Below are 1,137,581 nucleotides of genomic sequence, written 5' to 3' on the forward strand. Positions count from 1 at the left end.
CTGACATCATACGAATATTATAATATGACTATGAACACCACCCTGTCACCTTACAGAGTAAAGCACAGCTGGGCATAATCCGACTTCAGAAACCTGCCACTTGTTCACGGTTGAAACACCTGATGTTCTTTTACGACTATAATCAATTCATGAGAATCTAGAACCTCACGTTGAATTGGGAGGAATTTCTGCAGCTGCATATCTTAAAGCCCTAGGCCAGAACGCCTCGTATGTTTCTGCGGTTTTCCGACGAATGTATTCATTCCACAACCGAGCTGCCTCATCCATTTGCGAATGAAGCTGAATGCCGTCGGTCGATAAAACATGCTGAAAAATGAAAGCCTTGCATTCAGGAAGGAACGGCTACTTTAAGTGCTTGCCTAGATGTCTTGTAAACAACTTTAAGGGTGAGTGTTACAGTGGAGGACGCATAACTTTGTTCCATTCCATTGAGCCTCTTAATGACCCCTTTATTGGGCCTGTTTCTTATTTGTACATGCTTTCCTTGTCCTTTGTCTCTTGTGTAAACTCATTCCCCCGATCTGCTGCCCTTACATCCGTATCAAACGCATACCTTACCTCGCCTGCTCTGGAAGGGCTGCCCTACCTGATGTTACTGAATTCGGGCCTGGTTAGATTCCAGATGTTTCCAGACATGGCATGAAATGTACCATGTGATTTACTACTATCTTATTAGAAAGGGTGGCATGATGGAGCAGCAGGTAGATCAGCTGCTTCGCGCTGAGTTTGGGTTTGACTCTGGATCAGCCTGAGTGGAGTTTGTACGTTCTCCTTGTGTTTGCGTGTTTCCTCTTTGTTCTGGATTCCTGCAAGGGTCCAAAGACATGAGTTTCAGACAAACTGTGTGACTGTGAGTGATTGACCTGTGGTGAACTGGTGTCCTGACCAGGCCATTGTTTTTACCTCGTATAGAATGCTTTTGGGATCAGCTCCAGCCTTGGCCGTGCACTGGACAAGATGTTTTTGACAATGGATGGATGGGTGAATCTTGGTATAAAACAGGTAAAATACCTGCTCACTGGGACTTAAATACTGAAGCAAGCTGTTTGTGTGTATACATACATGCATACATACATACATACATACATACATATACATATACATATATATATGTAATTTTAGAATGTCTGAGCTTTTTTTTTTTTTTGTTTTGTTATATCTGTAGATCTTGGATATGTGGTTTTAAGAGAAACGTTTCACTAAACCTTCCGTACACTACAGCTGGAGTTTCTGACTTTTAGCTAAATGGCTCCAGATGTTACCCCTGGGTGCTGAGAATTTTGTTGCTGGTTTTTGTAAGAATTAGTGTTGCTAATCTCATGTCTAAATTGAAGTAACTGGCAACAAAGGGTTTCCTTACATCATAGACATGTTCAGAATAACAATAACTATTGCTTTTCTTTAATTTAATGTTCCCATTATAAATTGGATTAGATATAGTGTGCTTACCAGTAGGCTTGCAGATCTCGAGTGAGGTAGTCCCCCAGGACATGATCAATATACTGCAACCAAAATGCATTTTAAGACATTGGCAGTGATGTCTTATTTACTAGCATAGAAGGCTGCAATTCTTAGAAAATTTTGCTCTTTTTTTTTTTTTAGTAAATGTTTTAACTGTGTGGCATTAGGTCAATGGCTGGTGTGCCGGGGTAGCAGGAAGCACATTGGTTAACATCGCTTTTGACCAGAAGGTTTGAAGTTGAAGGCCCATCAGGGGTGCTTTGGTTGTACCCTTTGCTCCCGTGAAACATCCAGCCCTTTAAATGGATCAAACCATGTTGCTCTGTTAAAAAAAAAAAAAAAAAAAAAACCTTCTGGATAAATTTTGATATTCTAAGATGGCTTTGAAACCACCTGTACAATTGCAATATTGCTGCATGATTTTGACAAAGTCAATTGTCTTAGACGATTCAGCATTGAATGGCTGTCGGAGAAATGCCTTTGGTCACCTGTCAGCAGAGAAGAAGGGAACGTCGCTGTTCCAGGAGTTGGGGAACGCGGCGAGTAGCCGTGCACCATCAGCAAATGGCAAATTAATGTGTTCCCTTGTTGGTCGGCAGCACCCCAGGCTGGAAATAGAGAGTGCAGCTGCTTGGCAAGTCCTGAGCAGTGCGTTGCCCCAGTACCATTGTTCCATTGACATCACACACACACACACACACCGGTAGAGCACACCCATGTAGGAACATCCCGCTGCCCCGCACCATTCGTCTCTCTGAGAACATGCTCTTTGTTAGCACTTTATTGGATGATACACTAGCTTTATTTTTAACCCAAATTATGATGCTAACACAGTAAGGACCTTTTTTATCCCTCATGCATTTGTATGTGAAAGAAGACATGTTTTTATACGTGGGTGTTAAACGGTACGCAGTGTGGTACCGTGTTTATCCAAGTAGGGTGTCATGGATGGACTGTCTATTTGCCTTTCAATAATACTAGGCTATTGACTGGACTAGGAAAGTAACTTGGAGTGCAGTTCTAAGTATTACCAGCACTGGAACTGGTATTTCACAATTAACTGGGGCAAGAAGGAAAAACTAATCAGAATCACAATAATCTGCAGGTCTATAACGTTGCAAAGAACAGACAACTTTTTTGTAAGATTTTTGCATAAAGAAAACATCCTCATGTATTCAATGTGTTTCCGCTTCTCTAATGCATTTACCCATCTGTGATTGTATGGCAGGTTCTGTGTCTTCTGCTTTGTAGAAAACAAATCAGACAGGATTTTGTTTCATTAAATTTCCCATCCATCCAACTAGGCTATTGTGTGACAACTCATTTGGCTCATTAGGGAGTCCTGGATGTTGGGAACTATTTGGCGAGCTATTGGAGACGAAGAGGAGCAGTCCCCCCTCTCGCGTGTCTCTTGGAGTCTCTGTAGGCCCAAGACCAATCCGTCCAAGTGGAACATCCAGCTCATGGCGTCTGCTCTGCTTTCTCATGGCTTAGAGGAACTTCCTAACATTAGAGGGAAGGCTGTGTGTGTTTGTATTTACTTCCGCTGAAATCGACTTGCTAATGAGCTGCGCAAACATCTGTCTAGTTCCGCCATATTATTGTAATGCAAACCGATCTGTTCCAGCTCTGGACAGCTGGAAGCCATTTTTTTTTTTTTTTTTATACACTTGGTGGCTTCTGTGCTGTAAACTTTTTGGCTACTGTTGGATTGTTTGTGTGGTGCGTGAATTGACTCGACACTTGTGGGGTCTTGCGTGCCTTCATCGTTCTGAGTACTGGGAAGGAAAGAGGCAAAAATGTGTGAAGTAAGAACCCATAACCGGTGCGGCACGGTGGCACAGTGAGGAGCGCTGCTGTCTCACAGTTCCTGGGTGGTGCGAGAGGATGTGGGTTTTATCCCTGCTCAGTCTGTGTGGAGTTTGCATGTTCTCCCTGTGTCTGTGTGGGTTTCCTTGGGGTGCTCTGGTTTCCTCCCGCAGTCCAAAGACATGCTGTTCAGGGTCCCCCATGGTGTGTGAGTGACAGAGAGTGTGTGTTCCATTGCTCTATGGATGAGCGACCTCTTGTAGGTAGTGTATCTAGCAGTGTAAGTCACCACGGTGAATAAGGTGTGTGGGCTCATAACACTAACAGTATCCATTGGATGTCACTTTGGAGAAAAGTGTCTGCTTAATAAATGTAAATAATCATTGGAAGTACATAGAATCTCTCAACACTCTGGGCCACTTAAGGATTCTCGGAATGGCCCAATGTTTCTAATGGAGGGGGGGGTTGTCATCAATGGACCACTCATGCTGCCTTGTTCAACATCAAGCTAAATAGACTTTGATAGCAGAACAACTACTCGCATCTAAAAAGTTTTAAACCATTAGATTTCAGAAGTTTAGCTGTGTTTATGCAATAAATTACACCGAGTTGTTCTGAAGTCTCTTGTGAGGTTTGTGGAAAACTCGATTAAGGTTAAGTGCTGAGTTGGTATGCAGTAAAATGAGAGAAGGTTCATTTTAAGCATTGCAGAGATTTACCTCTGGCAATTTTACTGGTTTTTAAAAAAGATGCAAAGGATTCTCAAAGGACTGCAGTTGTTTCTATTGGTATTATTTACTTTTTAATCTCTCCGAGATCATTTGCCATATGGGTTTATTCAATTTTCTTGCTAAATGTTCTAAAAATTAGTTTAAATTCAAATGTGACTTTGCAATGATCGCCATCTTGCATGTTTCCTTTTATGTGATCAGACTTATAGTGTGAATTTTGTTCACCTGCTCATTCCTGTTTTAATATGCAGTCCTTCCATATAATGTGGTGGGATTAAACCTTTCCTTTTCATTTGATTTGCACTGTCAAATAAAGTAAACATTTTTCAGGAAAGTTGCTTTATGAATGCCACTATAAAGTAATCACACCACAATTGCACAGATCCGACTGTAATCATTTTTAGATGAGTTTTGACTTTGAGAACTGGCATTTGTGCAGCTGAATGAGCACAGAAATAAATCATGTGACTTTATTTTATGAAAACCTGCTCAACTATTTGAATTTAATCAAAGACAGCTGCCATGTCTGCGCTTACGTTCAGACAAGGGCTGATGGATTTAAAATTACCTTTTTTGTTTAATTGCTCTCGGTCTGCCAGAGCGCCCCTCATTATCTGCAAGGTCACAACACCGTAGATGTCAACAAAGGTCTGTTTTTTGATACACCTCGATGTGATCAAGTCTTCTGAAAGTTAAACGAGGTGACAGGTGAATGATAATTTGATGCCGCCCACGAGGGAGGTGCGGGTACGAGATGTCTAGTTAGGATGCAGTGGCCTCCAGATTTGCTCCTGGTTGTTTGGGTAGAATCGAATAATGTCTGTAATGGATAAAAATGGAAGCTCATCCCTTCTTGGTGTTAGTGGCAATATTTATTAAGCGTGTCAAAGCAAAGTCTCTGATCAGTATGAGGACAGCAGGGTGATTTTACTCCTCTGTGAGATCGAGTATCATTTGATACATTCGCATATCATTGCCACTACTGTTAGATAGCCCCTGTCGTCTTGAATGCACTCGAATTCCATTTTCTCATGTTATTTTTACCCATGGGTCACCATTATTTGTGTCACATGAACCGTTGTGGTTAAGGGTTTGTGTAGAAAAGGTTGCCTGTGTAGGTCCCAGGAGGGCAGGTGTGGTATCCTTCAGCAAGGTACTTAAGCTGAAACGTACAAGTGAAAACCTGCAGGTGAACACAAGCTGTCTAAGCCACGTTTTGATGAAAGTACCAGCAAAGCAATTCCAAATTTTTTCATAATGAATAAAATAACTCTCCTCTTATAACATTTCTTCATATAGTCGGGCACAGAGCTTCACGTATGAGTTATTTCTATGTGTGTGGGGGGTCAAGTGATGTTAAAATGAGGCTGCTGTGTCCCTACCCCACATACCCCTGTTGTTCAATATACAATAATATGTTAATTCCTGCTCTATTCAGTGTGTTCCAGCGACAGAGATCAGTGCTGGCTGCATACTGTATCCTCCCTGTTATTTTGGACACTTGATGAGGCACAAATCATCCACTTCATCCTTTTTGTGTTTTGCCTCCTGCATTCTGACTGTGGACGGCTGTAAGGAGGATTAAGGGTTCCCAGTAAGGATGCGAAGCCAGATGCAGATGCCTGACTGAATCTCTCACTGATTAAATAAAACGTCTGAAGATGTTCAGATTAACAGGCAGCTGCAATCTTGGCAAAGCTGGAGCAGTGTACTCCAGTGATGGTTGTACACCCCTTTCTCTGGAGATTAGACATCACTCTTTGTGACCTCCAGTGGAAACACAGCTCAGTCTTTCACCCATGAATGAACGTGGTTTAACCCAATTCATCGAGGTGGGGACATTGTTGACTTGCGTTGACCTGTGAGCAAAGGCGGCTGAACTCAATTCCCTTGTGAGAAGCAATCATTGGTGCACTCAGATCACCTGAGAACTTCAAGAAGCGGTGGACATCAGAGGGCGGCACGGCCTAGGTGAACTGACACCACGATGTTTCTACAAAAACTGTTGAAAGGGCTTGTTTAGAATCTACAGAATCACAAAAACCTTCGGTTAACCTTAGCAAAGCTTAACCAGTGTGGGGAAAGTCATTCTTTATGTGAAAGGTACCCCGGAAAGAAGTAGGAATTCAAAGAGAAAGTGCAGAACTATACTCTTTGGGTATTGTGCTTATTGACTCTGGATGGCATTCTTAAACTTTTTTTTAAACAAAGTGTCTAATGACCTTATCAATGAGGACAACAATGCTGTATCACTCATGTAAATTCTCTCGAATCAAGCCTTTTCATATAAACATTGGGGGGAAAATGTTTTTCCCCCCCTTTTGCATATCAAAAAGGTTAATTATCTCCAGTCAACATATCTGTCTCTTAACTATGCAATTAATCTTTCCTGCTCGCTGGGGGACACAACGACTCTCCAAGTCGTTATGCAAAACAGCAACCCCAGCTCTTTAAAGCTTTCAGGGCGTGTGAGGAAAATGCTTTATAGATCTATCTTCCTGCACCGCATTCATCTGACAGAGATTGAACTACACTCATCACAAATCCCATGGAGTAAATGAATGGCAAATGATGCTTGTCTACAGGATGTCATCTCTGCAGACAGGGCACAAACAGATAAGGAGTGTTTTCAACCCCCTCTGTCTGACATTGAGTGGGTTTCCGTTTTCTTTAACAGTGCCGCTCCAAATGTCCTTACTGCGAGGTCAACGATTGATACAAACCCTGCTTTCCGATTCCTGGGGTATCTAGAGCTGTCAGCAGTTTGCAGTGTGGATGCAATTGTGCGTGCGTGTGTGTGTGTGTGTCTGACCCATCTGTGAGCACAGCTGGATCCATCGGTTCTGCCCTTGGGATGTGTTGAGGAAACTCGCACCGTGCCACCGTTGTGGCCTCTGGCACCGCTGCAGCAATCATCTGAAGTCTTTATTTTATTTATTTATTTACTTATTTTTTTTGATGGGTGCAGCCTATGGGTTACTGTTTTTTCTGGAATTTTTGTCTAGCTTCTGGTCAGAGATTTAAAGTGCTAATCTGACACAAAATTCCACCCTGACATCTCAGAATACATGCGGCCCCTCAATATTGTTCTTTAATTCCTGCAGTATTAAAATGTGCTTAATTCTGTGAATAAAATACTTTTCCTTGCGATGAACTTACTTTAATTCCTGACGTTATAAACCCTAAAGCCACATCTCGGAGTCTCTTTAGCAGGTACATAAAAAGAACAATTCTTTCCTCTGTAATAATGGCTCGAAATAAAAAGGTCAGACAAGTTTACATAAATACATTCATTATCATGCAAATGGTGTAAATTCAAAACAATTACAAAATCTGACATTAGTGTTTCCCTTTCCTCAGCCTACCCTTTGCAGAAGATTATTTTGGAGCCCAAATCAATTTGTTAATGCTGCGGCACCCTGGAGAAACTTGGGATAGATCTTGAAATCAATGCTGCGATGCCTCTCTGTGTTCAAAGAAGAGTCCCAGTTGCATTATTCATATGAGCTACCTGGACAAAGTCAAAGTACTCCTCGTTGTCAGTTCTCAGACTGAGTGAATGGGAGCCACCACTTTTAATTCTGATGATTTAATTAACCTTGAATTTTCATTAGATTGTATATTTTGAATATCCACTGTTAAAAAAAAAAAAAAAAATGGAATAAAATTGTTTAAAGGGAAATTTTGGAATAGTGGGGTAAGTGCTGCCAAGTTTGATTCATGGTGACCACTCGGGCAGTTTTCATGGTAACATGGTAGCGTAGAAGTGATTTACCATTGCCTTGTAGTACACCTACCTTTGGTTTGGGAACATGGGAGAAAATGCAACCCCTTTGATCCCCGAGTTAGATCGGAACCTGTCACATGCACCCAGCCCGCACCTGCCCCTCATCAAGGCGGCAGGGGTTAAAAGGACCGGGAGTCCACACCTGATTGCGGAACCTCTCGTGAGCAACCGTGACTTCAGTCTCTCCAGTGATTCCCGTCCGTTATACGTCCTGCTCTCCTGGCTTCTGACCTTGTTTCCTTTCGTCAGCTACGTTCCTTGTCTGTCCTCGAAACCCTGAGCGCACGTCACCCGACCCACGCCTGCCCCCGACTACTGCTTTTGTCTCGTACTTTGGACTTGTTGCTCATTAAACAGAACCCGAGACTGGGTCCCACTCACCTTCGCTCCGGCTTCCCTCGTTCCGGCATGACAGAACCTACACTCGAACCTGCAGCACTGGGACATTCCAGCATCATATATCATGCCACTGCTTCTGCTTTTGGAACACAATATGTCGATAAGCTTCTTGAATGGCTTTCAGACTATGCGCACAATATCCAAAATGTTTTCGCAAGGGCTGCTATTGTGGCTGTCCTTACAGAGATTTGCAATGCTATGATCAGCGTGAGGACAAGCTTGCAGCATGCTGGTTGCACATTAAGCACCTTGGCAGTACATCAAGCCTGGGTGTTATCCCCACTCTGACATAACCCAACGATACATTATTCCTCTGCAGGCTCAAACTCATGACCATGTTACAAAAGCATCTCATGTCCCAATTTGCTGCTCTCAATGGGTAAGATTTTCAGTGTGATTGGTGTGGCGGGTAATGTGCTCTGTCAGAGGTGGTCAGGTCATGTGACGTCATGGCTTAACCGACAGGGACATGTGTCGCTGTTAAGTCTGAACTGCAGTGAGTGCTCCCTTAAGTTACTTAAGAGAAAAATTGTGTCCCTTGTCTCTCTTGCTTTCTGCTCTCTCTCTCTTTTGCAGTTAGCTGTTGCATGGAGGTTGAAACATATCATGGTTATATGAAATCACCACCATGCAGGGAATATGTCTATTAGTTTTCCCCAGTAATGTTGAGTTACTTTTGTTTTTTAAACCATTCTGGAAGCCATATCCTCGTTTTTTTATTGCTGTGAACTTCTGTCAACTTGCCCAACAAAAAAGCAGTACCCATTAGTTTTCACATTGCATAACTGTTGGTTCATTTGCCATTCAGCAGGTTTACAGCTGGAATTTAATGTGGAGATCTGCAACCAAAGCCTTCCAATTAAACCAGTGTACATGCCGTTGTGGGACATTAAATTGACAATCCTGTATTTTTATGACTATGAAGAAATCTTGCCTGGAGAAACGACCTTCCTTGTGCTTTTTTTCGCTCTCATCTGGTGTTTAATCGGAGTTCCTCCAACTTGGAACAAATAAAAAATACACTGTCAGTGGGCTCATAATTTTTTAGGTAAAACACTGATAATGAACATTAAAAATGATTAATCATGAAACCCACAAGAAATGCCTAGAAAAAGGCAAACATTGCAGTGAGATGTAAAGCCATCGTTAAAATGTACATATGCTTTAATAGAAATCGCACATCTGCAGAGAAAAACATGGCGCTTAAGATACCCTTCCATCCATCTCCTATTAAATATAGTAGATGAGGGACATTGAGAAGGGGAGCAGTGAAGTCAAGTCCCATCTACCGGGCAAATCACCCCAAGGTACCCAGTGGGTATTTCACAGTATGGTCAAGCCACCTACGTGGGAAGAATTCCTGTCTCCTCAACTGCAGATGTGAAGAAAGTCTGATATTCCACTACAGAGAGTTGCCTTGGGCAAGGAGAAATCCTGTGTTCATTATAGAGGGGAAAAAAACTGCTAAAGCTGCATGAATGAGATGTATTTATACATGGGCCTTCAGAAAATACGCTACAGTTTATGTTTTGACTAACTGTGGAGCCTTGAATTTAAGATGCAAGCTGAACTGACTCATTATTAATCCATTTTTTTATAAATGGACATGAAATTATGTGGTGCTCAATGGTGTCAAGAGGATTGCGGATGTCTTTTGATCCAAGAGCAGGTGTGTCAATTAGTCTCAGACAGTGAGGAGGGAGAGTCATCCCTACTGTTGTGGCCTTCTGTTGGATGCTTTTGGGGGTGAATCATAAACGAGTGGGTAATGTATGATGGAAAGGGCAGGTCTTCCACTTTGCATGTCATGTAAATGGTTCAAATGTCACACACTCTCGACTCAAGTTTTATCTCCTCTAGAGACGGCTGCTCTAGCAAATTCCCTGTTGTGCACCGGACATTTTCTACGGCAGATGACCTCTCGCTTGCGACCTTTGAACCACGGCTGGGACACTGGGGCAATGTGTGCTCTCATAGGAATTCTACCGATTTAATGTCACGCCAAGACTGCAACCCCTTCTTTCCTCCACCCTCAAACAATCTGCTCTCTGTGAGAGCAGATGAAAGTTTGTTTTGTGTGACAATTTACCTCCAGGGATATTAATCATGTTGACTGTTGCATTGCTCTCCTCCTTTAACCCATCTTTGTTCTTTGCAGAAAGCACTTATCAGCTGTTATACTAAAAGAAGAAATTCTGAACAATACAGAAGCAAACGAGTGTCACTTTGCGTATCCAGTGAGCTTTCAAAAGCAAACAATGTGCTCCTTCATTTCCTTTAATAACAAGAATACTGTGTTCCACCCCCCCCCACCCCCCCCCCCCCCAACAATGGCTGTAGTAACCTTGAGCTGCACAAAGCAATGCAATTCCCATGCAGGTCCTTGCAGTGAATTTAATGAATTGCCCAACAGCGCAATGATTCGGGCCATAGCCTGTATGTCCAGCTGTTGGTCTTCTATATTGGATGTTTTCCTTCACTGGCAGGTGATTTGAGATATGAATCTATTGATTAATAGTGACTCTTCACTCCTTTTGTCTAACCACAGTAATTTTGTTCCACACACTGCTGCAATGCTTGCAGTTATTTGAAGGGACATGGTGGACAATCCCAGCTTCCCCCCCACAATGTCAGGCCTGCTGAATTGGCACAAACCAAATACCATGTAAAGGAACCATTGTACGTGAAGATTTCAAATACTGCATATATTTTTTTGAGCTAACTTTCTTTGAGCTATGTTATGTCTAATGGTACTTGTTGCACATCATCTCTATTTTTCCTCTATCTTATGCTAAGCACTCTATGGTAAAATGCTGGGAAAGGAGCTCCAAAAAATAAATGGAATTGGAATGATTTGAAAATAACCTTGTAAGATAAGCAGTAAAAAGCAAAAAAGAAACAAGAATGTGCTCACAATGAGAACTTTGCAGGTTGAGGAAAGGTTGTTTGTGTGGAAGGATTATTTATAAAATCCATTAAGAGGCTTGTTGATACATATGGTGGAGGTGCCATTCTCAGCTCAGCACAATGAGGCCCATCTGCGCTGGTTGGCACTGTGCTGAATTGAACCGTGTTCCCGGTGGCTCATTGGGTCACCTTAGGCTTCTGAAACATTTGTAGAGCAATTGATATAACCGACAGTTTGCACTGAATGACACAGAGACCCAACAGTGGTTAAGACTGCAGTGTCTGAGTGCCTACATTAGAAAAGATGTAGCGCTAAATGCAAAGCCCTGTTTTTTTATGTGATGTTTTAAACATTTATTTATAAACAGAAGAAATTAGTAATTTTTTAAAAATGTGTGTTTAGTGTATACAGCTCAACAGACCACATTCAGTGTCTGATTTCCTCCAGAGGTAAAAGTTGGAAAGTAGTGGTAATGTACTGGTAATAGCTGATGCCTTACAATTTGAAGGTACCATGTTTGAATCCCACATTTGCTGCTGCTCCCTTGGTCAAGTTACTCATCTAGAACTGATGCAGTAATAATACTGTGCTGTATAAATGTGTACATAGTTATAACTTGCCTTGAGTAAAGGTGTCAGCTAAATGACAGGTAATGAATCTATACCTTGTTCATGTTATTTGGAGCTTGTATGCAGAAAGGCAAAGAATGTAGACAATCATTGCTTTCAGTAGCAAGATAATAAACGTTTTCATTTACTGGAAACATGTTAATGATGTGCTGACTTTGACATGTGCCTTGGAATAAAGAGCAAGGCTGCCGTCTTGCACAATACTGGAGCAACAATTCCAGCTCCGGAAAACCGCTGCCTTGAAGCAGCTTCACTTGTTTCTCTTGAAATCCATCTTTATAGAGCCTACAAAACTGTAAGTTGAGTTAGTTGCTTGGAAACTAAGCCATAATAATAAAAATGTTAGCACGGGACTAACAAAGAAAGGAGAAAAATGCTTTTCAGCTCGAATGGCACTCTCGCCTATAGTTTTGTCTGATATTGACTTTGTTGGTGTTGCCTCGCTGGGGCAGTGAGCACTGTGGTATTTGCATATCCACAGAAAACAGCAGGCACAAGTATAAAAAATGGTCACGGCTTTCTGAACATGGCAAGATTATCCTGTGAAAGCATTGCATTTGGAACACGAGGTATGTCGATAATACATTACACTGACATTTTTCATTTTTCATATGAGCCCTGTCATCCTGAAATGGTATTTTGGATGCAATGAGCTGTGCTAATTTGCAAACAGATTGAACCGCTTCACTAGTGTATTTAGTCGCTGAAATGGTGTGTGTTAATATTGTTGAACCCTAAACATTCAATTAAGACCAGTTACCCATAACATACTGTCATAATGTTTGGCTCTATTTACAGCATGAATGTTTGAATATCTCCTTCATTTTTATTTACAGCATGAATGTTTGAATATCTCCATTTTAAACAGTATTTTTCCAATTTGAGTCAGTGAATTACGAATTTGTACACACATGTGAATGAGGAATTATTTCATGGACAAGATGCTCCTTGAACCCATGGGACATGCATGCATACATGTCCAGAATCAATACTCACTGACCATTGCGGAATCGGGTTTTGTGTCCCTAAGGCCTACTAACTCAGAGAAATACATCCTTTGCCTCTGAGTTTGTAAATATTTTCACGTTTGCTCTCCTCATTCTTCCCAACAAGCTCCATGGAGGAGCCCCACGTCAGAAGCGGTGATTCATACGAGTGATGATGTTACACCAGCGTGTATCTGACGTGTTTGCAATTTGCACAGCGGTGCTTGGGCTCCTGCAGGATGGGCAGGAAAAATTGATCTGAGCCTGTTCTTCATTCTTTCTGCGAAGGCTGTGCGAGACTTTTCTGTCTTTGAGCTTTTTCAATCTGCTTGATGAAATTTCCATAACCACAAGGAATTTGTTCACAAGGAATCACTTACGTTCACAACGTATGTATCTCTCTGGGTAAAGAATCTGCACGAGCGGGTTGCTCGTGTTCTTCAGATTGCAGTAGTCTGCGGGGCATGTTAGGAAAGGCAATGTGCTGCTGTATAAACAGTCAAGATTTTGCCATACTGGGGAAACTGCTTTGTGTTGCATAGTAATCTTTTTAATGAGCTACTAATGGTATATATTTCCTTGACTCTTGCAACCGTGGACTTGAACAGATCATAATTTTTTCTTTGTTTTTTTTTTTTTTTTGCGAACAAACTATATGGTGCCTTCTTGTTGCCATGACCACACATGGTAGTGAACTGATAAGCCGTGCATAACGCCAGCAGGATGGACATGCTATAGGTTACATGTGTGCTTTATACACACAGGCTGACACATTTTTGCTGACTACGGGGCGTAGTCTAATGAATGTGTTCTGGCCACCATCCTGTGTCTTATGATCATAGTGACTAGAATAAAAATGCAGTAATGAAACTAAATTTTAATTTTAATTATCCTAAATTTGCTACTTTCTTGTTTCCAGCAAAACGTGAAAATCGACACGTTCCGTTTTCGTAGTGAAGTGCAGACATGTAAATTTAAGACGTTTCTCATTGTTTTTCCCCCTCCCCCCAAGTAATCTGCAAAGTATAATTGAAAGTGCGGGGCGGGGGAAGTTTTCTGCGACATCTTTCCTGGGCCCGTCACTCGCGGTGTCCGCAACCGCAGCAAGCTCTACATCGGAACGAAAGTTTTGTCTTTCTTCATGAAACATTAACAGTGGTGTCAACACCTACTGTGGAGCCTGCAATCTTTTTCATGATATCAACATTGCGGAGGCTGGAGAAATAATGGTCCGGAACTGTAATGCTATTTCATTGTCTCCATAATGCCTGCAAGAAATTGAACTGTAAGTGACTGATAGCCTGGCTATTTTTATGCAAGGCCTAACAATCTGCTACAATGTCCTGCTCAGTGAAATTGCTGATTTAGAAAGACATAATTCCCCGCCCCCCCCACCATGAAAGAAGAGCCTAGTGCTCCGAATATGTTAACAATGAATGATTGGTTTGCTGTACCTGTTGAGCAGCGAGGGGGGGTAACGTCTCCGTTGTTTCGCTGTCGTTCATCACAATTACGGCCGAGCAGAATTGGTGCTCCGATCGTTATCCCAGAGCCCTCCCCCGCTCATGTACACTCTGAACTGAACGGCCTTTTACCACCCCCTCCCCCCACCTCCCCCCCACAAAATATCCCTAAAACCGAGTAGCCGCTCTTAACCTTGAAGAACTCCATCAGTTTCTCCAGCCATCAACTGAATGTATGTGGATTGGTGGTGATGTTAAAAAAAAAAAAAAAAAAAAAAAAAAAGTTTCGCTGCAATAACAAATTATTCTGGCTTCTCTCCAGGGCCAATTTGTGGAGGAGGAAGGATATTCTTATTAAAACTTATATAACCTTCTTGTCAATTTGGCTCGGGCAAATGAAAAACACATCAGTCAAACTCGTCCAGGTCAGAGACCTTCGTACAAATGCATACAACAGCAGCACTGAGGACTAATACTAATACGCAAGAACACGTTTAAGTAATTGTAGCATGTTGGCATTACCCAGTGCACAGACTAGATTACTTCTGTGAGCGAGGAACTAAACCTGAGTAGCACAGGTAAAACATCTGGATGCGCATATGGGTGAAATATGAAGGAATTTAAGCTTTCTAAGCTACCGTGTATGAAGGCTCTGCCAAGTGACTGAATAATGATAGGGACCCTTTGAAGCTTAACCTTATTTTAATACTGAGAAACTGTCTGAATGTAAAGTGCTTAAGTATCTAAAAGTTTTTAATTCAGGGTGGAGCAATTTCCTATCCGTCACACCCCTGTTGTAAATTCAACGACGGATATCTGTTCAGAATTTTTTGTAAATGTTATAATTCAGATTTGAACTGTGACTTAAAATCGCGCAAATAAACTCTAGTTCTCTTATCCTTGTTTCAGATCAGGCACCAATAGGTGTGTTCTAACTTTGGGGCACAAATTTTTCAGGATCACATTTCTCTATAGCTAAAGGTGTTGGTGTGCTGCAGAAATTAGAATATGCTGGAAGCTTGCCTCGGAGGTCTTTTTTGTTCTGCTGAAAATCATGTTTGGAGCCCTGCAAGGTCTCGCAAACCACCCAGCTCCAGCTGGAATCGAAAAAATAGACTGACAGGCTCCATTTCGCCAAATGAATTGCAGATTGAATGAGGGGATCCAGGGGAAGTCGATGCTCAGAGTATTATGAAACCATCTCTAGGTGGGAAATCTGCATTATTGAATTTTTTTTTTTTTTTGTTTTGCGGCCCACTGATTCCACCATAGACTCTTTCTTTATGATAGGTTTTATTATTGAATTATTGAAGCTCATCGCTATGAATTCTTCCGTAATTCACTTCACATTGCATTAAAGCAATTATATATGTCATGATGAATTATGGATGAGATGAGTTTCCTGAAATACAAGAAGTGTAGAAATATCAGATGTTCTTTAGAGATTTTCCGATCCAGAACTCTTGATGTTCCTAAGCCATCCCAATGGTCACTCTGCCTCTTTCACTGTTGACTTCAGAAGAATTTCCTCAGTAGGTAATTTAGGAATTCAGATAAAGTCACATATGTAGAAATTATTCCTCTGTATACATCCTGCTTTGTGTGGTGGCGCAGGCGGTTTGACTGGGTCCTGCTCTCCGGTGGGTCTGGGGTTTGAGTCCTGCTGGGGGTGCCTTGTGATGTACTGGCGTCCCATCCTGGGTGTGTCCCCTCCCCCTCCAGCCTTATGCCCTGTGTTGCTGGGTTAGGCTCGGTTCCCCGCGACCCCGTATGGGACAAGTGGTCTCAGATGATGTGTGTGTGACGTCCTGCTTTTCAGAGATTTTATTAAGGTGCTAATCATTGTGTATCCAAGAACATGGCTAGAGAATACATCTGGAATTCTTAAAGGCTACATTGTGGTCACATCACTTTTTTATTTCATTCTAAGACATTTGAGATGAGGTGACGTCTTTGCACACCGATACATTTGGCTCTCCATACAGCTTCATCATTCCATTTCTAAAATCATTCAGTGTGTTTTTGAAGCCTGTAATGCATTTAAAAGCAGGTGTGCCTGAGATGCACCTGTCAAATAGCCAGGAGATTTTACAGCTTACAAACTTTTTCACCACTGCCAAAGAAAAAACCAAGCAAAATATACACATGCACTGACAGTTATGCATGTAACATTGACCCACTGTAAAATGAAAGGATGCATTTGCGCTCTTAAAGTTCCAAGTCTGCCAGACCTTAATCTTTGTGTAGGCTGAATAGATGAGTACCTGGGTGACTATAATTTCAATAGGCATGTTGTGACTGGGGCCTGAACGTTGCCCTGACCTCCTCATGTGCAAGCCCTCGGTAGTTTCTGGTAGGTTCGCACATTTCCAGTGCCCTCGAGTCTTAATTGGAACATGTTGGCACAAATATTGATGTTTACCAAGGGTAAAAATGTCAAACGAGTTGAAGGGAGTAGACCACGGCGATGTTATCTGTCACCTCGCAAGGCCCTTTGGGCATTGGGACTTGATGCTCGGCGTCAGGTATGGTCATTGATTTATCAGTAGCACTGGAGCAAAACCTGCCAAGCTGGAGGCCCCAGAGACCAATATCCTTTCACCTGGACCTGAAGCTCACCACCTCATTGGTGCCTTCCATCATCAGATGGGAGAAACCCATTTGTTTGCATTATTACTCCTACATTGTCCAAGCGGTCATGTGGAAGAACTACGCCCTGTCTGTTACATTTCCAATAACTCAGTGAGTGAATGCTGGAAAGACCAAATTGGCTGATTCTAGTGAGAAAATTGTATGGGGCTGCATTGCTGAACCACCATCAGACTGACAAACAGTAATGGACAATATCCCTTCCCTCATAATGACTGTTAATCATTTCTCTCTTGTTAATGAGTGTCTCATTTGCTGAATAAGGATTGCCTCTTATAGAAAAAAATATTTAAAATGATTTTAATATTTCCTGTAGAACTCTGTTATAAAACTGAAGCGGCAGAAATAACTTATTCTCATCACAACTGCTGCATTTAAGCATAAGTGAACTTGCAAGATGCCGTATGTAATCTACATCTTTGAATCAGATTTTTCTGCTGGTTTGTTGAAGGCGCAGGAGGACGTGACCTGACGGTTTAAATTGTAATAACCAGTCATACTGGTCACCATTTCTATGTATCCTGCAATGCAACTGAATTTAAAAGTCATTTTGTTGATCTTCTATTGTGGAGGAAATTCAGGAGCAAAAGACAAGATAGAAAAGATCAGAGGGCCCTGAAAGGGGAGATAGAGGTCAGACCTCACACAGTCATCTAAACAAACTGCTTAAAGGGATCAGGCATAAGTCTGAGGGAAATGTTAAAGTGTTGTTTGTTGCCATGGAGATTAGTAAGAGTGCAGTGGGCAAGGCTAGGAAGAAGCAAGAGCTCTGGCAAAGATATTGAAAACCCAGTTACGTCCTTGGGTTGATCAGACATCTGGAGCTAGAGACCTGCTCACAAAGGGGCTACTGGACAATCCCATGAGGACTTGCCTAGTGCTGAGCCCCAAGTCCACTGCACTCGCCCTGTCTCGACCTGCTGCTGAAGGCACAGTCCACAAAGGGCAATGAGGCTCTGTGGCTTGTGCAACACCTCTTTGATGAGCAAAAGCACGGGTTCGGTACATACTTTATGCATTAACAGTGAGAGCATTATTCTTCTTTTGATGTTCGAAGTACTGCGACAGGTGTGTACAGACTGTCTCTGTAGCTCATGGAAGGGGAAGGTGGGGAAATAATGATCTGAAGGTAGAGTGGCGCCCATATAAACTGCTACCGACATGTAACTTGGAATTTTAAATTAAGTGCTTAATTAAGGCATTTGAGTTGGTATTATTGGACTAACTTCACTGCAGTTGGTTTCCGGAGTGAGAAAGAACAAATGCAGACTGTTGTTTTCTTGAGGGCTGAAGGACAAATAGTTGCATTATATTAATTCAGCAGATGCTTTTTCTCCAAAGCAACTTCCAATGAACTCTATGTAGTGTTATCAGCCCACACCTTATTCACCAAGGTGACTTACACTGCTAGACACACTGGGTCACTCATCCATACATCAGTGGAACACACTCTCTCCCACTCACACACTATGGGTGAACCTGAACAGAATGTCTTTGGACTGTGGGAGGAAACCAGAGCACCCAGAGGAAACCCATTCAGACATGAAGAGAACAGGGAAACTCCACACAGACTGAGCAGGGATTGAACCCACCTCCTCTTGCACCACCCAGGCACTGTGCAATAGCAGCACTACTTGCTGTGCCACTGTGTCACCTGCCATTTGAGTGGCTTTTTACACATGTCTTTACAGGAGTAATGACAGTTGGAGGGGGAATCTAAAAAACACACACAGGGAGCCAGAGCCTGGCCCGGCAAATCAGGGCATAAGGCTGGAGAGGGAGGGGACACACCCAGGACAGGATGCCAGTCCATCACAAGGCACCCCAAGCGGGACTCAAACTCCAGACCCACCAGAGAGCAGGAACCAGTTCAACCCACTGCACCACCATGCCACCATGCCACAGCGCCCCCCACCTAAAAACCACAACGAGACAGAAATGAAATGAAATACTTGGACTCCTTTTATTCTTAAATAAAATGATTCTTTGGAAATTCATACATTTAGAGTGTACTTGTGTTTAAAGGTATGAGCAGCTTTTGGTGGTTTTAAGGAATATTGATGTCTTGAAGTCCACAGTGTTACTTTCAGAACTACATGGAAAAGCCATTCAAATGTTATTACACATTCATACAAGGAAACATACAGCATTTAAGTATTTAATTTTTACCTGAGATGACTTTTTGAAACCATTCCACTGAAACTAAGTAACAACAACAAGATGTATATTTTCATTACAGCAAAATCATGCAGTTTTCTCAGACATTTAAGAAAACCAAAATTAGCATCCCCGTAGAGGAAATATAACTAATCTGTTAATTAGGGTTATTCCATAAGCACATAGTTGGGATGATAGAGGAAAAATGTTTATAAATGAAAAGGATGGTAGTAATTTCAGCACATTTCGAACGATGTGGCGAAACTGCATCCTTGAGGCCTGTCATCGCTGTACCTGCTCCCCTCTGCTCTCTTGTGTAAAATGGGTCACTCAGCTGACACAGATTACATCAAATGCCTCTGCAAATTGATGCATCTCCCGTGGCTTTCTTTTTCGGCGCACAACTTAGCGACGCTCTCAAGGTTCCAACCGAGGTCCCCTGAGATCTTGCCCAGTTGGCAAACCTGGCCACAACTCACAGAGCCCCAGTGAGGCAAATCCCCAAACCCCTTTTGGATTTTCTATTGCACGGTGGAGAAACAAACTGAAAGCACATCACTGTACACAAAAACCTGGAAGGTACAAAACCCCTAAGACTGGTTATATTACCGAAGTGGTATGACTATCAAAACTAACGAAAACCGACAGTTTCCTCTGGTATCAGATTTACGAACGAATACATCAGGTTATGGGATGCATGCCTTGCTTTGCGCTTAAGATTTTACTAGCGATGACCTAATGTTTGAGCTTTCACCTTTATAAACTGATGAACTGTTCAGAAGGTTTCACACATCAAATTTGGTTTAAGTGAATGTATTTACATTGTTAATTAACATTTCCCTTTCCATTTGTCCTCTGGCAAAACAATACTATAGGGAAAGCTCAGAAAGTCTTGTTGGTTTAACTTTAAAGAAATACAGAATTTAAGGAAGCAGTGCATGTTGTATTTCATTGTAAAATGTAAGATTTCTTAATCTTCACTAAGGTGGTCTACTGATACACTGGACTGTGCTGGTGCCTCATGCTCCTGGGGATTTCATTTGGATGCGGGTTTGAATCTGGTTCAGTCTCTGTGTAATTTGCATGTTCTCCACGTCTTTGTGTGGCTTTCATCCGTGTGCTCTGGTTTCCTCCTATAGTCCAAAGACATGTTCTTAGTGAATTGGTGACTGTTAAAGGCCATTAGTGTGTGCATGTGTGATTGAATTACTGTGGGACTGACCTGTAACTGACTGTTTCCCATCCAGGATGTACCTTGTCCTTCACCCTGTGCTTCTGTGATAAGCTTTGGACCCCTGTGACCCTTTACTAGACAAGTAATTATTGAAAATTGATCTCCTGATATGTCTTATTAAAAAGGCTTAGAAAAGGCCATTTTATTTCACATTCTGTTTCTGAGCAAGTCCCAGACCCCAAGAACTGAAAACAATACACATTATTTATCTGCAACACACACACATTTTCAGAACCGCTTGTCCCATACGGGGTCGCGGGGAACCGGAGCCTACCCAGCAACACAGGGCGTAAGGCCGGAGGGGACACACCCAGGACGGGACGCCAGTCCGTCGCAAGGCACCCCAAGCGGGACTCGAACCCCAGACCCACTGGAGAGCAGAACCCAGTCCAACCCACTGCACCACCGCACCCTTACCTGCAACAAAAATGTCTTATTTCACACATGAAAATTCATTTCATTGGTGCGGTATGAAATGTCAGGACTGATTTTTCAGGTCCAGAAATGGTGTATAAGAGAAGACCAATAAGAAACCTATTTCAGATTTAATGATAGCGCCATCAGGGTGATTGTGGGTTCGAGGGATAGACACCGGGGCAATCAGCATTCAAGAAAGGTCTTCAATTTGGTGGATATAGCATTCAGGCCGTAAAACGTCTAGTGGTCAATGTGATGGTTATGGCCAATCCAGAGTCGGAGACATTGTAACCTTGAAGTGAGGTAATTCACTTAAATGACTGTATTAACTCCTGGAACATGTACCGCAAACTCACACCCTTAAGCATGCTTCTGTCTGCTTTAGGGTAGTTTGACCTCTGCTCACATTTGTTCCTTCATTTAAATGAAATTTTCTCTGGTAGCTGTATGTTGGAAGAGCAACCTAGGGCATTATTTTTTGTTTTTTTTTTTTTTTTTACAGATTATGTAAATTGCTGCCTTGGCTAAGTGAAAACATAGAGACATTGCCCAATTACAAATGACAACCCAGGAACTGATGGCAATCTCTCTTCTCATGTGTTATTAGGCTTGTGTGGTTCTGTCCAGGAGCGATTCCTCTGCGGGTGGTGTTGGGTGCGTAGGAGAACAGGCCTTTGATTCAAATTGGCCCCGGGCTGCACAATAGCAGATTTCCTTGCACCCGGTTACTTGTTTTAACAGAAACCAGGGAAACTGTTTCTTTTCCCCTCCATCACTTCCTGTTCATAAATTGTTTTCAAATGGGGAACAATGGGATTCACCTGCTTTTCATGTTTGTTCTCAACGTGGCGACAGCCCCCACTACCCCAGTGACAGCCGATTTGCATAAACAGTCACTGGATGGGATTGAGTACCTTCTTTTGTCAAATCCCAGATTGCAAGCCTCAGCAATTTGTTCAGTCCCCAGAAATTGTACCAAAACCTTGGATTTAATTAAGGTCCATGGTTCGATTCGTCTCCTCAAACTCCCTACCAGTCAGCTTTTAATTGTGTATGCTGTAATCCTGGTTTTGATTGAACAAAATCAATTTGTTTTCTTCAACAGTATGTTTTTTGCTTTGTATTCCATTACAGAATACTGCTGATAAATTGATTCTTTGGAGGTACGGAGCGGCACGTACAATGGTTCCTCTGGTTTAACAAGCTTTCTTTAAAACCGCTGTTGTTTGGTTTATGCTCATTGACCCAATCATCAAATGCTCTGCCTTCTCTGCCTTTGAGAAAAGCATAAACAAACTGCTTCATTTTTCTATTTTATTCCGCTGTTGCAAGGCCCGGGTCTCTGATGGAACCTGACATTTCTATCCGATGCATATTTACTATTAATTTACACACATGCTGCTGTTACTTTTTTAGGCTCAACTTGAGAATGAAGCATGCATATTCAATGTGTGTATCCCATATGTCAGAAGAAGCTATCCATTTCTATAATTCATGAAGGTTATTGCATTGCACATGTTGAAAACAATCCTTTTGGTCCATTGAACATTTACATTTCTAGGCCTGAATTTTCACAGTAGCTACTTGCCTATCCTACTTTTTACTGTGCGTACTGTTCATTACAAGTCTAACATGCAGCTCTCGGGCTAATAATAAAAAACCTACATGTAAAGCATTTTATCACGGTTTAGCATTCATGTCTTTTTCTGGTGTTTTAATGTGTATGGAGAAGAAAATGCTTAAGGCATTTCTGTTGTTCAGGGCATCTGATAGAGTAGAAATAAGAACAATGAGCAAAAACTATCAAACTGAAATGTGCTGCAAATTAGATGTTCCTTGTGAACGCACACTTAACCAGTGTGCAGGATTCACATTGGATTAACTGTTTGTAACCTCCTACCAGTCATAAAAATGCAGATATTTAATAAATTTGATGATAAATAATTGGCACTGCTAAGATGATTAAATTATAAAAGGGCCTCAACACTGCATCCCTACCAGCATGTACAAAGAGGCTTGAGACTAGTGGAACTGATAATTACAAAAACAGGTTTTAGGGCTGCACAGTGGATAGTGCTGGTGCTTCTTAGCTCTTGGGGCTGTGAGTCTGAATAGAGTTCAGTCCGGGTGGAGCTGGAATGTTCTCTGTTTCCTTGGGTTTCCTCATACATCCCAAAGATCTACATTTCTGGAGAACTGGTGGCTTTGCACTGCCTGTAGCGTGCGACTGTGATTGAAAAATTGTGTTTGATTTGACTGTGGTGCTCTTCCTCACAAAGTATGCGTCTGGGATAGTCTCCAGTCCACTGTAGCTCTGTGTTGGAGAAGCAGTTATTGATAATGGATTTATGGAAGAATTGAAAAATGGACATTACTGCTATAACTGCACATGGACACACAAAAATTGAACAATAACTGATGCAAAAATAAGCGAAGGGAGTAAGCCAGAAGGAAAGAAACCCAGTAGAAGTGGTACGGAAGAACAACTGCCCCAACACATCTTAACAAGTTGACTGTTGACAGGTAAGGAAAAGAGTTAGTACTGTGTGAACAGCTTCATGAGATGGGCATGGGTTGGGTCAGCTTGTGATCAGATGAGTAGGTTGTGTTCAGCAGGTCAATCGGTTCTAGGGGTTGTTACAACTTCAAAAGTTGTCTAGGGGTGTAATAGTTTTTGTACCAAGTTATGAGTTATGAATTGACAAGACGACAAATAGTGTGCTCAAACAGCAGTGTGCTTAATACTTGTGCGAAAAGGCAAATAATGAAAGGGCACAAAATAGAGCCAGCAAACAAACCTTGCAGAAGTGAACAGAAGGCAAGGAGTATTTTTTAAAAAAAAAAGGGAAAAAAAAAAGCTTAACTATCCTAACCCTTGTAGAAAAGCCACTTTCTAACTCCAACCAGGAAACAAAAAGGAGCCAAAACACAAAACGGTCTTCTGCCACCTTCGCAACTACACTTCTTACATACAGTACTACCAAAAGAGCGAAAACAACCAACCAATCCTACAGGTGCACAAGCAGTATAGAAGTGATACAAGGAGAGAAACACACACACACACACACATTTTCAGAACCACTTGTCCCACACAGGGTCATGGGGAACCAGAGCCTACCCAGTAACACAGGGCATAAGGCCAGAGGGGGAGGGGATACACCCAGGACAGGACACCAGTCCATCGCAAGGCACCCCAAGCAGGACTTGAACCCCAGACCCCTCAGAGAGCAGGACTGTGGTCCAACCCACTGCACCACCACACCCCCAAGGAGAGAAACAAAAATATCCAAATAGTAATAAGAAGTTAAACAGGAAGAACATGAGTGTTCTTGAAGTCACACTAGAACAGGTATGTTAATCCACAAGCTAACTCTCCAATGGCCTTCAGGAAGTGCCTTTTCAACATCTGGGAAGTCCTACCTTTCCTGTCCAATGAATCTCGTCCATCGCTTCTTGATTGACATTGATGGACAGGTGCGGCTCCAAAATCCAAGTCAGGGGGAGGGGAAAACCAAAAAAAGAGAACAAAATGGACACCCATTACTGATGTAACAAGGTAAATTGGCTGAAGACTGATGATGAAGGTGTGCAAGTGTCACTGAGGAGCAACAGTGTCCAGGAAAATGAGAGGAGCTCAGACCAAAGAGCCACCAGTACTCAGACAAGATAATGACTGGAATCTGTTTAAAAAAATGAATAATATCACATGGTAGCATGGATTAGCACCACCAACAACTCCGAGTGAAGTGGAAAACGCATAATAACAAAAGCACACACATACATAACCAGAGCAATTAACATGCCTGTACACATATACATACACCCTTCAATAAGAGGCCACAAAAAAACAGAAAAAAGAAGAAGAAAAGGAAAGGACTAGGACCCTGAGGGTGGAATTCAATAGCCTGGAGAAACATGCTCATGGCTTTGATGGGTTGAGGCAGGCTTTTTTGGGTGCTGCATTGGAGCCAGTGCTCCTGAGGCCTGGGGTCTGTGGCCCTTCCTGACCTCCCAGCTCAGCTCTTCCACTAATTGGCCACGCAGGACCCCAAGGAGCAGTGGCTGTGGGTTTGTGCTGCTCCATTATTCATAAAGAAAACAGGCGCTCGGCTGCTGGTGGCACCCGCTTTCAGGCTTAGTTGGATGATGGGCACTGATTAAGCCCAGTGAACGCCTTTGTTAGTCGTCCTCCCCGAGATCACTCGCTGCATGTGCAAAAAAAAAAGAAAAGAAAAAATTAGGGGAATGCATTGCTTTTAAAAAGTCAAGATCTACACTGGACTGAAAGTTAGTCAGAAGCTTTGCAGTGCTGAAAATAACATAGGGGTGTTGGGGGGGCTCTCTATCTTCACCAGAGGTGCTTCAGCCTATATCAAGACATGCAGCACCAGCATCTCTGTTGCAACATCTCAGCAATACGCTAGTGGCCGGGACAGCTGTTTTTGGAATGTGTCCACACACTTTCAGTCAGACACAAATGGTGGAAGGTGGAAATAACGAGAGGGTAGTGTAAGTACAGCATTAACACGCTGTCAGAATTTGTGTGCACTTTGTTTTATGAGGTGGAGGGGAAAAACTGCCTTAGTTTTTGTATTTTATTTCTTCATTTCGTTTTCATCCAGAGTGACGTACATCTCAGAAAACAATACAAAAGTGCATTACACCAACATAAGGAACAGGAAGATTTGAATGCAGACACGTGATTCTGGAGGACAGTCAATTTGTCTCAGTGTAAACCAGTATACATTATAAGAGTTGCTGCATTCAGGGCTTTCTTCAGTTATTAAAATATAGCTTTTAGTTATTTTATTAGTTTTGTGCACAGCTCTGGGTTACAGCAACACAGAGGCAAACAACACAGCTACATCCATAAAACAAGGGTAGAGGGTCAAACAGCAACAATATTTTGCAGGTATGGTCATGCAACAGTCTAATAAGTTCCGGAAGGGTGTCCACACATTGCACAATTCCTTTGAATTGTCATGCAGATCAAATGCTAAGTTTTCAAGAGGAAAAAAAAATTGCACATTTTGGTCATCCACATATTTACAGAGGGAGCTTCAAGTGTAAACCACAACATTCAAATACATTTGTTTGCCAAGCATGTGAGAAAAATCAACATATGTTCCATAACTTTATGCAAAAACGATCTGCTCATATAGACTTCAGCTCATATAGACTATCATTCATAATCACTAAAAAGAAAGCCCAAGTCCGGTTCCCAGGTCTCCTTCAGTGCATCCTAAGGACCAGTACCAACACCTGTTAAATGGTTTGTAATGCTGCGATCATACCCCTGGAGTTGTTCCACTTTTTGTACTTGGACACATAATTTCACAGGACCAGACACTTGCATTTATTCAGAAAAAAATATTGTTTTTTCATTTTCATTGCTTGTTATTCATCTTTCCCATGCTTAGACTTGAACTTGGGCTCGCCTGTGCAACTGGGCACATTGGCAGCAAGGACTTTCCAATGATCTCTATTGGCGGCTATAGTTTATGCATCTGCTAGTTGAAGGCCTTCCCAGGCCAAATCTTCCTTGAAGGTGCTTCTCCAAGTCTTTTTGGGTCAGCCTCTTTTCCTCACTCCTTCTGATGGTGTCCAGGTTATTGCCATCAAAGGGGACCGATGGTCTGGCATTCGCAACGCGTGTCCTGACAGCTGTAGTCAACGTTTTGCCATCATCTCGGATAGCGGCCATGTGCCAGTCCATGTTAGGATTTCTTTGAAGACATCTCTGGTGGAACACATCTAGCTTGTGGGCTATTCTCACAGTGTTCTTCCACATTTTGCTGGTGTATATGGCTGTTGGTAATACGATGGACAAGTTTCAAGAATTTTCAGAGCAGCGGTGATGTTTGATGCAGCCCAGATGCTGCACGTACGTTGGACAATGCCCGCAGCTCTCCCGAGCTGTTGGAGGACATCATGTTCAACATTGCCGTCTGCTGTAATCATGCTACCTAGGTAGGTGAAGCGCACAACTGTTTCAATCGCCTCATCAGCAACTTTCAGCGGTAGGTGGGTAGCTTTATTGTCACCAACTTTCAACAGCTTCGTCTTATCTGCGCTGATTCTCAGACCAACCTTGTATGCTGTTTCTTCCAGTTTAGTGGTCAGTTTCTGCAGATCTTGGTTCTCAGCCAAAAGGGCAATGTCATTTGCAAAACTGAGGTCCGTCAGCTGATTTTGGATCTTTCCGTAGAATTCCAAGGTGTTCTGTGTCCACCGCTTGCCTCATCATGTAGTCCAGTGCTATTAGGAACAATAGAGGTGACAAGATGCAGCCCTGTCTGACTCCAGCAATTACGTCAAAGAAGTCAGGGGTCCCATTGATTGTCCTCAAGCAGCATTTGGAGTTTTGGCATAGGTACTTAAAGGTGTTGACAAATGACTGCGGTATGCCATAGGCCCTACAGATCTTCCACATTGCCAGGTGATACACGCTGTCAAACGCCTTTTTGAAGTCAACAAAACTGTTTGCCAGGGGGCGTTGAAACTTGATACATTGCTCAATGATGTTACGAAGGGTGAAGATTTGCTTGGAGCATGAGCACTCACTATGGAAGCCAGCTTGTTCTTCACGCAGCTTCTGGTCAACCACATCGCGTAGTTTTGTGAATATTATGATCCTAAACACTTTGCCAGGGACAGATAGCGGTGTGATACCATGCCAGTTGCAGCATTCTTTGATGTTTCCTTTCTTCGGCAACTTGACGATGACTCCTTGCCTCCAGTTTTCAGGATCTATTGATGATCTGGTTCAATACATTCACCATACTCTGACCTCCCTGTTTCAAAAGCTCTGCAGGGATTTCATCACAACCGGCTGCCTTGTTGTTCTTCAGCTTTTTCAGAGCTGCTGTCACGTCCTCATTTGTGATGGCGTCCAATTTGACTGGCAAGTCATTAGATGGGGCAGTACTGTCAAAGTCAAAGGTGACCGCAGGAGTTGGTTGGTTAAGGGTTTTGCAGAAAAGCTCCACCCACCGAGCATTTTGTTCTTCCTCTGTCAAAAGGGTCTTCCCATTCTTGTCTTTAATGGGTGCGTTTATATTGCATCTTGCCCATATTAACTCACAGAAAATGTGGTGAAGTGCCTTCATGTCCTCTCGGCTGCCAGCAAGGGGACATGAAGGCACTTGCCTTTCCATGCTGAAATGTCTCAGATTAGGACTATAATCAAGAAGTGAAAGCTTTATTGGACACATTCATTGGTATGTCTGTCTTGATCCAGTCCCCCTATTCAGAAATTAGCAAACTACAGCTGAGGCATCATGATGCAAACCTTGACTGAAGGAGGCCAACATACCAAATGATGCATCATTCATGAGCGTAGGGTCAGCAATGGTCACCAGTATAAAGTCAACATTAATTTACTCTTTAGCAGATGTACAATTTTGATTTCTCCCACAAATTCACATGTCAAGGTTAAGAGCAGAATCCCTATCTGAGAAAACCAAATGTGGAGAAATTTAAAGAAGATGTACTTACCATTTAAGTTTGAATTATGCTTCTGTCAGTGTACACATAATACATTTTTCAGGAGCCTTGGTAGTGAAACATTTTTAAAAGTATTAAATGTATAACTTGTAGTAATTTTTGTTAAATAAACTCTAGAATTTTTGAAGAGCTCCGAAAATGACCTGACAGCTTAACAATTATATCATGAAATTGTATGAAAAGTGATGACTTAGTGGTGCCTTTTGAATCCAGCAAGCAATATCAGCTCACCTGTAACTAAAATTCAAAGTATAACAGGCATAGTGTGTATGATCAAATCATTTAAAAATACTTTTTTCTAATTTCAGCCAACACATACAACATTGGAACAAAAAATGACAATGACAAAGAACTGTAGAAAAAAACAGAAATATCTTATTTATGCATCTGAAGCATCCTATTATCTTTATTCTTTTTTGTTTGCAAGAGACCATTCAAAACCTATTAATAAATGGTTTACTGTAGCATTTTGTGTAGGTAATTCACCTACCATAGCTGAGAATATTAATAAGAATATGTTAGCAAAAATATTGCCAGTGTACATATTCTTAATTACCCTAAATGAATAGAATGGCAACTAAAACCAGAAAATGCTGAGACATTTCATACCATAATTGTAATAATAAGAGGAACCACAACAATGGCATGAAATGGATTGTGTCACCCCTACAAAGAAAGCAATGACATCGGAGATGACTGACTTCATTTACTATATGTACCCATGTACAGTTACGCAGAATTGGTGCACTTTGTCTTCAATCTATCAAACCCCTTATTTGATAACAGGAAAAATGAGCCTATATAACAACGATATTTCGGCTAACTCATACGTCCTTGGTTGCGTCAGCATCTGCATGTGTGCATGTCACTGTATCTATGTGTTTCTTTCTCTGTGGATGGGAGACCATTGACCCTTATTATGACCTCATTATGGATCTATTATAAGTGATTTATTAGGCAGCCTTTTTCTTTGCTTCAGTTTAAACAAGTTCCAGCCACGAGTGTAGATTACCAGCTAAATGGCCTGAACACCATGTTAGCATATTAAAGTGTGTAACAAACTGACTCCGCTGTCTTAGATCCGTACAACATTTATGTAGAAAGGATGTTTCTGTAGAAGTTTGCAAGATTTTCATCTTCTTTACCCTCTGGATCTGTTGCTGTAGCACGTATGATGGTTTGGAATGCTGGGTAATATTGGAAAAAAGGCTTCATGGGGACATCTGAGGACAACATCCTCCAAGAATGTGCAATAATTTTAAATCTCAGTGCTCTTCAAATGCCTGAAGGAGTGAGCAAGGTCAACAAAGTCCTCTTCACATTTTGCTGATGCAGGCTTCAGATGCTGGCAGGGGTGCGCATTGGTGCGGGTTAAATTTGCCATCCATTTTCAATGGAAACTGGAGAAATATTCTGCATGCAGGCAAGAACACTGAATACATGCATATGATTTATCATATAAATAAAAATGATTGTCACTAAGCCATTTACTGGCCTCTTTAAAAAGAAGAATAAAAAGTCGTCTTTATAAAGAATTGCAGCTAGACGACTTAAATTGATATATGCAGTAACTGATCAAGTAGATGCCATAAAATGAAATCATTGTTGCCAGTGATGCTGTAAACATGCAACATTTGGTACATGATCAATGGTGTGAACTAGCCAGAAGAACATGAGGTGTTATTGAAATTCCGTGTCTTACAAAAACACACTGATCCGAAATATTAAAGTTTTGAGGAAGTCTAACGGAATTCTGCAAAGTGGTTGAACATCAAGCCTGATCCCCTGAGTTTGGAATAAAAATCTAAAGATATTTGTTCTCTTGCAGAATAAACATGCATCTTCCTCATCTTTGAACTCATCACAATTTTATAAATAAAGACCACGTATTGTTTCATGTTCATTTCAACATGGAAAAAAAAAAAATCCCTTCTGGGTGTGGAAACTGCTGTAGGTTTCCAATTTTATGAAGGGCGTGAGACAATAGAGGGTTCTGAAATGAGTATTTTTTTGTGGTGGCTCCGAGTCCCAGAAGACATTGAACAGATATTTTGCTCATTTGTCATCAGTATAACTCTTTGTATATCTGAGTTTTGTGGGGTTGGGGGGGGGGGGGAGGGTGGTGGCCTGTGGGAGCAAAACACTCATTTTGCAAAGCGCCACAGGTCATTCGTAATTTTGATCTATCTTTGCGTTGTTTTTTGAATTACATGGGTGCTGCCACACCAAATGGAAGCAATTTTGTCATCTCGTCAAATGCCCCGCACACCCACTGATGCGACCCCAGGAGCTGTGGGGACTGTGAGGAGCCAATAGAAAGGAAGGGTTCTGTAGGGTCACGGACCACATGCTTTAGGCTATGAAAACACCAACTTATCTATTCATTTACCTGTGTGTGGCCTCAGCAATGTTCAGGAAAAGTGATGAGATGCTCTTCAGCACCGGGGCTGAATTCAATGTGAAGAAGGAGCACTTACACAGCACCTCCTCTGGATCAGTTAAGTTGTTTTCGGCTGGGAGTGGGTGTTGTGTTCTTATGAAGCATTTTTAAGATCCTTTAGTTACTTACATTTATTGGCATTTACATTTATCCATTTAGCAGATGGTTTTCTCCAAAGCAGCGTACACGTTGGAAAAAAATAAAATAAGTGTATCACTTCGACAGAAGGAGACATGTGGATGCAGGCGTGATTCTAGAATGCAGTGGATTTGTCACATTCTACCATATGAACCAATATACATCACACAAGTTGCTGCATAAAAGTTAATACATTATTCAACAAATTAAGGTTTTTTTTTTTTTTTAATAATAAATAGGAAAAGGTCTACATAGACTGGTTCAGGAGCAGCATGTGATTAAGGATTTTAAATGCTGATACTTTTAAAGCATCATTGCAACCCACAGCACAGTGAGATCCACACTTCGGGTGCTTTTCGAGTTGTAAATGTTTGAAAGTGGCCTCTTTGTTCCTAGTCCTTGACATTATTGTTACGTGTTTGTGTTATTACCTTTTGGATGCAGAGGAGATTCGGAGTGCTGCTTACAGCAACGGAGAGCCCCCTTCCTCCTAAACAAACCAGGTTCTTTCATTCTCCCATTAATTTTGCCATGTGATTGTCTAAAAGATTAATCAGTCTTGTGTTTGAACCTCCTTTTGTCTGGTGTTAGTGTAACTCTGAAAAATAAGTAGACGGTGACCTTGCACAGAACAAGCAATCTTTTTGAAACCTGTGATTTATTTGCAATTCTTTCGCTCTTTGTTATTAGTTTTGCCTTCAGCATGTCATCTTTGTAATGCATTTGCTTTATTTATAATGGAGATGGGGCTCAGCTCTTCTATAATGAGGAGCGCTCTAACCTTGGGTCACCTTTAAAAACACTACCTGTAATGATTGGGGAAACACTGTTGCGCTGCCACATTCTGCAGCCTTTTTCCTTATTAATTCTATCCCGGTGCTATTTCTTCTGGGGGGAGTTAGAAAGTAGAATAACATCACATTGGAAGAACATAAGCGCAGTATGATAATGTGGAAATACTACTTTTTAAATGTTCTGTGGATGGAAGGTGCTTGCCACAATGTGTTAATTGGAATGGAATCCTTTAAAATGTGGTTTGTGTAACCTTTAATATGAATTAACAGATCTCGTATACATAGTAAAACCTGTTTTGAGCCTTTTGCTGTGTCCTTCTACAAAGTGGCACTGAGGCACCAGTGTATGGGCTTCAGGCTTATGTTGCTCCTTCTTCCCATGTTAACTAAAATGAAATCATAGGCAAATGAAACTGACCTGGTATCTCAGGTACTTTCTAAAGGAAATAAAAGGAGACAAAACTGAGCAAGTACCAAAGAAACAGAGAAATAAATTATGAGAGTGACATAAACCTCAAAAGTTCAGGGAACAGGAACTGTTCTCAAAACCACCAAATCCAAAATTATTTCTGACTTTCAGAACCACGATCAACAAATCATTTCCCTTCCACTTTTTCATGCACTCTTTAATTGGGTGTAAACTGGCTGTAATGGTATGTGAGCAAAGGTACGAGTACAAATTTAGAATTTAAATGGGTGTCTACCTGGTCAAAGACGGTTGACAGTTCCTCTCACTTAAAGCGAACAAAAGCAGGGATGTTATGCTCTCTGGTTTACAGACCTAAATTATAATCTGAGTTTTGGGGGGAGAGGCGCAAAGGCTTGCCTTGCAGAACTTGTTTCACGACCAGAAAAAGGATTATTTCAAAACACGCATTATAACTTGAGATCTGCAGCCACGAAGCCTTCTCTGAGTGAGAGTTTGCCAGTGCAGAAAGGAAGGCCACGTATGTGTGCCGAGAGCTTCATTATGGGAGATTGATTACCTCCATCATTATCACACACCTTGGCCAAGGTACGGAAATGACTTGGAACTTCAAAACTGATAACCCTGCAGAGGACAAAGCCAAGGCTGCAGCGAAAATCAATATGTCTCTATAAGTATAATTTAAAAAAAAAAAAAAATGCTGTTAGCAGCAAGATATATTGAAATTAAGTGTTGGGGAAAAGTCTTACCAAACCAAATGAGACTACTGACATGTGGCTCAAAATAATTTTGTCTTGAGGGAAACTCACTGAAATGCGGAATTACATTGTTCCGTTTCATTTCAGCGGTGGCTGAACAAACCTCACAATGATCCTTTCCACACAGATGCCAATAATGGAATTCAGGCCTTCTGACATTTTTGTATTGCTTTTTTTTTTTTTTTTTTTTTTTTTTTTGAACAGGAACCAAAAGATTGCAGCCATGTGGTCTAGGGGGTTTAGAGAGCGTGACACACAGCGCACAGCTCTCTCTACACGAATGATCCACTTCCCTTGCTGTGTTGGCTCCATTTTGCCTGTCAATCACCTTAAGCCCCTCCTTATTTCCCTCACACAAGGGGGTGTGGCATATCGAGGAGATGATGTCATTTGACTGTGAAATGGCAAATGCGACTGTGATGGTTTCTGTCACAGGATGTACAGCTCGGATTGTGCGGAACGTCTTAAATTCTGCAGTACTTGTCAGTTGATTAATGCATCTTGGTGGTGTCCCTAGGCCAGGTTCCTTTTTTAGATACTTTTGTTCTAATTTATGGTCAGATCCTGGCTCGAGATAACAGCGCTGTATTAACTATGTAATTGGATCCGCGAACCAGAGATCACACATTACTTTGTAAAATATAACTGTACACAGGCCATAAATCACTTTCAAGAATTTGTCATAATGTACTTTTCATTATTAAGAGGTCATGGTATATTCTCTTATTTTGCATTTGTCTCAAAATCATGAAACTCATTTTTCTCCCAAGAAGGACCGAAGTATGAGATTGTGATGTTATTTACTCGGTGAATAAGGCAAACTTTTTGAAGACTATGGGACAGAATTATTCAGTGTAGTCAAAGAAAAATCAGTTAAGACATGAGCTTGGGTTTTACAGAGGGGTGAAAAATCTCTGCACCAATTTGATTCACAATTGATTCTAATTGCTTTGCTCTGAAGCTCCCACATTGCAGAATCATTACCACCAAATTTTAAAACGTTGATTGACTGATTTCTCTCGGCACAAGGTGTAGATGTTCAGGCTGACATGAAAAACGTGTACATTTCAATTACTTGTGTTTTGTATTAATGATACTGTAGCTTAGAGTACGATCTCCTCCACACCACCTGTTTACACTGAGTTTCCTTAAATTATATGTGTATATGAAAATATTGGATCGATACAACTGCGTAATTGTAATGATGGGTTTTTGAACTTGTCGGAATGGTAACGTGGTTATGGACCCATCCATCTGAAGGATGCAGTGGGACCACCTTTTATACTATTTCCAGCCTGTGGTGCGAGTAGGGCCAGTCAGCTCAGGTGAGTCCAGACAGGTGGTGTACAAGTTTCTACCCATTACCTTTCTCGTCAATGTCCGCTGCCCCTTCATAATGCATGACACTGTAGGGGCCCATGCGGGCCTGGGGGTCACAGGTGGAATTTCATCAGTATCGACTGTGGTGGTCCTGCAAACATCCTACAGCCATTCCACATCCTGTTAGACCTATTAAAAATGGAATGAGCTTCTGTGCTGTGTAACTGCAGGGAAGAAGAGGACAGGACAAAGGAGTCCGAGACCGAGGCACTGATGCACCTTAGGGCTTCTTGTGCCTTTTTTTTTTTTTTTTTTAAAAAAAAATGCAAGCACCCCCTCCCCCAACCAAAGAAAATTCACATCCATACTCTTCCAGTGAAGCTTTTGCAGCTTGTAAGCAGTGACTGGGATGACAATCAAGTCTTCCTGACTTTATATCCTCCATTCAAAATCTGTGAAGTTTGGATGGAGAGCAATCCTCCCCATGCATCATATTAGCAGCACGTTCTCTGTGCGCATGTCAGCTGTGTGATTTGGGAGAGCAACATGTATTCCTGATATGGGGAAAAAAACATACATTTTTCACTTCAATGTATAATTAATAAAGTTGTCTTCCAAAAAATGTTAGGCAGCGCTGAATGCATGAAAGGTTTTTTTTTTTTTTTTAATGTGAGTCTGAAACACTGTAGCCCAGATATATAGAGCATACTAATCACCCTCATTAAAAGTCCTCCTATTGTGCTCTCCTTGCTGGCAACAGGGGACAAACATCAACCAGTGAGCAAGCAGCATCTTTCAGACTTCTGCAAGATGATCACAACTTACGTACCTACCTCTGTTTGTCTGTTGCCCCCGGTCACAACTAAACCCCCCATTGCTTCGTCACCCCCCTGTAGTTTTCAATCAAGACGTGTAATAGCTTTTTCTGCCTTGTTTAAAAAGATCCTCAGGAATGATCAATCATAGTCATCAAACTGTGCCTTCTCCAATTTATAGTTCCACACCCATCTCTCTCCTATACAACAGCACGTCTCCCATGTTCTCCATGCACAAGAGGTCAGAGAACAGCAGCATTGGTGCTGAATGCAAGCATTCATTTCTCATCCTCTGCTACAGCCAAACCCATAGGAACAATGAAATCTTATCTGTAAAAATTCTTAGTGTTTTTGGGTGGCTATAGACCCCCACAACCCGCGTCTTGATTCAACTTTGTGCTGAGCTCTTGACATTTAATGAGATTCCAGCATTGTATCTGTGTCCTCCGTACAATGCAATGAATTTCCTCAGCAGACCACACTCGCGCACCCCAGAGACCGAGAGCCAGGCTAGATTGTTGTGCCGTAGTTCCCTCATGGTTACAGATGAAGTCTGATTTAAGATCCTTCCTCCTCCCCACCACACACTGACACATTGATGTACACCATAAAATTGAATTTTAATAAGATGTCATTTGCAAAGGTTTTTTTTTTTTTTTTTTTTTTTTAACCATCACAGGATGAAAAACTATTTTCATTAAGGCATTAAAAGCAGGACGAAAAAGAAAGTTAATGGGTGTTAAGTGGTCACTATGAAACTTGTTTAGATTTAAATAAATACTTCTAATTCAGCACAGGATGACATTGCATTTGAAAGTGGTATTTAGGTGTAGCTGATTGAACAAGGCTTTCAAGGTGATCTGTCTCCAAGCAAATGCTAATATATTAACATAACCACAGCAATATTTAGTTATATAGGGTGTGTGTGTGTGTGTCTGTGTGTGTCTCTCTCTCTCTCTCTCTCTCTCTCTCTCTCTCTCTCTCTCTCTCTCTCTCTCTCTCATATATATAAGATATTCTGAAATTTAAGTGCTTTGCAAAAAAGTGCTGAAATCTTCTCCTTGTTTGATTATTCAGAAGGCAGTATTTGGTTTTAATGGAGCTGCAGAGGAATTGTCATGACTAGCAGTGTGTGGCACACGAGTGGACGCGTTGGCGGGACATGTAGTGCTGGGTGACCACAGTGGCGTGTGTCACAGCATGACAGTGAGGGACCACTACTGCCTGGGAGGTGATACTCCGCAGATGCTCTCACAGGAATGCTAATAGTAGTATCATTCCTTATTTAGATGGCATTGTGGTCCAAGGGGAATTAGCGATAGGTTCGTAAAATGAAAATGTGCTCACATGATGGGCTCCATAACAGTACGTAAAGACACTGGAAGCGGAAGAAAGAAACACACACATTTTGTTCAGGCAAAGAAATGGAAATGTGCAGGATTATGAAAGCAAAAAATCACTTGCAAAAGGTCCCCCCAGACAAGGTGGTTTTGGGCACTTTTCTTTAACAAGCCTGCTGAACTGCTCACTCTAGTCCAGAGTGCAAACACTGATGAATTTAACTGGGACAAAAAAGAAAACCCAACTATGCAGCTCCATCCGTGAAAAGTATTTGGCAGCACTAGAGATGCACAATTAATCCATAATACATAATGTTGCTGTATAAAAACATATTTTCTAATTATTTCTGTGCTATGTTGACTTCAGTATCTCACCTGATTGCTGTCTTGTGATTTGGTCGGCACTTTTTTTGGCTGTATTCACCTATTTCTCTAAGTTGCCTTGGATGAAGGTGTCAGCGAAGTAAATAATAATTTAAGAGGCCCTTCTAAAGCTGACACTAAAATTAGGCTGTTATACTGTGCATTTTGTCTTTAATCGGAATCCAAGATGCAGACAAAATTTTTCAGAATTCTGATAATCGAGTTTCATGTGATTTTACTTGGGTCCCAGAGATATTTGTAGGTGTGGGTTCTGGGACCACGTTAAAGCTCGAGCAGCCTCGCTGGGGAGTAACCTGTGAGAAGCAGTGTGACTCGTTCAAGTCTGGGGTTAATCAACACCTCAAAGGCGGAAAATAACACGGTAAAGTGCTATTTTTAGGGCACGTATTGCAATGTTGTGTCAGCATTAGTTCCTCCAGATTCCCGGTGATGTGGGAATACGCCTCAAACTGGAGCACAGCGCATGACTACTTTTCCTCTTTAGTGTCATGTACATTTTGAGAGACGCTGCTGTTTTCCTTCATAGCTGCTCTTGTATCCGACGGATCTCTGAAGATGCAGGCTTCTGATGCACAACTGTGCTGTTTAATTACATGCGCACTTGTGATGAGTATAATTACTGTACTACATAATGACACCGTTTGATATCAGCAATATTTTATGGTCAAGAATTTTATTGAAACTCATTAAACACATGTATTATTCATTAATATTCATTAATTCCATTTGAAGATCTGTATTTCAAATATAATTTCGGAGCACAAAAACAAAAAACACCCTTCCCACTGTGCTGGAATCTTTCAGAATGAATAGACGTGCTGAAGCGCACCGGAGTCACACTGGTGTGTCGGGATGTTCTCCATAAGAGCAAATGAGTTGTGTTTCAGGAGGTTTGCGAGAAACTACATGGCTGATTTGTTAGACAACCAGTAAGAGCAGCACTCACATATAGCTGGGGTGTTAAAAGAACGCAGCATCCGGTGCCTTACCCGTGATTCAGAGGAACCTTTAGAGCACAATGAAGAATGTGAAAACTGATGTAAAATATTGAAAATAATGAAATGAAATGGCTTTATCTCAAAGCTGAAATATGTGCTCAGCGCTCTATGGTATTTTGGTGAAAATGTCAACAGAAAAAGATAAAGATGTTGTAGGTTACACTGTCAGGTCGAAAATACAAGCCATTGGGAGAAGCAGATAATGTACTGGTTAAAGTTGTTACATTGCAATTCGAAATTCTGGGACTGGAATTCTCACTCCTGCTGTAGCACCTTTGATGAAGGGACTTACCCTATTAGAGTAAAAATGGGGCAGCTGGTAGTGTAGTGCTTAGAGAAGATCACCTGTTTGAAGCTTACCTCCTACTGTAGTACCCTTGAGCAAGGTACTTACCTTAAATTGCTCCAGTAAAATTATCCTGCTGTGTAAATGGGTAAACACTGTAGTTGCAAGAAAGTTAACATTGTAAAATTCTTCGGAGAAAAACGTAAGGTATAAATGTAAGCGAGTAACTTAATTATTTTACCATGTAATTCTCCGTGGACAAAGGTGATAAATGAACAAACAAGGTGTTTTACCTGCTAAGACTGGCTTTAAATGGGTAATTTAAAAGCTCTGAGGAATTTAGTAAAATAGAAATGGCAGGAGTTATCCGTGTTATCTCGTTAACTTTGTACAGTATGTTGTTGCCAATATGTGGCTATAATGTCTTGCAGTTCTGTAATGTATTTTGTAGGGAAAAATGTTGCCACCGAAAAAGTAAGCTTCCAACCCTGCTGGTGTCACTCTCCCACCCTTTCATACATGCCTGATGGCCTGGGGCCCTGAAAGCTGAAAGACTCGCACTTATCCAGCTAAGCAAGGAGGGCTTTGAACACGTCCCCGACCCCCTCCAGTGGGACCCACCTGGTTGTGACAGGAGGTGACCCCCGGGCACTGGCGGCACGAACCATCGTGCCTGGCAGGTGCGTGACATGTGCCAAGCCTGTGCACGTCTAAGTGGAGAGGACTGGCTGAGGGAAACAGAGCAGCAGATAGAGGGACATTAGTATTCATCTTCCTGCGGGCTTTAGATGGGAGGGAGAAAATAAATCGATAACTGATGCCTTCCCACTGGAACGCACAAAGAAGAAAGATTATTGGATGCTAACATGCTTATTATCATCCATATTTGCGGAATATCGACTGCCTGGGGTAACTGTGCCCATTCCTCATTTCTGCTTCCCAGCGTCCTTGCTGTCTGTGATATATTTGGTCGCCCATTTTGAAAACGCTGACTCACCCCATCCGCTGGGTGCCCATGAAGCACTCGTACTGCAGCGCGGTAAAGTGAAATGTCAGACAACCAGGTCCTGGCATCCAGGCACGCGGTCCATCACTGCCAAGAACGTAGGGTCCTGTAAATCAGTGACCTGCTAATGTGTCTTCACAACATGGTCCTTTTCCTTCCCTTGGATGTTGTGAAAATAACTCGCATTCCAGGTCTTTGACCATTTCTGTTTATCGGGATGTTTAAAAAATCAGGCCGCAGTGAAACGTAGACGCTTTGTTCTCCAAGATGCTATCAATGCCCATGTTGTTGTTGGCAACTCTTTAACTAAAACTAAAAGTGCTCCCGATTCTTTCTGGAGTGATGATCGAAGCAGTGACTCGAGGGATATATAAAGGCATATATTCCCGCAGTAAAATGACTCTGGACCCCTTCCAATGTGTTCAAGGTCACATGCTGCGCTTCATATAGGTTGTGCCCTGTAGCCTGACATATGGCACAGCGCTTAGGCGCTAATAAAGGACGCATCAAAGCATGAAGTGGCAGTACGGGCAAAAGGAGCGACGCCACGGTATCTCCTGCTTCGCTGGTTACGAGGATCTGGGGTTGTGGATAGTCTCGCACTGTGCTGCACATGAGGGCAGGGGGACTCGAAAGGGCAAGGCTTGCGAGTCCCAGCTGCGAAAATGATGCCTGCTCTTGAGAGAAGGATCGAGGCCTGGAGTCAGCTGTTTAGGTATCGACGTGGCCCCTTGGGTTCCCAGGGTGCCTTGCTGACAGCTGTTGTTACTCCACTCATCACGGAGCGCGATCCTTTCAGCTGTACACAAAGGGGGAGCTCTGGATGAGCATAACACCCCAGTTGCTCTGAGCAAATAGTATTTTGCAGCATTGTCATTTCTGGAAATAACTAGAAGCTTCTCTGAGCCTCAGCGTTTCTCATACCCGAAAATCGATCAGCGTTCGAGGAAGAGCCAGAAACCCTTCCGATGTTTTGCCCAAATGAGCCAACGTGCACCAGCGAGTATCAACAAGGGGCTTCTCTTTCAGATCAGCATATTTGCATGGATGAACATTTTCCTGGTTTGAGTTGGGAGAGGAGAAAGAGGACTTCGCAAATGCCATGTAACGAGTGGGAGAGCGTTGTTCCCGTGTCTGACAAAACGTGTACAAGAGGAATTGCTGAAATAAAAGAATTACTGTCGTTGCCGTGCTCTCAGCAGCTGAATAGGAAGTAATAGGCTGACGATTGGTAATTCCTCAAATTCAATCACTTGTCCGTTTTAGTGTACAATACAATCTGGGCAGTCTATTATTTCTGTCACAGACCTTGGCTTTCGCTGCTCACAGATGAAAAGGCATGTTTTTTTAACGACTTTTTTATCACCTACCAAAAGAAAAATGCTGAGAGACTCGCTGGGCAGAAGAAAAAGAAATGAATTCCTAGACAGTCAAGGGAACAGATTTGAGATTCATCAGCACATGTATGGGAAGAGAACCGCAACCGTGACTCGTTCTTCAGGTTTCTGGTCATCGTGGCCTGACAGCTACAAATTGAAATAATCCACCCATGTAGCCCTGGAATTAATTTGTACCTTGGAATTGTATGGATTTCTCTTTTGTTTTGATGGCCATGATCATCTCTCGCTGCTGCATCCTGAGGACTCAGTATAGCCAAAGTCACCAATGATTGCAGCAAATAATGAGGTGACCACCTCTGACCTTTCAACTCTGACCTTCATAAGGATCCGCCCTCTATTTGGCCTCTGAGCAGGGACCTGTTTGGTTTAAACTGCCGCACTGGTGGAGTCGTCGTGGTTCACAGCTACATCACCGGTACTCATTTTGTTTTTCTGGTTGGAGATCTTCATGGCACAATCTGCATTAAATTTTTTTCTTTGAAGAATGCCTCTGTCAGACTCTTATTAGGTTTCCTTTGAAAAAGCAGATTCTTTGAAATTGCTTCCACTGCGTCGAAATATCTGCTAATGTGCTGCAGAGAATCGCCTACCCTCCTCCAGAGACCCGTTGGTGTAAATCTCTGTACTTTTTCATTCCCGTTAATCATGTTGTTGAAGGTGAGGTTTCTGTTGGCCTAAAGGGTCGTGACTGTGTGTGTGTGTGAGAGAGAGAGAGAGAGAGAGAGAGAGACACACAATGACAAGCCATGCACACCTTTCCTCACCCCTGACCTTCAGATCTGAAGCCCTACCAATTTAGGAGGACTTTGACCAAGCTGATGGGGCTGGTTGCGTGCTGTTATCGATCCTTATGTATTAAAAACAAAAGATCTTTGTGTTTTCGTGAGGCACTGTAGTTCCTTGGGGCCTGATTTCTCTGACCTGGGAGCACATGGTTGAGGATTTCTTGCTGTTTTAGTGTACATTTAGTGTGGCAGGTTGTATAAGAACAGAACACTCTACACAGAACACTATCTTATTTTTTTCCCAGCTACTTTTATCCAAAGTGACCAGCAGTCTTACACATTTGAAGTTCAAGTGTCTCACTCAAGGGCACAACAGGGTACCTCTTGGGGTAGGGATTTGCTCTGACAACAACCGACTTACTTGTGTAAAATCTCTTTAGGATTTCAATCTATAATTCAAAGGCCTTTCTAAACAACAGTATTTTTATTCAGTGTTATTCTTTTCTTGCATAACAGACCACCAGGTCAGTTCAACTTATTCTAAAGCCCTCTATTAAACCCATTACTGTTCTCCACTGAAAATAATAAAATGGCAACATTAGAAACAGGCTCATTATGTCCGTAAATTCTGTTTAAATTCTAAATAACCCCCACAGGCTATGTATGCAGTCTATTAAACAAGGTTGTGCACTTCAATTATAGGAACAAGTGACTAATCGCAAGTAGACAGCAATATTTTCTTTAAAAAAAAAAAAAAAACGCCCTGATGTCATGGAACGGAGATTTTTAATTTGACACAGTGTCACCTGGCTTTCACTTGCGAGCGTAATAAGACGGATTATTTGTAATCAGACAGTGTGTGCCTCCGCTGTGACAGACCTTGTGATTAACTATAATTAGACAGCTTTTACCTTTTACTTTGAAGTAGACTGTGCTGTAAGTCATAATCAGACATGCTGTACCTAGAGAGCGAGTCGTTCGTATTATTTATTTCCTTTTGAGGGTGCTCTTATCCAGAGTCATTTGCATAGCTTACACACCGAGACTACTGTTTGCTCTGTTTTGTCATCTTTTTCATGAGAATAGAAGACCCGAGGTTGTGTACCCTACTTATATTACACAGGTTTCACTTGCAAACATTACATGTTATTTGAAACAACATAATCTAGGAAAGACAGCATTTTTATAACTACTTACACATGGCTGTTCATTTTAAATCTGTTACAAATCCATTTGTAAATTTTACAAGAAAATACAAAAATAAATGTCACCTATGGCAATGCTAAGAGAAAAACATTACTTTGGGAGCAGAGCTCTGGATGACTGATGGTGCTCTTGTTACCTGTATTATCAATCTCTTTTGTTTGTCTGCCGACTCTCCTGACTGTGTCACTGGGTGGGTGACTTGATTCTTATATTTTTTCTCTGGTTTACCTTTCGTTGTGCATCCTCCTTGGTTTACAATCACAAACACACAGCTTGAGATGCCACAACAGGAGACTATCCTCTGCAGTGAGTAGTAAAAGGTCCTGGTGTGTGTGTGTGTGTGTGTGTGTGTGTGTGTGTGTGTCCAATGTAACTCCATGTTGTAGATGCACTGTGATACCCAGTCAAACCAGTCCAGGTTTGCTCTCTACCCTGTAGCACCGCACAAGCATGTTTCTTCAGAGGGCTCTTAGCAGCCCTAAAAAGAATAATGTTCCTATATGTCTCTTTTGCAATGATGACAAATACCCTTCCTGTGTTTTGAGACCAAACAAGCTGCCTTGGTTAACAGCATTCCAAGTGAAAGGCAAATCACATAAATCTTATTCTTTTGGCTGACCAAAAGCTTATACATCCAGATTTACCCCTATGGGCTGATGTACTGTATGTCCAAGTGCATAACTTCCCTACCTGCTCATTATGCTGGCAGGACTAGCTGTAAACTGGAAAAAAAGATTTTTTACAAATGTAACTGTAAAGTTATCACCTCAGTCCATTAAATATGTGCAGGCTCAGTGACAGTGCACTTTTTTAAAGAAATTCAGTTAGAGAAAATTATTATGACACACACACGGGCATATGTATACAGGGTGATCTATCGGTCAGTATAATATCCCAGCCCAGGAATGCAAATGTACCTCGCTAGGTTGTGAGACAATAAAACTGCATCAGGCTGTTATTGCCGGGTTGCCCCCTTTTCCATAATTAAACAATATTTTCAATGCACACCTCCTTGACAGCTTTGGGAAATGGCTACAGTATTTGAGTGCAGTTTGTGATGCAATTCATTTATGGATAATGCATTGCAGGGGATCAGCACAGAGGAGATTGGCAGTCTCTTTGCGAATCGCCGAATAGCGTATGAAATTAACGTGAATGTTGCTTCAATTGAGCCTTTATTGCTTCGCTTCGGTTTCAGGCCGGCAGCTAGCCCCAGAGTGAGGGCCCAGCACCGGTGGAATTTACCCTTCATTCTCATTCGGGTCAGGCAGCGATACATTTGTTTAAACAAATTCCACTCCGCTGGCCTGTCCCGATCTGTCCCCGGTAACCTTTTCTTTCCATTATGCCGAGCCGCCTCTTCGCTTGAACGGAGAGCACAGAGATGAGAGAGGCACAAACCAAACGTTTTCGTTCGGAAACTGCGATATCAAGATGTAGTGTCACTGTTGATTTACGGACTGAGTAGAAATGGCCTGCATGGTTGTGTTCTCCCTCATGCAAAATGATACGTCCATTATGATGTAATCGTAGGATATAAAGCCACCGGCTGGGCTGTCATTGTTGCCACTTGAATTTTCTTTCTAGACTGTAAGACATGAGGAAAGCAGAATGACAGATCTATATTAATTCACATCCAGTTCATACCCAAACATTGATCTGAAAATCACTTTTAAGGGGACGTTACGGTTAGATTTTGCGGCAGATGTTACATTCTTAAAGTTTAACAGGTTACTGGGGCATGCAAGAGCACTGCCGTGTCCCCCAGCGGGATTATGGGTTGCACCTAATTAAACATTTACATTACATTACATGTATTCATTTAGCTCACGCTTTTCACCAAAGAGACTTACAACGTTAGGCTACCTACAGTTACAGTATTTACCCATTTGTACAGCTGGGTAATTTTAACTGGAGCAATTATAAAAAGTAAAAAAAAAAAAACCTTGCTGAAGGATACTTCAGCCAGAGGTGAGATTCAAACTTGCGACCTAAGGCAGCAGCTCTAACCAGTATTCTACCAACTGAGCCCAGTGCAAAGCAATGAGGGTAATGTGTGGCCATAGTATTTAAATGGTCTGTGGGAGGATAGGAGGTAGTTGCACTGCAGAATTCAGGCTGATGTGGAGGCAGATACGGCTCAAATGTGTAAATTGCACTGTTTTTATGTTTTATGTAAAAACACTGCATAACTCCTCATTGTATTGCCTCACACCTGGTCAGTACCTGAACACGGTGTACTTGCCACACCGCAGTTATGTTATCTGAATCAGCTCTTTTTAATGCATCAGTCTTCAGTTCACTGGTTCTTTAAGATAGATAGATACATCAGTAGATAGAGAGCACAGTAAGAAGTTGCGTACCCTGACCAGAGCACTGCTTTCATTGCATTAACAAGAGAAAATTAAAATAGTCTCTGCTAGTCATGGCTTTGATTACAGTGTAACGGTTCAAAAATACCGCAACTTCAGTTCTCTCCAGAGCTTGAAATGTAATTAAAAATAAGACACTGTCCTTAAGAAAAAAACTAATTAACAAGTGCTATGAATATCATATCGCTATTTTTGCCCAAGTTAATAAAGAAGTTGGAAGCCTTTGAATACACTCGCTTCCTGAACAATGGACCTGCTGGAATTGTGTATTCATGCTTTTCACTCTATATCTTCCCATTTGCTCTTCATCACTGGTAGACACAAAGCACCGCTACAGGATTCTACGAGTTTGCTTTGTGTGCGCGAGCATGTGCATATGCATTGTCTGCACACCATATGTCATCTTGCATGTCAATGTCCCTTATATGGGGAGTTACTCAATTTCATTGCATATGTTTGTAGAAGTCGTTCACCTTGTTTTGGATTCAGAGCAAACAAGAACCCTGGAAAATATAGCATAGTGCCTGAAAGTCAATTCTCCTCTCTTTTCCATTATCCAGGAATCTGGACATGAAATGCTAATGGATGAAAATAATTACTATACAAATTCCAAAGCACGAGAAGGTGCTTCTGACTAATAGTTATTTCCAGCAATGCGTCTATGTAGCACAGCTATAATAAATATTTTTCCCCAGCTAGCAGTTGACAACAAAGTAAGCTTATACTTTGATATGTTTATTTCACCCCCTCACCCTAACACATTTATTCCAGTAAAATAGGCACAGCGTTGATCACCGGTGACTGTAAATATGGTGAATATCACACTGTGTTTCCTCTAAGGTCAGCCAATTAAATTCCCCCTGTTTGGTCTTCAGCTGGTTCTCTAGCTGATCCCTTTCTACATGTTAGCCTGCAGGTGTTGGTCTTCCCTCGTTCCCCAAATTAAACCAACAGGAAGCTCTGAAGTTAGCATTATCCCCCCACCCCCATCCCCTCCCGCATATCCTGTCATCTTCCACCTATGTTCTTGTTACTGTGCTCGCAGTCGCACCGTGGCAGAAATTTTTACCTTTTTGTGTGCTCTCACCCAGGTGCAGCCGGCTGATACTTTCAGCACTTCCTGTTTTGAAAAATAAATGCCCTCAGCACCCCAGAATCACCCTGCATGTTCCCAAACCCCATTTTCTGCAAGCCTCTGGTGCACCTAATGGAGCAATTAGTCTGCTCAGACTGTTGTTGATGTTGGTGTGAGCCCCACTAGGTGTCGAATGGGCTGACAGCTTAGCCGTTGATCGCTAACCTTTGAAAAGCCCTTTCGCCACAATTTAGCGAGAAACTCCCATTAAAAGGGTATTTCAGTGTAAACTCTCAACAATTTGCTAAGTACTTGCTTACTTCCACCAAAAGGATGGATCTTTCACAATGAAAAGCGGCAATAAAAGGCGTTCTGCGGATGGTATTCCAGAAAGGATTTGTCGTAACAATTTCCTGTTGCTGCCTTGCTAAGTGGCTCTGATCTCATTGTCGGATGACTGCTGGAGTGCTGCTTTCATCTGTTCTCTTCATTGCGTGTTGCCTCGGCCACCTGTTCGGCACCATAACCTTGCCTGAACTTGCAGTCCTCCCACCCCCACATGAGTCTTTCAAAGACACCCAAGCTTCCCTCACAAGACTCGGTAAACAGCTATCCTGCAGGGTGCCATTCACTGCTAAACCGTCATCATCGGCGCAGGCCGGCTCAGTTCCCCAGAATCGTACACGCTAATTTACTGGTGCTGTGACGATTTTAGACATTTTGCATTTGCATTACAGTGCACCAGTCAAAAAGTGAAGAGTGTCTTTTTGCTTACTGCCTTGACTGATTGGGCAAAAAGGACATAATTTGGGAACTAATTAGAGGCTTTTTCTGAAAATGTTATTCTCGGGCCTAATGCTACTTTTTATACCCAAAGCCCATTCCTTTAACTGTAGCATCCCATGATGCCCCACAAGGTTTATAGAAGCTTGCCACAGACACCTATTTCTCCAGTCTTTTATTTGAGGATTTTCTCATTAGCAACTTACAATTATTTACTCATTTACAGAGATGGGTAATTTTACTGGCACAATTTAGAAGAAAGACCTTGCTCAAGTGTACTGTAGCTGCAGGTCTAATTTGAATCTGCAACCTTTTGGTCCATGGCAACAGTGCTTACCACTGCGCTACCAGCTGTCCCAGTTTTATAAACCCGTATACTGTCATCCTGAGCTGTATTGTCAGTCAGTTGTCAAATCCGACTCGTTTCCATGTCAAATAATTAGCCTAAGGACTTCTGCTTTACAAACATTTTAGTAACATTTCTAAAATGTCCAGATTTTCATTGGTCTCATAACTTCTTTCCGTTTCTCATAAACCTCAAAGAGCATTCCTAACTGCTGTTTTCCACCTTGAATGCCTTCTTTGAAGTTTCTGATGAATGCTTGTTATAACTGAGTCTCCGCTTACACCATCCAGCTGCTTAGTATGAACTGTTGAGGAGAATGCTGTTTGAATTTACATTTATGCATGTTTATAATATGCCTGTGAGGATTTTTTTTTTTATTTTTTTTTTATATGAGCTCGGTTATAGTTTCTCCCTAGAGACCATTTCAAGACTACATTCTGTTTTAGCTATTATGTGCTATCCATATACGTTAACCACAAATATTCAAGATAATTTCTTGAATTTGCACTTCAGAGGGAGAATAAATTAACACAAATGGTGAAATAACATAAACTCTATACGTATGGATTTAGAATTGATTGTATTGCTTAACTAGATTGCCAGAGGAACAGTGGATACTTTTTTCAATTTTATCAGCTCTCAAAAATATCTCTTTTCTGTATTTTCCATAATAAAGGCTTATATTTTAAATTTGAAAACGTGCAAGCCAAATGGCAGAAAAAACCTTGGCAATTTAACCACAATCATGTGGTTAAGCATGGCTTTCCCAAGATTGCATCCTGCTCCTTCTGGACCCACAAAGTGGATTGTTTTTGTAGTAGGTGTTAATTCAAATTGTCCTGGTGGTAATTCTGTATAATTGAGAAACACTTATGGATATTAAATCAAGTGAAAGATTTAACCTTTATCATTTTGGATCTGTGACAGCAATCTTTTCTACTGATTGCTGTTTACATTGGCCGAAAGTGAATATGGAACAGAGGAGCTAACACTCAATCACAGCTATGCTATCATTAAAGATGCTAATTGCTCTATTGCTCTCCCACATCTCAGCCGATCAAATCACTACTCTGTGCCCATTCTTCTATTTAGCAAACGGATGATGGAGAGAGAAGCCAGTGATAAGAACAATTCGGAGCTGAAGTTGGTTGTTTTGAGTCTGTGGTCCAGACCACGTTCAAAAGCTGTCTTCAAATTGCTTCAAACCGTTGTTGTGGACTTCCTCAAGAAATGTATGGGCAATGTTTCGGGAAGGGGGGGGCACTGTCTGAAATACTCTATGGACATTCACATGTGTTGAAGGCTTGGATCTGGGTATTTAAATTTGATTCAGTTTTTGAAGTTTATACAATCTTCAAAAAGCCTTCAGAAATGCTAAGAGACTATGCTAGAATAAATTAAAGTCCCAGCCTAACACTCATGTATGCCAAATATGGCAGGACATACAAACATTTACACAGCAGCCAGTCCAGACGGGGTTCTTAAAGCAATGCAGACCAATTGGCTCATGACTCCATGGATAGTTTAATATCTCACTGCTTCATCCTGTTTACTTATGACTCTGTGAAGAGAGACACGTGCCAATTTTGTCTTTAAACTTGCTGGCGATAGTATCACTGTAGGCCTCAACACTTGTAATGATGAGATGGCCTACAAGGAATAGGGTCAAGGACTCGAAAAGCTGATGCCCAGGACAACAACCTCCTCAGCGCCTGCAAAACTATGACGCTCATTCTTGATTATCGGAAGCGGCAGTGTGGGGGGGGGGCGGTCATGCTGTTATGTATGTGAAGGCTCCTGCTGTGCAGATAATGAACAGCTTCAAGTTCCTGGCCATTTTCATCACTAATCACTTGACCTGGTCTTATAATACAGACACAGTAAGTTATTATCAACACCTTAACTTTCATAGTTTGTGTGTCTTCTCTGGCACTTAATCAAGAAGTACAGGTATACAACACAAAGCATTCTCTCCAGATTTATCACATCCTGGGATGGTGATTGCTCAAATCATGATTGCCAAGCACTTTGAGTGATTAAATGACTCAGGCCTGCACTGGAACAGGGCTTCCATCAATTCCGTGCTTTTTTAATGAGCTGTGCCTTATGACTATAGCTAATACAATCGAAGACCGTAACCACCTGGTTACATACATTTCACTCTACCTTTCAGTAAAAGGCCAGGATCTTCAGTTTCCTTACCTGGATCATTAGATTCCTGAGCTCCAAGTCTTCCATATCCCTCCGATCATTGGTCTGTTGGTGGAACGCAGATAATACACTGCCAACCACCGGATTCTACTCTCCTCTTTTGGACAGCTTGGCACTGAAAAGAACTGCACTGAAATAGATAGTCCTATCTATCAGGTAGATCCTGCCTGGTCTGGAGGAGCTCCCAATCATCCCCGCTCTCAATTGGCATCACACAGAGTTTGGTACTGGGCCCCCTACTCTTTTCAATCTATACCTCTTTCTTTGTTTCTCCCACGGATTCTCCTCTTGGAACTCCTGGTTCAGGCCATGGTGACATTCTGCTTGTACTATTGCAACTTTCTCCTGTCTGACCTTTCGGCTTCTGCCATCAGACCTCTTCAGGTGATTCAGAATGCTGTTGCACGAGTTGTTTGACCTGCTAAAGCATTTCCTTGTATCCCCTTCCTCGTCTCACTGCATTGGCTTCCTTTAGCTGCCCAGATCGAATTTAAGATTATGGTTATGGCTGTCAATGGATCTGCTCCCAATATCTACAAGACCTGATCACTCGCTACACCCCAACCAGACTGCTATATTCCTCCACCTCTGCCCACCTGGTGGGTCCTGTGCACAGGAGGTCCAAAATCAAAAGCACAAAGGTTGCTGAATCTCTCTCAACATTCAAGAAGGGTCTCAAAACTCTGCTTTTTCAGGTTCACTTCTCCACCGAGCTCTTAAGTTCAGAAATAATAAACATGAAAGTGCTTATGTTCAATAATGTTTAATAAAATTTGTTTCGTAATGAAAAAGCCTTTATGCAGCTACTTGTAATGTACACTGGTTTATACTGTGCTATGTACTGTTTTGACTGTATTACAGAATCCCCTGTCTGCATCTAGATCCTTCTGTTGATCTAATGCACTCTGTATTTTTCTCTGAGATGTACGTTGAAAATCACTTTGGAGAAAAACATCTGATAAATGAATTAACTTGAACATAATATTTTGTGGCGCAGTGGGTTGGACCGGGTCCTGCTCTCCAGTGGGTCTGGGGTTCGAGTCCCGCTTGGGGTGCCTTGCGACGGACTGGCGTCCCGTCCTGGGTGTGTCCCCTCCCCTTCTGGCCATACGCTCCGGTTCCCCGTGACCCCGTATGGGACGAGTGGTTCCGAAAATGTGTGTGTGTGTGTGTGTGTGTGTGTGTGTGTGTGTGTGTGTGTGTGTGTGTGTGTGTGTGTGTGTGTGGGTAATATTTTGTTTATTTCATTTGTATTTATTATCCATCGTTCCGTGTATTACAGTTTTTTTATCCATGCTTTATTTAGATCTAGAGAGGGATCATGCAAATAACCTTTTCATTAAACTTTTTGGTGATATAAGTTGGAAGTTTAAGTGAAGTGAAACTTAATGTTTCTGCACAACAATTTTACAGCTCAGTGCTACTGCATGCGAGTAACTGAAGAACCATGGACAGAAGATATTAGGGAGCAGGACAGTGGATTAGCTGCAGTTACAGTGTGAAATATGTGATTATGAAGTACCCAGAAGGCCAGAAGCTTTCTGGACAGGTATTGATGTGTTTTCATTATGCTGTCAAAAGGAGCACAGTCAGAAGATGGGGGGCTTTTAATCGTATAAAAATGCAGTTCAGGTAATTCCATGGATGCCTTTACTTTGTAAGTCCTCACCAGCCTAAGGCCAATGAACTAGATACTGAGCACAGTCTTCCAGTGTGCAAAACCCAGCTTCCTTAATATACTAAATGCATAGATGGCTCTGTTTATTACTCCGTTTATAACAGTTTATCAAGCACAGCTTCTTGCTGAGCACAGCTTTGCATTCTGCATTCACGGTCTGTGCTCAGTACGCCAGCATCTGGGACTCTGCCCAAGAGTGACCATCGCAGCTGACAAATTCATTTTAGGTCTGCCGACTCATTTAGAGTTATCACACATTCCTGGGCTGGAAAACAAGATGGAATTGGCTATGCTGCACCCTGAGAAGTCATGTGAAAGTAAATGTTGGTTTGGTTGGGTTAGGAGAGGGGTGAAGGGAGGGCTTCTCTCCTTGCACGTTAAGAAAAGGTTTATCTTCTCCCTCAGAATACAAATTCAGAAGGATGACTGCAGCTCAGCTGTGGAAGTCAATTTCCACAGACATTCAGATAGCCTGAAAGGACGTCAACACACTTAACGGAGTATGTTTATTAGAAAGTAATACAACATAGTTTGTCAATGTGACCATTATTTAAATTATTCTCTTTTTAAAACTGACCTTTTGCAAAAGCAAGTACAGGTACTTCTCAGTTTACAATAGATGCAATTGAATACAGCTGGTAGCATAGTGGTTAGAGCTGCTGCTGCTGGACCCAAAAGTCACAGGTTTAAATCTCATCTCTGCCTGTAGTACCCTTAAGCAAGGTCCTTACCCTAATTTGCTCCAGTTAAATTAGCCAGCTGTATAAATGGGTAAATAATTGTAAGTAGATTAACATTATAACTTGCTTTTGAAGAAAGCATCAGTTAAATGAATAAATGCAAATGTGTTCACATGTGGTTGAAAGGTCTAACAACTGTTGTACAGTAACACTGGCTGGCTGTGCTGCCACAAGGCACCATGTTGCTTATTGACTCAATTGGTGTGTCTATTAGTGACAAAGTTTTATTTCCAAAATAATCCTGTCTGGAGGTTCCAGCCCCAGCCTTGTGTCAAGTCATTCTTAGATAGGCTCTGGATCACTGTGACCCTGAGCTAGACAAGTGCTTAATGACAGCGAGAGAGTTAGTGTTTAATTTACAGAACATGATATTTGCAGGGGATGCGGTGGCGCAGTGGGTTGGACCGCAGTCCTGCTCTTTGGTGGGTCTGGGGTTCTAGTCCCGCTTGGGGTGCCTTGCGACGGACTGGCGTCCCGTCCTGGGTGTGTCCCCTTCCCCCTCCGGCCTTACGCCCTGTGTTGCCGGGTAGGCTCCGGTTTCCCGTGACCCCGTAAGGGACAAGCGGTTCTGAAAATGTGTGTGTGTGTGATATTTGCATTTCCATTCAACTTGCTTTGTTTTTTTAAAAAAAAAAAATTCTTGGTTTGGCCAGGTCCTGCTCTCTGGAGTGTCTGGGATGCGAACCTGCTTGGGGTGCCTTGCAACAGACTGGTGTCCCATCCTGGGTGCATCCCTGCACCCAGCGTTCCCGGGTTAGGCTCCAGTTCGCCAGGACCCTGCTTGGGAAAAGTGGTTTCAGACTGTGTGCGTGTTTGTGTACTGTATTGTGTTCATATTATTGTCTAATAATATTTTCACATGAACAAGGTGTTAAATTTGTGGAAAAACCCATTTTTTATACAATTCGTGCACGTTAGCTGTTCCTACATATATAACACTGTATAATCAGCACCCTTTGTAAGTCTACCTAGACCATTACACAGGAGTGAAAAAGCAGAGCCTCACCCTAGACTTGAACTCAGGAATTTCTTGCTTACAGTTATGTGCTTTTAAACACTATGAACTGCTGAAGTGATATATGCAAATGGAGATCTTAATTAATGTGCTTGTTTGCCTCTTTTATGACCTGAAGCATGCCTGTCTGGAGTCTTACTTATTGCTCTGTATTTCTCTTCACTTGGTGACAAATTAACATTAAATGAATGCATTCAATAAGCTCCCAATCAGCATGGCCATCAATTTTATCACAGATCAAAGATTATAATTTTATTTTATTGACTTAAAAGTAGAGCCCCAAGAAATGTTCCAGCATCCTCCAGTGAAGCAAAGCAAGAAGCAATTTTATGGTTTATTCAATGGCTTACACCTTCAAGATATTTAACCGTGGATTTTCACTTGAGACCCTTCCTGGGTGCTGTAGGTGTACTTATGAAATCCATATTGTTGAGCAACACCTCTTTCTCTACTTGCTAGGAGCAGACTGTGGAAGCTAACACCACCCCTCCCCACTCACAACAGAGAATGATTGCAACTCCCCCCCCCCCCCCCCATTCATCTGTGTATCCTTGCTGATTTCCTTTCTCATAGATAGCATAAGGATGCTGTGGACACAGGAAGTGTTCCATTCATTTGGGTCCAGGTTTGGTTTAGATGGGTACTAATCTGGCTCTGATGCTACGTGTGGAAATTAAGGGGTGGTGAAATGTAGCTTCTGAACCCTGTGGGGAAAAATGGAAGGTTGTCTCTGGCTGTGGGCTACACATCACATCTGTTTACTCTGAGGAAAAGCCTGAAAATCTAAGCTCTCACCCAGGAAATGAAGCTGAGATTCTAGCCCTCTCAGGGCATGTGATGCAGTGCAGCACTCTCTCTGCGCCATCAGAGAGAGAGATGGGAGAGGGTTGGATATGCATGTCTGATGTTGTCAACCTGGCTAGAGAGTCTCTATGGAAAAATAAATTATAACTCTGACATTTGAGAGATAAATTTGTAAAAAATGGAAAAACACATGTATGAAATTAGGCTAGTGGTTCCCAAAATTTACCCTGGGAACCCCAAGCCATTCAACGTATTTGTTTTATTCCTCCAATGGCACTCCTGATACAGCTACTCTAGTAGTCACCTTACCCCTTATTTGCAGAGTGGTTGTGATTGTGGTGCAGGAAAGATATCAAATAGCTGAGTTGTTTGGGGAGATGTCTGTCATGGTGGGGCCCAGAAACAACAACAGACACAAGTGCAGGCTCATAGTTTTATTTCCAGGGTCAGGGACAAGAATAGTCGTGGGATGATCCGAGGTCAGGCCGTCAGCAAATGAGGTACAGAGGAATAGACAATACTCAGAATCCAAGAACAAGCGAAAGGTCAAAACCAGAAAAAGCCAAACAGGAAATAAGGATGGGAAAGCGCTGCGGTTACTCATTGAGGTTCCGCATCGAGGTGCTTCCGGGGCGCACTTTTATGCGGAGTCCCCTGGGTTGGCAGCAGGTGTCGCTCGTTGGCTGCTGAGTAGTACCCGCCTCATACAGGCGGCTCCAGCCACTTATCCTGAGTGGGAGGATGCCCCTGAGGACGGGGTGCAGGGCGGTCCGGGTGGTCCCTGTAGAAAGAAGCAATCAAATTAGGATCTTGGATATCATGCTCAGCGACCCATGACCGTTCCTCTGGGCTGTACCCCTCCCAGTCCACCAAGTACTCCATCATCAGCCCCTGGAATCCAAAAGGGCTTGCACAGCAAAAGTTGGTTTCCACCTGACGTGACATGAGACCGTGGGCAGGAGGGCACGGGTAAAGGTTCCAGAAGTCCAGCTGGCTTCAGGGTAGGGGTTTTTGATTGGGTGCACGTGCAGTAGGCCTTCACGTATTTGCGTACGTCATCCGCCATAGAGGGCCACCAGAATCACCTTTGAGGGAAAGAGAGAAAGACCTATGGGCCCCCAGATGCCCTGCCACTGGGGAGTTGTGGGCCCATTGCAACAAGGAGGTGCTCATGCTTGTAGGTACATATTTCTTACCTATGGGTTTGCTTGGTGGTTTTACCTTGGCTGCCTGAGCGTCTTGTAGCTCCCAGAAAAACTGCCACTGGATCGGAGCCACCAGCCGATGTTGGGGTAGAATTTGTTCAGGAGTGTCAGTCGGTGGATCAGGATCATGAAGTCGAGACGGGGTGTTGGCCATGGTGTTCTTGGAACCGGGGTGATAGGAAACTGAAGCGAAATAGAGCCCACCTGGCTTGCCGGGGGTCGAGTCTGCGTGCTTGATGGAGGTATTCAACGTTGCGGTGGTCAGTCAGCACCAGGAAGGGATGGATGGTGCACTCCAGCCAGTGCTGCCACCCCTCCAACATGAGCTTAATGGCTAGAAGCTTGCTGTTGCCGATGTCATAATTTCACTCGGCCAGGGCCAGCTTCAAGGAAAAATAGGTGCAGGGGTACATTTTAGGAGGGTTCCCTTACTGCTGGGACAGAACCTCCCCTAACCCTACCAAGGAAGCATCCACCTTGACAAAAAAATGGCAGAGAGAGGTCGGGGTGTTTGAGTACCGGGGCAGAGGTGAACCAGGCCTGCAGCTCCCAGAATGCCTGGTCGGCCTCCTCTGTCCAGTGCAATCTGGTGTTCTTGCTCGAGATCAGCGCGGTGAGGGGGGTGGCGATGGTGCTGTATCTACGAATGAATCTGCAATAAAAATTGGCGAACCCCAGAAAGTGTTGGAAGACTTTAAGCGTGGTAGGTCGAGGCCAATCCAGCACCGCTCGAACCTTGCTTGGGTCCATGGCTACCCCTTTCGGACTGAGGATGTACCCTAGAAAGGACACCTGGAATTGGTGGAAAAAAACAGTTCTCCCCCTTGACATACAAGCGGTTCCATAACATCCTACGGAGCACGGTCCTCACCTGCAAGATGTGCTGTTTCTTGGTTCAGGAAAAGATGAGTATATCATTTAGGTACACCAACACACATTCATTGATCAGGTCCCCCAGCACATGATTCACCAAAGCCTGAAAACCTGAGGGTGCATTGGACAGGCCAAAAGGCATTATGAGGTATTTATAATGTCCCTGTGTTGCGCTGAAGGCTGTTTTCCACTCGTCCCCATCCCTAATACGCACAAGGTCGTAAGTACTTCTGAGGTGTAATTTAGTGAATGTTTAGTGAATATGGTCACGCCGTGAACTTGTTCTAATGCGACGAGGCGGGGTTCCGGGCCAGGGTTTTTGGGGGGGTTCTGGATACCCTGAGGGTGTCATGAAGAAGAACTTCAGGTTTTGTGGAATTTTCAGTGGCTTGGATGATCCCGCTTTACTGGAGGGCTGCAAGTAGCCCATGGAGCGTTTCCTCAATCCTTTTCTGGCAGGTGTCGCACGTCGGCAACCCTGAACTTATGAAATTATTCCATTCCTGAAAATGGGGCAGATATCAAAATTTTGGATACCAGAAGCCTACTACTATTTGAAATGGGTATGAACAATACTGCTTTCTCATCCCACCCAAAAGCCCCAAGCCAGATGTTTGAACACTGCTAAACACCTATACATCTATAAATGCATGTTTCAGAAAATATACATTTACACACTGATTGCTCTGTTTCACAATGTCCATTTCCAGAATAACAAGCAGTTCTAATGAGGAAAAATTTTTGGCATGTGTTTATTAATGCGCTCATATTTGCAAAATGTAAGTTGCATGAATTATATCACTGACTGCTGTGCGAAATATATGCAGACTATTGATTTACTGACCATTGTTACAATCTGACCCATCTCCATGTTTATGGGCAGAGATGGTTTTGCTTTTGCCAATTCCTAATTTGTATTTTTGTAAACCCAGGCAAGATTTAAGCTTATTCCTGGAATCTGTGGAGGCCTGAGAGATAATCAGAAGAAAAAACATATAGACTTCCTGTTTTCCATTTCCACCAATCCTTGCCTTAGACCTTAATCTGAATTACATACTTGTAAGGAAATGTTTACATTTGTGTAAAAGAAATCATTTGTAACAACTAGTTTGCAAATGGTTAGGTATGAAAATTGGCTTGGTTGACTGCATCCTTTAGCATTTTCAGTTCTAAAGCTTTGTTTTGTCTATGCAAAAGGATCCTATTTTCCACTGAATTTCACATTCGTTTTCAAATTGTCCACAATCACATCCAGTACTTAATCTAAAAATTTGAGAAGTGAATACTGTACAACTGTAGCTTGGTGTGAAAGAAAGTGCAGAATGGTTGAACTTGCCTGAAGAAAAGAAAAAAATGTTTAATTAGTTTTAAACAGAGGTTTGGGAAAGAATTATTAGACCATCCCCCACCCTTAGCACCAAATTCTCCATCATGAAGTAAACTCCGACAGACCTCCACAGTCCTCGATGTGCACCTTACCGTACTCAAACACCACCTACACCATTATATTTTATATTATTTATATTTTGTCAGTGACAATAGAGTTGGGGGGGTGTGGTGACACAGCAGGTTTGGCCGGGGTCCGCTTCGTGGTGGGTCTGGGGTTCAAGTCCTGCTTGGGGTGCCCTGCAATGGACTGGTGTCCCGTCCTGGGTGTGTCCCCTCCCCCTCCAGCCCTGCACCCTCCACCACCAGGCTAGGCTCCGGCTCACCGCGAGCCCGCTTGAGACAATCGGTTTCAGCGAGTGTGTGTGTGTGTGTGCGTGTGTGTGAGAGTACAGTTGGGAGGTCAGTAACCTCACCTGAGCCCTCTAAGCCAAACTGGAAGTACATCCATAGAGATGCTACAGTGGTCTAATACTTCTAAGTACCAAATTTAATCTTGTGGTGTATTCATTTGATCCTAACACTGCCAAAGTTTTGAACAACCCCCATCTAAATTTAACATATAACGCAGCTGCTTAGGGGACACAGTTACTGCATCTTGACTTGTACTTCCGGCCCTAGTATAGTTCTTCTTTTCATGTTTTCATATTATACATAATCATGTCCGACAAACCATAATTTATTTAACCCATTTTGGATTCCATTATGACAGAATGATCTTTCTCTTTTTATCTACCCCCATAGAACTTCAACTTCATTATTTGTTAAATACAATCTAACACTTCTATACATTGCTGTTTGTTTAATTTTTACTAAATGGTGATACTGGCCTAATTGACAGTACTTCAGGAACTGCATCTCTGCACCTATATCTCTGCCTCTGCTGGTGAAAAGCCCTTTTGTTTTATCTGAGTTATATGTCGCTTGGAGAAAATGCCTGCTAAATGAATTAATGTAAATGTGAGTTTTAGCCAGTTAACAGCAAACATGGCTGCAATGGCGGTGTCTATGTAAAAAAGCCAAGCGCTGCATGTCCCTCCCACCCATCCGAAGGTGATTTGATCATTATTAGAATAGCACTAGCTTTGTGTTGTGGAAGCTTTGGGTTTATGAAGTAGCAGATGTCCAGTTAATTATCCTGTCTCTCCAGGCAATATATGGGCAATAGTCCTTTGTGCACAATAGGACCAAAGCCACAAACACAACAAGGCAAGGTTCCAAGTGTTAACTGTTTGTTGTTTTTATGGTCTTTATATTTTTTCACCTTTCCCTTGTCCTTTATGTTGTACTATCTTTATTTTTATATATATATATATATATATATATATATTTTAACAGACAAATGAAAATATTATTTGTTACTAAACATTGTGAATTTGCTCTAAAAAGTCTTATACTTAAACATTTTATGCTATTAATACATTAAATTCTTGTATGTGGAAACATATATATCATATAAAACATTAAAACAGGACAGCCGACTCTGTTAAACAATTCAGCTTCAGACAAATAAAATTCTGAATGAGAAATATGGCCACAGGTGCGATTTTCACTGATTTATCCACTGGCAGCTACATGCCATGCTTGGGCTGGACAAAGTCTAAAACAGGAATCGTAAAGCAAGGAACTCTGCCAAGCTGGGCCTTTTTATAGAGAGAGGGAGAGTGGGGGGTGGGGATTAAATCAATGCTAAATCAAAAGGTAGTGTACACGAGGAACGGCAAAGGGACCCTGTCCGTTCTGTTTGTGAGCTTTATACAACAGTGTCGGTCCATTTGCTGCTTAGGCACGTGCTTCCCTGCCCTCTTTCTGAGCCTGCAACCCACATGAGCAGCCTCTGCACTGCTTGGTTATTCATGTTAGTTTCCTTTAGTTTTGGTGCTTTTTTAACCTGTTATCGTGCTTTTTTTCCCCCTTTTCTTTCCCATGCTCTTTCAGCATTCCCAGATGAACTTCCTTCTTCTGTTCTCCTGTAATTGCTCTTGCTTTTGAATAAAATGGCCAAAGGGCATCTACAGTGTACTTTGGGAATGAAACATGCGCATATGACACTGAATTTTTTTTTTTTTTTTTTTGCCCTCCGTGTTTCCTCAAGGAGTTTCTCAGTGTGCTGCTTTTTACGGCTCAAACACACATAATGGAGCTACGGAGGAGGAATCGATAAACTGAAGCAGACATTAAATTTGAGAGAGCAAGTGGCCAGAGATCAGCTGTCTGTTCCACCTATCTGTAGCGTTAAAATTTTTCTGTCAAAATCCGGCACTTGTTTTTAGGCACTTTTTTTATGGACTTAATCTCCAGCTTGAGTACGACCGTTAAAGTGGTCGATCTCCGTGCTTATTTTCTTTTTCTTGTAGCTATTTTTAGTGGGTTGCTTTCTTCTAATTTCTTTACGGGGCTGTTTCAGTTCCGAAAAAGGAAGGAATAAAATGGGGTTGCTTTGGTACTGAAACCTGCAGGATGTCACGTTCGGAGTACAAATAACAGCTTACGTCACTGGACCCCGAGGCTGAGAAAATGCAGTAAAAAGAATGTATTGTGTGTATAACATGGCTAACTTTCCAGTGTTCTTCCACAAATGACTGTTTTTGGCATCTTAAAGAATGCTTTAGAAAATTCTCACCAAAAATACTGAATACTAGGAAATAAATGACTGAGGAGATTTGAAAATGACAAGACCTTACTCTAATAGTGCATATGGGTTTCATCCTAAAGTCTCTTAGTTCCAAATGGAATGAGCTGTGTTTTATAGCTACACTGTTGTATGGAGAAAAACCTCATATGAATAGATTCTAAAGAAATTCTATAAATAATGAAATAATCTGCCACCAGAAATCATTGAAATTACAGTTTCACTTTGGATTCAAAGCTCTTGAGCAATGGTACAGCTTCAGAGACACTGGAGGGATATTTTTGTGATTGACAAAAAACATTTTGAGTGCCTGTTTCCCAAAAGCAGTTTGAAGAGCCCTGTGTATAGCATGTCATGCAGAAGTGCCTGTGACTTTTACAGAAAGTCTGTTTTGTTAACTGCCCTCATTAATATTGTACAGAGCAGCTAATTTGACAGTCTTTTAACAGCTTTCTGAAGGTGATCAATATCAGATTAACAGATAGAGATTTTTGCATCCTCCACATGCTTCCCCGTAGGGGACATCAATTGCCTGCAAAAAAACCCTAGCCTGGGGTTATATGTGAAACATTTCTTCTTCTCCCTCACCAATAGAAATATCAGTCTATCTGAAACAAAAGACATTAGAACATGCAAGACATAATGTTAATTATTGGGAGCCAGGAAATATGAGAGAAGTATGACAAAAAGTATGACTCCCCTAAAGGCCATGAACAGTCAAGCTCCTAGTATGTACCAATTATGGAATCTGTACCATGATTCCTGCTCTGTGATCTTGGGCAATGGTCTGCAGCCTGTTAATTCAGAGATCATGCCAATTTCTTGGGGCTGCAGTGCTTCTCCTTATAAGCAAACCCAATTAAGCAGAATCCTGGTGGTGAGGCAAACCATAAGGATAGCGATTGGTCTGAGAGCACATTGCAATTTTGCCAGCATATGCGGAAGGTCATTGTTTTATGATACCAGCATGGGCAGATGGAGAGAAAAATAGCTCAGTCATTTTCTATTGTCGCTGATGTGCAACTGTAATGTAGTTTCATGAGTATTTTATTCATTGACCGCCCTCAAAAAATCAGAACAGAAGAACCACCTGTTGTTTCTAGTGTGCAAATAAAATCCTGATAGCAATACAGTCAAGGGGATGTCCTTGCCCACACATTATGATTTCGTGAACATTTACAAAGATGTAATATTTTTTGATGCAATGCCCACTCGCGTTTAGTTTGCCAAAATGTTTGATGTTCTGAAAATATAACAAGCAAATTTTAGAAGCAGACCAACTTACTTTATCACTGTTACGACCTTGGTCCAAAGGCCTGTAATATTTTATTTCTGGGCATGTGTGTCTCTCTCTTCATAGGTGAAGCTGTGAAGAGTAATTGACATCGAACTGTTATTGGCCAACAGAAATGGAAGACGACTGAAAAGTCACATGGCCACTGGACCAGAGGGAAGGCTGACCACCCCAGAAAGATTTTGGTCTTGCAGTTGTTATTGAGGTGCTATAATTCAATTCAATTCAATTTATTTTTATAGAGCACTCTTCTCATACAGTGACACAGAGCGCTTGAACACAAGCAGTCAAACTGTCTATTTTGGAATGAGTAGTAAAGGCCTCAACTGTGTATTTTGTGTAAATAAATAGTTCATTACAAACCAGCAACTGCTGAAAGGGGGTGAGTGCCATTTTCTTTTGTACCAGTTTTCTCCTGTTTTTTCTTTAGTTAGGAGTCGAGTTAGACTGATGTATTCTTGATTGTTTTATTTGGATAGGGCAGAAAGTGGCAAAAAGGGTAGGGTTCACTTTTCTTTGATGTGTTGATATGCCTCACCCCTGGAGAGATGGCTTATGAGTTGCTAATGGCCAATAAAGCAGAGCTTTTTGTGTTCTGAACGAATTCATGAAATTGGTCAAATGGTAGTCTGTCTCCATAACTTTGTGCTGAAGTCCAACCCCAGGCTGAACTGTAACAATCACACCAAGTTACACCAAGCCATGTGTAATAGTAACAAGATTTTGCATCATTACACAAATGCTGGTGATCTTCCCCTCAGTTTGTCTGATTTGATCACGTGTATTCTGTCTTTGGTGTCATTATAAGGTCAAAACAAATGAATGTTATAATGGTATCCCTTATTTGTTGTTAGCAAAAAGTCACCTTCTCCAGTGCGTCCAGTACAGATAGCAAAAGGAGTCGATGAAGGGCTCATAAAAATAACTACACAATGCTGTTAGAAAGCTTGTGAGACCATATTGAAATAACACTTCCACATTGCTTGGGTCAAAAGAGCAATTAATGGTCTGTGGACTAAGATTAAATGTAAATTACCTAGTCCTCAGTTAAAACACACCAAGGCAATACAGTATAGAAAGATAATGGTTAGTGCCATGCCATTACTCTCAGAAGTCATAAAGGTCCAGAAATATCATGGCTTCCTCTTTGTAATCAAATCCTCGCAAGAAATCAACAGAGAATGGAAACTCATCAATCGCCCATGAAACGGGATTATCAGGTAAATAAGGTTGTCTGCATTCATTTGCTGATGGCAGAGCACATGACTTTCCATTCAGGTCATCTGGTCAGGGTGCCCACACACATCAGCTATCCACTCACATCTGGAGTTCAGGAGTAAGTCACTGAAAGTGTCTGAGAAGTTTACCTGGAGCAACCAAGAATGTCTTACCTAAGGTTTTTTGATTGAGAGCTGCTTTGGAATGCACTCATTTTTGTGCAGGGGGATGCAGTGGCGCAGCGGGTTTTGCCGGGCCAGCTGTGTGGTGGGTCTGGGGTTCGAGTCCTGCTTGGGGTGCCTTGCGGTGGCCTGGCGTCCTGTCTGGGGTGTGTTCCCTCCACCGCCAGCCTTGCGCCCTTTATTGCTAGGTTAAGCTCCGGTTTGCCGCAACCCCGCTTGGGACATCCAATTGCAGACTGTGTGTGTGTATGATTTCTGTGCTGTATGACAGTCTGTATACAAGGTCTGGTGTTACATGTTTACTAAGGCCTGCATTCTGTTCTCATAGTCTTTAAGAAAAGCAGAGCGATATCCTGTCTTCCCTTCGAGCAGGCATAGATTACAGCATTGAGCGAAGATTCAGCAGCTTGATTTCCTCCTCCACGGTAATCCATTTTTACGGCCAGCCTGTGGACAGGGAGAAGTAATGAAGAACCTGTTGTAAAACAACAGCACTGACCTTGTGCTCCAGTAATAGAAATAATTAGCGGTTTATCTCATGCACATTCCCCTCCTTTTTTTTTCCCTCCTCTTGGTCGCTGTGGAGAAGAGTTTGATAAGTTAGCCAAAGCTCTGTGGGCTCTTTGTTTCTTTTAGCCGTGTCAGATTGAGCCGGCGGCCTATTTTCTCATGAAACGAGAGAGGAAAAGCTGAACGGAGCTTGCGTCCCAAACAGAAAACACCTTTAAAGTGATCCCTCTCTGGCTTCCACTCCTGCCTCTCGCTGGGTTTCCCGTAATGTTGGAGATGCGTAAAAGTAGGGCGAATCCCTCCCTCCGGCAAACACTTTTAAAAGTTGGTCCAAAAAGAAGACTACTTTCCACACCGTCTTGACTGGTTTAGAATGAGGCTGGCACACCAACCCGTTCTGGCTCTGTATAACAAATGACCTCTTTCTTTCTTTTCATTTATTTATTTATTTATTTATTTTTCAACCTGCTCAGTTTTGCAAGTCATGTCTGGAGGAAGCATAGGGCTCCTTATTTTCCCACATCAAGCCTGTGTTTCAGAAGAACCATTTAGTTAGTTTCAATCTTGATTCTGATGACATTCCCATGTTACGGTCTAGTGATACTTTTTAAATTAAGGGATCAGTTAATGATAGTGAATTAATTTTAGTATAGAAGCATAAGTTCATGACAAATATTTATCCTCTGTAAATCATGCATGTCATTTCAACAGCGACAGAAACACAATGCTGTTTAAATGTGGATTGCAGCATCACGCCATTATCATGAACGGACTGCAAGGTGTTACACATCTTATTTGTCTTTAGCGGACATTATCAGCCAAATACAGGCATAAAAGTAATGCCAACTCATGAAAAGGTGGAAATGGGGATTTTTTTTTCTTATTTTTTTCTTGTTTTCCCTGGAACTGTAACATTAGCTCCTCTATCCATTTTTTTTTGACACTCTCCATCCACAAGAAGCCAAAGCAGGAAGGTAAATACTGGCTATGGAGAACCTGACAGCTATGCAGAGAATGGAGAATGTAATCAATATTTTCATTTTTGCCTTTGGGTTTCTTTTCAGATACTTTCAGGGAAATGGTGTAACATTAAATTTGAGGGTAATGAAGTTTGTGTCCAAGGGGTTTAATAACTGTGAAGAGTGGGTTTACTGAGGAAATTAGATTTGAGAAAGGAACTGTCTCTTGTCTGGGGTTAACATTTGAGTCTGTGAGGATCAAGCACCAGAACCTTGCCTTCTCATTGCCTCTTCTCCTCTTCAGTGCATTCAGGTACAAGTTTACATCCTAAATTTCCTGCGCAGTTTATGAAAGAATGTTTTCCTCTTCACCAAACCAGTCCAAAAGCAAGGTATTTGCAAGAGGGCCAGTAATATTTTGTGCACTCTAACAAATTTTTAGTGGCATTTTGATGTGGCTTCCCAGTTCACGGAGGGAACTAAATGAAAGCCTTGGCTGAAAAGATTGTTCCTGAAAAGCCTTGGTATTTGCGGTGGTCTGCAGGAGTCGGAAACAGCGTTCAGGTTAGGCGGCAAATGTGTCAGTTTGCCATGGAAGAAATTAAGCTCCTGAAGGGCAGATCCTCGGAGTCCAGATCAACCCCCCCATGACCTCACATGGCTGCAGTTGGTTGTGTGACATGGCTGCTGAGCAGTTTGCCGAATCAAATTAAAAGTCCGCTACAGGGGAGGACTAACAACCTCTCTGGGTCTTCAGAGAGGGACACAGCCAACGGGCAGGCAGGTGGAAGGCCACCCTGGTGCCTTGGGAACAAGACGGGACAGAATCGATGCCAGTAATTAACACTGGTCTGGACAAAGGGATGCACTGGTTCTGTGGTCCATGCTTCATTCCTGCGTAAAGATTAACTTCTTTAAATTGGACAATAAAACCATAAAAATGACAGCTGAATAACAATGAACACAAGTCTCTTCATCAGATGTTAACATTTCATTTATTTTCGAATGAGTTTGAGCCAAACATTGAAACTTAGTGGGTATATGAACAGGCCTTGAACAGAAGATTTTTTTTATTATTTCATGGTAAAAAAATAATTATCTTTGTAAGAACATTTACTTTTTGACATCTTTAGTTTTTCTTCCAGGACACAACATGTTTGCTTGGCATAAGTAGATCTGCGACATTTTGATAATGTTCCAGTTTGTGTTTTTTTTATTAAATTCTCAACCTCTGAGTGTACAGTTTTAAACTTGGCAGCAATTGCAGATAAATTAGTCGAAAATAATTGTGGGTAACTGCAGAGCTTTTGAAGTGCAGATAATTGCATAGCATAATTTAAAATAAAGTAGTCTGGGCATTGTACATACCAAAATACTTAAATTTCAGAGTGAAACTATTTAAGAAGTGTTTCAAGCATCAAATCCAGTATGTCAGTGAAGACTGCTCCAGTTCCCAGTGATACTGATGAACACAGGTCTGGAGTTCAGTACTAGCCTTTGGCAGCACAAATGTCAAGGCTCTCTGCATACAAAAAGATAAAGAAAAAGTGGTTAAAGTCGTGTTTCTGTTTCTGATGTTTTTAAGAGCGCGAGTCATCCTGACATTGTGTGCTTGTTCAGTTTAATCAACTTTGATCTTGTTTCCTGCAAGGCAAGCCATTATTTCCACACTCCTCAAATGGAGACGCATTTGAATAAAATGCATGTTTGCATTTTAAGTCTTTCTTTTCTTTTCTTTTTTTCTTTTTTTTTTTTTACTGAATACTGAACAAAACCCTTTATGACCTCTTTATCATTTTCTTACAGAAATATATGTTATTTTTTGTCTCTGATAATCCTGAATGTTTTTTTTTTTTTTTTTATTTTGTATACAAATTTTAATACTAGGCAGGGTTGGAAAGAGAACTGCTGAGTAAATAAAAAAGCATCATTATTGCATTTCTTTAGATGTGTTTCTTTACATTTGCTCAAAGTAAACAAAAGTGCTTTGTGCCAGTAGGTGGGGAGAGAAAGATGTAGACTTGCGAGTCTCAAAGTACAGTCAATTTATCCAATACCATCGTTTTTACCCATGTACCCATGTGCTTTTTTTTTTGGCAGATTTATGGAGCTGATAGGAGATCAGAGGGGGGTCTGAGACCCATCTTGAATGTTGAAAGGGATTTAGCAGTTCTGAGTGAGAGAGGGATGAATCCATCACATTGGAGCCAGAACTAAAAACCTTTATGCTTTTGATTTTGGACCTCTTGTGCTGATGATCACCAAGCAGCCAGAGGCTGAGGAGCATAACGGTCTGACAGGAGTGTAGTGAGCATTCAGGTCTTGTAGCAGATCTCTTTCTGGTCTTGTGGGGTTGAACCAGAGTATTGAATTTGATCCCGAAGCATCAGAAAGCCAATGGAGAGTGGTGAGGATTGGATATACATGGGAACACTTTGGCAGGTCAAATACAGCTCATGCAGTAGCATTCTGGATCAGCTGGAGAAGCTTGATTGTGCAGGCCAGAAGACCAGAGAGGAAAGTTGCAGTGGTCACCGTAGCCTGGACCAGAAGTTGCTGTGTGTGTTGTGAGGTCGGGGTGGATTCTAGGCATTTCATGCAGGACATATCCATAAGACCAGGCAGTGGCTTCAATGTGTTGAGGGAAACATAGACTTGTGTTGAACCTTAAGATAGCTTCACACAAATCCACTCTCTGTGTCTTGTTTTACTGCAGAATTTCTCTTGAAAGGGCATAACAGCAGAATTTTACCTAGCGGGAGTATAGTACACCTGTCATGCTCCACTCCAGCTCCCTGAGATCGATGAATGTCGTTGTCACCTTTCCATTGCTCTCACAAACTGCAGCATGTGAAACCAGCTGACCTTGAAAAAAGCCCTGGAACTTTCATGCCTGCATGCCACATTGCCTTGAAGTCTGTGACCCCCCCCCAACCAAGCCACCTTGAGAGCACCTGCCGCAGGAGGACAGGCTCATCTAGCTAGTGAGTGGTTGGACACAGCTTGCTGAGCACTGGGGCTCAGCCACGTGCTTTTGGATCCCCTCCAGCTCTTCCCATTACCACCCAGGCCACTGCTGTTGAAGGACTAATAGATTCTATTCCTTTGCAGATAATCTTAGCAACAAAATATGAGTTCTGACCAAAAATATGGTGAATGCCTACACAATGCCCCAAGCAATGAATGAAGGACAAATCAAATGGGCAGGATGTATGTCTACCACCTTTATAAGGTAGTCAGACAAGTTGAAGCTTGATGTGTTTGCCGGTATAGTCATGATCAGTTTGTGTCCGATAAAAACATTACTTTACCCTCACACCTGCCATATTTTCCTGACTTGGCACCCTGTGACTTCTGGCTGTTTGACATTTTAATGCGAAATTAAAATTAATTTAAATTAATGCGACAATGAATGTAATGCATTCAGAGTCAGTTCTGGATATCCAAGCAGCTACAACAAAGTGTCAGAATGAATTAGCAGGGAATGATTTCCAGAGCTGTTTCCAAAATGTCAGGGTCATTGGAAAAATGTGTGTGGCTTGCCCATTGTGAATGCAACTTATGCTCTCATTATATATATTCGCATACACGTTTCTTTTCCGTATTTTTTGGTCACACATACACACATATACAAGCGGTCCCCAATTTACGGTGGTTCGACTTACGATTTTTTCGACTTTACAATGGTGAGCTGGCATCAGACATTCAGTGAAAACCGAACTTCGAATTTTGAATTTTGATTTTTTTTTTTCCCCGGGCAAGTGATATGCGAAGCGATACTTTCTCGCAATGCTGGGCAGCGGCGGCAATCCGCATCTCCGTCTGTCACACAGAGGTGGGTATTAAATGCATTTTCGACTTACGATATTTTCGACTTATGATGGGTTTTGCGGAACGTAACCAAATCGTAAATCGGGGACCACCCGTACATTCGTTTTCCATATTTTTTGGTCACACCTTGTTCATAAGTGTGCGAGGTCCTCCTGTTTCCATGTGCTAAATGGGATGGTGTAAGACTTGCTGCTTTTTGACACAGTCTTACTGGAACGCTGACTGCTGATGGCTGCGGGGAGGCTGGAAACCCAGCGCGCCCCTTGTTGTGAGTCACCCCAGACCAACAGCCTGTCTCCGTGCAAGTCTCACAGTGTTCACACCTCTCCTGGAGAGCAGCTCTCTGAGCAGTCATGTTACATTTTCTGCCGGCCCTTTCGGCACCCCCGACTTTTTAGCCTCATCGAACAGAGTCTCAATATTAATCTGCCGAAGAGAAGGGACAGAAAGGGTGAACTGTTGTGCAGGGTCTGCGGTCAGTGTCCGTGCTCGGCGTCCACAGCTGGTGTCGGTTTCAGCCCCGACAGTCTGACTCTCCGCCCGACACTGCGAGAGAGAAGAGTCTGACACAATTAAGATTCATTTCGCTATTTCGAAACAAAACCTCGGGGGATAAAAGAGACACGGTCCCTCTTCGCCTTTCATTAATTTCATTTCATAAACACTTTTAAAGAGAAAGGGGGGAAATTAATTACAAAAGTAATTAACGACAAGCAGAATTTACCTCAGGGGTGGGTCTGATTAGCTAGTTGAGCTCGTTCCGCATTGCGCTCACGGGCCACATGGACCGGAACTGGGGACCCGCGTGCCGGTGGTGGCGGGATAGGACAGGCCGACGACAGGATCAGATGTGCCTCGCGCCCACAGCGCACCCTCCACCCTTTCGCACCGTGCCATAGATGAGTGGGACCGATTGCACTTCTTTTGCATTTTCATTTTCATCAATTATTTTCACGATCCGGCACCGATTACACGGCAGAGTGGCTCCGTCTTTCCTTTTTGCTCACGCTCCTGCAACCATTAATTCAGAACAAGCTCCAAAGTCCTCCGTTTCCTCCCGCATGTTCCGATTTCATGGTTTTTGAGTTGGGTTATTACTGCAGCGTGGGGACGCTTTGCCGAGTGCCACGTGCCTCTTTGTCACCACGTTGTCTCTGGCAATTCTCCACGCTGATCCTGGTGATGTCGGGTCAGCATGTACAACATTGTATTACACCAAAGGCTAGTCATGTATTATTATAGAACACCACGGATCTACCTGAAACGGAAAATGACAGTACGTATGTGAGACATCTAAGACGCGTGAGGTCAATGTCACTGCATTCATTCTTCAGACACAAAATGCTACATGCTGCATATGTGCAATACATGTCATTCCTAATATGTGACAAACCCCACAGCATTATGTTGGATTGATGATTTTCATTAGAGCACTTGGTACTTAAAAAAAAAAATAATAATAATAATAATAACTACAAAAGAATCCAGTGTAAATGTCATCATTTGTTTGAATTCCAGCCAAAGGCAGGGTGGGGGAAGGATGGGGGGGGGGGCATGACAGGAGATAAATGGTAGCATTCATGTGATTTTTGAATTTAAGATGACTCTCAACTAAGATGATTCATAACACCTAGAAATCATTTCTGCCTGGGGTCAAACACTGGCAGCCACCTATGAAAAACATAAATAACAGCTGTAAAAATACACTCTATTAAATACATGTGTATATTTTTAAAGCATTTAACAACTATAAGGACTGCTTCTGGAAACCTGCTGACCGTCAAAGGAATCCCTTTTGGAATTGATCCAAAATTGTGGTTAAAGATGAAATGTGATTTAGATTGGATAACGGTTTTTGCCTTGAGTGCGGTTCTAGTGTTACTCTGTTTGAATGTCAGTGGTTCATGCTGAGTGACTTGTTTATAGCCACAAGGAATGTACAATAGAACAAAGTCAGCTCCTCGCATTTCAGGGGTGTTCTATAAAAACACCATTGTCCGTACGTCGGTTTCTGAAGTTCAAGGTTGGATCACGTTCCAAAGGTTACTTCAGGATGACCTTACCTTATCTGTAGCATCAGTAGTGGTCCTGAACCAGGGTTTCATCAACAGTGTGAATGACAGATACCAGCTAATTACTGTGATGTATTACCAGTAAGTTTATCGCTCATTCAGCATTCTCCCATTGCCCAGGTGTGACACCACAGTCTGTCATTGTCCCAGTACTACTCTACCAAATGGACTCTGACAGAAAATCTGTCCTAATGCTGCTATAGTGTTTCAGAGGTAACTTAGATCTGTCTCACTCCGTTAACAATATACTGCTCCTAATGACTGCAGTCGTACTAGTTCTTTTATTTAATTTAGCAAATATGACTATGGTCAGTAAGAACACATTTATTTCATAACAGCACAGCAATAAAGGTTTATCAGATAATGTGATAAAATTTAAAAAAAAAAAAAAAACATGACACACACTCCCATACTTATAATAAAAACTTATAATAAGAAATAATGTAAGAGTTGAGCTGATAGTATCTTAAATATAACCCAGTTGTTAGTATTAAATTTACTTTGACTGTATGTGCCACAGGTACGATGCTGTCTAATTACCTTTGGGTGGTAACTGCTTTCTGTGTTCTGAAAACAAAACATCCGTAGTTTCTAATAGTTTCTGTGGCCTTGCCTCCTTCCCATTAAAACTCATTAAAATACAATGATTTGTGGTAATACCCCGGAGTTGCCTGATGGCAGAAATACATTTTGTCGTTTCCGCACTCAGTCATCCCCTCTCCTGAGTGGGAATTCCATTAAATTGGTATTTGTTCCTAATCAGTATGTGTTTAATCATTAAGCTGAGAAAAAACCCTCTCAAGTTCCCATAGGAAAAATCTAGGCTATCCTGTGTGTCGATGTTATAAATCAACTTTGCTTTAGATGTTTTTCAACTGAAACTTTACTTTCCCACCCTACCTTAGTGAACAACGGCAGAAACACTAAAGGGACACCATTTGCAAATACAGAAGCTAAGGTTTTGAATGAATGTTGACAGTAAAAATTATGATTAGCTAAGAACAGAAACAAAAACACAGTATAAATCATAGATTTTTGCAAGTTAACTTTTTGCATTCACAACCTTAGGGGTGCAGGTATAACAAACTGCCCATGTTGTCATCTTCATGTGAGTCCCTACTGCCTGAAGCCACATACATACCACGGCACTGACTGATCTCATGGCGGTGAGAGCGTGCCGAGACTATTTCTCTAGAAAAGAGGAAGTGAGAGAGTGCAAATATGGTTGTTCCATCATTCCAAAATGGTTGTTCCCGTCAAAATACATACAGCAGACAGGGGCTCAATATAGCATTGTGTGTCTGGCCAAGACAGTAGAATATACATCATTATGGACCTCTGGTTGAAGGTGGAATAAACTGACAGACTGGTTTATTTGGTATGAAGTGATAAAGTCCAGACTATGACCTTCAAAATCTGTAGAACCAGTAGGAGGCACTGAAATGTCACGCCTTCTTAGGAGGCAGGGAGCCAAATTCTGATGGAGAATTTTAATTGTGAGGAAATGAAGGCTTGTGAACTGGCAAATTTTTAAAAAACTTAGAGCCACCTTTTGTTCTGGGGCATTTACTAAAATCAACAATTCATAATCTTCCCCTTGTTTTCATAATTAAAAAAAAATGCTGTACACAATTTCATACATTACAAAAGGCTTTCAAATGGGCAAGGTGACTGTGAATCAAAATCATTGAATTTCAGGAGAAGAAAAGCCAGCTGCCTTTTCATTTTTCTGTTTCATCTGAAGGTCACAATGCGGTGGCAATGTAAATTCTGCCTTCTCGCTGCATGCCTCAGAGGTTTCCACGAAAGTCAAACGTGAGGGCAGCAATGACTAAATTTCTCCTTGAACTGCCATCACTCTAAAGTTTGCCAACTACTGATTCTGACCTTACAACGATGTCTTAATAAATTATGCAGTTTCAGCCACCAAAGATATTAACTTAAGGCTTAGAGGCTCTGCATTGACAGGAGACCAGACATCTCAAAAGGACTTTCATGAGTGTAGTTGGGCTTCAGATTCATGCTTTGATCACTGACTGTGCCATTGAGGCTTGGAACTTGATTTGAGCCTGGTTTCATGTTGACTTGGGGACTGATTTCAATGTGTCTTGAAGGCACCTCTGGCTGCCACTAAGAAAAATGTCCTTGTAGATGTTTGCAGAAGGCACTGAACAACATTACTGCTGTATTAGGCCCTATGGTGTTGTTTACCTAGAAAAGAATGTCTCAGCAAAACAGTATTAGAGGCTCAGGAGCAAATGGGTAAAAGTGAACATAGAAGTAATTCATTCTAGAATAGCACTGATCCTCTCAGGGGGCTCAAGGAGACCTGAGTAAAGCAACGTTTTACCATAAGATTGATATCTTTCTGCAGAACTGACAGTCTGTTTCAGATACCTGCAGTGGCGCACATTGCCTGAGATGTGACTACTGAAAAGTTGCTTTCTATAAAAATAAAACAACATGTATATGTATAATGAAGCAACAGAAATTTATTTGGATCAAACACTGCTGTGAATGAGCTCAAGGATCTTCACCAAATACCTAAAGAACAGAAGTAGGTCAAACACAAAACATACAGTTGCTGTAAATGTAAGACACTGTGAGCATTAAACAGTGGGAAGGCAGGACAGTGATAAGTTTTCTTCTTTTGTGCTCCGGATTGTCTTGATCAGTTGATCAGAAGATTCAGTTCTTTCACATTCCAAAACGCCGCTGCTGCTTCCTGTCTGATTTGCAGTCACTTGCCGAGATCCCGTCCGCTTCTTTCAGATCCCGTGTGCCACTGTGGAGCTTTCCTGTAAAAGGCCTCCTTTTCTCCCACATCAATGTCAATGTCTTCATCAATATGGAACGGCACTCCCTTGCGTCTCGAAGCATCGACTGGCTGGTATCATTTGCAGGAATCAATGTGAATAGATCAGTCACATTTTGAAAACAGCTGCGGCTACAATCGAGTTAATATACAATATTGACTAACGCTCTCTTTGTTCTTCATTATACTTCTCCCAAGGCTCTATTTATTGAAAACATATGCCATTTTGTGATATCATTATATCGGGTTTTCATAAATTACCTTGTTATTGTGTAAAATATTCTTCCATAGCTGACACAACCATACTTCAGAAACACAGTGCACCCCCCATACACTGTGCTATGAGTTGTCATAGAGCTATACATTTGGCTTTCTTACCAGCAAACTGAATCCAAAACTTTGTTACGACTTTGCTTGCTTAACCAGTACGCAGCCTGCAAGCAGGAGCTAATATGTTAGTAGTGAAGCTGTGTCAATGATTCAATAATATGCAGCACGCAAGTAGAGCTTGCTTCCATTTCAAATTAATAGGAGACCTTTTTCAATGCAGAGAAGTTCCCCAGCAAGATAAGGCAGAAACCTGCTGAAAAATGTTGCATCATTTTAACAGGGCCAGATGGGAAACAGTTGAGCGGTGTGACAGGGGTGCACAAAGACTTCCTCCTCATTAGCTTTAACAGACGGAGATCATGCTCTTGAAAGACGCACCACTCTAAAAAGAAATTTCTCTTTGGGTCAAGGTCTGACAATGGTTAAATGGTGTTGATTCAGCGTACAGAACAACCGAACACTCAAATAACTCTATAATTAGCCTTGAATTCTTAAGCTTGGAAATGTCAAATGTTCTTTGACAACTGCTGCATCTCGCTGGTGGCGCATATCACCATTACTTGCAACTTGCAATCCTGGTTTTACTTGTAATGTAATAATCTCTCCACACCCATACATTGCTATCTGTCTATTAAATCTAACTGTGCAGATCCATTGTGGGTAAAAAAAAGTGGATGTCTGCAGGCCATTCTGCTGCGATCATTAGCAGCTGGAGGGGGGATATGAGCTCATCAGAGGCCTTTTTAGGATTCAGTTCTCTTGGATATGCATTCGCTGGACAGAAATTTGGTGTAAGTGTGCTATTGCTGGCGTGCTGTAACACAAGGATGATGTCTACACTATTTTATTCTGTGTCATTTGTGACAAGAAGCGTTGTAGACTGCTGGGAGAAGGACATCTCCATTGGGCTGAGCTCATATTTTCTGTAAAAAATGGCTGAGTTGCTTTGTCTAAACCCTGGTTGGATTTGTCATCTTGCCACGAATAGTTTTATGTGCCACCCGTACGAATCCCTCCACTGGTAAGTGCTGACATCTTAATGTGCAGAAATGGCCACCTTGAAATGGCTCTGTTCTCAGCCCAGTTCCTGCAAGGCTGATTCCACAGAATTACTTTTCCTTCTCCCTTTTAGAGGAGCTCTCATCCCTCCTCTGAAGGAGAATTTCCCATTACATTGCAGCCCATGGACTCTCTCTAGGAGGGTTTTGAACATCCTCTTCAAAGCGGCTGTGCCTCCCAGGGTTTGCTTTGCAGGTAACTGAGGAACAACATTTAAAGTTTGTCCAAATAGCAAGAAATGTGATCATAATGAACCTGTTTTAGGCACCTGATTGTTGTGATCATTGGTACAGGTCAGCTGCACATGACGGTCAGAGTCATGAGCATATGCAGAGGTGATGGAGTTGCACAGTGAACTACTCCTCTTTGTTTTCTCCTGCCCTACTGAACAATTCCTTTGATGGGGATTGAAGTGAGAACTGTACTGGGGCTTTGAGAAGTCAAAAAGCATTCTGAACAGCTTTTCAAATGAGCACAGGGGCTGTCAAGCAAACTTTAATGGCTCTCCGTCTGTAAAGTAACAGTATACAGCAAGGATCCATGTGAAATGTTGACACGGCTACATTTTATACCCATATATATTTTTTTTATATTGTTTGTGAATTGAATACAGGTTGTTTACAATACCAGTTTGTTTAAAGGGCTATTGGCAGTACTTCATGTACTTCGGGGTAAGGCCTCAATATTAAGACTTGATTAACATGACTGGCAAACCTTGCTCACCTGGTAATCTTCATTTAGATGTATTTGTTATTAAAGTAAAAGCACTTACTTTCAATGAAAAAATACTCAAGTAAGAGTATAGATATTTGTTCAAAAATGTACCCAAGTAAATGTACTTTAATTCAAAAGACACTTTGATTGTTATGAACTACTAACAAAGTTCAAGGCTAAAATATAGCCTTTACTCTTCTTTTAAATAACAAATTCTCTGTGAAATTAAAATGAGATATTGTTCATTCTACAAATCAAATAGAAAACAAAGACCACAGTCTGCTAGATACTATTACCAATGATTACTTGGCTGACACCTTTGTTGAAGATGACTTACAACGTTAGAGTTGTACATTAAAGCCACTTAGAATGATTTACCCATTTATGTGGCAGGGTAATTTTTACACCATCAGTTCAGGATAAGTACCTTGATCAAAGGTGCTACAGCAGGAAGCAGGTATTTTAATTCACACGCTTTGACACTAAGGTGACAGCTGTAACTAATCCATCACCTGTTGCACCAAGTACAGAAATGTCATTCATTTACCATCAACTTCTTGCCTTTATCTAAAGTAATTTAAATTGAAATACGTACTCAAAATCCATATAAAGGTAAAACTACAGTATGGGGTTCATCGCATTCTCCGAACTTGATGTATTCAGTGCATCTAGCTAAGCGGTGGTTAATTTAGGAGATCAAAATTATACAGCAGCAAACACTGGCTTCAATATAGGTTATAAAGGTATTTTATTGTTGTGAGCTACAGTAAATGTTGTGTAACAGCTTTTAAATTATATTCAGGTGCTAAAGTGTGTCATTTATCATGCCTGTAACCCTATGGGAAGTGCTCTGAGTCTATTTTCAGGATAAAGTGCTATATATCATCAAAGTGATTCATACTGACTGAGTGCTGTGGTGCAGCAGGTTTGGTGGGGTCCTGCTCTCAGGCGGGTCTGGGGTTCGAGTCCCGCTTGGGGTGTCTTGTGATGGACCGGCGTCCCAGCCTGAGTGTGTCCCCTCACCCTATACCCTGTGTTGCTGGGTTAGGCTTCGGTTTGCCGCAACCCTGCTCAGGACAAGCAGCTTCAGCTAATGTGTGATTTGAATTGGCGTGATCTTCTGGTTAAACACACCGAACTTGTTGCCTAATCCGTGAATACTTAGCAAGCTTGCTGCACAACAGAAGGACAACAATCTGTTTCAATATTTTATGGAGTGTCAGTTGAGTCCATGTACAGCGAGGCTGAAAAAGATAACAATACGTAGTGAAGTGTAGATGGATGTGTAGTCAACATACTGTACATTTTCTCATCATGACAGCTGGTAGTATAGTGGTTAGAGCTGCTGCCTTTGGACCCAAAGGGTGCAGGTTTAAATCTTACCTCCAGCTGTAGTACCCTTCAGCAAGGTACTTACCCTAAATTACCCAGCTCTTTAAATGGGTAAATAATTGTAAGTTGCTTTTGAGAAGAACAACAGCTAAATAAATGTAAGGTACTGTAAATGCAGCATAGCTCTACAGCTGGTGTACATTTTACAGACAAGGTGGTTGTGTCTTACGGGGGGTAAAACACATAACCCGACAAAATGAGCCCACAGAATTCAAGTGCTTGATTCAAAATTAAAATAAAGCATGCCGAATAATTTCACAGAAATAATACTATAACATCTGTTACATTATAAGGATCATTCGCCAAATAATTAAACTGTGTGCAGCCTTTCTCATTCACCAAAATTATTTAAAAATCACCTGCTTATCATTACTCTCACATTTATACGTGCAGTTAGCATACCATACTGTCCCACCCAGTATGTCTATTTACTGTATATACACACATACAGTCATCCATCCTCAATGTTTTATTAAATTTTATCTTAAATAAAAAAGATACGTATAAATGTTCCTGAAAATTCAAGTGAAACAAAAGATAAAAAATTAAAAACTCCAGCACTGGGAAAACACCTGCAAACAAGCTTGTTTTACCATCAAGGCCATATGCTAAGCTTGTTCTGATTGGCTGATATATAACACGATCTGTACTCACGCAGACATAAAAATGTGTATAAGTACATTTGTATGTATGCTTTTGAGTATGTATACATATTTTTGTCTTAATGACCCATTTCAGTGGTTTTTTCATTCTAATTTTTGGAAAAAACATTTTTTTTTGATCCCTGTCCATTGTTTGCAAGGTCTTTTGTTCCGAATGCTGTTGTTCAGTTGATTGACTGTATTAATAAATATTAACATACCCAAATTCTAATTACTAATTCATTATATGTCACTGTGGAGAAAAGTGTGTGGTAATAAATATAAATGTGTCTTTGCCAATTTCCAAGAACTCTCTTCTAAAATATTTCAGCCCCAGTACGACTTTATTCTATTTGTACAATATTTTCTTCAAAACAATGTATAATGTTTACTACTTGGTATTTAGCAGACGCCTTTATACAAAGTGACTTACGAGGTTACATAATCCTACACTAAATCATTTACACGTCTATTCAAAAGAGCAATGTAACATCAAGCACACACATGAACGAACTAAGGGCAAAGTCACCAGTTTACTTTTTACTTAAAACACAAGTCTTTGCACTGGAGGAGGAAACATGTAAGCTCCACTCAGACTGAGCTGGTTCAAACCTACATCCTATATCACTGGCAGCCTTTTTAACTCCTCCAGAAGCATTTTTCTCAGTTATTCTACCACTTCTGAAGTTGAATGAAAGTTGATGTCAGCAAAGTCGGGATGAAATTCAGCTCTAAGCTTTCTTTGGTCAAGAGTAAACAATGGCCAATGAAATCCACAGAGAGCAGGAGACAGTAAGGAGGTTTTACCGTTGGGTTCACGGTTAAAGAAAGGATCGGTTTTAAGGAGCTAAGCTAAAACATTAAATGCAGCCAATTCAAAAATAATGAAAAAGGGTCACAGAAATGTAACAAATACGTTTTTTTATTTATAAATGTACTCAAGTAAGAAAGTAAGAAGTATCAACGCCAAAACTGACTTTTGAAAAGGATGTTTTTCCAGAAACTTAAGTGCGAGTAGCAAAATAAACAGATGCATTACTACCCACCTCCATATAAACTTCTATATTATATTTTACTCATAATGACTCATCTGAACATATGAAACCATTCACATAACTATTGGTACTTTCATTTTTAAAGGACGTATAGAATAATGTTCCAAATATGTAAGTATTTCAAAATTAAGCTAAAATTAATGCAAAACATAACTGCAATACACTCCTTAAATACATTTTTAGATTTTAGTGCTTTAGCCATGAGCATTTTGCATATTAATCAAAGGCGCAGCAGATCTAGATGTGACTTTGAAGAGTTCTTTCCAAGTTTAGTTCTTGTCAGAGGTTTCGGAGATGCGGCTGGCTTCATGTGAGGTCATGGAGAGTTTGCCCAAAGCCTGCTGATTCCAGTCTGGGTTGGGATGCCTCCGGCTTGATTAATGAATGATAGATGAGTGAACAGATGCCGTGGAGATTGAGAACAAGTTAGGAAAGTGATTCCAGTCCATGCAGGTCTGTCACACCAGCACAGGGCATTAACAAGAAAGTGATGCTTTATGTTGTGCCACCAAAGAAGCAAGAGACTTTCTAAGACAGAGGCTGACTGAGACGGTTCTACTCGTAATCCTTACTATTTTTGACTGTTTCCCCACTCTTTGAAATCTAAATAACAATCATGCTAAGACTCAAATGAATTTCATTCTCCCTCCCGCTGCCCCTTTTCTGTACTGCTTTGCAGATTAAAAAATGTCAGCGTGTTGCTCTACAGTTAAATACTGGAGCCCAGCTGGATGCCAGGAAAATTCACCTCCTCATAATAAAGCCTGAAAACACTTAGATGAGATATGCATTACATTCTTCAGCCGAAGCCTTTGAAAAGAATTGGCGAATGCATTTTTATTTAAGTTGCTTTGCACCTATCATTCTTTGGGGTGTCTGCATTGAGTCCAAAGTAACTGCTTTACTTTATAGATCCGCTTGACTTTGGGATCTATCTTGTGCTGGAGAACTTGATCGGAGGACACATCTTTCATTTCTCTGGAATGAGTCCTGGATGGATAGGAACATAGCGTAGGAACATCAAAGTGTTCATTGGCAGCTGGCAAATGTATATCATGTCTGCACAACTCAGTTTATTGGTTCTTTGTTTATGTGTTTCTTCATATATTTGTACTTTTTTCTCTATTTTGAGGATTTTTCTGCCTTATAAGTAATCTAGCATGAAGCAAGCTCTCCAAACCAATGTCTTTCATTAAAAAGCAATTGAAAACTCATGCATTTTTTGAGAGGGCTTAGAGCCTTCCACAACATTTGCTAGTGCAATAATCTATGCTTTGCGGTCACTGATTCTTTTACTTAATAGATGGCTATTAAAATTATACTGTAATAAGGTAACCCCCCAGTTGGAAACAGAATAACGCTCTGACTTTAGCAATTAAAGATAGGAGTCCCCTGTAATGAGTTTGGTTAGCCTCCGATAATCAGAAAGTCAGAGCCTTGATAGCAGATAATTACAAAAAAGAGGAATTTATTTTCTAAAGAAAGCAATAAGAGTACTGGCAAACCAAGGGATTAATATACTATAGTGTCTAAAATAGTTTACTCTGGGCAAAAAGAAATCAATACATGCAGTTTAAAATGAGAAAAGGGCACAAAAAAACTTGGTTAAGAAAGAAATCTAAGAATATTATGGACAAATTCATAAAAGAAATGGAATATGTAATAAAGGATATTATAGAAAAGTATATGACACATGGGATATTTGCATTTTTTAAGCTAATTTTCAGCAAAAAGATCAGTACGAAATATTTTGGCACATATATGATTTGTATTCGCTACAGCGGTGTCCATAACTCTGTCAGTTTTAATTTTTCATTCTGGCTAGTTATACCATATGTATGAACTATCTCCTGTTGCAAGGGTCTAACCAGCTGCTAAAAATCTGGAAACGTTACATTTGTAACAAATGCCTTTAATTAAATTTCTAATGTTTCCTGTTCAAGACATGGATTAAAAAATTCTTTCAAAATCTTTTTTCCAGAGTACATTTCTACATTAGGTTCACAATGCCGGATAATGAAATAATACAAAGAAATTGTCGTAAATGCAGTGATTTATTGTACCTTCCCACTGTGAGCCAAATAACTTTATTATATAGAGAAACAGAAATATAAGAACAACTCTAGCCTGGTGTTTGATATTCATAATAACACATAATAAACCGTTTGCATGACAGTCTCCTGCATCTCACAGTTTTGGCAGAGGAAGCTTGAGCATTTATTAAAGTTAGAGGCTGTGTATGGATTTCCACTTTCAAAAGGCCATCTTCTTCTAATTCCACTCACGATTGCTCCCTTCTCCTCTGGAAAAATGTGAGGAATGAATAAATGAAATACAATTACAGCAATTCGGCAATGCTTGGGTGATAAAGAACTTGGTTCACAACAACAGATTCTAACAACAGTAAAAGGAGTAAAAATGGGATGAGTAATGTTTAAAAAAAAAGAGAAAAAAAAAACAGAGGAAAGATTCCTGGTCCATTGTTAAAGTTTTTTTTTTGTTTTGTTTTTTTAAATCGCAAGCAAAATCAGCTCTGTTCACGTAATAATGCAGTGTTTCCTGCTAAATAATTACTATTTTTTATCTTCACATGTTACAGTGAAAGTGGGATAAACTTGTGATTGCAAACTGTATATGTTTTAAATGGTGTGGAATTATACAGGATTTTAAAGTGTGTTAATAATTCAAATTTTTCGGATGCGAAAGTTGAATCAAATGAAATTTAGTATCCCATGGCAACCCATATCCCTGCTTATTTTGCAGTCAAACCAAGCATTTGCAGAAAACTTGTTCCATTTGTTGTTTTTCAGTCTAGTACTGTATAATTTCAGAGACAGAAACTATTCCAGCAGTAAATAAAAAAAATGTTTGTTTAAACAAGTATAAAAAAAGCAAAGTACAATGCAATAATGACAGGAAAATGGATTTTGAGAATGGAGGAATGAAGCAAAATCACAGGCCTTGGGGAACTTTACTATTAGTACTGTAGGTGTGTTATAAATATGGACCAGACAAGTGGTGTCAAGGTCAGTGTAAAAAACTAAAGGGTTTTTCAGGTGCTGACAATAATAAGGCAAATGTGTTTTAATATATTAAAGGCAGAGAGAGGGATAGAAGAACAGGAGAGAAAATGAAAAATGCTGGAGTGGCTCCATTGTCCTCCGACTCTCTCAGTTGGTGTTCCGCAGGGCTCATTGGCGGGCACCCTACTCTTCTCCAGCTACACCTCTTTCCTCAACTCTGTCATTGTCTCCCAGGGATTTTCCTACCACTGTTATACTAATGACACCCAACTCTTCTTCTTCTCATCCATGCAGCTGCAGATATTATCACAATTATTGCTGCCACACTCTCTCGGAAATCTTTGCTTAGATGACTGATCTCCATCTACAACTCAAACTCCAAAACCACGATCCGTCACCTCCCAGCCCATCCACCTGTCAGGAACTCTCTATCAAACTGGATGACTCACTCATTTTAACTGCCTCATTGCTTGAAAGCCTGGGAGTAACGATCAGCTCACGTCTCTGCTTCATTCATTGATGCCTTAACTGGATTCTATTGATAGATCCTGCATAACATCTGCAGGATCTACCTTTATATCACAACAAACTCTACAGAGCTTCTGATCCAGGCCATGTTGATATCCCATCTGATCTACTGCAACTCTCTACTGTCTGTCTCTTCGGCTTTCTGTTGATCCAGAAATGCTGATGCATGAGTTATGTCTGACCTATGTATCCCCCCTCCTCATCTCTCTCCATTGACTTGATATAGCTGCCTGCATCAAATACAAGACTCTGGTTGCAGCCTGCAACACCATCAATGGATCTGCTCCCTGATATCTACAGGACCTCATCAATCGCTATACAGCAGTCAGACTGCTATGCTCTTCACCCTCTGTCTGCTTAGCAATCTCAAAAGCCTGAAGTTTCTCAGTTCTGGTTCCTTTGTGGTGGAATGAGCTCCCTCTCTCATTGAGAACTGCTGAATCTCGCTCAGCTTTCAAAAAGGGTCTAAAAACACTTCTCTTTCAGACTCGTCTCCTGATCGCTGAACATATATTTTCATAATTTTTCAGAAATACTTTTGCTTTTCCTACTAAGCCTATATGCAGTTACTCATGTAACGTTATTGTTAATTGCTTTTAAAAATGTGTAATCTCTGCCAGTTCTATATGCAGCTACCCGTGTAGTGTATCATCATATAAAAGGTAACAACAGGCAAATTGACTGTACTTTGAGAATTGTATGTATGCATGAAATTTCTCTCTGTTGGTGAAATGCACTTTTATTTTTGTTGAATTGTATGTTGCTTAATAGAACAGCATCTGCTAAATGAATAAATGTAAATGAAAGGGATCTCATAGGGTCATAATGACTGCTTGTCAATAATTCAGATGTGAAATTATATGCGTAATCACGTCCACAATAACCACAGCTGCTTTGCTTGAGAGATGTATGGGTTTTGCCATGTCATGATGCTTCTTTTTACCATACTTTATATCTTATATACAGTATAGTCTACATACCATTATATACTATACCACTTATGATTACATGGAGATAAATTTCAGGGCAGTTGTCTGTATTTGACAGGTTTATGCATATTTCCTAACATGCTGTCACAGAGAGAGGAAAATAACATCTCATTACAACAGTGACATTTAATTTATGTGAAAATGTCTTCCCTATCACATGAAAATGGGAAAAAAAAAATCAATTACCCACAGTGATAAAAAAAAACGAGCTACTGATATATTTTTTTTTGGGGGGCGCAGAGCAAAATGAGACGAAAAATTGTTTTAACGGCATCAAGAGATCCAGGAGATTGTGGCCATGAATACGCAGCTATCGAGGCTTGGCACCTGCGAGGCCCGTCTCCAGGGCTGCCGGTGAATTACAAAGTTACAGTCGTCTTCCGGGGCTTGGATGGAATCCCAGAGAGAACACCTCTGTCATCACTTCTTGGGCACTGCAGCACTTCTGTGTGAATTTCATTGCGTTACATGCCGCAGCATGATGGCTTAAAGAACTTTTGGGTGAGCTTTTGCTGGTGGGTAGGTGTGGGATTTTTGGAGCAGTAGAAGCCAAAGTTTGACATGAATTTTGGCCCTGCTATTGTACCCTTCAGTAGGTTTGTTAACCTAAAATTGCTGAATTTTGAATATTGCACTGTATAAATAGGTTTTACAGGATGCTGATAGAGAAGTCCCTCAAATCCAGAGCATCATTTTGCTGCCAGTTGTCCAGGCTCTTGAAAGCAGTCTGGGACGGTTGAACTATCATGTACTCGCACCAACACCAGCATATTTCATCGCTGTCTTTGAGATTCAGAAGCTGCCCCATCCTTTGAGATACCATAGGAAAACAGACACGTGATGTGCCTCCTGGCACCCCGAGGCCTTCATAAATAACACTAAATAGATAAAATTTAAAGTCGCTTTCAGTAATAGTATTGCTTTAGCGAAGACATGAACAATACATTAACAAAACAATAATTTGATAATCAATGACATAAATATTTATGCATTCATGTCACTTATATGAACATTTTCAATGTGGTGGAGTTATCGGTTTCTTTGCCTCTCATCTGAGTGACGGAAACCCCTGTACTTTCCCAGACCCCACAGCCCAAAACATAGAGCACATCTCACATACGTGGTCCACATTTTAATAAGGACTGTCTGTGCCTGAAGGTCTTATCAGAACAGTTTCAAAGGAGCACATGTGGTCAGGGTTTCAATTCTAATGTTATGTTCCTTCGCCATTTGACTGCAAACCAGTGGCAATATGTTCTGTGAGTGAACACTGCTGGGGTTTTATTTTTTATGCCACTAAAGGCAATAAAAACAGCCCTGGCTGTTTAATATTCGGAAGTACAAATCACTCCAAATTACAATATTCCAACATATGGTTTGTTGTCTGTTGCAGTAACTTCAGAAACACAACAGCTTGGGGCAGCAAATGTGCTAATCGGCCTTAAATTCACCTAGACTGGCCAGATAATGGATTTACTGAATAATAATTAAGGCGGGTTGGTTTCGTGCTGTTGGCTCCAGGAATTAAGATGTAGAATGTTTGACAATAGCTGTTTATTCAGGAAGAGCACATCATCATACGAAATATAAACACCTGATAGACAGTTTAAAGATCTGCATTCCTTTTGCAGCATCCAGTGGTGGGCAATTTGCTCAAGGGCGGTGCAGCAGCATGCCATCGGAGATCTAAACCCCTGACCTTCTGGTCACCAGTTCAATGCCCTCATCACTGTGTCCCAATTCACTATGCATCTGCTGTTAATGCTTTTATGGCTGATTTTGCCGTGTCCATCTGTCCATCTTCCTGATCTGGAATTGCATCGGGAGTTCAAATGACCACTTTTGACTCCTTGGAAACCAGACAGGTGGCTTTTCATGCGCAAAGTGATTCCAGGCAACAACCTTCAAAAAGCTGAGCCACATCAGAGTGAAAATTATTCCAGCTCTTCAGTTCGCACTTAGGTCGCCTTGGCCCCAGGCACGTATGTGTGTGTTATTTATTTTTTTAATTGTATTAATTTCAAAACGCTTTTATTTTATTTATGAGTCCGCCCTCAAGGCTGCACTCAAAGCCTCCAGCAATTTTTGCTTTCAGGATTGCAAAGCACAGTGATGGCAAAGTACAAGGTATTAAGCCTTGGATGCTGATTGGGTGAGATTTCCATATTATCAGACCAACTCTAAACAAGTTGCCTATTTGGAATTCTCTCATGTCTTAAGTACTGCATCCTTTGAGTGGGTCTGAGGCTCCTTCTCTACTACTCTTACTCAGTAAGGTTTACAAGCATTATAACACCTACAAAAAGCAAAGCAGCGTTAAATGAACATCTGGTGCATACAAGGTACAATGCATTAACATCTACCCTCAGTTGTTTTTTGTTTTACCCTCTGGTTTTTCTTTTTTCTTGCAGCGTGCGCTTTGAAAAAGGCATTTCAATGTACGTCAAATATATTAAAAGATTAATGACGGTGCTCATTTTTAGCTTAATATTTTAATTTTTAAAAATGAGTCATATTAATTTGTATCCCACGGATATTCCAAATGAGATTTAAATATTTAACATCGGAAACAGTCTCTAAAACCATTTAGTCACATAGCCTATACGCTCAGTTCTGCTTAATTTAATAGTTGGATGTGCGCTGAGAAACGGGGTTGAGACGATACAATAACAAGGCCTACTTTTCTGCCCAAAGAGCGGAGAGATGTTTTGCTCCTTCAGGTTCAGGCTCCACATTTTAGGGAATAATCTTTAGTCACCAGAAGAGGACAGGTTCCTTCGCCACCGATGGACTGAATGCCTCGGATAGAGTGTGTCGTTGGTTCAGTTGCGATGTGCCCAGATCCTTGTTGTGATGAGCCCAGATTAAAGTTTCTATTTTTATTTAAACATATTTTCTATGACATGTACTTCGCTTTGGAGAAAAGTGTCTGCTAAATGAATAAATGTAAATGTAAAAGAAGGTTGTTCAACAGTGAAGCTCCCAGATCCAGTGTGGCAAATCTTGTTTGAGATGAAAAGCAAAGCATTCAGTATCAGTTTTTTCTCACTATCAGCAGTTCTCCATTTGATATCAGATATTCCGCCCGTGATTTCGACCATTTGTCTCCCTCGTTCTTGAATACGCAAGTCACACAGAGTGATGTCAACACACATAATACCCAGGTTGATGCAGAAGCAATTATGGTAAAGGGTTTGATACCAAAGTTATTAGCATTTAATCTTAAATGGTGATGCATGCTAAGCAGGTTGATACCAAACAAATTCACAGTTAATCCTATATGCCCTGATGCATGCTAATACACCAGCGGTGTTTAGGTGTTTGTAGTGTTACCCTAGCCACACGTTTGCACATATAAGACACACAAACACATTTCTTTATTCTCTTCTTTTTTCAGAGCACTCTTGGAATATTAAAAGGAATATTAGTGTGTTACAGCTTAATACCTGCTTTCGCTTAGAAAGTGAAAAATGTGATTAACTACAGATTTCCAATTAGACCTACAGTTCAGTTTTGAATATTAAAGAAAATCCTCAAATTTAAAGCCTGCTATCTTACTGTTTTCCCATATTTGGTTAATGTTTTCATGAATCCTTTTCTAAATAGCTCATAATGTGTTTGTGACACCTGTAGGTGTTATTATTATTATTATTATTATTATTATTATTATGTGGTTTTGGTTGTTTATTTTCTCAGTGGTCTAAAGAAAGGCGTGTATTCTCTTGTACATTATAATCCTGTTTTTCCAGTGAGCAGGAGGAGGTTATCAGTGGCTTCTGATTCAGCAGAATTGATCATAGATTAAATAAAAAAAAAAAAAAAAAAAACACATTGGAAACAGAGTAAATAAGGGATACATTTATAAAGCTGATCCCCAGGGTTTGATAACATAACAGTGAGCTCAAGTTAAAGACATTGCTTTATTTAGAATGCCCAATGACCCTGATTCAGATCCTCACATTCAGTCTTCAGGTGTTGATGTCAGGAATTTCAGCCAAGAGGGACTCGTCACACGATGCTTTGCCAGCCGAGATGTGGCACACGCTTTGCCAGTGTAGTTGTGTCCCATGATGTTTTGCCAGCAGAGCCCTGTCTCATTGTGCTTTGCCAAAGGAGACCTGTCCTGAGATTCTTTGCCAGCGGAGACATTTCCCATGATGTTTTGCCAACAGCGATACATACCATGATGATTATAGCATTTTTGTACCTCTGAGACCCTGAGAGCTGTAGCTCTGAAAATGAATCACTACCGTGTAGCTTGGTGGCTGACTAGCTGCTGCAAAATGACACAGTGCTGAAATGCCAAAGAAATCAAATAGAATGCTTTCTTACACTTCAAGTTTATGTCAAAAATAGTTAATCTGAACAGCGGAATACCACCGGGACCATCGGTACCAGTGGTATCCAGTGCATCACCATGCAGCTCATTGCTTGCTACTCCATAGCTGATTATAGGCCACTTCAACTTCATTAACATGTGTGTGTGTGTCTGTGCACAAGTATGTGTGTCTGTACTTTAGTCTTAAATCGGTATCAGTTTCCACATTGAGATCAGGACTGTTGACAAAAATCGGTGGGGTGTAAGTGTGGATTTTCACATGATAAATAGAATTACACACAGGTAGCATTTGTAACCAGTCCATAGAGGAAGCAAATCTATCAGTCTATGCATGGCAGAGTTGATCATGCCATTATGATGAAAAAGTACATGAGAGACTGGAGAAGAGTGACACTTACCTGTGGGTTATTGAATGCCTTCAGTCATTTGCAGTGTTGCTCAGCTCCACAGATGATCAGCAAACATAGATTCCTTGTTTTTCTCAGAATTGTATGACTGTATGACTGGGAGGCAAATGTGTATTTACAGTTTGGGGGTAGCTGGTAGTGTGTTGGTTGGAGCCTTTGCCTTTGGATAGCAAGGTCAGAGTTTCAGATCCCACCCCTGGCTGTAGTACTCTTGAGCAAAGTACTTAACCTGAATTGCTTCAGTGAAATTACCCACCATTTATGCTCTTACCCTTGGGACTAATGAAACATGTTGCTTTGCTTGAAACACTGAGAGGTTTGCTGCAGTCCCTAACTGTCTAAAAGCTGATGTTGCTCACATTTATGACATGACAAAACTGACCAGCTCTTAATGAAAAACCTGATATGGCATGGAGCAGGTTGCCGACCATCTAGCACCATGGACAGGTCCTGGCAGTGCTCGATGGTCCGGCACCAGGAACTGCCCCAAGTGGATATACACACACACATTTTCTGAACCGCTTGACCCATACGGGGTCGCGGGGAATCGGAGCCTACCCGGCAACACAGGGCGTAAGGCGGGAGAGGGAGGGGATATACTGGAATGCAATTCCCTTGCTAATAAACAGACTCATGAGGACTTCTATGGAGAGAGGCCTCAAGTTAGATGGTAGAATGTGTGCATCCTTGTTTTGACTTCAGAGGTGCCGTCAGAGGTTCCTCGGAGACAGAGAGGACAAGATTCTTGGATCCGTCCCCAAAGGCGATCGCAATTCCCACAGTTTTATTTTTTTTCGTCATCTAAGGACCGACACAGCTATCCACCTCGCGGCTGAGCGTGAATAAAAGGAACTTCACTACTCACCGTTGCCGGTTTCATTTCACAGTCACATTGGGCTTCAATGGCTTCAAACACTGGGTCTCATTTCCCAAACAGCCAGTATCTCTTCTGAGAAACTGTGGCAGTACATCGCATATATTTGCACGAGCAAGCAAGTCGTGTGTGTTTGGTAAGGGATGGTGTGGATGGTTCGGTTGGTATGCAAAATACATATGCACGCTGCACTGGATACCTTCCTGCAACAGCTCAAGGGGCCAGAGTGAAAATAAATGAGTGTACCTACCTGGTGAATTAGTTAATCTGCTGGTTTACGCTTCCCTTTTCTGCGAGTATTGTTTCTTATTTTCAGGGTTTGTGTACGAGCCGAGAAGAGGGGGGCAAAATGGAACCAAGCTGCAATTCAGAACTGAGCTGAGCCAAATAGAAAAAGCGACTGCCTTCCTTTTCAGAGATATAAGTTTGAGGATGGTGATTAGATGCCCCACTTGTGTGTTGTACACACAAAACCCAAGGCCTACGGCTCAGAAGCCTTTCGCTTTCTGAGTACGCAGATTTGTTTGGCTCGGAAGACCTAGAGTATATGTTCATTTACAATGAAACACTTCAGGAAGCTTTGTTACTCTGCTCAAGCCTATTTAAAATATGTAGGTGACTTTACACGGACGAGTCCCATTAGAAATGTTTTACCCTAATTCTGTTTGTGGTCCTTAACTTTAATGCTCACATGCGTTTCTTGCATTGAAGGGAAATTTCCGAAAAGACAGCACCACCGATTGCCTCTACAATAGTCAATGTTTAACAGAGGACTGTAGGACCTTCCAGGGCTTTTCTCCCACTCATGCTGCTGAGTGTTGTCCATATTGGTATTCAAACAATGTTGTGTTTACTGAAGAGTGAGTTTACACATACAGCTGTTTACTGAAGGCACCTTTTTTGTGTGAGCTGTGCTGCGTTTGCCTGGAATTTTAATAGACACTGGGGTTTAATTTCGAGTTGGCAACACTTAGCTTTTGGAAAAGAACGTACCATCTGTTAACTCCAAAATCTTCATCTAAATCTTAATGTAAATCTTACTGAAAGGCGCCAAATCTGAAAACTTTTGTGTATTCCAGACAGCAGTTAATGTAAGATTCTTGTTTTGCAAACACACTTTTCAGCTTGACCATAGACTCCTGTATAGTTGAAACCACACAATGACAAGGCATCATGAGTGTCTGTGTGTTTGTCTGTTTAGGCAAAAAAAATATTCCACATTAAAAATTGCTCCTTGGGACATGGTAAGTCTGTACTATACTTGTATTACTGTATAAATAAAAAAGGAGGTATTGATTGCATTCAGTTTACTCCACCTTTCACAAACCTTGGCAGAGGCTGGGATGGGAAAGACCTTTGATTCTTGCCTTGTTAAATACAGCTACTCAGTATCAAAAGTAATTCGAATAAAAGATATTGCAGGTGCAATCCCCAAAAGTGCAGAATGTGGCATCCTATTCAGTCGCTGCTCATTCTGTTCCCATGCTCAGCTGTGGAGGTCATTGACCTCACTCTCTGCCAGCGTGTCCATGCTTGCTGGGCAATAAGAGTCCTAACTGCATTTCTCTGCACGGTTTGGATGCTTCTCCCCCACCCCCAGAATCTATATCCGGGCGATAATTGTGCGGTAGATGTTTCTCGCACAGAAGATGACTGGATATCCAATGGGAAGCTAAAAAAGGAAGCAGAGCAGAGTGGAAAGGCCAGAAGACAGAATTAGGACTTGGGGTGGCACCTAGTTTCAACGAGACCAGGGTCATGTTGGGGCGGTGGGGGTGGGAGTAGTTGTCATCTATCACACGGACAGAAACTGTTACAAAGAGCAGTAAGTATCGGGTGTAAAATCAGGGTGTTTGTTTCATGCATGTCTCTGAATTAGGGTGTTTATTGTGCCAGATCTCAAACCCGTTGAATCAACAGTAATACTTCGTAAAGACATGTCAAAGGCTATATTTGTAGTCGTGCTTTCATATTTGAAATTGTTGTCACAGATTTGTTCACATTCCAAAACCAATCTGACATTTCCAAACCTTTAATAATGCACACTGTATCCCATTAAAGGATGAATCATACAATACTGCCTGCTGCTTAACCTTAAAGCTCTTTAAGAATTGTGTTTTTGGTATGAGAAGTCTGCTACCCTCTCGTTGCTCTGAGCTCAAATAGTGCGATGATCAGTGCACCGGCAGCACACCTTGGTATGATGAATGTCGGCACTTCTGCATTAGCAGCACCATCACAGGAGGAGACTGGCATGTGTACATGTACAGACCTGAAAGACGGTCGCAAGGACCGTCTCATCACCTCTGAGCGCCCAAGCTGCACACCAGGAGGGTGGACAGCTGGCTGGGAAGAGGGTCCTAGATTAATCACACACCCAAAAAAAAAACCAAAAAGGCCAAATGCCTTCTCCTTCAGCCATGGTGCAATTCCTTTTACTGGAGTCAAGGTTTTGACTTTGATGTTTTCACTATATTTACTTCACTATTTTCACTGTATACTGCTTTTGTTGATGTAAAGCTATATTTTGTCGGACCATTTAATTTGCTTTTAAATTTGTGCATGTTTAGAATCATTTTCTCCCATCTGTGACCAGATGCCTGTCTCTGATATCCTACAATAATTGACACATTTGTTCAGGCGACAGATATGAAACAGAACGCATGTAACCATTCTAGCTTCTGTAATATTGCTCCTTTTAAAGAATAATTGTGTTTTGTGCATCGTTCTGTGGTCTATGTCTCTCGCTTTCAGCTGCAGTTCACTTTATTTCTTTACTGGAGAAACCGAGAAACAGGATATGTCTCTGAGTTTAGAAGAAAAGGTTATTTGGTTGTTTTTAAAGCCCCATTTGCCTAAAAAGCAAAGAATCCAATTTTTTTCTGTTACATAAATGCTTACATAGCATTAAATAAAGCTTGCATTTTTAGTAGGAACAACAGAAATATTACTTTTACAGTGGTGCCGTTTAATCATCTTCAAAGACACAAGTCTTGAGAAAAAGCTCAGTATTAAGAAGTTGCCTTTCCAAACCCAACCTGGATGCTTTCAAATTTATGACCGCAAGCTATTCTAATAGTTACAAGCTTTTGTAAGAAAGAAAGTGATTAACGTGGAACAAAAGGTGTTCAGCATGGTACACGTTACTTCATTAACCAGCACTCCCACCTCTGTGGTAGTTTTTTTCTGCAGCTCAGTCAAAGAAAGAGGTTAAAGGGATTCTTCTATTGAGTGCTGGAGGTCCATACTTGATGTTCTTTTTGCTGCTGTGTTTGGAAGAACTTTGAGAATAAATGGTGCGTAAAAACTTAAATGCATCTGCTCACACAGCCTGACGAAGTGAGAGCAGAGCCCTTGAAAGGACGAAGCGTGTGGGTTTTGGTGATTCCTCTCCAGCAAGATCTGCCACATGCTGCTTCAACCAGCTCTTAAAGTCTTCTGTGCATAACGTGCACAGATACAATTTTTTCTCAGCGATGCCATCATGTACAAATCAGAACGCCATCCTACGTAACCCTGGCTGACATCCCACTGTACCTCTTTTCCACCAGACTGATGAAGGTTAACATCTCTTGTTAACACCTCTCATGGAAACCATGTCTCCGCATTAAGGAAATTCTGCATCAACTACAGAACCTTCTACTCGTATTGTACTGGTTCATTAACTTCATGTATGTGGCTTCTGTGACATCTAGAGTGTGTTGCAGAGCATCTCTGAAGTTCAGTCATGTGCTGCAGTGAGTGTTCATTTACATTTACATTTATTCATTCAGCAGACACTTTTCTCCAAAGCGACGTACATCTCATAGAAAGTGCAATTAATTAGGAGAAAGACATAGCTGCAGATGTGTGATTCTTAAGTAAAGTTAGTTTGTTTCCTTCACCATATGCACCGATGTTCATCACGTACGTAGCTGCAAACATTTATTACGTATTTTGACCAACCCCTGACATTTTGGCCAGCGTGCACAGGATTGTTGCAGGTTATCTGGTAAGCCTGCAGGGGACGTGACCTTACCTCCACCGCGCTGCTGAGTTTGGACTCGATGTCTTTTCAGTTTTTCCCCGTCGAGCTGGAAATCCCTCGCTTTCCGCCACAAAGAGTTAACATGGAGACCAGCACAAGTAAAGATTTCACAAGTGTAATGGTCAAACAAAGTGTACAAGCACACACGGAAAGGTCACTATTTTATTACCAAAACAAATGCCATTTTCGGAGAGCTCCGTGGAGGGGACGGGGAGCGAGAGAAATGGTAAGCGCAAAACTGGTATGAAATCCTCACTGTCAATGTAATCGCGAATTTCTCGAATGATTTTGATGTATAGGCCAGGCAAGTAATTTGTCTCTATGACAGGAGAAAATTCTGCACGGAAAAGGTCAGGGGGAGAGAAGAAATTGAAAAGGGATTAGTCCCACGTCATCGTGCCCAGTCATACACGGGAAGCATAAGTATAGAGCTCTAAAGCCTAAGGTGTCAGAATATTTCTATTTCCCACTTTGAGGTGTAGAAGACCGGAGAAGACACCAGAATACGGGTCCTGCAGCTATTTATGTCAGGATGCAGAATCTGTTGCCCGTTTCATGCCGTAATGTGTGGATCTTCACATTTTAGGTGATGTAGCATTACTCTGAATGTCAATATTCTTGTCTCAGGGCAGCGGATCGACTGCGGAAGACGTGTTGCGTATCAATAAGAAGGCGAAGCTCTACCTTGCTGAACTCTCGATCTCTTCCCTGCATCATTTTTCCATTGTCCTGATTAATTGGTTTCTGCTGTGGAGGAGGGGCTTTTTCCTTCAGCTCTGATTAATCTCACCCACAGTTTTTCTTCATCCCACATACCGTCTCCACAATTAACCTGGTGAATTAATCGAGGATTCAATAAATGGCGAGGATTGAATATCGAGGGGTGGGTCTGGGGTTCGAGTCCTGCTTGTGGTGCCTTGCGACAGACTGGCGTCCCGTCCTGGGTGTGTCCCCTCCGCCTCCAGCCTTGCGCCCTGTGTTGCCGGGTTAGGCTCCGGCTCGCCATGACCCTACTCAGGACAAGCGGTTTCAGGCATTGTGTGTGTGTGTGTGAATATCGAGAGTGTTTTTTCGCCGTGGACCAGTAACGGTGTACGTCGTACATGGGTGCTGTTTATAACAGATCTAAAAGTGAGACATCGCTTTACACCTCTGAGTTATTAATAAACCAAACGCTTGAGCCGAAGTGAGTTTCTACAGCACACGAATCTTTCTTGCAAACAGCACACTGTTCTTTTTAAGAAAATGCCTTGCAAATGTTTCTGCTTAAAAAATGTGTCTGAATGAATTAATGTGTGGAAAATCATGTGATTATCCCCAGTGGTTTTGCCATGTTCTTGTTGTTTTGATGAATATGATTTTACAACTAAATGCCAGATGCTACTACTCTGGGCCCTGGCACACCATATGGAAATAACGTTGCTCTTACTGAATGGGATGTAACACCACAAGTAAAAAAAAGAAAAATTGTGAAGATGTGGGTGATGTGCTGGAAGCTTGGGCCATGCAATTCAGTCTCACACACACACACTAGCTGAAACTGCTTGTCCTAAGTGGGGGTCGGGGTGAGCAAGAGCCTAACCCGGCAACACAGGGTGCAAGGCTGGAGGGGGAGGGGACACACCCAGGACGGGACGCCAGTCCATCACAGGGCACCCCAAGCGGGACTTGAACCCCAGACCCAGCAGAGAACAGGACCTGTCCGAACCCACTGCGCCACCGCACCCCCCCCCCGCAATTCAGTCTCCACTTCCCAATATACCCTTTTTTCAGGAAGCTTGTGTAATGCCCATTATGTAACACTGGCGTATCCTAGCCAAATTGGTCCTACTGTGTCCCAGACTGCTGCATGACATTTTTTGTTGGTATCAACTGGATTTTTCCTAGTCTTTTGCCACCAGTGGCGCTTTGGAGTTCGTGGAGGCATGTGCAGTGGTGTGCCCCTATTCCCACACAGACTCACTGTATGGCCTGATGCAAGGATGAATAAATCAACCAAATCCTGAGCCCAGCACTTTTTTTTTTTTCAGAGAAAAGATAAAGGAGGGTTCTGTGTTGTACGTGAGGCCCTACTTTGCTTGATTGTGGTTCTGGACGGACTTTTTCAATGGAACGTAAGTGCCGGGAGCAGGTCACGCTTTCAGAAGTTCTGTCCCTGTGGCAATTTGCAAGCAGAGCTGCCATCAAAGAGCATCACCGCCGAAAAAAAAAAGGCACGGCTATTTCTGTTTATCCGAGGAGCGCTGATTCTTCTATCATATGCTGAACTACATTTTGTTCAGACAAATAACAATACCCAATATTCTACTCTTCATTTTTTTAGTATTCGTCTGTCCTCCACTGATGTTATCCCAGTGATCATACAGAAGGCAGTCCAAATTAAAGGAACTGAACGGAACTGTAGTCAGTGGGATAATATTCTAGAGAAATAGAGCAATAAAATAGCGGGAGAGAGGCAGTATTACAGTACATTTCTGCTGGAGAGTATGGATGAAAATGACAATAGAATTGTATTTCAGAGATGTCCTCTAGCCATTATCAGGTATTAATTTTGTTTTTGAGAATTGGACAATTCCAATGAGTAATTTAAACCTTGTCGGCAAAAAAAAAGGTTGAGTAGGCTAACTGCAATTATCTGAGTTAATAATAACGACTTCAGTGTTAAAAGTTCATCTTTCTCTGAAACGATGACAGCTGCAGTCCCAGAAGAGCAGAATGCAGTGACCTCTTCGTCAAACCATAGAAGAAACGGCTCGGCCCGAATCCTGTCAAACATCTCATGAGTTATTTTGCTCCCTGTCCATGATTGAATTGCACTTTTGCTGCTACGGAGTCAACAATGAGTTCTTGGCGGCCTCACCTTCACGCACTTGCGGTATCCTGTCAGAGAAACATGAATAATTCATGCGATCTGCGGACACCGCGATATGGCAATGATCGGACAGCGAAAACAACGGAAAAGATATAGTGCCCACGTGTGATTTCCAAATATAATTTATTATTCATAATAAAGGTTGGCAGGCTAATTTATCGTAAAGCATAACGCCGGAATGGGAGATATAAATTAAAAATGCTTGTACGCTCACAGCCAAAGTGTGAAATGGAGGTTTCTACCCCAGCGTTTCTGCACTTTCCACCTGAATAATAAATCCAGCATCAGGTATTCAAAGAGCCTCCTTGTCTCTCAAAAGCCATGATGATTATTGCCATCTGTTATCCTGCCGTGATGAAAAACTAAAAGGCTGTTGATTCCCAATCAGGTGAACAAATGTATGGCGGGAATCTGCAGATCGTCGGAGGGCAGACCGGAGCCGCGCTGAGGAGGAGTTAAGAGTCCTAAATTAGGCTCTTATTTCTGTAAACGCAGGAGCCGTTGCACGCCATATGCGCCAAAGTGAGGATTCAAGTCGCACCGCCGTGCTCGTGGCTGTTTCCCCCGCCGCATAAAAATAGCATGTGTTGTTAAAGCCGGCGGCGGCGCTGTAATTAACGTTTTTCCTATAATTAGAGTTCTGTCCGCCTCCACCTCTTGGCTTCCAGATGTTGTGAAGGCAGCATTAGATTTCTTTCATGTGAAAGCATTCGCTCCTTCTACTCTGCCTTTAAATAGGGTGTGCTCTTGCCGTCGATTCTTTATCACTCGTCCCAAGCACGTGCCGTTTCTATTTCCATTCATCGGTCAATAAATTAATCGCGTTTCATTTCGTACGGAGTGTTTTATGAGTAGAGGGACATTACGACACAGCGGGTCAAGCTTGCGCTTCACGGCTCTTGCGTTGCTCGACACGCATTGGTTCGAGTCCTGCTCGGGGTGTGCAGAGTTTGTACCCGCACCCCGCCGACATGCACAGAAAAAGACGCTGCCGAACCGCTTTGGTTCCTTCCTCGCCTAGAAAACCGAGCAAGTCGTCGCCAAGATTTGGATTCAACTGGCTGGCACCTCCACGCACACACCTTTTATAAATAAAATTCCTCGCTGTGCGTTTTTGACAGAAAGCAAAGAAACAGACACCTGAAATGATCCCGCTTCAAAAAGGCGATGGGCTGAGTCGAACCTTCTTGTATAACTGCACCCCGGTATGTAGATTAAGAAAAGCATGAAGAGAACCGAACCGCTCAGCATTTGGGGGATTGTTTACAGAAATAGGGCTCGGGAGTCTGAATCAGACCGGACTCCTCCCTCAGCATATTTCCTTCAACCCGACGGTCTGGATTGTGGAGGTGACCTCTGAGCTGGAGGCCAGATGGCCCAAAGTGGGAGGCGGCAGAGTGTGAGAGGAATAGTTATGTTCTTTTGTTTACAATTAGCCTGGGTGACAGGGCAGCGAAGCATATACAGCGAGGATATACAGAACCGTGAATAAGGCTGCAGATGGTCAAAATCCAATTTTGACAAAACGCAGCCAGAATGGGACTGTCACATATAATGGCACAACAACTCAATTGCCTGTTTTGCTGAAAGGGGAAAAACATGTTCTGTGGCCAGCACCCATCCTCCTCAACCAAAGAAAAAGGCTGAATAGGTCATTATTAGTCTGAACTTAAAGATAGACAGGGTGTTAATGTACCAAACACAAGATAAATGATTCTGTAGGAATGGTGCCCGGACTGAGAAGCCTTAAATGGTATGTGTACCTTTAGGAATTCTTGTACAATAACACACAGTAAGCCACCGTCCTGCGAAGGAATTACAGTAATTGCACAGGACAATATGGGGAACAATGACCGAGACATGTTGCTACAAGTGGGTGGCATGGTGGGACAGTGAGTAGCGTTGCTGTCTCACAGCGTCTGGGTGGTGCGAGAGGACATGGGTTCAATCCCTGCTCAGTCTGTGTGGAGTTCGCATGGGTTTCCTCTGGGTGCTCTGGTTTCCTCCCACAGTCCAAAAACCTGCTGTTCAGGTTCCCCATAGTGTGTGAGTGACAGAGTGTGTTCCACTGATGTATGGATGAGTGACCCAGTGTAAGTAGTGTATCTAGCAGTGTAAGTGCACTTGGTGAATAAGGTGTGTGGGCTGATGACACTACATAGAGTTCATTGGAAGTTACACACACACACACACACACACACACACACACACACACACACACACACAGGCTGTCTGAAACCGCAAGGCCGAAGTGGGAGGGGACAAATCCAGGACGGGACACCAGTCCGTCGCAAAGCACCCTAAGCAAGACTCGAACCCCAGAGCTGCCAGAGAGCAGGACCCAGCCAAACCCGCCATGCCCACGTGCCCTTCTCCATTCGTTGGAAGTCGCTTTGGAGAAAAGTGTCTCCCAAATAAATAAATGTAAAAGTAAGAAGTGGTATTACATATTCAGTCTTAAATTTGGTGAGAAGTGAGCACAGGGCTGACATGTTCACATGTGTTCATTCCAGTGAGACCTGGCTCTTCCGTTCTGTACCGGAGACATGTCAGCAAAGAACAGGATTTTTCAGGAGAGCTGAGCGTTTCCAAAACCCAAATGTGAAGTCATGTCTTCTGTCATAACAGCATAATCATAAACAGGCGGGAATTGGGGGGCGCATCGGTAGCACATGTACGAATATTAAAAGGGTTTTATTTTTTCTTTCAGGCACATGCACTCAGTCCATGGTCTTGTGTCATTAGATTATCCTCTGGTTGAGGCTTTACATTTCAATATTGGTGTCCAGGTGTTGTGCGGCTGGGCTCACCTGGATGGCAGCAAGCCCTCAGAGAAGACCCTAGGGGCCACGCTGTGAGCATCTGTTATCCTTTCCTTGCCCTTGCAAATATACCATGCCGGGACAGTAAATTTAATTCAGTGCCATTCATTTTCATAATGTTCATTTTATTTTTTCTAATATCCTGCCCTACGTGGTTCTCTCAGAAATCTAGAAAATTCCAACAAAAAATTAAACTAATGACAACACCAGAGATAGAAACAAATGCTATTTACATTCAAAGGAGATAATTCAAAATTCTTCCAGCTAGCACAGGAAGAAAGCCTTGGGGGTCCAAGGCCGACTGGCTGCCCAACCCCCTGGAAAAATCAAGTGCATCTGCATTGGGAATAAAAGCACAAACACGTAAGCGAGGAGAAGTCGTGGTGTATTGCCTTTGATGATGCACTGAGCCCTTTTCAAATGAGCTCTCAAATATTTAATTGTAAATAAAGCTCAACATTTTTGCACTTTATGGAGGTTTAATCATCTGTTATGTGGTTGACAGATGGAAAAAAATGTTGGAGATATTTGTAACAAAACCTGTACAGCTCATGGGGAATAAGCCAACAGTGAGATATACGGGCTTGTGAGGTTCTTAGTCTCGATTTAGACAAACACGGGCTGCCATGTCAACATTGTAAGTGTCAGGGTATAGCTGTTGAGAAGCTGTGGACTGAACTGACTTAAAGGAAGTTGTTGATGCATATGGAAGTAAACAGATGGAAGCACATCCTATTACTTCTACTGTCTGGCAGGAGCTCTGCTATCTCTCATTGGACCCATTGCTTGTGTCACTTATCTAACATCTTGGCTGAACTTTGTGCAAATAAGGCAGGAAAATAAACACAACTGCTGCATCTCTTTAAAGGTCTTCTGCCTTGAAATAAAGCTTCAGGTTCCTGTAGGATGTATTATAGAAGGTGTATTGTCCATTTTATTTACATTGTCTAAAATGGCTCATGAAACACATAAGGCAACTTTATTATAGGTAGTGTGTTATTAAAAGTACCCTTGGCAGTAGAGTAAAGTGAAAGTACTGTATTTTAAAATGATGTTATACAGCAACACAGTTTATATAAAATGAGTGGGAAACACATTATGTTCCAGGTCAGAGTTTCAGCCTCCCAGGCCCTGCACATGAGTGCTGGAGAATAATATTTACATGGATTTATAGGTGCTCTGCCCTTTACAGTGAAATCCAGTCATGCAGAATGCTGCAAAGAAGAGAAAATTATAAAACATTGATCCTGGCTGCCCAGATGGGTTGGGAAGAAGGCCTTTGCTGAACATGTTATGTGACGAGCTGATTGAAAACCCGGCCAGAGTGTCATGTCATTCAGGGTCAGGGTTCGACTGCAGTTAGTTTCTCTACAGAACCTGTTTAGAGCTCAACCTTGTTGAGCTACGGAGAACCAACAGCGATGACAAAAGAAAAAGGGTGAGTAAAACAAGGAGGAACAGAGGCAGGTGTCACTTGAAAAGAATGGATGCGTTTAATGTAAAATAGGTTGATATTCTCAACAGAGTGGCCAGTAGTGGGTGGGCAGATGGGGTCCTCTATTGTGACAAGGAAATGAAAAGTCTACCTTTTTTAGGGTTCCTTTAGCTCTACCAGTTATTAAGTTGCTACTGTTTTCCAGGATTTAGGAGGCTTTTCTTTGAACATCACACCAAGTTCACTCCTATTTAGTGCTCTTTCTGGCGTAAGGAGAGCTGGAACAACTGGTGCACTTGGCTTTCCGGGTCCCGAGTCGAACGGTCCAGATGCGTAACTTCGAGCCACCGCGGCTCAAACGGTTACGTTCAGTCACGGAAAGACAGACATGCGCACTGAGTACAGATGCAGGATCTGGGGAAGAGAATGAAATTATGATAGGATTTTAGAAGTGAGGAGTTACACTTTATTCCTTCTCGTTGATGGTTATACTGACACTGCTTTGGAAGGGTGAGTGCGGTTAAACCGCTGAGGAGATTCTTACGAAAACCTTTCGCCCCTGACAGTTAATATTGTCGAAGGATTAATGTTTTGTTTCGCAGACAGCTTGACTTGAATGAACATAAGTAATTTCTCTGCCGAGACGTGATGAGTTGAAACGAGAGGGCTGTCTTGTCAAAGGCGACGCATCCGAGGCCGGAGATGTTTATTTGGAGAAACTCATATTGCGCACGAAGACGCAGACCACCTGTTGATGAAAGGGGATTCTCCTCACCTCTCCTCCCGCAGCGCTGTTGTTCCCAAGAGAGCGCTAGACCCCTTTCACGGGCGCCAGGCCTCATGCTGAAAATCTAAATGTGTGCGTGAAGCCAGCGGGATGCACTGAGAGCCCTGACACTGAGAATCAATACAGGATTTACCACCATAGAAAACCTGCTATTCACTGTGACAAGGCCTGGAATGACAAATACCATCTTTTCTTAACGGGAGATTTTGGTTCCTCTCCAAACTTTTGCTCAAATCCTTTCCCTCCCCCAAACCAAAATTTGAATCTGACGACAGTGAGGGATTATATGTTTGTTTTACTCGCTTTCCAAACAACTCTGTTTCTCTCTCTCTCTCTCTCTCTCTCTCTGTCTGTCTGTCTCCGTCTCTCTTGCTTTGCCCCTAGAGGGAAGGGACATTTCATCTCGTATCGAGGATAATAGATGACACTTCTGTAAAACTGCTCAGAGAGTTAGAGAGAGCGTGGAAATGACGAGGGCGGCTGGGAGGGGTGACGGCTCTGGAGGGCGCTCGCTCTAACCAAATCTGCCTCCTTTCGTAGGCTTTGCCTGCCTGGCATTACTACTGTGGGAGGATCCCGGGCCGTTCATCTCTCAGTCGCACCGAGCCCCAAAACACAACTATACCTGCATGCTGTTTTATTCATAAGATCCTATGCCCCAACATCCCGTGGTGAGAAAGAAGCCCAAGGCGAGCCCTGTGAAGCCAGATGAAACGTTTCATGAGGGCTCGACCTGTCTCCCGCTGCTTGCATCCATTCAGCCCAGCAGATGTTCTAGCACTTCTTTTTTTTTTTTTTTTCCACGGGAAAATTGTGCTCCCCACACAGCGAACCAGCACAACTCCCAGCAATTTTCCATCCCTTCCCATGCCTAAGGCCACATTAGTCAATAGAGTGTCATTTTTTGACAGGTGGCACATCATTCTGAAACGGAGCTTCTGGCGAAAAACCTGCACCAGTCATCGAGATCTAGCAGTAAGACAAGGCAAAAAAAAAAAAAAAAACACTGCCGTTCATAGTTTGCTTTGCTATTATACTTCTCTCTTTGAAATGTAATAAAATACAAATGATTGCTTCCAAGAAATATTTGATATGTATATCAGTCACTGAAAGTCTGCAGCATAACAACTTGTCAGGTACGGAACTAAACAAAGTTGTACACAATTATTGGGGGGGGGGGGGGGGTAGTCCCACTCAAAAAATTGCAGGACATGTCCTGTGCTTGAAATTTGGCTGTTTGTTCAAAGATCATACATAGAAGTGGAGATTCCGTCTACAACATCAGTTGTTGCTTATCAAAGCTGATGGTTATTAACATGCACACTTTTCACATGTACTGTAACAGTAAAGTTAAATGTTTTGCCATTTGAGGAAGCTAGTAGTGTTTAATTAAAGCCTTGTTTGTCAGCTCCAGAGAAAAAAGCACAAACATGATTACTAATAATAAGAAGCTCATTAGAAAGGCTCTGCTTTAGTAGTGTCACGATTTAATTAATGTTTGTTGTTTCTTAATTACATTCAACCATTTCTTCTGAATCTGTACAATTTGAAATAAGTACAACAATTTGTTTTTGTGAAATTAACACATTTAAGGTATCTAACGTCCAGAGCTTTCATAATTCTCTTGAGCATGAATTTTCTCCCATCACATCCCATACAAAATACTGAAGCTGAAAGTTCGTAATATGCATGACCATAGGAGTGCCCCTATCCTTCCACGGGTACCAAGTATATTCTAATGACATGTTTAGTCCTTCAGTGTGATGGAAAAATCAATGGATTTTTCAGTAAATAAACACAAATGAACAATGAAAGATCTTGTGGTTGGCAAATCTGTCTGGATGTATATCTGCAAGAGCTATTTCTGTTAAGTTTGACCTCCTGCTTACTGTCTTTAGTTCTCCTTTCCAAAAGCTGGAGTGGTTCAGTTATGTTATTTTGCATTTTGTCTTTTCCCATCCTTTGTACGCAGAGCCCAAACTCAGATACCGCATCATCTGGTCTCTGTCTATAAAGTGGGACAGAGAGTGCAGCTGCATGTCCCAGCCAAGAAAACCAATGGGAATTTCTGCATGTTCCCGAAAACATATGGATGCACCGAGTGGAATTCTTTAAATTTCAGGGGAATTGTCACCGTCGAGAAGCACGTCCTTTTTTTTTCTGTGCAGGATAATTTCCAGATCGTGGTCGGCTATTGAAGTGACCGCCGCCGCAACCCAGAGCTTGAGTGATGCTTCAAACTGCGGGCTTATAGCAGTGAGCTGGTGGAATTTCCATGCTGACCACACACAGCTATTCCAGCTGTGATACGGAAGATCGGCAGTTGTGCGCATTTAGCTCTTCTTCAACAAAGAGGCTAATGAATTATTTGAATAAATCTTCTCCTGCTTTGTTCCGTCAGTAGTTGTGCTTTTTGAGCAGCGCTGTATGCGATCTCCAGCACAGTGTAATTAATCCTTCACAAACACCATTAAACTCTGGAAGTGCCATGTGTTTCAGCAGATAAAGCTTTCATCTTTTTTTATTATGTCAAATATTTCTTAAAACCTGCAGTCTGAATTGTTAATGATACAGCTCACCGTCTTGTCTCTCGTTGCCTTTGAACAAAAAGACTGTGAAAAATTTACTCTTTTTCTGCGGCAGATGTTCCCATTTTAAGAAGAAGGCACATCGGGTAACATCCAATCTATTGTGTTTCTGCTCTTTCCTTTAATTTCTTTGTCGCGAGGACTCGTTACAGAGCTTGAATGATGATGCTGTTAGCCAACAGTCATTTACATTTACTTATTTAGCAGATGCTTTTGTCCAAAGCGATTTCCAATGAACTCTATGTAGCGTTATCAGCCCACACACCTTATTCACCGCAATGACTTACACTGCTAGATACACTACATACAATGGGTGACTCATCCATACATCGGTGGAACACACTCTCTCTCACTCACACACTATGGGTGAACCTGAAAAGCATGTCTTTGTATTGTGAGAGGAAACCAGAGCACCCGGAGGAAACCCACACAGACACAGGGGGAACAAGCACGGAGGCGCTCAGTTCTGGCTCCATTGTGGTGGAACGACCTCCCCCTCTCGCTCTGAATTGCTGAATCTTTGTCACATTTAAAAAGGGTCTTAAAACTCATCTCTTCCTGACTCACTTCGCCCATAATCTCTTAAATTCATGTAAGGTATAAATGTTCATGATCATGCTCAGATCAGTCCTTTACAGAGCCATTCTCGCAATCTAACGTAAATGTTTATATGTATCTCAAAAAAAACTGCTGGGAAGGTGATTAGGAATCAGCGATTTTCTGGTAAAGTTTTATGCAGCTACAGTACTTGTGCGATGAATGTCGGTTCATATGGTGAAGGAAACAAAGTAACTGTACTTAAGAGTCACACATTTTCAGCTATGCCTCTTTCTCCTAATGTAATGCACAAATTGTACTTTCAATGAGATGTTAGTCGTTTTGGAGAAAAGCGTCTGCTAAAAGAATAAATGTGAGCTCCACACAGACTGAGCAGGGATCGAACCCATGCTCCCTTCCACCACCCAGGCGTTGTGAAACAGCAGCACTACTTGCTGTGTCACTGTGCTTTAATGATGTTTGTGATGCATTTAATATTCAAAGCACATGGGTGTCCACTCCTAGGCAAAGATGCCATGGGTGACAGTGAACACAGAAGCCCACGGTAGCTGTAACATGGGCAATGCTTCCAAAATCCACTGATGTCCCATTGTTCATAATTGGTCTGATGGCAGCAGTCCTGGGAAGCAGTGTGGGGTACACAGGAACACAGATCACAGCTACTTCTAGCATTATCAGCCACACCTCATTAAGAGATGAAGATCAGGTGTGGCCACAGCATTTAAAGAGACAGAGGAAGGAAATGTGTGACTTCCATTGTGGACATAGGATGGGACTGAGTGGCGTGGCGTGGCGTGGCGTGGCGTGGCGTGGCGTGGCGTGGCGTGGCGTGGCGTGGCGTGGCGTGGCGTGGCGTGGCGTGGCGTGGCGTGGCAAGGCAAGGCAAGGCAAGGCAAGGCAAGGCAAGGCAACCATGTTTTCATGTGTATCTTGTTGCACAGTTAGCTTTATTATTTTTGGAAAAGCTCCCCAAGTTCACCTTGTATGTTCAGCTGGTCACTCCCCAAAGCTGGTACACCTTGGTATGTTGCACAGTATTACACAACATTCAGATGGTAATGCTTTGGTTTGCACTCCTCTTGGTCTGAAACTCAAAATAAGGTCTTTAAGTCACCAAAGAACTCAAGGTACTGCTACCACTTGTGCCATTAGTCAAAAGCTTGGCTTCACTTGCTAGGAACCAGTTGTTCCACAAAGCAGACAAGTTTGATCAGGAGATGAGCCACCACGTCTCCCCAGCTCTTCTGTAGCGGTTCCCAGAGATGCAGGAATTGGGCTTGTTCGCGTTCCCTGTTCTGTCCAGTTGGTCTTATTTAGGTAATGCTTGCGTAATCCAGGTGTGCTCGAACTTTTGACTTATGCTGTAGGTGGTAGCTCTGAGAAAACCAGAAACGAAGCAGCAGGATGGTGAAAACGCCGCGTGGCTGAAACTTTATCAGGATGGGGTCGGTCACTGGGAGACATTTCATCCATCCTCCCTTCTCATTATTCAGCTACAGTCTCCTTGCTGCCGTGACTCCATCGCTGGGACGTGTTGTCAGTGTTTTAGAGGCGAGAGAAGGATCCCGCTCAGAGGTGCTGACAGATAAGGATGGACAGCGCACAGCCCATGACAACTATGAAAGAAGTGCTCTGAAGTTCTGAGGGATTAGGGTAGGCGTGAAAGTGTACGGTGGGGGTGTCTTGTGTGTATTTTCGGAGGAATCGGACAAGGTGTACAGGCCAGCGCCCCCCTGTGGCCAGGGATGCCCGCTGCAAAGTTATGACAACCCGTTGTGCACGCATCACTCGATCACGGGGTAGCAGAACAGCGCGCATATGTGTGCGAGAGAGAGATAGCCGACTCTCATCTCCCTGCCGTTTATCACAGTTTTGCAGCGACAGCCTGCGAGTCCGTGAGTAACAGCTGGAGGAGGGAAAGAATCCATCCCGCAGAAAAGGTTAGTGCCCGTCAGTCAGTCGGCCATTCGGCCACTGATGTGTGTCCTTGGCTGAGCAGGTGTGCGACAGCGAGCACGAAACCCGCCTGCACTTCCGTTCACAGTTCAAACAAGCAAACTCCGCCCTTCGCACCACCCTATTTTTGCATGACGCACCCTGTGCTGTGGTGTGAACGTTGAGCTCGGCACACGCCCGACTCTACTGATCGACTTGGTTTCACCGATACATCTCGGGCTTCGCTTATTTTTCGCACCCGCACTACTTGCATGTTTCCACTGCACACGATTTCCTCCAACGAAACATATGGAACTGGTCATTACGCGCCTATTGTGTCCGATGAGAAAGAGCGCACGCGCACACACGTTGTCTGAAACTGCTTGCCCAATACGGGGTCGCGGGGAGCCGGATTCTAACCCGGCAACACAGGGCGAAAGGCTGGAGGGAGAGGGGACACACCCAGGACGGGACTCCAGTCCATCGCAAGGCACCCCAAGCGGGACTCGAACCCCAGACCCACCGGAGAGCAGGACCTGGTCCCAGCCACTGCGCCGCTGAGAAAGAGTGCTTCTCATTAAATGACCATTTCATGGTAAAACTAAGGACACAAGGGGTTCATGTAAGCAGCACTGTATAGTGCCGTCCTCATGCGTTTGCCTTACAGCAAGCAATATGACATATATATTAAAATGTAGATGTATTGCATAAGGGCTGGAAACTATTAAAGAAGTCACAGGTGAGCCATTAGTATTTTGTCATTTTAAAAATGAAGTGTGGGGTCTAAACCCTGTTTCAAAGTGACAGGTGGTGAGGAGAAAACAAAAGAAGCAGGGCAAGTTACCACGATTATACAAAGTCAGTATTGCACACACAGAATTACCCTCATCTTACACAATTACGCTACTGCACCTGTAAGCTGTAGGGATGCTTTTATACACTCTTAGGGGAAAGACTCTTGCTTTTTTATTTATGATTTTTCCAATACAATTTTCTAGCCATAACATTTAGCCCTGAAAAAATAAGTGTCTTGGTCAAGGCTGCAACGCCATCTTATATCTTTACCACTATGTTACCTGCTGCCCCCATTTTATTGCCGTTATTACCTCTAAACGACGGGTATAAAATATAACAGCAGGAAGGGCTGCTTGTGCGGTGCATGGTGCTGTCTGCGAAGTGTGAGTGTTTACTTGCTGTTTTTTTTTTGTTTCTGTCATAATGGAGAGAAGAAGAGAAGGTGGTAACCCAAAGGTGAGTGGTGGGGGGGTTGTATTTTGTCCTTGTGCAGGGGGTCCTTGTGTGTTTGAACTAAGTGGGCAATCCAGCCACGGGAGGGATATTATGGTTTTGAAGAAATTATTGCTTCTGTTTTAACAGCAGCTTTTGAATTGTTAAAAGGTTAGATGAATTTGCACAAGTTGTCGTCTTACTGCAGCTATTATTATTATTATTATTATTATTATTATTGCAGGGTGGAGCAGTGGATAGTGGTGGAGCCTCGCAGCTCCTTAGCTGTGAATTTGAACGTGGGTTTGAACGGGCCTCATCGTGTGTGGAGTTTGCACGTTCTTCTCAAGTTTGCACGGGCTTACTCGGGGAGCTCTGGTTTCCTCCCACAGTCCAAATACATGTGCTTCAGGTGAATTGGTCACTGGCCAGAGAGTGTGTGTGTGTGTGTGAGACAGAGGATTGTCCTGCACTGGCTCAACACCGCTGCAACCCTGCATTGGACAAGAGGTTATTGATAATGCATACATAGATGTGTTGATATTATTATTGTCATTATAGTATCTGATAAAGCAGTTAAAGAATGAGTCAGTTTGCTGGCTATGACTACAGGAGTCAGCTGCTGGTGTTCAAGAATAGTTCCTCATACACATCTCTTCCACAAATACCCAGCCGTAATAACTAGAAAACTAAAATTGGAGCCTGTTTACATTACCTTCTGGGTTAGTCCACATGAAATCAGTTGCCTCTAAGCCACACTTTCCGACTCTCCCAAAGTTGTTGCTTTTTTACCTCTGGCGGGCTAAAAGCCACACGACTTCACGAGGCAGACCGTCAATAACCCAAGCTGAAAATCTGCAGATCCCCACATTCAAATTCCGGTCAAGTCTCTGTGCAACATTTCCAGGAGATGCAGATCAAAGTGGAACTTATGACCTGTGTTAAAAAACATGTTAAAAATTTTGGGAGAACAACGGGCAAATAGCAAACCACATTTTCCTGATGTTGTTCTTATAAATGGTAACAACCTTTCAAAATCCCTGTTTATTGCATTTAAAGCACCATCATAATCACCTTCATTTGTTAAGCAGTGACCAAAATAGGGGAATGTTCCTGGACTGTTATGGGCTCATGAATGGAGCAACTTGGTCTCCCTTTATCTCCTAAAAGGTTGGCAATGTCAGAGCTCATAGCTTTTTGGGTTAGTGTTTAAAAAAAAAAATGTAATTCAACATCTGTGAGGTTCAGTGTACATAATTTATATGGTATGTCCCTTTTATGAATGTCCATTGTAAAGAAAAAATGTATATAATCAATAAAACAAGAGGCTATTCTACTGGGAAGACCTTCGGAAAGAGCTCATCTACCTTCTGATCATAACTGCAACGCTGAGTTTGGTCAGGTCTCAGTGTAAGCATTACTCATTTCCAGCAACACCAGTCCAGATTCTTTCGAAGTTATAATTTCAGGCTGTTAAAATGCACAGATGGCAGAAACTTACAACTGTTGAGAAGACATCTGTTGAGAACCCACCGCATTACATTTGTTAAGAAGATGGATTTGAACCCTGATCTCGTTCTTTCTGCATTGAGGAAAAATGTAGGAAAGACCAGGACCTCTAAAAAACTTAGAGTCCTCATTTTCCTGAGGGAAAGGGAGGATTGAGAGGCCTGATTCAGCTGGATGAGGGACAAAGAAGAAGCGAGGTGGACAGATAGCCAAAGAGCAGTTGGCAGGGGATGGAAAGAGCATGCAAGGGAATGAGCAACTTGGATCTACTACATGCCATGGTCCTACGCTTAGCTTGTGCAGCTTCAGTTTCCATCAGGGGTGTTAACAGTTTTTAAGCTGTATTTTATCTTTTTAGCAAACAATCCAGGTAAGCATTTGTCATGCTGCAGGCTAAACAGCTGCCAAACACAGACAAGGCCAAGAGCAGTCACAGAAGAATAATGGCAAGGCCAGCGATGGGCCAGGATGAACACACACAAGTGGAAGGGGATGTAGAGGAAGATGTGTGTGGGGCACATATTTTTCTTTTTGTACATTATTTTGTACCAAGGACACGGTGTTAACAAAAGGGAGTGAATGAGTGTTTTGTGCCTTGATGAAAAGTTTGTAGGGGAGGAAAAAGTACAGCTGGGGTTGACTGAGAAGACAACAGTAAAAATACGGTTCACGGCAGAGAATCAGCTTGGTAACCGTGTGGCAGAAAACAAGCCCAGTTTCTGTTTGGGGAAGGCGGTAATGATGGTACTGACTCAGTGTGTCTTAGTCAGAGTAACTGAGCACATCATCGCTTCAGGCGTGGACCAAATCTTCAAGTTGTTGGATACACCAAATCCATTTGCTGCTTCACCCACTTGATCCAGGAGACTGTAATTTGGGAAGGTGCAGCAAATGTGTTTTGACAGAACTGTTGGGTTGACAAGAGTCACGGTGGGAGCGGAAACTCACCCGGAGGCCTGTGGCATTATCCATGATCCAAAAAGAGGAGGCAACACCAACTCTCCGCTCAATACTGACCCTCCCTCCATGCATGAACATCATCTGCATACATGCACTTTCCCTCTTTGGGATCCAGAGAGTGCACAGGGGTATGGTGGTCTAGACTGTAGACATAAGGTCCTATAACATGTGCTCTCTTCCCCAGGTAGGATCAGGGCCCCCCAGGCCCTCCACCCACAGCCTCCCTAAGTGCCAAATGTCATAATGAAAGCCCAAACCAGTGCGGAACTCTTTATTAAAACCTTGCAGGGAGTCAGTAACATATTAGAGGCCACATGGGCAGGGTGAGCACAGGCTTCATGGCGAAGCTTTCCAAAGGTAATTCGGCCCATATGTCAGAAACCTGTGACTCTTACTGAGGTGTCATGCAGCAGGACATTGTGGGAGTCCTCATGATATCACATATCTGAGGGTTAAGAAGGAGCCAAGCTGCTGGACCTTTTATATGTCATAAGACTTTGCTCCATTTGCATGAATGTGTTATAATGGCTCAGCTATTGATCGGTCTGCAGTATTTGTCTGCTCTGCTTGTACCGTATGCTGACAGCACCACGTTCAACGGGAGTCTACGATGAGCAACGTGCAGCAGGAACCAGCTTGCCGATGGACCGTAAACAAAGATCTGAATTGATTTGAAATGCTGCGAGGTTGCATTCAGGTTCTATTCACCTGCTTCTGTCAGGACCAGTTATTCATGTGCAAATTGCATGTAATTATTGCTGGCACGCTGTATACATTCACCTTACCATACATAATTTAATTAGCCGAGCACATAGAGCCCAGAATCGGTGCAGCCCTCAGCAAAAAAGCGTAACCATTCATGAAAGAGGTAAAGCAGAGCAGTATATATCTGGGTTCTATTTTCCGGTGCTCTTAAAACACCCATATCTTTGTCTCGCTGTCATTATCTTCCCTTTATTTTTTAAATTATCGTATGTTTCCATTTGTGTTAAAACAAAGCCATCAGCCACTCTGCTGGAATAACGCACAAATGTTTTCCGATTTTTTTTCCATTGTCTGAATTAAAACGGGAATTTCTAGCAAACACGTCGGAAAGAAAACAAGACGGAAAAGGCATGACCTTGGCGCGTCTTCCCGAACAGCGTACGATCTGTTCCGCACACCTTCGTTCTGCGTATCGTTGCGGCTCGCCTGCGAGTTTGAAAAGTCTTTTCAAAGTGTGTTAACTGAGGACTTGCGCTTCTTTCTGTAAATGTGTCTTGGTGGTGAAGCCTGGGTGCTGATTGTTCGTGTGAGCGCGCGCGTGTGTGTATGTGTGTGCGCGCTTGTGCCGGTGACTGCTGAGTGAACAGATGGCCCAAGTGACCGGAGACGTCAGCGGTTGGACGAAGCGCTCAGATCCTCGTCTCAGCACCGACCCCTAAACCCATTCCACGTTTCCCGTCCAGGGCTCCGTGACCAGGTCCTTGCCAGCGTGCTCCACGCTGCCAAGCCGCGGTGGCTGATGTCACTGTGGCGTGATCTCCCTCACGATCAAGGCACTGCCGTGTTGCAGGGGCAGGAGGAAGTTCGGTCTCAAGGGCCCCTGGGCTCCTATGTTCTCAGCAACAGTACCCCTCTGCAGGGGCTCATCCGTTTGTTTCCGTTGCATCTGCACTCGGCTTTAGGACGAAGTTCAAGTGCAGAGATTGATCTGGCAAAGACATCACAGTTTCAGGTTCAGCCTTCACCACATGGTTGTGTAATCCATTTCTCATCCTTAGTGATGATGTCACCAGACCCGTATCGCGGCAACGCCTTGCGTGTGTCACGCTTGTTTCCCTATGTAGGCTAATTATGCGTGGGTCCTCTGTTTCGGTGCTTCTGGCCCTTTTGGTTTTTTTTCCCTCCTTTTTTCGGAGCTTTGATTTCCACTCGGAGATGAGAGAATCGGACCTTTATCTGGCTCTCCGTCTCAGACAGGCCGCGTCAGCTGCAGCCTCTCAAGATCCACATCCTGCTGCTTCCAGGCCCCCTTCCCAGAAAATCACACACATACACAAATATAAAACACACGAGCACAAAGGAGCAATGAAAAAAAAAAAAAGAAAAACCGTGACAATGTCGCAGAGCAAAGTTAGTATAAATCAGAATTTCTTTAATGACGTGACAGAATTTTCATTAGGAGGGCAGCGCGTGTGTGTGTGTGTGTGTGTGTGCGTGCTGACAGATATATGGTGCACATAACTCGAAGGACCACAATCTTCCCGCCGTTGCAAGCACACGTTTGCATGTTTATTCGTCCTTTTCTCTTTCCTTTGAACTGCGATTCGGATTAATCCTCCTCGCAAACTCCCGTATTCATGAGGTTGTTAAACAGTGCGGCAGAGTTGAACAAAACATACCTGCCTGTGAAGCGGTTCGGAAAGAGCGCGGCACGCCGGCGTGCGTCACTGTGGCCGCTCACAAAGGCAGCCCTGCCAGCCGCGCCGAACAAAGCCCATTCGGAGTGACACTACAGAGGCTGCTCGAAAAACCGAGGGCGCGGAGGAATACCACCCAGATACTCTAAATCTGTCCAAAACCGAGTCCAAGCGTCTGAATACAAGCCACCCCGCCTCCCCCCAGCTCCCCACATCCCGCCACCTGCAACCCGAGGGGGGGCGAGGGGGAGGGGAAGGGGGCTGCGGAGCGCCTTCGTGACACGGAATTCGGCACACCCGCCGTGAGCGCGCTGAGGAAGATGTCAAACACTGATTGACATGGGAGCGGAGGGAGGGACGGCGGCTGCTGGGCACTCTGCCCAGAAGGCTCAGGGAGGGCTGCTCTACGATACCGGGAGCGCAAACACGGATATCTCTCTCGTACTCGCAAACTTCCACACATACACGCAGCCACGCAGCACTTGCCCTCTCCCTTGGATGAGAACACTCTTGCATATGCACGCACGCACACACACACACACACACACACACACACACACTGTCACTCTCCCCCCACACACAATACATTCTCTGACTCAGAAAAGCGCGCACATGCATTCACAATTACTGTCTCCCACACCGTCATTCTTTCCCTTCCTCCCTCCCACACACACACACAAACGCACCACACGCTCTCGAATTCAGGCACGCGTAAATAGACGCGCGCGCACTTTTCTTTCCGTCCTTTTCGGTCACGATGCGCTCGCTCGGAGGAGTGCGGAGAAATGGCGCGTTTATGGCGTGAGAGGGACTCTGCGTCTCTCGCTCGGGCCAACCGCTCCATCTTGTCAGTCGATTGGTTAATTGCGATGCGTGTTACACGGTCGTTGCGGCGAGGGTGGGGGGCGCCGTTATCGGTAGAGGTGCCCTCTTCTGCGACGGGTGCGAGCGCAGCTATTTTTGGGCGCCGGTGGGATGCAGCTGTCCTGGAAGGATGGGCGGTCACTCGGAGCCGCTGCGACATTGCGAGAGCGCGCGAGCGCTCAGACCTCGGGCTCGGGAGCAGATGGCCGGCCCGGGGCCCGGCTCCTCATCGCCACGGAGAGGAACGGGCCCTGGAACCGTCTGGCTTCCCCTTTTCATCAACATTTGCACGCAGAAGGAAAACTGTTTGATGCAGCTGACAGGTGCTCCCCTGGATGCTGAATTAAATTGGCTGTGAAAATTGTGTACGTTTTTCCAGATCAGCCGATATATGCTGTTGCCGTGACCATACATTTTCTCATTTTCCTGTCGACATAAAGACGACCAGAATTGTACCTCCAGCTGCATCTGTTCCCATGATGAATATAAACAAGGATTGCGAATCATATTTTCCAGCGGAACTTGAAAAGGTGAATAGCTCGGCGCTCCACATTTTATTTTAGAGAAACTAGGACGGCGGAAAATAATGATTTTTGAAAAGTCAAATTATACATCACACAGGTACAGAGTGTCCAAGTGGAGCGCAATGATGATCCGATTACAAGTTATTGCAATGGGGCCAAAATCTAAATTCACCCTGTACTGATAGAAAGAAGGTCTGAAACTCAAAAAAAGATTCACGAGACAGATGTTTCGAAACACTTGGCCAATGGAATTACCACCTTCTTAACACGGTCGGACAGTTGATTGAAAAAAGTGAGCTGATTAATTTTGGCCATTACATGATTAATAAGTAGACTAATTACTTTGGTTTCATGTGGACGGTTCAGTGTGGTATTCTTGAATATTCATTGAAGACATGGGTCCATCATTATCACTGTAATCATCGTTCTACCACGATATGACTGGGGAAAAAAAAATGTTTCATCCAATTTAATCACCCATCCAGGAAATGAAGAACTCACGTTACCATATCAGAGAACACATAGTGCCGACAAAGGAAAGCTTTCCTTGGCATTTCTTGCTTTTTTAATCCGCCAAACAAGTAGCCTATATCTTACAGCTCACGCTGAGCTTTATGCAATAATTTCAGAAGACAAGAAATCTGTCTGCGATGTTATCTGGACCTCAGCAAGGACCGATTGCGGGAGTTTATCTCTTACTTACTGCTGAAGAGCATATTGAAATACACTGCTGGAATCACTTCAGCTGATGATTGTACATTAAATTAAAAAAAAAAAAAAAAAAAAAACAGTTTTTAAATTGAACTCGAAACCAGCTAATGATGACCTTAACAGGAGATAATATAGTTAACTGTTTTAAAGCTTCATCATCATTTCCACTTGTAAAATATAAGAGCCCAAGTGGACGAGTCTCTCTGGAATAACCAACGTGCAGGTGTGGAAAAATACATATGGGAGACTGAAGATTTAATTGACCAATAGATTACACAGTATATTGCGTAGTGTTGCTATCTGGGCAGTATTTCCACTTTCAAACACAGTGAATCCTGTCGTTAAATATATGAAATAAAGCGAAAACAGCTGCAGCAGATTGTATTGTGGTTAAGAGCATGGACCTCCGCCCTGCGTCCAGTTCTAGGTTCCGCTGAGCACGTCAACCTGAATTGCTCCAATAAAAATATCCAGCTGTGTAAATGTGTAAAAAATTGCAAGTGGCTTTGAATAAACACATGAGCCGAACGATACAATAATAGCAATAACAGCCATTCACGCAGATTTAATTCAAGCCCGTTCCGAATAAAACTTTTCAAAAACTTCATGTGTTAATCTGTTGCTGTGAGGGCTCAGGTGTCCACATGAACATTTTTCTCATTTCTGTTTCCATCCCAATCCTTCACACAAGACCAACGGCAGATTAATCACTCGGTTAACAGCTTGAGAAGGACAAAAGGAGGATGAGACAATTACCGAGGCGCAAACAAGGGTTTTGAAAGTTAGACCACTTTGTCTGGAACGTCGTCGGTGGATACGTTTGCGTTCGACTCGATCAAATGGCCTGCATGTGCAATGTTAAACGTTAATACGATTAGCCCTGTATAGGGTGTTAACAGAGTGTGAATACTGTATTCAGCGGGGGTCCATATTTTACAAAGAAGACAGTTTTATTTACCTTTCTTGCTTCTTATTTACATGGCCATACATATTCCAATGGAGCATCCACAAATGCAACAAAGTGGCACCTTACGGGTCCAACTGTATCTAGACCCCCTACTTTGCAAGTAATCTAGTACACTGGGGAGGGTAACCTGGAGGTTGCTGACAAGGCTATTTGATATTCTGAGACTCACCGATCAGCTCCCAAATTTGGTAAAGCATGCACAGCTCTGCTTTGTAGCCATATCTGATGTGTCTCTTCACAGATGGCACACCAAAAATGAATAATTCTCCCTCTTATTGTGTTCCCTTGACAACCTGAAACTTGTTGCACTGGTGACAGGACACACCCATTCTCAGATACCATAGCTGAGAGCTAATGAATATTTTACATAGCTTTCTATCAGAGAGCCATCCAGGTAACGCTGAACCTGCCCCACATGGTTACAGAGGTTGTATGTGTGGTACTCGGCTTGTGACGCGAACCCGCACTCTCCGTCAACTGTTCTCACTCAGTTTTCTGCAAAGCTTCACTTTGCTCTATGGATCTGCGTTAATTGCAGGCAAACATCTGTGATCGCCGAAGGCTGTGGAATAGTAAAGCGGCGAAGCAATCGAAAAAACTTTAGATTTTTTTCCAAACTGTGTTCTTCAGCTTGAATCAGCTTGAATCTTTTAAACCAATTCACCTTTCAAAAAAGTATATTGACTTCTCTGAGGTATTATGCCATGCTTGATGCATTTTAAACAGCAGTCAATCTAAAGTTAATGAATACTCATTACCTTTTCATTCGAATCAAAGTTTTGGTTTATCTTTATTTATGGATTTTCACATTGCTATTAAATTTAAAAAAAAAATAAACCTTCTTGAAAAAATCCATATTCAAAGGTTTGTTACAACAGTTGGTGTACATTAACATCTTTAGAATATTAAGCTCTTTCTACAAAGTATGATTGCAAACTTTTAAAAATGTTTAATTGTGTTTAGCTTTCATTGTGAAGGTAAAAATTCAGAAAAACCTTTTGTGTAATTTGCAGTGGCTGGAATCTATTTTATAGATTAGTGACATTTATTCATTTGGTTGACACTTTTCTCCAAAGTGGCTGACAATTTTTTACCCATTTATATAGCTAGGTAATTTTTACTGGAGCAATTCCGAGTAAGTACCTTGCTCAAGGGTTCTCCAGTTGGAGGTAAGACTCAGACCTGTGACCTTTGGGTGCAAAGGCAACAGCTCTAATCATGACACTACCTACTGCCAGTGATTACTGGTTCGAAAAATTCCAGTGTACATATACCTGTGTGCACACATACAAAGGAACTGAGTGACTGAAAAGTTTTTAAATGACCTGGGCAACAGGTAATACGCTGTTTAGAGCCACCACCTTCCGGTCAAATGGTTTTAGTTTGTATGCCCACTGTGTCACGCGGAACACAGGGAGCCGAGACGGCTGAACCCAAGCGCAGCGTCGTTCGTTAGACGTTGAAGGAAGAGGCAAGGTCTCAAAACCGGGGACAGGTGAAGGGTCGGTCGATCGGCGAACAGGACAGGAATGAGGATCCATGGACGTGGTTGGAGAATGAAGCAAGGAGTCAAAAGAACCAGAAATCGTGGACAGAGCAAGAGTGTAGTAACGCGAGGAAGGGCGGTTGTCCCAAACGAGATTCCGCAACGGTACGGGAGCTGAAGAGGGTCTTTATAGGGTGAGTGATTACTCATGAGCTAGTGCAGAGTCAGGTGTTGTTGCTTGTGTTGTGGGCGTGGACGTGACACACTGCTGCTGTGCTACCCTTGAAAAGGCTACTAACTATTAATTGCTCCATTAAAAATTACCCAGCTCTACAATTCATTAAATCATGGTAATTAGCTTAGTGTACAAACCTAACAATGTCAGTCACTTTAGAGGAAAGCATCAAATAAATAATAATAATAATAATAATAACACATTTTTAGCCATGAAAACTGTGTTGTTTATATTGCTACATGTATGCTACCTTTAACCCTTTATACAATGCCCTACCTCCGCATCTGTGTTACTCTCATGTCATATGTTACCATGAGGGGCTTCTTACAATGTTTGACTGGATTGGAATGATGTCAAAATGAGTAAGAAACTTTGGAATTTGGATTGAGGAGTGTTGTAAGTGGTTTTCGCTATCTTTTTATATGTCACTACTTGGGAACAGTTGGCTGCAGTCCATGCAATGTGTTACACCGTGCTCTGAATCTGAATCAATCTCAGATTCTTGATTCCAAGAGCTGAGGAATGAGATAGAGCAGGTGGAGGTCGCTCTCCATGGTCCTGATACCACTAAAACAGGAACCTTTCTTAGAATCTGTGCGCTGAGCCTCAGAACTCGACTGATTTAAGTCATTCTTGATGAGGCTCTCACCCCATTCTCTCCCTAAGAGAGACTGTTTTACTTGTCGGGACTTGATAAAGAGCCGACGCACGCTATCATGCCAGGCAGTCCACTGGATCGCTTTCAGTCAAATCCCGGCCCATGAACGCTTGCCAAAGCAGCACACCAGCAGTATGTAGAGCACAGCAACAATGCCGGTCCCAGGGGCGGGCCGAGCCAAGCCGATCATTAAAGGGCGCCACTGAGAAACGTATGCAGCCCTGCAGAAGCACAGGGCAGCTGTCCTGCATGCCGGCTCAATCCCTCCATGTTGCACTTTGGACAGTGGCGTCTGTCGACTGGGAATATGATAAAACACCATCCGGTGAACTGTAATTATGGCAGTTATGGAAGACTGGCGCCAAACACTGGCGACAATAGAGGAGAACCTTAGGACACACGATAGATCATTTTTATTTATTTATGGTCATTCGGGGAGTTCCCACTCTAAGGCATTAATACGCACCGAAATAGTGCGTCTTATGGGGAAGAAATGCAAATCGGGGATATTTTTCCCAAAAGAAATAATGAAAAAGTAGGCAATGCGGACCCGGCCTATAGCCTAACTGAATTTCCCCGGTCTTGCATTAACGTGACAGCCATAGTTAAATAAAATAAAACATTAACGCTATTTGAGACCACTTAGGTGAGGAAAAACGTAGGGGCATCGGCACCTTAGTGTAGCACAATAAGAAGTAATAAACAGTCTGTAATCAAGCGCAATAAAAAGTAACGGTCCATTTTCTGTCAAATTGCATCTTTCTCTGGATCTTGTGACGTATGGGTGATGTGAAAGTGTCTTACAGCAACACATGGTCACAAATAAAGCGCATATCTGCAAACCATCATATGGTGGGGCCCATCTGTAATTTGGTTTATAATTATGTATTACAAGTGTTGCTCGGGGCTGTCATTTGCATTTACACTTTGTTGTGGACGTACACTATTTAATAAAAACCACTTTATTGCAGTACCACTCATGGAAAAGTAACAGAGACCAGAGTTACGGAAGTATAATTAATTTGGCGCAGATATGCAAACATATTCATACTCGCATCGCAGTGAAAAGGATGGAGTTGGCATACACAGGTACCTAGAATCCCATCTCATTAAAAAAATCTTCCAATCATGTCTAATGAAAGCAGCTGTCAAACGAATCAAGTTTTGGCAGGTGGTGGTCGTGAAATAATGTGTTAGTGGTCGCAGTCCCGTTGCCATGATTCCAATCTGCACACACACACACACACACACACACACATCATCCGAAACCGCTTGTCCCATACAGGGTCCCGGGGAGCCCTAGCCGGAGCCTAACCCGGCAACACAGGGCGAAGGGCCGGAGGAGGAAGGGACACACCTAGGACGGGACGCCAGTCCGTCGCAAAGCACCCCAAGCAGGACTTGAACCTCCGACCCACCGGAGAGCGGGACCCGGTCCAACCCACTGCGCCACTGCGCCACCACGATCCCCTCCAATCTGCCTACGCTTGGAGTCCAAAATCACCAACTGCCTCTTTTTATAATAACAATAATTATTGTCCATTTAAACTTCGCCGCTTTGCAAAAGACAAGTTATCTGTGTAAAGGAACCCGGGCATTCGTCACTTGTTGTTTCGCCTTCCTTGCACTAGTTTTATGGACAGAAATGTCACGTAACGTGTCTGGGAAACACTAGAAGAAGGTACACGAGGTACAACTAATACCGCCCTGACACTCATATATATATGATGCACTGAAGTAACAGGCAACAGCCGAAGTGGTATCGTCTTAAAATCCATAAAACGCGCACGTCGCGTCCGAGCCAAGGCTCTTCGGATCAGTTCTGGGACGGTCCGCGGGGGGTGGGCTAGGGGGTGGGTCGTGGGACAGGCGCGCTACCGGAGAGAACGATCGCGAGCGCGGCCACGAGACGGACGCGTTTCTCAATTTCAGCGTGAACCTCAAGAAGCCCACGGGGATTCGGCGGGGTTTCGGCGTCTCGGGTAGGTTTGAGCTTCATTACGGATTGTCTCCATCTAGCGGTCTTTTATTACGCGTGTGCGCGCGAACAATCAATGCGCGTGATCAATAGACCGCGTGTGTGGGGGGAACTGAATTGTGCCTGCGAGCTTTTAGGGTTCTTTCTTATCCGCAATATTATATATTATTTTTGTTGCACCCTGGAGCGCTGTAAACCTAAGAGGGATGCGCGTATACGCGAAATAAACTGCGCGGGTCTCCTTAAAACTCGTGTCTTGGGGAATATCTTAATTATAGGGAGTGCTTGAAGCCAGGTGCGTTCCAGTGCCACTGTCTGGAGATCATGAAGATGCACTGTTTGTTGTGTGTCGATGACAGTTGGCCGATGGTGACCCAGCACGTGACATGCTCTCTGTTGCTTCCAGGAGGGAGATCAACCTGGACCGCAACACAGCTGCGGCTCTAGACCGGGGTGGCCGAGGGCAACAGAGAGCCTCTCAACTTCTCTCCAACTGCTCGGTGCTATTTTTGCCATGGACTTCGCCTCTTCAATGGGTTGATTATACTTTTATTATTTCCAGGTATCGGCACCGGTGACATTTCCGTGGGAACAGGCGGTGCCCGGTAGCGATAGGCTGCCGTGGTTTTTTTTTTTTCTTTTTTTTTCCTTTTCTTTTTTTTTTTTTTTTTTTTTTTTCCGCGCGCTTTAGCGCACAGCCCTGCGCGAGCGCGCTCCTCATCAGGGGTGGTCTCAAGCTTCGTGACAGCAACTCAGATGTGATTTCTCTTTAGGAGTAAAAAAAAAAAATAAAAATAAAAAACAAAAATCACGCAGGCAAAGAAGAGAAGCGTCTTTTGTTTCTATGGAAGTGCGAGAAAAATGAAGAGGAGCAGCCTCTGATGTCCGCGCGCGCGGGAGGGTTCGTGCTCAAGTTATCCGTGATCACTGTCGCTTTTTGAACTTGTTGCTGTTGCTCCTCGATTCCCACATTCCTAGAGTAATTTTTTTTTTTTTTTTGGTAGTATTCTAAAGGAAGAAAAAAAAAAAAACAGCTTAAGATCTAGAGGAGGGGAGCAAGGAATTCTGCGGGATTGCAATACGGAAGGAAAAGGAACCTTATGAGTCTCTATTAAATGTAGAGTTTCACGTGGAGGTGAGTTACACTTGGGTTCCGTCGCAGAAAAAGTGCTCAATTTAATTTAGCTGTGAATTATAAAGAAAAGATTTAGTATTTGTATAGTTTGGTAGGGCTTGTGCTTGGTAGTGTGTTGCTGCTTTGATCTAGGATGGGGGACAGACAACAGAAATTATGGATTTATTTGCACTGTTTTCCAGGTGTCGCTTTGACTCAAATCTATAGGATATGCATTCTGATGTATTTTTTTAATATTTATCTGATGCTTTTTAGAAGGCAACCTACTGTGTTAAATACTCAGCTGTACAATGATTTATCCATTTACACAGCAGGGTATTCTTACTGTTTCAGTTCAGGGATGTACCTTGATCAAGGGTATTACAACAGGAGTGGGATTCAAACTGGGAACCTTCAGACTGCAAGACAACAGCACTAAACACTACAACATTCACTGTCATGTTGTCCCAAATATTGATATACTCATTTATTTTTCAGTTGTTGAAATTTTTATTTTAATACAGTCTGTATCGTTTTTCTTATTGCCTTATAGATGTCTTTCCATGGTCACGCCGTAGCCCTGTAACCACGGACACGGGACTCCTGATTGCCCCCAGCTGGACCTAGTTGCACACAGCCGGTGATCATGGCAGCAGGAGTGGCGGCATGGCTTCCTTTTGCACGTGCTGCAGCCATCGGGTGGATGCCCGTGGCAAGCACACCCATGCCAGCACCCCCCAGGGAGAAGAGGAGGACCCAAGATGGTCTCATCATTCTCAATGTGAGTGGGACCAAGTTCCAAACTTGGCGAAATACTCTGGAACGCTATCCAGACACACTTCTGGGGAGCACAGAGAGGGACTTCTTCTTCCATGAAGAAACCAATGAGTACTTTTTTGACCGAGACCCTGACATCTTCAGGCACATCCTGAACTTCTACCGCACTGGCAAGCTGCACTACCCACGCCACGAGTGCATCTCAGCATATGATGAGGAGCTTGCCTTTTTTGGAATCATACCAGAGATCATTGGAGACTGCTGCTATGAAGAGTACAAAGACCGGAGGAGAGAAAATGCAGAGCGGATCCAGGATGACGAAGACAACGATAACAACAATGACTTGGTGACTCCGGACATGACAATGCGGGAGTCTATGTGGCGGGCTTTTGAGAACCCTCACACCAGCACCATGGCGTTGGTGTTTTATTACGTCACAGGATTTTTCATTGCCGTGTCTGTCATGGCCAACGTAGTAGAGACAGTGCCCTGTGGGAGTTCTCTCAACAGGGCCAAGGACATCTCCTGTGGTGAGCGTTATGCCCTGGCCTTTTTCTGCCTGGATACCGCCTGTGTCATGATCTTCACCATTGAGTACCTGTTGCGCTTGATTGCGGCGCCCAGCAGATACAAGTTTGTCAAAAGCGTGATGAGCATCATCGATGTGGTCGCCATTATGCCCTACTACATTGGGTTGGTCATGACCGACAACGAGGACGTGAGCGGGGCCTTCGTCACCCTACGGGTGTTCCGCGTGTTTCGGATTTTTAAATTCTCCCGCCATTCGGCCGGTCTCAGAATCCTTGGCTACACGCTGAAGAGCTGCGCTTCCGAGTTGGGATTCTTGCTCTTCTCCTTGACCATGGCTATCATCATTTTCGCCACCGTGATGTTCTATGCGGAGAAAGGGTCGACAGCCAGCAAGTTCACCAGCATCCCGGCAGCTTTCTGGTACACCATTGTCACCATGACGACACTGGGGTATGTGCTCGCGGCAGCGATGCAGTGCATAGATCTACTGCATGTTCCTCTTCCTTTCTCTCCAGGTGGTCACGTACTTTGGTCTGGAACTAATCTCTGACAGAAGAACATGTGCACAAGCGTCGTCATATTTTAGTGTCAAACGTGTTGCTGGTATTTGTTTTCGGTGCTGCCAATTTCACACACTCGTGCATTATGTGCCAGTTTATTGTGCCATATTAGGGAAAGAAACATTGGTAGTTTACGTAAAACTTTTGTTCAGTACATCATCCTTTAAGAAACTTTTTGATAATGCTGAACTTAGTGGTGGCTGTTGGTGTTATGACTTAAGTCTTATGTTTGTAGTCGCGACTGATGATGGGAGTTCGTTGCTTTATCAGGGGTTTGTGAAATTATAGCGCAATACAACCACTTGTAGCCCAAGCTGCGGCAACGGTGCTACTTCAGTCGTAACGACTGCCGTTGCAAATTAATTTTGCGTGAAAGTTACGCCTCTGTAATGACGGTTCGCCTACCTCGTGGTGTCGAGTAGCGCGTGGGCGCTCTCCGCGGTGCTGAAAGCGCGTGCCGCGCTGTGCGGCTTGGCGTGACCAGTGACACGGCGCGAGCCGCTGCCTTGTTGGGGATGAGCGGAAGTCACGCGCTGCGGGGGTGGGGTTTAAAATCCCACACTTCAATTTCGGATGAAGCTCCGTAAATTACCTACCGCGCATTGTCATCAGTCGTCAAAGAGTTTATCCCGACACAGACACAGTATTTCGATTAGTATTTCAGTAAGAATAAATTAAGGCATTTCCTTACGCAATGCAAAGAACGCCAGAGACGCACGTCCGCGCGTGCCGCCTTTCGGGGTGTGATCACGTGACCATCGGTAGTGGCGCGAAAACGCGCTGCAGACTGCCGCGCGCCGCGCTCTCGCCGCCATTTGCCTAATGAAGCGTAACTTCCAAACGACGTGCAGTGGTCGTATTTGTTTGCCCCGCGAGGTTGTTGACCTTCTATTTAAACTTTAAAGTCACGCACAAGTTTCGGAGAGCGTAGCGCACTTTTTTTTTTTCTTTCCCTCCCTCTTATTTAATGGCGCAGGTCCCTCGCTCTCCTACGCGCATAAATGTGCGTTTTTGTTCTCTTATTTCGTTTCTGACCAGTGAGTTCCGTTGCGTGGTGCGTTTCTTCCAACTAAGTGCGCTGGTGAGTATCCTGCAAGGTCTACACATTGCGAATCCCACCACCCGATCAGGATAACACTTAAGATCATTGTTTGGTTGAGGAGGTACAAAGTACCGGTCAAAACGTTAAACTTTAAGTACGCCTGGGCTGCCAGAGAAGTGAGAACAAAGCAACCCACAAGTGTACTGCATCTTTGGGATTTGCCTCAGAAGAGCAGGAAAGACATGTTAGATCAATTTCTGCTCAAACTTTTGTACAAAATGCAAAAAAGAGAGAAGTTTCTAGCAAGTGAACTCGCTGATACTGTGAGCGTTTATGTCCAAGCGTTCTACTTTCTTTGCGAGCCACCGCGAACCATATCCCAAAATCTGAGAGGGTCTTTTTGGTCGTGAAATAGGCACCACGGTGCCAAATATGTCAAATTATAGACCGAAGCTCTGAATGGGAGAGACAAGCTGTACATCGCTGCACATTTCCATGGATCGATTTGTTCTTAATACTTATCAACTGAGTTGCAGAGTGAGTTGGATGAAGACAGATTAAAGAATAGTACTGTCTGCCAGGCCGACTGTGGCCTTTATGGCAGAAACATATCGCCTGCTATGACATGAATCTCCCTGACAGGGTGCCACCTCCATCCATATAGCTGTGTCAGTTATGCTATATATAAGCTTGTTAAGAAAACCCGGTTCCTGACAGAATTGCCCGGTGTGTATAGAATAGCTATGAACCCATGACAATGACTGGTTAACCGCCTTGTCCAAGAGAGAACTCTTAGAGATTGAACATGGCACATTTTTAAATGTACATATAATTTATTAATGTCTCATTCCACCAGTGCCAGACTTATGACAATCGATTCATCTTCCTCTGAGGTCTTTGGGGGGAGGGCAGTATGGCCCACTGCCACATGAAAACACAGGTGAGAAGAGTTATTTGAAATGCTGGAAACAGGCAGTTTTTTTTTTTTTCTTAAAAAAAAAAGCCTCCCTTTCATTGAGCACTTCAACATTCAGTGCCTATAAACTGAAGTAAAAGATTCAAACACTGAGCAAAAACCTATGCAGTCTGAACTTTCCCTGTTTTGCTTGGGCAGGAAATGACATAGTGGTTAAAAACAGAGCATGGTAATCTGAATGTTGCTGCTTCAAATCCCAGAAGGTGTTCTGTTGTAGAAGTATTGTGGAGTAAAGTAATTAATCTGAACTACTAAGGTGAAACATCCATCTCAATAGATAGTTTATTAATATTGTTAGTTCAACAGATAGAAACTTTCTCAGTTTGGATAAAAATGCAATATATTATAGTACAGTAATATATAAATAATGATAATGTTAATAACAGTGATAAACCGTCTTTCTAAAAGTTTATTAGATTCCAAAGTCCCTCTGGTTTAAAGTGAAGCTTTGAATAGGGACTGTTTTGTAAGGGAGGACGTTGGTAAAATTGCTCAAAGGATTAATTTAACAGGTGTAGAAATATGTATGTTTAACTTCTTATTGCAATATTTTTTGCATTGATAGGTTTTCAGTGCGTTGGATTTTTGCGATCTGCACTTTTTTCAGTGGGCTTGGAAAGATTATTAGTTGATAAAAATTATATGCTAATGAATTTGTACATCTCCTTTTCTTTTGTATCCAGATTGCAGTTGTACAGGAATTTTCTTTTTCCTTCCAAAGCAAGAGCTTTGACTTTGCTGCTAAATGAGCTGGTCACAAGTCATTGAGTTTGTTGCCTTGGGTTTTACTGCATTTGTAAATTGAAGACCCACTTCTTAATGTACATAAAAAGAAAATTTAACTAATTGAATTGGATACTGAACAGAGTCATAAAAGCTGACTACACACCTTAATTTGTAATAATGAACCTATGGACATTTCAAAGTAAATTAGATCAGGAACACCAGAAGTTGTTGTTAATGTTTATTTATCTATTTAAATCCCAGACCCACAGGAACACACCAGAAGTGTTGCAAAACATTAAGATTTCCCAGGTATAACAAAATGTTCTGTGAAAAAAAAAAAAAAATCACATTATCCATGTCTTTCATTTCAGTTTTATGCATAAATGTTTAAGCAGGTTTAAATCAAGGATGTAAAGGCTTAAATGATTAAACCATTAAAAAGCAAAAATAAATCCTGCAGATTATGTTTTATTTTGGGTTGCATGGTGTTGCAGCTGGTAGCCTGTAGCACCTGGGCTGTTTGGGCATAAGTTCAAATTTGGTTCCGTCTCTGTGGAGTTTCAATGTTCTGACCGTGTCTGCGGTGGGTTTCCTCCCACAGTCCAAAGACACACAGTGCAGGTGAACTGGCAATGCTAAATTGCCCTTAGTGTGTGAATGGTGAGTGTATGTGTCGCTACCCTGCAATAGACTGGCATCCTGTCCAGGGTGTATACCCTTAGCCTTGCTCTGAGTGATTATGGGATAGGCTCCGGACCACCGCAATTCTGACCAGGACAAGTGGTTAGTGCACGTGAGAGCTAAACTTTTTTCTCTATATGAAGCAGGTGTGCATATTTTTCAAGAATAATTTCTAATATTTGTGCACAAAAATGTGTTAAGTGTCACTTGAATCCTTTGGAATGGTAGGAAGTTGGTGGCTTTCAGCTGCCCACTCTCGCTACCTCAGTGAGACGCTATCTGTGTGTGTATAATGCTAGTGTCATCTAAGTGGGTATTCTCAATTACCAGCAGAGATGCTCGTCGTTTGCCAATCCGTCTGTTGTCAATTACGAGCATGTTCACAGCAAAATCAAGCTATCAGAACTCTTCTTAATTTTTGTTTATTTTTCATGTTGTAATTACCAGGGCGTAAAATTTTCCTACACTGCTCTTTGAAAGAATGGTGTTGGAGATCTAAGGAAACAAGATAGTACAAAAACATGTATACCTAAAGGTTATCTGTGTATCTCCTCCCTTCACTCCAGCAGAGAAGTTGTTCTTGACCTCAAACATGACTGACAACACTGCTGTTACATCAGGGACAGCCAAGTTCTGGGCCACAGCATTTTTTGTTCTCATTACACAAATTGTTTAATATAATGCATTAGTCTACACTTTTTTCATTGCCAGACGTGTTGATGTGGTAATTGTATGTGAGTGTACATTTATTAACTTAGCAATTGCTTTTCTCTAAAGCAAGGTACAATTGTTATTGACTGATATGAATTTGATACCTTTGTCCAAAGCGACATCTGATACTACTTATATTGTCTACAGTCATTCCCCTATTCATGAAGCTGAGAAACATAACGCACACACTGTAACAGTCAGACACAAAGGGTAATATAGAATTCTCAGTTCAGCTGAAGTACATTTTTCAGTTGTGGGAGAAAATCACTGCACGTGGAGAAAACAAACACAGTAAGAACCTGAACACTGCACAGACTGAACTGGATTTCAACCTAGATCCAAATTTAAAGCCACGGAGCTGTGAGGCACCAGTGCTACCTGCTGCGCCACCACGCTGCCATTATTCAATGCACTTATTTCTAAAAATGTATTAGGCCATGACTGTTTACATTTACAGTGCAGACTAAATGGGTTACTTTGTCCCTGTATTTCTGTTTGTTATGTAGGCTATACTTAGGCACATTTTAAATTAATTGTGAAAACTTAACTAGAAAACTCTCATTCTTTAGAATAAAGCTATACCGCATCCTTCAGTGACTTGTCAAGGTGTTTTTGAAAAGTAATTCTTCATAGTATTTCTTCATGTAATGACAGCTATGCTACATTGTAATTTACTTGCATATTTAAAATTTTTAAAGCCTTCTAGAATCTATAATCTGATACTTGTTTGTGTTACTAGCAAGACATCAGTTTTTTACTGCAAAATATAAAAACTTGCTCTGACCATTAATCAGCAGTCTGTTCCTTTGGATATTTACTAGTTGACTGTATGAATTGTATGTTACTATTGAAAATATGTTGTTTATCATACTGTTTGTACAATGACTCCAGGGTAAGTTGATGTATTGATTTCATAACCAAACTTTGCAGTTTCCCAAACTGAAATGTCCATTTGAGCCCAAATTGAACCCTACAACTAAAATATGGAATTTTCACCTTTGAAAGTTATTACTGTAGGCAAAAGCTCAAAATGGTTAAATTGTTTGTTTAAACATTTCTCATATATGAAATAAATTAAGTTGCACCGTGTGCCCTTATGTAGCACCAAGAATGTAAAGAGAAAGGCATGGAATTATTACTGTTGAAAACCTATTTGTTGTAGCCAGGAACAATTAGGTTATGAGAGGTATTTTTATAAATATATCCCGTCCTTGGTTATATCAGAAATATTCAACCATAAATATAATTTTCAGGTTTTAGCTATGTAGAGGGTGAACACACAAATCATGTAGGACATTTATCAGCAATGAATGAATGAGCTTTATTGCCAAGTATGTTTACACATACAAGGAATTCCTCTTGGTGACAGAAACTTCCACAGCACAGACAGAATGACAGTGACAAGACGCAGATAATAAAAGTAGAGTGGGCTAATAAAAGATAAAAAAAAATTTCTATATATATATATATATATATATATATATATATATAGAGAGAGAGAGAGAGAGAGAGAGAGAGAGAGAGTCTGGGGTTCAATTCAACGGACTGGCGTCCCGTCCTGGGTGTGTCCCCTCCAGCCTTACGCCCTGTGTTGCCGAGTTGGGCTCCGGTTCCCCACGACCCCGTATGGGACAAGCGGTTCAGAAAGTGTGTGTGTGCGTATATATAGAGTATAAAGTACAAAATAGACACTAGACATTATATGTTTGTACATGTATGGTATATACAATGCAAAGGAAAGTAAATAAGAGATATGATGTGAAAAAAAATATAAATAGCATTGTTTATTGCACCAGTTTACTCCCTAGGGGGCATTTAGCTGTTCGAGGTAGATGGCCTGAGGAAAGAAACTTTTCCTCTGCCTGGCTGTCCTGGTGCTCAGTGCCCTGTAGCGCCGGCCAGACGGCAAAAGTTCAAAGAGGAAGTAGCCTGGGTGCGAAGGGTCTAGGATGATTTTGCCAGCCCTTTTTCTCACTCTGGACAAGTACAAGTCTTGGAGAGTGGGGGGGGTGGGGGCCAATGATTCCTCCAGCCATCCGGACTATCAGACAACTGAAACACAACTAAACCAACAGAGACTGCGGATTTTGTAATATGTAAAACAGTATAGTAGTATAAACTAAATGTTGAAGAGAGGAGAAGTGGGGAAGCTACAGTTGTGTCTCTCCTAAAAAAATGTAGATACCTTTTCTTTATGTTCCGATGGCTAGTTTCTTGGTTGAACTTGGCTGGGAGAGCGTCTAACAAAAGCTAAGGATTCAGCCTGTAGTTGCTTGGCATCTGGTTTAGAAAAACTGTTGCTTTTGGAATATCAAAGGGACATTTTGTTTTGTTCATGAGATTTTAGAAAATGCAAATGATGGTGGTCTTTTTCAAAGTACAGGAGGTCCTTGACTTATGATAAGGTTGGGTTCCGATGATCCCATCGTAAGTCAGCTTTGTCGTTAGTCAAAAATCCCCTTATACTGTATTATATGAATCATGAGGGTATGTAAACAGTTGTCATCAAATGAATGTTATGTTGTAAAATAGGGTTTTATGTTTTTTCATTAATTTCACACAGTTGTGATAAATTAACACTAACATAGATATCACGACCCCAGGAATGAAAGACCCGATGTCCCCCCAAGACAACAGCACACCTGGCCCAATTGATCTGATGACACGTTCCCAGCCCTATAAAAGGCCTCAGGCTACGTAGGTGGTTTGTGGATTCTTAATCAGCACTTTACTACTCTCTTGTAATTTCTCTAGCGATATGCATTCACTGACCTGTTTCCCAAGGTCTGTTCCACTGTGTCCTGTTCCAGTCCTGTGCTCCTGTGCTTCGTGGGTCTGTCCAGATCTCGTACTCCACCTCAGTCCACATCTCATCTCACTGTTTTAGTCTCATCCACGTAAAGTAATTTCACTTCTTCTCAGAACAATCTGTGTGTGTCGTAGTTCTGTGTTCGTGTCACCCATGCATTAATTTCTTAATTCGCACTGTGAACTTGAATGTACACTTTGCTATTGAGGTTATTCTACTTTACGTCTGTCTCCGGATGTTACAGCAAAATATGTCAGTGTCCTTTTCTCGTCCGGACATTACAGTGGAAAAATATGCATATAGTACAATATTAAATTTCTATGCTGCACTATGATTTTCATTTATAAATCTGTTGTCTTTGGTTTTTTTCTTTTCGGTACCACCAGAACACTCACTTTTTTACTTGTCATTTTAAATAAGTTACATGAAGGCAATCACAAGCAAAAAGTTTTATGTGCAAAGCACAGTTGTTGCTTGACACTCAAACACTGACTGAGACCCACAGAATAAGAAATACAGGCGCATTGCAGTAGAGCACCCATCCGATGTTATAATGCAGCAGAATAAGCAAGAACCACTAGATGTTGTTAGATGTTACGATCAAACATCTACACTCAAAAATAATATAAAAGAGTTAGCTAGGCGACCATTGTAAGTTCAGGTTGTTGTTAGCCACATGTTGTATATCAACGACTACCTATAAGAAGATCACTCTCAACTCCAAATGGAACCCTCTCCATCTCCTGGTGATATTACTGAAGTCAGATCTAGGTGATTGTCTCTTGAACTATTTGTGACGTAGGGAAAAATGGAGTAAAGTCAGTGTTCTGCGGGCAGGATTTTGTGATCCTCTCATCACTTCTGAAATCCAGCATAAATGTTGTGCATGCCCATTCAGACATAGATTTTAATTAGTTCATTATTAAAAGTAGTAACAATTTTTAAGGCTTGTCTTTTAAATCTGATTACTGGTTAAAGACAACAATTGCTGGAAAAATATTTGCATTTGCTGACATATTAGCTGTATGACTGGCCCTGATAAAGTCCACATTGATGCCTCTGACTAGTCTTTTCTGTGATCCGATTGGTGATCCCAGACCCCTTGGGGTCTGGATTTGATAGAGATGAGAGAAAATGCTGGGATTCATGTCACAGATTAACCCTTGTCCTGCCTTAGGCTCTGCTAATTGACTCCATTCTAGATTCTGCAAAAGTGTTTGGGCCAATTTAATCAGCCTTGCTTTAATTGGCTTAGGTGCTGTCAGATTGCATTTAACAGGGAAGCAGCTGTCAGTATTTAAAACTAGGTGTATTAATTGCTTGGCTGTATGGATGGATTTTAAGATTGCAATTAACTGGAGGTATGTGATGATGGACATTCTTGATCCCTAAAGAAGTGGAGCTGTGGGTGCAGGTCTGTCTCTTGTCGCAAGGGCCCTGTTAGCTGAGATCTGACAGTAAGGATTGTCTGGCACTAATGGACTAACAGGGAACTACTAGAGTACTTTTTTGTTGGCTCAGCTGGTCTTGTTGAAGGCCAGCTGAAGGATGTTGATTGGGTTCTGGTCTTTTTTTCCCCACGACCAGAGTCCACTACAGTAATATCAAAGTTCTAGTACTCAGCACTCAGTTTTAGATGACATTTTATCATAGGCTTGTAAACCTTTTCTGAAGTGTCTTTGAGGAGAGACCTGTCTAGGACACTTATAAAAGTACTGACAAAGATTCTGCAAGACTCCCTAGTATGCAATTCCTGATGACTTCCTACTGTCATGTTATTCACGGTTTATTTGCCAGAACTTGGATATAAATTGGGTGAGTCTCTGAGCACATACAATATATGCCATTACCATGTCAATAGACATATGCAATTTTCATGGGTTTTTGTCACATCTATTGTCAGAGTTCTGAATGTCCTGAGAGTATTCATTCACATGGCCACTGAAGTCATTATGATCTTTACTTCACAATGTCCTGATTGGCCTTAATTGCATTGTTAGGCACATCCTCCTCACCACATTTAGAAGTCTTGAATGGTGTTTTGATCATGTACTTTTCAGTGCCATTTTTTTGGAACAAAGAAGTAGTGAAGAGCTGTCTGGTTGGGTTTTTTGAAAAAAACAGTTTCATGTGTGAATAAAGAAAGCTAGGAGTCTCACAGGATTGAATTAGTCTTTGAACATACAAAATTACAGTTCTGTTGTAGTGCAATTAATTTGCCTTTGTTGTCCCACATTATTCTTCTGGATGAACTTCATGCATGCACGTACACATACTTGAGCAGTTTTTGATGTATTCACCACATTAACTTAGTATGTAGTAGCAAAATTTCATGTATGTTATTTTAAAGGTATTCAAACATTTCAATGGACTTCAGCATTCCAGAAGACCCGTGATAGTCAGGAACTAACTGAAGAAATTCAAAGTCCACCCTGCCTCGCGGTAAATTATGTGGACCTCTTTCATGTGTGTTTGTGTTTTAATTACTGCACTATTCACTCTATATTTATTTATGCACAGGCTACAAAGAATAGAATTTTAATGCACTTCTGAGATGTTTTAAAGTAGACAGCATCTTTGTAACAGGACAGTGTGTCTCTTCTCCTATAGGCTGCTGTAACATGTTGACTTGTTGAGCACAGATATAAAATTAGTTGCTCTGCTGGTGTTGTGGCGCTCTCAACAAAGGCTACACTGAAAAGAATTTTAATGCACCACTGAGATGCTTTAATGCGGAGATAGTGTTTGTAACAGGCCACTGAGCCCACATTTCTACAGTGGGTGTAAAGGCATTGACATGTCAAGCAAAATTTGACTTGTATTATAGAACTCCCAGCATAATTAAAGGAGTAAATGTCACATATTTACAATAATAAGCCCATCCAATACAGAGGAGGCAAACTTGAATACATGCTAAAAGATGGTACCCAGTGTGATAATTCTGCAACTATAGCACTGGCTGTTAAATATGCCCACCGTGGAATGCGTTGACAAGTCCTCTTAAACAGTAATTGTATCACATCAGCATAATGATGTCATTAAAGCCCAATCGCATATCACTGTACGAACATGGGCCTTTTGTTGCTTATTCATCACCTCCTGCGGCCCCCTGAAATGGATGAGGAACATTTTACATGAATTAATGGATAAACAAAATACACCTGGATAGTATCCAAAATTACTTGGATATTAAAATGTGTTGAATGTAGCTCATATGGTATGTAATATTTGCTAACATCTATCAATCTTATTTTGTCAACAAGTGTCCTCTAGAAATTTTCTGCAGTTTCTCTAGCAGATCTGATAAATTGAGGATTCCACAATTAAATTTAAAAGCAAAGTCTTGACATCATTTAGCATCAGTTTTTGTTTGACTGCAGTCCATGACTGTAGACTATATTTCAAGATAAAATAAGGCTCTATTTATGATTGCACTGTTGAAATACCACAAAAATGAATGTCACTTCATAATGCCTAAGTGGCAGTTACAGAGAGTGGGGGGGGGGAAAGTCAAGATGCACATTTCAGAGCATGCAGGGGAAACGCTCTGATCAAAGAATCAAAATTGTGGGTTGGAGGACAGTGGGCCCGCTCTAGCAGAGCAGGACCTGTATGCAATGCAGGCCAGACAGGGCCCTTCAGATCATCTAATGAGATTCTGTATTAGGGAAGGCTCATTTTCCCTGGGTTTTGCTTGATTTGATTTTCCCGTAATTGGGACAATTTTCAGTTTCCCTCCCCTCTGCATGTGGGCCACGGTCTTATTAAGTGGATTTCTTTACAGATTATTTTATTTTGAATCAAAAGGGATGGATTAAATTACTGTTGGACACTGCATGGGTAGTGTCTGTTCCGTTACATGAGTACCATACTGCATTGTGGTTTTAAATAGATTTTTTGTTTTGTTTTAACACCACCTTAGAAAATTGTAGGAATGAAAGGAACGATTGAGTTTCATGATATTAATAAAGACACTTTGTATGCTCTGTTTCCCAGCGACTATAAATAAACCTCTTCCATAAATATTTGCTGAACTTTTGCAGAGTGGGTCGTGATGGCAAGCCTTCATCAGACAGTTCCTCTTTGTACGTAATGATATGAATCGGATTCAGGGAAGTAGATATGTAGTTTTCAGGCAGGGATGAAGCAGCATTAGTGTGAAACACAGAGCATGGTACACGGTACAGGTAACAAGGAGCAGGATGAGATACTCAGTCCTTACCTTATTAAATGCCAGTATTTGTAGCAGTGGTTTTAATCTCGTGTGTCTCATGATGTCTTATTCTGTTTTATCTAATTATGCAGTTGTACATATTACCTCAGAAATTCAGGCTATGTATTTTCCCCAGGGGCAATGTAAAGGGTCCGTATGGGACTGTATGAGGCAAAATTTAACAAGCAGGTCTTTTTTTGCTGAAATAAATCTGGTGTTTTTTTTTTTTTTTTAAAAAAAAAAAAAAAAATTAAACTGAAAGAATATTCTTTTGTTCTTCTCAGTGTTCTCCTAGTAAGATACCAGTCACAGTCTATATATACCTTTGTACACCTTTTCCGAGAGTGTCTTTTTTACCTTGATGAGGCCACAGGTGCTTCCTTCTTGGCCAAAGTCCCAGGTTCAGAACTGCTGCAGGAATGAAAGGACTTATAATATGTGGTTTGGTGTCAGGACTCTGAGATGAAAGCGAAAATTACTCTTTAATCCCTGCATGCATCCCCGCATGGCAGAAAAACACATTTAAATATCTAAAAAAAAATGTTTTATTTCTTATGAAATTCTATATTTACATTTCTGCCTGTATATATTTTCACACATACATGTACTTTCTGGTAAATTTCCAAGTATTTACATATATTTAAAAATTGAATTTCAAAGTGTGTTTTTACTTTCTTTGTGGAAAGTGAGTTAGACCATCATTGTGCTGGAAAAGCAGAAGGCTGGCCAGTGTGTTTATTCACTTACTGGCTATGTTGGAGTTCCTGTCGAAAAACTAGTGCTTTAATGGTGATGCTATGGAAACACAGCACAGTGATGAGTGTGCTGTCTTGGCTTTTCCAGTTCATAATGCAAACAGCTTCCTGTCTTCACAGTTCACAGCATCACACAGTGACATCACTGCAGATGAGTCATGTCTCTGCATACCATATACTGTATGTCACTGTGTCAGTAGTTACAGAGAGCAACCTCCAGGATGATCGTATTATACTTGTGTATATTTTTACACTGCCTTTTAATGTTTCTGTCTCTTATGAAAGTCATCACCAAATCTGCTGGCATTGTGTTGTGGAGGACTGTTGACAGAGTTTTGACATCCACCTCTAACAACCTTCAAAATCAGCATCTACAGTCCAGCTATCACTCAAAGCACCCTTTAATCATTCTCAGAAAAGAAAGGATGTGAGACTGTTATTCTGAAATACAGCCATGTTCCCCAGGAATTTTGAAAGCATTCTGAATTTTTTCACAGCACTGAGACAGGGCTCAGATGTGGTGGTGTCCAAAGTTTCATTTTTTGATTGGCTATTCGTCCACTCAACAGAATCCAGATTCCATCTCACTCCACAAAGCTTTCAAGGTGAATTTAGAATTGCACTTTTTCCCTGAGTCTTTTTTTTTTTTTGCTTTCAGTCTCTTCTTCATTCTTGGTTAAATGGAGTGTGATGTACAGGTTTGAGCATAACACCAAGCCAGGAGAAAGGTTGCGGAGTTGCAGTCTGGTGGTCCGTGAACAGCATGCTTTTGGTCACAAAACCTTAAGCTTTTAGCCTGTGTGCAGCAGAGGGTCATTTAAGCAGTTTTTTTTTTTTTCTCTCCCCTCTAGGCTCACAACCATTTACATCCCAGGTTGCCCAGGTTGTGGAAGGCCAGGGGTTCCTTATTTGTGCCATAATATCATAGTAAATTAGTTAACTGGGCCAGAAAATATCTAGTATTTTTAAAACTGCTGCTGCAGTTGGTAATATTAGGGTTTCTTTTTTCTTTTTTTAATTATATATTAATTAATCTTGTTGAAGTGTGTTAAGGCTTGCAGACTGCATTCATTCACTTTCTGTTGTGTTTTACATTCATTTAGCAGATGCTTTTTTTTCCCAAAGTGACTTCCAGTGAGCACTTTGTAGTGTTATCAGCCCACACACCTTATTCAACCAACGTAACTTACACCGCTAGATACAGTACTTACAATGAGTCACACATACCAGCAAATTATATATTATAGTTATATATATTTATATATAAAAATTCCTGGTATATTCATATACCAGTGAAACACACTTTCTCAGGTCACGCACATATACACCACACCCTCACCAATCCACCTGAACAGCATGTCTTTGGACTGTGGGAGGAAACTGGAGCACCCGATGGAAACCCACACAGACACGGGTAAAACATTCAAACTCCGCACAGACTGATCAGGGATCAAACCCTCATCCTTTCGCACCACTGAGCTCTGTGAGACAACACTGCTCGTTTTAGGATGTATTGATTAAATGTCTTATATAGGTCGGAAAGTATGTTTTTGTGCTCTGGGCTTTAAAACAATTTTTAAGAGAAATTTCTAATTTTTTTTCTGCACAATCTGTAAATCAGCAAATCTGCCTTTGAGGGAAATTTACTTTTACATCTCTATCTCTGCAGATTTAAAAACCCTCATACATAAAGACTTCTAAATGTTAGTTTCCTTCCCTTTCACATTTTTCTCAGTGATAAAAGTTTACATTCTGACCTTATTCTCAAACATGCATCTAATTAGACTCTAACTGAAACGTGACAAAAATAGGATCCTGGAACCCTGATCTGTAAGATTTTTGTTTTCCAACTTTTTTGATTTAAAGCTGATTTTAAACATTTTCTGGGCTGCATGAATCATCTGTATTTTTAATATGTCAGCACAGTCACACTTGTGAGGGTAAACTTCAGATAGGGAGTTGACCTCATATCCGCTCTTGGCCCGTTTAAAAAAAAAAAAATACAATTTAATAATACTACAGAGGGTCTTAATAATCTTAACAAGGGACAAATTGATTTTGACCAAGTCTCTGTGGGATGTAACCCAGTGATGCAACAGCAAAGCAATGTCCCCTTCAGACTCACAATCTACTTACTATTGACTCACTGCCCTTTTCCACTGTTCATAATCAGATCGTGTGTTGAATGACATTTGAAAGCCGCAGGGTCTGCAAAATGTCTGGCATGTAAGAATACAGGGTTGGTTTGCTTTTAACTCCAGACAAAAACAAATCTCCAAATAAACAATTTTCCCCAGCTTCAGTGACATGCTACCTACCACTCCTGATGCTGAATTGTCCAGCTTAGCAGAAATGCACTTGAAGACCTTGTTATTCTGGACCCAGGTGATTCCTGCTATGCCCTGCTCTCATTTGAAAGTGCAGCTCTCTACATCCGCAACAGCAATAGGTCTTTATTAAAAGGGTTGCTCTTGAAGATAAGATAAATATATTTTTTCCCTTTCTTTGCACTTGTTAATGCCAGTAACAGATGACAAGGCTGTGCCGGTGTGGTCCATGCCTCTGGCTTACACTAGATAGGAAAGTGGGCTCATGTTTTATACATAGCAGGAGACTCTCTGCTGTCTGACATCCTCAAACTCTCCACCTGCCTGGCCTCGATGGCGTCTACCGCAGGGGGAGAAATCGTTCCTGTAACCTCATTACAGTACTGACATCACCTTCAAAAGAGTACACACTACACACCCCATAACAGGGCTTTTCCACTTCCCTTTCAATGAATCTTTCATGTAATTGCAAAGTTTTCCATGTGGGATTTGTGATATGTTTTGCATTTTTCAGTAATGATGGACTAAAGACAATAGTGGAACTTTGTCTTGTTCGTGATTTTTACATTATGTGGAAAAAGAAAATACAGGCACAGTGGAGAATTTTCTCTTACACAGATCTGATTCTTCCTATATATATATATATATATATATATATATATATATATGTGTGTGTGTGTGTATATGTGTATACACACCACTGCATGTGTTCATTCATGTTACTAGTGGTCCATGGTGTACCATTTTAGGAGAATTCTGCCCACTCTTCAATACAAAGGTCTGGGGAAATGGAGCTGTTCCCCATGGTGTTGGCCTACCATTAGCCCAGTGTCTGATGGCTCATTTTCTAACTGCTCTGCTGCTGCTGAGCTCACCTGGATGACTCATGGCAAAGAGTGCCTATTTCCATCAGCAGCCCTCCTATAAGATGCAAAGGGAGTGCCTTCTGCACATTCCTGATTGTGGGGAGAGATTCTGTTCCAAGGACGGAAGAGTTGGGGCCCTGGAACAAATTTCGGGCAGTATCTTGAGTGTAGGTGTGTTGGTGTGCGTGCATTTTCATGTGCATGCGTGTGAAAGAGAAATAGGTACAAAAGCCATTACACAAACATGAAGTTGCATCATGTTTACGAGCCTAGCAATGGTTCTGTAATTGCTTGCCTGTTTTTTTTTTCATTTCAAATTTGGTGTTTGAAATTTTAGCAACTAACGGCAAGCCAGTGGTTACATGTTGCAAGAACGAAAACAAAACGCTGATATTTTAAAACAAATTAAGGCACTGTGGCATGTGCCATTTATCCATATTTAAAGGTAGCAACTCTGGAAAGAACAGCAGTAATGCATTTCACTTAGATGCCGGAGTGATGCATTCCACGGCCCATGAAGGATGGCTTATGTGTTGTGTGTACTGGCTGCCTTTGAGCTGTTCATGGGGGTGTTTATGATGATGATAGCATCTTTACAAGCAGCCTGTTTGCATTGTTTCTTCCAGATTGGTGTGGCTGGAAGGGCCGGCATCCGCTCCGTGTCTGAGCGTTATCTCTGTCCACCATGAGGGGCTGTGGACCGACGCACTGCGCGATAACGATACCCGCTGTTAGACTTTGGCTCATTGCCGGATGCAGGGACACGATAACACTGCAACAACGTATCTGGAGCATTGCGGGAATGTTGTGTGTCTGCTGTCTTGCGTGCTTATTATTTTGAAAGACAGTCCCAAGTGCACCTACTGCAGATAAGACTGTTGGAGTTGATACACAGGCTTTATATCTGCTATCTGATAGCGATGTGCTTTGAGCTAACACTTAACAATCGCACTATATTTCTCTAACACTCTAGCGACAGTATTTTATCAATGTGCCAAACGCAATGCTGAGATAATGTAATAACCATTGTAGAATTTTCAGTGATGCTTACACATGTGAATCAGAAGAATTAACACACTTAGCTTTTGTACAGTGACTCATAATATGTGAAACTTGTAGCGTATGAGTTATTTTGCCACCCTTCATTGCATTACTTATTCTCTGAGCACGTGAATCTCATACATTCAGTAAAGTGTACAAGGAGCATTTTTTATGAAAGCATCCAAAGACATACAGTCTGCTCATAATCCACGTTTATCACATGTCAAGTGTATATATTTTAATAAAGGTGCATGACTGGAGGTGACACCTGTTCGCACCGCAATTGGCTGATTCTGTGTTTGTTCAGGTGCACAACTAGGCAGCTCTGCATCTGTTGGGACTGTGATGGGCTGGCCAGGTGACACAATAAGTGATTGCAGACCACTGTCTGGTCCAAACAGCCTCATGCTCAGACATCCACATTATCATTGTGTAGACTCAGCGTGCACTAGCGCAAAACTTTTAGCTGTTCCCCACCCCACCCCCTCATGCACTCGTCTGATTTGAGAAATGAAGTAATAGGTAGTCTGCTGAGGATCATTGATCCTGAACTTGCCCAGAATGCCAATGAAGTGGCTTTACACCAAAAATAAATATGCTTCCTGACTTTGCCTCTCATTATAGAATCTGAAGCTCTCCAAAAAAAAAAATCACCCAGAAAGCTCATTGGTCATTCATAGCAATAACTTCCTAGACTGCAAAACATTTTCAGATTCGATGCATGGCCCAACCACTAAAAGTTCAAGAAGAGCCTTTGTTTCCAAAGAGTAAACCATACATACAGAATGACTAGTTTGCAAGCAGTTGTTTATCTGATCTTTTTTGCTTTATAATACTAATGTGGAGCTTTGTTGTTGCTGCCATAGAAACACTATAACAATAGCAGTATAACAATATTCTGTGTGCCATTTTTTGTTTGAGATTAGTTCTTAATTAATTAGGTTTGTTTGAGCTAATAATTAAATAGTGGGCTGGGTTTTACCTCTCTTGACAATTATCTGCAGCAAATTCTTTGTTAAAATAAAATGTCACATGTGAGGTCTGTTTAATAGAAAATTAATTGGATTAGGGCTGATTGAAATTAGTTTTGTTTGCCCCTTAAAGAAATGCCTAATATAAGATGAATTTGTTCTTCAGTTTATTTAATTAAATTTTAGAGCAGCAATGACATCTCCGTTTGATTACATTTGGTAAAAGGATCTAACTGGAAAAATCCGAATTTTTTATTAGTAGAAAATTGACAGAAATACATAATAGTGTTATTACACTTCTGACAAAATTTCTTTGACAATATAGCTGTTTATAAAGGATGGCTTTTTACAGAGAGGTGATGGATTAATAAAAATCCCTCTATGTCAGTGACCCTAGTACAGTCTTGTTGGATTTTTGGCCACTAACCCCCAAAGTATCTCCGCCTACCTATAAATACGAGCTACAGTTGGCTTTGAGTCTGACCATGGGGGCACAGCGAGGAGTCCATCCATGCCAGTATAACATCCATGGTGATATCACAACATGGAGACAATCCATGGCAGTATCAGAGCAACACGACCGTCCTTGACATTCTCACAAGACTGAGTCCATTCGCCATGATATCATAGCATCAGCTCCATCCATTGTGGTTTCAGAATGATGAGGGCTCTGCTCTCTGTGCTGCATAAGCTCTCTGACACCTGTGGCACGGACTTACTGCTTGATGTAATTGGTATGTACAGGAGGGATGCCTTCAATAATAGCATCTCTCCAGGGTGGTTTTCATCTGTCCTCCACAGACTAAGAAGTGTGATTGACAGAATTTTCTATTTGGGTATGAGTGGCACTTCTGGGACTTTTCCCCCTTTACTACATACAGTATATAGTAAAAGAAGGAAAACATGTACATTTTGTCCTCCGTCGCTGTATCTCTCTTTTCTCTCGCTAGATGTGTAATATGTCTAACATAGTACAGTCGTACCCTGAGATATGCCCATTCGGGTTACAGTTGTTTATGGAATAACACAATAGATGTGTTACTGTGAAAGCTTGCGTTATGAAAAATGACACAATGAAAATAACAGGTTATGAGGAAAATAGGTTTGGGCCCGACCGCTTAAAACTTAAATAAACTCGTAACCAAAGCACTGCCAATTTTATAACAATCCTAAAAAAATGTTAGCACTTGTTCTTAAAGTGTGCTATGGTAAATATAGGACTTTACCTTGAAAAAGTAATTCAAAAGGTAACTTTGAATTATTTAAGCCAGTTGCGAGAACAATATCTTGTTCTTTCATTTTGTTCAAATGCTTTATAACAAGCTTTTCTTCTTGTTTTAAAGCTTTCATTTTATGCTCACCTTCTGAAATTTTCTGACCAGCACACTTCTTAGGTACATTCTTGTCACCATGCTTAATAATCTTTTCATGATAACAGCAAAGATGGAATCTCGCAATCGGCACTTCCAAAACAACAAAGCATATGAGAGAAATGAGCGTCGTGTTCCTCTTCGGGCCGCTGTGTTATTTCAACTCCGGATCATTTATTCAGTGACGCAAAACATGAACACGTTGGGGATGGAATCTCGTAGAAGTCAATGTGAGTTCTGCGTTATACCGACATCATTCCCCTATTTACCAATCGTGTCTGAGACAATTTGCGTTACAAAAACCCATGTGCTAGCAGAAATGACTGTAACTGAATTCGACTTTATTAGCAGCTTTGTTTAATATCCCTACTTCGACGTACAAGCATTTCTTTGCATTTAAGAGTAAGTCATTTACTCTGGCACACCCTCAGGAGTCCAAGTAGAAACTGAACTGTAAATAGTTGGATGGCTTTAATTTGCATATTCAAGAGGATCTGTGTGTTGTGATTACTGGGCAATGCTTGTGTAAATTAAGTGATTATGGACGCTTGCTCGTGGGGGTGCACTGTTTATGGCATGTACTTTTATATCAGGAGGTTTTTATGTTTAGCTAGTCTGGGTTTTGCTGACTGCCTGGACTGCTGCAACTCCCTCTTTTCTGGTTTTCTGGTCTCTGCCATTTATACTCTGCAGCTGATCCAGAATGAGTTGTGTTCGACCTGCCAAAGCATTCCCATGCATCTCCAGTCCTCATCTCTCCATTGGCTTTCTGATGCTGTCCATATCAAATACAACACTGTTACAGCTCACAAGACCATAAAAGGATGTGCTCCGTGATACTCATAGGCCCTGATAACTTACTATACTTCAGCAGGGCAGCTGTGCTCCTCCAGTTCTGGCTGCACAGTCGTTTCATACAACGGGTTCAAAATCAGAAGCCCAAAGATTCTTGGTTCTGGTTTCAGTGTAGTGGGATGAGCTCCTGCTCTCACTCAGAGCTGCTGAATCCCTCTTAACATCTCCTTCATAAACTTTCACTACTTATTCACAAAAAAAAAAAAACACCCTCTATTCATTCTATAGGGGGCGCGGTGGCGCAGTGGGTTGGACCACAGTCCTGCTCTCTGGTGGGTCTAGAGTTCGAGTCCCGCTTGGGGTGCCTTGCGATGGACTGGCGTCCCGTCCTGGGTGTGTCCCCTCCCCCTCCAGCCTTACGCCCTGTGTTACCGGGTAGGCTCCGGTTCCCCGCAACCCCGTATGGGACAAGCGGTTCTGAAAATGTGTGTGTGTGTGTGTGTGTGTGTGTGTGTGTATTCATTCTATATGCAGCTACTCATGTAGTATATGCTGGGAAAGATGGCAGAATTGGACCAAGTGACTACTTTGAGAATCATGTGTCTGTATCCCTCTGTTGGTGAAATGAACATTTTTCACTGAGTTATATGTTGCTTTAGAGTATAGCATCTACTCGATGAGTAAATGTTACTGTAAATGCTGACCTTTAAACGTACTACAGACGGTCCCCAAGTTACAATGGTCTGACTTACGATTTTTCAACTTTACAGTGGTACAATAGCAATACACATTCAGTAGAAACAGTACTTTGAATTTTGAATTTAGATTTTTTCACAGGCAAGCGGTACGATACTCCCTCATGATCCTGGGCAGCTGGGCAGCCGGACACGCCCATCTCTGTCTCTCCTGCTACTGGTGAGAAGAAGAAAAGGAAGGCAGTTACTCTTGAAGAGGAGCTCAACATTATTGCCCACCATGAAGGTGGCAAGCCCGTAATGGCCATCACACGTATGCTAGGCTATGGTGTTCGCTAGGTTAGGTGTAGTAAATGCATTTTCGACTTACGATGGGTTTATCAGAACATAACCCCATCATAAGTCGGGGACCTTCTTGGAGTGAGCACCAACCCAGTATTGGGCAGACAGTTTGGGGATTTTTCAATGCTAGATGATGGGTCCTCTATTTGTGATCCCCGATTGTTGTTGATGTTCTGAGCAGCCAAACCGAGTTTTAACATGGAATGTAGCTAGGGGAACATAACATGGTGCAAACTATGCAAGCACACCTCCCTCATCTGATATGTATGCCATGTTGCACCCATGCAATTTTAGAGTGGTTATCGATCAAAATGTTGTAGCTCATGCACATTGTCAAAAAGTGAGGGATGTTAAGATCTGTAAATTTCTTTCCTTCAGATCTTTTTAAATCATTCGTGCTCTCCACCCCCTTTTAGAGAAGGGGGTTTGCCTTTTATCTAGCGCTTGATAAGCCTTGACACTCCCCCCCAATTCCCACCCAGCCCATTACTCTTATCAGTAAATTCCACAAGAAATCTTTGCTTCATCTGCAACATATGCATGTCCTCACAATATCACATGGATGCAGAAGGAAGCTATGCCACTGGTACCCAAGAACCCAGTGATCATAAATGGTAGCAGGAATGTATTCACAAACCAGGATTAAACAGCGGCTCTGTGATCCCAGCCCACGTGTAGAGAGAACCCGTGAGCGATTTGTGAGCAGCGCAAGCAGGGTGGATGGAGAGTGATTTACTTTCATCATAGGACAAAGTAATGTTTAGAAAGGCAGTCAATGGTCTTGGCCTGCATTTACATTTTATTTGATTTCAAGAATATTACATCCATAGTGCTGACAAACCTCAGAACATGGCACACTGTTTGTGCGAAGGGTTTGAATGATGAAATATAAATGACAGTGCATTTGAAAGTAAAATTGACCCCCTTGCTACTGATGGGCTGGACTAATGTAGTACGAGAACACAAAATATGGCATTTATATTTGCTCCTACTCAGCGCTTTTGCATGACAAGTTTAAAACTGCAAGATTAATGGATTTCAAAGGAATGAGATTAAAGATTTACGACTATATTTCTGTGAAGGAGAGAGTTGGGGGTTGCTTCTTATGTTTGGTATGTGTTTGGTAGGTAGTAGTTTAATGGTTTGGTTTTCTTGGAAAGTATGTGTTCAGTTTGCTTTGCTCTGTTGAACCTCCCAAAAAAACTGACCTTGCTGCAGTTTGAATAGTAACGACTGAACGTTTTAAGGCCTGTTTAGTGTAATCTCCCTCTTTATTGCTTCAGTCATCAGAAAGGGAACTCAGTAGTAATCTTTTGCTCTGGACTGCTGCTAATAGCAAATGAGAATGGGAATTTTATGCTTAGTTTAAAAGGAGGTCATTTTTATCAAACTGTAGAAAAGTTAAACAAGACACTAATGTGTCATATAAAATTGCTCTATAAAATGTATTTTGTTGCTTCCTAATTCCACAAAATATTTTAGTAGAATCTTATCACTTTCAAAGTGAGCCAGCAAGTGGGTAACTTGTGTGGGTTCATCAGGTTGTAGGTCTTGTATTGCAGCTTCACCCTAAATGGGATGATTTTCTGTTTGCAGTGTTGATGGGAAAATGGATCTCTCCCTGTTCAGTTGTGCACTCAATGGTTGGTTTGAGGTGTTTCACGAGCAGCCATATCTGTGATGTCATTGGTCCTTCAGGCTTCTGACTTGGTCCATGGAACTGTGGGTAAAGTCCTTAGTAATGTAACCTTTGTGAACTGTTCCTAGCAGAAGATGTGGTAAATTGTACACTATATACACATAGCAAATAGTCTTGTCATGTTAACCTAAATACTTGGTTCTGTGGGAATTCACCATTCTGGACATATGGTACCATCACATTTTGAGAAGGGCAGTGTTCAGCACTGGTGATCAAAAGCACATCTCAAGTAAAATGCTTGTAACTGATTTTTTTTGATGTTCTCAATTCCAGTTTGGAGTCGTTGGTAGTTTGCCCTACTGGTTTTAAGTGTGAAGAGAAAAAACCTGCTCATCCGGGGGGGGGGTCTTTGAGCCATTTCAGTACATATGCTATTTCATCTTAGTTATTTCTTTCTGAGTGGTCTCAGAGACCCTTGAAGTTTCTGAACACGGACATGTGTTTGATTTGGACTCTCTTAACTAATGCTTATCTTAATCTGGAAAAAATCCATAAGTTTTGCAATCCAGCATGTTCTTTTATGTGAAGGCTTGACATGCAAGGGAACGATGTGGTTAGCTGATGGACCCCAGCTGCTTGCCTCTGTGAGGTGCCTCCATCAAGCAAGGGAGACTGTAATTAGAGTGTAGGCCTAATTCTCCCCTGTCTGTGGGTGGGATTGTGCCTGAAGATGCAAATTCTGCCCCAGGGTGAGGTGGATAATGACTGCTGCAAAGCATTTAGAGTGTTCTGTCGATCTCCTTCTCTGATATCTCACTTTCAGCACTAGCTAATATAATTAATAGCCATTAAAGTTCTGCCCCAGAGTCATTACTTGACGGCCAATCAATCTGGGACGTTGAATATATTGCAAGAGCAGAATGTTATCTCCTTGTAGTTTGTCCCTCATACCCAGAAGGACATGAGCATGAGAAGAGTTCTGGATTAAATGGGCCTGTATCTAGTCATAGATGAGGTGGGAGGCCTGTAAGGGGGTGCTATCTGGTAAGTGCAACCAGTACTTAGTGCAGCCAAGTCCTGCTAAGGTTGCAAAGTAGTGCTGAAGAAAGAGCTGGGTGGAATTCTTGCAAATAAAATGATGGTGAAGGTTGTGCAGTGTTTACTATAGTCCAAGATATCATCTTTGGACCAACTCCCAATGCTGAAATATACAGATGGTGGTTTCAGTAAGACTTTCAGTGATACCTCATCTCCCAGCTGTCTAACACCATGACTGAGTCTCCTTCTGTTTCTTTTGTTGCGTGTCCCTTCCATTCACTTCTTCGCAGCCACACTTGAGTCGTAAGAGCTTGACTTCGAAAGGCTCCCATGTCTTTAGTGTTTTGTTTTATTTTATTTAACAACAGAATAGAACTGGGTCATAGCAACATAAAAGCACAATCATTATACTGCTACATACAGCAGAAGGGCAAAAGGTTACAGTATTTATCAGGAGTGGTCACTTAACGCTACCAATAAGATAAAACTTTATTCATCCCGAAGGAAATTCTTGTGCCAGAGATTGCTCAAACAGATTAACCACAACAATTAAATATAAAAGTTAAGAAAAAAGTTCCACAAAGGTGACTGTCTGGAAAATTTAATCTATATTATAATGCAGTTAAAATTTTTAAGTTTCAGGTTAGGAACTTGACAACTACATATTTCTGGAGGGAGCTTCTAGTATGGACCAATAAGATGTGTTAACAAGATACCTCTTCTTACTGAATATGTGAGAATAATGAATATTATATATTATACATGTATACAGCATATGTTCCATGTGTTCACAAAACTTTGTTGTAATGTAACGAGTGTATAAAAGGGGATGAATTACTTTTTGTACATTTTTGTAAATGATCTTTTGAATAATTGAATGAATACTGCTCCAGTAAACTTGCATCCTGTCACATCCTCATAATACATTTATGTTTACATTACATAATATATGCATCAAGGTACCAGGACTAGCCTTATATTTAAAGCCCAGCTGAGATGTCCCAGAAATCCTTCTGTTGAGATTGTACCTACTGTAATGTTACAAGAAATGCCAAGACATCCATAATGTGTAATTTAAATGTCTTTACCTGTGTCTTTACATTTAATTGCCACAACAAATACAGCTGTACTTTAAAGCAGTTCAGTTTCTGTAATACTTATACATCTGTTTGTTGAACACAGCAACTTCATCTCAACTCCCAGGATGACATGTAGCCCACAGTCAGTCATCTCTAAATGTGCTATTCTGCTTGACTGGTTTAGTTCATCAAATTAAAAGTGAGAACTAAGGGTGAATAATTAATTGTCTTTTTAATTATTTTCAAAAGGAGCTGTGGCAAGGACTTTGTGTTATAAATCATGACAAACAATAAAGTAACATGAAATAAGTCAAAACATTAATGTTGCACATGACTGAAGAATGTAGTGAAGCAAATAGTTTCCATTCACTTGAAGCTCAGCGCTTGCAAATTGCCTGAAAATAAATTAGATGAGGGCAGGCAGACTTTGCCAGCAGGATCTGGACCAAGTATGGTGTGACTTGCCAGTGTGTTCTCCACTCCACTGAAATTATAGTGAAATTACGTTAATTGAATGGATAGATACAAAGATGCTTAACTCGGGGGGAGCTGTTTAAGTGGCTCCACAATTGTGCAATTTCAATATAAAATAATGGTACTTTTTTGTGATGTGGCAAAACTAGTGGACTCATTCACATGCTTTTTGGAGGACTTTTTCGACAGAGACTTTTTTTTTTTTTTTTGTGTGTGCTTTGCATTTATTCATTTAGCAGACCCTTTTCTCCAAAGTGACATACAATTCCGGGTATGCACAAGTTCATTTCAGAACTGACAAAGAGCCTCTGTTATAGCTAGTAGTTAAGTGGAGTGAGTTATTATTATTATGGTAGTACTAATAATAAGTAAGGAAAAAGAATGATAACCACACACTTCAGTAACAGTACATTTGTATAAAGTACTTTGGTCAAAGCAGTTGTTGCAAATTGTTAAACATGATTTTAATCATAGGTGCCAGTTCAGTCATTAGCACAGCTATTTTACACTGCAAAGAGTTCTCAACAGGAGGTGGGACAATTAACTGGAAGATGCAGAACAAGGCTTGAGTAAGGCCTGAAGTAAGCTGTGTGTTCCTGAACTCTTTATGAGTAATATTTGTCTTCTGGAATTGTATTAATATTTCTCTTTATTTGAGAATGTGCTGTGAAAAGAGCAAATTAGGATCTATTCAGAGAGTGTTTGCCAGCCATGTGTCCATGATAAACCTGGTCATTAAGGAAAGCAAAACTTCATTTGCCATGCTCTTTTAACCACCCTTTGCAAATGACACCATAGCGATAGTAAGTGGCTTGTTTTTTTTCCGTAGTGTGTTAAAAAAAACATATCATACCCAGGGGAAAAACTGGAGGATTATCAAACTAGAATGAAGTAAAGTGATCATTTTATATATCATGGTCTGTTGCTTTGCAATACTGCGCAGATACATTTTGTGCTCCAACAAGGCTGTATACTGTATATACCTCATGTACCTCATATGTACAGCTGAATATTCTTATGCAGTTTGGTTTTCTCTGTCTTGGAACTTCAGCTGGGATAAGAGTTTGCAAACGTTTTTGCATTTCTGAAGCAGAAGTGCCAAATCCTTCTGAGACTTTGTGCCTCTCAACAGTTAAGCAAGGGGTGCTTGCACAGATCTAATGGGTAGAGCTTAGGGCAAATGGATTGAGCAGCCAACTGCAGAGACCCCAGGCTGTATGGAGGGGAGGTCTGTAGCCTGCTGCCAGGACAGCTCTGCACTAAGGAAGCTCTCTCCCGAGATTGGAAGAGTTCAAACTACTTTCTGAGAAGCTCTTTGGTTTGTGGTTGTGATGTTTTTCTGCTGGAAATCACACACCCAGACGATACAGATGTCTGTACTGTGGAAATTTATCTCTGCATTACCTTGAACACGACAGTTTGCACCATATCTCTCGAATAAACAAACTACCAGAAGTGCGTGGTTTACAAAAAAGGGAGAAGATATGTTTTCAAGTGTCTTTCACCTTACACTGGAGATTTTCACATTTATGAAGTCTTACTTTGATGTTTTTACTGTGCTACAGTTGCAACTCCTGTCAACAAAATGTTAAGTGTAAAAACTCTAATGTAATGTTTGCCATTTTTGGAAATCGTCTCAAAACAGTTTTTCCGCAAAATACATATTATATGTAATGGGGAAAGCTGTGCATAGCCATTACTGCTTTTGCTATAGATACCTTACAGCAGGGAAATTGATGTTTCCAAAGTTAATGTTTCAAAAATCTACCTTATGGCCGGTACATACAGTTTACGTGACTTCACTGAAGACTAAAGTTGCGTTTACGTCCTAGTTTTCTGAGGTACGGATTAATAATACAAGGAGTGCTTTGAGGACTGTGAGTTTAAACTCAAAGGAAACAAACAACAAAAAAAAATAAAAACAAATAGGGCTCTTAGTTTTGAATTTCTGTAAAGTCATTTGGAAAGTTATTTTCAGCCTTGTACCCTGACTGATAAAACGTTCTTCCTCAGTCACCTGCGAGCAGGTGAAACAAAAACACAAGTCTTAAAAAAAACCCAAGAAAACGGGCCCAATAAGTCATTTTGGGAAATGATACAACTGTCATTACCCTGGTCTTTGTCAGACTTAATGAACTTAGTCTCCCATAGAGTTTAGCTCTCTGGTGTTACTGTGGCAACAAAGTTTATCCACTGATCTTCTGCGGGTGCTGTTGAAGATAATGGTGATGCTGTGGAGAATTGCGGGGGAGACTTACAAAGCCCTTTTATTGTTGGTTTATTCCTCCTCTTTGTGTCAGTCTGAAAGGGAGCCTTTACAATTTCTCTAATTTGTGGATTACGTGTAACACAAAAAACTTACACTGACAGTATTTTTATTATGTGGGGGTGTTAAATTAAAATCCTTTTATCATGGGATTTAAGTCAGTGAATGTTCCCCTCTGCTTTGCACAAATTTAGAAAATAGTCAGACATTAAATTACTGCGCTATTATATACTGAAGTATTAGCATTTGTTGTAAGTGCACTGTTGAAAAAAGAGGTCCGATGATGCTTTCGCTCTGAGACTGGATTTTGCCTACATGTTAGTCTTAACATTGCCTCAAAACTTTCCAAACACCAGATCAGGGTGGTGTAATGCTAGTTGTCTTCTGGGGAGACGGTGTCAACACTCGTGAAGGTCTTCGCATGTTGAGCGCTTGTGCCTCTCGGGTCGCTGCCCTGACAATTTGACAGTTTGGTAACTCAACTCCAGGTATTAAACACCTGTATGTATCCACAGGTTCACAGTTACCACAAGGATTAGGTTGTAAGGGCGTGACTCAAGTGTTTTGTTTTGTTTTGTTTTGCATGACATGCAATGTCGCCTGTAAAAGGTGGTTGCCTGAGCTTGTTTACCTTGAACAGAGAACTAAACACAAAGGGTAACGTGATGTCTGTACTGTCATAATGGCGCTCTTGTAATTACTTGACAATGAAAGCTGGGTGCTCTGTTGATGTTGCATCGTACTGCAGAGCAGCTGTCCCTGTATTTTTAGCACCCATTGTCACTATGGCCTTCTGCTCCCCTCGATAGGTAATGTGTGAAAAGTGCACAGAGCCACACCGTAGCTGTCAGCTCAGGCCTGGTTTCATAAAGGAACCTGATTGTTACCTGGCTGGAAAGTGGGGAAGTTGGGAAGTTCAGTAGATCTGCTGGGTGCGGAAGGAAAATCCTTTAGTTTGGCTGAGCCCAGTTTTCCAGGGTGTGATCTGCCACCCGACATTTGTTATGCAGTATCTCTCTTAAACACCATCATCCGCAGCCCCTTTTATGGGACGTGAGTAGGTCTGTGCGTGTGAGGATACGCATGAGTGCATGTGTATGAAACAGCAGAACTGGCACTGTGCTTCTGCTGTCCACACACACGCTGGCTGTGGGTGCTGATAGATCTTGGGACTCACATCAAGTCTTAATGAGGCTGAGAGAACAACACAAACAAACACAAGCACTGTAGAGGGCAATCAAATGCACAAGGCAGAACTTATTAAGTTATATTAACACATAAATAAGGGCCGCCGACCCTTCTGCACATTTGCATAAAAGAAATTTATATGAGGAACAATGAAGTTTTTTTTCTCTTTTTTTTCTGCAAAGCATCTCACTTTGTCTTTGCACTTGGCTCAGAAAAATGTAAATCTGTTTTTCTGAAAAGGAAATGGATTTTCAGGCAGAATGGCCCATTTTTCCATAGATGTGTCTGTGTAACATAAACCGTCGCCTGCCGTCTGTGTGTAATTCTGATCCATAAGATGAATCATTAGGCTGAGTATCGCTGGTGCAGACTTCTGCTGCACTGTACGGGGTGGCAAAGACGGATGCTCTTGTTTTTTTCAGCTGGTTAGTTTTGCAAGGCAAGAACAGAAAGAAACTTTGCCTGCCATTTCCTGGGTCCTGTGCCATACAAATGGTGGTGTAAGTAGCTTTGCACCCATAGAGATACATGTCATGCTGCAAACACAGGACTTCAGCCAGTGTCTTCCGTGGTGCCGCACTTCTGCATCAGGACACGTAGGATCTTGAAGACCTGCAACGGTGATCAGGACCAAGTTTCTCCGTGTTTGTCGGCGGCAGGAAGTGATGCGCTGTGACGAAAGGATAGAATATTAGAAAGGGGAGCCACTCCCTGTGCAGCAGTTAAGCCACGTCCTTTATCGCAGAGACAGAAATATCTCTGCCACTGTGGCGTCCGGCCGCTCGCTCCTCTGAGAGCACCGACAACTCTGTGCCTCGTGTCGGGGACCGGCCGTAACCATGGTAACATCTCCTTAGCGCCCGGGCATGTGTTTTTTTTTTTTTTTCTCTGAATGCCCCAGAGGCATGAAGATAAAAAGCTCATTTGGAAAAAAAAAAGTTTGTTGAACGCGCAGCAATGTGGCACTGAGAGACAAATAAAGACCTAATTCCTGTGCCAGAAGCCCCAACAAACAACACCCACCAGTAACACCAGTGAGAGGTAATATCTCACTAGAGAGTATCTATTTTTTCAGCACTCTGTAGAATTCTAAAGAGGCCAAACACACAGTCATTGGGGGAACAGACAGGTTTCATGAGTACGCTTTTGGCCTGTCTTCATCATAACTCTCTGTTCTCCCGAATGATAACAGAGAAGGTTTTAAGTGCTCATGTATGTGAACAAAGTGTGAATAACAACAATAACCACCGTCGGTAAAACTGCAAGAATTTGTCATTTGCCATAGTCGTCATAATTACATATTTAGATATTTGTTTTCAAATTGCTATGATCCCAGTTAGCTTAAAGCAATCTTCAGAGGATTTTGACCGGTGTGCTTGCAAACACACACATGGTCCTTCAGGGTACAGTGCTGTTCCATGTCAGTGAACGAATGCCATCCACATCCACCGGCACGTGCCCAAGTGTGGAGGATAGCTGGCAGCTGCTGGGCTGCTGGGCCGCAGAGCCAAAGATATAGACTTTTACAAACCGTGCCGCCACCGCTCTCCACAGGAATAGGGACGGAGAAGCTTCACGGCGAGCTCGACAGAGAATCAGTCACAGCTATAGAGGAACATGCCTGCAAGACAACCACAATAAAAACCACAGACAAAAATGAGGTAATGTGAAGCCACCATGCTGCGCACACCAGTTGCAGGCAAAAAAAAAAGTTGGCCTTTAATTGCATGGGTCCACACCAAGGGGGGGGGCTGAGCTGCTGACAACAGACAGCTACAAAAATGGAGCACCAAGTCACCCAAGAAAAAGCCCAGCTGCAAGTTCAGCTCTGTTAGTTTGTGTTTCAAGACCATTGTTTTTCTCCTTGCCCAAGTATAACTTGCAGATCTGACTGCTGCGTTTTTATTGGTTTAAAGTCATTGAGTGTCATCCAGCACAAGCTGGACGGATGTACTTCTGCAGGCCTCACCATGGCAACGTGACGTCTGCCTTTCTTTCACCTGCACTCGTATGTGAAGTGCACACAATAGAACCACATGTATTTTACTGGCCTCAGGCCCCTCGGCGTGGAGACATTGCTGTTAACTGGGTATTTCTGTCTTTACTTGACAGTCTGCCTTTAGGGAAAGTAGTCAGTGGGCAGTGTCAAAGAATCTGTACCCTGCCACTTGCTCTTTCTTGCCCCGTTTTACTCTAATGTAAAACATCACAAACAGCTTATAGATGACAAGGGAAGTAGGCTGTAATCAGTATCACTCATGTACTAGGGTTATGATGAAAGGAACAGACAGGCTTATTACACATGCAATAGGGGCTATAGGGACAGAGTGAATGTCCAAAGAAGGGCTGTTTTGATCATTACCGCTTAGTTCCTTCCAGGTAGACCCATCAGCAGCATTTTGACAGCTCCACAGGATTCTGTGACGGGGTGCCTGTGAGCCGACCCAGTCGCTGACATGCCACGGGGCCTTCTCACACCTTCTGTCAGAACTGACCAGACCTGGAGTAACAGAATCAGTATGACAGCTAGGTCTCACGGAAACAGCACGTCAACCACTTGGGCAGTCTCGCATGCATTTGCATTTACGTTTACATTTGTGAATGTGGGCCCCAAAGAGAGAGACATGTACACGTGCCAGTGGGTACACATAGGGCCGCACACATTCCTGAGCCCTTATGCACTGATACATGACTGAGAACATGCCAGCTAGTCTATTGAGAAGAGAAACCGTCTGCATGTGGCAAGTGCAGCTTGGCTGCAAGAGGAGCCGAAGCAGTTTGCAGGACAAGATCTAAATGAAACACACATTAGCTCAAGCGTGCACACACACGCGCACACACACACGCACACACACACAGCCTCCAATGCCACACACAGCACCTCAGAAACCCAGACCGGTGATTTATGATCCCTGCCCTTCTGTTCCCGCTATGAAATTGAAAAGTGCAGGACCATCAACCAGATGGGGAGGATACATCCTCCAGGGATTATTCACTCCACAAAACAACACTGTGATTACCACAACACAAAGCACACAACATCCTCACGGAAGCCACATCGCCACAGGCCAGAGCACACAGCATCCATACAAAACGTAACCACAACAAGTGGCTCACAACAGCGAGAGCAATGCTATGCTACAGCCCAGAGGGTTGCTATTTTCACCTTGTGCAATAGCTGGATAAGTTCAAGGTTATCAGCCAAGGAAAGACAAGCACAGCAACTGTAACGGATATAATACTGAACAGCGACTGCCTTTTGATGTCAGTATAGTGTTCTGTGTAGTCTTCTTCAAGCCAAATAAAAAAAAAAAAAAACCATAAACTCACCAAAATATATTGTAGATTAAAAAAACTGTGCATTAATCACCGGTGAATTCTTTTGAAATGTGACATTTAATTGCTACATTCCATATAACTAATTCCAAATGTATTTCAAGACAAGCGTGTAATATTTATAAGAAATCAAGTAGCAGAGTGGTTTAAAAGTGGTTTTCTTAGGGTTGAATAAATGCCATGTGACTTGGCTGAGTAAGTCACTGGGCTCTCATTGGACATGTTATCCAGGTGGGAGAGGTGACGGTGTGGTAGGAGAAATGCCGTGGGCAACTCATGAAAGAAGCGGGGTTCAATTGCTTTTTCTGCATGTATTAACACTAAAGGGAAAGCATCTAAATGAAGTTCATGAGTCTCTAAAAAGCACAAACAAACCAAGCCTTTCAACGTGATTTCCAAATACTGTTGTGATCCTGATTATAGATTCAGACTTGCACAGTTATTTTACATTGGTCACATTTTATTGCGTCTTTTCCTTCTGCTCATTTACCCAGTTTCTGGATGGCCTACACGGCCTATCTGCTTCAGTGCTTCTGCCAGCAGAAAGGAAGTGCTGAGTGCAATTTAAATGAAAGAGAATATGAGTCAAGTGTGAAGATTAGGGTTCAGTCGCTCCAGCGGGGTTACATAAGCCCTTTAATAACTCATTTGGGAACAGCTGCGGTGCACAACTGGCTTAGCTTCCAGGGGATTCCTATTTCATCATCCGTTTAAAGGCCAGCACTGCCCTGAGCTGCGAATAAAATTAATATTTTTAAAGGTTAAGTTGTTCGGACACGCCGCAAGCATTCTGGATACACCTTGGTGATGTTTGCTAAATGGAGTGTTTCAAGCTGGGCTGAAACTTTCCCGACTTTCTGACATATAAGAATGACAAGGAAGACAAAGCTATACAGTATATTTCATTCTAAAAATGTCGCGGGCAAAGTTTTTAGGTTGTACTCCTCCACCCACGGAGAAGCAGAGTCTGCCCTTGTATTTTTGTCAGCAGTTATGGGGAGGTTCAGTGGCCATTATGAAACCATTAGAGACTAAGCCACACTAATTCTTCCCCAGCTTGGCATTGGCAGGTTTGAGATGTCCATCAGCTCCTAGGGGTGGGACAGAACGTTCGCACCCTGGCGTCTCTCCTGAACCCAACTGTGAACATGTTCCCGTGGTGTGCCCATATGCCCACCAGCTGAACGTGCATTAAAAGATCATTTTCCCAAGTGCAGTGGCCACAGGGGGCCTTCCTGCTCCCCACTCAGAAATTCAATGCAAATGAACTTACTTTTCAATTTTTGTCAAAATTCTATTTAAATTGCATTACTATTATGTCTTGAGATGCTTTCTAATTTACATAAAAGAGTAGTAACAGAGAAAGGTTGTGCAAAATTACGATAATATGTTTGCACCTTATCCTACCAATAGCTGAAATTAACTCACAAAATTAAAAGTAAAGAAAGTAATGACCTGATCATATGCAGGAGGGGGTTTAGAGGCGGGTTATTTAGACCTGTTTGGTTAATCTGATCCTTGCAGATGTAAATGCGGGTAGTTACGGATCTGGCTTGGTGAGGAGGTCTTCACAGCCAGCATAGCATGGCAACACAGGATTACACGCGTGTTACCCTGCAGGCCCTGTGCCTGACTTGGACACCTCCAATGTTTACATCACATTCATTAGCATCTGTTTGGACTGGGGACACTTCAGGACAGGAGTGCAACAGTAAGAGGTTTCACCTCAAGGCATTGTGTCCACAGGTCCACTTATCTTGCTATCGATTGTCCCACGCTCTCTGTTTATCACACGACCTGTTCTCCCGAGCTCTCGGCATTCAGCTAAAGCTCTGGGCACAAAAGTACTCTGGAGTATGGATTGAATCCAGCATCCAGGTGGTGTAAATTGTCCAGGAAAAAAAAAATGACACCAAGGTGATTGCAACGCAGGGACTAGTGACCCATGTAATGCGTCATTCGTCAAAGCCGCGGACCAAGAGTTGTGGACGGAGCCGTGCCAAGGTTCCCCAGGGTGGGAGCAGCAGGCGAGGGCCATCCGATACCGCATTCATTTTCCTGGAAGGTCAATTAACTCAACATGAAAATCTATATGAAAGCGTCTTTCATCACCTCTTTGAAGTCCACAAAATGAATGGTTCTACATGCCATTAGTGAGTTTTGTGTTATCGATCTTCCTTTATTATCCGTGTTTTCCTTGAAGCTGCTATGGGCTGTAAAGGCGTTTCGGTAACTGTTGGAAGATTATTAATTGCAAGAGGCAGAAGCCTTGGCTACGCTCTCATCTGCCAGACTGAGGGTCATGGCTGCGGATAGCATATTCTGCACAAACAAAGCCTACGACTGGCCAGTTCAGCCAAGTGAAGACTCAGAAAAGATAGAAGGGAGTCCGTTTTGGAGCTGCTATGAAAATTAGTTACTGCTGGAACTCTGAAAAGGTTGCTGTATCAACAGCGGACAATTTCGCCATTTCTTTCCCACTCAGTGCTTTTGATTCTTTCTGCTTTTCATTTTATAGTGTTTGAGTTGACAGGTTGCTAATACGGATAGAAAGGGCAATAATTAAAACCGTAAGTCAACCCGTCAGCACCCCACGCCCGGTCACTGCCTGGACCAGACATGTTATGTCATATCTCATTAACATCATTACTGGTTAAATCCTTAAAATTTTTTTCTCTTTGGTAAGACAGAAAGTGGCCTTTTAAGTATTCTCTATGTACGTGCAATACGTTTTCCAAGAAGAATGTTTCACAGGTTTTAGAGCAAGAATAGCAAACAGTGTGTTGTTTCACATTAGAGGTGCCATTTAGAGGTGTATTCTCAATTTGTTGCTGTGTGTTATATCCTGAGATGAAAAACATTTCAGTGAAATAATCTCCTGGGGTGGTGTGCTTTTGAGCATCAGGTAACGCTGATGAATGAAAACTCTGTTCTCCATCTGTTGCGCTGGCGGAAAAAAAGCGCCTTTATTTCCATTAGTTTCCTCAAAGTTCTCATTTTTAATTCCATCTCCTCCGCAGCCCCTTAAGTGTTATAGATGTGCTTACAGAGCAGGCAGAATTGAGCCTCGTGGCCAGCACATTGCACATCTGCTTGACAAGGAAACTTGCAATGCTTGAAGTTTTATACGTGAATGTAATATAAGCAAAATGTGAGAAATGTATCTCTCCCAAGGGTACAATAGCAGTACACCATCCTGGGAATCTCAGACTGACAGGCCTGTTTCACTGTCTGTTTTTCAGTACTTTTCCATGCTTGCTTGCCTTCTTCAAAGGGTCATGGAGTTTTCAGTTTTCACCCTATTGGCATGTTTAGTTTTTCCTCATATTCTTCATGCCCTTCATAAGGCGTATTGTGTAGATCAGCTGTTTGCTAAGACACATTAAAAGAAATGAGAGCGTTAACATCAACAGTGGACAGTGCACAGCACATTTCCGTTCTCCAGGAGAGCTGGTAGCATAGTGGTTAGAGCTGCTGCCTTTGGACCCAAAGGTCATAGGTTTAATCCCCACCTCTGGCTGTAGTACCCTTAACCAAGGTACTGATGCTACACTGCTCTAGTAAAATTACTCAGCTGTATAAATGGGTAAATAATTGTAAGTCACTTTGGAGCAAAGTGTCAGCTAAATGAATAAATGTAAATGTATGTACAGAGGCTTGCATGTGGCATGTAATTGCGAGAACAGAAGCAAACCTCTAACTGTTTGACAGCATAGTAAAGTATGATGAACCTTGGTGCAGCAAGCGGTAGGTAACAAACTAGGTTTACTTGAGTCACATGTCTGCAGCTGTCTCTCTTAATGTAATGCATAAATTGTACTTTTGCTGAGAAGTGCATCGCTTTGGACAAAAGCGTCTGCTAAATGAATAAATGTAAATGTAAGTACATTTTTATAATTACATTAGTGGACATTACATTGATAAAAGGCTTGGCATCATAATGAAATGTCACACAGCGAGAGCCATGCTGAAGAAGGTAATCTGTTCCCATCACACAAGCAAGCGGATATATGTACCTTGTGCCTGTCTCGCGTTGCTTTCATCTCACTGTGGCTTAACCACATTCTTGCTGGTGTTCTTATCTTTTACATAACAGTCTGATCCACTGTGAGCTGATTTCATCCTGTACCAGACTCTGCAGAGTAGTTTGGGGGAGAAAAACAGTGACCGTGAGGGAGGTAGAGAAAGGGGGGAAAAAATGTGGTGCGCTTAATTTTTTTAATGCTTTGTCTTTCCTGTCGAACCGTTACAGTCTGGATTTGAATCGGCTTGTCTCCCTCTTCCCACCCATTGCATCCGTTTTTCTGCATTCTCAGCACAACGGTAATCTCGCAGGAAACGCAGAGATCCCCACGTTCCTTTCATCTGCCGGAGACGGAGAAGGCGTCGCCCAGCCATAAGCCAGCCCGAGTGATGCGATCTTTCAGTTTGCGTCGCGCTCTTTGTCACGTCTCGCTTGGCCGTTAGCGAAGAGCCGCGGCGCATGCTCCCTTGCTCCATATCCCGGCCACTGTTCCAAGACAGCACGTTGGCTGCCGCCACTCTGTGGTGTTATGGATTGGCCCGGTCCCCGGTCCCTTAAATCAGAGCCTGCCATGCCGAGAGACGAAATGACGCCACAGTACATTTACCAGCAGATTTATTCCTGCCTGAGGCTGAAGGGAAAGGAGAGTGAGGCGTGAGCAGAGGGTCATCATTTTGTTCTCCAATTCAAACCAAGGCTTCGTAGGTGTGGGTTCCAGCGGGGTTCCCAGCAGGCTCTGCTGTTCTCCTGTGTGTTGGCTACAGGAGAAGATGCTTGGACTGATCAAAGTTAATGCCAGCAACACGCTCAGTTAATCACCACTTTCTGTCCAAGTTCAAAACCTCCGCTGAGGCTTTAGCGTTCAACTTGCGCACGTCTTTCGATCCTGCAGGCCTCGCTCTCGTCTCTTTCCTCCTTCCGTTCCCTCTGTTGCTTGACCCATTTTCACCGTCTCTGGTCTCTTTGAAGGTGACCTCTGCCCGGCGTTATTTCATGTTTTTTTTGTAAACATGTTTTAAAAAGTGTGTGTCTTTGTTCGCTTGCCACTGAAGTTTGACCATTCCCGTGGTCCTGTGGGTAACATCACACACAGGTACTGGATGGAGGCTTTGTGAACGGTATGATGCGGGCACTTTGTAATGTAACTGAGAGGCACTGCTTATAGTAGAGCTTTTCAATACTCGGGGATCAAGGGTGAGCTTCTCCGTTAGCATGTTCCTGAAGGTTGCCGCTTATTTTTTTTTATTCTAAGAGAATCGGTCATTAACTTCTAAACCCTTTCAAAGCTGCTGCTTTGTCTGTGAAACCGTTTATCCTGGATGGAAAATCACTGAAAATTTATAACAAGAATAAGATCTATTAACAGGGGAGGTAACCAGCCTTTATTACTTCTTTAAAAAATACAATGTGTATACAAAAAATCCTTAGTATCCTTTTTATTTTCAGAAATTCTTTACAGTATTATGGTGAAAGTTCAGTGGAAAAACCTTATTAATTATTGATGTATTTTATTATATATTTCCGTAAGTATGCTCCATGAGGAAACATTGCTTATTAAAATTTGGCGATATTGTACGTACCATTATGTTCACTACTAATTAAAAATGAATGTTTTGTTACTAGAATATTAGGAAAATGAGTGAGTGTTTGCATAAGGTTACCAGCTGATGGTAACATCTCACTCACAACCTTTTCCTTGGCTTAATCAGTCGTTTTGTGTTGACTAACTGACCAAGAACAATGACAGGAGGAAAATGCTTTTGACACCACAACATGCCTCTCCTGGACTGAAAAAGAGAGAACCTCTTTCTTCACGGTGGTTCTGCAGTGTACTGGCACATGCTAATGAACCAAAGCGGCTGCGAGCTGCATGAGGCGGAGAAGCTACAACTAGATGGTCCAAGAAGGGCCGTGTTCTCCCAGCATCTCGCATTGCAGATCCTGCCAGCCCAGAATCTCCGCAGGCTCCTATAAAGCTGACACTACAGTCCCGGGAGCTCTCCTAAATTTGTCCAATTAACTGGAACTGAGATCCTTGCGGGCGCGGTGCGTTTTCATTTGTAGCGCTGGCACTAGTGAAAACAACTCTCAACCAATCATAGTGCAGCGGTTTGTCATTTTAAAAAAAAAAAAACAGCATTCGTTTCCATATGCAAAATGCATCTCCTCGTCGTGGGTACACTCGCTCGCCAAATACCACGAGTAATGAGCGTTGGTGGGTTCGTATCCGGCCCTTCTGCCGGTGACGTCTGCTAGACAGTCGGGGACCTTCCCGGTGCCACCTCGCTAAACTTCCTTCCACCCCAAAGGGACCTGGCTTTCGAGTCCCCACCATGTCACGCTAGCCACTTGTGGGGAGGAGGCCCAGGGATGACAAATTTGATTCTATTACCTTGGGTGGGATATACGATGGGGGTTCTCAGGCCATTGTTATTCCACTGATGCATACAGACATCCAGGTGCCCATAGGGCTGCTGGTGGAAACGGGGAATTGCAGCCTTCTGCAAATGTTACATTGCCTCATAAAGCCTGTAGCTCAGAAAGTGAAAAGTGAAGCAGTTGGCTCTCAGCGTGCACATTGCAGGAGGTGCGTGCCTGGGTTTACCCCTCCCCAGCTGGCGTGGGTGTCATGCTTCCAGGGGTACACATGAGAACTGGGTAATTGGCTGCAACTAATTTGGGAGAAAAGGGGGTAATGTGAGGAAAAAAAAAGACAGTCAAGCTTAAAATGTGCAGATCTCGTACTGCGCTCCGTCTCTCCAAGGCAAAAAGTTCTGCAATAATCCCTCGCCGGCTGATCTTAATTCCTGAACCGGAACGTTAGGGAAATATTAATATAACGTTCTCAGACTAGGCGCTGCTGGTGGGAAAAGTCTTATACAATTGACTGAGAAGAAAAGGCTGTTGTGTTTCTAATGTGTTTTACTGCTTTTTGCCCTTATGTACCTGTGAATTTTCTTCACAGCTGATTTCATAAATCTCATACTTTATATTGTAAAGGCTAGAAAATGGCTTACTGATAAAGTCTCGGTGCATTTCTTCAAACTTCAGGCTTTTGCACTCTCTAAGAATCACCTGAGGAAGAAAGTACTGATGCTTTTCGGGGAAGGAAATGAGACACAATCCTTTCTTGTCACTCACCTCCTCGAGGTTCACTTCAGCATCGCCTGAGAGGATTAGCCATATTAAAGGATTAAAAGTTGTTTTGTCAACTGTGAGCGTTGCAGATTGCATCGGAGGTGTCTGCCACAGAAACATCCAATATGCAGTAAGTAGTTCCTGTGGGGTATTTCTGGGGTGTAGCTTCATACTCATCTCTGGACAAAATCGATTTTTGCTTCCATCCAGACTTCCATCCACATTTCTTGACAACATGTCATCTTGTCAGCATCACCGGTGAGCTATCACAATGCACATACCCAACCCTGCTGTTTCAGCCTCTGCCGTTTTGTCCTTAACCCGGTCTTTTGTCCTCAACTGGATCTGCTAATTGGAGGTTTAAGACTTACAACTGGATGGGCCTGAGGTGGTAGAAATATTTTAAATGTTTTGCATTTTCTGCGGAGGGAGGATCTATAGCTTTTCAATTTCTTCTGTGGGGTTTGTGAGAGATGCCGCTTCGCTAGATTAACAAACGGGCCGAGGTTTCGTTAACCGCTGGCTCCATCTTTGACCAGTATCTCTGTGTTCGTCAACAAGAAGGAGAAGCTCGGAGGTGGATGTTCTGCATCATCCAAAGCCACTGTTCTGCTTGAGTGATGTCGTCATCAATTCCATGCATTTGGTTTCTTTTCATTATGGAATTTCCAGTGCCATTTGTTTTGTAATTCATCTTAAGAGTAGTGGTATTTTCCTTGTATCATGAGCTTCATGCACAGGTGCATCTGTATATTTCAAAGACAGGAAAAGAAAATTGCAGACACCAGAAATAAAGGGCAATTGCACTTTAAAAGCTATCGCTGCTGTTCCGCCTCACTGTGACAGCCATTGTTCAGTTTGATGAGTCTTCTCAGATGCAGACTCGCAGGTGTTTGGCATAGTGGCTAGAACGTTTGAACTGGAGTGGAGAATATCAGATTATTGACCAGGGCTGATATGTCGCCGATTTGCTCGTGTGAAATAACATTCCAACAGATCTTCTCCATACCAGCATTGTTAATCACCCTGCAAACAGGCCATTTTTCCATCTCTGAATAAGTCGAGTGTTGGGAAACACATCCCACCCTGAATCTGGTGGTAACGAATTTTTAGCGCTTTCCTTTCGGGAAGAGAGATGGAGGTGTTTGTTTGGACTTGGTCGGGGTCCCTGAAGCCGGACGAAAGAGTGGCGGCGGCGGTCCGCGAGAGAAGAGAGAAAAGAGGAGAGGGGGTGGTTGTCAGCTCCCAGGAAAAGCCAGAGGCGATGACAGGTCCATGCGAGTCTAATTAAATGGGAGATTCCTCAGGATCTGTCAGCGAGAGCGCTGCACAAGAGGCTGGAATCCGGCCAGTTACATATCCCTCGTCTGTTCAGGAGGTCTGGCCATACTTTACTGTGCAGCAGACGGCAAATGCTCAATCGAGAAAAACAAAAAAAAAAAAAACGGTCTCGGTAGTTATTTCATGGCCATAACTGAGTGTGTCATAGCAGCTGAGAAACAGACTAATGTACAGATTCCCTCGATTGTTCATTTCCTCCATGATACTCCACTCGCTTCTCTTATACCTTGTTTCTTCGCCGCTCCTGTTCTCTTCCTGCCTCTTACTCTGCTTATCTCCCTCTTCCCTTGTAGCCTTATTTTATAAATTGTCAGCTGGACAACTTGCTGTCATATTCATACAATGTTTGGCCTAACATTTCTTCCAAGCATGTGGCTGAAAGGAAAACTGCAGTCAGGGTCCGTTTTATTTATTTATTGGAAAGACTCCTGAAATTTCTGCTGTCTTGATTTCTGTCCAGGGTCTCACGTATGAAGAAATATTGTTTAATAAAAAGGGTTTAATATGTTAGCGATAGTAATTTCTGACTCTCTTTAGTACAGCCATGCTTTCAGATCCAGCCAGCTAATTTGTCTGGTTATTTTTATTTAATTATTTATTATTTTTTGTCTCTCTCAATGATTACATTTTTCTTCCACCAGAAGGCAGCCTTTGAGTCCATTGTGACAATTACAGGAGGAAAACAATCACTTCTCAGTGTGCCATCTCAAATTAGACCATAAATGTAATCATCGCAGGGGCCAGAAAAAATTAATGTTGCGATAGCTGATGAAGGCCACAGGCAAAAAATGTTTGTGATGTGAACTCATTCAAGCCAATGGACTGTGCCATTTAAAGATTAAAACAAAACCATTTTTTTAAAAATCGATCATTATTCTATACACCAAGTCTTGGATTGATGAATAGCAAGCTCAGTGCGCAAGGAGACCCCTGCCGTTAATAAAATAAAATCCCTTAAGTGAATAAGAATTGATAAATAGGATGGTAACCGAGGAGATGCACTTTTCATACCTGCCGTTCAGCTGATTTGGAACAAAGTTGTTAACCACACCTGCTACAGAGCATATTTGCTTTTAATTATTTAGCTGACACCTTTCAGCAAAGCAACTTACAGTGGTTAACTATACTATTCTAAGTTATTTACTTTGATTTACCCATGAACACAGCTGAGTGAGTCCGATGGCAATGTGACAGCTCCAACTACCGTGCCACCTGCAGGCTGACAGTATGCAGTTGTGCAAAAGCTGTAATATGTGGACACACACACACACACACACATTTTCAGAACCGCTTGTCCCATATGGGGTCACGGGGAACCGGAGCCTACCCGGCAACACAGGGCGTAAGGCCGGAGGGGGAAGGGGACACACCCAGGACGGGACGCCAGTCCGCCGCAAGGCACCCCAAGCGGGACTTGAACCCCAGACCCACCGGAGAGCAGGACCGCAGTCCAACCCACTGCGCCACCGCACCCCCCTAATATGTGGACATCAATGTGTAAATAAAAAAAAGAAAAGCACCATTTTATAAGCCAGTAAATAATCTGTGCTGAGACCTATTGATGTCTCGTGGTTATAGGACTGAATCAAAATTGCAGCATAGCCTTGGCATTGTTTACCATAGTTTGTGTATTTTTGAGCTTTTTTTTTTTTTTTCGTTTACAGCCATTTATAGATACCTGTACAGAACTGGAAGAATTATGACCATCAACTGTAATAGATGTCTCATGGCAGTGTGAAGATAATTACAATTAATTGAGTGAGTTGTTTCATCCTGAATTAATTTTGCTACCAGAGATAAATATTTAAAGGCTTTCATACTGTTTGGTTTGTAGTGCCTGTTCCGGAATGTTTGTTTGCTCTGCTGTCCCTCCTTTGTAGTGCCACTTGTGCCTTTTTCAGAATCTCATTGAAGAAGGGAAATAGTGTGTGGTCTCACAGTGTGATTCAGACCCAGGCTGCCCGTGCCAAGGCCGCCAAGGCCACCAACACCTGCCCCGACCCCCCCAGCCCCTTCCCTGGTTCTCTGTGCCCCTTCATTAGTCTCATTCACCGCTCGCTGAAACGGGTCACAGTTCATTAGAGTGCGTGGGACCGACAACAATGCGCACATAACTAAAGGACACATTCTTCATCTCTCCTCCTCCTTTGGTCTAATGTGATTTGCAAGGCAGGCCTGTTTGAACTCAGCAGTCGCTCAAATCCACATTAAATCAGTATCTCTACAGCTTACGATTTGTAAATGGGGCCGGAGTGCGGAACACAGATTGATGTCGTTACCTCGCTGGAAAGGGAAGCATTTATTGCCCCATGGGGCAATAGGGCAGCAAGACAGGGTGCTCTGAAAAGTGCTCCTTTGCTCTTGTTGGATGGAGCTGCAAAGGAGTCCCTATGGAAACAGCCTTATGAGGTCGATCGTTGGTAGGTGCTCTCCTGCCCGCCGGTCACCTGTTGAAGGGAGCGGGATGTCCGCCCTCTCGTGAGATATGTGTGTGCAGGCATGAAATTTTCAGCTCATGACACTGGCAGAGTTAATGCAGTTTTCTTGGTTCTCATCGGTTAATTTGGGACTGGAGCTTACCTGCTGCTGGGCGGAAATGGAATTCGGAGAATCTGAGAGGAAATGGCTGAACGTGCAGCGCAAGGGGGTTCGGTACATATATACTGGTCCATAGATCATATACAGGAGCAGAGTGCGTGCACGCGTCAATGTGTGTGCCGTGCGTCTTTCGCTGTTATTTGTAGAAAACAACTAAATGGCTTATCGAGTTGAGTTCATTCACTTAGATTTCAGAAATTGCTACATACATTTCCACAGCTCTTAAACAGAAAGTGAATTAAAGATTAAAATGTGTCATCATTAAACCGTATACAGCTGTGTATAAAAACTAATTAAAGGAAAAATCAACATATCACTTGAGGTGCTTATAAATGCTTGTGTAAGGGATGAATTATATAATGACAATATAAAAGACAGTTAATGGCTGCCGTGAATACTAGAACAAAGTACAAAAAAAGAAAAATATTAATTTTAACTAAATACACATGAAAACAGGCAAAGAGCATGTCTTTGTGAGGGTTTTTTCCTTCACTTCGGTTTCTCTGCTTCTAACAGCTGTGTTTTCCTCTATTGTTACACTGCTGCTGTGCGTTGTGCTCGCAACACACTCTTTCCATCTCCTTACCAGCAGCATCGTTGGCATCATTACGATTAATTAAGACAAGTAATCAGTTAATTAGTTGTCACAAAATGCCCAGTGGGAGCACCGGGATGTTCCGAGTGAGCAACTGGTGTCCATGTGGTGGATAGGGCAGTTTTATTTATTTATTTTTTTTTTTAAACATAGCGTTAAGTACGCTCTAGCAACATTGTGCCGTCCCGCTGCTTGTACGTGGAGTGACACACGAGTCGTTAAGGCTTAGCAGCAGGATTTCCACGACCTTTTCGAGAACGATGAACTGTGGTGTGCAGGGGAGAAAGCGGTGAGGAACACACACGTATAAGCAGAAGATTGACGTCTTAATGGGGTACGTTTTAAAGTTTCTTCGGGTAAGTGCTACACCTGTCCAACATAGTAAAATGGAAACATGTTGGATTTTCATGGTGCTCCTTCTGGTGAAACTTGACATCTTCATGTCTGACATGTGGTACCTGCTCAGGTGAGCAGCTCCATGGCTGAAAATTCGGCGCTGGGGTCCCACACCACCAGCAATCTGCCCAAGCGCCCCAGCGCCGAGCTCATAACGTCCTCGTGTTGATTGGGTGCCGCCGGCTCCTTCGCAACATTATCGCGCAGAATTCAATTTAGAAGCATTCTTTAATTTCCCCAAATCAGAACTCCGCAGCGTGGCGGATTTATAGACTCCGCTGTTCTTGGCTCGTTTTAACGCGCCGGCATATTAAAAGCCGCTCCCAGTCCACGTGATAATTAGAGAGTAGTATTTGCTTTCTTATGCAAAGTAATTAGTAAGTAGCCTTTCGTATTGTACAGTTTCTAATTAAGAGTAAGATCACGTTGCTGTGAGAGTGCAGTGCAAACATCTCCAGCGTGGCTTTTGTTCAGCGAAACCGTGCGTGTTGCATCCCTCAGCGCCGAGTGATGATGCCGACCCCTTTGAGGAGTCGCGGCGGACTCTGCATTTGATGATATGGCTTCGGGCTTCCTCCAGGACAATCTTGGCCTGCGCTCCTTCACTGGCGCGTAGGGGTTTGTGACCGACCTCCTGGTGCTATTCCCTTTCTCGGCTACACTCCCTTTGTTTTGGAAAAACACCATCCGATAAATAGAAAAGACAAGTCATGTAATAGCAGGGATTACTGCGGTCCGATACGGGTTCTGCTGTTTTGTAATACGCAGAAATGGTGAGTTTCAATCCTGCAGTTAGTCACCACTTGCTCACTGCAGTTACAGTATGTTTCTCATCCATTCCCTCCAGAGAAAGCGAAAATAGATTTATATGGGGCATTTTGGGGTGTTTTTGAAAGGAACCCAGCAATGGGGGGGGGGGGGAGTTTGATGCCCCCTTCTTCTCTCAGTAAGTTCACCATCTGTTTACCTCTTTGGAGCTTATCTTTTACGTAACTGCAGTAGAATACCCAACCGGTTCGCACATCACGAAAACCCCTGTCAATGGCACCGAGGGGCTGAAGAAACAAACACACGGAAAAGCATAACGGCAGACACGGCGAACAAGTTAGGGAGCCGCATTACAATTAATTTGAAATCATTTTTGGCCTCAAGCCCGTGGCAGATGCATAATTTCATATTCTGCTGGCTGTGTAATCCTCTGTGTGAGTGGGGTGCGGCTGGGATGCCAGTTTATCAGTGTGGTTGTTTCTTTTAAAGGTCAGGCCATATTCTGTCACTCAAGACTTTATTTCAACAGACGGTTCGGTGTCCGTTTCTTTACATGTTCCTCTGTTCCATCTCTGGCGTTTCAGAGACGCGCTGTGTTTTTTAACTTCCTCTCCAAGAATACGGATTTGATCTTTGCATTCTCCGGGTCAATTTTTGTTTCGCATCATTCACACGTACGGTGGGCGCGCTGACAAAAAGTGCGTTTTGGAGAGCAGTCAGTTTAGATCTTTGGCACATCTCACTGTTCAGTGCAGGATACATATCGAATTGCGTTTGCCATAAAGTTCAGCCTTCCAGATGTATCGCTGGACAATTTTCAAGATTTACGGTTGTAAGCATTGCTACTTTTGCAAGTAACGGTGAAATATTACGCACAGAATTGAGTTGATAAAGGCAGCGAATGAATCTCCTGAAGTGTTGAGACATCTAATAGATACACAGTTTGTTCATCCTAGCAGTTGATGTGGGGCGAGCAGCCAAAACTTAATGGCAATATCTAAGCAAGAATCACAGAATTTCTTTCAGGTCCTTTTGGACTTTTGTTCCTGATTTGGAATGTTGTTTCTTGTACCACAGCGTTCCTACAGAACAAGGTACAACCTTTAATTCGTAACGTGACCTGACACGCGAAGAAATAGACAGAAATCTCTCACGCACGCATCCGCTCTCGCTTAAAAGCACCCGCCTGGTCTTCTCCGAGTTGTGCGATCTCAAAATGCTTGAGAAATAAACACTGGCTGCCGACCGTTTTGATGCTAATTCCGTTCAAACGCAGCTCGGATACGCTTTTAATGTGTTCCTAGATAATGTTTTAAAGTGAGCAAGTTGTTGTAAAGCGATCACATTGATAGAGCAACATTACACGGCCTCATGCATGCATTCGGTCTGCTCGCAATTCCGGCAGTGGCTGTGCCCAGAACTTCAGATGAGGAAATGCTGCAGTGTGGTCCATAAAATAATATCTGATCCACCATCTTCTGGATCAGTGCATTAGCAAGCACTGCAGATCTAAATATCACTGCAGATCCATGTAATTAGAGGGCTTTGGGATCCGTGCTGCAACTACACTAAGGGAAGGGGATCTATTCTTTAGGAACCAGAGATCACAACTCAGGCTTGCACATAAGCGAAGAAGTTACCCCCTGTACCTGGGGGCAATGCAAAGTCCCTGTCAAAGGACTGAAGTCTCATTACTTTGATTTATACATAGATATGGCTGAGGTGGCAGTGCAGAATTTTCCCGGCGAGAGAGGGCTGGTGGTGTGCGTGCTTCTGCTAGATGGTGTTGGAAAAAGGGGCACAGTTTGGATACAAAGCCATCAGAATGCCAGCGGGTCACCTGTCACAGCACCGATCACATCACTAATTTTCATTGGATGCTGTGATATCCTCCAGGTATTGAATTTGTTTATTAAAGAGGTGGGGTTTTGTGTGTGTTCGTGTGCACTTTTCTTTTTGACATATGTCAATGTGTGCAGATACTCACTTTGTTCCATATAGCTTTTGTGCGGTTGATGGTAATTACAGCTTTCTCACCAAAATGATGTTCCTTTTCATACCAGGAGCCTGGTCTGCCATGTAGCAGCTCTGCTTCCTGTCATATGGCATCCCTGGCTGGGCCTCACAGCGCTGCAGGGTGACTTGTGGTGTGGAGACCACCCATCTCCTCTGGAATTGGTGGGGGGGTTGTCAGTTAAACCAACTGGCAGCACTCTTGCCGGCTGATTGATATGTCTGCCAGAGGACCATCCCACACTGCGGTGATTTATCACAGAGCGCCTGTGGCCATTTCCTTGTTTTCCCCATGGTATCAATGAAAGTCACTCCTTGCATCCATCTCTGCCTAATGAATCAGAAAAAGCATTGCAGTCAATTTTTTCTCCTCAACATCTACACACAAGGGTATAAATCAGAGTTAATGGGTTATAATAATCCAAATGAATGACTTGATCACATTGTTGCAGTTCGGTTGCCTTTGTTATAACATTGTAGTAGTGTTCATGCGTAACGACATGGTTGATTGGTGTATTGTCCATTATGACACCCAGTTTTGTGCTCTTTGAGCACCATGACAGGAACCGATAACCTCAAACCGAGCTGAGTCCCAAAACTCAACAGGCTGCTCTGCGGTTTAAAGTTAAACTTGTCTCCATTTCCTCAGAATGTTTACCTTCTAGTGTTTTACGAGACAAAATTTAACGTTTTCTAACATAGTAAGTGCTCTGTGAAGAGGATTATGTGTATTTTTGTGCAAATCTGAAAAAAAGAGTAGGAGAAAGAAATCCTTGCAGTGGCGCCCATTGACAACCACTTTGCTGGTCTTTCATCTGGCGTGTATGTACAGCCCCGTATACCAAAGCCCCTCCATGCTGACGTGAGCGGCCTCCATGCTGATTTAATTATACATCACACACACCACATGCTTCCTGGAAAGGGTCCAAGAGCGATATTGGCTCCCTGAGTAATTTACATGCAGCTCTCCGTGCCCTAGACATAGTGGAACAGGAAGACTCAATTGTTCGCAAAATAAGACAAGGGAGTTAAGCTTCCTGTTCTTCCTGTAGTGTGGAAACTTGTCAAATAGCACAAAAAGCTCAAGACCTTCAAGCTCGGTGATCTTTTTTTTACGGCAAGTAGTGGAGAAAAAAGGCAGTGAAAGTGCTTGTTAAACACAAGTTGTGAATTTACTTGTTAAAACCCAGAGCAACGTGAATTCCGTTGGATTCGCCCGTGTGTTGAGTAGCAAAGCTTTGTTGTCCGAACATTTCAAAGGTTTTGAATAGGTTTTCGAGACTTTATTTGGCGTTGTTGTGAAATATTTTACAAACGAATCGGTATTTCTACATAAATGATGCAGGTTACACAAAACTGTCTCACATCTTGCGTTTTAGTTGTTTTTACGTTACTTGCCAGGCTCTGGTTGCACCAATTTGCCATTGTCCGATAATGACTTTATTCCCTCATTGCAGAAAGACGTTGTGCTACAGGGGGAAAATTCACTCTGCCCACAAACAGCATCGCTGACATCACAGTCCGTACTTTTTGGAGGTGTGATGCTACAGAGGCATGAGAGACCCTGCGTTGCATACTCGCTGGGCTCACCGTTTGGATTTGGTGTGATGGCTAAAGAATGTCCATATTCCCTTACATTTGATAACCCTGAAATCTGCCCTCAATCACAACCATCCGTTCCTTAACTCTGTTGTGCAAACATCGCTGTTGTCTTTTCTTTTGTAACTGCAACCTGTGCAAGAACGTTTTCCTTCTCTTTTTATGTACTTTACAAGAAAACATAAGGGGAGCGATAGGACACTTTTCAGTAGGTCATTGTCACTTTGTGACACCAGTGTCATTTCTCTCGTTTGTCTGAACCAAGGACTCGGAACACATCCAGATTTATCTGCGATGGCACCTATAATTGAAAATTCTCATGTGCAGTCCATTCTGCTGAAGACCGCTGTACAAGAAAACATGAAGGACTGAACCATTAATTTTTTTTTTTTTTTCCCTTTACCCCAAACCACGTGTCCATCAGTAAACTGTACCGTTTCGAAGCAGAGTGAAAGCAAGTCTTGCGTTAGCTGCATTTTTTGGCGAGGAACTCCATCTAAACACCATGCACACTCGTGCACTGTGTTGGGGGAGGTGAGGGCATGTGTTTTGGCCAGTTGTCAGCTGTTTCAGGGGCTCTGGGCACTAGGGGCCCGTTGGATGCTCTCCCACCGCTGCGGTCTGCCTTCCTCTCCTTTCTCTCCTCATTTTCTTTTTCCTGCTTCAGAGTCTGGCTGGGCTGCAGGCGCCAGCTCTTCCCTCATCTTTATTCAGAGGAGCTGAGGCTTTGATCTCTCCCTCATATTTGCTGGGAACAGCTGGACCCTTTATCACCGCACTCGTCATCCCCTTGTCGTCTTCACCGTCATCATCATTGCCGCTGTTTGTTTAAGCAGCATTATTCATTTCAAATGGCAACCCTGACAAATGTGTCAAATTATCTGCAAAGGACGTGGACCAAGAACACTAATAGAAACATTGGCATGGACAGGAGAGATGGCAGAGCCATAGAGAGCCCGGGCGGTGCTTTTTGAAGGATGCGTTTCTGTCCGTCTGTTTTTCAGTTATTAAAGGGATATTCTCTCAGACTCCCTGTTGTAAGTTTGGTGTTTTCTAAGATGAGTCCAAGGAACAGCAGAAGACAGGCTTACCGTTAGTTGTAGTGAGCTCTCTCCTGGGTAACAGCTATATTAGTGCAGTGGGCTGCAGTGTGCCGCTGTGGCGGTCTTGAGGTTAGCAAACCCTATCGTGTCTTGTCCCAACACCACAAGGTCTAGGCTCCGATATCGGTTTCCTAAGTTACGCTAAAAACTAGTGAAGACCATTCCCAGGCATTCTCACTCTTTCCATAGAGCACCTGTGTGGAGAATAATTTAATAACCCTTCGACGAATACATTTGTATCTGAGGGCATATGTGCATCATTTAAATGTGTTAGACCTTACATGTTCAGGTTGCTGGAATACTGTATATTGCTCTTGGGCAGTAAGTTACGTTTACCCTGTTACCTGTACAGAGTAAGTGAATTTCAGGAGAAACTGCACAGTACTGTTCAGAGTAATTTCTGGCATTAAAATGTATATTTAATTTATTCATTTAGCAGATTATTTTCTCCAAAGCGACTTCCAGTGACTAGTATGCAGTATTTAGCTGAAAACGTTTTCATTCTCTGCTGATGGATGTCAGTTTCAGTATGTATGAACTCCTCATTCACTTTAGAAATGTGATAATGATGCTCTTCTGTTGTGTAGATATCTTACTTACTAATTGTATAACAGAGTCTATGCTTTCTAACAGCAACTTCAAAATCAGCTTTAGCTTTATAATTTTACTTAAATGGCTTTGCTTACGTAACCTAAAGTTAAACATTACTTGTAAAATTGCAATAAACTAGCTATATAACTTAAACTACCTTATAACTATGTAACTTCAATCAAATACTTCCTACTGTTTTATTTAATGTCCTAAATAAACCATACTGTAATTAAATAACTATTAAATCAGCTTGACTGAGTGGAGCATTTGATTAAATCTGACTAACTTTCTAAGGTTTTACCTTTTTTGAGCATCTTGCCTTTTTCATTTTTTAGTTATTTGGACAGTGTTGCTTTGCCTCTAGATTTTATTATGATAGGATGGTAGTTAATATATTTTAGTTTTAGATAATGACATGCAACCGAAAGGTTATTGGTTCAAGTTCTGCCACTGCCTTATTGTCTTTAAGTGTTGTTTCCCTTTAACTGCTCCAGGAAAGCCTGCTGTATAAAACGTTGACCTTTATCACCTTTAGTTCTCTTTGAATAAAGGTGTAAGCTAAATGGTAAATGAACGATATAGCTGTTTGTTTGAGTACAGCACGTAGCAGAGAAGATAGAGCTGCTGTCTTGCAATCAAAAGACACAAGTTTAAATTGATTCTCTTGCACTAGTACCCTTGATAAAGATACTTACTTTGAATTGCTCAAGTAAAAAATATAAAGCTCTCTGAATGCCTAAATAATTGTAAGTTGCTTAATATTCCTGCTTGGCATTTTAAGTTGCTTTGGACCAAGGCATCAGTCAGCAATGGTTAATAATAATAAAAATATAGCTCTCAGAAGCATTTTGAATCATTTGATTTGGCACAAACTGTAGGTTGTGTTCTCATCCTCGGATGTCACACACGAGGGGTGAAAACTAGAAGAACAGAAAAGCAGAGGATTTCTACGTGATGTAAACTACAGACTGGTTGGTGGTACATAGTATAATGCAGTCTCAGGATTGGCAGAGATTTATATTTTTATTAGTTAACTTTGTAAATCACTCTCATATTTCGTCTCCTGCTACCCTAAGCTTCTGCAGAAGTTGCTTTGCAGTGGTGGGGATGGGGAGCCTATGACATGCTTGCATTGTTCTTGATAGATTGATTTGGGTTAGACTATAAATCCCTGGTACATCTCATCATCCAGTCACAGAGAGGAGGCACCAGAAGGGCAGGTAAAGGATCCATGCAAGCAAATGGAAGGTACATGCACATTCTCCAAACCCGCAGTCTCTTTTCCCTGGCTATCAGCGTATTTTGGTGGCACTCCAGTAACACAGAAGGACGGTGAGTACTCGGTAGCCTTTTCGGCCTGGTGCCTCCGCTGTCCGTCATCTTCATGCATCATAGCGTTTGTGCTCCGCCGGGCCAAGCTGGCTAAATGGGTCAGAGTCTGGAGAACACCAGGGTCACGCGGAGGTTCCTTGCCAATTGCGAAGGGCATGCTCAGTCGATAGACCTGCATCTCTGAGAAACAAACAAATCGGAGGGAAAAAGGATCACCAGTCTTGAGTGTAATGAAGCCTGTTTTTGTATTGCCAATCAGTGAGGCTCAGAAGGTGTGTGGCATGTAGAGGCCCTCGTTCTCTCTTATAAAGAATCTCTTCATGCACTGACAGGGTAGTATATCCGATCAGTGATGAACCACGAGTCTTATATCCAATCACAACCAATCAGAAGGGATTTGTGTACCGTGGTATCAGACCTGGACTTACCTAAATTTTTTGCAAATGCAGACAAAGGTACCTTAGTCAACCCCAGAAAAATTAGCTGAGTAAAAAGACACAAGCCCTTACCAGATACATGACTATCCATGCAGACTGCCACAACAAAAAAGAGACAACTCAGGTGCTGATACATGTAAATAGATCCCAAGGGCCCAGCAGCTCCTGCTACCTCTAACAGCGGGGCAGCTGAACCTGGGCCATTCTCCTTCTGTTTTCTATGAAAGAGATGATATGTGCCCCTCCCCGCCCTCCGAGCACAGCAGTTCATCATAGGGTGTAAGGCCACATGAAGGTTTAAGTCAGAAGTTAAACAGTTGGCCTTTATCTAATATTTACACAGTTAAATTGTACTTTACTCCCACGTTTAGTCTCATTCTCAGTATAGTTCTGTGCATAAAGATATAATACAGTAAGTGAGGTAAACTGAGTGTTACATATGGAAAGCTAGATCAGCTATCCATTCACAGTCTCAGGTATAACGTGCTGATTATGACAAAATAGCCAGTGATGGAGGACACCAGCTATTGTACGTGTCACGTGTGTACATTGAAAAAGGTATATCGTTTTGATGAGGCCTCCTGCATTACAGCACATAGCTAGTATTTATGTTCTTTATGTTAGACATTTTGTCACACTCTGCCAGCATATGACCAATCTCCTCTGCCTTCATTTTTGATTGAAAACATGTACATTTACTTATCTAAAATGTGTGCTGGCAGGCAGCATGGTCGCACAGCGGGTGACATTTGGGCATAGGTTCTGCGGGTGGCATTCGGGCCCTTTCCGGTTCTGCCTGTGCCATTTGGGCATAGGTTCAAATTCCCTCAGTCTTTTTGGAATTTGGATGTTCTCCCAAGTCTATGCGAGTTTCCTCTGAGTGCTCCAAGTGCCTCCCACAGTCAAAAGACATGGAGTTTAGGTGAACTGGGCACTTTAAATTGACTGTGGGTAGCTACCCTGTGATGACCAGTGCCCCGTCCAGGGTATACCCCTCATGCCCTCTGTATCCAGGATAGGCTCTGGACCACCACCGCCTTGACAAGGCTAAGCAGTTAACGAAAGTGAATGAGTAAGTAATGTGTCCTAACCTTGTGCTTCATACTTCTCTTAGATGATTTTTTTTTCCCCCAAATAAATAAATGATGAATTTACACATTCACCTCTGATTAACTTAAGCCATTTATAAGTGTTGTGCTGAGGGAGATGTGCTCAGGTGTCAGTGCTCGGCATCACTAGTTCAGATCTTAGAGTTTAACAATTACAGCCAGTCGTGGATTTCCAAAGATGAGTCTCACTAGCGTACCTAGCGGCTCTGATGGAGTCAGAAAAGATTATCATGATCGTTTGAAGAAAGATTAACAATTTACATCTCAGGCAAAAGCATATGACCATGTACCAAATTATGCTCCTAGCACTGGTTGTGACATGACCGGTCAGCCTTACACAGATTTTTCATTTCAATTTCATCTCATTATCCTTGTTGTGTGAGATCATTTTTTTTCCTCCATGCTTCTTTAAGAAAAAGGAAGTTAAGGTTAAGGATTCGTATTGCAATGTCTGGAGATTTGAGGGGTTTAGCTGTGAATTGCAATGAGAGATTGCTAGAATACTCCTTTGTATTACTGCCTCTCAGTGTTGAAAACTGAATCAAGACACATTTATACTGCAGAATTTGACCACAATGACTCTATTTTAGTGTCTATTGTTCAGCTGGACTCCTGCATTCCAGAATCAGTGATGCTGTGGGTTCATTCATAGTCGATTCACCTTTACCTTACCCTGGAAGCAATGACTGTTAGTGTACAAGTAGGGTTTGAATGGTGGGGATTGGACTCCTGTCTTTTAATATAGGCACTAGATGGAGACAGATATTCCTTCAAGCAGTTTACTAACACGGTCGCACGTTTTCCATAACAAAACCAGCTACTGTATATTTCCTACTTCAGTATCACGTTGGCAATCTCAACAAACCTCAAGGATTGATTAAGGTAGAAATCTGATTGAAAATATTAAAGCAAAAAAAGGATAAAAATAAAAGCAAAAAGCTTTGGGAAAGTTTGTCATTCATACAAAATGTCTTTTGTTTTGGTCTTTAATTTGTGGTGGCATTTTTTTCATCTGGGAGCTCATTTTTTCCTTAGAAAGTAATGGTAATATCATACTCTCAAAATTCACGTCACACCTAATTCTTTGATCCAAATGGCAGGAAAATGCACAAAAGAATTATATAAAGACTCGGTTGAAAATGGCATACAGTAAGTATTAAGTAGAAATCAGTGTTCATTCTTTTGCAGCCCTGCTCATCTGCATTGATTTTTTTTTTTTTTTGTAATGTGTGTCCCTCATCCTCTATTCACTTACATGGGAATGCTTTTAATGGGCACATCAGGAGCATCATCTGATTTGAAGAGCTGTTCCTCTCCTGCTTGGATGACTCTGCTGCACATTTCTTTCTTGGTTGAAATTAACAGTTGGCTGGATTGAACTTGATCTCTCAAGTTGTTTTGGCTGAATGAAGAAAATGAGAGATTCGACCTGTAACTGACTCATCATTATTTCTCTGGGTCTTGTGATGAAAATTTTGTCACTCTCTGGAATCCTAGAAAATTCAAATATTGTCAAGTATTAAATCCCTTCACTGCCATTGGACTAATGTTAAATAAATTTGTTACAACTTTTTTGAACTCATACAGCTGTAACTAATAAAAGGAAGAATGAAATGGAGAGTATGGAGCAGGGGAGATGGAATTGTAGATGACCGCTGTATTTTTATGGTCATACTGCTCTGTCAATTTAGTTTTAATATTAATAGAGTGTAAATGATCTCTTGTTTGTAATATGTGATCTGTCACACCCTGAGGGGATGGATTTCTGCCAAAGATGTAATCTAACACACATACGGGGGAAACACGCCAATGGGCCGTTGTTGCCTCAAATGTGTGAAATCAGCGATCAGGGTTAATCTCGTCCTCCTCGTCCCAGCTATGCTTTGATTGTATAATCCATCATTGCACCGATAAGCTCCACGGGCCTCCGCCTCCCGCGAGGGAACCGATCTGAAAGCTCTCCGTTAGCAAAGACAGTCACCCACAGCCCGCCAGCTATACCCTTTCCAAATCCTATTTGCCTGCATTTTAATTTTATTGAGGGTCGGAGGTCGCCGAACGTGACTTATCCTTGCCACGTCGTTTCACCTTTTAATGCGCCCGGGCGTCTAGTAGGCTTTAACACCATTGTGTCCTATTAGCTGCGCAGCCAAAGCAGACGTGAAAGCTTGCATCCTTTGTCTTTGCGATCACGGCTTATTGTTCAGGGCTGCGATCGGCAAGCCCCAGTTATTAACCTCGTATGCATATAAATGAGGGATTAGCATAATCATCTCAGTGTCTGCTATTTTCATTTTATCACTGCTTTCATATTTTAATAAAAATAACCCTTGCATCTGTGTCTGAAGCCATCCAGTTCCCTCCCTCCAGTCAGTCATGTCCCTCTGTCTGACATTTTGGATCTCGCTCGTGGTGTTCGTAGTCAGAGCCAACTTCTGGACCTCAAGAATAACGCAAGACCTTCAGAGCTGAAGTTGACTTATGGTCCTCAGCCATAACTCAGCATCTTTGGAACTAGTGAACACTGATCTGTGCTAACTAATAGTCCTTAGAAGTAACGTGGTTTTCAGAGCTTCCGTGTGATGTTCAGTATTCACTTTCAGTCTTCAGAATTAACTTGTTGTTATGTGATGTTGTGTAGGTTACAGCTGGTAGTGTAGTGATTAGAGCTGCTGCCTTTGAATCTAAAGATTGCAGGTTTGATCCCCACCTCCATCTATAGTGCCCTTCAGCACTAATTTCCTGGTTGTATAAATTGGTGAATAATTGTAAGCTTGTAATAATTGTAACCTTAACGTTGTAAGCCACTTTGGCGAAAAGTGTGAGCTAAATGTAAGTGCAGCTCTATCTTTGTTAAGATGACTTGGCAGCAGTCTGGGACTTCTTTGTTTCTGGTCTTTGGATCGTGATAGGAACTTGACTTCAAAATAAAAAAAAATCCTGTCAAGCAATAACTAAAAAGAGGAAAAAACAGTCAGAGTATATGTTGTTTTTTGTACTTTGGCTGTGAGAAATTATTGAATAAAGACATTAACCATTTACCAAATCGATTAAAGCAATAACACATTTGAAGGGATGGCATTGATGTGATTGTCAGTGATTTTGAAAGCTAATTAAATCAAAATGTCCTTGTTTCATTACTCCGTTATTCAATGGACATCATGTGGCAAGACATCATCATGCCTATAAAGCAAATGCACCATTATGTCCTTCACAAAGGACCTGGGGGGTCATGATCAAGCATTCATTTCACAACGTCTTTCTCCTGAGTATCCACCTGACCCCAGGGTCACTCCTATCACCTGGACCCATCCCAGGCAGAGGAAACAATAAAAGTTTCGTAATTAGATTGGCTTATTACCTGCTGTTTTGGTGTGTGAGGAAAAAAATAGCGATACTCGCACTTTGAAATGGGTTATATCGCAGTACCCAGCAGCTCAAAACAGACACAACAGTTTCAAACGTCCTTGGACAGATCAATATCTTGAAGGTCTCAGTTTCGTGCATCTGACTGTGGAAGATGGCAAAACACAAGGAGTCAATGCATTATCTATTCGTTCCACATCTGTCCGTTTCGTTTCAACATATCCAGCTTCCTGTCTCATGTTGCTCCTGCAGAATTTTAGCAAGTCTCTTGTTAAATAAAATCCTTTCTCCATTCATCACTGGAAGTCTAAGTTGTAGAAGACCTTCTGAATTAAGCATTATATCTCTCTTTATCAGTATGCCTTTCGATAGAGAGCAGCCCTCATATCCATATGGATTATATTTTTTTATTTAATTTTTGCAGAATCTTTTGAATGGCAAGAAAGGGTTATATTTGCTTCTAATTAGCAATCAAGCGCACCCCAGCAGTACAGTCCTTCATTCCTGATTGTCCGTGCCACGATCCTGTCTGGTTGCACAGTGTCTCTGTGGAAGAAGACTGTGGAGGAAATTGACAGATTCTGGCTTCAGCAGGTCATACCACTGCAGCGGTATAATGAACTCTGGAACCCAGCTGATGAGTTGTTGAGTTTCATTCCTTAACCACTTCAAAAACTTCAAAGATTTCTGACATCCATCACATTGCTTGGGACCATTATGATCACTTAGTGAAGGTAGCAGGAGGTGCAGACCAGTTTCTACTGAAGGCCAACACCAGATTTCAACATGTTCCTTGATGCTTGCACCAAATGATCTGTTCAAGGCTTTTTGAAAATAATTGTTTTCTAAAAAAAAGATAAATCCAGTAAGGCACCTCAAAGATCCACTTTTATTTACTGAGATTAAATGGAAATTTACTGAGTGGGGCACAATTAGAGCAAACAATTCAGAATTTTAATCATGTTAGCTAAAACAGAAGTAACTACATTGTGGTTAACATGATTCTGAATTCAGGTGTTTATGAATTTCATCCATTTGTTTTTTTTTTGATACTGCAAAGAAGAACATTCTTTATACTTTTAGGTGCATCTCTGTGTGTTAGGTCCTAATCATTGTCTGTAAGTTTTTTTTATGTTCAGGGAGAATTTTGAAGTGATGGGAGGGAAAATGTAGTTGATATACCTTTTGGTTTATGTAATGCACTTTTTGCATTGTTCTCTGAGATGTGCATCGCTTTGGAGAAAAGTGTCTGCTAAATGAATAAGTGTACAGTACATGTAAATGTAAGTGGACCTCTTCTAAACAGTCTCAAAAATGTTGTTCATACCAACAAAAAAAAATCTTTCTGAACAGAGAATATCTTCACATGAGTACTTACAGTACAGTTCACCAAATTGCTGACGGTTTCCCCGACTTAGACTAAATTTGTTAGTTGTGCTTGATTGACTCACTTTGATTTGTTAAATAGTGTCTTCCCTGAAGTCCTCAGAGCATTAACTGCTTCCTCAGCCTTCCTTGCATGAAAAGACATATTGCCGTTGAGCTTTGAGAATCAGCTGGGCTGTGTATTCCTGATTAAGGGAAATGATCAGAACTTTGAAGCATCTAGTGACGCTTACCTAGAGTACAGCTATGGAAACATACCTGAAACTAGAAACAAGCAGTGGTTCCCAGAAAAATATATCCGTATCCAAAATACCTTTTTCCAAAGACATGTATCTGCACCCAGAGACATTGACCTGCACACTGAGACAGTTACCTGTAGCTGGAGTCAGACAGCAGCATGGTGGTGCAGGTTGTCATGCTGGTCGCTCAGATCCTGGACTGTGCTTTTGGATTGGGGTTGAGTCTAGCTGTCTGTACAAATTGTTCATGTTCTCCCTGTGAGTTTCCACCCATCATCCAAAGGCATACAAGGAAGAAGGTGGTAGTAAGGCACTTCTGTATCTTCTCCTGCCTTATCAATCATGTGAGTGGTCAAAAAGGGTTGATTTTGGCTCAATGGCGCTTTCTCTTCAAGTCAGATAACTACACACAGACACTTACGTGTATTCATTTCTAAACTATAGGTTCAACAAAGTTACCTCATAGAAGTCCATCACCTCAGTCAGATCATTAGCAACAAGACAGATTGAATACGGTTGTAAATGATCAGATGAGAATAAGTCTTAGTTGTGGTCTTATTAGAATTTTTTTTTTTTTTTTGTTCCCTTTGGTCATCTACACAACCACCCTTCCTTCTAGAGTTGTAACTTTCCTTGCCATAATTAGCCATTAACTGCTTTTCTTTACCATGACTTCAGCAGAGAAGATATCTTCAAATTAGCATAAAATGGACTATTTCTCCAGACAGCTCATGCTGTCAGTATGTTGCTTATTCTACCTGCACATCCTGAGTTTGTGTCATCTGTGTTCTTTGCGTTTAATTTGTTGCTAAAGCCCCCAAAGGAAGTTCAGTGGCTCATATTTGGTCACAGTTAGAATTGTGTACATGTCCTGTACAATGCCTGGTGAAGAGTGTTGGGCCAAGTGAACACACACACACACACACACACACCGAGGGGGAATGTATCACTTGAAGGAATTCTTAGAAACTCCTTAGCCGTTCATTAGGTTTTGATGAGATAAAATAGCTGAAGGGAGAAATGAGAGTTGGAGACGATGGGAGGAGAGAGGGAGAGAGTCTGAAAGGGAAAGAAACTGCAGCTTTTTTTTCCTGTTTTGCAGCTATCATTTCCAAAGTGTTAACAGTGGAGCTGAGAATCAAAGGAGATTTAAAAAAAAAGGAGAAAATGCGTCAATCAGGGGCACTGAAGCTGCATGGCAGAGCGGGAGGGGAGGTGCAAATCTTTTTCATCTTCCGCTCAGAAAGGAGGAGGCGCGGTGCAAGAAATGTAAGCGAAAAGCGAGATGGAAGAAGAGAAAACTCTATATATTCATATATATTTATTTATGTTTGTCCTTACTGTAAGAGGATCTCTTGAACGATGCAACCACAAACCCTGCTAACTAACCCTTTCAGGTCCTGGTTCTGCAGTTCAAGGTTAATCTCTGATTTTGTATAGCGGTGGAAATATGCTTCTCATAAACAAGACAGAGAGAAAAACAGCTTTGGCTGGAGAGATTACTATTACATATTTTCACATTTCATCTGCATGACAGTGGGCTAGGAGCTGACATAGTTTATACAGACCTCTTTGGGCTTTAGCTAGAGGCCTAGATTTCAAGGTAAACATCCAATCAAATGGCTGATGCTACAGCTTTGCTGCAGTAAAGCACCGCTGACGCCTTTCACTTACTGTTTTTTTTGTTGCTATAAAGCAGTGCTTAAGGAAAGTGAAGTTCCTCTTCCTGGGGCACCTAAGCATATTGGCACTCACTGGCCTTTTGTGCTCAGCAGCAAACATTTAAATTGCTTATTTTGGCAAATGAGCCTGTTATTTTATAGGATAATGTATAATAATACACACACACACACACACACACACACACACACACACACACATTTTCTGAACCGCTTGTCCCAGATGGGGTCGCGGGGAACCGGAGCCTAACCTGGCAACTCAGGGCGTAAGGCCAGAGGGGGAGGGGACACACCCAGGACGGGACGCCAGTCCATCGCAAGGCAGCCCAAGCGGGACTCGAACCCCAGACCCACCAGAGAGCAGGGCCCGGTCAAACCCACTCCGCCACCACGCCCCCTTCTATAGTAATACACACACACACACGCACATTTTCAGAACCGCTTGTCCCTTACAGGGTCACGGTGAACCGGAGCCTACCCGGCAACACAGGGCGTAAGGCCAGAGGGGGAAGGGGACACACCCAGGACGGGACGCCAGTCCGCCACAAGGCACCCCAAGCGGGACTTGAACCCCAGACCCACCGGAGAGCAGGACTGCAGTCCAACCCACTGCGCCACCGCACCCCTTCTCTATAGTAATAGTCATCTTTAATTTTTACATTTTCATGAATTCAGGGTTGTGGCAGTCCAGAGCCCATCCAGGGAAGCATTGGACACAAGGCCAGACACTGACATCCACACAGTCCAGAGCCAGTCACTAATTCACCTAATCGCTTGTCTTTGGCCCGTTGGAGGAAGCTGGAGGTCCCAGCGGAAAGCCATATTAACATGAGAGGAACGTGCAACTTTGACACAGAGGGAACCCGAGCCACTTCTGTCCCCTAAACCACCATGCTGTCCTGGAGCTGTTTTTACTAACAGTAATTAGCAGCTAATTGGTTTTACCATACATTACATACATAAGCCATACACGATGATTTACATTCATTAATTTAGCAGAAATTCTTTCCAAAGTCATCTATTGTGAACTGTAATGAGTATTTAATTACTAGTTACAGAGAAAAGTCACATGACTACGGGGAGGATGTGCAGAATTGCTCCTGATTCCGAATTCTCCGGATTCAGCCCTACGTCGGCATGTGCGGCCCAGGTGCTCTGAGGCACCGCTGCTCCCGCTGCACCACTTCAGCACCAGACTTACAGTCCATGTTTAATGGAATACCTACTAGTTTTGTGATCAATTTAACCTGTTAATCCAACTCGCCATTCATAAAAGTTTTCTTTTTTTTGGAACGCAATGCTGCAATGAATACAGTGCAGAACGGAGGGACAGCGAGTCGTGTTTCTGTCTCACAGCGCCTGGGTGGTGCAAGAGGATGTGGGTTCGATCCCCACTCGGTCTCTGCGGAGTTCGCGCGTACTCCTTGTGTCTGCGTGGGTTTCCTCTGGGTGCTCTGGTTTCCTCCCACATTCCAAAGACATGCTGTTCAGGTTCCCAATCGTGTGAGTGACAAAGAGAGTGTGTTCCACTGATGTATGGGTGGGTGACCCAGTGTAAGCAGTGTATCTAGCAGTGTAAGTCACCGCGGTGAATAAGGTGTGTGGGCTGATAACACTACATAGAGTTCGCTGGAAGTCGCTTTGGATTAAAGCATCTGCTAAATAAATTAATGTAAATAGTGTTCTTTGTATGCGTAAAAAAAATGGGTTTAAATTGTGATTGTGAAGCTGAAATAGTATACAGCTAAACACTCATTCTCAGAGGCCTCTTCCACACAGTTATTAGGGACTGGCATGCAAAAAGCACTGTTACCAGAAGATGAGAAAGTAACCTTTAATTAGATGTGGTGTTTTCTTTTTTTTGCCTGAGAAGATGAGGCTACAAATTATTTTTTGCCCATGAATGTGTTAGCAGGTTTCATAGCGTTTAACATCGTTTTATCTTAAGTGGTATATACATCAAAGCCATTATCCCATTGAATATTAAAACCTGTTTTTACGACTGCTGTTTCAGCAGTGAATTTTTAAACGGGGAGTCAAAGGGGTTGAGGCGCTGTTATTTTTATATTTCCCAAGCATTCCTCCATCATTGCACCACCCACTGAGCACTGCAGAAGCAACGGTGGTACTGAAGCAAGAAAATGTGACATATATAAATTAATATTAAAATACCATGCTCAGCACAGCAGGGGGCTTAGTGGTTAAGGACAGGGACCGAACATAAGACAGAACTGTTTGTGAATTACTTTGTATATTAAAAATCACTGTCTGTCTAGGTTAAACTGTACAGTAATTTGTGTTTTGCTCTACAGATTGAACTGTATAAAATCTGTTGTTCCTGCATGGCGGATGTAACAGGTGCTTCAACCATATGGAATTTGTCACAAGTGATTCAGCTCCACAACCATCAGGTTTAGAGTTCAGTTCTCTAAGCGTTAAGCTCTATGTGCTGCCAGTGCCACAGAAATTCACCAGTAGGGTCCTGTAGCTGGGAGCACTGGTGGACACGTGGGACCATGATCACGAAGCCTTCTCCACTGGCTCCTCCAAGAGAAAGACGATGTTCTTGCGTTCAGATCATATGTTTTAGGTGGTGACTGCAGGGTCTCTGTCTGTTGCCCTCGTGGCTCATGGGGAAATGCTGAGAAGACAGAGGGCTTAGTTAAAGATGAGTCTCTGCGAGGGGGGATGGTGCTCAGGCAGTCTTTCAGCACTGTCATTTTGGATTTAGCGTTCATCTCATTCTCATGCCAAAATCTCTCCTGCCGTACAGTGCTGTGGTAATATATCCAAATCTTTAAAACCTTTCGCCAAGCTGACTTTCAGATTCCTACATGAACATTTATATTCATGCCCTGGGCTCTCCAACAAGTTCATAAGTGTGGAACCCAGTGTCATTACTTGGGCAGATAGGGCATTACTGTGTACCAGGTCACTAGAGAGCAGTCATTTTTACATTTCTCTTCCATCCCGGTTTCAACTTCGAAGCATCTTTTCGTATTCAATAGATAAGTTAACATGTAATTAATGTTCTCCTGGCCCTGCCTGTTTTTCTGCTAGTTGCTGCCTGTCGGGGCTGGAGTTGGGAGAAGAGGAGGGCAGGGCTCTTCCTCACCACATCTCTACCTTGTCTCCCGCTGTAGCTGATGCTCGTTGCACTAGGGGATTAGATTCCAAGCCGTGCTGCTGTCAGATCCCAATCCCGTTAAACTGCAGCCCCTGATCCACAAAGATCCCTGGCCTCTTACCACAACCTGGGGGATTAGAGCCAAGGATAACTGAAAAAAATCAAAGCGGAGGAATAACCTTAACAAGCCTGTTTCTACTTCACAGGGAGGGATAGACAAGTGGGCGTGTTTTCTCATAGGCGGATAACGGAGAGATGAGTAGGAGAGAAGTGGTTTGCGGCTGAGGGTGGACTGGAAGTACGAAAAAAGAGAGACCCAAAGAGGTGGAGGAAACATCTTAGAGAGCATCCTGATGGGTAAATCTCTTGGGTTCTCAGAAAATAATAAGTCAAGAGGGAGTCGCAGGATGCCTGGAGATGATTCCTTTGAATCGCAGACCAGTGTGTCACTCGTTCAGTGGTAAAGGAGAGGATTTGTCTCTCTCTCCCCCCCCCCCAAAAGTATTACTACTCTCGTTATTGCTCAATACCTCTCTTCCATATATCTCACATAATCCAGGCCACATGTGTAGTATAACTAAGGTGAAACAAGGTATTTTTAAGGGCTTTTATAAACTTTTCCCGAGATGCATCCTCCCATTGTCTCCAGCAGTTTCCCTTGAGGTCAAGGGTCACCCGAGGTCTGAGTACTTGTTGCCCAGGCTAGTTGATGCAGATGAGAAATGTACCTGCAGACATGGGGGGGGCCTCCATATTGCAATGGGATTTTGACAAGGTTATTGTACAGGTGCCACAGAGAAAACACCGCTCTGTTGCATCTCACACTCTGCTTGTCGGGTGGTGTGTGTTTTGCTGCAGTCACACACTTCCCCGAAAGAATTCAATGTCATCGGTGCCAAGATCAATCAATGACAAGCTTGTTTCAGTGTCGCAGACGCTCTCTGAACACAGCCGCCCATCCTACATTTTCCCCAGAGGGCATCTCACTCTTGTCTTTGCATGAATGACTGACAGGTGTCCCATCCACACAGACCACCACCCGGCACCCTCCCACGCCCCTGCCCCCCCGAGTGAAATAACACTAGAGCCTAAGGCTATACACCAGCAATCCATCAACATGAAAGGGCTTTTCTTCAGCTCTTCTTCCCCTGGCTGTCCCACAAGGCGATGCTATCAGGGTTCATGGGGGGGACTGAATTATTCCTCCCACTTCGTCTAGCAGGGTAAGACTCAGAACCGTACCTCGTTTCGTACCAAAATGTAACAATCGGCCGCATCTGCCTGCAAGGATTCTTACCTAGACCCCACCTGCATCGCAAAGTAAGGCTAAAATGCTCTTCCTCCACTCTTGTTCCCCCAAGGATACAACTCTAATTTGACCTCTATGCGTTTCCACACTGTTGTTGAAGTGTCTCCACCTTTTACCCCGAGTTCTTTTTGTCATGTATTTTTTTCAGCATGGGAAATATTTCGGAAAACTCTTCTCCAACTCGGTCAATGAGCCGCAGCTAAAGCTAAAAATCGATTGAGCGAAAGTTGAAATCAATAACAAATTTAGTCTGGTATAACTTCTCGACATGACTTACACCACCTGTTTCATTTTTGTGTAAGCTGTAACAAAGAGCTAAACTTCTCGTTCATTACTGCAGGTTCATTTTAGGTCCAGGTTTAGCGTGTGCCTTGAATACTCTGCGTCTGGTGCTGCCAAATGGTGTTATACACCAATAAGAAGATCTTTGAGTCTGCGTTGGGGATTTCATGCTCCCTGTCAGTCTGCACCAGTGTCTGGGGGTTGAATGATGAGGCTGTAACTCATGGCTGCCCATTCTTTTCTGGCTGTTACCTCAGTTCCATTTCTCTGTGAAAAGGAAACGGAGTCGCTAACACCAAGTCTGTTTCTGTCACATGGAATGCGGGGTATAAATACCAACAAATTTAGACTGGCAGATTCACAGAGTGGCACAAGATGTCAGTGCGGTCAGCAGATGATGCGGCGACCACCGAAGCCGTTGGGCACAACCAGCAGACATTCTACCTCCTCTCAAGCCTCTTATTCGCACTCCCACACAAGCACCCACTGTGAGTGTCTGCTTCAGTTAGGATCTGATACGCTGTCAGTGACCAAGAGCAGGGTGGCACTGTCACGGGTGAAGGATACCATATAGAGGGAGAACCTGGATGTGTCACGAATGGAGCTGTGCAGTTGAACGCAAGACAGCCACAAGAGCCGGGGATGCAAGGGGGGCTCCGCTTCGCATCTTTTACAGGAGTATCCGGGTGGATCGGTCACCCAGGGGAAGCGTTGTTGGCAGTTGTTAGTCCTGTAGCGCTATTGAGGGCAATGCTTCTGCAGTGCACTGCTGAACTCAGTCAGGCTCCATTGTCTCTGCTTGACATTGCGATGGTATGATTTCTAAGTCAATGGAAGAATGCAAATGCTGCAAATACCCACACTGATAAGTAGTATTTATGCAGTGTAAACAGTGGAAGTGCCAACATATTTAGCCTCCATAAGAGTAAAGATGTGGTACTCCCTGCGATTTAAAGAAATACCTGCTTCTTTCGCTTTTCTTTCAGTCTGTATGACTGTTTTACGTTTGGATACCTATAGACAGTGATTACTTCATAATCTGGTACTTGTGTTCTTGACAAAGTCTGAACAGTGGTGTTTGAATTTTTTTTCAATCGTTTTCTGTAACAAGATGACCTTCCCCAATGTCAGTGCTGGACATAAAGAAGAAAGCACTTAAACATACTTTGACTGCAAAGATAAGGGAACCTTTAACTCTTGTTTTTGTACATGTGGTCAAAATGCACATTATTAATGCAAATACTATAACAGACAGTAATACTGGGAATTATTCAAGCAGTTATCTCAGTGAGGGTGAATGTACAGCAGAGCATCATGGGAATTCCGGGCTTCAAACGAGGGATGCTTTAATGCGATTATGACCTATTAAGGATATTAATTCACCGAGGGGATAGTGATGTCACTCAGTTGAGCCAATCATAACTTATGCAGGATTATGCTGTAATGCTGTCCTTAGACCTGGCAAGTCAAATGACAAGCACTATTAAAAGGTATTTTTTATCTTGTAAAAATCAGAAGTTTTGTGACATGTTAGTGCAAAACTAGTTACCTTGGTTCAGTGTTATCTGACATACAGCATCTCTGCGATCAGCTTGTGTTTTCTATGAAATGTTAACTTGCTCTTGTACCTCAGAGGAACATATATCTGAACAAGATGAATATTCACGTGGTATCTGGTTATTGCTACTCAGACCTCAAGGACACAGACATGAATAAAGTGTAGGTCCAACAGAAGATATTGAGGACATATTACTTTCAGAGATTTTAGGCAGCGAAGCCTAAGAAAGCAAGGAAATGGACTGCAACGGCCTTCCCTAACTTCTCTCCCGTTCATGTTTCTCAGCCCTAGAAAACAAAATAATGGGTCTCTCCTGATATTGTTAGGAGCCCGTGGAGGAGCTGTTAGTTGAGCGCAGCACGTGTAGATGAATTGGAGAAGGTAGAGGCAGCTCAAACGACGTCCCGTTGTTACCTATTGTTTATGGCTCAGCGTGCACCATTTGTCATTTTGCCAGAGACAGCGTTGAGGAGCCGGGTTCCTTGGGCAGGGTTCGCTTTCCCGTGTTGACCGCTCATGCCTACTGGCTCGTGGGACCGCTTAACCTGCGTCCTTTCCTGGCAAAGACAGAAGGGGGTTTTTTTGGCATCCGCTCTGAGTCACGCTGTCCCATTCCTCATGGAGATAATAGACCTTCCGGAAGTACGCTGGGAACATTCCGCAGAAATGGCAAATCAATACCCCCGTAACCTTTCCCCAAAATTTAGAATGCACATTTTTTTATTTTGCCACTTTTCTTCGCCGAGGGCTTAAAATAGAGCCTTTATCAATTTTACAACTTTTGGCGGCAGGAGCGTGGATGGCTGGAGGCGGGAAGTGGGGGCAAGAGACTCCGCTCAGAGAGCTTGAACTGAGAGAAGGGGATGGTGAGAAATAGCTACTTTTCCCTGACATTTCAATTTAATACGGACGGTTCACCTGTGCAGTGAGACGTACCACTTACCGCTGGGGTATCCCAATGCCACTGTTCAGCTGTAACATTTCGGGACAAAATGCCTATTCCGCTCAGAACAGCAGCTATGGAAGCTGCCTTTTTCAAACATTATTGGCCATGAATATCCGCCACAGGGGTCTGCGGTTACCCATTGTGTAAAAAGATCAGTAGAAGACCCCCACTCAAGCCGGAGCGACAGGTCTGTCCACCGTTTTCTACCCGACCGAAATAAACAGGAATACATGTTCAGATGTATCCGTGCTCTCGGTTGAGCTGGATTTAAAAGGTGTGTTTGGTAACATGAGTTCATGGTGAATTCCCTCCTGGAAGCAATGAGGTAACATTCACATTATGTACTTGTAAGTACATATAAACATCTGCAAATATAACTGCGTATGAATGTCCAAAGAAAGGCTCAAAAAGGCAGAGGTTATATTTATCAGTCACATGTAGTCTTCTCTTGGGAAAAAAAACCAAAACACGATGAACCCCCAGCTACCTCCTCACAGTGTCTACATCAATCAGTTGAAACAATCTTTAAAGCTCAATAACGAAATTTAAATCACAGCCTAAACAGTCTATTCCATACTTTTAGAAGCAAATTATAAGCATGTTAATATTAATTCGGTTAAGTCAGAAAACACGGCTGCTCTTGCACAAACTTGACAAAGATTGGCAGTCGCCATGCACGATTGCGTGGCCCTGTCACTGGAGGCAAGGCACTCGGTTAGCGCTATATTTTGGAGACGACTGAAGACGCCGAATCCGTTTTCTGGGTATTGTCACCAGTCTGATGTCTGGAGATGGTGTATCGCCTATGAGCTCCCGGCACGATGCCCTAGAGCAAGAGGCAGAGCAAAAGATGAATAAAATGTTTTGATTTTTTTTTTTTTGTGAGTTTTTGACTGGGTTTCGGGAAGTGGAAATGTCTGAATGCAACAGTAGGCCTGACTGACTAAGCGACGGCAGAGCAAATTATCTACGTAAGTAAATACTGTGCCTGGACGAACGTTTCTGCAAAATAAATTCCTCCTTTCCCTCCCAGCTGTCTTTCTTCTCCACCCTCTGCCTCGTCCTCCATTCATCGATTCCTTTATTCTTAATTCTTATTATTCTTCAGAACACACCAGGGACCGAGCTGTTGACTCAGTGACGGGTGTAGTTAAAGCCGCTCACCGATCGTGCAGTTTTACCGCTCGGTCTTTAACTGACTGACTGTCCCTGCCCATTCTGCCTGAGGATCCAAAAGCATTAAAACACAGGCAGGGACTTCCTTTATGCACTCTTCTCTCAGCAGTCACTGAATTTTATGGCTCGGAGTAATAAAACAGAACCTTGGCATGGGTGCGTTTTAATTGAATTGGGTGCAACGGCAGGTATTCCCCTCGCTTTCCAACGGTCAGAGTCTGTCGGCGGGGCGCGTGGACGGCGAGGAGGTACACAGCCGCTGCCACCAATGACAGATCGTCTCGCTGGGACCTTCTGCAGACCGCGGCGGTCAGCCGGGCCAAAGAGGCAGCAGTGCTGGGAGCCAAGGAAGAGGTTCTCACACCTCTTTGTGTCAGTATTGGAACTGACATTACTTTGGCCCCCTCTTTCCGCAGAATGGGCCTCGTACTGCCTGGCTGTCTATGGCATCTTCTTTCAGCCTGTTTGGATCCCCAAGTTCTTCAGCTCTGTAGTGTTTGCCAGCTCTGCCTAACCAAGTCGTTTATCTGCAGCGCTGCGTCGGAAGTGTCCGGTTGACGTCGTGCCCACTCCGGCGTCCATCTCCCTCCCGACAGCAGAATTGTAAGAGCCTTGAAGCAGCATATGGAGAGACTATATGGTGTGACTCCCACCCCCCACCCCTCCCTTGGCCTTTTCTGCCAGCTCAAGGCGTGACTGATATCAGCAGCACAGATCAATTCACTTTAGCGCCTTTGCGTGCAACTGTGGATTAAGAATGAGATTTTACTACACAATCGTAAACCCGGGATCATCGGAGACACCGGTAAAACATAAAGACGAGGGGAATTTTAGCTCACCGTCCGTTTCCTTGACAACTGCCCTTTCTCTCGCCCCGGCCTCCTCGCTGTACTGTGATCTCACGCGTGACCCTTCCTTTTTTGCCTGTGCTCGGTAGGGCTGGATCTGCTTATTCGTTTCAAACGCAAGTTTGCGTCAGCTTCTTGTTTAGTTATTGTTCAAAGTGGGCCGTATTTTGTCAGTGGACGCAACGGGGAAAAATCGACCAGTGTAGACCGTGGAGCTGTAATGCATGCATCATTTTTTATATATATACAGAGAAAATGTCCAGAAGATCTTGTCAAGGTAAATCTATGTTTGGGCGGGCCAACGACTCCTCCCTGAAGGCGATCGATGGACTCCGCTGAGCAGCCGTGATGCTCGAGTCCTGAGCACGTAGAGTCTGTTCAGGATAGAGCAACGAGAGAACGACAGCTCTAAAGTGTCTTTAATTCATTGAATCGGTGTACAGGTATGTTACAACTACAGATTTTACTTGCTCTGTAAGGCCTCTTTCAGATGTGGCCGCAGATGCTTGTTGCCGCATGCCGGGAGCATTTCCTCGCGAATGCCGGGCCGAAAGCCGAGCGGCCCGTCGGGAATGCTGAGCATTGCGGCGATGTCAAGCTCACCAGCCGCGCCCAACACGATGCCAAATCACGCAGCCGCCGCCTACCCGCTGGCTGGCCGGGGCCATCCTGTGCCCAAGGATTAGGTCGAGGATAAAGCACATAATCAGGCCCCGTCAGGACACCTGCCGTCCCCATCCCTGTGGGTGTCGCAGTGACAGCGTTTAACCCCAGCCAGCCCTCTCCCTGCTCACCTGATCATCCCGACTGCCCTCCTGCATTTTTCACCATCAGGTGACGTATTATTCTCGACTCTGCGTGTGTGTGTAAGTGAGTGGCTGTATGCATTCTTTGTGTGTGTGTTTGTGTTTGCTGCGTGTATGCTGTGTGTCCGTGTGTTCACTTGTGCGTGTGCCCGTGTTTAGTCGTATGTCCACGAGGGTTCGTGTGAGCGTTTGACAATCACTGCCCTCTACAGGAACTATGGGTTTATACACATAGCCATATCTTCTTGCTTTTTTTCACTTGGCTGTACGTTAAGGTTCAATACATTTTGAGTGGACATTGATGGTCATAAATCCTCTCAAATTCCATTTTTGTTGCTCTTCCTACCTGTGGGTGCAGCTTTTTTTTTTTCTTTCCAGATCTATACTAAACGGATTTTTTGTTGGGATTTGATGACAAAATATAATTCAAAGGTTGATTGATATCAGGGCATCCTTGGGGACAGCAGAGGAAGAAATTTGTGTTAAAATGTCAGGCTTCTCTAGATGTGGAAATTTTCTGTACAGTCCCTGAGTGTGTCCAGCACTTCAGAAATAAAGTGCTGGGGGCTTTTAGCAAAGACCTTTATACTTAACAGTGTCCTTATCAAATAAATTATCCATAGAATCACACAATGACTCTGCTGTGTATTCTGAGCAAAAACTTCTGTAGAAAGTTTATTTATTTTTCTTTATTTTTATTTTTATAGAGCTCTCTTCTCACGCAGTGACACAGAGCACTTTAACACAGGTATAAAGCAAGAAAAACAGATACAAACAAAGAAGACAGTTGACTAATGGCTACCATAGCGAAGAACTTATTATAGAGTTATAAGTATACCTACTGGCCACCGGGGAAAGGAACAAAACTCCCAACTGAAGGTTGAGGGAGAAAAAAAAACCTCTGGGGGTCCACGGACCAGCGGTTGCCCACCCCTCCTGGGCATTCTAGAACATAACAATTTGTAAGCCAGTGTTTAACAAGTAATTATAATGTTGGTAAATGGCATCTCGGATCCCCAGCTCGGCATGGAACGTCTCGATCGTCACGGCAGATGGGCATCGTCCTCTGTCGGCACGGGATTCGTCCGTCGCCACTGGCCGGCCTCCTCAGGTCTTATGTAGCGAGGTAGAAAGTTCTATAGAAAGCTCAAATAAATATTTTATTAATATCACAGCATGCCATTTTCAGCGGATAGCATTGTTTGTGGGGGTTTGCATTATTATACACAACAAAGCTTATTAACTAATTGCGCTGCTGGTATCGTCTCACACATGGAGTCGGAGGTGGGTGGCGTGGTATTTTTCCTAGCGGTAAAAACAAGTTATCGAGGAAGGGTTTGAAGGAGCAAAGTTCCAGCTGTGTGCGTTAAAATGACTAATGCAGTAAATGTGGTAAATGATCAGGCTGCTTGCTCCCATTCACATTAATTACCAGGCTGTCCCATATTCACCTCTTGTCACATCAGTGTCCTCATGTGGAAGTCTGCGACGGCCTTCCCAGCACGTACTGCGGCGGGGTGCTTCGGCCCCTGTTATTAATGGTGGAAGCCCTTTACGTTTTCAGCGGCGATGAGAGCTGATGTGTGTGGTGAGGCAATAACCCATTCCTCTAATACAGAGTAATTAACGCTTGCTGGATCTTGATAAATTGAAGCAGTTTGGAAGACAGAAATCCACTAGGAGGTCAAATCAGTACTGGGAGTCCAGTCAAGGGTGCCCTCTCCCTGTCAGAACAAATTCCATGTTTCTGTCACCATTGTCAGTAGTTAGGTATGTGGCTTGGGACGGGATGGGGCTCCGAGATGAAGAAGTGCTCCGAGCTTCAGCCGGAACGAGAAACGGCGGAAAGCGTTCCGTAAAGACGCCGAGATGTTGAGTGGAGCTCGGGTGACGCGTTGTTTGTCGCAATTTCCACATACGAGTCCAAGTGCGCGTTGGCTCACGTGCGCGTGTCCACCTTGCCGTGGATGTGTCGGGCCGGAGACTTGGCGCCGTAGAAAAATGAACGGGTCAGACAATGTCGGTCTTCACAAAGCGCCGAACAAACCGGACTCTGCCTTGTTAACACAGCTACAGCCTCCCCGCTCATTCCAGTTGGTAAAGTAGACAATTTGCTTATTTCCAAGTCCTTTTTTGCACATTCTGCTGCCCACAAGCATTTACTTATTTATTTTCATGCCACTTGTGACTTCCAGCGCCGTGATTCGATGACGCGCGACCTCTAGCGTCTGTCAACATTGCTGAGACAAAGAAGGCGTCAACACCAAGGAAACCGTGGGTGCTGGTCCGGTCACTTGGACCAGTTAAGAGTGGTGACACTGTCAGCTTCCTGCATCGCCTTCCCAGTCCAGCTTCCCCCCTTAACACATGTTGCTGGAGGAGTCTCTGAGTTTCACTCATTGCCTTTCTGCTGACAACTGAGATGGTGGCTATTCCCAATGTGTTTTGATAACCTGCAACACACAGGGGATGCTCTAAGAATGGTGAGTGCATGTTTTTTTTTTATTTTTCTTTTCCTTTTTCTGGATGACAAGGGCCCATTGCTGCCGGAGCACTGAGTTATGGGTTTGAAGCTGTCTGCCTGTCAGTTTCAGAGAAAATTCCATTATCTAGGCTGACTTGTGCTGCTCTCACCGCAGATAATGGCCACTTTTCCCATTTATACCACTGGATATTTACTGAAGCTCAAGGTTACAACAGCAGTTTCTTTTGCCGGGTCCAATTGGCTATTAATCGTTACTCTCTGCTCTTGCTTTTTTACCAAGTTTTTTTTTTTTTTTTTCCCCCCTGCCTCTTTCTTGCCTCTTTCACGCTCCAGAGACTTATCAGTGATTAGAGTCCCACGTTATTTTACTTAATGCCAAGGACTCAGGATGTCTGATTGAAGGCCTATCGTGCCTGCAGCCTGCCAGGGAGCTCTGATGAGTGTGTACAGTATCCATCTATGTGGCTTTGGAGACAGAGCTCAAAGCCTGCTAATGTAAACCTGGTAAGACACCAGCTGTGCTATTTGTGTCAGTGACGTCTGGTATATTTTCCCCATGGGCCTTAAACAGGCCTCTGTGTGTATGTGTGTGAGAGAGAGATTGTTGGGAAGTGCCCTATTCAATGAACTGACTGTCAGATGGTCTGTTTGTGTGTGTGTTTTTTAATGCGTTATTGATCACTGTGTGCATTCACTCTCTGGCATTTTCATACAGTGTTGGAACCGGTGAAAATGAATCCGTTCCTTTTTTTTTTTAAATGTACCAGACTACGCTGGCAAACAATAAGGTACACCTCAAGAAACTTTCCTCTGTCCCCAGCCATCTAACATTGCTCCCTGAAGCTTTCAGATGACCTGTTCGCTGGTCCATCGCAACATCCATTGGTCACGTTCGAACACACCTCAACAAATGTCATCTGAAAAGATTTAGGTGTATTCATAAGAGCTAATAAGTGTGATGATGAAACCCAATAAGATGCAGCGTTATTTGGACACGAGCAGACCTTACTGTACCCTCTGTAGAAATGTCCGAAGCCTGTTCCGTCAAAAGCCTTAAGATCAACTCAGAACAATTTTGGTTGGTTGGATTCCAGAGATCACAGCGGAAGAACATGATGATTTGCATAATGACCTTTCTTTATAAAGTCTTCTTTATATAACAAACCATCCCATGCCCATTTTTATGCAGTCTTTGTTTTTCCAGTGGAAGCTATTTTGGATTTGTTACGAAAGATTAAACTTGAGAAAAAGGCCTTTAGTGGAAAAATAATCTCACTGGATTTGAGCAAAAAAAAATAATAATAATAATCCTGGTTTCACACACGTGAACCATACACAGCAGGGGCCCGGCAATGGGAAGCATACAAAAAATAGTCTAAAAACGGCGTAACTTCCCGTCGTTCTGAATTTCATTGTGAGGTCATTCCCAGGTTTTAAGATTTCGTTTGAACGACAAAATGGCAAAAAAGGAAACACATGGTCTGGTCTCGATGTAGTCAGGTGTGACTTTAGTGAGTCATTCTGGCAGTGAAGTTAACCCACACATTTTGGTTGTAACCCTGTAGACGTGGTGAAGCCATCGTGTACCTCCAACCTTTCTACACTCTTGTCGCTTTTAGCCGTGTGATGGCTATAAGAACTCAGTGTGGAAAATTCAATGGGAACCTTGAAGGGGTGTGAATTTGAAACTCATCCTTCCTCACACCCAACCTGATTTAACTCACCTTTTGCTGTGACTTTTTTTTTTTTTTGCAAGTTCTTAGCTGTCATCCCCATTTCATGATGGTCAAAACCATATTCTTAACCTTGGAAAAGTTTCTGCCGTAGTCCAAAACGAAGAATTTATTGGTCCAAGTCTTGAAATGCTGTCAAGACAGCATTATACGATATAGCTTCAAAATGTGTTTGCGCTTCGGACTGAAGTTGAGTTTGATTGAGGTCACTGGGGTTTGAGTGTGTGATGTGGAGAAACTAAACTCTGTTTTTTTTCCCCTGAAGTCTGCATTGTGAGTCCTTTCATCTCACAGGAAGATCATCTTCACACTGGCAAACACCAGGAACTTTTAAATCAATTCACACAACTCCTGAATCGCCATTTCTCTAAGACGAAATGTTCTGAGTGCGAGAAATTGCTGTTGCAGAAATTCAACAATGTCCCGACTCATTAAACTGTAAGGTGCTTTTACTTTATTCTATTCTCTTCTATTATATGGATATATATTTTCTCACCAAGGTTTTATGTGGACAAAAGTTTTCAGAGTATCTGCAATATTTTACAGCCCAGTTATTGTCCTTTTTGAAATAAAAAAAATACCACCGAGAACGTTTTTAATCATGTCGGTTCAATGAGTGATGAATATTATGAATGCATTTACGATATTTGAAATTGTACTGACAGCTTTATCCACTTCTGCACAGCCATTGTGTTAGAGAGATGCATGAAGATGTAATGATTCCAGGTTTGAAGTACGGTACGTCTAGCTGTTATGTCCCGGGCATGCCCTTTTAATACGAAAACTAAATAAGAGTGACGAGATTGTCGTGGAAGTATCTTTCCTCTAGCCCAAAGAGTATGATGAGTCTCTATTTGGAAGTGATACTCCATTCTTGTCTCACATTGCCTGAAGCAAAGTTCCCCCAGACTTTCATTTATTCAGAACATTCTCTTCTGAACCCTCACTGTGTTCCTCAAAGGCGCGGTAAAATCGTCACCTACATCAAAATAATAGGGAGTAGAACGTTTTTTCTTGTCCCTTGGGGACACTGTTGTTAGGAAAGATGTGAGTGTTTTCCCCTTGAGCGGATATCCATCTGAATTTCAACAACAGCTGGTGACATCGCTGTGGGACTATGTAAGCGAATCCTGAGAGTCACGCACTCTGGCTGTGCGGCTTTTTAGTCTTATATGCGTTTGCACACGTATCTAAGCACAGTCATATATATATATAACGTATACGTTGACTTTACTGTGTTCTGATACACTTTGAGTGAGGAAATAATTTCGATGGATGGAGACGTAGGCAAAGAATATGGAAGAGGGATTTTTGGTTCTGTTTTATTAAACCCTGCTTTCTTGATGGTAATTTGGCAATTTTGATATGAGCTGCAACACGAAAGCAATATAACCTTCTGTAGAGATATTGATTTCTATGTGGTTATGTGTATCTGTGTACATACAGTGAACATCTTCTGGGTGTTTGCCAGTTTACCTTTTGATTTGCATTTCATGCCTTTCAGACAAACCCTTATAACTCAACATGAAGAGGCATTGGCCTCTTCCTGCGGTGTGTCCCCACCCCGCTCCCAAACCATCTCAGCATCTTAAAACCATGGCATGGAGGTTTAGCAAGAGATCTCAGTGTATTAAATGCAATGTCATTTTGTTCATCCAGCCGGAGGGCACATGGTGGATTGTATAGTTTCATGGGTGAATTCCCCTAAATGTGGTCAGGTTGCCTCCAGGCCTGAGTCTTCTCACTGGGTCCCAGAGTAACAGAACTGGTTAGACAAGCAGAGTCTGAATTGCACAGAGTGCACTGTTGCTTTTGCCATGCCCTTAAGCAAGATCTCCTAGCCAGAGAAACACTGGGAAGAAAAAAAACCTGTGCAGAAACATTGTCAGCCCAACAGACATGATACCAAGAGTCACAACTTGACCGCTTAAGGCACAATGGAGATTCCATGTACCATAAGCGTGGAGTCATATTCCATGAGGGTTTAGTTCTTGACCGACCAACTTATTTTCCTAATTGATCATATTTACCCTCCTCCCCCAGAGCTGTGGACTGATACAGTACCCTTTCTTCTACAGCAGCTATAAACAGCCGGGGTATACCAGGTGGGTTTGGTGTGAGAGAGATGGATTGGAGGCTTGCATGATGCTGGATTCCCCTGTGATGTCGAGTCACAGTTTCCATTTGGCTCCAGCCTCATCTGGGTTTAATTTAAACACAGTTCAGCTCTCAGCAGCCATTGCCTGTCGATTGACTCAGCAGCATCCATCTTCTCTGTGGCTGACAGCTCAACGTCTCACGTGGCTAAAGAAAGGGGCTGTGAATCTAATAGGAACTGACCTTTAGGAATTAAATTACCTGAAAAGGTGTTAACATGGAAACATCCGTATTTAATTATGCAGTGGAAATAGTGTTTACAAAATACAGTTTATTCTGAATGATGGCACATTTTTGCATGAAAAGGCAACTCTCACTGGAGAATTTTTATTTAAGGGAATGAGAGGAAGACAAAGGAGAAAGGAGATGGTATTAGAGAAAGCGGGCCAAAGGGATCAGGAGATGATGTTAGGAAAAAGTAGGGAAAAGGAGAACAGAGAAATTGGTGGAGATAGTAGAGTGAAGGTGAACCAAGAAAGAGTATCAAATGAAAGAAGGAAAAGTAGAATGCAAAGGCGAAACAAGGAGGTAGTCAGACCCACATTCTTACAGGGGTCATCAGAGGTCACATGAGCTGTAACACATGCATATTTGATTACTCCAAACCTCATTCTCAAATTGAGGGGGTGCGGTGGCGCAGTGGGTTGGACCGCAGTCCCGTTCTCCAGTGGGTCTGGGGTTCGAGTCCTGCTTGGGGTGCCTTGCGGCGGACTGGCGTCCCGTCCTGGGTGTGTCCCCTCCCCCTCCGGCCTTACGCCCTCTGTTACCAGGTTGGCTCCGGTTCCCCGTGACCCCGTAAGGGACAAGCGGTTCTGAAAATGTGTGTGTGCATGTGTCATTCCAAATTGTTTGAGCAGCTCTTTGACATTCTCTTCTAAATTAATTTGTTTTACTGTATTTTTTGAATGCTCGTGCTAATCCTACATGAGTGAAATGTCGGTGAGTACCAAGGCCGTGACCTCTGCATTCTCCACGGAAGCAGCGCCCGCAATGCCAAAATGTGAATTTGCAGAAAAGACAAACGCAAAGGGAAGAGAAACAGAGGAGCAAACGCTGCTTCGGGTCACAGGTCCCTTAAAGCTTTGCTACAGTAAGAGCGTCTTAGGCAGTGTGTATGTTTTTCGCTCAAAGCGGTAAGGACGTACTTTGCACACAAGATCAATCATCACCAGCAATAGTCGATGGGAAAATGTAAATGTGTCCAAGTAATAATTGAGACGGATGGAAGGTATCGCATTGTTGCGTGGGAAGTACCGGAACCCGTATGGGTGACGGCGGAATGACCGAGTTTTTTCCATTGTGAGACAAAGTAATGGTAATAGTGACTGACAGGGAAGAATTATCGTATGATGTGTGACATGTGACTCAAAACGGTTAAACTTTTCTCTTGGAACAGTGTGCATTTTGAAATTGCTTTACCAGTTCAAACAGATGTATGTTACGAGCGAGTTAAATTTAAGCCTCAGATAAAGCAGAAGCTGCGCAGGAGGATCCGTTTAAAATAGAAGGTATCATCGGGTCTGTGTCTTAAAGCTGTTTTAAATTAAACGGTATGAACTTTTCAGCCTTTATAGTTTAATTCATTCAAAGCAACTGCCATTGCATAAACGGAGATTGTTTGCAATGTCAGGGATTCATTTTAAAGGAAGCCTTTGTTCTACGGCGAGAAACGACATTACGTACTAACATGCGTTTGTACTTATTCCCATGTATTTAGACAAATTTTATTTTTAATAAATAAGTTTTAACAATTTCTTTTTAGTAATTGTGTAATTTTTATAAATCTTATTAAATTTTAACTTTATTTATTTATTAATAAGGGGGGCGCGGTGGTGCGGTGGATTGGACCGGGTCCTGCTCTCCGGTGGGTCTGGGGTTCGAATCCCGCTTGGGGTGCCTTGCGACGGACTGGCGTCCCGTCCTGGGTGTGTCCCCCTCCCCCTCCGGCCTTACGCCCTGTGTTGCCGAGTTGGGCTCCGGTTCCCCATGACCCCGTATGGGACTACTGGTTCAGAAAAAAAAATATATATATATATATTTATTAATATATTTTAGAAAAATTGTCCCTGAAAAGGGTGTGACAGTTGCCAGATGGTGCCCTAACTGGATGACCATGCAGATAGAGCGGGCCAGATCCTCCTAGCAGGGTATCCGTGTGGCCTCACCCCCCGCCGATCCCCAACCCCGTCCCTTCCCAAACCCATCGAGAGCTTGCAGTGCCGCAGTCCCGGCGCAGGCAAACAGGCAATCACACGCTCCCTGCCAGCTTTAATGGAATATATTCCAGTCTTTTCCTGAGAAGGGTGTTTCCTGATTGATTTTCTGGCCCGTGGTCTCAAGGTTTACAGATGAAACGAACACCCGGCGTAAACACGATTGTCCCCAGCGAAACCTTCCTGTGTTGCGTACTTTGGTTTATCACTGAAGTTCACCGCCAGGCAACTTTGTGTTCTTCCTGCAAGGCGGATTTTTCAAGCCTCTGTCTCCCATCTCTGAAAAAGTCCTTTGCTGGCTGGACCAGGAGAGGGAACTGTGTGCTTTGAGTGAACAAACAGGATTTTCTCTCTTCTAAAGTGACTCTGACAGTAGGAGCCCTTCTACTTATTGCGCTTTCAGGAGTTCGCTCTGATATGCTATTCTCTTTGCGCATTTCTGGGGTCTTTGTGAAATTAGCTCGTTATCGTTCTCGCGGCCGCCTTCTTTCGGACTGAAACTTCCTTGGAGTTACAATTTTTTAATGAAACCGAGAAAAAATATCGAATTAATAAAATAATACAAGCGGTAGAGCCGTCAAGCGTTCGGTAACAGAAATGTCGTGTTTTGCTCTCTGCCTGTCGCTGAATCCTCTGGTAATATCCAGAGGGTTTTATTTATAAGTTTAAACAGACAAAAGGCATACTTGAACCTTGCGTGTCCCTGCAAAATGTACTAAATGAACTCGGTGTCCAAGGAGACTTTGCAGACAAATTTAACCAAAGCTGCTACTTGCTGTGGAATCGGAAAAGACGTTGACCAAGAAGGTGAGTAAATTTTCCTTTTAATGTCCCTATCTCATTTTAATTAGTGTAAGACACAGTTCTCCTGTGGATGGGAGACCAAGGTCTGAAATGGATAGTGTAATTTAACACAGGATTAGATAATTAAGAAATGCACTGTCTTGATTAAAATGTAATATCTCGGCACAGATTAGGAGGCAGGGTGCGGAAACGGACCGCGTGAGGAGATGCGCACGTCTGGTTGGAGATGACGAGGAAGAGCGTTTGCGTGGCAAGGAACTGAACGCCGAGGTCCTCTTTTAGAGAAGACAAGGAGGTTTTACTGGGAGCTCCATTATGATCCCTGGCATTTTGAAAAACCATTTGGTTGTTGTTGTTGTTCTTGTTGTTGTTGTTTTTCCCGGAAAAGCTCTGGTTTTCGAAATGCTGGCACTGCTTGCCAGGTTATCATCCAGATGATGGATAAGTGGTCAGCGTGAGTCTGGCAGATCCTTTCCCCTGTCCAGGCCAGCTCACAAAAAGGGAACTAGTGAAAGGGAGTGTAATTTTTCCTTGATAAGATTTTACCCGGCAAATAAATGACTGACAGAAGGGGACTGGAAATGGTACGTGTTGCTGTCTGTCCTGTGAAACGTGGCCACAACATGAGTCCTTTGTTCACGATCGCAGAAAACCCATTCGCTTCGCTTCTAGTCCTCGTAAGTCTTTCCATCCTCAACACCGTCCGGATGTTAGGCCCAGAACTACCTGAAAAAGTTTTCGTGACTTTGCGGGCAGCACACTGGCCCACCACGCACCCCTAGCTTTGGATGGGCTGTGTTTGGAGAGGACCTTGTATTGCAAAAACCCACACGGGCGAATCATAAAGCGGGGGCGATAAAGTCACCGAAGCGTTAACTGGAAGGATGTCACCTTCAGGCATGGCAGGACAACAGTCACGTCTTGTTTTTAATGTTCCACAACTCAGCTCCTTGTTTTTTTTTTTTTGTCCACTGGTGTTCCAAGGTCAAAATTAATTGAAAAGTTTTCCAGCGGAAGACGTTCCATGACTCATTGTGGAAGGGGTGGCTTTAGAAAATTAATGTAAGCACACTTACTTGAAGTTATCTTGTGCATACTGTAATCTTTTAATGGGACCCCTGTATCTTATTAAAGAGGAGCACACAAATTCAGTTTGGAGCATTTCAATCAAGTATTTTCCTAATTTATTATTCAAGATAAGGCCTGAATATTAAACGGGTGTGAGTGCCACTCCACTAATGACAATGGAAGCATGTTGAACAACAAGTTAAAATCAAATGAATGAACAACTAAATCTGAGAAATACAGCACCGGTAATCGATTACGCCTGAGGATGAAAAACGTCTGAAGGAATCGGCAGGGATGTCAACCATCCGAATATTTACGCTAATCTGAATGTGTGATGGGAATTAAATGGTGTCAAATCCAAATAGAATCTGAAAAATACTGAACCAATTTCTGCATTTAGAAAAACTGCAGCAACTCATTAGGACAATGAGTGATGGATGGATGGTTGGTTGGTTGGATGGATGGATGGTTGGATGGTTGGATGGATGGTTGGATGGTTGGATGGATGGATGGTTGGTTGGTTGGATGGTTGGTTGGTTTAAAAACACAACCCTAAGCACATCCTGTCTTTAAAACAAAATCACTTCCTCCGTCTGGCACAGATCCAAAGCACGTCTTTACAGATATACTTAATATGTTCGTGCTTACCGTTATTCGTGTCTTATGACGCGACGGTATGTGAGTAGCTCTAAAAACAAATACTTTAAAAGTTCAGCACTGTCAGAATTTACATGTGAACAGTGGCGTCTGAGTGGCTTTCTCTAGAAGGGGCCTCTTACTTAGAACAAGGCAGTGGAGGAGGCACTCAGCCTGTGTGCACCTGTCAAGTGCGAGGTGGACTGAGCACAACCGAGGCCACTGGGAAAATGAACCGTGTGGAACAGATGGAGAATTTTAAAGTAATCCAAGGTGAATTAGCCAGAAGGTTGCTGTCCCATCCCCTAAGTGGGGAAAGGAAAGCTGCTCCGGTAGACGACAGATGGAGTTATTGCGGTGTCGTCTCTCCGTGGCACCGCCGCCAATCGTAAGAGCGGTCGAGGTAATAGCGGCTTCCTATTTCTCGCCGCGGCGTATGCGGTCATGAGACGGGCCGACGGCACCATTCTGTCGCTCGGCGGCGCGCGGTCACCAGGACGCGGGCGGTTCCTCGCTTGCTGTCTCTCACCAGAGCGCAGGAGGCACCCGCGCGTCTCTCTCGCCAGCGCACGGCCAGCCGCGAGAGGCCGGTGACGCACGCCTGTCTCTCACCGGGGTGTAGCCGACTACGAAATTAGCAAACGGCGCCTCTCGGCAGAGCAGAACTGGCTGTGAGACAGGTTAATGACAAATTAGTCAGCCACGAAGAAGTAAATAGCACCTGTCTGTCTTTGGCCACGGAACAGGCAAATTGGACCTCTCCGTCTCTCAAAATAGCATAACTGGCTCCGAGACAGGTTTACGACACGGGTCCGTCTTTCATCGGGCTATTTTTGGCCACAAAAGAGGAGCGTCGCACGTGTCCGCCCTTGCGGGCGAAACAAGCGAACGGCTCCGTTTTGTCTCGCCAGAGCGTACGCGTGTGGCTGTGAGACAGATTGCGGGCACCTCTCCGTCTCTCTGTTGTGTACAGTAGTTGCTCACGAAACAGATTTCTATCTCTCTCCAGGGTACGTCGGGCCTCGGCGAGCCCAAGGCACCTATGCATCTTTCGCTTCGGTGTAGCCAGCATGGCCAGAGGCACCTGTACATCTCTCAAAAGAATGCAGTCAGCCATGAGACAGACAAATGTGTTTTTTTTTTTTTTTTTTTTTTTCCATGCCTGCTTAGTGGGTGGGGAGCACAACAAAGAGTCCTGATCCTGCAGCGCTGACCCTTTCTGCCTCAGCAACAGTTCAGAAGTCACCGGAAGGCCAAGACAACAAAAAGGAAGGAGGGCCAGGACTTCCACTGCGCCCTTCCTAACGCGCCATCGTGTTTAATGTATTCTCTTTATTTCGGTCCAGATCAGGAGAACGGTCCTCGGGTCACGGAGACTCCCGTTGCTCCCCGCCGGCAGCTGGAGGAGGACTCGCCTGCATGCAAACACAGAAAAAAGACACATTGTCACTGGGTGACTCACTCCGTCCCACAGCAGGCAGAGGCACCCTGCCAGATGTCAGAGCAGAAAAGGAAACGGGAAGTGTGGGGGGGAGCACCCCTCGTGCCTGTGCGAGGATCGGGGGTTGCAAAGCCGCGTCCCCGGTGACTGTTAATTGGACGGAACGCGAGGCTTTGTAGCACCCTCATCGGGAATTGCTCTCTGCGATTATTTTCACGTTCACCGCAGTAATGGGTTACAAGGTGGCGCAGCAGGTGGTGCTGCTGCCTCACAGCGCCTGGGTGGCGCGAGAGGACGTGGGTTTGATCCCCGCTCAGCCTGCGTGGAGTTGGCATGTTCTCCCCATGTCTGCGTGGGTTTCCTCCGAGTGCTCTGGTTTCCTCGCACAGTCCAAAGACATGCCGCTCAGGTTCCCCATAGTGTGTGAGTGACAGACAGACTGTTTTCCACTGACGTATGGATGAGTGACCCTGTGTAAGTAGCGTATCTAGCAGCGTAAGTCACCGCGGTGAATAAGGTGTGTCGGCTGGTAACACTACGTTGAGTTAATTGGAAGTCGCTTTGGCGAAAAGTGTCTGGTAAATGAAGAAACGTAATAAGGTGCCCCACATCTAACGTCAGCTTCATTTTCCAGAAAGACACATCAGGGAAAGGCTGTAAAGTGCTGAAAATGTTCAATCCGTGTTGCGGAAACATCCCATCCAGTTGTCTGTTGGACCGCCAGGACCTGCACGCATGTGTGTGCGGAGCCTTATTAACTTCATGTTACTTGAGGACTGAATGCGGTCTGTGCTGTTGCGAATCAGGAGTGAATTCTTCAAGGTCCCGTCTCAGAATGTCATAAAAACTTCTCCCAACACCGCTTGTTCAGTCGTGACTCATAACAATCTAGATCTCCTCCGTTTTTGTCATCGGCTGTCATGGGCAAGAAGCCGGAAATGACAAGAAGGAACACTTAAATACCCAGGCGCAGAGATGCAGACAAGTACCGGTGCTGAACAAACACAAACCCCCCCCGGAGAAAAGGCTTTCGCTGGGTGTCTCCTGTCGCGTCTCCTTGTCACTCGGCGCTGGGTCACTTGGTAAAGAGAGTCTGACTTGACGAAAGTGCGGCGACTCCCTTCAGAACAGCTCAGAGCAGAATCGCGAGCGATGGAGTTGTGGGGTGGGGGGGGGGGACCCGAGAAACCGCAAAAGTGCTCCGTGAATCGATGCGGGTCAGCTGGATGTCGAGTCCAGGGGTGGACCTGAGAGGATCTTCACGCGGAGGAATCCAGCAGTCACGAGGAGAAAGCGATCGCTGTCCTGAGGTTTAAACTCTTTTTTGTTCGACTGCTACAAAATAAAGCAAAAGCTGTTTTTCGTTTGAATATCCGGTACTGGCCTCAGCAGGAATAGATCTCTTTTTTTATCTTTAGAGCAAATATATTTGCTTTATTTTGGCATGGCCTCAATGTTGCCTGCGACGGAATTTTCTGGAAAAAAACCGTTTATATAAAGGCCTCGGCAGGGGACGGCAGGAGAAAGGATCCGAGGATTCCCTGCGTAACAAAGCGTCCTCGTTGACTCGCTCCGCCATCGTTATCCACCTACCCTACGGTGCGGACGCTCTCCGGCTGTTTCCGTCGCTCACGCCGAGATGCCGAGCCGCGTTTGCGGCGGCGCCGTCCCGCCAATTAGCCGCCCCGCACCCCGACGAAGCGCTCCGTGGCTGATGAAGCACGGCAGGGGCCTGCTTCGAAGCACCCTGACTAATTTCAAGCGATGTGGCAGGGCTGATGTCGGCCCATTGTCTTAGCCCTTTTACCCTTTCGGTGGTGAAAATGCGGTACGTGAAGGGCTGAGCGGTCCTGTACTGTATCCGTAGCTCCGTTCGCTCGACGGAAAATGTTTAAAGCCGCACTTAGTGTGGCCTTAGGGGACAGCTGGCGGTGTCGTGGTTACAGCTGTTGCCCTTGGACCCTAAGGTCGCAGGTTTGAATCTCACCGCCAGCTGTAGTACCTTTGAGCGGCTTAGTTACCTTGATTTGCTCCAGTAGAGTTACCCAGCTGTAGAAATGGCTAAATAGCGGTCGGTACATTATTGTAATTTGCCTCGGAGGAAAGTTTCCCATAAAGGAATGAACGTTGGTACCTTAGAAGTATAGCCTTTGTAATTTAACTGTTGTCAAAGTTAGAGAGAGCCAGTATCCTTGGGGCGGGGCACTGAGTATGATACCCTCGTCCTAACAATCTGAATACAAATAAATACATTTGGGTTATATTCCCTTCTGCGGATCCCGCATGAAGTATGTCGCCACATCCCTTCCGCGTCGCACATTGACCTTTTTTAATAAGAACGTGTCGGCGGTGAGTCGGAGCGACGAGAAATTGCAAATGCAACCAAAAATCATTCCAGTTATGCCGATGAAACGTTTGTTTTTTGTGGCGGAAGAAAGCGAGAGACGGAGGTCACCCTCATATTTACGGAGCTGGGTACGGGTGCAGAGCACGAAAATAAATACATTCCCTCGCCAAGTACGAGAGGCTCATCCGAAGGTGGCGGTCGAGCGGCAGCAGAGGGGGACGGTTCGAAACGTTATAATAACTGTACGACGCAGTACGCGAGACAAGGCGCGGTAGTGAGAACTGTAAAAATGACATGCGTTGGAGGTCTGCGTTTTGTGGGGTGTTTTCGGGTTGGGAGGTTATGTTGGGAGTGGAAGCGGAGGCAGCGACCTAGGAGAGACGCACAGGACCTGCTTTTCCTACCTGCTCCTCTCTGGAGTGGAAAGAGGAGATGCAGCAGCACTTTTATTAAAGTGTCCTTCCACAAACCTGGCACGCACGCACACAGAGGCATCAGTACGAGAAACGACCTGATGCAGGGAAGCCAACAGGCATCTGTTGCATTGATCTAATTACCCGCGGGGCTCCGTCGGGGAGGATCGCAAGCAAAGCGGCGCGCGGCAGGTTCGCTCCTTCTCCGGGAGCCGTGCGGGACGGAGTCGGGCTGTCGTTAGCGCGCGACCCACCCGCCCGCATTAGGGAGCTTTATCCGCAAACGGACTCGCTCTCGGCCGCGAGGTGATCGCTATTCAAACATCAAGCGGTGTTAATTGGACCGAAAGGGATTTGTGCAACAGGTCTGCGGAGGATCCTCCGGCGGGCCACGGCCGTACGAACCCGGCACGCGGCGGGAGGGGGGGTGCGTGCGCCACAGCTATTTTAAGTCCTTATTAATGCATAACATGACAGCCAGGCATAAATTTGCATTATCCATCTCCTCCACCCCCTCCCTCCCTCCCTCCCTCCCTCGCTGTCTCCGTCTCCCTCTCCGAAGCCGGAGCCATTACCATATGTCCCTAATTGGTTCCGTGGCCACAGTTAGCGTATTCTAATTCCGGGCCGCGATTTGTAAAGACCGAACGGAAGCCACGTTAGTAAACAGAGCAGGTTTTGGAGGCTCAGGACCACGAGCTGACGGGCGCCGACGCCCCTCTTCTTAATTACCGTGACGGTTCCAATGTGAACTCGAAACAGACGTTCTAATGGAAGAGCGAGACTGACAGCGCCGCTCTCCTGGAGGTGCGGCTGTTTCCCCGCCGGCGAGCGCGTTCCTATTTACACCTTACTGCTGTCGTGGCTCCGAAACAGCTACCCTGCCCCCCCCCCCCCACACACCACCACCCCCACCACCACCACCACCCATCAGCTCAGCGGTGGCAGAGACACACTGCTGTGTTTCTTTTTTTAGAGAAGAAACAAACTGTCAGAGGCCATTTGTAGCGAGCCTAACAAGCTGGCCTGTTAGTCGCCGTCAGTCTTCGCAGGGAGTCCCGCCGTAGTCCGTCGCTCCGCCGCCGCCGCGCTGGAAAACCCGGCAAAAGGGCTGAAGGGGCTTGACCTTTGGAGCCGGGTTGAGTTGCCGAGACAGGACGGACGGACGGACGGACGGGTCGGAAGGAAGGAAGAGGACGCAGTGCCGTAAGAGAGTCCCGCCGCGTCTGCCGGATTTGCTCTAAATCAGCCTGTTCGGTAGCCTCGACTGAACCGTCGCAGGTCGCTCAGGCCCCGGGGACGGTGCCTTCAGGACGTACCTTTGTGCTAATAAGTGTGTGTTCGCAGGATTGTTTTATTGACGTGTGCCCCCGTAGAAAAATTTGTGTATTGTATAACCAGATAGTGAGATGTTCGCAGGGCAATGCAATATTCTCATTTAATATGCATGTAAATACGAATAAGGATACCATACAGCGCAGGGGTGCGGTGGCACAGCGGGTTTGGCCGGGTCCTGATCTCTGGTGGGTCCGGGGTTCGAGTCCCGCTTGGGGTGCCTTGCGATGGACGGGCGTCCCGTACTGGGTGTGTCCCCTCCAGCCTTGCACTTGTGTTGCGGGGTTAGGCTCCGGCTCGCCACGACCCCACTTGAGATGAGCAACTTCAGCAAATGTGTGTGTGTGTGTGTGTGTGTGTGTGTGTGTGTGTGTGTGTGATACCATGAAGTTAGAGTGCTTATTGAAATGTGTTAATGACAGCCTTTGTCTTATCAGTACGAAAAGGGTTTGTAGAGTGTTTTGCACAGAATTCAGACACATCAACCTTTGTCAGGTCACAACGAGAAGTGTAGCGAGGTTAGTGAATTAAGAGCTCAGCTGGAACATCACGTCTCCCAAGGACCAGAGATCAAACCCTTGCAGGTGCCCTTTTCTGGGATTTTGTACCTGTTACGCATCGCCGCAGTTCGGAGCCCAGCGCAGCAGCAGCTTCGTCACCACACCTCCGCAGCGTGTCGGAGACGGAGGGTCCCCTACTCTGGGGCTTCGGTGTACGTTTACGTTTATTTATTCAGCGGATGCTTTTCCGTACATGTCTTCGGACCGTGGGAGGAAACCCCGGCGTAGCTGTGCAGCTATAGGCGTTTCGTTACCCGGAGGCAGCGGGCGGGGAAGGGTGGCGCGGGTTTGGTCTCCTTGTACTCAGCTGTGTGCCAGGCCTTGGGCGGGGAGTTAATGAGGAGCAGGAGGAACGGAGACAGCAATGCAGGTGTGTAGCTTTTGGGGGTGGGGAGCTGGAAACGGGCTGCGCAAAGCCTGAACCAGAAGTAAGCCTCTTTGTGAAGAGGCCCGATTGATCGGAGGGCCGCGCGAGGGTTCGACTTGGATCCGCACGCGGCCGACGCGGCCGACGTCGCTTCGCCTCGCCGCGAAGACCTAAACGGACCCGGACCCCGCCTCCGGCCGTAATGCCTTTGAACGAGGTACTCGCCCTGAATTGATCCGGGAAAATGACCCGGCCGACCAAACGGGTGAATAACCGCGGGTGCCTTAACGCCGAAGGTAACTTGGGAGGAAAGTGTCAGTCGGTGAAGAAGCCCATGCCCAACAGATGGCAGACCTGTCGCAGCGACCTTCAGCTCTGCCGGGCACACGAAGTGCCCGCTATCCATCACCCCATTATCGTGAACCAAATATTCCTTGTTTTCTTTTGCACGAAGAGCACGTGCGCACCTGCGTCCCTCCGGCGCTTGACGGCAGCCCTCTTTAGTCCGATGCACATTCGCAGAGTCCTCCCCCCCTCGCCTCGTCCGCCCTCCCCGGCTACCCGCTTATGGTGTCCAAATGGGGGTCGGCGACCCCCCTCCGGATGGCCAGGCGCGATCCCTTTATCGAAGGAACGCGCTCGGGCCCGTCAGCGCCTGCATCCGTCTCCTTTCCCCGTAGACACGGAAAAAGATAATAGCGCTGCCTTCGGGTTGATGCGGTGCCATTATTTATGATTCGCGTGCAGAGTTCGGTACCCCTGCCCGTCGCACGGCTCCCGGTATCACAGCCGCTTTCGCTCGGCGATTACTGGCTGCGCGGAGACGGGTCTCGGCTCTCCTGACCCGAGAATATCCGACGCCGCGGAGGTTCGTAGCCGTTGCTATCTTTTATTAACGGTGGAGTTAATACTTAGACGTGCGCATCTGCACATGGCTCGTGAGCGGAGGAGAGCGCATTTGGCCTTAAATGTTTTATGCGATGCGGTGTATTCAGCCGTGAACTTGAGTTTTGGAGCTCTTGGTTTTTTTTTTTTTTTTTTTTCCCCCCCACTGGCTTTTAGATTTATAGTTATTATTTGTTGGAAAGGAAGGGCGTTCTATCATTTGCCGAGTTATCCCGATTTCCATTCTTCACGTGTGCTGCCGGGCGTCTTTGTGCAGCTGAAGTTCTGGAATGCAGAAAAGCATTAAAGTTACTGCTCTGGATTAGGATTTGTGTGTCACTGTATATATAATGTATAGTTTTAGTTCTGGAGGATAGTCTACGGTCAGTTTTCTGTGTGAGAGCGCCCCCTACTGCTCCGTGCACCTTGGCTGGTTCCGAAAAGCCTTCGTTGCCTTTCTTCCCTCCTTGTACGGTGATGTTGGGCGGATTTGCGAATGCCGGAGTTTCGGGGAAATCCAGGACGTAAAGAGTCCAAGCAGATGCAACAGGTGTTGGAGCAAGAGGCCGTCTTTGGCCGTCGGAGGTGAAATCTCCTGCCTCGCATCAAGGTCACCGCGTCGATTTGCCGTAAAGGCAGGTTCCACGTTACCGGATGTCGGTCTGCGCGCAATTAGAGCGCTGGTGGAGCCGGAAGAAAGATGGCACATAGCTTGGAGCACCTGAACAAATTCCGCCGTTAAAGTTCACCTTCCTGTGTTCCGTGGGGGGGTCACGGTGCCACGATGAGTAGAGCTCCTGTCTCACAGCGCCTGGGTGGTGCGAGAGAATGTGGGTTTGATCCCCGTTCAGTTTCTGTGCAGTTTGCATGTTCTCCCCATGTCTGCATGGGTTTCCTCCGGGTGCTCTGGTTTCCTCCCACACTCCAAAGACATGCTGTTCAGGTTCATGGTGTGCGAGTGACAGAGAGTGTGTTCCGCTGATGTAAGGATGAGTGACCCAGTGTAAGTAGTGTATCTAGCAGTGTAAGTCACCACGGTGAATAAGGTGTGTCGGCTAGTAACGCTACATAGTATCCATTGAAAGTCACTTTGGAGAAAAGCATCTGCTAAACAAATAAATGTAAATAGCATTCAGAACCATCGGTTCAGTGAAACGTGCCCTAGTTTTACTCTGATCGCACGCGCTGGTGTCCCAGCAGAGTAGCCGTCCGCAGTTCCATAACAAAGTGATGCGGCTGTCCCAGAGACTTTGTTTTAACTGCTGAGTTTGGAGTTAAAAAGCTGGAAGGGAAGCGGTGTCTCTCTCCAGAGCTGGTAAATAAAGAGCACCGCCTGATGAGAGCGCATGTTTCTCTGGTGAAACTGCCAAGCGGGCTGCGTCGTGATGGATCTGCGTCCGCTCTGGGTCCGCGGCGTGCAGGAGGAACGGGCCGGGGAACGGCGCTCCGCTCCTCGGACTCCCTCTCGATAAGATGGATGGAATACGGAAGCTGCGGCGCCCTTCCTCTGACAGAAAGCAGGTCCGAGAACGGGCGGGCCGAAGGCCGAACGTGCTCGCGCGCCTTTTCCGGGACGAACGCTCGGCCCTGCCGCGGTCAACGCTTCGTTGTCGTATCCCGAGCCTTCGACGAGACGACGCGCGCGTGATGCTTGGCAAGGTTATCCGCATCGAACGGAGCGAGTCGGGACGCCGGGGTGCCCGTGCGGTTCGGTCGATCCGAGGGGAGCGGCCTTCGGATCCGTGCGTTTCTCTAGGCGGCGTAGGGTGGAGCTCCGAGCACCGGGCCCTGGATGAGTTCCCGGGGGTCGCCGGGGTCGGCGCTTTCGCTGTAGGTTACTACGCGAGGCGGTATTTTGGTTAAATCGAGGCGGAACCGTGGTGTCGGCGGGGACGGTACTCTGGGTTTCGGTCCAGGTGATGGCGACGGGAGAAGCCGGAACCAGGGTTATCGCCCGTACTGTAACGCGGATGGGGGGGAGTTAAACGCCGAGACCGACGGAACCTGATACTCCACGCATGTGTGTGCACGTGTGCTTGACAGCAAAGCTTCCTCCCGCTCCGGGCGCTCGCCAGAATACGGTCGCACGGAGCACGAGAGAGGCTTCCTAATCCCCTTTAAATGCTTATTTTATTAGAAATCCGCAAGGCGCTCGAGCGGCGCCGCAGAAGTGGACTGTCAATAGGCTTCCGATGGGCTAAATCCTGTCGGGCTGCGGCGTACGGGTGTTTACCGAGGAAGTAATGAAGGCGGCGCTCATTCCGCTGTGCTCGGCCCGCGCAGCTCGATGGACTGGACACGTTCGCCATGGAAACCAAACCTTTATGACTGCCACCTCCCATGTCTCTCTTTTACCCCTCGTTCTTCCTAGGAGTGATGGGGGGGGGGGGGGCTGCTGTTGTCATGGCAGGAAAACAGCGGCGGGGGCGGTGCCGCTTGCTAATCGGCCGGCTCCAGGAGAGCCCCCCCGAGCCCTTTGGCAACCCATAGAAGCCATGTTGGCAGCCTGGAAAGAAGAACACCGAACCTCTCGCCCCCCCACAGCCCTTTTCGTTAAACACGTGCTAATTCACGGGCTGCTATGGATAAACACCGGAGGGAATCGGTGCCAAGGAACCCAAAAGGGGCCAAATTTGGGCGAACGGGAGGCACACGAGTCGCGCAGCAGGTGCTCTAGGACCCGAAGGCATTCGACAGACCTCCTTGGATTTGGAGAAGAGGCTCAACCACGCAGCCCACCGAAGTCGGCAAATCCGACGGGGTCCTTTCCAAGCCGAGGCCCATATATCTCTGCGGGGGGTTTTTTTTTTTTTTTTTCCCCCCCCCCAATTTCTCCAAAGAGATTTCTAGGTGTTAGAGAAAGCATAATTTCTCGATCCTCTCTGGGCTAATCAATAACCGTAGTGATTTAATCCATTTTTAATCTTTCGGTCATGCCACAGGACATGATCGTTAATTCGCTAACCATCGGGGCCCCGTGGCGGTGTGGCGTCGCATGAATTGATGGCGTTGGTGAATTGAGACGGCGCTTCAGAAACAGGGCCCCATTTACAAAATGACTCTTATTCCAGCAGCCCGCTCTCTGTGACACACTGCTATATTTAACTCTTCCCTATTTAATTCCTGCGCATTAACCAGCCTGACTGTTACAAATGTCTGACCTAAAATTGGACATGTTCCACCGCTGGGGGGCGAGGGGGGGGGCCCATCCGGCAGGGGGTCGGCGGTGGGACGGCGCAGGTGTGACGCTCGGCGAGTGAACGAGGACACCCTTGCCACACAGACAAAGGCTGGAAAAACTCTCGTCCCCCGTGACGTCACCTCCGTCGCTCTCCTTGTCACTTTCCTGCCGCTTCGAGACGACGGTGCCATTAAACACCCGTAGACGTAGCGCCCCCTTCAGGCAGCGGAGACCGGAGCCGTTTCTCTGGCATTTAGCGGTTGCACCCATCCACCGCACAGATAAAACACACACACACACTTTCTGAACCGCTTGTCCCATACGGGGTCGCGGGGAACCGGAGCCAACCCGGTAACACGGGGCGTAAGGCCGGAGGGGGAGGGGACACACCCAGGACGGGACGCCAGTCCGTCGCAAGGCACCCCAAGCTGGACTCGAACCCCAGACCCAAGCAATAAAAAAACACCCCTCTGGTTATATCAGTTTCTTATGACAAGCGCAGCCTTTGGATAACCTGCCTCACTTATTCTTAATAGCGAAGCTCACAAAAAGTTTGAGTTAATTCCCTTCAGGCTAATAATTCGGTATCAGTATCTGGTTGTCATACATGTCTGATGATTCCTGTCATCTAGTGCAGGTGCGTGGTGAAGCTGATTCTCTGAAGGCACCTTCCCAAGAGTGACGCCACCTTATCGTTCGTGTCGGCGATGCGTTGGAGCGTAACGTCGTCGGGGGTCTTGTGATCAGGGCTTCGACCTCAACGGGGCAACCCGGGACACCAGAGGAAGCACGGTGGTCAAGCATACAGTTTAGTCACCTGTTGGTTCAAGTCCCAGCAGTGGCTCTGCCCTACTACCCTTTAATAAGGCAATTAAACTAAATTGCTGCAGTGAAATATACAGCTTTATAAATCAGAACTATGATTTGGGTGGCATGGTGGTGCAGTGGCCAGCGCTGCCGCCTAACGGCTCCTGTGCCGTCGGGCGGAGTTGGAATCCAGCTCAGTCTGTGTCGTGTCTGCGTGTGTCTCCTCCAGGTGCTCCCGTTTCCTCTCACAGTCCAAAGACACGCAGTTCAGGTGAACTGGTAACTCAAAACTTCCTGTAATAGTGAGTAAATGTGCGTGCGGCTACCCTGCGATGGACTGGCATCCCATCCAGGGTTTACTTCTCGTTGCCCAGCGTCCGGTGGTTCCGGGATAGGCTCTGGATGGCCGTGACTTTGACGAAGGGTTGACGTCAGTGAGTAACTGTGATTTTCTTTACGTAAGCGTCACATTAATATCATTATTATTGGTGTTGTTGTTGTTTATATCATCATCGGTAGCCACTTTCAGGGTCCTAGTGGCCCACAGCCCGCCGCGCCATCAATTGTCATTGTTGTTTGATGCTGTTACTGCCACGAAGTGTCGCACCCGCAATCTTTGAGACGGACGAGTCCGCTCCAACCTTGACCGCCTTCTGAAATGACGTTTCGGACCAGGTGCGAAGTCCTCGCTCCGGACCCACCGGAAGTGAGAGCGTAACCGTGTATTTCCTGACTGCGCAGCCACTGTGACCTCCGTCTTATAATCGTTCTCCTTTGTGTCGCCCAGCTAATAATGTTTTCCCCAGATTAAAATCTATCCATCCAGCCTCTTGACTTTCTCCATCTCAGCACTGGAGATATGAGATAATGAGAGATAAGGGGAAAAACCTAGAGCAGAATGTCACTCGGCCGCATTGCGCTCCTTATCAGCCGTGTGATATTTTTCAATTTCTTCATTAATAGAAATATCCGTTATCTGCGCGTTATTGAAGAGCGGCGCAAATTTCCCGTGCCGCCGGTCCAAAGCAGCGAGAGCTTCTTAAGGATAAACCAAAGTAGTGCAAACTTTGCCGAGCGATAAATAAAACCGGGCGTCTTCCGCGAGTTGCGGGCTTCCGGCGCGGGATCCGGGGTATTAACATCTCCTCGCTCGGAGCCCCGAGATAGTGTCCCCCGGGGGGATCATCAAGCTTGTGGTTTGTCTTGGGCTCGTTCATAAATTACGCGCTAAGTGGACGGACCTGTCACGGCGGCGCCGTTTTGCTCCGTGTGACGACAGCCTTTCCGAGGCGGTCCTCGATCGTGGGGAGACGGGACTCTTCCCGAGGGCACGCGGCGAGCGGCCGAGGGGGTCCGGAGAAGCTCGGGGTTGCGTCCAGCGGTTTGCGCCACTGTGCCGCACGATCTTTCTGCGGCTTCATTTGTGTTGCAGTAGCAAATAAGAACATTTGTTATATGATTTTTCACTCTGCGGTATTTAGGATTGTTGTTTTTGGTGCAGGAACCCATGACGTACGGCGAGCTACTGGTTCACGTCGGATCCCGGAATGAACCGCGCACACCATCGTGCTGCTTATCCCTATCTCTCTCTCATGTGGGAAACTCATTATTGCCCCAGGGTGAATGACAAACCCGTGTGAACTGGACCGGGGCCCATTTTGCTCCATTCCGCTGGGCCCCGGGGCCACGTGCGTGCAACAGCAATGCTCTAAAGTCACTTGGTGAGATCAGAATCATCAATTTTAAAGAAAATTCCGTGCCCGAAGACCTGCAGATCATGCAGATCAATGCAAAAATGACAGCGGACTAACTGATAGAATAAAGCTGGTGCTGGCGTTAGAAATTAATGGATTTTACATGAGTCCGGGCTTTGATGTCCTTACCTTGAAGCCCGCAAACATCTGACGTCTGCGAAAGGACACGTTCCGGCGATGCCAGGCGCTCGCGTCCCACCGCCTTCGTCCGCTTGAGCGTGTACCAAGAGCGTCAGCGTGACAGCAGCTGTCGTTGAGTTTCACAGGAGTGGCTTTCAAGCCAGATCCAATGCGGCGGAGCTTTAAACTGGCAGGGTCGTCGGCAGCAAAGTCACCTTCCGCCGGCCGGGCTCCACCTGGGTAACGAGCCTTCTGCTCCAACTCCCGGCCCCGCGAATTCCCCACCCCGAACCTTTCATCTTCCGGACTACACAGGCAGGACATGACACCTCGGTCCTGCCTCCCGCCCACCGGCAACCCGTCGGCCTTTTGATCCGTACAAAGAGCGGGGTGCGACAGGCCTGGACTCTAACCGCAACAGCCTGGCGCAGCACTGCGGTCCCAGCATACCTGTGGTGTTGCGCTCTGTCTTACAGCTTATAGGAGACCTCCACCTTCCTTAAGGCAAAGTGTACTTGCTAACCCATAATCAGCGATGGCACTCCTCGCATTGATGTTTCCAGCGTTTGAATATATAAAGAAATAATATCTTCTGCAGGACTATATAGTTCTGACTGATGTTAAGGGGCAGCTGAGTAACGTAATGCGTTAAGTGACTTAGCCGTTCTGCGCTTTTACCTCCACTCGTTCCATTCAACACAAAAATGTCTTTAATAGATTTCTTTAACGACATCACGATATGCTTTTTGCATATATTGTTGTTGTCAGCAGCTCGAAATTTGGCCGGAGCCAAGCAAAAATTATGGGTCTAACCGCGAGTGTTGGGCCGCTTCATTTATGAAATTTTAAATACGCCATGCAGAGGTATGTTAATGCGCTTCTATTTCGAGACGTACACCTGTCACAGTCATTTAGCAACTTTAATATGCCTGCAGATCCTTATTAATCTCCCCCTGAGGCAACAGTTTGCTCAGGTCCTCCACGTATTGGCCGTAATCACCAGGCTGCCGTAATGGATGTAATCAATCTCTGGCTCGCCTCATCACAGAAGATGCGGGACAAAGGGAGCAATTTTAATGCGACTCCACTCAACACCGGTATTTGAAGCAGGAAAAACTCAATTTTGTTATTATTACCGCAGTTGTAATAATTGCTGCAGCGCTCATTTTCCCCTTTGCACAAATTGCGAGCTGGAGTTCAGCCTGGGAACAAAACGAAAAGGCAGCTATTTGTGCTTATACCTTATCCTCATTAGGCTAATTACTTGTTTTTAAGCAACTGAGGGCAAAGTACCATAAAAGAGTGGAGTTTAAAAAAAATTTTAAAAAAAAAAAATCCGGAGGGGAAACTACCACAATGTGTTGCGGCACATCGCTTGAGCTGGAGGAAGCGATTCTTCGGTGCCTAAAGGTGTTTCAGGCGGAAAGTCGACAGCGGGAGAGTTGACTGTTAGAAGGTGTAAGATGGTCTGGACCTGCGTTGGGTTTGCTTTCTTTTCGTTGTGATGGATTCTGTTTTTGGAAGCAAGGATGAGACGGAAGGAAACTCTGCCGAGAACTTCTTTTTTATGGTACCTCAGAACACGAAAAATGTCCACATGAAGGATGACTTGAACAAATTCGGATTAAAAACCTGCCCCTGGTCCGGCTCCGTAAATCGTGAACGCGCGCACGCGGAAGTTCTCCGTTCGTTCAAAGGCCGCGACGGGAGTCCCGATGGGATCCCGAGCCCTTCTTGCGATGGTCCAACCGCGCAGTCGGCGGACGGCCGGCGGAGTCGGGCCGAGAGCTACGCTTTGCCCACCCCCCGTCGGTTCACATGATAATGCCCTTGCATTTCACCGAGAAGGCAAACTGCTATGATTCCCACTGTAAATTACGGGCTCTAGTTGGCCATAAAGTGGAGCCCATTTTGGCCCTCCAGGGCTGTAATTGCTCACTAATGGGTGACAGGCCCCTAATGCAGGAGCTAACTCACCAGGCTCTCGAATTCATATTGCAATTTGTTTCATACCAGGAACTGTAAATTCCCTGTCAAGGCCTAGCTTCCAGGTATAAATCAGTGAAGGAGGGGCGGAGGCAGAATGTATTTCTTTAATTAGTCACCTCGATGCGTAGCGAGCGTCCCAACGGAAATGTAGGGGAGGTACCGACTTTATTCCGCAGCCAGTAATGTACCTGGATTTATTTCTGCAACTTACTTGTTAGAGGCAGCGCCGGTCAACACTGGCGGACGTGAGAGGAGACTGATCGTTCTGTATAGATCACTGTAGCCTGCAGTAGGACCGCTTGATTGTATTAATTGACGAAATTTTGCGTTGGAACATTGCCCGGGATGATTCTCCTCGTGCCGTCTCCCTCGTTACGGGAGAGGCGTAGGAGCCGCCCGTCGACGGCAAGTATTCGGGGACGGCCGAAGACCGACAAGCAGAAATGCTAATCTCCCTAACGAGGCACTTTAATACCTCGTAACGTGCATGAATTCATTGTGCGTGCCAAGTGACGAATTGTCACGATGCTAAGTTGAGCGTTCTTGACCTCGGTTGAATTACTTTCATCGCGTCTCGAGCGAGAAAGAGCGAATTTTTCTTCTTTGTAAATTTAAGGCCTCTCCGTCGACATCCACCAAGTATATTTATTCCGCTGTGACGAAAACGCTAATATCGCTTTGTTTTGCCTCTCTTCATCTGAACATACTGTTAGCAAAGTCCGGTGTCAAGTTCTTTTCAGCTGTGAGCCGTGCGTTTGCGAAGGGCTTCCCGCTGCTGGATTAACACAAGGCAAGAGAGCCCGCTGCGGAGAAGTTACATAAAATCAGAGATGAAATCCTGTTAAGATCAAATTTACATTTACATTTATTCGTTTAACAAACGCTTCCCTTCTGAGTGCTGTACACCCTAGTATTTAACAAAAAAAAGCGCATTTCACAACAAAGAGCTCTAGATCGGGAATAAATACGAAGCTTCGCGGCACACTGAAGGTTGGCTGCTGGCTAGTTTCAGACTCTAGTAGTATGAGTGTTAAAAGGTTGCCATGCTTTGTCTTTGGCCCAAAGTTAGCGTCGAAGCAGACATACGAGTGTAGCCTTCATTTTTCAAAGGGATGTCTGAAAAGGGACAGGAAAGGAACTTTTCATCAAAAGCGAATCAAACGAGAGGAGCTTCATTCTAGATATGACTCGGGAAATTAAGCTCTAATTGAAAAAGACGTGGACAAGACGTACCTTGATTTTTCCGCAGTAGATCGTTCATTTTTAACTGCCAGCTTTGGGAGGGGATCCTTTTCGCTAGTGTCTTTTGCTCTGTCGTACAGGTATTGCTTTTCAAGCGATGGGGCGGAGGAGTTAGCGAGTTCCCATCGTACCGTTGTCTTAAATGCTTCATTGATTGGTTCACACTCTTTGAGGTCGATAACAGAATGGTCACTATTTGTTTTCCTGTCTTCCTGTTGCAGGAACGGTGTCTGTACCCTTTGGGTCTTTTTAACTCTTAATAACAAGGGACTACGTTATATTATTGTAGCTTTCCTTTCTCATCAACCGATACGCAAAAAAGCTCTGAGATGTTTATGTGAGGCTGCAGTGACAGATTCCATGGCTGGGTTAGGTCCGGTAAACGAGGTGCGACCCAAGGCGTGCCGCTTTTTGGGCCCCTGCCGTGTGCATTTCCCTTGTCTTTCAGAACCAAACCGTCCCTCCCTTTTCCAGCTCTGCTCTCTGCCTCCTTTCTCAACTTCTGCTAGACGTTGCGGTCTAGGCTCTCCGCGGCACGGTTTGCTTCGCCAGTGTTGTGGGCTTCAAGGTCTTTGCCATGGCCACCTCGCGAGGACCTGCACGTTGTGAATGAGCCAAGTCTGCTCTGCTGGACTCCCCTCTCAAACAGGACGCCCTCACCTTTTGGCAATTGTCTTATCCCCTGGTCCACTGAGCTGTGGCAGGACGAGGAGGGCTCCCACACACCCCCTTTTATAAGTATTCATGAATATCAATGTTTCCCTGAGAAGCTAAATTGTAAAGGTGTAAGAAAGACATTTTTATGTGCCCCGCATGCTTAAATTGAACTGTAAAAAGAAAATAATGATTGTTGAAGTTGCATTAATAATTGCCTTTCAGTGTTATAAGATAGCGGTATTTTTTAATTAATGCTACAGCCCTAATGACAAATAGTTCAAATAAAGAGCCTCTGCAGCAATACTAAGGAACTGCGCGACACTGGTATGACAGGCATCACAAAGACTAGGGAGTAAAAATAACATAATTAAGTGTACACTAGGAGTGTGTGCGTCGGGGCTTTATGAGTTTAGAAAGCATGCCAGAAATAATCACACTAATTTAATGTAGCTGTCGCATCGAGAAACCGTTGGAAGACGTTTACTGCACCGGGTCTGTGCCAGGCTTTTCTTAGAATCGCAGAATTGATCCGTCAGCCGACTGATTGACAGGATGCTTCACGCTCGTTCTCCTAGGGAGGCTTAATGAGAGAACGGCGTCGGTACGCAGCTTGCGTCCTCCCCGTGAGAATTAGCACCGCTGCGTGCTGCACTCGTGGATTTCGACCACGGTTCTAACGGATCGGCCGGAATGTTGCTGTAACCGCGCAGCGTGTAACGGACCGCGCTCGGGAGGGGAGGTAATACACCCCGGACAGGACGCCAGTCCATTGCAAGGCACTCCAAGCGGGACTCGAACCCCAGACCCACTGGAGAGCAAGTCCCGGCCAAACCCGCTGCGCTACCGCGCCCCCTTAAATGAATACATTTAAATGTAAACATCTCATGCTGCTCAGCTGTCCCGAGGCAAGTGAAATCCATCAGGTCTTCATAAATGCAACGAATTGCATCTAAAGTCAAAGTTGGGGTGTTAAGTGGTTCTCCTCGTAAAGTCCGAATCTCGTAACCCGAACGGGATATCTCCATGTGTCGCTATATTTCTTTAACGTGTGCCATATGAGCAGCGGTGTTAAATGGTCATAAAGTGAAAAATGGTGCCATCATTACTAGGATGGAGTGTAAGTTCGCGGTAATTCTATGCGCCTGTAGCTGGTCAGCGAAGTGGATTCCGCGGAGCTTGTTTTCGCCGGCGGAGATATGTACTGAGGAACGGCGGTGACCCGTTTTGTAGCTCAAGGGTTAGGGTTGTTCCCTCCGCTTCTTTCTCCTTCGCAAGAATCAAGGGGTGCCGCTCTGCCCCGCGCACGTTCATTTCGAGGAGAATCACAAAGTGCGTGGAGACAGTCTTTGATCCGTCTGCAGATGACATTTCTTGGAACCCTCTCCCCCACATCCCTTGGTTCCTTCGTACTGCCAGCCCAAACATCTAACGCCCGTAGGTGGTGTGGCTTTGATAGAACATAACTAGCACTGAGAAGCTTGCTAGTTCGAAGCTGGGGGGGACCTTTCTGTCATACTCTTGAGGGAGATGCTTAACCCTCATTGACTATGTCATCATCCAGCTGTTGGTCTTTCAAGAGCTCCTCCACATCCAGTCGTACCCACAACCATTGCGGTGAAGCCTAACCAAGAGTTGTTCTCCCTCTCTTCACTGTTTCCCTGTCACTCTTTTCTATCTTTAGATGTCATTATAGTTTTAATCCACCTCCTCCTCCTCCTTCCTTGGTGCACAAGCTTCAGCAAGTCTTTTTTTTTCCTGGATTTTTGTGCCATCGCACACTAAACTGATGCTTTTCTCCAAACTGATTGCAGTGATTTATCAGTTCGTGCGGCTGGGTCATTTTTACTGGAGCGATTCAGGGTAAGGACCTTGCTCAGTGGTACTACAGTAGGAGGTGGGATTCAAACTCAGATTCTTTGAATGTAAGGCAGCTACTCTCACCACTACGCCACCTGCTGTCTGCACAGGTTGCCTTTTTAGAACTGGTATGTAACAGGCAGTGATACGACCGGGAGGTGTCCTGCAATGGTGCACCCCGAGTTACCCACAGGGCCCTGAGTTTACCCCAGCACGCGGTCCTCCGATGGTGGGAGCAACCCCAGCCGAGCCACACGAGCAGCAGTCGCGTGGGTGCGCCCGTTTGTCAGCGCAAGTGCATTCATCAAAAGTCAACAACTGGTAGCGAACGGCCACCCAGACGCCGGCGTCCCGTTCACCTTCCCTCAGCTGCTATTAAATAATCCACTCGCCTCATCCGCGTCCCAGTTATCTGAGCAAATAGCTTTTGTTCGCCAAAGCACTTGTCCCTCGCTCCGCTAAAGCGAAAACCCATTCTGAGGCCGCCTGCAGAAATAATGGAAAATTGCATAGGTTCTTGGGTTAATTAGGAGGCTGTCATCGTTAATAGCACATGACAGAGAGCAGTGTAAAATTACAAACAGGAAAGCAAATTAGAGTGTCGCTGAAAGGCATCTCTGCCTCCCAACATTTAAAAGAGGGTGGGGGCGTGAGCAATTTTCGCTGAAGGTCAAATCGTTTTCTTGGGCTGGAAGACTTATGGCGGGGGGGGGTGAAGCATAGCATGATTGGGCAGGGGGATCTCGCTCTGGGCACGCCAACCAAAGGGTGCCTTGCACCCACAGCCCCTGTCGGTGAACTCCCGGTGGCCACAGGTACCATGGTACCATCGGGTCGACCGCAGTGCCGACGAGGAGAAGCAGGCAGCCGTGATACCGAGACTCGATTTCGGAGTCGCTCGTTCACGGCATGACCTATATATCAGCCTCCAGTGGCTCTGCAACATCATTAATTAGAGGACCTTAATTGGAAAACCTAATTCTATCATATCTTTAATTACTTTCAGGTCTTTACAGTCGGGCTCGGCTATGTGCCTGTGAAGTTAAATTACCGTAAATTAACGTGAATTCCTGATATATGCTGTCTTCGTGAAACTCTGTGCTGAACCTAGACCGCTGTTGCTCGAGAGCGTACATGACAGCGCGGCGTGGTCTTACGTGAGCGAAGTCCCTCGTTTTTTCTGCCGGTAAGTTTGCGTCATCCGTCTCATCAAACGCCCACCCGTGCGGTCGAGGGTCAGAGTGAGGACAGGTCACGTAGGGCCTCTCGGGGCTCAGCCGCCTCTCCCGCGACGGACCGAGCTCTTGAGAGCTGTCGGCGTCCCGGCATCTCCTGGCGCGCCTTTGTCAAACTGTTGCAGATCCATTTAGCCGACACCATCGATACAGCTGGGTGATTGTACTGGAGCAATTTTAGGGTAAGTACCTTGCTCAAGGGTACTACAGCTGGAGGTTGGATTTAAACTCGCGACCTTTGGGTCCAAGGCCGGCAGCTCTAACAGCTGCCCTTCCCCATCTTGCTCTTCCGCTTCTCTGCCGGACTTTACTGTGGTTGCTTTCGGAGTTTTGAGGACCTCAGGAGAAGGGAGGTAGGTTGGGAAGTGACGACAGCTGGTTCTGGAATAATGCCGCTCGCCTCTTAGCGTCGCTGATGACATCACGCCAAAGCCCTCGTGTCGGAACGCCAAAGTGAGACCTTGATACGTCCGTGAAAACGGCTCCCATGGTGGGAGGTGGTTGAGGAGGAAGTGGCGGGATTTAGACCCGTGTACCTGGAATTGAGGGAGGCCTCGATCCGCGAGCCTCGCCACCTCCGCCTACCAGAGCTGTAAAAAAAAATGTGCCCTGCCGGGGCTTGGCGCAGCGCGGATCGGGGCCTCCCTCAATTCCAGGAAGAGCTGCATTGTGGGAGTCTGCGTAGGACCTCCGTGTTTCCGTCTCCTCTTTTCTGCTCCGGAAAGTTCCGCCATCTAAAACAGTTTCGTGTCCCTTTCGCGGAGTGTTTACATCACAGGGGATGACGGGAAACTTTCAGAGCATAAAAGAATAAACTTCGGCAGTATATACCTAATTATGGATGAGTGTTTTTTAAAAAGGGAATAAGGGCATAGATAATGAAAGAGGCCAGGAAGCAATTTGCTTGTACAATAGATGTGAGAATGTGTGTGTTGTACCAATTTCAGTGTACTGTTTGAGCTTTCGTCTGAGTGCTTTCATTTCCATGTAAAATAAATGTGCGCCCGCATATATATATTATTGTATGCTCAGGATGATACATGAAACGAGTGACAAGGACAATCACTGTGGCTCCCTGGCGCCCCCCAGTGATTAATCACAATGCTGCATTTTCCATCTTCGGAAGAAACATTTACATTTATTAATTTAGCAGACGTTTTTCTCCAAAGCGACTTCCAATGAACTCTATGTAGTGTTATCAGGCCGCACCTTATTCACCAAGGTGACTTACACTGCTAGACACACTGGGTCACTCATCCATGCATCAGTGCAACACACACTCTCTCTCTTACACACTATGAGGGAACCTGAACAGCATGTCTTTGGAGTGTGGGAGGAAACCAGAGCACCCAGAAGAAACCCACACAGACATGGGGAGAACATGCGAACTCCACACAGACTGAGTGGGGATCAAACCCACGTCTTCTCACACCACCCACATGCTGCGAGACAGCAGCGCTACTCACTGTACCACCGTACCACCCCAAGACCTACACACTCTTGTCCTCATGCTGCGTCTGCATTGTTTTACTTTGGGAGAAATCTCACCTGAATAAACCAAACCTTGGCTGTAATAAAGCAGCTGTCAAGATGAGATAATGCCATTCTGGGATTTCTTTCCACATTTTCTTGCTATCATCGCCTACCCAATTCTCTAACGCCCCCACCCACCTCTGTTCTGCAGATATGGCGACATGGTCCCCAAGACTATCGTGGGGAAGATTTTCGGCTCCATCTGCTCCCTGAGCGGGGTGCTGGTCATCGCCCTGCCTGTCCCGGTCATTGTGTCCAACTTCAGCCGCATCTACCACCAGAGCCAACGCGCTGAGAAACGCCGGGCCCAGAAGGTACCCCCCCATTTCTCCCGGTGGCAGAACCAGCAGGATGATGCTGAAGTCAAAGCGTTCGCGCAACGGGCCCGTAACAAAGCTTGAGATAACTGTGCGCATAGCTCGGCTGTCATGTGGTTCTCCACACAGCTTTGGGAGGCAAGGCGGCAGGAACGCCGCTAGACCCCGAAAAACAGCAGAGGTGGACACGAGCAAACCTGCTGCGTGCAGCATAAAGCAGCGGACTGTCACCGTGATTTAACGCACAGACGGTCCCTGAGGTCCGTCGCTTAGCGTGCGAAAGGCAGGGCCGACACAGAATATTTGCGTGTGTACGTGCACATTTTTGTCTGTATACTGTGTGCGTTTGACTGCGTGTATGTCAGTGTTTTACTGCGGTATGTAAAGTGTCCACACAGCACTTCTCTCCAGGGACGTGTTGCAACGCGATACACAGAGCTACTGTCCACCCCCTCCATTCTTAAAGTCCAGGGGAATTATTGCTGAGATATGTCTAAGTGGAAGTATGTGTCGGAATGTGCCGGAATGGACCAGATGACCAGCTTCTGGTTTCCGATTTGGGGGAGAGGGCACGGGTCGCCGGCAGGGATGGCAGCTTTCCTCTTCCATCCCCCCCCCTTCCCGAAGAATTTGTTTGTGAAGCGACACAATATCACGTGATAAGTGAGGGCGAGATCCCAGCTCTTAATTTAGAACACGTAGTCCCGCTACACGCAGGAGGTCCCCGGAGACATCAGCGGCTTCCTCCGCTCCCGAGCTTCCGAGGCAGAAAGTAGAAAACCGGTATGCAGAGTGTTCCCAAAAACAATAATCTGTTTTTCCAGTTGTCCGGCAGCAGTCTCCAAAGAAACGGCGGTACTTTGAGGCAAGGTGAGGCTACAGGGACGGAGAGGGGGATGCGAAGGGAAATGCAGAACCCCTGGCGGGACCGGGACATTTCACCGCGGTACCATTAAGGAAGATTAGTTTTTATTGATTACTCATGGGGGGGTGCGGTGGCGCAGTGGGTTGGACCACAGTCCTGCTCTCCAGTGGGTCTGGGGTTCGAGTCCCGCTTGGGGTGCCTTGCGACGGACTGGCGTCCCGTCCTGGGTGTGTCCCCTCCCCCTCCGGCCTTACGCCCTGTGTTGCCGGGTAGGCTCCGGTTCCCCGCGACCCCGTATGGGACAAGCGGTTCTGAAAATGTGTGTGATTACTCATGACTGATTGTGTGTGTCTGTGCTACTGTGTAACTAAATGATCGGCGGAGCTCTTTGTAGAACTTGGATCTTTAACTTTAAAATGTGTCAAAACGACAATTTTGCCCATCAACTCCTGCCACCGACGGAAAGAGGCTCGCCTCCGCTGCGGCGCACGCGGTTTGACGTAAATGTACGTTAACAAGCCGCGGCGTGCCCGCCATTGTAACCCATTAACTAGTGCTGTGCCCGTTCCTTTGAGCCGAGGGTCCGGCTCCCTAGACGCTCGCTACCGCTCCGGCGGCCCGCGCGGGATGCGGACCGGTAGCGCGTTTCCACTCAGCTCGGGGTCACCCGCGCTCACGCCCCGCCCACGCCCCGCCATCGCTGTCGGGGAGCGGCGCCGAGAGCGGCGTAGCGAGCTAAACGGACGTGTGTTTGTTCAAACAGAAAACCAGGCTTGCTAGAATTCGCGCGGCGAAGAGAGGCGGCGCTAGCGCCTATTTGCAGTACAAACGCAATGGGCTCCCGAGCGACGCACCGGACGAGGTAACCGGGCCGAGGCGGCCCGACGGGGCCCGCCCCGTGCCGACGCTTCCCTGATGTCTTTCTCTAACTGCTTCACTCCGCCGCCGGCACAGCATTGACTTCACTCTCACACCACCCACAGTGAATGACTGCACTGGCCTCTAGGGGGCGGAGGCGTGCGCATTGTCAAGAGCGACTCATGTTTCTTTCTCCCCCTGTCAAAGCGCCGCATGCAGCTTGGGTTGGGGGGAGAGGTGGGGCTAGGCAGGAGGCGGGGCACCAAAAGGCCACGCCTGTCTCCCGTCCAGCGGAAAGTTTCCCCCGCAACTGTCCATCTCCGCTTTTTGTTTTCGGTGTTTCCTTTCTTCTTCTTCACGCATTTTGACATGCATTTTCGAACAACCCAAACCATCAGATGATACTGCTGCGGTATGGCCTGTGTTCTTCCCGCTCTTTTCCTCATGGCATCATACGAAAGCATCGTGGGTTTCATCACATGGAGGAATGAGATTGTCTGAGCTGCATGACGGTGTACGGGAAGGGCGGGAGGGGAGCGAGTCGACCGAGGGCAGGAAATTACTGCTCGAGCGATATCGGCTGGACGCATGTCGAGCAGAAACTCCACCTGTGGGCTGCATCGTGGCGCTGCGGTTCTGTGCATGACGTCCGATTCGTAAACATCCAGCTGATGTCGTTCGCGCGGTCATTTACTGAATTGCATCCTTTGGGTTGATGGATCTCGAAAAGAAGGATTTTCATGGCTGAAGGAAGGCTGTGTGATAAGGCTTCCCTTCCTCCTTTTACCCACGCGCGCTTGCTCGTTGCGTGAATCCCAACAGCACCAATTGATCCTTCAGAGTTACGATTCAGAACCTCCTTCCTAGCTCTTAAGGGGCTCCTATTGGAGGGACGGCCTTGTCCACCTCACGAGAGCTGCGTTTGAGCCATGAGCAATCCGTCAGAACGGTGGCTGCGCTTTCGTTTTCTCCACGCGAGAAGATGAGACTCCGGTAGCGGCAGGAGGGAGCCGGGGAACGGCCACGGGAGCACAGCCGTCTCACAACGTTGCTCTAAGCTCGCACTAAACGTCACCACGCGCTTCGGTGCCCTCCGACTTGTTGTGAGAACGTCCCGTCATACCCTGGTCGCGCACCCTGCTCGCTCCTCCAACTCCGTCGGTGCCGTTCTCCCCACCGCCCCCATTAATACCCCCGCCGTGTCGTTCTGTGTCCGAAGGCGTCCAAGGAAGCGGGCCAGGCCCTGGTGTCCAAGGTTAACCCAACCTTCGAGTCCCAGCACCACCACCTGCTGCACTGCCTGGAGAGGACCACGGTAAGTGGCACTTAGTTTGTCAGCGATGCCTGCATATTTGATGTTCTCCAGGGCCCTGTGCGTCGGTGCCGACGTCTCCTCGGGGAGGGTGCTTGGGGAGCTCGCGACCGTGAGCGAAAATGTCCACTTGCGCGAACTGGTCGTTTAAAGACGCAACCCCTGTGTGGGAAAACTCGTCCGAGCGCACAAGGGTACTCTCGCTTGTGTTTATTGGCACAGCCACCGGTTCCCGTGTTCCTCTGACTTTGGACCTCGACATCCCCCCCCCCCCCCCCCCCCCCAGCATTTACAGGCCCTCAGACACTCTGTTATGTAGGCGCTGGGACGAGCAGCCGCACATTGGCAGCGTTCTGAAGGGCTTCCCGGAGTGAATTTAAACGAAGGGACCCCCACGAACCCTCCCACGCCGTGCCGTATTCATGAGTTGGCTACATGGGGGAACGGGGCCGGTAAATTTCCACCTCACGGAATGCAATCAGACTCGCCCTCCAATTTCCGCCAAGGAGCGAGCGCCCGTCGCCTCCGTGCCGTTATCATCCCGGCTGAGGTCTGCCGGCGGTCCGTCAATCAGCGTCTGTTTGATCGGCCCCTCGTCGCGCCCCGGTGCCGCAGCGAGATGATCGCGATGTCTCCCTCCGCCTTCCCGCGATGCCCTGCTGAGGACTGCACACGGATTCTCATTTAGCTGAGGCTACAAACCCAAGACCGCCGGTGGTGCGTGCAAGACGGTCTCCTTGGCGCGTCGTCCCGACGAGGTGACCGTCTGAATGCGCTGTTTCCCAGGGAATTGTGGGAAGAGGGAGGAGCAGCACCAGAGAAAGGACTGCAACTGCTGATAGAAGGTGATCCCCGAGACCACGGCACTGTTCGTTACCTTTCGTAGATATAGAATACGATGGAAATACCTGTCAGTTATCCGCTTTTTGTTGAAAAATGATGGGAAAGTGACTGACAAAATAACCACGGGTTATTGTTTGGAAAAATGGAATAATGAAAAGAAATAATAAGAGCTAAGCCCACAACTTCCAAAAATACATTTTGTTGCTAAATACGAAGAATGCCATGTAAATCGGCGAACAAGAACGCTGGAAAAAAGCAAAACTACCCATTCACCATCAGAAACCACTTGTTCTCTCGGGGAGCCGGAGCCTAACCCAACAACAGAGGGCATAAGGCCGGAGGGGACACACCCAGGACGGGACGCCAGTCCCTCGCAAGGCACCCCAAGCGGGACTCGAACCCCAGACCCACCGGAGAGCAGGACCCGGTCCAACCCATCGTGCCACCGCTCCCCACCGAAACTACTCATTGAACACCTTTATTCGAAAGATTTCAACACTCCTCTGCCACTTTACTTAGCGAGTCGATTTGACTCCATCGCAGGTTTGCCGAAAAGCTTCAGACAAAACAAATGACAAAGCAAAATATGTTCTCCGCTTGGGTGCTCTAGGACTTTGGAACAATGATGGGAGAGCACGCTTCAGGCTTACATTTACATTTATTCATTTAGCAGACGCTTCTCTCCAAAGCAACGTACATCTCGGAGAAAATACAATCTGTGTATTACATTAGGAGAAAGAGGCATAGATGCACATGTGTGATTCTTAAGTACAGTTAGTTTGTGTCCTTCGCCATATGCACCAGCGTTCGTCCCGCAAGTAGCTGCATAGCTGCACGCTTACCAAAAAGATGTTTTATTTTTGGCGGGAAAGCCTTCATCGGCGTACCCGTATGTTACCAAACAAACGCCGTACGTACACTTCGAGTCACCAAAATGGGAAATGAAGTCAGACTCGATGGACCTACAAATATCAGCGGTACGAGGACTGACAAAAATACGTATTTAAATGCTTAAATAGTTGTATTTACAAAACCCATCAAGTAGCGCTGCAATGGGTTCGGTTATAAGAAAACCATTTAACCGCTCTGTGTTCGGAAAGGAACTTACGTAGACGCGTGCTCTCCGCAAAACAAGCTTCTGCACGGCTCAGACTCGCTCGAGCCGAGATTAAAATTCGGGCTTTGATTTCAAGTCAGAATCTGTTGAATAATGACATTTTTCCCGGGGCAATTCTTGCACGTCAAGTCAAGTTTTTGGCCTTCGTGTATTCTGAGATTAATCTGCAGCGTAGACAGGCTATGATGATACTGTTGACTAAAATGAAGACTAAAATTAATGTTGGCAGCGTAACCGAAATGCGAGTGAAGACCGAAACTATAATGAAATCCAAACACGGTAACAAAAATCTGCGCCGCCGGATGGAGGATTGAGGGATCGAGGTGTCGGCGTCTTGGAGAAGAGAAGCGCCTCTCCTCCGTTCCCGGGCAGCGAGTGGCTCGAGCACATCTCCGCTCCCGCGTGCATCTGAGCGCCGACATCTCCCCGGAGGGGGGGGAGCGGACAGGAGTGCATTAACCGCTCGGACGCTTTCCAGTGGCCCGTGAAGTTGCTCGGGAAACGGACTGCCTCCACCAGCTTTTACCGTTTAAATGCTCAAAGAGCTTGATGGCACGTGGACAGGCGAAAGGAGAACCCGTGGAGTAGCCAGGGGAATGAGAAACGGAGGCAATGAATCACATTTTGAGACACTTTATATTCCCTCCTCAGTAAAAGGTTATGATGTCAGGGGAAGTCCCACTAAAACAAGGTTGTATTTTTTTTATATCTACTGTATATATATAATTTATATTTTTATATCTATATAGACATAATATGTACATAATATATAATATAGATATTATATTTATATAGATATAAAAATAGAAATATATAGAAAAACTACAACCTTGTTTTAGTGGGACTTCCCCTGACACTTTTTATATTTATTTCATATATACGTGTGTGTTCCTGTATTTCACCCTTGTTACAGTGTGCGTTATACTGATCCCCGGTGCGAGCAGGTAAAACACAGCTTTGCGCGTAAAACGCTCTTCCCTGCGTAAAATCCTCGGAGCCATTGTGCGGCGCGGGCAGCGGAGCGAAAATTAGAAGAAGGACGTGACTGTTGACGTCTCGGGTTGCAGTCGAACTTTAGTTAAAGTTTTTCTTACTTTTCTCGCTCTGAGATATTCCTAAAAGCGGTGTGTAACACGGGAGAATTCCTCTCCGGCAGGGCGGAAAATGAGGCGTCGCCGGGCCCGGACGTCCTTCCGCAGCACGTCCTCTCCCGCGCTGACGTCTCTGTGTGTCCCGACCCCCACCCCGCCGTTTCGTCTCCTCGCAGAACCACGAGTTCGTGGATGAACAGACGTACGAGACCAGCTGCATGGAGATGACGCTGGCCAACCAGACGCGGTCGCGCTCCTCCTCCGTCTCCTCCTCCCCGCACGGCCTTTCCTCCTGCTGCTCCCGCCGCAACAAGCGCAAGAGCTTCCACGTTCCCAACTCCACCACGGGCGGGGGACGCCACGGCAGCGTGCAGGAGCTCAGCACCATCCAGATCCAGGAGAGACCGCTATCTAACAGGTATGACTGAGGCCACCACCCCCCCAAGCGCACAGCCCCACGTTCTTACCCCATGTGCACGGTATTGTGCCGCAAGGCAACGTTCTCCGCGACGACGGCACGTTCGGCTTAGCCGCGTGTCGGGGCGAGTTCTCCCGTGCGGACAGATGCAGGCCGGTTTGGTGGCCTTGAGTCCCCCCCGTGCCGCAACCCTACAGGACCGAGCCGAGTCCATCGCCGGCAGATGCGTAAAGCGGTGGAAACTCTCGTCCGGAATCCCGTCTCCGCATTAGGTGTCCCTCGCGCTCGGACTGCTGTCCGTCCGAAAGCCGCTGCAGAGGTTCAGCGGGAAGTAAAGGGCGTTCGAGGGAAGGAAGGAGAATCCGCTTTTGCTTCGCGCGCGGCTCCCCGTGTGCGACCGTGCTAAACGACCTGAAAAAAACGGGAACGGTCCGCGGCGCCGTGAAAAGGAGGGAACGCGTCCCGTCGCAGAAGTGCCCCGCTGCACCGTTTCTCGTCGCGCTGCTCATTCCAGCACGTCGCCGGGCACGAGCGCGGAGAGGAAACGCAACGGAGGTCTTTCCCGACGTCTCTCTAACCGCTCCAGGGGCAGACGATCGCAGACGTCCAATTTCTTGACCCCGGCGAAAGCTACCGAGCCGATTCCCTCGGTCGCCTCTCTCGCTGTTCGGCCCTCGGTTGTCGCAACGGCAAACCGAGAGCGACGCAGCTTTCCTGGAAGGCCTGCGGTGCAAAAGCAGGAGCGGTGCGCGACTCTTGTGACTAACTCTTCTCTCTCGTCTCTGTCCGTCCCCGTCTCTTCCTCGTGGGCAGTCGGTCCAGCTTGAACGCCAAACTGGAGGAGACGGCGCAGCTGAACTGCGACCAGCCGTTCATCACGGCGGCCATCATCAGCATGCCCACCCCGCCCGTGACGACGCCCGAGGGCGACGAGTCCGCCGGCTCGCCCGACTACTCGCAAAGCAACATCGTTCGGGTGTCGGCGCTATAGACTGCTCTTCCTCGCCGCGGTCAGAAGGCCTGGAAAGCGACGGACGGGACGGAGGGAGCCCACCCCTACCTTCACCACACGCAACCCCACCCGTGAGCGCCACCTGCTGGACGGTGAGGGGGGGATTCCGGTTTACGGGAAAGTCTCGCTTTGGCGTGTCCTCCGGCATTAGGAAGCATCATGTGTAACGTTCCAGGCCAACCCCAACTCGTGCACAACACCGTACCACTGACAGCATGGCTCTCTCTTCGAGGGGGCAGTGCCATCTGGTGAGCACCGCTAGGCTTTCAGCGTTAATTCTTACACCCTTAGAGAAAAATTATTTTTGCAGCATTACGTGTCTTTAAATACGTCGTTTGACTTGGTCGGGGCCAGAGGGAAGGGTGGGGCAGCCGTTTTTTGTAACAGACAGCAGATTAATACGTGGAAGATATTGCGTAAGACATTTAGCGTACTTTTCGACAACGTGATGGGAGTTAACACACACAAAAAAAAAAAGCGTTTTGATACTACTAGGCGTTCGGTGTTTGTGTACGTGACACAAAGCTCCTCCGTGTGCATGTCCTGACAGCAGTGTGCGTTAGTCGGTCCGATGTTCCCAGCTTCCCCCAGCATGAGCAATAAGGATTCCGAAGTTGGCTTCATTATCTCTTAGCAGCAGACTCAACCTCACGGAAGTAGTCCCTGAACCACGGACCTTGGGTTCCGTTGGCCTTGTCGCTCTCCGCTAGGACGCGCGGCAGCCGAAATGGATCCCGCTTTACCGATGGGCCGACGCGGACGTCTCCGGCGCCGCTTCGTCACATTTCATGTCCGGGCTGTATCCGTTCTGTTATTTTTCTTTTAATTTTTGTCCTCTTTTCCCTCCGTAAGAGTCACCCCCGCGACGCCTGGTTCGAGTGCGTCCGTTTTCTTTTCGATTCTTTAAAACGCCGTAGCGCCGCCGCTTCGCTCCGAGATGAAACATCTCAAATGTTTCAACGCGACGAATTTGCGACGCTTTCTCGGTCCGTACCGTGTTTAATAAGCGCGCGTTCTGCGCGGCACTTTAAAAGCAGGACTCCAAAGGCTGTAGCGCCGGTGGAGGTGTTTCCGGTGGCCGGCAAATCACCGCATTAGCGATGTAACCGTAGACGAATCTTACTGTAAACTAATGAACATACGAACCTGTAAGGAGCTGGCCTTTGCCTCCTCCGGCGTCGGGATAGCTAAGAAATATCATGCAGCTGCGACGTGCCGGAAAACTACAGTAACGCGGAAAACCTTCAATGGATCCGAGCTTTCATTCCTTATTTCCTCAAGGAATTTCGAAAGATGTTTTAACGGAGCAGGCTTTGATGAAGGAAGGAGAGCTGTGGTTGGGGCTACAACAGCTTAAATTGCTGAAAGGCAAAGCTCGGTAACGACGAAGGTGCTTTTACTTCGTTAACCGAGAGGCCGCCGCACTTGCGACATCTCGGTTGAAACGACGTTAACGTTCTGAGCCGCTCGGGTCCGCGATCGGCCCGCTTTCGAAAGGCGCTTTCCCTCTTCGCTCATTTCCGGCGCGGAATTAAACGAGCGACGTCAACGCCGGGTTATTTCAGACGCGTCGATTGGAGAGAAGCCTGTAAAACCGTATTTATCGTTTGTCGGTGTCACGCATTCGTCGAAGCGATTCCTTCATTTCCTGCGGAAGTTACAGCGCTGACTGGCCAGCGATGGACTGCAGATGACGCACCCCATTGTGCTCCCTTGACTCTGCTGGATAACGTCAAGAAACATTCCCGCAGCTCCCTGGCTCACCTGAATTATGCAACAAAGGGTTTTTTTGTAAAGATTTCCTTTATATTAAGAGAAGACATATTTAAATAAGCTGATGGTTGTGTTTCGGTGATGAAATCCAATTTTTTTGTTTTTTTTTGTTTTTTTTTTAAAAGAATGTTGACTGTGTTTAGTGCCCACGTGCCGTAAGTTGTTCCGTGTAATAAATATCGATCTCGGTTAGTTGTTTCTACACATTTCAGTTGACGTTTGTAGTATCTCATTTTAGTTGGCGTTCCGACTCACAGCTTTTTACAGCTCGACGGTTTTAAAGGAGAGTCATTGGGTAAACTGGTGAATTGCATGCGGTCATCGAGGTACCGGGGTTTTTTTATCGTGACGGAGAGGAGGAGCCCGGTCTCTGTTTTCCGTCTATTAGCGGACAGTTTCAGAGACTTTGACAAGGTGTAGTTTGTGTTCATGAGCCTGTGTGAGTTAACTAAATTATGATAACAATGATTAGTTTCAATTTGTTACAGCTTGTGCTATGGACAAAATATGTAAGATATTGAAAAACTACAAGAAAAAAAAAATCAAATGCGTTGTTTGGTCCGGTGCAGTGTGTATGAATTAAATAAATCACTGTTCTATTAAAATACTTGGAAAAAAAATACGGCGCTGGTCTTGTCTTATTTTAGGCCCACTGATCCTTATTTGGGCCCAATGTGCCGATCAGGTAAACGCTGCGTTCAATACGTCCTTCCTCACGCAGGTGGCGAGGTGGTTCGGCCCTGGCGTCGAAACCCGAAGGTTGCTAGTTCGAACCACGTGAGGAAACCCGTCGCCGTGACTTACGGGGGGAGTCCCCGGAGTCTCCGGCTGTGCGGGCTGGCAAAGCTCTAAGTCACTTTGTATGAAAGCCTGGGCCAAGCGATAAAGTTCTAATATTATCTCTTATGTGTTGACGCTCACATTCTCCAAGAAGTAGAAGAAGAAGGTTGTTGCACCAAACAAAATGTCAGCATCTCCCAGTATTTCTCACTTCCTGCTCTCTGGTAGGTCTGGGGTTCAAGTCCTGCTTGGGGTGCCTCGTAATGGACGTGCGTCCCGTCCGGGGTGCGTCCCCCTCCCCTTCCGGCCTTCCGCCCTGTGTTGCCGGGTTGGGCTCCGGCTCCGGCTCCCCCTTATGGGACAAGCGGTTTCAGACGGTGTGGTGTGTGCGTGATGTCCACGGTCTTTATGGTAAATGTGTGGAACTGCCCGCCGCCCATTGCGTGTTTTGTAATCAGGATCCCAAACAGATGTACTCAACGCTGCACCTCGACCACACCCCCACATCCCGACACCCCCCGTCCCTCCGCCGTACTTCCTGAGCTGTTTTGGCCAGAAAGAGATAGGGCTTATAGGATCACATTTCCCCCATCTAAGCAGTACACGGGCAGAACCGTGACTCGGTGGACATGGAGCGTGTATCCTGTGTCCCTCGGCGCTGTGCGTCTATCCAGATTAGCGCACTTTTCATTTGAGCGCAGTAACCGGGAGGCACGCGGGGCTGTACGACCGCACGGATTTCCAGCAAGACCCGCGTGACGCAAGGGGTCCCGGGGTCGAACCGAAGCCGGACCTACAGCGGCTCACGGCGCCTATTTCTGGCGCAGCTATTTTTCACTCTGGGGTTAGCGGTTAATGGTTTTATTTCTGTTACTGGCTCATTTTACCGTTTTTCTGCTGTATGTGTGAGAGAGAGCTGCGCTCAGTTAAACACTAACCCTGCCACAGCTGATGCGTGCGATCGCCCTAAACAGGGAAATGCGTATTTCCGAGGGCCAGCGTGAGTTTTCGATCCGGATAACGGAGGAGAAAAAGAGCGAAACGACATCCATAACGCAAAATAAAATTGAATTTTAAAAAATTATGTAACAAAACTTAATATTTATAGAAGAACATAACAAAAGAAATATTATGTATGCGGTAATTTTGTAGGTGTGGGCATCACTGTAATGCAGGAAGTGTAAGGGGCACACTGGTGGTGGTGTGTGTGTGTGTGTGTGTGTGTGTGTGTGTGTGTGTGTGTGTGTGTGTGTGTGTGTGTGTGTGTGTCACTGCGGCTGTCGGACAAGCAGCAGAAGAATGCGAGAGGATCCGGAGACGGCAGCAGGAACAAAACACGTCTTTTGTAAGCTCCTCTGACAGCGCGACTCCTCGCCTTTCCAGCTTCCATAAATCATCCCCCTCACACTGTCACCGAGTGAGGGCTGGGGGTGGGGGGTGTGGGGGGGGCACAGCGCCGCACAATTCCTCCATTCAAAAGCTTTGTTTACGCACACGCAGAAAGGGGCTGCGTCTCGTCGTCGGAGAACAAACTGAGCGGCGGACGCAACCGGACGGGACTCCAGGAAGCGCCCGGTCCAGCTGAGGGGAGAGGCTGGGAAACCGGGTCGTCGGGCGAAATAAACGAGGTGAAAAAGGTCAAAATCTGCTCGTGAGACTTCTTCCAGTTTTCTCCGCAGAGACAGCATCCATCGGTCTGGCTGCTGCTAGCGGTTCTGCTCTTCGATGAGGCTCTTCGTCCAAAACCTTCTGCCAACAGCAAGCGGGTGAGGCGTCGAACCGACGTCTCTCCGGACCCCCCGTGGCTCAGCGTGACCGTAGGGGTGTCGGCGACACTCGCGAACGAAGGCCTAACTGCGCTCGCGCAGCCTGTACGGAACAGCGTTCCGCGATGTTCTAACCCCTCCCTCAAACTCTACCCCCACCTCCTCGTGTTCGTTGTGCTCCCGCCTTTTTCCGGAACACGTCCCCGAAAGGACTAGGCTACGAAATTGGTTCTTGGGCCTCCGGGGCATCCCGGAGGCGGCACAAGGACTCCACGGACGTTCGGCCTGAATTCCAGCATCTGCACTCGAGCCCCCGCCAGCAGTCGACTCTACCGGATCAGGATGAACCAATCGGCTCTGAGCGACAGCTGGGCAGGGGTCCACGCGATGCGTAAAACGTCCGGCATCGACACGCTTCGTCAACAGGGCGGTCGTGGCGTCGTAGCTCCGGTACGTTCGTTCGGTCATTATTCGTAACTCTTTGACCCCGGCAGGGTCCCGGTGGTCCGGAGCCTATCCTGGCCGGCCCGTCACACATCACCATTTCACATAACTGTCAAATACACTGTATTCATATAAACTCACAAGAACAAGATATACAGTATAAACATTGCTCTCTTCTCGTGCTTCAAGTGTCCAACAAATAAAAAATGGTCACACAGTATCCTTCCTGAACTTAGATAAGTAACATCACTGTGTTAGGGTGTTTTTGCATGGAGAAAAGACATATTTAGACATCAGTCACGTGAAACTGCGCCTTTAAGTGTTTCCCGGTGATTTTAGATTAAGACCTTTTTTCACTGCTTTTGCAGCAGAATGTTTTTTCCCCCCCATCAAGTCCTACTGCGGAAAGCATTCGGCTTTGACAGCAGCGTGGTAAATTTCCCTAAAGTCTCACGAGTCATGAAAAGTGCTTCTGTTTTCGAAGAGTTCGCCTAAGACTGGAGTTTTTGCGGAGAAGACGCAGACAGGTGTGTCTCCGTTTCCCTCGGCGCTAGGAACGGCGCGATCTGTCGGGAGATGCCGGCGCGTCCTTCGGCGTCTTTGTCAGCGCGGTGCAGGCGGAACGCCCCGGGGGGGCTACGAGAACTGCTCCATCTCCAGCTGGGTGTGTCCGTTGGGCAGCGCCGGACCCCGGGCCTCCGCCGGCCGGGGCGGGCCGGGTTTCGGCTGCTCCTCCGGCTGCGAGGGCGGGGCGGGGGCGGGGGCGTGCTCGCCGCCCTGGGCCGTGCCCTGTTCGGGGGGGTCCGGCGCTCTTCTGTCGTAGTAGAGCGCCCACAGTAGGGTCAGGGTTAGGGTCATGGCCAGGATCTGGGACACCCCAATAGACACACCCAGGAAGCGCAGGGCCTGCAGCTGCTTCGTTCCACGGATGAAGCTGTACACTTTGGGACCGCAGCCCTGCAGCAAAAAAGGGTATGGGCAGGCAGACACACACACACACACACACACACACACACACACACACACGCACACGCACACTGTGAATAAAGCGCTAGTAAAGACACAACCATCACACTGAGAATTGGAAGGAGGAGTCCGTTAGTTTCTCTGTCCTCCAGCTGCAGGATTCGAACCCTGACATCTGGTACAGCTTTCCCACTCCCCGCCACTTCGAGGAAGCGGCCCGACCTCTCGATCTGCGCGCCTGCGCGTGTTCACGTGCGTTCGTGTGCGCGAGTACGACCGTCCAGGGCTCCGCCGCAGGTACCGCTCCAGAGCGGCTCCGTGTGCTCAGAGTCGGAGAAAAAGCACTTGGTTGTTTCTCAGCAGCAGAGGCCTCTCTGTAAAGTGCAGCATGCCGGTGCTAACCCCACACACACACACACACACAGACAGAGAGAGAGAGGCACGCACGCTCCCAGCCTCGCCTCACCTCATCCGCCTCCTCTTGGGGAGTAGCAGCAGGTCACTTTGCTTATTTTTTAAAGCAAAGCAGAAATGAAAATAGAAACACACTTTGATATGGCAGACAGAGCACACCTGGCTCAATATCTGTGTTTGGAACAGCGACTTTTTAATTTCACGCGTAATTCTCCGTTTTCGTACAGCGCAAAGCACTCCGGGACCGACGATGCAGGGCTGTTATCTGCGAGAATGGGAGCGCGCACTCCGGCGGTATGGCTTTTTCCAAGAAAGGGAGGCCACAGCCTAAGTGGGAACTGTATGGGGGGGGGCGGTCGGGGGGGGTGCTGCCCCTTGGCCCCCGTGAAGGTGCGGAATGAGGGTCTGTCGGCGAACCCTGGACTCGCTCCATGCGTGTTCGGGTGCGTTTGCCAGGGCCCTGCGAATGGGGCATCCCGCCAGTCTCACCCGGGTGACGGTGGCATCGGGGACGTCTGAGCCCGACCTGCGAGACCAGCCTGTGGTCGGGTGGGTGGGTGTGTGTGTGGGGGGGGGGGGGGGGTAAAGGAGGAGTAAACTGGCGATCGGAGGACTACGGGGAACAGCGCCTGTTTCCCAGGAACCTCACCCCCACCCCCACCCCCACCCCCCGCAGCTGCTCCGGCAGAGCTGCCAAAAACACACCGCAAGCCCATTATTGCCTGTAATTGCTTTGTATGGATTTCTTCCCGCAAAAAAAGGAAGGTTATTTCATGCAGAAAACCATTTAAATTGAGATACGAGGCAAATTGTTGGAAATTCATTAAGTTCAACGTAAACACGACCAAAGTGTGTTTTATTCTCGCTGTACAGGGTGAGCTCGGACGACCGGCGGCGATGACTAATGGCACGGGGCGGCGATCGGCACCGCGTCTCAGCGCTTCATTACCTCTCCGGGATCTCTCTTTAATCACATCCACATTCATGAGCTTAAGGGTCAGATGTGCGTCCCGCACCTCCCGCGGCGCCGTTACCACGGCCGAATTTACTCATCGCCGTTTACCGCGGCAAGTCCAGAGGTCACGTTTATTAATGTATTTCTTACTCGCGCAGTTGACGCTTCTCCCTGCGGTGGGATTCGAACCCGGGTCCTTCAAGCGGAGGACGAGGGCTCTGACCAACGCGTCCCCCGCCGTCCCCACAAGACACGTTGACCAAAGGTTAAAGGTCGGGTCTCGCTTGCCGGAGGTCGTTCCCGGTTCTTACCTCCTGGTGGAGGGCACTGAGGTCCCAGTGGTGTGCCTGGCGGGCGCAACCCGGGTACTGCCTGGCGCAGCACGAGTCCGGCGGCCACTCCATCTCGGTCATCTCCAGCCAGTCGGTGAAGTAAATCACCCCGCAGCACTTAAACTTGAACGCACAGCACACGGCGTGACTCGCTGCGCCACCTACGCACTCCGCATACACTCGCGCGCACAGCTCGTACACGCACCCTACTCACCTCGGTCTGGAAGAAGTTCCAGGCGTGCGTCAGCCACTGGTAACGCGGCAGTCCGTAGTTGGGCATCCGGGACTTCAAACTGATCATGTCTGACCTCTGGATGGGGGGCTGAGACCCAGAGGTACACGAGTCAGCGCTCTGCCACTCTGATGTTTCAGCCTTTATCATTTCGTTGAGGAGCCTCGGTTCACGTTCGCTCGTCTCGCACGCTCCTGCAGCCGGGGGCTCGAACCTATAACCTACTGATGAGTCCCAGTTCCTTTCCCACTACGCAGCGATGCTTGCTATGAATTGCGCTCTCTGCTCCTGCCACTGTGCTCATCAGGCTCTGCTACCACCATGTGGTGTTTGGCTTCCACGAGGTTCGAGGGCAGGTGTGTGGCCCTCTCCGCAGGTACGGGAGGTGGGAGGCTGGTCGCCAACCCGTGTCCCCTTCTCCTCTTAGCACAGAGACAAGGTCCGGTCCAGGGGGACGTGGAGGGGCTGAGCGCCCTGATGAGCTTTTCACCTGGACCATGGAGGCAGGCCAGATACCTTCACCCAGCGAGGAGGTGAACACAGACCAGACACCTTCTCCAGACTTGGGTTCATTCCATCGCCCCCCCCACTGTCACCTTCCGCCTGGTGATAAATGTCTCGGGACTCCTGGGATGGAAGGCTTGGGGGACAGCTGGAATTCTAAACAAGTGCCAGGGGAAGGGCTCTCAAACAGCCCTCGGGGTGTGTGCGTGTGCCAACGTGGGCATGCGTTGGGGGGTAACTCACCTCCTCGTAAGTCCACACGCCGCTCGCCAGCTCCACACAGAAGATCACCAGCAGGCTCCCAAAGTACTGGTAAGACAGAAGGTACGAGTGTTAAGGAACGACCCCGTTGTAGCGTCTCCAAGTCCCCCCTCCGTGTTCTTGTGACGGTCATGTCCCCCCCCCCCCCGTGTGACAAGCGATGAGGGGACGCCAGGCGGCCACTAATGGGGGCCCTCGGAGGTCACGAACCCTGTTTTTTTTGGAAACTCTAAATATTTGTGTGAGGCTGATGGTCCAGCTGCCCGTTTGTTAGTGCTTCGGTCCATTTGGACGGTTCAGATCCAAACAAATCTGGCGGCTGCTGCTTCGCCGCCGTCTCGCAGCCCCTGCGATTCCTATTACACCCGCCCTGCCTTCACAGGGTGGACCGTCCACCAGTACGCGTCTCAGATCCTCGTGTGGAGTCTGCGCGCACATCACGCAAAGCCACTATGATTGCAGCAGTAGGTGTTACACGTGACAATCGATTTACAGCTGACACTTCTGTCCAAACACCAGCGACACACTCCTGTCCTCAACACTCTTATTACATTTATTAATTTTTTTTCTAAAGAAAAAAAATGTATTTACCCATGCACACACACACACACACAGTCCCATACAGAGTCGCGGGGAGCCGGAGCCTAACCCAGGGCGAAAGGCTGGAGGGGGAGGGTACACACCCAGGACGGGACGCCAGTCCATCACAAGGCACCTGAAGCGGGACTCGAACCCCAGACCCACCGGAGAGCAGGACCCGGGCCAACCCACTGCGCCCCCATCCCATTTATACAGCTGGGTAATTTTACGGGAGCAATTTAGGGTAAGGACCTTGCTCAAGGGTACTACAGCTGGCGGTGGGATTCCAACCTGTGACCTTTGGGTCCAAAGACAGCAGCTCTAACCACTACGTTAGCTGTAAGTAATAACTTACTGTTAATGTGTCCACTAACTGAGTCGATCACCTCCCCCAGCAGGGAACGGGGCTTGAACCAGCAACCTGCCCGTTATGAATGTACGGTATCAACGCTGCGCTGCTTGCTGAACCCGGGGAGGAGGAAAGAGGGAGAAAGGAGAGGGACGGCAATGAGTGGGGGTGGATTCTGAGACTCTGGGGGGGGGGGTGTTGAAACAGGATCCTGGAACGCGTGTAACAAATTAAGCAGTCGATCCACGAGGACACGGAGAGGCAGCCGCCACTCGGATGTCGCTCGGCCTCCGAGTTGGTAGAACATGCCAGCGCACCACCTGTCACGCTGCTCCGCCCCCAAAATCTTCACCGCGACTGCGCGGCGAACGTCTCGGACACACAAACGGACCAAACGCCGGGACGCGTCTCACCTGCCGGCCGCTCCCTCGACAAGCTGAGCCCATCCAAACCCCAAGGCTGGAGCTTGAGACGTCCAACCGCAACCGGAGCCTGCGTTCTCAAACGTGCAACCGAGATAAAGCCCCCCCAACCCGCCGCCCATTGTCCCCGCAGACATCACCCCCATGACTCAGGCGGGTGCGAGCAGACTCCAGGGCGGGGCGGGTTTGAGGTTCGAGAGGGTTGCCTCCTTTGTCTGAAGCCAGAGACAGGAACCCCACCCAGCCGCCGTGCCCCGCAGCTGGGGAACAATATCCGAGCCTCCTGTTCCTGCACCAAACCAGACTGGGCGATGGAAAAGAGGAAAATAAATAAATAAATAAAACAAAGATCACACTCTTAAAATAGGCGACTTTTGGGGGGGAAAAGTCGAAATTTTATGCGTACGTGACGCGTTCCCCAAGCGCGGCGTGTCGAAGCAAGGAGCCCGATGCGCGTGACGCCTCGCACAGGTGCGTTTGCGCCGCCGACAGCCTCCCAGGAGCACGGCCCCTCCCTTCTGTTTCCCCTCGACGGAACACAAAGCCTAGAGAGCAGAGCCCACGTCAACAATAGCGCCCCGACCCCCCCACCCCCCCGAATCCCCGTCAAAGGATCCGCGTTGCAATGGAGGCAGGAACGCCACAATGAGGGGCCACGCCTTTGTCACCCTAGCCTGAGTACGGCTCCCCTCGGCCTTTGTGCCGCCGCTCTCGCTTTTCGTGCTCCTCGGCGGCTCCTTCGCTTCGCCTGAAAAAGACGTCTCGGATGGCAGCGTAACCGAGACGCGAAAGCGCCGGCACCGCCGGGCAAATGGGTTCGGGCAGGTGTGTGCGTGTGTGTTTTGTCCCGTCTCCACGACATCGGAGAACACGTTCGCACATCTCTTTCGCGGAGCTTCTCGTGGACGTTTCCAGCTTCCCGCGCTCGAAACCCCACCCTTCCATTACTGAGAAGCACTTGTCCAACGCGGGGACGCGGTGGTCCGGAGCCTATCCTGGATGCACGCCCTGAATGGAGGTGCAGCTTGTTAAAAATACTATGGTCGCACCTTGATGTCCCCTGCGCTCTCGCTGCCGCTACATTGGGACAAAAGCAGCGGTTCGAGGGCGAAATCGAATCCCTGGGAAAGGGTTTCTTAGACCCATCGAAAGGCGGAGAGGAAGGGCGCTGAGACACGTTTGCGTTTCGAACCCTGGGGAGGTGGCAGTTTGACTCACTGCGGGAGAGAGAACTACATCTGGCAAGTAGCTCGGCATTTCCGACACTCGCGGAAGTGACCCGGCTGCACGTCTCAATGCTGGTAGGTGGTGGCGGAGGGGTGGGGGGTGCGGCGGTCCCCTTCGCCCCCCCCGGCCCGTCACTCACGCAGATATGCCGACCGGAGGCCTCTAATTCGCTGCACCGCAGGGGCCGGGTCTCGTGGCCCCGGGTGCAATCGCTCAGGCTCCGCGACAAGCGCCCCTTGAACTCTTCTACATCTGGGGCCGTCGGGAGGAGGCCGGAGCGTTAACCGTTCCGCAGCAGGGCGCAGAGTACCGTCGGAGGTGAGGAAGTTCAACTGAACCGAGGTGGAAATAAAGGAAGGAGCGTTTGAGAAGTCCTTCCTCTCTCGGCGCCGTCCCGGATGAGGTCACCATGGTCCTCCGGAGTCCCGCAAGAGCGCCGAGATCCTCGGCTCCGCCCTCTCAACAGAGTCGCCGACGAGTCGCCGGAAGAAGGGCGGCAGCGAGGCGAGTGCAGCGAGGGGCTGTGTTCCACACGCACCGTCCGCCCGTTGCCCCTAGAACTCTCGCCAGTCGCACCGGCCTCCGCGACGCAGAGAAACAATAACGACGGACCCTTACTGAGCTCACGGCTCCGTCCGCTTGTACACCAAGCGGCAACGGTTCATGGGAACTTTTACCGTGTCGTTTCAGGGTAAGGATCTTCATCAAAGGAACTACAGCAGGAGTGGGACTAGAACCAGCAACATTCTGATTCAAAGGAAACAGTCCCAAACTCCACAGTACTCTACACTGCTCTACACTATGTAGTATAGTGTAATGTGGAGTATTGTAGTGCAGTATAGTGTTCTGCAGGGTAGGGTACTGCAGTGCAAAGTAGTGTACTGTAGTGTAGGGTAGAGCAGTGTACTGTTGTATAGAGTGCTGTAGAGTACTGTACACTGCTCTACCCTATACTACACTACAGTATACCATACTGCACAGTACACTTCCCTGCACTAGACTTGTCCACACTATATTACACTACAGTACCCTACCCTACTCTACTCTACATTACACTATACTACAGTACACTGCACTAGAGTACTCTCCCCTGCACTGTACTACAGTACAGTACACTACAGTACTCTACCCTACACTACTCTACATTACACTATACTACAGTACACTGCACTAGAGTACTCTCCCCTGCACTGTACTACAGTACAGTACACTACAGTACTCTACCCTACACTACTCTACATTACACTATACTACAGTACACTGCTCTACCCTATACTACACTACAGAATACTACACCACTGCACAGTACACTACCCTACTTTACACAAGTCTAAACTACAGTACACTACTCTGCACTGCAGTACTCTTCATTCTTCTTTAGTACACTACACACACTTTTACAGCAGCACTAGGGAAAAGATTAGAAAAGACTGACAGTCACAGCTGACGTGTGAGAAACAGTCGTCTTTGTTTCGTCTCAGTCTCAGCAGCAAAACGCCGCAACAACCTCCCGGGATGCCGCTGAAAAGGCGCTTGGAAACAGCACCGAATGTGAGGCGGTGAGAGGAGACGCTTTTTGTCAGCGAGACGGAGAGTCGATGTGCAGACACACCCGACCCCCCCCCCCCCCCCCCGCCGTGTCCAGGGCAGAGCAGACAACAGCAGAACACGAGTGTGAGGCACACAGAGCCCCCTGAGACTTCCCTGCCATCAACGCACGCACACACACACACACACACACGCGCACAGATGTACGTACCCAGGACAGCAGGAGCAGGTTGTCTTTCAGTGTCCCACAGTACCCCACCATGGCCACAATGATGAGGAAACAGCAAACGGCGATGATGACAGGGTGGACCACAGGAGAGTACGTGACAATTGCCGCTTCCTCCAGCCTGAGAGAAGGAGGGGGGGGGGGTGGTGGTGGTGGTGGTGGGGGGGGGGTGCGGGCACAAGTGTTTGTTTATTTATGAACTCGTCCCGCTCTCCGTGTCCCCCTGCACCAGACAGCAGCGCTCCAGCTACCCGTACATTGTGTGATTACACCCTGCAGGAATGCGAGTGTATGTCTTCGCCTCGCCCTTTCAACTCAGGATTTACACCTCCGGGGGGGGAGGCTTCAGAGCCGCATGGCAGAGCGATGAGGAAGGGCTGGGAAGTACGAGCGGCCACGAATAGGGAGTTGCCATCGAGCTGCATCTTTCTCCGGAGCCCCTTCATACATGCTGTGCCAGGAGCTCCTCAATTCCGTACCCTTGAACCCCCACCCCCCACCACATGCTAACTCACTGCTCCACTCTCCCATGTAGGAGGTGGTTCCATTTACAGCAGGTCCACTCACAGAAGCCACCAAACGTGTCCGACGGTCACCCGAAGAAACACCCCAGGAGGCCAAAGGGCACATCCTCATCTGCTTCTTTTCTTTACGGGCATCACGTACGGAGGAAGCTCATCGCTTGCCACGCTGCGGTTTACAGCTCGCACCTGCGCCGTGAGCCTTACCTGGTGTCTGCAGTCAAGGTGAGCACATTGTTCAGGTAGTCCCGGAGCCACGCTGCCACAGCCAGCACGCATATGGCCACAAGCTGAGGGAAACAAAACAGGGGCACCTTTCAGGTCTTAAACATATGACATACTGTGAGCAAATTATTTCATTTCATTCCATGCGATCTGACTGAGTATTCTGAGTAATGAACATTCTAGTGGTTCTCATGTCACACGTTTTAAAAAGCGGGCTGTGGACAGGGGGTCGTGTCCTCCATTGGGCTGTTGTGATGCCGTCTGACGGTTCTCGGCTTGAATCCCACTACTTATTTAGCCTGAAATTATACAGTAAGAAGACTCTGCTGCATGAATGGGTAAATAAGTGTAAATTAGCTTATTTCTCAGCGTAATTTTCCGCGGTCAAAGGCATGAGGCAAGTGGAAACGGAGCTCCAGGGTGTGTGACACTCATCAGCTGGATAAGCGTTTTAGAGAAAATCACATCGTCCCCCACGTGGCAGCTCCATGGCGGAAAACACCAAGACGGCAGATAAGCTTCTCGCTTTAATAAATTCCAGCATCAGTTTACACATCACGGGGCCTCTTGGTGAGACAAACTAAAGTGGTTAAGGAGCTGGACTGCTGGCCGAAAGTTACCTGTTCAAGATGCCGGAGTGGAAGAGTCTCTTGTTGCACCCTTGAGAAAGTACAGCTAAATAAATACCCAAGGAGTGTAAGTGGGCAAGGAAGTGTGACGTGTGTAACCGTGTTTGCCAAGCAGCAGAAGAGTGGTGCTGATGATGATGGTAATGATGATTGTGCTGGTAGTGATGGTGGTGGTCGCGGGAGTGATGCAGCGGGGTGGCTGCCGTGTCGCTGCGGTATAGAGTGTAACCCGAGCGCGTTCCCGCGCAGCCACCTGCCGCCGCCGCTCCAGCTCGCCTACCCAGAAGAGCACGTTGAGCGCGCAGAGCAGGCAGCGGAGGCACCTCACGGCGTCCTGTCGGGCCATCCTGAGCGCCGCGGCCGCGGGTCGCGACCCCACATCCTACTGTCACCTGTCACAGCAGCACACAAACACACGCAGGACAGCGAGACGCTCGTCAGCTCCACTCTTTCCCACGGCTGCGCGCAGGTGCGCGGCAGCGACACCCCGGCCGACGCACATCTCTGCATATCATCATCGTAACTCGTCTCGAGCTGCACTTTCCGTCCGGGGTTCCGAGCTCCTCTCCCCCCTGTGTTTCACAGCGACGCCGCGCTCTACAGGTGCTCGCGAGCCGCGGCTCGTGTTTCGGACTCATCCGCGCACCGAACCGCGGTCATGAGATGCGCGCGGACACAAAACAAAGTGGCGCAACTCGGAGCACATGGCCGCACGGTCAACTTGTTGTTCACAGCGACGACAAGTAACTTACGCGCGGGTCGCAGAGAAAACTTTGCCGTTCGTTCGAGCGCAATTACTGCGAGACGCCGAGGCTCCGACGCGGAGCGAGCGCCCGACGGACCATCGGATCGGCCCTCTGTCGGTACCTGCGGTCCCTCGTGGGAGTGGAGCTGCCAGCGCCGCGAGCGTCTCCGCTGTCACCGGGACTCGCTGAGTGCGACGGGTGCGAGGAGTGTCCGTCCGTGTGCCGCGCGCGGGTGGGCGGGCGAGCGAGCGAGCGAGCGAGCGCTGCGCTCCCTGGCACTGTCCGCCGTCTGCGCGTCCGCTGGGTCCTAGAGAGGCTCGCGGCGGCGCGCACGGAGGAGAAGGAGGAGGAGGAGGAGGAGGAGGAGGAATGTGGACAATGTGGGCTGCGGTCCGCCTCCCACAGACAGACAGCATGGCTCGGCCAAGGCCTCATGTCTCAGTGAACATCGCTGTCTGGGCACAAAACGCGTCTCCATGCTCTGCCCCCGCTCACCCTTTGTGGGGGGGGGGGGATGCAAAAAGAACCGACTGCGCAAGTACTCCTTCGAGCCCATGATGATCATGTTGTTCGCATCGAGTTTGTGCGAATTAAGCGATCGGTGTTATTAACATTTATGTACGTAACGCATTTCTCCAAGGCCGCTCAGTGTTGGGTAATCAAGTTTACAATGATTTACCCATTTGGAGAGCTGTGCATACTGCTCTATGTATCCCACTACTGCGGCAGCGGGGATTCGAACCGGCAACCTTCAGTTGAGTTGGCAAAGCGACGCCCTTACACTACAGGATACTGGATGCATTTATTTTTAAGTCGTTATAGTAAAAACATGTTAGAGCTGTTTGAGGGCTGTCATTTAGATACAACATGGCCTTTCGCACATATATTACAACTCAGCATAAAGTGAAGAAAGGAAACAAATCGCTTGAAATTCGTTTCATGAACAATTCATACTTTTGACTGGGACCGATGTAGTTTCCTTGTCAACCAGAAGGTGGCGTATAAAAGATGGTACTGTACGAATGAATATTATGGGCTATAAATTATTTTCAGATTTTTTTTGTTTAGTTCCACTATGTAGATATACAGTATATACCATATTTATGTGGTGATAATAAAAAGCAAAAAAATGGTCCTTTGTTCGAATGGTAATGCTGGGGACATAAGTTAAAAAACTGATTCGGCTCGGCTCGGTTCGGCTCAGCTACGAAGTCTGACATCAGAAGACTGCAGCGGATAGTTCGGACTGCTGGAAGAATCATCGGCACATACCTCCCAGCTCTCCAAGAACTGCACTCGTCCAGAGTCAGTAAAAGGGCGAGCAAAATCATTCTAGACCCCTCACATCCAGGCCACTTCCTCTTCGAACCCTTGCCATCTGGCCGGCGCTACAGAGCACTGTGCACCAGGACAGCCAGGCATAAGAAAAGTTTCTTTCCTCAGGCCATCTACCTCATGAACACCTAAATCTCTCCCCTAGAGAGTAAACCGTGCAATACATAATGCTATTTATATTTATAACTATTTATCACATTTCTCTTACACTCCCTTGCATTTGTATCTAGCGACTATTTTTGTACTATTTTTGTATATTGGGTACTTTATATTTTTAAATATTTTTTATCCCTTGCTCACATACTCTATCTTCTCACCTGTCTTGTCACTGTCATTCTGTTTGTGCTGTGGTAGTTCCTGTCACAAAGACAAATTCCTTGTATGTGCGAACATACTTGGCAATAAAGCTCGATCTGATTCTGATCTGATCTGATTCTGATCTGATTCTCCGATTAAACATATGCAACATATGTTATGTTTTGGAATGAAATCACTTTCCACACTGAGTTTTCATACATAATGATAAAATGCAATGTCCCATTCCCTCGGTGAAACTTAATGGCTATATAGAGCTTTTATTCTCATTCGCCATTTCATGGATATAGTTGGTTTAACAGATTCTGGGGAATTTTACAACCTTCGCTGTGCAATAAAATAATTAATTAAAATAAAGTTTCGGGTCATTTACACCCAGAAGGTGAAGAACATGGCGAGGTTGAGGTTATCATAGCTCATATTGATACGGCTGCTTAACTGAATAAATTTGTCTAAATTAAATTTTAAAAAAAGAGATGTATGGGTGTTTTAATATCACTAGGAGCATATATGCAGCCAAGAATGTCAGAGGGTATATTTTTTCCTAATCGAAAAAAGTGGAAAATGGAAGTTTGGCCTAGGAGTTTTCCTTCCTAATGACTATAACATTACATTTAAAGCCAATTTCAGTCAATTACAGAACCAATTTTTGATATGCAGGTCATTCTTCCATAAAAAGAATGGCCCAATAATAGTAAAATAGTAAAACGTTATGTGCACATATTAGAAAACGCTTCAAATGGTTTTATTTCAAGTGTTTCAAGATAAATTCACATTTCTGGATTGCTCGCAGTGCGATGAGGACGATTTCACTTTTTATTTTTTATGTCGACAATAATGGCCTTAAGTGACCTAAACATTCAGCCAACCAAATATCTTTTAGTTACTGATTTAGGTTACAAATTTAGGTTATGTTGTAAGAAATGTCCATTAAACCGTTTCCATACTTTGAGAATTGGTTAAGAGTGTAATGTGGAAATAAACAAGCTGAATCTAAGTGCGTTACAGATCTGTTCTGTATGCCAAGATTTTGCGTTTCTAGAATGAATCATACTGTTTATATGAAGACCGTTAATTTGTGTACATTTACGCAGCGCATCATCACTACTGACGAAACACCCGACAGTTGGACTACAAATCCCTGCGTACTTTTCATTATACACGAAAACAATGACGCAAATTCAAAACTGGCCAATCAAACGCCGACTCCCGAACCTACGTCAAGACAGAGTGACCTCAGTAAGAAAAATAGCTTTTTCCTTGAGCCTCAGCGGCAGACGGCGCCATATTGAAAGACCCGACATTCTTTTAATAAACGTCTAAAAATTTCCAAAAGACAAAATGCTGTACTTAGAAGACTACTTAGAGAGTAAGTATACCACTGCTACTTGGTAACCGTCTCAGTGTTGTTCATTTAGGCGTATAATCAGAGAGAAGCGAGTCTCTGGGTTCTTTCGGTTTAGCTAGCTAGCTAATGCTCTCGGTTGTTTTCTTCCCTCCGCCAGTGATCGAGCAGCTACCCATGGATCTGCGCGACAGGTTTACGGAAATGCGCGAGATGGACCTGCAAGTTCAGAGTACGCGCTCGCGCAACGTGACCGGCCGGGCCGGCGGAGGCTCGCGGCGGCGCGCGCTCACTCACTCACAGCCGCGGATCGCCGGCGTTCTTTACCGCCTGAAAATATGTGTTTAAACACAGCGCTTTTCAACTGTTTACATAAACACCCGTAAACGCGTTTACATTACACTCTCGCTGACTTTTTTTATTTTTAAATCGACTTCACATTCAGACGTGTTGTGGTCGTTCTTCACGAGTTCCAGCAGCGAAACACTTTTTACCACCGGATGCAAAAATTGTTTTTTTTTTTTTTTTTTTTTTCCCTCAGTACACACTAGCTGATAATATAGACTTACAAAAGTAGAATTGAAGTCATTTACATTTATTTACTTAGCAGACGCTTTTCTCCAAAGCGGCTTCCAGTTCCACCCCACACACACCTTATTTACCAGGGTAACTTACACTGCTAGACACACTACTTACACTGGGTCACTCATCTATACATCAGTGGAACACACTCTCTCTCTGTCTCTCTCTGTCACTCACACAGTGATAAGTATTGATACTCGAAAGTTCTCTGTTTAGAACAGATGCTGGAGTTTGAATTAAACCATATATTGACACAAAGAAAACATTTGCAAGAATGTTTATTGATTATTATCGAGAAAACATTGTTATATTGTCATGATGGGATGGTGGTTCACGGTGTTGCGATGCTCCATCCTCAGATGCCATGGACCAGCTGGAGCAGCGAGTCAACGAGTTCTTCATCAACGCCAAGAAGAACAAACCCGAGTGGCGGGAGGAGCAGATGGAGGTCATTAAAAAGGTGAAGGAGACGGCAGCGCCCCCCCCCCCCAAAAAAAAGTCTCACTTCTTCAAGAAGGAAGAAAAAAGAAAGAAAGAAAGAAAGAAAGAAGCAAGCAGTGCTCCGTCATATCTGTGTTCAGAATACAAAAAGATCCATGGAATAATCAGTCACAGACCATCAGTTCAAGGACTGTTGAGAGCGTGAGAAATTCCCAGCCTGTTGTTGTTCTCTATTAGCTGATCGCTTTGTTCAAGGTGCCTTACAGTGTTGGATAATTAAATTTACTGACCTTTATTTATGAAAGAATAAAGGAATGAATGGGGGTAGTCTAGTGGTTAGAGCTGTTGCCTTTGGACCCAAAGGTGACAGGTTCGATCCCCACCTCTGGCTGTAGTACCCCTGGGCGAGGTACTTACCCTAAAATTGCTCCTGTAACATTTCCCAGCTGTGTAAATGGCTAAATAATTGTAGGTAAAATAACATGCAAAGTCACTTTGGAGAAAAGTGTCGAATGAATGAATTAAATATTACAAGTTCTGTTTGGCTGCAGCAGCATATTTACACACAAACATACATTGATGACAGGAATAAATAAGTATATGTTTCTGGAAATGTATAATTTGTGTAGATAAAAAAGTATGTGTATTTATAAAAGAGGGTAGAGTGAAGTGTTGTGCAGGTTGTTTCAAGATTGCAGAGAGCAGCTCAGTGCCTCTCAATCACTAAGATGTCAACTCACTATACAGGAAGGTATTGTGAATGTATACATTTAGGGTAACTACCTTATTCAAGGGAAGTATGGCAGGAGAGGGACTGGAACCAAGGACTTTCAAATTACAAGATTAAAGTCCTAAATGCTACAAATCCACTGCCCCATATTATAAAATGTAACTACTTTCTGTTAATGTTGCATGGAATTCACCATTGACCAGGTAAACAGTAATTAAATTTCCGTAACTGCCACCTTCTCTAGCACAAGTGAGGAAATGGAACTAAACGTTTAAATTTCCAAAGCTGAATTTAAATTAGTTGTTGGTACTGATTGTGTGTACATGCCTTGATTGTATTTGGTCAATGAAATTGGTGGTATTATTGATTTTTAAAGTTTTCCTTTTTCTCCCCCTCAGGATTATTATAAGGCACTGGAAGATGCAGATGAGAAAGTCCAGTTAGCCAATCAGATTTATGACTTGGTAAGTAACTATATTTTACACAAAAATACAGGTGTATATTTGACGTGTACACTAAGCCCTTTTATAACGCGAGTCCTGAATAATGAAAAACCACTACAACAGCTTGCACAAATAGATACTCTTTTTATACAAAAGGCATCTTATTCAATAAAACTTTATTTTTGCTCATTTTATTTCCTTAACAGGTATTTTACATTACATTTATTCATTTAGCTGATGCTTTTCTCCAGAGCAACTTATAATGTTAAGGTTACTGTATCACAAGCTTACAATTATTTTCCCATATATACAGCTGGATAATTTTACTGGAGCAATTTAGGGTAAATACCTTGCTCGAGGGTTGTACAGCCAGAGGTGGGTATCAGACCCTGCGATCTTTGGATCCAAAGGCAGTAGCTCTAACCGCTGCGGTACTGGCTGTCCCGGTATTTATGTATTTTACTCTGCACAATGGTATTGCCACTTGAATTAGATCTTTTGGAGCAGATACACACACACAATCACAGCTGAAAAACAGATTCAGTAACAACTTTTAGAAATCAACTACAGGTGTGCTCAGTTTACGATGGGGTGCTGTTCCGATGACCGCATTGTAAGTTGACTTTGTCATAAGTTGAAAGTCCCTTTATGAGGACCCCAATGGTATGTGAACAGTTAACATGCATGAATACCATTAAATATAATATAATTTTTTACTTATATAATTTTTCACGTGTTTGTGTCCTAGTCTCACCTTCTGTTGATGTAGATGCAGAAGTTGTAATGCACTCATTTTATTCCTCTCAGATGTACGTCACTTTGGAGAGAAGCACCTACTAAATGAATACATTTTGATGTAAATATAGTGGACTCTGATATGTTTTTTCCACTAATTTCACACATTGTTTGTGTTACAATAATTCTAGTTTGGAGTAATAAAACGAATACAGGACAGCAATACAATGCCTCCAGCAGCACGATACCTGCTTTTTTGAGTGGAAGATGTGCAGTAATCTTGTGTACTATATCTCATAAACATCTGTGAGCCCAATTATCAAAGTGTCTCCTAAAAAGTTTTTTCGTTCTACGGGACCGCATTTTACGACAGTTCAGTGTAGTTGTCCAAGTGATGTTTAACTGCTATGTAAGCATAGTTGTAAGCTGGTGATTAGGTTTAGGTTCCTCTGAAGTAAAGTTCAAAGTGTATGGAGGATAGAGTCATACCCTAAGATATAAGTATTTGGTTTATAAAAACTCAGGGTTACAAATGATTCCATGTAATACCTCTAATTAAATTTACAAAACATTTCTTGGCATTTACAAGGACAAAATTTGGATTTGGACCACTGAGCAGTATGAGACTAGAGTAACCATTCGGTCTTTTCCATAGTTACAGTTTGGTGTGTGCTGTGTTAAAGTTCTCAATCTACATTATTTATTAATCTGTTGTAATATTTGGAAATAGTGATCCCTAATCGTAAACCTGGTGTCTGTTCTAAATATCCAAACTGTGTCAATTTACTGAGTCTGAATTAATTTGCATTTTTTTATTTACCTTTTTTTGTTTTTATTGTTCAGTTTCTTCTATTAAAGGTTGAATTAATATATGAACATTATACGAGCGATTGTGAGTATTTCCTAAGTGTAGAGTACGTAATAGCTGTTAAAGGGCTGAAGGAGTGCAGGTACACACCTGTTGAGTATTACAGAGTAATTAATGAAAGGAAACTGAATTGTGATATAACTAATGTTAAATACTGAAGCACTGTAACTGTGCTCATTTTAATAGTATTTGGTGATACTGTGACATAAACGTGTGTCAGTTTTGTAACTTGGGCACACGCAAGTTTTACCACAGAACATAAAGGTCATTTCCTCTTTTATTTATGGGAATTTGTTGTATGAAGGGTTTTCCAGGAATAAAGTACCTTCATAAGGACCGGGGATGCTCCTCATGAATTGATCCAGGAGAAATGTTGTGTATTTGTTTGAAATGCTGGGCGGCACAGTGGCACAGCGCCTTGGTGGTGCGAGAGTACATGGATTTGATCCCCGCTCAGTCTGTGTGGAGTTTTCATGTTCTCCCCGCATTTGCGTGGGTTTCCTCTGGGTGCTCTGGTTTCCTCCCACAGTCCAAAAACCTTCTGTTCAGGTTCCCCTGTAGTGTGTGAGTGACACAGAGAGAGTGTATTTCACTGCTGTATGGATGAGTGACCCATTGTAAATAGTGTATCTAGCAGTGTAAGTCACCTTGGTGAATAAGGTGTGGCCTGATAACACTACATAGAGTTCATTGGAAGTCACTTTGGAGAAAAGCTTCTGCTAAATAAATAAATGTAACTGTTTCACTGAAGTTCCACCAGATGGCAGTATTGTGTCAGTTGAGTCCTGTAACTGCCAGTAGCACAGAATGAAAAGTTGTTCAACTGTTTTGAGAGTTGTAATGAATATGTTAAGTTTGGCCTGTGCCTGCTTTCTGGTGGGTCTGGGGTTCAAGTCCCACTTGGAGTGCCCTGCGACGGACTGGTGTCCTGTCCTGGGTGTGTCCCCTCCCCCGCTCCAGGCCTGCGACCCTGTGTTGCCGGGTTAGGCTCCTGTTCTCCACGACGCCGCTTGGGACAAGTGGCTTCAGTTAGTGTGTGTGTGTGTGTGTGTGTGTGTGTGTGTGTGTGTGTGTGTGTGTGAGAGTGTGAGTGAATATGTTAATGCTGCTTCACCATTGCATTGGCATTTGTGACATTACTGCATCCCTTCTTTCTTCGGCTCAAAGGTTGTCTGGGCATGATGCATTTGGTATTTTGTGTAGCAATGGGTGTTTTTTCTTTTTTTTTCTGTGGATAACGGTGCTGCCCTTGGTGCAGGTGGACCGCCACCTCAGGAAACTAGACCAGGAGCTGGCCAAGTTCAAGATGGAGTTAGAAGCTGATAATGCTGGGATCACGGAGGTCCTCGAGAGACGTGAGTGGCTCACCATTTCCCTTTAGTATCAGCTCATCATTAGGTTGTACAATTATGTTCTGATTGCAGGTTAATTGAGCATTATTTTGTTCAGCATTTTTTTTTTAATTTCTTTTCCCATTTAGTTAAACTCATATATTCATTGCACTTTTAAAATAATTAATTCTGTGTTGCTCTTGCTTGAAGTGAGAGAAAATTCAACAAGCCAGGGAAGTTATCAGGCCTTAGCTATCAAAAACGTAAGAGACTCAGATAGTCTCAGTAGACCATTTCTCAGTCTGGTGTGACTGACAACAAGCATTTGCCATCATAACATTAATATACATTTTTTGCGCACTGTCAGGTTCTCTGGAGATGGACAGCCCCTCTCAGCTTGTGAATAACCACCATGCTCACTCTCACCCTGCAGCAGAAAGTAAGGGAGGGTTTCATGGTGCACCTCTTCGTTTCTGTAAACCTCCTTGCAGCCATGCAGCCCACGCTGTAATTCCCTCTTGTTGTGATTGCTTCTCCAGAGAGGAAATACAGCACATCAGGGCACCACACCACAGAGCACGTTCCAGAGAAGAAGTTCAAATCAGAGGCACTGCTATCTACCCTCACATCAGACGCATCAAAGGAGAATACTCCTGGTGAGGACTACAAAGCACCCACTGGACCACTTTCAAAGTTAAAAGTAGTATGTACAAAATGCACACACTAGACATGCCACAGATTGAAAACCTGCCATTTAGTTGAACAGTTCAGCTGAAATATGAGAGTCCTGTCCATACTACATGAACATTTTTGGACTTAGAATGGATCGTGAATGTGCTGTGATCTGTTCTGATCAGTTTGAAATTATCCCTGTGACCCTTGTTTTTTTCTGCCTCTTCCTCTCAAAACAGGGTGCAGGAATAGCAACATGTCTTCCACCTCCAACAATGCCTACAACGTGAACTCCTCCCAGCCCCTCACGTCCTATAACCTGAGTTCCCTACCAGCTGGTGCAGGTGCTGGTGCGGGGGCCATCACCATGGCAGCAGCACAGGCTGTGCAGGCCACTGTCCAGGTAAGGATGCCTTCTTTGTATTGTACTTCTGTCCTTTGTCTCTTTAGTCAGGTGAGAACACACCTGAGCTCTTTTAGACCCTTGTACTGATGTATGCATGTTGTAGTCACTGTCATAGTTTGTCTAGCATTTCTGACAGCAGCCTCATGGTGTTGTTGGCCTGGCCGTTCATCTTGAGTTGAGTGTTTGACCTCCTATCGCAGATGAAGGAGGGCAGACGGACGTCTAGCCTGAAGGCCAGCTACGAGGCCATCAAAAACAGCGATTTCCAACTAAGTCGCGACTTCTCCCTGTCTCGGGAGTCGGGAGGATACTCTTCCTCTGCTTTGGCTTCCACTCTCACACAGACCCTCACACCCTCATCCTCGTCAGACTCCCGCGGTGGACGCAAGACAAAGTAAGGGTCTGGCTATATGTTGTAGCCCCGCCTGTCTACAGTCCTTGTAGTGCATTTCCATGCAGCTGATGTCATATTCCTATATCTCCTCTGTAATAAAATTAAAAGTGGCTCAAAACCTGTGCTCAATGTATCTAGTGTAGTACATAGTTTGTGGCTCTAGCCAAGAATCAGCAAGATAGTAGAAAGTGCCGTGTTTATGGAAAGATGATTTACACACTTGCACTCAATCTGTGGAAGGAAAATTCAGCATGTCGTCTTCTCTCTTTACAGAAACAACACAAAGTCTTCAAACCACCAGTCCTCTTCTTCGTCCTCGTCTTCCTCCCTCTCGTCCTGCTCGTCTTCCTCTGCCCTGGCCCAGGAGCTATCCCAGCAGACCTCGGTCTTGCCTGAGGCTGAGGCCAGTGGCCAGGTAGACTGGACCTATGACCCCAACGAACCTCGATACTGCATCTGTAACCAGGTATGCTCTGCCGTTTGTGTATAGCCCTTCTGTTTAGCTTGAATTTGTGTTTGTGTGTTAAGACTTGTACCATCTCTTTGACTGTTAGGTGTCCTATGGTGAGATGGTTGGGTGTGATAATCAAGACGTAAGTACTTTCTCTTTTGGATAAAATACATCCAGGCACAAGGGTATTAAGGGTAATAGCCCTTTCATCAGTGCTGTCTATATGGAGGATGCTTTGCGGTAAACCTATATTGCCTGCTTTTTTTAAACCTAATTGCCATTTTGTGGCTGAGCAAGGGCAGGGCTGTTAGACCCTCTACTACCTTTATATCATCTTTAGAAACACTTTTCATGCTGTGAGGTATCCTTTTGTGTAAAACTACCTAAATCAGAAGTTCTTTTTGTGCAGAAATATAAGCTGTATATTAAACATTTTATTGGTGTTTTTTCTGGGCTTAAACCAAACCTCGTTGTGTTTGTCTCACAGTGTCCCATCGAATGGTTCCACTATGGCTGCGTGGGCCTGACTGAGGCCCCCAAGGGGAAGTGGTACTGCCCTCAATGCACGGCTGCAATGAAGAGGCGGGGCAGTCGGCACAAATAGGTCCCGTTGCCACGGCAACAGCCTCAGCTGGACTGTTGACAACTCTCAACCCCGCCCTTCCCCAAAACTTGTTATAAACAGCCCACAAACTATGGAAGCATCTGTATTTGCTGTCAGTGCACAGTTAAACAGTTCCTTTTTGTGTGTGTTATGTAAAGACAATGTAAGAGTCATATCTTCCATCGAGGGTGGAGGCTGTTTGGAGAACAGAATACCAGACACTCGGAGCATCTACCTGAAGACATTCCACAACTTGTTCCGTGTGGTGGATGAAAACAAACTGATTTCTCGGCAGCACAAAGAGCTCGAAGCTTTTACTGTATGTGGATTCATTGCACATTCTGAATAATTAGCCTCGAGGGATTGTGGGGCAGCCAGAAGTTTCATCGTATCATAAGTTTGTGGAAAATTCTGAATGGATGCAATTTAACGGAATAACAGATGGCAATGCAGATGTTACCAACAATATGTTTGACTGATGCCTTCTTTGATGGAGTAATGAGGCTATTTTTTGAAGCTGTCTGCATTTACCTTATAAATTGTATGAACAAAGTCATGCTCTAGTCTGTATGTGTATCTGTAATACTGGTTTGTCCTTCTGCACTGAATATGATATACAACTTTCCCAGACGTGTAGAAAAGAAATTCAATAAAATGATCAAATTCTTTTGATAATTACCTGGTTGTTGAATGCAGTGTATAATTGTTTCCTTGTCTGTAAAAGGTATACTATGTGCCATTTTTGTTTTTCATACAGACAAGGACAGTAGACAAATGCATAAATGAGAATTTAAAAGATCCTGTTTCAATACTGTTAATGACTGCTTTTATTTCTTCGGCAGTCCAGCAAACCAAGGCTAACTCCAGCTAAGCCTCGGGAGCATTGTTTTCCAAATGTCAGCAATGGTCTTGGCAGAACCCTTGCAGTATTCTGCTGTGGAGCTTTCAGATTTCTCTCTGGCATCTGTAGTATAATAATTTCTAAGTGCATTACTTGTTTTGAGAAACTTTGTATGAGCCCAGTTCAATGGGCAACATGTAAGGGCACAGATATAAGCCCAAACTGAATTTATGAATTTCATGAAAGCACTAGCTGCACTGCAGTGGTGCAACGAGTAGGGCTGCAGTCTCATAGTGAGAACTGGCCCTGCTTTTTTGGGATCTTTGAGTAGGTAATTTGCCCTTGCAACGTATTCAATATTACTATGTTTTAAAAATTGACTTCATATAAGTACAACTCAAAGTCAAAGAGTATATGTATACCAGTAAATAATATACAATTTATATTATTGTATAAGGACAATAGTTTTTTCAAATAACCAAAACAGTTACAAAAACAGTAATTTAGCAGCTGAATTTGAACAAAGTGAAAAAATAATATTGCTATGCTTACAAGAACAACAACAGTAAAAATACAAATAAAATAAAAACACTAACCTGAATTCTGGCCAAGTGGGAATATGAAGTGAAGAATATGAATAAAAAATAACAGCAATATTATATCAAATTTATCAACACAAAAAAAAACATTTCCCATCTAAAACTGTCACTTCATTCTCTGACTACAAGTAAAAACATTTTAAATAACATTGCAATTAAAATGCAGGAAAAAAACAAAACCATAGCTGGCCTGTTGTTTTCTTCCCTCTGCTTTTATTCTTTTTTTGTGTCAGACAGGAGTGTTTATTTCTGTCACATGATTGACATACTCCAGTTTGCACTCATTCAATTTGCAAGACAACAGCTCACTCACAAGGCACTCATTTATTGGGGAGAGGGGCAGCGCCATTCTCAGCATCTGGGCTGTGCAGGTGTTGGGTCAAATCCGGCTCAGTTTCTATGTAGTTTGCACGTCTGCGTGAGTTTCCTCCGGGTGCTCTGGTTTCCTCCCACAGTCCAAAGACATACAGTTCAGAATTGGTGACGCTAAATTGCCCATAATGTTTGAACGAGTGCGAACGTGTGTGTGGCTGCCCTCTTCAGGGTGTACGCCCCAGCCTTGCACCCCTAGATTCAAGGATAGGCTCCGGACCGTGGAGACCCTGACCAGGAGAAGCGGTGAGCGAAAGGACTAGACAAAGTGTAATGTTTCTACCAGAGGGCGCTGTAACTCTTGAAATGGCAGAGCTCTGACCTGATGTCCTTACATTTACCTTTATTCTGTTAGGGATGCTTTTCTCCAAAACCACTTATGTTAAGCTGCTTATTATTTACCCATCATCACTTTCCACCCCTCCTGGTGCATAGGCTCCCAACAAGGGCTCTCCAGGCACCTCTGTCCTACCCATTTATACAGCTGGGTAATTTTAAGGTAACTACCTTGGTCAAGGATATTACAGGTGGGGACTGAACCTATGACTTCTGGGTCTAAAGGCAACAGCTCTAACAAATATGCTACCAGCTGTCCCTGACACCTTTGTCCAATGCGACTTATAATTTTAGAGTATTCTTACAGTATCAATTCCAGTTAATTACCGCTATCAAGAGTACTACAACGGGAGATGGGATTCAAACCAATAACCTTCATATTACATGGGAATAACCCTACTGTACCATGTACTGCCTACTAAAAGCTCCCCATTCAGTATGGGTGGAATATTAGTGCACGCATTTACATATTTTTGCCATCCTAACACTTTCCATCACAGAAAATGTGTGCCTTAGGTTATCCAAGTGCGAGCGCTGGAAAACATCCCGAAAAAGGCACAACACATTAATCAGCGCTCCTTTCCAAGACAATCTCATCACATGTTCACTGTGGAATATCCACTCAAACTTCATATAAGCATCTCGTTTTAAGTATCCTATAGTAAAAGAGAACTGTAATACCCTTGAGCAAGGTACTTACCCTAAAATTGCTCCAGTAAATTACCCAGCTGTATAAATGGGTAAATGAGTATAAGCATGAAATAATTGTGACCTTAACTTTAACATTCAGGTAAGTTGCTTTGGAGACAAGTGTCAGCTAAATGAATAAATGTAAATGTAACGTAACTGCTCTGGCCTCAGGTAAATAGTAAGGGACTGTACTGTAGTGTTTAACTCTGTTCCGCCTAACTTGAAGGTTGTCAGTTCGAATCCCGCACCCTTAATCAAGGTACAGTACTTACCCTGAACTGATTCAGTAAAAATACCGTGTTGCGTAGCTGGGCAAACTATTGGAAAGCTGGTTATCTGACATTGCAAGTCGAGCTGAACAAAGGTGTGAGATTTGCCACGCACGATGTTCCTATTTGTATATAAATTAATATTATCCGTTTGTGTGGATGTTATCTCACAGCTGCGTGCCATTGATAAGAAAATGCACGTGGCTAGTTTCCACCAGGAAAAAGTACTTTTTCGCTCGGAAGTCCTGCAGAAATAGTTAAGGTCCCGCTCCAGATGAACCGTTACGTTACTCTTTACACTGTCCTGTACTGCACTGTACTCGTCTCGTGAGTCCTGTACCGGGGCCAAGTGGTCCCTCACATATAGGAAGTGACTGTTTACTTCTTTTGGGCTTAACAGACACCAGGTGGGTCGAGTTTCTGCGCGGCACACGCGCCCTTCCCACCGCACTCGAACCCTGGGCCTCTCGGAAAAAACTTGGAGGAAGACGCTCCGTCTCACGTGCCAGTGTTGATTGACTGCGTGGGGATCCCGCCGTGGACGGAATTGCCCGCGGGGAGGAGGAGGTCAGAGGCAGGTCCACTTCCACGTCCAGCGCTCTTCTTTCTCGAGGTGGGAAGCGGAGCAAAGGCACCGTATTCGCCGCGCGCTCCACACACACACACACACACACACACACACACACACACACACACAGAGAGAGAGAGAGAGACAGAGGTGTTTTCCCCCGACAGCAGAGAGCGCGCGCGCGGCTCGCGGCGCACATTCGCTGAGTGAAACTTCTCACAACAAACCGTGGACTCTCTCTCTCGCTTATTTTTGGTTCATTTTCTCCGTGAAATGAAGTGACAGCACGAGCGTCGGACACTTTTCAGCGACTCCGCGACGCACTTTTCTCCTAACCCTTGAGAAAGAACCGGGACAGTTGCCTGGGGGATAAGATGGAAACGAAGCATCGCGTGCCCGCCCCGCGCGCTCTCCTGGAGCTCTCTGGGCGGGATGCGTACGAACCCAGCGGGTCTGTTTAACGATTTCCCCCCCCTCGCCCTTCCTCTTTTTTTTAACGTTTTGAATGTTATGCGCGCGGTCCGACGTCTCCGGGATCATGGTCGTCCTCCTCCGACGCCTGTGGACGCGGTGTCCGCGGTGTTTCCCACGCCCCGTGCTGCTCTCGGGGGTGGTCATTTGCGTGTTCTACCAGACCCTGATGGTGCTCCGCGGTCGGTTCAAACCGGTTCCGCCGCTCCAGGGGAACCGCTCGGAACCGAGTGCGGAGAGCCGCTTCCAGGAGCTGCTCCTCAAACACCCGGAGCGCCTCGTTCCTCTTCTCGAGACTTGGCTGCACAACCGCACACACGTGAGTGATGAACAGAAATGTATAAATAATATATTTCCACATCCCCCACCTGACTTAAGACCTTTGAGTTCCAAATTTAATAAGGATGGACGGTCCATCAACTTGAGCTGCGTGCAGCTGATTATTTGGACCAAGCCAGGCAGCAGTTCTAACCACTCCGACCACTCTCTGCACCCCTCAGTAAGTAACACCTCGTGGAGCTCCTCACGCTACTGCTACTCTACAGTACTACTTTTTCCAGTACTACCCCTCTTTCTTTCACATGAAGCGTTTGATTCGTTTTGACGAATGCGCCACTTTACTTTGGTACGGTGACGTGTGTGTGTTTTGTGAAAGTTGAGCTCCGGCTCACGCAGGTGGCGCGGGGCGCGGCGCGGTGCCCAACGCGCTCATTAGTTAGTGACGAGCGCGCGACGCGTTTCGTTCCCTTCTGTTTAATAATAGCGGACGTGGTTCGACCGAGAATCTTCGACGTCCGATTGTCCTCCGCGGAGCTGAGCGACACACACTGCTTTGCCGGACGTCGTTTCTCCGTGGGTGTGGGTATTTTTGGACGTCGCGTGAGCGCGGAGGTCCCGCGCGCGCCGCCCTGTCACAGCGCGCAGCGTCCACGTGGGAGCGGGAGCAGCCGCAGCCTTTCTGTCGCGTCGCCCTCTTTTTCTTTCTTGTTTGTTGGTGACACAAGCCTGTTGTTTGTGGGGTTCCGGGTAGCGCTTCTCTCTCTCCTCTCTGCCTGGGATGTGGATTGAAATCCAGCTCGGTTCTCTCTGTGGATCGTGGGTTTCCTCCCCCACACAGTTAAAAGACGTTAAGTGAATCTAAATTGTCCCTAGGGCCTAGTGTGGGTGACCTAGTAATGGACTGGCTTCCACCTCATCTAGAGTGTACCTTGTCTAGCAAAGCACCCTGTGCCTCTGGGATTGTGTGTGTGTGTGTGTGTGTGTGTGTGTGTGTGTGTGAGAGAGAGAGAGAGAGACACACACACAGACAGACAACTATTTCCCTGTGATGGACTCGCATCCCATCCAGGGTTTACCTTCATGACTTATGCTTCTGGTATAGGTCCCCGAATGGTGGTAATGCGAACTGTGCATCGCTCATTTCTTTACAGTCTAGCACTAAAATTACCAATCTGTACCCAAAACCATAAACATTTAAAACACAATACCGGTGTGATTTTTAAACATACTGCATGATTCTTACAGGGAAATGTTTTTAGGATTCTGTAGAAACATCGCAGGAGCACAGTAAATTCAGCACAATTGCAGCTTAGACATTTGGAAATACAGTTGTTTCTCGCTTTGGAAGAGTTCAGTTGGAGAAATAAGATGTACTTGCATTTATTCATTTAGCTGACACTTTTCCCCAAAGCAACTTACAATGTTAGTTGACCTACAATGCATAGCACACTGGGTATTTTTTATTAATTTTTTTTTTTTTTTTTTAAATTGGAGCAATTTAAGGTAAGTTCCTTGTTAACAGGTACTGCAGCTGAGAATCAAACCTGCAATTGCTGGGTCCAAAGGCAGCAGCTCTAACCACTATGCTACCAGCTGTCCACATATATGCGAATGTCATGATACTCAGCATTTTTGTGTTGACAGAAAAGGAGACTTCACAATTATGAGTCATCAAGAAATGGTTATTGAGAACATCTGGATTCGAGGTAGAGCCAGTCACCACCACGTATTGTTCATTACTGTCCTCAGATGCGAGGAGCATAGCGTAAGAGACGGCACAACACATGCAGAGCAAGATTAGTTCATGCTTCATGTCGCTTCACGTGAGGGTGCGGAGTTGTCCGTGCGCACCACGCTGTCGTGGGCTGTGTAATTTACTGCAGGGCCTGCGGTGCCCTAATAATAAGCCCAGTTGAAACACGAGGAGCAACCTTTTCACCAGTATGATCTTCAGACCATTGAAAAGGAGGTATTGGGAGGTCCTGCCCTCTGCATTCCTTCTCTCAGCAGGGATGTGTGTATATGCGTTGGGTGGCCCCAGGTTCTGCAACCAAATTACATACTTTTTACCCAGGATTGAGGGTAACGACTGTCCATCCGTTTCCCCTGAATCTGCGTTCTGAGATAGTGATGTGTGGGAGGGGTCCTCATACATACAGTTCAATATCCGTGGGAAGCCTTCAGTGTAGAGTTCGCAGCAGAACTTCCCCCCCCCCCCCGCACGAAACCCGTATTCGGCAATTAGAAATATTGATGAAAGTTGTTTTCAGGTCTTTCTTTAATGTACTGTGATGATTAACCACTGGTAACAATGTTGCTGTGCTACAGTGCTGACAAGTAAGAAAATTATAGTAATAATTAAAAAAAGTCATTCTTAAAAACAGGAGTTCAAGCAACAGCCATACAGCACCAATATAGTCCAAAGGGTTTAAGTAAAGCTTAATGAATATAAACGCTAAATACACTTTTCCAGGCAGGACACTTATCGTGTATACAGTCTTTCCCTGCCTTAAGAAGGTGGTACGTTCTAGCAAAGCCCTTCATAAGGTGGACTTTCATAACTTGTTATAATTACCATTATTTTCAGTGGCAAAACTTGTCATGCATTACTGAGTGAGACCCATTTATGCTTTAATATCACCCATTGACACTCATTTATGCTGAAATATCCCAAATCCCTTTAAACTGGGCAGAATTACTTCAACAGGTACTAGTCGTTATCATAATACAACATAACAAGGCAGTTTCCCTTCATTAATCACCCTGTAATACTTCATGGGTTTATTATTGTTATTGTACATCTGACTATCTGGGCTCGTTCGCCTCTTTCCGAGTTCCCACATACCGTACGCTCAAACGCTCACAGAACAAACATACATATTGTGTTCAGTGTTCATGTATTTATTCAGCCTTCTATGCACTGATGGAAAAGATAAAAGAAATGTATGAAACAATGCAAGGACAAAATGACACGGTGTCTAACGGCGGTTAGATTCAACGCGAGTTCGATCCCCGCTCGGTTTGTGGGGGGTTTGCACGTTCTTCCCGCGTTTGTGGGGGTTTGCTCCCAAAGAGGTTTCAGGTGAACCCGTGACTCCAAGTTGTTGATTTTGTGTATATGTGTGTGTGTGTGTGAGAGAGAGAGAGGGCGCACGTGTGTGATGCATCTTTCCACTTTCTTCACATTTGAGTTTTTCCCCCCTCTTGGAGTAGCCATGATGCACTGAAGAGTTAGAATGACAGTACTAGCGGAGAGGTGCTGACCAAACACGTACCCTCGCTGTCGAGATGACCACCTGATGCTACGGTTCCTGCCTCTCTCAACCGTGAGCGTACAGGAGAATCTGAATGATGAAATTGGCCGTTTGTCGGCATAGTTACTTGTCCCCCAGTGTTTTTCGCGATTGCGAGATTTCGTACGCCGATAAAAAGGGGTGATAAATTTGTGTCCTTCATAAACTCAAATTTCCATCAGTAGAACGTTCGTATCTCGGGCGTTGCCTCTACATTGTTGGGCTGCTCCCTTAATCCCGTGTTGTGACCTAGCGAGAGGAGATGCGTGCTTCAGAATGGGAGTGCGCCTTAGCGATCGTTCGGCGGGCCCTACGAAACCCGTCTACCAGCGCAGAGCTATCGCTTGCACTCTTCGAGGAAGTTTCATCAGTGATCTCATTCGGGGTGTTGGCTGGGAGGGACACTTTGTTGGAGAAAAAGCAGGACGAAATGTTTATTGTGGTTGGCAAAGATGCCTCGGCATTTAGCTGTTAGTTTAAACGTAAGAATGACCATAACATCCGGTAATGCTTTTTGAAGACGAGGAGGTCCCTTTTATCAGTACAGCGACCGTACGCACTGGCTTTTACAACAGGGGTGTAAAGTGTTATGATCTGGCGAGTTCTTGCATCCTAAGGGTTTCGGTAGCCCCCAATGGCCTGGAAGATCGTAAGAGCGTGGGGTGTGTGTTCTTGCAGCACAGCAGTTCTGCTGTTTCTATTCGATGGTTTGACCGATGGGGAATGTCACGGTGCTGTTCTAAATGATCATCTTCCTCCGATGATGCAGCAAACGGAAGGGTGCTCCAGGATAATGGCGACTCTCGTCCAAGATTACCCACTCATGTTTGGTTCAAGGAACTTTGAAGTTACCTTTTTCTTAGATGGCAGAAAAATCACAGCAGTATTTTTCAGTCTTCTCTGTTGCTCCCTCTGTTCATCCTGTTCATGTCCCATCCTTCCAGAAGCCCAGCTGTTTCCAGTAGTCAGGGGTTTGATGATGATGTTGAGGAGATGTTTCAGAACTGCTGAATTAAACCATTTGTGTAGATACCAGTGCAGTAGTGGTTTGCAGTCTTCATGATTTGGATTTTGGTGTAAAACAATGTCATATAAAGCCGTCGGTAGTGTTCGGATCTTATTCTGACTGCGTCCCATTGCTGTTGTGCATACGCTCAGTTTAAACATCCTACGATGGGCTTTCTGCAGTCATTCTCATAGCTTTACTGTGTTCCTTTGTGTGGGATATTCTGATACTTGTGCATTGGCAGCAGAGCAGAACTGAACTGCTGGTTTTCCGCTGTGCCGGGACCATGCTAAAGAGCATTTCCACAGGACTGGTGTCTCCGAGTTTGGTATTTTTGCCTTTCTAGGCGGCTGGACAGATCCCACTTTGCACAGTTACAAGTGTAAGTAATGGGAGGTGAACAGGATGACTTAGACTGCGGGTAGTTGGCGTGCTCCTCGTGGCTGAGACTGGACTGAGGTTTTATCCCAGAACTCTGCTCCCTCTGGACCCTTTCCAGTATCTTGACAGTCCCATTCAGACTGGCTGACCTTCCTGGAACAGCCTGTGAAAGTTAGAGGAAATCCTTTAGAACTCGGTTACACTTAAGTTGTATTTTCTGAAATGTGCGTTTAAAATTGGGTGATTTTTTTCGGAGCCCTGTCAGTTGGGTATATATGGTCCACTGCTGTTTTCGCCTTGCTAAAAGGTCTTTAATAAGCATTCCAGGAGTGCCAGAATTCATTGGATCCACATGGTGGGGAACCTCTTATGTAAAGGGCACGTTTTTGGATGGCTTTTCCACATCGCCATACTCGGCGAAAAACAACGTCCAGCTGAACTAATGCGGTGTCCACTGATGAGCACTTGTTTGACATGTTCCAAAACAGTTTTACCTGTGAAAAACTAAATGAAAAAGTGCATCAGGAAAGAGACAATGTTAAAATGGGGAACATTTATCAGTTTAAAAGCTTTCTGGGGGTTTCACCATTCATGCCGTATCTACTTAAACATATTTTTCCCCTGCGCTCAATCGCCATAAAAGTCATTCTTCAGTTTGCTCATGTGAGTCTAATTACAAGGTTAACTATTACTATGCAAATGTGTTATGAATAATATACTTTTTTTTTTTGCATCACTCTTTTATACTAGTGTGACTGGAGCTGGGATTTTACGCTGCCGATGAGTGTGGTTTTAGGGCTTCTTGCTTACCCTTGCAGTGGTATATTTATCCTAGGCCTGAATTTTTTGTCTGTTGGAGCCTGTGGTTACAAAAGGCCACATCCTGTCAGACGGTTTAAAAAAAAACTTTGTGCCAAGTCCTTTGCCAGTTACCGAGGGAGGGATCGGCTCGGAGTGGACAAATAGCTGGAGCCTGGGGCCCTTCCAGCCCCTTTAGAGCAACAACAAAAAACACACCACCATGATTCTCTCCAAGATGCTTAGAAACAGTCAACTGCCCCTTGTATGCAGTTCTTGTTCAGTTCTCTAAAATTGCACCTTTTAAAAACCTTTTTGCTGATTTACTTTACATTAGTCTATCAGTTTTTGCATTTAACATTTTCAGTACAAGATTTAAATAAATGTTTTTTCGCCTTCCTTTTTTGTGCCGTATCAACTGTGTGTGTGGAAGTGTCAGCCAGTCGTTTCTGACTCTCACGGCCAAGAGTGTGGTTTTCTAGGCAAAAGAGGAATGGGAGTGGTTTGCCAATGTCATCTCCCATGTATGTTGGGTGCAAATGCGGGGAGAAATATGGAAACTCCACCTATCCTGAGCTGGACTCCAAACCATGCCTGTCAAGAGGCTCAGGAGCTGCGAAGCACCAGCTTTATCCACTGTAGCACCACGACCCTTTTTATTGACAAATTGTAATATTATTATGCAGCAACTTGCAAAAGTATTCACACCCTTGACAAAATCAGATATGTTATTGCATAATAAAATGATGCATTAATATTTTTCTCTGCAATATTTTAAATACCTTCCCAAGCCACCAAACCTAACTGATATTGATAAGGCATTTAAAATTCATAATTTTGTGAAACTTGTCTGTAAGCTGAATCACACTTGATCGGTACAGATATTTTCTTCTTTCCAGCTCATTTGTGATTTTGTGTGTGTGTGTACAGGAGCTGTAGAATTTTTTTTTTTTTTTTTTTTTTTTTTTTTTTTTTTTTTTTTTTTTTGGTTTTGTTTAAGCCTGACAACACGGTGTGGAGCACGTGAATATTAAGAATAACTTCATGGACTACTGTGCAGCTCTCCTCCTCCTCCTGTCTGCATGCTTTATATTGTCCCACACCAGACTGTCTAAAGTGTGAGTAAGTTTGTGTGGCAGCATTCTCATACATGTAGAGTATTTCACAGTGCGGAGTTCAGCCGACCAACTCGTTGCTTTGCTGTTCCTTCAGACTAAGGACAGTCTAACCGCGGATTGATGGTGATTTCCGGTGGACTCAAAGCTGTCCTGTTGAAAGCGTTCTCCCCAGGGGATGCTGGGTGCAGAAGGGGATGGAGGGTAGAAGACCAGCATCTCGGTGACTCGGGGACATCTGTCCACTCTGAGAGTCGAAGGCCTGACCTTATGGGCACAGGATGCATCGGTGGGCCTTGAATTGTAAAGATAGTAGTATTATTTATAACAAGGTCAGTGTGGTATTTGGTAGCATGCATGCCGGCCTACCGCGGTCAGAAGACCCTTGCAGCTGCTCCCAGAGGTGTTCTGTTGTCACAGCTGATCATCTGGTTATTTAAAAAGACTTCTTCACAGTAATGATATGTTTGGCTAAAGTTGTGAGATGTTTTATGATATGAGGATTGCCACTTTTAAGAAAATGTCACATTTGTTTGCTAATGTGATAAATGTACCTCCCCCAACAAACAACATTCGGGAAAGGGGGGACCTGTCTCTGTTTTGTTTGAATACTGAAGCTTTGCACACACTTCTGCCTGTTGGTACAGAAGTCGCTTTGTACCCATGTGATTGTGGTCATGATAATGCTAACCATTGTCCAAGTGCGCATTTGAGTTTGTCCGCCGTCTGCCCCTGGCAGCTCCCAGGCTCCTTTTCCTCATGCGTAACGGCTTCACGGAGGCAGGAAGTCTTAAATTCTTTACCCCGTGGCCCTTGCGACAAGGTCTTGCACGTGTCACATGTGACGCTTTGGATCAGAGACCGGTGCAGCACACAGCCCCCAGGTGTCGCTCAGAAGCTGAACTCGTGCACCCAAATTATGGTGTTAAATGCATCGTTGCATGTTCGTAACGGTGATTTTTTTTTTTTTTTTTTTAAATTATTTATTTTAAATTAAAAGCACATTGCATTACGCCAGTCAGAAGTAATTCTGTTGTTTAAAAATGCATTTTGCCTGTGTGGCGTGTAACTAAAAACAAATTCAGTTTTAGCTCTGCCTTTGACGCTGCGGTAACTTTTGCTCTTTTCATCATTAGATGTGGCTTCTTGAAAGAGGATTACGAGAGGTTATAGCAGAGAACGCTTTGCCCGCTCTTTGAGTCAGCAAGTGGGGCACTAAAATAACAGTTTATCTCGCAAGAATTTAGCCCATTTCTAGAGAAAATTAGCCCTGGAAAATAATTGCATGTTTGGGGTTGTGAGCAGAGCCTGAAGGGGCTGGAATGGACTGGTATTGTAAGCTTCCTTTCTGAGATTCCCAGATGGAAGCGCTTACTGGCAGCGCCTGCACCACAAATTGTGTGCATGAGCCTGCGGGGGGAGGGCAAGAATGTTCTTTTATTACTTAGATACGATTATATTTGATATATTTTACTGCTTTTTGCTAGTCAATGCAACGTGTCGCGAAAAAAAGTATTAATTTCACCAGGGAAAATTCTGGGTTCGAGAAGCTGTATACAGAAAGTGTGCAGAGCTGTAACGGTAAGTGCACGTACCATGGGATGGCTTTTCAGAGATGTGAGAAAGGCCCACCTAAAGTACCTCTGATTAGTGCAGGATTATGATGCGGTTTACTTTCTCTCTCTCCCGCCTCCTCCGTTGAAGAGCCCTGTTGAAATATCGAGCCGCTGAGAGAATCCCGATACATCTGAAACACAGTTCACTGTGGCAGATTTACGGACGTATGCTCGTGTACACGGACGTGGGGTTTAGGAAATGTGTTTTGATTGGTTGGATTTTTTTGAAGGAAAAAGGCAGATGTTGGCAGTTATCTCTACTGAGGGAGGGTAAAAAGGAGAGTGACACATTCTCTTTAAAGGCGAGTCGTAGATTGACATCGTCCACTGAATCCTTGCGACTGCTTCGTAGCAGGGCGAGGCAGCGGAGCGATCGTAACAAATGGAATATGTTAGCGATGGTGCCCGATGGTTTCCGGTGTGGAGGTCTCTTCATTCATCAGTGTGCTAATTCCAGGCTGCATTTTTACAAATGGCCAAAATGCAATTAATTGCCTGCATCATACTTAATTTTTTATTTAGTTGATGCCTTTTCTCAAGGCAGCATGAAATGTGAAATATAGCAGTGCTGTTTCTTTGGGCAGACGTGGAATTGTTTGATTTGTTTCATTGCAAGGCATCTTAAGGTCTTTCCGTTGAACGGTCTTACGAGTATTGGAGCAACGAGGGTCCATCATTAAGCACTGAATAATGTCCCCCTATGCAGGTCTGGTGCAATTCAGCAGATACCTTCTTGAGTCCAGGTCAGTTGTTGTCTGCCCTGCGTTGTCTTTTTACATTTATTTATTTAGGAGATACTTTCTCCAAAGTGACCTCCAATGAACTCTAGGTAATGGTGTTATCAGCCCACACATCATCTTCACCGCGGTGACTTACACTGCTAGATACACTACTTACACCGGGTCACTCATCCATACATCAGTAGAACACACTCTCTCTGTCACTCACACACTATGGGGGGACCTGAACAGCATGTCTTTGGACTGTGGGAGGAAACCCACACAGACATTGGGAGAACAGGCAAACCACACAGACTAAGCAGGGATCCAACCCACATCCTGTCACACCACCCAGATGCTGTGAGACAGCAGCGCTACTTGCTGTGCCCCCGTGTCGCCCTGCTTGGCTCTGAAAGTTCCATTGATGTTCTATTGGTGCTGGTAATCATTAGTAATCATGCCTCATTCAAATTACATTTGCCAAATAATAAAAAGGGTTTAAACTTGCCAAGCTGGTCAGATAGGAACACTAAGGATCATAAACACTTATAACTTCTACAGTAAGACTTGGGTGTTGTAAACTACCGATTCTCCAAACTACACCCAAAATGTCTGTGGCTGGTGGCCTGGCTTTTGTGTCCTAATTTGGTCCAGACTGGAGTCCTGAGGGTGGTATGTCTCGGGAGGAAGAAGTAGGGGTGCAAGACATTACTCAAGTCACTGAATTTCATGCAGAGCTTAAGGAGCCTAAGTTGTACATGCAGCACATACTGTTCCACCCAAAACCTCAGCTGCAGCTTTAGCTTTGGAGCTTAGACTTTAGAATATGCAGACCTTAAAGATGTCATGTGGGAACCATTGCCGAATCTGCTCTGATCTTTTGTTCCCCTCCAGGTGGACAAAGCCCAGCACAACCGACCCGGCTGGGCCGGCAGAGCGGTGGTGCTGATAGGCCAGCACTTGGCCTCCCACACAGAGGTCCAGCTGTACCAACGGGTTCTGCAGCAGCACGGCTATTCGGTCAGCTTGGATCGCTACGCCGAGACCAGCGCCGTGCTCCGCCAGGACACTGGGCCACCAGGTAGCAAGGCATTGTAGGAACTGGCTTTATGACAGGTTCTTTCAGGACTGAGCGTGCACAACTTCTGGAGTCCGTGATCAGGATTACCTTGAACTTGCAGTCAGTGAGTAGCTCAGCAGGTTCCCTTTGTCCTCCATTTCAGTTTACAACGATTGTGGCCACTGCAGTGGTTGAGACATCGAATTTGCTCTTTCACTAACTTCAGCTTTCACAACTTCACCCTTGATATACTTTTGGTTTTATTACTGACGATAAGTTATCTGAAAATCAGACAGTAGTAGCACTTCAGTAGTTTAGATCATCTTACAGGTTATACACGATGTTTAGTGAATCTTTGGTTGGCTTTCAATCATTTCTGCATCCATTTGCTGCATTGTAAAATACTGTAGGGGTGATGAGCTTTGTTTTTTCATAAGAGCACTCCATATATCATAGTTCCTGTAGTCATGCCTATATGTTATTTTGGATGGAGTTCCAAAGTATAAACACTCTGGTGTTGCTCCGCTGAAGCAGTTATGAGTTTTGGGATTTATTCCTCTGTTCCTGCTTGATTTCCCATTGATGACTTTACTGCAGGTGTGAAGCAGGTGGCTGCTGTCTCATTGTACAATGACCGAAGCAAGCCGAGTTCTGCGTGTTTCCGCACCTCTTAGTCATGAGAAGGAAAAGCCAGTTTGCTGTTCAAGGAGTGTCAGGGGTCACTAGGCATGGAGATCCTTCACCTTGCCCAGCAGCTCCACAACAAGGTCCTGCGGTCTACCAAGGTCTTCAAAAGGGGCCTTCAAAGAGTCTTCTCAGCAAAGAATTAGCTTAGCAAAGTTTTCACTTACTAAATCTGTGATGCATGAATGCTTATACTTTCAGATTAGCGTCCAAGTAAAATGTTGGCATTTCCCGGACTCTGTCCAGTTGCCTTCCCCATTCCCTTACTCCCCCATCCCGAGGACAAGGGTCATTGTGGCTTCAAAGGCCTTCTCGACACTCTCCTTCTCCTCGCCTAGAAAAACATGGTGGGTCTGACTTTCCATGCGATCGTGAGAGCTACGATCCGATTTGTGTGAGCTTACTGGCGTAAAGAACTTGCCGTGAAAATAAATGTGCTGTGAGATGTCAAAGGTTTTAAGACTAAGTAGGTCTTCCTCAATCTTTCTGTTAGTTGTATAAAATTGTCTCATTTAATAATGAGATGCTATTATGTCTCAAAGCAGGGACAGCTGGTAGTGTAGTGGTTAGAGCTACTGCCTTTAGATCTGCCTCTAGTACCATTGAGCAAGATCCTTACCCTAAATTGCTTCAGTAAAAAATTACCCACCTGTGTAAATGGCTAAATCTTTGTGAGAAACTTAATGTTTTAAGTTGCTTTGGGGAAAAGCATCAGCTAAATGCAATAATCATAAGTTACTGTATCTCATATGATGCTCTAAGGAAGATGTGATATTTCTGTGTAAAGACATTCTCCCTTTTGTTTCACATAAATCAACCCTTATATCAGGGAGCAGCAGGGCTGTCGCTGTTAACTTCGTCTAGCATTGAGAAAAGTCAGCTTAAAATGTTGAGACGTTTGCCAGGGTGCTGCCATCATGCATACCATCACTGTATGCTAGCAGCCAGCATCCTGTTATTATAATATAACGTTTCATCAAGGGACTCCTTTAAGGCGATAAAAATAGCCCCTCATTACCAGGGGTCAGTTCCTATGCCATATCAGGGCTGACGAGTCAATTGGAAAGGCAGACTGACGCCGCTTGTTTGGGCCTTGAAGGATGAGCGCTGCTCTCTACCAGTTCATCTCCAGCATTGAACTTGTGCCAGAGTTGCTGAGTGACACGGCAGAAATCCTTTTTAAACAGCAATAAACCGACACGTCGTACATAAAACATAACGTGTCTTCCAGGGGGAAATGTTTATTACACAGTGATCGAGCATGTGATGGATTGGCCTACCCTCTAAGGAGAGGATCGGTTCAGCTCTCTGTCGAACCCGGGTTTGAAGGAACCTTCCCCTCATTCGTTCCGCAACCGTACGATGGGACGGATTCCTCCCCCGAAAACTCTGCGCCGCTTCCTCGGGTGGCTCCGACTGACGAAATCAAAAACAGATGTGTTCCCTTCTCCTGGCTTACTGGAAGGTGCAGAGGAAAAGATTATATAAAAGTTTTTCATCTCCATTATTGAAGGGTTACAAAAGCAGTTTTAAATTGTTTGAGAAAGGACCACCTAAGAAGATACTCCAACACACTGATTATGGTTTGTACACATACACGGTGTAGAAGCTGAAGCTGTTACTGCTACCCCGATTCCAATACTCTGTCAGAGACGAAAAGGAGGTTATTTTTTTCTCTCCCACATGATTTGTTGAGGCCCTGTCGAACTCCAAGTGTAGTGAAAGCGTAATTATTCTTTTTATGTATGACATGTGAGTAAAAACGTGTACATATAAAATCTCCAAACATATTGGGTGGCTGTCAATAACATTTTCTCTATATATATATTACACTTCTTTGATCTCTACTGTGAAATTCATTAAATATAGTAGAAATGTAAGGGTATACAGTATGTCATATAGCTGCACAGTACGTAAATATGTGAGTAATCTGATATTTTTATGTTTCCATTTCTCCATTCTCTGCCTCTTGCTGTTTCAGGTAGCAGACCGTGGGCAATCCTAATCTGTCTTCAAGGCTCTGAGAAGGACTGTCACAAAAGAGCCACCTCGTACCGCCTTTGGGCTCATCAGCAGGTGAGACGTCTGCGAGCCGCCGTTAGTTCCCGAGATCGCTCGGAGACACGAGGAACCCTGTCTTCAGCCTCCGGTCTCCTTCGAGCGAGCATCTATAAACATCAACGGAATTAGTCATTTTTCCGATTTACGTATTACTGTATTCAGCTGGGGGAAGCATGTACTGTACCAGAGCTATACGTTGACTTGGTATCGCAGAGGCTGCAGCTTCCAGTCCCACTCTGCACTACTCTGCTTACTCTTGTCGTTCTAGCGGATTGCTCTGGTAGCAAATACCCAGCTGTATAAATGGACCACGTACTGTACGGTACAGGAAGGCTGGAGAGGTAGGGCTTCCAGAATGAGTGTTTATTGCAGGGGAAAAAGAAATATGTAAATACAAAACGGCAACAGATTTTTGGCCTCAAGCATTTATAACAGTGGACACTGGGTCATGTGGAACATGAAAAGCAGTGGAAAGGGGAGGTTTCTTTCGATGGGCCCTTATCGGGTGCGCTCCGCTCGGAGCCCTCGCATCTCCAGGCCACGGAGGAGAGGAGAACTCGGGAGCGGGCGGCCCACTCGTCTGCTCTCCCTGACGCCGCATGGAAATTAGATCTCCTGAATTCTTCAGAAAAATATTTTTAGAAGAAGCTGGCCCACAGATGTCCTCAGTTTGATTAGAGGGAAAACATTCCTGCACAAATCGGAGGGAAAAACAGAGAATCCCAGTGTGTCGCCTCGCTGCGGCTAAGGCTGCCCCCGGGCGCGTAACACTTTGTCACGCTGACGCACATCATCCGAGCCACATTCCCTGGCAACCGGCAAAGTGAAGAAATGTATAATAGTAGGTAGTTGTTTGGAATAAACCATGAAGTCGTCTCATGTTGGATTCAATAACAAATGTCCTGGTTGACAAAAAAAAGTATCTGGGAGGTAAGCGAGTTCCTGATCTTTATGCTTCGAGCGCTTTGGCCTCTGTTGCATCACAAGGAGTGCTTTGCAGGTGATGGTTCGACCGTGTATTTTCCCTCTTCGGGTGGGCGAAGACCAAAACCCAGAGCCGCGATGTCTGTCGTTTGGCTGTTTGACTGATTTACTTGGACTCCAGTGTCTAACCCAGCAGAGCTGTTTCCCCCCCCCCCCCAGGTGAACACGATACCAGGAGTCACGTGGGCGTTCTCAGACGCAGGTGGTGTGTGCCGTTTTTGGACAGATTCCCGAGTGTCAGGTACAGCATGGCTCCAAATCCCTCCTGTCGCCTGAAGTCTTCCGTTCACAATTTGAGTGCTTGAGATTATTATTGCTACAGTATATTCCATGCCTTACAGCTATAATCTTTACGATATTTACATTATAATGATTTCACTCATTTTAGTGTCTTTCTTCTTTCTACAAGTTTAGTGACACCTCTGATGTTCAGCGTTGACGGTGTGGGCAGCCACAGATAGATGGGCTCAGAGGCATTGCTCTTAACGCAGTTCACAGGTTTGAGGGTTAGGATCAGGGTTTATTTTCTCTTGGCCTGGGGTCCCATTATAGTAAACTGGATGTCTCTGGTTTATGGGATGAGCTTGTTTTTATGAGACAAAGATGAGGGACATCATGTCTAGTTTCACACCAACATTTTTCAGTGAAATATCAGTGTCATTAAACTGTTTTTCCTGAAGAACCCACATGTGGAGAACACATGGGGACCGTGGCTCTTTGCTAAACCATTGTTTTTTTTAGGTTTGAAATGGCTCCTCCTGATGGGGAAGCACCGCCTTTCATTGGATTGCCTTCGTTTTTTTTTTTTTTTTTTTTTTTTTTTTTTTAAAACTGACTTTTTGGACCCAGTTCAAAGAGATCCTGCTAAAGTTGTCTGTCCTCCCTAAATGGTGCCTAAATCAGTCTAGTTCAGGATTACAGTTATGCCTTTGTCCGAGACCCTCACTTGGTCTGTGAATATGGCTGTGTTACAGAGCAAGAACAGTTATTGTATGATTCCCCCCCCCCCCCCCCCAAGTTTTCTTAGTTTAGGGATTTGTGGATACGTTACAGCTGCCCTGAGGCTCGTGCCACTCATGACATTCGTGTCTTTCCATCTATTCACATATTTTAAAAGTGTATTTAAAAAGCTCATTGTCTCCAGAAACCTTCACGTATGTTCATGCCTCCAATGGGACAAGAACCGTACAGGTGTCCTTCCAGTGGGTTTCCGCTCCACCGAGGCGCTACTTTAATGAGTTGAGGTCAATCCAAGACAGGTCTGCTTAACCTGTAAACATTAGCAAATACAGGCACAGCTGTGAGGTCAGGAATGTCACCAGCTCCTGCGTTTCACCGCCGAGTGTTGTTCTGTCCGTCTATTTTACCTTATGTGGACTGTAACGTTAGTTACTTTTCACACTGTTAAGTGCTCATTGTCTCTGTGTTCTACACTCTGTCAGGGCTGGGACTTCATATAATTCCCTCTGCCTGCAGATCCCTTAATTCTCCATCAAGAGATGACCATAGTCACATTGACGATGACTGGTTAGTATGCTCTGAAAGAATAATTTTTTTTTAATTTTTTTTTTTTAACACTCCTTTGTAACATACTATACAAGCACTTGTGATTACTGGTATAACAGATGAACCACATGTCCATGTGTACAAATCATTGGTTTTGGTGATGTGTAGACGTAGACGAGTTGCTCCTTATGTGATCCCACTGGGTTCTAACTGAGTGCACGTCCTCCCTGCAGGTCCGCGTCGGAGCCCTTCCCGAGTCCTCCATCGAGCCGTAGTTTGATCGCCACAGTGACGGCATACGTCCTTGTCACTTCCCTGTCGCCCCTCACAGCCTTCCTCCACTCCACCGCCTCGGTCAGGCCGGCTTTTGCCGTGAACGGCCATGCTACCAAGGTAACTGCCATCGTTAGAACCACTTTAACGGGGCAAAATGGAATTTGTTGGCAGTCGACTTACTGCAAGCACTTGGGGCACATGGACCAGTTTTCAGTTTAAACCCATGAGGGTTTAACTGAAAATCCCATGTAAGTTCTATGAAAGACATTTTTACATTTATTCATTTGGCTGATGCTTTTCTCTTACAATGTTAATTTACTTAGTTACCCATTTATACAGCTGGGTACTTCCACTTGGGCAGTTTTCAGTACATACCTTGCTCAAGCAGAAGGTGAGAGTCAGACCTGCAGGTTTTGGGTCCAAAAGCAGCAGTTGTAACAACTACACTAGCAGCTGCCTGTAATGCTTTTTATCATTGTCTTCTACCTGTGCTAAAAGGAATAAATAAACAATCCTGGAATGACCCGGAGCACAGGCACACAGTATCACTGCAGTAAAATGTCCGGTGGTGGGCTTTAGTGTTAAGTAACTAGTGAAGCATTAAAGGGATTTATTTAAATTGTATTTTTGAACCCTCAAAAGTGCAGAATTATTGGCATAAGTGAAACTGTCATGGAAGTGCGAAGATGTAATAAAGATGAGTCAGCAGCTTTCATCCAAGGCCACCGAGTCAAACATCCATGGCAGATAAGTGGCCATAAAAGCTGAAACCAGACAAAAGGAGAAACTTTCAGAGGTGGACAGTGAGTTGGTAATCTGTTGAGTCATGTCAGTCATGGATGGAATTGCAGAGCCTCTTCTCACTGTGTGCTGTATATGCCATCTAGCGTAGATTCTTGAAACCCTCTGTGTTCAACTCTTTTGGACTGAAACTGCCCTGATCTTGACCCTGAGCAAAAATGCTAAATGAGGCTTTTGGAAAAATCAGTGCTGTCATACAACCCTCACTGTTGTTTATGTTGCCATCTGGTGGCAGATTTCTGTCACTGCAACATAGGAAAGAAGCCAATGAGAGAAAGGGACTGCAAGTATGTAAATTAAATGGGCATACAGTTCCTGACAAATGTAATTATTAATTTATGTACAAAATATTTATTAACTTATTCTTTAATCAAAAACTCCTTAGTCACATCAAAAATTAAGTGGGTGGACAGCGGATTTTAGCAATGCTAATGTAGAAAGTGTTAAGGTACAAGTCAATTCAACAGAAAATAAAGGTGAACATTTTTGGGTTTACAACTTGATGGTGCACAGTGCTAATTTTCTGCATTAATGTTAAATGGTGCAATGGTGTCATCTGGTGGTGTGCTTTGGATTACAAGGAAAATCAATGATTTAAAATATTGCTGGAAAGATGGGTATGTGATGGAAAGATGTGATCTAAGTCCTAGCTGTCTCTTTCAGCTTCAGGCTTTTTTCTTAAAGCATCTGGGGTCTGATAGATACATTCAGCCCCTGAACAACATGAAGGAGGCAATTGGAGCAGTGCTACTTGCCGCATCTATGACCAGCCAGGATTCTGGTCCCCCAATCAGGTTAGTCCCATAATACAGGGACCTTAAAGGCCCCCAGGGGTCCCAACCAGGAAAACACCAAAACTTACCTCATTGGTTCAGGATGGTCACTCTTTTAAGATCCATTGGAAGATTTGCATTACATTTACATTTGTTCATCTAGCAGGCATTGTTCTCTTAGAAGGTGTGTAACTTACAGAAAAGTGCATTTCACAACAGGTGAGGGGGTTTTAGATGCAGACGCCTCATTGTCGAGGCACAGTTGGTTAGTCTGAAAGTGCTGTTTTTGCTGGTGAACGTCTTGTAAGTGGTTATCCATTGTACTGAATCTGATTGGAAATACGGTGAAGATCACGACATGATATGATGGATTTCTTTTTTTAATAGAAGAGGTATTTATAGTATGTTTATGGGCACCATGTGCAGAACTGTAACTAGTTATATTTGAAATGATGGCAACATGTGCTGTTAATTACATTTGTTCATTTTGCTTTGCTGATGCCTTTTCTCAAAAGCAACTAATATTTAGTTACTCGCAGTGATTTATCCATTTGTCCAGCTGGGCAATTTTTGCTGTGTCACTTCAGGGTTAGATGTTCAAGAGAGAAGCCTGGAATGAGAGTTGGCAGCTCTAAGTACTGTTCTACCTGCTACACGATTATTGTTGTTACACTTGTCACCAGATCCTCTGCTGAAGCATTGATTCCCCCCCCCATACATATGTCTGATTTAAAGATCATTCTGAGCATCTACATTTGTGGCTCAGTGAACCACACAAAGTGATTTTCAAAATCAAGCTTATAGTCCTGTGGTTGATGCATTTCCGTTTTGTTTTGTTAGATGTCACTGCGTGCTCCGGTACCTTTACACGTGTTTATTCCATGTAGGTGTCAGCTCTGTTTTCAACTGATGACGTTCACCCTGCATTTCAGCGGCTCTCTTGTACCTAAAATCATCAAGGTAAGCATGGGGCAAGTATTCCTTGAAGTTTGCCAGAAGAACTTATGAGCATATCTTTATCTTATGAAACATCAAATGAAGGAAATCATGTTTTTAAAACTGATCTGAGGCTGATTTCTGTGCTGCTTTTTGCATGATTTTTATAGCACTTTAGCGAGATGTTGCTTGTCAATCACCGTGATTGAAAGTGTGAACGCTGAACCATCAGATAGGATAACTTAAACACCCTGGAACAACTCCATTTATGAAATTGGTTACCTGTTCTTGAGCATAGTGTCTCTTGATCTGTGCTGTCATATGAATATACCATATATGCAGGTGATCCCACTCTACAGGGTATTGTTTTGAAGATAGTTTTGTACTGTATTTCATTTGTGGTTCTGTCTCACTGTGAAATGCTAGAGGTGCACTTGGAATCAGATCTTACAGAAGGAAGTTTTTTTTTTTTTTTTTTGCTGTTTTGATTATACATTTACCTGACAGTTTTCTCCAAAGCAGCTTACAGTGTTAAGGTTACAATTATTGTAGTTACAAGGATTTACCCCTTTATACAGCTGGGTAATGTTACTGCAGCAGTTTAGGGTAAGTACCTTGCTCGAGGGCACTACAGCTGAAGGTAAAGATTGAATATGCAACTTTTAGATCCAAAGGCAGCGGCTCTAACCGCTACGCCACCAGCTGCCCTCGCTGTTATGGGATACTTGAATACAGAGAGCTCAGCAATGCACTTGTTGGCAAACATAAACAAAGAAAAAAAAATTCCATTAATATATACAGAACTGACTTTCCAAATATTAAGATATAGCACGTATAGCATCACATGAACGCACCAGAGTTCAAGGTCCCTGCTGCAAAAACTGAACAAGCTGAATCGAGGAGCATGATTTTAAATAATGTTACATAAATCAAAAGAGTAATGTTAAATGTGAATATTGTTCATCTTTTTTCTTTTTTTGATTTCCTTTTTTGCTTTTGTCTCATGTGAGTTAGTGGGGTTTTTTTTTTTTTTTTTTTAAATTTATAGTACGATACTTTCACTTTTCACTTTCATTCATTTATACAGAAGGGTATTTTACCTGGGGCAATTGTACTGTTGCTTGATCATGAGTACACAGTGGGATGCTTTGAAGAAATGTGTTAGCCGAATCATTCAATATTATTAACGAAAGTATTGAAACGCATTCAGACCTAATTGGGATTTTGTGTTTTTGCACCGTTATGTTGGTCTGCAGTACTGACATATATGTACGTTGTTTCCCTATAAGTTGTACATTCCAGCCCATATTAGAAGTGTATAGTGGAGACACCTGGACCAAAAGCCACTGTCATGGATCCTCTTTGCGTGAAGCTGAAATTTCAATAGAGGGCAGTGTGTGATCCTGTTTTGTCTCTCCAGCTCAAGTAATGGCTTCTCTGTGTTTTTTTGGCTCCATCTCACAGGTGCAGGGGGATTTACACTTTGAGGACTTGGAGGACCCACATTTCAAGGGCCAGATATTAAAGGAGTTCATTCTGGAGGACACGCTCAACTTGCTGCTGCAAACACACACCAGACGAGACAGGGTGCTGACATCTTTTCCTGGCACCAGTGCTGGGGCAATAAAGGAGGTGGAGTTCCGTGTTCCTCGATTCGCTATTTTATTAGCGAGAGCTCACTGCTCTTTTGCTGCTGAAAGCTGTGTGTTCAGTGGGGATGATGTCATGTATCGTTTTTTTTTTTTTTTCTCTTACCAGTACGGTGGCTGCAAAAGCACGTGGGACCTCTGCCTTTCTGCCGGTGTGGGTTCTTTGCTTCTTCACTTTATGAGACAACTTAAAAGGCCTGGGCCTTTTGAAGTGGTATATGCTCTTTTGATATTTTATCCATGGTCATGGCATTGTTGACTCCTGCCTGTGTTGGTGCTGATGCTTTTGTCCTTTTACATCAATGTAGTAAACACACATTGGACATATTTTAGATCTGTATATGTACCTGTGCACATTTCTAAAAGCACTGTAAAGATGGGTATTGCACCATTCCCCATGATAGGTACTCTACCCACATTTGAATTCCATTCTACTCTTAAGTAAATCTCTGTTTTGGGTCTCTGCATTAGTAGTGGTGTTACTCAAGGCTAATAGGCTCTTTAACTCTTGTCTTGGCAGCTCTATCCACATCCCTCTCTTGAGCTCTCTGGTGTCCAGCTCCAGCTCAGCCAAAAGTTTCACAGAGCCAAGGGTCCATGGGATGGAGCCCTCTCCTTCCTGGTCCAGCAGAGCTCAAACCGATTCACGAGGTGAAGGCTACGCTGCTTGTAACCCCCACACCTACACAGTCATCAGTGAACTCTTTTGCCTGAAGCCAGAATGGAGGCTGAGCTCCTCCTTGTTCCCCAAGTCCAATGGGTCCAGTCTGTTTCCATCAGCCTCAGCTCGGTCACCTCCAGAGGGAAATGGCACTGCTCGCCTTTGTTGTGGGGTCCAAACATGGCAGCGAGAGTCAGTGCTATGGGTCTCCGCAGGTGTGATGGCGCTGTGAGAAAGAGCCCACTATTGCGGCGCCGTCCCTCAATTGCTGCCTTTTCTTGCCATCGGGAAAGAGACATAACTAGGCCTGTTGTTGTATTTCAATCTAAGAAAACAAAAAACAGAAAAGAAAACATCTGCTGCAAATAAACTGGAACACCAGGCTAGCAAACACTGAAACTTCCAGAAGCCTGCATTTCGACATTAAGCCACATCCGTCGCCAAGTCACTGGCAGCATGCATAATATGAATGCAATTATGAAAGTGGTCTTTGATCGGAACAAAAGTGTCTGTATGATTTGATTTTTGTTTATATTATGTTATTACTTATAAATGCAACCTTTGTGGATATATTAGGCTGCCTCTGTGATTGAGATGTTCCAGAAGGTCTGTTAAATTATTTTTTTCCCCTGTAGGGCTGATGACAATGACAAACTAAGAGGAAGGAACACAACCAGAATTGCCCAGAATTTCCAGTCACAGACAGGTGAGACAAGGTCTTTGTTGATCTAATTATTAAACCGATAATACGACAGCCTAAGGAGCTGATAATTCCACACTGTTGTAAGAAAAGTTTTACGCTTTTGTCAATTACGTAGGGCAGGTATACAGCAGTTCAGGTTAAGCACTTCTTAATGGTTGTGCAATATAAGAATCCTTTCCAGTGTTGGCTTATATGCTGCAGGTTTTCTCATTTGCTTGAACAATTATCAAAATCTTGCATGTTTTTTAAACTCTCGGGCAAACTCCATAAGAGTATTCTACAAAACCCAACAAGCCGTCTCATTGCTTGGACACAAAATGCTGAAGTCATTAACGCTTTTTCCATTCTTTCAAGTATGTCTCTCAGCGGTACAACACGAGGAATATTTCAGTTGTTGTCAACTGAACAGAATAGTGGGCTCTTGGTTGTAAGTAACCTATCCCACATGCTTCCAGCTTCGCCTCATGGGTATAAATTGTGTGCAATAAAATACCTGAACACTAAATCAGTGGGTCTTGATCTATTTATGGAGAGGGTCGTCAGTGTGCTCAAGTCTTTCAGGAACATTAATTTGTCAGAGGAAGGGCTGTTTGTGTGTGGAGGTGGAGGAAGGAGGGGGTTCATCAAGGGTGACTACATATTTCAGATGAAATTACTACTGCAGAAGCCATGGGGAGTGGACACTCCATTAGATGTTTGTTCCTATGTTGCACTGGAAAACACATAATTTAATATTGATGAGAACATGTGGCCTGAAAGACATCAAAGTATGATGATCTATGGAAAATATGCTGGATGAAATAACTTTGTATGTAATTGTATAGTATGTGTTACACACATATATTACATTAGTTTTTTACAGTATATTACAGTAGTTTGATCCGTATCTTTTCAGTTTATGGTAATCAAATGTTTTCTTGTACTTTACTGTCAATGTTTTTAATTTAATGTTTTGTGCAAGCAATACAGTAAAATATATATATAACACATTTACAGCAGTTATTTTGTGCGTCATCTGCTGTTACTCTTGCAGAAAACCTTATCCTGCTCTAAAATCGTTGATTATGGAGTTTGGGCATTTTAAATCTGGAATGTCATTCCGCAAAAGACGTCAAGAACACATTTCATCCAGCAAAGAACAAAGACATATTTCATCCCACTTCCTGTTGTTTAATCATTACATTTCAGTAATTGTATTTTACGGTTTTGGATTGAATTAAATATTTGTTTTAGAGGAGAGTGTGACATGTTTTTAGTATGTCGGGGCATTTTATAGGTAAAAGCGTGTTGTTCGGCTGATGTGATTTGCAGGTTGTGTTTCTGTGCCAGGACCCCATGTAGTGCTTTATTATTTTAAAAATGTGAAATTGTGAATTGTTACAGCCCTCGGCACCTCTACCTGAGCCAGTATCCGTTATTTTAAAAGCACCGATATGACGTGTGTGGGAGCAAAGATGTGACATTTTGAAAGTTTGCGTGTGAGAAGCGTTTTTCCACCCATGCGGTTTTGTGTAGACAACGTTTGAAGATTCTCAAAGGGTTTTCTGTTCTCTTCAGATGACCTGTATCGACCGGACTGCGACCACGGTGAGTGCTGAACCCTCTCACCCATTTCTCTTATGTACCGAACAAGCACCTGCTCTTAAACAGTTTAGAGTCAGGGAATTTTGGGCAGCCTAAGACGAAGTGGTTGATGCCACGATGCACTCGGAGGAGCCGGGTTTGAATCCCACCTCCTGCTGCAGTACCCTGGATTGCGTTGGTAAAAATTACCAAGAAAAAAAAAACAGGTTAATTATTGGAAGCAGCATAAAATTGTAAGTCGCTGCAGACCTTCACATTTACGTGTATTTATTTAGCTGATACTTTTCTCCACAGCGACTTGACATTTGTGTATTTATTTAGGTCTGCCTGCAGTTTTGAAGTGGTTGACATGTTTTCATTCGAACCATCAGCTTGTTAAAAAATTTCTAGTGCTGTGTGTTGTGGGCAAATTCTGTGTCGGCAGCAAATGGAGCCACAGCTATAGTAATTTGGTGTCCTTTTGAGACCCCTTGGAGTTGTCTGGGAGGGTGCGTGTCGTGAATTTGAATGCTCTCTGGCCACTTACTAATCAGAAATGTGTCTGAGGAGAGTCACTGTTGTGCTCAGCGTGAGCGGTCAGGAGACCTACCACAGCCTCCCAACGCAATCTTTTACCCCAGCCCTGTGTTCCACCCAATGCCAAGTCCCTGCTTTCATATCGCTGAGACCAGTGGCAGGAAAAGCTCCGGAGGGCCTTTTCCCCAAGGTCAATACCAAACCCTTGTTGGCGCCGTTGGCTTTACGAGGACGTGCTCGAGCACCGGCCAGACAAGGATTGTAATGATGCCAGAAAACCGCTTGAGCCTTTTATTGCCTGACAGCCACAGTAACGGTCATGCGGGTTTGTCGATGCATTTCACTTTCGGATCTTGCAACGCTGTCATACAAGTCCTGAACTGTGTGCCGTGTGATACTGCACAATTCTTCAACAAGAAAGGCCTCTAGATCTTTGGGGGATGAAGGAGGTAGAAGCATATAACTCCTGCAAAAGGGATAGAGCGCGCACTCTGCGCTCCGCAGCTTCTCGCAAAGGGTTAGATGTTTTGATGTGGTGACTGGGGAGGCCATGGAAGGTTTGACTTCATCCTCATGTTGATGAGAGTACAGTATTATCATCCGGTAATATGCGAACATCATGAGGGAATAGGGTTTGCAGCACAGGCTGCACCTGGTACTGTAAAACGGCCCCGCGTTTCATGGTGTTTGATCGCTGTACGTGGTCATTTAGACCTCATGACTCCAGATGGATGCCCGTACCGTTATGAATCCCCCAGAACGTCTTACAGTTGGCAGTAGATATTGCGGGTGAAAAGAGGGCGAAATAGGGGGAAAGACGACTCGTCTTTTTCGTTTTTCCATTGCTCAGAAGTCCGGGTTTTTCGCTCCTTTCACCAGGTCATGCGTCTCCGTACGAGTGGTTTTCGAATAAATTCGAGCTTTGTCATGCAATTTTCATAAGTCCGAGCTTTGTGAAGCTCACAGCGTCCGCGTTTTGTTGACGCTGGATCACGGAGTCAATTTCAGATCAGAGCTAATTCTATTCTGAGGTAACCTTTGAGACGGCACTTCGGTGGCATTTAGCAACTACCCTACGAAGTGTCCGACGCCAGACACTTCAACTTGCGACTGCTCTTTGTCAGGGCAGTATGTCTGTCTGCAGTATGTGTAGTGGTTTTTTTTTTTTTTTTTTTTCCTTCTTCCCCCTTTTAGATTTGTTCTCTTGACAAATAATTCAGCAGTTTTTTTTTTTTTTTGCTTGATCGATGTGTACGTATTTAATTTTTAATAGCGTTTCCCATTATCAAACTTTATAACCTTGTTGCTATAGCATCATTGTATGGCGCTGCAGCTCCTCGCTCACAAAAAATGAACCCGTAAAGCTAGCTTTCTTTATATTCCTCTCTTTTTCCACTCAGGTGTTAAAAAGTGCAAGGAGCCAAGTCTTAGGCAGCTGTACACCTCCCCTCAGCTGACGCTGACACCTCCGTTTAGCCCGCATGTGAAGGAGTACCAGGCAGAGGTCCCGTTCGACGTGGTGACAGTGAGGATCAGGGCGGAGCCGGCGAGCTGCCGTTGCCAGGTGCGCTTGGACGAGCGCAGGGGTCCGAGGTATGCGGGGGACCCATCCCAGAGGTGTGCTTTCCAGTCACGTTTCCCTCTCCCGCCATCGGCACCTTCCACATTCGCTCGTGTTCTCCGAGCATTTTGGAGATTTGTACATTAGTACAGCATCTGAGGTAAACGCGGTGACAATCGCTGCTTTACTTGGGTAAGTATGCCTGTTACGAATTAGTCTATACGGTTACATGTCAGGAATCAAAGTCGTGGTCACAGTCACATTTTGTTTTCTAATGTTGAAATAAATTCCTGTCATATTTATTCCTCGCCACACCTGTCCCAGGTTGATCACCATCCTATTTATTATACGCTGCAAGTTTACATTCGTGCAAGCCGAGTGGCCCTACGGTCTGTACTTTCTTCACCTTTACAGAGACGGAACACTTTTAAGGCATTAATGACGGTTGTTGGATGCCTGTGTTCGTGGCTGACGGGGAGTGTGCTCCACAGAGTGGCCAACTACCCCATCGGCCTCGGCAACAGCCGAGTGAACATTCTAGTGGTGGACGAGTCGGAGGCGGAGCCTGTCATCGTGACGATCTACACCCTGCGCATTTTCCGGGACAGCCGGCCCAGTCTGCCAGTCTTCGACGAGTATGTGACGTGCGGCTTCCTGCAGGTATGTGGTTCAAGGACAGTTTTCACATTCGCTGTTCTTGATGCACACATCTGCAAGTGTTTTGGTTCTGTGCTTAAATCATTTTTTTCCTATGCGAAATCTAATTTGTTGGCATATCAAAAACAAGACCAGCATTAACATTTTTGTTACGCATATGTCACTTATTTTTAAAACGGCGCCAGTTCCTGGATCTGTTACTGCTTAAAATGGGGGTCTTTCCTGGAGTTTTGCTTTTTTTACTGGCCTCGTTGCAGGTTTTAGGTTGTCATTGAATGGCTGTTTGAGTCAGCGTTTGGGGTGCAGCCGCTGGATGCCCAGACTCGGCCCAAGGGGAGCGGAGAGATTTTCTCATAAATAAATTTGCTGGATCCGTGTGTGACTTTCTCAGGGAAATGTAACACCCATAGGACATAACGCTTCTTGGTTTGCTTCAAGATGCTTCAGTGGTGGCATCCATTACTGAGGAAATGACTGACAGACACTGAAGCTGTGTCCCAAGTTGTAGGAGAATAGCAATCCTCCTTTTAAAGGTCCTCAACAAGGGTATGTGGAAGAGCCAGCCGCTCACCATGTGTCAGTGTGTCTGCGTAGGGACGGTCAGACTGGAGTTGCTGTGTGACAGTGAAGGACCGCGCTTTCAAAGTACTATAAATCACTATAAATGTAGCCGTGGAGGTCACGCCACCCCATCCGGCTTCTGTGCAGGGGTCACTGGTCATACTTTTAAGGTTGTGCTCTTTCTGCTAATTTTTTTTAAAATGTGGTTGAGAACTTCAGGATGTCAAATTGCAGTAGTGTGTGTTCATCAATTAAAATAAATAATGATGTGTTTATTGTGAGAAAATTGCGTATAATTTGCAACCATTTGCAAATGGCCCTGGAGCTGTCACTGTTGTCCAGAGTGCATCTGAAATGGTTTTTCTCCCAGAAACACATCTAGATCGGATGGCCCCGCAACCACCTTTATGTGTATCTGGCTCAACACAGCATGTTTTCTCATTTGGCTTCCTCTTCCTTCCTTTTCTTCTCGTCTTTTGGTATTAGTGGTAAACCACCCATTGCCTTCTCTACCCACAATGCCACAGGCCCCCTGGGCACACAATAGCAGCCACATGGAGGCTCATGATATGTCCCGCTGAGTGACCCGTGACCCCTACGTCTGTGCAGCCAGCTGGAACTGTGTAATGTTAAGGACAGATGCACCCTGCGCACAGCGGCTGTCCAGACCACGTCCAAGACTATATATAGGTCTGAATCAGGCCTATTGAGGCCTAATTGGTAACTCTGTAGCTGGAATGTGAGCTATGCGGCCTCGGTGTTCTGTGTGCTGGTGCGATTCCCTGCGGTGGCACTGCGGAAGGTGTCTGTGCATCTGTGAATTGCTCTTTGTATTCAAGGGGACGTCTGCGTCACTACGGACAGGCTTCGGGGCCAGCCCAGGAGGAGCTCGGTAATTTACATCAGCCCCGGAGCTGGTGTCCCCCAACACGCGCGCAGAATCCCCGCACTTCAAAGGGGTAACACCTGTCGCTGCAGTAAAGGGATGAATGTGAACAGCGCCTGGGATCAACAGGCTGCGGATGTCTCCGTGCGTACAAACGCACGCGCTACCCGGCAAAACCACCGACCTCCGGTGCTGGGGTGTAATATCTTTAGCGGCAGCCTAGGCTGCTCACACGGCGCGAGCTAAGCTGTAGCCTAGCAAGATCCCCACCCGCATTCCTCTTCTCTTTCATCCGAAGTCTCTGTTTGCGTATTCAGGTTTCAGTGTAAACTGATACCACAGATCAAAACGCTGCGGTGCATGGTGTCTGCATGGAAGCTGGTGCCTGGGTTAGACCTGAAGGTATATGGCCTCCAGAGGCACTTTGTTCATACATTCCCTTGACTGTAAAAGCTTGTTGTTGCTCTGGAAAAAAAACAAAGGTGAGCTTTTTAAAAAAAAAAAAAAAACCACTTGCTTAGGACTCAGTCTTTCTGATTTTACTGTGTTTACCTAGACTTGGCAGCTAATGAAAAGCTCAGTAATGTGGATCTTCAGCCCTCTTCTGCAGATCTCCTCCAAGCTGAGAGAGATGTCATAGCGCTGGCAGAGCTTCGTCAGAACATTGATGGAAGACGCGTGTGTCATGCCTTGTGGTTTCCTCCGATGATGGGTGGAACGAGGCACGTGTTTGTATATGTTCTTTGGAACGCCCACAGATTGAGTCTTTTCACTACGCGTGACCTGAATAAAAGTCTTCTCCGGGAACATGACATAATTCGTGAAGTCTTCTCTAGGAGACACGACTTAGGTTCACCGTTTCATGAATTTCAGCTGTTTCTACGGCCTCACGGTGCCCGAGCGGTGCGATTCCACGTGGGTTTGATCCATGCTCGCTCTGCTCTGTGTGGAGTTTGTTTGATCTCCCCGTGTTGGTGTGGATTTCCTCCCACAGTCCAAAGAGGTGCGTTTTGAGCAAACTGGTAACTGTAAATTACTCAAACTGAGCATTTTCTGTGTGTATATGTATGGTATGTGAGACATGGTGGCACAGCAGGTAAAGCAGGGCCTCACAGCTCCTGCACTGCTCGGTGGACGTGGGGTCCAAATCCAGCTCAGTGTGTGTGTGTGTGTGTGTGTGTGTGTGTGTGTGTGTGTGTGTGAAGTTTTCTTGTTTCTCCTTGCGTTTGCACCCCTAGACATGCAGAAGGAAGCAGAGGCAAACCACTTCCATTCCTCCCTGACGCTGGAAATCATGGTTGCTATGAGTTGGACTAACTTGACGGCACTTCCATCCGTGTGTGTGTGTGTGTGTGTGTGTGTGTTTTTTCATTGCTGTGATGCACAGCTGAATGATTGATTGTAGGGCATTTATTGTAGTGTAGCTAATACTGTAAGTCACCTTGTCTGCTAAAGTTTAGTTAATACTCATTCATTTTGGGAAAAGCATCTTCTGAATGAATAAAAGTTAATGTCTCATGGTACTCAGCTATCAGCAAGTCATAAAAAAGAAATGCCTCATAAGGCAAAATGTATTAATGGTATTCAAATGAAACTCTTCAAGTCAGTGTCTCATAACAGTTAGGCATGTGTGGGGGTATGACTGCATTTTGTTCTGTTTTTGTTTAAATATAATCAAATAATTGTGAGGCTACCCTGGAAGCACGCTCAAACACACACACACATTCCAAGCAGGGAGCACCCCGCCTATCCTTGCACCCTATGTTTCCTCGATAGGCTGCAGACCACTGTCATCCTGTATTGGATAAGCAGTAATTGACAGTGACTGTAAGTGAATGTTGGCATAGGCATCTAAAGATGTTCTAAAATTTCGTTTGATTTAAACACAACTGGGAAATTGATGCTGAGTTTTCAGCTGTCTTGTTCCTTTTGATGTGATTTGCCTCATTCCGTCAAAATCCAAGTCAAGACGGAGCAGTTATGAGCTGAGCTGCAACAAGTATAAAACCTGTTTGTCTTGATAAGATCTCATTTGGTCGTTCCGGTATGTATTTTCGGTTCCTACATTCCCCTGCAAATATGTTTTCGTCACAGCTCATTTTCACATGGGCTGATCGGAGTGATATGCAACTTCATTGTATCGGTTATAATTAAGAAATTAATGTTCAATACTGCTGCCTTTTTTGCACAGCTAGAGGCTACAGTCACAAGCCTGCTGGCAATAGTGGTTAATTTTCCACTGTGAGATCCAGTACCCACAGTTCCTTTCTGTCCCCACTGAACGGTTCTGATGTACTAAAGGGTTCCATCAGGCCCAGTGTGTGTTGCTGTGATTGCTCGTATTTATGAGAGAGCAGACAGGGAACCTGAATTAGGATGAAAAGTAAACGAAGAACAGCCTTAGTAGCATTGCTTATTCGTATGTGACTGCCGTTGTCAGATCCCAGGAACAGAACTGTAAAATACTGATAGTTGGACATTTTGCTCATAAATCAGTTGTCTGTCCAGTTGGTTGTAGTAATAATATGCACTCCACACCCGCAGGGTCTTACTAGTACTGCACCAGTGTCTGCCTTGATAGTAATACCAGAGCGATAGCTCTCTAGGCAGTGGTACCAGAGTAATGGGACAAATGTGCATTTAAATTGTGTGTAGGGTGTGGAGTTGGGCTGATGTGGATCCCAGACAGGGTTCTGGAGTGGTTTTGGATGTAATCGCCTCATTCTCATGCCTGGTTCCTGCAAGGGACTCTGCATTCCCCATAGACAATGTGAGGCCAGACATGGGATCGACGAAGCGCCGTACGCTGGAGATAATTGTGTGAATTGTCTTGTTGCCCAGCATGGAGCCGGATATGAGCTACAAGGACCTGGGGCAAAGCCCTGAGGTTCCTCAGACAGGCCCAGAAGGATGGTTCTCTAGAGGTCAGCCCCAGCCTTCTTTTTTTTTTCTTCCCCACTGAAGGGAACCCAGAGGAGAGAAGAATGGGCTTCTGCTTCATCCGTATAAGTGTATCACGTAGACAAGGCTATAAATTATTTTGTGTGTGTTCTACACATGCTTTGTCTTGAATGAATTATGGTCCTGACTTAGTCCAGTGATGAAGCACTTTGAAGACCTGATGTGTGAACTTGTGTAACTCAGTGAGAAAACGGCATGGAGTTTCTCCTGTATGAAGTGACTGGTGATGGCCACCTCAAAGCCCAGTTCCTCTGCGACTTTGAAGCTGGTCTTTAATTTCCGTGGAGGGAGATATGGAAAGAGGAACACATGAATGGATGGATTGAAGCATTGGTAAGGAATGCTCGATTCTAGCGTTGTTTCGTTTCATTCCACTGTTGTCTTGCCTCTCCTTCTTGCTCACTTAGACGTTAAGTTCTTCTGTTTTTCCTCGCCTCCCCCACTTGAACATGACCGTTTCATTCTCACTTTGTGTTAGCGCTTTCAGTGCTGGCGCCTCGTTCTGCCTGAGGAATTAGAAGGTCCATGCTTTGAATGGCAGGCATGTTGTCTGCTGTGAGGCGACACTAGGTCTGTTTCCTTTCTTCTGTGTGGAAATGTACCTTGTTTTTACAGTTGCAGCAGAACTCCTTAGTGGTGCACACCTTTTGAGAATGGAAACTTAGAACTCAGTTCAACAAGTTTTTGGCTTCCTGTGGTGTCAGGAAGAGGCCTGATGTGATGTTATTGTTGGCACTTTCTGCCCTCTAACTGTTCTGAGGTCCCAGACATAGCGTGTGCTCAATAATATCTAGCCTTTTGCTCTGTTTTATCTAAGGACAGGTCGGCGTGCCTGTCATCATTGTGTGTGGTCATGTTCAGAGGGTTTCTCTTGGCTGTAGCTGGATGGGGGGGAGCACACACACTCTTCCTGCTGGTGATTGCAGCGGATCAGATGGGAAAACCTATGAAAGGTTTGACTCTCCCTCTTATGAACTGGGTCTTCTACTGCTTATTCAGCCGTTTCATCAGCTTCCCCTGTCAGGTCCTATCTTTTTTGTTTTCTCGTTGTCGCCACTTCCAAAGCATTAAGGCCCAAGTTTAACTTCTGCTTTTAGTCCCCCCGAGGAAAACCCTCCGTGCGCTTTCAAATGCGATTTGTGAGTTCCTGCTACATAATAACATCAGTGTTTATTGGTTACAGATACATACCACTTATGCTTACTTTATCTGTGACATAGAAATTTTTTGTTTGCTCATTCTGAACATCTTTTAAAGTGTGTCATGGTAGGAACTGTTATTCCAAATCAGCATCTACTCTGTGTTGCAGTGATGTATTCATACATGTGTAGTTTTTTCCATATCTGGGCTAACCGTTATGTGAACTCATGGAGAGAAGTTAATGATTTTACCCTATGGAGGAATTTAGCTATATAAGCCCCAGAATAGGGGAAATGGCTAGGGATATTTCTTTGTAAAGGTTAAAACAGCAGGACTGTGTAATACCATACTTAAAAAAAATAAAAAATAAAAAAATAAAAAAACACTGGAACAGAAGTGCAGAATTCCAAATGACCTTTTCTCATATTTGCAGTCACTTCTGCATGCATGTCTCACTACTTAGACAGGCAAGTTAATTCATTTCATAGGAATCTATATTGTTAGTAAAACACCCTTTTTGAGGACCGGTAAGAAGTTTCCTCAGATGTAATATTGTTCTTCAGATGCCCGGTTGTAGTTTTGCTTAAGAAGAACTTGGCACATGTTTTCAGCCAACTCCCTGAAATGTCCCCCACAATTCATGGCTATGTAAATATCTCTCCCTAATTTTATCTGATAATGGATGTTTTGAAGCAAAATGCAAACCACAGAGATGATTCTCTATAACAAGAAAAAGAGAACAGACATACACAAGCAGCTGTTTCCAATTTCAGAAATCCATGGTGCGAGTTTCAGTGCAGCGAGTTACAGGTCGTCGCTCCCACTTTCGGTGAGGAAGTGCCCTTGCCTCTCTACCAGCGTCTCCGTGTGAAGCGCTGCAACAAAACGTTGCATAGGTGCCGATGCTGCCGACGCGCCGTCTGCACGGATGCTCGAGTGCTCAGTCCGATCCGACGAGGGCTGCGGGAGGCCGGAAACTTCCAGATGGCTTGATGAAAGGCGTTATGGGTGGCTGCATCATTGCAGCGGTGGAACTTGGAACGTGCTCTCCCGTGTGGTGTGGCTCGTGTTTGTCAGGTGGCAGCTCGTTATCAGACAAATTTGAGAAGTTCCCCGGTTCCATGTCCCTGCTGTTATGCACTTATTTAATACTTACGATCGCACTGACAAGAAAGCCTAATTCAAGCCGTTGTTTTTGAAGTCTCACAGCTGTGAATTCTTGCGAGTCTTTTGCGACTGAAGACCGTCGAGCCGTTGACCCACAAATGTGACTTGCCCTCAGCTGTTTTGGCAGAGAAGTGCATCTGTTAATTCTAACAAAGGCTGCTTTTCTGACCATTGCAGTTTGGAACAGTTCTCATTAAAATGGTATTATTGCCGGTGTAATCCTGCTTGGGATGAATTTTATGTTGTGCTTAGATTTATATCAAAATTTAGTAGAGGCAGTCCCCGGATTACGAACGTCCGACTTACGTACAACCCGTAGTTACAAACCACCCCCCCGTAAAGCTTATTATATTAAAAATGTGAGTTGCATACAATGGTTTGTAAGAACAAACTGGGTCTACTTTGTGACGCGCATCAAAACATTGCGCATCTACAGCGGTTCATCGGCTCGCGGGCGCGTGAGCCCGAGGTAGGACAAAGCCTTCGTTCTTTTCAGTCAGGCCATATTGTTGTTAAGTGTCTCGTGTGTTACTGTATTTGGCCTTTTTTTGTTATTACCCTCGAAACCATGGCACCAAAGCGTTAAATGTGATGCAAGTGATGGCGATGCATCAAAGAAATTAAAACGATCATTATTGAAATTGTATTGTCATTATCATTATTGTTACAAATTCCTGTATTATGTTAAAGATGTTTTAGTGTATCTGGAAGTGTTTCTTTAATGTTTTTTTTTTTTTTTTTTATGCATAGAAAGATACACTATATACTAAGACGAACATTTAACTAACTGACGTTGGATGTGAACCATTCCTAACTGTTCTGACTTGTGTGCAAATTTGACTTGGACAGATTTAGGAACGGAACTCGTGTGTAATCCGGGGACTGCCTGTACATTGAATGTATTACAGACCAGAGGCCATTGGAAGCTGTTGTTTTTAATATTTAAACTAATATGAATTAGTAAGGCTTTAATGCTGCCTGGAAAATTTGGACCAGGAAAAAAAAAAAAAATGAGCGGATTACCAGTTTCACTTTTGGCTGATCTAAATTTAGAGGTTCTTCCATCAAGAGAGGAAGGGTTGAAGTGTAAGGCTGAAGAAAAAACATTTTTATGCTTCAAACATTTTTTCAGTGTTCTGTCTCCTGCATTTTGTCTGCTGTCCCATGATTTTTCTTGCTTTACTCCCCTCTGCCATCTCGTCGGGGCTTTGATCAGATTTATAGAGCCACTGAGGCAAGGACATTGTCGAGGCTACCGTCTGGCAAGTCATGCCGCACTGAGACAGTACCCTGATGCCGCTCCTTCATCACACTGATCAGTCCGTAGAAAACGCAAGGAAGATGCAATGCCCCTCACTTTAACATTAAAGCACACACATCAGCCAAGAGTACAGTGCTGCAGGCCTGTCCTGTCCATCAAGGTCCAGGCTATAATTTAGATGATTATTAGGCGGCCTAGAGGCAACTCGTGACTTGGAGTCAGGCCGTTTGAAGTCTGTCTGCTCAGATGAGGATTAGCTCCAAAGTCATGTAACCAGAGAGTGCAGAAAGTGAGAGAGGTGAGCAAGATGAGCATTGTGGGGACAACACCTCTGTGGTACTTGTTTCCAGCATGACTGTCTATAGGGCATCAAATAGGATAAACCCTGTTTGTTGAAGAGAGGGGAATGCAGTGAAGAAGAAAGTATTTACAAGAGTGCATTCAAAAATTCTTCTGTCACACATGAAACATTATTTGATTTTGGAAATCTTGCTATATTTATACAGAGCTCAGCAAGTGGGTTATGTGTGTCTGTCCAGTGAATACACGTTGGAATAAAGACAGTCTGAAATGGTTAATTGGTTCCACTGGACCGTGAGGGTGGGAGTTTATAACTCTCAGTAGTATTAAATAAAGCCTGTTTAAGATGAACTACTAATATAGTTTTAATATAATATATCCCTGAGCTACCACCACTTGTGGTCATTTAAGTAAAAATGACCCGCTGAATGTGAACAGGCATAGTGGCTTGGTGGGTAGCACTGCTACCCCTGCCTCGCAGCACCTTCTCAGCTCAGTATGTGTGGTGTCTGCATGTTCTCCCTGTTTCTGCAGGCATTTGCTCCCAAGGACATGGAGTTCAGATTAACTGGACCCTCTGAAATCATGTCTAACTCTGTGTAAATATCAGCGCATGTCGAAACCCTCTGATAAACTGGCACCGCATCCGGGGGAAAATACCCCTCTTGCCCTACTTCCAGTGATTGCAGGATAAGCTCTGGACCACCGAGACCCTTGCCAGGGCATGCGGTTATTGAAAGTGAGTTAAAGGGAATAATTAAGTATCGAGAGAACGTGGAGAAGTGAAGCTGAAAAGGTTTGTAAGTCAGTCATTCGTAGCACAGAAAAAGAATCTGGCGTTCTGAAGACGGTGAAATCTGTTTTCGTTTTTGTGCTTTTTTTTTTTTTTTTTTTTTTTTTTTTTTTTTTTTTTTTTTTTTAAATCAAGCTCCATGTCAGCCAACAGTGTGTGTCCTGGTCCAGTGACCCATATTTTGGGCAAAGTGAAGGCATGATGACAGGATGCACAAGCTGTGAAACACGTTTCACTGGAGAACTGTTTCCCTCCAAAGTGTAACAGCAGTCTCTGTGGTATTAATATTCTCAGCAAGAACAAAGAAACATATTTTTACACTCCGGGGTGACAAGTGACGTGTAACACAACACAGATGAACAGGAGCAGTTCAAAGGGGGGATTTGTATACCCTTGGAGTAAAGAGAGGGTGCATTTTATTGATTTTCCTTTCCTTTGGTATAAACCTCACGTTCTCACTGTGCGAGTGAAATATTTGTGTGGTTCTGTAGAGGTCTCCACCAGTGAGCATAATCCAAGCACACGCCACTGAAACGTTCTTCATTAAAAGCATGACTGCGATAAAACGAGGGCTAGATTATTGCATTAGTGCATTTATTTTGTTTCGTTAGCTTGAAAAAAAGTTTCCACAACAAACGTGCTCCGAACATCCTGCTCCACTAAAGGTACAGGCTGAGTGCCCTATAAATGGTGTTTATAGGAGAGCTGTGCAATAGAGCACCAGTAAGCCCCCTCAGAGGGGGACCACCCTCACATTTGTGGGGGGAAAAAAATGCATGTTTCATTGGTGTAATGTGGGGTAGGGGGGTAGGAGTGTCGGTCTTTTATCCCCCGGCCCTCCAGACAAGCAGCTTTATAGACACCAGACTCAGATTTGTTAGAATCACAAGCACTCAGCAGAACACAAAAACGAATCCGCTGAACTGGAGCTAGAACCAGTCTCCACTGTCACAATCTTTTATGTGAGAGTCGTAAATTTACGTGCCTGAACTCTAATCTCAGTGACGTGTAAACCTTACTTTGGGTAATTATTTCCAGATTTGATAGGCGCAGTGTGGGGAAAATGTATTTTTTTTTATATAAATCTGATGCTTTTCTCCAAAAGAACTTATAATGCTAGGTTTTTACACTAAACTACTAAGTGTTGTGGGCCAGTTTAGACAGCTGAGTAATTTTCACTGGAGCAGTTCAGGGTCAGTACCTTTTGTCAAGGATACTACAGCAGAACCAGGATTCAAACCTCGGGCCCTGAAGTGCAAAGTTAAAGCTCTAATGGCTCTTGATGACAAGCCCGTTAGTTTATCAGCATAATGTCTGATTTTATAGCGTAATATTAGACGGTGGATCTGAGCATATTGTCTAATGTCAGCTTTCACCAGTTTTCTACAGGTCAGAGCTTTTAGCAGTGGCTGGGCAGTATAAGGTTCCTTATTCTAGCTCTCTAAGCATGCCACATGATGCAGGATTTGAGTAGGAACACAGAAGAGCAGCGAGAAGCAAGTGTTCCACAGGCTCTAATTATTCTAACATGAAAGACAGACAGATGTAGTAACCCTTGCTTGTAAAAAAAAAAAAAAAAAAAAAAAAAAATACACCAGTTATTTTGCAGCCAACGCATGTTACCCTTGCAGCGCCTGCCATTGACGTTGCCCTCACTGATGAGGTCTTGCAAAGAAATCTGTTTCTTCCAGTCAGAAGTTAAATTATACTTGCGCTGGAGTACCTGGAGCCCTCCGTAGTCTGTCTGGTGTTTTATTTACAATTCCTCAGTTAAGAGATCTCTCTCCAAGAGATATTTACGTGTTGTTGTTCCAGCGACGTCCCTGTTTTCTCCATTGGGATTTGTTAAACTCCCACTAATGCTTGCAGTATAAAGCAGAGGGTCTTAAGCCCTTGACCTGTTTATTCCCCTCAACTCCTGGTGTGCCTGTAATGGCCAAAAAAAAACTGAAATGTAAGGTATTTAGATTGCCCAAATACAATAGTAAGGTGCACAGAGTGAATTAATTGAAATTAAGATAACATTTCAAATTTAATTCACACAAACCTATCTATAATGTTTGTCAAAATTCTGTAGCTTCTTTCTGCAGCTGTTACACCCAGATCTTGATTTCATAAGAGCTCCATGAAAATTCAGAGATTAGTGCCTGGTGGGGACACAAACAAGCAGTTACAGTGGTCCCCCAGGATTTGAGAGTCACTGGTCTCGAGTGATTATTCCCGTGCTTTCCCAACCGGCTCCTCCCTTACTGCATTAATAAGGACCATGGTTTCGGTGATTTTTTTTTTTTTTTTTTTTTCTCTCCAGGATGCAAATTCTGTTAGAGGGAACAATACAGTAGGCTGCTGCGGATGAGGCATGACCAGACGCTTTTCTCTGACCCTATTCTGATCTTTTACTAAAGTGGCCAGAGCCTCCTGGTCTTTCCGATGACTTATTGGAAGCACATCTTTGTTCTGAAACCCAGTTTACCGTTGAGCGCAAGTTCTGTACCCTTCAGGCTGTTGCTGACTGAGAAAGTGTTGCTCTTCTTCCCATTACGTGGTGGGGGTGTACCAGCTCTGAATATGGAGGGCGTGGTTTCATAGCAGCTCTCTGTTGTGCAGTTTGACATTAGATAAACTGACCTCTTTTAGAATTCACATCTGTGTCTCTTTGTATGTTATGAAAAGCTCCTTTTGCCATGAGTTCCATGTTGTTCTGGAGGAAAGCCACCACTAAATGACAAAATGTCACTGTGTGCAGGTCTGTCTGTGCAAAAAAAATGTTTCAACACTCATTTTCTCCATGTAGGGTCAACTGCTTGCTTGCTTGTTGCATAGTATGCAAAGCTTGGGTTAGGGGTTAGGGTTACACACAGGGGTCCAATTGTTCCGGTTGACTTTGGGTTACTTTTTGAGGATAAATTTCTTTTCTGGAGAGCTGGCAGCAGTGGCAAACCCACAGAGATCTACATATCAAATGTGACCTCTGGAAGAAGATTCGGAATGGCGGACCAGGCCTGAACCCACAGAGATGTTAGATGAGGCTGTGTTTTCAATTGGCCTTTCAAACCCTTTGACATACAACAGCTGTGGTCGCCACACCTACACGTCAGTAATGGTGCAGGGCTGTTTTTCTAACTAGGCAAACGTAGGTAATGCAAGATTTAGATAGTGTTTCAGTCTAGTGGAAGTTCTCTTGTGGCTCATTTAGAGCAGTAGAAGGTTTAAACCAAAAGGACTGGGCCCTGTTTCTGGAAACTATAATGAGAGCTGTGCATCAGAAACTTGGCCTGTCTGATCTTGCGGTTAAAGTGTGAGGAAAGTTGCTCAGTCTGTGCTGCTCAGCAGATTGTAATGCAATCTGTCAGTGTGGTTTTGTAGATGTTTGTACGCTCCAGGGCTGTTGTCTAGTAAAGGTGTATACAAGCGATGCATACAAATTATATTATCCACGGAAAGTTAAAAATCGACCCCCTTCCACCATCCATTCCAGTGTCTTGGCAATAAATTTATAAGATAAAAAGGTGTGCACCATGGGACCTGACGCAGACCTACAAGCTGTTATTAGGTATAAAAATGACTTTTCTCTTTTAAGAAGAAAAAAAAAAAAGTAATTTTGAGGATGTTACCCTTTGCAGATATTTAAGAATAAATCACATTTGATTAACAAAATTTGAAAATTTCATTTGAAACTTCTGCTTCATGCTGGATGTCTTTAGCCAAAGCAACATAGATTATACTCTATATTTTCCTGGAGCAATTCTGGATCCAGTCCCTACTCAGGAGTAACTTCTGGGATATGAAATGCTGAAGTTTTGGTCGTGAGCTCCTTTTGTCTGTTTCCATGAGGTTTTTAATGTTGGTTGTAATGTTTAAACACCATTGCACAGATGCAAAGGCTCCTTCCAGAGACTGCAGGACATGTATCTGCTTTATGCTGTAAGTCCAGATTCCGTTGGTGTCGCTCCTTGCGATGTTCTGGCTTTAGATTCCCAGTAAGTGCCCTTAGTTCGGTGCATTCCTTGCTGTTAACTAACTGTCCATTCCCCTTAGCGACTGAGGGCTGCTTTCTCCCTGATTTGCTTGCAAGTTGACCTTCACCACACTTTTAGCACAATTATTTCTTTACCACTGCTGTGGATTCCAGATCACAAGCTACCTGAGAATTACACAGGGCATTTAATGGCAACAGTTTTTTCGTAGCTGACAAGGCATTATGCTCTTATGCTGAATGTGGAGGTAGGCTGTGTGTGTGTGTGTGTGTGTGTGTGTGTGTGTGTGTGTGTGTGTGTGTGTGTGTGTGTGTGTGTGTGTGTGTGTGTGTGTGTGTGTGTGTGTGTGTGTGTGTGTGTGTGTGTGTGCGCGCGCGCGCGCGCATTCAGAGATGTGGAAGGTGCATCAGTGTGTCTGTGTATCACTAAGCCTTAGGGTTCATTTGAAATGCACTGTTTCATGACTTCAAAAGAGGCGAAAGATGTACTTTTGTTTTTCGGTTTTGCTTGACAATGAATTGCAGCCGTGGGGGTGCGGTGGCGCAGTGGGTTGAACCACAGTCCTGCTCTCCGGTGGGTCTGGGGTTCGAGTCCCGCTTGGGGTGCCTTGCGACGGACTGGCGTCCCGTCCTGGGTGTGTTCCCTCCCCCCTCCGGCCTTACGCCCTGTGTTGCCGGGTAGGCTCCGGTTCCCCGCGACCCCGTATGGGACAAGCGGTTCTGAAAATGTGTGTGTGAATTGCAGCCATCCATGTTAGTGTTGTTTTCTCCCCACGGTTGGTTTTTACTGGGATTCGTTTCAGCGCCTGACTGTAGACAGCTCTGTGATATATATTATCTGTGCGTGACGGTCTTTGGTATTTTTTATTTTTTAACTTTTCCAACTGAAGGGTGAATAAAAGGGAAATAAAAAAATTTTCCGAGCTCAAATCCGTCCTCGGTGGTCTCCAGGCTTATCACAGTACATTTATGTAATTAATGTGTTAAAGCTGGGTTTTTGGGGATCTTGGTGGGATTAAATATGTTTGTGGACGACAGCCCTTTTTGTTTCTCCAGATTTGTATGGAATTAACCAAAGCCTGCTTTTGCTTAGAGTCATTGCATTTGCTTTAAATTTGCTTTTGGTTAAAGGAACACAGTATGCAATTGCAAGTACTGTCAACGTTTATTTGTTGATTGGCCATACTTGCATGATATCAGAGGAAAGAGCGACTGAGCGAGAGCAGGCAGAGATGCGAGGAGAAGTTGTGGTGTGGTCAGTAAAGAAGAAGAGGAAGTAGGATGTCCTGGTGAGAGCCAGTCTCATGGGCACTGAGACAGCAATGCCAGGAAGAGCTAATACGGTTTACTGGTAATGGGACTCAGCATCACCTGTAATCAGCTGGTATCCCACAAAACCATAACACTCCCTACTAGAAGATTTCTCTTTGAAGTAGTCAAGTTTTACTTTAGTTTTTCGTAGCACAATGACATTAAGACGCTTTGAAAAGGAGACTGTCAACTCCTACTTGTTTAAGAAATCACTGTGTAAATCCACAAGCTCTTAGCCAATTTGCTTACCTCTCAGTGGTCAAGGAATGCTGAGAAGTGCTTCTTATTTGTACCAGTAATGACAGCTGGTAGCATACCACTTAAGAACTAGGGCCACAGGGTTATTGGTTCAGGTCACAAAGGGGTCCTTCTGTAGTAAAAATTCTTGTAGTTCATTTGATATATATTTATTGATTTTCAACTATTTTAATTTATCCATTTATTTTCATTTATTTAATATTGTTTACAATTAAATAATTTCCAAAGCCAATAGTAAAATTAATATCAATGTAGCAGCCCCAAAATATCTTCTTTTGTAAACCATCTAATGTTACTGTTTACAGGGAAATGTGTAAATATTACCAGGTAGCATGATAATATTTGTATTTGGCTAATTCCTAGCAGTTATTTGTGGACATTTATAATAAAAAAAAAAAAAAATGGATAGACAAGTTTTCTATTTGATCAAATATATTTCTTGAAGTTAGAAATAAATAATTCAAGCCTTTGTTATAAACACGTGGTTGCTCTAATGAGATGGGTTGCAGTGCATTTGATGGGTATCTTATTGCAACAGAAAGGTTACGTGGAAGAAAAAACAAGAACTATAATGTGACGGTCAGCAACTAACAATTTCACGTAAACTTGCCAGACTGCAGACGTTTTTGCCAAAACAATTTTTTGCATGTGAGCAGCTAAATAATGCAGGATGTTTCTGGATAATGGCAAAATTTATAAGAACAAAGAATTAGAAGATTTATTAGTTCTGTAAATATTTTACAGGTTTTTTTTTTTGTTTCTTTTGGGGGAAATGAGGAGAAATGGTTAACAGCTGCTTGAGTTTCATCTTTTGAAAAAGTCAGATAGGGTTTTTTTTTTTTTTTAAAAAAAATACATAATGCACATCAGAATGAATGTGGAAATTTTAGTTTGCAGATCAGTTTCTTTCGTAAAGACAGCCTGTGCTCCTGAGCTACTTGGTGCGACGCTCACTGCATGCGAAGGACGCTGCTTAGGTTCAGCCCACATATGTGCCTGAGGATATGTCAATCAAAATGAAGACGACATACAGAAATTTTTATTCAATTGTCATGTCAAAATGCCCTTTATTAAACTACATCCTCTATGAAATCCTGTGTGAAAACCTTGCTCTCAGAGCCTGGGAGGAGATGAATGTTACTTTTTCATGCAACCTGTTAATCTTTTCCACTAATTCCCCCCCCCCCCCCCCATTCAACCAATTTGTCTCATTGCATTTACAGGACCCTTTTTCTGTGGTGTCACTGCTGTAACTGGTCAGTTTACACACAATACATTCCACTTTTATTTTCGTGTGCATTTTGGCAAATGTTTTTAAACCTGTTACTTCAGTCTCATTACACCACATCAAAATCACAACCTCCTCCAAAGAGAAATTCAGATTTATGACTTGGAGGAACTTTTTGGAGAGGCTCTATTGCGTGGAGGGCAGAACTTTCTGTTTCAGCTCCAGAAGGACCAGCAATACCTTAAAAATGACCGCAGTGACCAAAGCCATCATATAATGTAGGTGTTAGCTGGATTATTCAGATCTTTTATCAGAGGAGTTTAGAGCTGGTCTTTGATCATGGGAGATTAGGGCTGTGTTGCTCTTGGACGGAGGGTGTTGAAACTGAGTCAAACGGCTCTTTGCAGGTTGTGGGGTTGACAGCAGGTCAGGCACAGGGTTCAGGAATTGCATCTTCATTACAGTGTAAAAAAAAAAAAAAAAAAGACTAGGTCTCTCACACACACACACACACACACACACACCCCCCCCCCCCCCCCCCCCCCCCATTTTCCATTGATCGCATCCTCACCACTCTGCTCAGGTGTGCATTATCGAACAACAGAGTTGTTCAGTTGTAAATGAAATTTGTATATTTTTTTTTCTTTTGGAAAGCTACATAGTTGCAGTTATTTTGAAGAAAATTTTTAAATAACATTTTAAAAGTTAGAGGAGGTGAAATGTAGGAATTCATTGTGAATAAATCTGACGGCTACTGTAGGTTATTTTTTGAGAAAGAAATTAAGAAAAGTTGCTACATTTTTAAGGTGCGAACTCCCTTTATTCTTCTTGCACTTCTGAGACGCAATAAAAATCCAGCAGAAGAAAGGGCCGCAGCGCTTCCGTAGATGAGCTCTGGCAGCTGCGTTGGACCGGCATTTTCAAAATCCAAAGCTGTCCAATATTTATACTCGCACGCTGTGTGCAGGTACGAACAAGAAAATCCCTGTTAAGTTGTCTTGTGTCACTTTGTCGTGAGTGGGTCTCAGCGGAGTGTGGAATGTGCCAGAACCACGCGAAGCCCCTGCGCAAAGTGTCGAGAGAATAGGCGGGGCCGGGGGGACTTTTCAAACGAAGGTGTGAAGTTTCAGTAGCGCCGCCAAAAGCCCTCTTCGCTGGAGAGCCCAGACCTCCAGACTCCCCATTGGACCACTTGTTTCCCTGCCATCATCAGTCTTGTCGGGTACGTCTGACCCAGACATCAAACGCTGTCCCTACGTAAACCCCCACCAGAGGCACTACAGAAGACATGCAGACACACCGACAAAGAGAACCCATGCATTGTCCCTAGGTTCCATATTTGCATAAACAAGATGGTTGTTATAGTAAGGGGAAAAAATGTCCAACAAAACCATCTGGGGGGAAAAGTCAAAGGTACATTAATCAGCCTTTTGAAATTTGATACCAAGTAGGAAATGTAAATCAGTCCAAATTAAGTGTATGAGATGGATCCATTACAAACCCTTCACCGCAGGGGCATGTCGGCAATAGGGAGAACTCTCTTCCCTCAGGATTGAGGCTCGGGTTCCATTAGAACAGGAACTGAAGGAAGATTGTTAATTACAGAGCAATCATCATCTGCTGCGGTTTTCCTTTTTTGCTAGGTATCAGTAGAGGTGCATGTAGTGCTCTTTCACTTTTTTGGGCCAAGAAATTATGAGCAACTTGGGCAAATTTTCATACCATGGTAGCATGCGTGTGCACCAAGTACGAGATCTACATTTGTCATCATCGTCGTCCTGTTTGCCACACTCTGCTGGTGGAACTCTAGTGCTCAGTCGTTTGAAGGACGCAGCTCTCCGATAATGCAACCCAACTCTGTTCTGTTCCTTTTGTCAAATAAAAGAGGAGGAAGCTGTGGATCCATCCAACTGCTCTCTCTGTCTCTGCAGGATTGTGGCCTTGTGGTTCAGCCTCGTTTGCCCTGTGGCTTGGAGCCTATATCGCAAGCTGCTTCTTCAGGAGATCTGCAGGCTTCCATGAGGCCTTGCATGTCCGGAGATGCCCCAGGTGTGTCACACCTCCTGAATGCACATAAACATGTCTGCTCTAATTGTCCCTGTTGAACCTTGATGGAGTTTGCCTGGTGGAGAAGTCTTGTGAGTGGACTGAGAATTTCACTAAATATTCCTAAAATCGCAGTCCAGAGAAGAGAGCCCAGTGGTCTCACACACAACTGTGTGATGGCGAGAACCATGGAACTCCTATGGAGACAGGAAGATGAGGTCCTGGCATGTTCTCTAAGGATCACTCGCAACATAATAAGCCCTTTGAATCGGCTCACAAGCAATTTAAGAGGATCTTATCAAAATAAAAGGAACATTTGATGTATCTTTTTGCTTTACTTCTGCCATACTAGAGTATGAAATCAGGTAGAGATGAATAGCAAGCGATGTAGAGAGTAAGAATCTTTCGGGGGGCGTTCAAAAAACAAAATGTCATGTTCCTCTGGCCGTAAACGAAATGTCAGATACCCAGCTGGGGATCAACAGGGGATTTACTTTACGTTGACCAAAAGTCCACAGTAAGCCCCTCAGATCCCTAGCTGAGGGCTGCACTCCCACTGAGGTGAGCAGGTCGTCACCTCGTACAGCTTGACCCGTTGTTAATCGTGACTCCGGCTCACATCAGCAGTGGAGTCATCACAGGACTGAAAACAAGTCAAGTTGATTAAACCTCTACCATCGTGCACTTTTCATCGTATTCATGTATTCCATCGTATTTTTACAAATATAAGAAAATGGAACGGATTTTTCACAGGTCGTTGGGTGGTTCCGTGCCTGAGCTGCTCTGACAACAGAACCTGTGATTGGAGGCTGGTGTCCTGGCAACCGCACCACTGCTACTACCCCCGGTTGGAAGGACCACATCTGCAGAAGTGCATGAAGGAGCGTAAGGTGAACCCGTGTTTCTGGATCAGAGAACTGGTTTTGTTACAGCTAACATTTAAATGTGTGTAGTCGCTTACGTAGGTGGTGTACTAAAGATAAGTGTCTCACACTTTGTGAAGTTTTATAGAATTGAATATTTACTACTGAAAAGGAGAGGGGGTGCTGTGGCGTAGCAGCTTTGACCGGGTCCTGCTCTTTGGTGGGTCTGGGGCTCGAGTCTCACTTGGAGTGCCTTGTGATGGACTGGCGTCCCGTCCTTTGGTGTGTCCCCTCCCACTCCAGCCTTGCGCCCTGTGCCGCCGGGTTCGGCTCCGGCTCGCCACGACTCCGCCTGGGATGAGCGGTTTCAGACTGTGTGTGTGTGTGTGTGTGTGTGTGTGTGTGTGTGTGTGTGTGTGTGTACTGAAATGGAGTTTATGTGCCTCAGTCAGCAGAACAGTAGATGGGTCAAATAGGTGACAGTAGAGTTCCTGACTGACTACCGTGGCTGATGCACATGCTAAAAATATATTTCGGAGAACCCGCAGAGTGCTGAGGGACTTGCGGATCTCCGGTCTGAAGAAAACGCTTAACTGCTCTACTTGGAAGAGAAAACGGTTGTCGTGGACTTTTTGCTCTGATGTTTTTTGTGAATGGCAGGATAAATTGCACGTGAATACGGACATCACGGGGACAGGTTTTGAACAGATGCTTCTTTGCTGAGGCTATTCTGTGTTTTGTCAGAGTAAACGGGATTACAGCCATGGCCAATCCTGCCCCTTCTTTTCCAGCTATAAGTGGTGTCTAACCGAATTGCTATTCCGTTCCACTGAAGAATCAACTCATTTTGCGAACCTGTTGCCACCGAGGCTCACGGCTGCGTAGACGGCTACCATCAGACTAACAGCCGACCTGATGGAAGTCGGGGTCACCGCGTTAATATTCGGGCACAGTCGTGTAGCGTTGTCCAATCGGCGTCCAGTCTAAAACGAGTCCCAGCTGGAGCCTAAAGGTGTGCAGTGGGACTCCAGCGTTTTGACCTCTTTGAGTCACGAAGGGTGGAATGCACGGCTTCCATCTGACGTCCTGGCAGCGGGGATGTTGCCGACAAGGTGGGCTAATGATTTCCACATGCACGGCGTCCTTGTACGCAATCGGGTGAGCTTTTGATTTAGAGCAGTATTCAAACTAGAATTTGCAACACAATGGACGGCATCCAAAACCTTGAAGTTTTCGCTGCGAATACCTGCGCAAGATTCATGCCTTCCGCCCTGTGGTTTTCATGATGCTGTGCGGCGGCTACTCTAACGTGCTGGGATACAGCAGTGTGACCAGCTGCTCTTGAGCACACAAGGGTCTCTCTCGCCTTGCCCCTCACCGAGGGATGGTTGAGGGAGGATTACCAAAGGTGTCATGGGGAAAAAGGCTGCTCGTTGTCAGTAAGGCTTTGTCAGCTTTGCTCAGATGGCTTCAGTCTTTCATCCCCTTATCGCCTGGCTGGAACGGGACTGGAAAGATTTATGCAATGTATGGAACAAGTCAGCCTCGATCTCTCGTTAAATTAGTCTCAGCAGCAACATAAAGAAAAAATACTGAATGTTTTTAAGATGGGACAGAACATAAGTATGATGTCTGAGACAGCATCACGCTGTTCCTCAGACTGCTCTCCCGCACCATAACCCTTCTCTTTGTGAGTGATGAGCGGTAACATAAGTGCGGAACTCTACATGTTCCGTCTTCGAACAGCGCTGGGACTGATCCAATGGCCTTGGCTTTTGCTCCCGAGGGACATGCGGGGCTCATTCGTTTTGTGAAAACATGCAGGAATAACGTGGGTTTCCAATGAAATGCCTGGAATGACTGTTTGAATCCAGACTTTAAAGTAAAAGATTAATTTCCTGCCTGGTTTTCACTGCCCATAAATCCGTCCCAATTTTGAGCGTCCGGCAGACAGTCACTGTGGGGAGGGACCGTGGTTTGGGTGCCAGCCCGCCCTCTTTCTCCGACTTTCTCTGACAGCAACAAACCACAGCTTCCTTGTTCTTGTCGAGTTAATTGCCCGTGAAATAGAATGGCATCCCGAGTGTCGAGCTAGTGTCACTGTCAGCTCCCGGGACATAACACGTGACCGCGTTGCTCGTCTAATTCTGTTAGCCGTCTCCTGCTGCAGCTCCGCACGCCGAGGAGGGCGAAGGTCAGCCGCTTTGCAGCCAAGCAGCTGAGGCCGTAGTGTCCTCTGTGGTATCGAGTCACGTTTAACACGTTCCACATGAGTGTCCTCGGAGCTGCCAGCACCTGAAGTCACAGGCATCCTCGTGACCCGCTCTGGCTCCATTTCATATCTCCACCCTACATCTGCTCAAGGCATGTTGCTAATGAGAGCAACAATCCAGCAGAAGAACTCTCCAGAACAGAAGAAGCATCCATGTGGCATATGGCTCCCAGGAATGTTGCAACAGCATGTGTGTTTTTGGGCCCCTAACTACACTACGAAAGTACACACAGTGAATTTGTCAGTGCTCATTCAGCACGGAGAAAGTTTGTACCGTCCCTGTCGTTCGGCTGACCTCTTCTCAGAGGCCATTTGACTGTCTGAGTGGATTCGGCGCTGCCGATGTCACCTTGTTGTGCTCACATTGCAGTAATGAACAGCCAGAGGAGACTGCAAACCCACGGTGGTCATATAAGCACATAAGCTATATTGTCTTGTTCTGAACTTACTTCTGGGGTCCCGGTCCAGGTGATGTTCATCGGTGACTCCACCAACCGTGGGATGATGTATTATTTCATGGAGAGGGTAAACGGCACGCTGGAGGAGTGGGACAAGGCTCACGACACCCTCATCTACCGCGATGTCAACAATGGCAGTACCCTTGTCAGTTACTCCTACTACCCACAGTTTTGGCTGGAAAAGGAACGACGGCCCACGTTTGAGGTGGCTCTGCAGCAGCTTATACGAAGGTGTGGACCAGCAGCCATTCGTATGATTCCTCGCCCTCCTCACTATTGCTGGAGGATGGGAGGGACAGGGTGCACCTCGGTGCCTTTCGTCTCACCAGCTCCTTCATGTGTCTCACAGGACTCGCCCTCTGGAGAACTCGCCCCAAACGGTGCTTGTTGCTGGAGGGGTCCAGTGGCTCAATGTCAATCACCTGAAAATCCTGCAACAGGTTCTCAAAAGGTAAAGTTGACCTCTGTCAGGGCAGTGCATAATGATGAAATTAAATGAAACGACATGCTGACACAGTGCGGACAGTTTCTTAAAAGTTCATCATTTGTTGTTTGTGTTATATTTCTATATGTTTTAGTTTCCTAGCATAATGATTTTCTAAGTGCATTTTAATTGGCCAAAGAAGTTTTCATTTGAAAGGGGTTCATTTCAAAGAATCTTCTGCATGTGTTGGTGCGTGGGCTTTGCACATCTTTCATTTGCTCCTCTGGTCCTTCTGCAGAGAAAATCTCTTCAACATCTTGGTGGTGGTGAAGTCTCTTGGCATGGGCTTCCACCTTCCGGTGGATGGGGTCCACTCCCTCTCCCTGGTGAGCCAGCCCGAGAAACATCATTTTTAAGGAGCCGTCTTGGTGGGCTGGCCTCATTAGTGCCATCTCACGATTCACAGAAGAAAGTTTTTCTAAAGTCATTTTAAAACGAATCTTAAGATATTAATCTTAAGAATGTTTTCGTCAGACATTCCAAATGGTACAAAATTGTCCCAAAATCTGCTTTCAGTAGACAGTTGCCAGGATACTCCTATTTTAACTTCAGTCTTAAAAATGCTGTTTTTTTTTTAATTTTAAAAAATAAGTCTTGTCATACAACACTCATCTTATCAGTGCCTATTCAGATGTACCAAAACAATGTAGGATGTTGAAAGCATGGTATTCAACATTTTTAGGTACAGTTATTTTAAATCTCTGTATATCTGCAGAGGGGAGTGCAGGACCTCTACAGCATGAATGAGAAAATTCTTACAACCGCGAAGCTGTACGGATATCAAGTCATTGACACCCTCAGCATCACCATGGGCCGATATAAAGAATTCCTCCAGGGAAGGTGTGCGTGCCATTTCCATGAGGTAACACGGTGCAAAATGAAACCCGGTTAAACCAGACCGTTCCAAATAGATCTTTGCTGCCAAGTCATTCGCAGCACAGTGACTTAACAACACAGTTCAATGTTTGCACTGCGGGAATTCCAGTACCAATTCCTAATCATCTCTTTTCAAGACTAAATTTGCAGCATTTATTTTGTTTTCACACTCCAAAATAAGACAATTAATGGTATTATATTGTGCTGGGAAAATAATGCTCGATTCAGTTTGATGTATTGAGTAATGTGAAAGGTACAGTTTTAACAGCCTCTTTCTGAATTGACAGTGAACAGGCTGTTATATTGCCCTCATTGAGACAACAAGCCTGTCGTTCAGCTCATGCGGCATTAACAACCGGATGATGTACCGTCTCGCTCTCAGCAAGACATTCAGAACAGCTGTCACCGCTTTTTATTTATGGTATTTTTTCCTGTCGCCGTGGATCAGTTAATGAGTAATTCCAAACGGGGCTGATCTTTGTTTGTGAAGAGCACGTTGGTAGCAGATGGGCATGAAGTCTTTCTGAAGTGGTCGCAGCTCCACACAGAACATTTTTAATGACGGCACAGATGCTGCTGGTGAGCCAGAGGAATCTACATGACTTAACCGTGCCTAATTCCTTCAACGTAACCCAAATCCGAAGGGAATCGGTTCTTTCCCGCCAACACTAGGCGGAGACCGCATAGCTGAGATTTAGTGAGCTTCAATTAATGCCCAAACAATGGATTCTTCTGCAGGAAAACACAACACTGCTCACTAACAACCTCCGTGACCATTTTGCATAAGCTCATAACCACCCCCATGGTGAAAATCTGAACAGCACATCGCTGCTGTAGATTTAACCTAGCTTGAAGAATTTGAGATCGGAAAATGTCCAGCTATGTGTATTGTGCATGAAAAGTTCACCTCAAAATAGATTTTCTCAGCATTCTACGTGTTCTTAAGTTATTATTAACCTGTTATCTACTAGTCATTTTTGGATTTTTGAAGAGCAGGCTGCTCTGCACATGTGGCTCAGTCCCAGTGCATTGTGGGTAAACTTGCGTTTTTTTTTGTTTTTTTTTTTTCTCTTCTCTTTCTCTCTCCTCTCCCCTTCTTTAGGTTGGAAAGCTCACGTTTTCCACAACCCCTCAGCATAGAAAGATGAAGTTGTACCGACATGCTAGTGAGACTTGGTCTCGACCCAGTGAGCCACTCGCTCTCCGGGAGCTGTGGTCCAGGTCGGACTCGCCCTACCACGTCAGAGGTCCGGTGAACCAGGTTTATTCCGAAATCCTGCTCAGTAGGATGTGCGCTGGCAGCTAGAGGAATGCGGCTTTGCTGATGCGAAGCCCAAAGCCTTGTGTGTTTGTGCCTCTGTTAGAGTGAAAGAGACAGAGGATGATCGCTCTCAGTGATGAAGATGGCCCCTGGAATGCCACGCCGTCTGCTTTCCTGCCCTCTGATTGGTTGAAGGCTGGCCCGGGTCATGTGACCTGCAGCCAGGCTCTGTCAGAGGACCGCAAGTTGCTGAGAGAAGGAACTTGCAAAGTGCACTTGAAGTTCTGCCAAAACTGACCGAAGCAGCGAAACGCAAAGAAAGCTGCACGGCTGCAGTCCGGTGGAGGACGTACGCTGGAGACGGTCCATCCTGTCAGCCAGAACCCGCTGGCTTCTTCTCAGTGAAAATGCCACCAAAGTGTTACCTTTATGGATTTACAATACCAGTATTACGGACACACTGTGAGACTTTTATATAACGGGAAAATATCACAAAGCCATGATTTTTGTGAAACACAGCTTTCAATGCACAGAATATACCTCATTTGTAACTATATTCTAGAAAACACCAAAGAGTTCATGTATGTCTTACACACACAAATATATAGAAAATGTGTGTGTGTGTGTGTGTGTGTGTGTGTGTGTGTGTGTGTGTGAGAGAAGCTTTATTGAAAAGTGAAGTCAAGATATAGACCAGCTGGAAAAGTCTGATGTAAATATTTCTATTTAGTGAATTTTATTGAAAGATTGAATTTTGAATTTGATTCTGGTTAATGGAAAATAAATGGAGACGTGCACCGACTGCAGAGAAAAGTTGGGAAAGGGATTTGTAATTGCTAAATGTGCGTTTTCTTTTTTTGCCAATAAGATATTTACCTACACGTCAAACACCACTTATGACAGATTTTTAAATATTCCCGAAATTAAGGAACACTGTATACGAAAACTGAGGGGTAATTTTTTTAAAATATTTTGTTTTGCCTTCCACTGTATTCAACGTTTCAGCGAAAAATATGGATTAGCAAACAACTCCATTGTGAAGGAGAAGCCAACCGATTCAAAATACAAATAAAAATATATTTTCTCAAAGTGCTTGTGTTGTATGCAGGGATAATGCGGATTTCCCTTGATACATTTTTGCGTACGTATGTGTAATACTGTATATATTTTTAAATGCTCAGGACGAGGAGGAGTGTGGAAATACATAACTTTCCTTTGATGGGCTAGTGGTGTGGGAGGAGAGGGGACAGCCGCCGCTCCGCTGTTGTCATGGTAATCGTCAACTGGTTGTGTTTCAGTAGCGACTCGAGCCGTTTTTACCTCCTTGATCCCAGTCGCCCAGTCCCAGGGCAGCGCGCTGTAGTGTCACAGCGTGCGCCATAAAAGAAACCGCGTTATTACTGTGTGCGCGGCGCTCGGGACTGTCACTGTGTTGCGTGCGGGCCGCGAGGAAGAAGGCCGCGCGCGGCGGTCGCACCTGAGATGCGCCGCCGCACTGCTGCAAGTGGCAGTTGGTAAGAAGTTGTGGAGACGCGCGGCTGTGAGCCCGGTGCTGGGAGGGGACATGGGGTGGGGGTGGGGGACACTGCACAGCTGAGAGAAGTGCGGCTGCGGGAGGAGGGGAAAGAGGAGCAAAAGGGGCGCGCTCGCGCCCAGCCCGCGCCCAGAGCCTTAAACGTTGGAATAAAGGAATCCTGTAGGAAAACAGTTATTCAAGACCAGCTCGGGCTCTTTCGTTTTTATGTGCGTTTCGTTGTACTCGGAGAAAAAAAATGAAAACAACCGAGCTGCAAATTTTTTTTTTTTTTTTTTTTAAATAAAAAAAAGACTTTGGTAAAAAGTCTGTCTAAATGTATTTGTTTATAAACGAAACAAATTCGTTTCCTTAAATCTGCCTGTGGGATTTTACGCACACCAAATTTATGTAGGGTTTCTGGGGTTTTCTTTTCCATACAATCGACGATATTATTTATATTTATATCATACGAAGTCTCTATTCACATTTTATTCGGCAGGCAATAACGGTGACGTTAAATTGCGCGCTGGACAACTAATAGATACATTGTTTGTCTGAATTCGCTGAGTTCTTAACCCTCCCCTTTAGCCTAATGTGTTAGTTTCCTGTATAATAAATGGTTTTCACGGATAATTAAAATGTTGCTTAAACCGAACTGAAAACTGTATAATGGACTAAAAATGTATGTGACCGCTCGCAGTTTGAACGAGCGATATTTTGAGTAAAAATAACGGAAGGCTAAAGGCGCCTGTCGCACAGTATCACAAAAGACAAACAATTTTTTTAAATTCTCGTCGTGTCTCTGAGCCCTTCTCATTCTACCGGCAACGAAAAGCGCAAATTAGTGATTTCATTTTTATGAACTGACCTCTTCACGCTTATGAAGACGTAATGTTTCTGGTGCCAGGTTTTACCACGGTAAGGGTAAGATGCCTAAATTGTGTAAATAAGGTATTAATTTCTATTTTCTCATTTCCTGTGAATTAAATGTTTAACTGTCACTAAATGTATGCAAAGTAATATTTTTCTATGAATCTAAAATAAAATAATTAAAACATTAAAATATTAAACTAGTTAAAATTAAAATTGTTGTACTTTGTATTAAATTATTACTTTCCCAGACACTGCGCACTGTGAATTGTTAATCCAAAACTGACTGTTTATAGCATTAATTAGTGTTTTTAATTATTACACAAGAAAAGCGATACTTTCAAAGGTTGTTTCTGTAATGAACAGATACTAAAGAAGCAGATGCCGGTGCGTTCAACAATTTTCCATTTAATTTCTCCGAATTACATTACTGCGACTCCTAGTAAACAAAACGTAAAACAAAAATAGCAGCACGAGAGTAAGTCAAAAAGTATCAGCAGTAACATTTTAATATACCAATAATAATCACAATAAAAATAAGAAGCTGGATGTTGTTTATTTATATATGATGTGATAACGCATATATGACGTTAGTGTAATGACACGAAATGTTTTACCCTGCTTGTTTACCCTTCACGTATTTCAGCATGGGTCTCAGGTTTAAACTTATCTCACTGTAGCTCATCATTATACAAATAACATTTTCCTTATTTGTGGTTTTAACCCGTGACTGCGTATTAGCGCTTTGCAGCAAAATGTAAATGTCACATATTTATACCATGTTTTCCTTCCGCATCTTAATTGCATTTGTCTAATGTGCAATTACAGTAGACGTTCTTCTAAATCCAATTAGCACTTCGGCGGCAGGAGACGAGCCGCCCCGCCTTCTGTCATATTAACTTAGACCGAGAGCGAGCGGGCGCATGAATATTCATGAGCGCTCTGGCCAATGGGGAAGTCGCTGGCCGCGCTGGAGGAGCGTTCGATCCAAACCTGGAGAGACGAAGATAAAAGTGGACGTTTCCTAACGGCGCTGCGCCAATGGACGTTAATCTCATTAATCCTGTACGATCGACCGTCGCGTCTCACCTACTCTTCGTCACGTTAATGGAAATCAAAGGGAAATTCTTCAAGATAACTCACTGCGAGTTGCGGACTCAGGCTTGCGCGACACATTTTACTGGGTAATAAATATAATGTAACTGTGGACTGTTAGAAACCAAAAGTGGTAATAACTCGATGGACGTTCCACATTATTATGCTGTCGCGCTGCGATCATAAATGAGGCGGTCATGGAGGACAGAGCTGCTTATGGGATACATCGGATCTACAGCGTGCTGCTCCTCTTCTCCTTTTCCTTGTGCCCCCTGCTTTGCCGAGGAAGCTGGATGTAAGTAACCAACTTTCTTACTGCGCTTTATTATTATTATTATTATTAAATCTTTCCACGTCCGGGGCATGAAGTTTAAAAAAAAAGTTATTTTAATTAAATCAATGCCCTGACTGAGTTAAATTATGTTAGGGTTGAGATCAGTGCCCATATAATATATATATATATATATATATATATATATATATATATATGTATATATATATATATATATATATATGTGTATATATGTGTGTGTTTTCTCAGCACCGATTTGACATTATGATTTGGTTGTACGGTGTAGCTTACCGAGCACGCGCGCGCGCACACACACGCAGATCACGTTCTTTCCGGCCCTGTCTTTAGGTGGCTGGGCGTGACGGCCCTGGGGGTCCCCGAGAAGATGGGCTGCGCGAACCTGCCCCTGAGCAGCAGGCAGAAGGACATGATGTGTCGGCGCAAACCGCATCTGCTGCCCAGCGTGAAGGACGGCGCGCGCCTCGGCATCGCCGAGTGCCACGCGCAGTTCAGGCACGAGCGCTGGAACTGCTCCACCACGAAGCAGCCGTCAGTGTTCGGGTACGAACTGACCAGCGGTACGTAGCGTGTCCCATGATCTGGGAAATCTGTCCAAGCTGTCAAAGTCACAGTTGTGCTGCGCGCTTTTCTTCATCGTCGTCATTCCTTATTATTGTTGTTATTATTGTTATTATGAACAAGAACAACAACTGGCTATGCAGCTGATTTCTTTGTCCAAAACGATTTACAGTATCAGACAATCAGTACCCACTTATTATACAGCAGCATATAGGATATTCTTACAATGTCGATTCAGGGTAAGTGTTTTGATCAGTGGTCCAGGGGGGGCAGGAGGAGTGGGATTCGAACCCGCGGCCTAAGTTACAGCTGTAAGGCGGCATCACTGCTGCACCAAAAGAACAGTGAAGAACCCCAGTTTATAGGAAGCCACTGCCGCGTTTAAAGCAGCGCGCTGGTCGGCCGCGCGGGTCTATTAGGAACGCGGTCGCCGCGCTCAGCGGTACAGCGGCTGCCTCGCGCGGCGGAGCGAGACGCGGCTTTATGAAGTGACGTCAGACTTCGCGAAGGAAGAATCGCGAGTGTCCGTTTTCGCGGGACTTCCAGCTGCTGTTGTGCGCGGTTTCGAACGGCACCGGGCGGGAACGAAGTTTGTTCGATGCGGCGAAAGTAAGAGGAGCAGCACATCTGCTCCTGTTTAGGGGTTGATAGCCGCTGCAGTGTGTGTGTGTGTGTGTGTGTGTGTGTGTGTGAGTGAGAGAGAGAGAGAGAGAGAGAGAGAGAGAAAGAGAGAGAAAGAGCCCCGGTCCGAGTCCGGGAGGCCCGCTGACGTCCAAGGCGACGTACAAATCAAATGCCATGGTTTATTCACCACGGTGTTTTTTACTGTGTCACTTCAGGGTAAAACATTAGAGCAGAAGTGGGATTCGAACGAGAAACTTCCAGACTGGACCTGTCAGTCTGTATATACAGTAGCCAATACGTGAGCTCCAAACTCACCTTTTCACACATTTCCGCTTTTTCTTTCCTCGCCTGCGATGCAAACTCACTTTTCGCGAAGTGCGCGAGGAACCGACTAGTGCGGCGCGCGCGCGGCCTCCGCGTAACTAAAGGCGCGTTTTCCCGCCAGGACCTTCCGTGGGTTTCGTCGCTCCCGATCCTCTCATTCGACCAGTGTCCTGTTATGCTATTCGGATTAAAATCTGAAGAAAAAAAAATATTAAACCCGAGCTGTTCTTTGCTGTGTACAAAACAAAACGGCACAGTTAAAAACAACTTGAGAACTTGTGAACTTTCATTTTACATTGAATTGAACTTCAAACGTATTCTGGTTTTAATCTTGTTTCACACGTATAATTTATGTGAATGAAATGCAGATGATGTACTAAGATTTTGCTGAGAAAATTTGCCTTCTCAGTGGGGATTTAAAGTTCTGAATCATTAATTCGTGTCAAATGAAATGTGCCTGCAGATTTTACACTGGCTTTCAGAATTTCATGGGTTAACTCAAGCCAGTCTCTGATGACCCATGTCTTGGAATTTATTAAATTTTTGCCAGATTGGTCATGTACGTCACCCTGGTGGAGACCCACAGTCCGGTGAATAAACTGTGTGTGTGTAGTGTTTGAATGGCCATTCACAGTGTGTGAAACCTGCATCATGACGGGAGGATCGCTTTTTCCTCTAGAGCTAATGAGAATCATTTAGGCGAAATCTCGTTTCATAACCTTCAAACAAACGTGTTCTCTGATTTTGCTCTCCAGGCCTTTCGGAAATGCTCAGCTCGGTGATGAAGGCAGCTTTGCAATGCTGCCGAAACGGTAAAATGTGCGTTGACGTGCGATCAGTCAGAAGTGACCGTTTCGTCTGAGCCCTGTTCTATGCGGGCTGGTTCCAGGGACTAAGGAGACGGCCTTCATCTACGCGGTGATGTCGGCGGGCCTGGTGCACGCGGTGACGCGCTCCTGCAGCGCGGGCAACATGACCGAGTGCTCCTGCGACACCAGCCTGCAGGGCACCGGCTCGCCCAGCCAGGGCTGGCACTGGGGCGGCTGCTCGGACGACGTTCAGTTCGGAACCTCGTTCAGCCGCAAGTTCCTCGACTACGCCTCCGTCAACGGGTCAACGGCCAAGGGTGGCGATGCCCTGATCGCCATGAACCAACACAACAGCGAGGCCGGGCGACAGGTGAGGGGGACGTTCCGCTGCAGGGCTGACAACTGGAACGGTGCAGGAGGATGGCAGAGCACCACGAAAAAGTAGCTGTGAGGAGAGAGAGCTGGATAATAGATGTCAATGTATATTATTCATGATGATCATACAGAGGGAGTCTTCACTTAGACCTAGACTCGCTGAAATATGCATCCGCACTTACTTTTAAAACACACAAATTGCTAATGTGTGCTTTAATCTTGTTCTGCGCCTAAATCCGTAAAGCCCCAGTGGCGCGTTTTTTCACAACGCACTTTTAAAGCGTTTCAGTTATTTGAAAAATCATTACAGTCAATATTGGTGTCAGTGCCAGAAACGGAGAGGAGTCGGTAACCGGTCCGGTTCCACTTTCGCTGTGGCCTCGCGGTTTCCGTTTTCCCGCCTCATTCCTCGGCCGAAAATGAAAAATTGAAAAAGACATCTCGGCGGGATCATGAGAATGTGTTCAACGGCAAAGCTCTCCTCCCCTTGAGCCCGTCTGATGTCCAACATCCAGCTGACTAATGAGCTCTGACATGCAGTGCTGCGTTAAAGTATGTGAACCCCTTGCGTCCCTTAGTTTTACCACAAGATGGGTATTTAATGACAGGCAGACTTTCTCATGTGACATAATAGGTGTGTAATGACCAGTTCCATATGTTGTTTTAGAGGAAATCGTGCGTGTGGTCGAGGGTTGGACCGGGTCGTGCTCTCCAGTGGGTCTGGGGTTCGAGTCCCGCTTGGGGTGCCTTGCGATGGACTGGCGTCCCGTCCTGGGTGTGTCCCCTCCGCCTCCAGCCTTGCGCCGTGTTGCCGGGTTAGGCTCCGGTTCCCCGCGACCCCGTGTGGGACAAGAGGTTCAGATGGTGTGTGTGTGGTCGAAACACGGAAGTAGCGGAGGTGCAAAAATAAGTGAAGCCCAAGTTGCATTAGTTAAACTAAGTAGGTGAAGTAGAATCAGGTGTGTAAATCATCGTCGGTTGTTAATTTTATAAGTGTATTTTAAGGTTTTATGTAAGAATGATGATCATCCCTATTGGGTTCATATGCTTTCAAGCGGCACCGTATGTTCAGTGACTCTGGGGTCGGGGTCACTTGGTTTTGTGTGTGTGTGTGTGTGTGTGTGTGTGTGTGTGTGTGTGTGGTCAAACCACCCGACCGGGAAGGCTGCTCCGTCTGGAGCCGCGCAGGTCACGGTGTGACCGATAGCCTTTGGCTCTGCGTATCGGGGCAGCTCAAAACCCCTTGCCGTCCTCTTCCTGGCGCTTCGTTGGGTGACCCTGGTAAATCTGGAGGTCGGCTTCCCTGGAACGGCGGGGCGGACCGAGATCAGTAAGTACACAGTGCGTCTGCAGCGTCGAGGGGAAGAGGTCACGGCTCGGCCGAAGCTTTTGATCCGTCCTCGCTGCAACGAATGTCACGCCGGCGTAAGAGCGGGAACAGTTTGCCGCGTAGAGGAGACCCGCTACCCGGAGCTCCCTTCATTCAGCGCTGCCCGTCCAGTGTTGCGTAACTACACGCTTTCACCATCACTCGTGGCATCGAAAACAGGGGGCTTCCTTGACATTGTCCAGAGTGCTGTTTAAGTGCCTCGGGCTAATAGTTACGCAGATCATTCTTCTTCTGCTTAATGTTTTTGGAGGGAAAAGGAAAAACCTGGATCATGTTTCCCTTTTGTGTTTCCAAGTTGCGGAGTTCTGGAAATGTATCGTTCTGGAGTTGGAAAACAAAGTACTGTTCAAAGATATACCGTAGTACAGTTCTCCGCTTCATTTCCATAAGCAGGAAAGCCATGGCACGAGAGCAACATTTGTTTGACGTTAAAGTGTTATGCGGTCGTGGGATTATTGTCTTTGCTTTTTCCTGCAACGTGTTTTCTCGAACCCCCTCCCCGGCCCACCTGACCCTAACCCGCAAGGCCGTGGCGAAGACCGTGCTGACGGACTGCCGCTGCCACGGCGTCTCGGGATCCTGTGCCGTGAAGACGTGCTGGCGGACGCTGGCCCCCTTCGACCGCGTGGGCAGGTTCCTGAAGGAGCGCTACGAGAACGGCGTGCACGTGCTGCACCGCTCCAGGCGGAAGGTGCGGCGCAAGGACAAGGACCGGCGGCGGCTCCCCGTCGGCAAGGAGGAGCTCATCTTTCTCAACAAGTCGCCCAACTATTGCCTGGAGGACCGGCGGGCGGGCGTGGTCGGAACCCGGGGCCGGCGCTGCAGTCGCACCTCTGCGGGGCCCGACGGCTGCAACCTGCTGTGCTGCGGGCGCGGCTACAACACGCACGTGGTGCGCAGCGTGGAGCGCTGCGAGTGCAAGTTCGTCTGGTGCTGCTACGTGCGCTGCCGCCGCTGCGAGAGCATGAGCGACATGCACACGTGCAAGTAGGGTCCGCGCCCGCCTCCCGCCGACCTGCACCGAGGCGCAGAAGTGTTTGTGCTCGTCCTCAGGAAGTAAGGAGGGGAGAAGCGGAAGGAAAAGAGCCACAAAGGCGGCCGTTTTCACTGAGCTCAGCGCGTCGCTCCGCCGCTCTCTGGGTGATGTGGGAAACCCGGCCATCTGCCTCATGGTTGTAGGGTCCAGACCACCCCTTTCACAGGGGAAGGACCTTAACGTTTAAAAAATAGTAAAAAAAAGAAAGTCTCAAAGCCAAAGCCCAAGCGGCTTTTTAGCAGTTGACAAGCTTACAGGTACAAAACGGGAGCAGTTTCAGTCCGTTTCCGGTTTTGGACTTGGAAAGCTTTCCGGAAAGATCCATTCGAGGTCACAAAGGGATCAGAGGCAAAATCAGAAACGGTCCAGTGAGTCTTTTAGGTTACACGTCACCGTGTACGGTTTACAGCGCTTTACAACCTGTAGCTGCCAGAATAAAATTACGTTTTGGAAAAATCAGCCCGTAATTTGTCAGGAATTTCCAGTATTTTTCGTTTCCTCGTTTGAGGTTATTAATTCCGCGCAGAAGCGCTTAACCTTTTGACAGACTTGGTTTCTCACTGGAAAAAGAGAGCAGTGCGGATACGCTTCTCCTCCGCGCGTCCTTCGGGAGAAAACGTCCGAATAAGTGACTCAACGTTTTATTTTTGCGCTTTGGAGGAAAAGCTGTAAAGGAGCTTCTGAAACGCTTTTAAACTGTGCAGTTAAGAGGTATAAAGAGCAAAGAGTCAGTCTTTATATATAAAATTAAACTGGTATTTTTTTAAACTCTAAGAAATTTTTTTTTTTTTTTTTATATTTTGTAAATATTAAATTATGAAAAGACCTTTCACAGGGTCTTATATGTCAGTATGTAAGATCACCTCCGAGGTCACGTAACGTGTGTCATCTGTAGACTTTTCCTGCTGTATAAAATCTATATCTCTGTGTAGTTGCCTGGTGATATTCTCTTTAACGTGTCTGCTCTGCTTTTTGTGCGTCCATCAGCGATGTCGTGCGAGACGTTCGTGCTCGCGTGTCCCCTCCGCGTGAGCGCCGTCCGGCCTCTTTGATGGCGCCGCTTTGTTTCAAGGGATCCCGCTTACCGCATGTGAAACGTGGTCTTCGCTCACCCTCGCGTCCCTCTTCGAGTCTGTCTCTCGGCTGCGGACGGGGGCGGAGCTTTGCGAAACGCGACGCACGCGTGCCAAATACCGAGGGCCTTTTCTTTAAAATGGGCTTTGAACTAACTAAGCTGACCTTTCGTTCGCACGGAGCACCGGGGGGGGAAACCTTAACGTCCGTAAAAGCAATTTATTTGGTTTAGGAATCAAGGCATCCCTAAGGCTCGGTGTCTTGAACGTGAACGGAAACGTTTACGTCATCTTGCGTACGTTCAATCGGAGGTCCAAACGGCGATTTCTTAGCTCGTCTCCGAGACGAAACGATCCTCAAAATGCGCTGCCTTTAATGCATTTATCGCTCGGCGATTTCTTTCTTTTCAGGAACCGTTGGGGACGCGTTCATAAGATGTATGCGGTGCGCTGCTTCTCTCAGCTTTTCATGCTTCTATAAAAAAAATTCTGCTGTCGAAAGGTCTCTGTAAGTAGCACTGTTGTGCACACACACACAACACATGGCTTTCTGCTCTTCTGAAATGTAATTCTTAATAAAATATTATTTCAAGCTTTTCAAACCCCACTGTGTACTGGATGTCCTGTACTGTTTACAGTAATTAATTCCATGTACAGATGTGAAATGATATTCGGGGATATAAATGGGGATGTTCGGTTGTAAGTTGAGCGAGAGGGGAAAAAACGCACTCTTGGCGGTATAATGTTTACAGCAGACCTTCTTCCTTACCCCCCAGAGCAAAGCAATGACAATGGCAGTCATTCGTTTGTAACAAACCAGCAGCAGAATCATCCCAATTATATGATGTATTCAGTTCAACATGGTAATATTATCCTATAAAGGAGCAGAGCAACACAGCCCACTTCTGAAGAACTTCTCCTCGAGACGGATCGTTATCCACACGACCCGAGCAAAGACCGGTTAGTGGCCTGTAGGACCTCGTCTCGTAGAGGAACGGAACAAAGTCTGGCCTGGAGAAGAGCCTGCAAAGACCACATGAGAATGACAGATTACATGTTACAAAGATGACCGTGTTCATACCGGGGAAAAAAAAATTACATATAGGCATGAAAACTGATTTTTTTTCCCCTTTATTTCTTAATTTTGTCTCTTAATTTTTGTTCCAGTCATTGAGGCCTAAGTGTGAAGCTAAGCTTGGATTTAAGATGCATGGCACATATTTTGAAAATGTAGTTAAAGCAATAACATTAGTTTCCCTCAGAGGTCCAAGCAACTCGCTCTGACCAGAGTTAGAATTAGAAAAGTCAGACTTTGGAATTCAAGTGGCTTTTATTGCTCTGAAAATACAGTTATTCTTTTATTCCCAGCTCTAACTGACTAAGAGTATAAGTGCAGCTCTTTTCTAGGAAATTCTCTTTAGCCTTTTTTCTCAACAGAACACATTCCTGTAGATATCTTGTTGATATTCCCAAAAAGCTCCTGCAGTGCACACTGTCCTGTGTTACATGGTCTAAATCAACCTTGAAAACCTCATATGGCCGAAGCACCATCAGTGCCCACCAACCTCACAATTTTTCAGGAATTGGGAAGCTGTTATGTGATGATATTTGATTTGATCATTCAACGTAATGATGAACTTTGAGAGCGTGACGGGGGGGCGCGGTGGTACGGAGGATTTGGCCGGGTCCTGCTCTCCGGTGGGTCTGGGGTTCGAGTCCCACTTGGAGCGCCTTGCGACGGACTTGCGTCCCATCCCTGGTGTGTCCCCTCCTCCTCCAGCCTTGCGCCCTGCGTTGCCGGGTTAGACTCCGGTTTGCCACAACCCCGCCGTACTTTTGTTTACTGCATTCTGAATCCCTGGCAGGAGTATTTACAACACAGTGTAAATAAGGAGGCCCAAGAAAGACACAGCACAAAGCTATACTGGGGTGGTGATGACACTTCTCATCGCATGAAATTCACTAATACGCAAAACATACATAATAAGTAATAAAAGCATAGTTATAAGAAGTGTAAGACACATGTTATTCACCTCAAAGTGAAGAAAGCTGAACATCAGCTCAGGGCTGAAGGTATCACATGGAGGTGGTGGAGGACAGCGCAGATAAACTGCACTTCAGTAATGGGTCTAAAACCGATAAACGCGGAATGCATCGAAGTACCATCATCTTCAGCTTGTTCATTCATCTCCACTTTCCTTCTTTTCCCACCGACCTTCTCCACTCTTCTGAAAGACAAGACAGCGCCTACTGACTGCTTGTAATAACTGCCTGCTGGTGAATCATTTGATCCGGAGTGCGGTCTGAATCGGTACTCTTAAATTCCTGTGTCTAAATATTTCTTTTGAAAGGTTAGTATTTGCACAAAGTTTATTTCTCTCAAGTTCATAAGCAGGGGACCATCTGTCCTCCATCCTTTACCAGATCAGCAGGAACTGTAAGGAGTGCAGAATATTCTCTTTATGGCTTTTGCTCCCACCTTGTGGACAAATCTGGCTCCCGAAACAATCGTAGAGCGCAATTGCATCTTACATTTATTCATTTACATTTATTCATTCGTTTAGCTTTTCTCCAAAGCGACGTACAGCTCATAGAAAATACTATGTGTGCTTAAAGTGCATTTACGTGTGTGTTTTTATATCTGTCTTTATTTATGATGCGTAAAATAATCCCTGCTATATAAAATTTTAAAAAAATATAATAACGGGAAAACAGGGCCAGCAGGGACGGGGACAAAGAGAAATATAGTGGTGGAGAAAAACGTCACAGTACAATTTAAACAGTGCAATAATGGTAACATAAATGATATTTCTCCTTTTCATTTATTTTGATTGCATTTTTGAATTGTGTTCAATTATATAAACTAATAATAATAATAATAATCCTCATCCTACCATTTTGGCTGCAAATTATATTTGCCTTAATAGATGGCTGCAATCAGTTCAGACTGTATGAACTGTAGAGAGGAATTAGGAAGTATATATACAGTAAATTGGAAGGGAAGTATATAAACTCGCAATATATATAGCAGTTGGTTCGTCATTGAAAAGGTCTGAGCGTGGGAAAGTGGAATTGCCCGGGCTGTTCTCAGCAGGCATGGGCTGTGCAGATCTCAGCTAGAGCTATCTTCTAGAAGTGGATGGAACGCTTTGAGGAATTCCTGAACCCAGCAGGTGCTCCATCCTTCCAGGAAGCAATGCTGCAAACCTCTGATGAATCTGGGTTCATCTCTGGAGCTGAGTTCACCCTGACAGCGAGACCACAATGGCACTGCAGCAGGGGTGAGTGACATTTATCTAGAAATGCTGCAGGCGCTACATGTTATTAGGCTGTCTTGGCTCACCAACCTTTTGAATATTTTTGGGAAGTGTGGGACAATTCTTCTGGACTGGCAGACAAGGTTATTCATTTCCAGAATCAAAAGGGAGCAGAGAAGAGTATGTTGTGTCTATTAGTCCAGCTACTGTTATTCCAGAGGAGTCACGATTCTCTTTTCCAGTTCTCAAGAAGAAGATCTGACTAATCGAGAAAGAGATCCAAAGAGAAACAATGCAAGTTTTGTCCTGACCTAGGAGCAAATTTTATCAAGTCTTCATCTTTGCAAGGGCATTTTGGGTGCTTGATCTTTATGGACTGGAAAAGGCCTTCACTGTGGTAGGAGGTGCTGTGGAAGTATGGGATGCCGGGACTACTTCTCAGTGCCTTTGAATATACAGTATATATATATATATATATTCAAAATTAAGCTTGAAGTAATTCACAGTTGTTTTTGGACTCTGTCAAGAGTGTGTTTTATCTCCTCTTCAGTTTTTTTTGTTTTCATGGACAGGATATCAAGGTGAGGTTGGGGTCTGGAGAACATTGGGGTTGCATTGCTGCTGTTTGCAGATGATAGGATCATGTTAACCTCTTCAGACCAAAATCTCCTGCATGCCCTCGAGCGGTTTATGATAAAGGTCAGTTATGTACTGCATTTGAAATGCTCATTTTAATGAGTTCTCACTGTAGAATGAAGGTGTTGTGCATTATTTTGAATGATTTTTCAGGAGAATAGAAATGGCGAGTGGTCAAGCCATACATCCTGTGGTGTCCGTGTGCTTTATTCAGCCACACAAATTATATTCCTGTATGCTGCGCATGCCAAATGGAGTAGAAATAACCTGAAAATTTGAGTGATGTTCTCTCCTTACTGTACTGCATGTTGTTTTCTGCAGTTATTTAGAATGGCCCCATAGTGGGCAATGTTTTGCAAAAGGAAGTATGATGTACTCTGCTTTGCCCCTGCTTGCCCCTCCTTCCCCCTGCAACCATCATCAGGATATCCAGTTTTGATGGATGGATGGATGGATGGATGGATGGAAAGCTTTAAACCTTCAAATGTTAGATGGAGCTATTTTAATAAAATCAACAAAATATGAGGCAATAAAATCAGTATGTCTTACCAAACTGAGAAGCCAGCTGAGGACAGCTGTTATTAGTAAAGTGACCAAGAAGCCAGTTACAAACTGACACAGAAATCAAAAACAGAACATCACCCAAATAACACCAACCTTCTGTTCACCATAGTGGGGGGCGGAGCATCATGACACGGGGAGGTTTTTCATTAGAGGGTCTTATTACCACCAAGGGCAAGATAGACAGAAAAAATTCAGGCAATTCCTGCAAGAGCACCATGATGCATTTAAAAACAGATTTTTGTTTCAACGGGAAATTAGCTCAAAAAAAACAGCAAAAATGTCAAACTAATGACTTAAGTATTAGGTCTGTATTGTGGAATGATCCAGCCCAAGCCCAGACTTCAAGTTTTCAAGTAGGTTGACTTAAGAATCACATCTCTGCAACTATGTCTCTTTCTCCTAACGTAATGCACACATTGTATTTTCTATGAGATGTACGTTGCTTTGAAGAAAAACGTATGCTAAATGAATAAATGTAAATGTAAGTCCATTGAAAATGTGTGGCATCAAGTCCGAGTTACTGTCCTCCAGTGCTGTAATCTGGCAGAGCTGGACCAAATTTGCAAATTGGTGAAAAGGGCGAAGTTGCCAAAATGTCAATGTTTAGTGTTCGTACAGACGTGTCCGCAAAGAGTCAGAGCTGTATCTTCTGCCGATGTCCTACAAAGTATGGTCTTGTAGTTGGGGCGTGATTAGTGTTGCCAGTAAGACCGCTGGAATTTTCCATCATCAATATGCTGAATTTATTGTTAGACAATGGCGGTTCTAATCTTTTCATGGACTCGAAAGGTGTGACACAACAAAGTATGAAAAAGTTCTGTGAAAGAGGTTCTGATGAGAATTTGCTAAATGGAACATCTACCTTGCATTTGTTTTAAGAATGGGAACGATGCGTCGAAACAAACCCGCGCAGTGCAGATCGCATTTTTGAGCCAGATGCTCGCTCGGCCACAGACTGCATAATTCTCACCGACTTTTAGGAAGGTCTGCACGTAAAAATCACGACGCAGCAGAAAATAATAACTCGGAGGAAGTGAGAAACCGTAGAACGCATCTTCGGGCCTTTAGCCAGGCCAGTGTTCATTTACATTCTAAGGAAATCCTGCCATTCTTTGTGCTTTTCTGTGTTATGGACTAGAGTTCTGCTCATTTTTTGTTCTGCTGACGTCGTCTATGGTAGGGAGTCTGTGTGATTCAGCCTGTCCAAACGGTTTTCCTTTGGCTCTTTGGCACAGGAAAGTGCGGGCGGGGTGGTGAGGAGGGGTGGCTGTGGGACAGTGTTAAAAAGGCAGAGGCACAAAGTGAGTGGACACAGTTGCAGTCACCTAGGACCATGACCGAGAGACCACGCCGGCGCTCCGACGGGCTTCTGCTGGCCTTGGTCCCGTGTCTGGCCCTGCTGCTGTGGCTAGACTGCTGCCCTGCCGCCGCTGCCGTCCAGAAGGTGAGCCGTGTTCCGCCGCGACTGACGTTTGACTGACAACCTGCCGCTGCTGCCAAGACGTTGGTCCCGTGTTGTATTTGTGAAAAAAAGTGATGTTTGACAGCCGCGCCGTGCAGCCGTCACATGTTTTAGGCTACGCGCTTTCAGTTAAAGTGGTCAGTGCCGGCCTTGGAGGGATCCGTAATGCCAAGCTGTAATTGCTCTGTCCCAGCAGGAGAAATTATACATTTTTTTTCTATCTGCATCCTGTTTACTGATCTGAAATCCAAAGGCAGAAATGAAAGGTTCAGCTGGAGGACATAATAGCGTCTCGTTATCGCTCCTGCTGAGATTGAAAATCTTTCCGACCCAGCGTGGGAACCGAACCCACGAGCGTCTGGTCACAAGTTTAGCTCCTTAACTACAGTGGTACCTGGTGAAAAACAAGAGGGTGCTGACAGTCGTATCACTCTGTTGCACGGCAGAATCGTTGTGACACGCCGGCTGCGATCACCACCAAGCAGTGCAACTCGTGCCTAAAGCTCCGCAACTGCCCGGTGGGCTTCAAGCTGAACGGTTCGTCGGCAGGGAGACAGGACTGCAGGTGATCACGACCCGGTGCATTGCCGAGGACATGAATCCAGATGCCGGGAGCGTTCGCGGGCTCTCTTGCTCAAAGCTCTTTAAACAATAAAGTATTTGCACACCTTCACCATCAATACTGGGGAAACACTGAGACCTGCTCTGTCTTTCGCAAGGCAAAGCGGCTGATGCTAGCATCAGTTTTTGCTGGTATTGCTGAGCTTCATTTCTTTCCCAGAGTTTGATGATTTCTGTTCCTACTAGGTGCAGCGCTAAGGGTTCCTGTTTATTGGTTTCCAGGTATATTTTTAATCCCCTTTCCAAAATCTCGGTGTCACTCGTGGGCTGCTCTTACGAGTGCTACAAGGAGGTTCTGGAGCCTCAGTGCTGCCCAGGGCACTGGGGTTATGACTGCCTCGGTGAGTCTGACGTCACTAACGCACCTCGGAATGATCTCATGGCAGTTAATGACAAATGCGGTTCTTTGAATCTGTGGACCCCATTTAATTTTCAAGCAGAAATTTATTACTTACCTGCAGTTCCTGCAATCAGTTTATATAATTTTAGAGAGATTAATTCTAAATTAGTTTTTACGTTCTTAGGAAGAGCTTCTTGGAAGGAAACCCGAAAGTAGGACAAATCTGAAATAAAAGTGTGTGGGTTTAACTTTGCTAGTGGTAAAACGCTGATGAAACCCGGCGAGCTGTGATGGTAATGAAGAGGCAGCGGTCTCGCTGGCTGGGAAAGGCCACAGTTTTTAAGAAATGCCCTGATATTTTTCTTTCGTCACACATATGACTACAGTTCTTCAATAAAGGCTATAGCCAGCAGGTAGCATAGTGATTAAGGACTTTTACATGCTTGAAGGACTTAGAAAAATGTCAGGGGGTTTAAATGGGTAAAAAGTACTAATTTCAAGGAGAAAAGTAAAAGTAATTTCAAGGAGAAGTATCAGCTATATGGGGGGGGGGGCGGTGGCGCAGCAGGTTTGGCCAAGTCCTGCTCTCTGGTGGGTCTGGGGTTCGAGTCCCGCTTGGGCTGCATTGTGGCGGACTGGCATCCCGTCCTGGTTGTCCCCCCTCCCCCTCCAGCCCTGTGTTGCTGGGTTAGGCTCCTGTTCGCCCCGACCCCACTCAGGACAAGCGGTTTCAGACAGCACGTGTATATCGGCTAGACGGTGCGATGGTGCCTAACGCTGGTAAAAAATGCTTCATCTATATTTTTTTCGTCAACTGCTTATCCTGTGGAGGGTCATGATGGTCACTCCAGACAGGGCACAAGTCCACTGCGGTGCAATCAAACACACACAAGTATTCATACACCACAGGCAGTTTTGAGTATCTAGTTTGCCTGAAGCAACACGTCTTTGGACTCCGGGAGGAAACCCACACCAACCTCTCACAGGCTTGCACAGATTCGAACCTGTTTCCGTTCGCACGGTCCAGGTATTGCTAAGCACCAGCACGACCCACTGAGCTTCCATGTCATCGGTTGTATTGATCCAAGTTCGTATACATCTACATATTTTGAGAAGCAAAATATAAACGATTATGAGTAGCGGGACACGTAACGTTTGGCGGTTTGGCCCCGGAGCACGGTACGCTTTGGAGAGGTGGCAGCTAGGGTCCGCCGAGCAGAGACTCGCACGCTTCCTTCCTGCGCACTCGAACGTACCCTCTGTGGGCTTCTGCCTTTGCAGAATGTGCTGACATCCAAGTAGGGCTACTGGGAGGAGGCCCTCGGGTAGAGCGTTTCCTTAGCTCGCCATCCGGCATGCAAAACGGAACCCAAAATGCAGGTTTAGCGTTTGTTTGCTTTAGCCAACAGTGTAGATTCAATCAACTCTCTTATCTGCAGGATTCATATAACGTCACATGAACACGCTAAAATCCGCTCGCTGTTTTTCCTCAAACCCTTCACGGCCGAGCCGAGCTCCGGCACAGAAATGCCCGCGGTGCATGTTTTCCTCTTGGTGTTTGATGGTCTCCATGGTAAATTCAGTGCGATTATAAGCTATCAGCTAGTTCTAAGATTCCTGTTAGTATTCGACAAATGCTGCATCTTCACATTGAGGGCCAGAATGTGCTGACAGCAACGGCGATCCTCAGTTGTCAGTTTCTGGAAGGAAGTGCTCTGGTGACCTCCCGTCACTCCAGAAGGATGTGACAGCCAGGAAGGCCGAGTGAGAAAGCGCAGAACGTAAGGGTCGTACTGATAAGCGCCGGAGCGCTGAAAAACAAACCCCAGGAAGGCAGGTTGGCTGAGGGTCATACCCAGTGACTACTTCTTTTGTGGTTCATGACGCTGTTGGCTTGTTGAGTTCCTGCAGCAGGATGGAGATGCCCTTCACTCTCCTTTCAGTAGGCTGCTCCTCCTAAGCGTTAGTGCTCTGCAACCCAAAAGTTTAGACTGACTTCTCCAAATGAATAATCTCTTCTTCTTGTTCTTCTTCTTCTTATTATTATTATTATTATTAGAGCCAATTATTCTATAATCACCATAATAGTTATACAACTTACTTCACATATTTACAGCTCATACAAATGATGGTTTTATGTCTATTAGCTCCACACCAATTGAGTTCTTGGGCATAAAAATGGCAAGTCAAGAAAAGATGTGGCCACTTGTTCAGACTGCTGTGCTCCCCAGGAGAGTCTGATATTCCCAAAAAGACCTTCCTGTGATGTGATCACCTGGGGTTTCTCTAAGGCTTTATTCCACAGAGGTTACCTGTGTGAATGCAAAATGATTACTCCCATACTTTGCCTAACGGGGATCATTTCTTCTGCAAAATCACCCTATTAGGTGAATTATTAGGGTGTTGTATTAGCATAATTTTAATAGGAAAAAAAACGGTTCCCGGAAGAACCACATGCCAACTAAAATTTAAAATTAAACCAAAATAATTGGCATTTTTTATGCCTGACAAGGAAAGCACCAACATAGAGTATTTCATAATACTGGTAACAAATTTATTAAATCACTTATTATCCAAACTATTAAAACTGGTACCATAAATTGTACAGGAGAGTGCATAATTTTTCCAACCTGTGTCACTTTTTAGACTCCAACTCTAAAACACAAGATATTCACTCTATTTCCGATAGCTGCATGAGAAATGTAGTAGGTGTAACGTATTCATTTAATTTTTCTGTGTGAAGTATGTTGCTTTGGTGAAATCCATCTACTAAATTAATAAATGTAAACATAAATAGGGTCAGGTGATTCAGGTTATAAAAGCTGTTCATATGACTTAAATAATGGAACGGTCAATTGAATAACTGAAATTCCTAATTTATATCATTTATTTTTAAAAGTTACTATTGAATCTGATATTTTTGTTGTGAGTCAGATTTATAACAAACATCATGGTTGGTTGAGACTCATGTCATAGAAAATAGAAATACATGTAGGAGTTGGATTTATTTTGTAAGATGGATAGCTTCTGCATTCACTGTAGAGTGGATAAAATATCACAGAGTAAATAAAATACCTGTATGTGAAACTACCATATTATTGGGGGTGGGGGGGGAATCCCACTGTACTGAATAAGAAGCCTGTTGTGTGTACATATTTTAAAAGCCGTTATAGCGGTTGTTTTTTGCATGGGACCCCATTATGCACGGGAAGGGTGTGTATGCAATTTCTTATTCGTCAGTTAAGTAATTACATCTATAGATGAGTGATTTTTTTTTTTGCCTGAGAGAGTGAAAACTTGTGCACAGATTTTTCAGTGAACGTTGGTGAATAACACTGTCTTTCTTCACACTTCAGAATGTCCCACTTTCAACAAGCAGCCATGTGGTAACAACGGAATGTGTTCAGATGGCATAACAGGCAACGGGACCTGCAGCTGTAATGTAAGGCACCATGCAGGCATGATTTTTTTCCCCAGTATCACTGGTCACCTTGACATCATATGTCATGTACAGTGTTTCACGGTAGCCTGGTGTACGACCACACCTTGTGTCCACTGTCCAGCCATCCAGTCATATACTGTATACTGTTGATTGGGGTTGGGTCCTCTTCTTCTTAGACACACTTTTGTCTTTAACGTCACCCCTCCCCTAGTCAGGATTTGTGGGCACAGCTTGTGAGGACTGCGAGGAGAACCGGTATGGGCCCACCTGCAGTTCAGGTGAGTGACACCAAGCCCCGTTTTTCCTTCTTAATTCACATCCACTTTTTTTGCTCAAGTTACCCTTTGCACAGATTCTTCCTCTCCCCTTAACCGTCTGTCTTCTTGTCTCCTCGTTGGGCTAGTCTGCAGCTGTGTCCATGGTATTTGCAACCGCGGGATCAACGGCGATGGCAGATGCACCTGTTTCTCAGGATACAAGGCTCCGGATTGTACCCAAGGTAAGGACACAATTCCATTTTAAGGTCCATGGTGCTGCTCTTTGACTCTGGTGAAAAGATGTATAGACTTGCATCTATAGATTTTCCTATTGTCTGGGCGACCTTTAATTATCATGCAATAACACAAACATTTAATTTTCTCTAATCCATAATCCAGAAAGTGGGTAATTGACTTCTGTGTGGCATTTCTCTTCCTGCGCTGACTGCAGAGCTCCCCAAATGTGCAGCCTTGGGTTGCTCCAGTAATGGTCGCTGTATCGAGGATGCCCACACGGGTGTGCTGGCCTGCCGGTGTCTGCCGGGTTACGAGGGGGACGGGACCCGGTGCACACGTGAGTTTGGGCCATGCTGTCCACCGAGGACATGGTGTTTTTTGATGGAGCGTATGTACAGTTGCTTGGGAGAGAGCTTTTTATACCCTGCATTTGGAATCTGGCCTCAAGATAGAACAGCCATTAAAGGAAATGACCTTGTGGATTTCATTAAGTGAATGAAATATAACACAGACTCCTAGGTGCTGGATACTGTTAACGTGTCCACCACTGCGCTGGTATCTGCTCTTTTCCAGCGATCAACCCCTGCATGCAGAAGGTGTGTCACCAAAATGCTGTCTGCTCCATCCTGGGCCCAAATCAATACTCATGCACCTGTGCTGAGGGTTACCAGGGTGACGGAAAGGTGTGCATGCCCGTGGATCCATGCCAAACTAACCTAGGGGGATGCCCGGTGGACTCCACTCGTTGTGTGTACGATGGTCCTGGGAAGGTATGTCTCACCCTTAGCCAAAGGTGCAGCTCAGGCACTGTGACAAAACCACATATCCACTATGCCACTATGCCCCCCCAGCATGAGCACACATACTGTACCTTAAATACAGAAAGATACTCAACCCAATATTTGGAGAAACCCAGTTTTTGGACCTTTCATGCTGTACTCGTGCTTAATATGACTGTTAGAATATTAAAATATTGTCCAAATAGACCAACACATACTTATTAATCATGTCCCAGAGCATGAAACACAGAGGGTGCATTTGCCAGGCCAAATAGCATAACCAGATAGTCATAATGCCCTAAGCAGTGGTTCAACCTTGTAGAATTATGAAAACCTTATCAGTTCAAGTTTTTGTGTATTTGTGATGATTCACATGAACCAGTGGTATGTTCTGTCATGATATCAGTTACTTAGCCTTAAAAAAGCAACAAGTGTCCAGCATCACTTTGTGCAAAGAGCGAAAAAAAGAAAGAGCGAAATCAAAATATACGTGATATGAGCCTGCATATTTTTTATATTTATATCACTTTTTTTTTACTAAAATATCTGTAATCAAATGCAGATAACTTTTAATTACTTGTCTATAGCAACCTAGATGAATGTCTAGTTAAGACTATTTATGAAATAATGTACATTTTGTTAAAAATCTCAATTCTCTGTAAACAATAAAAACATTTTAAGAGAAATGATACTGTCCAGACACAGGTTTCTCATTACTGTTGCAGCTGATCAAGTACCAGCTGAAGTTACAGTTAACAAAGTTTGATTTATTCCATGATGCTTCATCAAGAGGTTAAGATTAAAGATGCAGACAAGTTGAGCTCATGTTCTATTGTTCATACTTTAGAAATGCCACTCTCCTTCTCCGTAACCCCTGTAACACCATGGGTGTTCATTAGTGCCACTGATTCTTGTTGAAAATCCAGGACATTAAACGTATTAATCATTTTGAAAGGCGTGAAATTTGTGCTAATTCTTCATGCCTCCCACTACTGTGAGTAAAAATGCAAAGGATTTTCATTGCTGAAATGGACAGTTGTTTCATCTGGTTTGCTTTACAGTTCATGAAATTGTCTTGTTTGCATGTTAAACTGCTAAAGCCACTGAAGATGTGTAACAGTAGGTCCAGCTGACCCTGTGACCCCAGTTCTGGGATTAAAGCCCAGTCGGACTGTGAGTTCCAAGTAAGCAGCCGTGCACTACTCCCTTTCTTCCCCAGTCGCACTGCGAGTGCCAGGATGGCTTTGAAAACCTGGTTCCAGGGATCGGCTGCAGCCTGACGGATATTTGCCAGCCTTCCTCCTGTGACAAAAATGCCAACTGCACCACCATAAAGCCTGGAGTGGTGGAGTGAGTGTTTCCCTGCCCCCACTGTGCCTGTGTTTGTGTGTGTGTGTGTGGGTGGGTGTGTGTGGGTGGGTGTGTGTGTGTGAGAGAGAGAGTGACTGTGGATAAACGGAGTTTCTGGATGTTCACACTCAGTCGCATATGGCGGAGCTCTACGAATTTTTTGTGATTCTGCATACTATACAGTGCTGCTTGACAGTATGTGAACCTTTATGGGATGATTATTATCGTAAAAAATATTAAAAGACACTCGTAATACAAATAAATGATTATAACTTACACACCTGATTCTATTTACCTATTTGGTTTAACTAATGCAACTTGGCCCTCATTTAATTTTACACCTGCACTGCTTCCGTGTTTCTTCTGCACACGATTTCCTGTAAAGCATCATATGGAACTGGTCATTAAACGCGTATTACGTCACGTGAGAAAGTCTGATTCTCATTAAATTACCCTTTTGTGGCAAACCTAAGGGACGCAAAGGGTTCACATACTTTCAAGCAGCACCGCATATTCTCACAAACAGCGTATTAATGGATGGTAATTTACTTCACAGATGCATATGTCACGAGGGTTACCGTGGCGATGGGAAGACCTGCTATGGCAACATCATGCAGCAGCTTCAGGAACTGAACACAAATCCAAAGGGGCAGTGGTGCAACCAGCTGACAAACGCCATTACACTGTTCAGTATGTACCTCCACACAGCCCCAAAAGTTTTAACCTCTTCATGACACATGGTCCAAAACAAACTCACTCGGGAGAAATATATCTGTACATTTGCAAGGCTCTTGATTCTCATCAAGGGCTCCAGTAGGAACTGTTTAATATATAAAAATATACACAGGCACCAAATATTTTGCTTTTCAGTGACTGGTGTCAAGTGATATCAGTATTATTCTTATTGCTAATTTTAGTCTTTTTGCCAGTTTTAATGTCTCTGCTAATTTTCATTTAACTGCCTCGCTTTCAGTATGATGAAGAGAAAGATGAAGACTTCTGAGACACTTGTACCCTGAACCAACTGTCTTTCCCCTTTTTAGAGTCATCCTTGTCCTGGCCTCTGTCTTCACTGGGTCCTTTCACCATCTTTGTCCCCATAAACAAAGGATTCAAAGGCACATCGGTGAGCTGCTTCCATGACTCCCTATGCTTTGGTACAGCTTCAGCAGGTTAAGCCCACATTAAACTTGAATAACAAAGATGATTCAGGTCCTCCAGTGTTGGTCTGTGGTGTTCCTGTCTGTCCAAAGTCCATGTGCCTGTTCCATGAGTTGCGGTCATCTTATGATGATATTTTTTCCAAAGTCTGTATTTGTTTTGTGGTTTACTCACATGTTGTGCTGGAGTTTTTCCATCCCTCCATGCTTTGTGCTCAGTATAAGGAAATTCTTTCATTGCTCTTGCAAATAATACACAGTGTATAAGCCGCAGATTATTTTGCCATTTTTGTACAGCTTCCTGCCTGTTGATCTCTGCATGATGACGTTCTGATGCTTTTGGTGTGTTAATGTGTGTGTGGTGACTCCTCCAGGTGAAGACCCTGGTGGCGGACCAGGTAGGAGCACGCTACCTGAGCAAGCTGCACATGGTGGCTGGGGAGCTGACTCTGGAAACCCTGAAACGGGGTGACGTCTTCTACACCTTGACCGGAAAGTCTGCCGAAAGCATAGTCTCAGATGGGGTAGGAGAGACGGGCCAGGTGTCCTGGGCTCCAGAGGGGCTGTTTGTATGCTCTGTCTGACCTTTGATTACATTTTACTCTTGAATCAGTCCATTACTGCGGTACTAGTACCTTTTAAAACAGGAAGTACTGCAATGGTCTGTGTCAACGCAGATAACATTATAGTTCCCAGAGCGGACAAGTGGGAGAGATGATGAAAGAGCGACACTGGTATATATTACATTGAAGAGCCCAAGTTTTGGAATTAATGATTTCTTTTGTGACATTTATGTTGTCAATGATTTTCCCCCTGTATTCTGCCAGGACTGCTTATTAGCATATTTTGGACAACGCTGCATTTCTCCTTTTCTCTATTCCTGTCAAAATGTTCCTCTTTGTGTAGAACTCCCTGTGCTCTGTGCAGTATTTCCTACCTCCCGAGCTAGCAGGTTGGGCTTCCTTCCTTCCTCTACCCTTTATTTTCTGAAATCCCTCTGTTTCTTACTCTCGATTTCATTCCAAACGAGGAAGTGCAGTTGGACCATTTTGGTACCATCAGCATGTTACTGTATGTCTTTAAACCTGTCCTGTCAAAAACATCCTTGCTGGTTTCCTGGCATTGGCCTTCCTATCTCTGATAATCACTGTATTCAGGTTTATTTATAGTGCAGATGAAAACGCTGTCTTTAAAACTAGGGTAGCTGATAGTGTAACGGTTAGAGCCTCTCCTTTTGGCTCCAAAGGTTGCTGGTTCAACTCTTTCCTACGGTTGTAGTACATTTGAGTAAGGGACTTACCCTAGACTGCTCAAGTAAAATTACCCCGCTCTGTAGATAGGAAAATAGTTGTTGATGGCCTAACATTGTAAGTTGCTGTGGAGAAAAGTGTCAGACAGGTAAATAAATGAAAAGATTAGTTGTAATGTGTGATCAGATTTCTGTAGAGTGGTTTTTTTTTACTGGTCAAATTATCGCTCTTACTGAAGTAATCCTTGCATTAAATTTTATTCTTTTCTCAAGGACCAGTTGGTCAAAATACGAATACATGGAAGTAGGAAGAAAGGCGACGTACTGGATTCAGACATTTTAGCTTCCAATGGAGTTATACACATTATCAGCAAGCTGATGGACAGTGTAGCACCCACAGTCAAGAGCGAAAAAGAGGTAGGTGTTTCATGAATTCATCAGTTGGACTGCACCTAAAGTTAATTGTTGTAGACATACTAGACATTCATAGACTTTAATATTTATTCTTACAAACACCTTCATAGCCATGGAACAAAGTATTCTTATCTCTTTTTTCTTTGTTATGTCTTATTCCAGGAGAATCTGATGAAAATTCTGACAGATAATGGGAAATTTTCCAAATTTAGGGATCTATTGGAGGTAACAAACATTCTCATTAAACCTGATAGTTTCCTTTGTTTTAGAATGCTGTCTTCCTGTACCTCGATGGTAAAAGTGCAAAATGCTTTTAGCAACTTTCATGCATTTTCGCTCGTTTCAAATATATAGATATATTGCGTCAAAGTGAGAGTCCATATGAAATCTTCACAAAAATTACAACACTGATCTGTGAGTGTGTACGTGTGTGTGTGCTGATTTGAGGGGAAAGAATCTACTCCCCTGGAGACTGTGTACCTCAGAGATGAGTGTACAGCAGACACAAAAGAGGAAAAGGGGGAAGCACATGTTCGGAAAGAGATCAGAAAGTTCTGAGGAGATGGAGTCTAAAACAGCCAGGAAGCATCAGTCATCTGCACCTTAATGTCTCCGCATGACATCCACTCCAGTCAAAAGTGTTTTACAAAAGGCGTCTTTTCTCAAATGAAATCCCATCTATTTAATGCAGCGCTGCTGCAATCCAGTTTGTTCAGAGAACATTGTGAGAGTCCTCAATATGACGTGTTTTCTAAACTCAGCCTGGACTTTTCTGCAGAGATCCAACATGGCACACTTATTGGATGATCCAAGCCCTTATACCTTATTTGTCCCCACTGATGCGGCCATGAATGTCATGAAGGAAGGGTACCTGGATTACCTCTGCAGTGACCAGGTATTTGGTCTTTATTAGAAGGTTTACTCCACTTACAATATATACTGTATTTGTATTGCATTGTATAACATGCATTAAATACAAAGATTCCTGTTGTTTCAAAACAAAATATGAAGGGCATATGGATAATATATTTTTTTTTTTTACATATATATGACTTCTCACTGAATAAATGAAAACTGGGCCTTAATAATACAATTTGCACAGTTCAAACCTTTAAAATTAATTTGGCCTTTTATATGTGAAAAATTACAGCAATAGAAGATTCCTCTCACTTTGTGTCTGTGTTGAATTTTAGGGTAAAGCCAAGCTTCTGGAACTACTGCGGAATCACATCATCCCGTCTGTGAAGGTGAGACCTCCTTGACCTCTAGGGCCTTGTTAAGGAGGATTCCTAATCTGGGCTCCCCAGCTTCAGCACAGAGGGCCACAGGGTTCATCAGATAGGGTTACTATCCTCCAGCCGGACAGGCAACAGCTCAGTTCCATCCCTGGCTGCTGCAGTTGTTTAGGTCTTAAAATACATTTGAATTAGTGCTTGCTTGAAACAAACCCTTGGTGTCAAGTGAGGTGTTGAGTTCTGGCAAGGTCCTGAGGTCTTGGGGCTGATGGCTGGAGCTGTGTGCCCTTAAGCCTGGGCATGGATAAACTTCCTTGTTCGAAAGAAAATCTGTCCTTCTGTCCTCCCAAGTCTGCATGCCACACGAAATCTTACACAGTCAGGAGTTACAGCAACAGGAATTCAAAAAGACTTGGCTGATTTTTAATTTTTTTTAGAAATTCCGCTGTCAACTAACATTTTTCCATATTCTTGTGTTAAAGCTCGAGGTGGTGAATATGGTTTCCACCGAGAGCTTCATGTCAATGGCTAATCAGCCTCTGGCATTCAATGTCACAAGTAACGTAAGTCTGTAAACTAATGTTATCTTCATTTATAAGTGACTTATAAGTTAAACCGAAACTGTGACCTAGATCTTTCCGTTGCACTTTCTCAGGGGCAAATCCTGGTGAATGAACAAGCGATCCTTGAAGCAGATGTTGAAGCAAAGAACGGGCGTCTGTACTCAGTAGATGGAGTTTTGATTCCCTCATCTATTGAGCCAGTGTTGCCACACAGGTGTGATGTCACGAAGTACAGCATTATCAAGGTGAAAATGAGCAGAAGGCAACCTTTGTTCCATCATCTGTCTTTCTTGCCACTTGTGAGGAATTGTGAGAAACACTCTGCAAATTTTTGTTTTAATTTTCATCTTTTGCTCGGCCCAGGGCTTGTGCGTCAGCTGTACCCAGGTGACAAAGTCAATCTGTCCCTCAGGGGAGCCTCTGGTAAGTTGAAATGTGCCTGGTCAATAAACTGCTGCAGTGAGCACTCCATCTGCTACAGCCTATCCATTTCGGTGCCTTGTGATACTTCTGGCTTTCTATACTGGCTAAGGTCCTATTTTCTAGCACCCAATGGAGAATCGGTGGAAGCAGGTTCAAATTCAGACAAATGGGGAATGAATGTGTGTTTTGGAGGCCTGAAATTCCCTACACATTGAGCACAGGAGCTGAATGTATAGTTGGGGCAGAGACCTCCACCAGACGTATCCACGAAAGCATGTCTGTTTTTTGAAACATGTCCTTATGGTTTCGCAGAACACATTTCAAGGAGTTTGCATCTTCAGAAGATCATTTAGGGGTATAATCATTCCAGTCAGCGGCTGCTCTCTGTCCTGTAACCATACTGAGACCGTAAGTACCCCATCACAGTAGGCCACCTGGGGATTCCTGAGACGTCGGAGTAAGAACCTGCCTCAAGTCTGTGACACAGAATAACCCGCTTCGTGCTCTTCTGCAGATACCGCTCTGCTGTGAGGGGTTCTTTGGGCCAGACTGCAGTGCCTGCCCAGGAGGATTTACCAAGCCATGTTCTGGACACGGCAAGGTAGGTCAAGTGGCCTTCAAGGCAGCTACTGTAAAAAAACGTCCTGTGAAAAATCTCTCACATTGCTGGACTGCACTTAACAGATAAAGGTATTTGTTTAAAGTGGAATTTTCCACTGGAGAGTATATATGATACAGTGACCTGTTCATTCAGCAGAAATTGCAGGGTCCCTGACATAAAAAAATTATTGGCATTTTTAAGCTCAAGTTCTGCGGTTTGATTTAATCGGAGTTCTGCTGGTGCCTTTCCTGTGTGTGTTTCAGTGTATGGATGGTCTCGAGGGCAATGGGACCTGTGTGTGTGATGAGAACTTCAGAGGCTCCCGCTGCCAGTACTGCTCCAGACCAGACAAACATGGGCCCAACTGCGATAAAAGTATGAACACTTGATTGGTGGAGGAGCTTTCTCAGATAAGCTGGGTTTCTTAGTTACCACATAAGATTTTTTTAATCTAAGGGCAAATTCTGAGAAATGGAAATTACTAAAAGAAGAATGCTCAAGATTGCCAGTGGTCATGCTGTTTCATCACGTCCTGCATCTTCTCCGTTTCCCCAGCCTGCCCTTGTATCCATGGCCAGTGTGACAACCGTCCCGAGAGTGATGGTGCCTGCAAGGTGGACAGCTGCCAAATGGGCTTCACCGGGAGGTTCTGTGAACGCAACACAAAGGCCTGTGGCCCCAACGCGCAGTTCTGCCATGCTTATGCCGAGTGCGACTTCAACGAAAAGGCAAAAGGAACAATTAGGTAAGGGTCCAGACCTGAGACCACATGGCGTGGGGATTACAATTAATGGCGAGGACAATAAATAGCCCTTTTTTTAATCAAGATGACGCTTAGTACAGTTGAAAATTACAAATGTATGACATGGAAATTAACTGATGTACTAATTCAAGAAGTTATGACAAAACATTTTCAATCAACATATTTGCCCAGGATATCCCATTCCCGAAACAAGTAGTACTCCTTATCATCTAGATCCACTTTAGTTCCTCCATACTCAGGAAGCAGGACCTTCTCACCAACCTTGACATTGACAGGCTGAAGCTCTCCATTCTTGTTTCTGGCTCCTGGCCCAACTGCCATCACGGTGGCCTGCAATACTTTGCCCTGGGACTTCTCTGGCAGCATGTTGTTGTTTTGGCTGATCCAAGCAGGAGCATCTATTTGCGAAAAACATACCGCGGAAGCGGACACATAGTTCCACTCGATCTGCACTGGAACTTTTTCCAGCTGACCCTGTTGAATGTTCTGATCGACTGTGAAGGAGCTTTGACTCGGATGGCACGATGTAGGAAAGGTCACGATGAGCAAGGAGAGGTCGTGATGTGCTTTCAGAGAAGGGGACCACACACCTCTATTAGTGGTTCTCCTTTTACTCACCCGCTATCTTTGCAGCAAGGTGGACGAGCTCCAGTCCGCAGTTGTTATAAAAAGAGATGCTGGGTGCACCGGTTCCGGACCATGCTGCAAATACAGCCACGTGACTCACAACAGGGCAAAAATAAACCTGCAAGCAGCTTTGGCCACGTGTGCCAAAAACGCAACGTGAAGAGCAGTGAGCTGGAGGCTGTGGCCTATATGATGAAGCGCGTTCCGCACGCACACGAGGGTCCACCGTGAATCCGGCATGGAGCAGCACTCCTGTCGGAACGTGTGATATTGCAGTACTCGGCACCAAGCAGGGATCCAATGCTGTCACAGCACCGGTACCGACATCCATTAAAAGTACACGGTGTAACTTCACCACCCTGTCACTTCAATGCCTTTCTGTTTAATGCATCTGAATGAATGTCCACTTTGCCAAAGTCCTTGTATGTGCAAATGTACTTGGCCAATAAACTGTTACCTTTTTAAATCTTATTATGTTTGAAAGTCACCGTAAACATGCCTACAATAGCACTTCTGTACTTTTTTCTTTTTGATTGCTGTCTTTTTTTGTTGACAGGTGCGTGTGTAAACCTGGTTACCAGGGCGACGGAATCACGTGTGCAGAGATGGATTCATGCGCCCCACCTCACCGCGGCGGCTGCGGTGTCAATGTAGGTGACATGCAAGCACGCAAAATTCAAAACCAAATCAGGATCCCTTTGCTGACGTTTAGCATTCGTGTTTGTATTCTGACTGACCTATAAAACAAATAATCCACAACAAGTCAATATCACATACCCATCCAGGCATATCTTTATGCAAACGTATTGCACACTATATTACTGGAAATGTTCTTCTCCACCTCATTCGGTGAGTCGAAAACCTTGCTTCAAGAAGTTACTCCTTGTCTCCATTTGCACTTATTTCTCAGGCAAAATCATGCTTTGAGTTTTTATTGGGATATCCAAGTTCAAGTACAAGCACTTGTTGCTAAATGCAGTTTTCTTTGACCCTACCAGGCAAAGTGTGTTAAAACAGGCCCGCAGACTCATGTGTGTCAGTGTCTGACTGGCTGGAGGGCAGATGGGGATGAATGCCAGGCCATCAACAACTGTTTGGAGCCAAACAGAGGGGGTTGCCATGACAACGCCACCTGCATTTATGTGGGCCCTGGACAGGTGAGAGAGAAGCGTACCCACCCCTCATGTCTCTTAAGTCGATTCAAAGTGATGCATGTCTGGAACATCCAGCACGTTTTCCGTTTTTTCATTATAGAGCGACTGCGAGTGCAAAAATGGTTTCCGTGGAAACGGACACCAGTGTGAACCCATCAATCAGTGTGTGAGCCAAAATGGTGGTTGCCATTATTTGGTGGGTAACAGGCTTAATTTCCAACCTGTACATGCTGTCCTACTGATTCATTCGTGACTTTTCGTATTCCGACACTTTTTAAATGCCTGTGTCTGCAGGCTACGTGTCAGTACCTGGGTCCAGGTCACTGGAAGTGTGTGTGTGAGGATGGCTATGAAGGGGATGGACAGATCTGTTATGGGACTGTGGCACAGGTGAGAACCTCACGGTGATCAGTTCAGTTATTTGCTGATGTGATTCTCCTGTATGTACTTCCATCCTTGTAGATCTGAAACTCACTGTGTTGTCGCTCTGCAGGAGTTGCTGGGTATTCCAGAAGCTGCTGAGTTCAGCAAATGGGTGAATGTAAGTCTGAAACGTGCTTTATTTGAGAGTCAGCATCTCTGTTTACTGGCCTGCGGTGGTTTTCGCGCATTTATATTTATACAGAGCTCGTCGTCTATTTTTCCAACTTTTTTCCTATTCTGTCATGAGTATAATATACAGTGTAAATTACACGTGTGTGTTGGCAAATTTAACTTCCAAAAATTGTGAAGTCTGTTTGTTTATTGTATTTTTTTTGGCATACATATTCTCAGGATGCCGGCCTCAACCAGATGCTCTCAGAGACCCAGAACTTCACGTTGTTCCTTCCTTCCTCAAGCGCAGTGGAGAACATGGCTAAAGAGGATAAGGACTTCTGGACTGAACAGAGTAACCTAGCCAGCATTGTGAAGTACGACTCCCCCTAGATACCGAAAAATTCCATTTTCTCCCCAGTTTTTCAGTAAACGTTTGCTTCTTTCACTCTGCTTCTCAGACCTTTCATACTGCACTGTAGTGGAAATCCACAACCGTGGAATCTTGGTTCTCATTACCTTGACAAAATCAAACGTCCCTGAAGAATATACTCTTGATGTTGTTTTCCAAGAAGGCAGATTAACACTTGTTGTGCTCACACCTCTAGGTATCACATGGTGCACGGTGTGCATCAGCTGGTGGATCTTCGGAACAGGACGTTCCCACCGCAGCTGGCCTCTTTTCTGAAGAACTGGCTTCCCATTTCCAGAGCCAATGAGGTGAGAGTGGTCCGACAGGTTGGAGCATAGTGTCAAATAGCTGATTTGCGTGCGTCGCCGCATTCATTAATAAATTGTTGCTTGCTTAGAATTCCGATGCGTTATGTAGGCTAATGTCAGATATAATGTGAAGAAATAGAACTCTGTACTTCAGTAACGAAAGGCACCAACTGTAAGTCAATATGTCGGACCGAACGTGAAATGTTAAGCGTTAAATATTGTTTACGATGTTTTGGAATGAACATAGACGAGCCTTAATGTTCAATCAAATCTTTTTATTTCTGCTAGACTATGATTGGAGACAGCACAATTATTTCAGCAGATATTGCAGCGACAAATGGATTGATCCATGTCATCGATTCGGTAAAGTGTGCAAAACGTACATTTATTCACTCATTGATAGCCGCTTGTCCTGGTGTAAGGTTGCAGTGGCCCACAGCCTATCCCAGAAGCATAGGGTGCCAGGCAGGGTACACCCTTGACAGGATGCCAGCTCGGTGCAGAACACCTATATGTTCACACACTGCAACAAATTTAGAGTCACCAGTCAACCTGAAATAAATGCATTTTAAACGTGGGAGGGAACTGGAGAGCTTGGTTAGAAACGCACATTAACATGAGAAGAACGTGCAAACTTCACACGGACGGAACCAGATTCAAACCTACGTCCAAATGCACAACCCAGCTGTGTGAGACATGAGTGTTGCCCGCTGCACCATCGTGCCACTCTTCATTATGTGATTTGACTAAAGAATTGGACTGTACACTGGGGTCACTTCCCACACTCACGACACTGTTTAACAGTGAAAACAAAGTGCTGTGGTCATGGATATGTTGAGGCAGATCCTTGGTCTTTTATTTAAAATGTCATCCTTGGTAAAAGCTAATGGTGACGCAATGGACAAGTTTATGTTTTAATCCTGGAAGCCTCAGAAAAAGGCCAAATGAAGTGATCATGTGCAGATGTCTTTGATTTAACGTGTGACCCCATGTCCACCCATGTGCTCCTCCAACACTTGCAGGTCTTGGTTCCAAACCGGAAGCTGAGCGAAGGCCTTACTGAACAGCTGAGCCAGAGGCCTGAGTTTTCTATGTTCAGGCAATACCTCATTGTACGTAACACCTATACCTGTGTCCATAGTTTTTACACAGTCGAACCTGATCGTGTATTGTATATAATATAAAATTTTGATCCTATTTTCTTCCCCTTCATGAACTTTCCTTAAACCTACCTAAACTGCCTTGTAATTACGTCGCAACGTTGACATGATTTTTTTTATTATTCCTAATATTAGGTTTTCATGCCAGACATTTTTTTCTTTATCAGCTATTAATTTAATTCTTTTGCAGCAATATAACCTGACACAGGAAATCGAGGAGTCGTCTGCATACACAGTGTTTGCGCCCACTGACAGCGCTATCGGGGAATACCTAAAGAAGACCGGCAACTCTTCCTTGGTACGCTCTCTTTTATTGTATGAGTGGTTTTGATGGAGTCTATAGGCAACATAAAAACATCAGTGGTTTTTATTTAGTGTTTTGGTTCAGTTTTTTTTTTTTTTTTTTTTTAAAAACTTCATTTATTTTACCAGTCCATAATAATCAGACAGGAGCAGAACAGCACAGAATCTTTCTCATGTTTATTAGTCCATGCTGACTTGACAGCTTCGTACAGTGCCACATACATAAGACTTTTTGTTCTTGTGCTGTCGTTGTTTTCAGACTGCGAATATCACCCGCTATCACATCGTCCTGTCAGACAAGCTCATGCAGAAAGACCTGCGGGATGGCACATACTTGACGACCATGCTGGGCTTCAACTTTCAAGTGGGCATCTTCCTGAGAGACAACAGAGTGGGTCCCTGAAGCACGTCTCCTCTTCCGTTCACGCAGTAACAGCTTTACGGAGGGTGGAAAAGTCCACTGTAACCGCATTATAATATACTTTGTAGGCTGCCATTTTTCAAAACAGTGGAGAAGGTATAAAAGAGGCAAAGGGAAGGTTAACAAACTGTAGAGCATCCTACGGCCTCTATATCTAAGAGTTTTGTGCTGCTTCTCTATCATCCTCTACCTCTAGTTCAAGCATTCAGTTTTGAGTATATATGTATTGCTTATCTGTGCTTCAAGGCAAATAACATAAAACTTCTACTGTTTTTAAGTTTGTTGTATTTATGATTTATTATTATTACACTTCTATAGGGTGTTAATGAATTTCATGTGATGTGTGGAGCAAATGAAGGCAGTGAGGAGCCACCAGGGAGCACTAGAACCCCTATCTGGTTCTCTATGGGGCTTTCTTATTTACGCCGTGTCGTAAATATTCCTGCCGGAAGACTCAGGGCTGAGTCCAGCAGGTTTTCCAGTTGTCCCCATCAGCAGAAAGGGAGTTTCATGGGTACTTGTCACTGAAGGCCAAAAACTGAATGTATTGGTCCAAAGTACTTCTGGAACAAAAACTTCCTGGACTCTGGCCTTTGAGGCTATACTAGAATAACCCTCTTATACACTCAGTATCACTGTGTCTGTTTGATATTAACAATCAACATACAGCAAGAGGAGTCACACGTTTAATGTTAATCCAATGAAAATATAATATGATGTAATGATATTAATATGCTAACTGTAAACCAGCAGTTCAGGGCTCCCCATCCTTACTTTGTCTGGAACAGACCGAAAGATATGCTTTTCTCTAACTGGCCTTGCGAACCGAATGAATAGTTTAACTTAATAGCTCCGTATGTGCTTTTTTTCCACCACACTTCTGGATTATTAATTCAGTTTGGATTGTCCTTGCGGAAAAGCAAAGCGCTGTAAACCTCCGTTACCCATCAACTTGCGCCTCGGGTGTCAAATAAGTGTAATAATCAAAATATCTGTGTTCCCTTTCAAAGCAGGTGTTTGTCAATGATGCCCTGGTGAACCTTACAGATGTGGAGACTGACAAAGGAGTGATCCATGGTCTCTCCTCGGTTCTGGAAATTGTAAAAAACCGCTGTGACAGCGAGCGCTCCTTATATACGCTGGTACTGTCCTTCCTCTAGGTTTTGTTATTTAAAGAAATTTCATTTTGGCTTACGTGTTATACGACAAACTGTAAGTTTTGAACTAGCAACATTAGGCCATGTAGGATTTAATAAGATGAACTCGATCGACTCATTTCATCACCATTCTCCGTTTCCGATCCGATTTCTGCCCGAGTGATCAATACAAGTTTTGTGCCCTTTCTCTAGGAACCCTGTCAGGACTGTTTTTCAAAGATACCTTGCCCACCTGGAATGACACCAGTAGTAAGTTGCATGTATGTCTGTCACCTGTCCCTCAGATTCCTGTTTCTATTTTGATGGAAGCACATGACCCACAGGTGCTGTAACTTCTGCGTGGCCTTTTATTGATTTTCTTTGACTGTGAACTCATGCTGTCATTTTCAGCCTGTTGTTGTTCCGTACCAGGTTAGTCGATTGGGGACCTGTTTGTTCAAACGCACATTTGAGAGCAAGCAGCTCTTGACCTTGGGCTGCAGAGCGATGTGCAAAAAGAAAATTATTGTGAGTAATTCCTGTTTGATTAAAAACATCCTAAGGTCTTATATTGTCGTAAACCGAGGGGGATTTTGATGGCGTCAAAGCCCAGCCGAAACAGTTGTGCTGTAAAGGTGAATCTGCAAGGAATTCTAAGTGAGATGCGCTTTGATAATGCACACGTGTCTGTCTTGCAGAAAAGGCAGTGCTGCGCAGGGTACTTCGGGGACCAGTGTGAGCCGTGTCCCGGGCCGGTCGGGCTGCCCTGCTTCGGGAACGGAGCGTGCCACGACGGGACCAACGGCACAGGGGTGTGTCGGTGCAGCAAAGGCTTTGACGGGACGGCCTGTGAATCCTGTCAGACTGGCAAATATGGAATGAGCTGTGACCAAGGTGTAGTACCTCACGCAGCACCCTCAACTCAGGGCTGGAACTTGTAGCGGAAATGGCTTTTCTTCCCACTGTAGACCTCGTCGGTTACATCTTGTTTTGCTTTTACCTGCATTAAGCGTTCGTTTGCCGTCTAGTGTATTTTCACAGTCGAAGACATTTTATAGTCCGTGGCCCCTTCTGGTTTACGAAGTCCCAATATCGACAGTGGTATTGGAGAGAACGATAAGCTGTCACCTCCACAGGTGGCCTCGCATCCTCTGAAGTTTGAAAGCATCGCTTTGTACAGGTAGAGCAACAACCTGTAAGTTTTCAGGTTTGTTGCAGCAACACTTTAATTTGTTTTTAATGGGCTTGGGTCATGCATACATAGCATCAGGCAGTTAGTCACGTGTACCTTACCAAAGGAGAAAGTAAATTTGGTTTGTTCTTTCTTTGTTTGTGTTGATGGGATAAAGAGAAGTAGGACTCTTATTGCTGGGGGTTGACATGGAAGTTGCGAACCTGTGAAGTTGGAGCTGAAATCGAGGTTGGCTTACGTGGTCTTTCCCTCCTGCAGAATGTCAGTGTGTGCAGGGCAGGTGCAGCGAAGGGCCACAGGGCACCGGGGCATGTGAGTGCGACATGGGCTGGCGTGGTGTGAACTGCGACACGGGTATGAATCTTTCTGACCTCAATCCTCCAGCCTTAGAGGTTGGGTCTTCAAAAACGTGCAACGGCAGCAACCATTTAAACTGGAACCGCTTTCCTCATATCTCCGCAGTTATTACGCAGGACACCTGCAAAGGAAAATGTCACACAAGTGCCAAGTGAGAAGCCGTCACTCCGGATACTGACAAGGCTTGGCAAAACACCATTGCGCTTGTAATTTTTAAAAAATGTTTAAAAACTTTATTTAAAATCTATTCCCGCTCATTCTCTCCGTGCGCTTCAGCTGTCTGATGCTACCTGACGGCTCCTCGACCTGCAAATGCGCTGCCGGGTTTGAGGGCAATGGCACGTACTGCTCAGGTGAGAAAAGTGATAGAGAGATATTTTTAAAGGACTCACCAGATGTTTCCAACAGAAATCCATGCGGAGTAGAAAACGGCTGCATCGCTTATTAATGTGACACTGTTACCAGTCTTACCACATGAAGACTCATCTTGACCAGGAATCAAGATCAAGAAGAAGCAGTTGATCAGGGGTGAACTTTCATACATTAGAAAGCGATCCTATTTACGCCTCTCTCTCGCCGTCTCGCTTTCCCCAGTGGTGGATGCATGCAAAGACAACAACGGCGGGTGCTCTGCCAATGCCATTTGTAAACAGACCCTGCCGGGTAGGAGGCGGTGTGTGTGTCACACAGGATACACTGGAGATGGGCTGGTGTGTGTAGGTAGGTGCGCAGCTCTTGTGGACAAGTTCCGCCAAGGTTTGCGTATAACTTTTTCTCTGAAGGTCCTCAAAAAGTGAGGATAATTTGCAGATACTGTGCAGCATGTTGCTTGTGGACTGTTTATCTTTACACTTTACTTGCATGTCTAGATACGCAGTAAGTGAAGCACAGCTTTTTGTATCCAATGCCGTTGTTTTCATAGTACATGTGATTCAGTAGCTACCTACCAAAGACATGTCGGAACAGGAAAATAGGTATAGGTGGTAAATGACTGACTTACAGCGTTATTAAACATAGCTTTTTTGTGCTTTTTCTCTGGAGAAATTAACCCATGCCTGGCGGGCAATGCAGACTGCCACGTGAATGCCATGTGTTTGCATACTGGACCAAATAAGGTGGGCAGAGGTCGGCTCCTCAGCGAGTCTCTCGATCGTTTAGAAAGTCGGTCAATTGGTCTGTTAGTCACGTAGTCAGTCTGTCCGTCAAGCGGTCAGGATTCCACTGTGTCCTTCTCGAGCAGCATGTCACACAAAGGCGAGCGGAATGAAAATCAGCCACTGAGTGTAAGTTAGGATGGAGAGGCTCAGAGAGTAATAGCAATGTGTAGAGTAATGGTCATCTACAGGAGTGGAAACACAACAGAATAACTGTGCAGAAAGAGAAAGCAGAATCAGTGATTCTGAACATTATGGGTCTCTGCCTTCTAATGTTTCCTCCTTCGCAGGCGGCTTGTATGTGCCACAATGGATACTCAGGAGACGGGAAAACCTGTGCGCCCATAGATCTCTGTCAGAAGGTAACAACCGTTTGTGACTCGAGTGAAAATCATCCTGAATATTCTCATGAGACCCACCGATAATCAAAGATTAAATTGGTTATGAAATGCATTTTATGGTTGTATATGTACGATGAAACTTTTGTTAATTATGTTTCCAGTGTTTTCTAAGCAAGCCTGACAGATTACAGGTATATTTTAGGTGCAGTACTGCAATGATGGATGGATGGATAGATAGATAGATAGATAGATAGATCCCACAAGGGAAATTATTATGCTGCAGCAGCAGAATACAAGTCTGAAAATACTTGCAATATAAAAAATTTAAAAACAAGTGGAAAAATACAAGATAAAAATATGTACAATTATATATACAGTTGGAGGAATAATAAATAAGTATATTAAATAAATAAATCAAAGCAGTATATAGTGCAAGTTGTGCAGAATGGTAATATAATCATTATGAGTAGTAACAAAATGAACTAACAATAGTGCTGAATAGTTCATCTGTCACACAGAGGTGAGCTGTTGAACGGTGTTATTGCGAACGGTAGGAACGATTTCCTGAACCGTTCTTTACGACAGCGGAGCTGAATGAGTGCGATGCTAGAACGGTTCGCTCATCTTTGGCAGAGAAACGGCGGCTGCCACGCTCTGGCCCAGTGCGAGATGACCGGGCCGGACGAGAGGAACTGCAGCTGCAAGGAAGGTTACACCGGAGATGGGCTGACCTGCAAAGGCACCGTTTTCTCCGTAAGGACCGCAGTTGGATGCCTTTGCTGCTTTCCTCAGCCTTGTTTCAGTGTCACGGCGGCGGCTTCTGCGCTGTTCACTTGTCTGTTTCTCTGAAGAAATTTTAAAAATCTTTTGCGTTTTTCTGCTTGTCTGTTCAGTCTATTCCACTGAGTCCTGTCTGATACATTCTTTCCTTCAGGAGATATTCCATAACAGGAAACTAAGAGAATTCTTTTTCCAAATGACGGTATGAGCATTTTAAACCTAATAGATTTTTAATTAATCGGAGTGCTTTTATTAATCGTATCTAAGCGTGATTTGTTGGATTTAACTGAACCAAAAAAACCAAAACCTGTTTTCTCTGGCAGTTTACTGTCATTCTTAGTAGCTGTGATAAAGACCTTTGGTGGAAATTGTGTTTTTGCTATTTCTGTTATGTGGCACTCAGTGTCTCTCTCTCTGCAATGTGCCTATTTCAGGTGGTGAGGATGAATGATCTAAGAGGAAATGGTCCATTCACAGTCTTTGCTCCCAACACAGAGACCTTCAGAAAAGAAAGTGTGAGATTTCCCTCATTTTGACAGTCGCGGAGCTCGTACATTTTTATTGTCCGTTCATCTAAAGTGCAAGTAAAATAACCGCGGTCTGAAGGCATGCAGGTGCAAGTTCATTAGATGTGCAGCTGGTCCATGTGTGCAAGACTGAGGTACGTGCTTGTTTTATGAGTTTTTGTCTTCGCACTCCAGCTGAGAGAGTGGAGAGTTCAGGGAGTTATGCCTCACATCCTCCGTAACCACATCGTCGCGTGTCGCACGCTACACCACGAGGAGTTAAAGACTCCCAGGAATGTCACCACACTGCATGGGGAGACGCTAAGCATCACCTATTCCCAGGTAATTCCAGGAGCCTTTACCATCACCCACCTCCACAGCAGTCCTTACAGACCTTCAAATACCTGTGAGTTTGTGCTTATATCTTCCTTTCAGGGTGATATATATATCAACAATAAAGCCAAGGTCGTTTTCGCTGATGATGTGAGTCTGAATGGTATCATCTACGAGATTGATGCTGTCCTATTGCCAGAGAGTGTACAGAGAGCTCCGAAGGGCGGCGGCGAAGATCAGGCAGTATGTTTGCAGCTTCTTTATCCCCTTTATTCTCATTTCTGTACATTAACACCTATTTTAAACAATGAAATACAGTACAGGCTTTCTTTGCGTAATGAGCACAATGCCTTCTTGAACCTCTACTAGTAAAGTGAATTCTTGTACAGCAAATCTTTAGTTACTGTTAATTGAAATGGGAAAAATAAATACACTGGGCTGCCAAATTACAAACACAGAGAGACCGGAAGTCTGATCATTACTCAAATTTTTTTTAGAAGTCCAGCAACTGAGTCATAATCAGGAAAAACTTAATAATACAGTCTTCATTGATTTATTCATGGTTTAGGTTCTCCATAAAACATCATATAAAGGCATAATGAATTTAAAAATTGCTTTAAGACTATTTATTCTTTTTTCTTTAACTGCTCATCCAGAGCAGGGTTTCATTGTTCTAGGACTAATTCTGGAAACATATGGCATGAAGCATTTGTCAGTGTAATGCATTTCTGAACCACAAAAGGTTCCCCATTTTTCACCAAATGTGCAAAATTTCTACTTTTTTAAATACAGAGAAAATCTAATTCAGAACTAAATTCAGATTATCAGAACTTCTCTGAATGCCTTTAAATCCAGGCTTAAGACCCACATGTTCAAAATCTCAAATGTGGAACACATTTGCGTGCTCCCTTTTTCTTTCTCCCTGTCCCCCTTTACCTTTCTTTTTTTTCATTTTACTTGTTTATTTATTCTGGTGTTCTTAGGCGGAATGGTGGCACAGCAGATAGAGCTGGTGCCTCAAAACTCCTGGCTCAGTTCTCTCCGTGTTCACATGTGTTTCCTTTGGGTGCTTCAGTTGCCTCTCATAATCTATAGACGTATTTCAGATGAAATGTTCCCTGTAAATTACCTTTAGTGTGCATGTATGGCTGCCCTGTGATGGACTGGTATCGGGGGTTTACCCTGCCTAGCCTGGCACCCAGTGCTTCTGGAATAGGCTCCAGGATTTCTGTTCTCCTAAGGCATTTCTTGTAAGTGGAGTTGATTACTTGTTATGCAAACAGTGTACAAACTGCATATGCATCTAAGTACAAATCCTCATAATGTGTGTGTTCGTTATGCAAGGGAAGCCTGTACGCAGTGAGTTGGTTCATTCATACTGCAGTCTTCTGTGTAAAAGCATTATGTGCATCTATACATCAACATCAGTCATTTGTATTTGTCTCAATAAAATGATATCCGTTTTGTGTTCCAACAGCAAAACCTCACAGATTTGGCCAAGGACTTTGGATATAAAACTTTCAGTAAATTGCTGGAGGTCAGCATCACTTTTTGAATTTCCTCTCTTGTATCCTGTGTGGCATTCCTGGACAGTTACTGCTTTGTCTGCCTATCCCGAAACGGGTATTGTGTTGTTCTAGGACACCGGGGTGTTGAATTTGTTGTACGACCACCTCCATCAGCCTGTCACGCTATTCTGGCCTACGGACCGGGCCATGGACAGCCTTCCCCAGGCACAGAAAGATTTCCTCTACAACAACCAGAACCGTGCCCAGTTAGTTGAGTACCTCAAATATCATGTGGTTCGCGATGCTGAGGTGAGGACCTCCCACCTGCTATTACACACTACTAGGCCTTCTTAATCAAACATTGTTAACCTTCAATACGCTCTTCCACCCTTCCAAGGTGCAAACCAGTGATCTGGTATACTCCACTTTGACTACCCTCCAAGGCTCTGAACTCCGGGTCACCTGTGGGGAAGAAGACAGAATAGTGAGTGTTGAATGTGTTAAACGTTATATGTGTTTCTGAACTGTTGGGATGTTGGGCTTAGAACAATTCTAAAACTGTTGTTATAAAAATGGTAATTTTTTTGTTATAAAGATAGAACAAGTGACTCCTTCTTCTGCACCTGGATGTTTACCAACCCTTGAAGGTCTGCTGTCCTGTGTCCGACAGGGTGACCTCTTTCTGAATGACAGGAAGTGCAGGATTGTGCGGAGACATATGGCCTTCAATGGAGGGATTGCTTATGGGATTGACTGCCTGCTGACTCCTCCGAGCCTCGGAGGACGCTGTGACACCACAAACGTCCTTGAGATCAAGGCAGGCATTGCATCAGAGTCAACAAGTGCCACATGCACTATTCTGGTCACCTAGGAAAACATGGTGGTGATTAATAGGACCTGATTCTGTCATCATCTCACAGGCTGCATGTGGGCAGTGTTCCAGATCTCAGCAATGTCCCCCAGGAAGTAAACTAAAGGTATGAATATCTCCTATCTATGCAGGTATCTTCTACTCTACAGTCAGCTTCAGGGAAAACATGGGCAGTAGTTAGGCAGGTGAACAGAAGGCACCCCAAGCACTATAACTTGTCGTTGTCACCGTACAGGTAATGTGATTTGTGAAAGACACAGAATAACTTTGTATAAGTTCTGTTTCTGAATTTTAAAAAAATTGCATGCACATATCTGTCAGGTAACAGGTATCGCTGTAGTCACTCAAAAATACATACCCTTCTTTCCTATATCAGGTTAGAAATTATTGCAACAGCATTTTTGCCCATTTTCTAGTCATATTACTTCCATGAAAGTGCACTCATTCTCAACACAAGTCCCATTCCTGCTTATCAGTTCAGAGCAGTCGTTCAACGCAGTAACAAAGAAAACATGGAATAAACATTGTGTATTTAAGGAAATTACAGAATGCGATGAATGAATTATCTCCGGAAACTTAATTCTGCGTACTGCAGCACAAAATGGGAGAACAGTGTCCTTTCGTATTGACAGTCTCAAGAAATTACAACCATTGGTCAATTTGAATCAAATAACACAACTAAAACAACAGAATTATCATAATTTATGATAAGTTTTTAGAAATATATTTAGCTAATGCTTTTCTCCAAAGTGACTTAGTGTCACAATTATTTACCCTTTTATACAACAGAGTAATTTTTACTGTATCCATTTAAGGTAGGTACCTTGTTCAAGGATGAACCTAGGTCCTTTGAGACCTTATAGAAATAAATTATAAATCTGTTACGTTTTATTTCTTGCTGTTCGAAACTGGTGACTGGTGAGGGATAAGAGTGAGGGACTCAATGCGGGTTCTCTCTGACCGGGATGCACACTCTGGTCTCCTAGTTGGGGTCGTGCACCTTACTACTGCCAGGGGAGATGTAAATAAATGCTTGGGAGCACATTGTTCCTCCTCCCTCCTTCTTTGTGCTACCTCCCAAACACACACCTCTAGGCATGAGTGCCAGCGTTACAGGAACAGCACCGATTGCATGCGTAGCTTGTTATGCAGGCTATGATGGGATGGGACGGTTAGTAGCGTAGCTGTTAGAGCCCTTTCCTTTGCACCCCAAGGTCACAGTTTTAAATCCTACCTCCAGCTGTAGTATTGTTGAGCATGGTATTTACCCTAAATTGCTCCAGTAAATTACCCAGCTGTAGAAATGGGTAAAGAATTGTCAGATGTTTTGGAGAAAAGCATCAACTAAATGAATCAATGTGTACCTTTACAAATGCATAAATAAAACATCGATGTTGCAATCAAATGAAGATCATCTAGCAATAGTGTAAGTAACACTGCACAGCACTGTTGGGTTAGTGCCGACATGATTTTTGCAGCACAAAGGACACTGACAGTGACCTTGGGAAATTTATTTCTTTATGTCATGAACATCCATGAGCCAAATTATCAAAATGTCTCTGTCTGGTGCCTCACCCTGTGCTTGTGCGGTAGACTTTGGACCACTGTTTCCTTGCATTAGGCAAGTGGTTATCGTCAATAAATAAAGGAATGAAAGTATGACATTAAAAAACACAGAAATTCTAATTTTGGTTACGAATACAAAATATGTTGCTGTTGCTATTGTCATGCATAAAATGTTCTTTTTTTACTTTTATTTTAGTTTTCTAATTCATTTTAAGTGACACATTTTCCGTCCAGGAACCAATTATTTTTTCCGGAAGAAATAATGGTAATTCAATCCCCCGCCTGAGAAAATTTGCCTTATGGGGTGATTTCTCAGAGCGATTTAACCCCGTTAAGCGAGAGGGGTGGGTGTACCATAAAACAGTCATAAAGAAATATACAGCCTGAATCCTTTTTAAAAAAAATCTAGCTGTTTATGTAAAATTATGCTTCCTCTTTTTTTCTTACCACAATGTGGATGCAGGAGATCAGTAAATGCGGCCTGCCAAATCGTATTACGAACCAAATGATGCAGTGTCAATCCATATGCAGCGTGCCCTTCCGGACTCCCAAATGCTGTCCTGGGTACTACGGTCGAGACTGCTTGGGTAAGTGTCAACATCGTCTCGAAAATACCGTTGTCCTCGCTGATCTGCGTTGCCGAAGGAATTTCCAGTGATTTTACCGCTTCGCGTTGCCTTCTTCCCGGGCCTGCAGCCTGCCCTGGGGGGCCAGAATCTCCTTGCGGAAGCCGCGGGAAGTGTGACGAGGGGCACCTGGGGAATGGCACCTGCACGTGTGACCCCGGCTTCCGGGGTGCGGCCTGTGAGCTCTGCCTCGAAGGCCACTATGGATCCTCCTGCCAGAGTGCGTACGGGCCCTCCCGGATACTCTGCTCAACCATTCTGCCCCCTTTGCCTTATTCCCCCAACCCTGTGCCACCCCTTACTCATATTTAAGGTTTTCTCGCAATACTTGATCTTCACCCGTTTCAAGAATTTATAAAGTATATAAAAATCAAGGTAGAGCAAATTTGCATACGTGCAAAAGGTTTTTCATAGCACGTAAAGGGGCACGATGTGTCAGACGGAAGAAGGCTGGCAACACCGCGTGCCAAAGTCCGAGGATTATCTGGGTCGCTCTAAATAGAGTGCTGACTGCCTGGAGCACACAGTGCCTCACTTTAGTGTAATGTAATAATTAATCCATTTAAGTGATCAGTTCACGTTCCGGCATACATACGAGTATGTTATTCGTGCGATGAAGAGCGTGAAATATGTGGCCTGATTAAGATTAAGGTGAAGATCCCAGTCGAAATACGATGCAGCGTTCGCTTGTTTTTCTTCATGTCCCTGCAACGTTTTTTCCTTTTGGTCTTTGGGACTGCAGCTTGCAACTGCACCGAACATGGGTCGTGTGATCGGGGCAGGATGGGAACCGGTTCCTGCTTCTGCGACCAGGGCTGGACCGGGCCTCGCTGCGAGTCCCAGCTAGGTAAACTGAAGCGGGGCAGCTTCCTCTGCTCTGCGGGCCTCGAAGTGCACCTCCTTCCGGCTGCTTACGGTTCATCTAGCGTTCGGCAGAAACGGCGTCATCCTCGGTGCGACCGGATGCCAATCTGACCAGTGCCCTCCTCCTCTCAGCCGCAGAGCCCGCCTGTACCCCGGCGTGCTCGCCCAATGCCGTGTGCAAGGCGAACAACACCTGCGAGTGCAAGCCGTTTTACGACGGAGACGGAATCGCTTGTACAGGTGGGCTGGAAATTCTACCGACGTTAAATTTAAATGGCAGCAGAAAGCACTGTCTGCCTCGCCAACCGGTGCCTCACTCTGTCGCCCAGTTGCTGACCTCTGCAAGCTGAACAACGGCGGGTGTTCCAAGGTTGCCAAGTGCACCCAGAAGGGGGTGAAGGTGACTTGCGCCTGTCTCAAAGGGTACCAGGGAGATGGTCACGCATGCGCACCCATCAACCTGTGCTCTGCTGCCGATGGAGGGGGCTGCCACGAGCACGCAACCTGCACCATGCTTGGCCCGGTGAGAACCAACCCCCTGCCCGTTACCTTTACCCCGCTTTTACTCCTGTTATGCTTGCAGCCCTAACAACCAGCCAGGATGTTTCGCGTAGGCGCACCTTTAGACTGTCGTCCTTCAGATGTTGTTTCTCAAAACTTTTTGCTTTGCTCCAGACTTTTTTGGATCCATTACTTTTCGACGATGATGCACATTTATTTATTTAGCAGACACTTTCCTCCAAAGCGAGTTCCAGTGAACTCTGTGTAGTGTTATCAGCCCACACACCTCATTCACCGTGGTGACTTACACTGCTAGATACACTACTTACACTGGGTCACTCATTCATACATCAGTGAAACACACACTATGGGTGAACCTGAACATCGTGTCTTTGGACTGCGTGAGGAAACCAGAGCACCGGAGGAAACCCACACGGACACGGGGAAAACATGCAAATTCCACACAGACTGAGCGGGGATCGAACCCACGTCCTCTCGCACCACCCAGGCGCTGTGAGACAGCAGCGCTTCTCACCGTGACGCCCGTAGGCACAGGTGCTTCAGTGAAACAGAAAAGGAGAGGCACTGACATCTGACATTTTGTGTGTGTGTGTTTTATGTTAAAGGGAAAAAAGAAGTGTGAATGTAAGAGTGGATACATCGGTGACGGTGTCACCTGTGAGGTGAAAGAATTGCCCATCAATCGCTGTGCCCAGGACAACGGACAGTGCAATGTGGATGCACTGTGCACCGACCTGCACTATGAAGGTGAGATGCTGTCCACCTGCTCCATCCCTCGCATCACCTGTAGGGAAAGTTGGTGAATCCCATCCCCCCCCCCGGCTCTGGGGTAACCTGAGGTCTGAGAATACAGTACAGTAAATCCTTGACTTAAAATCATTCAGTTTACCATATCTGAGAGATGTAGAGAAAAATGAGCAGAAGTCCAATAAGAAAAAACTTAGTTGTATGTCTAGATTCCTTTTGTTAATTTGTGTGGCTTTTGAACCTCTGTGATGTGCTTCTTTCCCATTATTTTGTATTTATATCACCAATCCTGCCTGAAGAGTACTGATAATACTGCAGAAATGACCCATGTTTTCGAAACAAATTTACCGTCTGAATTTACTATTGCTGTAAAGACACATCTTACACATTGCTTGCAAAAAAAATTGACTTCACTTTGATTTACAAGCAGATTTTGAGTGGCTCTCGTGTTTCTAAGTTGAGGATGGCACCAGGGGGTGACAGTTCCCATCTTTGAGAAGCGCAATCCTAAGGGCTTTGGGATACGTTTAAACCTGAAACCGCCAGCGACTGAATAATTACTCGAGTAAAGCTGTTATAGAAGCGATCGGTTTACCCTGCGGTTCCCATGGGCTGGAGCTGCAGATCCCACAGAGCGGTGGTTGCCGGGTAACGACGGCGAGCAGGTGTCGAGACGTGAGCTTGTCATCTCATCTCTTCAGACAAGAAGATGGGCGTATTCCACCTGCGCTCCCCCAAGGGACAGTACAAGCTCACCTACGCCGAGGCGCAGGATGCTTGTAGGAAGGATGGCGCTGTCATCGCCTCCTATACTCAGCTGTCCTACGCGCAGCAGGTGAGGTCCGTTTTGCGCGTTCGCATATCGTTTAACGGAGAAAGATCTTTGCTTCATCCAGCTGCTACTTTTCACACACGCTTGTACGCTGGAATGCCACCGTTGCGTATCCTTTGAGTCGAGAGAAGGAGAGACGGTGCGTCAGAACCGCATCGGTAATATTAGATGCGTCGTCATCCGTGGAGGCTCGGTACGTGGAGCGCCCCGGAAAGTACGACGGACAAATAAGTCATATATCAAAATGGGTTTCGCTACTTTTGCCACGGCTGTGTGAGCGCATGTCTGTATGTGTGCGTCTCGCAGGCCGGCTTCAGCCTTTGCTCGGCCGGTTGGCTGGAAAACGCCCGAGTGGGCTACCCCACGACTTTCTCCAGCCTCACGTGCGGCTTCGGCCATGTCGGCATCGTGGACTACGGCACACGAGCCAATCTGAGCGAGACCTGGGATGTCTTCTGCTACCGGGTGAAGGGTACGAAAATCCAGCCATGTTTTCTGTAAAAATACAGTATAAAATGCCAGTAAAAAAAAGACCTGGGATCTGGGTACGTAATCATACCGACATTCATCTCCCGACCTGATTTGAGATATATTTCACATATCGGCTGGGTATTGTAGTTTCTCTTGGCTCGGGCACATCTGTACCAGGTGTCGGGGGAAGTGCGCCAGAACAGCTGCTGGTGGTTTGTCACCGGGGAGCTTTTTTTTTCTTCCATCGCAGACGTGAGCTGCGCCTGTAAAGCCGGATACGTCGGCGACGGTTACACCTGCAGCGGAAACCTCATGCAGGTCCTTGCGTCCAGGCCGATCTTCTCCAATTTCCTGTCCGTGAGTGTCCCAGCCCTGAGCAATATTTTCCACCTTCCTGCGCTGAGTGTGAATATGCCTCTCTGTGCTAGTGTTCTCCAGTTTGTGGATACAGTAATACCTCGCCCTACGTCGGTAATCGGTTCCAAAGGCCGCGACTTGAGTCGAAAAACGACGGAAAACGAAATAACCCCTAAAAAACCGATTTAGACCCCCTCTAAACCCCTAATAAGCACCCCCCTTAAGTGTATACACTTAAATTAATGCTAAAGTAAAGAAAAAACAACAAAAAAAAATAAAAAATCCAAAAAAATGGCAGGTAAAGAAAACAGTATATTTTTTATTTTTAAGCTTTTAATTGATTTTATAGATTACAATATATTATTTTATATTTTTTTAATGTTTATTTTTATTTGATTTTACACTTTTTTATTGTTTTGAGTGATTTTTAAGTTTTTAGCGGTTTTTAATATTTCCGGCTGACCGACATAAAGTCGCGTCAGCCGACTGAAGACGAATTGTATTCTTCCATATGTATTTAACAAGAAACCGACGTAAAGTCGAAATCGACGCAACACAAAATGACGTTGGGCGCGGTATTACTCTATCTGTTTTCAAGGCTTTATATATTAATTTGTGTTCAAGCTCTAATATGAAGCAGTATGGTCAACGCATTGTACAGTTTACCATGTTTTTTCAGAAGACATCTCGACATGTGTCGGTAGTAACATTGTCCTGTGTGCAATATCCCATTAAGTGTATTCTCCTCCCGTGCTTTTCTTTCAGCAAATCATAAACTATTCCAGCAGCTCTGAGCTGGGGAAGGAGTTTGTCAAGCGGCTCAGCAATTTGTCCATCCAGTCCACCCTGTTTGTGCCGGACAACAACGGACTATATGAGAACCAGGTGAGAGGTTACGCACGGGGGTTTTCACCCGCTGTGTTGCTCCCTCTTTTCACCGCCCTGCTCTGCGTACTTTTTCTGTTATTGCCTTTTTCTCCAATACGATGGGCAGACTTGTAGGAGATCAGCAAATTATGGGAATGAATCGCAATGGATAAAACCCAACTGAGTACATTAATGGACAGCTAATACAGTGGAAAGTCACACAGTGGTTATGCATTAGTGAGAGTTATTTTGCAGTGCCTAAGCCAAGTGCCAACCTGATGCTGTAGATATAGTTCATTAACCCCAGGCATTCCAGTGCTACTCACTGCATCTCCTTTTTTCAACCTTGCTCTTTTCTTTCGACGAGGACGTGCACAACAACTTGTGTATCCTATATTCTCTTTGACCAGACACTGTCGACGCGGGACATAGAGTATCACCTCTCAGATGGTGGTGCAGTCTGCTTCCAGGACATGACCAACGGTACTCGGATTAGAACCAGGCTGGGTCACAGCCTAAGGGTCCTGGGCATTGCAAACTTCACCAACCCCAGTGTACTGGTGAGAAAGAAGAGCACTCAGGACAGAAGGGGACCAATAAATATAGTATAGCTTTCATTTATTTTAATGGCTGGAAGTACATGCTGGGTAAATACTGTAACTTCCGAGTCCAATTAATGGACAGGTTTTTTTTCTTTCATTTTTATAAAGACAAATTACTAACAGAAACATCTGAAAAGGTCACCTGAATTGATCCTCCTTGAATATAAATTTTGTTTAAGCACAAGAGTAATAGGACAAAGTAATTGTCTGCTGACCCTGCTTCTTCACCACCTTTCAGACACCCATGCGCTACATCAATGACCGCTTCATTGTTGAATGGGACATCTTGGCATCAAATGGGATCATCCATGTCCTTCAGGGGCCTCTGCATGCCCCACCTCCAGAACCAGAGGTGCGAGCAAGCCCTTTGCTTGTTTCTTCTTCTTTACCAAATTGATGAACAGGAGATGGTGTGGGGTTTGAGGCTACCTTGCCATGACAAAGACACACGTCCTGCTCTATCTCATCTCACAGTTCCATAAAGGACACCAAGTTGGCGTAGGCCTAGGGGTCCTGCTGGTGGCACTGCTTGTAGCCGTGGCAGGGTTTGCTGGATACCGCTTCTACACTCAAAATTCCAAACCCTTTCATTTTCATTACTTCAAGGTGAGCGCTTGGCCTTGCTCTCTGTTGAGTTACTGCGGTGCCTTTGACTTGGCTGGTGTTGTGAAGAGTTCCTTAGTTTCTAAGAAAGTGCGTATTTTGTTTTTGTCATTCTGAGGTGTTATGGCTGTAAAATAACATGACTGCTGCATTATTGCAACTTTGGGAATATGCTGTTATCTGGGGAGGCATAGCTTTAAAGTGTTCCAACACTATACCCTTTCATTTCTGTGTAGGATAATGAAGACAATGATGCAGCGGTGGTGGTGTCAGACCCAAACATCTCCAACCCTGTGTATGAGTCGGGCTCCTCCCAAGGGCTTCCTGTAAGTATTTTCCCTTTCCTCATAAGGGCTCCCTGAAGTCACCTGCTCTTATTTGTCCTGCAGGCACATTTACCCAGTACTCTGGTCCTGCTTTAGTTACTGTGCAGCCCCCTTTCATGGCCCATCTCTAGGTATGTCCAAAACATCCTCTGGAGTCCTTATAGATACATCCTTCTCTTTCGTTGAGCCTTCTGTATTCCCTGTAGGTACCACTGTATTCCACTAGTACTCCATTCAGCTTCAGACATCAAGCTATTTTGAGCACCACATAACCAGTTTTGGTGTCCCCTCTCTTTGGATCTCAAGGCTGACTTTTACGTGAAAATCTAAGGGTACAGTTGTACTCTGCTGTGTTCCAGGATGAAGATAAACATCATGTAGTGGATGGCGGCGCTTATGACCTGCTCCAGGACAGCTGAAATTAACAGTGCTGGTGAAAATGGTCGGAAGTGTTGAAGATCCTTCATGTCTGATTCCTGCTGTACCTGTCTAAATGGAAAAATGGTGGAACCATGCCAACCTTCTGCAGGCAAGATGAAGGGAACAAACTGTGGATAACTCTGATTAGATGAATTTGGTTAATTTGAAACATAAGATCCTCATAATTTGAAGCACATGAACCTTATGTTTGCACTTAGCTCTCTTGTGCTTTCTTTGACGATCATTGTTGCTCATAGTTTTTGAAGTTGCTCTATGTTGAAATTTTCACTGTAGTTAAATGAGAAATGAGACCTACAAGAGATTTTTTTTTAGTTGAATTAGAGGAGTAAATTGTAAATTTAATCCAAAGGTATATTGTGCAGCTGTAAATACAGTACAAGTAGGATAAAAAAATTTAATTTCTGCTGCAAAAACCACAGCAAAATAAATTTAAATGATCTTTAGTGTACAATATTACAAACCATGTCAGTTTACTCTATTATTAGAATTATCTGGTACATATGAGCATATAAAATTTTGAATTGTGCTTCTTTGCTTGAGATATTTTTACCAGTTGTTGACAATTTATTTGCCAGACATGTAGATATGCGTTTGCCCAGAAAAACTTCCAATGCCTAAATTAAATCCCAGACTGCCTGTAAGCCATCTTGTTCTATCCCAAGAGTAGCGTTGGACATCTACACATCCCTGGGGTTTTTGAAAAGTCCTCATTGAACAATACACACTAACACTGGCTGGCAGCCAGTATTTAAATGTTGTCATGGTGATGCAATACAACAGCTTTGTCAGATCAGGTAGCAATGCTGGCTTGGATCCAGTTCCTCTGGGCTAGGTTTCCAACTGGAGTGGGGATCAGATGAATTGCAAGGAGCCTAACGCTATGATCCGTTATCGCTTCACCCTCACATCACTCACCAAGGTCAACAAGCAGTACATTCCCAGCACCCGTATTTGACTCTCTACGGTGGAAGTGAAAATATTCACCGACTCTACTGATTTGTACATGTTCTGTAGTTATAACTACTGAAATATAATTTTTAAAAGGCTAATACACCAGTCTTCACAAGGAGCCAGCCATTTTTTAATAAATAATTGCAGAATACATTCTGAAATCAATGAAAAAGCAGAGGCAACACCATACAAGTGTAAACAAAAACACTGACTTTCCAAAAATCACAGTCAAACTGGAGCACTCTGACTGAAAACTGCATGAACAACATCCTTAAATTCCATTATCTCAGTATTTCCCTTCCAAGCCTTGTGCAAAGCCAGTGCCTCTGATTTTTCCTATAGCTTTGTCACTTTGTGGAAACCAAGATATGTTTAAATGGTTGTAAAACAATCACAGGAAGTTTTAATCCTGCCATCCTTTGCTCATGTTTTCACTTACTTCAGTGCTCACACATTTCAATAAAATAAGTGGATAAATGAATCGAAGCATTATGGTTTCATGCACTTAAAAAAAAATAGCATTGTACAAAACTTTAAACACCCATATATATCCTAAATTACACCAGAAGTTCAAGAAAGTTGAAAAAGACAACTAACTTTTTCTATAGAAAAATAGTCCTTTTCTATGAACCTCCTGCTAATCCAACTGCTGCGAAAATGGAGACTAACATAATTCTGTGGGATTATTAGTGATTTACCCTCCCTTATAAAACTGTGCAGTCAACACACCATGTTTTGAATGAATTAATTATTTATACTGGAAAAACTGATACTGAAAGAACATAAATTAAGAGGGCAGTGCGGAAGTATTGAAGTTACTAAAAATATATACATCTATTTATGACTAATGTAAGGCATCCCACTGAAACATTTCATTCAGGTTTTTATCTGTTCTACTGCTCCTCTCTAGCATGACATAGTCCAGCAAATCCCTTTGTCCTGTGCCCTTAGATTTACGTTCTGAAGACAATCCTTAATCATATTTTATACTTTTAGATATATGAATTATGACAGTGGTGTGAATCGGACTGTGTAATTGGCTAAATAGATTCAGCAATACAGTAGTCACGTATGAAAAGACTGCTTGACATTAAGCCTGGTGTGTCCCAAAGGCTTACCTTTAAATTTACACAAAATTATTCTAGCTTTTCCTGAATGTACACAGTACACGTATCTAAAGATACTGAGCATAACGGATCGCTGAAATTTTATACAAAGAATATTGTTAAAAGCACACCATTACTACATCTTTACCTTGCAACTACTGTTTTACGACACAAGCGTTAAATCTGTGCGAAGTTCATGTGTGGGGGTAGAAAGTATATGTGAAATGCTCTCAAAGTGAAAGCACAGAAATGGTGTTTGGACTCACAAAGGCACAGGTCAAGAAGATGGGCCTTAGTCACGATACTCAGCCTAAGGATGTCTACAATGACTTAGGTGTATGCGAGACTGCCAGTCCCACGGACGTGGCCGTGCACAGGAGTGGCCTGACTGCCGGGCATCCCTCTGTGGACGCAGGGTGCCCGTTCACCTCTACTCGGGCGAGACCTGCGTCCGCCGGGCCTGCGCAGGGATACCAACAGCGCTTAAGCCGCCTTGCTCCGGCCAGAAGGGAGACTCATGCTGCAGCGGGTTGCGCCTGGGGAAGAAGGTGTGGCGGAGGTCGTAGTCAAGCAAGCAGCTGAGCGAGGCCATATAGATGTCAGCAAAGCGTGAGAGGCGACGGGAGAAATAGGTGGGGTTGTGGTAGGTCCGGAACAGGCTCCCAAACTGAGAGTTGAAAAAGCCCTTTGTCTGTGATCTGCCATTGAAAAAACAAAGACACACAGTTCACATCTGTCGAGCAAAGGACACGAACAGCACATCAAAAACAATGTTTATCACTTGGCCCTTTCATGAGCCTTTTAAAAATGTATGTCTGTCAAAGTAAGTTGATGTCTTTACAGAGGTGTTCTTTTAAAACCATCCCATAAATCTGCTGCAGGACATTTAACCTAGATGTTTGGCGCCCCTCCCCCGGTCCTCTTCTGTCTCCCAGCACACCCCTCCCAGACTACCTAATTTCCTCTCTCTCTTTAATCCATTCCTGCACCACGGCTTGTGAATCTGGGTCCCGGTACACCTGCAGAGCGCAGCGGAAAAACACCAAAAACATTTATTAGTGAGACAAGAGGAGAGGCACGCTGGTTCTCTCTCGCCGATCTCTTAAAAAGTAGCATCTGTCCCCGGCAGCGCCCCCTACTGGTCTGACCTGCATACGCTCCACGAGGCCCGTCAGGCCCTGCAGCCATGTCATGGTGTGGATGTACTCCTCCGTGTTCATGATCTTGATCTCCTTCCTCAGCTCAGGGATGATCGCGCCAGTCCTCCATCCATGCTTTAGAGTAAGATCCTGGGGAGAGAGGAAGTCTCAGTCTACCGCTCTAAACTCAAACACTTCGCATCGATCAATTTTTTTCCCCCTCCCTTTTCTCTTAAAAATTAACATAATTCATAAGTCTTCGACTCAAAGGAGGACACCCCGTCAAGCAAAAGCAGCGAACAGAGACACGCCTCCGCGGGCGTGCGCACCGTGAGCCACCCGCACCTTTCGACTGTTTCTGCAGTCGTGCAGCGGTTAAAACTGCTGCCTTTGGTTCCCAAAGGTTGCAGGTTCAAATCTCACCTTCAGCTGTAGCAGCCTTGAGCAAGATACTAACCCTAAACTGCTCTAGTAAAAAAATACCCAGCTGCATAAACGGTTAAATAAAGTCACTTAACCTTGTAAGTTGCTTTGGGGGGAAAAAAAGCATCAACTAACATAATAAATGTAAATTGTTCAACATAAGCATTCGTCAATATACACATCATGTGTGGAGGGGAGAACTACTCACTCTTTGGGGCCTGGCTGACTCACTCCACATGTCACTAATCACTGATGACAATGAGGGAACCAGCCAGCTAGACACCCAAGGGAACACAGGCCTCCTTACCACAGATGGCTAGTGGGATTTCCAGGGTAGGGTACATCCCAATTATGTGAGTGTGTTTTGAAACTAACAAAACTATCCACCCAGAGAGGAAACTGACGATAGAAGGGGGGCAGCGCTCCAGAAACCCGCCGTTCCCGGAACAACACCTATACATTGCTGGAATTGATTTTTTTTTCAATTCAAGATTTTTGGAGTTTCAATAAGTACAGTATATTTTCACTAAGTGTACTTTATCAATATATACACATAGGCATATATGCCTATACATAAATATACGTACATAAAATGTTTTATTATATGAAAATGTAAATCGATATGCGCGTGTATATATGTTGCTGGAAAAAACGAGCCCAATAAAAAAGTAAATTATTAAATTAAAATAAAATTTTACAACTTTAATGGATAACAAGCGCTCCCAGACGTGCGCGAACGAGAACCTGCTTTGCAAACTTTGGGAGAGGGAGGCACTCGGCTTGAATCGTTGTCCTAGGCTTGCTCCGATTGGCTGATATAAAATGCGAGTTGTGATGGGTTTATACCATCACTGAGGACCTGAAGTGGGCACAAGATCCATCATCCATCGTCGAGGAGGGTCCAAGCGTCCCCACTTATGGTCACTAACTTCCAGAGTCCATCCTGACCAGCTATGTTACATCCTGGTACGACACCTGCTCGGGCCAGGAGCGGACAGCGCTACAGAGGGTGGTGAGAGCACTTGTTTTGTTTTCGTTTTTTTTCTCCAAAAATTAAAAAGTATGTTTTTAGCCGCTGCCAGTTGATCCCGAAATCCATTGTTCTGGTGTTTGCTATTCCGCAGTCGGACTGTACTTAGTTTCTTCCAAATGAACGCAGTACACCTAGCAACAATAGATGAATATTGATGAGCTGTTGCTTACTGCAAGGTCGCTGTAGATGTGATCTCCGAAGTAGAGCACTTTGGAGCCTCTCCAGCCAGTAAGTCGCAGGAACTCGTACAGGTTACCCTGAAAAAGGAACAGACGTTAGCTGCGCACGTGTTCGGGTGCGTGACTGCGACAGCAACATCTACCTGTGTGGGCAGCTGAGAAAAAAACCGAGATTTTTTTTTTCCTCTCTGGTTTTCTTTGGTGAAGAAATCTTGAGGTAAAAACCAGTAATATGATCTGATGGCAGTCTAGGCTAGCAGACTATGGCCAGCCAATCCAGTATTGCCCTTTCCCTTCTGGCGTATCATTTCTGTTTATCGCTGACAAAAAAAATCCTCCTAACAGAGAATCCCATCCCGGAAAAATTTCTGCGACATGTACGGATAAGTCAGCGCTACTCCACACACCACAACTATTTCGTACTTTTTACTATCTTTGAGTGGAAGACCCGTGAAAATATCACGTGACTTTCATTTTCAACTTCACGTTTAGTTTGAAATACTTTCCGTTACAGTGGACAACGTTTTTTTTTGTTTTGGAACAAGTGGCATTGCCATGGAAACAGTACTGTCTCACGCATCATGACTGCAAGCTATTTAGATGTTAAGTAGTTGCCAGTGCTGGTCTTAGATAAGACTTATCCAGGATTCATAGCTCAAGAATCCATGTACCTAGAGCACAGTACTGAGCTGATGTTCTCGGAGGCATCAAATCCATGCAGGTGATTTGAACCAATAACTGGAGTGATCACTGGTGATGAAGGTTAAAAGCTGTGCCACCCAGCACACCCATAACTATGCACTCACCCCAGCTGTGAGAAAACCACAGGACTGACAAGTGTCTGAAGAGATCTATCTACCTGCTTGTAGATCTTTCCCTTCTCCAGCTTGTGAATCCTGTCCCAGAGCAAGACTCCATTATCGGTGACACGTCTGAAAGGCCTGCGAGACACACACGCACACGAACAAATAGATCCTGCAATTTAGGGCTCAGGAAAAGCAGAGCAGGGGGAACTCCTGTTCAGCAAACAGTTCATTTACATTTATTCACTTAGTAGACGCTTTTGTCCAAAGTGACCTCCAATGAACTCTATCTAGTGTTATCAGCCCACACACCTTCTTCACCGCGGTGACTTACACTGCTAGATACACTACTTACACTGGGTCACTCATCCATACATCAGTGGAACACACTCTCTCTGTCACTCACACACTATGGGGGAAACTGAACAGCATGTCTTTGGAGTGTGGGAGGAAACCAGAGCACCAGGGGAAACCCACACAGACAGAACATGCAAACTCCACACAGACTGAGCGGGTATCGAACCCACGTCCTCTCGCACCACCCAGGCGCTGTGAGACAGCAGTGCTACTCGCTGTCAACGTTAACTCTACACCTTGTCTCCTCATTCAAGAGTAGGACAGATTCTAAGTACTGCTTCTGCCTGATCTTAAGAAATTGGCATTTATTACGGTTTCTATGATGAGATGCTTACTGCATGGAACTGTATATGAAAAATGTATAAAAATTCGGTGGGGAGGGATTCCTTCCAGCACGCGCGCACTTACTTCCTCCTGTCGTTGAAGAAGCCAGGCTTGTCGGCCTGCACTATGACAACATCAAACAGGTCCCTCCAGTCCTTCCCGACGATGTAATTCATCCCCCGGTCTCTATGGAACAAGTCAGAGTAAAGCACTGGTCGCAGTTCATCGCAGGGAAACTGAGCGTAACTAACAACAACGCAGCGGCGACGAATATCCATGTCTGCTTACTTTTTGAAGACGGAGCGCTGACCTTTGGGTTCCGCACGTGAGGTATGGAAAATTCCCTTACAAGGTTTAAGAGTCAAGGGTTTACTCTTAACTGACAATGCCATTAAACGTATGAACTGCATTTTTAACATTGCTTGGATTTTTTTTTTTTTTTGCAATGTGCCTGTGAGCCGGGTTATTTGACAAAGCAAGATCCGCGCTTGCAACAGTCTACAGCGGGCGCGTGTGTCCGCAAGTGTGCGCGTGCACGTGCTGGACGAGCACATCCATAGGACAACACTCACACGAAATCGAAGGGGCTGTTGGTGATAAGAAACATCTTCTTGCCATTCTCCGACAGCTTCCTCAGGACCGCGTGCGTCTGCTCACCGTAGCAGATGTACTTCTCTGTGAAGGAGCGGCCAGCACACGCAGTACGGATTATATTTATGGATGGAGATGGAGGCTCAGGAGGGGAAACAATCATTTTGATCATTTTTTTCATTATACGTCAGTCAGTTTCCTGCTGCTTGTCCTGGACTGGCTTATGGTGGTGGTAGCAGGCAGGTGCAAACCTCACTTTACCCAGCCACGGTATCAAGCTCCTCTAATGGGATCCCAAAGCATTCCCAGGCCAGCTGAGAGGTATAGTATCAGCGATGTGTCCTGGGACTGCCCTGGGCGCTCACCCAGTTGGATGTGCCCAGTACAGCTGCGAGGGGAGCCGACCGGAGGACGTTCGTACTACATGTACGCACCACCCCAGCTGACTCCAGTCCACTGTGCCTAGACCCATTCTGCCGAAGCCTGGACTTGGCTGACGCTGCACCCCCAACCTTCACCTTGCAGGTAATAAGAATGTAAGATATTTAATGATGGGAGTCCAAATAATTTACGGCTCACCGTGGGTCCTCCAGCAGTTTGCTGTGTTTCTGTTTACTGTTGCACTCCAGTGTGTACTTCGCCAAAGTCACACGCTAATCTACACCAAATCACACCCAAAATCACAGTCTGGCTCCGACAGTCCACGAGCTTCTCCGTGATACTGACCAATGTCAGCCTCCACAGCGCGGTACAGGATCCCCTTCACATGTACGTCTCCTATCGCCTCCTGTCAAGTGAGGAAAAGCAGAGATGTCAGGTCTGGAGAGGGGAAAAAAGAAAAACACACATAAATCAAAACTATTCAAGCTGCCGCAACTTGGCTTTAAAAAATAAAAAAAAAAAAGAGTCCTGTTTAAATTCCAGAGCGTGAAGAACAAGATTTGGGTGTTTGACTACAATATGTATGCTTTCCACATTCTGTTCATGTTACTTTTTAATTCACATAGCGTTAGCACCGGCCTAAAATCTTAGCAACCATTTCCCCAGAAAGGAAGAAAAGAGAGACCACATTATAGTCAAAATGGCATTTTTTTAAAAGGTACCCAGTTGACAGAAGTTCACGTTATTGATGGAGTGCTTCAAAGACTGTTAAAAGAAGGCTGTTTACCATTCATGCCATTCATCCGAGAATAATTATTTGAAATGAGAGGGAAACAAAGTTTTTTCTCCCTTCTTATCCGGCAAATATGGAAAAAAAACAGATGAAGGTTAGTGCTCCCCGGAGTGGGTCTGACAGGCTGAAGGAACTGTTTGCCAAGCCGGGTGAACGTGGACCCAGGCTTGTGGAGAACGTGGCTGGGAGGGGGTTGGCAATGCCTCGTGCGGCCTGGAACTGGAGAAACACACTACTACACTGAAACTTGACCCAGGAGAAATCAAATACTTTTCCTAAGGGGACGAGAGAAAGAGACTCGCACCCCCACCCGACCCTCACGTTGACGGTCATTCCGAACGGACACACAGAAGTGGGGGATGGCCACGGTGACAGCAAAGCTCCTCCTCAGTGAGAGTGGATGTGACTTAAATCGTAGGAAACTCGGTGACGAGGCTGACGCCTCACCTTGACGTCCTTGTAGAGGTGGACCGGCTCGTAGTCGATGTTGTGCTTCATGAAGTAGTCGTTGACACAGGAGAGCAAGGTCATCTCAGGTAAGGAGAAAATGTCCATGAACTGTTTCATTGTGTGGCCGTGGGAACTCTAAATTGGTGGGGGTTGGAAGGGGAAATCACAGCAGGTCAGCGCCGAGCGGAAGTTCTCACAGGAACGGAGAAAAAGAGCGACTGAACCATGGCTCAACTCCAACACGCTCAAGCTCAGTATCGCAGTAAGTTGTCGTTTCATAGTCTGTTTTCGCCGTGCACCTCTCTTTCTCCTTCCCATGGCAAAGAGAGCAATCAAAAGGACAAAGTGATGCAAGGAAAACATTTGCATTTCAGCATCGATCTATTTTAATAATAACGAAATTAAGAAAATCGAGATTCGCGTCTCATTAGCACACTGCCTTCTGGGAAAATGGAGCTTTTTCACCGAACCGTATACACGTCAACTCAAAGAACGGGTGTCGGACGCGTCCTGACCTTGCCGTAGAAGTCGCTCATGATTTCTAGGGGTACGTGGGATCCTTCGTACATGGCGATGACCTCCTTATCCGGTACCGGGTTCAGGCCCCTGGGGACAGGAGGACATGTTTGTCATGACAAAACAAAGCTGTTTATGTGACTAAATGGTACTCAATATACAGCAGTGAAAGAGCAGCAAACAGCTGATTGCAGCAAACCACCAAAGTATTTGTATTCATGTTTCAGCTGCTCAGAAAGAAAACAGGACATGGTGAGCTTTCACACGGCACCCGAGCCTGCGTTTGCATGCATTTTGTTCCTAGTAACTGCCAAAAACGTTTGCCCACATACCTGTACACGGTCCCTAACTGAATGTAGTGGAACGCATCGATCTTCATCAGCAAAGCCTGCGGCAGGCGACAGACAAACACGATCAACATTTTTGATCATACAGTTAGACACGTTAACTATGATAACCGTTAAAAGACCACATTCTTTTCTCACTCCCACCGTGGGCTTACAGTCCAGTACTGTGATTACAATGAAACCTCCGCCTTACCTGCAGTAGTATAATAAAATCTCCATTTTTAGACAACCAAGCTCCCTCACCTTCTGAACATCATAGTGTAGACCCCGTATCACAAAATTAGGAATATAGTCATATTCCTTCAGTCCCTCAGGATACTGCAGCAAAAAAGAAAATCTCTTATTAGAACCCAGCACCGATCCAGAAGAGAACAGGATACATTCGTCTATTAACATTAATCTGCATCTATTAGTGGGGCTTCAGGGGGTTTCTGAAGATAATTATTAAAATTAATTTCATAAAAGGAATTAAAACAAGCACAACGGTATTAAAAGTGCTGGTATAGGACAGACATGACTACAGAGACTCGAAATGTAGCCATTACGTAATATTTAACAGAATAAATATAAACAGTACATAAGTTTTAAGAAAACTAACTGGCACTTCTTTATCATTTTCATCAGAAATTTGTTCTGGAAAAACACAAACAAACAAGAATTTACGTGCCCCATCTGTTTGCATCTTAACAGATTTTATCATAGCAGATTTGGATAGCCTCTGAAATTCACAGTACTGTATGGAGTTTCTCTTTCCCTAACTAGGAAGAAATGTGGTTGTGAAGGGGACATACTTGTAAGATGAAGGTTGTTAAAGTTTCACTTCAAACTCTGTTGTAGTATTCGTCAGCAAAGTGTAAGTGGATAATTTTAAATTGGGACAGCTAGTAGTACAGTGGTTAGAGCTGCTGCCTTTAGACCCAAAAGTCACAGGTTCGATTCCCGCCTGCAGCAATAGTACCTTTGAGCAAGGTACTTACCCTAAGTTGCTCCAGTAATATTACCCAGCTGTATAAATGGGTAAATAATTTTAAGTCACTCTGGAGGAAAGCATCAGCCAAATAAATGTAAACTCAATTAAAGCTCTTGCTAGGCAAAGGAACACTGAAGATATAGTCAAGAATTTGTGTCTTCATTATCAATACCGAGTACATGTTCAAAATCCAACAATGTGTCAGGATTCATCATTTTCCACATTTACTTCTTTGTTTAACGGCAAATATCTATCACCGCAGACAAATCACCGCTTGACGAATAATAAAAATTAGCATCAGCCGTTTAAGAGAACAGCTCACCCTGTGCTCTTCGATGAGTATGTTGCGAGCGATGTTGAATATCAGAGTGTGTAGGTGGCTGGAGTAGAAAGCCAACGTGTAGTCGTAGTCGAAGCCGTAGATCTCGATGTCCTGCAGGCTCATCTCATTGTTGGCAAAGATGGTGTTGGGATTGACGGCGTTGTTCAGTATCATAGGTATTGAATCTAAGGGCAGACATGAATTAAAAATACCGAATAAGTTGTGTGAAAAAAACAGAGAAAATCTTCCTGTATTACAGTTATGTCCCAGATTCCTCAAAAGGATGCCGGTGCCCTTGTATTCGCTGGCAAAAAAAAACTCACCAAAGTGAACGCTCAGTTCTGATTAAAAAGGTTGTTTTAGCTTCAGTCTCCCATCATTGAGGAGCACGTGACATGTTCTAGAGACACTTTAATCCTTATTGCCTGTCTGGGATTACTGACATTTTGCAGATACAGTAGTACATTTTAACAGTGTTTTGGATACTTGACATGACCCTGGGCGAGTCTGTCCCAGCCGGTGTCCCTGCTCCTCACTGTCCATCATCGCACAGAGACAACTGTCATCCAAGGAAGGAGGGACTACATGAATGAATCACGCACCCTTGTGATCTGATCATCATAAGCCCTCTTTTCCCGGGGGGTTCCGTCCTGCTCATATCAGGGTCCATACGTACGAAGATGCTGGACGAAGGCAAGGCCGCCGTGTCGTGTCCCTGCTGCTGTGTGCAGCCAGGCTGCCGGGGACAGCAGCGCCCTCCCGTCACGTCAGTCCCCGCCGAGCTGTCATGTGTCAACGCGCTCGCCGACCGCGCTCCCTCCCTCAGCGAATTAAATCTTTCGCAGGGAGTAACGTGAGCAGAAATCTCTTGTTTTTAGCCTACCGCCCGTCACGGTGTGTGTTTATCATGATGATGTTTACTCTGCGCACACACGGCGCCGTGTTTTACACAACACGGACATTACCGTACCTTCCGTCTTCTTCTTGGTGTCGTGGTAGATGGACCACAGCCAGCCGGTCCCGCCCCGCCCCCGCTCGGAGCGCGAAGTGCTCAGCGCCGCCGCGGCGCTTCGGGGACCGTGGCGCGCCGGTCCAGTGGCCACCGGCACTTCGAGCCTCCCGGCGGGACAGCGAGTCGCCCTCCTCGGGCGCTGCGCTAATCCGGAGTACGCGCGCAAAGCGCTACGGCACAGCGCCAGTCCGTGGAGGAAAGTGCGCTTGTTTGTAAACAGGTTCGAGAGGCACGAGCCGAGGGGCGCCATGGCTCGTTTCCACTCCGGGCTGTGCGCGCTGCCAGACTACGGCATGTGCAGCACCCGACCGCCGCATGCGGACCGTCGTATCCTCCTCCTCGTGCCCGCGCGAGCACAGTAACGGCAGCGCCGAGCCCGATCCCCACCACATAGCGCACGCGTCATTTCCTGCACCGCGCTTGACGGGGAGGATGTCCTGACCAATCAGCGCTCGCTTCGCACTGCGGCGCCGACCTGTAGTCCGCGTGCTGAGCGCGCGCACCGTCGTTTGCTGTTTTACGCTACTTAAAGTGAAGATATTTTATCCATTTTTATCGTTTTCTTTAAAAAAAAGAGGTGTTAGTTGCGTTACTACACCACACGACATATCTCTTTAATTTAGAACACTGTATTTCTTGTTATTATAATTATTTTCATCACTTTTTTTTGTGGCGGAACTTCCAGTCGTTACAATTTTTTGCTGCCTCCACCCTTGGACTCAAAAAAACTACCCTGCCAAGAAATTATCATGACAGTTGATGGCAGACTTACGACCTTTGTAGTAACGAACCCTTTGCCTGTACAACATCTTTTGAAGTATTTATATTCGAGATTCAGGAGTTTATTGTCATGTGTACAGTAAACAGTTCGCTACACCATACGAATGAAATTCTTACTCTGTGAATCCTCTCAGCAGCCGATGTCGATGACATAAATTGTAAGGACATAAGGAAAGAAAAAACACAAGGCATAAATCGCAAATTACAAACAGTACTATTAGTGCAAAAAGCACACACACACACACACATTTTCTGAAATGTATATATATAATTTTATGTAAATTATATATTGTATATATTAATTCCAGTCGCGCGCCAAAGCATTAACTAGTAATGCATCAACACGCAGTCCTCACGAACAGTAGGCGCTGTGTCTTGTCTTTCAGAAGAGTGGAGAAGGTCGGTGGGAAAAGAAGGAAAGTGGAGATGAATGAACAAGATGAAGATGATGGTAACTTCGATGCATTCCGCGTTTATCGGTTTTAGACCCATTACTGAAGTGCAGTTTATCCGCGCTGTCCTCCACCTCCATGTGATACCTCCAGCCCCGGCTGATGTTCAGCTGTCGTCCGCGCTTCAAAGTAAATAACAAGCAAATGTCAAAAGTACTCCTACCAGGGGACTCTGAACACGCGGGCACGTGCACCGGCTCACCCGAGGGCGGGGCCGCTGAGGTCATCGAGGTCATCGAGGTCCCCGTCCGACAAACCCCGCTATTGGTATTGCCTCCCACCCCGCGAAACTCTCCTGATTGCTAATACTTGCGTTACATTTTATTCACTGAATGTATTCAGTCTGCAAACACTTTTCTCAGAAATGATGAATGTGAGTTTATTCACTCTGAGTAAACAAAAGTGCATTTCACCAACAAACAAAAGTACGGATACAAACCCAAGGCCCAACTGTTACTGTATCTGCTTTGCTGATGCTTTATAGGAGGGCATTCATAATGTTCAATAATAAACTTTACAGTGATTTTGCATTTGACAGCAGAGCATTCTTATTGTAGAAATCCAGTATAAAGTTTATCAGCTGAGTTGCCACACAAAATTTATTGTATTGCATACAGTGACAATAAAGTATCTTATCTTAAATACCTTGATTAAGGGTAGTGCTGCAGGAGGGGGATTTTAGCAGTGCTTTGGCATGCAAAGTTTACAGGCTTTATTACTAGAACAGATTATTGATATATGTTCTTAGTATTAAGGTGTTACATCATGTACCTGCAGCTCAATGTGTTCAGAAACTGGTGTGTTTTTTTCCATCGGAAAGACAGTATGCTTTGTTATTTCATTATGCAGAAACAAGCTAAACATTGACATTTCACATTTACATTTATTCATTTAGCAGACGCTTTTGTCCAAAGCGACGTACATCTCAAAAAAGTACAATTTATGCATTACATTGAGAGAAGGAGACACAGCTGCAGACATGAAAGTCTCAAGCCTTTGATCAAAACCTTTTGATTTTTTTCTTGGTATATTAATGGAATTGTATTTTGGATATAATCACAGCTACATGGTGTATATTCATTCATTTGACCAACACTTTTCTCCAAAGGAGCTTACACTGATTTACCTGTTTATATAGCTGGGTAATTTTTACTGTATCAATTAAGGGTAATTAGTTTGGTCAAGGATATGACAGTAAGAGGTGGGACTCAAACCTACACCTCCAGGTCCAAAGGCAGCAGCATTAACTATTATGCTACCTGTTACTCCCAGTAGAGGAATAATTATGAAAACAATTAGCTCTTTTTACATTAGATCTTATCCATATTTATTTATTTGTATAGTCTACATAATGAGCCCAATGTTGAAGAAAATAAGACACAGGATATCTAAGATTATGAATTTCTTTGTGAGGCTATACTAGAGATTACATTTGTCTAAAATGTAAATTGAATTTCCTGTCATACAACACCAGAGGGGAAAATACTTCCTGCCTATACAGGGATTGATGGCTAACTGTATCTAAATTAAGACTGCCTGATTCACATGGGTGGGATGTTGTTGGTGCTGTCAATCATGAGAAGGTTAGTTCTTCCTCAACATAAGAATCTAAGATAGCTTCTGATGTAAATTATTCTGAATTAAATTAATAAGCTAATTATGCCTTACCAATACATTTTTAATTCGGTACCTTAAAATGATTTCTTGCTTGGTATGGGGAAAATTTAAAGACCATAACAAAAATATTTTGACTTCTCGGATCTTTTGGAGATCCTAAGCAAGCAAGGTGGCCACTCAGCTCTAAATTTTGCTAGTATACTTGAATTAAGGGAAACCATGAGCAACACCTAACTCACAGCACACCAGGGCTTTATGATATCTGATAAAGGACTGTGTTTGTAAAAAAAAAAAAATTAAATAAGTACCCACCTCATCTAGCAATGCATTCCAAGCAATTTAACACTTACCAGAAAAGAATGCATTTTATTCAGATAAGATATTTTGCACCTCATATCCAAGGAAAAACCTACATCACAATGCCTGGACTGTAGCATCATCATAAATGATTAAAAGACTGCAACAGCGCCCCCTCATGTTCAAGTGTCGCTTCGCCGCTCTGAAATTTTGCACGTAGGGTTTCCTGAATCCATTCTAGTTAATATACATCCATACGTACATGTGAATTATCCTGAAATATGTAATACATGACTCTTTTAAATTTTAGACTGTTTCAATACGAAATAAACTGCCGAATGTCACGCGTCCGTGTTGTAAAAACGAACATTCAGTGTTTATGTAGCTCTATCCACATCATGTGACATGGTGTAAAACTCTACCGAAAAGCCTCCGTGAATAACACAGGCGATGAAAAATCTAATGTTATCACAAATGCGAACATTTGCACAACTCTTTTTTTTATCCCAAAGAATTTACAAGAGATTTAGCCTCTTAACCCAGGCGGATTTCCGAATGGAAACGTCGGGGAGGTGTTTCTAGTGGGCATGGCAACAGCGTAACCTCGTGTTTAGCTCATGTGTAACCTTGACATTTCAGAAACCCGCTATAAAATATTGGAATGTAATCAGATTGAGCTAAAACAAGTCAATGTACTTAATGTAGTAATAACCATTTAAAATACCTTTTAATATGAATAGGAAAATATTCTAATGCGTTGTGCCGAATACGCTAATACGGGGTCGACATCTTCTTCCAACCAATTGAAACTGGCCACGATGTCGACGTATGAAGTTGGACATGGAATGATTTGATTGGAGCATTGCTTCCGCGACTCGTCTTCTAATTGGTTTCTTGTTGTGCGTGGTATGTGAGGATTGGCCGTTTGGCGCTTTCCACCTCCTTCGTTTCAGAGTTTGACAATATAGAGTCTGTACGCTAAAGGAACGCGGTTAATAGTCTCCCGTTGATTCTGGAAGCACTTATACTGGGTTCCTCCTCAGTCTTTCTTTTATATTACTAAACCTTGTGTGTGTTCCGCGAATATGAAGCGGTTTTGGATTATTGGCCTCGTGTGTATGCTTCTAGCATTTAGTAAGTAATATCCATTTGCGTGTGTTCCAGCACCTTCCTTGCTTGACCAGTCAAAGCTTGCGCTTGTTTTGTATTTTGTGTGGATATTTGGAGGTCATTATTTCAATTGCAACTTCCAGTATTTGGTTTCTAGTGACGGCAGTGCGTGGCACTAGTTTACTGGAGCGACTGCAGCGGGCTGTTCCAGTCAGTATCTCTCTGCTCCGCTTTTCTAGAAGTCTCTCCCGGCATTTCCTCGTATCATGCCGCGAGGGCCCCACGCGATGTGCTGCCTTGCTTCTTAATATATCAAACTGCTCTAACTTAGTATTTGGTAGATAATTTTTCTCAGGTATTTGGCTTTCTAACTTACTGTTTTAATACAGTGCAGCTCAGCTGGTTAGGGGTTTTAAATGGTGCCCTCGTGGTTACGTACGGGGGTAAAGTATTTCAGCTATCATTTTTAACTTGTCTATATATTATATATTGACAGTGACCTATGTTTCTCCATTGTTCCATGGCGTTACGGAATAGTTATGTCGTTCTGACATGTAGGTAGATGTACTTCCATTTGTTTTAGTCAGTGTATCTTGCACTTACCTGTCACAATGCTCGTCACATTTTTCGAGGGTGAAAATGTCACCACTAGATTTCTAGGGATCATCATATGTTCAAGTGTAGGATTTGCAGTTATGTCTGGACCCATTTGGTGCCAGAGAAATGGCTTGTAAACTTGCCTGTGGTTCAAGATGCCTTTTATTCCTGTTACTGTAATGTGCAGTATGTTTGAGGGGGGGACTGAGCTGGGGGGCCCCATCATGATCATCTCATACACATGACATGGCCTCAAATGCGAAACGAAGCAGTGCGCAATATTCAGCTCTTGCTCGTGCGCACTGATTCGTGTGATGGGTCTGCTTTCTCCCCACAGCATCTGTCACGGCGGAGGACAACGATGCTGAGGTCGAAGGGATGGTTGAGGAGGACCTGGGTAAAAGCAGGGATGGTTCCAGGACTGATGATGAGGTGGTCCAGAGGTCAGTGTTAATGTCACCTATGGTATGTTCAGCCAGCGTGTCCTTAAGCAGAAAGACAAATATGTGGGTGACAAGAATGCACTCTGCTTCTCAGTCAGCACTTACCTTAATTTTTGGTGCAGGTGTACACTGCTTCCCCTTAATTAGTTGTTTTAGTGGGGTGGCTGATGCAATAAACATCTTGATGTTGACAAGATGTAGATTAAACGCCTCACGAAGCTCCATCAACAAGGTGTGTGAATGTTTAGTGGCATAAAATGGATCTTAAGTTTACCTGAAGCTGTCCATGAAGCACCAGTGCCTGAATTTGTATGATTTGAAGTGTGTGTGTGGGGGGGGGATGCAAATGGGGACTCTGCATATAGAGATTAATGTGGATTATCTAGGCATCTAGTGCAATCTTTGTTGGGCATCAGTGAACCGCCACCAACATTTAAGTTTTATTGAAGAATGAAACAAGCATCTGTTACTGTGAGGCCTCACTTGCCTTCCTGGGTGAAGGCATGGTTAAATTTATAGTGTTGCCTTAGACTTTTTTGGCACTCTACCTTGGTACTTAAAGTAATTCTTTATAGGGAGGAAGAAGCTATCCAGCTGGATGGATTGAATGCAGCTCAAATAAAGGAAATGCGGGACAAGTCTGAGAAACATGCCTTCCAGGCTGAAGTGAACAGGATGATGAAGTTGATCATTAATTCCCTCTACAAGAACAAGGAGGTGTGTCTTTACATATTGTAAAAGATATGTTTGGTTGTCTTGGGTTCAGCCATATGTACTATTTTTGAACTTTAAGCTCTTCAGAATTTATATTGTAATGCTTAAAATGCGATTGTAAACATTCAATATTTCATTTATTAGATCTTCCTCCGAGAGCTTATCTCCAATGCTTCTGATGCCCTGGACAAAATTCGGCTGCTGTCTCTCACTGATGAGACTGCGCTTGCTGCCAACGAAGAACTGACAATCAAAATCAAGGTTGGGAAAGATTTATGAAATTAGAGCTGACATGTTGTAATTCTGTTCTGGTGTTTGCTCATCTCTGAACTTGAGACAATCCAGTAACTCTAACATTACTTTGCAAACTCATTTGAAACAGTGACTTCATAGCATAGTTAAATGAGCCATTTCCAAAAACAGGTTTTTCCTGTGCATTTCTAGGATGTAGACTTGCCTGAGCAAGACTTCATGTGCCTCTGATTTTTTGCTTAGTTTTAGTTTCAGCTGGAAGTTTTTGAGCAGTACAGACTTGTGCTTGTTTTGACATTACTTTCTGCTTCTGTTTTGGTTATTTATATTAATCACCAGTCTGATAAGGAGAAGAACATGCTCCATGTCATGGATACAGGCATTGGCATGACCAAAGAAGAGCTAGTGAAGAATCTGGGGACCATTGCCAAGTCTGGAACCAGTGAGTTTCTGAACAAGATGACAGAGATGCAGATGGAGGGCCAGTCCACTTCAGAACTCATTGGCCAGTTTGGTGTGGGTTTTTACTCTGCCTTCCTGGTGGCTGACAAAGTCATTGTCACATCCAAACACAACAATGGCACCCAGCATATTTGGGAATCTGACTCCAATGAGTTCTCGGTTATTGAAGACCCTCGTGGGGATACCTTGGGGCGAGGCACAACCATCACGTAAGTTCTTCCACTGGAAGGCTGCTTTATCCTACTTTTAATGGATTAAGTTGCAGAAGGTCTTTAAATGTATAACCTAATATTCTATCTTTTACAGGTTGGTCTTGAAGGAGGAGGCATCAGACTACCTTGAACTTGACACAATCAAAAACCTGGTGAAGAAGTACTCTCAGTTCATTAATTTCCCAATTTATGTATGGAGCAGCAAGGTGAGGGGTTGGGGAGTGTGACACCTGTCCGCCCATGCCAGATTATTTCGTATGACTACCTGAGCGTGCACTTAAGTATAGCTGTATAACAGACTTCTCACTTGATTCCTAACTAGACTGAAACAGTGGAGGAACCTATTGAGGAAGATGAAGCTGATGCAGAGAAAAAAGATGCCACTGAAGATGAGGCTGAAGTGGAGGAAGAGGAAGAAGGCAAGGATAAACCCAAAACCAAAAAGGTAGAGTAATACTTCTGTAAGTGTGTAACAGGAAGGTACTTGTCAGCATATGTTTAAAATAGGTGGTTTTTAAAAAGGAGAACCTTGTGCAGAATTATAGTATTTCTCCCCTTTGAATTCACTTGTTTAGGTGGAGAAGACTGTGTGGGACTGGGAGTTGATGAATGACATCAAGCCAATCTGGCAGAGACCTGCTAAGGAAGTGGAGGAAGATGAATACAAAGCATTCTACAAGACCTTCTCACGTGTATGTTGTTGACCTGGCTCATTTTTAACCTGTACCTTTTCACCCTCTAATCTGTCTGGAGCCACTTCCAAAAATGAAAAGAATAGCTCTTCGCTTACTGTTCCACTCTAACAGGACTCGGAAGACCCAATGTCTCACATTCACTTCACGGCCGAAGGAGAAGTCACCTTTAAGTCCATTCTCTTTGTTCCGGCTGCAGCACCCCGTGGTCTTTTTGATGAGTACGGTTCAAAGAAGAATGACTTCATCAAGGTAACTACACACGTCTCCTGGAATTATTCTGGCTGATTGGTTACTATTAAGTATCTGTTTTGACCAAGCTTTATTTTTCCTTTGCAGCTATTTGTCCGTAGAGTTTTCATCACAGATGACTTCCATGATATGATGCCAAAATACCTGAACTTCATCAAGGGAGTGGTGAGTCCCCCTTTCCCTTGAGTCAGCGTGTTATGCTGGTGGCTAAAAGCTTGTTTCCTACAACTGATGGTCTTGGCTAATCTTGCACTTCTACAACAAGGCCTAAGTATGTGAGGAACTGATGGAAATAATTTGAGTAAATGCTGCTTATTTGTGTCCAGGTTGACTCTGATGACCTTCCTTTGAATGTGTCCAGAGAGACCTTGCAGCAACACAAGCTGCTGAAAGTAAGAACTCTTTAAATTGCACCTTTATACTTGCTCTAATTAAGAATATATAAGTAAAGCCTTCTAACAAATTGGATGCCTGTCTTGTCAGGTCATCCGCAAGAAACTGGTGCGCAAAACTCTGGACATGATCAAGAAGATAGCAGAGGAGCAGTACAATGAAAAGTTCTGGAAGGAGTTTGGTACAAACATCAAGCTGGGTGTCATTGAGGACCACTCCAACAGGACTCGCCTTGCCAAGCTTCTTCGATTCCAGACCTCTCACAGTGACACTGACCTCTCTAGCCTTGAGCAGTATGTGGAGAGGATGAAGGAGAAGCAAGACAAGATCTATTTCATGGCTGGGACCAACAGGAAAGAGGTGGGTGTGCATGTTAATTGCTGTAACTTTAAATGGATTTTTGAATTATTGTACTTAAAGTAATGCGGGTCCTTTGAGCTAGACCTGCAATAACTACTTGACAAGGGAGTTTTATGGTGGTTGTCAGCTTTGAAATGCCATGGCCTAATCTTGTTCTATATCCATCTTAGGCTGAGTCTTCTCCTTTTGTGGAGAAGCTGCTGAAGAAGGGCTATGAGGTGATCTACTTGACAGAGCCTGTAGATGAATACTGTATTCAGGCCCTCCCTGAGTTTGATGGCAAACGCTTCCAGAATGTGGCTAAAGAGGGACTGAAGTTTGATGAAAGTGAAAAGGCTAAGGAGAAAAGGGAGGCCCTGGAAAAGGAGTATGAACCCCTTACCACCTGGTTGAAGGACAAGGCCCTGAAAGACAAGGTAATGCACCCACAGTGATATCAAGTTGGTGGTTTGTATAATTAATGGGCTTTGAGTCCTTGTTGGGCATTTTTAAGTATTCTCTCTTTCACAGATAGAAAAGGCTATCCTTTCCCAGAGGCTAACAAAGTCTCCTTGTGCCCTTGTGGCTAGCCAGTATGGCTGGTCTGGAAATATGGAAAGGATTATGAAGGCACAAGCCTACCAGACTGGAAAAGACATCTCTACAAAGTAAGTCCTTGTATTTGACTTTTTCCAAGCAGTGTGAGGCTCAGTTTCTAGACTGCTTTTTACCTTCTGAATGGTAAAAACCCTGTAACACCTCTTCCAGCTACTATGCAAGCCAGAAGAAAACCTTGGAAGTCAACCCTAAACATCCCCTTATCAGAGAGATATTGAAGCGTGTCAATGTAAGAATTTGCAAATGAATTGATCCTTTTGACTTACAAAATTGCACATTATCTTTCTTTGAATGCTGCATACAGGGAATGGTTTTTAATGAGTTTGTTTCTGCAGAACGATGCTGAGGATCAGACAGCTGCAGACTTGGCTGTGGTGCTGTTTGAGACTGCTACTCTGCGGTCAGGGTACCAGCTCACTGACACCAAGGCCTATGGTGACAGGATAGAGCGTATGCTGCGGCTCAGTATGAATGTGGACCTCGACGAACAGGCATGTCCTTGAACTTGTACAAGTCTCCAGGAACATTGTACAACTCCTAAAGCAGACCTTTTTAGTCATTCTGCTTTGATTTAATTTGTCTTCAGATGGGTGTCAGTGCTGCAATGATGCTGTGACGATAATGGTAAAATTGACTGGATGCTCAAGCATATTGTGTCCTTTGTAGGTGGAGGAGGAGCCAGATGAAGAGCCTGAAGAAGCTGCTGAGGAAGAAGAGGCTGAGGATGAAGAGGAAGTTAAAGCTGAAGAAGAAGAAACGGTTAGTGGCTTGGGCCAAGCACATTGTGGCTTTAATGTTCAGGAAAGCTTATATATCCTTACAACATTGATCTAATAGATTGAAGAGGTATACCTTAATGTGCAAAAGAGCAGTTTTGGGGAAGAACTCAACTGACTTGTTTTGTTTTGACAGGCTTCAACAGAGAAGGATGAGTTGTAAAGCACTGTACAAGGAAGGGCAAGGGCTTGAGTGGAAACAGAAGTCTTCAGAACAATCAGGAGACTTGCATTCTACAAGGGGAGGAGGGTTGGGGTGGGAGCACTTGGTTTTGGGGGGTTTATAAGAGGGGTTTTTTTTACATTCCTTGTGATTGTAAATTTGTTAATATTTAACTGACATGTCTAATGATGTCATCCTGTCATGTGAACCATTAAATGTTTCCAGAAAGGGATGTGTAGTTCATTCCCTTAACTTCACAAGTCACTGCACTGGCTAAGGGGGGAAGCCCCTTGAACCAGTCTAATGAAAAGCTTCCTGCACTTAGATACATGTTCAATGCAAATTATTTTTGGCTTGATAAGTGTCCTGGATTGTTCTGTGTAACTAGCACAAGTACCTTTCCTAGACAACTTTATCCTACAAAAATGCTTTTAATATTAATGCTCACTGAAAGTTACAAGAGTACAGTGAACACAATATGGACTATGTGAAAAGCTCAGATGGACATCAGTGTCTCCCTGGTGGAGCCTCCTTGTGGGTTTTCAGCCCCAGCAGCTCGGTCTGCAGTTCTCCAGGTTGTGGTGGAACTTCAGGGATTGTCTGAACAAACATTTTAAAAGGGTAGAAGGCAAACGTACTCCAATACATGATCATATTGCAAAGACAAGCGCATCGTGTGTATGCTCTCAAAGCGGGCATAAAAGATGCAGGAAGGCACGCAGGCCAGGGCTCTGATCGGCGATCTCCTACCAGATCGGGTCTGTAGTAGCGATGGACCACTTCAGCTCCCGCAAACATGGCCAGCAAACTAGCTCCGAGCATCCTCAGGTAGCGCGGCCACGACACACCAGCAGGCATCTTCTCCCGGAACCAGCTGCTCCACTGCTGCCCGGCGTCGCTCTACAGCTACGTACTGACCTGGGAGTGAGAGCAACTGGTGAGCGCTGGCACGGCGTGGAAAAGCCTGTTCTTTGCAGAGCACGTTGCCCCAAGACGTAGTGAAGACAAAACTCTGTTGTGCGGCTTAAGATCGAACATAAAATTACCGGGCAACGGCCGAATAATGTAAAGTTAAACAAGTGAGACATGGCATCATGGTGAGGTAATTAACGTCGAACATCATTTACTGACGTGACGTCCGGTCCGTTTTCACAGATAAACTTACGAGCCACACAAAGAAGCGCATAACGCCTCGACATCCACATACTTACACTTTTTCGAGAAACGTGGTTCAAAGAATAAAGTAAGCTATCGGTCGCTGACTGACATCTGTCATCGCTGACTTTCAAACTCATTTAAACCGTTTAATGACCTGTGAGGCACTCGGTGTGTCTCTGAAAATCCGCTCCCCCTGACAGCGCGACCCAAAACTTTAGTTCCGCCCTCAGGAAAATATTAAGGCTTATTTTTCAGAGCTCACAAAACTTTTCACATTTGCTTTCAGATATTGACTAGCTACTATAATATATTCATGTATGTATATATGTATATCAATGCCAAAAGTCAAAATCTGTAATGTATTAAATATTAGGAACCGTCCTCTGACATATGACCCGTGCGAGGGGAGAGAGAAAAGGTACACAAACAAGAGGGGGGGGGTCATATAGATCTGACATGGCATCGGCCTCTTAAATATATTAGACATAAGTCTTCAACCTTCATATGTGACTTTTTTGGTGAAAAATAATGATGACTGTAATGACTTGGTCACCTATGAGCCTGCGAGGTACTGGGTACGAAACGAGGTACGTTAATGCGGTTCACCCACGGTTGAAAAGTGGTATTTCCCGGTGTCTCGGATTACAGTCTCACCGCCTCCGTCCGGCGATTGTCACTGACGCTTCGTGTCTCTGTACTTATTGAGGGTTTTGTTTGTTTAACGTCGCAGCTGCGCTCGCCGTTAATGGTTCCGGCCGTTTTTTTTTTTTTTTTTTTCCTGTCTTCGACTGCGCCGAGTGTGTTTCATAAGTGTGTTTTCTCCATCTGCTCTGTTCGCGTCCTGCTGCTATTCGCTGCGAGCGGCGGTGCGCATTGTGATTGTCAGTGTGTCGGGTGGCTCCGACTGCCGTTGATCCACGGAGAAAAATCTGGCATTTCGTGCAAGATCATGTGGCTTTTAAACAAATTCTAGCTAGTTTTGTGTTTTTTGAACGTCGTAGCGGTCGGATACTCACAGTCACTCAGTGTCGTTAATAATAATAATCATACCACCAGAGAACAAAAGGACGATATATATAATTACACGGTACCACAATCCAGACCAGAGCTGCTGTGTCCTAATCTGTTTTCGGTGAATCCCATGTAAAGATGGAAGAAAATTTTTACTCAGCTCTGACGGTCCCTACGGACTATCTTCAACACTGGTGAGTCCTCTGGGTGCCATAGACATGATAGTGCTTAGCCTGACCTTAAGTTATGGTGATGATGGGTTCGAATCCCTCCTCCTGCTGTGGTTCCCTTGATCAGTCTATTTACATTGAATAGATGCAGCAAGAATTATTTCCTGTTTCAATGGGTAAATCATTGTAAAGCTTATTATCAGACATTTCCTTTTGGTATTAATAAACTCAGTGCCCTTTATTGCCAGTATATGCTGGAATTGGTTGTGCTTTGGTGCCAAACATGAAATACAACACAATAACAAAACATGAAATTATACATATAAAAGTTGCTTCATAATTCATTCTTTTTATGTTATCCAGGGTAAAAGTGTCAGATTATTATTATTATTATTATTATTATTATTATTATTATTATTAATAATAATAATAGTACTAGTAATTTTAGTTTATCAAATCTGAAGCATTTCTGTTTCCTCCCTATTTTCATTTTGGAAGTTGTGATAGTAAGTATTTTACGGTTTTTATTATTTATCTCCTAAGTAAGCATGCCTCTAGAAGTAAATTAATAGAAAATTAACTCAAGAAGGCACCTTCTATCTTTTGTTTCTACTTTATCTTAACCATTGTCCTTCCAGAATGAATGGTTATAACTCCAAGCCTGTGGCTGTCAGCTCTTTTTCTCTCTTTAAACTTCAGTGTGGGGCTACAGCTTTTCTTGTCTCCTTTTGAGTTCAGGTACCAGTCCAACCAGCATGTGCAGGCACTCCAGGCCACTCAGTACCAGCAGATGCCCAGCATGGCTCATTTTATGGAGGGCTCCTTGGAGGACAGGGTGATGACGGAATTGGCTGTCCACCAGGACTCCCCCGCCCATCGAGAACCCTCTTTCGGCTCTGAGCTCCCGGTCTACCAGGAGTCCGCTTTCAGCTGCGAGCCCGCTGCCCACAATCAACCTTCTTTCAGCTGCGAGCCTCCTCTGCACCAAGAGTCCCCAGTCTACCAGGAGCCTACAGTTGCCGTCTCAGTGCAAAGTACGTTCCAACATGGCACCCCGCAAGGTGACCGCTCACACAACACCTGACCAAGTGGAAGGTAAATGGTTCCTTACTCAGTCCTGTGAGTGCAGTGAACCTCAGCTCCAGTCATCAGGAGCTGAAAAAGAGATGGTTTTGTAATCGGTGTGTAATATGCAGTCACTCCTAAGTGTGTACAAACACCGGTATTTTCCCTGTGTCTAGCCTGAGGTGAAATAGAATCGCAGACTTTTAAAAAAAAAAAAAAAAAAAAAAAAAAAAAAAAAAAATGTGTGATCTTGGAGTCTGGACTCTGCATGTTTTTTTTTTTTTTTTTTTTGGTGTGGGAGAAGGAAGCTGAGACCTGGAAGTTCCCAGGTTTTTGTTGGTGAAAAAGAATAAGCATTGTCGACCTGGCTCTTCTCCCACCATCCAGCTCCCACGAAAGGAAAGAGAGGAAGGCCTCCCAATAAGCCCAAAGACAGCAACCAAGAAGAGGTTGAGGAGGGTTTAAAAAAGGTCAAGAGAAAAGTGGACCGCTTCAATGGCATGTCAGTGGATGAAGTCATGGCCAAAACCCTTCCTGATGTTCTTGCCTATAACCTGGACATTTTGATTGTGAGTTAGCATTACACTTGTAAATAAACGTGTTCTGACATCTGAGCTTTTCCCATTATGTTTTCTAGTTAAAGAAATTAAAAAAAAAAAAAAAAAAAAAATTAAATGCTTTCATTCAAGTTTTAATTTTTGTACTACTCCTTAGTAGGTTGATAATTAAACTGTTGTATTTCAGATTGGAATTAACCCCGGACTGATGTCAGCCTATATAGGACATCATTACCCAAATCCAGGAAACCATTTTTGTAAGTAGCCTTTCTTTCGTATTAATTGCAATATGTATAAAAACCACTTTTGTGTCATCTCTGTACTAATGGTGACAAAAAGTGATTTGATTAACTTGTTTTGCTCACTTTTACACCTTGAATGGCCAGCCACACACAGCCATTCACTCATTCATGTAGTATGAGCAAATTGGCATCATCAGTCCACCTGATCTGCATGTCATCGGACTGTGGGAGGAAACCAGAGTATCGAGAGTAAACCCACACAGGCACAGGGAGATCGGGCATAGGTTGGAATCCGAGGTAGTCTGTGTGGACTTTGCCAGAACAGCCCAGGCGCTCTGAAGCAGCACTGCTACCCATCATGCCACCTTGCCACTTAATTTATGTTAACCTGTGAAAGCTCATTATTCATTTCAGGGAAGTGCCTCTTCATGGCAGGATTAACAGATGAACAGCTCAATTACATGCATGACCAGATTCTGCCTGAGAAATACGGTATAGGATTCACAAACATGGTGGAAAGGACCACACCAGGAAGTAAAGATCTGTCAAGGTAAGAAGGGTTTGCAGCAGCTCCAAAACTATATATATATATATATATATATATATATATATATATATATATATATATATATATATATATAATATTTTTTTTAAATAATTGCTCAATTACTTAATTACTAGGTATATGGTCTGAAGTGAAATGGCAAAAAGCTTCCAACTGTATACAAATTTGTTTTCATACAGCAAGGAATTTCGAGAAGGAGGAAGGCTTTTGGTAGAAAAGCTGAAGAAATACAGACCATTAATAGCTGTATTCAATGGAAAATGTAAGACCTGACATTTTAAAGATATCTTAATGCTTATTTTTTCACTTTTTCCCTGATGTTGGTTAACTTCTCTGATGGATTCAGCATACAAGCTGTGAAGTGTAATTTTAATGTAAACGATATATTCATTTGTCTTTTTTCAGGTATTTATGAGATATTCAGCAAAGAGGTCTTTGGAATTAAGACAAAGACCCTTGAGTTTGGATTACAGCCTCACAAGGTGCCAGGGACAGACACTGTAAGAAACTGGTTTGCCACAATTATGGAACTTTAGTTAGGCTTTTTGGTTCTGGGAAAGTACTCTTAATGTGTACAAATGCACTTTAATATGACTATCTGTAATTTTAGTTTGGACTTGCAGCATGGTCTGAACCTGTTGAAGTGACCAAAGGAAAAATAGTTGTCATTCTGTGCTGCAGACAAATACAAATAAGCAAGCAATGATATTCACGTGATTGGTCACTTATTCATTTTAGCATGTCTACAATAAACACACAGACCCTGCCAGCTACAAGGATACCTGCAGAAAGCGGAGCAGAGTGCTGAGTGAAGGTGTCTTCTCACCTGTGTTCCCCTTTACAGGTGTGCTACCTGATGCCCTCCTCGAGTGCTCGCTGTGCCCAGTTCCCACGTGCCCAGGATAAAGTGCACTTCTACATCAAGCTGAAGGAGCTACGGAACCAGCTAAGAGGCGTGGTTCGGAACCCAGATGTTCTGGAGACAAAGTACACATTTGACCTCAACTTAGCCAAAGGTATGAGCGCAGCAAGAAGTTTTTCAAAAAATGAGCTGTCAGACAGCAGAGACCTCCCTTTAGTGTTCAGGATGTTTGAGATATTTTTGTCGTCTTTTCCCCTTTGTAGAGGATGCAAAGAGAATGGCAATCAAGGAGGAACAGTATGACCCGGGTTACGAGGATTTCTCTGGAGCGTATGGAGAATTAGGACCTGGAGCTGGGCAAAGCAAAAGCCGTGGTAATGTCAGTCTTGCTGTGGCTCATTATGAAGGAGTAGCTGCTTACCATAAAAAAGAAAATGCACAGTCTGTTCTTTCCCTTATTTGAATGGTTAAACTATACTTGCATTGCATTTAACAACTTTTTTTTTTTTTTTTTCTCTTCTCCCCCCAACAGCTTGTAATGGAATTGCACCCTCAGCAGTTATGGGCCAAAATATGGAGGGTCAGTGGAATATGCAGCCAAATCAGATACGAGCTCAACAACATCAGTAGTGTAATGTTCCACAAGCTGCCCCTTTCACTGCCCTGTACCAGTGTAACTGTCTGTCTGCCCACAGCCCCACCTGGACAGCCACTGACGATGGATTCCCGTTTTTGCAATCCTTCCTGAACTTGAACGCACAAACAAGTAGAGCAGGGGCAATGTTTCAAACTCAGCTGCAGTTTGAGGGAACAAAAAAAAAAAAAAATCAAGTAGGACACTATTTAAAGATGCTGGAAGATATTTATTTCCATTTTTAATGAGTAGTTAATGTAATTCATATCTCAAAATAATTTACAGGAATGTTTTGTATTATGCTGCAATTCAATGGCATGGTTTTACTTTTGGAGATGTAACAGTTCTGGACATTTATTTTTTTACTTATTTTCACAGCTACATTAAATCAGGGATTCACAAAGAAACTTGATGATCTGAAGGAAAACTCCCTCTAATTCCTTTTTCGAATAGCGTCACTTTTGTTACATGTTGTAAGTTTATGCTGTGTTTGGTAGGGCGTTGAATGCTTCAGTGAGGAAAACAACCTGCATGTTCTTCTGGTGATGCTGCACGTGCTACTGGCGCACAGTGAGAGCAAACATGTCTGTTAGCGACCAAGAGTAACTTTGTCATCACTGTGAAATGCCAAGGACAGCAAAGTGCGTGTTAAATATTGTTACTCTTTGTTTTCACGATGTATAAAAAAAACTGGGGAAAATGGTATTTCCTTTTCTGTTTTCAATGAAGATAGGAAATTTTTTTTTTTTTTTTGTTTCTGTTTTGTTCCATCGTCCATCACACCATGTTTTTATGAGCTCCAAAATTTGAAATTGCCTCATGTTGGCACAGTATTTGCATATTTTATATGGGTGAAATGGTACGACAAAATCACATTTATTAAATGTACTTACGAATTGAAGTGTATGTACCGGTACTGTACAGCTGTTAAATTGGTATTGAGGTGCATGTGCTTGTTACTCTGTGATGTTTTAACTTTACAGTAATTACCGTGGTAGAAATTGCACAGACCTGTGCAGTCGGCCTTAACACTTTTGCAATCTGTTTGTGTCCTTTAATGCAATGTTTTTTTTGTTTTGTTTTGTTTTTACTGAAAATACAGTTGTTATAAAGGCTGTATGTTGGTTAACTTGTAAGTGTGGTTAAATTATTTCAAATAAACATTTAGTCCCAAATTTGTCTCTTACACCCACCTGTTTGTGTGTGTGTGTGTAGTTTATGAGGTGACATCAGTGTCTGAGGACTGAAATGGCTTCTCGTTTTTACTTCACACTCGGCGTACGGCGACTACCTCAGCGTTAACTTAAATAGGAAAGGACAGAATTCACATACACCGAAAGCTACCATTTGTAAACTCCAGCTTTTCCACTCTATTCAGAGCTTTAATCTTTAAAGGACCGTCTTCTGAAAGTTCTTCTCTTTCCGTGCCGCTTGAGGGCCGCAGTCTACGTGTCCCGTGAGCCAATGGCAGGAAGCGCTCACGTTCAAACGTCTGAAGAGGCAAAACCATCATTCAGGAAGGGGAGAGCACTTCTCTTATCAGTATTTTGTCCCGATTTGGGAAATCTTAGTCTACCTATTGGAGTATTTAACGTTAAGCTTGAAAATTTAAGGAAAAAAGTGACAAATATTAATAACGATTTTGCACTGAAGGGTATTTCAACAGAAATGTGCAGTGAAGCAACCCCCGCGTCCGTTTCGCCTTTGGTACAGTCTGATGTCAGAGTTCGCTCACTGATCGGGGTTTAAACCTACCCTTTGTTTTCTATGTCTTTCACCCTCTGTTGCTGTAGAAAATCTATTTCCTTCTTTTAATGCACCAGACTGATTTCCGCTAGTGTTTGTAACAGGTGAGTTCTGTCTGTTACGACCGTTCACGTTGTGTTTAAGGAAAAGAAATGTTGAAAAGGTCGATGTGTTTGGTAGCTGCCCGCTCCTGCCGGGTTTCAGTCAGTCAGTGTGGTGAAAGGCTCGAACTGGGCCTCATCATGGTAATACGTTAACTTAATTCGCTTAAAACTCTTAAACACCCATTATTTTAATGCATTACTCAGACAAAATCCTTCGCTTTGCTTGTTCAGCTGTTCGCTGACGACAGTCTAGTATGTTTTTCCGCTCTGGCGTTACTTAACCTGTTACCATATATATAATTGCTGTGTTAATTTAGTTTTTTCTTACTCTCTTGTTTATTTAATTCTTGTCGTGTTTTTCCGTTGTCAGTAATAGAATAGAATGGAATGAAATAAGGTCGAGAGGACCTCAGCCAGTGTGAGACACCTGAGTGAATTGGCATGTGATGGTGATGGTTGTGGCTTTTTTGTGTCAAATCCAAACGCATATTATTGATCTATTTAAGTACATCCACCATAAGATGGAAGAAAACCAGTTTGCGTCTTTGAGGAAAGCTGCGGATTGTCCTCCACGCTGGTGAGTGTCCCTGAGCGACGGGCCCCCCGTTCCCTCATCGGTGGCTTCATCCTTCGCCTGGAGAAACGCCGCTTTCCCCACCACACCTGCGCTCAGCCTCGGGATTTCTCGCCATCTTCCGCATCTTCTGGACAACTAAGCTCTAGAGTAACATCAGCTTCTTCTTTGCTGTTTCACGTCCTCTTTTTCCCTCCGGAACGAGTCGTTGCTCCATCCTGAGATGACTCGGGATGCTGCCTCTGAATTTTGCATTCGAAATAAATGTATGGTGTTTAAATTGTATTTTTTTGTACAGGTTCCCTTCTATCCAGCACATGCAGGCTCTCCAGGCTCATTACCAGCAGATGGCTAGCATCGCTCCGATTGTGTCTGGGCCGATGGAGCAGAGGATGGCGGGAGAGCAGCCAGCGCACCAGGAGCCCCGTGTCCAAGAGGACGTAGCCGCCCCAGCCCCGGCGAAAGGTAAACTCGTACCTTCGTCATAATGACAAGCAACTGGCCGCACCTGTTAGGTGGCTGCTGAACTGAACGGTTCAGTAGATGTGCTGTGCCAGGTGAGCTGCTGTGACCAAGCTCAAGGGGTGCAAGGTTCTTTGTCAAGGAAGTCTCATCAATCATTTGTAAACAAATGCATTCTAGGATTAGTCTAGTTCATTGTGTAGTTTTTCACTAAAGGAGTGCGGTGGGGTTTTTTTTCCCCCACCCCCTCCCAGCTCCGGCTAAGGGGAAGCGAGGAAGGCCTGCAAACAAGGAACCCAAGTCTGAGGGGGAGCCTGAACCCAAGGTCAAAGCAGGACCCAAGCCCAAGGCAGCTCCTAAAGCTAAAACAGAACCTAAAGGCAAACCAGGCCCCAAGCCGAAGAAGGCCAAGGAGGACGCGAGCAGTGGAAAGCAGGAGAAGATTGACGAGGCTTTCAAGAAGGTCAAGAGGAAAGTGGACCGCTTTAACGGCATGACTGAAGCTGAAGTCATGACCAAAACCCTGCCTGACATCCTCACATACAACCTGGATTTTGTGATTGTAAGTTAAGCACTTCAGTATACAATTACTCAGTAAGCTGTGTCAGAAAGTCAAGGTCGGAATTGATTTTTAACTCTTTGGAGCAATGGACCTGAAATCGTCAGTTTTTGTACTCTCACAAAAATGTGAGTAGATATTTCTGTGACATAATCTATTTCAGATAGGAATCAACCCAGGTCTGATGGCAGCCTACATTGGCCGATGGTTTCCTGGTCCAGGAAACCATTTTTGTAAGTGGCTGTGTGTTTTTGAACACCATAACCCGTTCACGCGGGAACTTGTGAAAATGAGTATTTTTCCTGTTGGAAATTTTCTTCCTTATAGAAAATAACATGACTGCTCAGGTGCACCGGGGTATTTTGCATATACTGAGTTTTAAGTTTAGGCACTGTACCCTTACCAGTTCATTTTCAGCTATCATAATGTTAGGCTACATATCTAGTTGCTGCTGTGAAGTGCTTTTCCACATGTGTTATGAGATTTTAAAGAGCTCTTGAACTGGACTGAAAGAATGACTGTTTTTCCATTTCAGGGAAATGTCTGTTCATGTCTGGTATTAGTGAAGTACAGCTCAACCACATGGATGATCAGATGCTACCTGAAAAGTATGGAATAGGGTTTACAAACATGGTGCAGAGGGCCACACCAGGAAGCAAAGATCTGACAAGGTATGGACTGGGTGGACTTCTTAATGCACCACAGGTGGTTTGTGGGACAGCTGGTAGCATAGTGGTTAGAGCGGCTCCCTTTGGAGCCAAAAGTTGCAGGTTTGATCCCCACCTCTGGCTGTAGTACCTTTGAGTAAGGTACTTACTTTAAATTGCTCTAGTAAAATTACCCAGCTGTATAAATGGGTAAATAATTGTACGTACCATCACGTTGTAAGTCGCTTTGGAGAAAAGCATCAGCTAAATGAATAAATGTAAATGTGTTGGTGTGACTGTATTTGACTAGGAGACTGCTGTTGTACTAAATTTAATCATTTCATAATTCACAGTAAAGAGTTGCGTGAAGGGGGCAAAATTCTTGTGGAAAAACTGAAGAAATACAAACCACTCATAGCTGTCTTCAATGGGAAGTGTAAGTGTGCTCTCTTGAAAAATGGCCATTTTCAAAATGGCTCATCTCAGAACAGTTAATTTATTAGATAATTACAAAGTAATTAGTACTGGGTAGTGTTCTGCTTTCATCACCACTTTCCAGTATATTAGTATAACTCCTAAACTTCTCCTTTCCTCTTCAGGTATCTATGAAATGTTCTGTAGGGAAATCTTTGGGTCCAAACCAAAGAATCTTGAATTTGGCTTGCAGCCTCTGAAGGCTCCAGACACCGAAACGGTAACACACCTCATCTGTTGCAAAGATAGCACTCTGCTGAGACATGTAATTCTGTAGACTTTCTAAAGATTTACTTATGTAAAAGTGGGTGAAGGTCCAAGCCATTCTCAGAGGCAAGTGCCGGTATTGAAATGGTTCCATACAGCAGTGCCTGATCTGTCCTGAACATTTCTTTTTTCAAGGCTTGGGTTTCTGCAGGCCGTTCCTTTCAGTTGTTTGTTTGTTTGTTTGTTTATTACTGTACGAACAATGTTTTGTATTGTGTTGTTAAAAAAGAATGTGACCAGGATCGAGGTTCCATTTGGTGGTGGACACCGGGATTCTTATATCCTCCTCTCCCTCTTGCAGCTACTCTATCTGATGCCTTCATCAAGCGCTCGCTGTGCGCAGTTCCCACGTGCCCAGGACAAGGTGCACTACTACATCAAACTGAAGGAGTTGAGGGACCAAATCAAGGGTGTGGTTCGCAGCCAGGACATAGAAGAAGTTCGGTACACCTTTGATTTGGGCATGGCTAAAGGTAAGTTTTGTCCATATCCAAACTATTCTCCATACGCCTAACTATCCAGTAATACAGTTATTTCTCAAGCATTGATACACACAATGTGTTTTAAGCTGAAAAGCACTTGGAGATCATTCCATGTGGAAATTTTTACTTATTTTTTTCTATTATCTTTTCAGAGGAGGCCAAAAAGATGGCAATCAAGGAGGAGCAGTACGACCCAGGGTACGAGGCAGCATACGGTGGGGCGTACGGAGAGCCGGGGCCTGATCCAGAACAGAGCAATGGCCACTGCAGCTTTGCCTCCGCTGCAGGGAGCGGTGAGTCCATGTTGACAGTGCCACTTTGTTTCCAGTCCCCCAATTCCCCTGCTTTCTACGTGCTCTATTCTGCAGAGCTATGGAAATGCAGAATATTGTATTTATTGTGAAAAGTGGAGTCCTTCACCTGGCTGGGTAAGGAATTACTTGGAGCTTAAGCCATACAACATTAAAATCATACATGAAATTAATACGAATGAAAGCGCAGAACCTACATGGTCAGTTTAGCTTGGTGAGTTGAGATGTTCATTGACCAGCTGTGTACTGTGTATTTGGTGTTTAAATTAATTGTAACACTTATTCACCTACAGATATATCCAGCAAGGATGCTGGGACCGCAACAACAGTGGGTCAGGTCCTAGATGGCCAGTGGATGATGCAGTCATTTGCAGATCAGATCCCTGACATCGGTGGCAACAGTAATAGTGGGTGCGGCGGTACATAACCTCAAACAAGAGCAGAGGTTTTTTTTTTTTTTTTAATTTTTTTTAAAGGTATCTGGGGTGCAGGTAGAGGATAAGTACTGTTGTGAAAGCAGTAATTTCCAAGGTGCTGCACATCTCCTCAGTTTAAAATGTTCAGCTAGTTCACACTACTGGACAGACTGGTTCTTTCTAGTGCTTAAATCTGAGGAGGTTATTTCCTGTTTCAACCCCCCCAGTGAAGTTAGTGCTTCAGTCCTATTGGTCACTTCAGATGGTAATTTGTGAGTTTTTTTAAATAACTAGTAACATTTATATATTGTTAGTTTTATTTTTCAGTGTCAGCTTTTAGAGAAATGGAACATTTTACAAAAAAGTGGGATTTCATTTTACAGTGAAAAATTAAGTATGACCTGACTCCTCACTTAAAATGACTTTACCTTTCAGGTTTGTCTTTAAATCAAGATGAATCAGGGATTTATGGTTATACTTGATTGTCATTTTTTTAAAAGTAAGGATATCCACTCTGTGATGGACAGAGGCCTCTTTTTAAAACTTTGTTTTCCTTGTACTGCATGAGTGATGCAGTAACTTACTGGTTGCATGCGTTAACACTTTTTAGTGTTAAGTAACTTTTAGTCTAGTATTTTCACCCTGGCCTACTACAGGCATTGTACCAGTGGGGCAATGCAGATATGAACTAGAACCTGTGGCTATTATGCTGCAATGCACTTGGTAAAACTTTCCTCTTGGTCAAGGTTTTTTTTTTTTTTTTTTTTTTGGTAATTATTGTAGTTCACTGGATGAGAAAAACAACTAAGGAAATAATAGGTTCACAAGTAGGTTCTTTAAATACGTATGATCACAGTTAACTAAATCCAACATGTCACACGTCAAGGGAGAACTGTGATGGGCATGTTAGTTGGTCAACACATGAATGGATCCCTGTCCATTCACCTTGTCTGCTGCAAAATAGAATGGTGCTGCATTACTAATAGTCTGAAGCTATTCTCTCATAGCATCACTGACCAAATACTGTGCCTGTTTCGGGAGAGTGTCTTGCAAGATGCTCTGTAATGAGCAACTCATTCTGAGGGTCTGTGAAATGGGTTAAGTCTTGATGGTGAGGGGGGGGTTCAACAAATCAGCACAACAGTGCTATGTTTACAGTTTACATTCTGTGCTCTCAGCTGTCATTGTACAATATACTTCATGGGTGGCCACAGTTGAAAACTGCCTTTGTTTTACTTTGGTTTTTATTCTGCATTAGACTATTATGTGGTGTTAGTTGAATATGTCTATAATATTACCTTTTGTGATTGATTTATTTTGTACTTAAAATGTGTTGAAAAGAATTGAGTCCACATTCGTGAACTGCACACACTATTCATTTCCTGCAGCAGAAGCAACCTGGTAACGATAGCTCTTCAGATGAGTTTCCTGTGTGAAACTGAAAATGCAATGTGGAGGACCACTTTCAGTGGGACAGTGGACCCTCAAAAGCTCTGTTTTGTGCTGTAGTGTCAGTTGGAAGTTGGAATGCGTAGCCTTTATGGGTGTATCCTACTGAGCCTCACACCATCAATTTCCTGCCAGTTCAATAAATTATTTTGGGCACTTTTCACTCTTCATAGTTGTCTGTTTTTACAAGGCACTCGTTAAATCCTATTTGATTTTTATATTTTAATCATGCTTTCGTTCCTGACTGACTTCACAAAAGTTTGTACTGTACGTGGGGCAAGGCTAACTTAGTCTTTGTCCAGCAGCTGAGGTCAAAGTGCTCCTAGCTCCCCCTGTGTGCTTGTGGTAATGGAAACTGTTGAAAAAGGTGCCATAGCGCACAATGGCAGCTTTAGCATTTAAATACAATACGAGCATAGTGATGCAATGTTCCGAAAAATGTCCACCTTGACCATAAATAATAAAGGACTTTGGAAATACCTTTAAGCCAACCATTTCATTCTTTTTGTGTAGCGTTTAATACAACATTTCTTCAAAACCCATGTCCAAGTCTGATTCTATGTACTTTCTAACACGATACTCGTAAACATTTCAAGTAGTTTTGTAGCGTGGAGCTTTTTGTCGGAAGTGGTGCGCAAAAGTCTTGATATCCTGATTAGTGATTGTTTTAAGAGAGGTAAGCTGTGAAAGTCTTGGTGATTATATTCACCTGAAAACTTTGCATGCACCCAACAGCACTAAAGTTAAAAGGAAAGTTCACGTTTGTAACTATCCAGTCTCTCAGATTCTTTCCTCCAAACGGCGCTGTCGGTATGTGAGTATTTCCTCTCAGGTGTTGGGCCGAACCAGTGAGAACTTCCCTGTGGGGTCTGGGATGTACCACTTCTCCCAGAGCTCCTTGTGAACACAAGGGTAATCCCAGGGCTTGAAATGGCCGTTCCAGTGCAGCAGTTGTGCTTCCCGCAAGAAAGTGTCCGAGTAGCGGGTGTCAGGGCTCCAGCCTAGTAGGAATTTAGTACGGAGACCAGTATGAGAAACCATAGGCTTAACTACCACATTGGGGGCCAACTACACGGTGTTCCTGGCAGCCACACTCATATTCACCTTGTTCTTATTCTCCTGACATACTGCTTGTTTCTGGGAATTTTCTGAAAAATACAAATGCTGTCCAATACATTTACATTCTTTAATTTTTTTCTGAAGTGACAAGTATGTTGATAAACTACATGAAGCTGTCATTTGAAGGTTGGTGTTTCAAGTCTCAGGAAGGACTGAGAAAGTTACTAGGCCTGGATTGCTCCAGTAACATATCAAACAATATAAATGGCTAAAACTGTCACATTGGGAGTCACTTTGGATCAAAACGTCAACGTGGCAACAAAATCATGTATTTTTAAGCTTTCGGGTTTTAAGGTAAATCTGAGCTGTTGCTTATTTCAAACTACAGTGCTGATCTCACCCAGATGTCTCACATGCCACAGTGGGTTGATAGGTGTGTACTTCCTGTAGAATGCAATCAGCATAGGTGGTGTGGCCACTCCCCCCGCCATAGCACTACTGAAAAGATTGTCCCTGTAAAGAGAAGATGCTTTGATGCCGTACTGCTACAGGCAGGGTAAGTGAGTACACTTTACACAAAGTGCATTGCTAGATGGGGAAAAACCTATTATCCTTCTACCCAACCTGGCACAGTGGATGATTGTCTGGATTATGTTTTTAAATCTACATAAGGCTCACCTAAAATTCTGCTGCATCAATTTTTCGAGCTGCAAGGTGATTTTCTGGCGTTTCCACTCTTCAATGTCAGCCACAAAGACCCCTGGGTTGAAGGAACAGTCGCTGGGGTTGATCCCCAGCTCCCTCACCTCCCGCTTCCTGTAGTCCAGGAAGCCCATGTATGTTGTCTGAAAATGAATGCCAACTTTGCTCTATTCAAAGGCCATCTTATCAAGTTCAACTGTGCTTCAAATGCCTGCCCTGATCCAGAGAATATTTTGTCATGCTCACCTGCATGCCCACACTTCGCACCATCTCATGGGTGGAGGGAAGGTCGCAGTCGCTGGCAAACGCAGCTGCATGACCTGGCTGCAACTTCATGTTGTAGAGCTCCTGGATGTCACCTGGCTCAGAGTGGAGGGAGTTGCCTACAACAGCTATCTAAATAATCCCTTTTTCACAATCTTCTGCTTTAATTAAGCGTTTTAGGTGCAGAAGAAGTGAAATTCATTACAGTCCCAGACACAGAGCCATATCACATTAGTGTGCTTTCAAAGAGACTGAAAGAAATTAATATATTCAGTGTTATCTTTGAGTATGGGCAACAAGGGTCTGTGTTCCTTCTTCTGAAACCAGAAGATCTACCTGTCTTCGTGTGATGTGACAGTCTAACAATGGATACTGATGTTCCCTTAAGCTCCTTCCACACTCAGTGGAGTAATGCTCAAGAATACTAGCTTGGATAGGAAGTCATAAGAAAGAGACCTCTAAAGAAAGAGCTAACCTACCTACCTTGCACAATGACGTCATCATCCAAATACACAACTCTCCTGTGTTTGATGATGAGCAGTGGTAGGTAAAAGCGCACAAAGTTGAGCTGCGACACAGAAAGAGCAAATGCTGAGGCACAATTCAGAATTACTGGGTCTGCAGAGGGCCTTCGGAACACCTTGAAAAACTATGTTTTTATATAGACACTATCAAAACCATCCATATAACCTTCAGTGAAAGGTCCAAGATAAGACTGATGCAAGAATTCCATAAGCACCGCATCCAGAATTTATAAGCAACGGATGAGTATTAATCCAGAACACGAACTTTTTGGGTAGTATGAATCCATGATACATACAGGATGGAGCAATTCGGGCCGTGAGGAATCTGGTCTCACTCTTCCTTTCAGAATCATGGGGTTGAACTCTATGATCTTGTAGTTGATACCCTTCAGTTTGGAATTTCCTATGTATTCTCTGTAAAAATTTAAAGAAATTCAGAAAAAAAAAACATGTTTGAGGCTCTAGGTTACTGAGAAACCTTTCACTTTCAGGAGCCAAAAGGTTCCTTGCCCTACCTCACATGCTGTACAGCATCCCGCAGGGTGATAATGTAGAAGAACAAGCTGGCATCTGTGTTGCTATGGATGCTGTTGATGGTCGCCATTGTGCCACCCATGCGTTCCTGTGCTGCGCAGATCACCACAGGTATTACAGCCTCTGAAGCCTCTGTTCCCTCCGGCGCAGGTTTGTGGCTCTCCCTCTGGCTCGCCCTGACATCTAAGGCAACCATGACAAAGATGTGGGTCAGATTAACACAGACAAGAGAAAAAAAACAACCTTAAAGGGCAGAGCCGCTCCGGCAATGACAGACAAGATGCAGTTGAACCTGGCCGTACCTGTGCGGCCTGGAGAGGCTTTAGCTTTGTGCACCTTGTTGTACAGGATGACACACACCATCAGGATCAGCAGCATTAGGAGTAACTGGTTCACTGTGAAGAGACATCAGTGTGACCAATTTCTCTGAAATGCAGGAAGAAGTGAAGCTGCAAAGTTCTGCTTGAATCATCATTGACTCCTCCATGGCTTCCCATGTATTTCCAAATGCCACTATAAGATCCTATTCTGCCTGGGACCGGGACTCAGATTATTCACTAATTAATTCTGCAGACACGTGCCAGTTTACTGTCTTATCCTTCTGCAGAAATTAAATTAAACGGACCTTGTTTTTCTTTCCTTTTTCGGCTAGTTGCACAACCTAAGTTGCGCGGAGATAAGCTGGAGTATTTTTTCTTTCCATTGCTCATTTACAAGGAAAGTTCTGTGATTACCTCATGGCCTTTCGGTGTGGAACGCGCAGGGCCGGCTAATTTCTGCCTGGAAACTTGCTCATACACACGATCGCACAATCACCATCCATTATTGACGCAAAAGTGCGGACTGCGGCTTGCAAACTGTCTCCTGGGAGGGACTGTAGTCTCGCAAAACAACGTCTGCTTTGAGCTCAGCTACATGGCCAGTGCCATTAAAAACCATTAAAACAGCTCTTGTCATTTTTCAGCTCTAGCTACTGTCTTCATATTACACTGTTATAATGCTTCCTCGGGGCATTGCAAACTTATAACTATCTCATTTACCTACAGTTTCTCACACCTGGTGAAGTGGAACGCACTGATTGTTATGTTCGGCTACTCTTCTTAAGTATTGCACAAGGGACCTTATGCAATAATCGCTAGGAGACCTCAGACGAGAGGTTCTTAGCCTCTTTTAGGCCACGGACACCTTGAATCTTGAGAAAGTTAAGGAGCCCTCCTAGAAAAAAATCCATAAGTAAATTTAGAGAAAATTCTGCATTGGATTTATTTCATTTATTACCCCACCCCCCCAAAAAAAAATGTGTCACAGATAATAATCGTATAACACACACACACACACACACACACACACACACACACACACACACACACATTTTCAGAACCGCTTGTCCCTTACAGGGTCACGGAGCCTACCCGGCAACACAGGGCGTAAGGCCGGAGGGGACACACCCAGGACAGGACGCCAGTCCGTCACAAGGCACCCCAAGCAGGACTCGAACCCCAGACCCACCAGAGAGCAGGACTGCGATCCAACCCACTGCGCCACCGCACCCCCTAATCGTATAACAACATTTTCATTTTATTTTTACTTTTAGTGTTATTTTGATGTGTCCCCTCCCGCTCTAGCCTTACGCCCTGTGTTGTCAGGTTAGGCTCCGGCTCCCCGCGACCCCGTATAGGACAAGCGATTCAGACAATGTGCGTGTGTGTGTGTGTGTGTGTGTGTGTGTGTGTGTGTGTGTGTGTGTGTGTGTGTGTGTGTGTGTGTGTTATTTTGAAAGCAAGCCACTGCTTCATAGACCCTCTGAAACCCATCCAGGAACCCCCAAGGTGTCCATCATCCCCAGCTTAAAAACTTTCACATAGACTTCATTCTCGAGAACTAAAGATTTTGGTAATTTATGCATTTTAATATCTATCTTCCTGTTGTCTTGTCTTCCTGTCTTCATGTTGTATGCTCCTTGTTAATTATTATTTGAATCGGTTGAATGCACAATGCCAAAGAAAATTCTCCATTAAAAAAAAAGCTGTCAACTTGAAACTGAATTTCAATAAGTATACATGTCTACCATTCAATGAATAGGTGTTATACAAAGCAAAAAAAGAATATATACAGCCCACTTACATCTCCTCAACAGAGCCATGACTCAATGTAATTTCTGCAAAAAAACAAATCAAGAACAATACAATATGTAAACTCAAAATATAAAATATCACAGCTGGCAATACTTCACATTTCAGTAAGGTGTGAGGACACAAGAAGCCACAGAAATGAACCCCGCACGGAGGAAGTCATAAACATGAAACAGATGTGCTATTCTTTGAGTTTTTACTTACACTGGTCTGCAGGAGGCTGTGTCTTCTGGGAATGAGTCAGCACACTCGCTTTGTTGGGGAGCAACTGGTCTACACCTCATAAGCGTTGATAAACCTGAAGAATGAACCGCCATGTACCAGTTTACCACCTTTTCCACTGGTATTCAGTGTATTTCTCTAAGAATCGAACTCAGTGCTGAAGCACGAGAGGTGATGGGTCTAAGATGTGTGCGTGAAATGCAGTCCTTGACAACAAATCTGTAAAGGGTACCTTATCTGACATGTGATCATCTACACTGGGGTTGAATTTTTGTAAAAATTTGATTCTCTTTCTTAGAGGAGCTACATCAGCAAAGTCCCTACATTTCTATGTACTTGAATCAAAAGTGACTCTCGGGAGAAGAATCTGGACCTCTTTTTATCAGATAGATGAAAGGATCATTTCTCTGCCAGCATGTGGATTCATTTTTAAAGGATTCTGTGAATTTCCTTCCAGGTGGCATTTGTTTGCAAGCAATAGTCTGCCCCTGTCTGTCTCTCTTTGAAAAAAATGGCGGATCTATCTGCATTTCATAAATATTGAGACAAACCAACAATCACATCATGAACACATTCTGCTAAGGACACAAATACTGGGAAAACATGATGTAACTGTGTACATTTCCAGCACTACTGATGTAATAACACATTCAGTGAGCCATTTGGCCCTGCTTGACATTTGGACTGATATACAAGGCTCGTTTGAAATGATATGTTTCTACATTTGTTTTTTTCCAATCTATAGACTAAATTTAACATCTACTTTTATAGGGTCTAAGATTTTATATTAGGACAACGTCTGAACGCAAGATATCCAAGTCAATCTGTTTCACTTTTTACCCTCCAAAAACTGCATTCTGGCCCCCAAAGAATATTGCTCCGCCTCCATAAAATAAATAATTCACTCCTGGAATTTTTGTGGCCCATCTCCAGGTGTGGACCTCTACAATTGTCATGAGCATTTACCCCACTAGCAACGGCCCTGTTTCTCATGGGTCTGGGGTATTTTTGTAACCACGTTTTCTAGAAAAGTATCACTGTTTCCTTTGGTCCAGTAAAAAGTCTGGCCATTATAAACTATGTAGTAATCCTTCTATATCTGCCAGTGCTTGTAATACATAAATGATACAAATGTTCCATATGTGAATTTTATGTAGCGTACAGAATATGTCAGTGTCATTCTGAGCTTCTGTCATTATTCATTAACTGTTTCGATCGTATGAAAGGGGAAAGATAGAAAAGCTCATAGGAGATGAATGTCTAGATGACAAACTGCTTGACTGTGAGAAGGTGCATCTGACAGCCTGAGAACCTTCCATCCCCAGAAGCACCTCCAACCACCTCAGAGTCTCTAGCGAGAGGAGCTCCAGCCAGGACTGTGTCCAACCACATGTACTGACGTCATCCCCAGTGTTTTCGCAAGTTCAAGTTGTGGGGGCTGGTGCAGTAAATTAATGGTAAGAAACTATAAAATTATTAATTTAATGTGTAAAAGCACAGTATTTACAAACTACTCCTAATAATATAATGAAGACTCTAATGATACATGATGATACGTTTATCTAATTTTGACCGGACTGTTCCTGCTGAAGAAAGAGTATTTCAGTTTAAACTCACACACATACACACACACACACACACTGGCTGAAGCCGTTTGTGCCGAGCGGGCTGGCGGTGAGCCGGAGCCTAACCCAGCAACACAGGGCGTAAGGCTGGAGGGGGAGGGGACACACCCAGGACGAGACGCCAGTCCATCACAAGGCACCCCAAGCAGGACTCGAAGCCCAGACCCACCAGAGAGCAGGGCCCGGCCAAACCCACTGCACCACTGCACCCTTACTGTATGAATGATTAAGTAATTATAAGTTATTTACAAAACTAAGTTTGAAAGTCACACACACATTTTCAGAACCGCTTGTCCCATACGGGGTCACGGAGCCTACCCAGTAACACAGGGCGTAAGGCCGGAGGGGGAGGGGACATACCCAGGACGGGACACCAGTCCATCGCAAGGCACCCCAAGCGGGATTCAAACCCCAGACCCACCCGAGAGCAGGACTGTGGTCCAACCCACTGCGCCACCGCACGCTTACTGTATGAATGATTAAGTAATTATAAGTTATTTACAAAACTAAGTTTGAAAGTCACCTAAGGAAAAAACTACAGCTAAATAAAGAGTAAAAGTAAAGATGCTGCTTTGCTGATTGTTCGTCTGTTTGGTTGAACATGCTGTTTGGGATCCGTTCTAAAACCAGCTCTGTGAGTGTCTAAGTATTCTAGTTTTCCAACCTGTAGCAAAACATTTTTTTCATCCACTTTAGTTAGCCAAGTATTTTAAGATGTTTAAATGTATATGCTTCTTCCTAATGTGGTAATTGTAGTCATTCTCTTTCCAGTGAACTGACATTCACCATACAAGCGTCAAACCTTTGTCATTCTGACTATGTGAATGACTGAAAAAAGTTTGTTTGTCCATCGTTTACCCACACGTAGTAGGATATGAACATTTTCAGATGCCAGCACCTTTGCTCCAGCATGTTACTTTGTTACTGTTCATGTCAACTTCTTTGCAGCACTGTTCAGCAGAAGAGGCCAAAAGCCACCTGTCTACAACCCACTGTGACCACCATCACCACATCAATTAACTAAATGTCAACCACCAAGGTCTAAGTGGTATTCATCATTATATCATTATCAGATGTGGTATATTCCAGTGCTACATTCCTGATCTCATTCTTGACATCAAAATATGAAGAAATTTAGTTGAAGGAACTTGAAGGGACTTGAACAAGATTTCAGGACCTTGCTGAATGTTGTGTCAGTTTTTCCATGACAGAACGTGGCTATGATCCAGTGACTTTGTGATTGTGGTAGAAGCTGAGACAGTGACATACAAAAGACAAAGGACTGAAGAAAGAAAAGCACAACACAGCCATGTGCGGCCATGAAGAATTTATAGCTACTTAACTTAAGCCATTTAAATACAGACCTTTTTAAAACTACACTTGATCACTGAAAGATTTTGTTTTTGACGACTGAGTGAATTGGCATTCATGTGTGGATGGTAAAAAAAAAAAAAAAAGAAAAACTTGTACAGAATGTCAAACCCCGAAACCCTTTGTGAATTCAAGAAAAAGTTAAGCATTGCGTAATACACACGGCAATAAAATTCTGGCAAATTCACCGACAAAACGTTACTCTGCGGAAATGTAATCGACTCGGTTTCCTTCAGTTTTTTTGTTCAGATATTTATTTTTTTCCCAAAAAAAAAAGATTCCATTATTCGTGCGATCAGTGAAGTTTTTGTTTATTCGTTTCTTGACCATTTTTTATTACGCAGGACTGTTACTCTGAAATCTTGTCTTTTCACATGATCCCCCTGGCTTGTATCGTTTTGATTTTAATTCAGTTCCTTCCTTGGGCGGCAATCGGAGCTCGTCCTTCACTGGAAACCCCCTCATCGGCGTTTTTAGAACAAGATCAGCACTTTATACGCACAAATGAAGCGGAAAAGTCCAAGTGTAACATACCAGTGTCGCTGCGCAAAAGCTGCTGGCAGCAGTTCGCCGCGTTTCAGTCCGACTCGCTGGAAAAGCGCAGAGGAGCGTCCGGCAGCGCTGGCGCACAGCTCTCCATGTCCGTGTGTGTGTGTGTGTGTGTGTGTGTCTGTGTGTGTGTGTCTGTCTGTGTATGTGTGTGTGTGTGTGTGTGTGTGTGACCGCTCCAGTGGCTCAGACGAGCTGAGGCACCGCTGCAGGAAGTTCTCTCCAGATGTGCACGACGCAACAAACAATCAGGGCTGCCCGCTCCGATCTGACCGCTGGTCTTGGGAGATATTCGGGTTTATTGTTCCCATCACCATCGGGATCTTCCTTTGGTCAGGCAGTCCCTTCAAAAACGTCGTGTTCACAGAATCCTATTTACTTCTGGTCGTTTATATGGTGTCTGTCGGGTTCAAGGGTACAAAAGTCGGCGGGACAATAAGTCTTGCTTATTAATATAATATATTATAAGTCGATTATTGTTTTGAAATGTATGATTTTGAAGGTACCGCGCACGTTTGAATTGAGACAATTCAGTCTTGGGATGTGCTGTACTTGGGCTGATAAATGGGTGTGGCGGAAACCACGGCGCTTTTGTGACCATTTCGTAGGTTTTTTCCTGTCATAAAAGTAATTTTCAAAATTTTCTGTGTAGCACTGACTGATTGACAATTTTTTTCCACAGAGCTCTTTTCGGAGCGATGCAGGCCTGCTGCTGCGATGATTGTCGCAATATTTTCATATACATGGAAATACTGGATTATTTCCTTACAGTCCCAGATAGGAAGTGAAAATCGCACCGGAAACCTAAACTAGATGCCTTTAATACTGAACTCGTTGAAGAAAAGCACTATGACATCCCAGAAGACTCGAATGTACCGAGCTCTTGGTGTAACTCGCAGCTGCCAATCCGTAAGCGAGAAGAATGAATGAAGCGAGGGGCGGTCCGCGCGCTGACGAATGCGCAGATGCATTATGGGAACGGGGCGGGCCCAGCGCCCGATGTCTGCCTCCCGTCCTCCTGCCCTCCCGCCCCAACCGCTGCCAAGTTACTTCGCCCGAACCGAGGGGGTAGCCGCCGGGATCATGGGCACGGAAGGGCCGCTCTGGAGGAAGGTGCAGTCTTTCAGCGGGCCCGTTCCCCGCTCCCGGCACGGACACCGCGCCGTGGCCATCCGGGAACTCATCATCGTGTTCGGCGGAGGGAACGAGGGCATCGCCGAGGAGCTGCACGTCTACAACACTGGTGAGCCGCGGTGGCGTGAGGTCGGCGGCGGGCGAGCGACTGGACTACGGGACGTGGTGGGGGCACAGAGAGCCGGCGGCGGACGGAGCAGCCAGCGCCGGCAGCCCCTCTCTCTCTCTCTAAAAAGTTGCAAGCAGAGAGAGGGGCGCACTTGGAGCGCGGTCGCTAATTTGACGGCGTGTTTGCCCCCCTGTTTACCAGTGAAAAGTTGCGCGAACGAACAAACGGTACGTTAGCCCAGGCAGGCAGGCAGGCAGGCACGTCGGAGGAGCGCCGGCGGTGCCGTGGGGTGGAGGACAGGACAGGAGCTCCGCTCTCTCCGCATATTGTCTGCAGGGCACAGACAGGTAGCCGGTCCGCTAACTGCTTCCCTCCCTGCTGCTGCATGGTTAGTACTGGTAGCCCTTAAGTTACACGTAAATTTTAGGCAAACTTTTCCCAACATTACAAGTTTAAGGCGACACGGGGAGGGAGGTGCCAAAGTGGGGATGTGCTGCGTCCCCGGTGCGTTGTTGTTCCCCAATATATATACGTGCCGGCGTCGGACAGCGAGCAGCGTGTGTGAGCGTTTCGACCTGCTGCGAACACGGTGTTTACATTGTTGTAGTCGCACGTGTTGCGTGTCCCGCACTGCTAGCGAAGCGGGAAAAGTGTTTTGCGTTCGTTTGTTTCACGAAAAGGTGTTGGAACCGGAGCCCCGTGGCGCAGATCAGATGCGGAGGCTGTCAGTCAGTTTAACTTTAACTGCGGCGGCGCGGCGTTGCGCGCAGCGCTTCGCGATCGGATCGCGGTTTCGCTCCGTCCGGCTTTTTCAGCGGAGCGGCTCGAGCTGAGACTTCAAGCAAGGGGCGCTCACTGTGTTAGCAGTGTACGGAAAGACCCCTTCCAAGATTTGAACCAGCCACCTTAAGGTTATAAGTGCTCCAGTTTGCTTGCAGCCCGCTCTTCTAAGTTCTATCCGGTTTGGATCGTAGTATAGCGAAGTGGCGAATAGCGGGCTTTTTGGTCCCATAACAAATTACTGGAGACCCTCTTTATTGGGACCGAGTTTCAGTGGTCGCGCGTTCAAGCTCATCACTCTCCACCAAATGACACCGATATTTGGAAAAAAAAGTATCATAGGAACCTTTGCCTTTTTTTGCTGTATTAGAAACCGTTCTGTAATGCAGATGATATAAATATTGTACGTTATTTTATTTACACTATTTTCAAATAAAAAAGGATATCTACTATATAAAGTATATATAAAATAGATTTCAAGTTAACGTGTGTTCTGTTGAGGAGTATGTTCCATGGTGGGTGTAGCAACATGTCTTTGGTGTAAAAATTAAGGAGAATCTGCAAAATAATGTGCATGAAAGCATCATGTACCAGACATCATTTCTATTGAATTATAGTATTCATATTGGCAGCTGGGACAGTTGGTAGCGTGGTGGTTAGAGCTGTTGCCCCAAAGGTTGCTGGTTTGATCCCCACCTCTGGCTGTAGTACCCTTGTGCAAGGTACTTACCCTAAAATTGCTCCAATAAAATTACCCAGCTGTATAAATGGGGTAAATAATTGTAACCTTAACACTGTAAGTCGCTTTGGAGAAAAGCATCAGCTAAATGAATAAATATAATGTAAATGAGTTGTATTGGATTTATAAATATTATCGTAGTAAGACTTTTTCAGAAAGTAATCTCAGATGTTTAACAAGTGCTTCCATATTACCCTCATACTCGTTTAGAGTATAGGCCACATTATCTGTGTTAGTGCTGACAGAGGTGAATTAAACGCTGGCCCTTGTTTCAGATAACACTTGGGAATGAAGTGGGTTATCCATGGTTCGGGTTGATTCTGAATTTGCGGAATAAACTGAAAAACCTGTTTCTGTTCAGAGATCAAGCAAAAGGTGGTTAATTCAAAATATGTCAATAGTAAAAAATCTACCTTTTTTTCTGTAAAACAAAATTTTAATTTTATTTTGCAGTTTTGCCTTAAAAAAAGCTGTGTACAGGTAATTACTATGATGTGTTTTGTCCACATTAGAGAAAACTAATGTACACTTGCAAGGTGTGAGTGATCGCTGGTCCTTCCTGTGAATCTCAAGTGTCCAGGCAGTGGTTCCTGCCAGCGGTCCGGGGAGACATTCCGCCCGGGTGTGCTGCTCATGGCTTTGTGTGCGAGGGGACCCGTGTCTTGGTCTTCGGGGGGATGTTGGAGTACGGAAAGTACAGCAACAGCCTCTATGAGCTACAGGTGAGCCACCACCTGCACATCGGCCACTTCTCTTTTTACATGTAGCTGTGTGTTAAATTGTTTCACGCAGAGATTTCTTACCTAGGGATCCACATGTGTGCATTTGGATTTAAGATAAAGTTTGGGTAAAACACGAGCACAAGGTCTTTTTTCTACTTATTTAGATATGTATATAGAATATGGGTTGGGTGGCATGCTGTTAATGCTGTTCATCTTAGATTGGTAATGCTACCACGTCATTTTTTGTATTTGATTTGATCTAAGAGCCAAGGGATTAATTTGCAAAAGTTAATTATGAAGTCCAGTCTTATTCATAGAGACCTAAAGGTGCGTGTGATAGGAACTTTACATATCGCTGACCCTCAACCTTCTGACGTGACAGGCCAGTCGGTGGCTGTGGAAGAAGCTGAAACCCAGGCCGCCGAGGAATGGTGCGCTTCCTTGCCCCCGCATTGGTCACAGCTTTACCCTCCTTGGCAACAAGTGTTACCTATTTGGAGGGCTGGCAAATGACAGCAACGATTCCAACAGCAACATTCCCAGGTTTGCTGAGCTACTGGCCCACTCGGTGTGTCCTGCTGTGATTGACTGAACCAGAATATTCACCGAAGCCCCTTTCTGTCCCAGTGCTGCATCCCAGAATAAGATGAAACACCCTTCCATGTTTGCCTCCAGGTACCTGAATGACTTCTACGAGCTGGAACTGCAGGCCACGTCGGGGGTGAAGGGCTGGAACGTCCCAGAAACTAAGAATGGAGGTCCCTCAGCTCGCGAGTCGCATGCCGCAGTGGCCTACTGCACCAAGAACAGCCACTCACCCAGACTCTACATCTTTGGGGGGATGAATGGGAAACGGTTGGATGACCTTTGGCAACTGGACATCGGTAATTTGGCAGGGAAGTTGCAGTGACGTCAAACTTGTCACCTGGACAGCACACCCCCTACCGCATGGGTAGCCTAGACCTCAAGAATTCAGTGTTGCCCGTGTAAATGTAATGTAAATGTAGACGGCAGGAGGAAAATACTGAATCGTTGGACCCGCCAATGCAGCTTTACTGAGCACATTTTTGAGCCTTACTTCCCCATGTCTTTCCTAGAAACCATGGCCTGGTCAACACCTGAAACAAAAGGGCCCCCTCCTCTTCCCAGAAGTCTTCACTCTGCGAATGTCATTGGAAACAAGTAATTGAAATGCTAAGAATGGTTGTGCTGTTTACAGTACAGAACCCTTCATGCTTATTTTGGTCTTGTCCCTGGCCGAAGGTTGTCATCTCTCTCCCCACAACGCAGGATGTATGTATTTGGGGGATGGGTTCCCGTGGTGAGGACCGAGGACAAGCCAAACGCCTTAGGAGCTGAGTGGATCTGCACTAACTCCTTGTCTGTGCTTAACCTTGGTCAGTGTTACCACCACCCAGTGTCAAGTATCGTCTTGTCCGTTACGTACCTAAATTTGGAAATGAATGAGAGAATACCCAACAGCCCTTAATTATGCCATTCCTTTGTCTGGTAGAGTCCTTTTTGTGTGGAATGCCTTGTTTCTGTAGGTTATTGTCAGATTTAGAACTGACCGTCTCCGACTTCTCAGTCCTGTGGGTACTCTGATTTATCCGTTCAGTAGTAATTGATGTTAGTCACGTTGTGGTTAAAGTGACCGGTGGACATATTGAAACCATCCTAGCTTGCTGAATATGTGTGGATCACAAATTGTGGTAATGCTTGTGTGTCTCACTGGCTGCTGGTCTCTTGGCTTCCCACCCGTAGACACCATGACGTGGCAGAGCCTGGGCCCGGATCAGCAGCAGGACGACGGCAAAGCCAGCGGACCCCGTGCTCGGGCTGGTCACTGTGCTGCTACCACAGGCTCGCGGCTCTACATTTGGAGTGGCCGCGATGGCTACAGGAAGAGCTGGAACTGCCAGGTGTGCTGTAAGGACCTGTGGTACCTGGAGACAGGTGAGAGTCACTGATCGCCAAGAAATGTGTGGTGAATAAGACAGACAGAAATACACATTTATAGTAAGGACCTGTGTAACCAAAGGAAACTTGATGGTGTTTGATCTCCATTTCCTTTTAAGTCATTAGAGTGGAAGGCAGGAAGTTAGGAAGTTGACCCAGGGGTTAGATTGTTGATTGAGCTGGGTGAGCTTTATATCCTTGATCACTGTAGCATTTAAATCTGAACTACTGTTTCTCCTTCTTTAGAGAGGCCCTCCAAGCCAGCAGCCGTTATGCTTGTTAAAGCCACCATCAGCACGCTCCATGTGGCGTGGCGCCCCCTACCTGCTGCGGAGAGCTACCTGCTGCAGCTTCAGCCAACCGCAGCGTCTCAAATGCCGTCCGCAAACTCCTCATGCTCCACGCCTTCCAATCAGAAGCCCACGCAAGGACACGGGGCAGAGGAGGAGCCTATGCAATGCTCCATAGGTTTGCTCAAGTTGGTTGTCTTCGTGAAAACTAAAGTAGTGTGTGAGCAGCAAATGAATTTTATCATGAAATACCTGCTGGACCCCAGGACTATGTTTGATTATCCCTGGTGTAGTGTTGTCTTTATGAAATGGAGTAATTGACATTAAATCTCAAGGTGTGTCATCCTGTTTTAAATATATCAGCACATTTTTGGACACGTGTGTTCATTCAGGGTCAATCTCAATTGCGTTGCTCTGATTTATGTATGTTCCAGAACTGTGGAATTTCAACTTGTCTCATCTGTTTGTCTTTTTCAAGTGTCCCAGTCTTCCCAAGACCAAATCAGTACTTCCTTAAGTGTCACCTCACCTCATGCAAGTGGTTGCACTCCCTCTGGACAGGTCAGAGTGCACACAGTCCTTGTTAAACTATACCTGGTTCAGCCTCAACACCCTACCCCTGTCTGGATGTTTGTCTTGCGGGCCTGTCTGTCTCTTGCAAGATCAGCAGTCATGGGGTGGGGGTGCTGATGTCTGCAAAGGTGCAAATGTTATCCATGATACCCCTTTAGGGTCCCTCCCGCTCTGACCTGGTGAGGCAGGAGGAGACACCAATGGAGGTGCTGGACAGCAATGGGAACCGCTCTCTGGCAGAAGTGCTGGGTGCAAGTGGGAGCACCTTTACCTCCAGGACAGGTATGATGGGTCATGTCTGCGGTGTTTCACCATGGAGTGAGTAATGATCACAGGGTGTTGAAGAGCTGAGCGTAACTCCTTCCAAGTTGGCTTTTAATGATCGGTAGAAAATGCCGTTCATCTCTAAAGCTGGTTCCTTATTATCCAAAATGTATGAATTATATCTAAAGTCTTAGATATAATAAGGGGTAAAATAATTGTTTTCCCATAGTGTCAATGAGACAGGAAGCTGGTCGAGGCTGTTTGTTCTCCAACAAGGCTGTGGCCAAAGCTGCCTCATGGACTTTGAGGAGGGAGTGCGACCTGGACAGTGTAGGGTATCCCTGGACCCTTTCCTCAAATCATTTGGACTGGGTAATGCAGGGTTAACCGGTAGTGGACACAGCATGGTCATGGGAGAGGTTTTACACTTGAGGCTTAGTTTTCTTTCTGCTGGTGTGTTTTTCTTCAGAAATGGGACATGCCAACCAAACCGCTTCACTAACTACCTCAGCTTCGGCACCCATCAGCCCAGCAAACACGGTAAGAGCGATTTACGTTTCTCGTCCGCAAGTAATTTGGATCGCATCTGTATCCTTGCGGTAGAACTATGCTCGGCCCTCGATGAGTGATTTGACTTCTCCTCATGGGAGTTTAACTTCCGGTGGATCCAAGGGGCTTCCTGGGGTGCAGAAAGAAGGCTCCCGTTTTCAGAAGGACTCATCGTTGCGTTGCCTTCTTCTCCAGGTGCCGGCGCCGGGGAGGCGGTCATGGGATTTGGATACGTGGTATGATGTCGGACTGTTAAAAACCCTTTTCTCAGAAGTCACCCACTACTACCTTCCGCCAGAGAAAAACGAGTCCACATCAAAGAAGCCTCCCGAGCCACAGGACTTCGAGGGTCGGGAGAAACAGAAGCTCGTTCCTGGGGCTGCGTACAGGTTCCGAGTGGCGGGTGTCAACCCTTGTGGCCAAGGAGACTTCAGTCCTGTTGTCGAGTTTAAAACTTGCCAGCCTGGCTTCCCTGGAGCACCATCTGCGGTCAAGATCACGAAGGTACCCGCTGCCTGTCACTGTACATCTAGAGCACTACAGGTGTCTGCAGGAACATCTCCGTTTCCATCAATCCTTTGTTTCCGCTTCACATTCTTAAATTCTGTAATTACGAAGAAGGATGTCTGATGGAAAATTTAGCAGCAGGTTTGTTTTCCATTAATGAGACATGTTGTTAATGTACTCTGCTGTGCTGTGTTTGCAGACTATTTCTGACCAGATATGCGTACGCTTGCTCTCTTCCTGGCCTTCCTGCACCCTTTCTTCCAGACATCTGACTCTGTTCACATCACCTGGGAGCCTCCCACCTCCCCATCTGGAAAGATCCTGGAGTACTCCATGTACCTGGCCGTCCGGAAGGCCCGCTCGGGCAGTGCTGCCGACCCTCCGGGTCAGATGGCCTTTATCCGCATTTACCGCGGGACCAAGACTGCATGCACAGTCAGCTCTGCCCAGCTGAGCAACGCGCACATCGACTGCTCCGGCCGGCCTGCTGTGGTCTTCCGCATCGCTGCCAAGAACGAGCAGGGCTACGGTCCTGCCACGCAGATCCGGTGGCTGCAGTGTATGGGCTGAGTGTCTCTACTAACTACTCTCTGCTCTATTGTAGCTTCCAGTCTGTGTGTCTGTGCTCCTCTTAAGGTCTGTGTATGTGTGCGTGAGTGTGTGTGTTTGTAGAGTCATTTCTGCTAACACGTGAGTTTTCATAACGCAAATTGGCTCAGACACGATTGGTAAATAGGGGAAATAGGGGAATGATGTCGGTATAACCATCTCCATTTACTGGTTGATCTATGTCCCTACCCTCGCCTATGGTCATGAACTTTGGGTAATGACCGAAAGAATAAGATCGTGGATACAAGTGGCCGAAATGAGTTTTCCCTGTAGGGTGTTGGGACTCACTCTCCGTGACAGGGTGAGGAGTTCGGACATCCGGTAGGAACTCAGTAGAGCCTCTACTCCTCCACATTGAGAGGAGTCAGTTGAGGTGGTTCGGGCATCTGATAAGGATGCCCCCTGGGCACCTCCCTTTGGGGGTATACCGGGCACGGCCAACTGGGACGAGGCCCCGAGGTCGGCCCGGGACCCGCTGGAGGGATTATATCTCACAGTTGGCCTGGGAACGGCTGGGGATCCCCCAGGTTGAGCTGGAGGAAGTTGTGGGGGGCAGGGGCGGCTGGGCCTCTCTGCTCTCCCTACTGCCACCACGACCCTATTAGGATAAGCGGGATAGAAGATGGATGGATGGATGGATGTCGGTATAACGCAGAACTCACATTGACTTCTACGCGATTCCATCCCCAAGGTGTTCATGTTTTGTGTCACTGAGTAAATGATCCGAAGTTGAAATAACACAGCGGCCCAAGGAGGAACACGACGCGCATTTCTCTCGTATGCTTTGTTGTTCTGGAAGTGCCGAGTGTGAGGTTCCATCTTTGCTGTTATCATAAAATCTTTTTATTATAAAAAAAGATATTAAGCATGGTGACAAGAATGTACCTAAGAAGTGTGCTGGCTATAAAATTTCAGGAGGTGAGCATAAAATAAAAGCTTTAAAACAAGAAGAAAAGCTTGTTATAAAGCGTTCGAACAAAATGAAGGAACAAGATATTGTTTTCGCAACTGGCTTAAATAAGTCAAAGTTCAAGCGATTTTCACCTTTTTTCAAGGTAAAGTCCTATATTTACCGTAGCACTTGTTTTTAAAGTGTGCTAACATTTTTTTAGGATTGTCACAAAATTGGCACTGCTTTGGTTACGAGTTTAAGTTTTAATCGGTCAGGCCGAAAACTATTTTTTTCATAAGCTGTCATTTTCACTGTGTCATTTTCCGTAACGCAAGCTTTCATAGTAACACATCTATTGTGCTATTGCATAAAGCACTACTGTTAACGGTAATCACACTTGTAAGTTCCCATTTTCTATTCATACTTTGTTCACTATAGTACTGACTGCAGTATTCTTTTTATTTTTATTTGAAGAAAATAGTTTTTTTTAATTTTTTTTATTTTAATGTTTACTGATCGTGGATAACGTATGCTTTCAGATACAGGCAAACTGAAGCAAACACAGTCTCACGGAGTTCCTACAGACAAACACAGAACAGATTGGAAACAGCAGTCAGGTAAAATTTAAAACATGTTCTAATTGGCGGTGTTGTGTCTTCCCAGAATTAAGTCGTTTGGGTCCAACTCGAATTTTACAATAAAATGCTTATTTCTCTCTTTCAGGTCCAACTCTAGACAAAATTGAAGCCAAGACATGAACTGGGCTCATTGGTAAATGGCTTAAAATATAGTTTTATATTTATTTTTTTTAACTATTGTCAGTGTTTGCGTGTGGGCGTATACACGTGGACTGGACACGCAAATACTTGTATATTTTTTATCAGGAGTAGTGTTGTTGTTGTTGTTTTTATTTGGTGAACCACATTTGAATGGAGCTTTTTCCGTTGGACCCAGTTAAGTAACCACTGCTGTTTTGTGACTGACCACTGTTGCTATTTGCCTGGTGGCTTTTGGGGACTCCTCTACCATTGTGTCATACACCCTGAAGGTCTATCCAAGCAGTACTTTTCATTTTTCTTACGTGGAAATGTCACACTACTAGCCTTGGATCACTGCTGAAATCAGTCCTTGACTGCCTGACAAATTACTTCTTTATGTATGTTTTTGTGCCTTAATATTTAATCTGACCACCACGTGCATGGTCTGTGTTACATACATTGAGGTGTGATTCGTTAGCGTCTCCGGCCTGTGATCCATCCCGGGACCTTGTGTTGCGAGGCTCTCTGATGGATGTGGTACCTGCTACACCACACTGTGCCACATGCTCTTCCAGCCTCCTCCTGACACTAGTTTGGTTTATGAATTGACCGTTCAACCACTGACTTTGAGGGTTAGTTGTGTATTGCTATGTCAGCTTCAGATTACTGTCTTCAAGAAAAGAACATGTCTCCCTGTTCAGTTTTTTTAAAACTGGGTTGGTTATAGGTAGTGATGCCACAGTTTTACATTTATTCACTTAGGAGATGCTTTTCTGCAAAGGGACCTACAATGTTAAGGTTACAATTATTTATTCCTTTATACAGCTGGCTAATTTTACTGGAGGATTTTAGGGTAAGTACCTTGCTCAAGGGTACTACAGGCAGAGGTGGGGATTGAACAGGCACCTTTTAGATCCAAAGGCAGTAGCTCTAACCACTACGCTATGGGCTGTCCCGTTCTTGGGTTATCAGTTTGAATCCTGCAATGTTCACGTGATCGTCCTTGTTTTTGTGTGTTTCCGGAGGATTGCTGGATTAATGCAAGTTTGAGCCATCAAGCACATTTTATATATAATATATTTTACTAAACTGCGTCATATCCATTTAGGAAGTGCAATATCCATTAGAATACATTGACAGTAAAATAGTGTTCAGTTTTGCTGCAGGGTGGAGGCTGTTGAAATCTGAGCAACTGAAAAGGGAAAGAATGTGTAGAGTAACTGTAAAATGACAATACCATGATTTTAATTTTAAAAAAGTATATGTGATGCAATTAATATGTGCCAGTTTAATTTGATGTGCCACAGTGAAGAGGCCTTTTCCATTAATAAAACCAGTGGGTTGGTACCATACTCCACTGAATGATTGTTGCTGCATTGCAAAGCATGACGTTGCTCCATGGGCAGGTGGAAATAATATCTTCCAAACCCCAAAACAGGGAGCTCTCTTTGCAGGCAGGTCTCTCTATTACAAGGCTTTTGGTGCAAAACCCATTCAGGAAGTTTACTTTTTTTTTTTTTTTTTAAGTGATGCTTAATGTACTTGTTAAAATTTGTGCAGCTCAGTGTATGGGGGGGGGGCATTGGTGTCACCAGTGCAGTGACTGACCTGTCCCCCCTCCTTTGCCTCTGTTTAGTCTGCCCTTATGGGAGATGAGTAGGAGAGCTATTCTTTTTTTTCCTGTTTAGTTGCTATGGATAGCATTTCACTCTGACAGCCAGCTATATTTTGTTGGTAATTATGTAGCTGTTTCACAGAACATTCTGACCTACTGTATTCTGATGTCATTGATGATACAATGGTGCTGAACATAGCTTTATAAAATATTGTGCATTACTGAACTACTACCACCCCCCCCCCACACACTGTGTAACATTTACCATGAATTGTATAATACAAAATGGTATTTACACCAAGAGCAGATTCTGCATACATTGCAGTGTTTGAAAAGCATGTACCTAAATTTTAATAAAAGTACAGCTGTAAGCACAGTATTAATGAAACATTTTGTCCTTTAGACCCAGATACCTTAAATGCTACATTTTAAAAAGGTTGCCAAATGTAAGTGGATGTGATTACCCGTGGAGTGTTCCTACATGGGACAAGAGGGGCTGACTTGAACTTTTTTTTTTTTTTTTTTTTTAAATAAAGTTTTATTACTGAAAGGTATGTCTGCTATAAATAGACCAGAGGGGTAGGACATTGCATTTTTATTAAAAGGATTAACACAAGTCACTTCACTCATTACAAAAAACAATTTAATATCAAATTAAGAGCAGTGATCCCCTCACTGGTCACAGGGAAAGGGTATTTTTCCTTTAAAGAAAGGTATCCTACAGAAGGGATACTGTCTCCTTTAAGAGTCCCACTGCCATCTGACAAACTTCAATTAAACTCTCAAAAGGTACTGTACAAATGCAGTTTGGGGAGAGAGGGGAAATATTTATTAAAAATATGCATAGCTACTGCCTGGACTTTAGTTGTCATTTGATGATACATTGGAGAAGTTCTTCAGATGAGACCATGAGGTAGTACTTGCCCCTCATAAGGCTCTGTGATTGACAGCCACAATGGAACCTCACCTTCATCTCCTTCCCCACTCACTTCCCCAGCATAAAGTCATATGCTCCAATGCAGCTACTAGTCCTCATCACGAGAACTGGATCTGCTGGACCCCAGGGATCTGCTGATGGGGAAGAAAAATGGCCACCATTACCAAAACCACATCTGAGTGAGACATGTGTTACAGTAGTACTACGTGTATACCAAAAGACAAAGTTTCTTTGATGGAACAAAATCACAGCTTCAGACTCTCCTAATTCAGTCCTGTTCTACAGCTGTCACATACTACTACTTGGCAGGGACTGGCCTTTCTATCCATCTCAAGTCTGAATAGTCAGTGCCCAAATTGCAGGTGCACCGATTACAAAAACTGCTTGGTCTCACCAAAAGGCAAAGGAGGCCTTGAACCCCCAATGGCTATTTCCAACTGTTAAATGGAGGGGAATGCATAATGGTACGGGTAGCCATCTCATGCTAGGTCCGATGGTTGCTCTGCATGGTCATAATAGTCCAAAGAGAGCATTTTACAAGACCAGGTGCAAGTACTTTTCCCTCAAGATGTTCACATTATTTCAGGATAATGCTCCCATACACACTGCTAACAGCTAAAATACCTTCCAAGGACTCCCAATAACCAGATCTAAACACCACTCAACCTTTATGGAAAGCTCTGGAGCAGAGTGCAAAACATATTTCCACCTCCCTCACCCCTCAAAAAACCAGAGGGTTTTCTTGTATAACAGTGCTGCAATTCAGGATTGTATGACAGCATTCTAAGAACTGAAGCTCTTAAGGCAAAGGGTGGCCCTACTCCTTATGAGGTCCATCATATTAATATACTATTTTGTGTACTTGTTATTTTGTCAAATCCCTGTATGTATATCTAATCACAGTTACATATAGGGGTCATGTATGCCAACTTGAGTACACGGCATAGCTGGTCTCACCTGCTGGTATGAGGTGGTGTAAACCATGACATTCTGCTGTTGTCCATCTGTCGTTATGAGTCCTGTGGGCAGTTGATTTGCTACAACAGAAAAGTCCTGTTAAAGCAGTGGACGGGGAGGGGGAGATTCCCCACACCTAGCTGGGAAAAGAACGCCGCACAAGCAGACGCCAACTCACTGAAGCTGTCATCCGTGAGTTCTTCGCCGATTCCCTCAGACACAGCTGCTATCCCCTTCTCCCCCTTCATGGCCTAACGAATAGAGTAAAACAGCAGTTATAAATATAGGGTAAATAGCTGTAGGTATCTTAACGTTGTAAGTCGCTTTGGAGAAAAGCATCAGCTAAATGAGTAAATGTACCAATAATGTTGAAAGAAGCCAACTAGTGTCACTTTGTGATACGAGCAATGAGAACATTACAGAAGGCAAAAGCCACACTCCAATTAGTCTGACAATACAAAAACACAATCTGTACAGTCTGCTGCTTAACCATTAGTTTATAAAAGGAAAAAAAAAAAAAGCTAAATCCAGAAGTCTGCTCTGAATGCACATGAATGACATCAAGCATTCCCAAGTTTGGAGTTAAAGGGAAGGTATGTATAAAAGTGAAGAGATACCTCTCTGAACTTCTGCAGGTGAAGCTTGAGTGGCTCCACATACATGTCAAAGCCCAGCGTGGACATAGCAAACAGGATGTCTTCCCCATTGATGGTCTTCCTCTTCTCCTGGTGGCACCGCTCACTAGCCTCAGAGGTGATAAAGCTGATGAACTCGCTCACACACTCTTGGACGCACTCCTTGGCGTCTTTCGCGATCTATGGACAGAGGAGGAGTGAGCTTGGATACCAGGCAGAGTAAATAATTCTGGGTCCCTGCTAAACTCGACCTCACTATAACAGCCAGATGTATCAAATGGGCTGCTGCTTTGAGTAAAAGTATCTGCAGAGCAACATAAAACACTGCATAAGGGTTTTGTTATTAGAATTACAAAGAATAACTGCTATGGTTATGCAACATTGTGCACCTCAAATTTGTAAAATAGTCTCGTCCCGCAACAGCACAGCGCATTTGTTCAGATAGCAGGAGAAGAGACAATGGAGAGACAGGACACCCACTGCCAAGTGAGTACCAGGTAATATCAAAAGTAGCAGCTTGCTTGGACTGCATACTGAGGGGTGTCTGGTCTGGATCTGCTACCTTTCCAGTTGGTGGGATGGCGTTCTTCATGATTCGGGCAACGTTGGCAATGGGAAGGTAAATGTCCTGCTCGCGCAGGTTGTCTTTGCTGCCGTTGCTGTCCTCGTGGTCATTTAATCCCTCTTCACCATCATCTACAGTGGAACAATTGCAGGATTAACAGAACATGACTTGGTGATGGAGGCAAACCCTTTATACAGCACAAACTAAGAGCAAACGTCTCAGTCTGATACGCACTGATTTTCCATTTGGTATTTAGCAGCTCAGTGGCAGCGTGGTGTTTAGTACTGTTCGCTTACCACATGTGGGCTGTTGGTTCAAATCCCACTCCAGCTGTAGTGCTCCTGACCAAGGTTATTACCCTGAATTACCCTGCTGAGTAAATGCGTAAATCATTTTAAAGCTGATAATATAACGCTGCAAGTGGCCTTGGATGAAGACACGAGTTCCACTACAGTTACTGTGCCAAGAGTGTGAGGCACACGAGAGCCACCAGTGGAGTCTCCTTTTGTTGTCCCACACCTTGGGGTCCTCAAATGATCACACCCAAGTCTCCCTTTAGTAGGAGATTCACGATTTGGGCAGCAGTGTTTACTTACACTGCTACTAGAGTGTTTGGGCTGCTCCCTTGAAACCTGTTCAAATCCCCCCAACCTGCTGTAGCCTTGATCACAGTCCATACAGTAAAAATACCCTTCTGTAAGGATTATTGTAAAGTTAATTAAATAGTTTCCTTGGACAAAGGTGACAAAATGACTAATAAGGATGAATAACAGCTGCAAGATCAATCTTGTTTTCAAATTACTGACATTTTAGGACATTAAAAGCAGAATATAACAGGCAGCTAACTGCATTGACAGACATCTATATTTAATCATTTATCTGATGCTTTTCTTTTCAAAGCAACTTAATGTTAATCTACTTACAACAATTTATCCATTTATACAGTTGGGTACTTTTACAGGAGCAATTTAGGGTAAGTACCTGGCTCAAGAGTACCACACCTGGGACCTTTGAATCCAAAGGCAGTAGCTCTAACCACTACACTACCAGCTGTCCCAGTACTGGGTGGTCCGTTAAAGAGGAAGCAGAACAGGGTCCCTTCCCAGCCAAGGAGCCCAGTCGCTGTTGTCAACTGCTCTGTCTGAGCTGAACATCATGTGTAAATCACACCTAGAGCTGCTATGCTTGGACCCAAAGGTCACAGGTTCGAGTCTCACCTCTCTGGCTGTACTCAGTACTGTAGTGGTCTGGAGCAAGGTACTTACTCTAAAATTACAACAGGAAAAAGTTACCCAGCTGTATAAATGGGTAAATAACTATAGGTAGATTAACATGATTGTAAGTCGCTTAGGAAAAGCGTCAGACATGTTCAAGTGTCACTCATCGCGTGACTCGATAGAAGATGTAACATTTTTACAAGTGTTCTCGCGGGCAACACGCTGGATGTCCCGGATGTTGAGCAATAACGGTACCTTCGTGGGGCTGCAGCACAAAGTGTCCCGGTGGGATGTAGTCGGCGGGCAGGGCGAGCTGCGCGGGGTCCGTGGTCGAGCTGTCCGCGTCCATCTGAAACACACGGTACACGGTGCCCTCACACACCTCTCACAGGCCGGGTGTTCCCATTTCACGAGTGTGTATTTTCGGGCCAAAAATGGGTGCTTCGCTGCATTCCTTTTCCCCTCACCCGCCATTATTATTATCATCGCGAGAGCGGAGACGTACCTCGCGCTCTCAGCTCTGAGGCGTTCATTAAAAAGTCCATCGTGTCCAAGTCCCCTTAAAATATGTACGAAACCAAGGGTGTGTGTGTGTGTGTGTATATACACACGTGTGTAAATGTATATGTAATAGTAAAGGGCTGGCAGAACCCCTGTCCCGAAAAACGCTAGGTTCCTTTGTTCACAGGGTAAAACCGAATAAAAAAAGCGGGTCCTTGACCTGTGTACCACCTTTTATATATATATATGCTCACCGCATTATTATTACCTGAGTTTAAATTTGTGATTAGCTAAACACTCTTAATTGTCAGTTAAGCCCTCGCAAGGCGCAGAGACTGGAACTTGGCGCGCGGAGCTAAAATAACAGCTGTAAAAGGTAGAGCGCGCCGAAGCGCCGGCGTGCACGTCGAGTGAGCGGGAGCGCGCACAATCCCGAGGTGCCCGAATAAAATCTCCTTTTGCTGCACGACGATACCTTAAAATAACACAGATACTAGCTGTTTGCGAAAGTGAAACCGCAGCTGTACTACGACGCGACGAAGGAATGTGTCCAGGCTGTGCGCGGAGCCCAGGCCTCCTGCTACTACTACTGCTGATATTGGCGCTCAAAACCCAGGCAGGACCCATGGCCGCGTCGGACACGAAAAAGTTTCACGCTCGTCAACCCTGCTCGGCGCTTCCTGCTCCCCACAAATACAAGCGAGCCGCACTCGGACACGGCCATTCGAGCTACCGCGAAAGCGGGTAACAATCATTGGCCGGAGCGGCGCACGGAGTCGCGGTGCAGCCCTGGTTGGTTACCTCCTCGAGCCGGCCGTGTGGTTGGACAGAAAATGGCTGCGAATGAGCCAGTCCGAGCGCGCAGCTCGGCGCCCGCCGTCACTGCTACTACTGGCCACAAGGGGGCGCGTCTCCGTGTCCATATCGCCTGGCAAGCGCAGGCGCGCTGTCAGAAACGGTGCAGCAGCCGACGGCTCATGCGTTAAAACAGCCGCGGGTTTTCTTTCGAGAAGCAAGGTTTGGACCTGTAACTGGCTGGGATGTGTCAGGAGTCTCACAATTAATCTGTGTTTGTTTGTTTGCGCCCTCCCCCCTCGCCTCGTGAGCCTCACCGCGCTGTACTTTATATATTGTAATGTGTTTTGGAGAGGGTGTCATACCCCTCTTAACCACAAGATGTCGCCTTTGAAAGAAGCAAAGTGCCTTTCAGTCTCCAAATGAGGTCCGCGGAGCGAAGTGCCCGTTCCCAAATAACTAGTGACCCAGGGCTGACCTTGATTCGGCGTGCCCGTTGTCTGAAATAAATATAAATGGATGGAATAAACATCAAGACAGCATTATCAGCTCACATATGCGCACGTGGACTGAACGTGCAAGCGGTGAGACTCTACGCAAGGGCTCAAAAGGCGGCTGTCACTTCGGGACGCAAAGTAATTAAAAAACACTGCAGGTTTGACGCTACTCGATAGGCGCACCTGTTCCTTTCTGGAGGTCCGCCTGTTATTTATTCTCCTGCCTTTGATCTCCGAGGTGAGATGAATTCTGGCGCAGGATGAGTAAGAGATAGGTGTGTGATGCGATGGGCAACACGGTGCGCAGGGGGATCGCTCTTCTCCTGGACCAGACCCGCGTCCGAAGTGTCCAGAACTCCGCCACAGGTGGGTCGCAGTCTCTGGTGTTTATGCGTTTTTGTTCAGCACTTAACGAGTTAAATTTTTCTCTTGGGAGACATTACATTTCACCAGTGGTCTAATAATATTAAGACTGATTGATTGATCACTTATTTTCCTCAAGATAATGCTCTTACAGTGTCCCACAGCCTAATATATACTTCTATATTGCTGCATTGCATATGATAGCTGTGTAAATCTGTTTAAAACACGCTTTTTTTTTTTTTTTTCTCGATGGGTCCAGGGCAGAAGCGCAAATATAACATCTTTCAAACAGTAGTTTTATTAATGTGACTTCTTGTCTTCGGGGGACATTCTTGTTTTCAACGGTCAAGTATCAGAAGCATATAATCCTCACTTGTCGCATAACTCGAGACACAAACCTGTTCTGGTTTTGTTTGTGATTTGTGAAATACTGATTTGTATCGTCTCCAGATGAACAAAAGACAAATCACAATAGAGCGAGCAGTTTCCAGTCGCAGCCACCAGGGCGCGCTGTTGCACAGAAAATGGGCTCTGCGTGGCGGACTCAGACCGTTAAAGAGTCGATAAAATTGATTTTAAAATGCAGAACGTTTACTCTTGTTAACACTTAATTGTATACCCTGAATTTATGCAGGAATCCTCAAAGGTGTTGGAATCCTGCGAGCAGATTGAACTGTGAGCCACTTTATAACCGCATGTTCTCTCCGGCTTGGCGCATTGGCCTGGCTGTGGTCCATGTGAGACCCGGTATCAAAACCATAACCATAGCTGCATGGCTTTAAAAGACTTTTCGGGGGGCAGTCTGCCAAATTGCTGGGTTTCTCAACAAAAACCTCTGTACCTATGAATGAACGGAAAGACTATGGGCACCATGTGTTTTGTGTTGATTGAGCTGCAGAAGACTCAAATGACCAGGAGCTCTCAAATCCACAAACCCCTGGACGAAGAGGTGGGACTCAGCCAGGGGTGAAGAATGGCGAGGAACTTGTGAAACAATTTCTTTGCCAGAGCAATGTGGTGATCTTCACAATGACATCCTGCACAAGGTCCACACAGGTAACAATGACTCTATCAAAACCACATTTTTACCAGCTGTCCCATTATGCATGTAAATGTAAACTTTTTCAGAATGACAGCTAATTTATATTTACATATTTAATTTTTCTGAAATATCCAGCCAGGTTGTATCTCACTTTAAATCTTGCTGGAGGCATCAATCCCACATACTATTATAGAATATTCCTGCTACTTTTACCAATCCAGAAGAAAATTGTGTGTAAGTTAGTGCATGAATGGTTTTATATGAAAACATTCTGCAGCTTCATACCCTAGTAAACCAAACAACACATTTTCTTGGGGGGCATCCGTATATGTGCATATTTCTACTGATGAGTCCTGTTTGGTCTATGTGAATCAAGCTGTAGCCAACTCTCCGACTTCAACCATGTCTCCTCCTTGGGGGTTTTCTTTCTTTGAACCGTTGGGAGGTACCCAGGCCAATGGTCCTAACTGAGATGACACTTTTCTTTCACGTAGGTGACCGACATTCTTGCCACCATGGGTGTCCCTCACGTCTGCGTAGAGCTTGATAAAAGAGGTAATCTCCAATTGTATGAAACAAGAACCCCATGAAAACAGGAGTTCAGGACTAGGTTATAGAGGGGCAGTGCAGTACAGAGGTGTAAAAACAATGTAAACCAATACAGTAGTGCAAGCTGTCTTTTTCAGTATCTGTTTCTGTGTTTACTTACAATATTTAGTGGTTTGGTGTCCTGTCAAGGGTATAACTTCACTTCTGGCGTAGGCTCCAGACTACAGTGACCCTGACCAGGACAAATGATTGCTGAAAATTGGAGGGAGAAAAGATTAAGAAAAAATAGCCATTTTGGTAATAATTACAGGGGCCTTTTCAACATGGGTTTTATGAACATGCCAGTAACCAGTATACTTATGAACCCTAACCACAAAAAGGTACAAAGACAAATGTATTCAATAAGCTCAGAGGTTTTGACTCAGCCTTAATTACCTTGGCACTTTTTTTTTTTTTTTTTTTAAAACTGTCACTCTTTATGCTTATGGGGCATATCAGCATTGTGTAGATATGTTTTTACTCCACTTCCTGTTGTCAGGTATGTAAGAGGTAGGTACACTCTTCAGTTCAGCGGTGTGTGGATTGTTGTGGGGGTGTTTTGCATGTCTTGCTGTGATCCAGAAGGACTAAATTCCTGATGCAGCTGTTTGAACTTTGTGTGTGTATATTGTGTGTGTGATCCTAGGAGACAAACAGGAAATCCAGCATGGCCTGTGGGTGCTCACCCAGCAGAGAGAGCTGCCCTTTGTCTTTGTGGATGGGAAGTATTTTGGAGGTGCTGAAAAGTTTGTGCAGGTACCTGTATGAAGACTACCTTTTATTAATTTCTCACACATTTGCGTACTATCAGTGACTAACATAAGTATACCATCTATTTTCAAGGTGGGAGATGGGACATGTTAGAATACAGAGATTGAGAACTTCAGACTTTTTAAAGACTTTGAAATCCCATAAATAGTGATGTTTTTAGTCTTCATGGGAACACATTTCTCTTTAGTGAAATATGTCTTTGTGTGGAATTGTTTCCAGTTTTTAACTGCAAACTTTTGCACAGCGCTAACCATGTAGGCACACAGAACTGTGGTCCCTGTCTACACCTGCATGATGAAGTGAAATAAGGCCATTTCTGACCATTTTTGCTGAGCAGCTGCCAAGCTGAGCGGTGGCTGCACTGCTTGTGGCCCCAGGTGATGACTAGATTAAATCCTTGGCACACCGCTTCCTGTGCGTTCCTCTTGGGCACTCGTGAAAACTCAAGGGTAGGGGCTCCTGTCAAACCCTGTGACAGGGGTGGAAATAGGGGGATTAATCCTGTACCTTTTTCTAAAGGCTGATTCATGTGGCTCAAACGAGAAATGGCAGTAGATTATTAATTTTGCTGATACATTAATTTAAGCGGAATTGGCACGTATTCTTCATGATAGTGTCAGCCTAAACAGCAGCCAAGGGCAGTGCAATCCATTGTCATCATGCTGCCAGATTTATAGATGTTCAGGATGTATAGCTGGCAGTTTGACTGAATTCTAGCCTATAATGTACAGCAACCTTCATCTGGAGAGCCTACAGTTGGGTTGAGTCCACTTAAGATGACCTTGCACTGGAAAACAGATTTGCTGCTGAAGGGCATCCCCTGACTTGTCATGCCCCCCCACCGCACAGGCACAAAGAGATGGGACATTGAACGAGATCCTCAGAAGGGGACTGAGGTACGACTATGACCTGGTGGTGATCGGCGGGGGGTTGGGAGGGCTGGCGGCAGCCAAGGTGTGTCCCGCACTTTGCTTCCAAGCACATGGTTACACACTGTCTTTCTCTGTGTTCCCAGAATTGTTTAAATGTGACTGTAGCCTCCTTCTCCCCAGTTATTCATCCATGATCTAACAACAAATACTATTGTCCTTTCTCATGTTGAAAGATTAGTGCATAGGAGCATAGTGTAGGATAGTACTGTGGTAAGTTGCTGGTAAGTCTGGAAACAAAGTCTGATGCAAGAGAATGTAAGGAGGTTGCTTTTGTCCTGAACTGAGGTCACCTCTCTGTCTCTGTCAATTTCTCAAAATGGTGGCTCACAGGAAGCTGCTAGCTTTGGCAAGAATGTCCTTGTCCTCAATTTTGGAGGTACTAAATGTGGTAGGTGCCTTTTGCCTGTTTGGTGTCATAATCACTGCCATTTTAATTTGTTTGTAACAAAGGGTAGATGCACTGTGTAGATGCACTGTGTAAATTGTGTTGCCCTGGAGGTGTTTGATTAATGGCTGTTTGGTTGTGGGACAATCCCCTCCATCCTCACCAGGTCTTGGGGGCACTTGTATCAACGTGGGCTGCATTGCAAAGAAGCTAATGCACCAGGCTGCTCTTCTGGGGCAGGCGATCCAGGATTCCAGCAACTTTGGCTGGGAGTTCAACAAACAGGGTGAGTGGTACACACCAGTGTGTACCTTCTGTTCCACCAATTAATGTCACTCCTTGGACACATGATGCCCCCCCAGTGGCCTGATGATACAGAACAGGTCTCCTTTCTTTTTGGTCAAATATTTAAACTTTTTGTCTATAGTCGATGAAGTGAGTATTTCATAGGATGAATCTCTTCAAAGTACCAGCCTCGCTAATTAGAAGATCAGGTGTTCCCAGGTAGAAAGTAAAAAGTGGATCAATGTAATGTGGAAAAAAAAAAATTAATGTGGGCTGTAAATGTGTAAATTAGCTGGAGTAACACGTTTACTCTTTGATGGAGTGGTGTCCTGTCCACGGAGTACGGTTGACAAAATGTATGTTTACTTTCTCTTTGCAACAGTATATCTGAACAAGAATATAAATATGTGACAAATAGATCAAAGCACAGAGAATGGTGAAGGCAGGAAATTTACAGAGATGGGGGGGGGGGGATACCCTTACTGTCCTTTCTCTTGGCCTACTTACTGCACCTGGCTGCACTTTGAAGAGGAATGTATAGAGGTTCAGTTCAAGCAAGTCCCAAGTGCTATTCACATCTATTTAAAACTTAATTCAAAATGCATATAACAAAAAATCCACACTCTGAGGTTTGAGTTTATATGCATGTTTTTATTTCTGCATCAGCTTCCTTTACGGTTGCGTTTTTGTTGTCCCCTGAAGTGTCCCACAACTGGACGTGCATGATGGAAGCAGTGCAACTACACATTAAAGCAATGAACTGCAGCCATCACAAGCAGCACCTGCAGGACAGCAGGGTCACCTACCTGAATGCCCTTGGAGAGCTGGTGGCACCGCATACTGTTAAGGTGGATGGTCAGGGTTGGTTTGGGGGTGGGGCATTGGCTGAAGTATAGGCTGCTTAGAAAAGCCGGAGGAATAGAAAATTTTAAATTAATCCAAAAAAACTTGTTTTTCATTGTTACTATAATGACACCTCTTGTTATGGTCCAAATGAATCCAGGCTTTATTCTGTTGAGGGTTGGCACTAGAGGAGAATCTCTCGGTTCTTTCCTGTATTTCTCCTCTAGACAACAGATACAAAAGGGGCAGCGATGTGTCACTCTGCAGCCGTATTCATCATTTCTACTGGAGAAAGCCCCCGATACCTGGGGATCCCTGGAGACAGGGAGTTCTGCATCACCAGGTGAACTGATATGCCACTGCCAAGGCTACTGTTTCACAGGAAGTGACTCTATGTGCTGCACGTGTTAGCCATGTTGTGTATTTGTAAACAAGTTCACTAAATGCATTTCTTTGAATTATTGAATTTAATGTCTGCTAGATATTCTCCCTATCTCTTTCCAAAATTTAAGAAAGCCTTGAAGTACAAACCAATTCAGTATGAGGAAAGTCAGAAATCTATTGTGATTAAACTAAAATGCATTGTGCAGAGAGTCACGTGAATCTCTAAAGAGTGGAGAAAAATATACAACTCCGGAGTCTTATGTTTTATGCTCCCCTAGCGATGACCTGTTCTCGCTGCCACACTGTCCCGGGCACACGCTTGTGGTGGGAGCATCTTACATGGGCCTGGAGTGTGCAGGCTTTCTGGCTGGCCTGGGCCTACCAGTCACGGTCATGGTGCGCTCGATCCTGCTACGTGGCTTTGATCAGAAGATTGCTGAGAGGATAGAGGAACACATGGTCAACCAGAGGATCAGCTTCTTGCGGCCTTTCGTCCTCACTAAGGTCAGCCGGTGCAAGTGCTGAGCACAGCAAATGGAGGGTGATGGCCGGCTTCAGCGTCGCCCGTCAGTAACGGTCATCGCAGGAACGGGTCCTACAGGGTTAACATTTTACTTTGTAACCTTTTGAGCTGAAAGGACACGGGAGTTGATTTAAATATTGGTGGGGGAAGACCATATTTCATATCGCCCCATGCCTTCCGGCTTGCAATTTTCTGACTTACAATTTTTACATATTTCACTGAACAGGAGCTTTTGAGATATGATGGTCAACTGGAAATGCTGAACTGTGTGTGGAATAGTGTCAGTCTACCTTCCTCTCTCTCTTTCACTTTCTTCTGCCTCTTAGGTTGAAAAGATTCAAGAAGGCAGTCCTGGGAAACTGAGGGTGACCGCATTGTCAAGTGATGGAAAGGAGACATTCGAAGGGGAGTTCAACACTGTCAGTGAAAGGAGCACATTTGCATATGTGCATAGGACAGAAATAAATGTACAGTTTAATGCTGGGAACAGTTAAAGAAATTAGCTCAAACATGCCATTCATTGTGACTACAATTACATAGTGTAATGTGGGGGGTGTCCAATTGGTGGGGTTTTTTTTTTGGGGGGGGGCAAGGGCCAAAATCATGAATGTAAATTGGTTTCATGGTTACACGTGTGTAAATCACACACCTACTGAATCAAATGTCTAAATTTAAAATTTGTACAATGCAGCAGTATTAATTGCATCACCTGCTTTATCAAGGCAATATCTTATTTGTCTAATGTAGAGTGACAGGATACTTGTTAGAATTTTACAAGAATTATGTCTTACACCAAACAAGTGCTGGCAACACAATGGACATTGTACTCCAGTAATTATATAAACTACACTATCTTCATAAACTTCATTTTGAATGTTCTCAACGCTTGTGGCTAACTGGTCAATACGGCAGGCTGTTTGGAAACAGGCACTTCAAGCAAGTATTTGTATCTCCTAACCACTGCACATGTCTTATCAGCAGCTAGAAAGAGAGTTTGGTGGAGGATATTCCCAATAAAGGAGGTTCTACTGTTCCGCAAAGATATGTCAATGTAAAATAACGAGAGTCTTATTTAACAATCTTATTTTGACTTGAGGACGATCAGATCATGTTTTAGAAGCCATTTATGCAGAAACGGATCATTCTAAAAGATTAACAAACTGTTTTTCACAACTTCAGCAAGTATTAATTTACAAATGTTCCTGTGGATACTCCTGGCATGACCCATCATGTTGTCAACCCTGTTCAATATTGCACTTTTCTAGGTATTGCTAGCCATAGGGAGGGAAGCTTGCACCAGGAACATTGGCCTGGACCACGTAGGGGTCAAGTACAACCCAAGGTGAATTATGCTATGTTTAGGTTAGGATTCACGGAAGTGTGCATTTGAAACTGAAAAGCAAGATTTGTTTAGAGGTGTGAGACCATGTGACATCATCCTTAATTGAAAGAATCAGTTAGCAGGCAATACATAAGTTTGAACTGTTGCTTTGCATTCGAAAGGTCCAGGTTCAGATCCCACCTCCTACTGTGGTGTCTTTGATTGAGATACTTAATCTGAATTTCTCCCCTAAAGAGGCAAATTATTGTAAATAGCTTAGTTTACAAACCATACATTGCAGGTCAGCTTTTTAGAAAAGCATCAGCTTAATGGATAAATAATTAAAGGATAATTAGACCATGCAGTCAAAACTGTTCTACTCCAAGTTTTACTACATAGAGTGCTACACCATTTCATGTTGTCTCTAATAGGCAGTACCACTAAAAGGTAGTGCCACTAGAACAGCAATGGTGGAAAACTGGGACTTGGTGTCAGTGTATCTAGTACTCTTTGGAGAATAACGGTGAAGACTGCACTGTTGTGGGTTCAAAGCCCTAGAGAAAAATTACTTTTACTATTCTCTCAGGTTTGCTTTAAAAATGCATTTAACAAATGTTTGAAGTAAACAAGTTGCTATAATACATGATTAAAATGTTCTTGAAGACAGAAGGCTTTGAAAGGTACACACACATTGATTTTATGACTCCCCTGCAGTCAAACATACTGTGCATCTTAAGCATAAAGATGGTCATACATCCTTTGGACCATGACCAGCTTGTCTCTCACTGTAGGACAGGAAAGGTCCTGGTGGATGAGGAGGACCGGACCAATGTGGGACACATCTTTGCCATCGGTGATGTTCAGAAGGGCAGGTTGGACCTCACACCAGTGGCTGTCCAAGCGGGCCGGTTGCTGGCCCGTAGGCTCTATGGGAGACAGAGGACCAAGGTAGCATCTAGAAAAAGAATACATTCGTACAGGCTCACATGTGCATTCCTTAGAGGTGATCCTCCCTGTAATTAATGACATAGACACATGTACAGATACCTAAAAACTGTTGATAAAGTTAGCAGCATTACCCACACTTCCATGTCCATTTGACAGTGTGACTACATCAACGTTCCCACCATGCTCTTCACCTCCATGGAGTATGGAGCTTGTGGTGTGTCAGAGGAGAGAGCCAGTCAAATGTATGGAGAGGAAAACATTGAGGTATGATCAGTACTTTACGACTGCTGCGTACTAAACAACCTCTGGTTTGTGTCCAAAAAATTAAACTCTGTTTGCCATAAACAATTACAGCAGCTCTGTTGCTGCTAATATTTTGATTTAATTTTTTTCTCCAGTAAATATTTAGGAAATTCATTCATCCGGTAACCTTTGTGTAATTATTTATAGGAATTTCAATAATGATGGCACAAGTGTTACAGCTTTAGTGTTGAGGTGTAGCAATGGATTCCGAACATGCACTTTATTAGCCTTAACTGTACCCAGGGGTTGACACCCATCTCTTTTAGTGCTTTTCATTTCACAGAATAATGACGCTATTTGTGGCGGAAAGGCGTCATTAAGGAGATTCTTATTCTCTTTATTTCTTCCTCCGATCATGGTTTGAATTTCTCCATCTGAGTTCACGCTCCTCTGTGGAATTAATTGCTACAGCATTACTGAATTCCCAACACCATAAAAAGAAAACAAAGAAGAAAGGAAAAGAAAACCACCATGTCTGTTCTGCACTTGTTCATTCAGGCCTTCGGGCTTTTCTGGAACATTCTCTGCAGGTGTACCACAGCAACTTTTGGCCACTGGAGTGGACAGTGCCTGGCAGAGACAAATATGCCTGCTATGCCAAGGTCATCTGTCACATACCTGACAGTGTAAGCAAGCCGTCTGCCGGGCTCTTGAAAAATGGCTATTGTTCCTAACAGTCAGCAATCTGACCAAACTCCGATAACATTTCGATTTGAATAAGGCTGGATGATAATGATGCCGCTTGTCATTAAAACTAGAGCTGTTAATACTGGATGGGAAAGAAAGAAAAAAGAAACCTGATCATACGTTGCAAAAAAACTATGTAGTTTCTATTCTGAATAGAATAGAATAGCTTGTCACGGTTTGTCCATAACAAACACCATGTTCATGCATAAGGGTGTCCATCAGTGCACTTGGCACCAGGACACCCTAGGTCGGAGGTCGATGATCGACTTTGTAGTCGTTTCTTCTGATCTTCGGCCATATGTCTTGGACGCTTGGGTGAAGAGAGGGGCTGAGCTGTCAACTGATAACCACTTGGTGGTGAGTTGGATTCGAGGGCAGGGGAAAAAGCTGGACAGACCTGGCAGGCCCAAACGCATAGTGAGGGTCTGTTGGGAACGTTTGGCGGAGGCCCCTGTCAGAGAGATCTTTAACTCCCACCTCCGACAGAGCTTCAACCAGGTCCCGAGGGAGACTAGGGACATCGAGTCCGAATGGACTATGTTCCACACCTCCATTGTCGGGGCGGCGGTTCGGAGCTGCGGCCATAAAGTCCCCGGTGCCTGTCGCGGCGGCAATCCCCGAACACGGTGGTGGACACCGGAGGTAAGGGATGCCGTCAAGCTGAAGAAGGAGTTCTATCGGGCCTGGCTGGCTCATGGGACTCCTGAAGCAGCTGACTGGTACCGACGGGCCAAACAGAGCGCGGCTCTGGCAGTCGCCGCGGCAAAAGCTCGGGCTTGGGAGGAGTTCGGTGAGGCCATGGAGGAAGACTTTCGGTCGGCCTCAAAGAGATTCTGGCAAACCATCCGGCGACTCAGAGGGGGGGAAGCAGTGTTCCGCCAACACTGTTTACAGTGGAAGTGGTGCGCTGCTCACCTCAACTGAGGATGTCCTCGGGCGGTGGAAGGAGTACTTTGAGGATCTCCTCAATCCCTCCGACACGCCTTCCGTAGAGGAAGCTGAGGCCGGGGACTTGGAGGGGGACTCGTCTATTACCCTGGCTGAAGTTGCTGAGGTAGTCAAAAAAACTCCTCGGTGGCAAGGCTCCGGGGGTGGATGAGATCCACCCCGAGTTTCTCAGGTCTCTGGATGTTGTGGGGCTGTCTTGGTTGACACGCCTCTGCAGCATCGCGTGGAGTTCGGGGACGGTGCCTCTGGACTGGCAGACCGAAGTGGTGGTCCCTCTTTTTAAGAAGGGGGACAGGAGATTGTGTTCCAACTATAGGGGGATCACACTCCTTAGCCTCCCTGGGAAAGTCTATGCCGGGGTACTGGAGAGGAGAATCCGACCGATAGTCGAACCTCAGATACAGGAGGAGCAATGCGGTTTTCGCCCTGGCCGTGGAACACTGGACCAGCTCTATACCCTCACTAGGGTGTTGGAGGGTTCATGGGAGTTTGCCCAACCAGTCCATATGTGTTTTGTGGACCTGGAGAAGGCATTCGACCGTGTCCCTCGTGGCATCCTGTGGGGGGTACTTCGGGATTATGGGGTTCAGGGCTCGTTGCTACGTGCTGTTCGTTCCCTGTATGACCGGAGCAGGAGCTTGGTTCGCATTGCCGGCAGTAAGTCAGACCTGTTCCCGGTGCATGTTGGACTCCGCCAGGGCTGCCCTTTGTCACCGATTCTGTTCATTATCTTTATGGACAGAATTTCTAGGCACAGCCAGGGAACGGAGGGTGCCTGTTTTGGTGGCTGCAGGATCTCGTCTCTGCTTTTTGCGGACGATGTGGTCCTGTTGGCTTCATCGAATCAAGACTTACAGCGTGCACTGGAGAGGTTTGCAGCCGAGTGCGACGCGGCGGGGATGAAAATCAGCACCTCCAAATCCGAGACCATGGTCCTCAGTCGGAAAAAGGTGGATTGCCCCCTCCGGGTTAGGGGGGAGCTCCTCCCTCAAGTGGAGGAGTTTAAGTATCTCGGGGTCTTGTTCACGAGTGAGGGAAAAATGGAGCGGCAGGTTGACAGACGGATCGGTGCGGCGTCCGCAGTAATGCGGTCATTGTACCGGTCTGTTGTGGTGAAGAAGGAGCTGAGTCGTAAGGCGAAGCTCTCAATTTACCGGTCGATCTACGTTCCTACCCTCACCTATGGTCATGAACTCTGGATCATGACCAAAAGAATGAGATGGCGGATACAAGCGGCAGAAATGAGTTTCCTCCGCAGAGTGGCTGGGCGCACCCTTAGGGATAGGGTGAGGAGCTCAGTCACCCGGGAGGAGCTCGGAGTAGAGCCGCTGCTCCTCCGCATCGAGAGGAGCCAGTTGAGGTGGCTCGGGCATTTGTTCCGGATGCCTCCTGGACGCCTCCCTGGGGAGGTGTTCCGGGCATGTCCCACTGGGAGGAGGCCTCGGGGCAGACCCATGACACGTTGGAGAGACTACATCTCCCAGCTGGCCTGGGAACGCCTTGGGGTTCCCCCAGAGGAGCTGGAGGAGGTTTGCGGGGAGAGGGAAGTCTGGGGGGCTCTGCTTAGACTACTGCCCCCGCGACCCGGTCCCGGATAAGCGGAGGAAGATGGATGGATGGGTGGTTCTATTCTAGGTACTGACCTGGTCAACATGAAAATCTTGAGAGCAAGAGAATAAAATAGTGTTGGAAACAGGCTGTAGTGACATGTAAGTCTGCGAATTGTTTCCCCACCCAGGAACGTGTGGTTGGGGTCCATGTCCTGGGGCCCAATGCTGGAGAGATTGTTCAGGGGTTTGCCGTGGCCCTTAGGTGTGGCCTAACCAAGGAGCAGCTGGACTCCACCATCGGTATTCACCCTGTGTGTGCAGAGGTCCGTAATGCAAGTTGGAGGTTCGCCTCTGCTCTTATTTACCCTGTACTGTGCAAGACAGAGCAGCGCTGCATATTCAGTTCGCTTCACCCTATATGGAAATATTTCCTCGATGGCCTGTGAAAGGCATACCTTTCCTGCCACCTTTCAGTATGACACAACATCAGCATCTGCCCCAAGCTGCTTTTCCTCAGATGTTTGAGCTGTTTCTCAGGTTGTCGAGATCAACTGTAATACCTAAATACCTCCCTAGCTTAGGCTCTAAGCCTTTGTTGCCCATGGTTCTATGTGAGCTGGAGAGCACCCCCATTTTTTCCCTTCCCCCCATGGTTGTCTAGGGAATCGCACCTGCTCTTCTCACCCCATTACTCACACCTGCGGTGCCTGCATCCCCTGATTACCATACTAATGTATTGCCACCATCTGCAGACCAGTTATTTGCGTGTCCTCACCAGGGTGGTTTGTACTCTGCCGACAGTCATGCTGATGCACACAAATGGTAATGGGGTTGAGGAAACCGTCGGTCTCTGGTCCCAGGGAGTGTTGATGCTTGGGCTGAGAGGGGCTGGGGACACATTTGCATATGCGTTCCTGAGTACAAATGGCACGTTGCGGTTATTGTTAACAAACAAAATGCTAGATGTTAGAGATTAGTTTGTTTTGTTTGTAAACTGATCTTCTTTCCTGTGTTTTTTATACCACAAGGTGTTAACTGACCTAACAGTAACCCAGCGAGCCAGTGGTGCCACGGTAGTAAAAGGAACCTGCTGAGGTTAGGCTCCCTGCTGTCAACCCAAGGATACAACCTCTCCTGTTCCGTCACCTGTAAGTGTAAAACGGGATGGTTGACCCTGGAAAAGTGTGGCACAGCAGGGGGCATTGCCCTTTGTGGAATCACAGGCAGCAGAATGGCTCACGACCAATCAATGATGTCTCAGCCTGAAGCCCGACAGACGGGTGGGCAGGGACTGAAACACTGCTGCTGTACCACTGAGACACTGATCACTTTCTCTTCTCATGTTTGTTTTTGTTTCCTGGAACAGAAGATGTCACTTGTCAGATCGTATCTGTTAATTAGATTTTGCTCATTTTTGCACATCTTTGTGACCATATAGAATGTTTTTGCTTCTTTCGACTGAACCCTGTGTAGATGTTTTCAGTCACAGATATAATTTCACATACACTTAATTTACTGTAATTCAGTGTCTATATCTAGCATGTTTTTCATAGACAGAATACTGGACAGCCAATGCCAGTTGCATAACCAGAGGTGAAATGACACTTAGTGATGAAAGTGGACAGCTGAATATTTGTTACACTTTGTATACATTTCTGTGGAGCTAAGGAAAAAACAGGTACTATACTTCTGTACGCGGTAAATTCTCTGCTTTGCCCAAAATTAAGGAAAGATGAAAGCAGCTTTTGTGCGCTCAAGGAGCTTAGATGTTTCCCAAATGATAAACAAATCTCCCTTCCTGGCAAGGCAGCAGCTCCTCCTGAAATCCCAGGTGTGTGTTTCCCTCATGTTTTGAGCTAACCAGGAACACTTAAAATACCCATTCCAGTACATGCCCATTTAAACCAGAGCCTCCCCCTACACTCCCTTACTAATTATGCTCCAGATGGTCTCATTTTCTTATACAAACGGACCTGTCGCCTGCAATGCGCCACCGTCTTCATTAACTTGGGTTTGGGCCACTGAAGTTCGGTGATTAATGCCGGTTTGCAGGAGCCCCCGGGACCTGCAGTCACATGGCTGAGCTTTATTGTGCGAGATAAGCTTGTCATTCCATCCCCATCCCCCGCCTCCTGTGTATGCTCTGGTTGCCCCTAAGAGGCTGATGACACTCAGTTAGGGTGATGTATGCCATTTTGCAGAGGGTTAAACCTCAATACATATTTTATGTTCTTGCCTAACCGGAGCTGTGCTTTCCCGGTTATAAATCTTCATGGAAGAGCAAGAGGGTACTATGAGGAGCAGCAGTCCTGTCTTTTTTTTGCATCGTTTGGCATATATTTCAATATATATGCACTTTCAATATGTTGATTTGCATCCGTCTGCCAAGGCTGATTAATTGGGCTTCTTTGTCTTGTGACCACATATTGATACGTTTTTGCACACAGATGTTTGTTTCCTCTGATAAACTGTTCCATAGTAGTCCATTTAGTAAAAAACTGACACCCCGAAAACATTACACACTTATTTAAGGTCAGCCTGCCACAGCTAAGGAGCAAAACTATAATAATGTAGACACTATACAAAGTCTGCAGTACTGAGCAAGTTCTACATGCCCGATAGGACCATGATTTATCTCAAAAACTTGTTCTCTGAAGATGAGATGAGGATAGTGAAAAGTAATTACTGTGTGTGTGTGTGTGTGTGTGTGTGTGTGAGAGAGAGACAGAGGGAGGAGAGGACAGCCTGCGGTCATTCCAAAGAGGACCAAAAGCCCAAAGAAGCAGCATGGTGGTAATGAGTCCAGAACCTGCCTCAGTGTTAGGTTAACAGCATCAGGCCCTGTCAGCTGCACTGTTGTGTCCCAGCGAAGGGGCCTCTGTTTAAACTGCTCTGTCAGCCTGCCAGCAACAGACCTTCCTCCTCTTCATTAGCGATCCTCCTGCATTCCTGCTGAGATGGTGATTAAAATCAAATCAAAGCAAAGATTGGGCCTTCTAAGTGGAATCTGGGTCTCGTTTTCAGACGTGAGCTGGGCAGAGCGCGGAGTGAGGAAAAACACACAACAGGCGTACTAAGCTGGCAGTAAAGCAAGTGCGGCAACATCTCTTAGCCTTTTCTCATGTCCTCCTGCACCTGTCCCAGAGGTGCTCAACTATGAAATCTGAAGTGTCTCTTACATTACAAAACAAATAAGAAATGAAGGTTTATCCTCTGCATAAATGCGCTATACATTGAGATGACCTTTATCAGGATTTCTGTAAGGCCTAGATCTTGCAGGGTGGTATTTAGTGAGTCGATTGGCTCTGCAGAGAGCCATATATTTATATAATTCCCCTACATTAAGTACTATCTCTATGATTACTTTGTCATCTCACAGAATTATGGAAAAGTGTTTTGTTGGGACTGCGATGTTCCAACATTTAAATAGCCTTCTACCTGAACTTTTTGTAATGTTGACAGTGTACCTTTATCTGGCTGTAGGCTAGGTGTCAAATAAGCAGGCCCTCCCCAAACAGCTCATCAGTATTTATCAGTATTTTTTAGGTGAATTCCAGTTGCCGAAAAAGGTGTTTGCTTATTTTATTCCTTTTTAGAATGCCTGTCCCTCTTGAGATACTCCGCTTCCCAGATACTGTTTCTGGATGCAATGTTAGATGCACTCCATGTACTCCAGAAATAATCATGTATCACCTGATATCTAAGTACACGTGCCCAGACACTGACCAATCTGTATCAAACTTGAATCAGTTTTGCAATTGAACTGAATGTATATTTACAATGTTTCAACATTTTTTTTCTGTAAAGACAGTTTACACTAGCTTAAGGATCAGTACTCATTAAATTTCCTCGGGTTGGTAGTGCCAAAATGCACTGTGTGACAGCTGTGCTCTCTTTGTTTCTCTCGCCACACCAGTGTTTATTCCCTAATAGTCTCTCCTCTTCCTTTACTCTGTTGCCCACAGAGCTCTGCTGCAGCTCAGTTCTATCCCCTCCCCAAAAAATGAGAAACCTGGAGCGGAGCAGCAAACAAAGCTACACTAATTGAAATTCACAGTGATTAATGGTTTTGTAACACTGAGGATGAGGAGAACCCACATGTCTCACATTAGCACTTCAATAGATCCCTGTGTGTCGCAGGGCTTTATTATCACTGCTACCCCTCCTCTGTCCGCTCCATGTCACCATCAACCTGGACGCAGGTGGCCCTTGCCAGAAGAGGCCCGTCTTTGATGACACATATCCAGCTTCCTTCACAGCACATGGAATGCTACACATAAAAATACTCTTAAAACCTCATTACTGCTTTTCTTTAAGAACAGAGCTTCAGGCCACAGACATCTGCAAAGAAATATTGTTAAACATTAAGTGTGACCTGTGAGATCAGTCTTTCCAAAATTAATTAGCCACCATTAAATTTTCTATGATCACAATCAGGGGAAATAAAAAGGATTCTGTGAGATATAGCAATCAAAGTCCCTCCTGTTTTTAATTTCTTTGCGCATAATGGTGTTTTTGTGCTACTTTGTGCAACTCACAATGTAATGAGTTTGGTTGCTCAATTATATTGAAAAATGTTTAAACCAGTGCTTTATTGTCCTAGTGAAAGTCAAGGACATGCTGGTTTATGATTGTAATAAACAAGAGCTTAGCCTAAGTAACCATTTTAAGTTCTCAAGGAAGAAAAAAAAAAAAAAAAAAAAAAAAAAAAATTGGCTCACCAAACAGAGGCTCCTAAACAAATTTTGTTCTGTACATTTTATAATGCTAAACCAGAAACACCATGAACCTCCCACAGTTTCATATTCATACACTTTGATTCGTTTTTGTTTCAAGGTTTATCAGTCAGGTTTTAGAGAGGAAAAGTCATTGCTGTGTTCTTCATCTTTTACAAAGTGACATCTGTTGTGAAATGTCTGCAAAAATATGTATCAAGACAAAATGATGAAATTATATGTAAAATACTTTAATGTGGCTCTGTATATCCCATATTTATTACTATGTTGATTGTATATGTATATTTACATATAAGCATGTGTCTTTATACATGCATTTTTATTTATACACTGTATATGATAAACAGCCAGTATAATACGGTACTGAATTGTGCGCCTTTAAGCCACTTACCTTTGACCAGCAGATGTCGCCATTCCACCCAAAACGTGTGTAGGTTCTGATTTTGACCAGCTGGTTGCTGCCCAGTTTCCCACCTCAGCGCTCAGCTCGAACCCTGTACGTTTTCTGAAGGCATCATTTTATTCCCTTTCTTATGGGAATATGCACTATTTTCGGACAAATAACTCCTACCTGTCCTTTTGATTTATACACTTTCAGGTAAAGGGGGCCAATGTGTAGGACATGTCTCAAATGTTAATAAGGTCTCAATTTTGTTTATGTTATTAATGGTTACAACTGATGCTTTTCTGCATTGTCAGCTGATGGTATATGAGCCCAAACTTGCACAAAATGCCACATCCTGGCCCATCCTGGAGGAAAAGACTCCCTGGAGCGTGAGCGGACAGAACTGCGGTTCCATCCAGGTTATTTTGCACCTTGGACCCAAAGGCACGGCACACTCCCCACACAAAGCCTCTCCTGCCAGAAATGTTTGCTATGGCCTCCACCAATTCCATTTTCAGGCAAGCTTTCCGAAACAAATCAGAAGCAAAGTGGTAGAAAAGTGCATAAACCTGGTGGCCTTTTGCTGTCCTTATAGAAAGCAGCCTTCAGTCCATCTGTTTGTTAGCACAAATCTATGTGTAAAAATAAACATCCTCAATATAAAACTCAGTAACGCAGCAGCCACACTAGTGAACTGTAGAAACGGCGCAAAAACAAGATTGTATTAAAACATCCACCTGGCAGACACTTTCAGCACTGATTTCACAACCTTCTTCACATTTAGGAATTAAATGTTGTCCAAGGTGTTCCTTCTCTAATGTGGCATAAAGGAGGGGTCAGCAGTCACCGGAGTGGTTAAGGCATCAGCCTTGTGTTCAAAGGTTCCAAGTTAAAACGTCAGCGCCGACCATAGTACAACTTGAGTAGCAAGGTACCCTGAATTGCCCCACTAAAGATTACTTAGCTGTAAATGGGTAAATTAGAGCCAGCATCCTAACACAGAAGTTAAGAGTTAAGGAAGTTGCTTTGGAGAAAAGCATCAGGTTAAAAAAATTAAGAATAAATTAACTGAGAAGTCCTGGCTGGTAACGATCACCATTTTTTGCCACTATAACGAATTGCAGCCCCACACCAGATTTTGTACAGTTTGTGTGCTGTTCTTTTGGCATAATTACAGGGAGAAAAAATATGATAGCGAAGTCAAAAAGGCTGTGGGTTCGGATCCCACTGGGTAGTACTCTAAAAAACAGTCACCTGAACTAGGCAGCAGAATGGGAAAAGCAGATTAACAACTCCAAGTCGCCTCTCTGGGTTAGAGAAATTATTGTTATTAATGAATAACAACACTGGTAACACAGGGCGTAGGGAGGGGACACACCCAAGAGGGGACGCCAGTCCGCCGCAAGCGGGACTCAACCCCAGACCCACCGCACCCCCCTATAATAATAATAATAATAATAATAATGATGATGATAGAAGTGTGAACCGCATCCACGGTTTTAGGGTGAAGTTCTTGGACTTTTCTGACGGTATTCTAGGCGCGCTCATTCTACGCGTTCCGACAGGGTGAGACGCCACGCGACGCTGCTCGCGCTCTCTCACCACTCTCCACCCCCGCCGCCGAACGCGTGAGCGTGAATAGTACGGTCCGGGGAGAGGGAGGGAGAGCGAGAGAGAGAGAGAGAGAAGGACCGTGCTGAGCTCATTGAGCGCCGAGCCGCTGGCATCACCACCATCAGCAGTAGCAGCAACAGCACCACGGTCTCCGCCACGCGCCGGTGCCCCGAACCATGAAACAGACCCTCCTGGAACTGATGAGGATGAGCAGAATCTGTCGGATGATACTCGCCACTTGTTTGGGATCCTTTATTTTGGTCATCTTTTATTTCCAAAGTATGTTCCAGCCAGGTAGGACTCTTGGCTCTGCTCTGAGCCGAGCCTCACTCGTCTCATTACTGGGGGGGGGGGACAGGAACGAGGGGGCGCTCGCCTGCTGGTCCTCGGACCCGTGTCATTGACGGCGTGTGTGAAGCCAGGGGCGCCGCGTAAAAGAGCGGCGAGTTCTTCTCAACCTCTGAGTGCAGAAGTCCATTCGGACTCACCGGCGAACGGCGACACACCGCTTTGCTTCGTCTCGTACCGGCTTGGGGTTCGCTGCTCGGGGCGGAGGAGGAGACACAGCTGACTGGGCTTTCCCCAGTTTGCCCGCGGCGTTACCGGGTTTTTCCTCGTGCTCGAAGCGAAGCCACAAAGGCGGTGTGTGTGTCTCTCACGCGGCACGGTCATTGTTTCCACTCACCAGCTCCGTCCTCAAGTTGCTTCGCGCTTCTGTCTCTGCCGCTTGTTAGAACACGATTTTCGCACATCTGCGCGCGCGCGTCACCGGCTGTTTGGCGCAGCGCTGAGACGGTCGCGGGTCGGTTCATCAAATCAGTCAGTCAGCCAATCAATTCGGAGAAGCGGAGCGCGTGCCGGTGCACTACTTGCGCCGGCGTCGAGACCAAACGAGCACGAGCATGAAGCTGGATTCTTCTCGTCAGGGCAACCCGTTTGGGCCGTTCTCGGACCGAGCCTACGTTTCGCTGCCTCAAGCACCAAACGTCAAAACTATAAAAATGTGTTTTTAAAAAACAAAATTCTTTGTAATTTGTCTTTAAGTTAGAGCTTAACATCGGTAAATTGAGCTGCCTCCTCGGTGTTCTTCTGGAAAAAAAATCCACACTCTCTCTCTGCTACTCCGGCTTTCCTTTCGTTGTTATTTTTAACTACGGGCAGTGTAATTTCAAATTTTGCAGTAAAAAATGCTGACTTGTTACTACGATTTCCTACAGGTATTCACTCGTGTGACTGAGTTTCAAACATTATATCATCACGGCTTTTTTTTTTTTGTATATTAAAATTGTCCATAAGACAAAATAGCCGAACCAACTGACAAAGACTTTCGAGGGAAAGATACATACACATTTACTAAATGATTTAGTGAAGACTAAATATTTTCACACCGAGAAAACTTCCTGAATCGGTTTTCCAGAAGGATTGGGGGGAGGGACGAAAGCAAAGGTTAAACCGTATTTCTCTCAGTAGTCTCTACGTCAGGTAGATGTTTAGACTTGTACGTGTGTTTCGTGTTGGTGTAAATGTGTTTTTGTGCGTCCCTCGTGTGTGTGTGTGTGTGTGTGTGTGTCTGTACAACCCAAGCACCAAAGACACTGATGAATGTTCTGTTATTTGATTTGGTGTACGTATAGTGTGTGAGTGACAAAGAGTGTATATGGATGAGTGACCCAGTGTAAGTAGTGTATCTAGCAGTGTAAGTCACCACGGTGAATAAGGTGTTTGGGCTGATAGCACTACATAGTATCCATTGCAAGTCGCTTTGGAGAAAAGCGTCTAAATAAACAATGTACGTCAGAGTCTCGGCCAAGTCACGGTTCATGTGTTAATTTACAGCAGAACAATGATGTTGTGAACCTCTTATGAAGACCGTTTCAGCTATCCCCAAACCTTACGCGAAACCAACGTGATAAAGAGCAGCGTGTGAAGTACGCCGAGGGCCGTCGCACCAGTATGCGTGCGGTGATGAGAAGAAGCTCTTTCAAGATATCTGGGTAGGGTGTTGGGCAGAGGGACCATAGGGTGACCCAAGGAAAATGAAGGTTGTGGGGTCTAGCATAATTGTACCATCAGCCCATGCTGCAGATTCCTGCTGGAGGGTGACTGTCGGGTGCGGTCGTTGTGGAGATGTTATGAAAAGGGTTTAGATGTAGAGATGTCCAGGTGTTCGCCAAGCTTGGCATTCAGACTGCAAACGTTTTATCGCCGATCGAGGTGACATCATCAGTGCTCAATGTGTGAAAAGGGTTTGTTTCCAGCGTTTGGGTCAAGTTGCTGGTATTGAGCTGGTCTTTGCCTCTGTGCTTCAGGAGAAGAGCCTGTGCTAGAAATTGAATGTGATTTAATGAGTGCTACGTGAAGGTAGGTGCCCTATAATGGTGGTGGGTTGTAGCTGTGTTTAAAATCTTTTTTTTTTTTTATATATATATATATATATATATATATATATATAGCACCCTTTCCAACAAATGGTCCCTCAGAGTTCAATATGGTTAGTTGCACTAAATGCAAGAAACTCTAACATAAAGGGTGCTGAGACATTTGGGCCCGTTGTAACTCTTCGGTAGGAGGAGAGTGTAGTTGGATTCCCCAGGGGTGTGAAGCAGTTCTGGTGTGGTAGGTATGTCAATTCAGGCAGAAAGAGAGCCCGTTTTGCTAGAGATGTTTGCCCCAAAGCTGTGGAGATCCAGGGAGCTGCTGGAGGACGGGTTTGGTCTAGTGCACGCTGTTGATTCACTCATCTCCTATTCTCATCATTCAGTCTGATGTAACTTTTACACCCCCTCCCCTTCAAAATACTGGAGAATTGTTGCACTAAGCAACTCTTGTTTATTTACAAGAGCGAAGTTAGCACTTTTTTTTTTAATCGATTAGCACCTAAGATACTGTGAAGTTTCAAGCGTGGGTTTGTAATCTTTTGTGCAGCATCCTGTGTGCTGCCATTTTCCATACAATCCAATGTAGCTCAGTGTCATCCTGCACACATGCACAACTCAAGCTGCTGATGTACTGAAGTTGTGTACAAGCACAAGCAAAAATGGGGACATAGTGAAAGTTCAAAGGCATATGCAAACCACATAAGAGCTCTGTCTTGTGCTCTCTCTCCAATATATATATATAAAATATGCATGCAAGGGGGGTGTGGTGGCGCAGCAGGTTTGGCCAGGGCCTGTTCTCTGGTGGGTCTGGGGTTCAAGTCCTGCTTGGGGTACCTTACAATGGACCGGTGTCCCGTCCTGGCTGTTTCCCCCCCTCCAGCCTTGCGCCCTGTGTTGCCGGGTTAGGCTCCGGTTTGCCGCGACCCCGCTTGGGACAAGCGGTTTCAACCAGTGTGTGTATATGCACGAAAGCAAGTACGAAAACCAAAAGGCCCTCCCTACCCTGAACGCACATAAGTGCGTGTGCTCCATTACCGCACTCGTAGATTCAGCAAGATATCACAGCACCATTTCTATTGTCTGACAGCTCTTTGCACGTCTGGAAGCTAATGCTGAGATGCCTCCTGCCAACATAGTCCCTTCACTGTTAGAGCTCAGCCAGGTTCTTCATATGAGGTGGGACAGTTTGGACCAAGCCATTCACAACACAGCTCCCAGGGAGCTTTGGGGCGACTCCACTCACAATGAGACTGCACCTTGTCGTGGTGTGATGGCTTGTGCGCCTCCGTGACCTAATGAGCTATACAGGTTGGTCCTTTTGGGCCTGCAGATCAATCATACCTGGAAGGTCAAAGGGTAGAGGCTAGACAAAGTCCAGTCTCCTGTCTATGCTCAGGCAACCTGACAGTATCGAGCCCACACACTCATTCACCCATGATTAACTCCACTATGTTCGTGACCCATTGTTAACATGATGCTGGAAACGATTCATCACGGTGCTTTATTTTTCTTTTGGTATCTACGCATTTGTACCCGAGACCCATGTGTCCTCGTGGGGTGGGGGAGTTGCAAAGGTCTTGCTTCAAATGCCTTCCAGCACTGGCAGCAGAGGGCTCTTCCAGACTTGTGACTCATTTATTAGTAATGGCTGTCAAAGGCCTGTCTGGTGTTCTGAATGACTTTTAATGTATTCCCAGACTGTGGTAAAAATTAGTAGTAAAACAGAACAACAATCAATAGAGTAATCTACAAAGGCTGCTCATGTGTAGTGACCCGGAAAAGAATGTGCAAGATGTGTCTGGGTGATCATCTAATCCTGGGTACTGTGACCCCCCCCCCCCCCCCAGGGTACACTGTTTGGTGGTTTTTTTTTGTTTTTTTTTAAAAAAAAAAAAAAAAAAAGGGATGTCACCCTGTAAAATACCCATGATGCAACTCACATGCAGTACTGTGGCTTAGAAATACTCAAGGATCTTCCCTTCTTGGTGTGTGACCAGTTCGGTGTACCACAGCAAAACTAAATGGTATTGCCTTTGAAAAGTGTGAATTCCTCACGGTCACTTGTCAAAGCACGGCGATGGGAGGCGTTATTCCGTCTCAGTGGAGAACAAGCTGGTTTTTTGTTTTGCTTTGCTTTGCTGTTCTTTGGTCTTCCTAATCAATAAGCTAATGAAATTTGTCTCTGTACATTCAGTGCTTCTAGCTTTTCACATCCCATTTGCTATATTGTAAATTGTATTGTTATATTTGAGGCATTCACCCTTTGGTGTTTACAGGAAATGGTATACAGGACATCCTGATTACCTTGTTTTCAACATTGCTGGTTTCCTCAGCTGCCCGAAACACAAGTCCAGAATAATTCCCAGGTGAAATGGAAAGGAAACTGGGAGTACGCCACTGAGAATTGTCTTGTGACCTCCAGACACGAGGCCACCATTTGCTGTAGATGAACTGACTTTCCCTTCTTTTGCCTGTGTGGCCCAAGACATGGGTCTAGAGCGAGAGGTGGTTCGGCAGCAGGACGAGACACTCCCTGGATCATTCTGTCCTGGAGCAGAGCGTCCCTCATGCTTTGCAATGGGATTTAGTTTTGGGTCTTTCCAGCTGTCATGTTCCAGTTTCCCAGCCACTGTGCAGATGTTTCAAGGCTGAGGTGACAGTTTATCACATAGTCAGCAAGGTGTGATGTCAAAACACTAGTCGCAGTGCTCCTGGGAAGGGGGAAAAAAAAAAAGTGGAGCTCCACAACTTCCAACACTAGTCTTTGATCTGATTGACTGCCCAAAACCCCATCCATCCTCTGTGCTGCTTCTCAGTGTCCAGAGGAACAGGGAGGTGGTGAATGTTTCTCAGAACTGCTAACTAATGTGGGCTTGGACTCAACGGAATTCTAGGGTTCAGCCCAGGATCCACTGCAGTGAACTGAAGTCTGAATGGGGCACAAAGGAGAATAGGCCTGAAGTGGGCAATGCGGATGCAGAGCCAGCTGTAACTCCACCCCGTTCACTAACCGCTTTCTGCTCAACAAACCCCTGATGTTTTTGATTTGCTCATATCAGCTTACCTCAGCGGAAGGTTTAGTGGCCCACTAAGTGGGAAGCATGCCTCACACCACCAGTCCCCCCCCCCTCCTGCTGTGGCCTCATGTAGTCAGGCCTGATTAGTTTATGACCTTCATGTTTCACTGGCTGCCTAGGATTTTGTAGCGTGGAGATGCTTGCTTGGCCGATACCTCCTTGTAGCTCTGGAGAACCAGCAAGATTGTTGAAAGTTGACGGCTTCTCGGTAGCATCATAGTTTAGTGGGATGCTGCTCCAGGTTGTGTCCTGAGTTCTTGTAATATCACTGTGGCATTTAGCAATGCAGTATTACAGGAATGGTCTTTTGGTGCCAAGTGTATGGTGGGGTTCACCTTGGAAATATCAAAAATCGCATAGCTGAAGTCTGGAAAAGCCTTGTGGGGAGAGACGGAGATTTCCTGTCGGTGTCAGCAGAGATCTGTAAAGCTTATAGCCTTGGAAAGAAAACATAACCTGGTGAAAAGTCCCTCTCCCCCCTTGTCCATCAAGACTCTGTCAAAGCTCAGCCTTGACGTAGCTTGTTGGGACTGCGCTCCATGGACGAGAGGGCATTTATTAAACTCAGCTGTAAAACCCTTTACTCGCTCGTTCCGGGGCTTCCTGGGGGGACTTGAGAACAAAGTGGTCTCTCAGAGCAGATAGGAATGGTGGGGGTGGGGTTTAGGGTCAAAGAGTGGGTGGTGTTGAGCTTGCCATGGAATCGTTTTAAAGCCATCACACAGCTCATAGTGTCTTTACTCGGGCTGGCATGGTTGATGACGATGTGAGGAGATGCACTCTGAAGAAGTTGTGTCCCTGTCCCTGGAGATGGTGATAACGGTTATGCCATCTGTCGTTCTGGGATGGCTGAAAGCTGCCTTCTGCAACACATACACAAGTCAGGAGAAGCGTAACTTGTCACTGTCACATGTGGACACAAGATCAAGAAGATTTATCTTACTAGATAATCGAAGAGCTGTATGATGACCACATGATGAAAGGTCAGCAGATGTCTTGGGTTTTTTTTATCACTCTTGTACTTTTACTGTCCTTCTAATGATAGTCAGAAGGTTTAAGAAAGAGAACACTAGAAAATTGTATACAATTTTTTTAAATTATGTTGCCACAGACACTATCTACTTAGAAACCACTCGACCAGGGTCCTTTCAGTATTGCTTCCGCAATGCAATGCCCTGGGATGTTCAAGGCGATGCTGTGAAGTGGTAACATGTTGGCTAAGATCCTGAAAGCGTGTGGAGGATGTGGGTCCAGCAGTAGCTCCTGGTTTCACTTTTATTTTGTGTTTTTCCCTTAACTTTTATTTGGCCAGTGTACGTTTCCAAATATACACTGTATATGTGTATGGACTGTAATTGTATTTCTCTAAGTGATTTTTAAATATTTCTGTGATCCCTTTATCAGAGGCTTCTCAACATTAATTGCTATATTTACAGTCTTTATGAAATGAGACAAGGTACATAAGGAATGCCAACTGGCATCTCTGGCAGCGTTCTACAAAAGACCTCCACATATTAGCTGCTACTTGGTTTTTTTTTTTTTTTCTTCTTTCCTCTTTTCAGTCAATATTCCATTGTGTAGGCCAGTTAGACTCGAGCAGAGCTATCAGGATTTCTTGATGATCTTCCATTAGCCATTGATGAGGATGAATGATCAGCACATTTATTTTGGCAATGAAGCAACTGCTACTTAGTGTGACGTCGCCTGCAGCCACATAAGTGCCATCAACCAGGAGGTTTGAGTCCAGAGTGTGTAGCAGTGTGCCCATCAGTATAAATTGGTCTGTTCAGACTGCTGTCATGTTGGCGGTGCCGTTATTGTTGGCAACATAGGCACGTGACTGAATTTGAATGTTGTCGAACTTTGAACGTTTTTAGCAGATCTGAAATCTGTCAAATATATCGATGCATTTTTGGGGGGGATGTAGTTAAAGCAACGCAACTCGTAAGCTTTCTTTTATACGTACAGTATGTGTTGCTGTCCAAGTCTAGGCGCACTAGAGACAGACTGAATGGTGATTGCACTGTACTACAGTATAGTACTGCATGTGCTCCACTATACACCTTTATATGTGAATTGCCACTCAATGATTTGTGCATATATTTGCATATCCATTACATAGTGAAATGCACTAGACCTACTTTGTAAGACTTTGCATACCATGTATGCCATTGTGGTCTGGCATAGCGTAAGATGGCTTGTGTAAGTTCACATAAATGTAGCTTGTTTTGAGCTGTTAAGTGGAAATCCTCATGCTTAAATAAATTAACGTTTGGTTCATGGTCAAATTCAATACTAGTAAGACAATGTTTAGCCGAAAAGGAAAATTACTCCTGTGTGTAAAGTTGAAACTAAAACAAATTTCCTTTCATCTTTAAATTGACATGTGCATGCAGATTAGTAAAAACGATACTTTCCGTTTTAATCTTCGGTGAAAACCGCATCCGCATTCGACGGATGCGGGTTTTGATCAGCTCCGTCACATCCCTACCGGCGAGTCTTGCGTCGTGGCACGTCAGCCGTCGTTCCCTGGAGACAAAAAGATGGCCTCGGTCCCTACGAAACACTGCAGGCCATCATCTCAGAACATCTGCCTCATCGGCGCTCCTTCCGAATACGTACAGTAACTCTTTCCCCAGCCCGCGTGATCTGATGTCTTCATTTGAAGCCTGTCTGAGGTGAAAGGAGAAAGTAAAATGATTCATAATTGGAGTGAAAAGGCGGCTATTTATTTATTTATTTAAGCCAGTCTGTTTTTCTTGTTCTCAACACAAAGGAACTTTGGCTCAGAATTGTTGCGAGGCCTTGTCCCTTCACATATTGCTGGACGGAGCGAAGCACTGAGACGTGAAAATGCTTCTTAATGACGCAAAAGGCTTCGCCATTACTCGAAATTAAGAGGATTTCGGCAAGATGTTAAAAACTCGTCAAACGTGCGGAATGGCGCTGGGAAGGCTGCGGTCGGTGCGCGTCTGTCTGAACAACGTTATCCTGTCCCCGCTCAGCCGGCAGCGTGTGTCGGCACAAATAGAGGTGCTTAGCGAACCCGTTCCCTGTCAAAACCCATAACTGTTACTACCCGCGCCGGCAGACAGTCGGTTCCCAGATTTCGCTCCTCATAAATTGTGATTGAGCGATTGATGAAACTGTTTCCATACAAGCAGCCCCCCTCATCTGAAGGTGGAGACATGGCTTGACAGCCTGGGGCACAAGGATTTATTTTAGTGACAGGGAACAGGAGGGGAAAAAGACACGTGTTGTTCTTTGGTCTTCGTACAAAGTCTCGTCGTTTCGCCGTTTCTGACATCTGTCTTAGGTGACAGATGCAGATGTTGATTTATCTAGATGAGAAATGGCACAGAAAGCAGAAAAACGGAATGTCTTTTCTAAGGAGAGTGAGAGATGAGGGCAATATGAGTGTGTTCTCGAGGCACTGGGGTGTATATGACACGTGAAGCTGGTTGACTGACGGGGCTAATGTTGCACACGAGAACCAAATGGGGAGCCAGATGCTGTGCCAGCCCACATAACTAATTGTGTTGCCATCAGTCAAGTCCACGATGTAGATGAGCGGGAGTGGGTAGTAGAACCGCTCTTCAGCGTCTCTGTATATTCGGTGCTGGTAGTGCAGTGGTGAGAGCTGCTGCCTTTGGACCTAAAGGTTGCAGGTTCGACTCTCGCCTCCAGCTATAGTACCCTTGAGCAAGGTACTTATCCCAAATTGCTCCAGTACTGAATGTACTGAATAAATGTAAATGTGTGCCCTGCAAGGACTGCCAGTAGACACTGGGTTGGATTGCGACCTGGTTCGTGTCCATGGTCTGTGTTGGCGGGACCTTGCGAGGTTTCTGCACTCTGTCAACTTCGAATAGCAGGTGGGGGCAAAAGAAAGGGAGAGTCGCAGGGCGGAGAAAACAGGGGTTTGCGGTGAGGCTGGAAAAGAAAAGCGCACGCATGCAGGGTAGGAAGACGGACGCGTACACGCACGTGCGGCCGCGCCCAGAAGACACGCCCCGAAGAGGCGCGCTCTCAAGCGCGGCACTTGTGGTGGGTTGGCAATCCATCATCGCTGTCAGCGGCTTCACGCCGCAGCAGTTCCAAAGGTCAAGGGCCGGAGAGTTGAAGCGACGGCGAGCGCAACTCTCGTGGAGCGGCGAGGAGCGTACGCGCGAGATCCTTCGAGTCGGACTGCGCCTGTATGAGGGCGCCGTGGACGTTACGACTAGTCCTGATTAGATGAGACCGAAAGCTCTGAGCTCAGAGCAGCACGAGACTTCCTGCTGTGTTCTTTTGATTGTGCCTGTCGATGTTCACCTCCACAGGAAGTGGCATCTCTCAGTAGGGGACAGAGGAAGTGCGTGTGCGCGTTTGCAAGCCACCGCTGTGTCTCCGAGGCTCAATCAATACAACAGGAATAACGATTCCCTTGTTGAGGAGGAACGAGGAGTCTGACCTTTTCTTTATTTTATGTCTGTTTTATTTTGTTTGCAGAACCCCGTGACTTATAGATGGGAATTCCATGTTGTCGCCACTTCTGCTTGTAATTCCTTAATTATGCATTGTTGGTAGTTTTTCCCCCACAGAGGACTTCAGCGTGATCTCGTGACAGGTGGGCTCAATTGTCCCCACCATTGGTGCTCTTCCCCCTCGCCTTCTAGCTGCATAATGAGTCGTCTGAGCCGCTCATCATGAAATGGAGGTAAAATCCTTCATGATTTTTTCTTTTTTTTTTTTTTGGTTTGGCATGAAGGTCACATCTGAAACTGACGTCATGGTCAATTTGAGTTGATGTTGGCTGGCGGGACTCTTGAAGAACCGGTTCAGGTGAACCCATATAGACACACAGCTGTGAGGTTGGGTGTTGGAGTCCATGGCAATGGAACTCTGCTCTTTTCTGTGTGGAGCACCCCCCCCCCCACTCCGCTCTTTAGCTGCTGAGACTACCAATATTCTTTTCAAATGGAAAGTGCTGGGATGTCCTGTGTTTCTGTTAAATGTTTACTCCTGAAGTAGGAATCGGGGGGGGGGGGGGGAGATGTCAGTTGCTTATGCTGCTCACTTTCATTTCTCTATGGGAAATGGTAGCTCATTGTCACATTGCTGCGTCCTCCTTCCTCTTCGCTGCCACATGAATCAAATGAATTCTTCCCTATCGTAGTATATTCTTCTATCATGTCTATATATAGCTTTTTTTAATAAATTATTTTCATGAAAATACAGGTAGCAGCCTTATCCAGGGCTGTTGGTGACTGGGCAGTACCTGACGTCCTTGACGGAGCCATGTGTCCTGGGCAGTTCTCCTCCCTCCCCGTTCCGGTTGTAGGGTCTGGGCGGTACGAGAGCAACGCGCACGGCTGCGTTTTCGCTAGGCCTTGCACCAAGGCCCTATTTCAAGGGAAGTAGAGGAAGGCTTTCCAGTTTATGATTATGGTGATGGGATGTTATCGCCTATGTCGCCTCACCCTGTGCTTAAGCACTCTACAGTATTTTATATTTTCATTCATGAGGGCATGAAGTTCATCACCGTTACTCCAGCTCTGATTAATGTCAAAACATTTGCGCTTTGGTTTGCGGACTCGCGTAACAAAGGGGGACGGTTGAGAGCTTTCGCTTTTTTCCCCCCTCTGAAATTATCACATACCAGTGACTATTTTAAGAGGAGTTTGGGGAGTTGGATTTTCAGACTATAATTTAATGGTTTTCTGACATCTGTGATTGACAAGTGGTCCACATGAGCAAAGCTTCTAGGTATGTGTGTGTGTGTGTGTGTGTGTGTGTGTGTGTGTGGAGGAGGGGTTGTGCGGGTCTATTTGGGAGGCGTAGTACGACTGCACTCGCTGTGATTGCATGTGCATTGAGAGTAAATATAGTCAGCAAGACGGACACAACAGCAAGCTTTGCCAGAGCCAGTGGATTAAAATCTCCTGCTGACCAATGAAATAATAAGCAGTTATGTCCGCTTTTTTTTCCCCCTCTTAGGGTGTGGACTTTAAAAATGGACACATCAGTGCCCGTGTCGCTTCTGTGGTGCTTTTATTAGGGTGTTTTGTCTGAAAATGTAAGGAGTGACACAAAGCTTTCTTGCCGGTGGAATACGCATCTGCAGGATGTAGTTATGACTCAGCTGGTCTTGCGTTTCTGTCTCTGTGTCCCACAGGTTGACTTCAGGCCAAATCATAGAAGCGGTGACACTGACAAGTTCTGACGGCATTCAGCGGCACCCCTGACATTGAATTCGAGCTGGAATACCTGGGGGACTGGTTACTGTGTGTGTCTACTGGGCAGTTTATTCTTAAAGGTGCTTTAGGGTTTAATAGAAGGACCGCTGGAGAACATTTAATCAATAACAGTGATTTGGCAACATGACAGCCTTCAGGAAGTTACGCTTTGTCACACACAACACAGCGCTGCTTGCTTTTAAGTTTAGATATACTTGCACCATCAGGAAAAAAAAAATTGTCTGCTTGGTGGCTTGTGTGTTGCTTAGTGTCATCTTGAATGCACTCCTCAGATACAGTGATGCCCTGGTGGATTTGGTTTTGCATCTTTTGGCAGCGCGTTAATCATCGGCTCGATTCTGTGGGCGCGAGGAACCGTCGTCGTGCCTCCACCCGTGCGAGTCCCTGAGAAGCGCCATGCTTCTCCCTTGGATTGGAGCAGCAAGTTTGGCGTGTGCCGTGCCAGCTGTAGACGGCACTCCCGGCTCAGCCCCCCCAGGGGTGACGTGACGGGAATCCAATTTCCTATGTACAGATGTAGCCTGGATCTGAGTCTTGCTTTCCAGCCCCAGCTATGCACTCTATAGCTATGCACTCTATAGAGCATTCAGTGTAGTAGTAAAGGGTGAGCCAGATTTGAGTTGCGCCAGGGGATGCAAGCATGAACATATACCCTTCCTACTTGTTTAACTTGTTAGAGCTATACATTCCTAAACCTTACCGTTTCGAAAGTCATGGGAGAATTTCCTTGGCAGCTGGACTCGCTCAAAACATCTCCTAAACAGCTAGGCTTGACGTCAGGATTTGGAAGTGTCCTCAACACCCTTTTTTTGTCTGTTCTGGGTGTTTCCCTGATGTTGAAACGGTTGAGAACTGACAGACACACAAAAGACTAATTGCTTCATATTCTGCAAGCAGAGCAGCTGTTTGATTATGTGTATGATAGAAATATAATTCAAATTATTTAGTCCTTCATTTTGCAGTTGTTGAGAATTTTGTCAGCTTTTGTCGCTTTGGAATTGTTGTATATGTTTTTGACCGGTATAGTATTCGTGGGTCTGTTCATTAAACACGTGTTGTTGAAACCCACTCGGAGGGACAGGAACTTTGTGTGACCTTGTGTTGTAACAGTTGAGGAAACGCCACCCCAGCCTCATCTGGCGCACGGTTGCCTTCCTTCACCTCCTATGTAGAAGAATGGCTGTTGCTGTCTTGGGGTCACTTGTTTTCTTCCAATGGCCTTGCTGTTGAAGGACAGTTTTCCTACTAATTGCTGTATTCCCACACACACAAAAGCTTGGAACTCCTGATGCTCAACGTGACTCCTCTGTTTAGTGGGAGGATGTCTGGTGAATAGGATGACTGAGGTATGTAACTTATTTATGCTCAGTGTACTTGACCTCAGCTGTTTTAAGGTAAGACTCTCTAACCTGTTTCAGCACTTTGCAGGACAAAAGCAAATTCAGTTAATATGCAGAGTGTTAATTACAGGGGTGTGAACTACAGTGTTGTGTGTGTGTGTGTGTGTGTGTGTGTGTGTGTGTGTTTAGGAAGTCCAGCCACTACCACCCCAAATTTGGTCACTGCTTGAACTCGATACTCCCCAGTGTGTCATAGTGCACCTGTCTGCGTACATTTTTTCATCTGTGGTTTGTACTTTTCACCAAGTTTGCACCTCTATACATGTGAGCCCAGTGTGCTGTGTGTACAGTCACTTTGACGCTACTGGTGGGATCATGGTTATTGACCTTGGCAGTGAAGGTATTGATTAGATTATGGATCCCAACCTCTCCAGCCAGCGATGAATGGAATTAGACAGCTGAGATGAACCAGTGACATCCATCAGTTGTTCCTCCGCTTGGAGGTGAGCAGCTATACCTGCCTCTGCTGGATGAGTTCTATGGGACAAATAAAGTGTTGAAAGAAGATGCTTCAGAAGAAATACTGGTCCTAAAAACTGTTAATCTTTTTTGTTAATTTCAGAATTGTACACTTCAGGAATAGAAAAACAGATTCCATGCATGTTCATCCACTCAGCTTCCTCAACTGCTGGTCCTTATGGTCCCTGGATTCTGGAGCCTGCCTTGGAATAACTGTGCACTCTAACCAGGGTGCCGGTCCATAACAGGGTATCCCCTCACACACAGCGGCACGCTCTGGACAATCTAGTCACCGATTGACCTGAACCGCGTCTTTTTTGCTGGGGGAGAAAATGAACATTCAAACCTACACCTGAACAGCCCTGGGGCTGTGAGGTGACAGCACTACCTGCTGCTCACCATGCTGCTTCCACGTAAATTGATTGAAATATGGAGAGTGACTTTAAGACCTCTTAGAATGGCTGTGTACGTGGGTTCGAGCATCCCGCTGAGCTGGAGAGTGTGACACTTGCAATAACATATTGATCCAGCATGCAAACAGGCAGAATGACAGCCTGTGCGGGGGGGTGCAGAAACTGACCTCTAGATACGTCACTATTACATTTGGTGTGGTACAGAATCACTTCGTCTCAAGGTAGGTGGCCAACAGGAAATGAAGCATCCTTGTGTCCCAGACATGGTATAGGCTGAACCTTCTGTCTCAGAGGCCTGTTTTTTTTTTTTTTTTTTTTCCCTCTCTCCACGCTTTTGTCCAAAGCAACGTACATCTCAGCAAAAGTACAAGTTATGCATTACATTAAGAGAAGGAGACATAGCTGCAGACATGAAAGTCTCAAGCAAACCTAGTTTGTTACCTACCACTTGCTGCGCGGAGGTTCATCGATCAAGTAGGTGTATAAAACACAGGATAGACAAATCCCGATACCCTCCCACCATTTTTTATTTTTAAATACACACACATTTTCTGAACCACTTATCCCATATGGGGTCGCGGGGCGTAAGGCCGGAGGGGAGGGGAGACACCCAGGATGGGATGCCAGTCCGCCACAAGGCACCCCAAGCGGGACTTGAACTCCAGACCCACCAGAGAGGAGGATCCAGTCCAACCCACTGCGCCACCGTGCCCCCATCCTATTTTTAAATATTATACACAAATAAGTACAATGCTAGAGTAGTGGCTGAATAAAGGTTGTATCTGGGGATGCTTATGGCGTTACGATGTGTGAACAGTTACACTGTGAATGAGCTGGAGAGATCTTGGGCGAAGTGGATCTGGAAAAGGTGAGTTTTCAGACCCTTCTTGAATATAGACAGTGTTTCCACAGTTTTGAGCGACGGGAAGGTCATTCCACCAGAACCGAGAACCTCCGAGCTTTACCTTTCGTGCGCAGGACCACCAAGCCAGCAAAAGTAGACGAGTGAAGGGGCCTGGCTGGGGTGTAGCGGTTGATCAAGTCTTGTAAATAGCTGGCAGCAGTTCTATTGATGCGTTTGTACACAGTAACCAGGGTTTTGAATTTGATTTGGGACCTGTTGACCAGCCCTGTGGGCTCTGTGTGCGTTGGGTGATTATGCTCATTGTAGCCACTATCTGCAAAGTCTCCTTTCATATTCTGCAATCATTATGTATTTGAAAATTTTTCTAGATGCATCTTTTGCTTAAGTAATATAGGAGATTTTCTCCAATGCAAGCTTCACAGATTGTAGTTGTGAAGCTTTGGAAACCAACTCCAGCACTTCGCAACCTTGCTATAAGAGTGTTCTCCGGAGCAGGTGTTCTTAGCCCTTTGACAGCTGTGGAGCAATTTAAGAATCTCATAAAAACTAAGAACCCTCTCAGAAGAATGTCCATAAAATAAATAAATTCAGTCCAATATTTTCTCCTTATTTCACTGACATCAGATTAAGTACTCGCAGAATGTCAGTGTCATAGATGTAAATGTAATGTCGATAGTAACTATTTTCACGCTTTAGTCATTTAGCTGATACCTTTCTCCCAAACGACTCCCTGTATTAAGCTACCCATTTACCCATTAATACAGCTGGATCATTTTACTTTAAAAATTTAGCGTGAGTACCCTGCTCAAAGGTACTACAGAAGTAGGCGAGAGTCAAACCAACAACCTTTGGATCTAAAGGCAGCAGCTGTAACATTTACTTTCTCTTTTCTCCAAAGTGACTTACAAGGTTAATCTACCGACTATTTACCCATTTATACAGCTGGGTTATTTAACTGGAACAATTGAGGGTAAGTACCTTGCTCAAGGGTACTACAGCTGGAGGTGAGGTCAAACCTGGACCTTCGGGTCCAATGGCAGCTGTTCTAACCATTATGCTATCAGCTCTCGCTACCGGAGCTTTTAATTTAGTGTTTATTTCGAAGCAAGACTGGGCTTCGACCCCCACCATATCCACGGAGCCCAGGTTTAGAACCCCTGCTTTTTTGCTACCGTGTAAAGCCTTCAGAAACGGCCACTTAAGGCACTGCCCTTCCTCTGGCATAGCTGCCGAGGCACAGGGGACGGGAGCCACGTGCGCATGGCCGCGAACGGCAGTAGGGAGTGCCTGCTTGATGTCTCTGTTCTGCCCTGCCAGGTTGGACAAGGAGTTCTGGCACAGCATGGCTTCTTGTGCCTCTCAGTGCTGGGTGAGGGTGGTGGTGGGGGGGCAATAAAAAATGTCTGAGCAGATTTCCACTCCAGCACACTAAGCCCTCCTGCTGTGCCGTTGTTCTCACGGCACACATTCGGAGGAGCTCCGCTGTCTCGGTCTGAAAGGAGGAAATAAGACGATTCCTCATGACTGTGTCAGGATTTTAAATCCCAGAAACCACACTGGAGGATGAACCACTGGCAAGGTCATCATACAAAGAAGTGGTGCAATTTAAAAAGGAAAAAATGCTGATGCTAATAAGCAACAAGTCCTTCCATATGGTACGTGAAACTGACCTCAATATCTCCAGATTGGCCGATGGGCCCGTCTCATCCTATGGTCTTTCTCCTGGCTCGATGGAGCTGAACTTGTCCAATTTTGGCCTTCAGGAGTTTTTGCGGGGCGGCACGTGTTTCCGACTCGTGAGATCCGGCACCGATGCGTTGTGTGGAAACCGTGCTCTGCTCTTTGAGAATCGGTGTGCTGCAGTCCAGTATCGACATACTACGCTTGGGTAATCGTGCTGTTGAAAGCACGAGCAGGTGATGCAGGAGAACAGCAGGAAACGATGGACAATCATCAGTACTGATGTGCTGAAGTTCTCGGAGGCGCGGATCCCGTTAGACCGTCTACACCGCGCAGCGTTGTCGCCCACAGGTGTGCTGGATGAGTCGAGTGTCTGCGAGCGTCTGAGACGGTACATTGGGGCTATTTTTAGCCTGCGTGTGCGCTAGCGACGTGTCTGCGCAAGACCCTGCGGGATAGAGGCTATAAATCCTGTCTGTAGAGCCCAGCTCCGCACGGTTATGGGAAGAGAAAGTAAACGGCCGTAAAGAAAGAACGTGTTTATGATGGCTGCGCGCTGTCGAATGTCTGGCATCACGAGCGCGATTTACAGGACGCCCAGGAGCTGGCCATTCTTTGCTTAAGTACTCTGTACGCCCCAGAGGTACGGACAGACCGTGGTGTGCCTGTATATATATCTCAAACTGGGCCCATCAGAGCTGAGTATGCTTTTGGTGTCGGGACGGTTTTTTTGTTTACGTGGTTCTGTTTTATTTGGAGTTTCACGCCACGCGCCTTCGCCCGTTTAGTGTTTCAGAGCGAGCGTTTCGCCCGATTAGGGTCTCTAAGGGTTCTCCAACAAAGGCAGTGACACTGGAGGAGTTCTTCCTCTCAAACCTAGAGATGTGGGTGATGGATGGGCCAGCATGTGGCGTAGCGGTTAGGGCTGTTGCCTCTCGACTCGGATCTCGCAGGTTCGAATGGCGCCTCCTGCTCTTGCTCCCTTGAGCAGGGTACCTGTCAAATTGCTCCAGTAAAAACTGCCCTACTATATAAATGGGTAAATTGTTGTAAATTGCTTTAGAGAAAAGCATCAGCTAAATGAATGTAAATTGATTAATGGGTATGCTGTCTATCCCCTCCTGTTTTTGCCTCCGTAGGGAGGTCCTCTCAAGGCTGTTAACTAACCCCAAAAAAAAGTACCGGTTCTGCCATAATTGTCCCACAAGAGGTGTAGGGATCTGAAATGACAAACTCGTCCCCCACCCCACAAGTGTAGCGGTCCCTGGTTTTCATAATGCGCTTTGTTTACCGGAATGAATGTGAGATTGAATCCGACGGCGTGAACCCGGAAAGACCCATTCCTGCCTATTGTGTGCCCTAAGCTCCCGGTTCACTCCATCGCATTCACCGAGCCGCGGTCCAGCCAGCGGAGGGTTAACTTCATCCAGCGTGAGGTAATAAAAGCGGCGCTTGGTTAGGTTATGCCTCTCCTGGGGAATGGCGATATAATTTTCCTTTACAAGCCCCCGGGAGGCAGACGTGCTCCGAACAGTGTGTGTGTGTGTGAGTGTGAAGGCACGCTTTGATAAATACATTGGTCTAAATTTTGGACACGGGCCGTGGCGCACGTCTCGAGGTGCCGGAGGAGTCTTTACTGCGATGTGTACAAACAAATCACGTCACGTACCGTTATTAGTAGAGGCACGCAGGTCCCTGTCGTAATGTGTAGTGCATGACATTGGTGCAAACGTCTGCCCCTCAAATCCTCCCCAAGAGTTGTCCTCAAACCCATAGCAGCATGGGCTTTTGCTGTATAGAATAGCTCCATTTAAACCCTCTAATTTCACACAAGCGCTTAAAAAAAAAAAAAAAAAACCACTGCTTCCAGGCTGTGTGTATTATTATCCGTACACTCGCGCTGGTGTGTTTTGCGGTGGGGAACTGCTGGAATACGCTGTAAAATGCAGCGACTTGATAAACGGTTTGCTTTGGGAAGTGATATCAAGCTGTTCGAGTTATTTAGTTGCTAGTTTAGTATCATCGTCTAGGATCATTAAGCCGTTTCTAGCCGTGAACAGAACTAAAGGGAGTAATTGAACAGGAGCGTACAGTGTCGCGATGATGCTGCATCATCGTTCAGGGCCATTTGGTGAGGAATCAAAGCTGCTGGCTTTTGCTCTTATACCCTTCACGCTTAATCATTTAGCTGAAGCTTTTCTCCCAAGCAACTTAGTGTTAAGCTACTTATGACTATTTACCCATTTATACAGTTGGGTAATTTTACTGGAGCAATTTCACGGTAAGTACCTTGCTGCTACAGCTACAGGTGGGATTCAAATCTGCAACCTTGTTAAAACAATTCGCTTAGCGGACGCTTTTCTCCAAAGCGACGTACATCTGAGAATACAATTTGTGAATTGCATTAGGAGAAAGACGTAGGTGCAGACGTGCGATTCCTAAGCAAACGGTTTCTTTCCACTTTATGAACCGATGTTCATGGCACGAGTAGGTACGTAAAACTCAGGATAGGTGACTCCTGATCACCTTCCTATAATTTTTTTTTAAAGGTACACAAACATTTACGTACAATACAGGAGTAGTTGTAGAAGTAAAGGCATGATCATAAATTTAGTCCAAGTTTTTGGTCCAAATACAGTCGCTTTAACCACTAGACTAGCAGGTACCCTTAGAGAGAAGCTTTCTTCATTACTCTGCCTATCTGTTGAATTGTATAATAAAAAAATGTGCCCTTCAAAATGTCTTTGTTTCTCAACAGCTAAATATTTTGTAGGAACACTTGTTGCCTTTAACTCTGTTTCTGTATTTGAGGAGCGTATTTGCACCCCGTTCATTAGTCTACTATGTCAGCGGTTTCTCAGAGACCCATTGATCACCTCCTGGCCTCCATGGGTTGCCAGAACTTCATTGATTCCCTGGAATCTGATTGGCACGGGTCTTCGGTCAGTCTCTAATTTAAGATGCAGGTGGTGGGGAGGTCATTTCTGCTGTATGAACTGCTGGATGTTCCCGGGGATGTATGCGCAGGGCCTTTGTGGTTTCAAGAAGCTTCCTAGTTGCCATGTACACGTCCCTGTTTATAAAAAAAAAAAAAAAAAAAAGGTGCAGCATGGGCTGGGGAAGTGGGTTAAGGACCAGAGTTGTGGAATTGGCTACAAACTGCCTTGCATAGCTGCAAAGGTCCTCAACTGATGTGGAACCCTTTTTCATGTGTTTTGATTTATATAAAAAAGAAGCACAGACAAGAGGTTCTTAGGATGTGGAATGAGCTGCTGGGTTGTTTTACATTTACTCATTCAGCTGACGCTTTTCTCCAAAGCAACTTAGTGTTAAGGTTACAATTATTTACCCATTTATACAGCTGGGTAATTTTACTGGAACAATTTAGGGTAAGTACCTTGCTCAAGGGTACTACAGCCCGAGGTGGGGATCGAACCTGTGACCTTTGAATTCAAAGGCAACAGCTCTAACCACTACGCTACCAACTCTATTTTTCCTCTCCATCATAAGAGATGCCATAAAACAGATAACATGGATGATGTTCAAAGCAACTAGGTGATAACTGGGGGAGACAAATATTGTTGTCCTATCATTTGTGTGTTTGAACCGATTTGGTGACTTCCATTAACTTAGGATTCAGGTTACCCAATAATTAGAACACTGCACCATATACACCTTCCCTTTGTAATATGAGCTCAACAGCTTTGCAGCCTGATAGGCCTGAGACCTTGTTGTCCAAGAAGGCAGCGAAGAGACAGGCAAATGGCCCAGCATGCATTGTTGTGTTTCGAATCCAGCTGTATGAATGAGCACGATGTATGTTCTGTCATGGTCCTTCCATAATAGCTAAACAATAAAGATATTGGTTTAGTGCTGACCTGTTTCATTCTTTATTGCCTCTGATGCTTTGCTGGAGTTTCATATGATGTATTTGTATGTTGTTCTTCACCCTCTCTCTGACTTTTCTTCTTTCTACCATTTTCTATTCTTCCGTCATTCCGAGTTCAGTTATGAGTGTTGTTTTTTGGGCACAAAATTATATATCTTATATTGCCCAAGCAAAATTGTGAAAAACAGAATAACTGTGATGGGCAGTCGCGTTGTATTTCTTTACATAAGCAAGTGTTGGAAATGAAGTGGAGGCAGCAGGTAGCGTAGTGGTTAGAGCTGCTGCCCTTGGACCTTGGTACTTACCTTAAATTGCTCCGGTAGAATTACCTAGCTGTATAAATGGGTAAATAATTGTAAACAGATTAACACTAAGTCACTTTGGAGAAAAGCATCAGCTAAATGAATAAATGTAAGGTGAACAGCTGAAGTAATAGCTGAGTAATCACTCTTGCGTCCCCTGTTTTTCAGCTGTTCGACATGCTGTGTTACAAGCAGTTTTCCTCTGCGGACATGTAATCTTTGCTCACTTTGGATCTTCCTCTTTCTCATCCCCTGGGTAGGGTGTGGTGCGCCCACTTGGGGTTTGTGGTGAAGCAGCAGCCCAGCGAGGAAGCCTTGGGTGCTGGGGAACCAGCCGGTGCAGCCCTGCCCTCCTGGCACCAAATATAAAGTTACCCTTCCTTCGAACGCAAGAATTTCTGGGGAAAACCACGTTCCATTTATGGTACAATAGCAGCTTCCATCCTAGGAGTCACGTTGGTAATTTTTAATGCAGGGCCAGTACAGTAACCAATGTCCATCAAGCCCTCCAGAATCGTACAAGGTGGATGAGAAAGGTCCTAGTTTGCAGCGTGCGGAAGAGATGGAGTGACGTTTGCAGAAGAAGGAACCGCGTCAATAAAAAGAGCAGGGTGCGGAGCGTCTCTGCTGCTCGGGACACCTGTCCTGACATTGAGATATTCTGCCATGCAAAAAGAGCCAGGTTCAATAAATTGGTTTCGGGGACGTGTTGACGGCCATAGTTTGTGACAAGTGCGAATACGTTCGCTTTGGCTCCGTGGTGTGCTTGCGCTCAGCGGGGCAGGTCGACGGATCGCCGGGCAGATTTTCTGCTGACGCAAGCTGGACCGACTCCCATTAGCGGCCCCCTAATCGCTCTCCGGGCGCAGAGGGGAAAAACTGCCGCTCCTGCAGAAGTGTGGCGGATCTGCATACCGGCAGCACCGGGGAAATCATAACATAATGAAAACGGAAATTTATGCCGTTTTCTGGAAGCACTGTCAATGTGGGGGGCGCTGAGGGGGTTTTTTTTCTTGGGGGTGTGGGGCATCTGACTTTCAAACACAACGCTGCCTATGACTGTGGTCTGGAAACGCTGTTTGTGTAATTTTTACGCGAGACGGACATTTGGTCGTTACATTAGACTAATTGTAGCCTGCCAGCATCTCAGGACCACATCTGCCTACATGTACGTTTGACTTTAATGACAGAAGCTAAGCACTGATGCGGGAACATCTGTACCTCTCTGTGTGTTTGTATTGACTCAAGTTGACCTCCCCCGTCAGGACTAGTCCAAAGCCTTGTACATGTGACACACCTGTCCAGGTTTGTCGACTGGTGCTTGTAGCTGGGGGATTCCAGGACTGCGCAGTTCACTTTCAGAGCGTTTATCTGAAGGGATGTTCGGCAAATGCGGAAATCAAATTTTCCAGTAATGGCCATTGAGTACAAATGTTAAGAACAGAATTGTCAGCTAATAACGGTGCTCAGCAGATGAAGTCCAGTAACCAGCCCTGATGGTGCACACGCACCGCCCTATGTAGTTGGCATTTTAAAACAGGGCTGTTGAATGAAATTGTTGGACCATAATGAGGGGAAAAATCCATATCCCTAAATTGAGCTGGTAGTATAGATCTGAAGTCAGTGGGCAGTAGAATATAAAAACCGTGTTTCTCAAAAGCGAAACAGTTGACAAATGCCTGCAGATGAATATAGCTACAACACAGCTATAATTCATGTGGAGATTACAGTTTTCAGTGTTTCTTGCTGAGCTTCTCTTCAGGAGGTCAGAAATATGACCCATGAATCCTTCCATCATAATTATCAAGCTCGGGTTTGTGCCAGTAAACAAGTACGGTACTTTGGGAATTCAGAAGAAATGACACTGAAGTCTGATTGTGGTGAACTTTTTCTCAAAAAAGGTTTCTTCAGTATTCTAAAAATATTTGGGGAAAAAGAAAATATTTTTGTCAGTGAGGCTGGTAAAGAATAGTAGTTAGCTGTGTGGCTTTGGAAGTGTCAGCATTCTAGAATTCTCTGTTGCGATTCAGGTTCTGCCCAGTCAGTGAAACACTGCACTATAGGGAAACCCATTATCAGATCGCATTGAAAAGAAAATAATTGAGTTGGGGTTTTTTTTTTTTTTTTTTTTTTTTTTTTTTTGGGAAGATCTAGACCCAAGGTCCTGTCTTTGTTTTCTGGGCTGCTGCTATATTGAGGTATAACAACGTGACTCGGCCCAAGGTCAGTCTTCACTTTTGTGATCCGACCTAATCTCTTACTGGTCAGAGGGCTGTCCTTGTGTCCAGGTTCCCATTCTGACCTGCAGACTCCACCTGTCTCGAGAGACTCTTACGGGTACCCAGGGACCCAGCCTGGTCGCATGAGGCAAGCCCCAGTTAGTCCCAGGTCTACCTCTGGGCTGGAGCTTTTTACCCTACCGATGTCTGGCACCTTTCCTTCTCCGTTGGCTCATTAACGCCAAAGCAAGACCACCGAGTGAAGGCTAGAGACGGAGACCAGCTGTCTCTTTGAACAAGGCCTTGGTTCCACAATACAAAGGTTTTCCTTTTGAAACGCATTCAGTCAATTATTTTCCTGGCTTGTTGCAGCTCGGCTCAGAGCTGCATCTGGCTTCGCTCCTAGATGTCTTTAGCTTGACGGTCTGTGATGCGATACCGGTGGAGGGGGCCGGTGTCCTCATCCATCTGCTGCGGACAGAAGCGAGGATGCAGTGCTGCGCGGTCCGTTGTGTGATCCCTTTCTGGAAGAACGCCAGTTTTCTGTTGTCTTTGTAGTGGTCGGACTAGAAATGATCCTCAGGGGTCCTGTGAAATGGATAAACAAATATCTGTGGATACCAGGTATGTTGGGACACATTTGGTCCTAAAGAGCAAAGTTGATTTCGTGACGCTTCCTGAATCAATTAATCTTTCAGCCTTGACCACGTATGATGTGGCCGTGGACTATAAACCTTAAATCTAAAGCAGATAGCTGCTTATGTGTTATGGGAAAAAATTGTGTAAATGTGCCACATTCAAGGAGATGTTGCATGGCTACATGCCCGGTAAGATGGGCCTGAGGAGATGCAGTGAACTTATTTGCGATGAGACAAAGGTTGAGAACGCAAAAGATGGAAGACCCTGATACGGCTTTCTTGTTGCCAGTAACTCTGGATGAATTACTTTTGCTGGTATTCCTTAACTATAACAAGTATAAATCAGTGACGATCCCACACAGCTATGCGTACAGTACCAAAAGGTTACACTGGGATGGACACTTACCTTTTTAGGTCTCCCTGTCTAAAGTGTAATTTTTCTCAGGTCATCTGTGCTTTGGTTGTTTGAGTTCCTGCTCGAAGGTACAAGTGTGGTGCCGCATATGGAATTTCTTTCCCCAGTTGTTTTTCTTCGCCATGGAGCAGAAGGTGGACTGTCTTGCAGATTCTGAAGACAACGAAGGCATGGAGGGGGGCCGTTTCAGCCATTTTTGCTCAACCAGTCCATTAGGATTAGTTAAAATCCTCATTAGGTGAGTCGGTGGCCTTTCATTAAGTGAGCACAGTTTCCTGTTCATTCATCTCCCCGAGGCAGCACCAAGCAGTGCTGTCTGCTCCCTCCGTGAGGCAGGGGTTTTGTTCTCTAAATCTGCTGCAGTGAATTCCCGAATGGCCGTTGTTATCGTTCTTGCGTGTGCCTCTCGCCACTGGGAAATCCATTTCACTGCAGGCATTACAATCGTATCATCTAGAAGACCGAAACGCATCGTTACTGGTGAGGACCTCTGCTTCCCTCTGCATAAAGCATCTAGATCTTGCTGATTATTCCTGTACAAAATCTCTGCCTTTCCCTCACCAACTGGACCCCTCTGCTGGTGCACACTATAGATTTTGTTCCATGTGCCATTTGTTCTCTGGAGTTGGTCCACAACACCGAAGTTCCATAGCTTGTCTATGATCAACTTGAATACTCCTACATCAAACCTCGCTTAGTGTTCCCCCACTGGCAACCAGTCGAAGGCAAGTTTAAATTGAAATCCTACACGCTCAGGAATTCGGGATGGGAACGGTTCCTCCGATCTGCAAACTCTCATCAATCCCTTAGTCTTCCCATCAAGGTGTGTGCATCCTTCATCTTTAGATAATTGAACTGTTCTCTCCGAAGCATCATAAATCGCATTTCTGGCACTTCTTAGCCTTGGTCCCTCAACAGGGTGAACAGTCTGCCTGCTCGCAATCAAAATTTCTAAATCCCTTTCGGCCTTTGAAGAAAACGCCGGACACCTCTGCCGCCCTCATTTGACCCCATATACGCTAAAGTTTTTAACCTAGAATAAATGTTCAATACTTGTGCATTCTCTTCTGCATTCGAAAAGTCTTACTCAATTTAACATGCAGGTCTGATTGTCTTATATTGAATCAGAGTGGTGGTTGGTGAGAAGGCAAGGAGAGGATGTGATACATGCAATGATTTCAGGATGCGATATGACTTAATGGACAGTGTCCTGTGTGAGATGTTTTCAGTTATGAATTCTGCTCTAATGTGACCTGGTTATGGCTCTGTAAGGGGAGTTCCTGAGCGATGCAGGCAGGCCTCGCCACGACCATGCCCTTCAGTGCCGAGCTGGTGACCCTTTCACCTGCGGCTTGTACACCTTTGCCTCTTTCAGGGCACTTCTGCTCTTTCAAAGATGGCAAATGACAGCATATCCCCCATCTCCTTTACATACACCTCTTGCATGCTGCTCCCCTGTCTGGTAGGGCAGACTCATAGCTTTCTAAACAATTTCTTTATTTTTTTTTTTTTTTTTTACTCTGGGCTGATGACAGCGTATGGCTTTTGAAGGTGTCTGCCATCACTAAACCGGTTAACTGTTATTTTCTCCCTGAATAGGTTTATGTCTCTTCACCCCGAAGCAAGCAGTTTGCCCTCCGTGCAGAAAGCGATTTATTTTTTCCCACCCTGATTTTGCTAAGCAGTATTTAATCCAGTTAATGTTTTAATTCAGTACAGGCTGTAATAAAATGATGGACTGGCTGACCCATTTTAGGCTGTCATTAACAGATTGAAAACTGAATGGCTTTATTTAGAAAGTGTAGTTGCTAAGGTTGCGTGCCTGCAATTGCGGCCACGTGCTTTTGTTACGTTTATGTGCGTGTGTGTATATGTGTCATGTACAGTATGTTTGTGTTCAAGTGATGTGACTGCGGGCGGTGGCGCAGTGGCGCAGTGGGTTGGACCACAGTCCTGCTCTCCGGTGGGTCTGGGGTTCGAGTCCCGCTTGGGGTGCCTTGTGGCGGACTGGCGTCCCGTCCTGGGTGTGTCCCCTCCCCCCCTGGCCTTACGCCCTGAGTTGCCGGGTTAGGCTCTGGTTCCCCGTGACCCCGTATGGGACAAGCGGTTATGAAAATGTGTGTGTGTGTGTGTGTGTGTGTGTGTGTGTGTGTGTGTGTGTGTGTGTGTGCGTGAATGATTCTCGCTTTTAGTGACTAGTCCCCACTTGCGGTGTCCACCTTCAGTGTCCTACACACGATGTTGGGTACAGGGCTATGGAGGGTCTGGTCTCTCTGTTGGCAACATGCTATGCAGTTTGCTCTTTGAATGCATCGTAGTTGTTCTTGCAACATCTGCAACGTGCACCCTAAGTGTGCTTTTTACCGTTTACTCCTTCTTTACTCTACGCTGCTTTCATTTTGCCCCGAGTACGTTGTGGAGGCATCACAGGAATGGTGCGTGTTGGGTGGGTACGCGTGCTACGCCCTGCAAACGTGTCCCTCGTGCTGCATTTTGATGCCATATGGGGTGCTCGTTCCCAACCGGCGAAGCACGGTGCGACAGTAACACGTTCAGCTCCCAGGATTCGCTGGGCTGACGGCAGTCTTCACAAAGATCGCTCTGTCTCCACACTGCATTGTCCTTCAGCACAAAAGCCTTTTCTCCTGCTATTATACACTTAACACATCTGAATAAAGAGAGCGACAGACGGCCTGGGAATGCTAGCGGTTCCAAAGCGGTTCTGTGGGGGTGCTGTGTCCGTGTTTTGTTCCCGCCGGATTTACTAGAGGCAGATCTACAGCATCCCCACCAGCTACACGCAACGGCCTGTCTTCATTATGCTCCGTGCCTGGAGGATAATTGACATAAACAACCAGAATCCTTCTCTAATGGAGGTGCTGATTTGTTTGGCTTTATCTCTGGATTTTGCTTTTGTGGACATAGCAGGACAGCAGCGGGGTCAGGAATGGCAGGGTAGGGTATAGGAGAGCACTACGAATCTTAGCGCGTCCGGTTTGAGGGAGGAGTCGTCCTACCGTTGGAAGAGCAGCCGTTTTAGTGAGGTCGTACCTTGCTGACGTAGGAGGAAGGTGCAGCAACCCTAAAATCCCATCATCGGTGCTTCAGTCCCTTCTGGGTTGAGTGCTGTGAGGGACATACCCTGAAACGGTTTCGTCTTTAGCGCTCGACCTGAGTGGGCACCGGTGCAGCAGCTAGGCCCACGCAGAAGAGCTCCTCTGTTGTACCGTTTCCTAGCAACCGGTTGAAAGGCCTCTCGTTTACAAACATCTGACGGGGGGGCGATCAGAGGCAGAGCCGGATGGAAATAGAGATATGTGTAGGATCCTCTGCGGTCAGGCCACATCCTGGACCTGGCTGGTGCAAAAACCAGCTCTTACGCTGGGAGCGTGAGGCTGAGCGGGGTGTGTTTTAAGAGGCGAGCGCTGGTAGCTCACTGGGATTTGCGGGTCAGTGGCCCCGCAAATTGGCTTTTTCCGATTAGCTCCTAATCAGCCTCATTAATCAACACAGGGTTCCTCTCAACTGGTTGTGACCCAGTACCATAGTTAATTGTGTTAGTGTGTCGATTTCTGCAGAATGGCAAACGAAAAGGTTTGGCAGCTAGTAGCGTAGAGGTTAGAGCTGCAGCCTTTTGCCTCAAAGGTCGCGGGTTCGAATCTCACTTCTGGGTGTAGTACCCTTGGCTCTATTACCTACTGTATGTGAAGCCTGTACATGAGTCTCCATTCAACTCATTAACACTCTAAGTGTGTCCCGCAGCCAGAACGGCAGAATGTCAGGGGTTCTCATAACAAGCATGTGTTGCGTTTTCCTCCTGCTGCGCTTCTGTCTGTCTTAAGGGAGCCTTTAAATAACAGCCGTGGGGTTTACCGTGAAATAATTGCAAATGAGGTCAAATGGTGCGGCACTCGTGTGCACGAGTTGCGTCCGCAGCTTTGCTCAGTCGGCTCCGTTACGCGCAGTTATGTGCAAAGAGCAGCAAGTGACATGTTCTGCGACGTGCAGAAAGACTTTGCTGGGAACCGCATGTGAAACGATGATCAAGGGACTCGAGCTGTTCCCAGACGGGTACAGATTTACAGCCTTCCGTGTGGGGTGGGGGGAGGAAGGAAGGAAGGCAGGCAGGCAGGCAGCACTCCGCTGGTGTATTTTTGCTGCAAGTCACTTAAGATTAGTCGTTTTACTGAAACTGTAAACACGGTAACCCTGTGGAAAAGTACACTCGCAGCTTCTTGTCTCGCTATAGATCTGACACTGAGCGGAAATGTATCAATGTTGTCACATCGCGCACGTTGTTATATATTTACACGCTTGCCACACATTTGCGTGCCGGCGGTGTGCGTTTCCGTACTCCCCCGGGATCGGTCGGCAGTGGCGCTCCTTCGGCGAGACGGTGGTGGTGCGATGGGTTGGGGGTGGCCCGAAGGAGCTCCGCTGGATCGCTGGGGGTTAGAGAGTCGGGAGGAAGGCGCAGGGAGGCAGGCAAGTGGCGGAAATTAGCGTACAGATGTTTTTGTTTCTGCTGTCGCCGTTGGTACCGGTAGCAGCAGCTGCAGATGTGTTGCCGGGTGTCCGCTCCGCTCTGCCAGCACGTGGAGAAGTTGAGCTGCCACAGCATGGTTTGCCCCCCCCCCCCCCCCAACACCGCCTCCAGCGACCTAGCTTCCTGTGCGGTCCCGCCTCCAGCCTCCAGACCCCATGCCTGCGTGGCTGTGTTTCCGCTCAGCAGCCCTTTGAAGAAAGGGAACCGCTGCTGAAGTGGACAAAACTCACCCAAAACCAGACTGGCAGTTGCCCCCCCCCCTTTTAAACGTGGCCAGACTTCAAAATGAGCAAATCGGAGCCTGAGCGGACGGATCTCGTCCAGCCTGTTTTCAGCCCCCCCATTCAAGAAGGTTCTCCATTTCCTGTTGGCATAAACATTTCAGCACACTTGCCCCCCCCCCCCCACTTCATTGCCCTTATGGGTTTCAGTGGTCGTGTTCCCAGGCTGCTGCGGTGCCTATGCAGCGGGACGGTCGCGTTTCTGTCCCCTTTTTCCTGCCCGATGCTGTTTACAGTGCGCCGGGGCCCCGCGGTGTCTGCGCTCCTAGGATCTTTCACGCATTCGTTTATTTAGGCTCTGTTGCCTCGGCTCTGTAGCAGGCATTGTATTAACGCACTTTTCCAGCCTGTCCAAGCGCCATGGCTCTGTCCCACCCCTCTGTTCCACCTCACTACCCCCGAGGTCTTATATTGGCACGATAAAAGAAAGACGTATAATATAAATTCAGGAGAGCGGGGGGGGGGGAAGCACTAACAGGATGAATGTGATATACGAATATAAATTACGTGTTATAAGCACACAAACTAAATAAAAGGAAAGTAATAATGGTAATTATAATTAATACAACGCAATATTGAGGTTTTTACTCGTTTTATAGCCCTCAGGTTGTTCCACGCGGCACATAAAACCTCTTCTCGGAAATATTTTTTTTTTCCTCTTGATTCATCTACCCACGACCCACTTCATCTGTCCCTCCGTCCATTTGTCTCGTCTCTGTCCTTAGCTGTATTGTGCTCCTTTCCGTCCGTGTTGCTTTTTAGGAAATTTTCAGCCCTCGAGGGCTGGTGCTGGAACCATCGCGTAAGCTTCACCGTGGTAAGGGTGAGCGGTCAACGCTGCAGGCAGAGCTATGGTTACTGTTGCCGTGGTGCCCTGTAATCCAGTTCGTGGGGTGCGCGTGGGGCAGCGGGGATCAGGATGCTTGTGAGTTCAAGTATGAGGAGGAGTGCCGACATTGCGTCCCTGACCGACGTGGGCTCTGTACAAGACCGGCTAGAGTCACCTTCGCTTTCTGATGTTTGCCAAATCCTTTGGAGCGTGCAGGTCACTTTTGTGAATATTCTACTGGTCTGTTGCAATAAGTGTAGTCTTCTATGCAGCTCTATGCTAGGACCGGTCCCGTTTTGTACAGGTGACCCGAGCAGACGGGAAGTCTATCCGGACTAGTAGGGTTAGGGATATCCAGGCAACTATCCGGAACGATAGTTCGGTCCAAGGAGTCGGGCTGGACTCTCAGGGAGAGGGACTATTGGAAATTATATTTACATTACGTTAACATTACTTCGTTTAGCAGATTCTTTTCTCCAAAGCGACTTCCAGTGAACACTGTGGTGTTATCAGCCCACACTGTATTCACCCAAGCTGACTTACACTGCTATATAGTACACTACTTACAATGAGTTACTCATCCATACATCAGCGGAACGCACTCTGCGTCACTCGCACGCTACGGGTCGCTTGGTCACCAGTCTAACCGAACAGCATGTTTTTGGACTGGGAGGAAACCGGGGCACCTGGAGGAGACCCACACGGAGAACACGCAAACTCCATACAGACCGAGAGGGGGTCGAACCCACGTCTTCTCGCTCCACCCGAGCGCTGCGAGACGGCAGCGCTACTCGCGGTGTCCACTGTGCCGCCCGACTTAATCTCCTAACCATCATAGACGCCATTCTTCATTCACACCCTCTACATACCGCACTGGCAAAACGGAGGAGGAACAGAGGAGCACCTTCAGCAACAGACCGGTTCATCTGTGCTGTTTAAAGGTGCGCTGCCCGAGGTCGTGACTTACCAGTGGCCTTTAAGCTCCACAGCGAGTACTAACGCTGTCGGGTCCTGGTGGCACTGACCTCTTACTGCCCAAATGCCACTGAACTGTGTGCGGTACTTATTTTATTTCTCCACGGTAAACTTTTGTACACCTTTATACTTGTCTAAGCGTGATGCTTATTTCCTCCTGTTTTATTCCAGTGTCTTTGTCACTGCTTCATATGCATGCTGCTGTAGTGGTGGACATTTTCCTTTGGGACTAATGAAGTGCTTGCCTACTGTATGTATGTACCATATTTCTAGAGGTACAAAAGTGGGTAAAATTGCAGGTTTTTTTTGGAAACATTCTCTGAGCAAAAAAAAGTTAATACAGAAGTTTTTTTTTTTTTTTTTATCAGAAAACATTGTCGCTCCCACGTCACCACAATCTGCCCAGTTAACTTGACCTTATTTTAAATTGTCAGCTATTTTTGTTTTAATCTTTTCCTGGAAGACGAATACTTCAAGTCCAACCATATAATGTGATCATTCAGTTTAATCAGGTTATACACAGATATTCAGGGGAAAAACAAAACTGGTTCCAGCAGATTCTTGAAAGTATGATCTAGTTGGGTGTGCGATTCACTTAATTGTCCTTTTAGAAGCTCTGAACAGCGGTGGCGGCAACGAAGCGGGTTGCTTTTATACGACGTTTTGGGGGTGTAGGTGGGATTTTGAGACCTCAACCCCTGGCAGAGCTTTGGCGCAGCCCTAAAAACATAATGCCGATGAGGGTGAGATGCGGATTTGAATGTTTTTCTGTGCGAAGGTAGCATATCCTCCTGCTGTCTCACAATGGCATGTGGCAGATGCTTACAGATGTTGTGGGAGGAGCTGCTACTGTGAGATCCAGCTGAACTTAATGTAGATTGGCCACAATTTCATTCTGAAAGACTGCCAGAGCATAAAATAGTACCAGTATGCATTTGCACCTGCTGCATTTTTCGGCTGTCGTTACCAAAAAAGTGCGCGTTCAGATCTTAACCTGATGATTCTTTATTTAACAGTTGAGCAATATTATCCATTTATTCATGTACTGTTTTGAACGGAAGCCAAGCTTCACAGCGACGGCGGTTTTCAGCCCTTGTAACGCGAGAGACTGTTGGAGAGCTGATGTGACAGCGTTGCTTTTATTTTTCTGCTGAAAGGTTTCGTCCTGCGAGGTGTTATTTTTGCAATAAAATGGGGAAAAATAAAGGAAATCGCTGGCCGCAGGCAATGTAGTGAAAGATCCCCCCCCCCCCCAAAGGTCGTATTTAAATCCTGACAGAGCTACTGTCTGTGTGCCTTTAAGCAAGTTGTTGTTGAAAAGATTCAGTGAATATCGACGTGGACAGTGTGGTAAACCCTTTGAATGTTAATATCTGCTAAAGGAAAACGGCTGTATATTTGTGTGCTAAAGTTATTCCGAATATCAGTTTTGGTTCTGTAACGTTTTTTTCCCCCCTTTGCTCCCTATTTTGTTTTGATTACTTTAGCTTTTACAGATTTTTAGCATTCCGGTATATTTTAATTGGCTGCCGATTACCATGGAAACATTGCATTCTGTGATTGGAACAGTTTCCATCCAAGAAACAAACTGCGATTGAGTGTCAACCCATAGCTTCCTCAACTCCAATAGCTTCACTGTAATACTGCTTTACTGTGAATTGTGAAATGTGAAATGTTGGTTTGGACTGCCTGGTTTGACAGGTATTACTTGGTCTCCTTGTTCAAGCTGAGATGGTAGAAAGCCTTTCTATGTCTTACACCTTTCGCCAGAATAGTTCTTCGGTCTTTCCAATAGACCGAGATGGTGATCATATCCTCATTCTTCTTGTGTTTCAGCCCGGTGTGATTATTACTGAAGCCTGGTTACGTGTCTGTGTGAGAATGCAGGCCAACATTCTTTCAGTCAGACTGAAAGGTTGTCTGCTGAAGTCTGCTGTCGTCAGTTTTCTGGTCACCGCATCTTCATTTCTCGTGGGATCGTCTTGGGAAAAAGATGAAGCAGTCGCTGGCAAGTGAAAACAAGTCGTGCTCTGTTGTCACAAATAACTTCATAGGTACTAAGAATATGAGGAGGAAGTGTTAAATGACATGGGCGGGGGTCAGTTTTTATTGACAACTGGCTATTGTGGCCCAAGATTGACGGAAGGTCATTGAGCAGGTTTGCAACGATGCAGGTTGGGACTGAATCCCATGTGATTTGGTCTATCTTTCTGTGGGAGAGAGTAACTTTTTTTCAAGCTCTTCAGGTTATCATGCAGACTATTTGGGTGGAGTCTTGTGCCTCATCACTCAGTACGACACAAAACTAGCCCTGCTTAATGGCCGTTGAAGTCGAGGCCAACGCCATAGTTTACGGAGTTAGTTTCGCTTTTGTTTACATGGTGATTCAGGATTTCTCATCCAGTTAGGTATCTGAGGGCTAATATTTCAGCAGGGCTTTTTCTTTCACTAAGAGGATGACTTAAGCGCTTCCACCCTGTCTCAGATGCCACACTCACCTGAGTGGAATGTGGAGCTTGTTAAGAATTAGATCAAGGCCCTTGATGTTGCCTTGTGAAGACAACAGGAAAGGGAAACCGGGTCTTGACTAGTAGAAATTGCCTTTTTTGAATCTATTCTTTTTGTTGCCAGGTAAAAATTCAATAGTTAGTCAGTTTAATTGAGGTTTAAAAAAAAAAAAAAAGTCTTTGTAGCAGAAAGGCATTAACCACTTAGTTGATTTTCTCTGTGCCGTGAGGGTTTGTGACTAGAGGGGACAAGTGAAGATCCCAATAAAAACAGCCTGGCCTGAACCCCAGTGGAACAGAGGATGGCTGTCCCTTGTTTGAACCCCAGCTCCAGGATTTTTTTTTTTTTTCTTTCTTCTCCCATCCCCCCTCACCAGTGCATTCCGAACACCAGTGGGTCATGACTTCAGCTCCCCAATGCAAACTATACTGCTCTTGAAAATGACATGGCTTACACAATGTTGACTAACCCCATTAAGAGGGACCACTTGAAACATAAACAAGGGTGCAGTTTAGACAGAGGCTGACCCTGCATCAATTTCAGATTTTTTTTTTTTTTCTTTTTTCATTTATAGTTGTGCCAGCTTTTGATTGGCTTCCTTTTCCTGTATATATGTTTCAAGGGTCATTGTTTACCAGGGCAATAGGTTTGTAACGCCCATCACTTGAGTCAAACCAGTAAAGTTCTTTATCCACTAAAATCACCCAAGTTTTTATGCATCGGAGGAGGGAGAACAGAATCTGTCGCTGCCGACCGAGTACAGAAGGCGCTTTCGAACAGATCTCTTCTGGCAGGAATACTCGTTAGCAATGTGCCGGATGGCAGGGGAAGATGAATCGCGAGACATGCCGGCGGTCCGTTGCTACCAGTCCGCCTCGAGAGGAATGATGGACTCCCCTCGCAATGCGATACGGACTAATTATTGCGGAGAGATTGTTAAACATGTTTCCTAATTACTTTTCGCTCCATTTTAAAATGAAGCTCACGCAGCGATTAAGATCCACCCAACTGTGTACATAATCTCGTTTTTCACACAGCAGCTTGGCAGTGGGAGGTGTGTGAGCTCATCCCTCCACCTGTCCAGATCTGCACCTGCAGACCATATACAAATGGTGGATGATCTGGGGTTGCATAGACGGTCCTTCAAAGATCGCTCATCGGCTCGGCTCATCGATTACTACAGCTACCTGAGGCAGACCTGTTTCAATGGGATGCCCGGAGTCGTCATGCTTAAATTAGCTTGTAAACAATCAGTTGCCTTCACGTGGCCCTCAACACATGTCCATTTTGTCACCATTAGTTTGGTTTAACTTGAGGCCTTTGTCATTAAAGCCCCGTTTACTGTTATATTCAATTTATTTATAGTCATATTTATTTCCATTTTAGTTTCTTAGCCATGAACATGTGGCTTCCTGTTTCTTCATGCAATCAAGTTTATATTACCAAGTCCCAGTTTAATGGTCCTTTTAAATAGTGGGAATATTGCAGCATTGCAAGAATAATTTAAAAGCTACTGTGAAATTCAAAATGCCTAACAATAACGATTTGAATAGATTGTTGCAAAATATTCGGTGGCATATAAGAGTTAGTCTGCATTTCATTGTAGTACTTTAAACTTACGTTTATATTAAGGGAAAAGATCCAAGGGCAAATACTTTAAAAATTGTGAGTTGCCAAGTACAGAGACCCTGTAGATCCTGTGCACAGGGCACAGTGGTAGCTGTGGGTTTCGGAATGAAAATTAATGAGGCGCTTATGATGTGCAGCTGGCAGAATGAAGAGTGGGGGGGGCCCCTTGATTCTCGAGGTTATCCATTACCCCGCACGCTTGTGTCCTTGTGTGAAGATGCATCATCAGTTATCTCCACCACCTTTTCCAGTCTGTTACTGAAGGTCAGGGATGTATCTGTAGGCTCTGGCTCCTCATTAGTGTAACCAGTACTGTGTCGCTATTGATTCTCGGACTGTCAGGAGGTGGTTAAGGCCCACGGTGCGAATTTGTTGGTATGTAGACTTGGACACTAAATTCCAAGAGGTGGATTCCCATACTTGTTTCAAGTTCTGGTGCATATGGACCTGAAAACTGCTGCACGGTCTGATGTAGGTGCCCCTTAGTCACTCGCTGATTGCCTTTTAGTAAGTGATCGACCAGACTCCGGATGAATAGAAACTGACTGTGAGAGCTGATGGTAATGTGCCGCTGATTGAGAATTACCCTTGTAACTCACCTGTAGTCTCAGGGTTTTACCATCATCTGCAGCCTTCACAATAGGCGCAAGTCCATGGCTCGGCTCTGAGAAACTGGCAAAATTACGATAAAGGTAGCAGGGTCCGTGCTGCAACGGGTACAACTGGCACGAAAAGGAAAAATTGCTGCTCACGATGATGTCATGCTCATTCAATGGCCAGTTTACTTTACAGAGCTGTGTCTTGCAAGCCTTTGCCTTCCTGGAGACATGAACGATAGTTTTTATACTCTGATCAGATCCGGCTAAAATTTGGCTGCTCTGTTTTTATTGTGAAACTCACGTTTGTACGACGACAAAAAAAAAAAAAAAATGCAATGTTAAGCTACTTGGTTATTCACCTACATACTGTATACAGCTGGATAATTTTACTGGAGTAATTTTGAGTAAGTGCCTTGCTCAGGGGTATTACAAGAACCGCGAGATACTAACCTGTCTGTGATGGGGCGATGGAGACACCCCCCCCCCACCCCCCCATGGCACCTAATGATGTAATGAAGCTGTACAGCAAAAACGTGGAAAAATGTGGATAATAGACTTGAGATGAGACTTGATCAACCACTACACGCCAACCAGACCGCTTCTCTTGTCTACTTCTGCTCACTTGGTGGTCCTGTGCACGGTAAAGCGCGGAGGTTCTCAGTCCTGGCTGTGTTGTGGTGGAACGACCTCCCCCTCTCACTCAGAACTGCTGAATCGCTGTCTATATTCAAGAAGGGTCTGAAAAACTCATCTTTTCTGGACTCGCTTTGCCCGCGATCTCTCAAGCTCGTGTACGGCGTAAATGTTCACGCACCATAAATTTATGATCATGCCTAGATGAGCCTTCACACAGCCGCTACTCCTGTATTGTATGTAAATGTTTGTGTACCTTACCTATCCTGAGTTTTGCGCGCGCACTTGTGCGATGAACATCGGTGCATAAAGTGGAAAGAAACAAACTAGGTTTATTTAATCACATGTCTGCAGCTGTGGCTCTTTCTCCTGAGGGAATGCACAAATTGTATTTTCTCTGAGATGTACGTCGCTTTGGAGAAAAGCGTCTGCTAGATGGAAAAAAAATGTAATAATAGGGTTGTCTGATTAATGGAATTTGATAAAACGGGAGATCCGCTCCTTACGGCATGCGCTGGGGAGTCCAGGTTCGGCATCAGAATTTTCCCAATGAGGGGAAATTGTTCTCTCCCGTCATCCAGTGCGGATGGACTGAAGGTTGTCGCCTTCCCGCACCCTCCTTTGTGGATAGGGCTGAGTGTCACTACTCTAAACCCAAAAGTATACACCAGTGGAACACTGTTTTAGACTGAATTTGTGATTTGTAGAGGGGGAAAAAAAAATCACTTTAAGCCAAGGGTTATTCAAAGCAAGTCCGTGTTACTGTTTTTACTTTGAGTAGACAGTTTTACAGCACATTTCGCATGTGCTTTCCCTCCACTTTTTTTTTTTTTTTTTTTGTTTTATAATCTGCTGGAACAAAAAGTCTTTGGATGTCTGTGTTATGGTTTTGAAATGTTCTCATATGACTGGGTGGTTTCCTAACTGTTGGTTTCCTACCCTCTGCTCTCTCCGCAGTAATGCGCAGGAACCCGTTCACCGCCGACGTGTGCTGTCGCAAAGGTTCTCGCAATGCGTTGCAGGAGCTCTACAACCCAACACAGGTAACGAACCTGAACGCTTTCCATCTTCTGCATCCCTAGGCTCTGCTCAAGAATATTTGGCGTTTCTCAGATCCATTTTGGTAAAAGTCAAAGGTGAGAAGAAAAGAGGACATTGGGCAGAAATGACATATTAGTTTTCCACCCACCCCAATCATCAATGTTGTCCTGTTGCTTTCTGGATCTGCTACACTTTCTTTCCCTTCTCAGTGTGAAGATCCCTGTGTAGTGTCAGGGATTTGTGATTTGCCACTTTTTTTTTTTTTTTTTTTTTTCCTCCTTATGGTCTGGTTAGGTGCATGTGTTTTTAAGTGTGCGAAGACAAAATGGAGAAAATACAAGCACTATGGGATGTATGAAAGTACCAGCCTGAAAGGGGTAACACTGCTGAGAGGGCTTTAAGAACCCTGACTAGCCTGCTGCAGATAGAGTACTGTACTTTCACAAGGAAAAACAGACTGCATCCCTTACCTGCGTTCCATATTCTTTGTCACACATTCAGTTTCTTTCATAAGGCAGCAAAATGTATTTATATGTCCCTTATCTGTGTAGAACTAATTTATACGTAGTCGCAGGATCAGTGTGTCAGACTTTGGAACAGACATCCTTGGAGGCCTGCGAGATGATGGTTTCGAGCCCCTCGGTCCTTTGTCGGAGGACATTTGCTGTCAGACTTCCTAGGAGCGAGACGTGAGACATCATCTGAGTACGTGACAGGATGGCGTTGGTGGAAGTGAATGACGGGGATTGGGAAGGCACGGTATAATGAGAGGTGTGTGTATGAATGAATGGATTGGTTAGAAGGGCCGTGCCAGGAGGCTTGCAGAGCTGTTGTTTAATTCCTCTTGCCTGGGTCAGATCAGGAGTCCCCCGCTGATGACCGAGGGCAGAGGGAACTGGAGCACGCAGCTGGGATTATTTCACTGCGTGAAATAGGACAGTATGGATCGCAGCGGCCGGGGCTCAGACTCTGGACCTGCTGCTCTTGTACTTAGTTCAGCTCTTCCGCTTAGTCTTGCCATGCATTTGTGCTACGGAGCAAGTAAATGTTGACAATGAAAGTCAACGCCTTGTGACTGTACGCTGGTGGAAGGTCCGACTTCCGTTCAGTCACCTCTCACCCTACTGTTCTGTCCTTAACCCTAACCCCAATGGTTTAATGCCCGTTTTGCCATGGCACTTGCAAGTGACGGTTCTTCAGTGAAGATGTGTGATTGAATCGTCTAAAGCTGAGAAAAAAGCAGTCCAGTGAGTGACAGTCAATGCGGGAGACCAAGTACTGCTGTTAATCTTTGCAGGGGTGGGGGAAGGAAAAAAAAAAGCTACAACTGCTGCTTTAAAGGCGAGGTAAATGGGGGGGGAAATCTTGCTGCTTCATGTTGTTGAAGTTTAGTGCACTGCAGGAAATGTACAGTAAGCGAAGGAAGGGGTCGGCAGTGCTGAAGGAATTTTTGGATGCTGAATGACCAGTATGTGCCCCAAAGCCTCTTGGATGCAGATTATGGGTTTTTAATAGTTTTTTTTAATCAGATATGAAATTTGCAGCTTCAAGAACAAGAGTGGACTGAAGATTGGCTGAAAAGGCAAGGGTGAACCTGTTTTACCTGGCAGTAAGAATCTGAAGCCCCTGTCTGTCCAGACTTGCCGGAGTCACGGCTGTTAGTCTTAATTTATTTACTGAGACACCCACAAGTGTACCTTGGCTGAACTGTTCCTATTGATTACCCAGTATGCTGTGGATATCGCCTATGAAATTTTATGACTTGCGCCAGACGCGGTTGAACGAATAAAGAAAACCCTATTTAAATAAGGATTTAATATTATGGAAAATTTGAACGAAGGGTAAAAATTCATATGAATCGGGTGGTATTAAGATTTAGTGAGATGCGCACACCTAGGCATGAAAAATGGTGAAAGAATACAGAAAAGGAGGAGGAATGGAGAATGGGAGCTGACATTTCTTCTCTGCCTCAGTGATTACAGAGCATATCTTATAAAAGCACCTCATTCATCTTCCAGGGGTATTAAAAGGAGCCTCTCCACGCCTGGAGTCCCACGCTTCATCATCGTTTCTTTAATTTCGCAGCTGTAGAACGTTCACCGCCTCTTGGTGCAGACCTCCCACGCTGCTGCCCATCCGTCTGTTCGTTCTATATGTTTGCAGCGAGAAACGTTCGTGGACAGCAATAGACTTGGAGCCGAAACGAGTCGATTCGGTTGGGAGGCAGCACTTCGGATCTGTTCCAAATTCCCTGCTCCTTTAGTTCGGCGGTGCTGGGCATTTGGCTTTTGTCTGCTGACTTTCAGTGGGCTCATGTCAAAAAGACTGGGTGCAGCCCCGTAGGGATCGGAACCCCGGCTGCCTGGACCCTGGATAGCTGTACATCCTGCTGTTTTTTCTTATTTCGGGGATTACCCCTCGTGAGGTCCTGTTTGGTCTTCTGGCTGAGGATACGGCGCTCGGAGACCTCGGATTACTTGTCTCGTCGCCTTTATTTTTACAGCGACAAACGCAGACCTGGTTGCGTTGAGGCTGACCTGTGATTTATGGACTTGTGGTGGCCCGACAGCTGTGTCCCCCTTGGCTGCCCTGATACCCTGGTGATGGATGTCACCAGGATGTTTATGTAACCTGTGAATTGCCATCGGCTGGAAACAACTCAGCCTCGGGCAACTGGAAGGAATTTTTTTTTTTTTTTTTTTTTTTTTTTTTTTTTTTATCTTCCGTACTCAACCCAGTTGATTTTAATATTTTAACAAGAAGATCGGCAAGGTTGTGTTTATCCTGGTAGAAAAGAAGCAGTCTCTAATGAATTTCAGGTGTGGGTGTTGTATGGAGATTATACAAATCTGATAGCTTTGAAGAGGCCTTCTGCGTCTGAGAGTACAAAATGAATTTGTTCTGCGGGAGAAGGAATAATGTAGCGCTGTGTACATGGGAAATGAGTGTGCCATTCAGAAAGCCAGGCTTGGCCATCAGTAGTCTCCAACTATGTGCAAAATAAATTGTCACAGGGGTTTGTTGTCCCCGACCCCCCCCTTCCTTAACCTGAGGACCAGACGATAGAAAATATGTTTCCAGAATAATCAGCATTTATAAGGGAAGACAGTATTGCGCTATGTATATGTACATTATGAAAAATACTACCCAGTGCATAACACATGCTTAGTGATAATAAAATATTTTCTGAAATATTGACGTTTATAAAGCTTTGTGCATGTTGGGCCTTTCTGCCAACCAGTGACAGAGGTTTGCCTGTGTTGTAGAGTTAATAATAATAATAATTAAAAAAAAAAAAAAAGAAATTGGAGTAGTAGTTTTAACAATATATTGCGCTTAATCTGTCTGTTCTTCCAGGTTGAGATTGCAACACACAAGGGTTTATGGGAAAGCAGTAGGGTGGGCTTCTGGGATATGTGATAAAGTGACCTCTGCGGTGTAAATGCTCTCCAGGAAAGCCTAAGCAGAAGCACGTGCATCAACGAGAACGACGCTGCGGGCTGCGAGCACCAAATGCTTTGTCCGCAAACAGGGGAGCCTTGATGTAAATTGCTTTTTACTGTAATTATACCTGTCATAACAATTTATATTCTGTGGGTGATGTGAGCGCAGCAATGAATTATGTGGGAAAAGGAACGGAATACTAAGGAAAAAGAATCCCACGCGTTCTGTAGAAGCACAACACGGTAGGTAGCGTACTGGTTACAGCTGTTGCTTTCCAATCAAAGGACCAGGGTTTGAATCCCACTCCCTCTGCAGTACCCTGAAACACTTGTCCAACAGCTGTGGTCCTTGTCCCCAGATGGCTCCAGGAAAGTTACCCAGATGTTTAAATGGGTGAATTGCTCCAAGTAGCTCAGTATTTAAACCTGATTCTAAGTTGCCTTGGGAGAAGACATCAGCTAGACAAAATACAATGGAAAGAAGGCCTTACCCCCCCCCCCCCTTGGTGGTACTGGGGAACATCTCACCCTGGTACCCTTTTAGAGTCGTTAAGGAAACGGCTCCCCGGTCCGGATAAACATCCGGGAAATGGAGGTAAACACTGATTTACAAGCAAAGGACAAAGCTAAATACAGACGTTTACCACTCACCCGGAAGCCTAAAAACCGTGACCGAACGTGTCCGGTGGAGCCGAGATACCCCTGTTAATCGACCGAGATGTGTTTAACGTGCAGGCTCGCGGCGGACATTTACGGTGTCACGTCTGATTACTTTCTCTGTGCGGCCCAGCGCGGGACGGCGTAGCCGCACTCCCCGAGGCAGAGCGCATTCCCCGGGTGCATATTGATGGGCTCTTCACCGTTCCCATAACTCCTAATTGAGGGTGTCTTTTGCCGGCAGTGAACGATTTAATGAGGGTGTCGTCCTGAAAATTGCATACGGGAGCACTTAGACTGCACCCGCTCCCTTCGACCACCTGCGTTATGGTCCATCCAGAAGGTAATAACCGCAGGGTCCTCACGTTGGCTGCAGATAAGGGGGGGCTACGATGCTGTTGTCTTAAAAGGGGAGGCTGGGAGATTCTGAGAGATGAACTGTCCCGGAATGGGCTAACAGCTCTTGGAGCATCGTGGGAGGATGTTGTAGGAGAGGAGCCTACTGCCCACTTTTCTACATCCCTCCGTCTCTTAGCCTGGCCTAAGGTGACGCTCATTTGAGCCTTCGCAAAAAGACAGCAGGAGGTGTTTTTTTTGAATGTCTGAGGGTGATGCAAGCTGTTGCAAAGGTTAGAGAACGACATTGCTCGGTGCACCTTTCAAAAGCTCCCTCCCAGAGGAATGCGGTGATAAATATACAGAACCAAAGCCTTTGTTGTCTGAGAAATTCAGATTCATTAGTGCTACACTTAGTCACTTTCAGGCTGAGCCATACCGAAAGATTTACCACGAAAGTCATGCAGGAAACTCCGTGCTGTTTTTTTTTTCCTTGTAGACTTTTTCTGAAACTTTCTAGATTGGGGGTGGGAAAAAAACTTACATTAATGGCTCTTTGGAAGGCAAAAGTCAAACTGCCTTGTAAATTCCGTGTACAAATTTTGAAAAGAAAACGGTTTTCTTCTCAAGCTGGGTGCATTTTATTGTGCTAGATTGGATGTAAAATTCCCAGATTCTCACAGTATGACTCCCGGCGGGGTGCGGCGCTACTGTTGATCCGAGCGGCACGAGCGCGGACTGGTGAACCGAAGAGTGCTTTATCGCAGTTTGTTTGTGCAGGATTGAACCGGGACGCCAGCTTCCAAGGGAACGCAAAAAGCACAAAGTGTCGTTCCGCTACCGTTTTGGCGAACAAAAGAATCAATCATTGGGAAGTTGGAGAAACGGGATCGACGAGATGGTTACGGCTGGATGCCAGGAAAGAAAAAAGCATTTATATATGTTCCTAAGACCATTTCCTGCAGTTGGAATAGAGGATTTTGGTTTGCCGACAGAGGTGCAGGGACCTGGGAGGGGTGGAACTAATCGCACTTAATGGAAGGCTCATTAACTTTGCTCATGCCATCCGCTGCTTAATTATTAAAGTGCGGTCTGTTTACGCACTGCTTATCTAATGGGGGAATGAGGGGAAAGGGTAGTAATTGAGTTTTTTTTTTATACACGTATGAAATGGGTTGGGAGGGGAAAAAAAAAGGGAACGGTGTCAAACTGAACCTTTTCTCTCTGGATTTTTCCATCTCCTCGGTCATTAACAGTGCATAGTTATGGAGGCCTATATCTCCAAAAGCTCGTTTTGGCCGTTTGTGTCCATTCTGGTTGCTTTGCCTCGGACTCCGGGATATGTAGTCCTAAGTCTTATCTTGATACCGTTGCTTCTGATTTTGGTGCGCACACAGGTTGGCACTTGGTGCTGTTGGACTGTGTGATCATATGCTGCAGTTCGTGCAACGTATCATGCATTATCAAAACCATTGATTGCAAGGCTCTGGTGATGGAGATGCAAAATTCACCAAGTTAATTGTGGAACTGTTTTATGGTAGAAAGACTTAAGTGCAGAAACAATACAGAGGCACACTGCAGTTATATGTGGTACAGACATCTCATCGTGAGATCTGACGTTTTTTGGAGATTTCAGCTCAAGCACCTTTTTCTGACAAACGCTCATCTTGAGAAAGCAGCCTATCATCTGTTACTTCAAAAAACTTAGAGAATCTGATATGTTTCAGTGCCCATGTCAAAACCATGAACGGTTGGGTTAACAGCTCCCCGGTGTCTTGCATTGGTGGGGCAGGAATTCAGCCATGGTTGAATGTGAAGGGGTATCTTCTCCAGTCATGTCTGGCGGGTAGAGTGCATCAGAGCATCGCATCATTCCCTGTGGAATGCTGACAGTGCCCTCCCACTGCTTTGGATTCTGGTTGCTGGGAAGATGTCTCATTTGTGTGGACTGCTGGGAGTGACGGCAGTTTTGGAGCAGCAGATCGGTGAGTTAGAGTTGGGGAAGGACCAAGCAGGATTGATGACCATCTACCATGTCTTTATACTGTATAAGGCATATAGTATACATGTACGAGGCAGTCCTGCTGGCCTGATGCCTCGACCACTTTTCCCAAGTCTCCGCCTTCCCTTTTGTTCCTAATTTCTCCCTTTCATCCAGTCACCTGATCTCTCTACACACCTGGGCGCCCTCTTATCAAACCTACTTGCTTTATCTTTGTCTCACACTCACCAGGACAGCAAGGAATTTGGAAGAGGAATTGAGGAAGAGTGAAATGTCAACAAAAACTTCTGCCGGAGAACTTTCTGGCATATCTGATCTTCCTGTTCCCTTCTCGGATCTAACCCCACTGACCCCAGCTTCTGCTTGACCCAGCATGCATCGCATTGTGAGGCTGAAACACGTGTGACTACGGGAGCAGCACATAGACGTAGTTATATATTACTGGCTGTAACTCATCCAGCCTGGTAAACAGTGGCCTTGGGCTATGCTCTGCCTGCCATAAAAGAGCATATAATAGTGGGGAACCATAGCTGTATATATAATTCACCAGTCCCACAAGAGCCATAGTTAACTTTCTCAAGGGCTCCTCCGTTTTGCTTGTATACTCGTGTACAACTTCTGACTAAAGTGTTCCTGTCTTCCAGTTAAAAATAGCCCACTGACTTTTTTTTTTTTTTTTTTTTTTTTGCGCCCCCCCCCCCCCGTTTAACTTCCTGCAATCCAGCTAGCTGGAGATGGTTTTGGGTGGGGCGCTTCTCCTCTCATTAACTCGAATTTTGAAATAAAGGTGCATAATCTGCTAAAGCGAGTAAAATATCCCGAGGCCGGAAGTGCCGAGCGGAAGAGTCTAGTAGGTCCGGATAAAATGGGGTCATTGCGAATGACTTGAGGATCTTCTGTAACTTCTTTAGGTAATGCCTTACAGAGGAAGTGCAAGCCAGTAAACATCATATGTGATGTTTCAGGTTAGGTGCGTGCAGATGTACATTTAAAAAAAAAAAAAAAAATACAGCTGGGCAAATATTTGGCTGTTTTGTATCAGCAACAATGTGTTCAGAAGGAATCTAATGGTGCAGAAGCAGGCTGTTTATAGTCATTTTACATCGTGTGTGTTTTGCTATAACCTTTCGTGTGTTTGTATGCAAGGTTTGAGAATATACAACTGTGTGTGTGTGTGTGTGTGTGTGTGTGTGTGTGAGAGAGAGAGAGAACGAGAGAGAGAGAGCGCAAGCAGCATGGCAGCAACACCCATCCCCCACTGCAAGGGAAAGCATCTTTGATGGGCTGGAGAAAGCAGCAGACCAAGGCCTGTCATTTTCTCTTCACAGGCAGCTTGGAGTATCATCACAGTGACCACCCTCCCACCCCCTGGGTAACCTGCATCTGCCTGTGTGTACAGCACTGCACAACTTGTGCTGCCTGTCCCTGCACGAGCTGGAGGAATGTTGGGCTACACGGGGAGCGTGGGCACACGCATACACACGGGCACACATTTGCACGAACGTTGAAAAGATAAGACCGCACCCTCTTCGCACCCAGGTGCATGATGGGCAGTAGTGCAGAACTAAACTCTTACGGTGGAATATATTTTGATGCCGTCTCTTTCGGTCATACCCTCGCACCCGTCCAGCGGGTGATCGTGCAGGTGGCACCAGAAGATGGAAAAACACAGTAGTTCTCTCCAGGAAAACAACACATCTGCCGTGCTGCCCTGCCCTGCATTTTCTTTCGCTTCACTTGGGGAAATTCTTTGCCTTTAGGGAGCCTGGTTGTCGAAGACTCTCGCTGCAGTGCATGTCAGTGGCAGATGTGCTCGAAGAAGGCTCTTGCACACCTGGGAAGTTTGTGTGTGTGTGTCTGTGTTTCTGAGAATGGGACGTAAAAGGCAGCGTCAGCAGTCTGGCACCCTTGAAGATGGATGGCAGGGGGACTGGAAACGTGGCACTGCTTGTTCCTAACACGCACTTTTGTGGACTTCGGTTCCAGGAGCCGGGGTATCGGCAGTGGAAAAATCCCCCGGTGAGCCTCCGACGGGAACACTGTGCCCCTTCAAGGGTGGCATTTCACCCGGGACAGGGCCAGTACCTTTCTAAGCGGTGGCAAGGAGCGCCCGTGTGTGTACGAGGGAGGGTGGGTGGAGGTGCCAGGAGAACGTGGATCCCTGGGGAAGAAACGTGAAGTAAAAGTAACACTTGAGCGTAGTGGTTCTCTGACGAGAGGGATCGAGAACAGAGGAAATGTCCGTAAAGGACGATGGGGAGAAAATAGGTTGAATTATAGTCTCTGAAACATCTGACTGAAATATCTTCTGACCAGCTTGACCGAGGTCGGATCTACTGACCCGCCCATAGCTCTTGAACGTAACGCTGACCCGTTCTCTGCTCGCTTTGTATGCGCTGGAGCATTTGAGCACACGTCCCTGTGACAAAATTTTAGCACGGACGTCCCCTGTGTCTTTTTACTCTTGGAATCCATCTCTTGTTCTTCAGATGTATCATCAGCATGCTGCCATCTTCTTTATGATCACTGTCCACATGTCATGATATATTTTACTTTAGCACATTAAGGAATAGTCCTCTTGATGGGATGGCCGCAAACCTCATCGCTTCACCTGATACTGGTCGTTGAGGAATGTGGTATTTTGAGCTCAATCCTCTACACTTCATCACCTCGGTTTCCTCATCAATTATATTCAGGTGGAACATTACTAGGCCTCCTTGCTACTCCTTAAAAGCACTTTCTAATTGTGCCGAAATGGAACGCCACACGCCTTTCTTGTCCGGGTTTGGCTTTGCATACCTTTGAGTTTGGCTCACGGAAAACTCTCTCCACAGTCTGTGGCGGAGCTGATTTATACAACATTAAGATTGTTTGGGAACAGACTGCAATTAAGAAGCAAACAATCAGCTTTCCATCAACTGCTGTCTTTTTTTTTTTTTCCTCTTCTCTTCTCTTCTCTCCTGTGTGGCTGGATGGTGGGGGATGGCTAGGAGGCAGCCAGGAGACTCCATCTATCTCTGTGCAGCTCCTCGGGCAGCAGGTTATGACACTTTCACAAAATAATTACGGAATACACACTTGCCCTGCTGGTATCTCGACGGTCTTACTGGATCTCTTCCGGATACATACATGCATCTGACATTTTTCTCTAGAGTGACTTAGTGTTGCGCTACATACAATTGTTTACCCATTTATACAGCTGGTAATTTCACTGGCGCAATTTCAGGGCAAGTACCTTGCTCAAGGATACTACGAATGGAGGTCAGATTTGACCCTGTATCTTTTGGGTCGAAAGGCAGCAGCTCTAACCACTAGGCTACCAACTGCCCTTTTGAGAGGACCATTGGAAATGTGACCTCAGCAGGAACAGGTCCAACATCAACAATACGGCATGATTATTGCATTGTGTACACATGCCGGGGGGAGGAGAAACTCTTATCTTATATTTAGTTTCCGTTCAGTTCCTCACGGCTCTGTTGGCCATTTGTGCTTCATTATAGAAGGCCAGTTTCTCGGCCTAACAGAAGAGATCCAGTTCTCTGGAGAGAAAGTCGGGGAAGCCGTCTAGGCCCCCGAAGGATGCAGAAGCAGGATGGGGCTTTGCTGTCCGTTGATGATCCGAGTAGATTCGGGGTAATCGGGTCCTGCAGAGGTTCACGGCATACAGTGGTAGCTTTATACCTTATGGCTCAATAGCTGCCTGTGTCCGGCAGGGTCAAAGAGACAGGGCGCTGCAGTCATCCTGCCCCGCAGCAGTCGGAATGTACGCAGGGATCGGGAAGGAAAAGGCTGGCAACCAGAGACGAGGTGGCTACCCGAGTTCAACCCAAGAGACTAAATAACTTCCTTTATGAAGACCTGCTGGGCCTTTCCTTGACAGTCTGGAGGTAGTGAAGCGAGGGGTGGAGAGGGCAGGTTATGAGTTAGTGGGGGAGGGAAGGGGCAGAATGGGGATGCCTGTACGGGTGGAGGGGATTGGGAGGGCACAGAGGGATATTAAGAGTCTGCCAGACGCTGTGAGGGAAGCATGGATTGCAGGAGGAGGTGAGGTTTGGAGGGCACAGAGCCCTATTAAGAACTTGCCAGCCCTTGGCAAGGAGCCGAGGTACCCATGCCTTCATGGACAGGACTTACACTGGGCCTGAGGGTTCCACAGAGGCCCTAAGACCTGGCCTCGGCGCACATGGGGTGCGGACAAACACCTATGTTTGTCCGTCCATCCATCCATTCAGTTGTTGCTCTTGTTTCTTCTCTTCCCGTCTCCATCCCTCATGTCTTCCCCGTTTTGGTTGCTCCTCTTGTGAGCTGTTGAAAACGCTCCAGTTTCAGCGCTGTCTCAATTTTGACTGGTTTAGAGGGTCATCTGTCTGTTTAAATACTAGTTCCCCTTCCCTCAAGATTGTTCCTGTTGAACACCCCTTGAGGCTTGAAGACTGGTTGCCTTTGACCAGACCTGTTAGCCATTAGAAGGACCACAGCAAGGGAGCAGCTGCCTGTTTCCAAGGTTACAGTCGATCCATATATTGAAACGGGATGGATTCCACACTTGAAAGCTATACGCTGTATTTGCTTTTGGTCACCTGATCTACCTGCCCCTAGAATGAGTACCATTCTTTGATTCCCTCACGGCTTAGATGAACAACCATGCAATATACTCAGATGGTTGCAGCCATTCATGCAGCTGTTCTGAAAGGCACCTTTGGTTTGAGTAAATGCTCTTCTTGTGATGAGTAAATCTGCCCATGCTGCATTTGTGTTGTGCTCGTGTCTCTCCTGGGGCTCATGCCGAGGTTTTGGGAGTTCATTCAGGTCCTCATCTGCAGGCCAGGTGTCATTGATCCTCTAATATTGCTAAAGGGTGTCATTTCAGTGGGCAGACGAACTGTCGCAGGGCAACTAAGCGTGTGCCATTAACCACGGTCAGAGCCAAGGGACGCGAGCCCCCAGTGCCCGCATCAAGTTACCGCGCTGGTGACCGAAGGAGTGCTACGTGACGTTGTTCGTGCGGAAAAACACGAAGGGGCAAGCTCCCACTTGATGTACCGGAATAGAGATCTCGGGAATATATACTGCCATCAAAATTCAGACGCTTCGTCAATGATGTTAGTTTATGTTATTAAAGAAACTGGGCATCGCTTGGTCACATGGATTTATATGTGCGGCAATAGGCTGACGTCTTAGTACTGAGGCGAAGAGGATACCGTGTGGTTCCTTTGTTATTGGTGTTGTTTAGAAGGAGAGTACAATTGAAACAATCCTAATGTCATCATTAGGGTCCACATGGGTAATAATTCACTGTGTTGTACAAAGTATTTTCCATACTAAATGCAGCACTGCTCGTATTAATTAGGCGGAAAATAATGCAGTGTTAGAATTCCGATGTCGAAGATGAGCTCACCGCTTAATTTCTGCGGGAAGCTGAGAAATTAAGTAAAATGTTTTAAACGAAAGTGATAACGTTGCAGTGAAAGTCCAGCATTTTGCAAAGCTCAGAAGCAGATACATCTGTGTGGTGACAGTTTTCTTCTCGTGTAATATCTGTTTGGGCGTGGGATCGGAAAGCCAAATTTTGACAGTCGCCATGGTGACGGTAACCTGCCATCTCCCACGGGCATCGCTGGGGTGCCTGGACGGCTGGCGGATCTGAACCAAACGCGTCAAATCGTCCGCGCTGCTCTCGGCCCCGAGCTTTGGCTTGGCCCGGCGGCCCTATCCGGGCCCAGCTGGTGCGTGGTTGCAGACAGATGAGCACCGTTTTCGCACCCCGTGTGAGACCCATTTCGTGAGCCTTATTATGTGCGGCTCCTAGGAGCGAAGTCAGAATTACGCTCCTGCAATTCTCAGTAGGGACTCTTCGCTGTAAAGTATTTAGACTGAAATCTTGGGGCCGTTTCCACCTCTGCTGTATTTACAGTAGTTGGATTTCAGCATGGAGCGATTTCATGTTCCGTTCAGTAGTGTGACGCTTTTGAGTCTGGCACTTGTTCCGTGCAAATCGCGTTTATGTAATTAGACGTGAAGCCGATGTTACGAGTGGCCTGTAGGCAGCGGCGAAGCATTTCTTTGACTACGCCCAGAGTAGACTGAGCGATGCTCCGATCGCATGCGACTCGCTCATCCGAACGGAGCCCCTTTTTTCTACAGCCAGGGGAGACTCGCGTGCGGGGCGGAACGGTGGAGCGTCGCCCCGTGCGATCTCAGACAAGAGGCTGGTGGTGTCTGAGGAGCCTGCCGTAGTCAGACGTGAAATCCGTCTTGAAAGCGTCCTGAAAATAGCTGTATTATTGGGAATTTGCGGGAGCACGTCTTAATATTTCTGTAACACCATCAAACCAAACAGATTTGGACCGACAGTGAGTTCGCCTGCAGGGATGGTGCTTCCAATGCAAGTAGTTGTTAGGTGAACTTGTGATGTTGTTTTCTGCTATTATCTCATATGAAAAATGTAAGAATTTGGCACTGAAGTATGAAAAGACTTTTTTTTTCGGGGGGAAGTGAAACACCGGCTGCCATCGAGTACGTGTCCTGGGTGTGAATGCGGCTGGAACGTCGAAGTGGTTCCTCTTCAAAGCGTCTTTGCTGCCGGCATGCTGTGAACACGTACACGGATTCCTTTGTGCGCGTGGGGTACTGCGGTGCCGCGCCACGGGGCTGCCGTGCTCAAGGTGGTGATACCACCGCGTTTCCACGGTGAGGGAACAGGCACCGGAGCTACCCGCCCGTGAGCAGAACACCCATAATGCCACGTTTCTGATGGGGGGGGGGGGGAGGATAATAAGGGGTTTCTGCGTTGCTGCGGCTCCTCGGAATCGAGCGTCCTCGTCCATCCTCGTTACCATGGTGTCCCGAAGATTGATGTGATCGTAGGGTTCTGCGAAGCAGATGCTGGAGTCGGAAAGCATTCGCAGTATCTCGGCTCGCCTTCGGTCGGGGGGGGGGGGGGGGGTGAGACTGCTGAATGCGGCAGCTGGGCGAGCGACGGCACCGTGGACGGGCTGGCCAGCGTGACGGCATCCGATGCGTGCCGTAGAATGTAACAAAGGTGGTTCGCTGGGGATTTCGCACGATCGCCGAGGCCCCGCTAACCCACTTGGAAGTGCGTTGTGTTCCATTATTCTTTTACTTGGAAGAAGCCCTTTATCTGGGAACGATTCCGACCGATTACGTTTTGCTGTCGTTGTTCGATGCCGCTGGGAAGTTAGCGTTTCCTGCGCAGGCCGCAGCTCGGTTGGGAATTAGTGGGATCGGTGGGGCTCAGCCCGCATTTGGGAGAAGCATCTTACCCGACAGACTTCCGCGAAGCCTCAAAATGCACTTTTTGAGCATGTCTGCCAGCTGTGGGGCCTGCTGCAGCTTGTGGTTGAACAGCCGCCTCCCCACATAGTCTGAGAGACCGTTGGGGGGTGGTAAACGGGGCCCCCGCTTGTCCGCGCCTCTTGTACATCACCAGATGAAGGCAATTACTGCTCCGCGGCCCCTGCCGTCTGTCATCGATATTTGTTTACCGTGTGGGGGAAAATACACTTGTAGACTTTGCAACTTTAAAAATGTCTAATTACTGTTAATGGACAACATCTGCTCATAATTACAAGCGCGACTGCTGTGTGGAAACGTGGCAGTTTGGTTCTTTATGCAAAATAAAATTTGAACTCCGTGAAATATTCTATGAAAACTCTAATAAATGCCGGTTATGCGGCGCAGAGCAAATGTCTTCGGGTTCAGAAGGTTGTTTTCGTAGCGTGCCGAGTGTGTTAACAAAATCAATGAAAATTACAGTGTTTCAGCAGCTACAGGCAGGATCTGGTGCAGTGCTGCTTCTGCCGTTCTTTTCCTCTACTTCTTTTAGCGAAGGCCGAAGAACCAGTGGGTACGGGGGGGGGGGGGGGGGGGGCATACTCAGCATTTAATCGAGCTGGTGGCATAGTGGTTTGTCATCTCATAATAGAACTGTGGTTCAAATCCCTCTCCAGCCGCAGTCCCCTTGACCAAGGCAATCGTGTTGAATTGATAGTGAGCACACCACCATATAAATGGGTAAATGAATGTAAAGTTCCTTATTGAATGCTGGAGGTTGCATTGGACGAGGGTTGGGGAAAAAGAGTGGGAACAGCTGGTAGCGTAGTGATTTAGAGTCAAAGGTCTCAGGTTTGATTCCCACTTCCAGCTGTGGTACTTACCCTGAAATTGTTCCAGGGGGGAAAAAAAAAAAAATGTACCCAGCTTTATAAATGGGTAAATAATTGTAAGTACCTTAACGTTATAAGTCACTCTTGAGAAAAGCATCAGATAAATGAATAAATGTGAATGAAGGGTAATAAGTGTGTAACTACTCTATGGCTGTTTTTTGTGGCTCCGTGTCTGTTGACCTCTTGGCGCTTCTGCTCTCCCAGTGAGATGTTTGAACTGTCGAGTGTTTCCAGCAGGGCTACCTTCAATGCAGTGCCGTGAGCCGACCTGGAGTGGCTCCGTTGTCGAGAACTAGCGAGGGAGCGTGAGCGTCGGCCGACCCCTTTCCCTCCCTTCCCGCGAACTGGCCGAGGCTGCAGTATTGCTCGACAGCGATGAATTTGCCAGCAGCGCTCCGTAGCGTACGTTTGCCTGCACCGCGCCTGTCACCGGGGCGACTAGATAAACCCCTTCCCACCCCCAACCCAGGAAGGCGAGCGGTATTTACGTGCGGCCTTGAACTCGTATGCCAAATACACCCAGGCAAATTCTTCCGAAATCCAGGTTTGGCCTCATGGGCTCAATGAGGTCTAATTATTCACAGTTCGTTCACACTGGGAGCAGCGAGAGCCTCAGCCTTCTCCTGCTGGTGGACAAACCCTCCTTTGTCTGAGGGCGTGTTTAAGAATAGATGTGGAATGCATCGGTAAAGAATGGGCACATTTGTACAGATGACAGCGGAGCTGAACCCTACAGCCCTTCTGCATCTCTGGAGGTCCGTCTGCAGTCCACCCCGCCCCCCGGACCTCGTGCTGGGCACCCGAAGGCCTCTTTTCGAGGCTGGAAAGTTCTGACCCAGCAAGAGGTTTGTACGGGGGTTGCGGAAGGGCAGCTCGGGGAAAGGGGGTACAGGGGTGCGCTGTTTAAGAGGAGCTCTGTTGAAGGATTGTCTGATGATTGATTAAGGAATGGAAAAAACTCCATTCTTGATGGGCTTCTGAACAATTGCGTGCTTGTGTAGCGCACCCTTGCGACGTGCCGGAGACGGGAGGGTCAACGCGCGTTGGGCAGGGAGCGCGGCGTACCTAGCGCTATTCGTCCTGCGACTCGCTCGGGCTCTTCCGAAGGCTCGGAGCGCTACCGCAGAGCCCCGATATCACCGTTCACCAAACGTTTCTTGCATGACGCTACCTTGTAATTGAAAAATGTCGTGTTTATGTAAAGTGTCTCATTCTGCATTTTGGTTACAGTTATGTGGAGGGATTATTCTGCTTATGGTGCAGAATAAATGAAAGCGGCGGGGAGATGTAATCACGTTGGAAACAGGGTAACTAGAAGGATACATCACATCAGTTTGGAACCGTTTGTCCGGTTTGGCGCTTGTTTGCTTAGCATACACGTATATTCAGGGGAGTGGGCAGTGCCAGTTCGCCCCCCACCCCCCATGCTTCCGATACTTGCGTATTTCATATTTACATTTACTCATTTAGCTGACACTTTTCTCCAAAGCAACTTAAAATGTTAAGGTTACAATTATTTACCCATTTATGCAGCTGGATAATTTTACTGGAGCAATTGAGGGTAAGTACCTTGCTCAAGGGAGGTGAGGCTCCAACCTGCGACATTTGGGTCCAAAGGCAGTTGTTCTAACCACTATGTTACATTTACATTTTTTCATTTAGCAAACGCTTCTGTCCAAAGTGACGTACATCTTAGCAAAAGTACAATTTATGCATTACGTTAAGGGAAAGAGACAAGATTTACACACACACACAAACACACACACCTCTATCCATATGAGCTATTAGACACATGGATTGAATGGTATGAATTGGTCTGCTTCATCATTCCCAGGAAAATTATTTAGCTTTATAGGAATGTGGCCTTTTAAATTGTTGAGATAGATTGAAGCTGTGTGCTGCACCTGTTGGTTCCTGCTGCCCTTATTTACTGTAAATTGCAGTAGGGGTTTGGGTGGGAGAAGCAGTATCCTGGAAAACAAAGGGGGAAAGTAAGTGTAAATGTGTGCTAAAATGTGGGGAGCATTAAATTGCCTTTCTAAATGAACCTTTTCACACAGGAATTGCATGGGCAGGAGAGTTCTATTTAGGGTTTTTTTTTTTTTTTTTTTTAAAGAAAGCCCAGGGCTGTGTTTCGACAGCCGAGGGTTAGAGGTCTCCGGTTCATTATGGTCTGTCTGCTGTCAGCGAGGGGATTAAACGGCTTCGCCAAACGCGTGAGAAACAGAACTGTAAGGTTCGCCAGAATAATCGCCGTTGACGTTAGCCAAGGAGTGGATTTTTTTTTTTCCCCTCTTCTTCTCCCTCACTCCCCCTGCAGATTAATGAAGGTTTTTGAAAAGATTCGCTGGCGGTTCGTACGGAATTGAAATGGCTCAGTTTGATTTGTACTTTCAGAGCACGGTCGTTCAACGAGTCGGTCTTTTACGGTGACAACCAGCAAGGAACTGATTGGAAAATAATTTCCTGCCACAGTCGGACAACCGGTTACTTTCCTCAAACATTAAAGTAGGTGCAAGTGAGGACGTACCGCCAGCACGACGTTTCCGTCGGCACCATTACGTCACGTCACCAGTACGTCATTTTCCGGAAATGCGACGCGAGCGGATCTGTCGCCACCGTTTCTACGGTGCGACATCAGGATATCTTCATCACCTGATGAGCTGCTGTACTACAGGGCTTTGCTCTCATAAACCACATGTAATGGAAGATTTTAGAAGTGTTTAGTCCGGTCTTCAGCGCCCATCCTCTGCCATGTCCCAGCACTGTGATCTTCTTCCAAAATAGTAAATATTCAAATTTTACCCAATTTTGTCTCGAGCCATATGGGAAAATGAACCACATCTGAGCATTTCTACACGCAGCGGGATGAAAATGATGTGGGCCGGAAATCTTATGCTTCATTTAAACGATGGCATGGAGCCCTACCTTGAAGTGCATTATATCAAATTAAGTGATTTTTTTTTTTTTTCCCTCCCTCATGTATCTTTCCCAGAAAAAGTAGAGAGTTCTGATTTCATGTCACGTCCGACCTGCCCAGATGTGCACATGCAGGTTTATTACCGAACCGATATTGACCGTCTAAACGAGCCCTTGTCCAAACCCGAGAATCATTGCAGACATAATTATATTCAAGATGACAGCGGTGCACATTTGGAGTGTTTGTACAAGATATTTTGGTCTCAGGCACCCATAAAAAGGAGAAAGCCTTTGGACGGAGTAGTATCCCAGGCAGATGGAACATTACATAGCCTCGGGCTGCTCTAAGATGTAGTGTTCAGGTCAGAATTTCTCTCACCCTAAAGCCGCAATGGAGCCAACCTGAACCCTTGACAGTGGACGGATGTTCTCCGTAACACGTGTGCACAGTTCATGGTTCGAGTTTTGGTCTGTGTGTTTGCGGCTGGAAAATGGAGCGTTTAATTTCGTACAGTGATGCGAAGTGGAGCTTTAAGGTGGTGGGATATTGGCGGGGGGGGGTAGCTGCATTGCCCCCTGAACAACATGTTATGTCAGGGCTGTGGTGACCAGTGTGCATGATGCATGTGCTCCCATAATGCTCATTGGTGGCCCCTGCCAGTCTGTAGTGGTTTCAGACTATAACTGCACGTGTGTGTGTGTGTGTGTGTGTGTGTGTGTGTGTGTGTGTGTGTGTGTGTGTGTGTGTGTGGTGTGCTTGTTTGGGTCTCAAATGAGATGATGGTTCCACACAGAGCGAGTGGCACAGGGCCCCTCGTCAAGGCCGAAGTGATTATTCTGGCAATTGCAGGGTTGTCATCCTTAGGGTTTTTGGGTGAGCAACGTTCGCCATCTCTGCAGAAGTGAAAATCCCATTACCTCAGGCTGGCTGGGATAGCAGATGTTTGGGTGGATGCCACACACACACACACATATATATATATATATATATATATATGCACACACACACAAATTTGCAAGAGGCTGTGATTGCCTGCTGAAAAACTATACATTTTTTCAATTGAGTAATAATGAAAATTTCATAGTGCAAAGCTGCCTCTTTTGGACCCAAAGGCTGCAGGTTTGAATCCCATTGGGTGCTGTAGTACCCTTGGTCGAGAAACCCTAAATTGCTCCAGTAAAGTTGCCCTGCTGTTATAAGAAGGTAAATTATTGTAAGTAGCTTAACATAAACATTAAATATGTTACCCAGCTGTACAAATGAATAAATAATTGTTGAGTTAGGGTTAACATCGTAAGTCACTTTGGAGAAAGGCAGCTAAATGAATAAATGTAATGATCCTAGAGTTTTCTTTTAAATGGAGGTATGCTTTTAATTGCGTTTCAAAAGACAAAGTTCTACCTAATTGACTCCTTAAAAAAAAAAAAAAAAACTGGCACTACATTTCCATTTACTTAGCAGACACTTTTCTCCAAAGTGACTTCCAATGAACTCTATGTAGCGTTATCACTCGGTAGGATACAATTCTATTTTCAATTTAACTTTCTTCATCACTTTTAATTTTGACATATTTTGCATTGTGCATTACTGGAATTTTGAGAAATGGTACAATCTCTACCGTTATGTCACGAATCTGAATGAAAGGCTTAAAGAGTGTGTGTGTGTGTGTGTGTGTGTGTGTGTGTGTGTGTGTGAGAGAGACAGAGAGATCAGTACAGGTGTGCTATTAATGAAGCTTTTGGCAAGGAGTCTCAGCGGTGGATTTGTGGAAGCTCATGTGTTTACAGAGTGAGCTGCAGGCGTGTTCTGCAGTCCAGCCTTTTCTAGGGACGCTCTGTTTTCAGGCTGGAACATTAAACAGGGTGTCGAGGAGGAAAAAGGGGCAGGGATGTTCCTGGAGAATAGCACACTGACAGTGTTTACCGTCTGCAGCGCGGTCGCACGGAGAAGACGACCGCAGAGGCGAAATGCCCCTGGAGCTCCCGCACACCCGGACAGCGTGCCGCGCATAAACCATCATCCCTAACGGAGGTTGCCCTGAGGAATTCGCTCCCTCTCCATTGTTACCCATCTGGGCACATCCCAGCGCTAAGCACCGAACTACGGTCTGCATGGGGTTCTTTCAGACCTAGACATTGCACTTGTACATTTTATTTTGACATCAGCGGTCCAGGTACAGCTGCGCTCGGTACACAGCCCGCCCTGAGAGTTGGAACGTGCCTTCAGAAACATGCTCGGAGCACGATACCTTCGGTGAAAACCCACGGTGAGCACTGTGAACCCTACACATCAGAGCCAAGAGTCACTTGTTTCAATACCTCAAGGGAAATGGCTCGAGTCCCACGTACGAGCATCTTTCCGTGCCTTTCGAACAAGCTGCTTGAGCAGAATTGTCACGTGAAGAAATCTACCTGGCGGGTGAATCAATATTCAGAGTGGAACTCACCCATGAGGTCGGAGTGTAGCGATGGAAGGGCTGAGGGTAACGGCGGGGTTTATATTCAGAAATCGGTACAGATGAAAAGATGAACGCTCTGCTGATGGCCGTGTTCTCCAGCCTGCCTCGGATGCATAATGTAAAACGCTAAATCGGTCCTCGGGTTCCTGGTGAGGGGAACTCTCTTTCCAGCCTCTTGGAGTGACTTGGGCTGGATGGATTTGTTTGCAGTAGGTGGAAAAATGAATTATTTCTTGAAGATGCTAGGATAAGTGTAAAGTAGAGTTGTGAAGAGTGCTGTGTGTGAATTATGCAAGGGATTGACCTGAAATCCCACTGGAGGTGTCATAGCCTCGTACCCCAGGGCCCGTCTATAAGAGAAGCGAGTCCGGAAGGGCTCCGTTCCCGGTGGTGCTCCACGCGAATGACACCTCTGCGCAAAGGAACGACACGGACTGTTAACATCAGTCCTCCCAGCGGACATGTGGCACGCGTCGCCCTGTCTGCTGCTTCGTTCATGAGGCACACGGGCGACACGCTATCAATAACGGGAGAGGCGGTGTAAATTCCTCTCATTGCTGAAACTCTCCATTATTACTATTTTAGATGCTCTATTTCAGATATCGGGTAATTTGGCCCAGCCCAGACACGTATACAGTAGTTTTGTGGTTTGCCGTCTCCATGGCAACGCAGAGAGGACAGCACGCCCATCAAAACACTGGGAATCAAGCTGCCTAATTAACAATCAGACAGAATTTTGGTTTCTCAGCTCTATTTTGCTCCCACTTTAGGAGAGTTAAAAGGATGGTAGACTGGGAAGTGTTCGGGAGCCAGAAAGACGGCCTTTTAATCATCTTAAATTTTACTTGCTGCTTTTGTTGCTTGTTAATTTTTTTTTTGGCTCCCTGTTTTTCAGCTTTTTTTGCTAACATTTTGTTTGTGTTACCAACATTAAACTCCTGTGGTTTTCAGCACTCTAGGTTTCCTCTTAAACAGCCCTGTTTTTTTTCTGCAACCTGTGTATAGTGATCTTTCATCTTTGTACAGCCTTTCCATGAATGCCAGATGTTTCCATAAAATAACATGGGAATTTAGTTAAGCTGCTGGCTACAGTGAACAAGATTAATCAATTACAGTAAATATCACAATTTGTCCTGAGTGATTTTGTATAGTTTGACAGTTATTCTGCTATAGTATACTTATATATGAATATATACTGTATACTGTATCTACATATACTATATTGCTATACTATATCATACTCTACAGTGTTATTTGATGCACCAGTATAGGTGTACATAGATGTTTTCATAAAACTTCACATAAAAAAACATTACCCCCCCCCCAAAATGGTATAGATTCACAATGAAATGAAGTTAAAGAATGCGGTGATTCGGTGAGTTCTTTTGGCAAACTGTGTGTGTGAGAGAGGCAGAGGTTTAGGAAGTCCTGCTTGTCTTGCTGCCGATTGCTATCGTAGACGGTCTGTTTTTCCAGGGCTGCTGGGAAAACCGGTGTGATTGTGTGGAGGGTGAGCTTTGCAGCGCAAAGAAAAGATTAATCTGGGATCAGACGAAGCATCCAGCTGTTGTGTCTCCCAGAGCAATGGATTGGTGCAATCATGGCACTTGTAACTGGATTCTAAATCTCATCCTCTCTCACCTACCAACAAAAACAACAGCAACAGAGTCAGGAAAAAGTTGATTCCTCGGGACTGGTGTTCTCTGTGTGTCATTTTCCTCCTCTAAATGCAACGCTGGACTTACACCGCTGCTGCTCCCGTCTTCTGGAAACCTACATGTGTAGGGCGAGGAGAAGACGACTTTCCAAACTGCTCCAGACATCAAAAGCCTCCTTAATTACAGCGTTCTAACGGTTACCCGGCAGAGCATAATGATAGCGCGTGATGAATCGGCGCTCTACGATCATTGACAAGGAGTGACAATTATCCATAACAAAGAATTTACACGCGTCTCTCGGGATGTGAATAAGCAGAGACGAAAAGATTAGCTTTTTTTTTTTTGTGTAAACTCGAGTGGAAACAAAGCGCCGTGGTCGGAGTGAACGTGGAAGGCACTTTTCGGTCGTGATGCAGTTATTGTGAAACGCCGGAATGGTGTAGGAAAGAGTCCCGCCTCCTCCAGCGCTCCGCCGCTGCCGGCTCTACTGCTTCAAAAGAAGGAGCTCCTCTCCCAACGGTCTTGGAAAAACCATCTTGGGATGGTTTCATGGAATTCAGAGATATATGAAAAAATCTCATGGGGTGGTGTTTGTGTGTTTTCCTCAAGCTCTGGTCTTCTACTACAGGTCTTGGAGTTTGAGGGTTCTATGCAGCATCTTAGCCGTTCCTAGGACTGCACTCTTCTCGAGAGAGGCTTCAGATGTTGTTCCCGGAATCTGCTGGAGCCACTCTCCCAGTTTGGGGGTCACAGCCCCCCGAGTGCTCCTATTAAGTCAGCTTCTTCATCTCACACACATAGGTAATTTTTTTTTTTTTTTTTTTTTAAAACTGTACTACTGAAACTAAAAACAAATGGACTTTTTCTTTCTTAAACACTAGTGTGCCAACATCTCTACTCTCCAAACACAATTTCAGCATTTGCTCACTGGCACTCGAACACACTGGTGTTACGGCACTGTTCCATCAATGCGAGCCTCCTCCTTGGCTTCTGTGCAGTTTGAAAATCTTATTTTGGCTCAATTTGCATCAGTAGCAAGGCGCACGTCGTCTTTCAATTTTCCACCCCCCCAAACTTTTGACGTGTTTTTAAGGACAGTGTGCCTGTTGTTAGGAGGCTTGATTGGCAGTAATCCCAGGGGCTCTGTCCTTTCAATAAAGTTTACAAGGGTGAAACTCTAAATATAGGGTGAAGTGACTGATGCTGTCACTCAGGAGGCAGAAAACGACGCTCGGCACTTGGTGGCGTGACCCCCCCGTTGGCACGAGAAGGACTTGGGTAACGCGTAACTTCGATAGCTCCGTAGTTATTCGGAGGAATTCTATTTCCGTCCAATGGAAAGTATGGCAAACGGGGTATTGTGGCGGAGTCACGGCCACGTGACGCACAGAAGCTTGTCAGTTCAATTGAGTTCGCTAAAAGGAGTCGGGCTTTTCCCAGGGGGGCTATGTGGAGAACAGAGTCTTAGTATTTATTAGAAAAGGGTAGAATCACAAGTACTGATCTTGGGTTCATATAAAGGTCTTCAGAGTTCCAAATGTTACGGAGGAGGAAAAAAGGCCGCCTTCTGAAGGAAGCGTGTTTGCACACGTGCGATTCATGAGTCTTTATGGCAAACGGATTCATCCTCACAGACTATCGAGGGGGATAACTGGTATTTATAAATTCTCTGCACTATAATTACGAGGAGAGGATGATGTTTATACCTATAATTGATACAGGTCTTCCTGTCCAAGGCAACTTACCACATGGATTTCTTTTTAAACCGTCAACATAAGGCAATCTGGAAGCCCGAGAGCAGTTTATACAAATATTTGATAGTGCTGATTTCTTTCTGTTCTGCTCCTCTTCTGTTGTTCGTATAATTTTGTTGTCTTCTCTGGATGTCTCATATTGTACCTTTTGCTGGCTTTTCGTTTTATCCGTCTTGGGGGACGTGTAGGCAGGGATGCTCAGAGTGGGATTATTGTGGCGCGCTTCACGTCTCGCACCCCTAAATAAAGTGGTGGTTGAAAGGTTCTCCAAGGGAGGCTCGGGGGGGGGCAGGCAGGCAGGCAGGCTGGCTTTTTTTTCCTCCTTTCCCCTTCCTGTTTACAGTTTAGTCTTTTTCTCTTTTCCATCTCACTGGGTCACGTGTTCTTGTTTTGGTGACACATTGTCACAAGAGTTATATTTTTGTTTTACCATTTATTCTTATATTATAAATCTTCCCCTTTTAAACGCTCTAAGGCACTTAAATGAAATGGTACATGAGTTGTGCTGTTTTATATATTTCTTGATACTGTTATGTTTGCTGTAACCCAGTGTTGCTGCCGTTGAAAATAAGTACTAACCCCTCTTCGGTTTCATGTCGGGCTCTTGCAGAAGCTGTTTTAGACAGAGTGCCTTGCTTGGGGATACAACAGCTGTATGTCACCAGAATAGTTCAGTCAAATTCCAGAAAGCAGCACTCCAATATTTATTCCACGCTGCTACGTACTGGAATGTGACCAGAAGCCACAATGTGTGGTAGTATCCAGGCCTGAAGTTCGCGGTACAAGGTGTGCCCTCGCGGTCCAGGTTGTCTGACTCTCGCCTCTCCCCTTGTGCTCCCCTCCAGTCGGAGTACTCCGCCACAGCGGTCCTGCACCAGACGAGACGAGACCAGGTGGCCGAGGCGTGCCGGGCCCACAGCGCCACCAGTCGCAAGCGGCGCGTGCTGACCCCCGGTGACCTCAAGCACCTGGTGGTGGATGAACACCACGAGATGATCTATTGCTACGTGCCCAAAGTGGCCTGCACCAATTGGAAGCGGGTGATGATGGTGCTGACGGGGCAGGGAAAGTACACTGATCCCATGGAGATCCCATCCAACGAGGCGCACGTGCCCTCGAACCTGAAGACGCTGAACCAGTACAGCATTCCGGAAATCAATTACCGGCTCAAGAGCTACCTCAAGTTCCTGTTTGTGCGCGAGCCCTTTGAGAGGCTTGTGTCGGCCTACCGGAACAAGTTCACGCTCAAGTACAACACCTCCTTCCACAAGCGCTTTGGCACCAAGATCGTGCGTCGCTACCGTAAGAACGCCACTCAGGAATCCCTGCAGAGCGGCACCGACGTAAAGTTCCAGGAATTTGCCGACTACCTGGTGGACCCGGCCACTCAGCGGGAGGGCCCGCTCAACGAGCACTGGCAGACGGTCTTTTCTTTGTGTCACCCCTGCCATATCCACTATGACCTGGTGGGCAAGTACGAAACCCTGGAAGAGGACGCCAACTATGTCCTCCGGCTGGCCGGGGTGAGCAACTACCTGCGGTTCCCCACGTACGCCAAGTCCACCCGCACCACCGACCAGATGGCGGCCGAGTTCTTCCACAACGTCAGCTCCCAGCAGCAGGCACAGCTCTACCAGCTGTACAAGATGGACTTCCTCATGTTCAACTACTCTATACCCAGCTACCTGAAGATGGAATAAAGGACTGGGATCTATTTAAATACAAACTAATAATAATAATAAGACTTTTCAAGTGTCATTTAGGCAGGGGTTCCACTAAAACACGACTCAGATCCGTGGGAGGGTACAAGGTGCCAAGTGGACGTGGGCGTTTTCCACCCAACAGAGTTTCTTCTAGGACTGGACTGTGATCCACAGAAGCCTGTGAGGTGCAGACTGGTCATAATGTAATACTTAACAAATGTGGCTTCCGGGCACTGGGAGAGTTTGGGAGGGAAGGGGCTTGTACCATTATTTTGCTTTGTGTTATTAAAAAAAAGTGATTTACTCTTAACTAAAGAGTTCTCCGCTGCTGCTGCCGCTACCCGAACTTTCTCCTCGGCTCATTCGTGCCACTGACGAACACAGCCGCCCAGCGGTAGTTTCAGTGTTCTCAAAAGTTTGTCGCATCAGTCTGTAGTTGTGTGAGGTGTGCTGTAAGACTGAGGTCATCAAACTGGTTTTCTCACTCAAAGCGGTAACGGCATGCATCTCGCACGAGATCCTCCGAACGAATTCCTTACGGCAGACACGCAGCACCCTTGTCGCTGCATCCGGAGCACTTTCGTCCCAGAACTACGGGAGAGCCCAAAACGCTCCGCGTTCTCCCCAGACAACAGCCTGTAACTGGTAAATTTTGGGATTGACAGGAAGCACAAAGCTGGGATGAGCCCAAAAGCCCTTTCCCCAGAGCGGGGCTGGACCCTCTGCCTGCCCGTACGTGAAGATCAGAGCCACAGATGTATGCAGAAGACCGTGGGCCCTGTAAGGGGTGGGTGTTTTTGGAGGCTCCTCCCACTGGTTTGATTGCATCATGGGGGCGTGGCCTCCATAGTGACTGAGGATTTGTGAAACTTGCTGAGGCTTTAGACCTAGGATCCCTGCTTTTCATGACCAAATGTTATTTCTTTTTGCATTTTGTAAATTAAGATGGTTTTTTTTCTTTTGTTGATTTGTTTTGATTTTGCAAAAAAAACAAAAAAAAACTTGCTGCGAGCAGCACAGAAGTTATTTAAATTTCTTTGTGAAAAGATTTGAGATTTACTTTTTTTCTCCAGGGAGACGGAATCAGTTGATTATGAAGAGGAATACTGTTTTAAAATGTTAACGACATCACCGTTTGTATGTAGTCTGCTGTTTGTTTTGTGTTTCTTGAGCTCATATACAATATGTGGCTTTGTTTTCTGTGTTCTGGAGCATTCTGGGTGGGCAGGCGAGGGAAGACGTTTTTATTCCCGTTTGGTGCCACAGGGTTTCTTTCGATTTGGTAGAGTCCCCTTTTGCGCCAAGATGTCACTATCAAACATACGCCAAGTTCAGTGTGGGTTTTAAGAATAAGCAAGTTTTTCCTCACTTTTGGGTCCCAAAAATCTTAAGTGAATGTTAAATGTAGTCATTTGATGGATTCTGTGTGGTGTAGAATTAAAGCAAGTGCAGTGGTGAAATGTGAGGCTCAGAGGGCAAACTGTTGGGGTAAAGTTTTTGGATAAATAACAGGCCCTTCCATAGAGATCATTGCAAAGGGGGGGGGGGGGGTAAACTGGGTTGTTTTTAAAAAGCCTTCTGCTTATGTTCCTGTATTTTTCATTCATTCTGGACACTTCAGAGAGAAATTGAACTTCGATTTGGAGATTTTTTTTTTTTTTTTTTTTTGGTCAGTGTCAAAAAGCAGCAGTTTATACTGTCATTTATTTCTTCAGCTTCAAAACGTGTTCAGAGGTTGTGCGTGTGCGCTGCAGCCCATGTAGCCACGCTGCTGTGTAGAGGTGTGAAAGGTGTCCTTGTGATGGAGAATAATATTCTCAAGGTGGTGCAGTTCGGTTAGCGGTCTCCTGGAGAAAGCAGAATTTTTTTACCCTGCTCATTTTTCTATCATTAGGCCTATCGAAGCACCCTCCCCGGGGGCAGGCCAGTGCTGCCAGGAAGGCGTTTCAGCGGCTGGCAGAGGCCCCCCGTTCCCCAGCTGTGCCCATATTGAGCTGGCGTAGCCCAGCAAAATCATCTCGCGCACTTTCACTGCATGGGGGTTTTTTTTTTTTTCCTCCTCTCCGGGTACCGTTTATCCCCCCCAGTGTGAGAGCTTTGGCCTATGACACTATGATCCCAGCCCCAGAAAAAGAGCGGCTCCTAAAACAAACAGCGCTATAAAATCCCACAAGAGGGAGAACTAGGAGCGGTTCGTTCCACCCACGGTCCGGGTTTAAAATGGATCATTTAAAAGCCCTCTTTGTTCTCGCTTCCTGTGGATTCCCTTTTATACATCATTTTTCCTTTCAATTAAATTAATTTCCAGCACAAGTTTCACAAGCGACTGCACATGGGAGGATATTTTAAGTGTTGAGCAAGCGGCAGCCTTTATTCGTACAGAATTACATAATGTGCACTGTAAACATCTGATATTTTGAACTCATTTCGGAGTTTGGAACATTTGCACAAAGGAGCTTTTAGGATTAAGTTTCAGAAATGGGGCCGCATGAGACGTTTGTTTTTGTTGACTATGGGCCGTTTCATCACTTTTTATGTTCGTTTCAAAAGTGATGCAAAGAAGGAAGATTCTTCGTAGAACATTCAAGAAATATTTCTTTGAGATGATTACTTACTCTTGAGAGTGCTGTCTTGAAGCCTGTTGGCAGGACATTGAGCAAATTCTGTGGCACCAGGAGTGACTGAGCACCGCTCTCAGGCGGACCCTGGGTCGTGGCGGCGTACCCCTCGTCACCCATGGCGACGCGTCCTCTTTGCCGTCCCGCCACTTGTCGTCGTCGTCTCCCCTTTTCGGAGAAATGACTGCTTCGACAAAATCGATAGCTCATCGCAAACACGATTAAGGCCTTTGCTATGGATGCGGTTGGTGGCTCCAGAGAGCAGAAAACAAAGTGGTTGAGATTATAATAACGGCACTTGTGAGCAACACGCTCGTTCTTTTGCCCTCGTGTCTAGAGGAAGAGGTGGCCGTGAACACTTTACGTTCCGGAGCGAACGGACTTTCCGACTCGGCGCCGTGCATCATTTCGCAGGCCGAGCCCCTCAGATCCTCTCCCGTGCTCAGTGCCTTTCGGTGCCCCCCCCCCCCACCCCAACATACATCATTATCAAAGGTATATTGACTCATAGAGTGGCACATGCGTTTGCTCAACGGTCTGTCAGTCGCTGGGTGCTTCTGCGTCCGAGTGCCTTCTCATCGCAAACTCATCTTAAGCACTTTACGATTGCTCACTTGAACACATTCCACAAATGCGATCGTTCCCCCTTCGCCCTGGATCCACCCCGTTGGCAATCTAGGCAAAGGGGTAGGGCCAAAAGGGAAGGGGCCGGAAGATGGTCTCAGGCTATAATTGTGAAAGGGTGGTTGGATTCCTCCCATGGAGGTCTGTCTTCATGTTGCGGAACCTCACAGGTTCACTAAGCGTAATATTTCCAAGGTACCTCTTGCTAGAGCAGATGCATCAACACGGATATCTTTTTTTTTTTTTTCTTTGTGGGAACTGAAATTTTGTGGTTCTTTTGAAAGCACCTCTGAACAGAATGACAATTGACTGGCTCAGCATATCCCATTTCACACATTCGCCTCTTAAGGCCACCTTCTGCTTGTGTGCTTTTGCATGTTACCTGGTTGCTCAGAAGTGTCGTAGTCCTTCCAAGACCAGGTTCTCAGAACCTCCCAGACTTGACTGCTTTGGTTTTGTGCGTTAGGTTGGTTTTCCTTTGTTTGGAACTATGTTTTCAGCTCATTATGGGTTCACCTCTCATGCGGTATGTAATCCGGTGTCATCGTAATCATTTTTCCTCAATTTTGTTGTGCACAATGGCTGTGTGTGAGAGCACAGGGGTATTACTGTGGCTCCGGTAGCGAAAGGTTACCGTATAACCTGTTCGCCAAGAGAAAAGATGTGCGTTTTTCTAGAGCTGACCGGATCGTTGCGAATGAAAGGGAGACGTGTTGTAGCATCCAAACATTTTTCATGTCTTCACATCTTTCAAATGACCGTCAAGATTTTTAAAACGGTTTATAATGCTCCTAGCTGCAGTCCACTTTTGAACTGTGTATATGTGAAGTGAAAAATGACTTGAACCGTTTTCGCTGTTACTCCAAGTGAATATGTTGGGTAAGAAGGTTTCCTGGATGTTTTTCTGTGATTTCATATCCTCTTGTGTGTGACGTGTGGGTGCCACAATTATGCCCTTGTGCTGTGCTCAAAATAATAATTAGTAATTTAAAAACGGTCGCATTATGTGCTCCAACCTTGAGAACACAGAACGGCAGCGTACCCACCCTGCTGTACGGAGGACTCGGATACTGTTATTCTAATTTATTTATTTATACCTGGAGGTCTTCTCCGAGAAGGCTGCTCCTACATGTTGGGTTTCCACGGTGACGTTTTAACTCTTTCCTACAGAACAGACTTGCTTAGAGGGGTGGGGGCGGAGGGGAGGGGGTGTCATTGGGTCGGCACGCTGACCTGCTGTTCTGGAAACACCAACCGCTTGAGGTGTGACTTCTGTTGGTCCTTCTTTTCTCTGGTGTTTCCCAATAAAATTGCTGGAAAAAAAACCTTCCCATATTTGTCTCATTTTCGTGTTGTTGCTCTGGTTTCCTTTTTTCTGTAGACATGCAAGTGAACGGACTGCCAGTGGCCCTTTGTGAGTGAGCGAGTGAGTGAACGAATATCCAGTGATGGACTGGCATCACACCCAGTGTACACCCTGCTTGGTACCCTGCTTGATACCCTGCTCTCCTTGAGCGTCTCTCTTGCGTCTCTCTCACATCCGGCCTTCTTGCATAGTGAAAACGGACGGATTGAGTTAACAAGCCTTTATCAAACCCCTGTGGAAGATGCAGAGCTACGTTTTTACTGAACCGGAACAAACGGCACCTGTCTCTAGAGGTCAGAACAAACTTTCCTGGAACCGCATTGATACGGCAATTTTTAGAAAGGGGAAAACAATTGCGGCGACGCGGCTGCCTTTGTCTGGTAGCGGTAAACAGTCGTCTTTTGATGGGAAGGCTGAACGAGATTGCAAGTGACAGGAGGAGTCACACGGAGGACTTTTCATCCACATAATGACATCAGCTCCTTGAGGCATTTATCTGACACTGATGCTTCTGTTTGGAGGAAGTATTTCTTACCAATTTAACTTCTCACCGTTCTTTCTGAGAGAGGAGGTGGTTGATTTGCTGTACGTGTTTGCGTTGTGCAGAAAAACTGGGCTGGAAACTGCGAGGAAAACGGGTATATCTTGCAAACGTTTTGCCGCTCAATTCAAGTGCCCCTTACAGCCTTTTTTTTTTTTTTTTTTTTTTTTTTTTTAAAAGTTAGTTTCACGTTTAGTCTATGAGCCCTTCCAATGATGAGGGAACTGTTTCAGGAGAAAGACTTAAAAGAAATAAATGGATGAGGTTTAGTAAATTCATGTGTTGTTAGAGAACCATATTGCACATCAGACTTGTAATTCGGCTAATGTGTCTATGTAAAAGCTTATTGAATTTTCGACAACTTAAGATGAATATTATGCTTTAGCTGAGCAGTGTGGGCTTGTAGAAGCTCTGCTCCTTGTGCAGGGTGGTGTGGCTCTCCTGCAGGCTCCTCTTCAGAACATGCACACGCACGCACACACGCAAAGGCTCTGCTCGATCCCACTCTCATTAGAGTGATCCAGGCTCTGGGTTCAGAGTTGGCCCAAGCAGCAGGCTTGAAGGCTTTCCCTGGAGGGCCTCTAAGCCCTGCAGTGTGTGTGTGAGTGATTGATCGATCTGCATTGTGTAAAGGTAGTACAGTCTTCCAAACACATGGGCCCTCTAACAAGAAGGAGCTGTTGGGGATGGTCCTTCAAGCGAGGTATCTAATCACACTTTTTTTTTTTTTTTAATTGTGGCCAAACCATGCTGCTATTGCATGTAATTAGTGAGAAAGATCTCTCGCAGAAGTGTGTATGTGTGTGATGTTGCTAACTGCCAGGAAGGATGCGATGCACCAGAGTGTGAGCGTAAAGCAGCAGATAAATTTTCCATTACTTGCTTCACAAACACAGCTGTTGAGCCTGGTGCAGTTCATCAAAAGAGGCAAGCCAAAAAAAAGTTGTTTCAAAAGGCATTTTACCCACAGATATTTTCACATATTTAACATAAGCTCCCCGCCCCCATCAAAATTACACCTCCCCGCTCAAGCAGCTGTGAGACGGAAGACGTTCACTTCAGATAGGAAGTAAAGGTTGGTTGGAACCTGTCACTTTGGGTGCTGCTTGTGGAGCACGTGGGATCACACACAGGTCTTTTGGATACTCATGCAACTTTTATAACGCCACGGTGGCCAAGAGGCCTCTCTGGAGATCTAACTAGCATCCGGAAGAATGTGTCAGTCTCCAGAGTGGCACCTCCAAAATGTCACCATCCCTAATCTCATATACAGCTGTGCTCTGTCTACCTGGCAAAGCATGAAGTGCCACTAACGCTAAGCAAGCAGTGCAGTTGGAGGACCTTGACTGGGCTTGGTTGTTACTGGCAGTTGACAGCAAGGAGAAAGCAAGCAGGAATTAGCCATGACAGCTCCTTGACCCCAGGAGTAGGTCGCTGAGACATCGAACACACGGGCAGGGAATTCAGTATAGCCGTTTCAATGCCTTGGGGGCGGGAGTTCTAGAACATTCTTAGCATTTCCAGAAAGTATCCAGTTCTTGGTGGGGACAAGGTGAAAATGTATATGTAGCGTTTGAGTACCTCTGTTGAAATGTGATAACCGAATGTGTTGTTTGTGAAGCTGCTATTAAGGTTTTTAAGGTGACCGTTTTGAGGAATCTAAGATTTTTTTTTTTGTATGTACAGGCACTTATTTAACATAAACTGGTGGAAAAACACACGCTGGCTGAAGCCACTTGTCCCGAGCGGGGTTGTGGCGAGCCGGAGCCTAACCTGCCAACACAGGGCGCAAGGCTGGAGGGGGAGGGGACACACCCAGGACAGGACGCCAGTCCATCACAAGGCACCCCAAGCGGGACTTGAACCCCATACCCACCAGAGAGCAGGACCCAGTCAAACCCACTGCACCACCACACCCCTCCCCCCCCGTTGGAAAAACAGAATTTGAGAAAAACAGTGAGCTGAAAAAGCGACCACACAAATGTGTAAGCAATTTTCAACATGGGGTCTCAAGTCTGAATTTATAGGTGTCCACAGTAGTTCTGATATCCTTCGCCCGGTTTAGATTACTTCTTTCTGTGTGTTTAAAAGATAAGGCAGGAATTTTGCATGCTGGATGACCTTTCGTGGATGAGGAACGCATTTTTCCTCTTTTAAATTATTTAAGGTAATTAAGGTTCATTTGAAAAGAATTCACCTTTCAATGTCCAGGCACAAATTAGGATCATTTTGTGAGAGAGCCCTGTACTTTTTTTTTTTTTTTTTTCTTTTTTTAACACAAGACAAGTACTTCATGGCGAGCTATTCCAGGTTGTCATATTTTTATGGAAATACGGTGGAAAAACAGCAGATGAGTGCAGTGTAGCACCATGTCTGCCTGTTATTCCATATAACACTCCAGGTGTGATTGAAAGTTGAAAGAGAAGAAAAAGGGGACCGCAGGTAGTGTGGTGGTTAGAGCTGCTGCCTTGTGCTTAAAGGACTCAGGTTGGAATCCCACCTCCTGCTGTAGTGCCCTTGAGTAAGGTACTTACCCTAAATTGCTGTAGTAAAGAATTACCCAGCTGCATAAATGGGTAAAACAGTAAGTCAGTCATTATTCATGGCTATTTCAAGGTTAGAGCCACCTCAGTTCTGAATTTCCCCCCAAGCCACAGTCCCTTCAGACGTAGACCAAAGGAGGCCTGAATTGTCTTAAGCAAAGCTCTGTGGAATCTTCTAGATAAAGTTCCATTCAGTCGTTCCAGCTTTTAATTGAGCGACTCCTCTTACATTGACTCTATTATTGTGTAAGGTCCTATTATACATAAAATTATGAGCTTCTACTTTAAGGTTCACATTTGACTGAGCCAAAAGGAAGTAGATGTTCACTGAGGCTTCTGTCATTTCAACTCATGTTCATTAGATGTTCTGCTTGTCATATGGACCTCTGCGTGCTGAAGTGCAGTTCTGAAACCATAACCAAGCCTGATTTGACTGCCAATGTGGAGGTGTGTATCACATGACCTGAGTACCTCACATACCTAAATCTAAGACCTGTCGTTCACGTAGAAAAGCATCAGTTTGCTCGTTTCGGTTGCCGTCAAATTCTGTTCCATATCAGAAGTATTAACCTTGTTTTAAATTACACCTCACTGCTAACCCAGGTCAGAGCATTAATTCTGACTTTCTTACAGTACTCAATTCTAAATTGGAGAAAGAAAGTCTGACCTTAGGAGGGTGTGGTGGCGTAGTGGGTTTGATCGGGTTCTGCTCTCCAGTGGGTCTGGGGTTCAAGTCCCGCTTGGGGTGCCTTGTGACGGACTGGCGTCCTGTCCTGGGTGTGTCCCATCCCCCTCCGGCCTTACACCCTGTGTTGCCAGATTAAGCTCCTGCGACCCCATATGGGACAAGTGGCTTCATATGATGCATTTGTGTATGTGTATGAAGTCTGATCTTCATGGGAAGAAGTTAGAAAAGTGAAAGAAGACCTGACCTAAAGCCCAACTGGAACAAGGTAGCCCTTTCACTCTGAAGTTCAGTCACTTCGTCATGAGGTTCTCATATACAGGTTGTACTGTCTAGTTTACCTTGAACTTTGGTTTAGCTAACCCTCGGACACATGACAAGTAGAAAACATGCCTTCGATAGCTTAGAGTCCTGCTTTCCTTTTACCTCTTCATACAGCTTCACGTCTAAGTGATTTTGGATATGGTATAAAAAGAAATCTGACGAGTAGCATTGTTGAGGTATTCTTAACTTTTTCTCACGCTCAGATGTGTCTTCCGTCTGGTTTGTTGACCAGACTCCACTGATCTCGCTCTTAATGGAGAAATATCAAAAATTGATGGAGCTTCTCCTGGAATGAAATGAAAGCGGGCTGAGTCATCCCTCTTCCTGGGCACATCTATTGATTCCGCTCACACACCCTCATACACACTCACACTCCTCACCAGGCTCAGAAGCACACGGAATGAGACCGGAGGGATAAATGACAGATTCTTTCTTTCCATTAAGATCTTCTACATGAGAAAAGACGCCCGAGTGCTGGACTTCAATTTTTCGGCTGTTATGTTAGGAATATGGCACGTTCTTGCTACATTCCCCCTCTGTCTTTGCCCCGTCTCACATTCCCACAATTCTTCTCTTAGCACACTCTTGCCGGGAGTTATTGGAGTTGAAAGAACCTACCATCCCAGTTAATTTCACCAGTCTGTGTTGCTGAGATGTGAGTTTGGAGCACGCTCTAAGTCGGTGCCTGTGTACCTCTTCAGTTTGTCTATATATTCAAAATAAATCCTTACAGTCACTGGAGAAAATTTGTTTTTCATGAGCATGATTTACCTGCTATGACTTGAATTTCCTATTCATCTTATCTAAGAAACAAGAGACTGTTAAGTAGCACCTCAGTCGCACGACAGCAAATTAATTTTGGGGGGGAAACGATCAGTGTTCCGCAGACGAACAGTCCTTATCAAAAGTTGAGTTTCCAGCGATACAACGGCAGCGTCGCGATGTGCTTATTACATGCGCTTTTTATACTCTTGATGCTTTTTTCTTCTTTCAAAGAAGAACACGTTCATTTATCTGTGCCGCACGAGGCGAGTGTTCGTTTACAATATGATTAGTAAGTGGGGAATAAATTAGAAGATGAAGCGGAGAGTGACGCTCTACACGCCGCTGGGTCCAGCAGAGCTTGATATTCAGCGATTTTCTGCCACCATCAGTTAACCGGTGGACGCAGTCACCTGGGAGAGATCATTACCGCCCCACTGCACACAGTTTCTTCCCCCTGCTCTAATCCATATCTGCGTGGTTCAGGGTGGCATGCAGTGGCTCACCCAGCATTCTGGGATTTGTGAAGCCAACTCCTGCTTCCTGGCGGCTGTCGAGAGAATATGGGAGAGAATATCCAGAAGACGGATGGAAAATCAGTGTAGCAATAATTATATTTTCAGGGCAAAAACTAATCTCCCCTATGAGATTTATTATGCCAGCTGCTATACAAGAACATTAATACTCACACTGATTAAACTGTTGGAATTTGTTTAAATGGTTTTACCATGTTTATTGTACTTTCTCTTTGTATAACTAGCTGAATTTAATACCATTCACAAGAGAATGGCAAAGGGGCGGCGATAACGACTTTGCACACTTGCACTGACAGACCCAGGTGGACGAGTCCGATGGTCCAGCAGGGTGGACAGGAAAGGGGATGGGGAGAGCATGGCGGACAGCTGCTGCAGGACAGAACGGTGGACAATGAGGAGTCTGTCAGGTGAGACCGAGAACACGAACGACCATGTACAAATGGCTGTGGAAACAGGGTGATCGCAGCGTAGCGTCGTATAAATAAACACAGCCTTCTGTATGACTCCCCATCCAGGACCTCTACTGCATCCTCCCTCAACCTGTTTCTCATCACTGGCCGATGGGTTTCTCTGCCCCAGGTGTAGCGGTAGGAAGGGTACAAGGAGACGGACATCGGAGACAACGACAGAGAGAGAGGAATGAAAAGCAGTGAGCGAAACAAGATTTGGCAAAAGGCTAAACCTAGCAGAACAAGAGAAAGAAGAGGAAAAGCCCAAATGGGCAAAGGGCTGATGACTGGCAATAACAGTGAATGACACTCGTAGGTGCAGGAGTCAAATTGCCATGGTCACGGAGGAGAAGCACCTACAGGAATTCAAATATAACGCTGAGCCAGGAAACACACACAACCGTTGATGAACCATTGGGACGCAGCGTGCAGAACAAGGAGGCCTTGTTGTAAATCCAAAGCAAAAATCTAATTCTGTCCGCTTGGGTGAAGGAGTCCCAAACAGATCTGTTTTAGATGAGGATAAGTTCCCAGTTAGGCCATTGGAATGACTCAGTTTAATCAACCCAAAGGGAGAATAGCTGACACATTGTATTCAGAGTGTTTTAGCAAATTATGCTTATTTATTCAACTTCGTATGTGTGTAACACAGTCGTTATTTGCAAACGTATAGTTGTCGTCAGTGAAAGAGCTTAGTTTATTTTATTTAAAACTACAACCACGTCTCTGTAAAAAATTATACTCCTCTGACCAGGAGATCCCTAGAGGCACTAACATCATAACAATGTCCTTTTGAATATAAAAAGGCCAAAAGTCAAAAAACAAACCCTTCTTGGTTTGGATTGACTTTGGCTAAACAAACCTGGTCAAAGCAGCGGCCATACACTTACCGTTTTACCATGGTACCATGTAACTGAAAGGGTGACCACACAAGGCAGGGGCCTGTGCTATGGTCCGGTGTGAGGGTTGTGGGGCTCAACTGTTAAAATATTCTCTGGAATAAGTGCCTTTTGAAAGCACAGTGATCGGTTTTAAAAAGGAGCGGAAAGGCTGCACTGCAGAAGAGTGAAAAGGCAGCTCCTCTTCGCACGAGGTCTTCCTCGTTGTTTCGTTTCGATCGTAGGCTTTAATTCCGAAAGCGAAGATATCTTTTGAGATCCTTTTTCCCGTGACCTTTTGAGGCCTCTTCTCTTCGGCATGTTAAATTATTCAGGTGGCATCTTTCCCTCCAGGGCTGCTGGCATTGGAAGGCATGCCCTGCTAGTCACTGAGCGGTGCCTCAAACACAGAGCAAAAGGGAGCAGAGCACGAGGTCACAGCTCAAACCAAGCTGAAGGTAACTATCCCTCAGTCTCCAACATCGCTGTCACCATCTCCCAATACCCACAGGATGCGGAAGCCCACTGCCAAGAGTGCAGTTCCCAGCAGGTCCCCCAGGGCAGTCAGGTAAGGGATGGAGAAGCTGTCCGGGTCCTTCCCTTTGCTCCATATAAAGTGGACCATCCAATCTGCAATGCAGAGTAGTAGGAAGACCTGGTGGGGAGCAGGTCAAGAAGAACATTTAAATATGCAAACGTCATAACATATAACCGGCTCTGTTGACAATAAAGCAAATGCACCAGGTCTCGTGTGGAGTTCTCTGCCACCAAATATCCCATCTTTTGAACCCACAGCTCTCTGGAATCACTTACTCTTGTGGGTGTCATTATCACATCACATCCACTTCATGCAAATAAACACTAATCAGAGTTACGTAACGGGACTGCGCTCTTTAATTTGCTATAAGAATTCACTCTTGCATTCCTGAGATTATTTGCTTAACATGTTCTAACCCAGAGGGATCTTTGGAACTTAACGTGTACATACATGATATTTATCATCAGTGGACCTGTTATGGCTTTTTATAAGCTCGCTACCAAAATCTGCCTCTCAAGGACGCAACTGCCGTGGAGTTTGCCAAGATCAAACCGGCATCCTTCTGATATCAAATTATGTTCAATATCCTCTGCTTTACGTTGCGTTCCTCAATCCGCCTCGGCAGGATGGTTCTGGGAAAGTTCCCATTGTCCCCTGAGGACCACCCGGCTCTGTGCTGGTGTGTTTGTGTGAGAATTAGAGTGCGAGGAATGAGAATACCGTGCTTTTACTTCCTCTTCTTTAACAATGGTTCTCTGGAACTACTACACTGTGTGACTAGAGGCATCTATCCTGCACAAGTCAATCAGGCCTGTTCTCGCTTCTATTCTACTGTCCCCATGGCGGAGCCGCACGGCGCCCTGCAAAGCTGACCCTTTTTACTTATTACTACAGTCAGTGAGGCATGTTCCAAAAGTTTTGTTTCGGTGCACAACAACATGGTACATGGACAGATGTGAGAGACAAAAGTTGATAGGGGATGGAATGTACTGGTTGACCAAACAACATTCGACTGTTTGCCAATTAATATACCCACGCACATATATATTATCAACAACCGCCTGTGCAACGTAGTATTGTAGTGAGCATTCTCAACACTTTGCCTAATTTAAACCTTCCTTTCTTTGTACACCACATAAAGTATGGAGCACTTTTTTGTGCAAACTGAGTTATAAAAACTGCTTCAATACAGTATGACTTTTTCATTTAAGACCTAGTTTTGAAGATTCATTTTCTTGGTGTGCAATCTTCTATTTGTTCATTATTTATAATTAGTGAACGTCGTGCAGGGCAGGGACTACTTTCTAAACTTTTGCAGAGGACTCAGAAAAGATTATGGCCAGTTGCATGGATTGCGACGTCAGTACTGATGTTACCTTGGTGTCCTCAACAATAGAAGGACTTCTCTCTGTCTCTGGTTGGCTGTTCAGCAGGCCAGGTGGGGTTTTTTTTTTGTATCAGACTGACCTACAGCCCCTACCCCTTCTCTTATCAGGTGAGAGTGGGGGTGGAGACGACCCCAAGAAAATTCCTGAATGTGACTGAAGACCCAAAAGCCCTCAGCTGTTTCCTCATGCTTTGCAGACGTTCACAAAGTGATGGTAGGAGAGCAGCTCATCTTCGGGGGGTTGGAGGGGTGAAAAGGGCTCAAAGTGCTATGTGACAAACAAGTGTGAACCTTGACTTTATGGAATTTCTACTGGCGTGCCTGACCTTTCTGGCTGCTTTGCTGCCAAATTCACACACTGGCATCAAACATGTATGGAAGCTCACAAAGACACATACACACACATCTGGCTGTTACTGACCTGGGAACAATTATCACAGTCCACAACAACTCCAGTGGGCTGGAGAACAGGAAGAAGGGAGATCCTTGGGAATTCTGAGAAGTCCTGGTAAGACATGGCCATGTTGGGTGACGCTCAGGGCCTCTAGAAGCTGACTCACCTCACATCTCTGACTCACATTCTTGAAACTTTCCATTCTCCTTATCAGAACTCTGCAAACTCAGTTACACCACGTGCACCAGAATTCCTCCTTCCTTCAACATCCACAGTTAAGCATTTCAAAGAGCGGTCCATTCCTAGCCTTATATGGGGAAAACCCATAATTAGAAGGTACAAGTCAGCGTGGGGATCATTGGACGTTGTAAATGGCGAGGTTGCCGAACGAATATACGGGTGATTGTTAATTTGCTGGGGTGGGGGGGCGCAAGATGAACAGCGGGGTGCCGCTTGATGTGTCACACTTCCTGGGGACTGACTCTGGACCGCAGTTGTGGAGTGACACATCACCCAATGAGGAGCCCTGGGGCTGAAACCCAGACACGGTGACCTCACATCCTCAGAGACTCAGACAAGTATCGTCACACAAGAAATCCTCCTTTACCCAGCAGTAATGAAGAACCATGACTAACCTGAACTCATATCAAGTCAGGTCACCAGGACGCCGGAAAATAAAACATAACCTTGACGTTATTGCATCGGCTGTACTTGCAAGAAGGAGAAGGCTTCAGTCTGGCTGTTTCCAGTAGCGCTGTGCTTGTATGGGCTTTTCTGTGTTCTAGATGTAATTAAGAGGGTTTCCAGACAGAAGGGTGAGCTTCAAACATGCCCTGGATGAGACATGTTGATTAACTCAGCCAGTGTTTCTTTTCCAGTTCTTTACCCATAAATTCAAATGTTAGATGGTTGTTTCCGTTATTCTGACTGCAAAGGGATGCCGAAGAATAGGACTCCTCCAGTGCCATTTCCCGCGCACTAAACCGCAACACGAGAGAATTGCTGTAAGTACCTCACCAGTTGCCCCGTCCTAAAATCCAATTATCATTTATGAGACAAGATTAATTGTGAGCTCTGATCTTCAGATGCATGAACAACACTAAAACTGTGTAAGAAAAGGTCACAGGACATCACAGTGTCAGATATTTACAGCTCTGCTGCTAGACGGTGCGTGTGGGGTCGCGCGGGTGTGTCAGCGGTACAAACGGTCACCGTGCATCGCTCTTCACCAGAACCCCACCACGATGGCCCGAAACCTGATCTGGGGGAAGGGAGAATCATTGAGAAGAGTGAGGTGACCTTGAATGCCTTCCACGGCCGGGAGGTTGAATGAGTCCTTTTATGGGAGAATTAAAGCGAAGCAGGGCCATTAATCAAGATGACATCTCTAGGTGCATTTCAATGAGGGACATGCCAGACCTTCCTTTCAGCAGGTGAGGCCAGCTCGCCGGGTGACTTAGAGGGTCTGTGTTAATGTCCGATGACTAGGAAAGAATAACTTCCGCATTTTTTTTCGGCTAAATCAGAACTAAAAATTTCCAAAGCTTTCCAACTGCCCCCAAATTACTATAAATAGGAATAAAACTAGAACTTTAAAAAAGCTCAGTAAACAGACTTTGCTGTTGGGACCAGTGGTTTCAGCATATGCTGTATATTGATGGGGAGGGCTGTCATTTGCATAAAACGCACATCTCGGATGTTCTGTGTATCAGTGCATTAGTGGCAAGAGTGAGAGTGATCTGGGCATGTCCAGTGCCCAGACACACACTAAGAGCTTTCTGCTTTACCTTCCCTACGAAACACGTAGATATACAGGCATGATCAATGGACCAGTGTGCTCTTTCACACAGGCTGTTTATGAGCTGATGTCTCCGAGTCCTACGGGTGTTTTCTTTGGAGGTCACTAGAGGGGAGATGCAGACTACCTTCTTTGCTGAACCCCGGGCCGTACACACACACATCGGTCTGTTATGCAACGGACACTTTTGACTGCTTGCTTGGGGAAACCCAGTTCCAGCTCACCAGGCCTTTAGTCAGACTGGGGGGAACAAGGTCAATGGGTTCTTTTCTCTAAATTGCCTTGTGACTCCTCTGTCGTTCTAAATCCACACAGCCCGTGCTCCTAGGCGCTCGGAAAATCACAAACATCTCATTTCCACAATGACCGACTTGAACGTTCACCTTCATCTCTTTCCCAACAGACGGACGGGGCTTCCGGAAACTGCACGGGTGAGCTCCCCGTTTTCTCACTTTCTCACCTTCACACTGTCATCACCGAACAATAGGGCTCCATTTCACTTGTAATGCTCTCCTATCAGGTACCATAAGCCTTGCTTTATCTCTGGACTCTTGAAGGATCTCTCGAATTGAAGGGTCGAGTTTCAAAAGTCACGCTGATTCAAAGTGAGATGGCACTGTTATCACAAAGTAGTCAGATTGTAGGAGCAACAAGGACACAGTGAGACTAAACCCAAGTGAGACAGCCGTACCTGACGGCTCTGGTCATCTTCACCGTCAAATTGGGCCCAACCAAGCTCTCTCTGATTAAGTACATGTGAAAGAAAGTGTTTCCTGCCAGTGATGGAGCGGTGAAACTGCATATTGGCCACAGCAGAGGGACTCTGCTGCTGCACTGCAGATCAAGTGGCCCTATCTCACAGGGGTATCATGCAATGCGGCCAGTAATGGGCTTTCTGCTCCACTGCGTTTCCTTTCAGTCGTTCCCGCAGTGCCTAATTGATTCGCATAGCTTCGCAACTTCCCTATTTACACTGTTACAGGATTCTTTCATTTTTCAATTTCATCTTTGACTCACATTGAATTTAAGAGGCAATCAAATTTCTTCTTTTTCGCTTAGCTTTTTTTCATCACACTTGTGGATGAATTATATTCTCAAGGAGAGACTTTGAATTGACATGCATTATAGATGCAGGTTGAGCACTCGGATGAAACAAGGACCTAAAATATGGTTTCAGGGTGCAGGAAGGCTTACATTTCATGCTGTACACAATAATTTGTAATGACAGTGATTTTATTATTAGCGTGACAATTTGCTCTTCTGGGGAAGATATTTTAATATCAAAAACCCACAAAGACTGAAAAGGAGACCTGTCAGTTTGTAGTTCATCGGGTCAGGTCAAGCAAACTCCTCCTTGAACCTTCAAACTCCTGCACTCCAACAGTTGTGAAACAAAGGGTCCTTCTACACTGGCCAAACAATAAAAATTCCAACATTAAACACTGACAGTTTGTTAGTGATTGTTTGGATGGTGTCACATGTCTCTTAGGGAGTTGAAAACGAATAACTTTCGGGGGAACTTAAATTAACACACACTCTATACATGCCCCAAAAAGACAGCACCATGTTGTCATATCTGTCCTAAGGAACAAACACTGACCTCCTAAGCACTGACTTCTCAAATTGGTGCCACAATTCAGAAAGCAAGATGCCACACCTGGTAACTAGCCAAAGAGGGCCCGGTTTGACCTCACGGTCGGTCTCTCCTCGAAACCACCCAAACCCCAGAACGCTGGTGGTTTAGTGAAGCATGTGCTACAGTCAGTAATGATGGAGCCAACACCATGCCAAGATAACAAATGGGCTGTTACCATGGTGACTGCAAATGGGTGGGATTTCAGTGAAATATTCTGTAGATGGTAACAACATCCAGTTGAGAAGGTGAAGTGCTCAAAGTGCTATGAGAACGCCAGGGCACCCATACAAGATGCATGGAAATCAGTCCTGTAGAGCTCTGGTTCTGATTGCACTCGGTTTGGACCCTGTCTTACAAAAGCTGGTAATTTTTGATTACCAGCTGCACACAGAAGAACACTTCCTGGTTTTGGGTCTCACCTGCAGTAGGGCGACAGTGAGATAGACGCCCATAAAGATGGGCGAGAGGGTAGTATGGCCACTCTTCATCAGGTGGATGACAAAGAGGAAGACCACATGACCAGGAACTACCAACAGGAGCAGCACCTGGGCTGAGCGTTGATTGACTCCTGGGGAAGGGACGAGAGCAAAAGGGCATTGGATATGTTGCATACACCACCTCCAGGTCAGGTCTGACATCCCTGTTGATAAATCGGAGGATGTCCAATTCTGTGTGATCTGTAGAACGGAAGAAGGATTTCAACATGCCCATGTACCCCAAACCACACTGAGAGGCCTTCTGAGAGCATTTACTAACAGAGGCCACTTTACAATAGATTGCAATTTTTCACAATCCAGAAGAGTCGTGAATCATTTTGGACTTTCTCATTCCTGCTACAAGGTAAAAAATAGGTATGTTTTGCTTAAGAACATTAAAGTATAATCTTCAGGGCTTGTACTATCTTTCTTCCCTGTTAGACACTAAAAAATGTGCCGTTGATCATTTTTAGAGAGCCAGTCCAGGCTTAGTGGAACAGATGAATACTAGAAACACCAATCTCCGTTGTAGACCATCAGGACTGATTAAAGTGTCCGATCCTTGCCAGACCTATGCAAATAAACCCCGTTGTCAAGAGCTTCTCCAAATGGGCAAAGCCAAATGTAGCACTAAAAATTCCAAAATCTCTGCACTTGTGTGATTTTTCTTCTCCTTTTTTTTTTTTTTAAAGAAGACTCGGTTCCTCCCATTTGTTTCCAGGGTCAATGCTTTGTCGGTCCATAACTTCTCTAGTAAAAGTACTGCAGACTACTTGCCCTCGCTTCGCCAAATGGCGCAGAAACTTCTCCGCTCCTATCTGGTGGCTGCAGGCTGGACTAAAGGCTCCCCATAGCATAGCTGCGGTTGGACACACAGAAGGCTCTAGGCGTCATTTCAGGCCCCAGTGTGGGATACAACAGCGTGGAGTGTCTTCTAAACAGGAGCAGAAACCGACACATTTCTTTCTTTTCCTGTTTTACCATTCCAGACACTTGGCCAGAAAAAGCAAAATGTTCTGTGAAGGCACTCAAACGAGCAGTGGCAGGAAGGGTTTAATTCAAGTGTCACGAACGTCATTTAGTTTTGCCACAGGAAACCAGAGAGATGGAGGTGGAGAAGTGACGCCGGTAACAATAATGGCCATGGTATACAGCTGCACGCTAGCGGTCATCCCTACCTGTTCCACAGAATGTTCGCCAGGGTTGGTAGCAGCCTCTGGCCTCTTCAGGCACCTCTCCAGGTGTGCTGTGGAAATGCAGGTATGTGGAGATGCGGCTAGACTGGATGGCGACCAGATTGCCACCGATACCTGGGAGGAGTGCCAAGGAGAATCGACCATCAACCCAGGCAAGATATGCGGTGATGGAAACATATGATCTGACAGCTTCTTATCTGTCAGGTTCTGAGGGGGGCGGTTACAACTGTGTACCAGTGTTTCTCAAGAATTTGTAAATTGCTCCCTTGGGTCACATTCCTGTTGAAATTTATGGCAGATCTTTATCATATTGTTATGTTTCGGCAGCGTTGAAGCGCCACTCGTTCCGGAGCAGGTGGGGTTAAAACGCTAGCGCTTTTTAATGGTCCGAAGACAGCCAAATTGAGGGACGGATTTTGAAAACGGCTGCAATAAACGGGCACGGCGGGGAGCTCTTCGGGAGACGACGAGCACACAGAACGGTGCGTGAGGAGGACGGGTTTGCTTTGCGAGCCACGTCTGTTTTTCCCCCGTTTTTAGATCTTAATTTGCTTCATGCGGACGGTTTGCCGAGGACAAGGCATTCCAGTTTCCAGAGGAGACGTGGGAGTTTATTTGTACGACAGGCCTTAGCCACTTCCCCCGAGAAGCACACAAACACAGGTTCCAATCTCCACTCTTCCTGTGCAGAATAAATAGGGAATCGCTGTCTGGTGACAAGAGTCTGAAGACACATCCATAAAAACACTAACTACGCTGTTCTCGCAACACATCATCTATTCTTCCACTCAGTTCAACGACACTCAGGTCCAGAGCACGGGGTTCGGTGGAGATTCCTCGGCATTAATTCCACAGAAGGTGCTCCGACGCGGGGCCGAGCTCTAGAGACCCGCAGTTCCGTCGGGGCACGTTACCAGAAATGAAAACGAAAGAGCCGGTCTGATCTCGACAGTCATCGCCGCGTGTCTGCGGGTGGGCGATACCCACATCCTGCGGCCGGATACTGCAATATAATTTACCCTTCCTCTCCCACCTCTGGGTGTAACTAGTACACCTGGTTCTGCCTGACACAGAGACCTGCTGGGGGTCATAGCGTCGACACGCCTCTCACCGGTCCCCGTACACCAATGCCGTTGGACACACCTGGTTTACTTTGCTGGAGGTAAATGCACAGAGCTGGCCAGAACCATGGCAGATACAAAGTTCAGAGTGGACATTCAATGTCCAGCTTTCCGTAGACTAACAAGTTTTTAAAAATTCATATTAAATTATAGAAAATCTTTCAATATCTTGTGTCTATGAATTTCTCCCGCAGAGCAGAGTCCAACTGATTCAATGCACAATGTGCATTTTGGTCAGCAGGCACTGCGGTGGTTTCGAGAGAACCGTGAAGCAGAACCCTTCGTGATCCAGATCTGGTGTCGTGGGTCCTCGAAATGACGGAGTCGGGTAGTGCGATGCAGAGCGTAGGAGTGGGGCCCTCTCGAATTGTCCCCCACAATTAGAATTAAACAAAAATGAATCCTTTCTTCAAACATTTAACTGGTTAGGACATCCCGCAGACGGGTGCCGTTAAGTGCGTTAAAGCGAATAACTCTTCTCCTTTAGGAATATTCACTGCGGCACCGTTAAGTGTCGGATAACTGTCGTTCGTTCGCACGATCGGGGATTAAAACCCAGGGCCATCTGGTAATAACTGCAGCATATCGGAAATCGTTGCAGGCTCCACCCTGGACGGACCAACAGATGTTTTGCGTCCGACGGTCAAACGCCCGCCTCCATTCGCATTAATCGTCATTAATTAGGCCATTGTGATTAAGAGCTCATCTCCCCCGTGAGGCCTGCCAGCGTCCCTAAATGTGGAGTGATGTGTGTTTGGGTCAGTTCACCCAACCCCCACGAATGCTCACCATTCATGATAGGTGCATATACCACAATCCCAGCCAGGTTGGGATCCGAAATCGTGTGGTCCAAGATGAGCCCCCCAATACTGTGTGAGCAAAAAAAAAAAAACTGATTATTTTATGTATTTGCTTAATTGTTCACATTCAGATGTTAGTGATTTTGTGAAATTACTTTATAATCATCCAGTTTTCATATACAAACATTTGCAGGACACAAATTCAGCTTCAGGATTACTTTAAACCACAGAAAATACACTAATAGGTCAAATGAGGCTCTATAGAGAAATGAAAAATCCCTCTTCTCATAACATATAAAAAATGAACTGATCATCATCCTAGGCAACAAAATTGTAATCACTAGTGGCATATCGTTCAAATGTACTTAAATATGTTTCCATCAAATTTTTCACAAGACACAACCCTCTCTGCAAACGGGTCCCACCCAAATAAATAAATAAAACCAAGGAAAGCAGCACCAAACCAACCCTAAAAACACACCTAATGCAAATTCCACAGAAAAAAAAGTTCTCTTTTAAGTCAGCTTTATTCATCCTGTTAGGCACAGAAGAGCTGTATACATCACCCTGCATTCCAGCACCTCCTCCCATGATGGCTTGAAATGCTGAAACACTGACAGATTTATGCCAGGATTTAACATTATAATAGCGGAGAAAATCAAATTGCTCCAAAGACATTTTTCAGAAGAATTTGCCTCCGTTAGCTCTTCCCACTCCTGTGAAATGATGAAGTGTATATATTTAAGGATCAACAGCCAAAGGGGGTAGCTGCTTGTGTCACGGTGAGGTAGGAAGCTTATACTCTCAGGTTCCCTGCTTGAAATCTCTGCAGGAGCCCAGCTGTTGTACCCTTGAGAAAACTGTAGGGACCAGCTGGTAGCGTAATGGTTAGAGCTGCTGCCTTTGGACCCACAGGTTGTGGGTTTGACTCTCGCCTCTGGCTGTAGTACCCTTGAGAAAGGTACTTACCCTGAAAAACTGCTCCGGTGAAATTGTCCAGCTCTATAAATGGGTAAATAACTGAGTAGCTTCACATTGTAAGTCGCTCTGGAGAAAAGCATCAGCTAAATATATAAACGTAAACTGCTTATTCTGAATGGCTGCTGCTGCTTAAATTACAAAAACTGTAAGTCGCTTTGCACAAAGCAGCTGCCAAGGAATAAACAAGGACAAAGCGCTGGCTGGCTGGCTTTTAGTATTAGCTCACATTATTCCATATTAAGGATTTTTTTTTTTCTTCCTTCGATGCCAGTGCTGTGTCAGATAATTCTATTCCACTTAAAAGAGCGACAGCATCGCCCTTCCACTCCGACACCCACCCCACCTCCCTCTCGAAGGGTCGAGTCTGGCTGTACACAGGCTGCGATCCTGCCCACGCTGCCATTTACATCTGCCGGCATCGCCGGACACCCCGTCTCTCCGAGCTGCGCATTGTTTAGGCCGAAGAAAAATGTTTCAAATAAATACTGTAAATACTTTCTTCTGGATTCCAGAGTGAAACAATGTCCCCCCGTTGTGGCCATCTGTGCAGGCCTCTAAAATAAGAGGTCCCTGGGTATGCGGCAAGCTCGGGAGACACGCTTTTGGAATAGCTCTGGATAATAAGTGTGTGAGATATTAAAAGTGTGTATATGTCACACTCAAGCACGTTGGGCGATATGGGTGTGACATCGAGAGGCTTCCCTTCTTCAAGGGGGGGGGGGGAGTGAAAAGGCAGCCAGCGTGACCCAGATTCTGCGGTCAGGACAATGGGCCAGTTACCCTGTTACGTCATTAATCTGCTCAGCCCGAGTCCTCACCGAGGGCAACGCCGGCGAGCGCCGAAATCGGACACGCTCCTGAAACCTGGCAGAGCAGCCACTCAAACCGCTTTCCTCACGTCATGAGGGCCCCAAACCAGCTACTGAGCTGAAGCCCTCAGAGAAAAAAAAAAAAAAAAAAAAAGCAGCGTTCTATCCTCGTAATGTAAACCGACATCCTAGTGGATGCAGCGCCCAGCTTCCGCTCTGCCTCTTTCGTAGGATAGGAGCAGCGGTGGTGGTTCGGTGGGGGGCGGAGCGTGGTACGGAGAGCCTCACCTCCACGCATGTGGGGTTCAAAGCCCCAGATGTGGACAGAGAGTGTGTTGCAGGTTGTACAACCACGGGGTCAGGAACCAAGTTGCTGGAGGTTTGGGAGGAGGATTGCTTTGTTGCTCTGCAGAGGAGGGGAGGCAGAGCGAGGGAGGCCGGGCAGAAGAGGGAGATGAGTGACATGAGTACAGAGTGGGCCAGAGGAAGCGACGGATGGCACTGACCTGCTGATGACCATGGCTGTGATCACGGGCTCCCAGCCTGAATAGAGCAGCGCTCGACTGGCCGGGTGTCTGGAGGCGATGGCCACGCACAGAGGAGTCACGGACAGCAGGGAGACGCACACCAGGCCGGAGACGTACGGGCGCGAGTCTGCGGGAAACGGACCTCGCGGTCAGACCAGAGCAAAGCTGTGAACGGTCAAAAAAGGGCGCCTCCACGGAAGACAGACTTCGCCGCGTGCAGCACATATTTTACCGTACCCATCGCGGGGGAGAAACGGGGATGCTCTTTTCCGAAACACCTTCAATGAGAAAACGTTTCAGTCACCCCCCCGCCGAGGTAAAGAATGGCAGCTGGGTGGGAACAGATTGGATGCTAAAGACTTTAGTGTGTCTGTTCAAAAGATGAATAACGTTCTACGTTTCTGCTATTAGTCTATCTGTCTCGATCATTAGTCATCTGGCAAATCACCCTCTCGCGCACACACACACGGGCACACGCAGAGAGGCAATGCTGCAGAAACTCAACCGCCTGGAAAAGACTGATCAGTCACAGGTTTCTATGACGTTTCAAAGTTAGACGTGGACAAACTTATCATTGCACCCCCTTCCTATAACGTGGTGCAGCACAGGAACTTGAGCGGTACAAAGGTCATCATTAGCATACCATATAGGGGGCAGTAACCCAGAAGTTTATGAATATAATGTCCCAAGAAGGGCCTTGCTGTAGTAATCGAGGCTCCCGACTTGAAGTACCCCGGTAAAATATATATCTGCACAAATGGGTGCAACTGTGAGTATCCCAGGATAAAAGCTGAGGCCCCGGGCGTCTGCATCGAGATGACTTCACACCACAGTGACTGTGCTTAGAAACTTCTATTCTTTTCCCAGCACGCTAAATTTAGGGCTAAGACGTGCCAACCTCTCCTCTGGCAAACTCCACCCCGCGCAAGCCGCGGTATTTCGGGCCACTTCGGGCTTCTCCGCGCTAGACGTACGTTCCCCGAGGAACGGATGGGAAGCACCAGAGAGAGATCCAGAAACATGCCGTCAAACCCGTTCTCGTAACCGTCCGGCAGTTCTGCGGATTAACTGCTCCCTGATCCGAGCCATCAAAAAATTAAAAAGCCTCAGCTTTTAGTCCCGGTTGGCATGACCGGGCTCTCCGACGGGCTGTGATGGCAAAAGCAGATTGCAGTCACTGGCAGGCCGACAGGCATTAAGCGCAGTCTGTTAACCTCAATTCAACTCTGCCCTTTCCAAATAAAATTGCATTAAAAACAACCCTCCCGGTTATCTTGAGGTGTGATCTGGGAGCATGATTCAATTTGCTGGTGAATAAACAAGCTGTGTTTCTCTGCCAGCTCTCTGTGTGTGTGTGTGTGTGTGTGTGTGTGTGTGTGTGTGTGTGTGTGTGTGTGTGTGTGTGTGTGTGTGTGTGTGTGTGTGTGTGTGTGTGTGTGCGCGCGCGCTCCCCAAACACGGCTGCTCTGCCACAAGTGGAACCTTGTCCCAGGCGGTCAGGAAAGTGCTGGTGTGGGCAGATTTATGGTGCTGGTTCCATTTAAAAAAATAAATAAATAAATAAAAGTTTTCTAACGTGGAGCTAATTTTCTCCCTATTTTGCTCATCTCTCCAAGTCAGTGCCCATTCGTACGTGCAGCAGCGTCGAGGACAATCGTTGGCACTTTCCATGGGAAAGGCTTACAGTGCTGTGCAGTTTCCCACTCTGAGAACAAGGTTTTCTCTATATGGGTAAATAGAATATATGAAACTGACATAAAGAAAGATTACTTTTGGGAAAATGTAAGCTTTGCGAATTAATTCCCAGAATATTACCAAATAGGATAAAATAAAGAACACTATTGCAAGATACATCTTTAATTGGCTGAGGACGAAGGGAGTATTTCACTTTAGGTTTTGATGCAAATTTACTACTGTTAAGGTTAGTTATCTAATCTCCCTTTGATGCAGTAAAAATGAGACACATTCCTCCTGGTAATGTACCTGTACAGCACCCACTGGAACACAGTAACAAAGTGGTGAAACAGTGACCACCTAGTGGGCAGCTTGAGCTTTCACTTCTCAAGATTGCCCACAAAAGTCAAGCGAAAAGTAAATTCCGTCACTGAATTTCTGAAAGCGATACAATAAATTCGTTGCACCTCATGGTAAGTGATGAAACAGGCCAATAAGAAAAAGCAAAACACAGGAAAATTAAAACAAGTTCTCCAAGGTTACTCAGAAGACGGCGCTTTAGCGCCACCTTGTGGTTCGGGGGCAAACTACATGATCCATGTTCATTGTTCTTGGCCAATTTAAATGGCCATTTTCATTTGTAATACATTTACTGTATTTGTTAGTGAGCTATTGCTGCTCGCCTTATTGTCCTCAGCTAAACAGCAATGAACCGTCTGAAATGGTCTCAGTCAAATGTGAGTTTCAATAGTTTGCGATCAGGTCGTATCAAAGGGGGGTGGAAATGTCCCAAGGACCACGGTTTGTACCAGGTGAGGGGTCATGTTGCCACCTTTGGCCTCTAGATTCCAGTACAACGAATGTTCACCTCTTCCCACTTCGCTGTCAAAACATGTGTTTCACATTTCTGCATCGTGTGGGTTCTGTGATTTCTGGTTTGTCTGATCTTTCGACCTGGTTGCTGCGTTCCTGTTCGCTGCTCTACAGTCCACTGCTTGTCTGATGGTTCTGCTTCTGACTGATGTTGCAGCTCGAACCCTTGTCTGTATGACCCATGCACTACAAGTTGTTTCCTGCTCCTGATCGCCTGAGTACAGACTGGGTGTAGGTAGTGAACGCTGCACGTAAGGTGGGAAGGCCACACGTCACAGAGGCTGGCAGAGGAGCTAGCAGACATTAACACCCTGGTCTGACTCTCACCCAAGCAGCTGTATAGACCCTTGCTAATCCATGCCAGGATGCCCAGAGTGATGAGATCCCCAAAACTGGCAGCGATCGGTGTTGCCACATTGTCTGGATTGATCCCCTTCCTCTTAGAGCCAACAATCACTCCCACCATGATGATGCCTGTGAAGGGATAGGGCAGAAACATAACCAAATTAGACCAAGATTTCAGCAATTTGAGGGAAATGAAAAAAGGGGGGAAATATGGAAAATATGTGATTAATTGCCGCAACCGAACCGACGCGAAGTCGCTCGGGAGTTCCAATACAGCAGAGCTGGCACGGGCACGCTGGCACGGGCACACTGCCCCCAACGGGCACAAACCCAGCGCGGCTCACACCCAGCGCTTGGAGGTGGTGCCGAAACCATAATATCTGCATGAATAATGGCTGTGGGATGACAGCAGCCTGAGGTTCACATGGTCTTTATTATTGAGATGGAGAAGGTGACTCAGGCACTGAGAGACCGCTGGCGAGTGGGCTGGAACTTACATAAGTACGCTGATGCTCAACGTCATATAATGAGCCGAGCAACTTGGCACAGGCTGTGTTGTATGAGAAGGGGGGCTAGGAGTTAGTAACGGTCTGGGAAAGAGGGAAGGCCATGTGGGCAACAGTGAGGGCCTGTCATGCAGCACCAATTAAATGACAGCAAGGTGTGGGCCCTTCCTTGCAGCACCTGTGGGATTAGGAACTTTCGAGTGACAGTCGGGGGGGGGGGTGGGCAGGTCTTACCATGCGCCGCCAATTAAGAAAAAGCCCCGATGACAGGGAACTGACTCCCACCTTGCAACAGCGATGCTGTGAATGCGGTGGCCACGCTGCTGGAGCAGAGCAGCACCGCGTGGCTCAGCTGGAAACCTCCGTTGGGGATCCATCCGAGAATCACAGCCGCCACCGCGGCCAGGAAGCCCACCACGGCCGCTTGCACCTGCGAACCGAGCCGAGACTTACCTTAAGCATCTCATCGAAACCTCCTTAAATTCTCTACCAGATACCCATAAGGAGTCATTGCCTCAGCCAGAGCCCCTTGAGTGTAACCACTGCGTTTACTGGAGATCAGGGGACTGAGTCCCTGGCCCACACTGAAGCTCTGAACTGGAACCGGCCCAGTGACACGTTGCCTCTTTTCTATGTATCATACCAGCGTACCGGGCAGAGGTGAGCACGGAGATAAAAGCTAACGCAAACAAGCAGGACTGAGCAGCCCACAATTTGCACACCACTGATAAAGAAACACATCTTATCCACCGAAAAGCTCACCGAATTGCATACAGCAACACACTAAGCGCTGCCATATTTCAGAGTCACCTTCTAGCTTCCAGAACCTCCTGCTTATGCAAAAGGATTATAGAAAATAAGCAACAGTAGGGGGGCAATGAATCCAGATGGACTGTCTGCCTTATGTGCGTTTTTCCCCAGGTTTCCTGCCCGTCGCATTAGGGACCAGCAGGGCGACCATTAATCTGTTCCCAACCCTGCGAACATCCATATTTCATCACTGATTCCAGATTCCATCCATCGGTGGAAACACACCGAACGTGCTAATGATGGGTCCCAATAAAGCTCTATGGAGTTCTGTGCACATGGAGATACTGACAAAGTCAAACCAACTTATGTTTTTATTCTTGGAACCATGCTATGTCTGTTAAAGCCTGTCATCTCTCTTCTGGAGAAAAAAAAAAAAAAAAAAAAAAGCATAAAACAGCACTCATTTTGGGATTAGCGGTAGTAACATGGCAGCCTGCAGCTGTAATTCAGTGGATGTGCAAGTGTTCATTACATCCAGCACTGGGAGAGGTAATGATGACACATGGTAAAGGTTTAAAGGGTAAATGAAAGGTTGCTGGCCCGTGTAACCAATATATTGCTGGTTCAAGTCCCTGAAAAGGCACAGTAACGACACCACTGAATTAAGTACTAAACCAAAATGCTTTCCAGTAACTAGGCAGCAGTAAAATCGTGTAATTTACTCCAGATAAGGGTGTTTATCTGGTGTATAAATAACTTTGAGCGATATAATTATCTTCTTCAAGATAACAGCTGCAGTGATGCCTCTTCCAGTCATCCATGCTGATTCCTCTGATTATACAACAATAATAATTCCATGTACAGCTGACATAATACATGACATGGAAACAAAACCATTAGTTAACACGAATCCCCAGCCACACATAAGCGCAAAGTACAGTGCTGTGATTTTCCCCTTTCCGGTTTCCGCCAATTTTATCATATCTTTGCCATTTCTGAAAATACATGGATGGAGCCGCTGAGAGAAAGCGACAGCAGCGTTGTTTTTCTGTCATTTCCTTGCAGGGAAAGAAAATTAAATGTGCAGTCATAGCAGTGTGCTTGGAGACGAGAACCGAAATTAGAAGACGGCGGTATTTCTCACCTGTTTCAGCGCCAGGTTCCCAATGATCAGGTTCCACTTCTCGCTGGTGGAGTCCATTTTTCCAACATTCACCTGGGACAACATGATAAAAATGAGTTTGCCTCCTGTACTCAAAGTAAAAACATGCACCGTAGGAAATATTACTTTTACCCAGTGTAAGAATGTGCTTGAGACAGTTTAGCTTATTAACTAGGCATGGCAGCAATGTGCAGAACACATATTTCCTCCATAACTTTACAGTTTAAGACGTTGCTCCCAGATGCCACGATATTCCGACTCGGAAAATAAGGAGCTTTTTCTGCACCTGAAACAGTACTAACTTCATCAATTAAGGGGAAATTCTGAAGGAAAGAAACGGCGTAAATAATTGGTGCGACGCAGCTTAATGGAGTGGCATGCATTGAAGTTATGATCGTTCTAAACCCCTTAAAGTACACATATTAGAAGGGACTTCAGAAGAGACCATGTCAAATGTTGACTTCTTCACGTCTCCCCGGGACATTTCAGAGGGAAGGAAAATAATTACCAGCAGAAAACAAGACACTTGGGAAAAGCTCAACTCGTCCTTTCTTTCCGAGGCTCTTCGCCTCTCTTGACCCCTCCAAACGAAGCCTAGGGACCCCGCAGCCTCTAATCGCATTAATATTTACTCATGTTTCTTGTTACGTTATCATGCACCATATAGCCTGAGGTAACCTGTGAGACACACTGCGGATGCGGAAAACGGTGAGAGATGTAGAAGTCGTAGCGCTGGAAAGAGACGACTCTAAAACATTTTGCTCGGTGGAGCATGAGGGACAAAGCTCCCAATTCATCGCATGTCACAAGACCTAAGAACATGGTGAAGGTCATACGGCATCTTTGTCGCTACTCTTGGTTATGGATTGTACAAACTAATATTTGATGATGCTGACGATATTTCAAATGAAAATTTACATTTATTTATTTAGCAGATGCTTTTCTCCAAAGCAACGTTCAATGAGCTCTACGTAGTGTTATCAGCCCACGCACCTTATTCACCACGGTGACTTACACTGCTAGATACACTACTTACAATGTGCCACTCATCCATATATCAGTGGAACACACTCTCTCTGTCACTCACACACTATGGGGGAACCTGAGCAGCATGTCTTTGGACTGTGGGAGGAAACCAGAGCACCCAAGCACTGTGAGACAGCAGTGCTACTTGCTGTGCCTCCATTTCCATCCAGTTGTATTAATTTTACTCCTGCAATTTGAAATGGATGGGGAGTGGTGGTGTTGTGCCTTGAGGCCTCTGTGGAATGTTGTTCCCACAGCAGGGAACATTTAGCAGCGCTTCACTAATTTGTTGAAAATAAACCACAAAGTAAATGGGAGAGCTGCTCGAGAAATCGAGTGAGATATTCCTGTTAAAAAGATACCAGAAAACTGTAGGGTAAACAAGTGTAAAAACAGCACATTCCCCTGCAGAAGGGGGATTCTGCGAGTCTGATCTGTTTTGTCGCTGCAGTTAAGGTAGGAAAATGAAGGCTTGGGGTGCCTTGTGATGGACTAGTGTCCCATCCTGGGTGTGTCCCCTCCCCCTCCAGCCTTGTGCCCTGTGTTGCCGGGTTAGGCTCCGGCTCGCCGCGAGCCTGCTTGGGACAAGAAGTTTCAGTCAACGTGTGTGTGTACTCTACCAACCTCCAGATAGTTAGGTAATATGATGACTTAGTATTGGTCTTCCTAACTAGACTGCTTGTATGCGTTCTTCACCTATCCTACTTTAGATCTATTTACCGCAGTAGAAAGTCTGGATGCCAGAGTCATTTCCAGGTTCCCCTTGAGCCCTAGAAGAGCTGGAACCAGGATGAAAATCTCAGTGATCTTCTTAAAGACCTCCCAATGCTGAGGAAGCAAGGAAGACAGAAGGCTGTTTATAGCAAGGACTTCAACAGGAACTACACACTGCACTTCAAAGCCACAAGGGGTCTGTTCTTGCTGTCGGACATGCCGGTTGCAGTCACAGGGTCAACACTGGTGGCTGTGTTTGAACGTGTACACAAGGTACCTGCACCACATCCAGCGCTATGCCAGCAGACACTGTGCCAAACCCAGCCAGCAAGAACGGTAACACGATCTGCAGAGTCATGGCCAACAGTGGTTCTCTGGGCATCCCATGAGGGGCATTGGGCGATCCTTCCTCCTCCTCCTCTCCCTCTCTGAAGAGTCGGTCCTCGGGTAGAATGGGTTCAGTTTCCATGCACCAGCAGTCTCTGCTCTCTGACAAGCTGATGGGGGCTTGGGTGATCTTGTAGAACTCTGTGCGAGGCAGATCAGTGCCCATCTTGGACATCTCCTCCAGATGGGAGCAGCCCACGGACACCATGGTCTACAGGACTTCAGTGATCCCTTGAACTGGAGGGAGATGAGAGGGTTGCTACTCCCCCACGTCTCCGGCACAGACTAGAGTCAAGAGAGTTCCACGGCGCCCCCAAGGGAACACTCACAGTGCGCACTGACACCCAACAAACTCATCTCCTCGCGGTACACACAGCAGTTACACGACTGCCCCGACAGCTCTCCAGTCAAAACCCTGCTGGTGCGTCTGTCTCATCTTTTGGTAGACAGGGATCTGAAAAAGAAAAGGGTCGAGTTGGAACAAAGGAAAGATTTTGCGAGCTGTTCAACGACTCTTACAAACAGCCATACCACAGTAAATGCAAAAAGTACAAATACACCTCAGGCAATTCCTTTTCCTGACAGACAAAGCTTATCCTTTGTTTTCCAGCGCTGTACTTTGTATTCTGAGAAGGTTGAGAGAAGACAGGAAATTTGGAGGAAGCCTGTAGCTAGACAACAGCCCAAGATCCCTCTGTACACTGCAGACTGTCAGAGCCCCTTTAAAGCTTTGAAGGTTTCATGGAAAAAGTTGCCCTTTGCTTAAGCATCAAAAAAAATTGCATTTATCATCTTCTATCATTAGTTGGGTGGCTGTGGACACTTAACAGCTAACAGTCCAGTCACACACTCCAAAAATGTAGACCTACAAGTCCCCCAAGCATGTCTGTTCTCCTGTACTATTATTATTATTAGCCTGTATTTAAGACACATTTGTCCAACTTTGGCAACTTACAATGTTAGATAATCAGCTTTCCAATAATTTACCCATTTATACCACTCTTACCGTTCTTACTGAACTGCACACCTTCAGACTGCAAGACAGCAGGTTTCAGTCTTGAACACTGCAGAGCCTATCGGTCCCTGTTGTGTTACTGTAGGTCCTGGAGACGGACTGGGTCTGAAGGGCTTCATATATGTCTTACTTATTAGTAATTTACTACTTTTTAATACTTATTTATTATAATCAGGATTGAGCACCACGTCTTTGTCTTAAAAAGCAGGCAATGACGTATCTTTATAATCATAACTTTACTGCCCTGGCTAACAGGTTCTGAGAGAAAGATTTATTTAGTTAATTAAATGCAGAATTTTCCTGGATGAGTCTGTATCCTGCCGATCTCCACAGCTTTTGCATTTTTCCACTGTTCCAAGTAATAACATTTTGTATTACTGTAGTTCAAAACAATAACAATCATATGAGCTTCACAAACATATGGGCAAACTTGTCATAGCAGATCTGTCCAACATAAATTCCTATGTAATTTTCCTAACTGGAATTTATACCATGTTACACAGCAGAGACCACTTTTTTTGTGTCAGAAGGGATCACCAGACCACCCAAAGGTAACCAGTTCCACACACTGTTCTACTTCACAGGAATAAATTTCTCCATTCATTATTTCCAGTAATTAAAATCTTTATTCAGTAGAGACCATATAATACATGTCTTTTCAATAACAGTCCTGACAAAAACAGTACAAAGCAACCTGGTGAACCCTGGAAGCTTCCTCCAGGTCACTCTAAGCCCCCCTACTCCACACAATGGTTAGGTCACCCCTTGAACCCCCCCAGAATTCCCCCGTGGCAGAGTGAGCATAAGCAGTATAACAGCCAATCAGAAAGGAAAACAGGACTACGTACAGTAATAGACACTAGGACCAACTATTTACATTAATTAATCCACACCAGCCCCCTCATCGCCGTTACAGCAGTGTTTTAAAATTTTATTGACCACAACGAAACAGTAAGAGTTGTATAATATACTAAAGTAAAAAAATGGAAATAGAAACCTGCAGTTACTCGTGTAATCATCACACTGCTTTACGGACAGTCAGTGGTATGTGACAAATTGACCTTTCACTAGACTCACGTGTCCGGATCCAAATCTTTCTTTTTTCTTTGTGTAATGCGCTGCTGACTGTATTGTTCTCGGAGGTCTAAGTGGCTTGAAGCGTCTGCTAAATGAATAAATATGAAATGTAAATGTAATAGTTTCAAGTAGGCTCAGTAACGAGATGAAGATCTTGACACTATGTCACTTAAAAACTTTCCTACCTGTGTGAGGCAGTCTGGCTGGGAATGGATCGTGCCAAAGGTTTTCCCCTACGTGAATATCAAAGTCTCTTTATGACACTTATTACCGCTGCGCTCGCGATGCGTGCGACTGAGGTCCGAGTTTCCTCGGGACGCGCCGGCACTGGTGCGCATGCGCACCATCTGCAAGCGCACCTGAAGCTCGCGCGCACCTCACGCACGCACACACACACACGCACACAGAGCACAGGTTTGCCTGTCTAGTGCGAACTGTGCTGTACCGAGCGGTCTGTTTTCCGTTGTTTCAATAATCTTTACGCTACCGAGACATTATGCAAAATGGACCAGTACAGTCAAATTTAAGATAAATGAGCCTGATTGCTGTGACACTCACTAATAGTACTAGCTCTTCAATTTTATCGAAGTACTAGTGGTGCTTTCACACTAAAAAAAATGGATCGTCGTGTTTAATAATTGCTATTTAATTATAATTAGTACTGTATATTGCATACATATTCAGAGTATATTCTTATAACGTATATATGTTAATAATGTATTTCTGAATACTGAAAAATGCAAGACAATTTTTATCCTAATATAATTCAAATATGAAAATCACACATTACTCAAGAATATTACAATGTTGTCGGACACTTAAGAAGTATTATTTAAAGTCTAGTTGCACAAATGTTAAACTGTCAGTTTATGTCATGAAAATTGCTAGTTGTGTAACGAACTTACGAAGTGTCCTAATACCCGACGAAAACGTAAGAGCTGTATAAATGACCTTTAGTTTAGTTAAAGAGTATGCTTTTCTTCAGGGTTCTTAATTATAAACCGAAAACACACGAACAAAACAATGAAAACCTTTGCTGCTACTGCATGCGATTGGATAATCGATGATTTATGCAGCAGATGAGGATCTTATGACTTTGAGTGTAAATCAATATTTCAAGCTCGTCGTTTTTGCCGACCGCATTCGTTAGTCCTTTAGGGGCCAGAAGACGGTCAGTTCCCGTGTGGTCCTCCGGGCGCTAGGGGGAGCCCGTCAGTAAGCGCTCGACATGCCTTCCGTGGTGCTTCTCTTCTTTATCGCCCGGTGAGGGCGCGCGCGCTCCACGTGCGGTGGGAAACATGGAGCTCGCAGAAGCGCCTCTGGAGCAGAAGCACGAGGCAGAGGCGGCAACTTCGCGGGACTTACTTTTGTGTGGCAACGGAGGAGGTCACTGTCCGTTTAAAATCTGCCACGTTTTAAGGATACGAATTGAAATGAGCTCGGTCCGTAGGGGTGTCTTGATTTTGTGCTTAATTTTAATCGCCTTCTTGTGTTGTTGTTTAGGACTTCGTGACACATTGCTGATAAAGTCGAAGCCCTCGAAGAAGAGTGGCAGCTTGCAGACCACACATGTCCCCAGAAGTAATGGTGGGTTTCGCTTCTTTTCCTTTCGTTTTGAATGATTCTCACACTTGAGAGTCTTGCTTGAATTGTGCACTTCGTTCCAATATGATCATACAGAGCGAAACGCGCGTCTGCGAATCACAGTTCAGTTCACACCACTGGCACTGCACATCTCGGTATTCATGATGATTTGCATGTTTAATTTAGCTGATTCTTTTTTCCAAGGGTCTTAAGTTAATGTTAAACTACGTACAACTACTTACTCCGTTGAGTAATTTACTGGAGCAATTTGGATAAGTACCCACTCTCAAGGGTAGGGTAGGTGGGATTTGAACCTGCAACCTTTTGATCCAAGGCAGCAGCTGTAACACCGACAACAACAAAATGAGATTTAAACGACAGGCAACTTTACTAACAAAAAAAACAGCAAGACCCTTGATCACACCCCAGCTTAAGTCCCCTTGATCAAGGTACTTTATATTGATATAGTAAGAATCCCCTCCAGTATGAATGGGTGAAATACTGTACATCACTTTGGATAAAAGGTTCAACTAAGAAAGGACTTCACACTTATTGAGCATTTTTGTCAAGGACACAAATACATTGTTTCTTAAGGATCTGTTACCCGTTGTGTTCTTGGCCCAGTGTTGGACAGGCTGCAGCGCTTCCTTCCTCAGATCGCCCAAGCCAACGAGAAGCTCAGACTAGAGATGGAGTCCTCTCCGGCCGGTCGGTTTGACATCGAGAACGTGGAGGAGTTGGAGAAAGTAATCGAAATGGTCAGTTTTTCATTCTTTTGAGTGCTAGGATGGGTGGCAGTGGGGGGGTGAGGTAGGATTGTTTGCCGAGTCGCTGTAAATTGAGAGGTCAGTGCATCAAAACATAGTGGGAGATCAACTTCTGTTGAGCTTTTTTTATTTTATTTTAAGAGTCGATGTGCTGCTCTCGTTTACCTGTGAGACGGAGCACGTGGATAGCAGCATCTCATTTACCCCTTTAATTTTGCTTGGCTGAAGGGAGAGTGAGGCACATTGTGAATAATGGGCTCCTGGTGCCACTTTACATTTATTCATTTAGCGGATGCTTTTCTTCAAAGTGATGTATATCTCATAGAAAATACAATGTGTGCATTACATTAGCAGGAAGAGATATACAGTATACAGCAGAAGTGAGTACACTCCTGTGCAGTATCACTTAAATGTCAAATGATTCAAAATTCTTGAATTAAAATGATTGCCACACACATGCACTGATGGGAGCCTGCAGATGCTAAATAACCAGTGTTTTATGTGATAGTTTTTACCATGGAGAAAGAGAGCAAGTGAGAGTGTATAGTGCTTTGAGTTTTCTCTGGCATACATGCTTTAATGAAACAGATCTAAATGGGGCAGCATTAAGCGGAGAATTGCTGTATAAGGCCACTGAGTATCATTGCAAATTCTATTTGGTCTTCACAATACTTCTTCAGTTATGCCACTGCACCAAAACCTGTCACTGCTGTAAGGAAAGGTTTTGTTTTTATTGTAGTGTTGGGGTTAAGGAGATTAACTTGTAATCAGAAGGCTGCTAGTTCAAATCCCACTCTCCGCTAATGTTATTCTTTTAAGAAAGGTACTTGAATTACCCAACTAAATTAATCGTTCTCCAAATTGCACTGAATGAAAGTGTCAGCTGTGCAAGAAATTAGTAATAAAAATCCCTGTTTTCCAGGATGTTGCCTTGGTAGAGCTTGGGGACTCTGACAGTGAAACAGAGGAGGAAACATCAGATGACAGTTCCTCAACGGACTCAGAAGAGGATAGTGAGGTCACTGAGAATAACCTCAAGCTGCCCGGAGAGAGAAAGAAAGGGAAAGCTAACATAACGGTTGTACAAGGGGATGCAGTGTAGTGATCTCACTTGTCCTTTGCAAAGCTGATCCTGGATTCCACTTCAGCGTGAATGCAGGGAGTTGTGCTCTGAATGGAAGACACACCCATGTGTACAAATGAGATGGTGCTTGAGGCCTTGGAACAAAGGCTAGATTCTGTATAAGGCTGATTGTCAGGAAGCGCTTTCCACATTGTGTTCCAGTTTCAGCCCCAGATTGATTGTGTTAGAGCACATGAATACAAATGGGGATCCCTTATCACACTCCCAGTTCTTAGACAACTGAGAGACATGTGGCATAACCATTTAAGGGACCAAACTGGTTACTAAAGGTTGTAGGTTCGTGTCTGGAAGAACTCTTTGTTTTTTCAGTACAGTGAGGATCTGCCAGTTCACTTCATAGCCTTGTTCAAAAAAAAAGAAAGTCCACTGTTAATATACTGTATAAAACTGTAAACCATGCAGGTTTCTTTGGATAAAACTTCTCCCAAGCAACTATCTGAGTTTTATTTTAGGTAAGTTGAGTTAATACTGTAGAGTCGTACTTAAAAGATCTCCAGTACTGGAGTCAATGAATATTAATGTCTGTAAAACAAATATGTATGCTTTTTTGTTAATGCAAAGATTTAAAATAAATAAGGCATATTAAGATATGTGTAATCAATGAAAATATTGTGTTCAGAGAATGGTCAGCAGAAACAAGTTTTCATCTAAGATCATTTTATTGTAAAAAGTATTCATGTCCACCATTAAATCAATAATTAGCTTTACCAATGGTGTACACAGGTTGTCTCTTCCTCGTGACTTGTGGAAGTAATCAGAATGAATATGGTCCATTCGTAATGTCTCTGGAGTTTATATGTGTCTTTTAGCCTGCTGTGGCAGAACTTACAGAAAGATTGAACTGCATAATTAGTGATTACCCTCTAGTTATACCTAGTTCCTTCAAAACTGAGACATGCTAAAGAAGTATCTGTCCGCAAGACAAATATTGCAGTAATGTGCAAACGTGGTAACGCTTAAGACTTGTTCCACACAATAGCCCTTGAAATTCATGGAACTGATGACTGAGGCAGTGTGGAGATGCAACACATCAATGAAGTTGATGAAATAGCTGCCACCCATCTTGCAATTCTGCATATACCAGTATGACCTTTTCACTTTAAAGCAACGGACTTTTCCGGTGCATCGAAAACCATGAAACATTTGATAAAGTACCGACATTGTAATACCCAAATTGTATTTGTATTATATGACATCTACCTTTGTTAGTATTGAAATTGAAGGAGTACTGGGTTCTGTGTGACAGTGGACAGGAGACCAGACCACAGTTTGTACCTGGGATATGTTATTTACTGGTAAGATCTTCCCCAGCACTTTGTTGGCCTGGAGGCTTTATCATTGAGACTTGTACTGAGGGGACAAGTAATTTTAACAGCGAGTGACAGTTTGTTGGCTATAAAAGATTTTTTTTTTCTTTTTTTTTTTAAATGAAAAATGAATGAAGCTGGTGGAATTTCACAGTGCACATATTGCTACTGCTTCTACATGAAAACACCCCCCCCCCCCCACTTTGGTCAGCAACAAAAATGTGTACTAATGGCTGGTAAACCCAGAAAAGAAAGTTTTGCTGTAACAGAGCAAAACTATCCTTCCGATAGATCCAGAATGCTTGAGCTGTTACATCCTACACTTAATAGTGTCCTGGCAGTGGTGCATGGGCTGCAAGGTGGCAACAGGGAGATTATCTCCACTACTGTTGTTGCCAATACCTGTCCTTCAGGGCACTGCATGATCCATTAGGAGGAAAGACCGCTCTCAGCATGCTGCTCAAGTGTTCGAGAAGCACACAGCCCAAGAATTAACAGGAAGGCTACGCTGATATGAAAATGGGAGGAAACCAAAGGTTTGAATCTGTAGGCACCTGTTTGTGGTTGCAGCAGTGACCGGTGAGGAAATGTCAGTCTCTTAACTAAGGGATTCATGTTGTTTCAAGCTTGGCAGGATAGATTCTCCATAACTAGGTGTCAGGTAGAGAGTGATGACTTTAACATAGATGACTCGTTCTTCCTGCATTACAAGGTCCAGCAGGGAGCCTCCCTCAGTATTCCACTGTCACTGCTTTAGTCCGAAGGTATTCATGAAGGGCTTCCTCACCTGGGAAGGGAAAACAAGCAATTCGCCTGTAAATAACACAGCTCATACCTAATTATACTTGCCAGTTTCTTATGTTCTGTCGATGAGTCCGTCTTGGTAATACTAATACTTGGTTACACATCTTGACTAGGCTGTTAACTGTGAGAAGTAGACTGCAGAATTTTTGAAAGGTGGGGGTTCCTCACCCAGATCCTTGCCAAAGCCTGACTGTTTGAAGCCCCCGAAGGGTGATGCCACGTCTGTCTTGTTGTAGGTGTTAATGAACACTGTGCCGGCTTCCAGCCTCTCGCTCACGTACATGGCCTTATTGATGTCACGTGTGAAGACCCCGGATGCCAAGCCAAATTCTGTGTCGTTGGCTCTCTTGAGCACACCATCGATGTCGCTGAGAGGTGGAGCATGGAGAAGATAGCTGTAGCTATGCATCTCTTATGACTGAAACATCCGTCCCACACTGACAAACTCTCTGGGGGGAACCTACCCGTCCTTAAACTTGGAAACCACCATAACTGGCCCAAAGGACTCTTCCTTGGCAATGAACATGTGGTCCTCCACATTGGTAAACACCGTAGGTGCCATGAAGAAGCCTAAAAGAAGATAATTTTTATTTGAGCTTGTCTTTGTCCAAGGCTACCTGCAACATGAGGATTGTTAAAGGTGCACTTACGGAAGAACAGTAGAAATCACATAACTGTGGCTAAGTACTTGGTACAGTGGGTAGTGCTGCTGCCTCACAGCACCTGGGCTATTTGGTTGCACGTTTGAATGTGGGTCAGTCTGTGTGGAGTCTACATGTGATCCTTGTGTTAGCGTGGGTTTGCTGCGGGTGCTGTGGTTTCCTCTCACAGTCCAGACACATGCAGTCAGGTGAATTAGTGACCATATGCTGCCCATGGTGTTTGTGTGTGTGTGTTTGAGTGGGCGAGCATGGCTGCCCTGCAATAGCTCTGGACTGCCATGACCCTGACCAGGTTAGCAAATGTGAGTCAATGAGTGTTGCCAAGTAGTTAATAGAAGATCAGCCTATTATTGAGATGTGATCCTTCCCTCAAACAGCTACTCAATTTGGAGGCAGCCTCCAGGTGGGACAGAGCAGAATATGTACCTGGCCTGTCCACTTGGTACCCTCCGTAGACAAGGGTGGCCCCTTCTTTCTTGCCCACCTCACAGTATTCCAGCAGCTTCTCCAGGTGAGCTTTGTGGTTCTGGGGCCCGTGGTCTGTGGACCGATCCAATGGGTCACCGATCTTCATCTTTTTAATTTCCTCAACCTGACAGTGAGGAAAAGTAACATGAACAAGAAGCAGCTGCTTATTAATGTTCTAGGTAACAACTTCTTCAACTGAAGCTGGGGTTACGACTGAATGAACAGTGCAGAAGTTTTCAGCTCTTTCAACAACACTGGTAGTGGCGCTAACAGCGTGAGTACATGTGCAAAAAATGTCACTCATAGAAACATACAGTAAATGTGACAATTTCCACTAACCACTCTTGTAATGTACTCATCGTGTATAGACTCCTCCACAAACAGTCGTCCAGCCGCAATGCAGTTTTCTCCCTTGTTAAAGAACACAGAACTCATACCCTGGGAGGAGAAGATGCGCACAACTGTTATTCATCTGAAAATGAGTACAAATATTTGATACTAATAAACTAGAGGGTTCTACAGTTTAAAGTGATAATGAGTCTAGCTAGTGTTACTGTCTTTTGCTATACAGATTTATCCCAGTAGTAAACCATGAATAATGTAAGAAAAAATGCCATCCTTCAAGAATCTGCTCCGTTTCTCACCATGCGCACAGCCTTGTCCATGTCACAGTCATTGAAGATGATAAGAGGAGACTTGCCACCCAGCTCGAGAGAGACCTTTTTCAGATTGCTGACTGCACAACTGCAGAAGAAATATTAAGGAAATTTTAAACAGCCCAAGTCTTCAACTGGGAAAGTTGACTCAACGTATAGGTGGCTCCCTCTACCTCTTCATGATCTGCTTTCCGATGGGGGTGGAGCCAGTAAATCCAAGTTTGCGGATGTCAGGATGGTCAGCCATGCGCTGTCCTACTAGTCCACCTTTAAGATGGGAGGGGTCAGGGCATTGTCAGGTCTATCTCAGTCACATGGAAGACCTGTTCTATCCCACACTCCTTAGTTTCTGATTCCCTTCCCAAGCCCTTTTCCTACCTGAACCTGGCACAATGTTGATAACTCCCTTTGGAATGCCAGCCTTGACAGTCAGCTCAGCAAACTTCAGCGCAGTCAGTGGGGTCACCTGCAGGGCATTGCAAAACCTTTTGCGTAACCTCAAACCAGCTCAGTGAGGAGTCCTCCTGACCAGGCTCAGCTGATATCTTCAGCCAGCACATGTGTCAAAGTAGGGTGAACTGCAACAGGAAATCTACTTTATAAGAGAGTCATATATTAAGGAGATTTGGACTGATACCTAATGCCTGGACATGAACTTCAGGATCAAGCAAAGACAGAGGGCAGTTTTAAATGTTCAGAGAAGCTTCTCCAAAGATGTGAATTGGATGAGGTGCAATGTTGTCTATCCTGCATATTGTTTTTTATGAATACAAATGATTTGTTAGAGTCATACTAACAGTTTCACAGATAATATCTTACCAGAAAATGAGTTCTTTGCTGCACAAGCACTGGCACATAACAATTAACACACAGCAGTTCTTACTTGGGCAGGTTTCAGAACCAGTGTGTTTCCAGCTGCCAAACAGGCTGCACTCTTCCATGCCAGCATCATAAGAGGATAGTTCCAGGGGATCACAATGGCACATACACTGCGACAAGGCAAACACCATGGAGATTTGAGGAGAGGAATAAAGTGAGGCTTTAAGCAGTATGACAAGTATTACTACTTACACAACTGTTTGCAGGTTAAGATGAAGTGGTTCATACTGTATGACATTCACTTAATTACCCCAATGGCTCTTTCTTGGTGAACGTAAGGTTGTGGTTTGGCCTGGCCTGGTTAATGGGTATTGTTGTTCCCTAAAAAAGTGTAAGCGATGAAAAACTTTTAGATTTTTCAATAGTCAAGGCTGCAGCTATTGTTGCCATGCTTATTAACTTTCATTTAGCTGATACCACCAATGAGTTAGAATATTAGGTTTGCACAACAACAACTGTACAAGTTTAAAATGACAGAAATTTTTACTGGAGGAATTCAGTCTAAATCTCTGTCAGTGGTACTACAAAGGGAGGTTGATTTAAAATGAGGAACGTCCACCTGTAAGGAAATGGCTTTCCCCCCATGTTTACGTACCTGGATCTTGTCGCACCAGCCAGCAAAGTAACGAAAGGTCTGGATGGACATGCCAACATGGGTCTTCAGGGCCAGTGTGTAGACAGCACCTGAGTCAATGGCCTCGATGGTGGCCAACTCCTCCTGGTGATCCTCCATCAGATCGGCCAGTCTGTGGAGTCGGGCCAATATAAGTAAGGAAAGATTCCGCTTGGACTCTGCAATATCTCCATTAAACGGTCTCATAACATATCAAAGCTGAAAGTAGAGCTAGCAAAATAAGCTCACTTGTATAGCAGTCTGCCTCTGTCACGTGGGTTCATTTTGCCCCAAGGCCCAGAATCAAAGGCTTCCTTAGCTGCCGCCACTGCCTTGTCCACATCTGCCACCGATGCATACGACACTTTGCAGATCACCTAAGCATCAGGCAAGACAAACATTCAAGTAATTTGCCTAAATGACAACAGAACACAAGAATCTTTGCCTGCAGATGTTTTAAAAGCTAAGTGGGTCTGGACTCACTGAGCCATCAGTTGGGTTGATTGTATCGTACATCTTCCCATTCTCAGCATCTTCAAACTTCCCGTTGATGAAGCATTGGTAAGGCATCGTTACTGTCATGTTGTTGACATCTTTTGTTGCCTGAAAACAACATTGAAACGTTCAGATAAATTCAGTACAGATTATACTTTTCTAATTAAATCAATGTCTAATACACCATAGTAAATAGGTAAGAACACCTACAATCTTCTGGTCACAAGACTGGATCCATTACTCCAACAGTACGTAGTGATTCCTAAATCCAGTTCCAACAAAAGACTTAATTGTGTATGCAAGGTTCAGCCTAAAGGACATTCTTCCTATCTACACCACTTCAACAATATGCATGCTCACATAGTCAACAATGAGCTCCTCTTGTGTATCCTCCCCTCGCAACTTCCTCACAAACATCTGGATAAAGTCTTGGAAGACAGTGGCCATGTAGACATCCTCGTTCTGCAGCTGGACCCCCCCACACTTTTGCTTGATCTCCTCCACCAACCTGGAACAACAGGAGATGCATGGGGGGAACCAAGAGACACTCTTTCAGTCTGCTCAACACCATGCTCTTCTGCCAGAATGAACTATTATACAATACTAATCTATTGTCATATCTAAGTTAAAGAAGCTACACACTGAAATATGTTTATTGATTTATGGAATGAAACAGACCTGACAACATCCATAGATGCTGCTCCTGATTTGAAGAAATCTGTAGTGTCTTCAATTTTGGGAATGTTGCTCAAAATGCCTTTCCAGATGCCCTTTACAGGAGTATGAAATTAATTTGAGGAAAATGATCTCGGCCACACACTGGAAAAATATTCATTCTTCTTCTTTAGCATGTATATTCTCAATCAGCACTCAAAGTGGAAGAGACATGCATTGATATTCAGTAACAGGTCTTTGCCATAGAAAATCAGATGCTTACCATGCATCCAAAGTAACATAGTCATTTTACATGGGCTTGATTTGACTTTTCTATTGAAGTAATTCAGGTATAAAATTACTACCTTTCTCAACTGTATAACACCTATACCTCTGAGAAGTAAAAGCTATGTTCCCACATACAGCATATCTGTGAAGAATATACTCCCTAAATAAGGGGTATCACATACTCTGATATCTTCAGCCATTTTTTTCTCCTCCTCTGTGAGCTCAAGGTTGGAACTCTCCCCAGTAGAGAAATACTTTGCCGCTGGGATCATCTTACCATCCTCAAACTGTAGGTTCTTCACCAAGATCTGTGGGAGAGAGCATATAACAGAGGTGGTTTACACCAGCAGTCCAGGAGAAATTGAAAACTGAAAGAGAGGGTTTTTGGTGACACCAGGATCAAATCTTACTGCTTTGGCATCTAACCCATAGAGGACCAAGCCTTTGTTGGTAATGAGCCCAGGTTGGGAGGCCTCTTCGATCTCTAGGGCTTGGCCAGTTGGCACAGTCCCACTCAGGAGTGATGACCCATACAAAGTCACAACCTGCAGAAGCATATACACATATGTGTAAACTCATAGTTGGGTATGATGAGAAGATAATGAAGATAAGAAAGTTGGTATAGAGTGGGCCAAAGGCTGCACCTGTCCGTTGATGGTAATCCAGGCACCAGGGACTTTGTCATGGCCCCGGATCCAGTTGTGGATAGCCTCCGCAGGCTGTGCTAGATTAACCTGGGGAACAGACAAGAGGAAATCCATATGATACAGTCCACTCGCAGTTCTTGGAACTATGCAGCTTGTAAATTTCTAGGAAGTTCTGAACGATTACACAGCTGTAGTCTTAATATAACTCCTCTTCTTAATTTCAGAGCACTCTTACCCTTAAGACAATCTATGTTCCCTATGTCTATCCACAGGGTCATGCTCATCTTTTACTGAGAATTTTCGCAAAACAAACAAAAAATATACTATACATGCAAAAATTATGCAAGTTTTTTAAAGCACAAATGTCTATGCTGATGTTTGCATCTTGAATTGGATGAATATTCACTGTTTATCTGTATCAAAAAATATCAACCCAGTTTTAAAAATGAGAGCTAATCTTTTACTAAAGTGTAGTGGTGCTTTGAAAAAGAATAATCCCATTGCTATTCTGAGTGTGTACACTCAGGATATACTACATGCCCCTTTTGTAACAAGTCATTTCCGACTGAACGTCTCACCATGCCTCAACGAATCTACATCAAACGCAGTATCGATGAAGAAATTTCCCTCATCATGAAGCGCAAATCAGCAGTTTACCTTGGCATTGGACTTCTTCTGTATGCCTTCATAACTCGCCCCTTCCTCTGGCTGAGGAATGCGAGGGGCTTTGCCATCTGCAATGAGCTGGACTGCCTCTACCTGTTGACCAAAGAGAGGAAAGAAATGCTAGACACTGCCTGTCCACCTGTCCCAGGAAAAACTGTGATGTGAACAACTACATCTGAATCATAAACTCCTTAACTGGAGATGTTTCGAGAAACCTGGATTCAATACATTCCCCAGCATACCATGGCTTTGATGCCCTCAGGGAACAGGAAGCGGTTGTACAGCGTGTCCACAGTGTCATTGGGTTCCACAGGACACTCCCTCTGTAGCAGAATAGGCCCTGTGTCTAGCCCATCATCAGCCCAGAAGATGGAGAACCCAGCCTTTTTGTCCCCATTGATCAGGGTCCTAACAGGGTCGAAAAATGGCACACATCAGAAAGACTGCTACCTTCAATTCAGGCCTGTTCTGCATCTCAGTTACTTAACCCTACAATTCCTTTGTTCACGTTCCAGAAATCCACCTCAAACGGAAATCCCCTAACCCTAACTGCAAACTAAATAATCATCAACAAAGCTAATAAGAGGTGAAGTCCATTTCTCAAGTTTGCAGTGGTCATTTAATCTTTACCTCCACTTCATCTCCCATGAACACTAAAACCAAATTTTCTACAGCTGAATTCTCTCTGGGGGGTCCGGTGGCATGGTGAGCTTGGCTTGTGCCTGCTCTCTGGTGGGTCTGGGGTTTGAGTCCTGCTCGGGGTGCCTTGAGACAAGCTGGCGTCCCATCCTGGGTGTGTCCCCTCCCCGTCCAGCTTTGTGCCCCCTGTTGCCGGGTTAGGCTTCGGTTGGCCGCGACCCCACTCGGGACAAGCAATTTCGGACAGTGTGCGTGTGTCTGTGTGTGAATTCACCCTGAGCCAACTAACATGCCCACACTCACCAGTTGATGGCAGATGCCCCCCGGTGCAGGGGCAGGATGGAGGGGTGGTAGATGATGGAGCCATGAATGGGGTAGTCGATGACATTCATGGGAATAAACTGGCTGCAGAATGGCAAGACGTTGAGCTCAGCCCCCACCGACTTGTAGGTCTCCACCACCTCCAGAATGGGCTTCCCTTTCACCCTCCAACGTGGAAACTTAAACACTGGTGTTCCATCCTTCTCTGCTGCCACAGCTGCCACCAAGAAGTTGAGAAGACAGTACAATGAGCCAGCGGTAGTACTGTCGATGGACGACGATAATAAAACTCTCCATGGGAATTTGGCTGTACTCATCTAACAGCACAAGTTAACAGTCAAACCAGAGAGTATCATACTCATAAATGCTCACTTTGGTGATACATCTCTAAGTGTGTTTTCATGAGAGGCCTGTCCCAACAAGCCATAGCTAGCCTCTTCATTCAATCAGTTCTAAGAGTTTGGCCCCTATGCACAACTGGTGTTATGTCTCACACTACGCTCAGTGTAAATTAAATCTCCAAATTTGTCCTGCCTACTTAGCACAAAGTGGGCCTTCTATTGTCCACTCCATGCGGCAAGAAACACGGAGCAGGCCTGGGGCAGAGATGCTATATGTGTTTTCACTTAAATTCTGATACAGCTGGATTAGTCTGCCTTCTTTCCAAGAGCTGGTAAACTCTGAATTCACATAAGCCAACATATCAGAGCGAAAAGACAGCATTTCTTTTTTGCTCCAGAAGAGTCTTTTTTCCTAGTGCATTGAACACAAATGTTTTGCTCCACCAAATTTCACAGTGTATTTAACAGCAACCTATAAAAATCGGTAAAAGCAACGTTTCTCCAATTTATTTTGTCTATTACATTAATTCAAAACCAAGACACAACCAAGTACAAGTTTATATTACAGACGGTCACAAAAAGGTAGTTTATGCTTGGTGCGCACCAGATAAAAAGGACCAGGAATGCGCTCCTGTGTATGTAAGATAAAAAGCCAGTTTATAATCAGCAAATTAAGTAAAATATGTTTGGTTTAAATTACATTGTCCCAACTTAACCAGAAAGTAGCTGAAAAGTGCCTGTTAAGAGGGGATACATCCTCAGCTAAACCCATTTACACTGAATTCCAATGCATGAGTACCACCGCTTCAGTATCAACACTGTGAGGTCACTGCTGGGGCCGCCTGGGCAAATGTTTTTCTTTGCGATTCCTACGGCCAGCACAGATCCTCCTTTCTCATGTCACTCACTTCAAAACGCATTGCTCACTAGCGATCCATAAAGACCACAGAGAAATAAGAGCTGCAGTTGTTCTCAATAACTATGCCTAAGTGAAAATAACCATGATTTTACATAACCCCAACATGCTGCATTTTAGATGTGAGGAAGTGGCATTACTGGATCACGGTGCTGATGACAGCATCCCTGAGCAGGGTGCAGTACTTTGCTTTTGCTAAGAATGTAATTGGCCACGGACGACGTGTCTCATTTTCCACGCAGGAAACCATTGCTGTAGGCTCCAGAATGAGGGGGTGTGGTGGCACAGCGGGTTTGACCGTGCCCTGCTCTCCGGTTGGTCTGGGGTTTGAGTCCCGCTTGGGGTGCCTTGCAACAGAGTGCTGTCCCCTCCCCCTCCCCCTCCCCCTCCCCCTCCAGCCTTGTGCCCTGTGTTGCTGTGTTAGGCTTCGGTTTCCCACGATCCCACTTGGGACAAGCGGTCTCAGACTGTGTGTGTGTGTGTAGATCCAGAATAAAACGTTCTTGCAGCAAAAAACATAAGGTTATAAGATGCTCTTATTTCATATCGTACCTGTAATATGAATTCTAATATGTTTGATTAGAAATTTTAAGCTGCATTACTCAGAACAGTGCACCGTACTAAATAATCCAAAAGTGGACAAAACTTCACCTTATCACCTTCGCATTTCCACCTGCCTCCTCGGAGCAGTTGGAGTAGTGAAATAAGATAAACTTTCTCTCAGCTGTTCGCCTCCCAGCGTCAGCAGCCAACTGTTCGACGAGCAGATTTGGTTAGGAAAGGACGGAGGGGTGTCCCCCGCGCCCGTTACTTACCCAGTGGGTCCGCCTTGCCATCTTTATCTGGAACGGTGAACACACCCACCACTTTGTGACCTTGCTTCTGCAGATTGGCATACACCTCCTGCCCAAAGAGGCTCTGGCCAATCAGGGCGAGTCTCAGCTTATTTTGGTAGTATCTCTGCATCGGGTGGGGATATGAAACATACATGGCATGTGAGACAGCGACAGACACGACTTCACACTATCAGTCAAAAGCTTCCAGAGCTGCAATATTCCACTGACTTTCAAACATTATAGACTGAACATCTAATTGATGCATTTCTCGCCGCCAAGCTCTATCTTGCAGAGCCGAAGCTGTTGTTGCTGCATGTGTGAACACCCCAGTGTCCCTGTTTTGACATTTTATTTATATACACCTCTTTAGCAACAGGGACAAAACTGCAGAAAGCTAAGGACCAGAACACACCAGTACCGTTCAACAGAATAATATTCAGAATATAACTGCAGAACAGGGTGTTACAGCAGTAGGTACAGTACACATTTACACCACCATACATCCATTCAGTCTTTAGTTCACCCTGATGAGAAAATCGCACCCAGAGAGCAAAGAAAGTCCCAGAAGCCGGTTCAGACAGCGTCACCCTCACTATTATTAACAGTTTATTATAAGAGGCTGCTGCATCATCACCGATTTCATTACATTTTTCACTCACGCGCCGCAAAACATCAGTTCTCGCGCTGGAACCCGGCCAGTGCGATTACATTTATGCATCTGAATTCAAATAACAAGGCTGTAGACGTGAACAAGATGACACGCGGACGGAGGGGTTTTCAGCTGTTCCGCGGACCGCCGTGTGTTGCGGACACGCAACGGACCGCAGTGCTCCGTTCGGGCGAGCGCGCGCGCGTCCCCCTCGTGGACGGTCCTGCAGGAACCCCGCCGTCAAGCGGCAGCGCTGCAACGTGGCGGTGGGCGACGTGCGTGGAGCTCAGCTCAGCGGTGCCTGCTGTGTGTGCGCGCGCGCGCGTGTGTGTCTGTGTGTGGGACGGATGAATTGCAGCGAACACGAACCGAAACGAGATTTCATCAAAACGTCATTAAGGTCGATCGGCTGCATTAACATTTGGAAGACGTCTGAATGAACGCGTGCGGCGACGGGGCGGACGGCGCGCCACTGACTGACAGCGCGAGGGACAGAAACAGTAGGCGCTGGGGTTCCACTCACGGCGCTCGTGGAGATCCTCCGGACGACGAAGCGGCTCGCCGTCCACATCCTGACGGCTGCTTCTCACAACGTCACTGCGCTGATCTGCTGAACGGGACCGAGCTCCTCGCCTCTTCCGCACCTGTCTGACAGCCGGAGCGCCTAAGGACTCACGGCCGCTTATACTGGGAACTCGGGAGCGAGCAGGCTCGTGCGCGCGCCGACCATTTCCTTTCCATGACTGTATGGCTGCGCGCTCGATGTTTTTTTTTTTTTCTTTTTTGCTCACGCTAACCTTCTGCACATTTCCAGGTGTCCAAAATTACTGTCGATTGTATTCCCTAAATTAATATCAATTTATGCTAGTCTGGCGATCATGTTTAAATAGACAAGGATAATAGCTTTGACCACAGCTACTGTCACTTGTCCCCCCAAGCCACGCCCCTAATTATTCATATTGTCGGAACTGTGCAGGTGATTGGCTGACAGTGAACGCGCCGAGGAAACCGGGCATGTTTACGTAACGGGCACGACGCCACGGGCCGAGGAATGCGCGCTACCCGTGCGAGCTTCTGATGCAAACTAGTCAGGACTTACAGCATGAACCGCGCTGTTGACACTGTGCTTACTGAATGAATTAGTATCGGTGCATTTATTACATCTTCGTTACAATAAAACCAACGCGTGGAATTACTGAAAACTCACGGCAAAATATAAAAGTGTCACGAATGATGCAAACTATTAAATCTCATTAAGATCTGGATTTGACCGACTCGACTGTCCTAATATTCCAAGACTCGCTCCATTTTACTGATATGTACTAACACGGGAATTTACCTCAAGCCTTCAAGCCTGTCATCTTAAGCACATATATTATAATTATATGTCAAGAACGAAGCGGCTATATAGTTGGTGACAACACATTTTTTTCCTCCTTGTTATGTATGAGAGCTGGGATATCATTTCATTTAGCTCATTCCAGACAAACTGTGAAAAAGTGGTATTTACAATCATGATTAAGAACAGCCGCGTAATGTAAATTTGTGGTGTAATTTTAAGAATAATTTTGAATGCACAACGCAAGAAGAATGTACATTTTTCGTTAACAAACCAGTTGGTCTGGCATTAAAGTGCATTATTAGACGATCATTCATACCGAAACGCAATTGGCAATATGCTACAATTATGATAATCCCGTCGCACACCGTCGAAAATTATGCTTTTAAGTTGCCATGAGACATCTTGCATCTGGTTGGAATTCTCACAAATTAACACAACCTATCAGAAAGATACACGTTTCACGTATATAATCATTCGTGTAGCTAGCTGTTTTTCCGAGCAGTTCTAAAGAGAGTTCTCCATGTTCACAAATAGAAATAACGATGATGGATGACCCCCAGAGGACGTTATATTTCGTTGACATTATATGTACACACACACACACACATGACTTTCTGAACCGCTTGTCCCATATGCGGTCGCGGGGAGCCGGAGCCTAACCCAGCAACACAGGGCGTAAGGCCGGAGGGGGAGGGGACACACCCAGGACAGGACGCCAGTCTGCCGCAAGGCACCCCAAGCGGGACTCGAACCCCAGACCCACCAGAGAGCAGGACCCGGTCCAACCCACTGCGCCACCGCACCCCTGACGTTATGTGTTAGCCTTATTTTATTTATTATTTTGACAAATCATAGTGACCATTAAATTCATTTGTGAGAAGTAGACGCCTTTTGCAAGACTATTAGAGCTAAAATCTGAAACCACCTGTACTGCTTATTAGACTCACAGGCTGTTATTGACTTAGTTAAGTTGCACCACACAGACTAGTACTACTATAGTATAGCATAGTAGCATTCACGTTATGAACGAGTCTCATTACCTCAGTTATTATGCTTCATCTGAAATTATGAGCTTCAGTGTAGTTGTCTGTGTCAAAATAACATTTCTGAATCGCAGAACACGTTAAAGGCACTGTATAAGCAATGAAAAAGTAATTACAGTACTAAAAGTATTGCTAAAACTACACTTCCCACAAGCGTCGAGGATGTTGCAGCGCCTTCCGCTTCCTTTGCGTTCCTCTGTGTTAAAACTACAAACCCCAGAAGAACAGAGGAGAGTCACGTGATTCAACACAGCCAACCCGCCCCTTACTCCTTGAGGGTTGCGTTCACGTTGGCTGAAACTACACTTCCCAGAAACGCCTGGGGGAGTCACTGGGTAAATCACGGGATCCACACCCCCTTCCCGTACGCTTGCTCAGGCCGTTCTGTGGATGAGCTGAGTCCGCTGTCACTACACAGACTGCTATGATGGCCGTGGAGACCATCACCCCAGACTGGGAATTCGACCGCTTTGACGACGGATCTACAAGTGAGTTCTTGTTACACGTTGCGGCTTCATGTGCACTGTTTGCGTTTGGCTTCGCCTTCGGGCTTCGGCTGGAGCGGAGAGACGGGGGGACGGCGCTGGTCACTGGTGCGGAAAATATAAAATTAACTTCTTTCTGTTTCTCTGCTCGATCATACCGCTCGTGTTTGATTTCCACACTTCGTTGTATCTTCTTGGTGAGGTTCTTACGATACGAGAAGTCCGTGGCGCGTTACAAAGTAACGCAGCGCTTTTCTCCAGCGGCCGCGCGCGTGGCTGGTGAATTCATTAAATTACTGCACGATCCGATGGAGCCAGAACGTGCCGACAGCGTAATTACCTTATGTTTTACTTTATTCCTGGCCAGACGATGGTGGTCGAAAATGTAGCAGGGACCGTTTTGGACTGGTGTGAGTTATGGGTTCGAATCCTATCCACGCTGCTGCGCTACGCTTGACTGAAGTTCTTACCCTGTACAGTAAGAAAAGCTTGCTGTGTGATTAGGTGAATCATTGTAAAGTTGATCTAACGTTGTCAAGTGTCTTGAACAAAGATGTCAGCTAGAGTATAATAATAATAATAATAATAATAATAATATAGTGTGCTGGATCTGACCAAAAGGCAGATCAGACTGTTCAGTGCCCACACACATTTGACTTGTGATCTCACTCCAGATGCATCACTCACACCGTTATCTCCGGTATAGCTGTTAAGGCTAAGATCCAAAATGCAGATGCGTTTGTCTTGGAATCCTGCATTGGATCACAGCCCTCCTGTGAACCTGATTTCCATGTTGGCAGAGATACACACTGAAGTGCAGCTCAAGAACTATGTGAACTTCCTGGAGGACTACACCTCGCAGCTCAAGGGTATCGAGGACGCGCTGGATGAGTCCATCGGGGATGTCTGGGACTTCACTTTGGATCCCATAGCACTGAAGGTACTCCTCACACCTCGCTGGTTCTGGTGCGGAGCGGTTTTCCTTTCTGCTCCGTTGTGTGCAGAGTCTGAGTTCAAAGTACCCGTTACTCTCACCCCCGCGGCTCCAGTCCTCCGAAGTTGTGTGCTTTGCGAGGCCGAGCGCAGAAAAACGCACAACAGTGCCACGCTTGTTTTCAGGTGCCTTGTGATTTCTTATTTTTCCCCTAATCTTTCCTCCACCTCCGTGACAGTCCACTCCATTGGACCATTGTTTGGGAAGCTTGTTTATGAAAGGCTCTCCTCCTCCTGTTACATTACTTATTTATTTATTTAGCGGACGCTTTTGTCCAAAGTGACTTCCAGGGAACTCTCTGTAGTGTTACTAGCCCACACACCTTATTCACCGTGATGACTTACACTGCTAGATACACTACTTACACTGGGTCACTCATCCATACATCAGTGGAACACACTCCCTCTCTCACTCACACACTATGGGGGAACCTGAACAGCATGTCTTTGGACTGTGGGAGGAAACCAGAGCACCTGGAGGAAACCCACGCAGACACGGGGAGAACATGCAAACTCCACACCGACTGAGCAGGGATGGAACCCATGTCCTCTCACACCACCCAGGTGCTGTGAGACAGCAGCGCTACTCGCTGTGCCACCGTGCTGCCCGTGAAATGCTATCTTGTCTGCTATGGGGTCCAAATGTTAATTCGGTACAGTTCATGGTCCTGTTGATTGATGGCAGATTGCTGTGGCTTCATGGCGAGGATTAAAACAACATACTGTACCGTACGGAAATCTTTCATGCACATTGGAATGTCTTTGACTATGCTTTATTCCTCCAGCTTCTCCCTTACGAGCAGTCATCTTTACTGGAGCTGATAAAAACAGAGAACAAGGTAGGTGAACCAGCGCTATTCTGTTGCCTCCCTGAAGGATGTTATGAGTCGTACTTGTTGTCTCACTGCGGCTCATTCTCAGGTTCTCAACAAAGTCATCACTGTGTATGCAGCCCTGTGCAGTGAGGTTAAGAAGCTCAAATATGAGGTGAGAACCACATTTTGTAACAGTGGAGTCTTCGGGGTCCAGAAAGGTTAATCTTTTTTATTTTTTGGAAGCATTAATGACCTGTTTAAATCTTTGTAACTTTGATATGTTTGTCCCGCTGCTTAGGTGTAACTTGAAGATTTTATAGGAACTTCAGTGCAGTAAAGTACATTTTGTGTTTCTTTTATAGGCAGAAACAAAGTTCTACAATGGCTTGCTGTACTATGGTGAAGGAGGTAAGCACATCCAGTTGTCAACAGGGTTCTGATACCTCCTGCCTTGTGCAAAAACCCAAACTCGGACACAGTTGATAAGCACAGAATGGACGGATGCCTGCTATTGGACAGTGAATTTTTACTCTCTTGCACAGTAGATTTAGGTTTTTGTGTTGGGTGATGTGTGTCCAATGCAGCCACTGACAGGAGGTTTTAGAAACCTTTTTGCTGTCTCCTTCCAGTGTCAGACACTAGTATGGTGGAGGGCGAATCTCAGATTCAGATGGGCCGCTTCATTTCCTTCCTGCAGGTGAGTTCCCGTGAAGCAAGAGATGTGGCATGATTGAACCTTTTAGCGACTGTACTGAGACCTTTTTTTAATTATAAACATTTTCAAGTGTCACGAACCTTATGAGCTTCCTGCAGTAAAGAGAACAAAGTACACTTATTTTTGTCTGTTTTGATACGTGATGGTGCACAGAGACGCTAGGTTTAGTATCTTATGACGGTACAAAAAATCAGTGTAGCTTCATTTCATTGATATGTACATTCACAACTCTTCTTCCCCTCCCTTGTGCTGGTGGATGGCAGGAGCTCTCCTGCTTCGTGTCCCGCTGCTTTGAGGTTGTGGTCAATTTGGTCCATCAGCTGGCCTCGCTCTACAGCAGCAGCAAGTAAGAGCACCATGACTGCTGTGCTATTGCTGTGTGGATGGTATCCATAAAACAGTCACATATCATCATTAGTTCACATCATCCAGGAACTTAAAATGATTTGTTTGTGTCTTTGTTTGGTCTTAGGAATGCAACAAAAATAATTGAGTCCTCTGGAGTACATTTTCAGGTAATTTTTTTGGTTGTCTAGATGATTTGAAATTGAAATGGGGCGTCTTTTTGATTCCACCTGCTTCAGTGTAGCTCTTCCCGTTCAGTTCTTTGAGCAAGTTCCATGTTCATCTGGATTTGGGCTGCACCTTATAACATTTTTCCGTGTTACCCCACCACCTTGGTTTTTCCAACATCTCCGGGTTCTTCCTTGGTTACGCCACAGACAGTATATGAGCACCTAGGGGAGCTGCTGGTGGTCCTCATGACACTGGATGAGATAATGGAGAACCACGGCACCCTGAAGGAGCACTGGAAAATGTACAAGAGGTGAGAGATGACAGCAATAAGCTGATAAATGACCTCTTCAGAAACATGTGACTTAGCTCTAGGAAAACGTAACGCTAAGTTGAGTTCTTAAATGGGAATGGAGCTGCAGCTGTGTTGCATAGTAGGTAGGACAGGGTCAATGCCATCAAGTCGAAGTGAACTTTCAATGAGTTTTCATGGTTTTCGTGGTACGAGAGGGTACAGAAGTGCTTTATTGTCGCATTATTAGACATATATAGCCTGGATGTTATTTTAACCGTCATTAGGTCTGTGGGTTCTATTTTATAGGTACAAATATGATTAATCACATACATTTGCTAAGCTGATGGCCACTGTAAAAAAAAAAAAAAAAATCTATTTTAACAGTTTTTTTCCCCTCTCCGAGCAACCTTGTATTCATATAACCTGTTAAAGTGGAATCATATATTTTATCTGCATGTAAAGGTGCCTGATGCTGTGCTGCTTAGCAGCTGTTAGAGGAGCAACGTCTGGCTTCACCGTAGTCTGAGAATATAGACAACCCTACGGAGGAAGTTAATTTTACAGCTGTACATGTGAATTAATAAAACCAGTTGTTGGTAGGTCGCAGTAAGAGTGTAGAGCTAATTAAAGAGGCTATTCTGTGTGGGGTAAGTTAATACCCATGCATGTTGAAAGTAATAATAAGGCAGACCTCTTCATAGCTGGAGAAGGGGAAGCATAAACTAAACGTCATTTTTATTTTAACTTCTTGTTTCAGCTCCGTCAGCTGCCCTCCAACCAGTGATTAATTAAAGAGTCAAAATTAATCAGATTACTTTATTGTGTTATTACAGGTATTTCCATTGTGGTGCAACAGCAGACGACGACGCGTATGAAGTTATTTCTTTAGATTGAAATACTTTTTAAACATATGCTGTTGTATACCTATTTGGCATTTTGCTTAAATTTGTTTTTATGTACATGACTGTTGCAAACATGTTTCTGTTGACATTTCAGTGCAGAGTTACTGGGGCCCCTTGCCACACTTGAACCTAGAGATGTTTTGCGTGACTGCAGTGCCATTGGTCATACTTGAGTTTCTCTGGTCTTTAAGAATCATTATGCGCTTTGCTCCATTTCCAGGTTGCTGAAGTCTGTCCACCACAACCCATCTAAGTTTGAAATCCCAGAAGAGAAGCTAAAGCCTTTTGAGAAGCTGCTGCTGAAGCTGGAGGGGCAGCTGCTGGATGGAATGATCTTCCAGGTGGGTGGTGGCATTGGATACTATAGCTGGGGTTCGAGATCATTAGATTTCACCTCATTGGTTGCAGGTTTGTGTGTGTTTGACCTTGCTGCAGTGTTTCAGTCTTCCGGAATATGTTCTCCTGGTCTGGTTGATGGCAGACGCAATTCTTCGTTCTTGCTTTGTCAGGCTTGTGTGGAGCAAAGGTTTGACAACCCAGGAGAGGGTGTGACTGTTTCCAAAAATAGCACTTTTGCTGAGGAATTTGCCCACAATATACGCACAATCTTCACAAATGTGGAATCTAAACTTGGTAAGCCTTTGTTTTCCTTGACAACCTTGTGCGGGTACTAATGTGAATTTTTCTCTTACATACATACACGCATATATACAGTCATGGCTGCAGTGATTAGCTGAATATGCTTGTTATGTTGGTTTCTATGTAGAAGCGCCTGCAGAATGAGTACACAGTAGAAAGGAAACTCTGGGACAAGATGTTAAGCTTATAAAGGGCCTGAAATGAGAGGGGAAAAAAAGCCAAAAAGAATTTTTGTTCTGTGTTGGAGTTGTAGTATTTATAAATAACTACAGTGCTGTGAAAAAGTATTTACCCCCATTCTGATTTCTTCTGGTTTTGTGTATATCTCATACTAGATAGATTTTGTTTTAATTTCTGAAACAAACATAAAACAAAGGCAACCTGAGTAAACACAAACTTAATTTTTAAATGATAATGTTATTTATTGAAGCAAAAAGTTATCCAATACTAACTGGGCCTGTGTGAAAATGAATTCCCCAAATCTATGAAACTGCATTCATAAGGGGGTTCAGCTGGACTAGATGCAACCAGGCCTGATTACTGCCAGCCCTGTCCAAACAAATCAACACTTAAATAGAACTTTTTCAACCGCATGAAGTTGGTTAAAAGGTCTTAGCCAGTAATGCATGATGCCAAAGTTGAAATAAATTGCAGAAATGATGAGGAAGATGGTGATTGAAATACATCAGTCTGGGAAGGGTGACAAAGCTGTTTCAAAGTTCTCTGGGACTCCAAAGAACCACAGCGAGAGCCGTTATCTCCAAATGGAAAAAACTCGGCACAGTAGTGAACCATCCCAGAAGTGGCTGTCCTTCCAAAATTCCACCGAGAGTACAGTGACGACTCATCCAGGAAGTCACAAAAGAGCCAAGGACAACATGAAGGAACTACAGGCCTCTCTTGCATCAAAAAAGGTTAATATTCATGACTCCATATCAGAAAGACACTGGCAAAAATGGCATCCATGGAACGATGGCAAGGTGAAAACTACTGCTAACCCAGAAGAACATTAAGGCTCGTCTGAATTTTGCCAAAACACACCTTGATGATCCTCAAACCTTTTGGGAGAATGTTCTGTGGACTACTGAGTTGAAAGTGGAACTGCTTGGAAGACAGGGGTTCCGTTACATCTGGAGTAAACCAAACACCAAATTCCACAAAAAGAACATCATACCTACGATCAAGCGTGGTGGTGGCAGTGTGATGGTGTGGGGATGCTTTGCTGCTTCAGGGCCTGGGCAGCTTGCAATAATTGAGGGAAATATGAATTCTGTTCTCTACCAGAAAATCTTAAAGGAGAATGTCTGGTCTTCAGTCCGTAAATTGAAACTCAAACGCAACTGGATTATGCAGCAAGACAATGAGCCAAAGCATAGGAGTAAATTCACTTCTGAATGGCTTAAAAAAAGCAAAATTAAAGTTCTGGAGCAGCCAAGTCCTGACTTGAACCCAATTGAGATGCTGTGGCAGGACCTTAAACAGGCAGTTCATGCTCGAAAACCTTCTAATGTGGCTGAACTAAAGCAGTTCTGCAAAAAAAGTGGGCCAAAATTCCACCACAGCGTTGTGAAAGACTGATCTCCAGTTATCGGTAGCGTTTGGTTGCAGTTATTGCTGCTAAAAGTGGTACAACCAGGTTTTAACTTTAAGGGGGCAATCAGTTGTTCACATGGGTGATAGGTGTTGGGTAACTTTTTTTTTTTTTTTTTTTTGCTTCAATAAAAGAAATAATTCAAAACTCTTCTGTGTTTATTCAGGTTGCCTTTGTTTTGTGTTGTACTTCATCTGAAGATCTAAAACTATTTAGTATGAAATATACACAAAAATAGAAGAAATCAGGATGGGGGCAAATACTTTTTCACAGCTCTGTATGGATGGGGGCAGCTGATGGGGTAGTGGTTAGAGCTGCTGCCTTTGGATCCAAAGGTTGGTGGTTCAAATCTCACCTACTCCTGTAGTACCATTGAGCAAGGTACTTACTCTTAGTTACTCCAGTAAAATTAGCAACCTGTATGAATGGGGAAGTGATGTTTAAATATCTTAACACTGAAAGTCGCTTTGGAGAAAACATCTGCTAAATGAATAAATGTAGTGTATGGTGAAATTAGTTGTCATTTTACTCCGTGATGCTTCTGCTTACCATTTTCAGGTGAGCCGTCTGAAATCGACCAGAGGGATAAGTACGCTGGTGTCTGCGGCCTCTTTGTGTTGCACTTCCACATCTTTCGTACGGTTGACAAAAAGCTCTACAAGGCTTTGCTGGATGTGTGCAAAAAGGTGAGATCCGTGGAGCTGCTGACGGTTAACTTTAGCGGCCAGTGCTGTGGGGTGTCTGTGTATGTGTACATGTGTCCTCTTGCCATTCTAGTGTCTGATGCTTCTGTCCCTCCACACACACACACAGGTCCCAGCAGTGACGCTGATCGCCAACATCGTCTGGTTCCCAGACACCTTCCTAGTGAACAAGGTCCCTGCGGCAGCTAAAGTGATGGACCGGAAGAGCATGCAGAGCCTGCGCTCGATGCGCGAAGCCTCCCTGCAGCAGAGGGCGCAGGCTCTCCCAAAGTGGGTTCCGCTTGTGTGTTACTCCCTCGCTCTTTTCCACAATGTTCACCCCCCCCCCCCCCCCCCCCCCCCCCTTCTCTGTCGCTGACTCACTCATTCCCTTCAATCATGACTTGACTCCACGTTTCCATTTCTCCATCCCTCCTGCCGTCCATTCTCTCATATTTATACTGTAGTCATAGTTTACCACGCAGTCACCCCTTTCTTTTATCCCTGCGTCGCCGTACCTCTTTTCCCTCCGTCTTCTCTTTGAGTGCGGTGTGGTGGTGTACCAGGTGGTACTGGTGTCTCACAGCGGCTGGGTTGGGCAGTGGGTTGTGGGTTCGGTCCCAGCTCAGTATGTCTTTGCAAGTTCACCTTATGTTTCTGTGTGTTTCCTGCTGCACTCCTAAGACCTGTGTTTCATGTGAATTGGTGATTCTAAATAACCCTTTGTGTGAGTGTGTAAGAGAGACACTAAACTCCCTACAATTAGAGTAATGTATCTGGCATTGTAAGGTACTTTTGGTAAGGAATCAGGTAAAGACTACCTAGTCATCACTGTATGTTGCTTTGGAGGAAAGGATCTGCTGAAGGAGTAAATGTGAATTTCTCTCTCCCCCTTCGTTGGGTTTCCTTCATTCATTATCTTCCTGCGAGCTGTTGGCTTGCTGCAGGCTTTCTGTCCATTAGATCATGTAACGGCTACTCTCCGCGTTTCCCCTCTCGGCTCGGCTCAGCTTGGCCGATGTGCCACATGGCGCTTGGCTTGTGGTCCTGTAGTGGGGGGGGCTCAACAGAGCGGCCTTTGTGGAACGTCTCTCTGGTGCTCGTCCAGGCGACTCCTTTATCTACCAGAACCACGGCAATGGGTGCTGTTGCAACAGAGAAGCGATTAATCCTTTGTGTCGCTCCTCGAAACGCCGCCGTTAGCTGTTGTACAAATGTACAGTTTAACTTTTTTTTAAGAGGGCTTGGCTATGTACAGTTAATAAAATTCTGTTCAGCTCAATGCAGTTACAACAGTATAATTATGAGGACACGGTACAAATAAAGTAATTGAATTATTCTTTATTTAGTTTAAACCTTTTTACATGGTTGTTTAGAATGTCCAAATTAATACATACACACACATATACATATATATATATATATAGTAGTGCTTATAAGTGCTCACATCAAATTTAGAAAATGCATGTGTTTAGATAACACAAAACTAATTTTTTCAAAGTTTAGTTTTGTTGATTTTTGCGTTAATTATAATTAAAGTTTACTGATTACAAAAATACCACTTGTTCTTCTAGTGTGTCAATTTTAGTTTAGTACTTTAGAGCCATTGGAAGATTCTAGAAGGAACCAGACCATTCTAGAAAGGATCAGATCCTGAAAGGTACTGGAATAGTTGGTGCCTGGAATCTGGCGCCACAATTTTGCAAGTTCAAGAATGTGGAATATTGTTCTAAAAACTGAAATATGGTACGAGTACAAGATAACACCAAAGTCTACTTAATCTGACAAACCTGAATGACAAATGCAAAAAAAAAAAAAGTTAGAAAATGTTACATTGTGTAATGCATGTGGTTACCATACTGTCTGCACGATAACAAAATCAAAGTACATAGTAATTTGTGTTCATCAGTAGGTAACACAGTGGTCATAACTACTGCCTTTGGATCTGAGGGTTGCAGGTTCAAGTCCCGCCTATTGCTGTAGTGCCCTGTGTCAAGATACTAGCACCCCTTAATTTACAGGCTCTTTATCTGAAACTTTGGTATAGTGGCTCTTGACCATTAACCCAATTTTTGATTTATGGAGCCAAAAAAAAAATTAGTATAACAAAATTTATCCAAAGCCTATGATGTAATTTTTGTGTTATTTACACTTCCTAGGATATAGAATGCATAATTTTAACAGGGAGATTCGAAGGCTGGGGCAACTGCAGTTGAGACTCCATGTAAATGGATGTTCTCATGATGTTTTCCTGGGGTTTTTTTTTTTTTTTGCACAGGGATGTTCAGTCGTACTATGTGTTTGTCACCTCCTGGATGATGAAAATGGAGTCTATAATGTCCAAGGAGCAGAAGAGTGACAAGTTTTCTGAAGACCTAAGCAGTCGATGTAACATCTTTGTACAGGTATTTAGGAGTACACACCAAATAATTACATATGCATGTGTGTGTATGTGTATATATACACACACACACACACACACACACATATATATATGTATGTATGTATGTATGTATGTTGTAATTCTATAAGGATGGTGTTGCTGTCAAACTCTTTTGGTAGCATAACTGATGTCACACTGATATCCCATTTCAAAATGTGGCCAAGTGACATGGCCACAGAATATATAAAATCTTCTTTTTGTACAGTGATATGCATTTAAGGAAGTTTCAAAACAGTTCTTGACAATGTTCCATATAGCGCAGCCATGTACTTGTACTGTGTTGACAAAAATGCTTGGTCTCAGTGTTGGAGGCTCTTGCATGTTCATTCCTAGGGAATTCTCTATGCATATGGAATCAGCACTATCATCAAGACCACCATGAACCTGTACATGTCCATGCAGAAGCCCATGACCAAAGCCTCTGTCAAGTCCCTGTGCAGGCTGGTGGAACTTCTGAAGGTGGGCTGAGCTGACACACTTGGCACAAAGTAGTCTTTTCCAACCCAAGGTCCCCCAGGTCACAATGGTTGGTCAACAGCTTTTATTCCGGTCTAGAACCAAAAATGTGTTACGCGTTGTAACTGTATCCCTCTCCTCCAGTCAATCGAGCACACGTTCCACCGGCGCTCTGCAGTCGTGGCGGACTCCGTAGCTCATATCACGCATCAGCTGCAGTCACAGGCACTCGCAGCCATTGCAACAGCTAAGGTGAGGATGAGCAGTGCGAAGAACATCCCTACATACTGTCATTCCTTTGCTGCCTGGCCAGTGCTGATCGCTGCCCCTCCCCCGCACAGAAAAGGGTGATCTCTGACAAGAAGTACAGTGAGCAGCGGCTAGATGTGCTGTCAGCCCTGGTACTTGCCGAGAACGCCCTGAATGGACCCAGCACCAAGGAGCGTCGGCTCATGGTGTCCCTGGCACTCAGCGTGGGCACGCAGATGGTGAGTTGGTCTATTATTTGATGTCGGTTTCTGAAGTTACTCAGCCACATAGCTGGAAGTTGAGCTTAGCTTCAGTGAAGGGTTGTTGGGTTAACAGTTAAGGAAGTTCAAACAGAGGGGACAGTCAGATCCTGAAGGTAGAGTGTAACAGTAAAAAATAGTCACTTTGCTGCTCTAATGATCCCATGCTGCAAAGGATGGCATCAGTGAAGGTTCACTCCCGCAGGTTGTGTTTGAACATTTTTCCTATGTGTGGTTTGTTGAACAGAAAACATTCAAAGATGAGGAGCTGCTTCCTTTGCAGTTGGTGCTGAAGAAGCTGGATCTTATTAGTGAGCTCAGAGAGAGGTGAGTCTTTGCTCTAGTTGGATTTGTCCATAATAAATAGAAGGGATAGAGTAGCATTGTGCTTCAAGATCTGGACTGAAGGGGTCCTGCTGGTGTACCTTCAAGAAGGTGTTAATGCCAGATATTAGTATGCTGTTGATGTCCAGTGTAATACATTTAAGCAAGATTTTAATGAAAACTTTCCTTTCACCTGATGTTGATTATGTGACGAAAATGCAGGGTCAGTCAATGCACGTCTTTGTCTTGTCTTCAGGGTCAAGGTTCAGTGCGACTGCGGTTTTCTCTATTGGCACCGTGCAGTCTTTCCCATCTATCTGGACGACGTGTACGACCATGCAGTAGATGCAGCACGGATACACGTGAGTATTTACCATTTTCATTTTGCCTTAGCTCTGCTTGTGGGGGAGTGATGATCTTTCTTGTCTGTGATTATTGAGCATCCTTTGTTGCTCAGTTTTTCTCTAGGACTCTTACCAACCTGCCTTCATGTCATTTTCAGTACATGTTCAGTGCTTTGAGGGACTGTGTTCCCACCATGCTGCATGCCAAGCATCTAGAGACCTGTGACCAGCTGCTGGAGAGCTACGACAAAGAGATCATGGAGGTCTTCAATGAGGTAAGAGAAGGATCAAGGTCATGGAAGCACTGGAAATGGTGGGAAAGGAGACTAGTAAACAGCCTGAAAGATCCTGAGAACCTGAGCAAGGAGGGAGGCCTGTTTTTTTTTTTTTTTTTTTTTTTTTTTTTTTTTGTTGAATGTAATGATTCATCATAGCTAATTTTTGAAATATTTTATATTTGATATATTTTGTTTAGGTTAATGGCAAAGACATTCAGTGTTTTTCTTCCCTTGTCATCTTCCAGCACTTGCTGGACAAGCTGTGTAAAGAAATCGAGAAGGACCTACGTCTGTCTGTCCACACCCACCTCAAATTGGATGATAGGAATCCATTCAAAGTGGGCATGAAGGACCTGGCCCACTTCTTCTCCCTCAAGCCAATACGCTTCTTCAACCGCTTCATTGACATTAAAGGTATGGCTTTTTGTCCAAGTTGTCTGTGTATACCTTCTTGAGTTCAAAGAAGACCGGTACTGTGTGTGTATGAGGGAATGGGAAAAGAGGGGGGAGGGTTGTGCGGAGCTTGACCAGCTAAAACCTCAGTATTCAGTGCTGAAGATTTGCGTTGGTGTCTTTCTGTCATTGCCATCTACAGTACTCCATGAAGGTCTGTGTGTGTGTGCTTTCTTACAGCTTATGTGACACACTACCTGGACAAGACGTTCTATAACCTGACCACTGTAGCCCTGCATGACTGGGCAACTTACAGTGAGATGAGGAGTCTGGCCATGCAGCGCTATGGTCTCATGATGACTGAGGCCCACCTACCGAGCCAGACCCTGGAGCAGGTAAGATGCAGAGAGTGTGAGCACGTGTGTTACCCTGTAAGTCAAAGAAGCATTCTTGTTTACAAAGAAACCTTCCCTTCATTTGTTAATTTCTTTACTTTCCTTCTTCAGGGTCTCGATGTACTGGAGATTATGAGGAACATCCATGTCTTTGTCTCACGTTACCTATACAACCTCAATAATCAAGTAAGTCCCTGTGCTCATGATACCTTAACATGTAGTAATGTGTGTGTCTTCCAAACCCTGAGGTTTTTTTGTACTTTTTGATTATGTGTATGTCCTATTCTTTAGATTTTCATTGAGAGGACAAGTAACAACAAACATCTGAACACCATCAACATCCGCCACATTGCCAACTCCATCCGTACCCACGGCACAGGGATCATGAACACCACGGTAAGATCATAGCAAAGGACACAAACTGGTGTGCGGTGGTGGGTGAGGGTAGGAAACGGGGAGGAAAATGTCAGACTAATATTGCTTGGAATATGAATCTTCCGTAAAGATGGTACTCGGCAGTGTGGGATTCTGTTTGTTTTGGCCGTAAGATTCTTTAACATCTAATGGAGGTGCGCCTCTCTACCCACCAACAGGTGAACTTCACCTACCAGTTTCTGAGGAAGAAGTTCTACATCTTCAGCCAGTTCATGTATGACGAGCACATCAAATCCAGGCTGATCAAAGACATCCGATTCTTCAGGGAGACCAAGGATCAGACCGATCAGAAGGTAGAAACCTTTCAATGGTCCTTGGTGTTGGCAGTCTTTCCAGCCCCTTTCCCCTATGTATTATACCTTCTAGAACATTTACTAGCTTCATTGAATGAATGCATGTGAGGTAGGCTGCTCTGCTTTAGTTCCTTTTTTGTTTCAATCAGAAATATAGTAGCAGTGAGTTTTCTGTTGTAGTTGGTATTCTTCTTGTGTATGTGTGATCATGTCTTCACATCTCCTATGATGCCCCCATGGCCATCTGCAGTACCCCTTTGAGAGGGCGGAGAAGTTCAACCGAGGGATCAGGAAGCTGGGGATCACCCCCGATGGACAGAGCTATCTGGATCAGTTCAGACAACTCATCAGTCAGATAGGTAGAGAACTCAGAGCTGCTCCTGAGGACATGTTGAGTTTTCACAAGGGTTGTTGAGATGGTTTTGAATAGTTTGAGGCCGTAATACAGTGGTGGTTCCTCCTCGCAGGCAATGCTATGGGCTACGTGCGCATGATCCGTTCAGGTGGTTTACACTGCTGCAGCAGCGCTATCAGGTGGGCCAATGCCCTCTATTCATCTACAGACCAAATTCTTCCTTTACACTACATCTTCATGACATCACATTTTAAAGGAGAACCTCCTAAGAGTGGTCATCTACAGTGATGTATGTGGAACATTTAAAACATCTCTCTGTGGTCTCCCCAAGGTTTGTCCCTGACTTGGAGGACATTGTGAACTTCGAGGAGCTCGTGAAGGAGGAAGGCTTGTCTGAGGAGACACAGAAGGCAGCTAGGTAGATTCTCCTCAAGGTCTGAAAGGTCCCGACTTCTTTATTGCTGGATAACTGCCAGCCAGTGAATAGGCTGCAAGGAGGAACGGTTCCAACAGAGGGCTATCAGTTCAGATCCCATGTGTGGTGCTCTTGTAGTATCTGAAATGTTCTCAAGTTATTCAGTTGTATGTGTGAAGTGCAGAGGTTTTTAACCTTTTCTTTGCTACAGACCCCTTTGAGAATTTGATAAAAGCTAAGGTCCCCTTCTAGAAAAAGTCTTATCAATAAATTTGAAGAGAATATTTCAGTGAATTTATTTGAAATTATTATTGAAATGCAATTACCCTCACACAGAATTGTGCCAGTAATATTTTAATAATTTAATATTTTAAATTTTTATTTTGTTGCGCAATATTTCTTTCAAAGCAAGGCCACGCTTCACAAACCACCTCAAGTCTATTGGGTTAAGACCCGTGATGTAGAGTAATACATGTTTACGTATTTAAGTTTGTATTGAGAAAGGATTCTGCTTATAGAAATTTTAAGTCAATAATTAAGACATTAATTTTGAAGTCAACCGGTTTTAGCATTTGATGCTGTATATGAAACTGAACAGTTTATATTTTAAATGTCTTTCTGTCTACCAAGGGTTTTGGACTCTGTCCTCAGCGACTTGACTAGTAACTCTGCTGAGGGGACAGAGTACTTCAAGATGCTGGTGGGTGTGTTTGCCCCCGAGTTCCGCAGCGTGAAAAACATGCACCTAAGGAACTTCTACATGATTGTGCCACCTCTGGTGAGACAGTCCTGCCTGCCCAACGCCCACCCCCCCATGCCTAGGCTCAGTTTACACACGGTTTAAGGATTTATAGATTTAACTTAGCTGTCCTTTCCACTGCAGACTGTTAACTTTGTGGAGCATTCCATTGGATGCAAAGAGAAGCTGAACAAGAAGAACAAAGGAGGAGCTGCTTTCACTGATGATGGCTTTGCCATGGGTAAGTAGGATGAGGTGTCATTCAACAGTACTGGCATTGTTTACCATTTATGAGTATGATATTAAGGGACTAGCAGAAATAGCATTAATTTCATGTAAGTTGACCAGTGATGATTGTCGTCTTACACGACATTGTCAGAACTGAGGTACTTGCTAAGATAAAAAAGCCTGAAGAATTAATTTTATGCATGTAATTGCTGTCTTCTTTTGTCAAAATACTCTTTCTTTGGTTTAAAGCTGCATTTTTCTGAATGCTGTCATTTAGGATTTTGAGCCGATGTCCGGTGGGGAGGAATTAACCCGTATTACATGAAATGTGGCCCATGATTGGATGTAGCAGACTATCTGAAGACCATCTGCCTGTGTTCCCATAGGGGTGGCCTACATCCTGAAGCTGCTGGATCAGTATCAGGAGTTTGACTCGCTACACTGGTTCCAGGCAGTGAGGGAGAAGTACATGAAGGAGATGAACGCAGTGGTCAAAGAGCAGAATGTGCAGGCCACCAGCCAGGACGAGAAGCTGATGCAGACCATGAACCTGACCCAGAAGAGGCTGGACGTCTACCTGCAGGTATGTACGCATGCAGGCGCCCACACAGTCACACACTGCTATGCAGGAAGTTCTTAAAATGAGTTATATTTTAAGGTTGTTGGTTATTGAATGATTGGATTGATGTTGACTTTTTTTGTATTACCATATTCTGTTACTAAATGGAGAAGAGAAGCTGATCTTGTTGGCAAACATTCAAATTTATATGTGAATGCAAAACAAGTTTATTTAACGTAGGTTTTTTTCCCCCCCCCCCCCCCCCCCCCTCCAGGAGTTTGAGCTGCTTTACTTCTCCCTGAGCAGCGCCCGCATCTTCTTCAGAGCTGACAAAACAGCAGCGGAGGAGAACCAGGAGAAGAAAGACAAGGGTAAGTTTGGAGGAAAAACTATAGGGGTCACACACATGTATTGTAGATGGTGTGTCTTTAAGTCAAAGGTATTTCACCCAAACAACTTGTATACTGTGCTGAACCCAAATGCAAACTTGGCTTTGCGAATGCAAAGGAGCATGGGGAAATTTTGACTTTGATGCTTTGCAAATCATTGTAAATGGCATAAGAGGCAAATATTAAGAACAAATAATCATCTGGCTATTGTGAGTTATTGTCTAGAAGAGTTTCTTTTGTATATCTGTGACTTTTAGTCTGTTTTCAGTTTGGTGGCCTTCAGCTGTAACCTCATTTCTCCTGATTTCAATCTGCTTTCAGAAGAAGCTTCTAGACCAGCAACCTCAAATGGAACCCCAGGTGGTTCTGCCTCCTCCTCTGATACCACCACGAAGTAAGAGCCCAAGGCCACAATCCACAATGGGCTTTTTCAAATGGACAATGTGGACAAAACGCCACAAGATTCAGCGTTATGGAGCTGTCGACAGTTGAAATGTAAGCCTAACCCTGAGACACCGAGAAGTAATGACTTGAGGTGTGAGATGTGGGCATTGATCCTTCTCGTTCTGTAAAGGGGTAAGGGGCAGGACTCTTGGCACCCCTTGGAGAATAGTTGGATGTTGGGTAAGAACTTATGAAGGTACCTCTGAGGCCTGGAACTCAGGAAATGCTGCCTTTTTTTTGGGGTGGGGAGGGGTTTCAGGCCCGACAGTAGGGTTTCCCACTCCACGATACTTGGTGACATGCTGGCTTCAGCCAAGTCACGCACTGAGCGGACTGCACATGCCCCTGCTTTTTTGGACAGCTCTGTTCTCTGACCTCTAATTTTTAATAAAAATTCTGTCCAATTATAGTTTTGCCCCATTATTGTTCTGTCAGCCACATTAATTGTTATGCATGAGTGGAAGGATCTGGAACCGTTTTTAACATTATGATGTAGTCATGTAAAGCACTTTTTAAGGATAGAATGAACTTTTATGTTGCATTTAAGTTTGGTAAGTTTCTACTGAAAACCACTGGAAGACCAGCTCAAAGGCAGATGTTTGAATGCCTGCCCCTTGTCCTCATTGTGGGGCTCACGTGCATTAGTTAATAGTTTAAGGTTTAAAAAAAAAAAAGTGTATAGCTCACTCTGTGTGTGCTCTTCCATTTTCCCCTTTGCAGGTGACTTGAAGGTTGAATGGCCTGATTGCGTAGAGATCGAGCCTTCGTTGTTGAGAGGTTGTTCATAAATAACTGAACCTGGTTGACAGTCAGTGTCAGGTTACATACATAGACATACTGTATCTTTGCTTTACAGTAGTTCTTTGAGGAGAATCCACTCTTGCATAAGTATGAGAGGTATTTGATGTTACCCATTCCCCAGTCTTATATTTCCCTTCTGTCAAGTGCCCATTTGACTTAATGCAAGTTGTTCATAATTCAGAAAAACCAGCAAATGTAATCAAAAATGAATGTCAGCATAGTTCAGCTAAGGCCTTTTCTTTTTTTCCCCATTTTGTTGCTTTTGTTTTTACCTAGTAAATATGTCACATTGTGTTATGGATTACATTTGTCACATAATGTGCAGTTTCGCTTAAACATCCACTGAGGGGTTTTGTCAACCAAATGAATTCAGTTATTTGACAAGTGATGTGATTTAGGGGGGGGAAAAAATTGTTGGCAATTCAACACATGGTAAACTTTTTAAAATTCATTTTATCACTTTTTTTCTGAAAACGATCCTTTAACACTTTTCACTTTCATTTAATGTGTGAAGCATTAAATAGTTTTAATACAAAGAAACCCTTCAACCTGTATTATATCAAATGCATATTACCACACAGACGTTTCCCTGTGCCCCGAAACTGAAACGTACAGCTTGGCCTTTCCTCATTTTGGAAAGGAGCTGTTCGGTTTCCCGCCATGTTGCGTTCCTACTTTCGGAGGTCAGTAAAGCAAGGTCATCCTCATCCACCATGTTGTTTTGCCCCTTTCAACTCCCTGTAAATTACTATTTGTATTCTGAGCTAAAGATTATCATGGATGTTAGACAAATTAAATGTCATGATTTAATGTGTAAATTCTTTGTTTATACTATTTGTGAATTTCAATATTTTTCCTAATCTCTTGGCCCAACTCTAAATTTAAAGAAATCTAAATTACATGTTTTCAATCTATTATACACATTTCTGCTAAGCAGAATGAATAAATTGCACAGTTGTTGAAAAGAAAACCAAGTAATTAGAGGGAAAAATGTTTTATTATGCACAATAGTTTTCAAACATTTAAATAGGACTTTAAGCAGACAAAGTGGACTATTCTGCATTTCCACAACTTTTGGTATTAAATTTTTCCTTAAGAGTGGTGGGTACAAGCGCAAAGTGGTGACTGCTCAGTTCTGTTTACAAAGACATGGATGGCACTGCTGCTGGTTTTCTGCAGTTCAGGTGTGATAGGACCAGTCTAGGAGTGATACACTCAAGACAGGTAAAGCGTCACATCTTCCCTTCCTTGAAATGCTATGGTCCAGGAACTGGGACATCACAAGAACCGGATTCCTGCTCCAAACTGGACACCATCGCATATCCTGGAAAAATTAGTCATTACTCACTTCATAAATAGTAAATGGTCATTCAAGAATTCCAGCAGACAACTGGTACAGTGATAACGGTTTGATCCTTGAACATTGTTTTCCTTTATAAAAATGCAGACTACCTTAATTCCGCTTACTATATCTGTGCTTGACCTTTGCCAATACAGCTCCATTTCTACAGTTTACACCACCTGATGAGCACCACCACTTAGATGTTAAATTAGATGTTTTAGAGCAAGGTACCTGTCTCCAATTTGGACTCCCATGGGAATGCAGTAGTTGAGCTCCAGCCTGGCAATATTCCCAAGACGCAGCACAATGCCAGCACCATAGGACCAGCGGATATACTCTGCTAACTTCTGCAAGTGAGCCCTTGGCCCTTCACCTGGTGAGACACAAAGCATGACGTTAGAGATAAAATCATAAATTTCACCCATGCTTACGGATTTTATTTCCGAGGCACTCACCGTAATTGAGGTTGCACAGGTTTCCGGCATTAAGGAAAAAGTGTGTTCTGAAGAGGTCTCCAAATCCGCCACGGCCCGGACGGAAAGGGAGAGGAGTGTAGAGGTGCAACCCACCAGCCCAGTATGCCTCCCCTCCCAAGTAGTCACCTGTAACAGCAAACTGCTCCAGGTAAATATCACTTTCCCCATTTATAACATTTACCTTATTTATATAGCTTCTAAATGTCATTCCAGCATGCAGTGTATCAATCGGTGTCATTGTTTTTCATCCCTGTGCACTGTTCTAGGTCTTATACAACATGAATACTTCAAACTGATGTATTAGCAGTACATGAATTACCACCTTCGCTCTGCGGGCCAATGCTGTACATGCTGAATCCCCTGATGCTGGTAGGACCACCTAGATAGAACCTGTGAGAGAAGGAGAGCAAGAAATATCACCAATACTCCCTTGGCAGAGCACCTTTGCTGCTTACAAGCACAGAATTCAGTACTGGTTTGTACATGGAACTGGTACATAAATGGGCAGGGCCTGGTGAACAGGACCTACCTGTCAGCAATGGAGGCAGGCTTATCTCCAACAGGCAGGATCATACCACCCCACAGTGAGGCAGAGAGGACCTAACCAGGAGAGACGGACAATCTAAGGCAGTACTCATGACAAATTATCTGTATATCGTTTACCCTGGACTATGGCCAATAGATCCTGTAGTGGTTAAGGCACTGAAACCAAAAACAATTTGTGATGATGCTGTATACCTGCACAAAATAAACCAGGACTGCATTAGGTATATTGTGGTAATATAATCGATATTATATGAATAAACAGATATTAAAACTTGTTTGCACTAATCTGCCTCTGGGGAAAGCACCCTTTTTATAGAGATCAGGCTGCAAATCCTGCATCTTTATGTGTGTAAGGGAGCCTCTAACTCACCGAGTCCCAGAAAAGCCGCCTGTTAAGCTGGATTTCAAAGTCCTCCTTCAGGAAGCTGGCGTCGCCACCCGTGTAACCGGCCAGCTCCTGAGAGACAACACAATCCACCAGACCTTGCCTACATGGGGCTTTTTCCCCAGCTTGTGCAATTTCTTGTGGTGAAACGGGAAGGTCTAACACACCTGGTTGATTCTGAACAAGGCACCTCTTCTGGGGAGGATAGCAGAGTTCCTAGTATCAATAACCATGGCATGCTGTAAAGATTAAACAAAACAGAAGTTTGGCTTCATAATTATATAACATTAAGGTGGCTTCCATGGTTTCTGTCCAAGCTGATACCAATTCTGTACTGCTCAGAGGAACTGGACTTGAGCAACAGAAGGACCCCCACATAGGCACTCTGTAATATATTATAATGCCCAGCTGCTGGAACTTAGACCACCAAAGGTTTATTTTGCTCCTGAATCCTTGGCCAAGGAGTTTGTTTTTCTTTTCTTAGGTTTCCAGATGGCTTATTTCACTATATTAGCAAACTGCTTTCTGTGTTTCTCTTTTTGCTTTGTCTTTCAGCTCTGTCATTTTGTTGAGTAGAGCACTTTATAAAGTGAACTGAATTAACAGTCTTATAACTGAAATGTTCTTTTGCTATATTATACTTAGTTTAAAATAAGACCAAAAAAAGAGGGCCTGCAGCAAGACAGAATGGCCTAAGACTGGCCCATCATACCGAAAGTGAGGACTTCAGTGAATGGCCGCTCTCTTCGCGGACAGCAAAGGAGGCAGTGCGTGCCAAGCAGCCCAGCTCTCGCCACACCCCCTCCCACTTGAGTGTGTGGTTGGTCTTCCAGATGGGGAACTATGGAAAAGGACAAGATGGGAGTGAGTTCCCTGTTAAACCATTGATACCTGGGATAGTGTGAGATGATGCCCTTTTACTCTTGGCATTACAGTAGTACTGCATTGATAACTCAGTAGTGACATGGTGCATTACATTAAACTCTGTGGCGATTCCACGGTCTGTCTCTCTCAGGGAGCTCCATGGAAACTGCCCAGTGACTTTGTACAGGTTCACACAGATACTGCAACAGAGAGGGAGAAAATCAAATGGACAAATAATCATTATTGCATTAACTGCCACTGTACTACCTTTAAATTCAAACTTTATAAGCTGACCAGATATTAAAACAAGTATCAAGGATGATGAGTTATTAAAAAGTTTAGAAATATCCCAGTGGCATGTAGATGCTGACGTACTTGCGGTCAAAATGTCCCAGCTGAGGCTTGAAGAATGACAGCCCATAAGATGTCTCTTTGGTACCATAGGAGAACTGAAAGGTCAGCTTTTCCGCACGGCCAAAAATGTTAGGCAGCTTAACCCCCAGGACCTATCAGATAAATGACACACCTTGACACTGTGAAAAAGGGACTAGCTGTAGGGACACTTCAAACACTGTTCATGCTGAGATGAACCTCTCTTTGCTATGGATCCTTACCATGCTCCCTTCGTTGTTGCCGACCATTGTGTTGTAGCTTCCAGTCAGTCTCCTCAGCTCAGTCACTTCAAAAGTCACATCTAGACCATTTGGTAGAGCATCTTCTCCTTTACAGAAAGACAAGCAGGTAAACCTCCACTACATGCTGCCACCCTACAATTTGCATTCACACTCACTTTCCATAACTGTTTGTCTTGGTCAGGGTCACAACAGTCAGAGCCTATCCCAGGATCAACTGGTGCATAGTCAAAGCATGCACCCTGGATGGGACACCAGTCTAGTGCAGAGTAGCCACATACACAAACTCGCCAATGCACACGTTAGGTGCAATTTACAACTCCTGCCATTTAGAAGGCTGCAATTTTGGATGATTTTACTTTAACAGTTTTGCGTTCAGCAGACTTCTTGAAAGTCATATGCAATTCAGGGTAAACGTGAACAGAGTAGACAAAGACCTTTAGAAAATATTTTTTCTTAGCTACTTAACCCTAAAGACAACTGAAAGGACTGATGCTTATGACAAAAAGATTGAGGACTTTATTTCTTAAATGAAATGATAGCATTAGGAACAATAACTTAAAACGGTACCCTCTGCGGTGTCAATGACTACTTCGACTTTGCGGAAGATTCCCAAACGCAGCAGTTTCTCCCTGGCTTCATGGGATTTCTTCATGACCTACACCACACATAGTATGTTTACATAACTGTACGATCACATTATGCCCCTACACCATCACCAAATTCTCTTTGTGTGGGACAAGTCAAATGAATGGAAAAAATACCACCTGAGCAATCAACTTATACTTACATCAATTAAGTTTTTGGCCATGAAGACATCAGCAATTTCATATCCCAGCAGATCCTCTTTAGTTCTTCCCAAGCCATCTATGTGCACACGCTGGACTATGACCTACGTACACAAACATGTCAGACTCACGTCAACCTTGTGTCATCACCCTCCAAGCTGTGGCAGGTAGCACAGCGTTAGGAACATCACCTTGCTGGTTTCAGTTCCCCTCCTGCTGTACTCAGGTTGATCAAGGTACTTACCCAAAGTGAGTCAGTAAAAATTATCCTGCTGTACACAAGAGTAAATCACTGTAAAGTTATTTATCCAGCAATGTTTGTGACCTTGACCAAACATCTACATTTATTCATTCAGCTGATGCTTTTCTCCAAAGCATCTTACAGTGTTAATCTATTTATACAGCTGGGTAATTTTACTGGAGTTATTTAGGGTAAGTACCTTGCTCGAGGGTACTACAGCCAGCAGTGAGATTCAAACCCGTGACCTTTGGGTCCAAGGCAGCAACTCTAACAGTCACTACCAGCTGTCCTAATTATACAGAATATTAATCATGGCAGGTGCTCTGTGTCTGTGCACCTGCCATCATTCATTTATGAGCCAGGCATGTGAGGAATGACTAAAAGCCATGCAATACATTCGAAAAGGAGCTCACATCTTTGTTCTCGAGGACCTCTTGCTTGGTCTCGGGTTCGGCCTCCACGAGCTCCGCGTCATCGGGGTGCAGCCCCAGGTCCGGCCCGTGCATGGGCAGGGGGTCCAGGCTCTGCGCGAGGAGGGAAGCAAGAGCAGCACACTATTACTTGTGACTGACACCTTCGCTCAGCAGGGTCTCTCCAGCCTGTCAGTCAGTGTGCCCCACCCCACCCCCTTTTCAAATGTATTATTTTTTTTTTAAATTAAATTAACACCCTTTTCTCCGCAATCACCCTCGTTTGTTTGAAGGCGAAACGGACGCTGCTGCGGCCGAGTCCTGCCACCTATTCGACTCACACAGCGACAGGGTCAGGCTTCTTCACCTTACGCACCACAAACTGCGCGAAACTCTTCGGAAGATAAACGTCTTCGTGTCCATATCATATTTCTGCACAACCGTGTTGCTGCTACAGTCCGCGAAGTGTGTGACTATGAAGTAAGACAGTACCTGAGGCTGAGGCCTAGCTAGTAGCTAGCTAGTGAACCTGAGCTAACACAGAGGTCATACAATACTGTCCCCTTAAGAGTTCAGCAAGTGGTTTTACCCTGGCGTGCACCGTCCCCATGCTGGCTTCTCACTCCCACTGAGTATCACCCCTTCCGAAAGCTGTAACACACTCTGTCGCTGGGAAAAACAAAAGTTGAATTTATTGCTATTCCGTGATCCAAGTCGCTTTCAAGGAAGACGCCATGACAGATTCTAGCCACGCCTTCCTGTACGCGGATTGGCCAGAGCTCTGAGTACGTCACATAGAGCCCGCCCACAGCTTCGTCCGCCAGGAAGTCGAACATTAGAAAGACGAGGGGAAAAAAACTGTAACGATACCTGTAACGAGCCTGTTTTAGTGCGGTCACATTTTTCGCAGATTGCGTGGTCTTAAGGTCATTTCGACGTATGATCGACCGATCTCCACTGTACTCATCTGAGGAGTTTTGAAAACATTTATATTTATTAATGATGTAGAACACGCTTTTCTCCAAAGCGTCGTACCTACAAATGGGTAACATTGTAAGTTGCTTGGAGAAGCGTCAGATAAAAAGGTAAATGTCAGATGGTGTTTAAGTGCTTTGCAAAGTGAAAGACAAAGGCAGAGATCTTATTAAGTTTATTTCTTTATGTCAAAAACATCCTTTTAGGGCGTACACTTTTTCACTGCTCCCTGGAAGCCTATACTCTGGATGACGGGTGTTTTATAATGAATGAATGAAAATATAACATTCACAGCCAAGATTGAAACAGTTTTGTTTATATATGTTGTTGGTACTATTGTTGTCGTGCCTAAAATTTTATTTTTGCATTTTAACTATTTTTGATGACGTTTTTTGTACATTTACATTCATATTTATTCATTTAGCAGACGCTTTTCTCCAAAGCGACATACATCTCAGAAAACACAATTTGTGGATTATATTAAAGAAAGAGAGACATAGTTACAGACGTGTGATTCCCAAGTAAACATAGTTTGTTTCTTTCCACTGTATTATGCACCGATGTTCATTGCACGAGTAGGTGCATCAAACTCAGAATAGACGATTCTTGATTACCTTCCTACAATTTTTTTTTTTAAAGGTGCACAAACATTTACGTACAATACAGGAGTAGCAGCTGTGTAAAGGATTATCTAGGCATTTTGTCCAGAAACAAATTATTTTATTCCATAACAAACAATGGACACAAATGTAGCTGAAATGTAACTGATTCCTTATACTCATCACAACTCACATGGAGCGGAGCATCAATGTGATGTTCGTATGTATATTAGGATCAGGTATTAGTGTTTTTTTTTTTGTCTACGGATGTTAAATTACAGTATGAAAAAAGTTTTAGAATTCCTAATTTTATTCATATCAACGTTCTTTAAAAGTCGATCAAACAGAGTCTATAGCCACCGCAGCAAAACGATGAAAAGGACTACATGTTTTCCAGTCATGTAACTATATTACATCGGACGCATTAAAGGCCCTTTCCATTATTTACAATTGGGAAAACATCCTCGCTATACGTCTTTTTCGGTATATCCCTTTCTGCCACTAGGGGTCGCCAACAGCCCTGCTTCCAATAAGCGCTTCAAATACGGTGAGTTGAGCGGAAGGGCCCGATGCGCACTGAACGGCTCGTTAAGTCTCGATTCAGAGTCCGCTTCAAAAACCCACTCCTTCCTTTTATTCGCTTCTCGGTTCCCAATTATCCGATTGCGCCTGGAGATTCAGTGAAAATTGTTGTTCCCTTCCGGGAGTGCAGTAAGGGAACGATGTCTACTGAGATTGAAAATGATTTTGCGTCCCTGACTTAATAAAGGTAAATTTGCTTCTTTCAAGTACCATTCATTTACTTTCAAAATCTTCTTGAACAAAGCATTTTGAAAAGTAGGACTCCAAAATGACAAAATAACTGTGGCCGTAATGTTGCGGGTTAAGTTATGCTCTCAGCAGAGGGTAAAATTTATGCAATATTAATTCCCTTTATTAATTATGTGTTATATTTCTAACTAAACGCTCTGGAACATTATACCACACACGTTACAAACAATGTTGCCATATTTGTTAAATAAATCGCGAATGGGCCCCTAATCTGCACACGTTTTGCTCTGGTGAAGGACAAGACAAACAATAGCAGAAGAGTACGTAACCAGTTTTGCTGACAATAATAAATAAAGCTTTTTTTTTTTACGAAGGAGCGCCGGTGAGTTGTATTATTAGTAGATATTTAAGGTCGCTAAGTGCGCTTTTCATACAAGTTGTACGTTGGATTTCATGCCATGATGAGGGCCCTGTAATTATATAGAGCACCGCGGCGCTCAGGTACACAGGACACATACCCAGGAGCGTCTTTTCAGAGGCCGCTCTCGTACTTGGTCGATGGTTCAAACAGGTGTGGTCAAAGTGAACACGACGTGATTCACGAACGCCCTGAGCCGCGCGTCAACTGAGAGTGCGATGCGAAGGAGTCTCCTGGTTAACGGTCGAGTTCCCGTGGTTCCGCCCAGTGATCAGGAGGACCGTCTTCTCTCTCGCTCTCTCTCTCTCTCTCGCTCTCTCTCTCCCCTCCGCCCGCACCTCCTATCTCCTCCTCGCAGCGCGCGGACCAATCAGCGCGCGCGGCGTGAAGCGGCTCGCGACTCTCGCCGTTCCCCTCCGGCCGCCAGTACCGAAAACGGTTCTCTTATCAAAGAAACAGCTGCACAGAACTGCGTCCAAACACCGCTTTCAGACATGGGCACTGCTGGCTTTTCCTGGGACTTCTGTTTGCTTTTCGTCCTCATAAATACTTGCGGTGTGACGGGAAACGCCGGACTTGCAGGTACGGTCCGCTCCCCTGGCTGGCCCTGCCCGGCGGGGTCTCACTCACTGCCATCATCCACCTTAAGGCTTAACAATAAAACATTTCTCATACATACACACTTACATATATATATATACTGTATATTTATAGCCACCCAGCCGCATTTAAATGACGCGTCTAAAAAGGCAGTTGACTTCTTTTGCTTCATTAACCCAAAGTATCTGCATTTGATTTGGGAGAAGTTTGCTTATTTATTATTAATAGTATCAATTGAAATTCAGTTCAGGTTATTTGAGAGGGGGGAAAAAACTTTGCGAAGCACTCTGCACTTTGTTGGAGCAGCGAAGGGGGGGGGGGGGGGAATCAGGACTGAAGTGATCTCGTCACCTCACGTTGGTAACAGCGCAGGAATTAATGCGCACTTGGGATATACCAGCGTTTCACTGTTTTTTTTTTTTATAATGAAAATAAATTAGTTCGATTTTTCTTTCTTGCAAAAATATATATTCTATCCAGTACCGCACGCACATTCAGGTTGTAAACGAAGAAAATATGATCAGGGATCTCCATGTATGTCATCTTGAAAAATTGTATGTCGAATTTTCTTTTTCTTCCAGTCTCTTATTTCAGTGTTTGTAACTCAAGTTTGTAACGAATAAGTAACTTGCTAATAAAGGTGTGCTCGTGAATCTCGGCTCCTCGCGTGAGCGGCTCTAGCTGTCAGTGAAGAGTTTATCATTATTATTATCATTATTATTATTATTTAGTCTCAAGCGATTTACGCAGTTAAATGATGAACTTTACAATGATTTGCTCACTGTATTCTTATCAATAAGTACCTTGATCAAAGGGCACTACCGCAGGAGTGGGATTCCCTTTTATGTGGAATTATTGAGCCCCATCGGTTACATGTTCAGAAAATCCCTCGGATTTTGGACCCAGACGGTAGAATGAGAGGTCTTTGGGGTGGGGGGGTCCATTGTTGCCCGGGACTGGAGGGATCACTGATACCGAGAGTCACAAAGTAACAAACCCCGGATCCGGTGCGGAACCGCAGTGGCCAAGAGTGCGAGGATCGCATCTCATCTGAGCTCTAAAATCAGGGCCGTAACAAGTTGTCAGCTTTTGGAGACGATGGAAATTGTCAGCGATTGTGCTCATCTGAGTTACACACAAAGGTTTGAAGGTGCACATGTTCTTTGCCTCAAAACTGTGTAGATACGCCCCCCTTATATATTATTAAGCCAATATGTTCAGGAATTACTACTTAAAATCACTATGTCGTGTGAGGTTAGGAAATAAATAAACGCCACTTGCCCCTTATAGATATTACAATATTCGACTTTTTTGCAGCATTACAGCTGTCATTCATAAAACGGATAATTGTGGTTCTTCAGTAATCTACATTTTTGTACCCACCCGGAACCCCGGGCACAAACTGGGTGAAGAAGCATATAAAGGAGCAACATTTGAGATGAATTTGAACTTTTCCTCTCGCGCATCCAAGAAAACAAACCAGTCCCTCCGAGGAAGCAGGAATATTTATTAGAGCATTTAATCCGTGCTGTTTAATTGTTCCTTTCTGAACCGGGCTGCGGGCCAGTTGTTGTAAAGCCGACAATGAAAGAAGGGACGCTTTTGTACGGATCCGGGTCCCCAGAGCGGAGACTGCGCTCGGAGGCTCCAGCGGGGACGCTTCAGCACCGCCTTCATGAAAGCAAGCGGACAGAGACCGTCCCGCCTGTCTCGCGAGCCACAGCTGCGGCTGAACCCGGGTCCGGTCGTCGGTGTCGCTGAACCGCCGAACCGCCGAACCGCTCCCACGTGTCGGGGCGGCCGGATCAGTCGGGACCCGGAGCCGATGATCCTTCTCCCTATAGGATGGATCCCCTGTACACAGACCCCCCCCCCCAACCCGCACCGCACCCTCAGCGCTCTGCTCTGGTCCTCAAGACGGGGAAGAAGTGAGATCCACGTGTGCTTTTAATCCTTCTCTCTCCTGCGACACACACCTGATTTGACTTGAAGTGAACGATACCGGAACATTTCGTCTCAATCGCTTTTCACATAAAACTTGACTTCCATTAGAAATCCCAGTTCAGCCTTGCTTCCAGCTTTTTTGGTGACTTTTCTAAAACTAGGTCTAATATGTATTCTACTGAAGCGGCTTTCGTTCTGCCTCCATCCAGCTTTGACTCCATGGAAGTTAAGCTATAACTCAGTTCCCAGTCGTTTTGGAACAAGTACATAAAGCGAGTGATTAATTATAAGGGAAAAGAATAACAAGGGTGATGTATGATTGCTTCTCAGAAGATTGTTTTCCAAACATTTTGAAAAATGCCTTTCATTACAGTATGAATTAATTTCATGGTTTAAAGTAGTTTTGACGCTGCTTAACTTTCTGTTAAATAATTTTATCATCCACATCTGGTGTATACCTGACTAAAACCTCACTCCGTACAGGAGAAAAGCATCTCTCCTGTGTTTTGTCATGTCATCATTGTGAAGAATTTCGTTGTGATGTCTTTAGAGGGACTGTCTTTTCCCCTTTACACAGAATACACTCCGTGGAAACAACTTTATTCTAGTTTTATTCTTTCCTGCATCTGTTTGAGCCTTCTGATTGTTTTTTTTTAAATATCCTGCTGTTTTTCTTCCAGATGCAGATGAGTGCTCCGAGGCCACAGATGACTGTCACATTGATGCCCTCTGCCAGAATACGCCCAAGTCCTACAAGTGCATTTGCAAGCCAGGTTACAAGGGTGATGGCAAGCAGTGTGAAGGTGAGAGCCTAAGTCAACACTGAGACACACACCGAAACCCTGCATGGACCCAAACATCTCATCACATTCTGAAGGGGCTGTCAGGCTCTTGAGAAAGGAATGATGATCTTCGGTGTGGGAATAGGTGGTCATCCAGCTGTTCCTCAGGGAATAGCAGTACCCCTCCCCCCACCTCTCTGCCCCCTGCAGGTTATCCTAATTAACCAAAGGAAGAAGGTTTAGAAAGGTGTGAGGTTAAGGGAGGGGGGACACACCTGGACATGGGTTCACACCTCCTCTGATTTCTGCTTGAAAATTCCCACCATTCATGGTTCATATACTTCTCAGAATAACTCAGCCCCTCTCACTTCAGCTGTCGAGACATGTGCTGATGAGGTTTTCATTTATGTAAAAAGTCAGATCTACATCAGTGTAGCACGAATGACCCGTCCTCAGACTTTTACCTATTACTACGTACTGTGCGTACTACTGTAACGCAGCATAAATAAAGAAAATGTGGACGTGTTCCTTCCCGGAAGATTTTGCAGCACTTCCGCTAACGTGTCCTTGTCTAGCTTCAGTTTGCTTTATCCCTTCTGACTCGTGTTTTTTCTTTCTTGAGCGTCGTGTTGGTCCAGTGCCTGTGTCGACGTTGATGAGCTAATCGTGCGACAGTCTATCATTCCCCCTGTGTGTTTGATTTTTTGCCAGGCTGTTTTTAGCCTCCCCCCAGTGCGAGAACAACAGCTGATTGAAAATAGATTATCAAGGATTTTGTTTGGTATTGATCTCAAGGCAGTCTACTTTGAAGCAGGTGTTCAGCTAAATCCCATGGATTTATTATGATTCTGTTGAAGTGATCTGGCACACAGTCCTCTTGCGACCTGCCAGTCTGAAACTCTTCAGCTTAACCTCAGTGCTTTTTTTTTCTGCCCAGTGTGGCATCTGGCCAGCCTGCTGCTTCCTGACCTTTTTTGGCCATCTCGATCTGAAGAAAGACAGGTGAGATGGGTCAGTTCCTGCTACATTGTCCCTGCGAAGTGCTTTGGCTGCGGGAGAAGGGTGGCAGGATGATGAAGCTGCATTAATAGTTTTGTGCAGCATTTATGCTATCATAGTTCACAGATGGAATTCCTTCGTTTGCTTCGTCTACTACACTGTCTCCCTCCACCTGAAAAGCAAATCAGAGAAGACTTGCGTGAGGCTTTCTTGCCCTTACCTGTGTCCTGATCCCAAGTTATCGCATAATGAGCGATTCAGAAACATAAGTCATGACTCTCTCTCTAGGTTTGTGTGTCTGTTTGTGTATGCTCTTCTGCGTGTTTATGGGCGCATCCATCATTCCGGCGAAACAATAACAGCCGCGTGGAGCAACAGCCCTGCATGTCCACCACTTCACGCACCGCATCACATAGCTTATTACACGGCCCTGCCTTGTGATCTGCGTAATTGTTCTGCGTTTGATGCCAACTAAAGAAACATCCAAGCAGCACTCCTACTCGCATCTTTCCCCGTGTTTACAACATGGTGTTTTCCTTGAACGTTTAGAGAATTCGCCACAAAGGTGAAAAACAGAGAATTTCTCCAGTTTCCCTTATTATTTTTAAATATACTTTAAGGTTTTAAGTTTCTTAACACTGTCAGTATTATTTTTTTTTTTCCTTTTACAAATTTATGAAGAATAGTGGATAAGGGCCCTGAAGCAGTTTGCATGGAAACTAAATCAGATTTTTTTTTTTATTTGCATGACTAAAGATAAATTGTACTTTAAGATTTACAATGCCACAGACATATACTACATTTACCTGTGCACTTTATAACTTAAAGCAAGTACAAGTGTAGTTGTTATCAAATATGTTTCTTTTGAGAAGGCTTTTTGATGTGACAGATAGCAGGTAGAGGTGGCTTTGCAAGCTGAAGGTTGTTGGATCAAGCCCCAGGGCTAATGCATTTAACTTGGGCCGCACTTGTAAAATTTTCAGCTGTTTAAACACGTGGGTTTTTAAGTCTCTTTTGGATAAATGCAGCGGCCGAGTGAAGGAAAACCTAAAATAAGGGGCTAATTGCAATTTTTCCTCCCGTGTACTTTGATCCGCTGTTCCCGTACATCTCTCTCCGCTCTCGTAGAGAACTGAAGGACAGTCTTGCACCCCTGAGCTCTGTCCAGGAACAATTAGAAGGCTGCCTATTCGCAGCATCCCGTGCTGCAGTAAACAAAGCCCTTGCTTTCAGAGCTGTGCCGTCGACCCGCACGTTCTGGAGGTATTGCGATAATGACTGCCAGCCTTCCTGTGTCTCCCTGGCTGCAGTAACTATTACCTGACCTGCTTCTGAGGAAGAGACGGAGGGAGGGAGAGGGAGAGTGAGAGGTGGCAGACAATTATTAGGCCATTGTCTGCCTGGTGTTTCTGTCGCCGTCACAGCCCAGGAGCTCTCCTAACTGGCTGAGGCACCTGGTTACCCCCCACCCCCCTCTGCAACCACTATTATTGACACCCCTGACTACCACCCCCCCAGTCCTGCGGCACCTCTGGGAACAGGACAGTGTCTTCTGCTGAAGGTTCTGAGCTTTATATAGCAAATCTGAAAAATCTCTCTCTCCAGACAGACCAAGAATAAGGGAAAAAAAAGAGAAAGGGAGGCGGCTTTTGGTCCTGGCACCAGTTAGCGTGGATTTCCTTGTGCGTAGACAAAGCGGCGTGGTGCTGGCCTTAGAGGTGGCAATGTATAGTTCCCTTTTTTTTTCCCCCCGAAGAGCAGACAGGCGGTTGTTCTCGTCTTCCGCAAAGGAAGGGAACTCTAGACGAACGAGCACTTCTCGGTCTTTGGGGTTCGGTTTGTCGGGGGAAACGAGACTTTTTCAATGCGTACCCCGCGATGGTTCTGTTCCAGTCCTCCGGCGCTTTCTCGTGTAATTGTGCCTGACGCTTTACAGGTTTAGCAATAATGTTTGGATTATTTCTGGTTTAGTTTTGTTGTCTATCCTGAGTAAACACACATGGTTGTTATTTTCTTAGAGAGGGAGGGAGTGAGGAGCAAGAAACTGCAGGGATCATGAGAGTGGAAAAAAGTAAAAAAAATATGGCATACAGAGTGAAAATATTGCTCTGTCAAAAAATAGACTGAAGTGTGGGATTATGAGAAGCGGTGTTGCTCTAAGGCAACCTGGGAAGCGGAGGAGAACTAAACGGAACGAAACAAGGGCCCAGTTATAATAATTGTAATAACACAGAAAGTGACTTGTTATTACAAGTCAGAGCTGTAACCAATGAAAGAAGCGCAAGTGCAGAGTGGCAGCAGCCTTGTCCAAGCCTGGCTCTCTCCGAGGGTGCGAACGAGCAGGTCTCCTGCGCAATTAAACACGCCACCGCGTTCTCGCTGTGCTGTGCACGTAGGGAGCAGGGTGATTATCGAGCTGCTCTCATTGCAGGAGGAGACGCTTTGTTCAGATTGTCACGGGATGGTTAACCTGGAATACGTGCGTCTTTTACGTTTCCTGCCTTTTAAGGACAGGTGCTGCTGTTTAGTTGTGCGAGTCTGGTGGGTATCATTGGAAATGTGGGTTCGTCAGGGGCCGATGTGAAAGCTTCTTTTCGGGTCCTCCTCCCAACATAGTACGAGTGCGGATATATCGGTACGTGGAACGTGTGAGCGGTTCCCGTGGATGTGGAGTTGTATTTTTTTGCGGCCTGCCGGAAGCGGCCGTCGAGGTTTTGACGGCAGACGCGCACGGCCTCGTGCTGCTGCATGAGCTCGCTTCGCCGCCTAACTCGCCGCTTGCCAGCTGGTCCTGTCGCTTAGAATCACCCTTGAAAGAAAAAGCGAGCGAGGATTCGTTTTCTCACGCTGTTTAAGGAAATTCGTATTAGCGCGGTCTCATCACTTCTCGGATGGTCGCGGTTTTAATTGGGTCGCATACTTCGCGGGCGCGTTCCGCACGCGTCCCTTGTTAGGCGGACTTCCGAGGATCCGGTTGGTTTGAAGTGTGACATCCCTCCCCCCACGGGTAAAACCTGCAGGCGTATCCACCAGGAATGCCTCGAGAGTAGGTGCCTAATTCAGCTGATTGGATGTCGAGTGCAAACGTTTCCCCTCGAGTTAGAAAGGCTTGCGAGTGTGGCGGAAGCTGTTGGGGGAGCTACTGTCAGATGTCAGCAACAACCCTAAGGCAGGAAGTGGCTCCACTGGAGGCTAACTATCGCCCCCCCAACCCAACACTACACCAGTGCCCCCTGTGCATCCGTCTTCTCCTATGTGCCTTGTGACACGGCCGCCGTCTATGTGTGTCAATTGTTCCTCATGAGGTGCCAATGAGGGGACGGGTGGGCTTGTTTTCACAGTTTTTCTGGTCATTGAAAGGGGGCATGACAATCTGTGCATATTGATCACTACATCAGAAACATTCTTTATACTCATTAATTTATCAAAGCCACAGTAATAAGACGCCATAAACCTTTTCGAGGTTTGTTTAAGGTTTAATGCAATGAAATGAAGTGAAACACATATTAGCTGAAGCCGCTTGTCCCAAGCGGGAGTCTAACCCGTCGACACAGGGGGTCGGAGACACACGGAGGACGGAATGCCGGTCTGTCACAAGGCATCTCAACCGGGACTTGAACCCCAGACCTGTCAGAAAGCAGGACTCAACCAAGCCCGCTGCGCCACCCCGTAATGAAATGAAACAGATTTCCTGAATAATTATAGCGTTTGGTATCTGACAGTTACATAGTTCAAGTCAAAGTTATTCTTTAATTCTTTTATATATATATTTAATACACACACACACACACACTTTCAGAACCGCTTGTCCCATACGGGGTCGCGGGGAACCGGAGCCTACCCGGCAACACAGGGCGTAAGGCCGGAGGGGGAGGGGACACACCCAGGGCGGGACACCTATCCACCACAAGGCACCCCAAGTGGGACTTGAACCCCCCAGACCCACCCCTCAATATTCAATCCTCGCCATTTATTGAATCCTCGATTAATTCACTGGAGAGTGGGCCCTGGCCAAATCCACTGCGCCACCTCAACCCCCCAATTATATTATATTTTTTCATATAATAATATATATATACACACACACACACACATTTTCAGAACCGCTTGTCCCATACGGGGTCACGGGGAACCGGAGCCTACCCGGTAACACAGGGCGTAAGGCCGGAGGGGGAGGGGACACACCCAGGACGGGACGCCAGTCCGTCGCAAGGCACCCCAAGCGGGACTCGAACCCCAGACCCACCGGAGAGTAGGACTGCGGTCCAACCCACTGCGCCACCGCACCCCTAATATATATATAATTTTTTTAAAAAAAAATCTGTTATTCATGCAAGTGTTGAACAGATGTAAGACTCGATACCCCTTTCTGGGTTATCGGAGATCATGAAAGTGTACAAAGCATCAGTCAGCTATGTAAATGTTTTGGTCATTCAAATTACATGTCCCTTTAATGGGTTCCATTTGATTGTTGGCAGTTATGTTTGGGACGAACTGTTGATGTCTCAACGGGTTTGTGTATACAGAGCTTTCTGAGTCTGAATATGGAATTCTTCAGTGCGAGGAGGTAAGTAACACAAATAAGGCCGTCAGAATGCAACAGTGTGTTTATTTGTGTGCAGTTATCTTAAAAGACGTCTTTTGCGATATTGCAACCAAAATGCATCAGGGAAGGAACATCTGTTGTTTTATGATTTTTATTGCCTGCAGTTATTTTTAATTTCAAGGCTCTGAGTACATATTGTAACAATAAAAACGGAGTGTTCAGTCTATCATACTAATTTACTAATAACGAGTGGTAGAAGCTTTAATATGAGTCAGAGTACATGAACTTTTCACGCATTACACTGTAAAGTGTATTTCACCGGGATTCTATAGTTCTTGTATGAATACTGTACCGTGCATTTTAATGGTCAAGGTGGTCAATGGTCAATGGTCAATTCCCCTCACTGTTGTCAATGGACTCTTTATTTCTACCTGCTTAGTAAAGGCATCTTCCTCAGTTCTGCATTATATCCATTTGAAGAATGGACGCATAAAAAGCTGCTATTAAGAGCTATGAAGTCGTCCTGCTTGGCACCGGACCCGGCTGGAAAAGGCTTTACGGTGTGCCAACATTCCAAACAGAGGGGGCTTCTGGGAATTCTTTCAGGGAGAAGCGGGAAGTACATTAGGCAGATACCTGCAGCCACTAATCCGGGGGCTGGGGGGGCGGGGCCCGTCTGGCGGCCGGATGTCGCCTCGCTCACTCTGGGACTGTTTGTTTTAGCATCTCCACATGGCAACAGCTTGTGACCAGCCTCTGTGAAAGGACGTGTGGAGGATTTCCACCGCTGCCCATAGTCCCTGGTAGATAAACACTGTCTGACGCTCGCCGGACGGCCTTACCGTCCCGTCCGACTCCGCACGTTTGCGGGATATTTGCTGCGTGGCTGTGGATGAGATGGGTGGGGGAGCGGTCTGCCTGGTATTGACTTAACGTGCGTTTGGTCGAGCGCGGACAACACGTTAGCAGAGCTCTAACGCGATTCAGTTAGTGCCGGCCGAGCGAACGCATTCCGCTAGTGTCCGCACCCAACTAAAGACCCGTTGACAAGCACGAAAGCAAGCTGGGGGGAGTATGGGGAGTATGGGGAGTTGGGGGTGGCCCTCTGACACCCTGGTGAAGGTATTCGTGGACTGCGGTGAAGGCCCAGCTTCTGATCTGGGAGCACAAATAGTCTGACGGCAAACAAACGAGCGCCGAGGCGGGCGAGGTGTTCCAGGTAGCACGGCGGTGAGAAATGCGGGCCGGGATGGTTCGAGGGATCGAGGAAGCCGAGCTGTAACGTGCGCTCTCCGCTCCGCGTGCCTCCGTGGCCACCTCGTGTCTGATCGCACACGACAAAGCAGGTCTCTTTACAGAGACATCCATATGCTTCACTGAGGTTCCTGTAAGGTTTCGAATGCCGTACGTCATCGTTCGGCCTCCCACCCCCCCCCCGAGACCCAGCCGTACATCACCACCCTCCCCCATGGATATCTGCGGATCCCTCATCCCCCTGTCCTGTCACCTTGCCTTTCAGATATGGACGAATGTGACAACGACTACACGGGGGGCTGCGTGCACGAGTGCATCAACATTCCGGGCAACTACAGGTGCACGTGCTACGATGGTTTCATGCTCGCCCACGACGGACACAACTGCCTAGGTACGTGCACCAGTCCACCTCAGCCTCCCACTTATTATCATCCACGTCTTTCTCCTGCCTGTGGTTTAGGATTTTTTTTTTCTCCCAGTTTCTGTTGTGTCCAAATTAAATGTCATGTATCCCGGGTAAAAAAGCAAGGATGGAGGGCTTGTTTGTAGTTCTTCCCGCAGTTCTTTTACAGATGGCTCCACGCATAGAGCGATTTATTTACTTAGTGTCAGGTGAAAGAATGCCTTCAGCTCCTCTATCGGTGGAGAGCCGCTCTCCCTGGATGTGCTTCAACATATCTCATTTTTTCATTTTCCCCCTTCGTTCATTGACTCGAGCAAAATCGGAATGCGCGGCTTTACGTACTCTGCAGAACGTACACACATAAACATGGTGCGATTTTCAAATACGACAAATTTGTGGCTCCTATGTATTGCTTATGCCCGCATACCTAAAATATACATGCAACAGATGTTACAGTATGATTTTCTTTTTCTTTCTTTCTTTCTTTCTTTCTTTCTTTCACATTTGGAAGTACATACTCTTTTGCTCTTTTAAGATATTTAAGATCCTTTATTAACATTTTGAACGTTTGGCTGCAATACTGAACCACCATGATTTTGTTTGTTCATGGCTTAGTATTGATTCAGCCAGGACCTGCCATCCAACCCTAAGTGCTGGTCCCAAGAGTAATGAGGTTCTGATTAAGTCTGTATTTTACAGTGTTCCCCATGACCAACAGATGAAGGACTAGGTTCAGAAATTGCTGGAGTCAGTAATGTGAGTCAGTCTATGAGAGAACAACTTTGAGGAACCGTTACTAGGAGTCAGCGATAGATTCGCAGATACACTGGTCACTGCAGGGTTGAACTCGTTTCTCCAGACGTCTTGGCTAAATTACCCCAAGAGGACCCGAAGCCTCTAATAAACCCAACCTCAGTGTATACAGGCCCGAGATTCACATAAATATAATATTTCACATAAGCAAACATTCTTCTTGAGTTTACAAGTAGAGATGCTGATGAGGTCGTCTTTCTCCTGCACCGTCCTTCCCAACCGAGGCGCACCGTAAAAGACAAGCAAACACAAGCAGCGGCTCCCTTCGAGACATTCGTGATCTGCTGCGAAAAGGGTAGGAGAACAACAAATAATCCCACTCGTTTAGGGGGATAGCAGCGAGGAGTTGATAGGAATTTAAAAGCTTTTTTCTTTTTTGTCTGGATTATCAGTTTCATCCTTTTCAAATGTCACTGAAATGTCACGGTGGCGTCAATTTATTGCCTCCTCTGAGTGCAGTTGGCACATCTCAAATGTTTATGTTGCCGGTTCAAAATGAGGAAAAATGTCACGGAGAAAATTAATGATAAGCTAGCTAACATTTATCACAAAAGTTCATAGATGAGATTCCATACCCTGGTTCAGAACAGAAATTTTTCAGGGGAAGTTAAAAAAAAAAAAAAAAAATCAAGCTTTGGAATATATTTATTTCTTTATTTAGTTACTGGGGGGTGCGGTGGCGTAGCGGGTTTGGCCGGGCCCTGCTCTCTGGTGGGTCTGGGGTTTGGGTCTTCCTTGGGGTACCTTGCAATGGACTGGAGTCCCATCCTGGGTGTGTCCCCTCCCCCTCCAGCCTTATGCCCTGTGTTGTTGGGTTAGGCTCCGGTTTGCTGCGACCCTGCTTGGGACAAGCAGTTTCAGATGGTGTGTGTGTGTGTGTGTGTATGTGTGTTCATTTAGTTGGTCCTTTCACGTGTTATCTGTTTACGTGTGTAATGAAGACACTATAGATATGTTTTGTTGAAGAGGGCTTGCAGTTACAGTTTTTAAGGAAGGTGAAGCGAAAAAGAACAATTCATTACACAGCTTAGCAGCAAACTTCCTCACAAACAGTGGTTATAGAGCCTACTTTGACATGTGATTACTTGGGATTGCTTGATGATTCTTTTTGCTGGACTATTTAAATCTCATAATGCTCTGGAGCGACTATAATGACTATAAAACTGGGAATCACAGATGAGGTCGAAATTCTTTTTCCGAATACAGCAATTATAAGATAATACTACATGATTCAAATTTCACATAAAAACATTTGATTTCCTGTGAAAGTTTGAAGCAAAAATATTTTCAAACTGATCTGGCCACACCATCAGTTTTAATATCTTGGAGAATTCAGCCATGTCATTTAAAGCCTTTAATACGTGTTTTTTAGGCTCCGTCAAGTGGCCACACTTTTTCATGATGTTGCCGTAATCTGTGTGTTTTACTGGCGCTTGCTTTAGACCAGAGCTGATTGAGATACAGGAAAGCCTTAACAGGAATGGGAAGAGGAACAGCAGAGTGAACTGGAAGCTGTCTGCCCATTACAGAATGTCTTGATGGGGAAAACCTCATAATAGGAAGAGGAGCAGGACTTGCCCTTCTTGCCACATGATGGGCGCCTTCATAGGGGGTAGCCTCAACAGGAGTGGGAGTGGGAACACGAATGCGGAGCGCTCCATGCACCGCTTGACAATGTGATAGGAACAATCCTGGAAAGGAACGGACATGTCTATCGCAGGACAGTTTCCGTAATTTTTTATTTTTTAAATTCAGCGTGCTTGTTTAGTTTGAGAGCAGTGCTAATTTGTTTCACTAATGTGTGAAAGTCAGCATTTGAGGGATGAGTGTTACGCAACATGTTGGCAGCACGGTGGCACAGCGAGTAGCACTGCTGTCTCACAGTGCCTGGGTGGTGCGAGAGGATGTGGGTTTGATCCCCGCTCAGTCTGTGTGGAGTTCGCATGTTCTCCCTGTGTCTGTGTGGGCTTTCTCTGGGTGCTCTGGTTTCCTCCCACAGTCCAAAGACATGCTGTTCAGGGTCCCCCATAGTGAGTGATTGAGAGAGTGTGTTTCACTGATGTATGGATGAGTGACACATTGTAAGTAGTGTATCTAGCAGTGTAAGTCACCACGGTGAATAAGGTGTGTGGGCTGATAACACTACATAGTATCCACTGAAAGGTGCTTTAGAGAAAAGTGCGCGCGCGCACACACACACACACACACACACACTTACTGTCTGAACCGCTTGTCTCATACAGGGTTGTGGGGAGCCAGAGCCTAACCTTGCAACACAGGGTGTAAGGCTGGAGGGGGAGGGTACACACCCAGGATGGGATGCTAGTCCACCACTAGGCACCCCAAGCAGGGACTTGAACCCCAGACCCACTAGAGAGCAGGACCTGGTTCAACCCACTGGGCCACTGTGCCACCGCATGCCTGCCTAGAGAAAAGCATCTGCTAAATAAATAAATGTGAATAGAAGGCCTGTATGTCTTTGGCCCTGAAAAAAAAACAGAAACACTTTGAGCTTTCCTGAGAATTGAGGTGATCCCTTCTGACATCACCAAAAAGACCAGTCACAAGTCTTCTCATCTGTTTTTGTCTTCTTTGTTCTACCTGGAAGTTTAGGAGGTATCTACTGTTTTGAACACATATATGCTGTTATGCAGTACATTGTCAGTCAGCTCTGCAAACCTGTTCCGTGTCCTCGGCAAACATAAGATTCCCACGGTGTTGCCATGCCGTTGCGCAGCGGTACCTTTTGCACGACAGCGTGACTGTAGAGTTGTGATTATGAGTTGTGATTACGGTGGGCTTTCCAGCGTACGCACATGAATACGGGGCTCTTAAACGCTATACCTTTCTGCATAATCGTGTCTGCTTGTCATCATCACCTCTGAGAAGCAGTGATGCATATATATTACTTAGTTTGCTTTTAAGGAACAAAACATATTGTTTAAAAATGCTTTTCAGAATGCCACAGCAGCAGTGTTATTAAAAAGTGTAACAATATGATCTGCCCCCTTGCTGCCCTCGGCATCTCACTTGCAAGGTGGGAAAACGCACACTTTTCGGGTGCCATCTGTGTGCGCTAGTTGCATGCGGCCTTCTGCTCCTTTCTGTAGTGAGCAGAAACATCAGTAGCAGGATCACACACACACACACACACACACACACAGTTTGAAACCACTCATCCCAAGCGGGGTCGCAATGAGCTGGAGCCTAACCCAGCAACACAGGGCACAAGGGACACACCCAGGACGGGACGCCAGTCCATTGCAAGGCACCCCAAGCAGGACTCGAACCCCAGACCCACCAGAGAGCAGGACCTGCCCAAACCCACTATGCCACCACCCCCCTCGCTAGTAGGATTAGTGTTATTTTAATAAGATTTTCAAGAGGCTTCTTATTATGTAAGTGATTTATGCCCCAAGGAAAGGGAAATCACCGTGACGGACGTTAAAGCAATATTAAGGCTTTCCAGAACGTGTCATATTTGGCAGGATTGCCGCAGGGGACATAAACTGAAATCCCTTACTATTCACTGGTTTGAAAAGACATTGCTCAATGCCTGTATTGTTCAAAGTGATTATTTTATTAAAATTAATTTAAATAAGCCTCGCTGAATGCAATTCTCAATGCCGGTGAATCTCGGCAGTTCTCTCCAGAGTGTGATTTGTTTGTGTAGGTTTGAACTAATATTTATATTTCTTCTGCGCTTTCCCACATTGAGGGTTTAAGGAGGCTGGATTTCGCCTTGGGTGGGGCGGCACTGGGATGGGGGTGTGCTGCAGGTACGACAACTAGCTGCGGAAAGCACCCTCCATCTTCAGACCAGCTGGTGTCTGCTCTGCACCACTGACACTTAAACACTGGCCTCCGCTTCCCAACTGTAAATAGCCCATTTTCTGGCCTAGATCAGCATGAGCTGATGTTAAGTTATCATCAAATGGGACATACAGAGCACTTGCTTTGTAGTACGTTTATTTAGCTAAAGTGTTCCCTTCTAATTACTTCTCACTGCTTTGATGAATGAGAGCCGCTGCGGTGAGGGACGTATTCAGAATAATTCATCCGGAAGGCACCAGAGGGGCTCCATTGTTCCTCTGCTTTCTCAGCGACCACCGGTTGATTCATACAAACCCATCGGATCGTGCGGATAGCCTCCAGAAGGGCAGCCGTCTCTTGTTTGGACAAATGGTATCGTCACCCGATTGAATCCAATTTTCCATTTTACAACAGGCAGTCGACGCGCCCGATATAATGGAGTGTAATTGAATAATATCACGTAACAGCGCGGAAGTAGACACTAGGTAATGTGGAACAGAGCTGTGGGGTTTATGTAACTCTACACTATTTTAATGAACTTTCCCTACCTTTACGCCTAACCTTTCCACCAACACCAGGTCTAACCGTAATGCTTGTATGCAAAATGGCAGTTAGTAGTTAAAGCATTACATTTGTAGACCCAAGGAAGTGACTGACTATTGAAAGGCCCCATTCCTGCTCTTTATATTTATTTAGCAGACACTTTCCTCCAAAGCAACTTCCAATGAACTCTATGTAGTGTTATCAGCCCACACACCTCATTCACCAAGGTGACTTACACTGCTAGATACACTGCTTACAATGGGTCACTCATCCATACAGTGGAACACACTCCCTCTCTCACTCACACACTATGGGGGAACCTGAACAGCATGTCTTTGGACTGTGGGAGGAAACCAGAGCACCCAGAGGAAACCTACTCAGACACAAGGAGTATGTGCAAACTCCACACAGACTGAGTGGGGATCAAGCCCACACCTTCTCGCACCACCCAGGTGCTGTGAGACAGCAGTGCTACATGCTGTGCCGCCTATACCTTTAGGAAATATATGCCAGAAACTCTCCATGCTGCATTTTGGAATCCACACGTGAGTCTGGAGGGGCGGACCAGCTATCTTGTGTTGTTTCCCACTCTGTCTCTGCTGCGGCCTCTAATAGACATTCGGAATGTACCCACAGAACTGGGTCTTTTACAAAGCAGGGGACGCAAAAAACAAAAGGAGAATAAAAGACGTCTGTCTCGACTCGTGTAGGAAGTCATTTCGAAGACCGCCAGATGCTTTGTGTCAACAAGTTAGGGCACTAATTGATTTAAGATTGCCTAATCGGGCTCTGATTAAAGAGCAATCTAGCACAGTTCCTCTTTGCCTTTTTGATTCAGCTTTTTATTTATTTTCTCGTTCCCGAAGGCAGCTGGGCACAATCTGTTGATAATTTGAACTTTTTTATGAATGCCTGTAGTTCTGGTTTGTTTTCTTTGAAAGCTCACGCTCTGTTTTTCCCCTATGTTGCGGGGTCCTGCACACGCTTGACATAAAAGTGAGCCCTTGCCGAACACCAAAAGTGGCCTCTGGATGGAAGCAGTGTTTGTAGCTGCTGCTGAAGGTCTACTTGCTCCACCTCTGGGCTGCGACTACACAAGCCCACACTCTGCAGACCCAACAATGCTGTCAGCATTAAGTCAATATTTCCAACGCATGATTTGACATTACGCCTTTTTCTTCTGTGTCTTTAATCACGTTTCATTCAGATTAGGCTCAGATATCTCTCCAGTTTTAAGTAACATGAGTACTTTTACATTAGCATTTATTCATTTCGCAGGTGTTTCTCACTAAAGCGAAATTCATCGCAGAATTTAGCTCAATTCAATTTATTTTTACAGAGCGCTCTTCTCATGCAATTGCAGAGCGCTATAAAACAGGCATAAGGCAAGAAGAAAACAGCACATCAAAACAAAGAAACAAAGAAGACAGTTGACTACAAATTTATGATAATATAATGCTTTTATTGAGCTATAATATACCTACTGACCATCGAGGAAAGCAAGAAAAACTCCCAAAGCACAACTGAGGGAGAAAAAACCTCTGGAGGTCTAAGGGCCAGTGGCTGCCCACCCCTCCTGGGCATTCTAGCTGAAATAAGACTTCTAAGCCAGTTTAATTAGTAAGTAAGTAGGTAATAATGGGATTGTTGCTGTATGGTAGCTTGATTTCCCAGTTCGGAAGACAACACCAAAGTGCGTTACACCAACAGGCGGAAAGATCTCGATGCACAAGAGATTGGTCTTCGTTCGGAATGGACGTGCTGTCAACCGTCATTGCTCTTGGGAGCTATCATCTTATTGCTTATTGCTCCTCTCTTGCACCCAAGAGCAGAACGGAAGATCGGAAAGAGCGGAAACGTGGAAATAAAGCCGTCCAGTCTGGACGGCTTTATTTCCACGTTTCCGCTCTTTCCGTTTTTGTGCGTCAAGCCGATGAAGCACCAGGTGCTGATGTGAAAACCGCTGCCCTCCCCACCCACAACAAGCTGTGATTCCACGGAGCACCCGTTGATCCGTTTCTTTACTGCGAAAGTGTTGCGAAGACTGGGGGAGTATGATGGGGAGGCCAGTGGCCCATGTGGTGGAGTACAACCACCGTCTTCCTCTCTTCTACGTACTCTTCTCTCCTTTTCCATTTCCCGCATTTGTCCCCATGCTGGTCACACCTCATGCTACATTTACTCTCTCACACTCTCTCTCTGCCCGATCCCGCGCATCTTGAATGCGTCCAAATAAAAGTTTACACAAGCGCAATCAAACAAAACAAAGGCGTTCTAGTTTAAACTTGTCGGATCCTAAGTGTACGCTCTTGTTTAACATTTGGCAAAGGTTGAGGAATGGGGGGATGATGGTTGCAGTGTTTTCTTTTTTCCGCTGCAGAATATTGCGCGATGAGAAGCGGCTATGAGACGGTCGCTTTGCGTTAACGCGTACGAAGACGTGACGAGGGGCCGAAAAGACGATCTTAATACGTTCCTACAATTCGAATATTGAATGAGCAGTTTTAGTCCCTGGCAGTGATTGGATTTTTGAATTCAGATTTTTGCATTTTGCAGCATTGAGGGTTGGTGTGCCAAGCGTAGCAGTAAGCAGAGCAGTCTCTTCGCCATGGTTTTGTATCCTGTGACTGGCATGATGGAGTACAAGTGGGGGGCGCAGGCTGCTTGTTTGAGTCTTCAGCAGCTGTCTCTGCCTCGCGGCCTTGCAGTGGCAGGCAGAATGAAGTCAGGAGAGCGTAGGTAATGCTCGGTCTGCGCTGTCGTTCACATACCGCATGCGTATATATGTTTAATTTTGTGAAGCGCTCCTGCTTAATGAGCAGAGAGATAATAAGTGGAGGCAGGACTGGCATGACTAAAAGATGCCATTGTTGTTCCAGAGCAGCAGATTCCTAGGGGTGACCTCCATCAAAGACAGGCCACCGCATCTCTCGACAAACAGAGTCACATCAGCGGAGCAGGGGCGTTGTGGACCCTCTAGCATTTGCATTTGCTCATTTAGCTGACACTTTTTCTCCAAAGCAACTTACAGTTATTACAAGTTTACAATTTTTTACCCATTTATACAGCTGGGTAATTTTACTGAAGCAGGTTAGGGTAAGTACCTTGCTCTAGGTTACTACATCCAGAGGTGGGGATCGAACCTGTGACCTTTGGATCCAAAAGTAGCTGTAACCACTAACCACTGCACTACCAGCTGTCCCTGGTACCTGGTAGCACAACCATGGCATCAGGAACATCTGCAAAAAAAAGCACATGCACATGTATGTATGCAGCCCCTAGGTCCTGCCTGTTGCACATTTACAGAGCTCTTGTGACCATGGGAACCTTGAAGCACAGCAGAGCCTCGTCACCCTGCCAGGTCACCCTATTTGGAAAAAGAGAAAATGTCCCGAAAATATATGCGTATTGACCAGCATTCTGTTTCATTTAGACATGTTACATGGATATTTTATCATAATTAGCTGCAAGAGAAGCATGCCATTCGCCTTTTTTCTTGTTGTCATGGTTTGTAAGGCTATGGCTGTAACAGTGAAATGGTGCCGTAACCAGCATGGCAGGGCTCGCTGTAGACAAGAGTGAACTTTGCTGATCTTGGTATGCTGTTCCAAATATGATTGCCTTTCTGTTTGTATTTGTCAAAGCCTTTTACAACAGTGGAATAATATCATTTTAAATTATTTGCTACCTTAACAGCTCAACATTCACACGTGCTGCAGCACGTGTGAATGTTTGAGCTGCTAAGGTATCAAATATATTAGAATTCATTCAGGAAAGCTGGGCTGACAGCTTACTAAGGGACAGATTTAGTTAAAATGGACCACAGATGTTTTTTTTTTTTGTCCTTTTTTATTTTGTCCATATTGTGAAGTTTGAGAGTAGCGCTGCGTTGGTAATGTTATGACTTGAAATGTAGACAGCGCCCCTAGTGGTCACAGCTTGTCTAAGACAGTGTGAGGATGCCTCCGAGAGGAATTTGCCCCCATTTTCCCAACTTTCCCTTAATTATTTGTAGAGGAGAATGATTTTATAAAGAAAACTGCATTGGGATGGAAATGTATAAGCAACGTTCTTATTCTGAGGTGAGGAATATGTGGTGTTTTCAGACTTCTCAGGAGCTTCTGGCTGCATTGCGGCTGATTCCATAGTGCTGATTCTACGGCCATCTCTTGGAGATGTGCCCTACTTTTCTGCCTGACACTAGGGCATCCTGAAGGTTTCTCACCTTTTCATAGGGGAAAAACTGGCTGTGCATGCCTGTTGCCCCTTTAATCTTGCCTGCCATTGCATTGGCTGCAGTCTTCACTGCTTCAGTGGCATGTGCTATATTCCCTCTCAGGGTGGCGCGGTGTCTTTCTGCTGCGTGATTGACAGCGAGAGTTCTTTATCTTTATGGAGATGCAGATTGTCCTTTGGGCCTGTCAGAAGTCTCAAAAGGCCATCCTTTTCCATCTCCATATCCTTCTCCTTCTCCCGGTCTGCCCTTAAAAGATACCGACACCCTTCACAGATGCGCTTTGAACACAATTCCCTGTCAAAGCTGACAAAATGCCGGCAGGTAAAGCCTGTGGCCAAATCAAAGGTGCTGGAAAAAGGCTGCAGGGAAAAATGCTCAGAGGCAGAGCGGATGGGGTGTCTTTGGGGGGTTGGGTTGGAAGTTAATAAGCCCATTCATCGAGTGGCGCTCAATGAAGTCGGGCCTCGCTCGAGATCACTGGGGTGCCTAGAGATACTGTGTTTTACAGTGGAGTCACAGTGACAGCAGCTGTAAAGAGTTTTACAGCCATGTATAAAGAGGGCCCTAAATGCTCCTAAAAGCTTGTTAAGCTGCCTGTGCCCTGGCTCAAGAATATCTCACAGCTCCGGCTGCCGAGCACGGAGTTGGAAGTAGCTGTTAATTACAGTGTGGAGCAAAGGTGGTGGGTCCTCTCCAGCTGTCTGATTCGACAGACAAGACAGTCCCAGCGCATCCCGTGTGCAGTGCAGATTTTTGAGCAGAAGTACTGGAAAACTGAACACACACAAACATTAAACCTTGCTTTTGTATTTTACAGCAGGTATTTAGATTGCCTTATGATGCCAGATCTCCATGTCTAAACTTTTCCGAAAGAAGTGTGGAAAAAAAATGTCCAAGGTTCCGAGACCACCAGTAACATGCAGAATGAATGGAGGTGGGTCTTCTGGTCAGAGCCCTTTAAGTGCTTTAGAAGAACAGGCATGAAAATTTGCACGTACTTAAAAAGTATTGTAAAAGATACTCTGTTAATGATAATCCAAATTTATGACCATATGTTGTAAGGAAATCTGTAATACCAGCTAAACAAACAAAAATGATGCGAAAATTACACAAATAAGTGATCGTTTCCCTATATGGTGGCTCAACGGGTAGCACTGGTGTCTTGTAACTCCACGGTTGAGGGTTTGAAGCCCCTCAGCTCTATGCGTATGCATGTTCTCCCATAGTCCATGTGTGTTTCATCCTCCCACGGTCCAGAGAGAGGCCTTTAAGAAACTTTGGAGAACTGGTTTGCAACTGACCAACCACATGAGTGGCGCCGTTATTTGAATTCGACTTGACATCGCTTACCCCTACCCTACTGCATCTGGATAACAAAGGTGGGACGTGCCCCCCACAACAAATATTTGTTATAACTCCACCGAGTGCTATTGACGATGTTTTTGGTCGCCTCTGTATCTAGCGAGCTGCTATACTTGTGGAACACATTAAGGACACTTGGCAGCTGCATTCACACAGAAGTCCTCCTGGGCGCTCTCACCCATGCCTGGTCTTGGGCATCTGCGGAAAGCCGATTTCTCATTGAGAGTTGCATTCCAGAACTTTCCCTCAACTCCTCCTTTCCATTTTGATGCTTGGGGTGCTTTGATGAGATCCTGAAACACACTGCCGCACCTCGGCGCTCACAGACTAAACATAACAAGCATTTGCTTCCTCTCCGGGTTCCTCCGCTGATCGCACACGTTGGCCAACTGGGAGGGAGGCCCTGCCTTTGACACTTGCACTCCCAGCTTCCATTGGTCCTTCCTGGCTTCTGTCTCTGTCCTGAGTTGAGTGTTCAGCACATCTGCCTGGGGAAAAGGGAACATCTGTACTCCTACTGTGCTTTTCCTGCCTTCTATATTGTATCATGTGTTCTACAAATGTAGAATATATTCTTTCGGCTTCTTATATTTCTGCTGGTGGGAGAAGACAGCAATCGCTGCTTTAAAAAAAAAATGTACTAAGTTGTTCCAGTGAGCTGAAAACATTGCCTTCTGAGACACATGAAATCCAGACCTTTTAACCTCACAAGTTTATAATGAATTTATGTCAATATCAGCTCGTGGTTTCTACGGAAAGGCAGCATTCTCTTTATTTCATTAACTCAAAGTTCACGTAGGGCTCTGTGCATCTCGAGACTGTGTTACCAGCGAAGTTTGTCTGGTTTTGTTCAGCGTGTTTTAAAGCACACTGTTTTTGCCAAATTAGAGTAGCGAACAAAGTGTCCGTTACGTAAGAGGCTCGGATAGTATTTATTGTGCTCAGTGGAACCTTTTAAAGATTCGTAAACATGTTCTGATACATTTTTCGTTCTTACTTAGTCTCGCAGGCTAAAGGTGTATTGTTTTGACTCTGGACTGAGTAGCGAAGTCGCGCGCAAACAGCGTTTGTGTGTGCGGCTTTTTAAAATGCGTTGTCCTTATTTCCGCAAAGAATAACGTGTGCCGCGAATGGACTGAAACCAACATGAGTCAAACTAAGAAAACATCAAATATTTGTTCCGTTGTTTTTTGTTCCCCATCGTTTTTGTTAAACGGGTACGTTTAACCTTTTTCTCTAGTGCCTTCGCTTCAGCCCCTAAAGGGAAGCAGACACAAAGCTTTGGAAATAAATAAAAGAAAATTCCAGTGGATGTGTGAGTGCAAATACCTGAAAAATACCTGAGTGTGCTTGACCCTTATGCCCGCTCTGTGTGGCGAAGCCAAGCGTCCTGCCGTTAAGGAAGCCTTTGTGCCCCGCTGACCGCTCTCTCCCATCCCCTGTCCTTGTTTGGGCCGCAGATGTGGACGAGTGCCTGGATAACAACGGCGGCTGCCAGCAGATCTGCGTCAACACCATGGGCAGCTACGAGTGCCAGTGCAAGGAGGGCTTCTTCCTGAGTGACAACCAGCACACCTGCATCCACCGCTCTGACGGTGAGACCCCGTCCGTGCTCCGAAGCTAAAGGAAATCTCTTTGTGATCTCTGCATCTCTGTACACCGTTCTAGTGTCTGTGTGTGTGTGTGTGTTCTGCTCGGGCTCTGGGTCAGCCTGTCTGTGTGTCCTGCTGGATTTACATATCAGGGTTCATTCTGTTGACTGTATGTGCACATTTAGAAATGTATAAGTGCTGTAAAAGAACTGCGAGACACGGAACTAAAGTGAGTCAGAATACATCTGAAAATATTTTACACCAGAAGCTTGTTAACAGCCACTAGATTCTGCATTCTATTTGAAATCAATCTGTGCTCAGTCACTTTTCAATCGGGGAATGAGGAAACCTGGACGCAATGGTGCGTGGTTATAGATGTGGGGGATTGACATGCTCTGCTTTGTGCGATGACATCATCATTTGGTACCCGTGGTGAGAGAGTGGGCGACATGCCTGACATTTTGATAAATACGCACAACGTCCTCATGACCCGACCTCCTCACCCATCAGATGGAGCAATGTTCTCATCCCTGTCACATCCTTCACCTCTCTCCAACTCCGCTGTCCCGTCTCATTCTGGCTGTCAGACAGAATTTATGGCCTCACTTGAGAAGCAGAGACACACACTTCTCATACTGCTTTGCACGACAGAAGCGTGTTCAAGCCATGGAGAAGCAATGCAGAAATGTGATTTTTTTTTTTTTTTGGAAGTTGTGAATAAGACCTCCAATTGGGAGAACGGAAAAAGTTACCAATCTGTGTGACTCATATTGGAGATGGAGGGAGGGCGAGAGACACCCTGTTTGTTTGTGGATGCTGCGTATCTGCAAGGGGTAAAGGGATTCCACAGTTGAAACAGAGAGCGGAGAAGGAAGATAGAAGAAGTTAAGGGGAGCGAGGAAGCATTTATGAAACATTCTCATGGGATCATTGCAAATTCCCTTTTTACAGAAAGCAACTCGGCTGAAGGTGATTTTTTTTTTTTTTTTTTTTCAAACCTCTGACCTGCTCCTTCGAGCTATATTTTAGACTTCAAAAGTGTTCTTTAGCAAATACTTGTAATTTCTTGGCCTGTCAGACGTCTTCAGAGTAAACAAGCCCTAAAAAGCTGCAGCGGGCGGGCAGTGGCCGGCCCCGGCATGCCAGGTTGACTCCTGAATGAACTGCTTGTCCGACGGCGTGGCTATGAATAACTGACACGCCACGGAGTTCTGCGAGAGCCCTGGTCTTAGGTCTCCTTCTCTGTGGTGTCAGAAGAGCTAGGGATTATTCGGAGGGATCCGAAAGCAACGGCGATGTTAGTCACACCGTTCCCGTCTACTAAATTTAACCAGATGATATTACGTTGTGCTCTGTTGTGTCGTTCTTTGGTGCTCACATGGCCGCTGGAACTGGAGTCCTGCGTTTGTGTGAGTGGAGCTTCCAGCAGGTCCTCTACATCGCCCAGCACTGCACAGGGCAGGCATACAAAATATAATGATAATTCATAACTGCGAAGCGGAGAGGGCAAACATTCTGCCGGCACTTTAATTTGCATTCACACTCGATGATGGTCAAAAATATCCTTATTGCGCATTCATAAAACAGTCTCATTACCCTGAATGAACCTTTCATGGGAATCAGTCGTCGCCTTTTCCCATGAGACACTTAGCGCTCTGTCCGTATTTATGTCCTGGGGTACGGCCCGCGGAAAGGTTCACGGTGGGTTTATTGGCTCCAGAGCTCTTATTGCTACAGTCCGTTTCATGTCTGAGGAGAGAGGTGTCAAATGCGGGGTCCCCGACGAAGCCCTTTCACCTACCAGCGGTCAGGTAAAGACCTGCCACCCACTGAAGTGTGGATGGAAAAGTGCTCAGTCCCACATGATGCAGCCCCATTTTTCTCATCCATCAAAGCCCAGATGCCTTCCAGATGTGAGCGTATGTATGTGAGCTTTGCATTCACGCGTTCTTCAAATGCTCCTAACGGCGAAAGCCTTCGGAAGGTGGTGCGAATTTAGGATTTCCCCGTGCGGACATTGTACGGTTCTGCGGTTCAGAAGCAAGAGGGTCGCTCCTTTTTACCCGAGTGGAGTACAACTGCGAGCGCTTTCCGGAACGTCCTGTGGCCTCCCGCTAAGTCTTAAACTTTCTGTTCTGTAACAGGCAACATTTCACACATTTCCCGCACTACTGTGGGGAAGCAGAGCCGTCAGAAATTCCCTATAAGATATTCCCTGTAAGCGCTAAGCCACAGAGATGTCCTCCAAGTCGCGTGCAGGTGTTCAGCTGAACTCTGCAGAGCAGTGGTTACTTGGATGTGAGGAACACTGCTTTAAATCGCCTTGTGGGGAACGTATTTTCCTTAGGTTCTCAGTCAGCAGCTGTATAATGGGATGCAGAATGTGTGAGATGTCAGACTGTAAACATAGTACATTTCTCTGGAAAGCGGTTGAGAAATTTTGGTCCTTTTCCCACTATACAGGGAGGATAAAGATGCTGTCAACTGAAATGTGACCATTGCAGGTTTTTTCCAAAAGGGAATCTGCTTAATTTCACATTTGGGCATGGTTTGGATACCAACCTAAAGATGGTGACATTCAAGTACTTTTATAGGTACATTGAATTAACTCCAGTCTCCAGAACACAGTGTAGAAACAAAATATAGTTATTCCATTACTTGTTTAGTAAGATATAAAAATTTTTTCCCATTAAGATGGTTGAATTTTATAAGTTTCTGTAAATTGTGTTTGCTTGCTCGCACCTATTTTACAGTATTAACTTGAGCATTTGGACTGCGTTAACAGAAATGTGATTTTTGCATTTTCATTTAAACACTCAATTACCCCAAAGTTTTTTTTTTTTTCGAAATAACTGTTACATCTAATTTTAGAAGAGAGTTCTGGAAAGTTTGCAAAGTTAATTATTTATTAATATGTTAGTGACCATGCAATTAAATTACAAACTGAACATGTCTTGTGAACAAGAGAGGTAATGGTCAGCAATAGCAGCAGACACAAGTATTTTCTTGTGCTTAATTTTCTTTAGTTTTGGTGACTTTCTCCTGTTTAATTCTTCTGCTATGATAATGTTATAACCAATGTTTGAGTGCTAATTTTGTGAACATATGTGGCATTTTTTATAATTTAATTTCTTAGTATTGCAAACTCTCTCTCTCACACACACACACACACAGTCTGAAACCACTTATTCTGAGTGGGGTCACGACAAACCTGAGCCTAACCTGGCAACACAGGGCGCAAGGCTGGAGGGGGAGGGGACACACCCAGGGCAGGACACCAATCCACCACAAGGCACCCCAAGCAGGACTCGAACCCCAGACCCACCAGAGAGCAGGACCCGACCAAACCCACTGCACCACCGCGCCTCCCTGTTGTGAACATATTTTCCTAATGTTATGGTAAAACTGGAAAGTTTTTTCCACCTTAGTCCTCTTTCTCCTATCATAATATGCCACTACACCCCTTTGCTACCAGCATTCTGGTTATTCATGGGTTACACAGTCTAAAAGATATACTGGCTATGAATTCATCGAGTCCCTAAAATGTATGCTGACTATGCATCCACCATGAACTGAAAACGTATAGACTTACATTTGTTATCTGGTCCCCTGATAACTGACCACATACTGAAAATCCAAATAATGAAATCACTTATTCCGTTACTTTTTACTGGGAAAATTTCCAATTTGTTCCAGCCTCATCTCAGATTCACTCTAAAATGACCCAAAATTTTTCCTAATATCATAAGGAAAAAGTAGTGTAAAACATTAAAATTTTACATAATTTTACTTTTTTGTCGTGTCCGTAGCAAAAAAATCATTTTTAAAATTCTATTGTCTCTGCAAAGATTTTGTTTGTAGAGCTTTTTTCAGCTGTATGCATGACAGCTTTTTTGAATACTTGCTGCAATCTAATTTTAGTATTTTACATTATCCATTACCTTCTTCCCTATAGAATATCATTGCTTTGGGCTTCTGAGCTAACTGGCCTTTTCCCTTGTCTGTTAATTGGATAGTGTTACTTTGTGTTTGAGTTCTCTTATCATGGGTTAGTGAATAGTGCAGAAGGGTAATGTGTTGCAATACAAATGGTTGCTGCTTCAATCATGTGTCTGCATCCAAAGGTCTCCTTCTGTTAGTGTGATGTACTTCTTTGCATTGTTTTCAGAGATGTGTGTTGCTTTGGAGAAAAAGATCTGCTAAAGGAATAAATGTCAATTTAAATGCCTAAAATCCTGTTCTTGTCACTGGTGGGTTGTGTGTGAGCAATGCATTTACGGTAAACTGCTCCAGTACACACCCACAGTGGCTGAAGCTGCTCGTCCCGAGCGGGGTCGCGGGAAACCGGAGCCTAACCCGGCAACACAGGGCGTAAGGCTGGAGGGGGAGGGGACACACCCAGGATGGGACACCGGTCTGTCACAAGGCACTCCAAGTGAGACTTGAACCCCAGACCCACCAGAGAGCAGGACCCAGCTAAGCCCACTGCACCACCGCACCCCCTCCAGTACACACCCTACGGTATAAAGGGGTTAGCACCTGTAAATCACTTGGGATAAACACATTAACTAAAGGGCAAATGAACACTGTAATTATTCATTTTCAGCAGCAAGTGGCATCATGGTTAGAGCTGTCAGTCTGCAAAGAGCACAAGCTGGAGTCCTTGTTCCTGCTCTTCCACTAGGTTTTCAAAATAAAGAGCCTCTACAACCATATCATTCATACTGCCAGAATGAGAAATATGAGATTCAGCTCTTTCAGTACCTTGAGGCTGATAAGAACTTGAGTTTTTCCTAAGGGAAACCCGAAGAGAATGCAGAACAAACAGATTTCTTTGGGAGGATCCCACCTGTGAACTGAGGAAATGTCCTAATGAAAGGACCTCGCATGGCATCCTTCCTGTGAGACATGGGAACGTTGCCATGGCGAAAGAGCAAAGCCTTGAAATATGTGCGAGGCAAATTCAAAGATCCACCTATGGAAAAGCAGAAAAGACCTTCTTGATCTTTTTTGCCCAGTTTGGACAAACTCAGGCAAAAACCTTGTGTGTGTGCATGCTCTCACGCCTGCTACCTGGAAGAAAGCGCTGCCTGTTTGGGGTGATGGTAGTGGGGGGTGGTATTGACATGATGCCAGTCGGACGCCTATGGTTTTCTCAATAAAGGGCAAAAAAAGGATGATTTCAGCTGATTTATTGCCAGGATGGGGACACACATAATACGTTCTTCTCTGCTGTTGAAAGCTAAATATATGGCACAGTATTATTATTACTGTTCATGTGCTTTTTCTATCTCCACTGCCTGATAAATGGCTGGGTGCACTGCAGTGTTTTGTCCATTTGCAACTTCTCAAGATGTTTTTGCTTCTACTACTAGGCTGCTGGCTGGACTGCGTTGCCAAAAGTGGGTTTTTTTTCCCCCAACGGTTTTTATATTTTTAATTTCTGAGACAATTAAATTTCAGTGGATGATCATACAGTTTATTTGTCGGTCTTCTCAATTCTTATTTTTATTGTGTCAAGATGTGTTGTTTAACATTTCAAGATGAGGGTATAGCTGCACCAGCCTCAGTTCAGTTTTCGCCCGACAGCCAGATTTTTGGTCATTTTAAATCAGTTCAACAAAAGTAATGCATAAGAAGCTTTTAGAAATAACGGCTGTTGATATGCACTGCATGTGGGACAGATCTACTGCAACTGCCTTTTCAGTTCAAACCTCTCTCCCTGGTCAAACGATAGGACCTCAGGAGAACAACCATCTGCAATGGAGGAGTAGAGAAACAAAAGTAACCCTAAGCGCCGTGTCCAGTAGTGAAGCTCTTGTGGTCCTGAGGAGTAGCGGTGATGTAACTTCTCTGCTCCTTGTTTCTCACTTGTCTCACTTCGTCTAAAGTGCGAGGAGATGAAGGTGGACATTGATCGTGGCAGTTCTACAAACAGTGAGTTTAGCTGTTCCTCCTCTTCCCTCCCTCTCTCTCTTTGTCAGTAGCGTAGAAGAATCCACAAACCGGTTCCTTCAGGAGATCAGTCTTCTGTCAACATGTTCCCATTAATATGTGTTGCAAGACATGATAAAGTTTTTTTCTTTTTTTTGTTTTTGTGTTGGGGGCAAGGGAAGGGCTAGTGGAGGGTGAGAGGGGGAGTGTGTTGGGGAGTGGGCAGGGATGAGGGGAAAAATAAACACAAAGACAAACATCGTTCCGTGGAGAAATGGAAGCTGAACGTGTTTATTTGGAGTTCCTTGGAGGGGGAAATGGACAGGAGAAAGCTGCTCCTGCCGCTCACTTGCCATTTCCGATTTTTACGAAGGAGGAATTTTGAGTTTAAACAAACAAGCCATGGAAACTGTGCTGAAGAACACTGCAGAATGAAAGCATCACAGACCAATGGGCTTCTCTGCCACAAAACCGTCCGCCTAGGTTATTGGCAGGTGTCACGTATGGCCTCAGAGTGCAATGGGCTTCAAATATTACACTAAAGTTTGAAAGGAGTAGGAAATATTCCCTAGTTAAAGACCTTAATCGAAGTTACTAAGCATACGCCAAGTGGATTCCTCTGAGAACAATCGCAGGTGTCCTTCGACATCTTCCGTTTATGTTCAGGCTGCTTCTTAAACATCACTTACTGTAGCGGTCAGGATGGTACATCTCTGTAGCCATAGAAATGGTTTAGTAAGTAAGTCGGATATTGTGCTTACGTATGTATTGCCATATATACAAGAGGCAGACAGCCCAATTAGTCATGGTTTATATTTACATTTATTTATTTAGCAGACACTTTTCTCCAAAGTGACTTCCAATGAACTCTATGTAGTGTCATCAGCCCACACACCTTATTCACCAAGGGCACTTGCACTGCTAGATACACTACTTACACTGGGTCACTCATCCATACATCAGTGGAACACACTCTCTCTCTCTCTCTGTCACTCACACACTATGGGGGAACCTGAGCAGCATGACTTTGGACTGTGGGAGGAAACCAGAGCACCCAGAGGAAACCCTAATGACCTAGGTCCTAATGACTTTTTAAAATAGTGTGGTTCTAGAGCATCTTGCTCTTTCTGGTCTGTTCATCCAGTCAAAAGTCTGCTGTAGACAGGAAAACCCTTTGGCCAGTACAGGAATGGTCTCATACTAATTTCTGCACGTGCACTTCCAGAAAAGCAGTCTTTAGCTGCTCACCCTTCAACAGCTGTGCGTTTTCATCATTTAGCCGTGTTGTGCTGTTGAATTTCGAATCTTATGGTGTGTGGGCAGTCCGAAATCTACATTGCCGCAGTTTATAGCGGTCGCTTTATTAATGGTTTGTGCTGTTTGCAAAGATCGGCGTCATGTTGAGGATTCATAGGGCTCTGCTCATGAGTTCATCTTCAGTGAGCCTCTCATTCTCTTCCTCTGAGAGTCCCTACCACCTACTGGCTTCGCCCTCTCTCTGTCGCTCCCTGTTGCCCGCCCTTTCCCGTCCTTCCCCCGTCCCGTGTCTGCGGTCAGCTTGGCACCCGGCCACGCTCTCTCCTGGTGCAGCGTGTTCAAACGGGGGGCCAGCCGGAACGAAGGGGCGGAGAGTTTAGCAGACAGTGTTTGTGCTTTAGATTTAAACTCCGCTGCAAACATCCTGGTTCTCGGGTGGAATCCTCACATGGGGGAGCGGTCAGAGGTCACAGATTAAAAGGTGTTGGAGGATGGGCAGAGATGAAATCCTCCTCATACCCCCCACCCCTTTCCCCACTTTTCTCACTGAGAGTTGGAAACGAGTCGGCGCTCAGCGCTTAGACATGGACTAATCTTAGCCCTTCCTCAATGGTTGTGTATGCGAGAGGGACTTTTTTCTGTGTGGCTTTGAGCTGCTCATAAATCAAAATGACAAAGCGATACACACTAACATTTTTTGTGAGCTGTGAGCTGATGGTTTTACATGAGAAAATGGTTCCAAAAACAGTTTGTTTTGGGCAAGGTTATAAAGAGGGCTCTAAAGTTAACAGCCTTTGTTTTCTGTGTCTTCAGGTGAGCTCCTCTTAGGGTAAATCACGGTCCGTTTTGGCCAGCGTTATTTAATGACACCGTCATTCCAAACCTCTGCCTGACCTCTACAAAAACACGGATGACCAGCCTAGGTAAATCCCACAGTGGAAAGAGCAAAACTCAAAACAAAAACACTAGAATGTGGTGGACGGGCTAAAAGTAGGAAGGGAACACACTTCCAATTTCTTTTCAGCTGTGGTACATTTTTTTTTTTTTTTTTTTTTTTTAAAGGCGTTTTAAACTGTTTTTTTTTTAACATGCGAATCTTCCTCAGTTTTAAAATACTCTGTTTAAATATTATTTTTGTGCCTAAAAGCCTTGAAAGAGAACACTAATTATTTGGCTGGATGTAGCTTGACTTTTCAGGGTAAATATGGCTTGTTGTTTACCATGGAGACAGTCCCCTTCACAAGGGCCTTGCCTCAAGTACCCTGTTTTCGTTCTGAGAGCTCCTGCAATATTTTTAGGGAAGATTCTAACTGTTGCTGAGTGTAAGGTTTTAAATGTGTCAATTGACCGTATGTTCGTTGTGAAGAAACCCTGTTCTGATTGGTGAAAAAACTCACTATCATAAAGGAATGGGGACAACACAATATTTGACACGGTTTTCTCTTTGATTGACAGTTTTGGGTTGCCGGCTCCCTGCCAGCTGACTCCCATGTAATGATGACCGACTGCCTCTGTCCATTGACGTTACTTTAATTCACTTAGCAGGTGCTCTTGTTCCCAGTGATGTAAAACTCAGAGTAAACAAAAGTGCATTCCACAACAGGTGAGGAGCTTTAGACCAGACACACCATTGCTGAAGCCTGGTTAATTTGCTCAGTACCACATTCTTTTGCTGGTGCTTGTTGTACAAGTTAGGAGATCAGGAGAGAAGCAGGTCTTAGAGGGATTCAGCAGGTTTGAGGGAGAGAGGGAGCTCATTCCACCATATTGGAGCCAAAGCGAAGCACTTAAGGACTTTAATTTTGGACCTCATGTGAGTGGGACCGACAAGTGGCCAGCAGTTGAGGAACGTAATGTTCTTGCTGAGGTACAGGCAGTGATCAGGTCTTGTAGGTATCAGGGTGAAGACCCTTTGACCACCTGATGTGATGAGAAGAGGATTTTAGACCAGAATACTTGGGGAGGAGAGCTGTTTGTGGAGTGGAGTTGAGGATAAGTCTTAAATGCAGGTGTTAAGCTAATATATATTTTTTGTAATTTTATTTTGTGTGCCTTTCTTAAAGGGACAGCATTGCAATTTTCTCATTTGTATGATTAATAAAAGACCATTCCTCTGGAAACCTTACTGTCCAGCACCTTTGTCTAACTTATGGATCCACGTGGGTCACACCTGCATGTATGAACACATGGTGGTTCTATTATAGTACTCCTTATATTTATGAATCATGAAATGATGCTTCATTGAAAGTAATCTTCATTGTTTCGGTGTCTACACTGATTTTTTCTTTTTTTCAAAATTTGTTTTCTGTCTTTTCCTGCTGCTGGAGGTACTCCAGCACTCTGCATCCGGCAGAAATGCAGAGGAAACAATATTAAATATGTTTTTTCACTCCCAATGTTTCCTAAATATGACATCATCACAATAGCTGTACTCTGCTAAAACTTGACAATGGATTTCAAGGCATATATAAACATCTGTCCTCTAAACATTGCTTGAGCCTTCTAGTTATACCTGAGCTTCTGGCTTTCAGGGTGCTCATTTTCCTTGAATCTCCCCCGCTGCTGGTGTTTGGAAGAGTGAGGGTTAACAAACACCTCTCTCTGTCCGGAGAAGAGGCTGAATAGGGCAAAGCCAAGTTTATCACCAGCGAGTTTTTGTTTGGTACACTCCGTTCATTCATCTGAGCTGACCCTTAAAGTTTGAACAAATTTTCACAAACTTCAATATAATAGACTTTGCACCGCAGCTGGACAGAACACAGATGTGTAATGTTAACAGTAGCTGTTGAACTCTCTAAAGGGATATCGTGTCAAGTTTAATTTAAATATTAACAGGAAAAACAAGTTTCATAAAATTTTGAATATATACTCTTTGAATCGTGTCATTTTATTTCATTTGAAGCTATAAATATGAGCGTGTCAAATTATTTATAGTTCGCAAAATTGTGGTACAAATATATACTTTTTGTGTATAGTCCCTTTAAGCCAAGTTTTGGGTTGAGAAGAAAAGGTTCAAGAGAGGGTGTATGTATGCGTGTGTTTGATGAGGAGATTTGGGGGGGGGGTGGTTGTTAGGATAGGGGATCTCAATTGAAGGACATCAATGCAGTCTGTTGAAGAAAAGCCCTCATTGAAATTCATGGCTTAGTACCTATAGCATTGTGGGTTTAACCAGGCAGGCAGAGAGAGAGACAGAGAGAGTCTGACAGATTTCAATTAAAATGGCATTTGTGAGGGGAATAGATGGGATTGAAAAGAGTAGGGTGTGTGTGGGTGTGTGTGTGTGTGTGTGTGTGTTGGGTGTGTGTCTGTCTGCTCAAGCTTCCTGCATTGGGTAGGTATTGTGACTAATTGCTTTACATGGGCATGGTGTACACTGCAGGTTGCCGGTGAAATTGTAAGTTTCTTTGCAGGAAACTAGCTCACCCTACATATAAAGGTAATAATCTGCCCTCAGAATGGTCTTGATGACCATGACAAGAACGCATCACCTTTTAACATGATCTCATTTCCGTTGGAGAAGTAAAATCACACACACTACTCAGTGCCATTGTAAACTCAGCGATCTATTAAAGGTTGGTATCCATACCTGCTCTGGGAGTCTGGAGAACGAGACCAGGGCCATTCTTGTTGTGCTGCAGAAGCCCTACCTCTTAACAAATCTCCTTAGATGGAGAAAAGGCTGTGCTATTCTTCATGTCATTAGGACAGCACCATATCTGCCCCAGCTTTGCCTTAAGTGGCTTAAGTTTAGTTTAAAAAGTATTGACTCTTATACAGCTAAAAACATTTTTCTGGCTATGTCCTCAGTGAATGCATTCAGAAGATTAATGTGGCATCCTCTTAAGTCCTCTCAACAGCATCTTATTGGCCCAGAGCAAAACCTTCGTGTTTTTATCCTGACTCGTAGTGTCAGGATACCAACTTAAGGCAAAACTTGCATAGTGTGCCAGCATTAGCAAAATGTGATGTTCAGCAGGTAGCACAGTAGTTAAAGCTGTTGCATTCTGTTCAAAGAACCCTAGCTGAAATACAACTTCTGCTGTAATACTGTTGAAAAATGTACTTGGGCTGAATTGATCCAGTTAGAAGTTGCCCAGCTTTACACATAATTAAACGCATAATTAAGTATCTTAGTATATGACCCTAATTTTTTATGTCACTTTGGAGAGAAGTGTCAGCTTAATAATGATAACAACAATAATAATAAGTTTCAAAATTGGCAATGAAATTGTGGTTAACTGGATTTTTAAACTAAGTTGAATGCAGTATTATATTGTTTTATGCTTCTTTGCTCTACTGTATACCTATGTCTCACGTAGCAGTTTTTTTGTGTTGTGACACCTCCCCTTTATGAAAATTTGTATTCTAGAATCTACTGTTTCAGTTGTGATATTATATTTACCTTAATCGAGGGTTGTGATTGGTTGAGACTCTCAGCATGATATAAAGTAGGAAGTGGGACATATATACAGTACATAGCTTTCTTATGAAACAAGTATTGTGTCTGTGTCCTTTGCAGAGTGAAACACATGAGAACATGTCGTAAGATGCTCCTGGAAGCATCATCACTGATATAACCTGGGGTCACTGGGTGTTTTGGGTCTTCCAGTATGAAACACCTTTGCCCAGACACTACTCCACCAGTTCCTCAAACTTCATCTTCTTCCACTCCTTGGCCTCCTCCTTACAGTCTTCCCACGTGCCTCTAAGTGCCAACAAAAATAAATGGACTAGAACCTTTAAACAACAGGACAATGTCCAATCTTACACATGTCTCTGTGATGGTGATTGGAAAACTAAGTTGTTTTTCAAAATTAATCATCAACTAATATCCTTGTGCCATCATTAAGAGCCCTGAAATGGTGTTAGGCACTGATTTAACTCTTTCATCTTACATTTACATTTATTCATTTAGCAGACGCTTTTGTCCAAAGCGACATACATCTCAGCAAAAATACAATTTGTGCATTACATTAGGAGAAAGAGACATGGCTCCAGACATGTGACTCTTAAGTAAACCTTGTTTGTTACCTTCCACTTGATGCACCGATGTTCATCGCTCAAGTAGGTGCATAAAACGCAGGATTGACGAATCCTGATAACCTCCTACCAAAATGTTCACCTTCCCTGATAAACACTATGGCCTGCTATCTGGTTATTTTACGAACAATAGTGCCAATCATTCTTGTGCAGCTACTGAATTTCTGCCCCCCCCAGCTTTCCTTCTCTTTGGACGTAATGAACATTGTGGAAGGTCAACTTTTTGCCATTTGAACAGCTTTGATGGATTTGGCAACATATCATAGACTCATGATCAAGAACTTAAAACAGTGAAGCTCTGCTCTCTTAAGCTCTTTTCAAGGGACCTGATGTTACAGTGTCCGTTCCCACCTAGTTCACGCTCCCAACTATTGTGTCTCTGCCATGCTGTGTGCGCAACCTCTTAAAAAGCTTCTGCTTCTTCTTATCCTGGACCTTCTCATACCAGTATAATGGAATAGTAGTCAAATCAGATCTTCCAGATGCCATTATTCCCACTGAAGCTAACAAATTCCACTTTCTACATGTCCTCACCTTGATGCCAGCTTCCACCACCCTTTGGTAACTTGATTATCTGTATTGCAGCACTTTTCTTACCCATCTCACTGCAAATTCCTCCTCTTGGAGGGTCCCTCTGAAGGGTAACTTCACCTTGCTGTAGTGCCAGTACAAGGCAGTGCTGCTCAAGCTTCAAGGTAGAGCTACTGTAGACAGCAGCTTACCCTTCTCACAAGAATCTCAAATCTTGATATTGAGACATCATTATGTAGAGGGCTAGAGAATTTGTGACAGGAAGCCGTGCTGGAATACCCATTCTTTAAACTGACCTGGAAGTCTTGAATTGTCCACTGCTGCTAGCCGATCGTCCAATTCCCGTTAAGCGGCATGAATAGCTATTGTATCCTTCAAGCTGCTATCCAACAGCTTACCTAAAATTTTCATTGGCTTTTCCATGGTGGATGGAATCTGTGGTTTTTCTATGGTAAAGTGAAACTTATCATTAGGCTTTATTTTCCTCAGCAGCAGAGACCTGGATTTTGGTGTCTTAAAACTCATGCTAGCCCACTTACATTCTGGAAATTCTGCTGTTGCCACCATCAAGTCAACTTTTTTTATCCCACAAAAACAATCTATAAAATGATATGAAATAAAAATATAAAAAGATGGTACGTTTTAAAAGGAAAAAATGTCCTGGAAACACCGGGAAAAATGTCCAGGAACAATTATTTCTAACCTGTCATGAAAACTCAGAAGTTTTTTGTAATACAATATTACACTGGACAGTAACTTGAGATGTGACGTAACAACTTCTGATAATGTGCCGAGTTTATGTATTGGTTTCAGTGTTTTTGAATAACTGGAAATCTTTTATAAGACTCAGAACAGTGGTTGAATCTAGTAATTCCATGCCTTTTTTTCTCATGAAGCAAGGAATTTAGGTGTGTTTCAAATTCAGTGTTTCATTCATCACGCTTGCAGATGGACTTGAAATCATGTTACACATTCGATACAGTGTGTACCTATATTGAGCAAAATGATTTATTTTAATGGTAAAGCATTCAACTCTACCAGATTTCATGAGACTTTGCCTGTTTATTTCAATTTAGTTAAGATGCAGTACCTGCATGTTGTAATTTGAAAGGTGTGTGATAGTCCATCAGTATTTGTTTGGCTGGTAGTAACAGAGCCTTATAATAACCATAATCTCCTGTGGCATCTCAACGAGTTTCGAGGTGAGCTATGGGGTTGTAACCAACCACTGTCTTGTTGCGCCAGTTGTATGCTACGCCTTCGGGTTTGGGTGGCACCATCCCGTTGTTCTTACCCCATTGTTCCTGGTGTGTTTAAGGACTGAAATTGGAGTTGCAGAAAGGATAGATACTATGGAGAAGTGATCAGAAGCATGATTCTCATTTATGGTATTGGAGTGGGCTTAAGTACTGGCAGGACTGAATCGTGGGAGAAAAAGAGTTTCTTAACTTGAATCTAGTTCTTTGGCTCTGGTTGCAGTCTGAAAGGGTTAGAACTCAGTGGGGACCAAACAGTGGGGAGAAAGCCAGTTTCACCTTGTGTTCCTGTCCCTCTTTTCCCTTCATGAAGACTCAGGAATAGGGCCTGGTGTGCATCCCACTTCCAGGCACTGAACTTTGGGCTGTAAGACGAGGCGTATGAAGGGGGTGTTGAACGCCCCGTCTGAAGTGCTTCCTCTTTGCCTTTTGTGCGCAACAGGATTATCTCTCCTTATCGTAACAGGATTACAGGCTACGGAGCATCTCGACAAAGGGTGCCCCGCTGTGACGGCCGAGTGCCAGCGTGCCACTCGCCCCTGGTGCCCCCTTCGTCACGCCCTGCTCCCGCCCCATTCAGCAAGCTGTCCCCAGGGGGGACTCAGAACCAGAAACATTGCCTTTGCCCAGGCTTCAGATTTCCCCCTAAGTCTAATTGTTAGTGTCGTGACGAAGGTGATAGCAAGTCGAAGAAAAATTTCTTGAATCCTTTAGGCCTTTATCTTTCTTAAATGTGTGTGTGTACTTTATTTTTAGTGGCAGTGTTGTTCACATGAGCTCAAATGTAATGGATGATAGAACTTGGTTTAGTCCTGGAGTTTTCAGCTCCAGAAGTTGGAAAAAGTGCAAAGTCCTGACTTGCTCTCACTGTCCTCTCAGCTGTACCGCCTCCCCTTGCAATTCAAGGAGGACAGCTAGCATGATTGAAGGTCTGCGCAGTGAAATTACCATCGCTTCATTCCCACACTGAAACAGGTGAAAGGGACAGAAAACATTTACTCCTTTATGCTAAACCTTAACTTGATTTTCCATTACTTTGAAAGGTAGGCAAAAACAGCTGTACTGGTGTGCTTGGACTAGGATCATTTCTTATTTAGACTCAATGGTATTTAAATGAAAAAGCATTCAGTAGCTTTGAACTTGTTCACCTCTTTAGTCAAAATAAAGGCAGAAGCAGTGGAACTGTTCAGACTATTATTCTAAAGGTGCCGTTCTTACCATCGGAATAACTTTTCTATACAATTTCCCGTCGCGGGAGTTCCGCAGAAATTGGCCGCGTGTAGAAATTAATCTGGCATGCCAAAATGCAAGATTAATGGCATTTGAAATCATGCTGACATTAAAGCCCACGTGTATTGATGTTTCTATGCTTCTTTTTAGAAATCAATACGGCTTCTGTTACTGCAGCCATTTTAACACTGGTAATGTGTTCGGGCCCACCATATGCATCCCATGCTGATGTTTGGTATTTCAGTGAAGATTTTGCTGAGTTGCATGTCATTTCACACTTTTACCCCCTTACAGGTTTATTTTAAAAATGTAGAATATCAGTCTCATATTTACTTTTCAAATGCTTTCGTTAATTTCTTCCTTTTTTCCATTTTGATTTCAAGCCCCCCTGAGTGGGCATACTGGCTGGAGGTTTAGGACTCTTGAGAGGGTGCAGGGCCAGTTTTATAATAAGAGAAACCTAGATGACCGCCAAGGGGTGCCAAAATCTGGGGTGACAAATTTTGCAACTAAAATTGAAAAAAAAATTTTTTTTTTGGAAAAAACATTTAAGAATAAAGTAATAAAGGAACAGTTTTATTAGGAAAAAAAATCTGCTGCCTTCCGTATTATGTGAAAAATCATTGTATAAGTTTTTTCCATATATGTGTAAGTGAAAGTGCCTTTGAGTGGCGTGGTTTTCTAGGTAAGGGAGGAACGGAAGTGGTTTGCCAAACACGGGAAGAAACATACAAGCTCCACACACCCTGAGCTGGACTCAGACCCATGCCCACCAAGCATCTCAGGAGCTGTGAGGCACTGGGTTTACCTGCTGTAAATGCATGTTTACCTTTGTTAATTTAGAGCTATAACTTTTAAGGGGTACCAAAATCCCTCATGCCAACCTTGAGAAGCCAGCTGCAGGGGACAGGCTTCCCCTGGATGACTTCCCATCTGATTCCGTCCAAAGGTGGCACCTTGTTCCTCTGGATCTGGAAAGGAATGGACTGGCTGGTTAGATTGCTGTTTTACCATCAAAGACGTTGTGAAGAGCTGAAGACCAGCATCTGTCCTTCAAGCTCTCTTGTAATTATTCGCCATCGTTTGAGGTTGGGGGTGTAAGGGATGGAGGCTGGTGGTGGTAGGTCTTTGTCATTAATAGGCCTTTCTGAACTCTTGGGACTGGCCTTCCATGGCTCACCCCCCCACCACCACCCGGGATTAACGTCTGTTAATGAGGTGCAACAAGGACGTCCGAGCCGCAGTCGATGCAGAAACATCCATTGTCCCCCCAACTCACAGTCCTTGCCAAAGAAGGCCCTTCCCTGTGCTTCTAAAGTGGATCAAGGGGACGAGGATGTGGAAAGCAATGTCATTGACGGTGTTGCCATGGGGATGGTCACTGGGGAAAGAATGCATTCTGTGGGCATTGTTGCAGCCGAGGAGAAAGAGCTCAGACTCAGTGCCCTTTGGAGGTGTACCCGCGGCCTCTCTTTCTCCTTCCCTCCTCCTTTTTCTTCCCTTTTCTTTTTCTCACAGAATATTTAGATGTTTAAGAAGAAATGCTCCTCCGCATGAAGAGGCAACAGACGCAGCGTGAATGCAATTTAAAGAAAGATACTAGTTCATTATTATCTTCTTACAGTAGTACTGTCTTATTCATATGGCCATAGCATTCTTAAATAATTATCATTAACATTTATTTACTGCAGCGCTCCACACATTTTGTTCTGGCTTCTAATGCATTTGGTTGAAAACTCCGTTCGGAGCCCGGATCATCAAGTTCTGCGCAGAAACTGACCGAAACATCTTCACACGTCCTCATGGGGGAGAACGCTCTCGGCCGTTTGCACCAGTAGTACGCAACCTAGTCCTTGAGCAGCAGACCGTGTCCCTGAGGACCACAGGCAAACTGAGAGTCATTGTAAAAAAAAAAAAAAAAAATTTAAATTTATTCTGGGTTTCCCCACCCGTGATTTCGGCTGGACAGTCTGTAAAAGTACGCTGCATAATTCTCAGGCTGAGGGTCACGAACCCGGTTCCCGGTTCCAAAACAGCCCTGTTTCTACATTCTTGAAAAGATCTCTCACCCTTCTGGATTCATTGTAAAAATTCATAACCGTGTTGATTTATAACTTTGGAGAGCGCTCTAGCATGTAAACATATCTGAGGTGCAAAATGCAGACAATAAAAGATTAAAGGTCAGTCGTAAATTTTGCTCTGAAAGGAATCCAGCAACTCGACGAGTGGGTGCCAGTGGGTTTGCTTCCACCGAGAGCTGTGACTCTGTCCAGGTCTCTCCTTCTCTCAGGGGTAGCGCTATCCAGGCTCCTCCACAAACCCAGAGGTGGCTCTGTCCGCACCGGTCGTCCAGCTCCATGTCGGTCTCTCTTCTACTGGCCTTTCTCCTTGGTGGAGATCTCTTTCCTCATCAGCATGTAACACAATTCCACAGAACCCTTCGCTGATTGCTAATAGCACTTTAGAGTTCATTAAACTTTCCAGGCTTCCCAAACACCAGTGGTATCGTTGGCTCCTCCTCAAGACTGGGAAAGGAGAACTTTGTGCTCCCGATTGAATTACGTACCCGTGGTCCTGGCCCGTCCTCATTTTTTTCTTTTTAATGAAGATTTAAGTGCAGAAATATTAAAGTTATTTGCACATGTTCCTCCCCAATAAATCATGCGGCTGGCCTCAGACCCACATCAAACAGGCCGCGGTGGGGAGGGGGGAGCCGCGTCGCGTCGGACGAGAACGCGCCACATATCAGCTCCACTCGTCCAGAAGGCAGCGGAGGTGGGGGCTGGGGGGTGGGGGGGTTCAGCTCAGTGCGAGCGCAGTAAATTAACACATATGCTGATTGAGGCTGGCAGGGGCCTGGCCAGCGTGCAGCGGCACTGTGCCCCGATACATTCTTCTGTGAAGCCGCGCTGACCTCCGCTGAACTGTGGCAGGATGCCGGAGCGCATGAAACCGGCTTTGCGCAATTAGCGAAAGAAAACACGGGACGATCTCCTCCATTAAACAATCCCCTTCCCTGCCACTCAGCGTTAAGGTTTACTGAAATGGCGAGTTGTGCCGTGCATGGAGCCTCTGGGATACCGGCCTCCAGTGGGTCACTCGGATTTTCTGTGTATTCCTTAACCCTTCCGTGTTTTGGCTCACTTTCCGAAAGGGGGTGAGACGTTGTTCCTGCCACCTTTTCATGATATGCTAGGAGGTGCCGAAAGCAACGGAACTGGATCCGCGCTTTTGACGGTGCAGGTACCTTTACCCCGTCAGGGTCTGCTGCATTCAGTAAATTGCAGATATGACTTTATGATATACATGTCACTGCATTCAAAGGGGTATCATAATTCCTGTAAGGTGTTTTAAACCCAACCTGATGCATTTGGAGAAGTCGTATTTAGTCAACACTGTTCTTAAGGTCCTCATAATGCCCTGTTGAGCCGTCTGCAGCTCCGCAAGGTGAATAGCAGCTGCTCTGAATGTCCTGTGCTGTGTGAATTTCACACATAGCTGGACAGCATTGCTTTGCCCTCAGTGGACCAACCCAAACCCTATGTCCTGTTCTTCATGTGGGGGGGGCAGGGGGGGTCCGTGGCAGGAATGTAAAACTAATTTACGCGCTCATAAAAATCCCACATTACTCCCAAGGACAAAGTCTAAAGTGGGTTTGTAATAAGGGATGCAAGCAGCTCACCTTCTTCTTTTGCTATAAATTAGGATAGGTTTTTAAGTCTCTGCCATCCCATCATCGTTTTCCGTGTTGGCCTGCCTGGCACATTGCCAGGTCTTCTGTCCCCTTTTATACTGAGAGTACTGTTGACATAAAGCCCACATCCTCATGAAGGGAATATTATGGTGATCCCAGCGAAGATGATATCTTAAACGTTAACCTTTTGATGTGACTTGAAATTTTTGTAGGGATAAATTATCGGTTCAGAGGGTGAAGCATTCATGACTTTTTGAAATTCAGCTGGCAACATTGCGATGTTGGTGTGTTGCAACAGTGTTAAACAGCATGTCTTCCATTTGCTCCGTATTTTTGTCCTTGTTTCTCATGTTGATGTCTTTGTTTCTGCTCTTCTTTCTCTCCACCTCCTCTTCGCCGCTCCCCCCTTGGTTGCTGCGCAGATGGGATGAACTGCATGAACAAGGACCATGGCTGCGCCCACATCTGCAGGGAGACGCCCAAGGGAGGCCCGGCATGTGAATGCCGTCCTGGGTTCGAGCTAGCGAAGAACCAGAGGGACTGCATATGTACGTGGCTGCTAGTGAGGGTCTTAACAAAGGGGTCTTAAATGGCTATACAAGTTCTGTCATACATGCCTGGATGTCAAGGAAAGGCAAATTAGAGCAGGAAACATCAATAACAAGTAAGAGAAAAACAGGTCCTCCTATGCATCATTTTATGGAGCACCTTCAGTATCTGTTGATAAATACTATATCCATCCAAGACCCAGCAGTTTTTGGTACCAGTTTGGTACCAACTCCTTACTTGTTCTATTAGTCAAGTTCCTCAGTATGCAATTCCTCTATAGCTGCTGCTTTGAAGGATAGAATTCCAAGCCAGACTACCCGCTGTCAGGACTTGAAAATTATCCATGTTATTATCTTATGCTGAGGTGTAGCGGATGGTGGAGGGGCACGGTGGTGCAGCAGGTTTGGCTGGGTCCCACTCTCTGGTGGGCTTGGGGTTCGAGTCCTGCTTGGGGTGCCTTGCGATGGCCTGGCCTCCCATCCTGGGTGTGTCCCCTCCCTCTCCAGCCTTGCACCCTGCGTTGCCGCGTTAGGCTCCGGTTCGCCGCGACCCCGCTCGGGACAAGCGGTTTCAGACAGTGTGTGTGTGCGTGAGGTGTAGTGGGGATAATCAGTCTATTCTACGCATAGGGTTGTCTTGTATATCACAATTAGTGATGTGAGGTGAACCGAGTCAAGACAGCATGTTCAGACTGAAGCAGACTATGATCAGACCACATTTTGGACAACTTTGCTTAGCGATAGACAGTATGTGATTAAGTCTATCTACATGATGAAGTGATCCTAGAAGAAATTAGACTGATTTTTAACATTTTTGGTTTTATTACCCATAGAGTTTCAATATGAGGAATTACTAGGAAAATGTTTCTTGTTAGTTACGCTTTGTTCAGCATTGTTTTACATGTTACAAAATGAGCTCACCTCACTTATTGTGAAATAGTTCCTCCCACTGAAGTAGAGGGTTTGATACATGCATGTAATGGTATTTTTTATGGCTCAGGAAAACGAATGAGAAATGGAAACAGTTGTAAAGCAACACTGCTATGATAAAAGCGAGTTGTTTTATCGTTTAAATACTGCGGGTTGGCGAGCAATTCGATTCTCCCCTCCAGATGAAATGTCCCTTGCTACAAACCGGAGCCAGCCCCTTTCGTGCCAGGTTTGGGGACTCCAGGGTGACAATGAGACCCCCCCATGGTTCCAAGGGGCTAATAACTAGCTGTGAACTCTGTTCGGGACAATGTTGATGCGGTGACAGTGTAATGTGTCACCATACAGTAGTGTTCATTGCAGACTTACTTAATCTGTATCATTTATTTAATTTCTTCCAAAGTTTGTTGGCCGTGACAGTGTCCTTAGGGGAAAAATGCTATAAAAATGTTAATTATCTTTTCCCATAAAGAAGGAGCATGACTGTTTGCACCTTTGGGGAAGAAGTTGTTAGCAGATATAATATATAAAAAGCACTGGATATTTGTGTGTCCAGATGTGTTCTCTGGTCAGGATTCAGTTACATGGGTTTGCGGTGTAAATTACTGCTGTTTCTTTTTTGTTTATTTCCAAATCTGTGTGTGGTTAGTGACATGTAACTATGGAAACGGAGGCTGCCAGCACAACTGTGAAGACACAGATACGGGGCCCGTGTGCGATTGCCACCAAAAGTATGTTCTCCACTCAGACAGCAAAACCTGCATTGGTGAGTAGACCTGGACCGCAGGTGTCATGGCATCAGCACACACCTTGAACGTTGCCAAAATAATACACACTTCCAAGAGCCACAACTTTTGCCACTGTAGGACATTACTCATCTGTTCGAGGGCTGGGACCTCACTCACCTATACAACTCAACACAAGCTCTATAAAGTGGCCCACCCTCACAGGGGCCATATTATCAGAAAGAGACACTGTAACCTTGGCTCAGCTTTCGATCCAAGTGATTTTTGCTCCATTTTTACTAATAGTCTTTCAGGAATCAGATGCAGTGAAAGCAAATGAAAAAAAGCAGTGTTGCATTGAAGTGAAAAGCCACTGACTTATTATAGGGGAAGAACAAATTGTCTTAATTGAAGAAATATTGTTAAAAACATGTCCGAGCAAAGTCAGAGTGTTATACTGTAGATCCTTACATCCAGTTGGGCACATTCTGCTACGGTACTTACACCAGTCCCAGCCTGTGTTAGTTTTAACAGTTACAAGTGATGTCGAGTGAGAGAGACTTTATAGTGTCTTCCCACAACAGTTCCCACAACGCTTTAAAAAAATATAGCACAGTAAGTGGACAACATATACAGACTGAAGTCAGTTATTACACAAAGTATGCAGGAGGTTCAGGGGGTGATAGGAAACAAAAAACTATCTGGATCAGGAGCAGACGTCGTGCGGGGGACGTGGTTTAAGAGTCAGAGCCCCGGTTGTCCTCCCTGCTTATGGGGATCACGGCCTGGCTACGCGGCTGGAAGATGCTGTGGACGGAGCGCGAGGGGAAAGCTTCACCTATGGTGTAGATCGGAGATGGAAAGGTTACAGTGCTGACCCGTGTCTTACAGAGAGAACCACAAGGTCCATGTCAGAACATTGGTCTTTGTGCTACTATACCCATGTGTTCCACAGCCCAGTATCCCTTGGGGCTCCACGTTCTACATGGCTCCACATTCCCTTGGGTGTAGCCCTTTTAGTTTTTGATCAGCTAATGGATTCTTGTCATTTCACAGCAACTTTGATTCCTGTACATTGGCGCAGTTGTAGATTATTCATGTGGAATACACACTCGCATACATTTATTTGCACAAACACAAGAAGTGAGTAAATGGAACAGACCTCAGAAAGCAGTCACAGTCTTGGATGAAGAACAGTAACAAAGAATACTGGGCAAAGAGCAGGCCTGCAGTGGAAAATTAATAATAGAGATGTCTCAGACTCCAAAAAACACATTAATCACTTTCCTTATGCCGGACGAATGGGCCAAATCGGAGCAGCACCTATCGAAAAGTGGCACATGACCAACGCTGGCTTCACCGTATGGGAGTTGTACTCCAACCATTTCAGTGGGGCCGAATCTAGGCACCGGGGAAAGAACTTTTATGTTTTTATTCTTAATTTGATTAATATAGTATGAATTACCAGTTCCAGGTAAGTGTTGTTCTTTACGGTCATTTTCACTTCAGTTCGGTTCAGTTTATTTTTTATCGAGCGCTCGTTTTCCTCAAGCCTCACCCTGCTGTGCTCTTTGGCTCTGGTCCCCGGCAGAGGTTTCGCCACCTCTCACTTTGTTGTTTTCAGATGCACCAGAATGCCTTTCATAGAAGATAAAAAGTGATTTAGCGTCTTCCGTCGTCGTTTTAGCTCCTCGATGCCCGAGTCGCAAAATCACATCAAACTACAATGGTCTTCATTATCGTATTTGTTTTTTAACATCTGTTTCAAAATGTAATAATCTGTCGTTGTTATTAAGTGTTTGCAAAATTATTCTTTTGCAGTTTCTACATGTCAAATGTGTCAATTGGCGAGCCAGGTCGTGTTATACAAACTCTCGTTATATGGATGTTCACTTATCCAGGGTAAAATAATTTGCACCGCTCAATCCATTATAGCGACTCCACCCCAGTTATCTGGACATTTTAGTCTGTATGTCCACCACTCTGGGGTAAAACGTCTCTGACTTTTCAAACCAAGTGAGGTGCCCGCTCAGGTCAGTAACCAGTCCCAGCAGATAAACACACAAACAGCTGCACCCGAACCATTTTCTTCTGTGACATTCGGTTTTACTGATGTCTACTACCTACCTACCGTGTTCCTTCAAAAGCTGACAAACAGCTGGTCAAAATTAGTCTTGCACCACTTTTTCTTTGTAAATGTGAAAATGGTGGAACGTGCACTCTGCTGGCAGATCGCTTATCGCACACTCACTACAGTGACGTGAAGCCACATCAATAATTTAAGAATACCAAAAAGCTTAGAATAATGGCTGTAATATTTTGGGTGAACTTGCATCGGTTTAAAATGTTTCCTATAAGAAATAACGGGAATAGCTCCTAATCCGCATCTGGACCCCTACTTGACAGACAAATTTTCAGGAACAAATTGCCTTATGATCCCGTGGGAAGCGTGTGCAGTTACATGTATGAGCTCGCCGTACAGGTTTACTTCAGACACTTTCAGTGATTTCCAAAGAGTTGACTGGGTATGGAAGGTAAAATGTGATTTCTGCATATACAGGTTCAGAAAGTATCCGCGATCATAACATTTTGCACAAAAAGGAACACGACAGATTACAGGCGAAAAACTGGTGTAAGTTAAACTAGGTAAAAAGATATGATGCACGTTCTTCAATATTTTTTAGATATTCTATTTGCCCTTTGTAGTTTTCTGTTTAATTTCTAGTTTGTTTTTGATTTAAAAACAATTTGACTTAATTGAATGATTAAATAAATTGCATAAAAAATGCCACAATGAATACACAGCATAGTAATTATTACAATATAGAAATGAAGTCTCATTATGTGTTTCAATTTTTGCTCTATTTTGCATTGTGTTTCGTTTAGAGCCATCATTTGTGCCTTTGTCCATAATTTGTAAAATATTTAGATATATTACTGTTAATTTCCATTAATATTCCCATTAATAAACAATCCTGGGAAATGGAAAAAGATCACATATGAATAATGTAGTGTCATCATTTTACAGCTACTCTTAATATGATCTGATGGATGGACTTTTTTCCATTTTCAACTTTTTGGCGTCACGATGTGGTTAGTTTCCTAATAAGATGCTTGTGAATTTGTAAATGAGTATGTAAATTTGACATTACATTTTTCCAGGTGTTTCATGCTTCAGTTGTTCACCTGAGCACTCTGGAGAAAATAAAGCACTTCTTTCCCTGAAATGATGAGTAATGCTCTGTGGTAAAAGTGATCAGAGTGGTGTGTGTATAGGGGTGGGAGGGTTCAATGTTGTGCCCGACAACGCGGTACCTCATCCCATGGGGAAATTACTTCCCAAGAGACGTGTTAATGTGTTGTTTTTTTTTTTTTTTTTGCTTTAACAGTATTTTCCTTTGCAGCATTGCAGAGCGGCAAGTGGATTTAGTGGGAGGCAGGGAAAGAAAACAAAAGATGGGGGGAAAGCCTCTTCTTCCACCACTTCGTCAGACAAGAAAGCCTTTAACTTCCTGTGTTTGTGCCTGGCTATGGCCGGCTGTGCCCGGCTGTGACCGGCTGTGACCGGCTGTGACCGGAGTGTCATAACTGCTCTGTGGGTTTCTCCATCTCTGTAGTGCTGTCTGTAGGCTCCCTCTTCCTTCTCCTTCTGCTTTCTGGTGATAGTTACTGATTGCCTGTCTTGTCTGAGCATTTATGTCAAAATAAACAGAGGGAAAGGAAAAAAAAACAACTTTAAAAAAAAAGTAAAACCAAACAAATGAATCAAAAAAGGAACAAAATTTGAGCAAACTTCTCAATTGCAGCCTGATCGAACCTAGAACTCCCAACAAACCAGAAAGAAAGACAAAGGATTAATAACTGGGGGGGGGGGGGGGGGGGGAATATTCCCTCCCCTTAGACAGGAATGGAGAGCAACCAAATTGGCCCCTCAGCCACTAACTACGATGAAAAAAAAACCCGGTAAACCTCCCTAATACACTTTCAGCAAAACGAATGATGTCACGAAAGCGAATGAAAACTGGCCCGCCCATCTAGCCTGCCAGCACTTCCTCATGCTCCGCCCGCCACCCCCCACCTCCCTAAACCCTTGAGCCCACCCCCACCGCTACCCCGCCTGCAGAAGGATGAGTTCTACACATCCACCCATATGTTGAGTGCAAGCCTCCATAATAACATTTGGGCTGCATGCAGTACCTCTAACCTGTCCTTCATGTCATCGTGTGTCCTTTGCCTGTCCCTCCTGCTGTCCTCCTTACACTAACTCACCGCCCTTATTTGGCTGCATGGGACAGTCTGTCTGCATTTCTCCTTAAACCTTTCTTTCAGCAATTATCGCACACCCTCCCTGCCTCCACCCCACCACACCCTTTTTACCCCATCCCCCTAAAATGCAATACAGTAATAGTGACGTGCCTTTTTCTCCGACTTTAATTTAGCGCATCTATTACTGTTATTGTTACACCAGTAGCAGTAGCTCAGCCGTATTGTATTCCCTGTTGAAATGATTATTTCTCATCTAATTTGTTTTTATTTTTGCTGGCTAAACCCCCTTTGCTGCCGAGTCCTTGTCACGAGGGCTTTTTTTCAAAGCCGCTGATTCTTGTCGTTTCTTCCGGAGAGTTCTTCGCCGCCACCCCCCGCCCTTTCCGAGCTCTCGAGCCCCTCAGCCCTCACGCACGCACTTCTAACTCAACTAATTGCCCGAGAAGGGCGGACGAAAGGCAGGGGTTTCGAGCTCTCGCCTGGAGGAGCCTTGAGTGGTCAGTGTAAAGCGAAGGCCCGGGCCTCGACCGCTTCCTCCACGGAACGTTGAACGACCGAGACTTTCTCAGCCAAACCTATAGACGTGGCTGCAACAAGCCATAAGGGTGAGGGTCCTCTCAGGCCCTTTGCATGGGGTAAAAATTACGTGTTGTACATCGAAACAGCAGAACACTCTCATCCATCCCTGCCCTGCCCCTTCTGCCAGAATTCCCTCGTGGGATCGGTCCACCATTTGCTCATCACCATTCTAACACTGCTGCTAAGTTGCATATCTGCATGTCATGCTTTGGAACCCTGTTTCCAGCATCAATTTTTGAAGCCAGTTGTGATGTGTTTCATAGACAAACAGGCAACCAGCGCTGTCCCCAGACTACCGCTTCCTGTTTGCATGCACTCTACAAGCCCCATACCTTCCACTTCCCCCCACTTTCCCACTCTTAACTTTTCTTTGTCTCCCCTCTTGTTGGACCATGTTGTCATTTTTATGTCCTCGTGGCTCTAGACGTGTTTTCCCCGAGTCCTTTGTTACGTCGACTCTGGTGTGTCTGTTAATCACTTGATTTGCTGGTTAGCTCTGTCCTGTCACCTTCATTCCTCTTTCTTGTACTTTCCTCCTGTCTTGGTCCCACCACAGCCCCCTCAGCCTCAGCTCCCACACTCATGCAGTTTGTCTTGGACATGTTTCATATCATTCGCCTCTTCCTCTCCGACGGAGTCCTCGTTGAAAATACAGCCGTTTGAACGCGGACGGCAGAAACTGCCCGAAAGATCAAAGAAAGCAAGTCCCCACCCCCGACCGCAATCGATAATTTCACTTTTTATTTTTGCTCGTAATATTTTTTTCCATAGCCTACGAAAGACAGTCTGATTTTTGTTCTGGGGTTTTTACCAGTGGGATTAACACTCTAACAGGGATTTCGGCGCTTTTCCCCCGGCTTCCTGCTTCTCAGCTTTGGTATGCACAAACGCCAGGGAAGTCTGTCCCGGGCGGGCGGGCGGCGGACATCGGGCTTCTCATTAACCAACTGCTCCCTGTTTGTCCCCTGTCACTTGTGTTTTAGAGAAAGATGAGGCTGCAATTGAGAGCTCTGAGTTCAATGCCACGTCAGTAGCTGATGTGGACAAGCGGGTGAAACGGCGTCTACTTATGGGTAACTCTTTTCTTCCTCTTCCTGTGTGTTGCTATGGCGCTTGTGCTTGTTTCCCTCTCCTACTCTGCTTTCTCTCTCTCCTTTTCCGCTTGTTTCTTTAAGTATCTTCTTTGTTCGTCCTCAGGTCACACATTGCTTAGGATGGTCATATTCAGTTGCTGATGAGGGCCGGAGTGTTTGCGCCTGGTCATCATGGCGCAAACTCTCTTTCCCTCAGTCTGCTAGTCATACAGGCAGAAACAGGCTCAGTCAACGCAGAGATGGTGCGTTGAAAGTGTCCGTACCCCTACGTGTAAGGATCCTGTGTGCCGTGGCGATGCGCTTGCGTCGAGTTTGGGAAAATGACCGCGTTTGTCTCGTGCGTTGCGGTCTGAAGTGTCTACCCGTCCCATAGCGGTCACCTCTTACGTTTCATTCAAACTGATGCTTTTCAGCCGTTGCAAAGTACTTTGAGAGCTTTCGTACAACCCTAGACCCTTATTTCCTGCACTTTAGGTTCACGTCAGAAAATGTTAAGTATTTTGCCTTTTCAGCGCTAGCACGGTGAATCGCAGGCGAATTAAGTGTCATATTTGAAATTAAGCAACAGTTCTAGTCTAATCTAAGAAAGATGCTCTTCATGCGAGATACTCCGGGCAAAGACAGGCTGGATCCTCAGCGCCTCTCTCTTCACATTCTGTTACTCTTTGATAAGATCACAATGGTGCTTGAGGGGAGGTTCACATCTTGTCAGTTATATTTTGGCCGCACTGTGTGGACCGCGAAGACAAAGTGACTTGTCGTTTCGTACTGTGTCCCTACGGTAGATCCCGCTGTCCTTAATGATGAATCCTCTTATTCCCGAAAACTGTCTGCCCCCATAACCATGTGTCTCTTTGCCATTCAAACGGGTCTTTGTAGCCTTACAGCTCAGAGGAGGAGAGGGTCTTTCTCAAAGAGGTCATTTTAGGTCTTTTCCAGCCGGAAACATTAATTCCTGTGTCGTTATTACAGCTTCACTTGTGTTTATTTATCAGATCCAAGACTGGAATCATTTCCTTATATGAGAGCATAGGATTGATGTTGCACAGTTCTGGAAGTTTCCGGACTGGGGGTTTCGAAAACCCTCAGTCATCCTGTGGCGTTATCGTAATTCATCCCATGCAGTAAATTAAAAAAAGAATTCTGCAGTAGCAAACGTCTGTCTCCACTTCGAAGGCTGTCAGATAAGTAGAAAACAAGAAGACAGCCAGTCCCTTCTAAGACGCAACGGGGGAAGAAGGCGAGTCGAGGCACGGCTCGTTCAGAGTAGCTGAGGTGAAGTGTGATAAAATAATGCACGGACGTTCTTTTAGTAACAAACCCGATGAGATCTAGATCATTCCGCCACTCCACCTTCTAATCCCAGACTGATGGCGGAGCAAACAGTCAAGGAGTTCAACCATGATGAATGAAGGTCTGCCTAGCATATTGTGTGCCCACTCAAAGAGCTTCTTCTGCCAGGCAGAATGTGCTACTTTAATTCGTTTGCAAACGTCTTGTCACGCAACGTTGCCCTCAAAGTGAGAAGCCGAAGGATCAGACCAAATGTGCGAGCCGACATCCAGAGTAATGAACTGATTAGTCCAACCCCTTGCGCGACAGTGACCTTATATGCTGCAGAATTCATTACAAACGCTATTTTAACATTTTTGAGAAGATTGTTTTCATATTTGAGAAATTAGCCCCCTTTCCTTTGAGTTTAGCTATTTTTTAGGCTCGTGTTTCAGTCCAGTGTTTTTTTAGTGGAGTGTTGATTTCGCTTGTATTTTGAAGGCAGTCGTGAGCCGTGTTCCGATGGACCGGATGCCATGAAAGACACCGATAACGGACCGTATGAAGGAATGCACGAGTGGGTCCCATCAGGGTGGATTGTGGCACACATCCTTGCACGCTAAGGCATCAGCATGCTTTACTGAATCTCAGAAACACCGCAGCGTGGGGTCGCCCGCTCTCTTAGGGCCTTCTTTCATGGTCCCGTGTTGCACCTCATAGCACCTGAGGCCTTAGCGAACGAGGTGGAGGATCCCTCACACTGCAGGGTTCGAATTCTTCAAAGCAGAAACTAATTTATTTATGATTAAAGTTTTAATTTCATGTGACCAGGGCTTTTCTTTCTGAAGAAAATAACTCTGCTACTAAAAGTTACTAATGATTATACCACTACCCAACACCTAACTCCACTAAACCACATTTCTTGTTGATCTCAATGCCTTTGAGCAGCATTCCTTTTGGTTTCTCAAGATCTTTAAATATGTTTTTTTTATTTTTATTTTTATTTTGATCTTTCAAAAAAGGCCAGGTGATGATGTCATTCCATGACCTGTCCAGCGCACTGTATTGTTGCAGGGGACCCAAGTCTAGACTACAGTATTTTTCTGTCCATTTGTGCTTTGTGTGTCTGCTGCCTTTTACCTTTCAGCACCGGTTCTTATTTCAACAGGTCTTCATAGCAGCCACTGGATGATGAATCGGCCTAAGGGTGGGACTAGTGTTCTGAGGGGTTACTAGGGGGAGGGCCTAAGAATTATGGGAGCTACAGTTCAATGTCAGTGCTCATTCTTCTTCCAGACTCTTTTGTCTTTGATGCAGTGGAAATGTTGACATGATTGCGTGCGGCTGATGGACGTGTGGTCATAAGATCGCAGCATCATGCTGACAAAGTGCTGGTCAGGGCCTAAAATTTGACAAATTACTCCTGGCCTCCTTGCTCAACCAAAAAAACACCCACTCATAACAGACCATTATCTCCCAGCCAGTTAAATTACATCATTGTCCCTGATCTGTAGCACACAATGACAATTGCATACTTTACACGTGACAAGTCGTGTTCAGATTACCAGTCAGACAGTGCACTGTTTTACATTGCTTTAAAAAATTATTTTAACGGAAAAGTTTTTTAATTGGAAAAGTGATGGGTTCAAGACAGCTTGCTGGAAGCATATCCGGTCTTTCTCTGCTTATTATGCCACCCCCTCCCATCCAGGGCGAAGAAGGTTTTGTGATTTTTCAGCAGTTTCCCAAGTAAGGGCAAGTAGTGCTTTCATAACCAACATTGTGTGTTAATGCATAACCACCATCAGAGTACTTGAGTTATCCCTAGTGTGTGGAATGGGATCCGAGTTGGCCAGCAGCACCATGTTACATTTTACACAGAGTGTTTCTGTCTGAATGTGTCTCCTGATATTTGTTCTGGAAGCACTACTTTGGGGGAGTTTTTTTTAACGGTATTTTGCACTAAAGAATTACAGTGGACCTGGGGTGTATAGCGCCAGCTCCCTGCTGTCTGTAAAAGGATAAACACTAGCCCCGATGGCACTATTAAATAAGAATTTTCAGTATTGTATGACCTTTCTCTGCAGCAATAGAGATCAGCACTGAGTAGTGGACTTTCACTTGGAACTGGCATAGTATAATGGCACAGTGTAATTATAATATAACTGCCTGCCTTAAAGATGTCAAATTAAAATGCTTGGTTTATTTATGCCATGTTTTTGGAAACTAAATGACTGGCATCACTTTTTGCTCCTGTCATAAATGCATTGATGAGGATCTCCGATTGGTTTTCTGGGTTTCTACGATAGAGCCATTTCGGGTATAAACAGGGTATATAAAATACATTTGTTTTCACTCCATGTTTTTCACACTCAAAGGATGGTAACACAAGGGAACATCTGGGGACTATAGTTTTTTTTACAATTTGGCATTTTAAGGAATTTAGTTAAATAAACTTGCATTCATTGGATACATGTGAAGATGGTGTGAAAGGTGTTGATATATTGACCTCACTTTAACATGGGAAAAAGTAAAAATATACAGTATCCTTTTGGTCTGGATACCTTGAGACAGACCAGTCCTCACTGACAGTCCATTTAGAAATGGCACTTGAAATAAGGAGAGGTTTGTTGCTCAAAGAGAAAGTATTTCTTTTCTGTGGAAGCAGACTTAAGGCACTCTTAAAGTTGAAGGTGCCATAGTATGTGAGCGTCCCCCACAGTCTACCTCTATTCAGTCTATTGTGCATCCTCACAGTGCTTGTTTGCTTTGGAATAACAAGTTTGGATTGATGTTGGGTTCTAAACATTGAATGGTTTGCTGCGAAAGCTAGACATTCTACTAGTTTTTGCCATTTTCGTTATGTGTGTGTCTTGCAGCTGGCAGAAATCTCATCACTGCCTGTAAAAGTGTATCTAAAATCAAGTGTGGGACTTCGTGGACCCCTACATGTCCAAATTATGTTAAACCAAGAGGCAGAAGGTGACGAGGAGGCTGTCGATACATGTGAATTGTACACTCTAGGAGCTGGTCTAAAGAAGTCCCGATGTGTCTGAGGTGCAGTTGACAGATATAGGATTTTTAATTTACATTCCACTTGGATCTTTGAGTGTCGTGTGTTCACATGTGTTCTGTCATCATGTATTGGCAGGACGGGGATAGCTGGAATTAATTACGAAGTGGTTGTGTCTACAAAGCAATCCAACAGTAGTATGCTTTACAACTAAATCACAGCAGTACATGGCTTACAAGACGTGTACTCTATAACACAAGATATATGGATGGAGTAATTCTGGGAGGAACATGTGTTAGCTGAGAATGTTGGAAGCTAGACGTGTGCCGGCTCATAATGCGCATCACGAGCACGACACAGAGAAGCTCTCTCCGCAGTATGTGCAAGACTATAGATTGAATCGGAGGGCGCGGTGTTGGGGGTGTGGACAACAGAAATGTGCTGCTTGTGTGCGAGAGGAGATATGGTTAGTGGAAATATGAAGAGAGATGAAACGTGTCCTGCACATCAATTAGAGGACATGGCATTCCAGTGTAGGGTCTGCCTTAGGGCCAGAACCAGCTGGTAGGAGCTAATGCTGAGGGACTCCCTTCATAGTATGCTAATGACAGGGTCTTTTACGTTCATTATAAATCATTGTGAGCAAAAAAGGCTTAGAAAAATGAGCAGTCCAGCCATCCTGGGGCTTCAGTGGGAATGCCCTACAGCAGGAATATCTTTGGCTGTCGTGAAGATGGAGTGTCATCCTTTCTGCCCCAGTCCTTCTCACATACTTGTGTAACACATGGCAGCGTTGATATTTCTGTCAAGTGGTTTTCTGTTTCGACCCATAATTTTCTAAGTGGACCTGCACATTTGTCACAGCGAAGCCCATGATATACTTCGAGGGTCAACTTGTTTACTGGAGGAAACGTGGGATTGTATATGACATGTGAGGCACCCTTGAAGGTCATAGTCAAACAAGTCGCCTGTGGAAATCAATGAATCGTTAAACATCAGAGGAACATCTAGGCATCGGTAAAACGGGTTAGATTTCCAATTCTGTTGATAGCAGAAATGTGCTTGCAATGGGGGAAAAACTGGAGGGGGCTATTCCGTACATTATTCATCTGAATCCTCTATTTGTGAGCCCTGGATATGAAATAGAGGTCAGACTCTTTCAACTCGCTTGTGTCATTACAGCAAAATGCATTAATAGAGTGTGCACAGTCAAAACAACCTTCCTGATGTGTAGCTGGTAATTTATTAAGGGTTCAAGGAGGACCGAAGACAAATGGAGTGAATGCTTTACGTCCTTTGGCATAATATTAACCCCAGAGTAAAACTGCAAAAGAATGAACTGTTCAGGAAAAACACAGATGCTCTTTCAAAGTCAACAAAGCGAGAAGAAGAGGGATGATGAAGAGGCGAACAGGAGCTGATGGAATGGAGATGCCCGGAGGTGCTCCTGGGACAAAGTTTGAGCCCCAGGTGTTCTGGATCACGTCCCTGGATCTTGCAGCTATCAGCATTTTTATATAGGTCCAGATGGTCACGTTTGCTCTGGCAGTTCCTCCCATTACTTTTGCACTCTGTCTGTCTGTGTGTCAGAATGTGGCGCGTTACATCACTATTTTACGAAAGGATTCAGCTGCCGGGTCCTTATTTCACTGCAGCAACTTTCCATTGAGTGTTTTTGCTTGCATATTGGATTTCCACATCAGCACCAGGGGCACCGAGCGCTGAAGACCCCCAGTCTAGTTTGTTTTGTTTCTGATGAAATGAGCTTTGATTTTTTTTTCCCACTTTGTCTTCAAGGGCAAATTTGTAAATAGTATTAAAAGAGACTTGGGTCACCTGACTAATGTACTAAACTGCTCCCCTTTGTCAGCAAAATGCTGCTCACAAGGCTCTGTCGTGCGTGACGAACACAGAAGGGTGATTCTCTGATTGGGCACGCAACCCCCCAATAGAGAATCTGTCTCCTTGTTGTCTTTGTCAATGACCAGCCGCTCCTGGGTCTCGTAGGAAGCAGGAAATCTCATTTCAGCTGTTAAGACTTTGTGAGCAAGAAACAGCAAGCCTTGGAATTTTGAAAAGAGCTATAAATTACATTTTTATGTAAATATGTATAATATAGCCTTTTCATAATTCTTTTCTCTGTGTGGATTTTTATCTCCTTTTTTGGGTTTTTTTTTTTTTTTTTTTTTTTTAAAAAAAAAATCCTCACATGTACCAGGTGTCTGTTGCCAACTCTCATTTGTGGTAACATTGAACATTTTGCTGCCCCCATTCCCTCCTTGTTTTCTTTTGCTCTGTTTCACCCAGAAACCTGTGCAGTGAACAACGGCGGGTGTGACATCACTTGCAAGGACACAGCCACCGGGGTCCGCTGCAGCTGTCCTGTGGGCTTCACCCTGCAGCCTGACGGGAAAACCTGCAAAGGTTAGACTGTGTGCCTGCACGCGTGTGAGAGAAAACCTCCTGTGTTTGCTTATTTTTCCTTGTGCGTATGTTTGTATTACGTCTAAATTATTTCACATTGGACCGTAGTGAAATTCCACTTTTGGTTGCGTTGAATTCCGATACCGATTTGTGTTCCTCAAGGCATCTGACGATATCAACGCGACTGGTCGTGGTCGATGCCCAAACAAGCCCGTTCTCTCTCGCACCCTGCTGTGCCCGTGCCAGATCGTCGGCGGTGTCCGTTTTGCCACTATTTTGTGCTCCGTTTGCCCGGTTTCATCAGTAGCATCAGTTCCTCTCCCCTCAGATTGCCTGCGACCGAGTGGAATAGCTCGAGCTCTCCCCAAATAAACACCCCACCCGAACGGCGTGACCTCAGGGTCACCCGGTGGAAAATAAAATCATTGAAATGCTCTGGCATGCACGCTCATGTGGCCTTGTTATTGTGTCACGGGCCAGGAAAAGGGACACACTGTGGAGTTAACAGCTCCAAGGTGAATGGATATTCTGTAGCCTTACAGCTAAATAGGGGAAAAATCAGCTGTGCGTGTTGAACAGCCACTTTAATACTTTTGAATTAATATGTTATCCAGGAATGCTTTTACTACCCTGCTCTTTGCCCTGTGCCTCTTGCCTGTATCCCTATAATTTGGTGTTAATGTCCCCCCGGTGAATGTGCTGCCTGGCAGTCGGGTTATTTCTGCTTCGAGACTGCAGTGGCCAAGGCCTCGCTCTTTAGGCGCTCTTATGTTATAAAACATAGCCACAGGAAGTTTTTAGGTGGGGAGGGCATTTTTCGCAGCCTCCTTCCATCTCCTTCCACAGGTGACCTGGCAATGGGGTGGTGAGTGAAGCTGCTCCCTAAATGCTAGGGCTGTGGGGGACACACATGTCTGACTGGTGAACGGCTCGGTCTCCGTGGCAACGGGGCGTCGTCACACAACCGCTCGCCTCTCCCCTGGTCAGAACGCTGGGAGTTTTCAGGCTCAAGGAGAATGTGGCACGTATATGTGTAAATACTCCGGAACAAGCTGTCTCAGGTCCGCAGCGAGACTCATCGGCAAACTTTGGGCTGTTTGAACAGCGGGGTTCTACGGTCCTCGGGCCGCTCGCTCTCTCGCTCGCTCACGCAGAGCACCACCTCGCTGCCGCTTTTGCATTTGCAGCCGCCTCCAAACTCATTCGCCCGTTTCACGCCCGATTAGTAGAGACAGACCGAAGGAAGCTTCCGTGAGAGCTGATGAGAACCTTTCATCCACCTCCATCGGCTTGGGGTGCGAGTCCTAGCAATGCCCCTTTTTTTATGTATCCTGCGACAGGTTCCTTTCCCCCGATTTTGTCAAGGCGTGAAAACGCAAACCCGTCCTACAGCGAACGTCACACGTCAGAATGCTGCCTAGTTGCGGTGCTCTCTGCTTTCCTGGAGTTTCGTTCTTACTGCCGGCTCCTGCGGTTTGAAGCCCTTTTATTGTTCCTGGAAGCGCAAAGATCTTGCTGCGCTGCGTTGACTTCCACCTTGAATTTCTCTTCCTCAAGCGTCCAAACTGAAGTCTGCAAGGTCTTTTTCAGACACTGTGCTGTGCTATCGAGAGAACGTTTTCCCTTTCCATAATTTGATCAGGGTGTTTTCCTTCAGCGTTTTTCTTCGCGACATTTTGTTTATTGAGGGTCCGAAGCCCGAGAGACCGCTTCCCGATACGAGAGCGTTCCACAACTTCAAGCAGCTGCTCTGTTACAGCTTGAAAATCTGATTTTACAAAAGAAACCTTTAAATGCAGCATAAAATCAGATTTAAGTAGTTGGGCGAATGTTTTTTGCCTGTTTGCGCGGCCGTCCGAAGCGCTGAAGCACATATATTCGTATTAGATGTTGCCGCAAGAAGGTGAAGGAATCCTCTGAGCTTCTGCGCCTGTGCGCTTCGAAAGTCGTCGACGATCACGGACAGCGCATTCAGACATTCTGACTCCGCTTTGCGAATTCGGCGTTTGCTTCCGCGTCAGAAAAATGTCAAAAGAGGTTCTCGCAGGGGGTGCGTTCGGGGAGAAGACGGATGGATGTGTAGCCCGAGTCAGGGCGTCCAGCTCGGTCCTGCCCAGGTAACTTCACCCACGTTTCGCCCGTGGGCTCAATAAATCGCGTGCGGCCGTCAACTAGCCATTCATCAAGAGGCAGCTGAAAAGATAAAAACAACTGCCTCGCCTCCGTACCCTCGCACCCAGAAAACAGCTCAGTTTGTGACTCTCTCCCATGTTTCTGTGTGTTTAAACACAAACAAGTAAGCAAACGTGTCCCAGTCTGGCCACATTCGGCTGTCACTCTGTGCCCCTGGCTAGTTTTGCTAGATCCGAACGCCCCGCGCCTCTTAAAAAGTGTTTCCTTCTCTTCTTTTGCCGGGTGTGACTAATTCCTATGTGTCAGGGAGACTGCTCCGAACTGAAATCTGTCTTATGCCGTGTTTCAATTATAACAAAACGCATCTGACTACGTAAATAGCGTAGAGTCAGTAACGTTTCCTAGGGGGCCTTCGGCACACATTTCACTTATTATTTGCTTTTTGTTCACCGCTCTGTCCTCTCCCCTCACGCAGTATAAAATGGTGGATGTCCTTAGAATGTGCAGAGTCCAAGCTTCTGGTTTCCCTCAAATATGCTGTAAAAGGTCGCAGATTTACACCCGTATCGGGTTTGAACGCAGTGCTGGTTCCGCTCGCTATTTTTTAACGCGCATTTTATTAGAGTGAGCGGCTTCCGTTTCCAAGATGTGGGCCGCGGTGCTGACGGAAGGTGCAAAGTATCCTCGAGACGCTTGTGCGTTGTTAACCGACTGACCTGTGGCTGTGAGTTTGTCAGTAGGTTTGTAGGGCCTCCATCTCGCTCCAGTTTAGCCTACGTCGTGTCTCCGTCCGTTACCTGATGCCTGCTGCAGCCCAGGAACGTTGCCAAGGGATCGGCGGTGCAAAACTCCCCACTTCGTCTCTTTGCACTTAGGAACCTTCTAGCCCGCTGTGGTTCTCATGGCTGGGGCTGGTTGCCGTGGCAACAGTGTACACAAGTCTCTTGTACAACGACATGGGGAGGTGGTGCTGGTTGTTTTTTCTGTAGGGAGGGACCGTCTGTCGGCGTATCGTCTGAGGAGAGGAGGTGTGAGGTCGAAGGTCAGCTGAAAGGGCTCTTTGGGGGCTGCGTGGCAGGGGTGGGGGGCGGGAGCGTTCAATAAACTCTTCTGGAAACGGCTCTGACCGAAAGGACCTTGGTTCAGCCTCGCCGATGCCTTTTAGGGATGAACGCTCGGAGAGACACGCACATAAGAGAGAGGAATGTCCTGTAAGGATGCAAAGGACTGTTGACCATTGTTTCTACAAGTGCCGCCTGTGGTGAACGCAAACCGGCAAAGTCAAGGGAATTCAAGTGGCACACAGAGCAGGGAGCCTGGATTTTGCATTTACTACACGGTATCGTTGTACGCTAGCGTCACGTACGGCCAAGAAAGATGCGTGAAAGAAGGAGGCGGCTGCGATAACGTGTGTTTTTTGACGGGGAGGGTACAACAACACTGTCCATAAAGTCAAACAGAATAACAGCCTTTATCAAGCTGTTTGCCCCATGTTGGACAATCTTCGATTCTGGTTTCCTTCCTGTAAAAGGCACGTTGATAACCCCCCCGACCCCCCCACCATATAATCTCACCAGTGCAAACTGTTTAGGAACGATTAAATCCATTTCATCGCGATAAATGTTTTCTGATGTGCGTTGGCAGACACTCCACACCCAGTGACAGACACTTTAATGGAGGGGTAGTTTTTACGGCAGGTTTTGAGCAGGGCTGGCTACAGGGTCGAAAGGGAAAGGCAGAGAAGGAGGGAGAAACGGAGAGGAAGAAAGACGGTTCCGAAACACTTCCAGATGTGTGATTAGATGGAACATCTGTGACGACGGCGGTCGGAGATGAGTTATGTCTCGGCGCGTTTCCTCAGTGCAGGCGACCGGCCTCTCAGGTAGAAAATCAGCACTGGCACCTGAGGCAGGTCGGAACCAGCCCACATTCCTCACGCTACAGGGCTCAGCGGTAGCAAAGCAGCCCCGAGGGGCTAAGGGGGGTGTGAGGGGGGCACCTGATAAAGTAGATGTCGTCTAATGCCTTGTTATTATTGTTATTATGTTGCTTAACTGACAGTTTCATCCAGAGTGAGTGATCGTTTTACCCGTTACCTCTGGATTTAACTTGAGCAGCTCAAATTAGGTACCTCAGTCAAGGGGACTATAGGGTTTGGAACTGGCAACCGTCAAGGTGGAACATTTACATTCATTCGTTCAGCAGATGTTTTTTCTCCAAAGCGTCGCACGTCTCGGAGAAAACCCGGCAACACAGGGCGTAAGGCTGGAGAGGGAGGGGACACACCCAGGATGGGACACCAGTCCATCACAAGGCACCCCAAGCGGGACTTGAACCCCAGACCTACCAGAGAGCAGGACCCAGTCCAGCCCGCCGCACCACCGCACCACCGCACCACCGCATCCCCCCTATGGGGTTATCATTTTTGATAAGTTCTATTTCCTTCTTTAATTTCGTGCTGACTTCCAATACTTACTGGTGAAAAACAGTTTTGCAACACCCTCTGTTTTTAGAAATATCCCTAAAATTCATCGACTTAGTAATTAGGTATGCTTTTTGGGCATCTCCAACTGCCGACGGACTCTTCAAGATAGAAGTCCTGCTGACGTGTCTGGTATTTCAACTGTTTTTGGTGCTGTCAGTCAGTCATTACTGGAAAAGGTGTTATCACGGTAAGCTGCTCTTGGTTACCATGTGAAGAACTTTGGTAACAGTTTTATAAACGTCGATGTCCTTTCCTTTATTTGGTTCACTCTCAGTCCTGTTTAAGCTGGTTGAGCTCAATGGGTAGTGTAGCGGTTAGGCCTGTCGCCCTACCGTCTCAAGCATCCTGTCCAAATCCTACTCCGACTGCAGTGCCCTTGATCAGGGTACTTACCCCAAGGTGGTACGGCAGGAATACCTTCTTTTCCAAATAAGTGAATCATAGTAAGAACCTTTGCATGCATACTTAGCATTGCATTCATGCGACACTTTTTTCCAAAGCAACTTACAGTTATTAACCCATTTATACAGCTGGGTAATTTTACCACAGCAATCTTAGGTTAAGTATCTTGCTCAAGGGTACTACAGCAGGTGACGAGACTCACACCTGCAACCTTTGGGGCCAAGGGCAGCAGCTCTAACCGCTACACCACCAGCTAGATGAAGGTGTCTGCTCATGAAATAGTACACATAGAAGAACAAACGGAATAGAAAAAACTGTTACGGGGGCGCGATGGCCCAGTGGGTTCAGCCAGTGCCCGCTATGTGGCAGGGCTGGAGTTTGAGCCCTGCTCGGGGTGCCTTGCGGTGGACTGGCGTCCCATCCAGGGCGTGTCCCTCGCGCCCCGTGTTGCGAGGTAAGGCTCCGGCTCATCGGGACGAGAGGTTGCTGTCAACGGACGGATGCTTCGGTTACAACGATACCGAGAATAACTGAAGAATTTCTTACCAGACGCATACGGTTGCGTTGATGCTGTTGTGGGTACTGTTAGTGTAGCGTTCGCTTTTATTGTTTATGTTCCTTCGGTAATCTCCACACAATAGCGTTCAGTTCCGATCACCTCGTCTGCCTCGCTGAAGGATTCATTCCTCTCGCCGTTTGTTTTATTGTTGGGCCGAAGTGGCGTCTCTTCAGCCTGGATAATCAGATACAGCCTCAGTTATTACATGGCCTAAGTACATAAAACTAATAAAACAATCTGTCGGATTCCTGTAAAAATGCACAAAGGATCCTACGCTGCCATTTCTGCCGGATTAGCAGCTTCAGGCACACGATAAGAATGAACTACACAAACTTTACTTTTATGAAATACGTATCCTTTCCTCCGTCTCAAATTATTTTTAGAGTTTCAGGTGTCTGCAGATATATTACTTTTTATTACTCGATTTTCTATAAATATTATTTGAAACCTTTTGTTGCTGTACCACCGAAAGGAGCGAAGCCTGGTTTTGTGTCTGGCCTGACTCAACATTCTTTGTGCTGAAATGTATCTCAGAAGCTACGGTCAAGATGATGGCGCGCTCTGGATTTTTTTATTTCATTACCGGCTTGTAGAGGACGACCGGTGTGACAGGCGAGGTTCTCCGCCGAGTTCACCGGGTGCTTGCCGAGGAATGTGCTTTGTGCGGATCGTTACTTTGCGTCCCAGGCTGACCCAAATGGGCCGAACCGGTGCCTGTCATCATCCGAGGCCTGTCCTACGCATCTTAAGTCGTTCGAGCCTGCGCTGTGGCCGGGCTTCTGAGAAATCGATCAGGAACCTGATTAATTCATTGATGAGGGCCACGTTTCTCTCTAGCGCCTATGGCTTCTCCCTGAATGACAAGAGCTTTCCTTTTGCTCCGAGCCTTGAAATGTTTGCACTTACCTTTTCTTTTATATAGACGCTTTATTTGGAGCGTTCCGTGATTTAATGCCTTTGGATGCGCGAGCCCGGTGTTAGCGTTCCCATTTGGCATCCTGCCTTCCGGGTATTTCGAGCTGGGCTTGATTGGGAGTTTGTAACGCAGAGATAATGGCCACTGTCATTTTTGTTAGTGAGACACCAGTGGCGCCATCGATCGGTCTGAGCACCGAGTAGGGAGCGGAACGTGGCGGCGATCGATCCGACACTGGAATGCTGATGCCTGTGTGTGGCTGTGACGGCCTTTTCCACGAGCAGTGACAGATGAGATGGATTTTAACGGTGAAAGCTGGAGCCCCGCAGGAGCAGGAGACAAGCAGCGGGGAGGAGATGACTTGCACCGGTCTTGCACGTTCCCCATTTCGTGCACATGCTCAACGCTACGCACCCACGCACACACACGCACGCGCCTGCCACTTCTGAGCGATATTTACAATCTCGTGTTCCTTATCGTCTGCCTGGGGTTTTTATGGGATTTTTTTTCGTAAATACCCGTACTTGCATTCGCACCTTTCAGACTAAGTAAAAAAAAAAAGTATTGAGTTACGTTATTAAAGTATTTCTTCAACGCTTTCTGTTTCGAAAGCAGCACTTTATATTTGTTTTAGTCCATATTTTCTCTTCCTTTCTTGGACTTCAGGTATGCGATAGATACGCACGTAAAGTGTCGCACGGCTCCATTTCTCTTGAAGTCACTGGGAAAAGTTCCGAGCGCCACGCCAAACAGGTCACCTTTTTATGGTTCCCCCAGCGGTTTGTGCTCAGCACGCTGGTTCCAGCTGAACGCCCACCATGTCAGGAACAGGGTCTGCGGTACCGTCTTAAATGCCACATCAGAGACTTGTGGACGGGCGCAAAGCAGTCCGATAAGAAGAGCCGGCACCCCCCGGGGTGCGCTGTCTCGGTGATGCGTTCGCACTGGGTAAGGGAGGGTAAGGCGACGGGTGGGAGGGGTGCGCGCCGCTTCTCTCCTCACTGGCCGTTTTGTTCGCTGCCGCTAAGTCCGCCGACTTCGGTCGTCTCCGTCTTGTGTTACTACGAAGAGTCCTCCTTTGCAAATGCCGCTTGCTCACTAGGGAGTAAGTTGCAGCACATGTGCATCGCACTTTTAATTAGCACGGTCTTGTTAAAAACACTTCTGTCTCATTGCCGGACTGGCGGTTGAGCGTAACCGCCAGGCTTCTGGCGACCCAGATGTGTTCGTGACGCAGTAAATAAATGCTGAATGATCTTAGCGGACGCTTCTGTTCACGGTGACTGTATTTACACGTACGGATGGCTCCGTCTGTCCTCCGTCGTGCTTCGTCCACCAACGCTTCCCTTCCTGAGACGTTCCTCGGCCTGCTGGCTTTCCCGCAATCGCCCGAGGAGCCGATTTTAGTTGGCAGCCAACGCCTCTTTATAGATCATTATTCCAGTCAGGATTAATAGAGCCCTTAACCGAAACATGTTAGTACTTCTGGAGTACTTCGGTGGATCGCACGTGTGCATCTCCGTCTCTCTGAAAATGAGTGAACGTGAAGGTAAATGTGGTCCCTTGGGCCTAGATGGGCTGCGTTCTGGCAACAGGTCCTTGCGGTGCGTCTCCGTGGGACATCACTGAGGTGTTCGCTTGGATGAGGCGGGAACTTGGTATTTGGGAATGCACCGAGGTAAACACGGACGGGGAAGAATACTGACTTTCGGCCGTCTGCAACTGCTTTTCCTCTCTCTCTCCCTTGAGTTTATCATTTCAAGATGTTAAAATGCTTAAGTTATTTATTTAAGCTTAAATGGTCCATTAAGGCCAATATAATACCACATTATTATCCACGTTTTTCCAAGGATGTAATTACAGAGGCACCAGGACAGAGGTGTGTGAGAATGGCGCTCTTCTCGTGCTGTTTACCTGAGCGATAGTTGCGAGATGCTCTTCTTCATGCCGGATAGGCTGAAGAGGGCCGAAAATGGTTAGAAAGCAAGCGTTTCCGAAACGTGGCAAGAAAAGCCGTTGACGCGTGTGGCAGCCAAGCTGGGGCGCGCGAATGGGTGTGTGTTTGTGTATGTCTGTGTGTGTTGCCTGCGTATGTGGAACGTGCTCACCCCGGAGGGGCACAGATGCATGAAGCAAAAGGAGAGGGAAGCTGCCTTGGTCTCCTTTCCTAGCAGGAAGGGGTAGGATGCTCGGAAGTGCCTGCGATTGATACCGCGTCCCCGGGGACTGTTGTGTCATGTAAACGGAGACCGGACAAGTTACGGTGGGGACGGAAGGCACGAGGGAGGCCCGATGGCTGCATTAATCAACCAAGGAGAAGAGGCTTAGCTTCAGGCGATGGATGCGCAGGATCGGATGCTGCTCTTGTGCCCTTGGGGAAGACGCAACACCAGTTGTGGAGCGTTCCTGAAAGAACAGCCCACGTCTGAGTAGTGGGACACGGGAAGGCCTTTTCAACACGCAATGGATTGCGTCGTCTTCTTGACCCCCGTGGCCTGGATAGGCAGCTTAGATGACGGCGCAGCGCACCTAGTGATGCTGCACATGCAGACATGTACGCGACGTGTCCGGGCAGAAGCGTGGCATACGCGAACGGTGACGGATACGCACGTGCACGAGCGGCCCTCGCCTCCCGCGTTGATTCAGCACATTCTCATTCAGTTTAGTCCCACACATCCGGTGAAAATAAAGACTAAGAAAGAATGGCTGAAATGTGAGAATGTCTTTCTAATTCATTTGGCAGTTTTCCTCTTTCTTATTTATTCTCTCTTGCGCACGAGCTCACTATAATAGGATCCTATATATGTACCGTGGACTGTAGAAATCTGGTGCAAGTTCAGAAGGAATGGCTTTTTGACCCCGTGTTAGAGCCGTGTGACAGGCAGACGCTCTTCCTGTGGCTGTGATGGACCAGTGATGAGGTTAAAGGTGATCAGGTCAGAAAAGCAGTGCTGAGGTCAGGCAGCCCTGAAAATCCTTTTTTTTGCTTTGCGTTTTATCTAGTTTTTAGAAGGCAGTCATTAGCATCGCTGGTTTTATGAAGAGTTTTTTTCCCCCCTCTTGTCTTCTATCAATGATAGTGGTTCGGGACATCGGTGGTTCTCTCGAGGTTCCGAAGAAGGCTTCAGCATGTGTAATGCCATACTCCCTGCAAGTTTTTCATTTTTTCCTCATGAATTCAGTGTCTGTGTATTCCTTTTATGGTTTATTTTTCTCTTGGTGAAAGACTTGTATGGTAATTTTCATGATCGTGATAAAGAAGACTACAAAAGGGAATGCGCTATCTTTGTCTCTCCTGGGCCCGGGCGAGAGTGTTTTTTCCCTCTCTCTCTCTTTGTGTTGTTAGCCGTTAGATGGGTAGATTTTTTCGTAGACCCATCACCCTCTCTTTCCTCGGCCTGCTGTCGGATGCCTCCTCTGGCTCCTCTCCGTTGCTGCTCTGTGCCTCACTTGCTCTTGGCTCAATGGCTTTAGCTCTAATCTCCAGCAGTTTTCATCACGTAGAACACCAATCAAAAGGGGCTTACCCTATGTAATCGTTCATGCTCCTGCACCCACATTTTTTCCACTGTCCTGCCACCTTGACTTAACCTAATGTAGAATATTACGGTTCCAGCATATACACTGGGCCCTAAGTCACTGCTGTACAACCTTGGCGTTTGGGTTGGTGGTCCTAGTCATAAAATCATACATAAATTACTGAGTGCTTTCTTAATAATCTTGATTTTTAAAAAATATTTCTACTGCAGTAGGTGCTTGTCTCACCATAGCTCTTGTACCAAAATGTAGAATTAGATGTGATGAGGGTTATTGGATAATGTCACGAAACCAGGTTAAGAGAAATGGCTCCAGTAGCAGTAGTTAAACACATAGTTACACAATGCAGGAGGAAGGAGGGTGATTAGGTGTAATAAACTTACATACTCTTGCCTCTTAATAAATTGCTATTGCGAGCTTGGTTTCTCCAAGCATGTGTTTAATGCTTTTGAAAGGGTGATCCCTTGGGCCATTGTGCACTGCGTTGTTCCAGCATCACACCCCATTAGCTCCAGGTAAACCTGTGTCTTTAGAGATTAGACAGTGCCAGCTGGTTGGACTGCAAGAGCTGGACTGCTTCTTTTGGCTGACCCCAGCATATTGGACCAGGATGGTACTATTACTGCTCTCAATTCCTCACAGTCTTCATCCTAGGACTTTTGTGCCTCAACTCTCTCCCCCCCACACACACGCAATGCTCTTGATCACTATTGGGACAGCTGGTAGCATAGTGGTTAGAGCTGCTGTCTTCGGACCCGCTGAGTAGCGCAGCGAGTAGCGCTGCTCTCTCATAGCGCCTGGGTGGTGCGAGAGGACGGAGGTTCGATCCCTGCTCATTCTGTGTGGAGTTTGAATGTTCTTCCTGTGTCTGTGTGGGTTTCCTCTGGGTGCTCTGGTTTCCTCCCACACTCCAAAGACATGCTGTTCAGACGAATCGGTGTACATACTGTTCAGGTCTGTGTGTGAGTGACACAAAGAGTGTGTTTCAGTAGTGTATGGATAAGTAACTTATTGTAAGTAGTGTCTATACAGCAACGTACATCACCTCGAGTGAACAAGGTGCGAGGGTTGGTAACACTACGTAGTGTTCATTGGAAGTCGCTTTGGAGAAAAGTGTCTACTAAATAAAGTAATGTAAATGAAACGTAGGTTGCAGGTTTGATTCCCTCCTCTAGCTGTAGTACCCTTGAGCAAGATGCTTACACTAAATTGCTCCAGTAAAACTCCCCAGCTGGGTAAATGGCTGGCAGCACTACCCTACAGTATAAGTCTTTTTGGACAAAAGCATCATGTAATGATGCTCTCCTGAAAGAAAATTATTAATAGGTGTTGTGAATGGAGACTCCAGCAAAAGATGGATAGTCTGTCGCTCCAGGTGCAGAGGTGTAAGTGCAGGAGACTAAATATCCTGTAACATGGTCTGTTTCTGTATAACTGCTGGTGCGTTTAATCAGTGTAAGTTACCTTGCGTCTCCACAGTGTGTGCGTGACTGATTTTGCTATCCAGCCCTCAGCACCATCCTGGAGTAGCAGCGTATGCACACTATTTTTACTGGCGCATCTGAGTTTGGTTTTTCTGCGCCTCTTTCCAAATTGCGTTCCCCCCGTTGCTGATCCTGCTCCACTCGGACTGCAGCGTTCGTGGAACGTTTTTGATCGTAACCGTCCTTATTGAGCGAAGGGTAATCCCACGTGCAGTTGGCAGGAGCTGTGCTACACCAACCCGTGCACCCTGTTCAGAGGTACCGTGTATTCTCTTAGTGCTACGCGGCGCAATATAATGACTGCGCAAATAGTGCTGATGAATTTAACATCTGCCTTTCTGCATGTAGGCAATTTATGCGTGTTTTTTGCGTCTTGCATGTGCATGTGGATACAAGCATTATGTATAAACATGTGAGACTCATATGTCTGTTTGTGCACACATTTATGTTTGTGTGTTTATCTGTTTTTTACCACACACACACACACACACACACACACACACACTCCGTTCCTCTCTGAGGTCCCGGTTGCCCCCGCCATACCGTGTTCCACAGACTCTAACCTGCCGTTCTGTAAACAGTCTCAAATCCTTGATTTGAGAGTTGAGGTGGGAGGTTCTCATTGTTTACATAGCAGTGTGGTTTCTGTTGTCTTCACCACCCTCGGGTATGTAACATTCCCATCCACTTCTCCCGAGAGCGCTCTTTTTTAATAAAGGCGATGCCTTTCAAGTGGATTGTCGAGCAGCGCCCTAACGCCGCAGGAGCAATTAAGTTCTCTCCGTCAGCGCACCACGTGACTCGGTCTTTCCATTGCCGATGCCATCCCATGCCAACGTGTGGGAGGTCTGCGAGGACGTTTCGGTTTAAGGGCATTCTCCATTATGCTCCCTGATGGGCCGAGGACATGCGCTCAGCTGCCCTCCGTTTGGGGTTCGAGCTGTTCACCAACTGGGAAAAACGGGGGCAGAGGGAGGTCTGAACACTGGTGTTTCGGTGACCTGGCAGAAGCAATCCAACCCTCCTTTACGTACAAAGTTTTGCCTGAATGCCAATTTCCCCCGTTTCCATCCACTCTGGGCATTTAACCCTGTTGTCTGCTTCAGTTGTTTCCAGAAAACTGCGTTTATTAACGTGCGCTTTTGTCAGGGAGACCTGAGCAATTGCGCAGCATAATGGCAAAGTTAATTCTGTTTTTTCACGGCATCGGACAGAATGTGTGTTACTCTTCTGTATGAGTTGTGCGGTGCGGTAACTTGCTGTCCTCTCTCCATCTCCCCCTGTCCTGTCCCTCGATCCACCTTCCACCCCGCAGATATCGATGAGTGCCAGGAGAACAACGGTGGCTGTGATCACTTCTGCAGGAATACGGTGGGCAGCTTCGAATGCAGTTGCCAGAAGGGCTACAAGCTGCTGACGGACGAGCGGAGCTGCCAGGGTGAGCAACCGATGGACGCCGGGCCTGAGCCTCGCTGTAGCTCGACACCCTCTTTTCACATATATGAACATTGCTCCACATGTTTCCACACTGTATCCCTACATATCTGCAGCAGATTTACTTCTGTTTTCACCCTGACTGCACTCTGACTTCACCTTCTTGAATGATGTCCGTGACATTAGCCGAAAGGCGCGGGGCCTCTGTGACAACCGTCAGCGTGCTATGGGTCCGTTTTGTCCATCCGTCGGTTGAGTCTCTAACTCTCAGAACGTTTAACCCACGCTACTTATTGGCAATGAATGCCGACTCCAGATTTCAAGTCAGAACATGAGCCGCTCTGAGGCGAGTGAGCACAGAGCACAAATGATTTTATTTCACGTCGTGGAGCCGCCCCGGAGTGCTTTTATCGGCTCTGCAGAATGCCGAACAGCTCATCGTTTTATCTTTCGTGGAACACACAAGTTTACGTGTGTGTGTGTCCCGGCAAACGTCGGGTTGCATAAACTCGGTGTGCAGCACCAGTGGTTAGGTGTTGTAGATGTCACGACCGGTGAAGGCAGTGATCGGGGCTGGGCTTCCCCAGGTCCTACCGCGTTCGAGAAAGCGACTTGTGTTTGCTTTTCAGGATTGAACGACGGTAGAGACGCCGCCATAGTGCAGGTCCCTTTGCAAGCCCGACTGACCGTGCAGAAGAAGAAGCCACGAAACCCGTACTGTGAAGCGTCTTCCCTGTTGTCGCTGGTCATGCTCCGTTGCAGCCACAGAGCATACTGTATTTTACCGCTGCCATCAAAGTGTTGTCCTCACCTCTCAGCGCCTCTTTTTCTTCGTGACTTAATTCTCTGGAGCGGTTTAGGTGTCCTGGGTCTCACTTTAATATGTTCAACAGTTTTAGATGGTGTCAGTTGACTTTTAGAGAGATTTCGCGGTCTGGGTTTCGCTTTGATGATCTATCAGTTGCGGTAGGCTTGATAGCCTGGATGTCATGTAAAGATATAAACAGTTTAAGGGGTCCGGGCTCCGTTTGTATGTGATTTTGAAGTGGATTAGATGGCGTCGAAGTGTATTTAGTAGCCTAATTTATCAAAGAAGTGAATCCTGTCTACTCTCATGACATAGCGTGTAGGGGAGCTTTGGGAAAACAGTATCCATTGCATGGATTTCTCTCAGACTTCCCAAACTGCACATGTGCTCCCCATGTTTCCTTACGTCCTGTTTACTAATGTTGTTCTGCCTGACAGCAGAAGTGCTTTTCTAAATGTTTTCGTGCTGGTGAGCTTTTCCAGCCTACCATATCTAAGGGGCTCAGCCAGAATTCGCACGTGGGGAAGCTTATTAATGTAGCCAGGGGCCAGCTTACGACACTACTTTGGGGTAATATTGCATCCTGCCCCATCGCTTGTGCCAGTGTAACGGATAATGGGCCCGATCCCTTTAACAGAATAGACTGCTGCTTTGTGTGTAATTGGTAGTAAATACTGTACTTTGCCTCTGAAGGGCAAAGAGCAGTGGGATTGGGGGTGTGGTGGTGTGGGAAACACATCGTGCCTTGTGGTGCACTGAGGTTGTGTTTACGCTCCTCTGGTGAGGTCCTGCTCGTTTAATCTTTAATTAGTTTTGATTTGCAATTTGGTCCGAGCTATTGTAGCGTATTGGATTTTCATGTATGGGGCAACATGTCGCTTTATTATGCCTATGATATGAAATATGAAATGCTACCTAAATATTCTTTGGTCTCACTGGTTTCAGAAGAAGTAACAGCGGTATTATATTGGCGTACATTGTCACACGAAACAAAACAATAAGAAACAGTGGAGTAATTATTCTACAGATTCTTATATCCCTCAAAATCTTCCTTCGTTAATGCAGTACCATATGCAATGAAGCAAGCCAGGCAGCATCACTTAGTCCAACTACTCCTTACTTGGCAGTTACACTAGGAACACTGTAAGCCTTTGGTACTAGTGCATTGCCCTTGTGCTCCTGGCTCCATGTGAGCAGGGCTGTGCTGCCCATTGCTGTTCATATACTTTGCCTCTGCACTGGATATTGATCACATGGTTCAAAGGTTCACCGTAGCATCAGAAATGAATCTGGTGCTTCAGCCTCCTCTGTCGAGCGCAGATAAAGCAACTCAACTACTGGGATGATCGTCTGTGAGGCAATGGGCTCTACTGGTGATGACTCTTCTCACCTCAACCAAATTCCCCCAAACTGCATTGCTGTGATACAGTTTGCCTTATTTCCGTGTTCCGTCTTCATGCAGGCACCCAACACCTTGCTGCGGACGCACAGTAAACACTCTGCAAATCCGCAGCGCATTATCAGTTTAGACTTATTACCCAGCTATTACCCAACAAATCACTTTCTTATGTTTTGTCCAGCAGAGCTGTAATGCTGTAAAAATATGTGCTGGGCTGGCCTGGAATCGATTAAGATTTGTTTACCTGGAATGGGCAGTTATAAATATATCATTGATTGACTCTGTTTGGATTCTTTTTAGAAGTTTTAACACAAGACAGAAACCATTTGCATGTCTAAATGTGAATTTGGGCAGTAGGGGTTAACATGTAGTACTTGGTAAGAACCCAGCTGGCCCTATTGCCAAGTGTAAAGCACTCTGAGCCTAATTATCCCATTAAGTGAAATGTTCTTGGAATTGAAGCACAGCACACTTTGATTCATTGTCTGGTAACAGTTTCTCTGCTGGGTTGTGGAACATATGGGTGGACAATGAGGGCCAGTGTAGCAGCGACAGTTAGAGGCAATGGAGTCCAAATGCAGAGGTGATCATTCACGATGAGTGTGTTTACAGTTAGTTGATGTTCTGGTTTTTTAAAATTATTGTAAAAAAAAAAAAGAAAAAAGAAAAACCTCTTGCCTGGTGAATGTGGTTCCAAAATGGAATTCTAGGGAAGGTATCAGGCTGACATTGTTTGGCATGTTTGTTCCTGGCTGTATTTGTTTTGACTGGAGTGGGTTCTGGTGTGCGATCAGGACAGGACAGGTAAAGGGGCGGGGCTTGTTGGCACCGGCCAATAAAAACAGCTCACTGACTTTCACTTCTTTCCTATTGCGCTCGTAAAGACTGAAACACCGCAACCATTCACACGTTAGGCACTTTGAGTAATTTTAATACCTGTTTGCATTTTAATTGAATCCAATTCTGTCGCCAAATCATCTTCATCTTCCCACAAGGCCTTGCACAACCCTTGAGCAGTACCAGTATCAAAATCGCAGAGATACACTGCGGGGGGCATGGGAAGTTGTGTTCAGTTCTGATGTACAGTGTTAATAGGCCCCTGAGATAAAAAAAAAAAAACCCTCTTCCCCAGCCATTATACTAAACAACATCTTCTCCATGACGTCCCCCAGACCAGGAGCTTTCATCAGGCCCATAGCTGTGGTTTGGATACCTTTCCAGTCTGTTCATAGACCAACGAGAGCAATTTGTGTTTTCTCTACGCTCATCTAATTGCTTGTATGATGCACTGAGTAGTTCACAGCTTTACACTTTACCCACTTAATCAGCTGGATAATTTTACTGCAACGGTTCCTTTGAGTACCACGCTCGGGGCCTCAACGGTACGGCCCCTCCTGGGACATGAGCTTGTCTCGTGTTGAACCTTAACCCCTCGTCTGCCTACTGCCTGACATCGTTTCTTTTTAATGACAAATTCCTGCATGTGGCTGTGAGGGTGCATCCTTACATCCAGAGTCGCGAAGTTCTAGAAAAAGCAACGAGGTGAAGGGTTTCGAGAGCTACTTTTCAGAAGTGTGTGTCACTGCCATTTGCCAAGAAAGTGTGCGAGGGCGTGATGACTTATCATACCTTTGTCTAGCTTGTACAGTTCTCACGTTATGGAGCACACGATGTTTTTGGCAAAATCATCCGTTTCCTGCCAGCCTGCCACCCTTCTTTTGTCTTTCAATATTATCGAAGGCCGCGAGGGGATTTCTTTAATCACCTCTTCCCTGGAGTTGCATTGTTGTGAAATGGATGTCAGAAGATCACACTCTGGGGTTCTGACGCACTCAGTGTAAGAGAATGAAGGTAACTTTTGGTCTAAAAGGACATGCGCCCAGCTTTGTTAGCAGGACGTGAGACAGGCGGAGAGGAACTTACAGGGATGGTTAGAAATTGTCGTGAAACAGCAGGTTAATTCTTGTGTCTTATCTATTGCTATGTTTATGAGACGAAGAACATCTGGTTACCCTCAGTGGCCAGTGATTCAGGGGTGCTAATTCAGCGGAGGCCCCGTCCTCCCGTAAGCGGGGACAGTTGGAGAAATCACTTCATTGTGGGCTTGTGTCATTGTTTCTTGTGGGTTCAGCAGGGAAGTTGGGGAAGGGCATCGTCTCTCCGAGAAAAACGGACTAATTATCACAATAGTGCCATCAAGACATAGTTATTAGTAGGACAAAGTACTACTTGTAGTTTTGTAGTTTCCATAAATTTCACAGGATTTATGTAATAGTTTCACCGTCAAGTATTATTCACCATTACCACACACTTATTATGGGCTTTTGCATCCCAATTTCCATTTTGTTTGAACCTATCTCCCAAAGGGACACCAGTGTCTGACAGATAATGATTCAGCAGGATGTTCTGGTTTACTTTTCATCCTCTCATGCTTTTTCATCCTTGTGGTATTAATGACGAGCTGTTGGAAACTGGGGCTTTATAATCAGTGCGGGCGAAGTATTTATCACGAATGAGCACTCTGGAGTTGGTCATGGAGGGTCTCTAATGAGGATGAGGTCTGAGGGGTAATTTCACGGTGCAACCCACCTCTGTCTTTGCTGAGCTGGATGCAGATGGAATGATTATCTCACACTTTAGAATATATTTATATAGTGTGAATGGTTGTAATGCAAAAGGGGGTGTGGTGGCACAGTGGGTTTGGCCAGGGCCTGCTCTGTGGTAGGTCTGGGGTTCAAGTCCCGCTTGGGGTGCCTTGTGATGGACTGGCGTCCTGTCCTGGGTGTGCCCCTGTGCCCTGTGTTGCTGGGTTGAGCTGCGACCCCGCTTGGGACAAGCTGTTTCAGACAATGTGTGCCGCTGTGGTTCTGGATATGCTGCTCTACACAACACTGGGAAACATTACTCCGTGAAGAGTTGCATCTATGCTGTGGTATCCTAAGGAAAAACGCTTGATGCAAGTTTGAAAAAAATACTGGCCGAGTAATGCATTTTGCGATGAAGGCGACTCCTAAGCAATAAATGCCTGTTTTTGAAATGCTTAAAATAGTCAGTCTGCAAGAAAGTCTCCTCCAGCGACTTCAAGTGTACTGTAAATGACTGCGGGGCGTGGCGGCTGTTTATTTTACGGAGGCCTCAGTATGTCAAGGACGAGACAGGGCCGGGACGTGCTCATTAGGCATGCAGCGCTCACAGGAAAAACAAACAGTATGGCCAGACAGTGTAACCTAATGAATGGAGAGTCATCCTCTCGCCTGAATGGATCCATTCTGCATTTTTACGGCTTGAATGTGTTCTCCAGTTTGGATTTCATTTAGAAATATTCAAGGCTTTTCTCCCTCCAAATATATCAAATCTCAGCGATTATAACTGCAGAACAAAGACAACAGCTGTTCCAGTCTTTTTGTTCGGGGCAGCTGTCAACTTTTCGAATCGTGATGGGGCACAAATGACACAAATGAAAGGTAAACATGATGCGGATCGAACAAATGCGTTCTGCAAGTAGTTGAAGAGCCTGGATACAAGGGCGGCTTCCTTTTCCATCTGTAGGATCTGTGCCGTGAAAACTCCTCGGTTCTTTTCCCCAGCGCCACACCGAAGCCCTTTTCCATGCGAGCAGTTATCACCTTTGAAGCTTTAATCGAAAGGCAAGGCGCTCAAGAGGCGGTCTCTTTTAGTTTTTCTTTTTCACGCCGGGCAGCGGGATTCATCTGCAGCCGCTCGCCGTCCCGCCTAACGACCTCCAGGCGGAGCGGCCGGTGACGTCAGCCTGCTAGGCCAACCCCCACCCCACCCCCGCTGGTTGAGAATGGCCTCCTTCATTCCCCGTGACAGCTCCCGCATGTTCCTCGTTCACCCCCCATTTCCTCCAATTACTGTCTCTGTAAATGGAAAACGAATGGCGCGGTCCTTTGCTGAACCCGGCTCACAGCAACATCCCTCGTCTCCTCGTTACTGTAGCGCTCCTCAGCTATGCGTTTTTTTTCTTGAATTATTAACGTAGCACAGTAATTTTTTAGGCAGATATTTTGTTGCGGTATCCCCCACTTTTCTTCTAAAGTCCTTTTTATCGTGCAAATGACTGGAAACTGATAAGACAATAATATTTGGAAAATGAATGATTATTCAGCCTTGGAATAAACAACTTAATTACTTATATTTTAAGTCGCAGGAAAAAAAAGAACAGCCTGGAGCCTGGATGCCTCTTATCTTGGTTTTCTAGCATCCCGACGGTTAATCTTCCCAGTCGTCAACCGATCTGGTCCATTCCGTTCCGTTTGTTCATTCAGAGTGGAAAGATGCTTGTGTCACAGGCCACTTAGTTTCCAGAAACGCTGGCTACCATAAGCTCACCGTAACTCATTTGCTGGCTTCAGCAAGCAGCCAGAGCCATGATCATTAGCGGTGGCATAGAGCTGGAAGTGTCTCCTCCTGTACACACGATCAGTGTGACCATTGGCCTCTTGATTTGCGTTGACCAGGTTAGCATTCAAGAGGAAGACAGACCATGTAAATGTAGCAAAAATAAGGTGAAAATGAGGAATCGGTAGCAGCGATGATGTGAATACAAGAGCTCAAGCTGAATGCAGAAAGAGTGCAAAGATCAGCTTTTACTGCTGTATCCTAATTGTTTATTAGGAGTTTCCTTTCAGGGGGTGCAGTGGCACAGCGGGTTTGACCGGGTCCTGCTTGGGGTGCCTTGTGATGGAGTGGTGTCCCATCCTGGATGTGTCCTCTCCCTCTCTGGCCTTGCTCCCTGTGTTGCCTGGTTAGGGTTAGGCTCCGGCTCCCCCCGACCCTGCATGGGACAGGCGGTTTCAGAAAATGTGTGTGTGTGTGTTTCCTTTCTCAGCTCATGAATCCTGGGAACAATACTTAGTTTCAGGTCTCTTTCCTCTCTCTTCCTTAATGAGTATCTCTGTCTACAGCCTTTCCCTTCCTGCATTAAATTCTTATTGAAGGTTTCATCATCATTTTTCAACATTTGACATAAACATTTCAATCTGTTGTCTAGGTACAGAGGCATACAGCACCTTTGATTTAGAATGATAGGTGGAAAAACGGAGTGTTAGTGTTGGTTTCAGCCTGTACGTGACTGTTTTACAGCCATTCAAGTATTCAAGACTTCCTTATCCTTACCACACAAAATTTTATACACCCTGCATGTGTGTATATGTGTTTGGGTGTATGGCTGTCTTTTTTTCGTGAATATACTGTATGTGTGTGTCGGCAGGGAGAAGGTGTTTCTGTGCTGGTATAACGAGGTCCTGGTACATACGATCCAGTGGCACTGTAATGACAGTAATCACCCCTGGATGCGAGAATCCCAGAATTGGACAGTTCATCTGCTCATCCGCTCTCATTGCGGATCATGAGTGTCATTATGGCTGTATGACAGCTGTAGGAGTGCCAGCATGAGGGGTCTAACCCAATTGCCTGAGGGGGGAATACAGGTAAATTTGATTAGTGAAGGTTAAAGGGAACAAACTTCCCCCAGACCGCAAAAAAAAGAAAAAAAAACAAAAAAAAGACGTGTGCTTGTGTGTTATCCCACGGCATCTTATTCCCTTTGCCGGGGTGTAAAAAATGTGCTACATTTACAGTTGCGGTCAGCTCAGGAACTGAGCACTTCTTTCCTCGCGGTGAGTCTACAGGGACTCTCCAAAGCATGGGCTTGCTTCTTCCCAACACGTTAAACCTCTGTGCCTTTACAGTGGCACCATCACCATGCTGACGGGGCTGTTCTGATGCTCTAAATACCATGTGTCTGTGGTAGAGATGTATACCAGTGGGGGGGCTGGGGGACTGTGTAAACACAACGAGTAGAACATTGCTTGAGAGGCAGAAACTCTTGTTTTCAAGTGTCCTCGAGACTTTGCATGTACAGGAATGTGCTGAGAACGTCTCGCTGTTTACACCCCCCTCCCCCTTTGTCTTCTATTGCCCTGGCAGACATCGACGAGTGCTCCTTCGAGAGGACCTGCGACCACACGTGCATCAACTACCCGGGCAGCTTTGAGTGTGTCTGCCAGAAAGGCTACACACTGTATGGGCTCACTCACTGCGGGGGTAAGTGAGGTGAGAGGACGCAGGTGCTTGTGTCCTCTTAGCCCAGCATGGCTCTGTCTGTCTTTCCTCTCAATAAAATGAGTTCATTCCCAAGTGGGGACAGAACCTCTAGTAGGACATTTCTGTCGGCCACCGGGAAGGAGCACAACAGTTCTGAACACACATTTACTCATTTATCTGATGCTTTTTTCCAAAGTGACTTAGAGTGTTAAGCTACTTACAATTACTTACCCATTTATACAGGTGGGTAATTTTACTGGAGCAATTTAGGGTATCTTGCTCAAGGGTATTACAGCCACAGGTGGGATTCAAACCTGCAGCCTTTGGGTTCGAAGGCAGTAGCTCCAGTCACTACACCGCAACATACATGCAGAGTTAAAACACTTCTAGAAAAACAACTGAGAGGAATTTGGACTGCCCCACCAGGAGGGGGCGCTGTCTTTGGAAAAGGAGGCTGATCACCCTATAGGGGCAATATGTGGCTCTACAGTCCACACCGTTCACGGAGTTGTGGTTGCATCCAAACAGTTTACGCCATTTATGTTCAGTGTGCATCGACTTTGTCCCGTTCGATATCTCGGCTTAATTTCTTCGCCTTTCAAAGCCTTCATTGAGTTGCCGGTCATGGTTGCGAGAGAAGGACGAGAAAGTGAAGGTTGAGTTGAGATGGAAGGAGTGGGAAAGGAGAGAAGCAAGCTTGGGCGGCGGGTGCAAACAAAGGAGTGTCGGGGGAGCGGACACGGCATGTGGAAGTGAGCGCGTGCCGACTTCACCCCAGCGCCTCTGAATGGCGCTCCCCCATCACCCGAGGCTTCGCCCGCCGCCTACCTGTCATACACGATGCGGCAAGCCTGACGGTTGCCCGTGTCGACGCAGCCCCACAATGCCCAGCCGAGCACCGGTGCACCTGCCGCTCCCGGCCAATGCTTACGCCCTTCCGCTCTAGACTAAACACGCCACGGCCAAAGGACGTCCAATCGGCAGCTGTGGCGAACAGTCCCGCCGGTCCCGGCTCCCTCCGTGACTTTCCCGCACCCTTTTTTTCCATGACGCCTTTACAAGCCTTCTGCTCGTATCCCTACCGTACCCATCAGCCCTGTCTCGCTTCCATTGAAAAACCTCTGTTTACGTTGCGCTCTGCTTGGACCGCCTTTTGCTTTCCTTTTACGCTTCACTTCCAAACAATTTCCTATTACTATTTTTATTATTTCCCTTCCTCATCATCTGTCCTGTTGAAGGATTCATGAAGGGTGATAAGGAGGTAGTATAAAGGGTGGCTTTAATGAGATCCCAAGCGAAGGGTTGAAGCGACCGGGGACCAGAAGGGTGTGTTTAAACTCTTCGGACATCCGGCTCTCCGCGGAGGGTGTGTCACAGCGTGCTCCCCAGGGATGGGAGCAGCGTAGCTGTGAGATAATGCACCGAGTGCGCTCTGCGTGCCGCTTTCTCTCAGATATCGACGAGTGCAGCATCAACAACGGCAGCTGCGAGTACGGATGTGTGAACAGCCAGGGCGGCTACGAGTGTGTGTGTCCACCTGGGCAGAAGCTGCACTGGAACAAGAAGGACTGTGTTGGTAAGCAATGCTCGGCCTGCCCTGGGCTTACCTGCCCGGTACTCGTACCTGTGAGTGAGACTGTCTTCTCGTCGGTGGCCCTGCGCCCACGGGGCTCAGAGCTTCTTGACGGGACCGAGGTTATCACGGTAACATATCCACGGGTCCCTCTCAGAGGCGGTGAAGTGTCTCCCCAACGGAAAGCCCACCCCCAAGGCCCAGCTGAGCTGCGTGAAGACGGGCGGTGCGGAGATGTGCTCGCTTTCCTGCCCGTCCAACGCCCTCTTTGTCGCAGGTGGGTCCACAGATACCTTCTGGCTGGAGAACTGATTCCCCCGTTGTTAGATGTTCCTGTTAGACCCCCTTCCGAAATGCCAAAGAGGGGCTCATGCTGCCGTTGCCAAGGTGAAAGTATCGCCACACATTTCTTGCCCTCTACTGACCTCTAGTGGCGGAAAGTGCGCAGTATTGCCTGGTCAACACAGCGGGGACACGTGGTCTGTTCGTAACTTGACATGTTCGTAACTCACTCCAATTTCTCCGCTAATCAGGAATCAATAAAAGCTGCATAGTAGACACCCCTCCCTCCATTTATTTGGGTTCTTAAAAAGCCTCAATAATGATAAAACTATAGTAGAGAAAATATACTCAGTCATGTTGGATTCTGTAGCTCAGTTGTCAATAACTGCTTGTTCAGTGTGCAGGAGGTCTGGAAACTATTCCAGAAGTTTAGGGAGTGAGGTAGGGTACATGCTGGACAGGACACCGGTCCTTTGCAGTAAAAGTTATTTTGCTGCTTCTTTACATTTGAACTGCATTAAAATTGTAACTTATTTAAAATTTCACAAAATAAGAAAAACAAATTACTGCTGACCAATTCATTATGTATGCACGTTCAGCATTTTTCAGCTCCTGGCTGAAAAATTTCCACTTTTTAAATTATCTGTACAATATATAAATGCTTAACAATGCAAACGTCTCCATTTACTTACAGGTATGCTTCTGTAAGAACCTTGTCTATTACTATAGTAAATTCAAATACTTTAGCTTTTCATTTTAACGTTTTTATTTAGTTTGAGCTATATTAAAATTAAAACTAATTCAAAATGATGGAAAATAAAAAGGCAATCTCCTGAATCACAGTTGTTCAGTGATTCATCGTATAAACAAATGAGCAGTTCCTCATCCTCTTATGGATCACCAGCACTGACTGTGAACAATGTGGAACAGAGTTGAATGAAACAGTCTCACACTCCTATTTTCTGTGTGTGTGTGTGTTTTACGGTCATGAATGGCAGCATACAGAATTGAAGGTCACGTTTCTTCTGCAACTCTCTCAAAAAGAGAATGTGAGGATATGTAATTACCAGTTAATTAAATAAACTTTAAAATAATTGTATCTTTGAAAAAATCAACTTGAATATTTGCAAGACAAGGAACTAATGTGTTCAGTATTGCAAAAGCCTAAAAGATGAATGTGAGAAATAAGGAATAACATTCCTTTTTTATTCCTTATTGGCATGTTACTCTCTGACAGACAGTGAGACAAAGGAGCTTTTAAACGTCTTTATTAAAGGGTTACTCTATATAACTTGCAGCGAGTAGATTGATAAAACATTTGATTCCTACTGTAGACCTTTTCTGAGTTACTTCCCTGATTTAAAAATGGTTAGAGGCCAGGTCTGGCCACATGTTCCCCACAGATATGCTTAATGTGTCTATAATGTTTTAAATAAACTCTCGCTTCATTTCTGTTGGCTGGAGATTTGCTGAGACAGATAGATTGCTCTTGAGCATGACTTGAAGTATTTGCATTTATATCTTTTGGAAAGCGTCACCTTCGAGAAGGAGCAGAGAATGAGCTCCATTGGCTTGGCCTTGTTTTGTTTCTCCGAGAAACAGTGATTCGCCCCTTATTTAATCATCCCCCTCTTTAGATATTTAATGTTCCTCTTTTCTGAGCTTGTTTCAAATGGCAGCCTCTTTTCTCCTGGGCCCCTCACGCTCTTAAATAATAGAGGAGTAGAAAAGCAACACGAAACCGCTTTTTAATTCCCTGAACCCGCAGCCTTCCGAGTCGTGGGCCAAGAGCAACAGAGGAGCTGCCACTGGCCTGCTGGCGGTATGATATGCCGGGCCCAACCCTTCTCCGTCACCCGGAGCCACCCCCCGTCCCCCCCTCCCTGCCTCCCAGGGGGGACTCAAAAATGTTTCAGCCTGTTCATTACATTCCTTAATTAAGACAAACACCGCACAGTGAATGCATTCATCAGCCCTCCGGGGAGAGCCCTCATAAGTCACGCAGTAACACTTTATCACGTTCGGCCAATGAGATCGACTCCTGGCCTCCGTACTCAGGTAAGAGGATGTCAGTGATATCAGCGTGTCGGGGAACGGTAGATATCGGCTATCGGCGTGCACCGTGACTCCCCGGGACCCACTTTATGTGCTGTTCGTCTTTGTGTGTGCCTCCCTCAGACTCTGAACACAGCTACTCCCTCAGCTGTGGTGTCCCAGTGCATCCTGGGAAAGCACCGCCGAAAAGGAACGCCACTTCTGGACTGCTGAGTTGCCCAGGTACGGTGAGCCATCATTTCACAGGCAATAAAATAAGCATCAAGAAGAAGGAACTGGTTTCTTCTTGACTTAAGATGTTCCCAAAGGCCTGCCGTGAGTACACACACCTACGCAAGCAGCTGCACATTACACAGTTTGCGAAGTTCAAGTCAGCACGATGCAAGGCACACGGTACGGTTCATGGGACTAATTGACGTACATCTTTTGAACCTGTGACAAGGAAGGTACCGGGGGACAGCAGGGTGTGTAGTTCGAGTCTTCACCTTAAAATCAAAGGACTCGGGTTCAAATCCGTCCCATGTTGTAGCACCCTTGAGCGAGGTACTCCCCTTGCACCAGCACAGTAAAAATTACCCAGCTGTGAAAATAACTGTAAAAAGTTTATTATTGTGTTCCTAACATTGTAAGCCACCTCAGACAAAGGCATCGGTTAAATGTAGAACGTTAATGCAATGGGGCTACGAGTCCGTGAAAGGGAAGACACAGTCTGACACCTGGACCAAACCCTACCCTGTTCCCACCTTCTGATTTCTCTCATTTTTGCAGTCGTCACCATCCTGGGCCTTCAGCTCCAGCCCATGACTGGTAATTCCAGAATTCCTCTGCCGCTGAAAAGTTCCTTTCCGTACGAGACGAGATCTTTTGTTGCGGCGCTGGGTATTGTCTAGCCCATATTTCCCTCGGTGCATATGTGTTTCTCAGAAAACATGTGCCTTTAACACCACAAGAAAATGCTTTGAGTTTCTGCAGCTGGGGAAAGAGGGGAAACAGAACATTTAAAAATCCGGTCTGGTTAAATGGACAAAATAATATCCGCCAGTCATATGAGTGGTGACAGCTTTGCGGTTGTGTCCAACGTCCAACTCCTTTGAAGTCCTGGTGGACTCAGGGAGGCGCCTGTCAGATTCGGGCTCCTCAGCTACAGAACCAGAGATTGTTTGTTTCCCCTGGTGTGACGCCAGGACACGGTAGCCGGAGGACTCTTCTCAGCAGTTAATTACATTCGCTGAAGATCTGACACACGCAGCTGACGAGTAATCTGAGACCAGTCACATTTTTAAAAAGCGTGCTGGTGGAAACAATAGGCAGGGTACTTATTCCCCGTTGGACTCCCCTTCCCCCTTGGCAGCCTCTCCATGTCAGTCAAATTCGGTACTCCAGCGTTATCGGTCTTGGAAATCACGGGAGATCACGGACGGAGAGTAGCCGCTAGCAGTTTCGGGAATCAATAGCTGAACCCCATCCCTCCCTCGTGGTTCTGTGTGCATACCGAGTCTCCAGTGTGACCCTGTGCCGTCTTACCTTGTTGAACAGGGACTCTTGCTCTGATGAAAGCCCACCGTGACCTCCGCTCCAGTAGATTCCTCCCGCTCATCAACATTCTGCTTTAAAAATGAGTTTAAAAAGTCATTGTAAGGGCGACACTTGCATAAATATTAGAGCGTAATGGGGAAGTAACTGTTCTCTGGCTTGTGTGTCCTCCATCAGACACGATTGCGCCACCCATTAAGCAGAAGGCGCGATTCAAGATCAAGGATGCCAAGTGTCACCTGAGACCTCGCAACAAGGAGAAGTTCAGAGACACCTCCAAGCAGGTCCTGCAAGGTAGTTCCAGCCTTCTTCTTGCTTAGACCTCAAGGGATAGTCGCAAAGTCTTCAAACCGGCTTCTTCTAGTTGCAGCCCGGATAAAGTGACAGACCCTCCAAAGTGATCCTTTTGTTTTAAAATTGTGAGGTTTGGTCACAAAGCCTCCAGGCAACTAGATCCAGTCTTGGCTAAAGCCCGAAAGTTACAAAGCCTCTTGGTGGCGTGTGTAATAGATGGAGAAGAACGTATTCATCTGCAAAGGGCACAACGATCTGAAATTCAGGGTGGTGTCCCGAGATTAGACCAAATGCTTTCTTCTCCTCATCCTTCCCTTCCTCCACTAAGGAGGCCAATTCCCCTGCACAGATGATTGCCAGGTGACATTTGTGAACCTCAAATGCGACTCATCCAAAAAGCGCCGGCGAGGTCGCAAATCACCCTCCAAGGAGGTGTCTCACATCACGGCAGAATTTGAGATGGAGATGAAGGAAGAGGAGGCCTCAGGTCAGTCTTCCAACACTTCCTGTCAGACTCGACTGCAGAACGCACGCGTATTAAATGAAGTATGATGAAAACAATGGCCAGTCCACAAAGGTTAATGGACTTTCCTGGGGATCGGGGGGTGGAGGAGTAGTCACATAGGTTTGGACAACCCTCTTCGAAAACATTTGCACATGGCAGAGTAAACTATGTATGACAAAGAGTCTTCGGTGTCCTTTACTTTGAAGGTACTCTAGAATATCTGTAGGAATCCCTGCATATGGTTTCTAATAGATCATGCGTGACGTGCTTTGCGTAACACTAATAGTGATCTGTTGAAAGTTCTAACAAAGTCTTCCAGGAGTTGTGCAGTAGTGAGTGTATTCTCTGTGCTGGACAGACTCATGTGACATGGACTGTGTGAGGGAGAAAATGAAGCAGAAGCTGCAGAACGCCATGAGGACCCTCAGGAAGTCCATTAACAAGCAACAGTTCTACATTCACTTCTCGGGCACCGAGTATGAGGTGGCCCAGAAGCCTGCCAGGGTTCCAGAGAACCAGGAGACTTGCAGCACGGGCCAAGTCCTGCGGGACGGCAAGTGTAGTGAGTGCTGAACCCCTTCAGTTTCAATCGTCTCGTTACCGCAGTAATACTCGTGACTGTGTGTGTGATCCTGCTGTAACACTCATATCAGAGGTACTGTCCATAAACTCTCGAGGTCACTTTCGATTTTGTGGTATGAACGTGCACCTGGGCCACATAGACTTGCTGTAGAGGTGTGACAGAGCACACATGGGCCTCACTGTAGTAGGACAGCAATAAGGCATGTATGGTACTTTTTGTACTCAACACAGTCTCCACAGCAAGTCTAAAGGGGGCATCGGTGGTGGTACCAGAGATGGTATAACAAGGTATCTTTGGCGAACTCTCAACCGGAGGTCTAACGGAGCGTCTGTGCCGCTTCTCCTGCTATGTCTCCCAGCCAGCTGCAACGTGGGAACCTTTTACAGCGGTGAGCAGGAGCAGTGTGTGCAGTGTCCCCCGGGCACCTACCAGGACAGGGTGGGCCAGCTGTCCTGCGAGCCTTGTCCCAGCACTGAGGGCCAGGGCATCGCCGGCGCCAAGAACGTGTCCGAGTGCGGAGGTGGGTGTAGGTCGGCTTGTGCACCTTTGCACTCCTCCCCGGGCTAATCTGCATTAGGCGGGAGTGTGCGCGTGCATAGATGGTGGTCGTGGGCCAGTAAGAAGAACGTCCCACTAAAGATGCTCTTAATGAGCAATGGAGATGTCGACTCAGAGATCTTCCTTCAGGTAATTAAATGTTCCATTTGCCAGCGATCACATTCAGCCTTTGCTTTCTGTCGACAAAAGCCGCCGAGATTAGGGGGAATCCTTGTTATTCTAACACAAAGCAGCTGAAGGCTGGACGGGACCCAGGGAAGGCTCTGCAATCGCCTTTATTAAGCTCCTGATTAGAATCGACGTTGTTCGAAAGGCGGTAAATTGTCGAGGCGCTAGGGAGTCTCATCTGCGTTAGTAGAAAAACGCAGGAAAACTAACACAGCCTAAAGCTTGCAAAGCAGCCTTTGAAATTACAATTATTTCCACGACTCATCTAAGTACCTTAAGCTGCTTTCGTCGCTGCGTAAAGCTCTACACCCCCCCCACACACAGTGCGGTATTTACTGTCTGCCACCTAGAGGACATGAGAGGAAGTGAACGGTGAACGTTTCAACCGCAACCTCCGAAGCCTCATTTCTTTTTTCACATTTATGTTCTTCATAAGTGTTGTAAGAAGATTTTTTTTCCATATTAAAGTCTCTGCCAGATTAATCAAATTTATTTTTGCTAATACTCGTTCTAATTAAGGGGGGCGTGGTGGCGCACTGGCACACTGGGTTGGACCGGGTCCTGCTCTTTGGTGGGTCTGGGGTTCAAGTCCTGCTTGAGGTGCCTTGCGACGGACTGGCGTCCCGTCCTGGGCGTGTCCCCTCCCCCTCCAGCCTTATGCCCTGTGTCGTCGGGTTAGGCTCCGCCTCCCCGCAACCCCGCTCGGGACAAGCGGTTCAGACAGTGTATGTGTGTGTGTGTGATACTAATTAAAGATTTATTCCTAGTTTTTTAATGCTTTGAATGTCCCGACTGAAGCTCCAATCAAGATCTTCTGTCTCAGGTCAGTGTCCCCCAGGTCATTTCTCCTCGGATGGCTTCCGGCCGTGTCAGCCGTGCCCCCTGGGTACGTTCCAGCCAGAGCCCGGGCGAGTCCTCTGCTTCCCCTGTGGAGGGGGGCTCATGACCAAGTATGAAGGGGCCGTGTCCTTCAGAGACTGCGAAGCCAAAGGTGAAATTGAATCCGATGTGGAAAAATAAAATAAAATAAAATGACATAAAATAAAATAAACTGATATTCAGGGCTTCAGTGCCTGTGTGCACTGGCTGATAACACAGAATGAGAAGAGTCACAATAATAACAACTTTGCACATGTCCGTGTGTGTGTGTGTGTGTGTGTGTGTGTGTGTGTGTGTGTATTTACAGTGCACTGTGCTCCCGGGCACCACTACAATTCCACCACTCACCGCTGCATCCGCTGCCCGGTTGGGACGTACCAGTCCGAGTTTGGCCAGAACTACTGCATCACCTGCCCTGGGAACACGACCACAGACTTTGACGGAGCCACGAATGTCTCGCACTGCAAAAGTAGTCCCTCATCTGAAATTTCCCTCTCCTGTATTTTAGTGCCGTGAAGAGCTAATGAGACAATATGACTAGTATGGTAGTGAAGCAGAGGGGTGACTGGTGTGTGTCCATCTGCAGACCAGATGTGTGGTGGCGAGTTGGGGGACTACACAGGCTACATTGAGTCTCCTAACTACCCCGGTGACTACCCCTCCAACGTGGACTGTGTCTGGAACATCAACCCTCCTCAAAAGAGACGCATCCTCATTGTTGTGCCGGAGATATTTCTCCCTATTGAGGACGAGTGCGGGGACGTGCTGGTCATGAGGAAGAGCGGTAGGAGATAATACGTCCATCAATCTGTCCAACAATCCTGTCTCTCAATAAATCTGTCAGTTCTTCACTCAGCCATTCAATCAGTCAGTCCGCTAATCAATTCATCAGTCAGTCCGTCAGTTAGTCCAAGTCCATTAGTCTATTCTGCCATTAACCCATCGGCCACACTGCCAATCAATGCATCGGTTAGTGAGGTACAAGTCGGTTGACCTTCAGCTTGCTGGAACTGCACTGGAGAAATGCCTACAAATCCACTGAAATATAACACAACAGAATAAACACATTCTCACTAATCACATGATTTGAAAAAAAAAGTCTGTAGAAGCTGCACTCAGATTCAAAACAAATGTATGAGTTTCCCTTCCGATCGCTCGGCTCCACTCAATGCCACTCGCCCCCTTGCAGCTCTTCCAACATCCATCACCACCTACGAGACCTGCCAGACCTATGAGAGGCCCATTGCTTTCACCTCCCGCTCCCGCAAGCTCTGGATCCAGTTCAAGTCCAATGAGGGCAACAGCGGCAAAGGTTTCCAGGTGCCCTACGTCACGTACGATGGTAAGCAACCCCTCCCCGCTTCCTTTTCCTCCCTAACTTCCTGCACTTTCCAAAATCCTCACAAACGTACACCTTCAAGGCTAAGGAGAAAGGTGTATACAATACGACAAGTAGACTTCTGCCCAAAAGGCAACAGGGAATAAGAGTCCCTGCAGTGGACAGCCATTGCACTATACAGTGTGTCTTTGACCTAGACTGAGTTGGGGGTTGTGCAATATTGCCAAATGTGCGTTAAATCCAAGTGTCTGCAAAATAGCCTCTATATGAAACCAAAAGTCTATTGAATAGGAAAATACACAGTATATTCTGAAGCACAATCTCACCCATATTCACATGAGAACTGACAAATTTCACCATATGTATTACATATCATGCACTAGAAAATAAAAATAAACAATAATAAATTACCCACCATCTTGTGACAAGAAAATTGTGTGATCAGTTCAGAAGAGGAATCACTTTACTCATCTCCCATGTTTATTGTCAGTCCTGTCGAGAGTCTGACACAGTTTGCTGAAAAAAAGTTGAAATTCCGCACCACGCATTCAAAGGGATGTACAGACGTATGAGCTATAGAATTTTGTTTGTTAAATCCGAAACCCGTTAAATCGAGGATTTACCGTGTTACTCTGTTGCACTATATTAATGCATTTAAGCAAATAAACAGCTTTAAAGTTTACCTTATTTTGTTCTCGGAAAGTTGCCGCAATGAGCTGTTTTACAGGGTCCTCAACTTACGAATACAACCGTGACCATAAATCTCTTCGTAACCCAACTTGTTTGTAAATCCAAAGTCACTTTTATTGTATTCATCCCTCACTTAGCTGGGGTAATTTCGCTCTCTCGCTCTTTTTTTTTTTTTTAGCAAAAAGTCTTATTTCTCTCGCTTGTCTTTTAATCTTATATTTTTGTTCATTCATTATCACAAACAGGGTGTGAGACACGGTATGCGATACACTGGAAAGGGGCATTTTGATCATTTGGCTCAAGCATGTCTTCCTTATAACGAAATAACGTTCCCAAGAACACGTTCCCTTCTGCTCTGCAAAGTGTCCAAATACTGTGCGGTTAGAGGTGCTGCGTAGTGTTACCAAAAGATGTCTGAGTCTAGATGATCTTCACTTGACCGTGAGACTAAGGCTTTATTTACTGGCACTTTGGAGTCACGTTGAAATGTCACATGCAGCACATGTTTTTGGACTCTTGGAGGAAACTGGAGGAAACCCTTATGAACATGGGGAGAACATGCAAACTGCACACAGTCTGAGCGGAGATCGAGCCGACATGCAGTCACACAGTTCAGGCTTGTAAGGCTCCCCTGGTACCTGCTGCACCGCCATGGCCGCTTTGCACTTTGCTTTTTTGTCAAGGTGTCAAAGTGTACAAACAGAGACCCTTTCAATTTATTTGCTAGGTACCTTCTGTAAAAGTCTCATATATAGATTTAACAAATTAAAAAGTATCCTGTAAGACTTTTAACATTTTGATCAACTTTGAGAGGCAGTAAAATTAAAACTTATTCAGAATGTGGGACAATAAAAATATAACTTCTCTCCACAAACTCAAACGCAGATTGGGGACCCAATGAATCATCCCGTAAACCTGCCCAATATTCGCTATCTTATTGATCACAGACACTCAATATCCCTGGCCACCACACACACCGTAAACACCACAGTAATGTTTATTACGTTACAGTACAGTACTTTATTTCTGCTTTTTTTGTGCTAGTAAACTGCCTTTGTCATTTACATGATCCCTTTTCCCCCAATTCTTCTTATTACAGAGGATTACCAGCAACTAATAGAGGATATTGTTCGAGATGGACGGCTGTATGCTTCAGAGAATCACCAAGAGATATTAAAAGTATGTTTAATTCAGTCTGATCCTCAGTTTTTAAGCCCAATGCCATGTCTATTTGCTCCATATGAAAACTCTTTAGTCCCAATGCCTGCAACTCTTAAAACCGTATTTTATTCATTAACAGCATATTTGTGTTTAACTAAGGAAAGATTCACAGTACACAGCGCAAATGATAAAAGTGACGTCAGTAACGACGGAGGTGAGAGAGGTCCTATCATGGGAGGTTTATCAAACTGTTGAGGTGTGACCTCTTCTCCCCATCCTCCGTCAGGACAAGAAGCTGATCAAGGCCCTGTTCGATGTGCTTGCCCACCCTCAGAACTACTTCAAGTACACAGCCCAGGAGTCCAAGGAGATGTTCCCTCGGTCCTTCATTAAGCTGCTTCGCTCCAAAGTCTCCAGGTTTCTACGGCCGTACAAATAGTCTGGCTCTGCCACGCCCACTTTTCTTCCCAAGCTCCCCTTCGGTACCCCGGTCATCCCCTAAACCCACCGTTCCTACCGACTCCTACTCACATTTCCACCCAGGAAGAACAGCAAAATCCCAAATGCTCTTTTTCTGTATTTAATTTGCAGTCCTTGTTTTGACCTTAAACATATTTCATATACTCCATTTTTGCCAACAGATATTTATATGTGCTAGAATTTGCGGAAGCCTGCATCATGGATGTTCTATATGTATATGTGTATGTGTGTACATATATGTAAGTGTTTGAATGTACGTGTGCCGTATGCATGTGTACATCCAGACACGCATATATAGATATATTTTTATTTCATTTATTTTTTTTATAAGACCCCTGATGTGCACATGATTAAGGTTATAAAATGATTAGTGCACTTAGTTTTTTTTTTTTTTTTTTTTTTTTTTTATTTTAAGAAATGTAAATGATGTCATAACTCCAGAACCATTCCAGTTCTTGCTGTGCTTTCTAACTGAAAGAACAGTGGTAATACCTGGCTGCATAAAAGAGAATATATAGTAGATTGAAAGAAAAAAATATATAGCAAGATAAAAAAAAAAACTACCTGCAAGTAACAGTTGTTACAATAGAAATAAATGTTTGTGATGTTACTAATATTTGGAACTTAATTGCACTTGAATTTTATATTGTAAACTGTAGAAAAAAAAATCAAAGTTACATTTTCCTTATGTTTGTGTTGTATAGAAATGTATTGCCTTGGTTGTAGAAAAGAGAGAAAGTAGAGTTAGAGTCTGTCATGGTCACTCAATGGCGCCTGTCGTCATCGAGTCCGTAGACAGGGTTGTCGCCAGGTGTGACCAGGACAAGAGGGCAGTGAAGGCCCAGGGTCGATTGAAGCGTTCCAGACCCTCATCTCGATCCCCACCCCTCCTCCTTGTTTTTAACAATGCTCATTTTTTGGATGCCCCTCCCTGGGTTTGCCTAAGAGCGTTACCTGAACTTTCATGTTCAAGAGGTTTAAACATGCTTAATGTCCTTTGACCAGCCAAGCTATTGTTCCACACTTCTTCTTGGTTATGTGTAAAACTGTAATATCATATTTAAATGTACCTGACTTGAGACATGTGTTAATGGTGTCACAAAGCAAGACCTGCTAATCACAACCATTTCCCATAGTGGATCTGAAACAGGGTCAGGGGTTTTGGGGCACTTTTTATTTCCACTGTGTGGTGATGGATGGGTAGGCCAGCAAATCGCATGTAACACCACATAAGGGATATAAAGGAAAGAAGGGGACTGGCCTCCTCTGCATAGGGTTTGTTTTAGGTATCACAAAGCATTGTGACGTCCACACATCCTGAAGATTAAAATGTATTGCATTGATTACAGGATTGGAAGTAGATCAGAATGAGCCGTGTGATGGATTGTTCCTGTGAATGTATCGTACGTGAATACATTCCGTAGCTGTGTGTTCTGCCTACGTGTGCCTCTGCGTAAAGTAGGGATGAATAGACTGTGCCTGTCTGAGAGAACGAGAAGGACAAGTAGCAGTTGGTGTTTGGTTGAGGTCATTGTTTGCTGAAGTTCTTGGTTTTAAATCATGTATGTCAAAGATTGATTGTAACATCTAGGTGTTACCTGGTGTGTTCCCAAAGAAAGAGTTTCTTTCCAAAATGCTGAAAAGGTGTGTGGTCTCTGACAACATGAGTTGGGAATAGAATGGATCAGAGAGAAAATTAACGGCATTCAAAGGTATGAACATCCAGCCGTTTCCTTCTCAGGCTAATATGTTGCCCTTCAAACTTGTATGGTTAGTTCCTTTCTTTTGGCTACCCTTTTAAGTCCAAACTTATCAGCAGTTTTTTTTTTTCTTTAAATTTTGGCAGATTGGCTGTGGCCTCACGGTCCATATCTTTCAGGAAGAAATAGGTTTAAGCCGAGTGACCCTTTTGAGGTTCTGGTTCCGACTGCTCCTAACTTCCTAACAAGGCCTCCTGTAAGATCTGCCAGTGTTGGAAAGACCCCCCCCCCTTCACCCCTCCCAGAGGAGAATTAAGAGTTCATGTGGAGTATAGCGATATGGCCAACTAAACCCTTTAAGCGTTTCAGCAGAGCATGTAATAAGTACTGTCAGCCACCATGAGGATTCCGAGCCCCTTTGTCCAACTTCAGAGTTACACGTTCCCCGCAGTGTTGTGATAATCGACCGAGGAAGACGTCGCATTAAACCACCTATCTGCAGTCTCGCTTTTCAAAGTGGAAAAATTGTGGAAATGGCTTGGGGAGCAATACCAAGATGCAGAGTATAATTCAGCTGCCAGAATGCTTTTCTCTCAGTATGAAGTTTTGCTATCTGGACCTGCCATCGTTTTCAGTTGCGGAGAGTTATTCTGCATTCGGGACAGAGCAATGTAAAGAAGGACTTTAAAATCTTCTGGGCTGACGATACAAAATTACAGTTTTACCTGTTTTTATTATTTATTTCATTTATTTTATTTTATTTCATTTTTGTGAGCTGAGCACTTACCATTTACTCGGTTACCTTTTGGACCTAGAGCGTCACCAGGACTCAGCACTTCGTGTAACATTATAGGTTCAGAGCAGCAGACGTAGAGCTGAACGGGAAGGTTAGTTTTACTTTCTCCAGACCAAAGAAGAACACAACCAGTCTGCTACCACCTACAGTCACTGGGCTGTTGCAGGGCTGTCATTTTCACACCTCCCAAAGTACAGCAGTGCTCCTCCAGCCGCGTCTTTGACTCGTAAGGTTGTACTGCAGTGTTGGGTTTGTCTGTCCATTTGAGGGTTCCTCTTGAACTTTGTTTACTCTGTTCTGTTATCTGGTTTCCACATGCGATCTTTTGAGGGGTTATGGAATTACATTTCAGTGTTTAAGTGGTTTTTCCTGTATGTACTCTGCTACAGTTATCATTTATGAATATTCATATTGAACATTTGACTTTAATTGCATCATAGAGGAAAACACTAGCCCTTTCATTCTATACTGGTTATAGTCTAAAGGTGTGAATGTTGGTAAGTGATTGCGAGCACATTCTATAGGCGACACAAAACCGCAAGTAAACGCAAGTTTGTGCTATGCTTCTTGAAATACCCAGTTCCTTTCCATTTAAAGAAGGTGAAATGTTCCAGTTGAGAATGAATATGTAATTCCTCTTTCCCATAGCTTGCTGAGAGCCCACAGCTTATGCAAGTAGAAGCGGCTTGAATTGCTCTTCAGAAGCAATCCTGCACTCTTAGCCCTTGGCAGTGAAATTCTGACTCTGCCCCTTTGCCCATTATTTAAACAGCATGGGAAACTCAAACCAAGATGTAAAGGTCCAGATTGCTGCTGGTGACTTTGTAAGCTTTATAATTACCAATGTGTAAATGATGTACAAATGGTAGCTATTTTTTCAGTTTGATTATTAAGTTAATATTTACCTTGTTAGAAGGGTTAGGGTTTGAGAGGGAAAAGACAGGAGCTATATTAAATGACATGCTTTATCACTGGTGGTACTTTAATGTTGTTCTCTGTAAGAAAGGAAATTAAACGTTGTAAAGTTGTTCCATGCAGCCTATGCCGGGATTTATAAAACCTGATCTTATTATTGGCTCATTTTCTGTCCAAAAGGAAATTCTAAGAAGTTGAAATGACCTCAGAAAGTGAAAAGTAGGTCAAAAAGGAAAAAAAAAAAAAAAACTATTGTTAAGATTTCACTTTGATAATAAATCTCACAAAACTGGAACTTGTGTCTTTTGTCCTGCTTTTTGTTTCTGATGCTACATTGATGAATGGTCCAGGCCTCTACTTACATTGCAGAATAACTTGATGTTCACATGGATTCTTTACCGAAGCGCATCTGAGTCCTGGGCTTAAGGCTTCAGCACAAAGTACCTACAGACTCCGTGAACACCGGTGACGGTAAAACTGAGTGGGAGCCTTTAAGATGACATAATATGCTGAGTATGCACAAAAAATACATTTTATGTACAAAAGATGAGCATTCATAGGGCAATCTGTGGTCAGGTGAATGAGTACTAGCTCATATCCATCATATCCACTCCCTCAGCCTCCAGGCTCCATTCTTTTGTCTATTTTCCGAGCTTTGCAGTTTTCTTAAAGGTCTGCCGGAGTATTACTGAATTTCCAATCGAGAGAAATCGCCCAAGCAGACTGTTTTATTTCGGATAAATACGCACCATCTATGAAATGCATGACGTCTGAATTGCTCAGGGGCAGGGGTAAATATTTATTGTATTTTAAAAGGCTACAGTGATTGACTTTCAGACGGCTCAGTCTGTCCATAAATCAAAATGCATACTTGCATGACATTTACATTATAGCTCGCAGCAAGATGATCAATGAAGGCGATGTGACGATATGGCTAAATAACTCTCAGCACTGGGCCCGTATGCGTCCTGGAAAGACCAAACTGGAAACGGAAGGGAAACAGGCCGATCTAGCGCGCACGTGGCAGCGTCCACGTCCCCGCCGCCGCCGGCGGATGACATTTGGAGAGGCACCGACGGAAGGAGAACGAGGACATCAGGAGGAGACAGGTGACGCATGACTGCGGGACGGCGCCCATGGACCAGGGTAATACATGAAGCAGAAGCTGCACAGACAGAGGCAGAATACAGCAGATTTGGAGGGAGGGCCCTTTCGTTAGCCTGCTCTCGAACCTTTTCCTTCCAGCATCCCGGTCAGCTAATTTAGCACCACGCAAGTGTGAACAACGTCGCATCTGACAGATCTGTGAGGAGACCCTCACGAAACTTGGGTTTTCATGCTCAGATAATCTGTTGACCTTAACCTTACGTTAATGCAGCAGCAGGATCGGATGTGTAGTGTTTGGAGGTAGTTTTCAGACTGCCAGTTCGAAATACAGTAAGAGTATCCCCCTGCGTGAACGGTAAATCAAGGTGAACTTTACTGTCTGACGCGAGTCGTTGCCTTAGGCGAAAGGATGAGCTAAAATAGCGATTAACGAGGCACTAGAAAGTGTTTAAATTGGCACCGTTGCAATAAAAAGATAATACGAAACCAAATCTACTACATTTTGTGCGTTTTTCCTCTCTGAATCAGTGCTCAAACATCTGAGTTCCCTTGTTGTGGCGGCAGTTAAGCCTCCGCCGTGCAAGCGGGTGAAAACACACGCGCTGCACACGCGCTGCACACCCGCTACACACCCGCTACACACGCGCTGCACACCCGCTGCACACGCGCTGCACCGGACTCCTCTTCCCTCCTGCTCTGATTGACAGCTTCCACTCAACGTCAGGCGCAGTAACGCGGCACGGCCAGCGGGGGGCGCTACTGCACTGACAGAAGGGAAGAAAACATGAGCCCAATCCCCTGTGAACTCGACCCCCCCCCACCCGAGTACCGCACCGTGCGGCGAGCGGAGAGTTTGCGCGGCTCGTCCACGCAGCTCTCGCGAACGCGGCGCGTTTCGGACACGCGGACACGTGGACACGTGGAAGGCGAAGCGCTTTCGGCGCGGGACGGAGGAGACCGAGTCCGACTCGAGAGGTCGAAGAGTTTCTCGGAGTTCTGCTGTCCTGCCGCCCTCGGCTCCAAGGTGCGTTTATCGGTCTCGTTCCGTGTTGCTGTTGTTATTATTCATTTATTGCACTTCGGTGGATCTGCGATACGTTGTTGTTATAAACGAAGCGCGTTGCCGAGGCGCGTTCTTGTGACCCCGCGCGCTCCTGCACTGCAGCTTCGGTCTATCGTCACTTTAATATTAGTAATGACAGTTACGGTGTGAATTATATATATGGTGAACACCGCGTAAGTGTGGATGAAAGTAAATGTGCTGTGCGCGCGGTCACCATGCACGGTCGTTGTAATGGCAAAGTGTGCGCGAGGCTGTGTGTGTGGCACGCGACGGCACGGGGCTGCCGGCGAATGACAGCTGTGGCGCCGCGGTCTGAGTTGGTGACTCTCCTCCGCGGTCCACACACAAAGGACTGCGATGACCGTGATGATCTCGATGTGTGAGCTCGCACGGCGTGGCGCGAGAGCGGGGAGGTGGGGGGGTCCGATCTGCGTGGCCGTGGACAGCAGGAACACATTATTCGGGTAATTATAGCGGGCTGTGTGTGTCCCCCTGGCTCCCTTCTTCTCTCCTCCTTCCCCCCACCCCACTGCACCCCCCCCCCGATCCGGATGTGCAGGAGAGGAGAAGAGAGGAGAGGTGGAAAGATCCAGAGCCCGAGCGCGAGCGGGGGGGAGTGTCACACTCGCGATCGTCGGAGAAAACGAGCGGAGTGCGGTTCGAGGCGCACGTGAAGCGACGCACACCGACGGCGGGCACCCGCCGCGATCCCCCACGCTGACCCGCTGGCTTGCGCACGGCGACACCCCCCTCTACCCCCCACGGGGCTGCAGCTGGACGTGCCCGGGAGACCCGGTAGGTGACTTGTGTGTGTGTGTGTGTGTGTGTGTGTGTGTGTGTGTGTGTGTGTCCGCACTCTGCAAGTACGCTCCGTCCGCTTTCCAGCTGGTCTCTCATCATGCCCGCAGCAAAATATAATTAACCTTCAATAACATGGTAAGTTACCGTGCTTGCGGAGGGTCATGAACGCGCTTCATTGGCGAATGAGAGAGGAAGAGGCGCGCGCGGGTCGTGCCGCGCCACTGACTTCTGCCCCTGGGATTGTTCCCGCAGGGGGGCAAACAGAGTAGAAGCGCTCGCCGAGTGAGTGTGTCGGTTGAGCAGGGAGACAAACGCGGGAAGTTGAGTCTAAATATTGACACGGTGGGACGAGCGCAGGTAGCGCGTCTCGTGGAGCTGTGTGACTTATTGATTTGATGTCACATTAATATTTCCTCGCGCTTACATGGGTGATGGAAGAATGTGGGGGAGTAAGTGAGAAGCCGAAGCTGAGGGGCGGCTAGTGATGGTGTTAACCTGGTCAAACCCGGCTTAACTAGTCCTTGGCAAAACATTCTGGATGGGGGGATTGGGGGGCTCTGCTTTATCATGGATGAACTTTGCTTTAAAAAGGGGGTGTGTCCCCCCCCCCCATCAGCCAACTGCGGCAGGACCCCCGGTGTCCGTGTGTAATTGCTTCTCTCCTGATGTTTTTGGTTCCACCTGTGCTCTCTGATGCTTTCTGGTCCCACCTCAAAACCTGAGAGTTGTTCTTCGCCCCGCTGCCCCCGCCTGCAGACGAGGCATGCTCTTTTAACATTTCTTCCCCTAACGCGGAGCGCCACGTGAGCGTGTGTGTGCCACTTCCCCGGGAGCTCTGCCCGTCGCGCGGCCCCGGCGTTGGCACGGGGTTCGAATGCGGCCGCAGCGGGGCGCAGGGAGAAGAACCCGGCGTGTGATAATGAGCCTGGAATGTGAATCAGAAACACATGAGGGGGGAAGAAAGAGGCTGTTGTCTGGCGGCTGGTGCGGGGGTCTCCCCCCGGAAGGGTGTGTTTCTGCTCCAGCTGGGAAACCCGAACGGATGTTAAAGACAGATAAGGTTCCGCCCGACTTCTTAGTCGGGTTTAGGGTTCAGGGACAGGTAGCAGCCTGCAGGATCCACGTGAAACCCTACCCTGTGTGACTTATTCATGTCACATTAATATTTCCTCACTTTTGGCATCTCTGTGTGTGTGTGTGTGTGTGTGTGTGTGTGAGACCTTTCCTTTCTGGAAACCCACCTCGACAGTAACGCCCGTTTCCCGGAGCCGCGGGAACACCGATGCCGGCGTTCGGCCCTCAAAAGGCTCCGGTCCAGGGGCCCGAACAAGCGAAGGTGGACGCTTTGCGCACGGCAGCGTGTGCTGATCGAAGAAGCCGATGAGGGGAGAGTCTCAGGAGCCGTGGAAGGGGCCATAAATTGATAACAGTAATTTGCGATGCGACGGTGCTGTGGAAAATGTGTCTCGTTTCATTGTCTGTCGTGAAAGGCCGATACGTAGAAACATTTTGACAATCCCTGTCAATGGAATATTGTGCCGGAGCTACAATTCAATAGGGAAAAAAAAAACGAAGAATGAAATGGGTACAAATTGAGGAACACGCAGCGATGCTTTTTCAAGTGGGCTTTTTTTTTTTTTCCTTTCCTTTTTCGATTGCCGTGTTTTTCATACCTGATTTAATGTTGTGCTTAGTTACAGAGGGGAACAAAAGAGAGTTGTCCCCCCTCGCTGAGAACCTCGGGCGTATATTGGGCACCATAAAGATGCCGCTGTGACTGTTTTTAAAGCCACGTGAGCGCGAGGAATTACTCGGTCGCATTTCTTTCCTTCGAAACGTCTCGGAACGTCGGGAAAATGAGCAGCGAGATGTCCTTCGATCAGTTCGTCGCAGATGAGCAATTCAACTTTTTTTTTTTCTTCCACAGAACCGTCACTTTTGGCAAAATGCGTTGCTTTTGTTGCCGGCTTTGTTTTCGCTTCACTTGAGGGTCCTTAGTTTTTCCAACAACAACAACAAAAAAAATCGTTCAAATTCTATAGACAAAAGACTCCTCTCGCAACCAGGCTTTTATAGGTGTGTTGATTTTGTTTCTGGAACATCCCGAAGTCTTTGAGCGGCTGCAAATTTTTGCACTTGTTTTGAATGCCGACCCGGCTCCATAAATGGCTCTGTGAGGGATGCGGCTGTACGCGGCATCAGTCCGCGGGGGGTGTCAGCGTGAGCGTGAGCTCTTTGAGGCCCGGTGACACGGCAGCCGCGCAGCGGAACCTGCGACCGTCAGTCGGCCGAGGGGCAGGACAGCTGAAAAGCCCAGCAGGAACTTCACTCGAGACATTCTGGGCCCCAGAAAAATTTTGGCCCGTTTCCTACTGAAGCCATTCATATGGAACAAGAAGCAATTAATTATGGCTTATAGCTCGTATTTGTATTCCTGTTACTGCTTTTATTTTATTGTTTTACTGGTGCGTTTATCCAGACGTACCCATTTGTACAGCTGCGTGTGTTACTCTGTAAATCGAGGTTAAGTACCTCGCTCCAGGGTGCCACGGCAGGATGTCTCGTGGGACTTGAACTGGCAACCCTAAGATTGTCGGTGAGCGTCACTAACTACGGTGGCGTTCGCAGCCCCTTTTTCCACTGCAGCTCCCAGTTCCATTTTCCACGGTGTGGGAACGGAGCCTTCGGCGAGACCACCCTTAATCGCGGAGGTTACGGAGCACCGCGGTTCCGAGCTCCCCGGGCGCGTTCCCGATTTGCCGCCGAGTCGCGCCGCTCTTCGTTTCGCGGCCTTTTTCCCTAACTCTGGAGTGTTCGTCAAGGCACTGAGCCGGAAAGATTCCTAATGAGTTCCCTGAGCTGTGAGCGTGTACCCACACCCACGACAAGCCTCCCAACACACGCGCGCACGCACGCGCACGCTTCCGCAAAGCCTTTCTCCATCTTTCTGAATTGTACTCGGTATACGAAAATTCCACATGACCGGACTGTGTATCAACTGTGCCGTTTCTCCCGCTCCAGTGCGCCTCCGGGTTGTCCGACGCTGAGTGGTCCCCGGGTGCCGCTGCGGAGAGACATGCCTGCTGTGCACGCGAGCTCGGAGGGAGCCGCCAGGGCACGCCAGTAAGCACGCAGCAACACCCGCAGAGCTGAGGCCCTACACCTTGTCCCTCTACCCAGCGACACACCTGGCCCGGCCCTGCCCCACCCCGCCAGGAGTCATGGCCTTCACCTTGTCGGAGATCATGGCGGCGCGCCGACAGCAGCGTGGCGCCCGGGCGGCAGTGGACGTGGACGAGTACAGTGCCAACCCCACCCAGGCCTTCACCTTCTACAACATCAACCAGGGGCGCTTCCAGCCCCCGCATGTACACATGTAAGAGCTGCTTCCTTGTGCCTCGCTGTTGCTCTTGTTTCTTCTCTTCTCTTCTCTTCTCTTCTCTTCTCTTCTCTTCTCTTCCATCGTCACGTCCCGCACCGCAGCCCCCATCGCTGTGCTTGTCACATGTTGCTCCACTTATCTCGCATACCATTCCATGTCTGCTTTCTGATGGATGGCTGCAGGGCCTTCCTTTCTCCCCGACTCCACCCTCCAGTTCAGTGGCACAGGTTCAGCCCGGGGAACAAAAGTGGGCCAGGTTTATTCAAAAATAACCTGTTCGCTCTGTGCTCCCCCTGAGCCTTGATCATCGGCCCATAAATGCTCAGGTCCCCCAGCACCACCCCAGCTGCTCCTGGGGGACACATTACAATTCAAAGTCACCCCCCCCCCCCCCCCCCCCCTTTATTGGCACCCCCTCAAAAATGAGCACTGCTGTCAGAGTAGAATTGTCAGCAGGGCGCAAATGATAACAACTGGCAACGGTTCTTAGAAATAAGTGATAGAAATGACGACAACAAAATAATTAAACGCGAAGAGAGTGGAACGTAGACTCTCTGGAGGACGTTCAGTCCTGCAGTTGCGTACAGTACTTTGCAGGGCAGCGCTGAGATTGACGCTCTGTCGTGTTTATTCACAGGCGCCTCAGCAGATGAGACAATTTGTAATTTCGGTGTTTTCCAGCGCGCAGCAGGTTGAAAGACACTGGTCCGGTGCAGCGTACACGCTGAGCGCCAAACACGCTTGATGTTTTGAAAGGAGCGGTTTTACAGCTGTGTCCGGCAGTCTTCTGAATTTATAGCCTCTAGTTTGAACTCCCTGTTACGCCAAACTCAATGCATAATAAATACAAGCGCTGAGGGCATTACTTTACAGGAAAGGGGGTTGTTAAAAAATGCAGCCACATGCACTGCAGCCTTGAACTCCGCGAGGAGGAACTTCTGGGCGAGCTCTGCTGTGTGATGAATCTCACCATGAGTGTATTTCACAGTTGTGGAATGTGGGTCACATGGGCTCTGCCATCTTCTCATGAATAATACAGGCAGCAATAACGCTGGGCTATTATTATTCCTTTGTTTCATGGGACACAGTTCTGCCTAAGAATTGATGCGTTCGGTTCATTTTAGCCTTTGTTCTTGTGTATATGTTTGCACAGCAAGTGCTGACCCGGGGTCAGTTTGCACCTTTAGCGTAGCTTGTGTGGTGTTGTGACCAGGTTTGGGCTCCCAGGTTCTGAATCAGTGCTATAAAGTGTGTTTGTGGCCCCAAGGGAAACGGAACTGATCGCCTGTGTCCCTGTGACCCAGTTCCCTCGCTTGTTGCTCGGCGGTCCAACCCTGGCCCGTACAGACCCGTCAGTCTGGTACAGCATGCTCCAGAGTACCGACACTGCCCTCAATGGCAATGGTACAAATATCATTATCCAAAATGTAACTGTGATTGTTTGAATGTCCCCTTACTCTGTCAGGGTGGTACTGACCTTTGAGATCAGTATCTATCTATCTATAGTTATGAAAAAAATTTCATAAACCCTTTGGAATGATTTATTTCTGCATGAATGGCCCGTAAAATGTGATTTGGTCTTCATCTGAGTCCAAATAGTGAGTCTTATTTAAGAAACAAACACATTTTACATTCCCATATATTTACTGAACAAATGGTTTCAACAGTCAAGGTCATTGGTTGGGAAAAAGTATGTGAACCTCTACAATAATGACATCTTGAAAAAAGGGTAATTAAAGTCAGGTATTCCAGTCAGTGAGTCAGGTGTGGGTGTGGCTTGCCCTAACCTACAATCAACACCAGTTGGGTTACCTGCTCTTCACAACAGAATTGTCTGAAAGAACAATATGAGCCAATCAAAATAGATATCAGAGGACCTCGGAATAAGAGTTATTGAACCTTATAAGAATGGAAAGGGTTACAACAGAATTTGGAAAAACTTGGGCCTCCATCACTCCACAGTCAGGCAGATAGTTTACACATGGGAAAAAAATTCAGCACTTCAGAACTTCAGCACTATACTCTCACTAGGAGTGGGCGTTTTACAAAGATCAGTGCAAGAGCATGCCATGCAGTCCTCAAATAAGTGACAAAGAACCCTAGGGTGACATGATTTCCATGAATCTCTCACTCTGGATAGCATCTGTGATGTTGAGTCTATGATGAGAAAAGCACTTAACATAAGAGGTGTTCATGGGAATGTACCACAGAGGAAACCACCGCTTTCCAAAAAACATTGCTGTCCATCTCAGGTTTGCAAAAAAACCACCTGAATATTCCACAGCGTTGAAGGAGCAATGTTTTGTGGACAGATGAAACAGTTGAACTTTTTCATAAATGTACTCAGTGTACTCAAACACTGCATTCTGGTAGCAAAACCTCAACCCAGCTATAAAGCATGGTGGAGAGAGTGTAATGTGTGGGGCTGCTGTGCTGCCTCAGTCTGAAGGACTTGCAGTCATTGAGGGACTAATCTCTAGTCTAAGTTGTATCAAGAAATTCTGCAACGGAATTTGTGACTTCGGTCTGTGATGTAAAATTCAAAGTGGGTCATGCAACATAGCAATGATCCAAAACACGGGTCTAAATGTACAGCAGGGTGACACAAAGAGAACGAATTCTCTAATTCAGAATTGCCCAGTCCTGACCACAATCCCATTGAAATGATGTGCCATAATATGTGGATAGATGAAATAGACATAGCTGGTAGCATAGTGGTTAGAGTTACTGCCTTCAGATCCAAGGGTTTTAGGTTTGAGCCTAACTTCTGGCTGTAATACCCTTGAGCAAAGTACTTACTGAGAGACAGTGTTGTCTAGTAGAATGGGCCAAAATACCTCTTCATTTCTGACCAGGTCTTCTCAGCAGCTACAGAAAGAGTTTTTTGAGGTTATTGCCAATAAAGGAACTTCCAAAAAGTTATTAAGTATAAGGGTTTGCATACTTTTTCCATCAATGAGCTTGATGCTTTAAGCCTTTGTTCAATAAAGACATGCCAAGGTAAAATGTTATGTGCATTGTCTGTTGTGTATGACTGTCTTTATTTTCTTTTTCACATTTTCATCTTTCAAGCTTTATTGTCATGTGTTTAACAAAGACAATGGAATTTTTGTGCTATGGTATTCCTGTGGGACAAGCGGTTCAGAAAATGTGTGTATGTGTGTGTGTGTGTGTGTGTGTGTGTGTGTGTGTGTGTGTGTGTGTGTGTATTCCTGTAGTAGTGTACAGTGAAGAAATATTAAAAAAAAAGACAAAACAAGACAAGAGTAGCTCAAGATAACACAGGACAGTACAATATAGTAGTATTGAAAGTCAAGGTAATATTATAGTGCAATTTATAGTATAGGGGATATAACAGGAGCGGTACGATGGAGTAGTGGGTAGCGCTGCTGCCTCTCGGTGCTTGAGCTGTTCGAATCCAGCTCAGTCTGTGTGAACTTTGCATGTCCTCCCTGTGTCTCTATGGGTTTCTTCCCACAGTCCAAAGACACACAGATCAGGTGAATTGGCGATGCTACATTGACTGTAGTGCGTGAATGGTCAAGAGTGTATGTAGCTACCCTGTGATGGACTGGTATTCTGTTCGGGACGTATACCCCAAGCCTTGTAACGAGTGATTGTGGGATAGGCTCTGGATTGTCGTGATCTTGGCCAGAACAAGTAGTTAATGAAAATTGACTGATGGAGATATGATGTAAGAAATGGATGTTCAGCTTAACATAAGTAGCATAAAAAAGTGCAAGGTGGCAGTACAATTTGACAATCACGGTGCAGCAGATAAATAGTATGACTGTCGGGGGGTGAGATTGTTGGTGTTTCAGTGTGGTGATGGCTTTTGGGAAGAAGTTGTCTCGAAAACATGAGGTGTGAGTGGAAATACTCTGGTTGCGTTAGGGGTGTGAAGAGAGCATGAGCTGGATGGCTAGCATCCTTGATGATGGACTTAGCCCTTCTCTGACAGTGGGTGCAGTAGATGTCCTGAAGCTGTGGGACACCCAAGCCAATGATTTTGCTTCAGTCCTAACAGTCCTTTGCAGCAGTTTGAGATTCTTGGCAATCATGCTATGAAGGAACACTGTGATGCATCCTGTCAGGATGCCTTCAATGGTGCAGTGGGAGAAGTTCACCAGGTTGTTTTTTCCCCACCCCAAAGCTCTTTATCCTCCTCAGGAAGAACAGTCTCTGTTCACCTTCTTGAGGATGCTGCTGGTGTTAAGAGTCCATGAGAGGGCATCTGAGAGCTGGACGAACAGTGAGAACCTGAAGCTGCTGACTGTGTCCGCTGATGAGCCGCCAGTGTGGAGTGGGGTGTGATCTGACTGTCTTGTCGAAAGTCAGCGACGATTTCCTTTCTCTTGTCCACATTCATAACTTGGTTGTTCTCTTGGTACCATGCAGTCACTGTACCAGTCACGGTGGTGTCATCTGCAGGCTTGATAATGCTGTTACCCCCATGCTTTACTACACAGTGATAGATGAAGGGGCTGTATAAGAAGGTGCTGGAAGCAGGAAATAGTCCTTCAGTGCCCCCATGTTTTAGGAGTCATTCATTCAGAAATCCATATAATTCCAAAGGGTTCACAGGCTTTTTCATCACAACTGCGTCTGTGCACCTGTGTGAGCTGTGTGTTTTCCCGTAGAATATCCGTGGGCACTTCTGGTTCTTAAAGGCCACGGGCACTGCTGATTTCCACTTAATCCATTTAATCTCCAAAGTCGAATGCAAATGTTGATTCTGCTCACCTGCACCGATGTATGTAAACTGAACAGTGAAAGCACCCAAGATCCAGAGGTGCCCACCACTGCTGTAGACTCATCTGACCATAAGGGTTCAGCAGGTTCACGAGCGTCCTCCTCCTCTTGCTGCTGCAGGGTGGAGCCTTTGCCCCACGACACCCCAAAGCCCCCCGGCTACACCCGCTTCGTGTGTGTCTCGGACACACACTCGCGCACGGATGCCATGCAGATGCCCTACGGTGACGTGCTTCTCCACGCCGGTGACTTCACTGAGCTTGGCCTTCCCAGCGAGGTCAAGAAGTTCAACGACTGGCTAGGTAAGAGAGAGGGACGGCAGTTTTTGTCCCTCCTTCACAACACCACTACGTACCGTGATCTGCCGTCACCAAAACACCCGGCCTCACGCAACGGTCATGAACATTTGTCACAATGCAGCAGTGTATTTCAGCGTGGGACAAACAGTGACGTTAGACAGCTTCTAGATATCACACTGATTGTTTTTTAGTTTCACTTAGTGTTTTACCTAAAGGACAGTACCAACTTTAAGAAGACATTTCTGAAAAGCACATGAAAGTAAGGAGGTGTAAATGAGAACGTTTCTTTGTGTGAGATTTCGCTGCACCTGTGGTGCTCACAGGTTGAGTGTGTTCTGTGACCCATTTAGGTCTCCTGGTTATGACTAGATGAACACAAAAAGGAAGCTGTGCTTCACACTACCCCAGGCATGGCCCCTTTACCGTGTACTTAGACTGCAAGCCCAGGCTCTCAGCCGGCTTTCATCTGTTTGTGTGTGAAGCCTGTCTGCATGTCTATCCGTTACTCTATTATTACGTCCCAGGTGTGGAAGTCTGTTTGTATATGTGGCATGTTTGTATGTCTATTTTGTGTGGATGAATAGGTGTGGTGTGGCTGTTTGTGTGTTGTGGATGTAGCCCACGATAAACCAGCCTGATACACCAGGAAATGACAACACAGTGGTGGCTCCTCCAGCAGCTCTGTGTGCGTGTGTGTTTTGTGTTAGAGGAAGACCCTTGCGGATGGGATGCTCGGAGGAGAATGAAGCATCCCAGGCACCCCTACCAAGGTGTCGAATCAGAGGGGGGCACACAGCGCTGATAAGGATGGTTTTGGTGACATTCTTTCTGTCCTTTGCTTTTCCTGCAAGTCATCGTTTTACATGGATACCTGTCCGTCTTAAATTTAAATTTATTTATTTAGCAGATGCTCAGAAAATAAAAGCGCACTACTTCAACAGACAGAAATATCTGGATGCAGACACGTGATTCTTGAAATACAGTCAGTTTATCACATACTATTGTATAAATCAGTAGACATTACACTAGTATTACACTACACTAAGTATACATTTATTGAGCATGTAAGTGATAAGGGGAGAAGTGAATCCAAAAGAGATGTGTTCTGAGAACCTTCTTGAATGTTGAGAATGGGTTCAGTAGTTCTGAGTGAGAGGGGGAGGCCATTTTCAGCAAGATTCAAAAACCTTTGTGCTTTTGATATGGACCTCTTGTCTGTGGGACCATCAAGCGGGGAGAGGTCTATCTGTCTGATGTATAGCAAGCAATCAGACCTTTTCGGTATTGGGGAGCAGATCTGTTGATGGTTTTGTAGGATGTAACCAGAGTATTGAACTTGAAGTAGGGTACGGGAAGTCAATAGAGAGAGACAAGGAGGGGAAATACATGGGAATTCTTTTGCAGGTCAAACACATCTTGTGCAGAAGTGTTCTGTATTAGCTGGACAAGTTTGATGGCACAGGATATCACCATGGCCTGAACCAGAAGTTGTACAGAGTTTGTTGTGAGATAAGGGTGGATCTTGTAAATGTAATGCCAGAGATATCTGCAGGACTGCCTTATGGTTTTGATACGTCGAAAGGAGTACTGACTAGAGTCGATCATTACTCTTGGGCTCTTAGCTGATGAGATAGGTGAAATGAGTGAGTTGTCCAGTTTGATGGAGAGTTCTCGACAGGAAGACGGAAGAGCTGGGAGGTGAAGGATCTCTGTGTTTGAGAGGTTGAGTTGCAGGTGGTCATTAGATATCCAGGCAGAAATGTCTGAGAGGCAGGTGGCAGTGCGTGAGGAGATATCTATATCTCTGGGGGAAAGGAAAGGAAGACCTGGGTATCGTCAGCATAGCAGTGATAGGAGAATCCGTGGGAGGTGATGACAGAGCTGAGGGAAGAGGTGTAGATGGAGAAGAGTAGGGGGCCCAGTACTGAGCCCTGTGGAACACCAGCTGAGAGACTGAGTGGATGACCAGGAACCATGCCAGACCACCTGGTAAGATCTACCTTATAGGTAGGACTCAAACCATTTCAGTACTGTTCTTTTAATGCCAAACTGTCCAAGAGAGGAGCATAGAATCTAGTGGTTTACAGAGTCAAATACTACAGACGACTCAAGGAAGATAAGGAGTGTGGAGAGGGAGCTCATTCTAGCCGACCAGAGAGAATCTAATACTGCAGTTCTGGTGATATGTTAAAAGAGAGCAGTTCCAGTTTAATCTCTAACTTTGAATCCAAAATGATAATTGTGAAGGAGGTCATTCTGGGTGAGGAATGCAGATAGCTGATCATACGCTGCCTGTTCCAAAGTTTCTAAGAGAAAAGGGAGAAGAAAGACTGGTCTTTAGTTTTGGTCTGAGTTCGGATCTAGATAGGATTTCTTTAACAGCGGTGAGATGAGGGCAGATCTGAAGGCTGATAGGAAGCAACTAGAGGAGAGCGAGGAGTTGATGATTGTGGAGACAAAAGGGATAGGATGCAGGGGAAGGTCCTGCAGGAGTGGTGAAGGGATTGGATCAAGGGAGTAGGTGGTGGCTCTGTGTGACAGCAGGAGGTCTGAGATTTCAGTTTTTGATACGGTTTGAAATGTAGAGAATGAGGCTTTGCGAGGAGACGCGGCATGATCGGGGCAGGTGGGCGTCAAGAATTTGTCCATGATGGAATCGACTTCATCTCCGAAGAAAAAGGCAAACTCATCAGCGGCGAGAGAGGAGGGAGGAGGAGGGCAGAGTAGGGATAAGATGGTGGGGAATAGTTTGTGTGGTTTGTTAATTGCAGACTGTAGTTTGTTGTGGAAGCAGGTGGTTTTAGCCGAGGAAACGGCAGAGTGGAAGGTTGCTAGGAGTTCACTGTAAACCACCAGGTCTGTGAGACTCCTGGATTTCCACCATCATTGTTCTGCAGCAGAGAGTTTGGTCCCTTTGGCAGGGAATACATCTGACAAACATGAACAGGAATTGGGGCACGTTGGTCTGGGAGTTAAACCGAGAGAGAGGATCTACGCTTAGCTGTGGGTTCCTGCTGGACACTGGGCAAATGCGCTCGGAGCTCTTATTTATTTATTTTTCCCAGAGGGACTTGGCCATTTATTTCAGCGTTCCAGCTGCGAGAGCAGTTCCACGGAGAGCACACCGGCGCTTCCTGCTAGATTTTTCCAGCTGGTGTTAAACACACACATGCAGCACGCACTCCGCACCCTGGACCCACTTCTTACTGCGATCCTAGTCGGCGTTTGGCAGCAGTGGCCGGCATTTGGGCGAGGATCGCCCTGTTCTTTGAAGGACTGTGGACTTCTAAACTAGGGACTTGAGAAATCTGTCCTTATCATCTTGAGCGCAGTCCTTGCTGGATGGGGAGGGCACTTGAGACGCGGGGTACCCGCCTCTAAATGCGAAGATGCGGGGGGGGGCCCATTTTCCGGAAAAGCGAGGTGTCCCGCTTGTCCCGCAGGGCCCACTTTGTTCCAGTATTTTCTGTCTCCGTTCTTTACCGTACTGAATGACTTGTTTGAGAAACATCTGCTAGAACATCACGTGCAGTCAGCAGAATTCTAACGAGGCCAGGGGGTGGAAGCGTGGAGATGTGCGTGGAGACAGAACGGCTCGTTGCTGCCGGGTCCTTGCAGGACTTCCCTGAAAACTGGCTGTCTCCCCCCCTGCGGACGGCACGTCTGCAGTAGGACATTCGTGCCTTCTGTGGGGCCAGGACAACTAGCGATTGGGTGAGGTGGAGGGACAGGAGGAGGTTTTTTTGATCTGGTGCAGGGCAACATGGAATCGTGAGAAGGGCCAGCGAAGCCCAGCATGCATCAGTCCTCAATAAAACATTTATAAGCCTGTGTCCAAGTGTTTAAGTATGATATTTTCTCTCTCCCGTAAAGCTCCATTCACCCCCCCCAGCAACACGGTCCGCTGGGGACGCACCTTGTGGCCAACGCAGCCCTGATTCTGAGGTGTCCAGTGCCTTACGTGGAGTCCAGCTGTATCCCACGCAGGACAGCCCTGTTCAGAATGTGTTGTGCTGCGCTGAGGAGCAGGATGTTTTCTGTCCTTCAGCTCCCCAAAAAGTCGTCCTAGGTGGACAGATGTGGATGTCCCCAGTTTGCCGATCGGGAACAATACTGTTTTTGGGGGGGATCTCTCCAGGTCCTCTCCTGTTGGTCAGTTAGAGTTAGGCTGCAGTCTTCCTGTGACCTGTCCTGAAGGCCCCTGCCCCTGTTTGCTGCCCAGGCCCCTTTCCCCAGGCCTCTGTCTCCAGCTATAGGCTCCTGTCCTCAAGCCCCTATATCCAGGCCTCTATCCCCAGCCTCAGGCTCCTGTCCCCTGTCCCCAGCTACAGGCTCCTGTCCTCAGGCCCTTTTACTCAGGCCTCTGTCCCCAGCCCCAGACTTTTGTCCCCTTTATCCAGGCCGTTGTCCCCAGTTCCAGGCTCCTGTATTCAGGCCCCTTTCCCAAGACCCCTGTCCACAACCCCAGGCTCCTGTCCCCTGTCTTCAGCCTCAGGCTCCTGTCCGCTGTCTTCAACCTCAGGCTCCTGTCCCCCGTCCCCAGCCCTGCCGTATGCCCGCGCTAGGGAAAAGCAGCTCTTCTCCGACACTCTCCCGCACAGTGCGCTGACCATTAAAGTTTAATGAGAACTGCCTCTCTCCCCCTCGCAGGTTCGCTGTCTGTTCTCGCCGCCGCCGCCGCCGTTGTTTGTGCTGTTTACTCAACAGAGGGATTTGCTGCGGGATTTAATTGGGGGAACTTGACACACTTTTTCTGTTTTTAACATTAAAAACAGAGCGCGGTTGCGAGCCGCAGTGGCTTTGAGGCGCGGTCCTCCCTCTTCCGCGCGCGCCGCCTCGGCAGCTCCTGTGTATTTTCGGGGGCCCGCGCACATGCACACGCGTGCACGTGTGCGTGTGTTTTCCTTTTCATGTGTTAATATTGAATTCATCAGAGCATTTACTATCGCGGCGCTCCGCTTGCCTGTCTGCAGCAAGAACAGAAAGGCCGGTCGTGTGCGCGCCGCCTTCTTACCCCGCCGTCTGACTGCGCTGCCGCTTGCTGGGGAAACTCTGACTCTTTACTTGAGTTTGAAGTTTGTACCGCAAACGCTGTTGCCTTCTTCCGCTTCCCAGATGATATTTGAGTTTATTCTTCTCCCGCCGTCTTCGCGTGGCCCCGGTGCGACGGGCGCCTCGTTCGACCGTACGCGCCCCGCTCCGTCGGCCTAACGCTGGGCTCGTTTGCTCGGAGGTCGTCTCCCGTCGCGCCGGGTCTCGACCCCATCCGGTCGTTTCTGGCAAGATCCGCCGCCCCGGCGGGCCGCAGACTGTCGGAATCCACCGAGCGCCGCGACGAAAAAACGTGATCAAAGTGGCACGTTTCAAATTTCCGTGCCAAAGCGCAGGCCGGGATATTTTGAGCTTTGTTTTTCACGGCCAAACAGAAGTTCCACGCGGCGCAGATAAATAGTTTTCAGCCGTTCAAGGATTCCTGTCTTGTTTTTTTTTTTTTTTTTTTCCGGGGAGGAAAAACTTTTGTTTCCTGACAGACCCAGCAGATGCATTAATCACTGTAAGATAAGCCTTCCGTCCCGGTAGCCACGGTTGAAAAGCCACTGTAGATTTAAAATCGGCGGACTGGACCGAGATTTTTATTTTTCAACTTAAATTCGGAGCGACGCCGTGATTGGGAGCTGACAGAAGAGAAATGCTCCATCGTATTAGCCGAGATTAAGTGCGTTCTGCACAGTTGTGCTGCCTACTCTCATGTAGACTCGCCAACTGTTCTTACCGAGCAGAAACGCTTTAGTCATTTGGTTTCTATGATGGCAGCTTCTCGGTGACAAGTGATGGAGCCGAGCTAGGCTGCCGTGGCGACGGCGTCTGTTTACTATAAACTGCACATTAGACGGGCGCGGGGAGGGGACGGACCACCTACACACATGGCTCGGAGTTACTCGGCATAACTCCCAGTGCTCTCCGCACCCTGGGCCGCAGATCCGGGGCACGTGGGTGGCGTTTGGAAGCGATGTGCCACGTTTGCTGGGGTATTTTAAGCCCCCTTCCTTCACTGTCGCTCTCCATTTCCTGCTCAGGTGGGAGTGGTTAACAGGAGCCAGGATGGAGGAAGCGCTCCGATCGGCGGAATGTAATCACTCCTTCGGCTCGAGTCGGAGCCTGGCCGTCCGCCGGTCTTTTACTTATTCATTTATTTATTTTTCTAAACTGCCGGCGCCGTGTCGATCTTGCTGCCTCATGTGTCACGCTGCAGTCGCTCGGCGGACACTTCTGCCCCGAAGAGCGCAGCGTTGCTTCTCTTAAAGCTACGGCAGCGTTTGACCTCTTGGGACTTGCACCTACAACCCGTCAGTTACAATGGCGGTCAGTCTCCCGTTGCGCCGCGGATGTACGTGACGCACCGCGTTGCGTGGCGGGATCTGGAGACGAGGCAGACGCAGCGTTTTCCAGCTCGGGATGGTCCACGCTACCCACGAGGTCGTGACACGTCTGGTGCGGCCAGACACGGGGGTGGCTATCGACATGGTGCCAGAAGGGAGGGGGCCCCTCTCCCTCCCCCAGGCATGCTAATCCCTTTCGAGGAGCGGCAGATTTTTTGAGGATTTTCCCCTTCAAAGGGCAGGGACCACCCACGTGTGTACTGGCAACAAAGGTGCCAAGGGGGTAACATGCCGGAACCTTCTGCTGGAGCGCCTCTGCTCATGTTCTTCCTCTGAGTCCCTCTCTAGGTGACAATATGAGCCCATAGCGATGACGTCATCCCCTCGGGGGGGGGTGTGTGTGTGTGTGTGTGTGTGTGTGTGTGTGTGTGTGTGTGGGCTACTTTGAGTTTAGGACATGGGATTAGATGGTACATTGTTGTAGGTTTTGTATTCCGATAAAGGTTCAGACCACAGTGAAACTGTGTGTGTGTGTGTGTGTGTGTGTGTGTGTGTGTTTTAGAATGATTTAGCTACAGAGCTGTTGTCACAGTCTGAGCTCTTCGCTTCTCAGTATAATTGGTGTGGTGTTTCCGGATAAAAATTTATCAGTGTTTAGTAATAATTTGTTGTATTTATCTTTTTATTTTTTTTACTTTCTATTTATTTTATTCCTTTAGTTGGCGCTTTTCTCCAGTGACTCACAGCGTTCAGCTCTTTAGTGCTATTTACTCATTTATACGGGTAGGTAACTGCAACCTGTATTGCTAAGGTTTCATTTACAAGCATGGATAAAGACGAACAGCTATTTCAAAGAACAAAATGGCTTTCTGTGATGAATTTTGTTAGTCAAACAGTGTAAAATGTGTAAAAATGCAAACCGGAGTGAATGAATGAAGAGCGTAGGTCCTGGAAGGGGGTCACATGAGCACTACCGGGTTATGGGGACAGGAGTCGGAGCCTTTTTTTCTTTTTTAAAGAAGGTCACAGCTGTATGGGGGGGCACAGTGGGTTGAACCAGGTCCTCGGTTCAAGTCCTGCTTGGGGTGTCTTGTGACAGACTGGTGTCCCTTCCTGGGTGTGTCCCCTCCCCCTCCAGCCTTCCACCCTGTGTTGCCAGGTTAGGCTCCAGCTCCCCTTGACCCTATATGGGACAAGTGGTTTAGACAATGTGTGTGTGATAGCTGTATGCACTGAACTATATGGAAATGATATAAGTCTTAGACTTAGCTGGTGCCTCTTTCCAAGGCAATTTACAGCATTATGCTACTTACCCATTTATACACTCAGGTAATTTTACTAGAGCAATTTAGGGCAAGTACCTTATTCAAGGGTACAACAGCTGGAGGTGAGGTTTGAACCTGTAACCTTAGAGGTTTGAAGGCAGCAGCTCTAACCATTACACTACCAGGCACCTCTCCTTTGTTTTTCATGGTGAAGAGCTGGGATCGAAGTGTGTGTTGTGGCACCAGGGGCCAGGAGGGGGCCCAGGGGGCGTGCGGTGCAGGCGGTGCAGGCGGTGCAGGCGGCGGGCGGGAAACGTAACTGCACGTCTTTTTCAAAAGTCCACGTGAAGCATCAGGCGGGGCCACGTGCGCATCTGCGTGCGAGCGTGTACGCGCGCTTGTGTTTTATTTGATTAGCTTTTTAAGAGCCGGAAAAACGTAAAGGAGCGTGGCGTCGTAGGAGTGATTCAGGGCTGAAATTTAAAACTATTTGTTGCATGAAAGCAGCTTTTGAAACGCAAGACAAAAAGCGAAGAGGAGATGGTAGCTAATAACAACAGGCGACGCGCAGTCGCTCGCGAGACCAGATTAGTCTTTGAGCTGTGGGGGGAAAAAAAGCCCGCCTTTCTTGCACAAAAGCCTAATTTTCCCAAGTTTCCTTTATCTCTTTGTACGGGTGTGATTGATTGCGGCGAACGACTTTTATTTTTGTTTTGCTTTGTGCTTTCAGAAGAATTAGTTAATTGTGAAATGCTGTCCTGCGCTGTTATTGTGATCCTTTGAAGAGCTGTGGATTTCTGGTCGCTGCGGGGGAAGGGGAGGGGGCCAGAAACAGTCGTAAATATTACGTGGGAATTTAACGCGGCACGTCGAAGGCGGTCATTAAGACATAATTTGCGCCGGGCGGCCTTCCCGTCTTTCGGACGCCTCTCGCACTTTCATCAGCGAAGGCAGCTGCCGCGGCGATTCGGCTCGAGACGCGGCCCTCGCGCGCCCCGGTGAGAAGGAGCCCGGCGTACTGGTGGTACGCGTTATTAGCCTGGAAGCGGCATCCCACCCAGAGCAGAGCTTGAGGACCGCGGGAGGCGGGAGGCATGAGTAATTGCTCTGCCTGTTCCGTCCTGCATACTCAACACCTCTACGTTGGCGCTATTATTAAGAGCGGCAAGATTCCCGCTCCTGACGGCAGCTCTAAATCCCCACCGTTGCAGGCGTGGCAGTCACTCTGCCCTGCCGCTTGACCCCCTTTTCCTGCTTCCGCTTTCCCTCCGTGTCCAGCCAGTCGGCTGTTTCTCTCAGCTCCGCTCCGCTCCGCCGAGAACGTACGTTCGCGCCAAGTCGAGACGCGTTTTATTACGTCTCAGAAACAAGTTGAACAAAAGCATAGAATGAAAGTCATCTCCCTTCCCCGTTCATTTCGGGGATCTCGGTGCGTCTCTCCCGCGATGCCTCCATTTCCTCTCAACATCCCTGGTGTCTTTTATTTGGACTTTCTCTCTCTCTCTCTCTCTCTCTCTCTCTCTCTCTCTGTCTTTCTCTTGCGCCTTCAGTGACACTGCCCCAACCCCCGAGCACAGCTGACGAAGACGGTCCTCGTAGCGACCGTTTCCCCGCGCCGCTGAGGTCGCGACCAGCGCAACGTGAGGCCCAAATTCACATCCGCGTCACTCTGCGCTGCGGTTCCACCGCGGTGGATGTGTATTTACCGCCGTGTTTCCGTCGCAGGGTCGGCAGGCCGCTCTGAAGCACCCCGTCCTTTTTGTGCGTTTTCCCTCCAAATTCCAGTTAGCGTCGCACGCTAATGTTCTATAGCTCTTTGTGCAGCATCGTGTCCCGTTGCTAAAGAGCGACGCGCTGCAAAGGTGAGATACGGCGGAGAAATGCCGAGAAGCAGGCGGCGCGTTATTGAACTACGAGTCACGGGTGGGATTTTACCCGAGAACAAGGCCGAGGTTAGGATTTTAAGCGGCCGAGAGCCTGCGGTGAGCGCTAATCCATGTGATTGTGAGCCGCTGGCACCGCGGGGCCCTTCCTCCGGCACCCGAGTTCACCGCGCGTCCACGGGATGAATATAATACAGCACCGGCGCCAACAACAAGCCACGGTGCTGCTTTCTATCCCGTGTGGAGAGTTTAGACAACCCCGCTCCGGAGGGCCGTAGTTGCCGCAGGAAGCGAAGGACGGCAGGTGGCACGGTGCTTGGAACTGCACTCTTGCTGTAACGTCCTTCAGCAAAAACAGCGGGAAAAAAAAAAATCTTGATAAATCATTGTAAGCAGACCGACATTGTAAGTCGTTTCGGAGAAAAGCGTCAGCTGAATGAGTAAATGAGAATGTACCGGAACTGTAGCAGGGGTCTCGGTACGAGGCCTGTCGTGGCAGCGACCTCGCGGTTTGGTCGTGAGACAGCGGAGCGGCGTTTGGCCGCGTTCGGAGCCTGGTGCCACCCTCCCTCGGCGGAGTGAAATGGCCCGCTGTCAGAGCGCTGCCCAGAAATACAGCTGAATTCGCTGCTCCCCAACCAAAATTGCCTTATGTACGCTGCCGCCGTGTTGTGATTTGCTGTGCTGTTGAGCTCAGCGGTCCCCCTTCCCGCAACTGCACTTAATTGCCGCATTTCGGCGAATTCTCGCTCGGCACGATTGTTAAAGCGCAGAGTGATTAGGCTCCCTTCTCCTCTCTTCTGTATCGCTTAATGAGCGATATTTCCGGAATTCTCACGCTACTCATTCCACCCCGACACCACGTCGTTTCTCACCGATTATCTTTTAAGTAGCAACAGACCCTTAAATCTTCATCACTGAAGCCCTCGGGGTAAAATGTCATAACTTGCGGCTAGCTTTTGGTTTGGGCTTTGATCCTCATGTGAAACTTGTTTATTTTTCTGTAGGAATTATTAACTACATCTTAAGTTCTGTAGCTGCATTTATCTTTAGCAGTCTCACCTGATATTAAAAAACATTAAATACCACATGTCCTATTCTTTCCTTTTCTTGTAAAAAAAATATCAAAATGTGATTTTTCAAATTTTTTTTTTTTTATTATCACAAGAATATCTTAAAAATGTTTTTTTTTTTTTTTTTTGCAATTAAAATGTGACAGGCGATATTCTAAATGCAACATATATATATATACACACTGTATGTGCTATATATACTAAATACATATATATAAATTCAGTATATATATGTTTTTGTGAGGAGGACATGGTGGCACAGTGGGTTGGACGTGGTCTTGTTTTCCGGTGGGTCTGGGGTTCGAGTCCTGCTTGGGGTACCTTGCAACGGACTGGTGTCCCATCTTGCGTGTGTCCCCTTCCCTTCCAGCCCTTCGTCCTGTGTTGCTGGGTTAGGCTCCGGCTCCCCGTGACCCCATATGGGACAAGCAGTTTCAGATGATGTGTGTGTTTGTGTGTATATATATATATGTATACACACAATTTTTTTTTTTTTTTTATCGCATTCTCAAATGTCCTTCATTTGTCATAATGCAGCAAATACTCACAGGTTTGTGTTGCCCTCTACTGACCTGATGTCGGTTCATCTGCTCTGTTTTAGGCACCCTACCCTATGAGATCAAAATCGTCATCGCCGGCAACCACGAGCTCACCTTTGACCAGGAGTTCATGGCTGATCTCATCAAGCAAGACTTCTACTACTTCCCTTCGGCATCCAAGCTGAAGCCGGAAAACTACGAGAACGTCCAGTCCCTGCTCACCAACTGCATCTACCTGCAGGACTCGGAGGTGACCGTCAGGGGCTTCCGCATCTACGGTTCCCCATGGTGAGTGTTGGTCGCTGGGACACCGGCGCCTGGCTCCGTAGGGCACCACGGTCTCCAGGGCCACACCGCGGTCGTCTCCGGCCCCTATCACCAAAACCGAACCGTGTGCCTTGCGGTCTCTGGGACTCCTGGGAAATAAGCAAAGCCCCACCGGTGTCATGTTCCTTCGAAACCTATGGGATGCCACACTGTTGGTGACCCTGGTTTGACCTTTAGTGTTCCAGAGCCAACATACTGTGTCCAGAGGTGTTGCTGGACTGCATCCGGTGAAGGTGAGCTTCTGTCACCGAAGCGATGGGCTGCAGTGAAACACACTGCTTTGTGAATGCGGTGAAGGGCTTCCTCTCTAATTCTAGAGTGCCTTCAATCATGGTGTCGACACCCAAGTCAGACATGAAAACCTGCTTCTAAAATGTCATTTTGATCTTGGCTTCGGGCTCTGAGTGTTGGTCCACCCCCTCCGCCAGGTTCGACACGGGCCAGGAAGCCGCTCGAGCCGAACGTCGAGTCCGTCGTCTCCACGCATCGCGCGGTAATTGCAGCGCGAGCGGCGTGCATTTCGATTTGAAACGTTTGTGGCCACGGAGCGCTTCCTGGGCGAGATCCAAGGCTGGAGAACGGCGGAGCGTGCGCTCGCGCAGGTTTGCCGGAGGTCACAGCTGCCTTTGATTTGCCGGTTTGTTTACCCACATCCACGGCGACGTGCGTCGTTTTCGAGGAGTCATTAATACTCGTTTGCCGCGCGCTTGCCTTTCGTCTGCGCTCCCCGGTGCAATCTGGAGCCAAGGGCACGCAAACCGGCCTCATGTTCGTTTGTGCAGTTCTGAGGGAAGCTGCCCGCTGTACGGAAGCGCGTCGTGCCGACCCAATAAAGCCCTTCATTGTGGGTCGGAGCAGCGGTGGCGCTCTGCCCGAAGGGCGGCGCAGCCCTGAAAGACAATTCCGGCTGCAAGTGTTTCGTCCCTGTGCCGCGCTCTCTTTTCTGTCTGTCTGTCTGTCTGTCAGCCTGTCTGTTGACCCCCCCCAACCAGCATGCCGTTGGCTCGGGAAGTGGGATGGCTGGTGGCACACACCACCCCCCACCACCCTCCTCATCTCCATCAGGAACAGTGGGACAGAGCTGCTAAAATCTGGTCTCCATGGTGATTTCTTTTCACAAACGAGCTGGATTTATGGACCGCAGCCCGCGCCCGCCTCGGGCCGTTCCGTTTTGATGTGCGTCTCGGCTGAATCAGCTGGAACCCGGGAGCGAGGATCGCTCTCTCGCTCGCTCATCCGTCTGCACGTCCGTCCGTCCGTCCGTCCACTCACTGAGTCACGCCTGCCACCCCTCCCTCCATCCCTCTGTCCCCGCATCTCTGCCTCTCTCCATCTCACCATCTCTCCGCAGACCAGTGTAATAACCGGCACTCAGCGTGGCACTTTTATCTCCCTCTCCCATGGTGCACCACGCTGATCGCGCTCGGTCTCATCGACCAGATTTCACCCCCAAACGAAACGCACTCCCTCCCTCCCTCCCACATCTCTTTTGCCCACCTAAATGAAATCTTGGCAAGCGGCACGTCCCCAAATCCTAACGATTAGTCATTTTCCGAAACCGAGAATCAAAAGGACGGGGGGGGAACCCCCCCCCCCACAGACGGTAACGCAAGTTTACAAGTAATTTGTCATCCACACATCATGGCCTTCCCACATTTCAATACAGAAAGGAGGAGGGTTCGGGGGGGGGTGAAAAACCCTGCAACCAAAATAAAAGCTCGCGCTCATGTGGGAGGTGTTGGAATTAACAATAGGTGTCCTTTGGAAACCTCGGAGCACAAACGCGGCTGAGCGTCACACTCACGGAACGACTCCGAGGGATGGGAAGGTTTCGGGGGAAAGATGTTTTTGTAAGGTTCCCCTTTCCACTGCTTTTATTTGTACCTGGTGCTCCGGCCTTCTGCCTCCCGTCCTTTGGCTCTTTTTCCGTCTTTCTCTCTCTCTCACACACACACGCACACACACACACGCTCATGGATGTGCGCACGCGGTGTTGTGATTGAGGGCGACTCAGAAGAACAGCGCCAACATAACGGCAGCCTGCGTGTTTGTTTTAGGCGGGGACAGAGTTGGGCGCATGCAGGCACACAATGCACCCGATCATTTAGACAATTAAGGGAATTACACACCGCACAGCGGAGTGTGTGGCGCTCGGAGAAAGATCGCAGCCGTCGACTTGGACCCTGTTTTGATTCATTAGATTAGGAGAGTGAAGTGCCACGGAGGGCATATTGATTTGGCCCTTAGCAATAAAGCGCGGCGCGAGTACAGTGCTCAGACCGCACAACACACACATACGCACGCACACACATGCAGCCTGTAGGGTTCTTACTGCTCCGTTCTTCAAATGGAGTTTCATCTGTACCTTCTGGAACAGATAACTTGCGATCACACTAATCGCGTCGTATACTGATACCTGGTAGATACTTGCATAGGAGGTCAGGGCTGTTTGACAAGTGTGTGTGTGTGTGTGTGTGTGTGTGTGTGTGTGTGTGTGTGTGTGTGTGTGTGTGTGTGTGTGTAAATGGGTTCCTGGCGTTTTGAATCTCTAGGTCTGGCTGAGGAAATCGGACCCGTGCCTCATTCCTGCTTGCTGCTTTATGTTGATGTGATCGTTATGTTTGAGGGGCTATATTAATGTGTGTGTGTGTGCGTTGGAAGGGGAGGTGTCTGACACGATGAAACACACTTTCGGCTTGTGGCGTCAGACAAAGGAACGCCGCACCCTTGGCTTTTCTTATGGAGCCGTGAACTTGACTAGGTCTTTGCGAAAGTGGGATGATGCATCTCGAAGACAGCACACACACAGAGTGTGTGTGTCTGTGTGTGTCTGGCTGCTCAGGGAGGGTGCAGGTTGTCGGGTAGGTGCTTTTAAAAATTAAAATGGAGGAAATGTTACCCACTCACTCCGTGTGGAATCATTAACGAGAGATGCAAAAGACTTCTTAATTATATTTTTTAATTATTGAGGATTTGTGCCGCCTCTGTAGTGGCCCAATTAAAAACACCTCATCAGAAAAGGGTCCCTTTTCTCTGCATTTTCTGCAATTCTCTTTTTTTTTTTTTTTTTTTTTTTGGTAAATGAACCACCTTCACCTTCAGTTTTCATGTTGCTTTGCAGCCTCAGTAGGGAAGGAGTTCGCCGGAGCTGCCCGTACCTCTGAGTGCTGCTCCCGGATCGATTACTCATGTGTGGCACAGTGATCTGTGGACTTTGTCTCTGTTACTGAGATTTTTTCATTTAGCTGATGCTCTTCTCCAAAAAAAAGTTCAACATTAAGCTACTTAGTCGTTTTACCCATTTACATTTATTTACTTAGTAGACGCTTTTCTCCAAAGCAACTTCCAGTGGATACATATATAACTGGAGTTATATAGCTGGGTAATTTTACTACAGCAATCATTGGTTCTAAGTCTCTTGCTCAAGGATACTACAGCAGGGGGTGAGACTTGAACCTACAACCTTTGGGGCCAAAGGCAACAGAAATTCAGGGTATGTACCTCAATGGAGGGCACTGCGGCAGGGGGTGGGATTCAAACCTGGATCCAAGCAGCAGGACTAAGCGCTGTGCCACCTGCTGACCCCTCTGTCCCAGTTCACGTTGTAGTTCTATGACCCCGCGCTGTCGTACAGCGATGCTGTGGAAGTCGGATCGCTAAGCTCCGCCTCCATGGACTCGTGACCAGAGGTGTGCAGGTGAAGCTCGGCACCAAGCGGACTGTCAGTATCAGTGCTCTCCAACAGGGGGAGCACTTTGGCAGCCCTGTAACAGTGAGGTTTTCTGGGAGGGTGACCGAGGGGAAATATGGAAAAGACTCCATGTTTGTCCTCCTCATGTACAGGGTGGTGCACAGGAGGTCCCACGGTAGGCTCCGCCCCTGATGACCGACCGACTTTGGCTCCTCCCCATCATCAGTACCTCATGAGCTCTGAGAGTAAAGCCCCATCGCAGGAGTGAGGACTTCGGGACAAAGGCACTACTGGCGATAAGTCCACGTTGACCACGTGTTCTGGAAAGTTCTGTCTTCCACTTGTATTTCTCTCCTTCCAGTTGACGCCGTTTTCTTGCTGCGCCGCTCCCTCCCGTCTCTCCCCGCTGCGCTGTAAGTGGCGCCAATTACGAGGCCCTACGAGTGAACGGGCGCATTGTTATGGAAATGCTCCGCTAGGTGGATGAGCGCGACCAGGAGGAAACGCTTTGTGTGTCCCTTCCACTGGGGCGTTTCTTTTAAATTACCTGTAAAATGGTCTCCGGGGGGCTGTCGGCCCCCCTCTCCCTCGCTCGCCCGCCCCTCTCTGGGGTGGCGCTCTGCTGCGGGGCATTTCTTTTCAACGCCGCGCCGCTCCTTTCCACCGTGTTCCGCGGGTGTCATGGTCACCGTGTCCATACGCTGTCACGTGTAATAGTCCTCTCTCCCACGTAGTCCCCGGCGTGATGTTTAAATGCTCGAACTTTATTGTGAACGCTCATGTCGTTGTGTGAAGCCCAGATGGGGGGGGGGCTGCGCCCGCAAGTCCCCAAAGCGCTGGAAGCTCACGCAGTTTGGCTGCAATGCAGACACGCACACGCTCGAAGCTTAAAGCCTTCCCAACACGCGACGTGGAAACGCCACCGTGTGCTCAGCGTGTCTGTTACGGGCTGCCTTGGTGTTTCTGGTGCGTGTGGTTCACTGGGGGGGGGGGGGGGGGGGCAAAGTGCCACGTCCTCATGTCTCACCAGGCCATTGGGGATGGAGTGGCTGGGCAGCGGCATCGTAACAAACAGCGCTATGCAAGGGCATTTGTACACTGTGGTACAATCCTACACTTTTAGCCACCTCTATAGGTACCGTTATTGTTGTTATTATTATTAGTGTTACTGATTGTTAATCAGCCATTGCTTTTATTCAATGCAGATTAAAGTGTTATGTTTGTGCACTAAGCCACTTACAGTGATTTACCCATTCGCACAGCCGGGTAACTTACTTTGTCAGTGCAGGGTAAATACGTTCATCAAGGGGACCACAGCAGGAAGGCGATTCAAACCCAGGTCCTTCGGCTCTAACCACTGTGCTTGAGTACTAGCAGGGCCCCTTGTGAGACGTGAGCCTACAAGGTGTTGGCGCTCAGTGCGGGTTGTGGACCCCCAGGACGTCAGGGTTAGGACAGGTCTCTGTCCCCCTGGCTGTCCTCCACACCAAGCTTACCTTTGGCAGTGTGGCCTGCTGGACTCTGAGAGCTGCCCACAGTGGTGTGGTTTCCAGACCTTTTTGGGTGCCAGAAAGTACCGCATTCCGTCGTAGGAAACATGAATTGATGGTCCGACAGAGGAGGAGGACAAAGCTCAGTTTGGGGGTGTTATTATTAGTTTGTACCAAAAGGCTGCTGTGTCTTCTTACCCTGGTGAAGACCCCCAGCGGAGCAGAGGACACGACTGCTGCTGGTCACAGAGGCTGCGGTTCAGCGGATGCGGTCAAGGAGAGGGGCCTGGGCTTTCAAGGGTTAAACGGGAAGTTGGAGGACTAGTAAAGCCATAGTTTTTTTTTTTTTTTTCTCTTTTTTTTTCCCAGAACTTTAAAATAATTTGCGTCTCCTGGGTTTTTACGCATTCTAATTTCCAACTAAATGGGACATCTGTTTGAGAAAAGGAAGATTTGCCTCGGTTGCCAAGGCAACTATCACTCCGTAGGAGAAAAAAAGCGCTTTCAACAGCTTTACGGACAGAATTAGACAGAATTTAGTAGATGTAACATTCATTATTTTTGCAAGACAAACAGTACTGAAACACTAATGGCTGCATAGATTTTTTTTTCTCGCCGCATCGTCCAGAACTGCAGTCTCAACAGTATAAAAGTATAAACTGAAATAAAATGGATGTGTTGCTTTGAGTTATGCCACCAATTAGAAGGGAAAATTATACCGAAAAGCAACACAAACATTTTAACCCCCTTATCTCTTTAAAGATGACTTCATTCTTCGGGGTAATTTGTCATTATTTGAAAGGAAGAGCTTTTCGGTGTGTAGAACTGAAATAAATATCTGTTTGCATGCGATTCCTGCGTGTCTCGAAGCAGTATGGTATACAAACGGTTAAAGTGCGCGTTAGAAGCTGTTATAAATATTTATATTAATGTAAAAAAAAATTAAGAAAATAAGGACATGTTAATGACAGTAATTTTTCACTAAATACCTTGTGAAGGAATTTTGCCCTATTGCGGCACGTCGCGTTGAATAAATGATGAGGGTGCAAGTAATATTTGCAATAACTCCTAATGTTATTATAATTGTCTCTTCGGCCGAATTCAAACCAAACCGTAAGAAGACGGTGAAGGAGTCGGGAAACACGGGTGCGAGTGTGTGGATGCGGTGCCTGGTTCACGTGCTGCGCTCCTTTTGTCGGGACCTTTGATCGGGTCGCGCGCGGGCCGCCCGCTGCTTGTCGCGGTGCGTTTCCCCCGGAGACCGGAGACGCCACACGTTTTCCAGCCGAGCCCCCATGAACTCGGCCACCGCCAGGGTACGAGTGCGCGGTAATTGTTGCGTAGAGGTAAAAATTAACTGACGACGGTAAACGTGGCGAGCAGGCAATTAAAGTGGATCGTGCAACATTTTCGTCATTTAGATACAGCACGGGGGAAAAAAAAAAGTGTTCGTTTTGTCCTGCCGGAGAGGTACCGTCCTCGCCGTGGCGTGGCCCCGGCATCCGATTATGTCTTCAAATTTGTGCGTTATTATTATTATTATTATTATTATTATTATTATTGTTTTTGGGGGAACAGTGTTTCCGCTGCCCTCCCGCAGTCGACTCTGCTCTTTGTGTGTGTGTGTGTGTGTGTGTGTGTGTGTGTGTGTGTGTGTGTGTGTGTGTGTGAGAGTGGTGTGTCTGTCCGCTGGGTTTCCTTCACACGTGTCACACACTCGGCGTGTTTGCTCAGCGTCTCATGCACTTTCTCCCAGTGGAGAGAAATTATCCCGCGTTCCCATTATAAATGATTATTTCCCCAGCACCGTGCGTGCAGCGGGTAAACGGTGTAAAATTAAGACATTGTCTGTGCGTGATAGATGCCGTGATTAGATTAAACAGCAAACACTTCGCGAGGCGCGATAACGTCGGATTCGTGCGGCGGAACGAGATCCCGATCGGACGCGACCGCGGCGCCCGCGAGACGGTGCAGCTGTGGGGCGCGCGCTTCTTCTGCGTCCAGAACGCGCTTTCGCCGCTTCGGAAAACACTTTCTAGAAGTTCTCTTGTAGAGGTCCCGGTCCTGGGGAGAACGGCATGTGTGGGAGCATCCAGTCCTGCTCGCTGCCCCCCCTCTCTCTCTCTCTCTCTCTCTCTCTCTCTCTCTCTCTCTCACCCCCTCCCTCCCTCCCTCGCTCGCTCTCCTCTGGAGGCCAGTTGGGCCTGGCTCACACCTCTCCGCTCGCGAGCACAGCAGACCGATCCTCGCTCCAGGCGCCACCATATGACAGTCGTTCCACAGTCCTCTCCCTCCTGCACCTGCTCCAAAAATGCCACATTTTATCATGGTGGGGTTCTGGCACCACCCCCCCCCCCCCAACTCCTCCCAAACCCCCACATGGAGGGGAATGTCAGAAGAGCCAGTGAGCGCATGAAGACACCACGCAGGAGCTTGGCAGAGAGCATGCCCCCCCCACCCCTCCCCGAACCGCCACCTTGTCCTCTCGCACATAAGGTTGTACTTCCTCTCTTCTGATGTCACACACACACGCGCGCGTCCCCCGCTCCTCCGCGGTCGGTTCCCGATGGTGCTTTGTAGACCAGCCATGTCGATGCCCCAACAATGTGTCCCCAGCGCGTCGGCGACACATTGAGAGCGCCGCCACCACCGCCGCCGCGCCTCGCCTCGCCTTCCAAAGACACCCTCCAGCGGGAGCTCATTATCGTTTCCTACCAAACTGTCTTTTATAGACCAGCACATTTCTTTTTTAATGTCTGGGCATGTAGAAGTCCCCCACAGACGCGCATTTTTGTCTCACTATTTCACTGCTTCTGCAGATAAACAGTAGTGCTGTTCTGGTGTCCACTCACCGCACAATTTTTTTTTTTTTTAACTACATTCTTGTACTTTGCAGGTATTATTTTTGGATGCCCCGAAAACGATTGCATTCCAGTCTCTGTGTGTATGTTCAGTCGTTAAAAATGTAGTAAATCAAATGCTCTTTTAAAAGAAGAGGTTAAAAAAAAGTACTCCGACTCGAACACTTATGATAGACCGCGGGGGGGGGCAGCAGCTCCAGTTCGCCTTTAGACGCCTTTGATCAGGGACTTTCATGTAGCGCACATCGCCCGCTTTGTGAAACCGCGCGGATGCGCTGAAAGAAGACGAGACGGAAGCGCGGGGACTGCGGGTTGGGGGTGGAGTGCGGGGTGCGGTGGGGAGGGTAGCGAGCTTGTCTCCGGGGCGAAACCTGCCATACGGGGTTCGAGTGGGAGTTTTCACGCAGGTTCAGCGAGCGGCGGAGGGTCGGTGCGCCGTCATCTGTCTCTCGGGGAGCGAAGAGCCCGACACATCGGCAGTGACGCGCCTGCGCGCAGCACTGCGACTTGAGCCGCGCAAATCGGCGAGAACCCGAAATATGGCTCAGCAGAGCTACGAGAGGCCAAGGATCGAGGCCTGCCAGCGAAGGGCGCCCCCTGTGGCCAAGGGGGTAAACGATGCCGGTTAGGGGGCGCCCCGTGGAGACGCTTAAGCGCTGCTAAAAATACTCTTTCTGCGCGCACAGCGGCGCGCGACGTGTACAGAGAAAATTGGTGGCGTGTGATTGTGAGGAAGTGCTTTTAATTTGTGTGTCGAGACGCATCGCGCCGTTAACAAAGGGAGCCGTGTCGCAGGCCAGCGCATCCGTGTTTCTTTTCTCCGCTGCGCCGCCCTGCAGGTTCCGGGAGAATTAGGAGCGCTGGGGGGGGGAAGGGGTTAAACGCTGCCGACGGAGGGCGCCCCCAGCGGCCAGGGAGACGCAGTGCCGTTCGCGGCGGAGCCTCGGTGTCTTAATCGGCGCGGATCTGCACATCTGTGCGCAGAGCGATGCTCCCTGGTAAAGGAGGAGGAGGGGGACGCGGCGCTCCCCGTGTAAGCGAGCCCTTGTTTACCAGGCGAGTTCTCGCCGCCGCTGTGCCGTGTGGGCAGATGTCTCACCGCAGTGCAGATGGCTCCGTGCTCAAGCCCCACTCCCATCTTGTTCTCCTTCAGAGGGAGAAAACGACTTTTTCTTCCCCGAGACCCGCCGCAAAGAGCCAGCCGTTTCGACTCCCGAGACTGCGGGGTGGGGGAGGCCCCTTCCCTAATCTCCGAGCGCCTCGTATGCGAATATTTAAGCGCTTAATTAGAAATTAGGCCTGAAAACAAACATGCCGTCTTCACAAAGGCAGGTGCGGCTCTCCCGCAGAGCTCGGCGGCGGACACCTAATCCCACAACTACTCGAGCGTTTAGCGTTCCTGCCGGAGACCAGTCGGCTCCAATTAAATAATTATGGAGCTCGCTGGAAGCGGGACCCGCGGATGGGGAGTGCTTGATGGGTCGGCATCCTGCAGTAAATTTCCCAGGGGTCTGTGTGATGTGCTCTGCCTCAAGTCAATTGAAAATAATGTCCTCTGATAGAGGGACAGGCGGAGACCGAGGGGGAGAGTCGAGGAAGGGCTCGGCCCAGCGAGCGATCCGGTTGAGCCGCTCTCCACCCCCTTGCCCTCGGTCTCTCTTCTCCTCTGCTCTCTCTTTCTGCTGGTCTCCCTTTCTCTCTCTCCCTCTCTCTCTCTTTCTCGCTCGCTCTCTCTTGCTAATTTCCCTTGCAGACAAACACCCTCTACATCTCATTTCAATCTTTGTCATTCAGTCATTAATTCTGAATGATGTTTATCACCAGCTGGGACTGCGCTGGATGCATCGACTCTTTGCTGATGGATTTTCCTCCCGTTCCAAGTGTTCCTCGCACGGCCGAGTGTCGAAATGCCTGCATTTATCTGCAGAAAGCAGTCCGGAGTTTTCCCCACAAAAGGTGCATTAGCAATTATTCTTCTCGTAGAGGACGAGTAAAACCAGGCGGGTCAGTTCCCAATCAGCACTGATTGATTATTGCTTTGTCACATTTGTTCCTTTGTTTACCGCCACAATGTCAACGTAGTTTCCCTGTGGCTTTATTGAGTGGCGTAAAAAATGCGCAGCCGTCCGCTTGTGTGTCTGTCGTGTGTTTGGGATGCTTTTATCCAAGGAAACTTGCATTACCGGGAGGTCCGTGTGAGTTTGCTGCGTGCGCCCACTCGCGCACATGCATGTCCATATCGGTGGTCATTGTGTTATCCCGTCCCTGTGTCACGTGGCATCGTGTCGTGTCACGTACGTCCTGCTGGGGCCACATTGCGTCATCACTCAGACCTGTAGCCCCACCCACCTGGAGAGGCCACGCCCCCTGCCTTAGGGGTACGGTGCCCTGGCCGAGCTGCCCACCCTGTAGGGGCCCTGCTCTGTTGCGCGGGCTGATATGGCACTTCTTCCAGAGCTGCTTCCCGCAGTCTTTCTCGGGCCTTTGCAGGAAGCGGAGCCCCACAGCGCGGCCCTGCTGGCTCTACTGGCTCTGCCCGCCTTCCAGGCCTCAGAACTGGACGTGTGCTGCGCTGTGATTAAACATCAAAGTCCACACATACGCCGTTGTGTGTCGCTCAGCTAAACACAGAAGCTGGTGGGACTCGGGTGTGGGGGTGTGGGGGCGGGGTGGCTTGGCCCACCGAACAGAACGGGTATCAAACATCCATCTGCTGATTCAAGAGATGCTTCTGTCATACCAGAGTAACCGATGCATGATGGGAAACACATTCTCCCTTTTCTCTTTCCTGTTGCTTCGAATGGATCTCCGACCCCCGGGCAGTAAGAGTTTGGGCCACTCGGGGGGGGGTCCCGATGCCGGTCTCGGCCGAGCGCCTCCTGCGAACACGCATGCTAGGGCATGCTGGGGCGTCTAGGGGCCGCGGGGCCGTCAGCTGCACCGAACTGTGGGTTCGAGTCGCGAAAGTATCTCAGCCGATGGGGCTGTTCTTCAGTAGCTGCTGCCCGCTGTCCCAGTGCGAGCAGATCACTGAGTCCAGAGCCTCATTTCCAGCTCACATAGCAACCGCGACGCACCCACGACCGAGGGAACCAAGGCGCCGACAGCTCGCCGAAGCAGAGGTCACCGTTTCCACACAGACGGAGGAGCGCGAGCGCAGCCCACAGCCGCCTCGGGGGAAATCATCCCTCTTTCGCCTCTTGTCTTCTCTGTGTTCCTGGAGCTCTTATTAACCCACCGGGATGGTTTTATTGCCCCAGAGCTAAACTGCAGACCTTGACAGGGTTCACAGGCACATTACTCATTATTCGGGGTCCTTAAGTAAGGCTTTTTTGATGCAGATTCATAGGCCTTTGGTGACCGATCCAACAACAGCCGTCATCTGAAGGGCATGCTGTCTCCTTGCTTTTCTTTTTTTAACAGATGTTGTTTCGGCTCCTCCCGTGACACACACACACACACACACACACACACACACACACACACACACACACAGAGTGAAGTGACATTAAGACACCACACCTTTTCCAGAAATATTGCCCTGCCTTGTTTGCCCAGACGTCAAGTCCCGTTAGAGAAGAAGAAGTTACGAGCAGAAAGGATCTGCCGCGATGGAAATCGTTTTACCCCATTAGCATTTTGTTGGGGGGGGGGGAGTCACTCCCGTTCACCGATGCATTTTTTTTTTTTTAAATTCATCCGTTTATTTTTCTTCGAGGCTTTACGTGGAGAGGTTCAAACGCTGCTGAAGACAGGCGATGGACGCATGGGATCGCGACATCTGCTCCGTAGCTCCGTGTAGAGTCAGTGTAACGGAACCTGCGGCGTGAACCTCCTGCATTCCCACCTCCCTTCACTTTCTGTAATAGCAGTTTTCTTAACGCCACTTTATGGAGCATTTTCAAGTCATTTGTGGACTTCCAAATAGTTAGTTAAAACAGTAAAGAAATGGCCGCGGACGGACTCACAGTTGTCTCGACACGTCGAGTTCACGTCAGAAATAATGGTGCATCCAAACACCGTGTTTCACTTTGTTTTTTTTTTTTAATGAGTTTGGACTTGTTGAAAAGGGTAAGAAACGCATGGAAATGACGGCACGGCAGTTGTTCGCCGTCCTTTCAGACTAGTATTTATTAATTGTCTTATTTCCTCCAGCGAGTTCAAATAAACACATTTAATAAGAAACTCATTATTTTTGCACAGCCTAATGCTTATTATGCGTAATGTTGTTGCTGACAACTTGAATAAAAGTAAATGAATTGTCACAATTATGAATTTCTCTGCGCATCTCTCCACCGCCGCTGTATTGAATTAGTCGCGTGTCACCGCAGAGCGGAAATTAGGTGTGTCAGTCGCTTGCTTGTTGATGAATGGTAACAACATGTTGTAATTAACAGTCTGCAGTGAGGTAAAGCAGCGTAATCTCCGATGTCCAAACGAACTCAATGCCGGGGCCCCTCAAACAGTCCTCATACCGTTACTATAGCTTTCTCTGCCCTAAGGGACGCAGCCATGCATGTGCCTGTTCTCTGTGTGCTGGTGTGACTCCACACGCGATACTCTTGTATTCTTTACATTAAGGGCGTGTGATTGTGATGGATTACTCTGTGCTTGTGTGAGTGAGTGCGTGCGAATGGCCAGGTTCGGAAGGTTCCGGAAATGAGACCGCTCGAGATCAGAGCGCGAGTGGCAACGTCTCTTCTGGCTCACAGTGTTTCACCCCCCCCGCACACACACACACCCCCAGGTAATAGTGTGCTTTTTACCCACTGACTTTGACTTCCATCAAGCAGAAACAAGATATTTAAAGACGTCCGTCTGTACTCGGCAGTCGCCAGGGATTTCTCTGACCCTGTACAGTTTTAATTGAATCGGCTTCTTAACAAGGTTAGTGGTGTGGGGAGTAGAGCGGGAGTATCAGGTAATACAGACGACTTTAATAATAACTTGGTGCCCAGAAATGATAGAGGATCCTTGGAGGAATCCCCCGCATTGGTCCTGTGGCCCAGCTGTCTTTACGGATGATGAAGTGTTCACGTTTGGCATGGCCACAGTCCTCCTTTTGTCTCCACAACTATTCATGTGTGTCCAACGCAGCTACGGGGGTCGGTCTGAGCATTGCCGTGCGTCATCTTAATTAAGTGCAGCCAAAGTGATAATGTGACACATTAGGGCCTCGGGCTTGTAACCACAAGGCTGTCAGTTCAGGTCCTACTCCTGCTGTGGTAGGCTTGATTGGAATACTGTGATTGGTTGTGAGGCGGAGGTAGCCACAGGGCACGACTGAGGCCGGAAGTAGGATCGTCTGGGCAAAAGGCAAGCAACCAAACCAAACAACCAAAAAGCAATCTTCCCCAGGTCACGCTGTCAACCGGCTCTTTCCCAAAAACACCTCCCCCCCGGCTCTCCAGACCAGCTGCCTTTATAGTCCCTGTGACTGGCGCTTAAGTGTCAGCAGCTGGCTGTCATTGTTCAGCTGGGGCAGGGACGGGTCCCTGGGGGTTGTCCGTCTTGATGTTCTCACTCCCTGCCCTGGGCTGGACCGCCCACCACCTCAAAGTAGTTACCCTAAATTACTCTGGTAAAACACCCAGCTGTATCAGTGGTGAAACTTTGTTTTGGATAAAGGCATCAGATGCTAAGTAGCAATAATTCTGACACGTCTGCAGCCAAACTTCTGCACCATGATGGTTGTCCGGTGAAGATACTGGTTTATCCATATTCATTTGTGACACGGCATCAGCAGCACACTGCTCCTCTCACACTGGTCAACATTACTGCACGCACGCCCACGTACCATTAAACACACCCGTGGACACCAACTGAGCACACAGGTAGACACAGAAGCACATTGATACACAGTGGCGGCAGACACAGAGCCCCTTGCTGTGTTCATGCACCACTGCAGATGCCCCAGCGCTCAGGTCTTGAGCAGACAGGTACTGCCAACATTCTCTCCAGGGAGAGACTTTAATAATGTGACTTCATCCAAGAACCGTCCACCCATGGTGTTTCTTTTCACATGTGTCTGGAGGGGCCCCGCTATGACGGCACCGCACAGCACGGCCGGCCTTTCCCACGGAGCACAACCTAACGGCTGCACGGAAGGAGCCAGAATAATTTACAGCTTTTGTTTCATCTTGCAAAATTAGAAATATTACTTGAATAATACTTACGCAAAAAGAACTTCTTGTGCTGGCACTGCAGTGTCCATGTGTGCAGTAATTTAACTTTATGTTGGGTTGTTGTACTCTTTGTTTCACAGATAAATTTAGGGAACGAAAAAATGAAAGCCACGTGTGTGTGTGGGGGGGCAGTATGCAGGCATAGTTTTCCAGATATTTCATTTAGTCATCATCGTTCTTTGGCACCAAGAAGGAAATTAGTTGTTGAAATTGGATGGCTACTTGTTTTCTCTCGTAGAGGCACTCGTAGAAAAATAAGCCAATATGGGACCTTCGTATGGAGGGCAGCGGATAGCAAAATGGTAATCAGTCAGATGTGTGAGCAAAAGGTTAGAATTACCTATATCAAAAGAATCTATGGTGCTAAATCATGCAGTACTTATAATTTACATAGGTAAGTTGAGTGCAACCAACTGAGCTTGGTTATTTGAGACTCCTCCAGACTCTCCAGCTCCAGCGGATGCCTCCCACCCAGTGTCTTGCAGCTGAACTTTTCCAGGACAAGTCCAACTCTCTCCAGCCTGGTTCCCCTGGGAGCCGCAAGGTTTCCCGTCCGTCTCCGCTGTCCGTCTCCTCCCGGAACAATCCGTTCCACTTGCCCCGTCTGCGCAAAGCTGGGAGTTAATTTAGATTTAAAATTCCCTTAAAACATTAAAGGCAACTCTCTTTTAAAATCTCAATTTTTTTTTCACCGCATTTTTTTTAACAAGCTTGAAGTTAACTGTCGGAATTAAATATTGAAGCGGTGTGCCTTACGGTATTTCAGCAAGCGATTGGTTAGTAATTCATGAGCCCTTTCTGCTGATGTTAGACGAGTGAGAATATAGACGAGCTTTACGATCCGTAAGTGTGGGATTCACTTTCGCTTCAGAACTATCACAGCTCGCGTCTCCACGGGTGTCGGGAACCAGAACTTAGCTCCCACTTTCCACTTTATTTGCTTTCCCTCAACGTGTAAGCTAGGAATTTCATATTTTGAAAGAGAATCCATCAAAGGGAAATTGTGGGTTAAAAAAAAGGCCAATTTTATTTTCCGCAGAGCGGGGACCCTGCTGTAGACTTTCACTCTTGCACACGTCCACTTGCGCTTCCTTTTCCTTAATTCAGGAATGGAACTGCGAGTCTTTTCCCGAACATCACCATCGTTTGAGCTGTTGACGCCGGAGAAGATCGGCTCAGGGTCAAAGTGCGTAGGCCAGTGGCTGATGTCTTCGTGTCTCCTGAGACAACCACTTTTGTGCTGTTTGACCAGAGTAAAAGCAGGCCAGCTGTCGAACGGGGGACACAGTGTCTTCTGTTAAGGTGTGTCCCACAGAAAGGCCGTGGCCTGCAGCACCCTCATCTACAGGCCCTATCTGTCTGGTCATTTTTCAGGGATTTCAAGCTGATGTCCAACCAGCTAGTGACCCAGTAAGTTGGACTTTTTTTTATTCCAGAGACACAAAGCTGAGACAAAACAAGTGTATCGGTGCTCGATTCGGAACCAGTGTAACTGGCTTTCCCCTTTGTACGGTTTGACCTCCTCAGATGTTTGTCCTTAAAATTAATTTGTAAGAGTAGCCAAAGAATAACTCCGTTCAGAGTCTTCTCAGGTTTAATTAGCAAATACTTATTGACTCTCTTCTATAAAGTAGGTCAAGTGTGCTTCATTCCTCAAAGGAGACCCCCAGGCCTCTGTAAAGAATACCCTTAGAAGACCCCATGCTGTACTCCAGGGATGTGTAGACAGGTGTTTCTGTGACCCCTGACCCTGAGCAGTTCCTCCCAGGGAAGGCCGCGGTGGGACGTAGCTTGTCACCAAGTACGGCAGTAATTTCCTCTCGTTCCTAATCGACTTCGAGATGAAATCTGTAGGAGAATGGAATAACTTGCCCATGCTCACTTTAATTGAGACATCCATTTAAAAGGTGGACATGAATATTTCAGTGTAGCTATTAGTATATTAAGGCTGGAGTAAATGTTTAAAATGTTTTAATTATTCAAATCTACTTACATTCATATGATTTTAGGCTTCTCATGAAAGTGTTTAGACTCCTTTGATGTATGAAATGTTTCAATATTAATATGCCACTAACCGGCCCATCTGCCATGATGTATATCCTTGGTTATGAAACCAGCAGAAAGGAGGTCTCCTGTCAGAGACGAACTTGTATGTCTCCTTTCAGTTGTGTCTTTTTGTTCCACCACTCGGTAAGCAATGTGTGAACAAAGACATGTTATACAGTAGTTAATGTGGCTTCTTTCAAAAGTGTCTTGGCAAAGGAGTAAAAGGCATTGGCATGATTCAGCCTAAAGCAGCAACCTAAAGAATATTACATACTTCTTTACTTATTTGCAGGGTAGGTTCCACAAAAACCTTGGATTTAGCTGTAATAAATTAAAAAACACTTTATTAGTCTTGTTCACGTCTAGGCTTCAGATTTACTGTGCTTTTATTTTTTCATTAACAGTGGCCTTAATTAAAATTAATTTTAAAAGTCCTTTTCAATGCCAATTTTTGACCAGTTCATTCTGTAGCATGTGCAGAGTTTGTCATCCTATCACTGAACACCAAAAAAACGAGCTGTAACCACTGTGAAAGCAAGTTTAATTTGATGGTCACTCGCTCCTATTGTTTGCATTCATTTTACTGACAGCTGTTGGCCAGCTGAAAAAATTCAGCCCAGGTTTGCTCCAGAAGACATTTTAGGAAATGGATTGAAGAAAATAAGGTTAAAATAAGTAACCTGGTAAAATGTTTATGCAAATACAAGATTTGACAGGGTGAAGGTTGCTTTATTTCAATGCTGCCACTGGATGGAGGAGGATGATAAAAAAGGTTTATTAGTAAAGCAACCACACTTACACCTGTAGGACGAAAGCTCTCTCCTCAAAAATAAACCCCATAGTGTTCATCCTTCCTCCTCAAGCTCTCCTCTTATATAATATAAAAGGAAAAAGAACGTTGACTCTGAGGAACAGGCAGAGAAGTAGCCTGGACCCCCAGCGGAAACCTGGGTTGGGGAGGGTCTACAGCATGAGGTGACCTCAGAGCTGTACCTACTGCAGCTAGGTAAGAACCTTGAAGGCTAAAGCACTCGATAATACTGTAAGTCATGTAGGGTTAGACTGCAAAGGTACACAAGTCTGGCTTTTTCTTTCCAGCTCCAGGTACAGGTGAGCTGTACGGTTGCATTCGATTGTATCGAACTGTTTGTGACCTATCCAAGTGATCCAACAGATGGCGAATCCTGTAAGTCACACTAGGGGCAGAATCTGTGGGTCCAAGACCTACATAAGAGGAGCAAGTTTCTGTAATGCTGCTGTGGGATCATTCAACCCACACATGATCACCTGTTTTTTAGGGGGAAATGTTAATGTTTTTGAGCACATTGTCCCTCTGTTGTCCCACAGACTTGAGTGCAGGTTCAAGCTTGCATATCAGTTGTGCAGCATACTCTGCAGGTGAGCCTGGAGTGGAGGTATATGTGCAATATTGCTGGGGAAAAGCGTATTCCATTGCTGCTAATCGCCAATGAGTAAAAAAAAAAAGATTGGAATCGGAACCTGGGGGCTGGTGTTATTGTTATCATCATTATCATTGCTGTTGCTTTTATTGTCATAATTTTACATTGCTGAAATGCAAAGTCTAACTTGAGTGGGGGGAGAAAAACCTATTTTTCAGCAAGTTTACCGGACATGGCGGCGAACGTTTGCAATGCTCATGCTGGAATCCGAGCTGCGATCACTTTCGCGAAGCGATCATGTGGGGCGAGTTTGGCGCTCATGCCTGGAAGCAAGTACTCGTTCTAATGGTTGATTAAAAAGACACATCGGAGACGAGTGTGTGTGGGTGGTGATGATGATGCGTGTGTGGTGATTTTATTGTTGTTGTTGTTATTATTTATTTATTTTGCAAGGCGCAATTTAGCAACAAAAATCGTAATTTCCGCGCGCAGCATTGAAAATCGGAAAAAGTTCCGGGAAAATAAGAAGGATCGGCAGTTATGATATTGGCTGCCGTTCCAGCTTCTCTTCCGTATTCGAGAAAGAAAGGAGCGAAGCCAGTCGTAGAGTGATGACTGGTGGTGTTACAGGCTAAATCTGCTCGGTTGAGGCAGTCGTCCCACTTGAAGGGGTGTTGAAGAAGTGCCTTTGCCAACGCGTCAGCGAGTGTCCCATTGAGCCGTTCTACCGTTCCGTCACCTTATATCTTCCAAAATCCCTAACTTGACTTTACGAGGAGTCAGTGCAGCGTGTATCCCCTCTTCAACCAGGCCACACGAGCGGAGACGGTGTATCGGAAACAGGCCAGTGGCAGAGTGCTGCTTCGACTCATAAACGTCATTAGGTCATTGTGACACCGTGTCAGGCATTTTTTTTTTTTCTTTTTCTTTAATAAATGTGTGAGTGCTGGTCTGACTGATAGATGAGGGAAGGGAAGGAGACACTTTCAAGTGAAGCTTACAGGGAGAGCAGTACTTACATTTACATCACGAGTAAAACCATGTTTCCCGTCGACCGACTTCTGGCGTTCGCTGGAGAGTCGATCGAGTCCCAGTTAAGACCACTGGAAAAGTACAGGTAGTCCTCAGCTGATCATCGTCCTGACTTTCGACAGCTGTCCCGTCGAACTTATCGTATTCGTCGCGAGCCCCGATGTTTGGTTACAAACATGTACTGGGACGGCGATCCACGTGCTGTACGTCGCGAGGCACCCGTATTCCTTCTCGACTCGGCGACCGCATTTTATTTACAAAAGCATTGTTTTATTTACGGAACGTTTAACTTCCAGTTTTTATTTTTTAATTTTTTCTTTCGCAAAAGGCTAGCAAACGAAAACACGAGTATTGTGGCGGTGCGGAGAAGGAAACAGATTCAGCCATGAAGGTGTGAGTAGTAGTGAAGCATGGAGAATGGTGTAATTATGATATTGCCTTCTGTTGAATTATTCTATTAGTATTTTAACATTCGGGGTTTGCGTGTTGTGACGGGAGGAAGCGGGGAGCACCAGTAACAGTGTCTCTTTGTGCCCTGTGGAGCTCAGTGCTCTTTCCTAACAAAAGAGAGGGGAACTTTGGGACGTTAAACGGAAGAGTTCCGTATCCAGAGCACCGAAAACGAGCTCTCAAACGGCATATCGCCGTCACGAGACACGAGGTCGGGTGTAGCGCGCGCAAGGCCTCCGCCGCGCGCACGAGAGGCGCCCCGACCCGAACCGATTTCTTTCAGCTTCTTTAATCCGCGCGTTTGCGACTCGTCGCCGTAAAACAAACCGCAGAGAGGAAAACCTCCGTCTGTGACGCGAACGCGTGGTTTGTGTCCTATCGCTTTGATTTGAGATGCAACAAGCTTGACTGACAGAATAGAAATTAACATGTCACTAACAATCTCGCCGCAGATCCATCTTCCACACCCGCGCAAAGCTCTGCGCGTGCCGGCGTTGCCGGGCGGCTCGCGCTCGCACCGTGGTCTGCCTTTTTTTTTTTTTTTTTGTTTTAATTTGTGGTGCACAGTCACTTGAAGCGGCAACTTTTTTTTTTTTTATCGGCGAACGCTTAGCGCTCCAGCGTGCGGCGCCACTTCAGCGCGCGTTTTCATTTCCTGTCCGACATCCTCTCCTCTGCCGGAAGACCCTCCGCCGGGACTCGCGGGCGCGCGCACCCCTGCGCGCAGTCGCCCTCCCTCCTGTACTTGACACGCCGCATCGATTCTTATCAATTGTTTGCCGCCCCTCCGAATTTACAGAAAAGTTATTTCAAGAGACGAATGTGCTGCGAAAGGCTTTTCTGCTCCAGCGACATTGTGTTCAGCTTCAGAGAGTGAGTGAGTGAGTGTGTTGGCTCTGATACAGGGCCTCAGGGTCAGAGGTCGCAGCTCAAGTTGTACCTGGTTGGAAAATTTAAGGAAGATGCACAGATCCAACATAGTGGTTAGAGCTTCCACCTCATTTATTCACTTAGCAGACGCTTTTCTTCAAAGCAACTTCCAATGGATACTATGTAGCGTTACTAGCCGACACACCTTATTCACCGCGGTGACTTACACTGCTAGATACGCTACTTACACTGGGTCACTCATCCATACATCAGTGGAACACACTTTCTCTGTCACTCACACACTATGGGGGAACCTGAACAGCATGTCTTTGGCCTGAGGAAACCAGAGCACCCAGGGGAAACCCACACAGACACAACATGCAAACTCCACGCAGACTGAGCAGGGATCAAACCCACATTCTCTCGCACCATCCAGGCGCTATGAGACAGCAGTGCTACTCGCTGTGCCGCTGTGCCACCGAACAAACAAACCTTGCTCTCAGGTTCTAATCCCACCCAGTGCTCTAGTGCCCTTGGTCCGAGAACCTGCTCTAAAGTGCTCCAGCACAAATTATTGCTGTATAAATGGGTAAAGCACTTTAAGTCATTAGAGAAGCGTGAATAAATGTAAATGCAGGCGTGGGGTGACATCAGCACCTTCCGGAGCACCTGTCGCCCGGTGCCGGTCCAGTAGGAGCTGTGTTCGGACACCTTGGGCAGAGGTGCACGTTCCCGTCCTCGTCCCCCCCGGAGCGAGGGAGCAGTTTCCAAAGGCACCGGTAGTCATATTTAATACATTTTCAGCTTTCAGCACTACTTGGACAAGCACTCTATGGAAATTTTGGAGGCACGTGAAGTTTTGGTAACTGCTGTAATAAACACCTGAGGGGTTAGGGTTTGAGTGGGACACTCACTGCTGATGAGTTTGATGATGTGCCCCTTGGGTTTATGGTAATTCTAAAGACTAAACAGTTCCCAGTAACACTTTGTTTAATGACTGTTTTTTTCCTTTTCTTCTTAAGAGTGTGTGTGTTTACAGGTGCAGTACCTGCACACAATGCCTCCCGTTCTAACAGCCTCTCTTTTCCTCCTCTCAATTGCGCAGGCAGCCCTGGTACTACGGCTGGGGCTTCAACCTGCCCCGCGGCCAGGCCCTGTTGGATAAATGGAACCAGATCCCCGACTCTACGGACATCCTGGTCACACACTGCCCCCCGCTGGGTGAGTGCTGTGTGTGTCGTGTCTGTGCGCCCTGGTCAACTGCCTCTAATCTGGTGACATTGTACCGGCACCTACAGACACCCTTCCTTTAGCCTTTACAGTTACCGTGGTACTGACAAATGGACTTTGACGGAGTGCGTAGCGCTGTGTAGATTCCGCCGGCGACACACTGCCAGGGTGCGCCACGTCACAGCCTAGTGTTGGGGTCACGGTTGAGGAGATCCAGCAAGTGTGTGAGCGTGTTTTAAACGCACCACTCGCTGAAGTGGCGCCGGGCGGAACAGAACACAGGTGTGTTGTCTTCATTGTTCTCTTGTCTTCTTGCCCGTGTTTTACGCTCTGTCCACCCTTCGCCATCCTTGTGATGTGATTGATTTTCTGTTATTGCCGCCTGTCGCTAGGCACAATAAATTATTTTCCTTTTTGTTTAGCCAAGTGTTTACAGCGATCTCTTTATAAGCCGTGGGCATCTGGAGGGGCTGCGGCAGGATGGAGACACTATTGCGGCGCAGTAAATCACCGCCGCTTTTTTATGAAACGTTTCAGGCTGGAGGAACACGAAGCCGTTAACAACCGCTGGGGGAATCGGCAGACAAGACAGCGGTCTGCGAATGTTTGGAACTGAGGCGAAAGCCATTGTTTTTAATGTCTGAAGACTCCAAATGGAAGCATATTTTAATTATGAAGTATCGGTACAAATGCAGTAAAAAGCCTTTATAAGATGGAGCAAATTTTTATTTATTTTTTTTTTTTTTTCCGAGGGCTGTGTAACACAAAATTCTTCTGGAATGTAAACACATATATTTGTTTCTTGGAATGCTGTAATGTAAATTATAGTAGTTGCTTTGCCTCCTTGATATTTATTGGTAAACATTAGTCAGTCACATGAGAAGAGTTGATGTTAAACTTTTAAATCAACATGTCACTTTTACAGCTTTTGCATTTACATTGTTGTATTTTCATGCAGTTGGTTTGTTTTTTTTTTTTTTTTTTTTTTTGGGTCCATGCTTGATAATAGTTCATGTGGAATACATGGGTTGAGCGATGTCAAGTGAAGCGCTGAAGGCAGCATTTTTTTCCTCCCAGAATCCATCTACCATCTTATTGGGGCTGAATGGAGCGTTCCAGTTTCTCGGTGGCGTGTTCGTTTTGTGGAGTCAGCGATATCTCTGCTCGGAGTCCGGGACTAAAGCAGGGTCCTTGGAGTGTGGGCCGGGTGGCGCGGAGTGTCGAAGAATGTGGGCGGAGCACAGTGGGTCGACCCGCGTGACCTGTGCTCTTCTGTTCTGTGCCAGGGTTCCTGGACTGGGTCCCGAAGAAGATGCAGCGCGTTGGGTGTGTGGAGCTGCTCAACACGGTGCAGCGGCGGGTGCAGCCCAAACTCCACGTGTTCGGGCACATCCATGAAGGTAAGCTTCACCCCTTCGTGTCACACGACACCCTCTGTGCCGCTGAAAGTGCTACGCTCTTCTGCAGCAGCGAAACTGAAAGACGACATATACAATAATAAATGGATTAAGTGGAAAAACAATATTTTGGTACAATTCCATCCCGAGTCCACTGGTTGTCATGGTATCAGGCACATGAAAGATGGTACTGGACTTGTTTTCTACTTAGATGGTGACAGCACACCAGCAGACTTTTCATTCATAAAACATAAACCCCTCAGCAATAATAAAGCACATGCTTTTTCAGTGTAATCTTTGAGTCCAAATTTGTTTGCAGCTACATTGACAGTCATCATGTTTGATGGGTGTCAGTGTAGAATTTACTGTGAATTACGGGGAGTGAACCTTCTTGAAGTGCTCATACAGCTTGAGGGTGGTGCAGCGGAAATCCTTTGAATTTCTCATCACTTATTGTAGACGAAAAACCGCAGTTAATGTTCCCATGGGTGGAGACGGCAGGTCACCGTTAGCAGCAGGCTCCTATCGTCCCTGAGGATCCTGCCGTTGTTTCTTGAGGTGACCGCGCGACGAGGCTGATCGGAACGCGTTCCTTGGAGTTGAGCCCGTTAGAAAGTAGATCGCATGCATAACCACATGGGAAGCGTCGCCGTACGACTGTGTTTTGGAAGGCAACAATTATAAGCAAATGACTGCGAAGAAGAAAACACAGGAACCTGTTTGTTCTTTTCTACCCTCCACCTCCCTTCTCCCACCACAGGCTATGGGGTGATGACAGACGGTGTCACCACCTTCATCAACGCTTCCGCCTGCACGGTCAACTTCCAGCCCATGAACCCACCCATAATCTTTGACCTACCCACTCCAAGGAGCACATGATCACGAAAGAGCCCCTGCCCGTTCTCTCCCCACGCCCGCAGACCCCCGGGTGATGAGCAGGGGTGTAGAATGGGGAGCAGGTTGTAAATATGCAAGGTTCTGCAGGATCTCGCGGCGTGTGCGGCTGCCCCAGCTTCCTGTCGAGTCTCAGTGCGCGGCTGTCTTGTGTACCCTCATCCTTTTTTATTTCCTCTCCTAAAATGTTCTTCAGCGTGAGCAGTTGTGCGACAACTGCCATCCTCTGGGAAGATGGATGTTCCAGCATTACTGTTGTTTCTTTTTTTATTTATTTTTTCAAACTTTTGTTGACTCGGGTCGGTTGACAATCTCTCGTGGCAGCCCTCGAACCGAAATGCGTCGATTCCAACTTTTTCAAAGGCAGCTCTGCGGCGCTGCGCCTCCGCTGCCGCCGGTCGCTCCTCCGGGGGATTTGCCCGGTGGGTGTTTTGGTTACACTTCGCTCGCTGGATGCGCTGCAGAGAGTAGCGGCAGCGAACTGCATTTACTTCGTGGCCACAGGCCCCGCCCCCCTGAGGACGACTGCGGAACCGCTGAGTGACTGCACGACTCGACGAACACGGATCTTTGGAACTTCGCGAGTCCTGGAACACATGCGGCCCAGACCCTGGTACCGAATCGCGCCCCTCCGCTCCCTGACGCCGGTCCCACAAAATCCTTTGTCACATCAAGGCCCGGTCCTGATGATGTGTGCCCCAGCCAGGCCCCGGGATGTGCAGATCAAAGCGGCAGGGACGGCGCAGGAAGCCTACGCCACGGGCCCTGTTTGAAATTGAATGTCAGGCGCATTGACACCCCTCTTTGGGGATTCATTAAAACTTTCTGTAAGCTTCTTATAGATCTAAAAATGTGTTGAGGGGCTCCCCTTTGCTCTCTGTGTAATTTTCCTGTGCCTAATAAGCTCAACCTCTCATCATCTGCTGAAGCGTCATGTTGCCAACAAGTTTATTTCAGGGTCACCAGCAGTTATCTCTTTTCAGATAATTGTTACTCGCCTGTGCTTTGCACTGTGGAATCAGAAAAGTATGGTGTGTATTAATTCTATCTTTTGACCTTTGTGAATGGGCAATCACATTTCCTACTGCATCTCCGATCTACCATAAAAAAAAGTATCTTTCTGGAATGCGGAATATTTGTGTGTGTTTGTGTGTGTGTGTGTGTGTGTGTGTGTGTGGCACAGGTTCCAGGCAGCGATAACATTCCAGACGTTAAATTATAGTTTATCCGCTACTAGGGAAGATGTTTTAAGTTACTTCATACTTGACTGGTAATGTGAAGGACTGAAATTAAATGTTTGCCCAGAAAAATACTTCTTTTTTTAAAACCCAGTTTCTTTACGAAATCCACAGCACTTGTCCTCTTGACAGTTTCTGTATGCAGAGTTCTGACAAGGAGCGTGTCACGGCGTGGTTGTATTTGTCTGTGTACGTCTGGTACTGTTACTCTTGCTAACCCATTTTGCCATTTTGCACAAAATTTTGAGTTCAGGTTAACCACTGTAAACAGTGATCTTTTTAATTAGTTACACAGAGTAATTTAATGCCACTTTTTTTCAGTAATGCTTCTGTAGTTTTGAGTGTGTTTTACATACCATGAGTACAATTGGACTTTGATCTTAGTGTTCCTTCAATAATTTATTAATGTTCCTTCTAGCTACAATTTTACTCCTGTGAGGTTTAAAACGATTTCCATTACCAGCATTCATTGTATATTATTGCCATTTAATATAGTCGCCATTGTGGAAATTAAGATGTTGTCCTTTTATTTTAGATTATTGCAATCCCAATTACTGATGTTATGAACAATTATGGGGAAATTTGAAGGCTATATGAATTCTGATAGGATACAAAATTGAATTGTGGGCTCAGCAATTACCCGTTCATTATTTATTCTGGTTTGCAGGGAGCACATTAGTGTTGCCTCAACATTGCCGTGTTGCTGTCACAGAAACATTGTAGAAACGTTCCATGTTGCCATTTATTCTCAGTACTGTGCTTTCCTTTAATCTAAAGGTTTGCTGTAGTGTTTATTGGGTAGTTCCTTGGGGCATGCTGATCTAGGTTTTTAAAAGGCTCCTTTTTTCTCTGACAATTTCTGTGTTGTGTATTTTGTTTCAGATACACTGTTGAAATGTTTTGATTTAATAATGTATGATATTTTATAATCCCAACAGCAAAAAAAACCTTTTAATATTGAACAACTATGTACTGCACCAGGAGACAGCTCCTAATATGTATACCTTTCATGGAATTAAATTTTCCTGGTTTCCGGAAAGTGCATTGACACAAATTAAATTAAACCTTATGTGCACTTCTGGGTTTTGTGTGTTCTTCAGTTGGTTTATATATTGAGGAAGCGCGTAAGGTAACAGACTTAAAAGGTTGTCAGTTCAAGTCTCACTTCCCACTCCCGCCGTAGTACTTTCCCTGAAGTGCTGCTGTAAAATACTCAGCTGTAGAAAAGTCAGGTGAACAACAGTAGTAGTAGTAATGAACGTATAAACACAGTCCTGCTTAAAACTGGCCGGGAAAGCGTGCCGTGGATTAGCGATTGGTACGATTCAATGAATCCAGATTTTTTAATCAATTATCTAAATTCATACAAAAGTTAATTTAGATCTGTAAAACCTGATGTTCTCTTTTTATGATTCCCCCTTCACAGTTCTGTGCATTCCAATAAAAAGCTTTATTCAAGTAATTACATTAGTAATCCTGGGGGACGTGTGGTAATTTATTCTAAGATATGCTGCCCATAGATAGCTTTCATTTTGCTATTAAGGTCTAGTTGTAACTGACTTCATCTTTCATGTTCACGTATGCATAATATGTGCTCTAATATCTTCCGCCATTGTCTCTTTATTAAAGTGCAGTGTGTAGTGGCTTTGTGTACGACCAGTCTCTGTTCAACATCTATATCTGATCTGTCTCTCGACATGGATTGGTATAAAAACACGAGCTAACCAGTAGCAGGAAAGGATAAGATTTAAGTTTTATTTGCGTCGTGCTGTTGAAAAAGGCAATATTCGAAGCAAGCATATGGAACAGTATGTGTGTGATTTGAATGGAATAAGAAAACATAAGGAAATACAGGTGTAATTTAAAGCTACGGTAATTCAGCTTGAGAGTAGTCATGTTTTCAGAAAGGCATCAGTGTAATTTTTTTTTTCAAGTTTTAATTGGTTTTCCTTTCCTCTGTGTGCTTCTCTGATTTGATGGGATTCGAGCGTGAGTGTATTATAACTTGTGTTCTCTCAGTAGTTAGATGAATGATGTGGAGCTTGTGGGGGGATTTTTTTTTTGCCAGATACAAGCAGTATTGCATCTCCTTGCTGCAAAAACTATCAAATCTTAACAGCGGCGCTCTGATGGAACACGAAAATCAGGGATCTGTGTTCATCAACCTCACAGTGGGAATGGACGGCTGCCTCCCCTCATCCTAAAAAGGTGTGCAGAAAGTCGTCGTAGGATATCTTCCCTGAAATGTTCTTGTCAAAGAAGGAGCAGAGATGGAAGAATTCCTCCTCAGAGAGTTTAATGCTGTATAGTCTCAGCACCTGAAGGAGTGGGGAACAAAAACACAGCAGGTTTTTTCCCTTTTTTTTTTTTTTTTTTAGTTTTACAATCAACAGATTTTCATCCTCAGAAACTGTTGTTTTCCCATCATGTTTGTGATAACCAGTAGTTCAGTGCATCCAACCAGGCCACTGCTCACGTGACTGACAGAAATGCACACAGGGATTCTTGAAAGATCAAAGTCTCAGCTGGAGAACCACTTGAAGGCCAGAATACTCTGCCTATAGAATGTGTCTGCCAGTATCTTGTGTTGAGAGGACATTCTGCGGTTACATTTGTGTTCAATTCCTTCTGGTCAAATCCCATTATTAATGCAGATTATTTTCTATTTTTCTGATGTCAGATCAGGTCTCTGCTGAGAGGATCTAAGCGTAGTTGTCTCTGAGAATTCACGTTCACTTTTGTTGAGTATATGATCGATTATCATATCCCTGACCGTAACTCCTTGAAAATTTCCAGAGGTTAAGAGGTTAATTTTAACTGTGTTAAAATTGGAGCTGGGAGCGCAGGCCTAATCCAGGTCGGTAATGCACGTTACGTTGTTTGGCTGATTCAACAATGTCACCTCAATAGAAGTCAAAGTCATTTAAGGAGTAAAGTGAGCCCACTGCTTGGCCAGATCCCGGGTTTGAGTCCCGCTTGGGGTGGCTTGCGACGGACTTACATCCTGTCCAGGGTGTGTCCTCTGTCCCCTCCAGCCTTGCACCCTGTGTTGCCGGGTTAGGCTTTGGTTCGCCGCGACCCTCCTCGGGACGAGCGATTTCAGACAGAGTGTGTGTGTGTGTGTGTGTGTGAGTGAACCCACCTTTCTGAGGTCCTGAACAGTGATGCTGCCAGTACGGTTCCGGTCCAAGGTGACAAAGTTCTGCCTAAGTCCCCTCCTGAACTGCTGGACTAGGCCCTGCATCCTCAGCATGGCATCCAAACACGGCCCGCTGAGCACCCCAGCACTCATCTCGGCAAAGAGAACCAGAAGCAAGTCAGCCAGATAGAGGAGAAGCAAGCTGGGTAACACAAACCTCTGTGTGCAAAGCAGTCACGTTCGGCACATGCAAATGGTGGTGTACCCCTGACAAAGGCACAGTCCCAGAACTGCTGGTTTGATCCTGATATTTAATGAACATACAAATAATTTACATACAAAGTATTTCCTCTCCCCAGTGAATCTGCTTTTTCATGCACTCGGGCTGTCGGCATGCTTGAGCCCCAATGCCCACCCCAGAGCTCTACACCCCTAAACTCATTTGACCCCTTTTCTACAGTGACTCCTGTTTCTTAGCCACTAGACTCTATGAAATTGCAAAGAAAAAAAAGCTCTGTAGCTGTTTACTAGATGCTGATATTTCTGTTTCTGGGGTTTGACTCCAGGCTAACGGCAAAGTGGCCTGACAATACGCTGTGCTGCAGCTCAGTCCGCTCATGTTGTAACCCCAATAAATTAGAGGTTTGCAGGGTTTCAACTGAAAGACCGCACCCCAGCATTCGTGATCTGGCAAGTGTCGATTTGCGCATGTAACATCACTGAGGGACAGAGGCGTTTTATGGCTTCTTGGTTTCCATTGTTTTTTCATTCTTGGCTGTGGAAACACGGAGGAGACTGGGAACGGCAGGCCTGTTATAAAAAAGGCTGGGAAGGATTGAGGACTGAGGCTTGCTGGCCGCCTGGCACACTCCGGCAACGCGTTCGCCTGTTCTGGCTCAGAGGCCCTCCTCGCGTTTGCAAGAGAACCTTCCGGCACTAAACCCACACTCATTCTTTGTTCCGCACTCCTTTTTATGCGACTCTTCTCCCTCGGCAACATTTCAAAAACCTGACGCATTTTTGTTGCCAACAAAGTGCCAGGAAAGGGGTTTGAGGCCGGCAGGGAGCCCCCACAGTGCTGTTGTATATATCACCCTTGTTTCACAGCCTTTCCATACCAAGCACCCATTTACAGTGTGCGTTAATAAGATAACAGCCGTCAGGAAAGGTAAACCCTGAATTATTCAGGGGTAGTGTCAGCATGGGCTTGTAGTGAGCCCACTTACAAAAAAAACGATTGTTCAATATTCCTTAGCCATTATAAAACACTCCGTCTATCTACAGGACGAGAGGCATGAAGACAGATGGATAGATCTGAATATTACAAAAACAGCCACCCAAATCAGCTGCGATGAAGCCTTTGTCATACCGGTGTCCGGGGCTGGGGTACTTTGGGCCGGCCGAAGGCTCGCCTCGCTGGGGGCCTCAGGGCGAGTACTGTGTTTTGCAGGAAGCCAGGGTACGAGAGTCTGCCATTGTTCTTGATGTTGTACTTCATGGCCAGCTGCTCCAGCTCCTGCTGGCTCATCTCAATATGGAGGTCTTCCATTATGGCTGGGAGACAAGAGCACGGGTTTTCTGCCAACTGCATTGACCACAGAGAGGGGCATCTCTACAGCCGTGTCCAATTCAAACGGATGGCTACTCAGTTGCTTATAGGGTACGCTCTGCCCTGTCTTGGGTGTACGGATCATATCACACACATCACATCATACAAAACAATGGACACAATGATTATAAAGAGCCTCTCCTCCTTCCTTTTGAGAACCTGGATGAAACATCTGTTGCGACAGACACTAGTGCTTTTTTTTCGGTTTTTTTTACGCAGTGCAGGAAAAAGAGAGTTACAGTGTGTTCAGTCGCCTTGTCCTGAGATTACGTGGCCCTTGTTCGGTCTGGCGTTGTCCACATGCTAACAGGTCTAACGAGGTTGTAATATAGGGAACATGCTGTGTTCTCAACGTGTTTGTGCTGTGTTCTTGCTGCGTATGTCGCAGCGCCGGGGGACCCCCCCAGAATGAGTGGGGGGCATATTAAATTGCTGAATGCCGCACGGCTCATGTGGAGAACACAGAGAGAGAGAAACAGACAGACAGAGGAGTGCTCAGATAAGACACTGTTGGCATTGGTTTCCATAGAACAAGGGGAGTGGAAGAAACAGTTTGGTTCAGAAAGCAGGATTGAGCCAGGCTGAGCTGATTCGAGCTCAGCCAGACCAAGCCAAGGTGCGAGAATAACATGCATATGTACATGCCAAGCAAGTCATGTATATAACAAATGCCATTATAGTATGTGTGTATGAGAACCAGGGACTGGCCAGCACACTTTAAGGAGGGGGAGGGTGGTTAATTGAGCATGGCTGATCTCCAGCAGTGTTTCAGAGGCACCAAGTATACCCCTCCTGAGGCCCAGCTTGCCCCTCTGGTACTAATCTAAATAAGGAATCCCTGCGACCTGTATTTCACAGTGTTGAGAGGAGAGGAGAGGCTGCAGTATGGTTTGGAACTCGCTGGGAAGAAGTTAGGCCCTATTATTGCTGCTGGAACCTAGGTGGACTTTAAGAGGCATTTTTTTTGTATTTTGTAGCATTGCAACATCTAACATCAGACCCATTATTAGCAGGAAAATAAGATACTCTAAAGACATGTTACTCAGAATATGTATAGTGTCATGCCCACAGCCACTTAGACCACTTCCACACCTGCGGGCAATCCAGGCAGCCCGGCATAAAAGGACCCAGCCAAGCCGGAGCAAACCACGGAACCTACACGAGCAATCGCTACCCTGTGCTGTGTGCCCTGCTCTCAACCTGCTCCTGGTTTTCCCTTTTTTCCTTACTCCTAGTTCTCCGTTTGCGATCCCCCCAGCTCTCTGACTTCTTGCTCGTACTTTGACTCTGTCTCTTGTCTAACCCTGTTAACGAAGAATACGAATCGCCTGACCCTTGCCTGTCCCCGATCATTCTTCCTGGATTCCCTACATAAAAAAGCACATGCGCTTGAGCCCACCTTGACTGTCTTGAGCTCCACCATGATATATAGGAAATCAACATCTTACCATTTTAGCCAGACACCTAAATGAAAAAATACTGATGTACAAAACTGCTCAGAGGTATTTAAGATTCAGTAAATTTCAGAAGTAAAGTTTTAAAAAGCTACATAAAGACACAGACACAAGCACATGACGCAAATAAGCATGACTGTAGAATACCTAGGAATTTGTCCATGTCAATTTCCCCAAGTCTTTCTTTGTCCAGCTCCCTGCATCTCTTCTGGATCACTCTCCAGCAGGCCCGTACCTGGTCCTGCAGCTTCTTTTCCAACAACTCTGAGCTCAGCAGGGACACGGCCTTCACTCCAGCTGTGGATGGTCGTTTGTTGTACTCTGTAGCATCTGCTGGCTGGAGTGATGGTAAGACTTTATTTGGTAATACAGGTGTGCATTTGTATGTCTTGTCCTTTTCTGTATGTGTGTGGTGTGCAGCTCTGGGTTCAATTCCTGCTGTTCCAGTACATCAATAAATCCCTAGCTATACAAATTGGAATATATAATGCATAAATGATAATTGACAGAGAAAAGGTTGACAAAACGATATGCTAACTTGCAACCTGCCCCTTGGCTTTGCTGCCCTGTTGCAATGCCAACAAACTGGTCAGGTGGTCTTTACATGTATACATGCCAACACCCGCTCAAAGAAACCTACCTTGGAGAGTCCTATGCAGTAGGAGGAGGTTTTGGGTCTTTGGCGGATTGTGAAACCTTGGGGAGGGGAGGGGGCCTTGCCCAGAGCTCCATCCTCAAGGCCCGTGAAGCAGCCCTGGAAATCTTTGTTGAAGCACTTTAGAAACCTGCGGTACTCCAGGTTTCCAAAAGAGTTCACTGGCAGCCTGTTCCATAATTTCTCAAACTAAACAAAGGAGAGATGGCAAGGTGTGGCCAAGGAAACTGCAGACTACTTTTCTTAATTAAGAAAGAAAAACAAGTGTAAACCCAGTAGATATGTCTCCTGGCTTTGTGCCAAATGCACAAAAAATTGATTTATTTCTTGAAATACTTATTTATTCAGAAAAGCCTGCCAACTGCAGTTATTTCCACATGAGAGACTCATGTAAGTGTGTAATTGATGATTACAGCTAGTTTCTCAGCAGTATCTGAACGCCTGAATCTACAGGGGACTCAAGAGGTTTCAGACCTATGGCTGATGATTGGGAGAATTACAGATCTTATGAATGTCCATGATTTCTACCCAGCAAAGTTAAGTCTGTGCTGTTCCATAATTTTTTTTATTTGAGATCTAAAAAAAAAAAAAAACCCCTAAACAGGCTGCACCCAGTCGGTACTTAAGGTGCCAGGAATCCAGATGGCATATCCTTCAGAATTGTGTTCAAACAGTAAATTGGGAGTAAGTCTTGATACACAAACCACACCATGCATTTAAAAAAAAAATACCTTATGGTTATGTACTGTACCTGGTCATCTGTGAGCCTCATGAAATGATGGTCGCAAACTGTCTTCAAGTCTTTTTTAGAGATGACAATGTGGCTGTTGTCTAAGTCCATCTTCTCCTTGGTAAGGGTACAGAGGCAGGAGGAGATGACCTTGTGGATTTGTCCCAGAATGTCACTCACTGTCATTGGGTGGGTCTCACTAGAGTGGGCTGCCTTTTCCATCCTTTGTTTCCACTCTTCTGATGTCTGTAAAACAGCCAACACACACACACACACACACACTACATAAAACGCCATTTGCATGTACATAGAATTCCACTTCTTAAAAGCATGAACAAAACACAAATCCACAGGGCAGAAATATCACTGGTTTGCAAACCCATATGTGTTCACACACATGCCGTGCTCCTCCTCTTCAGTCACAGATACCCACAAACATACAATATTTTTCACACTAAGAACCATATTCCCTTACAAACACGTTCATTCACACATCTGCAGTGCCATTTCTCTATAAACACAATGACATGCACACATGCTGCCAAACAATAGTACTCTCCCAAACTCACACATTTGCACCTGTCATCATTCTCTTGCACACATTTCTTTCTCTCGTAATGATACGACACAAAAAGTCACAGTACCCTCTGTTAATGTATAGATGGTACAGTGGGATCCAGATACCAGGTGATGGCACAGTATATAATTTTAGTATCTGCGGGTAATGATACCTCCTGGCAGCTGAGGGTGCAGCAATGCAGGAAGGTCCTCCAGTTGACAGCATCATCCCCCTGCTTCACTGACATCTTGGATAACAGATATACATACTGGTGATCCGAAAGTTTGAGGCAAAAACTGTCCAGGACCTGGCGGAACTCCTGCAGATTAACCGTGCCACTCCCCGTCTTATCAAATGCAGAGAAAGCCTGTAGGTGCAGCACCAGCAACCTCAGCAATTTTTTCAGTATTTAATCTTATGAAGCTCTCCTATCATTTTGTGTGAACTTTCCCATTTGAACTGAAAAAAACAATAATTATTGCCTATGCTTCTCACATAGATTAAAAACAGCTTTCATCGCACAATCGCTGAGGTCTGTAAGTTAATCATAACCTTTGAAAGTAGAGCTGTCTTGAAAATGGGTCAGAAACACGAGTGCCACTGAATAATGGTACACTGTTTCCTTCCCCCCCTTTTTGCCACTTTCCCACTTTGTTCTAAGAAGATTTACCTTACTGAGAGTCTTGGCCGAGGTTGTAACCAGCTCTCGGACCTGCAATACGGCCTTCTCCAGCCCCCGCTTTTCCATCCTGTCCATCAGTACAGGCAATTCTGTGCAGCAGTTTGATGGCACCTTGGCCCTGGCATCAAATGTGCTTAAGAAGTCCAGGTGTGACAGCTTCCCGTTGTGCACATCGATCCCTACACTGACACATGAGTTAGACAGATCAACTTCCTGTTACCCAAGCGACGCAGTATTTACGACATAAAACTTTAAAGCATAACATTTCTCCTTTTAGTAAGATGACTGCAAGAAAAACAGAAATAAAGTACAATCTCTACATTCTCTGTCATGTACACTGTTGTACCCAGTGTCTTCTGGATTAGTGTAAATGACTCTGTCAAGCACATGATGGTCAGTGAAAAAGGGCACTGCAAGGATGATCACATGTACTGCTGGGTGCTTACCTGTTGAGAAGATGGATAAGTTCCTCCTCCCCCTCCAGCTCTATGTGATCACAGTGCTTCTGCAGGAGTGCCAGTAGCTCCTCCACAGTGACATAGTCTCCATTGTCCTTGCCTTCCCCCACACCTTCACCCAACTCTCTCAGACTTGCACTCAACTCTTCCTGGTTCTGTCTGACTGCCTTCCTGGAAATGTAAAAAATGGATGACCACCTGCACTGACCTGTTTCAGCACTCAATTATGGCTCAGCAGTGGACTAGCATGTGATTAACAATCTCTATGTAAAATAAATAATATCATAGTTAGACAGTAACTGCTATACTGTAGCCTGGTGTTGGTTAGCTGAGTAGCAGCTTGACAAATGCACAATGACAGACTTGATCTTAGCTCAGTGGTAGCTCAGCAGGTGCCTGATACCATGCAGCAGTAAGAAATCATTGATAAAGGTCATAATGCCTCACATATGTAGATAAGCTTTTGAAAACACCCCTAATCACCAGAGGCTATGAAGTTTTGCCATTGCGTGGTGTGTCTGTGAACCAGCATTGCTTGTCCTTCCCTTCGACTCTGTGTCCATGTATTTGAATGTCATCTTGTACAGGTCATGCCCCTTATCCTCTGGATCCAGACCAACATTCCTTAAGAACTCTGACTGTGTGATGCAGCCTTTTCCTTCTTTGTCATACCTGTTAAATCAATTCCCAGAGTGAGGCATATTGAAATATTAACTATTGAACTTTAAGACAAAATTTTTCTCTTTTGGACTATGACATTATCTTATTGTACTAAGTAATACAGGATGTGTGTGATGGTAGATAATTTCTTGCAGGGAAGTATTAACACTAATCCAAATCATTGAGAAAAAAGAAGATAATGGACTAAGATTGTATTCCACTTGTATGTCTAATCAAGGGCCTGAGAGTATAAAGATAATCCCACCTGAGCCACAGCTGGTTAAATTCTTTTGGTGTGAGGGGCACAGCATAGGTGTACAAGAGATTTCTAAGGTCATTCTTAAAGATGATGCCCTGGCTGTCCCGATCAAAGTGACACAGCGCCTGCGTAGAAACACAATCTACTGGCACTCATAGTTCACTCCAGCTGTGTTCATTTGGCTCTGCGTGACTGTGATTCTTCTGGTTCTATTTAAAATCAAGTATTGTATAAAACTGATGACAGGGCATTAAAACAACTGAACTAAAAGTTTGAATGCAAAACAAAGTGCTGTTAGGATCACTTCTGGTTGAGCTAATATATTAAATATGTTGAAAAATTCAATGTGTAGCAGTGAAATATTTGGCCCATTCCCTGGAGGTATCATTACAGTCCATACTGCTGAGCTGAAGAATTTCTGCATTTATAAACTTTAAACATTCAGTTTTGTTTCTATTCTTGCTCTTCTATTAAAAGCTGCAAACATTTGTCTGGAACGTTCCTGACCTTTGCCATGTCAGGCCATCCAGTGCGAGCTTTCAACACTAGGTAGCTATGGACGTCGTCACACGGCTGATCTAGAAATAGTTTTGCCCTGTATGAAAAATGAGAAAAAATACAAAGACTACAATAAGTTGCTGCATCTCACATCAGGTGATATGCTTTTAGCAAATTAGTATGATAATGATTCAAGTTGTGATGGCAGAACCAGTCTTCTTTATTCTTCTCCAAACTAGGTGATAAACTAGGGTGTGAAGTTCACTGGATTCATTAAACAGAAATTTATGGTATGGGTTCTTTTTTAATGGTCTCTAAAGGCAAATTAATTTTAATGAAGTCCCATATGTAAGGTGACTGCCCTAAAATGCCAGTTATTTGTTGCATCAACACTGTCTTGGTATCATGTTCCACTAGAAGCCAACAAGGTTAGTTGACTATTCTGAGAAAGACAGTACATGACGCTGAGCAGTAAAACAGCTACGCGAGAAAGGCAGTTTAATCGTCAAGCACAGACTTTACAGATTTCACTGAATTACATGCATACTTATCCTTGTACTAGGACTTGAAATGACAGCCTTGTGATAATCATGTCTGGGTCCTTACCTCACTAAGCTATCTGCTGGCCTTGTTTCAAAATAGCAGTAAACAGACATCACCAGGAACTCACCTAGAGCTGGCACACAGATGCGCCACTTTGCTGGCATTTGACTGGACGAGGCTTAAGAATTCTGGGTAGTTGAGAGTGGCACCAGGTGTGAGTCCCAGGAGGTCCAGGAGGCGCTGGTACTCAGTCTGTTTTGTAATGAACCTCAAACTGCTGTACAGATCCTTGAAGTCTGGCCTGCTGACTAGGCCATCATGGTTCTTGTCCATGAGCCGGAATGCCGTGTGGATGTCCTGGGACAAGGCTACCTTTATTTTACTGTTCTGGGCATTTGAGGGTGAGGCCCAGATGGATGATGAGTGAGCAGTACAATGTGAGATGTTCCTTTAGGACTTTATCTGCATTCTTTGCCAGCTCACATACAGATGCCCAACCAGCCAACATGTAAATCTCTAAAGGCACTGGCCTACTTACAGAGTCCTTTAATTAGAAAGAAAGTGTGGTGACACTCTAGATGACATGCTTATATGACATTATTTTTTCAGTGTTTGTCTTGAGGGGTGTTACGTTTTAGAATGACAAAATCGTGTTTTTTTTATCTGTGCACAACTTAGGAGCTTGAGAGTAGCTCATCATGTGCATTTGTCATTCTGATTTTAATTGCATTAAAATTTCCTTTATTATGGGGTATTTATATCAGTGAAAGAGAGAGATAATTCGCAGCAACTGGAAGCGTGTCAGTAAATAGTTCACAAAAGATTGCTCCTACCCCATGAAATTCCATGATTCGCTTTTTCATCAAGGAGAGGCACTGCTCTGCTGTCGAGAAGTTGGCAGGTTTATCTTCCATGGGCTTATTTTTGGGGTCTGTGGCACTTGCTCTGCTCATGCTCTCTATGAAAATCACAATTAATGGTCACACGGTGGTCACTATCGTCATCACATCCACTATATCTGTACATACTGCTAATGCAGCTAGCAGTTGAGATATGCTTTCTACCATAATTGTAGCAAATTGTGTAACTGCTGGCCTTAAATTTTCACTTTTTTTTCATTTTTAAGTAGAGATTTACAGCCATAAAATTTAGCAAAATGCACAAGTTCAAAACAGGCTTACACATTATTCTATAAATTACAGTTCAGAGGATCAAGTCTTGAAACAAATTTTTCATTTTGCAAAAACTTTAACTTAAAGAGTCCCTTCTTTTTAATCAGTGTTTCAAGAGATACAAATGAAAGAGATTTTCTGCTGCTGGAATGCGGCATTCAGTAAGTAAGCCACATAATTAGATAGAAAATCAAGAAATCAAAATTATTCTGTGTTCCACTTCTTTTTGTTCAACACTAATGAGAGAAGGGTACTTATTTTAGACTAAAAATAATTTCTCTAAAGGCTGTTGAAGTAAAATGAATAATCTGCACAGTCTAAGTCCTCGTGGGACAAGGGGGTTGTCAGGTAAGCAATGTTAGCACTTTTCTAAATATGATTATTTTAGGTTGTGACATCATCTGAACATTCCCCCTCATACAGAAAGAAACTTATGGACCACATGCTTAGTGTACATGACTTAGTTGCTTGTTCAGTTACACTGGCTACATCCAACATTACCTTCATTACCTTTACAGGCCAAAAATTTACTCTTACCTTTGTATTTAGCCAGGAATTCAGACTGAGAGAGTTTTTCATCTTTAAAACCAAGAACTTCTACAAGGGTGCAAAAATGGTCCTCTTCCAGAAATATTTCACAGTCCTCCAGCATCTAGCAAGGCCACAGCAAAGCATAGAAAGAGCTTATTTTCAGTGTTTCCCTGCTTAAGAGTACATAATATATATAATATAATATCTGTCTCATGCTCATTACTAAAATCACAAATTGTCTAATTTAATTCTTACACTCAAATGTTTTGTGGAATTCCCACTCATGTAGCGGCTAACATAGCTCCGGCAGAGAATACACACACACACACACACGCTTCCTGAACCGCTTGTCCCATATGGGGTCACGGGGAACCGGAGCCTACCCGGCAACACAGGGCGTAAGGCCGGAGGGGGAGGGGACACACCCAGGACGGGACGCCAGTCTGCCGCAAGGCACCCTAAGTGGGACTCAAACCCCAGACCCACTGGAGAGCAGGACCCGGTCCAACCCACTGTGTCACCGCACCCCCTCTGGCAGAGAATAATTTTGTTCTAAACTACTCACCCTTCTGAGATTCTTTATGGTCAGGACTCCATTCGCTGTTTTCTGCATGGTCCTCAAATGGTCGTGGATGGTACAACTGCGCATAGCTAGGCTCTTATGGATACCCTTTAGGGCCATGTCCTGTACCATCTTTCTCCCCCTGTTCTCAGCATGGATGTGGTTCGAGTCCTCCTTCCTGCACAACAGACTTTCACCAAATGAGGCACATCTTGTAGTCTAGACATTGTAAACATGCAAAACACAAAGAGGCACACACAGAAGAAACTTTCCTTGTTACCTGTCAGAGAGACTTGGGGCTCTAGCCGTGCCCTCAGTTTGATTGTTTCTGTTCAGTGTATTTAAACCTAAACTTTTCAGAAGCTGTCTATATCTCACTCCACTTGAACGCATAAAGGGCCCACAGAGTCAGCAAGGAATGTAAACAGCCGGAGATGTATTTGGAACACAGCAGAAACACATTTGGGACCTGGGAAAAAAGATGACTAGGCACATATACTAAAATGTGCTCAAAACAGGTGCTCAAAACAATGCATTCTACAAACTCACTTTTTGAAATGGGTATCAGACAAAGGCAACCCAGACTGCTTAATGATGTTTCTGAGTTCCCCTTGGCTAACGATTCCTCTCCGGCTGCTGTCGCATTGTTGAAGCGCAACCATGACCGTGTTGAACTGATGTAAGAGTTTGTCCTGGAGAAGCCCCTGCACCTGCATGAAAGCAACACATGCAACTGAGTGAATCAGGGAGTGCAAAGAGATTTACATTACATTAATTCATTTAGCAGATGCTTTTCTCCAAAGCAATGTACAACCCAGAGAAAACAAAATTGAATTTCACAACAGATGAAGAGTTTCAGGGACAGACACGTTATTGTCGAAGCACAGTCGGTTTGTTCAGTACCACTGCTTTTGCCAGGGCACATTACACAAATAGCTGTCTACAGATTTGATAGGGAATAGAAAGCTGATCATGACAGATGATGTTAGATTAATTAGGAGAAGCGGGACTGAAAGATTCGTTTTCAGACCCTTCTTGAATGTTGAAAGGGATTCAGCAGTTCTAATTTAGAGAGAGTTCATTCCACATACCATTTACTGACCAACAAAATACTTTTATCCAAAGAAATTTATTTAGCATACATCTTTAACTGTTCTGTACTGCTGGATATCTATTGAAGCAGTTTGAGTGAAGTATGTTTGTCAAAAATGCAATTTCCACTCACCTCCTTCTAAATCACTTTATTCTCTTTCACCATAACACAGACAACATAGATAACACACTAAAGTGATCTCCAAAAAATACAAAGACTTCTGTACATTCTCTTCCCATGATATCTCCATGATGCTATGCGAACAGCACTGGCACCAACACAGAAACACCAATGAGAAGTGTAAGCTTCAGTGGGCCACTCTAAGACTGACTGTTTTGCTGACTAACTTATAGCAGACCACGGAGGTGTGTCAACAGACTCCATGTTGGACTGACAAGCCTCCTGCGTTCCAGTCTGTGTCACTTGATCCACCTATCATAGATACAAATGTTAGGTGAACTCTGATGCTGGTGCAGAACATCAAGCAGCTTTCAGATCCTTGCCTTTATGCTGGAGCTAAATGAGATGAGTCATCCCTGTAGCAGCATGAAGTAAAAAACAATATGCAAAAAGAGAGCCCATGAATTACCTTGCTTTGCCTCTGTGGGTCAATAATGTCCAGGGAATCTCTATTGGATATGACTCCAGAATGGTCAGGATCTAACAGGGTCATCAGCTCCCCAAACTGGTTGTCAATCAGGCGGACATTCAAGCTGTCCACCACTCTATTTAATTCCTCCAGTGTGACCTTCTCATCTTTGTTCTACCAGGGACACAGATAGGTCTATTGGTTATACTTTTCTCAAGCCCATTCTGAAGGGTACTACCACCGGATATCACCAGCAGACACAAATTCAGCATCTGCCTGGTATGGAACAGCAAGGGTCTTGATAACTAATGCAACAGGCTAGCAAGCAGAAGGGTGCAACAGTGAGGATATTATTGTATCCTGGGAGAAAGGAGCTTAAATTGTGTCAGTAAATATCCAGCTGCATAAATAGGCTAAGTGTAAAGTTTTAAGCTAAGTAAGTCACTGTGGATAATTGCATCTGCTAAGCAGGTAAATAATTCATTTAGACGACCATTAGACAGGTCCACAGGGTGCTCCTTGCATCTGATATTCTGATCAGACACTATTACCCAGCATACCCAACAGGCACATTCTGAGACAAGGGTTGTCTTTGTGTGTTACAAGCTAAGCTGGATCAAAAAGGTCTGGGCCGATCAGCATGCGGCAGCGGAAACTGGCCCCTGTTGGTTTGTTACAGCCATTGATTGGCTGGGAAGTCCCATCCCCTGCAGCCCTGGGTATCAGTGTTCTGGTGATTGAAGGGTGTCTTTTAAACTTGCAGGTTCAGATCCCACTGGGAACAGGGGGTTAAGAAAATCCCCACCCGCCCCCAGAAAGACAATGTTGAACAACAGCAAACTACAGACCCACCCATTGTCCGCTCCCATCCTACCCACCGCTTGAGATACGGTGGGGTCGTTTTGAAAAAGAAATGAATTCATAAAACCAGGGAGGGGGTTGTATTTCTCTTCCCCATAGAGAGATGACACATTAAAGGTACTCTAGCATTAGCTGGGCATTAAAACAGAGAAATGCATTGTGAATCGAAGCACGTTCTCCATGCCTCGGTTGCTCTCCCCAGAGCTCCGATAAAGAATTGGATAGCTCCAGACCTGCTTGAAAACCTCATTACTGGCTGGTGTTCACTGAATCCCTTGTTTGATCTGTTACTCATAGAATTGATTATTAAGACAGTAGGTGTTTTTTATGCTGTTGGAAAAAATATCTACCAAAAATTTGTGATTCTTTTTTCGGATACACTTCATACACATTTAAGCTCTTCATACATTTTAACTTGGAACGACATTGTTGTGTTGTTGCAGCATCAAACCATGGATAAGTACAGACCAGTTTCCACAAGTTACATATTTAATGAAAGCAGTGGTTTTTTTCCACTGAAAATATAAAAGTCAATAGGGGAATTAGAGTTAAGTAATTGCACAAACACAGAGACAATAGAAATGGAACTTTTTGAATTTTTAAGTTTTACAGAAACATGAGAAACTGGAATGTAGACTATGCCCCTTATCAAATATGCTCAATTACAATGCCTTTGCCAATGCAAAAATCTAAATGAATTGACTGTGGAAAAACTGTCACAACAGAAGCATAATTGTTCAATTCAAGAAAGTGACAATCTTAAAAATACACTTGAATGTTGAAAACTTTTGAATTTTGTTGAGTTTTATAGATGTTGTGTGGTTTTAAACCTGGAAAACCTGCTTAGAGTTTTAGCAAGTATGTGTTTGCCTAGGAAAGCTGGGAAAACCAAAGTCACGGTCTGTAGTATTACTGCACTTTGGTCTGTCTCACCTCATCAAAAATCAGAAAGCCACTCTTTAGAAGAGGATAGATTTCACTTACATGCTCCTTCAGCTTCTGTAGGTCTGCTGGAATATCCTGGGCCAGGTCCTCCTTGCAAGAGGTGGTTTGGGGAGAGCCAGGCAATGTCTGTTCGTCCCCCATGGCCAAATTCATAAACTGAGTAAGAAACTGCCTCCACGACACAGGTCCTGTGGCTTTGATCCCGTATCTGTTTCACAGCATTACAAAAACATAGGTTCTTATGCCAAGCTGTTGCCCAGGTCACATGTTACAAGTCTACTGCATGAGTTCTTCCATAAGAAATCGATGTCTAATGTAATATAATGTAAGGTTCTTAACATTAGAACGTCTCAGCTTTTCTCCCTTACCGATTCATAAGACTCTGGAAAGTGATGTCGCTCAAGGGATACAGGAAGTTGCTGAGGACTGCTTTCAGGTCTTCTCGGGATACAAGTCCGCTTTGGGTGCTGTCAGAGGCTTGTAGGGCTTTATGAACATTGCTGTAGTTTACCCGCATCTGTCAGAGCAATTGAGAGTGTTTCTCTCACACACATTTTCACATACTCTTACTCACATGGGTGCGGAAACCATCTCTAGTGCACTCAGCCTATTTGTTCGGGGTAAACATATTTAATGTGAGAAATTCTGCATCGCTTGATGGGCCCATTCATCTCCAGCTGCAATAATTAGAATTTAAATCTGTCAAATGTTTGCGGCTGGCATCCTCTGAATACATTACTTGACGGTATGTATTTTCAGTTTGACCTCAGAACAAGCTACGCAGGGCCTTCTCATAGATGCTTGTCAAAGCATACTATTTCTCCTCTGTCAGAGGTGATCTTATCCTTTGCCTTTCCCATTTTGAAAAGCGGCTATGCTGAGCTACCGCCAAACTGCTGAGAACAACCCCATTAGGGAGAGGGTGGAGTCAACAGGAGGCCAAACAAACTCGTTTACTCAGGAACAAAGGATCGGGGTGCGGCACTGCCTCTGTTGGCGAGGGGGAGGGGACTCATAGGGCCGCGTGATGCTGTTGGTTGCCATGGAGAAAACCCGCTCTGATCGAGGGCTGCTTTGTTCGGCACCTTCACCGAAATTAATCGTAATTAACAAGGCTACTCTGGAGATTATTTTCTGGGCAAAGATTTTAATTAATAGCTGTTCTCCGTCACAAGTATGTTATTTTGCCAGTTAGTGCCAATTTACGTAGCCCATGTCCTCTAACTAGATCTGGAAGCACTCCCGAAAGTCACACAAAGCTATTTGACGTCTGCGGTCAGAGAATGTGGACTAATTTGTTTATGGTCACCCATACGATTTATTTCAAGGTTAGGGTGTAGCACTGCTTTAACACCAAGAACAAAGGAGGAAGCTCACTTTCTGGAGATATATGGTCTGGATTTCCTCTAGTGTCAACCTTTGGAAAGGGACAGCTTTCCTCTTTGCTCTTCTGCAGGATGCTCCCTTTTCATCCTGACTGACAGCGCACCAGTTCAAAGCTACAAGGCAAATTACTGTTGGTGATAACATTCCCATTTTAGATCTTCCAAAAACACAAATAAGTTTCAGAGGGAACTACAGTGTTATTTTTTCTGTCCCTTGATGTTTTATTGCACAAACAGACCACATCGACCTACCTTCTTCAAACAAAGCTGTTTTTATTTTCATAAATTAATTGTACAATCAGGTTTGTCCTAATGGAGGTAGAATTAATGGGGTCATTAGCCGAGCAGTACCTAGCTTTGCAGACTCTTGCACAAACTTGCCATGGTTTTCGCAATGTATGCCCAGCTTTTCCAGAAACTCTTTGTAGGACATTGCCCCCGTGTTGTTTGGGCTGTAGTGGGACCAGAGTCTTGAAAAGAGAACAAAGAAATATTTAAAGAATACTTTTCAGATTAAGCTTGCATGACTCTGCAAATTAAAAAAAAAGATTAGCTTCACTACAAGAATTTCTTCATTTAATAATGAGAACAAGTCTAAATAAGTATAATTCACAATTCACCAATTTCATTCATTTTCAAGTTTCATTTGCTTGAATTCACCTTAATAACATTGCCTGTAACTAAATGGAAGTAAATAAAGCAAGTTGATGGTAAAAATGGAAACATTTAACAGAAAAAAAAAAAAAAAAAAATCAGAGCTGTGTTAGAATATCCTTTCTGTGTATGACTGGTAGACTCCAGTGAAAGAGTAAAACCAGCAGAAAGCAGTGAAATCAATCTTGTGTTTTGGCACTAGCTGGACAGTGTCAAATCACAGGGATTTTCTCTAAAAAGCCTTTATTTTATTATTTTTCTTCCAACAGCCCATTCAAGGGAAACAACGTGGTCTGTTTTTTTTTTTCTCCGTGTCTGTGCTGTGTCTTGAAAATTTGCACCTCATAAATCAAAAATGGACGGTTGCTGCCACAGTGAATATGAGCCAGGTTTCACGTCCGGGCTGCAGGCTTCCGAGGCCTGAGCGCCAAGATGCTTGTGTCTACCTCTTCCAGCAAGGCCAGACCAGACCCTGCTGCCGACTCTATGCTTTGGCCCTATTCCTTGTCTGCCTCGACCTCTGTGTGAACGTACCTGTGAAATTCCCTGTCATTCATAGGGAAACAAAAGGCCTCCAGCACTCTGCGCAGCTCGTGGTGCTGTATCTTGCCGTCACGGTTGTAGTCAAACAGACGAAAGGCCCTGATGATACCTTTCACGTTGCCTTCGATCTGTGGCAGTTAGGAACAGGAAAAACCATTCAACACAGAGGATCTGAACTTGTGGACCTCTCGGTGTTAGCTATCCATCCTTCTGACACACAAGAATCTGTCCCTTCATCTCTCTTCACTTTTTTATTGAACACAGTCCCAGGATGCAGTACACATGTCCATGTTTTAATGGAAATAAAACAGCATTACTAAAAAATATAAAGTACGGCTGCTGTGGAAAGGCAGAAAGAAAGGATTCCTATTGGAGATCTGGTGCAGACAGACAGGAACAAGAGCAAGGAAAGTATACATGGTAAAGGAAAGACAGCAGGTCTGGAACCTTAAGATCATACAGAAAGAAGGGTTAACAGAGTGAGGAATGGCCCCATGTGTTTTGAGCGAAAACAGGGGGAGTCTGGTAAGGAATGGGATGTGGGGGTGGCGGCAGCAAAATGGAGACAGAACCTACAGGGAAATCCCATTGAAACCAGGCACGTATGTGAGTTGGTGCTACTCGTGGCTTAAGGCATTGAGGGGCGGGGGAATGGTGTAAGAGCAGGACAGACACTAAATATACCCCGTTCACTCTGGGGTAATCACTGTCTTCTGCGTCCCAAAGACACTTTCTTTAATTGCTCTCTCATCGGAAGCAATGCCCACTAAAAAAAAAAAAAAAAAAAGAAAACGTCTACTTTAATGTGATGCGTGTCATTGTGACATTGTCTTAGGAGCACGGGGAAAAAAAAAATCACAAGGACAGGAAAGTACTGAAATGAAGTCACATCTTATAATGATCGTCTACAGTTAAAACCACTATAACAGCAACACACTAAGTTGCGTAAAATCAACTAAAACTCTAATTTTTATGTTTGTAACATAATATTTGTAATTCCGGAGTAATATTTACCTGACTTGTATAGCATAAGGGCATATGGGAAGTATAAAAAAAAAGACAAAAACTTTTTCTTACAAAGTTAATATTCTTTAATCAGAAAAAACAAAAATGTGTACCACAGCACTTTAAAAAAAAAAAGATCAAATGAAACAGAATTTATTAAAACAGATAAATAAAAATCATCCAAAAACTTTTCTCAAATCATTTCCTAATTAAAAGTGTGTTAGAATCACAAAGGGAAAAATGAGGGTATCTTAAACAATTAATGAGCTGAAACAGAGAGATCTAATCAATTTTTCCTCTCTCTCCGTATCTTTATCTTCACTCGCCGTCCTCACTCTCCCTGTCTCCTGGCTCTCGGCTAACGCAGCCCCCCTCTCGACTCTCGGCCGTGCCAGTTCTCCATCCGGCAGCTGCACGTGGCTTGGCTTCACTTCAGGCCCGGCACGGCGCCCCCCGGGGGCCTGCCTTGGACCACGTTCTGCTGCCCTCGTGCTCATTAATTAATAATGCGCTGCGGTTTTGTTTACCGTGGCATTGTATGCTAATCGTCAAAGTCTCTAACGAGTTGGGCGTAATTAGATAAAAGGCCACTCTCCGCTTTCCCCCGAAACAGTGGCGAGCGCGAGGTCCAGGAAGTGGAGTGTGCCGGAGAGCGAAAGGGAGATGAGATGTGTACTTCACCGGCAAATTGCTCAACAATTAGCTCCCTTTTGTTCAGGACGCTAATTTCCTCTGATTGCCTGCAATGTGAGCGGGTTGCGTTTTAAAGCGTGCAAAGCTGTGAGGGAGTAGGTTTGCTGGTGTTGCTGCTGCCAGATATTTAGCATACTGAAGTTCCCAGTTCCAAATGTCAGAGTGCTTCTCTGTGCGTCCCCCTGCTTTGTGGCATTGCGTCTCATGTCATGGAGCAGTGCACACACACCTCACGCTGTAGGGAAAGAGTGGGCACTAAAGCAGACCACTAGCTCCCACCGCAGGCAGACAGGCCGAAAAGCCTGGCCTTGTGAGGGGGGCTGGCGCGCTCACAGGGGTGCATCTGACCCAGCTGTACGGCCGTGTTTTGAATTAGTTTCCGTGGGATTCCAGCAAATCCAACGTGTGAGAAGTTGGCTCTGCTGCTTGGGGGAGATAAGTGGAAATTTAACAGTGGTTTGATGGGTTAAGCCCCCGTGCGAAGGGAATTCTCTCTGATGTCCGGCATTGCGGCCGAGCCCCATTGGTCACACCGCCAGTGTGGGTTTAGGCACCTGCCACTGACCGTTACACTGTCTGCAGTCCAGAGCCACAGTGGAATTTTACTCCGGCAAACAACCAAGAGGACAAACGCACCCCGGCTTGTGTGAGGAAAGTGACTCTCTGCTCAGCTGCTAGCATGAGTGTGTACGATCTTCATATATCCCAAAACAACTACCTATTTATCATTATAGTTATTGCTGTTTGTCATTATTATTACTTTTATCATTGGTGAATTAAGACTTTTGTGTTACAGCTAAGGAGTTATAGAAGCGTACCAAGAGAAACAGCAACTCACTGACATCACAAATCCTTTACACTGACCACACATATGTGCAGTGCAGCATTAAAATGCAGCAATAAGCTTAAGAATTCAGGCCTCAAACTCAGAAAATAGCAGATTATTTTTTCCAAGAGGCTTTACGTTTATTGCCACATTTTAGCTGCAGAGCTGTATATGTTTATTTTTTGTGTCATTGTTCCCCACAACCATAATTCTTTACCTGGCAACAGTAAATATGAACAGATGCTCATATGTTCTCACTTTTACCCAAATGCAGTCATTTTCAGCCTGAAGATAACAATTAACAAACAGCGAGAACAACTCCTGTTCCTGAGGTTTTCTTATATCGGCTGCTTTTCAAACACATTGGCGTCCAATGTGGAGAGCTCTGTGGCTTTGAGTAAAAAAAGTCTTCTGTTTTCATTAAATATTGATATGTGACGAATGCATGAGGGGTAAACATCTGTGATGGATATTTAATCAAATGTCTGGGTACATCACTCATTAGCCAGCACAGCTGTTCTGCATACCGTACGTCTTCGGAGACTAACGACGGCACCCATTTGTCAGAAATTGACCAAGAAACACAATTAAGTGTTCCCTCTCAAATACATGGACTGATTAAATAGAATATTAAGTGGGTACTCTAAGAGAGCGGCTCCAAAAAAAAAAAACATCTTTTTTCCGTTGTCTGATAAATATGAAGGGAGCTCAATAAGTTGTCTGACACGATAAGTCATGCAATCACAATAGTCTGATAGAAAATCCTCTTGTAGATGCACTTTGTGATTAACCAACCTGTTTTCCTTTTACTAAGAGTAAGCCTGTTTTGTGAATGCCGAGCCTACTACGTTTTTTTTTATGCCCGGGACACATCTGTCGCAGTCTGAACACTGAGGATATCACCAGATATATGAAGCATTTCGTCTTGCGTTCGTGGGAATTTGAGTGCCTTTCATTTGAATACAGTTCAGCCTCCTAAATGTAACACTACAGAACTTGATGTAGAAGCATGAACAAGGTGCCCAATGATCTCTGACAAGAGCCTTTGGGTTCTAAACAAAGTCGCATTATGATGAGATAGAGACATACAGTATCTGCCAATGAGTTAGGAGATCTCAGCCCACTGGGCTTGCTGAGCCTGTATTAATCTGAATAAATTACACAAAACAAGACTTTAATAAATACAAAATCTCAGGGAGAAGCCCTCCAAGGTATTCATTTGCTCACTGATTTAATTTAGTAAATTCCTCAATTTCATTACTTAAAAAAACACAACCTACTTAATATCTGGAACATGTGTGATGTAAATACATGGGGATAAATTATTCTATGCCTCCTACGTTCTGTCACTAATTCCTTTCAGATTAAATGAACATGGGGACACGCGTAGAGCTAACGCTTCCGATTTGCTCGTTTGGAAAGCTTCAAACGAACAGGGACCCGTTTACAGACCCCCTGCATTGTTTTGTAACAAGATTATTCGATTGCAGACAATCTGCTTTAAGTGAAAGACAGCTTGTTTGATCATTCTTTTTTCATCGTGTAGTCGGTAGACAAAAATTCTAACCTTCTCTCTGAGGCGACGCTGAATCTCTGCTAGCATCATGCAGCGTCCTGGGCTTTGGGGCCGCCTGGAAGACATGGAGGAAGTTGGTTGTCAAGCTCCAGGTCAAATCTGTTAACAACATGTTCAACACGCCCAAATGTCACATAAATTAGAAGGGCTCTCACAGCTGAGGTGATGGTCCCACCATACCTGCTCTTTGTAGTCAAGATTTTGCAGTATTGTCGAAGGAATTCCAGATAGGAGATAGTCCCATCCACCTTTTTTGGAGCCTAACATAAAGCCGAAGATGTGCAGGTTATTCATCCTTGTTCCTCTGTTATTTAGTTTGCGCTTTGCTATTTAGCATTTGGTTGCTCATAATGCCTGTATCATCCATAACCACAAGAGTAAACTGTGACTTTGAACATTTTAGAGATAAATTGAATACTTACTTCCCTGCATAAAAACCTAAATAAAAGCATAACTTGTGACATTATGACTTGAAAGTGTTCAAACATAAGTTAAAGTGGTTGATCCACTTCAAACTTAGAAATAACCTACAGCTTGCAATTTGTGATTGGCAGATTACTATACATTTCCATCTAATTTCAGCGTGAGCCTAACCAGGGAATAGTTTTGTTGATATCAGGTCATTTTCCAGGGAATTGTTGGGTCAAGGCCATTAGATGTGTATCTGTAAGTAACTGACGCTGCATTTAAGACACACACCTATTTTGGTATCTCATAATCAAAGCAGTGTCTCTCATGTAGTGCCCTATATCCACCCATGCACCGCACAGGTCCCAAGACAGTCTGCCAGCTTCAGTTTCATCATATGTTACATACCTTCCAATTAACGCAGAGGTTAACACAAAATTAATAGAGTGCATGGACCCATTATCAGCTGAGGAGGAAGGTCTGTTAGATACTTTTACCTTTTGATTCATTATATGCAGTAATGCATTGTTCCATATACTAACAATTGGAATTTATGCATAGAAACACTGCATTCAAGATGCAGCCATTTTATGGTTCAGACACATTTTAACCAGCTATATTTATATTAGTATTGATTTATTCCTAAGTTTTTTACAACTCTATGGAACATCTATTTTGCGGTTCTGTGTCTATCTGCACTGCAGTTATACACATTGTTACGGCATTTTTTGCTGCCTTGCCATACCTAGCATGAATTTAATACTTAAACTGTAGCATTTTCTATCTTGCAAGTTTCCAGGGATGATTACATGTGGCTACAACACCTGCCAATCTGTCTTAATCTTGCATCTCTCTCTCTCTCTCTCTTTCATTGTCTGTCGTTATTTGAATTCTTCAGATTTACTTTTGCATGTGGAGTATCTGCTCGCCTGTTTAATTATTGATCAGTAAAAAATATCCCCCTCTCTATTTCCTCCTCTTCAGAGCTTTGAGGGCTTGGAACACAGGAGCGGAAGAGAGAGGCGCGTTTGTCACTCGGCTCCCCGGCACAAAGCAGCTTCCCCATCAGATGTCACACGGATAGCAGCTGCTACTCCAACGGCAGGGCCCCCTTTTTAAAGTAAAACTTTCAAAAACTCGACAAGCTCTTTTTAATGAAAATGCGTGAGGAGGGAAAAAAATTTGTTTGTGAAAAGACAAGCGACCAGTCAAGCTGTCATCTGTGAGCAGCAGGACGGAACAAAAAGAAACGGCTGAGACAATTATGGCGGTGCAGCGCTGAGATGATTGTGTGGCGGTGTGTGGCGATGTGATACACACACAATGCATGGGTTGCACTACTCTTCCTCGCTGTACCAACCATCACCACTGCCAGTATGGCTATCTCTAAATGCTGTTGCACTAACACAGGCGGGCCTTGCATTTCCATCACACTCAACTGACATCCTCTATTGTCCCTTTCCTCTAATCTTTTTGTCTTTGAGGCCTTCGCATCAAAAAGCAGAATATAATATTCCTTTTTTTTTTTTAGTTACGCAACCATAAATCCAGCTTTTATTTAATGTCACTGTTTTCCTTCATAACCCCTAGAGTTGCTGCTCATCAAAAAAAAACTTCACAAGCCTTACAAACTGCGGCTGATCTAAAACAAAGCATACATTTCAGGAGGACAATGGTATCGTCAAAGTAACTGAGAGGCAATGAAGGGAGGAGTCGGCAGACGAGAAAAGTCTTGTAAGGAACTGAGACACCTTGTGAATAGAAAGGAGTAACTGAACATTAGGAGACATCTCCGAGAATGTCAGGCAGTGATTATTGTGAGGAGATGGCACACTGGTTGTACACGTTCCTTCCAGACAGACGTTGTCAGGGTTGTGAAATTCCACAGGGCCCGAGCCTGGAAACATAATTTTACATCCCCCACATTGTTCTGCAGCGAGTCCTGCGGGAATGTTTTTTCCCCCTACTAAAAAAAAAAAAAAAAAAAAAAAATTGAAAAGAGACTTTGCATATGGAAATGCGAAGCTATGCTGAAAAGCGGGTAATTTTAAGAGTCCTAAGTAATCTTAGGAGAGCAGGAGAAAGCGGCAGGTAAACACCATCTGTATTGACAGAAAGACAGTCTACCCTGCTGTAAAGTAGGGGATGTCACGTCACATGCATCTCAACAATAACACAGTTCATTTCAACAGATGATTGCACAGTTATTTACTCTCTGGTGCTTTTTTGTGCCTTTGTAGCTTCTTGACAATTTCGGTACATATTCCGCATTCAAACCATCCTTCAGTAGCGATGATGACATGTCCAGATCTTGAAGAAGAAAAAAAAAAAACTCCTTTGCAGAAACTATAAACTTTTAGAAGGAGAGCTAATGTTCTAAAAAACTACCTGCAGTTTGTAAATAATACTTTATGCAAATATAATATGATTTCCCCCCCATTAACTGATGTCTGTATAGTTGTAGTGTTAATTGCCTTCACGCTTGATGGCTTTTGTGACGTTGCACTTTACTGCCATCTCCTGGTAAATACCTACAGCTGAGCTCCTGACCACCTTACAAGCTGGGGGCTTAATTATTATTGACCTTTATTTACCTGACGTCTTTTTTCAAAGCATCTTACAATGTATATTTGTACAACAACAAGCTACTTACAGTTATGCACACATTTATACAGCAGGGATTTTTACCGCATCGATCTGATGCCTTGCTTAAGAATACTTCAGCAGGAGCAGGGTTGGAACGGAGGACATTCGGATTGCAAGGAGACAGCCCTAACCACTAGGCTACCTGCTTTTGTTAAGATTTTTGGGAGTTTTTTTTTTCCCCCACTCACCTTGGCCAGCAGCATTTCAAGCTGAGCATGAGTGAGAGCCAGTAGGTGGCCCTCTATAACACGCCTGAACTCCCCCTTTGTGACGCTTAGCCGACGCTCCGGGTCAAGCGCTCGGAAGGCAGCCTTCAAGTCCTCCTTCTTTTCCTGCACCTGCCATGCCACCAGGTCCTCAAACTGCACTGCAGATAAGTTCTCCTCCAGGAGGGACTGAACAGAGGCTGCTGAAAAATAATGTGAGGAAACTGCTGCACTTTACAGGCAATCTGTCTTTTTCAAAAGAAAGTTCAAGATAAAAAAACTGATCCTCGAAAATGTGTACTTCTGTCCCCATTAGCCTAATAAGAAAGTGAGCTGAAGTGTTACGCACTGCAGATGAAGACTCTTGAAACGACAGTGGAGGACATAACTTTACTAACTTTGAATTTTATTTTTAGTCCAGCAATGGACTGACATCCTGCTCAGGGTGTACCCTACCTCACACCACACTGCTTCCAGGATAGGCTCTGCATCGCCACGACCCTTCCTTGATGATGGACTGACATAAGAATGCATACTATAGGATATTGCATTCTGATTGTCTGCATCGCTGCCTGGTATGAGAGCTACTCAGCCCAGCATCGTAAAGCGCTGCAGAGGGTGGTGAAGTCGGCACAGCTCATCACTGGCTGTGAGCTTCCAAACATCCAGGACATCTACGCAGCCAGATGCCTTAAGAAAGCCAGGACTATCCTCAAGGACCTCAGTCATCCTGGTCATACACTGTTTTCTCTCCTGCTGTCCGGTAAACGTGACCAATGTATCAAATTAAAATCAAACAGACGGGACAGCTTCTATCTCCAAGCTGTTAGACTTCTGAACAGTCAAGCAGCATTCAAATTCAACAACTCATCTGGTTTTCATTAAGTAGTTTTGCTTAATAGTTATTAGTGTTACCCAAATCCTATTGTGTTGTATTTTGCAAATGTTTTTAACTTATTTGTAAACATAATGTATGTTGTCACTTTTCTTATCCCCTCTCCCACGAGCTTGCGGAAAGAGATTTCATTGCTAGCAACCACTGCTGTATGCTTGTGCATTTGATAAATAAACCTTTGATTGATTGATGAGACCAGAGATGAATCTTACTGTAACACACACACACACACACATTTTCAGAACCGCTCATCCCATACGGGGTCACGGGGGAACTGGAGCCTACCCGGTAACACAGGGCGTAAGGCCGGAGGGGCAGGGGACACACCCAGGACGGGACGCCAGTCCGTCGCAAGGCACCCCAAGCGGGACTCAAACCCCAGACCCACCGGAGAGCAGGGCTGCGGTCCAACCCACTGCGCCACTGCGCCACCGCACCCCCTCTTACTGTAACACATCAAATGTTATTTATTTTAATGAAAGAAAGCTTTGTGGCCCAACAAGATGCTGAAGCTCATGATAAGGCTAGCGTCTAACCTCTGACCTCCAACCCTCACCTGTCTCACGCTGCAGGGCTTTGTGCCTGGACATCTGGGATTCGTGGGAGCCAGCAGACGGACGGGCGACGCTCCTAGACCTTTGGCCGATCACCAAACCTCGGGAGGCGGGTCGCAGGTCTCCCAGACCCCCGTTTCCGAACAGAGTATCTGACATCGCCAATGAACTGCTGTTTGGGGAAGAAGTAAGAGTGAATTGCTCTCCGTCAGGTAACCTTATAGGTACCTGTTCTACCTGCTCCCTTAGGCAAAAAGACGTCATAATGGCAGATGTTGTCAAAGGAACACAAACTGAAGATCAGACTTCTCAAACTGAAGGGTTTCATTGTGCAGCTACTTTGCTGCTTGCACTCACCTGGGGTCAGGTACATCTCTTTTCAAAGCGGGGGGAACACATATTTATGAATATTTCTGTTTTTAAGAAGTGTGTATTAGCCATTTTACACAATTTTCAGTTGTGCTTCTCTGACTATTACCAACTACATTCTTCTTCTTCTTCTTGGAGTCACCACAAAAATGATTCAGAATAAGAACACAACATAAAGCATTGCCTCAAGAGCTTTTATTTAATTAATCTTAATTTGCCCGAATCTTTGTTTGAGTAGAGTAATTTAGAGTAATTTTAGTAATAGTAGTAATTTTAGTAGTAATTTTTCTGTCTGTGTGCCGCAAAGCCCAAAAAGTTGCCTAACGTCTCGCTCCATGATTCGGGAAGTCCGAAAAAGGCGGCAGCTGCTGATATCCAAACGACCGCGACTCCAAACACGATACAAGTATTTTAAAAGTAATAAATAAGACACATTATGGTCACTTCGCCTCCTTCGCTTATTATTTCCTTACTTCGTTCGTGCAGTTTAGAGAACCTCCCGTGTCGGTACCTACCGCTTGCCGCGAGCTCCGCGCGGAGAACGTCCTCACGCGCCGTTCCCATGGAGACGGGCTGGGCTCGTGCAGTTCGGCCCTCGCGGAGCCCGCCCGCCCGCTCAGCTCCTCGCGACCGCCTCATCTTCCCGTGGTGCGATGTGATTTCTTCAGTAATATGCAAACTGCAGACCAAAAGTTAGCATCCATTTTTTTTTCAAGCAAAAGTGTTTGTAACAGCTTTTACTTTATTAACTTTTATTGTCTGACATTTGCCAACTTTCGATGTATATCAATTTATCAGGGTATTCTTACTGTGTCAATTCAAGGTAAACACAACTGGACAAAAGTGGGACCCAACTCTGATCGTAACTCGAACTGTTTGTAAGTCCACACAATAATACGTCACAATCAGTAAAACGTTTACATTTACAATACAGAGGTCACTCAGTTTATTCACGGGTTAGGTTCTGCAAAATAAGCTAAAACGTTATTAAAAATTGCTGTTATACTTTATTCTCTTTTCATCGACAGCTAACAGAATAGTCACAGTGTTCTGTAGACTAATGGAGGATGGTGGGAGGAAAATGACAGGACCTGGTCACTTGCAGTTTGCTTAATTATCATCTACAGTTAAAAAAAAAACTGTAGCAGAGAAGAAATTCCATTTATTTAGGCAGGGGTCGGCAAAGGTCTCAGATATAGTTACAATAAATAAAAATATTATGCAAGAGTTTTAAAATTTCTAAGAACTTCAAGCTACACTAAAATGAAAAGTAATTTAAAATGACTGAAAATTAAAACATATATCATGTTTGTTCTCCACCACCAGTCTTCGATGCTGAACAACATGCAGCAACATGCATTCCTCGTCTCGTTACGTATCAGTCAGGAACACCAGACAGGACTGGTGAACACGATAAACATTATTTCTGTGGAAGAAACTCATGGAAGGAAGGCGATTCTGCAACTTTTTGAGGTTTTTTATGCTAAGTTCGTGTTGCCGCAGAGTGGCGGCGGTATGCAGAAGCACGGCTCCACCGACAGACCCCTACATGTCAGAAAACACAACAGTGAAGAAATAATGGTTTAATAAGTTGTATTATGATTGGTCAATAGGTTTGTCTGTCTTTTTTCTGGCATCAGTATGGCCCAATACCGTACAGGAGAATACCGAGAAGCTCCGCCTTCTCCAACACGCGTACCCGGTCACGTGGGCTCTTATTCATGAAGGACGGTACGAGGTTCTACTTCGCGAGGACGTGTACGGCTGGGGGCCGCCGCTTGCGTTACACGGCTAGTTTTAGATGGACGTTGCGCGGTACAAGTTGAAGTTTGCAGTGCTTCACTGAACTAACTTAAAGATGATCAGCGGAAAGCAAGTTTCAAGGTATGTTCACATACACTCGCGGACATCATGATTATGCCATGCTCAAATGCAGTGACATTCCAATAATTTGAGTTGAGAGAAATAGATGTTACACAACATCTGTCTGCAGATTGAATGATTGTAGCCAAAGAAATGTATGTTTGTAACTCGAGGTGCCTGTGGCTTCCCTCACACAGCTGGTGTAATTTTATTCCTGAAATCACCTCATAAAAAAGTGAATCCTCGCAAAAGTCTTACCATCAGTTTCAATGGGGAAAGTAATGCATGATACTCAAGCCAAGAGTTTCACCCATTTTATTTTTTATCAAACAAGTAGTAAAACTCCTGCCTTGTTGTGTTTTCAATACATTTATATATATATATATATATATATATTTGCATTTATTCATTATGTTTTCTCCAAAGACTCTAAGAAAGCCCAGATTATCAGATCTGCTCTAGACACCTTTAAATCCAGGCTTCAGACACACCTGTTCAGAATGGCCTATGTTTATGCTTCCTGTCTCCTCTCATCATTTATCTTACTATTATTTTCTCTTTTTATTTAGCTTTTTTCTGTTGTTCTTGGGCAGCACAGTGATGCAGCAGGTATCTCTGCCGCAACCTCCTAGCTCATCTATGTGGGATTTTCATGTTCTCATTATGAAAATTTATTTGCTTTTGAGTTGCCACCCATGCATCTTTCTTGTATATCTTTATTGTAAAACACTTTACACAGTGCTTTCAAATGTGTTATATGAAGATAATTGTTTTATTATTACACTACCCAGCAAAGCAATTTTCATAATGGCATTACTGTAATCACACGTAATGGCTGTAACTTCCTCTCTGCTGAGCTGTTAAAAAAATAGCAAATTTTGCTTAGCTTCTAAAGTTGTCATTATCGTTTGTAATAAATGATTTCTAAATCAAATCACACAAACAATTGTAAGTTCAAGTTTTAGACTGAGTAAGGCTATCTTTTGCCTTTTAGCACTTTAAAGTTTTTGCTTTAGTGCTCATTGTTATGATAGATGTTTTTACTCTGTGAAAAAGTCATAAGATATTTTGGTTGCTTGCAAGCAGACGTATGGCTCCAAGAGAGCTAAAAGTGTGTGCAATGTGGTGGTCAGTGTCACCGAACCTGGGATGCCTTATTATGCAAGGAAAGTCTGTGCCTATCAAGGGTGCTATAGAAGGAGTGAGATTTGAACCGGAAACCTTAAGACTGTAGGACAACAACCCCTGACACTGTGGTACCCTTGGTTCATACTTCATAATTTACACTGCTATATTGATGATAATTTATCTTTTGACCTGGTCTGTACATGCTGTAAAAAATATGCCATTTTTTAATTTTTATTAATTAGCAAACACTTTTTGACAACACAACGTACATCTCGGGACAATACAACAGAGCTTCACACCGTCAGAGCTCTAGATGTAGATACATGACTCTTGAGCACACTCAGTATGTGTCATACCCCTGTATAAACAGTAGACATTATACAATTATAAAGATAACATAGTACATATTTAGAGCGCACAGGAGATCAGGAGAGAAGTGAGACTGAAAGTGAGATGTTTCGATACCTCTGATTTATTATTTTTCATATACCATTATTTGTAATTATTACAATTTACATTTTTATTAATGTTAGTCTCATCATATAAGCCTGCTTTTTATGTAAATAAAAAACATTATTATGTTTCTTGAAATGTTTGAGGTTTTGTACAAAAATATTTCAGGACACACTGACTTTAAGACACATCTTTATTATTAAATCAGCAAGCAAGCATGGACATTACAGTGCTTTGGAATTTGTACAATTAACCATAAACAATATAAAAATAGAACTCAAACCGTGGTATGCCTATAGAATACACCAAAGTAACCAAGGAAGTATAGCCATGCCATTTAAAATGCCACATATTTAGAATAGCTAAGCTTTGTACATCGATAGAATTAAAAACATTCATGACTGTCCAGATGTGCGATGTGGACGGGATTGCTTTTTCTCGCTGCTTGGATTCAATGCAGGGTTGAAGAAGATGTAACGTGAACTTACACTGGCAATATGGTAAAATCAAAGAAGCTACACCTTGAGGTTGGACAGTGCACAAACATCTACTAGTCTTCCTGTCTTTGTTTCTGGTTATGTGTGGCAATTTTTTTTTTCTTTTCTTTTGTTCAGCAATGCACATTAAGCACAGTTGTTTTTCTTTACCCTCAGTGGCAGTCTGAATCCATCACCGCTAATGGAGTGAAATAAAGACCCTCCAGTAGGTTGTGGAGAGCAGAAGGGCAGAGGATTGTCTGTAAGGCTAATGACTACGGTATTGGATGGGGCGGTGAGTACAAACACGCTATCTTGTTGTGAAACCGTGGTAATTACCTGCTCGTGAAATGGCGCACGCAGGTACCTGTTTGCTTAAATTCAACTGGTTGACGTAATAGTCTAATTCAAACCTTGAACATGCAAACTGAAAGAAGGCTTTATCAGCCCAAATGGGCCTGCTAAATATGGTCCTTAATTGAACTCATGTCTTCACCTTCATAGATACCAAGAACATTTGAGGAAAAACCACAGTAGTGAAAACTGCCCCCAAATTGTGCCAGCAGCAAACTTAACATCGTGAGCACGTGCGGGCATGGCGGGAGGTTCAGGGTTCACGGCCGTGCCTGAGAGCGACGTCGCTTTAGCTCAGGTTTGTGTCTCCGAACAGGCGAGCCCTGAGATGATTTCCTGGCTGAGACATGACTTTTCCTGCATTGTATCCCCACTACTGTGTTGCTGAAATATCACAGCACTACTGTGCTTTCGAGGTCCAGTGTGGTGTGACCGAGAATCTGAATCTGAAAGGCAAAGGATCTGTGAAACACTTGTGACATCACTGAGTCAAGATTGTAATTCAGGGCTGAGCCATTGATTTATACAATAAACTGTACCGTATATACATACGTACATAAATACATAAGGCAAATAATGATAGCACGACATGTGTTTGATTATAATAAGGAGGTTAACATAGGCTGAGAGTGAAGGGGACACCCTGTAGGTGTGGTGTGCATTGCGGGGGCAGCCTGTGGGCAGGGTGGGGGTACGGTGGACACACACAGTATGGCGTGAGGTGCTCTCAGGGTTATGCGTCATCTCCCCCACCTCACAGGCTGAAGTCAAAGGTCAGGTCTGACTTGCCCATCTTCTGCTTGTAGACCGCATCAAACTTGTCGTTCATTGACACTGTGAAGATGTCCTTCCACAAGCCCACGCGCCCTGATATGGGGGAAGAGACAACAGAAATGTTAATATTTCTTGAATTAATTCCCCCCCCCCGATCTTAATCTTGTCATTAGAGCAGATGCTACTCTGCTTTAATTTAAAATTTCTATAAAAGGATGCAATGCAGTATTTGAAACACACAGCTAGTACCCAAACCCCTTTTAACTACACAGTTATGTCTTATGTCATCCAGTGAGAATTCATCCATCAGTCCGTTCCATCTTTTCCCCCAGTTCTATCCACTCATCCATCCTCTGTGACCATTGATCTATTTAGGGCCACTGTGGCCCATTCCCAGTCCCTGCAAAAACACAGTACTGTGGTGTATGCTGAGTGGTCCACATCAGAGCAGAAGTAGCAGCAGATTTATTAAAATGGTCTTTTTGTCTCTGCTGTTGTCACCTGATGTCCCCAGTTACTCTGATACCAGTGCTTTACATCATAACTTTTGTACAAAACTGTGTCAAAGCAAAACATCACATTTAATATTAGCCTTGTCTATAGCACCTAAATAATGACACTTGGTTACAATTATGCTGTACTTAAATTTTTAAATTAGTATATGTTTACACCTCCACATCCACCCCATAGTGCTATTCAGATCATGAGTGAAAACTGACACAAGTAATAAAACCGTAAACAAGTTTAAATCCCGGGTTTATTAAGCCATATTCTGCCTGGAATTCAGTTTTGTTCCACTCACCTTATGTCAGTTTTGCAAAATGCTGTATACATATGTATATGCATTTGCATTAAGGGCCCTAATGATACCGTGCAGTGTGTTTTTCCAGTGCCATTGCAGCCATATGTCCATGCACTAAAAGAAAGACAAATGTGGGAAAAGAAAACTAACAAAAATTATAAGCAAATCAGATGCAATTCATGAATCAACTTAAAAGCACAAAAAATAACAAATAAACATAAGAAACAGTTAAAAAAAAAAAAAACAACAACAATCATAACCCACAAATTTCTTTTTTCTGTTAATTAAATTTTAATTGTGCTTTTGGATCTCCACTTAAAAGCGTTACAGTCTTTCACCACTAGGTGGCAATATTATAATATTATAAATAATATAAAGTTTAAAACAGAGACACAACACAAATCTGTTTGTGGTCATTCAGCAACCTGTTGATGACTTGAATTCCAGACACAAGGAACTATTCAACTTTCATCTAAGCCCTAAGGCTGGAGCACTAATTTTGAGTCACAGTCCGGTGTATTCAAAGGGTAATATCACACACTGCTATACTTATATGTTGTGATATGTGTCGAGATGGAGCGCACTGACAGATCACAGATCCCAGATTAAAATAACTCTTCTAGTAAATTTATACTATATGATGCTGCTTGAAAGTATATGAACCCAATAAGGATGGCCATTGTTGTATAAAATCTTGAAATAAATGTTTGGAATGAATAAATGATTATGATTTACACACCTGATTCTGTTAACCTCCTTGATCTGACCAATGCAACTTGGGGTTATTTTTTACACCTGCACTACTTGCATGTTTCTGCTACACATGATTTCCTCGAAAGCAACGTATGGAATCGGTCGTTGCACACCTGTTATGTCCGAGGAGGTAGACTGGATGCGATAAAATGACAATGCACTTTCTCAAAACATTCCAGCTAGAGCATTCCGACCTGGGAAAAGGTCCCCGTCTCAGTCACTCAACCATACGGTAAGGTTCTGCAATTTCACGTACCTGGTACAACCCAAACAGTAATGAGTGAACAGCAGATATGAATGCACAGCGGTGTCTTGGACTGCTTTGGCTGAATTCAAAAACAAAACTCTGTATAGAATCACACCAAAGCTATACGCTGGTGTGTACACTGGGGATATGTGCTCATTATGCTCTGGGAACTATCCTGATCAATCTGGAGCAGCGCTTGTATTCTTTCCAAGATTTTCATGATTATTTTACTTCTTTTCACTGCTTTTTGTTGAGAAAAGCAGATGTGACATTCTGCTGCAGGCAGAGAGAGGAGACCATTACAGCACTTGACTATAAAGGTGATTTAAGGATTTGGGAAGCTGAGACATTAGTTTCACTGTCCTGACAGTGCAGTTCCAAAAGTGGCACCGTAATTTACCACATGTGAGCTCCTCACTTGTATATCGTACAGTGTCTGTGAATCAATGTGATGCACTGTTTCCATTTGTTGACTGCTGCTCAGGAATGTGAAAATCAAGAGTAAAAACTTTGACTATGACCAGTGTGTCACAGATCCCCGGTGAGAGGTAATAAAGGTTCTGCTTCACTGCTGACCTAGTGATCTACAGATCCTTAGGGCTCAATGATTTCACATTTTGCAAAAAAAGAGAAAAAAGCAATTAGTTGCTGTTGCCTAGCAATTATTACATTTGCATTTATATTTATTCATTTAGCAGATGCTTTTGTCCAAAGCGAAGTACATCTCAAAACGCACCACGTGCGTTAAATCAAGAGAAAAAGAGACTTGGATGCGGACATGTGATTCTAACGTGCATTAAATCGAGTAAATTAATTTGTCACATTTCACCATCTGTACCAGTATACATCACACGAGTAGCTGCATAAAGCTTTATGCATTATTCAACAATTTCTAATGAGAAAATTATTAATAATTAACACGTTTATCATGAACAGTTAGTTGGGTTCTGCCCTTCCTGCCCCCAGTCTTCCCACTCGGTACCCCTTAAGGTCCACAGTGTCGTAGTAACACCACTGAGTTGTTCTCTGGATGCTTTCTCGCACGGTTTGAGTGCTCGGCCCCGACGACGGTTACGTACCTCTGCAGATGGACAGGGCCTCCGAGTCGCTGCACTGCTCTATCAGCTGCTGACAGCTCTCCACCATGGCCTCCAGCTGGGCCTTGTCACAGGAGATGCCCAGGAACCGTGCCAGCTGCTCCACCACAGTGGCCAGGTCCTGGGCAGGGAGGTGTCAAGGGAGACTGCTCACTTATGGTGTTAAGCTGCTTACAATTTTTTACCCATTTACATTTATTCTCTTGGCAGATGCTTTTCTCTAAAGCAACTTCCAATGGATACTATGTGGTGTTACTAGCCCTCACACCTTATTCACCAAGGTGACTTACACTGCTAGATACACTACTTACACTGGGTCACTCATCCATACATCAGTGGAACACACTCTCCATCACTCGCACACTATGGGGGAACCATAACGGCTTGTCTGTGGACTGTGGGAGGAAACCAGAGCACCCGGAGGAAACCCACACAGACATGGGGAGAACGTGCAAACTCCACACAGACTGAGCGGGGATCAAACCCACGTTCTCTCGCGCCACCCAGGCACTGTGAGACAGCAGCGCTACACACTGTGCCACCCATTTATATAGCTGGGTAATTTTACTGGAGTAATTTTAGGGTACTACAGCTGGAGGTGGGATACAAACCTGCATGGGTCCAAAGGCAGCAGCTCTAACCACTACACTACCAGCTGTTCCTGCTCTCTATTTCCTGCATGTCAGCCTTTCTGTTAGGTACCTTAGGAAACGTCCTCTGATGATCTGCTGGAGACTTTGTGTACATCTGCATTGTGATTCGCGATGTAATAATGATCTTTATACACCTGGGAAGTCGCTGGAGCGTGTCTTTTCTGCTCATAGGCGTAGTTACCGCTCGCCGTCAGAATGAATATTTATACCGAGCGTGTGTTTGACAGCTGTCTTTCTGCAGAATGTCGTTTTTCACCTCTCGGCATTTTCCGCAGGTGCGTAGCCCGAGGCGACAGCAGCATTGAGCTTTCTGTAATGAAAGCGACTGGGTGGCGCTCTGCAGAGAGGTACAGACATACTTTGTACTTCCCTCTTGGCCTCAGAATGTAATCCTGCAAGTTAGGAACCCATTAGGGTACCGGGATTAAGGTCTTAACATTTTTTGTTAGAATTGGCCTCCCATATATTTTTTTTTCTTTTCCTTAAAAGCTATTTTGTGGGGATTTACCGAATACAGCTCAGAGGTTGGTACTGAGAACAGAGCCGTGGAGGAACACCGAGGGCCGTACTGGTGAGCGTGGGTGTGGGTGACCAGGTGTGTGTGTGCGCTGTCACACAGTTAAAGGACTGAGTGAGTGGTCTCCCAATGTCACCCCCCCCCATAAAAGAAGCAGGCAGCTGTGTCAGAAGGGGGTCCTTTCAGCACCTTGTACATGTCCTCATACTTCAGGAAGAGCACGTTGGAGTCCATGCGGTGCTCCCAGAATTCCTGCACGTGTTCGAACCAGGAGCCGTAACCCACTGTTGGCAAAGACACAAAAGCGGATTGCTGTCGTTTTCCTGAGCTGGACGTCACCTCCGGCTGATCGTGCGTTTTAGGCAACGTGCAGCTCGTGGCTATTTTTCCTGTAAAATCTATTGTGTTACTTCACTAACAAGGGAGAGTGACAGCTTTTCCGACATTAAAATGCGATAAATGTAAGAGGTCATTCCTTTATTAATTAAAAAATATTTTTTGAATTTTTTTAAATGTGGAAAATTATGAGGATAAATTCTTCAAAGGGCTAAAATAAAAGAGCGGTATAGCAAGTCAGCTCCATAGGAGGTAGAGCTAATCGAGGTAATACCGCACTACCAACATTGAACCTACTCTTCAATGCACAAGCAACTCCTGAGCTCTGCTTTGAAAGACTTGCTTGAAACATTATCAATTTGTGATATGAGTGCTGGTACATAATAGACATTGGAAAAATGTTGCTTGCAACACTAGGTGGTGGACCTGAGAGGGCAGGTGAAGGGTGGCACTCACGCTTATCATTCATGAACCTGCGGCAGAACTCCTGGAAGGTTCCCCTGTAGCTCATGGTCCTCAGCGAGCGGTGGAACTGGTAGTATGACACCACCAGATCCTTGGGATTCCTGGCCATGTAAATCACCTGCAGGACACAACAACCATCAAAGCACCAGGCCTCTGTAGGTGGTGGACATGAACACCTGGAAAATTAACAGCACCGTGAAATACCCGTCATACATGTTGCAGTTTGCCTGGGCACATCATCAGTGACATCAGTATGAGACCCCAACCCGAGTTGATCAGACCCCATCCTGAGTACAGGTACACACACACGCACCATCTGAACCGCTTGTCCCATACGGGGTCGCGGGGAGCCGGAGCCTAACCTGGCAACAAAGCGCATAAGGCTGAAGGAGACACGCCCGGGACGGGACCCCAGTCCGTCACAAGGCACCCCAAGCGGGACTCGAACTCCAGACCCACCGGAGAGCAGGATGAGGGCCAACCCACTGCACCAGCGCACCCCCCCTCTGAGTACAGGTAGCGCTACATTAAACACACCTGGTCGCATCTCTCGCCTCTCCTGATCTGCAGCCATCAGTAACCACTTCCACAGAGAATACGTTTTCAAAACATGCGCAGATGTAACTTGCAGATCAACGTTCAGTGATCTATGTGTTACCATGTTGTAACTGATGTCTGGTAGCCTAGTACAGAACTACTGTTTCTGGCAAAAACTGTACATTTCGAAATAATGAAACTTTCCATTGCCTGTCATTTCAGTCATTTGTTACCCAGTGGCAGCATCCTCAAAGTGTGTACTGCACAAATTTTACACCTACCTAGCTAGGTTAACACCTCCTGCACAATCCTATTTAAGTCTGTTCCAAGCGGGCAGAGTGTTTAATATTCGGTCACAATGGAAATGGAACGTTGCCGTGAAATGCGTAAATTGCAACTCCATCAACTCATATCTGAACTAAATTATTGCCATAAAGGGGCAAATCTGGTCAGTTCTGTGAATTGCTACATACGCATATATCCCAAAAACTGACAAAACTGGAGGAAGATAATTTGAGTGAGTCAAACCAAGGTAGACCTTTAAACTCGTGTGATCCCACGTTAATCCCATGTGACACCTCCTCCAGAGCATTACTTGCATCGCTGGCTATGAATGGTTGGCGTCCTACCGAACGGAATCGCTCCTCATCGGATGGTTCAAGTGCTCTTAACCTCGAGTGTGCTGTCTCACCTTGGACTCGCCATTATGCAGGGCCATGGGGAGGAAGCGGTACGGCAGGTGGCTCTTGATCAGGCGCGGGGATGTCAACTCCTGCAATGGAGCAGCAGGTACAAATTCACTGGGAACAAAGCAGGATCAGACATGGATGTCTTACATTTGTAGTCCATGCACAACTCAGCATAAGTGACCTTAAGTGGACTAAGGGGTTCAGGTCAAAATGAAGGAGGAAAAAACATAACAGCAGAAGTGATCAGAACCTGTATGATGTCCAAACCCGGTTGGGGATACTCCAGAACAGGCAGCTGCTCATCGATATTCATGAGTCCAATCTCGTCCGGGTCAGCTCCCTGGCTCACGAGATATACCAGTTCCTGCAGCAGACTGGTCCCTTTAGGAGAGAGAATGAGGGAGGAAAGGTGACCCCCCAAAGGGACTCTTAAGTGATTATTACTGTAACATGATAGGATGATAGTCTCTGCAGTGTGTCGATCATATAAACTACCCTTTAAAGCGTCCGAAGCACGGCCTTGCCACTGCTTGCTCAGTTTCTCGAACTGTCCTGGTATCAAATCCATGCGTCCTCCTTCAAGTACAGGTGGTACTGGGAGATGCGGATCGCTGCTGCTGCCCAGCATCACGAGAGAGTATCACATCGCATATTGCTTGCCCAGGAAAAAAATCAAAATTCGAAGTATGGTTTCTACTGAATTTCTATTGCCAGCTCACCATCATAAAGTCGAAAAAATCATAGATCAAACCATCGTAAGTCGAGGAGAATCTGTAGTCACGTCTAAGGACTGACAGACCGCCCCCCCACTGCTACCATCACACGCACACACACACACACAGGCTGAAATTGCTTGTCCCGAACGGGGTCGCGGTGAGCCAGAGCCTAACCCAGCAACACAGGGCGTAATGCTGGAGGGGGAGGGGACACACCCAGGACGGGACGCCAGTCCATAGCAAGGCACCCCAAGCAGGGCCCGGCCAAACCCGCTGCGCCACCGCACCCCCTTGCTACCATCACTCCCTTTTTTTTAAAATTAATGAAAAAGAGAACAGTCCGGAAGCAACATGGATACGGAAAGAATGTGTTGTGTGTGACAGTGGTGGACAAATGGGTGAGACAAAGGCTCGTGGAAAGAAGGCTTTCACACGAAGACCTTTAATGGAGGAAAAAAAAGTAAAATGGAAAAGGAAGGACAATACCAGTTTAAGGCAGAGCATAAACTTACTGTGATGAGTAAACACCAACAGCAGAAATATTCCTCAGGATCTCAAAGTAAAGAACAAAGTCCAAACACAGTCCAGCAGCCCTCTTCAGGGCCCTCCTCCAGCTCCTTTCCTTCTCTCCCTTAGTCGCTCACCGGTCTACCAGGCCAGTTGCCTAAATGTCCGTGTCATGGACCCTCAATCACCAGCAGCCGGTTCCCATTACAGTCATACGTCCCGTAATACACTCATATAATGCATGTAATCAGTTAATATCCCTGCTTCGGTTTATGAAGCATTTCTTTACTTTTTTATGGAACAAATTTGGATCGTTCAAGCCCCCAACAGCTGAGCAACACGAGACATTTTACATCATGTACATTTGTATTTATTCGCTTAGCAAACACTTTTCTCCAAAGCAACATCCATCTCAGAGAAAAATATGAGTACATTATATCCTGTGCCTAATGAGTGCCTATGGTATCATATGGGGGAAAATAACAAAACACTCTCTTTCTGCTGATAGAATGCACATCATTTATTTTCTGTAAGATGCATGTCTGCTAAAAGAATACATGTAAATGTAATATCAACAGAATGAGAGACTTGGATGCAGACACGTGGTTCTAGAGCACAGTTAATTTGTCGCAATCCACCGTACGAATCTGTATACAAAACACGAGTGGCTGCACAAAAGGCTTATCCATTATTCAGCGATTTCTAAACACAAAGTTGTCAACTCAAACATCACACAAATTGCTGCATGAAGGTTCATCCATAAACCAGATGCTTCTCTCCAAAAGCATGGAGGAGAACCTTTATCCGAGGTGATTTGCAATACCAGATATACTGCGCTGAACTCCCTATAGTCATTCACACACACACTATGAGCCATGTAGAGTCACCAGTTCACCTGAATCACACCTTTGAACTGTAGGAGGAGATGAGGCACCTGGTGGAAACGTTCAGACTCCACACCTACTGAGTGGGGATCAAACCCACGTTGAATCACACAGCCCCAAACACTGCGAGCCGCGCTACACCTACGCTCTTCTTTCCGGTTATAGTTTGACTCGAGTTACGTTAAACCCTCAGCATCCATTACCCTTTCTTTGCTAGACTCACTTGTTATAAACTCGGTAGCCACGACCCCAATCCGCAATCTTGGCCCCTGTTCAGATTACACAAACAATGTCAACTTGTTCGGTGAGCTTGAATTTATTTCCATTATTTTCATTGCATGGGGGGTGCGGTGGCATAGCAGGTTTGGCTGGGTCCTGCTCTGTGGCCGGTCCGGGGTTCGAGTCCCGCTTGGGGTGCCTTGCGACGGACTGGCGTCCCGTCCTGGGTGCGTCCTTTCCTCCTCCAGCCTTGCACCCTGTGTTTCCGGGTTAGGCTCCGGTTCGCCGCGACCCCGTTCGGGACAAGCGGTTTCAGACAGTGGGTGTGTGTATTTTCATTGATCTGTCTTTACTGTTTTTTTTTTTTTTTTTTTGCATTAACTGTTGAGTTAATACATGAACACAGTATCACACGTATGTATGTTTTGTTTGTGAGCGTCCGTTTGAGTGCACGGAATGTAACGGGTGCCGAAAAAACTGGACCAGCACCGGTAAACGGTAAAATGTCAATATTTAAGTAACTGTCCCCATTTAGTGGAATCTCGTGATAACGTAGCATACATCGGTGTCAATTTTGGAGCTCCGTAACATCAAATTTTTTACCGTGGAACCCAATGGTAATTATGTCTTTGACATGAGAATTCACCTTTCAAGGGGATTTTTAGAAACAGTTTTCCTTTATAAAGCGGTACAAGGCCTTACAGTACTCTGGCAGGGAGGGGCAGGCAGTGGGGGGCTGTCCATCAAGTTCAACCCCACCCCATACCATGGCTGTTGTGGAGTAAAGGCAAGAACTCTTGCAATCAGCAAAGTCAAAGAGTTTATTCATACAAGAGAGGTTCAGCCGAAGCGCTGCACAGACTACTCCCAGCAGGAGGAAGTCACAGAGTGCGTCGCAGTTCATCGAAAGAGGACAGATATTTATGTCCAGAGAGACCGTAAATCCACTGCATGGTCAGGGTTCATGAACTGATCTAGATTAAGATGTGCGGTAGCACAGGGAGTAGCGCTGCTGTCTCACAGCGCCTGGGTGGGGCGAGAGGACAAGGGTGCGATCCTTGCTTAGTTCTTGTGAAATTTGCATGTTCTCTCCATGTCTGTGTGGGTTTCCTCTGGGTGCTCTGGTTTCCTCCCACACTCCCAAGACATGCTGCTCAGGTTCACCCATAGTGTGTGAGTGACAGACAGAGAGAGTGTGTTCCACTGATGTATGGATGAGTGACCCAGCGTAAGTAGTGTATCTAGCAGTGTAAGTCACCGTGGTGAATAAGGTGTGTGGGATGATAACACTGCATAGAGTTCACTGGAAGTCGCTTTGGAGAAAAGCATCTGCTAAATAAATAAATGTAAAAAGAGGCACAACTCGACAAATAGCTGGAATGGTGTAAACAGAACTTGGCATATGGGGTTTCTGTACTTCTAGCGTACTGATCCTAGAGTTGGACCTCACGAAGTGGAAACGTCCTTCTGAGAGCGTATGGGAAGCGTTACTGTACGTGAGCTGCCAGGCCTCTGTTAGAGGAGCACAAAGGTCACTGTGCGAGAAGGGCACGTCATACCACCACATGTTTCTGCGGAGCCGGGCCGGCGGTCAAAGGGGGCACATTTCAGAGCGAGAGCACAGTTCACCGATTTCCTGAAACACACTGGCTTCATTCGTGTCTTCTTCTCGCGTCGACAGTGCCGGTAAAGAAGGTCCAGTGTAATAACGTCCATAACCTCCCTAACAGATGACAGCTCTGAAACGCCAAAAGTGATTATCTTTGTCCGAGTCAGCACAAAATTTTGTTAAACAATGAGCCAAAAACTGTGTTTAGACATGTCTGTTTTATAGTTTTTTTTTGTATAGTTTATGTTGTTCCCTCATTACACTCAGTGTAGATGTTCAAATGCACATCCTGTCAAGTGGACCTTTTGTGATAAAAATAGGGTCTAAGGGGAAACTGTGATTCTGCTAGAATTCCAGTCAGTACACTGTTAGCGCTGTGGTTACTGTGACCCAAAATTCATGTCACAGTTTCACAAACCGGGTGTCATAGCAACATCCCCAGCATTAACAAGGGCAATGTACATTGTACTAATACATTTAATGATTTAGCTGATGCTTTTTTTCCCCGAAGTGACTTATAATTGTGTATCCATTTATACAGCTGGGTAACAATTTACGGTAAGTACCTTGCTCAAGGGTACTACAGCCGGAGGCGGGAAACAAACTTGCAACTTTTGGGTCCACAGGCAGCAGCACTAACCATTACACTACCCGCTGTACCTGGTATAATACAATACAATACATAGTATGTCCAAAGTTTATAAATGTGCTTTCCAAACAGCACAACTGCTCTATTTATTATCCACATGAATGCTATTTATGCTCAAAGCTCTAATGGCCAGAGCTCTGTCTCTGACTGCTTAGCATGATGAGAGCAAATCATCAGCATCCATATAAATGAGAGATTAAGGTAATGCACTGGAATCACGAAAAGGGAAGGTCTCGGTTAGAGCAGGAACGGCAGGTAAACGTGTCTCCGGATTTCTGCTCTTTGCGCTGCCAAATTGGCAGCGATTAGAACGTGACCTCAGGTAAGTGTAAGAGGTGCCAAACTCCATATAATGTTATTGCCATGACACAAACAGAACAGGAAACACGTCATTACTCGCTCGATGGTGCATTCTGCGTGCTCCCTCTCCTGCAACAACAGTATCCTCCTTTTGCAGGTAAACTGTGTGTTGGAATTGCCCCAAGCATCCCTCAAATCACCCATTTTCGGGCAATTTGAGCTTATAAGTGCATCGCAGAAATATCTGCGATGTTCCAGTTAATGTCAGATCAGTGACCTCCCCACCCAAACCCATGATCATTCCTGTGACGGTCACAATAAACACACAGACATTCATTCTGACTGCGTTTGACAGCAATCTCCCGTTGCTGTGCTGTTTCTTGTTATGCTGAATTTCGGACGCTCCTTTCATGCATGATCCCAGTGTAAAAGGTTTGCAGCTCCTCTTCCGACAACTGAGATGTCTGAATTAGTGTGACCAGGAGGTACGGTACACCTCTAATGAGGCCGCCGAACTTATTCCATCACACTGGTTCAATTTGTTTCAGGCCCAGAATAACCAGGAGGAACTGAAAACAATGCTGGTCTCCATGGTTTCTGTATCTGGCGATGCTGTCAGCAGTACAGGACAGACGACCGTACCAGTCAGACAATGTCTCATCCCTTCACCATGGTGCAGAAACACTCTACAGGTGGGATTACAGTGAACGAACGTGGAGCAACATTCGGAGCGCAGAATAAGCGTCAGACACGTGAGCAGTTTAGGAAAAAGGGACAAATGGGGGCGATGATGAAAGACCATGCAAATATGAGATGAGAACATCTTGATAAAAATACAGGAAGCTGTGTTGTGCAAGCGTCTCCCTGACTTTCATCCTACAATTAAAAATCTTATTTTTCGAAGAGATTTTATTCGGCGCTCCGTGTCACCCCGGTGAGAAGAGCATTGCATAAAAAAAAAAAAAACGGAATTGATCTGAATTTAATTTTCTTCTCAAGGTAGCAGGAAACGGCGAGATGGCTTGTTGTGAACCCCAAACATTCAGAGCCGAGCCACTGCGAGCGTAATTGAATGGAAGACTCGATAAGCATCTTACTGCCCCGTGCCCGAGTATCACGTTAAGGCGTTGAAGTGAATCGCGAAGCACCGGCTGCAAATCTCGATCACCGCAGGATGCAGCCTCAAGGCCTTCGGGGACTGCACTTTCCCGAATACCCACAATCCTTCAGAGCAGCAGTTTATTTATAGTCCTGTTGTACAGGCGACATTCACACCTACGGAACACCATGTCCGTGTGCAGGGTAACAACAGCAATTGTTTCTGTGTGGTTTATTGACCAATAGCGAGGATCTCGTTTAGAAAGCAGAGAACGTGGTAAAATGTCATACGGGCTTTTATCAGCAATGCTCACGATTCATGTGTGCGTAACCTACCTGGTTTGTTATTCGGACACACGCAGCTGTAATCTCAGAATGGATTAATGGACGTTCGACTCGCAGGGACCGATTGTGCGGTTTCCGATGCAAGGGAGGTACGGAGGTGCTTTAATGCTGCCTTTTTCCGTACATATCGGGATGGGGGGGGTATAAACATGGGGAGAAACGTGTAAACTCCACACGCTCCGGCCTGGACTCGAAGCCCAGCGAACCGAAGCACCAGTTTCACCCCCGGTACCACTACATCCCCTAAATCCAGCCCCAGGCTCCTGACATCCCCCTCCAGCTCTCGAAGGTCACAGCTGGCAGTAACAGACACACCCTTAATCTGTGTTTCCCTCCAACGCCAGATGCCGCCGCATCTACCATTAGCTCTTCCTTTGCTGCTCCACCTCGGCTGGGTTCTCCGGAGACGCCACACAGTTCACGGATGCACCGGGCGTTCGGCCATGCCAACCAAGACCACCCAGGCGGCTCCCAGGGGAAGGTGACACATGCAGCAGCAGCACATCGGAGGGCCTGCTCGGCCTGCAAGGGTCTCGGATTCACCAAAAACGGCAAACGCACGCAGGGCAACACTGAGCATCCAAACGTGACCCACACTTCCTCGTGTGTGTATGGGAACTGTTTGCGAAAGCCGCCGTGAGCAGTTACGTAACACACGTAAATGCTGCGCACCGAGCGGATCGCAGGAGCTGCGCGCTCCGCACTGACATCGTCGCCTTGCTGCACCGCATTTCGTGCCCAAATCAAATGTGACAATTACGCGCCTGCAACACAAGACATGGCCGCAGTCATCAAAGCATCCACATCACTGCACCTGTAACCACCGAAGGTGAAACAACAAACATGACATTTCCCAGCCTACCTGCCCCTAACCCCCCCCCGTGAGGTGGATGGACGGACGGACGGACAATTACACGCGTGTCTGGAGACGGGAGAGCGGGGACGCCTCGACGTTTACCTGATTTGGGATAGGTGACAATCCATATGTCGCTGTTCCTGAGCGAGAAGTTGGCGATCTCCTCCATCTTCCCCCTGCAGAACGGGGGGAGCCTCACGCCGTGGTGCTCGAAGTATTTGCTCTCGTACTCGATGGGGGTGCTCGGCGTCTCGGCCTCGCTCTCTGCCATCGCGGGGATGCGCGTCTGCGTCAAGCGCGGGTACCTCGGCGGACGCTCGGATCGCTCCCAGACACCCGAAGATCGCCGCGAGGTGCGCTGAGGACCGGCTCGCGAGTCCTTGACCTTCAGCCAATCGGATGAGGACGAAGTGATGTCATAGGTTTCGCTCGCCGCCGCCGCCGCCGCTCCGGATGAGGCTGGTGATGATGCTGCGGCGCGTGCTCGCCGCACGTGCGCGTGCTGCCGGAAGGGGCACGGCGCCGCATTCGATATTTATGTGCAATATATTCATCCCGGAGCTCCACCTTGTCTGTGTCGGCGTTGCGGTTGTTCATTCATAGATTTGTGTGGCGGACATCCTAAAGTTAGTAGTTACGAAATGCTCTTTACTATTTGAGTGATACAAAGGTGTAACAACTTTCAAGGATGCAGCTATTTAAAAAAAAAAATAAATAATTCAGTACATTTACGCACAGACATGGGGGCGCATTATGCTCGGGTGGGGGAGGGGGGGGACACGCCCCCCGTTACGCGCATGCTTTTAAATTAAAGATCCGTCGCTGCGCACCTCAGGTAGCATTTAAAATGTTTAGCGCACGTAATTGTGTTCGAACAATTATGCTTTTCGTTGCCTTCACAGAAGAGACGGTTCTAAAGGGCGGCATACATGTAAATGAATTGTGACGGCGCTTATGATCGATCACATGGCTGCGCTGCGTTTGCACAGTAACAGAGTTGAGCAGTGAGTTGCGGAGTGAAAGAGCGCTGCTGTGATGGTGACTCCCACTCTGTCTGTGGGCGGGGGGGGGGAGGAGGAGGAGGTGACCCGGGAGCACCGATGGGCAGCCCGCTTCCTGCCATTGGTGGAGCCCGCGTGGGGTTATTCTGTGGAAGTCCGTCTGAAGCCATTAATAACACTCGACGGCTTCCAAAACTCTCCCCGCAGCTGCGTGACTCCTTTCCAGTCCGCGTGTCCCGCCTCGCGCAGGACCCCCTTTGCCCGCAGGTGAAGAAAGACCAGGTCCAGGAGCTGTTGATGCACGCGCGTCAACACCTGCTTTACGAACTTGTGGCACGATCCAGCAGGGTTACTATAGTAAATAGCCAGGTCAGTGAGTGAGTGATCAGCGATTTCCTCCCAGCGGAGCGGTTCCGATCTACAGCGGCCATGTTCGACCTGGAGGGGGGCTGGAGCATCTCCTTCGCAGGCTGTGGCTTCCTGGGGGTCTACCACATCGGCGTGGCGAGCTGTCTGCTCGAACGAGCCCCCTACCTGGTGGAAGGAGCCTCCAAGATCTACGGGGCTTCGGCCGGGGCGCTCACCGCCGCGATGCTCACCACGCACGCCTCCGTCGGTACTGTATGGGTTCTCACTCACTGTGACTGGGGCTCCGGGCTTCGACCTCAGCGTGTGCTGGACGGGCTGGTCGTGCAAACGTTAGGTGAAGAACATCCGTGTCATTTCCACGTCGCGTGCTGTCGCGCTCTCCGTGTTGATGGAGGGCAAATGACGTCTGAAAAATTGTCCAGGATCAAAAAAAAAATCACGTGTTACTTGTAGCTGTTTATTAAATATATAGTCCAATATTCAGTGTCTTGGTACATGTGCTCCAGGTACTCTTTTTGGTTGCCACCCACTTCTTTGCTTTACAAGGTTGGGTGTGTGTGTGTGTGTGTGTGTGTGTGTGTGTGTGTGTGTGTGCGCGCGCGCACAATTTAAACCTGTGTCCTACAAGGTGACATCCCATCACCTGTGTAACCTGTTAGGTTCTAAATATCATGCTGCTCAGCTCGTCCTCACCGCATGATCTCTATTTGCTGCAGACTGCGAAAGCACAGCCAGGTTTGACAATTGCCATTTTTGTCAGCATTAGCATATATGAGCATATTGATTTTAAAAGTTGAAGTGTCACGAAAACAATCAATTATCCTCATTCATGAAGTGTTCCCAGTTTTGGATTCAGCCTGTTTTCCGTTCAGATCAATGTGTACGCGGGGGGTGAATTAGTCTCAGATGCAGTTATTGCGAAGCCTGTTATTGCTATCTAGTATGATGTTGGGTTCGATTTGAGGATGTAATGGATTTTTCAGCTCCATCGTGTTTTGCAAGATGATTTAAAAAAAAAAAAAAAAAAAAAAAACCAAATTGCTTTTTGGCCAGCTTCTTCCTTCCTTAGATGCAGTGACATTTCATTCATGGAGGCCTCAATAGATTAGAGTAGCATTGCAAAAGGCTCAAGTGTCTTTCAGCAGTGGTGTCATGGATTTATTCAGGGACGCGCTGACCTATTGAGCTGTTTTTAGGGTAGTTTCGACGCATTCGCTGATAGCACCTCAACAGACCCATCAGGTGAGATAGTGTGTGTCTGCTGAGGCTGCCATTGGCTGTGGAGGTGTGAGCTGACGGCGGGTGGAGTTTACCCTGAGACCCAGCTCAGCGCACGAGTTCACTGTAGGCCAGTGACCTCCTCAGGGCTCACTGTGTCAGGGTGACGGTTCATTGGTCGCTGCTCAGCCGCCGTGCAGCAGCCACAGAGCTTTTTAGGTGCTGTGGTTGATCTAAAGGCATTCGTTTGCAGAAGCACCTGAGATGGAAAAGCGTACAGGCTAAAACAACAGCAGACATGCTTGGATCTGAGCGACCGATCGTATGGTGGCGAGATCCGCTAATAAATCGTAAACATTTTCATAATCTGTCGTGTGTTTGGATCCAGCCCTTTTTTTTGCATTACACTGCGTTGCCCAACAGCGTGTGGAGAAAACTGTATAATAGCTTATCTAAGGAGGTCGCACCCAGCCCTTGGGGCATTCGTGCAGGGGTGGGGGGGGTGGACAGGCGGATCATTAGTACAGATCACGAAACTCTGAAATCATGAAAAATCCTGAACGAACAAAGGAAGGTCACACTGTACTGAATAGATAAACCATTTTTTAATAGATGTTCAGTTTCTTACACAAACTGCATAGAGTAAAGGATTTGTTTCATGTCCAAGGAGGGGGCAAAGAATTGTACCATTGAACAAGTTTTTAATCAGAATTGCCCTAGTAAAAAAAATAAATAAATAAATAAAATGTAGCTGAACAAATGAGTGAAATAAGTTTTTTAAATAAAACAGTAGCAAAGCAATAAACAATATTTAAAGACAACAGCTATTAATATGTTTATATGCAGTACGTGCATTTCAAATTAATCTTCCGTGAGTGATGTATTGTTCCGCAATGTCCTCTGAAGACAGGTGCTGTGATGACGTGCTCATTCTGGCTCGCGAAGCCCGGCGTCGCACCCTGGGCCCGCTGCATCCTAGCTTCCAGTGCATGAAGGTGATCCGAATGGGCCTGGAGCGCGACATGCCAACCGACGCCCATCTCCACGCTTCTGGCCGCCTCTGCGTGTCCCTCACGCGGGTGTCCGATGGCGAGAACGTGCTAGTTTCCCAATTTGACAACAGGGAGGAGCTCATCCAGGTGAGTTTCTTGAGCACACGGTCAGCCTAGCTAGGAGAGGGAGGTACTGTACTCTGCGACACTCGAGATCTACTATTAAGCTGCCTGCTGAACTCGGATCAGAGCAATATTGATACAAACGTGACGCTAATGTAAATATAATGGTGCAGATAAACGCTTCTCTGAGGGCAAAAGATGAATTAATCCAGCATTATTAATGAGAAAGTATATGTAAGGTTTTGAAAATCAAACTTTTTTTTGTATACACTGATTCAAGCTTAGTTGCAGCTTAATTTCTTCCTGGCATAAAGGAAACATTGTAAAAGTGTGGATGTTGTTAAAACATGGTCTGAAGGTTTCTTTTGTTTGTCTGTAGGCTCTGATCTGCAGCTGCTTTGTTCCAATGTACTGTGGTCTCATTCCTCCTGCCCTGAAAGGAGTGGTAAGTGTTGGGTCCCCTTCCTCATGCAAATTGTGTAAAGGGTGAAAATTACCAATGTGCTTGCCAGTTATCATCTGCCATGTAAGCGTGCAAAAAAACACTGAGAGGCAGCTGGAGGACATGATTTTAACGCATACAGTACATTCAGCCATGGCATGAAGATCTGAACAACACATTCATTTAAGGCAGTATTAAATGAAATGGGTGGCTCGGTGGCACATGTCTCGCAGCATCTGGGTGGTGTGAGAGGACATGAGTTCGATCCCCACTCGGTCTTTGTGGAGTTTGCATGTTCTCCCTGTGTCTGCTTGGATTTCCTCTGGGTGCTCTGGTTTCCTCCCACACTCCAAAGACATGCTGTTCGGGTTCACCCATAGCGTGTGAGTGACAGAGAGAGTGTGTTTCACTGATGTAAGGATAAGTGACCCATCGTAAGTAGTGTATCTAGCAGTGTAAGTCACTTTGGTGAATAAGGTGTGTGGGCTCATAACACTACATAGTTCGTTGAAAGTCGCTCTGGAAAAAAAAGCATCTGCTAAATATATTTACGTTTATTTATTTAGCTGATACTTTTTCCAAAGCAACTTGCAATGTTAAACTACTTACAGCTGTTTACCCATTTATACAGCTGGGTAATTTTTTTTTTTTTTTTTTTTTTTTTTTTTCCTCTCTCCCCCTGGAGCAGTTTAGGGTAAGTACCTTGCTCAAGGGTACTACAGCCAAAAGTGGAGATCAAACTTGCAACCTTTGGATCCAAAGGCAGTGACTCTAACCACTATGCTACCAGCTAAACATTCAATACATTTAATGTTAAATAAGTACATTAAATAAATGTAAATGAAGACTGAGACAAAACAACTGAACGCACAAGAGCTGACAAGACCAGAGCTGATCTCCAAGGGTCACAAGCCAATCGTGTCATACTGTAGCTGAATTCACTTCTTTTATAACACAAAGAAAATTACTTTAGCAGTTTCTGAAGTTGTCATCTTCTATGGAAACTACCGTATAATATCAGACTCGCATGAATATCACGGCTCAGAAACAGTGCAGTGAATTCATTTTCATGTGTGGACAGGTTTTTTTTTTTTTTTTTTTTTTTTTTTTGGAGCCTTGCTCCAGCTCTGTCACTTGATCCCAACGAGAAAAAGTAAGGGAAGCAAGTCTACAGTGACGAGATTTTCTATGTTTAGTTTTCAGAGAAGGAAGATCTAAAATAGGATATTTTGTATTCAGACTGAATGGTCACAGTGAAACTAATAAGTGTCAAAAGGCCAAAGACCAAACAATAACAACCAATGTACCCTGTCCTTATAACAGTTGTCATGGCAACAGTAAAGCCAGGATACCAACCTATCACCTCCAGCTAAGATCCCAATGTTTAAGCCAGTGGTTCTCAACCATTTTTTGGCTGAGGTGCCTCAGTCAGGTGCTCAGATACTGCCGTGTATAAATATACTCAGAAATTCTGTTCTTTTGGTGTTAATTGACTTTTTTATGCACCTTCAGTTTCTACACAAAGAGTGAAAATTTGATTTATTAACTATAGTTATGCATCTACGAATGGCGCCAATACATTTGAAAAATGTTCCTTCAAGGTGATTTTACCAAAATCGAGCCAATGGAAAAATACACCGTATTGGGTGCAGCCCCTGACGTACCCCCTTGTACTCAGTGAGGTCTCCCCAGGGGTTCCCGTACCCTCAGCTGAGAACCTTTGGGCTAAACCAGTGGTTCATGCATTTTGGGCTTCTAATGTACTTCTCTATGTAATTATATTATAGTTCCCTTATTTTGTGGCTGGCTGAGGTGTTGCGCCAGAATAAATGCTGGTTGCAAAATTAGGAGAGATCTCTGATTAATCCATGTTCCCAAGAAAATGAACTGGATTCTCAGCAAGAATTGCAAATACTTCCAATGCCCTCATGGATGTCAGTATTGCCCACATTTTTGTGTTCTTTCCCCATACTGTTGGTGTCCTTCCACGTCCAGTGATTTCACTGGCACGCATCCGTCTGCTCTGCTGTGAGCTCAGCTCATCGTGGTGTCTCTCAGGAAGTGAGGCCGCGTCCGTGCTTCTAACACGGAATATGGACATTTCACACGTACGCTCATGTGACGGTGCTTGCTGTCCGAAGCAAACCGTTGCGATGTTCAGAGATGCTAGTTTAACGCTGTAAAACAGTGTGATTTTGTCATACATACACAACTGACAAATTCAGCTTTTCTTTAGCCGTAAAAATTTTTTATTTTTTTTTCCCCCCCGTCAACTCCTTTGTCTTTCATGTAATTAACTATTGAATTCTTACTGGTCGGTCAACAAAATTAATGTTGGAAGTGAAATTGTGTCCAGCTTTCGTGAAGGGTGTTGCTGTAGTACCCTTGATAGAGGTTTGCAGAGGAAGTAACTGTTCAGAATTTGGGGTGACAGATAAGTGGATTAGGTATCTGGTATCAGAATGCGTGGTGCCAAGAAAACTCTAACCCATTTTGTTTTTTTTTTGTTTTTTTTTTTTTTCTTTTTTGTTTTATTTCTTTTTCTTTAAGATAGTGTTACTGGGTAGGCTCCGGTTCCCCGTGACCCCGTATGGGACAAGCGGTTCTGAAATGTGTGTATATTAACTACATTTCAGTCTGCAAACATGAGGCATGTTTACCTGAGCCAAGGGAAATTGTATAAGGATTTTAGTTTTAGTTCATTAATTACTGAAGTTTATACTCAAATAAGGATTTGATTTGTTCGTATTAATTAATTTGAAAATTTTAGTTTTGGGAAATTGGAGAAGGATCATAATTTAACAACCACCCTCTTAGATTCAGTTTTGCTTTGCAGCCTCTGTCCTACTTCTGGCCAACTGCTTTTCTATACCAGTGATTGTAGGGAGAGGGGGTGCGGTGGCGCAGTGGGTTGGACCGCAGTCCTGCTGTCCAGTGGGTCTGGGGTTCAAGTCCTGCTTGGGGTACCTTGCGACGGACTGGCGTCCCGTCCTGGGTGTGTCCCCTTCCCCCTCCGGCCTTACGCCCTGTGTTGCCGGGTAGGCTCCGGTTCCCCGTGACCCTGTAAGGGACAAGCGGTTCTGATAATGTGTGTGTGTGTGTGTGTGTGTGTGTGTGATTGTAGGGAAATTTTTATTTGGTCCCTTCACAGAAAAACCGGACCTTACCCTCCGCTTTCCTCACTGCTCTCACTGTGTTCTTCTTGGAAATTTTTAAAAATGCAGTTATATCTTACTAATAACTTAAGTCATAACTTAATGCTAATAGGAGTAGATGTTGTCGTGGTTTCCAGAGGAGACACGCCGGACTCTTCGGGTAGTTTGTAAATTCAAGTAGACTTTATTACAAAGTGAAAGCCCAGCTGGTTTGCAGAGCAACTACGGACAACTGTCAAACGGAACCTTTTATACCATTTAGGATTAACCGATCACTTCCCTTTCTTATGTAATTGAGATCCCCCTCAGATCTGCACCATTATTATTTTTCCAGCTGTTTTGGATAATGGTCCTTCGGTCACAGTGGCGTCTACTGTAGTCTAATTCTTATTGTTCTTTCTTTACTTTGGGGTTCTACACGGATCGTAACGGGGTTCTACTTCCTCACATGCTGTTCTCACTACTCCACTATTATGTTTTACAGGCACAGTTGCCTTCAAGAGATCCCCTTGATTGATTGTTACTGGATTAAAGTACCCTCATTGCAGGGCATATACCTGAGCTGTGTTTACTCTTGCCTGGGTCAGTTTCAGGTCACGTACACAAATCACACTTAAGATTTATCATGTGATCGGGCCGAGGAAGGAGGTGTAGATTGAGAAGAGGACCTAGTATCGAGCCCTGCGGGACACCGGTTGAGGGAGGCAGAGGAGAACAATGGGAGTTCTGCCAGACCACACTGGCGTCTACTATAGTCTGCCTGATTCTTATCTTGACACCGATTGTAACGTTGGGGTTCTACTTCCTCACATGCTGTTCTTGTTACTCCCCTATTGTGTTCCAGGCACAATTGCCTCCAAGGGATCCCATTGATTGATTGTTACTGACTAAACGTACCCTCACCCCAGGGCACATACCTGAGCTGTATTTACTCCTGCCTGGGTCAGTTTCACGGTCACATACACGAATTACACTTTATCTTTCCATAACGTTTGTAGAAAAACTTGAAAAAGGTAAATGTTTTTTGCAATATCTTGCACTCGTTTATGGAGGACATACGGAGTTGTCTTGGTCACAATTCCAACAGCACATTGTGAAAAAGCAACACAAATCTCTCTCAAGTGGAATAATTTCAGCTTTTTTAAAGCACCCTCTCAACTAATCATTTGTATTGAGAAACAGTACATTTCTTTACTGAAACTTTTTTAAGATTCTTTTTACTTTTTTAAAATGCTGAAATAACATTTCATAATCTCATCACACAGCTGTAAAAAAAATCTGTAAAGACGGAACCAGCTGGAAGGGGTATCTCTAGAAAGCAGGCAACTGCTTCGGTTTCTTAAATTGCCCAAACATTTATATTTATTTGTGATTCCTTGCCTTCTCCGTGGCACCTTCAACATAATTTATATTTAAGATTGAATCCATACATGTAAAGGAACTGCTATTGTACCACATTTTGGGGCAACACAGAATGATACCCAACCCAGCTTTATAATCTCATAAAATTGTAAGTCATGTTAGATAAAATTATGGCCAAAGCCACTATGTAATAAGGATAATTATACAGTGGAACCTCGGAACTCGAACTTAATTCATTCCAGGAGGGTGTTTGAATTCTGAATCAATTTTTCCCATAAGAAATAATATAAATTGGATAAATCCATTCCAGACCCCTAAACGATTGCCTATTTAAACCTATATACATACATACATACATACCTGATGCACTCCTCACCACACTATGAATGCCACTCCTTTTCTTGAATTTCTCGAAGCACCCCCTACTAGCCTTGAAAGGCTCACTATCATCACTCGTTCCAGAGGAGTCTTTCACGAGGTCAGCATGCAGCATCCTTGCTTTTTCACATATTATTGCCTCTGATATACTATCACCGGCTAAATGTTTTTTTTGTTTATCCAAATTAACAGGAGTTTTTCAACCTTATCAATTACCTGTGGTCTTTGCTTTGTAATAGATTTCACTCCTCTAGCAACATCAGCTGCTTTGATGGTCTCTCTATTTTTCAGTGTAGTGCAAATTTCTTATTTATAATGCTTGAGTACTTCATCTCTAGTCCTCATAGGAGGTTTTAACTGCACTATTGTATTTATAGTAGCATCGTAATATGTTTGTATCCATATTGTTCTGATTCAAGTTCAACAGGGAGTTTAACAGTAGATCTTGATACATCTGGATTTTCACATTTATTCTCAGCGATATGTGGACGGAGGGATGAGTGACAATTTACCCAGGTACAAGATGAGGAATACCATCACAGTCTCACCATTCTCTGGCGAAAGTGACATCTGCCCCAAGGACTCTTCTTCCAACTTCCACGAGCTGCGTGTCACCAACACCAGCATCCAGATGAACATGGCCAACATGTACCGGCTGAGCAGGGCTCTGTTTCCTCCTGAACCCCAGGTACAGTCCTTACTAGACACCCCTGTCCATCCATACCACTTACTGTATTTAATCACTTGTCCTGGTTGGGGTCACGGCAGTCCAGAGCCCATCATGGAATCGCTGGTTATAACCTATCTGTACCATTTCTCTGCAGAACACTTCTACCGCGTTAATCATTACCTGTACTCTTCTTTCATACACTTTTTATATGTAACCTCTTTCACGGTTTCTACTTACTCAGCCATAAAAAGATGGGCAGATTCAGTGTATGTGTGTGTTTTGTTTTCAGCAGTTGCCTCTCAATTCTGAGCTTGTTATTCTTAGTATGCAAAAAAAGAAAAGTGTAATAGAAGCAAACCTGGTTCAAAGACGGCTGCTTGTATAAGTGCTCCGCTCTGCAAACAAGCAATTTTGATCTTTTCCTTCCCCATATTAATTTTAAAATACAGTTGAGAGTTCACCATGTTTCACTCCAAGCACAAGAAATATACTTTTTTTTTTTTTTTTTAAATCTCTACAACACACTCTCAAAAAAGTAAAGAAGCTAAAAAAGGACAGGACAGCTGGTAGCATAGTGATTAGAGCTGCTGCCTCGGGATCCAAAGATTGTAGGTTTGATCCCCAACTGTAGTACCCCCCCTGTACTTACCCTAAATTGCTCCAGTAAACCTGTAACCTTAACATTGTAAGTCACTTTGGAGAAAAGCATCAGCTGGATGAATAAATGTAAGAAAGAAACAAGGAAAATAAGTGCACTTGTACCACGGATGATAGACATATGTGGCCAAATGCAAGTTATGAAAGAGTTTTCTGGGAAAATGAAGGTAACGTTAGACTAAATCAGCTGCATTGAAGCTCAGCTCACAAAGATGGATGAAGTCCCCAGCACCTGAGAAGGGTTCATATAAACACTTGTAGTCTTTGCGTGGCATCTGTAAATAACATGGTAACTCTGGGGTTCTTATTGGTATCTTTGTTGCTTGGCTTTTTCTCCCAGTCACTTGTTTCTGTTTGTGGTGTTTATGTGATAGACTGCACTACATGGGTTAAACCATTATTTCACAGTAAAATTATTTCAGTTTTCTGCTTCTAACTTGAACATGCCGTGGAAAATTAGATTTTCTATGTCCTGAGATAGTGCTGCGCAGTGACCTCTGTGAAATGCCAAAACTGTTTGCCTTTTGTTTGATAGACTGTTTCTGCCTCTATGTTGTATAACTCACTTCTGTTCTGTTGTTCAGTGTATTTTTGATTTACAAAATATAGCTGAAGGCATGCGGAAAGAATGAAATGCAAGTGGCTGTGGGGTTAGCACATCAGCAAAAGTCATCTGAAGAAAATGCACAATTAGATAATAGGAACAAAATTAATACTTATGCAAGAAAGAACCAACTGTTTGGGAATTTGAGTGCCCTTGGCTATGAAAACATGCACGCTAATCTACATGTGATCTCTTGTTCCTGATTAGATATTGGCAGAGATGTGTCAAAATGGATACAAGGATGCACTGCGGTTCCTCAAACAGAACAGTGAGTATTCAGAATAAAAAGTGACTAACATAAAGGGAGCCACCCCAAACCCCACTGAAATCCCTGTACTAAGTGTACAGTCTACCATTCAGGTTAGACCTCCCATCCTAGCTCTTATTTCTCTAATATTTTTAAATGAATTAATTAAATTACATTTATTTATTCAGCAGAGGCTTTTGTCCAAAGCGACTTCAAATGAACTCTACGTAGTGTCATCAGCCTACACAGCTTATTCACCAAGGTGACTTACACTGCTAGATACACTACTTACACTGGGTCACTCATCCATACATCAGTTGAACACACACACACACACACACACACACACACACTCTCTCTCTCTGTCATTCACACACTATGGGTGAACCTGAACAGCATGGCTTTGGCCTGTGGGAGGAAACCAGAGCACCCGGAGGAAACCCACTCAGACCCGAGGAGAACGTGTAAACGCCACACAGACTGAGCAGGGATCGAACCCACGTCCTATTGCGCCACCTAAGCGCTGTGAGACAGCAGCGCTGCTTGCTGTGCCACCCATATATACATACATATAAGCTTTTCAAGCAGGTCTTCTGCAGTAGCTTTTTAGCCATGCAGCTTGCTGTCTAATGTAGTCTAGCCAAATTTGTGAAATGGTGTAAATGAAACTGGTTGAAAATCACGATCAAGCAACGGTTTGCCAAAAATGTATAGACTATAGTCTCAGAAACGGTTAATTCCCTTCTCATGAATCATAGCTGCTAGGAGAGGTAGTCTGTGTAACCAGTCTACTCCAGAGTCCAAGATGCTCCTTCATAAATGTCTTGAAGGCAAAGGCAAGGTATTGCCAACAGTTACAGGTCTTATGCATATAGTTAGTTAAAATAGTCGTATATCGACAATTTATTAAATATTTTATGTACATCATAATTTGGTAAACTTCTTTCTTTCAACTGCATTTCAAACATTTTAATGTAGGAGATTGAAAATGCCTTTTGAACTTTCTCTTTCTTCGTTAAGGTAGAAAAAGCTGCAGGACCAGGATTAAATGCAAATTTCTGTGAGCACCTGATGTAAGGCCTTTCACATGATAATTGAGAACTGGTTTCATTTCAGACCTCCTGAGGGTAGCTCGCCCATATGCAAGCCTCCGTGTTACGGAGACCACGCACACAGCAACTGTCTGCTGCTGCTTTTCTGTGGCGAAGACCGACGAATCGCTGGCTGGGGAATCCGTTGCCCCAGAGAGCACCAAGGCATGGGTGTTGCGGAGGCTCCGTCACTTAAGAAAGCAGCACTGGTGCCGTGACGAGCAGCTTGTCAACTGCCTGCCGCCCCTGCTAAGACGAGGTGGGCGAAACCTGGGGCAGCCGTGTGTTTGTTGTGTTGCAGCCGGATCCCTGTGAACTGATAAAATGCTTTCGATTTGGCCAGTATTCATGGAGGCCTGCCGGGAGAAGCATAGCCTCTATGCCCAGGTGACTGACATGCTGGCAATGCGTGTGGTCTCCTATGTACTGCTTCCTTGCACGCTGCCTGTCGAGTCGGCATACTCTGTTACCCGGAGGTAAGTATCGAGTTCCATTGAGGAAAAAGATATTGCTTTGTTTATTTACCAGTTTATCTTTGTGTATTTCAATTAACATTTGAGTTTTAAGTTGTTCTTATACTTTTTTTGTAGTTGCAGATGATTTGGTTATAGCATATTTGTCATGCCAATAACGCTCTTTTGAAATGAACTAGTACATTTTGATTATCCAGTCATGTAGACACACAACTCTCATTAATTTTCCAGTCAAAGAGTAGTACGTTTGAAAGTTGAAGTAACGCAACCGTTTTGTGGCTGAAGGTTTTTGGACTGGATGCCAGATGTGTCCGAGGATATGAACTGGCTACGTGGTGTAGCTGGAAACGTATATCAACAGCTATGGAAAGGAAGGTAAATGAAAAGCTCTTCTAGCTCGATTTGAGCTCCTTATAAATATAAAGGCCTGTATAGAATTAATAAGGGACCTAGGAAACCCAGAGTCAAAAACGAAATGGCAGAATATATGTTGAGCCATCTTGATTGTAAACATGTATTTTTCTACATGTACTGAATGAAAGTCATCTAGACAAAATCTATGCACCTCATCTCATCTCATCTGTAAAATTTCCTTAGTCTTCATGGTAACTGGGAACATATGATCCTAAAATGCTCATGCAGGTGAAATACTTTCCCGTTTTCACACTGAATGCACTAACTGTTCATCGTGGTCTCCATAACCACAGCTAATAGTTTGTACAGGTGGCCGAAATTCTGCTTATGGAAAAACAATTTTCATCAATCGAATGTTTGGCCACGATTTTGATCAGACGATGCCTAGTTTCACATAAATATTTAAAAATTTTTCCATAAATAAACTTGTAATAGATGAGGGCCCAACTTGTTTGCATCTCAAGAAGTCATACGGTCTTTGTTGGCATACTCCTCCTTTTTCTATCAATTTGGTTTTACAGCAAGGCTTCCCTGCGGAAATGCGTGAGCATGCCTGCGGCCCTGAACGTCACCCTGCTGCAGTTGCACAAAGAGCAGGATGGACACCGATGTGTCTCCTCCACAGACCTCCACAGTTACTGCTTGGATCCACTCAGTGCTCTTACCCGAGCACTGACTCCCTGACCAGGAGCTGGAACCCCAGCAGACTGGCTGCTAAGTACGGTCCAAGGACGCAAGCCTTAGAACCACTGCTGAGTGGACAACTCTAACTTGGGAACACTGAGCCACATATCGATACCTCTGCTGCGATTGGGATGGCACCGGAGAATAAAAGTTTGACTGTTTTTCCAGTCAGAAGCTGTAGGTGTCAGAGTGTTCGTATCACTCCACCAAACCTGGACCCAAACAAAAAGAAAAAGTATTTGTTTTTTTTGAATTTATTACGTCACTCCAGCACAACATGCCGAAGATACAGTAAAGAGATGCAATGAATCCGAAAAACTGTTTCACTAATTACTGATTTCGTTAATAACCTCTCTAAAGGCATACCTGAAGTATCTTGTTCACATTTGCTGCTGGTAGGCAGAAATTCCTGTATTGTCTGAATTGTAGGAGATCACTGTCAGAGCCTCACAATACTTTAAAATGAGACTTATTCTGGTCATGTGGTTGCTGACAAATCAAAAAAAAAATCACAGCAGAGGGGGAGAGTACTGCTCCACCAGATTTATTTCATGAGGCCGGGGACTCTTTCTGCACATTCATAGGAGCCTACAGAGAGATCCAACTTGCAGAAGTTCCTTTTGCGCTTATACTTTGTTAGCCACGCACACATCAGCATTATATAACTTGACAGACTATCATGACCCATCAATAACCTTCTTCCCTATAAAGCAGAATTCACTCCAAGAAGAAGTAAAAACGCATTTGTCTTGTCTAGGGATGACCAAGTGTTGAACCTGATTTCATTCTTTGTTAGACTATCATTCAAGTCTAGATGAGGTGGGTAGATTTTTCAGAACATTTCACATTTTCTAACAAATCCATTAGTGCAGTGAAATCTCTATCCAGTATTATGTCTTCAAAAATGTTGAACAGCCCTTGCAGCAGAGTTGCTCTTCCCTCTGAGATTCATAAAGGTTTGTTTGTTCAACAAGTACAGTTGCTCATCAACTATTACAGTAAAATGTGTCAAAGGATGGTTTTTCAAAGGGTTTCTTTTCTCTGTGCACACCTTGCAGTTGAGCTCTTTGCTGTAGTTTAACTTACTAACAGATATCAAAGATTTCTTTACAATAGCCATTGGACTGCTAGTGTCCAGCAATGCCTTAGCTTTCTGACCATTTACCAATAGAATTCATCTTATAAAATTATCTTTACCTTCACCACATTTTCCTCACCTAGGGCTAAGTCTTTCCTTTGGACCATAATAATCCTGCCACATTTGGTTTCTGCACTTGGCAAACTGGAACCTTTGGTCTTGACTTTTGACAAATGGAACATTCCAAGAACTTACTGGGATCCTTGTTCATTGGGTACTTTGTATCCCCCTTCAGAATCTCAGAAACTCCAAGGTTACTTCTAGTGTTCTGACTACCTCTGCTGTCTTTGGGCATGGAAGAAGGGTGTTGCTGGGGGTCCCCTCATCAGGCATTGATGTCCTGATGAGCCACAGTGTTTAATGGTCTATTTGTTCCTTGTTCCCTTACTCAGATCCTCATGTCAAACAGTAGAACAAAGAGCAGTTGGTCCAAGATCATGGTTTTTCTAATTTCCTCTTCAGAATGATGTGCTGGTCCGATCGACTGATGATTTAGTCTCTGGTGCATTTCGGTAGGGCTCTGTAGAAAAAGCAATATTAACGACATCACTGAGTTATAAGGTTTATTTTAAATTTCATTTACTACCACCTGATGCTATGTCCAGTACCATTCAGAAATGAACCAACACAGAGAAAGATTGTAATATTTTTTTAGGATTACTTCAGTATTAAATTATTTAATTTATATTTTTCTTGGGGGTGCGGTGGCGCAGTGGGTTGGACCAGGTCCTGCTCTCCAGTGGGTCTGGGATTCGAGTCTGGCTTGGGATACCTTGCAACAGACTGGTGTCCCCTCCCCCTCCGGCGTTTTGCCCTGTGTTGCCCGGTTAGGCTCCGGTTCCCCGCGACCCCATATGGGACAAGCGGTTCAGACGATGTGTGTGTGTATAATGGTATTCATTGGCATTAAAATTCAAAAACAATAAAAACGGGTTCAAAAGAGGGGATTTTGTCTGGATCCCATTTGGAGCCCTCTGTCACAGCCCTGCAGGCAGTAAGTACAGCCTTTGGGAATGGAGCGCTCCCTGAAGGGCAGCGAGAAAACGACATGTATTGACTGGTGGTCAAAAAAGAGCCTAATGGTGTTCTTTTAATTGGCAAACATTTCAATAACTGGCAATATCAAAAAGAAGAACAGGATTTAATAGCCTAGCAAGAAGATAACTGGAAAGATCTCTCTCAGGGTGTCCCAGGAGGGTTTTGTCCTACACATTCTCCAGACAGGTGGCTCTCCCTGTAGGAGGGTTAGTAGAGGTTGGGGCTGAGGACCAGCCAAATTCTCTGTTATTCTCAGTACCTGCTCTTTCTATAGACAGTCTGACCACTGGAAGATTCAGTGCCTTAATGCAACACGGATTCAAGGTGAAACATCATTCAACGTCCACCATATGCTCCTTTCACCATACAGCACGCAAAAGGAACCATCTCCTTGAAGGCTATCAGTCTGGTTTCAAAGTTGGTCACTCCACTGAGACGGTGCTTCTGGCGATGTCTGATGCTCTCCAGGCGGCTAGAGCCGACTTCCTCTCCTCGGTCCTCATCCTCCTTGATCTGTCTGCAGCATTTGACACTGTCAACCACCGGATTCTACTCTCCTCTCTTAGTCAGCTGGGCTCAAAGGAGCGGCACTAAGATGGTTTGAGTCCTACCTATCTGACAGATCTGGCAGAGCTCCCATTGTTCTCCTCTTCCTCTCTCAACCGGTGTCCCGCAGGGCTTGGTACTAGGTCCTCTTCTCAATCTACACCTCCTCCCTCGGCCCGATCACATGATAAATCTTAAGTGTGATTTGTGTACGTGACCTGAAACTGACCCAGGCAAGAGTAAACACAGCTCAGGTATATGCCCTGCAACGAGGGTACTTTAATCCAGTAACAATCAATCAAGGGGATCCCTTGAAGGCAATTGTGCTTGTAAAACATAATAGTGGAGTAGTGAGAACAGCATGTGAGGAAGTAGAACCCCTTTACGATCCATATCAAGATAAGAATCAGGCAGACTATAGTAGACACCAGTGTAACTGAAGGTACGGTTTGCAAGTTGTCTGGCAGTTGCTCTGCAGACCAATTCGGCTTTGTTGCTTTGTAACGAAGTCTACTTGCATTTACAAACTACCAGAAGTCCGGTGTGTCGTCTCTGGAAACCACGACAGTCATAGCCTCCCACGGATTCAAATACCACTGCTATGCTGATGATACCCAGCTCTTCCTCTCCTTTTCATCTGGAGCATCAGACATCTCCTCACACATTGCTGCCTGCCTGTTGGACATCTCTACATGGTTGTCTGATCACCACCTCCAACTCAACCTCTCCAAAGCAGAGATTCTTCACCTTCCTGCTGTTGAAAGACACGAGTTGTGTCTGACTTGCCAAAGCATTCCCATGTATCTCCTCTACTCATTTCTCTGCACTGGCTTCCTATAGCTGCCCAGATCAAATTCAAGACCTTGGTTACTGCCTACAAATGCATCAATAGAACTTCTCCCAGCTATTTAGAAGACTTGATCAACTGCTACACCCCAACCAGACCCCTTCACTCATCTACTTCTGCTCACTTGGTGGTCCCGTACATGAAAAGTAAAGCGGGGAGGTTCTCAATTCTGGCTCCATTGTGGTGGAATTACCTCCTCCTCTCACTGAGAACTGCTGAAACTCTGTCTACATTCAAGAAGGGTCTGAAAACTCACCTTTTCCGGACTCACTTCGCCCAATATCTCTTCAGCTCATGTACGGTGTAAATGTTTATGCACCGCAAGTGTATGATCATCTCTAGATAAGCCTTTACACAAATGTTTGTGTACCTTTTTTTTTAAAAAAAAATAAATTTTAGGAAGGTGATCTGGATTAGTCTATCCTGAGTTTTGTCCACCTACTTGTGCGATGAACATCAGTACATAAAGTGGAAAGAAACAAATTAGGTTTACTTAAGAATCACATGTCTGCAACTGTCTCCCTTTCTGTTAATGTAGTGCACAAATTGTATTTTTGCTGAGATGTATGTTGCTTTGGAGAAAAGCATCTGCTACATCAGTAAATGTAAATGTATGTAATGTAAATTTCTTCTAGCTCTCACATGTGCCCATATTCTTGCTTCTCATAAGTCTGCTGTTATTCATATCGATTCTCATGTGCCTTTTTTGTCCATGAGTCTGGTGTTTATGGAAAACCAAAGATTTTCTAAATTCACCAGACACTCCCATTGGCTACACTACCCTATTTAACAATCTCATTGCCTCTGCCCTCCTACTCTCTTCCCTCGCCCTTTTCAGATATGCCATTCATCAGCCCATTAGTAACAGCACCATGAAGGGAAGTGTAAAACCCTACAACACCACATCTATTGCTGCTTCCCTTACTTGCCCTGAGGTCCCCCGATGGACAGTGCACCATATCTCAGTGTGTACCTGTGACTTTCAAAGACTCTGATTTACCCTTACCTCAGTCATATCTCACATGGTGCTTCTCATGTAAGGTGGGGGGGAGTGCAGCTGTAAATAAGGACTGTCTTGTACCAGTATTTTATGTAAGTGCACATCATACACGGTCGAGTCACATTATTATGACCACCTCCTGCATTTGACGTCGGCAGCGCGCAGCCCATGAAGTACGTCACGTGTCGTGAGCTGGCTTGATAGCTATATAAGGTGTGCGATAGGCCGTCTGCCTACATATCACTCGTTGCTGTCATGGGTAAAAGGGACGATTATCGACTTTCGGGCCAAGGGTGGCAGTATTTCCGAAATGTCCGACAGTGGTTGGAAGAGCATGACCAAGACTTCCAAGTACTTCCCTGGCCCCCTAATTCCCCGGACTTGAACCCAATTGAGCATCTGTGGGACCACCTCGGTCGTCGTGTTCGCTCTATGGATCCTCCGCCACACACCCTCCAGCAGCTGTGGGATGCACTGCAGTCATCATGGCTCCAGATACCCGTGACAACCTACCAGCACCTTATTGAGTCACTCCCAGCCCGTCTAGCTGCTGTCCGTGCTGCACACGGCGGTTACTCTGGATATTAGCTGGTGGTCATAATAATGTGACATGACTGTGTATAAAGGATGTGACATTTTCCAGCAGCACAATGTGGATCAGTCTCAAAAGACTGAAGCCATTTTTTACCCTCCACCATGGAGATCTTCTGTAAACCTCCAAAAAATGTTATGCAAATGAACAGAATATATGCTTATTCGTATGTTCTTGTAATTATGGACACTTTATCCAGATGGACTGAAGTCTTCCCCCGATGGAATGCAGGCATTAGGTGTGGAATGAAAATTTAAATGCGTTATCTTTGTTCCAGTTATTTTGCTTGTATTGAAACTCTTGTGCAAGGTCACTGCGACCCAGCGTATGTTCCTGTGTGATTATGGATTGCATCAAACTAAGTCTGTGTTTATGCTTATGCAGCTGCTTAAAGAATATATGTATGTGCAAGGAAGGAAGAAGACAGGTCAGAGTGATATAGGAAGGTTCCCTAAAAATTATAGCTGTATTGTGAAACTGTCCTCACGGGGAGGGCTGCTTCCTGCTCTCCTTGAGAAGCAGTGAGAAGCGGATTCGGTTGTTTTGCCCAATGGAAGGGGGCCCTGCCTGGTGTGCGTGACAAGAGGTGTATAAATATCTGCTTGCTTAGATGCTAAGGTGTGACTCTATTAGAGAGGCTCACCCGTGCGCATGCATTCGATAATAAAGTATAAAGTTTCTGTCTGTTTGTCTGGAGTGTTTGCTTATTTCTCCTACCACATAGGATAATTAGTAAAGTTCTCTGATATGGTAAGGATTAAGTGTAATATGTGTATGTGACCTGAAACTGACCCAGGCAAGAGTAAATACAGCTCAGATATGTGCCCTGGGGTGAGGGTAAGTTTAAACCAGTAACAATCAACCAAGGGGATCCCTTGGAGGCAATTGTGCCTGGAAACATAATAGTGGAGTAGTGAGAACAGCATGGGAGGGAGTAGAACCCCAAAGTTGCGATCCATGCCAATGATAAGAATCGGGCAGATTATAGTAGGCGCCATTGTGACTGAAGGACCATTAACCAAAACAGCCGAAAAAATAGTGGCGCAGATCCGAGGGGGATGTGGATCACGTAGCAAAAGGGAGCGTGCGGTTAATCCAAAATGGTATAAAAGGTACGGTTTGCGAGTTGTCTGGCAGTTGCTCTGCAGACCAACTCTGCTTTGTTACTCTGTAACAAAGTCTACTTGAATTTACAAACTACCCAAAGAGTCTTGTGTGTTGGGCGGTTGAAACCGCTCGGAAAATCATCAGCACGCAGCTACCAGCAATACAGGACATCTACACCGCACGCTGCCTCAGAAAGACGATGCGCATCGTGAAAGATCATAGTCACCCCGCACGGGCACTTTTCTTTTTTCTGCTGTCTGGAAAGCGGCTTAGGTCTATTCGAACCCGCACTGCTAGGTACAGGAACAGCTTTTACCCCTCTGCTGTAAGGGTGTTCAACACCCACTAATGCGCCACGTTTTGCAACTAGAATTTGCACTGATCCCTCCAAGCACATCAATTGCATTGTCACTTTTAAGTATTCTGGCTGTTTATTGTTAGTTATTGTTACTGGCATCATTTATGGCTTTTTTGTGTGGTACTATCTATTGTGTTTTCTATAGTCTTTGGAGTAGCACTCAAGGAAGAATTTCATGGTACTTTGTACACAGTACTTGTACTTATGATAATAAACCTCGAACTTGAACTTCTTGGATGGCAAACTCACAAACACAGAAGTACCGAGCCAGTGAAAGATTTTAATGGCCTTCTGCGAAGCGCGGTCTATTCACAGGTGCAAAATAAATCATAGTACAACACAGGGTACACGGGTTCTACAACTACTTGCCTTCAACATCAAGGCTTCACCTCTCTTTTTCTTTCCTATTGTATGCAGGCCCACCCCTCTTAAGCCATACCATATTTTAAATAAGATTACATATTCAAGAGTTTATTGTCATGTGTACAGTAAACAGTTCATTACACCATACAATGAAATTCTTACTCTGTGAATCCTCTCAGCAAGGGGGGTGCGGTGGCGTGGTGGGTTGGTCCTGGTCCTGCTCTTCGGTGGGTCTGGGGTTCAAGTTCCGCTTGGGATGCCTTGCGATGGACTGGTGTCCCGTCCTGGGTGTGTCCCCTCCCCCTCCGGCCTTACACCCTGTGTGCTGGGTTAGGCTCCCGTGCCCCATATGGGGGCAAGCGGTTTGGATGGACGGAATCCTCTCAGCAGCCAATGACATAAATTATAAGGGCATAAGGAAAGAAAAACACAAGGTGTAAATCACAAAATTACTATTAGTGCAAAGTCAAAAATTACTCTTAGTGCAAAAATCCAAGAAACGAGGTTATATACATATATAAAGTGTACAGTGCGCAATGTAAACATGGAATTCGTACATGTGCAAAGTCCTGCAGAGGTAGATTGGGTCTATTCGCAGTTGGGGGGTGGTGGGTATTTGTGTACGCAAGGTATTCGGAGGTAGTCTGTGGTCTCTGATGTTATTGGCGTTGTGGATGTGTATGTGTGTGTAGGAAGGATGGGAGATAGTTGACACCTCTCAGGGTCAGAGGGTAATCTGTGTCTGCCGTGATGGGTGGAGAGGCACTGGATAGGTGTCGTTCACAAGCCTGATGGCCTGTGGGTAAAAACTGTTTTTCAACCTTGAGGTTCTGGCTTTAACACTCCTGTAGTGTCTGCCTGATGGTAAGGGTGTGAAAAGGCTGTGCTGGATGACGATTGTCCTTGATGATGTTAATGGCTCTCCTGATGGTTCTGGCCTGGTATAGGCTCTCCAGTGATGGTAAGGACGTTCCAGTGATGGTTCGAGCAGCTTTCACCACTCCCTGTAGCACCTTACGATCCTGTACTGTGCAGCTTCCAAACCACACTGTGATGGAGCTGGTGAGGACGCTCTCGATTGCACACCTATAGAAGCTTCTGAGGATTTGGTTTGGCATTTGGTCAGCCTTCTCAAGAAATGCAGATGCTGACGTGCTTTCTTGACCAGATGTGTAGCGTTGTGAGACCAGGTGAGATCTTCTGTAATGTGAACACCCAGGAATCTGAAGCTGCTCACTCTCTCCACCACTGTCTCACCAATATGCAGTGAGCATATGCAATATCATCAAGGCCATACATAAACACAGAATACCTTAGCACAATACATGTAGACATTCATTTAAAACATACTGTATAACAATCAGATATCCAAAACCAGACACATAACCGTGCAGTACATTTCATGCAACCAATTGATTGAGACATTTGAACACCCCTGCCATAATGGTACATTCCTGAAAAATGGGTGGTTACCTCCCATGAGGCACTATAAAGCCAGTTCAAAGAGCACCTTTCTGTTTGGCAATGAGGACCCAATGAATAAAGCAGGTAAGTTGGCAGAAGAGCTGAACCAAATAAAAAGGTGGGTATTGTAGTACTGCCAAGGTATTTGGTTATACAGACAGTTCAGGGTTTTATCTAAGACATAAATAATGGGATCCATTAACAGCAGAGATGTGGCCTAACACTCTGTTTGTGTGTGTGCACGTGCATCCACAAATGCCATGTTGTGAACTTGCTGCCAATATTGTGAGAATGTTTGTGTGTTCCTAGAGGTATATGTAAATGGTGATACGGGATAGCTTACTCTGTCACACTTTGTCAGCATCAGCAGCAACTAAGGTACACACAATGATTTTTTTTTGTCATATATATATATATATATGTATATATATATGTATATGTTGGAGCATCCTCCCATGCAGCTCCTGCAGACAGACTCAGGAATCAGGTTTACAGGAACATGCTTTAATAGTTCTGATTTCTACAGATCAGAATGGATTACCAGTAGTTGTAATAGTTTAATGTCAACTTTATTAGAATAAACTTATTAATCTTACACACAGTTAACAAGTTTCTACAAATTAACTAAAATTTAAAAACCACATTTCTTTTGGTTGGTCAACAAGACTTACTAAGAGATCTTTACATGAAATACATTGTCACAATAAAGTCATGAAGTCCCTCTACAATAACAAACATTCAAAGCTCAAAAAAAAAAAAAACAAACCCTAGTAGTCTTAACCAAGGCCCCCTCAGACACTACCAAGCAGTCCTAGGACACTGGAGGCTTCCCTCCAGCTCACTGTAAACCCCCCCCCCCCCCTTCCCCACACAATGGTTAGGGGATCACCACTTGAACTCCCCAGAATTCCCCCAGCTGCAAACTATGAATAAGCAATACAAGAACCAATCAGAATGCAACATTATGTACAGAAATGGACACTAATATCAACTATTTACATTGAACTATGTCAGCTCCCCTCAGTGCTGTTACAATATGTGTGTGTACCTTTATCAATTCAGATATAGAAGTTTAATCGGTACTGGATTGATTCTTTCCTTAAATGAATAAATGAAAAGCAGTACAAATGTACATACTCAATGGTTTAATTAACCTATTCCTTAAATTGATTGCTGGTACTTGGAGTGTTAACTGTGCAGCTGTTATGTTTTTCCATTTGACTCAGCCATAAAGACATGTACTTGAATGCATCACTTGGAAACTGCCCATATACTTCAGTTATAGGGCACAAAACCACAATGCATGCCTTCATGCTTAAGGCTGTGTTTTTCTTCCTGATGTTAGCTTGACATTTCTGAATTTTTTTTTTTCCTCATTAAGTATAGTGGGTAGATGGTAGAAGGATCTTTCACTGTGGCTTTCACATGTTCTTATCTTAGGTATAAGCTTAATTTTGTTTAACATGCATCTTGTTACTTATGAAAATAGAATGTGTACATATCAGTCTAGAATGCATGTAATTACCCAGCACCAGAGAGTATTTGTAGTTCAGTTTAACTTCAAGAAATTTGTTGTGTGGCTTTTGTGCACTGTAGCCTACAAGATTCACTTTTATATGATCATGGAATAAAGGAGTTCTGAATCAGGTCTCCAGCTGCATGGCAGCACAGCGGATCTCGGCGAACTTGACGGGTTTGAGTGTAGAGTTGAACCTGGCACAGGATGTGAGTAACTGTGTGTGTGTGTGTGTGTGTGTGTGTGTGTGTGTGTGTGTGTGTGTGTGTGTGTGTGTGTGTGTGTGGTTAACTTTCCATGCACTTACATTGTGTCTGCGGTGCACCTTGGGTACATAAGTCTACACCAAATAGTCTAATGCACCTAAAAATACACAACCAAAGCATGCAAGAAAAACCACAGTATCACATCAGTTTCAACTCCATTTACACACATCAATGGTAGAGGTGTTAGTACAATGTGTCGATTATGGGAAAAACAGCCATGTTCCAGATGTCCACCAGGGAGGAAACGAAGGCACTGAACGATGGCTTGTCAGTGTTACCACGATGTCTTAACCAGCATAGTTATTAGTCCCACCCAACCTTGTCAAACCATCTTTATATTTAAACCTGTTTCAGGCATTACAGGGGCTCCCATGACATCAACCAGTCCTTTCAGAATGGCGAGATTGGGGAAAAAAATCATTCCTAAGATAGTGTCCTCATCTTTTCAAAAAAGAAAGCACAATTTCTATGATAAAATTATCACATCTGCAAATTGAAAACAACCCAATGAATAGACAAAAGCCCATTTGCACATGATTACAGTTAGTATTGCAGATATTACCTATTAGTAATTGTCCAGTCCATGAGTAAGGATTTAACAATTCCCACACTCTGACTGGACACCCATCTACGATGAAAAGGAAGATGTCGATCGGCACCATTCGTAATTGTCTTTCTCACAATGAAGAAAGACTCAGCATTATGCTCCAGATCTACATTTGGGGCTGTTAGAAGTACATTTACATATATTCATTTAGCAGATGCTTTTCTCCAAAGTGACATACAGCTCAGAGAAATACAATTTGTGCATTACGTTAGGAGACAGACATAGTTGCAGTGGTGATTCTTAAACCTAGTTTTTCTCCACTTGATGCACCGATGTTCATCGCTCAGGTAGGTGCGCAAAACATAGGACAGACTAATCCTGATCACCTGAGTAGCTACATACATCTAAAATTTGTTAGATGCTTTGGAGAAAAGCTTCAGCTGAATAGATAATGAAAGGAAATTTATGAATGCATTGTCCTTAAAAAAAAAAAAAAAAACCAACTAATAAAGTGATGCTTAAGACCAACAAAATGAATTGCATCCTGAAGCTGATGCCCTAATTAGTTACACTGAATACTTTGTCTGTGTGTAAACAATGACTTGATTATTAACCAGAGTTTAAAGTATTTCGAAACAGATATTTATACGTTTTGGCATTTACTGTTAAATCACATCCTCCATAAAAAAAGCGTGAAGAACATACTTTTTGATGCTTTAACGCAGACACGGGAAGGAAGTTCTCTACCATACGAAGACTTCGTAACCATATCTTTTGTTTGAAGGTGTGTGGTTTTCAGACAATGCTTCTGCAAAACTTTGCCCTGGTTACCGCATCATAAACTTTTTTGTGACAACTGAACAACCTCTCCCACCACAAAGCTGCAGCCCCCATATTTGATAACTGCATTTTACCTCACTTAAGTCTGTTTTTTCTTTTTCCACTTTGAGGAGATCACACTGGCAATGACTGTCAGCTGAAGGTGTGTTCTGGAAAAATGTTTAATGTTGATCTATGGAAATCCTTTTTCATTTAAAAAAAAAAAAAAAAAAAAAAAAAACAAACCCCTTGCATATATGGAATCTAAGACTAAATGTTGACAGGAAATGTGAGCGAAGGCCCAGTCTTGAAGTCACAATACACTTTGCTTCCTGGAAAAGTGAGCTGAGTTGTAAAGGTTTTGTCAAAGCTGGGAAGAAGGTGTGAAGAGAACATATTATCCTGAACTCATCAGTTTTGTCACTCATATTCTGCACTGGTGAGGTCTATGCAGTGGTCGGGTGCTTTCAACAGAAGGACGACATTTGGACTCGCATTTACATTTATTCATTTAGCAGATGCTTTTGTCCAAAGCGACGTACATCTCAGCAAAAGTACGATTTAGGCATTAGTTCTGCGTTCTTCTGCAGTTTGCAATATATGTGGCTCAAGACTTCCATTCAAATGAGACTTTTTTTTTTTTTACCCATGCTAATGGAAAAAGCCACAGAAATTTAGCTTTTTTAATTAATGTGCAAAACTCCTGCTTTCTTTTATACTTGTAGAAAAATGACTCAAAACCAAATCCAGAATATCAGAACTGCTCTTTACATATATCTTTATGTATAGGTCTTATATATCATATATCTTTAGACTCGGACTTAAGACTGATGTATTATGTATAAGCAGTTCTGAATATATTTTTGATTCTTCTTTCTGTTGCCTTTGCTCCTTTTCATGTCATCATTTATCTTACTATTAACTTCTATATTTTGTTTTATTTTGTTGTTCTTGGCAGCATGCAGTAAGTGGTTCCAGTGGCACGCAGCTTTTAGGCTGTGGTTTCAAACACATTAAAAATGGAATTAAGTTCGTTTTTGTACAGCACTCTTCTCACACAGTGACATGGCTCAGTGAACCGAGGCATATTCAAAACCACCCAGTTTCTTTACTTTATCATGAAGATTCGTGGATTTTTTTAATACTCAGTGTTTAATGTTTCTTGTTCTCTGGCTTCAAATCTGACTCAGTCTCTGTGGAATGTGTTGCGTGTAGGACAAAACCCAGGGGGGTTTTTTTCTGGACCCCGGAGTGTTATGTTGTGGTTTCCAGAGAAGACGCACCAGACTCCTCGGGTAGATGGCAAATGCAAGTAGACTTCGTTACGAAGTAAAAAGAAGTCGAGATGGTCTGCACAGCAACTGCCAGACAACTCGCAAACAGCAGCTTTTATACAATTTTGAAGTAACTGGACACTTTTTTTTTTTTTTTTTTTACGTAATTCGGTTCCCCCCTCGGATCTGCACCACTATTATCTTTGCAGCTATTTTGGTTAATGGTTCATCAGTTAGTGGCATCTGCAATGGTCTACCTAATTCTTGTTGGTGCGGATTCTTCACTTGGGGTGCGATTTCCTCACATGCTATTCTCATTACTCCACTGATATGTTTCCAGCACCTGCCTTCAATGGATCCCATTGTCAGTTCCTTGTTGAACATTACCCTCACTACAGGGCACACACCTGCTATCTTTGCTCTTCCTTGGGTCAGTTTCAGGTCATGTACGCAAATTGCACCTAACGGATTACCATACTTACACTTTATGGTATAATTACACAATGCATTACAAACTACACTTTATGCATTGCCATAGTTATACCTGTGTTTTTGTAGGTTTTCTCCTGTACTTTGGTTTCCTCCCACAATAAATAGGTGTTTCAGGTGAACTGGTGATTTAAAACTCTCCACTGACCCGTCTACCTCATGCCCTTCACTTCCCATACAGGCTTGAGACCACAGCATTGGAAAAGTGGGTCTTAATTATAGGTGGATTCTGTTCTTTCATTGTTTTGTTGTATTAAATAAAATTTTTAAAAAATACAAGTATTTACTTTAAATTACATAGCTTCCATATATCTTGTACCAATTCTGTGCAACTAGACATACAGTTCTCTCATCACCAATGACTCATATAGTCAACAAGAGTAATTTGATTGGACCAGAATGTTCTGGACACTTTTGCGCGCGCGTGTGCGCGTGTGCGCGTGTGCGCGTGTGCGTGTGCGTGTGTGTGTGTGTGTGTAAAGTTCCATAAGGAAAAGTTTGATTCATCCACCATGTGCATGCTGGTTGTCCCGCTGCTCACAAGCTCTTGGTAACAAAGCACAAAAACTGGAGAAAGTTTTTGCTAGTGGTATCCTACAGGCTGAAAGGTAGAGAAGCATCTGCTAAATAAGTAAATGTAAATGTTTTCTCCAAAGCGACTTCAATAAACTCTGTGTAGTGTTATGAGCTAACACACCTTATTCACCAAGGTGACTTACACTGCTAGATACACTACTTGCACTGGGTCACTCATCCATACATCAGTGGAACATACACACTCTGGGTGAACCTGAACAGCATGTCTTTGGACAGTGGGAGGAAACCAGAGCACCCAGAGGAAATCCAAGCAGAGACAGCAAGAACATGCAAACTGCTGTGAGGAATTTCTTTTTTAATTTTTTTTTTTAAATAAAAAACCTTTAAAACTTTTTTGGAGAAGAGCATCTGCTAAATGAATAAATGTAAACTTTCCATGAACTTAATATACATGGAGTAAAATGTATCTTGGTATATTATGTAGAGCAAAGGGCAGAGCTGTCTGAGTGCTTGCAGTAACCTACATATGTTATAACTCAGACATGTAGTATATAAAGACAAAAAACAGAAAAATCCAGCTCTGGGTTGTTAAGATAAGCAGGGTACCAGCCAAGGTCCCAGGAACTAATGAATCGTGCCATGAAAGAACAAAACTTTTCATTACATGATTGTGGGTGTGTTTTTTTTTTTTTTTTTTTTTTTTTTTTAAAAAAAAAAAAACTGAATAAAAGGTAGCTGTTTTGTGCCCTTTACAGACTCACTGTGAACTGACATAGTACAGACACAGGTTCCTGCTTCCTGGCTGGTACAGGACTTTGTCAACCTGAAACAGAGGTCGGTCTTTGCATCAACATTAGACATGCACAATATCTGATCAGCTTGTGGTACACATTCCACTGGCTATAATATTGTTTACCTGTTTCCCACTGGGGGGGCAAATTGGTGCAGCGGGCTTGGCCAGGTCCTACTCTCTGAGGGGTCTGGGGTTCGAGTCCTGCTTGGGATGCTTTGCGATGGACTGGTGTCCTGTCCTAGGTGTGTCCCCCCAGCCTAGCACCCTGCGTTGCCGGGTTAGGCTCCGGTTTGCTGCGACCCACTCGGGACAAGCAGTTTCAGACTGTGTGTGTGTTTCCCACTGGTTGCATTTCCCCTCCATAGGCAGCTCTGGCAACAGAATGCTCTCACTTCCTAACTCTAAGGCCCTTTCCCTTATCTGCTAAGCCACTACTCTTCTGGCCTTTATCTTGCATGCCTCCTGCCCTGGGGTTATCTTGCTCAGCACACTTCCTGTTGCATCCATACATTCCTCATGTTGCACCTTTCCACAGTAAGAACTCCTATAAAATAATTTTCTTCCACACCTGACTGGGCGTAATTTCCTAAACCTATTCAGTGTCCTCTCCAGGATGTGTGTGAAGAGAGCATTTTACCAGTTCATATTCCAAAGCAGATTACATCACATGCATACTCCTTTGGCTGCAGATATTATCATTGCCCAATTAATTTCAGGATCAGCTACTGTTGGGAATTTGCACAGAAGAGCAGGAGACTTGGAAGGATCTTCAGCAGGATGCTTTTTTGCAGAGGAGAGCATCAATCTTCAACATCAGAACATGCGGTTTCACAATAGTCATCAAGTCTGTCTAAGGGAGACATACACTGTGGTTTTATAGCTATTCAGTGGGCAGTCCTTAAAGGTATGACCTTACACAAGCTTTAGAGGTGATTCCTTCTAAGAAAGCATCAAAGGCAACGAAGCCTTCACAGGAATCAACCCCCAACTGGCTACCCCAAGTTTCCTTATCACCAAATGGTTTGACCACCATCTAGTAACAAGGACTGGAATATGTCAACATTCTCACACAGTTTCATTGAGATGCAAATAATCATAAGTAATCACTCTGATCATATTAAGAGGAAGACCCTTTCAACTGTAAATTTGATATAATCATGCAACTGATGTGGTCTTGAAGGCACATAAGCAATGTATTACCCTGATGTTTTCATATGATAATATGGGATGGGCAGATCAGTTGGTTTTACAGTGACCCTAAAGTGTGGATTCCTACGCTACGAAAACCTAGCTGGTAACTGCATTTAACTAATCACATAACTGGGGGAAGCGCCTTTTCCTATGCCCCCTGTGACGTACTTTTTTTAGTTGGAAAATTGCAATATAGCGTATAGTTATTTGGTGTAAATTTGTTGAAATAACACATTACAAAAAATAAGCACACAAGTTGTAAAATGAATAAAATATGTACTGGTGGCACTCAGGAGCTTGGAAGTTCCAATCTCCTAGATTATTGGCCTGATGGAGGTAAGGAAGCAGCAAAAACTCAGCAAAGTCTTGTCCAAATTAATTGTTTCATTTTTAATACAGCCAAGCAGCATTATTTCATGCTATCAATGAGGCCAAATAACTTGATTTTCAGATATACAGACACCACTAGCCAGTAGCATTGCAATAAGGTTATTACAAGCAGACAGCAAACTGGTCAACAGAATGTGGTCTCTGGATTTTGCTCAGTTTGCCACAGTACTGCAAAAGTATCTGAAGTGTGCAATTTCAGAGCTTTAACGGAACATAACGGGAAAATATCTTGGGTGTTCACAGAACATAAATGAACAGCAGGGCCAAGTACATGGACATCATGCTTTTAGTCTAGGACACACTCACTGTAAAACAATTCCCAGCTGACAACTGGGTCCTGACATGACTAGTATACTTTCAGCTGGGAAATAAGATGGGACATTAAAACTGGTGCATTTTGCATTGTATGAAAAAGCAGGTCACTTCTTGGGCTTTTGGCTAAGATGAAAATGTAGTACTGCAATTTAGCTGGGGGCAGAGTGAAACCTAATAAAGGATAGTGACTGTTGCTTTCTTGGGGGGAAGCTCTGCCTCCTAGTAGGATTTTGTTTTATTTTGGGTAGCCTGCTGAGCCTAAGTTGCAGGGTTTTGAGTGGCTTGCCTCTTTTTTGCTACAGGGTTGCACAGAGATTTTATTCCTAGGTCTCTCATGATGATGTCAGCAGCTCTCTGGGAAAACAAGATGACGATAACCACAGCAAGGACAGCAGCTCCGGAGAGGCAGATCTTGAAGAACACAATCTTTTGCTGGAGGAGCCGGTAGGATGCGAAGGGATTTCCTGAGCTGGTTCCTTTAGCTTGTGAGTTCATCCTTGGACTCCAGGGTGTTCCAGTCAAGGACGTTATCGACGTCCAGCCGAACGGGCAGTTGTTCTTCTTTGATGTTACCTTGCTGATCAAGGAGTGCTGCAGGAGAGGTCTGGAGGTATGCAGGGTGAGTGCAGATCATCCACAGGTGCTCTCTTCTAAAAGGCTGAGAAGGTAACTCCCTTCCTGAGTTGGACAAGACTATTCTGGTATTGTTTATTGATTTGTCCTGGGTGAGGTCCTCTCCTAGGTTCAGTTTGTCAAGATCTAGTAAGGAGGCCCACCTGGGAACTGCGCGGGGGAGTGGACCTAGATGTGGAATTGTTCAGGGTGTGGTAGAAATTTCATAAACGCAAAGACAGAAGATCTCTTGCAATAAAGAACATAACTTTATTTCTTACCAATGATTGTGGGGAGAACAATGCATGCTCAAACAGCATCGCACGGTCTTCCTGAACGGTCTCTGCCATTCTTTTTTTATTTGCTCAAACTCATACATAGTAAAAAGAGGCGTTTCTTGTAATTTTCCCCTCGGGTCTTTGTCTTGCCCCTCGCGTGCAGAACAGTTAACCCCCACATCCTGTTTGACACTCCTGTGTGACATTCCTAACTAATTCATGTTTCCCTTATCAAGCACACAAAATACCAGTTTATCACATGATACGAAATACATACCACAGGAGCGAAGCGAAGATTGGAGTCAAGACAGCCGAAGGTTTAGGGCCGAGGATGATCCAGAGACGTGGTGGGACGGACGAGCGACGATTGTGGCCGTGGGAGACACAATAAAAGGACAGGGAGATGAGCAAAGAAGGGAGCTGCAAAGAGCAGGACAGACAGGTACAAACACCGTAGGGACAATTGTCTCAATGAGATTCTGCAGCCGGGGAGCGGTGGACTGGTGCATTTATATACCCGGCTGTGTTTATTGTGACCAGGTGCTTGCAGCTGAGGGCGTGTATTTTTTGAAAAGGTTGTTTGTTCATTTTTATTTGGTTTTAATAGAATTTAGAATTCATGATATTTAATATTTGTGTTGTGATTGGTTTTATGTATGGTTTTTTTTTTTTTTTTTGTAAATTAGAATTCACAGATTGTAATAAATGGGGCAGCGATGAGGTATGGACAGATTTTATCATGCATATTAGTAAATTTTTTTTTACTCTATTGCTTAATGTTTCTTGTCGTGTGCTTTGAAAATCTGTCATATTACAGTCATATTTAGTGTTACATCTCAGGTATCTGCCTGTAAGAGACCAGGCAGGAGACAAGAGGTGCAGTTGCCTGCTGGTGAAGGCTTTTATTTGCCCTTACAGCAGGGAGAAGGAAGGTGATGGAAAAGGGGGACTAAGGAACAGGGAGGATGAGGTTTTGTCAGGCGGGCTAGGGGAGTCGGGTCGGTCGGGAGTCGGGTGTCGTCTCTGGGAATCGGGTTCGAGCTCGGGTTCGTCTCCTCCTCGATTTCTTCTCTCTACTGCTCGGCACCGGGGAAGAAATAGGGAGTGTAATCAACCCCTGCTGTGCCTGCTTTGCCCCCATCGCTGCCCCCTCCCCAGGCAGCCTCGGCGTGCTACACTGCCATTTAAATGAGAAAATTGGGTTAATGTTATGTCAATATATGTTTAACATTTTTTTGTACTAATTAAAAATTGCAGATGGTGTTTTTTGTTTAGTGAATTGAGTTTGACGTGTTTAAAATACTTTATCAGTATTTAACAAAGTTTGGGGGGGAAATTCCACAGCAAGAGACAGAAGGTTGGCATGAAAACGGAAATCCAGAGGTAACCTTTGGCAGTGAATAATATATGGATAGGCGGGAACTGGTGGGCTGCAGAGGTGAAGAGTAGGGAGCACTTTGTCAGACCTTTTGAATTATGTCAGCTGTGTTCTTCAGGTCCTTCCACACCTCCCACACATCTTTCTGTGGCATTCTTCTGCGCAGTTTGGAGATGTAGTGCAAATTTAGACAAGATTGAGGAAATGACCAGAAGTCGCATGGGGGTTCACCTAATTGACTTTGCTGAGGAGACTATGTAAGAGAAAAATTTTAAAAAATTGAGCAGAAATGATGGTATTCATTAAATGTGCAACTGATGTGTTCTGTAACTTCTGCAGAAAGCCCATTGTGTGAGAAGCAGGAACGTACTGAAACTACACCCCCAACTCTAAGGGATAACTGGCACTGGCTGGTACTGAAAAAACAAGAAAATAATGCTGGCAGGTTGAGAGATAAATTGAAGGGGTGTGGGGTGCGGGGTGCCTACTATATGATGCGCATACCTCACTTGAACCTATAGGAAATGTAGTAGATAAGCAAGTAAATTAGAGGCATGTGCAGTCAGCACTTATTTATACAATCACTTATATGTTGCATTTGGGGGAAAAAACCTTTAAAACACTTGCATTGCCTGCTTAAGAATGTATTGTTTGGGACATAATTGTTTTCATTTCTACATGTGTTTGTATCACAAGGTTTAGTAGTAAAGAAATCTATTAAATTTTTTCTAGCGCTCTTCTTGCTGGAGTGGCACAGAGCACTGTACAGTGTAAGAATCCACAATTTAGGGTCGCTTTAAGATCAATTGATCATGTGCCTTTCTCAGATTATCATATGAAAACATGAGGGTAATACATTGCTTATGGGCATTCAGGACAACATTTTTTGGATGATTAGATCAAATTTACAGTTAAATGGGTCTGACTGTGCAGTGGCACAGCAGGTTTGGCCATGGCCTGTTCTCTGGTGGGTCTAGGGTTCAAGTCCTGCTTGGGGTGCCTTGTGATGGACTGTGTCCTGTCCTGGGTGTGTCCCCCCCTCCAGCCTTGCGCCCCGTGTTGCCGGGTAAGGCTCCGGTTTACCACGAACCCGCTTGGGACAAGCGGTTTCAGACAACGTGTGTATGTGTGGGTCTGCCTCTTTCTGTGATCACAATGACTACAGTTGAATGGGTGTGATTGCAGTGATTGTGATTGTTTGCATCTCAGTGAAAATTTTGACCTATTCCAGCTCTTGTTACTAGACAGTGGTTAAGCCCTTTGGTGATAATGAAATCTGGGGTAGCTAGCAGTCGGGGATTGATTCCTGTGAAGGCGTCCTTGCCTTTGATGCTTTGTGCGAAGGTATCACCTCTGAAGCTTGTGTAAGGTCACACCTTTAAGGACTGCCCACTGAATGCCTATAAAACCACAATGTATGTCTCCCTTAGTTAGACTTGATGACTACAGTGCAAAAGCAGCACATTCTGATGTTGTAGACTGATGCTTTCATCTGCAATAAAGAATCCTGCTGAAGATACTTCCAAGTCTCCTGGTCTTCTCTGCAAATTCCCAACAGCAGTCAGCACTTATTTGTACAATCACTCAAGTTTCAAGTTTATTGTCACAGATACTAGTACCATGTACATGTATCATGAAAATCTTCCTGAATGCTTCTCCACAGACTATGGGCAAGGACAATAGAAATACTGCACAAACAAAACAGTGTCAATGACAGTAAATAACAATAGCAGCAATGACAGCAATAACAATAAATAATGGTAACAGTAGTAACAATAATGGTAATACAGTCAGAGAACTCAGAACAAGAGAATGAGAATGCTTAAACTGACAGTGTAATTTACCAGTGTGCTTGGGTGGAGCAGTCCAGTCCAGTTACTAAAGGTGGCACATTGGTTAGTGTTGTATAGCCTTACAGCAGTGGGGTAAAAGCTGTTCCTGTACCTAGCTGTGCGAGTTCGAATAGACCTAAGCCGTTTTGCAGATGTTATGTTGCATTTGAGGAAAAAGCTTTTAAAACACTTGCATTGCCTGCTTAAGAATGTATTGTATGAGACATAATTATTTTCCCAAGGCTTAAAACCATACCAAAACAAACATAGATAGCACTAAGACAAATATGGATTGGTAACAGACTAAGCCATTTTCCCAGAGAGGAGAGGAATTTAAAAAAAACTCCCCAAACAATAAGGAAAGGGAGAAAAAAAAAAATCTGCATTTCCAAGTACCAGTGGATACCCACCATTTCAAAGCAAATTTTCTAACAACAAACTTTCTTTAAAAGTCATCAGCAGGTAACGCTTGCCTCTTGCAGCCGATGTTGGCAAACAAACAATGAGTCACAGGAATTGTAATGTTATGTTAATTTTGGGCTGGTAACACAACATAAGTATGCATTGGAAGTCGCTTGGGCGAAAAGCATCTGCTTAGTAAATAAATGTAAATGTAAATTGCAGGATCCTGTAGGCTTTGACTTATAGTTTCAGCTTTTCAAATGCGTAATAAAAGGATTATTTATGAAAATTTTAAAACAATTGTGTTTAGATTAGAACAATATTGAATAACATAGTTTTGAAAGATACAAAAATGTGCTTAGTGGTGCAGCGGGGAGCTGCTGACCGGGCTATTCGGGCACAGGTTTGAGTCAAGCTCAGCCTCTACGGAGTTTGCATGATCTCACTGCGTCTGTGTGGGTTTTCCCCCGCTTCTCTGGTTCCCCCTCAGTCCAAAGATATGCGTTTCTGGTTAACAGATGACTAAATTACCCGTTCTGCACGAACGTGCATGTGGCTACCCTGTGTCCTTTCCATGCCATGGACCATGGTATACCTTACCTGGCCTTGTGCACCCTTCTTCGGGGATAAGGCTCCAGCTGTGCCCCTAACTTGGACAAGTTTTTAAGGTGAATGAGTGGAAATGTTTCAATCAGAAGGGGGGCGCACTGGGTTGGACAGGGTCCTGCTCTCCAGTGGGTCTGGGGTTCGAGTCCCGCTTGGGGTGCCTTACGACGGACTGGCGTCCCGTCCTGGGCGTGTCCCCCCCGGCCTTACGCCCTGTGTTGCCGGGTCCGGTTCCCCGCGACCCCGTATGGGACAAGCCGTTCAGAAAGTGTGTGTGTGTGTGTGTGTTTCAATCAGCTGGCAGAGCTCCAGGTCTCTGCAAAAGATGATCCCCATTGTATTAACCAAAAGCATTTCTAGAAAACTTTTCTACCACATTGGTTGGTATGGTTTTAATACGGAACGACTGGCAACACTATCAGTGTGTGAGAGAGAGGGGCAGTGTGTTTCACTCATGTGCGGATGTGACTCATTCTATGCAGCGCATCTGGCACTGGGTAGGAGACAAGCGATTGCTTGCTGCTCTGTGGCTGGTGCGCGTGCGTGTGGGCGGGAAAGTCTGTAAAAATGTGCGCCTGAAAAAAAATTTTATAGTGTTTTTATTCTTTTTTTTTTTTTTTAACCCTAATATCGTCGCAACTTCTGTGGTTTCTCGGCACGAAAATGCTCAAGCAAAACGGTCGCCCACCCCTCTGCCTTTTGATTTACCGTCACATGCAACTTCCGGAGAAGGAGCGCCTTCCTCCCAGCCAGTTTTCGAGACACCAGCTTGCCGCTCTATGGTTGGTGCGCGCGAGCGTGCGCGTGGCCGGGAAAGTTCAGAGCGCCTTAGCGGCGGGTGGTTATCTTCCTCCTAGCATGGTTGTTTGTGAGAAATAAAATGGCTCTCGTGTCTCTCGTGCACCTCGATCTCTCTGTCCTCCCTATTCTTCTGGTGCGTGCAAGTTGAAGTTCCTGTTTATCTTTTCTCTCTTTGTCTATGCTCAAGGGCAAACGGAGGTGACTGAAATATCACATATCCTCCCTATATGTATAACCAATTACAGTGTTCTGTTGTTTAACAGTACCTTTTTAGTCTTGTCCCTAGACCCCGACTCACTCTTTCTAAACCAGTGAGAACTTATTTCTTTGTTCTGCAAAACAGTATATAATCTTTGTGAACACGCAACAAAACTTGAGGAGGATTTGGAACGAAACACTCTGCTTGTTCTCGTGTCCTTCTCCTCCCAGTGACCACTGGTCTCTGGAGTCCGGACGGCTGCGAGGTGGCAGAGAAGGCTGAGAAGGGATAGAAATTAAAAGTATTTCTAATCTAACATGGTTCCTTTGTTTTATTCATGAGCCTTACTTTTGTAATTGCTGTAATTTTGGTCAATAAAGTTTGTTTATAAGAAAAAAAAAGCAGCAGGTGCTAATCTGTGTGTGCTTGTGCTGAAAGTTAACACCGGCGGTAGGAAATGGAAAATAGAGAACGATATGGCTGAAGGGAGGCTGCGTCTTCATCATATTTTGAGTTTTATCGATTCTTAAAGGTGTTTTTATTTTTTCCAGCATAGGCGATGGGTTGAAGGTGGTCGAATTGCCGGGAAGTACCCGTCCTCAGTGGGAAGTATGATAATGAGTGATTATCGCGTCGACTCACGAAAGGAGACACCTCGAAGGGTGCGGGGGGTGAAGGGGGACATGGCGGGAGGGTGAGGGGGGAAATGTGGGCGGGGTGAAGGGGGGAATGGGGGCGGGGCGAAGGGGCGGGGCAGACTGTCTTTCCACTCACTGCTACGTTCCCACATTTCACATATACATTTACCCATTGAGCAGTCGCTTACTTCCAAAGCAATGTACGAATCGGGGCAAAGAAAAGCTGGTCCCTTTCAGATAACTATCGATACCGTAAAGCTTAATGCAAACGTCTTCGAAAAGCTGAACAATCACCTGTTACAAATTGACCAAGATGAGGTCGGTGTCAGGACTTTAAATGAGTGTTTTCCAGTGGACACGGTAGAAATCACCCGAAATAGTGTTTTAAGAGACTCAAGATGATTCTCCGGAGGTGGTCGAAAGAAGCAAATGGAAACTGAAACCGTTTAAGGAAGTGAGGTGAACGTGTTAATGAAGACACGGTGAGACTGAGGAAAACGAAAATATGCAACGGCTCAGATGTGTGTTTTCAAGAGGTCAAGATCTGCGTATGAAGTCGGGAGGAACATCCTGTCTCCATTTAAGAATTGCTTGTAATTGTAACATATTTAGGGATATTAATTTATTTTACTGAAATCAGATTTAATTTTCAACTGAGTATTTTAATGTGATCTATTCCCCACTGCTGGCTATAGTAGCCTTGAGTAAGGTACTTAATGTACCCTAAACTGCTCTAGTTAAATTACCCAGCTGTAAAAATGGGTAAATAATTGTAAGCTTGTAATTATTATAACGTTAACATTGTAAGTCCCTTTGGAGGAGAGTCAGTTAAATGAATTCTTAATACATTAACTGATTTATCTGACAATTTTGTTAAAGCAACTCACAGTATAGATAATTTGATTTCACAATGATTTACCTGTTTATAAAGCAAATGTGGTTGCTGGATTGATTGTTTGTACCTTGGTTAAGGGAACTGCGGCAGGAATGACGTTCGAACCAGGGACCCAGAGAGACCGCACATGTAAAAACTGCACTAACTCGGGTCTAATGTTTGCGGAGATGTCAGACGACCCAAGGAGAAAGTCTATTTTAGGGAATAAAATGTCTGCATCTCTTATCTAACATTAGTCTAAATTTTTCCTCTATCTTTAATATCAGATTAGGATTTGATGGGTCTCCCAGCTCCCACTAAAGCACGATCAACCCAGTTGCCCCGTTCATAATTTTCTGATACTTCATAGCTGAAGTAATACAATACAAGAACAGCATGAGAGGAAGTAGAACCCCAAAGTAAAGGATCTGCACTACCATAGGAATTAGACAGATTAGAGTAGGTCCTATTGTGACTGAAGGACCATTATTACTTTGTAATAAAGTCTACTTGAATTTACAAGCTGTCTGGTGTGTGCTTTCTGGAAACCAGGACGGTAACCGGTGGGGAGAGACCTCACGGATGACAGGGTATTGCTGATGTTATCAAACGCGTTTGCTGAACGTAGAACATCATGTGGAGGCGGTCGGACCTGGAGCCGAGGGGGCGTGGTCAGCCAGTTTGGCCACGGAGTAAAAAAACAAAGTCAGAAACCGAGGAAGGGGTATCTATTGTGAGAGCTGCGTTATTGCGGCGCACCGTGTTGATTATAATAAACAACCAACCCAGCAAGTCAGGGCTCGTGTCCGTGCGCTGCAACGAGCGGAGCTCCTTCCGTTACGCGTAAGTAGCGCCTCGGTAACAACTTTTCTTCTCGACTCGGGACACAAGTGCGCACGTGTTGCAGCGTACACCGCGAACGTGCGCTCTTCAGTATCACTGCCTTTATGGAAGTAAGTAAGGCCCATGGAGTCCTCACCGAAGGGTTGGCGCTGAGGGGACCCGAGTGAGCGCTCTTCACCAGGCAGGAAACGCGCTTCTTCCTCTCCTGGTGTCGGGGGCGCGTTCGTCTCTGCAGAGTCACGAGCTCTGGTCGCGTTGGCTGTTCTGGCTGTGGCTGCGGGGTCCTTTTTTTCTATCGCTTTTGGAGCGGTGATCACATAGTTAAGCTGAAATTTCCCTCGGTTGGGAACAAGCTTTGTGAAACCCTAAGTGAACAAAGATATGTATCGTTATTTTTTTTATTGCCTGTAATTTAAAAGCCACAAAAGGTTACCTGGCTGTTGCACGAAGTTATGAACCGCGGAAGAAGGATTCGCTACTTGTTGTGGCTATTTAAATTTCAGAAAAAAAAAAACGTTCTTCAGTGATAACAACTGATCGGCTATTTAGGAACAAGAAATATCAGTAATATTGTTTGGCAGTGTTACATATGCTTATTCTTTATTTTGACTCCGTCAACTTTGACCAAACAAAACGACTCTCCTGTATGCAATGTAAATGTTTATATGATCTCCAAAAAAATACTACTACTAGGAGGTGATCTGGAATTGTGGATATTCGGATAAGTTTCATGCAACTACTTGTGTGATGAACACTGATTCCTGGTGGAAAGAAACAAACTGCACTAGAATCACGCGTCTGCATGTGCAGTAATGTAATGAACACACTCTTTTCTATGAGATGTACGGCACTTTGGAGAAAAATGTCTGCTAAATGAATAATAAATTTTAATAAATCTTGAAACTGAACAGGGAGGGGAGGGAGTCCGAGTTTGAAACATTGTACTTTGCCTAGTGTAATAATTTAAATAAAAGTTCTTTCATGTTTCTCTCCGCATTAACCCTAATATGAAGCTGTTGTTGGGGGGGGAGAGTCATAGTGGTGTTAGGCTATCTCTGCGTGGGGGGGGGGACGACGACACCGGACCGACCCCCCCCCAATATGTGCGGGTTCTATTGCGGCGGGGTTGAGCGCTTTTCAGTGGTGTCCCGTGTCGCCACCAGGGGTCGCAGTCGTTCAGCAGTGTGGGACACTATGGATGCATAAAGGCTGTTGGTGGCACCACAATAAACGGGTTATGAAAACTGTATAACAACTTAAACATTAATGATAAAAAGGCAGCAGAAAGTGTATGTTTGTTTATTAATTTCCCCCAAAGCAGTGTACAGCTAATGCTCAGAACTTCAGATTTTGGACCCCAGGGACCTGGGTTCGACTGACTCCTACTGCTGCCCTAGCCTTGGAGGTGGAACTGATTAATCTGGCACTTATGTTGAATTGCTCCAGTGAAAAAAAACAGAGCAGTATAATTGGATGTCACTTTGGAGAAAAGTGTAAGCTAAATTAGCTACAAATAAATAGTACAGCAGGCTGTAGGTAATAATAGAAAGGGACAGCAGGTAGCAGAGTGATTAGAGCTGCTGAGATTTACTATTTAAACAGCTGGGGTAATTTTGCTCAGGGGTACTACAGCGGGTGGCAGAATGTACCCCTGAGCAAAATTACCCCAGCTGTTTAAATAGGTAAATCTCCTGCATGTACTTTAGTTTACAAACATTACACTGGTATTTTAGAGAAAAATAAATTTAAATCTTTTTTTTAAAAAAAAAGACTATAAGCAATAGTTAGTGTTATGCCACTTAATGTTTTTCACTTAATGTTTTAACAAGTGTAACATTCTCACCTTACATTTATTCATTTAGCAGATGCTTCTCCCCAAAGTGCCGTACTTCTCAGCGAAAATACAAATTTGTGCATTATATTATGAGAAAGATGTAGTTGCAGATGTGATTCTTAAGTAAACCTAGTTTGTTACTTTCCATCTGATGCACCGATGGTCATCGCACGAGTAGGTGCATAAAACACAGGATAGATGAATTCTGATCACCTTCCTACAATTTTTTATTTTTTTATTTATTTTTTTTTTTTTGAAAGATGCACAAACATTTACATGCATTACAGGAGTAGCGGCTGTGTAAACGCTTATCTGGGGATGATCACAAATGTACGGTGCATAAACATTTACACCATACATGAGCTGGAGAGATCTTTGGCGAAGTGAGTCTGGAAAAGGTGAATTTTCAGACCCTTATTGAATATAGACAGTTTCAGCAGTTCTGAGCAAGAGGTGGAGGTAGTTCCACCACAACGGAGCCAGAACGAAGAACTTCTATGCTTTACTTTTCGTGCGGGGGACCACCAAGCAAGCAGAAGTAGACGAGTGAAGGGGTGTAGCGGTTGATCAAGTCTTGTAAATAGCTACGAGCAATTTTACTGATGCATTTGTAGGCAATAACCAAGGTGTTAAATTTGATCCGGGCAGCTATAGGAAGCCAGTGCAGAGAAATGAGTAGAGGAAATACATGGGAATGCTTTGGCAAGTCAGACACAACTCGTGCAGCGGTGTTCTGTATCAGCTGCAGAAGTTTGATGGCAGTAGCGGGATGGCCACACAGGAGAGAGATGCAGTATCCAGACAGGATGTCACTATGGACTGGAGAAGTAGTTGGGCAGAGGCACTTGTGAGGTTAGGACGGATCCTGCGGATATTATGCAGGATGAATCTGCAGGTCCGAGTTGTGGCTTCGATGTGCTGAGGGAAAGATAAACTAGAGTCAGTCGTCACTCCCAGACTCTTAGCCAAGGAGATAGACAAAATGAGTGAGTTGTCCAGTTTCATCGATAGATCGTGACAGGAGGACAGGCCAGCTGGGAGGTGAAGAATCTCTGCTTTGGAGAGGTTGAGTTGGAGATGGTGCTCAGACATCCGTGCGGAGATGTCCGACAGGCTGGCGGCAATACGTGCAGAAGTGTCTGATGCTCCAGGTGGAAAGGAGAGAAAGAGCTGGGTATCAGCAGCATAGCAGTGGTATTTGACTCTATGGGAGGCTATGACTGGGCTAAGGGAGGAGATGTAGCTCGAGAAGAGAAGAGGACCCAGTACCGAGCCCTGCAGGATACCGGTTGAGAGAGGCAGAGGATCTTGCAGCATCCAAAATTTCAATATCTGCACTGCTTTATGGAATGGATTAATTTTGTAAATTGAGTGATGTCTGAACCGTGAAAACATTAGTGAAACTCTCACATGCCACAGCTTGAAGCTCCCTGCCACAAGTTGTCTAGTTAGAGAGGACCATTGCCTCTAGTCAAATAGGCTGCCATGAATGCCTGTGCTGGTCCATTGAAATGAGTAGTATTTTCAAAGTCAAAGCAACTATGTTGTTCCACCTATAGATGAGTTACGCATAGAGGAGAATGAAATTTTGTTTCTTTGCACCTCTGTGCCACAGAGAACATCTAGTGCAGTTTGTTACAAGTGCAATACACAGACCAGGATCAGGTGACAATATACATACAGTGGAACCTCGGAACTCGAATGAGTTGTTTGAGGAAAAAAATGTCTCGGAACTCGAACCGATGAACCTTTCAGGCTAAAACCTGTCGGACGCGTGATGCGTCTTTCTTCCTGTAAAACAAAGGGTGCGTATGACACGTATGACTCTGTATGAGTCAGTCTTGCCTGAAAACTCGTAGAGTGAACATCTCGCTGAATTGTGCTGTGAATTTCCACGTGTTTTTGTGGTTTTTTTTTATATCTTATATTAAATAAGCCATCATGGGTCCTAAAAAGGTTAATAGTGAAAGCAATCAGCCAAAAAAGAAAATAGCGAGAGCCACGATAGAGGTTAAAAGGGAAATAATTGAAAAACACAATAGAGGTGTTTGCGTGGTTGATTTGGCTGCACAGTATGGAATGCCTCAATCTACGATTTGCACTATACTGAAAAATAAAGAGACCATCAAAGCAGCTGATGTTGCTAGAGGAGTGAAATCTATTACAAGGCAAAGACCACAGGTAATTGATAAGGTTGAGAAAAACTCCTGTTAATTTGGATAAACAAAAAAAAACATTTAGCCCGTGATAGTATATCAGAGGCAATAATATGTGAAAAAGCAAGGATGCTCCATGCTGACCTCGTGAAAGACTGCCCTGGAACGAGTGATGATAGTGAGCCTTTCAAGGCTAGTAGGGGGTGCTTCGAGAAATTCAAGAAAAGGAGTGGCATTCATAGTGTGGTGAGGAGTGGGGAGGCTTCCAGTGCATCAGGTATGTATGTATGTATGTATGTATGTATGTATGTATGTATGTATATAGGTTTAAATAGGCAATCGTTTAGGGGTCTGGAATGGATTTATCCAATTTATATTATTTCTTATGGGAAAAATTGATTCAGAATTCAAACACCCTCCTGGAATGAATTAAGTTCGAGTTCCGAGGTTCCACTGTAATAATAAAGATTTACATATACAATACAAAAAGGAAAAACTGTAAAGGACATGTAATTTACACTGTAGTGCCATAGACAGTGAAACACTAGACAGGTGTTGAAAGCCTTCTGACTCAATGGTCCCCTCTTCTGTCAGTATTCTGATGTTAAACATGTAAAAATAGGCCCAGAAAGTGTTAAGTAGGGAGGTACATGTAATAAAACTTCAATCACACCCAATGATTAAACTTAAGTCTCCAAAACTGTACATGGACTTTTTTCTTTTTTTTGCTTTATAGCATTGTTTGGCTTTTTTCTTTCTTCCAGAAGTGTTTGAATTCCACCACCCTTGACAGCCAGTGAAAGCCAGTCAACGGAGCAGCGTGAAGGCGCCGTAAAGGCGCCATGCGGGCTACGTCATGGCTGGAGAGCAGATGGATGCAAATGCCTTCAGAGAAAGACCAGAACCGAACAAATTCATATTATGACAATTGCCAGCACGTCGATAATGGAAATAGGACTTCTGCCGACAACTGCAACTATGTTGGACAGTCTCAGTCGGCCCTGTACAACACTGGATCTGCATATGCTGGAAAGTATTCCTTACACTCTGGAAGTGTTGCAGATGAAAGTCCTTGGAATGCCCTAGGACAGATTAGGCAGGCAGAACCTGTTCATTTGTCTTTGGATTCCCCATCTAAACAAAAAAGTTACCAACTGAATGGTGGGATTGTAGTTCCCCTGGAATCAAGAGACCAGTCTGTAACAAGTGTCCGTTGTGTTCCTCAATTGGGCCAAACTCTGCTTCAGAATGGAACTTTGGTCCCAAGTAGACAAAATCCACAAGGACTGGAAATTACACAAGAAATGCAGCCCTGTTTCTCCAGCCTTGCTATGTGCAATATACCACAAGGGCACATGAATAACTGTTTTAGTGGTCCTCATTTTCAGAGGCTGATGGACAGTGGGCAGGTAACAACTGCAAACTCTTCCTTTGCTCAATTACCTCACCCTGTAGAGTGGAATTCACCCTACCACTACATGCAGTGGCAGAGCCCTATGGCAGGTGGTATGGTGAATAACAGGTATGTCACACCAAGCAGCAGCAGGCAGAGATCAGATTCCACCAAGGCAGTTCCTTCTGGCCGTGGGCGCGTTGCTCCTCACGCTCGCCAGGCAACAGGCCCCAAACCCAGACTGAGGAAGGCAAATATGAGCGCGGGTACAAAGAGCAGTGAACAAGGAACCATTGGTAGTCAAACAACTGGAGATGGTAGCAGGGGTGGTGTCAATAGAGTGCTGTGCCAGAATCAATCTGTGGCTCCTCCTCCAACTATGTTCTTGAACTCTAATTTGGAAATTGTTGGTGTCAGTTCTCCTCAGAACATCCACATGGCGCATCCAAACTCTTCTGCTGTACCTTCAGCTGATGGATTTAGTGGTTTTTTACAACTTCTGCTTCAGACAAATACCACCCCAGATGGGATCAGCAGTACAAATAGAAGCACGGTCCGTGGGAGCTGCAGTGAGGCTAACCAGAAACACTCTGCAGGTGTAGAAGTGCCTCTCCTGAGTTCTGGTCCTGGTCTGTCTGCTGCTAAAGGAAATAGCTCAAACAGTTCTACCTCATGCACCAGTCATGGATATTCCCAGACCTACGTTGGGCAGCTACCCCAAAACAGATTAACTAAGGCCAATGGTGGTGTTATGACTTGTGACTCTGGTTTCATGCAACAGAGAGATTTTGTTGGCATGTCATGTCCCCGGCCAGCAGTGCAACAACAAAAAACATTACAACCGCTGGTGGGTTCTGGGATGACAGGGTCTTCTTTGTGTCAACTAAATGCAGGGTCTCTTGCAAGTGTATGTCATACTGTTGGCCATCCTTCAGCATGTACTGATGAAAATGGCAATACAGCTCATCCTGGTGCCGCAACTGGTAGCAGTGGGCAACAGTCTCATACAGACCAATTCCTGCAGCCTCTCAGCCAGCAGAATAGTGGAAAGTGCCGGGGCTGTTTTGTCACTGCTACTGATGACAGGAAGGGAAGTGTGTTACCTGCTGATAATGTGATCACGGAGAGCCAGCCACCTGTCTGTTCTTTATCGACACAAGAGAGCACTGAAAGGGTCTCAGAGCAGTCTAAGGAGAACGGTAATATATCTAGAGAGCTTGATCGCACAAATATCTCAGATGATCAGAACATTGAGCTCCTGGTTTCAGAGACTTCTGCCAAAATGGATGTATTTAAATTGCCGAAAGCAAACGGCCAACAAAGCATGCCTGTTGGTATAGGTGGGCAAAAGGCCATTGCAGTTGTTCCACCTATATCGCAGCAGTCAAGTGTTATAGACAGGATAGAGTGTGCTGCTAGTGCAGAAGGTTGTTTGCCATGCAAGATTCAGAGTGCTTGGTCTCTCACTGGTGACAGTGATGGGAATAAGCCTCATGATGAAGGAAGCAATCTCCGCCTGTCCCAAAATGGAATGGATAAAGTGATCAGCGGTTCTTTCTCAGATGGAGTGGCATGCAGAGGAAAACCTGCTGAGATGGTTTCAAGCTTGTCAAACCAGCAACACTCTAAATCGACAAATCAAGGGACTCTCAATATGGGTAGCAGGAATGAAATATCCTGTTCCGAATTTCACAGCAACTCTGAGGGTACTGCCCGAAATAATCACAATAATAAGGATGATTTGGAGAATGTGTTCTGTTTATCAACAATTCCTGTCTCTGAGTGGACTATTGACAATTTACGTAAATTAATTGCTTACCTGGAGATTGTTGAAACACCAGCTAAGTATAATAAACGGGTTGTTAGTCAAATTATGGACCTTTTTTGGGGTGGTGACCAAAAAAATCTTCTGAATGCCTTATGTGTGGGACTTTACAGAACAATTTTTCATTATTGGGAAGTCTCCATTGACGAGAAAAATCCGGTTGTGTTGTCACAGTTTGACAATGCATGCATGAAAAAAATGGCAGAAAAATGTCACATTCTAGAACATGGTGCCACCTTCTCTGAGACAGCATACAAGTCATCCTGGTTGCATCTCAATGAGAAGCTAGATGATATAGACATGGAACATGGCTTTCCTATGTTTCCTAGCTTTGACGTAAAAATGCCTGGCAAAGGAAATCAGAGCTCTGAGCTTAATGCGATTGAACAAAGCAAAGTGATAGGACCTGTCACGAAGACAGTGGACATGGATTTACAGCAAATGGTGCTACGGGTCCCTGCCACAGAACTTCCTGATCCCCTGTCTTCAATAGAAATCAAAGTGCTTCCACTAGAGGATGCAAAGAAGTATTTTGACAGTATTGCAAGTGAAAGTGGTCTGACTGGAGAGAGACAAAACAAGGAGTTGGCACAAGACTCAGAGAAGAAAGATTCCCAAAATTATGTATATTGTTGTATCTCGAAATGGATTGAAGTACTAAACGGACAAGAAGAGAACTCATTGTGCAGATGCCAGAGTCAGGGTAGTCAAAAAATGGAAACTAGTGATGTTTCGTTAAAGGAGAAACTGGAAGTTACAGTAGAAAGCCCCTTGGAATTATCAAGTGGAGATCAAGTCATCATAAAACAAGAGAACAAGGGGCTGGATACCAGAAAGGACATCAAAACCATAACTAAGGAATGTTCAGTGGGAATAGAGGCTGTCCAGCAATCAGATGACAAAAAAAGTATTTCAAAGCTTCAAATTTTGTCACCTGCTGGTGAAATTGGCTTAAATGTGGTTGAAATAAAAGTAGAAGATCTGAATTTGTGTCATATGGAGGTTGCTGAAGTAGAGGCCTCACCATCTTTTCAAACAGGGAGTACAATTCCATGGATTTCAGAACTGCACAATCCAGGTTGTATGAATGTGAATAACTGTTTTGACAATGGAGATGCCAAGAAGATGGGAACAGACACAACTGTTGACAGAAGAAAGTTCTCAAATATCTCAGAGCCTCCAAAAAGCCTAGGGGGATTTGAACCAGTCTCCTTAAGACAAAGATTTTGCCATCGACTTTGTCCCAAGGAGAGACTCAAACACAGAGATGAGAGAGAATGGAAAGAAGGCGAGTGTAAGGAGAAACAAAAAAGAACTTTGCACTCCAAACTGCCTGTTCAAAATCTTTTGCACAGAACAACTGAAAAGGAGGGAGAAAAGGTGTCTGCATGCCCTCAGTCAGTACCCGGGATTAAAACTCATGATGAGTGCAACAATCGTTCAATTGTAAAAGTTGGGCACAAGCAAAAATCTAAAAAGGGCGAGTCCCAGGTCCTGTCGGATGTTCCTAAACGATGTGTAAGAAACTGTGGTAAACATAGACACGCAGCTAACGGTGAGGTTGGAAAAAAACTGAAAAAGGAAATCTCTCCGAAAGGCACAGCAGCAACAGAAAGCAGCACAATTGTCAGTCTGACTTTATATGGGTCTTCCCTCCAACCTGATCATAAAACTCATTTGTTTCAGCCCAACAAATCCATCCCGCCTGCAACAATTAGCTTAAATATTAGTCCCCACGACAAAAGTATTTCCGAAAAAGACTGGGTGAAAAATAGCCAGGCAAAGCAAAGGGTCTATTCGAGCTGGAAAAGCAGTTGGATTCCTCAAAAGGACCCTTCAGACACGAAAGTATTGCATTCCACAAGAAATGGCAAGGAAAAAGCACGTACACGCAAACCTAAAGAGACTAATACTCCAAACGTTGCTCTATCCGAACCAAACAAAGGCTCGCTTCTCAAAATGAAACCACCACCCTCATGTTCTGATTTGCCGGCAGAAGCAATAGATAAGCGAGAAAAAGACGCAAATAAATCGCATGCTGCTCCTTCCAAACCGATCCGTAAAGGAGAGGACAGAGCAGTCCTCGGTAGTGACAAACAGACTCTGCTGTGTTCCATGAAGGAGAAGCCTCAGCTTCCTCTAACAGCAATCAAGAGGAAACAATCCGAAAAGGGGCAGAATGCACATGTTTCAAAGCAGTCCCGTCTCCAACAGTCCAGGAGATGCAATTCCGTAGAGAGATGTAAATACGAGATTGGGAATCCAGCGTTGATGCCATCCCCAGTGCACAAGAATATCCTGAAATTCAAGCTCCTGCACAAGTCTTTTGACCTCAGAGAAGCTGAAGACTATGAGATGGAAAAGAAACTTTTCAGACAATCTAAGAGTAAGCATTACTGACATCTGTTGTGTGAAAACCTCCGCGGTGGCCCTCACCTACTTTCTGTTGTATTAATTACATTATAAATTCCTTAGAGACACCCAAGCCTCAGGAATTGGAAGAATCAACCAGACAGAAGACAGCAACCTGGAAAATTAAAGGTAAGTGGACTTTATTTTTTTTTTAAATTGTATACATGATCTTTTCAGGGGAAATCTGAAGATCTGAACATCCTGTAAATTGCAGGTCCATGGTCCCATAATTTAGAGAAGAAAGAGCCAGTTTCTGACATCTATTCATCCAGAATGACCGTGCCATCCCATACAGCCTATGAAGAATACAGAAGACAATCCCTGGCAAAGACTAGAAAATGAGGAAACTACTTAATGTGAACGGCAAGGATTCAAAACCAAGAGAAGACTTTCTACATAACTGCAATCTTCTTCTCTAAAAAGCTTTTTCCTAGTGTGACAAGAAGTTTGTTTTAAAAATGTGGCTGCTATCCTCCCCCCCTCCCCCCCCTAGAATTTTGTACAAGGGAAAGACAAAATAAACTTTTTTTCAAATTTAAATGCAGACATCAGTGTTGGCTTACATTATTATATTTTTCTCTCATATACTGCATAATTGTAGACGACAAAGCATCTGCATTTTGTTTGGATCCACATGGGTTTTCAGAGCTTCAGTGCATCTCATGTGTCTTTCAGGTATTCCATTCTTCCATTATTTGAGACATTTTTTACTTTAGAATGAATTTCAGAATTTTAAATAATGCAAATGTGTCATATGAGAGAAAATAAAAAAAAAAAACTAAGCAGCAATGACGGTATGCCTTAAATGTACAACTGATTCTGCACATGTGTTCTGTAACTGGTGCGGAAGGCCCGTTGTGTGAGAAGCAGGCTGTACCAGGCACCAGGTTAGAGGTTATCTAAAATGAATGCAAGATGTGCATACCAAGAGGTTGTTGTAAAGGCCGGTGGTCCTGCACTGCCTGGAGCGAGGTCAGTTTAAGGTGAGCTGAGTGATGGGGGTTGGACGGCTCAGCTTCAGGGTGAGGGGTTTTGAGAACAAAGGAGTGGAAATTTACTAGAAGAAGAGAAGTGGACACACCTGTTGTGTAATGCCCTGTAATGAATTATCTATGAGCTTGACAAATAAAAGCAGGCAATCAAGACTGATCACGGAGGCACCCAATTTCTAGGGCTCTCTCATCAGCTGATGTCTTGAGAGAAGCCTTTGTGTGTCTGAGTGTGTTTCTGTCAGGGTCTCCTATGGCTGAATGGGAAAGAGGAAAAATTTCTTTCACAGTCATGCAGTGAGCAACCTGGCTGTGTTCATGACAAAATATTTGAGCTGCCTTTGCATTGTTGATAGCTATATATGTCTCATTCCAAAATGTAATCAATGTGATATTGGCTGTGGGAGGGAACATAAGTAAGATGCAGGCAGAAAACTTATATAATTGTGAAGCAAGATCTGGAAGTTCAAACTAGCTAACCTGGCCTTTCATGTCTAACCTATTCTCCAGCTCTTAATATTGGAGTAAGACCATCTTCAGAAAGCAGATCTTTCTCAAATTCTGATCATGGTTTTAATCTTTAGGGTGATGTTTAGGTATCACATTCTTTGTTATTCCAGCTATGGAACTTCCCATAACACAGTATACCCAGGCATAGTGAAAATGGGAGACAAAAAGAAACTTTTGTTCTATAGAAGGTAAATTTGCAGGCACCTGACAGAGGGTGAGATGAGGTTCAACACTGGGTGATACCTAGACAAGACAAATATTGCTCTTTTTTTCACAGAGTGGATTCTGTTTCATAAGGAAGCGGGCTATCTCTGGGTCGCAATAGTTGTGTAATGTTAACATTTCTCAAATGATTAATGAATTAATAATTTTATATTATAATAGCATTTTAAGAAAGCTAAGAAGTTGTAACTTCAAGATCCAAGTGTGTTTTCATGTGTGGACGTGTGGCTTTGTGTGGATGGAGTTGTAGTGCTGAAGGCAATGATGATTATGTTTATATACAGAGACAGCGCTGTAAAAATTTTGTGTGAAGTTTTGCTGGTGGAATAAGAGAACCAGGAGCACCATAATATTCAACATGGGGGGTAATGGTGACAAAAAATATAAAGCACCAGCACCTGACATGCTTACTGGTTCGGCAAAGGTAACGCATAAGAAGGGAAGTCCGCTGCAATAGAGCAGACTCCCTTGTGACCAATAGTATTGATGGTACAGCAAGTAGAAGGACAAGAGAATGAAGGGACACATAGGAAGAATAGATGGCAAAGGAGGAGGAAGTTTGATCAGCTGCCACTGCCCTGTGTCTCGTGTCCAACTGCGCTGGATTAGACCCAGGGAGAATGGGCTGAGGGCTATCACCCAGACCTAGAGCTGTAGAAGCTGACTCGGAGGTCAAACGTGAGGATGAAGAAGACGCCCTAGATCTACCACGTGGGATGATGACCCCCCCCCAGCCGAGCTCAAATGCAGATTCCTCTGGTTACCTTTTCCAACCCCCGTGATGACCAACATCCCATCATCCACATACAGCGTAATGTGACATGTGCAAAGAGGAAGACAAGGCATGGCATGAAGCTAGGTGAAAGAGTACGTGTAAAACAGAGCTGAGCTTGGAAAATACAATGTAAACAACCATTAATGAATATGTAAATGATTGCAAGAATAAACAGAGCAGCAAGAGAGCTCTTCCATCAGCTGATGATGTCATGAAAAGTCTTTGTGTGTCTGGGTGTATTTCTTTCAGTGTCTCCTACGGGTGAACGGGAAAGAGCAAAATTTCTTTCACACTGGACAATTGAGAAGATCCAGGATATCATCAAGGACCTGCCAGACCCGAAAGAGGTTGCTGGAACCAGCTCAAAGGCGACTTTTCCCCTGATGTCCAGCATGATTTTGCTAACTTGATGGGGCAATGGACAAACCTCATGGACAGTGTCTGTGTCAATTACCCTCGTCGTACAGATTGGAATCAGATTAACGCAACCAGGCAAAGCACCGATGAGCTCGTATTGTGCATGACTGGAGAAGGCAGAATGTACTGAAAGTCCTTTTGGTTAACAGTCTTTGATCAGTCATCTGCAAATGTGTCACCATAACCTGCATCACCTGGGAAGATGCTGAACTGACACAAGTTTGGAATCATGTGACCCATGCAGAACAACACTGTTTCAAAGGACAAAGTGATGGAGAAAAAAGCTTGCAGCACTGCAGATTCTGTACTACCAAGGTATGAAATGCTGCAAAAAGCCTTTGAAACTGTAAGAAACCAAACTCTTAGGACTGTAGGAGACTGGGGAATCAGTAGCTCTTCAAAACCACACGCCTTCAGACCTTCTGATGGCTGCACAAGGCGGCATGTGCAATTTAATCGGCGCTGAATGTTGGACCTAGATCCCCGATGCCATGCATTCTGCACATGACTTAACCGTTCATATCTCATTATCAGTCATAATGAGATTGATAACATTTATAAGGAATATGGGTTGTTTGATCATAGCTGAAACAGTTGGTTTGATAACACAACCCAACAAAAGCTTTCAAAGTTCTTTTTTGCATTGATTATGATTATAAAGTTTTCTGGTTACAAAAATACTAGTCCTTCTCGAGTGTGAGTTTTGACCTCAGAATCTTGTTTTCACTATTTATATGAACTTTTTGAAGAATTTGAGAATTTTCTCCCACATATATAAGGAACGCTGTACTGAGAGATTTTAAACGTCATTTATTCTGGAAGAAATTTCTCTCTCCCCGGAACTGATCAGCTGCAGGAGCCCTCTTCATCTTAACACAAAACACTCAGACACACACACACACACACTAAAACAGCTTGTCGCAGGAAGCCAAAGCCTAACCCGGCAACACAGGGTGCAAGGCTGGAGGGGGAGGGGACACACCCAGGATGGGACGCCAGTCCATCTCAAGGCACCCCAAGCAGGACTCGAACCCCAGACCCACCAGAGAGCAGGCACAGGCCCAACCCACTGCGCTCCCGCGCACCCCCAAAACACAAAGGTTTTTCACGACAACGTCGGCTGATGGGAAACCCCTTAACAATCAGGTGTTTCCCCGATCGTTCCTATCACCCTTTTTTATTTTGCAAGGTTCGTACATAGTGGTTAGAGCTATTGCTTTTGGACCCAAAGGTCACAGGTTTGAATCCCACCTCTGGGTCTAGTACCATTAAGCAATGTACTTACCCTAAATTGCTCTAGTAAAATTACCCAGCTCTATAAATGGGTAAATGATTGTAAGAATTGTGACCTTAACATTGTAAGCTGCTTTGGAGAAAAGTGTCAGCTAAATGAATAAACGTAAATGCACTTGTAGGTGGTACAACAGGTGTGTCCGTACTTTCCCTCTTAGGAGTAGTTCTTCGTTCTCAGTTTCCGCTCACGCGGGCGGAAATAGCCAACCCCGGCATTCCTGTTCTTCTTAAATAGGCCAAGCTCCCAGGTTAGGCAGAAACATCTGCCTCTGATAACATCTCGGTATGCAAACCGGACCACATTCATGCCTTTATCAGGTCACCTGGGCCTAGTGCTTGTTACAGCCTGTTTCACAGTGATTTTCCATTTCATAGCGCAGTACACAGCCTTCAAACACATTACAAAGAAATATCACCAGTTACTATGCTTAACAATTTCTAGGGCTAATAAATTTGAACATGTGGAAGAAATAACGGTTAGATGGAAAATCAGAGTAGCATAGAAAACTTTCCTTTGATGCCTTGTACACGGGAGAGTCTCTGTTTCTGAGAGTCTCCCTGAGCAAAGCATACAGCAGTTATTTATACACAGCTACGCTATACAGTCACTTCCTCCAGTAATCTTCCTCGTGCTAAGATCTTGTCCTCTCTTCTGCAAGGTGCAGACGGTTTCTGCTGATGCACCCTGCCTGCAGCCTGGCGTAGGTGCTTTGGTTCCTTTTCTATCATGCGACAGTCCAGCGCAACAAGTTTCTCACACAGTGCTATTCTAGTTAGTTCCTCTTTTTAGAACAACTTGTAGCATAATCACCCCCATTATTTTCCATAAGCACCTTATCGAGAAATAACACACAGCCGTACATAATGCTTGATTATTAAAATTCCTTTTTTCTCTCACAAACACCCCATTATTATTAACAAAAGATAAATGGATATTCTGCACTGGAACATTCTGTAAAAGCACTGAACCATAGCAGCCATTGGAAGATTCTAGAAAGTACCAAAACGTTTTAGAAAGCATCAGATCCTCAGACTGGAATATTTGGTGCTTGGAACCCGGTGCCAAAATTTGACAAAATTTCTTTTAAAAAAATGTGGAGTATTTTTCTAAAAACAATATGAAGTAAGAGTGCATGGGGGTGCTGTGGTGTGGTGTTGCAATAGGTTTGGCTGGGTCCTGCTCTCTGGTGGGTCTAGGGTTCAAGTCCTGCTTGGGGTGTCTTGTGATGGACTGGCGTCCTGTCCTGGGTGTGTCCCCTCCCCCTCCGGCCTTACGCCCTGTGTTGCCGGGTTAGGCTCCTGTTTGCCACAACCCCCTTGGGACACGCAGTGTGTGTGCACTACAATCTAACAAAAGTGAATGAAAAATCAACATGTTACATTGTGTTGTTTGATTCCCTCTTTGACAGGTGCATTTAAGTGTATTTGTCTTGGCGTACTTGAATTGTGTGTCTTGCTTGGTGTCTGCTTCGCTGTGTCATGACGATGGACGATTCAGACTTAAGAAAACAGCGCAGGCACCGAAGGACACTGAGGAGGACCTATGGGGACCTGCTGAAAGATAGGCCTACTTGTGAACACTTGTTAATTGTCCGTGTGTGTCTGTGTGCATGGTTGTATGGTAATCCATCAAGTATAGTTTAAATTGATGGCAATCCTTTAGCCTGGCTAGCTCAATTGGTAGAGAATATGCCTTTTAATCTGAGAGTCCAGAGTTCAAGTCCCTAGCCAGGTATTACTTTCAATACTGATATGTGGCATGTAAGGACAACCTATAATCTCTGGGATAGCTGGTAGCATAGTGGTTAGAGCTATTGCCTTTGGACCCAAAGATTACAGGTTTGATTCCTACCTCTGGCTGTAGTACTCTTGAGCAAGGTACTTACCCTAAATTGGTCCAGTAAAAAAAAAATAAGCCAGCTGTACAAATGGGTAAATATTGGTACTTAGACTAACATTGTATGTCTCTTTAGAGACAAACATCAGCTAAATGAATAAATGTAGTTTGTGTACATAAACTGACCCAGACAGGAGCATGCATCATAGTGCAGGTGTGTGTCCTGGCATGAGGGGCAGTCTCCAAACCAGTTATCAATCAAGTGGATCCCTTGGAGGCAGTTATGTCTGGAAACATATTTTAAACCAGTAACAATCAGCCAAGGGGATCCCTGGGAGGCAGTTATGCTTGGAAGCATAATAGTGGAGTAACGAGAAGAGCACGTGAGGGAATAGAACCCAAAAAGTAACGGATCCGTGCCAACAATAAGAATCAGGCAGACTATAGTAGGCGCTACTGTGACTGAAGGACCATTAGCTAAAACAGCTGGAGAACAATCCCTTTTGGATCTGCACCACGTAAAGAACGGGAATGTCCAGGTATCCAAAATGGTATAAAAGGTACTGTTTGCCAGTTGTCCGGCAGTTGCTCTGCAGACCAACTCGGCTTTGTTACTTTGTCTACTTGCATTTACAAACCCCCCGACGAGTCTCGTGCGTCTTTTCCGGAAACCACGACAGTCGCTACGCAAGTGTAATTACAATTTTAAAAAGTAAGTTGTATGTACTGTATTTACCTTGATGCACAGTTAACTGCTTTGGGCTGGAGGTGTCACACGCAGGTGGAGTATGAGAGAGAGCGTCTGCATTTCATCGAAAGGCTCGGAACTGATGGATGTCAAAGGCATAGTTTGTTCACCTACTTTTTCAAAGTCAACTGTATTGTCACTTCCATAAAATGTTTAAAACATACATCAGAGCGAAATAGCGTTTCTCCCGGACCACGGTGTGACATAGAGAACAACATATACTGTTACCACTACAGTACATGTCACAGCAACTAACTACTAAACTAAGAACGCTATGGAGTGAAGTGCAGTGGTGTGGTCGGTGGTTGGTTTGCTTCTGTGGAAGAAAAATTTTGATCGCTTCGCTTGGGCGCCCAGGCCAGTCAGATCACAAACTCAGACCAAAGACAAGAATAGTTTCTTGTTTTCAGGATCAGCCAACAGAAAAATCGCTCGCTGCAGCTCAGAGTAGGGTGTCTCCCCGATCCGCATCTGCCTCAACCTTTTATTTAGTTCCAACAGTGGTATTACATAATCACAGCATGACAACTTGTGTAAAGCAATACCCAAAAACAATCTACAAGTTACTGAGGCATGCAGTTACTCATCCTGTTTCTTTGCAAAAAGCTTCTGTGGATGCTGTAAGAGCTCAGGGAGTACCATATGTCTGGGTCATCCTGACCTGTCAAACTTCTTAATTTTTTTTATCTTTTTTTGCAACGGTTACCATTATGCAAGTTGTGCAATTACAGTGTTAGACTTGGATTATAGAGAATATACTTGTAAGAAATAGATATTTGCAAATTGTCTAATGGTAGACACTTCTCTCACACTTCTCCACTTTTGAAAGACTTTAAGACGGCATTTACAATTTGTGATTACTGTTCATCGGCTAATCAGCTGGTACCTTAGCTCCATTTTTTAAACATACTAAATAAATACTTCTCAGAAAATTTTGTAATGTCAAAAATGTTGGGGACCCAGTGTACTTTTAATAGGATTTGTATGTATTCTCAGTTGGGGACCAGATGTTTGTGTTGTGTAAACATAATTTCCTGCAAAAATGTTCAATAAAAGGTCAATAAAAATCAAGCTATAAAAAAAAAAATCAAGCAATAAAAATCAATCAAGTAATTACCAGCATGTGTTAGGATGTTTGGGCTGAAAGCAGCCATTTGTGAACCTCGGTATAAGTGCTGGGATTTGCCGCCTCCAACAGCTATGTGTAATAAAACTACAAGTTCCAGAACACCCGGCGCACTATGACGTCACATAATGCGACAACGTGAGGAACGTAAATAACTGATCAACAAGCGTTGATTTCAATACAATACCTCGTCTATAACGCGAGTTAATTATTAGTTCACTCTTGTATAAGTTGTAATATCAAATCATGCAAACTATTTTTTTTATTATAGTGACCTTATCTTATTTCATGTCCTAAACGCTCAACCTGTCGGTTGCAGAGTATATCCAGCCAGCAGCAGAAAAAATTAAATTAAATGACTTAAATTGTCGAGCCTCAGCTCCTGCCTCCAGGGAACGTTTTTGACATTCGTTCATTTCATTCCTCACGATTAAGAACACTAAAACATCCAGGCTTCTGGACAGGATCAGGATGGCTCTGCATTCACTCTTGGACTTGTAAGTAAGTGCACCACACTGACTGACTGGAGGCGCCGAGTTACTTCAACTTGCGGAAACCGCTTCAGTTAAATTAAATATCATATAAAATAAATTAAATATGCATCGATAGCAGCCGATTTAACTTAAAACAGCTGCTTATCGATGCATTAGATTATTCAACATTTAAGTGGACCTTTTTTTTTTTTTCCCCCCCCCAGCCAGTGTATTATTTGGTGTCTGAAACTTCAGCTGAGTGTGTTGTGTGTGAAAGGACCAAATTAGACATGAAAAAACTTTTGATTTTCACACCAAGTTTTGTTTTGTCGATGTTTTCAGAGAAGTTTTCTGATTGCCGTCCGTTGTCCTCAGGATTTTTCATTAATTAATAATAATTCAGGGGTGCAATCCCAATTATGTAGGCAAAAATGCTAGGGTTTCTTTTTATAAGATATTAGGTTAATTTATCATGTCATACTGAGTATCTTCTGTAATTCTGAGTAATCGTTCTTTAAGAAATATGAATGCGCTCAGTGCTGTGGTCCATCCTTGGAAAACCTAGGATGGGATGCTTTCAGTTTCCCTTTGATCACGTGATGTATGATGTATTGAGTGGATGTATGAACCTCAGCTTCCACATCCCAGTGTGAACCTGAAATAGTGTTTAAAAGTCACATCGCTGCGGTGGAAACACTGCGCTTCCCTGTCTACGCTATTTGCTAATAAACCAGTCTCTCCGCAGGAGCTTGGGCTGTGTGGCGAGACACGCGGACCGCTTCCATGGAGATATCAAGGCTTTGCCACTGGAAATAAAGGACAAATTGGTGCGGTTGATGACCTCGCATGGCAAGGTCAACGACTTTAACATCAGTGAGGTAAAGGCTGAAACGTTTCACTGTTAGATCACCATTTGGTATCGTATTGTCACAGATTTAAACTGTCATAGCGTGGAGGATTTTATATTGCATTTCACACACACACACACACACACACACACACACTTTCTGAACCGCCTGTCCCATACGGGGTCACGGGGAACCGGAGCCTAACCCGGCAACTCGGGGCGTAAGGCTGGAGGGGGAGGGGACACACCCAGGATGGGACGCCAGTCCATCGCAAGGCACTCCAAGTGGGACTCGAACCCCAGACCCACTGGAGAGCATGTGTTTATGCAGTGGGGAACATCAGTTCTCTAACTTTCATTCCACGCAAGGTAAACTTTCATGCTGACGTACATTTATTATTGAATGATGAAGAAAAACATTCAGCCTTGATCGTAGAAGATTTTTGCTCTGCTTAGTCTGTTTATCTTAGTTTGAAGGACGTTCTTGTCTGATGAACAGGAACCTGTGGAATGTATACATTTGCTGTTCCTGTAACATTGTGTAATACGGGGATATCTCACGCAGCAGATGCCTCTATTTATTTTAGGATAAGAAGTCAGTCTAACAGAAAGATGAAAAGAGGTTCAAAACTTGCTGATACCTAGACCAGATAAATGTATTTTTATTTATTCATGGAGTGGATTCTGTTTAATAGGGAAGAAGTTTATTGATGGGTCACGATAATCTGTCAGACAGATCGTATAATAAAGTATATAAGCACGAAAGGAACTGCTGTAAGTCGGACCTCCCTGTAGGCTCCTGTGAGTATGCAGATAGAATCCCTGGCGTCGTGAAAAAAGCTTGTTGGGTGTTACTGTTTCCCTCTGCTGAGGCTTTTGATTTTACAGCTACCACAGTAGTACCACAGTAGTACCACAACAGATAATGCAGTTAGTATTCAGCAAACAATTTATAGCTGAAATGGAGTAAAACTAGGACATATGGCTTATTTCCATCCTCTGCATGGTATAGTATTTTCATATTACATTTTGCCTTTGAGCATTGATTCAAATCTACCAAAGGCTTTGTGGAGTATGTATTTTTTTTTGTCTGTGTTTACATGTTTCCTGCAGGTGCTCAGGTTTCCTCCCACAGTTTACATTTATTCGCTTAGCAGATGCTTTTCTCCAAAGCAACTTCCAATGAACTCTATGTAGCATTATCAGCCCACACACCTTATTCACCACAGTGACTTACACTGCTAGATACACTACTTACACTGGGTCACTCATCCATACATCAGTGGAACACACTCTCTCAGTCACTCACTATGGGGGAACCTGGCCAGCATGTCTTTGGACTGTGAGAGGAAACCGGAGCACCCAGAGGAAACCCACACAGACACAAGGAGAACATGCAAACTCCACACAGACTGAGCAGGGATCGAACCCATGTTCTCTCACACCACCCAGGTGCTGTGAGACAATAGTGCTACTCGCTGTGCCACCGTGCATCTAGTTAAAAGATATGTGTTTCAGGTGGATTGGTGACGTGTCTTGCCCCTTATGCTTGTGGGATAGGCTCTGGACCACCTTGACCCTGTTTTAGAACAAGTGGTTAATGATTTAATCAAGCTGGCTCCTTTTATCCTTTTTCATGAGAAGCCACTTAACCACAGTGAGATTTTGCAAAAGGAGTAGGACTAGCATGTCCATTATGTTTCAGTGAAGCATTTATGTTGTGACAGCAGCACCAGCAAGTACATTTCTTTGTATATATCTTTAGATATGTGTGATAATTGGGTGTATATGCAAGTTTTTCTGTCGAGTAAAAAAAAAAAAAAATGGTTTGACTTCTCTATTGTCATAGTAAGGCTTTAGATTGCAGTCTAGTACTTTTTGCTTATGAGACACTGAGTCCAAAAAATACTGTTGTAGGAAGGAAACAAATATTCTATCAATCTTGTTCAGTTTTTATCACATTAATGTGTTTCCTGTGTTTAGCTAATGAAGGAATGTTTGAGGTTTTCAAGGAGAAATATGGTCTGCATAACAACATCCCACCTAACTTGTTATTCTCAGTAGAGGGGTTTCTGGGATTCAGTTATGCAGAATTTATGACGGAAAAGTGAGAATCGGTATGGTCTGTTTGTCAGCTACGGAAACAATATATCATTTAATTCACCCTGAGATCGGTCCGCTGTGTCTTTTAAGCCCAGCAAGCACTGGAAACTACACTGTCATATCTGCATCCTGCAAGGTATCTCATACTGATTTTTGGTCTCCAGAGGGATGAGAGTTATTTGTTTTTTCCATCTTCCTAATCTCTCATTTCTGCAAATGTCTGGTACATGGTAATTATAGCATGTCAGAGAAGAATGCTCAATGTTAATGCTTATTCTCTCTGTGACCCTGAAACTGATTTTAAAATTTAGTTTTTCTTTGAGTTTCTTTTTTTATTTTTTTATTTATTTTTTTTTTTTGGAGATTTCCATACCACTGCATGTTTGTATCCCCTCTTCCCTTGATTCACACAAGGATAGTCTCCTTTTACAGCTGGACAGTGACCTAAAAGTTAGATCAGTAAGGTCATACTTTTTTGGGTTACACACACACACACACACACACACACTTTCTGAACCGCTTGTCCCATACGGGGTCACGGGGAACCGGAGCCTACCCGGCAACACAGGGCGTAAGGCCAGAGGGGGAGGGGACACACCCAGGACGGGACGCCAGTCCGTCGCAAGGCACCTCAAGCAGGACTCGAACCCCAGACCTACTGGAGACCAGGACCTGGTCCATTGGGTTCTACATTGTTTTACAAATAAAACAAGTGAAAAACCACCTTAAAACCATCAGAAAATTATAGATGAGGTATACTTAATTTTCACTGTATGCAATACAATGAAATTGTGCATGGCAACCCTCAGAAGAACAGCAGCAAAGGAACACTTGATACAAACAAGTCAGTAAATAAATATATATTAGAACAGAATAAATATCAAAGTTTATGTAGAAGGACATCATTATGCAACAAGTGAGGTCATTTACAGGAATCACTCTCATCTGAGGCATGGCTAAGCATATGATCATTATGATACATGATGAACACTGGACAAACATGGAGCAACTACAAAACATTTTCCAGTATAAAGCTGAACAACTAAGTAGATAATATATGTAGTAATAAGGCTTATAGCATGCGGTTCTGTGAAAAAGTAATAGCCCCAGTTATGATGGTAGTTATAACCATCTGTTTGAATAAAATTGGGCCTTGTTTTGTAATATAATCTTCATCTGCTTAAACCTGACAGCTGCAAAAATCTGCAACAATAGAGAAACTAATGATTGCACCTCTGTCTGGAAAAGCATTCATTCAAGCATCATTAACTTCAAAAATTGAGCCCTTCCATTCAAGTATTGACCTGTCACTGCTTTGCACGCTCAATGACTGTTAAGCAGTTTTGAAACACGGACGTTCCCCAGCAACACCCAGCCGCCAACTTCACATCTACAAAAGATCTTTAATAATTTCAGTCTTCCCTCCTCCATCATTCAGCAGTGATGTTCACTTGGCTGCCTCCCTCCTTACTAAAGAACCGGGGGTATGGAAGCTCTTAAAGGAAGAGACGCTGCTGTTGTTACTGAGTCCGTCCATCTGGTTGTCCTCTTTCTGCCTTTCGCTTCTCTAAACATTACAAACCTTTGAGACAATCTTTTTTTTGCTTGATATGTCTGTACATTAACCTCCGTGTCCTCATTTGTGCTTCCAGTGAGACTTCAGCTTTGATTTGATTCAAGAACCATCTGTTTCTTTGGCTGTCTGCCATTGTCTTCCAGCACCAGAGCTGAAAGAAGTCTTCGCTTTTCTTCTTCTATTTTTTCAGTATCCACCTTTGACAACCATCTAGTGTTGCTGAAAACATCATTGTCACTTGGCCAGTTTTGATCTTTGTGGATATAAAAACTGTAATTTGTGTTGTCTTACAAGCTTATAATGTGTTATGGACCCTTGCTCTGCTGTAGACTCCCTGAATGGTGAATGGTGATCCTCAAGGCACTACAGATAACACTTAGTTACCAGTAATTGGCCAGCTCTGTTGGGTTGTAGAAAACCAAGATTAATTTAACACACTGAGTGCTTAAAATCCCAGGACAAAAAAGAACCTTACAATGGACCGTGTCCAAGAACAGAACTTGAAGGCCAGTTTCTTTGCATGTCAGAAAACCTTCAGCTACTGCGTTTGCATATCAGAGATCCTTTATTTGCTACGAAGTGGAGATAGGGAGCGAATGGATGCTTCTACCCAAAGAAAAAGTAATCTGGCGGTCTCTACATGATCTTTGCACCCTGTGATGAAGAGCATAAAATGAGGTGATTTACAGCTGAGAAGGAACAGAGCAGTCTTTGATAGTTTATCGTGCCAACTCAGACTGGGAGTGAGGGCCTCAAGGACACTTGCAGTAAAACAACCTCCCTTGTGGCTCCCTTCTCTATCACAAAAGTAAAATAATGAGTCCACTGCATCATTAAAAAGTTAAATATATGGTACATGAGGTTAGGTCACATAAGATTAAGCAGGTGAGACTACGCAGAATAAAAATATTCCTACAACAGTTGGTAAATGTGGACCTTGCAAGTACTTTTTTTCTCATGTAGAGCTTTCCCTGTCACTTGCTTTGAACAAAGGCATCGGTTAAATACAGCAAATTATAAAAAAGGATGATAATATTACAGTTTAACCAGCCATAGTTGTCTTTCCTTCAAAATTATTTTTAATATATGAAAAAAGTTTACTTCTGGGGTGACATGGCGGTACAGCAGGTAGTGCAGTTGTGAACGGGCTGTCAAATCCATAGCAGACTGTGTGCAGTTTGCATGCTCTCCCCATGTTCCCATGAATATCCTCCAGATGCCCCACAGGTAAAGACGTGTATTTCAGGTAAATTGGAAATTCTCAATTTCCCGTAGTGTATGACTGAGTAAATGTGCATGATTGAACTGCGTTAAACCTGTTTCTGTTTCATACCGTGCTCATTAGCATCAAATCTGATTCAAAATCCTAACTGCTGCTGTCATGTACAGCAAAAAGTTGGGTTTTTTTTTTAAAAAAGATTTTTGTGTGTTCCCTGCCAGCTGCTGCATCCCTTGCTGACCACGCTGGACCTGCAGAACTGTGAGGTGTCAGACTCAGCCCTCCAGCAGATCCACTGTCATCAACTCAGGAGGATACTGCTCCGACGCTGCCGCAGTGTCACCACTGAAGGTACTGCCTGTCGCCAGCTTCAGGCATTCTGAGATGCTAGTGAATGAGTCATGCTGATGCTTGGGGTATGTTAACTATTCATTTCGTAGCTCTGCGGACCCTTGTGCGGTGACCTGGAACATCTTATAGTTTTCCTCTGCTTGCCCAGTTACACAGATTTTTACTGAGGTACCTCAGGTTGTACCTGAATGTTAGTGTAAATACAACAGCAGAGCCTTTTACTTGCATGGAAGCCAGAAGATGAATCTATGAATCTATGTTACTGATATTCTAATATGTACACACACATTCTAATTCACAGTATCCCCCATCTATTATATTGTAATATAGAGGTGAGAATATGTTGATGAAGTAGTTTTAGTGTAGTAATTGTTGTGGACTGACCAAAGCAGAGAGAGATGTATCGATTGGTTAGGGTGAAACTTAGATATTACAAGGCTGATGTCCTAAAGCTGGAGGTCATCTTTGCCAAAGTTTGATCTTTATAAGCGAACGGTCAAATATTGTAAACAAAACTGTATTTACAAAGCTACTTTTAAAACTTTCAAAAGCTGATTGTGTGCACATGTAAAAATTAAGCACAATAATCATCCATTACACTTTTTATTTAAAGTAAGACTTGGGTTAAGCACCAATATTTAATACGATTTGAATTTACATCCTGAGCCAGATGCCAGACCTCACTGTTGAGCCTTCTGGAGGTGTCGTGGGCTCAATTCAATGAAACACTGATGAAGGAAGGTGCCCGTTTGACAACCCTGGTGAGGTGGGTAGCATCCATGGCTGCTCTTTGCTGTGTGCAGAAGTACTGTGAAAAGAGAGGTTTGGGTAGTAAGGATTACATATACTACATAAGATGGCTGGTAGATGGAGGTGGTTGTATTAGGTACTGAGAGGGAAGCAGGCGGGGGGTGCATGGTGGTGTGGTAGTTTTGGCCAGTGCCCGCTGTGTGGCGGGTCCGGGGTTCGAGTCCTGCTTGGGGTGCCTTGTGACGGACTGGCGTCCCGTCCTGGGTGTGTCCCCTCCCCCTTCGGCCTTGCTCCCTGTGTTTCCAGGTTAGACTCTGGTTCACCGCGACCCCACTTGGGACCAGGTCAACGATTGTTGACATTGGTTGGTTGGAGGGAAGCAGGCTCTGGTGGTTGGGTTAGTAGTTTCTGTGCAGCCCACATAATTTTAGCGCAAGGGTTTTAACATCTTACCTTGTGTATTATTGTATAAGTTATAATAAGAGAATTTAAAACTCGTGACAGTATATATGCAAAAGAACTAAGTGACAGGCAGAATGGGAGGGGTGCATTGCACACAGTGGGTGATGGAGGGGTGTCATCTAAGCTTTGCCCCAGCTGCCAGACAAAGGTGATGACTTGACCCTTTCGTATCAGCCTTGGGATGTCTAAGCTCTGCCCTAACCAACAGATAGATACATTTGTGACTATGAATTCATTATTTTCAGAATGTTAGATAATGTTAGCAGCATAGAGTTACTTTATAGCAGAACTGTCCTTCACTTTGAGTGAAGATTTTGAACAATAGCAATGTGTTTTTGTGCATCAAGCTGTGTGTTTTGGCTCAAGTTGGTCATTGGGGAGTGTATCTCACTGAGATCACCTTGCCTTGCACTTGGCCTGCAATTTGGAGAAAAGGGAAGTGTTTAAAAACCACAGCTGTTGTCCTTCGTAAATTCACATTCAGTGCATGCACTTAGAGATCAAGGTCTGAGTGAAATAACTGCTGAAGGGCAGCATATTTCATTATGTGTATACTTATTATCAAATATACTTTATTCATGTTGAATATACTTAAAATCTCCAAGCCTTAAGATACATCTGGAGGACAGGACTTTGTGAAGGAACTCTATGCAGTAACAGTCCAACAGGAGCTACAGGAAGCCAAAGGGAGAAATGAGGAGGGGAGATACATGAGAATGCTTTGTTAGGTCAAACACAACTCATGAGGTGGATTTCTGTATCAGCTGGTGAGCTGGAGAGCTTGATGGTGGAGACCTGAAAACCAGAAAGAAGAGAGTAGCTGTAGTCCAGGTAGGATATCACCATAGCCTGGACCAGAAGCTGTATAGAGTCTATTGTAAGAAAAGGGCAGGTCCTGCAAATGCAGTACACGAGGTATTTACAGGACAGGGTTATGGCTTCGATATGTTCAGAAAAGGATAGACTTGAGTGAGTTGTTACTCAATTGAGTCTTGAATTTGATACAGAGCTATAGGGGATATGTGGGAACGTTTTGGCAGGTCAAACACAACTCGTGCAGCGATGTTGGAGATCAGCTGGAGAGACTTGATGGCAGAGGTCAGAAGCCCAGACAGGAATTAGTTACTGTAGTCCAGGAAGGACATCATCTGGATTCAGAGTTTGCAAGTTCAAATCCCACCTATATGTGTATTATCTTTGAGCAAGGTGCTTACTCTGAATTGCTCCAATAAAAATTCCCCAGCTGTATAAATGGGTAAATTGCTATGAGTTGTTTAACACTGTAAGTCACTTTGGAAAAAGTATCATGTAAATTAATAAATGTAACGTATGTAATGGTTCACCAGATTTGAGTTGATCGTTACTCCCAGGCTCTTAACCGATATAGCAGGTGAAATGAGCAAATTGTCCAGAGTGGTAGAGTTTACAGGTGACTAGTGTGAAATAAAATGTAGAAGCCATGTTAGATCACAGTGGTTTTGACAGTTTTGTGTTGCAATGTTCCATAGCTGAGGGTGCAAATTCAGTTTTCTCTCCTTTCTTATCTTGTTTTCTGTTCATCAGTGTTTCTTGCAAAACTGCCGGATACTGAAATGCAATGATCAGGTTCTGCCGACTGTTTGCTGTTGGATCTCAAATAATCATGCCATGACTGGAGAAATGTATCTGTGCACATGAAAAGTATGCGGAGGCAGTGGTGTATAAGCTTGAACCATTTACTCATTTGGCAAAGCACTTTGGGTCTCTTTCTTATTGCACTGCAATAGTGTCGGTTGACTGCATCATGTAAATCCTTAAACGATAAAGTTATGTTTTTCTCCACCAGTTTATTCAAAGGTATTTCTTGATAAGGAACAACATTTTCCTTAGGTCTGACGTTAGACTAGTGCAACGTTCCACAGCATCTAACCTTTTTGTTTGCTTTATTAGTTATACAATCAAAATTGCATAATAAAGCTGTACCTTGATTTACTTTGCTGGGTGCCTTCTGTAAATCTTGGACACAAGAAAAATAAATAAAAATTCTGGAACACTCAAAATTTTACTTCAAGCTACATTAAATTAAAAGTCATTGAAAATGACCAAAAATAAAAAATTATTGGTTTCCACGAATTCCTGTTAAATGTCGAATGTTGCTCACGAACATGTGCGATATTTGTCGTCTTGGTATTGAGCGCTAACTCCGAGGAACACCACACACAAGTTATTTCATGGCAAAGCGAGTCCAATCCCACATTCCTGTCCTGTTTGGTGGCTCTTTGCTACTAACTAATGACTGTTTGTGGAAACCTGGGTGATGATTGTTTGTCAAAAACAATTTTGAAAATAGAAGAGTAAAGAAAATACAATTAGAATAAGTAAATAAACTGAGAAATGTCTTCAAACCTTGCATGTTTGTATCACAGGGATGCGGTGTATTGATTCCTTAATCAAGTTCAGATTGTCTGTGTGATAGGAGGTGTGTGTGTGTGTGTATATATATGTGTATATATATATATATATATATATATATATATATATATATAGGAGCTGGATTTTGTCATGCAAGCATAGACTCTGCATGCTTTGCAGAGTGAAGGGCATAGTAGGCACTGAGTAAAATACCTGCTGTGGCAGTAAAATGACTGCATAACCAAGGAAAAATGCCATTGTGCTGAATTATGTATATTGTTAAAAAAAAAAAAAAAAAAAAGGGGGGGGGGGGGGGTATGTTTTTATAAGCTATTGCAGTAGTTTTTCGTCGTACAAAATATGAGGACAGATACTTGTTTCTGCTTTATCTGTACCTGCTGCCTTCTGTATGTTTCACTGACCCAAGTTCCTCTTATTCATGTCCTCATGAGCAAAACAAGCTGTGTTCATCTTGCTGTGTCTGATGCTTGTTTCTGCGTCTATATCTTCCAATTTTTATCTCACAAACCAAGGATTCTTTGTCTGCAGAGAGATGGGGAATGCACCTTTTTTCTTTCTTATCGCTTCCTTCTCTCCTCAGTTGCATAAAGAATAATGATTAGTGCATCTGGGAACCGTTCTCACAATCTGCTGTATGCCAACAGCTGCTGAGACCTTGAAAAAGTTTTACTTTTTTATTGAATGTTTTGGAAACATACACAAGGGAATGTATACTGTTTGTGCAGAGTGAACCTGTCTCAGTTCATAAATAAAAGAGATGCTTGTTACACTCTGTATTACAAGTGGTCCCCGATTTACAATGGGGTTACATTCCACGAAACCCGTCATAACTCGAATATTGTAAGTCGAAAACGGATGAGATGCGGATTGCGAGAGAGTATCGCACCGCGTATCGCTTGCCTAGGGGGAAAAAAAAAAATCAAAATTCGAAGTACGGTTTCTACTGAATGTCTATCGCCAGCTCACCATTGTAAAGTTGAAAAAATCGATAAGTCGAACCATCGTAAATCGGGGACCACCTATATATTTGATACCAAGCTACAACTCCACCCCTGCAGTCTCAAGTTCCCTTAGACACAAAAATAGGACAAATGACCACTAGGATAATGGACCGCTGAGTACGAAATTCAAAGATGATTCACATGGTTACCATCCTTGTTCTGCCAAATGAAGAAGGTTTGCTTCTCTTTCTCAAAGGCTGTTGTATCAACAAAGTCCTCCTCTGAATAATCGTATTTGTACTGTAGCATAAATTTTGGACTCCTGTTGAGTATTTGTTGCCTTTCTGTTCCCGAACGCCTATGATTGACTAACTTCTGTAGGTGTGAAGGCTCTAGCGTCGTCCTGTCCCGGGCTTCAGGTTGTGGACCTCAGCGGGTGCAGCTTCGTTACGGATGAAGGTATTCAGGCCCTAGCGACAGGCTGCAGACACTTGGAAGTGATCTCCCTGAGGGGCTGCTCTGAGCTAAGCAGTGCTGCCCTGCTGGCACTTTCTCAGAACTGCAGACTCTTGCACAGCATCTACATCTCCGAGACCCGGGTAGGACAAAAATCCTTGGAGCAAATGATTCCTCATTGATTCCATCACGGATGTCTGTTTATTGTATTCCTGCATTGTTTTATGGTGTTTCAGGTGACTGATGATGGTGTTGTTGGACTAGCTACTGGACTGTGTTCCAACACTATAAAGGTAATGGTTAAAAAAAAAAAACCTGCCTTGGGTGTTTATGGTGGGATTACTGTAGGATCCCTTTACAGTGCTTGACAAATAATGTCAGTCATATTATTTTTTACGCAGTGTATGTAGCTCAGCCCTTGAGATCGAGGTGCTGTATTGGTATGTGGCTTGTAACTTCCCCTAACTGTTGCCTCATCGCAGGAGCTGCAAATGGCACGTTGTCAGTTCTTGACAGACAGGTCAGTGATGGCGGTCCTGAGGAACTGTGGAAACATCAGGATCTTCATTTTCCATGGGTGTCCACTCATCACAGGTGAGCTCCATGTTGTGCTAATTTTTCGTGTGGGAATTGATTCCAAAATTAAAAGAAGGAGTGACTTAGAGGATGAGCGCTGATGTGGAAGTGAAACACTATAGCCTGACTTAACTGACCTGACCCTCTCATTTGGTATTGTGGGATGAATGATTACGACATGATTTAGAAGTCTTTTGTGGCTCATGGGGAAAAAATATAAAGAAAAGCAGAACTACTAACTGAAATACCAACACACATACTGTATATTTATTATGTTAGCACCACTTCCCTGATTCCTGCATAAGACTTGCTTGAACTTCTCTGGATAGCTTGAATGAAGACTCTGATGAAACATACACCTTGTTGTCTGTGTGAATTCCACAACACTGCTCTCTATTCCAAGGGGGGATGCAGTGGCGCAGCGGGCTTGACCAGGTCCTGCTTTCTGGTGGGTCTGGGGTTCAAGTCCTGCTTGGGGTGCCCTGCAATGGACTAGTGTCCCATCCTGGGTGTGTCTCCTTGCATCCTGTGTTGCCGGGTTAAGCTCTGGTTCGCTACAAGCCTGTTTGGGACAAGTAGTTTCAGCCAGTGTGTGTGTGTGTGTGCGCTCTACTCCAGTAATTATTGGGTTGGGACGTATTGAATTTATACTCCTACAAACAGGCTGATGGTGCAAAAATGTAGCAAACAGCAAAATGGTTTTTGTGATGCTCTTGGCTGCTCAACATATGCAGTGCATGTTTCTACACATTTTATAAACCTCCTTTGATTTTGGGTTAGGCCTGAAAATTGGAAATACCTTTGTGAGCTATGATTGTGTTGTTAATTTTTGGGGCTTTGGTTGGGTTCAGATTCCCTGCCCTACACTGCAACTCCTACACTGACACTGAAGTTGGTAAAGTGCTGCAGGACAACCTGAACTGTTTCTGTGAATAACCCCCTAATAATATTTTCACATTTTTAATGGTTCTTTGATGCATTTGATGCATAAGAGAGGAAGGGTGGAACAGTTTGGGGAGATACAGCTATACTATTTCCTGGGTATATAGTCTTTTTAACTCTAAGGATTTTCAAAATATGTTTACATTTCCCCATATTGTCATTTGTAGTGTTAATTATTTTAGCTCTAAGATTACAGCCTATGTATTTGTTTAGCAACACAGTGGTAGGGTTGGGTGAACAGACTGTTTTTGAGACTGTAAACACAGGCTTCACTGGGAGACATTCTTCTAAAATCACAAACACACAAGAATTTTTGAATTTTTCTTCTGCACTTCCAAAAATGTATTGAAGTGTGTATTGTATTCTTGTATTGTCTGTCCTCCATCTTCTCCAGATCATGCCAGGGAGGCTCTCCAGAACCTTACTGGCCCAGATAAGATCCAGCAAGTCTCTTGGACAGTCTATTGATGTGTCCCTGAAGAGGACTGCTATCAGAGATGCACAGATTAAGCCTGGCTACAGATCCACCTGACTCAAAATGCACATGTACATTAAATTTAAGCTTTGACCACATTCCAGCACAAAAACAAAAACATTTTTTGTTAAGGGTTAAAGCATTCCATGTTTAACATCTATATGCTGTCCCCGTGTGGCCAGTCTCTAATAATGCTGACATTGCCGGTCCATCAGGAAAACCACACTAGCTGGTCATTGAAAGGTGTTACTAACTGTAGCACTATAGTGTTGTAATAATTTCTTCCTGGTCTGATGTAAAGATAAGCACAAAATTTAGTTTAATAATTTAACACACTGAACTCCTGTCACCATTATGCAGAGTATAAGGTGTATGGGGTACAAAGGCTTGAGAGCATCAAAATGCTCTATTGTTCATCCAAATGTTTCTCTTTTATATACTTTATCATAATCACATGACACTGGAATGTGGCCAACTAATCTGACATGAATACAATATCAGCTCAACACCTAGTCTCAGGGGCCCTGAAGATAAACATAAATGTATAGCATGGTCAGAATTTTACAGGACTTAGAATGTAAAACAGGGATGCTATTATTTTTACTCATCTCTATATAGTTGATTCTACCAGATTTCTTTTTTTACTGGGATAAACTGTGTTCTTTCTTAAAATTCTAACTTTCATTAAGTGGTGAAAGTAATGTACATCTTACTGGGACAAAAAAAGAAAAATCATATAATGGCCTCAGGCAGTTTAAATAACTCTTTATGGACATATGGAACATTAATATTTGGACTTGTATAACAATGGCTATACTGTCCAGATATGCTCTAAATACATTCCTGATGTTTGCAACACTGTGTACTTTCTGGTTTGTTGACATACTGAGTCATTTAAGCTGCATTTTGAGCAAATTGTGTCTGCATGTTCCACTGCTTTAAATATTTGTAGAAATATTTAGAAAAATGTAATTAATTAAAGGTTTCAGATCCAGGAAACAACATTTATATTCTGGCAACACTGTTGTAACATGGCAATTATAACGTGACCTAGTACAGTGTGCAGAAACAAACTACTGATTGCTGGTCAGTGTGACATTGTAACCCTGCTTGCAGTACAATAACTTAACCCTTGTAGGATGTATGATATAAAAATGTATGTGTTCTTGAACAGATTGCTCCTTCGTTTCTGAATGGACTGCCAAATGTGCAGATCCACAAACAGGATGTGAAACTACGCATGGATTAGGGAATTGAGAAAAAACATAACACCCTTCTTTCTCATGCTGTGGTTTTTGTTCAGTCCTATATATAGAGTGGTATTAGTCTAGTGATCTTTGGAGAGTATTGCATTACTATCTGTCTCGCTGCTGCTGCAGCATAATAAAGACAGTTTGTGTTAGCATCCAAACAAAATGAAGCGCTTTTCATGTAAGCGTGGAGAGCAGTGTAGGTCTTTACCTGAATATAAATTTCTGTTTTGTACATTTTTAATTCCGCATTTTTTGTGTTGTATATGAACCACTTTTAAACGTAATGTTAAAAGGCATTTGCACTGGCTATTAAAAAGTTGCACGGTTATACCTAATCTCTTCATTAATCTTTTGTCCAAGGATTAATTATAAATTTCACACTACAGCATTGTGTGCTTTCTGGTGCACACAACTGATGTCAAGAGGTTCACAGCCAGATCGTTGCTCTTATGCAGGATTTGGGAACATTTTCTTGTGTCCAGGAAAAGGGAAATGTGTTTTATTTTAGCAGACATAACCATTACCACAGGAGTTCAACAACAGTAACAGATGATTATTTGTTGTGAAGTTTAGAAGGCTGATGTTATAAGAGCATAAGCTGTTTGTAAATGGTGCTATGGATCATTTCAGCTGCTGTCAAGAGAATGTACAGAAATGTAGGAAGTATTACACATTTTTAAATTAATTTTATACGTATTTATAAATATCCAGACAAACCCTAAACACAGTCACAGCTCTGGGTGATAGTGCCACACGCTGCTGCTGGTCAGGCCAAAGTTTTCCTTACGGACTGCGTGCGGTAACTCAAATTCAGCAAGCTGATGCAGATGCCTCTTGATCCTGAGCTTCTCCAGGTGGCCCCGTCCCGGGTCTCCGATCAGCACCTGTGTACCCTGGGCCCGGATGCAGGTTTGGAGCCAGATGTGCAGGCTGTCTGCCAGGGCCTCTTCATAGAACATGTCCCCCAGCAGGATGAGATCCCACCCCTTGGGCTCTGAGCCAATCAGGTTCTCCGTCTCAGATGGGAAAGGGTCTAGGCCATTCAGTTCACAGTTGAGCTCGCAAGCAATTGCTGCAACTGAAGAAAAGGATAAACCGATTCTTCTAGACTTCTGCGAGATTTGCTAAACTGGGATAAGAATATCTGACAGTAATTATATTATTGGTGCTCAGGGTTCCAATAAACAAGACTTCAAATCGTAGAACATCAGGTAAGACTTTCAATGTAAGGTGCAAGGTTCAATTGCACAACGCTAGATTACAGAAATACGTACACTCGTAATAGGCAATTTAGAGTCACCAATTCATCTGAAATATCTTTGGAGTGTAGGAAGAAACCAGAGCACCTGGAAGTAACTCCTATAAAAACAGACAACACAGGAAACTCCATAAAGACTGAGCTGGATTTGAACCCACAACTCAGGAGCTGTGAAGCACCAGCAGTGCCACCAGGCCACCTGTCCCATGCCAGTAGTTGAGCAGCACTCAGACCATGTGACTGATCTAATGCCGCAAAACCTTTAGACAATTTTCTTGTAAACTAAGCATTGTGGGACAGTAAGCAGTGTAGTTTCCGATGTAGTATCCTTGGTCAAGGTACTTACCCCGAACTGATTCAGTATGCCGTTGTATAAACAGGTCAAATAGTGAAGTCAAGCAAACAGAACCTGAACTACTCTAAATTATGTTGGTTAGTAGCATTAAGTGAGCCTCAAAATATACCGATAATGGTATATTTATGTACTGGTAAGCAATGATGTAAAAGGAGGCTGTGAAAAGCTCAAATGTCACCTACTTGGGTCGATGTCATTAACTAGGACATTTGCAGAGCCACTCAGCTTGGCTGCGATGGCAGAGGCTCCACACCCACTGCCGAGGTCCAGCACCTTCTTGTCCTTGGCCACCCGTGGCTCATCTAGCAAGTACCTGTTAAAAGGGGTGAAAATGGGATCTGAAACACACAAGGGGAGGTACCATGTGTAACTACAGCCTAGTACAGTACATGTGAGCTGAGGCACAGGAAACTCCATTGCAGCACAGGTTGTAAACCGGTGACTGTCTGGCTCTGCTGATACCACAGTGGTCAGAGCCATTACTCTCAGAGCTGAAGATTGGTGGTTCAAATCATGTACATTCATTGAGCAGACACTTTTCTCAAAGCGACATACATCTCAGAGAAAATTTCATCTAGTCTAGGAATACCTTGAGCAAAGTACTTACCCTCAATTGCTCCAGTAAAATTACTCAGCTGTACACTATAACTGGGTAAATAACTCTAGGTTGCCCTAGTAACACTAGTAAGCGTCAGATTAATGTAAATCTGTCTGGTTCTGAGGAGGGGCACAGAGGTATTATCCACAATATTCAATGGAATTACACACTGATACTGGGGGACACATGACCCTAAGAGAGAGGGGTAAAATGTTGGGGTGAGAGTCTTAGTTAGTCAGGGAGTGCAGTACCTGGCGAGTGCCTGTCCGCCCGGCCAGTAAATGGCCCAAAAAGGGTCAGCGAACGGCCACAACTCGGCTCTTTCGTGCCAAAATTTACAGTTCGGCGTAAATAACCGTAAGGAGATTTCTGGAGTTAAGCTGTTACCGCTCACAACCTCAGTGTTTTCTAAGATAAACTGTGTAACCGAGGCCTCGGAGCCGAAGCGCGCGCGGTCAGTGCGGCGGTTCCGTCCCCGCGAGACCGCGTTTCCGCGAAGCGCGGGGCGCAGAGCGCGCAGGCGCCACATCGCGAGAGCTGCACCGGGAAAGTGCCGCAGCGTTACATTATTACGCTACGTTACAAACGAACGAGTCCGAAATTGGTAACCAGCACGAGCCGTCTTCCCTTCGTCAGCTTATGCAAAGATGTTACTCCACTGAGCGTGCTTCACGCAAACTTCACCTCAGGCTTTTAATTAAATTCAAGTGGTGCAACGAAGATCTTGGTCCCCGGTTACTCATTAAACATCCAATCAGGGAAGGCAGAGTCGGCGCACCTCTTTTTTTCTTCCGTCGTTCTCTCGAGCCCAGGTCTTTGGTTCTGGTTAATAAAATAGTACGTTTATGTTTCGTGTGTTTTGCTCCGTGTTTAGAGATATATCTCTAATTTTCGGGACACGGTTTGTGTGGAACTTGTTGTCGGGCTCGGTAATTTTACTGGGAAAAATTTTCACCGCGGACCGTAACAACCGAGTTGGCCGAAGACGACGCAATTCTGCCGCCCCACACCAGATGGAACCAAATAACTTCGCACGGAATTCTGGACTCTCAGCAAATGGGAAGTCGAATTAATATTTAATTAATAATGTCAGCAATACTTGTGTTTAACCCTTAATTTTCAGTCTACAGTTGTGACTCGTTCCAGGTGTACTGGAATCGTTTGAATTGGAAATACGTTTTAATGAAATGAAAAAAACCCGATTGTACAAACGAAAATTTGCACGAATAATTAAAAGTCGGGTCATGTCATTCTGAGGAAAAGTCCACGTTGAGAAATATTCACAAGTCCCGCAACGCTGCGGAACGAACTGAATCGGTTAACAGGTTAACTGATATAAGTCGTCCGGTGAAAAGTGGAGACTCGTCGGATATGGAAAAGACGCGTCGGTCGCGCTTTTTTCGCGGCGAAAACGCTCTTGCGCAGAGCTGTCCAGCGTGCTGACGGCCGCCCCGCCGCCCGCTCCTCTTTCCGCTCCCCTTTCCGCGCTCCGTGTCCCTCATCAATAATGCAAAGCGTGAAATTATACTCAACGCTGGAAGGAACACGACCTTGGAAAGTTGTGCGGGAGAGAATACAACCCGGCTCTGCTGAGGCGCTCCAAGCGAAGATGTCCGAGTGAAAACCAATCCATGATCAATAATAACTGGGGGGGTCAGAAAAAGGGAGTCAGACTTATTTTATCAGACACATTCCAAGTAAAATGCAAATTCTATACAAACTAAGCTGCGGAAAAGCTCGTGAGATTCTCGCACTCATCTCCACGCTCCTGCCCAAAATTAATTTTGAATATAGAAAAATTGGCGGGAAAATGCCATTATTAATTAATACATTTGTCGCCCCTTGCCCAACACTATTTAGACTGTTAGATTATTGGTTTCGCGATGATTTACCCAGTTATTCAGCTGACACTTTTCTCCAAAGCGACTTACAATGTTAAGCAACTTTGCAATTATTTACCCATTTATACAGCTGGACAATGTTTTACTGGAGCAATATGGTAAGTGTCTTGCTCAAGGGTACTACAGCTGGAGGTGGGATCCAAATCTCCAACCTCCAAAGGCTGCAGCTCTAACCACTACACTACCAGCTGCCCCATTCATACATTTACGTTTACATTTATTCACTTAGCAGTCTTTTCTCCAAAGCGACTTCCAATGAACTCTATGTAGTGTTATGAGCTCACACACCTTATTCACCGTGGTGACTTACACTGCTAGATACACTACTTACACTGGGTCACTCATCCATACAGCAGTGAAATGCCTTCTCTCTGTACAGCAGGGTATTCTTATTGTATTGATTCACAATAAGTACCTTGATCAAGGGAACCACGACAGGAATGTGATTCCAAGTGGGAACCTTTAGGACGCAAAGGAACAAGTCCAACAACTATACCATCTATATTGTTGCATAAATCGCAAAATGTTATATTCCACATGATAAATACTAACATGTCTGTCCAGGAGTATTATTACGCATGTTACATATATTTTTGGACAAGTTGCACATATAGCAATGCAGTGACTCAAACCATATCTCCAACAGGTGAAGACCTGCTTACCATATACTGTACCATATAAGGTATATACCATACCATATTTTATTTATTTATATATATATATGTGTATGTATGTATGTACGTATGCACAACCCATATTACACCAATCAGTCACAACATTAAAACCACTGACAGGTGAAGTGAATAACATTGATTTTCCTGTTGCAATAGCACCTGTCAAGAGGTGGGGTATATTAGGCAGCAAGTGAACAGTCGGTTCTTGAATTTGATGTGTTGGAAGCAGGAAAAATGGACAAGCATAAGGATCTGGGTGACTTCGACATGGGCTAGATTGTAATGGCTAGATGACTGGCTCAGAGAATCTCCAAAACAGTAGGTTGTGTGGGATGTTCCTAGTGTGCAGTGGTTAGTACCTACCAAAAGTGGTCCAAGGAAGGACAACCGGTGAACTGGCAACAGTGTCATGGGCACGCAAGGTTCATTGATGTTCATGGGGAGTGAAGGCAAGCCCTTCTGGTCTGATCCCACAGAATAGCTAAGGTGGCACAAATTGCTGAAAACCTTAATGCTGGCCATGATAGAAAGCTATGAGGGTACACAGTGCATCACAGCTTGCTGCGTAGTCGCAGGCCACTCAGAGTGCCCATGCTGACCCCGTCCACTGCCGAAAGTGCCTACGATGGGCACGTGAATATCAGAACTGGACCATGGAGCAATGGAAAAATGTGGCCTGGTCTGATGAATCATATTTTCTTTTAGATCATGTGGATGGGCGGGTGTGTGTCATTTACCTGGAGAAGAGACGGTGGCAGGATGCACTATGGGAAGGAGGCAAGCCAGCGAAAGCAGCGTGATGCTCTGGGTAATGTTCTGCAGGGAAAACTTGGGTCCTGCCATTCATATGGATGTTACTCTGACATGCACCACCTACCTAAACATTGTTGCAGATCACATACACCTCTTCATGGCAACAGTATTCCCTGATAGCAGTGGCCTCTTTCAGCAGGATAATCTGCCCTGCCACACAGCAAAAATTTTTAAAAAGTTCAAGGTATTGACTTTGTCTCCAAATTCCCCAGATCTCAATTTGATCGAGCATCTGTGGGATGTGCTGGAAAAACAAATCCAATCCATAGAGGCCCCATCTCACAATTTACAGGACTTAAAGGATCTGCTGCTAAAATCTTGGTCCCAGATACCACAGGACACCTTCAGAAGTCTTGTGGGGTCCATGCCTTCATGGGTCAGAGCTGTTTTGAGGACACAAGGGGGACCTACGCAATATTAGACAGGTGGTTTTAATGCTGTGGCTGATCGCACGCGCACACACACACACACACACACACACACACACACACACACACACACACACAAACACACTGCCTGAAACTGTTTGTCCCAAGTGGGGTCGCAGCGAGCCGGAGCCTAACCCAGCAATGCAGGGCGCAAGGTTGGTGGGGGAGCGACACACCCAGGATGGGACGCCAGTCCGTCACAAGGCACCCCAGCACGACTCAAACCCCAGACCCGCCAGAGAGCAGGACCTGGCCCAAACCCAACACACCACCACCGTGCCCCCCCTGGGTGGCTGATTGGTAAAACCCATATACCATACCATATTATATACATACTGCATATATTCCCCAGAAAGCCCTTCATTGATGACCACGTGTAGGTTTAACACACTTTTTTGACTCCACAGACACATGGTTAGACCCATGCTAAATGTCTATCATTAGGACGCATTTTAACTCTGGAAAGTTACAGAAAAGTTGTTTTTCAATTATAATTTAATTACTAACCAATTAATTATCATTACGAAAACAGGCTAATTGTTGCCTCTTGCTGCTTCAGCATTTTATCCATATCTTTGCGACAATGTATGGAATAAAAATATGCAAATGCAACAAATGTTATTTTTAAATCAGTACAGCAACTGGATGGAAAGTCACCACGCGCAGTGATCTTGAGATGCTATCGATAAGACCAAAGAACACTAAACATTAAAGAACACTCATATATAAGACGAATATATTCAACATTATACTATTCAATTCAAGTCTGACTGTGTAGGCTTCGTTTATTAATTACAATTATAAAGGTGAATAATCGTTGAGTTTGGATTGTCCCGGCGAAACACACACACAGCGGCCCCTCCCCCCTCCTCCACTCCGCTCCGCTCCGCTCCACTCCACTCCCACCGCGCGCGCGCGGGAGGCGGAGAGACGGGCTCGAGCCGCACATTCATCACTCGCGTCTCCTCCGAGCAACAAATGGACGCTGTGTCGCGCGCTCCCTGAGCAGAGAGTTCCGCCCGCGCGGCTGCGCTGCTCTTCTCGCGCGTGTGGCGCGGTGCTTTCGGGACATCGTCATGGACGGTCTCCGGCGGAGCCTTTAGCGTGGAACCGGGCGGAGGCTCTCGCTCCATCTATCTATCCATCCATCCATCCATCCATCCATCCAGCATGAGTGTGAGCGCCCCGGGATCGGGCTCCGGATCGGCGCCCTGCCGCTTCGCCCACTACTTCGCCATCTGCGGCTTGGACGCCGAAACGGGTCTGGAGCCGGACGAGTTAGCAGGTGAGCGCACTACGCCACGGCGATCATCATCTTATTTCTTAACCACTCTCCTCCTCCTGTCCCCCGTCTCCGTTCACATCATGATGAGCCGAGGAGGTGCCGACCCGTTCGCCGTGTCCACACGCACCGTTTCGTCCATCCGTGTCCGGCCAGCGCGCCCTCCCTCCGAGTCCGTGTCTGTGTCCGACTCGACTGTCCTTGATCGTTTCGGTGCCGCGATCGTGCGTAACGGTTAACGGCGGCCGCTCATTGATTTGTCAAACAGCGACTCTCTTTCTCTCTGTAATATTTCTACACCCAAGCGCGGCAGTGCGGTATTAGTATAATAAACTAGACTGTAAATAATGAACCATGTGGATCGGCGAGAAATGCGGCTTTGTGCGGAGCCCCTCGCTCGCAGCGAGCAGTCCGGCCAGTCCGGTCAGTGTGAGTCTGTCGCTGCATTTTACAGTGAAATCCTTTCGTGTCTCATCTCAGATGCACTTTTCATATTTTCCTTCATATTCCCATCATCCCCTTTGTTGAGATGGACCGCTGTATATACAATTATTGGAATATTCTGGCAACTGTCCTGCTGGTGGATGAAAAAGTACTTGTCATTGTTATTCAAAAGTACCTTCAGATGAAGTTCATTAGAAAATGATTAATGAACGGGGGTTTTACATGGACTTTCCTTTTTTGTGCGAGCGGTAATGTAACAGAAGCCCTTTGAGCCGCTGCTCCGCTTCATTTGTTTACACTTCTTGTTTTACTCACTGGAGAAAACAGCTTGGAATCCCAGAGATCCCCTGGGTACTTCTGACACACACTGGCAGCAGCTTTTAGGTACTGACCAGCAGATGTAGGCAGGTTTGTTCTTATAGCCTTTGGTTAAATGCTCTGTGTGTGTGTGTGTGTGTGTGTGTGTGTGTGTGTGTGTGTGTGTGTGTGTGTGCAGGCAATGTGACAGAAGGTTACTGTGGCCCACTCTTATTGAGTAGCTGGGGAATCTGAAGTTTGGATGAAGGTGTTTCATAATCCCACTGTCATGTCATTGTCAGCTCGGCAAGACTCGGATGGTGCCGCTTGATTAACCTTATCAACCCTTAGTATCAGTGTTTTCAATAAAACGTATGATGTGCTCTTTATTTTGCCCACAAAGATTATTGTAGGTGTCAAAGTCCCTGTTACTGGTAGCATACCTGTCCTCCTAAGTCTTCATCTTAATATAGGGACAGCTGGTAGTGTAGTGTAGTGGTTAGTGCTGTTGCCTTTAGACCCAAAGGTTGTGGGTTTGCATCTCACTTCCAGTTGTAGTACCCTTGAGCAAGGTACTTTATCCTAAAATGGCTCCAATGAAATTATCCAGGCGTATAAATAATTGTAATAACTTAACATTGATAGTTGTTGTGGAGAAAAGCATCAATCAGCTAAATAAATGTAATGTAGTCCGATTTCTTTTTAGATCTTTAATTCATCGTGTCACCATGACTCGAACCCGAGTCGATGGCACTTAACTAGTCCTCGGTAACTGTTTCACACAGCAGAAACAACAAGTTGGCAACAGAACAGTTCCAAGTCCATCCTGAGATAGCTGTATTTTTCTGCTCTTCGAGGTGAAAAACTCTGCTTTTGGTTCAGGTTGTCACGAAATTAATTCTCCGGCAACCTCTCACCTGCATATTTCTTTAAAGGCACAAGGGCTGTATCGATGTTTGCCGTGTGCCCGAGTTAATGGAGTGCCGCACGCTCGTACCCGCGCTCGGCGCAAAGGTCAGTGTGCTGCAATACTGCACTTACAGCCACTTATGGTACCATTACCACTCTAGTCAGATTATGGTTTGCGTTTTCTCCCAGAAGTGGATCATTCTGGGCTTTTGGAGATAGATATTTTTAGCATTTTTTGATAGTGTTTGGTTTTCAACATAATTCTTAAGGTGTCTGTTAAATGTGACTATTTTATATAACATAAGGGCTGCAGTATAGATGGCATGGAGGGGAGTATGAGTGTCTCACAACACCTTGGCTGTGCAACTGGAAGGAAGTTTGAACGGTGCTCAATCTGTGGAGTTTACATGTTCTTGCCATGGTCGCTCTGGTTTCCTCCCACAGTCCGAATACATACGTTTCAGATGGATTGGTGTCTCTAAGTTGCCCGTAGTGTGTGAATGTGCGAGTGATTGTATGTGGCTGCCCTGCCAATGACTGGCATCCCACCTGGGGTGTACCCTGCTTATCCTAGCATCCTGTCTAGAATGTTCTCCGGACTACCGTGACCCTGAATTAGGGTGCATGGTTATCAACAGAGTAAGTCATGAGTCTCATGTTAATTTTTATGATTTTGTTTTGGCTTTGGTTGGTTGGATTACCAATCAATCCTGCCTGAAGGCCTTCAGGGAAATGTGTTGAAGGTTCCTTCACCCAACAAAGGTTCCTGTCAAGACCCTACAAGCTTCTCCATTCAGTCTGCGTCATATGAAAGACATGGAGAGGTTCTGTCCCATAACCTAGAATGTTCTCTACTTTTGTTAAAAGTGTTTGTTCAGCTGTTGGTGTTTTTGTGGTGACATGTTTATATGAGTTGCAGATTGAGGACATGTTAAGGTGTTTGTGGTTTTTATTGGGTGGTGAGGTAGGGGAAGGTGCCGGTAACAATTCCATGAGATGTGGTGGAGCCATCCTTGTGTCGGCAGACTGGTCTGTTGCAGCCGACTGCCCTCTTCCCCAGTGGAGCATGATGGCTTTGAATTTTCCTCAGATGTAGAGCACATGCCAGCCTTTGCCAGATGCACTGTTTCGAAGGGCCTTATGTTCATACGCTTCAAAGGACACACATGATCTACTTGTTCAAATGCCTGGTTTCTGAAGGCATTATAAACAGACCAGTAGTGTTGGGGGGGGGGGGGGGGGGCACAGAGGTCCACCCCCAGCATGATTAGTGCGCAAGTCCTTTTCAGGTGTGTCCCATGTCATACGGTTCAGTGCAATGAAGGTCTCCTTACAGACCACTGGTCCAGGATGAACATGTGGTGGTGTGTGTTTAGGAGGTCTCCCAGTGGTGTGCTGTCTTCTTCCAGCCCCAAACTACTTTTAATCCTAGAGTTTTGACCAGGGTTTAACCCGCACCTCACCCTAGTTTCCTATTATCAGGACTGTTACCCACCTAGGGTGTGGTACTGGGAACAACAGTAGGGGTAGAGGGGTTTCTTCACATCTGCAGGGGAGGTAGATGAGGTCGCTGTATCAAGCAGCACGCCTGTCCACTTGTTTGTGTGGCTCTGGACACCATGCCATGTACAGTGCTCCTTGAAAGTATGGGAACCCTATAGAGATGCTCATTATTCTAATCGCCATCATGCTAGAGGAATGGTTTGCTGCTGTAGAGTGTGGTGGACCACGATGAGGATCAGTCTAACCCACATTAGCGTCCAGCCATATTGTGAGGTTATTTTTGGCCTACCAGGCCTTCAGTGGTCTTCCTCTAGTGAAGTTACCGTTTTCCTCTCGGTCGAGGGCAGGCCTATTGTTGGGGGACTTCTGGACCTTTTGTCATCAGCGTGACCTGGGCTTCCTGTGGCTTGTGCTGTTGGGAGCTTCTGAAAACAGCCCTCTCTCCCGTCCCACCGGTTCATCGAAAAGCCTTCATCCCGCTTGGTGTCTCTTTCCGTGGTGTCACAGAAGTTCAGAATGCACCCGATGTGCATGTTTGTTCCTGGAATTGTCTTCTGTGCAAATGAGCGTGTTCTCCAACAGCTGGCACTCTGGGCAGCGTTTCTAGGGAGAAGGACGCGCCCGATTGCGGCATAAAGCGGACGCCGAGCGCCGCACGCAGACCTTTTTGTGCCTATTGTGATCTTCCTCCTGTATTTCAATGCAGCTGCCGTCTCCTGTGTTTCCGTGCCCTCGGCCACTTCTCGCAGCTGCTGCTGCCGCCTCCGTCCCACGTTCTGCTGTTTCGAGCACATAAACAGCCCCCCTCCCCGTCCCCGATGGCCCATTGTGCCCCACCCCCACCCCCACCCTTTCCAAGCTGTGCACGGAGCAATTGGAGGTGAACAGGGCGCCTCGCTGGCTCTGTCTCGCTCAGCTTCACGTTCCCAGGCTCTTCTTGCCCCCCAGCTCCCGCCACCCTCTACCCCAGTCTTGCTGGCCTGGGTGGAAGTGATCTGCCAACTTAGTGTCTCAGCCTGTGGAAACAGGCTCAGGATATTATTTTAAATGACGTAGATTCTCGCTCCTTCTTTCTGCAGTAGCAGTACTGCACCATCACTACTCCCAGGCACCACTGAGTAGAGGGTTTTCTGGCTCTTTGGCGTCAGGGAATTCGACGACCTTGCTCCTTGGACGTTGGGCTAAGTCCCTTGCTGGTGTGCCAGTTTCGGGAACGAGGTGGGCTTACACATGGAGCTGCACAGGCATTCCTCAAGGTTTCAAAGAAATTGGGGGGGAGGGGGGGGGTGAGTTTGGTAATTTCACTTTTTAGTTGGCGCTCGATATCTCAGTGATAGAAGAGCTGCCTTTATAGTTCGACTCCCGAGCCTTATTGCTCATCTAGAAGGGCCCCGTTCCGGAACAGTAAGCATGGACGGTGTGCTGAAAGATGAGAACGTGGGTGTCTATTTTGGGTGCCTATGTTGGCACAGCAGCTGGTGTGCTGCAGTAGTAGGCCAATGTATTTTTTACCCTAGTGCAACACCCCTGCACGTGTTCAGACACACTTGACTCCAGAGTAAAGACCCCGTTGGAAAGCTGAAGTTCATGTCTTTACGGTCTATGGCTAAACCCTTTACACACACTCCTCTCTTGCTATGATGCCTTACATGTGGAAGTTTAATTAATCAGAAAAAACATCTTTAGGATTCATCCTAAAAAACAGACTATTTACAAAGCTGTTCTAAATTTTTTTGGGGGGGGGGGGCGGGGGTGATCAGTCCTGGAATGTCAGCCATGAACTGATAAAGCCTCATGCCTGGGCTCCACCTTCAGTTACAACTTGACAGTTTCCAAACTGGGTGTTATGTGCATTGCTGTGCTGATGGTCGTGGGGTGTAGCCTCGGTGAAGCTCACAAAGGCGTTCTGGATTGCTCGTAGCCCAGCCATCTGTCCGGAAGCTCAGCCTTGATGTCCGCACAATGCATATGCAAATCCAGTGGCACCTTCACAACTCCAAGAACCCCTGGCTTTATTGAGCGGGTGAGGGGATATGAAAGGGGATTGTAACATGACCATCAAACCCCTCCCTAAGCAGATCAAAGCATGGACTCATTCATTCAGCAGATGTACATTTACAGTTATTCATTTAGCTGATGCTTTTTTTTCCAAAGCAACTTACAATGTTAATCTACTTAGTTATTTACCTATTTTCTACATCTGGGTAATTTTAATGGACCAGTTTAGGGTAAGTACCTTGCTCAAGGGTATTGCAGCCAGAGGTGGGAATCAAACCTATGACCTTTGGGTCTGAAGGCAGCAGCTCTAATCACTATGCTACCAGAAAATGTATGTCGGTTTGAAATTGTCCCCATCCAAAGATGGCTAAAGGGAGAAAAATGCTGGTGTTCTGAATCCAGCTAAACTGTAAAAAAAAAACTGGACCTTAACTTATCAGTTGTGATGTGTTTGATGTTAGGAATTGTCTTTGTTTTCTCACTTCATTTTCACCTACATTTTCACTGTAGAGTGAAGAAGAGCATTAATGCTGCCCCATGTAACTGATTTTTACTCTTCTGGAAGAAATCTGTTCTCCTTGTCTAGCCAGAAGCAGCTACAGTCCAATTGTACAGATTCTCAAAGGGGGATTTCTGACTTAAATTGTGCCTCAAATGCAATTCCCATTAAATAAAGCTATAAAACAGGATCTCCAGACTTAAAACTGAAACCACATTGTTACTTGAACCACTGGTGAGCAAGGGGTCAAAAGTCATCCTTTTGATTAGGATGTGGAGATACCCCTGGAAGAGCCATGGAGCCGGAGCCCACTTAGCCTTACATCCTTCCTGCTGGGATGGGAATTCACAGTGATCTTAGTTTCTGCCTCCACGCAGACACTCCATCAATAAGGTGACCTTTGACTCCAGGACTCATATGGTCCCTGTTAACCACACATGTGGACCGAGAGGAAAAGCTTTGCATGCAGTTCCTACTCAAGGGATGTGAATGGACTGGGGTGATAAAAGGCAAGAGCTGTTGGTCTTATTGGAGGTGAGAAAAGGTGAGCATTTTCCCCAGAAGAATAAAGGGAAGAGCCTGTGATCAGCTATGGGTGTTGTAGGGCAGGGATCTACTTGAGGAACAAGGATACCTCAAAGTGGTAACTCCTCATAGAGCCTTTATTCCAGACTTGTTTCACCCCGTTCTGTACACGAGTCTAAATTCACCATTGCTCTGCAACCTTCCTGACTGGAGTGGAGATGACAGATGTACAACACTTTTACATTTGTTTATTTAGGACACAACAAAAGACTTTGCATTTAGAGCAGTCAGTTCATTTTAGACTTCTATTTTCGCTGCTCCATGTTGAGCTAGTAACTGCCTGTAGAACTGACTTTTGTCTCATTAAGTTAAGGTATGGTGAAGCCCAGATGGTGTGATGCAAGTTTATGGAGCTGTCAGGAGGGAAATAGGTCCAAAGCAGATGAATCCCTTTCAGCATTCAGGAAAAACAACAGTTCTGAGGGAGAGCGGAACCTCATTCCACCATGCTGGAGATATGAGAACCTTCAAAGTTTACATTTTAAACCTTTTGTGTATGGAACAACCAAGCTGCCACAGGTGGAGTAGTTCAGGAGTCTGGTAGGGCCATAGCAAGTGATCAGGTCCAATCGGTATCGGTGCGTAGATCCTTTGACGCTCTTGTAGGCCGTAACCAGAGTCTTAAATTTGATACAGGAAGCCAATGGAGAGAGATGAGGAGGGTACATTCATGGGAGCTCTTTGGCAGATCTAACACAACCCATGCAGCAGCCCACTGGATCAGCTGGAGAGGTTTGGTGGAGGAGGCCAGAAAGCCAGACAGGGGAAAGTTGCAGTTGGATAGGTGGGCCAGATATCGCTATGGCCTGCACCAGAAACTGCATAGAATCTATTGTGAGGAAAGGGCAGATCCTGCAAATGTAATACAGAAGGTATCTGCATGACCGGTTTACTTGGCTTATCACTACATGCTTCCAAAAGTAAATTTCTGCTGAAATTACAGAGCGACCAGCACTTTGTGTGAATCCTCTGGAAGCTGCCTGGGAAGAGCCTGCACAGATTTGACCTTTTCATACATCCCTTATCTTTGTTCTACTGAGAGGTTTCTATGCTGATGGAGTGTGGAGGTGCCTGCCACAATGTGTCCTATTAGAAAGCTCACCAGAGTATGCCTTGAGGAAGAGTATTTTCTTGTATGCCTGATGAAATTCAGGTAATTTTTTTTTTTCCTTGGGTTGAGAAGAGGTGAAATGGCCTGAAATACACGTGCGAAGCAGAGCTGCTGTGACACACAGTGCAGGGCTTTGCCTTGTATTATTTCCACTCGCAAGATGTTCCTTCTAGATGTCGGATCCAATGGTCTTCAACTTACTTGAATGCTACCGGACTTAACTTTGATTTAACCATATGCACTGCTTTTCCAGACAATGGCAAATGATTTACTTCGGTTTAAGAGCATTTTGGTAACGTCTGTTAATTTTTTTCCAAATAAACCACTTTTTTTATGCACATACAGTCTTACCTACGCTAAGTGACTCATTTTTATTAACTGGGCGCATTAGATGCACTTTTAAAAGGGCAAATTGAAACAAGAGGGTAAACAAAAGGTTTGAAATGTGTCCTTCTAGGAAGGTACAGTAGGGGTTGGTGTATCGTACAGTAATTGATGGAGTGGGAATGTTTGAGGAAAGATAAGGTCGTCCAGTTCTCTGTGAACGAGTCCTACTGTCTCCGCGGTGAGAGGTGGAGGTAAATTCAGGATGTAAATAACCGAATTTACGCGCATGTTTTCATTGCTCCTGCCACTAATAGACGTCCTGCCTCCTCGCGTTTGTGGAGGTGACGTCAGCTGAACGCCTGCATGTGGGGGTGGGATGAGGAGGGACACGAATCATAATAATGTCACGCATGTTATGTCACTGTGCTGTAAATCCCTTTATGCAACAGTCCGTTTCCATCTCGACAAGGCGAGTGGGCTGGTGTCCGATTCGGAGATTACTAGCGGGGTGTATATTGGTGTCCAGACTGGAAACGCATCCTGTGTGTGTGTGTGTGTGTGTGTGTGTGTGTCCGGTGTCCACAGTATATGGTTTTAGTACATCGTGCTCTTTCAGCAATTCACTACACAGTTCAATACAATAATACTATGAGTAGTATTTTTTGACTGCTTATGTTGTGTAATTTAAGTATTTGAAGGAGCCTCAGTTCATATTTTAACATTCTTGTTTGCAGCACTACATCAGGGTTAGGCAGATTTAATATATTTGTAATATTTCTCTGGCATGAATAAATTACTTGCAAAGTCTGTTCAGCGGTGCTAAATTATTATTTTTTTTTTTTTTGGCCAAAGAACATGGATGTTCTAGTTAAGTGCAGGATTTGAATACTTCCGAGGTTTTTGAGCAGCAGTCCATCCAGGCCAAGTGGTTACGAGAGCTCCGGACGAACTGGGTTTACTGCCCCGTCTTCAGGAGAGGCCTGTAGTGAGTCTGGGACTTGAGCTGTGGAAGTTCCCCGCTGGCAGCAAGAGTCAAAGTTCATGCCGTTGTGCTGCGACAGCGATTCGCCTTGCAGGTCGACTTTGGTCGCTGACTGCTGAAGCTCCAACTCTACCGGCTCCCTTTGACCTCTGATAAGGACAACGATCTTTCCCTCGCGACGTTTCGGTCCAGTTCCTCTCGCTACTCAGCTAAAAACTTTATTATTCTTATGCAAGTACAAGACTTTTGCTTGACTTTGCTAAATAGCCTGCAGATGTTTTCGGATTGTTGCAACCGCTCAACGTCTTTGGAAACACTCTGTTGCACAATATATGGTGACTTCAGAGACCAGGCTCCTGAAAAATGGAGTAAATTCTAACAGCAGCTATTCCTGGAGCCCATCAGCTATAGTAAAAACCCTTATCTCTCTATACTTCACAGCACTAGTGAATCATGATTATTTTTAATAGATTGTTGGCAAGGGATTGAATTCCGGCCAGAAGATATGTTGTGACCCTGGGATCAGTTGAATGGGTCTTGCCGGCATCACCTGTCTTCCATCTGATGACTTGTGCCATCAAGAAAAATATGCAGAGAAAGTGTATTTGCCATGTTCAGTCTGGAGATTGTTCTCTGCTGTGATTTGCATTCGTCTTGTGTGTGAAGGTGACGAGTCTTGCGTGATGGGGTGAGGTGTGTTAATATCAACAGTGGTCTGGTCAGCCCCAGGTGGGGTCCAGTGCTGCTTCCAGTTCTCCTGCTGTCCTTGTCACATTACAGATGGCACTTCCGTTGGCCCTCGGTCCATCTCCTGCTTTTGGCTGTCAGAGGGGATCGCCAAGCGAGCTCTGACATTCCACGCCTGGGTAACTCTGGATGACCTGTCACTCGGTCCGCTCGTGTCCGGTCACTGATCTGGAACCAAACCCTCTGAGAGGGAGACTCAAGTTCAGGATTGCCAGCTTTAGGATCACCTCCCTGCTGTCCATCGCAACAAACCCCGGCTCTTCCGCAAGGCAAGGGCTGACCTGTTTGGATCCCTCAGGGTCAGCGGAGGAGCTGCTATCTGTCAGAAGCCTAATAATGACTTTCATTTCAAGCACATCTTCTCTGGAAAGTCCAGCTCTCTCATCACAGACCCTTCAGCGTTGCTCTTCTGAAAGAGCCTTCTTTGTTCATCCCATCCTAGTGTCGAAGTGAAATCCCCGTCCCGTGCTCCATGAGCCTCTCTTAACTCGTTTAATGAACCATGGAGGTCACGTGTCGGAGCCCATTGTCTGTGAACAAGGAGGCAGCCCTGCACAGTGCAGACCTTCCTCCGGTCAATGTTGGCTGTTATTTAGAAGGTTCAATCCCAACGCGCTCCTGTGTGCACAACCGACGGCCTGCTCTACTGGCTTCAAGTTCCATATGCACATCCGCAGGCATCGTGTTCGTTATAGGGCAAGGTCGTGACCTCTGCCAACTCCTGATCCATAGCTGTTGTCACCTCTGACCTCTGTCTCAGAACATTGTGACTGTGGTATAGAGCTGTGTGTGACGCTTTGTACTGTACATGTGAGCTCTTTTGTAACCGTCGCTTTGGAGATGTTCCACAAAAAGTGTGAAAATGCACTGGTGCCTGCCCAGCTTGGATCGATACCACTCGGAAAGATGGGAAAAATCCCAGTGCAGGTCCAGTTCCAGCAGAGTTTGGCCTATGCATCTGCAGGGAATTCTGGCTGGAGACGAGGAATTCTGTGCCCCGCCGGGTGAACGCGGCCACTGGGGACTCTGAGGACCGTTATTAAATGTGAACTCATTAGTGCTGGAGGAAAGAGAGGGGCTGCCAGCTTGATCGTGACAGGCCAGTGTCCCGGGGGGGGGGGGGGCTGGGTCTCGCGCCAGTGTTTCGGCTGGTCAAGCCCAGGTTTATTAGCCTTCCGCCCAGGCGCTGCACTGACATTCTTTCTGGGGCGTGTGATTTGGGTGAGGTTTTTTTTTCCCTCTCCCCCTTCCCTTTGCTGCAGAGAGCCATGACAGCAATGGAGATGGACAGTAAAGGGCAAACACAGCCTGGGGGTCTGCTTGTTACGCTGGTCCTGTTTTCAAGACCGAAGCAGCTCCCTCCTTTCCCGTGATGCACTGTGCCAGCCCCTTATTTACTGGCTGCACATTCTGATTTCCTTTCCAGAGCTCTTTTCTGCTCTTAGTTGGGTTGAATTGGATTGAGCTGCCCCCACACACTCATCGAAGGGGGCTGGACTCCTCCACCGTTGCCTCAAAATATTTCCATGATGTCTTAATTTTTAAAATTCATTCATACTGAATTTGTTGTGGGGGGGCGTGGTGGCGGAGTGGGTTGGACTGAGTCCTGCTCTCCGGTGGGTCAGGGGTTCGAGTCCTACTTGGGGTGCCTTGCAACGGACTGGCATCCCATACTGGGTGTGTCCCCTCCCCCTCCAGTCCTACGCCCTGTGTTGCCGGGTTGGGCTCCAGCTCTCCGCGACCCCGTATGGGACGAGCGGTTCTGAAAATGTGTGTGTGAATTTGTCTAATTGGATGCTTACTAATTACGACAGGGCAGTTTATGTAGCTTTCTGGAGATTTTTAAAAAAAATAAATAAATTTGTTTATTGGGTGGATAGTAATCTTCCCGACAGTTTACTTTTTTTTTTTTTTTTTCTCTCTCCCCCTGATATGAAGTACTGTTGCTTCTTTTTGGAAACCTTTGTCACCATTCTTGCAATCCTCCGCTGCATGTTAAATTAAATTAAGGCTGTGCTGCTTCGAACCCTTGACACGTGACCTTTGCCACTGCATGCGCTCACAGCTGAGGCCGCGCTGCCAGGCGGTGCCCGGCTCCGGGGGTTTCTCGGCACCACATCTGGTGGTCCCCTGACACCGGCAGCTGCCCTGCTCGTTCCAGTACACTGAGCCATTCATGTGACTTGCATGCCGACTGCCGTCCGAGGTTCGAAAAGCTGCGGGACCAGCATCGCCGGCCAGCGGTCTCTTCCACCTTTCTCTAGGTTGGTGAATTTTGCAAGTGTTCTCCAGTGACATGGAACTGAGGATTGGCTGTAGCTGACCGCACGCTGTCAGGTAAACAGCCTGACGTAGTTGGCTTTGCGGTCTCCTCGCAACTAGAGCCCCCCCCCAACTCTCGATGAGGTCACAGTACCATGCTGTTATGGTATTTCTAATCTACAGCAATGGAACAAGAAACTGCCTCAATTCAAACACCATTATGCTGTGTCTGCTGATGTAGATGTTTTTGGATCAGCGAACAATCGAGCAATTTTAGTTCCTCAATAACCGCACTGTCTGCATGAAGCTGATGACTGATGCTGCTTTTGGAAATGTCAGTTTCCACCACAGTACAGTTAGACCATGTGGAACCAACAAATGCGCTGACATGGATGTGAGATGTCGCTCGATCGAGCTTTCAGATACGATCGCTGAAAGGCGGATGAGAGCGGTTATGAAAGGAACGGTTTTGTTATGACTGTCAGCATCACTACTGAAGATTAAATGCCTCCCCAACAAGGTACAAGACTACAGCATCTGTCCTCATCCAAGATCAGCATTAAAAAAAAAAAAAAAAAAATCCATCATCTGTCATGCAAATTAGCTTAAGTATGTTTTCCATATTTTTTCACGTGCTTTGTGTATCGTTTATGGTGTACAGCTTGTGCTGGAACATTTACTGCAGTAAGCAGCGCGAGCATCACTGTTAGGTGATAATGAAAAGACGCGGTGGCCTTTGGCACCTGCGCTCAGTGCCCAATGTGTTTCTCTGGCTCCAATCCTGGTGCTGCTTCGCCTTTGTTTACCCGCCTCGCGTCCTCTCTCGGCCTTGCGGATGATGCTTGTGACATCAAATTTGCATTCTTAGCTCGTTTTCTTTTTTATTTTAATTTCCTCTCACCTCGTTTGGCAATGAGCGTGGGCATTTCGGATTACTTGCTGAGTCAGCGTAACTTGCAAGCAATTACGATGTTTTATCCAAATATTGTAGCTGCATCTAGTCCCGAAGGTTCATGGTTTCCTCAAGGTTACGACGGTTGGACCTCAACCAGCACTTGGGTCTGGAACCATCTATTTGGGTACCTTTGCGACCGAAAGCTGTGCCACCGCTTGGCTTAACACTTCCGTATGGTTTGCGTGTTTGCGATGCCACCGTTGACCGGAGGCCGTGTAAGGTACCCAATGGTTGCTTCCGCTGTGTGCTTCAGCAGAACCTTATTTCTTACTTATCTTATTTCTCAGGCTGTGAAAGAGCTGAACAGGTACACAGCCATACAGTAATTTAAATGAGTAATTAATGAAATCAGACTGCCTTGTGATATGTTAACTATTTATTTATTCATTCATTGAACATCACAGGGTAAGATGTGTGGGACAAGCTGTTCTTGAAGTTGGTTGGTTGGTTTAGGATAAGATGTTACATTCCGTGTGCTTATATTGAAGTAACTGTGTCCATTTTAATAGTATTTGTTTATTTTATCATAAATGAGGGTCAGTTTTGGGGCTCAGGAATGCATACCAATTTTTACCAAAGGAACTAATGGTAATTACAGTTACATTTATTTATTTAGCAGATGCTTTACTCCAAAGCGATGAGTGACCCAGTGTAAGTAGTGTATCTAGCAGTGTAAGTCACCTTGGTGAATAAGGTGTGTAGGCTGATAGTGTTGCCTTGGACAAAAGTGTCTGCTAAATAAATAAATGTAAATGACTTCCAACAAACACACACACACATCTAATTCACCACTGTGACTTACACTGCTAGATACACTACTTACACTGGGTCACTCATCCATACATCAGTGGGACACACTCTCTCTGTCACTCGCACACTATGGGGGAACCGGAACAGCGAGTCTTTTGACTGTGGGAGGAAACCAGAGCACCCAGAGGAAACCCATGCAAATTCCATACAGATTGAGAGGGGATCGAACTCATCTCCTCTCGCCCCACCCAGGCGCTGTGAGACAGCAGCGCTACTCGCTGTTCCACCATCCTTCCCCATCTTTAACTTTCTGCCATACTCATCTTTAGATGTAATTACATCTTTGAGTTATGAGAAATCACCTCATGAAGGGTTTTTCAGGAATCCATTACCTTCATAAGGTGAGGGAAGACTACGCCTGATGCGATGGGATCTTTTCACTTGTCATCAGACATGACTTCTGTGACTGATTCATCTAGAAGCTCCTGGGATCAGGACGCACACTTGTGTCTCCTCACTCGCTTCCCTCTCTGGTTTCAGCACCGTGATAAAAGTGGTGCCAAAGACCGATGACGCCCATCTCCAAACACATTTCCTTAGCGGTTTTTCCTAGTTTTTAGCAGAAGGTAAATCAGGTCTTGCTAGAAGAATCCAGTGCAGCGAAACGTATGAATATGTGTGTCGTTACGTAAAATGGCACGGAGGCGGAAAAGGAAATGCGATGTATATTTCATTGACGTTCCAATAGCTCGACAGTCATTACTCCGTAGAAAAATGTCAGGACGCATGAACGTCTATGAATAGAGATGGCTTTAGTTAAAAGCTCTACCCCCCCTTCATAGGGGTAGAGACTTCCACCCAACCCCCCCCAAATCAATTTCTCATGGAAATAATTGCATTGTGATAAACATTTTAATGAAACGCTCCACCCTCGCACTTAGATTAGTGTCTACTCTCCCTGTTTCGAACGCTATTTGGTCCCGTATGGTCCGTAGCGCTGTTGAGGTTTAGCTCCCACTCACTGTCATTGTTATTCTGCTCTGCTGTGTCGGGGGGGTGGGGATGGGGGGGTGCTGCACGTGTCACGCTGTGCCTGAAAGAATGGTGAATCCGTTTCATGTGTAGACATTTTTGAGACGAGTCTATGGGTCAACATGAACCACAAATTGGGTCACATCGATGTCAATGACAGATGGGAGGTTTAATGAGAACTTTCAGGAAACTTCGCTGCACTGTTTGTTATCGTAAGGCAATAGTTTTTTTTTTAAATATCTGTTGCTTGACTGCTTCCACTGGCTCCTGTATGCAAGTGCACGTTGCACCAGCAGGAAGGTCATGTGTTACCAGCACGCTCATGATCTACCAGTGAGGTCTGAGTTGACCCTTGATGCCCAGAGTCAGTGGAAATGCCACACAGTGCTGCACACCAAAGACATGGTTGGTACTGAAGAGTGCTCAAGGAACTGCTGAAGGTCTTTGACAGTCTGGATTTCTCTCAGATCTTCTCCTCAGCTCACCACGGTTTTACTGGGATCCAGAGAACCCTGCACCAGGTAGCTGCTGAGTGATCCCCTGTGTGCTGCATGTCTCCTTTCCCGATTTCACTCCGCTGCAGTGCTGTGCGTATAAAGATGACTTGGCAAAGCTGAGGGTGTAGCTTCTCTCTGGAATCCATAGAGACGGCAACCTTACTTAACCCCACTGTGCTGCGGGGGCGAAATGGTACATTTAAAGAGAAGGAACTTTCCTCAAGCGTCATTGATCTCGGCCTTTGGTCTATGAGAACATCGGAGATTTCGATGTGAACTGCGTCGACCGCGGGGGCCCGCTGACTGCGGAGTGCTTCTGGAAGGGAGTCGGCGCTCCTAGTCACGTGTACGGGCAGGGTTTCGCCACAGCTGCCGTACGGAGCTCAATGCAGCTCGCACCCGTTCGCGTGGAACGTCATACACGAACGAATGGCTCGACACGTTGAGAGCTTAATTTCTGCCGTGACCGGCACATGCTCTTCGTGATGTTGGGCGAACGGAGAGGGGATGTTATCTGGGCAGCTGCGACTGTCGTCCTGTCCTTCATTGTGGCGGAAGCCTCTCTGCACCCTGTCCTGAAAACCACGGTGAGGGACAGACTCTCGAGGGAGCGCTACGGCCTTATCCGTCTCCTGGCTCTGGGCTGCGTTATTTTTATCCCCCTATCGGGGCCAGAGCCCTGGATCATAGTCGGTACCGCCTGTACTGCTGGCGCATCAGGCCTTCTCTCGCAACTCAGCCCTCCCCTTAGTACCGCACGGGACTCTGGGTAATCGCGGTTACTCGGCCGCTGGCGCAAGACCCGATTCCTACCTGCAGCGTCTATAGATCTTCCGCTTTGTTTTTATCGTATTTCTCATAGAGCAGAACTTTGACGACGGACTTTGTGCCGTGGACGCGTGGGAGAGATTCCTTCGGAAAGAAGCGCGTCCCATTTTCTACGAATGTTACAGAACGGTATTGATCGCGGGCCCCGCGCTGAATTGTTTGGCGGTATTGTTTCACGTTGGTCTCGTATCTGCCCTCCCGCTCTCCACCCCTAAGTGTGTGTTTTGAAAGAGAGCGTTAGACCGCGGGCCCTTGGGGGCAGATGTGGGTGTTGTGTGCACCTGCCTTCGTTTGTTTAGCCATGTGGCCACACTGCTGAAAGTGACTCGACGCCCACCGCAAAAGAACAGCGTTCCGCTTCGCAGCAGGGTTTCGTGAAGAGTGGAGCGTTTAAACTTCCAGCGACGTGCTAGTGGGGCTTTAAAAACCGAGAAATTGAAATGCGGGGCGGAGGGTGTGGAGAGGCGTCGTCAGCCTGCAGAACGAATGGCGCGGCTCATCACCCCGTGAGGTCTATATGTGTGTCGGCGTTTATGAGACATTTTCCTCTAAAGTGCCACGTAGTACAGCTCAGAGTAAACAAAAGTGTAACCACGGTACGTGTTTCATGTCCTTCTGTGTCTTTGTTTGCTTATAACCACTGAACTTCACCCAGTGGGCCCAGAGATTTTTTTTTTTTTTTGGTTACCTGCTCCAGCTTGGCATGCAGGGTTGGTGGCATAGGCAGTGCTGTGACCACATTGACCAGGTTGCATACCCTGTTATACCCTGCCACCTGCAAGAACTAAAGACTCCAAGACCTGCATGTGAAGAGCAGTCTAGGTAATTAGGCGATTATGGCTAATCCCCTTGCTGGGGTGGTTGTCCGGGGACAGATGGGTGCTTCCTCTTGACGAAAGCTGCTGGGGGTTTAGACTTCCCTGCTTGTTCCTCTGAGGCTGGCACGGATCCTATGCCAGTACTGTTCCAACAACCCATGGAACGTGAGTTGAGTAGGGCTGGTGGGGTGGGGTAATACCGGCCAACCAACCAGCTTCTACAACCACTTGTCCCAAGCGGCAACACAGTGCAAAGCTAAGGGTGGAGGACGGGATGCCAGTCCGCCCCAAGGCACCCCAACCAGGGCTCAAACCCCAGACACAACGGACACTGGTCAAACCCGCCATGCCACCATGCCACCATGCCCCCCAGCTAGCTGGGGTAACTTACTTTAAAAATAGAATGCCTTTTCTTGCGTGTATGTCCCCCAATACACACCCCGATGTGCACAGAAGAGTTTTCTTTGTTTTGTCCATTTTTAGACATTGTCATCATCAGCTGAGGGGAAAATGCCACAACAATATCTTTTGACACTTGTACGGTCACTGTCATAGCGAAGGCTTGCTGAACCTTTTCCATAGCGTCCTTTTTGGACCCACGGATTGTGGTCGCATTACGCCGTCAGGGTAGAGATTGATGATGACATTATTCTCCGTGGCTTTCTGATCTTTGTCCAGCCAGATTGTCATCTGATGGACAGCTTTGTCTCTGCTCTTGACGTCTTGTTGTCAAGCGGCACATTCTGTCAGTCACACCCCTGCTCCCCCATCACGAGGATATTTACACACCATACAGAATGTCTCATGGTTGAACTTTGAACGGCCAGTGCAACAGTACGCCATGCATAATGCATGACCGTCTGATTTTTATGCTGTGTGTGCCTGTTGTATGCGATGCTCATGCAGATGAGGGCTGCAGGGGTCCGGCGCTCCCCACGGGGGAGATTGGGGAGGGCGGATGAGGGCTATAGTGGAATCTGCCCCCGAGGGGCCTTCATGCAGTAATTAGACGTAGATTAACCCCCCTCCAAAGACCCGATGCTCATCCGTTATCTCCACACTCAAAGGGAGGCATACAGCTGATGGCTCTGCAGGATGGAAGAGCCTGCTGGGAGCCTAGGGGAGCCAGTAATGGGATGGAACCAGTCTCCTGTCTCCTCCGAACTGGGACTGTGTGTGTGTGTGTGTGTGTGTGTGTGTGTGTGTGGGTACGGTTATTAACGTGTCCCAGGACAGAGCATCAGAGTGAAGCACCAGCATCCAGTGGGTTGCAGAGGGTTTCTTACAAGAATTCCCTCATCCATTATTCAAAGAGAATATTTTCCTCCCTTAAAGTGGATGTTTTTGTTCCACCACAGAGGAACACAGTCACACTTTTAAAGGACCCTATTATTGCGGTACCTCGTTAGCAGCTGTCCGTGATGCCAGTGCCTTCGGCTCGTCCCTTGCTGGAGATTAAGGACACACGTGCTACTGGAATAATCTGCTCCAGCCTTGTTAACATGTATTTGGAGTTGTTAGATCAAGTCTGCTTTTCTCTTCCTCACATGGGGAGGAGGAGGGGGGGGGGGTCACACACAGGGAAAAATAAGCATGGGTTTTCAATTGGCCATTTGGCAGGGATTGTGTCCTCTGCTGCTTGCTGAAGATTTAATGGATTGGAGGAGATGAGGCATCGTTCCCTTGGGCCAGGTCTTGCTGAACACTTTCACGGCGACACGTGAGCTGGCCTGTCGTGGTCGCAGCAGGTTTCCGGTATGTCATTTCCGAACTTCTGAACATTCTCCACGTTGCACATTGCTGAGCTGTCAATGTGCTTAAATCCCAATGCATCTGCTAATGGGAGTCTACAAATCCCGCTTAACCAGACTGCTTAGATGTTTGACTGTTGCTTTCGGTGCCAGGTGTGACGTAGTAGGTGTTTGAGTAACCCTGTGCTACCCTGATCAGCTTTTGCATGTAGTAGCGCTGATCCCATGTTGGCATTTACAGGGAACGTCCACACGCACCATGTAAGTGTGCAGTAGTGGTGTCCTCTGTGTTTTGTCTGGGTTCATGTCTTCTCTCTCCTCTCGCCGCCCAATCGTCTTTGTTATATTGATGTCTGACATGACCTTTGAAGATCGCTTGTCTTCAGCAGTTCTCTGTACTCCGTTTGAACGAGAGCGTTCAGCGTTTTTGAAAGTGGTATCCATGGCGATTCTTTGTCGGGAAGCAAAGGCGGGTAGGACGGACTGACGTTCGTCTGTGTTTCGTGCCTCTCTTCTTAAGCTCTGACGCAGCAGTACGACTTGCTTAGCAACCAGAAGTCTCTCTCCTGACGAAAGAATAAGAGTAAGATGGACGAGGGCACGAGTGAATTTGTTTTGCATCAGTTTGAAAGATGAGGTTTACAGGAGCTTAACTCGCATTACCAAAAACATCGTGAACAACTTGAAAGATGAACCTTGCAACTGTTCACTTTATTTATCAAGCGAAAAAGGTATCGTTACACAATCCGCAATTTTATCTTGTGCCTTTCTCAAGGGTGCTACGGTAGGAGCGGGATTCGAACTTGCAACTTTTGGGTCCAAAAGGCTGCCGCGCTAGCCACTATGGGAGCTGCTGCACTCTTTTCATGATGCATTTATTCACATTCCTGCTCACTGATCTTGTTGCTGGAAACAAGTCCTGATTTGAGTTTTTGTTTTCGTTGCTCTGACCTACTTTCAGGCTTTACAGTACTGAAGCTAAACTCAGTGGTTTCTCAGACAGGCGGCGAACCCTCTGCGACCAATGACTTTGCAGTCGCGGTGGGAGCTGGGGAGGGGGGTATTCCTCGTGGTTTCAGGGTACGCATCTGTTGCCGCATTTTCTGCCCTGCGTTTCCGTTCGCTGTCCTAGAGGTCTCAACGGGGGTCACGGCGTTCAGCGGACGTCGGCCTGTCAACGGTCATTTGCTCGGTGGTACGTATTTTTACAAAACAGCCAAGTCTTCTTTGTCTCCACAGAAACTTAGGTTGTCATGCTGTGCAGATCCTCGCTGCCGTATCAGGTATGCTTCACTACGTGGATTTAACAGAGGGGGAAGGAATGGTGGTCTCATTTTATTGGCGCACCTCCTGCTTATTTCCTCTGCAGACATGGGCCATTTGGACTTGGAGGCTGATACCTATTGAAGGAAAATCAACCAGTGAACTATTCAGCGTTTTTTTTCTTTTTTAAGCCCAACGCTGAGCTGTTTATATAGGAAGAGCTAACTTGTCTGATTACATCTCAGAAACTTCGATTTGTGTGTCTGCGATCACCCGTTGGTGCAGATTACCCAGGACTCAATGAATGTGGTCTTTGGTCCCGCGCATCAAAGTCTTCCCCTATCGATTGGCTGGGTGTTCCACTACTCTGTGACGCTCCCCACATCCCCTCTGCTCAGGTCTCTTGTGTCGGCCCTCCTGAACAGGGAGTGTCAGTGAAGCTCTCGTGCAGGGACGAGGCCTGGTGCAGCTGCGAGAACCACAGAGGAGAAATGAGCGTGGCGAAGGCCTTCCCCTTCTGCCCTCCTACGCCTGTACCGGTAGCTCAGTGCGTCCTTCAGGGATGAGCGTGTCGATGGGTTTCCGCGTGCATCAGCAGGAGCGAGGAAGAAAGGCTTCTTTTGCCTCCGTGCTGTGTCGAGGCTGAGCGTGAGGGAGCGTCCCACTGTGTAGGAGGTGCTTTTTCTTTTTTTTTCTTTTAAATTTTTATAGCTTGGCAACTACCAGCTGGGTGCTGGACATAAAGCATGTTTCTGAAACAAGGTCTGGAACACATAGATATTGACTGGTGAAAATCACTTCTCTGCTCCACACTCAGGCCTAAGCTATTGTGAGGTCTTTTTCGGAGGAAAATCCTGAGTGGAGCAAGAGATGGAAACGTGAAGTTCTGAACCAGATGTACAAAATTTACTTTTTTAAATACTCAGCGCTATGGATCTAGACCTCGGCCGCAGTTAAACGGGAGACCGGACGTGTGTATGGACACGAACCAGTCCTCAAGGTCGGGATCAATTAGCATGTGAAATGGACAGGCAAATTTTGATGTAAATGAATTTTCCTCTCTGGGCCGCTGCACTTTCCAAACACGCATCTGCTGAATGAAACTGCCAAGCTGTTGATGAAGGGATAAATGGAGGAGGGTGATTCTTTTGCTAAATCAACTATTCCCCCCCCCCCCCCCCCACCAAGCTCTTCCTGGGTTCACAACAAACACGTACAGTTGCGCTAAAAAGCTAGTTAGCATACGTAGCTACACATTGACAGTAAGCAACACTTCTATGACCCTACACCGAATAGATCGCTAAAAGTAGAAGCATATGGTACAAAAAGAAGCTTTTTAACAAAGTAAGGTTGAAGTTTTAGTAAGTGAACGTGTGGTAATACGTTATAGTTGCTGTTGATGTTGGTTATTTCCTGTCAGCCTGTTGTATCAGCAGGTTCTGTTGATGGATAGGAACAAACTATGGCTCCTGTAACCTGTGTGGAAGGGTAACTGCTGAGCTTTTGACTTTTTTTTTTTTTTTTTTTTTTTTTTGCCCGAGTCGCCCCTCTGTTCTTCCACACGTGGGCTGAGAGCAGAGGTTCTCGAACAAGGCCGAGCACTTGGCGCACCTCCATCGCCGAAGAGATGAATAACTGTTTGCAGAGAGATAAGCGCCGGGGCTGGTACCCGTCAGGCTGAAAGCGGTTTGTTCTCTGGCTGCGCTGACAAATCTGGGGTGAAGATGGGAGATAACATGAGCTGACATCACGCATCACGCACATGTATGCTACCGACTCTTAGTAAACCTACATGTTCGGTATTTCCTCAACTCTTCTTTTTCGTTTGTACGGTACAGAATCGCGATACACCTGTTCCTCTGTATGCAGTTTTCTTACAAAATATGCTAATTTATAACTTTTCCCCGCATAAGCAGACAATAACTGACTTGACCCATGGAAGTCAATTCATGCAAAGGCATTCAGCGGAACTCAACTGTTCTTCCTCTTCCTGGTTTGTGTCATTTCACATTTTTTTTTCTTTGGCATGTTAAAGACATTTTTTTTTTTTTTATTAAACTGTTTGAAGAGTTTCTTGTGACTTTTGTTTAAAAAAACAACTTTAGAAGAAATGGGTGACATTGAACTACAACTAAAGAAGTGCCTTATTAGCTATGATTAATTATGTCTAAATCAGTGTTTATGACAAAACATTGACACCTGTTACACTGCTGTTGAATTTAGTGAATGTTGCTTCTTGATAATGGGGGTGCGGTGGCGCAGTAGGTTGGACCAGGTCCTGCTCTCTGGCAGGTCTGGGGTTCGAGTCCTGCTTGGGGTGCCTTGTGACAGACTGGCGTCCTGTCCTGGGTGTGTCCCCTCCCCCTCCGGCCTTACGCCCTGTGTTGCCGGGTGGGCTCCGGTTCCCCGTGACCCCGTATGGGACAAGCGGTTCTGAAAGTGTGTGTGTGTGTGTGTGTGTGTGTGTGTGTGTGTGTGTGCTTCTTGATAAAAGCAAACACTTCAGTTACTTTGAGTTAGACATTTTTCAATTTAAAATAATGAGAATGTGTTAAATTATTTTCATTCTTCAAACAGATCTTCAAAAACAAATTTCCGTTTTAAATGGAGGGATGGGTATCTAGGGGTGCGGTGGCACAGTGGGTTGGACCGGGTCCTGCTCTCCAGTGGGTCTGGGGTTCAAGTCCCCCTTGGGGTGCCTTGTGACGGACTGGCGTCCCGTCCTGGGTGTGTCCCCTGGCCCTACGCCCTGTGTTGCCGGGTGGGCTCCGGTTCTCTGTGACCCTGTATGGGACAAGCGGTTCTGAAAATGTGTGTGTGGATGGGTATCTAACTGCTGTGTTGCTGTCTGTTAATGTGTGTGTGCGTGCTATGTTTGTTTTGCCTTGTGTCCCTCATGACAGTTTTAAACATTGTCTATGTTTAATGAGCAGACCTCCAGGTCAGTTTGGAGGTGGATTAGTCATTATTCGCTGGGAGCCAAGAGATCATTTTATTCTTCTTATCTTAACACCAAAGGGCTTGTATGTCATTGAAAGGTCTAGATGTGTGCAGATGGTGAAGCTTCTCCCTTTTATGCAGTTCATACTAGGTGGCCTTGGGAGGTACCCACAGGTCTTCCATGCAATATCCATAGGCCTTGTACACCCAGCCTAGGGTCATGTGCTGTGTCCTGTTTTGGGTTCATTGAGCTGAAAAACACACATACTGTGACAACAAGCATGGGTGTTGTGATTTGTGAGTATCTGCAGTCCTAGTTCACAGCCCACCATCAGTTTTTCTTTCAACTCAACTCTTGGCCTCAGTGATGCCCATTATGTATTTGCTTTGTGGACATGTTTATTCACATGAGCAGAGTCGCTTAAGATGTTTCCATTTATGCGGTAGTTGAATAACTCAGGTTACATCCTTTTCTGAAGTGGAGTAGCGAATGATTTTTGATGCCAGTTCCTTAAGCAGTATCATATCTGAGCATGAGCAGCTAACTGCTATGTTTTACATGCTGCATCCAGCGTGTGTCGAGAATTCAGCGTTTGGAAAGCAGCAGTTTGGATGTGCGGTTACTGTATCTGTCGGTATTGTTGCCAGCCCATCTGTAGCCACGGTATCCGGGAGATGCCCACTTCTTGAGGAGATCGGAAGGCAGCGGCACTCGCTCGATTTCACACAGGAGGGAATCGTGTCTCCTAGTTTGTACGGGAGATGTCGTGCTGGGAGGAGCTTTGATCTTCTCCTATTGTGGCTCTCTGCAAGTCCTCAATCCATCCTCTTAGGGTGAACTTTGGAGTAGCTCAGTTTGTGTGTGTGTGTGTGTGGAAGGGCAAGGCAAACAGATGAAGATCAGAGAGACTACGCAAATAACAAGGCGGCTTAATAAAGACATTCTTGAATACGGCGTACATAGTAATAATATTTTGCTTCTAGGCCCCACGGCACATGTATATGGTACATGCCGTGCTTTTTAGATTTAAGGTCATTCCCCTTTGTCTGTGCAATTCATGGTAACTAAATAAAGGTTAAAAGTAAAAGCACATTTTATCTGTAATGATTTGTATTTTCATTAGCCTTTTAGGCCTACATTGCGATGCATCTTTTCTCCTCTGTTGAATTTGCTTGGTGATTGTAATAATTAGAATGGCAGCTGGGGAAATTGGACTGCTGTGGAATCGAAAGATAAAATCAGGTCTGTCTTTCTTTTTATGCCTTCTTTGGGGCACTATTTTGTTCAGGCTGAAGAGCTGATGCCTCCCTCCTGGAAACCGAAAGCTGGAGGTGTGCATGGTACGCTGGCGGTGTGGATCGATACAGCGATACAGGAGGTCTCTCCAAGTGGGGTACCGTTGTAAGGAGCACGTGCCAGTGCTGAAATAAGCAGCAAATGGAAACTCATGCCCACTCAACCACCTATATTCTTAGCCTTTTTTTCAGGATTAGTTACCACTTATTCATTAATTTGTGGAAATCCTAATTAACCAGTTAGGTTTGCAGCTTTAAATCGGGTGGATTGTTGCCCATAATGGCCTCTTGTAAAAAACACGCGTACATTTCTGTAGCGCTGTGCCACTTTGGACTCACTTGTCCACTTGCACACGTACCGTTGCTCAGCTACAGTCAAGATGCTACTAATACGTGATCCGCCAGTGGATCGATGAGTTCTTCTCCTCATTGTCTTTGACTTTGCATGATGAATTCCCCACCGTTCCCAGCCTTCCTCACATAGACCAAGTGAAATAATTTTACAAGCCAAAGAATTACATATATTGTCCAAGCATTTGCGAAGAGCGCATATAATTTGTGTGCCACCACGTGTTATGTTCCACACGTTTGCCCTTGGGCCACTACTATTTGGAAGCAGCAGAGCTGCAGCCCTGTTCCACTACGTCACTGGCTGGTTCAGCTTTTGGCCCCTCTGGGGTGTGAAAAGTAAGAGCAACGCTAAAATACGAGGAGGTGCTGACCTCAAGATTCAGGAGAAGGTGAGAATGAGTATGGCTTGGAATTCAGTTCTAAAAAAAAAACCTTCTGCTTTTTTCAGTTCCTTCTGGTTCTGTTTCTAGAGAGGCAGAACACCCTATATCTAATTAAATTTGCATGAGTTCTTGGACTGTGAGTTCTCCTCCAGAAGCTGCCCACCTCAGCCCTGTAAATTTAATGGTGTATTGGAGAGATTGTGTGATTTTGCTGATGGCCTGTTTGGAAGCACTTATTCTTTACCTCAGCCTTGGCTTGAGAGGGCACATCTCACAAAAACTTGAATAATTTGAGGTCCATCCTTGCCTGCTCTTTGCACAATGTCCTACAGCACACGCTCATCTGTCACCAACATCCACAGTGGTATCGCCCTCTTCGATGTTCTTACACTAAGTTATATAAGGCTTACATTCTGCTTTTTCTCAGCCGGACATTTACTAATGTGCTCGAAGATCAGGACTTTGCTGATGGATGCACCAGCTACTTGAAGGATTTTGAGTTTCTTCTTTCCAGTATCTGGGGGAGGGTGGCTCAGTGGTTTTGACCAAGTCCTGCTCTCCAGTGGGTCTGAGGTTCGAGTTCTGCTTGGAATGCCTTGTGATGGACTGGCATCCCGTCCTGGGTGTGTCCCCTCCCCTTCCAGCCTTACGCCCTGTGTTGCTGGGTTAGGCTCCAGCTTCCCGCGACCCCGCCTGGGACAAGCAGCTTCAAATGGTGTGTGTGTGTGTGTGTGTGTGTGTGTGTGTGTGTGTGTGTGTGTGTGTGTCTGTGTCTGGGTGGGGTGTGAAAGCTGAGTGTCCCCATGTTGGACTTTCAGCCCCTGATTCTCACCTGCGGAGACTGACACACACCGTTGTTCCCAGGGTTATTGTGGTGAGCAACTATTAGATACTGTTACATAACCTGGGTGCTGGAGGCTGTTTCACAGACCTGCTGTAAAGTGACCCCTGACTGCTAATAAGCTCCATGCTTCTCTTGTGTTTGTCTTTCTTGATAAATGAAGTGTACTTTTTTTTTTTTTTTGTGGCTCAAGGAACGGCATTTGTCCAGGTGTGCCATACGGATGTCCCATTAATCAGCTGCGCTGCGGAGTCGCTCGCTTCCATTGCCACGATTCAGAGGTTTACCTCCATCTGTGTGCCTGTCTTTATCCTTCCCATCACACACAGTATGTGTGGCACAGAATGTAAGAGAAATAGTGCTCTCAGGTATTAGATCATAACACTGCTGCAGGTGCTGGTGGAGGGGAGGAGTGGGTGTGTTTCTAGGGTAGGAGCCTATCAGGGCTGCTCAACTGCGAGGGTCCAAGGTGAATGCAGGCCAACAGCACTATGCACAACATTTAAAAAGCTCCTGAATGATGGTTTTCATATCTGTGGTGTCCGTGGCAATACAGAGGAGATGCTGACATCATCATTTACCTGTTGCAAATCATCTTTGTACTTAGCCATGCATCAGTTTATTAGGACTTTTTTTTATTATCTGGCACCAGATGAAGTTTAATGCGTAGTCCCAGTATGGGAGAATGTTCTAGAAGATCACAGTATCACAACTGAAACTTAGACTTTTGAGGAGTCTCGGGAACATGTTGACCACCCCGTACATGTGTAGCAGCCCAGTAGGGATGATGGAAATGAGGACAAGGGCCACAAGCAGCAGCATGCCTTGCACCCTCCTACCCAGAGGAAAAAAAATTAAACCATGTTCTGGGTTAAACAGTCTAGACAAGATGTAAATACTAAAGGTTTTAATCTGGCAGTTCTGCTTTCTATTTTTTTCTATTTTTGTGTTATAATTGGAGAGTAGTAACTGAAGATGAAGGCTTGACTAGTGAGATATTGTTGGGTAGGGGGGGGAATATTTTTTTTATTTTTTTTATTTATTTATTTATTTATTTATTTATTTATTTAAATGATATGTATAGTTAAAAACTGGAAGATGAACTCACCTACTATATATCCCCTTGACATTGTCCAGCACCAGAACAGGCTGGCTCCACTGCAACAATTGCAGGTCGTCCTCACCTTACGACACACACACCTTACCGCAACCTGTTTTTGCGACGGCCGTTCAATTAATTATGTTATTTCCGAGGTCCCGCATTCGGTTGTAATGTCTATCAGCAACGCTCCATCTGCTTTACGATGACATCGGCTGCCCGCGTTGCCAGAAGGCGTCATATTCCTTATTGGCTCAGTCTGTGTGTCTCTCAGCAGTTGGGTTTTATTTACCAAAATGTTGCTTTATTGCAGAACCTTTCATTTGTGATTCCCTTTTTATAGCTAGCCACTGAAAATGTGATTGAAAACGCAGAAGAAAGCAGATTTAGAAATGAAAGTGAAAATAATAGCGCAGCATGAAAATATAATTATTGTATACACTTACATACCGCACTCTCTTTGTATTGTTATTCTATATTAGAATTATGTTTAAAAAATGTGTGAAATTAGAGGAAGAAATATCAAAGCCCCGTTGCCGTTACACAACGTAACATTCATGCATATTTACGTGTTGAATACAGATGTGATGAAGCAGTTGAGATGGTTATGGTTTATGTAATTAGGAATTATGGTATTTTAGTCACGATGTGGTTGATGGAACAGAACCTTATAAGTCGATGATTTCCTGATATGCATCTTTTCGTTTAACATGTATACTGCTTGCTTTCTTCAAGTTGTAATGGTGTTTAACATACTCTGTTCAGGAAAAAGTGATGTAACCGGGGGGACAATATCCATATGCATTGTATATGTTCCCTTGCTAATTGCCGTTTCCATTTTTTTCCAATTGTTTAAGCTCCAGGTTTAACTTGCTGTTGCATTGTTCTCCATGCATCCATACATGTGGAGCAGGGCGGTGTCAACCACGCTTCTCTTGCTTTACGTTATGTGTGTGTTTGCATCATGTTTTTCATGCATTCGCTTTGTCTGTTTCCAGTCTGTTTTGACATGCATTTTTTTTTTTTTTTTTTGTGCTCCTCTGCTTGTGTGGCCATAGCGTTGTACCAATGGCTAGAGGCAGATCGCCAAGGCAGGAGTCCAGACACTACAAACGCAGGTAACGAAACAGAGCTGTTCAACCAATCCATCACCCCCGCCCCCCCAAATCGCCCTTCTTACGCTTTTCCTTTTCCGATGAAAACCCCCTCCTGGTTGGAAATGTGGGTCAGGTTCCCTGGCGCTTGTTGTTCAGCTCTTCAACCGGCACACACACCCTGCCCCCCAACACATGCTATTTTTACTCAGTTACACACAGACACAAACATGAACAATGAAAAGGTTTCCCTTTATCCTATATTCTCTTCCTTCTGTTATGGTTCTCCTACTGGAACAGCCCTTTCCGGTCCATCCACGCTGAGGGTTTTGGTTGGGCCACGAACCACTAGCATGCTGTTCTTCTGCAGCTGGAGCAGGGGGAGAACATCAGAGCCACCCAAGATGCAAGTGTAGATGCTGCTCTGAGGAACCCTCACCAGGGATTACCCATTACTGTTACAATTCCGGTGGTCCTCTTGGCACAAGTCTTGGACCTCCAGGCCAGCAAAACGTCTAGGGGAACGTGAACCGGTGAAGTTGCTTTGGACTTGCATCCATGAAAGCACGAGAGAGCAAAGCAAACCTTCAGGATGTTCATGTCTGCTAGAACGTGGCTGACGGAAAGCCAGAGTGCTCCCTTGTGCATGGTAACAATAGCCATGGAGGGGAAATCATTGGGTGGAGCTGGCCTCTCCAGAGTTGCTCAGAACATGTTGTCCATGCTGGCCACACTGACATGCGCACACGTTTTCTCTCTCTCACTCTCTCACACACTCTCACACACACACACACTCACACACTCACACACACACACACAAGCCTGCTAACCCCAACTCCCCCTCGACTGGGTCCCATGGATAGATCCATGCCTGCAGTCCCGTATCTCCAGCCCCTGCCTGCTTCAACAGAGCCCCTCTGAGCTTAAACTAGCCCAAATCCTGTCTTACACAAGCCTTCGATGCCCATGGGGGGGGCTGCAGCATTGCAAACGCAAGGCCTTTTAAATGGCAGGCTTTCAATGGTGGAGTGCAGCAAGTCCCGCCACCCCCACCCTGTCAGCTTTCTAGATTTGTGGTGTCTGTAACAAATCCAGATGCCTTGTGAATAATAAGACAACCACTGCAGGAGGGGAATACGGGGATCTTGCTCGTATATTCATGTGGAGCCGGAGGGGGAACCCATCCTGATTACCCCGCTTTGTCTCATCCTGGTGATTTACCTCCCTCTGTCTGCTAATGATTGCCTAAACCTTACTAAGAGGTCTTGTTTAAAAGCAAGTTATCTGACAGGTTGGCTTTGTCACATCTCTGTTTCTGCTCTCCACTCCCGGCTCCAGGTCTGGTGTGGGCTCTGCCTGAGGGATGGGGTGTGAAATCTCGTCTCTTCTACCCCAGTTCGCTTGAAGTCTTTGTTTTGCCCATGTTCTTGTCACTTACTGACACCCTCCTCTGTCCTTGTGTCTTGTCTCTCCATCCGTCGCTCAAAGCGTTCGTCTTCCCGAGGGCTCGGATTTCGCTGTTTTCATTAAGTTTTTCTGCCCTCGTTGTTCTTCTCTGACAGCGTTCACGCTCTCAGTAGCACGTGCGTGTCCAAAGGCACCGGTAGAGCTGCTGTTTCCACAGAGCAGTCGAGAAAACATTAAAGAAAACATGTCCCCGCAGGGCGTGGGCAAACACTTCTAAGGTTTGCGAGAACTGTCTCTACACTTTGAGTAATTGAGAAACCAACATTTAACTGAATAATTGAAACATAATCTGTTATAAAAGTATATTCCATTATTTAGTGTTTTCCAGATTTTTTTTTTTTTTTTTTTTTCCCCCAGCACGCTGATGAAACATTCTTTCTACATTTATAAGTAAACAAGATGCACTGGCATTTTGTAACTTGGTCAAACTATTCTTCTGGGGTTATCCTCTACTATTTACACTGCACACAGACTTGATGGCCAAGAACTCTCAACAAAGGCTGAAAACAGTGCCATTATTGAAGAACTTTGCAGAACCCAAGCATCAGTTGTTTGTCTGTAGGCTGCTGTTGGCAGGGGTTGCAAAGCTCCTTTTGTCCGGTTGGTCTGACTGTCCACCACGTGGGCAATGGCCTCAGCAGGTCCACCATTGAGACCGGTTGGACTGGACCCAGGAGACATGGATCGACCTGTCAGCTGCATAGACGGGTGTGCTGGTGGAACGTGCACAATGCAAGAATGAAGATCCTTAAGGACATCTCCAAGAAGCACAAGTGGCATTGCTGTAGAAGCGAGAGGTCTTGGGAAGAGAGCTTCAGCTGTCTTCATTGTTCCACCCCTTCTGTGTTTTTTGCCAACCTCAACCCATTGCTCAGTGTCATCTCATTCGTTAGCATCTGCATCCATTTATTTAGACACAACATTTTTCCCCAGAGCTGTTCATGTGGGTTTGGCGCAGCCAGTAGGCTTGGCCACGGTGTGCAGTTGTCATACTGAGGAACAGTACACTGCCATGTGCACCCAAACTATCCATTTACAGTTCACTTTCTAGCCTGTATGATGAGACTGAGCAATGAGATGTTTGTAGTCCTCTGTCGCTTTCTAAATTATAGGCTCGCCCATAAAATAAGGGGGACTAAACAAAGCACTCAGTGACTGGTTTGACTTTCCTGCTGGGTAGGCCTTCTGGAATTGGCAATTTTTTATTTCAAATTGCTTTTTTCCCCCCATTGTCTTCAGCAGCTTCTGGAGAAGCAATGTCAAAAGTATATTAAATGGAAGATTCAGTTTCGGTCCCAAATAAATGAATCTTCCAATTTTTTTTTTTTTTTTTTGTTTTCTGCTGAATGGATATGGCATTTTTCTGCTTTTTTCTGGAACTTTCTCTGATGCCCTTAGTTTACTAGACCAATCCTTATTGGGGATTATCCAATATGGGACTGGGGAATATAATATATTTGTTGATGAGAATGTGATTGAGTGCTGTAAACAACCATCTGGGGTTCCAGATGACAGTCCTTACAGCCAGGCCAGGTAGAGCACAAGATCACAAGCACATACAAATTCAAACTCAGATTATACATAGTGAGACAATTTTCCACTATTCCTACCATTTTTCTTCTGTTTATAGGGTTACATTCCTCTTTTTTCCCAACTCTGTTACTTTTCTATATATGCTGTACTCTGAATTAGATGAATTAGGGCTCAAGCTTTAAATAAAGTGCCAAATCCAATTAATAGTGTCAGGCTGTTACAATAACACAAGGCTGAAGGTGAGGGATTAAGGATTCTCAAGTGAATGTTCTGCAGTGCGAATGGACCGTGATTAGACTTTAAATGTATATTTCATTTGTGAAGGAATTATTGAAGATCGTGAACACTTTTCATTCTACCTGTCCTGCTGGATTACAACTAATCGGGCCTTAATCGTTTCCAAAGTTCCCTGCCATATTGACGTTCTCTTGCTGATATTCACCGTGCGATTGTGATCTCGTGACGTTCTTCATCGTCACTCCTTCGGAAGTGACAGCTATCTTAAACACATTTTACGGAACCTCATCTAGGATTTCATGAATAATTTATTAATACTGTTTAATTGCAATAATACAGTTGTGATGACAGATGCATGTTCATATTTAATGCCTAATAATGATTCATTTTAATGTGACACAGACCTTGTCCGCAGCATAAATCTAGTATTTCTTTTTACGGTGCTGCACATATCATTCTGACATCCAGGAACACGCATGTATGTATGCTCCTGTGTGACAAAGATCTGCAGCGTGTTTTCAGCTTTCAGTCAACCAAAATACTCTGCTTTTATTCAGGAGTCCCACTATTCTCTGCGTTACCAGTTAGATGGTTCAGGTCCACCAATGGGAGCCCCCTGGGAATTCAGGGGGAGTGCTGATGGGGGGGAATTCTTCTGCCATGAGCTGTTGGCCTCTTTGGCACACCACCCACCAGTCCTCTAATCCACCGAATCCCTGAATAGGAGGTCACAAAGGGCTGATGTCATGTGACCACTGGGCCCACAATGCAACACTCAAGTGAGCGCTGGTCTGCAGGAGAGTGTAGTTCTTCTGTCTCCCTCCATCATCCTTCCTTTCTTCATTCCTGCAGTCAGTTTCTGATTTCTGTGCTGAGATCATCCTACCCCAGTGACCCAGGCAATAATGAAGAGCTTTGGTTTGTTGATTGACTTCATCCTCTGCCGTGTGTGTGTGTGTGTGTGTGTGTGTGTGTGTGTGTGTGTGTGTGTGTGTGTGTGTGTGTGTGTGTATGTGTTTTTCTCCTTCCATCTCTCCTACCCACCTCTCTTTAGCTTGTCCTCATCATTTTCCTCTTACTCTTGCCTTCCATCCTTTAGCATCTCCCTGTAGGCTTCATCAAGGTTGCACTTCGACATTTCCTTTTGTTGTACAAATGGCTCTCCTCACTACATGTCTGCTCTGCACTCAGTTTCTTCTGGCTGAAGCCACTTCTCTGGCCCTTCTATCCTCATGGAGTGTCTGTCTCTGTTCCCCTATTAAGTGCATGCCTTGGAAAACAAATGGTTATGTACATGGTGTTCAGGAGACCACCTTTAAATGATACTGTCTTTTCTAAGCATTTTATCCCTTTAAGCTACCTATTGCTTTTTCTTAAGTGTATTATTTTATTTATTTATTTTGCTACAGTGAAGGAATCATTTGTTGAAAACGCACCGTCGGAATGCAGCTTGGAGTCCATTGTCTATATTAGATTGTGTCTCCAGGTTTGATATGTTGTTGGGTTTCCTCTGTCGTCTTCAGCGTGAGGTTTATCATGGTGTCCATGACTCTTCCTGAGTGGTAGAAAGTAACTGTGTGTGTGTACAGAGTGACACGCATCACCCTTGAGAAAAGGGAGTGTGACGAATGCATGGATTCAAGAAATGGAAGTTTAGTTTGTCTTCATCCTCTCTTTCCGCATCCAATCAAACCATATGAATGTTGGTTCTCTGTCATCTTTGCTGTCTCTCGCTCATTAAATTCCATGTTTACAACCAATGAACCTTCCCGAGATCCTTTTCCTCTCCACCCGACTGCTCCTGTGCGCTAATGACCCCAACCACAGCAGTAGTTGGGGGACAAAGCTGGGTTCACAAGAGTTGAAGGCTCATTCTTCTCCGTCTCTCTCTGCCTCTTTTCCACGGTCTTCACCCATCCAGGAGAAAATTTTGAGCAGAGCCCGCTGAAGAGGACCTTCAAGTCCAAAGTTCTTGCTCACTTCCCAGAAAATGTTGAGTGGAACCCTTTTGACCAGGATGCTGTCAACATGGTGAGTGAATTGATGGTTTAAAAAAAAAAAAGGACATTAAATGTGTAATGGCTGCCAATGTGGAATAAAACACAATAAACTGAGCATCCAGTAGACCGATAAAGTCTGTTACTCAGAAACGTTACTCAGTTTTTTAACTCTTTAATTCTTTCAGATAATCAATTTGCTTATTGCATTCCAGATTATTATTGGTAATGTTTCTCCCTGTGGATTCTGAGCAATGGTTTGAAAATCCCTGAAAATATTCAGTTTTTAGGCCTCAGCGGTTAGACCTTTGTATTTCACTGGTGCGTGACGCAATCTTAAAATAGATTATTTTTTGGGCTCTGTGGAATTAGGATCATTCATTGCTGTCTTGTGCTCCACAGAGAGAGGGGTTGAAATGCATGGAAAAGGGTTACTTAGATTATTTTTGACCAGTGGACATCGACTTCTGTGATATTTTCTGCACAGGGACATATTGAATCCCTGGTGACAATAGCCTAGATGGAAAGTAAATCAGTGCCCCATGATATTTTCCATTACAAGCTCAGTGGCACTTGCATCATCTGTGCTGAATAATTCATATGAGGTTCTCCGCTTACCTCAGCACGGAAATGGCCGCTGTGCCTTCCCCGACTGCCAGCCGACACCACGATAATTCCATGACATGACATAGATTGACTTTGACTGACCCGTCTTGAGAGAAACTGGAGAAGAGTGGCATGGCCAGCCGGGGGATTGCGGGTGGTGATCTAGACACGCAAACGTGCCGATGTTAAGAACCCAGAAGCTTTGACTCAGACAAGGCAGCGCTACTTACCGTAGCAAAATGCAGTGAGAATTACTTTAGTTGTTCACTTGTACTTCACGTGGAGCAGCTGTTATGAATTAATCTCCAAGGTAACTGTAGGTAAATGTCCTCACCAAACTTCTCTCCTAGATGAGATACTGTACCATTGTGTGCTTAATAAATCTGTACCAATTGTTAATAATCACCCTCTCGGCCGCTCTGGTCCTGACCCTCCTCTGTACCACCCCCAGCTCTGCATGCCCAAGGGATTGTCCTTCCGGACGCAAGCGGACCCTCGGGAACCCTGCTTTCATTCCTTCCTCATCACGCGTGAAGATGGCTCGCGCACCTATGGATTTGTGCACACCTTCTACGAGGAGGTGACCAGCCCACAGATCTGCGCTGCCATGCAGACGCTTTACCAGATGCACCACGCCGAGCACACCCCCTCTGGCAGTGCATCCTCCTCCTCCTCTTCCTCCTCCAGCATGGACTCGCTGGCCAGCAGCCTGGATGAGGCAGAGGTCTCAAGCCCCGGGAGGGGACCCGCTCGGGGGGTGTCGCCCTGCGGGCGCTGCTCGGGCGCCTACGACGCAACCCGTGACACACTTTATGTCTCCAAGGCCCTGTGCCTGATCACACCCATGCCCTTCATGCACGCCTGCCGCCGCTTCCTCTCTCAGCTACACCGTGCCGTCACAGCCAGCCAGCCGCCACCTCTGCCGCTCGAGAGCTACATCCACAACGTGCTGTACGAGGTACCGCTGCCGCCACCCGGCCGCTCGCTCAAGTTCCACAGCGTGTACGAGCCCATTCGTTGCCAGCGGCCTGGGCCTGGTGAGCTGCCGCTGGCTGACTTTTCCCTGGGGGAGGCCTTCCAGCTGCTGGGTGTGGAGAACCTGGTACAGCTCTTTACCTGCGTACTACTGGAGATGCAAATCCTGCTCTACTCGCAAGGTGAGGAGCCGTCATCACACCTACTGAACCGTAACTTTGGTCTAAGTAGAGCGTTATAACTTTTCTACTGCATTCAATGTTCTAATATCATGGATGGGGGCACCATCAAGTCGAGTCCAACTCATAGCGACTGTTTGCACGGTTTCCAAGGGAGGAACAGAAGTGGTTTGCCAGTGATTTATATTCTTCTGTGCATGTTCGGGGGGTTGCAAACATGGGGTGAAACAAGCAAACTCTCCACACGCCCCAAGCTGGACACGAACCCATGCCCAACAAGCAGCTCCAGAGCTGTGAGGCATTTACATGTTACGTTTACATTTATACATTTTACATGTATTCACATCATACATTTACATTTAGGCTTTACCTGCTGCGCCATGGGATCACAGTCTCCAATGTCACAGGGCCTTTAAATGATCACAGTAACCCTTAAATTATTCAGCAGAAATTTCATATGAAGGTGAACTTACACAGGGATTTAATGAAGTTATTGTAAAAACGATTTTTATGGAACTGGTCTCGGCGCACACGCCAGTACGCTCGGTTAGGACCTGGTTTTTGTTCGGGCAACAGTGCGAAATGCTCGTGTTTAATGCAAATCTGTGATTTGGCTGAATTTCCTAAACTGTTCTTTCACATCCAGGAACACCAGGCTCAGTAAGGAAATTAAAGAAGTAAAGGGATGAAACAGTGAACGGTGGGTAAAGCAGAGTCAATCCTAGTAGAACAAACTGCACCCAACGTCTCAGCTTTGTTAAAGCAGCTTCTTCAGCAGGTTTCCCTCCCCGCAGATAAAGCATCGTTGACTCATTCTGAAAGAGACGACTGGTCACCTGCCCTTTGAAACTGCCTTGCAGTTTCTCACTGGGACTCGGTGCTTTCTAAAGATGTTTTAGATGAAAGGACCTATTTCAGATTTGCTTATCGGGCAGGTTTCAGTCTTCGTATCGGCGCGGGACGAGAAAAAAGATTGTTGTCTGTTGTGGGGTAGGAACGTTGCTTATGGCACATTTCTAGTTAAAAATAGACAGACGGCATTACCTGGAGCCCAGTAAACAGGATTAGGTTACCATGCCAGGAAGTGAGGTCACAAAGTGGGGTGCAGCCTGCTGTCTGAATTGATATATGGATTGAGCCCTCAAGCTGGGCGGGGAAAAGTGCCTTCCTCTGGATGTCAAATTCATTATTTAGGCAAGGATTCCATTAGGAGGGGGAATACAGCAAGGTCAGTGGCTGTGTCCAGTTACAGGAGTAATAGCAGTACTTGAATGAGGTTTTAAATTGGAGGCATCTAATCTTCAATGAACATAATAGAATCTAACAATGGTACTGAACATTAATCGCACGAGATTTGTGAGTCTGGAACCCGAAAAATGTAATCGTCTGTTGTGATTTCAAGACCTTTAATATAAATGTGAGTATATAAAGTACGAAAATCCTAGGGCAGCCCTTCTTACGCACAATTTGATGATCTTTGTTTTCCTTACTGCAGCCCTGCATTTTTCATTTATTTTTTTTTTAATGTGAGATCTTGTATGTGCAGTTTGGGTGACAGAGCAGGTCATACGAGCAGCAGAGAGCACGGCAGGAAGCCCATAGCCTTCTGCTATAAGGGGAAGTCCAAACAGGCTTTAATGTACAACGGGGCCTCTTGATGTCAGTGGAAAAATTCACCTTGTGTTAAATTTGAGTGACATTGGAGATGTTTCCTCGGCTCAGAAAGCCCCTTGCAGTACACCGCAGAGTTGTACTTTGCTTTTACTGTTGTTACGCCAACTCGGCAATCACTGTTGGAGCTTGCGATTAGTTCATTAATTGTGAGCCATTAATCACATTAGGGGAGAGGATTCATGGACGTCAGAGAAGCCACAGGGCGTCTGGGAAAAGAGACTATACACACACACACACACACACACACACACACACACACACACACACACACACACACACACACACACACACACACGTCCACCACAAGGCACCCCAAGCAGGACTCAAACCCCAGACCCACCAGAGAGCAGACCAGGCACAGGCCAAACCCACTGCACCCCCCCTTTATACTATTATATACCGTATATCATAATGTATGTATATGTGGCATGTGTGTGTATATGTATCTGTGTGTGTAATATGCGCACACACACACACACACACACCGAAGCACAAACATTATATTTAAGTACGAGGCAGGTACTAATGTGTTTTCCAGGGACTAAATCGTCTTGGATGATTTCGAAGCCTCTAGATGCTAAAAATAGCGTATCTGGTAACCGTGCACATTAGCCATGACAAACGCGTGTGGAAATGCTGCCTGATGCCTTCACTGTTTTCAGTGTTAGGACTCATCTCTGTGACAGACTAGACAAATGGGAATGACCTCAGCAACCCTCATGCTCTTCATTATTGCGAGCTAAATGAATGATTTAGCCGTGTACCGTTAACACGGCACGGCAAACAGACTGAGAGAGTGGCAGAGGGGGATCTCGGAGGGATGTAAAAGATACGAATGGCAATAAAAGGTTCTGTCGGCTGCTGGGAACTTGGATCTGCTTGCGAAATGCAGGTCCCGGTGCTGCTTTGTTTAATGGATTTAATTCTACTGGGAACTGGGCTCTTCGCTAGCTGTCGATAAACCCTTAACTGGTCAGGCGACCCTTATGCCCCATCTGTCCACCCCGTATCTTCTATGTTCCATTTTCCTCATCCTGCAGGAAGACAAATGTCAAATGTTTTATATGGTCTAGAGCCTTAACTTTTCTACTGCATTTACTTTTATTCATTTAGCTGACATTTTTTTCCCTCCAAATCTACTCACAATTATTTATCCATTCATACAGCTGTGTAATTTTTACTGGAGCAATTTATGATAAGTACCTTGCTCAACGGTACTTGAGCTGGAGGTGGGATTCAAACCTGCAGCCTTTGGGTCCAAAGGCAGCAGTTCTAACCGCTACACTACCAGTTGCCCCAATGGTACTAAATTGCCGCCCTTTTCCATTTCATAAGTTAAAGGCCTGAATTGTGCCGTGTCTGAGGGCTTATAAAGATACTGTTTGACAGGACTCAGAGTGGTCAAGATACACTGTAAAACATTTGCCTGTGAGATTAAATGCAGAGACTGAACTTTGCTTTCTCTCATTATACTGTAGTAATGTCCCTGTGGATCGGAATCTGATCTTTTGATTCCCGTTTCGATAGTTAACAAAATGCTTTCGCTTTTTCTGCCTATACATGTACTTTTTGCCTTCAATCTGGGGTAACAGTCTAGAGATGAAAAGGTATTAAGTCTGCCCAAAGAAATCAAGGAATTTTTAATTGCTTCATAGTCATAAAAAGTAGGGGGAAATGATCTTGGCTTATGTGTTACTGATGTCATAATACGATGGCATGAGCCAGTGAATTAATGAGGGTTTTAGAGCATCTTATCTTGACTTGAAGTCCCATCAAAGCTGCTCTGTGACAGCAAAAGAGAGAATACAACTGATGAAAAGTAAATGTGGTATATTTGGTGATGAATATTACATGCATCATCAAATGCATCAGCGTAACAATGCACAAGACCTTAAGCTCTTAAGCTTAAGAGATAAGTGGAGAAGTTTTAAGTAGCAGAACACTTTGTGTCTGAACATTTTTAAGGTAGAAATTCTCATATCCTTTTGCGTTCCTTAAAAACCTTGGCACCTTTGAGCCAAATTACATCTGATGATCACTCATAAATTCGTACACTGAAAATCGGAGGCAAGCATAAAAAGAAAGGTGGAAAACATCTGCACTTGCTGTGGCTGTTTCATTTTAATTTATTTACTGAGCCGTTGACATGATTCTTGCAGAAACATGGACCTGTGATCAAAGAACCCGCTAAAATTCAGCCTGGCCTCCCCAGGCCCCCCAGGATAGACAAGGTGTCTCATTATCCGGAAAATTCCCTTAGTGCAAGGTGATATGATGTGATTCTGGGGATAAAAATGACACCGTCATTCCCCTGCCCCCATCTCTTTCTTTCTTTCTTTCTTTCTTTCTTTCTTTCTTTCTTTCTTTCTTTCTTTCTTTCTCTACCTGTCTCATATTGATTTCACAACACAAGACTTCCTTAAATACCAAAGTTTTTACCTACACCTTTCTTGTTCAGCTGCCCTTGACTCATTGTCCTCAGGCTCCAGTTTTGCATGCAGCAGTGATCACTTTATAACAGAGAATATGAGAGACAGCCCAATTTTTATCTCTAGGATGTTAAGGACACTTATGTCATGTTGCATTTTCCTGGTGCACATCGTGTTGGAACTCATGGGGTTCTGGAAACAACCCCTTCGGTGAGGTGGTGAGGGGAATGTGAGCCATGCAGCACCCTGATCCGTGGTGCTCAACGCTTGGTTTGATTGCCAGCTCTTTGGTAAAAGTCATCGGTCCAATGTTGTTTTGATCGCCCTGTTTTTCTGGCTGAGGCGTATTTACATTTAGATTTATTAATTTAGTAGATGCTTTTCTCCAAAGCAACAACCATCCCATAGAAAATACAATGTGTTCATTACATTAGGAGAAAGAGACATGTGACTCTTAAGTACGGTTTGTTAGTTTCCGTCACCATCTGCATTGAAGTTCACCACAAAAGTAGCTGCATAAAACTTTACCAGAATATCACCGATTCCTAATCACCTTCCTAGTTTTTTTTTTTTTTTGAGATGCATATAAACATTTACGTTACATTGCAGGAGCGGCTCTGTAAAGGATTGATCCGAGCACGATTATGAACATGTATACCTTACATGAACATAAGAGATGATGGGCGAAATGAGTCCGGAAGAGATGAGTTTTAAGACCCCTTTTAAATGTGGACAAAGATTCAGCAATTCTGAGTGACAGGGGGAGGTCGTTCCACCGCAACGGAGCCAGGACCAACAACCTCCGTGCTTATTTGGAAAGGTGGGCTACTGTAGCAGTCCTGTGAACTGCCCGCTTTGATCGACTCTGCTATTGTAACTGGCATGAACCGCCTTTCATGGGGTCATCTGCTTCACGGCAAATTTTCGTCCTGTGTTCCGCAAGGTATCCTTTTTCCTTCCCAGTCCGAGGGATTTAAAAAGACCCGTCTCTCGCTCAGCGTTGACCAATGTGACTCAAACATCTGGCCAACACCGATCTTGGAATACATTCATGTCCCATGACCTCCCAAATATAATTTAAAAATGTCCCTGCCAAACAAGTTCATACTAATGGGTGTGTACAGCAAACATTTTCATGTCCTATTTTTGACTACCGATTTAGCTCGCGACCTGCTGCTGGTCCGAACTGTCCAAAATCGGGCTTATGCTGCCTCGTTTATCCAGTTCATATATCACTGACGTAGAACCCGCTACAGTCACTTTTGTGGATGTTGCCTAAAGTTGCATAAGATGTGTTAAGAGGGCAATTTAAACTGGTTTCATGGTGTTTTTGGTTGGGCTTGTGAACAAGCTGACAAACAGCATCCTGCCAGCTACTCTGTGCATGTCTCAAATTGCTCACTTAATCACTAATTGTGCAGTGAACATCACAGTGGGTCCATGAGGTCATGGTGACATGAGTCACGATTACATTATTATCCACCGCAAATTTCACGTAGATTAAAGCCCAATGTGTGACGTTATCAAAGTCATCCATCCACCAACCACCGCTGACAGGTCTCTTGGACATTTGTTCTGTAACGTGATTATTAATTGGTGACTTGTTATTTTCATGGCCCGTTGAGTATTTTGAGTGTCTGAAGTTCTAGTTTTCTGACGTTGGGGCTATAAATATGAAAATTGATCTGCCAGATGATTTTGCTGTCCTTGTGGTGTTCTGGGGGTTTTGTGTATGAGAGCCTAAGAATGGAGTGAAAGAGTGCAGGACAAGCAGCTAGTGATTGACAGCCGGGAAGCTCTAATTTGCCTTCCCCACTTAGACTGAGGCTAAACCGGCGGGGGTACGAGTCCCTCGGGGCCTTGAGTCAGATCCCAGGTGCGCACTGTCTACCCGACGCATGTGGAAGAATATGAATTGCCCTCCCCCATTTTTCCCAAGGCCAGATTATATTAAAGTAAGCGGATCTCTCTGTGTTAGAGAAAGAGGCGGTGGTTGATTTGGCCTTCAGCAGAAGTGATGAAATGTTGAAATGGTGTCCAGCCTTCAGTTATGGTCATATTATTAAATATCATATAACCGCTGAACTCAATATATAAGGATTTTATAAGGAAATTGAATTAAATTTACCCGAAAAAAACTGGACTTCAACCAGTGTGTTCCCAGGTATTGTAACTCCTGGAGATGTTTTTTTTTTCCCCCATAGGGGGTAATAACAGGGAGGTGATGCGAATACTTCGAATTTCTCCACCCTGAGTGAACCATTAACGTGTCGTGCTTCTGTTCGCCTCTCATGACATTTGAGCCAGCCTTCAGTGGGATATAGATTTATGGCATGGAATAGAGTGGAACAGAATAGTAATGAACCAAAGGCTTTTGGGTTGGGAAAACAGGATCGAACACAAAGGGATGGAAGTTCAAGTTTATCCAGGCTTTACCAGCATAAAATTACATTTATATTACCGCATTTTAACCATCTCTCTCAACACTGGAATTTGATGGCATGACTGATATAATTTGCAAAGAGAGCATAAATCACGTAGTCTGTTAAAGAGAGTATCGCGATTCGAGTCGCCGCCTTTAGAACCCGAAGGGGCCAGGCTTCGAGTCCCACCTCCCGCTGCGCTTACCCTAGAACTGTTTCGGCAAAAAGGAGCCAGGTGTGCGTATAAATAAACAGTTGAATGGTTTTGGAGAAGAGCACAGCTAAATACAAGTGGAGAGGCTGGAACAGTAAGAACAACGTACACATTGTTACCTCCTCTTTAGATCTGTACTGAGGCTCTGAGCAACGAGTACCACGCAGACCTTTTGTTCAGCAAGCTGGAGTATGCAAGGAAGAACAAGTGACTGGTGTGTGTCTGACACATTCCTTCCTCTCCCTCTCTCTGCGTGTGTCCATGCAGACTACCAGCGCCTGATGACGGTGGCAGAGGGCATTACCACCCTGCTGTTCCCATTCCAGTGGCAGCATGTGTACGTTCCCATCTTGCCAGCTTCGCTGCGCCACTTCCTGGACGCGCCGGTGCCCTACCTGATGGGCCTGCCGTCCAAGGAGGGGACGGACCGCTCCAAGCTGGAGTTGCCCCAGGAGGTGAGGAGCTCCGTGTCTCGTCCTTCGGTGCCTCTCCGCAACACCCCCTCTTCCCGCCTAAAGACGCTCAACGATGCGGTGCACGGTGACACGGACCGAAAGGTTCGGCATGGGTTCGAGTCCTTTAACGGACCCTGCGATTGGCCCTTAGAGCACGGCTGTCAGGGTGCCGTTGAAATGCTTAGACGCACTAATTGTACAAACGGTAAGTTAAATGGTCGCCAGTGGTGCAGTGAAAAGCGATTCAAAGATGGGAAGGGAGTCTCTTCCACAGCAGTTGGTCGCTCGGTTTTTTCTTGGACTCTCAACCCAAACGGATTCGCTTTTAGACGGCGAGCGCGGTGCAACGTCTGAGTCGTGCGTCGCCGAGATAAGATACTAACGAGCCTCGGCATGCTGATGAGCATCCGTGGCGTGTTCCCCGGAGCGTGCTAATCTCCCCGCCTCTGCTTGAATTTTAATTACCCGTCCGGTTTTCCGCTCGCGAGTGCTTCGGCGGAGCATCTCCCCATCCTTTCTAAATCCAATTTTCCATCCCTTCCCTTTCCCCCTCTGCCCCAGAAGAGCCCTGCACACCAAATTATAATTTCCACAATGTTTCTTTGAAGTTCTGCTGCCCTAGAATAGAACTGATACATAATGAGCTTTAGGCGGAACGAACTTGCAAAGGCCATCGCATTCTAAAAAGGAAATAAATAATTAACAATGTACGGGGGAGAGGAAAGCCCTGCCGCGGGTGTTATTTTTAGGTTTCGTGGCGCCTTTTAGCTTGAAATGAACTTGTCCCTTAGATCAACCGAATCAATTTTTCTTTGCGCGCTGAGGATCACTTTGACTGTCGCTAATTCCAGCTGCGATTATCCCATGTAATTCCCACATAGCTCCAGAAAAAAATAGGCATGATATGCAGATAGGTGAGAAGGACTACCAAAAATGACATTTTAATTTCTTTTCTGTCCTTTGTAAGTCAGTCTATCCAGCACCTGGAAAACGAGAGCCGAACCCTAACCAGGAAATAATGCTGCTAAATTATATCGGAAGGCTAGGAATTTTTTTCTTTATTTATTTATTTTTTTGCCTTCCTGGGGGGTGCAGCGGCACAGTGGGTTGGACCGGGTCCTGCTCTCCGGTGGGTCTGGGGTTCGAGTCCCGCTTGGGGTGCCTTGCGGCGGACTGGTGTCCCGTCCTGGGTGTGTCCCCTCCCCCTCCGGCCTTACGCCCCGTGTTGCCGGGTTAGGCTCCGGTTCCCCGTGACCCCGTATGGGACAAGCGGTTCTGAAAGTGTGTGTGTGTTTTGCCTTCTTGTTCCTTCTGTCTTTTAGGCTAAACTAGGCCAAGTTCTCCAAATGCAGCACTCTTGCCTGCAACTGCAGCTCTTTTTCAGATCATAAATGAAATAGTTTTTATATTCAGCATCCGTGTTCCTCTCATCAGTAGATGAAAACCTGCAGGAGGTCAAACCACACGCAGATCCATTGTGCCTGGGTGTGAACAGTGCCCCCCCCCCCCCCCCCAGCCCATCGCACAACCCCCCCATCCCCGATAGACCTACTGCCGGGACCCTCAGACGACTGAAAAGCAGCCTTCACGGTGATCCGTTTATCTCTGCTAAGCTTAAGCAGCCTGCGTGGGCTGAAACGTATACCTCGCTGCGAGAACCCGGGGCCGCCAGGACTTACGAAGCGAGATAAACCACCTTGAACGAAATAACAACCAAAGCGCAATCCTTTCCTCCGCAGGCCAACCTTTGTTTTGTGGATATCGATAACCACTGCATCGAGCTGCCGGAGGATTTCCCGCAATTCCCCAACAAGGCAGAGCTCATCCAGGAGCTGAGCGACGTGCTCCTGTGCTTCGGCTTGTCACCGGAGGGGGGCGCCCCCCTCGGCCCCACCCCCGGGCACCTGCGGGGTCGGGTGCTGCGTGACCTGGTGGACGACCGCAAGAACGGCAACCTGGGGGGCGAGGCGCTGGCCGTGCTGGAGCGCCTGCAGGCCCTGGCCACGCGCGCGGGCGTGACGGCGGGACCCGCGGGGCCTCCGGCGTCCCCCGGGAAAGACGGCGAGAGCGAGGCCGGAGGCCGACCCCCCGCCGGGGGGGGCGAGGAAGAGCTGCGGGACGCGAAGCTCAACGTGCAGCTGCGAGAAGTGTTTGCCAACCGTTTCGTCGCCATGTTCGCCGACTACGAGGCCTTCGTCATCCAGAGCGCCCACGACCTGGAGTCCTGGCTCACCAACAGGGAGCAGATGCACAACTTCGACAAGGTGAGGGCGCAGGTGTGACACGCACGTAAATGCACGTGCGGCGAAACAAGCCCCGCCGCTTAGGTTGCTCATTTTTAATGAAGCCCTCCTCCCGATTATGATCAATATTAATCAAGAGCTGTGTAACGCAGTCAAGCGTGATCCGCGCGTCCAGCGAAACCCTCGTTGCCTTTTGCTGGGGAGATTCCCGACGTTTTTTTTTGGATAAACGTTGCTCTTCGGTCGACATTTGCTCACTCTGCCCGGCTGAGAAATGAAGGAATGGATTAAACAGGCACCGGGGAACAAATTGCCCTCTTTCGTGCCCTGGCCGCTCGGATCTGTCCGCAAAGGATCCGCACGGGGACTGACGGTTTACGATAATTTCCAGTCTCCCAGATGTCGTCGTTAATTGAATTCATGCTTTTTCTGGGGGTGAGTAACCGCTCCCCCCCCCCCCAAAGCATGATGGAACATGTTTGATTCCCGCCCCCAGGGCTGTGCCTCCAGTACAGCCTTTTATGGATTTTCTACCCAAGTCCCTTTCCTTTTGATCGGTCTCCTGGGGGGCAACAGAATCTATGAGCAGTGAAAATATTTCTATTAGTTTATAAGCGTAGTCCATTAAAGTGCAGGTGGAAAAATAACGCTGCTAAATATTAGGAAGTTAACAAAGCAGCAGCTGCGTTCTTCAAGCCAAGACTTAACCTAGTAAGGTTGCAGCTACAATGTCCAAACTTTTTTTTTTTTTTTTTTTTTTTTTTTTTTTTTAATAGCTCACAAATATATTATAAAAATCTAAGTGTGTGTGTATATATGTGTGTGTGTGTGTATGTATATACACACACATTTGAGGGTAGGTCGACAACTGCGCACAATATTAAAAAATCCGGTCTAATACAAATTTTTGCATATACTTTTTGACTTGTGCTTTTAAACGCAGGACTGCATTTAAAGACTCGTTCAGTTCCATTTCCATCCTTTGTCGTCATCGTTGGTGCCAGGCCTCGTTCCTGTCTGACCAGCCCGAGCCCTACCTGCCCTTCCTGTCGCGCTTCATCGAGACGCAGATGTTCGCCACCTTCATCGACAACAAGATCATGTCGCAGTGGGAGGAGAAGGAACCGCTGCTGCGCGTGTTTGACGGGCGGCTAGAGAAGGCGCGGCTTTACGGCGCCCGCGCGCCTGGCCTGCGCACCTCTGGCTATCAGCGCTGCGTCACCCTCCGCGAGTCAGGTGAGCGACTCCTCCGGCACCTCCACGTCACCTGCAGTGCAGTTCTGTAAACAGAAGAGGGTTCACCAGGATCGTCATTATACGAGTGGCTAATGTTTGCCGATGGGGAAAATAGCCTGCAGCCGAGTATTGCGCAACACATACATATTCATTCACAAAATTACCATATTATCCTTGCCATAACGTGCAGGAACGAATTAATAAATTGATCAATAAACCGGTGTACTTGTGGTTTTGGATCCAGCAAGCATTCAGCTTACAGGACGTCGTGCTGTAAGTATCAGGTTGCAGGCTGGACTCTTGAAGGTTGTGGGCTCGTATCCCAGATAGGACACTTTGATTAAAAATTCAGCAAATCGACAAGATCATGAAAAGCGCTGGAGGGGCTTAACTGTGACCCTGATCAGGTATCATTTGCTGAGCAGGGTGGGGGTGCTCTGAGATGATGTGACTGTACATGCCTCTTCTGTCACTATGGCAACCTGTGCCTGATGTGTTGCGCAATGACCCATGCAGAACCTCCTGTTCTGCCTAATGAAGAAAAAACAAAGTGTTGCGGTGTCAGATGTGCGTTACTAGCCCCCTCCCCAGCAGAAAGATGTCCTTAACCCGTCATGTGGAACCAGCAAGTCTTTGATTACTTTAGCGTCGTGAGGCACCCAATCACACTGCGGTGTTGCGGTCGGATTGTGCTGGGAGTGGAACGCAATTAAATCAGGGAGGTTAGACAGTATCTGCGACTGTCGTTCTGGTCCTCTAATTAAAGTAATAAAATCTGGCTGCAGACAGATCTCCTCTTTTCGTCTTTATGCCTCACTGGGTCTTTGTTTTGTGTTTTTTAATTACATCTCATTTGCTGTTTGCTTGTCAGATCGCTAATTGTCTGCTTCTGCAAAAAGACAAAGCACGTTTGCCGGGACGTGCGGGGAGGTTCCGGGGAGGAGGGAATTAAATTGATTTTGACCAATTGCCTTCGTTGTATGTTGGAACCATGATCGAAAGCTTCCTCGACATCCAGCCTTCTGGTTTTCGCTAATAAATTCGAAAGCAGCTGACTAGAATAAATGCGGCTCGTTTCAGAAACGGTCAACATCTAGACAGTAAACCACGTAATGTGTTGAACTGTAGTCTAAGGTTGAGTCCCGAAGTCTGGTGTAAAGGAGGGAGAGCTTTCAGCAGGTACTCGGACTTTAGGAAGGAGCACGCACTAGACACACTGGCACACCTTGTCTCATCGCTTTTGGGATGAAATACCACAATTAAAAAAAAAAAAAACCTGCGCAAACACCAAAATGCAGCTGGTCCTCAATTTGCAATGGTTCAATTTATGATTTTCTTGCCTTTACAATGGTGAGCTGGCAGTAGACATTCAGTAGAAACAGTACTTTGAATTTGGAATTTTGATTTATTATTATCCCCCCCCGGGAAAGTGACACGCAGTGCGATACTCTCTCACGATGCTGGGCAGCGGCAGCGATCCGCATCTCCCAGTCTGTCACGCAGAAGTGTGTATTAGGTATATTAAATGCATTTTCGACTTACGATATTTTCGACTTACGATGGGTTTCGCGGAACGTAACCCCATCGTAAATCGGGGACCACCTGTACAAAATACTCCACAGAGGAAGCATATTAACTGAACCCGAATGTCTTGCTATTGCGAAATATTTCAGAATAGAAACGCGACCGTCTACAATGCTTTACACGTTATTGAATCCGACTAATGTTTCTGTGCGTCGGATCAGACCGCAGCATCTTTCACCTCGTGCACCCACGGAGTGGAATATCGGCGTCCGAAGCCCAGGTTGTTTTCCGAGCGCAGCCTTGTCGTATCGCCGTGTTCAGCGTGCAGACAAAGGGTTCTCTCCCATCAGGTCATGTAAATAAAGTTCTGTATCCCAGGACTGCGATGCGCTAGGGGTGGAGGTGACGGAAGGGTCATCCTGAGCTGAGCTACACGGACAGGCCTTGAACAGCAAGTGACTGACTGCACGTTCTGGCGGACGGGAGGCTTCGTTTTCTCTCTCCTTCCGTGTCTTGCCCTTTGCCTTCACGGACTTGAAGGGCGTTTCTCTCATTTGTTCTTTCGCGGCACGTGTCGGACCCCTTCAGGGGCTGTCTATCCTCCGCTCAGAGCGACGCCACCTCTCTGAACCTGGTGAAAACCTCCAGCCGCTCTTCCGTGTATTTGCATACTGTAAACACACACACACACACACACGTACATATGGTCCTCACACCTCAGATCTGAGTGTTGGAGAACAAGCTGTCAGCTTGTGTGTTACAGGAAGAAGAGTTTGTCCCCCGAGGGGATATTTATAGGAACCGTTGCACAATTTCATATCTTTGCCACGTGCTCTTTTCGCATGATAAGATAAAAGGTGTTGCTCAACCGCCAACGTTATGATGGAACGTCGTACTTGGCCTATAAATCACAGCTGAATGGATCTGGACATTCCAACACCATTTCGCAGTTACTCTGTGCTCCTGCGATACCCCCTTTTGGAGCGTAGAAGAGGCGGTGGAAGTGTGACGTGGTAATTAACGGAAGAAGCGCAGTAGTTTGAAGTTCTGCCATATGAGGAGGGAATAGTCTCGCTGGGAGCGATTGCCTTGTATAGGGGCACTCGTGTGGGGAGGCCCACAGCAGGCGGGGGGACGGAGACTTGCTGCATCTTTATAATTTATTAATTGAGCTGATGTTTTCCACCGAAGCAACTTGGAGCATTAGGTTTGTATGATGCATAAAATTATATACCCATTTATACAACTGGGTAATGTACTGGAGGAATTTAAAGTATATACCGTGCTCAAGAGTACTTTGGCAGAGGTGGGATTTGAAGGTGGGTTCTTCAAAGGTGACGGTTGTAACCACTACGCTACCCACCATTTTGTGCTCGCAGCAGAGGGAATGGTGGTTAAGGACACAGACTTATCACATTTTACATACAACCAAGCTTATCGTCAAAATTTTCTTGCTTGAAGACCCAGGAAGGGCACTGCTGTTGTATCTTTGAGTATGTCAATTAACTGAAGTTTCAGCAGTAAAAATATGGTGTATAAATAAGTAATTTTGTAGGCTGTATTAATTTATGCTGATAAATTTCTAATAACTTAAAATAATTTTAGAAATGATGAGTGATGCAGTGTAGAGTAGTGTATCTAGCAGTGTAAGTCACCTTGGTGAATAAGGTGTGTGGGCTGATACCACTACGTAGAGTTCGTTGGAAGTCGCTTTGGAGAAAAGTGTCTGCTAAATATGTAAATGTAGAAAGAAAATGGACATTGTGGATTGCCATATGGAAAATAGGCTTCTGCAAATAAGTCCTGCAGACACTGGATTCGCTAAGGTCCCCTCCTGCCAAATCCGCAGCTCAGGCCATTGAACAGCGGCTGATGAAGATCGACCACACAGCCATCCACCCGCACCTACTGGACATGAAGATCGGCCAGGGCAAGTACCAGAGGGGCTTCTTCCCCAAGCTGCAGGCAGAGGTCCTGTTGTCTGGACCCACCAATAACAAGTGAGTATCTAAGCAACTGACTGGGGGGGTGGCTCACCATTAACATGGGGATGTCTGTGGTGAGGGGGTGTGGCAGTGCAGTGGGTTTGACCTGCACCTACTCAGTGGTAGGTCTGGGGTTTGAGTCCCATTTAGAATGCCCTGCGATGGACTGGCGTCCCGTCCTAGGTTTGTCCCCTCCCCTTCCAGCCTTGCGCCCTGTGTTGCCGGGTTTGGCTCCAGCTCTCTGCGACCCCTGCACGGGATGAACGACTTCTGTGTGTGTGTGTGTGTGTGTGTGTGTGTGTGTGTGTGTGTGTGTGTGTGTGTGTGTGTGTGTGTGTGTGTGTGTGTGTGGGGGGGGGGGGGGGGGGTGTTGCTGTCCAGATTAAGGGGAGGTTAGTTGAAAGTACTGTAGTTTTGTGACAACCATGAGTGCCCGTGAAAACCTTGCATCACAATGATTTTAGCTGCTGGGCTTTTTATGTGATGTCATCCATATCAGCAGGTGGTCCAACCGCACCGCAACTGCTCAACGTCGGAAAGACCGCCACAGGCAGCACTCGGACCACTTGGGGCTGGACAATGACCTGAAAGAGGTACTGCTGTCCCCTGAAACTTGCGTCACCTCTGCCAGCTCCTGTGCCTACATTGTCTCCTGCTCTGAGTTCATGTTCAGGCCAATCCATCCTCTGTGTGTGTGTGTGTGTGTGTTTCCCCCTGTTTTGTTGCAACGTTTGTCTCATGATTTCTGGTCTGTGCTAGTTCCATGTTGCACTGGTGTCTGGGTTCAACTTGCGAAGACCTACAGGGAAGGGTTGGTTCCTCTACTGCATCTTGACAGCTTTCATTGCCCTACAAGGCTCTTAGATGGGCCTGTAGCCTTGGTGCATTTCTGTTGGAGCAAATTATATCTCCATCAAGATCAGCTGAGAAAATCTTTGCTTTGCCTTAAATAGCCTGATCAGGGGGAAATGGCAAATGATTTGTCTCAGTGAAATCTGACCCTCAGGAGAAATGCGCTCAGTTAATTTTCTGTCTCTCTTTTAAAATCACAGCTCAGTCCTGCAGTGATTTAACCTCATTACAATACATTACATCACAGTCTAGTTCCCACTTCTCATGGTTGTGTTCAGTGTCTGGCTGTGATGGGGAATGAGCCACCACGTGGTTTCTCTGTGGTTGTGATTTTTGGCCGCTTTGACCTCGGACGCCCATCCCGTTTGGCCTCCCTACAATAAGGTGAGCCTCTTCGGCCAGAGGGATACCAGCAAAAACAAAACACAGACCTTGTTTTGTTTCTACAACTTGTAGCTTTTGTCGCCGTTCGTCTTTTGTTCATCTTCCGTTTGCGTCCGTGTGTCGTCGTTCATTTGCTCTGCCGCTCGCGTCTCCCATTCGAATGTCCTGCGCATTCATCTGCATGTTGCTTTGTTTGCTTTCTTTTGTCTTCTTCTTTTTTCCTTTCTCCGTTTGTTCTGTTCTGTGTCTGGTTCGCGCGTGCTGTGTGTTGGTGAGCCCTCAGCAGGCAGAGGGCTGTTTTGTCGTCCAGAACTCCATGGCTTTCTGGGAATGGGACAAGGCGTCGCCCCCTCCTATAAAACCGCCCAAAAAATCCTTCTCAGCCTGCTGCCTGGTATGTGAATGAGAGTGGTCAGACACCGCCCCCCCCCCCACCCCATGTCCCTCCCCTGGTCCAAATCCCCCACATCACCCCTTTTCCTCAGTCTAACCTCATGATGACACGCTGTCAGGCTTGTGACATGAGCAAACAAGTTCCCATGGCTACAGCCCATTAATAAACTCAGATTTAAAAAAAAAAAAAAACTCTGGGTGAATAAACATTGTTCCCTGTAAATATTGCATTTCAGAAGATGAGGAATTTGATTGTCAGTAATGGGCGTATAATGAAATTCTCAATCCGAGTGAATTCATTCACTCATTTTCCAACCGGGGTCAGAGCACCGCGGTACGATGCACTTCCAAATATAAATATATAATCACACCTTTTTTCGTTATGAGTCACAGTTGTGGGTGACGGCACAGCTTCTTCTGCTTAAAAATGCATCACTCGGATTGAAGTAATCTTTACACAGCCAGTGATTTCCCAGCTGAGGTGAAATGATTTGAGAGCGCATGCAGTTCTTGTTCTCAAATACGCGTATCATTTTTAGCGCGCGCGCTTTGGGGAAGCCGTTTTTAGACAAACACTGCGTTCTGGGAAACCTAGCTGCGGCCCACGTTGCTCCGACACAACCACACGCTCGGTCGCGCAGCAGTGCGCCGCTCATCACTGCACCTCCTTCCGCACAAGCGCTATGTGGGAATGTGCTAGGAGTAGGAGTTGAAAGTCTCTAAGATCATCACGGCAGTCATCCCTCAGCGATGAATAGGAAGGAAGTCTCAATGACGCGGTATCTTAGGAAGTACCACAGTTCATATTTGGAAGGAATTTTGTGACATATCTTGGTCTGTTCTAGATCCTGTGTGTTAACATTTACATTTATTTATTGATCAGATGCTTTTCTCCAAAGCAACTTCCAATGAACTCTATGTAGTGTTATCAGCCCACACACCTCATTCACCAAGGTGACTTACACTGCTAGATACACTACTTACAATGGGTCACTCAATCCATACATCGGTGGAAAACACTCTCTCTGTCACTCACGCACTATGAGTGAACCTGAACAGCATGTCTTTGGAATGTGGGAGGAAACCAGAGTATCCAGAGGAAACCCATGCAGACACAGGGAGAAGATGCAAACTCCACACAGACTGAGCGGGGATCAAACCCACATCCTCTCACATCACCCAGGCACTATGAGACAGCAGTGCTACTCACTGTGCCACCGTACCACCCATAACCCCCAAAGTAATTTCTGCCTAGGAATATCTTCACAGACAATAACTTGAATTAGCGATTTCCGGCAGAACTAATTAAATCTTCAACACCTGTATAGCGTGGCTCTCTTTTGGTGGTAAATGTGAATTGAAAACTTTGAAGTAGAGCACCACAATCAATAATAATATCATTCAAAATCTCTTGAGTCATGTCACAAAGAGAGGCAATAACAATTCTATCTTCTCTGACCGTAAAGACAAGACTCTGAAACCAGCTCACAGCTCTCATCTTACAGTTCCAGTCAGCTGCAAGGTTTAGCCCCCCTCCACCCCAGCACTGCCAGATCTTTTCCTTGTTCTCTCACTCCTTGCCCCAAAGATAACAATTCAGTCGTTAAGTTCTAAGACTGGTGCCATGTGCCACCACATGCTGCCGTCACATAGCAGCCTGTCTTCTTAATGACTGTATGACGTATAGCTTCACGAGGACCCATGTGGAAGACTGAGGCTATGAAAAAATGGAACAGACGAACAGGACGCATGTAGAGACAAAATCCATGTCATCCCAGCTGATGTTGATGCATAAAGACTGCCTTGTTGACACTTTCTGTATAATCCAGGTTCATCATCTGGTCAGCTTCTTAGTTTTGGAAGCAGCGGTTATAACACTATTGCAGGTTCTTTGTTTTCCGAATTAGCCTTTGTAAAGAGGTGAGACGGCTAGGACCTGAGAGGAAGGGGTGGAGCTGACAGCTGCTTGTCTCGCTTTCCTTCTACAGAAGTACATGCAGGAGGCACGCAGCCTCGGCAAAAGCCTCCGACAGCCCAAGCTCTCGGACCTCTCCCCCGCTGTTATCGCACAGACCAACTGGAAGTTCGTGGAGGGCCTTCTGAAAGAGTGTCGCATGAAGGTAAGGACCCCCCACTGTCCCCCATACCCTATGTGGAAGAAGCTGTGGAAGAGCTACTTGCGAGAAAGCCAACTAAAAGGACTTTGCTCTTGGTCCTTGAGGGCTATACAGGTTTTTTTTTTTTTTTTTGGTTTTTCTAGCACTTTCCAACATTTAATGAACTCCATATTAGGACAGAAGGCTAAACTGAAACAAATTATTCCTGGAACTTTAGTGTTCAGCTTGACTGAAAACTGAAAGCAGATCTACAAAGCAGATGATGATGATGACAATGACAGGAGCTTGGGGTCACTATTGAGTTTGACTTCACCCAGACCAAGCGCATGCTGGTGGAGAAGATGGGCAAGGAGGCAGTGGAGCTGGGCCACGGTGAGGCCAACATCACAGGTCTGGAGGAGAACACACTAATCGCCAGTCTGTGTGATCTGCTGGAGCGCATCTGGAGTCACGGCCTGCAGGTCAAGCAGGTAAAGGAGAACACCTATACATGTCTACTGTCTTCTCATGCACCTGTTCTGTCATGTCTGTGTCCTGTTACTGTCCCATATCTTCTCAAACTCATAAAATGTCCATTGCTGCACACTTACAGGGGAAGTCTGCCCTCTGGTCCCATCTATTACACTACCAGGCCCGTGAGGAGAAGCTAGAACTGCAAGCTGAGTCACCAGGTGAGTGATGTCCACTTTGTCCAGCTCTGCTAAAAGCATTTCTACAAGGTCATGAGCTAAGACCATGTTTGTTTCCAACTGTTTCTCTGAGCAGTTTCTAATGGCCCCGAGCGGCGGAAGTCAGAGACGGGAGTGCCCATGCCATTCCTCAGAGTGTCTCTCATACAGGACATGAGGTTTGTGTCCACCAAATATTTAGCCTTACTGCCCCCAGTACCTCACCCCAAGCACATGCCTCATGTTAAGTGGAAGAGGGTTCCTTGGATAATGCAAGATGATTCCTCCAAAGATTCACCCTTTGAACAAAGCCAAGTACCTGTTCTCTTTTATATCTCAAAGCCAATGACCCTTGTTTTCGGATGAGAAAACAAATGCTGACTGTCTCTACACAAGATCAGGCACCTACACTACTCAGTAGATGGCCATGAAATCAAGTTCAGCGAATCTAGCATCAGATCAGTGCCTTTGGTTCGACCATCGTTCCTGGTGACCAAAAAGATCTCACTGGGACTCAGTGTGTCTAGGTCTTTTAAAGAGGGTTGGATAAGTGAGTGGATTTGTGTGTTTTTTTTTTTTTTTTTGTGCTTTTGGATGGTGCAATGAATACCTCCCTCTATCAGACACATCCAGAACATGAGCGAGATCAAGACCGAAGTGGGCCGAGCCCGGGCTTGGATCCGTCTGTCCCTGGAGAAGAAGCTCCTCTCTCAACACCTCAAGCAGCTGCTGTCAAACCAGGCCTTAACCAAGTAAGTGGGACCAAGTCCATAAACAGGGAACGTATAGAGGCGCACATACTCTTATAGACACCACCACTTTCAATATAGACAGGATGCTTCAAGCCTAGAGCACCAATCTGAAGATTGAGTACACATAGTTGAAAATAGTTCTGTCCGTGGGGCATTTGGGTACCAAGTTGGAGCAGGAAATGAGCTGACTTGTCCCAGCTCTTCTGTGGCAGTTCCCAGCAATGTAGGACACTCGTGGGCTGCTTTACTTTCAATCCACTGTTCATTTCATTCCATGCTAGTTGCCCAGGTGTACTGAAATCTTTGACTAATATACATGCAGTTAAGAGCACTGTAGGAATGGATGCTCATTTTGCTGAATCAGAGGGACAGAAGTATGGCCCAGCATGAACCCACATCAGGAAAATATTTCTTTTCCTGAATTTCCTGCAAGTGTCAGTGTTAATGTGTCCAGTAGTCTCTCCGATACTCTGTTCTATATTTTCACTGTGGAAATATAGAGGGAGTAAAAATGGAAAGGAGGACTGAAAAGGCGGGGGGCGGTGGTGCAGCAGGCTTGGCTGGGTCCTGCTCTCTGGTGGGTCTGGGGTTCGAGCCCCGCTTGGGGTGCCTTGTGATGGACTGACATCCCATCCTGGGTGTGTCCCCTCCAGCCTTGCGCCCTGTGTTGCAGGGCTAGGCTCCGGCTCGCTGTGACCCCCACTTGGGATAAGCCGTTTCAGTTAGTGTGCGTGAGAGATTGAAAAGGTTTACAAATCAAAAGGCTTCACAGCAGGCAGTATCCGGTATGGAATAAAAAGGACTGACCGAATTCCCCCAAAGCCAGAAAGGTTTAATCTAAAAAAAGCCAAATCCGATGAGTCCGTTCGAGATACGGAAGGGCTCATCCATTCCATTTCACTTTGTGGAGTAGACTGTACACGGGGACTGCACCTTAAGCCTCTTATCTTCCTGTGGATCGGAAGCCCGCATCTGTTCTGAAAGTGCCTCGGAGAGCGGTCCTTCGGGCCAGTCACCTGGCAACTGTTTGAGGATTGAGGCGAATGCATGAAGGGGAACTGCTCGTACTCCCCGTATGAGTGTGGGCGTTTCCCTCTAACTGGTTTTCGTCTTACTGAAAGACTGGGTAGCAAACACCCAAAAAGCATCTCTTATCGGTTTGTCCCCACACAGAAAAACATCAGAGTTGAGGCAGTTTTTCAGCAGAAATTAAAAGCAGAGAAGCAGTTACCACCACCTTTGCTATTTTTAAGACCTTCATGTGGGTGAAGTTATGAATCATTTTTTTGCATGATAGAGGAAACTGGTATGGAAGTCCTTGCAGGACAGGAAAGCAGGTGTGACCGTGTGTGTATTTGACCTACATGCTCACCTTGCAGGAAGCTCTACAAACGCTACGCTTTCCTGCGCTGCGAAGACGAAAAGGAGCAGTTTCTCTTCCACCTGCTGTCGCTCAATGCCGTGGACTACTTTTGCTTCACCAGTGTCTTCACCACCATCGGTGAGTTCCATTTGACCAAACCAGTGCACGAACCACCCCTGCCAGAAGAAGGTCTGTAAACCTATGACTTCTCAGTCTGACGCCTGCGATCTGCTCTAATCCTGTACGCCGTATCTGTAGCAGAACATTGAAGCAGAGAACCTCGCTCACCTACCACTTGTGGATGTTCCCTCCTACCAAGAGAGACTAAAACGCATTTAGAAAACGGAGAATCTGTGATCGGTGGGTTCAACCCACAGCGAAGGTGTTTGACAGGACTAAAGGACGTGCCGTCTCCCTGTGAAGGACAGCCAGCTGCTTGTTTGCTCCCAGCATCTCCAAATTAAGACGCATGGCGCTGTATCGCAGATCGATGGTTTGGGAGGTTTTTCATGAATAAAGCATGAGGCTGGATTTGCTATATTGGAGACGTGAAGCCAACTTAATTATTTACTACGGTATGATTGAAGCTACGTCATCAGGAGCTCTCTTGACCCTCGCAGGCAAAAAATGAGCAAAAACTAGAAACTAGACAGTGATTCTTTTCCAGATGAGCAAACGGGCTGAAGAAATGAGTAGTGATCACTGCACCCAGCTGCGCAGCTGGGGAGGATCGAAACGGGAGCTTATTTGACTTTTTCTGTTTCGGTTTCTTTTTTTTTTTTTTTTTAATTTAAAAAAAGAGGCGTGAAAGTCGTCTTTGGAAGCTGCCGTAGTTTGTTTATATCGGATGTGAAACGGTCCCAGATTCCGGGAATGAGAAACTGAAATCCCAGGTCTGTTTTGAAAGGCCTTAATACCTAAAGTCTAGTCCGTTTTTCTTCGTTCAAACACCACAAAACTGGCTGTCAAACATCTATGGCACCTCAGAAAACAGAAGATAAATTTGTCATCCGTGTGCTTTGATGGTAACTTACTGATGGAGGGACCACTAATATGTACAGTGTCTATATGCAATGTCAATAGGTGGTACATTACTGTGAGTCATCAGGTTATTTTCGCTATTTGTCCCTACAGTGATTCCATATCGAGCGGTCATCATTCCCATCAAGAAGCTAAGCAACGCCATGACCACGTCCAACCCCTGGATCTGTGTGTCTGGAGAGCTGGGAGACTCTGGTGTCATGCAGATCCCCAAGAACGTGCTTGAGATGACCTTTGATGTGAGTGTCCCAAACTCTAACACGCTCAGCTGAGTTGTGCCAGAACCTGAGAATGCTGTGTTTGAGTGTGCGGTTACCACCTCTGTAGACTCAAAGAGGTGTTAACACACTTCTCATGACTTCTTCAGCGCGCCACACACTCGGCGACCTCCCCTCTGATGGATTTGTCTGCTGAGAAACATGATGTTTCTTATCCGCTGGCCGTCATCTTTTACATCCCAGACCCGAGAGCTGTGGCCACAGGGTGCTCGCACTATTCTAGGGGTTGCGTATCTAAATTTTGGGAATCGGATCAGGAATTCCTCATACCATGTATTTAGAAGTTTGGAGCTGGCTGTCCACGCTCCCGCCGTCTTGAAAATGTTTCCGTATTTCAAAACTGTAATCGGCAACCTCACGGCTACCGTCCTTCTCTCCTTTGAAATGTTTCTAAGAAAAAGGAACCCCCCCCCGCCATCTTCACTGTAGCCTAGGGGTGGGGAGGTGTGTGCCCTTCCTGTTTCCTCCATGCTATATCCATCATGTTCTAATGCTCTCTTCCTCCCCCAGTCTGCCTTCAGGGCCCATCACACTCATATCTCTGCAGTGTTCAAGGTTAGAAACCCCTCCCTTTTGACCCGGTGTCAAACCCCCTAGCACTAGTGGGTCCGTGAGGTTTCTGCTCCCTTCTCCAGTTTGACGTGTAGCACTAAGTCACTGTTAGGCATTTTCACTGGTTTAACTGACTTATGGCCCTGATTTGGAGAGAATATTGTGTGCTTGCTGGGCTTTGCTTTACTGCACAGTTGGCGTACATGTGCCACCGCTGGTTTCCACCCCTTGCTGCTTGGTGTTGGCTGGTGTAGGAGCTCAACTGAGGGTGTAGGTCCGTCACACAAATAGTTGCATTTTCTGCAAGCTTCTCAGCTATTCATGTCCCAGGTGTTCATACAGAGTTAGACTTCATTTTTAAATCATTACTGCTGTTATTGTCAGGTTCTCAACGGTCTCCCTATGTTTCAGTGTCAGAACCTGGGCAAACTCACCACCGTCCAGCTGGGACATGACAACTCCGGCTTGTTGGCCAAGTGGCTTGTGGACTGCGTGATGGTGCGCAATGAAATCACGGGACATACCTACAAGTAAGGGCCTTCGCCTCTTGCTGTGCTCACACCGGCTCTTCCTCTTGTCGGAGATGCGCGTTCCTCAATCGGAACTTCCTGTCACCCTGACAGGTGCACACCTTTGATACCAAGTGACCAAATATTCCCCTCAACCGTCTACGTTCACTTCCTTAAACCCACACATCATCATCCTGGTACGGAATTAATATACACAGATCTCATCACATGTATGACCCTGCAACAGCTCACACCACGTGGATTGTCCTTAAATTCCATCACATCCAACAACCATCGTCACTCATTGAAGTCGCTCGTGCTCAAATTTGACCACACAGCGTATTGTGTCGTGGATGCTCTGTCCCCTGACCATATGACCCCGAACTCCGGCAGGTTCCCGTGCGGCCGCTGGCTAGGGAAGGGTGTGGATGATGGAAGCCTTGAGCGGGTCCTCATCGGCGAGCTCGTCGTCCCGGTTGGGGATGAGGAGGCAGGGAAGCAGTGCCGGACCCCACCCATGCAGCGCTCTCCCACTCAAGCCAGGCGCATCAGCATCACCTCCTTGTCGGCTCGGGGTGCCAGTAAGCACGACTGCACCTGCACCATCCACCCCAACCCCAGACGTACACACTCTTGAGTAACACTCAGATATCACAGACACTGCCTGATGTTTGAAACCAATGCATTTATAGGCTAACCTATGAGCAGCTGGTAGCGTTGTGATTAGAGCTGTTACCTTTAGACCCCCAAGTTGCAGGTTCAAATCTCACCTCTGTTGATTAAGGTGTTTCTCCAGCAAAATTACCCAGCTGTATAAATGGGTAAATAATTGTTAGTAGCTTAACATTGTAAGTCATTTTGGAGGAATGCATCAGCTAAATTAATGAAAGTAAATATTAACCAGTGTCTCGAGAACCCAAACCACATTTACCTACTTTTTGCTTCCCACAAGTTTACATGCTGTAACCAACGGTCAGCAGATGGGCTCCAATCACAGACTTTCAGTAGTGCCCTGACTGCAGTGAGCATAGTCTTGTGTGCGCCAGTGCCGAGAGACCCCTCTATGAGTTGCAGTGCGTAGTAGAGTAGAGATACCGTTACAATGAGAAGGCAATCTCCCACATTCCTTTGGGCTGAGCCGAGTGGCTGGAATATTCCTGGCAAAGTGACGTGTATCTAATAGGGTCACGCGAGCCCCCGTTTACTATGAAACCGAATGCCCTGGAGATTCCATCTTACCAAAAACCAGTGTCAAGGAGACCCCCTTCATCAAAGTCCCATGTCTGTTTTCTCTACGGCCAAAACATGAAAGTCTCAGCTCACACATTTCAATCTCAGCCAAACACACAAATGATTCTTCGCAGTTTCTGGAGCCTGTGGATTTGGGTGCGAGTTAAACTGGTATCTACACTCAGCTTCGGTGTAATCCCCTTCACACAGAGCCCACCGGCGCACAGATTCAGGAGGCCATCGGGGAAGCGGTCAACAACATTGTGAAGCATTTTCACAAGCCTGAGAAGGAGGTAAGAGCGTAGTGGGGAGTCTGGGGGAAATGGGAGTTTGTTCTTTGGTGACTAGGACTCTGAGGTGGGTGGAGCTCCAAGGTGAGTTTGCATCTCCATGGCATTGCGATGCTGGTTTGGCAGGAGGTGCTGCTCTCAACTGGAACAGATACCGTGGGGCGATGGGTATCTCTGAGCTTACTGCTGTTTGTTGTCCCCACAGAGAGGCAGCTTGACCATTCTCTTGTGTGGTGAGAATGGGCTTGTCTGTGCTTTGGAGCAGTTCTTCCACCACAGCTTCAAGTCCGCTCGACTCTTCCAGAAGAACGTTTTTGTGTGGGACTTTGTGGGTAAGCATCAGCTGGGGCTCAGGACCAAGTAGGCGGGTGTGACTATGTCAGGAACAAGCCTTTGGCTCCTCACGAGTGTGTCGCCCTCTATTGGAAACAAATGGCAACTGCTACCTTCTGCATTTTCAGAAATAATGCCTAATTAATGAGGCTGCTTTGTGCTGAATTTGCATGAGTGCAAAGAATTGAGAATAATTATCTCTGAAGGATTTCAAGAAGGTTGAATGCATTTTTTTTTATTCCTAATGTAATACTGGACTTATGTATTCATGGAGAGCATAATTTGTTTAGAGACGGTTAGTCTTAAAGGGTTGACGCACCATGTTAGTTCAATGACATTTAGGGTTTGCGTGTAAATATTATTGTCGTGACACAGGCTTCTCTAAAGTACACTATACCTGACAATAGTTTGGCTATAGCTGGGCCCGACTGAGAGGAGTACTGTGTACCGGGCCATCAGCTGAGTGCTTGTCCAAGCTGCAGAAGACTTACCTTGCTTATTCATGCAAGCAAAGGCTACCCCATGTAAGGCACAGAGCAGACTTGCCCCATCTCTTACCCTCCCATCCCTACCTCTCGGACCCCTACAGAGAAGGCCACTGCTTGTTTGGAGACAGCAGACCAGATGGGGGATTTGCAGGGTGGGGCTCCAGAGCCCCTGGGTCTCACCTGTGAGACATTCTGCCGGTACGTGAATGCCATTAACAGCACATCCCGGAACATCGGCAAGGACGGCAAGTTCCAGTTGCTGGTTTGCCTTGGGGCCAGGTGAGCAGGCGCACCAATCATAGATGCACGTGCGCACACTGCCTTAAGAGAGGTGTCCAGTATCTAACACTTGTTCTATCACATTTTCCAAAGTAATGTATTATTATACTTAGTTATATAATGCTTATAAAAGCATGTTCCTGTGGTTTAAAATAGGCTCAGACAGCACTCCTTGGTCACGGAGGACTCACCAAATACTGCTTTTGCATTTTAAGCCGTTCTAGTGCTGAAAATATTCAGGAAGTCCAATTTCACTCTGCTACTGTAAGCATTCAGCAGGTATGATGCACAGAATTTAAACCGGAGCAGACAAATACTGCTCTCAGAGGAGTCATTTGGGTGAGAGATGCATCCTTCATTCTTGTCCCATGTTCCTTCTAGTTCTCTTAATATGTCTTGAAAATGGACTTAGAAGAATAGTATTGCCACAACCACTTTATTAGGCAAAAACATGTGGCTCCAGTTCAGGGTTACAATGCTTTAATATTGCCACGGTGCTGTGTGCATGATCTCTGTGGTCCATTGATTTCACCAAAATTAACCTGAAAATGATCTTCCAGAGCAATGGTCTCAAACTCATTTCCTGGCAACCCTTTGTTTCCCTTTGACTCGCTTAACCGGACATATTAGTTGACAGCTTTCAAATGTACTTGCTGGAAAAAATATTAGTAATTTATTAAATCAGCAAAGAGGCGAAGCACAGACGTGCAGTTGCATGGCCTACTAGGAAGAAAGTTTTTGTGTAGAAGGACGAGAACCTCAAACACAGTCGGTTACGTCTCCTGAGCTTGAACTTCATGACATCACATTTTACCTTGACTGTGTCTCGGTTCAGTTCATTTATTGTCATAAGTACAAGTACCGTGTACAAAGTACTATGAAATTCTTGCTTGAATGCTTCTCCACAAACTGTACTCTGCAAGACTGCAGAGAAAATCGGGTAAAGAGAACCCTCTACCAGACTTGCATATGGCAAACCATTTTCAATAACATCAGATATTGTTAGTAGTAGTGTTTAAATTGATTTATCCCTTAAATTTGGGCTAATAGAGAATTAGAGCAGTGAACACCAGTGAAAGCAAGCAGATCAGGTGGTACTGAGTACCTGCATGACTTGAAGTAATCCCACACCCGTATGAAATTCTTTGAACAGATGGTTTAGCTTATTCAACAAACGACAAATACATTTATTTGTCATTTTTACAGCGTCCCTCCGTGTGAGAAGTATTTTCATGTGATTTTTCAGCACTAAGATAACGAAGCATTGAATTGACCTCCGGACTCTCATTCTTCCAGAGACCGGCTGTTGCCTCAGTGGCTCCCCCTGTTGGCAGAATGTCCGCTAATCTCACGCATGTATGAGGAGGGCGCTCTGCTGCGGGATCGCACCACAGTCAGCACCCTTGTCGGAGTCCTGCAGACGCTCCACGACTTCAATATCACGCTCGAGTCGTCTCTCATCAAGGGAATCCAGTTGTAGCTGCGCACGAACGCACGGATGCGTACATGCACATCTAACATGGTGCGGCCAACTGAACAACAGCAGTAAACTCGTGGCAACTGGAGAAAGGAAAGAGTTCTGAAAGACTGCTTCTGTCCCAGAAGGAGAGATTGCTGCAGCCGCACAGTGCTTGGCCAATTTTGTTTGAATATGAATACAGTATTGCCTAGCTTGGTATTTAACTTTTAATTTTATTTTTTTTTATTTTTTTTTTAGAATTAGTAACAAACATAAAACATGCCTAGGATGAACTCCTAGCGCTATGTTTCTTCACATATGTTAAATCTGCGCATCTGCTGATGGAAAAATTAGTCGGCACGGCTCAGCAACAGCTTTGGTCCCATCCAATTCAGCACGGTGCCATTTGATCTCCGCCACTTCCTGTTTCCAGTCTATTTTAGGAAAGGACCGAAAAAATGGCTTGTTTGGCGTATCAAATAAAACTTACAAAAGGCATCCAGGAGTTCTGTCCCTTCCCTGGACCTGTGTGCCCTGTCTCCAAGGCTCCAAGTTTCAGTGGATCAAGTGGATCCTGGGCACACTGGCACATCTACTCTCTACAGTACTGCAACTTCTCCCAAAACCATTGCAAAATTTAAGGACTTTGGTCATTCCTCTACCCGGCTGGGGTGACAGAAGCAGACCGTTCCTTAAAATTGGACACTGTGAAGGTTGACATGGGAAAAGGGAAAGAACAGAAGACCCCTTCAGTATGTCCCCTTCCTTTCCCACTCGCTCACTTGTCTTGAGCATCCTTGGACCGGCAACTTTATTTTTGTATTAGAAAATCAAAATACTCGTGGGCATTTCGGTGTTGCTGCAGTTGTCATGGACTTGTACCGGGAATCTATGAATCTCTTCTTTTTTCCCCCATCATGGTCAGTGTTGAAGAACTTTGAAGTCTATATTGCAGGTGCATTTCTTCAATGCCTGATGTTCCAAGAAAGACATTTCAGGGTTCTGTGTGTGTTTTGCCAAGAATCTCAAATGTAATCCTGTAGTGCTGGATAAAGGCTGTTTCCTTTTTTCCAGAAAGAACAGTAATGAGAGAAACTGGAAGTTTACTGTATACTGGAATACGCATTAAAAGCAATAACAACCTGCATTAGATACGGTCTCATACTTGACTTCATTCTTTTTCCCTAGCACTAAGTGGCAAGATTAGTTCAGACCTAAATATATTTACACTGTATGTGAGAATAGTTCAATATTTTTCAATTAAAAAGTTGAAAACTGAAAAACTAATCTACTTTGGTTCCGTAAATGAGTTCCATTGTATTTTCTCTCTTTCTGTATATTACCGATGCCATTTCATGTGGACGTCCACTGAAAGTACGCCGTTTTATTCTTATGAAATCGGGTGTATACAGTATGTCAGCTGTCTGCATGTTTTACTTTTAAGAAATGTAGGACCTGCCATAAAACCTTGAGGGTGTGATACAATGCCCTGTTTATATGCGTTTTCATACCTGGTTCTGCAGTACCTGGGCTCTGCTCCGTGTGTGTAAGCCAAGCAGCATTGGCCAGAGATACAAGCATGTCCTTTCTCAGCCTTAGAGTGGTAACTCTAGCACTGGTGTTAATTTTACTGTCGTGAATGTCATTAAGGATGCAACTCAGAACTTAAAATGTGCCACAAAACATTTTTTTTTTTTTTTTTTTAAATATCAGTACATTAACATTTTTTCACCAAATTAAACTTCTTTGTTGTGGAGTACGATCATGCAGGCCTGAAAAGGCTGATTGTTTTACCTTCTTCAAATATCACAGGTTTTCTCCTGTATTACTGTCTGTCTGCATCACACAGTCAAAGGCCACCATCTTCACTGGAATTTTCATGTCAAGCAGTTGGCAGAATCTTTAAAAAAAAAAAAAAAATCCCCAAAACTTACTATTGCTTTGAAACTAACAATTTAAAGTGAAGACCTTTGTTTGGCTTGGTCTCCACATCTAGGATTTTGACATTACTTTCTAATATTGGTCCTGTTAATGCACAGTCCTGCTGCTTTATTGTTGCAGAATATTGAGATATTTGTTGTTCTTTTGGAGGAAAATAATTCCTCATCTAAAATGAGAATTATGACAGAGTTGCAGGTTCTACTGTGTTATTTCTTATACTTTTTGGTTACTTGTGTATTTTACATACTTGGATAAATGAGCTCTGGGAAAAGGAAATCTTTGACAGTGCACTGTATATTTTCAAAATATTGTCCTTAGTCTGGTAGAACCCTCATTGTTTTTGTCATTTTAGGACATCAATGTGAACGAACTTCATAGACTGCAATGGATTCATAAGTCTAACTGTATATGATCTCTACATATCACCGTTATGTTGTTGTATTTATGGAATATTTCATTAAAGATGCTCTGTACATCAGTTTAAATGTCAGGCCTGTGATTTTTATCTGGCTGTTGGTCATCCTTTAGTCATCTTTAGTGCTGTCACTGGAAGAGCCTGCACAGCTTCACTTGCAAAAAGGGACACGTCCATTCAAAGGCATTCATCTTTTCGTCCATAAGGACACACAACGGACACATCCACATATGCAACATGCATTGAATATTTCTTTGTTGATACTGTAATTTCTAAATTTCATCCCAATGAATGAATACTGTATTTGAAAAGATAAGATACTGTGTGGTGGGTCTGGGGTTTGAGCCCTGCTTGGGTTGCCTTGCAGCAAACTATCGTCCCGTCTGGGATGCGTCCCCTCCCCCTTCAGCCTTGCCGGGTTACGCTCCAGTTCGCTGCGACCCTGCTCGGGACAAGCGGTTGTTGATGATGGATGGATGGACGGACTTTGTTACTGTATGCAATACAATGAAATTTTGTGTGGCAGCCCTCAGAACAAGAGCAGCAGAAAGAACACTTAAGAAGTGCATGTTGAGCTTACACTTTTCTCCCAAGCAACTTAGAGTGTTAAGGTTACAGTTTACCCATTTATACAGCAGGGTAATTGTTTTACTGGAGCAATTTAGGGTAAGTACTTCAATCAAGGGCACACACCCCTACAGGGAGAGGTGGGGATTGAACATTTGACCTTTAGAGCCAAAGGCGGTAGCTTTAACCATTCCGCTACCAGCTGTCCATTAAAACTTTGGAGTTCTCAGTCCTTAGCAGCCTTGGGGGGGCAGTAATGGAGCTTGGCAGTAGCCTTTTGTAATCAGTTTTCTCCAGTTGGCTAGGGAGGGTGTGATGGAGGCCACAGCTCTGGGAAAGAAGGCTTCTCCTTAGTCAGTTGGTGCGAGAGTTTATCATCCTGAACCGTTTGCCAGAAGGCAGCAGTTCAAACAGGGTGTGACTGGGACGTGAGGTGTCATTGATGATACTTCCAGCCTTCTTCTTCAGTCAGCCAGCATGGGTAGCGTGCAAGCTGGGGAGCTCCATCGGTCACGCCTGACTTCCAGTGCTCATATTGTAAGCCTGGCTCAAGGCCTTTATGGGTAAGCAGTTTAGTGTTTACATTGAACTGGTAACATGGTGTGAAGAGGTTCACCATCAGTCACCACTAACTGCTTCTAATAACCCAACCTGGAGTGGGAGAGAGCAGCAATCGGGCTGGTTCAGCATCTTCATGAGGCACAGGGTTCAGAACACAAAAGTTTTTAAACATTTCCTCTCCACACACCTGCATGTACAAGTCACACTGCCACGTTGATATAATTTACAAATACACCAAACTGCAGTGCTTGAGAGTCAATTCTACATATTTACAATATTTATACATCAGAATTTGGAAAGTTCAATATATTTTATCATACTTTTAACTTTACCACAAGCAGTATTTGCTCTGTGATTTTGAAGACGGGTCCGTACCGCACGCTCCCTTTTTTTGAGTCTCTAAATTCCTCTCATATATGGATTAATTAATATTTCAAAGGCACCTGTAAAATTTAAAACGCTCCACGAGTCGCGCGCACTACTCCCACGTGCACTATTTCTTCCACCAGAACTAAGTGACAAACTACTCCAAGCGAGCCGTTTCTTCCGCTCAGCTCCTGCTGCTGCTCCATAGTAAAGTGTAGTGCTCCGCCTTTCCAGCTCGCACACTCTCACCGCAGTGCCTGTACCATGGAAACTAGTCCCAGCCCCCATTTCCCGCGCAATGTTCTCTTCCTTATAAGGGCAACAGAATGCAGACGCAGACACACGTCAGACACGTATGTAAATTGGTTTGATTGAAGAAAATTAGAAAATGGTGGCGTGGGAAAGGCGCATGCGCAAAACGAAACAATTTACTATCTCCCAGACACTGGAAGTGAGACATCAACAAGCGAGCGGTGTCTCTATTATTGTGGTGGACTTGAATGAGTTGCACTTGTTCCGGCGGGTTTTTAGATTTTATTCGGATCTACAGACTACTTTTTGTGTAACATCACGGTAAGATGATGGCTTGCTCGATGGACAGTTTCTCCGGCTTCGTTTTTTTAAAAATTCTTATTATTAAATCTGCCCTAATCGGATGCTGTCATTCAAAGAAGTTATTTGACGTGATTTTATTGTTGTGTCTACTTTTTGAAGCTGTAATCGTATACGCAGGATCGTCAATAGGACCTTCTTTTCGCAAGTTTGTGGGTATTTTAAACACGAGGTGTGTGGCGTGGTGGAGGTTGAGCCGCGCGCCGTCGTGGAGCGCGCGCGCACGGGGTTGTTCGGCCAGAGATGGAATGCGAAAGTGAAAAATAATAAACAAATCGCTACGGGCCACTTCTTTCCAAACGCATAGACACATGTGCCTTTGCCTGAAGTTTTATTTCGGACACGCAAATTGAAGTATTCTGTCCGCGTGTGCACTTTGCCAGCCAGCGTCTCGTGGGAAGAGAGTGAACGAACGGTTGTGTGTGTTTTCCGTGGTAACACGCGTTCGGTTCGGTCACTGATTCTCGGAACAGATCCGATTGCTGCTGTGACAGGAGGATCACTCTTTCCTAAGTATTATAAACTGCCTGTCCTGTGCGGGAAGCTCAGAGGAGTGCGCTCTTTTTGAAAAGCGGCGTGTCCGTCTGTATTTACGCCGAGAAACGTGCAGTGCCACGCGCCATCGCAGCACTTTAGTTTATAATATTCCAGGACACCGAGCAATACACTCTGAGATGCGATGGCGCACGTCTCCCCGCTCCTCGTGTCGCGGCATCTGCTCATTTCTCTCTGCATATTATATTATTCACCGAAGTGCACCGTCCTTTTAACTCTCCGCGTGCTTAGGTGTTGAGTCACGCTGTCGGTTTTGCGCTACATGTGTCGCATGGACGGATCATATGTGCTCTGAAGTTCAGTGTTTACATGATCATGTGCACGTCTCGTGCGCTCAGCCGCGGCGCCGCGCGCGCAAAACAAAGGGGCAAACCGTGTGTTCGCCTACTTCTCACGCACGGCTTCATAAACACTTGCGACTTTGACGGTTTCTGACACCCGTCTGTACTCGGAATGACGGTTTTTACAGGCGAAGGGCCGCACTGTGGCGAAAGGGAGTTGGAAACGGGCGGGATCGGGTGCCCACGATGCGGAGCCACGCTTCCACGGTCAAGGGTGGGCGGTGAACGTGTCCCTCTACCTCTCCACGCGCGAGGCTCTCTCTGGCGCATTTCGAGCCATCACAAGAACCACTGCTTCTTGCGTCAAATATAATCGGTTTAACGGTTATGCAATTGTCCGGGGACTTTAGTCGGCCGTACTTCCATGTGCGGAGTTCCTTCTGTGTTTTTTTTTTTTTTTTTTCTCCCCACAAGTAATCGGTAGGAAGACATCGTTCCGCAGGTCCCCGCAGTCCGCACCCGCCCCCCGTCGGCCCTCTTTGAAGTGCGATGCCATGTTTGAGTGACGTCACACTCCGGGTTCCACAGAGCGCGTGGCGGCCCGGGCGCGCGCTGGACCGACCGTCCGCGCCGCGCTCCCGCTGTGCTGCTCCGCTGGGAGGCACGTGCGCCCGCTCTTATGATCATGCCGTTTCTGGGACTGTTGCGAGCAGTGTTAGCACTAGCACCTCGGTCGACGCGAAACGGAGCCCAGCTTTCACTTTCGCATTCCGGCTCCGAGTTACACTTACAGTATACACACACACCCCTCCGTTCCGGACGTTTATTAAAGTGAAATTACAGCGGCAGGTCCCGTGTTACTACTGTTCGCCTCACACTCCGGAGGGGGGGCTTCGTTCCTGTGGTGCAACAGCAGCGCGCCGTGTCCCGAGAGGTGATTTATGTATTATTAAGTCAGCGCACCATGTGTGCGACGCCACGCCTGACCCACTTCTCCTCATGTGGGTCACGGCACCGGCGCTGCTGTTTGCCACCCAGCGTGCTTCGCGCGCGCCCCGGGGCTCTACAGGCCATTGTACGTCCCGTGCCCAGCATGACTCTTTGCTCAAATATAAGCTCAGCACATATATATATCTGCTTTAAGTGATCAGCGTTAGGGTTGTTCCCTTGAAATCTGAAGGTTGCTGGTTTGAACCCCACTCCTGATGGTGTATTTGTCTTCAAGGTAGTTACCCTAGAACATTAACACCTGCTGTATAAGTGGGTAAACAATTCTAATGCTAATTCCAGTCATGGCTCATCCTTGACGAAGGTGTCAGCTGAGTAAAGCGGAATAATTGCTCACTTTCGTTGACCGGCTGTCCAAGTCAGGGTTGCTGGTGGTTTGGAGCCTGTTTTGGAAACATGGGGCAGAAGACTAGTTTGGGTACATCCTAAATGGGATGCCAGTCCATCACCAGGGAATCTCTCTTGCTCTCTCTCTCATTCACACAGTCCCACTTTACTGGCAATTTACGATCACTAATCATAAAGGTTAATGACTACCTATAAAATAGGTGTAGTATATAAGCTGTTTTGAAAGCTGATGCTGTAGATATTGAAGAGTTTGGAAGTGTGTCGTGAAAGTAATTTGAAATGCCTTAAGACTTCTGGTTAATGTGATCTTCATAGATAGACAAGGGGTTCATGACATTTTGTAATACCATTAATATGAATACAACAAGAAACAAAATGTAAAAGCTATCTTAACAGGATTGTTTTTTTAACCCTCTTCCACATCTTAGGTTTGAAGGAAAATGTTTGGTTTCCATAAGCCGAAGATGTACCGAAGTATAGACGGCTGTTGCATCTGCCGCGCCAAATCCTCCAGCTCACGCTTTACAGACAGTAAACGCTACGAGCGGGACTTCCAAAGCTGCTTCGGGTACGTGCGCGCCGGCCACGGAGGGTCACCTTCATAATTCAAACGCCGTGTTGCGGTTGCATCCAATCTGAGATGCAGATGTTATAAAGATTGGTGGGCTATCGAGACCTTTATCCTTTGAGACTATTCTAGTCTCCCTAATACGATTGTTTTTGTGTTCTGTGCTTTGAAGATCTACTGCCAGTACTCATATGTAAAAAAAAATAAACGCAACCTTCTTCCAAGAGAATTGTGATGTACAGTACATGGCCTGTACAAATTCGCTCTAAAAGACATGGGATGGTTCCAGTCTGTTCCATTGGCTCAGTCAGGAACAAGTGAGTCAGCAGGCCTACGGAGGAAATAAATGTGAAGCACCATTGTTGTGCAGTACTGGATGTTCTGGAGCGTAATTTCGAGTTGGATGTGTTGGACACGCACATTAGGCCTTTCTCTCTGAACCAGCACCCCTTATCTCCTGTTAAAGCAACAGTGACTTCGGGAGGTTGTGTTTAATGGGACGTGCTGTGTGACCTCCCAACAGGCTTGGAGAAACGCGCTCTGGGGAGATCTGCAATGCTTGTGTCCTCCTGGTCAAACGCTGGAAGAAGCTCCCGGTGGGATCCAAGAAAAACTGGAATCACGTACGGCGCTCCACCTTGCACTCTGTCCCCGCCACAAACCCAGTTTGAAATCCCCAGAAACAGGGCCGAGTGCGATGACGCAGACCATGTGCTCGTTCTACAAATGTAGACTTAAGTCCCAAAATAGAAACACATAGCCAAGGTTTGAGTACCAGGTATTTTTAGCTTGCTTAGTGCTGAACAGAGAAATGCTCTTCAAAAGCCTTCAAAATACTTTTTTTACTAATGTTTATATACAGGATATGTGTTTGAATAAGATTTATTTTGACCTACTTTGTATAGGCATTAGTTAAATATGTTTACTCTTAGTTCTTGTCACAGATGATGTGGAAAAGCATGTTTATCAGAGCTGACAATGACAATTTCATTGTACCTGTGGCATCAGTGGACTGACTCTCTAATGTTAATATTTGCACTTTATTGTACCCATGGGAAACATTTTTGCAGTAAAACATGGCTTGATGTCAATACTGGACCACTGAAGTAGCACTCGCGCATTAAAGTTGTAGTGTCTGTGTTCTCCCATCCTGTTCTGACACTTGTATCAGTACTATGGCTAATATTTCTGGATGGTTCTGTATGCTCTGCTACAGGTGGTTGATGCTAGAGGTGGACCAAGCTTGAAGACCACGGTGAGGCCAAAGAAGGTGAAGTCGCTAGCAAGGAGAGTACGGCCTGGCCAGATCAGCCGAGTTCAGAAGGAGCTCAAGAGACTTTGTAAGCCCTTACTCTGTGCACTATGATGCTGAGGATTATTTCTCAGCAGCTTTTTCCATAGACCATTGTCTGTTTTTCTGCATTAACTGAGCGATTGCGCCTGATCTTTGTCACCTTTTTCGTTACGTGGTGGAATATTGTGGGTACATTTGCAAATGTGTGCATTTCAAATGGGACCGGAGACCCTGAGACATTTATATTCATCCACCAGACTCTGATGCCCACAGCACAACATCAAGCGCTTCACCAGCACAGTCTCCCAGCTACAGTAACCAGTCAGACGAGGGGTCTGACAGCGAGCTCCCATCTGGCTCCTCCCGTTCCCCAGTCTTCTCCTTCCTTGACCTCACCTACTGGAAGAGGTAATGCAGGACTTCTTTTATGGCATTTCATGAAGTGAAACATAGACCTGCCACAACCCATCTTAACTGGAACTTGGTCCTTCAAACTGGGTTGTGGTGCTGAGCATGTTTTGTGTATAATCTCCCTAGCTCTAAATTTTAAGGCCTTGGATCGGCCTTTCTTGCAGATAGGATTTGATCTGCAGAATGTTCCTTTCAGCATCTTACTGAAGACTTTTGTATGGATTCCCACACAGATTTATGCTAAACTTGAATTTCCACATTCTTGTTGCCATGTCCAAGGTTTAAGTCAATCTGTCTTGATGTCAATGTATTTTGCACAACATGTGACCCAGTCTGTGTCATCATCCCCCCCCTGATTTTTCTTCTTTAAATTCATCTGTTTGCAATTTGTCCTCCTGTCCTCAGACAAGCTTGTTTCATAGCTGTGTGTGGTAAAAAGAATGGTCTGTGTATAATCTCTGAATTCACAGCTTCCTTGTAACGTTTGCCAGATGCAACAGCTCGCCACCAACTTGGCATCCTGGCAAGAAGACCTTTGTTTTAAGAACTATTTTTCAGACCGTTTATGATCGAGTGCAAACCTGGCAATTATGTGCACAGCCTTCCTCCAGATGTGCTTGTGCTCCGATTATTGGTTTGGGATTTTTTTTTTTTTTTTTTTTTTTTTTTTTTTCCCCCCCTCTCCCCACTGTGAGGCACCCACTTTGGTGTTAGATTGTCTTGTGCATTGACTGGAGTCCCAGTTTTGCCTGTGTTCACTGCTGGATCTACTTGTTTTGCAGGCAGAAGGTGTGTTGTGGGACCATCTACAAAGGGCGCTTTGGAGAGGTCCTGATCGATCCCCACCTCTTCAAGCCCTGTTGCCGTAAGAAACAGCAACAACAGGTGGAAGATGAAGCGGAGGAAGGCCAGGAAGGCCACAAGGTCGAAGAGAGCAGCGAAAGTCTGCCATCCCAAAGCATGCGGTCACCCTCTCAGACCAAAGAGGAGGATGAGGAGCATGTGCAAGAGGATGAAGAGTGGTGAAACTAAGGAAACTTCAGAGAGCTTTTTTTGGTCTTGAATCACTTAAAGAAGTTGCCTCAGATTGCCTTCGTTTCAAGACGAGTTGGACCTTTCCTTTTATTGGTGTTTTGATGTTCCTTTGTTGAGCCACATAGACTCGTGTTTTTATGTAGTTCTTTCCTTGACATCTGAGGTTTTTTTTTTTTTTTTTCTTCCCCCCCCCCCTCAACATGATATACTGGGACTCCACTGGAGCACTTTGCTGCTCCACTTTTGGACTTAATCACAGAAACACAGAGCTGCATGGACATGCACACAATCCTTCCAAAACAGAGCCATAACACTGAAACCAGCCTTTCCCTGCTCTTTGCCTTTGCTGGGAACCTGCTCTGTACGTATGAACTCAAAGCCCAGGATCTGAGAATGGTCATCAACTGCAGACAGGCTTAGTTCAGACTGTGAAGTGTTAGCCTTAACTTTTTCTCCAAGGTTATATTTCCTACTATTGTACTCTTTCTGGACATGGTTATTAAGGGGCCAACTTAATTCAGTTTATGCCTCAGTGAGCAGCCATTGCCTTTAAGAAAGACTGAGTGATTTTTGATATTGGTTATTCTGCATGACAGCTGGACAAAAGCTTTTTCCAAAGGATATCTTAAGTTGCATGATGGAAACCATTGCATGGTCTTTGGGAAGGGAATAATGTCTTCACTCTATTTTGGCCTTATGCTTTGCAACAATAAACATTTTAAATAAAATATAAAAAAGATGTAATGCAGGGGTTTCCCACCATCCAAGCACTGTACTTAGAGATCTGTCCTATAGTTTTCTTTCGGCAAGGGCAGGTCTGGACCCTTTAACCCCCTTTGTGAATCAATATTACTAAAAACGAGTCATTGTAGATGTGTGTGTGTGTGTGTATATGTAGACACACACACGCTTCCATTGGATGCTATTGGCAGACAGATTCATCCCTCTATTGCATGTACATCATAGGAGAAATAGCTACACTAGTACTATCCATTTTTTGCTACTTTAGAAGTAAAATCTACCGTCATACTCATTTCCTTGAATTGTAACCTACCTTTTGAAAGGGGGTGCAGTATGAAGAGGGTCTAGCTCTTACCAGATGGTGCTTAAGTGGTTAAGGAACCAGGCCTCTTATGTAAGGATATCCCTGTCATTGTGTGGTGGTGTTCCTAAAACAACCATGATAAAATAATCCAGTACCAAACTAAGAGCACTGGTTAAGACGAGTGCTATACAACTTTCTATGACCCAACTTTTTTCACAAAAACAGCGTTAGCCTCCAAGCAGTGAGTTTCCCTTGAGCCGTCCACTCTCCTCGTGGCTTCTCCTGATGTTGGGTTTCACATTTTTTAATACTATTTTTCAGGTTAGCTATGCTTATGAAAAGTATTAAATTATTTCAAAGCTATATAATACTCATTGATTTTTATTTCTATGTATTTGTATTCTTTGTGTGTATCCACACTCCAGAATCTGTAAACTGCATAATCATGGTTGAGCAATATCTTGAAATATTTACTCACCAGGAGGTGGTGCTGAAGACTGTGTAGTTGGTATCCTTTCATAAATATGCTGGCTGATGAAATGCTTTCTAAAGATGTTCATACAACAGATATCTTGGAATCAATATAACAAGTTAACACTAAGTCCAATTCTTAAAGTTCTTTGAATTTGCGTACAAAATGGTATTAAAATTTAGATTAAGTACACTGTGTATAACTTGTAGAGGGTGCAGTAGCGCAGTGGCTTTGGCTGGGTCCTGTTCTCCGGCAGGTCTGGGGTTCGAGTCCTGCTTGGAGTGCCTTGTGACGGACTGGTGTCCCGTCCTGGGTGAGTCCCCTCCCCCTCCAGCCTTGCACCCTGTGTTAGGCTCTGGCTCGCTGGGACCAGCAGCTTCAGCCAATGTGTGCGTATAACTAGTAGAAATTCTGCAGTGTGATTTGTTTATTAGATCAGTGGCTTTCCGCAGTTAAGATTATAAAGCATTTATGAATCATGAACTGCTTAACGTTTCAGAATAAATGTAGCAGTGTTCAGATTACATGCCAATAAAATATACAGGTCAGCCTGTAGGCACAGTACCATACGGATATGAAGAGACGGGTTTGCAAATTGGCAGCTATTTAAATTTTCCTCTGAATACACTTATGCAGTTGACAGCTGAGTATTTAAGCTTTGTAACATCGCACCATAATATTGTCACTTAATCAGCGTATTTGTGTACAAAAAAAACTAATGCACAGACACTAAAAATGGTACCATTTGTGTGTGTCTTTTTCACCCATTGCATGTCTGGGAGGGTTTTATGTACATATTTATTCTGGGAAATGCTGTACCAGTTTCCTTGCTGTTATTTATTTATATTTATTCTAATCACTTTTTTTTCTGGTTGTGCTTTTTTTGTCATGAAACATTCATAGGTCATGTGTAAACTAGAGAAATTCATATTTAAAAAGTGATATTTCAGTCATGTAATTGCAGCATTTTTGTGTAAGGCTCTCCACTATTGGCATTATTTAGAGATATAAATATTTCTGATATAATATTTATATTATATGAATTAGGCTTGGATTTTATTACCACCAGCAAAGATTTGTCAAGAATGTCCTACTGGTGTTGCATCTCTTGTATTTTGTTATACTTGTTTCTGTATCATCATATGAATTAATGATTTGTTTGGGAGGTTTAAAAAAAGACTCATTGATCATATTCTAACTGGCATTTAGATTATAAATTGATTTTCTTTGGGAGATCAGGACTGTAAATTTGGTTTCATTAAAACAATTTATTTCCCACAAACTCTTGCTAGACTAGTTTCCTAACTATAGTAGTACAGGCATGTATGGTAGCTATGCACTTTGTATTGACAATGTTAGAAATATATGAAGCAAGTTTTGTATTTTTATACATATTGTACGTTTTTTTACTAGTTCAATAAAAGTAGTTTGTGAAATTTTGTTCATTTTTTTTTTCCTGTGTTTTTTGTGCAAATAGGCTACATTGGAGTTATAAGTGGTAATCATGATCAATTTCATGTTGCATTATGCATGCGTTATTCATAAGCAAGTGAGACTGTCAAAATTTAGCAGGTATAAACTAGAATAAAGTTTGAAGTTTTGAGATTTTGTTCTTTATGTTAACCAAAAACTTGTTCAAGGGAAGTGGGCAATTCAGAGGAAAAATATTATCTATGTACTGATAGTTGACCTCACTGTTTTAGTGGCAGGGATGTAAAATAATGACTATTTCAGACATGTATTACAGTTGTTTAGCTGATACCTTTGCCCCAGCTGCCTTAAAAGGTGAGGTAATGAACTTCAGACTGGTTTATTTGTACAGCAGGGTATTATTACTGTATTGATACAAGGGGAATGTGACTGTGATCACCCCCATTTCCCACTTTTTCCCATGAGAACTACTGGATATTAACAGCAAGATGATGGAAACTAATGTCTTTTGCCAGGACAACAAACATAAACATCCACATTATAGGATAAGAAGTGCTGGCGACAACCACAAAGAACTACAGTGCAACAGTGCATCATCAACATCCTCACAAACATAATACTGATTTCTATGACAAATGACAGATTTATCATTCTAAGGAAAAAAAAAAAATGGAAACATCAAAGTAATGCAGTTATGACCCCTGTCTGGATGTTACAGGATGAAAGGCTACTAGTGCAAATCTTTTTATCACTGGATACTTAAGTCCCATGTGTTATTCAAGGAAAAAATGCAATGGAAAAACTAACGCAGGGCCTTGAACTGTGTAACAGTGACGTTCATTTTATTATTATTATAATAATTAAAAAAAAAACTTGTGTGACACCTTTCCTCAAGCCGACTCACAATGTTTCAGTTATACAGGGTATTCTACTACCTCAATTCTACGGCTCGATAGGTACTACAGCAGCTGAGGTACTCGAACCTGCAACCCTCTAGTGAGAGAGGACACTATATGTTCAAATCTCAGAAACTTCATCGCACGTATTACTGTGACGCTCATTTATACGTTTATTCCGATCGCTCGCTTGAAGAGCGCGTCCGCACCGAAGTGAGAGAGCGAGGCGCGCGGAAGGCTCGCGGTCCTTGGGCTCGGTGACGTCATAATAGATCCATACGTTCCGGGCGGCCGGGGCGCCCCGCGGTGGGGGTGTATAAAAAGGTACTAGGTGGGGCCTGCTGGGTGCCTGTTGTAACTAACAGCGCGCCTTTAGGCGGAGGAGGAGGGGAGGCACTGCTTGGTCAGCGCTCAGTCTCCCTTAATTTATTCCTTCTGAATGAATGAATGAATATAAAGCGACCGGCGCTGGATAACGTTTGTGGCTACGAATTTTGCCCGTTATTTTTTTTTAGGGAGAACAGCGAGGTTGGTGACTTTTTTTTTTTTTGCGGCGTTAAAAGTATAAAATACTTGATGTATTATATAATGTGGGATCGGTGGTGGGCGCGTGGAAGATGATAATGAGCGAGGGACTAGTAGTGGCGGACGGGGTTGTGGTCTGTGCTGGAAGCGGTCAGTGCTCGTGCTGTGTCTGTGTGTGTGTCAGTCATGAGGCGGTTGCGACGCTCCGCCGGTCCGTTTGGTACCGTCTCCGCGATGGGCGGGGTTTCCACGGACCCCCTTCAGTGCGAAGCTGCGCTTGAGCGGATCATAATTTCATCTCATTTCCCCCCCCCCACGTTTTACCTCCTAATTTCTCCTACTTGTTTCAAGTCGAGTCGGCGCTGTCAGGGCGAGTGAATCGCGTGTTTTTGCCCGTCTCTGCGCGGAAAACGCACACTAACGCGCATTAAACGCCGCCGGCTGCGCGCCGGCCATGTGCGCCCTCCTGCTCTCCATGTGACCGGTCTGTCGGCTGCGCTCAGCGTTGCGCTCCGAACTACCCAGTGTTTCTAGACGCTCAGCGTTTTAGCTAAAAGTCCAGGGCGATTGCTGCAGCAGCGCTTTCATCCACGTCGTTTGTTCTTGCACAAGGTTGTGTTGTCATTGTGCTTCTGAGCCCTGGTGTGCTGTGAAGGATTGATGGTGTCTTTGCTCAACCTTGTTCTCCAGCCATCCTAATGCTGGTTGTCATCCTTATTGGCTCCCACCCATTTTCTGCCTCTTTCTATCTATTTTTTTTTATTTATTTATTCTAATGCCTGCTGCCTTGGACAGGAACAATGGTGCACCTGTCCTCTTCCCCCAACCTGGATGCATCGCCCCCTCCGGAGCCCTCTGACGGGGCAAAAGGAAAGCCAGGGAGCCCCCGGGCGGACTCTCCCTCAGCGCTCAGCAGCCTGCAGCTTGCTCTAGCAGCTTCTGCCAGCACTGTCTACCAGGGCTATGATACCTACATTGAGGATGGTCTCATCTGTCTGAAGCACAAGATCCGCAACCTTGAGAAAAAGAAGGTAGGTGGGTGCGCGAGCCGGGGTGGAGCGCGGTTACGAGGGGGGCGAGGCCACAACGTGCGGTCTAGTTATGCATTGTGAAGTAAAGCTTGATTTGTGCATCTTGCATCAAACAGTGCCTTGTGGGGTTCAAAACAACGACCCATTCAGCGTTGTTTACAGGCAGTAAGCTTTTTGGACGTGGCAGTGCTCTTGGGTTTTCATGGAATTTCTCCTCTGTTCTTGTAGCTTAAGCTGGAGGACTACAGGAAACGCTTGAAGAATGGGGAAACCCTCAATAAGGATCAGTTGGTGGGTAGAACCTGCAGGTGCAAGTGCTCGACCTCCTATCCGACAGGAGTGGATTGTAGCTTGACCTAAGAGTGACCTTTGAGGTCTTGGGAAGCCTAAGTCTACTGCTTTAATGTGCAATGTTTGGTTTAATTCTTTGTGTGTGTGGCCCCCCCAATTTATAGGATGCTGTGGAGAAGTACGATGAAGTTTTTCACAACTTGAAGTTTGCCAAAGAACTACAGAAGACGATCAGTGGTCTCAGCCAAGATGTAAGGAAATGTCATTTTGGGAGTTTTTCAAGGGGTTCAGACCAGGTTATGGGTCCTTGCTGTAGCCACCATGGAATATGACCTTTATGGTTGTAAAGGGATGTGTTGATGGAGTGTTGTGTCAGGGGACAAATGCTGGTTAAGATTGCAGCTAGAATCCTGGGTTTTCCATTGTGTTAGACAAAATACTGTTAATGTAGCAGTATCTTGACTTGAGTGCAAGAAAGGATATCTGCACTTCTGTGAGAAATGACTTCACATATTTGAAATGGTGCTTTGCTGTTTTTTTTTTGGTAAAAACATGGCTGTATTCAAAGGGAGTCTGGGATAAATTGTATATCTTTTGCTAATCTTCAGCACAGATTTTGTGGTGGGAACATGTGTTTCTGCTGAACGATAGTGGAATGCAGTTGCTATGGCTCCTATTCATGGTCTGAAGATGTCAATGCCAGTGTTTGGCAGGCGCTGCACTGGATAAAGCCCATGCTTTCGTGCTATGGGGGCAGGGTAGGATGGGTAATGTGCTGAGCTCATCCTGAATGCTACATGGTTTCTCATGCTGCTCAACAGTCCAACCAGCAGATTCTGGAGCTGGATTCCAATGACTTGTAGCTTTAGGGTTGGAATAGGGCTTTATATGGCTTAGTTTTAATTGCCAGTCAAATGACTGCTGTAAAAGCTTTTACAGCAAAGTTGGTTAAATTTAGTTCTCCTGGTCAGCTGGATTGTGCTGCTGTGGGGTTAACCATCCTGGTTTAAGGTTTTAAAATGTTTGTTGGTACCACTAAACTTAGGCACTTGAGCAAAATGATTGAGAACCCAACACTTTTGAAAGGGAAAAGTGTTGATGGTGCTCCTTGGCTTTTATGTTTTTAATTTTTTACGTAAGATTTTTGACCTTCAGGCCCTGGCCTAGTCCCCTTCCCCCCCCCCCCCCCCCCCCCCCCCCCCCCCCCCCAGTTTAAGGTAAAATTGGGTTGTTGAGTCTTGGATATGGAGCCATTGTCCTCCACATTGAGAGCCACCTCCCCTAATCCTACATGTAGTTGGTGAAGGCACAGAGGAAAGCCACAAGGCGGGAGCAGGTGGCACGGATGGAGGCAGAGAAGAGGAGGCTACGAACCGTGCTGCAGATCCATCACATCCTGCAGAGCCTGCAGCAGGAGCATGTGAGGAAGGATTTTCGCAGTGGCCTAAACCAAGCCCCCTTCCTGCCTGCACGTGAGCTGGAGCGCTTGCTTGACCTGGCAGGCCTACTGGGCATCCACAGGGACGAGAGTATGAGGTGAGACTTTGTTGTGCACGGCTGATGGCATAGTGGTTAGAGCTGTTGCTTAGGATCTGAAGGTTGTAGGTTTGAATCTCACCTACTGCTTTTGTACCTTTGAGCAAGGTAATGGCCCTAAATGGTATGTGTCAAAAAAAAACTTGCATTAGTGTTTTTTTTTCTCCCCCCCCCTTCCTTCTGATGGTGCATGTTTTAGTGGTTCATTGAACAGCTAATCTGGTTTACTTGGGTGGAAAGCTTTGGTCTCTGTACTGAGGTCCATTGAGTTGCCTCCTTCACCTGCTTGTGGGAATAACAGCCTGGTGGTTTCCAGCTTGCAGGACCAGATGGAACAGGTTTCAGTTTCTTACTGGGATCTTCTGGAGGGAAGGGACAAACCAGTGGCTGGAACCACCTGTGAGTGAGTCTTCAAGCTGTGCAGGGACTCCTCTGGATTTCCAATTGTAGCTTTGACCATTTCTTTTTACCCTCAACCCCTGCAGTCAAGCACATGAAAGAGCAACTGGCCAAACTGATGGACTGTGGCTATTTTGATCACATCCCAGCTCCTCGCAGAGAGAAACTGGAAGAGTCTGAGGCTGTAGTACCCAAGGAAGCTGAGACATCAAAACCACAGAGAATAGTCTCAGGTAACTACATGATTAATGCATCCGTAAATTCTGCACACTCTGGCACAGGGTCTAATTCATGGCAGCAATTTGAAGAATGTGTCTAACAAAGGGTTTAATTTATTGTACTCTTGCATTGCAGACCTGTCAACGCTGGCCGCAAGCCCTGTGTCAACCAGAGAGGTAAGTTCTATGGCACTGTGTTTTTGATCAAACAGCCCAGTTGAAGATCTTGGTTCAGTGTCTGCAGCGTGAGAAGACCTTGCTGCTTACTTCTGCACAATGTAGTTTCTTAACAGACACTACTTGCCTGACACAGACTTCAGTGGCCAGGGACAATCCAACAGCAATCAGGCCCTGAAAGAGAACTGGAAGGCGGAGTTCCTGGCCCTAAAGCAACGTGAGCCCCCAGACTCATGGGAAATGGAGTTCACTGAGGCATCAGCCCCTTTGGAGCCAGTCCCAGAGAAGCCCTGGAGGGGGCCAGTAGGGTTCGACCCCACAGAGCAAATGCCTATTAAAACGGCCGCCTCAGATGTCAAACAGGTTCTCGCAAAGGCTTCCTGACATCTCTTGTCATAAATGCCATTGTAATCTTTGTACATGTTGGGTTTCTTGTTATAAATATTGCTTATGACCACAGTGCAAGCTTCAGCTGTTAGCCTTCATTCCTTATGGTCTTCCTCAGTTGCTGTGTTCATAATTCTCAGTAGGACATGCTTAAACCAGGTCTCTGATTTCTTTTTTTTTTTTTTTTTAAACTAAATGTACTGGTTCTTCAGCTATATTGTCAACTTTTTTTTTCCTCCCCTCCCCCTGTGCCATCTAGCAAAGAGTAAGAAAATCAAAAGTGGAGCAACCCAAAAAACCGGTTAGTGGAACAAAATTTCCACCTTGGCCATTGGTGGAACTGTGGTGCTGAAGCAAGAACATGTTGGAAATGAGGTGATATGTGGGGATTTTTTTTTTTTTTTTTTTTTTTCCCCCCCTCTACAGGCTCGGAAGGCAGACGAGCCCATTGAAGTGTTCAGTTCCCCATGCTCCCTGCCCGATGACCCCATTCAGCGCAAACAGCAACTGCGGAACCTAATGGACCAGATCCAGGGCTCCTTCAGCTTTATGCAGGTAGGGCAGCTGGGGAAATTTGGAGGATTGGAAAGATGCCGTGGGCTCCAGCCTGTTCTGATTTCCTCTAAAGAACTTCCTGGAAGAGGATATAATCAATGTGTTATTCTTGTATTGACACTTTGAAAGGCTAAATAGTGACACAGTTCACTTTATACATGTTGATGAAAATGTATTTGTTTTAATATTTCCCAGGAGTCAGTGCTGGACAGAGAAGGGTCACCTGTGATCAGGCATGCCCGGATGTCTCCGCCAGCAGCTGAATCATCCTCTCCCAGTGATAGTGGTACAGATGGGCTTCCCATTATACTGTCAGTTTTGTTGCTCTAGGTTCCATGAAACTCTTCTACTATAGCTGCTATTTTGTTGGGCAAAAAACTACTGGACAAAATGGATTGTTCCCATACAGAACAGATTTTTAATGGTGTTTTTGGCTTTTTTTTTCCCTCTCAATAACAGAGAATGATGTGAAGAACCAAGCCGATGTTCCTAAGGCCTTGCATGTAAGTTGAAATATCTTCATGCTCCTAGGTGGAAAATTGATGCTGGCTTACTGTGTTTCCCTGGTTTCTGTACAGCAGTCTACCCCACTGCCTCCCAGATGCCTCTCTGTCAATGGCAAAGCCAGCTTGTCCAATGGGGACCAGACCCTATGTGATACTGACCTGGACCACACTGCAGACAAAGTGGATCATGTGAGGAATATTAAGTTTCACTCATCCAGCAATATGAATAGACATGTGCATATACCTTCATAAAGGTAGCTAAGAAAACCAAGTTCTCACCAGCATTTCTCAAGGAGCTAGAACAGCCTTCCTTTTCATGGCTCTGGAACTTTCAGCTCACCATTCACTCATTTGATAAAATGTCTAAGATTTCTTTACTTCCCATGAATCTGTAAATGAAGGACATGTTACACCAGGCCCTAGATAACACTGGGATTATGAACCAGTCAGTATTCATCTAATTTCATTTTAGAGGTGCCCTAAATCCACATGCATATTGTAGATATCATACCAGAATGGGTTTTAAAACCAAAGCTATGGATTGGTCAAACTTACTTCACTTGGTCATCTTAGGAATATGAAATTTTGGTATAACCATAGCTGAAATGACTTGTTCTACCCCCCGCAGGAAACCATTGAGCTGTCTGAAACGGAGGAATTCTCCTCCCCATTGTTTCGACGTGAGTCCACAATTTCGGTCTCCCTGGCTGAGAACACTTCAGAGCAGGTGACTTGGTTTGCATTGAAATATCCAGTGTCCATAGACATCCTTTGAGCTGATATACCAACTCTTTTTTACATCCATAACTGCACAGACTAAATCTGCCTACATGTGGGAATTGGAAATGAATCACCTTAAACGCAAATGAACTTGGCTAATTAGTGACTTGTTTAATTTGAGTTGAATAACTTGATAGATGTGGTAACCTGTTATGATTGTAGGATGACTTGGTTATAGCTTTATCCTGATATAAATGCTTACCACTGCTGGTAGGATTACAGCCTTAGTCAACTTGTTTCAGTATTTACACCCTAATGTTTGAGTCTGGCACATTAAAGGGTTTAGATGGCTTTTCAGTCTTAAAGCTGTACTTTTACTGTCCACTGGGTCAGGAAGGTACCTGTATTTATGTGAGTGGCTTGAGAGAAGACTTTATCCAGCTTCCTTGGCCAAAAAAACTAGTCAAGCTCTGCAGTACCATAGATGCCTATAATCCTAGGCCATGATGGTTGCTGCTAAAAATGCAGCGGTATATTTGGAGTGTAAGCACCTGCTGTATTTGTGCTGTCCCGGTTGCAGGCTGTCAGGGGGAAACTGCTGACTCGTTACAACAGCTCAATGCTTTAGCACCAGATGAGTTGGCTAGAGATGGGCTAGAGGACCTGATGACCCTAGTGTTCTCTTTTCTCTCCCCCACCCTCTAAAGACCCTTGTTTCACAGGCAGATGAGCAGCCTTGTAATGCCTCAGCACCTTCTGTCCCCCACCAGCCACAGTCCTTTCCTTCACCCCCCTGTAGCCATTCCCTGAACATCACTGGCTCTGCCCCCTTCCAAACAATGCACACTGTGAGTTTCTCTGCATGTCCATGCTTCAGGCAGGCATCAAATGATTTGGTGGCTTTTTGTCTTGTAGAGTGAATTTTGCAAGCTTTATTTGTTGGATAAAAATGTTCAAAATCTTTCTCCCTCAAATGCATAGTACACTTTTTTTTTTTTTTTTTTTTTTTTTTTTTTTTTCTCCCCCTCCCTCTTCTCCTCTAGGTGTTTAAGATCAATGCCCCACTGCCACCTAGAAGTGACTCGGATCAGAAATCTGATACAAGTGCATTCTCAGACTCCTACAATTTGAGCTATGCTACAGCCAGTACACAAACCCCACCAGACCTTGACTTCCAGGATTTGGACTCCTTGCAGCCAGGTACTTCAGCCTGTAGCACAGAGACCAGATATCATCTATTGAAGTATTCATTGGGTATGTTCAACCAATTGAGGTTCATGAGCTCTCTGCTTCCTTGGAACAGTAACCACATACCAGTCGGAGTGTCCTGTTACAAACAGCTGCCAGGTGTACCTGTCCCCAGGACAACCTGGAGGAGTGCTCCCTCGTCCTAGTCAGCCTTATTACACCCGTGGCTCAGTCAGAGGTATGGCACGTGGTGGCAGGGGGCTGGCTCACTCCTTCCGTTCACCTGGTGGGTATCGAGGTATCTATGGCTTTCTCTTGGGGAATTTCTTTCGTGGCTCAGTCTACACTGGTGTCAGTCATTGCAAAAACATGTAATGTTTTTGTATGGGGGGAGTTGACATGAGAATGGACCCATTTGTAAAATGCATAGGTCTAAAGCAAGGGGACTTGGGGGAGGGAATCCAAGAACTTGCATCTTTCTGACAAACCTGTAACTGAAATGGAGCATTGTCTTTGGTTAGGAATGTTTTAGTTTTATTTCAGTATTTTCCATGTACTAATGTCTTCTGTGCATTTAAATGCATTATTCTGAGAGGGGATCTGTGGCACTAAAGTTAAGAACCCCTGACTTAAAAGTGTAACTTTGACCTCAGACATGTTAAACTTCTCAAATATCCACTGACTGTCTAATCTGTTGATTTAATGCTGACCACCACACCAAGGTGGGTATGAAGCCTACAGGACAGGCCTGAGGTCCCCAGGGGGTAGCTACATCCCACAAGCACATGGCACACGGGACTTTCCTCCTGTATTGTACGGAGTCCGGGTAAGAATTGTAGGCCTGCTGCACAATTTAAACAAGAACTGTTACTTGGCTTTAACATTTTTCCTACATTCAAAATAAAAGGAGACAGGATACCAAATGCCCTACAAGCGAGGAACTGGGAGTCAGAGGAGTGGCAGCCGAGGCAAGTGTACTTCAAAATACCTCAGTAGGGCATGCGCAGCTATCTTTAATGGTACTGTTCTGTAGACGGGGGGGCCCCTATGGCACATCACCCTTCTGATCGTTCTCTTTGGCATGTCCACAGCTGCCTGGAGCAACTCGTCTCAAGTGAGCAGCCCAGAGAGAGATGATGAGACTTTCATCAGTGCTGACTCTGGACACGGTGACTCCCGCTGTGCCACACCCATTGATATCCCAGTTGCTGCCCAAGGCCCTGCCCTCATGCCTGTACACATCTACCCTTTGCCCCAGCCGATGCGTGTGGCTTTCTCAGCTGCCCGCACCTCCAATTTTGCACCTGGCTCACTTGACCAAACAATCATTTTTGACCTGCTCCACAGCAACCTGGGGGAAACATTTGATGTGCATCTGGGTCGCTTCTCCTGTCCAGTCAATGGCACCTACGTCTTTATTTTCCACATCCTCAAGCTGGCAGTCAACGTGCCCCTATATGTCAACTTAATGAGGAACGAGGAGGTGATGGTGTCCGCCTACGCCAATGACGGTGCCCCTGACCATGAAACGGCCAGCAACCATGCTGTACTCCAGCTGTATCAGGGGGACCAGGTGTGGCTGCGGTTGCACCGTGGCGCAATCTATGGCAGCAGCTGGAAGTACAGTACCTTCTCAGGCTACCTTCTGTACCAAGACTGAAGAGCCCAACCTCTGCATTTGGGAGTGGAAAGTGGGCGCAATGAGCTCTTTAGTTGCTTTGCACTTAACACAATGTCACTTTCTGCTGTCTGTTTAGAATGCATGTCCAAGTTTTGTTTGCACTTAACCCTCCCCACCATCTTTAACAGTGCTCAGGTGTTGATGTTTATGGTTATCCTTTTTCCTTGCTGTCAGTTGCTTCCACTGTTTAAACATCCCGCATTGGTGAAATGGGGGGATTTACTGTCTCAAGTAAGGTCCCATGAGATCTACTTGCCCAGTAATTGGCTTGGTTTGTCAGTTCATACTGTGGGCATGAGCAAATGAGCCACATTCAATTAACTAGATACTGACCCTAACTGCAGATAACTGGTTAAGCACTTTACAGCATAAGCAGGATGGCTGGGCCACCACATATTTTGCACGTGTTGCCATGTCCTGCTTGCCCAGGTGGGATGCGACTGAGTTTGACTCTTGAGTCATCTTCATGTCCTGACAGCTTTTGCCTAAGGTGCCTTGGTTTCTGAGCAACTGAATGTTTGCCAGTAAGTGGTGAGGACATGGCTGAAATTACTTGACAAAGTTGAGCACTTTACATAACCTTCAGTGTTGCCTTGATGTTGGAGTGGAGAGGGTGGGAATTGGAGAAATGGTGCTGTGAAAATGGTTTGTGGTGAATGCACACAAAATGTAACTGTCTGGTTCCAAAGTTGTATATGAGTATGTTTAGAAGGAGCTAGCAATCAGTGCCTCAATAAAAGAAACAATGCACAGCTGAGTTTGACTCATTTTGCAGTGTAAAGGGTTTCTTCTGGGGGGTTTTTTCTTGGGTGGGGGAGGACAACTACTTTCAGTATCAGAGGGGACACTCCAACTACCAGTCTGTAGGATCTGTCTCCCAGGGAGCATGCAAGTCTCCTATCCTTTTGGTAGCTTACAGGGTGAAGGGTAGGGCATTGCACTGAGTTATGGAAAAATAACTGTGGGGCACTGTACAGGATGCAGGAAGTCTAAGGGAAAGATTTACTGAAATATTTATGGAAAGAAGTGTAATGTTATACCACACAGTTCTAGACTGTGGCAGTAACTAAAAACTGAAACTTCAACATATTTCAATCAGTTGAGTGGGAAGCTATATAGACAGTGGTTGATCTTGCCTCATGGGCCATGCCAATTGTTTGGACTCTGCATCTTGCTTCACTAGTTTGCCATAGCATAGTTATGAAAAGGGGACATTTCAACTTTATCCAACCACCATAAATTAGGGTTTCAGTTGAGCAACTTTAGCGCAGGTTTCAAAAGGCAATCTATACTGCGAAATGTGAAGTAGTACACAGAGACGTCTGTCTTGAAGCTCACGGCTTTCAATGAAAGGCTGAGTCAAGTCGTTGTTCTACGTTAAACACGTGACTGATGGCCGCCTCCACCCCATGACGAACAAGCCGCCCCTTTCTGACGTCACAAAGGGCGGACCGTACAGAGTTCCGTACAACATGGCGGTCCGCAGCGCATTCACTGCCGTAAAGCGACACTGTTCGCCCTGGTTTGCGACCGCCGCCTGCTGATTACCGGTAAAATGGGGCAGGGCTGTCAGAGAGTCTGAGTCCCGAACGGCCGAAAACAATAACTGTTCTAAGAACATTTGTTCCTCACAGAAGAACCGATGGACCCCAACAGGATAATCCAAGCGCTAAAGGGCACGATTGACCCGAACCTGAGGATCGCGGCGGAGAATGAACTCAATCAGGTGCGTTTATCACTGCTACAACTTCGTTGTTTTTGTTCGGAGGGGAACCGGGTCTGATTGCTCCATTCGGGGAAAGTGGTCCTCGTATCCGTCGCACGCTCCCAGCACTAGGGCCTGTGTCGTGTGTGTGTGCGGGGACCAGCGAGGTCCGCTCGCTCGGCTTCGCCGCACTTTTCTCTAGCGCTTCCCGGCGCGCGCGGCTTCGACCCGTTCGCGCTGCGCACGTTCTCGCGGCGGCGCTCGTCGGGAACGTCACGCGCGCGGGGAGCGAGAGGAGCAGCGCGCAGCCGGCGCCTTCGGGAGTCGCGGTGCGGCCATGGCGGCGCGAGCGCTGCCACCTGTGCAGCCCGCGCGAGCAGAGTGAGAGAAAAGTGCAGAACCGAGTGCTGCGGGTTCGAGCGGCACGCGAGTAGGTGGATAAACACGACAACATGGATTGAATGACTGTTGTTGTTATTGATTGCGAGTGCTGTACACTCACTGTACAGTACAGTCAGTGTACTGTGTGTGTGTGTGTGTTTACGGTACCCGCGCGGAGGGTAGGCAGTGAGTGAGTGCGCTGCTGTCCCGTTTCGGACCCCTGACGTGATTGAGTGATGATGGTGGTGGAGCAAAAAAGTGCAAACCAAACGGGCGCTCCGAAGTTTTTAATAACGACACATCATGTCGCACTGCTGTTAATTTACAGTAATTTCAGCAAGTAGGTACAAAATAATAGGTGAAGTACTAGCAGCAGAATAAGTAATAATATAATAAATAATGATGAGAAAGAAAAAACTGGTCTTGGCGGGGGGAGATACTGTACTGGGCAACACCGAGTGTGAGTCCCTGACCTGTGTGTGTGTGTGTGTGTGTGTGTGTGGGTTGGACAGAACAAGTGAGCAGAGACCCCCCTACCCGCTACCCCCTTTATATAATCATGTGCACAAAGCTGTGCCAATGATGCAATCGAATGCAACCCAGTGCTGCTGCTGCTGCTGCTGCCCGACAGGCAAAGGGCTCCGCTCTCTTTCTGGGAGCTTCTGCTGCGCCTGGCACCCACTATTACTCCAATTTACACCGCTGCCCCTGCCGTTGTGTTTTCTCCCGTGCGTTTACCCCAGCTCGCTTACTCTGCCCAGAGGCCCGGGGAGGCACCCGGAACATTTTGGTTATAAATTTGGTTCCCTGAGTTGTGAGGTGCCTGCTGCCACGCCCCCTGACTTCACCTGTTCTTTTCTGTATAAGAAAACGCAAGTTCTCCTCTAAAGCGAAACGTAAATATTGCCATGTTGGTGTTGTCTTTTCAGTCCTACAAGATCATCAACTTCGCCCCCACCCTGCTTCAGATCATTGTGTCCGAGCAGGTGGAGTTTCCTGTGCGTCAGGCGGGTAAGGGGTGTGTGTGTGTGTGTGTGTGTGTGTGTGTGTGTGTGTGTGTGTGTGTGTCGCTTTTTCTCCCAGATACGACGAACAGCGGTGTGTCTGTTGATTTCACAGACCCCTTGGTGAGGTACTGCGGTACTTGCACAAATGGATGTGTACAGATGTGTTGTAAGATGCTTGAGTGTATACATTTACATTACTTCGTCTAGCAGACGTTTTTTTTCCAAAGTGACTCCCAATGAACACTATGTAGTGTTATCAGCCAACACCGTATTCACCAAGGTAATGTACACTGCTAGATACGCTACTTACAATGAGTTATTCTTGCATACATCAGCAAAACACGCGCTCTGTTCCACTCGCGCACGATGGGTGACTTAGTCACCAGTTCACCTGAACATCAAGTCTCTGAACTGTGGGAGGAAACACGAGCACCCGTAGGAAAACCACGTAGTCATGGGAAGAACATGCAAACTCCATACAGAGTGAGTGGCGATCAAACCCACGTCCTCTCGCACCACCCAGGATCCGTCGTGCCGCCCACCTCCGGTCGTACCCTGACAGTGTTCTCTTTTTCCTGTCCAGCTGCAATTTACCTGAAGAACATGGTGAGCCAGTACTGGCAGGACCGAGAGCCTTCACATGGAGAACTGGTGTTTCCCTTCAACATCCATGAGAACGACCGTCAACAGATCCGCGATAATATTGTGGAGGGCATCATCCAGTGCCCCGAGTCCATCCGGTATGTCCCGTAGAGTGGTGTTGTTCTTGTGGAGCTGCAAGAACTCTCTGTGGTTTCCGATGATAGTGACGAAAGAATGGACTCATTCAGGGATTTGAGAGAACTTTTTCGTAAGCAAGACTGAACAAGTACAGGAAGTCCCCGAATTACAAATGAGTTCCGTGTCTTCAGTCTGTCTTTTTCGCATTTTGCTGTCAGAACGGTTAGGTATGGTGGGTATCTAACGTCAGTTTGTCAGATGTTTGTCTTTGTGTATATAGTGTGCCTTTTGAATACACTAAAACATCTGTAATCTGACAATACAGCAATAATAATAATAATAATACAGTGTAGTGATGTAATGATACTAACGATAACAACAAACGTTACTACAGTATTTATAATAGAGAGACACAGAAAGAGATGATGATGATAAATGTTACTACTATGATGACAAACAGAAAACACAGAAGAGGCTGGGCTCAAGTGCGGGATCATTTATTCAGAATTGAGGGATTAGACGTAATCTCGCGGTCGGGGACGGGCGAATAGTCGGTCAGTTGATTGGCGAACTGAGCAGAGGCGAGGATCTGAAATCGTGGTCGAGGGACAAGGCAGGTGGCCATTATCAAAGAGACGTGGAACGCGACTGGAGAGTGATGAGGGACAGGACTTGGAAAAGCAAAGCCAGGTAGGTTTGAGAAATGGGGGGCAGAGGGGTGGTCTGGAGTGAGATTCCACAACTAGGAAGAACTGTCTTCTGTAGCCAAGTGAGAGAGAGCACAAAACATTAAAGAAGCTTTAATGTTCGCTTTTCCAGTGTTAGTTGGCGTTTCACCTTTTTCCGATTGCATTATTATTTCCACTTTAGTTTCAGTCGTGATCGTTTCTCTTCTCTTTGTTGCATCACCATCACTTGGATCACATTTACGCTTTGGTTCCATGGTTACGAGGGTAAAAACAAAAGAGTTTAAGCCAAATACAGTAACGCACGAGACACTGTTAACGGGAAAAGGAAGTTTGTCCTACCTCGGGCTCGCACGCCCTGGCCGCGAGCCGACAAACCACTGTAGACGCGTGATGTTTTCATGCACGTCGTAAAGTAGCACCTGTTTATTACGAATCGTATATACAGTGACTCGAACTACCCTACACTGGACAAGTGGATTGATAATGGATTGAAGGGTGTTTTTACTTATTTTTAAAACTTATTATTACTTATTTATTATTATAATTTTGTCAGAGGTTTTCACAGAGCTTAATTTAAGTAGGGACATGTGTATTAGTCAGATTTTTTTAATTGCAACCTAGTAGTACAAGTTACTTTGAAGTTACTCATTTTTGAGGTACAAACAGGATTCTGGTCCCATTATGTGTCTAAGTTGAGAACCCATTGTACTTCTGGAAGCCTTTTCCCCTCCAGTAATGGCTTTCCAAATAGTTGCCAGGTACAGTAATGCTTTGAGTACTCCGTCATTTTTTTCTTATTAAATCTGGGTTTGTTGTGTTAGATGTTTTTCTTTGCTTTTGACCTAAATGGAGCAACATCATTGTTCCTTTGGTGGTACGCCCAGTAAAAGGGACATGTTGCAGAGCACTTCCTAAAGTTTGCCTCGTTTATGCTTGTGCCCACAGGGCTCAGCTCACTGTGTGCCTACGTGCCATCATCAAGCATGACTTCCCAGGCCGCTGGACTGGTGTGGTGGACAAAATCCGACTGTACCTTCAGTCTCAGAACAGCGCCGGGTGGTACGGCAGCCTACTCGCGCTCTACCAGCTCGTCAAAACGTACGAGTGAGTGGCCAGATTTTTGTCTGTCCTGGAGACACAGGTACTGGTACCAAACAGTGACTGCCAGGGTTACAATATGAGCCAATATAAAGACTACGTCAAGAAAAAATTGCACCTGATCAGGCTTAAAAGTATTTAATCATGTCCTCGAATGACCCCTGACCTCACGTGAAATCACTTTCTGCATATTCTTCTCCATAATGTTGCTTGTAGGAAAATATATTTGAGCTGAGGGTTTGTTCTTTTTGTGGGTAGCTTTTTTTTCCAATTATAAACTGAGCAGTTAGTAGTAATTCTATTTATAATGTCCTTTCATGGTGTAATTTGTAAATCATATTGTTAAGACAGTAAAAACATAGTGTTGATGTGGATCTTGGCCCTGACTGATGTGATCACGTTGTTGCATTGGCTGTATCTCACATGCCCCCCCAGGTACAAGAAGGCGGAGGAGAGGGATCCGCTACTCGCAGCCATGCAAATCTTCTTGCCTCGTATCCAGCAGCAGATCACCCAACTGCTGCCAGACGCCACCGTCTTCTCTGTGTTGATCCAGAAACAGATTCTCAAGATCTTCCATGCACTTGTCCAGGTAAGAGCCCTTTGCCCATATATCGCACCTCACAACTCATTGCTTGAACAGGACCAGCTGTTCCCCAGTCAGAACCTGAGCTGTAAAATGACTTGGCCAGGTTCTTGTGAGAAAGATGGCATGTCTTGACTGCAGTGCTGAAATGCAGAATTTCTTAAATTCTTAAATCAAATTATAAGGTTATGAGTATGACAGGCTGTATACTTTTCACTGTGTACTCAGTCACTCTCTGCCTCTTATAAGGGTTTTTCCCCAATGGACTATTTTTTTAGATCACTCTTATTTGAGCTAACTGACTTCCTGTACATTAAGGGTGTCCAACCCCTGGCCCGCAGGCCACACATGGCCCAGCACCTCATGTAATGCAGCCCATGAGAGCATTTGTAATATACTCTACCGGTCATAAATACTATAATTTCTACTGGATTACCTGGTAATACAATTATAGTGAGACGCGCACAGTGCACGTTGTCCGGTAACATGACAACGTCACGGGCAGCAGGTGACGGATCCGTTGTCCCCAGTCAGAGCTCCGCTGGAGTGTGTGTGCGCCACGCCAAGCTGTACAGCAGCTGAAATGACATGTGGTTGACTTCTTTGTGAGTCAAAAATCTCAATAAGGACTTATAAACAATTAACAAGCATGGACTATGCACTGTGTAATATACATTGTTTAATTTCACACATACAGTAGACTATTGTCATTATTTTCCCCTTTCTTGTTGAAATTCATTGTCTTCTACTTTTTAGCATCCTATGAATACCCTCACTTTCTAGCCATTTTAAATAGAAAAGGTAACTTGAAGTTAATCACAAATGAAAATCCCTGCTAGACACCCATACACACAGACTGAGACCCAGACAACTACAGATATGGCTTCCTTGTGGTAGCACAGTCAGCCGATGTTATCGTACAGGTGGAATGGTCATTGTTAGTCGTTAAGAGGCGGTGCAGTTAGTACGGGTGGTTGTAAGTTGCATGCATTATAAATCTCAATTCACTTTATCACGTATAAAACTTAATTTAGAAAATTATTATTCAGGAAAATGTCTAAAGTTGAAAAGGTAAAGGATAACCTTATTTTAAAACTTGAAGTGATAAAACGGAGAATTGTTTTAAAAGGTAATATTACGAATGGCTTTGGAATTTCGGTTATTAGTTGTTTTGCAATTTACGGTTTACAAATGGCTCAGCAGAGAGGGGTTTCAGCTGTTACAAGTGATTAAAGTAATTACATTATTTAGTAGGGCAATCACACACTCGTTCCCTCGCACATTCACCCATTACGGGCAATTCAGTCACCGGTTAACCGAAACGTGTGTTTTTGGACTGTGGGAGGGAACCAGAGCACCTAGAGGAAGCCCATGCAAGTGCAGGTAGGGCATCTTAACACTGCGCAGACTGAGACAGATGAGCACCCACTTGGAAACCCACACTAGGAGCTGTGAGGCACCAGCGTAACTGCTGTGCCCCCCAAGAACAGCAGTGTAAAACAAAAAAAGGACTAAATAAATGTAGGATAAATGATGTGGGGAAACAGGAGACAAGAAAAAGAAACAATAAATCTGTTGCGTATGAAAAATTTAAACATCATTTTCAAGCCTGGATTTAAAGGTGTCCAGAACCAATTCTGATATTCTTGCCTTTGTTTTGAATTAGTTTTTTTCAATGTTTAAAAGATAAGCAGGTTTTCTACTTGTATGGTGAGGGGGGGGGGAAATGGGTGAACTTTTTGTGGCTGTGATAAATCACAGTTTAGATTGCCAAGAATGCAGGTTGTATAATTTACTTCAGTGCTGTTTGTTATTATTTGCTGTGTTTTCAGATAAAGTTAGGGGTGTAGCAAAATTCACTGATATACTTGTATGATTTTGTCAAAATGGGTTAGAGAAAATGTTATCCAGGTCTCAAGCTGAGGAACTTTTAAGGACCTGTGCTGAAATATGAAGTGAATTGTGGAGTGGCCAGGTACCAATGCCATGAGTTTGTGAGGCATGTGTTGATGTGAACGGTGATGTTTATGTGGTTTGCTTTCTGTCACAGTACTCGTTGCCGTTGCACCTGGTCAACAACACGGTCCTGACCCAGTGGATGGAGATTCTGAGAACTGTCATGGACCGAGACATTCCTCCTGTAAGGACAGCCTGCATGTGGTCTGGTTCATTTAGCCTCTGCTGTTTACTATACCCTCTTATACAGTTAGGTTAACACATAACATTGCAGCTGCACTGTGGGTAGCAGATGCCCTAAATGAAGTCACGACTGATCATGTGCAACTTCAGCACCGAGTTGTTGGTGAACTGATGCACTGGCTTCACCGAGTGCCTCGGGCGGGCTCTGTGTGTGTTTGCTAGGAGACATTGGAGGTTGACGAGGATGACCGGCCGGAGCTGGTCTGGTGGAAGTGTAAGAAGTGGGCGCTGCACATCATAACTCGGCTGTTTGAGAGGTGAGGTGATCGCCGTATGTGGTGGGGCGTAAGGGCAAGTGCATGATGTTATCCGTGACAGCAATCGAAGCCCATACTAAATGTCTTCTAGATATGGAAGCCCAGGCAATGTTACAAAGGAGTACTCGGAGTTTGCAGACTTCTTTCTGAAGACGTACGCTGTGGGGATTCAGCAGGTATGATGCTGAGCTGTGGGTGTCTCAGAATGTTCTCCTCACCCAAAGATGATTTCAAGTATATTTCCAGATATTTGTTGACTACCTGCAGTGTGTGAAATCTGTCTCCAAACTTGAAAGAATTAGTTCATGGAACTGGCAAAACAAGTGGTTGTTGTATTGTGAGGAAGGTGGAAGGTACCTGTGGTGGAAATGCCACACCTCATAGTAACATCTGTGTACGCCTGTGGATAAAGTCATACAAAGCCATGAGCTGGCCCATTTGTTCACGTGGTCCAAGTTGCTTCTGCGCAGGTTCTGCTGAAGGTGGTGGATCAGCATCGGCTGAGGCAGTATGTCACTCCGCATGTCCTGCAGCAGGCGCTTAACTACCTGAACCAGGGCATCTCCCACTCGCTCACCTGGAAGCAGATGAAGCCTCACATGCAGGTGAGACCAGCCATCTTCACCCAGCCATGGCGAAGATGGAAGCGTAAAGAAGGTTCCGCAAGTTTGCACTAATATGGAATAGTATGAACTACTGCAGTCATCCTTAATGTAGTAAAACCTCAGTGACAGCACTTTTCGACCCCATTATATTTGAAGAGCATTTTATTTATGTGGAAGTCCTTAAATCACGAATTAAAAACGTATTGATGAAATTGCATGTATTTTTGCTCCATCCTAAGTGAAGTACATTGAGCTATTCTGTGTAATACAGCTCTCAGCTGGCAAATGCAGTGTGTGTGCAGAGTGTGTGTGTCTTCACTGTGTGTTCAGAGTGTGTCTTCTACTTTTTCCCACCCCCAGGTCATCTGTCAGGAGGTTATCTTTCCACTGATGTGCTACAAGGATGAAGATGAGAAGCTGTGGCAGGAGGACCCCTATGAGTATATCCGCATGAAATTCAGTGAGTCACTATCCTACTTCCCCAACAGTTGTATCATTCTTGTACAGTGTTCTCTGCCTGTGTACTCTAATAACCTGTTCAGCCTCCTGGTCACACTACACAGTTTCTTCAGTCTACTATTCTGGCACAACACTGCAATAATGTGGAATTTCCAGTTGTACATTGATGTTTTTTTTCTTTTAAATACATGAGAATGTAACGAAGTTTTATTTAATCTATTTTTTGGACATACAGTAAGTCTTAGGCACTTAGATGTTTCACAAAGATATTTGTTTTAGATGGTTATTTAATGTTTTCTGCATTAGTGTCAGTGGGAAAGAGCATATTTTTATTTCCAGGCATTCCTTTTGCGAGAAGTTAAAGTGAGAGTTTTGTATGTCGTTAAAGATAGAAAGCACACATACACTTGTCTGAGACCGCTTGTCCTGAGCGGCGCAAGGGGCGCAGGGCTGGAGGGGGAGGGGACACACGCAGCACGGGACACCAGTCCGTCACAAGGCACCCCAAGCGGGACTTGACCCCCAGACATGCCAGAAAGCGGGACCCAGCCAAGACCGCTGCGACCCCACTCGGGATAAACGCTTGTTGAGGATGGTTGGTTACTAACCTTTGTAGGAAGTTTATTAATTAAGAGCATTATTTTTGGAAGCATTCTCACTTTACAGCTTTTTTTCCCCCCCAACCAAGTGCCTAAAATTTTTGCACAGTACTGTAAGTATATTAAATGATACTTGGGGGAACATTTGTGATGTGTTGAAATGCATTGGGAGACTTTTTTGAATGACCTTCAACCTTTTTTTTTTTTATAGATTTGTATGACGATCATGCTCTCCCAGCCACGGCTGCCCAAAGTCTCCTGTGCAAAGCGGCCAAAAAGCGGAAGGAGGCATGATTCTATTCTTTACCAATCAATAAACAGTGCAGACCTACTGGTCCTTTGGACGTTTGTTTCCTCAGCATCAACATTTCTTCCTCTGTTTTGTCTTCCCCGTCCATTCTCTGTCAGGTGCTGCCCCAGATGATGGAGTTCTGCCACCAGATCCTGGTGGACCCCAACGCAGACCCTCGAAGAAAGGATGGGGCACTGCATGTGATTGGCTCGTTGGCTGACCTCTTACTGAAGGTGAGATGTTTCACAGGGGAACTCTTTTGTAAGCAATGACCATCCTCTAACTTAAAATATCTGGCTTCTTTTTAAGAAGAATTCCCTCTGTCATATGCTAAAGCAAGAGTGAGGAAATACCTTGTGGTCAGCTGTTTTTTCTTTTTATTTTTCTCTGGGTGCTGCTTATTACAGAAACGGGTGTACAAGGATCAGATGGAGCTTATGCTGCAGAACTACGTGGTTCCCCTGTTGAACTCAAACCTAGGATACCTGCGGGCCCGGGTCAGTGATACAAACTCAGCCATCCAGTGAAATACGTTTATTTGTGTTGTTCCAGTAATGGTTGTTGAAGTGGGGGTTTTTCCCGGCCTCATCGCAGTCTTGTCTCCCACTAGTTCGGTGTCCATGCGCCTAATGGCCTTTCAAAGCAGGCCCCGAAAGAATGCTGACTGGGTATCGGCTGCCCCTGTTCACATAGAGCCCTGTGTGTTTGCTGCATTTATTGCATGGCAGAAGATTCATGAGGCTGCAAGTGCTGTAAATGTTCTCTTTGTAGAAATGGAAATCAAAACATAAGCCCTGAAACACTGGCTTATGTCTGTCAGAGAAGGCTATTTAAATCTTTGTTTTATTAATTAATCTCTTGGCTTCTGCTTTCCTCCCTCCCACAGTCCTGTTGGGCCCTACATTGCCTCATATCGGGCTATGGTGGAAAGGTTAATACTAAAGTTTCCATGAAAGTTCCTCACTGTGGTGGAATGGTCAGTCAGGGTTCATTTTTTGACAACCTGCCTTTGCCACCTATATGCATCTGCTCTTCTGGGGTCCAGTGGGTCAGGCACTATTTTCACACGGTTGTCACAGGGTTTCTGGTCATGAGGGAAGTCTAACGTGTCCTGTTCCTCCTTTTCCTTCATTTCCAGTCATGCTGGGTGCTCCACTCTTTCAGCCCATTGCGGTTCCATAATGAGCTGGTGCTGCGTAATGCAGTGGAGCTGGTGAAGCAGGACCTTCTTGCAGACAAAGAGATGCCCGTCAAGGTGGAGGCAGCCATCGCCCTACAAACCCTCATCAGCAACCAGGAGCAAGGTGTGGGCTTGAGGTTGAATTTGCCTTTTTGCTGTTAAATACAAAGCTGATCTCATGATTGTATTTAGAATTGTTCTTGGTTACATTCATTATGTATATTTTAACACCATAATGTGCTATAAATAACCATTAAATAGGGCACAGACAATGGCCTAATTCAAAACTTAAGCCTGAATATTATGGCCCTGGTGAAATTACCATCTCACTTATACACATATAGATACACACGGGTGCCTTTGTCCTTTCTCTACTTTGAATCAAAGGGCACTTCTGTCATTTGTCCAGTGACCATAACAAATGTTCTTCCGACCCCTGGCAAGCAGACACACTTGCTTCATGGGGATGAGCGTGTTTCTTCTCTCAGCCAAGGTCTACATCAGGCCCTACATTAGGCCTGTGATGCAGGAGCTCCTCCACATTGTCAAGGAGACGGAGAATGACGACCTCACCAACGTTATCCAGAAGATGATCTGCGAGTACAATGAGGAGATGACCGTCATCGCCATCGATATGACACAGAATCTGGTATGAAAGCCCAGCTTTGTGAATGACCATACAGTTGACCTGTGTACTGTCAACTGCTCCTGTTTTCTGTATTGGTCTCTGTTCCAACACTAGATGTCACTCTTACAGTGTGTTCACGGTTCTTGGAATCCGATGATGGATGTTGTATTGTACACTTTGATCTTTAGATTTAAAATCTGAATGAACAAATGTAAATTTCGTGCTTTAATTTAAGACATTAGTGCAACAGGTAACACTGGTACCTCAAAGCACCTGTGCTGTGTGTTTGAATCTGGTACAGTCTGTGGAGTTTGAACGTTCTCCATGTTTGCATGGGTTTCCTCCCGCAGCCCAGATACATGTGTTTCATTGGTGGCTCTAAATTGCCTGTAGTGTGTGATCCTGTACATATGAGTGTGCCGTTCGCATTGCTCTACTGTAAAAATGTGTGCATGATTGTAGGTAGTTTAGTGTAATATAGTATGCCGTTGTTAGTTGCTCTGGATGAAGGAGTCTGCTAAATACTAGTTAACGATAAGTGTGTTCAGTGCATGAAGTTGTCGCAGAGTGCCACATAACAGCACGCAGACATGTGCTCTTTGCTCCTTGTGTTCACCAGGGCTGTGGAGTCGGTACACAAAACCTTTGACTGAGCCTCCAGTAACCCAATAATTGCTTCCGACTCCACAGCACTGGTGTTCACATAGGTTTCCGGGATGCACTCTGGGTCCCATGCACCCAAGCTGGTGGCGTTACTGAGGTTCAGTAGGTGATTCAGACTTTGAAAGTCCTGTATAACCAGGTTTTCCTTGCCTAACGTTTTATCTGGCTGGCACTGTGTCGATAGTCGCATGTCCTTTGGCTACTTTACTCCAGCTGGTGCGACTGGCATCAAGCTGAAAGTTTTGCACAAGCTGTTTATTTTACTGAGTATGAATCGGAAGTGACGGCCTCCCTCAGACTCTGTCTGCTGTACTGGGGATGCGACCCTAATGGCGATGTCATTAACCATCCCCTCTACATGCAGACCTCTCTAATTGGCACCGCTGTGCCTTGTTGGGTGCTTGAGCTAATTTGCATTAATTTCTCTCTCTCTCTTTTTCTCTCTCTCTCTCTCTCTCTCTTTCTCTGTAGGCCACCGTTTGATTAGTTTAAGTGTGCTTCTTCTCATGTGATCCACTTTGCGTCTAATTCATTACGACTTGAAAACCCAGTGTCTAATTAGATCCTGTCTGTTTATTCCCAGGGCTCTGAGGACTAGATCTTTGTGTTTATGCTCAGAATTTTGCTTTTACTTTTTTCATGAATCTTATTTGTTTGTGGAATTTGGACCCTAAATATATTCCATATTGTGTTTCTGGATGGTTTTAGAATTATTGTTGGTGGTAAAGGCTGAAAAGCTTGCTTTGTGTTGCTTTGTGGAAACTTCATCCATCTTATTCAGACATGTCTTCCAGTTTTGGCACAGAATGAATGTGTGCATAAATCTTTTTAAACACACTGACTTAAGTTCAAGTAGGAGACAATTAGTGGGACCGTATTTATTTTGTGTTTTGTTGCTGGAGAAATAATTTCCCTCAAGCGACTGAGCTGTTGTGGGTGGATGGAAACAGAGCTGCTGCGTTCCGCTCCTGCCCTCATGCTTGTAATTCAAGATATGGACGTGAGCTGCAGGTAGTCTCTTCTCTGATGACTCAGGATTTTCCTTCTTCTAGTTAGCTGCTGCACTTCCTTCCTGGAGGATTTTCTGCTAAGCGGATTTTTTTTTTTTTTTGAGAAGCAAAGACATTTCCATTATTTCTTATTGCAGAAAAATGCACTTGTACACATTTACATACATTTATTTATTTAGCAGATGCTTTTCTTCAAAGTGACTTCCAATGAACTCCATGTAGTGCTATCAGCCCACACACCTTATTCACCAAGGTGACTTACACTGCATCACTCATCCATGCACCAGTGGATGGTAGAAATTTACACCCTCACAGTTGTTCAGTTTTTGTCAAAATACAGAAACGTCGCTGACCTGTCCAGGGTAAATGGTTCCAGCAAATGAACTGATTGACACCGAATTAATTTAAATCACACAGGGTAATAAGTTTGGATGGGGACATGGTGATGCAGTGTGTAGTGCCAGTACCTCACACCCCCAGGGCTCTTGATGTGAGTCTGGCACAGTCCCTGTGAAGTTTGCATGTTGTCTCTGTGTTTCCTCTGGGCTCTGCTGTTTCCTTCTAGTGTAGAGAGGTGTTTCAGGTGAACTGGAATTGCTTGTGTGTGTGTGATTGCACCGTAAAAGATTTGCATTCCATCCAGGGTGTGCCACACGTCAAGTCCTTTAGTATCAGGGGCAGGCTCTGGTCCACTACATCCCTAAACTGAGTAAGTGGTTGCTGAAAATGAATGGGTGGATAGATAATAGATTTGTATCAGTTAACATATTGCAATAACTCTACAAGAGTGTTAAAACAAAGAAGACGGCGCTAAAGGATTTAGCGTCATAATGATTAAAGTATTTATTAATCATGGAAATTGCTGTTCTAGACAATATTTTAGGCATGTAACATTTTGCGTAATTGGTGGCGAGGATGATTATTGTTTTGACTTTGCAGTCTAACTGGATTTCACCTTTAACAGTAATTGCCATGAAATCATAAAACTGGTATTATATGGAATGGGGGAAAAAAGCCACATACTACTTCTAGAACAAGGCAAAGAAAGAAGGGACTAAAGGAGAGGAGTAGGATTCTAGGGTCGTTTGTCCTGCAGTGATGATGGAGCTAGTTACCCCTCTTCTATTAAAGCAGTTGTAGAAATGTATGCACTGAAGAGGGGAAATGTCCTGCTATGCAAACAGACTTTGGATTCCTTTACCTGCTTTGGATGGGGAGGTCTTCATTAAGAAATAGGTACTCATTTTCTCAGTCTAACAAATTTATATAAATCAAATACGAAGGGATGGAAAGTAAGCATTCTTCAGAGCTAGGTACTAACATGGAATATTGTGATGTTACTGCGGTGCAGTGGAGCTGTATTTATACTTCTCTCTCTTTGCAGGCAGAGATTTTCGGCAAAGTACTACAGAGCGAGGAGTATGAAGAGAGTGAGGACAAGACAGTGATGGCTCTGGGTATCCTCAGCACCATCGATACCATCCTCACTGTCATGGAGGACCACAAAGAGGTTGGTGACGCCAGCCTAATTGTCACCTTCATAGGCTATCTTTGTTCAGATCACACCTGTTCCAGTTACTTCCAGTTTATTGCACTGTCATAGCAGCCTCGGCACCCTGCTGTCACTGCCATCCCATCTTTGTGGATAAGATACCTGATCCACAGCCAGTGAGACAAGCTGTGAGGTCACATCCTCTCTTCTGGTCTGTTCTTTTCTAGATCACACAGCAGCTGGAAGGAATATGCTTGCAGGTGATTGGCCTTGTGCTGCAGAAACCCATAATAGGTAATGGAGTATATACTCTGTGTGTTTGTGACATTTAGTGTGTGTTGTGCTTATATTACTGGTTTACATCCAGTGCTTGTGCCATCGTAAAAGCCTTCGTTGTGCTGTACATCAAGCATGCATCCACACAGATTAGGCCCACATGGTGATTATTTCCTTGCTATCGCTGTTTCCTCAGAGTTCTACGAGGAGATCCTGTCGCTGGCCTTTGGTCTGACATGTCAGGCCATATCTCCCCAGATGTGGCAGCTCCTGGGAGTCCTGTATGATGTGTTCCAGCACGACTGCTTTGAGTACTTCACAGGTGTGGCGCGGAGGGCTGGCTTGGCTGTGTTTTATCTGCACGCATCATATACGTTTCGCTTTATTGTGCAAGTAAACAGAAGAATTCATGTCGGACTAAGAGGAATATCATCAGCGGTGATTTTTTTTTTTTTTTTTTTTCTTTTTTTTTCAGCTGACTTCACCCCTCCTGTTCACTTTCTCAGTAGCAAAAGTTCTGAGAAAGTGTTGCACGGTGATGTCCAGCTTGCCTAAAAATGTCATGAGTGGGTATAAGCAATGTGTGTCGAGGAATAAAGTGTACATGATGAGCAAAAGTATTTGTACACTGACAGTGTAATTCATGACTTGCTGTCTGACTGTTGCTACAAGCAGTAAGATGTTCCGTAAACCTCAAGAGGAGCATCCAAGCTTGCACGTGTCCGGGGAAAAAAGGCAAATTCTCTTTTTTTGGTGACATTCTTCATTTGTCCACAACAGACATGATGCCACTCCTGCACAACTATGTGACAGTGGATACCGACATGCTGCTGTCAAACCCCAAGCACCTGGAAATCATTTATACCATGTGCAAAAAGGTGAGAGCTGCCATGGTGACTCTTAGGATGGTCAGAGCATGGCACTGTTCCACTGTGACCTTTAACTTCTGTTGTCCCCGCCTGAAGGTCCTCACAAGTGATGCGGGCGAAGATGCAGAGTGCCATTCTGCCAAGCTGCTGGAGGTGATCATCTTGCAGTGTCGTGGGCGTGGCATTGATCAGGTAAGTGAAGATGTTGCGCTGTGAGTTGACCATCTTTTTCTTGATGCATTCGAGAGAGAGAGAGAGAGAGAGAGAGAGAGAGAGAGAGAGAGAGAGAGAGAGAGAGAGAGAGAGAGAGAGAGAGAGAGAGAGAGAGAGAGAGAGAGAGAGAGAGAGAGAGAGAGGAGAGAGAGAGAGAGAGAGAGAGAGAGAGAGAGAGAGAGAGAGAGAGAGAGAGAGAGAGAGAGAGAGCTGTGTGATGGGATGGAGTAGCCAAGGTGTGTTTGTATTGCAATTCTTTACTTTCCAGTGAAAATTGTCATGAAACATGCATCTATTGTAGAGGCAGCTGATAGCGTAGTGTTTTTGAGCTGGTGCTTCTGGATCCAAAAGTTGGCAATTCAGTTCAAATATTACCTGCTGCAGTAGTACCCTTGAGCGATTTAGGGCAAGTACCTTGCTCAAGTAAAATTGCCCAGCTGTATAAATGGGGAAATACCTGTAATTAGTTGAATGTTGTAAGTCACTTTAGAGAAAAGCATACGCTAAATTAATAAATGTAAACGAATCTGAATTTAGTGCACAGGGTGTCTGTTTCTAGCAGATAAGAGCTGCTTTTTGTTCGGTGTTTTTTTTTTTTTTTAAATATATTAATCGCAGCCTCAGATTGACTGGGCTTTTTTCCTGCCAGTGCATCCCCTTGTTTGTGGAAGCAGTCCTGGAGCGGTTAACGCGAGGTGTGAAGTCCAGCGAGCTGAGGACCATGTGCCTGCAGGTGGCCATTGTAGCACTCTACTACAACCCTGGCCTGCTGATACACACGCTGGACAGCATCCGCTTTCCACACAGCCCAGAGCCCATCACCGCCCAGTTCATCAACCAGTGGATGAATGACACAGAGTTCTTCCTGGGGTAGGCCATCTTCCATGCCTTCTAACCCTTTTCCAGGCAGTCGTACCCTGCAGCGTGACCATGTTGCAGTACTTACGCCAAGTATACTAAGTAATTAACAACAGAGTTCCTTATCTTTTAATGTTATATATTCATTATCAATAACAACTTTAGTGCAGGGCTGTGGTGGTCCGAAACCTGTACCAGAGGCATAGAGCATGAGGCAGGGTACAACCTGGACAGGGTGCCAGCCTATTTCATGGCATGTTGTTGTTGTTGTGTGTGTTTTTTTTTTTTTTTCTCCCCCCTCTTCTTCCTGGTTTATCTTCCTTTATTTCTGTAGAATTGCCCAGTGCTTTTGTAATGTTCTCTGAGATTTTGGTGAAATCTCTTTTCTGCTTTTGGAGAAAAGCATCTGTAAATGTAAATGCTTCTTTAGCTCTTTTAGGAGACATTTGGATAATTTAGCTGAGGGATATTTATGACGTAAACAAAGAAACTTCACGTGATCACTGCCTTTCTTTCACTTTATTGAAGACATGGACACTATGCCATTAGAGCTGCCGGGTGTCGTTACTATCAAACAATTGCTTAAGATTAGTCTTCTTTTGATCATGAGATTAAGCCTTTATTTAGAGTAGCAGTGATTGTTCCCAGGGTAATTTAGAGATTAATACTCTAGATTTAGTCAGAAAATAGGCAGATTAACACTACTGAGGGGTTTTCACACACCAAATTTCTGTCTCTGTTCCAAAACCTTTACAAACAACTAATTCAAGACATTGTATAGAATAAAACACCTGCTGTGGAAATAAAATGACCATGTAATGGGCAAAAATACTATTGTATAGAACAGAAAAACCCTCTGCATGGACATAGGGTGTTCATTATCAAAAGCTTTTCTGTGGAAACTGGTTATGTAAGAGCTCAGTGTACTACATAGTTAACCTCATAGCCTTTTGCTTTAACCAGGCCTTTACTCAATACACAAAAAAAGCAGTGGGTTCAACATGGATCAGATGGTTTTATGCATGTTGGATTTTGTATGGTCTCTACAGGCTCCATGATCGTAAGATGTGCATCATTGGGCTGAGTGTCCTGATGGAGTTGCCCAACCGACCTGCTGCTGTGGAAGCAGTGGCAGCCCAGATTGTGCCTTCCATCCTGCTCCTGTTTCTGGGCCTCAAACATGTCTATGCCTCCCGAATCCTAAACAAGGCAGATATCCTGGCCAGACGACCCAATTCCGATGAGGAAGAGAATGGTGGGTGCAAGAGTGAGCTTTCGTGAAATTGTTGTGTGCCTCAGACCAGTGGTAATGATTCAAGTTTATTTTTATGCTCTTTTGGATTGAAAACACACACACACACACACACACACACACACACACACACACACACACACACACACACACACACATTTTCAGAACCGCTTGTCCCATACGGGGTCACGGGGGACCGGAGCCTACCCGGTAACACAGGGCACAAGGCCGGAGGGGAGGGGACACACCCAGGACGGGACGCCAGTCCGTCGCAAGGCACCCCAAGCGGGACTCGAACCCCAGACCCACTGGAGAGCAGGACTGTGGTCCAACCCACTGTGCCACCGCACCCCCGGATTGAAAACAATATTAATTTAATCAACAAATTCATAAAGGTGTTTCATGTAATCCTGAGAAACATGCAACAGACAAATTTTCATGAGAGCATTAAAGAAAATTGCAAAGTAGAACATTCATCTAATTATGTACGTGGCTATGTGAGTACACATGCCGCAATCGTATAGACAGCTTTAATAGCGTGAGTATTCTCACAGTAGTGTCAAATGTTGGTTAGTGATGCTATACAGCACCTTTAAACCCCATAACATTTGTGTGCTTTGCAGGCTGACAAAGTGTTCTTGAGAACTTTCTTTATATCTAATGTTCATGAGCCAGATTATTAAAATGTCTTCATGTCTGTCCAGTGTACTGGGTCTCACACCCAGTGCCTGCAGGGGAGAGTTTGGACCAAAGTGACCCTACATTGCACAAGCAGTTATTGATAATGAATGACTAAAAGTATAGCACTAAAAGGCAAGATAGAAATAATACTATTTTATTGTATATATGATATGTTTCTGTTCGTAATACACAAAAATGCCTTTTATTTTGCTTTCCAGTTAATGTTTTTTTTTTTTTTTTTTTTTTTTGTTTTTGCATGTGTGTGTGTCCGGGAACGGTTTTCCTGTAAGAAATAATGTTGTTTCAATCCACTCACAAAGAGAATTCACCTAATAAGTTGATTTCCCAGAACAAATTAACCCTGTAGTGACAGATGGCTCTGTTTCTGCTCACCTTCTTTGACAGTCTTCTGTAAGCATCATATTCTACATTTGCAGTAACTGACAGGCAGAAATTGTCTTACATGGATGGGCAATCACTCTGCTTTAAAGAGAGAGAGACTTTTTACAGATTAAATGAAGAATTGCAAACTGCTTCTGAGTTCAGTGAGTGAATATGTGGTCGGGTTCTATCAGTGAAGAAGGGCATTATTTGGCAAACCCTGATCAAACCTGCTCTGTTTCCCGTAGAGGAAATCCCAAGTGATGAGGATGAGGTCAGTGGAGTCAACCAGAACCGGAACGCCATGCAACAGACAGCTAGCTCAACAGAGGGCCGGGATGATGATGATGATGAGGAGGAGGAAGACTACTGGGACGAGGAAGGTCTGGAGGGGACTCCTCTGGAGGAGTACAGCACACCGCTGGACTATGACAATGGGGAGGACGAGTACCAGTTCTTCGCAGCTGCTCTGCTGAGTATGTGTCTCGTGTCGCAGCTGCTGTCAGACCCGATCTGCTCTCATCGCAGGGCGGACTGCTCACTGAAGCAGAAACATGCACGACAAGGTGCCGCAGTTATCCGAGGCTTCACTGACTCATGTTGCATTTGCCTTATTCATTTTAAGCATCCATCTATTTGTAGCTCTTGCATTTTTTGACATGAGGTACATCTCCACAGTTAGTGTTTAATCAGATGGTCTGTTATCTCTCTCCTTAAGACACTAGTAGTGTTGTGTTGTTGCTGGAGTTTGATGCATCCACCCAGAACCACCACTAGAGAAACCGAAGACTTGTACGATGTCTAAGTCATGCCATGGATGGAACTCTCATCAGATAACTCTATGGGGATTGCAGGGGTCCAGAGTACAGATGCCAGATGGTATCAATCCCTCATGGCACCGCTTAGTGACGACCAGAAGAAACAGCTTCAGGAGATCTATAGCCTGGCCCAGCAGAGGAGAAGTAAAGGAGTCAAAGGGCAGTGGTGAGCACACTGAGCGTAATCTCACAGTGGGGGTGACATTTCTGGATTACAGCAAACTTCACGTCTGGAGTCACAGTAGTATGTTGTGGAGACAGTTATGGAGATGGAGTAATGTGTCATCTAAAATTTGCAGGTTTAGTATGAAGTAAAACTGAAAAGGCAGCAGGTAGTGTAGTGATTAGAGCTCTGACTTCCACTTGATTGACCAGGGTTCAAATCCTACCTCTTGCTGTATTATTATTTATCAAGGTACTTAGCCTGAGTTGTTCCAGAAAGAATTACTAAGCTGTATAAATGGGTAAATTACAGGTTACAAGTAGCTTAACACTGTAGTTCACTTTCTACAAAAGTGTTGTCTTGATGAGTAAGTGTAATACATGAATAAACACAATAACTAAATGTAAAAGTAAACAAAGCTTGCTGCATACTGAGAATGTAGATTCTACTATTACTTAATATATAGTAACAAAACTGAACAGAAGTCAGTTTTGTTTACAACACATGAAAGTGAATTTGCCAATTTTCCAGTTTTTTTTCTTCTCCCCTTCCCTTCTATGTCTCATTTAGAATTTCAAAGGACACTGTAATCAGGAGGCCCTTATGGATCTGTAGCACAGGTGTGGTTTTACCCTGAGTGGATTAACATCAAGGACTGGTCCACTACAGTGCCAAACCAGGACTGAGGCCAGCCTGCAAGGACTGGTCCAAGATGCCACCAGAGCAGACCTGAAGTCCAGAATCTCACATCTCTGTGCAGTGACTGGAGGCAGGGTTTCTGTAGGGGGTTGGACATTCTCTCTCTCTCTCTCTCTCTCTCTCTCTCTCTCTTTCCCTTTATCTCTCTCTCTCTCCCCCCCTCTTCTCTTTCTCTGAGTCACTGGATGCCTGGCACATGTGCTTATATGTGCACATGTATGTGTACATGCTTGTTGTTCTTATAATTCCAGTTACTTTGTAAGTATTAGTAGATGCAAAGGAATGAATGAGTTTCTTTTGGCTTTAGCAGTGCCATACGGTCATGGCGTCAGTCTCTTCTCTCTCTCTGTCCCACTCTCTCACTCTGTCCAGCAGTATTTTGGGTTTGAATTCTGCTAGGGTCTGTGTTAGGTTCGGTGTGTTCCACCACATGGTGGGACTGTGGATTAGCATTGGATTTTCATTCCAAACAAAAAGGCAGGAGTAGGACAAGACTTTTTTTGTAACAAATTCTAGGTTTCAAAATTAAATTATGAAATGTTCAATGATTTTGTATCTTTCTTTGTGTGTTAATCGCTTGGGAATGGAAGTGAGTGTGTGTGTGTGTGTGTGTGCGCGCGCGCTCAGGCACATGCAAGCCCACCATCATGTCTGTATTTTGTAAACTGGAACTTGGAATCTGGATTCTTTTCACATTTAAAAATGTTCTGCCACAGAAAAGCCTACCATAAACAATATTGCCACACTTTCAGGCATGCATGTGCCTTATTTTGTCACTTACCTAGTAATAAAGAGACGTCCATGTTTCCACAGAGGGCTATTTTACCATAGCAGTTTTTGGTGAAATACCAGAACAGGGGTCTTCTTGGAACTTGAACCAGCAACCTTCAGTTCAGCATTCTTAACCTGCATTTTATTCTGACATGTTTGTCTCTTTTGTTTAAGACTAACATATTCAGTAATGTGTTTTCATATAATTTATATATAAAATCTCAATCAATACATTGACTGAAAAATGTGGAATTTAAATATTAGTTTTGTGGTTTTCTGAAATCAGTTTGACTGACAGAAAAGTCATTAATTAGGGTGATAGTGGTTTAATGGATATTTTCCCCCTTTCCAGTCTTCTTGGTTGTTTTTTTTTTTTTTTTTTTTTTTTTTTTTTTTTTGGAGTAGACGTTAAATTTGCTTAGAGAGTAAATGAATGGAGTCTTGGAGAGAAGAAATGACGCCAGTATTATTTTTTTATAATTTCCTAAGTGTGAAAGTTTGGTATGGAAAAGTAATTGGTCCCTAAAAGCTCCAAAGTTGGCAAGTACAAAGTAGTAAGAAATGTTAAAAAGAAAGTTAGATTTATATTTCATTCAATTTAAAAAAAAAAAAAAAAAAAAAAAATTAAAACACTTTCAATGTAATGGTTCAGTCCAAAAAGTACATAATTTTTTCACCTTCAAAAAAGGGTATTTAGAGTGCAACAGACCAAGTTTAAAACTGTCAGATTTTGGCAATTCTGCAGTATAAGCAATATTCAAAGCAGACCTCATTTATTCTTGCAGTGCAAAGTATTTGCATATTGTTTTCTGAGGGTGTGGAGTCTCGAATTGACATCACTGGCTTAGGTTCAGCTCAACACTTTTTGCTTTCCAAATGTGTTTTAAACTGCCAATTTTAATTTCTCATGAATCTCCGAATCATTAATTTTATTAGTATAAGTATTTCATCATGAGTACCGAGCTACAGAAAGCCACAGCCTGAACTTAAGATGTTTTTGTTCGAGCTGAAACTTTAAGCCACATTTCTTATAAAATTTCGGTGTGTCTTAACAAAATATAAGTTCTGTATAATGCTTCATTTCTTTGAAATTACTTTAACACCCTTTATATATTTTGCAAAAATGAAATACTGTACAATACAGTAATGATTAGCACTGCATTTGTCCCTGAAAGGTGTATAAGTTTTAAAAAAACACCTTACAGCCCTGCAGTTTATGGTCAGTGCTGGGGGGAAAAAGCAATTTTAATACAGAAATATCCCTTGTGCATGTTTTCACGTTGCTACAGCAAGAAGGGCAGACCCACTATATGTACATTTGCTGTGAGAAACTCTTCTGGGATGATGTGGTTATGGCTGCATTTCAGGCAAAGCGCTGCTGCATGTAGGTCTGTTCAAGAGCCAGTTTGAATACCGAAATCGCCCTTCCCTGAAGTTGGCCAGTCGGACCATCGGCTGCACTCCACCGAGACGCAGGTAGAAGCTTTCCTGTCAATGCACACATTTTCTTTACGCAATGTTTCGGATCCCTTGTGTTACCAGGGGCCCGCCCACCCAACCGCCCTTCTTTCCCTGCTATTAGAGTGGGACTACTGCAGTAGCGGTACCGCTCATCTCTGGGCTCCATGCAGAAGCCGTTTTATTGCCTTGTGGAGAATGACTTGTGCAGAATGTGTTGCTGGTGGTGGTGTTATTGCCAGCATTGTTCGCATTGCGAAATATTGTCGCCAAGCACTGGTATTGTGATACATTCATAAACGTGGTGCTAACAGAAAAATCATGAGGTGGATTTGAGTAAAAAGTGGAAGAAGGAAAAAAAATATTTATCTGATCCATTGTAGAGTTACAGCGAGTGTGCCGAATACACCTTGGGAACGTTGTCTTACATGGATAGTTGGCAATGCCAATGGGTGCTGTTATCTTTGACATTAATGTTTTTCTTTTTTTTTTTTTTTTTTTTTAAGGAGAAAATTTTATCCAAAGCCATACACAGTCTCTATGGAATAATCCATGTTAAGTTCTTTACGCGGTTGTACCACAGTTCCTTGTGGGACTTGAACTATATCACCTCTCTGCCTTTTCAAAAGTAGGAGACTTTAAAATCACATGCAAATATGTGGGGTTTGTCACGTAAAACTCTACTGTAGAGGACTCATCTGATATTGCTGTGGATATTGAGCTATTTTGAATATTTCATCGGAAATAAAAGCAGTGCACAGGGAAACGGTGTCTCACAAATGGGCTTGGTCCAACCAGGTCTAAAATAGTGTGGTCACAAGTGGCTCCTACAAATATATTTCTATCTAGATCCAGATTCTTTTTTCTGCTGAGCTCTTTTTTTTTTTTTTTTTTTTAACTCACAGCTGGTCTAAACCCTGCATCAGTACATCTACTACTACATTTTCACTTTGCAACAGGCTGCATAGCAACAAATGTGGAGAACAGACTGTGAATTTAAACAGAAATGAGGATGTAAGCTGGGAAAGCCGTGTTCCTGAGCATTAAGTACCTTTTTGTCACTTATTGACATTCCTCTAAACTGGCAGTTCTTCACCTGGGGGCCGTGGGTGGGCTTCAGGCTTTCTTTGGATATAACACGGTCTGATTCTTCTATGGAAAGTTTCAACACAGTAAATTTTGTTCAATATTTCCGTGAATGTATTTATGGACCATTTTCTAGGAAGGGCCCTAGGCTTTCATCAAATTCGTAAAGCGGTCCGTGGCCTAGAAAATGTAAAGAAGCTCTCTTATAAACAGTTGGGTTGAGAGTAGACTAAATCCCATGAATATTCGTGAGCCCGTACTTACCTGTTGTATGGTTTACGTTGGATAGTTAATAATCAAAGTTTAAAAAAAAAAAAAAAAGGACACAAAGTCTGACACAATGTATAACACTTCTGATCAGTTTTACCTGTCCTGGTTTAAAAAAAAAAAAAAAAAAACATCCAAAGGACACAAAATTAGGAAACAGACAAGAAAATGTGGTTTAAGTTCCTTAGAGTTGAACCACACCCAACTCCACCTGAGCACTCCATTGGGTGTATTACTGCCATGGTGTGAAAATATGGTGAAATACAGTACAGTGAGTACAAATTTTTATACTTGTATGTCAATCTCTGCTTTTCCATACAATTTACTGTATTTAAATGACCGCTTCTTTCCCGTATGAAGTACATGTCTTGAGTGATGACGAAAAATGCCCTGGCAGCAGTAATACGGCCACTGTACCGGACTGTAGTTGTGAATGGGGAGCTGAGCCATAAGGCAAAGCTCTCTATTTACCGGTCGGTCTATGTCCCTACCCTCCCCTATGGTCATGAACTTTGGGTAACGACCGAAAGAATAAGATCGTGGATACAAGCGGCCGAAATGAGTTTTCTCTGTAGGGTGTTGGGACTCACTCTCCTTGACAGGGTGAGGAGTTCGGACATCCGGCAGGGACTCGGAGAAGAGCCGCTGCTCCTCCACATTGAGAGGAGCCAGTTGAGGTGGTTCCGGCATCTGATAAGGATGCCCCCTGGGCGTCTCCCTTTGGAGGTATACCGGGCACGGCCAACTGGGAAGAGGCCCCGAGGTCGGCCCGGGACCCGCTGGAGGGATTATATCTCACAGTTGGCCTGGGAACGGCTGGGGATCCCCCAGGTTGAGCTGGAGGAAGTTGCGGGGGACAGGGGTGGCTGGGCCTCTCTGCTCTCCCTACTGCCACTGCGACCCTAGTAGGACATGGGGTTAGAAGATGGATTGATGGATGGATGGATGGATGGATGGATGGATGGATGGATGGAAGGTGCTGGTATTGAAAAGGTCTTTATATAAAGTTTAGTTCTCTGAATCTCTAAGTCTCAAACAGCAGTAACACTATTAATTTTATTTACATTTATTCATTTAGCAGACGCTTTTCTCCAAAGCAGCGTACATCTCAGAGAAAATACAATTTATTTCTTCAGATTTACATGTTGAAAACTGCTCAAAAGTTACCGCAAAGGAATCTATATGTAATAATCTAAAACAAATGATACTTAAACTAGAACAAAAAACAGCAATTTTACTGACTATTAATGTGTCTGGAGATCAAAATATAGACATATTTTTAACAGCTTATAGATTTGTAAGTCGAAGCACATAACAGAATTGCCACAATTGTCCAGAACTTGAAACTGGCAGTTACTAGTCTAGTTGTCATTTCTTATCGCTATGAGTAATTAATTTTTTCGATAGTGTGCAAATGTTTAGCCAAGGATGGTGGTTGGAAAAAAAGCTAGACATAGTTATGTGATCAGTGGCGCTGAATCATTGGCGACATCAAACAGACAGTAATGCACGTATATAAACATTATGTTTAAGTGTTTTTAGATTTGAGTGGGGCGCGGGGGTGCAGTGGGTTGGACCGGGTCCTGCTTTCCGGTGGGTCTGGGGTTCGAGTCCCGCTTGGGGTGCCTTGTGATAGACTGGCGTCCCGTCCTGGGTGTGTCCCCTCCCCCTCCAACCTTACGCCCTGTGTTGCTGGGTTAGGCTCCGGCTCCCCACGACCCTGTATGGGACAAGCGGTTCAGATGGTGTGTGTGTTTTTAGATTTCTGCTTTCATTTATACATCCATCCATTATCAATAACCATGTGAGCTGGGGTGGTCTGGAGCCTATCCTGGAAGCACAGGTACCATGAATCAGCAGAAATTCAATAGGTATGATACTTATTATAGGATTTCTTCGAACACATCCTAGGGGTATGCAAAAGCAAAAAAGAGAATATATAAAATTCCTGCAAAGAGGTACAATTTGGTGAGAAATTCTGTAGTTATGGTGACTTTGGACCCTCCAGTTAATGATACTGTAACTGCAAAGGTGAGGAAAAGTAGACTGTATGTAGTGGATTATAAAATATGGTCAATAAAGAAATGTATTGAATCAATTTAAAAAAAAAAAAACTCCAGATCATATTTTTATTATTAGTTGTTATTTAGACAACTTACCAACTCAACAACAAAACTTAGTGTTTGTATATTACATTCCTTAAGGTTAGGCTTTATACAGTTGACACTTTTTATTTATTTATTTATTTTATTTTATTTTTTTTTTTTAAAGAAAAACTGGCGCAATTCCCAATAATTACTTTGCTTAAAGGTACTACAGGGGTTTGAACGCAAGTCATTTGTGCGGCTCTAACACTGGACAATATGCTGTTCACAGAAGGACTCGCTACGCTGGATCCTGGAACTTTTTTACCATCAGTCTTTGGAATTTTCCACGAACGCTCATTTACCGGTTTGCACAGGTTTTACATGCAGTTATTTGCCCTGATAACAAGACAAAGAAATCGGTGAAACCCTTTATGTACCTTGGGAGTGGTCGTTGGCTGGGAGATACTATACATATGTCAGGTGAAGCAATTCTGAATGTTTTAACTATTGTTATATATATTGAATGAGTCAAAATTGCTTGTGCTGGTAATCTTTCCACGTGCATGTGAGGACATGAGGTCATGAGGTTTTCGGCAAACATTTTTTTGCGCGCAGTAAGACCATAGCTTTTCTTCGACTCGTCTCTCCGTCTTAAAATATAATTCAAGCCTCTAACATTTAAAAAATATGCACGCAATGTGTGTTATTTACTGTGATGTTGATCCTTGCAATGGGCTGGTGCTCCGTCCATGGTGTACCCTGCCTCGCTCTCTAAGCTTCTGGAATAGGGTGTAGACCACTGGGTCCTTATTTGACAAGAACTTATTGAAAATTGATCAATTTCTTGTGTAAAATGTTGACCATAATGTTGTTGACACAGATCTTTCATTATTTTTTTAATTTATTTATTTTTTTAAACGTTTACCATAATATTAACATTAACTCTGAGGGCATCAATCAGAAAAAATAAGGTATAAAACTTCATTTGTAATGATTTTTCTTGATTTCATGGTTAAATGTTTAATTATGTATTGGTAAATATAATAATGATGATACATTTATTTTTATCTTCGTGGCTATAGACTCAAGTCCAATGTCTTCATTTTTTGTGCAGTTTCAGGGCCTCTCGTAAGGTCTTTACCAAAATCAGTTTCACAGAAGGTTACACCTTGATAGCTCTTAATATCTTGGCTTAGCTGAAGATTTGGTGGCAGTAATCCAATGTTTGCCTAAAACTAGTGTGTGTGTTCTTATTGTGCATTGTATTTTTCTTTTTTCTTTTTTTTTTTTTTTTTAAAAAATATTATTGGTAACACCCTTTATTCACTCTTTGTGTTTTTACAAAATGTGTCAGAAGATGCTGATAAGGTGCTATATATTATATATAAAGGATCAGCCTTCAGCAGAGCACAACCACTGCCTGGTAAGTAGAATTGATATAAAGATCTCACTTTTTATGTGCTTGAATAACCTTAGCAGCTTTTCAAATGCTGAAATCTGTCCTTTGTACATATCTGCATGCATTTTAGTACTTCTCTCCTCCGCCTTCACCGTCTACGGCTGAGCACTGTACCACCTAAATGATGCCGTAATTTTCTTTTAATGTATTTTTGTTTCTTGGTTCATCTGTTTCTTCACACAGCAATAGTTCAGCCTATTAGAGTAAAAATGTAGTTTCTCTTGACTTATCTGTGTTTCAAAATATGTTGGAAACCAATGGTTTTTTACAATGCATTTGATGTTTATATAGATTTTTACCAGCAATGAACTAAAATCATTTTCAGCAGAGTTCATTGTGTACCAAAACTTGAAAAGCGGAATGTGGCGTTTGACGTTCTGAATTTTTAAAATGTGGCCTTCGATGCAATCCAGGATGTGCCCTTCCTAGCCTAAACTGTTTGTTTCCAGGATAGGTCAGAACTGCTGCGATACAGCATTGAACACGAGGTTATAAACAAATAAATAAATAAATGAAATATTTAAAAAAAAAAAAAAAAAAAAAAAGAAAAAAAATGCCCAAATAGGTGTTTAACACACATTTATAAATATTTCATTTATTTCCTTTAAATATAATCTGGTTTCATGCATTTTTTAAATTTTTTTTTTTAAGCGATGCTAATAGAAAATGACAACAGGAATTAACAGTTCCAACTAAAATGGAATATGTGTTGTACAAATTCTTTCTTTGAGATTACAGTTTGCGAAGCTGAAGATCTCTGACAAACCCGTCACCGCTTCTCAGAGAACATCTCGCTGGTAAGAGAAGGGCTTTTGAAGCCGGGGAGGATTCGATCTGACGCGTGACACTATTTACATCGATACACATTTTAATTCCGCTTTAATTGGTCTACATAGGCACTGTGTAAATAATGCTGCTTTGACGGGAAAGTGCTGAACTATGACACCTTAGGGGCCTTTGCTGGCTTTATGTTTCCGAGGTCTAAATGTCCAGAGTGCTGTTTTCCGGTCTTGTCGTTACGCTGTCATCGCAGGACTCATTATGACACAGAGCGCCATTGAAATCCATCCGTGAAGCGAGCGCATGTTGTTTAATAGAAGTTTGTGTTTTCAACCTCTTCTCTAAGATGTTTTAGTTCATACAACACATGCAGAATGTGAGCTTTACACCAACTGACCTTATCCCGTGATTTCTCATCTGTGACAATACTATTCCGCTCTAGACTGTGACGGCAAAACAAATTGATAATACCTTTGCTATTTTGCTGTTCATTGATTGGGCGGCGCACACTAAATCTGAAATATCAATATGTATGGACAATATATAAAGCTACAATGTACAAGAAATGTAGCGCTGCAATGTTTTCCTCTTAATAGACAATCTAGACAATACTTCAAGTTCTACGATTTTCTGCAAAACAATTAAAATATAGTATATTTTAGTGTGTGTGTGTATTATTTTAGTATATAAAATACAGTAGCCACAACCTTAGGAATTTGTTTCTGACCACTATATGAACTTGAACTTGAACTATTTCCACTGTAAAAGGCCTGGTTTACATGTCATTAGACAGTCCACAAGTAATTGGCCAGGATGCATGCGAGGAAGGCGCACGTATTTCTGACGCTCACATCTTCTGCTCTTGGGGTGTGACCATTCTGATTAAATCCAGTGAAGAATGTAATGTGTTTATAAAAAAAAAAAAAAAAAAAAAAGTGTTTCTCTTGCAGATCCCCACCAACGGGAGAAGATATGGGAGGTGCTAACAGTTCAGTGCCTGGCACAGTTAACAACCAAGGAAGCTGTCATGCTAACACTGGAAATGTTAGCAATACTACTGGAGTGCACACCGGTGTTGGGGTCGGCTTTCCGGTGTCCTGCGTAGTACTGAACGCGTCCGAGAAGCCCGTCCGGGTCTACCTCCACAAAGACAAGCTGGACCTGCCGAAGCTCACGTCCAAGGAGGGATCCAAGACCTGCTTCAAGGAAGACCCCAGCGTTACCTTCAAGACTATCCCGCCTAAGGGCCGCGAGACCTTCGAGGTCGGACAGGAGTTCGCCTCCGTGTTTGTGCAGGACAGCCGCGACCCTCGCCTTCTCTGTAAAACGATCTACGTCAGTACCCCGGTCCCGCTGGGCAGGTCCTTCATCGTCACCCGTGACTACGACATCAAGCTGCAGAAGGAAGGAGCACGAGGCGCTTGGCTGGATGAGGATGGCATTGACCATAGTCCTAAATGATGAGTGCGTCCGAGATCCTACCCGATCGGATACATGTAACGGATATGTCAGCATGTCAAAATTTAAAAAAAGCTGCACATATCTGAAAATCAGCCGCTTCTACCTGGATTCGTAGTAACCGTAGTGGTATCAGTAATGATCATTATATTTTTTACAGTAAATGTTTTACAGATATAAAATATACTGTCTGCTTTGATTGATTAACCAATAAAAAGATTTGTACCTTTCCGCCTTTAATTAGAAGCTACATGGTCATAGTACTGGTTCCTTCCACTATTCCTACACCGATTCACCTGAATCAAGTTTAACAATACCAAAGAACAAAATTAAACATTTTTAAATTTCAAATGTGTATGCATCTGTTTCAGATTTACGCTTCTATGTGTTTTGTACAAATCGTATGAGTGAAAATGTACGCACTTTACAAGCGGCAACTTAAAACGATTTAATTACTTTTAGAGAAAATGTAAGAAACTGCAAAAACTAACTTTTCACTTTTTACAATGAAAAGCAGATTACAGAATTTATGTAAAATATTTTGTGTTTTGCAGTAGAAATGGTATAGGAAATTTACTTGTAAAACTATACGTGCAGTTTGTGTTTATTCATTCGGCAGATGCTTTTTTTTTTCCCCCAGTATGATTTATGGACTAATCAGATACACATACAGTAAGTAAAGAGCACAACTGGTCATGTGCACAAATAGAAGATCAGGTACAAAAAACTTACTGGAGCATTTATTTCTCCTCAAAGAAGAAATAAAAAAATAAATGTACAATATTAAAACATGCTGTTTATTACTGTGTCACGTTTAGGCCCCAATAGGTGAGTAAGTAATATCGGACTATTAAAATGAAAGACTTTTCAAAAGTAAGAAGACAGACAACTCATGTAACCCTGCTGTAAATTAATGATAATGCAGTTAAAAAAAAAAAAAAAAAAACAATGCAGGCAGGAACCTGAGACCCGGTGAAACAGAAAGCAAAATATTTATTAAAAAAAAAAAAAAAATCAAAGCTAGCGAAGGAAAAAGCTATGAAGAAGACCTCATTGCTAGATCAGATGCGCCAATCTTCCAGAATCTCTCATAAATTTTCTATGGGATATACGTCCCTTTGGAGGAAAGCGTCCGCTTAATGAATAAATATAAATGTAAGTTTTAAAAAAGTAAAAACCGCTCATGTTACAAAACACAGAAGAGTCCCGTAGAAAGAAAGAAATTCAAATCTTTTAAAAATGTATACGATCCTTTCTCAGTGCCAGAAAAGTAGTTTCTGATTCTTGGTTGTCAAACAGGCAGTTCTTGTAACCTTTTGCACTCATGTCTTATCATTTATGTATTTGTATTTAAAACTCTTAGTGCTCAATACTCATTCTGTCTCTGTGCTGCTGTAATGCAGTTCTGTCCAGTTTGTTTAAAGAAAAAGTAAAAAAAGGCAGTAAATGCACTAAATCATCTAGGACAGAAGGAGTGGAAGTGGACTACATAAGACTGGTGCGTAAAGCAGCACAATGTAATGTTTTCTTTCAACCTGTAAAAATGAAGAGTCCTACTACCATGGCAACAGAGCCCAGCAGCCTCATATGGACAGTTTTTATTACAGTCACCGCACTTGTGTGTAATATTGCCCCTCGAAGAGATCGAACACCTTGCGGCACGAGCACGTTGTGCGGAATGCGGTAATGAACACGAGAGACATTTGAAGGCCTGAACTGTTTTCTTGGCGCGCGTAAAATGCTCTGTTGTGTCCGAAAGAGCAAAAGGGGCCATGTCATAAACGTTTTGTAGTTATGAGAAAACATCTGGTCACCTCAGATCTCCTTCTTCTTCACCTCTGGTTGCACTTGATAGTCATTTACTGCACTTTCCTTACCTCATTAGTGTCCCCATATGCCCCCACCCATTCTACCTCCACTGGCTTCCCTTAGCTGCCCCTACCAAGTTCAAACTCTAGTCACGGCCTACTAGATGGTGAAAGGATCTTCACCCCAACGAGGACGAGACCTCATCGCTGCCTGCGGCCCAGCAACAGCACCGCACTCCTCCACTTTTGGTCGTTTGCTGTCCCGCTCACAAGGGGTCCGAAATCCAAAGACCATCGGTTCATACCTTTGGCCCCGGTGTGATGGAACAAACTCCCCCTCTCCCTCAGAGCTGCCGAATCCCTCCCAGTATTGCCGAGGGGAATCGAAACCCGTCTCTTCCCCAATTTCCTGATGGCCGCACGAATTTATTCATGCCCATCTGCTATGACTGTCTACATGTTTGGTATCTGGACGTTGCTTCTCTAGGCGCCTTGAGTAGCCCGTGTACAACCAGAATGGTGCTATCGAGCAAACAAGCTTTGCGTTGATGATCGTGTTTGTTACAAAAGTTTTGTTTCTAGCTGAACGCAATTTTTGTGTACACCTTGAGAAAACCACCTGCGTAAATATAGTGCAAGTATTAATCCTGGGGATTTTTTTAGGAGTGAAAAAATGCTGCCGGTATGTTTTTTTTTTTTTTTTAAACGGATTTAAAGACAAATAACAGCAGCTTTTTTAGAAGGAATCTCTCCTCAGTCAGTGAGAAGGTGTAACCTCATCTGTGAGAACGGTTATCCCTGTCATTCTAAACAAATGTTTTCTCCTGCACCGTTCTGCACCTGTACCTGGTGGCATGTTGCTCCAGAGCGAAGGAGCTGCCTTGTGTGGTAGCAGTGTTGGTGTAGAAGGTGTACAAGGTGTTGCTGAGGATGTTGGGCTCACCAAGATGGAACCAAACTCCTCCCCGCACTCAAAGGTGTAAAACCCCATGGACGGAAAGGTGAAGAACGGGTGGAATTTCCTTGAACGTCTTTCAGATCCTTGCTGGTCCAGCATCTCCAGGGTATTTCCATAGCAATGGATCTGAAGGGCATTTGTGGAGCCTTCACCCCTTGGCTGGACTCAGGACCTCCTTCAACCAGCAGATGGAGAAGTGCTTCCAAGGGAAATTTCCACTGGTCAAAACTCCACAAGTGATGCAAGCGTTACCGCGGTAATCTCCGGGTCTTTCCAGAAGCACTCAAAAGCACATTTACACTGCTTCAAATATAACTGTTTGCTTTGATAAGAAGACAAAGATTTTACTCATACTCCTTGTGTACCTTGGGTGTAGGCCATAGTCGTCGTTTTGGGGCCAATTACGAGACACACATAGTAAGTTGGGGGTTTTAGAACCTCATTTAGTTTTGCATGAAAAAACATCTTTGAGGCTTATCCGGGACTTATCTGGGGATGCGGCGTCTTAAGACGTTTTCCTGGCGCCTTTCGGGATCTGCGACGAGGTCTTGACCGCAAGCGTTCGCTCCAAAACGTGAACCTCGACGGCTCCGAGCAGCTCGGCCGAAGCTGAAAAAGCGATGGCTTTATTCCAATGTTTGAGCGCAGCCGGAGTGTTTGTTCTTTTCGATGTATCGTTTTTGTTGTTCCCCCCGTCTTGGTAACACCCTTTCGCATTTTCTGATCCTAGAACCTGTGTCAGAAGGTGCTGATAAGGAAGATATATTAAATGAATCCAGCAGATCTCATTTCAGAGCAGAGCGCAGCCGCTATCTGGTAAGTACAGCCGCTCGCTGTTGCGTGTGAGCCCAGCTCTGCCTACCGTACCGTGCTGTACCGTGCTGTACCGTACCGTACCATCTCTTCATTCTATGAGCTTCCTTATGTATTATAGCACAGCAGCAGGTGAGATGTGCTGATGATGTGTGGAAATTCACAATTCACAACTGAGTTACGTCATTTTCGTGGGAATTTTGCTGCGATGCGCCTCCGTCTCTTCGCTGGTTTTTCTTAAATTCATCTGCCAGGGTTCATCATTCGGAAAATATCTTCAGCCAGCGAAAATTAAGAGTACGCACAAGCCGTGATCCCAGCGATGAGGCAAAAAAAGCATTTGTGACGTTTGCTGCGATCTTATCGTTAATATTAAAGGCATGTGTCAGATATGTTTATGTCAGATTTTTTGCCTTATTACAAGTTTCAGGATCAGTTAAAGGTTTTATTGTGAAGTGTCTTTGCCAGAACGTGCTTGGCTGTTGTGTTTGAAAGTGGTTCACTGTAGTTTACATTAAGAATAATCTATATTTTATGGTAAAATATATCAGAAATGCCACAAGGTGTTTGATGTTCTGTATTATTAAAAGGATAAAAAAAAAACTAAAACATCTGCATTTCTTGGACTGTTACAAATTCCAATATGTAGTCATTATTTCTAATTAATTTTTTTTTTTATTATTATTTAATTGATTCATTTTGATCCAGTAAGATATAGTATTGTGTCATATTATGTTGTAACTGTTTCTGTTGTTTCAGCTTTCGATTTGCTCTTGGCAAGTGGAAGATTTCTAGCTTCTTAAGCTTTTCAGCAAAGCAGCAAAGACAGTTTACTGATACACAAATATACAAGTAGCGCAGAACTGATTCCATTTGCAGTTACATTTATTTATTCATCTGACACTTTTATCCAAAGCGACTTACGATGTTAATCTACCTACAATAATTTACCCATTTATACAGCTGGATAATTTTACTGGAGTAATTCAGGGTAAGTACCTTGCTCAAGGGTACTACAGCCGGAGGTGGGGATCGAACCTGCAACCTTTGGGCCAAAGCAAAGGCAGCAGCTCTAACCACTGTGCAACCAGCTGCGCCTTCAATTGAAAAAATTTCTTAATTAAAATTTTATTCTTAAATTATGATTTCGTTACTCTATTTTATAAACGTCGCTAAATGTGCCCTTGCAGTTTGAAAATTATTTCTAGAGCCTGCAGCACAGTGAGAGCATCGGTGCTCTTCCTCCACGTCTTTTATTGAGCGCCGCTGTCAGAAGGCTGCAGATGCTGCTACGTTGTTCACGTCGCGGGGGACGCACCTTGAGTGCAAAAACTAGTTTATCTCAAGGATCTCTGGAAATCGTAGCGATTTGTACTTCGCAGCACCTCACGCTCTGTGTGTGCGCGGCAGTGCTGTGTCCTGCGTGCTTGCAGCTGGCCCCCCCCCCCGTCTTTTAATACAGCCTGGATCTAATTGATGAGCGTGTTCTCGGAACCAAAGCTAGTCAAATGACCACGTTACAGAGGGCCTTTGTGCTCTACACCTCCCTACAGCACTCAGTTCACAGTAATACGTGCAGGAATAGAATACAGATGTTAAAATTAACGGGATGACGGAGGCTGGTAAATAATGAAGTAAAATGGTTTAAAAAAAAAAAAAAAAAAGCGAGTACACGAAGCCGTAAGGTTCTCCCTTCACCTTTACAGATACCGCTTTTCGTTGAGACTCCGTTGCCCCTGCAGAAGTCATGGGAGGCGCCAGCAGCACTGTGTCCGGAACGGTTAACAACCAAGGAAGCACGGATGCAAACACGGGCAATGTGAGAAATTCCACTTCTGTGCACACCGGCATCGGGGTGCTCTGCGAGGTGAGGAACGCGTCCGAGAAGCCCGTCCGGGTCTACCTCCACAAAGACGAGCTGGACCTGCCGAAGCTCACGTCCAAGGAGGGATCCAAGACCCGCTTCAAGGAAGACCCCAGCGTTACCTTCAAGACTATCCCGCCTAAGGGCCGCGAGACCTTCGAGGTCGGACAGGAGTTCGCCTCCGTGTTTGTGCAGGACAGCCGCGACCCTCGCCTTCTCTGTAAAACGATCTACGTCAGTACCCCGGTCCCGCTGGGCAGGTCCTTCATCGTCACCCGTGACTACGACATCAAGCTGCAGAAGGAAGGAGCACGAGGCGCTTGGCTGGATGAGGATGGCATTGACCATAGTCCTAAATGATGAGTGCGTCCGAGATCCTACCCGATCGGATACATGTAACGGATATGTCAGCATGTCAAAATTAAAAAAAGAAAAAAGCTGCACATATCTGAAAATCAGCCGCTTCTACCTGGATTCGTAGTAACCGTAGTGGTATCAGTAATGATCATTATATTTTTTACAGTAAATGTTTTACAGATATAAAATATACTGTCCGCTTTGATTGATTGACCGATAGAAAGACTTGTATGTGCCGAGAGTAAATGAAAACAATATACAACTCAACAAGAGGAGTGTTTGGATGGAACATTCATTCTGCCTTTTGGATGTAAAACAGGTATAATTGTGCCTTAATTGTGCTTCCACAATAAATTGCTTTCCAGCAGCTTTTTCATTTGTGGGTGTTTGCTTCTTTTTTAAAATACATTTTCTCTGGAGGGCTCTTGCACTGCAGCTCTTCCAGCTGTTGGCGGTGCGGTGCAGGGATGTTGCGCCTCCCTCGGAAAGCGCAGCTACGGCGGCGGCTCCGGCGCTCTTTGCGTCCTCTGCTGCTCCCCCTTGGCTATTACACCCGTCGCCGCCGCTGTGATTTACCGTGGTGCAGGGCGGCTCCTCTGAATGACTCTAACTGCTGCTCCTCCCTTAAAAACCAAAAAGGTTGAAAACAGGCTCAAATTCTTAATAATCATTCTCATCATTGTAACTGATAAATTCCTTCACGATTATTAAAGCAGAATCCCGAGCTTCAGGGAGCATTTTTTCTTGTCGTTGGTATCGAAGTTGCAACGGTTTGATCAAAGGTGATTCCTTCACGAACTTGGAAATGTGGCACATCCAGCATATTAGTAATACATACATTTAAATGTCTCTCTACTTTGTACTATGTTCAAAAAAGAAGCACCTTAAAAGTAAGAACTGGTGAACATACTGTAATTATGGGTCATGTGATTATGATCAAGGGTAATAATCAAGATGTATTTGTTGTAATTCATGTGCTTTTTAAATAGTAACTTTCGGGTTACTGTTTCTCCTGTAAGGGGGGCGCAGTGGCACAGCGGCACGGGGGTTTGTCCGGGTCCTGCTCTCCGGTGGGTCTGGGGTTCAAGTCCTGCTTGGGGTGCCTTGTGATGGGCTGACGTCCCATCCTGGGTGTGTCCCCTCCCCCTCCAGCCTTATGCCCTGTGTTGCTGGGTTAGGCTCCGGCTCCCCGGAACCCCGCTCGGGACAAGCGGCTTCAGTCAAGGTGTGTGTGTATATACAGTGTATATATATATATATATATATATATATATATACAATGTATATATGTACACAGTGTATGTACAGAAGTAGTGGGTGGTCTGACCCTGTACAGGAGGCAGAAGCTGTATCATAGAGAGCTGCCCCTGCCCTGGTGGAGTAATTGTGCAGTTGAATGACGACCAGCTGCGGACACTCGAGGGCTCACTGGAAAGACCATAAAAGCAGCTGGCCTGAATTCTGGCAAGAGAAAGGTTCTGGAGAGACTTTGGCTTTGGTGGTTTTAAGGGGGCCTAAACCCAAGTCCTGTTTTGAGCTCCTTCTCACCTTGTGTTATAGAACCACCAAAGGGGTTTTTAACCGTACAGCCCTTCTGTCCAGAGCATTAATCCCATCTTGTGGCTTTCTCCATATATATTTGTATAGGGTTTCAATTAGATCTGAAAGACTGGTGTAGATGTTGTCCAAATGACCCCGGAAACAGTCACATTCAGTTTAGCCCATGGACTCGTGTGTAGAAATGTGAGCGATGACTGTTTTGTTTCATATCACAGCTCTCAGACAGCCATTTAGCACGGAAGGTGCGGAGACCAAAGTGCGGGGTGCAAATGTGGTGTTTGGTGCCGGGAGACACGTGACTTCCCGAGCGCACACAAGACTAAGCTGAAGGCGCCGTCGAGAGCACGCCGGGCAAATGCATCCACGCGTTCGCTGATCCAGTGCAACGAGCTACGTGGGAAGAGCGCCACGTGTCAGTGTCCCGCTTTAATGGACACTTCGCCGTCGGCTTGTCCGAGGCCCCGGGTGGAGGGGGCGCTGGCGGTGGACGGTGGATGGGCACTGAACATCACGCCATGCTGTGACTCACCTTCTCTGCAGCCGCCGTCAAAGAGGAGCCACACCAGCTCATTGTGCGCCGATGGATTTTTTGATTATCTGCGGTTATAAGGTTATAATGGCATAACGACACATCCGTTTCAGCCCAGTGCACCGCAGAAGCACCTTACATTTGTACGAGCTTGACAATGAATACGTGCAGCAGGTGATTACAAGTGCGAGAAGTTTCAATCTCTCTTTTCTGAACTTCTTTTGTGGAGGAGAGCGAGGCCGTCCGCACCGCCTCCGCGCCGCAAATCACGCTCGAGCGTTACGTCGTGCGGCGTCGTGGTCTTCGAGAGGGTCGCGCTGCGATCTGGTCAATTATGGCGGCATCTCATTTGTGCCGGATGAGCAGCGTTCTCAGCCGTTGTGTATTCTCAACCCTGAGGTGCGTGGAGGACGGCGATATCCCAAGGCTCTGTCTGCTCTCTACCTCCCCGGATTGTCTCAAGAGACACATAGACTACTGGTGTGTCAGTTTCTTCGTCCAGCACTGCTTCGAAGATTCGTGTTTCCAGTATATTCCAGCCCCCCGGGAGCTTTGGATACGGGATATTGAGGTCTGGGCACATGGATGTAAAGATGTAGTTGGAAGCTCAGATGACACGGCTTTGACTCTCTTGCTTCGGACACATCGTGTGGAGGGAACGGCGAATGGAAAAGGACATCATGCTGGGCAAAGTGGAAGGTCAACGTAGAAGAGGAAGGCCTGCTACGCAGTGGATGGACACGACCACCACAGCCATGGATGCCCCACTCTCAGGTCTTAGCCGGCTGGCAGAAGACCGGTCGTTTTCAAGACAACTATCCATAGAGTCGCTGTGAGTCGACATCGACTCGACGGGACCCAACAGCAACAAAAAGTGGGTGCTCCAGAGGTCAAAGATACGTGTCTTGTACTGCTTCAGCCGCACGTTTACCCTCACCAGATGGGCTGGAACACAGGAGACGCACAGCAGAGTGTGAAACGGTGTGCAATGCGTTGGAGAAGCAGAAAGAAGAGCTCTCTAGGTGCGGCAACCACGTGTTCTCTTCCTTCGCCCCGGAACGCCGGGGTGTTCCATGGAACACGAGAGGTCAAACGGTGGGGCAGACGGTGAGCCCGGGGCTAACGAAAACCACTCCCAGCTCACGCTGCCCTCTCCCCGCCACGTTCCCGGGGGAGGTTTCACTCCTTCCGGCATCGGCATCCCCCGTTCCGGCGGTGCTTCGGCTCAGGAGGATAAAGAGCCGAGGGATCGTCGCAGCTGCCTTTGCCCCGGCACAACCTGAAGGCGCTTCCTGAAGTCGGCAGTGACCCCCGTCCAGATCTTCAAGTGAAATCTTACACGGGGAAAAATCGTAAATGATTTTGGCCATGTTTTTTACCCTTAGGTTGTGAGCCGTCAGAGAAATTTCGCATTTCACTCTTCCCTCAACCTCTCTGGCCGCAGGACAAAGCCACCGAAGAAAACACAAGTCAGGTCCGTAATTTCAGAATGAGACCCCCCCCCTTCAGGAACGGGGAATCTCGCCGAACAGCCCTGCTCGTCCGCTTTTACTTACTCTACCCATACATATTCACACGTAGGCATTTCAGCAAGCGTTTTCTCCGTACCTTTCCGCTCGGCTCTTTGCCTTATCCCTCGCGTATGGAACTATCAGCAGTCAGCAGTCCTTGTGCAGGACACCGTGTTCTCTTGTACGGACTTGTTGCCCTCAAACAAATCACAAATCGCCCTAGTTTACATTCCTAACCAATGCGTGTTTCCCTTTCTCAGGCACACCAAACACCAGTGATTGCATAGTACCGAATTCATATACCGTTTCCAAATCTCCAACGGCTTCATCGCAGTAGCCTGCTGGAGGAGTGAAGGTACAATGGCATTACGTGGAGAAGGTGCGGGACGAATTTCGAGACGTACCTAATATACGGGGAGATGGTGGTGTTGGTGGCGATGATGGTGATGATCAGAAATACGCAGCAATGGGGAAGAGACTTTCTGCAGCCGGGGCCCTGCAGTGAAAACATGATGCAACAACGTCCCAACACAGAGCTGCGCAAATACACAGACTTAGTGTAAGAAAAGAAAAAAAAAAAACGAAATCAGCCAGCCAATCAAATTTTATCCACATGCAGATGCATAGAACATGAGAGAGCGGTTCGTGTTCGGCGTTGCCCTGATCGGTATGCCGTTCTGGTGTCAGTGGTTGTGTAGTGACACTCTAGGAAGTGGCCGTTTGCAGTAGGGGAAGGGGTCACGCATCTCAACGGCAGCATCGTGACGCGGGAATGTCATCGCTCGCGGGGCCGAGAACATCTCATCGGCTCGGAGTCACATGGCTTTCCCTTAATTCTGCTTAGAGCTGTGTGCATTAGCATTCCTCGGGAGTTCCGCTGCAGTTCTTCACGGCGGAAAATTCTGCTGGATGGCGCTCCGAACCCACGGAACCCAGAACACTCACACCTCGGCACGAGACATTGGGCGCCGCGAGGGCAGTGCGGAAATGCTCGTGCTGACGAGGCACGCTCCTTCGGTTAAGTTTAACATTTTGAAAAGTTGTGTTCAGCAGAACTTGTGGTTCCACATTTAAAAAAAAAAAAAAAAAACAAACGAAAAAAACAAACAATGTCTTCAGTCAACATAGTCCAAGTTAGCTGGTGATGTTTCCTGACATATTCAGGTCATGTCATGGAAATGCTGCGGAGATGAGCGATCCGGAGAGAATCCGGCGAAGGCGACGCGTACAGAAGGATGATTCCACACGCAACGGTGACAGTGAGTTTAAAGAGCCAGTGCAGCAGCAGTGCAGAGCAGTGATTTATTCGCTCTTCCGACATGCCACTTGCTCCACGTGACCGTTGTCACACCTTCACGGAGCAGCGATATGTTCACGGCATGTCTCGCAGTGGATGCTCTGCAGCAGATGTGTAACGCTGCACAATCCAGCTGTTGACCTGATGGAGCTCCTCCGGTGCGGCAGCAAAGGCAGCCCAGAGGTAGGGGGGTTGTTTGGAATTAGAATGCATAATGCATGGAACGTTCCAGAATTAGAAGCCCAACGAAACGATCAGGAGTGAGGAGAAAAGGAGGCGAACGGGGTTTCAGCCCGCTCGCTCCAAACTTCAGCTCCGCTGCGCGTTCGTCCTCGCACGCTGACGGCAGACAAGCGAATGTCATTAAGGCTGCCGAAGAGCGCTGCACTCAACGGAGCTCTTGTCCTTGTCCTTCCCAACAACCCTCATCTTGCTCTCAGCTCCTACCTTCGCACGTGAGCCTTTTCATACCTTCACACCAGGCACCTTTCACTCTCTGGACACTTCTAATGAGAGCACCGCTCAGGGGTCAAGGGGTCAGCTAGGGCTGGGCGAAGAGCCACACGCAACGCCATCGTACGGATGTCTCTCGCAGCCAGGTGTCGCCTCTTTTTTCTCTTTTTCTAAATTTGCACCATGAGAAACTGAATGTTTTAGACTCGATTCTCCATCCTCATGAAAACTGAGACTAAAGGGCACAGCTATTCCAGATCGGATACCTCCCGCTGTTAGGCCTTAGGTCATGTGACCACGCTGTTCGATTCAGCTCCGCAAGGCATTTTTTGAGCGAATCTGTCAGCCGCAGCCTTGACATACCGCACCCATCAGCGGCACGGTTCACAGAGAGGCCTGCGTGCAGTAGTGCTGGAAAATATGGCAATATTAAATATAAAAATATATTAAATATATATCCGTTGCCCGAAGACCCGCAGCAGCTTTGTCGCAGCTGAGATACGGACACGAGACCCTTGGGCTCGTCCATGCCCTGAACATCCACCCCATGACACCGATTTGAAAACTCATAAAATATAATAGCGCATGGAGTAAACAATACCTAATGTCATATTCTGAACATTTTTTTATTAAATGGGCAATAAAACAAGTGTTCTATGCATATATATTTAAATATATACAGTATATATACACTATAGTAAAGCATAAAATAGAAAAAAGTCGTCGTGTTTTTTATTGTCTAAATCCACCTTCGTGGTTTGCTTTAATCTGAGGTGCCCGCAGCGTGGTAAAAGTGGGTAAGTACCATAGGCGTCGCAGCTGCAGCATTAGCGAGGCAAACGAAATCCGTGTTCGCGCTGCGGTGCTCGCTGACGCACCCTGCACTGCGCCGCCTTGCTTCGGTGTCGTTACCGAGTGGGGGGAAAAAAAACAGGAGAGCGTGTTTTTCCCTTTTCTCCAATTCCTCTCGAACGCTTCCAAAGAAATACTTGTGTGAAATCGAAGATTGAGGATTCATGCTAGCTTTCGACTGCCTAGCGCACACACACACACACACACTTAATGAATCAGCCAGCTGTGCAGGAGCCAAAAGGGAAATGTGTTTGAGAGTCATTTGTCCTTGGCAAATTGAAAGCAGTGTGTATCGGGTTTTTAGCAGCTTCCTTTCTCCTCGACGCTGTGGAGCGGAGCCTCCGACCTTGATGTGCTCTCTCATGTTACAACTGGATGGAATGTGTGTACAGTACACATTTCGAATTCTGCACCGCAGTAATTACACTCTGAGTGTTGAACCCTGATTTCATTTACATTTATTTCTCAGACAGTTTTTTCCAAAGCGACTTCCAACGAACTCTATGCAGTGTTATCAGCCTACATGCCTTATTCACCGCAGTCACTTACACTGCTAGACACACTACTTGCACTGGGTCACTCATCCATAAATCAGTGGAACACACTCTCTCTCTCTCTGTCACTCACACACTATGGGGGAACCTGAACAACATGACTTTAGACTGTGGGAGGAAACCAGAGCACCCGGAGGAGACCCATGCAGACTCCGCACAGATTGAGAGGGGATCAAACCCACGTCCTCTCACACCATCCAAGCGCTGTGAGACAGCAGTGCTACTCGCCGTGCCACCGTGTCGCCCGTATTACCATATTTCCATATTACACATGGAAAATATATTTAGAACTCTCACTCTTCCTAAAACGCCAGGCTGCTTTGAAGGGAGTTGCCTCTTTTGCCGTGGAGTTGTCCGTTCCTTCAGCCGCCATTCGTCTGTCTGCGCATTAATGAAAAATCCCAAACTACCTCCCTCAAGGCTCAGCAGCGGTGCGGCTCCTGGAACTTGAACATACAGCCTTTTAGAAACAAATCACATATATTAATCATTTAGCTTCCTCATGCTGTAAATGGATTAAGAGCACAGCTCCGAGCTGGATGCTCTGTCAGTTTTCGTACCTTTAATCACACCTGGGGGGTGACACGGCGGCTCAGCAGGTAGTGATGATACCTCACAGCACCTGGGCCGTGCATTCTGGCACGGGTTCGAACCTGACTCAGCCTGTGCTCTTCTGCATGTCTCATCGTGGGTTTCCCCTTGCTGCTCATGTTTCCTCACACAATCTAAAGGTGTGTTTTATTGGAATTAGTTACTCCAGGTTGTCTATAGTGTGTGAATATTTTAGAGAATCTGTGTTTTTGCCCAGAGATGCGCTGGTCACCTATCACCCTGCTTCCCTCACACCCTATGTTTCCAGGATAGGCTCCGTACCACCTTGATCCTCTATTAGGATGTGAAGTTAACCAGCTGTCTTTTAAATGCAAAGCCTACCTGGAAACTTTGATATGTTTATTCTGGGAATGTGATAAGATACCAGTCTACTGGAATGGGTTTTAAGCAACCATCATAAAACCTTCGACAAAATAAATTTGATTTGTCTCCATTAATTTTCTTGTTAAATCACAACCCAGATTTCTTTTTTGATGGTGTGGTATGTAGGCTAATTACTCTTACATACTTGGCAAGGAAAAGCATTTCAGTGTAATGATCTACACCAGAAGTTCCCTGTCTCAGTGTGTGGATGACTGGAGTGTTGAAATTTCTTCCAGGTGAAAAAACTGACATTAGATTTGCATTAAAATTTTTAGGAATTCTCGAATGTCTAGACACCCTTCTGGAAGTTATTAGAAAGTTACCGTTAGATGATCATACCTGTAAAATATTCTAACCTTCTGACCCTGAGCCCTGGCTCTATGTATGTAGACATATTTGCAATGTCTCGGTATACCATCGCTACCTGTACGTTACTCAGAAAACATCTTAAAAAAGCACAAGCAGTTCATGGTAATGAATGAATAATTTCTGTGTCCCAAATATATATTGTTATTAGAAGATGGTACAGTTGCACTGCTTCTGCAGATTGTCTGACCCTTAGCTTAGACATACTCTGATGCTGTGGATATGACATTTCTCCAGCTGTCATGCAGGTATTGGCTGTCCTTTGTGAGATCCCCAGAATGCTGGATGTGACATTTATCCCTTTCCTCCTTTCCTTGTACAAAGGCTGTGCTGAAACAGCTGAGACTGGAGCACCAGCCAGTGTTGGGATGGAGTTTTCACCCATTGCCCCCCACTCCGCCCCGCCGCCTTGTTTCTACCTGTTATGCCAGATCACCATCCCTTCCCTGGCTGATATATTCCGCCGAGTGTGTGTGTGTGTGTGTGTGTGTGTGTGTGTGTGTTTGTGTATGTGTGTGTGTGTGTCCACGTACGGAACTGCAGGCTCACCATGTCAACCATTTCCCAGCTCACCTGTGCTGACAGCACTGTCAGCTGCTGGTAAACCGGGTCCGAGCAGCACAAAATGAAACGTGAGGTGAAACCCCACTCAAGCGAGGGCTCCTGTTCCATTGCTGGTGCCCCAGCAAACATTACGGTTAGTTTATTGATGACTAGCCCACCGCCTTGGTCCACAATGAAATTACTACAGCAATCGTGATGCCAACCAAGGGGAATAGTCATTAGGACTGTGGACATTGAATGAAATCTTGTACTGTAGGGGACTTATGTTTAATTTATGTGTCGCTGTAAAGCACACAGTGCACAAATAATATATCGCCAATTTATTCAGTTTAGAGTATGCAGCACTGAGACTAGAAGGTTGTAGTTCAGGGGTCAGTACTGTTGCTCAAACAGCCAAGCACAGAATGACAATATCAGGGTAATACATTTCTTGCTATAGTGGGGGGCATGGGGGGTTTGACCACTGGGTTTGAGCCCTACTTGGGGTGCCTTGCAATGGACTGGCGTCCCATCCAGGGTGTGCCCCTCCCCCTTTGGCCTTGCGCCCTGTGTTGCCGGGTTAGGCTCCACCTTGCTGTGACTCCGCTTGGGTCAAGCTGTCGTTGATGGTGAATGGATATTGTCACGGTGTCACACCGGAAGGAAGCCGTCGGACCCAAGCGCGGAGCGTCGGGGTTCAAAAGGGGAATCCAAAAACCGAGGTCACAAGACAAAACGAGGGTCGCCGAGGCACAGACGTAATCAAAGGGACAAACCGAAAGCCGTAATCCGTGAGTCAGGCAGGAGATCGTGGAAACCGTGAGATCCGGCAAGAGAAGGGAGAGACGATGGGAGAACAAGGCTAAGGACAGGTGGAACAGGAGCAGTAAGAACTCGGGAAGCACACTCACAATGATCTAGGCTGAACAAGGTTCCACGTTCGAGTGTGCTCCGGACCGCCCTTTTATGCGGTCGCTCCCTGATTAGCCGCAGGTGATCCTCGTTGCGAGGAGGAGGGCGTGTCAGATATCTTGTTACATGTTTCATGGAAGTACAAAATTATGAGTAAGACTTGGACTGTCCAGGCCAAATCTTCATCCCCCAGACCTCATCTCCGCAAGCTGTCCATTAGTGTTCCATCCCTCTGCCCTGCTGACCGCACCATGTACCCGGAAACGACGAAATTTAATACAAACCAGTAGAGGGGGAAAATTAATTTGAATGATGTTGATGGTAACCGAACGGAATCACTTCTTTATATGCAGCCATGACACGAGAAGCCAAAAAGGAAATATTATGCAAGTAGTGACTTCCATGATTAAAAGCATTTAAGGCCGTGAGGCTGAATATAAAATGTATGGTCATTCAGCTAAAAAACATTAATGGTGTCTCTGCCCAACACTGTGCGGCCTATCTGCTCCCAATATCTGATGTACCAGTATTTCTTCATTCATCACTGCATTCACATGCCCTCAGATGAAGCCAGTGAACCGTGAACGCGCAGGGGAGAATTCCAGAGAGACCGTCTTCGGTGTCTACACAATCAAAGTAGGGGGGGCGGAAGGAACCCTGTGGCGCTGCGTCTGTGTCCACGTTCCCCAGGTTCGGCGGCCCTCGGGTCGTCATGTCACTGACTAGCACTGCACAGAGGCTGATCCTCGAACCTGCTCTCCCATGTCCAGACCGCGCCCGGAATCTCCCTTCAAACTGCCGACTGCGATGAAAGACTCAAATGAGCCGCTTGCTTTCGTCTCGGAGAAGATCGAGAACCCGGGATCGGGACTGCGTCAGGATACTCCTGTTTCTTCCCCCATTTTCACCTCTTCAAATCGCAATTTTCTCAGCATGTAACAGTTTTTAAAGGCACTGCTATTTAATTACAGTACCCCTCAAGGTCCATCTGGTTGTGTTTTCTCTTTATTCCTGAAAATTGCCAAATGGCTGAATTTATCACCGAGCCATTTGAAGCCCAGGAAAAAGGGAAAAGGAAAGAATAGAGCTGAAATAAAGCTGCTGATGCAGATCATGTTTCGAGTTGAGCGTTACAGTGAAGACCGGTTGGAGTTGATGAAGCTGGACTCAACTCACCCAGCTGTAGAATGGGGTCAGGGGTCTTCCAAAGGCATTACAGCAGGGGGCAGTGGGACTAGCTTGTATTGAACTACAGAGATGTTTACTACCTTCACCTCAACACCCTATTAACTAATTTTCATGCACTGCTGATGATGGATAACTCAATTTCTAATAATAGTCACTTTATGTCAGCTTCAGCATAATGATGATGGCTTCTACCATTTACACTAACCAGCACATTAGCAACAGCTGCTGTTGCACTGCGTGAATAATGGTTGTTTTGGTTCTTTGTGTTTGCCTTTTGCGTGGTTCGTGTTGCTGGAACGCCAGAGATAGTGTGGACGGTTGGTCAGTAGTGAGGCCACACACTGATGTTTTCGCTGCGGTCTTCTCGCCTCTTAATATGCGCATGCAGCTAATCGGGTTTCCCAGGGCCCACTCTCCTCCAAGGTTATTGAGGGAGCGGAGGGAATAAATATTAAGGTGAAAGAATCAAAATGAGAGTGAATTTGCACATTAGGGCTGTGCAAAGGCTGAAGGATGTTAGTTCAAACTCCAGTTGTTGCACCTTGGAGAAAATGTTTAACCTCAATTGCTCATAAATGTCAGACTATAAATTAATAAATGGGAAACTATGTTAGGTTGTGTTGCATGAAATTTTCTGCTAATAAACTGAAGCCACTTAGAAATGAAATATGATTGCGCATGACATGAAAGTCAACAGCATGCAGGTATTAAAACATATCTTGAAGGTTATGATAAATTGATAGAAAATGGAATGTATGTGTGGCACATACTGCTGAGGTGGAAGTGTGGACCTTGGACATGGATAAAGTCTGAGACCAGGAGCCATGAGATTAAGAAGAATCTTATTACTGATATAAATGGTGTTGTGGGTATCATTTCAAATCTTGAAGGAAAAAATATTATGGGTGCATCTACACCTTTTCTACAATACCTTTCTCGCTCTCTCTCTCACACACAGACACACACGCACACACAGAAGAAGAGATTTACTCTGTTGTTAAATGTGTCACAGTGTTTTGACATCTTCGCATTCGTCTTTGAGACATGAAAGATATCTAGGCAGGACCTGAGAGCTCTGAAGAGAATACGAGGAGTATCTGTGATGCATCAGACACCAACCTACAAGCACCACAGAGTTATATAGGCTAACAGTGAATAGACACGGCCTTTCAAAAAGCCTGGGCTCCAGGTAGATTCACATGCAGTACCATGAGACGAATTAGTCTCACCCTTTCACAGTACAGGTGATGCAAGGAATAGAGACGTGGTCTTCTCTCTAAGCCTGACCTGCATGATCTTTGCTACCTATCATGAAGCTACCATTAAATAACCATTTGGAGCACAGAGTTCTCCAGGATGAAGCACATTCCCATGAAAGAAGAATTACTATGTTGAAAGATGATGGCGTGCCATCTCATAAAAGATTGAGCGTTTAGCTATTTTCTCTTGTGCTCATAAAAGGAGACTGACAACTAAAGATGGTCTATGATGGAGAGCAATCAGACAAGCACTCATATGACTCCACATTATTGAAATGGACTAGAATCATGCTATTTGTACTGCTGGCATTAAGTAAATTAATTCATCACTGGTTTATGTCACCTTGAAGTTGTCCTGTCTCCCATCCTGGGTGACACTGGATTAGGGTTGGGTTGGGTACCAGGGGTTGTAGGTCCTAATACCATCACCCCTCAGACCTAATATTGTACTGTTCCTGGGCAACTGTTGTCGCAGCCATTAATTTCCATATGTGGGAACCGCTGTGAGCTACAGGCCTGCATTCAAACATACAAAAGGCTACATTCTCTCTGGAGCACATTATTATTTATGCAGTCATGTAGTTCAGTTATATACCGGCATCACCACCTCTCCAGTCTTGCGGGCACCACAAATGCTCAATGGACTTACGTACAGATGTCGTGCGGACAAATGAGGCTTGCCTGAAAATCGAGTGGAACACGAGCCCCTTGTTATGCTTATGATGATATGGTGATATGATGATATGAAGTAAACAGTTTCCATATTCCTGCTTGGTTCGCTGTCTCACACACCCATGTTTTCATGGCCTCGTTGCTAAGTGACTGGTACAATGACAGCCCTCCTTATCTGACTGGCCTCCTCAAGCCTGCTGCACGAGCATGAATAATGGATATTCACTGATGTATAAGTAGAATAGATATTGATACCGGGGTGCTCACCAGAGCTGTGAAATACTGGACAGGAGTTGTCTGTCCCCATTAAGAGCAAGGTCTGCCTTTGGGAATGGAGGGGGAGCAGGCCTGAGTTTCCATGAAACATTTACTGATATGGACTTTTTGGACCGAGCGGATGGTGACCGCGCACTTTAATTTTTTAAATTTATTCCCCCCCCCCCCTCCGTTTCGTTTTTTTAGCTGAAGCCTGAACTTTTTGGCTTTGATTTAGGACGCATTTTCCGATTTGACGAGAGCTAATGCACAACGCAGGCTACTTCGTCAGGAATTCCGTGGACGTTGTCCCTCGGTACTTCCCCTCCAATTAAAGTTGTAATATTTCGTGGACTTGTTTCTATCACACATGACGAGTGAAAGTACACATTTAGGAGCGGCCCCATGTAACAGTGACGTTTAATTACAGCACACGTCGTCACCGCAGAGTGTGCGTGTGTGTGTGTCGCGGGTCACCCTATTTTCTCTAAAGCTCACAGCGACAGCTGAGAAATGTTATTCGCGTTACAAAATGGGGCGACTTCATCATTGTCCCTACTGTGGCACTTTTATTAATGTGTTCTATTAAAGAGGTGTGAAGTTTTAAGACACGTTCCGCCACAGACAGCACTCAAAACTCTCTCCCTCTCTCCGTCAGGTAAACCGGAGCGTGTCACCGCTGCCAGTGCGCATGCGCGGGGAGGCGGCGGCTCCTTTATGAAGCCTCCCCTCCCCAGCCGTTGGACTCAGAGTCGCAGCCCGCGGTCCGCGAGCTGGAGATGGTGTCCCGCGCGTGCTGCATTTTTCACGCATGCGACCAGCATGCGCGTCCAGGGGCAACATGACAGCTCGCAGCCGAGAGAAGGTCGCCCCGCCGCTGCGTCTCTCCGGCGCCTGCGGTTCGGAACGCGGGTTCTTCTGCTACGTCCTGCTGGTGGCGGTGTGCGCGCTCTGCTACGGTAACTCCCTGCGCGGGGAGTTCGTGCACGACGACGTGTGGGCGATCACCAACAACCCCGATGTGCGACCCGGCTCCAGCCTGCGCGCCGTCTTCTCCGACGACTTCTGGGGCAAGAGGATGGCGGACAACACGAGCCACAAGTCGTACAGACCGCTGTGCATCCTCAGCTTCAAGTGAGTGAGTCGCGTCGCTCTGCCGTGCGCTGCGTGCGTTCGCCGCACCTCCAGTGAGTCCTGCCTGGGGCTCGCGCGCGGCACGTGGGTGTGGAGAAGTGCAAGTGGCACGCGGGCGCGCGCGGCGGGGACAGGCGCGCACTCGCTCACTCGCTGGCTGCTGTGAAACACGGCAGCGGCGAAGAAGGGTCCGGAGTTGGAGGAGTGGGATTGTGCTCTGGCGCGCGCGCGCACACACACACACACACACACACACACACACACGGGACACGGACGGAGGAGTGCTCTGACAGCGCGGCGCACGGCGGCACTGCAGCTCGTGACAGCGCCCCTGCGTGTGTGTGTGTGTGTTCGTCCTCCACACACACGCGTCGGGACACTTGACTTGTTGCGCAGTAAAACACGTCCCTCGACTTGCCGTGTGTTCGGGCGCCGTTCCGCGCGCGCCGCGGTCACTTTCCAGTCAGACTCCGAGTGTGTATGTGTAAGTGCTTCTCACCGCGAAGCGCTAAATAATTCTCCCGCGCGAGGACCGTGTTCTCGCACTTATTTTACACTGTTTTGTGCTCCCTTTACTACCTCAGTAGGTCTCTTCTTGCGCAGAAACGAACGCAAGCCCCGCTTCCTAGTGCAGTAAACACAGTAAACGTTGTAAACGTCGGAGCAGGAGCTCAGCCAGCCTCGATTGTAGTCACAGGAAACATGGTACACGCAGTAAAACGGCACTGTGGGATTCTTGGGGCCCAAACTCCAGAGGGCAGTGATAGGTATGGCCATAAATCATAAGTCATTTACCATGAATCATACCGTTTCGTGCAGTCAATATCAACAGGGACCTTGTCCATCTGTGGATCTATTGGTCTGTCTGTCAATTTATCCCACTCTTGTCCAAGATCACTGCAGTGTGAGGACTCGCACTCTTTCTAGTGTTCTTTTTTTTTCCTCTTTTTTCAGAGCACATGCTAGAAATCGCTCCATCGGTGTCAGATGAAACACGGTGCTGTGGTTAACACGGGATCGACGTTAGACGACGAAACAAACCTGGCGAAAGCAAAGCTGTTAGGCGAAGCTGTCGATCTCTTAAGTGAGACATATGACACACTAATAGCGTGGAAAGTGACGCGCGCTATAGACCGCAGGCCGTTGGTCCCGAGGTGTGAAGATGTGGATTTTCGAGAGTTCTGGAGACTCCTCTGATGTTGAGAGGAAGCACGTTCCACCGTTCCTAGTGGGGGGGAGTGGCTGATCTTCTCCAGGTTTTGAAGATCGGGCAGCTGGAAGCAAGAGATGACGTGACCCTTGGCGGTGGGCTTGAGTTCGGAGGAAGAGAACCTGGAAGCGACGGGCCAGAGTCTTGCATTAGATCCTAACATCAGTCTGGGCCCAGAGGAGACGTCGGGACGCGGGAGTGGCGCACACGTAAGCCAGGAACATGGTACACCAGGCGAGCGCCAGCGTTCTGGATGAAGCCCAGCCATTTGGGAGTCATTTGGCAGTAGCTCGACTCTGAGAAGGAGGCCGTAGCGGTGTCGGATTTCCCACGTCTTCCTATCGCCTCTGCAGCACGATGGTCGTCTTGAAACATCTTCCTTCCCTGCACTCATGTATTATTAACGTACTCCCTCTCTGGGTAGGTCTTGTAACCTCGCAGTGAAGCGGGACTGTTTTCAGTTCGTTGGTAGTTCGTTTCCTGAAAGAATTTCGGGAGCTTGGAATTTCAAGTTATCTCATGCCACAGGAGAAAGATTGTGATAGATACCTCGTCTCCCCCCCCCTTTCTTTCTTCAATGACTGACATTGACACTTTCGTAACTGACTCATAAAAGGAAGGAGCTGTCAGACAGGATGAGGACAACAGAACATCAGCTCATTGAGCGACCGATGCGACCCTTCCTCTAGAGTAGTCGTGTGTGGAAATGCACCGCGTTATCAATGCTGGATATTGACTCGCAGTCGGGTAATGCGAGCAAAGTGTTGCAGACTCGCGTTGGAGAAGGAACCAAGATGTTTGATCTTTGAGGTGTTTAACCTGCGTTGCTGCGACAACCATCTCCAGTTGTGTGTATGGCTAAATAAGCTAATCTATGTAATAAGCACCCATTGCCTATAATAACCAGTTGGTAGTTGTCTAGTTGGCGGGGCATCTGGAAGCCCCCACTTGTAGGTGCACTCAAATTTTCTTCGCTGGTAGGAAGAGGTTTTCTCAGTGTTCTTGCACTTCTGTTCCCATACAGTCGAGCCTGAAATTACGGGAAAGAGCGATGCTTCTGAATATAATGACCTCATCTCCGTGGATGCGATTTGAATTCCGGTGCCGCTTGGTATTTTGAATGAAGATGCGCTCCTGGGTGGTGTGCTCGTGGAAAGTCCTCACGGCACGCTGGTGCTACCTGTTGCTGCCTTACTGTAAGGTAGGACCGAGCGGACCGAGAACCACGGGGTCGTGTCCGTGAACCGCCGTGCAGGAAGACGGGGTGCAGAGGGGCAGCACGGAGTACGGCAGGTGGGCACGGGGGTCCGAACGCCACCCGGCTGAGCTGTGAGACGCGTCTGCATTTGCATAACCTCGCTAGACGTGGTGACGGTTATCAGACCTTATGGGGGACGGCTAGATGCTCCAGAAGGGAAGGACTTGCTGCAGCTTTAGGGTGATGTCACCGCAGGTAGATGAGCTCTGCGGATCGATCCTCCTGTGTGCCGATTCCCCTGGGCTCCGTCTCCAGCCTCGGTCGTGCTCTGGTTTAGATAGCAGCAAAATGTGGATGTTTGTGTGTGGGAGGCTCTGCTTTGATTCGACTTGTCAGCACGTAGTCCAATTTCATTACTTTCGCAGTAGTTTGTTCCGACATTTCAACCTTTATCAGCGGTAAACGTTTCTGCTGTGTTGCTTCGCTGTCATCCGGAGGCGTTGAATCGCGTTACGATGACACGTGCGCTCGTGACCCGCATCACCTGCGTGAACCCTTGTTCACCCGCCGTTCTGATGCCGGTTGCCTGGCCGGACAGTCCTCGGGGTGAATGGAGAGCCGGACCTTCGCGGGGGGTCGAGGCCGAGAACTCGAGACGGGATGGGACTCGTGCGCTTCTTCAGGTCATCGCTGCTAATATTCGTTCTGGCCTCTCCAGCTGCTGCTGGTGCTCACTGGACCTTCTGCCTTTGCTGGAGGTCATGGTGAAGGTCGTAAGTCAGGGGTCACTAAAACTGATGTTGGATGGGGCCTACAGAAAGATTATGTGAAATTGGGCATCTTCTGTGCATTTCTTAGGTGGAGTTTTTCTTCTTATTTTTTAAAAAAAAAAAAAAAAAAAAAAACTTTGTCGAATGCTAGAGTCCAGGGACTGAGGGCTATCGCTAAATCTCCAGAATCTGAGAAACATCCATTTGTCACATAGGTTAATATTCCCCCAGATAAGGCTGCGTGGGCAGTCGCACCATGGAAATGTATTTTTGGAGCCCGTTGACCTTGATGAAACTGGATTGCATTTAAGGGCTTTCTTTTTTCTTCCCCCCCTTCCTCTCTTTCCCTCCTCACATTTAGTTGATGGAATGGCGCTTGAGCCTCTGGAAACTGCTTTCTGCACACTATCTGTCAAGGTTCGGGCCTCAGCGGAGCTTCTGCAGACAATTAAAAGCGCGTGCTCATTCATTTCTTATTGTGCTGCCGAATTTCTTAATAGGAGAAGGATCAATTCTCATTCAAATGTCCTGGTGGGCTGAAAGGGGGGGGGATAAGAAAATGTCTGTTTAATTAATTCTGTTATTGAAAAACTGTTCAATATTTGAGGGTAATATACACCGCCGGGCCGTAAGGGAATCTGTTAATATGAGTGCGTATAATGTGACTCTTCCAGGAGGCAGGAACCGTTCGGTGCCGTCCCCTGAGCGGAGCATCCCGGCACCATCTCCTCGGACGCATGCGGGGAGTGGGAGCTGAATGGCTTTAGAATTGATCGAACCTCATCTCTGTCCAAAACGGCTGTACGTCGCGTGTACTTCCACGTGGCTGGATATGCGGCAGAAGCAGCGTAGGTTTAGCGCCCTCATCCAGGAGTTTTATTCCGCACGCTTTTGCTCGCTGTCTCGGTGCTCCAGGTCCTCTCTACCGAGGTTTTGACCGGCGTGAGAAGTAAACGATAACGTCAGGTTAGGACGCATCGTGCGTGTCCTTTTCCCATCTGCAGGACACCCGTGTGAGTGTACTGTACGTTTAGTGCTAAAATGTCAAGGCCGAATAAGAACAGCGTTTTGCTTTTAGTCGATACGCTCGGCACAGCCGCGCTTTATTGCCCGGACCCCCCGTGGGCCTTTAAAGCACTGCGCTGGAATGTGGAGGTGAGCTGTGTGCGCCACATGTTGGCGTTTGTGCGTTATGTAATCGTTGACCGATCTTTGGAAACGGTAGGCCAATGAGCATGTTATTTGCTCATGGCTCTTATCTAAAATGCCGTTAAATGTTTTATGGTAAACTGTTTTCATCTGAATTTAATTCAGATCACAGAACAGTAAACATAGATTAGTGATGTACTGTGAAGCGCGTGCAGTGTAGGTTTCATCCCCCCCCCCCCGTTTCCTTTTCCCCGAGTTTAGAAATTACGGTTCAAAGCCTTTTTTTAATCTCTACCTCCACAGCATTTTGCTCTGTTCGCAGTGCCCTGCAGGCATCGAGGAGGGAAAGACCCAGTGTGCATAACAAGGCCCCTCTTAGGCCCAGTCATTTCACCGAACCCTCCTTCCTCAGCACACTTGGAGCCACCAGCAGTCTCACCGCAGAGTTCTTAAGAGTGTTTCTGGGTTCTTCAATGCAACTGTCTTTCTCTCTCCTCCCCTGTCTCCTTCCGTCGTTGTCCACGCCTCCTGCTCGCAGACTGAACATCATGTTGGGTGGGATGACGCCGCTCTACTTCCACATGGTGAACGTGGTACTGCACTGCGCCGTCACGGCCCTGCTGATGTACACGTGCAAGAGGGCCGTGTTCGACGACAGCCGGCTGGCCTTCCTGGCGGCGCTCCTCTTCGCTGTTCACCCCATCCATACAGAGGCGGTGAGTGTGTGCTCATCATCATCATCATCATCATCACATGACAGGAGCAAAGGTGTGGTGATTTGTTCTGTTGTGGAGGACCTTTCCAGCGCTGCTCTTAGTGCTTACTGATCCTACGCACGTGTGCCGTGGTCTCTCGTGACTGGCGGTTGCCACCATCAGATACCTAACCTTCCTTACCCCACTGGTGCAGGTGGATGGGGCACTTGCCTGGGGTGATCTCCCAGCTCTTTGCCGCTGTACCCATGGCGGATTTTTTTTATTTTATTTATTATTTTTTTTTTTTTTTTGGGTGGCCCGTGTTCCTCACTTGTCACATCCAAGTAGACACTCTAAATACTCAAGATGCCTTTGGCAGAATTTCAAGCTTTCTGTCCTCCACCCCTGCTTAACAGAAACCCCAGTGGCAGTCAGATGGAGCTTAGTCACTATATAGACCCCGGTTTTTGATACTGAGACACAAACCAGGGCTTCTCCTGCCAGACGTGTTCAAGGAGCCACTGCCTGGATCCCACTCGCCACATGGGATTCCGCTCACTACTGCTCAGTTTGGATGAATGGTCACATTAGGGAGCATATGGGCCACAACTCACGATCACAGAAATATTGTAAATGTATTTCGCACTATTTATGGATGTACTCTGATCTGTGTTTAAGCGCCGATAACGGTGCAAAATAAATTGGCAAATTTTCTACGCGCATGAGTGCTGCTCTTGTTATCTGTGGCGCTTGCTTACGGTCGAGAGTCCTGCACCCAATCTTAAATTGGACATAAATTAGAGCTGAACATCACCCATCTTTAACTTTTAGGAGTTGGTATACGTTCACATTTACAGTGTACGTTTATTCCTTTAGATGACGCTTTTATCCAGAGCGATTCACTGTTAAGCCACTTACGGTTATTTACCCATGTATACAACTGGGTTTTTTTTTTTTTTTTTTTTTTTAATTTTTTTTATTTTTACTGGAGCAGTTTTAGGGTATGTACCTTGCTCAAGGCTACTACAACTGGAGCTGGGGATCAAACCTGTGACCTTTGTGTCCAAAGGCAGCAGCTCTAACAAGCTGTTCCATTATTACGTTAGCAATGCTCTACTATGAGTATATCCCTCGTTCTGCTCACTGCTGCCCATTGTTGGTCATCTACAGTAAGTGTGCACCGCTCCAGAGGTGCACACTTACTGTAGATGACCGCTGGCACAGTTGACCAGCAGCTGTGGTCAACCCTGTGGTTTGAAAATTGTGGTCAGGTCCCAGGCCACCCTGTACCAGCGCATGATGTGTTTGGAGTGAACAGGTTACATAATCCCCAAAACCCGGTATGGAGGAACAGCTGGTTCGTCTTGTTTATCTTGATGAGCGGGGAAGGGAGGGTGGGACAAACAGAGAAATCAGAGAGACCCACTCTTTTTTTTTCTTTTCCATTAGGCAGGCTTCAGTTGACTAAATAAGAATTATTTCCCAGCCAGACTGAGTAGTAAACAGTTCCGGGCAGCTGTCTGTTGGAAAGTGTTGGAAAGAGCAGCTTAATTACCCTCAGCAAAAAGAGCTGACGTTGCCTCTGAAAGGAATGCGACGTATGTGACGGGAAGGGTGTTCGCTGGCAGAACGTTACGCGGAAACGCAAGGAAGCGCAAAGCGGCGTCGCCAACGTGCCGCGGTCAAGTTGCGGGTCGTGAAAAGGCTGCTTTTAATGAACGTTCTCTGTGTTGAGGGTTCAGGTGATGCGGAGGGCTGGCGAACGCAGCAAGGAGATCAGTCGCGCTTGTGCCTTTGTTGTTGCCGCGGCGAAGAAGTACAAAAGGACTCGGCTCAACGGCAAGCAAAGGAGAGAGACACACACACACACACACACACACACACACACACACACACACACACACCCTTCCTCTAGCAGTTCCAGCGAGAGATTTCCTCTCCAGGGAGTGTCTGTAATTGCCTGTTTGGGATGGAGGGTGTTCAGTCCAGACGTTGTGCTGTCAGATGGTTCTTCCAGGAATGTGTTTGTTTCAGATCAGATGTTGACCACTCTCTGCTGTCCCATACCACTGAGCGTGGACCGTAAACACGGGGACGGGCTGTGGGGCCTCAAGGAACCTGAGGGAATGTGATGCTAATAATGAATATCTGGTTGAAAATCGAGTTTTTCGCGTCCCTTTATCATGGGTCTCAACCTGTTTCATCCTCCCTCTTATTCGACACACACAGGTTCCTGACACGGGCTTTCGGTGAAGTTCACGTACATATCGACACGTGCTCTGTAACCCTATTGCAGCCGTCTTTCCTTAGTGATGTGCGATGGTTGCCAGTGGGGTGAGAAGATGCATTAATGATTGCCTGTCTTGAACATACAAGGGCTGATGGGGCATCATCTGCCGGCGCGATGGCTCGGCTGCCTTTGCTGGGTGATCGTGGCAGAGGGCTTTGGACCGAGCTACCCGGTCCTGTTGGTTGCAGACCTTTGCAGAGCTGACCCAAGTGCCGGCCTTGATTCGGATGACTTTCCCGACGAAATATCGGCTGCCGGTCCGAGCCCAAGGTCCGGAGTGCCCCGACGTTAGGGATGGACGCGTCCTGTGCGTGCAAGAGAGCGAAAGCTTCGTGCTCGTTTGGACGAGTGCGTTTTTTTCCGACGACGGCAGGTACGCGCAGATGGGTCCTTTCCGCCGCTCTGGCTCCAGTGCGTGGTGAGAGAGCTGAACGGCTGCCATGTGACAAGAAATTCCTCAGGAATTGTGTAATTGCTAGCAACGAGGCAGCGCTGAGCTTCCACTTAAGTGCAGTGCTTGGCAGTTGGAGGAGTTTGGGATGATGAGCGTGAGGGGTGTTGTATGATAATGCAGAGGCTTATAATGTGTACTTATGGTCCCAGCAGACCCTCCTCTCCGTCTTTCATTGATTATACCTAAGGGGTGAGAGGAGTAGATTGCTGCATCGTCTCCTTGAGGAACTCTTGGTGTTGGGATCTTGTCTGTAACTCTGGGTTTGTCTTTGCTGTCAGAATGTTGGGAAAATGCTTGAGGTTTGGACCGTTAACTGGAATTGCCCTGGTTTGTGGCACCTCTGTTGCAAGTTGATTTGCATTTACATTTATTCATTTATCTGACACTTTTCTCCAAAGTGACTTACAGTGTGAAGCTACTTACCCACCTCTATAAAGGGGTAAATTTTTTTTTTTTTTTTTTGGCACATTTTGGGGTAAGTACCTTGCTGAAGTCTAGTACAGCTGGAGGTGAGACGCCAACCTACAACCTTTTGGTCCAAAGGCTGCAGCTCTAACTACTACACTAGAGCTGGTTATAGCAGTGAGGTGCTTGGAAGCCTTTGCCTTCTTACACTGACCTCAGGAAAAAGAAAATGCGTCCACCGCTCATCATCTAAACTGGAACCCAGGAAGAGCTCTGGACCCGTCACAACATTTAGGTATTGGCAAAGTGAGGAGGCACAGGCTCTCCTCTCCTAAAGGTTATGACCTTGTGGTCTTCGATGCCAGGAAATGGGGCTGTTATTGGATCCGGCAGCTCTTCTGCCATCTAGGACAGCAGATGTGCTCTTTGATGTTCAGATGTGTGGTTTAGCATGTTAAAGCGGTCCGCTTGGGCGTACTGAATCAGTCCCGGTCTGCAGTAAGGCAGGTGGGCGAGGAGGGGAGGGGAAGGGAGGGGAGGGGAGGGGAGACTAGAGGGAAGGCTTGGTTGAAGAGGAGCAGGGAGACAGGAAACACAACAAAGGATCCTTTCTGTTGCTTCATGAATAAAATATTCCCCTATACCTCTCTCACCTGCCGCAGTAGATGTTTGGAAGACGGACATGTTGTGGGTTTTTTTTTTTTTTTTTTTTTTTTCTCCCCCCTACTACTTTGTCCGGGGGGGTAGGGGAGGACAAACGCATGGTTGCCTGTGCATCATCTTTCCAGGCATCGCTGTTCATTTTCTAGAAATTTCCTGGAGGAAAGCATACAGCGTCTGCAGTTGGTCGGAGCAGTCCTGCCGTTAATTAAATGCCAAACCGGTTGCTCTTGCTTTCCACAAAGTCTCTTCATAGCTTTTTCTAAACTGGATTTTGTTTGCTGCATCAAAAGGGAAATTTTGCTCATAGTTTGATGTCGAAGCTACATCCCCATCAATTCCTCTTATTCTTCCCCACACAGCGCTTCTAAAACTCGCACTTTTCGCTAAGACTAGCAGGAGGTTGGTGACGATGGGCACGCCGACGAGCTTTCCGCCGGCAAATGTGCGCTTGCGGTCTCGTTTTGGTTCCTTCCCCTTTCTCAAGGTGATTCCGGCTTTTACTCGGCACGTCTCCCGCTTCCAGCCTATGCGCTAAGCCGCACGGGCATCAAGCTGAAACGGCTCTGAAAGCGCGAGCGCATTGAAGCGGTCGTGGAAGCCTGTCTTTCTCGCCGCTCGGGGGTCCTGGCCGCACTCCCGGCGGAGCCCGATGGCCACGGAGGGATTTCCCGTCTGCTTTTCTTTTGAATAAGTCTTCCTGTGGGCTGTGTTGCCCTGGGGGGGGGGGGGGGCAGCAGGTCTGGGAAGGTGCCGGTTCTGGCTGTGCTGCGTCCCCCGGGTGCTCCTTAAAGAAGCTGTCGGAACACCGATCAGGAGTCGGGCTTCGGTTATCGATGGCAAATACCCGGAAGCTCCGAGCGTGCGTCTCCTCCACGGGAAGGGAAACTCTCCAGAGATATTCCAGCCACTAATGCTGAGGTTTTGTTTCCCATCACTAAACATGCGCTGCGGCCATGGAAAAGAGTAGGTGGCAGCGGGTCGCTGTGGGTTCGGAGGTGAACTGTCACGGTCAAAGAGGCAGACGCAGTCCGGTATGCGGTGCCGGACATTTGCTGTCTGGGGAGCGAGCGGTGCCAGGTCGTGATTCACAGCGCCGAGGCTGAGCCCCAGAATCGCCGTGCGCGCAGATGATGTCTGCTATCAACTCTTCCCCGCATTCGCGAGGCAGGACGAGGCAGGGAGTGGCGCCGGGGATTTATGTCGCCCCCAAGGACGCACCCGGCAGTGCATCACGGCTGCCGACGGGGAAATGGCATGTTTACTACTGCGGTGCCGCTCTGCGCCTCTGCTCTGACGAACTGGGTCTCGGCAGAGCCTCTTCCAGGTGACTGTACATCCTGCCTCCTCACCTCTGACCCCTGAAGGTCTGCACCGTCACCAGGCTTTTGTACCATCCGTGCCCTGCCAGCCGTGGGAGTCCTTTAGCCACCTTTAGTTAGCGATTTAAAAAGCAAATGCTGGCAGGTTCCACGAGGGACCCCAAACTTACAGGTTCCTCTCAGCCTCCCCCACGTGTTTCTCTGCTAGACCTAGCAGCGTTACTTTATTCTGTGCTGTACCTGTAACAGAGAACTTTGCTCAAGAAGAATGACATCGTTGTCTTATTAATTCAAACAGGTGTCTGGAATTGTGGGAAGGGCAGATGTCTTGGCCTGCCTGCTGTTTCTTCTCAGCTTCCTCTCCTACATTAGGTAAGAACTGTGTGTGTGTGTGTGTGTGTGTGTGTGTGTGTGTGTGTGTGTGTGTGTGTGTGTGTGTGTGTGTGTGTGTGTGTCCAAGACTAAGTTCTCCCCCCTGTACCACACAGGAGCGTGGGTAGCAGTTGCCCGGGCGACGGCTTCCCGCCCACGGTGTCGTCCTGTTCGTTGGTGCTCAGCCTGCTGCTGGGGTCATGTGCCATGCTGGTGAAAGAGACGGGCGTGACCGTGTTCGGCGTGTGCGTGGTGTATGACGCCCTGGTCCTCTGCCGCCGACCCCTCCTCACGTGAGTGTAAAGTGGTGGGCGGGTGTGCTGTACCTCAAGGCCTTCCTCTTGCATGCTATTTTCCACTGTTTTCTCTTCGTAAAGAGATGTCTCATTTGCTGGTTGGGTCGAGGGTACGTTGAGACAAAAACGGCTAGTGTGATTGTCTGTCTGTCTGTCTGTCTGTCTGTCTGTCTGTCTGTCTGTCTGTCTGTCTGTCTGTCTGTCTGTCTGTCTGTCTGTCTGTGCACGCAGTTAAGACTGTTTTCATTTAATTTAATTATGAGTTTTACTTCCAGGAAGGTGTGACAGCAAAGATGTAATTGGAAATGGTGATTTACCATTTTCACCCAAAGCGACGCAATTGGCAAGATTTTGCCTTTGACGTGATTTAAATGAGTCTTCGTGTGTGTGTGAGAGAGAGAGAAAAGGGCCCCCACCCCACCCTCTTTCTATTCCGCAGAGTCCAACGGCTCTGTAAGGTCCATTGTGTACATTTTGGTTCGTTGGACATCCGAGGTCTTAAACCACCGGCCACCGTGGACAGTGCTAATGTTGACCTTTAAAAAATGTCACGCTAATAAAAGGCGGGAAAAAATTGAGAGGACAGGGTACGAAGGACCTCGCGCTGGTGTGTGTGTGTGTGTGTGTGTGTGTGTGTGTGTGTGTGTGTGTGTGTGTGTGTGTGTGTGTGTGTGTGTGTGGGCTGTACTGAGATTGCGGGCCCACACGCTGACCCTTGTGGTACGTTCCTTCGGAGCGCTGTGACAAACGGTACGTGAAGGAGTCGACGTGTGGTCTGTGAGCCGACCGGGCCGGGCGCTCGGGCTACGACCCACAACCGCTTCTGACCTTCATCATCGTAACAGGCGGTGCGCCACCCTTTGGGCAAAACGGGAAGTCGTGGGACCTGTGTATGCGCAGCTGTCGGAGGTCTTCCAGCCTTCCGTAATCTTCTCCTTCCTCTCCTGACTGAGACGTTTGTGTGTTTTCATGTATTTTGCCAGAGTTGGAATACAGATAAAGAACTTGTGGTTTTTGTCATCTGTCATTTTTAAGTATTGATTTTTCCCAGTAGTGGATGCATTTTGGGGAAGCTTTATTTTATTTATTTATTTATTTTCCCTTCCCTTGCCGTTCGCCTTGCAGCGGTGCCTCATTTACCCTCAGCGTGTTAAGCAGCGTGTCTCCTGTATTCAGCTTATCAATGCGTCACATTGTTTGTGACTCAAACCTCAGCGCTGAAGGCCTTGATGCTGCACAACTGCTCTGCTCTTGAAGAGCTCTTCCCCTGAAAGGAGCCTTTTACCCTGTTAGGAATCGCTGGCCCTCTCTGGCTCTGAACCGCTGAGACGAAACGTGGATTTTAAAAAAAAAAAAAAAAAAAAAAAACAAGCTGTGGCTGCCGAGTCCGGTGGGGATAGAGATTTTGGCTGAGAGCAAATAGCATTTCCTGCTTTGTCTGTCAGGTGTGTTTGGTAATGAAGCACTTTCCACTGCTTGGACTGGGTGATGTATTTTATTTCTTTTTTTTTTTTTTTTTTTTTTTTTTTTCTCTAAAATAAACACAATTGGGCTACTGCGTCAAAGTTTAATTGGTGTGTAAATACCTTACATTCTCACAAGCTGCTAATGTAACAGCACATTTTCCTCCTCTCATCCAGGCAGCGAGGTGGTGGAGGAAGTGAGCGAATGCAAATAAAAGTGGAACAGATGGGCTAATCATCTTTTGCTGGAACTCTTGAAGAATACGCTCTTGTTTTCGGCTGCTGTTCCGCACGCTGTGCCGCGAGGCCACGGATGTACTTTCGAACGCTGGACTCTGTCTGTAAAGTTGGCATCTCCTACCTCAGGTATATGGAGGGCACCACGCTGACCTTGGAGGAGTTATCTCGAGCAGGCAGGCACACTGCCCCGACACATCCCGCTAAGTAGCGGAGGACGGCGGCGCTCTACTCGCGCTCCGTGACGCGTGCTCTCGTCTCCTGCGGCCTTCGCCGATGTTCGCCGAACCGATTTCTGAAAATGGCGCCGCTCGCTGGCACCCCTGCTCGCGAGCTGGTGGATTTTCGCGCGGCGCAGACACGCTATCTGCAGAAAGATCTGTTTTGGTAATTGATTTTCTGCGAGGACTAAACTGGTGGATTTGTCTGACATAATGGCTTTCGCAGTCTGTCGCTGTGCTCTGCAGCATGTGGCTCTGGATCATTTGATGGCTTGTTTTAGCTTTGCGGGGGGCTGGTGGAGGGGTGGGGACTGTGTTGCGACTGACAGCGTGTTAGGGGTGTGTCTGTGTGTGTGTGTGTGTGTGTGTGTGTGTGTGTGTGTGTGTGTGTGTGTGTGTGTGTGTGTGTGTGTGTGTGTTTTTAATCCATGTTTGTAAGCGGTGCGGCAGATGGGTGGCTCTGGAGGGAACAATATGAAAAGGCAAACGAATGGTTTGCATTTCTGTCCATGTGTTAGAACATTGGTTAGAGCTGTTGCCTTCGAACCCAAAGGTCACAGGTTCGACTCCCATCTTCAGCTGTAGTACCGCTGAGCAAGGTACTTGTCCTAAATTGCTCCAGTAAAATCACTCGGCTGTATCAGTGGGTTAACGATTACAAGCAGGTTCACATTGTCAGCTGAATGAATAAATGTACATGTTGTTCTGTATTCTTCATTCCTTTCCTTTCAGCCCAGATAGGAATCTCCTCCTCTTCTCATAGCTTTTCGAAGTCCGTCCTGCTGGAACCCTGCGTGTATATATAGAGATCGCTATGCACAAGTACGCTGACAAGTTCACTGTGCCAGATGGAGAGTGTGAGAGGAGCTGGGTGTCTGGGTTGTGGATTTGCTTCTCTAGGATCTGCAGCCCCACCGGTGTGTGTGGTTCGCCCCCTGTGCCTTCAGCGGGAGGAGATCAGCGCTGTACAAGGTTGCTCCCGAGGATCACGCTGGACTGTCGTCGTTGCACCCAGAAGAGAATCTGTGAATTGCTCCTCAAATTACGCAGCTGTACGAATGGGTCCAGCCGCAGGCTACGTCCATCACTTCGGCGGAAGCATCTCCGAAAATATCTGAGCCGCACAATGACGCCTTCGGTACCGTTGAACAAGCACGCTGTGTGCGGGGGAGACCCCAACCCAGGGTCAGACTGGCAAGCCTAAGAGGCACTGGTGCAGGTTGTCCATTCTTTAAGCACAGAGGGGCCTACAGTTAAAGCTGGCAGGTCAGTGCTTTCAGCCTTTTTTTGGATTCTAGAAAGTGGACTGAAAATAAACATCCTCTTTCCTGTGGCTTAGTGGTGCTTTGGTAATGCGATTTACAGTTATTAACTTCTCCGAGGTCTTACTCATGAGGCTTTCCTAGTGTGTGGGATGCTGTCAAAGCGTTGCACCTCATTGTGGTTGCACTGGCCGTAGTGTCGATGTGCTAGAGATTTGTGTCACGCTTGCGGAAGGGCGATGCAATGAGCACGTCTAGGTGCAAAGCGCCGTATTGTGTAGCGAGAGAAGTCTCCAGTGACTTGCTTTTTACGAGTGTTTCCGATGAGAAGCAGTTGTTGCGCAGATGCTGCCCGAAGCGCGACGTCTGGTATCCTTTGAGTAAACGGCACACAAGTGTGGACAGCTGCCCCGGCGTGACCCAGGGACCACCGTGCTGTTGCCCCAAGCAGGAAATGATGTCATAACCGTCAGATGTTCTGCGGGCTCTTCAAGGAGAAGTTCACAAGAAGTTCTTCCATAATGAATGCATTAGCAGGGGCCTCACCCAGAGTGTTGCTTGCAGGGTTGAGGCTCAGGACCTTTTGTTGAACCCTTTGGAAATGTATTGTAACCCAAGTTGCTTTCGTAAGAATGTCTGCTCTCTTAATGGGTGAACGGTTGTAGTAGCGGTGGTGATGGAAATGTCTTCGCAGGAGAAGGTGGGCGAAGCAGGTGGATGTGGAATAACCGCGGTATGAGAGCTCTATCACCATGAATGCTGGCTGGACTGCTGTTTGCCATTTGAGAAACATGGCGGCTCTGGGATTGTCGTCCTTGCCCGTGGAGAGGCTGAATCCTTGGGACAAAATGCTGTCCCAGCCCGTGTCCTCCTCCTCCTCCTCCTCCTCCTCTCCCCTACCAGGCGTACGTACAGGGGCCTGGGAAAGGGGTTCCAGGCTTTGAAGTCACGCAGATTTTAATGGCGCCGCAGAGCCGGCATTCCTCAGAATACAAGACTAAAGAACAGGAACCACACGCAGACCCAGTGACCCGGGTGGCGATAAGCCAGAGACGGCAAGGCATGTCATCATCGGTGACGTCGGGGTGGCTCAGCAGAGAAGAGGCTGGGGTGGGTGTACAGTGGGGGCGGAAAATGCCACAGCCCTCTATATATAATACACACACACTCACACTGATTCCGCCGCTGTCATAGCTGTGAAATTTCAAACGGAGATTTGTTTAAGGGCTGTTGCTGTTTCTCTAAGCCTTTGTTCAGACAGGAAGATCTAATTGTTGCTGATTTAATTTTAGCTTAATTAAGAGGCAACATCTGCTTGCTTATTGGTGCTGTGGCACAGCTTGGCTGCCGGAGAGCAGAGCAGAGAAGAACCCCATCACACCCCGGGCTTACGACATAGAACCGGGGTCCCTGCTCACTGGTGTCTGTGCACACAGCGCGCTGTCGCCGAGGAACACACTTGGTGACCTGTCACATCAAACTGTCTATCAGAAGAAGACGCATGGTGACGATCTGAAATGCCTTTACTGGGCTGTGCTGGATTAAAAGGTAGTATTTGGAGGCTTCCTTTATTAATTTCTCTACATTTATGGGCATCGAACCTGAAACCTTTGGATCCGAAGGCAGTAGCTCTAACCACTATACTACAAGCTGTTAATTTTTTTTATTATATTTTTTTTATATTTTTATTTAAATGTAACATAAAGAAGGTGCACGCATCACAACCGATGCCTAATGAACAACACTCTGCGTGCATGTGTGCACCTGCCAATAAGGCTACATCCCTGTGCCAGTGCAGGGAGGCTAAACAAGCATAGAGAGCTGCACAGACACACAAAAAAAAACAAAAAAAGATTCCCCTGGTAGCGGTCCAAGCCCTGAGCCCTTGGGAAATCAATTTTCCTAAAGCGCGGTCAAGTCGCTCGGCCCTCTGAATTCCAAAGGGCTGCGAACAGGGACGCGCTGCGCATCCGAAGCCCCGGTCCCTCCTCGCCGAAATATGGATCGTACCCTTCACGGAGCGTGTCTGTGCATCCTACGCATGCCGAGCGAAGCGGGCTGTCCGTGGAGAGCAAAAGTCCTCGAAGAGAGGAAATGCATTGGGCAAGGAGAATTTACAGTGCAGGAGGTCTTGTGTTACTGCTTGTTGCCTTAGAAAAATGACCTGTTCTTTAGAATGAGTTACTGCGGTATGAATAGGGACCAGGGGTGTAACACAATGCAGCGCTGTCTACACAGATGGATGAAGATGGAGTGCCAGCGAGGGGAGTTCTGCGCTCAAGTGAAATGGCTTCAGGCGTGGGAAAGAAATCGGAGGAATTATTGCTCTGTTATTGAACTGAATATTTATACGCAGGAACTGAGGTGTGGGCTGTGTGTAGATGGGGAAAGGGGTGCGTCTAGGTGGATGGGGGGTGTGTTCCAGTGTGCCGTACCTTGGAAGGTGGCGGCGTGTCTTGCGAAGGTCTGCTGTTTGAAGGCCAAGCAAGGCCTCCAAAGCAATGTCTGACTCAGGATCGGTATGGTCAGTGTGGTGCAGTGACCAGGTCGCTTTCACCGTGTGCAGCTAAGGACCTGATTTCATACGTTTCGGTGCATAACGACCGCAGCCAAGCGTCTCCGGGGTACGGGCGCACTTTGCCAGGAGCGGGTGGGCTCCATGGCGAACGCTTTTCGACGGAGGGTTGAGCGCCATCATCCGTGGCCTTTTTCTGGCTTGCTGTTCTTCCTGAAGTGCTGCGGCAAAGTGCGTTCGCTCAGATTTCTTGTGTGAACCGCACCGTGTGAGGAATCCCACCTCTCTGACCGTTAGGTTTCCTTGACCACCTCTTAGACCCAAGGTAAGAGGAAAGCAATGAATAAAATATGTTGATATGTTGGCTTTGAATCCTAGAAGTCCAGGTGGCTGCCTTCTTTTTCTCACACACACACACACACACACACACACACACACACACACAGAGAGAAACTTGTTTACACGACTGCAGCAATGTTTTGACTCACTGTAGCGCTGATCTGATCATTTTAACAGCAAGTGGAAACGAAGTCCAGGGCTTTCCCGACTGCCAGGACACCGAGGGATCTGACGATGCCGCGGCTCTGGTGAAGCAGTTCGCGGCGGAGGTGCGGAGGCCGTCTGCGTTTCATTTCCGCTGCCTCCCCGCCCCTGCGTGCGCGGTTCTGGTCCGGCTCGCTCTTTGCTTGGAGTGAAACTGCCAGCCTTGGGCCAAGTATTCGTCATGGAGCAGGAGGTGTATATTGTTGCACGGGGTCAGGCTTGCTGGGTCTTGGTTTCCTGTCTACATAATACAGCAATTAAGAAGTGTGGTAACAGGAACCAGAAAACGCCACGAAAATGCCTCGTTTGGGGTAATGCTCCCCCGCTTCCAGCGCTTGAAACGTGTTTTGATTTTATAGTGGGATGGAAGCGGTCATTGCCGATCGAGGGGAACGTTGTTTTGGATGGCCCCTCTGCAGTCAGTGAAACCGGTTCTAGCCAGTTTGTTCTGAAAACATAAATGTCCCACAGACCTTTGGAGCCTCGCTCTTCACATCATCCCACCTCCAGCCCATCTCGGGTTTATTCCCCCGTTTACGATGTCCGAATGGGCGAATGAACAAGCTCATCCGAGCGAGGGCCAAGCGCCATCTCTACAGAGGACTCGGAGAGCGCGTATAAGAGTTTAACCCCCCCCAGAAGAGCCTCAGGGAGCAGCTAGTGAATGTCCAAACATGGCCTAAAGATGTGGATCTGCCAGACTACTGATTATTATTGCAGTGTTAACTTTAATCCACTGTACAGGTGTATAGTGGTTTAGAAAGAGCGCATCTTTCCAAATAAAATTTGGATTCCATCTTCATGATGGGAACATGGTGCAAAATTGGAGCACAGAAGAAACTTTTTTTCTTTCCCCCCCCCCCCTTTAAATGTGGTACACCAGGGCATACTGAGGGGGGGGGGGGGGGGTCACACTTTTTTCCACCACACATACATCTTGTAGCATTCACCTGGGAGCATGAAATTTGGCTCAGGGGTAAAGTAATTTTTCCTGCAACCCAGGTGTCCCCGTGTTCTCCGGGAGGTGTTCCAAACAGGAACCCTGCGCCGTGTCGTCTTCGGGCCCTTGGCCTCTCCTGGGGGCTCCTGGGAGGCTCCCCAAGTGGAGCTGCATCCATGCCATGTCATGCTTGAATAATGCTGGTGGCGGCAGCATAGCGGGCGGGGTCTGCCTTCAGCTGCACTGTGACTCGTGCGCGTGTGTGCGTGCGCGCGTGCGTGTGTGTGCGTGTGTGTGCGTGTGTGTGCGTGTGTGTGTGCGCGTGCGCATTTCCACCCTGCTTTTCCTCTGCAGTCCAGTCTACAGTAAAGAGAAGAGACAGTGCTGAATTTTGACATCCCGGAGCAACATTGCTGCCGCCTCACGTGGCCCTAATCCTCCATCAATCGCTGTCAGTCCTCCCAGCAAGGCCGCCCGACCCGATTGGGCTCTCCGCCCATCCAGTTGGAGACCGAAGGCAGCAAAGAGATGCTGGGAAGGGCCCCGTGTGATTGCTCAGGCAGAGGGGGTTCCTTGCTGAAACGATCCCTCCCGTTTCGTAACAAAATCAGATTGAAATGGAATAAGGGTTTCCTCTCACGTGCTCAACATGCGGATTAGTTGGAATGCGTCTCAGGTTTGAGTCATTTGTGTTAATCCTGAAAGGGCATGACTGACAGAGGGTGAGGGAGAGAGCGTTCTTTTCCAGTCCTTAACAAAGGGAGCTTTAACTGAGCTCCCTAATGCCTCTTAAATGGAGCCGAAATGTTGACCCGGTCAGATGTGCAATAATGGTTGTGGGAGAGCTGTAACTCGGCCCTCGTAGCTGGGCGCGTATGGCGCCCTTCTTGCGCTGCTCCAGTACCTCCGTCCTACTGAGTCTGCTGCCCTTTGTCCGCGGTTCGTCCCCATAGTGCTTCTTTGCTGCTGGGTTGTGTGTTGACTGCGGTTAGGAACATGGCAGGTGTGTGTGTGTGTGTGTGTGTGTGTGTGTGTGTGTGTGTGTGTGTGTGTGTGTGTGTGTGTGTGTGTGTGTGTGTGCGCGCGCGTGTGTGCGCGCGTGTGTGTGTGTGTGCGCGCGGCTGAATAGCCGTGTTCAGAACGGTCTGCGGATTAGGTCTCGGAGTAGGTGGTCCTGCTGTGATGTGCAGCAGATGTTCGCTGTATGCTGTGTGCGTTAGTTCAGGAAAACAGGACCAGAGTTGTGCTCTCATGCGTGTGTTCAAAAGGAGAAGACGGGAGGTGCTTTTGTATGTAAGTGCTGTGATGATCTGAGTATTAGGAGTTAGAGGCTGCGTTTTATTAATGTTTCATCTCGAGTTAGTAGCATGTTCTGGTTTCTATTTTTTTTTTTTTTTTTAAAAACATCCTTATAGGGGAAGACGGAGGCATTTCCTCTTTATCCAATATCTGGATATTAGACAGACACATACAGAAACAGATTTATTGTCAGTGTAAAATGTCTTGGTTTCTGTATGTAGTAACATTTTCCTGTCCGCCTGTGCAGACGCTTCTGCTTTAGGATCAGCATCATGTTGCCAGGTGTTCCTCCTACCTACGGTATTGTTTCCCCAGTGTCATATAGACACATTGAATTTTTTTCACTGCTCTTCCCTCCAAAGTGACACGGAGTGCTCGACAATGATAAAATACAGAATAGCAGCCATTATAGTTAACTATGAGGCCAAGCCAGCTGGCTGCTGAGGAGATGAAAACAAAAAGCTCCCAGTATGAAGAAGGAGAGCAAAACAAACTTCAGGGGGTCTTAGTACCAGTGGCTGCCCACCACTGCTGGGGACTGGCGCTGTCTGTGAGGCCAGAGCTATTGTCTATGGAAGCTGTCATGAGTATCCATGCCTGTGGTCACTGTTCCTGTCAGTTGAAGTAGGGAGCTATCAGCTTCTGGCCACAAAACCCAGCAGATGTCATAGGTGTTCATTGAGTCCCAGCAGCAGGTGACCTATTCAGGAGGCCACAGTCCACTGTTGCTAGTGCAAGTATTAGTGCAGGCCAGGGACTGGTGTTCCAAGTTCCCCAAAACAACTCTGGGAAAAGGAGGAGAAAAAAGAACAGCTAGTGAAAACAACAGTTCTGTTCCACTTCTAACATGCAAGATTAAAGAAGTGGGGTTTTTAATCGAGCTTTAAAGGCAATGATGGAGGGAGCGTCTTTTACCGTAGTAGGCAGAGTGATCCACAGTTAGGGGTCCGATGGGTAAACGCTCTGCCATCCGCAGTCTTTGTGCGGATCTCCGGTTCGACAAGCAAATCGGCATCCTGTGGAGATATGGCATAACTTGGTTTGTAGTTCGTGAGGAGATCGGTGATGTAAGGTGGCATCAGAGCCTTGAGCACCTTGTGGGTTAAAAACAGCATCGTACATTTATTTATTTAGCAGAGGCTTTTCTCCAAAAGCAACTTCTAATAAACTCTATGTAGTGTTATGAGCCCACACCTCTTATTCACCATGGTGACTTACACTGGGTCACTCATCCATACATCAGTGAAACACACTCTCTCTGTGACACTCACGCACTATGGGGGAACATGAACAGTATGTCTTTGGAGTGTGAGAGGAAACCAGAGCACCACGAGGAAACCCGTGCAGACACGGGGAGAACATGCAAACTCTACACAGACCGAGTAGGGATCAAACCCCTGTCTTCTTGCACCACCCAGGTGCTGTGAGACGGCAGCGCTACTCGCTGTGCCACTGCGCCGCCCACCCATCTTGCCATATCACCTTTATGCAAGAGGTAACCAGGGGTGAGATCGAAGAACTGAAGTGATATTTCGGCGTTTTCGGGAGCCAGTTACAATCCTGGCTGCGATGTTCCAAACCAGCTGAAGGGGCCAGGTGATGTGAGCAGGGAGTTGCAGTAGTCGAACCTGCTGGAAACGAAGACATGGACTAACATCTCAGCGTCTCACCCACAGAGCATATTCTTCAGTTGCAGGAAGCAGGTCTCGGTACCTGCGTTGATAAGAGGTTTGTAAGACAGCTCTGAGATCAAGAAAACCCGGAGACTCCTTGTTGATGACTTGCCGGAGGGCTACTTGTAAGAGCAAATGTGTATTTACTCAGTACCTCTGTGCTATTCGCAGCATGCTGTGGTCCACGTCTGTGTTTGAATCTCAAACTTTGGTGATCAGCGCAAGGGGGTGATGTCGGTGTGAAGCGTGTCGCACGAGTGCGCTGACTGACAAACCCCTATTTGTCACCAATGTTCTCTGTAAGGTGATTTAAACCAAACTGTAAGGGATCATAAACCCATGATAGAAACCAGAGTTAAAGATTTGTTCTGCAAGAGCTCGTAAGGATGTGTTTTTTTTTTTTTTTTTTTTTTTCCCCCCCCCTCTTCTCTGTATCATCATCATCAGTTTATTTACATTTATTCAAAGCCTTTACCCAAGGCAACATAGTTTTGGTAATTTTTACCTCTTCACATTGAGGACTATGATTATGGCCTGCAAGGCAGCGAAAGGTCCGACACCGAGATACCTACAGGACCTGACCGCCCTACACTCCAGCAAGAGCACTATGCTGCTCCGTTTCTGTCCTGCTCACAAGAGGTCCAAAATCAAACTACCTTTGCTTACTGTTTTTGGCTCTCACGTGGTGGAATGAACTCAGTTTCTCCCTCAGAACTGCTGAATCCCTCAAAGAATCGAAGACAGCTTTTAAAGTACATCTATTTCAGACCCACTTGTTGATCTAACAGCTCTGAATTTGTGTACATTCGAATTGTTCATCTATCACCATTTTTTCTTATCAGACTCAATTCTGTATGGATATCACTTGGCATCTGCTAAATGAATAAATGTAAATATGAAGTAAACGCCTTTCTTCGGGGTATTACAGCTGGAACGATGATTCGCACGCAGGTCCTTTAACTGCAGAGTGACAGCTCTAACCACTGCTCTACCGCTGTTGCAGTTGTTGACATTCCCGTTGTGAGACTTCATTATGAGTTGTAGCCAATTTCCATATTTCCTGAATTGAATATGAACTAAAGTGTTCAGTCAAAGCAAGATGTGACGCTCCGTAATTCTTGGCCCCACCCCCAGCTCATCACTCCTCCACCTCCTCTCCGCAACGCGAGTGGGCTGCTGTGATTTTGTGATGGTGTTGCTCGCATTTTTCTATCTAATCCTCAGGGGTTTCGCCGCCCTCCGTCTGGCGATCGTCTGATGCGCGGCAACGTCTGACTGCGGCTCGCCGTGCGGAGGGAGCGCGGGGCGCGGTGCGGGCCTTTGTATGCGCTCCGCTGCCTCTGTAACCGTGAGGTGCTTCTTCAAGCGAGGCTCCTCGCAGCCCTTCCCTGCTGAGAGCTGCATTTTTAAAGGGGGAAGGAAGGGGAGCTCGATGTGAGTCAGGCCCTGCTCCAGCTGTAACATCCCTGCCGGTGGCCCTTCGGCACGGCTCGGGCGCACGTGTCCCCGGGCGTGCGTGTGTGGAGGCGGCTTTGAAATGGCTCCGTGGTCTCCTGCGCCCCATTGCGTCTTCTGCGGCGGCGCGCTGCATTCTGGGTTCGCTCGCGAATCGCCCTGACCGTGCTCGTAACCTCGGCTCCGGCCGGTTGAAGGCGCGAGTAACTTCATGATGCGCCGAGGATGTCGTTGCCGCCATTACCGTGGGCGTTGCGTTTGGCGTTTTGTTTCCGGAGAGCCTTGCTTGTAGGGCTCGCCTGCTGTTCGCCGCTGTAGAGTCAACGCACCGAATCCCCCCCTCCTGTTTATTCAGCTGGGGTGTAAGATCACTGGCTTCTCCTCACACTTGACTTCCCCTGGAGAAAAGCCCCGCTAAAGCCCTGCGATGCCGTCCGGAAAGCTGCCTTCATATTGTCGTTGTCGTTGGACAGCTGGACGTTTCGTTCGAACCGTTTAGCTCGAGGATCTTGCTCGGAGGTAGAGCGGCTACAGCCGAGCCTGGATCGCGAACCATCGACGTTCGGCGCACCGCGTCCGTCCCGAACGTCAGTCCTCGTGCTAGTTCCGAGACCCTTAGGCTTAGCCCCAGCTCCGAGCGCGAATTTTCCCCGCAATGCTCCCAGGCCATGGCCGCAAAGACTTCCGCAGAGCCCCTGCACATTAATTTTCCCTCCAGCTGCTCAGTTTACATTTTGGGAAGATGGATAGCGATTCGCTCACAGCTGCGTAGCGCGCGTGATGAGCAGCTGGGGAGTGTGTGTGCGAGTGTGTCTGGCTTTGCGGAATTTCATAAATCCCCTCTCGCCGCAGCCAGTGAGCGGGGCTCGTTTTTCACGTCCCGTTCCGAGCTGCCGGGCCGCGGCGTGGGACGCATGTCACCGGTGACGCGTGACGCCCTCCGCGGACAGCCGCGTGATCCTGCCCACCTCTGGCTTTCGCTCCGACAAGGATTCGCGGTTGTCGGGGAACTGAAATTCTGAGCCAAACGGAGCGAAGGGCTCTTTTCGCAAGATTTATTCTGTTCGCGGCGGAATTGATGCGGTGGAACTGTCGCGCGGTTTGATGACAACAGCAATTAAATCGGATCTGAAGCGATGCACACGAACGCAGTTTGTGGGGAAAAAGTTAAATAAAGATGTCTAAAGGTACTGCATGATTAAATTTAAAAAAAAAAAAAAGGTGAATGGTGCACATTAGTGTTTTTTACACTGTGATGATAAATGATTGAAAAGGTTTCATCCCAAGCCACCTTTCCTGTGACTGACAGGGAAGAATGCGGCCTTGGAGAGGCAGGGTCCCCCCGGAGCGCCTCCTGTGTGGACAATCCCTGGTTTCCCGACAGAGGGCCATATGAGGAGGAGGTCTGGCCTGCTGGCTCTCGCTGTGGATGGAGAGCTTTGGGCAGGCGTACCGCGGAGAGAAGATCTGCTCCCCGATGGCTGTGCGCTCGGAGCGCATCGGCATGAATCTGCTCTTTGTGCCCGTGCGTGAATGGCCTCTCCTTGGCTGAGAGCAGAGGCACAGGGGAAGCTGGCTCCGAACGCTGGGTGAGAAGCTCCTTTATGCGCTCTGATTGGTTTCTGCACCGCAGTCAGCTGCACGGGGGGTCGAGGGCAAGAGGAAGGGCTGGTCCAGGCGCTTGGTAGCGCGACTGCTACAGGATAAGGTGGGGCGTTGTTGTTTTTTTTTTTCCCATGAATCTTTGTGTGTGTGTGTGTGTGTGTGTGTGTGTGTGTGTGTGTGTGTGTGTGTGTGTGTGTGTGTCTTGCCAGCCCACAGCATCCTTCACGACAACACAGAGCTTCCTGCGTGTGGATGTTGATACGCGCGTTGACGCTGACTCCTTGCACCCCTGTTCATGCAGCTGGCTCTGCGACAGGCTGCTGCTCACGTTGTACCGCAGAGAGGAAAAGGGGGGGGGGGTGTGCATGCCGCTGAGCTCTCACGGTCCACCCCTCATGTCCCTTCGTGTCTCTGAAGGGATGGAGCCGTCAGTCTTTTTCAAGGTTGCCTCTGGGTTGCCTCGGTACGAGTCCCTCTGTTCCCTGTCGCTTTGCCATAACTGGACATTTTAATGAGGACCCGCTTGTGTTCCTGTGCTCCCTCCTGTGCTGCGATTCCATCTCTTTGGCCACTCCTGAAATGCCCAGGCAGTGTATTTCAGAAGTGAGTGAAGGTGTTTTTTTAATTTTTTTTTTTTTAAAAAAAAAACAGTGTATTTGTCTAAGTGGGGAGTGCGGTGGCGCAGTGGGTTGGGTCAGGTTGGACTGGGTCCTGCTCTCCAGTGGGTCTGGGGTTCGAGTCCCACTTGGGGTGCCGTCCTGGGTGTGTCCCCTCCCCCTCCAGCCTTACACCCTGAATTGCCGGGTTAGGCTCTGGCTTCCTGTGACCCTGTATGGGACTAGCGGTTCAGATGGTGTGTGTGTGTGTGTGTGTGTGTGTGTGTGTGTGTGTGTGTGTGTGTGTGTGTGTGTGTGTGTGTGTTTTGACTAGGTAATGTCCCCCCCCTTTTCATTTCCCCCATTGTTCTGTCAGTAGGAGAGGCTCTTATGGTTTGTTAGCGTGAGATCCGCAAGTGTTTGATCGGAACATTTTTCATCCGCAGGTGTCGGAGCGTTGCTGCTGCGATAGTCTGACGGCATACGTGCGTGAGAGCGTTCACGCGCGTTTCTGCGCACGTGTGTGACTGAGCGCTCAGAGATGGTGGAGTCACCACGTGACCCCCGACTACTTTACGGTTCCCGGAATGACGGCGCGGGCTCGTCTCCCGCTCGCGCCCATCGGCAGCGTCGCGTCCGCCGTCCGCTTCCCGCGTCGATTTTACATATTAAACACGTATTGACGTCCCTTACGTATCCCTCTGCGTCTGAATCTCCGTTAAGTGCCGGATGCGGCTTTGTGAAGAACCGTAGGGATTCTATCAAGCGCTGCGTCAGCTCCCAAAAAAAAAGGTGTTGTGTTTTTAATGCCACGATGCTGCCTGGGTGTCACATCGGCTGTGAATTTTATGTAAACAAGATCGCCCCGCACTTCCAGTGAATGGAAAGCGTCGTTTGCAACGAGGCCCGAGTTTTAAATCCAGCTGTGGCGAAGTGCCGGGGGCGACGCCGTCAAATTGGTTCCGCTGAAAGGTTGCCGTGGAGGACGGACGCGGGGACGGAGGATTTTCCGTACGGATGCCCGGTCTCCTGAAGTTTCAGGAAATACTGCAACATCACTCCTACAGGGAGCGGTACTTTTCATACAGGCCTCCGCTGGTTCGATTCATCAATTACAGCTGTCACTCCCTGTTAAAGCTCTCAGTGAAGGATCCCCCCCCCCCATCTTTTCTGCACTGATTTGCGAAAAGTCTCTGTCACTAGAGAGGCAGCCAGTGGTGTTAATTTCAGTTAATCAGCTCTGGGCTCAATATGTTCTGATTAGTCATAATGGAGAAGATTACCATGAGTTCAGCCAGTATTACAATGGCCATTTCAGAGGTAATTTTAGAAGACATTGCTTTTTTTTTTTTTTTTTCTCTCTCCCCCCCCTCCACCAGTCAGTGTGTAGAAGCTTATCAACAAATACCTAAATTGTAATTTGATTGGCCATATTTGGGAATTGAGGATCACTGTAATCCGATGACAAATATCACAAATAAGGGACCTTCAGCGGATGATCACTTTCTTTTTCTCTCTCTCTCCTCTCCATTTATTGGACATTCCTGTAAATGCATTCATCCAGTGCATTATTAAAATCAATGTTTCTAAACCATTTGATTACTGTCAATGGGTCGACGTGCCAGCCATTGCCATGTAACTAAGGTTTGAAGGTGGGGGGGGGGGGGGGGGGCGACGGCATCCTGCCGCAGCGCCTCTGCGGATGCGGCTCGAGGAGCGACCGGCGTCTGGCCGAGCACGCCTGGGAGCTGCCGTCGCTCTTCCGGAGAACGGCTAACGCGCGGGGCCTCCGACACCCCCTGCAGGGCTCGCCTGGTCTCGGTGAAGCTGTCAAATTTAAGGAGCAGGCAGCGCTTGCAAGGCACACGGCCAACGCGGGCCTAATGATGTGGACTGCCTCTGCGTACCGAGACGGGCTTCGTTATCCCTGCTAGCGTGTTGGCGACTGTAACGTGTCGGTTTGAGAGGGACTGCGGGGACTTTTGGAGCCCTTAATGAAGCAGTTGCGAAAGGTCGTGAAGCTTGCTAGAACGTTGAACTTTTTTGGATGGATGGAGTGCCTTGCAGCCCAGATGTGCCTGCGAGAGAGAGCTCCTGGTGAACACTGCCACCATTGTCTGTCTCTGGACAAGAGCCAAACACATGTTCTGCAGTGGCTTAGGTCAATCCTGATGTTTTGATGGCTTGTCGGTTTAATGAGCGGAAGGACACGAGGACACCGGCGAGGAGGAGATGGAGTTGGATCCACCTGGGACGTGGGCACCGCTGACTTAACAGGAAGTGAAGTCTCAATACATGCCCTGGCCCTGGCTAATGGGAAGGGGAGGTCAGAGGGACGGACATAATTCTCTACTGTGACTGTAGAGGAAAAAATTTTGTGTGGAAGAGACATGAACGTTCAGAAGTTAGAGAAAATGCTGTTTCTATACCTTTTGCTCTGTTGTCAAGTTAGTCCTCCACGGAAGACAGCTTTTGCAGTGTACACATCATGTTTTTGCCCCAAGAGGACAGCAGTGCTTTGCTCCCCTTCTGCTTTGGGTTTGGTGAAGGTGAGGAATGTGGTCACAGTGCGGTTCCTTTCGGGCTCTTTGACCCAGCTGTACCCCAGTGCTTCGCTGTCAGGGATTTGAGGCTTCTCATTCACCTTTAGTCCATATGAAACCATTTAGTACTTCTTTCCCAAGAAAGCGTATCGTTGAAATGTCGTGGGGGGGTAGTAGGGCAGCTTGCATTGGCTATTGGCCCGTCTACCAAGAAAGAAATGTGGAATATTGATTTTTATGAATTTTAAACACACGGTCTTAATGCGATGAGTATAATCTTCTGATACTGTTGTTAGTTATAGTTTTGTACTGGAACCCAGCCATCATATTTGTGTGTGAAGCGTGGATTGGAATGGGTGTGCAAGTTTCTGTGATGGGGAAAATGATAGATATGGACCCTCGTGGAAACCTTCCCGTGTGTGTTGAGTGGGGTGTGGAAAAGGGCCAGTGGCTGCAGGTTGTGTGCCTGTGTTTGTAGCTCTTTAAGGACTAAAGTGTCGTAACTGCAAAAAAAGGCTTTAGAAAGAAGCCAAAGGATGGGAAATTGTTTTCTTATAAAGTATCCAAGAACCTTGGTACGCAAGACCGTTCAATAAGTGATCATAACACTGAATGGATTTTGAGTATCAAAACACGTAGGCTTCCACTGTTGGTGTCAACTGACTTGGGTTTTGAGTCTTCTGGATGAGACCGCGTCGTGTAGGAAATTGGTTCCGACGTTTCGCTTCTTCTGTTGGAGGCATCTTCGGGGAGCTTCCGCATCTCGCGAAGGCTGGATGTGAACTGGAGTGTTTGACGAGGGTGGGGGTATTTATGGTCGGGGTCGGAGGTCGTAGCGGGTGGTCCCATTGGATGGTGTCCTTGCTGTGTTTTCCACCTGCACCGTGTCTTTCGAGTTGCTGGTCGGCTCGTTGATCTGAGCTTCCGTGCGAGGCAGTCGGGTCGTCGTGGGTCCGGAATGAAGAGTCTTCTCTGAAGATGCTTCCAGCAGGGGAGGCGAAACGTCGGAACCAGTTTTCCTCCACGACGCGGTTTCATCCAGAAGACTTAAAACCCCAGTCGGATTTTGAGTAGTTCTTTGAAGACTTCTCAAGCTCATTCACTTGGAGCTTATATGTGATTCTTTATTTACTTATTTATTTATTTACTTGCCTATATGTGCCCTCATTTCCCATGAGCTCCAGCGCAGGAGAAACAGTCTGTCCCCTGTGGGATTGTATTCCATAATGACGACTCTGTATGGCTGTCAAATAATAGCCTTCCTCTTGGGAATTATGTAATGTTCCTCCAATTTCTGACAGTGGCTGATGACTTTATTCATTGGGTAGAGCTCCAAACTGGTCTAAAATTAAAAAAAAAAAAAAAAAAAAAATCAACTTTAATTTTGATTTGTGAGTCATTACAAAAGTTTGCGTGCACAAAAATTGTGAGATGATTGCGTCATTACCCATAAGAGCCCAATTATTTTAGAGCTCAGTGGTTTACTGTCACATTAACTAAGTACAGACGGCTGCGGGGGGTCACCATATTACATTTTGTGCAGAGTCTGCATATTTTCATTTTACATTTTACCCTTCAGATGGCATGCGGTATACAAAGCAGTATGAAACCAGACCCCGAGAAGCAGTAAAGGATCTGTGACGGTCCAAAGGGTTAGTTGACACTGTCCTTGGACCGGACTCCTTTTGCTTCTCCTCTGTACAGCCACTTATCGCACACTTACTGAGTCTGAAAGCACTTGAGCTTTTTTTTTTTGCTTTGGATTCTCATTTAAAGTCTGCTGTCTGTCCGCACAGCTTCAGCTGGAGACGGAAGTGAGCTCTGCGTCGCGGTTCCGGTCGCGCTCCTCGGCACTCTGTCCGCTGTCACAGGGAAGCGCCGCAGGTTTTCTGTGCAGCCTCGCATACACAGCGAGATGCTTATTGCTGCGGAGCATCTATGCGATTGTAGAGGAAGGGCCTCCCTCCAGCCTACCTTTCTTCTTTTTCTGTGCTCAAATTAATTGACTTAACGCAGCAGGATGTAGGGCAGTCAGGTTTCCCAGAATTGGCTCTAGCCTACTGTTGATGTCATCGTTGTCTCCACGAAAACTGGCCTACAGCTCTTCTCTTCCTTCTCTTCCCATGTTTCTCAAAGCACCTGTGTATATGGTCAGTCTCCACACCCGTTTGAGCGCGAATCTCTAACTTAAAATGAACACTTAAATCGGTTGCTGTCGAGTGCCATCGTTCTTAAGAGTCTTTGAAGACTCTCAAGGAGAGACCCTTTTGATGGCAGAGTTGGATGGGCGGTAAACGCTGCTCTTTGCTCGATGGACCGGATTGATGTGTACATTCGTCCGTATCGTCGGTCTTCTGGTCCGCAGGTTGTGCTGCTTTTCTGGTTCCGCCGCTGTCATGTAGCGATAATTAGTTCTCTCATTCCTCCTTCTTAGATCCTGTGGCCGTTTGAAATTGGAAAATGGTCTTATTGCTCCCTTATCCAGAGTTACGAGGTCCTCAGATTAATAATGCAGACTTTAATGAGGAGAGGGAATCGTGTCTCATTGAACTTTCTCGCGTGCTGAATTTTATTTTCTGTTTGAACACGGTTTAATGAAGCAAACCAGACATCATTTATTTAAGCCCCTTAAAAAGTGCCGGAGATGTTGATTTGTCAGAACTGTCATACAAATTGGGACCATTTCTGTCCATCGGTGCTTTTGACCTCAATTCAACGTTTGCGGAGTGACCTCAACGCGTTCTCTCAGGCACGAAAGGTGCTTTTTGATTGGACCACAAGTGTCATCAGCTGAATGCTGGTTCAAGTTTTTTGCTTTGGTTAAGAAATTGCTTGCACATGTATATTACAGAACATGAAGAGAAGTTACTGGCGTAAACATATTATAGCTAAACGTGTCCAATAGTTCACCAATTAAGGTTATAGAAATGGATTTATTCTGCCGTTTCTGCTCTTTAGATTTTCTACAGGCTCGTGGGTAAAATTTCAGCCCAGTTGCTTGGACCTCATTAGAAATGCAGTATGAACAAACAACAAAGGTGTAGGCATCTCGTGGAATTTCAGCACGCCTCTTAATCCGCGTGCCGAGCGCCTTATGTCGGGGGCGCGGTGCTGGAGGCTGGAGAGGCTCGAACAGACGGCGAGGCCCGTGACGGGGCTGCCGGTGGGAGCCGATTAGGACGGACCCACGCCTTTTCATATTTAATTAAGGAGGGTTAAAGCAGAGCTGCCCCCATCACAAAGCACCTCCCAAACCCAAGAAATCCTCGGCGATTGTCTCGAGCGTCTGGTCTGTGCCTCCTGCTCAAACCCCTTCCCGTGCTCAGCCTTTGCCCCTCTGTCTCCCGTGTTAAAACATCACAGAGAAGGAGGGATGTGGTGCAAAGCCCTTGAAGATCACGTTACCCTGCCCCTCCCTCCCAGACAAAGCAGCACTTCTCGGTAACCGCAGGAGTGCTGTGGATGACGCTTTAATTCCTGCCCCTCCCGACCGATCAGAGCCACGTGAGCAGGGGATGTCAGCTGGTGAGCAGGCAAGCCTACGACGGAGAAACACCTGCTGCAGCTGCTCGGGAAGACATCTTTCATGCCGTTGTACCCTTGAGCGAGGTACTTCACCTTAATTGCGCTTGTAAAAACCCGGTTTCAAAGATGGCCTACAAATTGCACACGCTGTAAAACTGGAAGGGCCCTACGTCGGGCCTGGGTAACGGTCTGTGCTAAGCGAATAAATAATGCAGCGTATTGTAATATAATATGTCACCGTTGCCGTTGTTTATATCGATGTTATTTTCTCTCAGGTATGTCTGGGCACCGGTGCTTGATTCCGAAATGTAATTTCCCACGTAAAGCTGTGGCGTTATATCACACGGGGAGACAGTTTGTCTTTTTCTCGGCATTTGTTACAAGGCACACCTTTGACACAATTTGTTTAGTGCGTTGGGGCAGGGGTGCCGCTGCCCGCATTTATCCGTTGCCTGCTTAAGGAAACTCATAAAATCGATGAGAAGCTCATAAAAACGAAGGAGGGTCCCCATCGTGCCCCAGGAGGACCACGAACCGTTCCCTTCAATTGGCCTGGAGCCCGTCCGCCTCATTGCACCCGGAGGAGGGGGGCGGGGGACCGATGTCGGGCGGGGAGGTCAGCCAGGAGCACGTATAGCGGCTGAGATGTTTGTGGGGGAGAAGAAAGAAACGTGCAGGATGCAGCGCTGACAGAAAGGGAGGAGAGACCCCTTATTTGTGTCTCCTGGCAGGGTCGATGTCGGCCCTAGAGGACCCTCGGGGTAGAGAGCGCCTTCTCCGGGTGCTTGTCCTCGGCTCGGAGGGTGCAGGCGGTGACAGCGGATTAAGTTGCTCTCCGCTCGTCTCCAGCAAGGAGAGCTCTTCGGCCACGTCTGGTGCGAGCTGCCTGGCGAAGGACCGGAAAAGGTCTAAACGTGGGTTTGTTAGCGTCGCGGTGCAGCACTGGCAGCCTGGTCCTTCCGACGGTATCGGATGATGAGGTCTAATTAAGGCAAGTAAACGCAAGACTGCACCTGTCAGATGTTTTAGCGCTTGGTGCCATGATTATGTGCTGTGATTATGTGCTCGGTGCTCCTTCCAGCACATTCTCCCACCGCTGCAGTCGCGTTGTGCGCGGCATCGGAAAGTTAGCAATCCCCCCCACCCACCCACCCACACGTTGTGCCGCTCTTTGCTCATCAGGTTGTTGTTGTTAGATGATTTTGAAAAATTACACTTCCCCTGCAGAATGAGATGATGTGGATTGCAGAGCTACAGAAAAGTGGCCCAAATTTGTACATCCCTCCCTTCTGCCCCGCCGTCCAAATCTCGTTCCTCGTGCCCTGGAAGGCTGTCCTCCATCCCCCGCACCGGCTCTTGCTGAAGGGAATGAGGCGGCCACGGGGACCCCGTCTCCGCCACTTTCCGCATAGTATCAGCTAGTCACAGAGCCTTTGCGTGCAATCCGGTGCATCGCTCTGTATGAAAAGCCTCACTAACGTGTGTGTAAGAGTCTGGGTTAGGAGAACGCGGTGTGATGCGGGATGATCGTAATGGTTCTGACGCAGGCTGTCAAGGTGGAGGAGGAGCTTGTTCCTATTTTGTTGTTTTTCGGCTCAAGGTGTCAGAAGGGGAAGTCTTATAATGCAAATTACGTTCCCAGATCTGTCGGGCTTCGTCCGTCAGTGGCGTCTTCTGTGAGCGGAAATGAAAGACGCCGGCGATCTTTCTGTCGAGGTTCTTAATGAGTCTTCGAGTGAACAGCCACACGCAGGAGAAAACAAGGAGGCGCGCAGCTGAGAAAACGGCGTGTGTGTTTCTCTCGCCCCTCTTCGCTTTGCAAGCTCCTCTCAATGAGGTACCCAGCGTACACAGGTAATACTGAGCTCACATTTCTCATGCAACACCATATACGCACACCTCGATCACATCCCTCGGCCGAACCTGTGAAACGAATGGGCGGCGACGTGAGCGCCCGCAGCAAGAGGCCTGCCCTTGTGTTCTAACCTCAGCTATTTAATGATGGTTTGTGGCAAAACCAGAACCGCCATATAGCAAAGTGCATATTATATTATATTCGAAACCCTGGATCTCTCTTGGCATAAACGACCGAGTCCTCTTTATGGGATTTCACAGAACTGAAGAGTCCGAAAGAGTCTCCGCTTCTCCTGTCATATTCTAAACTCACATCGCTGTTATGCGAAGGAAGTCGGGAGCTCCCGAAGACATCCTTACCGTCGCAATAATTAACGCTGTTTTTAAAGGGTGAAAAAATTAACGCTGTTTAATGAAGCAGTGGTTCTATATTGCAGCCAGGCCTCCGGCACAGTTCTACACGAGGTACAGGTTACACGTGGTGAGTTCGCTCTTCTGTGCTGATCGTTTGCGTTGCTGCTGTGTTGTCTCACTTTCGAAAGCGGTGCTTTGCTAGGGATCGTCTCAGACGGAGAGCATTAAGGTGGACGGCGTGCTGAGTGTTTGCAGAAATGTCCTCGAGGCAGAACGGGGCATCGGTCCAGTGCTGTGACCTGCAGCTAACCCCCGAGGAAGTGTCAAACTCCCTCTGCCCATGACGTCATGGTGCTGGCTAACCTCGCGCTCCTCCCTGAAGGAAGTGCTCACCATGAGCGGTGGAAACGCGAGAGGGGTGGCGTCCCGCTTATTGAGAACACTGCTCGCTTGTTTGGCCAAATCGCCGCTCAGACAAAGGCTGCTCTGAAGCACTTGGACGTGGATCTCGCCGAGTTGGTAACATGAGAGATTCCTGTGTCCTCCGGAAGGTACCGGAGCTCGTTTCTGCCCGTCTGCAGTTAAAAATCACAATTTCCACACATTTAATCACACATACCCATATATGTACATTTACATTTATTTATTTAGGTTGCACTTTTTCTCCCAAACAACTTACAATGTTAAGCTCTTTATGATTATTCGGTGGCGCAGCGGGTTTGACCGGTTTGTGCCTTGCTGTGTGGCGGGTCTGGGGTTCGAGCCCTGCTTGGGGTGTGCGGCAGCCCTGTCTTTCTCCCTGTGTTTGCCTCCCCTGCCATGCAGAGGAAGGACCTGGCAACCCACCTCTGTTCCTCCCTTGACTTGCCTTGGAAACCACGCAAATGGTCGCTACGGGTTGGCTCCGACTCGGCACCTTGCACGCGTGCAATTTTACTAGAGCAATTCAGGGTAAGTACCTTGCTAACAGGTACTGCTGCTGGTGGTGAGACATGAATGTGTAACTTCTGGGTCCAAAAACATCAGCTCTAACAACTACGCCACCAGCTGTTCCTGTATGTAACTGTACACACGTCCATGTCCATCCATGCAAAGTACTTTTATCTTCATATATCCTATACTTCGCTGCTGCTCTGTTGCAGGACTAGTGTGGAGGTGATGCTGGGCTTGGAGGAGAGGCTGCTTTGGTTTACTGAGTTCTCCTGTTTCCACATTCTACAGCTCAAATATGGAAAAATTCCCCCCCCCCCCCCCCCCCCCCAGCAATTAATGGAAAATATTTTGATTAAATAATTTCAGGGGACCTACAATCTTTCCCGTTCAAGTCAGTAACTGTGTGCGTGCGTATTCCTCTAGATAAATTCATGTAGCATCACGTGGGACAGGACAGGGCGGTGGGGTTCTGGGGAGCATTGCTCCTGCGAGAGCTGGTTTTAAATGGATGATCAGTCTCGCTTCGATTACTCTCCAAATCCCGTTTTTGTGGGAGCAACAACGCTGGCGTTTTGGAAAAGAGGGGGAGGGAAGGTGAGGCACACAGAAGGCTGAGAAGGAGAGCAGTATTTTTTTTTTTTTGTCTTCTCTGGCTCCATGGCTGAAATGGCCCATGAAGGCCTTTTCTAGTTCAGGTGCACTGGATGTGAACCTGACTCCAGGGCTGCAGCGGTGGCATTCATCTCTGCTACGTAAGGATAATAAAGTACCGTGCCGTGCTGCCGCAGCTTCCATTTGTTAGCGTGTCCTGGGCTCCGGAATCCAAAGCGGACAAGCCCGAGCCTCTTTATGCAGGAATGCATGAAATAACGAATGCTCCGTGTTTGTGCGTTGCGCTCGGTTTTCAGGGCGCACCTGGACTCCGGCTGCAGCGGTCGCCAAGTTCTCCTCCGTCTGGTTCCGTAAGCCTCTGTGGAGTTGGGCTGAGCAGCGCTCGCACCCCTGGCCCTCAGCAACTAATGAAGGTCCCTTTCCTGCGGAGAGACACGGTTGTGCTCAGACAGGTCTTCGGTTTCCTTCTGCCGTCTCATCCTCTCGGAGAGCCCTAGTTTCAGCCGTGGATTTACCCAGCCGTCTGCTTCGCCACATTTTACGTTTTTTGCATTTGGCGAAAGCTTTTCTCCGATGCGGCGTGCCACTCGGATTAAATAAAAGAGCATTTCAACAACAGACAAATATAAATGCAGAACCACGATTTTTGAAGTACCGTCACTTAGTCCAGTACCAGCGTACATTACACAAGTAGAAGTGATGGAGTTAATTTTTTTTTTTTTTTTTTTTTTTAAAAAAAAAAAAACACATAATATGGTGCATGTTTATGGAGCAAAAAGGAGACCAGGAGAGACATGGGTCCCTAAAAAAGATGCATCCAAGTCTCCCTTTCCGTTGATGTAACGCAGTCATTTTTTTTCGGAGATGTACGTCACTTTGGAGAAAAGCATCTGCTTAACGAATAAATGTAAATGTAGATGCGTTTTGCCACCTTTCTTGAATTCTGAGAGGTATTTGTCAGTTCCGAGTCTACAACCTGTCAAGATGGAGAGGAGAGAGAAGCAAGACACTTTCATACAAACGCTCTTCTTTTTCCGTTGTTCTTTGACTCTTTTTTTGTGTCCGACTCCAGTGTGTTAAGGGACGAGCCGGCGAGCTCCTTCCCCAAAAGCGGTGGCGCAGACACACTAGGTCTTCCGCCGCGTGCTCTTTTTTTCCTTTTTTTTTCCCCCTCCTCCAGAGAGGAGGCGGCTTCTCACTCACTCATGTATGCACAGAGAAAACGCTGCTGTCACACCCAAAGTGAAATTCACGCAACGCGTAGATCAAAGCCGTCATTCCTGGCTGGGTTTAACACGGTGTTTTAATTGAATTGAGGCAATGCAAAGTGTGTTTACAAAAAAAAGAACAACACGACTTGATTATGCTACGTACAGTGAGAAAGTAAGAACTCTGCTGTCTATGCTGTGCCGGAACCGATCGCGGATGGTTTTGCGGGATTTGTCGAGAGGAAGCAGAGCTGCGGAGCTCCAACAGCCAGGGCCCTAGTCTGAGTTTTTCGGGGTGTCGTGCAGACAGCGAGGGTCCCGGAGGGGCTGCTGAGACCGTTCTGACTGTTCTGCTACAGGATCGAACCGCAGGTGCGCCGTGTTTCCCCGAAGGCCTCGGTGAGGGAGAAGCAGCCCACCTGAACGAGGGTACAGCCTGCCAACGGCGCTGTCGGAAGCGGCTGCTTCACAGTCGGGGTTGAGCCTCCTCATCCACAGCTGCTGTGTTTTGTGTGTTTCAGGTACCTGTCATGTGCCAGGATGAAGGACCTCCTGAGGGCCCCAGGGCCGTTTGTGAAGCGTGCCTCTGCTGTGTCCCTTTATGTGAGTATGGCGGCTGTGGCGCAAGGCACTTAACCCGAAATGGTTCGGTAAAACACCGTTCCATTTAATTGGGCTGCTCTGTAAAGCTCTCTACCGTGTGAGTGGTTTTGGGTATTAAAAAAAAAAAAGTCCTGAATAATAATGACCGTAGAGACAAACGGGGATGCCGTGGAATATGTTCTCTAAGAATATGATGTTCTGATATTCCTCCATTCATTTGCAGGGCCACCTATGCTGAGAAAGCTTTCCTTTTTGGCCAGTTTTTGAAGTGATGTCCTCTAAAGTGGACATGTCGATACATAGCTTCCCCTGAGGTGACCGACACGTTGGTGTGCGAGTCGGGGTCTGGAGCCACTCTCCCCCGTGGCTTATTATCTCAGAGCGGTGACCAGTGGCTGTGCCCGACATGCGTTATGGAACGGTCGAGTTTTTCTCACTGCGCCATTCGCTGGGGGAGTTTAATCCCTTTTGCTGTTGCAGTCTGTGTGTGACGGCACCGGGGGAGGTGGAGATTATTGCATTGTGTGCCTTGTGTCCATCAGGAGAAATCGGATGTCTCTTTAATGACAGGAGCCACTGCAGAAATGAGCAAAATCCCAACTAAAACCCCGTGGTTTCCTTTATGTGACAGGAAGAACATCATTCGAAATAAGCCTTGCAACATTAAAACACACACACACACACACAACTGCTTGTCCCGAGTCAGGCCTGACACGGCGCAAGGCTGGAGGGGACGCACCCTGGCCAGGACACCAGTCAGTCACAAGGCACCCCAAGCAGGACTCAAACCCAAGACCCAGTAGAGAGCAGGACCCAGCCCAACCCACTACACTCACTCACTCAACCGCTCGTCCCATAGGGGGTCGCGGGGAACCGGAGCCTGCCCGGTAACACAGGGCGTGGGGGGAGGGGACACACCCAGGACGGGACGCCAGCCCGTCGCAAGGCACCCCAAGCGGGACTCAAACCCCAGACCCACTGGAGAGCAGGACTGTGGGCCAACCCACTGCGCCACCGCACCCACTATATCATAAAAACATTCAGCATTAAAACACATAATGAAAATGGTTGGAAGATCTCTAGTCATTCAGATATTTGCTGAACTTGGCATTTGTACTGCAAACAGTTCATCGCCAGTCGAGGTGGCATCATCAGTGACACTTTGCTTAAGCACCGATGATGTCACCTCGACTGACGATGACCTGTTTGCAGTCCGAAAGCAAAGCTTGGTGAACATCTGAACCAGCAACCTGAGCTACGAACGCCACCAATCTTCTCTACCATTGCTAAATCTCTAGTCATTGATAATTTAAATTGGTAACAGTTCCCGACGCAGAACCTGCTGTGGACATCTGGTACCGCAGTCGTTAGAGTGCACAGGTTCAAACCCCACCTCCAGTTGTAGTGCTCTTGAGCAAGGTACTTACCCTAAATTACCCAGCTGTATAAATGAGTAAATAATTGTAACTTCACACTCTAAGTTGCTTTGGAGAAACACATCAGCTAATTCTTAAGCAAAGTACTTACCCTGAGCAGCTGCACTAAATTTTTCATGCAAGAATAAATGCATACCAAATCGCAAAATGGAAAATTGTTACGGAAGAGCAGAATTTAATAAAAGCATTTTCAGTTAACCTTTTTGACGACATGTCAAGATCCTAAACCACACACACACACACATTTTCAGAACCGCTCCTCCCATACAGGGTCACGGGGAACCGGAGCCTACCCGGGAACACAGGGGCGTAAGGCCAGAGGGGGAGGGAACACACCCAGGACGGGACGCCAGTCCGTCGCAAGGCACCCCAAGCGGGACTTGAACCCCCAGACCCACCGGAAGGCAGGACTGTGGTCCAACCCACTGCGCCACAGCACCCCCCGATCCTAAACCATTCAGCCTTTATCTCTTCGACTGTCTCCGCTTTAGACCCCTCTGCCGACGAGCAGCACGTGCCGTTCCTCGGTTCATTCGCCTCCTTTCACCTTCTCGCTTGATCTTTGCAGAGCCAGAACCATCTCACTTTTGAGTGGGACATTCCTTGTATTCCGTGTTTGTAGCCACAAAACAAGGTGCATTGTAATTTTACTCTGCTACTACATATTGTATACAGTTAACTGAAATCCTGACAATGTTTTTTAGGGTTTCGGAGATCATTTATTGCATAAACAAAAAGTGTTCCTTTGAATGTAAATCTAAATTTACAGCCCATCGTGCCCATATAGAACTAGACTACTTCCTCTAAATTCTGCTTGCTTTTGAAGGATCACAGTCCAGATTTATTAACATCCAATTATGCAGCAGAGGGGCTTCAAAATGAAGAAGAACAAAGCCTTATTTACTTTCATAAACCCCTTTCGAGCAGTCGGTAATGGCTGGAGGTGTGTTCGGGGCTTTGTGCGAGGGCTTGTTTCATTAGCAGTTTGTCACCCTGTCGTCTCCTTTCTCCTGCGGTGCCCATTCAGTCGAATCTTCACACGGACTATTTGACGTTTTCCTTGACAAAGGTTTCAACATCATTCAGTTCCAATTTTCCAAGCTGGAGATTGAGGTCGAGCTGCTCTAGCGCTGCTTCACAGGGGGAGAAAAAAACACTCATCAGATATAATTTTATCTGTGTCAAGCACTGGGGTGTTCCTCTGTAGAGGACAGATAAAAAGGGAGAATGTCAATATTGTTATTGTCTGCAGAATACACAATCGTCCTCCGCTGTAACCCTTCTAAAACGGTGTGAACATTTGAAGAGTTGGTTATTAACGTTGTTTTTCACCCAGTCGAAATGTTTTCAGGATCCCGGTTATTCTCGAACGCGGTGCTGGCCGAACATGACTAGAAGGAGAATTGCAGTGCTGGGGTTCTGCCAGATGAATGGAATCATTTAGAGGCCTAATGCATTCCCCAACCCTTTAATATCAGAAAGAGTTTTATGTGTTTGGAGTTGGTTTCGGCTGTCGGCGTGACCCACGTTCGATGCGGAACATCTGCCGCGGTCCAGCAGAGTCCGGTGGCGCCGGCGTTGCGCTCCATGTCAGTGCGGTGTCTTTGTTCTCCTGCAGGTGATCATCATCATGTCCTTCCGCCTGTGGCTTATGGGCGGCTCCATGCCGCTCTTCTCCGAACAGGACAATCCGGCCTCGTTTTCCCCGCAGCTGCTCACCAGGTAAGGTAGCAGACGCACCCTCACATCCCCCACAAATTATTATATTTAAAAAAACTTAATTTCAAAGGTCTGGTATGACCCATCTCTACTCTGCCCGCCTCGGCTCAGGTTGTCCGCTTGACATAATATGAAATTAACTGGTCTAATTTCCGTCGGCTTGGCTGCGCTCTCTTCTTTCGCACCTCTGGCATCTCGCCCTCCTATCAGCAAGCCACCCACCACCGTTGGACGAATACAACAGCACAGATGTCTTCTGCACATAGATAATCCCCTATTAGTTGGGAGGCCTCCAAACATTAAACGAAAGAGCCTGTCCAGGGTGACACCTGGGAAATTTGCTCTTGTAACGTTCCCTCTTCGCGCTCCCCGATTTCTGCCCCCGGCAAAAAATGTGTGGAATATGAAGCAGTGAGTCTGTTTCGTGTATTTACTTTGCTGTACAAGACTTTAAATCCATGTAGCAGGAAAACATTTCTTCTCCTGGCTTTGCTTCAAATGTTATTAAGAATTAATTGCTATACTTCCTGTTGTACTTCGAAATGTAGAATGTCTCTGAAATATGATTGCCGGGAATTGCCAGTGACAGAAAAATTAAGATGAGTAATGGCGATGGTGCCTTCAACAGGTTCCGGTGTACCTGGCTCCGTTTGGAGGGACATGATCACGTCTCCTGGAAGGAGTTGACCATGCAGGGCGCTCTTGCCCACCTTATGCAAACAAGTAGCACAAAAAAAAAAAAAAAAAAAGAGCATAGCCACGCCCACTTCTCCCACGGCTGAGTCTGATTGGTCCTTCCTGAGCGAGATTGATCTCGTCATTCCAATTGCACGTGCGGCCAGCTGGAGCCTGGCTGCGACACTCTGTAAGGGATCGGCAGCGTTACGTTGGCAGCGTGTTGGATTTGAACACTCCAGTGTGGGCACCACGGGAGAACGTGCCCAGATGTTAATGATTGCAGAGGAATGGGGCTAAATGAAGCATGAAGGCATTCTTTCTTTCTATGGTTACTCTTTAAAACAGATGTAGCATGCTATACGTCTGGCGCATGCATGTACGGGCCTCTGGAATCATGGGAATTCAACGCTTTTGGTTTTTATCTAAACCTGTGCCCTGGCGGGAGTTGAGGTTTACAGCTTGTTGATGCCGCCTGTGTTGCACCGCTTGTACGTGAGTGTGTGCGTGCCGGAAGCCATCGGAAGAGGTGCCTGTAGACCGGAGCAGCATTACAAAGCCCATCATGTGTTGCATTAGTTACATTTATAAATCAGCGAAATGCCTTTGTCAAACCCCTGTAATTAAGTATAATTATGGTAAGCCGCCACACTTTAATTCCCATGACGCGTTGCCTGTTAGTCATTTAGAAAAGGTGGTCTAGAGCTTTAGCAGGTTGCTGCTGCCGGACATTTCCGGAGACTTGCTCTTTTCGTTCGGAGCATTTCGCTCGAAGGCTGTCGGCCCGTGGCCCGTGAAATATAACTTAAGAACCTTTGGCTTTAACGCTTTGCATTGTAAATATCAGAGGTCTTGGGTGTTTCTTTAGAGGAACTTTTGGCATCTTCTGTCACGAGACCCTTTGAACTTCCGCTGCGTGTTTCCAAGCGGATGGCTCCACACGCAAATCCGAATGCCCTTCATCATGGGTGAGCCGCTTCCTCTTGCCCTTGGCTCCAAGCCTAGAAGTCAGTCGTTTTTTCGCTTTGTCTCGGTGAGCATATTTTGGTCATGTCAGACGGAACTTCTGTTGCAGCCGCCATCACAGGCTAACGCTGGGGGTGGAGAAGGGTACTAACCGAGAGTTGTGTAACTTTCCCACCTTCCCATAGGCCAGAGCTTGTCACAGCTCGTGTGGATCAACAGAGCAGTGAGGGTCCCTAGCAGGCACCTCTCTTATTGACGTGATCCTTCTTAGCGGGCACAAGACAGCTCCCTTCTTACTCCTAGAAGCAGTACCATCCCTGTGACAGTGAAACAAGCAGGTCCGTGGGGTTATGACCCCAGACACGGTGACCTGGAACAACGCTGCGGCCCCATTAAGAAGGTATGATGTGCTGGGGTGACTCCTGAGCGAGATGTCGCAGGTATGCCCTTAAAGATGGTACGACGTTATTACCTTGACCAAGGGCATTTTATATGAACGTTCTGCATGGATAAGGATGCCTTCTGGACATGTAGGAAATATATTTCAGTAATACACTGGCTCCATCTCGGTGCACGGCGTTAAAATGCTCTTATGGCGAAGGAACCGTAATGGGAGCATAATCACCTTTGTACCGAAAATGAGGATGTGCATTTCATGTGACGATAAAACCATTCGAAGCCAACGTAGCCTCCCGATGTTTCAGCACAAATCAATAAATATTTATTACTGGTGCTTGTGCTGTTCCTAGGGAAAATCATTATGTAATCTGGCGCTGCGGGTTACGTGTGTATGGTAATCGGTGCGAAACGTGCCCTGTCCATCCTGCAGTATCCCTGTCGTGGAAATCAATGCACACTTTCAGCCTGTGTTACCCTGGAAATCGATGTTGTGTGGGAGACATGTTGAAGGTTATTCAAATCTGGATTTTCATACCGCCCCGTCCCGTGTCCCCCGTGGGTTCAACGTCACCATTAACCCCCTTCATTATGAATGCAGTGGCAGGAAGTTGGCTTTGGGCTCCATTGCCGCGTGGTGTCTTTGGGAGGAACGTCCTTCCCTTGTCCTGGCATTCGTGCTGACCCAAAGCTCTGGAGACCCCCGCCGCACAGCGCTGAAGCGAAGTCCTGTCAACGTTCTTTTCATCTCGCCTCGTGAATTAGGAGCTCCTGGCAGGAGAGTTTAGTCTCCGGTTCCTCGGAAGACCTCGTGAGGCTGAACTCTGGAACAAGTGTTGCGGAGGATGCTGCTGCTACAGGGCTTTGTTATGCATGTGACTCCCAGAAAGCAAATCTTATGCTCGATCTTCTTTTTTTAAAAAAAAAAAAAAAAAAAACTTATGTAGAGCACAGCGTTTCTCCTTGAAATCCGTCCCTTTTGTGGTGGCTAAAAATACCGCCGTCCTTGGAATACTTGCTGTTTGATACTGATAGGACAAGTGCATATTCAATGGTCCGATATTAAAAGCTTAGGGAGCAATGCCAGCGGCAGACACATATTTAGAGGATTATGTATTCCTCCTGGAAATGACGACATTGTTTCACAAAGCGATTATTCATGCACAATGTTGATATAACATAATACGTCCATTAGTTTCTTTTAAAGGATAACGGACCCTACGTAAACGACTGCAATGGTGAGTTATTCGGTAATTTCCGACATTGGCGGGGTCTCCTGCGCCGCTTTCCCTCGGTTCTGTCGAGGCTGAAGAAGTAAATACCGTGCCTCGCTGCTTTCTCCCGGCTCGAGTTGATGCTAATGGATCCGAGGGTGTTGGCTGCCCACAGGGATGGCATAAGCGTTTCCCTACACACGTCAATAAGAAAAAATCCAGCTCCTCTGGCTTTCCCGAGCGAGATGATCGGCCATCGTTTGCACGCCGTGAACTTGCGAGGATATCCACCGCAGCAGGTATTTTCGCTGCGATTTTTTTTTTTTTCTTTTTTTTTTTTTTTTGTGTGTCTGAATTCGGACCCGCACCCTCCGAAAACGGTCCGTCTCGTTTCGTCAAGGCAAGCGTAACTTTCCCAGAATCCTCCTTGCCGCTGGGAGCGGGTATTTATGGTTAATGAGGAGATATGAGAGCGGTCCCAGCAGAAGTCTTAAGGGTGATTTGTCTTTGAAATGGAGATATTCATTTTTTTTTTTTTTTTTTTTTTCTTTTTTCGTGGCAAAGTTTGCACAGGTTAAATGGGAATGTCACGTTCCATTCACGGAAGCGGCTTTACCCCTGGTTTGGAGGGCTCCGCACGCTGACGCCGCCTAGCAGCGACGTGCACTTTAGCCACCTGAGACTCACGTGTTTAAATGTCACGATTCCAGGCGAGAGCGCGCGATCACCCGGGAGGCGTCAGCTACCGTAAACGTATTGACTTTTGAGAAATGGAAGAACTCGACAAAGGCTTTGCCGTTGCACAAGGGCACGTGTTACGCCGATGAGTTTAACGTGCCGTTTGCGAATTCTTAATGCATTTGTGCACTCAGGAAAAATTCTCCCTGCAGGTTCCTCACATACAGCTACCTGCTGGCCTTCAACGCCTGGCTGCTGCTGGCACCCATTGTGCTGTGTTATGACTGGCAGGTGGGCAGCATCCCGCTGGTGGAGTCTGTGTGGGATGTGCGCAACGTCGCCACCCTGCTGCTGGGCATTGTCATGGTTGGCCTGTGCCTGCACTACCTGGCCTCGCTGCAGGTGAGTGAGACGGTCTGTCATACGGCCCCTTGTTTCAAACCCTCCGCATAGGGAAGTCGTTGTTGTTTTTCGCTGCAGACACCGCATACACCACCTCCTGGGATGCACGCGGGCGCTCTCGGCGGTTTTTTCTCTTGTCATTCGAGCGGTACGCCCGATAGTGCCGTCGGGGGTGGGGGGGGGTAGGTGGAGGTATGCAATAGGTGTTGATGTGGTTTTGACAAGTGCGGATGTGTGTGTGCAGCAGGTGTGGGTATCCCTCTTTTTCAATTATTGTCCCTATAAATGGAATCATTTTGAATGCAATTGGATTTCTGTGTGAGAAGGACATGTTACACTCTTCTGCCTACTCGAAATGGAGCTCAAATAGTGTTCCTGTGCAAGCAGAGGGGCAGCTGGTAGCGTAGTGGTTAGAGCTGCTGCCTTTGGACCAAAAGGTCAGATTTGAGTCTCACCTTTGGTTGTCGTACCTTTTGAGCAAGGTGCTCAACCTAAATTACTCCAGTAAAAATGATCCAGTAATTTTAGATGGATTAAAATTGGAAGTCGCTTTGGAGAAAAGTGTCAGCTAAATGAATAGCGATAAGTGTACACATCTTTACGTTTTCATTTATTTATTTTGCAGACATTTTTCTCTAAAGCGACTTCCAATGAACTCTAGTGTTATGAGCCCACACATCTTATTCACCACAGTAACTTACACTGCCAGATACACTGCTTACACTGGGTCACTCATCCATACACCCGTGGAACACACACACACACACTCTCTCTCACTCACACACTATGGGCAAACCTAAATAGCATGTCTTTGGAGTGTGGGAGGAAACCAGAGCACCCAGAGGAAACCCACACGGCCGCGAGGAGAACGTGCAAACTCCATACAGACTGAGTGGGGATCGAACCCACGTCCTCTCGCACCACCCAGGTGCTGCGAGACAGCATTGCTACTCGCTGTGCCGCCATGCCACCCATCTTGCTGTACAGCGGAGTGTTTTTCTCACTGCCCGCCTTTCCGCTCCAGATTTGCGTTTGCACATGTCTTCCCTTTGGGTTGCTTTAGTCCCCACTCTGCCGTTTCTTCGGTCTTAACCAGCCTCGTTCCGTTCGCAGATGCGGCCGGTTTTCGGCACAAGTCCTTTTCACGATTTTCCAAGCTATATCCACAGGCAGTCGTCTGCATGGCACTGGAAAGTTCCGTAGAGTTTTTCCAGCAGTCTTGGAAACAAAGAGCTTTGGACCGAATCTTTAAAGGAGTGTTACGCTTTTCTCTTTTTTTTTGTCTCGGTTCAGAGACTCGGAGATCAGTTATCTTTTGAAGTGCTCAGAGCAGATTACCGAATGTTTCTTGGTGGGAGGAATCGCTCTCATCACCTTTTTCTCGGCGATACCGATTTCACACAAAGTTAAGAGATGAATGAACGAGAATGAATTCGCTGCAGCCCGTCTTTTAGTGAATTAAATGCACCGCACCTGCTTCCCTTCTCGGCGTGATGGTCTCTGACATCAGCGTGGATCCGGAGAGAACATGCACCCTTCGACCTTTGAGTTCTAGGTCTCAGTTTCAGTCTTCTGTCTCCTTCGGCAGTCGTCACTTAGCCATTCGTTCGCTGTGTCTTTTCTCTTTCCTCTTTCCTCTTTCTTTTTCTCATTTTCTCGCTACCCTCCCAGTCTATCCTAAAGAGAGATTTATTTTTTCCCCCAGATGGGTTTGGTGACATATTGACTGACTGAATAATTTATGGAAGGAGGCCCTCGCAAAGGTTGAGAGATTAATGTGAAAGCCATGCAGTGGTGTCTGCGAGGAGCTCTCCAGGATGCAAGGATGATATGTCCTTGAGCCTTTTCATACCGATGTCTCAGGTTTCTGTCACGTGTGTAATTTTGTTTATATATGGCCCTAGTTCATCGATCTCGTCACTTCTATACATTAATTACATACATTATTCTTCATTTAAGAAAGCGCTATTTTATGGGTTTGCAATGGTGCCATTGCATTGACATCTGTAAATATATTTAAAGGGGGCATTTACCATAGTGAACTCTACATTGATGCCTTTTTCTGTTTTTTTTTTTTTTTTTTATTAGCCTTACTAATGCTTCTTTGTATCATTAAGATTGGAAAATTACTAAGTCACAACGTTGTCATCAGTAAAAGGTTGCTGCATCTATCACATTTCGATCTGTGTTGCATTTCTAATGTATTTTCTTTTCTTTTGTTGGTAGGGGACACAATAGCATGTCCTTGCAAAGAAGAGATGAGAATCTAAGGGTGAGAATTTTGAGTGCACTTCAGCCCGTACTGGGGTGGGAATGTGGTCATGCTTGGTTGACCAGTAGAGTACAGGTGGTTCTCAATTTAGGATGGCCTTCTTTTCCAGTGAGCAAGTTGAGTTGATCTGGTCTCAAGTCTCAAAACCCCTTATGCTGTATTAGGGAAACCGTAAGGATCCATAAACAGTTAAAATGTATGAATGCTACATTGTCTGATAGAGCTCTGTTCTCTTTTTTTCCACAAATTTCACACACTTGTTAAATAATACAGTACATTCTAGTTAATTGGGCAATCGGTATGACGGAAGCTGTCATTTTGGGGCAAATTTTAAAGGACAAAAACCAATTGAGAAAATTACCAGAATTCAGTATGCTTATTCGGGACACCGGCCATTTAATCAGAACAGTGACTTCTAGTTGGCGCGCTTGTGATCACCACAGGTGTGTGGGCTCAGTCATAATAAACAGGTATATTAACACAGTGATAGGAATTTTTTCTACTATTTTAATTTTGGGGTGGCACGGTAACACAGCGAGTAGCGCTGCTGTCTCGCAGCGCTTGGGTAGTGCAAGAGGACATGGGTTTGATCCCCACTCAGTCTGTATGGAGTTTGCATGTTGTCCTGCTTAGTCTGTGTGGGTTTCTTCAGGGTGCTCTGGTTTCCTCCCACAGTCCAAAGATATGCTGTTCAGGTTCCTCCATAGTGTGTGAGTGACAGACAGTGCATTTCACTGTATGGATGAGTGACCGAATGTAATAGTGTATCTAGCAGTGTAAGTCACCACGGTGAATAAGGTGTACGGGCTGATAATGCTACATAGTGTTTGTTGAAAGTTGCTTTGGAGAAAAGCATCTGCTAAGTAAGTAAATGTATTGTAAAATTTTGGGCGAGGCGATGTGGTGGTGCAGCAAGTCAGGTATTTGAGCCTAGGTTTGAATCCGGTTCAGTAGCTGTGCGGTTTTGACGTTATCCCCGTGTCTGGGAGGAAACCAGAACACCTGGAGGAAACCCAGTCAGAGTCCAGAAGATGTGCATTTCAGGTGGATTGGTGATGCTAAACGGCCCATAGTGTGAACAGGTGAGTGCGTGTGTGCATGTGGCTAGTCTGAAATTGACTGGCATTCTGTCAAATGACTGGCATCCTGTGTACCCCCTCAGCCTTGTGCCCAGGAATTCTGGGATAGTGTCCAGACCCCAGTGATTCCTCTCAGAACCAGTTGTTACTGAAAATGGATGGATAATTTCAAAACCTTACCAAAATTTTGCAGAGAGATTTGATATCGGGTAACAGAATTTTGTTACTTGACCAAATCAAGCGCCGACCGTCTAACACCAGTCATGGGTGGCTGGCGGAGATGACCGTAGTGGTCGAAATCTACAATCGCACGTGTGATAAGGCAGCAAACAGCAAGAGGAATGGGCTTTATACGAAGGACAACAGATAACAGCAGATAACATCCCAGAGACACTCAATAAATTCCTATTAAGAACGGTGCGTGTTTACTATATAGAGTAAACTGAATTTTTTGCATTGAAATATTTCTGCGATTTGTACTATTTGTTTTAGAATTTTTGTTGCTCAGTAAATAGTAGTTTATGTCTTATACCTTTTTAACTCTACTTGAAATTTTGTGGGGCGTGCGGGGGTGCAGTGAGTTTGGCCGGGTCCTGCTCTCCGGCGGGTCTGGGGTTCAAGTCCCGCTTGGGGTGCCTTGTGCTGGACTGGCGTCCCGTCACAGGTGTGTCCCCCTCCAGTCTTATGCCCTGTGTTGCCGGCTTAGGCTCCAGCTCGCCGTGACCCCCTGTGGGACAAGTGGCTTCAGACAGTGTGTGTGTGTGAAACTTTGCCTGACTGGAGTAGCTGCTTGATTGGACCAAAATGTTCCAGTCTCCATGTGTCCCAGTTGTTAATGGAGCGGTCAACATTACTACCAAACACCGGGACTTGAAATTAATAAACTAAGGTTGATCGGGCAGCCGTTGTAAGTCCAGGTTGTCATAAGTCACATGTGGTTGTAATTTGAGGACTACCTGTAATTTTGACAAGCTGTTGACCGTGAATGAAAGCATTTGATTTGTGTTAATATTTTACGTTACAGTGTTTTAAGAGAAGTGAGATCCCTCCGTTTCGTTCAACATTAATGCCATGCTACTGTTCTGTACCTTAAACTTAACGCTGGCTGGAACTGGACCAAAGCTGGACTGACCAAGAGTGGTGTTAGGTTACTTGTACACACTGAATTTTTTGCTTTGTTCATAGATGGACCGGTTGCTTTAAAATTGATTTTGTGTTTCTCTGTTTGTCATTCCCGGGGGCGTGGTGCCATAGCGGGTTTGGCTGGGTCTTTCTTAGTGATGGGTCTGGGGTTCTAGTCCCGCTTGGGGTGCCTTGCGACGGACTGGCGTCCCATCCTGAGTGTGTCCCCTCCCCCTCCGGCCTTACGCCCTGTGTTGCCGGGTAGGCTCCGGTTCCCTGTGACCCTGTATGGGACAAGCGGTTCTGAAAGTGTGTGTGTGTGTGTGTGTGTGTGTGTGTGTGTGTGTCATTCCTTCACGTTAGGCTCCAGGATTCTTCGTTTTAAGTCTGTGACACGATAAGGGGATGAGTTTCTCCCAGAAAGGCGGCATGCGGGTAACATTCTGGAGATGTGTGGAGATGTAATTATTGGTTTGGTGATGGAAAGGGGGTGTCGTGCATAGAACCTTAAAGGGAGGAGGGTTCCGAAGAAGGCGGTGAAGGCATAGGGGTTCAGTTTAATGGCATTGCCCCCACAAGCCATCTGGCCTTCACGAGCTGCTGCATCGCACTCCTCTTCCATCTCTGTGTAGGGTGATGCCATCGGTTATGAATGAACAGCAGAAGTGAGTCTGGGAAGAAACAGCCAGCTGGTCTCCCTGTGGACTGCTCACACAGAAAGTGAAAACAGGCAAACCTGCAGTCGTGGAATCCAGTTGCGACTGCACACTACTGATGAGGATGCAAGGGGGTCTTCTCACCTTAAAGAGCACTGCGAGTAGTTGCCTGAGCGCTTGCCTTAACCCCGCCGAACCAACATCCAGGAATGCATGCTTGAAAGATCCAGCGTGGGAATCTTGAGGGAGATGCAGAAGAAGCGCAGTGATATTCTTCAGTCCTCCCACAGGAGAAAAAGGGTTGAGTTTTATAAAGGACTGATAACGGACCCGCGCAGCGAAAGCGATAAAACGGCAAAGATGACTGATAGTAAGTGGTGCTCAATAGGTACTATTCCTCTGATGACAGGCAGTAACAGTGCTGCGCGCGCGCGCGCATGCGTGTGTGTGTGTGTGTGTGTGTCCGTCCGTCCGTCCGTCCGTCCGTCCGTCCACTGACCCATTTGATATGGGGCCCCAGTACGCAGAATGGTGAAGCTTCCGGACCGCTGGGTTGATCGGACTCGCTGCAATGGGCTGCGTTGACAGCCACTCTGTATAAGAGCAGTTCATCTCTCAAGACGGATTTTTACTTAGCCCTGTGGCAGGAGCCACCTCCACCAGCTCCCTCCCAGCGCTGAACGTGGGCGATGAGGACCACGCTGGTCTCGGTGTCCCAGACAGGCACACGGCACTGACAGGCCGGTTAAGGCATTTGTGAGGTTTTTTTTTTTTTATTTTTTTAAACTGTTATATATCTTAATTTTTCATTATGATGCCTAGGAAAAATGATGAGGTGCTTTGCAGAAATAATTACCTGACACGTCCTTGTGAAATAAATAGACTGACTTTCTGGTGTCAGTCTGCCGTTTTAATGACCTCGTGCGTAATTGTATTAATCAAATATATTTGCAGCCAGTGCGGGGGAAAGGGGACGTGGTGGCCACTTAATTGCGAATGGGGGGGGGGGGGGACCCTAGAAACTGCTGTTCGGTTGCATAGTGAAGGTTTGGGTTTGTGAGGGTCTGTGTGTCCTCGTGTGTTTAGGGTCTTTCTTTGTGGGCTCTTCACGTGACCTTGCCATGTTCTTCAGTTGCCCTTTTCTCACTCAGCCGGTTGAGGACGCGTCGGAAGGCACGCTGAATAAAGGCACGTGGTTCAAAACGGACTGCTTGAGTTTCTGCTTCCGCTGTCGAGCTGTCGAAAGTCGGTGGAGAAAAGTGCGGTCGAGCACCGGCGCCCGCAGGACCGCGTTGACCGCACGTGCACCGGGGCGGCTGACAAGGGCGCGGCGTTGTGACCTCGGCGAAGTTCCGTTCTCCGATTTTAACCGGGGCGGCGGATGGTACGGAGGGAGGATCGCGGTGGGAGCCGGGGCGTGGTAATCGCCCCGTTCTCCTCGCACGTCTCGTGTCTTCCTGGTTCAAGGTCGAGGAGTTAACCTGCATGAGTACCGAGCGAATGTAACGTGTGTAAACGCAATGCTGCACGCGTGACCCTTCTCCCTGTGCGTTTTTCCGAAAATGAGCTTTATTCACATAACGGTGAACTGAAAACGGGACGGTGTTTTGCAAGGTGACGCACTGAAATTTTTGTTTGCTATGCCATCTGCAAATCTGTTTCTTTTCAGTGTCGAACCGCCAGTTTTACTTTTCCTCATTTATATTTGCATTTATTCTTATTATTGTAATGTTGAGCCACTGAAAGTTATTCACCTTTTTAAACAACTGGGTAATTTTACTCCAGCAATTTAAGGTAAGGACCTTACTCAATACTCAAGGGTACTACAGCTGGAGGTGGATATCAGACCACCAACCGGGTGTCAGTTAACATGGAAAAGCAGAATTTAAAAAAAAAAAAAAAAAAAAACAAACTAGAAGGAAGTGTGGAATTTGCAGACAGAACACAAGCGGGTTCCACAGGAAGGTCTAAACACAGCAGCTCTAACCACTGCGCTATCAGCTGTCTCTTTCCTAATTCCAAATTCAGTTTTTTTTTTTTTTTTTTTTTTTTTTTTTTTTTTTTAAAATCAGATGTGTTGCTGAAATAAATTAATAAAACATTATTATTTCTCTGCCGTTGATGATAAACTGCATGGAAATCTGAAAGTGTGCACGTGTCATTGTCTCGCCCTGTCTGAATGAAGTGTGATGAAGTAAATCGGGGTGTTTTGGTTGCAGCTGTGTGAATGGAGTAACTGAATGTGGCTTCCAAGCTCTATATAAAAATGCAGCTGTACCAGTTCTTCTTGTATATGTGAAATGGAGGGAGATCTGAAATTGAGAGACACACACACACACACCTCAGCGCTGAGAGAATTGGCAGTATCGGTTGAATAAACAAGCCAGCTGCTTCCGAACAGCATGTACACACCTTGAGTGGGCAGGTTCTCAGTCTGATCCCACCCCTTGCACACATGTTCATATGTTCAGGTGTGTTTCTGATGGGACAGCTGATGCGTAGTGGTTCGAGTTACTGCCTTTAGATCCAAAGATCCCAGGTTTGATTCCCGCCTCCGGCTATGGTACCCCTGAGCAAGGTACTTGCTCTAAATTGCTCCAGTAAAATTACTCGGCTGTATAAATGGGTAAATACATAAGTAACTTCACATTGTAAGTCGCTTTGGACACGAGCATCAGCTAAATGCATAAATGTAACGTTTCTGCCGTTTCATCTTGGAATGTGTGTCGTGGCCACACGTGGGATTGGACCCGACACAACAAACCAATGGAGCCTGAAGTTCTGAAAGTGCTGACTTTATCAGAAAGTGCTAATGACATTCTCTCTCCCCTTCAGCGGCTCGAGAACCAGGAGGTGCTGGTGGGGTTGCTCTTCCTCGTGTTTCCCTTCATCCCAGCCAGCAACTTGTTCTTTCGCGTGGGTTTCGTGGTGGCCGAACGCGTCCTCTACATGCCCAGGTGAGTGTGCCTGAACTCGAGGGCTCCCCGAAGGCCAGGACCTCAGCTGCATGAGGTTGCAGCACGAGGGGGTACCAAGAGACAGGCTGCAGGCCAAGGGGCCGCCAAGCCATCCTGGGCCAGGTGCGTCATTTCGATGGCTCTTGAACCGCCAGATGCGAGCACGCAACTCTTCCTTTAAGGTCGTAAGGTCAGGTACCGAACTGTGCCCAGATTTACGGTTGAAGATAAGTGATCCCGGAGAAGGATGCAGAGGAGGACATCCACGGGCCGTTGGAGCCACAGTGCAGCGAAAATACCACTCGGGCTTCCCTCTTCCTAACGCTGGCTTGCTCACGTCACTTAATGTGGCGCTCCGTGTTTTTTGTATTCAGGGCAGGTTTTGCTCTGGTACTTGGGCATTAGTAGAGCATGGCTGACCAGCACAGTTAAGGCTTTGCATATCTGATGCGGTGTCGTTTCCGCTCTCGTTCGGAAGAGGCGAGAGCTCATGCAAAGGAAGGTGGCCCAGATGTCTCGGTAGTCGAGTTGTCCGCGTCTCCTGTGAATCTCAGCAGGCCTGTTGTTTACTGAGAATACCGTAGCCCGGATTTAGCGTGCCGTCACCACGTGTTGACGGGTCTTATCGTCTCGAGGGGAAACGAGCGAAAGTCTCGAGCCCGGAGCTGACGGGCGGGGCTGCGTCCCTCTCGAGCGAAGATTTTGCGTGTTCCGCTGCCAGCCGCCCGAATTCGCAAATAGCAGAGCATCGAGCCGTGTCTGAAGGCAGCCTTGTGGAAGGCAGAGAGCAACGTCGACATCGGGGAAAAGTGGGCCGGGGACACTCGACGGAGGTGCCGCTGCTAAGGAAACATTCGCACGTATGCTAATGAGATGTAAATGATATGTTAAAAATACAATGAGTGGCTTTAGCATTCAGTTCTTCTCTCATTCTTTGTAGAAGTTGGCTGCGTTTGGTTTCCGTGAGCCCTTCGAGTCCTGGGAATACACCCCCCCCGATTTGCATCATAAAATGCACTAAACAGCCTGCAGAGGTCAAGTGCTGCTGCTGGTCCTTGTGAGCAAAGTGCTTTATTAAATTTCCAGATTCTTTGCATCATGCAGGCCAGTGATCCTCACCGCTCTGTCTCCCCACCCTTCCTCAGGTGGCGCAAAGGCTTGCTTTCATGGTTTTCCTTTTTGCTCCCCACAAAACGCGCACACACACACACATAAAATATTGCTTTTTATCTTCTGGCGGCTGCAGTGCAGAGCTTTTTAATTTTTTTTTTTAATTTTTTTTTTTCTCCCCCCCGAGGGCTCCCACCTTCCATGTGAACAAACCGGCCTTGCAGGCCGAAGGCGGCAGTCAGGAGTCAGGATTGTGCCCCAAACCCCAGTGCAGCACGCTAAACCCAGGATTCGCTCTTCCCCCACACTGGCCCTCGTGCGGCCGCTGCCAGTGGTGGGTGGGGGGCCGGGCTGAAAAGCGGATAATCCGGTCCCATCTGTGCCTTTTAATGTCTTCCGTACACAAATTCCTGGCTTGCCAGTCGGAGTTTGGCTCCCAAAACTGTGTAATCTCTGGGCACGGAACAGAGGAGGACGCCGAGGTTACGTTGTTGTGGGGATTACGTTTCCTCACGCTTTTTCTAAATGCTTCTCTAGAGGTGTGTTTTGGTTGTCTGTCTCTAAGGGCACTTACTATAAGGGTTATTCTCTTAAAAAAAAAAAAAAAAAAAAAATCAGTACTATAACTCTTAATTCAAGTCTGAGAGATGTGTGTGGGTGGAGTCTAGCTTTCAATTTGTGTTTTCCAAAAAAGTCCATTAGTATTTGGAATGCAGGTAAAAATGCATCCATTTAGCATATAAAGCAAGACAAATAACAGCACTTTCAAAGCCCAGCTATTTATCATTGTGTCGTAGTGTTTCTCCTTTACAGAAGGACATCGTGCGTCATTTGGCATCATTTCTGCATTTTTACCCCGAAAATGTTCGTGTTGTAATAGATTTTTGGTACCATGTTCAAGGACACAGCAGCTATAGATCTGAGCCCATAAATTTCTGGTTCCAGGTCCAGTTAATTATGGCACTGCTCTTATTGGAAGGGAAGGGAAACTGTTTCCTTCCACCAAAAGTACCATGTCCTCAGTATGGCTTTCATGCCCAGAAAGCCCATAGCAGTCATGCTCCGGTTTCCACCTAGGTCCCTGATGGAGTGGGAAGCCTTACAGCCCTCTTACCCCCAGTGGCCCAGCTGCTGCCAATCCTCAGCACATTCCATCATGTTACTGTATGCAAGCACGATGCTGACCCACTGCTACTCGTGGCCCTGTTGTCAGATGGCACGGTTCATCCCTGAAGCACGAAAACGGGCTGAGGGTGAACACTGGACCGACGCGTTCACCACGGATCTGCGACCGGAGAGCTCGGAGCGCCGCGACTCGGATGAACGAGGGCGAGTCGGCGTCTTTGCGTTTCCGCACGGAGCCGGGATTACTTTCCGTCTCCGAATCTTCACGGTTCACGTGCCGTCAGTCTCTCTTAGTCCTTTACTTAAGACTGCCAGATGGTTTTTAATTATCTTATAGCTCTCATTACACGCTTGTAGTACATGTGCAAATGCACCGCGCCGTTCTCCCATGTGCGTTCGTGAACATGGCTGCATTTGCTCCCTCAAGACTTCAGTGGGAAAGTTCAAGTGCTCGGAAGTCATGTGATGCATGTATATTTAAAAGCTCGGGGCCTAAATACAGATTAGTGGAAGGTAGAAGCTTTGCTCAGTGTGTGCGTGAGGGAAAAACGCACACGCGTATTTTCCCTCGCTGTCGTCTGTTGCGTTGGTACGACGCGTAACGGCGAAGGACGCGGCACGTAGGAATTGCGGGAATTCGTGCCGCGTATCCATCGGATCGAAGGGTCCCGGGTACGAGGCTCGTGGTGCCTCGCTAGACCGACTCTCCGTTGAGCCGGTGGCCTGGCCGGCTGAGTTTTGTTCTCCTCCCTGCAGAGGTGAGGTGGCATATTCACGGTGGCGCGTGAGGCCGTCTTGCGCGTCAAACGGCTCGACGAGGCGCGAATGTCGAAGGGAACCGGAGCACGTAACCGTGGCAACCTGGCTTTCCGTTTCAGTGCTGACCCGCGTGATGTATAGCCACGCCGTCGCTAATGGGGCCACGTCTGTCTTTGTTTGTCTGAAGAGAGAGAACGTGGATAATTCACTCCCACGACACAGAGAGTGGCCCAAAGCTCTGTGTCTCTGTGAAGTGAAGCATGCTGGGGCTTCCACTCAAGGTGATGGGGTCATATAAGTGTCGTGTTTCCTTCATCGTGCCCTAAGAGAGGTCTCCGCCCAGCGCTCCGCTGAGAAACAACGGTGTGACTTGGAAGGGCTGCAGGAGCTTGGTGTCTTTGTCCCTTGTGGCTTTTGCTATAGAAGGAAAGAGCCGCACTGAGCATGAATTTGGGCTCCATTTTTTTTTTGTTTCAAACTAAAGGTAATCAGCTTTGCCTAGAGAAGACAACTCTGAAGGCAAATTCTGTTGGGCATTCCCAACTGGACAGCCGGTTTTCTACAAGCAAACAGGAGCTAAAGATACCTAGTGGGAGGAGGGGAAGGTGCTTTCTGTCTAATGTGAGATTGGACACCATGATTCCACAGTTTTCCCATGTGGACACATTCCATACAAAACCTTGTCAAGGATAAAAAAACAAAAAAATCAAAAAAGAACTGGCAGTCCTGGGGAACTTCAGTACGGCCAAAGCCGCCCCCCCCCCCCCTCATTCTCCTGGCCTCCGCTGCCCTTGGCCAGGAAGGGTTAGACCTTTCAATGAACGTTAGGCTTTTAATAAACCGCTGTCCTGGCCAGGTCCCTGCCCAGGAAGTGCACACAATGGACACAACACGCACATCTTGCACACGTCCCTGGGTTTTTAACCGCCCGAGCCCCATCTCCTGCCAACACACATACTTGTAAATGAGCCGTTTCTCTGACCCCTGCTCTCACTGGGAATACGCACCTTCGCGTCGTCTTTAGCTTGCAAAGTGTCCTGCATCCTTTTTTTTTTTCTTCTGCGATGAGCCTCTGAGGTGGCTTGAAATGTGCTGCTATTGGACTGCCAGCGGGGGGGTGCCATTCTTCCCATGGGGAATAGCCCAGTTGCATGTCCAAATCTTGGAAGCTGCAGAGCCATAGAAGACACTTGGACTGAAGGTGGAACATGAGTGTCGCTTTTCTTGTGTAGTTTGAGTTGGAAGACCGAATCATGCGAGGAGGACTTCAAAGCTTCAACCAAAACTGATTGGACTTTAGTTTTTCTGTCTTTTCCATGAAAAATCAATTTCCTCTCCAGCAGTGATTCATTGTCTCTGGTCTTCTTCTCATTAGCCTTTTATCTTACTCTGTTGGATATGCCTGTATGAAGGAGCGTGAGGTTTCTGGTGATGAATTCTGATTATTTCCATACTTCCAGATGCACGTGAGCGGCGCCAAGGATCTTGTCCTCGTCACCCGGTGTCACCCGGGAGAACGTGTTCCTGGGTAACGTGGGAAGGCACATCCGCCCTAACGCACGTCCTTCAGAGAGATCTCACCGGCTGTGTGGGCTTTCGGTCTGAGCCACATCTGAGTGGGCTGCGACTCCGTGGGGCTTTCAGTCGCAGCGCTTTTATCGCACACTTTCTCCTGCTGCTGCTTTCCTCAAATTTCTTCCATGAGACACTATCTTTCTTTCGCCAGACAGTTTCCCACACGGCGATGAACTCGGATTACACATCATTTCGTGCGCTTCGCACAATTGCACGCAAATATTTTGCCGCAAGTGTCTCGTTCCTGTGAGGTATAACAGGTACAACTCTTTCTTGGAGTCGCATCTGTAACGTTTTGGTAGTCATGAGGGAAGCACAATTGGTAGTGCTGGTGCCTCGCAGCTCCTGGGCTGTGGGTTCGAATCGAGCTCCATCTATGGAGGGTGTGGGGTTCCTCCCCCTGCTCCCGTTTCCTCTCACAGTTCAAAGACATGTTTCAGGTGGCTTTGGTGACCACACTGCTCTTAGTGTGTGTGTGTGTGTGTGTGTGTGTGTGTGTGTGTGTGTGTGTGTGTGTGTGTGTTACATTGCACTGTGTACAGATTGATTGATTGTTGAATAATTGTATAGAGTTTGCTGTGGAGTATCTAGTGTTGTCAGTCACCCTGGAGGAAAGAGTTGGCTAAATACTGTGTTGTTGTTGCTGTATGTCGCTTTGGAGAAAAGCTTCTTGAAATGAATGACTGTAAATGGAGAGAAAGAGAAGAATCTCACGCCGTTTCTGTATCGTACTTGAATTGTACTGTCCGGAGCGCTGCTCGCCAGCGTGATGATGATGGACAGCACAGACGTTTGTTCTTCTGCTTGATATTTCATTCCTCTGCTGTGTTACCGCTCGGCTTGCTGCAGCTTCCGTGTCCAACATCTGACAAGGCTCTTCGGTTTGATTGATCTATTTTTGAAGTATTTGCCCTCATATTTAGCTTTTCATACTGCGTGTGACGCAACAAAGACATACAGAGAGCCTCCGAAGTTAGAAATAAAAAGGTTTTTCATTTTGCAGCTCTTTAAAGGGGGGAGGGGGGTGTGTCACGGTGGTGCGGTGGGTTGGACCGGGTCCTGCGCTCTGGTGGATCTGAGGTTCAAGTCCTGCTTGGGGTGCCTTGCGACGGACTGGCGTCCCGTCCTGGGTCTCTCCCCTCCCCCTCCAGCCTTACGCCCTGTGTTGCCGGGTTAGGCTCCGGCTCCCCGCGACCCCGTGTGGGACAAGCGGTTCAGATGGTGCGTGTGTGTGTGTGAGAGAGAGAAAGAGCCCTTGAAGGTGGCTTAGAGTTCTGTTCCCTAGATTTCGGTGGTTAATCCCTGGGCAAAGGCACGCGTGTACATGTGTCCCGTGCGGACAGCGCAGGTCGGCATGCGGCCGGGCCTACCTTTGCCAGCCGACCTCGGCCTAGCGGAACCGCGTCTTACCGCCCCACCCTGCAAGGCCCATCAAACATCAGCCGTGACTCACTGCTTCCCAATTTCAGACCGCTCTGCGCCGACCACATCGCGGTCTTCTCCGTTCTGTGACACTTTTGAAACCTTAATGAGTGGCTGTGTTCCGGCGGCGTGGGTCATGACTCATTGCGTTCTGAAAGTCTTTTCCCGCCTGCCGGAACAGTCTGGGCGTGCGTTCGTCCCGTCTGGTTAAACGGGCCAATTCTGTTGGCTAACGAGGGCACCCGTGCGGGTTTAACGCCCGCTTCCGGCCTGCCCCGGAGCTCGCGGAGCCGGTCTCGGCCCAGCCGGTCCGCACCTCCGCTCTCGAACCTCGCGTGTGCGCTATTTCCGCTCTGCAGATGGAGCAAATTAAGTGTTAGATTAGGATCTAAAACTTACCGTGGGGCTTCTCAAAGTAATGGGTATATTTAAATATGTTTAGGTATTCTTTACATTTGGACTCCACATGCAATAGTACAAATACAGGGAGGGAAGATAAGGGTGGATAAATGAGAGCTTTGTTTTTCCTTGTTAGGACCGCGCGGATTGGGCGAAGATCCGCGTCCGAGGGCAAGCCGCTCTTAGAGTCGAGCGGCGACCGTGGTGCGCTTGAGAAGTTTAACAGCTCGGGGGTTAACGGTCGCCTTCAGATGGCATTTACTGCGTGCATGTTTTAATGCTATAGTTAGCCGGTGGAACAGCATACGGCAGGGCAAATATTTGTTTGAGTGCGGCAGTTAGCGGTGACAGCCGAATGGCGAAGGCAGGAGTAATGGCAGGGAGTGTGTCTGGCCTTCCGGCTCACAGTCTCAAGATACAGTGTAAATCAGTGGGTTTTAAATAGCAGCCACTTCTTTCTCTCTCTCTCTCTCTCTCTCTCTCTCTCTCTCTCGTGTTGTGTCTTTCAGCCTCATGTCCTCCCTGTACCAGTGAGGCTGTGAATATAAATAGGATTCACCTCAGGGGTACCCTCCACTCACCAGTCAGCAGACTGTGTGTGTGTGTGTGTGTGTGTGTGTGTGTGTGTGTGTGTGTGTGCGCGCGTGTGCACGGGCCTAATAAGGTGCAGAGCCACCGTTTGCCTTAAGAACAGGTTCAAGCCTTCTTGGAATGCTGTCATGCAAGTCCTAAGCGATGTGTAGTGAGATACTGCACCGTTCTTAAAGAAGAAAAGCCTCCAGTTGTTTGAAGGGGGTGGAAATCTTCTTCACGCTCTCTTCTCCACAACGGTTCAGTGGTGTGTAAACTGCGTGACTTGGAAGGCCGTTGCAGGTGTTTGACTTCATCCTGGTGTTTTATGAAAGAACAATAGAATTTTGCCGAGCAATGTGCATCGGGGCATGATCGTGTTGGAATATGGTAAAATTGAGGGGACAGTGTTTGCACCATAGGGTGCCCCGGTCCTGTAAAATGGCCTCGTGTTCCTTGGCTGTTTTACGACCGTGTAGAGCAGTCACTGGACTTACCATTATGGGTTTATGAATGTTTAGCAGTTGGCAGCAAACGTTTTTGGTTGAAGGCATCCTTTGGCTTTCTACAAAAACAAACCTGTCTCGATATGGGAAATGAACCCAAGAGCAAAGGTTAAAATCCACTATCGAGCTGTTGTATCCTTTGGCAGGGTACTTAGCTGAAATTGCTCAAGTAGGAATTACCCAGCTGTATAAATGTGTAAATAATTGTAGATAGCATAATGTTTTAAGGTGCTTTGGAAAAAACATACCTTTTTCCATTGTTCGGGGGTCCAGGTTTTGTGCTCCTTGTACCAGGTTATGCGTCTTCACGTATTGACCTCAGATACAAGTGTTTCTGAACGGCGATGGTGCCATAAATTGCAGCTTTGCGAAGCTCAACATACAGTTTTTGTTGAGACGCTGATTTAATTCTGTGGTAATTTTTGAGGCTGGACTTTTGGGGCATTTAGCAACTACCCTGTGAAGTATCTTATTCTTGTCAGTGAAGAGCTGAGACTTGGGAATTCTCTTCTTCACCGATGCAGCTGGTCCACGTTTGGCACATGCTGTCATTTTTAAGACTGCGCTCTCTCTCTCTCACACACACACACACACACACACACACACAAACCACTTGTCCCATGCTCGGCAACACAGGACATAAGGCCGGAGGGGGAGGGGACACACCCAGGACAGGATGCCAGCCCTCCGCAAAGCACTCCAAGTGGGACTCGAACCCCAGACCCACCGGAGAGCAGGACCCGGTCAAACCCACCGCGCCACTGCACCCCCCACTACTGTTTTCTTCACACATTAAATAATTCTGCGGTTTTCGTGACCGATGCGCCTGTGATTTGTCCACTGCCTATTTGGCCTCTTCGGAACTCTGTTAGTTGTTCTTTTGAAAAGTCTATTTGTTAGAGCTCTTTCACAGCTGACAAATACCGCCGAGCGGTCATCGATTGAATGCGACTCACTTCGCAGCTGTGTTTGTAACCGTTATTGGGTTGATCTGCAATTGCGAGTCTGGTTGCGAGTGTGTCTTGGGGTACGAAGTGAGCCCACTTTGAAGAACGTAGGCAACAAGTGGGAGCGCTCAATTTATGTTTGTTTAGCCAGATGCTGAACTGAAACGGAGAGGCGGGCGATGAACGTTTGTTTTCTTTCGTTGCGTAGGTTTGGTCGCCGACGGCTGTGCTCCCAGGGCAGCTGTGTGTGAATATCCTGTGCGCTTCCTCCTTTACACCCAAACTGGTATAACAGTGCAGGGAATTACTTGCTAAGTGTTTCTCCTGTAAGGAGATGGTGATGGATGAAACTGGTGTGCGATACTCACTCGTTAGGTGTAATGTTTCTTCTGTCACTTTCCCGCTGATTAATTGCACGTCACTGGAGGTTATTAAAATGATTTATGGCCATTGATTATTTTTTTTATTTTTTTAATTTTTTTTTTTTTTTTTTTTTTTTTTTTTTTTTTTTTTTTTTTATATTTGTTCAGAGTCCAAGAGAAATTCCCTACCTGTGCAGTAAGTCTGAAGTATTTGTTCACTTAAATAGCTGCCATAAATTAAGAATAAATCTTCCTTGGTCAAATGCATAATGTCTGAAAAAATTTTTATTTTTTTTTTCCCCCATCCTGTAAATTCCCTATGAATCTTTGCAGCACAGATATGTGCTTCTGCTCAGCACGTAACTGCAGAATTATGAGCTTAGTGTTCAGGGATCTGCGTGGGAAACGGTCACCGAACTCACATACGTAGCTCTGTTGCACGTGAACGTGGGGTCCAGACATCGACCAGATCTCCGATCACCCCGGGCACTTCTCGGGGCAACGGGGGACACGGCTGGCTGAAATGAACAACGGCCGAAATGGCGAGGGGCCACGCCGGGTCAGACGACGTGGGGCATCGCCACGACTCAAGTGGCTTGTCCATGGTGTTTGTTTCCCAGTTATCGTCGCATCGTCACGTAGGCTAGTCCGCATTTCCTCTTCCTCCACGCCAACGGTCGTAAATCCTAACCCTACTCAGGAAGCGTCAGAGCTGTCGGCAAGACGCAACTTTCGCATTTATAATCTCTCCAATGGAATCCCTTTTTTTTTTTTTTTTTTTTTTTTTTTTTTTTTGTAGGACACGAAGCTCCGTGAGAATAAAAGACCGCATAGCTGTAATCCATTGTCCTTCTAAGGTTTTAGCCCTTGAATTACCTTTATATCTTTCCAGTCATTTGTGGAGTCACGCACAGATTACAAAAAACAATATTTGTATAGAAGCGGCAATATTATGTGACACTTCTGTAGACTCTGTTTTTCTCTCTGTATCCTTTATTGTCTTTCTCTGGCTTCTTTTTTTAAAGAGCCATACTCCCAGGGGACAGACCACAGGGGTACTGCTGTTACAGGAGTACAGGGGAAACTGCAGCATTTTGGCCGATAAATACACTGGGCTAGAGAAGCAGATTAACCCTGCGTTGACCCCAGCCTACGACTTAAGTGCTAATGGCTGACCTGGTCTGGCCCTTAGCTTTACTCTTGGCATTGGAGTCGGCAGGGTCTGTTTTTTGTGCATCCTTACATTTGTGCCTCCTTGGAATCACGTTAAATTATTTTATACGGCCGCAGCTGAAGATTTTGTTGCTTTTATTAGTGATTAATGGCAGAATTTTTTTTTGACAGTCAGAGAAGCTCCGTGGGAATTTGTGCTATAAGGTGATTCGAGGAAGACGTGAGACCTTAAATGTTTTGGCTGGATTGGGAGTATTTCTTGGAACAAAGTTAGAGGAAGCTGTAATGTCCTTTCCTGAAATTTTGCATCTGCAGCATATTGCATTAACATGATTAGATTTGATCATTAGCTTAAACGTAACTTCAGTACTCTGATTATACTTACTAGTTATTACATCCTTGACAGTAACTTCCTTAGACACGGTCCTGTGTGATGCACAATGTAATTTTTGCTTCCTGTAATTTGGTGGATAAAGTGTGCGTGTGCGTGTGCCAGTAGAAATATCCATTAAAATAAATAAGCGCACGTCCCCATTGGTTTACTTCACTTTGGGGACTCGTGTGGACTGATTTTAATACTACAATAACTAATTAATTAAACCGGCAAAACCCAACAAAAAGTTGTTTTTCTTTTTTACTCACTAAATTCAGAACTCCCCTTTTGCCATATGCAAGGTAAAATGAGGCCGAAGGTGGCATAATGTTTAGGACTGTTGCCTCGTGTTGTCCTGCTGTATTGCCTTTGATCGTGGTACTTGTCCTGAATTGATACGGTAAGAATAACCTGTAATATAAATGGGTAAATCATTTCAAAGTTGATGACCTAAGGTGTTTTGGACAAAAACATTGCATAATTCGGGTTAATAGTGAGAATGTCCCCACAAGCTCTGTATTTCACATTATTATTATACATTTTGATGCCAAAACAAGTGTACCTTTAGTGGTCTCTGCACACGCCCATGAAAATGGCTTGCTTTCGCGGTGAAATATCCTTTTATTGATAATTGTAAGAGGAAACCAGTACGTACAGGAACAAGGCTTTTGGGGAAATGTTTATAACAGCTTAATGCCGTCAGCAGTGTTCGACCTGTTACGTGTTCATGTTGCTTATTAGCTGACGTTGAGCCAGCTGTTCTACAGGATTCATCCTCCTGTTAAATGAACACTCCTCATCATGCTCTTTTTTTTTTTTTTTTTTCCCCCCCCCCTCTCCTCTCTTCCACTGAGAGGTCCCATCTGGCTCCAGTGCTGTAGAACCGCAGGACGAAGCCTAGGTAGGGCACATGGTAACAAGGGAGCTTGGCCTTGCAGGAGCTCGAGGGCAATTGTGGTGGGGGGTGAGCGTACTGGAGTCGGTTCATTAAAACAATTTGTTTGTATAACATATCTTTTCTGGTGATACTCTGTGAACCGGAATGCGCTGAATTGCGATGAATTCGCAGAAGTGCGTGCTGTGCGGGAACATGCATGTTGCAGGAACATCTGAAGAACATTATTTTCGCTGGCACCATCTGGCTTCCATAGTTTGTCTGTGTCCTGCTAACACCTCAACCTCCCTGCCCCGCAAGGCTCAGCGCCCGCTCCGCAAGTCAAGGTAATCCTGCCCCAGGCGCCCCGGATTTTATAGCGAGAGCTCTTTGCATGCGGAACGATGCTGATGCTTTTCAGGAATCCCGTGGGGCTTTTTGTAGCTGAGGCCCAACTATTGAGCATCCCCTCTCGGGGGGGGGCAGCTCACCTAATGCTAAGCCTTGGATTTACCCCTGACTCGTTTGCTTGGAACAACTCGTTTGCTCTCACCTTGGCCGTTAATGTAAAACAAAGTTCAACGAATAGCATGCGGTGCACAAATGAGGTTCAGAGTGGCTCCACAGGTACCACAGGAGTACAGGATAATCCACTGAGAAAGTTGTAATTGTCCATTGTTGTGTTTTCGTTTGTGGTACGGGTGTCATTCACGGTGAAGGGCAAGATGGAGTGGTGGAGGATCGCTGCCAAAAGAGCTATTATTCCCCTCATTTCCTACCGTCTCATTAAAAGCAGCCAGAAGGGCTCCGCCCCTTTTTACAGCCCACTTCTTTTGCCCACCAGCCTCTTCCACTTTGGTAATGAAACTGTTGGGGTTGTTGGCGCTTGGTGCTTTTTTTTTTTTTTTTTTTTTTTACATTTTACTTTTCAAAGCCTGAGTCAAGTGTTGAGCTCGCTTGAAACCACAAGCCTTGCTCTCATAATGCCTTGTTTTTCTGGGATTCCTCTAACAACGAGAGAGGGCTTCGGGGTGATCCGTGGCCTTGTATCTGGCCTTGTAAATAAGCTTTTCTTGGTTGAGAAAAGGATTCTGTTATCAACTCCTATCAAACCTCACGTTCGTTACCTCGGTGAAGAAAGGGTTTATGTACCCGGCAAAAGAGGGCAGGAGTTGGCAGTGGCCTTTCTTAGTGCATTAATCATTCCCCCCCCCATTTCCCCCTGATGTCATTATTATTCATGTTTATTTTCCTCAAGCCTTTTCTGACTGAATTTCCCAAAGAGACAAATCAGTCACGCTATGGCATTTTGGTTGGATGCTTCTCAAGACAGTTCAGTGGGGACAGAAAGGAGACGTTTGGAAGAAGTGTCATTGGGATTCCTGCTTAGCCCCAACACTGTGAAGAATGGCGTTGAGAGGGATTATGGGATTGTAGTTGTGCTGTTGTACCACCTATATGAGTGTGGGCTACAGTATCACTGTGCTACCCCTTCTGATGATGTTGTTCTTGCGGTTCGACCCCAGCTGGATGGTGCTGCAGTGCCCTTTCCTCTCTCTCTTTTCCCCCAGCATGGGCTACTGCATCCTGGTGGTCCATGGGCTGAACCGGCTGTGCTCTCTGGTGGGGCGCTGGGGGACCACGGCCCTCACCATCTCCATGCTGCTGCTGCTTCTGCTCTTCTCCTGGAAGACCGTGCAGCAGAATGAGGTGTGGCTCTCACGTGAGGCCCTCTTCAGGTGAGTGCGTTTTGTCTGGTTACGTGTGCTTTTTCGGATTATGTGCGCGTAGTTGGGATGAGTGAGATGTGAAGGTGCAGTCGTGTGTGTGTGTGTGTGTGTGTGTGTGTGTGTGTGTGTGTGTGTGTGTGTGTGGACATACATCAAATGAGACTGCCTTCCTTTCATTCGCTGGCCAGATCTGGCATCCAGACCCTTCCACACAACGCTAAGGTGCACTACAACTACGCAAACTTCTTGAAGGATTGCGGACGCAACCACGAGGCCATTTATCACTACAAGATAGCGCTGAAGTGAGTATTTGATTGAGGGGTTGGGGGGGGGTGGGGACAGAGCACCAGCCCACACTTGATCCAGAAGCTTCTGGGCTGCAACTGTAGTCCATAGTGATGATGAAATAATCAGTAGTGAGTGTTGATTCGTAACATGACTTGTGACGGTCACTCCTTGCTGTGGCTATTGATCTCGCACCAACGCCTTTTTTCGTCAAATGTAAGTTTCACCGTTCTGCGAGCTTGATTGCGTGACTGACGTGTTGACGGATCGGCTTTTAACTCGGCAGCTTCCGGGTTGCGGGAATTTCCTCCGAAGCCGCAATATTTTTGGTTCGGCTTTGAGCCGTCTTGCCGAGATGGGAGACGGAGAGATCCGGCGTGAGGTGTCCGTGTCTCTCTCCTTCCCTGCCCCTCACTCTTTCAGTTTTCTTAGGCAACATTTAAAAAAAAGACCTTCCGTTTGATTGTCTTTGCACATCTTGTCCTGACTTGTGTTGGGTTACAAAGCGAGTGGTATTCGACTCAATGGGGTGCCATCCCTGTAGACTGGGCCCCGTGTTCGCTGGTTCCGTAGGAGAACTGGCAGAACCCTAACCCAATATGCACCGCCGTGACACAATGTACTCCCGGTTGCTGGGGAAACGTCTCCGTCGCTGTAATGGTTGGTAAATGATCTGGCAGGCTCGGGGGGCGGTGCTGTGTAACGCTGCCAGACCCCCAATGCCCCTGACAGCTGCAGTCAGTGTGTTTCTGTCATGGGCAGTGTCTGAGAGCAGCACGCCTCCTTTGAGCAGCCTGAGAGCGGTGTCTCGGAGCGGACGGGGCCTTTCTACGCAGGCCTACGGACCCCAGCATGACGCCGTCCAAAGAACTAGTGCTGCGGGTTCAAGGGTTCCTTCCTGAGCTGATGGCAAGGTGAACCCCCCTCCTTTATCCATCCCTCTTGCTCTGTTTTCCTCTCGAGTTTGGACTCGGTGAAAAGTTTCATTTGTATTACAGTTACGCATTTAGCTCCTGATTTTGTCCACAGTGAATTACAATTATCTACCCATCTGTAAAGCTGGGTAATTTTATTGGAGCAGTCTAGGGTAGGTACCTTGTTCAGGGGTACTACAGGTGGAATCGAACCTGCGACCTTTGGGTCCCAGGGCAGCAGCTATAACCACTACATTACCAGCCGTCAGCTATTATTACAGCATATTGATCATAAATGGTGAAAATCCATCATAGAATTTTGAGCAACGATAGGAGAGCGCCCCTTAAACTTATCAAAAGACTTAATTTTTCGGTTGTGACAAATATTGCTCAAAATCCTACATACGACGGGGGGGTCAAGCTCCCAAGCCCTTTGTTGCTGCCAGACGATCCAAGTTGACTGCATCATCTTGTTTTTTGATTTTTGCTGAAAATCCATCATAACAGAAATAACACGGCAAGTACAAACGCATCATGATTTAAACTTCATCAACAACTTGAACAGAAGAAACTCATTTTAAACTTCGAAGGTGGCAGGCTGCCACATACTGTGATTTATTTTTATTTTTTTTTTTGCAGTGCACCCAGTATGGTTAATTTTTTGGTATAAAGGCAGCGAGTGACTTGAAGGTCTCTGTGATTTATTTTAGTAAAAAATGTGCAGATCTGTGTACGTTTATCACACAGGAGAGTAAGGAATATAACTCTTTTTTTTTTTTTCTTTTTTTCATTGTCTCTACCATTCTTGCAAAGCCTTTTCTATTTTTCTCTGAGTAATCAAGGTTTTATGTGTGGTCCAGCATCTAGGACCCAGTTGTGGGTCTCCATATGGGTCTGTCTCTGTCTCTGTCACTGTCACTGTATCATGATGAAGAACCTTTGGATCCCCTGGGTTAGTCCTCCACCGCTGACATTTGCGAAGGCAGCACAGCTCTGCCTTTTTTAGCGACATTCATCTGGATCAACAGCCGAGGAGGAGAAACGGGATGACGGGCAGGCCGTGCTGCTGTTAACTAGGGAGCGTGTTTGTATTCATATCCACACTGTGCCTTTTAAAATGGGATGTGTGTGCATGAAGGGTGCACGATGCAGCACGAGAGTGCAGCCAAGCTCTTATGGGCTTGTGTTCTGAGAGGATGCTTGCAGGACTTCTGCCAGTAGAGTAAACCTGCTGCAAAACTGCTGAAACCTTACCGAGGTGTGTGGGCCCCCCAGCCCCCTGGTCATCTCATCATGCCTGCATTCATCTGTGCTTTAATTCAAAAGAAGACTTTTTTTTCCCCTGTCTATATGTACCTTCCATGTATTGATTTACCCAAAATGCAGAACATTGTTCATTGGTCAGGATTATTGAAAGATTATTTTTTGGAAACATCTGCCAATGCTGTAGATGCATAATTAATTTACTGTGTTAATAGTAAAGGACTATCTTTCTTGTTGGCAGCTAGAAAGACTTCCCCTCTCTTTCTCACACACACACACACACACACACACACACACACACACACTTTTCAGAACTGACCTGGACCACACATACAGCATTGCCCTCTGGAGATCCTATATATCTATATGTGCCACGGCTTTCAATGATACATTAGCCTGAGGGCTCCTCTGTAAATCAGCTAATATTTGCGAAGATGGTGGCACTGTCAGGTTGCAGCTTATGAAATATGGAAGCCTTGAATTCCAGTGGTGATGAGTCCAAGTGAGCAATTAGACTCTTGTAATATATCACATAATATAGCCATGTGACCAGCTTTGTATAATGGGTCAAAACACACAGCATTTTTCTGCTTGATCCTTCCTTACTGCAGGTAGTTTTTTCTAACACTGCACACTAATCTCATGATAAATTTTGAAAAGGAGGTATGCGGGTGAGGGGCGGGCACGGTGGCGCGGCGGGTTTGGCCGGGTCCTGCTCTCCGGTGGGTCTGGGGTTCGAGTCCCGCTTGAGGTGCTTTGCTATGGACTGGCGTCCCCTCCTGGGCGTGTCCCCTCCGGCCTTACGCCCTGTGTTGCCGGGTAAGGCTCCGGCTCGCCGCGACCCTGCTCGGGACAAGCGGCTCCAGCCAATGTGTGTGTGGGTACGCAGGTGGAAGAGTTGTGAGCTGGTCTTCACACGGAAGGAAATGTAACCGTGCGTCGCAGCCTTAGCCTTACTTTACATCCTCAGTGTTCGTGGACATGCAATAACCTTCACTGATAAATACCGTGTCGGTAGATACGGTAAAAATGTTGAGGGCGAAAACCACGGTTAGCGAAAGGAGGGCTGTGTCTTTAATGATGAGTCAAGTTCTCTTTATTTTCAGACTTTTCCATATTTATCAGTCAGTCAGCCAGCCAACGACTTTGCTCCAGGTGGCGGGTAGTCCTCTGGTGCCAGAGGTGCGAGTAACTTGAGCGTTTTGCTCTTGTCACCTGCGCATTAGCCATTATCACCTGCTGCCATGGGAACTCTGCAGGGGCTGGCGTGTTCCCATTAGCACAGCAGGTAAGGAGAGCGGAGTGTCTGCAAATAGCCCGCCCCCTCCTCTCGTTCAGTGCCCCCGATAGGATTTTCAATGGACCTTTTAAGCTCTGTGGAAGCGGTGAGAATCTCTTGCCGAAGCTCTACGAACGTGAAGCCCGGCGCGTCCCAGATGAGGTCCTCGGGTGCTCGGCTCCACACGCCTGCAGAGCTCTTAAGTGCAGCCTCAGCGGAAATCCGGTCTCGTTTCATGCATTTTGTCGTTGGGAAACCTCGTCGAATAATGACTTCTTCTGACACGGTGAGTGTTACGTCACCGAAAAGGTATCGGCGTATTTATACTGAGCACAGTTGTGTAGAGGTCTCCGTTTCTGCAGACGCACTCGTATGCGGTAGCCGGTGCGCGTTGTGTGGACCTTCGAACCCCGGTTCCCGTTTTGCAGATCCGTGTGACCGTAGAGCGTTTAGTCACTGCTGCCCTTGAGCAAAGCAATAAAAACACTGTCAGTTTTGGGGTTGAAAGTCAAAATGAGTTTACTTTCCTCCAGGGGAGGCTAACCTACTGCGGTCTTCCGAAAAATAGATTAACTTGAATGTCAACCGCGTGCGCTGTGTGGTGTAACAACGTAGCGGGGCAGGTTTGCGCGCGGCTCCCGGCTCCGTAGGAACCCGCCGGCCCGTCGGGTCTCGACCCTCCTTTTCCATCATCCTCACGCTGGCGTTGCTCCATCCCTCCGTCCTTCCTTTTCCGCGTTTATGTCACGCAGGTGAAACGCTCCGTGTAGCAGTCGAACCCGCTCTCTCGGCGCAGTCCCCTGAAAACACGCACGCGTGCACAGGGTGATACAAGCAGGGACACCCTTTCTGTGAAATTTCAGCTTTGACGTCCTACGAGGGTTCAGCCACGACCTATATAGTGCAGATCGATAATTTCCCGGTACCCTTTGCCGGGTGAAATGACCGTTCCTTTTACTGCAGCTCGGGTTACACTGGCATTGACGGTAATCTTTGCCAGTTGGTAGTTTTCACCATAGTGGGATTTGTCTTCCTGTTCACCTCCTGGTTTTGTTCAGTTTCTGATACAAGCACTTTAAATTTTTTTTGCATTCCCGTGCCAGCGCTGTCATTTGGATTTCTCCATTACAGAGTAGTGAAGGTACCGTCGGATCGATACTTGTACAGGTGGGGTCTCATGTCTCTGAAGCTTCTCCTGCAGACACTGAAAGTCAGGTTCTGCCATGGTTCTACCGCCTACCGTAAGCACTGTCCACCCCCGCCCTGTCTCCTTCATCGTACCCCGATCCTCCCTGTAGGTTGTACCCACGGCACGCCAGCGCTATGAATAACCTGGGCACGCTGACACGCCACCCAGAGGAGGCGGAGCAGTACTACAGGAGGGCCCTGGACATCAACCAACAGCACAACAGAGCGCTCTTCAACCTGGGCAACCTGCTCAAGTAGGTGACCTGTTGTTGCGAAAGTATGCACTCACTAGTGTATGCACGCACACACACACACACGCACGCGCGCGCGCTGAGCACTCTTCAGCCTGGCCCATCTGCTCGCACGCACACACACACACACACACACACACACTTCCTAAAAAGTGCATCAGCTTGTGTTGTTCTGGAACTGAGTATAGTGCGGTCCAGATGTTTTGAAATCATTCCATCAGGTGGTGTGTCGCTACGCAGATGCAGCGAATTTAATCTCTCCTGACAAAATAACGGGCTGCACTTTAAGCCTGCTCGCATGTGAAATCTGACACAAACCGGTGCAGCGTGCAGTAATCGCTGGATCTCTGCGGAAACGCGTCTTCGCCGGCACCAGTCGCGTACCGCCGGCTGTACGTTCCGCGACACGTTTAACTCCAGCTTGTTTGCCGTCCCACGCATTCTTGGCTGCCGCAGGAGGAATTTCTGGAGCTCGGCAGCGCGTAAAGTCCATTGCCGATTGTAATGTGCCGAAATGAGCGTCCAGACCTGCTGGAGGATGGTGCAATGCCCACCCTCCACATTAGCTATCATGGGTAATGCTGTAAATGGACAATGCAGTAAAACTCTGCAGTCCTCTACAGCATATTGTTCTCCAGGAATGGCTTTTGAGCCTGTTGTGTGGTTCCCCCCCCCCCTTTCTTTCCCTCAGTCCTATCGGTTCCGTTCAGGTGTTCTTTCACTAATATCCTATCTCTTTTTTGCTGAGGCAGTAGGTGCTTTCTGTTCTGGTTGTTCATGATGGGATGATGGGTAATCCACTATGGCAGCAGGGATTGTGAGGTTTAGATGCTGACTAGCAGGGGGAGGTTGATGTGTCACATGCGGTAATCGGTGATGGGCTGTGTCGGTTTTCCTCCAGGACCCCGTTCGTACCTTCTTCCCGTCTCGCTTCGCACAGGACCGCCTCGTGTCACGTGTTTCCTGTGGCCGCGGTGATATTTACGTTGAGACTGGTGTCGACGTGCGCGATTAGAGGTGATGTTTACAGCGAGAGTGTCGCGTGTGTGAAGGTGGCGTCGGCAACGAGACAGACAAGTTGCATATAGATGCCGTCGACAGTCGTGCCGCTCGGTTGTTGCAAATTAGTCTCAAAAAAAGAGAGATCGCGCCTTCTAGAGTTGCTCTGAATTAAAATGCCCCTTGATCCTCCTGTTGTTCTATATATAGCTGGGTTGTCATTTTAGTGCTCAGGCTTCTTTGAAAGTAGCATTTATTTCACACCAGTTTTGTCAGCTGTGTTCCAGATAGTGTGTGTGTGTGTGTGTGTGTGTGTGTGTGTGTGTGTGTGTGTGTATTTTTTTCTAAATGATTGGTGTGCGCTTGTCTGCATGCTTATGTGCGCGTATGCTTGGTGCAGAGAGTCAGCGTGCGCGTTTATGCGTCGGACTCGCGTCTCTCTAGTACAACATGATGGCGCCCCCTGCGGATGCATCTCCGGCTGGCCACAGTTTTCGCTGGTGAATGTAAGCAACTTTTCAGACTGATCGGACGCTTTAAAGCGATGGCGCGAAGCGGCCGCGAACCACGGGCCCGCGTCGCGTAATTGGCCGGGATCCTGCAGCGCCCCTCGCTGGATGGCCCCAGCTCTGGGGAGAGCATCTCTCATTCTGCTGGAGAGGATCCGTTCCGGAAGAAAGTCATAGGAGAGTCGGGAGAGAGCGATACCCGTGGCCTTGTTGGGAGGGAAGGACGGAGAGCTGCGGTGTCTCGAGCCGTATCGAGGATGGACCGCTAGAGCACGAGTCGGGGGTCTCGATGCCGTTTGCCAGCGCAAAAAGTTGGTCCTATCCCTGATGCACGACAGAGTCATCCGGTGAATGTGCTCTCCATCTACACTGCATACCTCCTCCCCCTCACGCTCCCGTCTCCCATACCTTTCATCTTCCAGGTCGCAAGGGAAGGAGGCCGAGGCAGAGCAGCTGCTGAAGGACTCGATCCGCTTCGGCCCGCACTTTGCCGATGCCTACTCCAGCCTGGCCTCGCTCTATGCGGAGCAGGTAGTGCCTTCAGTCCAGCGTCCAGACCCAGTTCTGAGGAACGTGGTACACGGACATTAGTCCCAAACGGAGGGAGCGCTGTACCTCCGTAGTCCTGAAACGCAGGCGATGTAACGGTACCTTATGACGGCAATAGAGCAGTGCCGTAAGACGGTATACAGCAGCACGGCGCTGGGAAGGGTTCACCTCTAAAGCCAAATTAATTTAAAAGCTCCGCATACACACGTAATGTTGCCACCGGGAGGGGAAATGCCGATGCTCGGTTTAATAGATCTCTAGGAAGGTGCCCGTGTGTGGCGCTGTGTTACTATAGGAACGGTTGCCCACATCCGATCAAGATTTCACCAAGATGTCCACTGTCTGGCATATGTTTATTAATGCGCTTGTTTATTTGCTTATTATGCCGCAGCTGCACCTCATTTGCATTTGTAGCTCAGGTTGCGTTCATGGCATTGCAACGTTCATCTTTTACCGCACGTGTGTAAGGGTTCCATTAGCTCGGCAAAACCGCTTGAAGTTTGCTTTTAATAGGAGGGTGAAGGCGTGCAGAAGCTCCACGGATGTTTGGTTGAGTCGTACGCACTTTTCGCTCTTCCTCAACATTACATGTTTCTGGGCTTCGGTTCTTTATGTGCAGAAGCGCTTTGCGGAGGCCAATGAAATCTACCTGCAGGGCATCGAGAATTGCCCCGACAGCTCCGATTTGCACAACAACTATGGAGTTTTCCTAGTGGACACAGGTGGGTTCCAACTGTCAAACCTGGCATGCGTTATGTGTCATTGTGTAGAAGAAGGGCCTTTATACCATAGTGGTCAACAGTGATTTTATTATTTAACTCCGGAGGATATCACGGTATAAACGGATTTACCGAGTTCGCACAGTCCCAGTTATTCCCACCATCTCTCTGCCTCAGGTGACGGGGGAAGGGCGGCAGTCCACTACCAGCATGCTGTGCGCCTCAAGCCCACGCACTACGTTGCCATGGTGAACTTGGGCCGGCTGTTGCGCTCGTCCAATGACAACAAGGAGGCTGAGGCCTGGTACAAGAGGTGAGTGGGATGATGACATCGCAACTGGGGAACTATTATCTGGCCACAGTCGCGGCGTGTGAAAGCCTAAATGTATGATGCATAAAACTCGATGGGCTGGAAAAACTGGAGCTGAAGTACCCCGGAATACAGATGGGTTTGGCCGTGTTCTCTTCAGGACCGGCACTTTGGATCAGCTCCGTTTATAGTGTCGTTTTTCTTAGACCTCTTGGTCCGATTGCGAAAAAATGAAGATATAGATGAGCCAAGCTGTGATGGGAAGTCAGCCGAGCTGTTGTATTTGACCCAGTCCCTCTCCGTCTGCTCCGTCTACTAGGGCGCTGCAAGTGACGCGAAAGGTGGAGATCCTGACGCCCCTGGGGGCGCTCTACTACAACACGGGCCGCTACGAAGAGGCGCTGCAAGTGTACCGCGAGGCTGCCGCCCTGCAGCCCGACAGCACGGACATCTGGCTGGCCCTGGTGAGAGGGGAGGGCCCTGCGGCCACAGCGGCTACAGCGGTCGCGCCGCGCCGCATTCTTCCGAAGAATACACGATAAATATTAATTAAGCCAACCTGCGGGATGTATAATTTATTTGCTCGGGAGGCGCTTTCATTCGAGCGATTTACTTTTCTTCCGTGTTTCATGAGCTGACACTTTTACTCATTTTTACAGCACAATATTTTTCAGGTTAAGTACCCTCCGCTCAGGAACGCAACATCGCTTTTACTTCTGGGCTTGTACATGGCAGCCGTGTTGACTTTCAGCACCACACCTTTAACTGCCCTTTTAACTCTGAATTTGTTTCGCCTAAATGGCGACGTCTAGTCTACGGGACTCTTTTTAATGGAGTGTCTCGTCTGTTTTTTGGGCAGAGGCTGACTCTTGACTCCTGAATAATTGGATGCAGGCTCGCTGACAGTGAAAAACTAAGTTGTCTAGTCAATGAGATAGAGACTAGGTCTCAAATGGCCTGAGTCTATAAATATTCCCCTGTCTTCGTATCACTGTCTCTGAGAGCCACGTTCCACAATTTGTGTTCTGATCCCTGCTGAGACAAAATGTAGCCTTGTGTTGTGAACACTGACAGATAACATTTACCAGGGGACATTATGCAGCCATTATCGCACCATGTGATACATTCTGCATTTTGCATTCATTTGTCAAAACCCTTTTTATGGCCTCTGTGTTGCTTGGATTTTAATTCCACGCCCTGCAACACTGCTGCTCACGGAACAGGACTGTCCACCCTTGAAGCCTTGTGGGGTTGCTAGTCCATGGCTCTGTAGACACTTGACCACGTTCATTTTTTTTTGGACTGCTGTGGGATGCTGTCCATGCTGCACCATGCAAGGTGCTTTGGCTGCTTTTCTTCATTCCTGTCTCCTGCGTGTTCGTGTTTTGTGCTGACCCCATGGATATAACAGCAAGCTCTCACATTCCCAGGGTTTCCCCCCAGTTTATGTCTTTTTCCCCCCCCCCCTCATTTCCTATTTAGGCCCAGGTGCTGGCCATGGCAGGGCGAACGAAAGAAGCTGAAAAGATGACTTTTGGGATCATATCGAAAAATGAGGCCTGCGTCGAGTGTTTCCGCCTCCTGTCTGCAATCTACAGCAAGCGAGGGAGCCATCAGGAGGTACGCAGTGTGTACTCAACATAAAGAGATGGAGTACACGTGCTTTAGTTACAGGACGAATGTCAGCTACAGCGCAGGCTCTTAAGATGGTTAATAATAGCAGTATGTCACGTTGGAGAAGTAAGTCCAGTGGATGAATAAATGTAAGATCTACAAGCGTTCAAAGCCTTGCACTTGGATTCCTCTCTTGGTCAGGTCTAGCTCATTTGTAGGTGATGTCTGGGAGGCCAAGGTACCGAGCGGCTGATAGAATACAGAGAATAGATGCAGTAACTAGCAGGTGTGCCACAGGGTACAGTACCGTACCAGGAAGAGTACAGTTGTTTCTGTGTTTCTCTGTTGTTGGGATTTCACACCTCATTTTATGAATAATTAATGCAGAAATTTAAGTTCATTCCAGACTTTTTTTGCAACAGTTGTTAATGTGTGACAAGCCTGCCTTGGTTGAGGGTATAGCAAAGGTCTTTGTCTTGGATTTTGGTGAGATCTCCTATATCCTTCAGCTCAGTGCTCAATCTCTCTCTTTTGCTCTCCTCTCCCTGTAGCCAGAACCTTTTGCTCCTCTCCTTCGCTCTGTTCTCCTTCTCATCTCTCTTTCCTGCCTTCTGTTCCTCCCCTTCACCAAGGAGCCCAGTGACCATAACACCTCTGTTTTTTTTTTTTAAACGCTAAAAATGCCAGAATAGACTGAGGGAGCCTTTTACGTTCAGGCATGAGGAGATCTTTGGTAGTGTACGTTCTCCCTCCTCCTCCTCCTCCTCTGCCGCACATGCAATTTTAGAAGTATTAAGCCAAACCAGAATTTCCCTCAAAATAGGTTTATGGGAAATGTCTTTCTTCAGCATGCAATAAATTGAAGTGGCCGATTAGTGTTTTCGCCAAGGGATTTAGTGGCCCCCGGGGCCTGTGATGAGTTATGTTAGAGAGCAGGTCTCCTTGTCCCTTCTCCCAGTCAGTTGATCTCCTCCCCTCTCCCATGAAGTGCTCCCTCATGTCAGCCAGTAAATTCAAAACAGGTTATAAACAGTTTTGGGAGCTTGAGATTGTAATGGCTAGTCTCGAATTCAGACTGAATTGTCTGGGCTTTTCGGGGGAGAGTGGAAGTTGATGATTCACAAGTAAATATCTTCATTTTCTTTTTGAGCGAGATGTGGAATGACAATTGCTGTTGGAGATTTAGCTCTCTGGCTGACCTTCAGCAGTGCTCTTCCCGCTAACCCCTCGGCTGTATGTCCATGGCAGGCGCTGGAGGCTCTCGAGAAGGCGCTGGAACAGAATCCAGAGGACCCAGGAGTCAGGGCAGAGCTTCACTTCTCCAAGGGTAACCAGCTGCGAGAGATGAACATGCTGGACAGTGCCTTCGAGGTGGGAATCCTGCTCCCGCATTTCCCTGCTTTCCGTTTTCCTCTCAGCTTGTCTGGTTTCTCTCACTTTATGCTCTACCAACTGCTGCTGAGCACCTTTTTTTCCTACCATTAGGCTCTAACCACTCTCGCTCTGCCCCTGTATATATTGGGCTTGACCCACTCTCACCCCACCTCTTTTTGTATCAGGCCACACCCACTCCCACGCTGCCCCCTTTTTTTTTTTTTTACCATTAGGCTCCACCCACAGTCACGCCGCCTCTTTTATATTTACATTGCACCCTTTGCTCTGCATAGCCCCCTTTCTGAGCATACTTTCCACATGCTCTGTATACTTTCTCACCCAGTTGTCACTTTCTTTTCCTTCCTTCCTTCCTTCTTTCCTTCCTTCCTGTCCACGATCTCATTTCAGAGAAATTTTCCCTTGTCTGAGACCTGCACTGCTTCACCTGACCTCTTGGGTTTTATCTCTCCTACTTTCAGTCTCTGGCTTCTGTTCCTTTTTCTGTTTTATCAGATTAATTTCACATCCAGTTGGGTCAACTTTCTTGGGTCTGCATAAACACTGGAACAATCATGTAAGGAAAGCTTGGGCTTTGTGTTTCCAGAATGGATAAAAGCAGTTGTCAGAGTTGTCAAAAGAGAGGTATAACTGCATTCGATGTTGAGGGGGAAAAAAAAACAGCAAAGTGCATTACCTGAGTTTTATAAAACCTGACAAATAACCTGAACAGAGGCAATTTCATCTTCTACAGTCCGCGGTGCGCGCGCGCACACACACACACACACACACACACACACACACACACATATATATTAGTAAAGAGAAAAGCAGAGGAAAGCATCTCACAAGAGTTGCATCTCACTGCTGCATTATTGAATCGTCATGGATGACCTGGGCAAAAATAACACATCAGCTCAAGTGCTAAGGGTTTGCCTTCACACTCTTTGACCAAAGCTAATGTTTGCCACGGCCCAGCTGTCAGTGATCACTTACGGCACCAGCGAACTGACTTAGTGGACACCAGTGTTCAGAGGAGTTTGGCCATTTCTTGGAGTTGACACTTAGCGTTTCTTCCCACGAGAACCTCGGGAGTTGGATTTCAGCGGTGTGTTTCATTGCATGTCTGTGGTTTTGTACCCTTTTGGGTATCGTGTGGCTCAGTATGACTTCAGATAAAAGAATGTCTTGGATGGCACTCTTCGTAAAATGAAAAAAATTCCGCATCCTCTGTATCACATTTCTGTTTGACCCAACTGTAAAGTAATTTCACACTTCACAAGGAGGATATCTTATTAAACAGCATGGCTGAGCAAATATTTTCTTAAAGGTTTGCTGCCACCTATCTGTGTCCTCGTACTGTTACATTTAATATGCTCTTTAGTTTCCAGAGCTTATGATCTATATAGTTTGAACCCTAGTACTGTATGTCTGTGTGTTCTTTCTGAAGCACACGCGGCTCATTTTCCATTCCTTCGTGTTCCCTTAGAGCTACAAAAAGGCTGTGGAGCTGAATCCTGACCAGTCACAGGCCTGGATGAACATGGGAGGAATTCAACATATCAAGGTACTGGCAAACTTGTAAATTATTGATTATAATTGAAGTAGTTGATTTTTTTTGTTTTCATTATTATTGAAGGTCTGTTTAGTCTCTTATGGATACTGTGTCTGCAGAAATTTCAGCTATGAAGGTGTTGCCTTCTGTTGTACCAAGTGGCTTTTGCTTCCCACCTGTTTAGCATCTTCAGTGGAACTCGCAGGTGGGGGATCAGAGTTCCACCCCCTCTGTGATGTCCTTGCTCACGGGTTCTTTGTTCTCAGGGAGACTACTCCTTGGCTCGACTGTACTACCAGAGGGCCCTGCGGCTGTCCCCGGGCTCAAAGCTGCTGAAGGAGAATCTGGCCAAGCTCGACAGGCTGGAGAAAAGGCTGAATGGGGCGTAGGGAAGGAGGCTGGAGGGACTGAGACTCGACCATGGGCATCTGGAGGAGGCGTGGCTTAAGACAAAGCCACATGGGGCTGCGGTTTTTCTCTCCGAGTCCCTGTCTGGGAGGAGATGTTGCAGTCCAGCTGCTTGGACTTTGGGGTTCAAGAGTTGAGAGGTACAGGCTGTAATATGTAGGCAAGACTGGGAGGTTCTAAGCAGATGACCATGTGGTCAAGCAGCACATGGGACTGTTTACAGACCCTGTAATGAACAAGGTCTTCCTCCCGCAGTCTGGGTAAGCTTTAATCCAACATCAGACTTTTAGCTGGAAATGTTTGTCTTCATTCACCTCAAAAATCAACTTGAAATGATTTTGTTTTATTTGATCCCCCCCCCCCCTTTAAAGTCAATGGTATGGAATTGGATATTTTGAAAATGGTTTACATTTTCAGCAAAAAATAAAAGAGAAAAAAGGTAATAGAGCAAACACACATTTTACTCTGGAAGCTGTTGCTTGGTGTGTGTCCATTTGGTGTTCAGATATTGTTAATTCTCTGTATGGTGTGATGTTTGGTTGTTGGGTCACCTATGATTGGTGAGGTAAAGGGAGCAGCCTGTAATTTCCACATCACGCAAGCAGAGGTTTACATCTGAATCCCATGGAGACCTGGATTGGTGTTTTGTTAAACAAAAACCTGATGGGACTTTCTTTTATGGTCATTTCATTCTTGAGGTTAAGGCCTGTATTTCATATGAAGGGGAATGTAAAATGGAGTCAAGGAAAAAAGTTGTGCAATGATTGTAATATTAAACTTGTACCACACTTGTGTATCATATTTCTTTTGTTTTCATTTTAAATCACAGAATTAGATTTCCAAACCAACGATGGCTTTTATATAATAAGCTTGATGATCTGCAGTTTTCAGCTTTTCCCCAATATTAAAGCTTTATGATAGTGGCTAATGGCAACGTTGCAGTAGTGTTGTAGAAAAGGTTTAGAAAAATATCTGTTGCCCTGGGCAAAAACACACGGAATCTTACTGCGAACCGATGTATTTTTCAGTTAGATTCATTAGGGCACTGTACATTGAACATAGTAACAGTCATTGGTGTTCATGTTGTAAAAACCATTTCGTGACACAGCATTATGGCTGGAGAAGGCCACTTGGGCTGCTTCGCTATTGACATCACTATTTTGCTGATTATAAAGTATATTTTAAGTGAGAAAGCCGGGAATGTGTCCTTTAAATAAAGCTCTAACTTAAATGTGTACTCCACAAAATGATGAAAAGTTTAATTTTTTTGGTCTTTTATTTCACAGCTAATTAACACCCCAAACATCCATGATTTAATATACATGAGGACAAAATGAAAGTGTACTTTTGTTTCCCTCCAAACCAATGTGACCATATCTACTATAATTTTCATCAAACTTTCATCCTTCCCTCTCATTTGTAATTGTTACATCTGATATCAAAAGTACCCTAAAATATCAACAATGAAAACAACTGGAAGGAATGCTGGCGCTGCTTACGTTTGTAACCTTATTAATGACATCTTAAGAGTATGTTTTGAATATTTGGAAGAAATGCTTGAAGTGTAATTATAATTTATTATTTTTTTTATTATTATTTTGAATGAGCATGCGAAGTTATGGCAGGAATCTCTGAAGTGCAGCAATTTAAAATCTAATTTTATTTATTTATGTTTATGCATATGAAAGGTTTATTTGCAGCCTTCATGTGTAAATGTTTACTTGTGAATTGTGGTGTCTGCCATGCATTGATGAAAACTGAAAGTATGATAAGCTAATCGAATAAACGTAAGGGGACGGGGACATATTTTCTACAAATCATGTCAGTGTGAATGTGGCCAAAGGACTTGTATGTGTTCTGTCATTCCATCGAAAACATGGCACCCTGATCTGGCCCAGGATAAGGGCAAGGATTTTAAGACATTTTAAACTGGAAAATCATATCATTTTTGAACTGTAACATTTCTTTTCTTTCCCCACTTTTCTATGAAAGGACATTTAGTTGAGTTATCCTCCATGTTGTGAAGGACACTGTTTGTTAGCTACATTACTTTGTTCTGTAATAAAACTATATTTTGTCAGCATTGTTTTTGCGTCTGTTTTAGTATTAGATGTTTCCAGCCTAAGTGCCACCGGCTTCAGCTCAAAAGTCAAAGGATGTAGGAGTCACTGATTATATGTAAAGTCAGTTCTGTTTCTCCACATACTACATTCATGAGGTAAACATTCCCTGAGCACCTTGCTGAGGAACGCCTCCAGATGATTGGCTCAGGACCCGATTCTCGCAGCGAAGAGAGCCAATCAAGGGATTCGACGCCATCTATGAACTCATTCGATGCGCATGGCCAATAGGGAAGCTCGCTCGTTGTAATATTCACAGGGAACCAATCGGAAAAGACGCTCCAGTTCCCTATTTCCGGATGCGAGAGGAAGTCTCCGTGACGTTACAGTAACACGGAAGAGCCACACAATATCCAGAACCTCAGAGCAACAGACAAAGATGTAGCTAGCGCTGGATTACAGTACTGATTTATTTTTTAATTTGCACATTCGAAAAAGAGTGACAACACGTTTGCAGAGCGTTTTGGGTCTGCTCGTGTAAGTCGTCGTAGACGGATTGAGTATGTAATTGCGAAGAACTCAAATAATTTTTTGCAACTAGAACTACTACTAGTAGGCTAGGTTTTGCTGTAGAACTCGAACTGTCTGTTGTTGTTGACATGCGTGGCTGTAGCTGATAACTATTTCAGCTATAGCTTAATGGCGCTGCTGCACGCAGTGGATATATTGGGTCGTTTGATGGAATCGTTTGTCTGACATGATTATTAGTAAATAAATCATTAGAAGCCGGGTCCTGCCATAATGTGAACTAGGATCACAGAATTTCGAAAGAGCACTAGTTTGTGGAATGGGAGTGTTTTCAAACATTCAGTTAAAAGGTTCACTAGCAGTCCAGGAGTCTGTTTGCAGTAGAAATGTGGTGTTTTCCCTTGGTTGCGTTATCTGATTACCATTTGACAATTGATGTTTGTTTGAAATTTCTTCTTATTATTATGTTATCAGCCTTTATCAAATGAGGTTTTGATGTCAGATAATCAATGCTACAGTGACTTACTCATTTACATAGCAGGGTATCTGTACTGTTTCGATTCAAAGTAAGTAGTTTGATCAAGGGTGTGACTGCAGGAGGGGATTTAAACCAGCAACCTTAAGATTACAAAGTGATGACCTACTCACTACGCTAAGAGCTAAGTTAATGATCGGGGCAGATTCTGTTCATTAATGTGTGTTTCACTTGTAATTTTTTTGCCTTAATTAGACTTCTAAGTCATGGAACAACTGTTGACTTTATTTCAGCCTACGCGGCATGGAGCCAACGGCATCTGGAGTGTTCTGTGACCGAATGCTTAGCATGGTCAACTCGGAGGATGTGAATGCCATCATCCAAGCTCAGAGGCACATGTGAGTGGCTAAGGGGAGGTTAGGAGCCTTTTACTGTTTGTTCCGATGAAAATGGAATTGACTTTTTTTTTGATTAAAGGGAACATTCATTTTGGTCAGTGTTTTGCCTAGAATATCATCTCTGAGATCAAGCTTTCTCACATCACAACTCATTGCTGTCACTAATATAACTTTATTGGTAATGCACATTTTTTTTTCTTGTATTTACTACTATATTGCCTTTTGAATCGGTGATACTCGTATTTTTGCACGCCATCAAACTCATGCCAGGTTGGACCGCTTTGAGAAAACCAATGAGATGCTCCTGAACTTTAATGGACTGTCCAGCGTGCGACTCCAGCAGATGAATGAGCACTTCCTACACCACACCCGCACACTAGTGGAAATGAAGAAGGATCTGGACAGCATCTTCAGAAGAATAAGGTGCTGCACCTTCTAGGCTCCAATGAGGAAAATGCCAGGGTCTTCGGCCCTGCATGTTCTTTAGGAATTCTAATTGAGAACTTTGATCTGCATTACTGATCTTTTAAAAATTAATCCATTGTATGGCTATGTTTTGCTGCTATTATTATGTTAGCTACCTTGCAAACTTTTGATATAGAAGAACAAATAGAGACAAATTGAAGTAAAGACTTTACCTCACTGAATTGTTTCATGATGCATTTAATTAGATTATTTTTTTTATCTGCCTTTTAAATTTCTTACATACAGTGTATAAATGCCAAGAAGTCAGAGCTGTAGAAAACACTAAAATGTAATATTATGCCCTGCAGGACACTGAAAGGAAAAATTGCAAAGCAGTACCCAGAGGCCTTCAGCAGTGAGTTTTTTTTTTTTTTTTTTTTTTTTCTCCTCTTTTCTTTTCCCTTCACATACTATGATTATATTGTGGTTATGTAACACCAGTAGAGAACTTTTGTCTTGTGTTGTTGTAGTGTTTCCTAACTTCTATTATAGTTTCTTATAAATATTTTTTCACTGCACACAGATATCCATGAGTCTCCTATACTGGAGGACGATGATGAGTTTGACCCTGTCCCACAAAGCACAGCCACCACAGCAACGGCCACTTCAGAGCAGAGCACTGAGTCATGCGACACCAGTCCGGACATCATCTCCCCAACAGTTAGCCGATGCTCAGAAGACTCTGCCCAAGAACCGCTGGACACACCTACATCAGATGGCCTAGGTGTGGCCGTGCTGCAGGACGAGGGTCCGGATTAGGCCCGAAGAGACGCCCAGGGCATGTTACAGTTCTCCGTAACTTAGATACTAACTGTGGCTGTGTTTGTTTTGGGATATAATGCACCCTGCCACATTTTTGTCCAGTGAAGGAGGACACACAAGCTTGCATTATGATCTTGCAGCACTATTCATTATCAAGGCCAAGTACTTGAATTTTGTTTTTTTTGTTTTTTTTTTTTTTTCCTGTTCCAATTTAATCCTTACAAGGTATTGAACTACTCTGCTGCTGTGGTGGCTGTATCTTTTTCATTTATACATAAGCCTTTTAAAGTTTACTAAAATATTTTCAAGAGATGCATTTAAAAAGATTAAGGAATATGCAATCTTTTACATACAAGGATGTCTATTTTTTATGATTATTGTGGCATCCCGTTCAATGAAAGACATTTCTGTTTGTCCGTAAGCATTTAATCTATTGAGATGTTATTTGGGTTGGTCTCCTCACTCTGGAGAGGAGCTGAATAAATTATATTCTTAATTACTAAACAATGATACAATACAAAATTTAACCTTTAGAATGTGCCAGCCAATGATGAAACCGAGTGTTATTTTGTTAGTTTAGCTTTGCTATATATTGTACTCCAAAGTACTGAAGTTGTAATTTGATTGTAAAGGAGCTGTATTTTTTCCATATGCATTTGTTATTGGTTGTGTGTCTTTTAAGTAGCTAAATATGAAATGCCAAATTATGTATTAATTAGACTCAACAATAAAATATTTGATTGCTTAAGCTTTTGTTTTTTTTTTTTCCCCTGTTCCGTACCATAGTAAGTAAGGTAATGTGCAGGAGCATTTTGAGTTGCTTGTATCAGAAGTAATTAGCAGACTGACCAATTTTTACAGCTAGCTGTTCTTACTGCATCAGTTTCTTCACGGGTACAGCTGTCAGTCATTTCAATTCCATGTCATTAACTGGCATTTTAGAGGTTTAAAGTGTTTTTCTTCCCCAATATATCTATACATCTTATTGATAGAAACTCGAGTTATGGCGCCGTGAGGAGTCCTCCAATACGCGTCGGACGATAGGGGGCGCTGGAGAAGCGAGCGCGCTTTTCTACAACAGGACTGAAGTTCTATAGTAGCGGAAGGGGTCGAAGGTTATTACACCGTATATTGACAGTTAGCCGTGTTGGACTCGCACCATCCCAGGAGGGGATGTATTCTGTATTAATGGCCGGATCGGTGTGACTGCGGAGACTGGAGGTGGCATGGAGTGAGTGGAGCTGCTCCCTATCCATGTGAGACTCGCCTTACTACGGTAAGGAGCCGCCGGCCGGGTGACCTGCCGTGCGTGTGCTGCACTGACTGACTCGCTGTGGGTCCCTCACCGCTCACGGTTTCTGTTCTCTTACACTCACCCCGAGCAGCCGCTCAGACCCGTTCTTCCCGCGTACATCCGGGTCACTGCTATTATTATGTCGCGCGCCGTCTTCCGCCTCAGCAGTGAGTGACACGTCCTGTAGTCGAGTGCGAGGCGGCGGCGACGACAACAAGACTTACGCTTCTCTTGTGTTCTGCGACCGAGACACACAGCTCGACACACGCAGCTCCACACCATGAGCAAACACTCACGCTGCGCTATATAGAGCGATAATTGTTTGCAGTTTGGCACTTTCGCTGCATACCGATACCGCACGTTAAGTAGGTGGTGGTTAAAAATGCCCCGGCGTTTGCCGCAGCGAAGCGCCGACGGCCGGCGCGCAGCCTCACTACTCTCGTTTGCTGCTGTCCACTTTGCTCTCTTCTTCTTGCTGCTCTGTCGCACAGTGTGTGTATGAAGGAGGCAGCGGAGCGTTTCCCCCAACATGAGGCGACTGTCCAGGAAAAAGGCCCTCGGTCTGGTGAAGGAGCTGGACGCCTTCCCCAAGGTCCCGGAGAGCTACGTGGAGACGACGGCCAGTGGCGGCACAGGTGCGCAGAGCCTCAGCCTCGTGCTCGTCCCCGTGCAGCTGCGGCGGCGCGCGCGCCTTGGCTTGGGCCTCCGCGTGGCCCATCATCATTATCTCTTCGCTCTGTGCCATTGGCCCTTCTGTTTGTTTGTGCATTATCATAATGGATGTGTGTGCTGGCTATGTTTGCCCTCCTCCCTGGTCACGTGGTCTAGGTGACAGCTGTGTGCTTCTGTCCCCCTGCTGTCCCTGGCGTCCCCTCATCTGCCCAGTCGGTTGCAGACTGCTGCTCCAAGCCACACTTCAACCCTCAAGTCGCTGTTAATATAATGCGCTCTGGATAGAGTGCGGATGACGTGTTCTGTGGCTGTGTGTCAGTGATTGAAACGGTCAGGCTGCTGCGCTCACCCCCAGCCTGTGCCGTACAATTAAAGCAGCGCGCGGGTTTCTCGCGTGGTGCTTTTGTTTCGTTCGGCGGAACATGCGAAAGTTCGGGTGGCAACGCGAGGAAGGTCTGACTCTGTCCTCGTGCGTTTCCCTTTCCTGCAGTATCTCTGATTGCCTTCGGTGCCATGGTTCTTCTGGCCTTCTTCGAATTCTTTGTGTACCGGGATACCTGGATGAAATACGAATACGAAGTAGACAAGGATTTCTCTAGGTATGTCGTCAGAACGAGTCTCCTTTCCGCTTCTGCAGCAGTGTTTCGCTCATAGACAGGCTGACTTGCCTTTAAAGCCACAAAAAAAGTACTGAAGATGTGGCAGTTGTGCGCTTTTGTATAAAGGAATAAATAATATAATATATGGATCATTCTCTGTGAAATCATTAGAGCTGAACATTTACATTTATTTATTTAGCAGACGCTTTTCTCCAAAGCGACTTCCAGTGGATTCTGTGTAGTGTTATGAGCTCACACGCCTTATTCACCAAGGTGAATGTCACCTGTCTTGCAGCTATGTCACTACATTTGTTCATTTAGCTGACACTTTTCTCCAACACATCTTACAATGGTGTTGTAATTATATACCCACTTTATACAGCTGAGCAATTCAGGCTAAGTACTTTATTCAAGGGTACTACAGCAAGAGGTTGGATTTGAACTTGCAACCTCTAGGTCTGAAGGCACCTCCTCTAACAGCTACGCTGCCTTGTGCCCCTGCTTGTTGAAACAGTGACACAGGTGTTTTCCAGCCATATTGGTGAAAATATTTAATTTTCAAAAAAAGAGAAAAGTTAACCATTGTAATGGTTAACCATGGGTGTTTTTCCATCTTTTCTGGGATGGTTTGACATGGAGTGACCCATGTTCCATTTCTTTTTTGTGCTCATAGCAATGACTGTGGCCATTCTCCTTACCAGTTAGCTTAATTGGTTACAGTTATTGTACTTTTTGTGTGTCATAATTGCTTAGATTTTATACAGACTGTAATTGTCTGATATGCTCGACTGAAAAATATTAATCTTCTCTTTACAGCAAATTAAGAATAAATATTGATATTACAGTTGCTATGAGGTGCCAGCGTGAGTATTTTTCTTTACTTGTGTATCCATTAGTTTGAGTATTTGTTGGGACCAAAAACAGCTGCTGTTTGTTGTCTTTTATGTATTGTAAGTAAAAACAGTTTGGGCTCATATTATTAACTGGTCTGAGAAACTAATTTATGTCTCCCTATGAAAATGTACATGGTTCAAAGAGTCATGTTAGTTGCCATCTTGTGAAATGTTTACTCTCCGTTATTGGAACAGGCAACGTGAATATTGTTGACAGTTGTGTTTGTGACGAATGACTGAAATTCTTATTTGTGATGGAATCTGTTTGCATTGCTTCAGATGTTGGTGCAGATGTGCTGGACTTGGCAGAGACGATGGTTGCATCAGATGGCCTTCAGTATGAGCCAGTAAGTATCATCTCACCTATTTCTGAGCAAGGTTTTCCATAAAGTATGAGATCATAGTAGCATTCTTGAATAAAGTTCTAAGAAACGAAAGTTAATACTATGACTTACTTTTCTGCAGAGTTTATATTTGTGTGTTGTTGTTCCAGGTTGTCTTTGAACTCTCTCCTCAACAAAGACTGTGGCATAGGTAAGGTGTTTTAATATGCAATTAGACATTGTCAAGTATAGTTTTCCCGTTTCTTTGCCAGTTGACAGTCTGTTTGCAACACTTCAGTACACTTTACTCGGCTGGATTTAGACAAAGCTCAGTCTTTCTACAGTTAATCATCCTGAGTGTAATGAATTTGTGGAAATCGCAAGCTCTCCAATGGCTTCTGCTTTATAAGCATCGTTCTCCAGTTGTGAAGGCCTTTTACAGTAAAATGCAGCCATCAGCTGGACTTGGGCTTCAAATTTGACTGTGTGCAGTGTCTCCTGGAAAGCAGGAGTGTGTTGACCTCCTTCTGTCCTGCAGGACTCTTCTGCTAATACAGAACAGGCTGAGAGACGAGCACTCTCTTCAAGAGGTCCTGTTCAAGAGCGTGTTAAAGGGATCCCCCACCGCCCTTCCTCCACGGTGGGTCCAAACAGGGATTTACACTGCCAGGCATTAAGCAGTTAGACCTTAACAAATTTGGAGGCTCTGATCTTTGACTATTTCACATTTTTATGTTTCACTGAAGTGATGTGACTTGGTGTGTCAGGAGTAAATCTCCTCTTAATTGAACGATGACTTGGAAACCCATAGTCCAGTTGGGAACATGCAAGTCAAGGTGGCTTTATTCCTCACTCTCTTAGCTTGGATTCTTGAGGTAGTAACCTCTATTTGCATTTTCATTTATTTGGTCGCCAGTTGCAGTGGGTTGGACCACAGTCCTGCTCTCCAGTGGGTCTGGGGTTCGAGTCCCGCTTGGGGTGCCTTGCTTGGGTGTGTCCCCCCCCCCGGCCTTACGCCCTGTGTTACCGGGTAGGCTCCGGTTCCCCGCCACCCCGTATGGGACAAGCGGTTCTGAAAATTGTGTGTGTGTGTGTGTGTGTGTGTGTGTGTGGTCGCCAGTTTTCTCCAAAGCAATGTACAACTCTGTGTAAACAAAAGTGCATTTCACCAACAGGTGGAGAGACAGAGATGCAGGCATGTGATTCATGCAATAGTCAATTATTTCAGTACTACAGTTTTTGCCACCGTACATTAAACTGATATATACAGTGCTGATAGAGTAGTTTTAAATATTCTATTTTTTTCATCATGCATAATGCAGTGAGGGTTTAAAGAGCAGATAGGAGGTCTGGAGAGGAATGGGTCTGAAAGAGATATTTTGTGTCTTATCCGGAATGTTGAAAAACATTATTCGGCACTTCTACGTGAGAGAAGAAGCTCATTACACCACATTGGAGCCAGAACCAAAAATCTTTGTGCTTGTGATTTTGTACCTCTTGTGTGTGGGTCCACCAAGTGGACAGAGGTGCAGGACGGTAGTCGTCTGGTTGGAGTGCAGCGAGTGATCAGTCCCTGCCCGTATTGGGGAGCAGATTTGTTGATAACCTTGTAGGCTGTCGCCAGAGTCTTGAACTTGATACGAGTAGATAAAGAAGCCAGAGGGGAGAACTTGCAGCACAGAAGTCATCTTAACTGCATTTCGGTTTTCCTTCTCCAGGGAGGACAACCCCACACAACCTTTCAATGCCTGTAGGATCCACGGGCACTTGTATGTCAACAAAGTGGCGGGAAACTTCCACATCACTGTGGGCAAGTATGTCAAAGTCCCCTGGACTTCTGCTCATAAAAACATTTTGTTGTATGTCAGATTTCCCTGCTTTCTGTACCTGAGGTGTACAGCCTTCAATAGCTGCACCAAAGTTTTATCTGTTCATTTGTCTCTCTGTGCAGCTGCGCAAAATGTCCACACATTGTCCTGAATAATTAATCTCTTGGGTGAAAGCAGTGCAGTTACTTGTAGCCTGTAGGGACAGCTTTGAGTGATTGATAGATTATATATTCCAACAGAGGATTGATGGCCAGTAGCATTAAGATTTACCAGCTGCATCTAGGGGACTTGTACTGGAACTGAGTTTCAGGGCCAAAATATTGCCATCATGTGAGCTACACCACTGCATATGTTAGAAGGGCTGGTTCACTGCTGAGCAGTGATGTCACACACTGAGGGAGGGAGAAGGGTGCAGGTGGTCTGCTCTGTAAGCTGCCAAATGAAAAGGGATTAATTTCCTGACAAGTTAAATCCTCTGAAACAGCAGTCAAATAAAGATACTAACATCCACTGGCTGGGGAGTTATTTATTGGGTCTTGAGCCTGAGAGCTACTCGAAACAGTGTTTTTGCTCCGGTAAGTAGTGGTGGGGTGCTGTAACCTGAAGTGGCATGTCTAATGCATGAAACAGGATTCTGATCCATTTGCTGTAATTATCTGAAGATAAAACTGATGTCATCTCTTAATTTTGATCCCTCATACTGGTGAACACTGTTCAGGTTCCAGACTTTATACAGCTACATAACCTGACACACTAGCTGCTGTTTTAGTCTTGAGGAAAGTAGTTAAGGATGATGATGATGATGATGAAGTGAGGGATTATGCTGGGAAAACTGGTAAACAGAAGTAAGGTGTGTTGAGCTGAAATTGACAATGACTTGATGTGTCATCTGTCTGTCTTGTAGAGCCATCCCTCACCCTCGTGGACATGCCCACCTGGCAGCCCTGGTAAGCCATGAAAGTAAGTCTTAGACATTTTTTTTTTTTTAATTTTTTTTTCTTATTATTTTTAAATCCGAGATGAGTTTTATAAAAGATTCACAAAAGTTTCACAATGGTTGTTTTCACTCAATCCACCATATATTTATCTATTATGTACAGTACAGCACATTTTTTGGCAGGATAGTTGACAGTGGGGCCATTTGTTGTACTGTTACTATTACATTAAGGCAGCGATACATTAACATTGTACATAATGTACATAGTTGCTTGCCATGTAGTATATGGTACCGGTAGTAGAGTGTATATATATAGGCAGTCGGACACAGTGTACAACAGGTCTCAGGAACTAGTGGTTGTTGGTTAAAGAGGACCCCACTGTACCTTGAAAATGACAGTGTAAAAACTGGCAAATGTGCATGTTAATAGTTTATTAGTTGTGCAGTAACTCCATTTCTTTGATGTTTAATGATGTGTGTAAAGTAATAATGTAGTATGGTTTGGCCTCATGGTGGTCTTAAGTCAAAATATAATTATGTAACTATTCACAGCTTTCCTTGTATGTTTAAAAATATTATACTCAGAAGAGTGGGGTGTGTCACAGCATCTCAGACCAGTTGGCCGATGCTTCACTGCTGTTTACTCGGTGCCCAAGTCAGTACTTGTAAAATGTTTTGATCTGCAGTCACAAGGTTATACTCCTACCTGTTACCTGAGATGGACTGTGGACACACTGGGGTTTCATAGATTTCACGTGACACAATGAGAGCGTTACTTGCTTAGAAGGCAGGTGTGCTGCTTGCCATCACATTCTCTGTTCTCCAGCTCATTTTGAACTTTGCTCTTTCCCTGCAGCCTACAACTTCTCCCATCGAATAGACCATTTGTCTTTTGGAGAGGAAATTCCAGGAATTATAAATCCTCTGGATGGTACAGAAAAAATCTGCTCAGATCGTAAGTTTAATGCTTCTATTGCTCAGTTGGTCACGCTGATGTATCCAAACTCGCGTTTAGCCGAACCAGCTTTTAAAGGCACAAAATAGTAATGTGACTTTGTATTTGTTGTAGCCTAGTTTCTTTTCATTTTCATGACGGCTCAAAGGCCAAGCTGTGTAAGCCACATCATTCCGTAATCACAGCTGTGGACAAATCCTATGTAGGTTGTGCATGATGTCACACCACCAGTAGACAGCAATGGGGGAGAAAGTAGGCACTTGCAGGTGCCATCGGCCTGTCAGCTGAGACTAAGCTCCCATGGTGCATGACAGCAATGGAAAAACTTCTCATCACAACATAATAGGTTCATGATTTCTAAGCATAGGTACATTGTGTGAGGATCGACTATCAAAATGTAGTGTGACAGTATTTAATGTGCTTTGTGCATCTGGGACTCCTCATGAGGTATTAAATGCTCTGTGTTACATGTGCCTTGAAGACATTAATCCACACTGCAAAACTTGGAAAGCAAGCAAGGAAAGAGATTCTAGAAAATCAGATTTATGCCTTAGTAATGGAAGGAGTTGTTTTCCTGGCCATTGCTCAGACTGTTGTGCTGAAAGGGTTTGATTTGGGCTCTTTGGGAAAGTTGTCTGTACTCCAGGGGGAAGGGAGGGATAATATGAACACAGACAGGGATAACTATGCTGCCTGTTTGGCTTGTGTTCTTCTGATCAGAGGCAGATGTGGGTGGAAAAAGGCTGAAATAAGAGTCTTGTGTCTTGAGCTCTGGTGTCCTAAAGTGGGTTTGTGTTTCCAGAACCCCAATATTTCACCCCAGTTTGAACTGATCCTTCTGTGGTGCTTTGCTTTTTTTTTTTTTTGCATACTGTTTGTGTAAATTTACATCTGTGCTGAACAATAACAAATCGGTTACGTTTGTAAAGACTGTTTATATTGCAAACTGGTTGCCTTCTGGGACCCTAAAACTAATTTGTTTCTGTGCTGAGTAGATATGCAGTCATAATCATAATCATAACATGGCCTACACAATGTATTGATGTTTGGTTATGTTTCAGATAACCAGATGTTCCAGTACTTCATCACCATAGTGCCCACCAAGCTGCATACCTACAAAATCTCAGCAGACACACACCAGTACTCCGTCACCGAGCGGGTAAGTCAGTCACACATCAGCTCTCTGAGAGCCTTTAGGTCAGAGATCACACTTTTTTTTTTTTTTTTTTTTTTGGTGCTGGAATTAGTAGCATAGTATACAGATGCATCACCTAAGACTGTATTTTTGTGTGTGAGTGAGAAAGAGATAGATACCCATACTGGGCTCTCCAACACTTGTACTACTGTAGCAGGCCTGATGCCCCCTCCCTCATAGACATGCTGCTTTCCTGGGCAGGTGTGTGAAGCCCCAGACCTGTCCCTTCCTGCCCCCTCATTCCATATGGTGCTTCCATTCCCCCCTGTGATTCCCGGGTGGAAACTGGCAGCTCGTTCATCACTGTGTGTTAGAGCAGGCTGAGTCAGCAGCCAGACTCTGGCATTAGCAGGGCAAGACCCTCCTCTGAGCTTCACACAGACGGAGGTGCTACTGATTCTTTATGTAGTTACAGCTTCTCCCCTGCCAAAATGATCCTAATTTGCAGTGGATTATGAGGCGAGTTTCTGGGTAAATTAATTTGGGATACTGTAAAGCACTGGCTCGCCTTCCTTCCCTTGTGATTCAGGAGCGTGTGATCAACCATGCAGCGGGCAGCCATGGCGTGTCCGGGATCTTCATGAAGTACGACATCAGCTCACTGATGGTCACGGTGACAGAACAACACATGCCCTTGTGGCAGTTCCTGGTGCGCCTGTGTGGCATCATTGGTGGAATCTTCTCAACTACAGGTATTTAGGAAGGTGACTTTACCGTGCAGGTATGCGTTAGTTAGGTATGGTTGGCAGGTGTGCTGGGAGGGGCTATCTCACCTTAAATATGTATTCAATACATTGGTGTGTGTTACTTCAAGAACAACAATGTTGATGGACAGTTCTTTTGAACCTTTGGCTTATGCTCTTGGTGGAATTTGCACAGTGGCACTCATGCCTTGCTATATACTACTGAATTATTTACCACCCTTTTCACATGCTCGCTCTGCTGTCCTGCTCAGGAATGCTTCACGGGCTGGTCGGCGCCTTGGTTGATATTGTCTGCTGTCGCTTCAAGCTAGGAGCCTACAAACCCAAGAAGGTACGGCATAGACCTTTTCTCTGATGCGTCTACCAGGGAGTTTTATAAACTCTGCCCACCTTATTTATGAACTTGTTTGATAGTTCAGTTTTTACTGGTTAAGGGACTGGAGATGTGGCTAGATGTGCAGACAGGCAAGAGGATTGTCAGGTAATCACTTTGAAATAGCTGCAGAAATAAGTGTGTGGCTTTGGACAATAATGCCTGCTCTGTCAAACTGGCCAAGAACTACAGGAGATGCTACAGTTTTAATTGGTTCCCAGGAGAGAAAAGTAGGGTCACAGTAGAATAACTGACCACTGAAGTTTATTGGCGGACACTTCATTAATTTAATGCACTCTGGAACGATTCCTCACAAAACGGAGATCGATGTCCTAAAGGCAGGGAAGCCACTTACTCAAAATCAATATGCCATATAACAGGGGGTGGGACATAAATCACTTTTGTGTTTATGGTCAGATGGGTTTAGCTGTAGTGGGTCCTTGGGGAACTCCTTGTACAAACTAGAGGTAGATATTGAAGAGGTTCTGAAAAGTTGTGAGGAAAATATATTGAAATTAGAGAATTGCTGAAGTGAAATCCCCCTCAGTACCTTGGGCACAACAGTGAGCATCAGGGACTGTGTGTCGCTTGGAGTGTGCTGCATGTGCTCCGAGTAGGTGGTGGTCTGAATTTGAAATTTTCTATGAGTGACACTACAGTCACTTTTATTTGTAGTTAAGTAAAAATGTACAGGGGGAAACAAAGAGCTGATTAGATTTCAGTTTTGTCTAATGATGCATGTATTTTTTTTTTTTTTTTTTAGGTCCACCCCCTGGATACCCATCTGAATAATCACACCCCCTTCTTCACAGAAAACAATAAGCATTAGCAGGAGCTTACTACTGAGCCTAAACCTCCAAGAGGTACACACTCTGGTAACTGCATTCTGAAGAATATGTGTAAACTGTTTGGCCATCCCCCCTTTTTTTATATATATACTTTCATATGAACAAGTGATATGAAACAAAATAGCTGAGGTAGAATACATTCTGGTAACTTCCTCTGTGGGTATGGTTTTAATATCCTAATGATTCATAAGGCAGATGCTGTGAAATCTGTCTTCTAAACACAGTTTCAAAGTAGCCATTAGAAATACTGAAACAGCTCATGTGACAGGGCCCTGACCAGCAAAGAGCTGCTACAAAAGTTCATGAAAATGTCAGTGTCCTTTGACCTCTGCGTTACCCTGGAACTGACCACTGTGTTAGTAATGCTACACCGTTGCCAACAGCATCATCTTCTAAAGAATTTTGCCTTTGTCACACACATGACCCAGACTGTCCCCTAAAACATTCAAAAGTGTAAAACAGAACTCATTCATATAATTTTAAATTCTGGGCACTGATGAAGAAATGATTTAATGAAACAAATTAGTCTTGGGAGAAAGGGTGTACTATTGATTCCTACAGCTTTTAGTTTTCTCTAGAGCAATTGACCATTCTGTCACTGCTCTACTCCCTCCCTCTTGGCTATGGTGGGGTTGGATACAGCTGTTTTTATAAAGTGAAATATAATGTATTGACTGGGTGTGCTTGGTGTTTCTGGAATATTACTTCAAATAAATGTGCAGTAAATCAATCTTTTTTTACATTTGTGAATGTCCATCAGAGTGGAAACTAGAATTCAATGTGAACAACATTTCACAGCAGTGTCCAGATATTGTCTTTTAGAGGTGGATTAAATCCACACTGCTGCATGGAACTACAGTACCCCCTTGGGCTAACAAGGTATTGTTCCTTCAAGCATGCTGGGAGACAATCATTTCTGTGATTTCATTCTAGTGAATGTGTGAATGGTGCTGCCTGAATAATGCAAAGTACTGCATATTTTTAAGCAGTGTTTAGGTGTTTTCCATCATTAATGTTGACAAGCACTTAAGGATGGACTGGACTAACCTGAAGGTTGCCTCAAAGTTCTACTGCTCTAGTGCCCTTGGTGAAGGTATGACCTTGAATTGCTCCAGTAACAATTACCCAGCTGAATAAACACAGGAAAACTGCCAACAGTGCTTGAGGCAGAGCCGTCTTGCTGGCCGTTGCTCTACTGAGACTATAGTCTTACCTTCAGATACCTTGCCGGGTATGATTAAAGAAAATTCCGAAATTGTGTAAAACGTGTATAAAAGTCACACTGAAAAGTGCGAAGAGCACTGACTGCAAAGGCTGAGAGGGAAAAAAATGTAATGCATAGTTAGGCATGAAAACACATAGCTTAGTGATTTTACTTTATACCGTTCCTGTGGAAAAAGAACCTAATGTGTTCCTGGAAATCTGCCTGAAGGAGGTACAGACATTTCTTACAGGAAGCACTTCAATCCATTCCCAGACAGAATCCCTGAAAAAGGTTCCAAAACCATTAGTTGTTTTGAGAGTTTGTATTTATTTCTGTTTCATAAGGTGCTACGGATATTCCTCCATTCGGTTACACTGACACAGTGCAAGAGCCTATTTGCTGGTTAAAATTTGTGTGTATAAAATGATTTAAATGGAACTGTGCACATCACAGGCAAAGGGGTCGATGGTCACACATTAACAATTACAAAAACAATTGATGTACAGAAGATTGGTAATCAAATTACCTCTAATTACTCTATGCAGAAAATGTGAGATGGTATCAGTTCAGTGTGTTCACACAGATGTTTGTGTAGCTGTAATCTCACCTTGAAACATCCAGCTGAGAATACTTAACACTGCATCTCCAGTCATTAAAAAGGAATTAATTATATGTACAAAACACCCAGAAATGCTAGCTGAATTCAGGCAGCCAGTTCATTTTACATACTGTTCTCCTTGAATGACCCAAGGCTCTTAGCTGTATCGCTAAACACTTGTCTCTTGAACTTCTCGTCATCCAGGTTAATTTTGTGCACCAAGATAGATATACAGCAATCCATCCATTTCTGAAATTAATCTTTTCCTCAAAAGTGTGGATACCAAAGTTTTGGAAACCAAACATACGCACGCATTGGCCAAAACCACTTGCAACACAGAGGGCAAGGCGACACGCCCAGGACGGGATGCAGGACCCAGTCTAAACCTGCTGCGCCATCGTGCCTCCGTATATTCAAACCATTTTCTCCAAATATAACAAACACTAACACACCTGACAGCTATGAACTCATGTTTTCAACAATATAAAACATCTACATTTATTCGTTTGGCTGACAGTTCTCCACAGCCATGTACATCTCAGAAAACAGTACAGAAGTGCATTATATCAGATAAATGTAGATGCAGACATGTCAATCACGTCAATTAATGAGGTCATTACTGGGTGTGGTGGGGGATGTCGTGGGGCAGCGGGTTTGACTGGGTCCTGCTCTCCGGTGGGTCTGGGGTTTGAGTTTCGCTTGGTGTGCCTTGTGACCAACTAGCGTCCCGTCCTGGGTGTGCCTGTGCCCGTGCCCCTCCCCCTCCAGCCTTGCGCCCTGTGTTGCCAGGTTAGGCTCCGGTTTGCCACGACCCCAATTGGGACAAGCAGTCTCTGTGTGTGTGAGAGAGATTAATGGGTGTCTGCTTTCATTGTACTCTGACAAACATTTAATGATAAAATAACGCCATACATTTAAAAATAAAGGCAATTTATTGCAATAAACTGTTACTGTACTCACCAAGTCAGGAGAAGAGTTGACAGTTGTGGTGGGTGGGAGGAGGCTTGGCTGTCATTCTTGCACTGCCACTGCACAAACACATCAAACCAAAACAAACGTGACAGGAAACAGCTGATGATACACTAGTGCCAAAAACAGTACATCACTGCACTTCTATTTCACTTGTGGAATGGTTTTTTTTTTTTTTGGAAACGCTTTGGATAAGGGGGGTGCGGTGGCGCAGTGGGTTGGACCACAGTCCTGCTCTCCGGTGGGTCTGGGGTTCGAGTCCCGCTTGGGGTGCCTTGCGGCAGACTGGCGTCCCGTCCTGGGTGTGTCCCCTTCCCCCTCTGGCCTTACGCCCTGTGTTGCCGGGTAGGCTCCGGTTCCCTGTGACCCCGTAAGGGACAAGCGGTTCTGAAAATGTGTGTGTGTGTGTGTGTGCTTTGGATAAGTTTAATTTTTGTTCCAGAAATAGAAAATTGGGTATCGAAAGCTAGGCGCCATTATTTCCTGAAATTTCAGATAAAGTAAATCAAAGAATACCTATAATTCCTAACTTCAAGCCATATAACCTGTTTATTCAAACTTTTTTAAAATAAATACCACATAAGTCTATCGTCTTACCACCATATACACCTTCATATATTGTCTTCTACTTTTCCCAAACATGTAAAGCTGACATAGAGATATGCTATGTTTTATTGCCAAGAGGATATAAGAGACATATGCAAATGTAGTTCGACGCTACTTAAATATGTTTGAGATGTATACATTACACAACTGCTAATGTAACAACACACACAATCAGTCAATATACTGTTGGAAGAAATTTACAGTATTTTAGAGCAATCTACCTCTATACCTCTAAAAATGTTGTTTTCCCTGCTGAATACAAAATTTAAAGGCTCAGTTATGGTGAAGTTTGGAACGTCTCAAGGTCCTAATCACTTTAAATGGAACAGCTGAGATTTTCTCATCATACGACTCTAAATGTTCTCTAATTCAGCTCAATTCCATCCATCCGTGTCCAGTGCAGGGTTGCAGTGGTCCAGACCCTATTTTGGAGACTTATGACATGTGACAGGGTGCAGTTCATCACCAGGGTAATCACACACATTTATTTGCATGCACAAGCGCACAAGTATGACCAACCTGAGTCACCAGTTCACCCGAAACCCACCTTTGGACTTCGAGAAGAAACCCACGCGAACACAGGAGAACATGGAACCTGCACACAGACTGAGGCGGATGCAAATCCCCATCCAAACGCACAGCACAGGAGTACGAGACACCAGCGTCACCCACTGTGCCACCTCCATTACGGTTTAACGTATTTTTGTATGTTGTTCCAAACGAGCTGCACTTAACAGGACATCGAGGAGTAACGACCCAGAGGAGCTCGAAGGAACAGAGGAGCAGAAGCAAACCTTGTGAAAGGGAGCAGAGGAAACACTCTTGGGTTAACAGGCCAACCGACCGACCGCCCGCCTCTTCAAGGCACGCCAACACTGTGGTAAATCTTACTTCTTCCTCTTGGCTAAAACAAAGTGCAGGGAAGACTGATTCCTTGACATTTACTCTTCATTACCGTTAACTGGCTTTCCTTTAAAGACATGTTTACAAAGCCATCTATTTTCCATTTAGAGCGCGGTATTTGTCTTAACGCATTAACGGTATTGCGGGGTTACTGTCGTCCGCACACCGTTAAGACGCTTCCGCTGGTACTTATCCTCATTTACTTGGCACTTTTCTCCATTCTCCAAGGCAACTTCCGTTAAACAACTTGCAATTACTTACCCATTTATACTTTATTTTTAATTTTTTTTTTTAACCTCTGAGTACCTTCCTCAAGGGTACTACAGCAAGAGGTGGGATTTGAACCTGTCACCTGGCTCCATTCACAATGACTCTGCACACACTGTACTCCTCTCAGCAGTGACAAACATCTTGTACAGTTTAAAAACGCAACACACACTTTTTAAAGGCTGTAACCACGTTTTGCATTTTCCGAGCACTGTGCAGTCGCTGTCTCCAAGTTCTTAAAAAAATTAAAAAAGGACCATGAAACGGTGTGAATTTATTCCCTTTTATTTCCTTTGTGAAGGTTTACAAGAGGTGATACACAGCTGATAAAACCACACATCGTAAATTAATACCATGTGAGCGTCACAGGGAGGAGAAAGGACACCGAATGTACAGAAAATACCGGATGGGTCCACAGTATGTGATGCCAACAGATAACATGAAGAGAGTCGTCTCAGTTGTACCTCTATCCCTATCAGTGGGTTTCAGCACAAATTCATGCAGTGCGGAGGCTGTACATCCAGCAGTGTGTTCCTCGCGTCTATAAAGTACACAACGTGACTGAAAAAGGGGACGTGAGCAGCTCTGTTTGAGTTGCTGTGGGGTGGGGTGGGGTGGGGTGGGGGGGGGAACCACATGCAATTCCCACAAAGAGTTGTGCTGATTTTTAAAATCTGCCCAGGAGAGTCACCTCATGCCGAACGTCCATCGCCAAAGTGTGTCGAGCGCTCCGCGGAAAACGCACCACTTTGTCAAAAACGTCTGTCCGTGAGGTGCGGAAAGGGCGCAGTCGGTGGCGGGGACGTGCGTTTTTGTGCAGTTTGACGTGTCCCTATGGCAGTACATCTCAGCTAGCTCTGCAAGGGTGAGAGTCGTTGCTTTAGGCAACTTGTCTAAGATTCACGCTTTCCTTTTATTTATTTATTTTTAAGACAATAAGGTGTTCCTCTGCAGTGGCTTTAGAAACGAGACACGTGGTTTCTTACCAACGTGGAATGCGGTCGAGGTCCTCCTACTCTACCTCCAACTCCTCTCCCACTCTATAAGGCCAAGAGCGCTCCGTTCGCTCCACGCTGCTGCGGACCACAAGCCTTCGCAGGGAACCTGCCCTACCTGAGCAGAGACGCGTTTCTCCCTAAGCCACCGCGGCTGTGGCTGCCGAGCTCTCGGACCAGCAGGCGTTTCGGCAGTATCGAGTCGGCCGGATTGTTTCCGGCGTTGCACACAGTGGGCGAATAACAACTCCCATTATGTTTTTATTCTGGTTTATGGCATCTCAAGTAATGGTAGCTAAGGTGAACACGCAGCAGAGTAATAACCCAACAGTAAGCGCACCATCAGCACTTTGACCGCTTGTCAGACGACACGAACGGTCGCTTTCGGCAAAGCAGGGAATAGAAACGCGCTCTTATGAAAGCTTCGCAGTCATATAAATGCTCGGCTGGATCCCAGTGAGCTGCGGTTCCGAATATTATCAATTCGCCAATCATATAAACTAAGCGAAAAGAAATTTAAGTGATTTTTCCTGGCAAAGCACACGAAAATGATCGATATCATTTAGAGTGATTTGAACACTTTTGAGGACAATAAATGATGCATCTACCCATATTTGTGTGCGCGTGGGTATACATACACACGTGCGCGCACACATTCCAGGAGGACGGAAGGGACACTGCAATGGAGCGATGCATTGTGGGTAGCGAGGAGGCAGCGACGCCAGGGACAGTTCTGCTAACAGCTCCGTGTGTCGGGAGGAAGTAAACACCTCAGAGGGGCGGCGGACAGCAAACGGCACATTTCCTCGGCCTCCCGACACGAACGCGTGCGCTCGGACCACGGGCTGCTGCGTTCTGCGGGAGGATCCAGGGGAAAGACGAAGAGCGGTGCTCACGCTGCAGGTGGGAAGCAGAGGGCAATGTTCCTTCTAGTCACTCGGACAAAAACAACCGAAAAACCTACAAGATCCCAGCGGCTGCCGAAGGTGGGTTTGGCACTCGAATGCTATTTACTACGGTGCGGTTTTGACAAACACGCTTTAGTCTTCACGACTTTCTGGGAGGCCTTTAGCTAGGACACTGTCCTTCGTGGGTGCGGTGGCATTTCGCTGTGTACGGGGACGCCCCGAGGGACGGACGCGACACCGAGACGAGGACGGACACAGACTGGTATGTATATACACACACACACACACGTTTTAGGAAAATAAAGCAATCTGGTTTTTGTATATATTCACAATTTTTATATGGCAGTAGCAGCACGTGAAGCTACGGTGGTTTGGGAGAAGGGGACGTGGGGAGCGGCCGACACACAAAACGGGTTTACTTTTTCTTCTGTTTTTAGTTTGCTGGTTTATTTATAGCCAATTGTTTCTTTCCGTGTGGAGCAGGAGCAGAGCGGGAGGTTCTACGAAATGCCCAGTGGAGGCACAAGGACGGGTCACCTCGCACACCGCCGACGGAAGAGCGCAGTTTCGGAGGGAAGGGCAGCGGTTCGGACGAGACGCCGCACGGGCAACGGGCTAGCAGACCTCACCTCCATTATCATCATCATCATCATCATCAGCCCGCTGCTCTCCAGTCCCCACGTTCTTCAGCCGCTGCATCCGGCTGCAGAAAACTGAAGAAACGCATCAGTACGGAGGGACTGCAAGGGTCACTCCCATCACGGCCCGGCCACAGAAACAGGCGGTTACCATAGCAACCCGCTACAAGGGGACGATGCTTTTGCCTTTTGTCACGGCTCACAGCAGGAAGGGTATAAACAGTTCTCACATGATCCGTGGAGAGAATCACCGCAACACGAGTTCGGATCAGACAAAGCACATTTGTTCGATAACTTTGCACTCGGAAATACAAGACTTACGGGACGGCCATGACCTACAGCGAAAGAATCTTTGGGAAAGTGTGCGTAGGAGAAACGGATGCGCGTACTCTAAAGAGCAGCTAACCACATATGTACAGACCATCATTGAAACGCACACCGGTGGACACACACATTTGTCCTTACGCACGCGTCACAACCCTCAGCTAAGGAGAGAAACCCGTCGGCCACACTACTGGAAAGATGAGAACGTCGTAAACTCGGTTTCCATAGAAACCACTGTACAAACAGGCAGTGTGGATTAGCGGCGACCAAACCGAGGAGTATCCATGAGCGCTCGCTGTTAGGCGATGCGCTGTGAGCACTGAAAACACACACACCTCACGGGAAACATTTCTGACAAGGGCTGCAGCGCGACCAGCTCTATGGAAATTTTTACGTGTCCCACATGTGAGCGCAAGCCCCTCCCCCACTCCTCGCAGTTCCATTTGCTTACGTGCAAAGTGAACCCCGCTGCCGCAACCGCCTGTCCGAGTGCCACGAGCGTCCCCCACCCCCTCAAAAAAAAGCGTAGCTGCACACTGCAGACACTTAAAAATTCAAGCGTTTAGACTCAGGTACGATAACAGTCCTTCAGCAAAACACCGTCATTATTCAAGTACGCTTTAAATGGTCACGTCTACTTCAAGGCATTGAGTCTGGTCTTCGCGTAGATGGTCAATGGAAAAAAAATACAACAGACAAGGGGGTTATAGTTGCATATATAATTTATCGCTTTAAACAAAGCCATTGTAAGAAAAGGAGGATCTGGTATTAAACACTGCAGCTGAGACACTTTGCGGTGCAACGATTAAAAACAGAATTGGCAGCTTGTGAAGGAAAACAGAATTCATAATAAAATAAAAAAAAAAATAAAAAAAAACCAATCTCTCAGCGCCAAACGAGGCCATGTAATGGCTGACATAAAACCATCTCACCTATCCCCTCCCCACCCCATCTCCATCTCCATCTCTTGGGTTACCTCCATCTCTCACTCAGACTGATCCATTGCTTTGGGTTCCATGATGGGGTGGGCGTGGGCAGGGGCGAGTCTGCGGTCGGTGGGGTGGGGCGGGGAGGCAAGGCCTCCTCAGTTGGTGAGGGTGCTGGATGCCCTGAAGTAGGACAGGAACTTGAAGCAGAGGCTCACCACGAAGTACCAGATGTTGCGGGCCATCTGGGAGCGGGCGATGAAAACACGCCAGATGAAGACCAGCAGGAGTGTGTTGAAGGTGTAGCGGATGTTACGCAGCCTAGGGGCAGAGAGGAAGCAGGAAGGGTTAGGACGATGACGACGACGATGATGATGACAGAGAGCTATTGACAGGTCACACCTGCACTAAGTCCACCGTGTAACAGCACTTACTTCCTGAGGTGCTGCCGGGCTGCCGGGATGTCGGACATATCCTCGTTCAGCACGTACTTCTTGGTGCCGATGCAGTAGTTCTCAATGTACTCGGGCCAGTTCAGCTGACGGACGTCAAAGTTGAAGGTCTTTTTTTTTTGGGGTGGGAGGGAGAGAAGAGGAGGAAGGTATGAAGAGGTGAAGCTTCTCTTTGTCAGCGCTCACTGAAAACACGTACAGATGACACTGCAGAACAGTAAAGTAAAAAATTTGTGTAACAAGGATCACGAGGTTTTATTTTACCGTTGTTATAACAAGTACGAAAGGTGACATATAGAGATATGCTACATTTAATGGCCCAGAGGATATGAGAGAAGTATGTAAACGTGAAAGTGAGCATTTTTTGTGGCAATTAACACAGCTTTTGACGGGAACGTTTTAAATTTTTACACGCCCGTCTTAAATACGATACGAAGGACCGGGAGCGAAGAAGCCGACTTCCTACCTTCCTGTCCTCCGGGCTCAGGTGGCCCATCAGCATGCTCATGTTGTCCGAGTTCCACTCCCAGTCCTGGCTGCTGAAGTACTCGAGCAGGCTGATGGCCTTGTGGAGCCTGTTGAAGATGCGCATCATGCTGGCGATGGGGGGGGGTGGGGGTGGGGATGGAGGGGAAGCAGGGGCGTCTCAGACACATCACCGAAATTCGACACGTGCTTATTCGCAACACGCATCTTCTATTACGTGCGTCGTTTATTCACTTGGAAGATTCTCCACTCCAGAGTGACGCTGGCCTCTGGGGGGAGGGATCGGTGTGCGTCAATCAAAAAGGTAAACGCTAACATTACAGATGTAAGGGTACATAAAATGAGTCCAGAATGACTGAGCTCCATTGCATCACTGCAGAACAGTAAGCGTGTGCTATGAAAACAGTACGTATTTTCACAGGGCCTTCGTTTCGTAGGGATTTTTCGTTGTACGGGACACCCCCGCATGAGGGATGACTGTTTTCGGAGCTCTTCACTGGGCCCGCTTAACGCTAACGACACGTTTCACACGTGTCCAAACTGGAAGCGGACTCGTGTTGCGCCAACATCGCGACGCTAGCCGTTTCGGGCATCTTACTGGGGTTTCTGCCCGGAGAGGCGCAGGTACAGGTCGTACAGCAGGGCGGGGAACTTGTGGCTGACCAGGATCCAGTACTGGTTGATCAGGTAGTTGGACGTGATGTTGGCGTTGGGTCTTCGGAAGGCCTGCTCCAGCGGGTTCCTCTTGAAGGTGGACATCACATGGTACTCTGTCGATGGCGAGAGGCATCAGACCACACAAGAGACACACACACTGTACATACAGTATATAGCCGTATAAGAAGTGGGCATTCACCACCAACAGCAACTCCATTCCATCTATCAGTCATACATGTTCAAGGATGTCATGGGTTACAGAGTCTCTCTCTCTCTCTCACACACACACACACACAGGAGACAGGAAGAGCCCATGAGACTTTTCAGTGGTGTCCCACACAGGGTTACACACCGCACTTCAAAACAAGACGACTATATTCCCTTGACTTACGAACACGATTTAAGCGGAAGTTTGTTCACAACTTGATTTGTATGTAAATGCAAAAGTCGCTTCTTCCTCTGAACGACGGCATCAGACAAGCTGTATGTTCATAATGTGTGTCCGTATCTAAAGTGCTTTGCCCGCTTTGGATTTTTCTAAACCCAGAGTTCTCCTCCGCTTTGGAGAAAAACACCTGCCAAAGTAATAAATGTTTTACAGGCTGCATATTAACTTGAATGTACTTAATTATATTGGTATGATATTTAACCTCAGTTAACCTTGTGCCCAGTTACAAAAAAAAACTTTTTTCACCAGTGACTGAAGGGCCGTTACACGAGGAAATTACTCACTGTTTTAAAAAAAAAAATCAATAAAGAGCAAACGTCTGTCATGTTTCCCTTAGTCTGACAAATTCAGTTCTGCTGAATCCAGTGTTAAACCACACCAGCTGTGCACAGCTGAGCAATTTACCCATTTGAGCCATAAAAAAGTAGCTGAAACAAGCAAAAAACAAATGTTAAAACACTTTTCTGAGAAAGAAAGAAAGAAAAGGACTTTCAAAGAGGCGGGACAGTGGGAGGGACACATGTGGCACACAGGTCTCGCACTCACTTTCTGCCACTTCGCTCCTAATGCCAGGGTCTGCGCGCACACACACACACACACACACACACACACACACACACACACACACACACACACACACGCAGCCACCTTGTCTTCTCCTTTCTTCCCCTCCCAGGATGCTTAATTTGAGTGATTCATCAACCTGTCCTTCACCTCCCAGGCCAGTTGGGGTGTAAGAGGAGGAGGGAGGCGTTGGTGCTTTTAGCTCCGCTCCCGTTTCCCTGCTGGGAGCAAATCTGTACCTCGGGGTGTTTCAGCGGCGACGTCTAGCTGAGCCCACGGCCCCCTACAAAGAACTGCCGGCAGGTGAGGTTCAGCAGACTCCCGTTAGGCCTCCATCCACCCACTGAACGCAGACACGAAAAGCAGCAAAGGCTGTGGGTGGAGGACGGTGCGGCGAAACCCGTTGTCGACCACCTTGCTGCCGACAGCAGGCGGTGGACAGCTGGGCGTGGCAGCAGCACGCAAGTGCTGTCTCGTAGTGTCCCAACCCTATGTAATCCACCCACCCCTGGCAGAACTCTGTGACAGCATGGGGGGAAAAAAAATAAATACAATGTTCACCCCAGCAGACTAATGGTCTTTGACTTAGATACCTCCCCATCCCCACAAAAAAAAAAAAAAAAAAAAAAGAGCCCCTACTGTTATGGAACAACTAAATGGACCCATGATTTAAAAATCCAAAAAAAAAAAAAAAACCCAGTTCCTTGATACATATCCCTTACAAAATAATAAGGGGAGCTAAGAAAAATAATATATTTCAACACCAGTCAGATGGAACATGACAGCTTTACTGGGACCTTACAAAGCCAGGCACGCAGAACCCCGGTTAAACTCCGACACAGCAGGCGCTAAACTCCCTGTGGACGGGACAGGAAGCGAAACACGGTAATCAAGCTACAGCATTCCCTTCTAATCCGCAGTGCCCCAACGCCACTGCTCAGGTGTACACAGGTGAGACGAACGGGACTCTATACACCACTGTAGACAGCACAGCTGGAGGTGAGCGTACGGGGACACCGGACACGACAGCAAAGTCCACCTCGTTTCCTCGACTGCTCTCACAGGAAGCGGAGACGTTCAGTCCGTGAGGGCAAGGACCACGGTCCAGGAAAGAACGAGCGGAACACATTTCTTTTCGGTCTTGACGCTGGCACCGATTCGTCTTGGATGGGTGCTCTTGAAATATCAAGCCAGGTGAAAGCAGGGAGGTGTAGGAGACCAGGGTAAAGACGGCGTCAAACAGCCCAACACACTAATGTGAGAAACAAGCAGCACTCGCTTTTCGGGATCAGTATCCCACATCCTTGTGGCCGGGGCGATCTTCGAAAGGAAGCCAAACACGTGCAGCCAAGCTCGCCCCTCCATAAGAGTCGAGATGTCTGCCAAACGCTTCCTGCCTCGAAACAAACAACCGGCAAGTTTTCCACCTGAGCTGTCCCACCGTAAGCGACTGTTGGAGCTAATTGGGAACGAGGGGCACGTAGAAAAATAGCTGATTCACAGCTTGCTGAGGCAGGCTCTTTCACACAAGCAACAAACAGGGTAAAAGACAAAATGAAATGCCTCCAGGTTGTAGTAATGATGTAAAGAGCCTTTTCTGATTAAGACCGTTCAAGTGCAGAGTTCCTTGCTATACATGACTGAGGAAACCTGGATATTTTACCCCAGGAAGATGAGACAAACCAGCAGGTTGTACCGAAAACCTAAAAAAAAAATAAAAAAAAAAAAATAATAATAAAAACATAACAATAAAAAAACAAAATGCAGCTGCACTGCCCGCATTGCACCTCTCCGTTCAGCGCACATCCGACGGGGTGTTTCCCTGCTGCTTCTCACACGAACGCACAGCAGCTAACCAGTGAGCACCAGTTATCACCGCAGGAGCTACATGTGTGAATCACAACAGGAAGGAGGCATCATGGCCTCCATCTGTCTCGGCGTGCGATTGCGGTGTCGTGGCACTCGCTCACTGGTTGCCACGTCATTTCGTGGTTAGTCCAACAGTCACCCTTTCCTGAGTTCATTTACAAGCTCGTAGCGTCCCACGTATCCGGCGCGGTCGCCACGGCGATGAGCCACGGCGCACGGCTGAGCTCCGGACGTGCCCTGGCCCGGCTCCCTCCGCACAGGAGATCTGGAGCCCCATCGCATGAGACTGGAAGACCTTCAGGTCTGAAACCCAAGGTCAGTTGCCATGGAGACACCCATTGTAATTCTGCGGCAGAATCTCTCGCTCCTGAGGCTCACAAAGCCAACTGGGCAGCAGTCAGAGCACATGCTCAGCACACACCTTACCGTCAACCTGTGTTATTAGAAATCATAAATGAATCTGACAAAAAGACAAAGTGTCACCATCACAGTGAGATATGCAAAAACCGTGGAAATACGTGCCACTTCGATATAATATGCGTATTAAAGGGGGATGAACAGAAACAGAAATCTTTGTCTTTGCTGATAAATGAGCCAAAGTCACAGCTGAGAAGGATCATAACAGATCGTACGGAAAATAAAAAGATTAAACCCCAGACAATCATCCGTTTACACATAAAGATAATTTATGGGTATTAAAAAAAAAAAAAAAAAATATACATTTTCCCCACACTGTTATTTTTGCAGATTCTAAAAGAAAAAAGCAAACATGAGCAGTGTGTATCAGTATTAGTCTGTCTCCAGACTCGAGAGCAAAGCAACGCGTTACCCGAAGTGCTCCCGATAAAAATGCAGCTTCTCAATGCGAGCGCAGCCGGAAGTACGCGCACAACTCACTTTGCACGAAAGCCTGATCCAAGAAATCTCGCAAGAAATTCCGTGCCGTGTTTTACAACAGCAGAAAAAGAGAGAAATCATTGGTCCCCAAGCCCAGATATTTCACTTCAGGTCCCATTTACTCTCCACCGCGCTGAGGCTTTTTTGCTGCATTTCCTGGAAAGCATGCGATTGGCTTTATTGCTGCCGCTTACATGAGCCAGTGAGATTACCAGCCCATGTCTCCATTTCATAACCGTAAATCTGTGTTACGTGGCAGATTCCCACCGCGAGCAGCCTGGCGGGCCGTCTCCACAACGGCTCCCTGACTTTGGATGTCGTGGCTGCGCGAGGCAGTCGGACAGGACACCAGACAGAACTTTTTGGGGAAGAGAAGCTGTCGTTCCCTATACTTTGTCCACCTCCCTGCTGGTCATCCGAGGATGCTTGTACCCTTTGGAGACCAAAAACATGTGCCACTACCTTTCTGCTCCCAGAAATGCAATTCTGAAGGACCAGTTATCGTGATGAGGGCTTACAGACATATCGAGATGTATCCCGATCTGCCAGCAGGGGGCAGACATTTCTCATCCCTGCTCTCTAAACTAAAGACACATCAGCAGAACAACCTTATCCGCACCCATTTCATGTTCAAAAACAGCTTTGAGGAAGGAAGGTCTTACAATGCACTACTGGCCTGGGGAAAAGCACAATATCAGTGATGCACAGACATTCTCTAATCTCTCTCTCTGATTTCAAAGGAGACGACCGACTGACATGAGATTCACCGCCTGCTGCTCTTATCGCCAGTTAGCCAAGCGAAAGCACAGACGGCACCGACACTGGCTGCGGCGGCGCGGCTCACGCAGCTCCACACTCACCGATCTCTCCCCAGTGGAACGGGTTGATGCCTCCTGTCGTGCAGTTATACACCAGTGCAGTTTTTGGTCTGAAAGGACAAGGGGAAGCCAATGAGTGTCATACCCGTGAACTCTACAAGCCTGTCCTCTAGCCTGCGATGCTTATGAAAATGTTCCTTCTGGATAAGCGAACGGCACCGGCCGGGCCCACTTTTTATTAAAGAGCAACTATAAGACAATTCAATTAAGGCCACGTCTCCTCAGGGAGGCAGAAATAATGAGAGGAGGATTCAAAGCCCGCCGCACACGCAGTGCCACGAGGATCTATTGTGGACATCCTCGGAACGGATGTTTTTATCCTGGTCATATCGCTCGCTCCAGTGCTGCACTGCCTCCGTGCAACTGCAGAGAAATCTGGAAAGTGAAACAACTACAGCTGCTGCCCAGTTGTTGGCCTCCGAATCACGCGCTGCTCAGCGCGATTCTAAACCAGCCCCTCAATGTACTGTATGTAAAGAACAAGGTGCAGTTTTAAAACTGCTTACTGTGCTACAGATGGCCAGGGGGGGGAATTAAGAAAAGGGAGCCTTGTAGATGCAGACAGTACAGGATGCTCAGCTTGAAGGTAGAGAGCGGTCACCTGTGCACAGCCGTGTACCAGCCAGCGGCCAGGGTGAGGTTGATGACCACATCGACAGGGATGAGGTCGGCCACGGCATCGTTGTTGGCCCTCATGGTGCGCAGGATGCCCTTCCCCGCCTGGTGAGGTAGGAGTGGGCAAGACATGATGGCAGGTTTGGATAAGGAGAAGTTTCCAGCTACAGTGTCATCTCACATGCCCTACTCCATCATTTATGACCCAACAAATGTTGCCAACCTAACCGATACACAATTTCCCCCAGCACCACCGTTTTACCAAAGCAGCAAACTTACGGCAATGAAGACTCCGCTTGGTCCATTGAAGTTGTCGATCCAGCCCTGAGGAGCAGAAAAGGACTTACTTATAGAGCTAGGGGCTGAAAGATAACACTGCAGACATCAATTAGAGTCCATTAAATATGCATGGAAAGCCTTGTAGCAGACCGCTCAACGCTCGTCCCTGGGTTATTCTCCAACATGCAGCACGCGGATCTGGTGAGAAACAGTCTCGGGACACCGTCGCGTGCGTTTACAGTTGCGCTGCTGGTCGTGCTGGACGTGCACGTGAGTCGAGCCGGACCACGGCCGCTCGTGTTTCCGCACATTGTTGGAGTCGTAGGAGTGCAGCGATGGGAGTGTCACACATGCGCTCATGCTCACCGTCTCTCCCACACTCACAAGAATCCAGCAAGGCCCAACCAAGTCGTTTGCATTTTTCCACCCCACCCTGCCTTGGAAACATAGTCCTCTGTGCCTGAAAGCATCCTCTAAGCAAGCAGGAAATGTGCTGTAATTCAGTGTAATGTCGGTCAATGCAATGTAATGTATTGCATTACGACCTGATGTAACATAATGCAATATGATACAATGTGATGGCTGCTGAAGGCCTGGTTCCTCCTCCTGGTCCTCCCTGGCTTCAGGTTGCCACACCTTCCTGCTCTGAGCATTTCACAGGCGAGATGGATTCAGTGTGTAAACCAGTCAAGACAAGGCTGTCGGTATCATTAGGGAGACCGAGCTGCGCTGGACCACACCAACACCAGGGAGGTGGAGCCTGCAAGTGTCTGGGAAGTGATGTGATGTGCATCTCTTGCCAGGTTCCTTCCTGGAGGCCTGGCAAAATCTTTTGAGCTTGTCAGCGGTTCACATGCTCACTTAACAGCCAACCTTCAGCTGCTGCTCATACCTTGTTAGCATGGGACACTCTCCAGTTTCACTGGGACCACCAGCCTGTTCTGCACCGCGCGTTCTAGTCCACCTGTTGGTGTAAACAGCAGCTCCCAGCTGGACCTGAACGAAGTGGCCTCAAATTACACCTCAGAGTGCATTTCACCATGCTGAAATAACCCATCCAGCCCTATCTCGTTCTTCCCTTCTCGCACGACACTCACGGGAAGCACTTCATAAACTGCAATGGCATTCATCCTCATCTGCTCAAAGTATTGCACAATCATGTGAAAATACTGCCACGTTCCTTGCAGGTGAGGTTCAGGAACATTCTTTTCGGCTGGGAGTTCGCGATGGTGCCTGCGCTACTGTCGGCAACCGATGGCTCCATTTCGGCTTTTATCTAATTCCTCCAAGGGAGATTCCAATCGGAACCTTAGCGGTGCATTTATGTCTCTGCAAGGCAGGGAAGTGAACCATTAACTTTTAAAAAACACTGCTCTGTAAAATCCAGGCACCCTGAAATTGGACCTTTATAACTTTACCCAGCTGTTACCATCCCAGTCCTTATAAAAAACAGCTATAAAACCCTGCAGGTCCGAGCTGCCCGCTGACCGCAGCTACGTACTGTGAAGCACAAGCGAGAAATAAAAGTAAAAATTGTGATAAAAAGGTCCCCGAGCAGCGCGCCAGAGAACACCGCAGAGAGCAGTTTGGGGAGCGACCGGGAGGAATTCTGACAACCTGCGATCGCTGCAGACCCCAAGTGTTACCGACAACAGGAGGAGGGGGTTGACGACTAGGCATCTTCATCTGTGGAAACATCGCAAACACAACCAAAACCTTCCCATGGCGCTACAAGGTCAGGAGAAGCTGAGACCACACACATTGAGAGTGGGGCCGAAGAGCTGATGAGGGGGCAGGGTGGGAATTTGGTTGCCACGTGACATAAGTGAGATGTAACCACCATGGGTGGGGAGGGCGAGGTGCGTACGATAGCCATACTCACCGGAAAGGGCTCCTGCCAGCTGGCACCGACGATGGAAGGTCGAATGATGGCGATATTGAGCTTGTCGCTCTCCTGCTGGACCACGCATTCGGCCAGCGCTTTGGTGTAGGTGTAGGTGTTGGGTCGCTCTCCGATGAGGCGGGGTGTTATGTCGCGCACCATACCGTCATCCATCCACCTGGGACACGGTGGAAGAGCAGAGCGACAACGTGATGTTATACTGGGATCAGGACACAGATAATGATGTAACTGACAGTGGAGCAAAACCAGCAGTGAAGTTTTAAAAAATGGGGATCGATAGTGCGATCAGCAAGGTTTTTTTAATAATAATAATAATAATAATAATAATAATAATAAAAAAAAAAAAAAAAAAAGGGGGGGGTGATAATGACAGTGGGGTAAAGCCTGTACCACACTGCAAAACCATGTTGAATGAAGCGAATAGAAGTGAGGAAATGCGGAGAACATCCTGGAATAAACTTGTGTACCAAAAGCCTGCGATCGGATCACAGGGCAGAACAACGTGTGCGCTGTGAGCTAGATGCATGTACAACGTGGCCCCGTGTGTGGGTGTTCACGTGTGCGTAGGGTGGGGGTGGTCGTCCTCTCAGCACTCACTCCAGGGAATCGATGAGCTTCTTGGGTTCCACGGGCGGGGGGTATATGACCTCGTCGATGTGCCTCCGGTTGCAGTTTGCATAGGCAGTGGAGATGTGCACAAAGGCCTCCAGGTTGTGCATCTGCTTGGCCAGGCTGAGCAGCTGCTGCGTGGCGATCACATTCAGCTGCAGGGCGTGTCTGCCGAGCGAGAAAGAAACACGCTTAACGGCAGCTCGGTGCTCTCCCGCGCGCCTTCCGGGCAGCGGGCACGTCCCCGCTGCATGTCAGCCTCAACACAGCTCTCAAACGTGGTTGAGGGGGGGGGTTGTCGAGAGGCCGTGCACGCAAGCATTTGACACGAGGACAGGAACGGTGCCTGGGTGAGTCTCCACAGCCCCTTGTAATGCCTCGCAGGGATGTCGCTACCCCAGCACTTGATAGAGCTTTTTCAGCATAAAGGATTTCAGGCCGTTTCCCTTCCCAGCTACAGCTCTGAACACAATGTATCAATATTCATAAAATGTGATTAATGGGATTAAAATGATGATAATACAGATTAACAGGAGGCAGCTTTGCCAGACACATGCTATTAAAATCCTGCCGAGTCGGGACTGGGCAGGAGGCGTACGAAGAGCCGTCTGACTGGGGACCTGTTGATTCGAGGGACCCTTTCCGGAGGTAAGGGGGGTGGGTTTGACGTGCGAGACGTTTTTCCGGGAAGGTCGGGGAGCTGCGATGGACCACATGTGTCCGTGGGCGATGCATTCCTGTATTTCTTCCCAGAGTGCAGCATTTTGTCATCAACACTCTCATGACACCTGAACGCACAAATGCATTATACTGGCTCAAAAAGGGAGGCATAGCTAGCAGTGTTGCCGTTTCACAGCGCCTAGGTGGTGCAAGAGGATGTGGGTTCGATCCCTGCTCAGTCTGTATGAAGTCTGCACGTTTTCCCCATGCCTGTGTGGGTTTCTTCTGGGTACTCTGGTTTCCTCCCACAGACCAAAGATACGCTGTTAGATGAAACCCACGTCCTCTCGCACCACCCAGGCGCTGTCAGACAGCAGCGCTACTCGCTGTGCCACCATACTGCCCACCTACTAGCAGTGCAAGTCCCCTTTGGTGAATATGGTGTGTGGGCTGGTAACACTACATAGTGTTCATTGGAAGTCGCTTTGGAGAAAAGCGTCTGTCAAGTGAAGTAACATAAACGCAAACCCCTTCACCATCCATCAATGCCATCCACCTGTCCAGCGACTGGTTCTCCACGATGTGTCCCGACTGCACAAAGCAGCTGGATTACTGCTCTCATTCATTCACGGTGCCTTCGACAGAGAGTCGCAGCACCCTGCGAGCAAGAGCGCCTCAAGGGTAAAGGAACCATCACATTGCTCAACAAGTGGGGAAGCCACCAGGGAGAGGCACAAATCAAGTGGAGCTGTCCACTGGCCTACAGACACAATTATCCCAAACAAAAGTGTGAGCAGCTCTCCGGGGGGTTCAGTTACAGGTGGCTCGCCAAAGGTGGTCGCAGCAGGTTGAAGCAGCGCCACACTGGACTGCCTCCCTCCGTTTCACCCCATTATGATGCTGACAAAGTCAATTTGTCAATGAACCTTTTTGCACCTTCATTAATGACTTCACGCAGCTGGACTAAAAGGCTCTTTTGACACAGGCTGCACTGGAAGGACACCGGGACGCGTTTTTCACGCACTCACTTGAGAGGCTCGTCGAAGCGGATGGTGGCCGCACAGTGGAAGACAATGTTGACGCAGGCGACCAGCTTGGATTCATCCTGCGGGCTGATAGCCAAGCCGGGCTGGGTGAGCTCGCTGCTGATGGGGACCACCTTCTTGTGGAAGTCCGGGTCTTCCTCTCGCACGCGGTCAAAGAGCTGTGACACAGAGTACGACCATATGTCACACATGCTGCACGAGTGTAATTACCACCAAAAGGTTGTGGGTTCAAACAATACAACATATTTATTTAATGTATAGAGACAGCTGGTCACGTAGTGGTTAGAGCTGTTGCCTTTTGATCCAAAGGTTGCAGATTTGATTCCCACCTTCAGCTGCAATACCCTTGAGCAAGATACTTAAATTGCTCCAGTAAAATTACCCAGCTGTATAAATGGGTAAATAATTGCAGGTAGATTACCAGTGTCAGTCACTTTGGAGAAAATGTACATGTATGTTTAGATACAGAGCCCACGGAGGGAGGACATACATAGAGTAAATCAAGGATCAAACAGTAAATTGCATTCAAATTACCCTTCAAAGGTTTTCAAGATGTCAGAATCCAAGGGGTTCCCATACTTCTCCATCACTGACCTTGACTATTTAAACCACTTGGTTCAACAAAATACGGAAATGACGTAGAATGTGTTTGTTAAATAAGACTAAGATAAAGCTCAGATTTTAGGGGCCATAAATGGAGAGAGATTAATTCCAAGCACAGCACCAACATGCTCTTGATCTGCTCACGATACCACATAGACGTTAGAGGCTACAATGGGCTAGACCAGAGCATCTCTCAGCTTCTCAGGTTCCATCTCAGAGCTGCACACACAGTCACACACCATGCAACGATGCGTGGGGGGGGGGTGCAGAAAATCCAGGAGCTGCTATGGGCCACACCTCAATCTCCGTCTACAAGTGTTGTTGACCCAAGCATCTACCTTTCTTCGACTTGAAAAGTTAACATTTAAAAACTGCAAGATAATTTAACTGAATTCCGAAATGTCTGAACACTTTTTGGACCTTCTTGGACAGTGCTAGATGACAAGCACAGCTAAATAATGTACCCGTTCCCCCTTGTTCCGTGTTCTGAATGTGCGCTTCTTCAGGGCACCCTCAAAATTCCAGAGCGTTGCTCTGAACTGCTTCTCTCCAGCTAAAAGCAAGCAGACCCTGTTGCAGATCCCGCTTGCCTGAACACGCTCAGCGATCGCTATCTTGGTGACATTATGGCCAAATTCATAGCAGTTCCTGTGCTTCCTGGTGGTCCACTGAGACCATGCCCTTCTGCATCTCCGCTGGAAACCACAGGAGACGACAGAGGAGTCCAGAAGCTCCAGGACCGGCCCTCGTTGGCTGGTAAAGCAGAACAGTGACAGGGTCCAGCTTAACAAACACCTCCCCTCCAGTGTGACTTACAACTAAAGCCATTCACTCCACCGCACATTTTACTGCAGTAACCGAGGTTCGGCGTCGCGATCAGGAGACTCTTCCGGAACTTGAACTAGGAGCACCCGGGTCAAAATTCTGGTTCTGAAACCTCCTGGCTGACTTGCGAACGATGGGAGTGGAGCAACAGTACGGTCTCTGTGGAGACTCTGAGCTGTGAACTGGCCAGAAAAGCCTGACACACAAGGGAGACATAGTGCGCGCGCATGCACACGCACGCACTTCCAAAAGGAAACAATTTACAAAATATGATGCAGAGAAGCTGCACAGCCCACAAATATGCTGTAATTAGTCAAAACATTACCCTGTTAAACATGACCGTGTTGGTCTCACATCGGCCCTCCTGCAGCCTGGTGACACCTGATGACCCACCATCAATGCTCCCAAACGACAGCGGGCTAACCTGAGCTGACCCATCAAGACTGCCTTGCTGCAAAGCACGATGGAGCACCGAAGCCACTTTCTCAACCTGTTATACAATGCACGCAAAAGCGTAACCATAGTGCTGCGACAACACTGCCGCTAGAACCCTAAACATGCGCGTGGGGAAGCACTCCAAACACGTCTGCCGCCCGACAGTCGATTCAGACAGATTTTTAAGTTCCGTCGCACAGATAAGAACGTGGTAAAGCTCTCAGACGTGACCCAGTCGCGCACACTAATCTCCCAAAACGATCACAGAGGTACATTCCTAATGCCTAGCTTTAATCATCGGCACCCTCAGATGCCTTCTGGGGAGGCCAACCAGCATGTGTCCCCTAGAAGGGGACGTGGGGTACCAGCAGGGGGGAGTTGTACCTGTAGGGCAAGTAAAGGAGAGGAAGGGGGAGAAGGAGCAGCGGCAATGAGACAAAGCCGAATATACCCGGGGGGAGGGGCGGCTGGGATAAAGGATAGGGTGAGAGCAAGAGGCAAAAGGGCACGGAGAGGGTGGGGCAGGGAGCGCAAAGGGGATCAGATTGCCCTCGTTGCACTGCCCACCGCTCACTTGAGTGGGAAGAACATTCCAGAGATTTGCTGCAGCAGAGCCCGAGCGACGCTGGCTGCCTGCTCAACAAGTGGAAATACAAAACAGCAGCAGAAAGAAAAATACATGACCTCACAGCACAAGAGTCACTTAGTGGGGTGTGGGGGCGGGAGGAATGGGGGAGTCGTCCACAAAGACCAAACGAGGTGAATCGGATTCAGAGTAATTGTTTAGATGTGGAAAACAGCACGACTGCGGCTCTTGGGAGAATGACAACGTGCTCACTGGGGTTGTGCTCGCAGAGAGGGACGAGAAAAACAATGGAAGGAGGCAGCGGCTGGCGGTACGGGGGGGGGGGGGGGGGGGGAATTGGGCAAGGCGGCAGCAGAGCTCCACGGGGCTGTCGTCTTCTGGGCAGCTCCTCGCTGTTGCTGTGCCAGCCTGCTGCTGGCCCCGTGGCCTTCAATAGAGTGATTGTGTGCGTGTGTGTCTTGTGTGTGTGTGTGTGTGTGGGGACATGGTTTTTTCGCAGGACTGGGGAGGACAGGCTGGCACCACTAGGCACAAACACATAAAACACTCTGAGGGGATGCAGGATGTAAACAGGAGATCTGAAGGTGGAGAGCAGAAGGTGGACAGTGGGCAGTAGGTGGGGTTGGGGTTAGGGTTAGTGCCTCTGGCTTTGGACTCAGTCAGTTCAAATCCCATCTCTTGCCATAACAGCATTTAGCAAGGTACTTATTTTGAATTGCTCCAGTAAAAATTACCCTCCTGTATAAATGGGTGAATCACTGTAAGCAGCTTAGCATGGTAAGTTGCTTCGGTAGAAAGTGTAAATGCAATAAATGTAGGACCTGACGGAGCCTCGGCGCAAAGGACAAGCTCATCCTTTACCGATCCACCAAAGGCAGCGACCGGCCGCGGTCGGTCGTCCTCGCCTCTCGTTTAAAGCGTCTGAGCAGCAGGGAACGTCGGGATCACCAAGGCTCAGCGGTTACTCAGAAATCACGGTAACGGGAGCCAAGGTTATACCTGAGAGCTCCTTTCTCTGGTCACTGGGAGCCCAGTGGCATCTGCTGGATCCTATTAGACTAATGTTGTGTGAGAGAGCCAGGCAGCAGGAATGTCGTTGGGGGGGGGGATGTGTGTGTGCGCCATGTGTTCCTTGGTGTCCCTCCCCGACAACACACAGCGGTCTAAACCGAAACCGTAGTCCAGGCCATTGGAGCAGCCGAGCGCCCTGATTAAAGACGCCGCTGACATTCGTCCCGCTGACCAAGTTGTTCTGGCCACATGACAGCGCTGTCGCTCCAGGGGGACCCTTCGCATCCAATTGGAGAGCAGCGGAAGGCAGGTGATGCGAGGTGAGGCCCGCCACTCCCCTCTCTCTCTCGATCTTTCTCTCCAGTTTCTTTCTGCCTATCCGCCCCCCTTACTCCGACTTCCTGTTGTGAGGCTGAAGCGGAGCGACGGCCCTCGTGTTCACACGTCTGTTCGCTTCTGCACTCGCAGCTCAGCTCCTGGAGCATTTTCTGCATCTGGAAACCAACTCAGTAACACAGTTTCACTTTTACTCATTTACCTGATAGCACGGCCCAAGGTGACTTACAATGTTATCTTTGTATAGTATTATGCAGCTCAGCAGCCTTACTGGTGTAATTCTGGTATGTACCTTGCTTAAAGGTATTACAGCAGGATTTGAACCCAGGGCTTTCCAACTGAGCGGTCACCGATGGGGATGAAGAGAGAAACAGGCACAATACATGGGTTAAGGTCATTTTCGCGGTGTGTCAATTAAGGAATCGATTATCGCCGTAGTCGATCCCCTCTCTTAACACACCCTAAATGGTGTATTTCTCTTAATTGCACTGCGACAGACTTGCATCGCATCCGCATTGTAATCACGACTGTAATGGTCAGCGAGAAAGGAGAGCATTAGTAACACGTGCAAATGGGTCCCTCGGGAAACCGCTGGTAGAAGTGCCCACGTGCTGGAAATTCTGTGACACACACACTGAAGATGTTTCTTTCACAATCGCAGGGAAGCAGAGCTTCCTCCACAAGGGCGCAGGAAGGAAGACACAGTGCTACAGCAGTCGAGTGTGCAGGATGTGTGCCATGTCCAGGTCTACAACTCTTCTATCTGCTGCAAAAGGGTTTTAACCTAGAATCCACTTCCCCCGCCCCGTTTTATCCTTCTTTTTCCAGCTAAGCCACGTCTGCTAAGCAGCTCGACAGCAGCCGATCCAGGAGAAGCAGTCTGTGGTGACATCGCTCCGTGGAACCAGCGGGAGCTAATAGCAGGCACAGGAGTTCACTTCTAGGAACCTGGTCAAAACTCAGCAACAGGCTGTGTGTGTGTGTGTGTGTGTGTGTGTGTGTGTGTGTCTTCAAGACGGGCAGCACTAGATACAAAGTGCTCTGTCAGATAGTAAGGTTGGCAGATTTCCCCAAGAATGAAATCACATCTTGCATCTCAGCAAAACATGATTAATTAGCCTCTTACAGAGCTTCTGTTCAAAACATAAATCAAAGAAATTAATTAATCAAATGTATTCCAGGGCCAAAAATGATCCTGCATTAAGAGGCAATTAGGAAAGTCGGGGATTTGACCGCGTTACTCACCGGGTCGCAGCTACAAATCCGCTCTGCTCGGAGGAACGTGCTGCTCCTACCAGCCTACGGATACCTCTGGTGAGGTCAAGCTCGGCGTGATCGGGGTTACCCAGCATGCCCCTGCGCTCTACAGCAAAGGCCAATTCATGGTGTAAAGCCTTCTTTAACAGTATGACCAATTATCCATTATTAATCTCGATGGCATTTAAAACTTCCTTTTTTATTTCGCTACATCAATAACAATACACACAACTGGAGACAATAGCAGAAAGGCTTAGCAAACCCTGTCGTCCAAAGCGATGAAGCAGCGCACCCTCTGCGCTTCACCCATTTGTGTGTTTACAAAAGTTAGACAGTACCCCTGCAGTAGTACTGCAACCTCCCCGATGCGAACCCCGTCATCTCCCGGGCTCGCTCCCACGCTCTGTACCTCTCGCGTTCGCTCTCACGCTAACTGCGTTTCATATTGAGGGCCCTATCCTCCAAAGCACTTTGTTTCGTTCGGCCACCAAACCCCAAGGGAAGAGAGACCACCGGAGACCCTTTCCACCTAATGACTGAGAATGACCGTGACCCAAGAGAAAAACCTCAGGGAGACCAACTGCCTCTTTAGTGGACGAAACAACTGTCGCTCCTTTCTTCTCTTACTGGATCCCGGTCTTCAAACGATCCTCAAGCTCGACACGTACAACCGAGACGATGCATCCAACGGCCGACCTGCAGAGTCACCGGTTCCAGGCATTTAGGGTGGGATTTCATCTAGGGCGAGGTGGGGCACTGCCCTCCCCGGAGGCGACAGCTCAGCAGTCGCAGCCACGACACTCTGGGAGCTGATTCATCTCTCAAACACCTGCTCATCTGCAGCCCAATTTATACAAAGCACGTGGTCTCTCCAGCTCATCTCAATGCAAAGTGAACTCCTGGTAAGAAGCGCATACAGTAAGCAGTGCAACACAAACACAGCTCTACATTGTGACATTAACATTCTGCAAGCACAAAGAATGTGACAGTGCCACACAAAGCAAAATTATGTGGTTTGCTAACATTTATGCCTCTGCACTGTTTGCGTACAGAACACAGTGACAATACAGACATGCTGATCGTTGATCAAGAGCGGACACTTATTGGACCTGAGGGAAACTTGTATCAAGGGGTAATCCCCGCGCTTCCCAAGACATTAGCCAGGACTCCGCTGTTCCGTCCCGCTCCCGCGAACAACGGCGAGGTGTTCAATAGTCCTGTAAACGAACCATCGCCAGCATTTGGACCGGACATCCCAGAAGGGCGACATCTTCAATTACAAGACGGCTCATCGTGTCCACAATTCGGTTGTAGCCGAGCACAACTCGAAACAAGCAGAAACAAGATCCGGACACTGGACGAGCAATCAGTCACGGATAAATATTTATACAGGAGGAAGTGTCATATCATTGTGGATGACGGAAAGCAGAAAGAGAACACGAAGGTTTGGACAGGAGGAAAACCTGCGGACCGTCAGAATGAGGGACGACTAGCTTTGATTGTTGACACCATTTAGAACCTGCTGGATACACAGGAATGATGACTGCAGTGTAAGAAATGCGCAGGAACTGGGACTGAGATGCTTGCTGGCGCACGCACACACACACGCAAGTCAAGAAAAAGATGCAAGTGGTGAAGGTCCGTGTGGTGGTATGTCACCCTCCTGACACAGCTCCTGCCAGTTACTACTACTTCCTCCCTTTTACATTCCCTTGTTCCCCCTTTTGGACACCAGAATAAGGGAACAAAAGATTAATCTGCTGCCGAAGGAACCCGCCGGCAGGCGAGCAACAGAGATCGGTGCCAGCAGAGGATCTGTCGATATCGCAGTGCCACCTCAAATGGCGGCCGCCTCCCTCATCGAGGGGTCGCGGTCAGATGAGCACAGCAGTGCCGTCACAGGCCACTTCACATCCCGATCGATGGCCAGAGGTACCCGCCGGCAGTGGGGAGGGGGTTAAGAAGCCCAGACAGCGGGACAGCAGCAGGTCACTGCCTTGTAACCGTGGGCTCAAGACAAAAGGTGAGAGGTGTGCCCTCCAGCAGGGGATCGCAAAAGAGGAGTGTGCAGAAAAAGGTGCGTTTCATCCATTCACCCACCCATCCTCCTGCCCATTACCGCGGTGCACAGCCGCGCCCATCGGCACAGAGCACGTCGTGAGGCAGGGAGTGGCGCAGGATTAGGTGGAGCAGAAATCCAAAGAACTACCCGCACACCCCGAAGGAGCACACACAGGGGGTGCAGAATGGGGAAGCGCACAAACACAGAGGCGCCCTGGAGATATTGTGAAAGGGTGGAAACCACACGCAGGAAGTATACACACAAAAGAGCCTTATCTTGAGTGATTTTCATCAGGAGCTCTGTCACATACACACACTTGCACAGGGTAAGAGCACATGCACTCATTTCACTCCCTATCTACATGTTACATTATTCTCACACCACAGCACAGGGTTGAGGTACAGAGAGCGACATAGCCAGGGTACCTCCGGTGTAAAGTATAGGGAGTCACCTTTCCAACCAACAAAACAACAGAACCAGTGGATCTGACATCTGCTGCACATTTTAGCAACACTATCTATGCCATGTGAAGTCGTTCTGAAAGCCCACGCCAGCACCGCAAAACGGGTGACAGGCGGCAAACGTCCGAGTGCTCACCGCAGTCAGCCCTGCTGGACGGACCCCGGATCGCTGCACCCGAGATCGAAACACGAAGCCGGAGCGGCGCGGGCCACGCCGAGCAGATGCAGGCACCCGCTCCGACACCTGGTTTCAAATAGTAACTGTGCCGTTTGTTTCCGCCATTTGCTCCTGACCTTATCTTCCGGGCATAAAAATACCGCCCAGCCGCGGGATGCCTCTGCTGCACAGGAATTTTTTTGCCCACGGCTCACGGCAACACTTAGCGCTCTCTCTTGCTTCATGCTTTTAGTCAAACGCTAGTCGGTTAAACACTGCCGCCGGCTGAGCAAATGCTGGTTTTACCAGCTGTTCTCATGAATGGAAAGGGAGGCCTGGATGCCTCCGGGACCTGATGAACCAAAAGAACGGGTTTCCATCAGCCCTGTCGGCAGGATGCAGATGCCATTCTGCCACGGACACGCACCGCACAGCTCCCCAAACAGCAGCATTCTCCGCATTGCCTGGCCCTCCCCCAGGCGAACGGTCGCTGGTCTCCCAGCATGCACCTAATGTGGCACACCTACGCCGCTCGGGCAGAGAATTCTCTCCTGTGATTGTCCAAAATCTCCACCCATGCACAACACAAAAGCCCAAATGTGGCAGAGAGACAAGAGAGCAGCTACACGAGTCCAATGGTAGAAGGATGCGTCTCGGGAAGCGCCGCCGCACTGCAGTCACCGACTGTCCCCTTTCTTGGCAGGAATGCTGTGGACGTATACCTCACAGAGAGACGGCGGCGGCCCCGTTACTTAGCAACAGGTGTTCCAAACACCACACGGCTGGGAGGGAGACCAATGAAGGAACGCCGCAGCCCAGCTGAGCACAGCAGGGTCTCATGTCAGTGCCATCACTGTCAGAGTCACAGAGAACGGCTACTGGTGCGTTGAGCACAATGGGTCCCGTCGCTCAGAGGTTCTGCCCTGGTTCTACGAGAACATGGAGACATGTCACATAAAGCTGAACACTGAGCTTCATAAACCATAACCAAACACCAATCTACACGAGGGCAATAAAGAGTGAGACGTACACTTTAGCTAATGGATTCCCCGTAACGTCTCGCCGAGCTCATTAGCTGCCGTGAGACTCATCGCACACAACTAAATGGTGCTGGAAAAGGACTGCGGCTCAAACACTTGGGTGAATATGAATACGGTTTACATAACAAAAATATCCCAAAGCACTGAACTCAAGACTTACCAGAAGAAGCTGAAGTAGGGGGGGGGAAAAAAAATATTTGCCAGCGTGACGAATCCCGAACTGACGCTGAAAGGCAATAAAGCAAAGCTCCGGAGGAATAATTTTATACAAATATGAGAAACGCAACGTAACTACGTAAATGAGATACAAACTCTTCCGAACAAATGAGACATGCCGAATACCGGAGCACTGGCAGCATTTGGGCATTTTGGCGCGATTAAAGAGGGCGGCGTTCGTCCGGACGCCCCAACGCAGCAGACGTGCGCCATAATAACCATCAGCACAAGGCACGGTCTTTAATAACGCTTTCTAACAGAGGTGCTTTCAGCGATTGGCTCGTGTCGGCGCACGCATATTGAACACGGCAACATGTGCGCAAATCCCCGTTTAGCGCGTGTCGGAGGCGCGAGATGCCTTGGCGGTGGCCGAGCGAGCGGATGACGCGCGCCGACCACCGAAATGTACGCGTGCTCTGGGATTAGCGCCGCCCGGGCATGCCAAAGCATCCACGTTCACGCAGCAGCGCCTTGGCAACGAGAGCGAAGGAAAAGGCGAAGGGGAAAAGCGCACAAACAAACAGACAAACTTATGGAGTAGAGTCCAACAAACAAACCGCGCGCCCAATGTTTGTCTAACGCTCTCGGTGACAGTGCGGCCCACGCCAAGAGGGGACCGGGGGACATGTGGACAGTGCGTGGCACCTCAGTGCCCGCCGTCCGTCTCACGAGCCCTTTCAAACTTCACCACCTGCAGCCGGCCAGTACATTCAGACCCTTTAACACCGTGCAACTTCTGCTAGTCTTTCTATGTATCTGCGAATTACACAGGGAATTTCAATACGTTTACATTTTAACATTTTTCAAAACTTGTACACCAAGGGTTTCACGTTTTTCCCCAGTAATCTATGCGTCACTCCGTTCAATTCAATTAATTTTTACATAGAGATGCTCACAGCATTAGACATTAGCGTGCCGGGAATGACTGACTACGGTGTGAGCCTTACTCAGTGACACAGAGTGCCGGCGGACATCTACATTTTTTCAGACATTACGGTATAAGGACGTGACGGGTTACATAAGTGTTCAAATAAAAACAATCCTATCTGTCCAAAGTTGCCTAGACTATAAAAGGGACACAGCACTATGTAGCCCAGTGTTGGTTTTACTGAGTCCTTTTAGTTGTACTACACAGCCCCGCATGCACTTCTGGGGGCTGAAAACACACACACACACACACACACACACACACACCGCAGTCAAGTCCAAGCCTAAGCCTTCGGTTAGAACCTTATCGAAACCTGCAAACACACGTCTGAACCACGCCCTGCTGACTGATTTCCACACACAGGACTCTGTTCGCGAGTTTATCAACGTGTCCGAACATTATTCAAATGACGCCAGTTTCATATAATCCCCCGTATAAACACTGGCGGCTCTCACTGAAAACGCGATGTCAGGTGCAGCAGAAAAGGAGAGAATGGCTACAACTGCAGACAGGAGGAGCGATGTGCTCTCGAAGCATCTCTGCAGGGCGCCGGAACAACCTGTACTGAGGACTGAGACACACACACACACACACACACACACACACACACACACACACACACACACACACACACACACACGGCAGCCAACCCACACGTGTGACAGATGAGACGGCAGGCTGTACCGAGGTCCTCCCTTCCAGCAGGGAATATGCTAATGCAGGCCACGCTCCCCCACTTCCAACCTGACGCTTGCAGGAAGTGCTGCTGCCTAAAACGTAGCACCACATGCAACGCGTCTGCGATCCTCTCACCTTGCACTTCATCATGTCGCTGACGCGCTGCTGCATGGACTGGCCAGCCTTGGGCCGGACCAGCACGTAGAGGGCGCTGACCCCAGGGCAGCAGCGCAGCAGCTTCTCCACCAGCACCTTGCCCATGAAGCCCGTGGCCCCTGTGATGAGCACGCTCTTCCCCGCATAGTAGTCGGCAATGGAAGCCATGCTGGTTGGCAGTCTGCGTGTGCGTCGCTAGCTCTGTCGCTCTGGTCCCAGCCTGTCCTAGGTGGCACCTGTGTTAGGGACAGAGAGAGCCAGGTGAACGGGCGAGGCAGGAACACGGACCAACGGGTATCGCTGTTGCTTCATGTCAGGGCCGTGGACGAGCAGTGCCGGAGGCGCTGCTTTCGGTTCGAGGCTGCGCAATGGAAAAGGGGTGGAAGTGAGCGGAATCGTTTACGTAGAATTATCGTTCTTAACCAGAGGCACTTAACACGGGCAATTAAACAAATGCGGACACAAGCAGCTTCACAACCTCCCTCCAAATGCTGGCTGCAAGGCCTGTTCAGTTGATAATCCCAGACAGAGCCAGAGAGGATGAGCACTGGGGCGTCACTGCCCAGGGGCGTGGATTGCTGGCAGGGGTTTGAATGTGCACCTGCGAGGGGGGTATAAGCAAGCCGTGACTGACTTACTATGATGTTGGCCTAATGTACCCTGGTGAAGGTAAAACAAAGCCCAGCTCCCACCGCACTACGCGTGCCAAGGAACGCCAATCACACCCCCGCCCCTCGTCTTCCAGTCTTCTTGTGGAGAAGGACCGCGCATCTTAAATTTCCTTGCTGCTGCCAAGCCTGAGGAATGCCAGCGATAATCCCACTCACTTTCTATGCCAGCTTGACCCCAGTGGTCCTGACATTGCACTCCTTTCAGTGGTCCCATCACGACACGCGCCCCTGGTCACCCCCGCAAATCTGCAGATGGCCAGAAACCTGGAGCAATTTCAACATGACGCCCGTTTCATAAACAACCTGAGAGCACAAACTGCACGTCCTCCATCCTGTTACGTCTGCCTGTTATCTGCTGCCGTCTACACGGTGACGTCACACAGCTCCAAGGAGAACTCCAGGCAGGTCCCCAGCCTAGTAAACACCCACCTCCCCAATGAGCTGGTGCTCAGGTTTTCCGAACACAGCGGTCTTCCGCGACTTAAAAAAAAATCCAGCATACAAGCGTTGACAACGAAATGAATGAAGAACAGGGAAAGGCATTTCCCTTCAGCTGCGAGACACGGGACTCATTTGACATAGCCCAGAGGTCCTGATGAATATCATATTCCATTTTTTGCCTTCTTTAATCCCGGACCTTAATTGAATCAATCCGTTCTCTAATGCCACCGATGCGATGGACTGCGTCTGCTTATTTAGGCTTGGAATGAATCTTATTAATCAGTGTCTACAGGCATAGAAGCTGGCCACCCAGACATGATGGGATGCGTCAGAGTAGGGTATGCTGCTCACCGCACCTGTCCCCCCAAGGCTCCCCCTGAGATGGGAGTATCAGGCTTCATTATTTTAGGGACTATTTAAGAAAAGAAACGCGAGTCAAAATAGAGCGAGAGCTCATTTTGAATTTGAGAGACAGAGCGGAACCGCTGTCGTTGATCGCAAAGTACCTGCAGTCCACAGGTGGCTCCTGGTCCTCTATGCTCAAGTGAAGAGAAAGACTACATTTACCATGATGCTTCTGTATTACACGTGTTCTCCAGTCAGTGGACACCACGGTTGTGACGAAGGCAGAGTCTGAGGATCATTTTTTCATATTAATGTTGAAAATGGTATCGAAGCACAGTGACACAGCAATCAGTGCCGCTATCTCACAGTGCCTGGGTGGTGCGAGAGGACATGGGTTTGATCCTTGCTCAGTCTGTGTGGAGTTTGCATGTTCTCCCCGTGTCTGCATGGGTTTCCTCTGCGTGCTCTGGTTTCCTCCCACAGTCTAAAGACATGCTTTTCAGGTTTCCCCAGTGTGTGAGTGACAGAGAGAGTGTGTTCCACTGACGTATGGATGAGTAGTGTAAGTCACTGCGGCGAATAAGGTGTGTGGGCTCATAACACAACACAGAGTTCATTGGAAGTTGCTTTGGAGAAAAGCGTCTGTTAAATAAATGTAAATGTAAATCTGGTTTTAAGTGGAACATTAAAATTCAGGGGTTCTGCTGTAATGCAGCTTGTCACACAAATACAGCAGTAAAAGCCTTTACACATTCTAGATGGATAACAGCCAACCAAAGAAGGAAAAAGCGTATAAACTGTCACTAAACTGTAAAGCTAAGCAGGTTAAATTTTAATGTGACGGAGAAGCCAACCTAATGGGACTGACTTGTTTTATGAGATGCTGAACTGGTTCACGAGAGAGACTTTTACAGGGTCGAAACATCTAGGTCACCAGCTTGCACATCGACCAGCTCCCGCAAGACAACACACCCCTGAGTAGACCTCGAGACACAGATGTGGGCTTCTCTTCTCTCATCCGTGTAACACGCTCTCAGACACCACAGTACGAGCCAAGGCTCTTACCCTGCTCTTGACAAAGTGCTCAAATACAGACTAGAACACAAGACCTTGTCCACTTGCAAGTGCTTCCTTTAGGGTGGGTGATCAGATCACAACATCTATTAATGAGACACTTCTCCAAAGCGACTTAGTGTTAGGCTCCTTACTATTACTCACTCATTTACAGCATATAGCTGGGTATTTTTAGTGTATCATTTCAGAGTAAGAATACTGAGCAATGGGAATACAGCATGAGGCAGGTTTCAAACTCCAGTCATATAGGTGCAAGGCACTGGATTTAGCCACTACATGACCTGCTGACCCCCCCCCCCCCACCCCACATTTTCTACAAGGAACTTTCAAGTCTAGGACAGCGAAGGGTGTTATTTCAAAAGTATTCCTTTAAACTGGGCCTTCCTGTCACTTCCGCCGTGTTCTTAGCTTCAAGTCCACAGCACTGGATTGTCCACAGCTCTTCCAGCAGAGCCACAGGGCTGCCGTCAGCCAGTCAGCTCCAAACACAGGGGTCTGGGCACAGCTGGCCTTAAAGCTGGTGTTCCCCGTCACCACAGCAACTGTGAAAAGGAAAAAATAAAAATACACCAACGGCTTCCTCTCTGCAGTTTGAGACGTCTTGGCCCGATCCCGTTGCCTCTCCAACGCAAGAACCTACCACGGCCCAGGAGAGCAGCAGCTTCCGGGGACCTGCGGATGTTCTCCTGGACAGAGATAACTCAATACACACATCTTCACTGCCTGATCTAATCTACTTTATTTGATGGCGGAGCATGTTCCTGCCAGTCCCGATCTCATCATGGGGAGGGAGCCACGAGGGTGCTCCAAGTCTGCCCGAGTGTACCCCGGCCTCCAGCCTCTGGCTGCAACAACCCCACGTTCCCGTTCATGTTCCCGCCTCCCTTCTGGAACTATGTCAACACCCTGCTCCCTGTTGGGTGACTGCATTTTGACCGAGTAGATGCGCAGCAAAGTACACACAGTGATTGCTCAAGTAGAACCGTGTCTGCCCGCAGCACTGACTCCTGCACCTTCACGCTGGCCTCATGGTGACTGAAGGAAGCCACCAGTCACTTGCGGTGAAATCAGGAAAGGAAATGAGCTCCCTCATCCCAGAATAATTTAACCCAAATACAGATCTGTCTAGCCATTCTGGAACAGCAACCCTGGCAACCGGTCCTCTTTGACTCAGCCTGTCAGATCCACCAAGGCTCATGTCAACAACAGCCCTTTACTACCAGCCATGAGAGAAGCAATCCTGAGGATGGACTCTGGGCCATGAGTCCGGTGCGTCACCACAAGTCTACATCACACTCCCCATCCACCCATGTGGTAAAGTACCAGCTCAGCAACGTGGATTCTTCGAACAGCAACAGTGCGCGGGCAGCCCAACCACCAGCCGGTGCGGCTGGAACCTCATCTCCACCTCTGTGCTGCCCATTGTGACGTGTGTTACTGGTCAGCAGAGCGCCCTCTAAAGGGATGCCGTACATGTTCGGTAAGGGTCTCAATCTGTGAAGGTCAAATGAAAACGTGTGAAAAGGAGTGTCTTCACTGTAGGTGCTTCAAGGAAACGGCTAAGGAAGAATACAGAGCGCTGAGTCAACATTACTGAGCCACTGTGCGAAAGCGCGCGCGCACACACACACGCACACACACACACAGGGGCCTTGCTGTGACCAAACAGCAACACTGAGTGACCTTGTGAAATGTTATGTCCATCTCACAAGGACGAGCACACACAGAGTTCTCCTGTACTACAGTCAGGGAATGAGCTCGAGTCCAACGTATCATGGTTTTGCAAAGGTTGTTAAAATCCTTAAAAATATTAAAATATCTGCGCTACGAATCACAGTAGTATTGAAGGGAAACGAGGTCCTTCAAACCCATGTTGCTGCATAACCAGAGGAGCTTCAGTCAGTCCATCTTCCGTCCACTTCTGACCCCACTGTATGTGGATCTGCTGATGAGCAACTTCCTCCAACGAGCCGCAGAAAAGCACAGCAAGACAACGAACTTCCAGGCTCAGCGAACCACTCGGGAGCTCAAATCATCTCGCGCTGTCAGCGAACTGCGCCTGCACACACTTGATATGTGGGTCATACTTTACATTTACATTAGCGCAGCAGTCAAAACAACCCAAAACCCTGAATTCAGAAAATCCTTTGCCTCCATGACTGGAATGCACTTGTTGTTCAACAACACTAACTTCTCGGTGATGGGATGTCATGCCTTCACAGGTATCTAACTGCTAACCTAACCAGAATTGTTTTAATTAACCTTTCAGTCTTACTGTCGCCATGCCTCGGAATCTCTTGCATTTAGACCCATTTTACGGTTAATTTGAAGGTGACTATATTGCCACATGGCCACAGGGGCACCGTTCGCCACTCGTGTTCTTATGTATTCGCCGAGGCTCAGAGTATATAGTTACTTCTCACACCTGACCCACGAATGTATTTCTGTGCTCACATGTCTTGTAACTGGATGAAGGAAGTCTTGGGTTGATTTCTCAGCCTGATCCAGTGTCATCTTCGTGGCTCTGGGCAGATCAGGCGTCGCTCCTTCAGCCACCCACACGTTCGCTGTCCAACATCGGCCAAAAAACCTCAGCAAGGCGACCGTGGCAAACATTCCTGCTCAAACTCCCATCGGCCAGCTCCTACTACTCCTTCACGCTCACTAGATTCAGCTCTCAGGTTCTCCCAGAAACTACTTCTCAGTTGTGTCGCAACAAAGATAAACCCAACAAGGACACTTAACACACGTCATTAAGGCCAAGGACAAGCTCTACCAGAACAAGCTAATCAAGCTGAAGTGGAAAGAGGAGGATCACATTTAACACACCTGTACAGGTATCTGGGTGGTCTTCAATTTTTTATAATGGACTCCAAGCACGTGCCTTCAAAGTGGTGTCATCAAATACGAAGCCACCCCATCAAAGATTAACGTAGAGGATGAGGGAAACAAGGCAACACCTAAAACTGCCATTGGTTTTTGCAGGTACACTGCTGTGATGGTGGTTTGGGTGCATCACTGTGATAGGCCTGGAGCTGCTGGGAGTCGCTGCTGAACCTCTACCGAGCAAGACCGACTTCTTCAAGTACAGAGTCATCACACAGAGTCCAGGTGAGAAGACACTCTGTGTGCGCACGCAGTCTTTAACCAGTATGGGTTCTGAACGGAGGGTGGCCGGCATAGGATATGCGTCATAAGACAGACCATGGTAAGCACGGTACTCACCTGCACAAACAGGCCAATTCCACACGCAAAACGGTCTTCACGCTTTCTTGTACATGAACCAACAGCATCGAGCCACAGCAGAACCAGGACCTTGAACCATGCTGCATACAGTATAGTCACCTGGCTAGAGGTACACCTCAGAGTAAGGGCCACGTCAGTCTTACATGGTGAACATACTCAACTCACACACACACACACCCATGCAACTTAGGTTTTACCCACACTCTCACACTTTCTGAACTGTTTGTCCCATAGGGGGTCGCGGGGAACCGGAGCCTACCCGGCAACTCAGGGCGTAAGGCCGGAGAGGGAGAGGACGCACCCAGAACGGGACGCCAGTCCGTCGCAAGGCATCCCAAGCGGGACTCGAACCCCAGACCCACCGAAGAGCAGGACCTGGTCCAACCCACTGCGCCAGCGCGCCCCCCAGGTTTTAGCCTTGTCAATAAATCCACTCAAGCAAAGCAAGAGATATTTTTGAGGGTATGGCATTCATATGGCGTTCCACCCAGAAGACCCTAAAAGCATGCAACACAGAAAGCAGTCTTTGCGTGCATCAGACACAGGAGCTGCACAGGAGGTCTTTTAGATGTGAAAACTGATCACAGCGCTGTAAATCTGGGGTGTGTGCGTTTTTTTTTTTTTCCCGGGGAAAAACAGGATGCAATCAGATTTGCGCGTCTGGCGGGAAAGTGGCCAGACTGAGAGGGATTAAGAGAAACGCAGCTGCATATGTCCCTGCTCGACTCGCCCGTCCACCTTCCTTGAGAGTCCCCCCCCCACACACCGAGGGGCGGCATTCAGGTGCGCTGCCGGCCCTTGGCTCTAAGGATGGCACCGTCACGCAGCGAAGGGGAAGACTGCATTCGACATTCAACCCACGCTTCCTGGAAAGAGGTGGAAGGCAGGTGGTTCAGTGCCCATATGAGCCTTTCTACTCCCAATAACTTAAATGTTCAAGTTGGATGAAAATCACACGGCGAAGGGCAGGGCCTGGCAGCGTTCTCAAAGAGCGCCACGACTGGCAAGTCCGGCAAAATCCCAGCGTAAACAACGCTGCTATCTTGTTTGCATTAGGAGAGAACAGGCAATGCTGTAACCAACCGCTACCTCCCTCAGGAGTGCCGAGTAACAATTGCCTGGACGCCGACCGATTCCTGATCAGTGCCATCAGGGTCACGACGCCACTTTGCTGTTGACGTCAACAAGAGGAATTCATCCCGTTACGAAAAATAAGGGAAGCGTGCGTCAGACACCGAGACATTAAAATTAAAATCTTCCGTTCAATCCAACCACCCGCACTGCTCCAAAAAAGCACTTTCTCACAGCAAGGGAGCCTGGTCCCGTCCGCGGACATCTTACGGACGCGCAAACCGGCCGACTGGTCAACATGCTTTCAGGAGGCAGCAGGAAACAGCAGCATCTTTCTTTAATGCTTTAATCTCACTCAGTCTGGCCACTTGCCCAGATGCACAAAGCTTCAATAAAGCTTTAGATTTGAACCTTCAGCAGAGCTTTCGATTTTAGGACGCCGCAGCTCAAGCCGAACCGTAGCATGCAACTGCGGAAACCTTTAACGGTTTCTTTATGCACTTAAGCGAAGGGCCAGGAATGGGAAACGGAGTCCCCAGACGACGAATGCACGAGCCATATCTTCGGTGGGCGAGGTGCTGTCGGCGAAGGATAAACAGACGCGTCTCGGAGGCGACACTCCTCCACGTGGGGGTGGGTACTCTAACGGGGGTTTTCACTGACTGCGTACACAGACGAAGGCCAGGGACCTCTCGCGCGTCTCCAAAAGTGCATTTCTACCTACCGTATGTTCGTGTTCAGTCGAGCCTGTGCCAGAGCGCTGCTCAAGACGGCAGCCAGAAAACGCTGTGCGAATCTTTGTGTACCTTTGCGTGTAGTTTACCTCGCTGCCGTCTTTGTGTTCCTTTCCACGCAGGCCGAGCAAACACGGAGCTCGACCGGGATGTCGCGGCACGAGGAACCGCGCGGCCCCACGAACAGGAAACGCAAGCTGCTGCCCTACCGAGAGCACAATGAATGCAGTTAAAATGCAAAGCATTACAGTAAAAAGCTTTCCAAATGAGGCAATGCAAAGAGGCAGACGGGATTCCAGGGATCAGTCAGATAAACAAGAACCAGTTTCAGTGGTTCTGTGGAAGTCAGCTGGCACTTTACAAGGGTTATTTTGCAAAAAGGCCGAACAAGTCAGAACCAAACATGCAGAAGACAAACAACGGCTCTCCCTAGGAGCCCTGACAGCTGGGTCTCCATGTGGCGCGTCTGTCCCGCTATGCTCTGTCCTACATGGTGGGCAGCGGGGGTTCCTCTGGGTTCGTCATGAACATCGTATTAACATACCAGCCTGTCTCTATGCGCAGGCCAATCTGAGCTGCAGGTTACAGGCTTGTCCCAGGAGCACTCTGGACGTTACCCTTGAGCAAACTCATAAAACTGATTTGCCGTAGCGAAATTCCCACATGTATAAATCAGGTGAGGAGCCCCAAAGCGAGGGAGATGACTAAATAAACGCGCTAATTGGCAGAGATGGCGCCATTTGAGGGAACGAACACTTCCACTCAGCTGTTAACAGTTATACTCTACATTTCCGGATTTTCCCTTGCGTTTTCCAGAGATCTGAAGCGACCGCTGCTCTATCACTTCCTCCGCAGCAAAGCGGCAAAACACACAGTCCCCAGCTCCGCTCTCCCAGCGAAAAGGTTTCCGGAGATATTCCCACGACTTGTGGGAAACGCCTGCCTGTCGGTTGTAGCTTTGATTCCCATCTAATGCCACAGATGGGAAATTCGGAGAACAAGCTGTCAAAGTTTATGCTGATATCATTGGGGTTTATAACAGAAGAGATAAAAGCAGCCCAAGGTTAGTGGGAATTATGAAAGAACAGAGCGAAAGAAATAATCTAGCGTCAATATTGGGCATCTGCCTTTCAGCATTAACATTAATCTGATCTCTTCCAAGGGCTTTCTTGAAGCACTTGCCCTCTTAAAGTGTACGTAATCAAGTCAGTGAGTGAGATTTACATTTATTTATTTAGCAGATGCTTTTTCTCCAAAGCGACTTCCAACAAACACTATGCAGTATCATCAGCCCACACACCTTATTCACCACGGTGACTTACACTGCTAGATACACTACTTACACTGGGTCACTCATCCATACATCAGTGGAACACACTCTCTCTCTCTGTGTCACTCACACACTATGGGGGAATCTGAACAGCATGACTTTGGACTGTGGGAGGAAACCAGAGCACCCAGAGGAAACCCACACAGACACGGGTTGAACATGCAAACTGTACACAGACTGAGCAGGGATCGAACTCTCGTTCTCTCGCACCCTGCAAGCACTGCGAGATGGCAGCGCTACTTGCTGTGCCACCGTGCCGCCCCATCATTCAGGTTGCTCTGTGCTGCCAAGCTCATCCTAAGAATTCCTCCTGCATCAGTATTAGTCCCATTAGGAACTGAGAGGAACCTTACTGCATTAGTCACCTGCACATTTTAGGAATATGAATTCTCAACTGCGCTACGGGACATCGGCAGTGACCCTCTGCCGAGGACTGGAAAATCCGCCTGTGCCGAAGACAACAAATCTAGGGGACGCAATGAAAACTAACGTCCTTCAACTCCAGAAGGGCCTTGCTGTTGTACCCGTCACTCGAGCCAGGAGGACGAGTCACCGTCATAAGCGTTACCGCACCGAGCGAGGGCCGTCAGCCTTGCGGAAAACCCAGAACGGAGGCGAGGCCGAGCGGCGCTCCCTCGGCTCCCCTCGCACCCGCAACGCAGCTGCCTCGTAAAACACAATCTGCAGGTGCTGGACGTCCACCTTCCATAACGGCTGAAAGAGTAAGCGGGGCTCCTCCGGCGAGTACGGGCATGGATGTGGGGACGCGTGTTCGTAAATTCAGGCGCTCTTGCAGATGTAAAGGGAACGAACAATAAGCAAAGGTGGAGAGCAGGACAATTTAAATTAAATTTAGCCGACTAAAACGCTCATTTACGCAACTCCAAACGGAGCCGTATCCGACACTTCCAAATCCTTCATATTGTGCACGAAGGCCATTGTTCTTCCTGCGGGGACAGGAATGTTCTCCTCGGTTTACTAACACCACGGCTGACGATTTACTACGCAGTCAAGGGCTGAGCGGATAGCTTTACGCCGCACGTCCTTCTACTACAACGTCAAATGCAGAAGTTGAGGTTAATTCCAGTAAGAGTAGCAGTCACTTCCTCCCGTGTAAACCTGCACTCACATTTACCACACCGTTTCCTGTTTCTTTCCCGAGTCGATTACGTTGGTCTCGAGAGCTACAAACACACCCTCCCTCGGACAAACGGACGGAAGCGCTGCATTTCTCCGCACGACCGCTCGGCATCCGATTTCCCCGGCAACACTCGACACGTTCGCGTTCTCCTCTCCCTCCTTTTCAGCGACGATACCCTCGTAGAAGCACGTGCTGGCCGTTACGTGTAGCGGGGTTTCGCCCGGACCTGCCGCGATGTCCGTCCCACCGCGGTACATCAACGCAGCTTGCGTGCGCGTGGGCAGGAGATGTGGGCGAAGCGAGTAAAATCCTCCGAGTAGGATGGAGGAGCATACGATTGAATATTCTCCTGTCAAGAGCTACTCGTTGTCATCAAAGACGGCGACCTAAAGGTCACGTGAAGCGGAGAAAGAGATCGGACATGCCCATTTGTGTAGCGTTCAACCAAACGACTCCAAGAGCCAGGTCCCAGAAACCACATGCGGCCGCAGAAGCTCCGCCCACACATGCGTTGCAGCAGATATGCTTTCACCGTGTTCCCCGTGCTTTCAAGCCTCAACAAAGCAGAATGGGCAGTCCCCGGATTACGAACGAGTTCCGTTCCTAAGTCTGTCTTTAATTTCTACGCAAGTCGGAACAGTTATGTATGGTGGGTATCTAAAGTCAGTCAAATGTTTCTCTTCGTATATAGTGTACCTTTCTGTGATAAACAAAAACATTTCCGGATACACTAAAACATCTTTAATATAACAATACAGTAATAATAATACACACACACTGTCTGAACTGCTTGTCCCGTACGGGGTCGCGGGGAGCCGGAGGGGACACACCCAGGACGGGACGCCAGTCCGTCGCAAGGCACCACAAGCGGGACTCGAACCCCAGACCCCCCGGAGAGCAGGACCCGGTCCAACCCACCGTGCCACCGCGCCCCCTCATAATAATGATAATAATACAACGTGATGATATAATGATGATAAATGTAACAACAGTATTCATAATAGAGAGAATGTGTGTGTAGGTATAAAAAACATTACTTTAATGTTCACTTTTCCAGCGTTCGTTGGCATTTCACCTTTTTCCGATTGCTTTATTATTTCCACTTTAGTTTCAATCGTGATCGTTTTCATGTGTGTTACCATATTTGGCTTTAAACTTTTTATAAAAATTAAAAAAATTAAAGCCTAATTCAATAATACACGACACACTTAACAGCAACATGGACCCTGGCATACTGAGCGGTCAGGTGACTGAGGTAGGTGCGCGTGGACTCCATCGCGGGATCTTTATTGTCGGTACACAAGGGAACAGCCGAGATTCGTGGTCACGGACAGGTGCGGGTCGGTCGATGCACAAACGATGGGTTGAGGAGAACGAGGGACTTGGAAGGACGGGTACGGCGTTATGGGTTCACTCGAGAGCGCAGGAGAGACTGGTTTCTCAAATGAGATTCCGCAACGAGGGCGTGCGGGTGCGGCTTCTTTATACCCCGTTGTTCCGATTTCAGGCAGGTGCAGATGTTCGGGGCGAGGTCGTGGGTGCGACAATCCAAACGAGAAGGACCAAATCTTTGCCCTACCTCGGGCTCACGCCCCTGCCCACGAGCCGACGAACCGCTGTAGACGCACAATATTTTGATGAATGTCGCAAAGTAGTACCTGTTTGTTATTACGAATCATTCAATGTAGGTAACTCGAATTTTTAACGTAATAGGCTTTATATTTATTCATTTACGACGCTTTTCTCCAAAGTGACGTACATCTCATAGAAAATACGATGCGTGCATTACCTTGGGAGAAACCTAGATCAGATGGGGACGTGTGATTCTTAAGTACAATTAGTTTCCTTCCACCATATGAAAGAATGTTCATCACACGAGTACCTGCGTAAAACTCAGAATATCCACGATTCCTGATCACCTTCCTAGTAATAATTTAATTTAAAAAAAAAAAAAAAACGGGGTGGTTCGTAACTACGGGTTGTATGTAAGTGGGACCTTTGTAACCCAGGGACCGCCCGTACAGGAACCCGTGGCCCATAAGCCTCAATTGCGTTAAAAACTGTGCGACATCCTGTTACATCCAACAAGCTTGGACAACAGAGTTCAGAGGCCAGCTTCATCCAACATAAGGCCTCTCCAGCCACAGAAACCAGGCGCCGGTAGAAAAGGCAGAACATTAAAATGTGACTTTACCATTTCATACCATTTACATACCGAACAGACCATTTTACCCACATTTACATGTCTTACAGCGATAAACCTAGCTTTCAAAATGCTGAGCTGAGCAGAGGCTGAATTCTCAAACAAAGAGAACCACCTTCAGCTTTACCAGGTCACCCATCGTGCTCTTGGCCCAGTATGACTTGCGTCCTCCTGGGGCTCCTGTACCCGTGCTGACAGCGATGGCCTCGGACCTCCGGCACGAGCCGCTCGTCCAGAGGCGACGCTCCGCTTCTCCTCCCTTGCCTGTGCTCGTTACCTCTTCCAGACCTCCCCCCTTGTGCTGTGCCAGTGGGCGGTAAGAGGGTGAGGGTCACGCCACAATGACCGCGATGCGCCTGCAAACCATCCGACGGCATACGCACCCCACACCCGAGCCTGGAGGAGGAGGAGTCACCTTCACAAGCGCTTGAATGGAAATGAGGCCCGGGGGGAGCCAGAGCTCCCCAGGAACAGCTGTGCCACTGAGCCCATTTCACTGTATCAGTTCTCTTCCAGAGCACATTGAACAGCTATACTCATATGGCACATTCATGTCGAAAATGACTAAATATTCAATATTATCCTCAAAAACCTAGAGGAACAGTTTAGTAATTACAATAATTTGTAGAATGAATTCCTCAGAACTGCTGAGTCCCTTCCAGTATTCTAGAAGAGTTACAGCACTGGTCTGTTCCCAGCCCCACCACCTGCTACCTTTTATCTGCAAATTTCCTTCTTCATGTTGCTTCGAAATGTATTGAGCGAAGAGGACGTGCTTCGATAACTGTGGGAAGGTACCTAAGCCCTCGCACTTTTGTTTACTCCGAGCTGTACGTTCCTTGGAGAAAAGCATCTACCACATGGATGAACATAATCGTAAACAAAAGGAGTAACAAAAATGTTAAAAATGACCAACTGCACACGTAGACTAGTCACAGGCTCCTCCCACAGGGATTTGTAATGGTAGGAAAAAGCAGAATGTCGCATGAAAGCAAACAAATTGCCATGGTTAAAGGAAAGTCAACCTTTCTTTGAGTGAAAATGGATGATAAATGCTGCATTTCTATGAGCAGTTAATGCTCACACCGCCCTGATAAGAGTGCATTAGCTTTTAAGTTTTTGTCCTTACAAGCAGGAGGAAAGCAAGCGACCGGTCTTTTCCGGAAAAACAAAACTACGGTTTGCGATATCGCATTGTTATTCTCAGAGTAAACAGTGCAAATTCTAATCCCAATTCTTTACTGCCTTGAAAAAACAGGTTGGTTCAAATAAATTTCTTCTTCATAGGATGTAAATTCCATGTTGACAACAATGGACTGGTGCTCCACCCAGCAGGAAATAAATCATACATCACGGAATGCGGTTCATCTCCTGGGATAACAACACATAACCGTCTAATGGAACGAAGTGGACGCTGCCCGAACGGAGCAAGACCGACCCTATACCCTTCCTGAACGAGAGCCTTAACTGTCGGACGCAGAGGACCGGGGAACCGAACACACGCATTTTAATAAATAATAAAGCACCGTGAGAAGCGATGAGACACGGTAGCGTGTCGAAGGCCCACGTTTAAATTTGCAAGCGGTGCTCCTCTTTCCGTTCGGCTTACCTTAATTATTCAAGTTTTCTACATACCACAAATTAATTCGTAGTTCTCCGGAAGCATAAATATTGCCCTTATAATTGAGGAGAAGCCCCTTGTTTTTCCAGAGTATTACATGAGACATGGACAAAGATAAAGAACGTGACAGGAGGGGAAGGGTTTTCTTGCTCCATGTGGGCAAATGCAGCCTTGGCGTCTAACTACACAAGGGTCTCCAAGTACACTAGAGCATCACATCAACTGGTCACACGCAGAACAGAAAAGTGTAAAAATAGCCAGCAACTCTCTCTCAGTGTCTTCTGTGACTTTCATATTGAGATGATTACTATTACTCTACTCATCCAATAACTGTAACTCAAATGATGTAATGTTCAATATAATGAACCTCACATTGTTCCACCCATTTGCCCTGCAAGGTCTTCTTACTGAATAAATTCATACCTTGATTAGGGATACTGCAGCAGGATATGAGAACTTGGGATTTGAACAAGCAACCTTCAGATCAGGTTACAGCCTTATAAATAATTTAAGAAATTATGCACAAACCCAATAAAGTGATTTTCATAGAGCAAGGTAGCCTTGCATCACACTACAAACAACATGGCGATAAGGAACATCAACCATCAACTGGGACAACTGGTAGTGTAGTGGTTACAAGTGCTGACTTTGGACTCAAAGGTTGTGAATTCGATCCCCACCTCTAGCTGTAGTACCCTTGTACAAGGTACTTACCATATATTGCTCCAGTAAGAAGGAAAAAAAAAAAAGTTGTCTAGCTGTATAAATGGGTAAATAACTGTAGGTAGCATAACGTTGTACATGGCTTTAGAGAAAAGCATCAGCTAAACTAATAAATGTGACCTGTAGAACATGTGAAGTTTATGGGGCTGTCACCACTGAAACCTATGTCCACATACCCACTGGGACCCCCTCATCTCCACAGGGGTCCTTCCGTCATCCCACCCACCTTGTTATAGTTCTCCCAAGGCTGTGCGACACCGGACACTCTTTCCTGAGACTTAACACCTGCACCTTGAAATTTTTTGCTGAAGAGGCTGGAATTATGACAAGCTCAAAATCAACCAGGCCTCCTCCCACAGCTATGAGCTTGCTTATAAAGCCAGACAGAAACACAGCTTGCTTATATTGCAAAAGTGCCCGAAATAAGAGAATCCCCAAACAAAATATGAAGCAAGGAGGCGGAAAACGTAGGGATATCAACAGGTTCTGCCATCAACCCTAAACAAATGCTGTTCTAAACTGTGCACACTAACATACTGGACTGTTCTTTAAGAGGAAAGTTCTTTGATGGATGAAGAAAGTAGAAGTTTGCTTCCCACCTAACAGCTTCCCAGTACTGCTCACTGATGTTCAGATTCCACAACCGGGGAAGCCATGGAGGAAACCTTCCTCCCAGTGTTCAGGAAAGCCCATTTTTCCTCCCAAACTGTTTCGCAGTCTGTGTGACGATATTGTGATTTTGAAATATGGGAGCTGTTTGCGGCAAAGGATTCTCCTGGTCTGCCAGAATATGAAATCATTCCCTGGCCCTTAAACACTGACGCACAATCGCGGTACCCGGTGACTTACATGAGATGGTTGTCCATGCTGTTACATACTTCTTACTCTGGCGTTCTCCCAGTGTAAATCTGTTTGAGTAAACAGATGAAATCTGTCTTTCGATTTGCAAGAAGTAGTAGTGTTCTCATTGCTTAACATAAGCCACACCTTGATTTCTAGAATTTTCAAATACCACAAATTTTGCAGTTCGAGAACAGCAGGCTTGCGTCAATAAACATTGTGTTTTCTTTGTACTACAGCTATTTATGTACTGTTCATTTACTTGATGTTTTCCTCCAAAGCAAAATGACAATAGTTAGGTATGTGTACTGAGATTATTTACTCTTCTACAGAGCAGAGCAATTTTTTTTACTGGTGAAATTTGGACTTAGTACCTCCATCAAGGCGACTACAGCGGGAGCGGGTACAGCCCCTCCGGTCCGAATGCAAGGCGACACCTCTAACCACAGAGCCAGTTATAACAGACTTACCTTGAAGCAGAGTCCTTTTTCATGGTGAATACATAAACAAATCATCATTAACAAAAAGCTATAATTCCAAACAATCACCTTCATGCTTTTCACCGCATCTAATGAAGAGCCGCTGCCGTGTACTCTCCGCGGTACCATTAGCTGCAAGGCAGCTCCTTGGAAGAAAATACCTAGCTTTCTGAGTACCGTAGCACACAAGTGATATGAAGAAGACAAAGAGTGTAACCAAGGGAGAACTGTTCCCCCCCCCCCCCCCTTTTCCTCACTCCCTGTGAGCAAAAGCAGTCCTGATGCTTCATAACCACTGAAAAGTCCGAGGAGGGGTGAGTAAAGAAATGACTCTCTCACTCGCTCACTCACACACACACACACACACACACACACACACACACACACACACACACGGATGCGCGTGTACATCCCTCATTCTGGTTGCTGAATGTGACCACTGACCTAGTTCCACATCGGAACGCAATAGCGGAGGCACCAGAGGCCCACCTTGAGAACGTTCTCATTCACACTTCACTGCAGCACGAAAGACAGAGGGAGCCACAGGAAATGTAAAAATAAATAAGGAGCAGAGGAGGCAGCCCCTCTCCTTCCCGAACGCTTAATCTAGTGTTACCCGAGGACAGAGCGGTCAGGCTTATCTGGCCTGGAACACAATGTCTTCCTGTCATTTGTCAAAGCACGGTAACTATTCCAACGTGCACCCTGGCACCTCACCCAGCACGTGAGCTTATAAAGAGCTGGTAAGCATCACCGAGAATAGCAGCGATACCATGCTTTACCGGTTTTCTTTTCTTTAACCCAACGACTGATTCCAACGGCACGCGGTCGTGATGCAAAGAACGAAGCCAACTTCAGCCTTCGTGGCGTCCGCCGTTCAGCGCGGGCAAACGAAACGGCCGAAGCGCTTCGCTCCGGGAAAGCGGTGCCAGCGAGCTTCGTACCCTCAGCGGGTACTACGGCACAGCCCCGGGGGACCTGCGAGGGAAGAGCCCAGGATGCGCTGCCTACCGGCGGCAACAAAACACACTTTAAGGTGGCTCGGGAGCCGCTGTGCGACGGAGCGTCGCGTCACAGCTTCACCCCCGGGAAACGTGCTCAAGGCCCCTCGGTCAGCTTCTTCCAACAGCTGGTATGTCAGGTGCCCTCTCCCGAGAAACGGCTTAGTCACCGAAACGTCGACTACACACCAACAGCAAGCGCAGGCACAGACAGTCTTAATGCGCCGTTTATTTAGAAAAAAGACTGAATGCTAATATTTGAGGGCGACAACTAAAGTTCCTTCTATCTTTGGGAACTTCTGAAAATAAATGTACTATAAATACTAAGATGCTGTCTTCACCATCTGTTGTCATTCTGGACGCTAAATATAGACAACCCTGACATCTAGATTGGGGAACTGCATTTTCCTTTTGTCCTCTCTAACCTCGGAGGACAAGAGATAGTTGTAACAAGTTATTTAAACATGCAAAACACTTCCGTCGCCCAAAGTCCCCTGCTTCCACTGGGTGAATCCCCTAAGGAACGAACACACACACTTACTCACAGCTAAGGTAAGAAAGTCATCATACATCCCTCAGTAATGAAAACAAAGGTCTTCACTGGTTATCAATTTCCATTTCTTTACAACACTCTCCTGAACACAAGAATGAGACCGAAGAGCACAATTCAGGGATGCGCAGGTCTCAAAATCCTCCGAGGGATTCAAACAACTTAAGAATCCATGGTGACGTATATAAAGCGGGACATTTTCTCCAAATTCTCCGTAAATTTAACATTTCTGGATAGGCGGTGATCCTGCTGGAAAAGAGTAGAAAACAAAAATATCAAGTTTAAGGTTTACCACTGTGAAGACTTAAATATGCGCTCTGTGGAACGTGGCAGATGATCCATGGCAGGAAAAAAATAAAAACCACACACCTACCTTCCCACATAGCAGGTACACAACACCAGTCCCTTGAAACAGTTCATCCGTTTCTCAGTTTCAAGTTCCTCCTTCTTTCACAATAATGGGAACATCTGACCGACTCAGAAGATCTAGTAAAAACACATCACCCCGCTCGCAACCTTCACTCTCTTCCCACATGATCGGAAAGATCACGAACTTCACTTTACACCAGCAGTCCAGAATATTCTGCGGCAGTATGTGTTAAAGTGTAACAAGCCTATCTTTAAAGCGCGCCTTTCACATGTTATTTAAGAACAGTTCCCGGAATCGAGGATAGAGTCGCACTTCACTTCAAGGTGACACGGGCCTCCTCTTCTCGATTCGACGCGTGAGGCACAGAGCGACACGACCGAAGAGCAGCTGTCGAACCTCGAACCTGTTCTAAACCTCCGGGTTTAAGAGTCTCGGCCAAGGCTACCGAAACAGGCGAGCCGCTTCTTGATGAGCATCGTCTCCCTACATGAGACTTGAGGAGGCCGGCCGGCCGGCGGTAAGAGGCAAATCCCATGCTGACCGAAGATGATGACCAACTGCCATGATGGACGAGACATTCCATGCTGAGCTGGGGATCTAAGATACCCTATAGTAACAATATTATTATTACTTGTTAACTGGTTTAGGATTGTTACTTAATCTAGAATGCCCAGGAGGGGTGGGCAACCGCTGGCCCGTGGACCCCCAGAGGTTTGTTTCTCCCTCAACCTTCACTTGGGAGTTTTTGTTCCTTTTCCCAGTGGCCAGCAGGTATACTTAGAGCTCTATAAAAGTACTATATTATGATAGCGAGTAACCAACTCTCTTCTTTGTTTCTTTTCTGATGTATGTGTTTTTCTTGCCGAGCACTCTATAAAAATAAATTAAACTGAGTGACAAAGATTAAATCCAGAACCAGACCTGGACTTTGCATGTGGGCCCAGAGCAAGAAGAAAACATATCTTAACCGCATTTCCTCCGAAACATCTCAGCTGTTGACCTGAACTTGAGCAGTTTGGACCACCAGGCCGTGGAGGTTCTACGTCCCGCTGTCGGTCCACACTGATGAGGGAACCTTCGCTACCGGGACACGCTCACTGCTCAGAGTCACTTTTCCAGAACATTTGGTGACCTGTTCTTCGCACGTAGAGGAGAAAGAGCGGCGAGAACATCAACAGCTGAGGGGTTAAGACGCCACAAAATGTGAGGGACACGTGTGAAGGCGGAAAAGAAAGGGCGCGAGGGACACGCGCGCGTGTCGTGACGACATCGCCGGGAGCGCGGCTCACGACACGGAGCGGAGGAGCCCCCGGTTGGCAACTCGCTTCCTCGAGTCACAGATATACTCCGCACTTCACTCTGACCCCATCTTGTAGGTGCGTAGTGCGTTTTTAAAAAAATAATAAGAAAGAGAGCAAGTTTGTTATGTAACTGCGCTCACGACTCTTTCGCCGCCGCGGGTGTTGGGGACCCCGCTCTGAACCTGAACTCGCTTGCTTCCTTCCTTCCTTCCTTCCCTCCATCCGCCTCTCCTTCCTTCTCGCGCGCACCGCAAACCTCTCTCTGCTATATAAAACCGGCCTTTCAGGTTAAACGTGTTGAAAGAGGCGCCGCCGAGTCGAGCCTAAGCGAGCGGGCGCCCCGTTCCGTTCAGTAGTAGGCTCTTGAGGCTCAGCTCAGCGCGGGCTGCCGGCGCCTCCGCTCCGCCCCGCCACGCCACGCCACGGTTGGTTCCCCGAGAACAGACTAACAGCAGCCTGCGCACTGAGAGCAACACAGACGTGCACTAGTAGAATAACGAGGACCCGCACCGTACGCGCGCTTCCTTCCGCCGCTACTCTAGCTAGCGGTAGCCGAGCAGCTTCACCTCTGACGCTGCTGCTGTGCTGCTGGTATCGCCGGAGCCGCGTCCGCCTCAGAATGAGGGCGAAGGAGCGAACCGGCGCTGATGCTCTCCTCCGTCCGAGAAACACGAGCTGCTCTTCCCGCGGCCATTCCGCCATAAGGCAACGACGTGGGAAAAGGTCGCTTACCGTGACCATGAGTGGGATTCTTCGCTACCGCTGTGCGGCTTCGGGCGGCGCCGTCAAGACGCGTCGCTCCCGGGACGGAGACTCACTGTGCCGCAAGTCTCTCTGCTGCCTGCCTGCCTGCCCCCTCCCTCTTCCGTCCGTCCCTCCCTCCGTCCGCGCCCCGCTGCGTCGACGGACGGGAGGTGCGCCTCGATGCACCGCGCCTCGCCTCTCCTCCACTCCACTCCCGCTTCTGCTACTCCTCGCGCTCGTGCTCGCGCAGCCGTGTCCTGCAGGCCCTCCGCGGGTTTGCGGCAGTTAAGGAGCCGGATGCGCGAGGAGCGGTGATGAAAGACGGCGAACTGTTGACGCGCGCGAAGGAGAACACACCCTGTTCCGTAAAGCACAGTACCGCGTCAAGTGAGCGCGTTCGCAGCCCCACGGTGCGTACGGTACTACAACATCGGTCTAGACTTAGGTTACTGTCGTCAGTCAAAGTCTCTCGTGCAGCTGCGCGAGTCGTTCATCTACGCGGCGTCTCGTGTGCCCAGGCTTCACGCTGTTATTACTATTATCGTTTTTATCTGGTATAATGAATGAAGGGAACATCTGGTAGCATAGTGGTTGAAACAACTGCCTTTGCACCTAAAGGTTGTAGATTCGAGCCTCACCTCCGGCTGGTACGGCTTGAGCAAGGCTTCAGGTACTTACCCTGAATTGCTCCAGTAAAAAAAAAAAAAAAAAAATAAAAGAAAAAAATTACCCAGCTGTATAAATGGGTAAATAATTGTAACCTTAATGTAAGTCGCTTTGGAGAAAAGCGTCAGCTAAAGGAGTAAATATAACTTCACACTCACACAGTATGAGATCTATTATAAATTCACTGTCCATACGTTGCCCAAAGGCACTAAGTACAAAAGTCCTAGACACCGCAGCAGCTAAAGTTATACTTAATGATCTTTATAACTTATTTTGGAGTTTTCCATTAATTTTCCACTGAAAAATGCTGTGAGTCATTTCCTCTTGGCCCGACTTGTAACCCCAAAACTGCCGCCATTTACTGTGACAAAATACAGTGGTATGTTTACTACTGTATTACCTCAAGAGCTCAGAGGCAACCTGAATGGTACTATAAAAAATAAAGTGTATTGGATGCTGTATTTCATAATACTAAATAAACATTATGTTGTCCTGCTTTCCATTCCTTTCAATACAGGAGATGAAGAGATTGTTTAATGAAACTCTATTGGGTTTCGCTGGTCACACACGCTACTAACCAGTTTCCAATAAAGCAAACCACCGACGGTGCGATGCAGGGTCGTGGTGGTTTGGAGCCTATCTCTGATACGTAACAGCATGAGGTCCGGTACGCTCTGGATGGGAAGCCAGACCGTCAGAGGACAATCACGCACGCTCGGTCCCCGGTTCGTCTGAAACGCATCTTTGGACTGTGAGAGGAAACCACCGTGAACACAGGGACAACACGCAAACTCCACACAGATGGGCCCAAACTCGAACCTATGTTCAAGCCCAGAGCCCAGGAGCTGTGGGGTAACAATGCTACCATTTTTAAAATATATTACATCATATCCAGGGCTTTGGACTTGGCATTAGATGTTAAAATATGGCATGTGGAAGAGATGTTATAAACAAAAGGAATTTTACAGGATACCGAGACAGATTTTTTTCCCTGTTCTCCAGGTACAGATGTGAGATAGCTCAGATGTTCGTACTCCAGGGTTGGAACCACACAAGCAACGTCACCATTGCACGGATTAAAAAATAGAAACCTCCAACAGCTGGTTTCTATGATAAAATGCATCACACTTTCATTATTTTATCTGCAGTATCAATTTTTTTTTTTTTTACAAATATTAGGGCCTTTTTTTAAAATTGCCTTTCAGCTAAATAAAAAAAGTTTATATTATACATTTTACCCATTTAGACAGCAGGAATGTGTAAGTTCAGTTAAGGACCACAGCAGGGCACCTGACAATAATGTACAAAAGAACCCCCATACCCTTCCTTTAAAACCATGACTGCTGGCATCAGGAGGCAGCTGAGCAACCGAGACGCATACCCCAGCAACACTCAGCTGCTCATGGGAACACTGCTTTCCGTAAAACATTTCTCTGCAGTGACTGGTTATAGTACAACTGCCATCATGCGCCAACATTTGAAAGAGATTCCCCATAAAATGTGTTACTTTACAGTACTTTTTAACCACCCTCCCCTTCAGAAGAGCTACTTTCACTTAGAATAAAGGCCCACGTGAGCAACATAAGATTACGGTAAATCATTGAAAGACACATTTATAAGAGTCAAATTTACAAGAACGCACTTTCGACTGCATCGATACCGAGCTGCGTCTTCACAGAACGCGCACTTCTACAAGCGGTTCATGTAGTAAGAAATACTGTCAAAATTCTATCAGCATAATTCACTGCACATTAATTTCCAGGCCATATTTGTGCTGCGAATGACACTTGTCACATGTCAATGATGTGTGATGGTTTCATATTTTGCTGGAGTGAAAGACACTGATTGGTCAGCTGTGGTGGATCTCAGCTTCCTCCTCCAACGAACAAAACAAACGTGTTTCTCCCCTGAGACACTCCACGTGCAGCACACCAAACAGAGGAATGCTGATCCGGGAAAGTCTGCTGACAATTCCACATTTGTCCCGCGATCCCGTGTTCCATCTGCAGCTGACGGAGCACAGCCTGGCCTGTTAACCCACGAAGAAACTTACTGATTGGTACAAAGTGCATTTGGCTGCATTTCGCATTCTTTTTTGCAGCGCATCTCAAGGTAGTAATGTGAGCCTTCAAAATAAAAACTTTAAGAGGCCTGAGCTACGAGCTTGACATCTCTATTTGTCAAGAGTTATTGACTAATGCTAAATCGATACCACAAGAAAGCCATTGTGATGTGCATTAAATGTTGGCAATAAATGTTTCCTGTTTTACAGCAACTCAGGAGCACATAATCAAGTGGAGCGTAATTGCCAGAACCTTCAGGCCTCCAACGAGAGACGCTGTGAAATGAGACCTCGCTAGAAGGTCAGGTTCATCGCTAATATCTCTGCTGTCTGGGATGAGTCTTGGAGCAGACTGGAGTAGCGGACACCACACCCTTGTCTGTCAGATCCTGTGCAATATCCCACTTGTTCCTCTCTGTCAGGTGTCACCTGAGTTTGTCCTCCACTGCAGGTAAAATATTACATTAATTCATCAGACATTTTTCATTCACCTTCGCCAGGCTAAATCACTCCAATTAGCTTTCAGTTACACAACATATGTACTTTAATATTTTCTCTTTGTCTCTTAGAATATCTGATGTTTTTATATCTTTTCTATTTAACCCTAACCCTTAAAATGAGATAAAAGCATCATAACATGTTTCTCAGAGAATATATGCCTTTGTGGCATTCAAAATGTTTTTAAGGAGGAAAAAATTGTTTTTCAAACACTCACTTCCACCTGAAATCATTGTGGTGTAATGGCAGACAGAGGGAAAAGGCAGCAGCGAGGAGTGGCATTGATTTTCTCCCACGAAGGAGGCAGCGTGTATGCAGTCTCACTGTGGGAGGTGACCTGGGTCCTGCGGGGCCCACTCTGGACCACTCATGCTGTGTCATCTCACATTCTGTTTGATACTTTGGTGTGATGCTTGATCTTCGCTGAGTGACAGCTGCCACTTCATCAGGAGAGCATGGCGTGGCACTCACAGCACACCTGAGCACCGATGGTGACAACTTCAGATTCTGGAAACAGGATTATTGTTGCGCTCAATGTATTGGTCCTGACGTCGGTGAATATCCAGCTGTATAAATCGATAAAGTTTATAGTTGTAGGCTGTTACGGTTGCCTTGGAAACCGCACACTTGAACACTTAACTGTGGCGCAATTCTCACAAGCCTCCACCAACCACGGAAACACTTGGCACCGGTGCGGGGGCCAATCAGAACACGGTGTGCACACATCTATTTATACAGCTGGGTGTTTTTAGTAAAGCAGAGTCCTCTCGAATCCTCAAGAGTCCTGGTTTTTAATCGCCACACCACCTGTTCTTGACCTGCGTGAGCATTTTAATTATATCCTCTTATGGCTCAGTTATTTTGGACGCAAGAATGCGTCTTCAGGTTGTGTAGGACTTGTCCAAATGTTCTGTGTAACCCACAAACCCTCTGCCTCTTGATTTTAACACATTACTCAAATCCATGACTAAGGATGAGGGAAAGCAGAGACATGTTTATGGTGTTATATCATCAGAATGCAAGTGTTTAAACAAAATGTGGAACCTAAATGTAATTAATTTCTCTGCAGAACTGCAGTTCTCTTGATTTCCTATTCTGTAATTCACATGTACGCGACACGATTCTTTCTGAGCTCAATGTGCGCCCTCTGCTGACAGCATAACAAATTGCTACTGTCCTTCCAAAAAGTCCCCAGAATAAATCTGAAGAACAAAAATACTAGTTAGAGAATTAGAATCAATTCTCTCCCATCTAGAGAATTAGAAATATTTACTTGTCTTCAATGATCATTTTAATAATTTACTTTCATAAAATTTCTTTGCACATTTCACAGAGTATAAAAATAAATCCCCATCAATAAATATTCTTTTGAGATAACATCAAGGAAAAATGTCACCGATTAGTAAAAGTAAATGGCAATAAACCACTCAGAAGCTAACAGGGATACCTTCTTTTCTAAAAGCCAACCCTGCAATCCAGTGCCCATATTCTCCCATTTTTGGTTCCTGTCAGTGTGCTGAGTTTTTCATTGGTGCCATGGGCCTCTTCAGCGGTCAGCGACTCTAGTCAGACACTGCTCGACTGAAGAGGACACAGACCAGCTTAGTGTCTGCATTTACAGACCAGACCTTCTTTCATTATACCCATCAGCTTCAAACTGTTGCGCTTCAGAGTGCCACCTTGGTAAGTACTAGGTATACCTCTGTACCTGTACAATATTGCACGGTTCCTGTACAGGTACACATTGGTAGTGACAAGGACAGGAAAATGACTCCTGTATCGCACCACATCAGAGGCCTGCAAGATAACAATCATGCGAAGAAGATCTCCCGCAGGAGCTGGAGGCCCTCGTCACTGGGGGCGTCACCTGCTGGATCCAGTCCCCGAAGTTCTTGGCCTGATGCTTCCACAACTCTCTGCCCCTTCACCGTTGGCTGTGGAATGGTATCTGGTTTGACAGCATGGTCATGGTCAGAGGTGTCAGTGTAACGAAGAGTCTCCTCTTCAGCGACTCCTTTCAGATCAGTCTTCGAGACATAGGTTCTCTCAGCCTCCAGGGATTCGGATGACTTGTCGTCCTCATCAGATGATGAATGCGCTGAAAATTTTCTTTTTTCTCCAACTGTGTCACACTTTGTTTTCCCTCTGTCCTCAGCTGTAGTCACGCTCCATCTCTAATAACAAATAGTGGCAAGTAGTGAAGTCACTGGTATTATATCCGTATAAATGATCCATGAGTAAGCATTACTTTGACAGTGGCCAAAAAGAGTACATAATTAGATGCTGCAAGTTTTTTTGTTAAAAATATAAAGGTGTAGGATGAGAGTGAGTTAACACTGCGTTGGAGGATCGCTGCTGCTATTCATCGTGATTTGTGTAAGTCTGAGTGCTACTGCTATATCCCGACACGCGCAACGTTTGTCAGCAGTTGGATGCGCTCAGCTTTCTATGGAACAGGCGGTAGCGTAGTGGCTAGAGCTATTGCCTTTGGACCCAAAGGCTGATGGTTTGAATCCCACCTCTAGCTGTAGTACCCTTGAGCAATGTACTTACCCTAAATTGCTCCGGTAAAATTACCCAGCTGTATAAATGGATGAATAATCATAACCTTAACACTGTAAGTCACTTTGGAGAAAAGCGTCAGCTAAACGAGGAAACGTAATGTAAATGTGCAGTTCTGTTCATAGATAAAAATCATCAGTTTTGCTTTTGTGCAGTCATCAATTATTCATTCATTTATTTAGCGGTTTGACAGAGTGCATGGAAATCTAAACTGTGTTCTGCACTGTAGACTTGGTGTCATGCACTATAATGCACTCACTGTATTTTTCTGTACGTTGCTTTGGAGAAAAGCGTCCGCTAAACAAATAAATGTACTTGTAAATGTAACATGCTGCGATTACCGGAGCCAGTGTCACGTGAACACTAATGTCGCAATGTCACCCACCTGTGCTGACTGGGTTACGACTCTGTGGTCCCCATGGTTGCCTTCTGTGAGAACACGGAGCGCAGTCTCCACAAGCTCAGCCTCATTCATGCAGTACACAGTCACTCTAGAGGCGGGGAGAAAAACAGCCGTCTTGTCACTCAGGAAAGAAAACCTACATTGTGACGTCACTACCACCACTGTGAGTGGGTGTCTAAAATTTGGACAAATGAAGGAAATCACAATTGAAATGTCTTTTTTAGGGGGTTGTAATTGTTATGATGTCCTTGCTTTGAAATGACCTACATTTTGCAAGTAATTACTCATAAAATGTGTTCAGATCTTCAACTGAGTCACAATAATAGACAAACACAACCTGCTTAAACTAACAACACAAGCAATTCTACTACTTCAATACTGAAAACATCATTTAAACATTCACAGTCCAGGCTTTAAAAAAAAAAAAGTGCGTGAACCCCTGTATTTAGTAATTGGCAGAACTTCCAATAGCAGCAGCAGTGAATCCCCCCAAAACGCGTCCTGTAGCTGCTGGTCAAAAAAGCACAAGGGTGAAGATTTCTGAAGCCCCTGCAGCAGGTAGAAACTCTGACTGAAGGAAAGAATTTGAATCTGTGCACCAGCTGTACTACCTTTGAGATAGGTACATACACTTAATTGATACAGTAAAAATTACCCAGCTGTTTTAATAGATAAATATAAGTAGACTAGGCTAAAAACCCAATTTAGTTAAATGATTAATTTCAAAACAATACAGCTAATATACAGTACAGTGTATACCTTACGCAAGGCCTTCATGTCTGTGTGTAACCTATGATAATGACGATGATGATCTTTACATATTATGAAAACATTGAGATTGTTAAACATAATATTAAAATGGAAAAAAAAAACTAAAATGTCAACTTCATGCAACACAAGGTTTTGAAGAAGATGAACATTTGAAGAAGTGATTTAAAAAAAATTACAACGCAATAAAGAACTGTTACATCAAGTTTAAAGAGGAATTCCAGCCACTAAACAGCTCACTTACTTTTTGAAGCAGCAGTGTAGGTGAAGGTGAAGTGCAGCAGATTGGGATTTACTGGCATTTTATTGTGGGCGTTCCAAAGGCAAACCCTGAACAGCAGGCAGCTCAATGCTGTCTAAATCTTCAGGGTTTTCTTCAGCAGGATATACAACTTTACGGTCATCGGGGTCTGAATCTGATTCGTAAATAATGAGCAATCGAGGCTGTTTTGTCCGTCTTGTAATACCGCTGGAAGTCGAAGGTGCAGAAGAATACGATTCTGCTCCCTCTTCTTTGACACTCAAAGTTTTCCTTCTCTTGCTTGTGCTTTCTTCTTGTTTTTCAATATCTGCTCTCTCTTCTTTTGTTTGTGATTTGCAGAATCGCTGCACTGAAGGTTGTTGAACACTTTGCTTTTTACTGTCATACAAAGCTCTATATGGAACTGTAGCTTCTTTTAATGCGTTTCGTACACGAATACTTCTATCCGTATTATCATCGTAATTTGCAATCAGTTCATGCAAGTGTTTTTCTGCAGCAAAAATTTCATGAAGCATGTCAAAATCCATTTCTTTCACTGTTGTTGGGTCTTCTATATCTTCTGCCTGCTCAGACTTACTTGCCTCCTCCAACTGAATAAGTTCTTCACTACACAGCTCTTCAGTATGGGAAGTCAAGACATTTTCAACATCAGCCTCATCCACTTCTGTAAATCCCGCCTCTCCTGCCAAATGCACAATCCTTTGACGAATCTGGTTTTGAATGTCATCTTGACTGAAGCCTTTGAAGCCGTGCACAAAATGGGGACAAAGTTTGGACCAGGCTGCATTCATTGTTTCAGGCTTGATGCCTTGCCATGCCTCAGCCATGAAGCAAAGTGCCATCTTGATGTCAAATTGTCTCCATACGTCCTTCAAAGATGAATCCTTTTCTGCTTCATTGACCAAATGTTTCATTAGAAGCTGGAGATAATATGCCTTGAATGTTGCTTTTACCCCTTGGTCCATGGGCTGAAGCAAAGAAGTTGTATTAGGAGGCAGGAGTAGGACTTCAACGTTGTCGGCATAGCGAACATCTGCAGTGTGGCCTGGGGCATCATCAATTATGAGGAGAGCCTTATTAGGCAAACTGTTCTCTTTGCAATATTGCTCCACAAAAGGTGAAAAGTAACTCCTTATGTAGTCAATAAACACCTCTTGTGTGACCCAGGTTTTACGGTTTGATCTCCATACAACAGGAAGGCTTGACTTGATCACTCCTTTCAGAGCCCTAGGATTCTCTGCATGGTACACCAAGAGCGGCTTCAGCTTCACATCACCCTTTAGGTTACCACCCAGAAGTAAGGTCAGCCTATCTTTGGAAGTTTCATGGCCTGACACTTTCCTTCCCTCTTGAGATGCTAACATTCTAGATGGCATCCGTTTCCAAAATAGACCAGTCTCGTCCATGTTGAAAACCTGCCTGGGGTCATAGCTCCCTTCTAAAATCACATTTTGCAATTCCTTGGGAAACGTGGCTGCCGACTCTCCATCTGCAGATGTGACTTGGCCTGACAGCTTCAGGGTGTGAAGTAAACCTCTTCGACGAAATCGATCAAACCACCCCTTACTGGCCCCAAATTCAACTGCTTTCACCGTCTCATCTCCCTCCTCCAACATTTTCTTCTTGAGGCCCTCGAACAGCAGCAGTGCCATATGCTGGATTGACATTGTCGATAAGGGGATGTTCTTCTCGTTCTGGTTTTCGATCCAGTGAAGCAGTAGTACTTCCATCCTCTCCAAAACAGCATGACGTGAGCGAGAAACTTTTGTCAGCTTTGTACCACCGATAACGTTTTCAGCACTTTGCTGAATTTTTTCCTTGTTTTTTAAGATGGTATAAATTGTAGACCCTGCTAGACCAGTGGCTGCTGTAATGTCCTTCTGCTTGTCACCGCGCTCCATACGCATGATAATATCTAGTTTCTCTTTCATCGTTATTGATTTTCTCTTTAATTTTGCCTTTCCAGCTTTCGCAACCTTAACCATTGCTTTCTTCATTTTCTTTTCAAACGTTTTAGGGGACATTTAACAGTCAATACACCATATGTATACGATGAAATAAAATAAATTCCACATTGTGAAGTGTTTGTTTTTCCCTGTGAGACAAAGACACGGACGGTATGGTGTTAGACTCAATGGCGGTGGTGTTACCAAAAAAAAGATGGTCTTCAGTTCAACACCACATTTACACTAAAAACCATAGATTATTTTTGTTAAATTATATTACACTTTACACTTAGTAATTGGCTTAAAACTAATTTGGATGTTAAGTGACTAGATTTAGAGTAAAAAAAATCTAGATTGGCAACAGTGGCACAGACTGTACATACAGTATAACTGTATGTATCTCGTGGCACCAAAATGGCGGGAAGACGACTGGCGCCACAAATACTCTGAGCGCGAGCCCAATCAGGGGACTGCTGCGCGAGCCAAATCAGCTAGCGGTTACAATGGAAAGAACCCGATGCAGAGAGAGTGGACTTATCGGGCGAAGAGTATTTTTAATATCGCTATATACATAATCACACGGTCCGTGTACTTTGATGTTTCATTCCCAAACATAAGGATAAAGGAAACTACCTCTCGACTTGTCTTCCTTTTATCTTTCTGTCGGAATGAGAGGCCATCGCACTGGGCTTCTCTTCGCTTAGCATCCAGGACGGCAGATTCCGTGGTTTCTCGTCCATATTTGCGAGTAGGTGCGTTTTAAAATACTACATTAGTCTATTCTACTCTCTGAGAACTACAAAAAAAAAAAAAAAAAAAAAAAAAAAAAAATCAAAACCACACTTCCAGTAAACGGAACGAGTTCATCCGGGTTACAAGGGAATCTGTCGCTTTGGCCGAACGTGTGCGCACGCCCTCTGCTGGCTAGGCGGCTAAAAGCGGGGGGAAAAAAAAAAAAAAAAAACAATAAGGGTAAAAACTGATAAGACAACGTGTTTTAGTCGTGACGAAAATAAGGACGTTCGTTCCCGTCGGGGCCACAAACAGGAGTAGCTCGCTGAAGTCCCTACAGGAGATTCTGGATGAGCGGTGCAATAGTTGATAGTGGACATTGTTTGCAAATTCAGCTTGACATTGTGATTGTAAAGCTCCAGCGTCCAACAATCAGCACATGGATTTTCGTCCGCCCACAGAACCCATCTTCTATATATATATACACACACACACACATATATAACGGACAGTGGCCATTGTTCAACCTGTACATATTTATCTGTTCAAAGAGCAAGCTGAGCAGCTTGCAGAAACAGGTAAATATGTATGTGTGTGTGTGTGTGAGAGAGAGAGAGAGAGAGAGAGAGAGAGAGAGAGAGAGAGAGTCAGTCACCTGTGGGCAAAGAGACTGGCATCAAAAATTTAAATAAAAAAACCCAAACTGTACACCGTGTCAAGATTTTATTTGACATTATTTTAGAATATCATACAGTAAACAAGATTTTTGCAAAAGTTAATATATCCATAGTGTTGCATTTCATAAAAATACAGCTTTTGTGACTATTAATAATACAATGAGTCATATTTATAGAGATACAGCTGTACAGGGTAAATACACAGCTAACACTACACAGTATAGGCTACGGATTGAAATGGGGTTCATGTACGTGCCATCTTCCAAAGATTTACTTTTCCATTTG

The 1,137,581-nt window shown here is 45.4% G+C and overlaps 38 protein-coding genes across 85 annotated transcripts; 25 read left to right on the top strand and 13 right to left on the bottom strand.

The window, feature by feature from the left end:
• The first annotated feature begins 117,957 nt into the window (after window positions 1–117,957).
• On the top strand, window positions 117,958–233,210 carry kcnd2 (potassium voltage-gated channel, Shal-related subfamily, member 2). Of its 3 annotated transcripts, XM_029247165.1 has the most exons (9): window positions 117,958–118,095; window positions 118,498–118,992; window positions 119,096–119,226; window positions 119,759–120,963; window positions 223,150–223,312; window positions 224,944–225,042; window positions 226,258–226,353; window positions 229,578–229,819; window positions 230,633–233,210. In XM_029247165.1, exons 4-9 carry the CDS (start codon window positions 119,852–119,854, stop codon window positions 230,808–230,810), a joined length of 1,890 nt encoding a protein of 629 aa, XP_029102998.1. In that variant the 5' UTR covers window positions 117,958–118,095; window positions 118,498–118,992; window positions 119,096–119,226; window positions 119,759–119,851; the 3' UTR covers window positions 230,811–233,210. The 3 variants fall into 3 exon arrangements, with proteins under 3 accessions (XP_029102998.1, XP_029102999.1, XP_029102997.1); XM_029247166.1 differs by lacking the exon at window positions 224,944–225,042 and having other exon boundaries at window positions 117,959–118,095; window positions 118,498–119,226; XM_029247164.1 differs by lacking the exon at window positions 117,958–118,095 and having other exon boundaries at window positions 118,138–119,226.
• Window positions 233,211–235,453: 2,243 nt separating this feature from the next.
• Window positions 235,454–246,052, bottom strand: tspan12 (tetraspanin 12). 2 transcript variants are annotated; one of them, XM_029247539.1, is made up of 8 exons: window positions 245,852–246,052; window positions 245,265–245,376; window positions 244,338–244,420; window positions 243,595–243,730; window positions 239,241–239,306; window positions 238,476–238,583; window positions 238,241–238,384; window positions 235,454–236,551 (listed from the first exon to the last, which is right to left on the bottom strand). In XM_029247539.1, exons 2-8 carry the CDS (start codon window positions 245,328–245,330, stop codon window positions 236,231–236,233), a joined length of 924 nt encoding a protein of 307 aa, XP_029103372.1. In that variant the 5' UTR covers window positions 245,331–245,376; window positions 245,852–246,052; the 3' UTR covers window positions 235,454–236,230. The 2 variants fall into 2 exon arrangements, with proteins under 2 accessions (XP_029103372.1, XP_029103373.1); XM_029247540.1 differs by having other exon boundaries at window positions 245,737–246,052.
• Window positions 246,053–248,629: 2,577 nt separating this feature from the next.
• On the top strand, window positions 248,630–257,029 carry ing3 (inhibitor of growth family, member 3). Its single transcript, XM_029247595.1, has 12 exons — window positions 248,630–248,749; window positions 248,886–248,957; window positions 249,667–249,767; window positions 250,877–250,942; window positions 253,783–253,879; window positions 254,223–254,294; window positions 254,395–254,511; window positions 254,767–254,930; window positions 255,134–255,327; window positions 255,601–255,793; window positions 255,882–255,920; window positions 256,266–257,029. Exons 1-12 carry the CDS (start codon window positions 248,722–248,724, stop codon window positions 256,380–256,382), a joined length of 1,260 nt encoding a protein of 419 aa, XP_029103428.1. The 5' UTR covers window positions 248,630–248,721; the 3' UTR covers window positions 256,383–257,029.
• A 3,208-nt stretch (window positions 257,030–260,237) lies between these two features.
• On the top strand, window positions 260,238–310,870 carry cped1 (cadherin-like and PC-esterase domain containing 1). Its single transcript, XM_018729775.2, has 22 exons — window positions 260,238–260,847; window positions 270,630–270,816; window positions 273,461–273,555; window positions 274,684–274,765; window positions 275,967–276,051; window positions 276,264–276,423; window positions 277,771–277,901; window positions 278,768–278,840; window positions 280,281–280,448; window positions 280,575–280,679; window positions 280,986–281,116; window positions 281,762–281,832; window positions 283,387–283,416; window positions 285,330–285,522; window positions 285,982–286,150; window positions 303,921–304,038; window positions 304,789–304,925; window positions 307,639–307,859; window positions 307,978–308,079; window positions 308,351–308,438; window positions 308,828–308,974; window positions 310,091–310,870. The coding sequence occupies exons 1-22, from the start codon at window positions 260,563–260,565 to the stop codon at window positions 310,292–310,294; spliced, it is 2,982 nt and encodes a 993-aa protein (XP_018585291.1). The 5' UTR covers window positions 260,238–260,562; the 3' UTR covers window positions 310,295–310,870.
• Window positions 310,871–313,626: 2,756 nt separating this feature from the next.
• On the top strand, window positions 313,627–319,770 carry wnt16 (wingless-type MMTV integration site family, member 16). Its single transcript, XM_029247394.1, has 4 exons — window positions 313,627–314,025; window positions 314,371–314,600; window positions 316,439–316,728; window positions 318,650–319,770. Exons 1-4 carry the CDS (start codon window positions 313,928–313,930, stop codon window positions 319,112–319,114), a joined length of 1,083 nt encoding a protein of 360 aa, XP_029103227.1. The 5' UTR covers window positions 313,627–313,927; the 3' UTR covers window positions 319,115–319,770.
• A 6,182-nt stretch (window positions 319,771–325,952) lies between these two features.
• On the top strand, window positions 325,953–361,813 carry stab2 (stabilin 2). 2 transcript variants are annotated; one of them, XM_029247172.1, is made up of 69 exons: window positions 325,953–326,133; window positions 326,598–326,716; window positions 326,995–327,113; window positions 330,469–330,554; window positions 330,766–330,832; window positions 330,958–331,053; window positions 331,263–331,385; window positions 331,622–331,818; window positions 333,047–333,177; window positions 333,734–333,867; window positions 334,221–334,303; window positions 334,712–334,861; window positions 335,860–336,003; window positions 336,163–336,225; window positions 336,779–336,895; window positions 337,194–337,247; window positions 337,718–337,798; window positions 337,891–338,043; window positions 338,162–338,221; window positions 338,534–338,629; window positions 338,736–338,822; window positions 339,086–339,197; window positions 339,378–339,567; window positions 340,769–340,862; window positions 341,211–341,369; window positions 341,467–341,562; window positions 341,661–341,756; window positions 341,860–341,907; window positions 342,141–342,277; window positions 342,509–342,620; window positions 342,909–342,983; window positions 343,643–343,732; window positions 343,971–344,078; window positions 344,343–344,474; window positions 345,515–345,646; window positions 345,854–345,910; window positions 346,073–346,168; window positions 346,339–346,534; window positions 347,091–347,186; window positions 347,295–347,340; window positions 347,466–347,542; window positions 347,784–347,909; window positions 348,231–348,304; window positions 348,634–348,705; window positions 349,318–349,437; window positions 349,619–349,666; window positions 349,899–349,979; window positions 350,166–350,312; window positions 350,406–350,546; window positions 351,781–351,840; window positions 351,944–352,120; window positions 352,209–352,295; window positions 352,482–352,628; window positions 352,732–352,788; window positions 354,712–354,835; window positions 354,945–355,094; window positions 355,617–355,721; window positions 355,871–355,978; window positions 356,068–356,261; window positions 356,866–357,007; window positions 357,709–357,842; window positions 358,146–358,311; window positions 358,561–358,667; window positions 359,433–359,552; window positions 359,945–360,094; window positions 360,375–360,488; window positions 360,611–360,742; window positions 360,976–361,065; window positions 361,425–361,813. In XM_029247172.1, the coding sequence occupies exons 1-69, from the start codon at window positions 326,023–326,025 to the stop codon at window positions 361,482–361,484; spliced, it is 7,653 nt and encodes a 2,550-aa protein (XP_029103005.1). In that variant the 5' UTR covers window positions 325,953–326,022; the 3' UTR covers window positions 361,485–361,813. The 2 variants fall into 2 exon arrangements, with proteins under 2 accessions (XP_029103005.1, XP_029103006.1); XM_029247173.1 differs by having other exon boundaries at window positions 345,518–345,646.
• Window positions 361,814–362,040: 227 nt separating this feature from the next.
• nt5dc3 (5'-nucleotidase domain containing 3) lies at window positions 362,041–373,588 on the bottom strand. 3 transcript variants are annotated; one of them, XM_018730042.2, is made up of 14 exons: window positions 373,162–373,588; window positions 372,192–372,376; window positions 371,143–371,217; window positions 370,885–370,940; window positions 370,552–370,642; window positions 370,034–370,171; window positions 369,139–369,199; window positions 368,394–368,496; window positions 367,906–368,007; window positions 367,197–367,278; window positions 366,329–366,415; window positions 364,712–364,852; window positions 364,518–364,582; window positions 362,041–364,261 (listed from the first exon to the last, which is right to left on the bottom strand). In XM_018730042.2, the coding sequence occupies exons 1-14, from the start codon at window positions 373,451–373,453 to the stop codon at window positions 363,994–363,996; spliced, it is 1,746 nt and encodes a 581-aa protein (XP_018585558.2). In that variant the 5' UTR covers window positions 373,454–373,588; the 3' UTR covers window positions 362,041–363,993. The 3 variants fall into 3 exon arrangements, with proteins under 3 accessions (XP_018585558.2, XP_018585559.1, XP_018585560.1); XM_018730043.2 differs by lacking the exon at window positions 373,162–373,588 and adding an exon at window positions 372,794–373,066 and having other exon boundaries at window positions 362,042–364,261; XM_018730044.2 differs by lacking the exon at window positions 373,162–373,588 and adding an exon at window positions 372,515–372,724 and having other exon boundaries at window positions 362,042–364,261.
• A 3,711-nt stretch (window positions 373,589–377,299) lies between these two features.
• Window positions 377,300–383,604, top strand: hsp90b1 (heat shock protein 90, beta (grp94), member 1). Its single transcript, XM_018730139.2, has 18 exons — window positions 377,300–377,483; window positions 378,394–378,499; window positions 379,075–379,216; window positions 379,358–379,474; window positions 379,805–380,136; window positions 380,234–380,345; window positions 380,462–380,584; window positions 380,715–380,831; window positions 380,946–381,083; window positions 381,171–381,248; window positions 381,410–381,475; window positions 381,567–381,836; window positions 382,007–382,252; window positions 382,347–382,483; window positions 382,584–382,662; window positions 382,769–382,924; window positions 383,100–383,192; window positions 383,346–383,604. Exons 1-18 carry the CDS (start codon window positions 377,435–377,437, stop codon window positions 383,370–383,372), a joined length of 2,388 nt encoding a protein of 795 aa, XP_018585655.1. The 5' UTR covers window positions 377,300–377,434; the 3' UTR covers window positions 383,373–383,604.
• Window positions 383,605–383,685: 81 nt separating this feature from the next.
• Window positions 383,686–384,710, bottom strand: uqcc6 (ubiquinol-cytochrome c reductase complex assembly factor 6). Of its 2 annotated transcripts, none has more exons than XM_018729944.2 (3): window positions 384,584–384,710; window positions 384,123–384,290; window positions 383,686–383,972 (listed from the first exon to the last, which is right to left on the bottom strand). In XM_018729944.2, the coding sequence occupies exons 2-3, from the start codon at window positions 384,228–384,230 to the stop codon at window positions 383,880–383,882; spliced, it is 201 nt and encodes a 66-aa protein (XP_018585460.1). In that variant the 5' UTR covers window positions 384,231–384,290; window positions 384,584–384,710; the 3' UTR covers window positions 383,686–383,879. The 2 variants fall into 2 exon arrangements, with proteins under 2 accessions (XP_018585460.1, XP_018585461.1); XM_018729945.2 differs by lacking the exon at window positions 384,584–384,710 and adding an exon at window positions 384,419–384,569.
• A 437-nt stretch (window positions 384,711–385,147) lies between these two features.
• On the top strand, window positions 385,148–390,825 carry LOC108920957 (G/T mismatch-specific thymine DNA glycosylase-like). Its single transcript, XM_018730104.2, has 10 exons — window positions 385,148–385,735; window positions 386,450–386,745; window positions 387,164–387,345; window positions 387,521–387,590; window positions 387,990–388,125; window positions 388,320–388,402; window positions 388,546–388,640; window positions 388,985–389,156; window positions 389,266–389,376; window positions 389,535–390,825. Exons 1-10 carry the CDS (start codon window positions 385,680–385,682, stop codon window positions 389,630–389,632), a joined length of 1,299 nt encoding a protein of 432 aa, XP_018585620.2. The 5' UTR covers window positions 385,148–385,679; the 3' UTR covers window positions 389,633–390,825.
• A 538-nt stretch (window positions 390,826–391,363) lies between these two features.
• On the top strand, window positions 391,364–396,006 carry LOC108920955 (G/T mismatch-specific thymine DNA glycosylase-like). Its single transcript, XM_018730103.1, has 11 exons — window positions 391,364–391,486; window positions 391,993–392,063; window positions 392,359–392,525; window positions 392,777–393,084; window positions 393,245–393,314; window positions 393,617–393,752; window positions 394,082–394,164; window positions 394,328–394,422; window positions 394,771–394,942; window positions 395,104–395,244; window positions 395,556–396,006. The coding sequence occupies exons 2-11, from the start codon at window positions 392,008–392,010 to the stop codon at window positions 395,687–395,689; spliced, it is 1,362 nt and encodes a 453-aa protein (XP_018585619.1). The 5' UTR covers window positions 391,364–391,486; window positions 391,993–392,007; the 3' UTR covers window positions 395,690–396,006.
• Window positions 396,007–397,512: 1,506 nt separating this feature from the next.
• Window positions 397,513–406,243, bottom strand: glt8d2 (glycosyltransferase 8 domain containing 2). 7 transcript variants are annotated; one of them, XM_018730105.1, is made up of 12 exons: window positions 406,095–406,243; window positions 402,547–402,640; window positions 402,335–402,368; window positions 400,513–400,605; window positions 400,192–400,393; window positions 399,973–400,090; window positions 399,636–399,720; window positions 399,135–399,247; window positions 398,865–399,031; window positions 398,587–398,699; window positions 398,232–398,275; window positions 397,513–398,128 (listed from the first exon to the last, which is right to left on the bottom strand). In XM_018730105.1, the coding sequence occupies exons 3-12, from the start codon at window positions 402,351–402,353 to the stop codon at window positions 397,871–397,873; spliced, it is 1,212 nt and encodes a 403-aa protein (XP_018585621.1). In that variant the 5' UTR covers window positions 402,354–402,368; window positions 402,547–402,640; window positions 406,095–406,243; the 3' UTR covers window positions 397,513–397,870. The 7 variants fall into 7 exon arrangements, with proteins under 7 accessions (XP_018585621.1, XP_018585624.1, XP_018585622.1 ...); XM_018730112.1 differs by having other exon boundaries at window positions 398,053–398,128; window positions 398,232–398,291; XM_018730108.1 differs by lacking the exon at window positions 400,513–400,605.
• An 854-nt stretch (window positions 406,244–407,097) lies between these two features.
• hcfc2 (host cell factor C2) lies at window positions 407,098–416,142 on the top strand. Of its 2 annotated transcripts, none has more exons than XM_018729895.2 (15): window positions 407,098–407,352; window positions 409,445–409,593; window positions 409,976–410,136; window positions 410,269–410,477; window positions 410,691–410,775; window positions 410,884–410,990; window positions 411,358–411,549; window positions 411,799–412,020; window positions 412,321–412,403; window positions 412,574–412,697; window positions 413,149–413,219; window positions 413,424–413,732; window positions 414,000–414,294; window positions 415,776–415,853; window positions 415,960–416,142. In XM_018729895.2, the coding sequence occupies exons 1-15, from the start codon at window positions 407,109–407,111 to the stop codon at window positions 415,992–415,994; spliced, it is 2,364 nt and encodes a 787-aa protein (XP_018585411.2). In that variant the 5' UTR covers window positions 407,098–407,108; the 3' UTR covers window positions 415,995–416,142. The 2 variants fall into 2 exon arrangements, with proteins under 2 accessions (XP_018585411.2, XP_018585412.2); XM_018729896.2 differs by having other exon boundaries at window positions 414,000–414,120.
• Window positions 416,143–418,189: 2,047 nt separating this feature from the next.
• On the bottom strand, window positions 418,190–423,967 carry nfyba (nuclear transcription factor Y, beta a). 4 transcript variants are annotated; one of them, XM_018730128.2, is made up of 7 exons: window positions 423,897–423,967; window positions 422,176–422,269; window positions 420,701–420,834; window positions 420,121–420,318; window positions 419,682–419,754; window positions 419,504–419,583; window positions 418,190–418,680 (listed from the first exon to the last, which is right to left on the bottom strand). In XM_018730128.2, exons 2-7 carry the CDS (start codon window positions 422,267–422,269, stop codon window positions 418,645–418,647), a joined length of 615 nt encoding a protein of 204 aa, XP_018585644.1. In that variant the 5' UTR covers window positions 423,897–423,967; the 3' UTR covers window positions 418,190–418,644. The 4 variants fall into 4 exon arrangements, with proteins under 4 accessions (XP_018585644.1, XP_018585646.1, XP_018585643.1 ...); XM_018730130.2 differs by lacking the exon at window positions 423,897–423,967 and adding an exon at window positions 423,223–423,862 and having other exon boundaries at window positions 418,190–418,677; XM_018730127.2 differs by lacking the exon at window positions 423,897–423,967 and adding an exon at window positions 423,223–423,862.
• A 12-nt stretch (window positions 423,968–423,979) lies between these two features.
• LOC108920967 (thioredoxin reductase 1, cytoplasmic-like) lies at window positions 423,980–439,455 on the top strand. Of its 3 annotated transcripts, XR_003797193.1 has the most exons (18): window positions 423,980–424,079; window positions 424,975–425,132; window positions 425,613–425,673; window positions 426,353–426,462; window positions 427,327–427,431; window positions 427,740–427,797; window positions 427,961–428,080; window positions 428,782–428,927; window positions 429,150–429,265; window positions 429,585–429,810; window positions 430,156–430,248; window positions 431,095–431,171; window positions 431,942–432,098; window positions 432,255–432,362; window positions 432,932–433,027; window positions 435,775–435,909; window positions 436,615–436,734; window positions 438,305–439,455. XR_003797193.1 is itself a non-coding variant. In XM_018730126.2 (17 exons), exons 1-17 carry the CDS (start codon window positions 424,001–424,003, stop codon window positions 436,678–436,680), a joined length of 1,911 nt encoding a protein of 636 aa, XP_018585642.2. In that variant the 5' UTR covers window positions 423,980–424,000; the 3' UTR covers window positions 436,681–439,455. The 3 variants fall into 3 exon arrangements, 2 of the variants coding, with proteins under 2 accessions (XP_018585642.2, XP_018585641.2); XM_018730126.2 differs by having other exon boundaries at window positions 436,615–439,455; XM_018730125.2 differs by lacking the exon at window positions 438,305–439,455 and having other exon boundaries at window positions 435,775–436,691.
• Window positions 439,456–442,387: 2,932 nt separating this feature from the next.
• On the top strand, window positions 442,388–505,353 carry chst11 (carbohydrate (chondroitin 4) sulfotransferase 11). Of its 3 annotated transcripts, none has more exons than XM_018729752.2 (3): window positions 442,388–442,615; window positions 479,253–479,338; window positions 503,596–505,353. In XM_018729752.2, the coding sequence occupies exons 1-3, from the start codon at window positions 442,498–442,500 to the stop codon at window positions 504,448–504,450; spliced, it is 1,059 nt and encodes a 352-aa protein (XP_018585268.1). In that variant the 5' UTR covers window positions 442,388–442,497; the 3' UTR covers window positions 504,451–505,353. The 3 variants fall into 3 exon arrangements, with proteins under 3 accessions (XP_018585268.1, XP_018585269.1, XP_018585270.1); XM_018729753.2 differs by having other exon boundaries at window positions 442,388–442,600; XM_018729754.2 differs by lacking the exon at window positions 442,388–442,615 and adding an exon at window positions 452,146–452,475.
• Window positions 505,354–515,864: 10,511 nt separating this feature from the next.
• On the bottom strand, window positions 515,865–537,249 carry slc41a2b (solute carrier family 41 member 2b). Of its 3 annotated transcripts, none has more exons than XM_018729888.2 (12): window positions 537,157–537,249; window positions 536,972–537,056; window positions 534,770–535,333; window positions 534,499–534,606; window positions 532,735–532,806; window positions 531,126–531,270; window positions 530,317–530,463; window positions 527,422–527,569; window positions 525,115–525,194; window positions 523,187–523,318; window positions 521,952–522,100; window positions 515,865–516,434 (listed from the first exon to the last, which is right to left on the bottom strand). In XM_018729888.2, the coding sequence occupies exons 3-12, from the start codon at window positions 535,085–535,087 to the stop codon at window positions 516,249–516,251; spliced, it is 1,485 nt and encodes a 494-aa protein (XP_018585404.1). In that variant the 5' UTR covers window positions 535,088–535,333; window positions 536,972–537,056; window positions 537,157–537,249; the 3' UTR covers window positions 515,865–516,248. The 3 variants fall into 3 exon arrangements, with proteins under 3 accessions (XP_018585404.1, XP_018585403.1, XP_018585406.1); XM_018729887.2 differs by having other exon boundaries at window positions 536,972–537,059; XM_018729890.2 differs by lacking the exon at window positions 536,972–537,056.
• Window positions 537,250–538,238: 989 nt separating this feature from the next.
• On the top strand, window positions 538,239–540,823 carry nopchap1 (NOP protein chaperone 1). The gene is made up of 4 exons (XM_018730182.1): window positions 538,239–538,357; window positions 538,475–538,558; window positions 539,180–539,313; window positions 540,245–540,823. Exons 1-4 carry the CDS (start codon window positions 538,270–538,272, stop codon window positions 540,422–540,424), a joined length of 486 nt encoding a protein of 161 aa, XP_018585698.1. The 5' UTR covers window positions 538,239–538,269; the 3' UTR covers window positions 540,425–540,823.
• Window positions 540,824–541,000: 177 nt separating this feature from the next.
• On the bottom strand, window positions 541,001–553,431 carry aldh1l2 (aldehyde dehydrogenase 1 family, member L2). The gene is made up of 23 exons (XM_018730181.2): window positions 552,831–553,431; window positions 551,638–551,782; window positions 549,548–549,782; window positions 548,848–549,013; window positions 548,597–548,698; window positions 547,937–548,026; window positions 547,703–547,837; window positions 547,475–547,600; window positions 547,029–547,120; window positions 546,711–546,858; window positions 546,339–546,458; window positions 546,105–546,232; window positions 545,838–545,988; window positions 545,493–545,563; window positions 545,247–545,352; window positions 544,742–544,829; window positions 544,537–544,630; window positions 544,352–544,451; window positions 544,047–544,145; window positions 543,666–543,831; window positions 543,042–543,147; window positions 542,746–542,945; window positions 541,001–542,560 (listed from the first exon to the last, which is right to left on the bottom strand). The coding sequence occupies exons 1-23, from the start codon at window positions 552,876–552,878 to the stop codon at window positions 542,505–542,507; spliced, it is 2,772 nt and encodes a 923-aa protein (XP_018585697.2). The 5' UTR covers window positions 552,879–553,431; the 3' UTR covers window positions 541,001–542,504.
• Window positions 553,432–555,031: 1,600 nt separating this feature from the next.
• Window positions 555,032–572,572, top strand: washc4 (WASH complex subunit 4). The gene is made up of 33 exons (XM_029247574.1): window positions 555,032–555,180; window positions 555,978–556,117; window positions 556,956–557,009; window positions 557,092–557,157; window positions 557,348–557,393; window positions 557,615–557,682; window positions 557,964–558,046; window positions 558,173–558,215; window positions 558,423–558,526; window positions 559,631–559,751; window positions 559,920–560,043; window positions 562,199–562,326; window positions 562,454–562,614; window positions 564,602–564,728; window positions 565,100–565,225; window positions 565,367–565,474; window positions 565,564–565,710; window positions 565,979–566,058; window positions 566,312–566,417; window positions 566,558–566,674; window positions 566,923–567,091; window positions 567,311–567,465; window positions 567,577–567,651; window positions 567,757–567,861; window positions 568,059–568,193; window positions 568,444–568,552; window positions 568,661–568,727; window positions 568,880–568,966; window positions 569,594–569,741; window positions 569,847–569,943; window positions 570,317–570,513; window positions 570,764–570,860; window positions 571,200–572,572. Exons 1-33 carry the CDS (start codon window positions 555,117–555,119, stop codon window positions 571,274–571,276), a joined length of 3,531 nt encoding a protein of 1,176 aa, XP_029103407.1. The 5' UTR covers window positions 555,032–555,116; the 3' UTR covers window positions 571,277–572,572.
• Window positions 572,573–573,217: 645 nt separating this feature from the next.
• samm50l (sorting and assembly machinery component 50 homolog, like) lies at window positions 573,218–578,563 on the bottom strand. Its single transcript, XM_018729886.2, has 15 exons — window positions 578,397–578,563; window positions 577,811–577,921; window positions 577,159–577,260; window positions 576,939–577,026; window positions 576,351–576,457; window positions 576,112–576,242; window positions 575,849–575,936; window positions 575,585–575,713; window positions 575,040–575,111; window positions 574,858–574,944; window positions 574,471–574,541; window positions 574,264–574,331; window positions 573,921–574,067; window positions 573,697–573,838; window positions 573,218–573,447 (listed from the first exon to the last, which is right to left on the bottom strand). The coding sequence occupies exons 1-15, from the start codon at window positions 578,415–578,417 to the stop codon at window positions 573,402–573,404; spliced, it is 1,410 nt and encodes a 469-aa protein (XP_018585402.1). The 5' UTR covers window positions 578,418–578,563; the 3' UTR covers window positions 573,218–573,401.
• A 2,409-nt stretch (window positions 578,564–580,972) lies between these two features.
• On the top strand, window positions 580,973–670,912 carry scube1 (signal peptide, CUB domain, EGF-like 1). The gene is made up of 22 exons (XM_018729900.2): window positions 580,973–581,152; window positions 583,795–583,917; window positions 590,961–591,086; window positions 603,327–603,461; window positions 622,826–622,951; window positions 624,531–624,647; window positions 637,138–637,254; window positions 650,086–650,208; window positions 658,364–658,480; window positions 659,934–660,056; window positions 660,211–660,330; window positions 662,514–662,612; window positions 664,101–664,217; window positions 664,546–664,704; window positions 665,081–665,284; window positions 665,664–665,825; window positions 666,855–667,022; window positions 667,218–667,379; window positions 667,497–667,694; window positions 668,100–668,252; window positions 670,039–670,118; window positions 670,387–670,912. The coding sequence occupies exons 1-22, from the start codon at window positions 581,065–581,067 to the stop codon at window positions 670,537–670,539; spliced, it is 2,970 nt and encodes a 989-aa protein (XP_018585416.1). The 5' UTR covers window positions 580,973–581,064; the 3' UTR covers window positions 670,540–670,912.
• A 4,153-nt stretch (window positions 670,913–675,065) lies between these two features.
• Window positions 675,066–721,967, top strand: mpped1 (metallophosphoesterase domain containing 1). 4 transcript variants are annotated; one of them, XM_029247092.1, is made up of 9 exons: window positions 675,066–675,137; window positions 675,806–676,122; window positions 676,721–676,956; window positions 679,984–680,338; window positions 685,217–685,398; window positions 696,598–696,823; window positions 717,993–718,108; window positions 719,404–719,517; window positions 720,275–721,967. In XM_029247092.1, the coding sequence occupies exons 4-9, from the start codon at window positions 680,184–680,186 to the stop codon at window positions 720,391–720,393; spliced, it is 912 nt and encodes a 303-aa protein (XP_029102925.1). In that variant the 5' UTR covers window positions 675,066–675,137; window positions 675,806–676,122; window positions 676,721–676,956; window positions 679,984–680,183; the 3' UTR covers window positions 720,394–721,967. The 4 variants fall into 4 exon arrangements, with proteins under 4 accessions (XP_029102925.1, XP_029102926.1, XP_029102928.1 ...); XM_029247093.1 differs by having other exon boundaries at window positions 680,143–680,338; XM_029247094.1 differs by lacking the exons at window positions 675,066–675,137; window positions 675,806–676,122; window positions 676,721–676,956 and adding an exon at window positions 677,062–677,097.
• Window positions 721,968–723,419: 1,452 nt separating this feature from the next.
• efcab6 (EF-hand calcium binding domain 6) lies at window positions 723,420–750,997 on the bottom strand. Its single transcript, XM_029247496.1, has 28 exons — window positions 750,921–750,997; window positions 750,039–750,208; window positions 748,570–748,790; window positions 745,508–745,587; window positions 745,319–745,382; window positions 741,219–741,355; window positions 740,382–740,500; window positions 740,023–740,144; window positions 739,014–739,162; window positions 738,685–738,853; window positions 736,840–737,013; window positions 735,707–735,867; window positions 735,161–735,347; window positions 734,602–734,716; window positions 733,726–733,850; window positions 733,020–733,249; window positions 732,359–732,446; window positions 731,858–731,976; window positions 731,416–731,604; window positions 730,921–731,103; window positions 730,463–730,658; window positions 729,965–730,159; window positions 729,255–729,479; window positions 728,489–728,692; window positions 727,996–728,185; window positions 726,155–726,339; window positions 724,789–724,938; window positions 723,420–723,964 (listed from the first exon to the last, which is right to left on the bottom strand). Exons 2-28 carry the CDS (start codon window positions 750,193–750,195, stop codon window positions 723,842–723,844), a joined length of 4,257 nt encoding a protein of 1,418 aa, XP_029103329.1. The 5' UTR covers window positions 750,196–750,208; window positions 750,921–750,997; the 3' UTR covers window positions 723,420–723,841.
• Window positions 750,998–754,054: 3,057 nt separating this feature from the next.
• On the bottom strand, window positions 754,055–769,230 carry sult4a1 (sulfotransferase family 4A, member 1). Of its 2 annotated transcripts, none has more exons than XM_018729773.2 (7): window positions 768,835–769,228; window positions 761,800–761,930; window positions 761,552–761,632; window positions 760,315–760,441; window positions 759,712–759,806; window positions 758,335–758,473; window positions 754,055–755,546 (listed from the first exon to the last, which is right to left on the bottom strand). In XM_018729773.2, exons 1-7 carry the CDS (start codon window positions 769,001–769,003, stop codon window positions 755,434–755,436), a joined length of 855 nt encoding a protein of 284 aa, XP_018585289.1. In that variant the 5' UTR covers window positions 769,004–769,228; the 3' UTR covers window positions 754,055–755,433. The 2 variants fall into 2 exon arrangements, with proteins under 2 accessions (XP_018585289.1, XP_018585290.1); XM_018729774.2 differs by having other exon boundaries at window positions 755,466–756,369; window positions 768,835–769,230.
• A 546-nt stretch (window positions 769,231–769,776) lies between these two features.
• Window positions 769,777–783,349, top strand: pnpla3 (patatin-like phospholipase domain containing 3). Its single transcript, XM_018729912.2, has 9 exons — window positions 769,777–770,349; window positions 772,227–772,459; window positions 772,815–772,880; window positions 778,251–778,460; window positions 779,911–779,971; window positions 781,067–781,300; window positions 781,385–781,517; window positions 781,800–781,889; window positions 782,450–783,349. Exons 1-9 carry the CDS (start codon window positions 770,163–770,165, stop codon window positions 782,610–782,612), a joined length of 1,377 nt encoding a protein of 458 aa, XP_018585428.1. The 5' UTR covers window positions 769,777–770,162; the 3' UTR covers window positions 782,613–783,349.
• A 24,165-nt stretch (window positions 783,350–807,514) lies between these two features.
• On the top strand, window positions 807,515–817,787 carry LOC108920777 (uncharacterized). Of its 4 annotated transcripts, none has more exons than XM_018729812.2 (4): window positions 807,515–807,665; window positions 812,420–817,259; window positions 817,349–817,414; window positions 817,500–817,787. In XM_018729812.2, the coding sequence occupies exons 2-4, from the start codon at window positions 812,498–812,500 to the stop codon at window positions 817,625–817,627; spliced, it is 4,956 nt and encodes a 1,651-aa protein (XP_018585328.1). In that variant the 5' UTR covers window positions 807,515–807,665; window positions 812,420–812,497; the 3' UTR covers window positions 817,628–817,787. The 4 variants fall into 4 exon arrangements, with proteins under 4 accessions (XP_018585328.1, XP_018585329.1, XP_018585330.1 ...); XM_018729813.2 differs by having other exon boundaries at window positions 812,423–817,259; XM_018729814.1 differs by lacking the exon at window positions 807,515–807,665 and adding an exon at window positions 807,695–807,775.
• Window positions 817,788–825,328: 7,541 nt separating this feature from the next.
• Window positions 825,329–840,440, top strand: LOC108920757 (antagonist of mitotic exit network 1 homolog (S. cerevisiae)). The gene is made up of 7 exons (XM_018729776.2): window positions 825,329–825,699; window positions 826,421–826,553; window positions 831,642–831,771; window positions 836,718–836,935; window positions 837,029–837,085; window positions 837,275–837,386; window positions 838,705–840,440. The coding sequence occupies exons 1-7, from the start codon at window positions 825,674–825,676 to the stop codon at window positions 838,776–838,778; spliced, it is 750 nt and encodes a 249-aa protein (XP_018585292.1). The 5' UTR covers window positions 825,329–825,673; the 3' UTR covers window positions 838,779–840,440.
• A 55-nt stretch (window positions 840,441–840,495) lies between these two features.
• Window positions 840,496–842,978, bottom strand: etfbkmt (electron transfer flavoprotein subunit beta lysine methyltransferase). The gene is made up of 3 exons (XM_018729933.2): window positions 842,501–842,978; window positions 841,834–841,964; window positions 840,496–841,116 (listed from the first exon to the last, which is right to left on the bottom strand). Exons 1-3 carry the CDS (start codon window positions 842,776–842,778, stop codon window positions 840,767–840,769), a joined length of 759 nt encoding a protein of 252 aa, XP_018585449.2. The 5' UTR covers window positions 842,779–842,978; the 3' UTR covers window positions 840,496–840,766.
• Window positions 842,979–847,200: 4,222 nt separating this feature from the next.
• Window positions 847,201–910,994, top strand: dennd5b (DENN/MADD domain containing 5B). Of its 7 annotated transcripts, none has more exons than XM_029247336.1 (23): window positions 847,201–847,350; window positions 874,874–874,933; window positions 880,068–880,177; window positions 881,201–881,906; window positions 888,911–889,098; window positions 890,838–891,362; window positions 892,346–892,577; window positions 895,951–896,101; window positions 896,586–896,679; window positions 899,704–899,835; window positions 900,150–900,302; window positions 900,425–900,503; window positions 900,598–900,679; window positions 901,124–901,252; window positions 902,632–902,753; window positions 903,750–903,895; window positions 904,445–904,489; window positions 904,898–905,016; window positions 905,389–905,576; window positions 906,436–906,518; window positions 906,721–906,847; window positions 907,438–907,615; window positions 908,912–910,994. In XM_029247336.1, exons 1-23 carry the CDS (start codon window positions 847,236–847,238, stop codon window positions 909,093–909,095), a joined length of 3,948 nt encoding a protein of 1,315 aa, XP_029103169.1. In that variant the 5' UTR covers window positions 847,201–847,235; the 3' UTR covers window positions 909,096–910,994. The 7 variants fall into 7 exon arrangements, with proteins under 7 accessions (XP_029103169.1, XP_029103170.1, XP_029103171.1 ...); XM_029247337.1 differs by having other exon boundaries at window positions 896,589–896,679; XM_029247338.1 differs by lacking the exon at window positions 904,445–904,489.
• A 2,381-nt stretch (window positions 910,995–913,375) lies between these two features.
• sinhcaf (SIN3-HDAC complex associated factor) lies at window positions 913,376–920,812 on the top strand. Its single transcript, XM_018729914.2, has 6 exons — window positions 913,376–913,497; window positions 916,157–916,296; window positions 916,820–916,919; window positions 917,513–917,636; window positions 917,848–917,998; window positions 918,784–920,812. Exons 2-6 carry the CDS (start codon window positions 916,169–916,171, stop codon window positions 919,025–919,027), a joined length of 747 nt encoding a protein of 248 aa, XP_018585430.2. The 5' UTR covers window positions 913,376–913,497; window positions 916,157–916,168; the 3' UTR covers window positions 919,028–920,812.
• A 2,413-nt stretch (window positions 920,813–923,225) lies between these two features.
• Window positions 923,226–932,836, top strand: caprin2 (caprin family member 2). Of its 7 annotated transcripts, XM_018729810.2 has the most exons (22): window positions 923,226–923,408; window positions 924,201–924,436; window positions 924,665–924,727; window positions 924,892–924,978; window positions 926,025–926,263; window positions 926,580–926,662; window positions 926,749–926,895; window positions 927,017–927,057; window positions 927,163–927,420; window positions 927,704–927,745; window positions 927,871–927,999; window positions 928,195–928,285; window positions 928,459–928,502; window positions 928,578–928,694; window positions 929,134–929,232; window positions 929,933–930,073; window positions 930,269–930,425; window positions 930,529–930,711; window positions 931,136–931,239; window positions 931,321–931,381; window positions 931,505–931,582; window positions 931,761–931,945. In XM_018729810.2, the coding sequence occupies exons 2-22, from the start codon at window positions 924,206–924,208 to the stop codon at window positions 931,880–931,882; spliced, it is 2,517 nt and encodes an 838-aa protein (XP_018585326.1). In that variant the 5' UTR covers window positions 923,226–923,408; window positions 924,201–924,205; the 3' UTR covers window positions 931,883–931,945. The 7 variants fall into 7 exon arrangements, with proteins under 7 accessions (XP_018585326.1, XP_018585321.1, XP_018585324.1 ...); XM_018729805.2 differs by having other exon boundaries at window positions 931,505–932,836; XM_018729808.2 differs by having other exon boundaries at window positions 930,529–930,699; window positions 931,505–932,836.
• A 717-nt stretch (window positions 932,837–933,553) lies between these two features.
• ipo8 (importin 8) lies at window positions 933,554–954,411 on the top strand. The gene is made up of 25 exons (XM_018730228.2): window positions 933,554–933,820; window positions 935,110–935,191; window positions 935,771–935,927; window positions 937,542–937,700; window positions 938,130–938,286; window positions 940,331–940,420; window positions 940,642–940,736; window positions 940,828–940,912; window positions 941,207–941,341; window positions 941,702–941,801; window positions 942,611–942,687; window positions 942,808–942,924; window positions 943,099–943,188; window positions 943,830–943,995; window positions 944,360–944,520; window positions 947,557–947,682; window positions 947,892–947,958; window positions 948,137–948,262; window positions 948,721–948,818; window positions 948,906–949,001; window positions 949,672–949,892; window positions 950,930–951,135; window positions 952,443–952,670; window positions 953,049–953,178; window positions 953,746–954,411. Coding segments are annotated over exons 1-25 (3,054 nt in total). The 5' UTR covers window positions 933,554–933,736; the 3' UTR covers window positions 953,747–954,411.
• A 28,215-nt stretch (window positions 954,412–982,626) lies between these two features.
• tmtc1 (transmembrane O-mannosyltransferase targeting cadherins 1) lies at window positions 982,627–1,063,146 on the top strand. Its single transcript, XM_029247249.1, has 19 exons — window positions 982,627–983,100; window positions 987,966–988,143; window positions 993,552–993,625; window positions 993,742–993,918; window positions 1,019,281–1,019,362; window positions 1,022,417–1,022,520; window positions 1,026,659–1,026,848; window positions 1,034,813–1,034,934; window positions 1,047,701–1,047,868; window positions 1,048,048–1,048,161; window positions 1,052,899–1,053,042; window positions 1,054,970–1,055,078; window positions 1,055,716–1,055,818; window positions 1,055,993–1,056,128; window positions 1,056,445–1,056,589; window positions 1,057,608–1,057,745; window positions 1,058,988–1,059,110; window positions 1,060,600–1,060,677; window positions 1,060,932–1,063,146. Exons 1-19 carry the CDS (start codon window positions 982,778–982,780, stop codon window positions 1,061,052–1,061,054), a joined length of 2,631 nt encoding a protein of 876 aa, XP_029103082.1. The 5' UTR covers window positions 982,627–982,777; the 3' UTR covers window positions 1,061,055–1,063,146.
• A 399-nt stretch (window positions 1,063,147–1,063,545) lies between these two features.
• On the top strand, window positions 1,063,546–1,066,494 carry kxd1 (KxDL motif containing 1). Its single transcript, XM_018729929.2, has 5 exons — window positions 1,063,546–1,063,670; window positions 1,064,430–1,064,534; window positions 1,064,805–1,064,957; window positions 1,065,308–1,065,354; window positions 1,065,523–1,066,494. The coding sequence occupies exons 2-5, from the start codon at window positions 1,064,440–1,064,442 to the stop codon at window positions 1,065,756–1,065,758; spliced, it is 531 nt and encodes a 176-aa protein (XP_018585445.1). The 5' UTR covers window positions 1,063,546–1,063,670; window positions 1,064,430–1,064,439; the 3' UTR covers window positions 1,065,759–1,066,494.
• Window positions 1,066,495–1,066,863: 369 nt separating this feature from the next.
• ergic2 (ERGIC and golgi 2) lies at window positions 1,066,864–1,077,113 on the top strand. 2 transcript variants are annotated; one of them, XM_018730230.2, is made up of 14 exons: window positions 1,066,864–1,067,037; window positions 1,067,547–1,067,690; window positions 1,068,218–1,068,326; window positions 1,069,143–1,069,189; window positions 1,069,499–1,069,566; window positions 1,069,713–1,069,753; window positions 1,070,081–1,070,182; window positions 1,071,261–1,071,356; window positions 1,072,276–1,072,331; window positions 1,073,165–1,073,263; window positions 1,074,325–1,074,422; window positions 1,074,988–1,075,150; window positions 1,075,414–1,075,493; window positions 1,076,299–1,077,113. In XM_018730230.2, the coding sequence occupies exons 2-14, from the start codon at window positions 1,067,585–1,067,587 to the stop codon at window positions 1,076,362–1,076,364; spliced, it is 1,131 nt and encodes a 376-aa protein (XP_018585746.1). In that variant the 5' UTR covers window positions 1,066,864–1,067,037; window positions 1,067,547–1,067,584; the 3' UTR covers window positions 1,076,365–1,077,113. The 2 variants fall into 2 exon arrangements, with proteins under 2 accessions (XP_018585746.1, XP_018585747.1); XM_018730231.2 differs by lacking the exon at window positions 1,066,864–1,067,037 and having other exon boundaries at window positions 1,067,259–1,067,690.
• A 3,900-nt stretch (window positions 1,077,114–1,081,013) lies between these two features.
• LOC108920911 (fatty acyl-CoA reductase 1-like) lies at window positions 1,081,014–1,127,137 on the bottom strand. Of its 4 annotated transcripts, XM_018729997.2 has the most exons (13): window positions 1,126,709–1,127,065; window positions 1,122,285–1,122,343; window positions 1,106,815–1,107,071; window positions 1,096,067–1,096,242; window positions 1,094,367–1,094,546; window positions 1,093,749–1,093,926; window positions 1,091,867–1,091,911; window positions 1,091,574–1,091,692; window positions 1,090,955–1,091,022; window positions 1,086,258–1,086,429; window positions 1,085,640–1,085,769; window positions 1,085,156–1,085,283; window positions 1,081,016–1,085,042 (listed from the first exon to the last, which is right to left on the bottom strand). In XM_018729997.2, exons 3-13 carry the CDS (start codon window positions 1,107,001–1,107,003, stop codon window positions 1,084,880–1,084,882), a joined length of 1,548 nt encoding a protein of 515 aa, XP_018585513.1. In that variant the 5' UTR covers window positions 1,107,004–1,107,071; window positions 1,122,285–1,122,343; window positions 1,126,709–1,127,065; the 3' UTR covers window positions 1,081,016–1,084,879. The 4 variants fall into 4 exon arrangements, with proteins under 4 accessions (XP_018585511.1, XP_018585514.1, XP_018585513.1 ...); XM_018729996.2 differs by lacking the exon at window positions 1,122,285–1,122,343 and having other exon boundaries at window positions 1,081,017–1,085,042; window positions 1,126,709–1,127,137; XM_018729995.2 differs by lacking the exons at window positions 1,106,815–1,107,071; window positions 1,122,285–1,122,343; window positions 1,126,709–1,127,065 and adding an exon at window positions 1,105,018–1,105,358 and having other exon boundaries at window positions 1,081,014–1,085,042.
• Window positions 1,127,138–1,131,165: 4,028 nt separating this feature from the next.
• Window positions 1,131,166–1,136,678, bottom strand: LOC108920779 (cell cycle regulator of non-homologous end joining). Of its 2 annotated transcripts, none has more exons than XM_018729817.1 (3): window positions 1,136,521–1,136,678; window positions 1,132,894–1,132,999; window positions 1,131,166–1,132,120 (listed from the first exon to the last, which is right to left on the bottom strand). In XM_018729817.1, the coding sequence occupies exons 1-3, from the start codon at window positions 1,136,625–1,136,627 to the stop codon at window positions 1,131,758–1,131,760; spliced, it is 576 nt and encodes a 191-aa protein (XP_018585333.1). In that variant the 5' UTR covers window positions 1,136,628–1,136,678; the 3' UTR covers window positions 1,131,166–1,131,757. The 2 variants fall into 2 exon arrangements, 1 of the variants encoding a protein (XP_018585333.1); XR_001965005.2 differs by lacking the exon at window positions 1,131,166–1,132,120 and adding an exon at window positions 1,133,924–1,136,036 and having other exon boundaries at window positions 1,132,921–1,132,999; window positions 1,136,521–1,136,576.
• Window positions 1,136,679–1,137,581: the final 903 nt, after the last annotated feature.

This window comes from Scleropages formosus, chromosome 21, assembly GCF_900964775.1.
Source record: "Scleropages formosus chromosome 21, fSclFor1.1, whole genome shotgun sequence".
Classification (NCBI taxonomy): domain Eukaryota; kingdom Metazoa; phylum Chordata; class Actinopteri; order Osteoglossiformes; family Osteoglossidae; genus Scleropages; species Scleropages formosus.

What these genes read in the sequence shown, in the direction of transcription:
- nt5dc3 (XM_018730042.2), bottom strand. Translation starts at nt 373,453, where the DNA reads ATGGCGCCCCTCGGCTCGTGCCTCTCGAACCTGTTTACAAACAAGCGC. An exon ending in TACACTATGATGTTCAGAAG is followed by an intron (nt 370,941 to 371,142) that starts GTGAGGGAGCTT and finishes CGCCTGCCGCAG; the next exon opens with GCTTTGCTGATGAAGATCGA. An exon ending in AACAGCCCCTTCGATTTCGT is followed by an intron (nt 368,008 to 368,393) that starts GTGAGTGTTGTC and finishes CTTGTTCCATAG; the next exon opens with AGACCGGGGGATGAATTACA.
- kcnd2 (XM_029247165.1), top strand. Translation starts at nt 119,852, where the DNA reads ATGGCAGCAGGAGTGGCGGCATGGCTTCCTTTTGCACGTGCTGCAGCC. An exon ending in GTCACCATGACGACACTGGG is followed by an intron (nt 120,964 to 223,149) that starts GTATGTGCTCGC and finishes TCTGTTCTGCAG; the next exon opens with ATATGGCGACATGGTCCCCA. An exon ending in GAGAGACCGCTATCTAACAG is followed by an intron (nt 229,820 to 230,632) that starts GTATGACTGAGG and finishes CCTCGTGGGCAG; the next exon opens with TCGGTCCAGCTTGAACGCCA.
- aldh1l2 (XM_018730181.2), bottom strand. Translation starts at nt 552,878, where the DNA reads ATGTGGACGGCGAGCCGCTTCGTCGTCCGGAGGATCTCCACGAGCGCC. An exon ending in GCTGGTGCGACAAGATCCAG is followed by an intron (nt 545,564 to 545,837) that starts GTACGTAAACAT and finishes ACACTTTTTTAG; the next exon opens with GGAACAACAATACCCATTAA. An exon ending in ATGAGTACATTACAAGAGTG is followed by an intron (nt 543,832 to 544,046) that starts GTTAGTGGAAAT and finishes CCTCACTGTCAG; the next exon opens with GTTGAGGAAATTAAAAAGAT.
- scube1 (XM_018729900.2), top strand. Translation starts at nt 581,065, where the DNA reads ATGGGCACTGCTGGCTTTTCCTGGGACTTCTGTTTGCTTTTCGTCCTC. An exon ending in TGGGCTCACTCACTGCGGGG is followed by an intron (nt 658,481 to 659,933) that starts GTAAGTGAGGTG and finishes GCTTTCTCTCAG; the next exon opens with ATATCGACGAGTGCAGCATC. An exon ending in CAACGCCCTCTTTGTCGCAG is followed by an intron (nt 660,331 to 662,513) that starts GTGGGTCCACAG and finishes TGCCTCCCTCAG; the next exon opens with ACTCTGAACACAGCTACTCC.
- nopchap1 (XM_018730182.1), top strand. Translation starts at nt 538,270, where the DNA reads ATGGAGCTCGCAGAAGCGCCTCTGGAGCAGAAGCACGAGGCAGAGGCG. An exon ending in TTTGTGTGGCAACGGAGGAG is followed by an intron (nt 538,358 to 538,474) that starts GTCACTGTCCGT and finishes GTTGTTGTTTAG; the next exon opens with GACTTCGTGACACATTGCTG. An exon ending in TGGAGAAAGTAATCGAAATG is followed by an intron (nt 539,314 to 540,244) that starts GTCAGTTTTTCA and finishes CCTGTTTTCCAG; the next exon opens with GATGTTGCCTTGGTAGAGCT.
- tspan12 (XM_029247539.1), bottom strand. Translation starts at nt 245,330, where the DNA reads ATGGCCCGACAGGACGCCGTGAGGTGCCTCCGCTGCCTGCTCTGCGCG. An exon ending in GCGTGTGGACTTACGAGGAG is followed by an intron (nt 238,584 to 239,240) that starts GTGAGTTACCCC and finishes TCTGGGTCTCAG; the next exon opens with CCCCCCATCCAGAGGTCAGA. An exon ending in GGAACTTCTTCCAGACCGAG is followed by an intron (nt 238,385 to 238,475) that starts GTGAGTAGGGTG and finishes TGTGCGTTCAAG; the next exon opens with TTTAAGTGCTGCGGGGTGAT.
- hcfc2 (XM_018729895.2), top strand. Translation starts at nt 407,109, where the DNA reads ATGTCTGCCTCCCGTCCTCCTGCCCTCCCGCCCCAACCGCTGCCAAGT. An exon ending in TCCAACAGCAACATTCCCAG is followed by an intron (nt 410,137 to 410,268) that starts GTTTGCTGAGCT and finishes GTTTGCCTCCAG; the next exon opens with GTACCTGAATGACTTCTACG. An exon ending in CCATCAGCCCAGCAAACACG is followed by an intron (nt 413,220 to 413,423) that starts GTAAGAGCGATT and finishes CTTCTTCTCCAG; the next exon opens with GTGCCGGCGCCGGGGAGGCG.
- LOC108920911 (XM_018729995.2), bottom strand. Translation starts at nt 1,105,224, where the DNA reads ATGCCCAAATGCTGCCAGTGCTCCGGTATTCGGCATGTCTCATTTGTT. An exon ending in CGCTTCGACGAGCCTCTCAA is followed by an intron (nt 1,094,547 to 1,096,066) that starts GTGAGTGCGTGA and finishes CTCGCTCGGCAG; the next exon opens with ACACGCCCTGCAGCTGAATG. An exon ending in TGAGCCCGGAGGACAGGAAG is followed by an intron (nt 1,085,284 to 1,085,639) that starts GTAGGAAGTCGG and finishes CAAAAAAAAAAG; the next exon opens with ACCTTCAACTTTGACGTCCG.
- samm50l (XM_018729886.2), bottom strand. Translation starts at nt 578,417, where the DNA reads ATGGGGACGGTGCACGCCAGG. An exon ending in TGGGGACGGTGCACGCCAGG is followed by an intron (nt 577,922 to 578,396) that starts GTAAAACCACTT and finishes CTCCTCGCGCAG; the next exon opens with AGCCTGGACCCCCTGCCCAT. An exon ending in TGGCCAAAAACTTAATTGAT is followed by an intron (nt 577,027 to 577,158) that starts GTAAGTATAAGT and finishes TGTGTGGTGTAG; the next exon opens with GTCATGAAGAAATCCCATGA.
- stab2 (XM_029247172.1), top strand. Translation starts at nt 326,023, where the DNA reads ATGACCGAGAGACCACGCCGGCGCTCCGACGGGCTTCTGCTGGCCTTG. An exon ending in TGTACGATGGTCCTGGGAAG is followed by an intron (nt 331,819 to 333,046) that starts GTATGTCTCACC and finishes TTTCTTCCCCAG; the next exon opens with TCGCACTGCGAGTGCCAGGA. An exon ending in CGAAGTACAGCATTATCAAG is followed by an intron (nt 338,044 to 338,161) that starts GTGAAAATGAGC and finishes TGCTCGGCCCAG; the next exon opens with GGCTTGTGCGTCAGCTGTAC.
- caprin2 (XM_018729805.2), top strand. Translation starts at nt 924,206, where the DNA reads ATGGTGCACCTGTCCTCTTCCCCCAACCTGGATGCATCGCCCCCTCCG. An exon ending in CCTTCCAAACAATGCACACT is followed by an intron (nt 930,074 to 930,268) that starts GTGAGTTTCTCT and finishes CTTCTCCTCTAG; the next exon opens with GTGTTTAAGATCAATGCCCC. An exon ending in TTCACCTGGTGGGTATCGAG is followed by an intron (nt 930,712 to 931,135) that starts GTATCTATGGCT and finishes CACCACACCAAG; the next exon opens with GTGGGTATGAAGCCTACAGG.
- sult4a1 (XM_018729773.2), bottom strand. Translation starts at nt 769,003, where the DNA reads ATGGCAGAGAGCGAGGCCGAGACGCCGAGCACCCCCATCGAGTACGAG. An exon ending in CGGGTTTGGACATCATACAG is followed by an intron (nt 761,633 to 761,799) that starts GTTCTGATCACT and finishes GCTCCATTGCAG; the next exon opens with GAGTTGACATCCCCGCGCCT. An exon ending in AGTATGAGGACATGTACAAG is followed by an intron (nt 758,474 to 759,711) that starts GTGCTGAAAGGA and finishes CTCCCTGCCCAG; the next exon opens with GACCTGGCCACTGTGGTGGA.
- pnpla3 (XM_018729912.2), top strand. Translation starts at nt 770,163, where the DNA reads ATGTTCGACCTGGAGGGGGGCTGGAGCATCTCCTTCGCAGGCTGTGGC. An exon ending in CACCACGCACGCCTCCGTCG is followed by an intron (nt 770,350 to 772,226) that starts GTACTGTATGGG and finishes TGTCCTCTGAAG; the next exon opens with ACAGGTGCTGTGATGACGTG. An exon ending in CAACAGCTATGGAAAGGAAG is followed by an intron (nt 781,890 to 782,449) that starts GTAAATGAAAAG and finishes TTGGTTTTACAG; the next exon opens with CAAGGCTTCCCTGCGGAAAT.
- LOC108920777 (XM_018729812.2), top strand. Translation starts at nt 812,498, where the DNA reads ATGCGGGCTACGTCATGGCTGGAGAGCAGATGGATGCAAATGCCTTCA. An exon ending in ACTTTTCAGACAATCTAAGA is followed by an intron (nt 817,260 to 817,348) that starts GTAAGCATTACT and finishes TAAATTCCTTAG; the next exon opens with AGACACCCAAGCCTCAGGAA. An exon ending in AGCAACCTGGAAAATTAAAG is followed by an intron (nt 817,415 to 817,499) that starts GTAAGTGGACTT and finishes TGTAAATTGCAG; the next exon opens with GTCCATGGTCCCATAATTTA.
- cped1 (XM_018729775.2), top strand. Translation starts at nt 260,563, where the DNA reads ATGTTATGCGCGCGGTCCGACGTCTCCGGGATCATGGTCGTCCTCCTC. An exon ending in AGTCACATTGACGATGACTG is followed by an intron (nt 276,052 to 276,263) that starts GTTAGTATGCTC and finishes TCCTCCCTGCAG; the next exon opens with GTCCGCGTCGGAGCCCTTCC. An exon ending in GTGCGTGCCATTTCCATGAG is followed by an intron (nt 308,975 to 310,090) that starts GTAACACGGTGC and finishes CCCCTTCTTTAG; the next exon opens with GTTGGAAAGCTCACGTTTTC.
- LOC108920967 (XM_018730125.2), top strand. Translation starts at nt 424,001, where the DNA reads ATGGGCAACACGGTGCGCAGGGGGATCGCTCTTCTCCTGGACCAGACC. An exon ending in GGGGTCAAGTACAACCCAAG is followed by an intron (nt 431,172 to 431,941) that starts GTGAATTATGCT and finishes CTCTCACTGTAG; the next exon opens with GACAGGAAAGGTCCTGGTGG. An exon ending in TCTGTCACATACCTGACAGT is followed by an intron (nt 433,028 to 435,774) that starts GTAAGCAAGCCG and finishes TTCCCCACCCAG; the next exon opens with GAACGTGTGGTTGGGGTCCA.
- mpped1 (XM_029247092.1), top strand. Translation starts at nt 680,184, where the DNA reads ATGGCCTTCACCTTGTCGGAGATCATGGCGGCGCGCCGACAGCAGCGT. An exon ending in CAGCCCCCGCATGTACACAT is followed by an intron (nt 680,339 to 685,216) that starts GTAAGAGCTGCT and finishes TTGCTGCTGCAG; the next exon opens with GGTGGAGCCTTTGCCCCACG. An exon ending in CACACACTGCCCCCCGCTGG is followed by an intron (nt 718,109 to 719,403) that starts GTGAGTGCTGTG and finishes GTTCTGTGCCAG; the next exon opens with GGTTCCTGGACTGGGTCCCG.
- LOC108920757 (XM_018729776.2), top strand. Translation starts at nt 825,674, where the DNA reads ATGGCTCTGCATTCACTCTTGGACTT. An exon ending in CTGCATTCACTCTTGGACTT is followed by an intron (nt 825,700 to 826,420) that starts GTAAGTAAGTGC and finishes GTCTCTCCGCAG; the next exon opens with GAGCTTGGGCTGTGTGGCGA. An exon ending in TCTACATCTCCGAGACCCGG is followed by an intron (nt 836,936 to 837,028) that starts GTAGGACAAAAA and finishes ATGGTGTTTCAG; the next exon opens with GTGACTGATGATGGTGTTGT.
- sinhcaf (XM_018729914.2), top strand. Translation starts at nt 916,169, where the DNA reads ATGTTTGGTTTCCATAAGCCGAAGATGTACCGAAGTATAGACGGCTGT. An exon ending in CCAAGAAAAACTGGAATCAC is followed by an intron (nt 916,920 to 917,512) that starts GTACGGCGCTCC and finishes GCTCTGCTACAG; the next exon opens with GTGGTTGATGCTAGAGGTGG. An exon ending in GAAGGAGCTCAAGAGACTTT is followed by an intron (nt 917,637 to 917,847) that starts GTAAGCCCTTAC and finishes TTCATCCACCAG; the next exon opens with ACTCTGATGCCCACAGCACA.
- chst11 (XM_018729752.2), top strand. Translation starts at nt 442,498, where the DNA reads ATGAAACAGACCCTCCTGGAACTGATGAGGATGAGCAGAATCTGTCGG. An exon ending in CCAAAGTATGTTCCAGCCAG is followed by an intron (nt 442,616 to 479,252) that starts GTAGGACTCTTG and finishes CTCTCTCCGCAG; the next exon opens with TAATGCGCAGGAACCCGTTC. An exon ending in AGCTCTACAACCCAACACAG is followed by an intron (nt 479,339 to 503,595) that starts GTAACGAACCTG and finishes GCTCCCCTCCAG; the next exon opens with TCGGAGTACTCCGCCACAGC.
- tmtc1 (XM_029247249.1), top strand. Translation starts at nt 982,778, where the DNA reads ATGCGACCAGCATGCGCGTCCAGGGGCAACATGACAGCTCGCAGCCGA. An exon ending in GCTGAGGCCTGGTACAAGAG is followed by an intron (nt 1,056,129 to 1,056,444) that starts GTGAGTGGGATG and finishes TCCGTCTACTAG; the next exon opens with GGCGCTGCAAGTGACGCGAA. An exon ending in CGGACATCTGGCTGGCCCTG is followed by an intron (nt 1,056,590 to 1,057,607) that starts GTGAGAGGGGAG and finishes TTTCCTATTTAG; the next exon opens with GCCCAGGTGCTGGCCATGGC.
- wnt16 (XM_029247394.1), top strand. Translation starts at nt 313,928, where the DNA reads ATGGAGGACAGAGCTGCTTATGGGATACATCGGATCTACAGCGTGCTG. An exon ending in CTTTGCCGAGGAAGCTGGAT is followed by an intron (nt 314,026 to 314,370) that starts GTAAGTAACCAA and finishes CCCTGTCTTTAG; the next exon opens with GTGGCTGGGCGTGACGGCCC. An exon ending in ACAGCGAGGCCGGGCGACAG is followed by an intron (nt 316,729 to 318,649) that starts GTGAGGGGGACG and finishes CTAACCCGCAAG; the next exon opens with GCCGTGGCGAAGACCGTGCT.
- nfyba (XM_018730128.2), bottom strand. Translation starts at nt 422,269, where the DNA reads ATGGACGCGGACAGCTCGACCACGGACCCCGCGCAGCTCGCCCTGCCC. An exon ending in CCATCCCACCAACTGGAAAG is followed by an intron (nt 420,319 to 420,700) that starts GTAGCAGATCCA and finishes CTCTGTCCATAG; the next exon opens with ATCGCGAAAGACGCCAAGGA. An exon ending in ACCTGCAGAAGTTCAGAGAG is followed by an intron (nt 419,755 to 420,120) that starts GTATCTCTTCAC and finishes TCTATTCGTTAG; the next exon opens with GCCATGAAGGGGGAGAAGGG.
- washc4 (XM_029247574.1), top strand. Translation starts at nt 555,117, where the DNA reads ATGATGGCCGTGGAGACCATCACCCCAGACTGGGAATTCGACCGCTTT. An exon ending in AGGGCGCAGGCTCTCCCAAA is followed by an intron (nt 562,615 to 564,601) that starts GTGGGTTCCGCT and finishes TTTTTTGCACAG; the next exon opens with GGATGTTCAGTCGTACTATG. An exon ending in ACATGATTGTGCCACCTCTG is followed by an intron (nt 569,742 to 569,846) that starts GTGAGACAGTCC and finishes TTTCCACTGCAG; the next exon opens with ACTGTTAACTTTGTGGAGCA.
- slc41a2b (XM_018729890.2), bottom strand. Translation starts at nt 535,087, where the DNA reads ATGGTGTCCGTGGGCTGCTCCCATCTGGAGGAGATGTCCAAGATGGGC. An exon ending in ACAGCCATGGTCATCAGCAG is followed by an intron (nt 525,195 to 527,421) that starts GTCAGTGCCATC and finishes TTGCTCACACAG; the next exon opens with TATTGGGGGGCTCATCTTGG. An exon ending in TCACTGTCGCCCTACTGCAG is followed by an intron (nt 516,435 to 521,951) that starts GTGAGACCCAAA and finishes GCTCCCCACCAG; the next exon opens with GTCTTCCTACTACTCTGCAT.
- LOC108920955 (XM_018730103.1), top strand. Translation starts at nt 392,008, where the DNA reads ATGGAAGAAAACCAGTTTGCGTCTTTGAGGAAAGCTGCGGATTGTCCT. An exon ending in GCGGATTGTCCTCCACGCTG is followed by an intron (nt 392,064 to 392,358) that starts GTGAGTGTCCCT and finishes TTTTTTGTACAG; the next exon opens with GTTCCCTTCTATCCAGCACA. An exon ending in CGCCCCAGCCCCGGCGAAAG is followed by an intron (nt 392,526 to 392,776) that starts GTAAACTCGTAC and finishes ACCCCCTCCCAG; the next exon opens with CTCCGGCTAAGGGGAAGCGA.
- LOC108920779 (XM_018729817.1), bottom strand. Translation starts at nt 1,136,627, where the DNA reads ATGGACGAGAAACCACGGAATCTGCCGTCCTGGATGCTAAGCGAAGAG. An exon ending in AAAGGAAGACAAGTCGAGAG is followed by an intron (nt 1,133,000 to 1,136,520) that starts GTAGTTTCCTTT and finishes CCCCGCCTCTAG; the next exon opens with AGTGACTGTGTACTGCATGA. An exon ending in TCGTAACCCAGTCAGCACAG is followed by an intron (nt 1,132,121 to 1,132,893) that starts GTGGGTGACATT and finishes ATTTGTTATTAG; the next exon opens with AGATGGAGCGTGACTACAGC.
- ipo8 (XM_018730228.2), top strand. Translation starts at nt 933,737, where the DNA reads ATGGACCCCAACAGGATAATCCAAGCGCTAAAGGGCACGATTGACCCG. An exon ending in TGGACCGAGACATTCCTCCT is followed by an intron (nt 940,421 to 940,641) that starts GTAAGGACAGCC and finishes TGTGTTTGCTAG; the next exon opens with GAGACATTGGAGGTTGACGA. An exon ending in AGATGAAGCCTCACATGCAG is followed by an intron (nt 941,342 to 941,701) that starts GTGAGACCAGCC and finishes TCCCACCCCCAG; the next exon opens with GTCATCTGTCAGGAGGTTAT.
- ergic2 (XM_018730230.2), top strand. Translation starts at nt 1,067,585, where the DNA reads ATGAGGCGACTGTCCAGGAAAAAGGCCCTCGGTCTGGTGAAGGAGCTG. An exon ending in GTAGACAAGGATTTCTCTAG is followed by an intron (nt 1,068,327 to 1,069,142) that starts GTATGTCGTCAG and finishes TTCTCTTTACAG; the next exon opens with CAAATTAAGAATAAATATTG. An exon ending in TGGAATCTTCTCAACTACAG is followed by an intron (nt 1,075,151 to 1,075,413) that starts GTATTTAGGAAG and finishes TGTCCTGCTCAG; the next exon opens with GAATGCTTCACGGGCTGGTC.
- hsp90b1 (XM_018730139.2), top strand. Translation starts at nt 377,435, where the DNA reads ATGAAGCGGTTTTGGATTATTGGCCTCGTGTGTATGCTTCTAGCATTT. An exon ending in CTGGGACCAACAGGAAAGAG is followed by an intron (nt 381,837 to 382,006) that starts GTGGGTGTGCAT and finishes TATCCATCTTAG; the next exon opens with GCTGAGTCTTCTCCTTTTGT. An exon ending in ACAAGGCCCTGAAAGACAAG is followed by an intron (nt 382,253 to 382,346) that starts GTAATGCACCCA and finishes TCTCTTTCACAG; the next exon opens with ATAGAAAAGGCTATCCTTTC.
- kxd1 (XM_018729929.2), top strand. Translation starts at nt 1,064,440, where the DNA reads ATGGAGCCAACGGCATCTGGAGTGTTCTGTGACCGAATGCTTAGCATG. An exon ending in ATCCAAGCTCAGAGGCACAT is followed by an intron (nt 1,064,535 to 1,064,804) that starts GTGAGTGGCTAA and finishes AACTCATGCCAG; the next exon opens with GTTGGACCGCTTTGAGAAAA. An exon ending in GTACCCAGAGGCCTTCAGCA is followed by an intron (nt 1,065,355 to 1,065,522) that starts GTGAGTTTTTTT and finishes CACTGCACACAG; the next exon opens with ATATCCATGAGTCTCCTATA.
- etfbkmt (XM_018729933.2), bottom strand. Translation starts at nt 842,778, where the DNA reads ATGTGGCGCCTGCGCGCTCTGCGCCCCGCGCTTCGCGGAAACGCGGTC. An exon ending in GGCGGACAGGCACTCGCCAG is followed by an intron (nt 841,965 to 842,500) that starts GTACTGCACTCC and finishes CCCTTTTAACAG; the next exon opens with GTACTTGCTAGATGAGCCAC. An exon ending in AGTTAATGACATCGACCCAA is followed by an intron (nt 841,117 to 841,833) that starts GTAGGTGACATT and finishes CCTTTTCTTCAG; the next exon opens with TTGCAGCAATTGCTTGCGAG.
- efcab6 (XM_029247496.1), bottom strand. Translation starts at nt 750,195, where the DNA reads ATGTCAGATACTCTGTTCGGAAACGGGGGTCTGGGAGACCTGCGACCC. An exon ending in AATGACAGGGAATTTCACAG is followed by an intron (nt 740,501 to 741,218) that starts GTACGTTCACAC and finishes TCTCTTTTCAAG; the next exon opens with ACTCTGGTCCCACTACAGCC. An exon ending in TGAGGCTCACAGATGACCAG is followed by an intron (nt 728,693 to 729,254) that starts GTACAGTACATA and finishes TCCTTTGTTTAG; the next exon opens with TTTGAGAAATTATGGAACAG.
- uqcc6 (XM_018729944.2), bottom strand. Translation starts at nt 384,230, where the DNA reads ATGCCTGCTGGTGTGTCGTGGCCGCGCTACCTGAGGATGCTCGGAGCT. An exon ending in GCTACTACAGACCCGATCTG is followed by an intron (nt 383,973 to 384,122) that starts GTAGGAGATCGC and finishes ATGTTTGTTCAG; the next exon opens with ACAATCCCTGAAGTTCCACC.
- dennd5b (XM_029247336.1), top strand. Translation starts at nt 847,236, where the DNA reads ATGAGTGTGAGCGCCCCGGGATCGGGCTCCGGATCGGCGCCCTGCCGC. An exon ending in TGAAAGAGTGTCGCATGAAG is followed by an intron (nt 899,836 to 900,149) that starts GTAAGGACCCCC and finishes GACTTCACCCAG; the next exon opens with ACCAAGCGCATGCTGGTGGA. An exon ending in TCAAACCAGGCCTTAACCAA is followed by an intron (nt 901,253 to 902,631) that starts GTAAGTGGGACC and finishes CTCACCTTGCAG; the next exon opens with GAAGCTCTACAAACGCTACG.
- LOC108920957 (XM_018730104.2), top strand. Translation starts at nt 385,680, where the DNA reads ATGGAAGAAAATTTTTACTCAGCTCTGACGGTCCCTACGGACTATCTT. An exon ending in GGAAGTAAAGATCTGTCAAG is followed by an intron (nt 388,126 to 388,319) that starts GTAAGAAGGGTT and finishes GTTTTCATACAG; the next exon opens with CAAGGAATTTCGAGAAGGAG. An exon ending in TGGGCAAAGCAAAAGCCGTG is followed by an intron (nt 389,377 to 389,534) that starts GTAATGTCAGTC and finishes TCCCCCCAACAG; the next exon opens with CTTGTAATGGAATTGCACCC.
- glt8d2 (XM_018730105.1), bottom strand. An exon ending in TGATGACGTCATTGTGCAAG is followed by an intron (nt 399,248 to 399,635) that starts GTAGGTAGGTTA and finishes ACTCTGAGCCAG; the next exon opens with GTGACATCCAGGAGCTCTAC. An exon ending in GTGGCATGTGAGACATCTGG is followed by an intron (nt 398,276 to 398,586) that starts GTGAGATCAGCA and finishes TGTATTTTTCAG; the next exon opens with AAAATTCCCAGAAACAAGCA.
- ing3 (XM_029247595.1), top strand. Translation starts at nt 248,722, where the DNA reads ATGCTGTACTTAGAAGACTACTTAGAGA. An exon ending in GATGGACCTGCAAGTTCAGA is followed by an intron (nt 248,958 to 249,666) that starts GTACGCGCTCGC and finishes CTCCATCCTCAG; the next exon opens with ATGCCATGGACCAGCTGGAG. An exon ending in CTCTCACCCTGCAGCAGAAA is followed by an intron (nt 254,295 to 254,394) that starts GTAAGGGAGGGT and finishes TTGCTTCTCCAG; the next exon opens with AGAGGAAATACAGCACATCA.